The sequence below is a fragment of the Stegodyphus dumicola genome, chromosome 7 (assembly GCF_044657685.1).
Source record: "Stegodyphus dumicola isolate Sdum_Otavi_A_Nest chromosome 7, ASM4465768v1".
Classification (NCBI taxonomy): Eukaryota; Metazoa; Arthropoda; class Arachnida; order Araneae; family Eresidae; genus Stegodyphus; species Stegodyphus dumicola.
Window position 1 is genome coordinate 17,813,524 of NC_140774.1, and position 1,086,070 is coordinate 18,899,593.

Genomic DNA, 1,086,070 nt, shown 5'->3' on the forward strand with positions numbered 1-1,086,070 from the left:
CCAAAGATTAGCCGATATTTCTAGCAACTGTGAAGTAAAACTGCTACTCTATAGGCAAATTTAGTTCCTCTGAATTCAGATTACTGTACATAACTATGAATATGATATGAAAGCACACATTGTCTTATTTTATTGCACTACGATATGAAAGCACACATTGCAAGAAAGAAAGTACAGGAAAATGTTTATAGATTACTTGCAATCAATGCACATAAAATAAGTACTAAAAAGCTATAGAATAAACCATGTTTGAACATCGATGAGTACAGGGAAGCAAAACAAAGCAAAATTATAAATATTTACATACATTATCAATATTTTATATTTTATTCAATTATGTGCTATATCTAATTTAATACTTTTTGCTTGATAAGCAAACAGCAAACATAATAATATTCTCCGAATATGTATCCGGATCTGCTGCTACGGATAATCCCTTAGCAGGGAAAAAGTAACACGCTGTCCTCCTAGAAGAAGTACGTCATCCGATAACAACCATGGACCTTATAAGAAATAGACTAACCCAACCGGGTTTTCTCCCTCGTCTGAACCGTTCCCGGCTGTCACCTTGATCACATCCGGAGGAGTAGGGACGACTTGCAGAAATTTAACAGTGGTTGCCTATTGCAGCGTGTATAATTGTCAAGAAAAAGCTGGTTGTAGCGCCTCATTTCACAAATTAGAATTTCTCCATATTTTTATTTTTGAAATTGAGATTGATTTTTAAAAATTTGGCATATTTATCAAGCATAATTAACATTCCAAATAATTATAAAGCTATTGCATGCTTTCAGGACTGGATATTTTTTTAGCTTTTCCTATGCTGTAAGGAAATTTGTAACTACTTCTTTTAGAAAATAATATTTTAAATCTGAACTAATAGAAAATTTCAAACAAGCAGTTTTCTCTTGCAATTTTTATGCTTTTTATTGGTGTAAATAAGTAAAAAATACTAAAATATTTAAAAACGAATTTTTGAAAGTTTTGTTTAAAATTCTAAATTTTGCTGCATTTTTAAAATTAAAAATGAGTATTATAGCACAATTTCTATAAAGGAATTTTATTTCAAATATATTTCATAATACATCATAGTGATAAACACTTTTGACTCCTTAAAAATTTTTTTTCATTTAATTCTAATATTAAAATTGTATTTAACCGTAATAATTAATTTTGCTTGTATTTTATAGTGATTATATTTTTTAAATTTATTTTTAGTTCTGCATAAGATTTTTTTATTTAATGTTAATTTAATTTATTAGCCCAAAGGGGTAGCCTAGAAAGGCTGTTAATTTCGAAGCGGCATTTTGCGCTGTTTTACTATAAATATCCGTGTCTCCTCGCAAATTGTTGTTACCAAATATTATCGCCCTGTATTGTATGCAAAGAAATTAAATAATGAAGAATCTGCATGAATACATGTATGTTTCTCGCACTGTGACAAAAATGACAGTATCTAGAGCCATCAAATTTTGAATAATGTAATCCTCCACTCGAACATGGGCATCTGGACGGCCGAATTTCGAATTTGTTTTAATCTATTTCATATTTTGTAAAACTTTAACGAATTTTTGATTAACAAACTCAACGAATTCAGAGCTAGCACTGTACGGAAAATAGCAGTTTTATCTCCAGTGCGGAAATTCTAAAGATATGCTGTTTTCAAATGTATGTGGTTTACGGTCGAAGAACATGATATTCAATAAATATAGGTAACACACAAAACTTTAAAAAAGAGTGCTTCTAGATTTTATTTTATCTTTTACTTTCCTTCATTACGCTCAGAAAATTTTATGCTCCGAAATTTTATGAATTATTAAATAACTAATCTACTTTAATATTAATAATTTAATGATCATATAATCAAATAAATATGATCGTTTTGTAATCTTATTATAGTTTGGAAAATCACTGCCTGAAAAATGTTCATTAAATTAAAAAAAAAATTATCAGATCTTGTTTAATTTTACCTTATTTATTTCAAAGCATCGCGTACTATCAATCTTATTTAATTTTACTTTATTTTTACGCAAAATTAAGTTCATAAATTTTGCGCTTAGAGTTTTTACAGTTTTACCAAAGTAAAGATGGTTGTACAAGAATTACGGTTGAAAACAAATGAGCGATATGCAGTAAAAAGTGCTATGAGATATATTAAATCCTATTTGGAAGAAACTGTGGCTTTCATTGTTACGAAGAGATTAACGATAGGAATGCTAAGTTCGAAAGGCGAGTAATATCACATGACGATTCTTGTTCAAATGCTATTTTTGTTTCGATGAGTTTGCATCAGTGGTAATTTTGATCTTGATTTGGTATACAAAAATACAAGACAATATCTTTCATTTATATTTAATGAAAACACCGAAATATATCACAGTAAGACAGACACGTCGCAACGGGGAACCACAGTTACATAATGTAAAAACACAAAAGAATTCTTTTAACGCAACAGCGCTCTATACTATGAAAAGTTTGAACATTCATATTCTCTTTACTATACAAAGTATCACATTTAATAATTAAAAAAAGTTATGTGATACAAACGCCATAGGTTTTAGTGTTAAAGTAAACCAGATCGTCCCTACCCTTTCTTGCCGACATGTCGGTGACGCGCGCCCCGCCCACTGGGTTAGTCTACTTCTTATAAGGTCCATGATAACAACCATAAAGTGGTCTACCATAATAAGCGTTTCTCCCCATTTTGGCGTTAAGGCTGTTCTCCGAAACTTATCCAAAAATGGATGGCATTTCAAGAGAGCGCAAGGGGGGTTCTTTTACCAGCACAAAAATTAAAGATGTTTGAAGTATCGGTGAGGAGAATACAGAATAATGCTAGAAACAGAATGAAAAGAATAATGCTAGAAACAGGGTGAAACAGAATGAGGGTTTGAGGGACATTTTAAACGCAAGTGAGTGAGTAGGAAACAGAGTTGCATGGGAATCTTATTAGCGAGTAAAAGTGTTGTCTTTGACCACGACTTCCTGTTGACATAATTACAGCCATCATGCAGAATGTGTGAGGGGTAAAAAGGCATAGGTAAAATCCTAGTATACGGTGCAGCGTTGGCGCGATTTTGAAAATTATCGCCAACACCAAAAATGATCCAAAGAACGTCTATCACTATACTATAACCATATAGTATATATACGATGAGTAGATCTATGTATAGGACGATATATATTCTTTGAATGACCCGTTTACTACTCATCGTATATGTCCAGTTTTTACTGCTCATTATAAAGTCGCCAAAAGTAGCCAAATCCCGTGTGCACCGGATACTAGGATTAAACCAAGGCATAAATAAACCAGATGTTGATTAACAGTGGAGTAGGGGCTATTTGTGTTTTTATTTGAACCTTCCCTGCAATTTATTATTTCCAAATTTGTTAAAAAGCTTTTTAATGAGAAATTTTTAATTAGAAAAATATTTCTAACAAAAGTGAATTTTTTATTTTTTATTAGTTCATAAAAAGAACACTTCACATTATTTGAAACTTATTTACCAAGCCTTATGTTAATTGCTTATAGCGCGCTTTATTTTTGGCAATAGCCTGTGCGTCACAGAAGTCAGCTGATGCTCGCGATGAATGTGTTGTTTGTTAATTAATTAAACTTATTAAGACATGGATAACGAAAAATCACCATTGCTGAGTAATCAAAATGAGTCCTATACCCAACAGTATGGGCACTCTTCGGGAGGTACAGTATTACATTTATTGTTTTCAAAATTAGAAATTTATGAAGATCCATTTTCCTCAGTATATCATTTAACATCGCATTTCAGTTAGCAGTAGCTTTTAAATAAATTTCAAATTATTTCTGAAAATTTAGGCATATAGAGGTCTTTCTTAAACGCCTGCCATTGAGACCAAAAAGTAAAGAGAATTGTTTCTTCTCATAAATTAATATGGTGTAGGTGATGCATAAATTTTAGCTATCTTTGAAATAAATATAGCGATACTTTTTTTTTAATTATCTATTGTATAACACTGGAGAGCTTATGCTTCTATTGCATACCACAAGTAATATTTTATTTTAAACGGATTTGCTGGTCTTCAGTGGTAAGTGACGTGTTTAATTTGTTTATTCGTTGAGATAGGAATCTTATTGATAGCTTTTCCTTAATCGAATTTTTCTGTTTATTTGGTGGGGGGGGGGTGAGTGGTTTGAATAGAAAGCGCTAATTGTATTTTGGAATTCCCTTGTTGTCTTGGTATTGTGTAAATTTGCCCGCTTTTATATTTTATAAAATCTGTTAGCAGTATAATTGCTTATTCTTTCAATATTAGTAAAAACCGAATGCTTTATTTCAAATTAGCATTAAAATGTTAAAAAAATAATTTAAAAATTGCTTTTCAAGTATAGCGTTCCTTTTCCCCCTGTTATTATTAATCTCATTTATTGTTGATAATTATTTACTCTATGAATATGTTCAATAATTATTGAAGGTATCGATTTATTCATGTTAGTGCAGCTAATCAGTATGATGATCATTGGTGGCTTGCTACTATGCCATTTGGCTTATGTTAAAGTCTCAAACAGGGACTGAGGGTAGCTTTTTTGTATCTGAATATTGACTTTAAACCATTTAGAACAGGGGTTCCCAACTTCTTTGTCCCATAAGAGCAAATTCTGGAATGTCTGTTGGATGGCAGGCACCATTTACTTTTTCAAGGTGAATTTACATGCACATAAAGAAGAGATTTTTTGCATTTCACCTTGTGCTGGTATCTGTGTTGGATGCAATTTCTATTTCATTTAAAATGATAAAACTTTCACATATAATTTTATTAATAACTAAAACATTTTTATTGTAATCGTCGAGCACTGTGGTGTCCACGGGCATAGGTTTGGGAGCCCCTGGTTTAGAACTAATGTATATCATTATTGTTTGAATTTTAGTGTATATCATTGTTTTCTCACAAAACATTCTCAGGACAACATTTTTTCATTTTATTTTGATTTTTACTGTATTTTTATCATCTGCTTACAAGATTTGCCTGGAAATAAATTATAAGCAGTCCATCATTTTCAGATATGCAGTATTTTGCCAGAACTCTACATTTTCTATTTTTTTATGCAATGAAACTACATGAAAGGGGATTCGAATGGTAAAAATGCACATTAGGCATCACGTAATGTGACCAATCATGTTTGTCTACAGCTATCTTGATAACATTAAGTGATGAGAAAAAATATCAGTTGATCTTTGGATTATGGTAACTTGGCGATTTTTTGGCGAAAATTTGGCGACCAACTCTGCTACAGCAACCCTCTATTTTTTTTTGCCGCCATTTTGTCTTCATGAAGTAAAGACATGTTTCTTTTCTTTTTATTTACTGAACACTTTTTCCAACAATCTACTAGCCGAATTACACTTATGCTAGAAATTTTATGTAACAAAACTGCTTAATCATGACAAATATTAACTGCAAAATTGGGAAAAAGTGCACAATCGCAAACTCCTTGCGCGTTTTTCAGAATAGCACATACACATAAACCATTTACACGTTGACTTATTTTTACTTAAAAAAAATCCCAGAATTGCACAAAAATGGCATTGCACACACTCTTAACTTTATCCATCTACACTGCTATTTTCTCATAAATTACAAAAACTTGCACGAAAATGCAAAAAAATTCTGTGAATCTTTAAACTCGGTAAAAAGCACATATATGAAATTACCTGATCACGAAAAAGTATATACCCTTTCCAAGGATGAACATTTCCACGTATAAAATAAATAAAATATTCAAAAATTTTACCTCTAAATTATCTATAATATTATAAACGTCATCAACGAATTCATACCGCAAACATTACAAATGGTTACAAATACTTAGTGTCAAATATTTAAATTATTTCCATGCACGTTTACTTCAAATGAAACGTATACCAAATTCCTACAAACATAAAATAACTATCATTTAATTAAAATATAATTAAATTCAAAAACACTACTTAAAATATAATAAGCAGATACATTAAATTAATAAAAATTAGTTTACAATCCTAATTACTTTAAACTAAATCATTGCTAATAACAATTTTCCCAATAATACCATATTACTTTATTTACTCCTTACATTTAAAACAATGCATAAAAATAATATCCTCAAATAATTAAAAATACTAACTTACCTAATCTTCTTCAGAATTTTGATTACGTGGCCGATAAACTTTTCTTATTTCTTCCGCTAAATAAAGAGCAAGCGTATGTGTGCCTGTTTCAGGATCTTTAAAATCATAGTTATAGTTCACAGCAAGGTACCAGGTAAAATAAATAACTTAATAAAACATCTTTACTTCTATCTTGCACAACCTTAAAAAAACACTTATTACTACCCCTTTCAATCCCACAAAATACCCATTTCGAATTCACTTTAGTTAGGGCCATGGGATCCAAAAATTAACCAACACTGTTTTCCACAACACAGAATAAAGCTAAATACAAAATTTCCAGATTTTTTCTAGATTTCCTCCCTTTTCCGATTAAAGAACTGTAATTTGTCCATTAATGTCACATGACATATCTCATGATCTCTCATTTCCCTCACATAAAATAATGCGTAATCAGAACTGAGTACTTCTTACATTATTACCAAAGTTCTCGGTAGTAACCTTTTTGCCTCCAAAATGCCGCCAAACTACCAGTTACCATATTTCAAAGATCAGCCAAAATATCCTTCAAAACAGCAGTTTAATTTTGCTAATTTAATATAAATACTGCAGACATATAAATAAGTACTTAAATACAATTTTATTTATTAAAATGCAAAAATTTTTTCATGAACTGTTCATATCATTTCTGAAAATTATTTGCCCAATGCTATACTCCTAACCTTTATACTCAGGAAGGATCCCTGCAAGAGAGCATGCAAATGTAAAAAATTTGAATGAAGCGAAAAAGCAACCTAGGTTTGGTGTAGATGTTTTCTGTGATTTTTCCCCCCTTTCGTTCTTTTTTTAGGAGAAAACAATTCTGGAAAATTTTTCCTCTTCTGAAGTCCTCTTCTTCTCCCGAAGCCCTTCTTATCATCCTTAAATCCTAAGGTTGCTTTTTTGGTTTACTTTAACCCTTTTCACTCGAGAGGTGACTCTTTGTCACCACTTGATTTGATGTGATAACTCGAGAGGTGATTCTCAATCACCATTCGATTCAATGCAATATTTCGAGTGGTAATGATATTTATTTAGGATTGGTTGGGGCAATATCACTTCATGACTGTATTCAACAGTAAGTGCATATGAAATAACTGCCAATCTTTATTCTTAAATAGGTTTATTGTTATACATGCGTCTTTGACGTTAATTCGAACTCGACAGTCCTGGCAACAGGAATATTTTCAAAGTTACAGGGCCCAATAAGCATGGAATATGATGAAGAAATCATTTTAATTGAACATAAATTCGATTTTTCATTGAATGAAGATTGAAATTATGTATATGCGTAGAATACTTGGCGATAGAGAAAAGGTAAGCAGTGATGAAGATATCGATGAAGTGAAAAGTGTAAGAAGGCGAAATTTTCATGTATTAGAATAGTGAAAATAAAAGCGATAGTTATTCAGGAGAAAAGAGAAAAAATTCAGAATGGATAAAGTGCACAGAAACCGAAGAAATACCGCAAAGAATACCGTTTGTATCCCGCAAAATAACCAAAAGATCGCAAGTATTTTCAGACATAAAAGAACCATTATATTTCTTTCAATTGTGTGTGAAATTAGCTGTAATCTCTTTTAACCTTATTTGGATACTTTACTTCGGTTTTAAAATTATTCATTTAAATTTTGGAGTTAGAGTGGACTGAAGGGTACCCCTTGTATTATCACGAAGTTGTTTCGTTTATCTCCAAGTTGTTGTTTCCTTTATGGTAACCTGAGTAGTTGAATGTTCCTTAAATATACTTTTACCTAAAATTGGGTACTCCCTTGACTTTTTAAGTGAAAATACTGGGTGGTTATAATTAAATTTCCCGTATAAACATCATAAAGTGCAAACGGGTGAACGTAATGCAACGAAGTTTTGCATATGGGCTATACATGAAATGTGCTCATGGAATTTCAGAAAGAAAATTTTAGTTCTAAAATGTCCACCAGAGGGTGCCTTTTGGGGAATAATAGGAAATTTAATACAATAAATGACTAAAACGGAATACAGAAACAATATGAACATTTATTGACTAGTTTCTGATCACCTTGTCATTGAACCACATTAAGTAAAGGTAAGGGAGAAACAAAAACAGTTCAGTTTGCAGAAAAAGGAATGTTAAAAATATATTTTAAAGTACCCCTTGGCGAAACTTGGCGATACGTGAATACCAAATTTATGGAAGTCCTGTTATTTTGGCTTTGTGTACTAGCACAAGCCAAAATAACAAGACAAAGAATTGCGCAAACTCTGTACCCATGTACACATCGACCTATTTTCACTTTAAAAAAAATCTGAGAATTGCACAAACTAGGCTTTGCGCATTCCCTTGAGATTGTCCATGTACACATCGATATATTTGCACTTAAAAAGTCAAAGGAGCACCCAATTCTACAGTAGAGGCAAACAAAAAATACATAATCTCAATAAACTACACTTTAAACCAAACAATAAAATAACATAAAAGGATTATGCATCTAAGCATTACACAAAGCAAATATCCACTTACCTCTGTGGCACACATTCCTTAACAGCATCCAAAACTTCCTAAAATTATGTGAACTAGAATCCGTATATCGGCATCGCCACATAAATTCACAAAAATAAGAGTCAAAAACATCCTGCGTATTCTAGACTGTCCCGAAAATGGCTACTAAGTAAACCTTCATTTACACACCAGTCAATTAATGCACTTTTCCCCTTTTGTTCCAAATCGTACAGAAACTTCAAATTAATCTTACTACATTCAACCATTCTACCGTCTAAACAATGAAACAAGCAATGTCCTAAACACACACACCACAAAAGCCCTTAATCTTGTTATTTCATTCCATGATTCAAAATTTCTTGGAATAATGAAAACATTACATCATAATAGGCTTTTCATAGCATTCAACTACTCAGGTTACCCATAAACGAAACAACAACTTGGCAATAAACAAAACAACAACTTGGCGATAAATGAAACAACAAATTCGCTATAATACAAAGGGTACCCTAAAGTCAACTGTAACCACAAGAACAGAATAGGACGAAATTGCACAAGAGGAGCAGTTCTTAATTGTGTCCAGGACGATGTAGGGAAAGGTGCTCCACGTGACCACCCTCATTCACCTGCAAAATTTCAAGGATGGACAGTGTGTTCAACAGCAGATCATAACTGATCAGTAGTAAGGCTTTGTACATGAAGCATTATGGTGTTTTTTCAATCATTCAATGCCGCAACATCTTCACGATTCATCAGACTTTTTAAATAACCCCATAACCAGAAAATATAGAAAGTTAGATCTGGCGAACGTGGTGGTCGTGGATTAGGAAAAGAGTGACTAATAACATGTTCCTCTGCGAAGCGTTGGCGCAGTAGCACCTTTACGGACCCATTGATATGTGGGAGCGCACCATCCTGCATGAAAATGGTCGATGTAATGACCCGCTTTTACTGTAGTTGCGGCACAACAAATGTCTGCAGCATGTCATGGTACTTATGGCCTGTAATGGAACATGTGACAGGTCCACGTTCACAGATTTCCTCAAAGAAGAATGGCCCAAGGATGAATGTCGCTGGGAATCCACACCAAGCAGTGACCTTTGGAGACTGTAGGGGAATTTCAGTGTGGATCCGTGGATTTTCCTTAGCCCAGATGTGGCAATTCTGTGTGTTAACTGTCCCATTGAGGTAGAAATGAGCCTCCTCACTCCACATAATGTTCCAAGCCCATGATAGATCAACAGTCATGCTGTTGAGAAAATTGACTGTGAATGAGAGACTTTGTGGCTTGTTCCTATGAAGCAGCTCCTATGAAGCATTACACAAAGCAAATATCCACTATGACAGATCATGTCACTACTTCCTATACATGATCTGTCATACGCAGGGAGCAGCTGTCTTGATGGCATCAGCAAGACCGGTGTGACACATTTATGGCCTCTTCGAAGCTGAACTCCAAATGTCCCCATCTTTTCAAATCTCTTAAGCATGGCCTGGATACTTTTAGTAGATATTGGTTGACGCCGTAGGTTCTTTCTATGACGAAATTCATGAACTGCTGCAGAAGCATTCCTCTTGTTTTCGTAAAACTGCTTCACCAATAACGCACATTCAACTAAAGAGACCATCATTAGTATAGCTGGAAACATTGACTTAAACATGACAACGTCTGCAAACGTTTTATACCCTAACCTGCTTTGCATAGAGCTTCCTCTCTTCCCAAGCATGCAAATCTCAACATTTTTCTGCTACTACTGACAGCTTTTCCTGGTTTTGCATTTTATTACTGATATTGCTTGTTCTGGATTCTTAATATGGTTTCTGTATTCTGTTTTGGTCGTTTATTGTGTTAAGTTTCATGTTTTCCCTGAAAAGGTATCCTCTGCTGGGCATTTTGGAACTAATTTTTTTTCCCGAAATTCCGCGAGCACATCTCGTGTATAGACCATATACAAAATTTCGTTGCTTTTCGTTCACCCATTTGTGCTGTAGGATGCCGTTTATAGGGGAAGATTAATTATGAAGGCAAAAACAGGCCATAGATGATGTGAATTTGAATGAAATGGCGGAACTGTATACACCAAAAATAATAATGGTATTAAGTGTTTCGTTGATCTGTAATGTTAATATATACTCCATTGTCTAAAGGCAGTAGTAAATTATTGGTCAAGTGTTGATGGGTGACGGTACCTTTCAATATTGTAGGCTTAATTTTATTCTTATATAAACAGATCTTAATTAAGAAGTCGGGAATACGTAGGAAAACAAGATAATAAATAAATCAAATTGGAAAAGAAACACACCAGTGTAAAATTTAAAATTGGGCAAAACATCAACCTAAGTTTCATGCAGATTTTGAATAAAATTCTGTTGATTTAGCAGAATGAGTTTCTCCGAGAGCAAAAAAAAATTTTGCAGCTAATTTTAGAACAAATATGTAACATCAAAGCCAATGAACAGAGCAAAGTGAAAATAAATATAGAGCCATCTGTTGAGGAAAATGAAAATAAAATGTAAAAAAACAAAGCTATTAAAATTGAAAGGGTTAAGGAACATTTAATTGGAATTAATGTCATTAAATTAAAGAAAATAAATTTTTGTAAATATGAAAAGCATCAAGGAAATCCATTTCACCAACTGAAGAAGCTTTATGGATAATTTTAGCAGAACCAGAGTTAAAATGTGCAATTAAGTTTCTAGCTGTGATTAACGAACTATCAAAGATTTGTTTCTCTCTCTCTTTCGGACACATGATTCACGTTCCTTGATGCGAAATATTTACCGTATTTGACGGCATAGAAGACGCAACCTTATTTAGAAGGCCACACACATGTAGATGTAGAAAAAGTTATGTGTATCTAGATCTTTATCTGGGCTAAAAATAGCATTCAGTATTGAAAGTTAACCTGTGTCCTTCACGTATAAGCCGCAGGTAACTTTTTTTAGACCAAATTTAGGGGGGAAAAAAAGTATGTCTTATATGCCGTCAAATATGGTAATTATCAGGTATGTTTTTCAGCTCTTGCTTCTTTTTTTTTCCCCTATCTTATTTATATCCTAAAATTTTTTAGATATATATCCAAATGCCATACATGATACATTTAACAGTGATGGTAGTGAATTCGGCTAATCTTTGGAATATGGTAACAGGTAGTTTGGCGACATTTTGGTAAGGCGATAAAGGTTACTAGCTAGGACTTTAGCAGTGTACATGGATAAAGTCAAGAGTGTGCGCAATGCCATTTTTGTGCAATTCTGGGATTTTTTTTAAGTGAAAATAGGTCGACGTGTACATGGATACTGTGTATGTGCAATTAAAAACGCGGCAAGCAGTGGGCGATTCTGCACTTTCTCTCAATTTCGCACATAATCTTTGTCATGATTAAGCACTTTTGTTCCATAAAAGTTCTAGCATAAGCGTAATTTGGCTAGCAGATTGTTGGAAAAAAATTTTGAGTAAAAAAAAAAAAGCCTTTACTTCGTTAAAACAAAATGGCGTCCAAAAAAAAAAAAAAAAAAAAAAAACTAGCAGGTTGCTGTAGCAGGGTTGGTCGCCAAATTTTCGCCCCAAAATCGCCAATTTACCATAATCTGAAGATTAACCATGAATTCTAAAGAAATGTGAAAGTGGATCTCGGGGTGCAGTTTCGGGAAAGCATCAATTTACTCCTGAAGCAACCGAAGTTACTCCTGAATCTTCGGTTGCTTAAGCAGACTTATATTTATATTTTCTCACAAAAATTAAAACCTAGTAAAAATAATTGCTTTTATAATATATCTCCTTAATAAAAAATAATGGAAATTTTTAATGAAAAATTAAATATAAATAAATGATAATACAGTATCATTTATTTATATTTAATTTTTCATTAAAAATTTCCATTTCCAAAAGTCTGTAATCCGGACGTCCATAATCCGGAATGATCTATAATCCAGACCTCAAAGCTACAAACTTTATGCGTATGCGTAAACATATAATGAGTTTACACATGCGCGTTTAATGCATAATGGACAGTATAAGCTAGGCTAAAACTACATAAGGCATTTCAGTTAATGTTGCAGATTGCGCTGTTCCTTAATCTTCTAATTGGGTCTGGCTTATTATTTTTTGCAGACTGTTAGAACAATTTTATAAAAGTTAAGCTTAAACTTTCGATTATGTCAAAAAGAGTTTTCAATTCTGGAGCTGCCAAAGGATCTACAAAGCGAAAGCATGTTTCGATGTTCATTAAACAAAAAGTGGAATTCCTGTAAAAAATTGATAAAGGCCTGTCTGTCTCAATGTTATGCGAGAAGTATGGCATTGGAAAGTCCACTATATATGACACGAGAAAAAGAAACTTTTTGTATTTTTGTGGAAGCATCTTAAACGACTTACATTGAAAGAAATGCTTAATAAAGTAAACAAATAAATATTAAGCTTTTTTTTTTTTTGTAAATTTTGATACCCTTTAGATCATAATGGTTCTTTATTTCATAAATTACGATTTCATATTTTTAGTTGTATAATTTCTGCATGCCATCTTACCAGATTTAAATTGATGATCTATAATCCGGAAAAACCCCTGATCTGGAATCACCGAAGTCCCGACGAGTCGGGAATATGGACTTTGTACTGTATAATAAATAAGAAATAACTTTTTTTTTTTTTTGTATTTAGTTTTTTTTTTTTTTTTTTTTTTTTTTTTTTTTATTTGGCGCAATTTGCGCCATCTTTTGTGGTCGACGGGATTTTCCGCAAGTACCCAGTAAAAAGATGTCAGGTATTGGGGAAATCAACAATAGGTATCCATCTACTTCCAGGATTTCCTTACATGCCTTTATTTTTCTTTAAGAACTTCAATATTAGGTGAAGATCGTATATATTTACTCACATCATTAAGTATAAAAATGGCTTTTTGTTTCTTGTGGGCATACTGTCATACAATGCTGATCAAGGCCGATGCAACTAGTGCAATTGCACTGCTATCAGAACTTAGAGGCAGCAAAACTTTTGAAACTGAAAAAGAAACTGAGTGGCAAAAAAGCCTAGTATCAGCCCTGCTGATAATTATTTGGCCAACGTGAGGTACTGGGATTGGCATGCCTGTTGTAGAAAATTCATGATTATACTTTCCTTTAAAAGGCAATTAATATTTTCTGCAAATAGAAACATCTGTAAATCATATTGCACTTGAACTTGCTCTTATGTTACATTAAAAAAATATTGTTACCGGTAGCTGAAAGTTCTGAACACGGAGCTTTCTACACCTATGAGCCGAAACTTTATGACCATCCCAACATTTTTCAGTGGACCCATCTGGATGATGAGGGCATGTGATTAAATGGGAATGGTATTTAACTGCTGCTGGAGAAGCTAAGGAATCATTTTTGCACTTACTTTTGCAAAGGCTGCTGATCCAAGAGAATTTGAAAGAGGTCAGATTGTAAAGGTCTGAAGACTCGTAATAAGTATCTCTGTAACTGCACGACTGGTAGATGTGTGTGTGTTGGATGTCCACGTGTCACCAAAGTAAAAGGAGATAGGAGACTGTCTCACTTAGTACAACAATATAGGTTCCGGACAGTGGCTCAGCTGACAGCCTAGTACAATGCAGGTCCAAGTGCAAGTATTTTGAAATGCACAGTTCAGAGGACGCTGTTAGATATGGGACAGCACAGCAGATGTCCCGCTTGTGTGCCTCTGTTTATTGAGCATCATCATTAACTACACCATACATTTGACCAGCAAACATTGAGATTGGACCGTGAATAAGTGAAAGACAGTTGTCTGGTCGGATGAATCTTGATTTCATAGTCTTCCAGGCGAATAGTTGTTCCATCCCCCTTCACAGTAGGGCATACACAAGCTGATATTGCGGTATTATGCTTTGGGAGACATTGTCATTGTCTGCGTAGTTAGCAAGATGATACTCGAAGAACACACATTATTTTTTGGATAATGCACATTATCACTGTAGGTATGCTATGCACCTCCCAAGTTTGTAAAACTCACATTTCTTAAAAGAATGGACTAAATTTAGAAAAGTAAACTCAGCGAGGCTAGCGGCAATGCAAAGCAACGACACGAAGCAAGAGAAGAGATGGAAGGGAGGGAGTTGTGATGCAATTTGTCCTTTTATATGAATTCCATTTCAGATCACATGACAGTTTAAAATCTAGATTTTTTGTTTCAGATTTCATTGGTAAGTGTGCATGAGAACTGCAGGGAGACAAATTTATAGCTGTTATTTTTAGAATGAAATGGAAGTTAAAGGGCCATTAATTTATTATTTGAAAGCCAGATTTTATATTTTGCGTGTATATATGGAAGCACGAACGTATGTGTATATATACACACACATATGCATATACATACATGCACATGTGCCTACATTCGTACATTTCTGAATCCGGTCCCGATAACAGAACAGTACATATTTCTTCGAACCTTGAAAGAGTTATCCAATTTTTCACCAAACTAAGATGTGAAAGGAAACATCCATTATTAAAAGTGACATATTGAATTGCACAGAACAGGCACTAAAATTAAAAATACAGGAAGCATTTATAACAAAACACTTTTTTTTCTTCTATTCTCTCGTAACTGTGAGCAGTCGTACATAGTGAGCATTAGTGATCAACAGGTTGCTGTGAGCATGGGATGTAGCACCTTATTTTTTCTAAGGTTAAAGCATTATGGAACATTTAAATTCAGAAATGTATGTATATATGCATGTGTGTACACACACATACGTACTATACACACACACACATATACGTGTACATGCATGTGTACCTGAGCGCATCCATCCATAAATACATGCATGCATACATATATACATTTCTGAATCAAGTCCTGATAACTATTAGTATTATCATAGTTATTATTTAAAAAAAATTAGAATATCATAGCTGCAATAAATTTGCTTAAAACTTACTGAAATATACCTGAAAATCGCATTGCAGCATTGTGTTTATTTCTTCCTTTCGAGCTATAGGATGTTAAAATAGTTATCGATTTGCTTATTTGAGTTGTATCACTTTCAGGAACAGAAGGTGATCGGCAAACCACATATGTAACAGTTCCTCCGATTGGTCCCGATGAGTTGCCACCTCCATATAGTCCTTCTCCTCATGGGGTGCCTATGATATGTTGTAAAGTCTGTGGTTTTATGATTGACATAACTGGAAGAAGGGAGCAACATGTTGTCAAATGTAGCAGTTGTAATGAAGCTACGGTAAGTAAGAGATCATCAGTAATACAACTGTCTTGTTTGATATTATTACATTAGTCTGTTATTTGACCGTACTCTTTGCCCACCAGTGTCGCTGGGCACTGGTTGTTCGATTCTAAGTGGGCTGGCTGCGTGGATGTTTTCGTGGTTTTACTGATGTGTAACGTGAATATGAGCCAGTTCCCCTTAGAAACTCCTTCACAAAGTCTTCCTTCCCCTTAGAGCCTTAATGTGCTTTGCCATAATCAAATAAAACTAGACTATACTATTTAACATAACTGTATTAATCCTGGCACAGTAGAAATTCTGAAATCCAATATTGGAATAGCCAGCTGGAAAAAAAATAACATAAAATATCAGCGGAATGGAGAATATAATAGTCTAATCTGCAGTGTGTAAATTTGAAGTGTCATCAAAAGCTTTTACAGCTTTTGCTTTAAAGAAGGAAAATATTATTTAGTTTATCTAAAAATATAGCATTTAAATGTTTAACCATTTTTTGACGGACACTTCAGACACCGAATCGCTCTCTTGGGACAATGTGTTCTGCCTTGTTGGAATGGGAAATTTGCACTACTAAACCCAACTTTATTAAAAATATGCAACTATCGATTATTTCAATTTTTGGCATGTTATGAGAGCAGGGGTGTTTGTGCTCCGGGGAAACCCCGGAATTCCACGGATTTTGAACTTTGATACCTGGAAATTTCGGGGATCGTCGTTCAAAAGGAAGTAGGAATAATAATGAATTATTTATTTTGATCTGGGTAATTTTGTTTGCTTTGAAAGCAGAAAATGCAAGGTCAGTGTGTGTGGTGAAAACTTTTCCTTTCTTTCTCCAAAGGCAGTGATAATGCGTGAAAAGGGAAAAAAAATTCTTTTTTGTTCTTTCCTTATTGCGAGTTATGACTTATTCCCCCGGTTCTCGGACATTCTCTTCTGGATTCTTTTCGGCAAGTAGGCGTGGCAGAAAAAAAAAGGAGAGACTTCGTTCGACCAGATGTGCGATCACGTGACTCTGGGTTCAAAGGTCTTCTCTCCTGGCGTGGTGCCAATAAGTAGAGAAGGGGGATTTTTCGCCATATTAGCTATTTGTCATTGATCGCTTCTCAACTTTTTTCCTCCGCTCTGTAAAATTTTCGTTTCATTTATTGATGCACGTGTAAATTTTTCGTTTCGTTTATTGAAATATTTTTTTATTTATGTACGCAAGAGAATTTCACTATGAAATTTCTCGATATAAATAGTGATATTATACAATTAGAAGAAGGTGTCCGGAATGCATTTAGGTGGAATTGGATTGGACGAAGAGATGGTGATGGGGATACCATCGGCACATGGTGCAAGAAAATAAATGTTGCTGGACAAGCATATTGTGTTTTTTGTAACTCACTGCTGAAGTATGGTGGGGAAGGATTCAAGGCTTTCACAAATCATTCTAAAACTGTGACGCACATAAAATATTCAAAGTGCATTAAACATTCAATGACTTTAAGTAATTATGCCAATTCAAAAAATACTGATGACTTACTGGAGACTGATGCTCGGCCATTGGATATAGTGACAAGAAAAGTACGGCAAGAGGTATTAATAACTTCGTTTATCGCCGAGAATTCTCTTTCTTTCAATGTAGCTCCCAATTTAATTGAACTCTGCAAACAGTTGAGCCGCGATCAGACGGCACTAAACTCGTTGGAAATGTCCAGGACTACCGCATGTTATAAGATGAAATATGGGCTCGCCAAAAACTATTAAGGAACTTTAAAGGAGACTCCATTTTCTCTAAATTTGGATGAAAGTACTAGCAATGCTCAAGAAAGTATACTGGCAATATTGCAGTTTTATTCCAAATTTCTCTGAAAGCTTATACTAATACAGCACAGAAATTACCCCTTAAAAATTCATATCTAATTAGTTTTACAGCATTAGATCCAGAGCTAAGAGGTAAAACCAGTACAATATTAGCTTTTGAAAAATTATCATCTTTTATGTCCCATATTTTTAGTGATAATGAAAAGTCAAAAGTAGAAGCTGAAATAAGGTTATACCAGAGTGATGTTGATATCACCAAAGAAATGCTCTACACATCTGATGAAAGTGGAAATCAAGTCAAGTGTACAATTGATAAATATTGGTCTAAAGTTTTTAATTTAAAATATGATTTCACAAATGATTATAAGTATCCTACATTGGCTAAATTGGTCAAAGCCTGCCTTAGCTGCTTCCATGGCCCATTAGTGGAAAGTGCATTCAACTTAATGGATACACTTGTCACTGACCCTAGATGCAGTGCAGACTATTAAATATGATTTAATGGCTTCTAAAGAAACCTCATGTGAAAAATATGGCTAAAAAAATCCAGTGACTGATCCAATTCACAAAGATCTCTTACTGAATATGAACAGAAGTTGGAAAACATATCAAGAAGATTTAAAAACATGTATTTCAGATGAGTCACCTATAAAAGTCTCTGAAAAACCTTCTACATTAGCAGAAAAGCAAACTGCTTCTACCTCTGCATGTGCAGTTCTCGAGGAAATTCCCTCAACTGTAAATGAAGAAAATAAAAGTCAACCTTCCTGCAATTATCAAGTTCACCACAAAAGAAAGACAAGCCCACAAACATCAGAAAATAAAAAAAAAGCAGCAGAAATTAGATAATTTTTTTTAAAAGAATTAATTCAGGTAATTTAAAATATTTACATAAAATGTAGTAGTTTATATGTTTGAAAATTTATGGTTATTAATTTTGAAAAAAAAAAAAAAGTAATTCATTGAACTTTTATAATTAGGTCATTCAATACTTCATAATTGTAATTTTTCATTTCTCTCCCCCCCTTCTCGAAACTCCAAAATGTCGGTAGTAAGTCCTTAAAAGTTTCAGGGGTTTTTTTGGGGTCCCACAAACACTCCTGTGAGAGGAACACTCAGGTAGTTGTAAGAGTAAATTTAATCAATATTTTTTCCTTGCCATCTGAAGTATAAAAAGAAAATTTCACTAAATGATACACAAATATAGCCAAACTCTGAAGAGAAATGAAACCTATATGATATGCAGTGGTGGCCAAAATTGTGGATACTTTTGGAAATTTTTATGTTTTTGAACTTTGTATGCTTATAGAAAACGTTGCGTTTCACAAAATGCAAACTTGTATATATCATTTTAAAGAGAATTTATACAAAAAAAGTTAAACGATAATAGTTATCGATATACATTAGATAGTGATGATTGCAGTGAGTTATCAGTACTTAGTAGGGTACCCTTTATTTTTCATTACAGCTTCACATCGACGTTTCATTGAGCTGACAAGAGGTTTTAAGCTCTTCTTTCATTATTACATGATGCCAGGAAACAATTATAGCCTCAATTAATTTCCTTTTATTTGATGGGCGCCTCATTCGGACAAGAGTTATCAAACGGTGCCACAAATTTTCGATAGGATTGAGGTCAAGACTGTTTCCTGGCCATGACAACAATTTAATGCTCTTTGTACGAAACCACTCTTTCGATATTTTGGTCATGTGGCAAGGAGCAGAATCCTGCTGAAAAATAAACGAAGCATTGTTGGGAAAGAGATCTCTGATGGAAGGTTTGGTTCTAGAATAGTGTCAATGTATTTTCTAGCATTCAGTGTCCCATCGATGACATGAAGGCGACCAATACCATCTGCTGACATGCATGACCAAATCATAACACTAACTGGGTTCTTCACAGTTGCTTGAATGCAGTCAGGATGTAGCTCTTCTCCTATTCTACGTCTTACATATTTTCGCCCATCACTACCGAATAACGATATCTTAGTTTCATCACTCCATATAACTTGTGACCACTGATCATCTGTCCAATTAATGTGTGCCTTTGCCCACTGTAGGCGTTTTTTTTCGTTGCTGAAAATTAAGATAAGGCTTTTTTCGTGGAATTCTACCTCTCAGTCCAACATCTGTTAATATTCTCCTGATTGTTCTTGAACTGACAGAAACACCAGCATCATTCAGATCACTTCTGATGGCCGCTGATGACATTTTTCTATCTTGGAGACATAGTCTTTTTATTCTTCTGTCATCAATAGATGTGGTGCACCTTTTTCGGCCTTTTCCTTCTTTGTTTTTTATTGAATTTGTCTCCTGATATCGTAAACAAAACTTTCGGACTCCAGATGTAGTCACTGAACCACCCACCTGTCTTGGAATTTCAGCATAGAAAAGACCACTTTCTCATAACACAATAATATTATATTTCTTTCTATGTGTCCAATCTACTCTTTTATTTGATTCCATTTTTTCTTGACTAAATATTAAAATTTTTTACAAAAATTCCTACTTGTAATTGAAGTGCATAAGAAACAGGTCCTCCATCTACAGAACAAAACAAAATAATGAATTGTTTCAAGAGTAAACATGATGTCAGCTTCTACTGGCAATTACTAACATTTGATTGGTTCTCAGAACAAGAACAGTGATTGGCCAGGAAAGTTAGACATTACAAACAACTTCATAACTGTGTTTTTTATTTATATTAAAGTACATATAACTTTTTTGTATTGCAAATACTTGAATTTTGTGTTTTGTATTGAATTCAGTAATAAATTCTCTTTAAAATGATATATACAAGTTTGCATTTTGCGAAATGTAACATTTTCTACAACAAAGTTCAAAAACATAAAAATTTCCAAAAGTGTCCATGATTTTGGCCACCACTGTATATCTCCATATTGCCAAAAATAAAAACAAAAGTGTTCAGATGCGTTAAGATCATTCCCATGTGTTTAAATCTGTTGACACAGTTAATAGCCAGATCTATTTATTTACATTATTCAACCCTGTACTTCCACATTTTTTCTGAAATAAAATATCAAAAATAAAAGCTACTGCAATGGAATGAAGGTCAGCATTCTCTAGTCTCTAGAAATTCCACTATCTAGTGGAGAAGGACTAATTAAATGTTTTATCTAAAATAGTCACACCTATCCTAAGAGTCAATTTAAGCGACGATTCACACCTGGCTCTGGGGTACAGTTTGTGGCTGATACCTATGTGATATGCCCATCGCAAAAAATTTGATAATCTTTCTTGTAGAGAGTATTTTGTTTTTCAAATTCATATACTGTATGAGATACCCAAGTCCCTTTTTTATAAGTATCTTCCATTCTGCAGCTGCTTTTGCCCAACATTCCATCTTCTGTCTGAGCATGTATAGTAGTATTTAAATAATTATTAGCACTTTTATCTTTTTAAAGTTTAAATGCTTTAAACTTGTGTGTTAATGGCTAATCTTCCGTAAGCAGGGTAGGTTGGCTCCAAAGTTTCGCAATTGCCAATTGCAAAAGGAAATGACAATGTAAAATCTAACATCGTGAAACGAAAATGACTCTAAATACAACACAAGCGTAAATTACTACAAACTAAAACATAAATTTGAAATAAACTACAAAACATGAAACTAAAAATTACAAAAATAAATTACTACAAAAAAGCAAAAATAATACATACCAAATGTCTCTTCAATTGCATCAAACCACCACTACATCTCAGAACGGTACTCTTATTCTTACAAACCCAGCGCCAACCAAGTTTTTTACTTGAATCCTAATTAACAACCATCTTCACAGAACATTTTAGACACTCCACATCAATTTCAACTGAAGGAATTAAAACAACTTCTGAAAGAAATTGTATAGCATTTCCCTCGGGCTTCAGAATTGTTAACCAAGTAAGTATATTCAAATTCACTAACAATGGATGCAGCATACAGTCACTAAAATATACAAGTTACTATCATCATTGAATTCAGCACACTGAACCACTTTCACTCAACAGTTTAAACATTCCACATCTCTCGGTTGCAACATGCAATAATCAATAATAATAATAATAATAATAATAATAAATAAATAAATAAATAATCGACCCAACAGTAAAACTTTTAAAAATAAACATAGCATTTCAAAATTAAATTTAAAAAAAAAATCTTTTGGCTACGCTAAACTCTCTCTCATTACAATCGCTGAAATAAAGCTCTGTGTTTGCCCCCCTCCCAAAAAAAAAAACATATAGCCTGAAACCACAACCAAATCAAAATCATGCCAAATACAAACTCTCGCCAAGTTTCATGCTCGCTCTGCTTATGGATAATTAACCATGTTAATAATTGGCTTTTCATTCTCTTGCTTCCTTTAAAGCTTTTTTAATTTTTTTTTTTTTTTTTTTTTTTTATTTTGCATTGAAACTTAATACAGTCAAAAGTCTTTAATCCGGACTCGTCAGGACTTCGGGAATTCCGGATTATCGATTTTTCCAAATTATAGATCATCAGTTTAAATCTGGTAAGATGACATGCAGAAATTATAAAATTAAAAATATGAAACCATAATTTATGAAATAAAGAGCAATTATGATCTAAAGGGTATCAAAATTTACAAAAAAAAAGCTTAATATTTATTTGTTTACTTTATTAAACAATTCTTTCAACGCGTGCATGCGTAAAGCGTACATTACGCATAGTCGAAATTAGAAAATTGCAACCAGAAAACTATTTGATTTGTATTCGTGATATTTATAATGACGAGGAATTTGATTTAAAACATATCAAAGACGGAGTACATCGAGATGAAATACTACATTTAGTAAGGAATTATAAGCCAAATAAAATAAAACATCTGCCCTGAAGATAAGGATAGTGCTGACAGATCAACTTCCAGTTCATTGCTCGCCGCGACCTCCCCACGCAGAGTAGCGTAGAATTGATAAACAGATTTCAGAATGGTTAGAGAAACAAAGGAGCCTTTATTCATTTTTTGCAGCAATTCCACTTTTTGTTTGATGGACATCGAAACATGTAGATCCAGCATCGGAAATTCTATTTGACATAATCGAAAGTTCCAACTTACTTTTATAAAATTGCTCTAACAGTCTGCAAAAAATAATAAGCCAGATCCAATTCGAAGATTAAGGAACAATGCAATATGCAACATTAACTGAAATAAATAATTAGATAATTTTAGCTTAGCTTATGCCGTCCGTTATACATTAAACGCGTATGCGTAAATGTATTATGCGCGTGTGTACATGCATATGCGCATGCGTAAAGGCATTACGCGGATGTGCAGAAAGTTTGTAGCTTTGAGGTCCGGATTAACGACTTTTGACTGTAGTTGATTAATTTTATGGCGTAATAATATAATTTAATCATAGTGAGACTAATACATAGTGAGCCAATTGCAATCAACTCTTGATAAAACCAGGCCTTGTCTAAAAAAAAATAATTTTTTTTATTGCAGAACAATAGGAAAACTTAAAACCATTAAAATAATGAATTTCGATGTGAAATACAGAAAGAAGAGGAAAATACATGGGATAAAGCATTGAAAGCAGATGTTATGATATTTATTGTTATTATTGGCTTTCACAGCTGCAGTGGCAGATAGTATTACAGTATATTGTTTTTATCCTTTAATTTTCTGTTTTCCATTTTCTTCTCTTAAAATATAAGAATAATTTAAACAAAATCATCATTCATTTTGTTTTGAAATTGTTATACTCGTTACTCCAAAGGGTTATAGTCTCGAAACATGATTTCGTGTCGTGTTGATTCGCTTTAAATGCATTTCGCTTTTCGTAGAACTTTGTTGTCATTCAGCAAAATAAAAAAAAAAAATAAATAAATAAATTGAATCTGTCTTTTATTTTATTACCTAACCATTTAAAAGCAATAAATGCAGTTCTTAAGATTATTTTATCAACTATGTAAAAGTAGTTAAGATTATTTTTATCAACTATTTAAAAGCAAGAAATGTAGCTAAGATTATTTTTACTTTTTAATCCGATTGATTTAAATAAAAATGAATTTAATTTGCTACATATCCAATTTATTTTTAAATAAATTAAATACTTTTTTATAGAATTACACTATAAATTTTATCATTTTTCAAATGTGCAGAAGATATATACATTCCCATATTGGTCTAAATGCATATTCATGTAGCATCCTATAAAATGTTTTTCTATTCTATTTATATTTAAAAATATTCTATTTAAAAGAGTCTTTTCGACTGTTAAAGGAATCGGAACCTTTTCGGATTTCTCTTTTTTAAAATCTAATAGATTTAAATAAAAGTGCATTGAATTCATATATATCCAATTAAAAATATATAATTTTAGAAAATCATGTTTAATACATTTTTAGTTTTCCTGTCAACTTTGGCAAGTTCTGTTGGTAATTTCTATTGATAAACCTTATTAAATTTTATAAGGAGACCTTTTGGGTGACTGTTAAAATCTGAGCCCTTTTAGATTTTTTTAAATGCTGATTTAGTTTACATAACCAAATGAACTTCAAATTACAATACAGGTGAACTGTTAATAGTGTTTCTCTGCAAATTATTATATGGGATAGGCCTGTTTCCAGCATTTTTGTAACTGCTGTCAGATTAATTGTGATTGTGGCTTAATCTTCATGGAATGCATTACTCCTGTTTATCAGGAGTTTGCTGTGTTTCATGATAAGTTATGGATTTTGTATAAAACATTTTGTAACAACTGTGTATTACTTTCCAGGGCTAAGTACACTTAGCACATAAAAGTTTATAAAGTTGCTAATATTTTTTTACAAAGTTGTTAATATTTTAATTTTTTAAACTGCTTGTGTTGTGTAATATTTGTAATGTGAAAGTTTTTATTAATTATCATTTATTTCTCTGAAATTTTTGTTACATTACTATTTTGTTATCATTATCTTTCAGCCTATCAAAAGTGCACCTCCAGGGAAAAAATATGTTCGTTGTCCTTGTAATTGTCTTCTTATATGTAAATCTAGCTCTCAAAGAATTGCTTGTCCTCGAAATAACTGGTAAGTTTTTTAAATTACGTGGAAAATATCCGTATTAAAAGAAAACAAAAATTGAGATTGCATTTTTTTATTAAAAAATAGGAAGTTACAATAATTATATTATTAATAACATTTTTTTTGGGGGGGGGGGTCTGAGGAGAGCACTAGTGCTGTCTTATGATATGAGATTATAGGCTGGTCTATGAGATTCATAGACCTTTCTCTTCTCAAAATTTTAATGCTAAAAAAAAATAAATTTGTCAGTTGTGTAAATACTGTAGTGTATGGGAAATTTGAAACGAATAATATAGCTTAATTACTAAATTTCATTTTAAATATAGAAATGCATTAATTGTTGTTCATTTCCCCCTCTTCCCAAAGCAAAAGGGTCATCAATCTCACACCTGCACCTGCTAGCACTCTTCCTCCAAATGTTCCAGGCATGTGCCAAGTATCCTGTGTACATTGCCATAGTCTCTTTTTGGTAAGTAATATTTTAAGGAAGTATTCTTTATTTTAGTATAAGTGTATGAATAACTAAGGTGAGTATGAAAGCTTATTAGTGCAATTTGTTTTGCATCATTTGCATAGCATTTTAAATCTAATTTTTACTATTTCACTTTAAGAATGGTACTTTCTGATTATTTGCATCTCCACTGAAATGTTTTGAAAAAGTGTTGATGATGCAATGCTGCATGTTTCCAAAAAATATTTATCTGGTAAACCACTTATAAGCGGAGCATCTTGTGCCGAGATGGCTTTCTATCTCCATGCATTTTTACCAATGTGATTGCAGGTAATGATCCCTGCTAAGGAAAATTGAGCATTTTAGCATAGCTGTGGACTGTGTACTGCGGTTTTTGTCATAGTAAATTCTCAGACATAGTTTTCTGTATATCTAAAGCACGGGTGCGCAACCTTTTGTGTATCCTAGACCCTTAAAAAAATTTTAATGCTGGTTCCTGTTTATCAAACCGTGGCATTTTGTTGCTAATAGCAATTTGCATATCTGCTTGTGCATTCAACTGATTTCTGAATTTTTTTTTATTGATAAAAGGACACTGAATGCAGACTCCCATTAGTATGTTGCAGCAAATAGAATAAAAACAGTTAGTGCCTTTTTCACCAAGTTTTGAGAATGTATTCATTGGTGAACAACAATATTGTTCTGAAGTGTTGCTTTCAAATTACATTTAAGAACATTTATATTATTACGAAATGTGAAATGTAAAGGCGCGGTGGGATGGCTTCCTCGCAGGGCAGTTTTAGGGTTGCCATAAAATAGCAAGGAGGGCAAGGTTGCCACATTTGGCAAAAAATCGCCCATTTGGCGACAAAATTGGTGATATACCATGGACATTTGGAGAACCTTCTGGAACAAATTCTTACCGGTTTAGTCCAGAATGCTCCCGAACATAAGCCGAAAGCTATATAAACCTTACTGGTCCGCAGTCAGTTAGTGTGCTTCATCGAGAGGAAGTGTGCGTCTCTCATTGAGTGTGTCTCGTCTAGCGAGTCGATGCCTGCGGAGGCGATCGCGTTGACAGCCGGGCAGCGAGTTCCGAGTGGGTCGTCGAGTACACCGAAAGAGTCTCGTAGAGTATCCCCGTTAGTGCATCATCGAGAGAGCGTGTTAAGCTCTGGGAAAGATTGAACTGAAGAGTCAGGAGCTGTGCTCGTGTGTCGTCAAGTGCATCGCGAGTTGTATCGTGGAGAGTTTCGAGAGTACGTGGAGTTCCGAGAACTACCAAGCAAGAGTCGGGAGCTGTACTCCGGAAAGCAGAGTCGGCTGCTTTGCAGGAAGCTGTCTCCACTGTGATAGCCTGATAACCTGAAGGCTGTGTCGCTGATCGTGTCAGCGGGTTTATAGTAGATCTTCGACGACTGTAAAACGTGTTTTGGAGCTGTCCTGACAATACCGGTAAATAAAGCGTGTTTCGACACTTCATCAAGTGTCGTCGGTATTCATTCCAAATCTACGAACTCCGTACGAACGTGAAGGAAGAATATAAGGTAACTACTGGTGTCAGAAAAAGAAAAACTTAATGACATATAGGTCTAAAACATCTTCCATCAGTTCATCCTCTGACATATTATCCAAATTGAAATAGCATGGGTTTGTAATTTGTGTTTTTAAAGTTTTGAAGGTATCAAATGATTTTGATAATATTTTCATGATCCACAAATTATTCCGATATGCATGTCACATATCATTTCATGTGACATTAAAAATATGTATGGCAAATTTGTTATTGATGCATGCCAGGAACTATGTTTTGCTTGCATATCATTGTTGGTGTACTTTTTTAACAAATATTCAATTTTATTATGAACAAAAAATGAAAATATATTCTCACATCCCCTTGGAATGTTACCTCTCACCCCCAAGGGTTGGGAACCCCTGGTCTAGAGCATAATGTGGCTTATTACTTAAGAGGCACTGTACACTTTGTGAGAGATGCAGTCAGCCTGTTGAGTAGTTTGTTTATGAATATAAAAACCACTTTTATTCAAGCTTTGGTATTTAACAACATTTACTGTACTTGTTTAATTTATGAAACAGATTAAAAAGTAATCTAAATTTAAATAAATATATGTATTTTTTTAGTTTTGAGATGAGGAGTTATGATTGTCTAGAAATAGCAAAAGGGTGCACGGAACAAAAAATTTTGAGAACCAGTACTTAGGTATTGTAAAAAGCATTTTTTAAATGGGAAGGGGGCATCTGATTATAATCTCTCAAACCTTGTACAACTAGTCCATTTCCTGTCTTTAAGTAACATTCATTGTTATATCTCTGAAAAATGGTGTGCATATATATATATTAGTGTTCACTTTTTAATGGAAAATAAGTAAATTTTTGTTTCAGTGTATAATGTTAGGAATACTGATAGTTCCTAAATTTACACTAGTTTGTTTGATGAGAATTTATTTAATTACAGTATTTGGGAAAATGAATTGCAATTTTGTTTCCAAAATTAAGTCACCTCTGTAGTTTGCTGAGAAAAAATCTGAATTTTATAGCACTTTACACATTACTTGCTTCCCACCACCCATTTTGGAATTTTTCTTTTGTAAAACGTTTTTTATGCAGCATTTGTCTGTATGTTGTAAACATATTCAAGTACACATTTTGAAATATGTACTGCAGCATAACTTTATAAAGTTAATAAACTCCTTCTTCTATTGTGTTTAAACAGTATATTGAAAGTTTATCAGATATATCTTGTAAGATTAGGAAGTTAATTTCATTGTTTTACTTCATTCATCAGGAATATATTTTTTATTATGCATATGTTTCTAGTTTTTGAATATTAATAATCCCATGATAAAAATCTATTGATATGTAACCTTGTAAAATCAGTATTTATGGAACCAACAAAACTATAGAGAAATTGCAAATAAAAATTCATTTAATTTTATTGCAAATAATTTCAAATTAGCACATAGCTTAATAGAGTTAACCTTACTTTATAAGCAAATCAGAATATTTTTAAAATCCCTCTAATTATTAATCTCTGTGTGTGTACGAATTTAAAAAATAATTTTAAGTGTCTAGAATTTTCAAGTACAATTATGATTTTATGTGAAAAAGTTTTATATCATCAAAATTTTTGGAAATATTTATTGTACATCTATAATATGTGAATTTCAGTGTTTTATTATATATTATGAAAATGCAACTTTATGTTATTTTGTTTCACTTTTTTATTTTTGTAATACTGGTTTCATAAAGAATGTTTCCATTTGTAAATCACCATGTCTAAACTAAATTTAAACTCAGTGGCATAACAGCCCTAATGGGCCAAGGCCTGCAGTGCCCGAAATCACCATGTCTAGAAAATGGTAAATTGGTACTTTTCCGTTTTGCCGGCGCAAGCGATAAAGTCACCAGTAATGGTACAACCGATGCCAAATGAAATATCCTCGCCGTAACCTTTTACTTTAACTTTTACATTTTCAAAACAAGTCGCAGCCATTTCTTATCAGATTGATTGTTTATTTCAATACTGGCATAAAATTACATAGAGTTTTTACCATATAGTTCAATTTTATGGAATAAGGCCATTCGCAGGTGGTAATTAAGTCAATTAGGATGCAATCACACCGCTCACCCAATGGCGAAAATATAGAAATGGCAAAGTCAAAGGTTAAATTCATCAATTCTAATGAGAATGCACAAGCGAAATAAAGCACTGCGGTTTTACATAAACTATTCGTATGAATTAAAGTAACTCTTGCATTTAACCTTGTATTTCAAATTAAGATTTAACTTGAAATTAATGTAGATAATTACTGAGAGAATTAGATTTTTGTAGTGTAGTTTATGTGAGATGAGATCACTTGGGGTCACGTAATATGAACCGGCGAATCAGGATGTTGTACAATGAAAGCATAATAAGTTGTTAAATTTATGTATTTTTACAAATTTATTGTCTTTATTTATTAAAATTTTTTTTACAGAATTTTAAACGACATTAAAATGTTTATACCTTTAAAATAAAAAATTCTTAGAACTAACTTTTGTCAACATTTTTATGTGAATACTGTGTTTTCCCCAGTCTACTTGGCGAGATTTGCGCCAGCGAAATGGAAAAGTACCGGTAAATTTCATAAAACTTTACTTGAATGATATATGAAAAGCTGATATAGTAAATTCATTTGTAATTTTGTGAAACCTTATTTATTCCACTCATTTTCAGTTCAACACTCTGACTAATGCTCTTGCTCGATGTCCACATTGCCGAAAAGTGTAAGTATAATAATTTTAAATAAGATTTTGAACAAATCTGAAAGTTTTGTAGTTTAATCAGATATATTTATCTTATTAATAATTCATATATCTTAAAAATGTTCAGTAATTTTTCATGTCTGACCTCAAAAATGTTTCTTTGTTCCTGTAATGATCTAATATTTTCGCTTAGTGAACTAAAAATTCAACATTTCCTGTAGGAAACGAAATTGTTGCATGAGGCTACTGAAGTCTTCAAATATGATTTGAATACTAATTTGTTAAGAGAAACTGAAGAGTTGGTTGTTTGCATATGGAAATATACCAAAGCTCACAGGGGCTATTTCCTTTAGGAAACAAGATTGATACATGAGGCTAATGAAGCCTTCAAATAGGATTTCAATATTAATTTATTGAGAGAAACTGAAGAGTTAGTTGTTTGCTTGTGAGAATATGCCAAAGCTCACAGAGGCTATTTACCAAGGGAAGGGATGCTTTGTGCAGGACTTTCTAATGAAAAATGTCTTGTATTCGCATTGCACATGGGAAAACCAGCAACGATGCCTGCCCATTAGCCTGGGTTTGAATGCAAGACAAACTGCTGGTATTCCTTAACCTTAACCATAGCCTCTGATGGATCAAACTGAAGAGTTTGATTGGTGGTTTGGTTAATTATTGTATATTACCAAATGTCTTAGAAAAAGATGTTTTCATGATATTTTTTTAAAGAAAATTAAATACATGTGTCTAAATTGGTACCTGATAATACACCATTAACAATCTGTCAGTGTATTTTAATGATGAAATGTATTTTCAGCGTCAACTATCTGATGAAAAGGTTTTTGGTTGCTGATGGGTATAGTTGTATCAGATTGTTATTGTCCACAGTCTATTTCTACCTCCATTATGAATTCTGTTAAGTAAGAAGGCAAGTGAATTATCTTGAATCAGTTCCCAGTTCTTATTTTAATACTTAGTCGGCTACTGTTGACATAACATTAAGTTGCTGTCATTGCATATCTTCCGTCATATCATTTCATTTTGTAAGAATTGAAACATTTGTGATTTTTGGAAAACTATATTAAGCCTGGAAGACATGGATTGTTTCTGTCTTATTTCATGGCAAATCTAGTAAACACTTAATGAGTGAAATTTAGCATGAGGAACAAATATTGTCCTGAGAATTTTCTGAGGGGAAGATTTGTAAAGTATATTTTGTGTCTGTTTTTTTGTAAGGTAATTTATGTTAACTAATTATAATGATTTAAGTCTGCAACTTCTGCTTTCAGTATTTCTCACCAGAATGCAAATTAGGTTTTTGTGTATTTAAGCTGAGAATTTTGAATGTTCAGATAAGAGCTTCTGACAACCACATCTTGCTGTTAGTTACTCTTGCCAGCTCTGCTTAAAGTCATATTCTAGCCTTAGCATTCTTGCTGGCTGGTAAAATTCTAAGCTAAATAAATTAATCTACAGTGCAAAGTCCAAGATCCAAAATGATCTAAAATTTGGACCTTTGAAGCCATCACCAAAAAAATTTGGGGGAAATTTTTTTATGCTTTGCATGTGCAATTGATTTTTCCCCTGTAAGAAAACATGTAGAGAATCCCAATTCTTAATTTCACTTCGCCACTAAATAAAATACCTCATTATTGAAGAAACAACCAGCAACAAGATAGCATAAATTTATGTAATCAATAATTTGCTCCATAGCTGTGTATCTGCTTGGCATACATCTCAAACTGAAACATTCTATATAGAAGCACAGTTGATTTTACAACTACTAATATTTTATATCCTGGTGCCAACTTGGCGAATCATTATTTGTTATATTTTGCTGTCTTCTCTGTATGTTTATCAACACGACTTATGCAGCGATGCCTAAACAGTTTTTTTTTTTTTTTTAATATATAATGCGCTAAATGTTGACAAGAAAAAATTTAACAAAATTTTCTTTTCATATGCTAAAAATAGATTTTGTTAATGATGCTTATAGGCCAAAAGATTACATTTAATGCTATTAACTAATGTTTTATTCACATAAACCCAGAACTGGGGCCAGAGATCGCATGGCCGCACTGGGCGGCAGAATTTAGGGAAGCCAAAATTTCTGGAATTTAGAGAAGCACCGAGTAACAAAATTAAGGGATGATAAAATTTTTAGAATTTAGGGAAAGCATTGGGTCTCAAAACTAAGAAGCAGGGAAAATTTAGAACTTAGAGAGGCGCCTGGTAGCAGAACTTAAGATCCACAGAGAGTGTAAAATCAGCAAAATATCTAGCGCTGGCCATCAGTAAGCTTAAGTATATGCGGGAATTTATTTATTCAGGACTCGGATAAGCCTTAAGCATGTGCAAGAATTAGACATAAGTATAATAAACAACTAAATTAATACAATTCAGGCTTAATTGTCTCAGTGTGCGATAGAAGCAAAACAAAATTTAACGGAACAAACGGAACAATTGTCTTTCGTCGCCAGTCTCATGCTACATAACCAATAATATATAGAGAATGCTGTTAAGCTAGGCTAAAATTACACCTCGCTGATTAAAAAAAATTTCAGTTAATATACAGATTGTACTGTTCCCTAACTTTCTAATTTCATCCAGCTTATTATTTTTTGTAGGCTGTTATAATTACAACAAGTTTATGAAAATTAAAATCAGAACTTTCGATTATGTCAAAAAGAGTTTCTAATTCTGAAGCTGCAGCAGGATTTACAAAGCAAAAGCATGTTTCAATATCCAATAAACAAAAAGTGGAATTGTTGCAAAAAATAGATATTTGTATATCCCTCTCCAAATCATGCGAGTAGTATGGCATTGGAAAGTCAGCTATATATGACATAACAGAAAAAGGAACTTTATGAATTTTTTGTGGATTCCGACATCTCGCTCGCAGTGAATAACAGAAAAATTATTCACTATGCTAAATGTGATGATCATGACAAAGTGATGACTGAATGGCCAGACAGAGACGCAGCAAGGGCATGCCATTGACGGATCCAATGCTAATGGCTCAAGCCGAAATATTTCAGGAAGAAATGAACTTAAAAACTGAGTGCACATATTCGACAGATTGGTTAACCAAATTTTTAAATTGCCACGGTGTAATGCAATTAAAAATTTCAAATAAAAATCCTTCAGTATTCATTGAACTCGTTAATAGTGAAATATTATCTCCCAGACAAATTTACAATACTGATGAAACTGGTCTTTTCTGGCAGTATGTACCATGAAATATCTTGGCAACTTTTACAGACCATACTATCCAACTGGTGTCAAAGATTCCAAAGCTATACTAACAAGTTTAGCATGCACAAATGCCACAGGAACACACAAGTGTAAACTTTTCATAATCAGAAAAAATTCACAACCTCGGGCATTTAAAGGAGTAAAGATTTTTCCGTTATATATGATGCAAATAAAACAGTATGGATGACAAGCGTTAATGCATGATTGGTTTGAAAATCATTACATACCCGAGGCTCGCCAAAATTTGAATCTGGTTGATTACCTGATGATGCAAAAATTGTCCTGATTATAGATAACTGTTGGCTCATATCTGACTTAAGTTTTAATGAAAGGTAATGTATCCGTGTTACTCTTTCCTCCAAACTGTACGTCCATCATTCAGCCTATGGATATGGGAATAGTACAAGCGCTGAAATGCAAATATAAAGTAGCATTTTTAAAATCCATGTTAAATTTCTTGAATAATGGCACGACTATTCAAGAATTTAAAAAAATATTTTAGCATAGAATTTGCTGTATGGAGCATCATAAAATCGTAAGAGGATGTGCCTCCAGATACTTTAAAAAATGCTTGGTATAAATTATGGCCAGCTACTTTATTTCATGGTGAGGATGATAAAGATGATAGCAGCCAATTTGAAAGCTTTTGGATGTCACTAACCACAAGTGAAATTTTCCAATTAATGGATTTTGTAAAGAAATGTGGAGAAGTGGTGATAAAGAGGATATAACAAAAATTTTGAAATGCGATGGCAGTTTTCCCATCATCAATCAATTAACGGACAGCAAAATCTGTAATATGGTTCTCGATCCAAAAAATACCGCTCCCGATAGTGAAGAAAGTGACAGAGAGGTTATTGAAAATGAAAAAATGTTGATTGACAAATTAGTTGGAATAACTACAAGACTTTAACAGTAGAACTTTGTAACTGAACAAGAAATTATGTCTATCTGTGGAATTGAAGAGAAAGTATTAGCACAAAAAACGAAGCAACTTAAACAATTTGCTTTAAAGGAAATGTTTTATAAAGTAAATAATAAATACTAAATTTTTTTTGCAACTTTTGATACCCTTTAGATGATAAATGCGTCATTATTTCATAAATTTTGATTTCATATTTTTTATTTTATAATTTTCTACATGTCATCTTACTAGATTTAAACTGATGATCTATTATCTAGAAAAATCCCAAATCCGGAATCGCTGAAGTCCCGACGAATCCGGATCTCGGACTTTGTACTATATTTTATGTGTAGTCATTATGCACATTAGAATTTAACTCTCTGTTATGTCAATTTAAATATCCACAAGTCATGTAAATTTTATCTGTAGCACAATCATACCTGTTCTGCTGAATTTAAGGCTAAATAAAATAGTTATTTGTATGTGAGTCGTTGAAGGTGTAGTGATAACTTGCTATTCGTCTAGTAGGGTCTGTAGAACTTTCACTTCCATACAAAAGAACTCCACAGGTTTACCAAATTAAAATTATGTATGCAGATACGCACTTGATTTAATTTCTCTTAAGTTGACATTGGAATAATAATAGAGTCATCTCCACTTCCTCTAGCCAAAAAAAGAAAGAAAAGGATATTAATGAAAATAAAAAAATATTTTCAAAAGAAATGGGAACAGTTTTTAAGGTTGCTAAATGTTTAGAATTAGGATCAGTAGCGATATTTTCGCCAATATATTGGTACCACCTAATTCATGAACATTGAAAATTGGTTTAAATTCTGGATTGTAGGCTGAAGATAATTTGTTATTGATTTTTATTACAAGAACCTCAAAATTGCTTCAGCACAAATTTTATTATTATACCACTCGTAATAAGTTTTCCAGATTTGTCATTGTGGTGAACATGTAAGTAAGGATCAAGAGGCATTGATTTTATATTTTGCATGCTGAATTCTTTTGTATTCTTAATTTGAATTTAGGTAATCAAAGGTAGGTTGCAAATTTTAGCCTTTATTAACTCCCAGTTTAATTATAATAGCTATCAACTAATTTTCAGTAGGTTTCTGTGTTTTACTAAAACCATAGTTCACTTTCTAGAATAAAATCCAACTCAGACATTTATTACCTTGTAGAAGGACAGAATTAAAATATAACTTCGAAGATCCATTGTAATTTGTAAAGCTGAAAACTTCATGCTTGAATAGCAGCACTTTGAGTGTGGTAGTAAAAAATATTTGGTAATTATCAGAGGAATGGCTATTGTAACCAGAAAGTCTCATAAGTTAGGAAGCTAAACTATTCCATCTACCTGTGAAATAATTTAGCTAAGCAGAGCTTAGCATTTAATTCCATTGTTTGTGGAATGGTGGGAATTCTACAAGCAACAGCATTAATCAGTGCCATGGCTGTATCATCAGAGATATTCAGATGTAAGTCACTGCTAGTATTTCTCCCTCAATTCTTGCTTGAGGGCCTCCTGTATCTTTTTTTTAAAGTTCATTAAATTAATGGTTTCAATACAGGTTTGTGTTAAAATGGCAAGTCAAAGAAAACAGAATTTAAAATGAGTACTGATTAGTTAAATTAAATCTTAGAGGTGTTTTGACATTTTTTTAACATTAAATAATTGCATGCAAATTTCAGGTTTCATATGGTTTAAGAAATTATTACTAAGTTCTAATTAACATCTACATGATGTTTTTAATGTCTGCATGATGTCTAGGTTCCAGAAAAAGGTACATAAAGTTCCACAAGAAAACAGCACATTACAAATTCTTAACAACATATTATATTATTCCAATTGCAGTAATTGTATTACATCCATTTTTTATAGATACCAGTTCTCATTCTAAATTCTAATTCTAATAATAACATCAAGCATCATTTCCACACGTTAAATTATAAAATGTAAATTTTTAATGAAATACAGATTCAAAAACAAAACAAACAAATAGAATAAAACTGCTATAAAGAGAGGTCACATGATTCCCCACTCCCTGCTTCCTCTGGTGAAAGAGACAGGCAATTATGCAATTCCTTCTCAGAGTGAGAGAGTGATGTAACATTTATAATGAACTTCCACACTTCTATATACGTAAACAGTGCATAAAACAGAAAAGCATTAGCGATGGAAATTAGTTTCGTAGATAAAAAAAAAAAAAAAAAATTTTTTTTAATTGCATTACATTTTATATTTTGTTGGTTAGTAAAAAGGACATGAAACAAGTGGTTGAGAAATAGTTAAATATTTATAATACAAGAACTGGAGTTGATTGGAATAATTTTATGAGGGGTTATTGTTTTACATCTAGTCAAATATGCTAAGGATCCAATTGAAAGACCTATTAAATTTGTTGAAATTGGCATGAGTATTTGTACATAGGAAAATTAATGTTTGAAAGAGCTGACCTAAGATATATGGGTATTTGATGTAAGCAGGAAAACAAAATGTTTTCTGGTTGAAGCTTCTAAAAAAGGCTCTGATGTTTTTACAAAGTATCATTAGCTGTGTTCAGCCCTACTCAACAATACATAGCAGTTGCTGGAAGGGGGTACCAAAAAGATAATAAAGCAAGATATAAACATTTTATCATGAGCTATCTCAAAATTTGTTGGCCTACGACATGATAGATTGGGAGGATTATGGCTTAGTATGAAACAAATGGGAATGACATATTATCAACTTTGCTAAATTTATATGGCAAAGTAAGTTTTTAACTTCTATTATTTTCCTTTCTCATTTTTAATGTACTGCGTGTTTTAAGTTGTTATTTTAAGTCTCAAGTGCATTCTTTCGCGACTGCATTACGGACAATAAAATATAATATTCTTGTATGTTCAACATTCACCATTAGCACACGGTGAATGCCAACATTTACCGGTGTAAGTCAGAAATAAAAGTATTTGGAAAATATTTTGGAGATAATGGTCCCCTAGTCTTTATAGTTATATTTAGTAAAGGTTTATGTTCACTCTCAAAGTAAAATGCAGAATATATATGTATGGCAAAAAGTATAAGGGCTAAAAAAAGTTCTTTTGATGTTATTTTTTCAGAATTATAGTCACAAATTTTTTATTTATTTATTTTTTTAGATTAGCACATTTTTGATTAAATTTTGGTGAACTAGTTGTCCTAAATAACCACAATGCCATTTCATAATTTTGCAGAAATATGTTTGATTTGATGTATGATCTATTCTTTCCATATTTAAAATTCAGAATTATATCATGTCTATTTTTTCACAACTGTTGGTAGTAGACATATACTGACACAAATGATACCGATTCATATTTTGTCATTTTAAAATTTAAACATTCAGTTTTTTATAAAAATTGCAAAATCAAATTTTTTATATGGTCCCCTAGTCTTTATAGTTATATTTAGTAAAGGTTTATGTTCACTCTCAAAGTAAAATGCAGAATATATATGTATGGCAAAAACTTGCTATGATGTGTAATGTTAATGTTTGAGATCATGTTTATGGGTAATACTCAAAGCATTGCAATTGTATGGAACTAAAAATGACATACTAGTTTTGAGAAATTGTTGGATGTTAATAAGATTAAATTATGAGAATTGCTGTGCAAACTGTTGTAAAATGTATTGATCAGTATAAAAGTTTTCAAAAAGGAAATATCGTTCACAGAATTTTATAGAATTTAAGTTCTAGAAAACAGTAGTACTAACACCTAGCCAACTCATAATATTATATGTGTTATAGTGAAACACCGAAATCTGGAGAATGTCGACTTTCACTGGTGAATGTCAACATTCACATAGTCGCTTGGTTATCTCCAAAATATTTTCCAAATACTTTTATTTCTGACTTACACCGGTAAATGTTGGCATTCACCGTGTGCTAATGGTGAATGTTGAACATACAAGAATATTATATTTTATTGTCCGTAATGCAGTCGCGAAAGAATGCACTTGAGACTTAAAATAACAACTTAAAACACTCAGTACATTAAAAATGAGAAAGGAAAATAATAGAAGTTAAAAACTTACTTAATTATACAGTACGTTGTAAATGAGAAAATAAAATAATAGTAATAAAAAACTTACTAAATTATGTGATTCAAATCTTACTTGTTGCAACAACTTAAACTATTATGACACTTTATGACCTTTCTTTTCGACCTACACCAGAGCATATCTACGATTGTCGACATACACCGGTGAGGGTCCCAATGTACAAGAATGTAATGCAATATTCAATCTTTCACCGACGTATTTGGTGAATGTTGACATCCTCCGGTGAAAGTGGACATTCTCCAATTTCGGTCTTTCATGGTGCATAAATTAGAAATGAAAAATATTTGTAGTTTAATGAACCTTGTTGTGTGATTCTTAGATTATGATTCTAAGGTAATTAAACTTTGTGAGAGTATCAGAAATGCATTTCTAGCATTTGAAAAGTTAGACATTACTTCTGTGAAAATTCTTTTCCAATACCGGATGTAACAAAACTACTGATTAAGAAATGTTACCCACTAATAAGTGACAAAAAATATAAGTGAATGATATTTAAGCAGAAAAACCAATGTCAGATTATCCTAACTAATTTTTTAACTGATCCCACAAGGCAGTTAGAAAATATTTTTAAAAAATTGATGTGGCCATTTAGCTGTGCGAGGAAAGCCAAATATAATGTAAGTGAATAAGAAATTTTATATATTTAAAAACTGTTCAATTTAAGGGAAAATATGGTGTTTTTTAAATGAATCTATTCTGAATTTTATAAACATTAAAAAACATCAATGAAAAAATTCAATCATTTTTTAACAAAATTATGTGACAAGTAAGGGGAAAAGCTGGGTAAGGAATTGGGTATATGTATGTATATTTACCTGTTTTGGTACTGCCAATTGCAATTATGGAAAAAACTGCTGCTGACTGTGATAGAAAGAGGAGGTGCACAACTAGATGTTGTAACAGTACCACATACAAAATTTCAATGTTCTGTGGCTAATCGTTTTTGAGTTATTCCCAATATATACATACAGACATCGTGGAAAAATTCCTTTTAAATTTATTTTAGAAAAAAAAAAAAAAAAAAGAGTTCTTTTATCTGTCTGTACATACAGACGTCACACAAAAAGTATCATCCAAATGGAATTGGGAATGGTCAAAATGGGCATTTCCATTGAAAGTGATACCGAAATTTTTTGCAATTACAATACATCGTTTACTTTGTACAAGGAAGTAAAAACCACATTTTGAAATTAAATATCTCGGTTATTTTTTTTTTATATAATTTTTTCAAATGAGTATAAATTTTTAGTAATAATAGAAACTAGAAGACCATACAAAAAGTTAGTTAGATTGTATAATTTTTGAATATGCAAAAATATTTGCATAATTTAGAACATTTTTATAAATGGAACTAAATATCTATGACCTGTGGTTGCAAAAAGAAAAGCCATAAGGACTTGGACATATTTGTTGCTGCTTTCATCAAACTAATACTGCTTACATGTATTATCAGTGTCATTTTCATTTTGCAAGTACATTTCTTTGTAAGTGTCTTTTTCTATTTTATTAATAAATTTGCTTTTGTATTTACTTGTGTACTTTCAGGCTGTGCCATGGATATTTTGTGAATATATTTAGAATTCTTTTTTCAAGAGGTATACACTGTTTGTTTATATTAAAAACTTTTTTTTTTCCCCCAGTTCTTCAGTTGGGCAGCAGTTTTCAAGATGCCGTGGAACAATGTATTTGATAGCTGCTTTATTCATGCTGGCTTTAGGCTTAGGAGTTACTGTAAGTAAAATTGTTTTTTTTTTTTTTTTTTTTTTTTTTTTTTTTTTAATTATTATTGCTTTAAAACCTGCTAAGTTAGCATCTGAAATAAAATCATTTGGTTAATTTCCCTCGCTTGTTAAATTGGTTTGTAGGTTTGTTTTTGCATAGAAACTCTAATTTTAATTGTATAAATTGTTTTAACTGTATTTATAATTATTCTATAAAATATAGAAAAATATTTTTCAATTTTTAATGAAGATATTTTAAGTTTTTATGTATTTTTGCCCTGCCGTAAAGTGAGAACTGAATATATTGACTGTACCTCTAATGAATTTGGTGGAAATAAGTGTAAATGAAATGCAGCATAAAATGTGTAAAATTTAATATTCCGTGCAAGGAAGTCATGTGGTGTCTGCATCAGATTTTTTAGAAGGTTTTACTCCAAAATATTGCCATTCCTAATGTATGCTGCCAGTTGCTATTCTTTCAAACAAAATATATGGATAGTTAATTTTTTGCATTTCTAAACTTATTTGTTTTATAAAAGTTGAACCAAAAATGTATTTTGCATTGTACATTATGGCAATCGATTTGATGATTAAAAAATAATTTTGTCTTGCAGTTTGGAACATTCGCTTATGCTGCAAAAAATGGAGGCATATACTGTGTTTATATAGGTGAGTTAAACTGAATATATTACATGTGTATTTTTAAATTGTGCTGAATTTTCAAAAATGACCTATATTGTACAGTTGCTTATTTTTTGCCTTTAGATAAATAATATGATTTCTAGCATTATGTTCAATCACCTGTATCTCAATACAGTTGAATGTGCCCATTGAGTCTTTTACATTCTATCTGTTGAAAATAACATATTGGCTCTTCTGCTGAATTGCCTGAATGAAATCTTATTTGTTCATATGATCGGTTCTCTTCTAATATCATTCATTATAATTTTTTATGTTATTTTCAGATGAGTTCATAATTATGCAGAATGCTTTTAAATCCGACTCGTGAGAAATATTTGACGTATTAATTGTAAAATTGTCCATAAGGTAATAAATTGCATGATAGCGTTTTTTCAGCAGAGGTATTGACCAGTGACCTAATTGTGTGAAACGAATTTGTTGTATGTTTACTTTTGTGTGTATTTTTAACCCCTTAACACATTTGCCTGTGTTTGACATGGGCAAAAGTTACTGGCAAATTTGCGCATGCCCTCGTCTCTCGTGGGCAGTTTTGTATCTTACGTTATTTTATTTCTAATGCCCGTCTGAGATTCTGTTCTTTTAAAAATATATTATAATTAAACTTATCTGCCATAGATGAAACCACTATGCAGCATTTTTCTTGTGTAAACCACCTGGTGCATTTTAATGATTAGCTATAAGTTTGTTAGGAATTCTCTGTTAAAAAGCAGTTGTTTGGTGTGGAAAATATAAAAGTAAACAGTTGACCATGAATTTATTTTTACTAAGTGTTTTTGTAACTTTAGAAAAAATTATCTGATAGTGAGTGACTCTGATGTTTTTGAATATGCAAATTTATCAGAATGTGATGATTTCTTGAGTGATGTAAGTGAATTTGAAGATAATGATGATGAGATTTTGGCTGTAGCAAGAAACTGGTATCAAATTAGGACAACTCAACCAAATATTGCACACTGAAAACCACCCAAAAAAATCGATAATTTTTTACCAGTTTTTCTGGGAAAAAACGCATGCTTTTAAGGGGTTAATACTATTTAAGTATTAGCGCAACCAGAAAAAAAACTCGTGCTTTTAAAGGGTTAATAGTAAGTATTACCACAACTGCCTTAGTAGCAGTCAGCAAATTTTTAAAATGTGCCTAACTTTGGCAACCATGCTCAAAACGTTCCTTCAGTCCAGCAATGTCGCTATTTCTGTATGCGTTCTTTTTCCTGTATTCCAAATTATAAACGCTTTTATAGACAAACCATCATATTTTTTGCCTTAAACTCAGTTTTAAAGTATGTGCTTGTGGACTTTTTCTATCAATGGAAGACTGCAGAAATGTAGTATTTTGCTGCTAAATCTGTAGAAAGAATAATGATGAGGTGTGTTTAATATATAGCTGGTGTGCATATAATGATGAAGTGTGTTTAATATATAGCTGGTGTGCTGGTGTTATATGTATAAACTTGGTGTAGCCAAGTTTCTACAATCCTCTAGTGATTTTTGAGTGAAAAATAAGATTGATATGTACATTGGAAAAACAGAGTAAAAAAATACATTCTTAATAAAGTTTAAAAAATTTTATTTAAAAAAAAACATAAAAGCAGTACCTTTAGTGTGGGTAGCAATCACAACCCAAATCTATGATTTTCTGCCAATATTTTGGTAGTTTTTCAAAGCCTTTGGCCCAAAAATTTGGTGATCACAGGTCCAAAAACAGATCAACCTCATTTCAGACATCCTGTGCATAGTGGAAGATAGCTCCAGCAAGAATGTAGTTGCAGGTGTGAAAAAAGGTAGAAGTCCGAAGAAGCGATGTCGGAGTTATATGGTAGCAAAAGATCCCATTCAAGTCCGTACAGAGTCCAGCCAGTGAATGCAGAGACATGTGGTCCTGCTTTATCTTAATGGAACATTACATTTTTATGCTGAATTCAATTCGACATGTTTCCTTGATAGCAGCGTCAACGTGGAGTAACATTGCACTGTCAAGAGTGTTGCCTTTTTCCAGATACTCTTTTTGGATAATACCACAGCAATCCCACCAGATACAAAGCATGATCTTTTTGTTAGTCAAACTGGAATTTGTGACACTGCCGACCGGCTCACCGGGCACAGACCAACCCACCATATCAAAAGACAACATACTTTATCGATTTAAAATGCAAATTTTAATTATTAAACTAGTGGGCTGCAGTGAAACCAAAACTTATAAGCTCTGTGTACACCTGAAAAGAAAGTGCATGAAAACATTCCAATATGAATGAAATCAGTTCATTCTTTACAAGCAACAACCAATTCCTAAATATTTTTTTTGTTGCCAAACCAGGAAACAAAAACTTTTGACACATCATGTTAATACTTATAGATTATGACATCATGATTTAAATTTAATGTATTATATCACTTTTTCTCCATATCAATGTGGAAATGAAGTACCATGTCAGTTATCCTAACCTGAAACAGAAAAGTTGCCAACAGCAGCTGTTTATTTAAAATGCTGACATTAAAGAAAAATTTTTTGACATACAGTGACATCACATGCAGTCGCGTGCTTTCTTCAATGTCAGAATATGACTTTGTATAATAATATATTTAAAGTTTGGCAATGCTATTTTTATTTCACGTTTTGTAAAGCATACAAATTTTTTATTAACGAACTCTACGATTCGAAAGCAAGCAGTGGCAAAACTTTTTGTAATCAAGCAGATTTTTTATCTCCAGCAAGACTGTTGTTGCTTGGAAAAATGAGGTTGAAAAATTAAGCATTTTCATGAGTTTTTGATTAATATCTCAACTGATTAAAGTTGTACAAAGATGAGAGTGGTTGAAATGGTTTCCCACGAATTTTTGGAATCCAGGGGTACCTCTATCGAAACTCAACTGCACTCACTTCAGAGGAGATAATGCCACAAAGAAACAAACAGACGTGCGAGGATTTTAATAGTATAGATAAGGATTACTTTATACATTGAAAAAGTACTTGTTTCTTCATTAAATCTTCCTGTATTTTTTTTACTTTTTCCTCTCCACATACATAGTGATATATTTACTCTTAAATAAACGTGAACTGCAGACTCAGTATCACACAAACCTCAGTAACACCAGCTATCTGCCAAATGAATCTCCTCTTTATTGTTTGTAGAGATTTCCGAAAAATTCCGTACTTCTACAGAAATTTTGCCTCAGTTTCTTCAGTTGCTTCCAAATTCCATAAGCATATATTTTAAAATTAAGTTTAAAGCAAAAGATACCATGATTTGTATATAAAAACCTTTGGAAAACAACAAACAGAATTCTTATGAAAATATGAGGTTGCTTGACTGAAGGAAGATGAGTATGGTTGCCAGAATAATAGTTATATACATGCTTGCAGAGTTTGGCACATTCTGAAAATTAGGCAACTTCAAGTTCTAGATATACATCTCTTTACATATGGCATGCTGAATTTTATGAAAATTAGAATTTAGTTTTATATACTAAGTTGAACCTAGGTAACAGGCATTCATAGATTAAACACTCATGGATTATTGGAATTAAATAAGATTTCATTAGTTTTAAATAAATTGCTTTCTTGTTTTTTTCTTTTGTGATATACAGCTTTATTTTTCATTAATTTTTCAATAATTTATTTTTATAGGTGCTTTTGTTCTCTTTATATGGCTACTTTGTAAAGCTGTGTATTACTTTACTATGAAAGTGAGCAACATTGAAGGACCAATATGAAAAAAATTTGGACAAAATTGAACATTTTTCGTGCATCAGCCATGTTTTATTTTGATTAATACACAAAAAACTTTTAGAATACTTGAAGAGAAATTATGTAGGGCACATAATTATTTTCTGTAACTTTTGTATATCCTTTTTTATGTCAACTTTTCATCTTGGATTATCTTAAATCTCGCACCTTTTTCTGTCGATTCATTTTTTAATGTGCCATTACCATTTGGGCTATGAATTTACGCATTATGGTGAAAGAGATAATCAGTTTGATGCATGTGCTGTACTGCCTATATGCTTTTAAGAAATGTGATGGAAATTCCTATTCTTTTTATGTAGTCTAGTCAGCTGGTCAGTTTAAAGGCTTTTTTTTTTTTTTTTTTTATTTTCTAGATTTATAGTATTCAAAACAATATATACATTAAATGAAAAATTAATGTGTTTTTGAAATAGAAATTTTAAAATGTTTCCTAAAACTCAAATTATTTTAAAGACTGCAGCACGTTAGGTAAAATACAAACTCTCCCCCCCTTGTGATTGATAAATTATTTTAGGTTAAAGAATATGATAATGAAGGTTTAGGTTGTGAAAAAAACTGATTATTGAATGTAATGGTGCTAATTTTTAACAGCATTTTTAGTTAATTTTTTAATTTTATATTATAGATCATTATTACATAAAATGTATTTTTCACTTTCAAAAACAATAGCATAATTATGAGGCTGTTTTTGGAACTGTAGCCCAGCCAGATATTTGAAGAATGCATATAACCCAGTTTTTCTTTTTCTCTTGGCTTAGTGCATAATTATTCTAATACCAGTGGAGAAATTTTAATTTTTTGTGTACTAGATTTTATTTTAATCCTGTTTTATTTTTCATTTAAAATATCTTTCACATTTACTATATTTTATTTAAAGTTTCTACAGTTGGAATGAACAAAATATGTTTATTTAAGAAAGAAAAAAGTATATTTTGTTTTTATTTCAGTGAAACAAAATACAAAGCATATTTTGTATCAATGAAGTTTAATAGAATTGCTTTTGTCTGAAAAAAATCTATTTCTATTTCAAGTAAGATAAAAATCTAAGGTCCCTGAAACTAAACAAATGGTCATATTTTTATTTGTGAAACAAAATGTATATTATTATTATTAAAATTAAAAATACTGTATTTTTTTGCTTAAAATTATAATGAAATTATCAGTTAAAAAAGTAATAAAAAATATTTTATATACCTAAAGCAAAAGTGACAGCCAGATTAAGACTTTTTTTAAAACTTGAAATAATAAATAATAATCTTTATAATATCCTGTTTTTCATTTGCATTGTTGTTAATAAATGCATGATTTTAATGAAGAAAAAATTTTAAACATTCTTTCTTAGCAGCTAGTCTTTTTAGCTTATATAATTCAGTTACCTTTTCTTGTTATATAAATGAATGAGAAAAATGTGCAAATTAATTAAGAATAAACTTAGTTTACATGGTATTGAGAAAAAGAGAGAGAGAGAGAGAGACTGCCAAAGTTTTGTGCTTGAAAGCAAACAAGTCTTATCATTTATATTTTTTGTATTCATTGCTGATAATTTAAACTATCTAAAATAAAGAAGACTATTAGTTTGTGAGCAGTTACAAGCAAGGTATGAAAAAGATTTGATTTGACCAGTATTAGCTTCCATTTTTAGATATATATTTCAAGTTTAAAAAATTGTGTTTGGAGGGGGAAATAAATTTTAAATACTGCATATGTTTCTTAACTACAGATCATTATTAGATGAGAATGCTTATACTCTAGTAATGTTACAAGAGTTTTAGTTTTGGTTTACTGAAAAACAGATATATATTGGTTACAGTAATGAAACAGTAATATTAGCTTTTGCAGTGACATTGATTTTGAAAATAAATGTATCAAGCAATATTAAATATATTTTCCAGTGTTATATATGTATCATATTAAAAAGTAATATTGTAATTTTTTGCATGAATTACTATTTCAGAGTTTATTTTACTGATATCAAGCAATATTAAAATTATTATTTTAATACTCAAAAGACCTTTTAAAATGTTTAAATAGTTTTAATGCAAATGCATTGGCTTAATGGTTATGTTTCAAGTGAAAATTATGTGCCCTGCATTAAATTAACATTCCACGATCCTGGATGTCATCATTTAAAAATCATTTGTCATTGTCTGAAGATGCTACTTTGAATCTTTTTTATAGTAGTTAAGCATCCAAAGATTTTTAAAATGGGGAACATATCTCATTGAAAATGTTAATTAAAGATATAATTATTTTTCAGCTCATTAAAATCTTTAATAAGTTTGTAGGAAAATCTTTTTTCCACTAAGCAATATAGAAAAACATTGTTTTCATGTTTAGAAAATGCACTTGTATGCTTATCTAAAAAATATATAACATTCAAAGCAATATATTTTTGTTCATAGAAATATGTGTTTTACTTTGAAAAGCAGGCATAGCATAAATTATGAATATAGGAGATGGACATGATGCTTCATAGGAGAAGGCTATATTTGACCCTTTTGTTATATGATCAGATCACAGATTGGAACCCTGTTAATAACTGATGTCATTGAAATGCAAAATCCTTATTTAGCTTGCAAATTTATTTAGACAAAGTATCCCTGTATAAAATTTAATTGACCAGAATGAGTGTAAAAAAAATGCTAATAATGAATTTCAAATTATAAGAGTTTTATGTTCTGAAAACATGCACATGTTGGTGGGTTTTCAAATAACTGTTAGAATGTGAAACAAAATATGAGATCTGTTGAACTGAATAAAGCAAAAATGGGAGGGGGGATAGCTGAAAGATTCCAGTGATAATATCATTTCTTATCATGCACTGTTTCATTATGTGTTTCTAGCAACACAAAAATCTTTTGTAGTTTGGAGTCCATTATTAGCATTTTAATCTACTTTAAATATATGTTTTATCCTGTAGTACATAATGATATAGTAATATAGTATAATAATGTAATGATACATACTTGTATAGTATGTATCATTTTCTATAATTTCTTCATTCACCCCTACTTTAACTGTAACTTTAGACACACGCACACACACATTCTAACTAAATACGTACACCAAAAGTAAAGAAGGAAAAAAGTATAAAACGTATGTGCAATAATATGCACAGAAAGTAAAATAAATAAACAAATAAAAAAATGCTTTTCACTAGTAAGCCTTACCATTCTAGAGACGTGTGAATCATAAACTTTAATGAATTGGGATTTATATCATAAATTAAAATGAGCAAATGATAAATTAAAAAAAAACTGTAATGTATAAATAATTCAGAAATGCCCTTGGGGATTATTACAAGTATTAAAAGAAAACAAAATGAAAGTATTAAAAGAATAGCATTTCACCTGTGCACGCATTCTATGCAAAAATATTAGACTGTCATTGGATCTTAATTTTAAGTAATTGAAAGTCAAGGCATCTACTAATTTTCATTTGTATTATTCATGTATTTATGTGTGTGTGTGTGCGTGCATATGTATTACTTGTTTGTTAATGTGGGAATGTATGCTTTATACATCTAAAAGTATTATAAAATGAATAAAAAGTTACATTTAAATTTACAAAATATGGTGAAATAGGCCAGAATAGACTATGCCTTAATTATACGGGTTTAAAAAATCGAATAATTTTTTGTGTTTAAAAATGTCATGAATTGTAAGTTATTAGCTTACTGCCATGACTGGTTGAAAAAGTTAAAAGTACCTTGACACTTGGGATATTTGGATAATTTATGCTTAAGCCTTCTAAGTAATTTTGCTTCTGTATAAGTGATCACCTTTTAACATGTACTATATGTTTTAGCTTGTATGTTTTACCTTTTATCAATTTGTGTAATGAAATCCTTATTTTAGTAAGGATTTTGTAGCGTAAAATTAATGTACTATGGATATGAAATGTCTTTGAATTTCCCTTCATATAATTAGTTAAAAAATAATAAAAAAGTATAAAAATTATGAAGAATAAATGCATATTTTGCCTCTTTTTTTTTTTTTTTTTTTTTTTTTTTAGTCCAAAGGGATGTGAATCCCGAAGGACTATTAGTTTCGTTTTGGCATTTTGCGTCGGACGGATAAATGTCGGTTCACTTTTCAAACTGTTGCCATAAAATGTTAGAGTCCTGCATTATATATGAAGAAATTAAATAATGAAAATCTGCGTAAATATATGTATATTTCTCACATTGTCATAAATAACAGTACATAGAGTCATCGAATTTTGAATAACGTAATCCTCCAACAAATATGAGCATGTGGAAGACCAAATTTGAAATTTGTTTTATGATCGCTTTCCTATTTTTTAAAACTTTGACGAATTTTTGATTAACAAACTCAAGGATTTCAAAGCGAGCAATGGCAATGTTGTGCAGAAAAAACATTTTTATCTCCAGCGCGTGAGTCTCTGTATCGGAAATTCTAAAGATATGCTCGTTTTAAAACTATTTTGCGATATTGCTGTTGCACTGGATCTTATGGTTTAAGTGCGAGGAACACGATATTTAATAAAGAAAGGTAACACACAAAATGTTAAAAAACGCCCTTTAGACGTAATTTAAAATCTGAAACATTTCAGATTTTATTATTATTATTATTATTATTATTATTTTTTTTTAAAATCTTTGAGAAAAACTGACAGCCATTGAATTGCCACTGAGAATAAATGTATCTTAACTAAGTGCACATTTAATGTTGGTTGCATGATATATGAAGATGGAGCTAGTATGATTGATATTTATATACTGCATCACATACTATAATCAAATATTTTGGATTTTGAGATATGATGTCAATATATATTTTTATGCAAAAGAAAGTAATGTTTGTCTTGTGCTTGTAACTTAGTAGTTGGTGTGTTAAATTATTATGGTAATGATATAGTATTGTAAGATCTCCGATTTTTGTCAGGTTCAATGTGGTTTTAAAAAAGAAACTAAATTCTAGCAAGCTGAACTAAACTGTCCTTACTAAATAAAGACTGACTTAATTCACGATAAGTATTGGATGTATATTTGCTTCTTGTAATTTTTCTCTCCCCATGGCCTAGATTTTCATTTGAAATTGATTTTATTTTGAAGCGTAAAACATGATTTCTCAGCATTTTTATTTTAATAAATAGTAACTGTATCTTGAATTAGAAAAAATTCTTTTTACTGCTATATTATTCCAAGCTTAAGTGAAATCTTATGTATCATATTTACATGTTTTTCAGGTGAAAATATATATAAAGCAAAGATTGATTTATTGAACTTGTATTTGTTGCAAATCTAGTAATAACAGAAAATTAGAAAAATTGCAGAGAAGAAATATTGTATTAAAAAAAAACTGTCTGTTAGCTGTGTATTTACCGTAAATACTTAAATTAGCAGCTCAGTTACAGAAAAAATTTCAGTTTTATCAGCTTTTATTTTCTAAATATTGAATTATTCTAATAAAAAATTAATTTTCAAATGCATTAAATTGCGTTAACCCATCTAAGAAGTAGTTTTCAGCCCAAACAAAAAAAAAAAAAAAAAAAATTATTCATTAAAACTGTATTTTTCTAATAAAAATGACTGACTGAATATTGGTATACCTGATATTTAGACTTGCATTAACTTGTTTATTAATAATACTGCACGAACTTTTCTATTACTTTTAGTCTCTTAGAAGGGTTTGAATCCCTGAATCTGTGTTATTTAATGTCAGAGATGCTTTGTGAAGCAGCTTAATATATATTTACCAATTACTATTACTTTTCTGAATAATATTAGAAAAATGTGTCATTAGTTACTTCGGATCTTGTGGAATATTTTTTATTACCTGTATAGTTTACTTATAATTAGCTTATAAGTCAGTGTCATTTCTGTTAAAATGCAGTTTATTTGTAATGTAATATATGTACAGCAAAAATGTTTTTTTTTTTTTTTTTTTTTTTTTTTCTAATTGTACATAGTTTTTTTTGCACTGTATGTTTTTAATGGCTGTGCAAATGCCAAATTTCTTTCATACTTTTGTTCTTTTTTTTAGCATAAGAATTTTTTGAAGGAAATTTCACATACATAATGAGAGGAAGTATTTTTTTATTGTATCAGCTTACGTTTAATATATTTGTTGCTGCATATGTTAAATCTAAGGAAACTTTACATTAGAGCTTGCATTTTGACTTAAAGAGGCTTTACATTTTGACTGTCAAAATATTTTTTATGAAATGTAAGAAATAGTGTTAAATATATTTGTAATGAGATAATTTATAAATATGCTTTATGAAACTTTAATAGTTTTAAATGTAATTATTTTTGCATAAATTCAGTATATATTAATATTTACAATGTCACATTTAAAACAATTTCTTATCAGATAATTACTTGATCGTTTTCAGAGCAATACACCGGGTATGGATGGAATTTTTTAGGTGTGTTTCCTATGCAGTTTTCTAAAAATTTGAGTGGGGATGTAGGTCAAAGGGCCAATTAATTTTTTTATAATACTAGTAACTACTATAATATATAAATAGTAAATACTATAATATAGTCTAGTAATTTTAAAGCATTTGTATTTATTATGAGAAGAAAATTTAATGCTGAGAATAAGGAACAAAATTTTTGTCTGCATTTTCATTCGACGAAAAATATTTCATTCGAAATAGATTATTTATTTATTACTCTTGAATTTCTGTTAAAATTGTTTTGTTTTACTGTCTGTATTTATTTATAAAAATTTATATTACATTTTTATATTAAACTATTTAATATAAAAATTTATATTAAATAGTTTATAAAATATGATATACAGAAATATTTCCTGACTTGAGGTAGGCCATACATGTTTATCTTCTAAATTAATCCTTTGAGCCCTGAATTTGTTTTAGACATACCAAAAAAGAGGAAGAGGGGGGGAAAGAAAATAATCTACAAAATATTGTGTACAGGTATTCGAAGAACTTTTTTGCAACATAGAAGTTTCTAGTAGGTTTCCACCATCAGGTCTCAAGGTGAGCAATCAGTAAAACATACACGGACAAGCCACTAGATGAGACCTCTAGAGGCATAACAATAAAACAATCTTTAATGTTTATAAAATACCCCTCTCCATATGAAGGTGGCAGAAAGGTTAAAGTAACTTAAAACTGTAATTGTACAGAATTTTGAAATCCAGATATTTTCTTGTTTCTTGGTATTTGATAAGGCTTAAGATAATGAATTTCGGCTTGATTTAGATTGTATGATATTTATGTATAAATAGATATTTAGATGCAACAGGTATATAAAAAATGCTATTTTTAATTCTAATTTTCAGTATTATCTGAAATATAAAGTAAATCAAATAAACATGAGGTATTGTTCATAGATTAGATATGTTACTGTAGGAGCTCTTGGGGGAATGTTTATAAGAATTATATTAAAATGCTGTTTAAAGAATTAAACAAGTTTTATCATAAGTTTAAAAAAATCTTTTAAGAAAATGTTTTGTGTTAACTTTGGCCATGGGTGGACAGTTATGAAATTTACACAAATTTAAATATTGTTGTATATGGGAAAAGAAAGGGAAAATTAATTTTATTCATTAAATTAAGTAATTTAAATGAATTGTAAATTTATGATTTTAAGTATTTCTCATTAAATTTTTTTTCCACTTAAGTGTTAATTTATTACTTCTCACATCGACATATGAAAAGCAGCTATTATGTTTTATCTGTTATGTCGGTATTTCAAAAATGAAATTTTTAATCTTTGTGCATAATTTTGTAGACTTTTTGTTCTCTGATATGTAAACATACAAGGCAAGACATATATGTTTGTAATTTTTCACCATGTGAACTTTATTGCTGTTTTTTTTTATATAATTGATTCATTGTAATAAATATATATGCTTTATATTTTGATGCTTTTGTAGACTTTTTGAATATTTAAAGGATGTTTTTTATGTAAAGCAAGCAGAGTACGTACTAAAATTATGGCATCATTATTCAAGATTTAATATTTGTTTTAAAAACTTGCTTTAGAAAACTAAAAAATTATTTAATTATTTTATGAAGTGTTCAGAATTTTTTGTAAGCTTAATGTAGTTTTTTTTTCTGTTACATTAATATAGACCTTGTAATAAAATATAATTATTTTTTCATAAGTGTGAAGAATAATGTTTTTGCATGTTTTGTAAATAAATTTAGAATTTTTTAATGATCTATTATGTTAGTTATGAGTAAAAATTCTCATTCTCATAGATACTGTGATTTCTTCCTGTTCATAGCATGTATATTTGCCTACCAGAAAAATGCTGTGTTGTGTGTTTAACTTCAGTTATCTGATGCTTTTCACATGATGAAAATGTGATTTGTATTTTAAAATAAAAGCATATAAATGCAGCTATTGTCTGATTTTTTTTTTTTTTTTTTTTTTTTCTCCTTTGCTCTTTTTTCAGGATTGTATGCTAAATATCTTTGAAAAAGTAAAAATAAGTTTAGCAGTTTTTTAAGCTACAGTTTCCCAGTTTATTTGAGAATTCTAAAACTAAGCTCTTATGTATTTGAGATATATGAATATCATAGATTTTTATAATTGTTAATTGGCATATGCATAATTATGGGTTAAAAGCAAACATTGTTTAATGAAGTGTGATCCTTTTAAGATATCCACAACAGTAGAATTTTTAGTAAAGTCCGAAATTCGGATATCCAATTTCCGGACCAAAATATAAATGAATAATAATAATAAAAAAAATTCTTCCGTTACAAAAGAGTGAGGATTATAGTAAACAAAAGAAAGCAGGTGTTTAGCAAATGCGATTTTTCTCCGGACTAAGTGAAATTCCTGCATGTCGCTTTCAAACACCTGCTTGTTTTGAGAAGTCAGTAACAATGCTTTGATTAGCGTTGTATTGATGTTGGCCGCGATCATTCTTTCGGCTATTGAGTGGCTGTGGGAGGGGGAAAGCAGGGCCGGCGCTAACATTTTGTCACCCGATGCAATTCTGGGTTCTAAATTAAAAAAAAAAAAAAAAAAAATTCTTAACTGCCTAGTGTCTGTCACCTGACCGGTATAGTTGTTAATGACTCTGACTGCCACACCGATGGGTGCGGGTTTAGGTCCCAGAGAAATCATGGATGTTCGTAAGCGTATAGTGTCTGTGCGGTCTCAAAATACACGGTGAGTGGAAAGTACTCACGATAGGTTGGTGGTAGGGGAAGAGAGGTATGAGAACTTCCGGCACCTCTCCCCCCCGGGGTGTTCTACCTCGCAGTAGGGGCGGAAGTGCACCGTTAGTAGTGAAGTGTGAAATTCTGGTGTCCCACTCTTTCCTACCTGCCCACTGCCTCTCTTAAATTATAAAAATATTGCCATTCCCAATTTTTGCTGTTTGGTGCTCTTAAACTAATGCTTGGCGTACGACGCACTGGTTTCACCTGCTCTGAGTATTGCCATCGTCTGCCGGCCTTGAAAACTGAGTTTAAGTAGATGGAGCGACAGCCCGAGTGTGACTACATGCAGCTTCTCATTGTCAAGCGGATGCGCGACTTCGCTGCCCGAAAACGGATGAAGACAGTCAAACAGCTTACTTTGACCGAAATGTTCAGCAAGCAATGACTTTCAACACTTGTTAGTATATTATACAGTACGCTATATAACATATGCGCAAAAGCATTGTTTTTTCTTTGTAATTAATTAAAACCTCTTTTTCTTTAAAAATAGTTTTTTTCTCCCGTTTTCAAAATACAGTAATTATTTAAAGTGTATATATACGCTTTCTTCGGGAAAATTCCACTTCATTCGGATAATTGGAGTTCTACTGTAAATCCATTTTTTTTCTGTGATTTTATTTACTTTATCAGTTAGTAATTTAGTACCTTAAATTATATGTGCATAATTAATTTAATCGATTCCTAAGCTGCTCACATTGCCCTAATCGTCAGAGTAATAAACAAAATAATTCCGTTTCAACGAATTACTACGTTGACCACTTTTCTAAAGCATGTAGTGTTCATTAGAACAGCATAAAAGGTAAATACGGAGGCCGTTTAAAAAATAATAATTTCCAATCCTCCCCGTTTCCCAGCATACTTAAGCAAGTCAGATGGAATTTTGTGCATTTTCTGAACAGTTTTAACAAGCATTTACAAAAATATGCTGCGCTTCAATTACACTCTTTCCAGAAGGAATACGTTTTGATCAAATCAAATAATTGTTGAAAATCACTATTTACTTCATCTGTGAATGTAAAAATTGCAGTTTGGGGGGGGGGGCGTATGGAGAATGGACCAGAGCAGAAATCAGAATTGAAATCGCGTTCAAAATGAATTGTTAAATTGAACGCGATTTCAACTCTAGTTCAAAGTATTGTTACGTTATTTTCTTCCTTCACGTTTGTACGGGGTTTGTAGATTTGGAGTGAATAACGACGAGACTTAATGAAGTATCGAAACGCACTTTATTTACCAATATTCTCAGGACAGCTCCAAAATCACTTTTACAGTCGTCGAACTGTTATAAACACGCTGACACGTTCAACGACACAGCCTTCACACTGTCAGGCAATAACGGCGGAAACAGCTTCACTGCAAAGCACCAGAGTACAGCTTCCGACTCTGGTCGTTCTCGGAACTCCACGTACTCTCGAGACTCTCCACGCTACAACTCGCGATGCACTCGACGATACACAAGAGTATAGCTCTCGACTCAGTACAGTCTAAGACAAAACTCGACGATGCACTAATTCGCGATACACTAAAAGACTCTCTCGATGCACTCGGCGCTAGACTTCGAGACACTCCCTCAATAACTGACTATCAGCTTGCTAGACTAGGCGCACACACACACTGACTGCGGACCAGCAGGGTGACTGCGAACACAAGCTTCCGGCTTGTGTTCGAGAACATTCTGGGCTAAACCGGTAAGGGTTCGTTCCAGAAGGTTCTCCACCCGTCCATGGTATATCGCCAAATGGGCGATTTCATACCAAATGTGGCAACCCTGCCTTCTCTTGCCATTTTATGGCAACCCTAAAACTGCTTTGTGGGGAAGCCATCTCACCGCGCCTGTACATTTCGTAACAGTATCTACGTTTAGTCAGATTGAGCAGAAATCTTTCACTTTTATTATCAACTTTCAACTCTGGTTCAAAGTATCTAATCTTAGTCAGATGGTTGGGGCAGAAATCTTTCACTTTTATTATCAACTGTCAATTCTGGTTCAAAGTGTCTAATCTACATTTAGTTAGATTATTGGAGCAGAACTCTTTCACTTTTATTATCAACTTTCAACTCTGGTTCAAAGTATATAATCTGCGTTTAGTCAGATTGTTTCCAATTCATTACAAGTATCGCACTTACTTCATCTGAAATTTTGGGTCTTCCTGGTTTTCGGTTACTTCTGCCTGATTACCACATACGTTACAGACTGTTAAATTCTCAAAGTACAGTATACCGATGGCGGTGAAATTGTTGCATTTGAGATGTTCCATTGCATGTTGCTGAACGATATTCTTAGTTATGTTTGACAATTTTAGCTGGACATAACGAACACAGGAGATAATAAACACACAAATCCTAATGAAACTTTCAATTTAATATGCCTTTTACACAAAATATTCAACAAAAACGCAAATTTTCATGTCAAAAAAAAAAAAAAAAAAATCGTCAAAGTTCTAACTGCTATGCAAACTTTGTTATGTTGTTATGGTCACGTATTTAGAGTGATAAGAAACCCTACTAATAAGTCTTCAGTACTACTTCAAAACTTTTAAAACGTTATTTTGCTAATACTGTGATAAACTGGCTTCGAAGTCGAAGCCAAATGTACCAAAGGTGTTACTAATACTTCACATAAAACTTTTAGTGTACAGACTATACGGAATGCTTTACATAGAGGAAGTTATTATGGAAGGGCAGCTAGAAAGAAACCTTTCATTTTAGAAATAAACAGGAGAAAGAGATTGAATTTTGCAAAATCTCATGATAATTTATCAGACGTATTTTGGAACACGGTTATTTTGTCCGAAGAATCAAAGTTTAACATTTTCGAGAGTGATGGACGACAGTTATTATGTGGAGAAAGCCTAACACCGAACCAGGAAAACAACATTAACACCGACTTGAAAATATGCTGGAGGGAGCGTCGTAGCCCCCCCCCCACCCAAAGCGGAGTTGGTAACCTGTGCTTCATGGATGGTATGACAGCATATACGTACTTTGACATATTTCGCCATAACATGAAATTCAGTGCTAAAAAACGTGACTTATGAACATCATTTGTTGTCAATACTTACTCTATAACGCTCCTCCCCAGTTAAAGACACAACCTCAATTGCGTGACATAAATTCAATTGAACATTTATGGCGCAAATTGGACCTAGGAGTCAGGAAACATAAAATAAATTCCATGTAAAGATGAACTCAAGCTTATACTCCTGCAAGAATGACACTAAATTCCCAACAGGACTTTTTCAACAACCAGTATTTTGGTTTTCTGTATGAGAAATAGATTAAGTTGTTATAAATGCAAAAGGTATGAATACAAGGTATTAAGTTTTGTTCCCACATTTTGTTGTGTGATTCGCCAATACTTTTTGGCATGCAAATTTATGTTTTTGTTGTATATTTTGTGTAAAAGGCATGTTAAAACGAAAGTTTTATTAGATTTGTGTCGTTTTTGCCTCTGTGTTCATTATGTCCAGCTAAAATGGTCGAGCATTTCCTTTGTTACCTAGACTGATCAATTATAGGCAATTGCCAATACTTTTTTTACACACTGTAGCTATTTCGACATCAAACAGGCTTATATACTAGAAAGCTCGGCGGACTACGAAATGACCGGTGTTCTAGATCTTATAAATCGTAATTGATTTGTGCAAACGTGTCTGCTAATTCAAACTGAATTAGTTTATTTACTGCACAAAATGGATTTTTGTTTAAAATGCAAAGTCATCCCACTTGATCCCACTCTGGCAAGAATACTAAATAACAAATATCCTCGTGAACAGATTCCGTGGAATAAAGATATAATTACTGTTGTAAACCATTTCAAAAAGAGATGAATGCCAATGCAATTCACGTTCGCCCTGACACGCTCAATTTGCGTTCAGCTAAAAATTCAGTTTAAAATACAAAAACAGATTTAATAATTTTAAAGAAAAATGCATTTATTGCCAACATTGTATTTCATATCTAGTTATGGCAACAATAAAAGATAATTCTGAACTTGGATTTGAAAACCAAATATATGAGAAACCATTGGCTAGTACAGTTACGCTGATTGTTGATTGTTTCTCTTTATACGCTTCGAAGTGCAGCGGATAATAAACATTGGCATCCGAGCCGCCCAGACGGTATAGTGGTTAGGGGAGCCTGACTGCGATACCAAAGGGTTCGAGTTCAAATACCCGACAAGGCATGGATGTCATTGTCTGTTCCTTCATGAGGCAAAGGTGGCCCACCTATTAGGTGCCTCCATAATAAAGAGACCACCACATCTGGCTTTAGGGAGTGGCCGATGCCGACATAGGCATGTACCCGCCATTAGGGTAAAAAAATCTTGGCATCCGATCTTTAGGACGGATATGTAGAATGCTTGATATTAAGTATTCCATAATGTGTCAAAAATGTCCTAATTAATAAAAGGTGAATTCACGTCTTACATGTATTTTTGAACAACCTCGAAATTCATTTTCTCAATATGATTTGAATAGCACTTCTGATTTCAATTAAAAATTTTAATTCAGCGTCCGTGGCTGAATAGGACAGGTAGAGTCATGTTTTTGACGCAGTGTTTATATTCCATGCCATGAGTTGTTAGAAACGTCCGAAATCTATTCATAGTAAGTTATGTATGTTATTCATAGTAAGTTATGAGTTATCAAGACGATTCTATAGTTTTGAGAAACTTTACGAAGAAACTCAACGCACTGATTACTCGAAAAGCTTTCATCTTACAAGAGTTTGAAATATCTGTACATCAAATAAAAAATAAATATGGAACATTTCCTGAATACGAAGCAGGATAAATAGAACTTATTTATATTTATGGGCCCACCAGTGGCCGAGCGGTAAAGTCGCTGAACACTGGTAGTTCGGTCCGAGGTTCGAATCCCGCGAACGGGCTGGCTGCATGGGTGCTCTCGTGGTTTTCCCCATGTGTAACGTGTATACGATCCATTTCCCCTTAGAAAGTCCTCTACGAAGGCATCCCTCCTCTTAGGCAGATAGCCCTAGTGCGCTTTGCCATAATTAAATACGCTACACTACACTATTTATATTTATGTCTAACCACAGCAATTACCGTATTAACGGCGTATAAGACGCACTTTTTCTCTTTGAGTATAGGTCTGAAAAATAGGGTGCGTCTTATACTTCGATATTCAGTTTTTGATTACATTCATTTCTGAAAATTTCCTCTATTCGGAGTTATGCGATTTTTTTCTTGTTTCTTTGCCGACTGTGGGATTATTAGTTACGTAGAGTTCAGTGAATGCGCATGCGCTGCCGTCGACGATCACAGCTGGTTTCATTAAACTTTCCAATGTTTGTGAACGAATTTTAAGTATATGAAATTTGTACTGTTCAATTTTCTTAAATTTGTTGGCAAGTTATGGCTCAAAAACAACGACGGCATTGCTATATATCATTTTATGGTTAAAATACTGTAAATTCATTATAATGAGTAATAAAGTTTTATCCTTCAAAAATTTGTATAAAAAAGGGAGTGCATGTTATACGCCGGCAAATACGGTATATAAAAAACAAGAAATTCTCTTTTTATATACTTCAAATGTATTTTATTACTTTAAAACAAATTAAATATGAAATAACAGCTCTTGGAAAACATGGATATGGCTCTCAAAATTTCCTGAATCTTAAAATGCGGCTCCCACTATCATGAAGTTTGGTCACCGGTGGCATGTACTTTTCATCATAAAGATCCCGACTTTGCGAATTCCTAGACCTCTTGAATTTATTTCTGTGAAACATGCTTTTAGAATGAGGTTTCATACAAACCTGCCGCTTTCTAAAAAACGCAGAGAAGTTAATGAGTCAGCTGAACCAACACAACATTAGTGTCAATGGCATTTAAAACACTTCAATTGTATAGTTCACGGGATAGCGTTTGGTTTATCGTAAAGTCCTGCAAATTTAGAATTGTTCATTCACTAGGTTTTTTTTCTTTTAAGAATTCTAACCGGAAATATCAGACATATTTATAAATGCTTTCGTACCATGTGTATGTAATTCATAGTTCAGAGTGATACAGACTAGAGCCTTTTTTGCGATATGTTTTGACATTAATGGAATTAGCTTTTACAGAGCAATGTAAGTATTCTTAATATATTTTCATTGCATTGTATTATCTAACAATTCTTGCGTCTTTTAGAAAATTTATGTATAGCATTAAAATCAATAACTACTAAATTTGATGCGAATGTTTGTTCAGATAAGTTTTGATTCAGTTGCGCGCAAGTGTGATAATGGCTCACGTTTGTTTTCGGACACTTGGGCTTTTCAGTTTTATTTGTAACTATCGTTACTAAATATTCTCAAAATGGTTTTATTTTTCTTTCACCTATAAGATTGATTATCTGCTTTAAAATCTTGATTTGAAAAAAGTTATTCGAGACGATATTGGTTTAAAAAAAAAGTAGTAATGCAATTAAAAAGTTCTGAAAGCGAACTCACACGAAAACGAAGTATTCAAACACTCTGAATAAACAAGTTGTATTTGATAAAACATGAAAATAATGGGTCATTGAGTATTTCGTTGGATAGAGCTAAAATTATACTTTTCATGACTTTTGGCATTAATTCAACTAATTTTTCCATGTAAGAATGTTCCATTCCTACAGAAGAGTTGATTTTGAAAGCTTCCGAAGAAGTATCATGTTTTCATATTCTTTGACCCACCTCATGTCCATAAACTAAAAGTTTATTTTTAGTCTTGAATGATTCCGAAATTAGTCAGGTAATATTACCTAACTGTCTTCTCCCATTGTCGCCAGGGCGAGTTAGCACCTTCGCTTCTTCAGGAAACTCAGCAGGACACAGCACACTAGATGAATAATTCCAGTCAAAATTTAAATGGGCTGTAGTTAAGTTAGATGCGAACTTTCAAAGCACTCCAACAAGTCTTTATTCTCCGAAATTTCTAGCGGCACTGTTCGTTAGTGCTGTAGATGGCATACCTGTAGCTTTCTGCAGTAAGAGAGTGAGCTAATTCATGGCCAAGAGAAAGACAGGGTTGCCACGCTACCTGGAAAACCTGGAGAACCGGGAAAAGTCAGGGAATTCGAAAATTGACCAAAATATTCAGGGAAAAGTCAGGGAATTTAAGTATTTTTGTCAAAATCTGAAAAAGTCAGGGAAGTTCATACAACGATCCAGCCAAAAAAAGCGATTTTTGCGCCGACGTCGGAAGAGGTAACTTTTTTGGCGAATTATGTATCACGTGAGTGTCATTCGGGTAGCTGGCATAGAGCCAATTTTCGCAGCTCCAATTTGATTGGCTTTTAGAAAGGCAAAGCAACTTTTGGTTTCCAATATTCTCGAGAATCGCATGTGCAGTGCATGAACTAAAGAAAGTACCTGTTCTCATATAAAACAAAATGGGTTTAATCCTAGTATACGGTACCATGGAGGTTAGAATCAAAGAATATGTATTGTAAAGAAGGAAAACCTCTCTGCAACAGACGTGGCTGTAGCTCCGTTCCATCATAGAGGGAAAACAGCTGTGCATGTCTGATATATCTGTTGCCAAAGCTCGAAACCGGTGTCGAAGTTCGAAGGTCACGTTATCAAGAGTTCATAAAATGAATATCGTTTAAAATTTCTTTAACCACTTGCGCTAAAAAGACGTGCCACGCACGTCAAGATGCTTTTGTCTCAAACCGCGAGCGACGTGAACACGTCGATAAGCATTTATCGCAAAAATGAAAATAACGTGGTGCACACGTCGCCTAACAACGAGATTGTTTATTTCTCGAGTTACAGCTCTGGATTGCACTCGCAGATGCGGAGCGGCGTAAATGAGACACTTTACCGCTTGTTATATTGTAGCGCACGGCACCGCAACCGTGAAGTTTAGTCTTAGCGCAAGTGGTTAAACTCTAAAGGAAAAGAAAATATTTTTTGGCGCAAGTAAATTAATTCATGGATTAGTTATTTTCAGGGAAAAAAAAAAAACTACGAAAATCCGTTTTTAAAATTATTGCGAAAAATCCAAGAAGAAACGTCCTTTGATAAAACGTTTCTTCTTGGATTTTTCGCAATAATTTAAAAACAGATTTTCGTAGTTTTCTTTTTGTCAAAAAGCGTTTCTTCTTAACACGTGTTTCTCAATTTCCTGTACACATCGCGGAGAGGGAAATTCTGGCCGCTAGGTTCCGTCGCCAAATCCCTTGGCAAATTTTCCCTCCGCATTCTAGCGGCGTAATAGCATTTTACTGGTATGGAACCTTTTCTTCTTTACATAGACGTTCTTTGGTTAGAATAATAATGGGATTTGGCGACATCTTGATGCGCAGTAAACGGGTCATTTTGGTCTTGGCGACAATTTTCAAAATCGTGCCAAAACCTTACCGTATACTAGAATTTTACCGCAAAATCTTTTTAAACCTTTTTTTTTCTTTTTAATAAATACCTTGCCTTTTTTCAGTAAAATAAAAAAATAGTAATCAGTCATCTAGGCTAGCCATGTAATATAACTATATTCGCTAAAATATCGTTGATTATTCTAATTCAATTTTTAAGTAATTATTTTTATGTTATTCATATAATTTAATGTCGTTTCTTCCCTCTAAATTTATTTATTATTAGTAAATAATATTTCCAAATTTCAGGAAATTTTCTCTGGCATAATCCTGAAATTAATTATAGCAGTATGATGACATACCAAATTTAATACAAATTTAATGCACACATTTTTTCCTTATGTATGCTGCGAAATAAATATAAAATACCTCAATTTATTAAAATAGATTTCTTTCTTTCGTTTAGCTGCAGAATGTGTGCAAAAAAAGCCTTATTTTATTCCAGATTGGGAAGATTCTAATTTCAATCTTCAGTGGAGAAAACAACAACTATTATAATTATATTTGTGTTTTCAAGTGTTAAGGTGCCTTTTAAGAACATACCTCACGCAAATTAAATTTACCTAAAATCTAACCTAACTATTTAGCATTGCATTGTGATTTATAAGGACCGGATTAGCCTTGTGTTGAACTGGTGATGATCATGAGTAATAATTAAATAAAACATACATTTGTTATCCAATATATATATCTTAAATTTTATTAAGTTTCTTAAGTGGAAAACTAAACAAAATTATCAAACAAAGTATACCAAGAATAATTAAGAATAAATGTCCTCTGGGATTTATTAAATAATTAAGTGAATTTGCTACACAATACAAGTAATACCATAATTAATTTACCTCTTAGTACAGCCAATGTACATTACGCGGATAGACTGGAATTTTCTTGAAACACACCTGGAAAACCTGGAAAAGTCAGGGAATTTCATTCTCCTGTTTGAATGGCAACCCTGGAAAGAAGACGGGCAAAGATCTGCAAACAAAACTAAAAATCCCAGAGGAAGTAGACCATGGTAAACTGACCATGGTAAACATTGAAAATTGCAATTGCCGAAAGCTATGGAATTGAATAATCTACCTTATTCACAATACTTAAAAAAAATTCTTAATGCTGCTGCATCGGGTTCCGGGAGCAAAATCCAAGCGACTTCGCAGCGCTAAGTACAGAAATGTAAAACTACTTCTAGAAATGGTTCAATCATATGCACGCTTCCAGTTTACATTTAAGTGGACCTACAATGAGATACATTCCGATGACCTCATTGATCACGTGACTGATGTATACCTTTTTATAAACAAACAATGCAGATGACCTCAGAGATCACGTGACTTATGTACAGCTAATGCAAACAAGCAAGGCTAGTCTTCCTCTTCTTCTCTTGCGAAATGTATCTCATTCAATCAATAGCAAATGAGAGAGCAAAAACTTTAGAGGTTCAAGATTTCCGTCTCCTAGCAGAGGTGCAGCGCGTAAACGTACGCGGGCGGACGGATTCTCGCGACACCACGCCTAAATATTTTAAATTCATTAACTTCATTGTAAGTACTTTTTATACTGTTTGTCATATGTAAGTATTTAGTGAGTATGAAATAGAACTTTTATTAATCAGTGAGCATTTATTTTTAAATTTGGGGTGGCAATCTTAGGAAAGTACACGGGCAGCCAAATGGCCTAGGAACGGCCCTGCTGAACCGGTTTCAAAAGACAACTTAATTTCATCATGAAGCAAATAAAGTTGATGAAGAAGGAGCAAAGAACTGGTTGCATGAATCCGAGCAAGCGAGAGAAAAGTATGTCTCGTGCGATGTCTAGAATAGGGACGAAACTAGACTTTTTTTACCGTCTTTGCCTAAGTCGTACTCTCGGAATAAAGGTGACGAGTGCCGTGGTAGGCCACGCATTTGCGTCTGAGTTGCAAGAAAAGTCATCAGAAGAAAGTGAACAGGACTAAATCATTCCGCCCACCCGTCAGTGTTACACGTCTTGGACACTATGAATGTTTTGCTATAGCATTTGAATACACCGTTAGTTGAGCGGAAGCCCTGAGTGCAGTTGGCCGTGAAGTTACCATACATTTTCGTTCTCTTCTGCGACAGCTCAATATACAGAAATTTGTCACCAAAAAATGATCTGTAAGTGCATTTTTTCAAGCTACAGTACGGTAATTAATATAGTACTGTAGTGTCTTCAATGACAACATATGTACATAATATAGTGCAGTACTTATACAACTATATTCTGTAAATGGTTATGTGTAAAGAAAACGATTCCAAGAATAAAATTTGAGTCCCCAGTTAACGCGGATATTTTTAACAAGAAGTCGTGAGTTTTCGGTCCCTTGAGATTCGTGTTAACGAGGCTCTATTGCAACATATTTTTATTTTTTTTTATAATGAATGGGATTTTGATTATGCCCATCCATCGCCGGTACATCTTGGCTGAACATTTTTGCCTCTTGATCATCATTGACCCCATTTAAAACTTCATCCACCTCCCAACCGACCCAACTGTTCTAAAGTTACGATTGTTTTGGATTATTTGATAATGACAAAGCATATTAGAACTCTCTACTGACAGTAAAGCATGCTTTAGAGTGTAATTTGCATCTATTCAGTTTAAGCTTGTACTTATGATCTTGTGAAAAAAATCTCGTGTAGTCACTTTCTTCAATTACTATTCCACCAGTAAATTCGCTGAGGACAGGTAATTCGATCTGGCTTCCATTCCAGGTGAACGGATTGGCTTCAAAAGCATTTTAGTGTTTTTCTCTATGTGTAAGATGGAGACGAGCCAGTTTCCCTTAGAAAGTCCTTAACTAAGGCTGGTACAAGTAGAAATGGTGGGACACCAGAATTTCACTATTGGCCGTCCAGGTATCATTCCACCACAATAATTGTGCAGTTCCGTTCCAATTTTGAATAGGGAGAATATTCTAAGAAGGGTGACGCTCCGAGGGTCTACCACCCGTCGTTCTCTACCAAACTCCACTTACTATCAAACTCTCGATAGAGCTTTCTGGGCTTGAGTGTATTCGGCTTTCAGTATTCGATCGGTGTATGTTGAGTTCCTCTCTGCCACACAGACATTATACGCTAACAAACAACCATACCTTCTCCGAGATTCAAACCTGGTCCCATTAGTTCGGCAGTCAGCATCACTAACCACTACACCGGCTCAAATATAGTATTCACCACTCCTTTAAAACCTCATATCCTTTTACAGATAGCTTATCTGCCATGCACGCAGTAGCCTCCCCAACGAACAGATCCCAAACAATCCAAGAAATCCTCAACACTGCCAACCAGCATTTCATAATATCATGGATCAAAGCGCACGTTGGCAGCCAAGGGCAATGAGGAAGTGAATGCCCTAGCAAAAGAACCAGCTAAAGGTATAAATGCAACAAAACTAACCGTTCCATGGCCAAGTTCCCACCTCAAGATGCAACTCAAAAGTGCATTTCAAAAAGCATGGCAACACTGGTGGGACTCCGCCGAACAGGGAAGGCGCCCATACGATCGATATCCAAGAATATACTCCATCCCAAACGTCGCCAGTAGATAAATAACATGGCTGATCTCAGGCCACGGCCTTTTTCCCGCCTATTTCTTTAAGAGGAATCTTGCACATTCAGATCTATGCGTATGTGGGGAGAGAGGGTGATCCAGAGCATTACCTATTGACATGCACCATAACAACAAGTCTGCACTTAAGAAGACCGAAAATGGAACAAGTTGTAATTCCGTACGATTCCGTACGTCAAATACGCAATCAGTAATAGACATATAAGGAAACGCGTAACCCAAATAAGTGGATATTCTGGCATCAAAGGGTCTAGAACTCTGCAACACAGAAGTGATCCCATCCAAATTATTATGCAAACAGCAGCACCTCGGCACCAGAATTGCACCGTGTGCCCCAAGAAGGCGTTGCAACTCTGGATAGATAGTGTAAGGGCCCTATACCTACTTACTCAGGGAAAATAACCCCTGCACTATACCTAATCTAACCTAACCTACACCGGCTAAGTGGTCCTCCACGAAAGCATGCATTCCCTTAGGCAAATAACTCTAGCGTGCTTTACCGTAATCGTATGAACCAAACATTCAACTCCCAGTCTCCTCACCAGGTGTCGAACGGAGAAATCTCTGAACATTGACAGTTCTATTCAGCTTCAAATCCCGATGAACGGATCGGGTACCTGTTCGTTTTTTCCGCCTGTAACATGGATGCTATTACCTTAGAAATTCCTCCATGAAGGCAACCCTGAACGTGAAGATAGCCTTCACGTGCTTTGCCGTGATCTAACGAACGAAACCTTCAATTTCTAGAAACAGAATCCGTGGCGAAAAGTCTATGCTTGGTACCATTCGACAACAGACTGAGCAATAATGGATGGTTATTTCATCCGAAGTTTGGTTCCCGGCGACTGAAGAAACACCATATGAAGATATAGATTTCTAAGAGACTTAATATACTTTGTGATAATTAGTTAACAAACTAACTCAATACTATACTAAATTTGGTTAGTCCATTGCTCTAACCATATAACCATTTCTATCGAATCTTAACGTATGTACAAAACTCTGCTGTAATGATGTTGCTGAACAAACCGTGGTTTTGAATGTTATGCGAATGTTGAATAAAATTATGCGTAAATGAAGCGAGCACAGGATAATGCACATTTTCATATTTAGTTTCATGGCTAGTTTATATTATGTTATAAGGTATTTCTCCCACTTCCCTAGCGTGCCTTCGTGGTGTAACGGTAGCACGCTGGGCCGGTATTCCAGAAGTCCGTGGTTCGATTACCGGCGAAGGTGGTTGCATATTTTCATCTTTTCTGCTTCCAATTAACCTAATGACTCTACAAGTGGCGCCCGAACTAAAAGGGTTGTGGATGATGATTCTCCGCACCCAGGATTTGGCGACTAGGTCCCCTAAAATTCTAGTCACCCTTTAAAAAGGGGAGTATATAAGGTATTTCTCTCACTTCCCTAGCGTGCCTTCGGGGTGTAACGGTAGCAGCTGGGCCGGTATTCCAGAGGTCCATGGTTCGATTCCCGGTGAAGGCGGTTGCATATTTTTCCTCTTTTCTGCTTCCAATTAACCTAGTGACTCTACAATGTGACTATGGCAAAACACACGTGGGTTCTAAGCTTAAAGGGAGGAATGCCTTTGTGGGGAATTTTCTACTAGGAACAGGCTCGTATTTATGTTACATACGGGAAAAATCATGAAAACCAATCAAGAGGCTAGCCATCTGAGTTCGAAAGCCACCTGGGTCCGAACCTGCGTCGAACTACCAGCATACAGGGTATGCTAACCCAACCTATTCTGGTATAGCAAGCTATACAAGCTATATACCTTGTACCACCAGTATAGCTTGGGTATTTAACTGCTAGGCCACTGGTGTGACTTCCTTTCCATAGATACTGTATAATACAGATGTGTTGATAGAATGACTCAAACTCAGTGTATTCCATTAAAATTATATCAATGTCTACCATCCGGGAAAATTTCAGAAACGTATTGTTACGAATTCGGTATTTAAAAAGCTAATGTTAGTTCAATTATAAATTAAATGGTTTTATTTCTCGCGCAGTGCAGCGCGTGACGAATATTAAAAGAAAGCTAAGCCGGAAAAATTAAAAATACAAGAGCGCGTGCGTTAAATAAATAAATATCTCTTTTTGATTTCGAGAAAGTACTGGAAAATTCTAGCGCGTGATTTTAAATCTTATAAAAGGAGGAAAACATCTCAGTTTGTAGTTGCTTGCTTAGTTTGTTGTTGTTTAGAAAACTGCCGTTGTTGATTATAGCGAATTCGCGGATTAGCGTTCTCTAGCTGTTTTGAATTACGTTCTATTGTACATTTAAGTAGTTAAAAGATAACTACTGTGAGATATTGTGATACTGCATGATAATTTGAGAAAATTTAAGCATTTCTGTTGTGATAATAATAAATTTTTGTTCATTTTTCATCGGACTTGTGCATTCATTTCATAACGAACCCGTACGCACGCAACAATTTTTGGTGTCAGGAGTGGGGTTTGAATGCCAATAACAAGAGGGATGGAAGAACAATTGAGACAGCTCATTACTGCTTTTGCTGCTTTCCAAGAAAAGATGGAAGCTGGCCAAACATCTTTTAAAGAAGAAATTAAAGAGAAAATGGATGCTGGTCAAAGGTCCGTTAAAGAAGAAATGAAATTGGGCCAGGAATCCCTCAAAGGAGAAATGAAATTGGGCCAGGAATCCGTTAAGGAAGAGATGAAATCTCTTAAAAATGAGATGAAAGCAGGTCAGGACGAAATAAAAAGAGAAATTACCTGCGTAATAGAAAATAAATTTGAGGCTATGGAAGGCAGAATAGACGCGGTTGAAACTAAAGTTGGACATATAGAAGAGAGAGTTTCTGCCGTCGAACAACAAATTGATGATAGGGTTTCTGCTGCCGTCGCCAAAGAAGTTGACAGCCTAAAGAAGTGCATAGCGACGGTAGGAAACAATTCTGAAGGTTTCAAATTTTTACCAATGCCTGCCCGTCCACCTCTGAAGCTATCCACATATGATGGGAAGACCTCCTGGCAGGTGAATAAGACACAATTTTCTATCGTGGCGGATGCGAATGGATGGGATTCTCAAGCTAAGGCCTGTCATCTCGCCGCTTCTCTAAGAGCCGACGCAGCGGATATCCTTCAGACTATTCCCGAAAACAAAAGACTAGACTTTGAAGCTCTATCTGGCGCATTGGAGCTGCGCTTTGGAGAGAAGTGTTTAAAAGACTACAGCAGGCTTCAACTAAAATCCCGTCAGCAGAAGCCCACCGAAGCACTTCAGGAGCTCGCCACGGATGTTGAAAGGCTGTCCGACCTTGCCTTTACGGCGAGAAAAATCCTGTCGCTGCAATATTTCATCGATGGCATTCGGGACCCTGAAATACAGAAAGCACTGCGAATGGCAGATGTAAAGGATGTAAAAAGCGCTCTGTTGTACGCCGTGAAATTGGAGGCAGCCCAGCAAGCAACTCTTAGAGATCGCTACCCAGTCAGAGCTGTGCGAGTCCACGACCCAGGGGACCAATTGATGGCTCGTTTAGATGATTTATCCAGACAAGTCGATGCTTTGATACGGAGTAGCAGTGAGAACAAAATGGCTGTAAGATGTTGGAGATGTGGTTCTGAAGGTCACCTACGACGGCATTGCAGAACACCCCAGGGCACGGATAATGAAACGGATGAGTTGACAAGACCAGTGAATGCTTTAAGACGGAATAGTGGTGAAACAAAACCGACCCTAAAGTGCTGGAATTGCGGTGTTGAAGGCCACCTACGAAGGAACTGCAGAACTCCCCAGAGCACGGAAAATAAGGCATACGATTTAAACAGACAATTAAATGCCACGGGAAGGAAAAGGACTGACAAGAAACCAAAGTGCTGGAACTGTGGAGCTGAAGGCCACGTACGAAAGAATTGCAGAACACCCCAGGGTACGAAAATTGAGACAATTTCTGAGCAACGACGCAGGAAACAAATTAATGACCATATCAAGGAACGAAGGTTGCCAGATAATGAAAAACCCTGTTTTAAAGCGCTTAAGATCTCTATAGTGAGTGGCAACAATAACGGACTGTCCATCAATGGGAATATCGATGGAGTTCCTTGCAATATGATCATTGACACAAGAGCTAATGTTACCATCATTAGGAAAGATTTAGCTGAACAGTTTAAAGATAAACTTATTTGGACGCCATCCTGTGTTACCCTTCAGACTGCGTCTGGTGACAAGATCGACATAACTGGGAAGTTAAACGTAAACATCACGTTTGGAAGTGCCGCCTACCATCACACGGCATATGTGGCGGATATTACAGATCCATGCATACTCGGATTGGACTTTTTAAGGAAATACAATTTTTCCTTAGATTTCAAAAACAATAAGCTGCTTTCAGCATCTGATGGCATGATTATCCATCCTCAAAAGGGATCCTCGCCTGGAAATGTCGACGCCTTGTCCGAAAGATCGAGCTCGGGAAGCTGCCGAAATTATACCAGAGTCGAAAAGAAACGCAAGACTACCAGCTATTCTCCATCTCAGAAGCTCTTCGGTCAAGACCTTCGCTGCCTTGTGACCGCCTGTTTAGTCGCCCTACGGATGCGCCTTCATCGCCTGAGGAACACATCCAAGATGCCCAGGCCCGGTTTGAGAGGATGCATCGTTCTGCACGAAAGCGAGTCAACTTGGCGACGGAGAAAATGAAGACCAGATGCGACACAAGAGCTACTAGACATAGATCCAACAAAGGAGACAAGGTGTGGTTGTGGAACCCGATTCAACGAAAAGGACTGAGTCCTAAATTACAGTCACTTTCGGATGGTCCATATACAGTGCTGAACACGAATGACGTCGTGGTTCGGATCCGTGAATCTTCGAACTCTTACGACAGGTTAGCTCATTACTATGGCCATAGTACGTAATGTAAATAATTGTAAATAGTGTAAGACCATGGTTCTTTTTGCTTCTAAATGTGTATTTAGTAATTGATTTGTATTTTGCATTTGATTTGTATTTTGTATTTGATTTGTTTTATTTATTACATTTATTGTTCATGTTGTTTATTATTGTAATGTAATGCTTATTATTGCATTCATGCTTTAGTTGTAAGTTTGGCTTCCAGTCCAGGGATTGTACTGCCCGGGACGTGCAGTCCTTGGGAAGGGGGCAGTGTTACGAATTCGGTATTTAAAAAGCTAATGTTTGTTCAATTATAAATTAAATGGTTTTATTTCTCGCGCAGTGCAGCGCGTGACGAATATTAAAAGAAAGCTAAGCCGGAAAAATTAAAAATACAAGAGCGCGTGCGTTAAATAAATAAATATCTCTTTTTGATTTCGAGAAAGTACTGGAAAATTCTAGCGCGTGATTTTAAATCTTATAAAAGGAGGAAAACATCTCAGTTTGTAGTTGCTTGCTTAGTTTGTTGTTGTTTAGAAAACTGCCGTTGTTGATTATAGCGAATTCGCGGATTAGCGTTCTCTAGCTGTTTTGAATTACGTTCTATTGTACATTTAAGTAGTTAAAAGATAACTACTGTGAGATATTGTGATACTGCATGATAATTTGAGAAAATTTAAGCATTTCTGTTGTGATAATAATAAATTTTTGTTCATTTTTCATCGGACTTGTGCATTCATTTCATAACGAACCCGTACGCACGCAACAGTATTTTAGAAAATAATTTTATGAAATTTAACTACATAAATGCAATGTTCCATTAGACCTACTGTTGATATTTAACTTGTGTTTTTCATGTCTGGAAAATCCATTGGCATGCATTATTCGTTCTTTTAAAATAAAAAATAAAAACACTAGTGCGACTGAAGCGTTAATGGTACTTGCTTGTATATGCACTGGGAAGAGAATTTGTAAAAAATCCAGTAAAACTGGAGGAAGCAAGGTTTTTCTTATTTCCCGGTTTTTGTGTCTATGTCAGCTGCATTTCATCAGTAATCAACCTATTCTAAGTGACGAGACTGTTCCAAATGCGTGATTCGGTTCAAAGCATACAGTAATTGCTTGACAACCGGAAATTTGTTACCTGCTTTTGTTCAGTTTCTTTGCTGGTTAGTGAGAAAAAATTGTCCCTGTCTTTAGGAGATGTATGTGTGCAGACAGGGGCGGATGGAGGGCATCTGATCGGCACGGTGTATTTGAATAAGTGCGTCTGCATTGTTCGCCAACGTACAAGAGTGCCCTAACATGAAAACATACATGCCCGGTATCCTTAGCATATAACAGGTTCAGCATATACCAGGTGTGGCCAAACTTCACGTCAATAACAGCCACATGTTGGAATTCAGGAAAGTTTCTCCCCCCCCCCCAATGGCAGGCAATGGCGGGCACTTGCGTATAACGGCATTGGCCCCACCTAAGGCCAGACGTAGTTGCCATTTTGTTGTGGAAGGACATAATAGGCGACCACCGTTACCTCCTATGAAGGGACAAGCAACTTTACCTTCATGCCTTCTCCGGGATTCGAATCCGGGTCCTTCGGTATCGCACTCAGGCTCCCCTAACCACTATATTTCTTTGTACATTTTTGTACTCTTCTTCAAGTGCCTTGTATGCATATGTATATCTCTTTTTTGCATTTTATAAATGTCGTCTGCTCAGCCGGGGCTGCCCAGGGCTGCGGCCTGGTAGCTAGTGGTTGACTCCCGCCGAATTGGTAACCAATTCTGCATGAATATATCTATACCTGGGTCGGAAGCCAACTCAGCGATTTACCTCCCTTAACCCCTATACCGTCTGGGCGGCGAATTCAGGAAAGTTCGAGACGTTATTTTCCCAAAACCACATGTTTATGTTAACATTGTTTTAAAAGAGATAAAACAAGTTTCAAGTGGAAAGAAACGTCTGATTCAATGACAATTTGCCTTCAGCATGTGTTGATACGTCAAAGACAACCGGAAGTTTCACGGTGTCTTCGCTTTCTCGAATTACAGCTTGATCCAGGAAAAGAGTACTCTTTTTTAGTTTTTAGATACTTCTATTCTTCAGCGATACCTGCTTGTAAATGTTGGTCTATCGCAGCTATGTAATGCTCACGAAACCTACGCCACAGCGATCCAAATTGTTTTCTGCGTTTTCAAAATTATCTCTGTGACTAATCTCGCTTGTCCGATATCACAGCCAGACCAAGAAAAAATTCATTGTGGCAAGATTGCTCCTGTCATTGGCACCGTACAGTTGACAGTACGACTTTTCTCACCTCCGCCCACAATTTGAAGGAATACACCACGGGGGGGGGGACGGATCCGAGGGTCTACCGCCCCTCTTCCCATATCACAAACCTCACGAGAGGACTTTCATCTCACTGCATATTTAGAATGCCCCCACTTGCCGCACAGATATTATTCATTTACAAACACCCATGCCTTCTCCGGGATTTGAGCCCGGGCCCTTCGGTACGACAGTCAGCGCCACTAACCACAATCCCGGCTGGGCGGCAAACAATTATCCCTTAATTCCCGGGTATGCTGGTTCCACTGTAAACAAATTGTGTATCTATTATCCTCAAATTTAATAAACTCTGGAAATTTCCGAAAGGTAACATCGTTTTTAAAATAGTAACTATCAACAGAATTTATTAGAAATTCCCAAAGCTTCCCGTTATCATAAATGTCTCATGAATTCGAACGTGGAGTACACTTCTAAGTCTTTTTTATACTTGCATTAAAATCTGTATAACAGTAAATGTTTGTGATGCCATTACATACGTTTTTTTCCCCGCTAATAGGCTACCACAATTAAGTTTTCACCGCTTCGGATAGAAGTTCGCAGACCCTTCCTTGTAAAGCTTCCATCCGTTCATAAAACATTCTCAAACAAGTCTTAACTTTTAAAGATTTTATTTACAAAATTGTTTGATAGTATCGGTACAATATTATTTTTTATTTATTGTTACGAAATGCACAGGCGCGGTGAGATGGCTTCCCTGCAAAGCAGTTTTAGGGTTGCCATAAAATGGCAAGTGAAGGCAGGGTTGCCACATTCGACGAGAAATCGCCCATTTGGCGACGGATGGAGAACCTTCTGGAACGAATTCTTACCGGTTTAGCGCAGAATGTTCTCGAACACAAGCCGAAAGCTATATAAACCCTGCTGGTCCGCAGTCAGTTAGTGCGTGCTTCATCGAGAGGGCGAGTGAGTGTGCCTCGTCTAGTCAGTATCGAGTTGGTGTCTCGTCTAGTGAGTCGATCGAGTTGACAGCCGGGTAACGAGTGCCGAGTGGGTCGTCGAGTGCACCGAAGGAGTGTCTTAGTGCATCGTCGAGAGAGCGTGTTGAGCTCCGGGAACTACTGAACCGAAGAGTCGGGAGCTGTGCTTTGTGTGTCGTAGAATGCATCGCCAGTTGTAGCGTGGAGAGTCTCGAGAGTACGTGGAGTTCCGAGAACGACCAAGCAGAGTCGGGAGCTGTACTCTGGTGCTTTGCAGGAAGCTGTCTCCACCGTTATTGCCTGGCAGTGTGAAGGCTGTGTCGCTGAACGTGTCAGCGTGTTTATAGTATTTCTTCGACGACAGTAACGTGATTTTGGAGCTATCTGGTTAATATTGGCTAATAAAGTGTGTAGAGCCCTCCATTATATTTAAAGAAATTAAATAATGAAGAATTTGCGTGAATCGAATTTTCTGTAACATAAGTGCCAAGAACGTAACATTTAATAAAGTAAACACACGAAATGTTAATAAAATTTTTAAAGATGTAATCCTTCACCCTAATATGGGCATCTGGAAGCCCTAATTTAGAATTTGTTTTATTATCTATTTCATATATTGTAAAATCTTTAACGAATTTTTGATTAACAAACTCAACGATTTCAAACCGAGCAACGGCAACACTGTACGGGGGGGGGAGGGAAATTTTATGTCCAGCACACAATACTGTGTGTCGGAAATTCTAAAGATATGCTCTTTTTAAATATTTTGCAATGTTGCTGTTGAATTGAATGATATTTGATAAATAAAGGTAACATACAGAACATTAAGTAAAGGTAACACACAGAATTAAGGTTTTACTCCTGCAAGAATGGCAAAAGGTATCCAATAGTAACCAAGAGTTTGGCTTCATCAACGAAGAATGGACAACAAGCAGACATAAATGCAAAAGGTATGCACACAAAACTCTAAATATTCTTTATTTTAGTCCTACAGTGTTGATGTAGGATTTTGACAGTACTTTTGCTTCCTTGTTCCAAGTAAAGGAAGTATTGTAATTGTGGAAAATTTTGGGTATCATTTTTGAAAGGAAATATTCATTTTGACCCACCGTTCCCGAATGCATTGGGACGATTTTATTTTTCCGTGACAACTATCTGTACGAACAGAGTAAGGAACTCCTTTTTACAAAACGGATTATAAAATGGATTTAAAATGGATTCAAAGGGATTTTTTTCCCTTGACGTTTGTACGTACGTGTGTAAGTACAAATATATTGTTATGAATTTTGTACATATGCAAATAATTTTAGTGAAATTATACGTGAAATTGTGGTATTTTTTGTGTAATGTAACATAAAATGTTTAAAAGAGAAGGTGCTCTGCCGGAAAAATAAGAATACAGGGGCAAGTCTATTGAACATTGAATGGATGTTTATCTCTCTGAATTGACGAGATATCGCCAAGCTGTCGATGGTTTTGACGGCTAATTTTGATCGTTAAATTTGACGAGTTATCGCAAAAAGTCGCCAAACGTGGCGACCATTTGACGACATTTTAGTTCGGTCCCTGTATAACTGAATTGGGTATTGTAACTGAACAACTATAATTCATCCTGTATGTAACTGTAACTATATCCAGCTCTCATATGCCTTACAGTTGTAACTACTAATTGTACTTTATGATACTGTCAAGAGATGTACGAGTATTTGTGGGGAAAGTTCCAGAACCGTTAAATGATTTTTTGGGGGGGGGCAAAACAAATTTATCAAGCTATCATTTTCTGTGAGCATTCAACCTATTATGAACTCGCACGCGCGCAACGGTACATGTCTCTCATAACTCAAAACAATTAGCCATGCAACGTTGAAATTTTGTATATGGGGTTGCTATAAACATATAATTGTGCACCTCCCTTTTTATTGCATTCGGTAGTACCAGAACCTTCCTTACTCGTCTTAAAAATCCTTACATGGCCTTTAATTTCGCCAAGTACAAAAGTTTCTTAAGTCGCGAAAATATTCTTTTTTCGGAAATGTCAAATAAAAAAAAAAATAATAATAATAATAATTTGGAACAAAATCGAATGTAATTTTGAATACCGTCTCACGATTCCTGTAGTTATATTTGAGAAACTTTTATACACGTTGTGAAAAATTTTAAAGTACCAAAAGTTTGATTCCTCTGCTACGAAAATTGATCGGGAAATTTAATTTGAAAATTTTGCAATTTTTGATGTCATTTTCAACTTGCCTCGAGTACTCGGTATTTAAGCTAGAATAATTCGAGGAAGTAAGTTTAAATGATAAACAGCAAAAATGCGCATAATTTAATTAATTAAGGAAGTCCTGTGGTGTCCATATCAGACTTTTTTTTAAAATTCCTTTATTTGAAATGAATGGTAATGAAACAACTTGTAGGTAATGAAAACAACTTGTCACACAGATACGTAATAGCAAACAATGTTATAAATAATGTAAGCCCAACTGTACAGTTCGCTATATTCGTTGTCGTTAGTAATGAGACTAGAAGACCAGAAATGGCAAGAAGCTCCACAATCAGAGTGCTTTAAATCCCTCTTTGTAATCAATTTTACAAAATGTCACTCTTGGGAGAAAACCTAATAGACGATACCTGCGTGTAATTTTTAAACTCTGAGATTTTCAGCTATAGTGAAGTAAGTATACGTAGAACTTGAAGTTTATTTTGTGTTTTTCGTAAGCTTTTATTTAATTCACGCATAGTGCTTCTCTGTGAGTGGAATTTTGTTATCGATTTTTAACTGCTTACTGATAAGTTGTTGAATTCAGATTCTGTACACACACACTGTTGGCTCATGACAACGCAATATGATGAAGCGAGTTGCGCAAAATTCGATGTAGATTTTGTTTAACGTCTTATTTTTTAAACGATTTAAACGATTCGATATCTATATCGAAATTTTATTGTTTGCGCTATCGAATAAAGGGGAAAAAGTCGTTCAGAGAAACTTGTATCAAAATTGTAACTTAATATCTGCTTTTTTAATTATACATTTTTGGTGAATTCTTTGAAAACCGCTCTATTTTTGAGACTGTGTGATATTTACGAATTTAAAATTTTTGCATTTAAATATGTATCATGTATAAAGTTTCGAAATTTTCGCAAATTATGAAACGAGCTTTTTGCCCTCTTTTTAAAGTAAGAGTGATAAAAAATATTAATTCAGCGACTTCCTACATTTTTTTTTTTAAATACAGATTTGCAGTCTGAAGCAGAGGAGAGAAAAAAGCGTTCCTTGCAGAAAAATTGGTTTCGATGGCGCCATTTTGATGAATTTAGCTGAGAATTCGAGATATTTGGTTTTCATTTCAGTTTCAAGTAAAATACAGAGGCTGTTCGTACATTTTTTAGACGATTTTGGTAAGCGGTAACAAAACAACGTTTGCTGCAAAAGAAGTAATTGAAATTGTACTATGTTTTTAAAAGTCAAAATTATCGTCTGTGGCTTGAAAGTTTTGTTTTTATTCAAAATGGCGAATTTAACAAAGCAGTGGTTCGAAGGCTACATTTACGCTTTTTCCGAAGAGAAATATGCATACTCCATTATCCAAAAACGATATGAAAGTCATGGTTTTGCGATATCTAAAGCGTCGATAGGTAATATCATCAACAAGAAAGGAAAAAAACGTCAAATTAGAGGCTCAAGTGGGACAAAAATTCCAAACAAGTATCCAAGGAAAAAACGGACATCTTCGACTATTGCAAAGGTACGTTGTTTAATGTTAAAAGAAAGTCCCCCTAGTCAAAGAACATTTGCGAAATCATTAAAATGCTCGGTGTCCACTGTAAACAAAATGATAAACGTTGATTTAAATCTTAAGAAAGCAAAAAAAAAAAAAAAACGCAATGTGCATCGTCTTCTTCCAAAGCATATCGTTCAACGCAGGACACGCTGCAGAATTCTATATGAGAAACATTTATCCAAAGAAAAATGCAAAACAATTGTCACAATAGATGAAGCATGGGTGTATTTAATGATTGTAACAAAACAAAACGAGCCATTTATTATCATAAAAGGGAAGAAAAAATTTAAGTACATGGTTCAAAGAATCGAAAGAAAGTTTTTCTAAGGGATTCATGATTGTTGCTGTTTTTTCTTATAATGGCAAGTTAAAAATAAAGAGAGTGCGAAAAATGTCAAGATTAACTCCAAATACTATCAGGAACATAGTTTATCGCCAATTTTTCTGAATGAAATACCATCACTTTACCCACAGTGCCATCAATCTGTGAGACTCCATCAGGACAAAGCTAGCAGTCACACATCAAAATCCACTGTAAATTTCCTAAAAGAAATGGAACAAAAAACTAGTATCAAGGCCATACCCTTCACTAATATCCCTACTAAATCTCCCGATGTGTCACCTATGGATTTTTGTGCTTTCGGACTTTTAAAAACTGCATTATCCAAACGTTGTCCCCAAACCCTAACAGGACTCTGGAAAGCTCTTCGGGAGGAAGCGATTTCTTCATTCAAAGCGATTTCTTCATTCGCTGAATGACGTTCACAGGTTTTTTTTCTATTTCATAATTTTCTTATAACTTATTGCTAATGTTTAAAATTTCGTCATTGATAACGTGCCATTGCAACTAAAAAGCAGAAAATGAAATACAGTTGACAAAAAGGTTTTATGCAGTAAGCTTTTGTTTAAAATAGCTATGTTAATGAATACACTAAAAAGAGAATTTATTTATCGTATAGTTTAATGGGAATAACAGCTTAAGTAATTCTGTTGGAAGAATGCATCTGCAGTTTTACATCGCAACTCATAAAGGTGTGGGACTTCTAAATAACGAAATCTATTAATTTAATTACATTGTCAAATGTATAAGCCACTATCTCATTGAATTTATCATGGACGCCCCTCGCTTTTATGATTCGCAATATGAATTCATAGATGAATTCTATCTCTAAAATTATTCAATTTATTATTCCCATTAAACTATAATGTTACGAATTTTGTACTTAGGTAATTTTAATAAAATTATAAGTAAAATTATTGTATTTTCCTGTGTAATGTAGCGCGAGACAAATTTTAAGAGAAAACTATGCTGGAAAACTAAGAATACAGCGGCAAGTGCATTTGAGTAAATTGGTATCTCGGTAATTTGGTGAGAATCGCTAAACTGACAAACGGTTTAGACGATTTATTTTGGTCCAGTCCCTGTATCACTGTAATTGTAATTTGTATTGAAACTGAATAAATGTAATTGTCTGCTTTGTTAGCAGTAACCATAATTTCATTCCTGCATTGGTTTCCAGTAATTTGGAGAAGCAGAAAGTACTGGAAATATCTCGTAACTAGTTTAAACTATTTAAGTCCGAAGAGAGAGCATCTGCTCTCAGGTGTTTAGTTAGCTCTGCTGGTATTTTTGCGAGTTCAGCCTGAGACTGGATTAGCTTTCTCTTTAATTCGCTTTACTTTGCGTTGTGTTTCCAGTTCTTAGTAGTTTGAAATGTAACTACTGATTATATTGTGTGATACTGTGAACACCTGTATGGACATTTCTGCGGAAAATTCCAGAGTTCTGAAACATTTCTTTTGATAAAAATAAATTTTTATTCATCTATTACCGGACTTGTGCATTCAATCTATTACGCAACAGTATGATAATTTACTTTTCTCTCTTAGTGCATTAATTATTCTATGCATTTTAAATAAAAACCCTCTGTATAAAATCCGTTTTTAATTACGTTTTATTTCTGCTTCAGAATCTGATTTTGCTATGTCTGTTGCAGCTACAACTGGCTGGAAATGAGAAAAAGGAAATTCCTTAGGCTTGTTGTGAACATTATCTCTTACATGCTGGTGACAATTGGCTTCAAAACAAAATGCACCAACCTGTGCGATGATGCGAAACAATGGTTGAAAAACCATCACGAAGGCATTAGGAACAACGATACAGATATTTGGAACCAACTAAAGCGATGGATTAGTGGAAACGAGGGCAATTGCGTGAAATCTTTGATAAATGACACCAATGACGAAGAGTCTATGCAGAAACTGTATGAAGTTCTACGCAAAGATGTTTTCAAAGACGATGATCAGAAAAGGAATAAGACAAACAAGGATGGTACTTGTCCTTCTAGGAAGAAAAAGAATCGGAGGAGAGGCAAACAAAGAAAACCTGGAAAAGGAAAACAGAAGAACTCGACTTCACATGAAAATCGAACTATGACCAACGAAAATCGTCGTGCTCCATAGGGATGGTTTTGGTAAGTTATTTTTCTTGCATTGCTTTTTGATAGTTGCCGCGTAGCCGGAAAGTAGTTACCGAATTTGTCTGCTGTACCGAAAGGCCCGGGTTCGAATATCGGAGAAAGTAGGGATATAATTTATCCGTCCCTTTTTCAGAAGGCAACGGTAGCCCACCTTTACTTGCCTCCATAATAAAGAGACCACTGTGACAATCTTCAGTATTGATGAAACATCAGGTTTAAACTTCCTGTTCTGAGATAGGGACATACTCTGAGTGTCCGCCGAAATGGCCGGGGAGTGCTCAAGGAAAGAACTTGTTAAGGACAACCCCTCGTGCGGTTTCCTTTAGATGCAAACGAAAAAGGGGGAAAAAAAAAAAAAAAAAAGAGACACGACGCGACGGGAAAGCCGTGTCTTTTTTTCTTTCTGTAACTGTGCTGGTGTTTAACTTTTTATTAAACCAAGAAATCTGTAAGTTTTAAAATAAATATTAAAAAGACCAATGGTCTGATTATTTCCCATCTCAGAAGCTCGCTTACGTTACGCCACCGCTTCTGGCCTTAGTAGTGCCCAACACATTTAAATGGCTAGAACCCACCAGTGGTGGGGGGCGAGAACTTTTTGATGGTTTTAAAAGTATTTTTATTTTAACCAAGACTCTACCGATTTCTAGGGCAAACAGATACAATAAGAGATGTAATAATAAAGACTTCATAAGTACTAAACAGGTTTAAGGACTTTAATTCCAATACAATCCTTCCTAACGCTTTTTAAAATTCTATTAACTTAATTTTTCAATTTTTAGTTACTATTTCTGAGGCCAGATGACGCTATTGTCTGATTCGCTTTACTCCTTTTGGGTATAAATATTGAAGATTATGAATGGGAGAAGAAGGCAAGCTCTCGTAGACATAACGTAAACCAGCCTGGCTTTCTTCAGGCGACTTTCGAATCGAAGCAAGTACACGGTGAAGCAAACGCGCAGGGTGCTGGCGAAATTCATTCTATATTTGAAATGTTAGTGAAGTATGTAGCACAAATCTGCTATTTGAGAATTAGGTTTCGCTGTTATTTATACTCGAAATTTTTATTCAGCAATGTACTTTGCATACGATTTTTTTTTTTTTTTTTTTTAAATTTTACAGGAAAATATTTCGTTTTACAATTAATCATTTTCGTACTTAAAGATTTTATAAATAGTTTCTGTTATGTTAATGTAATTACTTTTTTTTATTTATTACTATCTTAAATTATGTTTCCATTTTAAACATCTATGGTAATACATTCCTATAAAGAAATTTTCCTAATAAAAACAAATTTATAAAATATTTCTTTTCTGTTTTGCATTTACGTTTGTTAAATGGGTTATATATCTTCTTCAGCGCTTTACTGCCAACCATAAGTTAGACTGATCTGTTTGCGTTGCCACACATAAATAAAAAAAGTGTCAAGAACAGAAAAAAGTTAAAAGGAGGTAAACATGAAACAGGTGTGTGTGTATTATGCTCTGTAAATTATAATTTTCAAAGCTGACAGCTAGGTAAAAGTTAGTCAGTTGTTAATCATCCTTTCGGCTAGCGCTTCCTCTACGCCTTAACAAGCAGATAACTAATTACGCGCGATGCGAGTTCAGAAATGTGCTCGAAGTTGCCATGCAATATACGCTTTCAAAAGTTCTCTTTTTTGTTTTAGAAAGGTTTTTCAGAGAGAGGAGTTTAAAGAACACGCTGTTTCCAGATTTCGTATTTGCAAATTGATTTTTTATAGCATAAATTTAAATAACAACGCAAGAATAATCTCTTTTTAAATAATGAAGAATATGTACACTGCGCCCCCCCCCCGAAAAAAAAAAGTTCTGAAAGGTTTCAGATTTTAAATTACGTCCAAAGGGATATTTTTTTAACGCTTTGTATATTACCTTTAGTTATTAAATATCATGGTCTTTGCGCTTAAGCCATAAAATTAAGTTTAACAGCAATGTCGCAAAATAATTTTAAAATCAGCCTATCCTTAGGATTTCCGATACACAGCTCCGAGCACTGGAAATAATAAGGTGTTTTTTCCCCGTAGAGTGTTGCCATTGCTCGCTTTTAAATCCTTGAGTTTGTTAATAAAAAATTCGTTAAAGTTTTACAAAATATGAAATCGATAAAAAACAAATTCCAGATTTCAAATTTGGGCTTTCAGATGCCCATATTCGCAGTAGGATTGCGTCATTCAAAATTGGATGGCTCTAGGTACCGTTGTTTTATCACAATGCGAGAAGCATACATACATTTATGCAGAATCTTCATTATTAATTTCTTCAAATATAATGCAGGACTCTAACATTTGGTGGCAACAATTTGAAAAGTGAAAAGAACATTTATAATGAACCAACGCAAAATCGCAAAACGAAAACAATAGTCATTCAGGGACAAAGCTCCTTTGGACTAAAAAATGAGACCTATATCTCCCGTTCTGCTGGGCCGATTGACGAAATTCAAATTACGTTTTTCATGTCTCGAAAGCGCGACTTAGGATCTGTATTAGATTTATGTATAGCGTTGTTCTAATATAGATATTTTGACACAAAATCGGATTTTTTCTGAAATGGCATGACATTTGTTTTCCATATTTCGAGTCTACGACTCCAATTATGCCAAACTACCACGTTTTGTAAGAATCGCACGAGTAGTTTTCGAAAAATTAGCTCTCAAGTGTTTAGCTCCTCCATGTTAATTGAATTTGATACATATTTCTAAATATCTCGTTTTTTTAAATTAAACTTACTTGATTCCTTCTTCCAGAATTCGAAATTTAGGCTTAATCCAAATGTAATTCTCGCATTTTTTATGAATTATTTTTAAAATTTGTATTTTAAAATATTTTTTACGAATTTTTCGAAAACAAATTCATGTTATAACCTATAAAATTTTTAACATCGTCTTAAAGTAGATGTATTAGGGGGACCGGAAAGTAATGTCGCTTTCTTACGTTAAATTCACACGAATAAATTTTTAACACGTTTTTATTTTTAATCAATAATGCAATCACCCTCATTATCAACAACCTTTTGCCATTTAGTGTGCAGATTTTCAATCCCCGAACCGATATATTGGTTTTTGAGTAAAATACCTCAAGATGGCATTTTGGACATCATTCAAATTTTCAAATTTTTTGACACTAAGAAAATGTTGTAAGGGTCGGAATAAATGGAAATCCGAGTGTACGATATCGGGAGAGTATGGTGGGTGAGGCAGCACCTCCCATCCCAATTCATGCATTTTTTATAGTGTCCGTCTTGCACAGTGCGGTCTTGCATTGTCGTGTTGCAGAATGATGCCTTTTCTATTGACAATCGCCGGATATTTTTCGATTAAAGATTGGTTCACTCGATCCAATTGTTCACAATAAAGATCTGCATTAACAGTTTGTCCAGGTTTCAACAATTCAAAATGAACAATTCCGCAAATACTCCACCAAAGACACAGAAGCGCCTTTTTGGGATGTAAACCCTTTGTAACCCCTATTAAGACTGCCTTTTGCGTTTTGGATTATGAGACCCATTTTTCGTCTCCAGTAATCAAATGATCAAAAAAGGGTTCTGTATGGTGCCTTTGAAGTAATACGTTGCATGTGATGGATCGGTTGGCTTTGTTCTCTTCGGACAGATTATGGAGGACTCAAACACCTGCTTTGCTTACTTTTCCATTCTGCTTTAAATGTTCTTGGATGGTCGACCAAGGTTGGTTAAGAGTGTTTGACATGGATTTGCTTCCACTTCTGCCCTTAGCATGTTGTTATCGACTTGCGCAGTAACGACATTACTTTCCGGCCCCCTATTATTTCTACGCATACCTGCAAAAAAATTAGTGTTTTTTCTTTTTTAGCTGCAAAAAATTTTCTAAGATATACATGAATTTACACATTGGAGAGTTTTGAAATTTAGCAGCTTTTTTTTGAGCGATAATAACGGAAACGATAATACGCACTTTGTTAAAATTATTTAAAAATATAAACGATGACTTTTCTTCCGCTCGTCTACAATGAAAAAAAAGAAAAGGAAAATAGGTTGCTATAAATTAAGAAGTTCGCCAAGTGAATTATTCTTGGCAAAAACTCAAAAATATCCACCAAGATAAATTTTTGTATTTCTCCGTAAATTTCGAGTATAAAATCAAAATATGAAAAAAAAAAGAAAAAAAAAAAAAAAAAAACTGGCATGTCATTTCAGAAAAAGTTCAATTTTGTGTTAAAATACCTATGTTAGAATGATGCTATATATAAATCTAATATATATCCTAAGCCGCGTTTTCGAGACATGAAAAACGCAATTTGAGTTTCGTCAAACAGCCCAGTAGAACGGGAGATATCAAAGTGTCGCTCCCCACGTTTCCCTTTTTTTTTTTTTTTTTTTTTTTGCAGTGTACGTTTTTTCTTATCTTTCTGCAAAAACAGCAGCACGTAGAGACACTGATTTGGATAGAATCACTGATTTTATTTACGTCGATACGGCTGGGGGGGGATGGTATCACAGAATCTGAACTTTTGACAAACGTGACTTTCGTCACCGGTTCGACAGCTATTTCGCGTACACACAAAAAGTATTGTTACGGATTTTTTAGTTAGGAACCTAATTTTAGTAGAATTATAATTAAAATTCTTGTATTTCCCCGTGCAATGCAGCGCGAGACAAATTTTAAGAGAAAGCTATGCCGGAAAAGTAAAAATACAGGAGCATGTACATTTAATATTGAGTAAATGGATATCTCGGCCATTTGTACTGAAACTGAATAAATGTAATCGACTGCTGTGTTAGCTGTAACTGTAATTCCATCCTCGTATTGCTTTCCAAAAATCTCGAGAGGCAGAAATTGCTATAAATATCTCGCGACCGGTTGAAATATATAAAAAGCCGAAGAGAGAGAGCGTTTTAGTTGAGTTTCTTAGTTATTGTTGTTGCGATTTGTGTGGCTCGGCGTGAATTCCCTGAATTAGCTTTCTCTTTAGTAGATAACGCTTTGGATTGCGTTGTATTTTAACATTTTAGTTGTTTGATGTATAGCTACTGATTATACTACGTGATATTGTGAACACTTGTACGAATATCTCATAGGAAAATTCCAGCGTCCTGTTATATTTCTTTTGATAAAAATAAATTTTATTCACCTATTATCGGACTTGTGCATTGAATCTATTATGAACTCGTACGCACGCAACACTATTAAGGCTGGCTGGATAGCCCCTGTAAAGTAAACCTGGAGTATATTTTCCCTCTGCGGTCTGACGGATCCACTCTTGCTTTAGCTAAGCTTTCGCTCTTAAGTTACATAATGCACATCGATTTCTTCACCGTTTTCAAAATATTCGCGGAAAACGGATAGAAAGAGCATTTAAATTCTGTTTTAAAGGTTCTGCATTGTTCTGGAAAGTTCCACACTGTTTCTAAAAATGAAAGGAGCACGGCGCCATTTGACGGTTTTAGTACAAACTGATAGCGGTAACGCAATAACGGGGTCGAGAACCTTAAATGTGTGACGGAATTTCAAAACCGAAAATGTGTTGTTGATATATTAATATTTTTTCTAAAAAAATCTGATGTGTACACCACATGACTTCCTTGTACGAAATATTAAATTATACGCATTTTTTCTTGCATTTCATTTAAACGTATTGGATTGAATTAAATCTACTTCGCCGACAGCGCATAAACCACAATAGAATAAATGCATTCTTTAAAATTCACTCTAGTATTTGTTTACCATAGCGACACTCTGGCGTTAGATTCACTTAACAGTATTATATTTCGTTCATATTATAACTCATAATGCACAAAATTTATATCATTTAAAGAATAGATTTATCTAATCGTTGCCGCATGTTCTATTCAAATACTATAGTAAAGCTAGAATGATGTATAAAAGGAATTAAGCAAACAAAACAAAAAAGAAACAGTTTTTCACAGACGATTGAGTATTTCTCAATCGACATAAAAACTCAAAATATCTATATTAAAAATTACGAAGTAAATCTTAAACACTTATTTCCTCGAAAAAATTCCAGAAAGGATTAAGCATCATTTAATTGGTAATAATAAATGAAGGCGTTATCTTTGTTGTTGCGAAGCTAAGTTTCTCTAGATTGGCGACAAATCCACTAGTCTGCTGTTTCAAATGTAAACAATCAAGGGCCGCCATTAAAAAAAAGGCTTAGCGGCACTTAAACAACTTTAAAATTGTTGATAATTCTAAAAATATTCTATACAGATTTACTAAAGGCATAAAAACCTTAACCGGAAGATAAAAATAACATAATTCAATCATTTTTAAAGCAAAAAATGTACAATTCACAAACATATAAGAGTAAAGAAACTGAGATCACTGAGCCGGGTAACAGAGTGGATATATATATAAATATATTTATATACGTTTGGCGCGGCCGATTGCAACCAAAATACGGGGTGCACATCTACATGTATTAGCAGTCCTATATACAAAATTTCAACGTTCTGAGGCTACTCGTTTTTTAGTTATGCGAGATACGCACGTACGTACATACGTTCGTACAGATGCCACAAAAAATTCTCTTCGGAATTCATTTTAAAGCAGTTTTATAATTTTTTTGGAGGAAACGAGTCTTTTATTCTGTCCTTACGTACAGATATCACGCAAAAACATCGTTGAATTGCATTCGATAGCGGTCAAAATGGGATATTTTCGTTGAAATATGCTGCCTAAAACTTTTCGCGATTACAATACTTACCATAAACCATAAATTCCTTCCTTAGCATGTATGACTTTGACTCAGAGCGGAAAAAACAATGACCTTTCTCTTATTTTGAAGATTAAGTGAATAAAGTTTTATGAAGATCGTAATAAAACTGTAGATTTGGGTGAGTTACGCGCACGCAAACAAAGTACTGCCACTTCTTTTTATGTATACATGTAATTTTAATAAATCGAGCTGAATAATTTCACAAATCCAATTAGTGATTAATAATAATCGAAATGAATCTACATTGAATGATTTTAAATCGATTAGATTCGATTTAAAAGCGATTCGATTCTTAATTAGATCGATTAGATTCTTAATCGGTTGGATTAGATTCTTAATCGATCGATTAGATTCTTAATTACTAGCACAACATATTTGAAAGAAAAATTAAATATTTTATGCTCCGTTGAGCAACAAAATACTGCCGCGGGGAAGCTAAAAATATTAAATTCGGACAGGTGCAACGCATTTCGTTTAAATCTCTGAATTCGTTTTTTGAAATTCGAAAGACAAATATATTGCGAGTGGTAACACACTTTTTCTATATCACCGATTTTTCTCATTGAATTTCAAGCGTAAATATCTTACGCTTTGCAGAATGGCAACACAAAGCTTTATCGATGATCGGTTGCACATATCCTTATTGAATTATTATAACTAAATTTTATGCATTAATTTTTTTACATGTTGAAATATTGTTAAGGAAGCAGTCTACCGGCACGTGTAATTGAGCAATGCCTTACGAGCGTAACAAGTAAATCGACGAAACTGCTGTTACGTATCATTATAATTCGCGGACTGTAATCACCGTAATTAAATAACAATCAGCAATTTTATTTCGAAGAAAAAGAAGTTGGCTTATCTCTCATCTAATTTCTTTATCGTCAGCGATTATGCGATCATAGAGAGCGAAACATTTTTAAGCTGGCCATTTGTGGAAATTTTCTCTGACGCAACGATGGAAGAAATGGCGAATTTTCCTCAAACTCTTATTTGTTATGAGTGCTTGACCACATTTAGATTCATATCATTAATAAATGCATATATTTTCCAGGAAAAAATGTGACAATCTTCTCAATTTGTTTTCGTTTTTCATTTTTCGTGCGTCACTCGAATTCTTCCGCTCCAAAATAAAACTTTCAAGGACCATACGTTGATATTCGTAATGGAATTAATTCTACAAGAACTAAACTGACAAATAGACAAAATGATCACGCACCCCTCTTGGTAGAAAAAAAGATAGATCAACTTTAATCATTGATAATATTATAAGTTAATGTTTTAAAAATGAAATTGCATAAATGAACTTGAAATATTTCTGACATGTTTAATTAAATATTAAACAACTTACTTTAATTTTAACTAAGTAAATAAGTAAATAAGTTACCTCTTCAAGGTTTCGAAGAATATTTTCCAAGTACAACAAAACTTGAGACGGCATAATGACAATCTAGTCTCTTTCTGTCATTAATTAAACTTTTCTTTGAAGCACAAATAAAAATACATCAGTATCTAACTAATTGTAAACTTCTGTATTTCTCACTTCTGCTTCATACAGATGGCGTTTTGAATATGATAAAGCTTAAAGTCCTCGAATAAAATAAGTAGAAAATACCTTCATAACGGATTTTAGATGCTCATTCATCTTTTCTTATTAATTTTTGACTGCGAAGTTCCCATGTACATGATTTCCCAGACAAAGCAATTACCCGCCAGCCACTGAACGGTAAAAGCTGCTGAAAACTGGCAGTTCGGTTTGAGGTTCGATTCCCGGCGAAAGGGCTGGCTGCATAAGTGATTTCGTGATTTTCTCCATGTGTAACGCTGATCGAGTCCGTTTTCCTTAAACAGTCCTCCACGGCGCATCCCTCAGTTTAGAATTTTCGATACACAGTCTCACGCGCTGGAGATAAAGTTTTTTTTTTTTTTTTTTTTTTTTTTTTTTTTCATACAGTGTTGCCATTCCTCGCTTTGAAATCGTCGAGTTTGTTAATCAAAAATTCGTGTAAGTGTTACAATAGATGGAATGGATAATAAAACAAATTTCAAATTCCAAATTAGGGCTTCCAGACGGCCATATTCGGTGGAAGATTACGTTATTCAAAACTGGATGGCTCTAAGTAGCGTTGTTTTATCACAACGCGGGAAACATACATACATTTATGCAGATTCTTCATTATTTAATTTCTTTAAGTATAATACAGGGCTTTAATATTCGGTAGCAACAATTTGAAAATTGAACCGACATTTATAGTGAACCAACGCAAAATGCCAAAACGAAATTAACAGCCCTTTTGGGAAAATTACCTCTTTAGGCTAAAAACTATCTTTGAGCAATATTTATATTACACTATAAATCAGTAAGCTATAGTTATATATTTTTTAGTGTCGTTATTCAGGTTCGTTTTTAATGTTAATGAAACTACTGTAAAGTCGAACTCCATTAAACTGAAATCTTTGCAACAAGTACATAATTGAAATGTATTCCCAGACCGCATAAAAGTGTTTCGATGGCCGCTTGGGCCCGCGGCTCTCCACTTTGATATCACTGTCACAAATGGATTAATGGTTACAGCATGTGTTCCACAATTAGGATAGGAAGGGTGAAAACATTTTGATGTTCCTCCCTTCCGGAAATATAAAATGCTTTCTTTCCATTTAATATAATACCTTAAATGTTTCAAAATTCATTTTATCAAATTAAAGTTTTACGCAAATCCAGATTATAACTAGGAATTTATTTTCGCATCTGTCGTTGGCAGACATGTACTTCCAATTAGAAAAATGATTGAAATGACGCGAAGATTTTATGTTTTGGCATTTTTAATTTTAAAGACATCAGTTTTGTAGAAATTATGAAATCTAACTTTTTACCGTTCGTCAGGCGCCACTACTTATATTTATTGAAACTTTGCATTTGTTACAAAAAATAAAACACAAAGAATTTGACTCCCGTACTGCAAAATTTGACAGAGATATTTAATTTCAAAATTTGCGATGTTTGACGTACTTTTCATTTTTATATTGAGGGCTCGGTTAATAAATAAATTAGAATAATTTGAGGTTGATTTTTCCCCCTTAAATACCATTCAAAGACATTCTTTTGTGATTTATTAGTGTCTTTACTTATCATTTTGTTAAATTTCGTACGCCGAAAGAATTCTTACGCAAGTAATTTATGAGTTTTAGAAGTCCCAAAATGCGTTATTAATATTCTCTAAAAGTTTTTTACTTTAGAATCTAAGCTGGTAATCTTACAAAATTTCATTAAAATACAAATATTTTTAATTTTTACCTCCTTATGCGAACTAAAGGAAGCATTGTGATTTGTTAGTGTCTTTATTTATCATTTTGTTAAATTTTGTACGCCGAAAGAAAGAATTCTCATGCAAGTAATTTATGAGTTTTAGAAGTCCAAAAATGCGTTATTAATATTCTCTAGAAGTGTTTTTACTTTAGAACTAATCTGGTAATCTTTACAAAAATTCATTAAATTACAAATAGTCTTAATTTGTACCTCCTTGTACGAAGTAAAGGAAGCATTGTAATCGTGAAAAATTTCGGTTATCAGATTTCAACGGAAATATCCATTTTCACGTTCCGGAATCCATTTTGACTATTCTTTTGCGTGACGTCTGTACGCGCGGACAGAATAGAGGACTCTTTTTTTCAAAAAGGGATTGTAAAATGGATTGAAAATGGATTTTTTGTGACATCTGTATGTAAGTACGTTCGTAACTGGCATAACTGAAAACCGATTAGCCGTAGAACGTTGAAATTTTATATATGTGACTGCTATAACACCTAGTTGTGCACCTCCCTTTTTATGGCAATTGATTGTATCAAAATATGTATACCCAACTCCCTTAGCAGGGTTAAAATTCCTTATCATGCCTTTATTTTCGAAATCGTTAGTCGTAGACATTTACTTCCAGTTACAGACGAAAATATTCATGTTTTGGCAATGGAAAATTCTAAAAAAATTAATTTTGGGCAAATAACGAAATCTAACTTTTAAAGTCGTGTCCTATACTTATATTTGAAAAAATTTTGTAATTATTATGAAAAACAAAAGTACAAGAAGCTTGAGCCCCGCGCGACAAAAATTGATCTGGATATTTAATTTCAAAATTTGCAATTTTGGTTGTCGTCTTGAACTTGCCTTGAAGAATCAGTTAAATAAGTTAGAATGATTGGAGGAAATAAGTTTAAATGAAGTGCAACAATAAGTGTATATAATTTAACAGGTCGTACAAGGAAGTTTTGTGGTATCCACATCAGACTTTTTGTTTATGCATATAATATTACAAGTTGGCAGCGTGCCAATACCAAAGTCTGCCATTGTTTTCTGGAGCACGAATTTTATAAGAGTTTCATTTTGAAAAGATAAATACAGTAAAAGTAAGTTCTAACTAAAAGCAGTAGATCGTTTGCTACATCATTACTTAAATATCTTATACTTTGCAATATCGCAACACAAACGCTCGCTGAAGCTAAAAATACTTTTTCCAAACAGTGGCAACACGTTGCTTTCAAATCATTTTGTTAATCAAAGTTCATTAAATTTGCGAAAAATATGAAATAAATAAATTAGAAATTCGGGATTCGAGGTGTACATGTTCGGGTGGAAAGCTACGAGTGTTCAAAATCGTTTAGCTCGATGTGTCTTCGTTTTTCTAAAACGCGAAGGACATACATGCCAATAGATTATTCATTTTTTAATAGGAGAAATTAACACGGTGGCATTGATAACATTTCTTTCCCATGTAAATATTTAACTATAATTTTACTCGTAGAATATTTTATTATCGATTTAGCTTCATATTTAAAATTAAAATAACGATTTAAAATGGCTAACAAACATGCATATTAATTCGTAATTATTCGAAGTAATTATTGTTGTTGAGTATTTATATTATGAGAAATGACTTATAAAATATGTTAACAAACTTATAAAATATGTTAAATTGTTATAAGTTATGAAATAACTTATAAAAGCGTTATGAGAAATAACTTATAAAAAATTTTTATTTACATGTCTTGCAAAATATGCTATGAAATATATCAATAGACACATTAGAGTTCATCCAAAAATTTTGTGAATAATTCTCAAATTCAATTGCATTTCCTTTACCGACTTAAAGATGTGCCTTTTAATTTTTCCTTTTATAAACTTAGCATACATTGAAGGTCAAGAATGGGGTACAATTAAATAATGTTTTGTTGGGAATTTTCTGGTAGCTCCACTGTCCCCCATTAAATTTGCCAAGCCAAGCGCAACTCGACTGAGCGAAATAATACGTCGAGAGACAAAGAACATTTCACAGCATCCGGGAAATTTAAAAATTAAGTAAACTTCTCACGTCCCACCAAAGGAAGTTACCCAATCATTAAGCAGGGAAACGTAGTTAAGAGACAATCAATTTATTCTTACGTAATTCGATGAAAAGCTTGTGTTTCAGCCATGAAACAGCAAGAAATGAAAGGAGTGTAAAATAAAAGAAATCTCTTTAGACTCTTTTGGATATGTTAGCGGCAATGAATGAAACGTCGGCATTCTATGGAAAACTTAGGCATACGTTTCTTGGCAAAGCATGAGGCATAAGAATTTACTTTGCCTAGGCATTGTATGTAATAATTCCTAGGCAATTTACTTTCCCCAGACATTCTATAGAATGATAAATGTTATTTAGGCAAAAGATGAAAAAAAGACCATGATAAAGCTTTTATTTAAAAAAGTGCATTCCTCAAAAATGCAAAGTTTATTTTGAAAATATAACGAAAGAGTGCCATTAAAAAACTTATTCATAATACGTAAAGACAAACGAAAGTTGTACACAGGCTGTTCGCAGATTTTTCTTGGCTATAAAATAAAATCGTCTGGTTGAATTTTTTTGAAGTGCACCTATCAAATTGCAAACTGCTGAAAGTGTCAATTATCATCTGCTCATTGACGGTTTTGTTCTCATTCAAAATGGCACTTTTAAAGAAGCAATGGATATGTTTGTGTGCTTTGCAAAGAAAACTATTCGTATCAAATTATTAAAAAACGCCGTGAAAGCCATGGTAAAGCTACGATAAGTAATACTGTCAACAAAAAAAAAAGGGTAAAAGACCAAAATTTACTTTAAGTGGAAAAAGGGTTCCAATTACAGTATTTTTTTAAATGAATATCGGGGTTTTAGGGCTTTGTAGTATTTATTGCGCAAAACTTCAAATTATAATTAATACATGAAATGAGAGAGCAACTCAAACAGTTATACCTACAAGCTTTACTAGTGTTTAATGTGAATACCTTTCGTCACATGGCACACATCAAGTCAGTAGCCCCGTTCTTCCCAAACGTTCAATAGCCCATAAGATTTTGTGGTATAATTGTTGCAACAGCTGCCTCATTCCTGTTTCTTAGGTCGGATAGGTAAGCTGGTAGTGGAGGCACATACTACACACGATCCTTTATGAACAAACTCACACGATCCTTTGTGAACTCAACACTCTCTTCAATAACCCTTGGTCGTCGCTTTTCAAAGAGAGCTGGTATTTTCAATCTACGGATGTTATTATCACTTGCAGAAATTAGAATCAATTGCAGAAATTTTCATTAGCAGAAAGTGACTTTCCTTCACGCGTTGAAACATTAGCTATAGGAAAAAGACTCTTATTATATATTTAAAAATATCTGATGTGACACCACATGACTCCCTTGTACGGCCTATTAAATTATACACTTTCTCTGCTACACTTCATTTAAACATTTCCTCGAATTTCATTAGAGATATATTTCTCATTCAATTAATTCAATTCTCACTTCGCGGCAAGGCAAAAACAAAACATAAAAACTCAAAATATCTTCATTAAAAATTGCAAAATGCAGAAAACCTAAAACCTCAAATAATTAAATAATAATTTTAATTAAAAATAATTTTTGAAATTTTAGAGTTTATACGCGAAAACGAGTAATTTGGTCAGCAGGCAGGAAAACAAAATTTTCGGTGCATGAAACTGAAAGTTAACTTCCAGCCCCACTGGACGAAAAGCACTAAAGTTAGTGTACCAACGGACTTAATGCACTATTATACTAAGGGTTTCAAATTTAAAGGAATAGCGGCCTCGTTAGCCTAGCGCCACTTAAATTTTTGAGTTGTTGATAATTCTACGGTAATTTCATGCAGATTGACTAAAGACATAAAATCCTTAACCGGAACATAATTCAATGTAATTTAGCAACATAAGAATAAAAAAAACTGAGTTCACCGAGCTACGTAAAAGAGTGGGAATATATACGTCTGGTGCGGCCGATTGCAACGGAAAAGGGAGGTGAAAAACTAGATTTTATAGCAGTCCCATATACAAAATTTCAAAGTTGTACGGCTAATCGTTTTTGAGTTGTGCGAGATATACAGGGTATTTCATAAGAGTTACGACAAACTTCTGGGGGAGGTAGGGCACATCATAAGGGTTAAGAATTGCATAGGAACCCATGCCCAGAAACGTGATTGTACGTCGCCAGGGGGTGTTGTACAGAAGAATGCTAGTAGAAAGTGAGGATTGCCTCATTCGAGCGGTAGGTACCATACGAAGAAAATAGAACGCTGTACCAACGGAGAGCATTCAGTCATGCATCTAGTGTATGGAACAGTTGAGGGTAATGGACTAGCCGCTGCACGCATTTATCGAGAACGTTTCTCTGACAGATATCAACCACCCCACAGTTTGTTTGCACGTCCGCATCAAAAGAAGTTGCAGGACAAGTAAGGGCAGGCCCCGATCGACTCACTTGGTCGTTAGGGAAGAAGTGTGTTGGATACGGTGGAGAGTAATCCAAGGACCAGCATACGTGCCATTGCGTCTCAATTAAGAATGTCTCGTACCAGTGTCCAGCGTGTCTTTAACTCCAAAAGTCCTTCCACCCCTTTCGTCTCCAAAGGGTTCAGTTAGTGCTCCCCGATGATCAGCCTAAATGTGTGCATTTCGCACAGTGGATTGTGCAAGAAAAATTGTGCCTGTGATGTTTGTCCCAACTTATGTGTTGTTCACGGATGAGGCTATATTCAATCACCACAATCAGCATTTGTAGGCTCAAGAAATCCCCATGGTGTGCGGCACAACAACTTTTCAAATTTAATGTCTGGGAGGGTTTGGTCTGCGACTGCTTAATGCTGCTTGTGAGGAGCCATCAAAAGTGTAGTGTATCACGATCCTGTTGTGTCTGAAATGGAGCTTGTGGCAAGACTCGCCTGCCCAGCTGCTACGATCAAAGAAACTCTCAGTGTATTTGAACATGTCCGGCAATTAATGGTCCATCGGTGTCAGGCATGTTTGGTGTGTGATGGTGCAAACTACGAGCATCTGTTGTAACATTCAAGCTGGCGTACACCATTTGTATTCACGTCCAATAAATATTTCAAATTAATCACGCTCTTGTTTCCTTTCCCATCTTCTACCTCTGCTATCACTTACGCCTGACATTTCCGGGTATGGGTTCCTATGCAATGATGATGTGCCCTACCTCCCTTAGAAGTTTGTCGCAATATTTAGCGGAAGACCCTGTATAAATACATAAGTATTTACGTACAGATGTCATAAAAAAATTCTCCTCTGAATGCCTTTTAAATCGATTTTGGAAAAAAAAAAGAGTCTTTTATTCTGTTCGTAGGTATAGATGTCACATGAAAATATCGTTGAAATAAAAGTCTGGAGCGATCAAAATGGATTTGCCGTTAAAGTACGATACCATAAATTTTTTGCGATTACAATAATTTTTACTTCGTACGCGGAAGTAAAATATGAGTTCTTTAGTATAATTTGAGAACAGAATCACTTATTTAAGAATAATAATTAATAAGATACAATACTGGTGAAATACTAGGCAATACAATGCAAGCATCTGAACTGTTCGGGATTTAACATTTACGAACTACACATATAACCGCATACCGTTGTTGTTGTTAACAGGAAATACTAACTAAAATAGCATGAGCTTATATTATTAATGAAAGTTATTTATTTTACAATCAGTGTAAGAGTTAGAAATTAAAACCCATCTGTTAAATTTACTTTCAATAGACAATATTAACAGAACAATTTCTTTTCAGAAACATGTCTACTGATGCATTAAGAATTAATTTTTAATTGCTTTCCCTCAGAAACAACTGCGATCATGTGTTTTAGTTCATTTGTGAAAGTTTACACATCAGCTCACCTGTTAACCTTCGGCCGAATTACCTTCTTCCCCCACCCCTCGCACTAAACTTCTTCCCCCACCCCTCGCACTAAATAACAGGAAAGTGTAAACACACCGACGGAAGGTTACGTAGTGGCTTACGTCATAGTACTTAAATGATTGAAAATGCATTGCATATTCAGATATAATACTGATCTCGTTAAGGACACACTGCAGCTAGCAAAACAGCATTTGTCGAGACACTATGCAGTGCTTTTATTTCCTTTACCTTAGTTTGGCGGCGATCGTGCTGGTGCATCATTGCAAAGCAGGTGAAGAAACAGATGATAACGATGACAGCAAATCCCTGGGAGACTCCATCAGCAAGTCCATGGAAGGACTCGGAGACTGGTTCAAAGACGCCGCCGGTGAAGTCAAAGAAAAATCCGAGAGCGGACTAAACACGTTTAAGTCGCTTTCCGAAGACGCGAAGGAAAAAACCGAAGCTGGAGCAGAAGCTGCAAAAGGCTGGGCCGAGGGAATAGGAGATCGTTTCAGTAAAGTTAAAGAAAAATTTGATGAAACTGGAGAAAAAGCGAAAGAAGCGTTAAGTGATGCAGCCCTCAACGCCAAGGACGAATTTGAAACTGCAGCGTCCAAGATATCTAAGCATACCAAGGATGCATCAGAAACTTTGTTTCGCATGTTTGGGAAGTGAACATGACGCCGTATCGGCCCTAGGAGAACTGTTTCAAAACCAATTGCAGTTAGTCAGCAACACCATTAGGTAACCATTTACGATTATGTTTAAGTAGCTCCGGAAGGTTTAGGAAGATATTTTAGTTTTCAACAAAATATAATACTGTTCACTAACTTCGTTAAAGATAATATGCACAGTTGCTGAATATAGTAATAGCTGTAACTAAGTACATATATTTCCCAAACAATGCACAGTTCTAAAGGCAATTTTACCTTTTAGCATTTATATGCAGCCCACTTAAAACTGTAGCTACAGCTGTAAAAAATTAGTTTTTCATCTTTTGCGCAGCTGAGAATAGTGTTCTAAAAATATTATTCATTTCCTTTGTTTTGTATATTTAGTACTTTTGCATATGTATTTCTGAAAAAACTGATGCAAATTTAGAATTAAAATTGACAATGTATATTTCTATGCATAAATTTATAATACAAATAAAACTATTAAAAATATTTTACTTTTTTAAATTCTGAAAATACGAATATTTACATTACATTTTTAAGATGTGCTATAATAAATCTTAAAAATAATCAAATTAGTAGAAAGGTATGCATATGTTTTATATGTTCAATGAGTATTTATACAAATGTAAAAGCTTATCATACTAAAAAATATTATGGTATATAGATAAGTGTTCAAATTTCCATTTCCTTTTGTGGGTATATTATTTTTTTATCATATCTTTTATGTAAAAAATGTTTCAAACATTGTAATTTCATCTGCTTGGACTCGAGCATCAAACTTTCTACAAACCCCTTTGAATAATTCAGGTATTTTAGGCTGAAATCTTTAAGTTTATAGATATGATATTTTAAGGATATATATAATACAATTTTTTAGAAACGGGCGCTTGAAATTTTTGCAGAGAAATATTAATGTCTAAAGACGATTTTGTGTTGCTTCACTTTTCATTCGAGTCTGTTGTCATTTGAAAAAATGTAAGATATTATTCTTTCATATTTAATCTGTCTGTTATTAATGAACAAACTAAACTATTTAGAAGCAGTAGATGCAGTTCTTAAAAATATAATTTTTTTTACTTTTAAAATCAGACTTAATTCATAATAGCTAATTAGAAATATTCAATATTTTTACCTTTTTATATAAACAGAATAATATTCCTTTATTAGTCCAAATGCATATTCATTTAATATTCTATAAAATGTTTCACTATTCCACCTGAATCCTGCCTATCAATCATCTCTACAGATAAACCACGTTAACTTTAAAATAGCCCTTTCGGGCTATTCGTAAAATCTGAACCCTTTCAGATTTTATTTCATTGTTATTATCATTACTGAAAGAAAAATTGATGTAATTTCTTGCATAGAACATTGATGCAATATTTTAGTAATTTTGAAGGCTGAAATGCCATGGATGTTTTGAAATAGCAATTATAATGTATTTTGCTTTAGAATGTCCATTATTCATACATATGCCTCAAGCTATAATCATTGCAGGTCTCCAATAAATCATTGGTTAAAAAAATCAAATGTATTTAAATACTTGTACTAAATATTATTACATTTTTTTAAAGAGTAAACTTACTTTTGTAAAATTAACATGTGTTTGACTTAAAGAATGAAAACTAATCCTACAACCCTAAAAAACTAACACTATTTGCAAATTATGTAATTTTATTTCAAATTGCTTTTCTTTAAATTGTTTAAATATTAATCTATATCATTAAACAGCTCAAAATTTTCTTCCATTTTATAATGTAATAAGCAACACTTAATACGATAATGTTTGTCTATGGCTATTTTGGTAACAATAAACGGTGATTTAAAAAAAGTATATTTTTCAAAGAGAAGGAAAAGGGTGAAAAATTCAGCAGAAAATTTTTATTTCTCTTGAAGAAACTGCCCTCAAAAGGTTGCTTTTTCATGCTTAATTTAAATGTGCGATTAAAATCAAAACAATAATATTTAATATATTTCTCTGTTACTTGGCTATTTTTTTTATCTGTTTTGAACTTAATCAGGGATTAGGTTAAGAATTTTTTTTTAATATTTTGATTCTGTTAGATGAATTGTTGATCCCAATATCCGAATGATAAAATTAACCAATATAACATTAAGCAGCATCTACTATGTAATATATAACAGAGGTTCTTAGCCTTATTTTGCTCCATGCACCCCTTTCATCAATGCTAAAAGACCATTCCCTTCTCCTTTTCAAAACTAAAAAAATACATATATATTTATTTAAATTTAGATTATTTTTAATATGTTTTATATATTAAACAAGAAAAAAATATAGAAAATGTTGATAAATATTAAAATAAAAATAAATATAGATTTCTATATTCATAAATTAAAATTAGATATTTAACAAGTAAATAAAAGGTAGATCGCATCCCCCCCAAAATTATTAAATTCCTCCCCAGGGGAGAATTTTCCCTTAATTGAGAATGATATATAATTTATCAAAATTCGCACATAAAAACAACCATAACACAAAGATCAGGAGTTACAAGTGATTTTATTTATGTGCCCTTAAGAAACAAAATTTCATTTCATAATTTCTCTTGACAGTCTATGCACTTGACATCATTAATCATACAAAAATAAATGCATATCTAAAAACATTCACAGCTTGCAATTTGAATTAATACAAACAAACATTCACTAAAAAGCCGGTGGGATGCATTCGTTCCCTCTGTTCTGATTACTAATCATTCATTGCAGCAGAAGAGATAACAAATTTTCACTTTTGAAAGAATCACAGCATACGAGATGGATTGAGTTAAAAGACTTGTTTTGAAAGAATTTTTTTTTCAATTGATATTTTCTGATAACAGAGTTTGCATAAAGGTCATAAACAGCATATAAAACTATGAATATTTTACTTAAAATTTTTTTTAGAGAACTGAAAAATAAATACTTATGATGTGAGCAGATTAATATAAAATTCTGGGAAATAACTGGAGGGTATTACTAATAAATAATAGCAAAACGAATATCAAAGTAAATATCGCAAATAAATTATAAAATACTTTCCATTTAACATGTATAATTACTCAACAGTAAAGAAATTTTTATTAATATCAACTGGGTGTAATTACAGGGGCTTTTTCTGGATGAATTAAATTAGATTTTTAAATGGTGCTCTATACAAAAACATACATTTCATGTTTTTGCTCTTTAAAAAATTGTAATTATTTGAATAATAATTAACAGCCAATTTTCTAAAGCATAAGGAGTATTCATATTTCAGTTTTCAATATTTATTACAATAAATTTAAAAAGTACATGATATGGAAACATAAAAATTCAGAATTTGCAACAATAATTTGAGATTATTTTAAGTACTAAAAACCACACAAATTGAACAAAAATCATAAAATTTATAGTTTTCTTCTTCTAGTATATTAAATTTATACTGTTTTTTCTGTCATAAAAAATAATCTTGACTTGACCATATTCTTTGGAAACCAATCACAATTAGCTGAATATAGAGCTACTAAAACCAATGCTATTTGTTAATGATGATAAAACTGTTTAAAGATTTTCCATTGAACACTAATTAATAAAACCCAAATAATTTATTCCGATCATTTTCAACTGCCTGAATTTTCAACCCCTTCATGATGAAGCTTTAAATCTAGTATGGCAAGGGAGGACACCTGGAGACTGACAAGTTTCCAAGCTGAAAAACTGAATTTGATTATTTTAAGAAACAAGATTAAAAAATTATAACTACACTCTAGTAACTTTAAGTAGTTATCTATCCTTGTTTGTAGCATAAAAATACACTTCCACAGAACATTTACACTAGGAATATACTATTTCATAATATACATATTTACAACACACAAAAAAGTCTATTAACAAAAAATTCTCTCAGGGCATCAGAAGGTAAACACAAGGATCAGATGATAGTTGCTAGATATAAATTGCAGACACACATTATGACATGAAACACAAACAACAATAAAATACAAATGTGTAAACCTTACACAAGTCTTTAATATATAAAAAAAAATCAAAATAAAAAGATCAGAAATAAACACATATTAAAAAATAGCACAGAATCACAAAAAATAAAATTATTAAGTACCCGTGTTAAAGATTTTGGTATTTTCATACATGGTTAGATTAAAAAAATAAAGAAATCAACATAAATTATTTGGAAAATATGCAATGATATCAATTAGATAATCAGCAATCTGTAGTCTGTTTGTAAGGTTGTCACTTTTGTTTGATTTTTTCATGAAAACTAATTAAAATTTGGTAAAGATTCCCCCCCCCCTTAAAAATTAGGAAAGAATAGTTTCAAATGTGCATTAGAACTTTCTGTATTGACTAGACAGCTACTACAGTATCCATGCTTCAGTTTAAAAAGCAGTCATCCAGAAGCATATTCATGCATAATGAGTATTAAATAGACATAACTTTTAAAGAATTAATATCAAATAAAAATTACTCTGAAAAATTTAACAGTCCACATAATTTTTATTTTATTCATTTCAGCTAAGAGATATTCTTTTATTTTTGTAATGAAAAGAGTACAATTACTTTTTGGCAGGAAGAAGAAATAAATCAAATAAGAGTTACATATGTTTTAATTAAATTCACAGTACAGAAAATTCAAACTGTACTGTTTTGTAAATATAAAATATAATTTTAAAAGAGATTCAGAAACATGCTTGATAATTAATGCAAGCTCTTTCCTTTTTAAAGAAGTACAAAAACAAATCAAGCACATCAAATAATTAAAACGGGAAGTGCTTATAAAAAATACTCATTAAAAAAAAAAAAAAAAAGGATAATTTCTGATATAGTAAAGAAATTTTCATCACATGGTTGGATTATATGTTAAATATTTCAAGTGTGATTAATTATATGATACTTGGTTTAAAATAATAAATAATTTCTAAAAATGTAACCCCTCAATAATTACATATAAATTGATCTCATTTAAAATTTTGCTGGCACATATAATATAAAATTTGGTTACAGTATAAACCAAGATATCTAATTTCTAACATATGGAGCTGCTAAACTATTTTTAAAGATCACTATCAACTGCACCTTTTAAAAAGTCAAAAATCTATTTATCAAATTTTGATATGTGATAAGACATGAAACTGAAAAACAGAATGAAGTTGGTCTTTACATCAAATAACTAAATTGGTATATAATCTTCAGTCAAAAAAGAAAATGAAAATTTATCACAGAAATGTTTATAGAAATTAAACGCACATTTTCTAAACATACTATGTGAATACAAATTACACAACCCAGTCATCATTTTGACTCGGTTTTATAATTGTCAGTAAAAATGCAAACAGTACACATTTTGTATTTACTGGCAAGACATACTTTTTGTAAGCATACTTAATTTTAGCAACTAATAAAAATGATAATCTACAGACATGTATATGCTGTTAAATATTAAGCATAGTTTATAATTTCATTGATAATATTAAGTGATAATGTTAATTTTTGATGCAACAGAAGTCATAGAATGTATAACCATCTCTGATACAAAAAATTCGAGATCAAATAACCAAACAAGCTGTAACTTTGTAACAGGGCAGTGCATGACACATTGTGCAGAAAGTTTCATACGGTAATTGTTTCTTTAAATAAAGAAATAGCTGTCAATTTCTTCTTTCAAATGAAAAATTAAGAATCGCTCAACTTATACATTTTAGTGTCTGAGCAATGTTAAGTTCGAGATGCTATGTTTGCCACAAACCTAACGTTACTTGAGAATGAAATAAATAGGTGACAAAATGAAGCATACGATGATATGTTCTCACAGAATGGAAAAGTACAACTTATGAAAAGATATGTGGCAATACTTAATTTTCATTTGATAACTGTTGTTGTATATATCAGTCTAACTTACAACTGATCAGGAACAATATACCACAAACAAGCCCACTGTATTGTGTTGGCAAGTCTGATGGCTTACACTTCTTTAGCGGCTGTATTTTTTTTAAGTCCGTGAACAAAGAAGACAGAATTTCAAAGATGCCATGTGCACATTTCTCTTTTTTAAGAAAAAAAGGGTTAACCATGCTGGCAGCTTCATCATATTCAGCACCAATACAATCGTTGATTTATGTTTTGTGCACAGTTTCATTCACTAATTCACATTTCAAAGACATGACAAATATAAGGTAGCACCATCCTGTCCTAGCATAGAGAGAAGAATGCTTTGGCAAGATGATTTAGCATCGGTTCCATTCACACACATGCTAGCAAATTTATTGGAATTCAGTTTGCATAATGGTCAAATGATCCTAAGTATTCTAGTGATGCCCGGTAGCAGAACTGGTACTGATCCTATAATAAAAAGAAATAAATATATCAAGCAAGGTAGTAATTACAATTTTGAAAAACCAATTTGGTCTAGAAAACATCTTGCGCAATATGCTGCAAAATAAGTAAAATATAAAAACTGTAGTAAGCTAGCCTAAAAGTTACCAGGAGCTGTTGCTCCAAAAAGTTCAACACGTTTAAAAAAAATATTAATACATGTGAAAATCAAACCATTAAACATGTAAAACATTAAAAAAACAGAATCAGATAAAAAAGTAAGCGGAAAATGGTAAATTAGCCCAACTCGACTTCCAAACTGGCTTTTCAAGGGAAATTTAATTTGTTTGAACGTCGAATCAAGCTAACCCCATTACGCTTTTCGCCGAAACAGACAATTGAAACTTTTTTGCTACAAAAATTTTTTTAAAATTAGACAAAGTGTCTTGAAAAATTTTAACAGTCTCAATTCTCTGTTCCAATTTCTCGACGCATCCGCACAAAATGACACATTAAGGTGTTAAAATATGTTAAACTATACCGAAACATCTCAAATCTAGACTAAAATCAAAATCAAATAATATAGTTGAAAAATACAGCAATTATTATACCACAAATATTATCACCTGCTATTCAGAATTTGCAGAATTCATATTTATGGCTAATAATAAATATACTTATAATGCTTCTTTCTAAATCTTTTGTATAAAAATAAGAATATATCATTCGAGGGCTGCATGTTGGCAAAACTTAAAAAAATTAAATTTTGAGATAAACGTATTTAATGCAGAAACCACATACTTAAAATTCATGGCTTAAGGAGTAAGCATTAAAAAAAAGTCTTCACAGGTATTCTGTTAATAATAATTATAGTATATTGTTATAGAGTTAGCATTATTTAAATAATAAATTTTATCCCTAAACAAGACCCTACCCAACTTTCTTGCTAATTTGTAGTTAAAGTAATTATCAAATAGTGGAATACTAACTTTTGCAAATACTGCTTTATATTGAAAATAGGCCTTTTTTGGTAGGATATATTTTCTAGATATGCCTCAAATCAATACATATTCTAATATGATTTAGTATATTTTCAAATTGAATATAGTTTAGAATTATCTGTATTAATTAACAATTTTAATTCATACACAAAGACCAAAGATGTAGTATTTGCATTGATGTACTGGTTAGCAGAGAGTTTGTAAATACCTTTTTTTATGTTCAGTAGTCATTGCAGATCAGGCTAGTATACACACCTGAAGTATCTTGTGGTATCCAATTTATCTGTTCTTAACAATTCTCAGATGGATAGGACTGGAATTAGGGCAAATTCATAATCAAATCTTTTGAAAATGGAACTGCATATGGATTATTGGACAGTTAAGGAATGTTCTAACAAGTTTATTTCTATATGATTCTTGTGTCAGTAACAACATTACTTTCTGAGAATAAAATCTCATTTATGGAAAAGTTTCCCATTAAATTGGAAAGGTATCCATTGTTTGGTGTAGTTTGTAGGATGTATTTGCATTTGCTTTCCTAAAATTTGTATGCAGAACATAATTCTTTAGCTCAGCTATTTTTTTAGGATGAAATAGAAAATAATCATTCAGGATTCATTATTGCTGGGTTGTCAATTGGTTTATGGTAAACTGTACTAAGAAGAATATCGTCATTTCTCGAAATTGAGAGATAAAGATATGCTAACTGTTCCTTTAATCATAAATTGTAGCTTGGAGATGTCGAGATAAATGAAAATGTGTTCAGAAGTTCATCTTCTGAATATATCCCTATGAGAAAGATATTCTCAACATACTTCTCCCCCCCCCCCAAAAAAATAAAAAAGGGTTTGGGGTAACTTAATTAAATATTTCAGCCAAAATGGGTGACGTTGATGCTTCCATAAAGCAACCTTCTTACTACGGACACAATAACACGCCGAACAAATACTAATTCAGAAATTAAACAACAAAAATCAGCATTATATTTTCAAATTTTCACAGGACTAGTTTCGATGGTTTTACTGAACCACCATCCCAGGGGCGTAGCTAGAGGGGGGGCATCTATCCTCGGGCGCAGAATCCAGGGGGCACCAAACTGATGTTACCACATTTTAGAATTAAATGTTTTCCATCCTTGGCAAGCAGTAGGGGGCGCGAAATCTTCAGATGTCCCTGGGCGCTGGAAACCCTAGCTACGACTCTGCACCATCTTCAGCTGCAAAAGCGCAAATGAACAAGATAGGATATAATTCTTAGATAAGATAAGAAAGCCTGGACAGAAGATAAGCTAGTGGCGCCATCTGTTGATGAAACCAGAACTAAAACATAATTTCTTTAAAGGCTGAAGGCAAAGATGGATTGGAATTAGGATCGTTAACTAGAACAACTAGATCTAACTAGATCTCCAATAGAAGATGTTTTTTGAATAATTTTGGCAGCAGAAAAATTGAAAGTGTGATTTTCGGACCAACAATGTTGGGCAACAGAAGATTCTGTGTTTCCTTTTTTCTAACATATGTTTTATGTTCCTTGACGTGAAATTTTAAGGTTCTCTTAGTTTGGCCAATGTAAATTAAACCACACTGGCAAGGAATCCTATAAATACCCCAGGAATTCATATCCGGAATGGGGTCCTTGAGTATGGAACTTGGAATTTTATTGATGGGAGAATAAATGACTCGAAAGTTAAATTTCTGCAAAATATATGCAACTTTATAGCTAATTGATGGAAAGAAGAGAAAGACAACAGAATTTTTATAATCTCCTAAAACATGAGTGTGCCTTTTAGTGTGTTGAGATGAGAATTTTTTAACTGCTTGATTAATAATGTTGAGTGAAAAGCCTCTGTCAAAAGCTATTGCTTTTAAATAATTTAGTTCTTCATCAAGAGATAGTTTGGAGAAGCAAACTTGGAGAGCACAGAAAACATAGGAATAAAATGAAGCTAACTTTTGTTTAGTTGGATGACATGATTTAAAGTGCGGCTAACTGATGAAGGTTTACGGTAAACCGTAGTACTGAAGTTGGATGTGTTATGTGTGACCAGAATGTCGAGAAACGGAAGAGAATTGCAAGTCTCAAGTTCAAAAGTGAACTGAATAGCAAGATCAATAGAATTCATTGTTGAAAGAACTTTTAAATTTAAATCATTTTTATTACTTTCAAACAGGGTAAAAGTATCGTCTATGTAGCAGAACCATACCGGGAAGTTTAAAGTTTCAAACAATTTTGATTCATAATAATGCATGTAGATATCAGCCAGGCTGGGACTGAGGGGGCTTCCCATGGCTAATCCCTCAGTTTGCTTGTAATATTTATTTTGGTAAACAAAATGTGTTTGTTTCAAACAAACACATTTTGACAACATCAACAAACACATCACATGTGTATACTAGCCTGATCTGCAATGACTACTGAACATAAAAAAAAGGTATTTACAAACTTTCTGCCAACCAGTACATCAATGCAAATACTACATCTTTGCTCTCTGTGTATGAATTAAAATTGTTAATTAATACGGATAATTCTAAATTTTTGTTGTTTGACTTCTGAGTTAGTAACCTTCTTACTGTTTGTAAGTTTGGCATAAAGAAGGTTTCTTTATGGAAGCATCAATGCCACCCATTTTGGCTGAAATTTTTATTTAATATTTTGATATCACTAAATTAACCCCCAAACACATTATTCAGAAGATGAACTTAAAGCTCTGTTTTCCTTTATCTCAAAATTCTTTACTGCAATTTATGATAAATAGAGAAGTCAAGAATAGTGTTTAAATTTTTTATTCCATGAAATATGATATTTTTAAGACTACATGCAACCAAAGAATAATCCCACATGATTCTTTTTCATTTCATCATCATAAAATAGCTGCTTTTTTTTTTTTTTAAGATGAGTGAAAGAATTCTGTTCTACAATCAAATTTTACAGAAAAGATCAAAAATACTTACTCTCCCGATTTTGTTAAAGCATTTACCAAGAAAATCAAGAGATAAACTTTTGCAGTTATTTCTCAAAATGTAAAGTTGCTACTGACAAAAGAATCAGTGAAAAGTAAATTAAGCAGAACATTGCCTCATTGCTTGATCATCTTGTGTATCAGTTTCATTTTCAAGGATTTGGTTATAAACTTACCATTGCTCAAGTCCCATCCACGTGGGAATTGTTTAGATCAGATAAACTGGATGCCATTACAGCAGGTACTTTGATGTGCGTACTACCTTGATTAAGAGTAAGGATACAAATGCAAAAACTCAGTATATTGGATTCAACATATAGAAAAACATTGGTGAGAATTACTGAACATAAAAAAATATCCATTAACTTTCTGCCAACCAGTTCATCAACAAAAGATACATCTCTGGTTAAATACTTCTTCGAGCATTACAGTCAGTAACTGAATGGGACAAGGACACAGTCAGACCTAATCCTTGCATAAGAGTAGCCTCCAATTTACAAAAGCACTAGAAATCGCCTTCTAATTGTAGGTCAACAGAGATCTTTTCTTCAATCTTCTGTAAATCTGGACAATGATCCTGAACTTAACAACCCTTAAGAAAGCAATAAAAGAAGGGTAGTTCGATCAAACCATTCATACTAGCTTCAGCTGACAAAATAGATTCGGTAGTTTGCAAAAGCTCCTCATTTTACTTTTATGTTTAACAGCATTTTATAGCATGTCAAGCTAGAATATTTTCCTTGTTACATTTTCTTTCTCTTTTTTGATCTCGGAACTTTTGCCATAGTGCTTTAGTTATATTCTTCAATAATAAATATTTTGCAACACTTATGAAGCATTTTTGCTGATTATACAGGAATTAAGGTAGTTTGGTAGTTTTAAATCTCCCATTTTTAAACCTCTTCACTTAATGTAAGCAGAAGGATTTATGAAAGCATACAGATGTATGCACAAATTATTATTAGCACAATGGGGTTTTCTTTATCTCACACTGACATTCATAAAATGTAACATGGCATAATACACTAGTATATTCACAATTAATCATACACTCAATGTCATTAAACATGTTGGAAAACTAGATAATATCTACTACATGTGCCTAATATTTTAATAATACATCAGCTTATGAAAGAGAAAAAAAAAATCCACCAACAAACTAGAGATGGTTATAATGCAGTTGTTGAAAGCTTTGCCATCATAACAAACTGCTTAAACAATAAATTGTGAGAGACAATGAACTGAAAAACCAAAACAACAAAAAGTTTATGATACTGGATTAGGTAAATATTAAATTCAAAGCTAGGTAAAAAGATGGTAGTTCAAATTTATACGTATGTCATTTAAAAAGTTTGTTTGCAGGATAAAATCAGTTTGAGGGGCATGCATATTAAATTCATGAAATCTACTTAGTTTAAACCAACAGAATATTTAAAATTCTCATGTGATCTTATTATAGTATGAATGATATAACACTCTAATAATGATTGTCTTCCTGGCTGATATTACATTTTAATAATTTATATGCACAATCATCAAGTATTTACATACAAATTTTGAATTCTGCTACAGAGAATGGAATTAAATTGAATATATGACCATCATTTGCATTTAATTTAAAAGAATTAAAATATTTTTCATAAAATGTGTGATGCACTTTTTAAAAATTGATATTAATTTATTTTATCAAAAACTTATTTCTATATTTTAAGCTATTTAAATTTTGAACAGGGCCAGGAAGAATTCAGTGACATAATATTACTTGAAAGCAATATAAAAATGATGTTTCAAAAATGAGTGTCTAGCCTAACAGTAAACAGATGTACTTTTTTAAAAATCTGTTGAAGTGTTGACGACTTGTAAAACATCTGCTGTATGATAAATTCAATTTTAGATACAATATAAAATATATACTCATCCCAAAATATTCAGCCAGCAACATTTATTAATTCTATACTGATTATCTTAGGTACACAGTTGGTTGCTCTATTGTATTAAGTATTATCTTATGTTACAACAACTTTTTTGAACAATTTTTTAAGTTAACATAATTGCCATTGTTTAAGTTAAAATAACATATATTTTACTCTCTGAGACATTAAAGAAATATAATACATTAAAATATCCACTAACCTCAGTCTGAACCATGCCTGGGCGCTGCGTACGCAAAGTTCGAACAGTCTGAAACACATCTACAACACCTTCATACTGCATTCTTTCCAATACTATGCTCAATGTGATGAAAACTCCACTACGACCGACACCAGCACTAAATTAAAAAATAAATGTTTAAATGCATTTTCAGAATAATGAACACAAGAATTTGATTTTCTCATTTAAACACAATTAATATCTGTTAAAAAAGTGCCCAGTATCGGGGAAAAAAAAGTGCCCAGTAGGGGGAAGGAAGGATTTATTTCCATCCCTGAAATAGTAGGTATAGCCTTCATATATTGATGTCACATTTTAGCAACCATATGGTTGAAAGAGGAAAAAATTATGTCAGTACAATGGGGGGGGGAACAAGCATACATAATAAAGATAGTGAGAAGTTATAAGAAATCCAAGATATAATTTTGCAAAAAATATCAGATCTGCACAAATTCTAATTTTTTTAGATTTTTTGTATTTAACATTCAAAAATAAAACTAAAAAGCTTAGCCTACAATAGGAGTTATTTCATACAAATTATACATTTATGGAAATTGTAACTTTAAGTCCATTTGTACACAATAATACTTGTAGTACCTTATGTTACTCCAACTTACCTTCCTTTCGTATTTGTTGACATGAACTGTATGACAAGGGACTTTTTTTTATATAGTTTAGAAAAGTTTGGACGATTTTTCAGTCGAAAGGGGTTTTGTTCTTGAAGGACTATTGTTTTGGTTTTGCGATTTTGCATTGGTTCACTTGTAGAGACATTAGGCATGTTTTTGGAAGCAGGCAAGATGAAAAATAGCAACTGCCTTTGCCAGGAATCGAACCACGGATCTCTGGAATACCGGCCTAGCGTGCAGAACCACTACACCACAAAGGCAAGCTAGGAAAGCGGGAGAAATACCTTATATACTCCAATTTTTAAAGTGTGATTAGGGTTTTTAGGGAACCCAATCGCCAAATCCTGGGTGTGGAGAAACCTCATCCAACACCCTTTTAGTTTGGGTACCACTGTAGAGACATTAGGTTAATTGGGAAAGCCAGAGAGATGAAAAATAGCAACCACCTTCCCTGGGAATCCAACCACAGACCTCTGGACTTTTAACAGTTCTGATTTGTCCTATGCACGAGATAATTGAGGTTAAGAATGTGTTAATCTTGTCATGTATCCATGCCATGGTGTCGTTGATGTCCTTCGATGAAGGCGTAATTTTACTTTTCAGTTTCTCGCTATAAGTAGCTTGGGGTGGTTTGTTCAGCGCTAAGAACTCAGTAGTCTTTGGTTTTGGAAAGTTTTCCTCCGTTAATTCGGGAACTTTAGTCTGTGGTGTACTGCTTTTCCTTTAAAATCATTTTCTGTGCTCATTACAACTTCTGTAACTACTGACATGGCAAAGTCCACAAAATATACATTTGGGCTTATCTTCCAGTTTCATAGAACATTGATTGCTCCTGTACCGCCGTCCACATTTAATGCATCTGATGGGGTTACTGCAGCATGATTGTGAGTGGCCGAACTGCTGGCAGCGGTAGTATTGAACTGGTCGCTTCCTAGGGCTAAACTTTTTGATAGTGATGTTGAAACTGAATATGTCGTTCAGCTCATGAATCTTGTTACCTTATAGGGTCATTTTGAGCTCAAGTAGATAAATAGGAAGTTTAATTATTTCAACATCATGTCATTTTGACAACTTTTTTTTTTTTTTTCCTATGGGAAAGTTCTTGCGTTTAAGTTCTTGTAGGATGTTTTCTTCCTTAAAAGTTGTGGGGAGGTTCTCTAGAATTACACGTATTGGCTTTTCGCAGTCAAGTTGGTATGAGTGGTAAGGGATTTTCTTTTCTAAAAGTAGCTCATTCATCGTACTGTAGTCTTTTAAGATTTTGGTATAGACGAAGATTGATTTTCCTCTCATTTGACACTCATGAGGTTCGGTACAGTTCTTCGTAAGCATTTCATCTAGTATAATCCAGTCGTTTGCTTCCTGTGAGAATACAATGGGAGGGGGAGGGACTTCTGCGCTGGCTTCACCTTCTAAATTTTCTTCTGCAATTGGAATCTGTTCTCTTGGGGAATTTCCATCAGTTCTGGGTTTTTCTTGATTTTTGCGATTTTCTTTAGTGTGGTAAATTCTTCATCTGCACCAACATTATCGGTGGTTGTTTCAGTGCGTTGTCTCCTACTGAGCAACTGGGCTGTTTCCTTGACACGTGCAGAGACGATTCTGGATTTTTCTTCAGGTGATTAAGCTGCTTTCAGTCTTGCTTCAAATTCTAGATGTTTCATAACGTATTCTATTCCATGTTCCTTGACCAGTTCCTGAAGCTTCTTCTCTCGGATTTTTTGAGGGTCCTTTTCCTGAATCTTTCCCACATTTATCTCAATTTTTTCTGACTATTATTCTCCTTTCTTATTTTTGTTTTTCTTCCATAATCTTGGATCCTTTAGAAATTCTTCATGCCTTGAGGTGGGAGGTAGGGAAAACGTTGATTGTTCGGAGTCCGTATAGCTGCTAACATCTTCATCAGTATTGACTGTCCTAAAAAAGGACATGATTAATAGTGAGACCTCAGGGAATCACATGCATAGTCTAGAAGGTACTCAGCAGAATAACAGTGAACTAACTGACTGCCTACTGGACTGAGTCAGTTCTTCGAAAATTGAGCTTAACCAAGGTGAGTCCAACACGCTCGGAGTCACAGCTTGGAATGTATTGCTCTTGAACTGAATTTTATGGTTTAAGTACGTAGAACGTGATATTTAATAAATAAAGGTAACATACAAAATGTTAAAAATATGCCCCTTTAGACGTAATTCAAAATCTGAAACCTTTCAAATTTTTTTTTTTTTTTTTTTTTTGTGTTCTATGTTTTTGATTACTGTTTCTGTGCCTGAACAGTGGCTACTGTTCATTTGGGAAACTAAGCAATACTGTTGATTTCAAATCTTTCTACAGGTTTTGACTCAAGTATGAAAGTTGCTGTTCTGCCTCTGGACACTGTTTGCCTACTTCAACCAAAACTTACTGAAGATGGGATCAAGGTCAATTGCTAGTTCAAGTAGCCAGTAAAGAAAATAAAATGTATTATCACTACCTAAAGCAGCTTCAAAGAAAAGTGAGATCTCCATCAGTACATGCTTTAACACTGTCAGGGAATCAACTTATTTTATAATTATGATGTAAATTATATATATATTTATGAATAATTGTAATCTGCATAACATAAACAGTTAAGATAAATTTTTAGTTTACTCAAAATTTATTTTTAAGCACAAGTAAATATGTTCTTATAATTTTTGGAAAAAATTAATTGCCCAGTAAGACCCTCCTAATTTAACACAACAGCTACGGATTTTACCTCAAATTCTACTGCCGATTTAGGAAATGAATTAATTTATAATATCATAGTATTTCTGTACATTTTTATTTTGCACACAACCATTTTTGGCTAATAAATTTTATACTAGGAAATGAAATTAAAAAACATTAAACAATTTTATGTTTCTACACACCTGCGGCGAAAAACAAAATAGCGTATCCTACCTGCAGTGCACAGTAATTGGACCTTCTTGTCCAAATTGTTCCTTTGTTTTATGTACTTGACCTATAAATTCTATGAAGCCATCTCCAGATTTTGGCACACCTTGCTCCGGCCAATCAGTGAAGTGAAATTGACGGATAGTTCTGGATTGCCCATCCTTATAAAAGAAGCAGCTCATAAACATGATAACTAAAAAATGCAAAAACTGCATTTATACATTATATTTTAAATAATTTTATAAATTAAAATACTAACCCTTGCATCTGTTACTTTGAATTCTCGCAGGATATATTGAGGCATATTATATTCTGTAATAGGATCCACAACAAAATACAAATAACGCTGGGATCGTTCGCTTGGCCAGTACTGGTGGCATTTTTCCTAGAAACAGAATAAAAAATTAATTGAGACTACTTCATTACACAAATACATTCTTGATGTACTTTTACCTAAACAATAATGTCACCCAGGCAGTATAGTGGTTAGTGACGCTGATTGCTGCATTGTTTGGCCTGGGTTCGAATCTGGGGAAGGCACGGATTTTTGTAAGTGCACAGCGTTTGTGCAGCAACATGGCAAGCCTAAAATCCTTTCTAGAGCTTGGTGGTAGGGGAAGAGGGAAGACAGATCCTCAAACCACTTCTCAGGGCTTTCTCTCTCACTCCAAGCTTAACATTATGTTTAATAGTTAGCTTAACACTAAGCTAGGTTTAGCAATACCTCAATTGCTTGTACTATACAGATTCTAGCCTAGCTTCTACCTGTAGCTGTGCTTAAGCAATAATTCCCATTTGGTTGATTTATGAGATATATTTCTGAGTTAGAAAATATTGATTAAACTTTTTATGTTTCATATCAGTGTTTTAACTATGCATATGTAACAAAAAAGTTCAAGATTTATCCCTGCAATGTGCTCAGAATCTGTTTTAAGCAATGATCTTCAAGAGACCAATAAACATTAGTAATCCATTGATGATCATTGGATGCACAAAATTTTTCTGATTTTCCTAGGTGTAATGTAATATAATTACGAATCTTCCTCACATAAAATCTTTTACAAAACTTCCTTTTGTTAGATTAAGAACTTCATTACAATATAATCTGCTGATACTGTCCATGATTTAAAAGAGGGAATATGGGGGGAAAAATAAAACCTATGACAGAATGAGAGATTATACAAGGGTCTTATTACAAGAAGTCAAAATTTTTATAATAATCATTATCTTACATTGGCTACAGCCATTGCAATTCTCAAATACTTTATGGATGTCAAATGTAATTACCAGATACATATATATATATGAAATGTAACTTCTCATACATTATTTGTTTTCTGCAGCCGGGGCAACAGGAATGAGACAAATTTTGGAATATAAAGTGGTAGGTTTATTTTAGCATCCATCTCGTAAGCGTTCTCCTCGTACCTTGAGCAGAAGCCCTACTTATACATATGTGTGCGTCACGAGGCTCCTCCAATCAACGATATTAATTGAAATCACGAGGTGACGCTATCTTCTCATCAGGAGTGTTCTTAAGGACTTTATGTAATATGACAGATTTATGAGTTTGGCGATTTGGCGGGCGCCAACAGGTTAATATATTTTATACTAAAGAAAGGATTTCGCCAAAATTTAGGAACAGGGATGCAATATAGGTAGAGAATCGCCAACATGTTATTAAGCAATATTAATAGAATTTAATTTAATCAATTGCTTTAAAAATATCATTACATATATATATATATACCAAAACTTGTTTCTGCATTAGTTTCTAACCATGCAAATATTATTTAGATATAATCAAATGATTTGTCCAAATTAACTCGGTAATGTTCCAGTTTTACCTACCTTGTATGAAAGAAAGTCATTTATTTGTTACATCTTGAAATCTTTTGTTATTTACAGAACATCACAGAATTATTCAGACTCAATTAAGAAATTTTCAGCTTTTGATCAAGTTTTTCTCAACTTTGGTTTCAGCTCATCAAAAAACTAGACATCACATTTTCTGCTTAACCCTACTGCTATACCTGAGCAGACTATCACAAAGGCATAAGCTTCCATTTAGTGCACTCTCATGAACTATGTATTGTGAAAATAAGCAGCAAATAAATTACTATTCAAATTTATCAAATAAAATATTTAAAGAATAGTTCAGAAGATGCTACTACATCAGAGGGTTAAAAAAAGGTACATTCCAATCTGATATAAATGCATTTTCTTTCTTGGTTACAGATCTATTGTAACTTTACCATCTTTTCCTGAAGTTCAAATGCAGCTTTTCGAAGTTTCTTAAAGGAATTGAGAAAGAATACATGGATGATACAGAATGGTGCATAAAAAGTGGCCCAGAATGTACAGACAGATGGACATGTACCCATATGTACAGACAGCTCATTTTGGATATTTTCAAGGCTAATCAATATGAAGTGTAAGGTACAGAAAAATGAACACTTCCAGCACATTTATCACTCCTTCTGATTGCCACCTTTTCTACTCTCTAACAACAATCAGGAACAAGAATTTCATGATGAAACTTTTCTTATCAACTGCCTAACAGATTTCTTCAACTCAAAAGACAGGAGAGGCAAGCGGTCATTGACAAAGATGGTGATTATATCACTGAGTGAATGAGTGAGTGATTATTGATTTATGATGTAGCATATCAGTGTCTTGTTATTGTGTATTGCAATGTTTTGTAGAGTAGTTTATACTAACAAAATCATAACATGGTAAAAATGGCAACCCAACGAAGAATGGCAAGGACCTATGCACTGACACGATATTTTATAAGAAGAAAGTAAGAACATATTTATGGTGGAAAGATTAGGAATTTTTTAGCTGCTAAATCCTTTAAAAATATATATCAGATTATGAACTGTATATATTGAACGAGGCATTCTTTTTTATGATTAGGTACAGGACCAATGCTACCTTGCATACCTTTAAATTTTCGACATGGTTATTAATAACAATATATTAAAAAGTGTTTAACACATGCAATAAATACACAATTTACTGTACATCCAGCTCTGCAAACAGGAATGTTAGTGACTGAAAAATTTTAACTATTTACATAAATAACACATCATACAATGTGTCACTTAAAAGTGATATCAAGTAGCAGTGATCTCAGCAGATAATATGCTAATGGATGTTTTATACATAGTATCACAGAATCTCTGTAGCACAAAAGACATATAACTGATGAATATGAATTTCCTATAATGCAAACTAATCCCATACTACTACATTTGTCCTATACCACCTGTCTCACACTTTAGCACTTTAAGCATAATTTGAGAAACAAATTTGTTAATTCATTCATACATCTATGTATTAACTATATATGTAATGCACTCATCATTCATTTTCTATTGTGTGAATTCTGTTTTGTTTTACTGCCTATTTAAATAACTGTATCTTGTTGTAGGTTATTACTATATTCTTTTGTATATTATTATATACTATATAATTTTAAATACCATTCAGTGTAAGCACTGAATGGTACTAAAATTACAATAAAAATACAAAATTACTAAAACTACTAAAAATTACTAAAAATACATATAGCTGCCTGTTACTAGCTGAACAATGAAAATACAATTGCAGATATATGGTGCTCTTTGCTCGCTTACTGTAGACACTTGCTTCCTCACCAGGTGCTCTCCCTTTTGACAGGAGCAGATGTAGAGCAAAACCAAATAACCAATGGTAAATAGAGGGTGCCCTTGTCCTCTGCCAACAGTCCACAGTCAACAGTGTGGTTCAATTGCATCTAGCAAATGTAGATCCTGGCAACTCTGAAACATTTTATATAACTTTTCTCCAGTGGATTTTAATCTATTTCCTTACTTGAAGTTCAAGCTGAAAGGAGAACTAATTAAGAACTTTTATCTTCTTTACTATTAAAAAACACCCTTAAGTAGTAGCAAATAATGGAGTCCAGAACTGTTGCCAAGAGCTTTATAAAGGCTGTCTGTCAAAAGTGCGTAATAATCTAAGGTGACTGTTCAGCAGGAAATATAAATTATTTTTTTACTTATTAATAATAGTTTTTACACAAAACAAACTGAGAAATATTTTAAATTACCCCACATAAAAACTGACCAAACTTATAAAAAAATCACAACACTGCAATTCTGCTGGACAAAATAACAGTAATATTTTCTATACAGAAATAAAAAGATACTCACTCTTCCCATTTCTTTGAGCTTTGTAAGCATAACCACAATATTTGAATTGTGCTCCCATAGCATACGCCAGAAATCTTCTGTTGTTTCAGGAAGAGGGCCTTGAGTAGCTATATATGCATTACGATATTTGTAACCCTAAAAAAAAAAAAAAAAAAAAAAAAAAAAGAAGAATAACACCTGATAAGTTCCTTTCAGTAAATAAATGGACAATATAAATAGAAATCTGGGAAAAATATCAATAACATTTTTAACTTGTCCAGTTAAATGACGTAACTAGAGCAGATCAGCTGATATGTTAAAAAGGCATTTGGCTATTAATTTAAGAATGTGTTAATATGGATTTTTTTAGACTAGTTAAATCGAGAGATTATATTATAGTAAACAGTCATAAAATGTATTAAAATTATACTTTCTAAATCAAGAATGGAAAAATAAAGTTAAAAATTAAATGGTAATTTATTTGAACAAACTTAACAAATGAAAATGAACAGAAACATATTTTGACTCAAGATATTATAGCTTCTTTAAAAAAAATTATAATATGAAAATTGAAAAATATTTCTTTTTTATTTCCAATAGTTAAAGAAATAATTATAAAATTATTATTGTAAAAAAGTTAAATTCCATGTTAGATTCCTATTCCTTAAAGGCCATCATCATGAATTGATTCCTTTTGATAGCTTTAGTGTTCGTTGTTGAGCAAAGTTTGAATATATTGCAAAATAAAACAATAGGTCTACCTTTATTTACTATTTAATTTTTAATCTTATCGCCTATTCAACTTTTCAACTTTAAAGCTCGATTTATTCTCTACTTTTTAATTCCCCCATTCTCAATCCTAGGCAATTCATTGTCATAGCAAGCTTCAAGCATTTGCTTATTCGATTCATTAGAGAACATAGGAGGCTTACTATGTACCAACTATAGAACCAACACTACTAATTTATCGACTTAATTAAGGAAAAAAATAATAATTAAAAAAAATCTGCAAGTTTTCAGATTTTATGTTATGCTAAGGGACATTTTTTTTTAACATTTTGTATGCTACCTTTATTTATTAAATATCATGTTCTTTGCACTTAAACCATAAAATTAAACTCAACAGGAATATCATAAAATGATTTAAAAAGAGCATATCTTTAGAATTTCCAACACACAGTCTTGAGTGCTGGAGATAAAAATGCCCCCCCCCCGTACAGTGTTGGTATTGCTCGCTTTGAAATCATTGAGTTTGTTAATCAAAATTTCTTTAAAAGTTTTACAAAATATGAAATAGATAATAAAACAAATTCTAAACTAGGACTTCCAGATGCCCATATTTGGGTGGAGGATTACATCATTCAAAATTTGACGGCTCTAGGTACCCATTATTTTATCACAATGTGAGAAATGTACATACATTTATGCAGATTCTTCATTATTTAATTTCTATAAATATAATGCAGGGTTCTAATATTTGCTGGCAACAATTTAAAAAGTGATTCCCCGTTTATAGTGATTCAAAGCAAAATGCCAAAACGAAATTAATAGACCTTCTGGGCTAATAATAAGTAAAAACATAAAAGTATATAGAAGAATATTACATATATAAAATCATTTTATAATTATGATATATTCTAATTGTAGTATTGTTTTAAACATATTTTAAAACTAATATAATCACATTTGTTACACTCATAAATGAAAATAGTGGAGTGAGAAATACACTTCTTGATTTACAGTTCTAATCCTATATGCAGTATATAACAAATACAACTTACATCTATGAAACTAGCATTAATATAATCAGAACCATCAACACCTCGTATAGGCTGTAGGCACACTCTTGTAGATTCATCTAAATATTAAATTATAATCAATAAAAAATAATTTTTACATGAATACTGCATGTTATAATGCACAGCAATTCTTTCAGTTTCTATTTTTAAATGCACACAAATGAAAGAGTTTTTCTTCCTAAAATGAATAAAAGATGCTGAATTATAATTATTGTGCAAAATCAGATTAGATTATATAAAGATTCTGATAAATTTCAATAAAAAAAAAGGTAATTTACAATATACAAGTAATATCTTATTTTTTAACAGAACTCGCATTTCATGTAACAAATTAAAAATATTAAAATATATTAAAATGACAAACTAAATTTCTCTGAAGTTTTATATATAAGGAAAATAAAATTTCATTATAAATTAAAAGAACACAGGAATAAAATATAAAACAAGGTTAGGAACTGGATATACACACAAAATTTTATATTCATTAATATTTTTTTAGCCTTATTTGTTAATTTAGAATTGTCTAGCAGAGTAACTAACTTGAGTAACTATCTTCTCCCAAATATTATTACCATTACTGCTTAATAATTTTTATTTTTATACCATATTAAAAAGTTTCCATGCACACATACTATAAAAATATTTTTTATTAAGTTGATCCTTTTTTGAATATTTAATTTAGACAGATTTTGCTGAATATTTTGTTAATTTATTATTAAATGAAATACAAGTGATTCCATTTCTGTTTAATGAAATTTATATGCTTAACTTTTGAGGATTACAAATGGATGATCCTAATAGTAACAGCAGTGATTGTGGAAATTCTGAAATCAGTGCCTGTGAAAATTTACTAAGCAAAGCAAGAAGCTCTTTGGGATTCTACATATTTTCTGATGATGAAGTTAGAAAGGATGATGATTAACAAAATAGTTTGCACTTTTTTTCAGAACTGTTAAACAAAAAAAGCTTGATTTTTTTGAAACATTGTTAAAAAACAGATTTGTTCCATAAAATTTTTACTTCTCAACATTCAAACCTCTAACATGAATTCAGAAGTCAAAACAACAAAAATCAGCGTTATATTTACAAAATTTTCACAGGACTAGTTTCGATGGTTTTACCGAACCACCATCTTCAGCTGCAAAACCGCAAATGAACCAGATAGGAAATAATGATTAGATAAGATAAGAAAGCCTGGACAAGAATAAGTAAGTGGCGCCATCTGTTGGTGAAACCAGAACTAAAACATAATTTCTTTAAAGGCCGAAGGCAAATTTGGATTGGAATTAGGATCGTTATTTGGATTGGATTGGAGATTTTTATGAATGTGAAATGCCTCTAGAAAATCCAGTTCTCCAATGGAAGATGTTTTTTGAATAATTTTGGCAGCAGAAAAACTGAAAGTGTGGTTTTCGGACCAACAATGTTGAGCAACAGAAGACTTCTGTGTTTCCTTTTTTCTAACATATGCCTCATGTTCCTTGACGCGAAATTTTAAGGCTCTCTTAGTTTGGCCAATGTAAATTAAACCACACTGGCAAGGAATCCTATAAATACCCTAGGAATTCATATCCGGAATGGGGTCCTTGAGTATGGAACTCGGAATTTTATTCATGGGAGAATAAACAACCCGAAAGTTAAATTTCTGCAAAATATGTGCAACTTTATAGCTAATTGATGGAAAGAAGGGAATGACAACAGAATTTTTATAATCTCCTAAAACAAGAGTGTGCCTTTTAGTGTTTTGAAATGAGAATTTTTTAACTGCTTGATTAATAATGTTGGGTGGAAAGCCCCTGTCAATAGCTATTGCTTTTAAATAATTTAGTTCTTCATCAAGGGCTAGTTTGGAGGAGCAAACTTGAAGAGCACGGAAAACATACGAATAAAATGAAGCTAACTTTTGTTTAGTCGGATGACATGATTTAAAGTGTGGTGGAAGGCAAACCGATGAAGGTTTACGGTAAACCGTAGTACTGAAGTTGGATGTGTTGCGTGTGACCAGAATGTCGAGAAACGGAAGAGAATTGCAAGTCTCAAGTTCAAAAGTGAACTGAATAGCAGGATCAATAGAATTCATTGTTGAAAGAACATTATTTAAATCATCTTTATTACCTTCAAACAGAGTAAAAGTATCGTCTACGTAGCGGAACCATGCCGGGAAGTTTAAAGTTTCAAACAATTTTGATTCATAATAATGCATGTAGATATCAGCCAGGATGGGACTGAGGGGGCTTCCCATGGCTAATCCCTCAGTTTGTTTGTAATATTTATTTTGGAAAACAAAATGTTTCAAACAGAGTTGAGTGAGAGAAATTAGCTCATCAATTTCGATGCAAGAGAAATGAAATTCGCGAAGTCTGGTTTCTAGACATCTTAATGCACCCTCCAATGGGACATTGGTGAATAATGATTTTACATCAAAAGAAACCATGAGTAAATTACTAGGAGAAATGTTTTTAACTTTTTTTACAAACTCTATTGAATTTTTTATGGTGTAAATGTTATTGTCTATTAAAATTTCGCGTCAAGGAACATGAGGCATATGTTAGAAAAAAGGAAACACAGAAGTCTTCTGTTGCTCAACATTGTTGGTCCGAAAACCACACTTTCAGTTTTTCTGCTGCCAAAATTATTCAAAAAACATCTTCCATTGGAGAACTGGATTTTCTAGAGGCATTTCACATTCATAAAAATCTTTCTGTTCTAGTTAACGATCCTAATTCCAATCCAAATTTGCCTCGGCCTTTAAAGAAATTATGTTTTAGTTCTGGTTTCACCAACAGATGGCGCCACTTACTTATTCTTGTCCAGGCTTTCTTATCTTATCTAATCATTATTTCCTATCTGGTTCATTTGCGGTTTTGCAGCTGAAGATGGTGGTTCGGTAAAACCATCGAAACTAGTCCTGTGAAAATTTTGTAAATATAACGCTGATTTTTGTTGTTTTGACTTCTGAATTAGTATTTATTCGGCGTGTTATTGTGTCTCTAACATGAATGTTGGTGAATTGATAAGAATTTTAGGATTCTAGCAGGAGTGTTATAAAATGATAATATTATAAATATGACAGTGTTGGAAATTAAACATTATGCTACACCATTACATGAATGAAATGACTTTTGTTCATCTTCACATTAAATATATCACAAGCCACACAAAACAAAAACATTAGTTCCAGAATATGCTGATAAAAGAAAATGAGGAGATATACAACTGAGAATTATAAAAATCAATAACAAAGAAAAAATTTCAGTGCAATCCCATTTTAATGTAGTAAATGAACTGTTCCAAAGGGTTACAGATGTATTTCAGTGATCCATGGCACTTTAATTCAATAAATTCAGGAAATTTAATTCAATACCTTCAGGATTTCCTCCTTGTTTTTAAAGACTGAATGACTGATGCTGCTGTCATTTATGTAACCAAGCATTTGTATTTTTAAATTTTACCTGCATTTCACGTAAATTTTCAGTTGTATCAATAAAAGCGCTTCTTCGGCAGAGGTACAGACTCCTTTCCCATGGATCACACACTGCATCCAACATGTGACTTTCCTGACAGTTGAATGCAACCAGAGAGACTCAGCACAGCCGTGATATGTTGCCATTTAAGGCCATCACAGTTGGGACACCACCAAGACAGATCTTGAACTTCAAATAAACCAACAGGAAAAAGTCATGTGGGAACTAGATTCAGGAAGCAATGCAGCCATGCAAGTGGAAAAATGTAACTTTAATCCTTCTTCTGCAAAGTGATGAGACAACAAGCACTGTACTAAAAGATCAATGTGCTGCGGTGCTCCAGCCTACATAAAAGTTACATGATACAATAACTGCCACAGCTGAAGTAGTGGAATAGGATACACTTGCATGATAACAGGTGTGTGATCTTGTTAGAGTAATGATCTCAAAAAAGAATAGTCTGCTAATAAAATCTGCTGTGAAACCACACCAAACAATGGCTTTTGGTGAATACAACAGGATTTCCTAAACTGCATGGAATTATTGGAATGCCAGAATTCAAGAACTGTGAATGTCAACAGTCCCATTTATATGCAAATGGGCCTCATCTCCCCAAATAATTCTCCATGACCAGTTGTTGATCTTCATCCTGGCCAGAAATGTCAGAGAAAATAACAAATCAATCCATTTATCATAATTGTTGTAAAATCCATTTATCATAATTGTTGCAAAATCCATTTATCATAATTGCTGTGTTTTAAGTTCTGCACATGGCTTATCTTTAAAGGTTTGCCATACTGCTGAAAGATTCAAATCCAGTTGCTGCCCTGTTCCCCAGACATTGTTATTACCAGCAATGGTCCCATGGATGCCATCAATGATTGAAGTCAAAATATTAGTAATTGTCTGTTCTAACATGAGTTCTTGCTGTCTACTAATTAATTTTGAACTGAAGTTAATTTTCTAAACTGAAGTGCTAATCCTGTTTCTTCAAACTTCTGAATAATGCCTTTCGATGCATTAATTGATAGAGGGTTTTTATACATGTTGTTATGACTTCTAAACTCATGAAGAACGATGGTTGTATTTGATTGACGGAGATGAAAGTACTTCATAAGTAGTGTGTGCTGAGGCAAAGCGAGACATATGTTGAGTCCAGAATACCTTCAGGATTTCCTCCTTGTTTTTAAAGACTGAATGACTGATGCTGCTGTCATTTATGTAACCAAGCATTTGTATTTTTAAATTTTACCTGCATTTCACGTAAATTTTCAGTTGTATAGACCAGAACAGCGTCACATTTTCCTCTATCGGCAACTTTCAAAATTAATTTTTTTTTCACAATATCTTTTTTCCCGTATCATCATTAATCCGTCTATCAAATTTGTTGGCATCCCACTTGATAGATCGAGCCGCAGATGGTTCTGAGTAGTGTCAGTTTAAAAACCAACACTGTGTATTAACTTGCATCCAGCACTTTTAGGATGTGTAATACATACAAAAGTAAATCTACGTAAAATTCATTTTCTCTTCATACTGAAAAAAAATCAACATCAAATGATTAATGGTAATTTTCATATTTTTCTCAATCTTTCTTTTTTACATTTTTCGTTAACAAGTGATTTATTATATTTACCCAAATTCTAAAATTAAAAAAAAGTTTAATTTTTTGATTTTTGAAAAGATTTTTCAAATTTATTGAATTTTAAGAAATGGTTTACCACCATGGCTAAAAATATGGCACACACAGGTTAAATTTTTTAATAATACTTTCTTTGATAATGATTTTATTAAACATAACTTTTCTTAGTTTAAAAACAGAGATAGATAACTTGCATGAAATACTTACATGGAAGAATATTCATTAATCTATTTTTGAATTTATTGACAGGCAAATTAGCACTGACAAATTTGCTTGACTGAGTTTTCATATTTGCTAGTTTCTGAAAGAAATGAAAAATAAATGGGGGATTTAAAACATACTTAAAAATATCATACCAGTGTACATTTCTCTGAAAAACCATTTTTTCCTTTTTTAGTACAGTTATTGAGGCTCGATGAATTTACTTGCTTTCATTTACAAAAGTGAAATATTGTGACTAGTTTGGTTTACATATTTTAAGATGAACAGATACTATAAAAATTATACACAGATAATGGACTATCTGTACATATATATTTCTCTCAACAGCATTCACAATGTACCCAAAAAAATAATTATTTAAATGTATTTTCCATAATTTAGAATACTAAGTTTAATAAGTGTTCTGTTATCGTTAACCAAAAAAACAAATTAAGGTAGAATTTTTATTATATTTCTACTTTTGCCCAAATGGGGAAATTATACTTGGACAATGAAGTTTTAAATCATAGTAACATTTCCTATAATAGATAAATAAAATGGTAATAAACATCAAAAGCTAGATAATACCTCAGTGACAAGTCCGCTGTGAACCAAGACAATACAATGGAACTCCCCATCCTTTAATAAGGTGATACTGAATTTTTAAACATAAATGAAAATTCATAAATTACATTTTTTTTTCAATTTTCATTTTAATATGAATTTTCCCTTATTTATCTCTTATCATTTTGATTTATTAAAAAGAGTGAAAGATGTGAAGAGTAAACTGAAAATCATTTTGATCTCAAAAATTTTTATTACTACCCTACCAAATATATCAAAAGCTAGATGATCCATACTTGGAATAATATAAATCTCTGTATTTTTAAAAGTGCAATGTCTAGTTCAAGTAACAAATTAAAAATATTACAATGATATAACACGCAAAATTTAAGTTATAAAACAACTTATTTTTAGCAATGCTCTGAGTTAGTTTATAATCTTTTACATTAAAAAAAATTCACATTACCTGAATATTTATTTTATATCAAGCACAAATATCTGAATATTTCACATTAAGCACAAAATACAAATATATAAAATATTACAATAAAGGTTCAAACTTCCACTAACCTTAAACTCCAGTTCCATGCCACTACATCCTTCTACAGGTAACACTTGCATTAGCTGCTGAATGTGGACGAAAAGACTGCGAGCAGGAACTTCAGTATTGCCAGCTATAACAGCTTCTAGCACAGCATCGTGAATAAAAACATACTGGTCCTCAGTCTGAACCATGTAATTACGCTGAGCTCTTAGACATGTCACATGCCCATAAATATCAACAGTGTTTTCATTTTTCAATCTTTCAAGCATAGAATCAATAACTATAAAACAGCCTGTCCTTCCTACACCAGCGCTACAAACAAAAGATGTTAATTTTAACAGAAATCATGTGATTTAACAGATTAATAATCTGTAAAAACTTTAATGACATTTAACAAATAATATCAGCAAATAACCAGTTTTAGAAGCTGTAGTAAAATAATTGGCATACTTAATGGGTCTAGTTACAAGAAAATTTCAGGCTGTTTAATTATTAAAGTATTTGCAATAGAAGGGATATCTTTGCAAAACATTATTCATAGGAAATAGGGAACATTTATATTGTACACTGTGCACACACACAAAAAGGGGGGTCTACATCTTAAATTTTGCTGGACTGATTGTCGAAATTTAACTTGCATTTTCCGTGTCTCGAAAGTGCAATTTAGGATTATACAGCAAAATGTCTTTAATCCGCATTATAGATCATCAATTTAAATTTGGTAAGATGGCATGCAGAAATTATAAAATTAAAAAAAACTTAATATTTATTTGTTTACTTTATTAAACATTTCTTTAAACATGCGCATGCGTAAAGCATACATTAAGCACAGTTGAAATTATAAAATTGCATCCAGAAAACTATTTGATGTGTATTCATGATATTTATAATGACAAGGAATTCGATTTAAATCACATCAGAGACGGAGTACATCGAGATGAAGTACTACATTTAGTAAGGAATTATAAGCTGAATAAAATAAAAACATCTGCCCTGAAGATGAGGATAGTGCTGACAGATCAACTTCCAGTTCATTGCGCGCCATGACGTCCCCCCCCTCCTCCGCAGAGCAGCGTGAAATTGATAAACAGATTGCGGAATGGTTAGAGAAACAAAGGATATGCTTTTATCCATTTTTTTGCAGCAATTCCACTTTTTGTTTGATGGACATCCATGCTTTCGCTTTGTAGATCCTTTGGCAGCTCCAGAATCGGAAACTCTTTTTGACATAATCGAAAGTTCAAGCTTACTTTTTATAAAACTGCTCTAACAGTCTGCAAAAAATAATAAGCCGGATCCAATTAGAAGATTAAAGAACAACACAATCTGCAACATTAACTGAAATAGATAATTTTAGCTTAGCTTATACCATCCGTTATACATTAAACACCCATGCGTAAACGTATTATGCACATGCATAAACGCATATGTGCATGCGTAAATACATTATGTGCTCATCCATGCGCAGAGAGTTTGTAGCTTTGAGGTCCGGATTATAGATAATTCCCGATTATGGACGTCCGGATTAAAGACTTTGTACTGTATATAGTATTGTTCCAACACAGGTATTTTGACACAAAATCAGACCTTTTTCTGAATGCCAATTTTTTCCCCCACATTTCAATTCTATGTATCAAATGATGCCAAACTGCCAAGTTTCATAAAAAATGACATGAGTAGGTTTTTTAAAAAATTAGCTCTCAAAATTTTAGCTCCTCCATGTTAATTGAATAAATATATACTAAATATATTTATTTAATATCTCCTTTTTTTATTTAACTTATTTGATTCGTCCTTTCACATTTTGAAATTTAGATTCATTCCAAATAAAATTTGCCCATTTTTTTTATGATTTATTTTAAAAATAACTTTTATAAATTTTCAAAAAAATTTGAATTATAACCTATAAAATTTGTATCATCTTCTTAAAGTAGATATATTTCTAAGCATACCTGCAAAAAATTATTTTATTCAAAATTTTCTAAGATATATGTGAATTTATATACTGACACGTTTTGAAATTTGGCATATTTGTTATATGTGATAATAATGCCAAACGTGGTTTATGCATTTTGTTAAAATTATTTCAAAGTTACAAAATTTAATACCTAGGCTTAATTTGAGTCCTAGAATAGAAATATGGAAAAAATTAGCATGTTATTTCAGAAAAAGTCCAATTTTGTATTCTAATATCCAAGTTAGAACAATGTTATATATAAATCTAATATATATCCAAGTCACACTTTTAAGACATGGAAAATGCAAGTTAAATTTTAACAATCGGTCCAGTAGAACGAGTCATATAAAACTGAACTTTTTGTTTGTTTGTTGCAAGCTGTACAGGTTCGACTAGAGCACACACGGCAACATCGTATCCATCACCAACAAACTCCAGAATGCCAGGGGACTAATTTTTTTTTTTTTTGTGCAAGGTGTACATGAAGGAACTATGTAAAGAGATTGCTTAATCACTAAAAAGTTAACTAAAAGCAATTTATGTTATGGCGATATATTGAAATTAAGATAAAACTGGAGGGAACATTATGGAATAAAGTAAATATGTACTAAGAATTGGAAAGACCTAACTAATATAATGAAGCAAGTTATGAATAATAGAAGCAATAAATATAGGATATAACATTTATTTGCAAACAGATGTATATTAATTTCTTTATACAAAAATTTATTTCACTTAGCTGCTTGTAAATAGGCCACCCACTACATGCAATTTCTTTTTCTTTCTTTACTTTTTTAGATTTAGATACAACATTTACCTCATACTAGTAAATAGTAAAAACATTTTCATGAATAGAATGAACGACTTAAAAATACGGTGAAAATCGCAATGATTTTTTTAAAAAGAGAATTGAAATGCAGCTTTTATACTCACCTGCAATGAACAATCATCGGCCCTGACTCTGGAGGATTCATACTTCTGACTCTTCTCAAGAACATTAAAAAGGGAGTTGGATGGTCAGGAACTCCATGATCAGGCCAGGCTGTAAACTGGAACTGACGAACTTCACGTTTCTCCCCAGTCTGATTCATCTTTAAAAATTCATGGAACAGTCCTCAATTAAATTTTTTCACGTTTATAGTTTTTTAAGTGAGTTATTGATTACATAGAGCACAACAATGTTTTATTGCACATTACTACTATATCTATTAATGAAAAACTGCTTTATATTTATTATTATTTTATTCCAAATAGCAATTAAAAGTATGACATTCATCATTCAATATTTGAATATGACATTTGCCAGATGATACTCCCGTTGCCTCTCGCATCATTCAGAGTATATTAGGAGCTTTTCAAGGATACTCACGATGGGTAGTTTGACATGGTCTTTCAACTCCAATACGGTAACATAATATTTTTGGAAAATTTCGTGTTTGAATTACCTCTACAGGAAACTATAAAATTGTTAATTTTAGGAACCAAAGATAGAATTATAGCTGCCATTCTTGAAATAAGTTTCAACAGCATAATCACAATTATAACATTACCTTTGGTATGTCTTATTCGAATGTAAAATATTCAAAATGATCTAATATGTAGACCTCCAGATCACTAGACAATTAAATAAATAAAATAATAATAATAAAATTCTTCACTCCTTATAAAGTATATGAATGCAGAATATAATATTCAATAAAAGGAAGCAGGTGTGCTGTAAATGTGATTTTTCTCTTTGGCCAGGATCATTCTTTGATAACACACAATTTTGAGCATTATTCTAGCTAACCTAGTTCTCAGTGAAACCCCAATATTACTATGTCTATATGTGATCTTACGAGATTTAAACTAAATATGTAAAATTTGGAAAGTTCTGACGATTCCAGATCACAGACATACATTGCATAATAGCTAATTTACATTAATATGATTTTTTTTTCCCCCATTCACAAATGTCTTAATTACTGAAATTACTAAAATTTTGAATCTGTGAGTTCCCTTCTTCCCAATCAGGATAATAATATGTTACAGATACAAAAGCAACTTAATTGAAACAGATAATAATTTGATTAACATAGGCAATTAACATCAGGCTTGAGATTAGATTTTCAGAGTACGTATGATCTTATGTTTGACAGCTCTCTTGCTATTTACAAAATAAGAACTATTACAATGCCCTTTCTCGGGATTAAAAAAAAAAAAAAAAAAAAAAAAAAAAAAAAAAAAAAATGAAATATTCATTATACAGTAAAATTCCAGAAATCAGCAAAGCTTGGGATCAGAGGATGTGCGGATTTTAGGATTTTGCGTATTTCAGGACAGAAAAGATAAAGCACAATATTTGGACTAAAAGTCCAAATGAATAAGGCATATTAGATACATTTAATTAAATTATTATATACATTACTGCAATAATTTATTATATGCATTAAATTATTATTACATATATAAATTGATTTTATTATTCATTGTACTGCATGCACACAGCATCAAGGTTTGCCGATTTCGCCTCGTGAAAAGTGATCCTGTTTCGGATTCCGGTGTTAGAATCACTGTTGTTGTAAAATTTCAACAGCATTTCTTTATTTTTCCGTATATCATGCACAATCGTGTCGCAATTCCATACCATTCTGCTATAAATTGAGGAGTAATACCTGCTTCCATCTTTTGCAGAATTTGCACTTTTTGCGTTACTGCCAATGCAACTTTGAAAAACGTGAAAACGTGTTTACATTTTTTTTTTTTGCAACTTTGAAAAACGTGTTTACGTTTTTAAAGTTGCAAGCAGTAAAATCACGAGTGCGTTTCTTATCTGTCATTGTATTAAAAAGGGCTGAAATTTAAAATATTCTTAATTTATGAACAAAATACCCAGATAAAAAAAGGCAGCACTAAACAATCTTGTGAAATGAAATAACAAAGCTCAGAAAATACAATGTGAATCGTAAACTTGAACAAAGAGTTGAATGAATTGTCTGCTTTTTACCTCCATGCAGATTAGAGGGAAAAAATCTTATTTATTTTATTTCATTTTTTTAATTTTTTTATATCAATAATTTGGTATTTCCATTTTGACTCATTATTATTCGGTAAATATTTTTTTCTTTGATATTTCGTACTCCATGTTGCGGTTTCCGGAACCTATAAACTGAATGTTTGTATTCTGAGAGGCAATGTGGATTTCAGGAGTTGGCGGATTTCAGGTATTTCAACTGTACTAAACAGTCTTTTTTCTCATGTCCTTAACAATACATTTTGATACAAATATATGTTTAAAAAAACATGATTAAAAATCACTAAAACTTTGTTAAAAAAGAATAAAAAGAATTTTTTTCCCCTCCATACCCTTGAGATATGCAAAGTTCGTATACAATAGGTTGCCACTTCCTGAACATCAGACAAAGTGACTTGCATTACACCATACGTTTCAGTTCCTCGCATTGGCCAATACTGATCACACTAAGTACACAGGATAAAAAAAAAGTTAATTAAAGTAACAAAACCCTACAATACAACAATATAAACTATACAGAATATATAGTTATAAAGTTATAATTATAGTTATAATTCATTATAAAGCATGAAACAAATTTTTAAGACAAAATTCAGATGTACATATTTCAATTTAATTTTAATTTATATCCTCTCTTACATCAAAATGTGGATTTTATGCAAGCAAATTATGAATACAATATTTTACAATTTACTTTTGCACTAAACAAAGGATAGACCAGGACTTCTTAACCAGAGGGTATTTCATATTTTCGAGGGAGGATGTGGTCAAGCTTATATTTACCAGTATTTAGTTTCAGATTATGAATTAAAAAATGAATTAAATTTCAGTTATGGTACTTATCACCCATTTTCTATACTCATTTGTTGTTAAATTTATAAAAACTTGCTGAAAATAATTCAAATCGAAATAAATGTATATGTACTTTTTGACTATAGAAAATAAGGGGAAAATGATCTTCTAACAATGGTGAAAGGGGAGCAAGCAGCAAAAAAGGTTGATATGGCGTAGACTTATATTACAACTGCAAGAAGGGTGGCGGACAACTACAAAATCCACGCCTCTTCCAGGATTTGAATTTGGGCATAATAATACAGCAAATGCAACTAATAATCACCATACAGAAGAGGGATGCATTGCAATGAAAGAAAGCATCTCGGAATTCCTTAGGAAATTCATACAAATAAAGGAGCAAAAATAATGGAAAGAATGTGAAAAATATAAAAAGCAGGTCTAAGTTTAAATTCCGGAGATGGGATGGTAGATATCTGGGAGTGTCATGCAGACACTTAAACTCTTGTGACTCATTTTAGAAACTTATAAGACTTAATAAACAGACAACCAGTTTTAGTGATATACTATGGTCCAAACTGCACCCAACATCCAATCTGAAGAATATGTACAGTTAAAGTTTAAAGTATGTTCAACATGCTGAATATTAAAATTATCTTTCATCTCGGCTATTATTTGCGAGTTCCCTTTTTCATTGGTCAGTACAATATATGCTTCTGGCAAAAGATCTAGTAAATAGTACTGAAAAACAAGTAATATATTTATTCGGACTTGCTTTAAGATGTATGAAATGAACTAACAGATGGGGATGGAGCAGCAGTTGGTGTAGCCATATCAGGTGGCAGAATTTAAGGGCGGCAAAACTTTTAGAATTACACAGATGCCAGAGAATAACGACAACAATTGCAGAGATGGCAAAAAATGCCTAACACAAAGCCTACTCAGAGAAACTTGGGATATTGCATAAAAGATTTCTACAAATATATGAGTAGCAATTTTATGCAGTTATACAGAAAGAACTACTTGTGCAAGGAGGAAAAATATGTGTAAGGAGAGCGGGGAAAAAAGAGGTAACTGGAAGAAGGAAGTGAAGTGAAAAACTAGTCAGTCAAGTGTGAACTCAAGAAGTATGCGCATTATGCAATGTGCTTGCTATTCTGAGGAGACTATTGTTTACAGTATGAAATAGCTAGAGTTGAACAGTATGAAACAGCTAGAGCTTCATCAGCTCGAGTTGAAACATAAATCGTTGAAATGTTTCTAAAATGCGCTTTCAAAAAATTACAAAAATATATTTTTATCAAGATAAATGTACATTTCAAAAGAGGAATGATATACAGTTATAATTAAAATCACCTTTATTCGAGTTCTTTCCTCCAACTTAGTCATCATTACAATTGTTGCACTTCTCTGCTCCCACACCATTCTCCAGAAATCACCAAATGTTTCAGGTAGAGGGCCTTGAGTTGCAATGTAAGCATTTTGTTTTCTATAACCATCACAGTAATTAGCATTTATGTAATCAGATCCTGCAATACCATCAAGAGACTGCAAAACAACCCTGCTGTGATCATAAGCAATAACATTTGCATATCGGTTCTTGGGCTTGTTTATCTCCAGGTTGGAATTTTCCCATGTAAACTGTTGGCCAGGTTCAATGGACTGAAAACAGAAAAACGAACAATATTGTCATATTCCAAAAAATTCTCACATTAAAATATCAAGCTAGTAGTAAACTGAAGGACAAGTTGTATAATATAATAATTAAAAATAAAACTTGATGGTAAGTTAAAAAACTTAATGGTTTCATTTAAATTAGAAAACTTTTTTCCCTTACCTAACAATTATATCATTACAAATGAATATATCTTAAAAAAATATCATTTTCTTTATAAGAAGATATTCTTTTTTATAAAGAAAATGTAATCATAATTACATAAGCTTAAGAAACAGAAAATAACACAAATTCAAAAATAGAGAGTTGCATTTAATTTTACTATTACTGTTTACTAAATTTTTTCTTTGAAGTCAAATAATAATAAACTAAACTAAAAAAAATACAAGAAAGCTTTAATAACTGAATGCAAACTGACTAAAACACATGAACACTATTAGAAGAATGAAAAGAAAGTGCAAAATTGTAGTAATTCCCTATTTTGTAGAATAATATACAATATATATTATAACAGATTTAAGTTAGTGACACCATTTATCAATGAGAGTTGGAAGCACAATAGTATCTGCCAGACATGGTTTGCCTTTTAGGCAAACAAGCTAGATCACTGAATAAGTTCCTTTCCATTGCAGAGCAGAGTATGATATTGAGAAAACAGCCACAGCTGTTCTCTTAATAGCCTACTCTGTTAGCATCCTGGAGTGCACTTGTGACCACCGATGATTTGGAAAGAACATACATCGAAAGGGCTAGTATATCTTACTAAACTGAAGGACATTGAACGAGCTCTGGTGCTTTTAGATGTGTAGGTAGGAGCAGAACTTCAAAGCACTAATCTGTGGCAATACAGTGTGTGGGTTTATTTTAACAGGTTTTCACGGTGGTAACATCTATCAATTAGTATTGGAAACACTGCAGTTTTTCTTGATATTGAACCACAGACCTCTGTTTCATGGGAAAGTGCTTGGATTGGATTAAATGCATGCTCAGAAAATGGATGCTAAATATGCCAAGCCTTTTCTGCCAGTGCATCATAATACTGTTAGAAAAATTTCCTCTAGGAAACATAATAAATTAGTACAGTAAATTGTAACAAAATAATGAAAACTATTTTCTACTATAGAGTCAATATGTGAAAAAAATACCACATAAAAAGAAAGGAAATAAACTAGACTAGGGAATACATTAAGAGAAAGTTTAGATTTTTTTTTTAGGAGGATATTCTACAATCTTAGAAATTGGGAAAAAAAAAAGTATTTGCAGTATAAAGCGCCGTTCACACTGGGACATATTTGAGCTAACGAACACATCCGACGCAACCAACACAGCCGATCAGGTAGAAAAAACAAATTTTTTTGTCATTACGGACCCAGTTGAAAAATCTGAACTTCACGCAAAACGGAGCTAGTTGACACATGGAACTGACCAATCAGGAGAGTATTTCAAATCATCATCAGAAGCATGCTAAGTTCAATAAACAACATGGCTGATGACACGAGCGAAGATTGTAGTCTAATTGCCGAAATCCAGCAACATTCCGTTATATGGGATAATCAAATTAAGGACTATAAAAATAAAATAAAAAAAGAATGCGCTTGGATGATGATTGCGGATCGTTTCCATCGGAATGGTAAGTAATTTTCTTTTCTCTACATTTTTGTGTTTAGATTTTGAATTCGGAGTATTAATTGAATTACTGATATCAATGATCTCAGATATATCTAATTGTATTATAAAGTTAGCAATGGAATTAAAAGTAGTGACAGCAAAGCATAGACAAAAGCATTAATGTAATATTTTTCTTTTTTCTAAACTTTTCTCATCATAAAAAGAAAGGTACTGTTTATTGGCCTCATATAATAAAATGAATCACATTAACTTTATAAACTCGCACATTCCCTAATTATTTGGAATGAAAATACTGATAATAATAATTAAATAATAACAATAAAACATGTTTTTATTTTTCAAAATAATTTTTGATGATTTGCAACCTGTATACTTAATGGCCAAATTTTGAGCAAAAGGAAAGGATAACCCCTTTCCATACTTAATTAGTCAACCCATAAAAGAATAATGGTTATTACATAATACATATTTAGCATTCATATGTTTTTCAAGTAATGATAATTATCTTAATATTTTAACTTTTACTTCTTTGAACTAAATTCTAAAAGCTGTACCTAGTTGTGTTTCAGTTAACGAAATATGCCATTTCCTAATTTTGACCTCTAACCAATTTGGGACAATGCTTTTAAACTTTAATAAGTCCTTATAATTCTCTTTTAGATGAGGTAGCAAAGCAGAATGATGGCCACGAATTGCTCTCTACAGGTAAATGGATTTCACCCACTCATTTCGTGGATTTTTTTCTAAAGTCTTATATAATACATATGCTGCAAGAAGAAAACTCCGCAACAATAAGTACGTTTTCGTTGTTTTCTGCTCACTATACGTTTCGGTCGAACCATTTTTTTTTTTTTTTTTTAAAAAGTCACTCAGTTTTCGCTCTATCACTCAAAGATTCGCGGCAGAAAAGCGTCTGCTACCAAATGTAAACAAATGAAAGCGCACACGATCTTCTACTCGCTTACTGGATGTTGACAGTGGACGCTTCCAGTAAGTGTTGTGAACGAGCTAGGTTAGGTAGAACCATGTTCTATGCACTGGTTAGCTCCGACAGCGTCGTTGAGTATCAAGTGGGAACGGCCCTTTAGAGTACTGCAGATACATAAGGATATTCCAATAAATACACAATAAGGCTCACAGACCTAGGATACAGTAGAAGCATTAATTAACCTCTTAAAAGGGTGTATGTATTGATTATTAAATTTATCAAAAGATACTTTTGAAGTTACTCTTGTATCTTTGAAATACAATAAAAAGTTAAACTGAAGTCAAGTTATTAAAAAAATAGAAAGCATTACCCTTGATTAGTTTTATCTCATACAAGACTTCCTTTGCCTTTACTTCCTTTAGACTTTTATTGTTAACTAAAGACTTCCTCCAGTTAACAATAGAAAAAATAATAATTTAAATCAGGGGTTCTGAACCGGTGGTACACAAGAGAAAAATAGGTGGTATGCAAAGAAGCAAAGTATTTTTAACTATTAAATTCAAAAATTAAAACATCCTGATTGAGTTTTTTTCTCTAACACTCGTAAATTTATGCGATCTGAGCTTTGTTCAAGAGTGGTGGTACTAAAGGTTTTCAATTTTTGTTTAGACAGTACACATTAGTCAAAAGGTTGAGAACCACTGATTTAAACCATATAAAATTAAAAAAGCATAAAAATAATAAAGAATTCTCTTTTTCATATCTAAGATAAAATAATAAAAGATCTTTAGCACATAACAAAGCAGCTGCCCAACCGGTATAGCGTTTAGCATCACTGCCATGCTGAAAGCCCGGGTTCGAATCCTGGAGAAAGCACATAGATGTTTGTAAATGCATAGTGCCTGCGTGGGATGGGGGCACTCTAAATATGCAGCAAGCCAAAAGTCCTCTCGAGAGGTTGTGGTAAGGGAAGAGGGTTGGGAGACCCTCAGACCTGTCCCCCAGTGTGCTCTCCATCAAAATTGGGGGCGGGGCTGAGCTAAATTGCACTGTCACTAGTAAGGTGCTCAAGCCTGTTGCCAATGACAGTCGTAAACTTGTGCTCCTTGCCACGAGGAATTTTGTCGACTAGAACTGACTATAGGTCAGACAAGTGAGCATTAGCAACAACAACATAACAAAGCATTCGGAAACACTTATGTAATGTTAAATTTCATTCCATGAAATTAATCTCCTTATAATTTGTTAGAACAGTGCCCTTTTTAAAAAATTTTTACAAAATAACTGTTATATAAACATTGCTATATAAATGTATGTAAAATATATTATTTCAGATATTTTATGATTATCTAAATGCCCATGAAGAAGTTGTAACTCATTGGCACCTTTACGAACCAGTGAAGATAATTTGCTTGTCAACCTTTAAAGTCTGTATGCATTGTTGTATTCCTAAATAATAATAAAGAAAAGCAATTTACAAGAAATGAGAAATTTCATAAAAAAAATCTATGTACTTTTATTTCTACAACTAGTGGATACTGTTCAGTGAAATAATGGTTAAAAAGAGTGCACAATCTACATGTACTTAAATATGCATGTGGTGTATATATTAGTGCGAAATACCAAAAATGGAGAATGTCGACATTCTCCAAATACATCGGTGAAAGATCTAATATTTGGTTATATTCTTATACATTCGGATCATCATCGGTTGTTGTTGCAATAAATGAGACTGTATAATATTAATCACATAATTAAGTAAGTTTATTATTGGTGTTATTTTCTTTTCTCATTCAGAATATACTGTTCATTTAACATTTAACAGTTTATTTACATGAACTGTTACTTAAGCTTTTTCCTATTTTGAAGAAACCTATGAGGGGTTTGGGTAATCAGAAAGTACTTTGCTTTGCTTTTAAATTTTTTCCCAGCTTATTCTAATATCAAGAAAATTACTTGATAGTCTTTCTAAAATAGACTTGCTCAAATTTAACACTCATATTTAGCTATACTTTATATAATTATAAATATAGAGGATAAATATTTTACCTCATATTCTTGAGAAAATTTTAAATTATCACTGGCTTTAAGCATCTCGATATGGTTGGCAAGCTCAGTGATTGGGATTGGAGGATGATTAATCATTGCTGGTGTCTGGTAGTTCATACGACGAATTTCCACAGGATCCGTTGGATGGCTAGGTAGTTCTCTCTCTGCTGTTGTCATCAAGAGCTTCATGGTAGTTTCACCTCCAGGTGTCTTTGCCATTTGTCGCCTTCTATAGAGTTCAGGGAAATTCCTGTAACAGTGTTGTCTGCATACTAAACATTACAGAAGAAACCAAAGCGAACCAAACGGACACCAGCAAAAAATAACAAAAAACTAAAAAATGCACAATAAAAAGGCAAAAAAATGATGCAAACTAAACAAAAAACAGCATGCAAACAGAATTAAAAAAAAGAAAAACTCAAAAGATAGTCAGCTATGATGAAACAAATGAAATAAAAATAACCTGCTGTAACTATGCGATAGCATGCATTTAAACTAAAGTAACTAGAATCTGATAGCACTTTTCTTAAATCTACTAGACCTCAGTTATCAATTATTATGATTAAATGAAGTCAAAATTTTAAGAGACTGTTCCGATTCAATTAATTTAATTTTTTTAAGCTTATTTATTCTTGCCTAAACTTCCATTACAGTTCTTTCTGTCTAAAACTATCAATCTCATCTTTAGGTCAAACACTACTTTAGTAAATTGATAACATTTAGAAAACAAGTGAATGATATATAAATCCTGAATATATATATCATAACCAGTGGGTATATTAATCCCCCCGTTTTCAACAGGTCAATAGCAAATTTATTTTTAAAAATGCATTTGCTATTCAAATTGAAATTTATAACATTTAGAGAACAAGTGAATGATATACAAATCCTGAGTATATATCATAAACAATGAATATGTTAATCCCCCTGTTTTCAACAGGTCAATAGCAAATTTATTTTAAAAAAATGCATTTGCTATTCAAATTGGAATTTATATTATCATTCAATTAATTCATTATGGAAAAAATGCACTAATTAATCAAAGTTAGGGGCGTTTTATGGTTTATAATTTTTTTAAAAGAAATTTATCAAATTCAAAACTTGATATTTGATCAAACAGTTTATATCAAAATTTCTAAATTTTGAACGAACTCGTATAGTTGTAGATAAAATGTGATTCAAATGCATGCTGAAAATAGTCCAAATTTTATATGTAAGCAATGCTTTTCAATACATAAAAAACTTGCAAGCAAAGAAAACAAGCAATTTAAGCAAAACTTAAAGTGTAATTTATGTTCATGCAATGACTATAAGCAGCATTATTTCACAAATGAAAAAAAGTAAAAAAAAACTAAAATCAAACTCATAACACAAAGTGAAACAATATTTTTTAATACAAAGCAAAATAAGAGCAACTCTCTTATGCATATACAATATTTTCCTTGCAGTATTTATTTTGCAAGTAGACATAATTATTATAATTTTTAATGTTTTAACACTTAACCTGCCATTTATTTCCAAACAAAATTTAAGCTACTGTTGGCAAGTAAACTAAGTTTCACAGTAATAAAATATGCATGCTTAATCACACATCAGATCTAAATTTATAGGATACTGAAGGGCTTGATTCAGAAATATTTGAAAATTTATTTTTTAAAGGCATTTTTGACAGATTTTTAATTTTTTAGTATATGTAGAATTAAAAAAAAAATGAGGGGAGAGAACTGAGCTAATATGAAATAAGGTAAATTATCACTTATATCCCTATCAATATACATTTGAAAACTTGTACTCATAAATTCTTGGTAAATAAAAAAGATAAAAAAAAAAAAAAAAACAGAAATTGTAAGATTATGTAGATATAAGAGCACTTGATAATGACTGTGATCGAGAAATTACAATAGTTAAAATTTGGCAGGTTAAATTTTAAAAACTTAACATTCATGAACAATTAACATAACATAGCACAGGTTCGTCAATAAAAATTATAAACATGTAAAAGTTAAGACTTTAGCTTCACTCTTCATATGATTCTTTTCTCTCTTATTTTTTAAAACTTAAGTTTCAAGTTTTCAATTGAAATGGCAATAAATTTATTGATTGCTCATTTTAACACAAACTCACCTTTTCATTAAGAAAATTCCGATAGCAAAAAAAGTCAGGAAAATCAGAGCTATAACAGGGACTATTATCCATATTATCTGAGCCTTGTTGTTGTCAATGTGTGACATATCAGGCTTATCAACTCCTCCAGTTTCGATGGGAGGGGTTGGGCCACGAACAGGTGTCATATCGAGGCTCAGTGGATCAGAGAAGGGACTACTAGTATATAGGCTCTGAAACAGGAAAAATATAAATTATATACACATATACTTAAATTTTAGGAATAACATGATACAATACAAAATAACCAGTTTCAATCAAATGTATATATATATATACATTTGATTGAAACTGTGAATATATATATAAACAGTTTACAATTTAATTTAACTAACATTATTATATATTAAGATTTTCAATAAAAGTAGAGATGATTCTTTATAAGTGCTTGTTTCAGGTACTTATATAAGTACTACACAATTCCCATTATAGAATATAAGAAGACAGGAAGAGTACAGTATATTAACACTTTATGCTTTAGACACTAGAACAGAAATAATTATTACATATACAAAGAGAATCTTTTTCATAAGATTAATTATGATGTACTGAAAATTGCGAAAAGTATGCAATATGCACGTGAATCCAGATATTATCAGCTGTTGTGGGAACAGTTTCAGACCGATTTGTTCTACAGGGAAATGAGTTGCAAGGCTGTCTCGAGGCATGAGCAGTATTAAATTGATTTTTCACAATTTACATTAACACCATTCTGAATACTTATCAAATCTTCTCACATACTCTCAATCCTTTTTTTAATTAATTTCATTATTTGAAAATTGAGACAGGAAAATTCTGAGTAATTTCATTTCTGAAGAACCCAGTTACAGTAAGAATGTATAAGAATACATAGTAATATCAACATTACAATTGATGGACATTGAGCTGATATCTGAAGGTAAGTTGGGCATATCATGCAGACTGCCAGCTCAGTTACTTTGTAAATCTCCAAGGGCATCTCACATGAATGAATTTTGAGCACAGTTCCCATAAGGAACATTGGAAGAACAAAGGAGAAGGGGGTAAATAAAAGTCACGGATTTTGAAAAACTGAACACATTAGCAGTAGGCAAAGGCTACAATAAACTGGAATGTAAATAATACAAGTAATGTGAAATCACATGTTTGGAAATTTCCTTAAGTATGAGAACACTTGCCGAAAGCATAACAAAGATGTCACACAAAATATGTTTCAAATAATTAATGTGAGTGAAAATAAAATGGATAAAAAACTAATACAAAATTCCAAATCCCGTGAATAAATTGAATAAAAATAATAATAATCAACGGAATATAATTTGTCAATAAAGTACTCCTCAGAAAGAAAAATTACGTTTGCGAACATTGTTTTAATTTTCAGAATCTAGCATTAAAATGTTAAGATGAAAATACACAAGAAAATGTGGTAATTTTTTCTTAAACTGCATTATATTAAGCTCCCCAATTATTGGATTGTCATGACTACATATATTCATGAATGTTGTCCACGTTTTCCAATATTTATAAATCTGAGGAATCCTACACTTAAAAAAAATCATCTCATATAGCAGTTCCCATGATGACAAAATTCAAAATTCATATGTGTCTGCTGCCCAGATTGCAATCTAAACATTGATACTAAGCAGTTAAGTTGACAAGAGGTATGCTCTGATGTAATACATGCAATAACTTTCCCCAAAATGTCTCTACTTGATGACCCATGTGAAAGAAATTTAATGATCTGCACTTTGCAATTTTATGAGAAGGGATCAGTGACACTTAACTTTGCCAATTCAGCTAAAATCTACTATTTATTTATGAATATGTCTGACCTGATTAGGAATATAGGCCCTAATGTTAAATGATATATCAGGTATAGACCGGAAAGATAACAATTGCCAAATAATATATTCCATAAACTCAAAACTTTTTGAACAAAACATTACAGAAAACACTAACATAAATGTAGCCTGTTGTTATATACAGTTTTTACAAGTTTAAAAATATTTAGTGCACTCTGTAAAAGGAAAGGTTTATCACAATATTTTATTTAATGTGAAATGCTAACTTACTAGTTAGAATAATCGTTCACTATGACAACATTGTCATTAAGAAATACGGAATTATGAAAGTAATTTTGCATTATGTAACACTAACGCTGACATAAAAATTACAAATATAATAAAATACAGAGACACACATATACAGCCAAAAGTTTCTAGTCTAATGTACTTTTAAATGAAACAGAAAAAAGTTTTAAAAGTTTATTTTTCAACATGACCTCTTGTACTTACACACATTTCACATAATTTAAAGTGGAACTCTACACCCTTGAAAAAGTAATCTTAAGGTTTGCACTCAAAATATTCCAAAATGTTTTTTTTTTAAGTCATTATCATCATTAAATCACTTTTCTATTAAGGTCAAATTAAATTTAATTTGGGGAACAGATAATAATTACTTGGAATTAAATCAGGGCTTAAGATCAGTCCCCTTAAACTCACCGCCCTGTTTTTGAATTTCTGAAATAAGACAGAGTATCATCCACAGAGACTTTGTGTAAAAAGGGCAAAACAGTTGTTTTAGATAGAATCAAACTTGCTGCCATCTCCTAGATTTTTATTCTTCTACCACTCGATATTTCATCCTGGATGCGAATATTTTCTGATGCCAATGCATCCAATGACCGACCATCATGAATTATCTTCAATGGATCCTCAGCATATGTAAAACTGTTTCATCAATTCTGTCACTGTTGAATAGAATGGAGATGAAACACCAACTACATGATCCAAGCATTGCTTTATTTCTTTGGGATTAAAATCTTTATTCAAAAATTTAGTCATGGAATGATACTCAAATTTAAACTTTTCAGAACAAGACCAACATCAATTCATTCAGTAAATAAATACAAGAAGAAGGGGGGGGAAAACCTGCAAGCGGTTCCTCTAACTAAACATTTAAAATTATTCATTTAGTATTGCCTAACAATTATTTTAAACATAGAGACAGGAACTTTTGGATCTACATATGTATTTAAAAAAAGAAAATCACATTTATCTTTCCATTTTGAATCAGAGAATATAAACCCTCTCAGCAACCAATTCAAGCTAAATATTTTATTTTATACTAAATATAAATATAAATATTTTTAGCTTTAATTTCAAAAACTTTTTTTGGGGTAAAAAAATATTTGTATACATGCATACATATGATACATTTATAAATATAATATCGCACAGGATTAAAAAAAAAAAAAAAAAAAAAAAAAAAAAAAAAAGGGTAACATTTTATCTTCTTTCTGAAGCAATTTAATCTTCTAATGTCTGTGCATACTTTTTCAATATTACCATATATAACTTAAATTATATCAAGAAAAAGTTAATTCAACTCTTAATAAAAATATAAATTCCTACCTTTTGTGGCGTATCGACAACTGCTCTGACAAATATGCTGTATTTTTGATCATGATGGAGCCTACGGTTCAGAAAACCTCCATACATTTTGCCATCACCCAAAGGAAATATTTCGGGCATTGAACGATGTAAAAATTTTGCTGCAATATACGGGCCTATTTGTTCTGATGGTGTAGAAGAAAGCTAGAATGTACAAGAAAGTAAATTAATATAATGCAATTAAAACTAATTAACAAAAGAATATCAAGAACCAGAAAGTCAAAGTGATTTTATTCCAGACGTATCTCTACTAAAATACTAATTCATTAAAATTACTAAATAATTCGAGGACATAGTGAGTTCAATACGAAAGAAGCATATAACTACTAAGAAGAATATAACTATTTTCTTCCTTTAAAAAAAAAAAAAAAAAAAGAAAAAAAATTGCGAATTTTAAAGGAAAATTATTTTGTTTATAAAAGTCAGAATACACAAATTCTGTTTGTGATGAGTAAAAGTTACATTTGTAATATTTTGTTTATGATGTTGGAAGTCTGGTAAAAAAATTACTTTATATAAGATCCCCAGAATTCTTTATGCAGGCAATGAATTCTTTAGGTTACATGCATTGATAGCTTGTAGCAGTGTTTCAATAATTTGACACCTGAATTAGTAACGTGAATAGACAGGTACAACCAATAGCAGTGGAAGGCTTTAGAGTGTCTCAAAGCCTTGTTTCCAGACAATAGAATATGTTTTTGGAAATTGGAAATGTTTGGTGAAGATAACATGCTTCACATTATTCTTTACATAATAATAGCATTAAGCATTCAGTTACAGTCAAAATTCTTTAATCCGGACCTCAAAGCTACAAACTTTCTGCGCACGCGTAAACGAAAAATGCGTCTACGCATGCGCATACCTTTACCCATATGCATATGTGCTCACGCATGCACGTTTAATGTATAACGGATGGTAAAATTATCTAATTATCTATTTCAGTTAATGTTGCAGATTGCATTGTTCCTTAATCTTCTAATTGGATCCGGCTTATTATTTTTTGAAGACGGTTAGGGCAGTTTTATAAAAGTAAGCTTGAACTTTCGATTATGTCAAAAAGAATTCCTGATTCTGGAGCTGCCACAGGATCTACAAAGCAAAAGCATGTTTCGATGTAAATCAAACAAAAAGTGGAATTGCTGCAAAAAATGGATAAAGGCATATCCTTTGTTTCTCTAACCATTCTGAAATCTGTTTATCAATTTGATGCTGCTCTGCGGGGAGGGGGGGGGGGGCGGTCATGGAGCGCAATGAACTGGAAGTTGATCTGTGAGCACTATCCTTATCTTCAGCGCAGATGTTTTTATTTTATTCGGCTTATAATTCCTTACTAAATGTAGTATTTCATCTCGATGTACTCCGTCTTTGATTTAAATCAAATTTCTCATCATTATAAATATCACGAATACACATCAAATAGTTTTCTGGTTGCAATTTTCTAATTTCGACTATGCGTAACGTACGCTTTACGCATGCACGTGGTGAAAGAAATGTTTGATAAAGTAAATAAATAAATATTAAGCTTTTTTTTTGTAAATTTTGATACCCTTTAGATTATAATTGCTCTTTATTTCATAAATTACGGTTTCATATTTTTAATTTTATAATTTCTGCATGCCATCTTACCAGAGTTAAACTGATGATCTATCCAGATAATCCGGAATCGCCAAAGTCCCGACAAGTCCGGATTAAAAACTTCTGACTGTATCTATTTATTTATTTTATTGAAAGCCATGATTTTTTTGCACTGCTGCTAATGTTAATTAAAATAAATAAAATTCAATAAATACATAAATATTAAGAAGAATACTGAATACACAAACTATTTTTATATGGCACATCAATTTTTTATTCATATCTATTGCTATCAATTGCGAATTTCCATGCCATTTTGCAGAAAGAAACGAAAATTATGTTAAGAAAATGTCATGACTAAGTTTGATTTTCTAAGGCACATTCATCAAATTTCTAGAGCACACAAAAACAAACCTCATCAATAGTAAATTCTCCAGGATCCTTAACAGCTTCTTCAGTTGGTACGACAACTAAGAAATAATGACTAATAGGACCATACTCTTCTGATGCTTTAGGCAATATCACAGTAATTTCCCACCCATTTTTTACTCCAAATGAATCAGGTTTAACCATAGGTTTTGGTGCTAAATAACAAAGAAAAATATTTTAAAATATAGCCATATATATATATATATTAAAAGAACTACCATGTGAGTTTATTTTGTCAGTCCTAAGAACAACTAAATATTTTTCCACATATAATAATTTATTGTTCTGAAAGAAATTTTAAAATTCTGTTGTAAAGAAGGAAGTTGAAGGACAAGTTAACAATACATTGATTGTGGAAGAAGAACTGAGATAATATATTAAGCATTAAAAAAAAAAAAAAAAAAAAAAAGATTAATTACAAATTCTTCAAAAATGCCAAATAGCTGTTCTGAGTGCAAAATTGCTCACCCATTAGTTTAATAACTTTTCAAATATTAAAAAGAAAAATTTTACATAATATGCATTTTAACTAGTTTGATATAATATACAATTAGTCACGATGGTGTAAAACTAGTTTTACATAAAAAAATATGATTTTTTAGTTAGTATTACTTGGTTCTTAAATATGGTATCTTATTATAATATTAATTAGTGCTAATTAGTTTTATAGAAATAATAATTTTGTCATATAACTTAAACAAATTTTTATTTATATGTTTCCATTATGATATAGTGGTTGCCTAAAAGATAGTGATATAGTATTATATGATATAGTGTTTGGGTTTGTGGATTTCGAGTGATTGATGGCAACACTTGATAAAGAATAAAAACATAATTTATTCATCAGTATTACACAGGAAAGTTCCAAAGACGCATTACAATCGTCAAAAAACTATGACAAAATGAAACAATCAGCAACACAGCCTTCAGGTTAAAGAGTGAAGACAACTTGCCATGAAGAACAGCTCTTGATTGCTCTCAGAACTCAATACACTACTAATTAACTCATTATACTAATTGCAATATTGCGTACATGCAGGGTATTTATAATTTTTGACCTGCCTTTGAGACTATTCTCGAGAGAAACAGTACGAATTTGTTGTAGAATGTTCTCACTCCAACTATGGCATATTGCCAATTTTGTCACCAAATCTGACAACCCTGCATTTCCTTGTCACTTTGTGGCAACCCTAACCCCACTTTGTTTGGAAGCTATCTTACTGCAGATGGGCATTTTGTAACAATACCATTCTTCTATCAGAATCAGCTCCAGCTCATTAAAGGATGTTGAGGGAGTAACAGTTTTAAATAACTTAATAGTCATTAAGATGGTTCAATAGTATTTAAATCTGATGGTCATGCAGCCAGGAAACAAACATAATTTTATCTTCAGGTTCTTTGAATTACGACAGTACAATCTGATTTCAGTAAATGGGAGTATTACTATTTTAGAAGATGTAATTACCCAAAAGAAAGACTGTCTGTGCTGTTTGAATGCATACAGTGATTTAAAATGAATATATAGTCAATGATATTTATTTTTCTTATAAAAAGATAGGTAGACCTGCTACATATCATAACATAACTACCCAAAGAATAATTAAATAGCTACCATTTTTTACTGCAGAAAGGCCGCCCAACTATTATAACATTGCTGACTGCTGTGCTGAAGGGCCTGAGTTTGAATCCAGTAGAAGGCATGGATGTTTGTAAATGTATAGTGTCTGTGTGGGATGGGGGCACTTTAAATATGCAGCAAGCCAAAAGTCCTCTCGAGAGGTTGGTGGTAAGGGAAGAGAGGTGGGAGACCCCCAGACCTATTCCCCGGTGAGCTTTCCATCAAAATTGGGGAGGGGGGAGAACAGAGCTAAATCGCACTGTCACTTGTAAGGTGCTCAAGGCTGTTGCCAACAACAAGTGTATTTTGTGCTCCTTGCCACAAGGAATTTAATTCGCTTATGTTGACTATAGATCGGACAAATGAGCATTAATCAACAACAACTGCAGAAAGTTGATAGTCTGGATCATTAGGTTCTGCTGATGTTCTCTAAACATAAACTTGTCCTCAAGTGGGAAGTAATATAAAGGTTGATGGAAATAGTATTACTCCTCTACGTAATGCAACACATTTTTTGTTTTTGGTATACAAGAACCTAGATTTGCAATGACTCTGAGATATCAAAAGTTTACAGTTTATGACTTATAGAATGATTTCTTAATATGATCAAAATAACAGAAACAAGTATCATAATAAGAAGTATATATAACAACATTTATTCTGCATACCAGCCATAGCAGTGGTCACAGTTATTTTTGCAGGAGGTCTGAAGGTTTCATCCATAGGAATCGCAGTGATATTCACTTGATAGCTAGTAAAAGGCATCAGATTATCTACCGAATATTCTGTGACATCTGCTTCAACAAATACTGTATGAGTAGGAATAGGAAGCTTTTGAAGATTTCCCTGGCTGTCATAAAATTCTTTGTGGGCTCCATATGATATCTGTAAATTAAAAATTAATTATTGACCTTCCACTAAATTACAAATCCTGTGACAGCATTATTGGCAAAATGCAATTCTATGTTCCCCTGTATTCATTAAGAGGAAAACAACAACAACAACAACAATAAAAAAACTAGGATAAATAGCGAAAAATAAATGCAAAAGCTTAAAAAAATAAAAACGTAATAATAAGACAACTGATCTCGGCCAGACAAAATAATTTTTTTTTTTAACAATACAGCATTCTTGCTGAAATATTATAAAAATAATGGGTGAAATAAATGGAAACATTTAAATTCTAATACATTTTCATTTATTATGAGTATAATGAATTTTAATAAGCTATACAGTTTTTGTATAAATACAACCCATATCACACGAGCTTTTAAACTTATTTTCTATACATCAGATTACAGAAAATTCGAGCTTAGATTGAAATAGGTTTCATAAGAAAATTGAATATATTTCCTGGAAATCTGATATATATTCTTCTTCAAGCAGCAAAACATCTGATCACATATTATTTTATTAGTACCTGAAGAGGATTCCCCTAAAATGAGCATAACTTTATAAAATCAGAATGAGTTTACAGCAGAACTTTACCTAATTTAAAATTTTAAATAAACATATATCACACTGATAAATAACACTTTTCAATAGACAATGTATTTGCATTAAACATATGTATTTAATACTTATTTTAAATATGCCGATAATTTAAATACTATATGATAATATTACTGAAAGATGTAAAAATTAAAAAAAACTAAGCAACTAATTCATATATATCTTTAAGAAAGAAGAAGTAATATATCAAATATTTAAACTGAAGTTCATTGTACAATGAACTGATTAGTTATGAAAAAGGATTTATTTACTCAAATAATTTCCTAACTTACAAGTTATAAAATACATGATTAATTACCTTATACTTTATAGGATCAAGTTTCGATGGTCTACGCCATGACAGAGACATACTGTGAGTTGTCACATCTTGGGCTCTGAGTTGAGTTGGAACATCTACGCATTTAAAAAATTAAATTAAAGTATAATATTAAAGCAAATAAAGGAATTTAGCATAAGCAAGTAAAATTTGAGACCAGTTACAAGTTATATAAGAATAAAATTCACTATGGAAAATAGCAAGTATCAGTTATTGAACATTAAAAATTTAAAATCGATAAGATAAGCAAATTCATTTACTTCAAAACTTCAAACATTAAAATAGTTTAGAAATCAGATATCAAATATAATTATACTGGTGCTGATTAAAACTCCATATGCTAAGCTTTCTTGAAAACCCACACATAATGTAAACAGAGGTGCCATGGTTAGAGATGACCTTAATATTCATGGACACAAGTTTCACTTCAGACAGACAGTATAAAATAATAAAGATTCTAAAACTATGGCCATGACTGCTTTCTCACAAGTAAGCAGCAGTTTGTGTATGTCAGATATTAAATTAAAAAAGATAACATGTAATTTTAAAAAATTATGTGCTGACATAGCACGTAATAAAAATTACATTGTAGGATTCTCCACTGTGTAATTCTAAGTTACAGCTAAAAGTGAAGAATCTTAAGAACTAGTAAGTGAATAACCACTTGAGTTCGTGAGACAATGAATAAACTTGAAAATGGTTAAAAGACCCTTTATTATTCAAATAAGATTTAACAGAACTGCGTCTTGGAGCTGTACAATAAAGCCGACACTTTAAGAAACTAAGAATTAAACTAAACTAATCTTAACTAGATATAGCTGAGGCTATCAAAATTCTAACAGAGGTGGCCCCTTAACGCTAATTGACTGCGAAGCTATCAAGGACCTAAAGTACGGCCGAGTGTAATAATAGGTTATGAGAGAGTAGCCTAAAAAGGCGGATGCATGCAGCCAGAATATCTAGTATCGCTCTCTCTAAGAGAGTAGAACTTCGCGGTTAAATACCACTCTTCCTCATTAGCATTCAGACGTGATTCTAAAACTATGGCCAGAAGTGGTAAGTTTAAATTAAGAAGCAATAGGAAAGAGAGTTTAACTCAAAATTTAACTGTTAATAAAATTAACATAATTCTTACAATGTGCTGACACCTTGGAGACCTACCAAACTTATGGATTTACACTTCAAATATAAAGTAACACATAGATGTTTCCTGCTGCAGTGTCTTTATGGAGCCAGGAGCTTAAAATTTGTTGACTTTGATTAGTTGACCTTAAAGACAAAGGACTGCACGAGATTTTAAGATTACTGTAGGGTATTCTTAAAAAAAGTAGAATGAAATGAGGCTAAACTATATGGTCAACTCTAATATGCAAAGACCTATATGTATAACCAACAGGTACACCTTTCAATTCAATCACGACAATTATGAGACCACTGTGAACTCTGACATCGGATTAGCAAAAACAATATTTTGTCTTACTCGCTGCATTCTTTGACTCTGTTAGTGAATTACTAACATTTCAATGAAAGAGCAGTTATAATGTTCAAGGTTAAAGTTGCAAATGTGTTGAAATTTTAGAAACCGTTAGCCAGATAATGAACATATAAGTTCTACAGCAAAGCTTTTATTTATTATACATTCAAGTACCACTTATAGAAATATGTACTAAATATGATTAAGCGTGATCAATAGAAATATCATTCTACAAGCTAAAGACAGCAACAGACTTGCCCAGAAGATTACCATCTTTTGACAAAGAAATACTGGAAACTCAGCAAGCATAATACTCTCTACTGAAGTAAAGGGAAGACAAAAATTTACTGCTTAAAAGGACTAACAATGTAAATGAGAAGAATAATTTTTTAGCCATGCTATTAATTTTATTACATAATCATCATCAACAACAACAACAAAATAAAAAAAAAAAAAAAAAAAAAAAAAAAGAGTTTCAAATTCTAAATAAAATTTATAAACAATTCCATTAGTTTTTCTTATTAAAATCACTCTTATAATTCTTGTTTTTCAAATAATTTCATGAGTTTTAAATTCTAATTCAAAATTCACGAATAATTCATTAAATTTTTCTGATTTGAAATGTTCTGATACATAGTAATTCTATCAATAAAATGGTTAATTAACCATTTTTGCCTTAAACTCTAGTCTTTAATTCTTTTAGGAAGAAAATGATTAAAATCAGAAAATACAAAATATAATACGTTATCAAAATTTTAATGTCTCATAATGTATTTAGTAATATGTGCACTTCCCTTTTAACAGAATTATGGGTCATTAAGCAAACCAGGGCATTGCAGCCCTTATGACAACTACTCATAGAAATAGATCAATGTCTGGAGGGCTCCCTCTGTTTATTGAACCCCTGACAAGTGCCCAACAAGACCATGTATTTTGATGGCCTTGAATATGTGCCTAATTTTTACTATTTTCTTAACTTGTAAGTCTCAGATTACAAAGTTTTGAATTTCAAAATCATTCATTACAATACCGAATCAGCTAGATAACCAAATATACAAATTTCTAGACAGTTTCAAGCTCATATATTGATAACTGACCTGTAGGAGCTACTCGAACTGTAATTAATTCAGACAAGCGACCTAAGTCTTGGCGTGTCCTGGCGGCTACTCGAATAGCATACATTGCATGACTATCTAGACCAGTCAATTCTGCTGACCATGTCAATGGAACACTTTTATTACTCCACTGATCCAAATCTTCAACAGGACTTTGGATGTATAAAACCTTTAAAATGGAAAGAGTTAGCAATCAAAAAGACAGGAAATTATTTACACACACACATATATATATGAATTATATCTATGCAAAAAATTACATTTTGAAACAAAGCAATATTTTGCAGTTTGAATTATTGTGTAATAAAAATGGGAAATGTACAAATATTTGCAAAAGTTTTATCTCCATTGCATATTAATTTGAAGTTTTCAGATTTAAAGTTCTTCGAGAAATTAATCTGACAAGGAGAACAATATGAATTTATTAAAGACTAAGTAAATAGCTTTAAAGAAATAAACATGATTAATTTAAATCTGTGATCTTCAAACTTTGTTGAATATGAAAACACTTCAAATTATTAATTTTCTTTTGTGGAACTCCTAAAACTAAAGATTTCATGGAAACACTAAAATAATATTTAGTGGAAAATCTAGAACCTAAGTAAATAAAGACTAAGTAAATAGCTTTAAAGAAATAAACATGATTAATTTAAATCTGTGATCTTCAAACTTTGTTGAATATGAAAACACTTCAAATTATTAATTTTCTTTTGTGGAACTCCTAAAACTAAAGATTTCATGGAAACACTAAAATAATATTTAGTGGAAAATCTAGAACCATAACTTTTTTTTTTTTTTTTTTTTTAAATTCCTAAAACTACAGCCTTTTGGGAACATCTAAAACTATAATTTTTGTGAAACATCTAAACACATAATTTTCCTTGAACCCTCATTATAAATTTTAATAGAACTATTTTTGTGGAACTCATAAACTATAATTTTTGCAAAATTTCTAAAATTATGATTTTTTGAGGAACCTCTGACTATATATATTTGTGTGTGTGCAATCACCACTATCCAGAGAAAAATTAATTTTTAAACAGCATTAAAAATATATGCTTGTTACTTGTATTTTATGAAAAAAAAAAAACATTTAATTTATATTTTTAGTTACAGAAATAGTTATTTCATATTATCTTAGATAACAATAAAAATGTTTTCCATATGATGATCAAAATTTCTCTTGAAATCTGATTTTGACTTGCAGAATCCCTAAAGTTCCATGAAACAGTTTGTAGACCTGTTCTCAGTTAGATCTAAATCTAACAGACAAAATTATAACAAATGAAATAAATAGAATTAATATAAGCATAATAATTGATTGTAATAAATGGAAAAACTAAATTTATATTATTATGGATAGCAAGAAAAAGATAATGCAGTTTAATGGGCAATGGCACAGATTCCCTTTCTTCAGAATTAAAAATTTTGACATCCCCTCTCTCATGGACAGCTGAATGTATGCTGTTGTCCAAAGAAATGTATCAAGAAACTTTTTACAGTAAGTAATTAAATCTGGATTTTAGTAATAACAAACATTAAGGTTTTACCTTGCTACTATATTCTTTCTAGATAAAGTATACGCACAATTGCGTTGAAATATTTTTCAGTATTCACCTGACAAGTCTCTAAAGTAGAATTATAGCAGTTTATTCCTATTAGATAAACAATTATACCTCATATCCAAGAATATCTAGAAAATATGGCACTTGGTCCCACCATACTTCCACCGACTGATCAGATGTAGCTACAGCTTGAACATTAGTTGGAGCAGGAGGCACATCTCCAGGAGTTTGAACAGTCATTCTAGGGCTCCATGGACCAGGACCTTTTGAGGTGTGAGCACAGACTTGGAAACTGTATTCAGTGTTTTCATCCAAACTACTAAAATTAAATTAAAAAAAAAAAAAAAATTGCATTGCGTTTAAGGTTTTTCAAGCACAAAATGAACAGATATCTTCACACAGGGGAAGACAATTACTTTGACACTCATACAAAATAAAATATAGATAAAATAAAATGATGAAAAGAATTGTGAATGTCATACACATTCATACTTGAACTTTAATCAAGCAAATTAACTTAGTTTATACTCTCTTCTATTTGATAAAGTATACTTTTTTCTTACTCAAAGAGATTCCACAAGAAGTGATTTTATTTTGTCTTGAATAATCATTAGAATGAAGAGATGATAATAAAATTTTGAGATAGAAGAAGATTACATATTATGACTATAACTCTTAGACACTGGCTGTTGTAATTTATCCAGAGAACAGTCAAATTATTGCCAATGACAACTCTGTTTTGCTACCTCTAATAGTTAAATAATATTATGAATTTTAATAAAAAATTTTTAGGCATTTTAATTAGCTGAATCTTAGCAAATTATATGCATCTTTCTGTTTTCTCTATTTTCCTTTAGTGGCAGTTTTAATTTTGTACTCTTCTTCCTGCAATTTCCACCTCAAGATACACAGATATCACATGCCAGGATGGCATCTCATTTCTGTATGGCTCAATCTTCAGCAGAAGAAATTTCATTGCGGCCTTTACATTAAGTGATGAAAGTAGCATTATTTCTTAATGAATGCATTTTCTCATGGGAATGCATCTTTTTACAGTATAAAAGATACCCTTAAATTTTCCCCATGTTTTTAAACTAGTAGTTGTAAATAGATCAACAGTGCCAGGCCAGGTAAGGAAAACATAGCATATTTACTAGATACTATTAATTTAATCAAAACTAACCATAAACATTTATGATTTGTTTAATTAAATAACTTTTATCTTAGAATTTAGAAATAAGCCAATACTTTCAAATAATTGCAAAAGCACTGCAAAAAAGTTCATAACAATTTCCAAATATATTCTCTTGTTATTGCATAATTAATTGAAACTCATCATGTGTTTATTATTTTTACTTCCTTGTACGAAGTAAAAAGGAAGTATTGCAATCGTGAAAATTTTGAGGCAGCATATTTCAGCGAAAATATCCATTTTGACCACTATCGAATGCAATTTAACAATATTTTTGCATGACATCTGTATGTAAGGACAGAATAAAAGACTCTTTTCCTCCAAAAAATTTATAAAACAGCTTTAAAATGAATTCTAAAGAGAATTTTTCATGGCGTCTGTATGTATGTATCTTGCATAACTCTAAAACAAGTAGCCTCAGACTGTTGAAATTTTGTATATAGGACTGCTATATACAAAATTTCAACAAAATACGAGGTGCACTCCACATGATAGATGTGCACCTCGTATTTTGGTTACAATCAGCCGCACCAAACATATATAAATATATTTATATATATATCCACTCTGTTACCCGGCTCAGTGATCTCAGTTTCTTTACTCTTATATGTTTGTAAATTGTGTATTTTTTGCTTTAAAATGATTGAATTATGTTGTTCTTATCTTCTGGTTATGATTTTTATGCCTTTAGGAAATCTGAAAGCAATATTTGTACAATTATAAACAATTTAAAAGCTTTTTTAAGTGCAGTTAAGCCTAATTTTTAAATAGATTAAAGTTTGTTTATCAGTAATCATGACAATTAAAATCAGCTTATGCTACTTGAAGCAAGTGATAACATTACGAATGACATGAAAAATACTGTGCTTAATATAGCAATTGTCTTTAAGGCAAAGTACCTGAACACCATCCGAGTTTCATTTGTAGTCTTTTCAATAACTGAGCCATCAGATGTCTTATGAAATTTTATACTGTACTGGGTTATTCGACCATTTCTAAATTGAGGTGGGGGAGGGTTCCAAGTGATTACAACTCCTGTAGGGCTTTGCAGACGACGAGACAAGTTTTGTGGAGGTGCAGTAGGCACTAAAGACAAACAGGAGAAAAAACAAAATTATGCCATATGAAAAAACATTAAAACCAATAAAATTAAAGAACTTAATACCAATAATTCATTCAGTCCATGAGTATAATTTTCTTTACATTCAGAATAAAAACATACTGAGAAACAGCAAATTTATTTTCAAATGCAATTTTTTCATGCAGTTAAAAAAAAAAGCTTTCACATTAATTAAATACAGAATTATGTATCTGAATGAAAAATTTCATTTCAGTTATTATTAAGTCTCAATAAACTGGTATTTTTTTACACAATCAGTTTATTAAAAGACAATAATCAATAATTTCGGTTTTTGATATTAAACATTTTCCACAAAAGATGTAATTTTTTATGGATATAGTTTTTGCTGATTTTGAATTTAACTGAATACCCTACGAAGAAAGAAGAAAGGGCATACAGAAAATTTTTTCTATTATTAGGTATGTAGCAATCAAGCTGTCCAGATGGTGTAGACTAATTGAGATGGCCTTGGCCAGTAGTAGGCTGTAGTGCCTCAGAAGAAGAAGAAATCGAGCTAATTACAGCATAAACTTGAGGGCTTAATTAGAAATAATTTAACCTAAAATGATTATAGTTTTTTAGCTGAATTTACTGTATGTCTTACATCATTTATTTTATGTTTAAAAAAAAGTCTAGAAGTCATTATGGGGCAGGGGTAGATCTTAGAAAAAACATAGTTAAGATATCTAATGAAACTCATTAAAAGAGTAAAAAATGCTATGTATCCAATATTTGTACCACCTCTATCAATTAACATATTTTCTATTATATATTTGTTATCAATTACATAATCAGACAAATTATCCAAACATAACCAGTAGGGTGTTTCATTTTCCCAAAAGTGTGATTTTTCATTACTTTGCTTATGTCTCAGTGATGTTAAAAATATGTATGCTAAATTTAAAAAAAGATTGGATAATATTTAGAGGTTTCACAAATTAATCTCTCTTATCTCAAACTAGTGAAATTTCTAATACTGAAGTGCTTTTGTACTAATTGGCTTCCCTATGTATTTCTTTCCCTGGCCACAATGTTTAAAAAATTCCTGTATCTCCAGCTGCTGTTTACCAAGCTCAGGCATCTATAGCATTAAAATGGCAAAGAAAATCGAAGCATCACTTTTTAAAAATCCTCCTCATTTGGTGCTGCATTGGGATAATAAATGTTGATAAGTATACTTTTCAGAAGTTTCAAAGTCTGCACGCTTCACTTGATACATCATAACAATGCTGGATACAAAAAGATTCAAGGCTTTCTAGGACAACAATGAATGAAAATGATTAACTACATCTAAAATATCTTAAAAGACAGAAGTCATCTAAGAGAAGACTAGAAACAGTTACCACAACTCTCACTCCTGTACCTAGGAGGTTGGTCTCAAAACAACTTCAGTTTCAGGGTCCCAAGGGCTCTACAACAAGTAAGTTGGATGACAAAGTCAATATATGCACTTAAAACTGTCCTCTTCACTAAACAATCGAATATTCCTCAATAAAATTGAAAGGAATAAAACAGGTTGCAGATTTTGTCAGCTTTATATATGTTCTCTTTTGGTATGAGGTAACCGTAAGTCGATGGGCTCTAAAGAATGATTTGGATTATGCTACAGCTTCAGAGCACTTACCCATATACTGATGTCAAAAAAGTGCTCTCACAGTTACTAAGAGATACCTTTGGTATCTGTCAAACATAGGATTGGCATTTTTGGATGAAAATATTACTTACAGTAATAAGAAAAATATGACTAAAAATTTAAAAATCAAACCTGCAAAGGAAAAGGAAATGAAACAATTAGAGGGTAAAAACTAATTTTTTAAGGAAAAGACCTAAGCCATTTTATTACTAACAAAACAATGATGTTCTCTGAATTGTTGGGATTCATGACATGATAGAATACTGCAGTGATTCTTTAAAAAGCCATGTATATGCTGTTAAGGTCAATGATACCACAGAAATATGAATTGTTCTGATAAAAAAGTTTAACAAATCAGTCAGAGACAAATAACAAAAAAGAATTCTTGTTAAGGGTAGTTGAGCATTACAGAAAAGTTTTCGCCAAGTGAACAAAAGAAAGGATTGCATCATTTAGAGTTGATTAATATAACACATGTTCTGCCAATCCTACCAACAAACCTTGCCATACCTTTGCCTAATAAAAGTAATTAACATTAAAAAATCATATTTTCTGCCTCCTTTTACAAAAACTGAACAAAGTACCTATCTTCTTGAAATTTGGAATACATACCTTTTATATCATTGAGACTCAAGGAGTATAAAAGTAATTAACATTGTAAAATCACATTTTTTGCCTACTTTTACAAAACTGATCAAAGTATGAAACCTCTAAATATTATCCAATCATCCTGAAATTTGGCATATATATCTTTTATATCACTGAGACATAGAGAGTAAGGAAAGTCTGCAAAAAATTTACATTTTATTTTTTGCCTTGTAAAATGAAACACTGTAATGACCAAACATAATGAATTTGGATTTGAAGATTTTTCAAAATAAAAATTTTATCATCTCTGTAATAAAATAAATGATAGTACTATTTTCACTTATTTGTTTCAACTTTCTTTAAATCCTTAAGGTCAACTTCACCTTCAGTTCAGAAATAAATAGGTACTATAATATGTACAAATATTATGAACCAAATACTATAACTACATGAATTTGTATGCAAATATTCAAAGAATATAGAAAATACAGGTATAAATAATACAGGTGATACAAACTTTTTACAAAAGATAAGAATTTATTTAAAGAAGTAATAGTTCAAGTTATGTTTCATCTATTCCTTTAAAAAAAATCTGTAACAAATAAACGCAGAAGGATTTATATTTACTCAGGCTATGGTAGCAGGTATATTTTGTTGTTTAATATAATAAAAAATATGCATTTTAAAATTAACATAAAATATTAATAACACTAGTTTCAGCTTCATGGAACAGTAAAAATGTCTTGGGACAAAATTTAAATAAAATACCTTACCTCCTTCTGGAGTATCCAGGTATGCATAAGCTTCTTGACCCCATCCACGACCATTTTTTCCTGATAAATAAAATTCATAACGAGCTCCTCGTTCTGAAACAAAGAAATGCAATACTATTAAAAAAAAAAAAAAAAAGAATAATTTAAAATTACAGTTAATCTATGGATCATGGAACATAAATAGAAGCATTTAGGGCCAGAAAGCAAATGAAGTTTCCTCACAATAATCGGAAATGAAAGCTTCAGAAACGAAGTGGTATAAACTTGCATTACTTTTCTATTTGATTTGTAAATATTCTATTTCATCTGTTTTATAACTTTTCTCATAAAATAATAAGTGCAGAACAGGTACAATTAACTTTTGCACATTATGTTGCTGAATTGTAAATAATTCCTTCCTTCACAACACCTAGATACTTGTACGTATCCTCTATACATATATATTTATGTACGTATATATATGAAATATTCAAAAAAGATGGTCTGATCTTTGCTTCCTTTGATCATACATATGTACTTGTAAATGTTTTCAAAGGTAGATAATTTTAGGGAAACAGCTTTAGTACTGAGGATAATTAGAGTCTGTACGTACAAAATCTAACTTTTATCTGTGTTTTTCACAGAGCAAAATACCCAATTACTATAACTATTGCAAAGTGAAGCATACCTTTACATGTACAATTTTTGGAACTATCAGCAATTTATAATTTCATATGGTCAGCTGCAAAATTAATACCAAGCGCTGTTTAATCCAACACTGAAGTGATAATTATCAAAATGAGTAAATTTTGCTTTGTAATAGCTCCCTAATTTTGGATGTTGCATGTGGTTTTGAATTTCTTTTGTCGATAAGTACTAAAACATCATCTAAGACAAAAAATTCTTTCAAAAACTTCAGTTTTGCACACAAAGGTATTCAACATTTTTGACTAGCTTATTAATTTTTGCCTAGCATAATGAATATTTTAATAATTAAAGTTTCAATCTACTTATAAAAAATTAGATTTCAGGGAAAAAGCCTTATAATTATAATTTCTTGAATGAATAATATGATAATATTGATAAAAATGATCTAAAAGAATGTAAATATAATTACTCATACTACATATACATTTTTTGTAGCTGGAAACATACAAATACAGTTTGACAGTAAAACATCTATTGTAATGCTTATTTTACCTTATATTCATATATTTAAACATATAAATGCATGTCGTTTTGATAAATAACCTGATTCTTATCATAACCTGATTCTTTTAAACAATATTAAGATATTGTCTTCAAGTGAACTTCAATTATAACATATATTTAATTTTTTTCACCATATGCAAGTATATTTCTTCTTATCCAGTCTCACTTTAATTGTGCATATTCCCATCAAGAATATTTCCCATGAATCAGATTCCTATTTCTAAACCTAACAAAAAGGACAGTGCATTGTACACAATGCATTACTTCATTCAGAAATAAAGTTTAATACCAGTCCTCCTATCAATCTATAAAAATGATGGGTTTTATTCTTTGGTAGAAACAAGCAAATGTTAACTGTTGATATATCTAGTGTTAACAACAAAGCCCTAATCAGAGTTCTGAAATCTTCTGAGCTTCAGTTAATGCTCCCTGTCTCTGCCATTTGTATTGTAGCTGCATCATGAATTAATATCTTTAATTTAAATGATGAATCAAACAAGAGGAACTGGAATGTGCTAACAATTGAAATTAAAGGTTTATATTGAATGCATATATATATGTACATTTTTAACCTCATGTACAATGCATAAATATTATTTCATATGCATTTTGCATTACATAGCCATTAATTTATCTAGCCCTGTTTGATCTCCAGTTGTGATGATTTGTACCATGTGGCACATCCCATAAAAAGTTAGTTGCGTTACAGAATGGCAATTGAGCAAACACATCAAGATCTCAGGCATCTTACGTCTAATGATATATTGCATCGTACCTACCAAGTGGCAGAAAACCAGTAAACTGTAACATGTATCTGGCAGATGGGAAAAAAAGCCTGCACATATTAAATGTAAACAAATGTATAGTAAAACAAATTGTGGTAATACGACACAGCTCAATCTGTTAGTACAAGCCCTAAGATTCAAACTCATAGAAGCTGTTTAATCAGGAGTCTATTTCAGTTTATTCTAACATTAGCAACAGAGATAGATATTTCATCTATTTTGTTCCCTACATTAATAAAGTAAAATAAATCATTTAGTAATATTTCTTAGATTTAAGAAAGAAAAAATAAAAACAATTTAAACAAAATAATAAAATACCATATAATCTCCTTAAAAACGTCAAATGTTAATATTTTTCCCCTAGACAAATGCTAATTATTTTGAAATCCAGTAATTCTAAAATGAAAAATAATGAAAAATTACCTAAATTAGGTATCTGATGGACTTGGTCTGATGGATTTATCTCTCGCTCTATCATTTCCTGTGTATCTGATCGACCATAACGCAGCTTATAACTCATAAGTTGACCATAAGTATCAGTGGGGCGTGACCACTGCACTTGAGCAACAAGACTTGGTTCTTCTTGAATGAGCTGTGCAGTTAATTCTGGACGTGTTGGCACTAGATGTAAAAAGGATCCAGAATTAATCTCAACTTAAATATAAATTAATTTAAATTGAAATTCTTAGAACAACATTAAAAAATATATTTTACACATATCTAATATTCTATAAAGAAATAAAAAACACTTTTATTGATGTTACAATACTACACACACACACACACACACACACACACACAAAAAAAAAAAAAAAAAAAAAAAAAAAAAAAAAAAAAGAGCATCAAATTTATTGCAAAACATTGATTTTAAAATTACATTTGGAATAAAAATTTGCAATGAGTATCAGATGCATTAGCTCATTCAAATACTGATCTTTCGCACTGGGTGACAAAAATATGGTACTTTTCTGTTATTGGGGAACCAGATTCAGAAATCGTGAATATATGTATGCGTGAATATATGTATGGATGTATGTGTTCATATATGCATGTATGTGTGTGTGTATGCACATGCACATATACACACATACTTACATACACATGTGTCTTCTGTTATTGAGACTGAATTCATAAGAATACCAGAAATACTTTTATAAGCCTAATAATTTATATACTTCAGATTACAAATGAAAAACTATTTGATGCAATGTTTTAAATAGTAATTAACTAAAAACTGTAAAAAGCATGTCAAAATTTCTCATGCAAAAAATACCTTTACAATTATCATAAAGTAATTTCATAATAATATTTATGTACCTAAAATTATAATTTTTTAAAGGATATCCTAGTTGAGTTAAATGCTTATACGTGTGACAAAATTTGTCATATACTGTCAACAAAGTTCCTGTGTTATGTATATAATTTATAGTACTTTAATTTAGTTTGCTTTTATTTAGTGTTATAATAATCAGGTATTTTTTCTTGCCTCTCCCAACATTCCTAGTTATTATACAAGATTGATTTTTCAAATTATGTTCCCAATTTAAACAGTTTGAAATATGTAAGACATGCTTTGATGAACTTATGAAGATTAAGCGATGATTAATACTTAACAACTTTGCTTCATTCTGCTTAAAACAAAATCAAAGTTCAAAGAAAAGATTTTCAATTCAGTGATGTAAGACTGAGGGAAAAGATTAAACCTATTCATAACATTTTGAAAGAAATTCTTAGATTAATTATGAAGTTTTTAACCTTGTTAAACAATGAATGTCAGCAGTAACTTTTCAGATATTTAATAAGAATTAAAAGAAAAAAATGAATGCTTAAAATATTTAATTGCGCATTTTAGCCTTGGCTAAATCACTAATATTATTTTAGTGAACCAATCAGAGTTTCAAGTTAGTCAACACTGACCAGCTAGACCATGCTTAAAGAGTGAAACTGCTTCTGTACTGCTCACTTGATTCGTCACTGTGGTTTGTACTATGTCTAGGTATTGACAAGGCATTAATATATCTATGTATATGTCTTGATTCATCACTGTCATTTGTAATATGTCTAGGTATTGCATGGCATTATTTCATGCAAAAGTAGTACTATTTGTTTTTATTAATTTACATTTAATGTGCACATTACTAAACCAGAACTTTTTACAATTTCATCCATTTAAAAAAAAGATGCATTTGAAAGTAGCATCACCCCTAAATAAATGCTATGAAAGTTATTTTCTAACCTATTCAGCACTGTGATCTAACATTGTGAGATGAAATTAAAGTACATTATGCTGCATAGTCTACATACACTACACTGTATACAGTTTATTTGGGAATGTTTTTTAGGAAGTACTGTCAAGGAAATATTAAAACTTTCTACTAGTTCAAAACAATGTTATGAAGGTCATGCTGAAATTTCTGAGATACACATAGGTTTTTAAAGTTATGCTTATGAAATTTTAGGAGTGTTCAAAGTAGTCTCCTCCAGCATTGATGCACTTCTGTAGGTGACTTTGCTAATAATTAAATGCCTCAAGCCATTCATGTTTTGGAGCCAATGAAAAAAATGCATTTATAGCTTCATTAGCCTCATCTTTGGAATGAAAATGACATCCATGCAAGTCCTTTATTAAATTAAAAAATAGCCAAAAGTCACACATAGCTAGATCAGGTAAATAGGACGGATATTCCACCACTTTTATGTTTTCGTTCAATAAGAAGATGCAAGAACAAAACTCCGCCCTCTCAGCTTGATGGCTTTGATCAGTCCTGTACTTCTGAAGAAAATGGCATACATTACTTTTTTCATGGGTTCTTTTATCTTTGTAGGCATGGGATCATCTTTGGAGACTCATACTTTACTTTCTTGAAGTGTTGGAATATCAAAAAATGTTATGTACATTTCATCACCAGTTACAATTCTAGAAATAATGCAGTGATCACCATCTTTAAGTTATTTATGGGTTCCTATACTGATTCTGACATGCTTCTCTTTTTGATGCTGAGTTAAATTATGGGAAACCTAACGGAAAACTAGTTTTTTCATATGCAATTCTTCAGGAATAATTTTATGTATGGTGCAAGATCCAAAGTTAAGTTCCTTCTGTATCATTTGGTAGGTGCAGCAATTATCATCGATTAACATTTTCTGTATGGCAGACATATTATCCAGGATTACTGCTGACAGCAACCTTTCTGAGTATTCTTCATCCTTAAGAGAGTTGCGACCTTTGTGAAATCCTGTAAACCACCTGAATACAGCAGCAGAGATGGACCTTCATTTGCAAATGCTAATTGTAGACACTGAACAAATTCTTTTTGATTTAATCCCACTTTAAAATCATAAAAAATCATAGTGCGATAATGTTCTCATGCCAACTCCATTTTTCCTTCTGCCTAAAATTTATTCTATGTTAAACTATTATCCATCGGTCAATGAAAAATCGTCTGCTAGGCTAAAATGGTTCACATTTTCAAATCTAACCCTTAATTTTTTTCTGCCGTTTACCATTTGAACGTATTTAAAATTTCCACAGTGACCTCTATATTATCGATAATGGCAAAAATATTTAATACAGTACAAAGTCTGTAATCCTTAGGATTTTTTCCAGAATTGCACTCCAGAATTGGAAACTCTTTTTGACATAATCGAAAGTTCAAGCTTAATTTTTATAAAATTGCTCTAACAGTCTGCAAAAAATAATGAGCTGGATCAAATTAGAAGATTAAGGAACAGCGCAATCTGCAACATTAACTAAAATGCCTTAGAATCAGTAACGATAATTTTAGCCTAGCTTATACCGTCCATTATACATTAAACGCACATGCGTAAACGCATTACGCGCATGCGTAAAGCATACAAAAAAAAGTTTATGGCTCTGACGTCTGGATTATAGATCATTCCAGATAATGTACGTCCGGATTACAGACTTTTGGCTGTAGTATTTTTCCTGGTGAAGCAGCTTGCATCTTGGATGACAAAATATTCCCTGGCCCATAAGACACAGGCTGATTTTGGGGCACATTTTGGAGTAAAATCATGGACCAGGAAATATGGATAATCATTTTCCCAAAATGCAATGAAAAACCAGAACTTGTATCCTTCTTTACAAACATTAAACTAACTTTCCAAGAATTAATCGGGTTTACATAATACCAAAACAAAATTCTTATTATTATGTTGTGAAATCATGTTGATTCATTTTGGTGCTAAATCACACTATTTGATGACAATGTCTATGTGCTAATAATATAACAAACTCTATAATAGTGATACAAATCCCTCATTTATTTAATTTTTTGGGGAAATTTTTTTCCTAAAATTCTGAAATATTCCAGTTACTTCAGGCTTCTGGTTACTTGAATGTAGATAGTTAAGCTTTTACCACGATATTAAAAAAATCTAAAAATTACCAATCATATGGATACATAACACACAATTTTCACAAGGCAACACACAAGATAAATTTGTCAGTAAGAGATAACTGATTCAAAATAAAAAATTGAACTGATACTACAGTACCTAGTTTAAATTGCTCTTAAAAATAAATAGTAAAATTTCAAAATAAATGAAAATTAACTATTGAGTAATTAGAAGGGGTATATTAATATAAGGAATTTTGTAGATAAATTTTAATAGTATCTCCTTATTATTACTGCCCATGTTATTTAGTTCTTTTACTGGCTAGGCTGTATATATATATATCCTAAAATACTTTTGTAACGTCTTGAAGAACACATATAATCAACCCTTTATGGCACTGGGCACACTCAAAAAACTACCTCTGTACACACAGGAAAATTGAATGGAAAACACTTTTAACCTTCTCTATTAATACTAGATGGCTGCACAACACAAAACACTATTTACATTTCAGCCATGTATAGTTTTTAAAGATTATCATTTTTCAAAGAAATGTTCCAGATATTTTTTAGAATATTAAAGGAACAAACAAACAAACAAAAATTCTATGTTATGTCTGTATGCAGATCTTTTTATTCGATATCAGTTTTAAATTTTTACATTGAAATGTAACCTAGAATCGAAAAACGAACATCTAGTGTGCCCAGCATAGGATCATTGAAACACCAGACCAACAACTGTATTCTGTGGCGAGCCCATTCACAACAGAAAGGTGGGTGCACAGCTGTGTTTCCCATCCTGTTTTTCTGCAGCTTTTTTTTTGGGGTGGGGGGTTTGGTTACCAATTAAGGAATAGTTGGGGGTTATCTGAAGGTACGGGGTAATTTTATTAGCTTTTTGATTTTTCCTTACAGCAGTTTCCTTTTTTTTTTTTATCTCGCTTTTGTTGAAAGAAGTTTTGTTAGCTCTAGATCAGGGGTCGGCAACCTTTTTTGGCCGCGGGTCAAAATCAACCAAAATGCGAGTATTAAAGAGACGTTTGGGTCAGAGATATTTTCGTATTAAAATAGCATTTTAGTAAATAATAAGATATATTTTATTAAGAAAATAATTACAAACATAGTTGAATAAACTTTATTTATAAATTTTCTCCACGATATCAATGGCTCCCCTGATGTTGAACTTGTGACGTCAATTTAATCAAGTCTGGTTTATAGTCATTTTAAGTCAAACACAAGCATCTGAATTTTCAATAGTTAACCTGCTCCTGTTTTTGCTTAAAATAAATTTCATTTGTGAAAATATTTTCTCACATTTATAAGTGGACCTGAATGTGGACAAAATGGCAAAGGCAATTTTTTTTAATGATGAAAACCTCGTAGGAAGTGATGCCCAACATATTGATATCATGAGAAAATGATTATCTTCTGTATTTTCCAAATTGTTCCGCAATTTCTTGAATTTGTCCGTCCATAATGTTGAACTTTTAAAATCAATCATTTCTAAACTAAAATTGTCAATTCTAAGATATTCAAAATACTGCAAATTTATAATATTTTCTCCTATTTCATCGGGTTTTATTATAAATGTAAACATTTCTCCATGTTTCTTAAGACTTTGAAACCGACTTTCATATTCACTTTTAATGACCGAAATCCAAGTTTCGAACATATTTAGATTGTGTTCATCGATATTTTCTTTTTCATGTTCCCTTTTTAACAAGAAATGAATTTTTTTAGTTTTTATGTCAGTTTCAAATAATATCAATTTTGAAGTAAAACTCTTCCATTCCTCATACATTTTCAAAATTGTGTGGTTATTTCCTTGGAGTCGTATGTTGAAATCATTATAATGGTTCATTATGTCTGTTAAGAACAAAAGTCTTAAAAACCATTTTTTATCATTGAGTTCGAGATCATTTTCACCGATTTTGTGAAGAAATATTTGTATATCATCAAAACACTCTACAAATCTATTAAGAACTTTGCCCCGACTTAACCATCATATTTCAGAATGTAATAACAAATCTCCATATTTCGATTCAATTTTTTCCAAAAAAGCTTTAAAGTGCCTGTGTATTAATGCTGATCGCACTATTATCCCGTTTACGATCTTAAAAACTTTTTCCATTACATCCTTAATTTGTTGTGTAGATGCCTTTGCAAATAAATTTTCTTCATGTATGATACAATGAAACGATAAAAGTGAATGGCCAAATTCATTTTCCATTAGTTTTACAAATCCAACAGTTTTTTCTCTCATACTTGGAGCACCGTCAGTTGCTATGGAAAACAATTTACTTTTTAAATCCAATACTTGCCCATTTTTGAAATTTGTAAACTCTTGTACTTGACGAAAAATATCAGTGCCTTTTGGTGTCATTCATTGAAGCAAGAACGCATAGTTCTTCATTGACATTCGAGCTATTTATTGATGCAAATTTAATAATTATTGCAAACCTACCAATACTATTTATGTCGGTACTTTCGTCAACTGCAATGCTAATTATGTCACAAGATAACAAATCATTTTTGACCTGTTCATCAATATTCTTGGCCATATCTTCAATGCGATGCTGGACTGTTCTAGCTAACAATGGCATTTCTTTGACTCTCTCAATTATTTGTCTTTTATTTGCGAAGTCATTAAATAAGTGTTTGGAACAATTTATGAATGCGTTTTTCAAAAACTCGCCATCTGTAAATAGTTCCGTTGGTACCAATGCTGAGAGCTGCAACAAAGCTGGCAGACGTAGTATGATTGTTGCTGGTAACAAAACTCTTTAAGAATTTATTTTGTTTTCCAAAATTTAATACACGTTTAGCAATGTATTCAGATTTATCTTCATTTGCCATTTCACTCACATCTTTATATTTTGAAGAAAAGTGTTGCTCAATATTATAAGTCCTGGCGGTAATTATATCTATACATAAAGTACATATCAATTTGTCACTTTTCGATACACCCATACTTTTCTGTCCACACATCTTGAAATAATCTCTTTTTAGCTTTTTGTTTGTTCATGGTAAATTTTTTAAATAATAATATTTATTTCACTAGGTCACTAGGTCAATATTATTGTGCTACTGTACTACACGTGCTATAACTATAACTGACATACAACTGAGATAATGATGCGCACGTCCAGGAATGGTACAATTTGTTCAGACAATGTTGCTGCATTCCGTATACTATTGGCCGATTCCATATTCAGTCAGGCGGGAGTGGGGCTTTAACTGATATTTTTATATGTTATACTGGATTCAAATTTGGTACGTTTATAACTTTGAGACAAAAATATTTTGGGAAAAAGAAAAAAAAATGTTTGTATATCTTATACTTTATTTTCGGAACTAAAGTGGGTCACTTGAAATTACCAAATGGGTCACTCAGTGACCCACAGGTCATAGGTTGACGACCTCTGCTCTAGATTATGATGGTTTTGAGTTGTAGATGTTTATTTAATTTTATTTTATAGTTTATATTTTCTTATAATATTAGTTTTTTTTCTGATTTTTAATTAATTTGCAAATGGATTGGATAGGGTTGATCATATCTGAAACTTTGAAAATGTTAAACAAATTGTCTTCGAAGAGCAGGCAAAATCTTTTACTCTATTATGTGCTTTCCAGTTATGCTCACATCAATACTCTTTTTGAAGTTGCATTCATTCAGTGAGCCTGCCTCTGGGTACACCCACAAAATTAAAACAGTAAGTATAACACACAATTTTACCTGTGCACTTCTCTATGCCTGATTAGTCTGCCTACCATTTTTCCTTTTTGTTGGAATTCCAACTTTAAAAAGGTAGTGTGCCGGAAAGGGTTTTCAAATATGTCCAAAACATTAAGGCAGTACATTAAAAGTAAATAAATCCAGGTATAAAGTACCAGGAGCATTCTAACATTAAAATCAAGAAAATACCTCTTTCTCAGGGCAGGATAATGAAATTTACGGTTTCAGTACAAAATCCTCAACTGGTCAGAGGGTTAAGTGGCACCATGAGCTTTCTTGTTCATGGACCGCACCAAAGCAACAAGCCTACTCAAGTTTTTCACAAACTGTTAACAAGCCGCTGGAAGTCTTAGCCACAATTAAAATCACAATTACAGCTTTTGCTATGGTTACCACTTTGGCACAGTCCATTAATAAAAGGTCTTTTTTCGTGCCATTTAAATAACAGAAACTGTAGCACCATTTTTAATTTCCAATAGCTTTACAAACAAGTAAATTTTGGTTTCTTACCCCCACCCAGAGTCCTTTCTGTTTTAACCTTGCTACGAGTTCCATCCCCTTTTCTTGTTACTGCTGCAACTTGCACTGCATAAAGGGTTGCAGGCTGGAGTTTTGTTACATTATATTCCTCCGCATTTTCATCGGCAACATCATATCGTTTTGGCTCGTTAACTAAATCTCCATTGCTTGTTATTTCTTGAACATGAATCTGATAACCCCGAATTAGACCATTACGATCTTTATTGGCTGGAGGTTTCCATTTCACATTTAGAGCTGTACTGTTGATTACAGTCACTTTAACTTGTCTTGGTTCTCCAGGCACTGTTAAAAAAAGCAAATGTGAACAGTTAAAAATAATACATTTTGAAAAGAGAAGTTTCTTTTTTGGAGAAATGGAGTAATTACCTGAGGAGAGAAAGGAAAAAGATATGACCACAAGTAGGAAAGAAAGTACATATAAAAAACTTTTATACAATGATAAATCATTAATAAATTTTATCTACACTTTATCAAACAGTTTTATTTTAGTTTAAAAATATATTTGGTAATTAGTAGTATATAGTAATGGAAAAAAAAATCTCGTAAACCTTAAGAAATAGAACATTTAAGAATTTATTATCATTACCAGCAATCATGATAAAACAAAACAAAACAAAAAAAAATATATATATAAAGAGGTAATATAAAATAAGATATAAAAACGAAAGAGCACAAATCTTGCTCAGCATGTTTTAAAAATTTAGGTACAGGATTAAAAAAGATTTTATAAAAAAATAACATTGTATGTCATTAAAAAATTCAGATTTAATTTGAAAATTCATGAACCTAATGCCAGCTGTAGCTATTAAGGCATTTCTATGGTTTTTAACTTACCATATAATCCAAGAGTTAGCAAACAGAACATTGTCTTTAACTTTTAGTGATTAATTAGCTCATTTACACAAAAAAATTAGTACATACATCATCTCAATAATGACAGCTTGCAATCAGAGGAACAGATATAATAAAAATTGCATTTCAGCATGTTAAATATAATTAACAAGAATACTTAAAAAAAAAATTTCAGTAAAATATTATTATTAAAAACAGCAAAAATTATTTCAACATCATTATTAAACTGTAGATAAGCAATAAGTCAACATTTAAAATAAAATTAACATATGATGCTGCAAAAACAATTAGTCATATAAATATCAACAGCAATGTAAAAAATAGACAGGTAAGTAAGTATATAAGCATAATTCAGTTAGCAGTAAATATGAGAAATGTGTAAAATGTAATGCTATTCTCAATGACACAGAGTAGAAAAATAACACACAGAAAATTAGATTTCCATATATATATATATATATATATGAAGAGAAAATTAGTAAACTGGGAGAGGAGAGAGTTGCCAGCTGACCGAGACAAGCATTTCAGGTAATCATGCATCATGCAACATGGTACTGGCTTCAGAGCAGGAAATGACCGGAAAAATGCAGGAAGTTACACCAATGGAAATTCTGGGATACTTAGTTTTTCCACCACCAAGTATGGTGGTTACACACAGTCCTAAAAAGCTAATTGCTTTACCAATTGAAAGTCTTGGCCAGGGACTTTGAATAGGTAAAGCAACAAGAAGTTGTAACTTTATTTATTTACTAAAAAATCTCTTGTACTTCAAAAAATACATTAAGCAAAGATACTATATTTTTTAATATTTATTTCATTAAATCAATACATCATATCAATTTTAATTATATTTAAATAATCATAGCTTCAGAAACTACAGCATCCCAGATTTTCACAAGCATGCATATGTAAAAGAGGATGAAGAAATAACGTGATTGAAAACAGGTAGACTAAGGGATAGGTGGTGATATACATACCATCTTCATCTGTGCGCACTACAATCGGCGAAGATGGTGGGCCATCGCCCACGTCAGTTCCGGCAAGCACCCAGATCCTATACTCGGTCCACTTTTCCAATACTTCAATTACATATGACCGTTGATCGGCTTCCACGCGTATCTCCTGGGCCTTAGCCAGGTCATCTCCACTTTCAGCCTTCAGGTACTTGATCTTATAATAGGTGATGGCACCATTCTGCTGTTCTCGGGGAGGGGGTTTCCAGGTGACGCGTAGGGAACGGGAGTTTACGGCAGAGCCGCGTACGTCTTGGGGAGGGGCGCCAGGCACTGTAGGGAAGGGAGGGAAGGAGGGAAGAGTGCGACATGTGCAGTGATGGGAAATTTTGTGTTGGTTTTCTCTTATAAATTTTTTTTTAAATTGAAAGTTCCCATACTTGACACTTAAATAAATATTTTCACTAATCTCTTTGTCACTTCCCAGTACTAAAAAAAGGCTGCTTTAATAAGATTTTCCTTTACTTTCCCAATTCAGAAGTTAAACATTCAATGTGCAAAATTTAAGCACATTAAAGGAAAACACATTACTGTATTGTAACAGTTTAATGAAATGCAAAGGATGGTGACACTTTATGTTAAACAGTTTTAAAATAATGTGCTAAATGCACACATGAAAAAAAATGTGTATTTCCCCCTGCACATAATAAGTAAAATTCTGACGATATGAATTCTTTCATAGTTATCATGCTTTGAAAACAATAAATATAGGGTGAGTATCAGTGAAAAATAACTGTAGCTAAAGTATTTATTAAAAGCTCAAAATAAAAGTTTAGGTATTCGATTTAGTTATTTGACATTAAAAATAGTAATTAAAACATCAAAGTATTACACCATAATTGATATTGCTACATATTTTACATCATTTATCATAACATTATTTAAAAGCTGATAATTTAAAAAAATTAAACGTTTTTTAAAAAAGAAAAAATACAATGCTGTGCTATAATAAATCTTTGAATTTATATTCTCATAAAAGAAATCAAACAAATTCAATAAAGAAAAATCTTACTAAAAGCAGTACTACTTTGAGGAGCTATGCAAACATTAGGGTTTTGAAGAGTGAAAATATTAAAATAAATATCAAGTGCAGGAAAATAATATCACAATACAAAAATAATATGCAATTGATTTATAAAAATATTTTAAAAGCATACATACAAAATAATAAATCTACAAAACAAAAAACAAAATTCTACAGAATTAAACAAAGTTGTGACAGAGAAAAAAAAAATTAAAGTCATAATTTTAAATACTCTTTTAATCAAGAATTAAAGAAGAAATAAATCATTTTATTATAGTTTTTATTTTACTATATACAAGTAGAAAAGAAAAATCTTGTACCTACAGCAAAAAAGACTATTTTTTATGGGAAAATCTGATATTGTGATTTTGAGACCATTCAAGGAAGATAAATATTCTTCAAGTAAATTTTTAACATTTATAAGAAATGCACGCAAGAATAAGTACAACTTCGAAATTTGAGTAAAGCACCTTATTCTACCCCCCCCAAAAAAAACTGGTAAAACATTTTTAATTAGGTGCATAAACTGAAGAAAAATTTTTTGAAAACATATTTGCATAATTCTACATTTTAAATTAATAATTTAAATGCAATTTGGGAAATATTCTAAAATATGAAAACTACTTTGCATTTTTGTTTCAACATATTTTCTCTGCACAACTTTATAAACAATAAAAAATTTATAATATGCAGAAATGTATAAAAATAAAAAAAAATATATTGTTTTAGGAAACTAAAAATTTTAAAAGTAAAAGTGAAGTATTCAAAACCTTGCATTATCCTTTTCAATCTTTTATTTGAAATAAAAGCTAAAATATTAAAAAAGAACAATTAAAAATCCAGATCTCTTTTCAATAAACTGTTTCATAATTTGAAATATTTATATATAGCTTAACAGCTAAGTCTAATATATATATATATATATATATATATATATAAAAGATTAATTACACTGAATTAAATAAAATTTCCTCAACTTTTATTTTGGTATAAATCTGCATTGTTATATTAATCTTAATTTTATTAAATTTCTATGCAAATTTAATCACATATCGACCTTTAATTTAGATCCAATTACTTTTTTTTATAACCAAAGAATCATTTCCATAAAATCTACAGTCATAATCACAAATAATAGATATACTTTTGTTTACGAATAAAATTGAAAAGCAACATGCAAAGGTCTAAATACATAAAAAATATAGAAACAAAAACAAAATGACTACTACAACTGCACTTAAAAATTTTAAATAATGATAAAAATAAATAGATAAAAAACATCTTATGTATGCAAATGCAGAAGTGATTTGCTTATTCTCAAAAATGAGAATAATATGGGTTTTCTAAAAAAAAATTATGCATTAATACAAATGCATAATATATTTTATACCTACATAAATTTTAATAGAATATTCAACTACTTTGAATCTCAGAAATAAGGTATAGTTTATTTATCCTAACATGTAAACATTAAGGAATCAATTCATATTTTTACTGTGATTTATAGCATTCTTAAAATTAAAAAGTAAATAAAAAATGTCTAAATTAAGCAAATTTATATTGTAAAATCAGTAAACAACCCTGTTTGGTGTACTCAACTAGATACTAAACAGTAGTTCCTGCTTCAGATAACTAACCTTGTTTTGACAGACAAAATTAATTAAAATAATTTTCATGCTGTAATTTCAACCATGCATCTAAATATTTTCATGGTCAGTACTACTACACTCCTTTTTACCAAGGTGTACAATAAATAATTAACAGCATTTGATATGGCAGCAACACTGCACATTAGTAAATCATGGTAAAACCATCTTTTTAATGCAAATAAAATTTGTTGCATACATAAAACTAGTTATTTCCTTCTGATACTCTCCCAAAGAATTCCACACACTGTATGCACACATTGAAAGTTCCTGAACTGTATTGCCACAGATTTTTAAAATTTTAATTTTCTGAATAGACATATATTTTTAAATTCGGGAATTTTAGAATTACAATTATATTACAAAGTATTTAGAGAACTTACATCAAATTTTGAAAATTTGAGAGCCTACAATTAAGTTTTGAAAATTTTTTATGCTTCAAAATTACAAGTGATTTAATTATTACATGTATTTGTAATTCATTCATACACAAACAGAGTTTTAGAAAAAATAGTATCATTTTAAGATTGTAAATGTTTTGAATCAAAGATAAATAAAATAAAAAATAAATAAAAAAATAAAAAACAATAAAAATTGCTTTAAATTACTTACTAACAAGATAATAAATAAACATACTAAATTCTAACTTATTAGCAAGATATGATTTCATGCTTGAACAAGAAAATAAAAAATTTAGCATGTGGGGCAATATACAGCAAAGACTTCTACAGTTGCACACATAAAAAAAATTATTTAATCAGTCATTAAATTGTTCTGATATTAAGCCATAATAATGCCCAAGTTTAAGGAAAAGAAAGAAAAGACAAATGATACAAAGGGAAATTTTAATATTTTGAAAATGAATTATTTTTAACTTCTTGATGGAAACAGGAAGGGAAATCGGATGCAATTTGAAAAGAACATCCAGGACTTTAACTGAGAAAAGAATCCTGAATAAGCCCAGGCATCCTAATTTTGATTGTATTTAATTTAACATTCACTATCTTTATCTTTGCCTCCCCATAAAATATGAATCTGGTTGAATAAGTAATTTTACCATATCGCCTTTAGAGTATGATGTCCTACGAATTATGTATATGAATGTTTTATATGAATACAAATTTTCATATATCACCTTTAGAATATGATATTCTATGAATCTTTCAAAAAATGTTACCCATTTTTTACAATAATATCTTTCATTCAATGGCATGACACAGATGATTTAAGCTAACAGAAATGCAGATTCCTTGCAATGTATGATAGAAACCATAAGTTAAAAAACTTCAAAAGACTTTTCAATGTGGACTAGTTTACAGCCAAAAATGAAAAAATGATAATTCAGAAAAATTAGTTATAATAAACATTAGGAATATATGCAATATGTGTAGGAAAAAAGTATTTACTGTTAATTTTATTGAAAATATATCCAGTTCATAGGAAAACTAATTACTAAGAATTACTGTTTTTAAGAATTACATACCTGAAACTTAGCTACCCTGATTTAAAACAAGGAAGGGAAAACAATTCTTCGAATCTGTTTAAAAATGATTTCTAAATTGATTCTTATACTGAAGCAAAATTATAAATTAGATTCTAATTTTAGTTTCAAGATTTCCATTTTTCAGTTAAATAAAAGTATATAGTGTAGGTGGGGGAAAAATTCTTTATGTTAAAATAAATCCAATTATTTTTTAAAGATAACCTATTCACAATATTACTGGACAAAACGAATAGAGTATAATGGGAGGAAAAGCTTAATGCAACTGCAGATATTTCATATATAATAAAATGGAACTAGTGCAGATATAATAATAAGTATGACTAATATAATAGATATGTATGAATGATATAAGGTCTGCTCAAAAAAGCGAAAATTCAATATTATCAAAAAGACCTTGAATAAGGCATTAATAATATGAACAGATTTTTTCATACAATCAGAAAATGAAATAAAAATTTAAAAAAAGCTTTATTTACTTTTCTTATGAACATTAGATTTTAAGCAAATAAATTTAATTTCACAATAAATACTTTTCATTTCCTTGCACAAACTAAAAGAGCCTGATGAATGCCAGATTTCTTAATCAATCGTGAATTGACATTTTTAACTCGGAAAAGAGAAAATTATGCCACTATTACTAAGTTACTATTTAATAAATAATAAATATATTACTAGAATTACATACTTTGTTTATGATATTTTGAAGTAAAAATAACTATTAAAAATAAATTACTTCTTTTCATTACCATCATCCACATTACTTTAAATATAGGTGTTATACTCACTATAATTAGAAATACATCTGCACTAGTGAAATTAATAAGTTATAATAATTAATATAATTCCAAAGCACCATGATAATGAACTAGTGAAATACCACAGATGCCACCATCTCTCTACACTCTACTATACTACTCATAATTTAAATATGCACTAACAAGCAGAATCAGTTGGCACCTGAGAAATCTTTAGATTTTGCCTAAAATTTAAACAATACACAAGATATATAGGAGCACAGCGTGTGCAGCACAGTGCACAGCACAAGACTAGGCAAAAAGAAACAGCACTTTGATTATGCATTGCATGCGTGCTGTAAAAAAAGAAAAAGTAAACAATGCAAGTAATCTGAAGGAAGGAATGGGAATAAAATACTTGGTCCTCATGCTATTTGCAGGGAAGAAGAATGTACTAAATTTAAAGGATTGGGAAACTGGCAACTTTCTGTTCTGATCATGAAACATTACAATGGCCATGTTTATGGGATGCATACAATTCATCAGTGTAAAACTGTACAGAATGAGAGGGTGGCTAAATATGAAAACATACAAAAATATCAGCATTTGAGATTACATATTCTTTTTTAATGAAAAAGAATTTCTTTTGGATCTGGAACTATTAAAGCTACACAAAATTTGGATAAGAAGAATTACACAGACTTCAAAATGGAATTATTTATTATTAGTAAATATGCAGTTAATGTAGTTTTACTGATTCAAAAATACTATCATCAAATTTGTGAAACTATACAAATTTTAGAATTTTTCCATTTACTTTCATAATTTTCTAGACAGCCTATTTTATTTTTTACAAGTTAAAAATCTTAATAAGAATATTTCACACAGAAAATGTATTCTTAATTAAATTTAAACAACTTTCAAAGAAATTAGTGCAAACAACTCATAGCAGAAAACTTAAATGCTGATATTTCACATTTTCATTGAATAAGGTTTTTTTAATAAAATGCATTTTATATCAAAATAATTTGTGCATTATACTAAAACAATTAAATTTAATTAAAAAGTTTAAAATTATTTATTGTTTAACATTTTTATATATATCCTTGTGAAGTGATATATTAAGAGAATTTAAACCTATGAATTAATATTTTGAAATCTACACAGAACCTTATTAAATCAATATTTTAAAAAATGTAATTTTTTACTTCAAAATTACCTCATAACATAAACTTACCATATTGGTCAGTACGAACTTGAGATGGTGGCGTAGCTGCACCTTCTCCTTGTCGTGATCTAGCTGCAACCCAAACGTAATATAGAGTGTCTGGGTATAGATTGGTTAAAGTATAAGAATCAATATCTGGTAAGCTCTGGTGGTATTGCTGCTGAGTAAATGTATCATTCCAATATAAATCATATCCAATAACCTTCTCGCCAGGATGAGAGGGTTTTGACCACGAAACAAGAACTGAAGTCGAAGATGTTGCAAGAACACGCAAATTACTTGGCTGACTAGGGACTGAAAATAACAAAAATAATTTAGCTAACTTCAACTTAAAGTTGATGGATCTCAATTCAGTGCAAATTTAGTAAGCACATGAAATAATTTATAATAAATCTTATTTACAAAAGAAGATAATGAGATGGTCTCAAAGCAATACTTGTTGTCACATTGTTATAACATCACCAATGTAATACTGTTCAATGTGAACACTGGAATAAATCAATTAATTATATTGTTGATTAATCAATTCCTTTATACAAGCAAGAGAGATAGGCGGCTGTGTTACTGAAATTCCCTTTTATCAAAAATCTGACAAAATCTATGATTATATCATTTTCACAAGAAAATAAACTTAAAGAATCAAATATCACATGTTTGCTTTGATTTCTGATTCATCATTTAGTAATATTGAATAATTATTTCATTGGCTTAAGGCGGTTCTAAATTTAATTTTATGGCACATGCACTACAAATATTTGGCTGACACAGTTTTGTTACTTTTGAGATAATTTCTTCCTGCTTCAAGATAAATTAGGTTTTGTTTATTAGATGTCTATCTCTCTTGCTTGCAATAAACGATCAATTAGTAGACAATGTAATTAATCCATCTATTCAAGTATTCATATTGAGAAATACACTTATAATTATCATACATGATCTGGTATTCCTGATAAAGGTGTTATAATTAGAATCTTCTGAATTACATTCAGCATCCATCAAGATCTGACAGATGCTCGCAACATGACACCAACAAGATTGTGCTTGGCAACACTGAAATTTTAGCACAGTAGTAAAATGGTCTATATAAAATTTCCTGATTTAGGACTTGAAACTTGAACTTAGTTTTTGAACATTTGAATCTTGATATCTACCTACACATGTTGTAATATAACATACTTTTTACATGATAAGAATAATTTACATAGGCTTTTTTTCTTCCCAAAATCATAATACACCCACACATGCCTAAAGCAGGATCTTTGACTTCTAAGACTGGAGAAACAAAATGAAAAAGGGTAGACTGGCTGGTCCAAAGTTAAATCCAATAACAGTATTTAGATAAAGTGGAACATAGTCTGAGCTCCAAATGTAACCTCCCCCCCCCCACACACATACTGCACATTTTTCAAAAGCACTCTTTGAATTTTATTGAATAGAGACCTTCACATTTTGCTGACTGCAGTTAAACTAACAATGAATAATATTATGGTTGAGAATTCACGTAAATTACATGCATAGTGCTAATGCTTAAAAATCTAAAAAGTGCTATAATATTTTTTAGCATGAAATGAAGGCCTCTTTGGTGATGCATTTCCATCCTTAATGGTACTCTGTATATCTGTATAGCCTCATTCTATTCCACAGGCCCATAATGTTCACTTTATTCTGATTTCCGATGTGTACTTGGGTTCCCTATGATAATTATAGAAGTTAAATGATATATGCCTTGCAAGCCGATTGTGCTTTACCAAATAAATACAAAGATAATCCCATCTGTAATCAACAACATATGAGACTTTATACTTGTGATACAGAAAGCTGTTAACTGTGCCAGTGTTCCATTCTTGATACATATCAACTATGAAGTTTGAGAAAAGAGAACTAAGTCTGCAGTTTCAAAGAAACTTCAGCAATAGTCAGACAGCACCCACCCACACAATGCATTTTTGGACATCTATTAAATCAATTGCCTTCACATGTTTACTGTCTTCTTTACTATGGAATGTTTGCTTCTCCTATCTACCCACAACCTATATGACTAATGATTTCATACATTTTTGCATAATATTCTATAAAAGATTATTTTTTAACTTAAAATGACATATAATTCCATTATAATTTCTCTCTCTAAGAAATACCACAAGAAGATTATTCTGAATGTAGAAATTCTGATAAGACCCGGTAATACATGATACTAACTTATATTTTAGTTGTAGAGAAATGCTTATGAAATTTATCCCCAAATAATCAAAAACAGTCTTTTCAAAGTTAATGGCTGTATACAAATTACTATCATAATTGATGAATGCAATATTCAAGTACCAAGGCTTCTAGCCATACCTTGACTAAATTACTTGATGTTTTGAAACCTTATCTTGATACAAACAAATTATGATACAAAAATTGCTCAAAAATTATAATCACAAAACACTGGCAAAAAGTGCAACAAAACTGTCAATCTAGTGACTTAAATAAGAATAGAAAATACAAGAAATGCCAAAATAGAAGAAAGGCAAAAGGAAATTAAAGTATTAACAGTAGAGATATTTCAGACTGACATGAAATGCCTGTTATTAATAGCATTAATAAGATCGTATTCATAAATTTTGACTCCATCATTAGTCATCTGAACTTTCTTTTGAAACATTTCAGTTTTATGGTAGCAATAGGCAATTGATATACATTTAGTTCCTCATGAATTGAATTATTACTAATATACCAACAATGTATTTATAATAATCTAGTAATGTATTCATAATTAATCTGCTCAAATGTTGTTGCAGTCTGTAAGACTTTTCCAGTTTTTATAAAAGCCATTAAAAGATCTTTGGCAAAAATATAGTATCTTAAAAAAAAAAAAAAAAAAAAAAAAAAAAATTGAAATTTGTTTAAGGCTATAAATTATTCATTATTGCATTAAGTTATAATAAATTTAATTCATTTTTGATAAACAGTATATAAATATAAACAAAAATATCAAACAACTTAAAAATATAATTAATTTAAATTTAAGAAATACACAATTAACTGAGTAAAATTAATAATAACTTCTAATTTTGATGGTAAAAAATAGGACCTCCTAATTTAAATAATGACAATTTTTCTTGCCAATATTTTCTTAGTCTCATATTTTGCACAACTCAAAATACTGACAGTCAGGTCTTACAGAAATCTATTAAAAAATCCAATATGAAACTTCTTTAGATATTTTCATAATTATATCCCAGTTTTATATAAAGTAGATCAGATATTTTCTATAGAATTCTTTAAACTTCTAAATGCAAGATTCTACAAAAATTTGGATAATTTCTTAAGTTTCCATACAAAGAATTATGGTAGAACATTCTCATTGCAGTGAATGGTAACATCCTTTTTTATTGTGTGTGCATGCTCATCATAGTGAAAGAATAAAAACGAGCTTTTTTTGCCAGGAGATTCACTTCTTGCCTGTTCATAGCTGATGTTTGATGTCAGGTCATGATTGTGTTCATTTTAAATATTTAGAATTTTCTAAGATGCATTTTTATCTTTTAGTTGTTAAATAAAGTTGTTTCTGAGGCTTTTGTCGAAATTGTAGCCTTTTTGTTCACCTTCTAATGAGTTTGGAACATAATGGTGTTAAAACATCACCACAGAATAAACTAACAGAATTCTACTTCAAATCCAGCTTACCGAAAATTGGACCATAATTCTAAACAGGTTTCCTTGCTTTAATTTTCTTAAAAAATCACATAGAAGTTTTAAGTATTTAAAAGTATTATAAAACCAACATTTCCTTTTGTGATTAAAAAGAATAAATTAAATTTTTATTTTTGAACAGAGTTTTTAACCTAAATTTTAAAACGATTTAATAAATTTTAATTAAATTAATTTTTTCTGAAAATAAAAGTTTCCAGAAAAGATGTCATTTTTTCTAATAAAAATTTTCATTAAAAACAAATGCATAGTTAAGTTAAATTCAAATTAAGAAACCCTTTGCCTTATCAGGGACACATATACAATAAATTAACTGCATAAATTTAATCTTTTAATTCCTTTTATGACTTGAACTGATTTGATTTTTTTACAAGATTTAAATTTTGTGTTTATAAGCAATATTGCACAAAAAATTGGACAAACAATTATATAAGTTTAGAAGCTAAATAACCTTCAGCTAAAAAAAATTTCATTCAAAAATGGTTCAATGTCTCTGAATAAAAAGTGTTTGCTCTTTTGTATCCCATCTATTACATCAGAAACTAAACATTTGCTTTGATCAAAGCTTAAAAACTTTTCAGATTTTTATAGAACACCATTCTGTGAAGGCATTATAAAATACACTTATAGAATTCTGTTCCGTAAAAATTTTTATAAAATTTCTTTAGAATTTATAAAGAAGCATTTCTGCAAAGGATTATCTATAAAGTTTTACAGGAATTTTTATATAGCTGTATCAGCCAAAAAGTTTTCATAAAAAAGCAACTGCCTTAAATGATTTCTCTATCAAATATGAGATATAGGAAGTTTTATTTTTTAAAATACAGCAACAAAAATGAAGATTATTACAGGGTTGCCACTCAAACAGGAGAATGAAATTCCCTGACTTTTCCAGGCATGTTTTAAGAATGAGAAAATCCCAGTCTATCCGCATAGTGCACGTTGGCTGTGCTGAGAGGTAAAATTAATTATGGTACCACTTGAAAACACTAAAATTTGCCAATTACATATGACTTGCATATATATAGCAAAAAATATGTGCATTAAATTTTGTGGTAAAATGTCATCAGATAAAATTAGTTTCAGGATTATGCCAGAGAAAACTACCTGAAACTTGAAAGTATTATTAACTAATAATAAATAGATGGAAGAAACCAATTAAATGATTTGAATAATATTAAAATTAAAATTAATTGCTTAAAATTGAATTGCAATAATCAATAATTTGGAGGGGGGAAAAAAAAGAAGAGGGTTCAAAAGATTTTGCCGTAAAATTCTGGTATACGCTAAGGCCTTGGCACAATTTTGAAAATTGTCACCAACACCAAAATGACCCATTTACTGCTCATCATAATGTTGCCAAATCCTTACATACCATATACTAGGATTAAACCATTTTTGTTTTATACAAGAATGGGAAGGCAGTTTCTTTACTTTAACATGCACTGCACATGGGCATGCTAGTCTCTCAATTCTCGAGGTTACTGGAAACAAAAGTTGCTGGAAACCTGCTTTGCCTTTCTAAAAGACAGTCTGGTTGGAGCTGTGAAAACTGGCTCTATGCCAGCTACCACGCCCACATGATACATTATTTGCTAAGAAAGTGATTGCTTCCAACGTTGGCGCAAAACTTGCTTTTTTTGGGATCACCATATGAAATTCCCTGACTTTTCCAGATTTTGACTAAAATATTTAAATTCCCTGAATTTTTTGGTCAAATTTCGAATTCCCTGACATTTTCAGGTAGTGTGGCAACCCTGTAATTACAAAAAACATTTGCCAAGATTGATAAATGCAAAATATCCTACATTAAACAGGAAATTTACCTCCTTGTTGAGTTTTTACTTGAACTGGGGCAGAATGAGGACCAGGACCGCGACTAGTGAAGGCTTGGATACGGATAGTATAAATAGTTTGGGAAGTTAGGTCACTTATGGTAGTTAATTGGTTATTATCTACAGGCTGAGTATTCCAGGCAGATGTGGGAAGATTCGGCCGTGTAGTGTAATACACTTTGTAACCCTGAAAAGAGAAGTAAACAAAAAGATCAGTTTAAACTAAATTATGTCCTAAAATAATAAACATAATTTGTTCAAATAATGTATAAGACAGAAAATATATTAAAGCAAAGACAATCATAATTACATGATTTTTAGCTTATCAATTACATAAATTTAAAAGTTTATGCTAAGTTTTCCGAATTCTTTTAATTAAGCTTTGCATTAGCACATTTTATACTTATTAGGTTCATGGGCCATGAATAAAAACATGCATTTTCATTTATAAGTAATTTAATTTATTGAAAAATAGCAATCAACATTTGCATTATTTTTAAAATCATAATAAAACTATTGTTTCATTAATATGCTAATTATGAAACGAAGTGTGCTTTGATATGTTTTTTAAGTATGATTAACATTTGATCTAAATTTATTTTAATCAATATATTATTTCTTATGCTAAATTGTGTCTTTAATTTCTCCTGTTTTCTACTCCATTAAAATATGAAAATGAGATGAATTTTTTATAGATGGAAGAGCTTGAGACACACATGTGGAAACAGCAATACTGAAGGCTTCTCCATGATGAGTTGTTATTAGCATTGATGCTACAAATTTGGTACATTTTTCTGTGATTAAAAATTACATTAATAACCTTGAATAGCATAGTCAGGTTGTTAGAAACTAAATTTAAATTCTCACTTGTAAATATTTCCAATCATTGGTGTATATCAAGACCCAGAAAGGGAAGTTAATCTTGTTTATTATTTTAGCTTTGAGTTCCTGTTCAAAATAAATTTTTAATTATTTTATATTGTATTTACTTAATGTTCTGGTGTTGACTGGAAAAGATGGGACAAGAATTTGTCTGGCAGTTTACAGGATTAGATTAGCATTTAGTTTTAAATAAAACTGAGTTTAACCACATAATTTACTGTTCGGGAATTTTGTAACAGATTGTTTCTATGCAGTTCTTTATCCTTTGAAGAATCAAAATGTTGAATAACAGTTGTTGGAGGAGTTAGAAAAAAAAGCAAACAGAGTTAAAGGGGGGAAAAAAAAAAGCATAATAAGTCATACATTTGTATGTCTAGTTTTGAAGATTTAATTACATACTGCTAAATATTTATCCTTCTCAATAATGTCAAAGACATTATGTTGCAGTTAGTGTGGTGTCATATTCTCCTGCAGCAGTTGCAGCATTTAAGTAACTGAGCAAGTCTTTCAGCCAGCTTTTGAACAGTATTCTTCAGAGGAAAAAGGGCTCATAATAGTGGACACAGTAAAACCAAACAGTTAAACACGGTGAATGCAGGGGCTCCTCAGTAAGGGCATGTGGGTTCTGCTTATCCCCAACCCTACAGGTATAGTTGTTGACTATTCCATGCAATGTAAAATGAGCCTCATCTGTCCACAAGATATTGAGAAGCTATTGTGGATTTTCATCAATTTTCGACAAAGCTGCAAATTCATATCGTTTAGCTTTGTCATTTAATAAGAGCCAGTGGACTGATTGCAACTTAACATAATTTTAAAACACTGTGAAGGATGTGGTATACCACTGTTCTGTGGCACAAGATATTGAGAAGCTATTGTGGATTTTCATCAATTTTTGACAAAGCTGCAAATTCATATTGTTTAGCTTTGTCATTTAATAAGAGCCAGTGGACTGATTGCAACTTAACATAATTTTAAAACACTGTGAAGGATGCGGTATACCACTCTTCTGTGGCACTTCTCATGCGCTACTTACTGCACTTGTTGATTGTACCCTTACAGTGTCAATCTGCGAAACCACCTCAGAAGTACAGACCTATGATAAACTTGGTGCAACACTGCGAAGGCGATGACACAAACTCCCCATCTCGTCGAAATGTCATACCATGGAAGGCAGTCCAGAAAGAGTGATTGGACCTGAACCTTTCTTCCATCCCTCCTATGTCCGAAACCTTCGTAAAGCTGCGGTTGGCTATTCTTGGCTGAGGTAAAACAGTTTAGCTAATAATGCTTTATCCACTAATGTCAGCATCACAATTAAAACTCTACATCTGAGCTAGTAGAAGGGAAAATCAGAAATGAGCTGTTAACAGTCAAACCTGCAATTTATAGGACTCTGATTTACATGCTTCTTGTTACTGCGTCTGTGCGCACCCTCTATTGATGAAAATTAAAAATATGTTCCCCTTTCCCACCCCTACCCCCCCAAAAAGCTCACGGGAATAACTTTTCACAAACCGAGTTCAATTATACCAATTCTTTCAATTTTTACAATATTTACAAACTTATGGGACACCCTGGGTATTGAATAATAAACTATGAATGCATAATTTTCATCTATTCTATCATGCTATTTAGCATTTACCATTTTTTATTAAGAAAACAATTTAAATAATAATACTGCAAACATGTTTGCATACCGTAACTTGTCCATTTGGCTCTTTTGGAGGATCCCACTGGATGACAATAGTGCTAGAGCTCAGAGGTCTAGCTTGAACATTTCTGGGAGCACTACCAGGTTCTTAATAAAAAAGGTGATTAAAAACCAGTTAGTTAACAAATTATTACAAAAAAAATGTAGCACATTTCATAATTTTAGTATCTTTGAAAAATCACGATATTTTTGCTGTGACAATTGCAAAGTTTCAGAACAAACACTATACATAATATGGAATAATGTTTAATAAGAATTACACTAACAATATTCCAAATTATGTTTAATGGTTTTCATATTTTTTTATTAATACTTACAGTTTAGTAGTGCAACAAGGGGGAAAAAAAAAGAGACTGCATTAAATAACAAACACACATTTATTTTACAATTTTCCATCCTGTGCCTTTACTAAATTGAGAAAAATTGAAATACAGAAAAAAGTTAAAAAAAGCTTTCAACACGATTACTATGTTTTTCTGAGCTAAATTCTGAAAGTGCTCAATATTATTATTAAATATTGAGTAAAAATAATAAACCATATTGAGTATTATATAAAATACTCAATATTATTTATGCAACTTTAAATTTCTAAATAACACAAAGAATCAATGCATCATTTTGAGTAAAACGAATGCTAATAGCCATATTTAATAGATATTTATACTAAAAATAAAAGGATAAATCAGAGAATAAAAATTACTCCCCCAGAAAAGAAAATAAATGCAGAACCATACCAATCGCAATATTTTAGCATGTGGGTTTTTTATTTAAATCGATATATAATATTTTAGCATGTGGGTTTTTTATTTAAGTTTAACTAACTGTTAATTCTATTTTGGAAGCAACCTTTCCTATAAAGAATTGTTTTCAAAACCCACTTTTTAGCTAGAATGATATTTCAGTTTCAGGCATTACACAAAATATGGTAGAAGCTACTATTTAAACTGTGTCTGAGTTACTTCGGACAGTGCATGTTAAGAGTGCATTTAGAGCATACACTACCTTTCAGCCATATTATTTCTCTCAAAGTTAAGCTTGTTATTTTATGGCCAAGCATATGAGTTGTTGGTTAGTCTATGCTGGTGGCAGATAAGAGACAACTATGTGTTAAATATCTCTGCACAGCTTCAGTTGATTTAGTAAAAAAGGAAATAAAAGGGTCTTTTTACCCTCCGTATGTTGTTCCTCATAAAAGTTGAACTTGGCGAACAGTCACTTCACAGTTCAAGTTAAGATCAAGCCTCCAAATAACATTATATTTATTAGATAGAATCTTATAAACATCCATAGCAATGGCTAGTAGTTCTAAAACCTAAATCAGATTTATTCAACAAATAAAACTAAAAATACTAAATACATATTTGAGGGATGAAAGAATCAGTTATGTTACTCCAATTTTTTTTAACACAAAACCTTGACCGCATACATAGGACACCCCCCAAATAAGCCCTGAATTTAATATGCCCCCCTCCACTATATTTCATTCTTAAAATATAGAAAATATTTTAACATATTTTAAACAGGCAAACGTTGTGGTTCAAGAATGTTGAGTTGGATTTGACCTGACAATGCTGGAATTTAATACTGTCAGCTCATTTCACAGCTATGCTGCTGCTTAGTCATTATGCGAATTACACAAAGAAACTAGAAATTTTGGTTGCACAAATTCATTATAAGAATTGTGAGTGTTATGCACTGACTGTTAGGAAGCTTTGTGTAATCATTGGACAAAGCTTCCTGACAATTAGCTTGAAAGTGCACCTAATGAAACAATAGTTTGCATATTGATAAAGAAATTTTACGACCCAGGTTCAACAATAGATGCCATATTCTCGATCCTTCGAGTGTGTCATAAGCCCCTTCAATAGGCAGATACGTGCGAAAATGATTACAAATTGTATCAAAAATCTGCATTGCTAAAGAACATGAAGAATAAACATCAAACATTATTTTTCATTCTTAAATCAGAACATTTGTAAGGATCTTAAGTTTTACTAACGTTTATTTTATTTTAAATCTTTACTATCACTTCTTATTTTCTACTTCCGGCCAGAATTATAAGCGTGAAGGAGTTTATGCAAAGTTGTCTGGCGAACGTCAAGTATTTAAGTGTGGCCTTTTTGCCAAGCAGGAGAGAGGAAGCAGTGAGTTCGAAGCAGGCCGCTTACCTTAGAAGTTACGCAGTTGCTATTTGCCTTCCAGGCCAGAGGTTTTAATCCTCTTGATAAATTAAACGTATTGTAGTGTTCACAGTCTCTGTGCTACATACGCTTCCTGTTATTATAAGGCCAATCTTATTTTAAAGTTAAATTAGAGTTTAGTTTTATTTTTATACCTTTTACGTTAGACCCCGAGTGGAGGGTCATTGTATTCCGAAGTACGGAAGTCATTGTATATAAAGAAAAATAAAGGGTCTTGTATACCCTTCGTCTGTATCCTGTCTACTTACTACAATTAGTGAACATAGCTTTAGTAAGCTCTCTGTTCCTAGTCAGGTCATTGTATGTTTCCGAAGAAGGTTAGAAGAAACATTGAACCTGATAGTGGCGCCCGACGAAGAATAAGCATGGCCGAATTTCAAGAAGAACCTGTGCTGCCTGCAGAAACGGCTCAGAATCTAGAAATGCCAGCTGCCGCTCTGGAAGGATTTGGGTACATCGTCCAGACCATGCGCGCTTCGATGAAACCAGAAGCAACGTTTAATGGAAACTCACAGGTAACCAGTTTTTTGGAAAAATTGGATGACCACTTCATGCTCTACCCCGTGCACGAGTTTCAAAAAGTTACCTTAGCTACCAGCGCTTTGAGGGGCCAAGCGCTTAACTGGTTCAAATGTATCGGCAGAAGTCTCTTGGGTCAAGCAGGAAGTCCCACCTATACTTACGAAAATTTCAAGACTGCCCTACTAAAAGCCTTCCCTGTTGTAAGGGATCGTGCGAAATTAGAAACAGAACTTTTCAGTATATATCAACAAAGAATGGAAAACCTCTCGAGCTTTATTTTAAGAAAAATTCACGTTTTCAAGCTCTTGTATGGAAACCGTCCGGATCCTGAAATAATTCAAGTGATTTTGCCGAGGTTACTACCCCAAGTGCAAGACTTTATTGAATTACGAAATCCGACTACACTGGAAAAGTTATTTGAGCTAGCAATGCAGTTTGAAAGTAGAAGAACGGCGGACGTCGAAAGAAGACGCCAATATCAACAGCGAAACCAATTTGGTACGCCAAGACTACAGCAAACTCAAGCACATGGCTACGGAGAAAAAGCGAATCAGTGGGCAAGGAAACCCGAGCATTCAAAAACAGCTGGCAAACGTCGACAGTTCAATAGCAACCCAGGAAAAAAGTCTCAAGGCCAGTGGAGAAAGAAGGAAAGCACAGAAAGAAAAAATAATTTAAACTAAAACGGATTTCTGCTGACGAGAGGGTGCGGAAATCCGAAGGCCACGAAAACCCCTCTTCCTACAAGTTAAATACAGTAATGCTGAAAAATTTAACTCTTCCGAAGATTGAAGTCTTGGTAAATAATATCCCGGCCACCGCACTCCTGGATACCGGCGCGCAGTGTTCCTGTGTGGCAGAAGTCTTTTTTAGAAAGTATTTTCGCAAATACCGCATATATAATGCGGATAATACAACAGTATTAGCGGCGCAAAGAGAACAATGTAAGTGCGTAGGTAAAGTACCTTTGTACATCCGTATCAAGGACGAACAAGTAAAGGTGATGTTTTTTATAGTAAAGAATTTGCAAGCAAATTTAATCCTAGGAATAGACTTTCTTTCAGACACACAAGCTACACTGGATTTTAATGCAGCATCCCTTAAGCTGACGATGAAACCAGTGCGTGTAGAAAAGGTTGAACCGCCAAGGTTAAATCTTGACCACCTGCCTAATGACGAGCAAGATAGAATCCGACAAGTGGTAAGTGAATTTGCTTCCTTATTTAGTGATATTCCAGGATTTACTCAGGTTACTAACCATAGTATTGACACTGGAGATGCATTGCCGGTTTGTCAAAAACCATACCGGTATGATAAGAATAAGGAAAAAATTATAGAATGGCATATTACCGATATGCTACGTAAAAAGATCATAACGTCTATCTCAAGTAGTTATGCTAGTCCGGTGGTTTTATGTAAGAAAAATAATGATTATCCTTTGGAGCATCCAAAAAGGTGGAGATTCGCTATTGATTACCGTAAATTAAATTCCATAACGAAATATCCGGTATATCCGTTACCGATCATAGAAGAAATTTTAAGGAACATAAAATCAACCAAATTTATGACGACTTTAGACTTAACGAATGGTTATTTTCAAATAGGGGTCAGGCCTGAGGACGTGCCTAAGACTGCTTTTATAACCAAGTCTGGCACTTATGCATTTTTGCGTATGCCGTTTGGCCTTTCAGGCGCCCCAGCAACATTTCAGCGATGCATGGACATTGTGTTAAGACCTGTTCTTGGAAAGTCCACATTTATCTATTTAGACGATATCATTATTACTAGTGATAATCTCGACCAACATATACAGGATTTAAGACAGGTGTTTTCTTTATTAAATGAGGCCGGTCTAAAAGTTAATGTCGAAAAGTGCAAATTTGCAGCCCCTGAATTAAAATATTTAGGTTACAAAATATCGCAAGAAGGGATCGAGACAGATGAATCAAAAATAATCGCTGTACAAAAGTATCCGACTCCAAACACGGCAAAGAAGCTCTCTTCTTTTCTAGGACTTTGTTCATATTATAGGTCCTTTATAAAAGATTTTGCGGCTATCGCTGAGCCATTGTTAAAATTAAAAAGGAAAAAGGCAAGATTCTCGTGGACGGCTGAAGCCAATAGTGCTTTCGAAAAATTAAAACAAGCATTAACGCAAGCCCCTGTGTTGAAATTTCCTGAAAAGGATGAAAATTTAGAAATTTCAGCGGATGCTTCAGATTATGCGGTAGGAGCGGTACTTTCGCAAAATCAGCAGCCCGTGGCATTTTTTAGCCGAACTTTAAATCAAACACAAAGAAACTATTCCGCGACCGAGAGAGAGGCACTTGCAGTTCTGTTAGCAGTGCAAAAGTTCCGAGTCTATTTTGGAAAGGCGCCGATAACAGTATATTCTGATCATGCGGCGGTAACTAGATTGTACTCAGGGAAAAATTTATCCCCAAGGTTAATAAGATGGGCACTCAAGCTGCAAGAATATAATCTGGTAATCAAGCATACCCCCGGAAAGGAAAATATCGTAGCAGATGCCCTATCACGAATTAAATTAGACGAACAGGGTAATACCGTAAAAGTTGCAATGCTGACAGCGTGTACAATAAATTCCCGAGAAACTGTAATAACCGAACTGGGTAAGGATCCTGAGTTTGGAAGTATTTATGAGTATTTGAAGGATCCTGAAAATTTTAGCCACCAAGATATTGTGGCGATAAGAAATAGGGCGGCCCATTACGAACTAATAGATGGTCTATTATTCTACACAAAAACTACGAATTCCAACAACGAATTTCGACCTGTTATCCCAGCTAGTCTTAGATTAAATATCCTGCAAGAGCTCCATGACAGCCCTTTAGCTTCTCATGCTGGTATTCGAAAAAACTATCCAACGCGTACGCGAGGCAGTCTACTTTCCTGAACTGCAAAAGTTAACAAGGGCGTATGTCCAGTCCTGCCCAACATGTCAAGCCGTTATTTATATTAATTTCCGCCCGGCCGGGTTTCTAAATAGTATTAAATCCGAATTTCCAAATGAAATAATCGGCATCGATTTATTGGGCCCTTTCCCAAAAAGTCAGTTAAACAAAAGTCGCTATCTCCTTGTTATAGTTGATCATTTTAGTAAATGGACCGAAATTGTTCCCTTAAAACGAGCCTCCGCGAAATTAGTTACCGATTCTATTTTAAATAAATATATTTTAAAATACGGGGCGCCCCTAAAAGTTATATCGGATAATGGTCCTCAATTTGTAAGTAATATATTTGAAGACATGTGCCAAAAACTGGGCATACGTCATTTAAAAATGGTCCCGTATCGGCCGCAATCAAATATAGCGGAACGGGTCAACAGAAATATAGTGAAAATTATCCGTAGTTATGTTAAAAATTTTCATAAAAGCTGGGATAACTATGTCAATGAATTTGCTTTCGCCCTTAGGACCGCAAAACATGATACAACGGGCAAAACTCCTGCTGAGTTATTTCTAGGCAGAAAGGTTATAACACCGTTAGATAAACTATTTTATGTGCAACAAAGAGCCCCAGAATTTAAAATGGGTGATATAGACAAACTAATAAAAGAAGCAAAAAAGAATACGGAAGTAGCACAAAGAAAACAAAAATTGTATTATGACTTGAAACGACGGGGAGTAACTTATAAAGTAGGGGATGAAGTACTAAAAATTAAGCATTCACTTTCTTCAGCACCAGAAGATAAAACTGCCAAATTTTTTCCACGCTTTGAAGGACCATATGTTATAGAAAAAATAACTCACGCTGTTGTAGTGTTAAAGGCAAGAAATGGTGAAACCTGTTCCGCAAACATTGACCAGATAAAACCATTCTATGACCGTAATAAAATGCAAATCTTTTCAGATCTTTTGCAGGATCCGGTACGGCAGACAGCGCAGGTACAAGTTCCAGAGGTGGGAAAACGACAAGTACAAGGGCAAGCCAATGAGAGACAGAAGCAAGTGAAAAGAAAATTGCCCCGCGGAAAAATTGAAGGTACAAAGAAAAAGAAGCCGTTCCACCGTCCAGAAAACAGAGTTCACGAACACCCCCAGAATGAAGAAGGGAGAAGGACGACGTATGTGGAAAGGACCGGGAGAAAGGACGGCAACTATAACCCGGCTGTGAAATGGAAGATTGACTCATCCGACAGAACTTTCCGCAGCAAAAGTCGCCGAACTGCGGAAGGGCCATCAGCGGCGGAGGAAAAAGTACAAGAAAAATTTGAACGGCCAACAACGAGGTCCAAGCAGGATCACGACAGAAGTTTCCCGGTTCCACCAAGACCAGCTGCCTTCAAACGGCCAAGACCACAAGCAGAGCACAAAAGGAAGGTGTTCAAGGGTGGCCGTACTGGTGAAAAACGGAAGCTTCCAGAGGAAAGCACTGAAGGGCGAGCCCGTACAAGAAGGAGGATCAACCAAGCTACTATCAGCTATACCTTTAAAGACTGGGCCCAGAAAAGGATGTCTGAATATTACAAAGATAAGTAAAATTTTATGTTATTTTGCAAACTTGAGTTAATCTTTCATTCTTACTGCAAGTGGCAGATTTCAAGAAGTTTTACCTCATGCGAGGTCTACCTTTATCGCCGAAAGGGCGAGAAATGAGTTGTGACCGATTTTCTTATTATGTTTTTCAATTACTCGCGCGTAAAACTAAAGTTGATGTATAATAGCGTTGTGTAAGAACTTAAATATTGTAAAAAAAAAAGTTATTGTATAAATTTTATTTAAAACATTCTAGCAAGAGAGAAGTTTTAGTCTGAAAGACTTTTTGAAATGTAGTATTATTTCAATGTAGAAAGAATTGGCACTTGCTTTGAAAAGAATAGAAGTTAACAATGTACTACTAATGTATGTTTTCAAATGTGTAAAATTAACGGCATGTTGATATGTTCTTATATACATGTGAACTGTTATTTTAAATGTTAAGAAATACCGTGATATGGTAAAAGTGAAAGTAATGTTAAAAATTTGTTATTCGTGTGACTGTAAAGATTAAAATCATGACGAATATGTGGTAAAGGTTGAATGATGTAGTTAGGCTCTCTGACGCTACACTTTAGAGTTAGCCACTTTTAGAATAGTACCTCAGGGTTTAGAGTTGAAATTAGGGTGTGTTAAGAAGGTCTCGTATGTTGAATTTTAACACGTTAGTGTTTTCATTGTAGGAGGAAGTGTGGCACACGTAGACAGAAACACATACGTGTTTGGTGTTCTTTTACAACACATGTCAGAGAGCACGGGGAGAGATAATTAAAATAGTCATGAATGAAATAAGAATGTTAAGAGAAGTATATTCTATATGTTAATTGCAATGTCATTCTGTAACATTTCATTAAACTAGTTTTCCTTCCAGATCTCTGGAAGGAACCAGAATTGAATAAAGCTCCTGTTTAGATGCAGTACAGATGAAAAAAAAAAAAAAGATTTTTGTATATCCCGGGAGCTGCTATTGTAACAAATTTCTTTCTTTTAAATTTTCTAGTTTCTAGCTAAGTTATGATTGTAAAAGGTTGGCCTCGCGTTAGTTTCTAGAGCTAAAAGTTTTCAACAAGGTCGTTTTAGACCTCAGTTTCAAACTAATTAACTCTGGCAGGAAGTATGTAAGGATCTTAAGTTTTACTAACGTTTATTTTATTTTAAATCTTTACTATCACTTCTTATTTTCTACTTCCGGCCAGAATTATAAGCGTGAAGGAGTTTATGCAAAGTTGTCTGGCGAACGCCAAGTATTTAAGTGTGGCCTTTTTGCCAAGCAGGAGAGAGGAAGCAGTGAGTTCAAAGCAGGCCGCTTACCTTAGAAGTTACGCAGTTGCTATTTGCCTTCCAGGCCAGAGGTTTTAATCCTCTTGATAAATTAAACGTATTGTAGTGTTCACAGTCTCTGTGCTACATACGCTTCCTGTTATTATAAGGCCAATCTTATTCTAAAGTTAAATTAGAGTTTAGTTTTATTTTTATACCTTTTACGTTAGACCCCGAGTGGAGGGTCATTGTATTCCGAAGTACGGAAGTCATTGTATATAAAGAAAAATAAAGGGTCTTGTATACCCTTCGTCTGTATCCTGTCTACTTACTACAATTAGTGAACATAGCTTTAGTAAGCTCTCTGTTCCTAGTCAGGTCATTGTATGTTTCCGAAGAAGGTTAGAAGAAACATTGAACCTGATACATTTACCTGTATATGGTACTATATTTAAACATAATATGATAATTCCATACATTACTTTGAGAAGTAATATTCTCCAAAATAAGATTCATTTAGTTAGTACAAAACATGTAATTTTTATTATGTCAGTCTATATCTTTAATCTGGTGCTTTTATGGTCCAAGAACTTCCATTACCTAGCATATTTTAAATCTGATGCTATTAGTTTGTAGATCTGTCATCAGGGAATATTATTAGTAACACTAAGGATTTAAAATTGGTTTATAGTACTAAAGATGAGTGCATTAGTTTGAAAATTTTATTAATTTCTTATATTCAAATGTATCATTACTTCATGTTTAGGCACATGTTTACTGGTACGTAAGTATGCAATTTTCTTTAGGTTCTTAGGTAGGTATGCAATTTTCTTAGGGTTCTTTAAGTTCTTCAGGTTCTTTATTTTCTTTAGATATGACTAGGTTCCAAGTTTACCAGAATTAAAAGATACATTTAGTATAAATAAGTACATATTTAATATAATTAGTGCAATACTTAATACAGTCAAAAGTCGTTAATCCGGACTCGTTGGGACTCCGGATTATCGATTTTTCCGGGTTATAGATCATCAGTTTAAATCTGGTAAGATGGCATGCAGAAATTATAAAATTAAAAATATGAAACCGTAATTTATGAAATAAAGAACAATTATGATCTAAAGGGTATCAAAATTTACAAAAAAAAAAAAAAAAAAAAAAAAAAAGCTTAATATTTATTTGTTTACTTTATTAAACATTTCTTTCAATGTAAGTTGTTTAAGTTGCTTCGTTTTATGTGATAATACTTTCTCTTTAATTCTATAAACAGACATAATTTCTTGTTCAGTTACAAAGTTCCGCTGTTCAAGTCCTATAATTGCTGTGTCGAAAATACCGACTAATTTGTCAATCAAAATTTTTTCGTTTTCAATAACCTCTGTGTCACTTTCTTCACTATCGGAAGCGAATTATAATGACGAGTAATTTGATTTAAATCATATCAAAGACAGAGTACATCGAGATGAAATACTACATTTAGTAAGGAATTATAAGCCAAATAAAATAAAACATCTGCCCTGAAGATAAGGATAGCGCTGACAGATCAACTTCCAATTCATTGCGTGCCGCGGCGTCCAGTTGTGTCTACAGGACACTGAGTAAGCTTTTAGACATAGCATAGCTGTACATATTCACTACAATTCAATTTTGCTATTTCATATCCAGCTTCTTATTATCTATGTTAACATATCTGAAGAATTACAGATGAACTGCATTAATAAAATCTATAGTTCAGCTTCAAAATAGGACATAAAAATGCCAAATATTACGAAATATTTAGATGATAATCTAGTTAGCATTTGAAAGCCATTTTTCATATTTTTATATATTGCATAGTAAAAGTTCTACTTTTACTATGCAATATAATAATTTCATATAATTATTATATTGCATAGTAAAAGTAATTTATAATAATTTCATTTATAAATGGGCACAAATTGACCCGAAACATTTATTTTCACATTAAAGTAGCATACAATAATGCACAGCTTCATCATTATTTACATTAAAATCCAAAGGCAGATTGCAATTTATTATAGAAACTCTGTTATTCAATAATGATGCTGGATTTGATCTTGGTTGCCAAGACAAACCTAAATTAGGTTCACTCATTGATGGAGGAAGTAGAGCTGGGGGACCAATTTTAGAATCATATGGCATGAAAGAAAAAGGTTTTCAACTCATCTGAGTTACCAGAAGATACACTGGGACTTCGAGACTTTATCTCACAGATAAAGGAATAAAGAATGCTTTGTTTTGTAATATTAAATAATATTAAAGAGATAATACTTTAACTAGACTCCTCCTAGTGATTTAATTAGCATTGATTTAATTCCTAGAGACTATTACTTATGCTACACTCTTCAATCAGAGCAATAGCATGGGACAGTCATTAGTTTTCATAACCTAAACAATTCTCTATGGTTTAAATTTATTTTACTCCTCCTCTTTTTTGATACATCAGCAATTTTTGTCTATTCTTTTATTTCTTCATTTTAAAGGCTTTTTACTTCTTTATACCAGTTAATTATGAAATCCATTCTCTCCAATAAACAGAGATTCTTTCTATGGCTGCAACACTTTCTACCATTACTTAAAGAAAACCATCACAACAAATCAGATTGAATCAGAGGAAAGGCTTTTCCAAACTACATTTAAATTGTTAGCCTTTTCCAGATAACAATAACAAGTCTCATGAAAAAAAAAAAAAAAAAAAAAAAGACATGATTTTTTTCTAAAGGGTTCTTGCATATGGTAAGCCTTAAGAACTGAAACAATACTTGAAAACACACATAATAAGATGTTGCATTAGGATGCCCACAGAAATGTTTTGTCAGCATTTTATTATAATATGAATGATGGCTAAAGTTATTATCTAATGCACAAACAGATTTGAATGGCAAACATAGTTCTAAAAGCCAAAGCATGTTTATTAAAATCAACAGTATTCAAGATTTATGGCTGCATTTTTTATTTCCTAAATTAAATTTTTATAATTTTTCCTTGAATTTAAAAAAAAATTATTTTTCATTTTGCTTTAATTTCTGAACAAGGCTGAATCTCCATAAATTAAATCATTGCAAAATGGATATTCATAGCATACTCCCCAGAGAACACTGCCATATACTTCCTACAGCACTGCATTCGTAGACTTTTGTACAAAAGCCAAAATGCTATTTCATATTTACTTATTGTGAAATAATTATTTCACCCAGGATGCCATCTAGCATTATTAATTTATAAGATAACTTTAATTAGTATACCAGTTCATATATCTAATTTAAAAGTTACTTATCTAAAACCAGTATTTAAAGCTATTTTGTAAACATTATACTATTTCTTTTACAAAACACCCAGAAACTTTTTCAGATAATGCTTTAAATTTGAATGAGAGTAATGATTTAAATCTAAAAACAATTCTGATGAAATTAAAGCATTAAATATTATACATGTACACCTTGCACAGAAAAAAATGGGACACTTCTATATCTCCCTTTCAACTAGACTGATTGTCCAAATTTAAATTGTGTTTTCCATGTGCTGAAAGCGCAACTTAGGATATATATTACATTTATATATAGCAATGTTCTAACATAGGTATTTTGACACAAAATCAGACTTTTTCTGAAATAACATACCAATTTTTTTTCCATATTTTGGTTTTATGATTCAAATTATGCATAGATAATAAATTTTGTAATTTTTGGTGAAATTATGCCTAAATAATAAATTTTGACATTTATGGAGAAATTAAAAAATATATTTTGATGCATTTTTTTTTTTCAATTTGTGCCAAGAATAATTCACTTGACGAACTTTTTAATTTATGATAGCCTATTTACTTTTCCCTTTCACTGTGCATGAGCTGAATAAAAAAGATGCATCGTTCATTCTTTCAAGTAATTTTAACAAAGTGCATAAACCACATTTGGTATTATCATCACTCATGACAAATATATGCCAAATTTCAAAATGCACAAATATATCACTCATGACAAATATATGCCAAATTTCAAAATTCACACATATCTTACAAAATTTTGAATAAAAAACTCTAATTTTTTGCAGATATGCTTAGAAATACATCTACTTTAAGATGAATGTAAAAATTTTATAGGTTAATAATTCAAAATTTTTTTCAAAAAATTTACAAAAATCATTTAAAAATACAAATTTTTAAAATAAATTATAAAAAAAGGTGAATTTTATTTTGGAATGAATCTAAATTTCGAAATGTGAAAGGAAGAGAGATATTAATAAATATATGCCAAATTCAATTAACATGGAAGACCAAATATTTTGAGAGCTAATTTTTTAAAAACTACTTGTGTGATTTTTACAAAACTTGGCACTTTGGCATAATTTGAGTGATAGAATCAAACTAGGCAAAAAAGTTTGTATAATTACTTCAGAAAAGTCTGATTTTTTTTGTCAAAATACCTATTTTACTGTAATGTTATATATAAATCTAATAAATATCCTAAGTCGTGTTTTTGAGACATGGAAAACGCAAGTTAAATTTCAACAATCGGTCCAATAGACCGGTAGATATAGAACTATCTCTTATTTATTGATTTTTTTTTTTTTTTTTTTTTTTTTGTGTGTGTGTGTGTGTGTGTGCAAGGTATACTTACTTATATGAGCATGAAATATAAACAAAGAACAGATCTATATAAGTGATCACTTCTGTGTGATGTGCATATGGCTATTAGCTTTCAGTTTAAATGAAATGTTTCAGTTTAAATAAATTCTGTTTGCTTTTTATTAATCAATTCTATTAATATCTTTAATAAAACTTAATTTATCTTCTTAATTAAGAAAAAGAAATAAATGTTTTCACCAATACATTACATCAATTACAAAAACTTTAAACATATACAGAAACAAAAATTTACATTAAAATTAATAAAGTTAACTACACTGATTATTTTTTAATGTCATTTTGAAATTAAAAAACAATTTTATATCAACTTTACAATTCTGAAACACCTAAAATAAAAATTTAGAGAACTCAAGCTATCATATAATCAAAAGATATGGTAACCAAGGGGAAATCAAGTTAACAGTTTTCATGCCCAAAACATGCATCTTAAATTTTAATGTAATTTCATTAAGTGATAATAAAATTAAAATAGTAAATAATGAAAAAATAAGTGATGGAGTTGAATACAATCAATTATTAAATATATCTTTTCAAAGACAATTAAAAATAAACATAAATAAATTTCAATTCTAACCATTTGCGCATATTATTATTGTGGGTATATAATAATGCTCAGTGTAAATGGTTAGAACTGGGTTTGAATCCTAATTTTTCTTTCATCTGTTTCTAAAAAATAATCGGAAAATATAGAAAGTTAAATTTCAATCAAACATTATTTTACCATTTAGACAATACTCCATATTGAAAATAAAAAACACATATTTGCTAATATTAATTGGAATTAATATTTTGATTTATGTAATATTTTAACATTATTTGTTAATTGCTAAGAGTAGTTATGACAACAAAAGTACATTTTGTTTATCTGTTTATATAAATTGCTATATGTATTTATGATAGCAACTATACAAATGGACTAAGAACTGAAAAGAGAAATGTTTTAAAACATGACAAATTTTAATTGGCGAAACATGAGAGATCAATAGAAATGAGAAGACAGAATGAAAGAACTCAATGATCTAACTGATTCAAAAAACAAAAAATAACGATTCCTTAAAAACCACACATATTCGTCTGCCTTGCAGATTTCTTTACCTGTTTGCCCTCAAAATCAATTGAGTTCTTGATTAAATTACACCAAACACAGGGTTGTTACTTAGCTAATTTTATGCTTCACTCTGGCATGTGTCTCTTCTGTTTTTAGATAACATAATTTAACCTTTTATTGCATACTATATTAAACTTACTATAGAGAGACCTTTTTTTTCCTAATAATATGTAATTATAATTTTCCCTCACTAGTATCCATTTTGAAATAAATGACAAGCATTTAGAAATGGTTAATAATTATATCTGGAATTAAAAGAGGGTATAAATCACATTGTTAAATCTTTAAAAGCATTTTTTTTTTTTTTTAATTCACGTGAGCCTAAGTTTGCAATAAGTTTTCGTATCTGATAGAATGGATTTTTCCTAATTTCTTATCTTATTTTAAAGCAGTCTTTACTGCAAAAATAGATACAATCATGTACGCATGTGCATGGGTGATGCTCACAACTGAAGTTTGCTATTCAGGAAGTATGATTAAGTTTTCAGTGTATGGAATACATTGGTTATATTTGAGAACAGCAGTGTTATTTGAATATGTTTGTTGCATAAGTATGAACACAGTGCAACTGCTTCTGCAGTAAGCTACAAAATATATATTGCCTTTGGATACAATACAACAACAAATCATACTGCAAAAGTGATTGTTCCAAAATTTCTACCATCTGCCATTAATAAATTAATAATACTAATTTGACAGCCAATTTTGAAAAGAATTGGATTATGTGTCTGAAAATTCTTTGAATTCTTCAATGTAATCTGCTGAAAACTGTTTTCATTCGCATCAGCTGAGGAAAGAGTGGAGTTAACACGGATTGTATGAACCGATGGACAATAAGAAAAGAAACTTCAAAGACCCATCATTTAATTCCTCTTACAAAAAGAAATTCTGGATTTTGTGATGAGTAATCAGAAATGGGTTCAATATCAAACAGTTATTTCACTTGCTGTTACCAATAGATCCATTTCCCTCTAATCTATTCCAAAGGGCTTACTATATACATAGAGTAGACGTGGGCTGCCATTGTGCACTATGAGTTCTTTTCTTGAGACCAAAGTGTCCTGGCTGAATTTACTATCAGCAATTCAAATACTTACAACTTTTTATCTGTTAGAAACAGCAAAAAATAGTGAGGGGGAAAAACTATGATTCTTGAAGAACAATGCACATAAAGTGAAAAAGATCCATAATGCAATAACCACTCTGAAACAGGGAATTGCTGCCACAATCTGTCTTGTTTCTCTGACATCCTCTCATATGATTATCACTTTTTTCATGCTCTAGGAAATATTATAGCATACAATAGGTCTGTGATCACATGTAGATCAAATTATACATAGCCAAATTTTTGGCTTCTAAAAAAAAAGACATTTTACAGAAATTATGCATTTAATTTAGCATCATGTTGGGGAAACGTTACACCATTACACTGGCTTCCAAGAAGTGAGTGTTACGTTGATGAATATATGTCTTTTTGCCATACATCTACTCAGTATTGAAATATCATCCCCAAAATTAGTAAAAACATTTTTGCCTAATATATATGACTTTATCACATCTAAAACAATTCTAACATTTTGAAAATTAAAAAAAATGTATGCAGTAATAATAGGTTAAATGAACTAACATTACAATATTGCCTTTCTGTACTTTTGAATATTTTTCAGATGAACTAAAACACATAATAATTCCAAAAAGCAATTATTTATATTAATGAAAATATTAGAGTTGCATTTTCACGAATATTCTCACATAATTCAGATCCCACAAAAATTCACTTAATAAGGTTGAGAAATAGCCAAATTAATAGCTATAGTTGTATGAATGTATTGCAGAACATAAACCATGTGTATTGAATATGCTAATTATGTAAATATGTAAAAAGAACTGAAAAATCTATAAATTTAAAACATCATTAAAAAAATTTTTTTTGCCATCATTGTAGACAGGTTAGAGAACATAATTTTTAACTTCGTAAATCAAAATAATTATGTTAAAATAAGGAATAAGGAGTGAAGGAAATAGCTAGTTTATTCTAAAAATGCCATTTCAAACAATTTCTAAAATACAAATTTTGATATGAGATTAATAGTCAGCACATTACTCAGTTTATTTTACAAATTACACACTAAACAATTATTCAGATATTTTTAATACATTTACAACTCCAACACTTAAAGAAATAAAAACAAAATTAACATGCACAGATGTAAAATAAGGTAAAAAATGGAGGACACAGAGGAGATTGTGTGACACTTACTGCTGCCTCCAAGGGACTCCACTGGGGAAGGAGGAAATAAACAGAGACAAAAAGGGTCAAATGCTAAAGTGCAGGAATTTCAGGCAAGCTAATGCCACTCAAAAGACTAGTAATTTCATACATTTTTCACTTCAATATCATTTCAATGCTCAAAGCACATGCAATGCACATTTGAAAAATGTATACACAATTGTGTTTAGAAAATACTCTTATAACATGATATTTTTCTCTTAACTTTCATTAGTTATCTTTTTCAAAATGTTGACGAGTTGAAATAAGGGGTATAACATGCATTTTAGGCATAAACCCTTTACTCTTCTCAAAGAGAGCTTAACAGCACTTTTTGTTCAGCAGGAAAACTTCAATTATTAACTTAAAACAGATAATGGTAAGTGCAGAGAACAACTGCTATTTTGTACTAAGGATTCATGAAAATTGAAGAGAAAGTGCACAGAGTCTAGTGCTTAAAAGTAGTTTATATTATGATTGTAATTAAAACTCATATTTAATTTCAAATCTTGCTCAGTTTATATATACAGACACTTTTTAATTTACTAATTTAATATGGTAAACACCAGTATTACACAATTTCAAAGAAAATGAAAGAGTACATAAAATGTTTTCAAATATATTTGAATGATCAATATTGACGAGAAACAGACATGTAAAAATATATAACAAACATACACTACTTTTTTCTTTCTTTCTTTTCAAATATATTGCTTAATTTAATAAAATGCTGTTAATGTAGAAATTATAATCTTGAACCTCTGCTACAATTTTTTAATTATAATTTCTGGCTAATTTTATTTAAAAACTGGTAGCTACATTTTATGCAATTAAACACAAATTTCAAGAATACTAAATAACAAATGTGAAATTCTATTTATATACATATCATAAACACATTATTTTAGTAACATACACAGAAAGATATGTAACACATCACATATAATCTAACAACTTATGCTAGCTTAGCTAAACATAAAACTAGCATTCTGTGTATATTACCATATTTTTTTTTCAATCAAAGCTTTGTTAGATTAGGGGGAGGGTTATTGGGCACAAATTGTACCTTTCTCCTTTTAGCATGCTAGAAGTTAAATAGAATTGAAATAAGGCATCAAATGCTGTTCAGCAGCAAAACTGAAGCAAAACTGATTTTTTGCCCACTGCATTTCCTGAGTTTATGAGTTTTTTCTACATATCGTAAGTGCCACAGAACACCAAAATAATGCTCATGAAAATTAACTGAAACATTAAATTAGAAAACAACAAGATATTAAATAAGTACTATTAAATTTTCAAGGCAGGATGTTAAAAAGATACTTTCTAGCAAATGAAATCAAGTTTACAAAATGATAAACCAGTATTGATGAAAATCATATCTGTAACTTAATTGAAAGGATCAGTTTATTTGATTATGGCAAAGCACTTGAGAGGTATCTGCCTAAAGGATGCCTTTGAGATGGACTTTCTAAGGGAATAGTATACAAGTTACACATAGGAAAATCATGAAAGTGCCCATCCAAACAGCCTGTTTGCTAGGGTTTGAATCCCGGATCAAACTACCAGTGTTCAGTGACTTTACTGCTCAGCCACTGGTGGGCTCTTTAATGCAAAGAATTTGAAATAATGCATGAGGAATTGCATAAAAACAATAGACTGATAACGGCCAAAGTTGTAGACTAATACGACTATTTAGTCGACCAATGTCTGCACAAAGTATTTCAAAAATATGAATTTATTTGAATATCCTTATTGCTTTCAACCTGTTCTTTACACATCATTCAGTATTCCAAAACTAAGCCAGCCAACCAAGATAATACTGAAGCAAAGTGATTTTGATGACTACAAAACTTTTGGCATTCATTTTTAGGATTAGATCAGAAATTTTCCATGTAACATGCCAATAAAATAATTCAAGTGAAAGTCGTTATGTTCGTTTGTCATAATTATGTGTTCAGAAAACAAAAGCATAAAAAAGTTTTTGTAATAACAAAGAAGTTATATGAAAAAATTGAGAAATTATGTTTAATTTAAAACGTAACATATATTTAATTAATGTATATACTTAAATGATTATAAAAAGCCTTCTGCATTAAAAAAAAGTTTTAGATTAGTATTATGATAAAAGAGGGTAGATGTAAAAAAACTGCAATAACATACCATGCTTTAACATATACATATTTGCAACATTAAATTTCAAATTATTTAATAATTTTTATTGTTTATAGTAAAAAGTTATAAAATATTCAATGTCAACCCTTATGTTTAAAGAAATTATGTAAAGAAAAATTAAGAATAGTTAATATTATTGAGTTATACTTTTATCAACTACAATCAGTTATTATAAATTTTTAAAATGCTGATATAGACAACATATTTTTACATACTAAATTTAAAATTTTAGCCCATAAATATTTTTTTTTTAGTTTTATCTTATTAAAATATAACGGGAGCAAAACTATGAAGGCACTATATAGGTAAAATTTAGAGATGAAAATTCTTTATTTGTTCATGTAATGAAAAAAAGTTTTATAATACAACATATAACAGCGAGAGGCAGAAAATACTAATTTTTTTAACACTACATCCACAAGGTCTAACTACTATTATTATTTTACACAGTGTATTTACAGCAACATATACTGAAAAAAATAAAGTACCTGGCTCAGTCCTGTAATCTGGAGGATGTAAAATATTTTGGTTACACAAAAATTTAGAATCAAATATAATTTACAACTAACCTAAGATCAATATTTATATACATTCATAAATATTATTTTACAGAAATATGGAATAAAAATAGCCACTAAGCAATTTACAACTAAGCAAAATGTCATTTACTGATGTAAATAATTTAAACCGATACTGTAATTATATTCCAACAACTTTCAAGAAAATTTCAACTTCATCTAAATTTTGAAATTATTTATGTTAACTTTTTGCTGGTGATCGACAAGCACAGCCTGCATTTCGGTACACACCACAATAAGCACAAATGAACACAGTTCACATAATAAATTTCTGCCTACATGGAAATGAAAGAATCCATCTTGCGAATCAGGTTTCTGCTCAAGTGCACACAGACTAAGTGGGTTTGTTTTTTGAAATAATCTGATGGTGCTTAGTGTTACAAACTAATTGAACTCCGAAATAAATTGATTTTACTTGGTATAGATAGCAGTAGAAGTATTAAAAACTTCTTGCATAATGAGCATGAATTTGGCAGATTTTCAGACATTTTCATTGGTATATTTTGAATGTGTGTTATAGCTAGAAACATTGTTTAAGAGAAAGCTAAAACACATTTTTTTAAATGAGGAATCTGATTTTGAAGATGAAAATCTTTCATCAGCTAATGAAAATGAATCAACACGGATATTTGTTTTGAATGTTCGGAACATGATTCGAGTGAGGAATATTTTAAGCTGTGTGAAATGCCGCATGGTATACGATTCCATGTTCCAAAATCACCCCCCCCCAAAAAAAGTACTTTTTAGGTGTATATATATATATATATTTATATATTTATATATTCATTATTACATGTCTTACTGATTTGAAAATTATTATCTAAAAAGTCTTGTTATGTTTTAAATGTTTAGTACTAAAACAGACAGATTAATAACATTTGAAAATATAATGGCAAATAAGTATTATTTTTATTTAATTTTTTTAATAGTAGTGTTTTCGTATTTTCTTAAAATTCTATTTATTATTAATTTTATTAATATAAAGTTTTTATTATTTTCTTAAAAATTAGTGTAAAGTAATAACTTCCTATAAAGATGCACACATATTTTTCCTCTAAAGTGTCTCTGTTTTGCATCAAGTATTGTTATTTTACACAGCAAAGCGAGAAAAATGGAATAAAAATGCTCAGAGTTGCATCATGTTATGATGAAAATGGGGGGGGGGGGTAAGATATACATATCTGTGATATGGCAGGGGAAAAAATCCATATATTAATTTTGTCTTGATACTTTGTTTTATCGAAGTATGAACTAATGTTATGAAAAATGAATCCTCCACATATTATTTTGTAAACTTCTGGCATAGCATGCATGTCTGTTATGTGTGCATAAAACTACTACATAGTATTAAGTACATCAATAAAATGGCAGATTGTTAAGAGAGACATATATAGAATTTTTTTAGTGACTAACATACTTTAGCAAATGCATTAGCAAAATGGGACAGATTATTCCAGTTGTAATATTTATTATTAAATTGATTACATACATTTAAAAAATGATTTTACTAAATTTTAATTCTTGATCAGTCAAAAGAATTGAAAGTAATTATGCATCAGTGCACATCACACACAATGGAAATGGAATAGGATAGCTCACAAATGATAGTTCAAACTATCTTTAATTTAGAAGGTTTAATGAATCACTGATTCACAATCTCAAAAATACCAGACTATGTGCCTGTAGAGGAGAGCTGAAAAAAGTTTAGTAGAAAACTGAAACAAGGAAAAGAAATTTGATATTTTGGCTTCATTCTGTATTGTGCATTGTCCAAAGCCAAAGGGAGGAGGGGGAACTATATCAGTAAAACTAAAATTAGAGCTAATTTCTAAAAATTAATATTCACTTTAATTGTGCATAAATATTTTCTCATCGTCTAAACTGATTTTTCTTTCAATTCGGCATTTATTTTAACCTAAATTACCATTTAATAATTAAATTAACAGGGGAACAAAAATAACACAATCTAATATTCATTTACACTATTTTAATAATCACTGCAAACAAAAGAGTAAAGAAAAATAAAATCACTGAAAAAAAAAAAAAGAGTACAGGAAATATATAGCAATCGATAAATAAATAAAAACATCGACATTACTTTCATCACTGAAATATACAAATGCATAACCCAATTCAATTTTAAGAAAAATAATTGACCTTTTTGTATTAACCATACTTTGGAATTAAATTACTTTGAAACTAAACAAAAAATTTAACAAGGGAATGGTTGATTAAATTTTGTCGACATCTTTATGTTTATAAATATTAAAAAATAAAAAAATATTTATATATTTTTAGAAAGCTCTGGGTACAAATTATTTAAAATATTAAAAAGTTTCGTATGCAAAGAATTTTTCTTAAAATGATAATTGCATCAATTATTCAGTACACTACATAAAATTTAACATGGAATGCATTTAGAATCCACAACTCAGAAAATATTTTGGTGCAAAATTTTATATGTAAAATTTTCGAATATTCTTTCTCTATCCTTAATCAAAACCAGGAATGTAATAATATATATTCTTAGTGGCTAGTACAATATAAAACAACAATACATAAATTCTACAAATAATTAACCATAAATATTTTTTATGTAATGTGTATTATTGCTGCTTTGAAATATTAATTAAAAATATAAGAGAATTATTTCAAATAAGAAAAAAATTTAAATTACCTGTTTCTCCTGTGGTTGCATGTACGGGAGTACTTGGGGAACCCCGTCCAATACCATTGACGGCAATAACATAAAACTCATACTCTGTGTAAGGGCTCAGATCACGTACTGTGTAGAACATGGTGGTGATTCCACTAATTTCACTATATTCCTGATTGGCTTGCTTTGGTTTGTACTGAATAACATAATAAATTATGTTCTCTGAACCTATATCATATGACCATGATAAACGAACAGATGTAGCAGTTACATCAGAAATTCTGACGTTTGTGGGTGGCCGTGGCAGTGCTGGAACGTAAAAATGTAAATTAACAAATACATAACTATTTTTGCAGTTATATACAATTAAGTTTTTTTGGGGTGGCAATGCAGTTGAGATTTCAGTTGTATAAAAATAATTACATGATAAATCCTGAATAAAGCATTACAATTTATAATCTCTAAAAATGTAACTTTTAGACAATTTTATTGAAGAAAATGCCCTCTGACTTTTATTAAAACCTAAATTAAGGTACAGTGGTACCTAAGTATATGTCAAACTTAATACATGTCCTGTTAAAATGCAAAAACTTTTATTTGGTCTAGAACATTTATTTGGAATATGACTACAGTTCAATGAGTCATGACTGCATACACTACACTTGTTGACATCTTCCGGAGCAATGCTACAATTGGCCTGTGAGCACCAGTATGCCCATTGCTAGTATTCAGTAAACAAAGATGCATTATCTGAATTAAAAAATGATTTTGTGTTTTTTCACACACACACATATACAGTCAAAAGTCGTTAATCCGGACTCGTCGGGCCTTCAGCGATTCCGGATTATAGATCATCTGTTTAAATCTGGTAAAATGGCATGCAGAAATTATAAAATTAAAAATATGAAACCGTAATTTATGAAAAAAAGAACAATTATGATCTAAAGGGTATCAAAATTTACAAAAAAAAAAAAAAAAAAAAAAAAAAAAAAAAAAAAAAAAGCTTAATATTTATTTGTTAACTTTATTAAACATTTAACCGCTGTTCAAGTCCTATAATTGATGTGTAGAGAATACCGACTAATTTGTCAATCCAAATTTTTTCGTTTTCAATAACTTCTGTCACTTTATTCGCTATCGGAAGCGAATTATAATGATGAGGCATTTGATTTAAATCATATCAAAGACGGAGTACATCGAGATGAAATACTACATTTAGTAAGCAATTATAAGCCAAATAAAATAAAAACATCTGCCCTGAAGAAAAGGATAGTGCTGACAGATCAACTTCCAATTCATTGCGCACTCACCACAGCGTTAAAGATAAACAAAGTTTAGATAAACAAAGGATATGCCTTTATCCATTTTTTGCAGCAATTCCACTTTTTGTTTAGTGGACTATGAAATTTACTTTCACTTTGTAGATCCTTTACAAATTAGTAAATATATATCGGAAATTCTATTTGACATAATCGAAAGTTCAAGCTTACTTTTATAAAATTGCTCTGACAGTCTGCAAAAAATAATAAGCCGGATCCAATTCGAAGATTAAGGAACAACGCAATCTGCAACATTAACTGAAATAGATAATTAGATAATTTTAGCTTAGCTTATATCGTCTGTTATACATTAAATGCGTATTTGTAAACGTATTTTGCGCACACGCACACGCAAATTTGCAGCCGTAAAGGTCTTACGTGCACGCGTCAATGCGATGCATGAGCAGAAAGTTTGTAGCTTTGAGGTCCGGATTATAGATCATTCTGGATTATGGGTGTCCGAATGAACGACTTTTGACTGTATATATATATACTCAATCTCACTTAGTTTAGCAAATGCTAATACACTCTCAGAAATACAAATGTATAGTTACTAGGTAAGTTGAATTAAAACTTGCTATTTACTAGGCTTTTTAGTATTATTTTTATATTTAATGTATTTTGATAGATTGTATATAGTTTGTTTTTGGTTTACGTGCATAATTTGTGTAGGGGAAGTTTCTAATATGCAAGAGTTTCTAAATTACTTTGGTTTTCTAAAAAATTTGGTCTTCTACTTTTCACTGTATCAGCAATTTACATTTAATTAATTTTTTAATTACTAGTCTATTTCCTTGCCAAATTTCTTAAAATTCCTACTAGTTTAAATTTCTTTTTTAGTAATTTTAACATTTGGATTTACTTTTGGTTTTGAATATCACTATAAACCTTCCCTATATGGATGATGAAACACGAATTGAGTAATTGAAGAGTTAGGTTGGGAGGCAACTTCCCCTTGATAAGTTCCGTCTCCTGCCTGCTCAACAATTATTCATTTATGCAAATTAATTTGGTCTTAAAAATTCCTTAAAAAATTTTTTTGGGATTAATTTTTCAGAATATTATTTTTTTCATAGTTTTAGATACGTGCACTTAGAATTTAAATGAGCAATAATTAATATTTTATACTTGAAATTAAAATTTCATAATTAAATTTTAAATTTAAATTAACTTTATATGAATAGAGAATATTTGTTACATATATATATAGCAGCAGAGCTAGTTAGGATTTTTTTGGAATAAGGAATGTGAGAAATCAAGTGTGCCCTCCCCAGGATTCGAACTCTAAATCTTCCAATGGATAGTCAGATATGCTACCAGCTACTGAAGAAGAAGCACTCTGAGCAAGGGAAGGAGGAGTTAATTCCTTATTTTCTCCTCCACTTAAATGGCAACTTGAGAGAGGGGAACAAGACCAAATTGGCTAACTTCAGATGGTGATGACTTATCATCCACTATATTTGTAGTGGGATGAAATTGTACAGCTACAATTTCTGCAGCCTAATATTTGAAAATTAACTATCACTCAAACTCGAGATCTTGTAATTACTAGTTGGACATACTACCATTACCAGTTATGCACAAAAGCACACATGGGAAAGAGATATCTCATATACTATTAGACAAAGGGATATAATGGTTGAAATGGCATCAGGCTTCTCATTAAATTGCCTGAAAATTCTTGAGCCACCATGATAAAGAAAATTTCAACAATCTTGACCTGTGATATTTGTTGTCATGCCACAGGAAGTGTGACATTGCAAGAAAGGCTTAACATATATGGTTCAAGAAGATTACCCAAAATTACCATAATTTCCGGAAGAAAGGCTGCATCATCGTAAATGCCGCACTCGAGAAAAGTGGCAGAAAAAAATAAAATTATGCAGAAACACCGCAATAGATTAAATCCCGCATGACATTGTCGGGGACCGTATAGATGCAAAATATTGACCTATGTCCTGATATATGACATATTAGTTATAAAAACTCAAAAATAAAGGTAAGAAATGTTGAAAATAAATTTACGTTCATGAATATACTTATATTTACCCATTAAAGAAGTCCATATTTGTCATACTCATACTATATTATAAAAAATGCTGCAACAACAAAATATTACATTTGGATGACAAAAGAAAATTTTAAATTTTGCTTACAAAGGAATTACAGCAAACTGTTCATCAAATGAAACCATCAAAATCTGATTCCTCACTATCTGAATTAAAAAGATTTAGTAAATCCTGATCTAAGTCTTCCAGATCATCACATTCATCCTATTGGTTTACAATCTCTTTACCTGAGGATATAATTTCTGCTTCTTTGAATGCTGCTATTACTGACGATGTTTTCCCTGATTTCCATGTTCATTTATTCAAATTAATACCTACCCACTTTTTACACTTTACCACACATTTTTTTACACTTTACCACAAATTCCTACCCACTTTGCAACTTCTTCATAAGATGATCTATGCATTTTGCTATGTTTACGTATGCAATTCTTCACTCATCCAACACTCCCACCACTTTCAGACTTCAACTTTGAAGGATTTATTACCTGACAAATCTACTGGTTGTAAGATTTTTTAAAAACCACCAGCAATTATTGCTACGGTCATAGACAGTTTTTGATATCTGGTTTTCACTGACTCAAGTAAATGAGCATGCATGGAATCCATTATCAATAACCCTTTTGTTTGGAAAAAAGATCCCTTATGACACTGCCAAACTTTTTGTAACCACTCATGCATGATTGTTTCGCACATTCATCCATTCTCGTTTGCACAAATAATTAGGTCATTAGGAAAATCACCCTTCGGAATAGTTTTTCTTTTAAAAATGATCACTGGCTTTAGCTTGTCACCATTTGCGGCACAAGCTAATGCACATGTAAATGACATTCTTTCATGCCCTGTTGTTGCACCAGTTTCATTAACAGTTCTGTTTGCAGGAGAGTTGGAAGCTAATGGCATTTCATCCATATTTATTATCTGTGATGAAAGTTTTTTTTGTTTGTTTGTTTTTTTGTCGATAATATATGTCATATGTCACATATTTTAGAAAAGATGTCTTTTTATTCTGCCAGTCCATTGGTAATTGTTGCCCGACTGTTGTTCTAGTATGCACAGAAATATTTTTTCTTTTCATAAATCTGCTACACCAACAAGGCCCTTCTTTGAAATCATTTATGTTAATTTGTTTTGCCATAAATTTTGCTTGTAGGCAAATTTTTACAGTCAAAATTGCCATTTCCTTTCCTCGTTGCTCCTTCATCCAGTTTGCAAGGTTGTCCTTTAGATTTGGCCACCTTACAGTACCACTTCTTTTGGTTCTTTTCTGCTGTGGCATATTTTTAAGTTCTTCTTCTTCATTTCTCCAACATCGAATGCATCTTTCATCCACTTCAAACTCTGAAGCTGCTGCTCTATTTCCAATTTGTTCAGCACATGAAATTACATTAAGCTTAAAACCAGCAGTATAGCTTCTGTGCCGTTTAGGTGACATTTTCAAAAATTTTCCCCTCCCTTCTTACTTTAAAACTATCCAAAAAGTATTTGTACCCAAACTGATGGGATCTGTATCTGGCAGAATGCCCCCCCACAAAAAAAATCGATTCGTGTTGAAGGGGAAATACGTCAGAATTTGTTATTGCAATGCAAGTGGTGTCCGCCTTTGAAAAAAATTGCAGTTGATTTACAATGTAAAAGGCAGGGGTGGGGAGAGGATGGCTCCTGTAAGATTCATCGAATGGAGAGAAGAGAGACTATTCAAACTGATGAGAATGCAGATTTGAAAGAGGGAAGAATGTTATTATTCTGAGATCCTGTTTAGGGTGAATAAGGCATGCACGTCCATTCAAGGAAAAGAATGTAAACAAAATAAAGTTCGCAGAAAGCAACTGAGTGGTCTTTTATGTGGGGACAGCACTAATCTACGTACAATGACAAGGTCATCCAAACTATGTACAATAACAAGGCTATTAAAACTATGCACAATGACATCATAAGAAATATTTTTTTTTTTAGTGCACCTAAGCGCCGCATGGGTAGAAACGCAGCACCAGCAGAAAATTTAAGTTTTAAACACATAAATGCCACAGCGTTTCTTCCGGAAATTACGGTACTTACAGATGCTTGTTTTTTCTGTACTTGAGTATTGTAGGATAGTTACCAGTATGCAAGGTGACTGAGTAGACTAGTATTTTGATATTCTTACTTGAAAAAGTATCTTACTTAAAAAAAACATAATCTACCCATCCATAAAACATGAAAAATATTTCCTTCATTACTTCATAGTTGAGTAAAATGCCAAACAGTACTGCATTTTACTTTTCCTTGCAATGCTTTTCTTGGAAGCAATCATAGAAAAATATTATACAAGCATTTGTCTTCTGATAACAATCTGATTTCTTACATATACATTTCCTGCTCAAACCAAAATCCGATATAATTTTTAATAGCACACTGCTAAATCTAAGGCAATGAAATAAGGACAATTATTAGCATTTAGCAGCAAATTAAATTCCCAAATTAGTATTATGCCAGATAATGATCTAATGCAGCAATTCTCAACTGGTGGTACACAAGAGAAAAATAGGTGGTATGCAAAAAAGCAAAGTATTTTTAACTATTAACTTCAAAAATCTCACAAAGAAAAAGAACAATTGATAGAAATTTCCTTTCAACAAACTCTAACTGAAGATTTCTTGTTGATTTTGGGATGAACCAAAAAAGAGAATTTAAAGGCATTTTAAATAAAGCTATTAAATTTTTATTGTCCTTTTGCACAACCTATTTGTGTGACCAAAGATCTTCTTCCATGTTATATTTGGAAAAAAAAAAAAAAAAAAAAAAAAAAAAAAAAAGACAGAATAAACTTAAAAGCAGATCATAATTTATGGTTAAAACTAAGTAAAATAAGACCAGCCATAAACAAATTTATCTTTCTTAAACAAGCCAGGATTTCACAGCAAATTTTAAAATTAAAGTATTATAACTTAAATTTTGAAAATTAAAATGGCAGCCAATTTTTAATCTAATAGTTTTTTATGTATACATATTTAATACAAACAGCTTATAAGTTGTGCAAATGACAAACTAGTTTTTTGACATTTCTATACAGAAACTGAAAAATAATCATTGTAAAGTGTAGTGGTGATACTAAGGATTTTCAGTTTTCGTTTAGGTGGTACATGTTAGTCAAAAGGTTGAGAACAGCTGATCTAATGCAATTAATTACAAGCACACAAATAATATAAATGCGACAAGGGAAAATAAAATATAATATTAATATTAATTATACTGAATTTCAACATGAATCTTTTTTGAAGATACATATAAATAGAAATTATAGAAAGTAATTTTTTTAATGAAATTGCTCTGAACGATTACCTTGCACAACAACTTGAGCAGTAGTTTCAATATTACCCAACTTTGATGCTGCAATACATGTGTAATTAGCAGATTCTGATATATCTGCCAAAACCAAAACATTCCTGCCAATCGGAATAGTATTATCTGGTGTTACATCCATTAAACCTTTTCGCCACTTAACAAATGGCATTGGGGAACCAACAGCCACACATGTAATGTTCAGAGCACTGCCCGGCATCACTTCATAAAGATTTTCAGGTCGAATTGAAAAATAAGGTGGAACACGTCTCACTGAAAAAGAATACAAAACATTTACAGTTACCATTTTTTAGTACCAAACCTTCACTTTAAAACAACATTCTAATAGTTCTCAAATGTTCAGATCTTTTTCCAACATGCGTTCGTACTCAAATAAGACCAAAAACTATATACAAAAGCAAAATAATGGTAAAAATAATAATAATTAAAAAAAAGCCTAAAAAAACACTAATTACATAAACTAAATTAAATCAAAAAGAAAAATTTTACATCAAGAATTAATGAATCAATTTTTTTCTTCAAAATTGAAAAGTAAATTGTTCAGTTGAATTATATAAAGCCTTAAACAAGAGTGGCTCAATTACTTGAAAATTAGCTTTTTGTAAATTTTCAAACTTGTACCAATAGATATTCATAAAAATAAGCTGCTGGAGTGAGCTGAATTAAATTGAAAGAAAAATTGTATTAAAAATGAAAACTAAGAAAATCATGAAACAAAAGACAAATATTCCTTTCCTTAATCTAACCATATCACCAGAAGGCTTCAAAAGCCAAAAGAATGGATGTTGATAGGGTTATTAGAATTTAGACAAACCCTGCTTAGGGGTTTACAAAAAAAGGGAAAAAGAACCAAACAGAAAAACTCATAAGATCCTAAAAAGCAAGGAACTAAAAACAATTAAACAGCCCATGCTTTCTGGGAGTGATTCAGTTGGTACCGAAATTGGTGTGGGGGTGGTTTAACTAAAAAGAAGGGTAATAGGGACAACAATGGCATTGTTTTCTTCTACTAAGCTTTAAAGGGAATCATCCAAGATGGCAATATATTTCTACAGTCTTAGTTTTAAAACTGGCAGAAAGTTTCAGGAAAAAGAAACCAGGTCTTAAAAAAGTTGACATTCTGTAATTTTTTTAAAAAATTTCTCTTTTCTCATATTAATTTGCAGTTAAAGATTCTATTTTTGAAAATTTCATTAATTTACATTCATTCAGTTTGGTAATTTTTTATTTGGAGGAGAAAGGTTAGACCTTCATATAGAAGGAACAAAATTTTATTCAATTTTTTTCCAACACTTACTTTTTGATAGTTATATATGTTTACATATGGCAGAATGTCAGCAAAAAATCAAACTATAATCTAATGCTACTGATCAGAAAGAGGCTCACGATAATTACAAGGCATTGTTCAACAGTATCTTATATCTTTCAAAAGCACATAAGTAACTATACTTGTATGCATCTATTTAAGGAAAATACTAAAAAATAAGCATATGTGGGCTTAGATCTATGAAGGTGTGGTTATCATACGCCAGTTACAGGAAAAAAGATTAAAGTTTGATAGTAGATTTGATCACATATTACATATGCCTTTGAATAAGAAAGTAATTGGCTTTAATGCAGAAAAGGGTGCCCTTGGATTTGTGCCAAATACCACTGCTTATATTAGTTTTCTGGTAACCCAGAATCGATTTCGGCAGCTAGTTTTTTGTATTGCATACCAACGTGTTTCTTAAGTTTAATCTGATTGGATCTTCTTAATTTAGTGATCAACATCTATGTCAAGGCTTAGTTTAGTGATAACATATTATAAACCATGTATTTTGAATTTTGACCGTATTTTCAATTTTTCGATTCTGAACAAATTGATTTGATTCACTGAACAAAATTGAATGGATTGCATGAAAAAGTTTTTGTTGTAGGTGATAACGCTGAAAATCTTGCCTGGAACCACGACTAACTCCAACTGTCAGAAAGCCTGCGATTGTCTTGGTAATCAAGGTTTCAAGCAGTTGTCAGTGAATCATACTGTGATGAACAAAGATACCAAAAACTGACATCATGCATGTAGAGCCAGATTAAGCAGAAGATGAAATTTTTTATTCCCATTTTATGGAGTTTTTGTGGTATTGCAGGTACCAGGATCAGAAGAAACACAATCCATCTTGGAACTACATAAATTGTATGAGTTGCAGTCATTCGATGCTGATGATAAGATGAAGCCAACAACACACAAGGTGAGTACTTTTGTTATATTTGTAACATACATTTTCGGCTTTGTTTTAGGTGATAGCCATCTTGGAAACGCTGTTTCCTGGCACCATTCTTGGTGTAAAAAGAATTGCCAAAAATATCAAGGGAACATCCTACTATAAACTTTTACCAAATAATTTTATAGTGTTTATAAAGATGATAAGTTCATACCTCGAACAAATAAGGTACCCATAACAGATAAGGCAGAACCATGTATATTTTCAGCCAGGCATTCATAATTTCCTTGATCTTCCTCTTCAGCATCAGTGATTTGCAAGGAATCTAAAATGAATTTGAAATAGCATTACACATAATACTAATCAAAATGAAAAAGGAATTTGTATATATTCTAAAGAATTATTATTATAATTGTAAAAAAATCTCTTCAGTACACAATTTCTACAACTCTACAATGTAAAAACATGCATGCATGAAATGGAAAAAACAAATCTTAGAAGTCAATTAAAAATGATTTTAACAATTTAAATGCACTACATTTTAGTTACAAATTGCTAAAATAAAGTACAATTTCACACTTATGTAGTGTAACTGTCAAAACTGAGTTACCAAAATTTATTAACCTTCCAAGACGCGCACTTGGCAAATTTACATGAGCATACGCGCATCGTATTTTTTTACAACATCCATTATTTTACCAGTTTTGGCACGAAAAACGACAGTAATGTGTGAATATTGATAATAAATTTCTTAAGAAATAAAATATTAATCTTATTATTGCAAAATACAAATGATATCACATTCAAAGAAAAGTAAACTATTTTTAAGTTCTTATGTTAGTGAGATGGAAATGCAATGATGTATTTCATTATAGAAAATTTTAAATTTATTATTTAATAATTATATTTTAAAATCGAAGCTAAGTTTAATATTCATCAAACACAAGTAGAGACAATAAAAAAGCGAAACACCTTGGTAGGAAAAAAAGTAAGTTTAGCATTACTTACTTCTGCAAGGGAATTTACTTCTTGCTGTTTACAAAAACGTACTTTAAACTAACTTTAATGTTTTTATTTATTTCTAAAAAATAGAAATAAAGGAAAATAAGGAATAGAAATCACTATTCCTCTCCCATCCAAAAGTTTCCTTGTCTTCCTTTTCTTCATCAGATAATTTTTGAAGAATCCGAGCAAAATCAACTGGTTGCACATATTTTTTTGCCATGAAAACTGATATAAAATTTACAGAGCCAAATGTATTCAAATTTAAATAATACATGGCAATTAATAACACAGAATTACAAAATATTTGTTGAAAAAAATATTTTCCGAATTTTAAAACACAAACGTAACTTTTATGAAAAGGCTCTCACGTAGCACAAAGCCCAGTTAAAAAAAAAAAAAAGTCATATGACTTCCTGTTGCACATTCCATGATGTGAGGAAGGGTAGAAAGGGAGGAATAGAAATGACTTTAGACATCTCAGCTTCGATATGCGAAAAATGTGCATTAAAAACTAAATTTGTCGTAAATTTTGCACATATGCGCGTGCTGGAAGGTTAAGATATAAGTTAAAAATGCTCATTGTGAGCACCCTTCATACTTGGCAAGTGTCAATACTATAAATCTAACACCTTTCAGACATGTTTCAAATGTTCGGCAAAACTTATATTAAATATCAATGATTTATACTGCAGTGCTAATGCAATCTTACTTTATGCACACCTTGGGTGGTGTTTGTATCATACAATGTCCAGTGATTTCAGTGACCAAAAATATCAGTTATCATTGAATATATTGATCATTATCATTGAATACAATTATCACGAGTATCATCCAGTGCAGTGATGTAGTAGTGTTTTATAAAGGAAGTTGATTATATTATAATAGTATTTACGTGGAGTTCCATCAAACTAAAAGGGAAAGTCGGTACTATCCTGTTCTGATGTGGCATAAGGAACGTAATCAGCAAGCCCATAAATGTTTCACTACTGATAATTCTATCAAGAAAGAAGTATGGACTATACAATGTTGGCACAAAATTAACTACACCAAATTTTAACAATTTGGTAAGGCTTCTGAGTCTCCCAGATATGTACATTTTCCTTATTCACTTTTCCACTTATGTAGAATATAACCTTTCAACTGAATTAAAACCTACTTAGAATAATGTAGCGAAAATTTATCTTTTTGACCGAGTTCCTCATAGCTTAGCGGAGAAGACGCAGGACTCGAAACCCAAAGGTCCTGGGTTCGAAACTCATCAATGGCGAGATAATTGGATTTTATGTAAATTTCCTTCTTATTCTTCCAGAATATTTCCAGTTTGGAATGTTCCAGCAAGTTCACCAGCTGTATATAAGTATCTCTTCATTCAGTGAGTTAATAAAAAGTCTTGAATTTAGACTTGAGTACTTGCCTGATTATTTGTAGGATCCCTTCATCTACGCGACAGCTTGGTGGAAGCACCGAGTGACACTCAGTTACTACGGCAGAGTTACACCGAAGCCTGCGGATTCGCTTATGAGTTTAGACTCTTACAGGATACACGTAAAAGATCAAGAAAGATGGTTGATGAGAAGGAAACCGAGCAGAATCCTCCAGCAGCAGCTAGTTCCGCTTCGAGTAATATCACACCAACTACCCAGAAGGCCATGTATATTCACCGGGGACAGCCAAGAAGATACTAATAGATGGCTCAAGGATTTTGATAGAATTGCCAACTATAACCAATGGCATGATCAAATGTGTCTGGCGAATGTCATTTTTTACCTTGGCGGAACTGCTTGACAGTGGTTCGATAATAATGAAGACATATTTACCAGTTGGACTGTTTTCAGGACTGCTCTTAAGAACACCTTTTCCCGAGCAGCTGATGTAAAGCGCCAAGCTGAACGAGTATTACTCACACATGCCCAGCAAATCGATGAGACGTCTGAAGATTACATTCAAGATGTTCTCACTCTCTGCCAAAAAGCAAACCCATCCATGTCTGAAGACAAGAAAGTGGCCCATCTCATGAAAGGTATTGCTGAAGACTTGTACCAGGTCCTGTTGTCCCAGGACTATGACAGTGCCGATGCCTTTGTGAAATAGAAAGTCTTCGACAAAGACATATCACCTGATCATGATTCCAGAGGCTGCCTAAAATGTCTCCGCGGTGTCGGCTGATGCGGACGCTGGTGAACTAAGGTTTATAGTGTGCACCATCATCAGGGAAAAGATTCAGAAGATCCTGCCGCAAGTTCAGGGCTACACGAAATAGAACCTGTAGCACTGAATGACATAGCATCGGTGGTCCGGGAAGAGGTTATAGAAGTGCTGGCACCACTCACACAAGAAGGGAGAAGCAGAAACACTCCCCAATGTTCACTTCCAGTTAGGTCGGAGCCAAGTCAGGAAGCCAGCCAGCGAACGGCTGCACAACATAGAACAGATCTGTGGAGGACTGACGATAATGTGCCTCTCTGTTTTCATTGCGGACGCCCTGGACATGTTCTGAGGTACTGTAGGGAGAGATGCCAGATATTTGAAAATGCAAGAGCCGCAAAGATGTCTAACCCTCGATCGGACAGGGATACTGAATTTACATACAGCTTCAATGACGAACATGCAGCATAACCTAGTTCTTACCGAATAAGAAGCAGTTCACCTTCTCAGCGACGCTCTCTCAACCGCCGACAATCGCAGCCACCAGTATGACGTTCCACATAACGAATCAATGAGGAAAACTAGCTCAAGCGACCTGTACAGGAGGTGAGGGCGCAGTTGAAGAAAAGCCTCCGACTTACACCACAGCCAAGTTCAAAATGAATAACACTTTTATCACCGTGAACAGACAGTGTGTGAAAGCCCTTGATTTGGGTGCCGATTATTCTGTCATATCCGAAGAGTTACGTCGGCAGCTAAATGCTCCTAAGTTTGCTGAGAATGGACCTGTATTGAAAACTGGCTGTGGTAAACCTGTAGCCACCACATCAAATTTTGAATAACGTAGTCCTCCATTCGAATATGGGCATTTGGAATTGGTTTTATTATCTTTAAATATTGATTTGAATGGGACTAAGAAGCCATTTTAATTCCTTGTGTTTCCTGAATGTAGTCATCAAATGATACTTGCATGGAACTTTTTCTGTGCCACCGACGCCTTTATCTATTGTGGAAATCAAGAACTTACACTTGCAGAAATCCTTTCAGACAATGAATATTTAAATAAGTCAGAGCCCTCCTTGTTTGCCGCAACCGATTATGTAATTGAAGCAAACACCACAAAGCGAATATGTGCCCTGAATTCAGAACTATGGGAAGCAGATGGAGCTATGATTGTTGGAAATAGATTTCTGATGTGCGAAAAAGAACTACCGATACCAGCTTCAATTGTCTCTATAGAGGTTGGTTGTGGTAAATTACGGGTAACTAATTGTTCTTGATGAACCCATCTGATACCGAAAGAGATGAATGTAGGCTGTTTAATGACCATAACAACAACGCTATTTGCTTCCTAAGGGGTCAGGCTCCAGAAGGTTTCAAGGGACATAGGTTCAGGAAAAGGTTATCTCAGAAATTTTCGATATTGATTTGACCAATGCTGAGAAAGACCAGCTATTGAGTCTACTAGATGAATTTAGTGACATTTTTTACTTAAAATGTATTGCGAAAAAATCCCTATGCAATGCGGTGAAGCACAAGATTGATACAGGTAACAGTGCACCAATCAAACAAAGGCCATACCGTGCGTCATCCATTGAGAGCCGTGTGATTGCAGACGAAGTGCAACGAATGCTAAAAGAAGATGTGATACAACCATCAGACAGTCAGTCCATGGTCATCTCCAGTCGTGCTTGTGAAGAAGAAAAACGGTGAATGGCGTTTTTGTGTCAATTACAGAAAATTGAACAAGGTAACTAAAAAGGACGTCTATCTGTTACCTCGCATCGATGATGCTTTGGAATGTCTGGCTGGTGCAAAAATTTTCTCTATGATGGATGTGAAGTCAGGCTACTGGAAAATAGAGGTTGCTGATAAAGACAGAGAAAAGACAGCTTTTGACAGATGACTTTTGACAGACAGATGGTCTCTATGAATTTAAAGGCACATTATGCAGTGCTCCAGCCACATTTGAACCAATGATGGACACGGTACTACGTAGGTAAGTTGAAAAATAAGTTTCCCCTGTCGACTGTGGTCAGAGTTGTGTAAGAAAGTCAAAAAATAGAATGAAACATTAAAGATATGACATATCTTTATTTTATTATTCTCGTACGAGTACGTTGAAACATTTGTCATATCGCTTGATAAGCTTAAAAAAGTCCTCCAAGAAAAATTCACGCTTTGCATATGGAAGAAGCATTGAACGGCTATGGGCGAAAGGCGACACAGCAGGAAAACGCGCAAGTCACCAATACACCATTGGGTAGAGGTTGCTGCAAATTAAGCAGATGGCGCTGTTGCAGTGCCTGCGCGAAGCGGAGACCAGCCTCTCATTTGAGCCCCGGTAGGTATGGAGAGAAGGTGCGTTTTGAATTCGTGGTCAAAGGAGGAAGTGAGAGCGGTTATCCGCTATGAATGGGCACGTGGAGTATCAGGAACAGAAATTCATAACCGCCTCATGGAAGTCTATGGGCCAGGTGTGATGTCGAAGCAAATGGTGCGGAGATGGTGTCGCACATTCAGTGATGGACGTCAGCAAGTGGAGGGCATACCGAGAGCTCGACGGACGCGCACGGCCACTACAGATGCAAATGTCAGGAAGGTGGATGACATGATTAGAGCGAATCGGCGTATCACCATCGATGAAGTAGCGGAAGAACTTGGAATCTCACATGAGCGAGCTCAAAACATCATCCACGACATTCTTCGATACAGAAAAGTGTCAGCACGATGCATGCCCTGACATACAAGGAACAATGCATGGGGGTCAGCCTGGAACATCTCGTGCGTTACCATGAAGATGACAATGACTTTCTGTTTCGGATTGTGACGTGGGATGAAACGTGGGTCCACCATTTCACACCAGAATCGAAGGCCGCATCAATGGAGTGGAAACATCCATCATCACCTGTTCGAAAGAAGTTCAAGACAACTCCCTCTGCAAGTAAAGTGCTCCTCACAGTTTTCTGGGACGCCTAAGGAGTTTTGTTGCTGGTCTTTTTGGAGGTTGGAACCATCAATGCTTTGCACTACTGTGATACCCTGTCGAAATTGAAAGAGGCAATTCAGAAAAAGCATCCTGGCCTTCTCACATCTGGCATTCTGCTGTTGGATGACAATGCCAGACCACATTCGGCGGCGGCAACACAAAACCATACTGCAACTCTTGGTTGGGAGTGCCTACACCATCCGGTCTGATGCTAAAGCAAAGTTTAAAGTTTATAAAATTAAACATTTTAGCAATAGTAGCAATAAAAGCTCCCTGAGATAATATGTTGTGCAGACATTGAAGACAATAAAAAAGGTTTCAAACTTAGCCAATTTATTAACAATATAATAAAGAATAAAAACACAGAAAATAAATTTAAACAATATCAGAGTCTTAGGAAAAATATAATATAACCATCATTTATCAAATAATATTTTTACCTGGTCTCCAAAAACACTGGCATTCAATACAAACAAAAATATCCTAAACAGTAATTATGCGGCCTCAAATGAAATTGGCTACACATTAAATAAGTCCATGATCAATGGTCAAAAAAACACCTGAAATTTAAATCAAGTTCTTGAAAGCACTTAAAACCGGCCTAACTCCGTTTGCATTAGTTGAACACGAGGAATCGCCGCTAATGTATTTTAAATGCGACCTTCATGAAAAAACATGGATGCCGCCCACAGCAGTCACTCACATGGTAGCCTCTGGAACCAAAGAACTTATTCTGGAACAATCATCTTGTATACAGGAACCAAGGAACTTATTCTGGAACAATCATCCTGTATACAGGAACCAAGGAACTTATTCTGGAACAATCATCTTGTATACAGGAACCAAGGAACTTATTCTGGAACAATCACCTTGAATACGGGAACCAAGAAACTTATTCTGGAACAATCATCTTGTATACGGGAACCAAGGAACTTATTCACCGGACTGCACGCATCCTTCTGAAGGGGCTGGAAACCGCACACCCAAGTGTCAGGAAAGCAGGAACTAGAAGGGGTGAGCCAGAGGGACGCGAGATACTTATAGCAGAAGTAGGCATGACGTCATCTCACGGCAACCAATCAGCTATCGGCACGAATCGGCTTTCCAGATGACGTAACATCCTGTTTCGTTTTTGCATCTTAATTAGGCTGAAACAGTCCGTTCTCAACGCAAACAGTGGCAGTAAGAAAAAGAAGTAGAAGTAACTAATATATTACATTAAAATAAGAACTAAACTAAATAAACATTTCAAGGAGGAGAGATGATGCAGTAAAAGGTTTACAATAAGTTATATTTTCCAACACAGTCCTATATCTCGCACCAAGCGACTTCCATCTGTTCCCGGCTTTGAAGAAAAATCTCGGGGAAAGGTGCTTTGAAAGCAATACTGAAGTGAAACAAGCCTTTCAATGCTTCTTCCATATGCAAAGCCCTGATTTTTTCCTGGAGAGCTTTTTGAAGCTTATCAAGCGATATGACAAATGTCTCAATGTACTTGGTACCTATGTGGAAAAATAAAGGTATGCCATATCTTTAATGTCTCATTCTATTTTTTGACTTTCATACACAACTCTGACCACAGTCGACAGGGGAAACTTATTTTTCAACTTACCCTCGTATGAGGTCTCAAATGAAATATTTGTCTTTGCTACCTCGATGACATAATCGTGTACGCACCTAATTTCGAAGAACATCAGAAGCGTTTGAGGGAAATACTAAAACATGTATGTAGGCATTGAACAGAAAAATTGGGATACTATTCTACCATTTGTAACCTATGCCTATAATTCAGCCAAACAAGACACAATGGGATTCAGCCCATTCTTTCTCATTTATGGCAGAGATATCCAGACTCCTCTCGACGTAATCTTCTCATAAAAGTATCGAAGATTCCGAAGATATTTATGCGCAACATCTGATCACTAGAGCTGAAGAAGCTAGACAGCTTGCAAAACTCCATATTATTAAAGCGCAAACCACAGACAAGTGCCGATATGATGAGAGGCATCGACCTGTCCTGCTACAACATCGGAGACTATGACTGGGTCTTCACTCCAGTACGAAAGGTTGGGTTATCCAAAGAGCTCCTAAGACGTTACTTTGGACTGTATCGAATAACATGACAGCTCTCTGACGTCACGTACGAAGTAGAAAGTATGGAACAAAATAAGAAACGACGGAATTCAAAAGACATCGTTCACGTATTGAGATTGAAGCCCTATCTTGATCCAAAAATACAACTAAACAATGAAAGAAAGCCCAATATTTCCAGGAGACCTGTTACGAAAAGACCAGATCGCAGCGGGATGCTGCTTCTTCCTATGAAGTGGGAAATGTAGCGAAAATTTCTCTTTTCGACCGAGCTCCTCATAGCTTAGCGGAGAAGGCGCAGGACTCGAAACCGAAGGTCCCGGGTTTGAATTCTGTCAATGGCAAGATGCCTGATAATTGGTTTTTATGTAAATTTTCTTCTTGTTAATGTTATCTTATTTATGTAAATTTCCTTCTTATTCTTCCAGAACATTTCCAGTTTGGAATGTTCCAGCATGTTCACCAGCTGTATATAAGTATCTCTTCATTCAGTTTGAGTTAATAAAAAGTCTTGAGTTTAGACTTGAGTACTTGCCTGTTCATTTGTAGAATCCCTTCATCTACGCGACAATATTATCATCAGTATCACATATTCTTGAAATGCCTCAAAAAACGGCAGGCACTTTTTTATGACCATCTCATGCCAGATGTTGTAGAAACAGTGCATTTGTACATGCACTACAGTTATTTGGAGGAATATTAAGCTCATGATCCACTCTCATTGTAAACTTCTAAGACCTACACTGAAAACACTCTTGATATATAAACATTACCATACTTCAGGCAACTTGATTACAACTCTTATAGGCAACCTGTTTGCTAGAATATATCAGACTAGCTTCAAACAGAATACTTCACTGGTGGTTCTTTGCTAAATCATGTTCAAAATTTGGATTTCACATTCAAAATTATGTCTACTTATGTGAAATTGTACAATGTAAAGTATTCTCTCATAACCACAGGCAGCCATTTTGTAACTAATCAGATTGCTACCTAATGGTGTGATATTATGAAGTAATTTGGGCTTGTTTCAAATAAGCTTGATAAATAAATATACAACTACATACTAAAATAATAATATATAATATTTAAATAAATAATATAATAAATTTTTGCAAAAAAACTTAAAATAAATTTTTGCGTGCCACATTTGATCTGCAGTACTGTAGTACTTCTTCAAAGAATGCATTTTAATTAATTTGATATGACATAAAAATATAAAAATTATTTTACTTAAAAGAACAATTTAAACAATCCAGTTTAAAAAGTATTTTTATTTTTCGAAATGAAAATAAAACTTTCCCAAATATAACTATAGAAACTGGGAGACCGCATCAAAAGTTAGATTTCATTATTTGATCAAAGTTCACTTTTTTCCTAAATTTGAAAATGCCAAAACATGAATATTTTTACCATTTAAAACACTTCTGTAACTGAAAGTATATGTCCATGACCAACAATTGCAAAAATAAGGGCTGCGAAAGGTACTTATGCTATGCGTCTAATTGTTTTTGAGTTATGTGAGATACATACGTATGCACAGATGTCATGGAAAAAATCAACTTTACAATCTGTTTTGTATAAAGAGGCTTTTATTCTGCCCAAACTTACAGACTTCATGCACATAAATAGTTTAAATAGATTCAGAAATGGTCAAAATGGACACTTGCATTGAAACTTGATAAAATTATTCATAATTATAATACTTTTTTTACTTTGTAGCAGGTAGTAAAAATAATCTGAATTTTCTGATATAAGCTACAAGCACATTTTTTATTCTATAGCTTTTTAATATGCGTGCCATAAACTCGTTTGATAAGACTATCAAAATTCAAGAATAACATAACTGATATTTTTTAAAAGGATCCAAAATAAGATCAGTTGCACCCATGAAAAGTAAATGATACACTACAAAACGTGTGTATTTATACATCTCGAAAATAAAAGCATAAAAGCATAATTCTAAAGTAATGAAACAAATAAAAGATATCACACTCACTTTTATATTAGAAAAATACTATTATGCAATCCAAAAATTATTGCATTTTATACATTTATAAAGTTCTAACAATATAAGTACTATACTTAAAGCTAAATATGATCAGACCTCTAGCTGGATTTTCAGCACCCGGGGAGAACCAAAAATTTCTTGCCACTCTACTGTTTGCCAAGGATAGAAAATATTTCATTCTACAATTTTGTATCATCAATTTGGTCACAATGTTGTGCCTGGAGACACATGCCCCTTTTGCCCCCCCCAATAGTATGCCATTCAATTTGATATAATTAATTTTTAATAACATAGTGGGACTACCTACATGGTTTCATTTCAACAGAAAGGAAGCAATAAACTTTCCAAGGTTGATTTCTAAGAGGTAGATGTAGCACTGCCACATTCCTTTCTCATGGAGTCATACAAAAATGTTATTTAAAAAAGTATGCATATGGAAATAAACTGATGTTACTGAATAACTGCAGGAAAATATTGCAAATTACTACAATTCCAGAGAAAATGCTGATTTGTGTTTCTGCCAATATGAATCAAATTGTTTGTTTATGCAAATTTGACTGAGCATTTACAATAAAAAATACAAGCAAGCTAAATACACCTTTGGTTACAGGCACACAACATTTTTTGTTAAAAAATCATTAGTACATTTATTAGAACACTTATTTTTAATCAACATTACAAATATGTATAGCTATTATTCAAATTTGAAATTAACACATTTGTTTAATTTTGAAATGATAAAACTTATTTGGAATTAACAATACATGAACTGTTATCCTTTAATATAAAACTAAATGCTTAAAAAAAATCACTGAGGTGAAATAAAAAATATTTAATAGTTTAAGAACATCAACTAACAAAATCAATAGTTTTCTTATTAGTCTTACTTTAAATACTTATGAAAAACTGAATAACTTTCTATAGTAAGCATTCTTTACTTGACATATTATTATTTTTAGTATTATTAATTATCACAAATGGTATATTTGTTATCAGCAAAGTATTAAATCTGGCATTCTATAGAATACCAAAAACTGGCCGGCAGTGTATCAAATTATTAAACATTTCACTCCTTGTCTGGGCATTTTATAGAATGCAAATGACAAACCAGCAAAGTATGAAATACATCTCCATAATTACATACAATGTCTAGTGAACATATATATTAATTCCTGCAACAAATTGAGAGTCGCAATGAGTTTGACAAGGGGTGGTTTCTACTAAATTGGAATTTCTGAAAGAATTTTTAAAACAGCTATATACGAGACCATGGTTAAATTTTATGCTCATCATGGTTAAAGAACTTGCTTTGAAGAACTTGGTTAAAGAACTTGCTTTGTCTGATCATGGTTAAAGAACTTGCTTTGAAGATATTTCTGACTATAAAACTCCTCTCTGGTTAGTTTCAGATGCTCAGTCAAATGGAAGTAAACATGGATTCGTCAAGTATATAAGCAAAACAAAGCAAAAACCAAAAAAAAAAAAGTAATGAACTGAATTCAAAATATCATTCAAACCTACCCTACTGCAACAAATTACTTTTAATTTATTATTTTTAATGTTTTTTTAAACAAGAAAAACATAATTTGTGTTTCATACAACTTTCCTTTTTCTTTATGTACTTTGTAAATGGTACTCTTCACTATTTTTTTTTTTTAAAATAACATTTGTATTTTTGAAGAATACTCTTTTAAATAATAGCTTTATTACAATATTTTCTCATACTTTGCCTAAACAGCATTTGTCATTTGCAGCTATAGAATGCATAGGTGTTATATACAATGCCTATGTAAAGTATACAGGGTGATTATAAATAGTTTTTACAATTTAAGAGGGGTGTTAGTACTCGTCCAGATGAGCAATCATTACCATAGAACATAGGGTCGCATTCCACTCTGAGAGCCAGAAAAGAGGAATATTAGAATTCCAACCTAAACATACAACAGTGTTCAGAGAGCGAATGAACAAGACCAAAAGTTGTGCAATCAGTTTAGTGAAAAACTCGCGGAGAATGCACAAAACCGATAAAACCAAAAACTTGCCGTTCGAGTATTAATTCGAGCTCAGATTTTGATGGCAAACACTCAAATGCACATCTTTGGTTTCCAAGGTACTTTTGGCACCCTTCTATGGACATGAAGTTCCGACAGCCGGAACACAATATAAACTTTTCATTCTAATCTCGGCATACAGCAGAAGTTGGAGTTATTTGATAATATAAGTTGTTGTGATCATCTGTGAGGTTGAGACCTTGTGAACCAAAGATGTGAATTTGAGTGTTTGCCATCAAAGCCTGAGCTCGAATTAACACCCGAACGGAAAGTTTTCAGTTTTATCCATTTTGTGCACTCTCTGTGAGTTCTTGCTAAACTGATTGTGCAACTTTTGGTCTCGTTCCTTTGCTCTCCCAACACTGTTGTATGTTCAGGTTGGAATTCTAACATTCCTCTTTTCTGCCTCTCAGAGTGGAATGCGACCCTATGTTCTATGGTAATTATTGCTCATCTGGTTGAGTACTATCACCCCTCTTTAACTTGTAAAAACAATTTAGAATCACCCTGTATAATAATTTTCATATTCATCCTTTGCCTTAAGTTGTCGGATATTCTAAAAAATGCCTAGGTGTTCTGTATAATGAGAGCATTTCATACTTTGCTGGTAATGTATAAATTCATTATACTATTATGCAGAGTATTTCACTAATCCATTTAGAGATTTCAAACCTAAAGATAAAATTTAATGCTCTTTGAGTGACTTTTCAAGCAAATTTTTAAAATGCAAAGAGTAATAATGTATAGAATAGCAATCTGAAACTTTCTGAATTTTGAAAATTGGTTTCAAGGATGAGTTTACTAACATTTCTACAAAGCAATTAATGTCAATAATATTTAATTGAGGCAACAATTCCTAATTTTGGGTTATTAACAAATGGAACTGGAAAGTTTATGTATGTAAACAAAATAAAAGCACATTGAGTACATCATTGTTTGTAATCAAGAGCTAATTGCAAAGACTAATAAATAATATAGTTGTATACTTGGTGTTCCCAAGTTTAACTATGCTTAATTTTTCTTTACCTACGTACTAATCTAATGGCATTATTGTAAACTGAAATGTCTAAGAAAAATTTACTGATATTACATTATAAGGTCTCCTGCCTTCTTAGCATGGCTTCGTGGTGTAGTGGTCAGCAAACTCGGCACGTATTCAAGAGGTCTGTGGTTCGTGGGCGTTGCTCATTTTTCACATCTCTCAGCATCGAAATTTTCTAATGTCTCTACGGTGGCACTTGAATTAAAAAAGAGGATTTGGCGATTGTGTCTCTTAATCCTACGTCACCCTTTAGAAGGGGGAGTATATAAGGTATTTCTCCCGGGTTCTTAGCATGCCTTCGTGGTGTAGTGGTCAGCAAACTCAACGCATATTCGAGAAGTCCATGGTGCGAGTCCCGGCGAGGGCATTGCTAATTTTTCATGTCTCAAAATAACCTAATGTCTCTACAGTGGTGCAGAACTAAAAATGGTGGTCAATGATGATTCACCACCACCTGGATTTGGCCACTGAGTCCTCTAATCCCCAGTCGCTCTTTAAAAGGGTGAGTATGTAAGGTATTTTTCCCGCCAAGAAGGCCCGCCACATCCTCGTGATTTAATGGCCAGTACACTCGGTGCATATTCGAAAGGTCCGTGGTTCGAGTTCCAGTGAGGGCAATGCTCATTTTTCATGACTCTTGCTTCAAAAAATACATAATGTCTCTACAACATTACTGGTTAAATATTACATAACTCCCTATTAATAACAGCCAAATTAAATTAGCACCAAAAAGGAACAGTCAAATTAGGTTAACAAATTCTGCATGGCTTTCTGGAGATCATTCAGTCACTGAAAGAGGATAAAATTTTAATCATGCCCATTCAAGATAGGTACCTCAAGCCACTGTCTTTCAAACTTCTCTAGAAATAAACATTGCATTATGCAGTAAAGTTTCATGACAAATATTTGCATCATAATGATATACAACCGCTCTGATGGCACACATCATGAAACAAATTTTGTCATAGCATAGATATCCAGCATGAAAATCAATCACTTTATAAACCAACCACAATATAAAACTTAAGGTCACTTGGAAATATCCCATTTCTATGTAGAGTGAAAAGAAAGATACAGTTTGCTTCTTGAGCCAATAACTTGCATCATGACAATGCCATACCTTTTCAGACCTAATTATCATTAGTCTTAGTCTAAACCACTTATATCCACCATGCTAAATTGGTGATTTTCAATGTACCTTTTCTCAAAACCTGCCATAGATACACATCTGAAAATTTTTGTGTAATTAAAATACACCTTTCCGATTCTACTGAAATGAGCTTTTGATAAAGTTTGAGATTTAGAGTAATTTATAGACTATTGTATTAGGCATAGTAAAATTTAGCACTTTTTTCACTTTCACAGTTTATCACACAAAGCTCATTTTAGTAAACATTAGGAAACATAATAAATAAACCACAAAAAAATTTATATAACCTGTCAACAGTACTGAGAAAAGGTACACAAGTATAAAAAAAATTACATTTGGAGTAAAATGTGTTTTTATGTAAAAAATACTTATTTATCAAAACATTCAATAATAAATTAAAAATAGATTTTCACAGCAATTTAAATACAGTATTTTTAGAAAAATAAAAGTGTAGAAAATTTGAAAATGCAAAAATCCCAAATCACCATTTTTTGAAAATTTTTGGCTTCCGATACCACTGCTATATAAGTTAGTGGTGTCAAATTGCCAGCCTGCAGCCACATGCAATCCCCAAAGCAATTAAACGGGGACCATAACCATATTTCATTTATGTTTCTATTGAAATATTGTGGTGCAAAAGTGCTCAAGATTTTAGTTACTTCTGAGTAAAGTCCGAGTTCACATTATTTTCCTTATCATTAAAAATGAACATGCACATCATAAAATCTATAAAAAGAACTAATTAATTTACAGTATGATATAAATCTTATTCAAAGATCTGGAGATAGAGAATTTTATTAATATTTATTAGTACTCGTCAAAATATAGTCAGGTACGAATTTTTGCACAAAGAACATTTGCTTTGTTTGAGAATACATTTAAATGTGAACATTTAGATAGTTTTCATATTTTTTTTAGTTCAAATTAAAGTAAATTGATTAATGATTAATTAAACTTGAAATTTCATTATTTGAAGAAATGTCAGTGTAAAAATTTAACACTGCTAGCTGTCAATATATTTCAGTTACAAAGTATAACCTATAAAAACACCTTAGAGAACCTAGTACTAAACCTAGATTTCAGATAAAAATAAATATAAATTTAATAATATTTTTGTGTAATATTATTATTAATGTACATTTTGATAAGTATTTAGTAGTCAAAATTTATTTTAAATATTTTAAAATTTTTCATGACTTTTCTTGTTAAAAAAATAAATAGTTACTTTAACATAAATATAATAATTACCAATGTCCTTAATTAATACATGATTTTAAATCATAAGACAAAAGAGTGTAAAAGTGATATTTAAAACTTGATAGATACTTAGGATTTTTGGCATTTTGAGCAAATTAAAAGTCCTCACAATGTTCAAATGGTATTTCAAGAAGGAATAACTAGTATTTTAAGATATTCTTTGATAAAACCAAACAATAATCCAGTGCGAGGTTTGCATAGTTATAGATGCAGAACTGCACTTTTGTATCTAATAATCTGAATAGGTACACATACAATGTTTGAAATGTAAACAATTAGTAATAAAAATAACTCCTTTTGTAAAAAAACTAATGAGTACTTACATCCTTGAACTAAGGAAAATCGAGAAATGGTCATATCTAATGGTATCATATCTTTTAACCATTTCACAGTTGGTTCAGGATCCCCTTCAAGTTGGCAAGGCAGCAACGCACTTCGACCTTTCTCAATGCCCTGCGTGTTAGGCTGTCTTATGAATGTAGGAAACCCAGGTGGTAATGCATTTTCTGTAAAAAAAAAAAAAAAAAAAAAAAAATTAATAGTATCTGTGCATGCTAACAGTAAAATATTAATGCATAGATTCATCAACAATAAAATTTCATGAGAAACATTTTTGTCATAATGGTATACAACCACTTTGATGGCATACATCATGAAACAAATTTTGTCACAGAACAGATATCCAGCATGAAAATCAGTAACCTTCTGATCAACCATAGATGCCAAGAAACTTAAAAGTCAATTCGAAATAAAATATTATATTTCTATGTAGAAATATTAGAAATAATATCATATTTCTATGTATCATATATCTATGCAGAACAATTTGTTTCCAATCCACCCCCCAGCTCTGGTTTCCTGCATAATCCAGTGTTTTAGATGCCATAACAATCACTGGAAAATCCTGGAATGGCTCCCCCCCCCCCGAAAAAAAAGAAGAAGAACCCACCATGAATGGCATCTGAGGAGGGGTAGGAAAAAATTATCAATTCTGTTTCAAAATCGAGATGAAACAAACTCCAAAAACTTAGTCACTTATACAATAGAATAAATGACATCAGCAACCTGTTAGACTTGCATAGCGAAGAGCTGACAAATGATGGCTCACAGAAATACATGAGCAAATCGCTACCAAAGTAGCTGCCATCTTGGACCCAGATCCACAGAGAAACAGGTGGTAATTGCAATCATAAAAGAAAATCTCCCCTCAGCAAATTTTGGAGAAAATAGATTCTAATGAGGAACATGTTCTAGCTACAGGGCAAAGGAAGGGGGGGACTATTAGTTGAAGAAATTTTATGTGATAAAAAATCAATGAGTTGTCTCATGAGTTTTGTTAAATTTTATGAAGCCATCAGCATTCGGATAATTTCTCTCATATACCACATTTATTTTAATACTAATTTATATTGCAACAAAATAGAGTCTTTACAACAGGCATGGTTTTTAGTTTTAACCTTTGGTGCTATTTTAACTGAGATTCATATGTATTCTAATGCCAAATCAGACCCCCAACATAAGCCCTATTTGTTGGCCATGCCAAAAACATAATTTTGGAATATTACTATATACATTAAATTATATTCAGATATATTTCAAGCTTTAATTTGAATTTACTCCTTTGAGGCTATATTTATTTTCAATACCTTTCTAATGGCAATAATTTTTCAATGAATTTACAAAGAAAATAAACTCCTGCAAATTAAAAAATTAATTATATATTTCCTACTCTATGCATATTTGAAAAAAGAATACATGCCTAAAATTTATAGCTTATTATTTTTCATTGTGTGAAATTTTTGATGAATTAAATAATAAAAAGTATAGTTTTTTTCACAAAAGGTATTGCCGTAAAAATTAACCCAATCTTATATTTCTCTAATTGGAACACTTTGATTTTTGATTCTTCTGAAATTGGAAGATTTTTGTATAAAACCAAAATCAAACTAAGCTTGGACTTTTGCCTAACTTTATAGTTGACTTTGATGTATTACTCTCTCACATATACACATACATATATATATTATGATAATTAAACTTTTCTTGAAATGCTGTGGTATTTCTCTGCTCCTTGAGAGCAATTCCAGCCTAACTAGAGATAACTTCTTGCAGATTTAATCATTTACAGTTATTTATTCTTGACTGATTATGACAGATAAGACAAATTTTAAAGTACAGGAAACAATGGAAAGTGAACCCAACAATTAATTTTCATCCCCAAAATATTCATTTGCATTTAATAAAATGAATTGTATTAAAATTTATCATATTTTATGTAACAAAGAATATTAAAATGCACAAATTTATATTCTATAGTGAGCAAATTAATTGTGAGAAATGTTTTTTATAGTTACGTAAATATCTTCAAATACAGTGATAATAATAAAATTAATAGGAAATACAGTTAAAAGTCATTAATCCGGACTCGTCGGGACTTCGGCGATTCCAGATTATCGATTTTTCCGGATTATAGATCATCAGTTTAAATCTGGTAAGATGGCATGCAGAAATTCTAAAATTAAAAATACGAGTATGAAACCGTAATTTATGAAATAAAGAACAATTATGATCTAAAGGGTATCAAAATTTACAAAACAAAAGCTTAATATTTATTTGTTTACTTCATTAATCATTTCTTTCAATGTAAGTTGTTTAAGTTGCTTCGTTTTATGTGATATTACTTTCTCTTTAATTCTATAAACAGACATAATTTCTTGTTCAGTTATGAAGTTCCGCTGTTCAAGTCCCGTAATTGCTGTGCTGAGAATACCGACTAACTTGTCAATCAAAATTTTTTCGTTTTCACTAACCTCTCTATCACCTTCATGTCTTTATCCATTTTTTGCAGCAATTCCACTATTTGTTTCATGGGCATCGAAACATACTTTCGTTTTGAAGATCCTTTGGGAGCTCCAGCATCGGAAATTCTATTTGACATAATTGAAAGTTCAAGTTTACTTTTATAAAATTGCTTTTACAGTCTGCACAAAATAATGAGCCGGATCCAATTCGAAGATTAAGGAACAACACAATCATCAACATTAACTGAAATAGATAATTAAATAATTTTCTTATACCGTCCGTTATACATTAAACGCGCAAGCGAAAACGTATTCTGCGTTTGCGCACATGCATATTCGCATTCGTAAAGGTCTTATGCGCACGCGTAAATGCCTATGCGCATGTGTCAATGCGGCGCATGTGCAGAAAGTTTTTAGCTTTGAGGTCCGCATTATAGATCATTCCGGATTATGGGTGTCCGAATTAACGACTTTTGACTGTATATATTCCTGCAACAGAAATAACTTCTAGAATGAACTTAAGCGTTGACCATACTAGTCTTGTGCATATATTTTTTACTTCTTTATCACAAACCACACTTTTATGGGATTCTTAATCACAGTCTCTTGTCATACAATCCATTTTGCTAAAATGTTCTTTCAGAATGAGCCACAAGTTTTTGATTGGATTTAAGTCCAGTGAATTACCAGATCAATTTAGGATGATAATTTTACTTTCCAATATGAAACTTCTGACAGATTTTGAATTATGGAATGGAAGTTCTTGCAAAGGTTTTCAAGAATAGCACATTTAGAATTTCTATATACTTCAATGAATCAATCATTCCATTAGTAAGAACTAGATTTCTAGTGCCACCTGCTGGTGAAAAAAACCAAAAATATTTGCTTCTGAGGGTCTTTTATGAGTTGCTTGGATATGTTGAGGTCTTGAATGATTCACCTTTGCTTCATCTAACAGTGATGAACAAATAAAGGAGCCTCATCGCTGAAAATGACCTTTTTCTAGTCACTTTATAAGGTATTTCTCAAACCTTCTTGCCATGCCTTCGTGGTATGGTGGTCTGCACACTGGGCCAGTATTTCAGAGGTCTGTGGTTTGATTCCCAGCGAAGGCATTGTTAATTTTTCATCTCTCCTGCTCCAAAAAAATACCTAATGTCTCTACAGTGGTCCCCGAACTAAAAGGGTCGTGGATGATGATTCTCCCCACCCAGGATTTGGTGATTGGGTCCCCTAGTCGCCCTTTAAAAGGGGGGGGTTATATAAGGTATTTCTCCTACCTTCTTGGTGTGGTGGTCTGCAGACTGGGCCGATATTCCAGAGGTCCGCGGTTCGATTTCTGGGGAAGGAATTGCTAATTTTTCATCTCTTCTGCTCCCATTAAATACCTAATGTCTCTACAACTTATGATCTAAGATTTGTATTTTTTGGCCCACAATACTTGTTTTGCTTCACGTGAAGCACCAAATTTTGTTTTTTGATCACCTTTCTTGCTTTCTGACCACCAGTGACCAGCAATTCCAACTAGCTATAGACAACAGTTTAATGCCTTTGCTAGTTTTTATTGAACTAATAATGCTTTTCCAAAGTACGAATCAATCAGATTCTGGTCTGCTTTCTTTTTTCTTCCCCATTTTCCCTTCATTTCTAGAGAAAATAATCCAATTTCATTATGTCTGCTCAGAATTTTAGAAACACTGGATTTTCCAACACAAGCTGCATAATTGCATTAGTGCTTTTGCATTTTACTTTGTTTTTAATAGCACTGATCATATTTTTTTCTTTGTATATAAAGCAATAAAATTTTAAGAAATAATGAAAATATTTTCATAAAAAGTAGATTTTATAGAAAATTGTTTTAGGGGAGATGTCATGCTTAATTGTGAAGAGTGCTTGGGCATAGAAAGGACATTCAGCACTAAGGTCACCGACCCTCAGAGGAACTTTGCTCTCAATATGCTTAGAGTGAAAATGATAAAGAATCTATATTAATCCAAGTCTGCTGCCCAAATAGAATATCTCATATTTTTTACACTAACAAGGAATTTTTAGAATTTTTATGACCTACCATTAAGAACAATGAGATCAGCTAAAGCTCTCACGGGTTCCCCAACTCCATTTTCAGCTACACATTCATAAGTGGCATCGTCTCTTCCAGCTCTCACAGGTTCGATTCTAAGTACAGATCCATTAGGCATATCTATGGCAGAATAGCGCTGTGTTGTTACTCTTTTGCCATTTTTTCGCCATTCAATTTGCGGATTTGGATTGCCAACAGCAGTACACAAAAAAATTGCAATACCACCACTTGCAACAGTTTGATCTTTTGGGTAGGTTTCAATGCGTGGTGGATCTAGAGTTAAAAAAAAAAAAATAGTAATTAGACAAATACGATAAAAATAAACTCAATTAAATGGCTGAAAAATACAGTAGACACAATTACATACTTTGCAGATTTAGAATACATTTATCCTGCAATTAAATCAGAAATGCCAGATAACAAATTTCTCTTCCTTATGGAAAAACTGATTGACTTAAATCCTATTGTATTTTTTCTGATCATGCCAATTTAATACTTTAATAGTGATAAGAAATTTCTGAACCTACTTAAAATGTACATAAAACAGATTTTAATTCTAAATAAATTGATACAAAAAGTTGCTGTTATTATGTCTGTGATAAATTCTATTCAAACAGTGCCATGGGAGAAGATGACAGACCTGGCAAATCGATGTACTAAGTGATCGGACATATAACTCACAGGAATAAATACAAAAACTGCCGTAGTAATAGATTTAACATACATACATAGAATACGAAAAAAAAAAAAAAAAAATCCTATTTTAGTATTAAAGCGGCCGCTGCATATGCTTTGGCGAAATTCGGCGACATTTAAAATTAATTTGGAGAAGATAATTAAAAAACACTCTAGCAGCCTTCAGAAAATAAAAAACTGCAATATGGGAACATAATAAATAACATTTATTTAACAATTAGTAAAATTTATTTGCATTTAACTTGGAATACTATTGACCTTTGGAGAAAAAAAATTACAGGTACTCTCGATTATCCGGGTGTGGATTATCCGCAAAGCGTATAATCCATGCGTAGCGGTGTTCACGCACGCACACTCAACGCTTTGCCGTGACCTTCAATAAAAAATGCTCTAAAAACCGCTGAAATGCGTCTTTTAAGTTTAGTTTTAATGATTAACTCGTACAATCGTTCTGCATGTGCACAGTCAAAAGCATCATTATCTTTATCACTGGAGCTACTTTGCTTTGTTTTGTACGTATTTTCGTGTTTATTTTCTTCTTGTTCTTTTAAAACTGATTTATAAATTTTAGAACTAAAAACTGAGTAAGGAACACGCCACAAGTACAACTCGTAAGAAAGTTGCTTTAATGATAAAATAAAATTTATAGCAAATGGCAAAAGAATAGAGGAGGCTGAGAAGGATACTGAAAATGCAAGCGAAGAATATGTTAGCAATTACATTATTCCCAACTTCAGTATGACTTCTGTCAAAAGTCCTCCGTCAACCAAATAAAATAACAATAATTTGAATACAATGGTAAAATAGCACTTCGAAAAATACGCAGGGAAATTCAACAAATACTTAAACGCTCTCAAAAATCAAAGCAAAATTATTGATTTTTTAAGGAAATAAACATATACAACATGCATGAAAATTGATAGTTTGGATTATTCGTCATTTGCTTCCCCGGCATTAGCTCGGATAATCGAGAGTATAGTATATTTATGCGAGCGCAGTGTATAATTGTTATATTTTACCTCATCTTACATTTTGCTACCACGCAAATTCTCTTAAATGCGGATCGAAATGTTGACCAGCCGTTCCTCTTTGCTTTTGTTTCATCATTCGGCAGCGGCTTCTTCTTTTTCAATGGATCGCAAGTTAAATATGTTCACCGTTTTAGAGGAGAAATTAATAAAGAAGAACACGAAAGAATGCACGACATCACAAAGTATTTGAATTTCAAGCTGACAAAAAGGCAACAGTTGCCAACTTTTAAAAAGGAAAATAATTAATGATAGAAAGGTATCACGCGGTCAAAAGTGAGAATGAAAATAAAAAATGTGACACATTATAAACATAACAAATAATTACTACTTATTTTCTAATTAAATATAAGCTAAAATGCTACACATTTTTAGAGGAAAAAAGAATTACAGAATTGATGCTATCACACGGACAACATCGCAATCAAAACAATCTAAAAATCAAATTCTTCGCAGGTTAAAAATAGGAGGGATTATATTTACAAGCATGGCTACTATTTTTCCGATTGACCAAGGTGGTCGCTTTAATTCTACCCTCCAAAAAAGTTTATTTTTTTCTTATTTCTTTTGATACCTTGGCACAATGTAATTTTATTTCAGGTTAGATTAAATACTTAACTATAACAAAGCATCGAAAAATAAAAAAAAATCCCCCCTCAAACTCCATTCCAAAATCAAGATCCTTTGGAAAATTACAATAACAACAAAAAACAGCATTTTATTTTCTATAGCATTTTAACGTTAAATTCCAGTATCTATACTTTCTTTACAATACTTCTACTTATGCCAAGAAACAACATTTACAGGGAAAGTAAACAGCAATTACTTCGTTAAACAACTGCAAGCTTAGGAACAGAATTCCAAAGCTCTAAGAAAAAATGACTTCATCACTTTCTAATGGCTTGTAATGATAATACACAACGAAAAACTACAAAAACTCACTGGGGTAGGTCTAGGCCCAGGTCTAGGATGCCAGGTTTTCTGAGATAACAATAATATTTTTTTCATTTAGAAATATGAGGATATGGGTGTTGAATGTTGCTAAACGAGCGCTGTGTCTAAACTCAAAATTGACTTCACCAGTTCCTGTGTAAAAGTCTCATAAATTTCAAAATTAATTCCAGTTAGAAAATAAAATAAATTTATTTATAGATTTAAGTTATATGCCAATAATTTTCCGTTCATAGAGAATCCATATGCCACATTCATTAATTACAACAATACAGATAAACTTTTACATTTAAAATGCTGAGACAATATGATACTTCGATGAAAACTATTTTAACAGACATCTCCAAATATAATTTAAGGAATATATTTTTCTTTAAATAGCTGTTATGAAATGTGCTCGATCTCACTCTGTATCATCTGACGTCCGGAATAAATTGCTAAAATAATTCTGTTAGGTAAAATAATACATAGAATTTTCCAGCGTATTTATATATGCTGCTATTTTAATTAAAGTGCTTACTTAATTCCATTAAATACAATAATTAATGTACATATTCATTAAGTTCTGTTAAAATATGTTCTTATTTTAAATAAGAAAACCGTATTAAACTGTAATAAACACAAATTTATAATAAAATTCCGGTATTTATAGCGCTTTCAAAACGTGGAAAACGCAAGTTAAATTTCGTCAATCGGCTATGTAGAACGGGAGACATAAAACTGCTTTCCCCCTTTTTTTGTGCGTGTGTTGTGTGTGTGCCACTGAATTAGCAGTAAAATAAATCTTTTACATCTCTCGTAAAAGCTTTCTTCAATTCATCGAAAGATAGCAAAACTTTTGTTTATCAAAAGAACGTTAGCTTTTGCAACACATTTTAACCGCTGCAAAAGGTAAATTAAATTGCTTTTAGAAGCACATTTCACAACAGCAAAGGAATTTTTAAATTTTAAGTACTTTTAATGCTATACGTTTGAATGAATTAATGTATCGAATTTGAACATAAGTTGAAATTCTTTCCCCCTCTTTTTTTCTTTATTTTACTGGGGAAAACGATCGTTTAAAGAAATCAAAGACCTTCTGATACTTAGTCATTCATTTATTATATAAAATACTGAAAATTTCAACAGATGAAGATAATTTTAACAAGTAATACATAAAAAAATTTTTGCAAGTCAATTCCTACTTAGGTCAACAAAGGAAAATTTTATTAACGTTTTTAATTAATTAAAAATTAATTTTTCATAGCCTCAGTTTTCATAGCATAAGAACTATTGTTATTTCTTTGTTAAAATCACAAATTTTGCTTAAAGGAGAAGTTGAATGTTTAGAAGGCGGTAGATTTTTGGTAAATATCGAGTTATAGATTCAGTCCAATAATTTTCATCTACGTATCATATTCCGCGCAATATTCATCTCACATTCCGTTCTTTTAACTAGGGTTAAGCACTGAAATATAATATAAAATACAGACAGAAGATAAAAACTACATAAAAGTACAGATTCCGGACTTCGCGCGGTCAGTTGTACCTATTTATAAGAAAACAATTTCCATCAAACAAACCTTTTCATATTTATTTTCTTGAATTAAATAATAAGTTTATGATACATACTGCATATTTTAAATATATCACGTACATAGCTGTTACAAAAAGTCCCACGTAACTAAGACTGAACTTTAAAGTATAATTCCTCCAGTTATTTTACATATGAAGTAAAAAATATTTCTCATATTAAATTTGACAAAATGGAATCATAAGCATACTTAATACATTTCATGAAAATCAAATAAAAATTAACTGCTACAAATGTGGGAAAAAGCATCAGCATGTTAGAATACATTTTTTTATACATGTGAATACACACAAGAGAGTTTTTGAGTGCAATATACTTATGTTTCCAAAGTAAAAAATAAATAAATAAGTAAATAAAAATGAGGATGGAATTCTTCTGTATTAAAATAAGAATCAGGAAATAAGTTACAATTTATTGAAGACATACTGAAACTATGAGTAGGGTTGCCATTTACCTTGAATAAAAATACTGATTTGATAAATATCTGCGGTTGATCTGAATATGCATACGAAATAGCGAATTTTGAGTTTTAAACAGAAAAACAGTCTTTTGCAGACGATTAAAAATAAATAAAAAAAATAAAGGTCGCAGGTCACAATAAAAGAGATAGATATGCTGTGCAGGAATGGCAACATCATAATGATATTCTAAAGATCTGGTATTAAAAAAAAAAAAAAAAATTGGACTAATACAATGTTTAAGTTTCATACAGAAGCAAGATGCTTCGCTTTCTTTCCTTTCAGATGAGCCTCTTCCGTAGAAACTCGCTATCTGGATTCCTCACCGTCAGACTCAGAAAAGGATTAAATACGGAACTGTTAAAAGCAGGCTACAATTACTTGCTGAACACCAGTATAACTCAAAGTTCCACATGTTTAAGACGCAGCAGCTTATTTTTGTGCAGTTTAAATGTTTAAATAAAACTATTAACAGTGTCACAATAAAAGCCTTTTTTTATTTTTATTTTTATTATTTTTATTTTTTTTAAAGAAGTTAAAACTTCAGTACAGTGCGAGAGGAAATTTATTTCAGCATGGAATATGGAATGAGAAGCGAAAACTTACTTATAACTAAACATTTACACTTTCATTTATAACAAATGATTTCCAAGCTATTAAGAAATTTATGCGATATTTAACAGATTCTTTTCCCCATTGAATTAAGGAAGCATACGACTGCATTTTTTCTCATATAAAAAGTGCTAATATTTCATTTTTAAAAATAATTATCCAGTTTAAAAAATTTGGAAGTTTATTATTTCAATTTGTTCGCAGCCCCTGAAATAAATACAAAATTTGCAAAATGCCAAATTCTTTTTATATTTATGTTAAATAAGAATAATTATATTAATTTATGTTAATAAGAATAATTATGTTGAATAAGACTGATCTCGTACTGACATACCTCACTTCTATTTAAAAAATTTTCAGCGAAATTAAAAAAATAAACACATTAGTTATTGAGATAAATTACAAGACTAATTTCTAAAATTCAGATTCAGCTAATTTGCTACTGGCTGACGGCGTTTTTTAAAAATTAAATTAATAACAAAAAGTGCTATGATGTATACAGGTATTCACAATCACAGAAAAGGAACGCTTTCGTTAAATAATGTTTCAAAATAGAGTCACTTCCACCCTTTCTAATATTATGAATAATTTTAAAATGTCAGTACAACACAGACTGATTAAAAGCTACCCTTAATTAAAAAAAAGTATTCGTGAATTTGAACTGCTTAATACTGTTTCGAAATGCTGATAAACTTTAGTTTAATTGGTTAAAAAGAAAAGCTGAATGAAATACATTGAAAAATAAATATATTTTAGTCTCGGATACAACATATCATTTTATTATTATTTAAAATTAAAGCAAAAAACGAATGTTATCAAAATAATTTTCCATAATTCCTTAATACCGAAAACTACTCTAAAGCAAACTATCAAAATTTGACTTATAAGATTACACTTTAATGAATTAAAAAATATTAGCCATGCATTAATTGTATTAATTAATTCACACATAATGCGCAATTGGAAATGCTACCCATTTCGAAAGAAATCATATGTCGAGTTTTGAAATTTAATCATTTTTCTAGGATATCGATAAACGTTAAACATGATATGGGCAACGAACTGCAGAATGATCATTGACAAGCAGATAAAGCATAGATACTTCTATTTCTCATACAGAAAATGCGCATTAATATATGAATAAGGTCAATAGTTTTGTATGTAAGCAAACAGAATTAAGGCAGATGCATGGGAACGAAAAAAGCACCCAATTACGACAATAGCTCATTATTGAATCCCCCTGTAATATCTCGCAAGATGATGAGAAATATGAGGAAAAGACATATACAAGTTACAGACATGCAGTACAACAGCACAGAACATTTTACAACCGGTAAAATGATAAGTTCTTTTAGGCCAGGTGTCTATTTTTCACACATACAGAACCATTTTGATCACATCAATACACTGATCAAAGAAGACAAACTATCTGAGATCGCCAGAGAATTTAACATAAGTTATAGATTCCGCATTTTCAGCAATATACTCATATGCAAAACTTAAACATGGCTTGGATTTTTCACCATAACTTCGCAAGAAAACAGCTGAAAGACATAGAAATCATAATATAGATACGGTATTTTGTATTTAAAAGATGAAGAAACACAAATGGTGCAAAAATGAACAGGACACATACAATACCGTGTAGAGTCATTAGGTTAATTGGAAGCAGAAAAGATGAAATATATGCAACTGCCTTCGCCGGGAATCAAACCACGGACCTCTGGAATACTGGCCCAGCATGCTGAACCACTACACCACGAAGGACGTTAGGAAAGTGGGAGAAATACCTTATATACTCCCCTTTTTAAAGGGCGACTAGGGTTTTAGGGGACTTAGTCGCCAAATCCTGGGCGCGGAGAATCATCATCCACAACCCCTTTAGTTTGGGCGCCACTTGTAGAGTGATTAGGAGTGTTTTTGAAAGCAAGAGAGATGAAAAATAGCAACCGCCTTCGCCAGGAATCGAACCACAGCAGAAAAGATGAAATATATGCAACTGCCTTCGCCGGGAATCGAACCACGGACCTCTGGAATACTGGCCCAGCATGCTGAACCACTACACCACGAAGGACGTTAGGAAAGTGGGAGAAATACCTTATATACTCCCCTTTTTAAAGGGCGACTAGGGTTTTAGGGGACTTAGTCGCCAAATCCTGGGCGCGGAGAATCATCATCCACAACCCTTTTAGTTTGGGCGCCACTTGTAGAGTGATTAGGAGTTTTTTTGAAAGCAAGAGAGATGAAAAATAGCAACCGCCTTCGCCAGGAATCGAACCACAGACCTCTGGAATACCGGCCCAGCGTGCTACCGTTACACCACGAAGACGCGCTAGGAAAGTGGGAGAAATAACTTATAACCGAATCAAAAAGAAAAAAGCTTGTAAAAGGAGTGGCATTGGGACAAATAATTGTTCGTCTAAGAGGAAAAACATCGAAAACACTTCTTGTTAAGAGATATGACCTCCCTAAATTCCAATATGGAGTGCCAGCACCTCGCTATTCTCAATGAGCGAACAGTTCTTGAGGATGCTCATTCCTCGATGAGCTGTTGTTGAACGTTCTTCGGTGAATGTGACCGTGAGGAAATCATTCCACAAATGTTAAATCAAGAGAGGAATACGACCCCATAGTTCGAGCGAGATTCTAATTTTCTCGCAATTTATCCATCCACATCACAAACTGATGTACACTGACACTATCATCCATAAAAACGAAGTCTGTACAAGTGGAACTTCAAAATAGTTAGACGTTCAATTGATTCCCATGAATGGATTCTTGTAAGAAAGCGCTTATTAAAAAAGAAGTGCCAAAAAGCTTTGCTTTCTCGTACACAGAAAATATGCGACTTCAGTGAATTTAAGAAAGATAAATTAACACTTTGAAATCTGCCATTCACGAGAGAAACTACCACACAGCATTTACAACAGCTACGTAACAAAAACCAAGCATATACATTGAAACAGAAGGAAAATAGATTATGAGATTATATTTACCACACCCCCTATATATTGTATAAGCACTGAGTAAGAAAAATATCATATTATGAGAATATATTTATTTACCTTATGCCCTACAATATTTCAGATGCCTGAGCAAAAGCACTAAAGAAATTCACAATGACTTTAGACAATGATATTTATTTCATCCAACAAAATCAAATTACTATTCAGAAAGGGAGAGATAATGAATTTCCCTTTCACAAATTAGTATGCGTGGATAAAAAAAGAGAGGAAAGCACTACTAATAAACACATGAATGATAGAAAACAGACGCTCCATACAAATAGCAGAAATTATTTCACCACTTTTTTGATGAAGATCTGGCAACCCTACACATAATTATACAACTGCATTTGGGAAAGGACATCTGTTAAGTGTTACACAATTCAGAAAACGAAAACGTATACCGACTTATTAAAATTTAACATGAAAAGTGCACAATTAACTCTATCTATCAATGAACATGTGCTCCTAAAAGTAGGTTTATTTAAAGCCAGGTAAGTGCGAAATTTGTGTAAAATACAAGGTCATCGAAAAAGAAATGCAGGTACTATAAAAAGTTATCACCCAAAAACTACTAAACACATCGAAATTATTCGAATGTTAAAATGTGACGAAGCAACTTAAATTTTGTTGACTAAAGGCTTAAGATGTGATTGAGAAATTCCTCAGTGCCTGGATCCAAAGGAATCCATTTCTTTGGACTAAGGCCAGTCTGCTTTGCTGTAAAATACACACCATATTTACCTCCCCCTGTTGTGTGACGAATGCAGCAAACCTACTAAGGGGAAAGGGTTATGTAAGCAGGTATTTTTTTACATTCGATTTTTTAATATTATTTTAGGTTCAAGAAATAGTTAATAAATTAATATCTACGTGAAATTTGAAGTCGAATTGTCACTTAATTTTTGAGGTAGGCTGCACCGCGCGCGTCAAAATGTGTCTTCAGAAGACATTTAAAGTTTTTAGTACGAAAAAGTAGTACTCAAGTAACGATTAAGTAGTAGTATGCTGCTATATAAGCAACAGAATTACTGAAATTACTGATTTCAAGCTAAATTACATTGTTAATGGGTTGATTGCCTTTTCTTGTGCTTTTACATATTGTTAGTTTTATACATTTTTTGAACGATTTCGATAAAGAATTAAAGAAAGCATAATTACTCAGAAAAAAAAAAAAATCTAGCAACAGTTTATTACTGGAAATGAGAAATATCGTCTGCTACTTTTAAACTGATTCTTCTTTCAAAATGTCACATGTGAACAAGCTGTGGAATGAAGGCTATGTTTTTGCGCTTTCCGAAGATCTATATTTCTATTCCACAATTCAAAAACGTTGTACAATGCATGGTATTAAAATTTCTAAGTACAGACCAAGCAGCATTATCAATCGGAAATGGAGAAACTTCCAATCATTACTTCCCCATGGAAACAAGCCACTAAATCAGTGGTTCCCAACGTGACCCCAAGGGTCCATGAGAAATTAAAATTGATTTGGGGGGGTCCTTGCAAAATGTCATGGGGTCCGCGCAAGGTTTAGTACGAAATAATAAAATTGTGATCTATTTTATCATTATTGAAATTTAAATAAATGGCAATAAATAAAATATTACCGACTTTTACGTCTTGAGTGAAATATAAATATAGGTGAGTGCTTAAAATACAGTATTTTACTTAAGTACTGAGCGTTATGTAATACCTTTTGTGAATTAACATTGAAAAAACTTATTTCCACTAATTTGTCTCTTGTAGTAACAGTGATGATGTGTTTAACTTGTTTTAATGTTATTACTAAGTTATTGTTCAATTTACTTCAATAAATTTAAGCTTTCAATTCGGATCAATACGATAACAACAACACAACAATAAAAAACTGAGATAATCTCTCAAAAACGAAAATAAAAAACATCTACTGACACATGCCTATGATTTAACAGCTCTATATGGCGCCAGCTACTTAAGTTAATAACAAGCATGGCATGATGTGAGACAGACGACCGAAAACAGGTTTATATAGGAACGCAATAACGCCGGTACATACACTAACTTGTCTACAATATAAAGTATAAACTGTAAAAAAGTCGTACACACCCTTAACGTTGTCTTAGGGATTACTTAACTAATGTTAAAAGTTTAGTTATTGTACTAACAATATAGTAATCTCTTAACGTTAGTTTTGGTGTAGTTGCATTTTTTTGTATTGCTAACAGATAGTGTACTTTTTTTATTAAGTATATTTGAATAAAATTGATGTCTTTTGAAAAAAAAAATATATATTACATTTTTCAATATAGTAATTCCTTAACTTTAGTTAACGTTAAAACTTTTTCTGTACAAATAAAACTTGGGAAGAGGAGAATGCTCTCAGTTTCCAAATCTTTTGAAATTGCGAAACAGAGATGAAGATTTGCTTGCTTACTGTCAACATCTAACGGCTCTTCATGCAGGCCTGAACCCAAGATTTGAAGACATTCTTCACTTATATATTCCCGACTGGATGTTGAACCCTTTTAGATGTGGACAAACTCAGATCCCAAACACTGATGAATCCATACAGGAACACCTTATTAAAATATTCACAAATGAGGAACTTAAACCAATGTTTGAACAAGGATACCACAAATTCTGCTTACAAAAAGAGATTCCAATTTTATATCCTGCATTATGGGTTATTGTATTGAAGTTGTTAGCTGCTTTCCCGTCTTCCTATTTGGCTGAACGTGGATTCAGTGCCGTTATGATCCTCATGACTCTCCCCCCAAAAAGGAAAAAAGAAATCGAATAGAAATTAGTGCTCGTGGGGATTTGCGGTTACTTCTCACAAACATTGAGGCCGGATATACACTGGTGTGCAAAAATTAAGGACGAAGTCGAAAAATTAGCATATCAGCTGAACGAAGAGGCAGAGCGGACAGAAAGACCAATCAGGAGATTAAGTAAGGTGATGTACGGTAGCACATGCGCAGATATGCAGGTAGACGTAATGGGGGAGTGTCTGAGTAGTATAAAGCATGTTGTCGGTGTAAGATCAGTATTTCTGGCAAAGAGATTGCACGCCGTATAGCAGTTAAAATCACACCGAGTTGCTGCCTCAGCGAGAAATGGCGAATAATCAATCTGTTAGACGACATCTGGATGCTCTTACCCGAGGTCGAATCATTGGGAAGTTGGAGGAAGGCCGCAGTGTGACAAGTGTGGCTGCAGAGTTCGGAATTGCTCACAGCATCGTTTCACGACTTTGGAGACAATTTCAAACTACAGGAACAGCTATCCGGGGGTTTAGTAGTGGTCGTTCACGAGGAACACACCCGCAGATGACCCGTATATTGCCTTACAGGCCAGAAGAAACAGGCGGCAGACAGCGGGAGAAATCGCTAGACACACGACACAGGCGACTGGACGACCGATATCGCGTTTTACCGTGGCCAGAAGACTGCACGGTGGTGGTCTGTTTGCACGACGCCCTGTACGGTGTGTACCTCTAACGCCTGCCCATCGGAGAAGGCGTTCGCTGTGGTGCCGGGAACACCGGAATTGGAGAGACAATGAATGGGGACGAGTACTCTTTACAGATGAGAGCAGATTCAGTCTGAGTAGCGATTCTCATCGCATACTCATCTGGAGAGAGCGGGGAAGCCGCAATCATCCCTCGAACATCATTGAAAGGGACAGGTATGGAGGTGGCGGTGTTCTCGTTTGCGGAGGCATCATGCTTGGTAGTCGTACAGACCTTCACATCTTCGACGTAGGTTCAGTCAACGGGTCTCTCTCTTCAGTCCTCTTCAGTCACAAGGATAACACAAAGTCTGGTTTATCAGTTTTTTGTACTGAATTTGAATTTAAATTTAATTTAACTTGATTTAATTGCTGCCGAGTGTGGGAGAGGGTCGGATCAATGGATGCTTTTGATTTTAGTTTCATTGGGCCTGGTCCTGCTTATGTCCATATGTGGTCGGTGAATCGGATCGCGTCTATTTCTGCATACATATATATGTAAGCTTTATCAGCACTTTTCTGTCATCGAGAACGATTCAGAAATATATGTGCATGTGTGTGCATGTATGCACACTTTGCCCGGTGGCAAGTTCGCCAATTCAGAGTTTCGTTAATCGGCCCAGTAGAACGGGAGATACAGAACTGTCTCTCCTCTTTTATGCAGAGTATACGTATGCATGTATGTGTGTTTGGATTGCGTGTTATACACACGCATCCATGCACATACACATACATTTTTGCATGCGGCCCCGATACCAGAAAAGTATCGCTAACTTTTCAATGCCAGGGCTATACAATTTGACTTTCTGCTCTACGAAATCGTTTGTTTGAGCAATTAATTCCTTGCTGTTTCGGCCTATTTCCGAGCTGTCCTTTTCGGAATGAGTCACTTCGATGCGGGGTTTTAGGCATCCATTTGGGTTTACAACTATAAGAATACATTCTTCAGATGTTAAATTAATTTTATAAGCAATTAAAAAAAATGTGTCAAAAAATTTCATTCTACATGACCCTTTCCCCTTAGGGTAAGTCGAGAATTTCGGATTTTTCTGGGCATTTTAGCAACTGAATCATTTTGACATGTTAAACAGTTTTCGAGTAACATGTTTTTATAACCTATGCAACCTTTTACGAAGATCCTGTATTTTAGAAATACATAGCAGTGCGCTCTTCTGAACCAACTTACTTGTTAAATATTTCACATATGTTCTTTGATTAAAATCTGAAAACAATATGGATAATTAATAAAACAGGAATATGGAAGAATGAACATTATGTAGAAATAATTAACTTCACATTAAAAAACTAAAATTTAATCACATATTTCAAACGAAAGAATGAAACTCATTACATGAGTATAAACAATATTAACTCACTCTTATTTATTTAATTTTTTTTCTTCAAGAGACTATGCAATTCAAACGTAATTTCGAACATTCATGGTTTCATAAAACAAATCACATCATATAGTACTGAAATGTATGGTGTCTTAATCGGCAGTTCTTATCTTTCAATCAACGGTAAAAAATAAATACATAAATAAATAATAATAATAATAATAATAATAATAATAATAAAAAAAAAAAAAAAGAATCTAAAAGGTTTCAGATTTTAAATTACGTCCAAAGGGGCTTTTTTTTTTTTTTTTTTTTTAAACATTTTGTGTGTTACCTTTATCAAATATCATGACCTTCGCAATTAAACCATAAAGTTCAGTTCAAGAGCAATATCGCAAAATAAATTTTAAATGAGCATATTTTTAGAATTTTTGATACGCAGTCTCGCACGCTGGAGATTAAACTGTTTTTTCTGTACAACGTTGCCATGGCTCACTTTGAAATCCTTGAGTTTGTTAATAAAAAATTTGTTAAAGTTTTACAAAATATGAAATCGATAATAAAAATTACATTATTCAAAATTGGATGGCTCTAGGTACCGCTGTTTTACCACAACGCAAGAAACATACATACATTTATGCAGATTCTTCATTATTTAATTTCTTCAAATATAATACAGAGTGATAATATTTGGTGGCAACAATTTGAAAAGTGTCCCAATATTTATAGTGAACCGACGCAAAATGACAAAACAAAATGAATAGTCTTTCTGGGCAAATTGCCCCTTTGGACTGACTGAAAAAATAAAATAAGTGAAATGCGCACTGAAATGTATGGAATTAGGGAACTTCAAACGTTCCACAGTATAAATTTTCCTCCAGAATTTTTTTAATGCATGTGGCTTATTTACAGATTTGTGCAGCATTTGGGAGAATCTTTGCTAAACGATGAATCGGAAGATGGAATACGATTGCCTTGACTGCCCTGATCTTGAATATCCATTTACTTAATTTTGAGGATAGAGTGCATGATCCAGTCTACGTCAAAAGTCTACAGAACGTGTATTTCTTAATAAATAATGCATCAAGTCACCATATAAATGATATTGTTTATTGAAATAGGTTTCGAAGAAATAGAAAAATAAGTAAGATATTCAGTTAATCAAATTTATATTCCCCATCTGAATTAATAATATTCTTTCAATACTTTTAATATGTTTTTTAATGCTTTTTTTTTTAAAGAAATCAACCAACCGGTTGGTTGGAGAAGTAATCTGGAAGGTCCGCTTTAAATACCTCATGGAAATTGTACCTTTTTTTTTTTATCAATGGAATTTTGCAAATTTCGTCTGTTGCATTAGAATAAGCACTTCAAAACCATTTCTCCCCCCTCCCAAACCATGTCACATAACAAGGGCAAACGACGACTGCGAAGGAACGACAGAATTTTATAATTTGCTAAAATCCCCTAATTCCGTTTGTGCGGTGATGACGGAAACGTTACGAACGCAAATGAGGGGAGGGTCATTACGACCTTGAAATGCCTATTTTAAAGTAACAGACTATAATCTTTTTTTATTATCAATCACTGGACGATTTAAAAAAGATTTTTTTTTTTTACTCTATTGCTGAGACGTTCTCTTCGATAAGCATCAGTAAGTCTGTAGAGTTACGAGGCTTTAGAAAACAGGAAATAGAAAAAAATAGCAATGTCTTCGGCGTGATTCGAACTCGGGACTTCCCGAATGCTAGTCAGATGTGCTTCCGATTACGTCACGATGGTACGCAATACGGAAGGTGAAAATTTTTTACATTGTCCTTTCCTTAATGAGCGAGTGACGAGGAGAGAACGCAGTTGCCAAAAAACATTTTAATTTGGGAGTCACTTGAAGAGTTATTAGCGGTTTCAAAGCAAGAAAACAGTTAAAATCTGCAATGCGCTCGTCGGGATTCAAACTCCGGACCTCCCGATTCCTAGCCGGGCGCGCTTCTAGTTTTACCACGAAGGAACGCGGTAAGGACTAAGAAAGGGTTCCAACTTTCTTCAAAAGGCGATGAACAGTAGATGATGATGAAGGAATCTCTTTACCTACTCTTCAAGAGCTGCACACGGATTTCTTTCAATTGCAGCTTTCAATACATCATTATCGAAAAAGACAAACGATCATAACGGCTGTCACCTTTCAAGCAAAGGTCGTCGTGGCGAAATTTACGTAACTCTCGTTGGCACTTGCGAATATTCAAAACAACTTTAATATACATGTTTTCTACAATTTTTACTGCATCGCTGCACTACTATCTATAATTTTTTATAGAATACCATAAAAAATCTAACGTTAAATTTCTTTAGAATCTTCCAGAATTATGGCCCAAGTCTTTTACAGATTTCTAGAGTATTGTATACAATTTTAGATATAGCTCCTATAGAGAATTTTGTGAATATTCTATAGAGATATGTGCAGATTCTATAAAAAATTAAAAAAAATTTACACATTCAGAATTCACATTTAGAATCTTATGCAATGTGTACAGAATTAACTAACATAATTCTACTCTAAAATAAAATAACCTAACATATCAGAATACCAGTAAATTCACGAAAATCAGTCTCTTTTTCTGTTTCTGGTACTCGTTTTTCATTCAGCTGCAGCTGAATACTGAAGCTGAAGAAGCCGATAATACTGAATCGCTTGAAAACACTCCTGTTAATGTACAATATATGTCAGTCAAAATTGCCCCCCTTTTTTTTGGGGGGGGGATACTCAGATTACCTGTCATGTCGTTCTTACTTATTTCCTAATAAAATTAAAGAAACTTGGGCTTAACTACTCCTCGAAAGCTAAAGAATTAAAAAACGCTACGAAAGAAGAAAATGCATTATAAACAGATTTCAAAAAGCAATTGCAGTTAAATAGAATATCAGGTAACTGAACAGAATAAAATGAATGACTTCTGATAGAAAATTAAAGGGCATAAGAAAAGTCTTAAAGTTGTTCTTTTCGCTAAAAATAATATATTAGTAACTAAGAAACGAAATGAAAATTTTGAAAAGTAAGATAAACACAATTAAAAGTTTGAAACTAACTAAAGACAATTTTAACAGTTAAATTTCCTACATTTTCCTTATTATTACTTCAGCATTATTTTAAAAGGAAATTGTAAAATCTACTTCAGATCCAATTCTGGAGTTCTACATAGTCGTACTAAAAATAACTGATATTTTCCCGTCTATTTAGAAACTCCGACATAAAGAGCATTACGGGTTGGAATAAGATAATTACATTGGTTAATTATGCGCCAATAATTACAAATATGCAAATTTTTTAGGTTTCGTGGCAACAGCGATTTATTCTTCCAAAAGAATATGAATTCAAAAAGAATATGTTAAGAAATGAATAATTTGATGATTCCCTGAAAACTAGGTAATTTTCCTAAACGTAACATGAGTAGCACATACTTTACAAATCACGCTGGAAATAGATAGAAGAGTACTATACCTTAAATGTGCATAAAAAAAAAAAAAAAAAAGTTTATAACGTGCATCACTTTAACACACCATGAAGCACACTTCATAGCACATACTAGGAGCGTATCCAAAAGTACCAGTGTTGCAAGTTGAAATTTACATAAAAAACACGCTTGTAAACACACCATTTCAGCATATCATGTAGCACACTTTACAGTACATGCTGGAAACGTATCGAAATGTACGTCACAAGAACAGTGTTGTAAGATGTGCGACATAAGCACGCCATGTAGTGGTTTGATGTTCGTAACTACCCAGTGTTGAAAAAAATGTGCGCCACCCTAAGAACATGACTGTAACATGCACCACTTGAACACGCTGTAGAATATACTTTAGAACACTTGCTGGGAACGTTTCGAAACTTATTAGAATGTATTTCTGCTACGTTCCACTAAGTACGAATGGGCATTTCGTGCTTAGTAGAACGTACTTTTATAAAACTTGCTAGGAACGCTTCAGGGGAGGGGGGCGGAAGTTGAGTTGTATGTTGAAATGGGTGAAATTGCTGAGATGTTGTTAGTCAAAATATTGAAACGTCCCAATTATTATGCCCTAAGATGTAATAGAACATGGTTGTAACACGCATCATTTTGGCGTGTTACAACCATGTAACACGCTGAAATGATGTTACATGTGTTACGTCAGAATTATTATGCCCGTAATAGAACACGGTTGTAACACGCATCATTTTAGCAAGTCTTGCAAAACGTTCTAAATGCATTTAACACCGTAATAGAACGAACAAACACGCTCCCTGAACGTGCTCTAAAATTCCGCTTGCGTAATTGCGACGCCAACAAGAACCAAACTGCAACCTTTACTAAATAATACAAAAATAGGCAAAAGTCAAGATCTACCGAACTTTAAAATAAAATGAAAAGCATGAATATGTTCGTATGAATAAAAAGTTTGCAAAAGGGGTACGAAAAAGAAGGAAAGATATCTTGAAAGTAGCTACAAGGAACTTCCTTTAGATAGCATCCAGATTCTTCCCAAATAGAAACTGGAAATTTCTATCTGTCAGATGACCCAAAATTGAAGATATCAAAATCAACTGAATCGAATTAAAACAAAATTAGACTTAAAATATTATACATTATACGTACTAAAACGAAGAGTACAAAATACACAAATGAAGTAAAGAAATTCCAGCAAAACATCACTTTAAAATTTTTTAGAAATTGAATCCATCTAGAAATAGGTAGAAATTTATTGTAATGACGAACGGTATTTTGAATACATTTACAATATTTAAAAAGATGAATTATTAAATTTCTAACAGAACAGGTCGCTAATTCATGATGTCTTGCCATGTTCACGTCAAATATAGAACTTGTAACATTCCTTATGTTAATCTAACCAGTTATTATGATTTAAATCTTTATTGTCAATCTTAACCAGAATGCAAATCAGGTTACGCGTATTTAAGGTGAGATTTGGGGATTGTAAGAAAGAACGTGTTTCTGATTCTCAAGACCACATTATTAGGTTTCTGCTAGCTATGATAAGGTTGTATTATTCGGCTTCGCATTATACTTGCCGACATTTTAAATTCTTAATCCGGCGAAAAGTATTCAGCCAACTTCGAGTGAATCCAATTGTGTACCCTTTGGCTACTAGTCTTAGTTTTAAATTTGGATTTGTCTGTTACGGTTAATCTGTAAGCACGAGAGATGCAATCTATGTTCAAAGTTCTAATTTAATATAAATAAATAAATAAATAAATAAATAAAAAAAAAAAAAAAAAAAAGTTATTTTGTAATCTTCTTAAATCTTTGCAGTTATCTTCAGACGAGCGATAATTCGCTCCAAGTCTGTTAGGAGTTTGGATACCAGATTATGATACCAAAGAACATGATATTCTATAAACATTTAATATATTTTCCTAAACAAGTACAAATTTAAAAATGGAAACGATCATTTTTGTGATGTATTCTTACAAAAAACAAATTATAACGAGTAACATTGCCAACCAAAGCATTTCAACAAAAAATCTGGAGTGTCTGAATTATTACGCGACTTACTGATTAACTCTTTTTTGCAAAATATATATATATATTACAAGGAATATTTTGATGATATTTATTTTATAACAAGTAAGGCTTAAAAATGATAATGTAATAGAAAAACAAACATGAGTCTACCTTTCAATATCTATGCAAACCAAATTCAAAAATAAAGTGTCCGAAAATAAATGGAGTCACTGTATATAGATTATAAAGATATCAACTATAGTAATAAATGCAAATAGGATGCTAATTACATGCAAGAGCCCTTAAATTTTCAATTCCTTTCCAGATATTCCTACACATTCATAAAAATTATATAATTCTACATTTTAAGTTCCTTAGCGTGTTATAACGAGTTTTTTACAAAATAACATATGAAGTTTACGTCATTAATTGGAAGAGAATAGAAGCAACAAAACTAAACGGATTATTTTATGTTAGAAACGAAATTATACTTCAAATTTATTACTTTAATATCTACGCCACGAAGTTATTACGTAATAGCGGCTCAAGAAATAAAATTATTAAATTTCGTTGAAAAGGAAAATGCATTAAATGCATTAGCGCCAACGTCTTAACGAACGAATAAATAACGAAGCTAACATATTATGCACTTTTTGAAAGAAAAAGAAAGCCCGTTCGTAATTAATTCAATAAAACTTCATTACATCCTTAAAAAAATATATTAGATTTACAAATTGGAACGCAGTAAACAAATTACTTTATGAAATAAGTGTAATAGCGAAACCGCTTTTAATATTTACATTCTTTTCTTTTTGTTGATTCGAATTCAATGAACACTTGCGCGGCAGGTTTCGAAAAACAAAGAGAATGTTAGGTGGTGAAGAAGGGTGGAGGTAGTGAAAGCGCATTCGAAAAATAAAAGGATAGTGTTAACTCTTTTTTTCCCCCTCGGAAAAAGACAAATCCGATATCGCAAAGCTGTCAAGGATGTCAACAGCGATATCGATATCACGCGCGATGAGCGCCCCCTGGCGACGCGGGTCAAGAATTAGCGGTCGATTTCTTTCCGTCTTTTCAGTACAGGAAAGTTAATTGTTTCGTTATTTCCATCCCTCCCCCGAACCTCGGCGCAGCTGATGAAGCATGGATATTCGTTTATGGAGATGAGTTTATTTCCTGCCATTTCGAAATGTCGTTGCGAATGAAGTGAATCCAATTATATTCGGCGAAGGAAGATTTTCACTCTGATGTTAACAATTTATCCTTTAAGATGTTCTCGGAAAGATGATTGAAAATAAACACATTATTTCTTAATGACAATAACAGGACACAACTTTATTCTCAATGAAATAAAAGAGCAGAATGTAAAAACCTAACTATAATAAACTCAAAAACTTCTTTTTAAAAACAAATGGCGCCAACACCAGCAAATTGGAAAAAAGACTATTATTCTAAGTGGAACTTCAGATAACGAACAAATTACCCGAACAAAAAACGTTTTGGATAATGAATGGTGTCTCAAGTTACGGACTCAGGAACATATGACTATCAAAGTAACTTATACGACATAATTAATACTCATGGATTTCTGTAAAAATCCTGTTAATATTTTTCATTATTAAAACTCATTAAGAAAGCTTGGCAGCTAATCACTTGCAGAATCATGAATTCGGTCAGGAGGAAATTATGGCCAGACTGGGTTGTAGGCAAGGGCATCTGTTATCTATGACACCGTGTCTCAAGGTAAAAACCATAGGCAAGTTGACAATGAAGAACGGAGAACATGCTCTTGAATACGCGACGAGTGTGCTAACCATTACACCAGGATCGTAAAAATGAGCTCAACAGGAATGAATTACAACTTCAGAAGCAGCAATAAAAGGCGAATGCAGAAGAAATGTCTTCGAAGGAAGAAGAGATGATTTTAGCTCTCTGATTTTAGCTCCTGCACATCATATAAAATGGGATGAGAAGGAAAGTCTTTCCCATAAGGGTACCAGTGTGGTGAAAAAGTGTAAGTTACAGCTTAGGCTGTGACAATACCATACCTCAATTTAGAAAATTTTAAAATACAGATGGTGTTTACACATTTTTAGGAAAATTTCGCGGCCGTCGTTTAATTAGCACGTAAAAATGTAAAGTTTTTTTTTCCTTTTTTTTTCTTCTGGAGTTAAAATTTGTATCAATATTTCCATGATAGAACGACTTCTCGTAAAATGCCCATTCCTTTTCCACTATTTCATCCATCATGGTGAGTTTGCGATTACAAAAGAGCTCTCTATTCAAGAGACCATAGCTGAAACGTCGGAGAACTTCGCAAGAATGCACTGAAAAGGTATATACCTAATACCTGTAGCAGTCTTCAATTTTTCAAGGTATGCAGTGGTACTTTTCGAAATATGACTTGTTGCTTTGTCTTGTTGAAATTTCACTCCTTGACAGACGTTGGGATAATGAAAGGAAATTTCTTCTTTAAATATTGGACGTAAAACTTTCTCTTGGTAGTACATGCTGAGTTGAATTTAATATCCCCCCCCCCCACTTTTCTTATTTTCGATTTCTGATTGCTAGAGAATTCTGTGGCAATCCTAGACCTCTAACTACAGGTTCCTTTGCACTGACAGAAACAGGTTTGTACAATTTTGTTGTGGATATAATCGGACACTCAGTATTTTCTAGTTTGATAGTGTGATTTCGTGCTTAAAGTTATATGTAAAGTATCTACAGCTCACCTACCGGACCGTAATATTATTAATAATTGAATTGCATCTTTTCCTATGATATCTAAAGAAACCTTTATTTTCGGTCCAACGGAACTTTTGAAGTTATTTATCTCGCAAACAACAGAGACTGGTGGTTCTTCTTAGAGGCAAGCTGTTTAAGTTGGACGCGCAAATAGTTGTATCACTCGAAGTATACAAAATGAAGGATCAACTATGGAAGATTGGGCTAAAACCGACATGTAATACTATAACAACAGTACTCGTTTTAATTTAGCTATAGTTACAGGGGTGTTAGTGCAGATTCTCATAGGAAAACAGTTGTAAGAGAAAAATGTTAAGATAAGATAACCCCTGAACTTTTTCAAATTTTCACGCAAGATTACCAGGATATTCCACATATATAATTAAGAAAATATTTCTTAGATATTAAAAACATCACTGGAAATTTCATTTTTCAAAGCGAAGAAAGTTTTTTTTTGATATATTTTATTATTTTTCAGTTATGTATAAGTCAAATTAGCTTAAATTGTTTTGGTGGTATCCCGGTTTCGTATGGATTAAGCTAATGCATTAAAATCTTCCAACCGGCCAGGGTTGGGCTCCGAAACTCTAAAATGCCCGACACTGTCAACAAAAAGAAATACTGTACAGATTATATTACCAAACTGCTTCTGGTACTTTAAACATAGATTCTTTTCCTTTTAATAAAATGCCATCATTTTTCGACATGACATGTTTCAGAGATGCATGCATCTGTACTTATTCAAAGCCGTTATAAAAGGGCGGTTAAAGATTTAAGATTCTATTGTAAAAATAGACAAAGATACCACGAATACTTGCACCAATTCTTCACTGTACATTTATTGATACTTAAAAAATACGTTATTTTTTCCCGTATTTTGCCCCTCCCTCTTTTTAATAATTTTATCGTCCGTTAATTAACAGGCGAAAATTACGCGAATAAATTAATTTTCGAAGGACACGGTTACGGTAAGAATATAACAAATGAAAAGCAGTTATGGATAAACTACAGGTAACTATCAGATTATTATTTTTTAAAGAAAACTACATATATAGCATTATTAACATTAGGGAACATCTTATAAAATATCGTTACTTTTACTTCCAGGTGAACTGAATTTTGCTCGTTCTTATGGTTATCTTCGCTACTCCTGAGGCCACCAATCATCACTAAATAATTAGAAAAAGGTGAATGAGCAGCCAACCCAGCGATCTGAAGTCGGTTTGTGTTTGTTTCGCTGTGATGGTCATTTCTTGTATTGGACTGGCATAAAGTTTCACAGTTAGAACGATTCTAGAGTTCGGCGTGACCACCTCCGGTAGTTGTCAAGAGTTTGTTACTACGGCCAAAATAATCATTACATGGACGAATCCATTTTCAAGTTTAGGGAAGCTCATTCTTTGAACGCACTACACTGACAAAGGGGAAAATTACGCGAAGATTCTTAAAATTTTCAGAATCTGGTGCTAGAAAGCTGGTTGGGAGAGAATATTGGAAAAAAGGAGGTGAATCATTTGGTTACTAATGCGAATAACATCAAATGCATAACCAAAAGACACGGCATAGAAGGTTTAACAAGATAAAACATCTCATGTGGAGACCACATGACCTTTTTGTATGCCTATTATATTACACACATTTTTTCCTGCACATCATATAAACTTATTTCTTTAAATTATTGTAACTTAACTAACCCATGCCTCGAAACAAGTTGAGAATAATATCAAAAAATCGCAAATTTTGAATTTAAAAATCCCGGTCCATTTTTGTTGCATGAGAGTCAAACTTCTTGTACTTTTATTTTATTTTATTTTTTTTTCACAATAAGTATAAAATTTTTCCAAATATAAGTACAGGAGCCGGGAGACGCGTTCAAACTGAACTTCGTTAATTGTCCACAATTATTATTTTTTTAAATTTCAAATTGCCAAAACATGAATACTTTCATCATTTAAAACACTTTTATAACTGGAAATATGTGACTACGACCAATGATCACAAAAATAAAGCCCGCGTAAGGACTTGCAAACCGATTACGGAAGTGGGATGCTTTTCATACTTCAGATTGCAATACAAGAGGGAAATAAATGCACAACTAGATGTTATAGCAGTCCCCATACACAAAATTTCAGCGTTTTAAAGCTAATTGTTTTTAAGTTACGCGAGGTACAGACGTTACGAAAAAAAATCCATTTGAATCCATTTTAAATCCCTTTTGCAATTCATTTTGAAAAAAAGAAGCCTTTATTTTGTCTGTACGTATAGACGACAGCCCCCCCCCGAAAAAAAAGAAAAAGCCAAAATGCAACAGGAACAGTCAAAATGGCTATTTCCGTTCAATTATGATAACCGAAATTTTTCACAATTAAAGTACTTCCTTTAAAAGAAGTAAAAGAAAGTAAAAACAGTGCTCGACACAAGAAACTCATGCTGCTATATATAAAACATTATATTTCACCTTCACTGTCCTTTTTAAGGTGATGAAAATTGAGAAGAAAAACGAAAAAAATCATCTTGAAAGTGTTATTAAGAGTAAAAACAAACTGCAATCAGTTTTCAGATTAGAAAAGGGAAATAGAAACAGGTTTTTCGCAATAAAATTCAGTGCACTAAATAAAGATCACAAAAAAATAAATAGGTATTATTTTAAAATGGCCTGTTAAAACACGAATTCCGCAGTTTTTCTTTTCAGCTGAAGTCTTCGCGATAACCAACTTAAAGGCGGCACGTTCTAATTAATCACGAAGCTCCATGATGACGGATGGAAGAATAACAAACAAGGACCACAAAACGTTATTCCTGAAACACGAAGTACTTCAACACCAACGCTCACAGCTCCATCTGCAATGAAGTGGATACTTTTAAATAAACATAAGGAGGTGCACGACACGACACGCCAAAAGACTCATCATTTGGGAAGAAGTTTGAATTACGGTGGCAGAACGGCAGAATACATTCGAATAGCGACAGAACAAAATCAGAAACTATTTAAAGACGCAGGCGGGACAAATGTAGGAGCTGTCACGTGAGCAAGGCCGCTTTAGCTGACACAGGCTCCGTTGTTATGACAGTTAACAAATACCTTTCAAAGTTTGTAACGAGCGAAAATTACGAAACGGAGAGTTAGATTCTCACAGACCGCAACCATGACGACAAGAATGACACGGAATCGATGGAATTGCAATGGCAAGAATCGCTGAACCACAGAGTGGAAATTTTTGAAGAATTTGAAGAAGTAATTGCAATATATGGAATGTGAAGGAAGAAACGAAGATCAAACATATCCCGGTCTGATAAATCAGCAATAAGAATAAAATCGAAGGTCCAGCAACTTTTCTTGTTCATCTTTCTACTTCTTTTATCAAAAACACAAACAAATTAAGAGTTTAAATTATTTAGCCTTTCATTTACCTGTGACTAACTGTATACAGAGTTGAGTTCTAAAACAGCTTAATTCTTATTAATTAATTCTTTAAAACCTTAGATTCCCATAAAAATTACTATTGCTAACATATCTGATATTTATAGTACACACTTTTAGAAAGACTGCGACGCCGTTTAACTTATGCTTAAAATATAAAAGTACTTTTTTAAATGTTCGATCGGATATATCTGCCTCGTGATTTCCACGAGAGATGAGCTTTTCGTAAAATAGTCATTCATCGTGGTAGTTCTGTAATGCTTTAAATCCATCTTTTGTTCCTAAAACCAGTAAGAGAAGTTCACAGTTTAAGGTAAAGTGACCTTCTTGGGAGAAAACGTGATAGACGATGGCCAAGTATTGATATCCAGACATGAGATTTTCGGTTATAGTGTGATACACACAGTTAATATGAATTTTATTTTTTGCCATTTTTAAAAATCTAGCACTCTGCGCAGTGTTACCAGCAAGTTTTCAACTAAAGTAGCAAGAGAAGAATCGAAAAGTCGCAAAAAGTAACACATGACGTCCGTTTTAATATGATTTTGGTGACATCATAGTTACTCTAGTTTATATGACCTCTTACGTCATCACAAATTCAGTCTTCTTTGGTTTCGTACGTTGCGGACTGTAATTCGATTCTTAGTCACTTTAATTACATATCTTACAGTTTAACGAAAATTTTAAAAATATAGAACTAATTATCCAATATTTAAAAATTCATTTTTACTTCTGAAGTAATTTATATTTTTATTTTAAAATTAATTTGTTTTTATTCATTCTTAAGTACTTTCTGAAGTTTGAATTATTAGAGTTTTGCACTAATTTTTTTGAGTTGGCAGTTCTTCTAATTCATTACTTTTTCTTTATTTTAATTGTTGATGCATTTCAGGGAATTTTCCATTCTGCTTGATTGACTTATTTAACTTCACTTTTTCATTTAACTTTACTCTAATATCTTAACTTCTATTTACGCTTAAGTAATTTATTAATTTATTTATTATAAATTAATATTAGTGATACACTGTTTTAATATATAAGCGTTTTGCGATGTATTAACAAATTTAAAGTCACAAAAAAGTAGCACAAGGAAATGATGGAGTAGTAAAAATTTCACAAAGTCGCATGAGCGTACATTTTAGTCGAATAGGTTTATCAAAAGTACCAAGTTTGCCAACATCGCACGACCTGGCAACATTGGCTTTGAGGACCACTAATTGAAAAAGGCTACTCTAGGGAATTCCGCAGATCAGAAACCAAAATTCGAAAAGAACTTCTTAAATACACGTGGACTATAAAAACTACCTACCTAAAATAATCCAATAACTTTTATTAATTTGAAAATCTATTGTTCTGGTTATCTAAAATAATACGAAGTAAATATCTTTTTAAAATTAAATGCTTTGTAAATACTTGGGTTATTTAAATCTAACCTATTTTAAAAATAAAATTTCCAGAGTATGGTGAATTATCGATTACCGATATTATCGAAATTATCGATAATTAGAAAGACTGGGGAAAAAACACATTTCAACAATAACACAGCAAAAGAACATAAGATTTCGATGCAGAGCTCTTACGCAAATACATAAAGTATATCCTCTGTTTTTAAAAATATATTTAAAACATAGACGGATATAAATCTCAAATGCTTTTGCTTAGCACTTAGCTTATAAAGATGAGCAACTTGTTTATCACGGTTTCCAAGTAGAAATAAAAATGCAATCAGCCTAGGGATTTGCGATCCAGAGTTGCGAATATGTAAATATGTTTACAAGCCTGGATTCCCTTAGAGTTTTATTGATTAAAAACAAGTCTCATTTTAAAGGGCGAAGGTAAATCCAGAATCGTTAGTGGGTGTTATGAAAGTAGGCGTAGTAGCACACAGTGTGCAGCAAAGCACAAATTTAAAATGATACACGCTAGTATACACCCACTCTAAAATATAAACAACCTTACAATTTTAAATTATCCAAATAAGACGAAACTGGCATTATCTTGTTCATTAGAATTCATTATTAATATACAAAACGTACAATGTGAATGTATGAAAAGACATTCACATAATAATAAAGTATGTATACTTTTAGGATTTTCGAGAATTCAGAAATTTACGATGGGGGAAAAATGTGAAAACATGATCATTATTATTCTTCCTTAATCCCCCCCCCCCAATTTCATCACGGTAACAATTATTTTATTTCAACGGAATAGTTCAAAGATATTTCAGCACTTTTAATAAAAGAAAATCAATTGAACATTTGCAGAAAATAAGTAATCTTTTGTTAAAAGAGATTACGAATGTGAGCCAATAAAGACGCCATGAGTAAATACCTCAGATGTTTCTTCCAGCTTTTATTTAGTATGAATTAAATATGACATCGAGAAATCACGCGCTTTAGTTCGTTACAAGTAAAATTAATTTTTTACATTTTAAAGACGCAAGGTCTTTGCTCGCAAGATTTTCTCTTCCCTTAAGAGGTGAACTTAGTTTTTATTAGGTTACCCTTACATCGCGGGGATAAACATTTTTGGGGACACTCCGAGCGTCCTTGACTGTGGAGTGCAGTTGGATAGTATGTCTATCGTTTATACAGTTCCACGCAATTCCTCTAGTACTACAATGGTTTATCCCATGCACCTTTTCACCATTGCCAGAACATCATCCCCCCCCTCCTACCGAAACATGAAAAATACATAGATTACATTTGTTTAGATTTAGATTATTTTCTAATGTGTTTTATAAATTTAAAAAAGATGTATTATTACATGCGTACGGGATGGATTGAGTCGTATTGCACACGAAACTGTTGACAGCTTGATGAAATTTATTTTTCAAAATTAATAAAAACTGTCAAAAAGAAAGTTAAAACAAATCTGAAAGTTTCAGATTTTACATTGCGCCCGAAGGAGCTTTTTTTTTTCAACGTTTTGTGCATTACCTTATTTATTATATTTCCTGTTCCTCACACTTAAACCATAAAATTCAATTCAACAGCAATATTATAAAATATTTAAAAAAGCATATGTTTAGAATTTCCGATATACAGTCTCGCGTGCTGGAGATAGAATTTTTTTTTTTTTTTTTTCCCCGTACAGTATTGCCATTGCTCGCTTCGAAATCGTTGAGTTTCTTAATCAAAAGCTTATAAATGCTTTACAAAATATGAAATAGATAATAAAACAAATTCCACGTTTCAAATTTGGTCCTCCAGATGCCTATATTCGGGAGGAGACGTATGTTATTCAAAATTTGATGACTTGTTTTATCACACTGCGAGAAACAGACATATATTTATGCAGATTCTTTATTATTTAATTTTTTTAAATATAATACAGGGCTCTAATATTTCGTGGCAACAATTTAAAAAGTGATTCGCAGTTTATAGTGAATCAACGCAAAATGCCAAAACGAAATTAACAGCCCTTCTGGGCAAATTGCCTTTTGGAATAATAAATAAATAAAATATAGTAAAATAAAATAAATAAATAAAATAAAAGCCCTTTACAGGTTTGGAACTTTATACACAAACGTAGTGCTACAGCTCCTTCTCAGTAAGATAGAGTACAATCCGTAGTTACCACTTCAGACTACTAAGAACATTGAACACAACGCACTGCAAAACGCATCTCTCAATACTCAACTGAAAATTGATGCTCCCTCCGGTCCTACAGAGTCAGTCTTCCTCCGTCGGATAAGAAATTTCCAGCACCTTTGATTTCTCGAAATTGCTGGAAAGCATACACTGCTACAGTTACATATGGCGGGAAACAGTTATACAGGGATCGGACCAAAATGTCGCCTAGCTTGGCGACTTCTCGCCAAAATTGGGCACAAAAATTATTTATAAAACCCATCGCCAGCTTGGCGCTATTTCGCCAAAGCCATTTACCTGAACGTTTAAATAGACTTACTCCTATAACCTTATATTTTCCGGCGGTGGTTCGCATTTTCACACTTTTCGTACTACTTATACAAGATCATTTACTTAAAATTAATAATAATATTAAAAATACAATTACTAATAATGATTGGATAATACGAAAACTTGCATAAAAGCAGTTTTTTTCATATTCATAAACTAAAACTAAAAACTTAACAGCTGAATACAAGCTGACAGAATTTCGCTCCCTTCTGAAAGTATGAAATCCCCCCCCCCTCCGGTGTAGAACTCGTACTCTGGAGCAGAGGGTGTGTAATTTCGCAGTTGGAAGACGTATCTTGTTCGTTTTCACTTTATAGATGGGAAAAACAGAAAAACACCACAAGAAACCACTGAAGGAGCAGCTGTTCCGTCTGAAAAACTTTCGGCTTTTTCTGCTCATTTAGCGGCTTTTATATTAATAACATTAATAGCTAAAATTATAAATAAAATTTAGAATTATACTGCTTTGAGATCGTCGCTGTTTATAATAAGATAATTCATTAGAGTCTGAAGCTTCTGGGGAAGAGATTTATTCCTGAGAATATGCCGAAATCATTCACAAACATTGTTTTTTGTATAGGGTCGAAATGTAGATCTTGGTTATTTGACACTAAAACAAGTAGTGGTTTAATGTACCTGGTAAGCCACAGTGAACCAGTCTGGAAGACTCAAGGTCTTCCTTACACGGTTTATTAGCGTCCCAACCACTAGAGGCGATCCAGAGAGATTTATCACTATGCACGCTTAATATAAACCTCAAAGTCAGTGGTGGAGTCATAGTTACGTCAAGTACGTAGTTTTTCCATCGTAAAAACTTGTAAGCCACAAATGCAACTGCTTGTGTTATGTTGCCCAAAACGAAATAAGTAGGCCAAAAAAGGTCCATGAGCCGTCAGAAGATAATTCACTACACTGAAATAGACAACTCTTCAGTTGTTTTACCCATTTAAAAAATAGTTAAAAATTTATTCGCATTTTGACAGCCGATAATTCATTTAATTTTCTTCCTCTTCAGGTTTAACTGATTTAAAATAATGAATGGTGCTAAACTTTCTTTGAAGAAAGAATTTTTTGAGGGGGGGGGAGGAGTTAAACTGAAAATCTGAAACGACAGTTAAATGCAAAGTAAATTTAGAACGGAATTCCAAACAGACCCACCAACGCGCATTACCATTACTAAAACAAGATATAAGGTTTCAAGAAAATAAGACTGCTCAGAATGTCCCTAGAAATGTTTTTTCTCCTGATGAGAAGGGACCTTTAGCTGCCCTCGAAATCGATTGAGTGTTTCAATTTACTTACGCTAAATACAAGGTTGTTTTTACGATTTTGATTATAACATTAGCGTGTTACTCTTCTAGTCTAGTCCCTAGAAATGTTCCCGAAAACAGCAAACATCATCAAGTTGCATAAGGCAAGAAAAATTGATGGATATGCATTACTAGAATTGAAGAAAATGTATGAGGCAACGTATCCAGCGATAAGAAATTCAAATTCAGATTTGATTAGCTGTAGCAGTTCCAAGAGGTGTTCATCGGCAAAGCTACAATCCAGGAAAAATCCAGGCTTTAAATTATTCCAGATCAAAGAGTGCAGTTTCACAACAGGCAATTGCCAAGATATGCAGACGATATACTTTCAGAAAAAAGTATATTTAAAGCGATACGGCTAGATTTAGAAAAATGCACTGACAGAAAATTATTCATTTCTGCCGGCTGTTTTGCATTTTGAAAGTAAAACATATGTTAATAAACAGTGAATTTATGACTATTCAAAGAGTGTTAAAAATTTTGAGATACATTCTACTATGTAAAATGTAACGCTCCAGTATGCTCTGAACACATGAAATCCTTTCACACTTAATTTACTAAGCATTAAGGGCAGATATGTGACGTTGTGCTTATACATTATTTAAGCTTCTTCACTTTTTCTGTTTGCTAAACTGCTGTCGATTAAAACTGAATCAAGTATAACTACAGCTAAAATTTTCCCATCTTTTCGAAAATTACACTTATTATTAACTATTCACACTCCAAAAACTGTTTATTTTATTGGAGGTGTTCAGGCAAGAAAAAGAATCAGCGTAATGTTTATAAATTTGCAGATTAGTTTGGAAGGTTTAAATATAGAACCTTCTTCAGCAATCGGGGAAGAAGGTTCTATTATTGCAGGAGTTAAAGCAAAAAGAATCAGCGTAATATTCGCAAATTTATGGGACTAGTTTCGATGGTTTAAACATAGAACATTTACGTTAGAGGATCTGTATTTATCTTTTTAAATTTGCAGAAATAGTTCCAAATTTCAGCTGTAGTATAATAAATGGCGAAAGAGAAGTCAAAGATAAGATAAGGCGGTAAAAGTGAAAAGGAAGAGAAACTATCGGCGTCATCTATTGATGAAAATTGAAATCAGCTACGAAATAATTTCCTTAAAAGCTGAGGGTGAAGATGAATCGGAACTGGGATCGTTAACTACAGACGAAAAATTTTTACGAATGTGAAACGCTGTAGAAAATCTAATTCACCGACAGAGGATATTGTTTGAATAATTTTGGCTGCAGAAAAAAATGGAAAATGTGATTTTCTCACCAGCAATGTTGGACGACTGAGGATTTATGTGTTTCTTTTTCCTCAACATATGCCTCATGTTCCTTAGGGCTAAATTTTAAGGCTTTCTTAGTTTGACCAACGTAAATTAACCACACTGGCAAGGAATCCTGTATACTCCAGGAGTTTATGTTCGGAATAAGGTCATTAAATATGGAACTTCGAATTTTATTGACAGAAGAGAAAATGACCCGAAAATTGAATTTCTGTAAAATAAGCGCAATTTCATAGCTAATCGATGGGAAAAAAGGAATGACAGTTAAATCCTTATAAACTCCTAAAACGAGCGGACGCATTTTCATGTGTTGAGATTTATGAATAGTACGCTTTTCTTGTTGCTTTAACTCCGGCAATAATCGTTATTCCGCGTGTTGTTCTTTTAACTCTAAGAAGATTCTATATTTAAACTTTCCAAACTAGTTCTGCAAATTTATAAGCCTTAGGCTGATTCTTGTTAACTTAACACCTCCGATAATCATTATTCGGCGTGTTATTTTAACTCAGGAACTGTTTAATTTTTCCTCACTTTTTTAAGATGCAATCTTAAGATAAAATAATTCTTAAAAATCCAACAGCAAATTTCATTATAACAAACAACGAAATGGAAAAAAGGAATTAAATCTTTAAAACTTTACACAGATATCCGTTCGTTCGGTTTTAAGAGAGCAATGTACAAAGGCGAGAAATTTTACAGCAGCAGTAAATAATGAAGCGCCCATAATTCAAGTCTTTTATTGCCAGCTGGAGAGTTTAAGGTGCTATTCGAAACATTAAACATTGAAGTCTACATTAATCAATATGGAAAATCTATTCCTGAGTCCAAAGGATTAAGTTATATATTCAGAGGTACCCAATTAGTTTCGCCAGCTTCGTTCTCCAGGTGAACACGGCTGCCACCGATAATTTAACAGTACTGGTTTGTGTAGCGAAAATGGAATAAGATGCCATAGTAAAAGAAGGACAGAACAATTTTTTCCCTTTATTGTTTTAAATATGAATTTTCTTCCTTTTTACAAAAATGCTCTTCACCCCCCCTTCTATTGATACACTTCTGTGCTTGAACTCAGAGAAGGGAGGATGAGAAGCGAAGATTAATTCTCTTAGGCAAAGATACGCAAGGTTATTCTCGGATGTACTATAATAAATTCAAAAACAAGTATAAGTATAGAATGAACATACGAAATATATACAGTAAATGACTATTATAAGTGTGTGCATAAATATAAGCTTAACACACACACACACACACACACACACACAAAAAAAAAAAAAAAAAAAAAAGAGAGAGAGAGGGGGGGCATCCAGAATTTCACGTCGCACCAGAGCGTTTGTTAAAGATTTTTATGTTCTGCCTAAGGTCGAAATTGAACAATCTACTCTCGGACTCAATAATGCCGACGTGACACTTTTTCTTTCCCCCCCCCTTTTTTTAACTTTATTATTAACCATCGCTTTCTTCGCACTTACGCCACATAAAACTCAGCAGAAAAATAAAAAAAAATTTAAATAGCAGTGCATTTTTAGAATTCCCGATAATGTACTTAGGCTTTCTCCACCCCCCAGAAGGGCTATTATTCTTGAACTTCACTTTTGAGTCCAATCACTTTTGTCGTACGTTTCACTTTTCAAATAAGTACCCTATGGCGCGACAAGCCTCCTAAAATAGTTGCTATCAAAAAGGGAAAAATATATATATTGTTGCGTTTTTTTTTTTCTTTTCCTGACACCAGTTGCTATGTTATCTTCTTCCTTCTCGTTCGTACGGGATTCGTGAAGATTTGGAGTGAATAATGACAATACTACTTGATGGAGTATTGAAACAACTTTATTGGCCGGTATTGTCAGGAACAGCTCCAAAACACGTTTTTACAGTCGTCGATGAACTACTATAAACCCGCTGACACGATCAGAGACACAGCTTCCAGGTTATCAGGCTATCACGGTGGAGACAGCTTCCCAGCAAAGCACTAGAGTATAGCTCCCGACTCTGCTTGGTCGTTCTCGGAACTCCACGTACTCTCGAGACTTTCTACGCTAGATTCTGAGTGTACTCGCGATACACTCAGAGCACAGCTCCCGACGCTTCGGTTCAGTCGTTCCCGGAGCTCAAGACACTGTCTCGACGATGCATTAACCGCGATACACTACGAGACTCTTTCGGTGCACTCGACGACCCACTCGGCACTCGCTGCCCGGCTGTCAATTCGATCGACTCCGCAGGGATTGACTCGCTAGACGAGACACCAACTCGATACTAACTATCTCACACTCGACGAGGCACAATAACTGACTGCGGACCAGCAGGGTTTATATAGCTTTCGGCTTGTGTTCGAAAACATTCTGGGCTAAACAGGTAAGAATTTGTTCCAGAAGGTTCTCCATCCGTCCATGGCATAGCGCCGATTTTGTTGCCAAATGGACGATTTCTCGCCAAATGCGGCAAATCTGCCTTCCCTTGGAATTTTACGGCAACCCTAAAACTTGCTTTGCGGGGAAGCTACCTTACCGCGCCTTGACATTTCGTAACGATATAAATGCTTTTCCAGCTAGTGTCATCTCATGGATCCAGTCGGTAATTAATAGAAAAGATAAAGAACTGCATTAATTACTTTTAAATAATTTAGTTTGTTAATCAGTAACAAACAGATTAAATTTAACAAAAAAATTAAATATCTTACACTTCTCCAAATGGCATCAAACTAGAGCGGTGGAAGTTAAAATTATTCTACATCGGACATCTTTAGAATTCTCGATGTGGTCATTCATTAGTTTATATTCGCTACATTGCTTCTTTAAAAATAACACTGAGGGAGAACATTCTTTTATATTTGTTATCATACATTTTTGTATTCGCTATATTATTTCTTTAAAAATAACACGCGAGCAGAACATTTATTGATAATATTTGTAATAAAATGATACGGATACAAAAATCAGTTTGACACTAATAATACCTATGGTGCTAAAAAGGTACGGTTAAGAAAATAAAGTAATGTAAAATAAACAGAACTGAGAACTGTTAGTTGCTGGTATGATTAAACAATTAGTAGCACAGTAATCACGAGGAAATAAAGGGTGATAGAGCTATCAAAGCAAAATGTAAACGGGACATTTTTAGCCATTCGTCATCAGAACAGAAAGCGTTTCATCCAAACATCTGGTTGAAGTGTTTCCACTCAGAAGACTACTAAAATCCGTTGTAAATTCAAAGGAAATCGATTTGTACAAGGTGGGTCCATAAACTAACCGGACAAATTGAAAGCCCAAACAATAAAATAAAAAAGTGAAAGAATAAATGCATGTTTAGAAGAGTGAAATCTCTACTCTTCTAAGAGCCAGTTTTAACTGCTTATTTTGCCGTTTGCATATCAAAAGGTCGGTATCATTTTCATTTACTGAGAAGACATTGTACAAAAAATTTACTTCGAGCTGGAACAACGTTATAACTTTAAATTTAGTTACAAAATAAGTAGATCTGCTACCGAAACGTTAGAGATGACTCGAACAGTATATGGTAATGCATCGTTATCAAAAACACAAGTGTAAAAACGGTACAACTGCTTTAAATGTGGGCGTGGAAGCTAAAGTGATGTTGAGTGCATTTTTTTATTACAGATAGCTTATTCACCATGAAATCGTCTCTGAAATCAATCAATTAATCAGTATTTTTATAAAGAGGTGCTTTTTAGATTACGATGCAGGATAACGTGAGTCAGGAGGGAACTTTTTGATTTTGCGCTATGGTTTCTTTTACAATATAATGCTACGTCCCATACACCGTAAAGGACTTTTCAAAAGCTCAGGTCAAGAAGTCCGTATATCTTCTAGTGCGCCGTTATCATTTTCTTTCTGAAGAAGAGAGACTTATGTCTGATTCTTCTGGAAATTAACAGAGTTATTAAAAATTTGTGCCACACTTAACAAAAGGTTGCTTTTTTGCCCAATTTTAAATGGTTGGCTAAGATAAAAACCAAGCAATTTATTGACTTTCCCTTACTTGATAACATTTCTCAGTTATTTGCCAATTCTTAAAATTTACTTTCACCTTATTTGGAGAATTTACTTCGGTTTGGAAAATCAGTTCTACAACATTTTGATTCCCATAAGCAATATATTTCTCCTCTTACCGTATACAAACGAGCGAGAATTCGACCATTTGATAACAATACCCAAATAATAACATTAGCCAATATAACACTAAGCAGAGTCTAATGTATTCAGCAAATTACAGAGAAGTGGCGGCTGATTGATAGTAAAAGATTGAAAAGAAATTTGCATTTGGTATGAAGATTCAAGCAGTCAGTTTTAAGGATTATCTCCCTCCTCACCTCTATTTTCGTGGTATAAGTAGAAAGCACAACCGGCTAGCAATCGGGAGGTCCGGATTTCGAAGCAGCCTGCGGGTTTCTTCGCTTTACTAGGTTTGAAAAAATTTAAAGGTCTCTAGAAAGTCACTGATCAGATATGAAGAAAAAAACTGAGCAATTTGATTTGACAACTACGCTGGAAACTTAATTGTCAAATCAAATTCAATCTTCTTAGATTATGAGGTAATGTCAAATCATTTTACATTGCCTGATAAACTAAGAAGAAGAGAATTTTCATACGCTTGAAAATGAAACAAAATTGAAGACTTGTAATGCTCGATAAAATGCGAGCAAGTATTGACCGCCAAGCAGTGAGCACATTCAAAAATCTATTGATGCAGGAAAAATATTTATTCCACTACCTTGATGCTATTAATTCTAAAAACATTTCAATCCATCAGAAGGGCACAACATCGATATTAGGAATCGATATTTACGACTAAGCTATAAATTCGCAAACATCGATTGTGCCGTTATTGTTTTTACTATAACTCCAAAAAAAAATTTTTTTAACGTATGCGCAATGACTGGTAATGATGATCATAAAGAGTTAAACTCCTTCATACATTTTATAAGAATAAGTTGGCATCACTGGATATGTTAATGGCCCTTACAAAAATTAATGTAGGCATTAAAATGCACTGCAGTGGCCAATGTAAAAGAAAACAATAAAGAAACTATTAAATTCAAATAAGATCACAGCGTAAGAAAACCAGGAAAGTATAGCTAACATTTCAGGCAATTTTTTCGTCTATTTATGTTAAAAACAAAGCAAAATATATAATAATAAAGACTAAAATAAAGCACACATAAATCTTTTCTTTTTCTTTCCTTAGAGACCTTTCTATCGAAGAAGTTAAGCACATGCGCGTAAAAACAATTTATCAAAGTTTGAAGCTTCCCAGATCTTTGTTTTTATTTATTAATTTCTAGTCGGGGTGGAATTTGATGCTAGGAAATTCTTCATAAAGATAAATGTGAATTTCTGTTAGAGTTGGTACTAGGCCATGCAGTTTAAAATCTTCCAATTTTTCAGAGAAACTTCCGTCTACGTCCGCTCTGAAATACGTCAAACACAACGGGGTTAGTTACAATACCATATGACGAAAAAAGAGATTGTTGGAAATTAAGATAATGGCATGCGTAACCGAGGATTGGTTATTGCATACTGTATACTAAGTACAAATGCGAAAAACAAACACACTATTAAGTCTGCTAATACTGCGAAGGGGCCAAAACTCAGTACCAAACAAAGAGAGAAAACGTTTGAGCCTGTTGAAAATTTGCTTTTGGTTCGGATAGCAGAAAAACAATTACGTACAGTATCAAGTGCATTGCTTCGTTTATGTACGGTATATGTATATTTAACCCACTGCATCTGTACTTTATTAAACAGTGTTATAACAATAACAACGGTAGGATTTGTTTCATAAAAACGGATTCATTTAATTAAGACACAATAACACGCCGGATAAATACTAATTCAGAAGTCCAACAACAAAAATCAGCGTTATATTTTAAAAATTTTCACAGGACTAGTTTCGATAGTTTTACCGAACCACCATCCTCAGCTGCAAAACCGCATTCATTTGCGGTTTATATTATCAAAGTATAATTTTTTTTTAATTTTTTCCCCCTTGCATTTTGGGTAAAAAATGTGTTAAATTTTAGGATTACTAGATATGTTACCACACAAATATTATCAACATTGCACTTTTATATTTATCACATATTTTTATTAAGGTATGAGGAATTAAATGGAACAAAATCCAATAATAAAAGTAAAATATCCTCTATTAAATATATCTGTTTGAATACACACAATAGCTATTTTTCAAGAAATTTCCCTTTTTACAAAATTATCTGAAAAAATTTCAGATAGTGGAAAGTTCCATAAAATTATCATAAAATTATTTAAGTTAAAGCACTTTTTGTTTCTTAACAGAAAAATTTAAAAAAAAAAGTCAAGTTTTTCAAAAAATAGGTTTAGTGCAAATACAAACGGAAGTAAAAGAAAATGTTGGCAAGTATGAAATTAAAGTGTAAAACTAATTGTTCCCGAGCACTTAATAACAAATAGAAAGGTTGCAGAGATATTAGGTTATTTTTTGAAAGCAGGAGAGATGAAAAATGAGCAACATCTTCGCCGGGACTCGAAACACGGGTCTCTCGAATACGCGCCGAGCGTGCTGACCAATACACTACGAAGGCATGCTAAAAAGGCAGGAAAAGTACCTTATAAGGTTCTAAATAATCTTTTGAACGTCACCAGAAGTATTTAAACGAAAATTCTCATTCTAAAGTTATTTAGAGTAGTCTGTATATTATACGTCAGCGTCCGGGTTCTTAAAATTTCTGGTTCGCACCGTAGAGCAACAATAACCATAATTCTGCTCCTACGACGGAAGAGACAAAATAAAAGTAGTTTCGAGAAGCTTAATGTATAAGCTTTAAAATAAAGTGATAAATATTTTTCGAAAAATTTACATCAAGATTGACGATTAGAACGTAGTCGGATACCTTGAGTGTGCATTTAATCAATAATTAAACAACATCAGACATTGTTAACCTCAAGTCACGAGCATAAGTAAAAAACCTCAAACCATGGGCCTCAAACCCCGGGCATAAGTAAGAAAAGTACTACACAAACAGTTTAAGCTAAGAATCTGTAAGATTGTGAAATTAACTCGTACAATATGCTGAATATTTTTCTACACAGAAGACTGAAATACATGTTGGCAAGAAATTTTAATCAAATTTTACAAATGATTTTTTATGGTCATTTTTGGGTCATATGGTAGGAACAACTGGCCTAGCAATTTTGCTAAATCAGAAGCAAAATTCATATATTTGTATTTTATTGAAAACAATATTTCTCAAACTTTTTAATCACGCGATCCACTCGTACACAGCTACAATTAATGACAACCCACATACCTTGTAATTGCGATTCACCATAATCCATAAGCATATAGTCATGATTCATCGCAACCGACATCCATATAACTGGGATTCATCGTGACCCACTCGCATATAGTTGCGATTTATTGTGATCCACATATATGTAACTGGGATTCATCGCGACCCATACGTAAAGAATTGTGATTCATCGCAACCCAGATGCATGTAGTCACGACTTAACGTGACCCACAAACACGTATAGTTGCGATTCATCGCGATTTCCATGCATAAGTTGCAACTCCTCGCAACCCATACACATATAAGTGCGATTCATCGCAACACATACGTATATAAGTGAGATTCATCGTGATTCACATGCATGTAATGGAGATTTATCGCGATCCACATGTATTTAGTTGCAATTTATGGCGACCTATATGTGCATTTACGATGTGTCATGACAAACAGGCATATAGTTGAGATTTATAGTGCATGCATGAAATTGGGATTCACTGCGACTCACAAGCATATAACTGCGATTCTTCGCCACCCATACTCACGTATTGCAATTCATCGCAGTCTCTCTCATATAGTTATGATTCATTGCGACTGACAAAATTTCTCCGAAAGAAAGGAAGGGGAAAAAAAAAAAAAAAAAGAAAAGAAATTTCAAGAATAAAATAATAACGAATAAACATACATTATTGCTAACAATTACGATTTGAAATTACCAATAAAATCACAGCTACAGATAAATATGTATATAACAACATAATAAGCAAAAAGAATAGGTAAAAACTTTTTGCGACCCACCAAATTTGGTGATGCTGGAAAACAGCCTTATCCCAAAACAGCCTTGAGAATTTTATTCCCGATTTAGCACGAAACAGAAATAACTTTTGACCATCATTCCCATATTCGCCTTCGTTTTCCACCCTCTCGTATTAACATAAAGGACTTTGAGTTTCTTATACTCCACTGTCCATTCGTTATACTAAAATTAACCCGCATGTCTTCGCATTCGACCTTTCTCAAAGAAAGATCTCCAGCAGTTTTTTTTCTCTCTTCTTTTTACTTTAGTTAGTCTGTCGCACTATACCGTACTGGCTATGTTATGAGATCTTTTAATAAGTCTTAGAAAAATGGAACATATTTAAAACTGACAAGGTCAAAAAAAATCCTAGTTTATAATAGCAGGTCTTTCGGAATGAACATACATATAAAAGTGGAAACAGGCATTGCGTTTGCAGATCTAATAATTGCAACTGAAGTATACTAATATGTGCAGAATAGAGAGGCAATGATCAAAAAGGTTATAAATCGCACAACAGGTTTTGTTTCGATTTGGTTTACTTGACAATGGCAAACCCCTCAAAGGCCACATGGGTAAGAGGAAGAATGCCTTCGTGGAGCACTTTCTAAGGAAAGTTGGCTGATAAACAAGCACACACTGCAAACAAAAAATTAAGTACAGAAACACAATATTTATACAGTACTGTTTTAGTATATAATCGTATCCCAACAAGATAAATTATAATAAAAAAAGTTAATCATTAAAAACACCGACTTTAATTTAAATAAAATAGACATAATAATTAATATAAATAAATATCATATAAATAAATAGATATTACATAAATACTAATTAATATAAATAAATAGAAGGGGATGTAAAAACACAGACTTCGTTACAAATGAGTTGAGGGGGATATTTCCTGATCGGACTCAAATCGGAATAAAATTACTAAATCCTCCCCTCTGTGGCTCGAATGGGAACAAAATTTAAGGCTGTGTCAGGAAAGGACCCCGAAATGTATCTCCCGAGCTACTAGTGGTGGGCCACGACCAGTACTTTTACAACCACTGTTATGAACAATTTGAAACATACACACGTTTACATTTGGAACATATTTGTATATTATTGCATAAAAAACAATGAAAACAGCAAAATTAAACGGATAAAAAATGCTGCCTGTATTAAAAGAACAATACTAAAGTAATCCTTTGTCTTCTCAATTTCCAGTGCTTGGTATTCTCGAATCTTGCTAGAAACATTCTCCGTCATCAGCAAATCGAACAGATATCGGTTACCAAGAATAATAATTAAAAATGGCAAAATGTACTCACCTTCCGCTGGCTCGCAAGCAACAAAGGCACAAGAGAACAGCGCTGCAGTAATTAATGGAAGCCACGTGGGAGCCATCTTGGATTAGAAGGGCTTAGGCAATCGAACCTAGGTCAAGAACAAGAAACAAATGAAATTATTGCACATCTCCCAAGTCTTTAAATGAATTTATAAAAGGAAGTTACTGGTCGTCCCTCGATGGCACCTCTCTTCCGATGAGCTTATTTGATTACTTTAACGCCGGCATAAATCTATTAGCGCTTTAATTTGAAACATCGGAGTCTGTCATCGAGTTCGCAGGACATGGCACCGAATACTAGTTATCTGATTATCTATTGAATATTCATGAAGCAATTTTGCAAGATAACACGGAAAATTTATTAAAAGGATAATTTTCTTCAAAGCATAAGGAAATAACCAGTGTCAAACGCTGTGTTACAAGATACAATACGATTGCAAATAATAAATGACATCACTAACATAGCTCATCGCCTACAGTTACGCTCAGATTTAACGGAACCAGAATTGCCGGCTTTCTCATTGACAAAGATCTTCAAGATTTAATGTCAGTTCAGTGATGTTTGCCCATAATCATCTTGCTTGTCCTTGTCAATTAAATTTTACAGTCTCTGTCCTGTTAATAAGTGACAAAGACAGGCCAAGCGATTCATGCAGATACAAACGGGCAATGACATCAAATAAGGAAACAAACAAACAAAAAATTTTAAATTTTTGATATCTTCTAAATCACTGATGAACAGATTTCTTTGGAAGCAGCCCGAAAAATAAAAGAAAAAATCTCAAAGTTTTCAGATTTTAACAGTCCCCCAAACAGTTTGTTAAGGATTTCTACGCTCTGAGTTTGCAGCTTAGCAGTCTGCTTTTGTACTCACTCCTGCTAACCTATTTTTTTTTTGGGGGGGGGAGAGGCAGGTGTCTTATTAGCTTATTATTAAGCATCGTTTTCTTCGCACATACGCTACATACGGGTCAACAGAAAACTCACAAAAATTTTAAAAACAGTATATTAGCGTGTATTTAGAAATCCCATGCAGTGTTAAGTGTTGGCAAACATTTTTCTTTTTTTTTTTCCCGGTCTTTTCTGTTTATCATATCAATGTTCAAGTTTTCTTAGAAAGCTGGCTTACAAAACTTTTTTTGTCTTTTTATTATTAACGTTTTTGTGTGCTTCCTTTATTTATTACACATCACGTTCTTGGTGCTTACGCCACATAAAATTCGATTAAACACAAAAGTCACAAAATATTTAAAAAAAGCATATCTTTAGAATTTCCGATAGACTCGCGAGCTGGAGATAACAATGTTTTATTCCGTACGGTGTTGTTACTGTTCGCTTTCAAATCATTGAGTAATATAATATATGACCAACTACGTCTCACGTTCCTATGATTTACTACTTTCTACTTATATATATATATAAGTAGTAAGTAGTAAATCATAAAAATGTGAGAACTAGTTGATCACCCTCCTTTTCACATCTATCTATCTATCTATCTATCTATATAAATTACGGAATATAAAATTCAAAATTAGGGCTTCCAGATGCCCATTTTCTGGTGGAGGATTACGTTTTTTAAAACTGGATGGTTTAGGTAGCGTTGTTTTTTCACAGTGCAGAAACATACATACATTCTCGCAGACTTTTCATTATTTAATTTCTTTAAATATAATACAGGTCGATAATATTATTGTGGCAGCAGGCAGCAATATGAAAAGTGATAAAATGCATTTGAGTATTCGACGCAAAATGCTGATTCGAGACTAATATCCTAATCGGGACTGACGTCCCTTTTGGGCTAATAAAACTTTTAAATCGATATTATAAATACTATTTAGATACAGTTTGCTCTGTCAGATTAATTCTTAATATGTTTAGTTAATTTATATTCATTTTTGCTTGCTTATTTATATGTGTTGCATTTAAAAGTTTGCCGCTAAGGTGTAGATATACTATAAGAAATTTAATTACATAGAATTAATAAATGGTAAATTTATGGGGGGGAGGGAGGGACAGGGAAAAAGTAACGCAAACATTTGGAAAGCAAAATTGAATACAACAATTTTTTTCCCCTATTACTAATCATTTAACGTATTATTTTTATATAAAATATAAAAGATAGATAAAGTTTAAACAAAAGTTACTTAAGCACAAACCCACAACAGATAATATGAAACATTTGCAGCACTGAAACGTTTAAAATTTAGATCCGGTGCCTCCTTTTTTTAACTGTAACCATTACTGTGCAACTGCTGGATGAACAAAGCAAGTTTGACAAATAAAAATTGATTAAAAAAATTCAAGACGCTCTTTATTAGAGTTTTAAAGTGGCCGCCGTCGAAATATCTAAATTCTAAATTTTAGATATGTGGACAACAAAATCTCGTAACGGAAGAATAATTTTTGTAAAAATTCTAAATTTTATTTTCGCCATTTTAACACGTGTACGAACTGTAAAATCTAAAAACCCCCTCATATAGTAATTCAATTTATTTAATTCTAAAGAAACAAGGGTGAGTGTGTTTTCAGTTAAAGCCTCACGTTTACTCACTATTACAATCTTCGTACTCCATTACATTGCAACCAAATACGTCCGCAGTAAGGCGGGAAAAAATATACCAAAACCCTCTTCATTTTTATACCCCATTCGCTACCTTTCCTTCACGCAAGACATAACATCAAATGCTGATAAAGTCGACTGAAAGCGACTCTTGTCGGTGGGGAGCGAAAAAAAAAATGAAGATATTAAATAAAAACTATTTCAGAAAGAACGTAATATTTTCCCCTCTCCGGCATCTTACCCCCCTTTCCCGGTTTTCAAAACAGGATCTTTTCACGTGTTCATTCAAGCAAATAGCGCAAAAATGTCCAAGAGTGAAACAACCGTCCAATGGCGTTAAAGGTCCAATATTAACTGGTGGCCAATTGATTTTGGAATTGTTCCAAAAAAGCAGACAAGGTACTATTCGTCGGTCGAACGAACAATTCAAAGATCAAAGAACTAGTGTAAAGTCAGGGGGTGAAGAAGGGTGAAAGTTCCGCTACCCCTCCCACATCATCCAATGGCGTGTTTGTGGCGCGAAGTATTATTATTGCAAACGACCCATGTGTAAAAGGAGCTAATTTTAATAGCATGACGGACAAATTCTTATAAATATCGTGACTTAATTTTTGCTCTTCCATTAAACAATACATCAAACAACAGGTATGTGAGAAAAAAAAAAAAAAAAAAAAAAAAAAAAAAAGAAAATTACAAAATCGCCTTCAAAGGGTTAATTTTTGTGGTAAATAAGAAAATGCAGTTTCCGCACGCAACTTTTCCACACAGGAAGGCATTAATACGCTGATCATGACTCTGAATAAACAATTTACTGTTCTACTAAACTGAACTAACCTCAGTGGTGCAACAGCCCTAGTGGGCCAAGGCCTGCAGTGCCCCCCATATCTGCTTTCTTGATAGTGGATCCTGGGGTGCATGAACATAGGGCCTAGACAAGTGGTCAGTTTGTCGCAGGACCCCCCGTTGTTTAGTACCCAAGCGAACTTGGTGCTCATTTTATCGACCCACTTAAGGGATGAAAGGCTGAGTCGACCTTGCCCAACCCGGGGATCGAACCCCGGAGCTGTGGTGCTGCTGCGCAACGCGCTAACCAATTTGCTGTATCTCCGATTTAATTTATACCGAAACTGCCAAAACACAATTTCTGACGTCCATTATGTTCTATAGATAAATAGTTCTTAAAAGTAGTAATGTCTTAGTTCTTAGAAATACCTTACAGTAACTTATTTAATAAAAACTATCTTCGATTTCAACGATTCAAATTCACTGTTTAACATCAGACTTCAAATCAGATATTTCTAGGGCAGTGGTCTCCGAAGTGGATTATACAAAGTGATACTTGGCGATACCCCAAAGATATAGGCTCTCTATTCTATATTTGAATATATATTGTACTCTATGACATATTATATGGGGTGAAACTCATAATTATTTTCATCTTAAGGGTCTGTGATCGATAAAACTTGGAGATGGCTATTCTAGGCCAATGGCTCCAAATCTTTCGCGTGTTCTTCCCAGATGCTTCTCGACCGTTCCACGAAAATAAAGTAAATGAAAACTGAATGGAATTGAAGAAATAAAAGACAAAAAACAGGATCACAAACATAAATTTAGAAGTTATATTCCTAAATCAGAAATTCATTAAGTTGAATTTTATGTCTCCTCCAGCAGACAACAGACCATACTCGGCCATTACTTGGAAATACATATTTCAAAAGCTTCTCGATCCTTCGAGAATTTTTGGAATCCATTCGAAGATCCTTGAAATTTAGCATTGAAACATTCGAAGATTTTTCAAAATTAAGCACTGCAAGAAGATTCTTGAAAATTTAGCATTGCAAATCGATAAACATTTGTCGATTTGAAGTCAATTCGAAGTGAAAGTTCACAACGATAATATCGTGATTTCTTAACAATTCTTCCACGAGTTTTCCGGGCATTTGATTTCCTTGATACATACATACAGATGCTTCATTATTTAATAATAAAGATGTGTCCAATGGTTATAAATTAAAATATGATTAATTAAGAATAAAACCTAACTGATAACTTTTATGAACATCAGAAGTTTTAGATATTTTCAACATCACATGCTATGTGATAGTATCGAATCATTCATTTCTTAATTTTTACACTTTACATTTTTTATGTTTTTTAAATTTTTTTACTGGTAAACTTTTCTTTCAAGTATTATATAGTAAATAGGTTAGAGTGCGAATTTTCTCAGGGTATTGCGTATGTGTGTGATTATGGCAAAGCCTCGAGGGCTATCTGTATAAGGGGAGGGATGCCTTCGTGGAGGACTTTCTAAGGAAAACTTGCTCGTATACACGTTACACATGGGGAAAACCACGAAAACGCCCAAGCAACTACCCCGTTCGCGGGATTCGAAAACCGCGGACGAACTACCAATGTTTAGCGACTTTACCGCTCGGCCGCTGGTGGGCCCTCGGTATTGTCTTATTATTACCATCTTTATTATATACGCGTATATGGTGCCCGGAGCCCTTGTGTTAACGGAGGGCGAACCAGCGTCAAGCGGTATAGTAGCTGAACTCTGGTAATCTGAAATGGGTTCGATTCTAGGCGAATGGACTAGCTGCATGGGCGTTTTCGTGATTTTTCCCATGTGTAATGTGTACACGAAACAGATTCCCTCAAAATGTCCTTTATGAAGCTATCTCTTCCCTTAAATAGGAGTAGGTAGCTCTCACATAAAATCAAACCAAACCAATTCAATCACGTTAACAGACCACGTCAAAACAGAGATCTTCTTGAGTTAGGCGGACTACAAGTAACCTTGGTTAGGACTGCAGGCCATATGGCGACGGTTTGCACCAATTAAAAAATAGGAACCGTTATAAAAAGAAAGCACCTCCTGCAGATAACGAGATCTTGTAATAAATAAATAGGCAGCTTACGAAAAGTAAAAAAAAATTAACATTTTTTTGACACAAAAAATTTTGGACTTTCAAATCTGACCCAGTGTAATCGCTACTTCTGTGGAATATAATATACACTAGAATGAGATTTTTTATAACTTTTAGAAATTTGAATTACAACGGTGCGCACGTAAATCGCTTACCAATATTATTGTTCTTTAAAACTAAGGGCATATTTATATTCTTTGCAGTATGTTTAATCTCTATTTAAAAATTCCGGGCATCTCATTGTGTAAACCAAATTTATGATCACTAAAGTTGGATGAAATAGTGCTTTAAAAGTATAATTAAATTAATTGCCGTCATTCTGAAAGAACGATTTTGAAAAGGAATCCTTTGTTTACCTGCCATAATCGATGGTTTTTGTTTTGAAGGAGGCACGAGAGAATTTCACAAACTGTTTTCTTTACTCAACGTTATTTCTACTTTTTATTATCAAGAAAATTTCATCACACCTTTATATTCGCTTCCTGTTTGTTTCTTATTACTTTGGTTCTCTCACAGTCGTCCCCCCTTCTAACTCACTTCTGTAAATACTGACTACACCATGGTAAATTTTTGGACTCTAAAATATTTTTACTAAAAAGGGCAATTATATGTTCTTAGTGACAAATTTAATAAGATCAGGAAGCACTTAGATATATCAATTTAATATTTTGAAAAAGCAAATGTTGTTAAAAATAAAGGAATATTCGTTTTTACAGATCCTAAAATTAGAAAAAAAAAAAAAATATTTATGACACATGAAATTTTTGTCCTGGCATTACTGATGTAAAATGTAATGAAATCTGAATCAATAATCATAAAGGTTAAGAATAAACTAATAAAAATATTTATTTCCTGTTTGTTCTAAACCAATTGTGCCAATATTAATATGTTCATTTTAACAAAAAATTTGATGTGGAAACCATGTAACTTCCTTATGCGGCTTATTAAATTATGCACATTTTTTGCTGCCTTTCATTTAAACTTATTTTCCCGAATTTCATTAGAGATATATTTCTCATTCAACAAATTCAATTTTCACTTCGCAGCAAGGAAAAAATACATAAAAACATAAAACATCTTCACTCAAAATTGTAAAACACAGAGAAACCAAAACCATCAAATAGAGTTTAAAAAGACCAACAGCAGAAAGACAGATTTTTTGGAGCAAAAATTTTTTGGCCCCACTCGGCAAAAACACACTGAAGTTGGTGCAGAAATTGACTTAATTCCCTATCCTACTAAGCTTCAAATGTAAACAAATGGCGGCGTCGTTAGGCTTGGTGGAATTTAAACCACTTTTAAATTGTTGATAATTCTACAACTTTTGCGTGCAGATTAACTAAAGGCACAAAAACCTTAACCGAAACATAAGAACAATATAATTCAATCATTTTTAAAGAAAGAAAGAAAAAAATGCACAATTTACCAACATACAAAAATAAAAAAACTTTGCTCACCGAGCCGGGTAATACAGTGCACATCTACACGTTACAGCAGTCCTACATGTACAAAATTTCAACGTTCTGAGACTACTCGTTTTTTAGTTATACGAGATACATACAAACGTACGCAAAAGACGTACAAACAAACATGGCAAGAGACTGAAAATTAATGAAAATTTCTGTTAAAAAATTAATTATTCATCATTTTAAAGGAAATAAAAGTATTCGAAATATCTTAAAAGTCCTTGATACACAGCATACAATTATCTTTGCCGCTATATAAAAAAAAAAAAAAAAAAAAGAAAAAAAGAAAAAAAGAAACTGCTGAAAATGCTCTGAAATTTGGACCATATTCCAAACTAACACCAAGAAATCGCAGAGTTAGTCCATGAAAAATCAAACAACACTGGAAAATTAGTGGTATAAAATTTTCAAAAGAACGTACAAGTACTTGAAAGTACTAGAAAAGCCATCAGTACAAGAATCATCAAAATTAATTTAAGGATAATAAAACATAACTGATATTTAATGAAAAATTATTAATAGAACATTGTACAAAAAGCATTAGTTAATGTAGATTCCAATGCTCGGCAGTTGATTATTCTGAAAATATTGAAATTAAAACAAAGCTTATTGAAACTGGAAAAATATGGCATATGGTCATCTCAGACAGATATGCATACCTTGTACACACATTAGGTTTTTTGGAAACAGGTGACATGAAAAACGAGCAATGCCCTCGCCGGGAATCGAACCACGGACCTCTGGAATATGCGCCCAGCATGCAGACCACTACACTACGAAGGCATGCTAAGAAGGCGAGAGAATTACTTATATGCTCCCCCGCCCTTTTAAAGGGCGACTGGGGTTTTTAGGGGACCCAATCACCAAATCCTGGATGTGGAGAATCATCATCAACCACCCTTTTAGTTCGGGCGCGACTGTAGAGACATTAGGTAATTTTTGAAAGCAGGAGACATGAAAAATCAGCAATGCCCTCGATCTGAATCGAATCACGGACTTCTGGAATACGCGCCCAGCGTGCAGACCACTACACTACAAAAGCATGCTAAGAAGGCGGAAGAAATACCTTGTAACCTCACATCGTGATGTCACAGACTTTATCAAAATGTTGATCAAGTCTTGTGGAACTGCCCGCCACTCTTCTAAAAGTGCATTTTTCAGCTCCTCGAGGCCCCAAGAAGGAGTTTGGCGCGCTCAAATACGGCACCCTAAAGCATCTAAACATACAATTGGCTTCAAAGTCGGGTGAGTAAGGCGTCGGTTTACGTCGGTTTGTTTCGGAAGAACAACTGTTTGGAACATTTTTTTCCTTCTTTGTCACAACAATCACCATAGATCACTTTGGGGTTAACACAGGGGAAACTGGTTCCTCATCAAAAACAAGCTGATAGCATTCGAAGCTAATAGCTGATTGGTTGAAAACGAACAACCTGCAATTTTTTTGGAAAGGAAGGAAAAAGTAGCACGTCTTTCAATAGTAAACCATTCAGAAAAATTGTTCGAAACAGCTGTTCGTGTGAAACAAACGCCGTGTGATATGGGCCTAAGATGGCCAATCCATTCGAGCGATATCTTCTGTTTGCAAGTATTCTGACATCACATATGCTCGATGAGGCCGAGCACTGTCATCCATTAGCAAAACCTCTGGGCAAACAGCATCCTTAAACAGTCTAACTTGGGGTTCCAGTACCTCGACCACATATCTCCGAGCGGTTAAAGAACCTCCTTGAAAGATATGTAGCTCGGTCCGGCCATTTGTGATAATTCCTCCCCAAACCATTAAGTATCTAAACAGAAGTATCCAAAAACAAATGTGACCCATTGTAAAAGCAAACCGAAAAAGACGGAATTTAACGCCAAAATAATGATTTGGGGAAAAAAAAAAAAAAAAAAAAAGAGGTTTCAGATTTTAAATTATGTCCAAAGAGGCGCTTTTTAACACATTACTAGTTACCTTTATTTATTTAATGCCATGTTCTTCGCACTTAAACCATAAAATTCAGTTCAACAGAAATATCGCAAAATAATATTAAACTGAGCATATCTTTAGAATTTCCGATACACAGTCTCGCGCGCTGGAGATAAATATGTTTTTTTCTGTACAACGTAGCCATTGTTCGCTTTGAAGTCGTTGAATTTGCTAACCAAAATTTCATTAAAGTTTTACAACATATGAAATCGGTAATAAAACAAATTCCAAATTTCAATTTTGGGCTTCCAGATTCCCATATTCGCAGAAGGATTACGTTATTTAAAATTGGATGGGTCCAGGTACCGTCGTTTTATCACAATGCGAGAAACAGACATACATTTATGCAGATTTTTCATTATTTAATTTCTTTAAATATGATACAGGGCGATAATATTTGGTGGCTACAATTTGAAAAGTGAAACAACGGTTGTAGTGAATCAACGCAAAATGCCAAAACGAAATTAATAGTTCTTCAGGGCAAAATGTCCCTTTGGACTACAAAGAAAAAGAAAGAAAGGTTACCAATTGTATTTTTAAGCATACAATTCGTGCCATTTTTACGAATTTCATCAAAGAATAGAGAAAAAATGAAAATTTATAAAAATGTTCAAGACTGAACATAAAATTTACATATCCATTTCCATGTTTATTATCAATGTTTTTTACGAATAAGTTTTAAGAATTCTGCTGCTATTCTGCTTTTTCAGTTCAAAAACATTCTTTCCGTTATTACTATCTGAACTTTGCTCTTTACATCTTAGATATGGTATTTCAGATTTCCATTTTTATTTCATTTTTATGGAACGAGTCACACTGTTAAACCAAAGTCTTAAATTAACCAATTATATATATATGGATTGGCACATTTCAAAACATGGAAAACGGAACATTTCAAAGCACTCGCTCTGCACTTACAACTAAAATTAGGCTTAAAAGAACTTGTAGTTGATGAAAATATATAGCATAAGCAATTATATAACACAATAAGACCAACGCAAACAATGAACACATTTCAATTTAGTATGAAAAATCAAATTAGCTTAAGTATATCATAAAATTATCAACTAAAAACTATTACTTAGTAAAAAAAGAGCAAATGGGTCTTTGAAAGATATCTTACCGTTACAGGTTTTGAAAATATGGCGGTTTGTTTCCCGAAGATTTAAATTAAGGCGGACTGACTGGTTTTGATGAACAGGTGTTCGATAAGCACGAAAAACAGCAGAAAATCCTTATCAGAGGGTGCTATTATTAGAATTAAGGGGTAGAGGGAAATTCGTTTTGTTAGCAGCAGAAAATGTCTCAGGCAGCTAAAATTGTTCTAATATTTCACTATCAACTAAACTAACTTAAATTAATTATTTAGGAATTGATTTGTGAAGAAGATTTCGAATTTATAAAAATTTCGAACTATTTAATTTATTTTAATTCCAGCAATACCTGTTTTATTTCTCTTGAGAGTAGAATGGAATTAATAAGAAATAGAGTGAGAAACTTCTTAAAATACATTGCATTTTATGTTCTGTACTACTTGCTTTGAAAATATAAATTAATGATTTTAATCCCTTCTATTAAATAAAGAAGAATCTGATTGTATGTACATTTGTATGTTCCTTGCACTACGGAAAAAGATTCTAACCAAATTTTAAAAACACACAGTTTCTACCCGAACATGTGCATGTCGAAGACAAAATTTTGAATTTATGATTTATTTCATATTTTATACAAATTCAATGAACTTTTCACCAAGAAACTCAGCAATCTGAAAGTGAGCAATTGCAGCACTTCGAAATAGAACATTTTTATCTTCGCGCGAGCTCGCTGCCATTCGACAAAATGTAAGATATTAGTCTTTCAATTTTAATTAACAAACTCCGCTTTTTAAAAGCAATGCGTTGCCACTACCTGAAATAAAATACTTTTATCTTCCACGCTCCAGCGTGTTGACATTCAGTAAAGCGTAAGAGATTTAACTTTCAAAGTGAATCTATCTGTTACTGGGTAACAAACAAGCGATTTATAAGAAATAAATGGCGTTCAGAAGAATTTTTTTTATTGATATTTGGAAAAAAAAAAAAAAAGTTTAAATCATGAAATCACTAATTAAAAATATTTAATATTTTCATGAAATTACACTAGCTGAACTCATTAAAATCTCTCTCTTTTTTTTCCCTGCTTTGTGTCAACTATTTTAGGCGGCTGACTGCGCAAAAGTCAGTTTTCTAAAACGAATTTCATTTTAAAACTTTTACCTTGAAATTCTGTAGCACATAAAAATAATATATCTGAATTCAAATTTATGTACGAATATCAAAAGTTTTTTTTTTTTTTTTGAAATACTTCTTTTAATAAAACCTTTATAGGAAACCCTTAAAACATACTCCTAATAAGCACTAGGAGAGACGTACTTAACTCACACGTTGATATCGTTGAATATGTTGCCCAAAGTTTTCATCGGATAGACTGTATCTCGACCCGCTGTCTGCTTCCTGCTCACTGCAGAACACAAGACAAGTGTTTAGTACAGTGCAGACAACATGGAATTTGGACTCGACTTTTAGTGGAACATCTTTCTTTTTACAGATGAGTCGAGATTTAGTCTGGACACTGATTCTTGGCGTACCTAACCTAGAGCAAACCTGGAACATGATACCATTGCTCCCTCAGCAGGGAAAAGGATCATTACGCTGGTACAGGTGTAATGGTTTGGGGCAGGCATTATAATGGATGGCCCACACCTCTGCATGTTGGACAAAGGCTACCTGACGGCTATGAAGTGCAGAGCGGAAATCGAGCCCTGTGTTAGACTTTTTAGAGGCGCAATAGGTCCTAGGTTTATGTTAATGGATAGCAACACTCCTTCACATAGGACTCAGCTGGTAGACGATACTGAAAAGTGACGATATTCGCCGCATGGGCTGGCCAGCCAGTTCTTCTGACCTTAATCTTACACAACATGTCTGGGGCATTCTTGGAAAGGCAATTTCATCTCGCATTCCTCCTCCGAAAACTATCCCGAAGCTAAAATGCCTTACTGCAGGAGTGGGATCGACTGCAACAGGGACTCCTCAACTGCCTACTGTCTAGTATGCCCTCATACTGCAAGACCTGTCTGGCTGTGAGATAGGACCATGCCCCATATTAAACTCATTTTCAGTTCGATTCACAACTTGGATTTTGGACATCCCTACATCAAGAGCTTTATTGATAATCATGCGTAAATAATCGACTTTTGAATGGTACATCTCTTTCTATATTATAAATGTATATTCATACCAAATTTCATTAAAATATATCAATTAGCTTTTCAGACTTTCGATATAATGTGCAAATATTCGTGATTTTCCACACACACCATTGTAGTTTAGCTTCTTAATGAAGAGCACACAGGTTAAATATAAAAAAAATAATGTTTTAAGTTTTTCCGAATGGCAAGAGATTCGAATAAAATGTGAAACAAAGCAAAATCTCGTTTCGAAGCTAATAGCATTTTTTTAATGGTCGAGAACTTTATATAATATCCTTGGGCCACTACAAGGGCCGGAAATAGTGGCCATTTCATTATGGAAGCACCTAATAGGTGGCCACCGTTGCCTCCTATGAAGGGATGGACGCCTTCTTCGGGATTCGAACCCGGGACCGGCAGTCACGGTCACTAACCACTATACCGGCTGGGAGGCAGCTAACAGCCCTTTTGAATCTTTTTTTTTAAAAAAGGAAGGGCAATCTTATATTGGTATAATTTTTGAATAACCTACATTAATTACATGGCCTTTATGTTATTTTACTTATTATTTATTTATTTTTGGTCAAAATTTTACTTTGGCGTAAAAAAAGAAATATAGAAAGCAAACGCAGTTTTTTAAACTGAAATTCATTAAGAATTTACCTTTAACTTTATTCAACAGTTAAGACTGAATTACACAGTCAATTGCATCATGTATATTATGTATTTTAGAATAAAAGCAAAATATTTGTAGTTTTCTTTTTTTTTTTGGGGGGGGGGGAGACACTACATTTAAAAATTTTAATACATTACTGTTATTAAATAGAATCTGCATATATGTGTGTAAGTATGTACGTATGCATGTATGTTTGCTGGCTTGTTCCTCCCATTGTAAAAACCGATAGCAACTAAAGAGCAAAAAAAACTTTAAACAAACAAAGTTCTCTACTCGTCCATGTTCACATCCGAAGCCTAAATTTTGAACAGTTTTAAAATCTTTTTTTGAGAAAATTTTATAAATTTTTCATTAACAAACTCAACAATTTAAAAATGTGTTAATTAATAAATAAAAATAAAACATTTTTACCTTTTGCACGCTAGTGTGTTGCCATTTGACGAAGTGCAAGATAGTTATTTTTCAAATTTAATCAACGAACTCGACTATTTAGAAGCAATATGCTACCACTATTGAAACTATAACACTTTCATTTTCCAAGCGCCAGAGTGCTGCCACTAGGCAAAGCTATTTAAAATGAATAAACGTAGTTCTTAATTTTTTTAAAATTTTAAACCAATTGATTCAAATTAAAATGCATTTAATTTATGATATATCTAATTAAAGCATCAAATATTAAAAAAAAAAAAAAAGCTTACACTAGCTTAGCTCCTAATGGTAATTATAATAGTGCTATCTTTTTTTCTTGGGGTGGGGGAAGTAATTTGGAGTATTTATTCCAAAAAAAAATTAAATCTTTCGAAGGTGGACTTTAATCGAACTTTAAGTGAAAATACGATCCTAGATGATAAGAATCATTCCCATTCCTCCTTTAGAGGATGTTCGACGGCAAAGCGTGCTGCAATAGCGTGTCAGACGATCATTTACTGGAAATGAACTAAACTGTAGTCACACAAAATACAAGTATGCCCGCCCCAACGTGACCTACGAAGGTCATGGTCCTACGCGGATAAACCTCTTCCGAGAACTTAAAAAAATGGCCATACGAAGCTTAGAAGAAATGGATTTTATACATTTAATGGACATCACGATAAACGGTATTCAGAAGATGAGTTCAGTTACAGTTGACGGTTTGGGGTAAACTAAATGCTGACTGCTTTCTCCCTTCACGGAATTTTAAGATACTTTCGAACCCCGTTATAACGACCTTCAAAGGAACGGAATCTTGGTTCCCTGTATTCGATTCGATAACAAAAATTGGATTCTCTCACAAGGCAAGCAATAGCCGAGTCCTGGATACGTATGCCATTTTGATATATTTCAACAATCTCTTTTTTCACCTCCATGGTGACATGATCCTAACAGTTTTGTTCCTTGCTTAACTCTCCGCATTAACTTTCTAACTTTAATAAAACGCACTGTTAACGACATTACAAAAAGAAAAAAAATCTGATGTGTACACCACATGACTTCCCTGAACGGAATATTAAATTATACGCACTTTTTGCTGCATTTCATTTCAAATTATTTCATTAAAGATATATTTCTCATTTAATTAATTCTCTTCTTAGATAGGGGGAAGACAAAAATACTACCCCACCCCCCAAAAAAACATTCAAAATATTTTCATCAAAAATTAAAAAATACGGGAAAAAAAAAAAAAAAAAAAAAAAAACCTACCAAATACAGTCAAAATAATAACAACAAAAAAAAAAAAAAACTTTTTTACAATTAAAATTAAAATTAGAGTTTCTACGCAAGAACAAGCAATTCGGCCAGCAGGCAACAAGTCAGATTTTTCGGTGCATAAAAATGAACGTTTAATTTTGGCCCCACTCGGCAAAAAGACACTGAAGTTGCAGAAACTGAATTCACTATTCTGCTAAGTTCCAATTGTAAACAAAAATGGCTGCTATGGTAAACAATAATTAGGCTTAGCCGCCCTTAAACAACTTTTAAATTGTTGATAATTTTACAAATATTGCATACAAATTAACTAAAGGCATAAAAAAATGAAACAGAAAATCTCGTTAAAATTCCGAGTTTGAGTTCTTCACTGTACAGTAGCAACAGGCGTACTGACAGGTACTGTAGCAACAGGTAGCACTGTCAAAAATCATTGCTTTCAGCAATGAGTATAACAAAATTAAAGTATAGATCTCAACTTACAGATGAACATCTTGATAATTGCTTACGAGCAGGAATATCATATCACGCTCCTAATTATGAAGCAGGAAGCTATGAAATGCAATGTCAGAGTAGAGGTACTCAACCCTATGCCCACCGGCACCACTACGCCTGCCAAAGGTTTTACGTGTGCTCGTTGTTGTGCAACTAAGATAAAAAATTATTTAAGTTTTTAATAAAATGTTATGTAATTTTGTACAGTAATTTACTACGTGGCTTTAATTTGCGTATTTGTTAAAAAAATTTTTTTAAATAATTATATAATTTTAAATGGGCTCAGCAGACGTCCAGGTTCTCCAGTATTGTCCCAGGTTGAAGCTATGTCTCTGGCCAATTAATCATTTTAACAAAGCTATTTGTTAAAAATTTAAAAAATGTCATATCTCATTGTTTTCAGGAATGAATATAACAAAATTATAGATCTCAACTTACAGATGAACATCTTGATGACTGCTTATGAGCAGGAATATCATAACACACTCCTAATTATGAAGAAGTGCCCTATAAAATGCAATGCCAAATGTCAGATACTTTTGCCTGTACCATTACAAATGAAATCCAAGAATTGTCTATCCAGCGGATTGATTTTGAAATTGCCAAATGGTATAGACATGTCACCAAGCAGGACATTAAAGTCTCCTAGCAGCTTGATTTTGATTTAAGGCTACTGTGCGCACAGGAACTCGTTTTCCAAGATTTAGGAAGACTGGATTAATCAAAAGCGAATAATGAAACGGAATTCTAAACGACCTTGCTTTTTCACATCAAAATATTTAAAAAAATACCTTTCGAAGCAAACTATCCGAAAAAAATTCAACTTGCAGCAACTGCGAATGTTGCGATCAGAGAAGCCCTAAGAATACTAGCTATATTTACGTTGAATCAGTGAAATTCTATATTGAATGAGTTGAATCAATGAAATTGATATTTTGAAGGATATTTTTCTCATCGTTTAATATTATGAAAATAGTGATGGGAAAACGTGATCATATCAGGCAGCGCGTTCTCTAATATAATTACCGTTGCTCCGAGCAAAAGGAAAATCTCAAAACAGGAGATGGTGAGTCGAAAAATATTAGGAAATTATACTAGAGACAAAAAATGCGTTTATCACATTAAAAAGCAATATTGCATTTTAAACTTTTATATTATATAGGATTAAATATTATGATACTAAAACACGGGGTGTTATTATACGATAGTAAAATTATTTTGAATAGCTCTCTCTATACATGACTTTCAGGAAAATAAATAATCCCAGATAAATTTCCCTTTTAAAGCACGAGAAATAAAATTTTACATTTAGCAATCTTCAGACACGCTAAATAAGTTAAATTAGTTTAACGTTAATGCAGCTATCATTAATTAAACTTAATTTAAATTCCGTTTACTCACCAGTTTATCGATAAACACACAGGTGAAAAATAAACTCAAATTTAATTAATTAAAAAAATGTATAGTTTCTCCAAAGATTACTTATTTATTTATTTTCATTTTTTAAAATTTCATTTCGCTCAATCGGTAAATTTTTAAAAACCAGCATCTGAAATACCTAAAACAAAATGCTCGAATACATTAATTTAATTAACAATAAAATCTACAAATGAATAAAATTAAGTAAAAATTATTGCATACTTAATTAAATTAATTTCGCCTCGAATCTGGGAAACCAATCTTTTAATGCAATTCTTTTAAATTTATTATAAACAAATTTCATAACGAAATAAAGAGAACAAGAATAAAAATTCACAAAATTCGCCCCATTCTTATTAATGTTTTCTTTTAATTAACTAATAAAAGAGTAACAAAATCTCTTTCAAACGATTGTTTCTTTTATACATAAAATATTTTATCATAAAAGATGGCAATGACAAAAAAGTAGATACATTCGAGAACAGCAAGACTCTGAAACAAAACACCCATATTTTACATTTTTTAAAGACCTGGATGATTAGCTGAACTTCAGAAATGAGTCGATTTTTTTATATTTAAATTACGCTCAATAATTTTTTGGGGTGAGGGAGCTGAATAAATTGGTAAAAATATGCAAAAAGACATCTATCATTTTAAAGAAGAGAGAGGGGAAAAAATGCAGTAATTTGATAATTACATGGTACATGTATTAAACATAGACAACTGACTCAGAAATTGAGGCAAACTCACAAAAGTATGGACAGTATTATGATGTTAAAAGCTTTAGTTTCTTAAATTATTTTGAAAACACGTAAAAAATAAAATAAATATATTTTTCAAAACATGTCCTAATGTGGTCGATTACGAACGTAAATACTACATTAAAAAATAAAAATCTAATCTCGAGAATTTGGAAACATAGTAATTAATATATATATATATACACACATACACACACAAACACACACACACCAAAAAAAAAAAAAAAAAAAAAAAAAAATAAATTCAGTGCACAAACTCCCAGCAAACCCCACCCCCAAAAAAAATCAGCACCAAAAATTAACTTCCAATCGTCGATTTAAATTATTCGTTCCCATGGAAACGAAACACAAAAGTCCAGTTTATTTCGTTATGTTTTTACTTTCAACTTAAATGAAAGTATAAAATTTTGTAAGAATTTTAATAATGTAATAAATTTTAACAATGAATTTAAGTAATGAATTTTGTATAAAATACGAAATCTAACATTTTATATGCTTTTCTGATCACTAATATTAATGTTCCACAAAATTTTGTGCTCGTTATTATTAATTTTGTTTTTAAAATCCTGACGTGGACATCACTTAGATTTCTTGTACAGCCTACTAAATTACACACATTTTTAGACGCACTTCATTTTAACATACTTCATCGAATTATTTTAACTTAATTAACCAATTCCTAGAGGAAAGTTGAAATGGCATCAAATTCTGGCTTGCTTAGAGAAAGTGAAAATGGCATCAAAAACTGCAAATTTTAAAATTAAATAAACAGTTAATTTTTTTCGTACGGAAGTCAAACTTTCCCAAAGATGTTTAGTAACCTGCACACGGCATTAAATGTTAGATTTCGTTATCTGTTCAATTTTTTTTTTTTTTTTTTTTTATAATTTGAAATTGCCAAAACATGAATATTTTACGTTATTCAAAACATTTCTGTAATCAGAAGTATATGACCAACGATTCCGAAAATAAAGGGTGAGTATATACATATACTTTTAGTACTGCCGATTGCATTAAAAAGGGAGGAGCACAACTAGATGCTATAGCAGTCCCTCATAAAAATTTTTGTACAGCTAATTTATGCGAGACACATACGTACGTACGAATAAACCACAGAGGACTATAGACGTCATGAAAAAAAAAATCCATTTTAAATGCGTTTTGGAAAAAAAAAAGTCCTTTATTCTGTCCGTACGTACAGACGGCATGTATAATAAGTCAAAATGAGTTCGGCCAAAATGTATACATCCGTTGAAATATGATACCTGAAAATCCATAACGATTACAAAACTTTTCTTACTTCGTACAAGCAAGTAAAAATAAAACACAGATACACAAGGAGGCGGGGGGGGGAATTCTGAAAAGATTAACCAGAGAATTTGTTAAAATTGTTTATGCTCGCGCTGAACGTCGTAGGTTACCAATCTGCTCTTGGAATCCCTCCTGCTAACACAATTTTTTTCTGTTTCGCTATGACTATTCAGCAACACTTTCTTCCCATTTACGCCCCATACAGTTTAAGAGCGAAATCATAAAATATTTAAAAGCAACCTATCTTTAAAATTCGCGTTACAGTGTTGGGGGTATGTCATACCTTTTACATATTTGCAATTTTATTGAAAACTAGGCGCTCCAGCGGAGAGCAGACTGAAAGAGTTACCATAAAAAGAAAAGTATATAATGATTTTAAAGAGTTCAGATAGCGTTATTTCATAAATATATTTAACATTTCTAATTAGACGCCTCAGAATTTTAACCGAGGAAAAAACATTTTAAAAACGATGTGTTTTCAATCACCAGGTTTGATACGCAGCAAACAGATTAAATTTGAAACTTAATTATTTTACGCTTTATTGAATGGCAACATGTCGGTGCTCGGAGATAGTAAGTATTCTATTTAAGGCACTGGCAACATACCGCTTTACAACAGCCAAATTTGTGGATAAAAATTGTATGAGAAATATCTTATATTTTTTCGAATGGCAACAGTCTGGTGCATCAAAGATAAAAGTGTTTCCCCCCCCCCTTTAAACAGCGATACCAATTCTTTCTTACAAATCGCTGAATTTGTCAAACAAAAATTCTCTAAATATGTACAAAATATGAAATAAATCAAAAACCAATTCGAAGTTCATAATCCAGGCTTTCAGGTGCTCATGTTCAGGAGGGTGGGCTAGTGTGTTAGTTCACAATTTGTGACTCTAAGGCTCAAATTTGTGGCTCTATATCATTTAGCTGACAAAATTGAGGTCAAAATGTTGTTTATATCAGTACTATACACTGTTAAAACTTATTTTTTTCACTGGAATTACATACAGTAAAAACCTAGCCACATATTCATTTTGCGCACGTTACAAAACATTGAAGAAAAATTGCACAGAATGGAATTTGGCAGTGCATACACTACAATGAGGAGAAAACTACAAAGACATTAAAATAATTACTAGCAACCCTTTGTTGATGAGAACAAACAACATATCGAATTCTTGTCATAGCTACAAAGAGGATAAGTCCATTTCAGTCTAGGTAATGAGTAAAAATCATTAACTAGATGTGCTGGAAATGCTTCACTTTCTTCTTCTTAACGCTGCTGTCAGTAACTCCATTGAAAGACCTTTTTTGCATCCGGATTCACAAGCTTACACAGTTCTTTTAGGCAACATCAGCAGCACGGTTAATGAAAAATAGATAACATTTTACTCATTACAAGCACGGGGAAGAGGTAAACTCACATTTCGTATTTCACATGAGATGAGGGAGAGCGGAATTAAGATAACGAATACTTTTAGGGCAAGAAGGATATAGTGTCGCCATTTTTTTAACCGTCAGTGACCGAAATATTTTGATGAGCAAAATAAAATCACTAAATGAAAATGAATTAAAAGAAAAACGAACAAACGAACAATCCCCCCCCCAAAAAAAAATCTAGAAGAATTAAGATTTTTCTGTTATACCAATATGCTGATATCGCAGTTTATCAGACTGCTCTCGGACTCACTCTAGCTAACATATCATCCCCCTCTTTAATGTTTTAACCGTATTATCAACCATCGCTTTCTTTGCACTTAAGTCACACAAAATTAAATAGTAAAATCCCAAAATTTTTTAAAGTAAGCTTATTTCTAGAACACCTGATAAAGTGCTTAGGGTTACATTACATTTTTCTTCATTTCATCCTCCCCTCGTCTTTTTTCAGTCCATCCAATCAATGTTAGGCTTCCTTAGTAAGATGACTTAACACAATTTCTTTAGTATTTCTATTGTTAACTGTTGTTCTTTTTAACCCGATTTATTGAACACCATTTCCTTTGCACTGCTGTCACAAAAAAATTCAATACCAAAAGCAGACAATATGTAAGTACAATATATCTTCAGAATTTTCGATAGAAAGTTAAGGGTTGCCATACATTTCTTATAAGTATATAAATTGGCTATACTATTTTTTTTTTTTTTTTTAATAATACTTGGAGATAACATGGCAGTGGCAACACCTTTTCCTTCGAAAAATGATACAGACAAAAGACTGGGAATCGAAACTAAATATAAATATTTTTATAAATTTGACATTGCCAAAACATGAGCATTTTAGTCATTTAAAACCATCCTATAACTAACTGGAAGTATACGATTACGACCAACGACTGCGAAAATAATGGCCGGGTAACTGGATCGGTATATCTATTTACATATATGCTTGGTACTGGCGATTGTAATAAAAAGGGAGGTGCACTATGGGATGTTATAGCAGTCCCATATACCAAATTTCAACGTTCTACATCTAATCGTTTTTGAGCTATGCCAGATACACACATATGAAGAAAAAGATATCACGAAACAAACCATTTTGATACCGTTTTAACTCCCCTTTACAATCCATTTCCGGAAAAAAGAGTTCTTTATTCTATCATTAGGTACAGGTGGCAGGTGAATGCACGGGCGGACACCCGGATGTCTTTATATGACTAATTGAGTGTCATTCGGTACCCCCAACTGCACAAAGTATATCCCTGCCTGGAAAGGACTGTATTGAGAGTTTATTGCAGTAAAGATAAAGACTGCCCATGGTCGTACATGAGCAAAGTCAACATACATTGCCATAAACAAATACAAAAAATATATGCATAAATATATTACGATAATTGAAAACACCTACATATTCTTACCTAGCACAGTTACCGGATGATACACATACACAAAATACTTATACGTCAAGCAAAAAAATAGTAAAAATGGATTTGGGGACTGTCAAAATGGATATTTCCGTTGAAATACGATACTCGAAATTTTTCGGGATTACAATACTTCCTTTACTTCGTAGAAGGAAGTGAAAAGCATGACCAAGGTAAAGAAGCATTAAATACATAAAACTTTACGCAGAAAATGCCATGGGTAGATACGTATGTGTAAAGTAAAACCATATCATGTAATAATTTTCTGCAATGCATATGTGTAAGCATGTTTAATAAAATTATTTTTAAATATATATTAGAAATTTTACCAATGCTGTTTTACCTTCTTTCTTGAAAATAAATAAATTAAAAAAAAAAAAAAAAACTTTATGCGAATGTTTTAAATTAGAGGTTTTTAAACCTTTTTTTCTGCACGTGTCCGTTTCACCAATACCAGAAAATCATTCCGCCTCTCCTTTCTAGAACTCGAAAAATGCATACGAACATTTATTTAGACTTAGATTTTTTCTTAACGTGTTTCATAAATTTAACAACAAAAAGTGTAGAAAATAATGATGAATGCCAAAACTTGAATAAAAGTAGTTTTATATATATATTCATAAACTAAACAAAATACTTAAGAATTAAAACGGCTGACCGCATTACCCTACCTGAAGGAAAGAAGTTCTCTTTTAAAGGGGGGGGGGAGATTTGCTCCGGTTGAGAATGCCTGGTCTAAATGCTCACAGGTTCATTGATTAAATATTACAGTAGGATCAATATGAGATACATTAATGCTTGAAGAATTATTAGCTGCTAGACACTATGCATTTTTGCTTTTAGGAAAATTCTATATCCGAAAAGAGTGATTTAGCCATTCAGTATATATATATATATATTTTTTTTTCAGGTACTTGTCGTACAGGAAATCTTGCCATATGCAGCACCGTTATAAAGCGGTATATTTTTGGTTTTACGAAAGCGGCACATCCAAACCATGGAATTGCAATACCCTTATAAAATTGTGTATTTATTAATAATTTCAAGAAAACGCCATAACCGAAATCATGGCATATCCAGTACCGTTTAGACAGGGGTATATTTTTGATTTAAGAGAAAAACGCTATAGCTGAAGCGATATTCAGTACCGTTGTGAAATGGCGTATTTATTTTTAGTTTCAGGAAAACCTTATATCCAAAATCGTGGTATATTCTGTACCGTTTAGAAAAGGGTGCAATTTTACTGTTAGGAAAACGCAATATACTAAACCAAGGAATATCCAGTATTGTTATAAAAGGAAATATTTTTCTTAATTTCAGGAAAAAAGCTGTATCTGAAATCGTGGAATATACATTACCATTATAAAGGGCTGTATAAACGTTATATCCAAAACTGAATACATCCAGTATCGTTAAGGAGTATATATTTTTGGCGTTAGCAAAACTTTATACTAATATATATGTCGGTGAAACGCCTTTATATTTTATAAACGAAAACCGTGGTATACTCAGTATCGTTATAATGGGAAAAGCTGTATAAAAATACGTTTTTTTAAGGCAAGAAAATATATGGCAAGTATAAGGCTGATATACAATTATATCATATGCATTTCTTGTAAATAAATATAAAAAATGGAAAAATTGCACTTTGTTATTTTTTGCCATCGGAGGTCAAGAAATACAGTGAATATTATCCGCGTTACGACAACCGCGTCTAAAACCAAATAATGAAATTAAATCATTAACCAGACTATTTACAAGTAAGATTACGTACTGTGGCTCACGTTTGTTTTTGGACATTTCTATATTTCAAATCTATTTGCATAGATCTTAAGCAAAATATTGAAAAGTAGACTCCATATTTTTTCTAATATATAATTTTACTTATATTTTACGCCTTGCTTGATACAAAATAAATCAAAATATTTTTTATAATAAAATAATGCATTCAAAAAGTGTCAGTGAATCTCTCAAATAATAATTCGGGCCCTCCAAATTTTTATTAAAATGTTTTGGTAGATAATTATTCTTGTCATAATTTTTTGTTTTAAATGAATCTACATCACAAAAATTATCGTCTGCATTTGTAACTTATTACTTGTTTAGCAAACCACATTCAAATTCTATCAGAATCACTATCCAGAATATACAGCCTTAAATGTTCGCTTGTAGTTATTACACGATTGTCTTCAAGTTACTCGAATTCTTTAATATTTTTCGGCCTTAATTCCTATCGAACATGTATAGAATGAGTTGGAAAAAAGAATAAGGAAAAGGACATTTCTTCGAAAGCTCTACTAAAAGTTATTCTTCAGGAGGAACGTTAACAAAATAAAACATTCTTACACGAAAAAAAGTTAGCTAAATCCATGCTAAAACGAAGTGTAATTTTAGCCAAACGTCATGCAACGAAACATTAAACGTCACTTTATTTTCATGTTTTTATTAAATACAAACTTTTTGTTTCAAGTGTCCGAATTCTTACTTGACTTCAATTTCTGACTTTTTTTGAATAAACTTCCCCCCCCCCAAGCAAAAACATTTTAAATAATTTATTTGCAAACAAGCAGTTTTAGGAAAGGTAAACATTAATATGTGAAAAAAATAACCGATATTTGGAAATACATTTGAAAAACTTCGTGTCCGCAAACAAATCAGAGTCACTATATTTTCCCTTTTACGCGGAATATTTCATGTGAATAATAGTGAGACATTATTTGAATGAAACAAAGTAAAATAAAATCATTTAAAAACAAGACATATAACACACTTCTTACTGCAATTATTCAGCATCTTTCTTATAGTGAAATTATTTTAGGACTTAACATTTAATTTTTACATATTATACTAATGAAAGATACATTCACCACATATCTGCTCCAGCAATAAATTCATCTTTCGATAACACTGCTTTTCCAAAGTGCGTAAGTGTTACCCAACTCGCCAGAGCCGATTTCAAGCAACATCATCTTGTTATATCGAACACCACGGGGTCGAGACAAAACACTCGTAACACACATGAACCAACTAGAAACTGTGAGTGAAGTCTTCCATGATACAACTAAAAAACCAATTCCCCTTACGCGCAACGTCACTTGTGTATACATTACTACAAATACAAAAATATTTCATAGTTATAATATTAACTCAAGAGCTGTTGCTAGAATTAAATGGGTTCATATAATGTTGAAAAGTAATCCTTGAAAGAGATTTTAGGCTTGCTTTTAAAGCAATGTAATCAACGAGTAAGAAGACCGAATGGGAAAACAGATCAACATTTTACAACCTCTCATTTTGGACCGAGAGCGGCGCACAGGATCATGGGCAAAAGGGCAGGAAACCACGTGGTGTGACGTCATGTGACCAATGAGAGGTTCAGTACGTTACGGTTGCTCCGGCAACGGCAGACAGGTTGACGCTACAACGCCGAGCGGAAAATTGCCGTGTTTTTTTTTTTAATGCACTTTTTCGCTTTTCCTACGGTAGTATTCGTTTGAATTTTTTTTTTTCTTTTTTATTCTTATTTGTTTCGTTTCCTTTTACGAGAGCAGTCTGCAAAAATATTTGTTTTCGTCTCGCTCGATATCTGTTGTCGAAGTTCGTTTAATTATTGTCGAAAGAATCTCCACTAAAGAAGAATTTCGAAGCAGGCATCGAAGGAAATAACAGCCTTGTGAAGTCTTTTAGTATGCCTATGCTTACAGAAGCTGTCGCTTAATTTTGAAAGACAAACAAGAGGCAACGCAAGAACATACAGCATTTTCTTTCTTCCGACAATTTTGTTTTGGGGGGACACATATATCAAATGTAAAAAATCTCCTAGAAAAGCTTCATGTATCTGCAAAATTATACCGAAGTAATAAAAGAATTTAAACAAATTAGATGGGTGAAAATTGTGAAAAAAAGAAACACTATCGATTTTGACGGTGGTAACTCCTAGGTCTCTTCAACTGGAGCCAAAATATTTTTTGCAGAAGTGGAAGAAGCAACAATCTATTTTATATGGAAATCAATGGACACAGGAAAAAAAAAAAAAAGACGAACATAGCGTCACTTATCCAGGAAGACTGCACTAAAAGATGACAAAAAAATTATGTTCAAATGTTTATACAAAATTACTTTTTTTAAATGTTTACTCAAAATTTACACGAAATTAAAAGGTTGTTTTTTATTCCTAAAAAGGTATTAGTCTCGAAACTCGATTTTGAGTTGTTTAGCTTTTCATTCAACTTTATTGCCATTCAGAAAAAGTAACCTTTCCCATTTAATTTGTCTATTATTAATTTAAAAACTAAACTATTTAAAAGCAATAAATGAAATTCTTAAGAATAATATATATATATATATATATATTTTACTTTTGCGACCAATCCTTTAATACAAACTCTTCTACTAATATAAATTGTTGGACTAACAGTAACAGCGTGGATACCCTCTGGTGAGCAGCCAGAGAAATACTTCAGTAAAAGTCAAGTGATGAACCTGATAGGTTGTATCAGACTCTTTCTCTGTAATTTTCTTAAAGTTAAATATAATGTCCATGTGTAACTTAAACCTATTAATAAACTATAAAGGACTCCCAGACGATCCCCTCATACTTTTAAAATTTGATTGATAGGAAAAAGAAATGCACTGAATTCATGATATATTTAATTAAAACTATTCAATACTTTAAAAATAGAATTACATTAAACACTTTTTCAATTTGTAAATATATAAAAACACGACGTTCTTATGTTAATCTAAACGCACATTCATTCTAACATCATATAAAATATTTCGCTATTGCAACTGCCAAAGAGGTTCGAATCCCGCGAACTGCATGGGTATGTGGTTTTGCCCAAGTGTAACGTGCATAAGAGCCAGTTTCCCTTAAAAAGTCCTCCGCGAAGTCATTCCTTCCTTTCGGCAGATAGCCTTAGAGGCTTTGCCGTAACCATATAAACCAAACCACCTGCAGAATCTCCACTGATAACCCACATAACACTTTAAAAGAGCGTTTTCGAAAATCCGCTTAAATCTGAAAACTTTCCAGATTTTCCTCTAATTTTCAATTTTACACAGGCTTATTTATTTGTATTCAAATTAGGTTTTATTTTCCTCCGCTCCCTCAATTCGTTTCTTTATTGTTTTCCTTTTTCGATAGATAGCACACATTTCCGCTTTGCTCCCTCTTTGGTCTTTATATAAATAGCAGTCTCACCTCTCAGTTTTGCAAAAGATTTTTTGCGAAGAAGAGCTTATGTCCGAAGAAGGATCCATGTCTGATTGTTTTCAAAATTGATAAAATTTTATTCAAAATTTATCCTAATTTAAGTTTGCTTTTTCACCCAAAATTAGTCTCGAAACACGATTTTGCGCTGATTCCTGTAAAATGTCTTCCACTGTAAATGCGTCGATTCACTTTTCATTGTCATTTCACCATTCGGAAAAATGCAGTACATTTATTTTCACAAGTCAAATATCTACTGTGGAACGACAAACTTAGCTGTTAAAAGTAACAGATTCGGTTTTTAAGAATAATATTTTTATTTTTTTTACTTCTTAATCGAATTTATTCCAACAAAAATTAATTTAATTCACGATATAACTAACTAAGAGCATACAATACTTTCACAGAATAACGCTCTCTATTTTTTTTTTTTTTTTTTTTTTTTTTTTTTTTTCACTTTTAAAATATACAGAAGATATAGAACGTTCCTATATTACTCTAAATCCATATTCATGTAGTCTCCTTTAAAATGTTTCGCTATTCAACATGGGCCATCAAAACATATCAACAAGCCATTTTGAGCTAACGTTACAATCTGAACTTTTTCAGAACTTATTTCTTACCCCAAAAGAGACGTTAATCTCGAATGCGAAATTAGTGTCAAAGGGGCACTTTGCGTTATATCACTATAAACGACATATCACTTTTTCGATTATTGCCACCAAATATTATCGCCCTGCATTATATTTGAAGAAATTAAATGATGAAAAATCTACATGAATGTATGTATGTTTCTCGCACTGTGAAAAAAACAACGGTGCTTAGAGCCACCCAATTACGAATAAGGTAGTCCTTCACAAGAACACTGCCCTCTGGAAGACCGAATTTCGAATTTGTTTTATCATTTATTCTATATTTTCTAAAACGTTTAACAAATTTTTGATTAGAAAACTCAACGCTTTCAAAGCGTGCACAGGCAACACTGTCTGGAATAAAACTTTATCTCCAGCGCGCGAGACGGTCTATCGGAAATTCCAAAGATAGGCTATTTTTAATTATTTTGTCATTTTGCTGTTGAATCGAATTTTCTGTGATATTAGCGCCAAGAACATAACATTTAATAAAGTAAACACACGAAATGTTAATAAAAAAAAAAAAGGGGGGGGGGAGGAACTAGTAGGAGTGAGTATAACAGCAGATTTGGTAGACTGCAAGCTGAGAGACAGCTTAAAAATCCTTAACTCTGTAATGTCTAGTGTTCTTGGCTAGTATACACTGCTATAAGATCTACTTGAAAATATGTTTCGCGACTTATTGAAGACTAGAAAATGAGTACAACAGGAAAAGGGCGTAAAAGACATTTTTATTGACTTCAATTATTTTACGGACTCTGCAGTCCGTAAACTTTCTGGACTGCAGTCTTTGTGCAGTCCATCCACTTGTAGCGATAAAACTAATGATAACTAAATTTAAATCCCCCTTTTTCCTCCAAATAAATAATATGAAAACAACTCATTTCTCTTATAAGTTTGCACGGATGTACTGTTATGTGCAACCTCACAGACTTTCAGAATGATGACTATGCAACCACGATCAGTTCTGCTAGAGAACTACACTACCCAAGGAAAGGAATCTGAAAACATCGTATCCCTATTTCTCTAACTCAACGGTTTCTTCCGAATAACGGGGGGTTTCTACTGAAATTCGACTTTCAATTTCATTGCATTTACACGGCCGAACGAAACGATTTCGGTGACAAAGCATAATGAACTAATTATCACCATTCGTACTTAATATGAACTTTTTGGAAAAGTTTTTATATTTCCATTGATTTTCTTAGCCCTTTCCTCAGATTTTCTATATCTAGCGTTCAAGATCAGGATTTTCGATGTGAAAGGATCCTGAATTGACCATCGCACTTATCGGAGAAGAGAAACATTAGATTCTCCTAACTTACTCCTTTTGTGACTGCAAACAAACGTTAGAGGTGATTCAATTAGTATCGCAAAGCCAGCTATGCATAATTGTTCTTTCCTGTGAGATACTTTCATTGTAGAGGTTCTATCCGCAATAATAAACAAATTGATTTTCCACCCTAGTGGGCTCAAATTTCATATCTGAATTTTATATTTTGTACTAAAATTAGCTTTGAGAAATTTAAAAAAATCCATTTTTAAGTTTTCATCAAAGCACTCAGATAAATAAATAAAAAATTAAAAAAAATTTTAAGGATAAACAATCACAAAAAAATTATCAAAATTATTGTTTCTATCTTAAAAAATAAAACATCTCTCTTTTAAGTTCATCACGAAGTAATTTGACAATTTGTCAGTTCTTCTACTAAATGTCTTCCGATACAAAATTTTGTACCTTTGGTGAAAACATCTCCTGAAAACTGAAACAGCTATAAATTTTAGCAATAAAAATATCTTGGGAAATATGAATTCAAATCAAGGTTTTTCATTAAAACATTTCAAGTAATATTTTCCCAGATAAAATTTTACAGACTGTATAGTTGTTTTCTTGACAACAATATGATACAAGCAGAGAAACAGCATTTACAGGTGAAAGAAAATTGACAAAAGCCAATGCACAGCTCGACAGCTGCTATAAACGGATAATAACTATCACCATACCAACCACAAAATAAAGCAAAATGTGGAAAATGAGAATAAATTTGAGATTCAGTAAAAAGAGAGGCGCGCATGTAAATTTCCATTTCCTGGCCTGTTCATAAAATGACATCCCTCATAAAACGTTTAAATTATTTGGTGCGTACTTGCATGTGAAAGTTTTATCGGGAAAATTTAATTGACGATAAGTTTCGGTATGTTTTCCCGACGTCTCGTGGATGATTTTACGTGACCACGTGAAATTTTACGTGATTTGAAGAAAGCAAACAATGGCAGATGTTGCCAGAGAGTTCGGCATCGCCTACAGCGTTGTTTCACGGCTGTGGAAAGCAATTAAAAGAACTGAAACGCGAAGATACGTTATGAAGGAGGTCGTGTTATATGTACGACGCGTGCAGGAGACAGGTACATTGCGCTATCGGGAAAAAGAAACTGGCGAATCTCAGCTGAGCAGACTTCGAATGAGTTTCTTGTTGCCATCGGACAGCGGATGTCACCAAAACTGTAGCCAGACGTTTATAGGACTAGACTAGCGCTAGCAGACCAGTAGATGTGTGTTTTATTGTCCAAACAGTATCACACCATCCATTATTAAGATATCGCGGGCATCGCTAATGGATTGGACAGGACTGGGCTTGCATATTATTCTCAGATGAGATACGTTCAGCCTGTTATCGGATAGTACCCACCAACTGATCTGGCGTGAGAGTTGTACTACTTATCGTCCAGAAAATATCCAGGAAAGAGACCAATATCGGAGATCTGAGCATCTGAGATCTAAATATCTGAGATGTAACATCATGGTATGGACAGCCATCAAGATCAGTAACCGCATGTGTGATTGCAACTGGCACTATGAATGGCCAACGATACATTGATGAAGTTCTACTACCTCATATTCGCCTTTTCCGTGGTGCTATTGGTAATACATTCTTTTCTATGGACTATAACAAAGAGCCATCGCTGTTCAGGCATGCAAGAATATTCTTATGGCCAGCTCGATCTCCAGAACTATACTCGACTGAAAATGTCTGGGATGCTGTGGGTAGGAGATCAGCTGGTGGAAGTATCGTCCAACAAAGAAAAATACTGTATTCCGCGAACTGACAGAGGAGTGGAATCAATTGCCTCAACAGCTGTTGGAAAATATTGAGCAAAGCATGACACGGCATGCGAAGAGTTGCATCGCACTCCACTGTTGTCATATCTCGTACTGACACCTTTCTCAAAGGTGCCTGCGGTCGTTCAGATTGTTGCGGGCGTACGGGTTCGCAACAGACTGAAAGCACACAGGTCCGATGATAGGTTGATAAAATTTATTTTATCAAAAGAAACATTTCAGAGTTGTGGAATTTTCCACAGAAATACTCGTACAGGTGTTTACAGTATCACAGAGTACAATCAGTGGTTACACTTCAAACTACTAAGAACGTTAAGCACAACGCAATGAAAAGGGCATTTAAAGAGAAAGCTAACCCAGAGATATCTCAGTACTCCAAACTCACGCGGCGTCATTTTTTTCCGTGTTTTCGATAGCAATATCGAAATCATAACAATAACTTATGATCATAACAGTTATCACAAAAAAACTTTATGCTTTCTATGACTTCAGTCAGTTTATCTGCCACTTCGCAACTTTTTTTACTTATTCTGACATTATTTGGTGACTTTCTTTCATTAAAAAAATATTTATCCTATTATAGTTTAATAACATTAGTTAATATAACACTAAGCGACGTCTATTACAACAAAAACAAAATATCGAATTAAACACACAGTTATTGTTTAATGTTAAACTCTATTCTTGCATTCACCATAGCAAGCTATAGATATTTGTCTTCAGTTATAAGCATATAAAATGTTTTAAAACTTACAAAAATTCAATTCAGTTGAAAAACATCTTCCGGTACTATTCTTAAATAAAATGCAATTTTTAAAAATTACCACTATGCGGATTTATAATAGCAATACAATGAGCATTCTAATGTATTGTAACGAAATACTCAGCTGCAGTAAGGTAGCTTCCCCAATGAGTTCTTACCGGCTTTCCCAAGAATGTTCTCGAAAGCATGTCAAATCTATATACACTCTGCCTATACGCGGAGGATCAGAGAAATTACGAAGTATAAAATATTCGTTTCAAATTTAATCGAAAAATCGGGGACATAAAAGACGTGTGTTGTCACTCGCAATATACTCTTTCGAACTTAATAAACGAACCCGGCTATTTAAAAGAAATGCGTTGCCACTATAGGAATTAAAATATTTTTATCTTCTACGCGACCACGTTCTGTCGTTCCGCAAAATATAGATATTAAATTTTGTTTCAAATTTTTCTCTGTTATTAATTAAAAAAACTAAGGAATTTGAAAGCAACCAATGCAGATTCATTTCGGTTACTACTAATCACTAGCTGGATTCATTAAAATCCTCTATCTAAAGAACAGTCTCGGTTTCGTTGCTTCTGAGTGCGTATTTTATACATATGTTCAGTTTTATTCTGTTCTTGATGAAATGATCTTCGAAATAAGAGGAAGTTTACTGTCTACATAAGATACTGAAAAAGCATTCCACGGGTTCGACACTCAAGTTATGTTTATAAGAACAACACCTTAGGTTCACGTCGCCGTTGTTGCGTTCCCGATTTCATTTTTGTTTTTTTCCTACAATCATTAGATGCAGCTGTGTTCATTTACTCTTAAGAACATCCTAGAACTTTCTAGAACAGTGTAAGAACCTTAAAACAGAATTTAAGTGCTTTCTCTATTCGTTTTTCGCGAATGTTTCAAAATTGGTGAAGAAATCGGCCAGAGTGGATGCGCTGTTTCCGAAAGCTTATTTCGGTAAAAAGTCATAACCGAAAACAAAGCAATTAATAATTCTTACAAAAGCCGTTATATGGCGCCGTGTTACTCTACATCATTCTACAGTTCCATTCGAGCTTTATAAAATTTTGCACGAATCATCCTGAACTAAAATAAGAGGAACATCACTATCTACCAAAAATTTCGAAAACACTACCTTCTTCTCCAATATCTCTAACTGAAACCTCTTCACTCCGGGCAGCGCCAAGTACTTCAGTTGGTTAATAAAAACAAAAGAAATTTGACAAAATTTCAAGAGAAAAGAAATATAACTCACAAGCTCAACAAACCACACTCTATGGGAGATAGCTACATTGTTGAGATACATTACATGCAAATTACAATTACTTAGATTGCGATTATTCAACATGCTCATGATGGACCAATTCCAGATCCATAGGACCACTAAGAGTTATTCGAGTGATTAATCTAAGAGGTCATCCGCATTAAAGGCTCAATGCAATATACATTTTGGAGACTAGGAACTTAGTAACTAACTCACGGTAATAATGCCAGCGTCGACTCAAGCACAGTCAAAGTTCCCCCGCGCTTTTATGATATGCTGTTTCTGAAATTTTGTAACACTACATTGCACTTCACGTTAAATGCCGCAGGGATCATTTCGACAGGTTAAAAAAAAATATCATCTGTGGTTTGAATGCATAATCATCTAGTAATATCTAAAATGTTTCTTCCATCTGGGCCATCTCTATCGATAATCTCAACGTAGAAAAGCGTCTTTGGGCCAATCATTAAAATCTAAACACCTTCAGATTTTTTGATATAATCTTCATTTCGTCATCTGTTTTAACCATTTGTCTACGAATAAAATTATTTAAAACGTTTCCTATCCAAATGAACAATATATGTGATAAATAACGTAAATTTAGTATTTGGGATTTTTTCGACAAACGGTTTTTAAGCCAAAGGCTGGGACACATACGTTCCAGCCATAATTAATGTCGGGATACATTATGTCCCACACGTAGCGATCAACTTACTATACACAAACCTATGATTCTGGTAAACTTCATTACATGAATAGATTTACATCGCATGGTACAGGGTCCTGTTTTACAGATTTACATCCTGTTACGAAGCTGAAAATTTAGTGTTTTAAACTTTTTAAGTTTTAAACTGTCTCACGCAACTGGTGCCGGACAAACACTAACATAAGATTAATAAAATTCCCGTAAAAATAAAACCTGAATACTTGAAATCCTGTGTAGAGGAGAAGAGGAGGAACTGAGTGATTGATCTGTTTCAAATAACATTTAAATATAATATTTCTTAAAATCACTTAATTCAATCAAATGCAAATTCACACTTAACGAATCTTAACTGTAAAATAAGGATGAATAAATCTTCGCCGGTGCTCAGGTAAAAATAGTATTCCATCTCACAAAGAAAAACCATTACTGAAATTCTCTTAAGCTACATTCTTCTAGTCAGTTCTATTATTAATTCGAGAGCTACTAAGATCAGTTTCATTAATTCAAAAACCTCACAAAACCAGAGAAGAAATATTCATAAACAATCAAATCAGTTCCTCAAAAGAAAAATCAGCCAAGAGCTTAAATGCAATCCTGGCACCCAAAAAGCATTACAATTTATCCAAAAACACATTCAAATTATTATAAATAAGTGGTTAGTACAAAAATTAAGGTTGCGTTGTAAAAACCCAATTAAAAGTTACTAGCAATATCCCAAGTAAAATCTTTAAGTTTCTTTGGAGCCTTAAGGCTCAAACTAATGAAGTGACTTGACAGGCCCAAATAAGATAACACAGAATAACAAATAAAACATTTATTATAATAATAATAATAATAATAATAATAATAAATCAAAACACATTTATTATTTCTAGATTATTCTAATTCAGATAGTTGGATAAACTGATCACTATCCGACAAAATTATTCTTACATCGTCACTCCAAAATCACATACTCACATTAATTGTAAGTTTAGTACTTTTTTTAACTTTCTTTAACTCACCAATTAAACTGGTGGAACAAATCCTTAATCCTCCCAAATAACTGGTCATTTACTTAAAATTTTAAATCACTTCTTAATAGATATATAAATAGTCCATTATGGAATTAGAGAAGATACAGAAGAGAGAGACCAAAATAATTTTAAAAATATCACTCACAGGTGGAGACAATTTTTCCGAGTAGAAAGATCCTTTTTGTCCAATCCAGTACTCTGGAAAAAGGAGCAAAGACCATTTTTCTGGTGGGTTGTAAGACGTGTTGTGAGTATGCAAATTTTGTATTGCGTTTTCTGGATTTTACGCGCAGCCGTTTTATTGGCAAGCTTGAAGAAAGCGCGAAAAATAACAGACGTTCTTAGGGTGTTCGACATCAGGCACAGTGTTGTTTCAACACTTTGGGAATCATTCCTAACAAATGGAATGTATAGCTAATGTCACAGGGGAGGTTGCATTCGCAATACGAAGCCTGCAGAAGATAGATACATAGTGCTATCGAAAAAAGAACCGGCCAAACACAGCTACTGATGTAGCATATCAGTTACTTAATGCTACTGGCAAGCGAATCTCCCGAAAACTGGAGCCAGACGTCTGAAACAAGGAGTACTATACGCCCGCCGTCCTGTTGTGTGCATTCCTTTGTCGAGGCGTCACTGTTCCGCCCGTTTGCAATGGTGTCGTAAGCTTCGTAGTTGCAGGAAAGACGACTGGGCTAATGTACTATTCTCAGATGTAAGTAGGTTCAGTCTATTATCGGACAGCAGACGCCAGTTGATCTAGCTTGAGAGTGGTACCGCATATAGCCCGGCAAACATGCAGAAAAGGTACAAATATCTTATTTGTAATCTCATGGTATGACCTGGGATCAAGATTAACGGCCGTACGTCGCTCTATGTGCTTCCAACTGAGTCTAAAACAGGTCAATGATTCAGGGAATAGATGATGTTCTGCTGCCTAATGCTCTCATTTTCTGTGGTGCTGCAGGAAATAAATTTGTTTTCATGGATGTCAACGCAACATGTCATCGAACAATCGCTATTCAGGAGCATCTAAAAAGCGGGGATATTCAACGCCTCATACGGCCAGCACATTATTCAGATAATCAAGAATACAATAAACAAGGACACCCTCATCCGTGCACGACAGAGGAATGGGATAAATTACCCCAACAGTTGTTGGATAATGTTGTGCAAAGTATGACACGAAGTGTGGAATCTTACATTGCCCACCATGGTGACCATATTCTGAACTGACATCTTACGCCAGAATGCCTGCGGACGGTAACTGCATTTTCCCCGCTTTTCTGTATTTACTACAATATAACACTTTTTTCCCTTGAACAATTTTCAAAGCCTTCTAGATTTCAGAGAACAATAAATTATCTTCATTGTTATGTCCTAGTATTCTGAAATTATTTTATTTCACTTGGCATTCAAACACACTTAATTTTTTAAGCGCTATATAGCCGTTTGTGATCCGTCTTTAGCAACTGTCCACCAGTATATTTGAAAAGACCATTCTCGAAGGAATCAAAGATAATGTATGAATACGACAAGCGTAGTATAAACATAAAAGGGCTGGTGACCTAAGACTAGGAAAATATGGATGATTTTCCTTCAACTGTCCATTTTGTACGAATTTGGTTCCAAAACTCTGTAGCCGCATTATGTATGTATATGCCAAAAGTTCTAGAACACAACAGGGGAATTTCATAGCTTTAGAGGGGAGATGGGTCAGCTTTTTGTTTACCTGTGAAGTATTTAATATTAGTTCATGAAAATAAAATACAACTTTTATCCAAGCTTTATTCAAGTTTATTCAACTGTAAGGTTTATTCTAAGTTTTTAACAGTTAATGTTTAGTTTAAGCCACTTTCTTATCGCTTCTTAATTTCAGCCTACAATTTCCGGCCAGAATGTGTTTATGCAAATGAAGGAAGAACAAGTATTTAAAGTTGAAGTTCTACTGACTTCGTTTAACAGCCAGACATTCTGAGCAGAGCGCGTTCGCCTTTTAGGCTACTCTCTCTTAAGCTATTATTATGCTCGGCCGTACTTTAGGCCCTTGATAGCTTCGCCGTTTACTTAGCGTTAAGGGGCCAACTCTATTAGAATCTTGATAGCTTCGGCTATATCTTTTAAGTTAAGTTTCGTTAAGCTTTATTTTTAGTATTCCTGAGTTCAAGTGGAGGCTTTGCTGTAAACTCCGAGAAGGAGTCAACTATTAAATTTATTTTGAATAATAAAGGGTAATTAACCCTTCGTACGTTTACGTTTCTATCTCTCTGAACTAAGCGATTATTCGCTTACCAGTTTTTAAGTTCCACACAGCAGTAACTCAAAAGTTGGAACCTTACACAACATTCTCTACGCATTTTGTTGTTAAATTTGTAAACCACATTAAAAAACAATCTAAATTTAAATAAATGTACGCGTATTTTTCGAGTTGTGTAAAGAAGGGGGTGACAGTCTAGCAGTGATAGAGGGATGCAAGAGACAAAAAACGTTTCAGAACCACTGTTATATGCGATACGACATTAATACAGATTACGATTTCTTACAGTTATTCTGGGCATCAGCATTTATTTAAATCTGATTCTTGAAATTTAATTAAAGGTCAGCCTGTGATAAAGGTTAACACCAGGGGTAACTCTCTCACGAAACCTGAATCGTGTCCATGTTACACATACGAAAAAGCATGAATTTTGAATCAATAGTTGAACTATCAGTGTTCAACGACTTGACCATTCGGGCGCGGAAAGCTTGTAAGTTAATAAAAGAACCATATGAAATTCAAAATGAATTAAACTGTATCTCAGATAATTAAAAAGCAAATTGTTTCCTTCATTACTTTTTTTAACTACACAAAACACGATAACAAAAACTAATTCCTTCCACTCCTATTCACATATTTCTCAGGAAAAAAAAAAAACTAATTTTAAGAAAGCGACTGTTAAAGAAAAATACATCTGATGAGTATTGATAGTCGATTTCCTATATATTTACTTAAGAAAAAAAAAAAAAAAAAAAATCGAACGAAAAGTGCAAAAGAAGAAAAAAACACAAAAATGCGTTCGAACTTTTCGTTTGGTGACAAGTCCGAACGGGGAAAGAATGTGTACCATTACACAAGCGAAAGCTGTCACGTTTCTTGAAGCCGGACCTTAAAAAATGAAAGGTATTTGCCGGATATAAAAGGGGGGGACGATACTGAACAACTCTCCGGCAGCAGACGACGGACCCCCTTCCCTCGAAACTCCCCAACGAATTCATCCCACATACGAAAACGGTCCAAAATTTGGCGTCCGTGTGGAAACGCTTATTTTTCTAGAGTATTCCTCCGCGTTTCCCCGGGCTTCTTAGATATTCTCCAGGGACAGTTGTCGTCATGCTGATGGGTATGATCCCGGCGGCCAAGAATACCGAATTTTTCCCGATTTTCCAGTTTTATTTACTTTATTTCTTTTAAACAGAAGAGGAAACATAAAATCAGGGAACAGTAATTCGTGTCGGTTCCCATCTATCTTGAAAGATAAAGTGACTGCTATAATGATTTCTCACACGGATTCCCGAGGTTAAAGTTATTCATGACTCATATCTCGACCATTCTTCTTTATCTGATCAATGGCGTTCTGCCTGCTCTTTCCACAGGAAATCATAAATACATTTCATTTTTCTTTTCTTTTCTTTCATCAACGAAAGAAATTTCATTACTTTAAACAGTTTGTTTACATATATCTGAAGATTAAGCATATCAGGTTAGTAACATTAAAAGAAAAAAAAAAAATCTGAAAGGATTCAGATTTTTATATCACACCGGAAGGTTTGTTAAGTTTTTTTTTTTTTTTTTTTTTTTTTTTTTTTTACGCTCTGGCTGAACATCGTAGGTTACCACCAATCTACTACTGCTAACACTTTTCTTTCTTCGGCCTTTTTAGCTTACATATTAACATCGTTTTCGTCACATTTACGCGGCACAGAATCCGACAGTTAAATCATAAAATATTTAAAACAGCCTAGCTTTAGAATTTCCAATATAGTGCCATGGACGCCATACGCTATTCTATATTCGCTATATTATTTCTCTGAAACTAGCCGCTCGAGCTGCCAGCCGCCTAAAAGAGGTATCTTAAAAAAAAGTGTAAATTGTTTTTAATGAATTTAGCTAATGTCTTCATAAAAATAGTTGATATTCCTAATTAGACATTTCGTGATTTAAATACATTTTCACTTAAATCAATCCGACGTATAATTTTCTTTAAATATAATACAGGGCGACAATATTTGGTGGCAGCAATTTGAAAAGTGAATCGACATTTGAAGTGAACCAATGCAAAATGCCAAAACGAAATTAATAGTCCTTCTGGGAAAATTACCCCTTTAGACTGGGAAAAAAAAAAAAAAAAAAAAAACTACTGACTCTACAATGGGGCTCGAACTAAAAGATGGTGGATAATGATTCTTCACCACAGGAATTTGTTGATTGGGTCCCCTAATCCCCAGTCGCCTTTCGAAAAGGGGGGTACATAAGGTATTTTTCCCCGTCTTTCTGCATGCCATCGTGGTATAATGGTAGCACTCTCGGCGTGTATTCGAAAAGTCCACATTCGAGTCCCGGAGACGGCATTGCACATTTTTCACGTTACCTGCTGTCAGAAAATTGCAAAATTAAACTGCGTTAAGAAAAGTCTCAGAGATAAGAATTTCGACTCTATCTGCCAATTAAGCAACAATTAGAATCGGTAAAGAAAATCAGCAAATTTTTAATCAGTCCCTCTCGGCTACAAACGAAATCTACTAATCTGAGTAGAAAGAGCGAACACAAACACAGATGCCCGCAAACCGAATGATTACTAAGGCGGCCGGATAATGAAAATAATAACTCCGCCGACCCATCAGCAATTGGAGCGACCGACTTAAAGGCAACGAAACGAAGTAACCTTTTGAGTCGCTTCAGCAAAACGTGAACTCAATCTCCTCCAATTAACAGAAGCGACCGGTAACTCGAAACTGCAACGATACAACAGCGGGCTGAAGTGGCGCAAGTGCAATTAGTATAAATTCAGGTAAAACGAGAAGATGGCTTTCCTGTTTTTATACTTGGCCGGGAAAACAACACAAATTTAAAGCACGGAGTTTTTATAGTAACTGTATCTTTCCCAGAAGTTCATCTAAATTTATCAAAAGAATATGGATTAAATTCGAGGGGTGGTATTATTGTTTCGAAAGCGATTTTTATATTACACGAGGCGCTTGAAGGGATAAGCGCCGGTAAGATAGTCATTCTAAATTAGCTACAAATTTAAAAGAAATGGATTTTACAGAACAATCTTTTATTTAAAATGGGGTATGCCTGTGGGTGGAATTTCGTCATTTATTTTTAACCTACTTCTTGATAGGGTCTCAAGTTCAAATCTTGTACACTCCGAAAAAAAGTGGAGGGGGGGGGCGGGCAGTTCTGTATCTCTCATTTTACTGGCCCGATTGAAGAAACGAAATTCAAATTGAGTTTTTCATGCCTCGAATATATATTAGATTTATATACAGCATTATTCTAACACAGGTATTTTGACACAAAATCGGACTTTTTCTGAAATGACATGCCAATTTTTTTCCATATTTCGATACTACGACTCAGATTTTGCCTAGATATTAAATTTTGTAATTTTTGGTGAGAAATTTATACATAAATAAATAATAATAAAAAAAAAAAAAAAATATCTTGTCGAAATTTTTTTTTCTTTCCCCCCCCCCCGGCTTGCGCCGAGAATAATTCGCTTGGCCGAATTCTTAATTTATACTAACATACTTACTTTAATTTTTTTTATCATTGATGCACGAGAGGAAAAATGGTCCATCGTGCGTAAACCACACAACAAATTTGAAAACGCGCCAAAATGTCAATTCACGTATATCTTATCTTAGGAAATTTTGAATAATAAACTATAATTTTTTGCAGATATGCTTAAATACATCTACTTTAATATGATGTTAAAAATTTTATATGTTATAATACAAAAATGTTTTCGAAAAAATTATAAAATATATTTAGAAACCCAATTTTTTAAAATAAATAATAACAAATGTGCTAATTATATTTGGATTAAGCCTAAATTTCGAATTTTTGTAGATGGAATAATCAAGTAAGTTTAATAAAAAAAAAAGAAACATTAATAAATATATATCAAATTCGATTAGCATTCAGGAGCTAAAATTTTGAGAGCTAATTTTTCAAAAATTACTCGTGCGATTTTTACAAAACTTGGCAGTTTGGCCAATGGAGTCGTAGAATAGAAATATCGAGAAACATTGGCATGTCATTTCAGAAAAGTCCGATTTTGTGTCAAATACCTATGTTAAAACAATGCTATATATATATATAATACATATCCTAAGTCGTGCTTTCGAGACAGGAAAAACGTAAGTTGAATTTCGTCAATCGGCCCAGTAGAACGGGAGATAAAAAACGGTCCCCCTTTTTTTTTCGCAATGTACATGCACTGTTTGTCGATGATAATGCAATGAGATAAAAGAATTTCTTCGATTCAGATTTTTTTAAAATTAGAAGTTTAAACGGTTTTCTGCGTATTTCATTTAACGAACCAACTAAGCATATCAGAATTTTACCGCTTGCATCCGGGAATAGAACGGAAAGAAATCTTTTCAATGATACTTATGTATGAATTCTGAAAAAATCCCTCGATTTTTTTGTTTGATGTTGATGATTTTAAAATTTCAACATCTGAAAATAAAATTTTCATAGATTATAAAACAAACTTTTCATCTTCTTTTAAAACAAGAAGGATAAAAAAACATATATATATATTATATATATATATATATATTAGTTTTTATGTGTTGCAGTCCCAAGCAGATGGAGTTAAAGGTTAGGTTATTTAATTACGGCAAAGCCTCGGGGGCTATCTGCCTAAGGGGAGGGATGCTTTCGTGGAGGACTTTCTAAGGGAAACTGGCTCGTATACACGTTACGCATGGGGAAAACCACGAAAACGGGATTCGAACCTCGGACCGAACTACCAGTGTTCAGCGACTTTATTGCCAGATGGAGTTAAAAAGCGTTTTGAGCGTTCCATCTAAGCCCACTTAAAGATGAATTGCCGATATTCGCTTTTTCATTTTCAATTGAAATAAAATGCACGTAATTAACATCGCTATTACAATCAGCTTCCGAAATTGCATATTCAAAACGATTTCTTCATTCTTCAAATGAAGTTCAGTTATTTTTCTTTATTCCATAATTTTCCTATAATTTATTGCTTGTGTAACAAAATTGAAAATAACGTTTTCGCAGAGTAAACTTTTATTGAAAATGGATAGATAATAAATACACCAAATGGAAGAAAATAATTTATCATATACATTAATGGAAATAAATTAAATAATTCTATTGGCAGAGACAGCTATAATTTATATCGCGAATAATAAAAGCGTGGGCGACCTAAATAGCGAAAATCTAATAATTCGATCGCACTGTTAAATGTATGAGACATTACACTTTGTAATTTATCAAGGATTAAAATCATCATGAGTTTTTTAAACTTATCATCATCACCTTATGTTTTTTTATTCGCGATATGAAATTGTAGATGAATTCTGCCAATTCCTTTTAGTGCATTCATTATCCTATCCATTTTAAATAAAAGCTTGTACTATAATATCTTTTTTTTTTTTAATTGGACATTATTTTCTCTATTTAAATCTCCATAACAGGTTATCAGAGATGAAATTTTAAATTCTTAACACAGGCAATAAATTATAAAAAAAAATATGAATAAATAAATAAAATAAAAATCTGAAAGGTTTCAGGTTTTAAATTAGGTCCAAAGGGACTTTTTTTAACATTTTGTCTGTTACCTTTATTTATTAAATATCACGCTCTTCGCACTTAAACCATAAAAATCAGTTTAAGAGCAATATCGCAAAATAGTTTTAAATTGAGCAATCTTTAGAATTTCTGATACAGAATCTCGCGCGCTAGAAATAAAAATGTAATAAAATTCTGTACAACGTTGCCACTGCTCGCTTTGAAATCCTTGAGTTTGTTAATCAAAAATTCGTTAAAGATTTCGGATATGATGTGTAATAAAAATGGTACAAGCATTTTCCTTGAAGCTAAAATAAAAAAAATCTGATATGGACACCGCATGACTTCCTTGCATGGCCTATTAAATTATACACATTTTATTCTTCATTTTTCGCACTTATTTACTCGCATTATTGCAACTTGATTAATCGATCCTTCCATGGAAGTTGAAAATGACATCAAAATTTGCAAATTTTGAAATTACGTGCCCCGTTTAATTTTTGTCATGCGGAAGTCAAACTTCTTGTATAAAGCTTTCTCAGATATAAGTATAGGAAGCGGGGAACCGCATTCAAAGTTAGATTTCGTTATTTGCCTAAAATTATTATTATTATTATTATTTTATTTAGCGCTGACAAACATGAATATTTTCGTCATTTAAAAACACTTCTGTAACTGAAGTCCAACGAATGCGAAAATAAAAGACAGGTACGTAAAGAGGTGAGTGAGGGAATATGCACATAGACGCGCACAGCAAACTCTATATAAAATTCCAACCTTCTTACGGGGCTAATCATTTTTGAGTTATACGAGATACATACATACAGAAAGTTAAAATGGATTCGGGAGCAGTCAAAATGGGCATTTCTGTTAAAATATGATACCCGAAATTTTTCGCGATAATAACACTTCCATTACTTTGTGCATGGAAATAAAAACGTATACTACCCGTTCATTATTAAGTGCACCAAGACGGCAAACTCAAACGCAATGTTTCCGCGATAAACTTTTTCTTTTCCTTCTCCCACCAGTTTCAGAGTACAGTTACTTTTTAAAAAACTGTGGAAAATCGCTCAATCAATAAATCTTTATCATTCTTGTTTTAAAAGTATTTGTTTTATAACCTATGAAAATTTAAAAACTTCACATCCAACCCAATTTTAAATGATGAAATTTTAAAATCAAAACGTTCGATACTCTTAAAAATTGAGCGATTTTCAAAAATTCGCCGAAAATTCAGGAATTAAGTTACAATTGTCATGCGAGTTCCGTTGAAGAGAGTTCTTTCGGTTGTTTTCGATGGTGTAAATGGAAAAATTCTGGTATGCTTAGTTCCACCGTTAAACGAAAATATGCGCGAAAAATCGTTCAAATATTAAATTTACAAAAAGTCTAAATCAAAGTTTTGAAAAAAAAAATCACACAAATTGCACTGTCATCGACAAACAATGAGTGTATAAAATTCGAATTCGATTGCTTATTAAGAAAAGCAGGTTAAAAATCGATGACAAAATTTCACGCACAGTGTAACACCATGAATGAAGTAAAAAAAGCTCATGAAAAGACAAAAGTATATAATAATTTGAATGCATCCAACTGGTATAATTTCAAGAATACAGTTATTAGTTAAAAATAAATGAAATGAGTCGGCTTTTATTCCTTTTAAATGGCTTAATTTGTTAATTAATAACAGCATAAATTTGAAAGGAAAATTAAATATTATTTTACGCTTTGCTGAACGAAACACACCATCGCGTGAGAGATAGAAATAGTTTAATCGGGCAGTGGCAATACATTCCTTTCAGTTCGCTTAGTTTATTGATTCAAATTGAAACACAAATGTACTGCGCTTTTCCGAGCGGCAACACACTTTTTTATGTCTGAGTTTTCTGCAACATAAATACTGTACGCTTTCCGAGGGGCAAATCAGAGCTTTTAAATTGCTGAATTTTTAAACTGAAGTTCACTAAATTCTAATAGGAAATTAAAAATTTTGGCTTCTAAGTGTTCAAAGAAAAACTTTTTTTTTTTTTTTTTTTTTTATTTATATACATGTGTGTGGTGTGATAAACAGCAGAAAAATATACAGCAGCTAGCACGTTCCACAGGAAATTAAATACACAGGATTAGACTTTTTTCCACTGTAATAAAAGGTATCAGGGCTATTTGCCCAACGGGTTGAGTGCCTTCGTTGAGGACTTTCCCTAACAGAAACTGGCTCTTATTTACCTTATTATACCGAGGAGAAAAAAAAAAAAGAAAGAAAGAAAGAAAGAAAAAGAAACTAGCTTATTCATCTGGGTTCGAACCTGACAGAATTACCAGTATTAGCGGTTTTAACCACACGGTCAGTGGAGTCGTATATGCCTAAGAGGAGAACGCCGTCATGTGTTTTTTTATAGCAATATCTCTGTATTTCTTACAGCAGACTGTGCCCCGAAATCTGCTTTCTTGACCTGCGGCCCCGGAGTGAGTCAGTATATGCCATGGGCAAGTTGTCAGCTTGTCGCAGGACCCCCCCCCCCAGGTGGTTAGTCCCCAAGCGAACTTGGTACACATTTTATCGCCCACTCAAAGGATGAAGGCTGAGTTAACCTTGCCCAGCCCGGGGATCGAACCACGGACCTGTGGTGCAGCTGCGCCAGCGGGCCTTGTAACATGGGCGCAAAGGGGCGTTTATTAACGTTTTGCTTTATTTATTAAATACCATGTTCTACGTACTCAAAATATAAAATTCAATTCAACAGCAATATCGAAAATTAATCTTAAAAGAAGCATATCTTTAGAATTTCCGATGCAGAGTCTCGCGCCCTAGATTTTTTTTTTCGGGGGGGTAGTGTTGCAACTGCTCGCTTTGAAATCGTTTAGTTTTTTAATCAAAAATTTGTTGAAGTGTTACAAAAATCTGAAATCGATAATAAAACAAATTTTAAATTCAAATTAGAGCTTCCACATGCCCATATTATGTGAAAGATTACGTTATTCAAATTTTGATGGCTCTAGGTATCGTTGTTTTATCACAATGCGAGAAACAAACATACAGTTATGCAGATTCTTCATTATTTAATTTCTTTAAATACTCGTATAATACAGGGCGATAATATATGGTGGCAACGATTTTAAAAGTGATACAGTCTTTTAAAATTCTCGTCGCAAAATGCCAAAACGAAATTAATAGTCTTTCAGGGCAAATTGCTCCTTTCGACTAACAATAATTTAAACATAGTAATCCTTTACAATAATTAAAACGAAAAGACCCTGGTTTTATATCTTCGACACCTTGTAAATAGATACATATGTAGGTAGTTAGAATATTACAGAGAGTTTGAAGATGGAATAAGTCCGCTTTAATAAAATCACACCACTTTGGCCCTGAGCGCTTCTTAAACATGTGGAAAGAGATTTTAATGGAAGCCTTTATGGATTTCGGATGAGTTCTTTAACATAACTATTCAATTCGACTTAAGTTACACTGCGCTTCGACGCTGATTGGTAGAATCTGCCTGGAAGCAAACAAATAAAAATCACAAGGAAATCGTTCCTCTGGAAAAGGATTAGCTGCTACTATTCGAATTTTCTAGCAAAATAATAAAGAAGCGGATTGGTGATTGGAACCATAAGAAGAAAACATATTTTTAATGGAATACGAAGGAAACGGAAAATAATGCTATTTATTTATTTTAATAAGCACGGGACTTTTAAAGGGTTATATTTTAAACATATATTATTATCACGTTAACATAGAAATATGGGGAGAATTTTCGCTACATAATGGGACATTACCTTCGCTTCATCCAACTCTATAACTCTACAATTTCTTAATCCCATACACTTTAAAAATTTTTAGAACTTTGTCACTGTTTCCACTTATTTTTGTTAAATATTACAATCCCATTTATCACAGTCATGTACTATTATTTATAAATTATTATAAAATTAATTTTTACAGCACGTGAGAATTCCTAATAAACGGTCATTATTTGTAAGTTTTATAATATATTAAAAAAAAAACAGCATATCTTTAGTTCTGATAAACAGGAATCAATAAGTAGGAATTGACTTAAATAATTAATTGTGAGAAAACTTTATTAACATCAAGTGCCATCCACTACAAGTTTAAAAAAATGTATTCGAACTTGAGTGAATGAATAAAAAGTATTTTATTAACGACTGAAAATTTGATCAAAATATAGGAAGAGTGTGAGCTAATAAAAGGAATTTAAAAAATAGCAAAAAAAAAAAAAAAAAAAAAGTGAAAATCGCATCTTTAATTTGCCTTTTAAACGTTGACTTCCGACACCATAGACAGTAACTTCCGGTGATTTGTCGTCTCTCGAAATAACTGGTATACCTCCATTTCTAATCAGCATATAAGAAAAGAAAAGTTCTTTTTGACAGCTAAGAATGTTGTCTTTAAAAATGTGAAATAATAATAATAAATTTAAAAAAAAAAAAAAGAAAGAAAGAAAGAAAGAAAATTCGACTTTTATCCAAAATCGGCCTTCTCACCGAGGTCGGTAACCTTATAAGAAATGCGTTTAAATCATAAGATGCCAAGAAATATTAAATATCTTAATGAAATGACACTATCCGGGGTCAAAATTTTAAGACAAGCTGTTTTTAACTATTTTGCTCTTGAATTTCTTGTAAGTGGAAAGAAAGCGTTGCTTGATAAAAAAAAAAAAAAAAAAAAAAAAAAAAAAGTTATTTTAGAAGGAACGAGTCCAACAGCAGACTAGCAGTCTGCCATGCTCAGCCTTGTACGAAGTAAAGGATGTACTGTAATCACGAAAAATTTCGACTATCATATTTCAATTAAAACTTTCATTTTGACTGCTATGGAATGCAATTTAATAATGTTTTCGCGTGATATCTGCACGTAAGAGTAGAATAAAGGACTTTTTTTTTTTTTTTTTCCCCACAACGGATTAAAAAATGGATTCGGAAGTGATTTTTTTCGTGACGTCTGTATGTTATGTTGTTCTTATGTTCCGGTTGAGGTTCGTACGCCTTTAGTTAATCTGAATGTAATAGTTGTAGAATTATCAACAATTTGAAAAATGTTTAAGTGACACTAAGCCTAATAGAGCATCCATATTTGTTTACGTCTGAAATTTAGCAGTTTCTGAACCCTCGGTGTGTTTTTGCCGAGTGGGACCAAAAGTAAACATTCGGTATTGTGCCTGCTTGCCCGCTGGACGAATTGCTTGTTTTGGGACAGAAACTCTAATTTTAAATGCAGTTTTTTTTTGGGGGGGGGGGATATTTAACGGTATTTGGTGTTTTATGTTTTCCTATATCTTTCCATTTTTAATGAAGATGTTTTGAGTTTTTATGTATTTTTGCTTTGCCGCGTAGTGAACAGACCTGAAGTGACAGAATGAGAAATATATCTCTAAAGAAATTCGAGGAAATAAGTTTAAATGAAATGCAGCAAAAAATGTGTATAATTTAATAGGCCTTACAAGAAAGTCATCTGGTGTCAACATCAGATTTGTTTCTAGGAGGAAAAATATATAAACGTTGCTTTCTTGTACTTGAACAAGTACATATATGTACAGTATGTACACACAAAAATTTTCGGCTTACAAAGCTTTGACATTTCGTAAGCGGTGAGATTACAGAAATAAATTAAAAACCTGCCTAGTTACGTACGACCTTATATCAGCTGCGACTTAACACTCGTCAGCAGAAAGTGTACAATAAAGAAGATACAAATCATGAAGAATCGATATAACAGTTGTTCTGTTAGAATGTAAAGGTCCTATCGAAAAAATGAGTCGTCCTTGTTTCTATTTTGCACATTTCAGTAAGTTACTAAAGCGAATTCTATATCTTTCATGCAAATTGTGAAGATACACGACAGAATTTCTTGGATCAGGGACAGAAAATGCTTTTTTGTTTACATACTGCATCTATGCAAATTGAGTGAACTTCAATTCAATAAATGTCTTCAAAAAAAAAAAAAAAAAAAAGAAAAGAAAAGAAAAGACGAGGAAACAAAGAAAAGAACAAGCATTCTAAAGAAGTAAGTGCTGGCAGTTTTAATAATGCAGTAGTCTCTCGAGTTACCACATGTCCTCGAGCACCCCAATTTTTTTCCACGAATTTTTATCTTACAAAACTCGACAGAGGAAAATTATGCAAAATATTTAATTTTCGAAAGATGCAGTTATAAAAATGCAAAGGGAATATGGAAGAAATACAGATACTATTAAATTTTATTTCTTTAAAACGAACCCGCCTTCCGATAATAATAAACAGCATTACTAACATTACAATATATAATAAGATATCTTCATTTCTACTTCTCTGTATTGTGTAGCTAACTCAGCGAAACGCAGATAATATTAGTTCATGTTTTCTTCGTTGCCACTGGTCGGTTCTGGTATTCGGCTGCATAAAGTTAAACAGTCAGAAGGGAAAGGTTGCGCATGACCTTCGCAGGTAGTTTTCCCAGTTATTGAAACGAAAACAATCATCATTTTAAAATTTAGGGGAGATCGTTGTCTGGACGCAGTGAGAAACGGGAAAATTACGGGAATACTTTATTGAATTTACAGATCCTGACAATAAAAAGCCGGGGGGGGATACGCAAGAAAATACAGTATATACGAACCAAAAATTATGCTCAGCATTTAATACCCACCCTTTATTTTTCACTGAATATTTCGTAAGAGGAAGAAACAGAAACAGTAAGGCTTAAAGGGGGAGGAGAATTCTCTACTTAATGGATGGATCGAATTTCCTCTGGCTTACTCGGTTTATTACTCGGAGAATTAAATAAACGGTTTTAGAGCGATGTAGTTTTATAAAATCACACTATTTCTTATACTATTTGAGTTATTTATTATCATGCCTAGTATTTTTTACGAATGTGATATTTTGTATAACATTCACCCTTGCGAAGTGAAACCTAACAGAACTGATACATATATATATATATATATATATATAATGTTGTAGGATCTTAAATTCATTTAGTGCGAAATCAATTAATCAATATTGTTTAGAAAATAAATTATTATATATATATATATATATAGTTTCTCCTTAATTTCCTGATTTAACATCTCTTCTTACATCGGATAACTTAAATCCGACGTAGGAAGTCATCAGAATTCCTAAATTTCGGATCTAATGTAGCAATTTAGATATATTAAAAATTGCTAATGTATCTAAATTTATTTTAATTTAATTTTCGAAATAAATCTCGCATCTCACCCAGAAAACACTTTCGTACTTGCCATGTTAATGGTTACGAAATTAAAAATACTACCTAAAAAAAAGCAAAACTGCGCAGTACAATCAAAAGAGAGATAGTACAGTATAACTCCAATTATACGAACTCCGACTATCCGAATCGCTTTCCGAATTTAAGAAAAAAATTAAGACGGAAACGTAGTGTTGGACAGTCCACGATTTCAGACATTAAAAGAAGCAAACGTACACTTTGAAACTTCGTGTCACTACTTAAAAATGAAAATGGAAGTTCTTCACGAAAATCAATGAAGGCAGCAACAAACAAAAATTTAGAAGATGTCTTTTTCAAGAGGTTTTTTGCAGCAACGTTCTACGGGAAACCCAATTTCAGGTTCGATTCTTTGTGAAAAAGCCTCGTTATTCATCCTCTAAAGCACGTAAGGATTGGCTAAGAAATTGTAAGCTTAATTTAACAGAGATATTCAGCAAGCAATGAGTTTCAGCACTTGTAAGTACTGTACAGTACGCTATATAACATGTACGTAAATGTTCTGCATTTTCATTTTAATTAATTGAATCCTCTTTTGTTTTTTCAAAGATAGTTTTTTTCCTTTCCATTTTCCACATACAGTAATTAATTAAAGTGTACGTAGACCCTTTCTTCGGAAAAAATTCAATTATCCGAATTTTTGATTATCCGAATAGTGTAATGGAAAAACGTAAATTTATGTGACCCGTCCATTAAGTGTTAATATAAAAAAAAACTTTCACTAAAGCAAAATTCGAAATACACATTTATTGAAAAATAAATTGAAAGAGTCACATATTTCGTCGCATACTTAGTCGTCCCTTTATCTTACGAATTTTATCGTCTGAAAACCGAGAGGGGAAATTATGCAAATAATGTTTGACACTATATTTCATTATAAAGTCATATCACGTGGAGACTTCTGCACTTATTTCATAAGGAAAAGACTTAATTTTTCCAGATGTAACTCCCCCCCTTCCCGCTGACCATATCGCTTGCACACGAACTTTCTAATAAAAATTTCCCTCGAGTGGCGAATCTTTGTATGCTACAAAGACACTAAATCTCCGAACTGATAATAATAAGGAGGTGGTTAAAAGCTTTCACGGTGTTTAAAAAATGGAAAATCCTCAACTCTCGCACCTGTAACACATATCTCTAGGAAGTGTTACTAAGCCCTGAATGAAATGCGGCAATTTTTTTTTAGAACCAAAACTGTTATTAATATAGAAACTCACTTTCAGTCCGAAACAATTTTCAAATTGTTGCCGCGAAATCTTACCGCCATGCATTATTTAAGAAAAAGTGATAACGAAGAGTATGTATGTTCCTTGCACTGTGGGAAAATAATGGCCCGAAATACACTGAATATTGAACACACGTAGTGCTAAACCAGAACCCGAAACTCGAAATTGTTTTTGATTATTTCATATTTTCTACGAGTTTAATGAATTAATTTTTGATTAATAAACTCATCGATTTGAAAGACAGAAGTGGAAACACTGTCCTAAATAAAATATTTTTATCTACCACGACCCAGACTGTTGCCATCGGCAAAATGCAAGATATTTATTTTTCAATTTTAATTCACAAAATCGGCTTTCTCATAGCAAAGTGTCGTTACTGCCTGAAATATAATATTTATTATCTTCAGGCGTCAGAGTGTTGCCATTCAATAAAGCGTAAGATATTTAAATTTTAGATTTGCTTTTTCTGTTACTGAGCAGGAAATCAAGTAATTGCAAAGCAATCAGCGGAGTTCTTCGAAACACTTTTTAATCGAAGTGATTTTAAAAAACGCATTCTGTAAAAATGCATTCAAATTACGAGATATTTAATTAGAAATAATAAATATTTTTATGAAATGATACTAGCCTGCATTCATTCAAATCATTATATACTACTTTTTTTTCTTTTAAATGATAACACTTTTAGTTTGCTAGCCGCTCTAGTGAGTATGTTTCAATTTTTTAAAGGCATAATATAGCGAATAAAAATTAAAAAAATTGAAAGCTTTAATATTTTACATTACATCCAAAGAGGCTTTTTTTTAAATGTTTTATGTCTTACCGTTACTTATTAAATAACATGTTCTTCGCACTTAAACCATAAAATTCAATTCAAATCAGCTTTGAAATCGCTGAGTTTCTTAATCAAAATCTCATAAATGTTTTACAAAATAGGAAATAGCTAATAAAACAAAGTCCGGCTTTCAGATGCCCATATTCGGGTAGAGACGAATGTTACTCAGAATTTTAACAGCCTAGGTACCGTTGTTTTATCACAATGCGAGAAATATACGTATATTTATGCAGATTCTTCATTATTTACTTTCTTTAAACATAATACAGGGCGACAATATTTGGTAGTAACAATTTGAAAAGTGAAACGCCACAAAATGCTAAAAGGAAATTAATAGCCCTTTTGGGCTAACGCCCCTTGGGATAAAAAGTTTGGCAACCCTTCACACTCTATCGAAAATTCGAAAAATAGGCTGCTTTTCAATATGTTGTGATTTTGCTGTTGAACTTTATGACTTGCTTATTACACCTTCAGCGTTAGAAAAGACATTTGTTCATACATTTAGACTTTTGGAAGCATCAATTGCTGAACTTTTCAAGGGCAGTCTTTTCTCAGTATGATTTGCGTACACTAGTAATACCAGCAGTCAGTTATCTCAGAAAGTCCTCTCAAGTGGTTGATGGTAAAAAAAGGAGAGGCGGGAGAACCTCAGACCACCTCCCCCGGGGTGTTCTTCCTCAAAATTAGGGTGGAACGTTTAACAGTTAGCTAGGTTCAGCAATACCTCAATTACCTTTGGTACTACGGAGGTGCTGGCCTAGCTTCTACCTGTACCTCTTGAATTTTATGTGGCGTAAGTGCGAAGAAAGCTAAAGATAAAAAGAGACGGGTGGGAAAACTGCATTAGCAGAAATGCGCCCAAGAGTAGACTAGTAATCTGTGATATTCAGCACGAGCATAGAAAACCTTAACAAATGCTCTGGTGTGACATTAAAACTTTAATCCTTTCAAATTTGTTTCTTTTTAGTTACTTTTTAAATTTATTTATACATTTTTTTTTTTTCAAATTTATTTAACATCTTTGTTATCCCTACCTCGCAAATTGAGATTTTATATACCCCTACACGTGCATACATTGTTGTATACACTCCCATTTAGTTAAGCTCCATTCACACTAACCATGTACCAGAATCCTCTTTCGAGAGCAAAAGAAACATACGCTTCCAGCAGAGGATAACAATTTTCTCGACAAAGCTGTTTCAAGTAGGGTGGAATAAGGGAGGAAAGAGAGAATGAACTTTCTCCTTCAGCCGCAAGGCACTACGGGGAAATGCGAATTTCAAGTCGCGCCAGGTATGTGAAACGTTGCGTTTAATTGCAGCCCAGCAGAGACATCGCTCGGGTTTAATTATCCGAGAAGGGCCGGATGTCCGAGATGACCGCTGATTTTCCTTTGAACTCATTGAGTTAAGTCAGGGGAATTGCGAATAGCATTCTCCGGAGTAAGTAAGGCGCATTCGGATGATTCGGGATCTGAAAAATAAACGTTATCACGCACTACATTAGAATTACGTAGTAAATCTGATGCAATGTTTCTTCGTTAGAACGGTTTAATAAACGCCATTCCCTCCCAAAATCAATCTGAGTCAGCCCCCCTCATTTTTTTTTCGAGGGGCGGGTGAGGGCCCTTCGTTCGTCGTTTTAATTACAGTAAACGCCGCCTAATGTTATCATTCGGACACTGTTTGGCGAATTGCGAAGTTTGTATACGAAACCATGGAAAATAAATACATCGCTTTTGGGATAAAAAATTCGGTTAATGTTATCAAATTGTTACAAAATGAATTTTGAAAACCAAAGTACCGTATTTATGCGAATCTAATGCGCATCCCCATTTTAAAACTTTAAATAATAATAAACTATCAATTAATGGTATGATAATTTTATTTAAATTTAGATACCATATTTTATACAACAATGGATTTATACATAAAGTAGCAGAACATAGAATTAACCTATTAGTGGGCTATTGTCATGTGAAACAATCATTGTTATTTAGCACTACCGTATATACGGTACCTATCGTAAAATATGAACATGAAATAAATCGTAACATTTCTATCTAGCTAACAGTTTCTACAATCAGTGATCAATAGTAAACGTCTTTATTCACTAATGTTTTCATCACTGGAATCCTCGCAGCTCCCTTCGTCAGAAGCAGATTCATTTCTTCTTTCCTCATCATCGTCATCGTTATCTTCGGCGTTCCAGAGCACGTCATCGTCACTGCCATCCAATGAATTTGAAATGCAGCATTTCTTGAAAGATTTCACAATCATTGGTGCTTCGATGCTTTTCCAGGAAGCAGAATCCCAGTGTGCAACAATGTGCGGTGCAGCACGCTTAATTTTTCCTGTCGGGATCAATACACGGTTTGGCTCACAAAACATTTTTCGTACTCCGCCTGAACGTACCCCTTAAAAGGTTTATTTATACTAACGTCCAGGGGTTCTAACACAGACGTCATCCCTCCAGGAATGATAACAAGATCACTGCCTAGGCTGTGCATCTTCTTTTTTACGTCGTCGGTGAGATGACCACGAAATGCGTCCAGACAAATTGATGGTGGATTAGAGAGCCCACCGGGACGGCGTTTCCATACATTTCGGAGCCAATCAAGCATTAATGATTCCGTCATCCACCCCTTCTCTTGGTTTCGAATCAGGACATCATCTGGGAACAGCTTTTCATTCTTAGGGGTTTTAGGGCATGTTTTCCGTTTGAAGATTAAGAAAGGGGAAAGTTTGCACCCGTCTGCTGTTATTGCCAGCATCACTGTTACGCGTTGTTTTTCACATCCCGAAGTTTTGATGATAACTTCCTTAGTCCCCTTCTCCGTAATGGTGTAGTTACGAGGCATATCAAACCAAATTGCCGTCTCGTCAGCGTTGCCAATTTGCCCCATTGAAAAATTCTTTTCCTTCCGAAGTGTGATGACATACCGCTGAAATATTAGTAGTTTTCTCTCAAAATCTGCAGGAAGCTTTTGGCATATTGTTGTACGGCGTCTTAGAGATAAACCCATCCGCTTCATAAACCGATCCACCCATCCACGGCTAGCCTTAAACTCTTGTTTCGGTATTCCAAGAACTTCAGCCTCCTCTTTTGCTTTATTTCTTATGGTGTCACTAGTCACAGGTTGTCCATTCTTCCTCCTTTCACGTACAAATTCCAAAACCTTTTCTTCAATTTTAGGGTGTCTTCCCTTGCGAGGGCCAGTGAATTTCTTTCTACTAGCTTTAGTTGCAAACAGTGCCAATTTCTGTTGCCGCCACAAGCGAACATTGCTTTCAGCTACGTTGAACTCTCTCCCTGGCTTTCTATTGCCATTTTTTTCAGCGTAAAGAATTACTTTACGTTTGAAAGTAGCGTCATATGACATTCTTCTCTGTTTGCCCTCCATTTCGTGACTACGTACTCTGCAGTTTGTATCCTGTATGCAATAATGTGTCAACGATAAATGTAACGGTAAATGTAGTCGAGAAATTTGGTTGACGTCATCGGCGAACTTTGCACTCGAATCTAATGCGCATCCCAATTTTGAATACTACATTTGGCCAAAAACGATGCGCATTAGATTCGCGTAAATGCGGTAAATTCTCCAAATAAGCTCAAAATAAATTCTAAGAAATGCCAAATGACTGAAAGATGTCATCAAGTCAAAAAACAGCTTGGTTTTTACTTTAGTCAGTCATTTAAAATCAGGTAAAAAAAGAAACCTTCGGTTTAGTTTCGCGCAGACTTTTAATAATTCTATCAACTTCGGGAACGATCAGATAGAGATCTCTCTTCTTCAGACATAAGAAAATGACACACGATATCTGCCAGCGGCTTTCCGAAACAAATCCACGCACATACATGTAACAAATTTTTCTCAGTAATGTAAAGGAGAATTTTTTATAAATGATGATACAAGAAACGCTTTTGGATTATTAAGATTAGAGGTACAACATGCTCAAATAATTTACAGAAGCGTTTGAAAACAGTTCATAAATGAACTTTTGCGTAGCGTTGACAGAAACCACTAGTAACGATTTTTTCTCGGTTAAAAAAAAATTGTTGTAAGAATAAGCGATTGTATACTTCAGCTATTACATATATATTAAGTTAGCCAAATTCCATTAGTGCTTAGAACGATATTTTTTCTTAACATTTAATGCTATTATTCGGTTAATACTATTATAACAGCCGTAGACATAAAATTACGTCGTGGTCAGAAATACAAACTATTAAATCTCTAATGATTAAAACTATTAATTATTATTCGTCTAGCTTCAAATAGTAACTATTAAGTGTGAAATGATAAAAACCATTATTAAGTGTTATCTATCTTACTATAAATAGTAACTATGAATTATCTAATGATTAAAACTACTAATCATTATTTACCTAATTATATACAGTAAGCCAATATACATTGTATATAATTAGGTAAATAATGATTAGTAGTTTTATCAAATTTCAAACATTGACTATTAGCTATTAATTGTGCATCTATATTAATCGCTTAACTATTAAAATATTAAATAAACAATTCGGTTACTGCTTTCAATTTATTACAGAACGAATTATTCAAACGAAGTGAATTCTCCGCATAAGGTCAGGTCAAAATGAATTTTAAAAATTGCTTAATGACTTATAAATCATTTCTCCCGCCTTCTTAACATGCCTTCGTAGTGTAGTGGTCTGTATGCTGGGCACGTATTCCAGAGGTCCGCGGTTCGATTCCCGGCGAAGGCGTTGCTCATTTTTCACTTCTCCTGCTTCCAAAAAATACCTAATGTCTCTACAGTGACGCCTGAACTAAAAGGGTGGTGGATGATGATTCTCCACACCCAGTATTTAGCGACTGGGTTTCTAAACCTCAGTCGTCCTTTAGAAGAGGGAATATATAAGGTATTTCTCCCGCCATCTTACCAAGCATTCGTACTGTAGTGGCCAGCACGCTGGGCGCGTATTCCAGAAGTCCGTGGTTCGATTTCTAGGGAGGACGTTGCTCATTTTTCATCACTCCTGCTCAACCTAATGACTCTACAGCCTGAAGAATGTCACTCACGAAGGCACTACGGCACGAAAATGCTTGGTGTTAATTATTATTATTTTTATTTCCGTCAACCATTTAAAATTAGGCAAAAAGGCAAGCTTAGTTTAGCACAAATATTTAATAATTCAGTTGATTTCGCGAACAACCAGACATACGGCTCTCTTCTTCAGACACAAGATATTTGCCACGGGCTCTCTGAAACAAATTCAGGCACATCCATTTTGTTCCATGTAACAAACTTCCTGAAGAACGTTAAGATAAAATTGCTGACTACCTTATAAATGCTGATATAGAAACGCTGATATAAGGAACTAAAGTTAGGGGTACAGCATCGGTCAAATAATTTCCAGAAACATTGCACACAGTTCATAAATGAACTTTAGCATAATGCTTGAGAACATCTACTAGTTACTACATTTCCCCTAGTTAAAGATTATAAAAATAATTATTTATATGTTTCTACTAATATTTATAATAATACTATTAATGTGATCGCTTAAGAACTCGACTAATGTGATCAAAGTGTTATACAATAAATTTTCTTAACTAAAGACAAAAGATAAATTCGCCAAATAAGGCAAAAACTGATTGTAAAAATTGCCAAGTGACACAGAAACGTCTTCAAGTAGCTTAGTTTCGATTTCAATCAACCATTTAAATTCCCGCAGAAACGCAACCTTAGTCTGACGTAGATTTTAAGAGCGATAGACACCGGTCCCTCTTCTTCAGAAGCAAAAAGAATCTAGACAAACTAAGGTTGGTTTATCTTGAATTTAAATTAGTACGCTCTTTTTTAATGCACGATATCCTCCTCATATTAAAATTACGGGTGTAGCATCGGTGAAATAATTTCCAGAAACTTTCATTAAATAATCTTTTGCATTAAAGATATTGTGAAGAGTTCATAAATAAACTCTGCATTTTCCTTATTAAAATGCTGTGGAAGTAAATAATTGTTTGCTTCTGGTATATGCATGTTAAATTCCTTTGCTGATTTGATGGATATATTTTCCCCTCATTGAATGTTGCCAAAATAGTCGTGGACAAAACAGCAATTGACTGAACGTTGCTTTCGTCGTTTCATCTTTCCACCTGTAAATGTAGTTTCCCTGCGAGATGAGTATTGTTGTCAACAACCACATAGTTTTTATTGTTATAAACTTTTTACTTCCTTATACGAAGCAAAGTAAGTATTGTAATTGTCAAAAGTTTCAGATATTTTCCTTAAAATATGATATCCATCTTAACCGCTCTCGAATCAATTTGAACGATGATTTTGCGTGACGTCTCAGACAGAATAACACATAATACAGGATTCTTTTCTAAAACAGATTATACAAGTAAAATGGACGTGTAATGGATTCAACAGGAATTTTTTCGTGAGGTCCGTCCGTACGTACAATACGTATTATATAAGTATCAGTATCAGTAGCGGGCGCAGCCCGACCCGCCTAACCAAACAAGTTGGTCTTATGGTCATGACAGGCCACGACCATTTCAACAAAGGAAAAAATGAAACATAAAATATCTAAATGAGAATAATCATGTGTAAATAATAATTATAAACATAAAAGTGAAGAAAAGGAACAAATACAAACATTTAGACAAGAGCAGACACCAAAGACAAAAACAAAAACGCGAATAACAAACACAAACAATGGTAACAACAAATTAATAAAATATACCAAATAGTGATGGCAATAAAATGCAAATATCATACACTGATTCCCACTGCCCGGCGCTCACCGTCAATAAATTTCATCACAGATTTCCATAATTGTGCGAAATATTTATAGCATAAAAAGGGATTTTCAAAATCAATATTTTTATTGTTTCTTAAGCCATCAAAGTAGGGACAGACCTAGCATCACCAAACAGATCACATAGTTTACATTTATCGTCGTTCTGTATCTTAAACCTAGCAAAGAATCCCGGGAAACGCCCATGTCCGGTCAGAAACTGGTTAACTTCAAAATCATTAAAGATAATTTTTTTTTTTTTTTTTTTTTCCCTAATCAGTTTCTAAATGTTTCAATTAGCGACTTTTCCTTTCAGAAGAATTCCATTGTAATTACCACTGCTTAAAATAATACAAATAAATAACTTTAGTTGCTATTTATATTATATAAGTATTTCGCATAGTTCAAAAACGATTAGCTGATTAACAAGTAACGATAAACTAAAATTAAACGAATTTAGGTTAGCATAACGGCTCGCAGGATAAAGTAACGCGCAGGAAGACTCTGGTTTGTAGAAAAACCCACGAGATAAGCTTAATGGCTAGAACCACTCAATGACACAGAATCAAATCTCTATTTATTCACGGTAACAACGTGGTCCCAAGTAGGCAGAACACACTCTAAAATCAACTTGCGAAACCTTCCCTTAAATAACACTTCTTTCTCCCTCAGTCTGAATAAACGCTTGCTATCTCATTTACATTCTGACATGAAAAGAGAGTGATAGGAAAGCACTAAAACTTAAAATCAACTATTAGTTAAAAAAAATAAACAGATAATTCCTCACAAGTGTAAATAGAAGGAAATAATAGATCCCTCCCCCCAAAGAATAGAAATATTCTTCTCTATATCCCTCTGCACAAAGCTATGATCTCTCAACAAAAAATTCTATCGAATTCTTGGACTTAACACATTACCTCCCTTACCTATGTAAAGAGGTTGGAGATGGTAGAAAATAAAGAAGACGACAGTTCAGCGTTTTACATCAGACAGTCAGTTTTTGATGACAATATGTGTAAATATGCATCCGTTCCCAACATTGTAAGTTGCATAGAATCATACAAAAATTCCACCTCTGTAATCAATTTGATTCTTTCTACGGTTCTTTTTTTCATACCCGTACATTTTTTATGAACCAGTTGCAACACAACAGCGCCAGCGTTGTTGATTTTCAGCAGCGTGACCACAACCAATTAACGTACTGGGAGAGCAGCTGTTAAAGTTTAAAGAAAAGAAAACAGAAGAAGATGCTAAGGAAAGTGTTAACACTAGAACAATTTCCCCCATTTACAAGCAGGCACGAACACTGGTGAAAAGATACTCTCAACACAGAAGAAAATCTTGAAGTATGATGATCACCATAGCGACTGCAAGATGGAGAAGGAGACAAAGAGAGAGAGAAGGTTTCAGAATCTGCCGAGTCGACAACAAACCTCGGCCAGTTAATTTTCCCTTAAATCAAAATGCACTCTCGGCGATCATACCCTTTCAAGACTCACGAGGCAATAAGAAAAGTCACGCCAGGAATTTTCAAATTAAGCTCCAAAAGGCTGGAACACGCCGTACCCCCGGCCTCTCCCCGTCTGCCCACAATGCAAGGCTTTTTAAGTCTCCTCAACAGAGTATACAAGCGATTCACGCGTGGAATGTAAAGTGCCGGGTTCTATCAAGTACAAATGGGATGTTACGGTGTTCAATTTATTAAGCAGGAATTCACACGGAGTTTCAGAACTTCTGGAGTTTGTAACATGATTTAGGAAGTGTATGACTACGCTTTAAAAGAACGATGCCGCTTGTAAAAAAAATTCCAGTTGCCTATATGATGTCGTTGATCTAGGAACATGTACCCATAAATTAAAAATCTATTCGTTACGCAAAAATCATCGGTGGTGTTTATCTCTCCGAAAAATAAAATTCTAAATGTAATGTGTTAATGACAAATAAATGTACATTGCGCAAAAAAAAGGGGGGGCAGTTCTTTCTCTCCCGTTCTACTGCGCGGATTGACGAAATTCAATTTGTGTTTTCCATGTCTCGAAAGCGCGACTTAGGACATGTATTAGATTTATATACAGCATTGTTCTAATATAAGTATTTTGATACAAACTCGCACTTTTTCTGAAATGACATGACAATTTTTTTCCATATTTCGATTCTACGACTTAAATTAAGCCAAACTGCCAAGTTTTGTAAAAATCGCACGAGCACTTTTTAAAAAATTAACTCTCAAAATTTTAGCTATCAATGCTAATTTAATTTGACATATATATTTTGTTATATGTAACTTGTACATGTATGTTATATGTAATTTGTTATTATTGTTATAATATAATTTGTTAATATCCCCTTTTTTATTAAACTTATTTGATTCTCCCTTTCATATTTCGAAATTTAGGTTCATTCCAAATAAAATTCGCCTATTTTTATGATTTATTTTTAAATAACTTTCATATACTAATTCAGAAGTCATTCTGTGAAAATTTGAAAATATTACGCTGACTTTTGTTGTTTGACTTCTGAATTAGTTTTTGTTCGGCGTGTTATTGTGTCTTAACTTTCATATATTTTCGAAAAAAAATTTGTAATTATAAGCTATAAAAGTTTTGCCATCATCTTAAAGCAGATGTATTTCTAAGCATACTTGTAGAAAATTGAGAGTTTTTTATTCAAAGTTTCCTAAAATATAGGTGAATTTACATTACGGCGGGTTTTGATTTATTTATTATAAGCGATAATAAAGAAAATATGGTTTACGCACTTTGTTAAAATTATTTGAAAGCATGAACGATGACTTTTTTTCCCGCTCGTGGAAAATGAAGAAAAAGGAAAGGAAAATGTATTATCTATAAGTTGCTATAAATTAAGAAGTTCGCCAAGTGAATTTTTCTTGCCGCAAATTGAAAAAAAATTCTCCATAAATTTCTCACCAAAAATTACAAAATTTAATATCTAGACACAATTTGAGTCGTAGAATCAAAATATGGAAAAAAAAAAAAAAACTGGTATGTTATTTCAGAAAATGTCGGATTTTGTGTCAAAATACTTTAGAACAATGCTATGTATAAATCTAATAGATATCCTAATTTGCGTTTTCGAGACGCAATTTAAATTTCGTCAATCGGCCGAGTAGAACGAGAGATATAAAAGTGTTCCATCCCCCCCGCAGTGTACATCTGTTCAAATGGGCTAGTTTCGCTTGAATTGTTCAAGGAAGCATTGCTCAAACTGTGGTCCTCTAAGATTTGTAAAAATTTTCAGTTACTTGTGAACAAAATTAACAAGATTTAAATTACTTCTCTCATGATATGTGGTTAAGTATACTGCCATAGCTTTAAGATGTATTCTCAAAACTAAATGATTTCTTTGACACCATTCAATACCCATGAGAAATTAAAGGGATCTGAGAGGAAATATGGTTTGCGGGTTAATTGTGGAAAAGAAGGAAAATTTTCACCATTTACAAACTAAGAATATTTCCCTCTGTATAGAATGGTATCGTTACTGGGGAAGAATAATGCAATGCCATACGTTCACAAGTCAAAATTCTGAACTGAAAACACAAACTGAAACTTATTTTCCTAATAGTAAATTATTTAGACATTTATCCACTTCATCACAAACAGAGCTGTGCCTCAGGGAAAAACCGATATTACACCCGTGAGAAAGGGGAAAGACATACAAGCAAACAACTAGCATTACGGGAATTCGAGTTCACAGCCTGGAATTAGGACTAGCAGTCGGCCTCAGTTAACAACTAGACCGTAAAGAAAGACTTAACAATTTAATATTTAAAATTCAACATAAAAAGATATTACCGATTCTGCTGCAACTATTTGTTACAATAAAAACGACAGCATATTATACAAATGCTTACAAAAAATTAAAATGTTTACACAGAAGCACATTCTAATACTGGCTGTTAAAAATGCTTCTTACAATACAGAGGGTGTTTATCCATTTTTAGAACAATTTCTAGACCGTTTAATTAATGTTAAAAGTGTAAAGAGTATTTTTCAAACATTCGATGGGATAGCGCTTTTACTTATTTTATTTATTTATTTATTTATTTGATATCCTCTTCAACTACTTTACACAGTCCTTCAATCATACGCTGAGAAACAGCTCTTTTAGAGACACAAAAAGCACAATAGTCCATAGAAGAAACGTCAGAGGATTTCGCAGGAAAGCATTATCAAAGTATGTATACAATACCTGTATCACTCTTAACATTTTCAAGAAATGCAGTGGTAATTTTCGAAGTAAGACTTTTTGCATTATCTTCGTGAAATTTCATTCTTCGAGAGTCCTTGGGATTAAGAAATGGAATTTCTTCCGTAAATATCGGACGTGAAACGTATAAGATATTTTCTCCTCGCTTTCGCATGCCTTCGTGGTGTAACTGGAAGCACGCTCAATGCGTACTCGGGAGGTACAGAGTTTGAATCCCGGCGAGGGCACTGAGGATTTTTTCAATTTCTTGGATTCGAAAAAAAGGAACGACTTTGCAAACTTTCTTTTGACGGTAATTTTTTTCCTAGTATCTTATTTTTAATTTCCCAGTTTACGAGAATCGACGGAACCATGTTTGTACATTTTTGTTCTCTTCCTTTTCGATAACAAATAGACATCCCCCCTCCAGTCATTTCGGTAAACCCAAGCTTCATCGAGGGTCTCGATGTATTTCCATTTATCTCCTGCTAAGGAGTTTTCATACAGACTTTGCCATAATTAAATACACCACACCACCACCATACAGACTTGTACAAACTGTTTTGCGTAGAGCGACGGAAAAACATTTTAAACTTTTTGAAGTTTTAAATCTTGGTTTATTATGTTATTCATTGTGTCTAAAGATGCATTTAAAGACTTTCGAATTGATTTCTGCGTCGTCGGATTTTGTCTTCTTACCTGATTTAACTTTAGAAACATTGCGTACCTTTCCCAGGTTTTAGAACCTTCTTTCCATGTATGATGGACTTTTTTCCTTTCCGATTATTAATGCTGCTTATTTCACGCTTAGAAATTTTAATACCTCACATTTCACAATGTTCTGGATTACGGAACAGGATTATTTCTGTTCAGAAAGCGCCAAAACATATCCTCCAAACCAAGGGTTGTTCATACACGCAGCATACAGGAAAAAAGTCAATTTCAAAATTGCAGACGATATCTCTCATTTTAAATAATAAGTTGTAGCCAGAAATTTATATTTTAAAACATTCACCTTTTTTTTTTTTTTTTTTTTTTTTTTTTAAATACTTTTTCGAAATAGTCTTAATGTGCAAACACAAATTGTATTGCAGTATACTGGGGAAAACAAAGAATCGAAGAGAGCTTTATAAATAAACTTTTCCATAAACACAAATACTATTAAATGATCGAAGAATAAGCAATAAAAAAGTGAAATACTATTCCGAGGTGGAATTGAAGGCTACAGATTTCTGGACGACTGGGGAGGGGGTGGAGGTATGCACAGCGCTTTCCAATTCGGTGGCAGAACAAGTAGATGCGAAAAAAATTAACAAACATTACAACTTGCTCCGATTTTTCGCTAAGCATCAGCTCATCAAAACAGCAGCAAATATCCTAAACGGAATACAGGATTGGACATTACAGGAGTATTGTAAGTTGCTATGACAACCCGACGGAAAGCCGAACAGGCCACAATACCAAAATAACTGTCCGGAAAAAACAATTTTACGGTATGCGTTTGAGACGGAACAAATTCGGACGGAAACAAAATGGACAACAGTTCTCAACTAACGGTAGGAAAAGGAAAGAAACTCTAAAGGTAGCTTTTGATAAGGCAGTTAAAAATAAAAAGATATTTTCGATACATTATTTAATAATATAACATAAAATTGTTTATCGTGTACTCTATTCTCCCCATTTTTCACATACCTAAGCATATTTTCCCCCCCTCTCTCTCTCATAAATCTAGGTCTCTTGCCATTTCCTTTGCAATCATATTTTAGGGTTTCATTTTGCTTCTGCATTCATTTTAGTAGACATTTTATAGTTTCTGTTCTTTGACGAAAATTATTCTTCAAGTACATAAATGAAGATGCACAACTCTGAATAAGAATAACACATGCTTAATTTAATTATCTTAGTATTTCAGCAGTAATCAGAACTTCATATTCACACACACCACAATGAACGACATTAAATACATATTTCTCTAGGAAAAAAAGTCGAGACGCTCAAGACCGAATTCATTTGTGACTCAAGTTCCCGGCGAGTTTCATAAAATATGCACTGGATGTTGCCACACATTTTCTCAAAATCAATATATACACTCCTTTTAAGCTATCTAATTCATGTAATGAAAAAAAAAAAAAGTTTTTTGAAGATCTTTAACATCGCAAATTCGAAATAAGTACTCTAAAATTATACAAATTAGCGATAATTAAAGCAGAAAATTTATCGAATTTGGTATATAATTATTTTTTTTAAAGAGGTAGTTGTTTCGTAGTGCAGTAAATGCTTCTTTATAATTAAGGAATGAATAATAAAAATCGAAAGGAAAACTACTTTTTTTATCACCAGAAGTGCTATTAATCTCGGAAATGTTTTGTCTGAATCACTTTTCAAGTGGATGCCAACAAATGTTAACGCTATACGTTATTTTAATAAAAAAATTTTATGAAGAATCTATATGTGTGTATACATATATTCTTCGCATTTAGAAAAAACGATCGCACTTTGATCCCCCGAATTTTTAATATACATAGTCCTTCACCGGAAGCCTTAATTTTCAATTTCTTTTCGATTCATTTCATATTTTGCAGAAATTTAACGAATTTTTCTTGAAAAAAACTCGCGATTTGAAAGCGAGAAGTGGGAACACTGTTCAAAATGAAATATTTTTATCTCCATCTCGTCAAACTATTGCCATTTGGCAAAATGTACGATATTCTTTTTCAATCCACTAATTCCGCTGAATACTTATTATCTCCACGCACAGGCGTGTTGCCATTCAGCAAAGATTAACATATTTAGCTCTGAAACTTAATTTTTAGGTTACTCAGTAGCAAACCAAGGGATTGAAAAGCAATAAAAGCAGTCCTAAAAAATTATTAAAATATTTTTACGCTTTTTAATCTGAATGATTTAAATAAAAATGCATTTAATTCACGAGCTTCTAATTAGAAACATTAGATATTTTTATAAAATGACATTTCTTGGACTTTTTAAAATCATTATTATGTATTTTCTATGCAAGGGACTAGTTTTACAAATTAGCAATAATTAAAACAGAAATTTATCAATTTTGGTAAACAATAATTTATTTTAACAGAAGTTTCTTCGTTAGTTACAGTAAATGCTTCCAGACAGTTAGAGGAAGAATAATAAAAATCGAGGGGAAATACTAATTAAATGTATTTACGTAATAAATTTTCATCTGTCGCTGATGTTCTTCTTCTGTTCATGGGGTATTCAATTCACCTGCATTTTAGTCCTGTGATTTAAAAAAAAAAATTTCATATTTTTAAATTAGAGCTCCTCCCCAGTGCAGCAAAAACAAGATAGTTGGGAGTGATTTCAAATAAATACGCTCGCACGCATTTCAGAAGAAAAATTTGAGGGAAATTACATTATAGGGTTGCATTGTTATTATACTTAAAACTTAACATTGAGTAACCTTATATGATTATCAATCCCTTCTTTACGTAGAACAAGTACTAAAACAGTAACTAATAAGAACAAATACGTAAAAGCAACTAGAATATTTTTTTTTATGCTTTATCCTGACGTTTACGAGTAGGGAGAATAAGAAACAAGCAGTTAAACTTTCCTTGCCAATAGGCTGATATTTACAATTCAAAATGTGAAAGACTAAGAGCATACCTTGAGAGTTAATGCGCCTTCTCACGTAACCATAACTCTCCAGCCGTTGTAAATACATTAGGTTCTTCACAAAAGTAATTCCGAAAAATCAGCAAAGACCTCTCCGGGATTCGGACCCCAGACCTCATAATTTCTAGCAGGACGTGCTTCCAATTATAGCAAGACACTGTGTAGAAAGGAAGGAGAAAATTCTTGTATTCCTCTACTTAAAGAGCGACTGGAGAGATGGGAGCCCAACTGCCAAATTATGGTGACGAAGAATTTTTCTCCAGCACATTCTAATTCGGGAGAACTTGGGGAATAGAATTTCCAAAGGACAAACAAAAGTTGGACGATTCGCCCCGAAATTGACTCAAAGAACCGATTCCCTTTACTGAGCGAAATTACTCAAATTCCAAAAAAATGGAAGTGGAGCTCTTTTACAGTTCACGGAGAGCTCTTGTTGGAAGTATGCCAGAAATACAGATACGCTAGTCGTTCGCCACCTGATCCACATCACTGAGCGAGTGAACAAACACCTCATTCCCCCCAAAACAGCAAAGATTTTTTAGAGTTCACAACTCTTGCCAGAAGGAAGCGCGGCAGGAAAGTTCGATTCCATGAAACATTTTTATTATCCAATTTTATTGTTAGTTTTAGGTAGAAAGGAGAATCTGAAAACCACAGCTGAAAGAAATCAGTTCAGGGAGTTAAAGCATTTCATTAAATGAATTCTACCGATCATAACGGTCGTTCGTTTCCTTTCCCCTTCGCTTCAGCCTCGCTAACTCTCGATTCACTCCTCGTTCTCGATCTTGTTCATCCGGGTTATTGCTAATGAGCGATGAGTTAAAAAAATTCATTTCAGTGAGCAAACGGTTCTGATCCGATCGCATCATAGAGGGGTTTTGCCCTCCTCTCTAGAAGAAACTACGAAAAATCAAAAATGCCCTCGCCGGGTCTCTAACTTCGGATTTTCCTGTTATTAGCCGGACGTGTTTCCAACTCCATCCTAACGTATGCGAGACAGGAGAAACTTCCTTACACAGCCAGCACACAGGCAAGAAGAAACAGGAACATCCCGCTCTAAGCTCTTATATATGGGAGCCGTTTCTTCGTCGCTTAACTTTCTTAAAACTCTTTGTTAATAAATTTACAAAATAGTTACGAAAAAAAAAATCACTTGCAAATTCAGAATTACAGCGCAGGTTGTTTAACAGATGGTAGCAACAGACATATATTGACAATCTGGAGTAGTCGTGGCATTATCTCGGCCGGGGGGAGTGTAGTGAGCGCAGTCGGGACTCATCGAACTCGAGTCATATACCAAGCAAGAATTTTCGCGTCCAGACAGAACGTATACCAGGCACCGCTCTATTTACAATAGAAACACCAAAACTTACCTCAGCTTTCCACAGCATTACTTACATACCTTGGAAAAGAACAAGATACTCACAAAAAGAATTTAACTTTTCAGTTATATATTCAGGAACGCTCTGATTTTTCTTTTATGCAAAAATTCGAATACAAATTATCGAAAAGGAACAAAAAAGGAAAAGGAGGGGAATTCTTCCAGAACATGTGTTCAAGCGGTAAAACAATTTTATTCGACAGATAGCCAGAGACTCGCTCAACAATACAGAAATTTCATGAACAATTGCAGAAACACAGTCGCCATGGCAACGATTGAAAAAGTGAATTTCGGAAAAGGCAGGTCTGGAGCCCAAAGTATATACTCCCGCGTTTCTTCTCGACCGACAACAAAGAAATGTTCTTGGAAATCGAAAGCAAGTGTTGGATAAAAAGAAAAGACCTTTTCCCGTCAAATGGTGAGCGGTGTGAAGTGCTAGAAAAACAAGGTTACGATCTAAAGTACAGACCACGCTACAAACTTCAAGAGGGGGGAGGGCAGGTTTCTTATCTTATTTTTACATTTTATTTACTTATTTTCTTTCTTTCTTTCCCCCCGATTTTATATGCCAGTTAAATAAACCAAGTTGTAGAGTTAACACAGCGCTTCTAAAAGTTTGCTGTCCGCGGACCACAAGGAGGTCAACGAAATCTGCCTTAATCTGCCTTTGTGGTCCTCTTAGATTTCCAAAGAAAGAGAAAACATTAAATTCAAATTAATTGCGTGTAACACACTACTGATGAAAATCTCAGAGCAGGGAAATTATGTATGGCAACCGGTGATGAGACATAAACAGCCTTACCTCAAAACAGCCCGACAGTTTTATTCTCGATTTAGCCCGAACCGATAATAGTTCTTGACCGCCCTTCTCATACTAGCCTTCGTTTTTCCTTTCTGCCCATCGGCCGAATTGCTTGTTTTTGCGTAGAACCTCTTGCAGAAACATTAGGTATTTTTTGAAAGTTCGAGAGATGAAAAATGAGCAATGCACTCGCAGGGACTCGAACTACGGACCTCTTGAACACGCGTCGAGCGTGCTGACCACTACACCACGAAGGCATGCCAAGAAGGGGGGGAGAAATACTTTATATACTCACCCTTTTAAAGGGCGACTGGGAATTAGGGGACCCAATCGCCAAATGCAAGCGGTTTTTAGTTCGGACGTCACTGCAGAGCTATTACTTTTTTTTTTTTTTTTTTTTTTTTTCCCGAAAGCAGATGAGATGAAAAATGAGCAATGCTCTCACCGGGATTCGAACCACGGACCTCTCGAACACGCGTCGAGCGTGCTGACCACTACACCACGAAGGCATTCCAAGAAGGCGGGAGAAATATCTTACATTCTAATTTTAATTGTAAAAAATGTTGTAAACTGTTTTTGACTGTATTCGGCGTTTTAAGTTTTTCTGCATTTTTACAATTTTTAATGAAGACATTTTGAGTTTTTATATATTTTTGCCTTGTCGCGAAGTGATAACTGAATTAAATAGATCCGTAACGAAATTTGACGAAATAAGTTTTAATAAAATACAGCCAAAAAAAAAAAAAGTGTATAATTTAGTACGCCGTGTAAGGAAGTCGTGTGGTGTTCACATCAGATATTTTTCTAATGTCTAAATCTAGGATTCTCGGAGCCCGTTTTGCGTCGAAAAAACACTTTAAATCATCTACTTTTAAAATTCAATCTTTGGCACATGTACGCAGAAACAACTTAAATCCAAATGGCGGCACTACTTCTTTTCTGAGTTTAAACTGCACAAACCATTATCACCCACCCAATAGGCGAGCGAATAAGTCCGGAATGGCGACAAGTTCCTTTAGCCAATTCGTCTCTTGATTATAAAAGTCCCGAGTAATTTAAAACCATTCCCCAGACTTTCAACCATGACTCAGTAATGTCCATTTATCGAGGCAGAAACAACTTTCTAAGAGCCTGTCAAACACAAACGAATAACAACAGCAAGAACTACAGCAGTTAATAACCACTTCGCTACTTACTGACAAATGGCGTGAAAACACTTCACTTTAAAAGTATACGAAACAAAATCCATAAATTCGCAAAATGCTCGACGACTTTATTATGATAAATTTCGCCACTCGGAAGAGATTACACGCCAGGAGTGAAAGAAGAAAAGGAAGGGGAAAAAAATAAACAAAAGATTAATAAAAGAAAAGAAAATACCACGTTGGTAATTTCGGCAGCGGCATCACTCAGCCCAAGAAACAAAACACTTAACAATTTATAAAAGTTTTGGCCACGAGGGATCAAAAAAGGAAAGGCCGAGGCATTAACGACTTTTGTCCTGTTCGGAGACAAATTTCGTGCGTTATTTAGGGCTCCCGGGACTGACAATTTATTGGCCCGTAATGAGCAAAAACGCGTGCGCTGATGGCCATTAATATGCGGATAAGGAACTTTTGCCCGCCGCGGCGAATTAAAGCGCCGAGGCGGATAATGATTATTTGAAATTGAAATCGCAGTTGGTAACAACAATTTGTCTACCCGCCGAAATTCTCCGGGGAGAAACCTCATTGATAATACTATATTGTTTATTTTTATAAGGTATTTTTATGAAAGGCGGAGGAAGATTATTCTTTGGCCTTCATCATAAAAGTAGCTAAATATTTATGGAAATAAAAATAAGCTCTCTCCAAAAAATGGAGGACATATCATCAAATAATCTGATAGTGAAAAGATTAGTTAAGAATCCGAGACGTCTTCAAAAAATGGAAGTATGTTAAAAAAAAAGGACATTTAAAAATGACGTTACTAAACCAAAGAGTGGAGTGAGTGAGTGCACAGCTATGATGGCTTCCGACCACGGACATGAACCAAACGGAATTATATACCATCACGGCGGGAAAGACTCCAGAGTAACAAGGTTGAATATTACATACTAATAACAGTTTTCTGGTTATCTGCTTTAAGTTCTGAATATTTGAAACATAATATTATTCACGGTTGTTTCTGCTTAGGCAGCGTCTTGAGATTTTCTCTATTTTATCAAATAAAACAATAAGATTCAGATTTCAAATCATCGAAAATACTTAATGAAATGGAAATTCAAATGCGATGTTGGTTCTTTGGTGTCCGCCGAAAACATCGCGAACGAAAACGTCGTGAACAATATAACGCAAGACGAAAACGTCATAGAACAAAACATCGTGGGAGAAAAGAAAGCAAAGAGAAAACATCGCAGTTCTAAAAATATCGTGGTACAAAATATCGTCGTCAAAAATAAAGCGGTTCAAAAACTTTGCAGTTTAAAAACATCGTCGTCGAAAATATCGTGGTAAAAAATAAAGTATCTACAAATCATCGCATGACGATAACATCGCAGACATGCTTTTTTCAGGTTTAAATAATTGGAAATGGATATTCTGATAATGTTTTGCAAGCGTAAGATGGAAAGAAGAATAATTTTTACTTTCATATTTTTTATTAAAGAATAAATATTTTCTGAAAATGCAATATGGAAACTTATGCATTTTATGCAAGAAATGCAACTTATAGCACTTGATATGCAAGAAATGCAACTTATAGCACTTGATAGAATTTTAAACTGACATAGTTAACTAACAAAGGTTATTAATAAATTATCTTTTTATAAATGCGAAATAGTGAAAATTATTTCTTGTTTTATTAAAATTTCTTGTTCTTTTTTTAACTTATTATTTATTTTATTTTAACTTATTTATTACTTTTTTTTACTTACTTATTTATAATAAAAATATTAAAGTAAAAGTAATCCTTCTTTCCATCTAGCGCTCACAAATCATTATGCGAATATTCATTTATAATTATTAAAGCTTTAAAAACACATGTGCGCGGTGTTATCGTTATGTCATGATTTGCAGGTACTTTATTTTTTGCTATTTTTTGACGATATTTTCGACGACGATGTTTTTAAACTGCGAAGTTTCTGAACCACATTATTTTCGACGATATTTTGTAGCACGATGTTTTTCTCTTTGCTTTACTTTCTCCCACGATGTTTTGTACCACGACGTTTTCGCCTTGCGTTTTTCGTCCGCGATGTTTTCGGCTGTGGCTAATTCGCAATGGAAAAGAAAGCGGAGGTACACCTTGCACAAAAAAAGGGTGGACAGACAGTTTTATGTCTCCCGTTCTACTGGGACGATTGAGAAAATTTAACTTCCGTTTTTAAAATCTCGAAAGTGCGGCTTAAGATATATACATAGCATTGCTCTAGGTATTTTGACAGAAAATCGGACATTTTCTGAAATGACATACCGATTCCACCCCACCCCCATTTTTTTGGATTCCGCGACTCAAATTACGTTAAAGTGCCAACTTTTGTAAAAATTTCACGAGTTTTTAAGAAATCACCTCTCAAAACTTCAGTTTCTCAGTGTTAATGAACTTTTGTTTATATTCATCAATATCCTTTTTATTAAACGTACTTGATTCCTTCTTTCACAATTCTAAATTTAAATTCAATCCAAATTAATTTGCAGATATTTTATGATTTTTTTAAATTTGTATTTTTAGTAATTTTTATATATTCTTTCAAAAATTTTTGAATTGTAAAATATTTAGCATTACCTTAAAAAATAGATGTCCTAGGCATACCTGCAAAAAAATAGTTTTTATTTAAAGTTTCCGAAGATAAATTTATGCATTCGATATACGTAGGAAGATAAATTACGTATGTACATTTATGTATTTCTGAATTTAGCATATTTGTTATAATCGATAATAACGCCATAAGTGGTGGTTATGCACTTTGTAAAAATTATTTGAATGAATGAACCATGCACCTTTTTGCCGGTCGTGCACAATGAAACGGAAATAGGTAACCATAGATTAAAAATTTAATATTATGGCATTATTTGAGTGAGAGAATCGAAATATGGAACACATTCGGTATGTCATTACAGAAAAAGCTCGATTTTGTGTTAAAATACCTATATTAGGACAAAGCTATACATAAATCTAATACATATCCTAAGCCGCGCTTTCCAGTCATGAAACATACAAATTAAATTTCGTCAACTGGCCAGTAGAACGGGAAATATAACAGTCCCCACCAACACCTTTTTATTGTGCAGAATGTACCTGTTTTCAAGGGATGTAACAGACCATTTCAAAGCAAAGTGGCTCGTATTACATTGCACATGGCTAAAACTAAGACCACTTCAAGCAGCCAATCAATCGTCCTAGAATCGGAATGAATGACCGATGTTCTAAGATCTTATCCGTTCATCTCAGAAGACATCTTTCAACATAATCTATTTGCTATTGCTTAGCAAACTAAGTTACTCAAAAGCAATAGCTCCAGTGCTTAAACCTATTTCTCTAAAACTTTTCAACTGCAAAATCTGATGATGTACCAGATTAAAAATATTCGATAGTTTTAAAAAATTACATTATATATACTTTCATTGTTGAAATATAAGGAAGATATGTAATATTCCCATGTAAGTCTCAATGACATATTCAAGTATCTGATTAAAAACATTCTATATTTTTAAAGAATGGCATTCTGTATATTTTCATTGTTGGAATATAAGAAAGATATGTAATAATCGCAAGTAAGTCTCAATGACATATTCAAGTATCTGATTAAAAACATTCGATATTTTTAAAGAATGGCATTCTGTATATTTTCAATGTTGGAATATAAGGAAGATATGTAATAATCCCAAGTAAGTCTCAATGGCATATTCATCCAGCATCCTGTAAAATGTTTCGCTATTCCACTTTGGCCATCTCTATCGATAATCCTTAAAAATAAACCATAATAAACTTTGATAAAGACCTTTTGAGATACCATTACAATCGGAACCTTCTCCGAGCCAATGCCCCCTTTTCGAGTTTTATTTTGTTCAATGCACCTTAATGATATATGATGGTATTATTTCTCAAAATTTCTAGTGGGGACCATTTTTATAAATTAGACTGTTCTGTTTGTTCCCTTCGAAATATACTTTTTTAAGGTATATTAAATAAACTCATATTTTTGATTGACAAATAATTATAATTCATTTAATTTTAAATTAGCATCGATCAAGTTAACAGTAGGAATGTTGTATTGGTTTTTAATCAATCAAGGCTGTTAGAGTTTTGCTTACTCTGTGTCCTCTCAAATGAGTACCGTTCCTTCCTATATTTCTTACCGCGCACAGTGGAGTTAATATCCATTTGTAAAACTATGGCATACAGAAGGGTTATACAAAAGGCATGCATTTTATTATATTTACACGTCCATATTATAAAATAGCTGCATATCTCACTTTAAAGAAAAAAGAGAAAGCTGGGAGGTCGGCAATCATTATTTTCATTATTTTGACGCATGTTTGATACCGATTCATTTATTCCCCCTTCAATGAGATGCGAGTTAATTGAAATATAAGGGGAATGGTGCGTAAAAATAGCATATCAGGCCTCGAATTACTTCAGACACATCATTGTCATCTTGATAGTGAAAGAATTCGTATACCACAGGTATATTCTCCAATAATTTAAAAAAATTCTTTCGATGACACGGTCTTATAACATTACCAAATCCATTACCATAAAAGTAAAATGGTTTATATCAGCTTGGAAAATCGATATAAATATTTTTCACATTCCGCAAGTTGACATGACTATGACGTGACTAAGCCTCAGTCATGTCCCCTCGACGGTCCATCATTTAATATCAAGAGCGATCATGCAGTCCGTATACTGTCAAAAGGTGATCGACAGTTTGCTGATTTCGAAGCGATGAAAGTTTGGATTTGATTCTTTGGCTCTACGTGCTCAGTGTGATATCTTTTGTATTTACGAAACAGACACTTTCGAATCACGAGTGACTTAATATAATACTTTTGCACTTGAATAAACTCTTTCAGAAGAAAAGTTTCGTCGAACGCACTTACATATAGCTGCAACACCACGAGTAACGATTACCGCAGCACAAGAGCACGCCCTTATGTTCGAAAATCTGTTTAAACAAAAATCTGACGTCGACACCACGACTTCTTTGTACGGCCTATTAAATTATACACATTTTCTGCTGCCCTTCATTTAAGCATATTTCCTCGAATTTCATTGGAGATACATTTCTAATTCAATCAATTCAATTCTCACTTCGGAACAACACAAACATATATAACAATTCAAACTTCATTAAAAACTGTAAAATACAGAAAAACCGATAACACCAAATACAGTTAAAAAAATAATTTTTACAATTCAAATTAAGAGTTCATACGCTAAAACAAGCAATTCGGCCGGCGCGCAGGAAGACGAAATTTTCGGTGCACAAAACTGAAAGTTAACTTTCGGTCACGCCGTGAAGGGGGAAAAAAAAAAAAAAAACCACCGCAGTGGGTGCAGTGACCGAATTCATTGCTCTAAGCTCTAATATGAGTTTCAAATGTAAACAAATGTTGCCGTCGTTAGGCTTAGCAGCGCTACGACAACTTAATCTTCATTCATTCAATAAATTTGACTTATTGTTGTAAAACATTTTCCTTCGTAGTTTTATTTAATAAAGGCTCAAGATAAAAAAAAAAAAAAAAAACCGGGAGATTCGGCGATCTACCGACAGACCAGACGATCTGACGAAAAACCGGAAGTCTCTCGTGTGAAACCGGAAAAGTTGACAGCTATACACACGCAAATAAATCGAATTTAGCACGTAACGTGCCTAAAAGCCCTACAATATAAATCTACAACTAGATGGTTAGCCCATTTAAAAATACAAGACACCATGTTTTGCATAGAAACATTTCTCCTCTACAGCAAAAATTCCAGAGATGCCACGAAAATCTGACGAAATCATTATTTAATTCCCATTCAGACTATATTCCCAAACACCGTCTTCTTTTAAGCTAAAAAGTATATAACAGTAGCGAATCTTTATAACGAAACGTTACTTACATAATGACCATTTTCAGAAGAGTAGCAGAGACAAACATCTGAAAATTTTTAAAGTCTTTACGGTATCGATCCATGGGTTTTCATAAAAAGAACAAAACGGAACTCGAGCTCTGATTGAAATTGAGAGAGACGACGGAACAAAAAATCCGACATGATTGACGATCTTTCCGGAATCCGGGGACAGCATTAACATCCCCACCTCCCCCCCCACGCTATAAACCACCAGACACCAAAAGAACAACACATACATACATACATTAAAAACTCTTCTTTGCTTTAATGAAACGAACAAACGCTAGAAATATTTCTCCGAATAGCAGGCATTAATTGAAATCGCCGTAAAGGACTAATAAATTTGGAAACGTGGAATTTTCGCCAACGTATAAACTTCCCCCCCCCCGCTCATGGTATATACCCCTAAAGCGATAACTGTCAACAGCGGAAATACTTCATTCGAAAAGCTATTACTGGGGCCCGGCGAAACAATTTGCATATTTCTCAGGAATTACATCGTCGTCGCAAATAATGAGAGATGATGGCACGCTTTTCCACCGGCACAGGGAGTTGGTTGGAACCCTATTCTGTGGCAGAGCCCTTGCGAACGGCGCTATTAATTTATGGTTTCTCGGCGAGTTGCGGACGAAAGACTAAAACAATCGTTCGCATAAAGCTAGGAATTCCAGTAAAATCACGATGAAATAATGGCACTGTTACGTTACGTAAAAATCCAAAAAAATGAAACGGGAAGAATTTAGAACAGTGACAGCAAAACTTACACAATACTAAACAGCTGGAAAGTTTATATATATATATATAATGGAAAAAAATTACGTTTTATTCACAGAGACCTTTATTTCGAACTATAGGATTAGGCCTTTTTACGTAAAAATGACCAAAATATATAAAAAAAAATTAACAAAAAAAAAAAAAAAAAAAAAAAAAAAAACTGAAATGTTTCCGATTTTAAATTACGTCCAAAGGGGCGTTTTTTAACATTTTGTGTGTTACCTTTCTTTATTAAATATCATGTTCCTCGCACTTAAACCATAAGATCCAGTGCAATAGCAATATCGCAAAATAGTTTTAAAACGAGCATATCTTTAGAATTTCCGATACAGAGACTCACGCGCTGGAGATAAAAATGTTTTTTCTGCACAACGTTGCCATTGCTCGCTTTGAAATCCTTGAGTTTGTTAATCAAAAATTCGTCAAAGTTTTAAAAAATAGGAAATCGATCATAAAACAAATTTCAAATTTCAAATTTGGTCTTCCACATGCTCATATTCGTTGGAGAATTACGTTATTCAAAATTCGATGACTCTATGTACCATTGTTTTATTACAATACGAGAAATATACATACATTTATGCAGATTTTTCATTATTTAATTTCTTCAAATATAATGCAGGACTCTAACATTTTGTGGCAACAGTTTGAAAAGTGAACCGACATTTATGAGTCCGACGCAAAATGCCAAAACGAAACTAATAGTCCTTCGGGATTCAAATCCCTTTGGACTAATAATTAATTACCATTAAATTAAGGACTAAATTATATTTTAAAACATCTGAAGGAACAAAGTGAGATTAAAAAAATACCATATTACTAGTGTAGACTCATTAGGCTTTCTGAAGCAAAACACGTGAAAAATGTGCAGAACACGCAAAGAATGTACTACTGTTACAAAATGAAGGCATGCTAGAAGGAGAGAGAAAATACCTTATATACACTCCCATTTTAAACGGCGATTGAGGTACTCAAATCTAGTGGTGAGAAATTATTGTCCGCGACCTTTAGTTCGGGCGCCACTGCACAGTCATTAAATGTGCAATACCCTCTCCGGGACTATAACTGGATCTTTGGAATACGCGCCGAGTGTGCTACCGTTACACCATGAAGGTATGCTCGAAGGAAGAAAAAAAATACCTTATGCTACAAAGAAACTATTTCAAACAACTTTACATAAAATCGGACTTTTTTTGAAATTGCATATCGATGTTTAGACGTAAGATCTGTGGTCTTCTGATATAATTTCCTGAATAGATATAATGTATTTTTTAACGACACTCAAACGCTCTTTTTAATTGGAACTCTTTGAGAAATGTCCTGCCAATCAGAGCTTAATCTCCTTCCCCAAGCAACAATGTCTAATGAATTTCGAGAAATAAGACCATAAATTGATAAAATCTGAAAATAATTCCAATCTTTACAGAAGAGCCAAATAACGTCGTTAAAATAGGAGCTGCAACTGATTTTGGAAAAGACTTATACATTCTGCTCCCCCCGAAAGGACAGTTCTACATCTCTCGTTCTAGTAGAAATTTGCGTTTTTCATGTCTCGAAAGCGCAACTTTGGATATAAATTAGATTTATATATAGCATTGCTCTAACATAGGTATTTTGACACTAAGTCGGACTTTTTCTGAAATAACGTATCGATTTTTTTTCCATATTCCGATTCTACGACTCAAATTATGCATAAATACTAAATTTTGGCGAATTTTTTAATTTATTGTTACCTTTTTCCTTTCTCTTTCATTGTGCACGAGCGGAAAAAAACGTGCATCTTTCATTCCTTCGAATACTTTTAGCAAAGTGCATAAACCACATTCGACAATATTATCGGTTATAATAAATATGACAAATTTCAAAGCGTGCCAATACGTAAATTCGAAAATTTTGAATAAAAATCTCAAATGTTTTGCAGGTATGCCTAGAAATACATCTACTTTAAGGTGATGTTATTAATTTTATAGGTTATAACAATTTTTTTTTCAAAAATTTCTAAAAATTATCAAAGTATATAAATTTAAAAAATAAATCAGGAATTATCCTCGAATTTCATTTGTACTGAAACTAACTTTCGAACTGTAAGTTATTAAGTAAGTTTAACAATAATAATAAAAAAAGAGATTAGTAACTATATGTCAAATTTAATTAACACTCAGGAGCTAAAATTTTGTGAGGTATTTTTTAAAAAAACTATTCGTGAGATTTTTAAAAAACTCGACAGTTTGGCATAATTTGAGCCTAGAATCGAAATATGGCAACAAATCGGTATGTCATTTCCGAAAAAGTCAAATTTTATGCGAAAATACCTTTACCTGAGCAACGCTATATATAAATGTAATATATATCCTATGTTGCGCTTTTGAGAGATGAAAAGTAAGTTAAATTTCATCAGTCGGTCCAGTATAATAAGGAAATTTAGAACTGTGCCATTTTTAAAATTTATATTTATTTATGCCATATTTATTTATTTTATTTATTTTATTTATTTATTTATTTATTGTGTGTGTGTGTGTGTGTGTTTGCAGAATATACCTCCCTACCTAGAGAAGGGAGCAGCTCATCTTATAGGGTATTTCTCCCGCCTTCTTAGCATGCCTTCGTGGTGTGATGGACTGAACGCTGGGCGCGTATTCGAGAGGTTCGTGGTTCAATTCCCGGCGAAGGCGTTGTTTATTTTTCATCTATCCTGCTTCCAAAAAATACCTAATGTCTCTACAGTGTCGTCCGAACTAAAAGGGTGGTGGATGATAATTCTCCCCACAAGGATTTGACAATTGGGTCTCCTAAAAAACCCAGTCGCCCTTTACAAGGGGGAGTATACAAGGGGGAGTATTTTCTCGCGCCTTCGTGGTGTGGTGGTCTGCACGCTGGGAGCGTATTCCAGAGGTCCGTGGTTCGATTCCCGGCGAAGGCATTGCATATTTTTCATCGTTCCTGTTCCCCCAAAAAAAACCCTAATATTTCCACAGTCTTTGTTAATGTTTTTTAACATTCTTAAGTCCTAAATCGAAGTTTATTATTTTTGCTACAGGTGTATTTTCAATTGATTTCTGCGTCGACGGACCTTTCTCTGGTTAGCAACAATTCAAATTTAGAAACATTATAAATATTGCATACTTTTTTAGGATATTCGTTTAGAACCTTCTTTCCAAGTAGAAGTAATGATGGACGGTTTTCCCTTTACGATTAATAATGTGGCTTATTTTGCACATAGAAACCTTTAATATCCTGTATTTCATGAAAGTTTTTGAACACTTCAGTTTGGAAAGCGGAAAAACATGTCCTTCAATCAACAGCTTGTTTACATAGGGCATTTTAAAAGAAAAACTAATTTAAAATAATCATAAGCTATTTCTCATTTCAAATAATAATCTGTTGCCAAAAACTTCTATTTCAGAGCATCTGCATTTTTTAATGTTATCGAAATCGTTCTAAAAATGCGCAGACACTGTTTGTTGCAGTAAATTTTAATCTATTTTTATTTAATACCTCGTGTGTCCTTATAACATTACTTTCCATAAATTTTTAAGTTGCAATTACTGGCAACACGATCGTACCTTGAATCATTTACTGATTCGTTGAACGGAGACGGAAAATCTATTTTTAACACAAGTTCAGCGAACCCGTCAGACACGATAAATAAATCTGAACGGATGGGGGAAGAAAATGGATACAGCTAATAATAAATGAAAATAAGTTAACAGAAATGCGCAAGGTCGACACCCTCCCCAAATACGAATTTAATATAAAAATGAATATTTCTCAAATGACAGTTTTTAAATCCTGATAGATTTAACATTCTTAGAAATTCGTGCAATCTAAGAACACGAATGAAAAGTTATAAGCGACGGTAAAGTCGATGTAATTCGCAAAACAGAATTAAAAAATTTAAAAGCAATACTTAGCAAATATGAAAAAAAAATCAAGAAATATTATACATTTAAAAATCTCAAAGATTTCAGAATTTATATTAAGACTCGAGGGACATTTTTGACGTTTGTGTGTTGCATTTTGCGCCGATTCACTATAAACGAAATTGTTGCCACCAAATATTACAGCCCTGTATTATATTTAAAAATATTAAATAATGAAGTATTAAATGTATGTATGTTTCTCTTTTAACATGTTTCTATTTTAAAATTATTTTGCGATATTGCTGTTGAATTGAATTTACGGTCTAAGTGCGAACAACATGATATTTAATAAATAAAGGTAAAACACAAACCGTTACAAAACCGCCCCTTTGTGCGTAATGTAATTCGGATTTTTTAATTTTTATTTTACTTATTTATTTTATTATTTTATTTAATTAACTTATTTATTTTCTGTACACTGTTCCCATTACTCGCTTTGAAATTGTTGTCTTTGTTAATCAGAAATTCATTAAAGTTTTACAAAATATGAAACAGAAAATAAATTCCTGCTGATTTTCATTATTTCATTTCTTTAAATATAATACAGGGAGATAATATTTGGCGGGAACAATTTAAAAAGTGATTCGGCGTTCCTAGTGAAAAACCACAAAATGCCGTTTGCAGAATAATGCCATTCTGGGCTAATAAAGAAAAATCCTTATCTTACCATATAATATTTACTTGCAATAAATAACTAATATTCATTCAACCTTTTAGCACCAGAGGCTGCTACCAGTCTCGAAACTCACTTCTTGTCTGTATTACGCAATTGCTTGCCACCAAATGTTGTCGCCATGTTTTATTTAACAAAAAAATTAAGTATCGAAGAATTCATAGGTAGGTTCCTCGCACTGTGGAAAATGACAGCACCTTAAGCCACCCAATTTTTAATAATATTCATCGTCCTCCACACGAACATACGATCATCGAAGTCCGAATTTTAAATTTTGTATTCGCTTTTTTAATGATTCACTTATTTCACATTTTGTAAGAATGTAATGGATTTTTGTTTAACTAACTCAGCGATTTGAAATCTAGCATTGGCAAGACTGTTCCAAATCAAACATTTCTACCTTGAGTATGCGAAGTTTCTGCCATTCGGGAAAATGAAACATTCTGCTATTTGAAAGCAATATGTTTCCACCGACGGAAATAAAATACTTTTTCCCACTCTCCAGCATGTAGTAAAAAAAAAAAAAAAAAAAAAAAACTCTCACATCTAATTTTTTTCTTACTAAATAGCAAACCAAGTGACTGGAAAGCAACAAACGCAGTTCTTAAAACTACTTTTTTCACTTCTGAATGTGATTAACTTAAATAAAAAAAATGCACTAAAATGAGATATGTTATCAGATATATTAAATACTTTATGAAACGGTACTAGCTGAACTCATTATATATGAAGCACTATATATTTTTTATATGACAACTTTAGGCAGTTGGCTACGCGAGTGTCTAGTTTTACAGAAAAAATACAGTGAATATAAAAAAAAAAAAAAAAAAATTATGGCAACCTCTTAAACGCTCTATCGGGCATTCTAAAGATATGTCGCATTTAAATATTTCATACAGTGGTTAACGTCGCTGACTGCCGTGCCGAAAGAACCGGGTTCGAATTCCAGATAAGGCATGGATGTTTGTAAATGTATAGCCTCCGTGCGGCATGGAGGCATATTAAATATGCGGCGAGCCTAAAGTCCTCTCGAGAGGTTATTCGTAGGGAAAGAGGGGTGGGAGACCCTCGGACGCGTTCCTCGAGGTGTTCTCCATCAAATTGGAGGTGGAACTGAGCTAAATCACTCTGTCATCTGTAAGGTGCTGAAGTCTGTTGCCAACCATAGACATAAATTTGCGCTCCTTGTCGCGAGGAATTTCGCGGGTTTGGGCTGACTACAGGTCAGACAAGTGAGCATTAGCAACAACAACAAATACATTACGTTTGTGTTGCTGAAAGTTATGTGACGTAAGTTAGTAAGTATAACATATTTAATAAATAAAGCTTCTTAAACACAAAAACTGCTAATAATAAAAAGACGAAAAAAGTTGTATAAGTCATCTTAGTAAAAAAACTGAATATTTATATGACGAACGAAGGAAAGGTAAAAAAAATGTATACCAGTACTTAAAACCTGCATCGCGAATTCTAAACACGTGCTACTACTCTGCTGCATTTTTTTTTTTTTTTTTTTTTTTTTTTTTTTTTTTAATATTCTGTTGATCTGCACGTGGTATAATTGCGAAGAAGCGACAATTAATAATAAAGCTAAAAAGACCAAATATATATATATATATATATATATATATAAATATATAAATCTGAAATGTTTCAGATTTTAAATTACGTCCAAAGGGGAGTTTTTTAACATTTTGTGTGTTACCTTTCTTTATTAAATATCATGTTCCTCGCACTTAAACCATAAGATCCAGTGCAACAGCAATATCGCAAAATAGTTTTAAAACGAGCATATCTTTAGAATTTCCGATACAGAGACTCACGCGCTGGAGATAAAAATGTTTTTTCTGCACAACGTTGCCATTGCTCGCTTTGAAATCCTTGAGTTTGTTAATCAAAAATTCGTCAAAGTTTTAAAAAAATAGGAAATCGATCATAAAACAAATTTCAAATTTGATTTTCCACATGCTCATATTCGTTGGAGGATTACGTTATTCAAAATTCGATGACTCTATGTACCGTTATTTTATGACAATGTGAGAAATATACAGACATTTACGCAGATTTTCATTATTTAATTTCTTCAAATATAATGCAGGACTCTAACATTTTATGGCAACAGTTTGAAAAGTGAACCGACATTTATCCGTCCGACGCAAAATGCCAAAACGAAACTAATAAGAAATCTCAATATAAACGCTCTAGTGGGAAATTAAATTCGAACCCTTTCAGATTTTTTTTTTACCACAGTTTCCATACTTTTTTTTAACTTATTATATTAATTACTGATAATTAAGTATTAGGTGTTATAATTAATAATTTTTATCATGTTATGTATCTACTCATATTAACTAATTATACAAAATTACTTATTATTTATCATATATCTAATTACATTAATTTTTTATCATAACTAATATCAATCGCTATACACCTAACTCGTTGCTTACCAGAGTATAAATATTTACATTAATTACACACAAACGCAATAAGTTGAGTATTTTCTTTGTAACAATATTTCATTTAAAACTTTTCTTTTGTACAGAGCTGTACAGAATAGTAGTAGAATTGCTCTTGGGCAATCGTATCATTGTCTCGAAAGAAGTTAGGAAGTGACTCATCGAACTTCAGCCGCATACCAAACAAAATCTTTCATGTCCAAATAGGATGTATACCAAGTTGGCTGTATTTCAGAGTACGTAGACCGAGGAAGCTGTTGTATTTGCTCCCTTTTGGGGCAGAGAGCTTTTAAATAGGTGCTCATATTTCTGACCAAAACGGTGAAGTAGTAAAGAGGCCCGTGATTAAAATAAATAAATAAATAAATAAAATTAAAGACACACAAAATGAATGGGAAATATATATATAAAAACCAGAGCAAATAACTTTTCATTATAAAAAAAATCCAGCAATTAAAAAAAATCTGAAATCTTTCAGATTTTACATTATGCCCTAAGGGGCGTTTTTTAACGTCTTATGGGTTACCTTTATTTAATATCTTATTCTTCGCACTTACAACCATACATTTCAATTCAAGAGCAATATCGCAAAATAATTTTAAGATGAGCGTATCTTTAGAATTTCCGATACACAGTCTCGCGGCGCTGGAGATAATCGCCCCCCCCCCGTGCTGCCACTGCTCACTTTGAAATCGTTGAGTTTGTTAATCAAAAATTCGTTGAAATTTTACAAAATATGAAATAGCTAATAAAACAAATTCCAAATTTGGGCTTCTACATTCCCATATTCCGGTAAAAACATACGTTATTTATAATTGGATGGATGTAATTACCATCGTCTTATCCCAATGCGATATACATACATACATTTCTGCAGATTCTTATTACTTAATTTCTTTAACTATAATACAGGGCTGTAATATTTGGTGGCAACCGTTTGAAACGTGAACCGACACTTCAAATTTTCAACGCAAAATGTCAAAACGGAATTAATAGCCCTTCTGAGTTTCTAACCTTTGGGCTAATAATACGATGTGGACACCATTTGACTGACTTTCTTGTACGGCTTATTACACACATTTTTTTCTGCACATTAATTAAACTTATATCCTCGAACTATTTTAACTTAATTATCTGATCCCCAAAGGTAAGTTAAAAATGACTTCAAAAACTGCTATTTTGAAATTAAATATCTACGTCAATTTTTGTCGTACGGCAGTCCAATTTCTTATAATTTTATTTTTTTAAATCGAGTATAAAACTGTACAGAAACCCGGAGGCAGCAATAAAAGTTATATTTCGTTATCTGACATTCTTCTTTTTTTTTTTTTTTAATTAACATTGAGAAAGCATTAATATTTTTGTCACTTAAAATTCTGTTACTGGAAGTAGATGACCACGACCAACGACTGCGGAAATAAAGGATAGGGGCTTTTAAACCGGGAAAGGAAGGTAAGAGTATATATTTGGTATTGCCGATTGCAATAAAAAGAAGTCCACAACTAGATGTTATGGCAGTCCAATATACAGAATTTCAACGTTCTACTGCTAGTCGTTTTTGAATTATGCGAGACATAGACGTGTGTTACGTACGTACAGATGGCACGGGGAAAAAAAAAAAAAAAAAAAACTCTTCTTAATCCATTTTAACCCGTTATATCCTTAGGGGACATTCAGTCCCATAAAAAAAATCGTTCAATTGTGTCCCAACGGGACTTTTAATTCCCAATTTTTAATTTTAAAAGTAGCAATGAAAAACTTATAACCTATTGTAAGTTTAATGGGACGTGTTTCTCATGCTTAAAAGAAACATAATAAAAAAGCTACAAATTCTTTTAAAAAAATAAAATAATTTGGGACATAAAGGGTTAAATCCATTTTCCATTTTGTCAAAAAGAATCCCTTATTCTGTCCGTACCCACAGACGTAACGCACAAAAAATAGTAACAATAGATCCGGAAATGGTCAAAATGGATATTTCCGTTGAAATATACCTCCAAACATTTCGCGATTACAACACTTTCTTTACTACTAACAAGAAAATAAAAATAACTAAAATAAACGTCAAATTTGTCATATACATAAGCGCAAGCACAAAATAAATTTCCCTATGCATGTTAGTAAAATAGTCTCTGCTAGTAAAATTCCCGTCCTGCATACGAAATTAATTATATATTATTCGAAAACACTAAGTAACAAACATTAACATAAACAAGCGAAGCATAGATGTTTGTTAATTCAGCGTTTCCGCTCCCCCGCCCCTGAAAAGTTATTTAAATGAAATGTAATTTAATTCCAAAGATTTCATCTATTCAGCAAAGCGGAGAATACTTTTCTCTAGGTGTACACCTTGGAGAAATGTTCCACCACGCTTCCTCCACAGAATAACCTATCAAATTTTACACATAGTAATTTAGGTATGCCAGAAACGTAAAAGGCACTTTCCCTTTTTATTTAATATCGTAAACAAATTTGCATTATGAGGCTCTTTTGGGAAGAATACTTTATTTTTCCCGATTTAATCGCATTTTTATATTTATTTTCGTTCGCTTAATAATATTTTTTGATTACTAAAGCAAAATATTTTGTTTATTTTTTTAAATAATATATTCTATGAGAAAAAAGGCAAAGCTTATGAGATATAATTTATAAATACGTATACCATATTAAAAATGAAGTGCATATTCAGGAATATATCATAGATGATTAGAAACAAAATATTGGATGTGAACACCACATGACTTCCTTGTACGGCCTATTACATTACACACAATTTTTGTATTTCCTCGAGTTTTGTTAAAGATATATTTCTCATTCAATCACTTCAGTTCTCATTTCGCGGCAAGCCAAAAATACACAAAAACTCAAAATAACTTCATTGAAAATTGCAGAATACAGAAAAACATAAAACACCAAATACAGTTAAAATTACCTTTTGCAAATAAAAGTTTCTACGGAAAAAGAAGCAACTAGGAAAAAGGGCAGAAAGACAAAATTTTTGGTGCACAAAACTAACTTTTGGTCCTACTGGGAGAAAAACACTGAAGTCGGTGCACCAACTGACTTAATTCACTATTCAACTAAGTTTCAAATGTAAACGAATGGCGGTCTGATTACGCTTACCGCCACTTAAACTTTTAAATTGTTGATAGTTCTACAACTATTGCATGCAGGCATAAAAAAGCATAAAAACATTAACTGGAACATAAAACAAACTACTTTTAAAGCAAAATATGCACAATTTACCAACATATAAGAATAAAAATACTGAGCTCGCCGAGCTGTAAGAGTAGAACACTCGGTGCATATTAGAGAGGACCATGTTCGGGTTCCTGCGAGAGCATTGCTCATTTTTCGTGTTTCCTACTTCAAAAAATATTAATGACTCTACAGTAGCGCCTCAACTAAAAGGTGGTGGATGATAATTCTTCACCACCAGGATTCCCTGATCCCCAGTGGCCTTTTAAAAGGAGGAATATATAAGGTATGTCCCGGCGAAGGGCACTGCAAATTTTTAACATTTCATGCTTCAAAATAACCTAATGTCTCCAGAACATTACGTTATTTCAGAAAAATTAGAAAAATTAGTGTTAGAAAAATTGATCAAAATTATTTCATTTCATTATTATGGGTTTAATCTCTGCGATATTCTGTTATCTTATCGTTTCTAAAATTATATAGATATAGTGTTCGTATGATTCGGTAATATTTCTTGAAATTTTAAACAGTTGACAAAAATCACTCCTGTAAGCAGAAAAATTCATACTTTTATCAAATCTTAATTGAAAATGGAATTACTCTGGTCTCGTTAGCACATTAATCTTTTAAAAGTAATAAATATATAGATAGATAAACTATAAAATTAACTTCTAGGTCTTTACGGGGAATTTTCTAAAATATAAATCTTAAATTACGTGTCTTTAAATGATAAGAATTTAGAAAGATGTTTTACATTTGTTTGTAGAACAAATTTCTGCATATGTTTCGTTTTAAAATACTTACAAGAAATCCAAGTTTTTAATAAAAAAAAAAAAAAATCCAATTTTTTAAATTATACAAAGATAACGCTCCTTAAATATTATCTTAAAAATGGTCAATTTATTTTGAAATACCAAAACATTTCCTTTTTATTAAGAATGTTACAAAATATTATGTTATATTTTTTGCTCTTAATTAAATGTTTTTACTTACCGATTTTATTTTAACTAAATATAAACATACATGATGAAACATAAGTGCATTTGCAGCTATCAGAAAACTGAAATTTTCTCTTTAAATTTATTTTTAAGCATTAGAAACGGTATTTGATTCAAAAAGATACATTTAAGATGAATGAAAATAGTCTGAAACTGTCGAGATTTTAACGATCGCCCAAAAGAATTTGTTAAGATTTTTTATGATTTCGCTGAGTTCGCATTCTACTAATCTGCTGTTACACTCCTTTCTGTTAACCCATTCCTTTTTGTCCTTTTAAATTTATTATTAAGCATAATTTTCTTTGCATTTATGCCATATAAAATTCAACAGTAAAATTATAAAAATCTTTAGTTTTTTCTCAGTTTCATATCAATGTTCAGTTTTCTTACGAAGATAGCTTAAGAAAACGTTCCTTTTGTCTTTTTATTAATAATGCTTTGTGTATTTACTTTAATTATCAAATATCACGTTCTTGGCGCTTGCGCCACACAAAACTCGATTCAACGCTAAAATTACAAAATGCTTAAAAAGTATCTTTAGAATTTCCAATACGCAGTGTCGCGTACTGGAGATAGCTTTATTCCCCCTCCTTGTACAGTGTTCCCAATGCTCGTTTTGAAAGCGCTGTGTTTGTTAATGAAAAACTCCTTAAAATCTTACAAAATATGAAATAGGTAATAAAACTAATTCGAAATACAAAATTTTGGTCTGGAATGCTATGTTCCGATGCAGGATTACGTTATTAAAAAATGGATGGTTCTAGGTACGGCTGTTTTTTTAACAATGCGAGAATCATCCATACATTCATGCAGATTCTTCATTATTTAATTTCTTTAAATATACTGCAGGGTTCTACTATTTGGTGGCAACAATCTGAAAAGTAATTCAGACTTTTATAGTGAACTAACGCAAAATGCCGAAACGAAATTAATAGCCGTTGAAAAAATCCGACCGAATCTGTAAATGTGGTTTCCCGGCACATCAAGTCATAATGCAGAATAAACACCTTTACAGTCCACAATAAAATTCGTAAAAATTAATTTCATGGCTGTCCATTACTTAGTCTTCAAGTGAAATACAAAATAAATAATTTTGACAACTTCTTTTAACCTACCTACGCCTCGATCTTTATACAAGAAAACTGCTTTTAACACGAAACTGAAAACTATATTATAATGTTTAACAAAATCCGTAAATGCATCTATGTGTAAAATTGGAATTCATTATAAAAATAAACACTTTACAGGGTATTCTTGTCAAGTTATGTTCAGTTAGATAACTTATTAAAATAAAGCAATGGAAGGCAATTTTTTTAAGGCAGAATGCATTTCGCAGTATTTTCTAACGTAAACTGCCTCGACATCACACCGTACATGGGAAAACCACGGAAATGGATCAGCATTTACCGCCCATAATACTTTTTTATATTAAATATATTTATTTATATTAGAAATTAAAGCCGATTTTGAAAGAAAATCAGCAACAAATTTTTATTATTAATGAGATTTATTTGACTAATTAAGAGACGATTCTGTACCAGATGCCAATAAAAATAACTTCCGTAGTTTTATGTTACGGAACAAAACTCGATCTGCTCTCTCCCAAAAGAAATATGGCGATGTAAAATACAATGAAAAAAATCGAGAAGAATTTTTATCATCATTTTAACTAAGCCTACTTTAAACAGTACGTTACATACTATTCCTTTAAAGCGTCACATTTTTAATTTTTACAACAGTTTATGCTTTCAAAAACTTATATTGACAGCCGTTAAGATTACATACATTCAGTTATTTGCCAATAACAAATAGTTTAAAAAAAAAAAAAAAACTGAATGGGCTCGGATTTTAATGGTTTCCCCGAAAGGATTTGTTAAGGCTTTTTACGCTCTCGCTCAGCTCGCAGTCTACCACTCTGTTGTTATACTCACTTACACTAACTCTCCTTATTTTCCGACATTTCAGCTTTATTATTAAGCATAATTTTCTTCGCACTTATAGCATAACCAATTTAACAGCAAATCTACAAAAATTTTAAAAGCAGCAAAACAGTATACGTTTAGAATTTCCGATGCAGCGTTAAAGTGTTCGCATACAATTGCTGTCCCCCCCAGTCTTTTCTCAGTTCATCATATAAATGTTCAGTTTTCTCAAAAAGACGGCTTTACAATGTTTCTACTATTATTATTAACGTTTTGTGTGTTTACTTTATTTATTAAATATCACGTTCTTGACTGTTACGCCACATAAAATTCGGTTCAACGACAAAATATTTAAAAACAGATTATCTTTAGAATTTCCGATAGACAGTCTCGCTCGCTGGAGAAAAAATTTTTTTTATTCCGTACAGTGTTGCCACTGCTCGCTTTGAAATAGTCAAGTTTAAAAAATATGTTAACGTTTTCTAAGATATAAAATAGAGTTAATTCGAGTTCAAAAATCAGGCTTCCAGGTGACCATGTTCGGATGGAGGACTACGATATTCAAAATTCGATGGCTCTAAGTACCGTTACTTTTTACAGTGCGAGAAACATACTTACAATCATGCATATACTTGATAATTTAATTTCTTTAAATATAATACAGGGTGATAAAATTTAGCAGCAACAATTTCAAAAAAGATACAGCGCATTTTTGTGTTCAAACGCAAAATGCCGTTTCGACACTAATATATCCCATTCGGGAGGCACGTCCGTTTTGGGCTAATAAACAATTTTTTCACCAAATTCACAGTTAATGCTAATAATAATACCACTAAACGAAACTCAAACGAAATTACCAACAGTAAAACTGTAATATAAAATATCAAAAGAAATGCATGCACACGAAAATTTAAAAATTTATTTTTAACTTTAGATTAAAATTTAATTATTTCTTAAAGGTAACTGATTTGAATCCGAATGACATTCAAGTCATGTCTCCTATATAAATTTCAAGTATACAAAATTTCATATATCACACAGAAAAATTTTAAAAAAGGACTCAATCGTTTACATAATTTCAGACAATGTTATTTTTTTCTTTTATATTTATTTTTCGGAAGAATTTTTTTTTTTTTTTTTTTTTCATCAAAGATTAAAGTTCAGTTCCTTATGCAGTTCGTCTGTATCAAATTCAACTTGTGATACGATGAGGAAAAAGATACAGAATTATTTTCAAATTAGTTTTGCGATATGATTCTAGATGGCGCTACCAGTTAAGGAGCTATAAGTTTCGAATTTTGAAGACTAATTTTAGGGACACGTATTTCGCGCAATTTAAAAACACTGTATGCTTAATAATAATCTTAAATTAAGAAATAAAAAAGAAAAATAATGTTAACTATAAATATGGTTTTTGAGATGCGCTATTATTAAAACAGCAGGCTAGATAATGAATGACAGTAATGAATGAGCTTTAAAAAAACTTCCACAACTGCATTATGTTTTTGTCTTATTATTTATATTACTATTTTACTGTTATTACGAATTAATTACTTTTACGTTAATACTTAAATACTTTTACATTAATATCAAGTTTACAAACACTTTGAATGATAATCAGCACTTAGGAAAGATTTTTGCGAACGGCGTTTAATTTTAACCGCTGAATCGGGGAAGGGGGAAGTGAATATGAGTTTCGAATTTTTTCTTTTAATTTATTTCATAATTTATGCGAATTTAATGGTATTTTGATCGACAAATTTGACGACTTAAAAGCATTGTCACTCTGTAAACAGTAAGATATTTATGCTTCAAATTCAGTCATAAAAGCTCAAAGCTCAGCAGTTTAAGAGAAATGTGTTGCTACTGTCCGAAATAAAACATTTCTATCCTCCACGCGCCTGTGTTTTACCTTTCCGCAAAGTGTAAGATCTCTTATTTTTCTTTCAAGTTTAATTTGTAATAGATCAACAAACTAAGCGATTTAAAAACAATAAATGCAGTTCATCTCTATTGTTATTATTATTATTATTATTATTATTATTATTATTAACTGCACCCTTGAAATAACACTAAATGGCTATTCCAGGCGGCTGGCCATCCCAGCGGCAAGAATACTAAAATAACGCACGAGCAACTGAACAACAGAACGTGCAGAGCAGTGGTTCCCAAGGGGTAGGTCCGGTTGGTGAATCCAATCGCGAAATGTTTTGTAAAGGTCCCCACCCCTTGTTTCATTATATACCTATGTATATTTATGTAAAATTACGAATTAATATTTCATTCCTTGCCTCTTTCTTCTTCTGTATTTATAACTATACATTATATACTCATTATTGTATACTTATCTGCCTCTTTTACATTCGCTATACTTAAATATACTTCCTTCTGTACATATTGCGGCAAAGTTACAGAAATACTAGTGTTCAGATATCAGGAAATTAAGAACGAAGAACTTTCTAGAATATACTGTTTCGTCGCTGGGAATCGAGTGAGCCTTCAGAATATCAAACTGATACGACAGCCAGTATAACGCAAAAGAAATATGGATGAACTACTCTCTGTGTTACGAAATTGTGAACTGACCAGGTAGAAGAAGGTGACTCACAGCGCATAAATGATGGTGATGTTTTGCTTTACAGAGGGGGCTTGCACACTTTTAGAACGCTTTCGGTAAAGAACTCATTTAAAAAGAAAAACAGAAAAAAAAAAAAAAAAAAAGCAATTGTTTTGGAATACATATTTTTGCTGACAGCTTTTTATTTGAAATGAGAAATATCGTCTGCTTCTTCAAAAATGTCACATGTAAGCAGGCGGTGGACTGAAGGATACGGTTCTGAGCGTTCCGACGAGACAATCTTTTTCTGTATTTCAAAAATGCTGTGAACTACATTAGCAAAGATGCCTTCGTAAAGAACTTCCTAAGGAAAACTGGCTCGTACGGACGTTACACACTTCGAAAATCGCGAAAAGCCTCGTTAGCCTGGAATCGAACCTAATCGGAACTACCAGTATTCAGCGATTTTTCGCTCGGCCGCTGCGGGGCTCGAATTTAACTAAGATTGCGAATAATTTAGATGAACTTTTAAAGGCTGATAAATTAGGTTTAGATAAGATGACAGTTCTTTGGATGATAAAGGACAAAATATAAAGAGTTTTGATAAACAGGTGCACTCTGTACAAAAAAAGGGGGGTACAGTTCTGTGTCTCCCGTACTGCAAGACCCATGAATGAAATTTAACATCCATTTTTCATGTCTCGAAAGTGCTACGATGCCTAATATTAGGATATATATTACATTTATGTGCAGCATTACTCTAACGTAGGTATTTTGACACAAAATCGTACTTTTCTGAAATGACATCCCCAACCCCCAATACTTCGATTTTACCACTACATAATGACAAAGTGCCAAGTTTTGTAAAAAACCGCACGAGTAGTTTATAAAATCGGCCCCATACAATGGAGGATATGGAACTGTACCTCCCCCGCGAGTATATTACAGTTATTGGAGAAGATGAACAACAAGAACTAGTCTAATGTTTGAAAATTTTGCAGGACTAGTTTCGATGGTTTAACTACAGAACCACAGTCCTCAGCTGCTTAAATGCAAATGAACGAGATAAGATATGGTAATAAGATAAGAATGGTTGGACAGAATTTCAGCTACTGACGCCATTTATCGATGGAAATCTAAAACATAATTTCCTAAAAGGTTGAAGGTAAGATGGATTGGAATTAGGGTCGTTAACTAGAAAAGGAAGACTTTTTAAATGTGAATTGCCTCTAGAAAATCTAATTCACCAATGGAAGATTTTCTGAATAATTTTGGCTGCTTAAAAATGGAATGTGTGATTTTCGGACCAACAGTGCTGAGCAACACAGGATTTCTGTGTTTTGTTTTACCTCATGTTCTTTACTGCCTCATGCTCCCTCATGTTACTGCCTCATGCCATACGCCTCATGTTCTTTACTGCGAAATTTTAAGGCTCTCTTAGTTTGACCAATGTAAATTACACCACACTGGTAAGAAATCCTGTAAACACCGCAGGAATTCATATTCGGAATGGTTGTCCTTAAGTATGGAACTGTCAATTTTATTAATAGCAGAAAAAACGACCCGAAAGATAAATTTCTATAAAATACGTGCAATTTCACAGCTAATCGATGGAAAGAAAGGAATGACAACAAATTCTTATAATCTCCTAAAACGAGAATGTGCCTTTTGACATTGACGTGTTGAAATGCGAATTTTTTGACTGCTTGGTTAATAACGTTGGGTGAAAATAACTGCATTACAGTTATTGAATAGTAAAAATGCTATAACTGTGTTACAGTTACTGAATATAACTGTATTGCTATAACGGTATTACAGTTATTGAATGGCAAAGATGCTAAGTATTCTAATGAAGATTTTGAAAAAGAACTGGAAACCATCGAATCATACAGAGATAAATTTGTATACTTAAAAACGAAATTAAATAGACTTGAGCAGAATTCGAATTGAAAGGTATAACATTTTACCAAGAGATAAAAATGAAGCTATTAAAAGAAAATTTAAGGTTCCTAAAACTGAATTAAGAGAGTTTAATGGCGAGGTAAAAAGTGGTTGAGAATCTGGGGGCAATTTAGAGAAATTAATGAAGATGAGGTTTTTGACCCCGAAGGTAATTAATTATCCATATTTGCTACAATGTATGGAAATCGGATTTAAAGATAGAGATCTTGTAGAGAATTTCCTCTACTTTCGAACCCTATGATACAGCTATCGAATATTTGAAAGTTAGGTTTGGGAGAAACGATTTTTAGAAGAATTTATGAGAAGGAAAAACTCTGTTTAATAATAAAAAATGGTAATATTATTGCGAATAAAAATTTACGGAGTTCGAACAGGATGGTAAAACAGAAACATATTTACGCGCGTTAGAAAGCTTAAAAAGCGGAAGTTCTGAACCTCTTTTACCGTCATGCACTCCTTTCACAACTGCTAGATAAATTTGTATACTTTAAAGGAGGAGGCAATGGTTTACTAGAAGACCATTGCCTCCTCCTTCCCGAATTCGAAAAATAAATATAAACATTTATCTATACTTAGATGATTTTTCAAAATGTTTTAAAAATAAATAACATAAAATATATAAAATGTTGATTAATAAAATAAAAGTAGTTTTTTATATTCATCACCTAAATCCTTAACAGATATAAATAATAATCTGACCGCATTCCCCCTATCCTGAATCTACGAAATTCCCCACAAGAGGGGGATTTCGCCCTGGTTGAGAACCCCTGGTTTAAAGATTACACATGAGAAACATACTTCTCTACTGTATTCTCTTGTTGAAGCCTGTTTACCAGATCATGTTTTGAGAATACAAAGCAACACATTGCTACAAACCTCAAAATGGCTCTCAATCAAAATCCTCCACAAGTCATCTCATATCCAATCTCCAGCCACTGAGTTTTAGCAAGGAACTGATTATTACTCGACTTAAGATACGTGGGAAGGGAGGGAGGGAAGTCTGTAATTAGCGAAAGGGGGGAGGCGGGGTGGGACAACTCCACCAACCGGCGGAGTTAAGCGTTCCGCATGACAGGGGTGGTCAATTAGGTCAACCGACGATGTGGCAGGGCGGTTTATTTGCCTGCCAATCAACTGGAGCTCTGGGGTGGACAAGGCAACATGATTCATGAATTGGAAGGCCGCTATCGCAGGCTGCAGCCCTAATGAATAGATGGATGTTTGAAAACCCTGGTGGTTGCTGATGGGTTTCAAAATGGCCGACGGGACGCGGCGAACAAGTCCGGATTGATAGATGAAAGTGCATGGGCGATCCAGCCCGGTGGACACACCTGTAAACGATGGGCAGATCGAAATGTCAAACTGGACGAATTACCCGTGATGACAGAGGCCGAAATGAATGAATGCATTGTAGTAAATGCCGCCCTGCCTGCCTTCCATTAGTAACTACAACTAAATTAATATACTAAACCTTAATGTATTTATTCCGCAGTGGATTGGAGAGAATCTGATTATGCAGCTCATTATTTGCTTGATGATGAGTGAGTTCACATGTAAGGGACTGCAATATAGTGTTTGTTTTACATGTATATTAAATACTGTTTGACGTGTATATTAAATACCTATCATTAAGACATTAACACCGTTTTTATAAAAAAAGAAAAATGCATGACGATTTGAATATGTCTAGCTAGTAATTTTAGAGAAAAAAAAAAAAAAAAAGCGAATGTGTGTGACGTTGCCACAGTCAGTTGATCAACGTTCACATTTACAGAGGTTGAGTGCCGCCATACTTTTTTATTTTTTTTTTTATTTTTTAATATTTGCTATACTACTTATATTTGGGGTATAAGCTAATGAAAGTATGCAAATGATTTGCTCCAGGTTCACCTGTACAATTTGTTACTGAAGTTGAAAGAAGGTTCAAAATGTTTGGTTAATTTTTTGCTCTGATAGCATGCTTATTCATAAAGTTTGTATGAATGAATATTTGAAAAGACTGGAAAATATCAAAATGTTTAATTTTAATTATTTTTTGCTTTGAAGCTGTGGGTGGGAAAGATTTATAAAGCAATTTAAATGAAATCCTAAGTTTTAAAACTTTTATTTTGCAAAATGGATAAGATGTTATTTTTCTGCATTTAAAATCGCTAATTTCAAGATCCCAATAGTGCAATCTATAGGTTTTTGTTATAAGCCTTATTATAATGATCTAATTTTATGATTTGCATTCTGTGAACATTTTTGATGTTAGTGTTAAGGTGATATGACACGAATGAAATTTAAGGCATGAGTTTACTTTAGTTATTATTCTAGCGTTAGCAGTGTCATCAGCATCTTGCTTAATGTGACTCAGAAAGGCGAAGAGAAAATAATAGCAAAGAAAAAAATGTGTGTGGCGTGGAGAATTTTCATCAAATTTCCATCAAAAAAATAAATGTTCTTGATGATTCTTCATCATTTACACTAGACATTTTCAAACTAGCGCATAAGCATTTAGATGCAATAAGAACATTTATTAATTTCATTATTTATGAATAAATACGTAACTACTACAGTTTTTATCTAATGCACAAAATGTTATATAGCACTCAGTAATGCCCGTACATTGGAAAACATATCAAAACTATTCATTTTTTTAAAACAAATATAATTTTTTTTTTAAATTCCTTAAATTCTTATCATAAATTTATATTATCATTTATTCTTAAAGTTGCTTCGTTAACCAAATGAAATCTATTCAAAATTGCTTAAATATGTCATAGTTCAACACCCCACCCCTGCTCTAAAAGAAGGATGAAAAATCCATCCTTAAACTCTCTCATCTCCCCACCCTTTTACGTTATACTTTGTGAAAGATACCCAATTATCAACAACCAACTAATAATGATACTGTATTTCCTCACGTACTCCCCCCCCATTTGTTTACTCATTTTATCGTCCAAAAAACCTGCAGAGTAAAATCATGCGAGTCATTTAACTTCCGAAGAAAGCGGTTACAAACAGAACATTCCAGATGAGAAGGTTTGGTTTTGGTTTAGTTGATTATGGAAAAGCACACTATGGCTTATCTGCCTAAAAAGAGAGATGCCTTCGTGGAGGACTTTCGAAGGGAAAACAGCTCGTAAACAAGATACACATAGAGAAAACCATGAAAACGCCCATGCAGTCGGCTTGTTCACCTATAACTGAACCTAGGTCGGTACTACCATTCTTCAGGGATTTTACCGCTCGGCCGCTGGAGGGCCAAATGAAGAGGAATAATGGCTAAACTACAGGTAACTATCACAATATGATTTCTTTAAAAAAACCTACACTCCAATAAAAATACAAAGTGATATTAACGTTACAATATCTAATAGAATATCTTCATTTCGACTTACTGAATTACTGAAATAATTTTTACAGGAACTGTTTTAATGATACCGTAAAAACATATTACATTTAATGAAAATAATGCTGAAATTTGCAAAATAATGAATCAAATTTCTTTGTTGAAAACTGATATTAAAACTGCAAACACATTGATAAGCCAACAAACCTGGCGACCAATATTAAGATAATGCATATTTCAATATTACGACCATGTTATTGATATAATAACTAAGGCTAATTGAAACGATAGCCTTAATCCCCGACAAGAGGCGTTGAAATACAAATTTGGCGACAAATCGCCAATCCAGCATAATGTTGGCACCTTTATAAAAATACTGTAAAACTCTAAACAAATGAAGTTCATGAATAAAATCAGAATGAATAAAACGGTTTTCATTTGCTATTTAGTGTGATTTATTCAATTCTATTGCATATGATTTAACGTAATTAAACCAAAACTGAATATATAATTACAAGAAATGCACATATGCAATCCAATATCAGTAAATGCATCAACAATAAACTAATCAGATTTCACAAACACTTACTTTCAAGCACACTTGTTCAGAAACTGTGCTTATTTAGTGGAAATATTCAAGGATGTTATGGCTAATAAATGACAGTTAATGTAATTACACTATACACATAAAAGGCGATCTGTGGATCCCATGCCGTCCCTAAAACAATTTTATGTAGTCCGCGAATACATGTGAACTATGCATTGGCTGAACGACGCTGTTGCAAATATTTTAAGATTTGCATTATTTGAAGCCCGAATTTACATTATTTTCACTGATGTGTACTTTTAAGTTACAGTTTAAGATTCGTGTACTTTTAAGTTACAGTTTAAGTTGAAGAATCTTAAGAACTGGTAAGCGACTAATCACTTGAGTTCGTGATATAGAGACAACATGTAAGAAGGGTGAAATTACCCTTTATTATTCAATAAAGTTTAACAGAACTCTGTCTTGGAGTTTGACAATAAAGCCGCCACTCGGGCTTGAACTTAAGAAACTAAGAACTAAACTTAACTAATCTTAACTGAAAAGCTATCAAACAATAACGGCGAAGCTATCAAGGGCCTAAAGTTACGGCTGAGCGTAATAATAGCTTAAGAGAGAGTAGCCTAGAAAGGCGGATGCGTGCTAGCCAGAATCATTGGTTCTCTAACACAGCAGAACTTCACGGTTAAATACTTCTCCTCAATTTGCATTCAAACGCATTTCTAAAACTACGTTCTGACTGGAAGTTGTAAGCTGAAATTCAGGAAGACAGGAAAGGAATTTTAACTCAAAATTTAACTGTCAAAGAAATTAGCATATTCCTTACATCATAAGCATTAAAAACGAACGTGATACTTTAGAAAATCTATAAATGCTGTTAAATAATTAATTTACAATCTGATATAAATCTTTTCCAAGGATTTAAAAGAAATGTGGAAAATCATTTAAACTGGGTCTTTTAATATGGATCTTGATCAACATAAGATATAGATTTGATTAAATTTTATTTGCACTTCTCAAAAATAAATAAATAAATACGCTCAGCTACGCATTTTTGGACTAAGAATAATTACACTGCTTAGCCATATATATAGAGTCGAACAGTTATTTTCCCAGTTAAAAATGAATAAGAAAAGAGTCCATTCGACAAAGTCATTTTTTTTTTTTTTTTTTTTTTTTTTTTTTTCTCCCTATGGCTACACTCATGCTGTAGTAAGACAAAAAGAAGTTTATAATGATATTCATACAAATATATATATATATATACTTTTGAGTAGAAGAAAAATTGAATAAGTGAAAAAGACATGTCAAAGGGTTGTCATCATTTATTGTCAAGTTTTGTCTATTCGGAAAGTTTTCATAATTTGTTTTAATTTATATTAAGGTAAGTTATTGAATAATTATTTAAACATATTAGAATTATTTGAAACAAATGTCAATCTGAAAATTTAATAATTATCTGTCAGTATGTTTCATTATAAGTGAAATTTAAACTATAGTTAAAATATTTTTTGTTTTGTTGATAAAAAATTTTTAATTGTGTCAAAAAAGAATTCTCACCCTCAGCTGTTTTAGGATTGTGCAATCGACCCACATGCAATTTGAGACCACAGATATATGTAATAATTATAAACATAATTATAGTATAAGCGTAAAAACCAGTAACTTCAACAACATATCTTAATAGTTAAAATATATAGTCATATAAAACTATATCAATATAGTTAAATTACAGCATAAACATAATTATTACAGGAATTATACAAAAGCATGCTTTAACACTACCAAAAAAAAAATCAAAAATAAAATAAACTACACAAGCAATCTATTCATTTTGACTGTCTGTACATGACATGGGGGGGGGGACTTTAAAATTAAGAATGAACATGAAGAAATTCAGACTACAGAAGATATAAAAAGAGAACAAAAATTGTCAAATGGATGTCCGACAAAAAGACATTAAAAGAAAGAGAGAGAGAGAATTAACCTTGGGGGTGTTGGGTTGGGGAAGTTGCACTAGCTTTTCATAAAAAATTAAAACAAAATCACTAGATAAATAAGACACATAAAGAAGAAAATATCAGCAACGGACAAATTTGGGGGGAGGGTGAAAGAGTTGCTCAAATAATGATAAAAATTTATTAAGCTATTTAAGAAGTCACAGTCCAATCAAAGCGCTGAAGCAAAAGAGAACACACTACTCAAAAATCAGTTGCAAAATGGCTTGAAAAAATTTTAAACCGATAATGAGTAAATGGACAAAAATAATTTTAAATAAATGCTAAAATGAAGCCAGCAAATCAAATAAGAGTTATTTAATTGACAAAATAAATAATAAAAACAGAAAAAAATATGAATCAAATAAAACTAGCAATTAAAAAGCACTAGAAAGCTATACTGGTAAATGAAAAATATGATTAAGAAATATGTCAACCCTCAAGTTACTGAAATTTAGTAATCTAGAGGTAATATTAATTAGAAGCAGCCTTAATAATTAAAAAAAAATTAGCAATGAATTTATGTATTGCTCTGCCTGCTAATTTACAAAATTAACAGTAAGCACTTTTTTAAAAAAAAATTTAAATAGCTTTTTATTTTTTCATTAAGTAATCTCCATTTATTTATTTTAACTAAAGACTCGTTTAATTAATCAATCTCATTAAAATAACTTTCAGTCTTGCAGTATAAATATTAGAATATAGTAGATAGCTTAAAGCATGAAATATGTATTATAAATAACATACTAATGAAAATTATATGAAAATAAATGCACCATCAATATTAAATTTATTTATTTTTTATCTTCATTAAATTATCAATGATTTTTATATTTAATACATCTTTTAAATTATCAGTTATCTTCAGTATTTTTATTATCAGTTTTTCCTAATTTATTATCAATTATTTTACTTTAAATGGCTAAAGTGCAGAATCGCCCACTTCTTTGTTTGGCGCTTTTTATAAGAGTAAGAAGAATTGGATTTTTGTCAATTTTCTTTGACTTTTTAAGTGAAAATACGTCGATGTGTACGTGGATAAAGTCAAGAGTGTGCGCAATGCCATTTTTGTGCAATTCTGGGATGTTTTTTTAAGTGAAAATAGGTCGACGTGTACATGGATACCGAGTATGTGCAATTTTTAAAACGCGCCAAGCAGTGAGCGATTTTGCACTTTCCCCACTATAAATAACTATCTTTACTATCAGCTACCTTTTGAATATTTTATTATCAATTTCTTCCTAATGTACATAATAAATAATATACTAATGAAAATAATACAAAAATAAATACCATTAAATTTATTTATTTGTATCTTCAATTATTAATAATTTTTATATTTAATACATACATCTTTTAAATTATCAATTATCTTTCGCATTTTTATTATCTTTTTTTTCATAATTTAATGTGAATTATTTTTACTATAAATTACCAGTTATTTATATTATCAATTATCTTTTGCATTTTTTACTATCATTTCCTTCCGAATTTATTATCAATTACCTTTTGTATTTTTTATTATCAATGCCTTCCTAATTTATTATCAATTACTTTTATTATAAACTATGAATTAGCTTTCGTATCTTTTAAATTATCAATTATCTTTGCAAAGTTATCAAACGTTAAACAAAACAGGCAGTGGTATTTAAATAATTTAAAATGATTTTTATGAGCAATTCATAAAGAAATACAGAGCTAATTAATTTTACTTACCAGAGACTTTTCTGAACACTGCACGTGCTGAGATGTATTTTTACTTTGGGATGAGGCAGTTCAATATTATTTCAGTCATTTCAGAAAGTGGTGTCTGTAATAAAAAGATTACAAATTACGCGGTTGTGACACAATAAAACAAATATACGTACGGTACCATAACATAGCGATTATCCCACTTGGAAGAGAAGGGGAGAAAGAAAACTGCAATTACCGGTTAAAATAGGATACAAATATATAAATTCAAATAAAATTTTAAAACTATTATTAAATAAAAAGGTCAGATAACTTTATTGATAACACACCGAAATCAACGCATTGTGATTGAAGAAAATATTTTAAATCTGAATAAAAACAAATTTTAAAAGCTAAAAAAAATTATTCAATCTGATCAGTTCCTCAACGACGAACAATTTCCTTAACGCCTTTTACCGTATAAAATATTTCATAATTAGAAAGGATTCTATAGAAAGGTTTTTCAAACTATAATACACTCTGCCCCCCCCCAAAAAAGACAGTTCTATATCTGCTATTCTACTACGCCGATTGACGAGATTTAATTTGCATTTTTCATATCTCGAAAGCGCGACTTAGGTTATATATTAGAATTATATATAGCTCTTGATATTTTGAAACAAAATCAGTTTTCCTAAAATAACACAAATTTTTTATAATTCCATTTTTTCACAAAGTCGGAAATTAATATGGTATTAAAAATCATTGTTTTCATTATATTAATCGAAGATTGTTTCATTATGTTAATTGAAAAGAAAAATAGCAAGGTACAAATTATATAGTTATTAATTATATTAATTATATGGTTTGATTTCTAATTCTAAATTCAGTTAACTATTCGCAAATTTTACCAAAATTTCGTAGCAGCAAAATCAAATTTTGGAATATTTTCCACAAAAAAAAGCACCTCTTACCTCTTTGTATTAAAGTTTCCTTTCATGACTCAATAATTATAATTACTCATTGTATTCAATCTCCCTTTGATGGCTCATTCAGTCAAACATAATAATTAAGAAATATCAGTTTAATCATGCAAAATCAACATTATAAACTGTAACTTAAAAATAAACTTATAACTTTTTAAGGTTAAATAGCTAATAATAAATTTTAACAGTTCTGAATTAAAAGCTTAAGAAATATAGAATCAATTAAGAACATCTATTTAAAACTCAAAAATTGACTATTTATAATTTATGGGCTTACCTACAACATAAATAAAGCCATACATTTAATATTCATTAATTTCTCTGTTAATAAAAAAAATAACTATATCATCATAAAGAATTTGATTTGAAAGTTTCGAAAATCCTGCAGCGATATTTCCTGTCTGAGTTTTAAATGAATAATTTAAAATTATTCCGAATCTTTATGAATTGATACTAACTTCTGTCATAAATTATCATTTCAATCATCATATTGTTTCATAACGACCCGACAGATGGCAGCACCACCTTATCAATAACATTTGTAAGTATTCTATTTTAATAACGCTGGTTTTTGGATGACGATAACATTATTTTTAAGTTCTTACAAAGTAAATAACAAAGATTAACAATTAAGGAGCAAATGTTACAATTATAAGATAATGTTACATTCTCATTCAAATAGTAAAAAGCTTTTTCTGTCATTTTTACATATGATTTTTAATATTTAAAGGTGGTCGGCAGAATCGCCTATAAAAACATAATGTAAACACGAGTAAATTAAATAGATTGAGCGAGTTGCAAAATTAACAGAAAAAATAATAATAATAATAACACCGCATCTCTGTTTTTATTATAAAATACATATCTTGGTCACTAAAATTTCAGTTGCTGTTCAAGTACTTATATAATCTCCTTACGCAGAAAAAATTTACTGGAAAATGTTTCAGAAATTTACGGCGACTTGAAGCGGAGAGATGTTTTACATACCATGCGAAGTAAGTTTTCAAAAAATGTATTTGGAAATCTTTAAAAATTTTAAGCAATTCCAAAAACTTAGCAGACGAACCTTGTTCCTTGATTTCGTTACAGCGTATAATTCAGTTATTTCATAGAATAACTACGTATTTCATGATATAACTAGTTAAGTCGATCAAAGTGTGTAATAGATTGTTAATTTCACACTTTGTCTAGTTATTTTATTTTTGAAAAATAATAATAATAAACCATTAAAGTCAAAAATAAACAATTTGGTATTTTTCATAAATTAACAGATGATAAAAATAATTCGTCTTTCTAAAAATACATTTCATACTGAGAATAGATCAAATGATAAATCATAAAGAAAACATAAAATATAACATTATTTCTAGATTAAAGTTGGTTTTGAATGAGCTTTGCAAAAAAAGTTCCTTAAATTACTTTGCACAAAATTAAATTTCGTGAATATGATTTATTATAAATCCACTTTGATTTATAGAAGAACTTTAGTTAACATCTGTTTTAGAAGTTTAAGGGAGAAAACATATTTTGCCCCGACGGAAAATGCTGTCTCTCTTGACAAAATCATTATCTATCTTAATATCTCCAAACTCCTCCGTTTTGTATTTCCTTGTACGAAGTAAAGCATGTATTGTGTAAAATTTTGGGTATTATATGTACACGGAACGGAAATATCCTTTTGACCGCGCTTGAATTCGTCTGAACGTGTTTTTTTTTTTTTTTTTTTTTTTTTTTTTTTTTTTTTTTTTTTGAGTGGGCGGTGTTGTTGTTGTGTCACATTTGTATAAATAAGTCACATAGAATAAAAGACTCTTTTTTTTCCAAAACGGATTCTAAAATGGTTTTAAAATGGATTCACATGATTTCGCGACATGCGTGCATAAGTACGTTTATATCTTGTATAACTCAAAATCGATTACCCATCGAACTATCAAATTCTATGTAGGAATGCTATAACATCTACTTATGTACCTCTTTTTTTATTGCAGTCGGGCGCCCCAAAAGTATATATACATATATACCAAGCCGAGCAAGAGGATGGGCATATAGATAGATACAGATAGATAGATAAATACACTTCTATTTAATATAACATTTTATTTTATCTATTCAACAAGTTAGATGTTTAAAGAAGAACCAATGCAGGACATATTAAAAAATATCTGATGTGGACATCACACGACTTCTTATATGACCTATTAAATTATACACATTTTTTGCTGCCCTTCATTTAAACGTACTTCCTCGAATTTAATTAGAGATATATTTTTCATTCAATCGATTCACTTCTCATTTCGTGGCAAGACAAAAGTGCATAAAAACTCAAAACATCATCATTAAAAAGTGTAAAACACAGAGAAGGCTAAAACACCAAATAGAGTTAAAAATAATTAAAACCCAATTTTTGCAATTAAGATTACAGTTCCTACGGGAAAACAAGCAATTCGACCAATGGACAAAAAACACAAAATTTCGGTACATTAAACTGAAAGTTAAATTTCGGTGCCACTGTGCAAAAAGACGCTGAAGTTGCTGCACCTACTGACTCAACTCACTATTCTATTAAGAGTTTCAGATGTAAACAAATGGCGGTCTCGTTCGGTCTAACGCCACTTTAGCTTTTAAACTGTTGATAATTTTACAACTATTACATGCAGTTAACTAAAGCCATAAAAACTTTAATCAGAACATAAGAACAACATAATTCTATCACTTTTAGGGCAAAAATACACAATTTACCAATATATAAATTTTTTTAAAAACTGAAGTCATGGCGCAGGATAACACAGTGAAAATATGTATGTTTGGTACGGCCGACTGCAACGAAAACGTGCGGTGCACAACTGCATGTTATAACATTCCCATATACAAAATTTTGATGTTCCACGGAAGCTCGTATTTGAACTATGCGGGATACATACGTTACGTACAGACGTTATGAAAAAAATATCTTCTGAATCCATTTTAGAAAGAGTTCTTTACTCTCTCTGTCGTACGTACAGATGTCAAGAGAAAACATCGTTGAGATGGATTGGAAAGAGGTCAAAATGGATATTTCCGTTGAAATATAATGACCGAAATTTTTTGAGATTACGATAATTCCTTTACTTCATATAAGGAAGTAAAAATAATACATAAAATTAAAAGTAAAACAAACAAAACAATCGGTATAAAACACTAGACAAGTTAGAGGTTTCATAGAAATCCCTTTTTGGACTCACGGAAAACACTTTACATTCTATCCAAGGCGTTAGGGGTTTCTTTTGAAAAAAAAAAAAAAGAAAAAAAGAAAAAAAAAGTTATTCCATCATATCAACAAGACGGACCACTTTTTCCTCCAAGACTAATAAAAAAATAAATGAAATAGGAAATAAAAGAATCTATGACTCATTTGATTACAGGTCTCTACCTGAAGAATCGTCGTCTACATCTACTGGAGTATAAAAAAGCCTGCGAAATTTCCCAACACTTAATAACTACTTTTTCCAAATCTCCAGAACCCCCTGCCGCGCAATGCTTCTTTGACTCTGTCTGAATTTTCGGTAATAACTGCAAACATGTAATTACAATCGATACTTTATGCACATAAAGAAAAAATGTATATGCATTCAAATACATTAAAAGAGAAATACAAAAACAGGAAATTTTTATCTCTATTCTTAAATACTGAAAAATCTGTCTGTCACTAAGAATGTATTTTTACGAAATTTTGTATATATGTAAATATTATTAGTTTTGTCCCTGAAGGACTATTGTTTTCGTTTTGCGATTTTGTGTTGAATTACTATAAATGTCCATTTCACTTTTCAAACTGTTCCCACCAAATGGTAGTCTTGCATTATATTTGAAGAAATTAAATAATGAAAAATCTGCATAAATGTCTGTCTATTTCTCGCATTATGATAAAACAACGGTACATAGAGCCATCAAATTTTGAATGACGTAATCCTCCTACGAATACGGGCATGTGGAAGACCAAATTTGAAATTTGGAATTTGTATTATTATCGATTTCATATTTTGTAAAACTTTGACTAATTTTTGATTAGCAAACTCAACGATTTAAAAGCGAGCAATGGCAACACTCTACGGATAAAGAAAACGTTTTATCTCCAGGGCGCGGAACTACGTACGGGAAATTCTAAAGATATGCTAATTTTGAAATTATTTTTCGACATTGGTAGTGAACTGAATTTTATGGTTTAAGTGCAAAGACCATGATATTTAATAAATAAAGGTAACACACAAAACGTTACTTGGACGTAATTTAAAATCTGAAAGCTTTCATTTTTTTTCTTTTTTCTTATTTTAATAATACATCTAACTGGTATAATTAATATACAGCTTTACTGTAGCTACTAAAAATGTGTCAATATATTATTATTATTCGTTTTTAATAATATAGTAACGAAATGCTTGAAAGAAACGATGCCCCCAAAAAAATATCCATATGTAAAAAAAAAAAAAAAAAAAAAAAAATTGTTTTTACTGAAATAAACTCAATTAAATTTATACAGCGAAAAAAGAAAGGTGCATAACTAGATGTTATAGCAGTCTCATGTACAATATTTCAACGCTCTATGGCTACACTTAAGTTATGCGAGATACATACGTACATACAGACGTCGCGAAAACGTCTTATCTGAATCCATTTTACAATCCGTTTTGGGGAAAAAAAAAAAAAAAAAAAAAAGAGTCCTTTATGCTGGCCATACGTACAAATCTCACGGAAAAAAAAAAAAAAAAAAAAAAAAAATATTAAACTAGACAGCCATTTTTGTACTGACATTCGATCATCGATTTTATTTTCATTTGGATTTAGTATTTGAAACGTATTTTGTGCAGATTCTTCGTCCACAATTGTAGATATTATCCCGAATACGATAATATCTATAATTGTGGAAAAGAAGATATTAAACCGGCTAACGTTGCGAAGAGGGATGAAAACCATTACCAAACAAAGGTCAAAGACATTAGAGTACGTTGGAAAATGGATTTTCATCTGGATAGCAGAAAAAGATTTGTACGCAGAATCGTGTACCGTGCTTCATTTATGTGCAGGATATATTTCCCCCACTGCACTTGTTATTTTACTCTTTGACTACTAAAGTCCCATTCACATATGTTTCCGCTACGAGGGCTTGGACGTCGAAAGGGACATTTCTCAGAATCCGCCCATGTCCTGGAAACCCGCGTAGCTAAGTTACCATTTTCCGTTACTGCAACAGTAATCGATTATTGCTCAGATTGAGATCGCGAGATCCTTCAGTAGCAGAACTTTCGTCTGATTGGTTTATCTCTACCCAGGACAGAGCTGCAGCCGAAACATTTTCGGCGAGGTTTCAATCGCGCGTAGCCGCTTTATGGCTTCCATAGCTAGGCGGGACTTCGCTTCCAGCGGAGCTGTCTTTTCTAGGAATCCTCCGTTTAAACACATCTAGCGACCATATATGACCAACTAAAATTTAAAAATTACTGCTGCGTTAAACAGTACTTAAAATCTCCTGAATGTTGGGGATCATCAGCGAATAGTTGGAAAATCAAAACGCCGCTATGCTAATTGTACACAACTCAACATAGAGAAAACAATAAATATGAGTTGCCCAGTGTTGTAATGTTGAATTATGCAAAGAATGCTTTACCCTATACCATACAATGTAAATCCATTTTATGTAATAAAGTTTTCCAGAATAATAATAATTGTAAGTCGATCGCTACGTGTAGGACATACGTATCCCAGCATTAACTACAGCTGGGACATATGTGTCCCAGCCTTTGGTTTGAAAACCGTTTGCAAAAAATCCCAAATACTAAATTTACTTTGTTTATGACATACTTTTATTTTGTTCACTTGGATAGAAACCGGGGTAATTTTTTTTAATTCGTAGTCAAAGGGTTAAATAGTGTTATAATAATAACAACAGGATTATTTTTGTAAGAATTAATTCGTTATTTCCCTTCTATTTCTTACTGGAAGAGTTTGTTCGATATACTTCCAAGGATATGGAACGGATTAATGACGTATACCGAGGTTAGTATATAAAGACTAATAAAAATAGATAATCTGAAGAATAAATACTAAACACTGGCCATTTTAAAAGAGGTTGCTATTTTCGAAAGCCCAGCTTAAAATTTCAAGTCATTTAGGAACAAATTGGAGAGTCCTATTATGCTAAGACTGCAAAAATATGATTAAGGACAAGAGGGATCGGCGACACGGCTAATTAAGATAAATTGAGTAACTTCAGAGCGCCAGGGTCTATTACTGGTGGCTCAAATTATAGCCGAGCTGCCCCATTTCGGGAGACTTAATTTCCGGGAGAAAGTTTAAATCGGCGTGACGCACTGCATTCGCTAATGCGATATTGCTTAACGTCCGCACACAGGCGTTACTCGTGGCTGGTATTCGAAAGCGAGCTTGAAACGCGGAAAGTTGGTTGCAATGATACTTGCAGAGCGGGTTTCGCACTGTGTTATTTATTATTTCACTTTTACTGATAAAGCATTTCGAGTCGTTTCGGTTTGATACAGCCCAAATTCGTTGACGCACGCGAAGGTTTTGTTAACATTTAACATTAGTTGTTTTGTAGAAAAATACATATGCATGTATATAAATAATTACAAAAGTTTGCCCATTTAACAGTTCAGAATGACACTTTTTAGCAGCAGTAAATTACAAACGGAATGATGAAATAAAATGGTGGTAAAAAACGGCAAATGGAATGATAGTAACAAAATAAACGGAAGTATTATAACAACTAAACATACGAAATGTAACAAATGGAGCTACACTAAATAGTAGACAGACACCGTAAGTTTGTAACAACGGACATCAGATGTAAATTACAAACACCAGTAAATGGTGGACGGCTACAGCAAAGTGGTAATAAAACAGCACACAGACACGACGGTTTGTTACACTAGACATCAGATGTGAACGGTAGGACATCAGATAAAACTAACAGCAAATGGAGTGGAGTAGCAAAATAATGCTACATTAAACAGAAGAGAGATGCCAGGGGTTTGTATCGGACGTCAGATGTGAACGGTATAAAGTCATATGTAATTAACAGTAGACAGCAGTTGGAGTGGGGTAGCAAAATGGTGCTACACTAAACAGTAGACAGTTGCCACCTGTTCGTTGCACTGGACATCAGACCTAAATTGCAACAGACAGCAAATGGAATGAAGGTACAAGAAATCGCACAGAGACATCACGGGTTTCTTACACTGGACATCAGATTTAATAACAGTGGACAGCAAATAGAGTGGAGTAACAAAATGATGCTATACTAAACAGTGGACAGACACCACCTGTTTACTGCAGTGAACATCAGGCGTGAATTGTAATTACCAGCAGATGGAATGGTGATAGCAAATTGGTAATACACAAAATAGACGGCACGGATTTGTTACACTGGACATCAAATTTAAACGGTTATACACCAGATTTAAACATCAATAGAAAACAAATGGAGTGTCGCAGCAAAATAGCATTATATTAAGTCGCAAACACCACAAGTTTGTTACAATGAACATCAGATATAAACTACAACAACCAACAGTGATGATAGCAAATTGGTGATGCTCGAAATAGAAAACAGACACCATGTGTTTGTTATCGTGGACAATAGACATAAGCAAAAGTAGACAGCAGCTGGAGATGGGTAGCAAAATGGTGCTACAGTGAGCAGTAGACAGACACCTCCTGTTTATTGTACTGGACAGCAGATGTAAACTGCAATACACAGCAAATTGAACGGTGATACACAAAACAGCACTCAGACACCAAATCTTCCTGGACTAGACCACTGGTATTCAAACTCCATCGCAGTAAAACTCCCTAAAACAGTTCCGGGACTCCAATAAGAGAGTTGACCCTAGTTATATATGAATTCAGATTTTTCAGGATTTTTAGCCACCTTGTGACCACACTATCAATTTTTGCGTCGCGACCCACAGTTTAGAATATCACTGCGTTAAACAAAAGGTTTATATTATAATAAATGTAATGGCTATGGTATATTGATGATATACAAAATAGTAGATAGACATCATGGGTTTGTTACACTGGACATCAGACGTAAATTGCAACAGACAGCAAATGGAATGTTGGCAGCAGACTGGTGATACAACAAATAGCAGTCACACACCTCTGATTTGTTACACTGGACATCAGATTTCGTGTACCACTCAAGTGGGACATCAGATGTAAACAACGATAGACAGCAAATGGAATGGCAGTAGGCAAATGGTTCCATGATAGTAGAAGAATATTAATACACTAGTTAGCAAGATTTAGGCAAACTGGATACGAAATTGCATATCAGTGTAAAGATTACTTTTAAGACACCACATAACTTCCTTACGAGGCTTATTAAACTATACACATTTTTTGCTGCATTTGATTTAAACTCATTTCCCCGAATTCCATTAGAAATATATTTCTCATTCAGTCAATTCAGTTTTTCCTTCGTGGCAAGACAAAAATACATAAAAACTCAAAACATCTTCATTAAAAATTGTAAAACACAGAGAAGCCTAAAACACCACAGTTAAAAACAATTAAAAAACAACAACTTTTTCAATTAAAATTAGAGTTAGTGAAAGAAAACAAGCAATGGCCAACGGGCAGGAAGACAAAATGTTCGATACACTAAATTGAAAGTTAAATTTCGGTGCCACTGTGGAAAAAAAGCTGAAGTTGGTGCACCTACTGATTCAATTCACTATTCTACTAAGAGTTTCAGATGTAAACAAATGGCGGCCTCGTTAAGTCTAGCGCCTTTTTTAAACTGTTCATAATTCTACAACTATTGCATGCAGATTAACTAAAGGCATAGAAATCTTAACCTCAGAATATAAGAACAATATAATTCAATCAGTTTTGAAGCAAACAATGCACAATTTAGCAACATATAAGAATGCAGAACACAGCTCAGGGAGCCGACTATAAGAGTAAGTATATTGCAACAAAAAAGGAAGTGCATAACTAGACGTTATAGCAGTTTCATATCCGAAATTTGAATGCTGTACGGCTAATTGTTTTTGAGTTACGCGAGATGCATACTTAATTATGTACGTACATAGAAAACGCCCCCCCCCCAAAAAATCAATCCATTTTAAATCTATTTTACAACCCGTTTTGGAAAAAAATAGTCTTTTATTCTTTCAATATGTAGAGATGTCAAGCGAGAAATCATCTAAATGAAACCGAGAGCGGTGAAAATGGAAATTTTCTTTGATATATGATACCCGTAGTTTTTCGCGATTATAATGCTTCCTAGTAAAAATTAGATGTTCTGTAGAAGAATAAAGATAACTAAGAAATTCATTGGACGCACGAATTTACAAAAATCTGCTTTCGCCTGTACAGCAAAATGGTGCTACAGTAGATAGCAAATCGATTGGTAGCAGCAAAGTGGTGCTACATTAAATATTAGTGAAAGACTCCATGTCATACATAACGGTGGTAATAAAGAAATTCACATGTTCTGTAAAAGAATTAGGATGGATAACGAATTCACTGGAAGAATATATTTATAAAGCTTTTACCATTACAGCAAAATTTAATAAACAGTAAATGGAGTAGTGGTAGCAGAATGAGATAAGATACCATCGGGTGTTATACAGCACAATGTAAATAGCGGTAGGAGAATACTACTAGCACACGATTTCTATTTGAAATTTGCTAAGTTCCGAATCCTCTGTAAGCTCCTAGATTCACAATCCACACTGAAGTTAAAAACAATTATAACACTGCAATTTTATATTACTTATTATTACATTTTAGTACAATTTAAAGGAGCTCTTAAACAGGTGTCTCCATTTAAAATTTAAAAAAGTAAATTAAATTTAACCACAAATTCTTCGTTTCTGCAAGCGGGGAAGTTTAAAACGCTCCAATACGCATAACTTTAAAAAGCGTTCCTGTGAGAGAATACTTTTTTTTCCTTCCATAAAACCCATTAATCTAATTTTAATTGCATTTTGCAGGAACGGCGACGACGATTGCAATTTCGGAAGAGAGAACGTTCCACGTGGGAAGGCGACATATGGCGGGGGCGGACGCCGCAGACGACACAGACGTGAAACAATGGATGATGAGTCAGGCAATCGCACAAAAGAGACCGTTTCCGTACTCTCGTGTTCAGCTCCCTTTCCATTGTTTTCGCCAATGAGCTCGCCCTCCAGTCGTTGAACTCCTCCTCTTTAAAGAAAAGAAGCTGATGAGCAATTTTTTTTTTTTTTTTTTTTAAAGAAGAAAAGTGAAAGAGAAAATTATGAATGGATGAGTTAATGTAAGAGCTGAAGCGGACAACAAAATGCTTTCGTAGATACCGTTGCCAGATGCATCCCTGAAACGGAATAAGTGCTAACGAGAATGTGTGTGCATTCATTACAAACGAGGGAAAATGAGCAAATAATTTGAACCAGAACGGACACATTAAAGGAAAAAGCCTCCTTCATTTAAAAACGAGCAGAAGATATGAAATGGAGATACACTGAAATAAAGCGTTCTGTTTTTATTGAATAAGGAAGTTTATAGAAACTAGAATGAATGCTATTTAACCGAGAGAAATGAATATTAAAATAATAAGAACCGTACATAGAAGTTATTAAGCACTTGCAAATTTTAAAATAGCACCAATAATAATAGATTATTACGAATTTTGTATTTAGATAGGTAATTTTAGTAGAATTATAATTGAAATTGTCGTATTTCCCCGTGCAATACAGCGCGAGACAAATTTTAAGAGAAAGCTATACAGGAGCACTAGATTTAACAGAGTAAATGGTTAATCACTAAGTTAGCTGTAACCGTAATCTCCATCCTCTTATTACTTTCCAGAAATCTCAAGCAGAAAGTACTAGAAATTTCTCGCGACTGGTTGTAAACTATAAAAGGCCAGAGACACACGATCTTAGGGCAGTTATTGTTGTTGCGAGTTGTTTATTTCCACGAGAATTGACATTAGCTTTCTCTTTAGATGCGCTTTCAACTGCGTTGTATTTAACGTTTTTAGCAGTCTGTTTAACTACTGATTATATTGCGGAATATTGTGAACACTTGTACGAATATCTCTGAGGAAAATTCCAGTTCTGAAAATTTCCTTTTGATAAAAATTAATTTTATTAACCTATTATCGGACTTAGGCATTCAATCTACTACGAACCCGTACGCACGCAACAATATTCCATTTTTAATTGTATGTTTATCATTGTTTTTTACTGATCTTTGCTTGATTTAAAAAAATGCGTAATTTTTTAAAAATTTTTTTTACTGGGAAGAAATAAATTAGTAACTATTATTTATTTAATTATATAATGGTTATCAGCTTAATGCTGCTTCGGCACATTGATTAAATATATTTGGAATTTGAAAAATTTTTTTGCATTTAAATTTCATCTTAATTTGTGTAATTTGTTTTCATTTATTATTTGCTTTTAACTAGTAAGGTTCCAAAGACACGTGTCTGAGTTTTTTTTTTTTTTTTTTTTTTTTTTGTCGTTATGGGACGATTAGAAATATTATTTAGTATTTTTGGATAATTGCATGGCGGAGATTTGAGTCTCTTACAAGCAAGAAGAACGTAACGTTGAAAAGTTTTATTTGAAACATTAAACAGACAGCGATCAACAGTTTTTATTCCCTTTCCCCATTTAAACTACTTTTACAAACTTTTATTAATAATTTCGCATTTCACTACCAATTAAATGAGGTAATATTAATACACAAAATAATTTTTTCTAGGATAGGATAACCTTTCTAATAAAAATGTTTTAAAAAAATTTCTTACAATAATTTCGTATATATAGAAGATATGGTCCCATAACCGTCTACCGCATTTCCTTACGTATCCCCCCTCCCCAGCTTTTTAGCGTTAGGTTCTGAAAATTTACAAATATCCGCCTTATTTTCACCTTTCTTAATGCGTTCAGAACGAGTTGAAACTGAAAACTGAAATTGAAATTGAAAGTTAGCTTTTGGTCCGGCTAAGGAAAAACAAAGACAATGAACTTGGCGCACCAACTGACTTAATTCACTGTTACACTAACTGTTTCAATTGTAAACAAATGACGACCTCGTTAGGTTTGGTGTCATTTATTGATTAAACTTTTAAATTTTTGATAATTCCACAACTATTGCATGCAGATTAACTAAAGGCATAGAAACCTTAACCGGAACATAACAACAACATAATTCATTCACTTTAAAAGCAAAAATTGCACAATTTACCGGTATATAAGAATAAAAAAACTGAGCCTGGTAACAGAATATATATATACACGTTTGGTATGGCCGTTTGCAACCAAAAAGGGAGGCGCACAACTACATGTTATATAAGTCCCATATACAAAATTTCAGCCTTCTAAGGCTACTTGTTTTTTAGTTTGAGGTACACACATATGAACCTACGTACGTATGTAGAGACGTCACGAAAGAATCTCTTATAAATTCATTTCAATATCTGTTTCGGAAAAAAGAGTCCGTTATTCTGCCCGTACGTACAGAAAAGCATCGTTCAAATAATATTTCCGTTGAAACGGGATACTCGAAAAAAAAAAAAATTTTTTTAAATCGCTGAAAAGCATTTTTCCTAAAGAACAGATGATTTTAGAAAGCTTTCCTTCAGCGTAGATGATATAGAATATACAATTTGAAGTTCGTAAAATTTGATAAGGTAATGCACTGATTAATATCTGAAAGACATAGAAGATAACTTTTATTTCTTTCCCATGTCTTGTTGATTTATGGATTCAAATTTTACTGGAAGTCAGGCATTTAGGCATTCAGTAGCTAGCGAAATAACGGCATCGAAATCCGAGAAGACATCAGCCATCACTCCAGCCCACATTTTCTGAAATTCACCATGTAATATTAATAAACCTGCACCCAATCCGTCTGCTAAATGTAATACCAAATCCCTCCGTGTTTATATAAGCAAATCCATTCTTCCCCGAGTCCCGTGGAAAGGGTGATGACACCATCAACTGCCCGGAAAGGAACCCGATGTAACTCGAGATACGAACTTCGAGTTCCATTAAGGGCAAGAAGGAGGAGGAAGACGAAACGGTGAGAGATGATAAGTGGTCGTCTTCTGGCGCTGGTTGTAAACAACTCGCCAGGCGAGGAGTGAGTCAGCAGGGCCATCTGTTCATCCATCTTGAAAGAAAATGGGAGTGGGAAAGAATTCTAGCAGAAAGATTTTCACCCGACCCGCTGACATCATCCCACCATCCACGAGCGAGTTTGAAGAGCACGGAGAGTCTTCACTGACACGTTTTTATCGACAGATGATGGCAACAAGAAAAGTTAGAGTTTGCTTTTTGATTCAAGCTGGGTAGATTCCACTGCCCCAATTTGCGGTCGCTCAAAGTCTATAAAGACACTGAAGTTTACAAAGTGACGGAGGACTTTAGCTGTCACGGAAAATGTTAGACTTTTTTTTTTCCCCCGCTAAAAATATCGAGGGATCATATACCTAAATTTAGAGATTCTATTATTGTAAAAAATTGATTACAAAATAAGATAATTATGGGGATGTTAATTTTGTACAATGTACAAATATGTAATGCAAAATGTATACATGGAAGAGAGAAATACAATTCTTTGTTCATTATTACTTTAGTTAAATATGCTAAGAAATCTTCTATATAAGGGATTCCAGAATAATATTCGCCTATCCTTTAGATGATTTTTCTTTGCTATAAAAAATCACCTGCTTCGAATTTTTTTTAACTGCAACTGTATTGCTGAACAGGGCTTAATTTCTAAAATTAAAAGTGCCGGAGCCCTATGGAAGACCGTCAACAAAAAACAACAAAAGTAAATAAATAAAATGGCTATTAAAATCATTAATAATTTAAAAATTAAATAGTCAATTATTACGAGAGTCATTATTATTTAATTAATTTTGATAATAAGTATTTGTCAATTGTTATTTAATGATTATTATTTAATTAAATAAAATTAATTAAAATTATTAAAATAGTTAAATTATTAAAGATAAACGCAGTTAAATAATTAAATTTAAATTAAATAAAATGTAAAGAGATAAATCAAAATTTAATAAGCGAGCTGTAATATAATTTTATTGCAAAAAAATAAAATTTTCGAGATCAAATTTCTACTGAAATTGTTGTTCAGTTACAAAAACGAAGCGCCGGTGCGCTCTGACTAGAATTATGCGCAATTTAAGCACTGTTACTGAAAGTATTATGACTGATCGAACTTCCTGTACCGCTATTAGAGGCTTAACAGGGCTTAGTGGAGCTATTTAATTAAAGAAACGTGTAAGTCTAAAACAAGACCTAAATCAGGCACATAAGCAGCAGAATCGAAATAACTTTAAATAGAATTACCAATTAAAATATTAACTTAAAATAAAGTAGCTACACCAAAAAATAACACATTATTACATACTTTGTAAAACAAAATATAACACATGTTACTTACATGCATAAAAAAATTTTACTTACATATATACAAGGAAATAAAATAACAGAATATCATAAACACCCTAGTTTTACTTAAAATAGAGAAATTTTAAACACAATCAATATGTAAATTCGTTTCATTTACAGATACACATATTTTATGAAATTTGTCAATTTCTATTTTAGTCACTGTATTTTTACATAGATCCTTTAGAGTATTAAATTTAGTAATATTTGGAATAAATCTTAGAACAATGTTTTTCATAGAAGAGCATCTAAATAACACGTGCTCAAGATCGACATTACTCATGCTACAGGGACAGGCACTTTTTTTTTTTTTTTTTTTTTTTTTTTTTTTATTGAAAGTATAAATTATCGTCTGCTACTTAACAGTTTTGTTTTCATGCAAAATGGCGCTTTTAAAGAAGCAATGGATGGAAGACTATGTCTGTGTTCTTTCCAAAGAAAATTGTTCGTATATGATTATTAAAAAATCTGATCTGTACACCACATGACTTCCTTGTACGGAATATTAAATTATATGCATTTTTTAATCCATTTCATTTAAACTTATTGGATTGAATTAAATCTACTTCGTCGATACCGCATAAACCACAATAGAATAAATGCACTCTTTAAAATTCACTATATTTGTTTACCATGGTGGCACTCTGGCGCTAGCTTCACTTAACAGAGTTATATTTCGTTCATATTATAACTCAGAATGCACAAAATTTTATATCATTTGAAGAATTACCTAATCGTTGCCACATTTTCTATTCAAATACTAAAATAAATCTAGAACGATGTATAAAAGAAATTAAGCAAACAAAACAAAAAAGAAACCGTTTTTCATAGACGATTTAGTATCTCTCATTCAATTAATTATCACTTCTCAACAAGGCAAAAATATATAAAAACTCAAAATATCTATATTAAAAAAATAATTCGCAATAATTAAAGACGGCGTTATCTTTGTTGTTGCGAAGCTTAGTTTCTCTATATTGGAAACAAATCCGCTATTTTGCTAAGTTTAAAATGTAAACAAACATACCGCCATAGCAAAAATAATTAGGCTTAGCTGCACTTAAAAAACTTTTGAATTGTTGATAACACCACAAATATTGCATGCAGATTTACTAAAGGCACAAAAAACATTAACCGGAAGATAAGAACAACACAATTCAATCATTATTTAAAGCAAAAAATGCACAACTTAAAAACATATAAGAGTAAAGAAACTGAAATCACTGAACCGAATAACAGAATGGATATATACACATATATTTATATACGCTTGGTGCGGCCGATTGCAACCAAAATACAAGGTGCACATCTACATGTTTTAGTGGTCCATATACAAAATTTCAACGTTCCGAGGCTACTCATTTTTGAGTTATGCAATATACGTACATACGTACACACGCCACGAAAAATTATCTTCAGAATTCATTTTAAATCAGTTTTATAACATTTTTTGGAGAAAAAGAGTCTTTTATTCTGTCCTTACGTACAGATGTCACGCAAAAACATCGTTAAATTGCATTCGATAGCGGTCAAAATGGATATTTTCGTTGAAATATGATGCCTGAAACTTTTCACGATTACAATACTTCCTTTTTAATTCGTACAAGGAAGTAGAAACGCTGTGAAAGCCGAAAAAGCTACGATAGGTAATACTGTCAACAAGAAAGTTAAAAAAAAAAAAAAAAAAAAAAAAAAAGTCAAAGTTTGGCTTCAAGCTGAAAAATTGTTTCGAATATACTATATGCAAGATAAAAATGGAAAGTTTCGAATGTTGCAGAGGTAAGACCTTTAATGGTAAAAGAAAATCCGCCAAATCGAAGGACAGTTTCAAAATCATTAAAATGTTTGGTGTCAACTTTGAAACAAAATCATTAAGGCTGATTTAAAATTTAAAATAGGGAAAAGCAAAATATACATCATTTTTTTTCACGAAAAATTTCGCCGAACGCAGAAGGTGAACCAGAATTCTTTACGAGAAACATTTATCTGGACAAAAATCGAAAAAATGCTGTCATAACAGATGAATCCTGGGTGTATTTAAATGCCTGCAATCATGATAAATGCCTGCAATAAAATCATGAAAGAGGAGAAAAGAATTTTTAAAACATGGTTCAAAGAAACTAAAAAAAGTTTTTAAATGGGATTTATGATTTGAAAATGTAATTATATTTCAAAAATAAACTATAGCAGACTCCCTCTTAACCGGTCTAAATGGTACCGGGGTTAAGCCATGTAAGCGAAATTTCGGTTAAAGCGGAGAATGAAAAAAGCATTATTTCATTGATGGAAAGGCACTGTTTTATAATTAAAGCCAGCATTTATTAAATGTGTCAGTTTATTACCAAAGTTTTACATACCATAAGTAGGAATGTTTAAAAAATTCAGTCTTTTTTTTCTGCTAGAAAGTCTAGAAATTCGGATACTCGCTGGATAATTTCGCCATTTTCTTAAAAGCATCACATCCATGGATGAAGCCAATGCCTGTTGTTCCACATACCATAAATCCATTTCCAGTGTTTTTAGTCCATCTGATGTGATATGACGGAAGTCGCATTGTTATCGATGTCGATGTCATCGTCATCGGAAACCACATCAGCGACAGCTCCGATGATGCCGTCATCTGACAAAGTTTCTTGGTGAAAATCCTTGTCAGCGGTCCACCACCGCTTAACGTCTTCATCATCAAAATCTTGGCAACCACTACGATATTTGAAAGACGACGCAAAATTGCTAGTAGAAAAGTCTGTCTTTTCAACTGCGGTGACTGTCTCTCCTTCTTCGGTTCTTTGATACGGTGACCAAAATTTCCGCCAAGATTTTATCATTGCAGATTCGGCAATCTCTGACCAGGACTCGGTTATCATATAAGTAGCTTCTTTTATATTAATCGTTTTCAATATATTCGATGAAGCTTAAGGTCAGAGTTAGCTTCCTCACTGAGAGCTGTCAAGAACTTTCTTTGACACCGTCTCTTTAAATTACGCCCCATCTTCCTAAATACTTTTATTTAATTAGAAGGAGTGTGTGACATCGTTAATGAACAAAGTGTTTATTTTTTATTTCGTATTTAAAATACATAATTACGGAACTTTCAGTGGTTTGTAAATACTTTGCTTATTTAAGGATTTTCGTACTTAAATTAATTACACGGAAGCCAGTTAAGAGGGAATCTACTATACTTAAATAAGCTGTTTGTTACAGGCGAGTCATATTTAAGATGTCAAAATTAAAGACATGATGCTCATGAAGTTCGCGAACATCAGTTAAAGAGCCTAAAAGCGACATTTTGGTCATGTTTGTTATATAACTTCGCCAAACGACTTTTATCTCATATTCAAAAGTCCGCCAAAATTTAACGGTCATTCAAAAAAAGTTAAATCTTTTAGTTAAGGCTGCAGAGTTATTAGGTTATTTTGAAGGAGGAGACTTGAAAAATGTGCAATGCCCTCGCCGGGTCTCGAACCACGGACCTCTCGAATACACATCGAGCGTGCTGACACTACACCACGAAAGCATGCGAAGAAGGCGGGAGAGGCGACTGGGGATTTGGGGACCAAATCGCGAAATCCTTGTGGTAGAGAAACATCATCATCCGCCACCTTCATTAGTTCGGGCGCCACTGTAAAGTTAGTAGGTTATTCTGAAGCAGAAGACTTGAAAAACAAGCAATACCCTCGCTGGGACTCGAACTACGGACACCTCGAATACGCGTCGAGCGTGCCGACCGCTACACCACGAAGGCATGCTAAGAAGGCGGGAGAAATACATTATAAAGCTTTCGAAGAGAATTTATTTGTTATATATTTTGCCGGAATTCTAATGGAAATTAGCAATGAAATTATTGAAACTTAAAACAATTGAACAATTAAAATAAAAATTTAAAAAAAGGAAAAAGGAAAAATTCTGAAATTCCCAGAATTTATTCGATATTCGTGAATTCTTACAAAATCCCCTAAAATTCGCGCCACAGTTAATTACTGCGCTAACGTTACCGAAAGGAAAAATGCTTTAAAATAAAAAATAAAACCGACTAAGTATAAAAAAAAAATTAAATAAACAAATACGAAGGAGAATGTTTGCAGACTGAGTGATATCTTTTAAAACAACGAGGGACAAATAACGCTCAAATAAGCGATGAAACAAGTTAAGTGTTGGAATAAAAAACGACGCATCATTGAAAAAGGCTGTCAACATCCATAAAAGATACAACTCCCAGGAGCTGAAGGTGAAAATAAATATTTGCATAATAATAACTTTCTTATTTAAATAAGCACCGATTCTTCTATTTGATTACCTGCGGGGCGGAATTCTCTGTAACTGACTCAATTTACACCAATGTCATGACACGAAATAAAAGACACAAGGAAAGAAAATAGATAAGTAACAGAACAAACATGCGCAGGCCAATAAATAAAGAATATTTTCACAAATATGATTTCTGTTTTATTGAAATATGACAACCAACAAGTTAGAAAACGGTGATGAAAATTTATTCTACTGGGATGCGCATAAACAGTTAAATGCACATACGTATATACAGTAAAACTCCAATTATCCGAATCAATTGGGACCTGGCCCCATTCGGATAATCAAAAATTCGGATAACTGGGTTTTTTCCCCCAAGAAACAGTCTACGTACAATATGTATTGTATGGTGAAAACGGAAGAAAACAACTATTTTTAAAGAAAAAGAGGTTTTAATTAATTCAAATGAAAAGACAGCACCTTTTACGTACATGTTATATAGCGTACTGCACAGTACTTACAAGTGCTGAAAGTCATTGCTTACTGAATATCTCGGTCAAAGTAAGCTGTTTGACTGTTTTCATCCGTTTTGGGCAGCCAAGTCGCGCATCCGCTTGACAATGAGAAGTTGCATGTGGTCACACTCGGGCTGACGCTCCACTACCTAATGGTCCCGTGTCTGCTTCAACTTCGACATTAAGGTCATCTTCTTCCTCGACACTTTCTTCTCTCACACTTTCAATAAGTTCATCATCATTTACAATTTGAAACCCAGGATCTGACGAATCACACACCATCCATTCTGCTGCATCCCAAGCACTAACTTTTGAACATCCACGAATTTTTTAAAAGAATCTTTCGTAATTCCTCATGTGACACGTCATCCACATCTTTTTCTGTCCCTTCCCTTTCCTCCTTTTGAGCGTCTTTTTCCTTTTATTTCTCTTCTTCAGTTGATTTTGAAATTCTGAAAGCGATTCGGATAGCCGGAGTACGGATAATTGGAGTTGTACAGTATTTATTATTTCAATATTATTTCATTACGCATGTATGTAAATACGTGCCTATGTATGCATGCACGTATAAATGGATGGCTTATATGTTCCTCGCATTGTGGAAAAACGGCTGCACCTACAGCAGTAATTCTTCTTAGGGGGTTTCGGAGGGGCATGTGGTCAATCTGTTATTTCCCTATTTAGTTTTAGTTTACGAATATGAAAAAGCTACTTATATTCAAGTTTTTGTATTTATTAACTTTTCCTACACTTTTTGCTGTTTAATTAAAAAAAAATACGTTAAAAATAATCTAAAACTTACAGAGTCATTAGATTTTATGGATGGTGGTACGTGAAAAATGTGCAGTGCCTTCGCCGGGATTTGAACACCGTACCTCCCGAATACGCGTCGAGTATGCTTCCAAATTAATTACGCAGGCAAGCGGAATGAAGGAGAAAATACCTTATAGTCCAAAAAATATATGTAAAATACAAAATAGGAAACGAAGTTACTAAACGTAATTGGAATCCTTTGGCAACAGACCATCGGATTCATAAATTTTAATTAGACACATCCCCGCTTCACAGATAAGCTATGTACCATTTTGGTCATTGTAGCATGTTACCTCACTTTTCCCCTTCAATTTTATCTGAAATATAAAATGCGTGCATGGAAATTGTGAGGCGGGTTTAGCATCCCTAGTGTTGTAGCAGTTTTAATCAAAGATATATTTCTGAATAATTGCTCCCGTGCAAAAGAAAAATGATGTATTAACCAAAGCCAACTATGATTTTTCGCACCAGTCGTCATCTAAGGAACAGTCTTCTCAATGATTTCATCTTCGGCAAAAGCTACATCATCACATATATATGCATTCTTCAAGATTTTGAAAGGAGCGGGGGATGAACGTCTAGCAGTGATGAAAGGAGTGCATCGCGCAAAAAAGATCGAAACCCTTACCTAGAGCATTTTAATTTCAAATACATATAGTTCTCCTCTCGAAAACCTGTACCTCCAAGCCCGAATACTGAATTTTGAATTTGTTTGTGATTTACTTTACCTTTTGTGCAAATTTAAGGAACTTTCGATCAGCTAATTCTATGAGATAACAGCTTTGTATTATCATTCTGCAAAGGGTCTTTATGTTTCAAACTTAATCGGAAAACCCCACGATGTAAAAGAACTGTGTTGCTACTCAGAGAAATGTAATATACTTGTCTTTCGAATTTAATAAACTCAGGGATTAACGACAAAAGTGTTGCCACTGCCCAAATTAAAATATTTTTATCTTTCACCCATCTGTGCGTCGTCGTTCAATAAAGCATAAGAGATTAAAATTTTCTTTCAAATTTATTCTGTCATTAATACACTGAGCTACAAACTGGGGGATTTCAAACCAATAAACTTAGATTCATTTCAATTATTAGTGATTATTAGATATTTTACATATATTCAATTATTAGTTATTAGATGGACTCATAAAATAACATTAACTGAATTCATTTAAATCACCTGTATAAATAAAGAAGGATGTCCGTTCGCTTGCTTGTGTGTTTCAAAATAATTGACACATCTTGAGTTCACATCGCCATTACTGCGTTCCGCTATCTATAGAAGGCATTCATGCTAAGCAAGGAATTTTAATTCTTTTATAACAAAAAATAAATGTTAATATTTTAGACATTTTCAATTTTGAAATCACGGCATACATCTTCGGCACGTCGCCACTGTTACGTTCCCGCTATCAGTTCTTACTAAAACCGTTCGGTGGCGCCGTGTTGGTTAACTGTTTACAATCCGTGTAGAATCCGTATAGGTCTTCAAGCTTTGCTGACATAGAAAATTTAGAACTACAAGTTTTTTCAAGAAACCCCAACCCATCCTCAGGAAGATATATCTTAAAATAATATTAAAAGTATATCAGTATGTCAGGACTTGTGTTTCTCTTGATTTGCTTCGGAAACATGGAATGCCCTGAATAAGAGCAGGGAGCTTACTCAAGCTATGTTCAAGATTTGTGTATAACAGACGACACAAGCAGGAAGGGTATACGAAACCCTTTATTTTCAATACTTTACAGGCACTTCCGAACTTCGGAATACAGAGACCAACCACTTGTGGTCTGAACGTAAGAATATAAAACTACTAACTAAAACTCTAACTAAAAAAGCTAACTTTGAATTAGTATACAAATGCCTAGCACTAAGACTGGCCTTTATTTAAAAGGGGATACGTATGTAGTACGCCGAGCTGCTGAAACTACAATACGTTTGCAAATATCAAGAGGGCTAAACCTCTGGCCTTAAAGGCAACCAGCAACCGAATGAAAACTCGTAAAACTGCAGTGGCAAGCGGCTTGCTTCCTAAAACTCCTTCTCTCTCCCGCTTGGCAAAAAGCCACAACTTAAGTACTTGGGCGTTAGCAAGACAATTTGCATAAACAAGTTAAAGCATTTAATTCTGGTCGGAAGTAGAAAATAAATGATAGTACAGTTTTTAAATAGTACAGTTTTTAAATAAAATAAACGTTAGTAAAACTTAGAATCCTTACTAGTATATATTATGGGTACTTTACGTAAAGACGATTAAAGAAAAGTATCGTATTTTTTACTTAACAAATTTAACATTTAATGTAATTGATTCATTAATAGCATTACTCCAGGTGACACCTACCCTAGCATTTAGTGAGACTGGGATGTGCTTGAATTTTATTTGCACCACCTTTTTGCGACTACTTTAAATCTATTGATGTTATCTGTAATGGCATTTCATATCCTGCATTTAATTTGTTTCTGTATTTTTTGTTGCCACATAGGTCGAGAAAGATTTTTCACTTAAATACATTGTTCCGAATGGCATTAAAATGTTTATAATTGAGATAGAAATTTAGATTTAGATAGAAATTTAGATTTGAGATTCCTTAAATTTAGATTTTAATTTCGAGAATCTTTTGACATGTCGATAAGTTACTCCCTCTCTTTTACTGGCAAGCTTTCTGATTTATTGTAGTACTGGAACGGATTTTTTAATCCAATCACACTCAGTTTTTCATTCTGGGATACACTTTCCATCTATTGGAAAAGGTACTCCACTGTCTAATTTTTAAGACTGTCGTGTAAAAGAAATACATTCTGCATTAGAAAACTGTTTAGTTTTGCAAAGCGTTCCACGTCATTCTCTTTCACATACGTCATATGTCGAATTTTTAGTTTGACGCGCGGAACACACAAGTTGAAACTTGGGGTTCCACGGAACATTGTTCGAAGAACCACTCGTGTAGAACCTTTCAAGCCAAATTTAAATACGCTATCTATTAGTTTTTCACTAATATTTCGAAGGCGTAAATCTCAGGAAAACCCAGGTACTCCAGCTAGTTTAAAACAGAAAATGTATAAATAAATCTGCTCATTTGTTTTAAAGAGATTTATTCGTTTAGCTCGAAAAACAGAGAATTTTAATAACGTGCTGATACATTAGGAAATGTACATAACCGAATACACACAGCTAGTTTTGCACAACGAACGTAAACTACGCAAAGAAACGAAAGATGATATTAGGATAATGATATGTGGCAAATTTTCTTTGTACTCTCCTTAATCATCTAACCTATCATGAAACAGTACGTTATTTCTTAAAATAATTCTTGCTCCAACAAAGCGTAATTACGTATTTGGAGCTTCAATGTAAACACTTGGAAGCAAGCTTGATACAAATGAATAATGATAGTAACAAAGTGTATACTGATGAGCGGCAACGATATGCTTAGAACTCTGGAAGAGAGCTAGACGAATTACGACCCGCTTCTATTGATTACCAATCAATTCCTCATTACACGTATCCTCCATTTATGTGTTATTATTTATTAATAATAAATACATACAAATTACCAGATGGCAGTTATTCAGGGATAGTTAAAATAGTACATCATTCTCCTAACTGAATGGATCCTCTCTGTAGAACTTAATTACCAGTAATGTTATAAAATTTAGGTTTAAAACGAGGAGATAAACTTTGATGACCATATCAACTTCATCCAGAAATGAGGTAAATTAACAGGAAATATTTCCTAATATAGTATACACCAAATCTGATGTGGATACCACATGATGGCCTTGTATGGCCTATTAAATTATACACATACACGTTTTGGCAATTTGAAATAATGCCCAAACATGAATATATCCGTCATTTAAAACATTTCTGTCATTGGAAGCATATGACTACGACCAACGACTGCGAGGGCCGGGTAAGGGGAGTGCATATACAAACGAATACAGGGCAGAAACAGCCCGCCGGGGTAGTTCATGTCATTCTGAGATAAAAAGAAGCATTATTTAACATTTTTGGAGTTAGTAGCGGTAATTATCCAGGTTTAGCGCTTTAAATATTTACCCCGCGAATTTTTTTTTTTTTTTAAATAAAGCAAAACGACAATTAATAATTTTTATTTGTTTACCTTATTATTCATTTTTGACACTGCGGACCCATAGCGCCTCTAAAAAGACGCACATATGGAAGAAGAATCTCGTTACAATAACGGGTCCCGTAGACTGAACCTGCGTCGAAGATGTGAAGGTCTGTACGACTACCAAGCATGATGCCTCCCCAAACGAGAACACCGCCACTTCCATACCTGTCCCTTTCAATGATGTTCGAGGGCTGATTGCGGCTTCCCCGCTCTCTCCAGATGAGTATGCGATGAGAATCGCTACTCAGACTGCTCTCATCTGTAAAGAGTACTCGTCTCCATTCATTGTCTCTCCAATTCCGGTGTTCCCGGCACCACAGAGAACGCCTTCTCCGATGGGCAGGCGTTAGAGGTACACACCGTACAGGGCGTCGTGCAAACAGACCACCACCGTGCAGTCTTCTGGCCACGGTAAAACGCGATATCGGTCGTCCAGTCGCCTGTGTCGTGTGTCTAGCGATTTTTCCCACTGTCTGCCGCGTGTTTCTTCTGGCCTGTAAGGCAATATACCGGTCATCTGCGGGTGTGGTTCCTCGTGGACGACCACTACTAAACCCCCGGATAGCTGTTCCTGTAGTTTGAAATTGTCTCCAAAGTCGTGAAACAATGCTGTGAGCAATACCGAACTCTGCAGCCACACTTGTCACACTGCGGCCTTCCTCCAAATTCCCAGTGATTCGACCTCGGGTCAAAACATCCAGATGTCGTCTAACAGATTGATTATTCGCCATTTCTCGCTGAGGCAGCAACTCGGTGTGATTTTAACTACGGCGTGCAATCTCCTTGCCAGAAATACTGATTTTAACCGACAACATGCTCTATACTACTCAGACACTCCCCCATTACGTCTACCTGCATATCTGCACATGTGCTACCGTACATCACCTTACTTAATCTCCTGATTGGTCTTTCTGTCCGCTCTGCCTCTTCGTTCAGCTGATATGCTAATTTTTCGACTTCGTCCTTAATTTTTGCACACCAGTGTATGTAAAGAAGGAAAGGCTCCTTAGACGTAATGTGAACCAGTTTGTCTTCTACGCCGCTAGAAAGAAGAGGGACAATTCGCCAAGGGATTTGGCGACGGAAACTTTTGGCAAGAATTTCCCCCTTTGTGATGTACCTGGCCGAGATTTTCAACCTCCGCCAAGTGTACAGGAAATTGAGGAACACGGGTTAAGATGAATCGTTCTTTGACTTCTCGCGATAATTTAAACTCGAATTTTAGAGCTATTTTGCTTTACTAGTTGAACTTGTATTCTTCATATCGCAGTTTGATGTCTGATTTTATATCTGTCACTATGTAGGGGAAAAAATATGGAGTCACACAGCTTTAAAAAACTCTTGCTAAACGTGACCGTCGAACCTGTTCAAACTTCGACATCAGCTTCGAGTTTTGGCGACAGATATTTCACGCATATCCCACGCAGTTGTGTCCCTTTTCGTTCGGAGGGAGCCACTCCTGCTGCTGCGAAGCTTTCCTTCTTAACAATACATATGCTTTGCTACTGCGACACTCACTTTTCGCTTGCGCTTTCATCCTTACAAGATGCTGCTGCAACGATCGCTTCTATCGCAATAGTGTCCAAATTGTTCTGGAAATAGGCACGATTGGAGTGCCAAGTGAATTGTGGCCACAAAATGTGAATTTAAATAAATATTGAATGCAATCCGGCTCAACTGCTTATTCTGGATAGATATGGATAGACGCTCTAAGCATCACGTATCTACGTTAAACAACATTGCTACGCTTCTACATCTCAGTGGTCTTGCATCAGTGCTTCCAGAATTGTGCTTTTGTCATATTTTTAACCCGAAAGGATTGGATTACGTGCTCCTAACCTCAATGGAAGATTTATTCCTCAGTTGGATTTCTGTAAAATAGTATCCGTAAGTTCCTCATTCATATCTGGAAAAATTTATTCGGCCAATTCTAATGATGTAGAAATCTACACGGGTTTGTTATAGTGAATCATGGGAAAAGTCCTGTTTCACCGAAAATTTTAATGCAAGTTTGTGTCGCAATCATAATCAAATCATTCTTGTCGTGTCATCGAACCGCAGTTTTATTATATATATATATATAGTATATATATATATATTGTTACGAAATGTACAGGCGCGGTAAGATGGCTTCCCCGCAAAGCAGTTTTAGGGTTGCCTAAAATGGCAAGGGAAAGCAGGGTTGCCGCATTTGGCGAGAAATCGCCAATTTGGCGAAAAAATTTCGCGATATATCATGGACAGATGGAGAACCTTCTGGAACGAAATCTTATCGGTTTAGACCAGAATGTTCTCGAACACAAGCCGAAAGCTATATAACCCTGCTGATCCGTAGTCAGTCAGTGTGTGTGTCTCGTAGAGTGTCTCATCTAATTAGTCCGTGCGGAGACGATCGAGTTGACAGCCGGCCAGTGAGTGCCGAGTGGGTCGTAGAGTGCATCGAAAGAGTCTCTTAGTGTATCGCAGTTAGTGCATCTTCGAGAGAGCGTGTTGAGCTCCGAGAACGACTGAACCGAAGAGTCGGGAGCTGTGTTCGTGTGTCGTCGAGTTCATCGCGAGTTGTAGCGTGGAGAGTCTCGAGAGTACATGGAGTTCCGAGAACGACCAAGCAGAGTCGCGAGCTGTACTCTAGTGCTTTGCCGTGAAGCCGTCTCCCACCGTGATAGCCTGATAACCTGGAGGCTGTGTCACTGATTGTGTCAGCGTGTTTATAGTAGTTCACCTACGACTGTAAAACGTGTTTTGGAGCTGTCCTGACAATACAGGCTTATTAAAGTGTGTTTCGATACTTCATCAAGTGTCGTAGTTATTCACTCCAAATCTACGAACCCCGTACGAACAGAAGGAAGAGAAAAACGCAACAATATATAATCGTATCCGGCCTTTATATGTAACTTTAACTGTATACTTCTTCTATTCATTTCGAGAAAAGGTTAAGTTCTAGAAATTTCTCGTACTAGAAATAGGTTACTCGGTACTATTCGGTTAAGTACTAGAAATACCTTTTTTAAACTCAGAAAATTATCATAACTATTATTAAATAATAAACAATTTACATGTGTGTTCCTCCCAGCGTTGAAAATATCGCCATGTATTATTTCAAAAAATTTAAATAATGCAGAAACTATACGTATGTATGTTCCTGGCATTGTAGAAAGTAGTATAGTCCTGGCTCGTAGCCAATGTCAATGATTAAAAATTACGGAGTGCCTATGGTTCAAAACCATATACCTCCTCATCAGAATTACATAAAACCGAGCAGAAATAGGAAAATTGAATAAGTAGTAAACTTGATGCTCACTAGAGGGAGCCACATGGCTCGAGAAAGTTTAGGAATAGCGAAAATTTATAAAACTTAAGAATACATAATTTTTTGTAAGTTTTTAGATTTTTAATCATTTTTTTTTTAATTTTCGATTTTTATATATTTTTTATTATTATTATTATTATTTATTTTTTATATACACGATACAACAGAAAAGCATAAAGCGGATAGGAAAGATTTTACGATTAATAGGCTCGTTGGCATGTGGCATACAATGGGAGTGCAAATAATAAAGGAATGATAACTATGGGCGACGTCTGAATAAAGTCATTCGAGCGGTGAAACCTGATTTGTCATAGAGAAAACGTGATATTTACTAAATTTGTGATTCGTTAGGCCAGTCCAAAATTTTAAAAGAGTCCTTCTGGTAAAGGGAATGACATTCTTGAATAAAGATAAAATAAAATAAAACTAAATCTTGAATAAATAGATCATAAATGAAAACAAAATATAAACATATGTATATACATTACCAATTTTCGTTGTGAAAAATGGTACGGGGCGATTGTGTCGCTGAATCAGAGTTTCATCGTAGTTTTTGAGGTTAGATATTGTAGAATTTTGATGTTGGTTGCATTTTATGAAGAAATTGTGGCTATGGCGCAGTAATTCACTATCTATAGGCTTGATTCTTAAATCTCTATGAATTGTATCATTTTTGATGAACCAAGAGGCGTCTAGAGAGAGAAGAATTCAATTCTACAAACTTTATACCAATAACAAATAGTAAAACACATAACGGAAAAAAGGGGAGTTGGTATCTATCAACAACAACAACAACAAACAAACAACCAAACTGTAACCATATCCCCCATCTCCCAAAGTCACGTTAACTATAAAAAGGAAATTGAGGACCTAGAAAGAAACACATTACATGTCTCCATATGCTGCATTAAAACGCGGCAAGGATAACACCAGGATAGCTGGCGAACCGTAGCTCTTTCCGCGGCGTGGTTTTCACTGGGAACCACATAAACAACCTGTGAGCAGCGGGTGAACGCAGTTGCACTATCTCGCCTCCACCAGAGAGGTGTAGGAGCGGCGGCAGGGATGCAGGGAGATTGAAACTGGCGGTGTCCCCTCCCCCAGTTCCTCAGCAATCTTCGCTCAACAGGAATTATTTACTCAAACGCCCCACGCCCCAGCCCTGTTACCAATGCATTAGATAGAAAGAGACGAAGAGGAGGAGCAGATAGCGGGGCGCTACCCATTTCCTACCCCCCGTCGATGGGTGTTTGTCGGAAGTCTTCGAAAAGGAGGGGAGTTTTGGAGGAACAATCTTTTCCTGATGGCAAAGTAATCTTCTTAAGACCAAACATGCAAACCGTATATGGATAACCAAGATTTTGAATGGATTATTGGTTTACGAAAAGGGAAAAAAAGGGAGTTGAGCTCAGCTTTTGTTAAATAACAAATATTAAAGATCATATTCCTGTCAGAAAGCTTTTAGAAAACCTTTTCGGCCCAGAATAACAAACAAAACTTTCAACGGAACGACAACATCCGTAATAAGAGGGAATAAAAATAATCTCCCAAAGATGGCGAAAACGGTAAAAGGAAAACTATTTAAAAAGGACAACTCGGTCTAAAATTTCTGTTTGTTGTTGTTGCTGCCTTTACATAATTCTTTTCTCGAGTAAAATGTAATTAAAGAAATGTAAACAGTGTTGGGATTATTTTCTCTACCGCCTTAAATAGGAAAAACATTTTTAAAAACCGCTGCATCAGCGTTTGAAATATACTAACTAAAATAAATAAATAAAATAATTGCAGTGAAAATATTTTTATTAGCGCCAGTAGTCTCGAAATTCACTTTTGGAATCTATTACTTTTGCACCCGAAACACTTTTCAAATGGCTGCCACAAAACGATATCGGATGTAGCATTTAATAATAATAATAATAATAATAATAATAATAATAATAATAATAATGAAGAATTTGTAAGTGTGAATGTATATGTTCCGCGCATTGTGGAAAACAACGGTACCTAGGGCCACCGAAATTTTTAATATACTCCACTCGAAATTCAAAATATATCACTCGAATATGGGCACCTCGAAATCTGAATTTTGAAATTCGAACTTGTTTTTGATTTATTTCATGTTTTGTAATAATTTAACGAATTTTCGTTCAACAGAGTTAAAGATTTGGAAGCGAAAAGTGGCAACACTGTTGGGAATAAAACATTTTTAGATCCTGAGCGCCGTCTGAGATGACCTAACTTTGTTGTTAAAAGTTTGTGTTAATAGTTATCCTGGCAGAAGGGATTATTCCTTCCGTATAAATATATATGTCATATCTAATGCTTGAAATTTGTCATATGCTTATTCATCTCCATATATTACGAAAATATATTTATTTAATTTTTTTTAATTTATTGTTCCAATAATTTCATTTTTCTATGCAATGCTGATGGACAGGATCTCCAAAGACTTGATTATTACATCTTCCGCCTTAGAAAGGGCATTTGTTCATACATTTATACTTTTGGAAGCATTAGTTGTTGAACTTTTCAAGGACAGTCTTTACTCAGTATCATTTGTGTACACTATTAATACCAGAAATCAGTTATCTCAGAAAGTTCTCTCAAGGGGTTGATGGTAAAAAAGAGAGGCTGGAGATCCTCGGACCATCCCTCCGGGGTGTTCTCCCTCAAAATTGTGGTGGAAAGTTTAACAGTCAGTTCGGAAATACCTCAATTACCTGTGGTACTACGGAGGTGCTGGCCTAGCTTCTAAAAATATAAATATTACATGGGCATACAAGGCCTGTGTACAAGCATAGATATATGTGATATAATCATGACAGTTATGTGCACATTTAAACATTATCTGAATTTATATTTATAATACTTTTACTGAGATAATCAAATTAAACTTGTAATTCAGTTACACACTGACTGGATTTTTTAACTGCTTTACACTACAATAGTGTTTGCTCTTACAGTCCAGTTACTGTTCTACGGAGTGAGCTATTTTTCTAATGTTGATTTTCATTTGTAGTAGAACTATCTGGCTTAAACTGCGTAGGGAGTTACGTGAATCTTTTCTGGTACCTTAGCTGATTTGTTTCTTGCAACTGCTATTAAAGTTGTAGTATCTATCAAGGGAGTATCTTTGTTACTGTTGAATTACTTAAATATTACAGCAAGAGACAACTACACTAATCTGATGCTCCGGTTGCGAGTTGTCAGCTCAACGTACTCCACTTTTCAAAAAAACCTCTCCACACCACTTTGATTTGCTATTGAAATTATGCTGCGAAGATATAATTCTCAAGGGCGGGAGAATTCCTTAGTCCTTTGTTGAGCATTGCCTGATTGATTCCTCGATCTTAATTTTCGTCTACTTGTTGCCACAGGTATTCTCCGCTCATTGCGGCCAGGATTCACTGCTTGGTGTTTTTAAATGCAATTTATCGGTGTATGGGCAGTTGAAGAAGTAATCTGCGCGTTTTCGCGGGTTTTTTTTTTTTTTTTTTTTTTTTTTTTTTTTTTTTTTTTTTTCATGTTTAACATGTATCCTCTTAGAAAGTCCTCCACGAAGGCAACCGTTCACTTAGGCAGACAGCCCTCAAGCGCTTTGCCGTAATTACATAAATCAAACCATACCACTTACGACGTTTCTTTATCTCATTACAATTTTTATAATCTACTTTATTTGTCGACTCTAGATTATAAAAAATTATTCTTTAATATACTGATCCTATTAAACGACTTGATGATCTCAATAAGCGATGTATTTTCCGTGATTTTGTATAGAGACGGGCAGAACTTCAATTCGATAAAAACATCCGAATGATAGCATAAACCGCAATCACATTATGCCACACGAAAAGAAAATGTTGAAGAGTAAAGCCCAAAGCACAAAACGAATACCATGAAACTCTCAAGAAATTCTGCAACCCCCCTACTCGCATACCGAAAATTTCCCTGAACTACAGTTTAATGCCCATAGTAAAGGATCAATACGTGGGTTGGAGGAACGCAGATGTTCAATAGCTCGAGACATGATCTTGAACGATACCTTCAATAGGGGTGAACCGACAATTGACCACGGCAATCGATGGGCAAGAAAAGAGAAAAAGGTCTTCCTCTTCCGACCAGAATCTTCCTCGGGAAAAAGATGACCGACGGCAGAAATTTCTCTTTTTTTTTTTTTTTTTTTTTACAGAATTCCTCTTTCGTCCAATTATTTACCGATGGAGAGGAAACGGGCATTTACCGACCAAAGGTATCCCCCTTCGTCATCCGTTCCTGTGTGATTGAAAGACTAAGTAATGATGACTTCCTTATTTGGTTCTTGTCAAATATTTAATGGTGATAAAAGATAGGTATGATAACTACATTTGACACCGAAATTATGGCTCACGCAAAACATGAAATACGTTTATCTTGTAAAGTCATTACGTTACTCTGATGCAGGAGACGTGAAAAATAAGCTACGCCCTCACCGGGCTTCGAATCTGGATATCTCGAATATGCGCAGAGTGTGCTAGCGTTACTCTACGAAGGCATGCAGAAAGGTGGGAGAAAATACATTATATTCTTAGATTAGAAAAAACGAATGTGTGCGCTGTGGGTGCAGTCAAGTGATCAATGCTTACATTGAGTTAAATGTTACAATAACTTTTTTATAGTCGTTATGCTAGTTATATTTGGGATACAAATCGGTAAAAGTTCCCGAATGATTTGCGCTGACTATCTTCACCCGTAAAAATTGCTACAGCTCAGGATTGTAAAAATGTTCAAAATATTTGGTTAATATTTTTGATCTTCCGGCGTGTATATTTACAAAGTTTATACGAACTCTGTGAATATACAAAAGTGCATTGGAAAATATTGTTACGAAACGCCCAGCTGCGATAAGATAGCTTCCCCGCAGAGCGGGTTTACGGTTCCCTGAAAATAGCAAGGAAAGCAGGGTTGCCAGATTTGCTGCAAAATCACCCATTTGGCGGCAAAATTTGTGATATGCCATAGAAAGAGCGAAAACATTCTAAAGCGAATTCTTACCGGTTTTTCCCAGAATGTTCTCGAAGGTAGGTCAAAAGTTATATAAACCCTGCATGCGGTGTAGGTGTGCATCATGAGTTTATCGTGAGTGTGTTGAGCTCAGTAGTAGTGCTTTAAGTTCAGATTAGCTCGAAAGCAATCGACCGAGTCGGGAGCTGTATTTTAATGGTTTGCCGTGACGCTGTCTTCACCGTTAAGGCCTGGTAGCCTGGAGGCTCTGTTGCTGATTGTTTCAGAGTATTTATCGTAGTTTTTCGACGACTGCAAACGTGTCTGTGGAGCTGCCCCGTGTAATACTGACGAATACATTGCGTTTTGATTCTTTATCGAGTGCTGTCATCAATCACTCCAAATCGCATATGCTGCTAAGCTGCTTTTACAATCTTCTGATTTTGCTGTTCATTCCAGTCTGTTGGCATTTGGCAAAATGTATGATTATAATGCATGATTAATGTTTTATTATTATTTATTTCCCGTTTTGTAAAACTTTTACGAATTTCTGAATAATAAAGTCAACAATTTCAAAGCGAGCAGCATCAACACTGTATGCAATAAAATATTTTTAACTTCACGCGAGTCTGTCTATCGGAAATTATAAAGATATCCTGTTTTTAAATATTTTGTGATTTTGCTGTCGAACTAAATTTCATGTGACGTAAGTGGGAAAGAACATGATATTTAATAAATAGAGATAACAAACAAAACGTTCATTTTGTGAGCCATCGTACTAAAAAACTGAACATTGATATGAACTGAGAAAAAAGTCTGAAAAAAATGGTAGGGTACGAACTGGGCCGAATTTGATCAAGAATCCCCGTCCCCCCTGTTATCTAATCCACGAACTGCGCGACGTTTCCTGTCCCCTATTTCTTTCCCAAGAAGATTGGGTGCTACAAAAAGTCATTTATCTCCATTAATGAGACATTTTATTGAGACTGCAAGCCTTTATTTTCGTTTATCAATATTGTAAAAATTGTGCATGCAAAACAAATATTAATTTAAAGTCTGGCGTGTGCTAAAGTAAAAATAAATTTCTTTTACACTCATTTTAAAGTTTTATGATGCTTAAAGGAATGATGAGCCAGACCTTTTTTATTCTCTGTAAGAATTAAAAACTTTCCAAGTTGTAGATTTTAGTCGTTGATATATATATAAATCAGTTTTGAATAATAAAATTGATAGATTAATGACATACACAAAACTAATACATAATCAACCTATCAAATATCGGATTTGTAGCCCACCTGAAATAAGTTTATTGTCTAGATAAATATTAACGAATCTTCTTAGATAGCAGAATGGTTTTAACTTTCAAATTTAGCATTTTAGATAAACAGTTCTAATTTAATTAAAAAAATTCTCTTTATTAAATCTAAAAATTGGACTTCTTAAGTGGTTCTAAATTCACACTAATATTATTGCAATATATTGCCGTATTAAGCTTTCCTATTTTTAGTCATTGAAGTTTCAGGAATTCTAAACATATGCTGTTAAGCTGCTTTTACAACTTGTGATTTTGCCGTTGAACCGTATATGGAGTAAGTACGAAGAAAATGATGCTTAGAAATAAAGTTGAGGAAAAAAAAAAAAAAAAACTGAAACTTATAGATGATTTAAGCCCGAAATTGCGTTTTTTTTAAGTTTTGTGAATTACCTTTTATTTATTAAATATCATGTTCTTCATACTTGAACCACATAAAATTCAATTTAACAGCAATATCAGAAAATATTTAAAAACACCAAAACAGCACATCTTTAGAATTTCCGATACACAGTCTCACACGCTATTCCCCCCCTTCCGTACTGTGTTGCCATTGCTCGCCTTGAAATCGTTGAGTTTGTTAATAAAAATTCGTTAACGTTTTATAAAATTTGCAATAGATAATAAAACAAATTCGAACTTGAAAATTCGGTTTCCAAGTGCCCATGTTCGGTTGGAAGATTACGTTATTCAGAATTTAATGGCTCTAGGTACCGCTGTTTTTTCACAATGCGAGAAAGATTCATGCAGATTCTTCATTATTTAGATTCTTTAAATATATAATACACGGCGATAATATTTGGTGACAATAGTTTGAAAAGTGAATCAACGCAGAAAGTGAAACAACGCAAAATGCCGTTTTGAGACTAATAACCCTTTGGGCTAAAAAAAATCAAAATGAATTCGAGAACGGTCATGATGGATATTTCTGTTGAAATGTCATGATGGATATTTCTGTTCAAATATGAGACTCAAAATTGTTCGCGATTACAATACTTCCTTTAATTGATGCAAGAAGGTTAAAAAAAAAAGTGAGTATTACACCTCCATTAATTTTATAATAGTTTAACGCTTTACATCGCTACTTCACAAGCGCCTCTTGATAACAGAAACAAGAAAGGAAAACATCCAAGTAATTGTTTCACCTCAAGTGACCGAAGGAGAATAACGTTCGCCACTCGATCCCTCGAGTACCTCTTGAAAGGGAGACAACGTGAGGTCAGAGATATTAACAACACCACGTAGAGCTTCTTGGAGTAAATCACACTAAGCAACTTCTTGACCTTCACGTCTGTATACTTAAAGAGGAATGGTAAATGATTCTGACACCGACGAAAGACTGCGTACCGCTAAGAACATAGTGCATCAAAGCGACAGGATTAGATTGGATTGGATTATTTGTTTACGATAAAGCATATTTGGGATATTTGCCTAAGGGATGCCTTTGAAAAGAACTTCCTAAGGAAAACTGGAGGAAACAATACAAGTTAGAAAACTCGTATTGACGTTACACATGGGAAAAACAATCATGTATCCAGCAAATACCTCCAAACATTTCTATTTAAAAGTGGATAGATATTATTATTTATTTTATTTTTTAATATTACATATAAACTTAATTCTTGGCTTATGAATTTACAAAAATCTTATTTGCGTACTTTGTTATTCTGGAAACGTATTGTTTATAAACAACGAAAATAATGGATCTCTGAATAAAATCCACCCCAAGTATCTAGTGTTAAGTACGGCAGTAGCGCGCAGCGTATTAATTACAAAAACATACGACAGTTTTATATCGCGAATAATAAAAGCGTAAGGTGCTTATGATAAATTAAAAAAGATCTGGCATATACATTTGACAACGCAATTAAATTAATAGATTTCGTTATTTAGAAGTACCACGCATTTATTATTCGCAATATAAAACTGTAAATGAATTATTCAATGTATTACTCCCAATAAACTTTAAGATAAATTATTTTTCTCTTTTTAAGGCATTCATTATCATATCCATTTTAAAATCATTTTAAAAGTTACTGTATAAAAACTTATTTTTAAAAAATTATATATTTTTTTTTTTTTAAAATCTCAATGATACATTATCAATGATGAAATTTTTAGTCATTATTGAAACACCAGCAATAAATTATAAAAAAACTATGAAATAAACAAAAATAAGTGAAAGTCATTCAGAGAATAGAGAAATCACTTTGAATATTCAGTTAAAGAAATTGGATGTGATACCAATGTTACAACAAGCATTTTAATTGAAGTTAAAATAAGGGAAATAAACAGGAATACCGCCAATTCGTCATTAAGTGCGCGAAGATACCAAACTCAAAACACTTTTTAATTCGGTATGCTTTAGACTGCATCATACAGTGGATGGACAAAAATATGGAAACACCTTGTGAAGTGCATGTTTGAAAAAAAAAAAAGATTGATTTTAATGAAATATGTAGGTGGCGCTGGCGTTTCTGACTACTGACGCCACCTATACAACTTCGTAAATGTGCTAAACAGTTCAGTTGTTGTCGGAGTACTGTTACGTGAGGTTGTCATTGCATTATGTCAGAGTTAACAGACTTCGAACGTGGGCAAATTGTTGGAGCACGTATGGTAGGTGCTTCCGTAAGCAAGGTAGCCGAGATGTTTAGTGTTTCAAGAGGTACTGTATCGAAGATTTATTGCGCATATTTGAAAAGCGGAAAAACATCATCTGCTAAATCACAGCGCGGACGAAAGTGTGTCCTGAGTGATCGTGACAGACGATCATTAAGGGCAATTGTGACGAAAAATAAGAAGACCACAGCTGCAAAAGTTACTGCTGAAATGAATGTTGTGTTACCGAACCCTGTGAGTACCAAAACAATTAGAAGGGAGCTTCATAAACAGGGAATTGCTGGCTGTGCTGCAATTGAGAAGCCACTCATCAGTGATGCTAATGCCCGTAACAGGAAAAGGTGGTGTTTAAGTTATAAAGCCTGGACTATAGAGCAGTGGAAGCGAGTAATATGGTCTGACCATTCTTCTTTCACATTGTTTCCCACTTCTGGCCGAGTTTACGTCTGGAGAACGCCATCTCAAGCCTGTAATACAGACTGCTTTTTGCCAAGCGTGAAACATGGCGGGGGTTCTGTTATGGTTTGGGCAGCCATATCGTGGTTCTCTGCTAGCCCCATGATAACTGTGTCAGGGCACATGACTGCCAAGACTTATGTGAACATTTTGGCCGATCAAGTTCATCCCATGGTACAAACTTTGTTCCCCGATGTTGATGGTGTCTTCCAAGACGACAAAGCCCCTGTTCACACAGCTCACATTGTCCAGGACTGGTTTTCTGAGCACGAGGATGAGTTGTCCCATCTCCCCTGGCCACCACAGTCACCAGACCTGAATATTATCGAACCTTTGTGGTCTACATTGGAACGGAAAGTGCGTTCTCGTTATCCACCGCCAACATCGTTATCTGAACTTGCCACCGTTTTGCAGGAAGAATGGTATAATATTCCCTTGGCAAACATACAGGAACTGTATTTATCCATTCCGAGAAGACTGCAAGCTGTTTTGGATGTCAACGGATTTCCTACACCATATTAAGCAAAGAAACATGTTTTTTTAAAGGTGTTTCCATATTTTTGTCCAACCTCAGTACTTTTTAAAGAAATGTAAAAAAATCACTCTTGATATTGAAAAATCTGCCAAAAATTAAGTTACAATTTTCAAGCAGGTTTGTTGGAAAAGATTTTTCTCTGCTCTATTTGATGGTATAAATAGTAAAATTCTTATATGATTTGTTCATTTGTTAAACGAAGGTAGAAATAAAAAAATAATTCAAACATCATATTTAAAAAAAATATATAAATCGAATTTTGAAGGGGGAAAAAAAATCACTTCGCCAAATTGCATTGTCACCGACTAAGTGTGTGTACAAAATTTGAACTCAACAGCTTATCAGGAAGCAGGTTAAAAACTGACACAAAACCCCATCCACAGTGATACATCGTGAGAGAATTCAATAGAAGCTTGTAAAAACAAATCTTTAAACGATGTTCTTGTGCCTTTTCTACTTTATATAAGTCTTCCCATAAATGTCTTCCTCCCTTCCAGGTATATATAAACTCCTACCATTCTGGGGATACCAAGACAGAACCATTTCCTCAGCAAACAGAAGCAGCAAATATAAATATCTATCACAACTGCAACAATCTCACGCATGATTTATTACAGCATCGTAAAATTCACGTTTACCAGATATTATATAACCAATAAAGACTTCACGGTCATCTTAGCCGCATAAAGAATCAGCTATTTTTCGAATACAAACCAAAAGCCTCGAGTAAGGTAACGGCAACATCAACAAAAAACACAAATATTTCGTATACACCAAAACAAATCCAAGTGGGAGATGAATATTGTTTTATCGTTTTCTACGATATCGTTAGAATAAATATTTATCCTTACACATACAGAAAAACGAACACCTGTTTGTATGTATCTCCAAGGGCATTCTTCCATATACGCTGAGAAAGTGGCAGCTAACAGAGAGCTATTAATTCATCCCAAGACGGCAACAAGTAATAAAACGGCAAGGCCAACCGGTTCTTCGCCTTAATATTAAATAAAACAAGGTACGAAAGAGAAATGAGAATAATCATTTGCCTTCACCTCTCATCCCCCATTCTTTCTACTTTTTGCAGACCTTTGTAGCTTTCTTCTTTTTTTCTCTTCATTTCTTGGACTCGCGATCGTTACATTTCATCGCCATCAAGCGGAAAATTACCCACTTCTCAGCGGGATGCATGAAAAAAGAAGGGATAGAAACCAATTAAGGTTTCGAGAAGTCCGCTAAAGGGAAACTTTTCAAACCGCATTGCAGGTAGGTTTGGGTTCATGAGTAGCTCAAACTTTTTCTTAAAATGCTTTCCTACACGTGATCATCTTAGATGTGTTCCTAGGAGTTGTTCAAGTGTACTCCTAAATGCGATGTACCCCTTTCATCATTCCTCCCTTCCTTTATAAAATTCAAAAAATACATCTACATTTTAAAAAGTATTTTCTCCCTCCTTCCAGCATGCCTTTTTGATGTAACGGTAGCACACTTGATGCGTATTCGAGAGGTCTAGGTTCGAGTCCCGAAGAGAACACATTTTTCCCGTCTCCAGCTTCAAAATAACCTAATGACTCTACAATTGATTCAGATTAGGCATTAGATACATAGTTTCTTAATGCCACAGCAGGAAGCAGGCGGAGTCAGGCTGACCCCATACCCTCCTTGAAACCATTCCTGCCAGGGGACTAACTCCCCCACCCAGGTTGAGAATCCCTGTTATAAGCGCATGGAGGTACGAAGTAAGGTTTCTTTAAGCCCATGTAAAAGCGTTATGCGTTATGGGGTTATTATCAAAGAAAGATATTAAATTAATAATAGCATTGAGAGATACAATTTATATGAAATGTAATTCGTAAGCTTTACAGTTATCTAATTTATAATACTATTATAACATTTATTTGCCCTAGAACTGTAATTGGTGAAACATACTTCTGATGCCAATATGTGTGTTTCCTAACACCTTTTATTAGCTCTGCTAGCTCTTGCATTGGTATTTCTCGCGCCTTCCTAGCGTGCCTTCGTGGTGTAGTGGTCAGCACATTGAGCCGGTATTTCAGAGATCCGTGGTTCGATTCCCGGCGAAGGCGTTGATAATTTTTCATCTCTCCAGCCTACAAACAAGAATCCTAATGTCCCTATAGGGAAAACTTAGATCCGCGCAGTTGGATTATATAGCGCGCCAAAGAAGTACGATCTCTTGTGCAAGATTTCTTCATTGGCTGATGTGTATGGTTTCAGTAACGTCTGGGAAGTTCATCAACATAAGTGCACGCTTTAAAGCCAATATAATATAGCTGGTTCCATAAAAGAAGAATTTTAGCCACTTCAACAAAGAGATGAGTTATCTTCCACCCACCTTTTATCCTGCAGACGTCTTTAAGAGCCTAGGAACAAAACAAATATCTATTTTCAGTCCTGCAGTGTTTCAATTACTCGCAATTTTGCGAATGTGCAGAGGAATCGAACCACGGATTTCCAGCTGGCGGTGCTAACCACTTAAATTACAAGAGCATTCACAGACGAATACGAAAGCGTAAATAACCTTAAAGTAAATATAAAATCATTAAAAGCATTTTTGCAATATAGATCAGTTTTGGCAAATGTATTTATTTAATTATTTTATATTGGAAAATGCAAAGAGAGTAAAAAATATCGTGGCGTGGACGCACACATCTGATCAATGGCTACGCTTACACAGCGTTGTGTTCCAACGCATTTTTTTTTTTTTTTTTTAAATATATAAACGCTATACCAGTGGTTTTCGACCTTTTTTGCCTTATGCACTCCTTTCACCACTGTTAGACGATCCACCTCATTTTCAGAACTCGAAATATGCATAGACATTTATTTAAATTCAGATTATTTTTAATATGTATTTTAAACAAACAAGAAGAAGTATCGAAAATGTGGATAAATACCAAAACTTGAATAACTGTTTAACTGGTAATATAAAAAGCTTACCGATTCTATCCCCCCCTTAAACTACGAAAATGCTCCTAGAAGGGAATTCCGCATTCGTTAAGAATCCCTGGCTCAAAAATTCTATTTATATTTAGGAATATAAATTCGTGAAGCTACAATCTCTGAAAATTGTTATCGCGTGGAGCAGTAAAAAGAAAGTTAAATTTTTTGGTTAAATTCCCCCCTGCCCCTCCTGGCATGTTTTTCTACAAAATTTATATGAGCTTTTGACACACTAAAATGCAAATTCAGTATTTGAAAACACTGGAAAGTGTTTAACTGTTTAATTTACTGTAAGTACTATAAGTACTGTTTAATTTAATTATTCTTTATTTTGAAGCTGAGGATGGCAACGATTTGCAAAGCAATTTAAAATGGACCTTTTATGTTGGGAAACAGGTGAGATGTTATTTTTTTATACTTAAAATTCTGAATTTTAAGATTCCAACAATACAATAAATAGGGTGTAGGCCTTATTACTACGATCTAATTTTCTGATTTGCATTCCGCGAACTGTTTTGCTATTAAGTTAAGATATTATGAGACGAATGAGCTTTAAGGCATGAGTTATCTGCTTTAGTTGCTATTTCCAGTGTTAGCAGTGACTTTATCTCGGCAGATGCGTTCACTGATTTGATTCATTAGTGAATTGGAGGTTTGCTAGTTAACTATATTACAAGCTGAAAGGTCATTAAATCCAAATTAGTGAACAAGTTTTCGAAGAAATTCTTCACTAATTGACCAAGAAGCAGCGGTTGGGAATTCGCCTAACAACATACATTGCCTAACAACTATCGTATCCTGTATTGAAAGTTTTTGAATTCTTTGTTTCTCATCAAATATTCTCGAAGAATATAGGAATAATTGACGCCAAACTTGGACCTCATTTACCTCCTCCTTAACGACCTGGGGCCAGCGCGGCAACACGTGCCAATCCTCCAGCGCCCTCTTATATCCCATCACCCCCTACCCTCATAACAAAATTTTGCAATTTTAAACCAAACATCGTAATTACTGCAGCCGGAGTTCGCAGTCACCTCTATTCTCCGCAAAATTGGTGGCGCGTAAATCGTTAATTAGCTGAATCAACTCGTTAGCGAGGAGATTACCAGGACTCAACGTTAAGCCCGGCTGACCCACTAATTATGTACGATTTCTTTCCTGCAAAAGCCAATTAATTAGGGGTCCGGGTCCACGTCCGGTAATTAATCCACCTCATAGTTGTTGTATCTTAACTATCAGACTTTTGACAAGCCAAGTATCAGTTCCGAGTAGGCGACAGCAGTTCATAACACTTCAAAATACTCGTCCCCAAAGTATCCACGAAGATTCATTCGGAGGCGCTTCAGAGTGTTTGTCTTTCGCTCTTCATTAACAGTTCGTAGGTAGCGTTGTTATTGAAAATAGCGCAAGTGGGATCGGAGAGGATGCGAGTGAAAGTTCATAAAACTTGAATATTACTTAACTATATTTTATCTTGCTCAGGTCCCAACTATTATTAGCTGAAATACCCAACGCTGTCCGGGCTTTACGCAGAGTGAAAAGGCGGCTTTATTTAAGAAGCATAGGATTTTTTTTTTTTTTTTTTTCCCTTTTTCCCCCGAAATCTCAGATTTTCCTTCTAGTCTGGTTCAAGATGAATTATGCAACATTCTACCAAGCTCCGAGAAAAAACTGTAAAACAGTGTAGAACTACTAACACAGCGCCATGTCAGGTTTTCAGTAAGAACTGATACTTGCTTTGATACAGGTTTCGCATTCCCCCCCCGGAAAATCCACTTTTCCTGATTTCTTCACCGTTTTCGAAATATTCACAAAAAATGGGTAGAGAACGCATTTAAATCCTGCCTAAAAGATTCTACATTCTTCCAAGGAGTAAACGAACACGGCGCTATCTACATGTTTTAGTAAGAACTGATAGTGAGAATGCAGCAACTTTGATGTAAATGTATGATGCATGACTTGATTTCTAAACTGAAACCTTGTACAAATATTAATTTTAATTTTTATGAACATATATGTATAGGGTGTTTCATATTGAATGAGACAAATAGAAAGCATATCTGTAAACGCTGTAATCACTTTATTTTGATAAATCAGATTTACATTGAAACTAGAGTTATTCAAGTTTCTACAGATGCTCTATTTATGCCCTTCCGGTGACACGGCAAACAGCTATGCGATATTCCAGTGCCTGCCACACTAGTGATAGAGAATCCTTTGCTAATGGTTCGAGCATTTCAGCTATCCGCTGTTTTAGTTGCTGTAAGTCCTGGGAAAATGGAGGCACAGACATTTGTCTTCAACAAAACCCTATAGGGAAAAATCACAAGGGATTAGATCTGGGGATCTCCTTGGCCAACAAAGCAATCGTTTATCGTTTGACCCAGCGCGGCCAATCTAGAGATAGGGTAGACTTTCCTTCAAGTTTATGTTTTTATGCCAATGTGGTGGAGTCTTCCTACAGAATGAAGCCGGGAACCGGTCCCTCCAACTTAAGAAACGACCAATCTGATGGCATATTTTGGTAAACGCATCCGTTAATTGATTTTCCCGTGAAGAAAATAGGACCCAAAACACAAGTGTTGGAAATGTCGCAGAAAACGTTCACCTTTGGAGAATCACGCTCATATTCCATTACACTATGGGGATTTTTAGTGCCTCAAAATCCTAAATTACGGAGATTGACTTTGCCAGAAAACGTGAAAAGTGGCTCCATTCGTAAACACATGCCCGTTCGTGAAACCATCCACTTCCAGCTTATCAAGCAAATTCTCACAGAAAACATTACGCAGCGGTTTATCGGAACGTTTTAATGCCTGAACCATCTGAAAGGTGTATGATCGAAATTGCAGACGTTTCCTGAATTCACCCCACACCATTACACATTGATTGCCGAACTTGAACGACGCGTTAATTTTGTGAGACTTCGCGAAAATGTTTCTTGAAATGACGATAAACGATGATGTTTTGGCGTATTCTCCTCACAGTACTCTTTCTCCTCCATGGATGGCGCCATTTTGATAAACAGTGCTCTAGCGGCGATTTCGTAATCGGAAGATTTTTCACTGTTATCAGATGAAACGTGTATAATTGTAGTTTCAGAATTAATTTGTTTCGGCTTAATACATCAATTCCAGAATTTGTACTATGGTAGTCTTTTTGTCCCATTTAATAACAAAGCTTGAAAAATGCATTCCTTTCAGAAACCTTTACTAAATAATAAAAAGTTTGCATGTATGTATGTTCCTTGCATTGTGCAAAACAACGGCGGCCCTAGAGCCACCCAATTTTCAACAAACATTCTCTCCAACCGAATATGTGTCTCTCGAAATTCGAATTTCGAAGTGTCATGATACTTATTCCGTATATTATGCGAATTTAAAGGGCTTTTGATTTAAAACTCGGGGATATAATTGTTTTGTGTTGTCATTCTGCAAAACGTAAGATATTTGTGTTTCATATTTAATCAGAAAACTCGGCAACATAAAAGAAGTGCGTTGCCACTCTGCAAAGTGCAATGTATTTGTTTTTCGAATTTACCCGCATTGTGGAAATTAAGAATTGCGTTCATTACTTTTAAGTTACTTAGTCCCTAACAAATAACAGAGAGATTAAATTCAAAGTTAAATATCTCACACATTGTCGCAACACGCACTGCCAAATGGCAAAAATGATGATAATAGGGGCTCGAAATGGACTGAATGTACACACAGAACCAGTAATAGCTTAGTAAAAATTTATTTTACCAAAAGAAATACTTTACAAAAAAAAAAAAAAAAAAAAAAAAAAAAAACTCGTACCGCTCCTCTCAGTATCAGAAAGCACAATCATCAATAGTTAGTCTTCAAACTACTCATAGCGTTAAACACAAGGCAATGCAATACTCATCTAAAAAACGAAGCTGACACAGATATCTCAATACTCCGAAGTCAGCTCTCAACTAACAATTTAGATTTAGAATTGATGCTCTCTTCGGTTTATATAGTCTTTCCCCGCCCGTAGAGAAATCTCCAGTACCTTCCATTTCTTGATATGGATATGGTTACAATTATAGACGGATCAGTGCCAATTAGAATTATACACGGACCGGACAAAATATCGCCACAGTCATCAACCGCTTGGCGATGTCTCGCCAAGAGAGATAGCTATTTACTGAATGTTAAATAGACTTGCCCCTGTAACTTTGTTTATAAGGCAGAGTTTCGACACTTTCAAACATTTCATATTGCATTACTCGAAAGACAGTATAATTTCACTGCAGTTTCACTTGTAGGATTCCCCACTGTGTAATTCTAAGTTACAGTTGACAGTGAACAATCTTAAAAACTAGTAAGCGAATAATCGCTTGAGTTCGTGTACAGGAAACAACAAGTAAGATGGGTAAGATAACCCTTTACTATTCCAATTAAAGTATAACAAAATTCCGTCTTGGAGTTGTACAATAAAAATAAAGCCTTGAACTTAAGAGGCTTGGGCTTGAACTTAAGAAACTAAGAATTAAACTAAACTAATCTTAACTAAAGAGATATAGTAAAAGCTATCAAGATTCTAACAGAGTTGGTCCCTTAACGTTAATTGACTGCGAAGCTATCAAGGGCCCAAAGTACGGCCGAGCGTAATAATAGCTGACGAGAGAGTAGCCTAAAAAGGAGGACGCGTGCAGCCAGAATATCTAGTATATCTCCTCTTAAGACTGTAAAACTTCGCGGTTAAAGACCGCTCTTCCTCATTAGCATTCAGACGTGATTTTAAAACTACGTTCTGGCCGGAAGTGATAAGTTGAAATTAAGAATTAATAGGAAAGGAAGTTTAACTCAAAATTTAACAGTTATTAAATTCACATAATCCTTACGCACTAAAATTACTTACTTGTATACAAAATTCGTAACATTATTATGAAATTAATTACTTTAAGTGGTTAGTTTTGCAGTCGATATGATATCCAAAAAAACTCTTCCGATTTTGACTTTCACTTGCCGGACCCTTAATTTTTGAATTCCGAATCAACAAATCTGTTGAAAAAAATCCCAGGCTTTAAAACTTATATTTATTTATATGTGATTATGACAGTCAAGCAAAAGAAGTGATACAAAGCAATGCTACAGAGGCTTCAAAGGAAATTAACCGCTTCCATTTCAACATACCATTACCCCCCATATTAATTACCACCCCTTACGCAGGTTGCAATAATTAATTGCCATTAGGACAGAACTAACGAGATGATGAAGAAAACCTTTCTCTTTTCCTAACAAACTCCCGTCGTTGATTAAAGTTTGTGTTCCAAATGCGAAAACCTGGTCCACCCTCTCCAGTTAATTGCCACCCGTGGTAAAAGTCCGCCAAAGCTCATTAAGGATCTTTGTTGGTGTGTGGCAACAACGCCTTCTGGCACCTTGTCGAATTTCAACTTTTGGGAAAACAACTGAAGTAATTAAATATATATTTATCAAGGTTATTGGATACCATAAAAAAAAGACAAGGAATATTTGGAGATACTCCATTTCTACTTTGAATTTTTTTTAAAAAAAGAGGGAAGAGAGAAAAAAGCACATTAGCGGAATTGTTAAGGTCTTTTTTATGTTTTATGTTTTTATGAGCATCACATCCTACCAAACTGCTTTTCGACTTATTCCTAGTAACACATTTATTTTTAGTCCGAAGGGGGCTTTGTCTCTGAAGGACTATTGTTTTCGTTTTGCGATTTTGCGTTGGTTCACTATAAATGTCTGTTTCACTTTTCAAACTGTTCCCACCAAATATTAGAGTCCTGCATTGTATTTGAAGAAAGTAAATAATGAAAAATCTGCATAAATGCGTGTATATTTCTCTCATTGTGATAAAACGTCATCGCATTGTGGTGAAATCCAACTGCAAATATAGGTATGTGGCAGCCCAAATTTGAAATTTGTTTTATTATCGATTTCATATTTCGCCCCTTCTCGCTTTCAAATTGCCGAATTTGTTAAAGAAATAGTCATTAAATTTGTATAAAATACGAAATAAATCAAAAGCAAATTCGAAATTCAGGCCTATAGGTGCCCATGCTCATGTGAAGGACTACGCGTACAGGCATCGTCCAATACTTTAGCTAGTAAATAAATACGTCAATGACGCATCAACTGATAATAAGAATTAATGTGCAGAGTCATCAGGTTATTTTGAAGCTGGAGATATGAAATATGTGCTATGCTCTCGCCGGGACTCGAACCTGGACCTCACGAATACGAGTCGAGCGTGCTTAGGGAGAAAATACCTTATTATACTCCTATCTCTCGAGATTTGAACTTCAAAACAATACTCTTTGTTTGAATTGTGGAGAGATGGGGGATGCTTCGAGAGATGTTCAGAATTGGAGATATGAGTTTAAAATAAATTTAACGATACTTTTTTAACATTTATTGAATTTTAAAATATTTGCGAATTAATTAAGATCTATTAACAGTGATCGCCGGGCAATTGGCGTTCTTGTTTAGGGTTGGTTATGTTGTGTGTTTATGTTCGTGTTTATGCTTGTGTTTGTGTTTATGACTTTCGTGTTTGTTCTGATATGTTTTTTGTGCTGTATTGTCGTCTTTCTTATACTATATTTTTTTATTAATACTCAATTATATTTAGTTACCTTTGTTTGCGGTCGGACCGAGTGGGGCCCGTTACAATTACAACACCGTTCTTGAGACGGTAAGGTGGACTGGGCTTCTTTCTCTCTGTAGAACGGTGTTTGAGACACTAGGGTGCTTGAACCAATGCTCCACCCCTTGTAGAACAGTATGATCATTTCGAAAGGTGATATAGAATAACCGAAAGAAAAATTGAATAGTTTTTTTTTAATAATTTTGTTAAGGTCAGATAGGAATACTTGTTAACGTATTAATAAAAGTGGAGATCCTGGCTAAATTAGCGCGAGCAGAAAAGTCGAGGAACTGGTGACTGCGACAAGAATGAGGTAGCGCAAACATAGGCAAATTGAATCTATTAAGAATATTAAATACAAAACATCAAATACTAAGACATGAACTTGGAATAATTATATATACCTATAACATACACAAAAGTGAGAATGCAGACAGAAAATTCGAAGTGAAGTAGATAAGAGGAATGAAAATAAATACATAAATAAACACATATGTCGAATTATTAGAGACATGATCCATACATTTAGTTGGGCCATACGCCTATCCATATTTTCCAAACTGTTATAATCGTAATCACAGATTTTAATACTGGGATTATTAATATTTTGCTGCCTTTCATGAAAATTTTTGGCTAAGTAATAATTATGAGTGCGCAATAACTCAATGCCTAACTCTTCATATATTCTATTATTCCTTACAATACCTTTCAGCATTTACAATTTGTCATAGAACAGTATTTTGGCAGACTTGCAATCTTTTCCTATTAATTTTCTTGGTAAATGCCCAAACTGGACTTGCATAACACAAAAGTGGAGACGTAAAATGGACTTGTAAATGAGTAACTTGTTGTCAATAGATAATATACTGTTTCGAGCTATTAAGGGGTATAGTTTGGCTTTACGAACTCGAAACTTCTGGATAATAGATGTAATGTGCGGGGACCATGTAAGTGACTTATTGAGGATCACCTCAAGATAAGGGACTCGCTTGGCCCAGGGAATATCAGTGCCATAGAACTTGAGGTTTTTCTTGAAGTTGGTCTTCTTCGTAAACATAATAGCTGCTGTTTTTTCCACGTTGAGAGGACCTTCACCTTGGAGAGTTATGTCTCTACCGTGCGTATGTAATTTTGCAGCCGTTGTATAACTGGACCTGGAAATGCACTTTGTGCGAGGACCGCTATGTGTGGAAGGTATGTCGTTCACGTAAATATTAAAAAGTGTAGGTCCGAGCAAAGATCCTTGCGGGACGCCGGCCATGATGACATGGCTTGTGGAATTTGCGCCAGAGACGTGAACAACGAAGTGTCTACCTGTTAAGTAGGAATTAATAATGTTTATGACGTAGCCCGGGAAGCCCAGGATATGTAATTTGTAAGTGAGGCCATACAGCCAAAATCCATCAAAAGCCTTAGTAATGTCGAGGAACAAACCACCAGTCACTTTCCGGATAGCCGGAAACAAGTGTAGAGGGAATCTCTACAATAGTTTCTACCACTCGGTAGAGTTGGTTGGTCGTGGAAAGATATCGTTTGAGCCCGATCTGATGTGGAATAATAACATTGTTGGAGTCCAGAAATTCGTTGATTCTTTTGAGTATAATAGCTTCACATATTTTGCTTACTGAAAATAATAGGCTTATTGGTCTATAAGATGCATGTCTGGCAAGCTTGAGGATAGGTATAATCTTAGATGTTTTACATTGCCGAGGAAAGTATTGCCAGGTGAGGATAATATTGCAGATTTTAGTTAGCATGAAGATGGTCTTGAAAGGGATTTCTTGATTATACTATTTGTGATAGCATCAATACTGGGACTTTTCCTTTTCTTCAGTCTTTTGACGGTGGCATAGATTTCTGACGGTAAGGCTGGAATGATGTTGTCTATGCATGGATTTGTTGAGAAGGTGGAGTGAAACTGGTGAACAAGGTTTTCTATTGTAATGTCATGAAAGTTCTTTGTGCGAAATTGAGTTTGCAGATGCTAAGAGATTTGCTTTCTCAATTTCTGTGTAATGAGTCCTTTGAGGGCCTTTAAGAGGCGGAATTTTATTGTAGCATTTCGTGTACTTTTTAATGGCTTTCCAAAGTGAGTTATCATCTCTGGAGAGTGCATTTAGGTATCTGGTCCAGCTTTGTTGTGCCTGGGTGTCTAATAGACTTGACAGATTTTAAGAGATGATTGAATGCCTGTTTATCTTCCCGGTTACGGGTACGTTGAAACTGTCTCCTTGCTGCGTTCCGCTAGGTGATCAGCTGCTTTAGCTCATTGCTTCGGAAGATATGTCTTTTGGGAACCTCCTTCTGAGCATTGGCATGGGCTCTACTAATAGATGTTGTGAAAGTCTGAATTAAGCTATCAGTACCATCCCTCGTATGTATTGTGGGTATGATGTGCTGAATGTTGTTGAGAGCTTTGGCGTACTTTCTCTGGTATCTGGTGAGGTAAAGCTTCAAAATTGCGACTGCCGTTGGCAAAGCCTTGGGTACATATAAGGTGATAGTACGAATTCCTCCATTTCCAAACACCTATGCCTTATCTGGAATTCGAACCCGGGCCCTTCGGTAAAGCAGTAGATTCCCCTAGGCGGTTTGCGTTGATTTTGTTCATAAGCGCATTTTCCTCTCGTGTAGTTTTTTTTTTTTTTTATTTATTTATTTTCGTTCCTGCCTTGAACCGTCACTTTGGACCCTACATTCTTGTAAGAAAATGCATGTTTTGGTACGCTCCAGCACCCCTCCAAAGTTTGTCCCATAATCTATGGACAAACTTTGGAGTACCCTGTATGTATATACATATATTTTAATTGTACTCTTCTTCAAGTGCCTTGTATGCACACGTATATTTCTTTGTACATTGTTGTAATCTTCTTCAAGTGCCTTTATGCACATGTATATTTCTTTTTTGCATTTTATAAATGTCGTCTGCTAAGCCGGGGCTGCCCAGGGCTGCGGCCTGGGGGCTAGTGGTTGACTCCCGCCGAGTTGGTAACCAATTCTGCATGGATATATCTGGGTCGGAAGCCAACTCAGCGGCTTATTACCCTAACCACTATATCGTCTGGGCGGCGACTGGGCTTCGTCCGATACTGATAGCCTTATGTACTCCCCCTTTTAAAGGGCGACTGGGGAGTAGGGAACCCATTCGCCGAATCTTGGTCGTGAAGAATCATCATCCACCAACTTTGTAGTTCGGGCGACACTGTAGATTCATTATGTTTTTTGATGCTGAGACGTAAAAAATGAACAACCCGAACGTGGACCTCTCAAACAGGCGCAGAGTGTGCTACCGTTACACCACAAAGTCATGCAGAAAGGAGGGAAAAATTTACATTTGCAGCATAAAGATATGTTCGCCCCCCCCCAATGCATCCAAGCACTAAGGGAAACTCTACATAACCTCTGCAGCATCGTACTTCAGTGCTGTGCATAACCTGAGACGTTATTTACATGCATAGTACCCTTGCAAGAAAAACTGCAATAAATCCAACACCGTTTTCTGAATATTTCCCTCGAAATTCCTCTTCTGCTTTACATTTCATCTTCTTCCAACACGAAATTCTCGCATCAGGATTCAAGTATTCGCAGCAATTCGAAAGAAGGAAACTACTGTGAAAACACCGTCGTAAGAGATAAATGTCTAAAAGAACTTCAGCGATAGAATTCACTCATGTGCTGATGTGCCTTCCAAACTAGTGTTTCTCGCGCTGTATAAAAGGAGGAAACGTGTTTTAGCGGGCTTTGTTTGGCTCCCGGAAGAACATATTCTCTGCAAAATCCCTTCCCAAATACTGTTGGGAAATGAAAGCGATGCAATATTCTTTCTGATCCGAGCACAGCTGATGCCATAATACACCAGAAGGAAGAAAGGAGAGGATAGCATCATTTGCGTTTTAATTCGACGCATAACTAGAATTCTTGCAAAGGAAATGGTGGCACAGATTTCGTATTCTTGGCCTGGCATTATTGCTTCAAATGACGCAGGAAGCGTTAAGGCACCTATTTAATTGTCTTCCGCCAGCAAATAATTTATACTTACACAGCAAAATAAAAGAAAAAAGTTTTATATAAATCAGACGTTTGATGGATTGATTTTAAACATCAAGATTGCGTTCCTTACAACATTTTATATGAAATTTTTAACTCTCTTCTGATCTGAAGAAAATCTCTTATTAGAAAAGAAAGTATAAACAATTTATGAAATTTAAGAATGCAAATGAGGCTTTAGCATTAAACCTGATCAACTTATTGAACTTTAATTATAACACTACACCTGTTTAGGTTTTTATACTAGACCAGTTTTTACTTCCTTGCAGGAAGTAATTACGAAAGTACTGTAATCACGAAAAATTCCGGGTACCATATGACAAAGAAAATAATCCATTCTGACGGCTATCGAATACAATTTAACGATATTTTTGCATGACATCCGTACGTAAGAACAAAATAAAGAACACTTTTTCAAAAATCGAATCATAATTTTTTTTAATGGATTCAGAATTGCAATCGGCCGTACCATAAGTGCATATACCCCCTCTTTTACTAGACTCGGTGGGCTCAGTTTTTTTTATGCTTATAATTTGGTAAATACTGCATTTTTGCTTTAAAAACAACTGATTTATGTTGTTCTTATCTTATGGTTAAAGCTTTTATGTCTTTAGTTAATCTACAGCAGGATAGTGAGTTCAGTTTCTACACCTTCAGTGTCTTTTTGCCGAGTGAGACCAAATATAAACTTTCAGTTCTGTGCACCGAAAAATCTGCCTCCTTGCCCGCTGGCCGAATTGCTTGTTTTTGCGTAAAATCTTAATTTTAATTGTAAAAACTAATCTTAATTTTAATTGCAAAAACTATGTTTTTCTAGACTTTTAAATGAAGATATTTTGAGGTTTTTTAGGAATGAAGATATTTTGAGGTTTGAGGTATTTTGTCCTTGACGCGAAATGAGAACTGAGTTAATGATAAATCTATCTCTAATGAAATTCGAGGAAATAAGTTTAAATGAAATGCAGCAAAAAATGCGTTTTATTATTCCGTAGAAGGAAGTCACATGGTGTCCGCACCAGATGTCTCGAAACGAGATTTTTGCGTTGTCCACTATAAAGGGTTATATCACTTTTTAAATTGTTGCCATCAAATACTTATCGCCCTCTATTATCTTTAAAGAAATTAAATAATGAAGATTCTGCATGTATATAATGATTGCTACCATTGTGAAAAAACGACGACACCTACAGCCATCAAATTTTGAATAACGTTGTCTTCCACACAAAATTGTGGACGTGGAAGCCTGAATTTTATTGAATGAAGTTTTGATTACCCAACTATTTGAAACCCAACTATTTGAAAGCGAGCAGTACCCAAACCGTACGGAATAAAACATTTTATCTCCAGCACGCCAGCTATCGGAAATTCTAAAGATACGTTGTTTTTAAATATTTTGTGGCTTTGCTATTGAATCGAATTTTATGTGAGGTAACTGCGAAGAACGTGATATCTAATAAATAAAGTTAATATACATATTTTTTTTCACTTTTTAAATATACAGAAGGTATAGATCATTCCCATGCTAGTCCTAAGCGCATATCCATCTAATGTCCTATAAAATGTTTCCCTATTCCACCCGGGCAAATTCTATCTATAAACCATATTAAATTTTAAAAGAGCCTTTTTAAAGTTTCATATGGTTTTAAATCTGAATCCTTTCCAAATTTAAGGTCCCCTCCCTTCCGAATTCCCCCCCCCGGAAGTCCGAACGGGCAATTTGTCCTGGACTATTAATTTCGTTTTGGCATTTCGCGTTGAAAACGAATTACGTTCAACGGCGAATGACTTTTCAAATTGTTGCCACCAAATACTATCGCCCTGTATTATATTTAAAGAAATTAAATAATGAAGAATCTGCATGAATGCATGTATGTTTCTCGCATTGTGATAAAACAACCCTACGTAGAGCCATCCAGTTTTGAATAACGTACGTCTCCAACCGAATATGGATATCTGGAATCCCAAATTTGAAATTTGGTTTATTATCTATTTCATATTTTGTAAACCATTTATGAGTTTTTGATTAAGAAACTAAACGATTTCAAAGCGAGCAATGGCAACACTGTACGGAAAAAAAAAATATGCTCTTTTAAATATTTCGTGATATTGCTGTTGAATTGAATTTTATGGTTTAAGGACGTAGAACATGATATTTAATAAATAAAGGTAACACACAAAACGTTAAAAAAAAACCGCGCCTTTAGATGTAATTTAAAATCTGAAACCTTTCAGTTTTGTTTTGTTTTTTAAAATTTTTTTTAATAACAATACATAGGAATAACATTTGTAAGCAGTTCATACGTTCCAATCCTTGCACAAAAACAAAACTGCAATGACTTGCACATTATTATGCATATAAATATGAAATTATCAATTAGCGTGTAGATAAAACATGCTTTGTTAGCTTTCATTCGCTACCGTAAGCAACAAATAAGGAACAAAATGAGAATAGATATCCAGTGCACTCTAGCAATATTTTTTTTTTTCTCTCCTAATCCAAAAAAGAAGGGGTAACTCTTTATTGCACCCTTTAACGAGGACCTGCCAATGAATCCTGCAACTTTATCCCCCTTTTCCCTAGACTGCAGAGATTTTCCCTAATGGAATAAAATGAGAAAAAAGTTAACGCATCTTGGGGTAATCGATATATAACAAGATCTGGCAGCTTTTTTCCTTAGACTAATAAAATGCTTAAATTTCAAAAAGAAGGTTCTCCCTTCCTTTATGTTATTCTTCTCTCTCTCTCTCTCTTTTTAATTATTTATTTTTTTTAAATCAGAAATTACACTGTATATAAGAAAGAGAAAATTTTCAAAAAGTAGGCTCTGTGAGGGCAAATAAATTTTCATATGCATTGTGATTTAAAGTTATGAAACAAGTTACGGATTTGAGCAATTCCAGGATTTATTATGGGTTAAGGGATTAATTATAATTTTAGATCCGTTTAAAGAACAAACGGTCACTCTAAATAAGGTGCTTCAACGATTTCAAGATTTTAGTTATTTGAGTTTACATTATTTTTCTTACCACTAAAAACGAACATAATAAAATATGGGAAATTCTAAAAATGAAGCTAATCATTATACAGTGTTATAAATATTATGCAACGATTAGAAGATATTACAACTTTTTATACTTACACCGTACTTACATCGTACTTTTACTCGTAAAAACAAATAAGCTCAGTTGCAAATTTTGTGCACTCGCTTTGATTGGGAATACATTTATATGTGAGCAGCTTTCACAATAAGAAAAGAACCCAAATTATCGATGAGCAACTATAATCCGTGATGAAGATAATTACTAATAATCTCGATCTAAGGCTACAAACTTTATCGTAATCGAAATGCTCTTTGAAAATAGTCCTGCAAATAAATTTATAAATATTACGCTCGATTTGGTTTGGTTTACTGAATTATGGCAAAGCACGCAAAGGCTATCTGCCTAAGGGCAATGATGCCTTCGTGGAAGACTTTCTAAGGCAAACTGACTAATATACACGTTACATATGGGAAATACAACGACAACTGCGATCAGACCGTTCGCCTAAATCGAACCCAGCTCGGAACAAGCAGTGTTCAGTTACTCTACCGCTCGGCCGCTGGTGAACTATGTTGATTCTTATTTATTGTCCAAACCCTTCGAATAAAATTTAAAATTATTTCCATTATAAGGTATTTCTCCCGCCTTTCTAGCGTGCCTTCGTGGTGTAATGGTCTGCACGCTGAGCCGGTATTTTAGAGGTCCGTGGTTCGATTCCCGGAGAAGGCGATTGCATATTTTTCCTCCTTCCTGCTTCCAAATAACCTAATGTCTCTACAGTGGCACCCGAACTAAAAGAGTGTTGGATGATGATTCTGCTCACCCAGGATTTAGCGATTGGGTCCCCTAAAAGCCCCATTTACCCTTTAAAAAGGGGGAGTATGTAGAGAATTTCTCCCGCCTTCCTAGCGTACCTTCGTGATGTAGTGATCAGCACACTGAGCCGGTATTTCAGAGGTCCGTGGTTCGATTCCCGGAGAAGGCGATTGCATATTTTTTCTCTTTCCTGCTTCCAAATAACCTAATGTCTCTACAGTGGCACCCGAACTAAAAGGGTGTTGGATGATGATTCTGCTCACCCAGGATTTGGCGATTGGGTCCCCTAAAAACCCCATTTACCCTTTAAAAAGGGGGAGTATGTAGGGAATTTCTCCCGCCTTCCTAGCGTGCCTTCGTGATGTAGTGATCAGCACACTGAGCCGGTATTTCAGAGGTCCGTGGTTCAATTCCCGGAGAAGGCGATTGCATATTTTTCCTCTTTCCTGCTTCCAAATAACCTAATGTCTCTACAGTGGCACCCGAACTAAAAGGGTGTTGGATGATGATTCTGCTCCCCCAGGATTTGGCGATTGGGTCCCCTAAAAACCCCATTTACCCTTTAAAAAGGGGGAGTATGTAAGGAATTTCTCCCGCCTTCCTAGCGTGCCTTCGTGATGTAGTGATCAGCACACTGAGCCGGTATTTCAGAGGTCCGTGGTTCCATTCCCGGAGAAGTCGATTGCATATTTTTCCTCTTTCCTGCTTCCAAATAACCTAATGTCTCTACAGTGGCACCCGAACTAAAAGGGTGTTGAATGATGATTCTGCTCCCCCAGGATTTGGCGATTGGGTCCCCTCAAAACCCCATTTACCCTTTAAAAAGGGGGGGTATATGAGGAATTTCTCCCGCCTTCCAAGCGTGCCTTCGTGATGTAGTACACTGAGCCGGTATTTCAGGTCGGTGGTTCGATTCCTGGCGAAGGCGATTGTTCATTTTTCATGTTGCCTGCTTCCAAAAAAATCCTAATGTCTCTACAACATACTTAAATTTTATTATATATATGTATCTTATGTGTCGAAGATAAATTTAACAAATATGAGAAAGAAATTAAATTATTACGATTTATTCTCAAGTTTTATCTACTTGGTAAAACACAAAGTTTTCATAATTTGTTTACTTTTAATTTAAATTAAAATAAGCTATTTTAAATAAATATCAGTCTGAAAATTTACTATTTAGCTGTCAATCAATGACAAAGTGTAACCCACAAAAATATCTTTATTTCGATCTCAGATTGAAAATAAATATAAATTTGAATTTTTTTCCTTTGCGATATTCTGCTTCTTCTTCTTCTGTGTGTTATTTAGTAAGCAAATTTTTTTAATTATTTTAAATATTGATTTTGTTAATAATATACCATTTTCCGCTTTTTAATTTTTAATATTTTTTATTTGTTCCTTCGATTGCTTTTTACTGAGTTTTATTTTTTGCCTTTAACTTATTTCATGGATTAGTATTTTACTGTGTGTTATAATTTACATTTTATTTCAACTGTAGCCTAATATGTCACTTCATTCAATTTAATTAATTTTTTTTAAACTCTGTTAAATTACCGAAAATATTTCACATATAGTTTTTTATTCGAACTTGTAAAAACTGCTGAATATACATATGTTGGACTCTTCTTGGAGCCACAGCTTTTGGTAACTTTTTGGCGAGCTAACTACAATTTCTTTTCTCATTTCCTTGATTTTACAGCACACTGCGCAAAAAATTTTGACCAAAATTGGTCTTTTTTGTAATGTTCTTACAACTTTGCTTATATATATATATATATATATATATATATATATATATATATATTAAATCTTGCTCGTTAGCTGCTTTTAAATTGTGCTTTCGGCCCACATGCAACTTGAGTTTGACACTGTTGCATTATCATAATTGTTGCAATAATTGAGCTTCAACTTGAGTTGATACTACTCAACAATTATTAACAGACTTAACTGTTATTCCTAGTTAGTGCTATTTCAGTTTCGAAATGGGCTGAAAGATTTCCACAGGTACAGGTAGAAGCTATGCCGACACCTAAGTACCAGAGGTATTGCTGAACCCATCTAACTGCTAAGCTTCCGTCCCAGTTCTGAGGAAAACCACCCTGAAGGGGGCGGTTCAAGAATCTCTCATCTTTCATCCCAAACTACCAATCTTTCAAAAGGACTTCCAGCTCGCTGTATATTTTGAGTGCCCCATACCACACGGACACTATACGCGTACAAACATCCATTTGTTCTCCGACAGGGAGACACTTAAGCAAACTGTAAACTAGTAGTACAACCGACATCGAAAATGGCCAATGATTGACCGCATAAGCATCAGCACTTACAGTGATGATGTCATATTGCTGAAAGTTTGTATTATGTTAATCATACGTTACGAAGTATGTCAAAAGAATGTACAAAAAGTCAACTGGCCGGAAATGTCACAGCAGGATAAGACGCACAAGTGTCACAGTTATGATGTCTGCCGTGAATGGAAAGTACACTTCAAAATAGTTCTAGTAAAACCCGACGTAAATAAGATTCATGCTTTGTGATTTCATCGCTCTGGCCGAAGTAATGGAAATGTTTATCTGAACTGCCAATGACCATATTCAAGCGGTTTTTCTAATAAAGCACAGCTTGCCTACATGTAACCAAGAACGTTCGCATCTATGTAAAACACCACATACTTTCTTTTCAACCGATACACTGAATATTTACAAACTGCACGCATTTCTCAGAATTAAAGTGAACGTACAAAGAGTTTCATATTATCAAATTAAAAAACCGAACAGATATATTATATGGAACAGGAAAAGAGATTTTCTGATCCAAAACACGCAATTCTATATGCAAAATTATGCATAACAAACAGGCATTAAGCCGCCCACTTCGCTCTCATTTCTAATGGTCACAATACCTGACTCCTAGAAATTTAATTAAATTTCACTTTTCACTTCTTCTTCCTTTCCCCGAGGTACTTCCTTCTGACAAAAGCCCGACACAATCGTATTTCACCAGCTGTCGGTGCCCTCCACCAAACTCTTCACCTCTAAAAAAACACCGCGTAAAGAATAACCATTTCTAAGGATGTTCTCCCCTAGAAACACACAAAGCAAAACTTCTGTATCTTCCAAAAATTCCCAGACCAGTTTGCATTCGCGTTTATTAATTGAGGCAAAGTAGCCATAAATAACCCACTGGTAACATAACACGCTACTACACGGTACTATAAAACAAAAACCCAGCGAAATTGTTCTAAGTTTATAGCCCTACAAACGATGCCCCTTTTTTTGCCACCCGAGAGTTACGGTTACAGCTGTTTTACATTAAAGGGATAATAAATAAGGACCACTTACAACGGTCGGGTATCCGATTTCTGAAGTTCATAAATAAATTCAACTTGGCTCCCGGCCAGTAGGATAGATGGTAAGGTGGTCTAGGATTTCAGCATTTAGGTTTCAGGGATAGGCTTGTTGCCATGGTGAAAAGAACGGCTATCACGCCTCATCAATAACGCAGAGTTCGCTGAACTAATATTTATTAACTGGCTCGCAGTAATGAAGCAATTAACGTAGTTAGCAAAGAATTAGCGACGGCGGTGAAAACTAGAAAGCGTAAAGGAATTATTTAATTTAACAATAGGTGCCATTAATGTCATCTTATGAATTGATATGACTTTCGGAAGCCAGGCGGGATAAAAAAAAAGGAGAACAAGTTAGTGGACCTTTATCAAGCGTTGTTTAATATAATCGCTGTTTCCTTTTTAATACGCTCGGACGTTTCACGGATATGTTATAAGGTCCCTCTTTCCTAGCGTGCCTTCGGTGTATAGTGGTACTGCACGCTGGGCCGGTATTCCAGAGGTCCATGATTCGATTCTCGGCGAAGGCGATTGCTAATTTATCATCTGGCCTACTTCCAAAAATACCTAATGTCTCTACAGCGGCGCCCGAAATAAAAATGTGGTGGATGACGATTTCTTTCCCACTCAGGATTTTGCGACTGAGTCCCATAAAACCACAGTTGCCCTTTAAAAAGGGGAATAAATAAGGTATTTCTCCCACTTTCCTAGCGTGCCTTCGTGGTGTAGTGGTTCTGCACGCTGGGCATCTTAGAGTGTATTGAGCTCCAAGAACGACCGAATCGAGTCGGTAACTGTACTCTAGTGTATCTCGAGCGCATCGCGAGTTGTAGCGTGGAGAGTCTCCAGAGTACGTAGAATTCCGAGAACGACCGAGCAGAGTCGGAAGCTGTGCTGCCCTGAAGTTGTCTTCACCGTTACAGCCTGACAGCCTGAAGGCCGTGTCCCTCATTTTTTCAGCGTCTTTATAGTAATTCTTCGACGACTGTAAACGTGTTTTTGGAGCTGTCCTGAGTAATAATAGCTAATAAATTGTGTTTCGATACTTCATCAAGGGTTATCCTTATTTACTCCAAATCGACGAACCCATACATAAAGAAAAAACGTAACACTATAATACTATTCAATTCTATGCATGTCTGTCTGTTTGTTCGTTTGTAACATCACCTCCTTCGGAACGACGGGGAGTTGAATTTTAAAAGAGGTACTCCCGGATTCAAAAAATTTGTGGGAAGCCATTTCGACCATCCTCATCTTCGTACGCTTTAATCAGCCGAGATTTAGATAGAAACTTTGAAAACGCTAATTTTTGCACGCTGCAGGCTATTTCAGTGAGTTTCACTGCTGTTTGGCGTGCTGCATCGAAGCGCTTAACGAGGTGAAATTTTAAAATTGCCATCCGTTTTTTCTAAACATAGGTAGAGTAAAAAAATTTATGGAATCACGCGGCCCGCTTCCTCCCAAAAATATTTTTTCCTGTTTTTTGGCAGTAATGCTTTTTATGAAATTTTCTGCAAAAAGCTAAGTTGGTCAAGCCAACATAAAGTTGAAACAATTTGACATTTTTACAAGACTAGAATGGACTGAAGCAAGTCAAGTTGAAACTGAAATAGAATATATTACATATTTCATCCATATTTATTTTTTTTTTTTAGTTGCATAGAGAACTGATTTCATTTATACTAAAATATTCTTATAAATTTCCTTTCAGATGTACACAGAACGTATAAATTTTACTTTGGCAGCCCGCTAGTTATAAAATAATTTTTTAAATTAAAATCGCCAAATATGGTCAGAATAGATTTATTGCCAAGTGGAAGAGAAATCTCGCCAAATCAGTGGTCAAGCCGCCAAACACCTTGCTTTCGATATCAGTCAACCCGATTTTGAGGGTGAATCTTTCTTTTTCAGGAGCAAAAAATGTCCGCAGATTTTTTTTTTTTTTCCCTTCTGAAAACATCTAAGCCAAATTAATATATATAAACTAATATACATAAATATCATCGAATTCCTTATAATAAAATAATTTAATACTTCCATTGCTTCATACAAGGAAGTATGTACGAATAACTATGCGAGTTCATTTAAAAAAATTTTTGAATAAATTATTTTCTTTTACACAAACTCCTTTGAATAACTTTTTCCGAAACAAACAGTTTTTAAAAAAGGTGATCAATAGTATACATGAGTGGAAAAAATAAATAAACAAAGTTATTTCTCTAATATTTAGCAAATGACATTTGAAAATAAAAGTGGAAGTGTCCGAAAGCAGATGAGATCCATTTGTAGTTAAATACACCTTATCTTCCCTGAAATAAATTACTCAAGTTTCCATAAATTCTTAAAATTTATAAAACAACTCAATAAGTTTCTGTTCACCAGCTACAGCTAAAACAAGATTTAATTAATCTCAAGCTAAAATCGTAATTATAATCATAATACATCCATCACCCCCTAAACCTCTACTCGGAGAATTCTCGGATACATGGGACCAACAGTTGGGAAAACGTTGCATCAGACTAAGACCAGTCTTTAGCTTCTTCTTTCCTTTCTATCATGATTGATCAGCCGATCATTATGTCAGTTAATCAATCAACATCATGTCAGTCGCCTCCCCCCTTCAAGCCGAGCGTACTGTTCCGAGAAGCAGGTCACTGATTCATACTAAAAATTGAATCTTTGGCGGAAATGGAAACATTCAGAAAATTCAGTAACTCTGATGAATAATACTGTTCTGCTGCTCACAGCCCAGAAAGTAAAGCCATTCTATATTTCTTTTAAAGCTAGATTAAAAGATAAGAAATAAGTCTGATAGCTTACAAAATAATGTCCCGAAAAATATAGCCAATTTCTCTACTGAATTTTAATACTGTTACGAATTTTGTAGATATTGTTACGGCTTTTGTATTCAGTTAGTTATTTTTACTAAATTATAATTTAAATTGTTTTATATCCTCGTGCAATGCAGCACGAGACTTATTTTAAGAGCGCTTATTATGCAGCACGAGGCTACGCCGGAAAAGTAAAATACATGAGCACGTGCATTTAACATTTAATAAATAGATATCTCGTAATGTATCTTTAAATTGAATAAATGTTAGTTAGCTGTAACCGTAATTCTACTTTTGCTTTCCAGACTTCTCGAGAAAATACCAGAAGCTTCTCGTGACTGATTAGAAAGCTTTAAAAAACCGGAGAAAAGCATCTCAGTTCAGTTGTTTACTAAGTTACTGTTTACTGAGCTGCTGTAATTTTGAGATCGGATTAGCTTTCTCTGCGCTTTGAATTGTGTTCTATTTAACGTTTCACTAGTTTAAAATATAACTACTGCGTGATATTGTACGAATATCTTTCGAGGAAAAATTTTAGCACTTTGTTTTATTTCTTGTGATAAGAATAAATTTTTTTAACTTTTCATCAGACTTGAGCATTCAATCTATTACGAACACGTACGCACGCAACAATATGTAAACAGGCTTAGTGAAATTATAGGTATCTCCAGCTTTGGGTTTATCTCTTGTATAATGTATCATGGAAAGCCTCAAAAATGTAAAGCTTCGCCGGAAAAATAGTCACAGGGCAAGTCCGTTTAACACTCTGGTGAATGGTAGGGCCAAGCTAGCGAGGGTTCTGGTTCTTTGGTTCGAGTTCAATTCTTTGGGTAGAGTTTCAAGGTAAAATTTTTATGTGAATTTACTTTGTTTTTTCCTTGTTTGGGGGACAAAACTTTCGGATGAACTATTATAATTAAAATATACTGGAATGGTTTGTCAGCTAATTCTGGATACAGAAAAGCATGAATTTTTTATGGAAGAGAGATTTAATTGATTTCAATGTTTCCTACCCCTGATGATGTAGCATTGAAGTTAATTGAATTCCTCTTCTTTCGTATTCCTTTTTTCTTCATTAATTTTTTTTATTTTGGGTTTTACTTGTTTGAAGTATTTTAGTTGTAACATTTAATAAATTCTTTTATACATTTATAGGATTTTTTTATATTAATTACTTACGAATTTCAATTTTTGGTCTTTTGTAAAACTGGTTTTTTTTTTTTTTTTTTTTTTTTTTTTTTTTTTGTAAAATTGGTTAAAAAAATAAAAAAACTTAAACCCGTCCTGCACTATACCTTCAGGATTAAAGTAGGATAAACTTAAAGCATCTAAAGTTAATATTAAATTGGAATCAAAGCAAGTAAGTGCATAGTAAGTTTGCGTTTATTACATATAAACGTATATTAAAAGACATTAGGTATAGTGCGTGTAGTGCTGATAGTTTAGAAGTACTGATGTAGGAACACTGTTGATGCGCAATACCTAAATGGGCTAGATCGTCGATCCATATTGAAGAGGAAGAACTCCGGTTGCGTTGTATGCTAATATGCTGACTTCGTAATATCTAAAAAACTTGGCAGGACCTCTGGAATACCGGCCCAACGTGCAAAATCACTACACCACGAAAGCATGCTAGGAAGGCGGGAGAAATAACTTATGTACTCCCCCTTTTAAAGGGCGACTGGGGATTTTAGGGGACCCAATCGCCAAATCCTGGATGGGGAGAAATCATCATCCGCCACTGTAGAGACATTAGGTATTTTTTAAGCAAGAAAGATTGAAAAATGAGCAATCGACTTCGCCTGGAATCAAACCACGGACCTCTGGAATACCGGCCCAGCATACACTACGAAGGCACGCTAGGAAGGCGGGAGAAATACCGTATATGTTAATTATTAACAGATAGATTAAAGAATAAATATCTTATATTTTACCGAATGGCAACAGACTAGAATAAGTGAAAAACATTTACTGGGGACCATGCAAAATCGCGTTTCGAGACTAACAGTCCGTTTGGTCTATAAACTATCCAATTAATCGAATGAGCTGTGGTCCGGATATCCGGACGTTCCACCGTATATGTAGACTTAATAAGAATTGTCATTTTAAGACTAACACACACAACAATAGAAAACTGCAAAAACTAAATACTGATCTCCATATCATAGAATGTACTTCCATTCATAATCTTAAAACGTTTCACAGCATGAATTACTTTCCAAAATATAAATCAACAGAAGCACTAATTCAGTTGTCAATAATGTAGACACACAACTGTAAAAATTTTTCTAAGGTTTTTAAAACAAGATCAATATGAAAAAAAAAAAAAAAAAAAAAGTTCCATTTCTTGGCGGTGAAATGGACGATTAATGAAGAAAATTGAGTTCGTCTTTCATATTCCAGACACGCACAGTTTACAAGATGTAATTATGCAAATTTCAATATGTAATATCCTTTTGTAACGACCTTTGCGACCTACTAGTAGGTCTGGTATCACAATCTTAATGGTGTTTAGCTAAATGCGACAAAACATTTTCCAACTCAAATTGTAACAGTTACAATTTATTTCTGTTAGACATTTACACAAATTTAGACCCAAAGGACTATTGGTCTCGAAATGGGATTTTGCGTCGAATCACTATAATTGCGCCGTTTCACTTTTAATTCAACAAAATGTAAGATCTCGTTACAACAAAAGTTAAATCTTTCAAATACAAACTCTCGGCCGTAGATTAAAAAACTGAAATATTTGAAAGTAATAGACCGTTCTTAATTCTTGATTCGCATTGATTTAAATAATAAAATGCATTTAATTAATTAACAATATTCAGTATTTTTATAGAAGGAATAGTGTTATATATTTTTTATTATTCCCCAAAATCGCGTCAGTCTGAAAGGGCTATTAGTCTCGAAACGGGGTTTTGCATAGTCCACAAAGAACAGCCAATCACTCTTCAAATTATTGCCACCAAATACACTGCCCTCCAAAAGTTACGGAACAGCACTTTTTTTTTTTTGTGTGTGTGTGTGTGTGTGTGTGTGTGTGTGTGTGTGTGTGTGTCTAGTTTGAGAATGAAGCAACATAGAAACAAGAAATTTACAGGGCATGTTCACTTAACAGTTTTTTAAAGAATGCGACATAGAATGTTTCTAAAGTTTAACACAAACATGTACTACAACACAAAATTGCACACTTGGCAGAGAAATCCAATCTTGGAGAAACAGTATATCACAATTTTTTAAGGAAAAATGCGATTGTAACATTACAAAAATGGGTTTTCATACGGAAAATATCCACCCCTAGCTGCAATACATCGGCGGCAGCGACGATCCATGCTGTCAATTAAGTTGTCGGTCAGTGAATTAGGAAGCAACGACCAGACACGAAGTAATCCTTGTTCAAACTCATCCAACAACTTTAATAGACGACTTAAAGCAGCAATCTGTCTCCCAAGGTAGTCCCAAAGGTGCTCTAACGGATTCAGGTCTGGGGATTGAGTTAGCCACTCCATCCGTTCCATATCGTCACACTCAAGATATTCTTCCGCAACTGGAACTCGCTGCGATCCAGCATTGTCGTCCATCAGAAGAAATCCAGGGCCGATAGCAGCAGCATACGGGCGGACCTATTGGTCAAGGATCTTGTCTCGATATCTCACACCAGTCAAAGTTCCTCCATGGAACATGTGTAGATCAGTGTGAACACCGAGAGAGATCCCAGCCCAAACCATTATTCCACCACCTCTGTAACTGTATCTTTCCACAATATGGGATTGGTTGTGTCTGGTGCGTTGTTCCCTTCAGATCAGCTGACGACCTGAATCCCTCTCCAATAAGTGAACCTGGACTCGACTGTGAAGAGAATAGACACCCATTGTTGACTAGTCAAAAAGATGTGTTGTCTTGCCCAACATAAATGGGCACCTCTATGTCCTCGGGTCAAGGAAAAACAACCAAGTGCTCATTTCCAAACAGACCTGTATTGTGCAGGCGTCTGCGCACTGTTGTAGCTGAGATTCTTGTTCCTGTTGCCACTAAATAATCTGCCATGAGCTGAGGCACAGTATTGTTACTCTTCTTTCGGGGCGAAAGAAGAGTAAATAACGGTCCGCCGCAGGTGTTGTAACTCTAGGTCTGCCCGGAACTCTTAAACACAGAATTCCTCAGATTCAAACTGATTCCATAGTCAGTGGACCACACTCCGAGAGGCATAGAGAGCAGCATCAGCTTGCGACATCCCCATTTCCATCCATCCGATCACCCGTCACCTCAGCGAATCGGGCAAACAACTCCTCCTGGACACCGATAGACTCCCCTGAATATTGTCCCTGAAACTGTAATAACAACTGAAGATCAACACTCGTGAACAAAAATTACAATTTTTGCAGTTTTCCTCCAACTCCTATATAAATATTCATTTCTATAAAATAAAAGTTATAGCTATTGTGTTTATGCATTTTACTTAAATTTCGTTACTGACATATGCATATGAATTCTAAATTTAAATGTCACTAACATCTTAGTAATGATGAGCTTTGAAAAACATGCTGTTCCTTACTTTTGGAGGGCAGTGTATTATCGCCCTGTATTATCTTTAAAGAAATTAAAGAAATCTTACTAAGCAAACTTTGTAAGTAATCTTACTACGCAAACTGAAGATTGATATGATGAGCTGAGAAAAAAATGAAAAAAGAAAAACGTACGCCAGCACTTAAGACGGAATCGGGAATTCTAAATGTATGCTTCTTTTAAAATTTTTGTAATTTTGCTGTTGAATCGTATACTGGCGTAAGAGCGAAGAAAATAATGCTTTGTAATAACGCTAGCGGGAGTAAGACCAACAGCAAACTGATGGACTGCGAGCCCAGCGAGAACGTAAAATACTGTTTAGAGCGAGTTTTAAAATCTTAAGCCTATAAGGTATTTCTCCCGCCTTCTAAGCGAGCATTCGCGGTGTAGTGATCTGCACGCTCAGCGCGTAACTGAGAGAAGACCGCGGTTCGATTCCCGGTGAAGGGGTTGCATATTTTTCATCTTGCCTGCTTCTAAAAAAAATACCTAATGTCTCTACAAGCCTTTCTCATTTTTTTAAAATTAAGTTTATGTTATTTTACAATAATATCATAATCTTAATTAACAATACAGCCAGGACAAGGAGTGCCAAATTAATTGCGAAATTTTAGAGATGCATTTAAAATATAAATTACGATTATCAGCTTTCAGTTTTGAGACCTATTGAGAAGCACAGTTTTGAAGTAGCACATTTAATACAATAATTATGTACACTGCGAAAAATTTAAGGAAAAAAAAAAAAAAAAAAAAAAAAAAAGAAGGAACAGTCCTATATCTCCCGTTCTACTGGAATGGTTGACAAAATTCAAATTGCGTTCTTCATGTCTCGAAAGCGCGACGTAGGATATGTATTAGATTTCTATATAGCATTTTTATAATATAGGCATTTTGACACAAATCGGACTTTTTCTGAAATGACATGCCAGTTTTTTTCACATATTTCGATATGCGATATATTTGAACCTAAATTTCGAAATGTGAAAGGAAGAATTAAACAAGTTTAATTAAAAAAAAAAAAAAGAGAGAGAGAGAGAGAGAGAGAGAGATTAACAAATATATAACAAATTCAATTACCATGGAGGAGCTAAAATTTTGAGAGCTAATTTTTTAAAAACTACTCGTGCGAGTTTTACACAACTTGGCAGTTTGGCATAATTCCGGTCGTAGAATCGAAGTATGGATAAAAACTGGCATGTCATTTCAGAAAAGTCCGATTTTGGGTCAGAATACTTATATTTGAGCACTGCTATATATAAATCTAATACATATCCTAAGTCGAACTTCCTAAACATGAAAAACGCAATTTGAATTTCGTCAATCGGACTAACAGAATGGGAGATATAGAACTTTCTTTCTTTTTTCCCCCCTTCCCGCAGTGTACAACAATGAAGGGGGGAAATTATGCGAATATTTTTAAAACTTTCAGAACGAACTTAGAGCTAAAGTGCTAGGGGTAAAATTACGCGAGGAAACACAGCATATAGGTTAGCGGGAGGTGAAAAATGAGGAAACATAGTTATTACTAGATTCTCTTTCATTAGTTTCACAATTATAATATGTTAGACACATAGATGCAGCATTTGTATTCATTAAAAACCACACAAAGATTATTCCTACACTACCACGAGGAAAGAAAAGAAGCACTCACCTTTAACTGCTATTATTTTGTATTTAACAACCACTTTTCAACAGAAGTCCTAAAAAAAGAAAGAGAACGTATTAAAAACAATTACGCATACCAGAAACAAAATACAAGCAGCAAAAAAAAAAAAAAAAAAAAAAAGAATGGAATAAACTGTTGCCAAAAAAATTCAATTTACAGCATTAAATTATTACACGTGGAAATATATACACGTATCCCTCTTTTTTTCCCGGTTTTAATTAACTTAATTTAGCTTCCCATTTCCAGGAATGAATATTCCCATCGGTCTCGTATCTAAAGAATGGCATACATTAAGTATTCCAATCCATAAATTAAACTGCTTCTTCATTACAATTAGTTTAATGACACGAATGAAAATGGAGAAGGAAGAAAAAAAAAATTCGAAATGTGCTTCCATTTTTAATCTCGCTATAGCATCAATTTAAAGAAAAAAATTCTTTTGTATTCAGTATTAAAAGCTTGCATTCATGATTCCTAAATTTAAGTGGTTCTACCTATGCCCATTTTTTCGTTTTCTGCAATTTAAAACATTCCCAAATATATATATATACGTATATTTAATAATAATTATCCATTAATTAATACATATATTTAATAATAATTATTAATTAATTTAATAATAATTATCTTAATAATAATTATAATAATTATCAGTTAACGGAGATTAAACTTAAATTGTACAGCAAATCACATAGCATTGACATTTCTTAATTCAACAGCTTTCTAATCATTTTATACTGGGTGCTCCAATAACAATCATATGATTTTAAAATAAAATTGGGAGGGGGGATCTGAAAGGTTTCAGATTTAACGGTCGCCCAGAAGAGTTTATTAAGGTTTCCTATGCTCTTGCTGATCCGTAGTCTATCAATCAGTCTGCTGTCGCGGTCAATCCTACTAACTTTTTTTTAACTTCATTATTAAGCATCGTTTTCTTCGCGCTTATGGGATGTACAATTCAACAACAAAATTGCAAAAAATTTAAAACCTGCACAGCATATGTTACGAATTCCTACTGCTTTACAGTCAAGTGGTTTATAGTCATAGGTTTTTATATTTTTTTATCTTTTCTCAGTTCATCATATCACTATTCCGTTTTCTTAGTTAAATGGCTTGTAAAACCCCCTTTTCTGTCTTTTTGTTATTAATGTTTTGCATGTTAAATTTATTAATTAAATACCATGTTCTTCGCACTTATCCTGCACAAAGTATAATTCAACAGCAAAATCACAAAATATTTTAAAACAGCATATCTTTAGAATTTCTGATAGATAGTCTCGTCCGCAGATGACAAAAACATTTCATTCCGCACAGTGTTGCCACTGATCGCTTTGAAATAGTTGAGTTTGTTAATCAAAACTTTGTTAAAGTTTTACAAAATATGAAATAGATAATAAAACAAACTCAAAATTTCAAATTTTGTCTTCCGCATGCCCATATTCGTAGGCATTACTCAATTTTCATGTCTCCTGCTTCAAAAATACCTAATGATTCTACAACGATTTAAAAGCTTTGTCGCTCAGCAAAGCGTAAGATATTTATGTTTCAAATTGCATCAGATATCTCAGCGATATAAAAGAAGCGTGTTATTTATCTTCGCATTTAATCATCAAAACAGCGATCTGGACGAAAAGTGGCTCTGCCACTGCTCAAATTAAAATTGTTTTAACTTTCAAATTCGTTCCGCAATTAATTAAAAAACTAAGCGATTTAGAAGAAATAAACGCAAATTCATTATTATTTTCAGTTATTATTATTGGCTGAGGCCGTGAAATAACATTAGCTGGATTCATTAAAATCTTTTTGTGCCTACTTTTTCTTTTTTATCATAATTATTTTAAGTGGTTGGCAAAGGTAAGTGTCTAGTGCAATAGTTATCAATCTTTTTTGCCTCATAACATCCCTTTCACCATCGCCAGACGATCATCCTCCCTCCTTTTCCAAACCCAAATAATGCGTATATATTTATTGCAATTTATATTATTTGTAATGTCCCTTGTGAACTAAATAAGTAACTTCACAACACAAGGAAATGTTGATAAATACCAAAACTTGAGAATAAAAATAGCTTTTTATATACATACACTAAATAGGTACATAAAGGGTGACCGCATCTCTCCTTAAAACTATGAAATTCCTCCCCGGGGAGGGAGTTGAGATTCCCTTGTTTAGTATAATAAAGGAAATATTTCTGACTAGATCTCTAAGGTGCTCCTTTCTATACTATCCATTTATTTCCCAACGGAAAAATCCTTTTCCTTTCCCAGGGCGGGAGAAAATCCCTGCTGGTATCTTCTCTTCGCGAAAATATGAAACAACACATCAAACGGCCTTCATGTGCACGCGCATCTCGCGAGCGAAAAGACGATGACATGTGCACGCTCCCCGTCCGTCCATCCTCCTCGGGGCTGCTGCAATTATTACACGCGCTCGTGCACGAGTCGCGTTCTGCAGCATCGATCAAAGCGCGGCCTTCGCTGCGGCCGACACGCACTTTCAAATAAAGTAATTTGTTCCGCCATTAGACGCAGTCATCCAGGTGACAAATGGTGATATCCAATTTGGGTGCACCAACCCCCAACCCCTTCCTTCCACACATCTCCTCTCCTCCATCCGCACATCGTCCACCCGCTTCTGTATGAACATGTCTGATGCACCTGTGGACTCGAAGATTCATTCGCGGTCGGAGAGACGTAATTTAACTATTAGTTTGCAGGGGCGGGGATCATGTCATTTTCCGACCCGCCTTCTGGCGGCCTATACAAGGCATTGGGGGGGGAAGATAGCGAGAGCTGTCCTGTGAATGCCGGGCTTCAAAAGATTTGAGAGAATGCGATACTTAATAGGAATCAGCGCACCAGGGATTTATACCAGGATGAGCATTTCTCAGATGACGTTGTTTCAGTTAAGTGAAAAACTGTAGCGTCTTCAGTTTTGAAAGGGTTTTCACTGGAGATTGAAGCCGAGGATGTGATATAAGCTTACTATATCATCAATTTGGAAATGAAAGCAAATGAAATCGTGGTTTTCACAAGGACCACAAGATACTAGAACCAGTCGCAGACATACAGCTAGCTATCTAGGCCGAGGGCTAAAAATCTCTTTGGCCCTTATTGGTATGATCTCCACACAATAATTAACATTCATTTGATTAAAATTAAATAGTTACAATGATTTGGAAAAAAAAATTAACACTAAAGAAAAAAGCAACTCACATCTAGCAGACACACACATATCTAAAAAAGCTTATTAATCTGCCTTTTTTTTTTTATGATTTAAAAATGTTTTCTAACTTTTCTGTGAGAAGTCAACTAATTTCCGGTCAATGACGATAATTAATTAGTTTGTTGGCTGCTTTTTCATTTCTAATTTCACCCTTTTAATGCTTCCATTTTAAATATGCTAATAAGTTACTTCATTTCAATAGAATTCTATAAATTTCAATAAAATCCCTTTTGAAGCCATTTTACAACCTTTTTCGGGTAAAAGTCCTTTATTTTGTTCGCACGCACAGGAGTCACGCAAAAAAAGTCTCCAAGATATTCGACATAGAAATTGCAAATCATATTCAGGAAATAATACTTTATAAAACGAAGCCTGCCATGACATAATGCATACATTTATAAAACGGAGGCTGATATGAGGTATTATAATACGGAATAATACATACATTTATAAAACGGTGGCTGATATGGGATATTAAAATACGGGATAATACATACATTTATAAAACGGTGGCTGATATGGGATATTATAATACGGATGATACATACATTTATAAAATGGAGGCCGATACGGGAATATTATAATGCGAGATAATACATCTACATACAAAACAGGAGCTAATATGGGAATGGCAATCAAAAGCTACTTCCGGGTCCGAACTTTAATCGGTAATAAAATTTTTGAGGCTGTTTTGGAATACGGCTATTATGGAATGTGATGAACCCTCTCTGATACGCAAAGGATTTGTCTTGATTAACCAATAGCATCAATAGCTGCAGACGAATTGCGGAGATAACGAATAATGAAAAATAATGAAAAAAAATCTATATGTCCTCTGCAACCAAAGCTGTAACATTCAATAGTAAAGCAAATGTGAAGGCAAAATGCATTCCAACAACAAACACCTGAGCCCGATTTGCCTAGTTTTTCAATTTTTTAACCTCCAGTATGCAAATGGACACATTTATCAAATGTACAGTGAATATGATATTAGGGCAGTACGGGTTTAATACGGATTTATGTAGATAGAGATTGAACGTAAATTACTGTTCCGAATTTTGTACTTACGTAGATAATTGTAGTGAAATTGTACGTGAAACAGTAGTATTTTTTTGTATAATGTAACATGAGATGTTTGAAAGAGAGAAAGCTCAGTCGGAAAAATAAAACTACAATGGCCAAGTCTAACACTGAATAAATGGCTATCTCGCTAAATTGGCGAGATATTGCATCGTTGGCGATGGTTTTGGCGACCCTTCGCCAAATTTGACAAAAATTCACCCAAAGTCTCCAAACTTGGCCACCATTTGTCGACATTTTGGCCCAGTCCCTGTACAACTACTATTGGTACTGTAATTGAATAACTAACGTGTAACTGTAACCGCACAAGAAACTTAAACCGTATATGCCTTCCAGTAATTTCGAGAAATGGAAGATACTAGAGATTTTTCGACGCCGGGGGAAAACTATATAAGACCGAAAACAACATCAGTTTCTCAGTTGTTAAGTTCAGAGTGTTGAGTAGGAGTTTGGCTTATTTAGATTCGCTTTGCAGTGCGTTGTGTTTAACGTTCTTAGTAGTCTGAAGTGTAACTGCTGACTGTACTCGTTGATACTGAGAAGAGCAGTAGGAGTATTTATTTTACTGGAAACTTTAAGAACTGTAACGTGTTTCTTTCGGCAAAAATAAATTTAATAAAGTTATCATCGGTTCTAAGTGCATTCAATCTACCACGAACCCGTACGCACGCAACATAACTTTCAGCAGCTTTCATGGGAAAGAACCATAAATGCTCACAGCAATGTCACTAAGAAATTTACTTTCGCCATAGAAATTTAAAGGATCTATAAAAGAAGTTGCTCAGTTTGCTCGAAAAGCATTCCCTTAAATTCAAAATATTCAAATATTACCAACATATACCAAAAAAATAAAATGGCTGACGATAGCCAAGACCAAAAAGGTTTAATGTGTAAACAGCCAGGAAATATCAACCATCATAAATCTTCGAAGCGCTAACGTGTAAAGGACATCACAACCGCTACAAAAAGAAGAAACCATTTCTGGAATAATGCACCTTACCTAATATCACCCCCTTATTTCAACAGATCCCAATCTTAACTGTCGCGAAAGACAAAAACACCCACGAACAGCAGCACTGACAGAGCCACCGTTAGTATCGATGTCAGGCAGAGACAAAACATGAGGCAGTAATAACGTCCTATTTGTCCAGTTTGAGACCCGCTCAGCGACAAACGGCCATAAACAAACACTAAGTCATCACATAAATCATCCGTGGACAGATTTATGGATGTTTGTAGCTAGGACTTATGGCTCGAGAAATGGACGCTATGTGCTCCTCCACTCTAACCCGCAGCTCTTTGCGTTTTTATGGGACACCCAATAGAGGCATAGCTCGAACACAACGGCACTTGCCCGTTACTTAAAAAATTATTTGGCAGTTGCCATAAAATATGCTTTATAATAAACGTCAGTTGCTTGAGAAGTTAAAACAAAGGTCCATTTCATTATGCAAGGCATTCTGCAGCCGAAGGTAGCAATCTGGGAGTAGGGGAGAACTAGGAAGAATCTCCAACCTAATATCGAAAGTTCTCTCTCAAGAAGACCTAACTCCATACTCTCACACTGAAGGCTTTCGAAGTAATTTTATGCAGCCCGCGAAGACATTTCAGTTTTATGTATTTGATGTAAATACAACAGTATTTCAGAGATTTTATAAAGTTTTGACTTATTAGAAGTCCGATATTATATTATTTTCATTTCCACTGAAAACAAACAACTAGAATTATTGGAAAAGAATGTCATTCTGCAATATTAACATTTAGCTCCCAAGACAACATGAATATTTTGCAAGTATACCGGACTTTAGATTTCAGACTAAATTGATTGAATCGGAAACGATAAAATTAGTACCGTTTTTTCCACATACTCCTCCCCTTTTCCTAGGATTTTAGCACCAGGCTCTGATATAAAAACATTCCAGTATTTTCACCTTCCTCAATGCGTTCAAAGAAAGATCTCCTTTAAATTTTAAAACGGATTTTTTCGCGTAGTGGTTGTTTCGGTCTTATTAAAAAAGACAAACCTTCGCGAATTACCTGCGAAGGTCATGCCCAACTTTTCCCTTCTAATTGTTGAATTTTATACCAGCCTAATACAAGAACCGCCGCATCACTGTGAGGCAAATGCGAAACAACATCCAGATCGCGATTTCGTTGACTCGGCTGCACATTGAACTTTTTTAATTATTTATGGGTCATTCGAGGCCTAAGGAGTAGCAGAAACAACAATAAAAACGGGCGATGTTCAAGTTTCAAGGAAGTAGAAATGAAGATATTTTAATAAGCTAATGAGCAGCCATTTCCCAATAAGCGGTACATATAATTGAATTATAAAATTAACTGCGACCGCGCTCAAGATATAACTCCAGAATGATTGCAATCTCGCTTTCCACTAGAGATTATTTAATTTCATATTCAGATTTGACACAGCCATCCAATGCCAGATTACTCAACAATGTTGTCGATTCGTAAAGCCCAATCCATTTTCGAGCGAAGCGATTCCCATATGCTCCAAAGGAGTGGGAGTGGGAATCGTCTTTAAATGAATTCGACTCAACTACTGCGAAAGCCGTTATCGATGTTTGCCACCACAGGGATCAGCGAACTCGACTTTTCGGCAGGCAGTCACGCTCCACGAATCGGAATATGGATTGTAGATATCGAGACGGAAAACGCAGGCGGCGGATTTTGTGACTCTGGGTCACAGCAGCGAACTTGACTGACTGCGACAATAGAATAAAAGGGAAGAATTTTAAAGTAAAATGGTTTTTTAAAAATACAGAGAAATAAAAAGGAAAACTGAAGTATTTATAGCAGATTTATTCAGAGAATAATGTTTAAGACGCAAAAATTACTTAGCAGAGTTTTTGACACGGTCACATAACAAGCGGCATTTTTTTTTTTTTTTTTTTTTTTTAAATTGAGAATTAAAACAGCTATAAAATAAAAATTAAAGTTCACATTACAGTGCTGCATATTTTACTTTTGGCCGCAAGTTCAAAGCAAAATTTCCCAATCATGCATCTTCACCATGAAATGAGTTAAATACTTCTTTATACATTTTTTTAATAACTAACAGCTCGCACAGCCATCCGACTAAAATTACTTAATTTCAAAAAAAAATAATAATAATAATAATAATAATAATTTGAAAAAATAAGGGAGCAAATCCGAAAGAAGTCGGTTCTTCACATCGCACTAGATGGTCTGTTAAGGATTTATGCTGCCGCTGAGAGGTTACCAGACTCCTTTTGGATTGACTCCAGCTAACAAAATTGTTTTGTCGTTTTACCTTTCTTATTAAGAACTCTTCTCTTCGCATTCACGTCATATAAAATTCAACAGCAAAATCACCAAATTTTTAGCAGCATATATTTAGAATTTCTAATATAAAGGGTAAGTGTTGGAATACATTTTTTTCAGCCTTTTCTGAGTTTGTCATTGCAACGCTCAATTTTTTTAATCACATGACTTACAGTTATTTTTTTTAACATTATTCACTTTTTGTGTGTTCTATTTTTACATATTACATTCTTCGTATTTACACCACATAAAACTGAACAACAAAATATTCGCTATATTATTTCTTCGAAAACTAGCCATTCGCGGCCAGCTGTAATTTTCAATACATAGTCTCGTGCACTGAGGATAATCCCCCCCCCGTACACTGTTGCCATTGCTCGCTTTGAAATCGTTGAGTTTCTTAATCAAAAACTCATAAATGCTTTTCAAAATATGAAATATATAAGAGAACTAATTCTTAATTTGGGCTTGACTGGGCAAATTCCCACATTCGGGTGGAGACGCACGTTATTCAAAATTAGATGGCTCTAGGTACCGTTGTTTAATCACAATGCGAGAAACATACATACATTTATGCAGATTCTTTATTATTTAACTTCTTTAAATAGCATACGAGACTCTAATATTTGGTGGCCAACAATTTAAAAAGTAATTCTCCGTTTATAGTGAATCAACGCGAAATGCCAAAACGAAATTCATAGCCCTTCTGGACTAACGCCCTTTGGGCTAACAATAATTTTAATTAGTCCAGTTGGTGTCCTTTTTAAAAAATATTTAATATTTCTAATCAGCTATCTTATTTCAATTTATTTTTATTTAAATCAAGCATAATAAAAGAGTAGAAAAAGTATTTTTATTCAAGCATTCATTCTTTTTCAATCACTTGATTTGCTACTCAGGAAAAGAAAGATTTAATTTGAAAATCAAATATCTTACACTTTACTGAATGGCACCATGCTGACGCGTGGAGAAAATAAGTATTCTACTTATTATACTTAAGTATTCAACTAAAAGTTGTTGAATTTATACAAAATATGAAACAAATGAAAAAGAGTTTCGAAATTCAAAATGTGGGCTTTCATTGCCATACGTTCGAGTGGAGGACCAGATAAAATTTAGAGCTCTATGGTGCCTTCGTTTATCCACAATGAGAACATACATATACACATGCAATTAAATTTCTTCTTATTTATTTTTTTCTAAATAATACTATATGGCATTACCATTTAGTGGCAACCATTTGAAAAGCCATTCAGAGATAAAAGTGATATGGACAAAAAGTAAGTTTCGAGATACTTGGTATAATAAACTAAGGATAGAAAGTTGGACACCAAATCTTCCTCCGCAACATCTCGCTGTAAATGTCGTCAGAAAATTTCACTGTCAGTTAGTTCCCAAGGCAACCAACTTTAGTTACAGCGTAAACTTAAAATCGAATAAAACCTCAGTAAAATACCCACCAGAACGTTCTTGTTATTAAATCACTCGCCGGCCTCTAAAGGATTCACCTACGAGAGCATCTCCAGCTCTTAACAGCACGGAACCAAAACAGAAACCGAATTATCTCCGCTCTGGCTCTTCTGGAACTCACTCTCCACGCCACCGCCCCTGCACAGCCCCAGGCAACGAACCCAAAGCAAAGAGGAAAACCTTTTTTTTTTTTTTTTTTTTTTTTTTTTTCCTCTCTCTCGTGTGCTAATAAAGTGGATGTCCTCGCAAGGCCACACAATTCGCAACAGGTAGATGTAGGATATATGCCTATTGCATGTTAATGAGACTTTTCCAGCTTGGTTGCAAAGACTATCGGGCAAGTTTGAGTAAATTGTCGTTACTGAATTTTACATTAGATATGGTGGCAAATGGAATAGATTCTAAGATAAGAAAGTACAGTACACATCGTTTTCACTGGTTAAATGAACTCATAACGCTGACATTTTCGGAACCAAGATAAATACATACTAATTGTTAGAACTAGGCCTCAGTTGTTATCTTTCTTTCATAGTTTGTCACTGTAAGAGTGGCAACCATCTGATTTTTGTTGTAGTTTGTTGTAGTTCTACGGATTTTGAAAAATAAATATCGCTTTGGAATATTAGATGTAATGTTTTTTTTTTTTTTTTTTTTTTTTTTTTTTTTTTTAAAGTTTATTAGGAGAAAGGAGAACGGTTAGTTCTTGCAAATCTCGAACACTAATCAATGGAAAAAACTGCACGTTGTTAAACTCATTTCGGCCGCTTATAAAACTCAGACTGCTAAAAGACTGATTCTTCACTGCCAGAATAACCAACTTTTAATACTTTCAAAGCTTTTCGTAATTCGCTCACAATGTCTCAGAGTCGTAGCTAGGGTTTTCAGCGCCCAGGGACAACTGAAGATTTCGCGCCCCCTACTGCTTGCTAAGGATGGAAAACATTTAATTCTAAAATGTCGTAACATCAGTTTGGCGCCCCTTGGATTCTGCGCCCGGGGACAGATGCCCCCCCTTGCCCCCCTCTAGCTATGCCCCTGCAATGTCTATAATCGTAACCCATCCAACATTAATATCTGCTCCTACAGATATAAATTCTAACATTATATCTGGTTGTAACGAAAGTTTCCGCCAAAAGAATTTCTTTAAAAAGTTGGGGGAGGGGGGAAACATGAAAGCAGTATCTTTAGTGCGGGTAGTAATCACCATCCAAATCTATGATTTTCTGCCAATGTTTTGGCAGTTTTACAAAGCCTTCGGAATACCATGGTAATCCCACCAGATACAAAGCATGATCATTTTGTCAAATTGCGCTTTGCGACGCTGCCGACGGGCGCACCGGGCGCAGACCAACCCCCTTTTCGGCCTGCGCTGTTGAAGTAAATCCATTTTTCATCACAAGTGACGATCCGGTATAGAATTTTGTTCTTTCGTTGATATTCGAGCAGATTAGCACAGGCCCGAATACGTCTGCCCTTAACTGCTTGACGAACTTGTACGTCAAGTTTATCCAATGTACATGCGACTAATGGACATGGCACTAACGTCTAACGCCTTAACATCAGCAGGCCGGTCACAGCGCTCTGTTTCTTGAATGTCATAGTCCTTGCTTTTGAACCTTCGGTACCGAACCTTCACAGAGTGATATGATAAAACATTAGTACCTAAAGCTGTACACATGATTTGGTGACATTCTGTAGCTGACTTTTTGCAACAAAACTGAAAGCAAATGATGGTTCTAATCTGGTACTTAATGATAACGATAATTTTTAAGAAATTTCACAACACAGTGTTGTAAAGCAAGATTCTTTCTTTCAAATGCCAAAAATCGTTTGATGAAATATGATTAAACACGCCAACCAGAACTGTTTGCGCAGAAGATATTTGCAGTGGCAGAAACTTAAAACTCGTTAAAACCCAATCTAAACAAATTTTAGCATTATATAAACGTATGAGGACTTCTAATCTATTTCTCCTAATCTGCTTGGGGAGCATGACGTGTCCTGACTAGACAGTGAGTTTGACTAGACTACAAACTATGTCCTAGGGAGTGTAGTGACAAGATGAGAAGGGTTTAATTACCCTTTATTTTCCACGATATTACAGGCACTCCCGCACTTCGGGATACAAAGACAAACCACTTGTGGTCTGAACGTAAAAATATAAGAACTAGTACTAACCAAAAATAGAGTTAACTTTGAAGACTTTACACAAATGACTAACACTAAGATTGGCCTTTTAAGTTATTACGTATGTAGTACGCAAACTGCGGAAAACTACAATACGCCTTTAGCTTTCAAGAAGACTAAAACCTCTAGCCTTAAAGGCAGACAACAACTGATTGCAAGCTCGCGTGAAGCATAGTGACAAGAAGGCTCACTCTCTTCCTATCTATGCTCTTGGCAAAAAGCCACAACTTAACTACTTAAGCGTTAGCGAGTACAATTTGCATAAACAAATTTAACGCGTTTATTCTGGTCGGAAGGGGAAAATAAAAGATGATAGTAAAGTTTTAAAATAAAATAAACGTTAGTAAAACTTAAGATCCTTACAAACAAATCAGTATTTTTAGCTAATTCCCCCGCCCCCTTTTCTTAGAATTGAAACGACCTATGTTAAAAATTAGAACATTACATTTTCCGAAAAAAAAAAAAAAAACTCCAAAAATGGTTATTTTTTAACATAGTCCAAAGATAATTTCTAAAACTTTTAGACGAAAGACATCATATTTACTCCTATTTTGAAATTCTGACAAATGGTTGGTTACAGAGAAATCGTGCATGCAAGCAAGAAAATTTTAATTATGAGAAAAACTTAAAAGATATACCCATCATTGCATATTTAAATAGGATTGCAAACATATCGATAATGGTTATAGATTACGTACGGTTTGCCTTTAGATGTTTCAAAAAAGGTTAAACTCATTGTACGTAAATGTCCCAAAAAGAACTCGGGGGGGGATAATATATAAGAAAGACTCAGAGCAACCATCAGAGCAGGAATGGCCACTACTTGAAAATAATCATGCTGTAGAGTCATTAGGTTATTAGAAGAAAGAAACACGAAAAATGAGCAATGCCCTAGCTGGAACTCGAACCTGAACTTCTCGAGTATGCGCCACGTGTGCAAATACCTTATATACAAATACATATAATAAATTATAGGGTGAACATAGTACTTATATGAAGGGCGATAAGGGATTAAGGGACCAGTCGCCAAATCCTGGTGGTGAAGAATCATCACCCACCACCTTTTAGTTCGGGCACCACTATTGAGTCATTATGTTACTTAAAGCACGAGACATGAAAAATGAGCAATGCCTTCGCCGGGATTCGAATCTGGACCTCTCGCATACGTTCCGAGTGCGCCACCGTTACACCACGAAAGCATGCAAAAAGGAGAGAGAAAATACTAAATCATGAGGCTAATTTATTATTTCGGACAGATTATGCGAAAGTGTCACTAATTGTCAATAACATGTTACGCCTGTTGGAAAATTTTATGTTCTCGCAGGAAAGATGTGCGCAAATGCCAGATGTGTGGAACTGTCATTTGCGCATCACCTGAAAAAACATGTACATGTGCACCTTTGCGTCTACTGTGCTTCATGTCACGGTGACTAAACAGACTTAAAATCTGCATACTATTGTATGATGGAATGTACCTTAACGAAACAATATCGAATTAAATTTTCGGCAGCTTTTCAGAAAACTCTTATCAAACAGCTCTTATCATCTACTGGCAAATTATGTAAAAGAATTTCGTAATTTTTACAAAACTGATTTTCTTAAGTTTAAAAATACCAAAAGGCGAATATTTGCGTCATTTCAAACATTTTTGTAAGTGGCATTAACTGGACATTTGCTGCCCCGGGCGGTCTCTGAGTTTACTACCAGAAGCAGTTCTTCAGTTAACAGCCCCTCTGGATATGCACACAAATAACTACAAAAATTTCAAAACGACATGTAGGAGAATAAATTAAAACCTTAACGTTTATTTCTGAAGAAACATTTGAAGTCTCATGATTTTAAAAGTATCCTATTTTGTTTGTTTCTCTGTTAGCGAAGTCATAATAGTGGTCTGCTACATTGGTCCTGTTGCTCTAGAGAAGGAATTTTTTAAGTAGCATAGTAGACAAAGATTTCCTAAATGAAAAATATGCATTTGTAGTTCTTAAATATTTCTCAAATGATTTTTATTTAGAAAACGCTTCTTGCAACTAGCAACGGCAGAATAAAAGCCAGGTAAGAACTTTTCTGGACACCGTGTATATTTCGTCACACACCTATGCAAATAAGTAATTACTAAAGCAGTAAACTTATGTGATGAAAAATTAAATGTGATTTAAGATACATATGCATGAAAAATGTGGCAAAGCGTTTAAAAGTCTGGCGCCGATGATATGCATGTCAAGGTTATTAACAAGCCTCTGCGCAATTGTCCTTATCATTGACTACCAAATAAAGAATCTCGTACATCAATTAATTCTGTTATCTCGAGAGCAACCGAACAACAACCAATTACAATGAAATTACTTCACAGTCATTCGTCATCGATAGTTGTGCAGTATTTTAACTGTTGAATGGGTAATAGTAGCATATATAGTTTAGAGGCCAGTTCCGCACAGAAACCATATCTTCTTGATTATCTTTCTACAGTTTGGAACAACGACTTGAATTATTAATTTGCTTTACAAAATGTTACGCTACTGACTGCACGGACTTAATTTTAACTAAATGTTTATATTGTGTGTATGTTTACGTGTAAAGAATGATAAACACTTTAATCAAGTACCTTTAAAATATCAAAATATCCCCAAAATACTGTAATACAGAACCGATGATAGGTTAGATAAAATTTATATTCCCAAAAGAAATATTTTATAGTTCTGGAACTTTCCAAAAAAGTACTCGCACCCCTTTAAACTACTAATAACGTTAAACACAACGCAACGCAAAGTGCATCCGAACAACGAAGCTCGCACGGAGATTTCTCAATACTTCGAACTCAGCTCTGAACTAAAACTAAGAACTTATGCTCTCTCTCTCTCCGGAAAACAGTTTTCCCCCGGCCACCCGGAAATCTCTCGCATCTTTCATTTCTCGAAATTACTGGAAGGCATATACGGTTAAAGTTTCATATAACGGTCGGATACGGTTACGGTTACGTATAAGTATCAATTACGTTATTCAATTATAGTACCAATTATAGTTATACACAGACAGGTCAAAAATGTCGGCAAATGGTCGCCAAGTTCAGCGAAAAAAATTAGTCGTCGAAACCATCGCCCGCCAGCTTGGCGATATATCGCAAATGTTAAATATAGATGCCCCTGTAATCTTATTTTTCCGGCAAAGCTTCATCTCTTGACGCATGTCATGTTACATTATACAAAAGATGCAACACTTTTACAAGTAATTTAACTAAAATTATTTACATATATACAGAATTCCTAATAATATCATACATTTTAAACATTACGAGTTTAAAATACCATACATTTTAAAAACTGCTCATAATACCATATATTTTAAACATATCACATGATACCATACATTTCAAACATAGCTCCTGAAATTTCGTGTACTTATTTCTATAACCTTAATATTGTAGTTGACACTTTTATTTTACATCCAAATATTAAAACACATTAAATAAAATACCTTTTTTGTCATCCTCATAATATTGTAATTATACTGCAGGCAGTATTATATAAACAAATCAGTACTTTTAGCTTCCCCTCTCCAAAGTAGAAAAATTATATAAGATTAGAATTAAATTAGTTTTATTTTTGTAGCTCCTACATAAATGAAGGTATTTTTAAAAAGTTATAAGCAAGAGGCATGGCAATTTCGTCTTTTACGAGAAATCGTTCATGAAAGCAAGAAATTTATCAGAAAGCTGTCAGAAATCTACCGTTCACTACTTCAGAAATTCAAACTACTTAAGAAAAATAATAGCATTAACCATTATCACATTAACTAATGTTATTTATTTCATTTTTAGTTATTTATTTTTTGGACGCTACCTTTTAAAGTTGGAGTTTTGACTTTTTTTTTAAAAAAAATAGGCAGTCTCAAGAGTAAAAAAAAATAGGTAGTTTCAAGGTAAAAATTTAATACTAATATAAAATAAGGAAATTAGCATACAGCCAGACATTTCTTTTCAAACAATTCCTTTTATACCCTAAAAAAAATCTGGAAGATTTCTTTGAAAAATGAGGGTCTTAAAAAACTAAACATGGCTAAAATATATGGACTGGTTTGTGTTGAGCTGCCAACTTCTATAAATAATGTTCAGAGTAACCTACAGCAACCTAGTATATATCCTTTTTCATTAAATTTTTCTGTGCGTACAGAAGGAAATTTTTAGGTGTGCCGCAAAAGGTTAATCGCTTGCTTAGCGATATTTCTCAGTTACCCGGCAATTTTTATAATGTATTTCGTGTCATTAACTTTTATGTGGTGACTTAACTTAAACATTCCCATTTCAGAAATTCTGATGATAGTAACCGAATTGTTGATCCAAATAAGTGATGTACTTTTCCATGTATTGGTACACAAACAGGCGGGACTTCAGCAAACGGATAACATTATCCAAATGATAACATTAACCGCGATCGTATTAGGCAGCGTCTACTTTACATAAAGTAGACGCTGCCTAATACGATCGCGTATGCCTGCCGTAGAAAAAATATGCGATTCTGATGCTTGCTATGTTAGGGGAAGTTGAAGTCACACATATAACGTTTCGATTTTACAACAAGTTATCTTTTTAAGTCAATTAATCTATCACTTCAAAGTAAAGAAAAGTGGCAGTGTAAATTAACTAACAGCATTTATTGGTAAACTTTGCTATGAATTATTAGAAGTGCTAAGGCAATAAAAATTAGCGTAAAATGCATAAATTCGTAAGACTAGACGAGATACAGAACCTTCTTCTTCAGCTTTAGAGTTTGCGAACCATATGCTTTTCTTCACTCTTTGTAAGCGTGTAGAACATTAGACATTTCGGGCGAGGTAACAGTTTTTCCTCCACCTGGATTCGAGCCACAAATCTTCTACTTCCTAGCTGGATATGCTAACCACTTACAATAATAAAAACGCATGCATGGGTGGATGAAACCATTCCTTGCATTCTCCACCATTAAAGTGAAATTGGTCAGAGTCAGATCGTCCAATTCCACGTAGTGATTCCATAACGTTTCAGTTTGGGCGCCATTTTACAGGTCTATTTCGTTTCTTCGATGCCAGGAAATGTGATGAAAAATTAGCTGAATTCTAGTCGAGATTCGAACCACGGATCTTTCACTAGCTACCTGAATGCGCAAACCACTTACCCTAAGATAATACGCACGGCGAAAGAGATAGGATGATATTTTACAAGCGTACATTCTGGAGATCATTTTACAAGCGTACACTTTCGAAATGCAAATTGTATACGGTAGGGATTTCGAACAATTTGTATTGCATAAAATAACTCTTGCAAGTATCTATTAAATAACTAGGACAGTTACGACTCAACAAAAACTAACTCATGAAATCGATACATTTAAACACAACAAACATTTAAACTTGACTTCCAAATCTCATTAAAATGAACTAAGTACTGGCGTCAAGTTTACTCAATTCATGTCGAACACGTAATTAATTTGAATTGCTCTTCTGCGTTTTATATTTTTACAGTATATTTCATGCAAACGGATTGGGCGTGGTGCCCAAATTGATTCCAATTACCGACAATTTACTGACACTCCAGAATGTTTAACTCAACCAGTTTCTTCCATACACACGCCCAAAATAATAAAACTTACCATCACGTGATTATAAACGTGAGTTATGCTGAAGTAATGGAAGGCCAAAGCACAAATGTTTAGAGGGTCAAACATTAAATACATGCAAAATTAAACAATCTCTGGGTTTACATAACAATATTCATCGCATTCCCCCCCTTATCTTTACTAGTTTTATTGTTTAAAAATTGAGAGCGGAAAATTAAGCGAATTATTTTACAACAGTCATATGTGACACTCTTTTCTTACAAAGAAAAACCTTTATTCCAACAAAATTACACCGCAATATTAACATTAAAATAACTAATAACAAAGTTTCATTTCTGCTTCCTTTTAACTGGGATCTCGCCTGTTCTTATGGCTCTCTCTGCTACCACTAGGCCTTGAATCGTGAATGAGCTACAAACTCCATGAAATCGAAGACAATGTCGGTTCGGGATTGCTCTGCCGTAATGACTCTGTTCTTGTATTAGGCTGGAATAATGTTCACCAATTAGAAGAGAAAAGTTCGGCGTGACCTTAGCAAGTAGTTTGTTAATAAGACGGAAAAAATCACTACGTGGGCGAATCCACTTTTAAAATTTAGGTTGCTCTGAATGCCCTGAGGAAGGGCAAAACGGCGAGAACGTTTTTAAATTTTTCAGAACCTTGCGCTACGGGGAGAAATATGGTATTCATATACTTAAGATATGATGCAGTCAAAAAGACTCAAAAATAAATATGGGGTGTGCATAAATCTTCGTTTTTACTGCTCCATAATTTAATTTTGTGCCTTGCAGCAAAATCTAGAGAAATTCGAGAAGCTAATCCAGAACGAACTTATTGATTTAAGAAAATTTTTCAGTTACCAATCAGAATTTCGGATATGTCACTCAAATTCAAGAAGCAGCAAAAAAGTTTGAATTGCTCGTTTTGGCAGTTATACAAAGTATTTCCTCCCTCCTTTCTGCATGCCTTCGTGGTGTAACGGTAGCACACTCGACGGGTATTCGACAGGTCCAGGTTCGAGTCCCAGCGAGGGCACTGCATATTCTTCATGTTTCTACTTCAAAAAAGTAATCTAATTTCTTTACAATGGCGCCCGAACTTTAAAAAAAAAAAAAAAAAAAAAAAAAAAAAGATGGATGATGATTCTTCACCACCAGGATTTGGCGATTAGGATACCTAATCCCCAGTCGTCTTCAAAATGGGCAGTATATAAGGTAAGAATATTAGCTGTTAATAGTTTAATCAGTAGACAAACAATAATTTGACAGTATATAAGGTATTTTCTCTCTGCTTTCTGCACGCCTTCGTGGTGGAACGGAAGGACACTCCGCGCGTATTCGAGAAGCCGAGGTTTGAGTCCCGGCGAAGGCACTGCACATTTTTCATGTATTCCGATTTCAACAAAATCCTAATGACTCGATAGTTAAAGGTTTCACAAAACAACATTCATTATTATATTTAATGCTAGCCCTGTGAAAATATTAATTACGCATTTATAAATTTTTAACCTATAATTAAGGAGATTTTTATATTGATTTTACAAATTTAACATTATGTTAAAGGGGTTATTCGCTACGCAGACCACATACAAAAGATTACGTTTAACACAGTAGTCGTCGCTTAACGTAATCAAGTCTGTGGACAGTTATTTTGATAACATTAACCTACTGGTAATATTCAACAACGAGAAAAATATTGCCCTTCAAATCAGGCATACAGTTTAATAATTCAATATGAATATAACTAGAAGCATATGAATAAGCACTTCGACAGCATTTTAATTGGGCAACAACAAAAGTTCATTTGCCAACTGTTCAATTTCTTTAACGTAAAAGTTAATTTATGAAACGGTCATAATATTTCTGGAAATTACTGCACCGCTGCTGTAATCCTGACCTTAATACTCAGTATCCCGCATTGGAAGATAACTTGTCAATATAAAATTCAAAAATATGCAAAACAGAAGCCTTAGTTCAGCATCGATGTTTTCAAAGGATTTTCTGTTTTTTCCCTCCATTCCATCCCCTTTTTTAAGGAGTTTGGAAAAAATTCTGCTCTTTTTTAGCCCAAAAAGGGCGCTAGTCCCGAATGGGATATTAGTTTCGAAGCGGCATTTTGAGTTGAATCACTATAAACGGGGTATTACTTCTGGAATCGTTGCCACCAAATATTACTCGCCCTGTACCAGATTTAAAGAAACGAAATAATGAAGACTCTGCATGAATGTATGCATGTTTCTCGCATTATGAAACAACAACGGTACCTAGTCATCCAGTTTTGAATAACGTAGTTCTCCACCCGAATACGGGCACATGGAAGCCCAAAATTTGAATTTCAAATTTGTTTTATTATTTATTTCGTAAAGCGTTAACGAACTTTTTATTTACAAACTCAATGATTTCAATGCAATCAGTCGCAACATTGTACAGAAAAAATATATTTATCTCCAGCCATTTGTCTATCGGAATTCTGAAAATATGCTGTTTTTAAAAATTTTTTCTGATTTTGTTGCTGAATCGAATTTTATGTGGCGTAAGCGCCAAACGCGTGACATTTAATAAAGAAACACACAAAACATTAATGATAAAAAGACAAAAAAGTTCTGAAAAGCCATCTGAGTGAGAAAACTGTACATTGATATAATGAACTGAGAAAAAACTGAAAAAAGAACAGAAAAATGTACGTTGCATCGGGAATTCTAAACGTATATGTGATATCTGGCGACTGTTTGGCGATCAACAGAGCATGCTTGGCGCAGGTAGCTCTTCTTCGAGAAGGGTTAATGTATTTATTAGGAGTTGCATGTTAGCCTCGGAAGAGGAAGGTAGTAGATTGTACTATGCGGTAGGAGCGACGTACTGCTCTGAGTAACTATTATATTATGCTTTGAATTATATATTTAATAAATGTTTGTTTCGTCTTGCTTAATGGTGCCTTATTAAACCACGAAGTCATCACAACACGCTCTCTTACGAGAAAACCAGAGAGGTTAGAAGCTTAGAGCGTTGAAAACGGAAGAGGCGTAAAGTTAAGCCTAACTAACGAAAGAAGTGTTCATTTGCAAAAGAGAGTAAAAACGTGAGAATTATTTAATCGAGAGTTTGAAAGGCTTGATTGATTCTAAAGGAAAATAGAAGAAAATGTTCAAAAACGCAAAGAAAGAGGATTTAGTAACAGTTCTATTGGAAATTGGCGAAGAAGCATCCCCAGATTTGAAGCTGGTAGAACTGAAACACAAACTCCAGAATAGCAAGGAATACATCGAAGATGCTGATTTCGTGAAAGAAATTCTGATTACTACAGTGGAGAATAGAAAAAGAAAAGAAGAAATGGAAAGAATGCAAATGGAAGAAGAAAGAATAAGAACAGAAAGAGAACACGAAATAGAACTAGCGAAGATTCGAGCAACTCAAAATGAAGGAAGTAGAAGTCCAACACCTTTAATCCAAAACACAGAACGAGAAACCGAAATTTCCCTGGACAAGCTGATCAAAGGAGTAGAAACACTGACTATACCAGTACCGAAGAGAGCAAAAGAATGGAATATATTTTTCGATTCTATCGAAAGAGCATTTAAGCACAAGAAGGTTCCTGAAGAATACAAATCAGAAATATTATTGAAATTAATTGGAGAAAAGTTTCAAATGTTCTTGTTTATATAAAGGAGGAAGATCTGCAAAATTACGAAAAAGTGAAAACTCTTGTTCTGAAGGAATATCAACCTACTCCTCAAACCTGTTTAGAAAACTTCAGAAAAACTAAACGTTATTCCGGCGAAACGCATATCCAGTTCGCTTCAAGACTAACAGCTACATGGGACTATTACTGCAAGTCAAGAGAAGTAAAGGATTTCGAAACACTCAAGGAGTTAATTATTTCCGATAAATTATTCCAAGCATTAGATGAAGAAACAGCTGCACACGTCGCAATACGCCAAGGAAATAAATGGCTGAAGCCTCAAGAATTAGCTACAGAATGTGATATTTATTTCACGGCCAAAGGAAAATCTTTCGACGAAGTTCGAAATGGAATTAAGCGATCACCGAGATTCCTGGATACAACATGTGCACACGACAAATATATTCCACCACCCATGAGAAAAGAATATCCAAAACACGAAAGATTTCACGCGAGAAGAAAAGAATGTTATATTTGTGGAAATTATCAACACATCGCGAGAGATTGTCCAGACAAAAGAAGAAAGAACGAAACTGCAGTAAATAAGAAGGGAAAGGATGATTCCAAAACTCAAAAAAATTCAAACAGAACATCAAAAGAAGAAGCGATCGTAGCTAAAGTAGACTCATCCCATCTACGATCTGAATTCGCAGAACGCATCGTTCAACCACTGCAAAAAGTAGATATTTTTATTAACTCTGAGAAAATCGAAGCTATCGTAGACTCTGGAACGCAGATAACGATCGTACATTAATCGCTCATTCCAAATTTAGAGGAGAGAGAAGGAGGTAAAATATTGCTAACACCTGCTTTCGGACAACCAATTGAAGCAAAAGTTTGCCGTGTACCTATTTACCATAAAAATCATGGAAGCAATATATTTAATTTTGTGGATACATTAATTGCAGTGACTGATAAGCTAAATGTGCCTTGCCTAATAACTCCAGAAATATACGAACTGTTGATTAATCCTGCGGCAGAAGAACCAAACGCAGAAAGAAATAATTACGGAAGCGAAAACTTACAAACTTTATTCGCCAATGCACAGTCAAACGACAGCGTCGATTCCCCCCCGCTAATGCTTATGGAGGAGAAAAACGAAGAGGAGGAAGGGAAGAAGGCGAGTGTTTATGTAAACACAGACTTATCGTCTGCTGAACGCCTACGCGAAGAGCAAGTTAACTGTCCCTCGCTGAGAGAAGCATGGAAGCTAGCAATAAAAAAAAAAGGAAATTATTTATTTATTGATCATCTTTTACATCACCAAGAAAAAATATTAGGACAGAATGTTTTTCAGTTAGTGCTTCCACTTAGTAGAAGAGCACAAGTGTTGGAATTAGCACATAGTTCCATTTTCGGTGTACATCTTGGGATAAGAAAAACAAAGGAGCGAATACGATATTCATTTTATTGGCCTGGATTAGCACAAGATGTTGAAACCTTTTGTAAAACGTGCAAAGATTGTCAGTTGAAAAGTCCAGAAAAGCGATCTGACAAGATTCCCATCACACCGGTCAGAAGGCCAGGATTACCTTTCGAAACAGTTAACATCGACATTATTGGACCTATTGAACCTTCCTCTGCTAGGAAACATAAATATGTGTTATGTCTGGTAGATCAACATTCCCGATGGCCAGAAGCCATTCCACTGAGAAGCTTGACAGCAAAAGCCACTTGCGACGCGCTTTTGGAGATTTTCATGAGAACAGGAATCCCTAATACAATAGCTAGTGACAACGGAAGTAACTTCGTTTCAAAATTAACTAAAGAATTCCAGAAAAGACTAGGTTCTCACCCTAGGTTCTCTACACCTGCTTACAGTGCTTCAAATGGATTAGTAGAAAGATGGAACAAGTCCTTCAAGCAAATGTTACATCATGTCATCAGGACTGATCCTTCGAATTGGGATAAGCACATCCCATACCTGCTCTTTGCATACAGAGAAGTACCAAACTGCACCACGGGTGTCTCACCATTTCAGCTGATGTATGGAAGACAACCAAGAGGTCCTTTAGCAGTACTGAAGTCTTCATGGTCAGGAGAAATACCTATACCACCTAATCTAAGTGAATCGGCAGTGGATTACTTACAACTTTTAAAAATAAGGTTAGAAAAAGCAGCCGAACAAGCCAATTTAATTGCAAGTGATAAACAACAAAAATATGCTGAGTACTTTAATCGGAGATCAATACCAAAAAATTTCAAAATCGGAGAACAAGTTTATTTACTCATACCAGATTCAAATAACAAACTCTATGAACGATGGACTGGTCCAGGAGAAATCGTGAATCATTGCCCACCTCATTCCTATAAAGTAAAACTACCTGATGGAAAGATCAAACATGTTCATGCAAATAAAATTAGAAAATTCCAAGCTAGTGTCAATGCAGTTGGAGTGATATTTGAAAATGAAGAAGAATTTGGAGAAATTATAACTTTACCAGGAAAAGATCTCTCGACCCCCCTGGAAGATTTTAAAATAGATGCAAATCTGAATTTAGAAAATTTGAATCCGCAGCAGAGAAGAAAATTGATAGCTCTTATCAACAAACACCGAGCACTATTTACCGGAAAGCTGAAAATAGCTAAAGTTGAAGCTCATAAAATTAGATTAATACCCAATATGGAGAGGAAGAAACCTTACATTTATAGGATTCCTGAAGCATTGAAACCCAAGGTCGATGAAGAAGTAGAAGAATTATTGAAATCGGGACTAATAGAAGAAAGTAATGCAGAAATAGCTCATCCAGTAGTTTGTGTAAGCAAAAAAAAAAAAAAAAAAAAAAAAATGGAGATATCAGATTGTGCTTAGATTATCGAGCTTTGAATGCAGTGACGAAGCCAGATGACTTTCCTATGCAAAATGCCATTGATTTAATGTACAGTATAGGAAGAACCAACGTCATAACAACTTTAGATTTGCTGAAAGGATATTGGGCAATTCCCATGGAGGAACAAAGTAAAGAGTACACATCGTTCAAAACTCATCGAGGTCAATATCAGTTTAAAGTGCTACCCTTTGGATTAAGGAACGCAGCAGCAACTTTTCAGAGAGTAATGAATAACGCACTGAAAGAATTTCAACAATTTTCAAGAGCCTATATTGATGACATAGCTATATTTTCCACGGATTTCGACACTCATCTCCGACATCTGGATAAAGTTTTTACCAAACTAGAGTCACTTGGATTTACTATCAATTCGAAGAAATGTTCGTTTGCAAAACCTCAAATTAAATATTTAGGACACATCATTGGATCAGGAAAACATCAACCAGATCCCGAGAAAATAGAGGCAATCAAGAAGCTGGAAACGCCGAAAACGAAAAGAGACCTTAAAAGTCTGTTAGGACTATGTAATTATTATCGCGATTATATCCCAGGGTATGCAGAGATCGCCTACCCACTCACAGAACTCACGAAAAATAAACAACCGGAAATACTCGAATGGAAAGAAATTCATGAGTCAACATTTCAACAACTGAAGGAACGATTAGCGATGTCAACGGAGCTGATCACCCCAACACTGCAGGATCCGTTTGTCATTCATTCTGATGCATCCCAAATCGGAATAGGTGCATGTTTGTCACAGCAAAGGGGAGAGAAGCAATTTCCCATCTGCTACGCGAGCAAGAAATTATCGAAACCTCAACAGAGCTGGCCGACTATAGAGCGTGAAGCTTATGCTATAGTATGGGCATTGAAGAAGTTTGAACCTTGGATATTCGGTTCATCGGTGAAAATTGTGACTGATCATAATCCTCTAGCCTTTATAGTGAGAAATGCTCCGCAATCGTCCAAATTACAACGATGGGCCATAGCTTTGCAGAAATATAATCTCGAAATAGAACATTGCCCTGGAAAAAAACTGTCAAACGCGGATGCATTATCCAGACTTCCCACTTGTGAACTTTGAACATTAATTTACTGTTCATCTTCACGAACATTTTGAATAGTTAATAATTAGATAGTTTCTTTGCTTTTCATAATCATTTTACAATTTTGTGCAAATAAGATGTTTATGTAATTTGAACTAGATAGAGAAATTATTGGATAACAAATATTCGAGGTAAGTGGTAAATTTAGATATTTGTCTCCCAAGGATTTAAATCATGCTGCAGCATCATTAATTAAAAGGAATGTTAAGAATATAATTATATATATATATAAGAAACTTAATAATTTTACTGTCATCATTGGAATAATACTAGGGTATATTTTAACATGTTTATAAAAGAAAATATCAACTTGGTTTCTTTGAATTAAGAATTGATAAATTGTTACAATAATAATAAGGTTCGGAACAAGTGAAGTTAAAAATGATTTATCTATGTTTATATATAAAAATGTGTTATCTATGTTTATGTAGTAAATTGAGGTATGTCTATAGTAATTGAGATTTGAAAATTAGGAGAGAATGTATAAAAGTATATGTAGTTTTTTTTTCTTTTTCACGTTGATCGCAAACAGTTGCTAGATTTTAGTTTCCAGATTGCTGATTGATTTGTAAATAATATCAACAACAATCTTACGACGGGGGTGTGATATCTGGCGACTGTTTGGCGATCAACAGAGCATGCTTGGCGCAGGTAGCTCTTCTTCGAGAAGGGTTAATGTATTTATTAGGAGTTGCATGTTAGCCTCGGAAGAGGAAGGTAGTAGATTGTACTATGCGGTAGGAGCGACGTACTGCTCTGAGTAACTATTATATTATGCTTTGAATTATATATTTAATAAATGTTTGTTTCGTCTTGCTAAATGGTGCCTTATTAAACCACGAAGTCATCACAGTATACTACTATGCTACTTTTAAAATGTTTGTACTTTTGCTGTTGTGTATGGCGTAAGTGCTAAGAAAATGATGCTTAATAATAAAGACAAAAAAGGGGGTAGGAGTGAGCGTAACAGCAGACTGGCAGACTGCGAGCTGAGAGAGTGGGTAAAAAACCTTAACAAAGCTTTTGCTTGATCGTTAATAACAGAAACTTTCAATGCCCCCCCTCCGGTTTCTAAAGAGGGAACTGTGTTTATTTCCCCTAAAATCGATAGAGTTATTGAAAATCTACGCTAAACTGGGTTTTCTTGGGGGGGGGGGTGAGGCCTAATTTTAAATTACTAAAATCGACACCTAAATGTTTGGCGACTTAATCACTTAATTGGCGACATTGCGCTCTCATTGGCAATTCTTATAACTCTAACTCCTATTCGACGACTTTATCTCTACATATAATAAAAGGAAGATTCTGTTTGTCTGTCTTTCGTTCGTTTGTGCTGCGCGTAAGCTAACAGTTCCAGGTTACGAAATACAGGTAAATTAATACAGGAAATCACGACCAGGTACATAGATGCATCTAGATAAGAGCCAGTGCACCTCGAAGCGACTTTTTCAAAATTTGAATGGGATTTTTTTATTTTATGTTTTTTGATGAAATCGCGTCAAATCGATGGCACGCAGACATTGTTGTTGATATATCACTCAGGCCATTGTTGCTAATATCAGCACTGTTGCCACTCGGAAAAGTGAGGGCGATAATTCTGTGAAGTTCTTAAAGTTTTTCTTGGATACTGGACATTTATCGAGAGGTATTTGGATACGAGGTTTGTCGAGAGGTGTGTGTGTGTGATTATGGCAAAGCCTCGAGGGCTATCTGCCTAAGAGGAGGTATGCCTTCGTGGAGGACTTTCTAAGGGAACTGACTCGTATATACGTTACACATGGGGAAAACCACGAAAACGCCCATGCAGCCAGCCCGTTCGCGGGATTCGAACCTCGGACCGAACTACCAGTGTTCAGGTTTGTCGAGAGGACGCTTGTTTTTCAGTACATTAAAAAAAAAAAAAAAAAAAAAAAAAAAAAGCCAGACGGAGGTTGGTCGCATAGCGGCTAGTCTCTTATATGGCGACTTTTCTATTGAAAACTTTTCTCTTGAAAATTTATTCTATAATATTTTGATCCTATTAACCGACTAGTTGATCTCAATACGCGATATAATTTCCATGCTTTAGTATACAAACGGGGGGGGGGAAGAGTCTTCGGGAATTCGACGACAGTATCCGAATAACAACATTAACCGCGATCAGACAAATACTTTTTCATTGAGATGAAACTCTTCACAGAAAAGCAAACATCTTCTTAAAAAAAAAAAAAAAAAAGGAAATCGCTTCAAAAAATGGATTGCAAAAAACAAAACCTCTTATCCAATAACCTTACTCCCATGACCATGGAAGATCTAAGACGAGTAAAGAGAAATTATTCCTTAATGTGCCTAAGCGGATAAAAACATTAAGACGCCAGCTGTCAAAAAAGCAAACGGAAGACAAATTCTTTCCCGAGCTAAGCAAACACCTTCCAAAGCGAGTGACAGGACACAGTCATGCCAAAACAGGAGTACGAGGAATTAAACCGCAACAAGAGACGCATACCAATGAAGGAACCACATTTCCTGACACACTAAATGAATTTTTCATTTCACAGAAACGGGTTTCGTGCGCAGTAATAAATAAGCAGAAAGTTACCACCACTCCTTAAGTTCGCTCGATATGAGACGGGTCAGACAACTAACCGGAAGGAATCAGTTGAAGCCACTGGAGAGACACTTAGTCCGCAAACAGATAAGTATTAATTCAAAACAACGTACAAAATAATGCACTGAAAGTGGAATACCGACGAGTACCTTGACATGACAGCTGTCAATTGTGGCCAATTAATTTAGCCAAGTTAAGAACCGGCCCTCTGTGGCAGTGCCCAGAGTGATAAAGTGTGATAGCACCACAGGAAATATATACAAGGAAGAATTACACTTAAGACCCTAATCATCATACAAAAAACACGAAGCAGCTGGATCATTACATCTACTATTAAAGAATGAAGAATGTGTCTATCTGTGTACATGTAATAAAAGGAAGGAAAAGACGGAGTTATGTTGATGCGTAATAGCTATATACGATAGATCGCAGATCCAAATTGAAGAGGAAGAAATCTTATTGCGTAGTATACTAAACATGTTGAGATGGTATATCTAAGAAACTTGGCAGTCGAGGCAATATTAATTCCATTTTTATTTGCAAATGACATTTGTGGCCACAATCACTTGGCACTCTAGTCGTACCTATTCACAGAACATTTACATTTTTGATATTATTGCGATAGCAAGCAAGACAGAGAAATTACACCCTAGCAGAGCAGAGAGCGAAGTTGAAGTGCGTAGTTATCTTATATGGAAGGACACGAAGAGAAAGTTTTTGGTTTGAGTTTAAAGTTTCAGTTCCCAATTATTGCGTCGTCGGCGCTGCGGAATGATCTACAAATAACGCAATCGAGAGAAGTTATTACGATTTTTCGAACCGAGAGGTAGAATTAAAGGGAATAAGGAGTTGCTTTATATTATATTTTTGATTTACATATTTTTTATCTTACATATATATGCATGCGTATTTTTTTTTCCTAGCATCCCAAAAAACAGGGCATCTATTTACAGTCCTCAACCCGGCGCTTCAGAGCGAGCTCAAATTTTAAGCTTTTTTTTTTAATATTTAATCTAGGTTTTATGTGAACTAATGCAATTCTGAGCAACAAATTCAGCGATCTAAATATATATATATACTGTCAATGCCAAAGCGTACAATATATAACCATATTTCCCTGCGTATTTTGTGCCTTTTTATTTCCTTATACGAAGTAAAAGAAGTATTGTAGTCGCAAAACATTTCGGGTGTCACATTTCAACGAAATAACCATTTTGACTGTTTCCGAATCCAGTTTCAGTGGCCGAGCGGTACACTGAACACTGGTAGTTCGGTCCGAGGTTCGAATTCCGCGAACGGGCTGGCTGCATGGGTGTTTTCGTGGTTTTCCTCATGTGTCACGTGTATACGAGTCAGTTTCCCTCAGAAAGTCCTCCACGAAGGCATCCCTCCCCTTAGGCAGATAGCCCTAGTGTGCTTTGCCATAATTAAATACATCACACACAGCACACCACCGAATCCAGTTTAATTGTTTCTTCCCGTAACATCTGTATGTATGGAAAGGACTCTTCCCTCCCCCAAAAAGGAAATTAGCCCTTGAACGTTGAAATTTTGTATATGAGTCTGCTATAACATACTACAATTTCACTAAAATTATTCACATGTATACAAAATTCGTAACAATATTTTTAATAAAGATTTAATGCTAGCCAAGTCCTCAAAAGCTTTCAATTTTCTGTTTCCACGCAATTCTTTACTTTCGATATTTCAGCTTTGAGATTTAGGAATCTGTTTCAACAAAATAGTAATACTATACCGTACTCAAATTTTAAAAACGTCTTTTAAAATATATATATATATATGTATATTAGATATAATCCCGAATGTCACTGATCTTTATTTAATCAGCGTCTGAAATTTAAACAGGGAATAGCCATAGTGATATCACAGTCTCCTGGCCTCCTATCGCGTTTCGCATTGATCCTGAATGAAATTCTGAAATGGGAATTGTTTATACCCACCCCATCAAGACAGGCTGAAAGGGCACGAAGGCTCAACTGAGAAAGTCTGGAACGGGAGATTACCGCATTCGAATGCCTCACAAGACAAAATATCTTCTCTGCGATCTACAACTGAACAGTCAGTAGAACAAAGTGCAAGCGTAACAAGCAATGACGATAACGAAGATTAAACTATAAAAGAGAGAAAGTAAAATGAACATTGTCGTAAGAGATCGGTTCAGTGTCCTGCGTTGACTTGTCCTTCTCTTCCTGACATCTAAGTATGAAAGATGACAGACGTAACAATTACGAAAATAGGAGTGGGTAATTATACAGATAATCTGTCAGAAGAAAACAAAGAGGAAAGGTTAAAAAAACTAAATAATAATAATAATAAAAAGAACAATTATCCTCAGATGGCTAGAGAACATCCGGCAGAGAATACGTGAGATTCAAAGACACGACACTATTTTGTAACTTACTAATATCGTTAACTAACTGTTGGTTTATCATAGTAGTCAGTAAAGAAAGCAACCATGCTGAACGGCTTTGGGCCAAATCCGTAGAGAGTTGGTTTTAGATATTTACAGAAAGTGTGTAAGGATTATTTTTATTTTTATTTTATTAACAGTTAAATTTTGAGTTAAATTTCCTTTCCTATTAATTCTTAACTTCAACTTACTACTTGCGGCCAGAACATAGTTTTAGAATCACGTCTGAATACATAATGAGGAAGAGCAGCATTTAACCGCGAAGTTCTTCGGTCTTAGTGAGAGAGATACCAGGTATTCTGGCTGCACTCGTCCGCCTTTTTAGGCTACTCTCTCGTAAGCTATGATCACGCTCGGCTGTACTTTGGGCTCTTGATAGCTTCGCAGTCTATTAACGTTAAGGGTGCAATTCTGTTAGAATCTTGATAGCTTCGGCTATATCTCCTTAGTTAAGATTAGTTTAGTATTATTGTTAGTCTCTTAAGACAAAGTGCCGGCTTTATTGTACACTCCAAGACGAAGTTTTGTTAAGCCTTAGTTGGAATAATAAAGGGTTAGTTTACCCTTCTATCTTGTTGCTACCGGGCCATTTAACTAATGTTTAAAATGCAAAGAATATTCTTTTAAATGTTCGATCTGATAGCCTTGTTAAAAAGAAAGAATGTAGAATTGCTTGAACTGCTTGAAGGAGAATGCATGTGATGTAGAAATGAAAAAAAGGGAAACGACATTTCGGTTCGTTAGTTCCCAGAAGGTTGGTCCACCTTATAGTAGGGCATCTGTATATATGTATATATAAAAGATATAATGAAAGATATAATAAATGATAAAGAAAGACCTGATGTTTTGTGTCAAGTGGTTCTTTATCATTTACTAATATTTATTGCATCAAAGCTAAAAGACGAAAAACAAAATGGGTTAGCAGGCGTGAGTGTAAGAGCAGACTGGTAAACTGCAAGCTCAGAGAGAGTATAAAAAACATATAAATGCAGCTTTTTTAAAAAATTATTGTTTTTTTAACATGGGTTTTTATTAGTTAGTTATTTTAAGTTTCTTTCGCTAACCTTTTATGCCATTTAAATTCAGGCACAGTTTAAAAAAGTCATGTATTGGTATACTTTAGGCGGAATATATTTTTAAGATTTGATTTAGTTTCTTTATACTAACATTTTAGTTAGTATAAACAAATGAGTAAGAGTGGCATTTAAGTCAAAGTTCCACTCACGGTTTAGAGAGCCAGTTTCTGACTAGCGCGCGTTCGCCTTTTGGCTCGCTATTACTACGCTCGGCCGTATTTCAGGCCCTTGATAGCTTCGCCCGCTTAATTGATATTTACGAGGCAATTACTTTGATATTTCAAGGCTTCTAGAAATTCTTGATAGCTTCGGCTATATCCTTTAGCTAAGCATTAGTTAAGTTTTATTTCTTATTACTTTGAGTTCAAGCTTAAGTGGAGGCTTTGCTGTACGCTCTGAGAAGGAGCCGGCTGTAAGTTCTTATTTTGAGAAATAAAGGGTAATTAACCCTTCTTGAGTTTTACGTTTCTGTTTCTGAACTAAAGCGATTATTCCTTAAGTGTTCACGAGGTTTCTACACACTCAGCTGTTAGATAAAAGGTTAAAGCTCCATACGTTTCTAGTTTAATTTAACGTATTTTTAGGGCTACTTCGGGACACGGCTGAGTAGCTGGTCGCCTACGGTTTTTGGTTGGACTCGGCGATGCCCTGTACGGTCGTAAAACCGACTTTTGCCGATTAGGTGGGCTGGATTTCGCCCAAGATTAGTACCGTTTAATTTTAACCTGAAAACTTGTTATTTTGAGTATCTATTTTAGAGCTGTTTCAAAATTCCAAAATTTGTTTGTAATTTGTCCGTTGTGAACCGATTTGCAACTAGATTTAATTCCCAGCTTAGATAAAAGCTCAATATAACAATACAAAGGTCTTGAGTAAGAAGAACAGGATCAATTCCTGGAGCTTCATTTTGAACAGGCGCTTCGAATGTTCAAAAACTCAAGAGTAGTTCATACATCTTTATTCCTACTTCGAGAGCTGATAAATCAAGAAAATGCAAAATCCCCAGAGGTGTCAATAAAACTGCACTGATGTGCTCATCGCAAAAGCTCTAGAGAAGGCAGTTGCTAAGCAACGGCACGATGTTAAGCAATGATTCAAGGTGAAAGGTCCGATGCATAGACGTTCCAAATATTCATCTACGTCCATCAAATCGGATATACCTTGAGGCAAACTAACCAATCGCACGTCATCATTCTTAATCAGGGAATAAATCTTTTAAATAAAGCTACGATAGGATTAATCGTATTGCAATAAAACGACACATAAAGTCACTCAGATTTTCGATACACATAATCCACCCAAACATGTGCATCTGGGAGCTTGAATTTTGAATTTCATTTCGATTTACTTCATATTTTATGCGAATTTAAAGAATTACTGATTAACAAACTGAGATTTAAAAGCAAAGAGTTAAGCTGCTCCAAATGAAACATTTTTTACTTCCTTGTACGAAGTAAAGCCAGTATTGAATTCGAGACAAATTTCGGGTATCATATTTCAACAAAAATAACCATTTTGACTGCTCTAGAATCCGTTTAAACGATTTTTTTTTTGTTTTGTTTTGTGTGTGTGTGTGTGGTTAGGTTAGGTTAGGTTATTTAATTACGGCAAAGCCTCGAGGGCTATCTGCCTAAGAGGAGGGGTGCCTTCGTGGAGGACTTTCTAAGGGAAACTGGCTCGTATACACGTTACACATGAGGAAAACCACGAAAACACTCATGCAGACAGCCCGTTCGCGGGATTCGAACCGCGGACCGAACTACCAGTGTTCAGCGACTTTACCGCTCGGCCGCTGGTGGGCTTTTGTGTGTGTGTGTGTGTGACATCTGCACGTACGGGCAGAATAAAGCGTAAGTTTTTTTTCCAAAACCGATTTTAAAATGGTTTTAGAAAGCATTTTTTCGTGGAGTATACACGTACATATATGTATGTATCTCGCATAACTCAAGAATGAGTAGCCGTCGCTGAAATTTTGTATATCAGACTGCTATAACACGACCTTCCTTTTTCGTCGGAAACGGCTGCACCAATCTTATATTAATATATATATATATATACCCACTCTGTTACCTGGCTCGGTGAGCTTAAATTTCGTATTTTTATATGTTGGTAAAATGTGTATTTTTTGCGTTTATGATTTTTGATTGAATTATGCTGTTCTTAGGTTCCGGTTAAGGCTTTCTAAGCCTTTAGTTTAAGTGGCCCTAGGCCTAATGAATATGCCATTTGTGTATATTTGAAACTCTTAGTAGAATAGAGAATTAAATCAGTAGGTGCACTGATTTCGGTGTCTTTTTGTCAATGGGACAGAAAGTTAACTTTCAATTTTGTGCATCGAAAATTCTGTCTTCTTGCCCGTTGACCGAAAGGTTTGTTTTCCCATAGAAATTTTAATTCTAAAAGCAAATTTTTTAAACTGTTTTTACCTGTATTTGGTATTAATTTTTTTCTGTATTTTACGATTTTTAATAAAGACGTTTTAATTTTTTAATGTATTTTTTTATACGAAGTGAGAACTGAATTGATTGAATGCGAAATATATCTGTAACGAAATTTGAGGAAATAAGTGCTGCAAAAGAATGTGTATAGTTCAATAGGCCGTACAAAGTATGTCGTATGGTGTTCACATCAAAATTTTATCTTTCAAGGCAACAGCGTGTTGACATTCGGAAAAATTTAAGATATTTTAGCTTTCATTTTGATGTCAATAAACTCAGCTATTTAAACGCAATGTGTTGTCACTGACTGAAAAAAGAAAATCTGAAAGGTTTCAGATTTTAACGTCGTAGCAGAGGGTTTATTAAGGCGTTTTTATGTCCTCGCGGAGCTCGCAGTTTACATATCTATTCTCGGATTCATTTCTACTGGATAATAAAACAAATTTCAAATTTGGGTTTCCAGATACCCATAAGCGAGTGGAAGACTACGTTATTCAAAATCTGATGTCTCCAGATACCGTCGCTTTTCTTTTTCCCCACAGTGCGAGAAACATGCATACATTCATGCAGATTCCCTATCATTTAATTGCTTTTTATATAATGCAGGGCTCTAATATTTCGTGGCAAAAATTCAAAAAGTGAAACGCCTTCTTTTATAGCAGACGGCGCAAAATGCCAAAACGAAATTAATAGGCCTTTTTGGAAATTGTCCCTTTGGACTTAAAAACAAGGGGGGAGATACAATTTAAGAATATCTAATCAATTTCCTGACAAAAGCTTTTTTAGATAATTCTGTAGAAGATTAATATTTTGAGTTGCTTAATTAATTTTGTAAAAAAATTAGTAAAAACAAATGCGTTAATAATATGTTTCACGGTCTAAACAAAATAACCTAAGGAAATTCTACATGGATATCCCTACAGCGCTGTTTCCGACATTGAAAATTAAACACCTACAATGGTATCCAAAACACAACATACAAACATAAAAAGACGACGATGAAAGGTTTGCTCTAGATTTGATACACGCAATTCTACGAGAGCATTTGAGCAAAGTGTTTTTGACAATCATGCATTCATAAATACGCCGAATCAAAGCCCAAAGAGATAAGTGCTTTTCGCTGCTACGGAAAATGAGAAACGTTAGTGAATAATCCTGTCACAGGACAAAATGGGAAAGGCATAACTAGAACAATACCTTCGCTATTCTCGCACAGAAAAGAAAAAAAAAAAAAAAAAAGTGTGACAAGCAACTATTTGGTTTGCCACTGACCCAAATAGAAGACAAATGAGCCATTTATCTGGAACTTACTAATTATATTCGCTTTAAAAGGCTATATAGGACGTGCCTGAAGAGAAGTCATTGAGTATAACAATCAAGCTAAAACCTTACAGCTAAAACGTTACCAACTTCCATTTTGAACTTATCTTGCGTTAATTTATATACCAGTGGTCTTATGCCGAGAGTCAAAAACCGCGATTCTGCAAGCTAAAATAAAAGTTCAAAAAGAAAATTACATTCACACTAGTTAACTAGTATTATTAATAAAAAATCCGTACGAGTACTACGATAAATCAGAAGACTTGCAAATGAAAGAAAGGTAACAAATTATCGACATGCGAAAAGATTCGACGTTCAAACTTAATTTCAGCCAGAGCATCTCCTAAATTTTTGGTTTCAGTTTCATGCAAAATCCCCAGAAGTTTCTAACAAAGCTATAAACATTTTCCTGCCATTCGGAACATCATATTTAACTACATGTTATAGCTGTCCCATGCACAAAATTTCAGTGTTCTGAGGCTACTTGTTTTTGAGTTAAGCAAGATATAAACATACATACGTGCGTACGTACGTACAGACATCCCGAAAAAATATCTTCTGAATCCCTTTTAAATCAATTTTATAATCCATTTGAATATTCCAGTCTTTTATTCTGTCCTTCCGCACAGATGTCACGCAAAAACATCGTTAAATTCCATTCAAAAGCGTTAAAAATGGATATCTTATTTGAAATATGATACATGGAATTTTTCATGAGTACAATACTTCGTACAAGGAAGTAACCAAGCATGCAGTCAGCCGGTTCGCCTGGAATCGAACCCAGAACGAACTACGTACAAGCAGTCAGCAACCCTCTAGCCGATCGGCCACTTGTGAGGTTCAGGTCCGATTTAATGATTGATTTCACCATTAAAATAAAGGAATTGTGTTTTTCTATGGCAATATTCACATGATTTACGGAATCCCTGTACTTGTATTCATACTTTTTTCGTCGCCTGGTACTTGTCCCTCTGTAAGATCTTTTTCAATTTGTTCAACGTAATTATCGCACAGCCATACCAAAACCGGACGAAAATTGATTGCAATTTTAAACTATCATCTTACAGCAAATAATACTATTTCTATGTGTGCTACACTATATTATTAACTCTTGGCAATAGGCCACAAATAGCTGTTACAGAAATTCACTAACTAAGCATGAAGCTATTAACCAACCGCTGCAAAGCGGAAGACATATCACCCACCGTTCCAGTAGGAAGATAATAAATCCCTGCCTAATTAATCAAGCAACGCAGGGAAACACACAGGACAAGAATCCCATCTAAAGGAAATCGAAGGAAATCGGCTTTAGCGTCTCCTTTTGCATTGTAATTTAACTTCCCTCGTTAACCGCAAATAATTAATTTTTAAATAGAGTGTGCTGAAGATTATCAGCATTGTGGCTTTTGAGGATTTCAATTATTCTTCTGCAAAGTATTCTTTCTCAATGGATCTACAATTTAGACTTCCGAAAGCTCTAACGAAACATGGTCTCCTTACGATTAAGTTCTTTCCGTTGTTGCCAAAAAAAAAAGAAAAGAAAAGAAAAAAAGAAAAAAAAAAAAAATAAGAATGCTTTGGTGTATAAAATGGTTAATAGTCTTCCTCCCCTTATTTCAATTACATTTCAATCTGTCTCAAGGATAATGGACGTAATAAACAATATATACAAAAACAAATATTCTCAAGATGAATTTTATTTCATCTTAGTAAAGAAACACGTTCTTCTATAAATAAGTGGTTCTTTTATTAATTAGTTAGCCTCACATTCTCTAACGAATCTGTGACATCAAAAACCAATTCCCCCCACTGCCGATCAGTTTAAATATCAGGAATTGTTTACATATTTTGCTAAACAAGTAATAATTCCCAAACAGAAACAATAATCCTTGTGACGTATTTTTATATGAACCAAGGAAAAAAATCAGATGTGGATACCACATCATTTCCTTGCACAGCCTTTATATTATGCACATTTTTTGCTAAACTTCGTTTAAATTTATTTTTTCGTATTTCATTAGAAATATGTTTCTTAATCAATCCGTTGAGTTCTTACTTCGCAGCAAGGCAGAAATACATAAAAACTCAAAACGCCTTCATTAAACATTGTAAAATGCAGAAAAAATATCTAAAATCCAAAATGCAGTTTAAAACAGTTCTAAAAACATTTGCAACTAAAATCAGAATTTCTATGGGAAAACAAGCTATTCGGCCAACGGACAGGAAGACCAAATTTTTGGTGACCAAAAATTTAAAGTTAACTTTCGGTCCCACTCAGCAAAAAGAAACTCAAGTTGGTGCACCAACTGATTTTATTCACTACACTACTAAGAGTTTCAAATGTAAAGAAATAGCCGCCTCGTTAGGCCTAGCGAAATCTACGATTTTAAGTTGTTGATAATTCTACAACTATTGCATGCCGATTAACTAAAGGCACAAAAACCTTAAACTGAACAGAAAAACAACATAATTCAATCACTTTTAAAGCAAAAAACGCACAATTTACCGACATTTAAGACCAAAAAAAAAAAAAAAAAAAAACTCACCGAGCCGGGTAAGAAGGTATGTATATATTTCATTCAATACAAAACAATTCTTTTGAAAACCAAAAACATATCTAGTATTTTCGCGCATTAAGCTGCAAGGGGAATACTCCTATTAAAATTATATTACTTCAAATTAAGAATTAGTTTCGTTATTTTTAAAGCAATATTCGCTATACTAAACAAAAATTCGTTAAAGTGTTACAAAATATGAAATAGATAATAAAACAAATTCCAAATTCCGGCTTCCAGATGCCCATATTCGAGTGGAGGACCACGTAATTCGAAATTTGATGTCTCTAGGTACCGTCATTTTTTCACGACGAGAGAAACATACCTGCATTCATGCTGATTCTTCATTATTTAATTTCGTTAAATATAATTTAATAATAAGTATTCGGTGGCAACAATTTGAAAAGTGATTCACAATTTTATAGTGAATCATCGCAAAATGCCAAAATGAAATTAATAGTCCTTCTGGGCAAATTGCCCCTTTGAACTAAAAATAACAATACACATTAACTAAAATAACATTAAACAATATAATTAAAAATACAGAATTCTTGTTACTTGTTTGTAACATTCCGTGGCGACGTTCATTTTGTGCTAATCATTTCAACTAAGCCTAACATAGGAACAATTAAACAACTTAATTAAAAACATACAGTTCTTGTTATTGCTTGCAATTGCTACAGTAGTGTTTATTCTACGCTAATCACATCAGCTAAGCCTAACTTAGGAATAATAAATTAAAGTCTTATTAGTTTGCTTCTAACTTTCCATCGCGGTGTTTATTTAATCACATCAGCCATGCCTAAATTAGGAACAATAAATAAACAACTTAATTAAAAACATAGAATTCTTTTTAATTTGCTTGTGAAGTTCCGTCGTGATGTTTATTCTACGCTAATCACATCAGCTAAGCTTAACATAGGAACAGTAAATAAACAACTTTAACACACAGTTTCATAAAAACATACAGTTTCTATTATTGCTTTTAACTTTCTATCGAGATGTTTACTCTACGCTAATTACATCAGCTATGGGAACAATACACAAACAAACTCAATTTAAAACCTAATATTCTTAATGATTTGCTTACAAGTTTTTTCTTCTAATTACAACCTATTTTATTATTTTCAAAACCGATACAGTAAAACTCAGACTTTTAGAAAACTCATTTGCGGGTTCTGAACATTTTTGAGTTATAACATGTGATTCCAACTCACATGACTGTGACTTATCTCACTTCTCTGACAGTAACATCAGAACAAGCCAACGAAATACCGTGGCAACAGCCTTGAGCACCACGCAGGTGACAGTGCGATTTAGCACAGTTCTACCCCCGATTTTGATAGAGAGCACCCGAGGGGATGGATCCGAGGGTCTCCCTTTCGCTTTCCAGCCATCCATACAAGAGGACTTTCGGGTTGTCGCATATTTGGAAAGCTGCCATGCAGCATCGACACTATACATTTACAAACATCCACGCCTTCTCCGGAATTCGAACCCGAAAACCCGAGTCAGACCCGCTAACCACTACACCCGTTGGATGGCTCAACTGTCACGAAAGATTTTTAAGTATCCAAAGTTTCACAAATACCAGTTGGCTCCTCTAAGAGAATCTTTTACAAAAGGAATTTTTTTAAACTGACCGTTCTTTGCAAACCCTTGAAAATACTCCGAAAAACATCTAGAAAAATATAGCGTTTTTCTTTTTCACATTCCGGCTGAATTATCCAATAAAACTTCAGTAAACGGAAGTGAAGGATATACAATTGGATAATTACATTCTTGAGAAGATTAAATAAGGAAATTTTTGCTAGCGCCACGTGACACACAAAGCCACTGGGAAAAAAAAAAAAAAAAAAAAAGAAACAAAACTTAAAAAACAAAGAATACCATGAAGCGCTTCGCGTTACATGGTACTCCAAACACAGGTCGAAAAGAACTTTTTATTCTCAGTGTCAGATGAATATTTGCCTGCTCTTTTTAAAAGCACTTTGTTGGGGCTATTTTTCGAATGACTTTTTTCAGGACTTGTTGGAAAGTCAGTTTTTCAGAATTTTTAACTTTTCTTCAAAAACGCTGCATTATACGGTCGAGAAAAGAGATTGAAGGAGGTATTCGGAAGTTTATTTTTTGCTGTGCGGTGCTTGAAAAATACGCAGGTACTTGCAGAGTTCTGAAACAATCAATAATTAAATTAAATATTAAGCAAATCCACGGTTTACAGAAGTGCTAAAAATCGATTGTTCTGCTTTACAAGTTAAAATTGTTATACACGGGTAGAGAAAATTTAATGCTTTTTGTGCTACATCCAAACTGAGCAGAATTGCACAATATAAGCAGAAATACAAACGCAATGACTCACATTTGTTTCCGGACACTTGTGTTTTTTAACTTTAATTGCACACATCTTGCATTAATTATTGAAATACAACATTTTTCTAACGCATTATGTTTCACTATTTTTCAGCCCAGCTTCAACAAAACAGATATTAAAATATTCCTAGTGATGATTTAATAATTTGTTCAAAATGTGTTAAAAAGTAATTCACATAATAATTCGGACACCGAAAACTTTCGTTGAAATGCTTCGTTAGGCAATGTTTCTTGTTACTTAAAATACAGTGGCTCATAAAAATGATCGGACATTTTGAATTTTTGTATTCTTTAATGAATATTCATTAAAGAATAGTATTCTTTAATGAATATAAAAACTAAAACAAACTAAACGGAGCATTCTTACATGAAAAAATGTAATTGAATGCATGAAAAGTGTATTTACAGCTAAAGAATACCCAACAAAATACTGAATGTCACCATTTTATCATGCTTTTATTAAATATTGTTACAAATTTTATACATATGTAAATAATTTTAGTGAAACTATATGTGAAATCGTAGTATTTTTTTCCTGTATTACATAGAGTGAACATCTAAAGAAGCAAGGCTCTGCCGTTAAAGTAAGAATACAGGGTAAGTCTAACATTCAGTAAAGGATAACTCGCTATGGCGATGGTTTTGGCGACTCATTTTTGGCTCCAAACTTGGTGATATTTTGTCTGGTCCTTGTATAACTGTAATGGGTATGGTAACTGAATAACTGTAATTGATGCTATTTATAGCTGTAACGGTATCTGGCCACCATATATACCTTGCAAAAATTTCCAGAAGAGGAAGATACTGGAAATCTCTCAACGGTCAGGAGAAAACTATATAAAACCGGGTAAGGCATCAGTTTCTGAAAAGTAGTTGATACACACACTGGCCAATGAATTAGAAACCTTTGAGATTTTCATTTCAATGCTAGGCTAGAAATAAAGTATGTTTTTTTTTTTTTTTTTTTTTTTTTTTTTTTAAATGGCGTGGGTGCACTTGGTAAGAATGCAGTAGAAGTAAGAGTGCTTTTCGCGAAGAATAAAGTAAAATGGGAAAAACGACAGATCTTTCACCATTTGAAAAAAAGACTTATTGTTGTTGTCCGGTTAGCAGGGTTCTCGAATTCGAAGACAGTAAATCTCACTGAGTTCTCAAAATCAGCCATATCAAAGGTTTTCAAAAGTTGGAATCAGAACTCACAGTCCTTCTCTAAAAGATGTAACTGCGGTTCGAGCATATTTTTACAAGAGAGTAATCGACGGAGTCTACGGCAGAGCAGGGACTCTACTGTGCTTCAACTGACACAGATCGTCAATCAAGGCTCTTCCCCGCAGATTACAGCTCGAACCATGCGCTGAGAATTGCAGAGGATAGGAATGCATAGTCAGTCGGGTGCCTGTGAGAAAACCCCATATTTCTGCCCGACATGCAAGAATTCGTTTACAGTGATGTCAGGAAAAAAGACACTGGACAACTGAGGATTGGAAACGGATAATGTGGTCAGATGAATCACGCTACACCTTATTTTGCGCTGATCGAAAACGCCGAATTTGGCAAGAATTCCATGATAGTGATAGTGACGGAGGACGTGGCCACTCCCCTTTACTATTAAGTTAATTAGCATATAGGGCCACGTCCGCCCTTATCCAGAGTAAAGCCAGAGAGGCCACATGGGAGGCTTGCACCAAGACGCCCAAACCCAACACCTGGACCATCCGGTTGGCAGTTCCGCGAACCAAATGCCACCGGGTAGACTCCCGCCCAAAGTGCCCGGGTCAAGTGTTTATTGAATCTTCAAAAATATCATTGTACATGGCTAAACAAGGGCAGATATACATTAGTAGTTATTTACATGTTTCTGTTTATACATATTTACTGACATACAATCCAGTTCTGTTACATACATATACTTTCTAAATACCTACATGACATTACCTTAATTTGCTTTGGAATAATAAGACAGAGCTAGCATATACACCTAGCACAATAAAAAATTTAAAAAATAATTAAAAAAAATTAACATGCATTAGAACACGCTTGTTTACACTATATACACACATCGCAGACATATCTACATTACTTATGCTTGAATGTTACTGATTTACATTGAAATTAGCTGACATACTGACCAGTTATGTTACATACATGTCATAATATAAGCAAAGGAAAATGTCGGAACACTGTAGATGCACTGTAGATGCGTGATTAGACCCGTACTGAAGAAGAATTTTGATTGCGTAGTATTTAAAAAGCTTGGTGGTCGAGGCAGTTTTAATTCCATTTTTATTTCCAATTGATATTTGTGGCCACAATCACTTGGCACTCTAGTCGTGCCTTTCCACAGAAGATTTACATTTTTGATATTGTTGAGATAGAAAGCAAGCCAGCGAAATTACATCTTAGCAGAGTAAAGAGCAAAGCTGAAGTGCGTAGTTATGCAAGATGGAGGCACGCGAAGAGAAAAGTTTTGGTTTACAGGGACAGTTTCAGTTCTTAATTATTACGTCATCAGAGTTGCGCGGGCCATAGAGTGATCTAGAAATGACGCAATGCAAAGAAGTTATTACGATTTTAGAATAGAGAGGAAGAATTAATGTTTATAGTTTAATCTATAATTTTGAATCATATATTTTTATCTTACATACATATGTAAATATATTTTATACACCTGTTCTAGTTCATACATATTCCTTAGTAAATACACGATGCTACATACAAACTGAAGATATACCTTATAAACCAGTACCGGTGCATATACCTTAATTAAATATTCACAATACTATATTCTGTCTACGTTCCTGGAGCAGACCAAACTACTTACATACGTAAAAAAAAAATTAAGAATCCCATGAAGCCATCTTGCCTTACTCGCACTGTGCAAGGGTCTGTTGGAAGTATCCGTAATGTGGAACATATTCAGCTGGCATGGAAGTGGTGCCCTGGTGTTCCTTGAGGGTAAATAAACAGCCGTGAAATACCTAAATATACTGGCATATCAAGCGCACCCTGCAATGTTGCATTTTTACCCTGACGACGACGGATACTTTATGCCACTATACACAATGACAATGCCACTATACATCGTGCCAGAAGTTGTTCAAAATTGATTCGCTGAACATCAGTCCGACTTTCATTGCCTTCCCTGGCCACCGCATAGCCCGGATCTTAACCCATAAAAAATGTGTGTGAAAGACGCATGCGACAGCACTCTCCTCTTACATCTAATGTATAAGATCTAAAAAGCTGGCATAGCCAATGCATGGTATTATCCGGATGTAAATGCACACCAGAGGCATGTAGACTCGATGCCCAAACGAATCAGAGCAGTTATCCGTGCAAAAGGTGGTCCAATAAAATACTGATTTTTGGTTTTCATTGGCCACTGTATGTAATTCAGAGCTGAATGCGGAGTATTGAGGTATCCGTGAGAGTTTCGCCTTTTAGATGCACTTTGCATTGCGTTGTGTTTAGCGTTCTTAGTAGTTTGAAGGGCAACTACTGTTTGTGCTTTGCGCTACTGACAAGATCTGTACGAGTAATTTTGTAAAAAGTTCCAGAACCGTAACGTGTTTCTTTTCATCAAATAAATTTGATCAGGTTATTAACGGTACTATGTACATTCAATACATTACGAACCCGTACGCAAGCAGCAATATAAACAACTTTGTTCAAACTGTCTAAACACTTATGCGAGTTTATTTTTAAAACGTTTCGAACAAATTATTTGTTACCAAAAACGTATGGTATAAACTTTTTCAAAACAAGCAGATTTTTAAGACGCTGATCAGTGATATATGAAAAAAAAAAAATAATAAAGCTATTTTACTAGTATTTAGTAAGTGGTATTCGCAAATAAAACTGAAAAACACAAGTTTCCGAAAACAAATGAGAACTGCTGTTATGTATTCGATCGCAAAATACACTTTACATTGAAAATTTACATTTAGCGTTGGTACACGTCTAGAATAACCATTCAATTGTTTAGGGCAAGAAAACAATTCCTCGGAAATTGAATAAATATATTACTTTCATGAATCCTAAGAAACCCACACTCCCTCACCCAATTCCGCCATATACTCTAAAAAAAAAAAAAAAAAAAAAAAAATTAAAAAAAAAAAAATTCATGCGTGGATTCGGAGTGTTTTCGCGATGACAAAACAAAACATTCAATACTTTCGCAATAACAACAATAGCTCGAGCAAACCTTCCCGTCGTACTTTTCGCGTAATATATATATATATATATATATACACATACACTAAGCACGCGGGGCAGGGTCAGGTAACAAACAAACAGAAACGGAGTCGCATACGACAGGCGCGACGAAGTTTCCGGAAGAACGGGGCAATAACTGCAAATTTTCGAGACGTAGAATCGATACATATATGTGTATACTATATCCCATAAAATCGGCCTCCGTAATAATACGAACGGAAAAATACGTTCGTGCCCGTTTCCACTCCCACGTTACGTTATTCTCTCCTCAGACCATCGAACATAAAAACCGAAAGGAAGAGACCAGAACCACCACCACCACCAAGGTGGATGAAGGGAGAAGAAAGATTTGTTTCTCCTTCCATCCGCATTTCGCGACCTTTTTGTTTTTCGTTTATTTTACAAATGACACGCACTGTTCGCTCCTTTTATTTCTCCGTTCTATCCACAACATCCCTGCTTTTTCGTTGGTAAGTGGAGCGTCACGAAGAAAGGGGCATCGTCTGCGAATCAAATCGTGCAGGTGTGGCATGTGAAACGCAGATGAAAACTGGGCAAGCTAGATATTCGAACTTCAGTGATGTGAGCTTTACCCTGGGGATGAGATAACACGAAAATGGATTTTCAACACGCTTCCGCAATGCTTAAAACGTTTATCATAGACTATTAATTTTAATTACTTGTGTATCATCGCGTTGGAGAATTTTTCACGTTTCTGAACTTATATTTAAAATTTAAATTCAGATTTTATAAAACTGATTACAAAATTTAAAACTGGAAAAAATTGTTCAGAAATGCGAAAAGAAGAAACGCGATTCTTATGAATTGTTGGTGATTGTAGGGAAGAATTCCATTTTTCTTTGAAAAGTCGAAAACTTTCTGAGAAATAAACAATGATTCTGTTGTTTTAATTGCACATATTTACTTTTTATTAATTAAACATTTTAATTACTAATTCTAATTTTCTACAATAGCACACTTTTACTGCCTAAATTACTTACTGTATAACGAACACTGTCTTATATGCTCCTTCTCGTTCCCCCCCCTTTTTTTAAGAGATGATTAACTATGCGAGACATGCATTTATATGTGAGGTATTCACATGTTTGATTGGCTGACGATTTTCGTTATTACAATGTCATGTGTGACGTCAATTCCATTGCAAATTTGCATATCCAAAAACGAGTAGAACTTTTGCACTTCCACCGATAGATAGAGAATACTTTTAATACTGAATCGACTGCAATAAAAAAGAGGTGCAGAACTAGATGTTGTATCAGTCCTATATACGAAATTTCAACGTTATACGGCTAATCGTTTTTGAATTATCGAAAATATACACAAACGCATGTACGTACAGGCATCACGAAAAAAATCCAGTTTGAATCCATTTTACAATCCGTTTTGGAAAAAAAAGAACAAGCTAAAATTTGCCTACACTGCTATACTGCACAATTAGCTATGCACTGGATCTGCGGTGTGAACCTCCCCCCCCCCACCCAAATGGCCGGCACTCAGACGACTTCGGCTTGAATACAACTAAGGCCAAAAGTGGTGGTCACTTTATTACGATGCCCCTAATAGGCGGGCCATCTTTGCCTCCTATGTAGGGAAGGACAGTTAAAAACATGTCTTCTCCAGGATTCGATTCCGGGCCCTTTGGTATCGCAGTCGGCTTCCCTAATCCCTATACCGTCTGGGCGGCGTTGCAAAAACTAAAAAAAACAACTGATTTTTCACGCAAAATGGGCAAGAATCGAGGATGTTAAGCTAAAACGTGGTAATGATGAGGTTCTTATCTTTGCGATTTCAATTACTGTTAAAACACAAGTCTACAGATTGTTTACCTTTTGAGCGAGGCTATTTTAACGATTTTTTTTTTTTTATTATTATTATTATTTTATTTCATTTTTTGTACTGGGTTCGGATAACACGGAACTTCTGTTAATCGTAACTCGAATAATCGGAGCTTTACTGTACTTGGAAAAGTGCCGAATATATAAATATTTGCCTCAGAGTTAATTTTGTAAAGGAGTTAATGGATTTCCATCGAGGGATTATAGTTGCACACTTGCTTCCCAGATGAGATAACCGAACTTATAAATATTGCATTAGTTTTGTTTAAAACATGAGAATAGGCTCCCGAACGACACCGAGGTTTTGGCCAGCTTTCGGAAGGCTCTGCTCGGATTTATGATCTCAAGAAAATATCGCGCATGGTATTTGGTATGAAATACATAATCAAGGTTCAATTTCAACCTCCCATCTTAAATAAAAATGTGAAATTAAAAATTAACCAAAAGGGTAGAAATACTTATTATTTGATAAAATAAAGTTTAGCGAGAAACCGATCTTCAGTTTGTGCACGCTCTCTTGTGTCAAGGCATCGTTATGCCAGGGCACCGTTGTGAAGCGGTCCCGTTAAAATTTTGAGATAAGGATTTCGCATTTTCAATATAATGTCTCCATCTTCGTTGCAAGTAAGTTATAGTTCGAACTCGTCAAACTGGAATATATATATGATATATAAAATGGCAACAGTGGCAAACTTGCTGCCATTCTGCCAAAATACTTGGAATCATCCAGATGGAGTTTTAACAATGTGGCGCAGGATGATGACAAGATGGAATTTACTATCGAAGCAAGGCCGCCTACCGGGTATAGTGGTTACATACCCTGACTGCCGTAGCGATGGGCCCACGTTCGAATCCCGGAAAAGGCATGGTTGTAATTGCCCGTCACTTCATAGACGGCTACGCTGACCACCTATTAGGTGCTTCCATAATGAAATGGTCACCACTCCTTGTAGTGGCGCAAGGCTAATGGCTATTAAATAAAGCTACTGGCCATCCAAAAAAAAAAAAAAACTATCGAAGGAGGGAAAGTCTTCATATCGTGGAGTGATCAATTCTATCGTCAGTTTTCTTTCGCGCCTTAATTTCATATTCACAGAAATAAATGCGAAGATTCGTACTGATGTGCAAAGTTGGAAACCAAAAATTTTAGCAAATTTTTTTTCGGTGCATAAAAACATTTTTACATAAACAGCGTATATTTCATTGTTTACTTTTAAAAATAATGAAACTATAGTTTTAGCGGGAATATTCCTTCTGTAGTAAGGGAAAAAGAAAAGAAAGGCCAACAGGTATTTATCCCATTTGAGTTGGATCCCATCTGAGTTGGATCGTAATTGATTTGACGTGACATTTGCCAATACTGTGGTCTTTTATGCAAGAATTATTTTTTCTAAAATAATTTTGGTTTTTGTACATTTTCTCCATTTTAGTCAAAAAAATAAAGTAATAATTATTTATTATAATATAATTATTTATTTATTATAACTAATGATTTAGAAATTTCCTTTTTCAGTACATATTTCAGTGCATAAAATACATCTACATCAATGTAGATGTATTTTAGTTCAAAGATAAAAAAGATACATAATAATTATTAATTATAAGCATTATTACGATAATTATTTATTATTACAATAATTATATTAGAATACATTGTAATGAAAATTATACGATGTTGTTATAATTATTTAATTATTATAGTTAAATTATTATACAAAAATATTTATTTATTAGACTTTAACACAAAATTATGTATATTTAACAGGATTAAGCTTTGAAAACACTCACCTTTTTACAAATCTATTAATAAATATATATATATATATGCACAAAATTAAACACAATGTAATCGAACAGTTTATTAAAAATGATGATTAATATATTATTTCAGGATACTTTAAAGTTTTTTTCTTCTTCCTGAAATCTATAGAAAAATCCTGCATGATTATTCATGTTCCATCCACACACCCTATTTCATCAATTATTCGGTCCGAATGGTGCATACATGTTTTTGCTCATGGTCGCGGCCGATGTGGTTAAACTATGCATTGTACGCCTTTGAAGACCTATCAGAGGCCAAATGATAAATCTGATCAGAACTGGTAACTCGACCTGGATCCAAGGATTCATTGACGCTTTTCTGGTTTTCCTCAGATGTGAGAATATGACCCATTTTCTTAAGGAAAGTCCTTCATGAAGATATCTTTCACTTCAGGGTAGATAGTCTTAGTGTACTTTCAATTTAAGAACACTTATTCTAAATGTTCAAAAAATCTATTAAAAATCTATTTCTGCCTAAATTACAATTACGCCAATGCCCAGTCAGAACTACTTTTACCCTACATGTTATAAAATAAAAATTATAAGATAAAAAAATACAAATCTTGGTAGCGTTTCGCTATCGTCACACTCTTTGAACAAAGTTAAGCTCTTCTTAACGCTCGAGTTCTGTGACGTCTTTTCACATATAAAAGTGTGAAAAGCGAAGACACAAAGGGAGTAGGTAACAGTTGCTCTACAGCAGACTATGAGTCGGTAACATCACATAAGACAAACCTTGTAGCACAGTAACCTCAGTCACAATCAGGACTTTTTCCCACGGATCAAAATTATGATGCAGCTTATCATCCATCAATTGCCTGGGAATCTTCTTATCTTCTTTAACCCAGTCACTGACTCGAAACGTGCTCCATTCAGCAAATACTGGATTTAAGGAGAAAAGGGCAAAATATATTAAAGTAATAGATCTGGTAGGTAAGAAAAGTACTGAAATATACTCTTTTGCAAAAAAATCGAAGCATTTCGAAGGAAGTAGTTGTTTTTGATGAAACTGAATATGTGTATAGCTCATACACGGATAATAAAATGATTATAGGTCACAGTACCTGTTCACGGCTCACAATCACCCATTGAGTGTTCAAATTAGTAGTTGGTCGAACCGTCCCTGGCGGCAATGCATACTTGAATTCGTCGAGACAAGGAGTGGTAGAGGTTCCTGATGTCATCCTACGACACATTCTGCCAGGCATTCATCAGTTGTCGCTCCAGATCTGCAATATTTTGTGGTGCCCCAATCTGGCAGCCTACCATGCCCCAAACATGATCGGTTGGTGAAAGGTCTGGTGGCCTTGCTGGCCAAGGATGACTATGAACCGCACGAAGACACTCCAGAGATATGCGAGTGGTATATGGCCTGGCATTATCTTGTTGGAAAATGCCCTCAGGATGACGTGCCATGAAGGGAATGCAACCGGCCGCAGGATGATATCAACATATCGTTGAGTTGTTAAAGATGAGCGGAGGATGACTATGACCTGCTGTCATAAGAAATAGCACCCCACATCATCACACCAGGGGTTATGACTGTATGCCTTTGTAAAACAAAAGCTGATTGGAACCGCTGGCCCCCGTCCTCTCCACACACGAACACGTTGGTCATCTGCTTCAAGAGTGAAGTGGAATTCAGTGCTGAACACAATACGATGCCAGTCTGATGGCAGCCATGATGATCGGCCGTGACGCCATTCCAGACGACTCCGCCGATGTTGTGGGGTCAAATGCCTCTGTGAGCGTAAAGCCGCCTCAGATAAGCGCCGTGAGATGGTGGACAGCATCACGGGAGGTATAGACGTGGCTGTAGTGCGCTGAATAGTCGACAATGATACCGTTGGGGCGGTTCGGACGCGGCGAACAATCATCCGTTCTTGCCTCGAATTTGTGCTCCTTGGCCTTCCAGAGCCTTCATTTCGTCCGAAATTCCCTTGTAGCACCATTGCTGCCAACATATTTGCACATCAGTGTCTGTACGCTACAAGTGGCGGCCTATTGCTCGGCATGACCACCTAACTTCACGCAACCCTACAATGCGACCACATTCGAGGTCGTTTAGTTGATTGTAAGGTCTTCGATATCGTCGTAATGGCATCTTCAGTTGCTTCTTTACGGAACTACAATGGCAGCAACAAAAAAAGATAACTTTTCTGCCTTTGTTAATGGTTTTATTCTTTGTTACTGGCTTTATGCGAATTGCGCACTAGAAATGCGCGCTATGATGCCAATTCCTGTTCATTAACCTTCAAACTTTGATCATTTGTATGTTCGATCAAGATGTTTTTGCATACCAAATTTCGTCGAAAAGTCCTTCTTGGTGCTTCGATTTTTTTGCAAAAGAATGTATTTCCATTGTTTCTTTTAATGGAACACGTTTATCAGACAACCCTGAATTGGCTCACTTGTAGGGGTTCTTCCCTTAGTTGAATCAAGCGTTCATTCAAATTTTTGTTATCTCTCCTGAACTCCTCAACTTCCCCTCAACTCCAGTATGTAAATTTAAAGTTAAGTGAAGTGAGTATTTAAACAGGTGAATCTTGGAGTTTATTCAGAGCGTGTTTTTGCTAGCCAGCACAAGTTAAGTTTCTGACCTTGCTGTTATGCGGAGTTGCTGATACATCTTTTGGCTATTTGAATAAGTATTACGCCGGGTAGGCTGTCGAGTCAACCTAGTTTAGTTGTAACTTAAAATGCTAGTCCAGCACTACTCTTTTAGGCTTAAATTTATTGTGTTACAATTCTTAAGTTTCACCGCAAGTTGTCGGTGTTAGTGTAAAGCAAGAAGTACGTACTTTTCTGTTCATTGATAAGAATATGAAAGGATTATTTTCATCCTTCTTCTGTGCTGGTATTATTTCACGCCTGTGCGAGAAGTCGCCAGGTAAAAGGATCTAGTAGGGTTTATGTGGCCAAGAAGGTAAGATCCTATATATTAGCTAGATCCTGGACGCGTAAATTGTTTAACTGGAATCTTTTCTGTTATTGTTTCTTATCTTTTAATGCTATCATTCGATTAATATTATCATAATAGCCGTGGACAAACAAATACGTCAAAATGACAGACAAATATACCATGGTTAGAAATACATATCTAATGAGTAAAACTATTATTTGTCTAATTTCAGTAAATATTAATCATCTAACTGTGACTATTAGCTATTAATTGTGTAACTATAGTCGTTAACTATTATTGTCTAACTATTAAAATATATTAAACTGCGACCGATCAAATCCAACCCTTTTCAGATTTATTTCCCTAAACTTTTAATAGTTAATAGTTACAGGTAGAGGATTATATATTAAACGTTAAACAATTAGCAATTAATCGTCAGACAATTAATACTTTTAAAGCAAATAATATTTATAAGGTAATTAATTTATGATTTGATAACAGTTAATTATTAGTCAGCTAACAATTACAGTAAGAATATTAGCGGTTAATAGTTTAATCAGTAGACAAACAATAATTTGATATTTTTAGAATTACTAGACATTAAATGGTTTTGACACAGTTTATAGTTAGACACTGAATAGTTAATAATTTAAATACTAGACAATAAATAGTTAATAGTATTAAGATTAAGGGTGCATCATCGGTCCAATAATTTCTAGAAATGTAATCAGCTGTTCATAAATGAGCTTTTGCATTAAAGACATTGGGCAGAGTTCACAAGCCTTCGCGTCTTTCCCATTAAAATGTTTCAAAACGCCTCTTTTTATATGTTTCTATTATATTGATACAAAATGAATTGCTATTTTGAAGGATATTTTATTCTCATCTTTTAATGTTAACAGTGCAATTCGATTTCGTTATTTAGGCGCCCGACGCTTTTATTTTTCGTGGTTTAAAAGTGCAAATGAATTTTGTAGACAATTATTTAATTTTATTGCCATTAAACTATACGATAACTCATTTTTCTTCTTTTAGCTATGTCATTTATCATTTTATGAGTTTTAAATGAAAGGTTATTTTGCAAAAACACTTTCTTTTAAACCTTACTTTAGTATTTCTTAAATTTTAACCAGTACACAATGCTGCGTTCATTTCAGAAGTCGAGACATACATTCCCATTATTTGGCGTTCCAAAGAATCCACTGCTCTGCGAGGAACAGGAAGCCAGAATGAATTTCTTTCTCTTTTTACGGCCCATCGAATCTCTGTGGAACGACTCCACCACTTCGCATAGAACGAACTTAACGAGGAGGGCCCTTGTCTTTTGTGGAAGACACAATCGAACAGCGGATCCTTACAACCCTGTCTGTGTCCGAATAAGGTCGTTCGCTTTGTTTTACGGCACTAATTAAGAATGTTTTTAAATCGAAACCGGCCTTCAATCAGTTAACTCCAGCAACTGAAGAAGTACGTTTGCAATCAGTGGTGCATAGCAAAGGAGGCTTGCTTTTAATCCCGGTAAAACAACACAGGAATTGAAAATTAAGCATTTTTCTGAGGAATTATAAGAATTGATGAGCACTTCTTGAAAGGCTTACTGAACATGGCAAAAGCAATAACACTCGTAATGCAATACGTGGAGGAATGTGAAACGTAAATGATGAAACACAATTTTATATAGGGAAAAAAAAAAAAAAAAAAAAAAAAAAAAAAACGAAGAACACGGATCTTCCTGTTTCTTCTTCCGAAAATTCTGAGCAATTCTAAAACTTTAAATTTAAAATTTTTTAAATTGTCACGACTGCTGTGCTGTGATGTATTCGCTTTTTATAACACTTATCTCTTAGCATTTTATAACACTTCCCTCCTAGCATTTTAACACTAAGCTCTAAAATTTTTTAATTATTATTTGAAACATATTCTGTGCGGATTCTTCGTTACCTATCCGGATGTGAAAGGTCTTCTCACACTTATTTTCATCTTACTTCTATTAGTTACCACTAAACTATATGATCCATTTCATTGTAGCCTCATCTTCTGCTGATGCGTTCGATCTTTCGAAATCCGAGTCTTTTGCCCCCCTACCTTTCCTTCGTTCTTCCGATGTTCATCTTGGGACCCGAAGTAACCGCAGTTTCCAAAACGCTTCATGCGTTTACAAGGTAAGTGAATCAGACTCAATTATTGTCAAATATTATAATGTTAATCTCACAGTTATGGTTGTAGTGAGAACATTTCGAGGTTTTCGAAAGGCAACATCCACTTTTTTTCCTACGCAAATTGGTCGGCGCATTGAAAAAAACCATAAATGACGTTGGAACAATGCACGTGTGACAAAAACTCCCGGGATAAAGCATTTGCAACGAATAACATTGTCAAGGACCATTAACAACACAAGAGAGGAGGGAAAAAATTTATTGGAATTACAAGTTTTCTATGTGCCCACCTTCGCAGATGATAATGCATTGCACGTGGGAGAGTTGGCAACAACGACGAACACAATAACGCAGGAGGAATCAGTATAACTTCACATTTTATGCCATCTTTCAATTCTGAAAAATCCCGTGGATCTGATGTGTACATCCTAGACTTCAGATAACCCCCAAGAACCAAAAATCCATCGGAGTAAGGTCGGCGAATCGAGGTGGCCACGAAACTGCAAAGTTGTGGAAGCTGACTTCAATCTCGTAACGTTGTACACAATGGAAGCTTGTAATTCCAGAACAGTTTTTTACCCTGTCCTGTATTGTCATTGGCGCTTTAAACAAAGCTGTACTTTGAAAAATTTTTATGCCAACAAATTTCGTTACACGTCTATCGTTTCAAAGCCATTTTTTGTATTTCTATAAAGTATTTAAGCATGCCTTCATGGTGTAATGGTCAGTACGTTCGACGCGTATTCCAGAGGTCCGTGGTTCGAGTCCCGGCGAGGGCATTTCTTATTTTTCACATCTCCCGCTTCGAAATAGCCTAATGTCTGTCAGTGGAGCCCGAACTAAAGAAAGGTGGTGGATAATGATTTTCCACCACCAGGATTTGGCGAATGAGTCCCCTAATCTCCAGTCGCCCTTTAAAGGCGGGGAGTATATAAGGTATTTCTCCCGCCTTCTAAGCATGCCTTTGTAGTGTAGTGGTAAGCATGCTCGACTCGCATTCGAGAGGCCCGATTTTCGAGTCCCGGCGAAGGCATTGCGCCTTTTTCATCCCTCCTGTTTCGAAATAACCTAATGTCTCTACATTTCAATGCGCCGATAAATTGCACGGGAAAAGGCGGTATTGCCATTCGAAAGTTTCAAAAAAATTTCACTATAACCGTGACTATTGTTTTAAATCATCCCAATCTCGAGCGACATTCAAATAACAATACCTAAAATTTCCTTTCGCTTGGTTGATCGGATAGGCCGCTAGGGATTCATATATCGGGAGAGTTTTTTTATAACCATTCTGCATATAAGACACATCGAACACATACAACATTTCGGTTATGTCATTAAATTTATAGATCGGATTATGACGTGGAAACACACATGATTGGCGCAGCAAAAATAATGCGATCAAAAAAGACCTTTTACATAAAAGCTTCTTTTTCCAAGAAACTCGTCTGCGCTGAGTGAATCGCGTGGAATTTTTCTATATTTATCGTTATAGTTACATCCAATTTATTTCATTTCATTATAACTATGCACTACGATAAGGGAACTGAATAAGATTTTGGAGGGATAATGTTGCATAACGATAAGGGATTAAAACTAAGAATAAAAGCAAAAATATACACTCTAATAACCAAATAATAAAGTCCCCCAAGGCAGATAGGAAACGAAAGGAATTAAACAGCCAACCAGAAATAAATATAAATAAAAAGAATAAATTTCTCTAGAGAGAAACTAGGAAACGGGAAGAAAATAGGGGAAAGAAGAAATGCCAGTCTATCAAAACGTTTTATACGAGCACCCGAAAATAGTCAAACAATTCAAAAAATGCAAATCTAGATTATGACAATAACGTTAGCGCGGAATTTAATATTAATGAAAAATACAATAAAGCTGAGACTATAAACATAAGGGTAATTCGACAGCAGTATTAAATGTGGATGAAATCCAAAGTCAAAAGGCAAAACAAACGACTATTCTGCAGTCAGCTGTGAAATATATAGAATTAGAAATACCGTTTCCTAATTACAGTAATGCTGCAAATGCTTATAAAAGATAATCGATTGGCATATTATTAATTATAGCAATTAAATGTATTATAAATTTCACGAAAGGCCCCCAATTATCTAATGAATCAAATAAGCGAAAGCGTGAAATTCGCTACGGTACTGTTGCATGAATACGGGTTCGTAATATATTAAATTTACACAGAATTGTTGATAGCTTGATTTGAACACTTCACAGTTCTGGAACATTTCATAAAAATACTCCTACAGCTCTTCACACTATCACAGAGTAAAATCAGTAATTACACTTCAAACTACTAGGAACGTTAAACTCAACGCAATGCAAAGGGCATCAGTTTTCACCCGGCCGCCGAGAAATCTCTAGCAAATTCCATTTCTCGAAATTATGGGAAGTCATATACAGTTAAAGTTACATCTACGGTTGGGGTACGGTTACAGTTGCCTATAGGCTTCAATTACAGTTACTCAGTTACAGTATGCAGGGACCGGACCGAAATGGCAATTTCCTGCCATATTTGGCAACAAAAAATCTGCAGCAAAATCCTCACCAATTTGGTGATATCTCGCCAGTTTAGCGAAATAGCCATTTACTTAATGTTAAATAGACTTGCTCTGTATTGTGCTGAAGATTTGGACAACAAATTGATAAGTTTCCAGAAGTATGTTATTGACCTACAAAGGTAAACAAATTATTTACTGTTACATATTAGAAATATAGATGAAACTCCAATAATGTTTGATAGGACATAAAACAAATGATGTGAAAGGAACGAAAAAGGTTCATACAAAAACAAAAGGTCACGAAAAATTCTCACCTCTCAGTAGTATGCAAAAATGTAATTTCCCAAATGGTGTTTTCATTCGCGTTCACGGAAAAGACTAGATGGACGAAAAATGGTGTAAAATTGCGGATAAGAAATGTTTACCAAAAGCGTCCTGTTGCCTTAAATCCAAAAAGTCTTTTGGTTTGGGACATATTCAGATCCCATCTAACGGATAATATAAAGAAATTGTTGAAACAGTAGAATACAGACATGGCAGTTAATTCCAACACTTTTTTTTTTTTTTTTTTTTTTTTTTTTTTTTTTTTTCCCGGGGCTGGAAGGCCTAATTTTAAATGGTCGATTAAAATGGAAATCATGCTGTTTGGCGACAAACTCCTCACTTGGTGACATTTCTCTAAATTTGGCAATTTTTATAATGAATTTTTAATTTATTTGGTGACTTTCCTTAATATTCTGTAATATTTTGATCGCATTAACCGAATAGTTGATCCCAGTAAGAGATGCATTTTCCATGCTTTTGTATATAATCGGGGGGAAGGGGGGGACTTCAACAATTCGATAATAATATCCGAATAAGAACATTAATCGCGACCACATTAAACCGTATCTACTATATTTAACAGAATTTTTCTTAAGAACCGCCAAACCGCCAAATTGGCGACTCATTAAAAGAAATAAGATATACTGTTACCATTTTTTTAAGTGAGGAATTTTTCAATTGAATTCTTAATTCTTCTTACATTTTAAAATTTATGACGTTTCTTAATGAATAAGTTTTGACTCCTGACAACAAATTTCCGACAAAAGAGGGGGGGGAGAAATAAAAAATAAATAAATCTCCGAAGCATCGCGGAAATGTCACTTCGGCTCAGAGTGTTTCCATTGTCAGCGATGTCTTTGACTTTTATCGCGATGCCAATAGCATTCAAGTAAATCGCAAGGTTGTTAACCTGATTGTTTATTATTACTGTAGCGCTTCGCTAAAATTCCCACACGCAAATTTAACCAAAAATAGTTATTTCTCAGATAAAATTACAAGATGTGCATTCCCAATACTTTTATAAAATAGCGATACACGACATAATGTATGTATGATGCTTCCAGTCTGGTCGAAAATGGTGGTCGCTACAGCAAATACCGTCGCAGTAGGAATGTCGAATTTCGTTTTTATTTATTTTTTACTTTGCAGGAACTTTAAATGAACTGTTCGTTTAAAACTTAAACTTCCACTGCTAGAAAAGAACTGCATTAAGTTGCAAAAAATGAACTGCACAGCTATTTTTATCTTCCGCGCACAGTTATTGCCATTCGGCAAAATATAAGATATTTATCTTTCGAATCAACAGACTCGGCAATTTAAAAGCAGTACGAGACCACTGACAGAAATAAAAATGCTTTTATCTTGCACGAGCCATTGCGTAGCCATTCGGCAAAGCATATGATGTTTAACTTTAGCATTTAATATGTTTGCTTAATCTCATGGATTAAACTAGATTATGGCAAAGCCCACTACAGTTATTTGCCGTATAAGGTATTTCTCCTGCCTTCTTAGCATGCTTTCGTAGTGTAGTGGTTAGCAAGCTGGGCGCGTATTCCAAAGGTCCGTGGTTGGATTCCCGGCGAACGCGTTGCTCATTTTTCATCTCTCCTGCTTCGAAATAGCCTAATGTCTCTACAGCCGTATGAAAGGGATGCCTTCGTGAAGGTTCTTCTACAAGAAAATGGATCATGTTCACATAACACATGAGAAAACCAAGGAAACTACAGTGCGACTAGCCCAGTGATTCCAGAACCTTTTTTGCTCCATACAACCACTTTCATTATTGCTGGATGATTATTCCCCCTGCCCCTTCCGCAACTCGAAAATACATACGCATTTGTTTAAATTTAGATTATTTTTCTAACAATTTTTTTAAATTAAAAAACAAAAAATGTAGAAAATGTTATATTTCCTTATATTTTTCTACCTAAAATTAAGTTCAACGGCTAAATCACAAAATATTAAAAAAAACAGTATATGTTTAGAACATGCGCGCTGGAGATAAAAATGTTTTATTCGCTGCAGTGCTGCCACTGCTTGCTTTCCAACTGCAGAGTTTTTAAATCAAAAATTCATTAAAGCTTTACAAAATATTATATCAATAATAAAAAGATATATAACGTCATTCTGTGAAAACACTGAATATTTTTAATTAGATAGATCATGAATTAAATACATTTTGATTACTTAAATCGATCCTACTGAAAATGGTTCTAGAAAAAAGAAAAAAAAAAAAAAAAAAGAAAAAGAAAAAGAAAAAAAACCACACGAAAAAAAAGTCTACAGGAATAATGCTCACAGGAAAATTGTCCACACAGAAATATGCCCACATAGAAAAATACTCACATGGAAAAAAGCTCATATAGATATATGCTCACGTGGAAATAAGCCCACTGATAAATAAAATACGTAGAAATAAATATCCTTACATTAATCAATCAATAATCAATAATTAATTCAAGTAGATGTGCTAGGTTCAAATCAATAATTAATCGATTTGAACATAGCACACCTACTTGAATTTTTTAAAGAAAAATTATTTGATCATTTGAAAAAAATATTGGACAAATGCTCATATTAACCTTTTCAAGGGCGGTATATAAAAGAATGAAAACTATAGTAAAATCTTGCATAAACTGTAATATTTTATACCACTGCCCCCTGTAAATTTTTTTCCCCTTGTAACTGCCAATAGTTTATTTTTGTTTTTTATTTGCTCTATTTTTGCATACTTTTGATCTGTATCTATAGAAATGGATGTTTGAATGTAATTATTTAAGTTTGGAGGCAAAAATGTTCTAGAAGACCACAGTTTCCAATCGAAGTGTGGAATCATTATGAAGCAGCCTCTAAAAAATATTCTAAAACAACAAATTATTACGAAAGCTTTCATAAGGTACTAAATTCATTATTTAATTGTAGCCATCCTAGTATGTGGTTTCTGTTTGACAGACTGGATTATGATGGAAAAGATTTAGCCTGTCAACGTTTATTATTAGCTATTGTAAATACAAGGTGTACTGAAAGAAAAAAAAAAAGAAAAAAAGATAATATGAAAACTTACATTTGGTAATCACGAATCATGTAAGGAACTATGATGAAATCGATAATAAAATTAGATATTTACGTAGCTAATATTCAGTAAGTTTGTAGAGACATTAGATATTTTGGAAGCAGAAGTGAAAAATGAGCAAAGCCTTCGTCGGCAATCGAACCACGGACCTCTGGAATACGCGCCCAGCGTGCAGATCACCACACCACGAAGGCATGCTCGCCCTTTTTAAAGGGCGACTGGGGTTTTTGGGAGACGCAATTGCCAAATCCTGGGTGTGGAGAATTATCATCCACCACCCTTTTAGTTCGGGCGCCACTGTAGAGACATTAGATATTTTGGAAGCAGGAGATGTGAAAAATAAACAAAACCTTCGCCGAAAATCGAACCACGGACCTCTGGAATACGCGCCCAGCGTGCAGACCACCACACCACGAAGGCATGCTAAGAAGGCGGGAGAAATACCTTATATGTGAAATATACATGATTTATACATAACAAGGTATTTTACGTAATTTAAACAAAATAATTATTTCTATTTGCTCATTCTTTTAAATGGTTATATTATAAAATGTGTTACTTATACTTACTATTATTTTATTTTTTTAACAATTAAAATTGAAATAATTTTTCGCTGTATATTCCGTTTCATTTTTCTTCCTTCCTCCTCTCTTTTTCCAAATTAAAAACGGCCCGCTTATTAATCTTATATAGCAACTAAATCTGATATTTTGGTAATTTAAATAATTTTTCTTTGAAAAATTCATGTAGGTGTACGATGTTCAAATCGATTAATTATTAATTAATTAATGTAAGAATATTTCTACGTATTTTATTTATCAGTGGACTTATTTCCATGTGAGCATACATCTATGTGAGCTTTTTTCCGTGTCAGCATATTTCTAAGTGAGCATTTTCCCATGTGAGCTTGTGATTCTCCCATGTGAGCTCTAAGTGAGCATTTTCCCATGTGAGCTTTTTTCTATGTGGGCATATTTCTGTGTGACCTTTTTTTCTATGAATATTTATACCTGTGAGCATTATTCTGTGAGCACTTTTAATGTGGGTATTTTTCCGGTCATCATTGCAAAGTAAGAAACTAATATTCTTAAGAACTGCACCTATTGCTTTGAATTAGCTTAGTTTGTTAATCTACAACAGGCAGATTTAGTCTGAAAAATTAATATCTTACATTTTGCCGAACGGGAACAGATTTGAATGAAAAGTGAAACGGCGCATTCTTCGACGCAAAATTGCATTTCGAGACTAAAGGCCATTTTGGGGCTAATAAAAAGAACTCAAGAACCTAAATTGAGAATGAAACTCCGAGATGCAGAAATTGTCTTTTTAGTCTCTAGAAGTTCAGAATAATTGGTGGACAAGACATAGGTGCATTAATGTGGCTTAAAGCATCTTCCTGTGCTGAACAGGAAGAACACACTTAAGAAGAATATTATTATCATCTTCATCGCCGCTACCGCAGATGCACAAAGCACTCGAAGCAAGTTCGAATCGCTTTAAATAGTTCTTAAAATTGCCATGTCCTGTCAAATATGAAAATCAGTTGAAAATCTATCAACTTTTATTCTACGAAAAATTGTAGGAAAAAAATTTTGGGCTTCGGTATGCTTTTGGCGCAGCCAGCTATTATCTATTCGAAATGCGGATAGCATCATTTCTATAACAGCCCTTACAGTGAGAAACTAGAACAGGAAGATTTAAATCAATGTAAAGATTTGTGTTTAGCTTTGCGCCAGCATCAGCCCTCTCGTTTTCAGAATTTCCACAGTGTCCACGAACGTAAGCAAAATGAATGTCGATATCAAAATCCTCGGTTTTAATAATAATCTGAATTTCAACAAATTTTTCTGAAATACAGCACAGTTCCAATTATCCAAATTCCGACTATCCGAATTCAGAATTCAAGAAAAAAATTAAGACGGAAACATAGTGCGATTCGCAAAATAATGATGCTGTCTACGCGAACTATTCTTTTCTTCACGAAGTTAGAGTAGGCGCAGCGCAAACATCATTGGAATGATACCGTCTCATAGTACAGTGTCGTCCGTCGCCAGGAAGCCGGCCCGGCCCACCTGTTACTGTTCGTTGTGTCGTTGACCTGCTACAGAACTGTAAAACGGTACTCTTTCGCATCGGCGCATTGTTTTGTTGGTAATTGCGTTTCGTCTTTCACTACGGCTTCTAAAAGAAAATGTGTGTATAAATGAAAAATTATAGAGCAAACAGATAAAGAAGTTACGGGTAAACAATTGGCTAAGGTGTACGATGTTGGACAATCAACGATTTCAGACATTAATGGTGTGTGATTTGTCAGAATCTGAGTTTCAAATTCTAAATGATAATGAACTTATTGAAAGTGTGAAAGAAAAATGTGTCGAGGAAGAAAATGTCCTTCATGTCGACGTTGAAGCAGACAATGAACCACCCGTTTGCCTACCTTGAAGCTGCGTTGAAGCGGGAGCGTCAGCCCGAGAGTGAGCACATGCAACTTCTCATTAGCCCCGTTCACATGCAACGCTCCTTCGCACAACTGCCGTTAGCAAGGGGAGAAAAAGGAGACATGAAAGAGTTTCGTCTTTAGGACCCGTTCAGAAGATCACCGTCTTCCTTCCCCTTTACACCTAAAGCCTCTGTGAACAATCACGTCTCCGAATTGGCAGATTTCTAATACTGTTTACACATTTTTAACGTTGTTTACTGTTGTTAATTTTGTAATCTGTACTTTCGCAACTGGTACCTGAACTTTCGTAATGGTTCCTGAAAAATATATGCTTTTTAATTATTATTATTATTATTATTATTTTATAAGCTGTTATATTTAGTTCACTCTTGGTGCTTGCCGCTATGGTTAAAAGATGGTAATGGATTTTTAAACTGCTTCCCGATAAGATATAGAACTCAAACTTTGTACATACACTGCCTGTGGATGTGGTGTCACGCTTTTGATTTTTAGAGGATTAGATTTTTTTTTCAAATTTAAAGTTGAAACGACTCTTTGCAAATATTAACAAATAAACTGAGAATCTCAGAATATTATAGTTTGCACCATAATACACTGTGAAAGAAAAAAAAAATTTAATGAAATTTTTAGCGTAATTTTTTTAAAAAATATTTTGGGAGAATTTTTGAAAATCGTTCATATTTTTAGACTTTTTGACGCCCATTAATTTTAAAATTTCATATCTAAAAATATATCGGTTACAAACTTCCGACATTTTCACTGCTTATAAAACAAACTTTTCGCATTTAAAAAAAAATGATAAAGGAAATTAATTGGATGATTTTGTACTTTTCTGGAAGATATGCAATGAAGCAGAATGGAAAATATTGGTTCTTCTTGGGCATCAATTCGAAACATCGGTTTCAAAGTAATAATATCATTACACCACACTATTTTTATGACATTATTTACGCTATATAAGTTGTTATTGTTACCAGTTGTTAGTTCAGCGTGAGATTGGAGATATTTCTGAGTTAACTTTCTCTTAAGATGCGTTTTGCATTCCGTTGTGTTTAACGTTCTTTAGATTGAAGCATAACTACTGACTATACTTAGTGATATGCTGACTTGTACGAGTATTTCTGTGGAAAATTCCAGAACTTTGAAGTGTTTATGTTGATGAAATAAACTTAATTAAGCTATCATCGGATTTGAGTGCAATGACAATCATTTACGAACTATTATCAATCTATTACAAACCCGTACGCACGCAGCAATATTATAATTAATTAATGTATTAAAATTGTTTTGAACGTGTTTTACAAAACAAAAACAGATAAAAAAAATTCTGCTTGCGTTTTATGAGTTTTTGCAATTTTTCTGGCCACATAAGGTTTTAAAAAAAGAATTGTTATTATTTATGTTTATATTTACCAATTGAATAAATAGCACTAGGTTTGATTTATATACATATGTGTATATTGAAATTCAGTAATAAAATTTTAAAGATTTGAAATGATTAAATGTCTATTTAGACAGTTTGTAGTCTTTAAACTGCAAATGCAAACTGAGAAACCTTTTGCACTTTTTTCCATAAATCCTTTTACTCCTAAAACATATACAGGTATGGACTAAATTTTTTATTATTTTTACTGCTTATATAAAATTATATACTTTATAGAAACATGGATGGATTTTGCAAAATACTTTCGGAATAAATTATTTGAAATGAAAATGTGACTGAGATCATATTTGTTTTAAAGATTTTAGATAAAAGTGTATATTTTTTCCCTCAGAAACTAATTCATTAATTGCAAAATCATTCCTTGAAGTTATTAAGAACACTCTAATAAATACAATAAAAAACTGGGGGGGAGACATTGAAAATTGTAGGAGAAGAAAGACATTTTAATTGTAAAATCTTTCTTCAAAAATTTAAATTAAAAAAAAAATGCTAGCAAAAACTTTTTTTCAGCTTAAAATTATTTTGTCTCACAAAACCATTTAATAATATTCATAAAAAGTAGATGAAAATTCTTAATTTTTTTTTAAAATCATTCAGAAGGTGCCGAGTCCCTTGTCGCGTTGAAGCCGATATGCACTTGTCTTAACTTTTATTTTAATTTGAACGATATTTCTGGAATACCTAGCATCAGATAACCTTGTCTGTATTTGTCTATAATTTCCGTATCTTGTACAGGTCTATCTAATTTTTGAGGGTATTTTTTGAGCAGTAACTAAAATTAAGTGAACCGCGCAGTATATTACGGGAAATCTCCCCATTTGCCCTGCTCCCGAGAGGTAAGAAACATTCAACCAAGTTCTACCTCCAATTCGGCGAGGCAGTTAATGCTTGTCTCATGTGAACGGGACACGTTGGAAGAACCGGTTTTCGCTACCGGTCGAATCTGCTCTTGTGAACGGGGCTATTGTCAAACGTAAGCGCGAATTGACTGCCCAAAAACGGATGAAGACAGTCAAACAACTTACTCTGACCGAGATGTTCAGGAAACAATAACTTTCAGCACTTGTAAATACTGTGCAGTACGCTATGTAACATGTATGTAAAAGTGTTGCCTTTTCATTTTAATTAATTAAAACCTCTTTTTCTTTAAAAATAATTTTTTCCCTCCTATTTTAAACATACAGTACATGCAGTAATTAATTAAAGTGTACGTAGAATCTTTCTTCGGAAAAACTCCAATTAACCGAATTTTTGATTATCCGAATGGGGTCCGATTCCAACTGATTCGGATAATTGGACTTCTACTGTACTATTTTTCTGCAGTAATTATAGCAAAGAAAGAGAATCACTACGTGTTAAAATGCGTATGAACAATGATTTTGCAACCGTTTAGCTGCCATCATGGTGGCTTTCATTCCGAAAACTAATCGTTAAATCTTTTCAACAACTTCCACAAAGAAAGCAAAGGAATATAAGCACTTTCCTGGACATTTATCTACGCCGCAACATCCATTAAGTGGCAACAAACAAATCGGCCTTTCTCGCAGGTAGCGCATTAGATCGTCTAATTGCATTACAGTGGATGGGGTTCCCGTAATTGGCAGCATGATGAATCTCGCTTCAATCTTTCATCGAACAACGATGGTGTGAAGCCGCTGTCATGCATTCAATTAAATTAAACAGGATGGAACAAAGCGGTTCATTCATCAAATCGATGAATAAGGATCGTTGACAAATAAGAATGCATACGTTTCAGGTACTATAAAATCGCTTTTTTTTTTATGAGCTGAAACAATACAGATGTGACAAGTAAAGCTCTTTCAGAATCACGCAGTCTTTTGTACGAAGGTTTTCGACACCGTTAATTCGCTATTGATGCAAAGATCTCATAAAATAATACGCTATTAATTCACCAGTAATGCTATATCTTTATCAGGTCTAAGACACTGATAAGCTCCTGATTCTCTAACGAATCGAATAACACTTAATAATTTAACTTAAATTAAAATGACAAATAAACGTATCTGTGCTTTGCGTGTCCTTGTTTTCAATCCCCAATGATGTGTCTCAAATATGTTTGATGCGTTATTATTGACGTTAACTCGTCCACGGAAAGAACTATAAGTTTTTATACTGTTTTACGACCTCTCTAACTGTTTTTTGTTACGTGGACAAATCCATTTTAAAATTTAAAAGAGCTCGTTCTCTGAATGCATTGAAAAAGGGGAAAATGAACGCGAATATTTTTAAAAAATTCAGAAACTGGCGTTAAAAAGCTTCGGAGGGAAATACGCGATGAAATGCAGTAAATATTGTTACGAAATGCCCAGCCTCGGTAAAATAGCTTCCCCGCAAAGCAGGTTTAGGGTTGCCAGAAAATGGCAAAGGAGGGCAAGGTAACCATATTTGTCGCGAAATCGCCCATTTGGCGACAAAACTAGCGATATGCCATACACCAGAGTGTATCGCGAGTTGGTGATTCGAGAGTACGCATCGTTGAGGGAATGAAGTGTATCGTCAAGTACATCGTGAGTTGTAGCGTGGAGAGTCTCGAGAGTACGTAGAGTTCCGAGAACGACTGAACCGAGTCGGGAGCTGTACTCTAATGCTCTGCCGTGAAGCTGTCTTCACGGTCATAGCCTGATAGCCTGAAGGCTGTGTTGCTGATTGTTTCAGCGTGTTTGTCGCAGTTCTTCAACGCTTGTAAACGTGTTTTTGGTGCTGATTAATACTGGCTAAATAAACTGTGTTTTGATTCTTCATCAAGTGCTGTCATCAATCACTCCAAATCCACGAACCCATAGAAACGCAGCAATATAATTACAGAACGTAGTTGCGATAACAATGTATGGAACGGCTACCGTATTTCCCCTTGTATAAGACGCTTCCAAGTATAAGACACATCTTGATTCTCGCAGCCGAAAAATGAAAAAAATAAAAAATTACTTAGTTGACGAACTGGTTTTTATTAGCTCGCTGGATTACTATTCAATGAGAAGACATACACCATAAAGTTATTGAAATTAACGTTTATTCAGTATATATCTTGTCATCACTATCAGAGCTCCCATCTATACCTTCCCCTGAAATACACAATAGCCTAAGGTACAGTTTGCGTTGCATCAAGTCATAATTATCGTAGACAGTCTTGGCCCAAAAAGATTCTTTTGTGGTTTTCTTACCTTTAGGTTAAAGCGGACTTAGTGTATGTATACCTACGGTGGAAGCTCCTTTGTTAGGAGCTAGAAAACGGTATCACTTGAAACCTTCACTCCTTTTTGTTCGTTAATGAACAGGAGGGGGAGGAAGAAACCGTTGTGAATCTCAAATGAAATTTTAGTCGTTTCGTTTTTTTAAAGAAATAAGTGAGGGAAATCCTTGGCATGCACGCCGTGTAGGCGTCGCTAAGAAGCTTTCACCCTTGGTTTCGTTCGCCGTTGACGCTTCCGTAGGCGCTGACGCCACCGCTGTATAAGAAGCACCCAATTTTACAAGAATTTCTTTAAACAAAACGCATACACAGGGAAATACGGTAATCAGATACTTACTAGTAAATTTTGTCAACGAAAATACAAAGTTAGATTACTAAAAGGTTGCGTTAATGAAAATGACACAAAGTATCATTTTCTGCAACATCCCTCGCATATTACATTTTAATACGTAAAACGAATTCATTATCTGTATATATTTCCCAAAGATTTCCCAAATTACTGAATTGATACCAGATAATCGATTAAACCAGCATATAGAGCAAACAACACAGATATATTGGGTACTGGCCTCAAACTGGCGGCCCGCAAAGCAATTTCATGCGACCCGCGAAAACATTTTTATTATGAATTTGTTCCAAATACGGTGGCCTACCAATAACCTAGCGGTAAAGACACTAAACAGTGATAGTTCGACCTGGGATCTAATCCCAGCGAACGGGCTGGCTGCATTGAGTGTTTCGTGGTTTTCCCCATCTATAACGTGTATACGAGCCAGTTTCCCTTACAGAGTCGTCCACGAAGGCATCCTTCCCCCAGATAGGTAGGTAGACAGCCTTCGAGAGCTTTGCCATAATAATAATAAAAAAAATTAACAAAACCAAATACGGTTCTGCATAGATTTCAGTTATTTGAAATACAAGTTTATATTATTTTCATTAAGAACCACCGTGAATAAATCACCATCAGAAAATCTATGAATGGAGCTAATTAATTTACAACATAATATAAATACTATACAAAGATTTCAAGATAAAGATTTGACTAACTTCAATTCGTACTTGTCAAAAATAAAAATATACTCGGTTACCTTCGTTTCGGAAGACATTTATATGCGAAAACGTTTTTTTCGAAGTTAAAAATGAATAAGAAAAGAACACGACAGACCGATGAGCATCTATGATCCGTGATGAAGATGATTTCCAGTGATCTCTTTCGGTGATTTCTGTAAACTTTATAAGAATCGAAACGCAATTAAGTGCCAAGCTGTATCAAGAAGCTGTATTAAGAAGTTTATAATTATTTATATACAAATGTGCGTATCTTTATGTGTACATCAAAAATAATTTAATAAATAAAAAAAAAATAAAAAAAAAAAAAAAAAAAGAGAGAGAGAGAGAGAGAATACGTTGTCAGTATTTATTCTCAAGTTTCGTCCCACTTAGTTAATTTTATCTAAAATTTTAATAAACTGCTCATTTTTTGTTTAAAGTAAGTTATTTAATGATTAATTAAATATGTTAGAATATTGTGAATTAAATGTCAGTCAGAGAATTTAATATTTAGCAGTCCATACTTGTGAATTACAAAGTGTAATAAAAAAATATTTTACAGATACCAAACTTTAGATTTCATATAGAAAGTAAAATGAATATCAATTTTTTTCTTTGCAATATTATTATTATTGTTTATATATGTTTTGATAAAAATTTAAAAAGCGAAATTTATTAACCAAATTTTTATTTTGTTATTCGAATTTTTCATCTTATTTTTAAAATAAAAAAATTGGGGATGTTTCAGATTTTAACGGTCGCCCAAAAGGGTTTTTTAAAGCGTTTTTATGCTCTCGCTGAGTTCGCAGTCACCACTCAGCTTTTGCAACACAGTTTTCTTCGCACTTAGCCATATATTGTAGTTCTCCCCTCTCCCAAACCTTTTCGCAGTTCATCATATCAATGTTCAGTTTTCTTAGTTTAGCAAAAATGTTTTATGCCTTTTTATTGTTAACCTTTTCTATATTAATTTTATTTATTAAATATCATGTTCTTTGCACTTACGCCAAATAAAACAACAGCAACAAAATCACAAAATATTTAAAAACAGCATATTTTAAGAATTCCCAGCTAAGTGTTAGAGGCTGTCATACATATCTTTATATTCGCTATATTATTTCTTTAAAAACTAGCCACTCGAAGCATGGTCAGCCGCCTAAAATAGTTATCGCAAAAAAGATTAAGTATAATGATTTTCATGAGTCCAGCTAGTGCACCCGTAACTTCATAAAAACATTGAACATTCCTAATCACACATCTCATGATCTTAAAACATCTTTATTTAAATCATTCACATAAAAAAGAAGAAAAAATATGCTTAAGAACTGTGTTTATTCATTTTAAATCGCTTAGCTAATTACTAAGTATCCTTGCAGATTAAATTTGAAACTATCTAAGGGCTTTGAACTGAAAGGACGGTTGGAAGATGAAAGTATTTTATTTCCGGCTGCGGCAACACACTGCTTTCATAGAACCGAGTTTGTTATTTAAAAGTGAAAGATAAATATCTCACATTTTTCCAAATGGCAACAGTCTCGCACGTCGGAAACAAAAATGTTTTATTTCGAACAGTGTTACCAATGCTCGCTTTTAAATCGTTACTAATCAAAAATTCATTAAAGTTTTACAAAATATGAAATAGATACTAAAACAAATTCGATCTTCCAGGTGCACATGTTCGGGTAATGGATTGCGTTATTCAAAACTGAATGGCTCTAGGTACCATTTTTTTTTTTTTTTTTTTTTTTTTTTTTTTATAAAAATTCGAGAAACATTTACACACACGTAATGGAGAGTTGGTGGCAAGAATACGAAAAGTGATAGGACGTTTATAGCGAAGCAACGCAAAATCCCTTTTCGAGACCAATAACCCTTTTCTGGGCTAAAAACAAGCCAAGGTAGAAAGCAAATCTATCTGTGCGTATTTCCTATAAAGTATATATTGTTAAGATAGTATATCCATCACATTATAACTGTGTTGTTTTAGATAAAATTTGTCATCGTTCTGATTACGGAGGATATAGTTCTTGTTCAATCTATGCCTCATGTTTCAGCACGAGATAAGGTTGTTAACAAGCTAAATTATCTCAGTTTTCCGCGAGCAAGAAGCACTGAAAGATATTCCAATGGATAAACAAACCTCGCTTAAGTCAGCTACGACACAGCAATTAAGGAATTCTTAAGTGCATGCGAAAGACAAAGTGCCAAAACATAACAAATATTTATGCCATAAGAAAATTATATTGTGCAATTCAAAAGAGCATTCAAATTCAAATAGCTACAAAACCCAATAAAATATACTGCTAACATGTTCTAATGAAAGACTGTTATTTATATAACAATATTTACAGAAATACAATTAAACAAAAATTCGTTAAATTTGTATAAAGTATGAAATAAATGAAAAAAAAAAATCAAGATTCAAAATTCGGGCTTTGAGGTGCCCATGTTCGGGTGGAGGACTAGGTATGTTCATTGTCTCTAGGTAAGGCCGTTTATCTACAATGCGAGGAAAAGGCCTACATACAGATTCTTCATTATTTCATAACAGAAATTACTAGCAAAAAATTCCGCACTTCCATTAATACTCCCTACTTCACATTTATATTGCTGCATGCATACGGGTTTGGAATAGAAGGAATGCTCACAGAACCGATGACAGCTTAATAAAATTGATTTTACAAAAGAAACATTTTAAAATTCTGTAACTTTCTACAAAAACAGTAGCACAGCTATTTTCAGTATCACAGAGTACAATCAGTAGTTACACCACAAACTACTAAGTACGTTACACACAACGCAAGCACAGCGCATCTAAAGCGCGAAACTAATACGGATATATCTCACACTGAACTAAAACACAGAGAAACTGATTTTCTATCCGGTCTTATTTAGTTTTCCTCTGCTCGCAGAGAAATCTCTAGTAACTTCCATTCCTCGAAATCACTCGAAGGCATATGACGGGCGGATACGGTTATATTTACATATAGGGACCAATTACGTTTATTCAATCACAATACCAATTATAGTTATACAGGGACCGGACCAAACTGTCGCCAAAAAATCGCCAAGTTTCGCGACTTTTGGAGATTTCTCGCCAAAGTTCGTATTAGTCGTCATTACAAAATTAGTCGTTAAAATACCAGCTTGGAAATAGCTTGCCAATTTTGCCAAATAAATATTTACCTCAGTAGACCTGTCCCTTTATTCTTATTTCTCCCACGGAGCTTCGTCTCTTTCAAACATTTCATGTTAGATTATACAAAAAAAACCACAATTTCGCTAAAATTATTTACATATATACAAAATTCGTAACAATACATATTATTAATCTCCTCACCAATAACAACTCACAGAATTAATAAGATAAACTTTATCGCAAATATTATTTTACCATTACAAAAAGAAACGCCACAATATTATAAGAGCAACACTTTTGTAGCAGCACAAACACTGGAAGAGAATTAAAAAAAGCAGAATAAGAAACAAACACAAAGCACATTAAACAAGAATGCTTCTTTTGCCCCCCCCCCGCTCATCCTGTTTTAATAATGCATAATATATCACTCACTGCCTACATGAATAAAGAATTAAACGCGACCGTAATAAAATTCCGCTTTTAAGCTGTAATCTCAGTAATACGCTTAAGAGTGAGAAATAAGATTAACACAAGCCTGGTAATGAAATTAAGACGCAGCGTAATACGATATGCTCTCGGCTGGTATAACGGCACTAATTGAATTGCTTAGCTTTTCGAAGGTGCGTATGTGAGAAGTCCCCCTTCCCACCCTTCTGCTCATATAACAAGTGCTTGGCGTGAAGTGGTAATATATTTCTACGGCAACCTGTGTTTATTATTCGCAAATAGAAATGCATTGAATGTAATATTTTAACGTTGTAATAAAAATGGGATGGTTAATTGATGATGAAAGAACTCTTTTACGTCTATGCAAACACACAAGCTGGTGAAAGAAATGTCATATTCTTTGTTTTGTTTATTATATGCATCATCAAAATATTAAAAAAGGAATGCATGGTTAACTATCTGAGGATTGATTTTAGTGTAGAATGGTTCAATACTGTGATGAGCAAAACAAGTTTTTTTAGGGGGGGGCATGAAGAATACTTTCCGTTTTCATTTCAAATGAAAATTTACATTATTACATTTTCATTACATATTTTATTACATATACGGGTATTTTGTTGAAACAAAATAAAATTACATTAAAGAAAGGTTTTTATACAATAAACTTTTTATTTAAAATACACTTGATAATTAATGCACTAAAAGAAGAAAAATAATGTTACGAATTTTGTGCCTAGATAGATGATTTTAGTGCAATTCTTTTGTGAAGTTGTTGTATTTGCCTGTATTATGTTACACGAAAATCTAGAAAAGCAAAGTTTGCCGAAAAAGTACGACAAGGACAAGTCTATTTAACATTCAGTAAATGGTTATCTAAACTTGCCGAACATTTGGCGACATTTTAGTCTGGTCCCTGTATCACCATAATAATATGTAATTGGATTGGATTGGGTTATTTAATTATGACAAAGCACACGAGGGCTATCTGCCTAAGGGGAAGGATGCTTTCGTGGAGGACTTTCTAAGGGATACTGGCTCGTATACACGTTATACATGGAGAAAACCACGAAAACGCCCATGCAGCCAGCCCGTTCGCGGGATTCAAACCTCAGACCGAACTACCAGTGTTCAGCGTCTTTACCGCTCGGCCGCTGGTGGGCCCTAAGTACTGTAATTGAAAAACTGTAATTGATTTCATAAATAGCAGTAACCGTATCCGGTCCTCATATGCCTTCCAGTAATTTCGAGAAGCAGAAAGTACTAGAAATATCTCGGCGGCCGGGTAAAAACTATATAAGACCGGAGACAGCATCTGCTCTCAGTTGTAGTTGTGAGTTGTTAGTTCAGCATGAGTTCGGAGTATTGAGATATCTCTGGGTTACCTTCTCTCTAGATGCGCTTTGCATTGCGTTGTGTTTAACGTTTTTAGCAGTTTGAAGTGTAACTACACACTCTGTGATACCGTGAAGAGTTGTACGACTGTTCTTCCGAAAATTTCAGAACAGTGAACTCTCTTTTGATAAAAGAAATTTTAACAAAGTAGCATCAGTTCTGTGTGCATTCAATCTTTACGAACCCGCACTCAGGCAGCAACAATATAATTAATAATAAGTTTAAAAGGGAATAATAGATTAACAATAAGTTTTAAAGGGAATAATAGATTAAGTAATTCTACTGACGAAATTCATCTACAATTTTATATCGCGACTAATAAAAGAATGGGGCGCACATGATAAATTGAAAAAGATAATAGCTTCTACGTTTGATAATGTAAATCAATAAATACAAAATTAAAAATGATAATACTATTTTTTTTTAATCTGGAAACTTTCAGATTTATTACGCCTAAAGGGGCGTTTTTTTAAAGTTTTGTGTTACCTTTATTTATTAAATATCATGTTCTTCGCACTTAAACTATAAAATTCAGTTCAACAGCAATATCGCAAAACTATTTTAAAATGAGCATAGCTTTAGAATTTCCGATACAGAGCCTCGAGCGCTGGAGATCATTTTTCCCCCCTCTTACAGTGTTGCCATTGCTCGTATTGAAATCGTTTAGTTTTTTAAAAAACATTCGCTGAAGTGTTACAAAATATGAAATCGATAACAAGACAAATTTCAAATTCAAATTAGGGCTTTCACGCGTCCATATTCTATAGAAGATTACGTTATTCAAATTCTGATGGCTCTAGGTACCGTTGTTTTTTCACAATGCGAGAAATATACATACATTCATGCAGATTCGATTCTTCATTATTTAATTTCCTTAAATATAAGACAGGGGTGTAATATTTGGTGGCAACAGTTTGAAAAGTGAACCCACATTTAAAGTTTTCACTGCAAAGTGCCAAAACGAAATTAATAGCCCTTCTGAGCTAACGCCCTTTGAGCAAAAAAAAAAAAAAAAAAAAAAAAAAAAGACCTACAATTGTAGATGAACCTTTGTCAATTGCGATCTACACTTGTACATCAACTTTGCCAACAGATTGATTTTATCCTTTTATTCAAATTACACTACATGATAAACTATTTCTCTCCTCAGTGCATTAATTATCATATTCATTTTCAATTTTAATTCTGTTTTATTTTCGGTTTTTCGCTCTCAGTGACACATTATCTATAATGAAGTTTTTAAACTTATTAAAACACAAGCAATAAATTTTAAGAAAATTGTGAAGTAAAAGTACTAATACACCCTGTATACTTTTTATCCTTGTTTTTAAACGAAAGCGAATTTTTTTTTTTTTTTTTTTCTATAATCTTGAAAAACTACATTTTCAGATGCAGAAATTTTAAAATCATCAATGTCAAGTAATATAAAAAATGGAGCGATTTTCAAAAATTTAGAAATTATGTTACAATTTTCATACACGTTTCGTTGTAAAGATTTTTTTCCGTTCTCTTCGAGGATGCAAGCAGAAAAATTCTGATATGCTTAGTTTGTTCGTTAAACGAATATACATTCTTCTGCAAAAAAAAAATCGAAGCACTGGGAAGGAAGAGGTTGTTTTGATGAAGTTGAATATGTGTATAGCTCATACACAGATAATAAAAAGATTAAAAATTCAAGGTCATAATACCTGTTCACGGCTCACAATCACCCATTGAGTCTTCAAATTAGTAGTTGGTCAAACCGCCCCTGGTGGCAATGCATGCTTGAATTCGTCGAAGCAAGGAGTGGTACAGGTTCTTAATGTTATCCTGCGGCACATTCTGCCAGGCATTCATCGGTTGTCGTTCCAGATCTGCAATATTTTGTGGTGCCCTAATCTGGCGGCCTACCATGCCCCAGACATGCTCGATTGGTGAAAAAAGGTCTGGTCACCTTGGTGGCCAAGGAAGACTATCAACTGCACGGAGACAGTCCAGAAATATGCGAGCGGTATGTGGCCTGGCATTATCTTGTTGGAAAATGGCCCCAGGATGACGTGCCATGAAGGGTAATGCAACCGGCTGCGGAATGGTATCAACATATCGTTGAGCTGTTTAAGATGTACGAAGGATTACGAAAGATTACCTGCTGTCATAAGAAATAGCGCCCCACACCATCACACGAGGAATTATGGTTGCATGCCTTTGTAAAACAAAGGCTGATTGAAACCGCTGGCCCCGTCCTCTCCACACACGAACACGCTGGTCATCTGCTTCCTAGAGTGACAGGTGACAGGTGACGGAGGACGGGGACGCCTGGTGTTTAACGGAGGTAAACAGGCATATGTCCCAGCTTCCAAGAGTGAAGCGAGATTCGTCGCTGAACACTAAACGATGGTAGTCTGATGGCAGCCATGATGATCGGCTGTGACACCACCCCAGACGACTCCGCCGATGTTGTGGGGTCAGAGGCAAAACATCTTAAAGGCCTCTGTGAGCGTAACCCCGCCTCAGAAAGCGGCGTGAGATGGTGGACGGTACCAGGGGAGATATACACGTGGCTGTAGTGGGTTGAATAGTCGACAATGATACCGTTGGGGCGATTCACGCCTGGTAAACAATCATTCTATCTCGACTCGCATTTGTGCTCCTTGGCCTTCCAGAGCCTTCATTTCGTCGGCAATTTCCTTGTAGCAACCATTGCTAACAACATCTTTGCACAGCAGTGTCTGTACGCTGCAGGTGGCAGCGTTTTGTTCAGTATGACCACCCAGCTTCACGCACCCCTACAATGTGACCAGGTCGTTTTAGTTGTCTGTAAGGTCTTCGATATTGTCATAATGGCATTCTTAGTTGCTTCTTTACGGAATTACAATGACAGCAACAAACATTTTTTTTTTTTTTTTTTTTTTTTTTTTTTTTTTTTTTTTTTTTTTCCTCTGTTACTGGTTTTATACTTTCCGAAGAACATTTCCAAGTTTTTGTAAAGTATTTTTGCAGAATTTTTACATTTAAAATTTTTTTTTTCTTTTTACACGCATTTTCTAGAAACGTATCTATCGTGTGAAAACAGAATTGTGTGTATAACATTTCCGAGTTAAACAGCATCCAACTACAAAGCTAAACCTAAAATTTCACTGGAGACATTTGAATTTATTCAATCTGGAAACACCACAAATCCTTTACATGTTGCTGGAAGCCAACTAACGGACAGGAAAAGAGATTCTAAAAAGAGTTAACCTCAGCGAACACGGCCTATAATTTACACACAAATGCACGTACGCGCCAATGCCTTTAAACAGTTATTTAAGGCAAAATCGCATACAAAAACCCCTATCCATACCAAGCAGCTACAGCATCCCCATAAACAAGAAAAGATAGTGGAATAAGAGTGAGAGAGACACCTTCCCCCCCCCCCACGCTTTGCCAACAGCATCTAGATTTCATCGGTCGTATCCACTTTCTCGCTCAGGGGTTAGAACATGCGCGCTTCAGCAAACTCAATTATTTCACAGCCAGCCCCGTAGGAAAAGAAATGGTTGCGTGAGGGAGGGTGGTGGGAAAAAAAATTCGCATTCCAGAACGCACTGCATGTGATCCACAGTTAACACAACCGCAAAGCAGGACGGGAAATAAACCTGCAGGGGGATGAAAAAGAGGTGCAATTATAAGGGAAAAGAAATCGAGAATGAGGGGAGTTTCAAACGAGAAAAGAATTGTTTTATATACCTCCTCCCCCTTTGCTATCGCTCTCTTTTTCGAAAAGGAATTCCTATTCCAAAAAAAAAAAATGCTATTCCAATGGAATTTTTTTCCGTGCTTTTCTTTTTATCAATTTTAATTATTTACGAATGGTAAGATTCGGAAATATTTTCTATAAGCTCGCTTCCCCGAAAAGGTTCCAATTTTAAATTCTATTTCTTCCAGGAATTCCGTGTGTTTTTTTCTTAGCCAAATATTCCTGACATAACTAGATTAGAAAAACAGCTCCGTGATTAGCAACGTTGGTTGTTTCGGATTTCCTTTTTTGAAAGCAATTTCAATTGGACAAGTAAATTTCGGTTACAGAAAAACCATAATTAATATAAAATACAAATGGATAATGGTTGATAATAAATTAAGATAAAATTTTGAATATACATATTGCATTTCATGATAAATCTTTCTTCTTATCACCTTATTCACGAGCATATGCGTTAGATCGAAAATTTTGCAAAAGTAAAGAAACAAATTCGTTACTTTCATCGAAAATTAACAAGAAATCAAAACTGCTCGTTAAACTGATTGACTCTGGCAGGCGTTCAATAGCAATTTTGTAAGAAAACCTAAGACAAGTTGTTGTAAAGATAAGCAACTTCATACTCTGAACTAAGTTGTTTAACCATTTGCATTCGGGACCTGAACCAGCAACTCTAGACTTTTTTTTTTTTTTTTCTTTTTTTTTTGGCATGTCTGGTGAATTTCTTACAGCTAATTTAAAATTATTCCACACACAGTTTAAAGAAATTAAGCAACACTTTTGCGTCTGAAGATATTCGGGGTCCTGCGGCTCTTTCGCCTTCGGATTCTGTGCACGTTATCCATTCTGAATTTTCTGTCACCTCAGCGGAATCATTGTCGCTTTCTCATTCACAACCTACTACAGTACTACTCATTCACAACCCATTCACCCATTACTGTACAAATAAGTACTGTACAAGTTTCGCTAAACTGCGAAACAGTTGCATTGCGTCGCGCAATCGATTTCAAAATTGATCTAAACGAAGTGTCAGCATTTGATTTTTGTGTGTATCCTCACGTGTGATACAAAAGCTAACCAATTTCATCTTAAACGTTCTCAAAGGAGAGCTACCTTCCCTTAAGTATATAGCCCTCTGAGGCTTGTCATAATTAGTCCAAAGAGGCTCTGTCTCTGAGGGGATAATGTTTTCGCTTTGCGATTTTGCGTCGAAACGCTTTAAATGTCTGTATCACTTTTCAAACTGCTGCCACCAAATATTATCGCCCTGTACTATATTTGAAGAAATTAAATAATGAAGAATCTGCATGAATCTATGCATATTTCTTGTATTGTTAAAAAACAACGGTACATAGAGCCATCGAATTTGGAATGACGCAATCCTACTGCGAATATGGGCATCTTAAAGTCCAAATTTGAAATTTAGAATTTGTTTTGTAATCGATTTCATATTTTGTCAAACTTTAACGAATTTTTGATTAGCAAACTTAACGAAAGCAAGAAATGGCAACGTTGTACAGAAAACTCATTTTTATCGCAGCGCGTGAGACTGCGTATCGGAAATTCTAAAGATATGCTCAATTTAAAATTGTTTTGCGATATTGCTTGCGCTTGAACTGAATTTTACGATTTAAGTGCAAAGAACATGATATTTAATAAATAAAGGTAACACACAAAATGTTAAAAAAACGCCCCTTTGATGTAATCTAAAATCTTTCAGATTTCCTCTTATGTTTTAATAACTGTAATCACTTACTTAGTACATTGTCTCAAGATGGATAACATGGTTTTCACTCATGATTCGCACTGATATGCAGCGCAGGAAAAACAAAATGTTGAATATTTTTCCACAACATATGAATTTTAGGTGAACAAAGCATATTTCATAGCTTACTTTAAAAAAATAAAATTCCTAAAAAAATAGAAATATATATTTTTAGCAAAAATATTCTTCCTGTAGTTATAAAAAAACTGTCAACAAATATTTACCCCATTTGAGTGAGTCATATTCTTCCTGTAGTTATAAAAAAACTGTCAACAAATATTTACCCCATTCCCCTGACTGATTTCAGTTACCGTGACATTTTTCAATATTGTGATCTTTAATAAAAGAAATTTTTTTCATTCTTTTTTTCCAAAATACATTTCCCTTCCCTCCTACATATGTATAACGCATAATAAATTTTAGTCCAGAAATTAAAAAGAAATATAATTATAATTAATTAAAAACCGCATTTTAATTAGTTATAATTTATCGCATAAATATAAATTATGCGATAATAATAATTTATTATCGCATAATTATTTTAAATAATTATTAATCAATCAGTGTATATTAATGTATACATATTTTAGTTCAAAGTTAAAAAAGATATATAATAATCAGTAATTACAGTATTATTATAATTATTTATTATCGTAAAATTATTCTAGTGGTGTAGTGGTTCTGAACGCTGGGCCGGTATTCCAGACGTCCGTGGTTCGATTCCCGGAGAAGGCGTTGCTAATTTTTCAATTCTCGTGCTTTCGCCCCCCCCCCAAAAATAAAAATACCTAATGTCTCTACAGTGGCGCCCGAACTACAAGGGTGATGGATGATGATTCTCCTCACCCAGTGTTTGGCGATTGGGTCCCCTAAAAACCCCAGTCGCCCTTTAAAAGGGGGGGTATAGAAGGTATTTCTCCCACCTTCTTAGTGTAGTGGTTTTGCACGCTGGCCCGGTATTCCAAAGGTTCGTGGTTGGATTCGAGGCGAAGGCGGTTGGTAATTTTTCATCTCTCCGGCTTTTCTAATTAACATAATGTCTCTACACACTTATCATAAAATTATATACAAATGGCCGCGGTAGGTGCTGTAATTTGTCGGAATACCTACGTGGCGCATTTTACATGGCTTCATGGACACTAATATAAAAGGCGATGCATCTTAATTTGAGATAACACAACAAACAAATACTCCCAGTTCACTGGCACATCTGAAATAAAGAGAAACGGATATTTATTTTCTTGCTTTTGAAGATAAGAAGATTGATTTCTACAACAGAAATAGTAATTCGTGGGAAAAAATTACTCATTCACCTATTAGTTTCTTTTTTAATGCAAGCTCACCTTTTTATTAGATAAGAAATTGAATAAGGATAAGAATGTTTTCTAATATCGTTAACCAATAATGAAATAGGTACTGTGATATTGAAGGTATGACATCGATATTTCTATTATCGACTTTTGATCACACTTTAACACATATACTCAATGAAATGCAAAAGAAATAAAAGAAAAAAAAACAGACGATGGCAACGGTAGCTAGCCATTCAATTTTTTTTATCTCGGAAAAGCCAGTATGTAAACCAATCGGAGATAATACAATAAATAACTTATAAAAATTCAATTGTTTTTTACATTAAAAGAAGGTATTTTTTATGTTTGTTAAATGCGTTATAGTATTATCTGCAAACAACGCATCAATAAACCCTTCAACAGTTTTTTTCTACTTCAAAGGCTGATTGAAGATAAGAGCAAATCTCCAGTGATTCAAGAATGGAAAAAATTTAACAAAACCGATAATTGGAGAATAAAATAACGATTTTTTAAATCCAATCTTACGCTGACGGCATGAAGACTGCGCTTTTTAGGTATAGCATCATAGAACGACGAACAGCCATACCGCTAATTCAAACATTTTTTAAAAATATATCCTTGAATAAGACCATGAGAATATTAATTTCACAGATAAACATTTTCTTCTTGAACAAATTTTCGTGTCTTGAAAAAGTTTTTGGATTTTGCCTTTTAAAAAACTGTTTGCCTTACATTAAAAACTTGACGACATTATATCATCTTTATAATTCAACTATCGCGATTGTTCAATGATGAAGAGTCTGTATGCATGTATGTACGTATTATGTATGTAAATTCCTCGCATTTTGGAAAAAGGACGGCATTTAGGGCTACCAAATCTTAAACATACGTAATTATCCACCCTTAGATGACTAAGACCCACTGTAAGAGGAAATTCTGAATTTTAAACTTTTTAAATTATTATTATTTCATATTTTGTATAAATTTAATAAACTTTTGATTCATAAACTCAGTAATTCAAAAGCGAAGAGTGGCAGCACATTATGAAATAAACTGGTGGCTTTAAAACTGAAAAATAAACATCTTACAATTTTGCTGAATAAAAACATTCTGACGCGCTTGAGGTAAAAAAAAATGGTTTATTTTGAAGAGTGTTGTCACTTCTTTCAGATTCGCTGAGTAAAACAAAATTCGTTAAATTTGTGCTAAATATGAAAGAACTAAAAAACAAATTCGCAATTAAAAATTCGATCTTCGAAGTGTCCACGTTCGAGGGAGGGAATTCTTCGTTTCCATCTAATTAGTTGACTTATCCATCTAATTGGTTGACTTACGTATTCCATCTAATTGGTTATTCCATCTAATTGGTTGACTTACGTAAATACCAGTTACTTTAGCAAAAATTTACATTAGACAAAGCTGCAAGAGAAACGGTTTCCCCAGACTTATAAAAACGTTGCGTCCACTTACACCTAAGTGATCATCAAGCGCAACTACTTCGGCTAACAGCCTTCGGGTCGAACTAGTGCTGAGAGAAACGCGTTTCTCCGTAAGGTTTTTTCATAACGTCACTCGCGCTATGTATGATAATTCCATTGCACATTAAATGTTCAGTGATCTTATCAACTTCGCCCCGCGTGGATCTTACGCTTGATAAAAATCATTAATTATAGTACTCAAATTTATTAGACAAAACAAAATATTTTGTAATTAACATACTTTGCAATGCAATTATGTAATAAAATATAAATTAATATAATTCATTTATAATTTAAATAACAAATTTTGTTTAAAAGTTACAAATTAATTAATTATGCTACATTAGACAAAACAATAAAGCACACAAAACAAATTTGTGTTGTTTGAAAGAAAGAAAGTCACAGAAAATTGTATTAAATAAATACATACACATTTAATGCCTCACATATTATAAAACCCCGCGATACATTAAAAACGTCAATGATCGTGCAAACGGCCTCACGCTTTCCAGAAAACATAGCTTAAAGGCCCAACCAAACGATAATCGAATCAGTCGACAAAAGGACAATAACATCAACGACAGTTTTCCGAAGTTCCACACACGGAAATTCGAACTGCGTCCCGGCATTTGTCGCGGTTAATGAATTTGTAACAAGGTCATTTGTGTGTGTGCCGGGAAAGCGTGTAAAATGCCACCTGCCCCATATCGATTAATCGATACTTCTCTTTTTCTTCTCTCCCCCCCGTGTGTCGTGCGAACACATCTCGGACACAAAACAGATATAAATTTTAATGAGGCGCTTCATTAAGGTAAAGTAAGATGTTCCGATGAAATTAACCATTCTGGCCAATTCGCCAGAGGCATCGCGCTAATGAACCACTGATATCGCTAATAAATGAATAAAAGAACGTTCAAAAATTAGATTTAAATAAACTCACAATAATAGTAAAATGTACAAATTTCGAAGCACTATACAGAAAGGCAACAAGGCTTTCATGGGATCGACACTGCGCAGACTCCAATCAAGTCCTAGAGTTGACAATCAACTCCTGATAGATCGCGAACGGATTAACCAAGCCCTGTCTTAAATAAATAATTAATTACAAAAACTAAAAGGGTTTCAATTTTAACAGCCAAAAAGGGATCTTTAAAAGTTTAATACAGTTTATCAGAGGATATAACTGATTGAGATGGCCCAGATGGAACAAAGAAACATTTTATAAGACATTAGATGAAAATACACTGCTGGCCACCGTAAATGCAACACCCTGAAGGAAGCATGCAAATAATATGAAGTTTACAACATGCATCCGCGGAGGTGAGATATGCAAATGATTAGAATTTCAGCGCAGACGCACATCGCGCCACTTCAAAGCGCTGTTTAAGGCTTGGAGTTTCCGACGATTTCAAGTTCGGCAATTGTGTTTTTCTTGTTTTTTTTTTTTTTTTTTTTTTTTTTTTTTTTTTCAAAAAAACAATCAATTATGCCTCGTAGTAAACAGCGATCATCGTTTGATCAAGTATCCGAGTTCGACAGAGGAAAGATAGTGGCCTACCAAGGCATTATTTTTCAAGGAAATCGGTAGTCGTGTTGGACGAAACCAAACAAATGTAATGCGGATATGTGACCGTTGGATGCAGGTGGGTACGACGGACCGACGTGTACGATCGCATCCACCTCAGTGCACCACTTCACGTGATGACAGGAACATTGTGCGCATGGCAGTGACGGATCGCTCAGTCACACCACGAACCATAGCACAGCACATTCGGTCCATAACGCATCATCCAGTGTCTGTGCGTACCATTCGACGCCATTTACAGCAGACACCGTTACAGCTACCCTTGACGGAAAACCACAGACGTCTCCGCCGCCAATGGTGCGATGAAAGAAGGATGTGGACGGCAGAATGGAATGAAATTGTCTTTACTGACGAGCCACGCTTCTGTCTGCAACACCACGATGGTCGGATTCGAGTCTGGAGACACCGTGGAGAGAGAATGCTGAACAGCTGCGTTATGCACCGCTACACTGGTCCTGCACCGGGTATTACGGTATGGGGCGGTATTGGATATCACTTTCGCATTCCTCTAATACGCATTGCCGGTACTTTAAACAGCCAGCACTACATCTCCGAGGTGTTGGAGCCAGTTGCCCTTCCTTACCTTCAGAGCTTGCCCACAGCCATATTTCAACAGGATAATGCGCGACCACTCGCAGCATGCATTGTCCAAGGGTTCTTCGTCAATCGTCAGATTGAATTGCTTCCCTGGCCGGCTCGCTCTCCGGATCTTTCGCCGATAGAAAACATGTGGTCATTGGTTGCTGAACGATTGACCCATATTACATCCCAAGCTGCCACACCAGATCAACTTTGGCAACGAATGGAAGCTGCTTGGTCTGTTGTACCCCAAGAACACATCCAAAGTGTCTTTGAATCAATGCCGAAGCGTGTGGCAGCGGTGATCTCCAACAATGGGCGGCTGCTCTGGCTACCGATTCTGGAAGGAACCACACTTCACAGAAGTCTATAAATTTAACCATTTGATACTTGGTCAATATTTTATCTACTAAATAAATTTTGTTGTGATATCTCTTGTCTTTCTTAGTGTTGCGATTCGGGTGGCCAGCAGTGTACATTTAGACTAACATACGTACGTTACGCATCTTCAGTATATCTAAAAACTAAAAATATATGTAACGCAATTCTGTAAAAATATTGAATGTTTTTAACTGTATATATCATAAATTCAATGCATATTTATTAAAATCAGTCACATTCGCAAGTACAAAAATCTGATGCGGACTCCACATGACTTTCTCGTGCGGCCTATTAAATTAAACACATTTTTTGCTGTAACTTCATTTAAATTTATTTTCTCAAATTATTCAAACTTAATTAACCGATCCCTCGAGGCAAGTAAAATATGATATCAAAATTTTCAAATTTTGAAATTAAATATCTCGGTCAATCTGTGTCGTCAGAAGACAAACTTCTTGTAGCCCCCCCCCCCTCCATATCAAGTGTAATACTTGCATAAATACATGCATAGGAACCTGGCGATCAGATTTGAAATTACATTTCATTATTATTTGTTTTTAATTTGACATCGCCAAAACATGAATATTTTAATTCAAAAAAGCTTCTGTAATTGAAAGTATATGACTACGAATAACGATTGCGAAATTAAAAGGCCGGGTAAAGACTTTCAATTCCGGTAAGAGGAAGTGGCAATACATATATACTTTCGATACTGCCGATTGCAAAAAAAAGAGAAGTGCACAACTAGATGTTATAGCAGTCCCATACAAAAAATTTCAAGGTTCTATCAATCGTTTTTGAGTTATGCGAGACATATACGTATACACCAGTGCTCCGCAACCTTTTCTCACCTGGCGACGCACAAAAAATCTTTCTGGAATTTCGTGGCACACCAAAGAGTTCCGAGTTATCAAGGAAGTGCCGAAAAAATTCAAATGCTGACACACTTACAATCACACACACAACCACACAACAGTGAAATATATAAAAACATTTAAAATAGACATTATTAAGGAAAAAAAATTGTCATTGTGCATTAAATACATGATAAAAAATTGCAAAATGTCAAATACATGTATTTGATTGCGGCACACCTATATCCTACTCATGGCACACCAGTGTGCCGCGGCACACCGGTTGCGGAGCACTGGTATACACGTACGTACAGACGTCACGAAGAAGTTTAATTTGATTGCATTTTGCAATCCGTTTCGTAGTCTTTTATTGTGTCCGTACGTACGTAAGTAGTGTAAGCGGTTTTATTGTGTCCGTAGGCGTCATGCAAAACAGCAGCCAAAATGGATTCGGGAAGGGTGAAAATGAATATTTCCATTGAAATCTGATAACTGAAATTTTTCACGATCACAATACTTCCATTACTCCGTACAAAGAAGTCAAAATAAAGTTAAGAACTGCATGACTTTTGAATGGCTTAGTCTGTCTACCAATAATAAATTCAGCTAGAAAGGTATATGGGGAAAGATCAGTTAATTATTTCAGAAAAAGTCTCATTTTATGTCAGAATATCTGTGTTAGAACAATGCTATATATAAATCTAATATATATCCTGCGCTTTCGACACATAAAAAACGTAAGTTAAATTCCGTCAATCGGACCAGTAGAACTTTTGTGTGTGTATCTGTATGTGCGCGCATATATTGTGCATCCAATTAGCAACTGGAAGGTGAGGGGCTCGCATATCAGGAAGGCGTAACTGATTATCTCCGTTTCCCACACTAAAAAAAAAGTCATAGAAAGTCTCTAAAGTACGAAACCCCTGAACTAAAATTTAGTTGACGATAATTTGTCACCACCTGGACATGATTGACTAGATCTAGTACCTTTCCCCAGTCGCTCTCTAATTGGAGGAAGAATGCACTGAATTAATGCCTTCCCTCGTGTGTGCTTTCGCAGTGTAAGCGGTTTACATGTCCGACTGCCAAGTGGAAGATTCATGGTAAGAATCCAAGCGAGAGCACAAGGAATATTTCACGTTTCATGCCTCGAAAAAGTTCACAGACTTTACAATCTCTGCACACTGTGAAGTTGGTACGGACCTCTAAAACTGTCTACCAATTCTGTTCTCGTTTATTCTTATTAGAGGAAACGGTCTTCCAATTCTCTAAACTTGAAATGTGCAAAAAGTAATTTATCGTATAATACAATTAATGCGAGATCAAAAAGACAGTTATATGTATAATAACACATTTACTACAGTGTCGAAAAGCCAATGCTGTGAAATTCAATTACAGCAAAATCAAACCGCACCAGGCATTTAAAGCGAATTCTTTCTTCTTCTTCTTTTTTTTTTTTTTTTTTTTTTTTTTTCCCTGCATTTCCAGCAGTATCGGTTAATGAAAGAATAAAACATTTCTTCCTTAAAACTTTCGCAAATATACTTCATGACGAAAAAGAAATTTTAAAAAGGTATTTTTAGACGAACAACCAGAATTATAATTACTTAACTACTCAAACTTACATTTAATAGACAAGAAAAGAAACAATCCAGTTTTTTTAATTATAAACTTCCCAATAATTATCTTTAATTTCCCATAACATTCCCTATTCGCTTTCCTCAGATAAAAATAACAATTTCGAAACGTTAATTGAAACCTCAGAGCACAATTAAAATTTCCAGACATGTTTAACATTTCATGTTAAGCAATTTATAAATGACAAAGACAGGGGACGCTGTTATTGTTAACACAACCCGAAAATTTCCCAACGCTCAAGATGACGCTGCACTATTTTCACGCCACCGCAACGGCAATTAGCAGACGAAATGACCTAAATATTTTGCTAAGCAGAAAATACTACACTAAAATGTCAAGTGCAACGACCGAATTGGGGGGATGGTGAAGTTATTCCTCAACCTCCAAGCAACCAAGTAATTTTAATGAAACTATTTTCTTCGAACCGAACAATATCGAAAACAATGTAATTAAAAATTTTCTAACAATACTTCCAAACATACAAAATTATCCCCAAAGGAAAAAATTTAGGGAAATAATTTTATTCTACCTTAATTTCTGCTATTAAATAATGAGGAATCTGTATGTATGCATGTTCCTCGTATTGTAGGAAGAAAAGATGAGACCCAGAACATCCGAATTTCGAACACGTGTAGCCGTCCACCCGAAAATGGGCACATCGAAGACCGAGTTTTGAATTTCACATTTATATTTTTTGATTTCTTTTATATTTTGCATGAATTTCATAAACATTTGATTAGTAGACCGTGATTTCAAAGCCAGCAGTGGCAACATTGTTCCAAATTAAACTTTGTGTGCAGCGCGCCAGACTTTTGCCATCCGGCAAAATTTAATATATTTATGATTCAATTTAAATGAACAAATTCGGCTCTTCAAATGCAGTGTATTGTCACTACGCGAAATAAAATACCTTTATCTTCTAGACGCCTGCTGCCATGCGACAAAGCGTAACATGTTTAAACTTTTAAATTTAATATGTTTGTCACATTAAAAGCAAAGCAATTTCACAGCAATAACAGCAGTTCTTAAACATACTTTTCTTCTTCTTTTTAATCGGATTATTTAAACACAAATAAAAAAATCTGAAAGCTTTCAGATTTTATATTACGCCCAAAGGGGCGTTTTTTTAAACTTCTTTTAACGTTAAAATATCAAATTGATAATAAAACAAATTCGAAATTCAAAATTTGATGGCTCTGCGTACCGTTGTTTTTTCACAGTGCAAAAACATGCATACATTATGAAGATTCTTCATTATTTAATTTCGTTTATAATATAGGGCATTAATATTTGGTGGCAACAATTTAAAAAGTGATGAGCTGTTTATACTGAACTGATGCAAAATGCCGTTTCGAGACTAATAGCCCTTCTGCCTTTGAGCTAAAAATTCATTTAACTCATGAAATGTTTAATTAGAAATAATAAATATTTATTAAACGGTACAAGCTGGACTCTAAAATCATTATGTACTTTTTCTTCTTTAAAATTACTATTTTAGGCAGTTAATATTTGAATAACAGAAACACCTTATGGCATATGAAATGAAAATTATATGACTGTTTATTCTAAATTATGAATTTGACGCTATATATTATGTAACTAAAGTGATAGGGGAAAAAAAGGAACAGGGACGTAATAAATGGTATCAGACACATCTTTTAAAAAAATATTAAATATTCTTATAGTAAAAATGAAAGTATACTTATAAGAAAACCATACAATATAATGTATATTTTATATTATACAAACATAGTTTCGTTTGACAAACAGATATAATATAAATTGAGAGTAAATGCACTATTAAAATGTAAAATAAATATTTAGGGCCATTAGGCATTTTAAATTTTTCGATTTGTTACGCAGTTACAATTTGATAGATAAATTAAAGATCTTACGTCGCGTTGAATGGCAACACTCTGGAAATGATCCACTTGCAAGGCAACGAGAAGGTAACTTAAAGATCACTCATCTCGTGCAATGGCAACGCTTGTCAAATGACTTGCATGATAGCATAACACAACGAACGGGTCAAAAAACAAATTCGTAAAGACTTCGTTCGAGATGTTTCTAATATCAAATGGCATTCAATAACATTTCAATACTACAAACATAATTCTGATTTTCATTTTGCAACAAAATGTTTCCGAGAAAGTAAAACATGTGTCGCTTGAAAAATTCTTGCTTTTTCGAATAATACAGTCGAGTGAATGTCCGCTTAAATTGGTAATTATACGCGTTGGCGTGAAACTTAATAACGGATACAAAATGCACCGCCTCTTTTTGACAATGTTTATCATCTTGTATGTAAAGTGCATGTGCCGATCCCCCCCTTTTCCCTTCCTTCATAAAATAGGGGAAACGAAAAATCGTTTTTAATATGCATTTCCGCTCAACAAAGCGAAAGCGAAGCAGCCTTATAACCGGATGTTTCTTCCATTACCTCCGGCTTAATCAAACCTATATCCGCTGTTTCTCGCGTTGGTTATTTTACTTGCATTTTACGATGGTAAAAACTCTTGCCATCCTGGACGTTCAAATAATATTGCCATCCGCGACGTTCACGCGACCTGCTTTTCGGCTTTCTGGACTTGACGATCTTCACACACGAAGCAAAGTGCTTCAAATGCCCCCTTCGCTGATGTTTATCTCGTTTACTTTTTAAAACGGTGCGGAATTTTTAATGCACAATTTAAGTGCACGCTGTATCAGTTTTTTGCGAATATTTCGAAAACCGTGAAGAAATGGACCGGACAACGTCGGGTACTTGACCTGGTAAATAATAATAATACACAGGAAGAAATGCGTTTATTACTTTTAAATCGCTTAGTAGCTGTCGCTGGATATAATACCAGCCTGAAAGAAAAGTTTTCTTGCTTCTAAACCTCGTTTAAATGAAACTAATTTTAGAGATATCCTCCGAATCTATGGTTTATTGTTTTAAAAAAAAAAAAAAAAAATTGCCTGACGTCATCGGCATATAACCCTTGATTTCCTGCACATTCAGACCCAACAAAGAAACCAAGCCGATTCGGGATGGAGAAGAAACCAGAGCGCAAATAGAATAAAAACCGGAGAAAGGGGTGGATGCCCGGACAAGTCACGTGGACTGGAAAGAAACTTGATCTTTCACCGACATCGATTTTTATCGGGGCACTTCAAACGCATCTAAAGCAGACACGCATCGACGAGCGCGCCGTTCTCTTTCCACGGCATTTTTATGCTGAAATTTCAGCACTCTGGGTTTACGTCATCTGCCCACGTGATTTTCAGATATATCGGTTACTTTTGATCAAAAATGAAAACCACATAACTAGAAAGTCTTATGACCTCACATCTACCATAATTTCTGATATATTTCTCTCACCTCTAGCTTTTTAGAGCCAGGTTCTGAAATTTTTAATAATATTCGCATTATTTCCCGTTTCCTCATTGCATTCAGAGAACAAGCTCCCTTAAACTTTAAACTGTCTTCGCCCACATGTGAATTGTTTTCGCCTCAGTAAGAAAGGCAAAACTTCTCAAATTACCTGCGAAGGTCACGCCAAATCTTTCCCTTCTAAGTGTCGAATACATGAACAGACTCGCCACAGCGAAGTGAACACCAACTAGCATTCAGTCTACCATTTGTCCGAGTCGGCTACATACTCACTTTTTCTATTTATTTATCGACGAACGGAGGCTTAAGATGTAGCAGACACAACACTACGAACGGGCGAGATCCAAGTTACCAGGTAGTAGAAATGAAACTATCTTATTCGGTATTATAATGTTATGTATTCTTCTCGGAATGTAGGTTTATTTTTTTTAAATAACATTGTTTATATACATATATAAAGAACGTTACCTATTTATATATTTCAAAACCTAATTGAATTGCACGTTGAACGCAGGAACAAGTGGCGGTAATATTACAAAACCAATTTTAAAATAATGTATTTAAAACTCATCCCATATCCAATTTTGAATAAACATGCGTAAAAACCAAATACCAGAAGCACAGTGGAAAACTGCATAAAAACAGGAGGGAAGAACATGCCAAAACCAAAAGTGAAATAAGAAATTTACATAACATATGCATTTTCGCTTATTAAAATCCATTCCGTTCCAAGCACATTTGAGTTTATTAAGCGGCGGAGTTTAATAAACGGCGATTTCAGTATTGCAAATTACGGTACCAACTAATTTAATAAGATTACTAACAATTAATCCAATTATTAATATGTAAATTATCGTTAAAATTAAATCATAAAAATAATTATTAAAAAAACTTTCAGATTCTATAATTCTATTCTATTCTATATAATTCTATTCTTTTTAAAGTTTTGTATGCTACCTTTATTTATTGAATATCATATTCTTCGCACTTAAAACATAAAATTCTATTCAACAGCAATATCAAAAAAATATTTAAAAGAGCATATCTTTAGAATTTTTGATACAGTCTCGCGCCCTGGAGTTTCTTTTTTTTTTTTTTTTATTGCCATTGCTCGCTTTGAAATCGTTGAGTTTCTTAATCAAAAACTCATAAATGCTTTACAAAATATGAAATAGATAATACAACAAATTCCAATTTGGGCTTCCAGATGCCATATTCAGGTTGAGATGTACATTATACAAAACTTGATGGCTCTAGATATCGTTGTTTTATCACAATGCGAGACACATACATACATTTATGTAAATTCTTCATTATTTAATTTCTTTAAATAGAATACAGGGTTCTCATAGTTGGTGACAACAATTTAAAAAGTGATTCGCCGTTTATAATGAATCAACGGAAAATGCCAAAACAAAATTAATAGCTCTTCTGGACAAAATGCCCCTTTCGGCTAATAATTAAATTAAAAAATAATAACCTAAATAATTAATACCTAAATTATTAATTAAAAATTAATGCTAAAATTAAACTAATGACAAAACTTGGATATTTTTTATGAGAAAAATTTATAATTACATACCTGATGGAATTTTAAACTTTACTAAGGACTGCTCTATCAGTATATCTATCGCCTTGTTCGTCAACGGTCTTTCAATTGTATTTTCAAGTTAGTAAAACTGTTGGTAGTTTTTCTGATCTCCACCTCTCAGTTCAAGAGTTCTTAGAGTTTGTAGTGCTATCTCGATTCAGCTGCAGTTGGCATATAGTCTGCAACGTCTCCTTTCTCTTAAGAACACTTGGTCAACCACCCTCAAGGAAGGGACAGAGAACCCTCTTCTCGCCTCAACCGGAAGAGGGGAGCGAACTTTTTCCCTGGTCTCCGGCATGGAGGTAGGGTCGCAAGTGGGAGTAAGAACGGAAGAAGAGATTGAGATGTGGAAGAGAAAAGAGCGGACGCTGGTTTGCGCGCTCTACTATTGTGAAAATGTATTTTAAAGTTTTTCTAAAATGAAATTGAAAATTCAGGCTATCAGGTGTCCATATTCGGGTGGAGGACTACGTTATTCTAAATTAGATGTCTCTAGGCACCGTTATGCCCACCAGCGACCGAGCGGTAAAGTCGCTGAACACTGGTAGTTCGGTCCGAGGTTCGAAACCCGCAAACGGGCTGGCTGCATGGGTGTTTTCGCGGTTTTCCCTATGTGTAACGTGTATACGAGCCAGTTTCCCTTAGAAAGTCCTCCACGAAGGCATCCCTCCCCTTAGGCAGATAGTCCTCGAGGCTTTGCCGTAATTAAATAACCTAACTTAACCTAGGCACCGTTGTTTATTTACAATGAGAGAAACATGCATATATCCATGCAGAGTCTTCATTACTTAATTTATTTAAATATAATGCAGGGCTCTAACATTTGATGGCAACAGTTTGAAAAGTGATTCAGACTTTCATAGCGAACCAACGCAAAATAGCCCTTCTGGGCTAACGCCTATCTGGGAGAGTGTCTTTTTTTCCCCCCTTCGTCCAATTTTAAAACGAAATCGTAAAAACACTACTTATCATCCATGAGTTATGGTTATTATGGTTAAGTTAAAAGTGGTTACCAATAACCACTGGCATCGTCTTAATAATTGAGTGTTAATAACACAGTAACTCGTTCTTTTAGCTTCTTAATACCATAAATTCCGTGTGGCCTGCATTCGTCTAAAAAGCCCGGGTAAAACATCTTTTTTCCAGTTCTCGGCCGAATGATGATCTAACCCCTACTTCTCACCTTTCATTTTCCGATAAACACTGTTATTTTTCTTTCCATCTTGTAAGCCATTCATCAGTTGGCACAAAATTTTCTGCTAACATTTTAAAGAATTCTACAGCTTTTGAAGTCAAAAGAGGTCTAGAAATTGGAATATTTTTTAGTCTCATAGCTTCATTGCTCGAAACTATTCTAGAAGAGCGGTTTCAATGTCTCTCGATTTTCCGTCCCTTTTGTACTTCCTTGAGACATTTATATTTTTTACTTGTTTTTTAACAGTTTTCTTTGTTTGTTTAAATAAACTGCAAAATGCTGTTTGGGAAATTCTCATTTTAAATGCTGTTGCGCTTTAGCTATTTACTAAACATATCTCTATCAGTAATTCACCTTTTTCTTTCAGGCTTTAAATCATTTCGTTTAGGCATTTTCAAACATATTACATATCATGGACACAGCAAATAAAAATGTTTCTTCCAGCGATTTGTTCCTATAATAAATGCCCATTTCTAGCCAGCAAGAAAATTGTACTTTGTCAATCAAGTCGACCTGTCACTTTGTGGTTATTATAAGTGTAATCAATGCTGTCTTTTGTTTTTTCTTCAGCCTGCAATGACCACTTGCCTTTCCAATCAAAGACAATGTACGATAATACAACGAAGCATTTCGTGATATTTTCTGAGAACACTCTGCAAACTTAATGCGTGTATGTACCTCCAACCCCTATCAACTGGTGTTTGAGAAAAGTAGCCAGTGTTCTCTTATAAGCACTATCTTTATTTTAATCCTGGGAAACACTCACCAATCAAGGAACTTGTTTCCAATGCCCGTAGAGGAATGATTTTGTTAATCATAAGATAAAAGTATTCTATTCTGTCGCTCTCAGATCTACACCGGACAAAGAGATTTGCAAATAGTATCTGGCAGGATCTAGGGAAATGTACCCAACACCCCAGAGTGTCTTGGTTCGAACTACACCGTCACCACCTGTGTTTTTCCGGTGGTGACGACTACACTCGCCAATCGGACTTTCATCATCCTGTTTAAGGTATCAGAATAATGGAAAACACCTTTCGTTTGCTGTTCTTTTATTTTCATCCTCACCTTTATATTGTAAAGAAAAGGCTATAGAAAGCAGGTGTGGCTGTCAGTTGTTGGAAAACTAGACCACACAATAAGCATAGTTTAGGACAGCGGTCTCAACCTGATGGACCCGAAGCAATTTTATTCGACCCGCGAAAACGAGTCAATTGTCTGTTTGTTGCAAATACAGTGTTACCAAGATTTTAGGTAATTTATAATGATAAAGACGCTAACAAATCGCAAACGAATGGCATTTAAGGGGGAAAGGAATCACCGTCGAATTACTCTAATTTATTTCTTAAGCAACCCCTAGGCCAATTCAAAATATGTCAAACAACGCAAGTTTTGAAATTAAATGTCTCTGTCAATTTTTGTCGTACGGGAGTCAAGCCGTGTTTTAGTTTTTTATGACAAGTGCAAAGTTTTCCTATATATAAGTGTAGGGATCCGAGGAATGAGTAAAAAACTAGATTTCGTAATTTTTATGAAACTGATGACTTTCCATAAAAAAATGCCAAAACATGTATCTCTGCGTCATTCCATTCTTGCAATTGGAAGTACACTGCTCAAAAAAAAAAAATGGGACAGTCCTATATCTCCCGATCTAATGGGCCGATTGACAAAATTCAAATTGCGTTCTTCATGTCTCGAAAGCGCGATTTAGGATATATATTAGATTTATATATAGCACTATTCTAACATAGGTATTTTGACACAAAATCGGACTTTTTCTGAAATAACATACCAATTTTTTTACATATTTCGATTCTATGACTCAAATTACGCCTAAATATGAAATTTTGTAAAATTTGGAGCGAAATTTACGGAGAAATTCACAAATTTATGTTGGCACTTTTCTGTCAGTTTGCGCCAAGAATACTTCACTTGGCGAACTTCTTAATATATGGCAACCTAGTTTCCTTAGGAAAAAAAGTCACCATCGTTCCTTTTTTCCAAATAATATTCTTTATATTATATTTTTAATTATAACTTATTATTTTAAGTAATTTTTTCTTTTCGAATTTCATTTTAATTGTTTAAGTTGCACATTTTTTTTTTTTTTTTTTTTTTCGAATAACTGTTTTAAAAATTTCTATTTACCTATTCGAACTGCGTAAATAAAGGTGCAGCGTTTATTTTTTTTCAAATAGTTTTCTTTATATATACTTTTCGTCATAGCTATTATTTTAGGTCATTTTTAAATTTTTATACTTTTATTTTAATTGTTTGTGTTGCATTGTCTCTTCAGATAACTGTTTTAAAATTTTCTATTTATTCCTTCGAACTGAGCATTTTAAATATATTTATTAATATCAATTTTCCAGAATTTGATTTTATTTATTTGAACTGCTTTTTTTTCGGAAGAATACTTTGTAACCCAGACTACGATGCGTTTGAAAACTGCATACTATATTAAAAGAGAAAATGCAGTAAAGCACAGTTTGTTTCGCCTTTCAATGTTCCGTTCAGAAAAAAAATATATAAATAAGAGAGATGTATAACCGATATTTTAACTTAGGATGACTTGCATACACTGCTTTAAACAGTTTTATCATTGTGCCCATTGCTTTACACAATTTTATCCTACATTTAGTTTCTTAAAATGTTATTCATATTTTAGTCAAATATTTTATTTTTGAAATCGCAAGAATCAAATATCATAAGATTGAAAAGTTTTAAATTTAAAAAAATACGAATACTAAATTTTACGAAAAAATTTATTTTTCTTCTCTGTTTCTTTACGCATTCTGAAAGTATATTGAAAAGTATCCAACTTTTCGAAACATTTTGGTATTTCTGACAATCATTTTAAATAAAGTTATCGCCTTCCATTTCATAAAGGCCCACAAACGTTCGAGCGGTAAAGTTGCTGAACACTGGTAGTTCACTCCGGGGTTTGAACCCCGGTAAACGGGCTGGTTGCATGGGCGTTTTCGTGGATTTTCTCATGTGTACCGCGTATGACAGCTGGTTTCCCTTAGAAAGTTCTTCACGAAGTATTTCGTCAGAGCCTTTATCAGTCTTTAGAGGCTAAACATTTTGAAGCTATGAGATGAAAGGAAAGACTGGTTTCATCAAAAAGTTTTGGTTTATTTTATTATGACAAAGCACACTACGGCTATCTGCCTAAGGGGAGGGATGCCTTCCTGGAGGACTTTCTAATGGAAACTGGCTCGCATACACGTTACACATGGGGAAAACCACGAAAATGCCCATGCAGCCACCCCTTTCGCGGGATTCTAACCTCGGACCGAACTACCAGTGTTCAGCGACTTTACCGCTCGGCCGCTGTTTCATCAGGAAGGGAAAAAAACATCTTTAAGTGACATCCACATACATCACTGGATAAACTCCTGAATCTTCAAATAATTCGACTGAGGAAATCATGGGATTCACCATTTATGATACGATATGATGTTCTATAACGTAATTTACACAACCATATAGTTTAAAACCAGTCGCTCTTCACTTTAATCTGCAATGATATCGTTTTGTCTTTTCTGTTAACACAAGCTCAATTGATGGTATTTGCTGGTGTACTCGTCCAAGTGTTTTCTCTTTGAACACCTAAATTCTTTGAAGTATCCTGAAAGTATATTCAAAAGCGTCCAACTTTTTGAACATCTTGGTACGTCTGACAGCCCAATTTCCCTGCAAATTTTTGCTTACTTTTCTCCCTAATTTTCTTCTTTCCTTCTACAGTTATTTTCAGTGCTCACACAAGAAAATTAAGATTTTTCGACTGCTAGACTTCCATACATTTTGCATTCTTGTCAATTTTTTAAAATATCAATTATATGAATAGCGTTTCAGCTAAAGACAGCTTTTCATTTTCTAGTCATTTTAGCTATAAATAAAGTTTAAAGCGAAGTCCAAAGGATAAATATTTTAATTAAAAGATTTTTGCTAAATGACAAAGAAATAAAACAGTCCAGAAGGGTTTATTCTGTACCACAGAGTAACCCGATTCTTATATCGGCTGAAACAATCTAAATCATATTAAAGATCATGTTTTTTTATACAATCTATAACGCGAGAGAAAAATTAGCTTCTTAAAACATGCTTTCTAAGAGAATTAATATAAAAATTTATTTTTATATATATATTTTTTAAAGTTGAGACTTGAACCAAACTGTCAGACTTTTAAAGCTTATTTTACATGGTGGTTATTATTAAAGTTCCACTTTGAAATGGTCATAAAAGGAAAACTACCGGACCAAATGTTATCAAACTTGGGAATCGTGTAAAGGAGGTTATGAGAATTTATTTTCGGCGGAAAAAAAAAGAATTCAAAAACTCACCATCAGGGGAAAAATGGCGCTGTATACAATATTGTTAAATGAAATAAGACACGAAAACATGTGTTTAAAATGTGTTTAATATTTTCCGAAACGTGTTACAAAGCATGTTCAATGTAGCGTCCAGCATTTTCCGAAAGCAAGTTAAATCATGTTACTGCATTCTCAACAGCAGCTCTTAGCATATCAGGTTTGGTTTTGGTTTGGTTTATTGGATTACGGCAAAGCACTCGAGGGCTATCTGCCTTAAGGGAGGGATGCCTTCGTGGAGGACTTTTTAAGGGAAACTGGCTCGTATACACGTTACACATAGCATATCAGGAGGAATGTTATCAGTGTATCACATTTTTCATTTCTGCCAAATTGTTTAGATTATCACCATAAACAGTGCTTTTGAGATAACCTCATAGACAAAAGTCACAGAGGTTGAGGTCTGGTGGGAAGAGGGGAAGTGTTGGCTTATAAGACGTTCATTCGTGAAATGTTGCCTAAGTAACTTTGCGACACTCTTGAGGTGGTGCCCAGCCCTGCATAAAAATCGTAGTATCTAAAATGCCACGTTACTGCAGTTCATGTATCACGAAACATTTTAATATTGGCTCTAAGTGAGCTGCAATCGCAGTGGTCCAGCTGTCGACTGCTCTTCAGAAAAAAATGGTTCAGTTATAAAACTAGCTGTCATTCAACAGTAAACGGTGTGAAATGACTGTTATGCAATCGAATGCAGTAGGAGAATGCAATGGAACTAGATAGATAACATGAGAGATTTCTTTGGCCCGATTCGATTAAAAGCGTTTTGAATCAGTATCTTCATGTTTTAGTGCCGAATTCAGGCTTAAAAAATTACAAATTAGCGATCTGTAAGAAAACTATTTCCAGATTGTACGCACTTGTGAGAGTGATTTGCGATCTCACATTTTCTAATCGCTAATTCGTGGTTTTCACGGACGAAATTCTCACTTACAGGGATGGCGCACTCGACATTTATCGAATTTAACTTCTTTAAATAATAATTTGCCTACTTCAAAGTTTCTTAAGGGTATACAACATATTAAACCCGTTTAACAAAAGGTTAAGTTAGATTCCGACCCATATTTCGTTTAACAATATTGCATACAGCGCCATTTCCCCCCCTGGTGGTGAGGTTTCGAACTTCCTTTTTTTCGCGGAAAATAAATTCCCATGACCTCCTTTACACGATTTCCAAGTTTGATAACATTTGATCCAGCAGTTTTCATTTTATGACCGTTTCAATGTGGAACTTTAATTATAACCACTCTGTATATTGTTAAATTTTAATTTGAAGCTATGCGTTATATGTATATCATGCGTAAAATTTTCGCTTTTATGGAAAAATAAAAAATCGAAGCAAATATACTTAGTATAATGGACCAAAACTGAAAACATTTGCCCTCCCTCCGAAAATAAAATATTGAAATTTCGAACTTGAATTTACTGGGTTATCGTAATATTTAATTTGACTTGTCTTCTAAGTCCAAGTTCCGACAACAATTCCGTCAAAAATTCCGAATTACTTAAGCTAAAGTTAAAGATTTAGTATATATTCACTGTATGTTAATAAAGTAATCAGAGTGTGATAAAAATAGATTATAGAATTTACGCTGATGTAACTTTTTGTCTGACTGCACAACATGTAATGGAAGAGAAGGTTTGTAGAGATCTGTTTTTCACATGCCTCTAAAAGTAGATGTCATATTAATTTTGTCTCTTCAATGTCAAAAAACTTTCCTTTGAGAGGCAACTTTAGTTTTTGAGAAAGAAAAAAAATCACAAGAAGACAAATTTGAAGAACATGCAGGACGATTGAATATACATACTTATTTTCCAAACACAAGCGGTTCTCCGACTGGTTATTGAATAATGAAAAGATGCATTGTCATGCAATACAAAACATTTGGAATACGTTTTCTGGTTGAATAACGTAAGATTAAAAGTCATCTGCTTAATTCACATCCATTTACAAGTCAACTAATCGGGCAATTGCAGAATCGTTTTGATCCTGAGCTTGTAAGACAAACCTAATATCACTGGATTTAAACACTTCTTTAATCTTCCGAGAACGTTCCTTCTTTAGCTCATATTCCAAGAATATTAAGTGAATACAATTATTGCCAAAGAAATTGAATATTCATTTGCACTACGGCTTGGTAGTTTACTAACGAGTTAACAAAACTTAAATTCTGCTTTTTGTGTCAAAGAATACAACAATATTTTAAATATTTACAAATAAAATATTAAATTGGAGATTTAATTAGAGCCTCATCAGTTGCCTAGCATTTGAAAAAGAAAAGATTGTTAAATACTAATTGTTTGCTGCTCAGTCTAACCCAGGTTGCATTATGAAAGCATCTTAATCAAATAGCTCCCATGTTCTTTCTATGTTCAAATAACCAACTAACTAGTTTAAGCGCGATTTCCAAGTGAAGTTACTAGTAAAATCCGAATACTCATTAAAAATCATGTAGCTAGCCAATCGAGAGTAACATGAAAGATACGGAACCAATAATTGAAATGTTGTTACGGTACGCAGTTTCTTAACTTAGATGGTCATTCCTTAATTAAATAGCCCACCAACAGCCGAGCGGTAAAGACGCTGAACACTGGTAGTTCGGTTCGAGTTTCGAATCCCGCGAACGGGCTGGCCGCATGGGCGGTTTCGTGGTTTCCCCCATGTGTAACGTGTATACGAGCCAGTTTCCCTTAGAAAGTCCTCCCCGAAGGCATCCCTACCTTTAGGCAGATAGCCCTCGTGTGCTTTGCCATAATTAAATAATCCAATTCAATCCTTAATTAAATATAATTGATTTGTAAATTCTACTAGAACTGACGGTAAGAATTGAAGTGGAAATAAGTAATATGGTGTGCAATCTTGATTAATATAAAATTAAAAATATTTGCATAGAAAAATGTTTGCATTCAGACAGAAAGTTTTTTGAAATATTTGCAATTACTTTATAAGAAGGATTTATTAATAACAGTAATAATTACTTATTATATTACTGATGATTAGGATTCAGTTCTTGACAATTACATTCTAAATTAGAATTTTAAGGATATAATGAAAATACGCTACGCACAAAAATACATTTTAGGAAAAAAATGAGTTGATTTTTTTATGTTTTAAAACTTCTTAAATTCATTTAGTAAACATCGTATCCTCGTTGTTTATTGAATCCAGAATGTTGGTGTCGTTTATATAATTATTCTTACTTGTCCACAGAATCTGCTGACTTATCCAGCCATTAAGTAGCTGCAGATCATTTCTACATAACCATTGAACTTCCATTAATTCAGTCAGTCCATTAATTCAGTCAGTCAATTAATTAGAGGGTTGTATGTTTATATCATAATTTGACTTTTATAAAAAATTATGATTCTAAATATTATGTTTCTATTAAAATATATTGTGCTTTAAAAATATGGATAATAGTATCAGCCGCCCTTTCAGCCACTTCAAAAGCAACAGTTTGTTTAGAAATAAATTATGCAGTTAATGTCATAAAATTCAAATAAATATCAAACGAAAATTCTCAGTTTTAGACAATTCGATTTAAACGAAGTAAAGTAGCAGACGATAAAACGCCGAAGATAAAAATTTACTCTTACAAAAACTTACTCTTAAATTTTTTAAAAAAAGAAAAGATACGAGAGAAATTTAAAGAAATAGTTAAAAATTTGAATAATATCATCTATAATTTAAAAAATAGCCTTTCATATAGTATTAATAAATATTTATTACGCATCATTGAGGGAAAAAATGTCATATAATTAATTCTCCGTAAAATTTTACTTGAAGTTTAAGGTTAAAAATAGCTGTGGCAATTCAGTGTAACAAAAATCCATAGACCACATTTGGCGTTATTATCGCTCAAAAAAAGGTGCCAAATTTCAAAACGCGAAATTATGTAAATTCGTGTATATCTTAGAAAATTTTGAGTAAAAAAGTCTAATTTTTTGCAGATATGCTTAAAAATACACCTACTTTAAGATGATGGTAAAAATTTTATAGGTTATAATTCAAAATTTTTTTCGAAAAATCCATAGAAATTATTTAAAAATAAAAATTTTAAAAATAAAACGCAAAAAATGGGTAAATTTTATTTGGAATAAACTAAAATTTCGAAATATGAGAGAAAAAATCAAAAAAGTTTACTAAAAAAAGAGATATTAATAAATATTTGCCAAATTCAATTAACATTGAGGAGCTAAAATTTTGAGAGCTAATATTTTAAAAACTATTCGTACGATTTTTACAAAACTTGGTATTCTGGCATAATTTGAGTCGTAGAATCGAAATATGTAAAAAAATTGGTATGTTATTTCAGAAAAAGTCCGATTTTGTGTCAAAATACCTATGTTAGAATAGTACTATATATAAATCTAATATATATCCTAAGTCGCGCTTTCGAGACATGAAAAACGTAGTTTGAATTTTGTCAATCGCCCCAGTAGAACGGGAGATATAGCACTGTCCCATTTTTTTTTTTGAGCAGTGTACATGTCTATGACCGATGGTTGCGGGGGGGGGACGTCAGGTAAGGACTTATATGAACACGCTGCATAAAACTGAAAAATGATAAAATGAATTTCTGATACGTTTCAGTTATGGTGTTAAATGAAAAAGTGCATTTCGAATTTGGAGAAGCCAACAGGCCGAATGCGGCCACCAAAGCAATTTTATGCCGCCCGCAAATACATTTCAACTACGCACTTGTTGCAAAGATTTCAAGATTTTAATTTATATTATTTTTATTTCATTAAAAACGAGCGTGAATAACCCAGCAAAATCCATAACGAAAGAGAATTAATTTACAACGTGATACAGATTTTATTCAAAGATTTGAAGGTTCAAATTTGATTAACTTTTGTTCGCACTAGTTGAAAAGTAAATAAGCTCAGTCACGAATTTTTACACTGCTTTGGAATACATTTATATGTGAACAGTTTTTTTTTACAGTTGAAAATTTATATGAAAAGAACCGGTGATTGACAGATGAGCCTCAATGGTGAATTTCTCGAGTTCCGTCCATTTATATTCGTACCTGTATTACCTACTAGTCAATGAATATCTATCTAGCCGCCCAACCGTGGCGGTTAGCGTCGCTTTAGTGGTTAGCATCGCTGACTGCCAGGTCGAAGGGCCCGGGTTCGATTCCCGGAGAAGGCATGGATGTTTGTAAATGTATAGTGTCCCCGCGGCATGAAGGCACTCTAAATTTACGGCAAGCCGAAAGTCCTATCGAGAGGTTGGTCACAGGGAAAGATGGTGGGAGACCCTCTGAGCCGTGCCCCCTCCCGAGGTGCTCTCCATCAAAATTGAGGGCGGAACTGAGCTAAATCACACTGTCAACTGTGTTCAAGGCTGTTACAAACGGCAGGCGTAAACTTGCGCTCCTTGCAACGAGAAATTTCGTGGGCTTGGGCTGACTCTAGGTCATACAAGTGAGCATTAGCAACAACAAATATTTGAGTCGATTTAAGTTTGAGATTATTCAACTTAAAAATTAGCTTGATTTAATTTTTTAGATGAAAAAGTACGGCAATTAACAAATATTTTTTTTCATTTAATGCTTAACATAGATTATAATAATGCCGAAACGCTTCATTTACAACAAAAGGTTTTAAATACTGTGTAATTTAAAACCTAACAGCTTACCTCGCATACGTACGTCTGACGTACAAAACTAAAAATGTGTCAAATTATACATTTTAAAGAAAAAAGAATTTAAGATATTCGCATAAACTTTGAGTATAGACTAAACCTATTAAACCGGCAATTTATTTGAAAATGCATAGTAAATTTTAAAAACAGCAACCCACACAAACACATCTGAAATTTTATCTCATCATTAACTGCTACCCGCAACGCCAAGTTTCAAGTTAACTTCCTAACAGCAAAAACAAATTAGGAGAAGCGTTTTTAATTGGATTAACCTTTTCGAAACACTCTCGGCCAATCACAAAACACGCATTCGTTATGCATTTTATGCGAAGTTTAGATCCATTTTACAACTAGCATTAAAACAAACATGTAAGGAAAGTTTATTTTACAATCAAAATCATTCTAAATTCAAATAAATCAAATTCTCGAACAACAATAATAATAAAAAGAAATTTTTTGTTATAAATAATTTTCTGCCTTAGTAGTTGGCACAACCCTAAAAAACAAAATATAATATATACACATTTCGAATAACATGAGAAGGTTCTATTTCAAAACTGAAAAAACACAGTCTTTCTGGACCGCCACCCCCCCCAAAAAAAATGAATGCTTTTCATTATTAAAGATCGCTTTCTTGGCACTCATGCACATACAGCTCAAAAGCATAATCAGTAAACATTGTTATCAGGAAAAAGAAAAGATTATATAATAATTTTATTGAGTCCAGCCAGAGTCTTTTCATAAAAATATTTAATATTTCTAATTAGACACCTCGCAATTTAAATACATTTTCATTTAAATGAATCAAAAGCTTAAAAGTAGAAAAACCATTTTTAGAACTGCGTTCATTGCTTTTCAATCACTTGATTTGCTACTCGATAACAGAAAGATTAGATTTGAAAGTTGAATTTCTTACGTTTTATTGAATGACAACACGCTGGTGCGTGTAGAAAATAAGCATTATATATAAGGCAGTGGAAATACAGGGTGTTTATTAAGTCCCGGACCCATTTTGATGTTTAATAACTCATAAAATAATAAAGATAGATAAAAATTAATAACATAAATGGTTAGATAGACTCAAAAAGTTTCATGACCCTTGTCAATGAACTTCCACGTGTGCCCCCTTCGTCGCACGAGCATCAAGTTAATATTCAATTTCACGCCAGGTACAGGCAAGCATGTCGGCATCCACAGAGGCTATTGCGGTTGTAATTCTGGCATTTAGGTCATCAATGTTCGACACTCTCTTCTTGTAAACGTTGTCCTTTGCAAATCTCCAAAGGAAAACGTCCAGCGGCGTTATATCAGGTGATCTGGGTGGCCAAGGAATTGGACCTCCTCGCCCAAACCATCTTCTTGTAAAATGTTCATTCAAAGAACTACGAACGATGGTACCCCAATGAGGTGGTGCACCATCTTGTTGTAAAAAGATATGCGGCTGAAGCTCTTCTAGTTGTGGAACTACGAAGTTTTCCAACATATCTAAGTATAGGACTAATGAGACCGTCTTTTCTGTAAAAAAGAAAGGCCCAATGACTCGGTCGTGCATTAGTCCACACCACACATTAACCTTTGGGAAATCCTTTCTGCGCCTCACGGTATTCATGGGGGTTTTCAGATCAACATAGGCGCACATTATGGCGATTAACAATGGCAGAAAGATGAAAGGAGACGATAATAAGCAGACGATATTTAGACTGTAAAATGAAATTATCTGAATTAACCACACACGCAGACGATATTTACAAAAGTAAAGATATTCAAACCTGAAAAGGAAAATACATAAGTTATTCCACTAATAAATGCTATAAAAGTTTGTTTATATCTTCATTATTTTATGAGTTATTAAACATCAAATTGTGTCCGGGACTTTATAAAAACCCTGTATATTGCTTTCAAATAGCCGAGCTTGTGGATTAAACTGAAATATAACTATCTTACATTCTGTCGAACGGCAACTGTCCAGCGAGCCGGAGTTAAAAATGTTTTATTTGGAATGGTGTTGCCACTTCTCGCTTTCAAATCCCTGAAAATTCGATAGATAAAAAAAATGTTAAAAATTCTGTTAAAAATTCGATTGATTTAAACACTACGTGAAATATATATAGCAGGGGTGGCCAAAGTGCGGCGCGCGAGTCTGATACGGCTCTCGCAGGCAATTTGTGCGGCTCGTGCATATAAACTATATGTATGAAATATGGTAAACTAAAACTATTCAGTGTCCAAAAAGAAGTAATTAATTAGTTTAGACTCTTTTTAAAAATTTATCAGAGATTTCTTTCTATTTAAAACCTCCTCCACTACTTCTATAATGATGTAAAAATGAACTTGTGGCTTTTAGAAAATCTAGATGCGGCTCTCGAACAATCCTGAATTCAAACGTGCGGCTCTTACTGACATGAAGTTTGGCCAACTCTACATATAGTTTTTGCACTGCTGAAGGGAATGCACGACATTTCGTCGAAGACTGCGTATTATTGCGACATGTTAGGGAAAAACATGGTAACATAAAGGAATTTTACTGCCGCAGGAAAGAGTTTAGATTTGCAAAGGATTTGATGAACTTTGTAAATGGCAACAGAACAAATACTGGGAATTTTGGTTTTATATTTTTAACTGTCTTTTTGTTTTAATTTGTGTTGGCTGTGCTGTGTTAGCCATGAGGCTTGCAGCACACTTGTATATCACATTACTATATGAAATAAATCAAGAACAAATTCAAAATTCAGGTTTCGAGGTGCTTATGTTCGAACAGAGGACTTATGCTGTAACGTCGGTGAACTTCCGAGATGGAAATAACTAGACAAATTCTCTTTTTAGATTTATTTAAAGACTTAGGCTTCCTTGGTTAATAAAAAGTAACATTACAGCACTGCTACAGAAGGAGAATGATAACAGCTTCTCCGACGCTCGGACGCGTCTTAGTCTGTCGGCGTTTCGCAGACAAAAGCCACCTCTTTACTAGCAACACACAGCAACGTTTGGTGCTCAAAAAAAGAAAAATAAAAAAAAAAATCTGACAGCTTTCAGATTTAACATTACGCCCAAAGGATCGTTTTTTGAAACTTTCGTGTTTTGTTTTTTTAACCCATGTTCAGTGGAAGATTACGTTATTCAAAATTGGATGCCTCTAGGTACCGTTGCTTTATCGCAATGAAAGAAACCTACATACAGAGCATGCAGATTCTTTATTATTTAATTTCTTTAAATATAACACAGGGCGATAATATTTGGTGGCAACAATTTGAATAGTGATCCGACATTTAAAGAAAGTTTTCAACGTAAAATGCCAAAACGAAATTAATAAACCTTCTAAGCTATTGGGCTAAGAAAAAAAAAAAAAAGATTCAGCATTTTTATGTTTCACACAAACACCAGATATGCTGGATGTCTTAGATTAATGCTAAAATGGATTAGAATTAATCGACTGAAACTAATATAGAGCTTATATCTGTATAATCGATTTCAATGTCCCATTTATTTTCGTATGATCAGCGACTTGCTAATTCATGTGCGATGTTCCTCGTTTAGCGTGGAATTGATAGGGCTTTTAAACCAAACCTCTAATATTACGAGGAGTAAGGATTAACGTCAATGGTTGCTTTGGCAATGAACGTATACTTACGCCCCTTATGACGGGAATAGGGCTCAAAATCAGCCCGAGCCCGGCCAAGGCACTTCTCGCTCTTTATGTAAAATGTAACTCCAGCCAAAGCTCCAAAGGAGATGAACTTCGGTATTTTATTACATAATTATCTCTATTAGTTTGACTTACTTTTTAAATTTTTAGCACCAGAGAGGGTATTAGTCTCGAAACTCATTGTACAAATCATTTTTCAAATTGCTGCCACCAAAGTTTATAGCCATGTATTATTAAAAATATATATATTAAAAGTCTGTATGCATGTACGCATGTTCCTAGCACTGTGGAAAAACGACACCTAGAAGCTACGGAATTTTCAATGCACGTAGTCCGACACCTAACGTGGGCACCTCGAAGCCCGAATTTCGGAATTTATTTTTTATTCATTTATATTTGTACAAATTTAACAAATTTTTGTTAAACAAATTCAGCGATTGCGAAGGCGAGCAATGGCAACACAGCTCGAAATAATTGTTTTTTTTTTTTTTTTTTTTTTTTTTTTTTTTAACTTAAGCTCGCTAAACTTTTGCCAGTTGGCAAAATGTAAGATTCATCTTTCACTTTTCATCAAACAACTCGGCTATTTAAAAGCAATACACTGCCACTGCCACTGCCTAAAATACTTAAAATTTACTTATACTAAAATCATATAAAATAAATAGTTTTTTTTTACCTCGCGCCACTTTGTTGCTATTTAGTAAAGCGTAAGATTTTTAACTTTCTAATTTAACCTGTTTGGTTACTGATTAACAGACCTAGAGATTTAAAACAATAAACGCAGTTCTTTAGAACGCTGTTATGAATTTTGTATATATAAAAATAATTTTAGTGAAATTGTATGTGTAATTGTAGTATGTTTTGCATAATGTTACATAATATTACAGGGGAATTTAACACTGAGGTAAATGGCTATCCCGCTAAATTGACGAGATATCGCCAAGCTAACGATGGTTTTGGCAGGTAATTTTTGCCAAACTTAATGACCATTTGGCGATATTTTGGTCTGGTCCCTGTATAACTGCAATTGATACTGTAACTGAATAACTGCAATTGATCCCTATATGTAACTGTAACCGTATCCGGTCCTTATATGAAATTTTAATCGTATATGTCTTTCAGTAACTTCGAGAAATGGAAAGTACTAGATATTTCTCGGCGACCAGGGAAAACTATATAACATCGCACAGAGCATCAGTCCTGTTCTTAGTTTAGAGCTGACTTCGAATTATTGACAGATCGTGCGAGCTTCGCTCTTTGGATGCGCTTTGCATTGTGTTGTGTTTAACGTTTAGTAGTTTGACGTGGTAACTATTGATTGAGCTCTGTGATACTGAGATGAGCTGTACAAGTACTTTTATAAAACATTCTAGAACTGTAAAGTGTTTCATTTGGGAAAATAAATTCTATCGTGCTATCATCGGTTCGGTGTGCATTCAATCCATTACAAACACCTGTATGGATGCAACAATATTTTTTTCTATTTTTTATTTGAAAAAAACGTATTAAAATCGTGACTTGTTTAATTAGAAATATTAAATATTTTTATGAAATGATACTAGCTGCACTCAGTAAAATGATTATATATCCTTTCTTTTTATGATTCCTATTTCAAGTGGCTAGTATTTAAAAGATTAAGACTTCCCTCAATGATGATAAAAGGTTCATGATGCTTTTCTTTTTTACGCTTGTTACGACATAAATTACGTTATAAAAAATTTAAAATAGCGAATTTTAGAGAAACTTAAAGTCTATAAATCTTCCGCTTGAATGATATTCTGTAAGTATAAAATAAAAACTATTGCTATAATTACAAATGTAATATAAAACAAAATCAGGTCATGAATCTCGAATGCATCAATTACAAGACTTGTTTAATTCTTCAAAACAAAGTTATTTCTCTAAGAAATTACCATACGAAATTGGCATCAGGAAAGCGAATTTATTCATCTTTTTAACCCTTCTTTTGTCATTCATATTCATGAAGATGCATACGTTTAAAGCTAACTCAACTTCTCCAGTTACAAATGCAAAAGAGGAAATGTCACCTTAGGTCATAAAACTGTATGGAAAATTAGCATGATAAGAAATGAAAAAGGTTAAATTCTATTCGTCTGCCTTTTTATTAAAAAGAAGCGATCGTTCTAAACGGTTATCTATATAATACAGCAACAACCCATTCATATGAATTACTTATCCTTATTTCTAGATCTCATTAAATCGAGCTTGTTGTTCATATATTTACCTGTTTTTGATTTAATTAATACTAAAAAGATAATAAAATAAATGAATAAAATCTGAAAAAATTCAGATCTTAACGTTTACTCAAAAGGGTTTTTTTAAACTTAATATGGATTATCATTAGAGATGGCGCGAGTGGAATAGCGAAACATGCATTCAGACTAACGTGAGAACTTTGAAATCTTCTGTATATTTAAAAAACGAAAAAATATGTAATGCAATTCTATAAAAATATTTAATGTTTTAATCAAGATATATTATAAATCCAATGCATTTTTATTGAAATCAAACCGATTCAAAAGTAAAAAAATAATAATAATAATAATAACATCACATCTTACATTTTGCCGAGTGGCAACAGATTGGAATGAAAAGTGAAAAAAAATGCATTTAAAATTTTGCATAAATTGCATAAATTTGCACTAAATCAATACAAAATCATGTTTGGATAATGGCCATTTAGTATAAATGAAGTATATATTTTTAAGAAATTATTAGCTCTAAAAATACATCGTCCAGCTAGTAAATAATAACAAAGAAGGAGAATTGCGTTTATTACGTTCAAAAACAGAAATTATTTTGAAGAAATTTGAAAGAAAAATTAAGTTTTACACTTCGCGAACTGGCAACATTCTGGCATGTGGCATATAAAAATATTTTATTTCGGGTAGTGACAACACAATTCTTTTAAATCGCCGAATTTGTTGGTTAAATTTGAAAGACAAATACCTTAACTTTTGCGGAACGGCAACACGTTTTTAATCGCTATTTTTCTGATTAAATTTGAAACATAAATATCTTAGGGTTTGACGAGCGGCAACACACTGGTTTTAAATCCCTGAACTTGTTTATCAAAATTTCAATCAGTTAGTTCTCACTGAGCAAAAAAAAAATTTTTTTTTTAAATCGAAATTCCGTATTCGGGCCTCGAGGTACACATATTCAACTGGAAAACTAAGTGCGCTCAAAATTTGGTGGCTGTAGTTGTCGCCATTTTTCCACAATGTCAGACACATACAGATTCTTCATTATTTACAAGTACAGATTTTAAAAGCGAAAATTCCAATGTATACTGCATTCAGTTTGCTATGATTAGATAAAAGCAAAATAATGTGCAAAATTTGTAGTAACAACACAATATTTCGTTGGTAAAACTACACTTGTTTTCGGTCTAATTCGTATTAAGTGCCAGACAGCCTAGAATGGGCCCTTGCCTTCCTTTGTATTAAGCATAACAGTATTAATTTTCCGCGCATAACTATGGAATTTATTATTTCTAACTAATCATAACGAGACTAATTCAATTTTATCGATATACCGACAGCGAAATAGTCGAACTGCAAATTAACCAGGCCCTTTCTTTAAAGAATATTAGATTCGAACTTTTAAGAACTGGCAACAGCTTGTTATGTTTACTTTTATCTTTAATGAAACTTCTGCTGTAAAGTTATAGCAATTCAGGAACAATTCAGGAAATTAGTCGCTATAAATTAATTTAGCGTGTTTAGTATAATGGAAATACTTTGTGGCAACAGTTTCTTATTCATTTTAATTGAACTAGCTTAAAAAAAAAAAAAAAAAAAAAAAAGACGATTGTGTAATGAAGAGCTTTCAGTTGTTGTTTTAATGAGAAAGATTTTCGCTTCAAAGTTTGTTTGTTTTCATTCGCCCACAAAGAAGTTGAATGAGTTTAAATAATAACTGTAGTCTTCTCATAATAAATGTTTCGTTGTGTTCACTAAGCGTTCTTATTCATCGTATGGAAATTTAAGATAGTATTTACACTTCTATTTTAATACTGTCTTAAAAAATATTACTTAGTTTATTGCAGAATGATGCAAAAATTACTTTCACAAACTTTCCCTGTGAAATAATAAGCATCAATAAAAAATGTAAATAAAAAAGGGAAAAGAAAATAGGAGATTGTAAATATTATTCTTTACTGTCACTTACAACTTGATTTCTTCACTTCTTATGATCTTTCTTCACTGCATTATTTACTCTTTGTTATTTTTGTTTCAAATGATTTAAGTAATCAAATTAATTCATTCACCAAGTTAAACTCTTGAAAATGGAGGTAAATTATTGCCAGTACTTTTCTGTTCACTATAACATGGATCTTTTTTTTTTTTTTCTGTGTTTTAATTAACTTGTGCATCCAACCCCCTCAAATAAAAAAGAAAAAATATACAAATCCCGCTAATATAGTTTCATAAAAGTATTTAATACTTCTAATTACACATTTCATGATTTAATGCATTTTTGTTTTAATAAATCAGATTTAAAAGGTAAAACAAATACTCTTACGAACTGCCTTTATAGCTTTTAAATCACTTGGTTTGTTAGTGAATATTACACAAATTAACTCTGAAAGTTAAATATTTTACGCTAATGGAATGGCAACACGATAGGCTTTGAATATGAAAGCATTTTAATTCCGGCTGCCACAATACACTGCTTTCATAGAGCGGAGTTTGTTGATTAAAATAAAAAAGCTACAGCTTATATTTTCTTAATGGTAACAGTCTGAAGATAAAAATGTTTTGGTTTGGTTTATTTAATTACAGCAAAGCACTTGAAAGCTACCTGCCTAAGGGAAAGGAGGACTTCTTGTTGTGACTAATCTCACTTGTCTAACATCAGAACAAACCCACAAAACTGGCAACGAGCAGAAGATTACATCTGTCATCCCTTGGCAACAGCCTTGGGCATCATACAGGTTTGCCCAGTTTCATCCCAATTTTGAGGGTCTTCCACCACTCTTCTCTTACCACCAAACCATGTTAGGATTTCCAGCTCGCCACATATTTAGAGTGTCCCCACACCCCAAAGACACTTTTCATTTATAAAAATCCATACCATCTCCAGGATTCAAACCCAGACCCTTCGGTACAGTAGTCAGAGTCACTAACTACTATCTCAGTTGGCCAGTGTAGAGGACTTTCAAAGGGAAACTGATTCGTATACATGTTAGACATGGGAAACACCATGAAAATGCCCATCAAGGCAACCTGTTCATCGGGAATTGAACCCTGTGCCGAATTACCAGTGTTTAGGGATTTTACCACTGGAGGACCATAAAAGTGTTTTATTTTGAACAGTACTGACATGGCTCACTTTCAAACTGGCGAGTTTGTTAATTATAAATTCATTATATTCATACAAAAGACAAATTAAAAACTGGGGCTTTGATGTGTCCATGCTTGGGTGGAGGATTATGTGCATTCAAAATCTGGGGGTCCAGGTGCTGCCATTTTTCCATGGTGCGAAGAACAAACAAACACACCTATGAACAGATTCTCCATTATTAAACAGTACAGCTTTCTCTCGGACTAACTGTGGTTTGACATAATGATGAAATCCTCCTATTACCCCCCATTAGGATCATATAAAAATTTATATTTTGTTTTTAAACAACTCTCCTACTTCCAGGGTTGAAACTGTTTTGAAAAATGTTCTACCTCATTCAAAAAAAGTTTTTTTGAACTGCAAATATGAAAAGTATCATTCAAGAACTTAAAATTTGTTACCATATATTTTCAACCTCCTAGACCACCATTAATATTAATATAGAGCAAAAGCTGTGAAAAAGCCATTTGCTCCTATTAAACTTGTTTTTATACAGATTGTAATAATAGATTATATAAAACAGAAGACATTTTCTTAATATTTTCGAAAATGTCACATAAAACCCTTAATTTCATTAAAATATCTGTTAATATTCTCCTCTCTTATTTGATTTAATTTAGCAAACATATTGGATGCAGAAATAAATATTCATATTTAATTTGATGCTAACTTTAACAAACTTAAATTTAAACGTGTTTTTAAGTTTTTTTCATCAACCTTCCAGCACGTGCATCACGCACAAACTTTATCATAAATTCCGTTTTTAATGCACATTTTTCGCATATCACAGCTGGGACAACCGAAGGTAATTTCAACCCTTCCCCACATCATGGACTGTGCCAACAAAAAGTCATATAACATTTTCTTTTTTACTGGGCTTTTGTGCTATATTGCAGCTTCTTCATAAAAGTTACGACATGTGCATGGCTGTGAGTGAAAATTCGAAAAAAAATTTTTTTTCAAGTTCTTAGTAGTTTTGTGTTATTAACCTGTATTATTTTAATTTGTATAAATTCGACTCTATAATTTTTATATAATTTTCATGGCAAAAATATATGTGCAATAAGCTGATTTTGCTCACATTCTTCAAGACTTATGAAGAAAACAAAGATAAGGAGACCTTAGTATGTGAGAACAATAGCGATTTGAGTAAGAAAAATATAGAAATAAATAATATCAGCAGTGAATCTGAACAATACATTTTGGATTGATGATGATAATAATGCTATAAAAAAATGATGATGATACGTTCTATGTTGGTAACAATAAATCTTCTAATTTATCTATTAGTCTTATGAAAGAGCATCCTCATTCGCACACAAAAATCCAGGCATTACCTTCTGACATTTCAGCATTTCTAAGTCGTAATTATGCTGCTCTTAAGGATCGAAATGAGGAACATGCGGTTTGCATGTCAAGAGAAAAATTTAGATCATCAGCATCTATGAAATACAAGACATGCCTTAGATACACAAGCAAAATGTCATTCTATTACCAAAATTATTTGCATGGAAAGCAATGTTAACTTCAAACACTGAGAAAGATCTTTAGAATTCTGTTTTCCTATTATTATTATTACTTTCTTTTATTTCTATTTTTTAGAAATAAAAACAAATATTAAAATTAGTTTTTGTAACCAGTAAGAAGTAAATTTCCTTGCAGAATAAGTAATGCTACACTGCCTTTCCCTGTGACTAATATAAGCATTTAAAAATAATTTACTTTCATTTGAATGTGACATCATTTGTATTTTGCAATAATAAGGTCAATATTTTTTTCTTAATAAATTTATTATTAATATTCACTTTTGTCAGTTTTCATGCCAAAAACGGTAAAATAACAGATGTTGTAGAAAACATGACGCATGTGTGGTGGAAAGTTAAATTTACCCAAACAGCAAACCCCCAATGTAAAATTATTTGTAACATAGTATTACAGATTACATCGATAAACATACACTAAACAGTATAAAATCTGCAACATTCCATTGCAATCCCATATTTCTTTTATTACCATCATTTTAACGTATTTCAAATAACACATTTGCAAGCATTAAAATTTTAACACAAGAAGTGTTGAAAAATAATAATGCTGTTAAAAACAATGATTCAAAAAAGAAAAGCCATGCTAAGCATCTGAGATAAAAAAATTACTAGTAATAGGGAAACAAAAAAATATCACAAATACTTATGAATGTACTATGTGTGAAATGGCTGACAAACATTATAATCATTAGATTTTTCTTGTTTGCAAATGAGGTGGTTCTGATAGAGGCAGCTGCATAAGATCTTCACTTCAACCTTCTGAGCGGCATGACCGCCTTTATCCGGTCATGAGATTTTTTGTCACTTAGTATATACACTGAAGTGACAAAAGTCATGGGATAGCAATATGCAAATATACAAATGGCAGTAGTATCGCGTAGAAAATGTATAAATGCGAAGTGCTTTGGCAGGGCTTTCATTTGCGTTCAAGTTATTCATGTGAAGAGGCTTTGACGTGATTATGGCCGCACGACGAGAATTATCAGACTTTGAACACAGATAAAGTAGTTGGAGCTAGACGGATGGGTCATTCCATTTTGGATATCATTAGGGAATTCAACATTCCGAGACCAACAGTGTCAAGAGTGTGCCGAGAGTATCTAATTTCAGGCATAACATCCCACCATGGACAGCGCAGTGGCCGACCACCTGCACTTAACGACCGAGACCAGTGACGTCTGTGTAGAGGTGTCAATGTTCACAGATAAGCAACACTGCGTCAAATAACCGCAGAAATCAATGTGGGACATATGAGGGACGTGTCCGATAGGACGGTGCGGCGAAATTTTCTTCCTTGGGCTATGCCAGCAGAAGACCGACTCGAGTGCCTTTACTGACAGCACGACATCGCCTGCAGAGACTCTTGTGGGCTCGTGAGCATATCGGTTGGTCCCTAAACGAATGGAAAACCGTGGCTTGGTCAGATGAGTCACGATTTCAATTGGTAAGAGCTGATGGTAGGGTTCAAGTGTGGCACAGACCCCACGAAGCCATGGACCCAAGTTGTCAACAAGGCACTGTTCAAGCTGGTGGTGGTTCAATAGTGGTCTGGGCTGTTTTTACACGGCATGGACTCTGTCCTCTGGTGCAACTGAACCGATCATTGACTGGAAATGGATACCTTCAGCTACTTGGAGATCACTTACAGCCATTCATGGACTTCACATACTCAAACAACAATGGGATTTTTATGGATGACAATGTGCCATGTAACCGGGCCACAATTGTTCGCGATTGGTTAGAAGAACATTCTGGACAATTCCAGCGAATGATCTGGCCACCTAGATCACCCGACATGAAACATTTATGGGACATCATCGAGAGGTCAGTTCGTGCCCAAAAACCACCACCGTCAACACTTTCACAATTATGGACGTCTATAGAGGCAGCATGGCTCAATATTCCTGCAGGGGACTTCCAACGACTTGTTGAGTCCATGCCACGTCGAGTTGCTGCACTTCACCGGGCAAAAGGAGGACCGACAAAATATTAGGAGGTATCCCATGACTTTTGTCACTTCAGTGTACATTACCTTATAATTTAAGATATTTTGCTTTCTTACTTTCTTTTATAATGTAAATGTCATCTTAATGAATGTAAGTTTATGAAAATAGAGTCTAAAATAATTTATGTAATAAATACTGTTTAAATGTGTGTCTTTATGACAGATCCAAAAACTTCTGCTGCTCAGAGCATGAACACAGGCGAGCTAAATTTTGCTGCAGCAGAAGCCTTCCCACTGGTGCGTCAGCACCTATATAAAGGGTCAGCCTCTAAATTGAAAAAGAAAATAATAATAATAATAAAATAAAAACTAAACAAAGGCAATATTTACAAAGATCTTAGTACCATTACACCAAGACACTATGGAAGTATTATCTCTACTCTGAAAAGCTCAATAGAGTATGGCAAAATACAAGGTTATTTAAGTCAAGAAATACCTTCATAAAGGATCTTCTAAGAAAAATTAACTTGTTTTGTGTTACACATGGGTAAACAAAATTCCCAAGCGGGAAGCTTGTTTACAAAAATATAAACTTGAGTGTGCATTAGCACAGCTATACCGAGGGGCAGAAGGAACAGTGAAAACATATAGGGGTTAGTCACATGGATCTTCACAACAGAATAACTAATTGAGATTCATTCAATTATAGCAAAGTTCACAACACCTACCTTTCCAAAGATTAAAATTCTCCATATAGAAAAGGAAAACCACATAAGGCAAGAGATGAATTTTTTACACTCAACAGAAGTACGAAGCATGAGAGAAATACAGCGAGAGAGGAGAAATACTTCAGAGTTTTATTTCTGGTACGGCTTAGGAAGGTGAAGCCAAGAGATAGAAGGACAGTCGCTTTGAACTTTTACAATTTGTTCTAAAATACAGACTCAAACAAAATTCTAAATCGTGTAAATTGTCCTCACAAAAGTTGCAAGTATTACTCCATGTGAGAGAAGATTTTCTAAAAATAAAATAGGTTTAAGATAGCCTGAGGCCTAAAAACGAGTATTTTATATTTAATAAATACTGTACTATCTAGAGAAGAACGACTGGAGTAATGAAACAGTCTTCTAAAATGACACCGATAATTTTGGTAAAAAAAAAAAAAAAAATATTTGCACTTTAAAGTATTGAAATTATAGTTTTACTTTGAAAATTAACACACAGCTCTTATTTGTTTCCTTATATGTCATTTTGCCATCTTAAAATTGATTTTTTCGTGTACTTTGAGAGAGAAGCCAAATGTAACATGCTGAGTGGCAAAAGCTCTACCTACACTATTGGGGATGTACTAACACATCATGATGGTATCAGCACTTTTATGAAAACTTTCCAGATTTAAATCTGATCTTCATAAGGTCCTGGCACCATCAGCCTGCAGCATCCTCATGATGATTCGTGTCTTGCTGAATACTGGCAGACCTAGGCACCATTACCTTTATGACGGAACATGGTTGATTGGTTATTAGAGTATAGCTAAGCACACGAGAGCTATCTGTCTAAGAGGATAGATGCTTTTGTAAAGAACTTTACAAGGGAAACTGGCTCATATTCATGCTACACATGAAAAAACACATGAAAACTAATTATGCAACCAGTCCATCAGCAGGGGACCGAACCCAGTCAAATTCACAGCAGTCAGCAGCTACTGGCAGTGCAGATGGGAAATAATTAGGAGCATGTTTCACTCTATGGCACGCAATTACTGCATAAAAATTTTAAATGATAGAGACACAGGTTACTTTGATATTTTTTTAGATTATTTTAAGTTTTAAACTTTAATTTTGTCTTTGTTAGTTCAGAAACAGGCTGATTGATTTATTTGTTTTATTGCACCACCTTCTTGATGATGATATGGTAAAAGGTGTAAATTTCATTTCTCACTTTTGTTTTTTTGCATGTTTTGCCTCTTTCTTTGCAGTTTGATTTGGGTTTTTGATTTCTGCATGTGTCTTATTCCAAATTCAACATCAGATGAATTTTAAACATATTATTTCTTTTCATTTATTTTGCATTATATTACATATACATATATGTAATAATAGCAAGGAAAAGATGGAGCAGTGTCAATGCGTACTATATAGGATAGATAGTAGCTCCATATTTAAGAGGAAGAATTCTGATTGCTTAGTATGCTAATAATGTTGATTTCCTAATATCTAAAATCTTGGCAGTCGTGGCAATTTTAATTCCATTTTTACTTGTAACTGACATTTGTGGCCATAGTTCGCTTGGCACTCTAGTCACCTATTCAAGAACATTTACATTTCTAATATTATTGCAATAGAAAGCGAGCCTGGTGAAATTGCTAGTTTAGCACTGCAGAGACTGAAGCTAAAGTGCAGAGTTATCCAATGTGTAAGCACACATAGAGAAAAGTTTTGGTTGTAATAAATAATAATAATTACAAATAAAATAATAGAAAACATTTATTTTCTTTTCACTAAAAAATAAAACACAAAATTTTATATATGTATTATTATTATTCTCCTTTACATCCTAATTTTTAAATGTCCAGAGCAACAATTCTGAAACGTTAGTAACACTGAATCTAAAATTAAAACAGCTACAAAAATGCTTAAAATGACCAAACAGCGGCTGTTTACAAATATTATGAGATTCAAATAATTATAAGTTCAATCTGATTAAGAATATTCTCCAGGCAGTATTGCTACTTTTTCAAAATTGTTGACCAAAACATTTTAAAATTAGGATGTTTGAAGAAAATAAAAAAGTGATGCTTATTTAGTTTGCTTGTTTTATTTATAGTGGAAAGAAAATAAAGTTTTTTATTATTACATTTATTATTTAACAGATTTCTAATTATTATATTTATTTATAAAATAGTGGATTAATTAATCCGTGAATTTTAAAATTAATAAACTGCTTTATCCAGTACTCTTCTGTTATTGGAACAGGAGTCAGAAATGAGTGGATGCATGTATGCATGTCTATATGTATGTATGTATGTGTATACACATACATATATGCACATACACACATACATTTCTGAATCTGACCTGGATACCCACTTTTGCTTTATACAAAACAATTCAATAGTAAAAAAAAATAAACTGTTTCAGTTAAAAAAAAATTCTCTTCAATTGCTTATTTTCTTTAATTTATGCATTTATTACATAAAAAAATTATTATGAATATTTAAAATAGAAATTAAAAATTTATAAACTGACACAATTACATTTGCTTTACAATAAATATTTGCAGGTTACAAATTCAAAATTACACTTTTTTTATGTCACTCCTGACTTTGGGAAAAGTTTGAATGGAGATGAAGTTATATTCATTAGACATTAAAATACACTACTTGCAAATATTCTAGTAAATTAATTTTATTTCATAATAATTTCAGAATTTCTATGAAAATCAGACAAACTAATAGTTAATCTGAATCAAGAATCTAAAAATAGTCTGGTGGCAAAAATGTCCTCGGGGAAATCTCACATTTCCATTTATGAAGTTAACAAGCAACACATTAAAAAAAACTGCTGAAGAAATTTATACTACTGTCAAGAGCATATACGAGTGCAAAAAACTGTCAAGGTGAGTAATGCAAATAACATTATTTTACCTTATAAATTTAAACCATCTTAAAAATTGTTTAAATGAAAGAAATTAGACAACATATATAATATTTTGCCTCCTATTTCCTAAATCATTAATAAAAAATTAACTTATCACGGATTTAAATTACATTTAATTTTGAATAAACTTAAAGGCATTTAAGTTTTAACAGAGAACTCACTTGCTTTCACAAAGTTTGCAATCTTGGATAAATTTTAATTTATTACTTACCCTTTCAACTGATGTTTATGTATTGCCATAAAATTCTTTCAAAATGAGAAGGAACTTATATGCCCTTCAACTCTGAAATGAAATTTCACAGATGTTGCCATAAACTACTTCCAGTTTTAGTTAATTTAAATGCTCTTCAGTTTTCAAGTGAAATATGCTAAACCTGTATGAATAACGGATAAATAAAATTATAATAATAATTTTGGGCAAACATAGAAACTGGTGGTTTTTAAAGGATATAATACCTTCAGTTTATCCGTTCACATATTTAAAAAAAAAAAAAAAAAAAAAAAAAAAAAAAACAGACAAAACTATAACAAAATAATCTTGAAAACAAGAGTTCTCCCTCCCCCCCCCCCCCAAAGAAGGAATATAAATTTATGCACATGTTTTATACATAACAAAAGGAAACGACTTTTTAAAGACAACTAATAGACGAAATAATTAAATTAATTAAAGCAAATTCAGAGAACTGTATACTAGTTGAAAACTATATATTAAAAGTGTATAAATTTAATTACAGATCAATTTATGAAGACATGAATAAAAAAGGTTTTTATAAATCTATTTTTTGCAAAATAAACAATTTTTTAAAAAATTCCCGTTAGATCAATATGTGTTTTAATAAAATATTTTGGAGATTTCGAGAAGTTTTTCATAGCTCTTTATAAATCATTCTTTCAAAATGCACTGCATTTATTTTAAAACCAATATCACTTGCACACTGGATATTGTTTAAGCTTCACTTTCATCTATAATACAAAGTATTATTTCATGATAATGCGATTTGACTAATATTAAGAAAAAATAAATTAGAACATATGTTTATCCAGGAACGAGAAAAAGTGATTTTCACACATGTAACAAAATTTTACCATTTATGTTAGTTTTTTGGCAGGAAATTTAAAAACATATTAACATTTGTAAGTACCTGCAATTTTATATTGTTTTGAATAGATAGAAATTAGTTCGAATACATTTGACAGATGTTTTTTAATGAATATATATTTATACGAAGGAACGCAGACTATCTTTTAAATATAATATAAATAATCTCTTCGTGAACCAAAATTTTCTTCAGAATCATTTTTGGAGAGGCAAAAACCAGTCTGAGCACAAAAAACTGTAAAATTCCATAAGAAATTTGAACCCTTTTCATATACATAAACATTCTATAGATATAGCTTTAAGGAACTGAGTAAGAACGCTCAAATACGACACTAATTATTGCACAAACTCTAACGTAAATATATGAATACTTTAATATACACACACACAAAAAAAGATATTCTTATGGTCATCTGTGATAAATCCTTCAAAAAGAACAATCCTGTATTTTTTTTTCAGCAATACAGCATTACCACACGATGCTTCTAAATTAAAGAATGCACATCTGCAAGTAAAGCTTTCAATAAACTATAATTTCGAGTTGGAACATCCTCAGAATTTATTTTTACGAGCATAAAAGAATCACACCAAAATTCTAATTTTCGCCAAATTCTCATGGATACCAGTTTTCTATGTGTTAAGAACACTACACTTATTTTGTCAGCTGCAATAAATGCCTATAATTATTTGCACATCACCCAGGCCAACATTATGTTCGTTTCGGTGCTATATAATTGGAAACATTACTTACTCAGATGACAAGTACTAGGCCTAAATCTCACAAACAGCGGCACAGTTTGGTGTGTTGATGTTGCATGGGAGTTCCTCTCAACACCGTTTGTTTCAAATGAGATCTTTCACCCTTGAATCACAGAGATTTTCACCAGATACGGCCGCAACACTTAAGCTGCACAGTGTAAAAAAACTCTTTCACCTCGCATTTTTATCGAAAATTGATCATATTGTACACAAACACAAAAATGAGATCACCGCATCCCTAGCGTCTTGTGTTTTCATTCACCATTATCCACTATGGCCGACAGTAGGGTTGCCATATCGTAGTAAACAGTGCCGTATTTCACTGTGAGTGATATTTATCGCTCGATCACACTTTTTTTTCGTCCGCCAATGCAAGAAAAATTTTTAAGAAACTTTCAAGTCTACATTACCATTGCAGAATATCCTATCATGTAATAATATATCTGTAAATATCAACAATGTAAATACAGGCTTTTTTTAGGCAAAATAACAAGATCTCAAATTTTCGTAACATTTTATATATGTTTTGCTGCTGTTGTTGTATTCTTTTTTTTTTTTTTTTTCCTTTTCTTTTAATCTGAACTTATGTGCTACACATATATATATATTTTTTTTCCTTTTAATCTGAACTTATATGTTATACATGATTTTTTTTTGTTTGTTTTTGTTTACTTATTACGTGCTCCTTCTTTAGGCACTACATAGAAAAGGAGGGATGCCCTGTGAAAGTCTTTTTGAGGGAGCCGCGAAAACGCCCATACAGCCAGCCCGTTTGCCGGGACTCGAACCCCGGAACAAACTACCAGTTTCAGCGGCTTTTTTACCGCTCGGCCGCTGGTGGGCCTTATGTGTTATATTTCAGGCCTGAATATTGCCTCATCTGCAACAGAAGCTCACAAGGCCGGGCAGTGGGAGCTAGAAGGGAGGCATAGGCAGCGGTATATGTGAAACGTTATTTTGTAGGGGTTAAATGAAGTGGATCTTCGAGGTACGTGAAGTATAATTAAATCTAAACACCAATATGGAATTTAAATTGAGGAGAAAAAGAGTTGTTGATCTAGATAAGGTATTCAAAAAAATTATCACATGATTTGAATATCTACACTTTATTATACGTTTTCCATTCCATCGAAACTTTTGAATGCAAATTAGGAATATCAACTAAATTATAATGATGGTGACACTGATAAGGAAGGATTCCGTGTTAAAAAAAGAAGTGTTTCGGAATTTCATTGCTAGGAAAATTGGAACACGAACGTGGAAGGGCAGTCCTTTTAAATTTTTGCAGTTTTTTTTTTTTTTTTTTAAATACGATTTCCAGAACTAAGTTTCAAATATTGTAACATCAATGCGAACTTTCCTGTCAGTTGCTGAAGTGTTCCTAGTTGTGAGCAAAATTTTCTAAATAAAAATCATTTAATCATTTAAAAAATCAAGAACTACAAATGTATATTTTTCTTTTAAGAAATCTTTGTTTACAATCTATATACGAAGAGCCATGAAATAAACATTTACAATGTCACTGACGGTTTTGCTAAAAAAAGGGGGGCTTCCCTCCCAAAAAAAATGCGAGAAGCTCCAGATTTTTAATTACATCCAAAGGGGCGTTTTTTTAATGTTTTTTGTGTTACCTTTATTTATTAAATATCATAGTCTACGTACTCCAACCATAAAATTCAGTTCAATAGCAATATGGCAAAATAATTTTAAAATGAGCATATCTTTAGAATTTCCAACACAGAGTCTGGCGCGATGGAGATAAAAAAAAAAAAATTTTTTTTCGTACAGTGTTTCCACTGCTCGCTTTGAAATCGTTTAGTTTTGTAATGAAAAATTCGGTGAAGTGTTACAAATTATGAAACCGATAATAAAACAAATTTCAAATTTAAATTAGGGCTTCCACATGACCATATGAAAGATTACGTTATTCAAATTTTGATGGCTCTAAGTACCGTTGTTTTATGACAGTGCGAGAATTATACATACATTCACGCAGATTTTTCATCATTTAATTTGTTTAAATATGATAGAAGGCTCTAATATTTGGTGGCAACAATTTGAAAAGTGATTCGCCATTTATAGTTTTCACCGCAAAAAGCCAAAACGAAGTCAATAGTCCTTCAGGGCAAATTGCCCCTTTGGACTAATAATAGTATAAATTTTAACATGTTAGAATTAAAGTTACATATTTCCCTATATGTCATTTTGGCATTTTTTATAGTTATTTCTTTGTATATCAAGAAGAGTGGAATCCCGAGAACGGGCTGGCTGCATGGGTGTTTTCGTGGTTTTCCCCATGTGTAACGTGTATACGAGCCAGTTTCCCTTAGAAAGTCATCCACGAAAGGCATCCCTCCTCTTAGGCAGATAGCCCTAGTGTGCTTTGCCATAATTAAATACACCACCACAACACCACACGACCAAGAAGAGTGGCAAATTCAGAGCCTAGCCTCAAGTTTTAAAGGGCCCCCAAATCCTCCTATTCTTCTTCCTTCTAAATACTGTTTTTGTCTCATGAGAAAAAACTGGCTTTTAGTATCCTAGAGAGAACGCTGTACCTGGGCGCCCGGACTAGAATAATCTGTCTTTAATCTTTGATGTAGGCTCTTGTCTTGTACCTCCACATAGCAAAATCTCGTTGAATGAAATTTCATTCAAATAAATTCAGTTATTTCCTATCTAAATCTGCATGAGTAATTTAGATAATTTTATGTTTTAATTTTTTTAAAGTTAACTTATTTATATGAAGTAAAGGAAGTATAATAATCCCGAAAGATTTCGGCTATCATATTTCAGAGTAAATATCCATTTTGGCAGTTCCTGAATCCATTTTAACTACTTTTTTTAGTGCGCGTACGGAAAAAAATAAAGGATTGTTTATACCAAAACAGCTTATAAAACTGATTCAATATGGATTTTTTTTTCCCTGACACCTGTACGTGCGAGCGTATATCTCGCATAACTCAAAAACGATTAGCAATAGAACCTTAAAATTTTGGATATGGGACTGCTATAAATTTTGGATATGGACTAACTATATTTATTAGTTGCGCACCTCTTTTTGTAGAGACATTAGGTTATTTCGAAGCAGGAGAAGTGAAAAATGAGCAATGTTCTCGCCGGGACTCGAACCACGGACCTCTCGAATAAGCGACGAACGTGCTGACCCTTACACCAGGAAGGTATGCTAAGAAGGCGGGAGAAATACCTTACATACTTCCCCCTTTAAAGGGCGACTGGAGTTTAGGGCACCTAGTCGCCAAATCCTGAGAATTACCAGTCACCACCTTTTTTAGATCGGGCACCACTGTAGAGACATATTTTTTTAGAGCAGGAGAGATATAAAATTAGTAATGTCCTCGCCGGGGATCGAAACATGGACATCTCGGATACGCGCCGATCTTACTGACCGTTACACCACGAAGACATGCTAAGAAGGCGGAAGAATACCTTACCCTTTTTTTATAGCAATCGGCAGTGCCAAACATGTATATATTATGGAAGTAGGAAGTAAGAGGCGAGGTCCTAATTGGTTTTCCCCATATATTGCTTAGAAGTAGTGATTCCCTCGTGGAGACCAAAACATTCGCTGACTTGCCATTAAGATCAATGGTTTTGATATGTTCGGATGTAAATATTTTGTAATTACGTCGTAAATATACATATAAATGTATATATTTTCTTTTTCTAGAGTATTTCGGAGTCCTAAGTATGTGAACAGAATATATTTTTATGTACTTTTTCCAGAACAGTTTGCTCAGAGCAGTTTAATTTGAATGAAATATTTTCACAAGTTTTCTTTAATTATATTAGAAAAAAATTTTAAGCAAATTCAATTTTATTCGGTTAAGGATTACAAAAATTTAGATCAAAGTCTATTGTATTATAAACATTAAAATTAGGCACCATTTCTATTCTATTTACAGAGCTTCTTCCTAAAATACTTTCTCAAATATGAGATGATTTTTTAGCTTCTGAGGCATCATTTAAATCGAAAACCCTGAATCAGTTTATAATTAATGCTCTATATGGTTCATTTCAAATTAGAGCACCTTTTTATTTTAATAGTGAAAGGCGTTAAATACTGGTGCTGATTTCCCTGTGCTTAATTTTCTATGAATATTTCTGAAAGGAAATTTAAAAAAAAAAAAAAAAATAAAAATAAAAAAAATAAAATAAAATAAAATAAAGATTTTTTTAATACTAGTATTTAAACGTTGTAACTGAGTTATTATAAAATGTAAGGAAATAATAATAATTCTTTTAATACTTACCTGATTTTTTTTACCCTTAATTTCAAGAATTCATATTTTAGTAATTCTTCTTGATTATTTCTTTAAGTACGCATCTCATAGAATTTGCTTTACACCTTTTAACAGATTGCTTTCCAGTACAAATAATCCTTGCTTAAATAGTTTTATAAAAGTTTCAACAGAATTTAACTTTATGTTTACAATTAAATGTTAAGGCTATTATATATTTAGATAATATTTATACTCATTATAAATTTATACATATTTAATAACTACATTTCTTCACAGTACCTTTCAGAGGAGTATGAATGAATAAATCCTTCACATCCTTCACATTCACATTTATAAATAATTTTGCTAAAGGCAAATGCATGCATTTTGCAAAGATATGCGTAAATACCCATATATATTTAATATTTTTCATTTTCGGCGTGCACAGATCTTTAATTTCTGTGCATACACTATATTTTTCGAGTAAAGTAATTTACAATAATTTAACATATACCAGAATTTTTTCATAGAAATATGTATAAATATAGTTTGAATGAAAATTACATGCATTTTTTAATACCCACTGAAAGGTCAGTTTACCTTCGAAATTCATCCACAATGGCATCTCTCCCTTTAGGCAGACAGCCCTTACATGCCTTATGCTATTTAATAAAAACTTAACCTGACATTTGTGCCCAACTACAAATATTTTAACATATATAATTTTATATTTATATTTAGCCATCAAGTTTTAAACTTTTGACTTCAAATACGTCTAAGGATACATTCATCATCAAATTCAAATTTTATAGTAAATATATTTTGGCAGAACATTCAATACCTCTCTTAGCGATTTTACCCAGTTTAGTAGTTCTCTGATAGTGTAATAAATAATAACTATCCATTTCGCATTTATCATTGTCATCAGATCGCAATTAACATGAGAGCATGAACCTCGAATTTCCGGGAAGAAAAATTTTGCGTGGGAAGCATGTAGCAATCTGGAATCAATAAGAGGAGCATTCTCGATCGGACCTCCTTCCGCAGGATGCACAAATCTTTTCACATCCGTCGATCACCCTATTTTCAAATTCTTAATAAGCTGTCTCGATGATGTGGCACGTTTAGATGGTCATGTCATCTTGACCATACACGGTACTTCCGCCGAATTGGCAAATGTTTCTGTCTTCTGTTCCACACATTTGTGTAAAACCGTATATCATATTAATCAAATGTGTGGTTACAAATGAATGAAAAGTTAACTTATTAGCATATCTGTCTGTATATTTATTAATTTTGACGAGGATTAAAGGTCATTTCATTTTTTAGTGAACCCAAAGTATTAATTATTAAGAGCATATCTTTAGAATAAGCCCAAAGTGATTATTTTTCAGCTATATAAAAATAAAATGATGAGTTTAAAATGAGCCCTATTAAGCCTCTACTCTAAAAAAATATAAAAATACACGTTACAGTATCATGTGAGGGACAAAAAAATGTATTTTATTTAAAACATTTTGATGTTTGGAACATAAAATACAAGTACCGAATACTCTATCATGGACATCGAAACAAGTATACAAATTCTAACGCTTATACTAGTTAGTTGTAAGGAAACTTTTGGCGACGGTTAAAATATAAAACAGTTCAGATTTTTTTTTTTTTTTTCATTGTTTCTTTTTAAGTATTGTAATCGCGAAAAGTTTCAGGCATCATATTTCAGCGCAAATAACCATTTGCATCGAATGCAATTTAACGATATTTTGGCGTGACATATGCGCGTAAAGTCAGCATAAAGGACTCTTCCGCCCCCCAAAAAAAAATTATAAAACTGACTTAAAATGAATTCTGAAAAGAATTTTCCGTGGCGCCTGTGCGTACGAACGTATCTCGCATAACTCAAAAACGAGTACCTTCAGAATTAAGTGTTTGAGATTTACTTCATAATTTTCAATACAGACATCTTAAGTTTTAATATATTTTTGCTTTGTCGCGAAGTGAGAACTGAATTAATTGAATGAGAAATACTCAATCGTCGGTGAAAAACTGTTTCTTTTTTGTTTTGTTTGCTTAATTTATTTTATACGCCGTTCTAGCTTTATTATAATATTTGAATAGAACATGTGACAACGATTAGATAATTCATTAAATGATATAAATTTTGTGCATTCTGAGTTATAATATGAACGAAATATAACACTGTTAAGTGAGCCTAGCGCCAGAGTGTCGCCATGGTAAACAAACAGAGTGAATTTTAAAGAGCGCATTTATTCTATTGTGATTTATGCGCTATCGACCAAGTAGATTTAATTCAATCCAATAAGTTTAAATGAAATGCAAGAAAATATGGGTTTAATTTAATATTCCGTACAAGGAAGTCATGCGGTGCACACATCAGATTTTTTAAATTCCAGAATGGCTATTAGTCTCGAAAGATGATTTTGGGTTGTTTCACTTTTTATTCGGGTTTGTTGAAAATCTGAAGTTAGTATTTAATGTGCCTGTAATTCATTAACAAGTTAAACTATTTAAAAGCAAAAGATGCAGTTAAGAGCACTACTTTTATACTTTTCAATCCTATTGGTTGAAATAAAAACATATTCTGTTCATGATACTGTAGTCATTAGGGTTTTTGATACGCGAGACGTAAAAAATGTGGATTGCCTTCGCCGGAACTCGAATCCCGGGGCCTCTCGAATACGCGTCGAGTGTGCTTCCAGTTACACCACTAACGCATGCGGAAAGGAGGGAGAAAATACCTTATAACATATGTAATTAATATTAAATGTTTTTATAGAATTGCATTACATACTTTTTAAATTTTTTAAACAGTTAGAAAATATAAAGCGTTCTTGTATTAGTCCAGATGCATATTCATCTGATATCCTATAAAATTAAGATACAATAACACCCCGAACAAATATTAATTTAGAAGTCAAACAATAATCAAACAAAATCGCAAATGGCTTTTTGCGCTTTTGCCTCTGAGGATTGCGCTTTTGCAGCTCCATTTGCGCTTTTGCAGCTGAGGATGATGGTTCGGTAAAACCATCGAAATTAGTCCTGTGAAAATTTGAAAATATAACGCTGATTTTTGTTGTTTGACTTCTAAATTAATACCCTATAAAATGTTTCGCTATTCCTCTTGGGTCATCTCTATCGGCATTTTCTAGTGATAAACCATATTGTTACGTTATTTTCTTCACGGGTTCGTGCAGGTTTGGAGTGAATCAGTCAACACTTTATGACTGGTGAAATATCGAAACACATTTTATTTACCAATATTAATTAGGACATCTCCAAAACACTTTTACAGTCGTCAAAGATCTACTATACACTCGCTGGAACAATCAGAAACACAGCGTTCAGGCTATCAGGCTATCACGGTGAAGACAGCGTCACTGCAAAGCAACAGAGTACAGTTCCCAACTCTGCTCGGTCGTTCTCGGAACTCCACGTACTCTCGAGATTCTCCACGCTGCAACTCGCGATGCACTCGACGACCCACAGAGCACAGTTCTCGACTATTCGGTTCAGTCGTTCCCGGAGCTTAACATACTCTCTCGACGATGCACTAACCGCGATACACTATGAGATTCGATGCACTCAACGACCCAATCGGGACTCGCTGCTTGGCTGTCACCTCGATCGACTCCGCACGGACTGACTAACTCGAGACACACTGACTCGCACTCCTCGATGCACACTGACTTGCCCTCTCGACGAGGCACTCACTCGTACTAACTATCCGCGTACTAGCAGGATTTATATAGCTTTTGGCTGGTGTTCGAGATCATTCTGGACTAAACCGGTAAGAATTCGTTCCAGAAAGTTCCCCATCCGTCCATGGCAATCGCCAATTTTGCCGCCAAATGGGCGATTTATCGCCAGATGTGGCTACCCTGTCTTATTTTGCCATTTTATGGTGACCCTAAAACTGCTTTGCGGGGAAGCTATCTCACCGCGCCTGGACATGTCGTAACAATATTAAATTTTAAAAGAGCATTTTCGGGGGATCGTGAAAAAACTTTTTTTTTTTTTTTTTTTCCCCTTAGGCAAGATAGGTGCTTTTAGTCTCGATATTGGCTAAATTTAACCTCGAAGTAGACACAAAAATCCAGATAATTTAATTAAATTACTCCATAATTACCATATATGAAAGATAAGGGGAAGAACTGCCATTGATAAGACTTAATAAATACATCCTGAACATTAAAAAAACATTAAAAACAAAAAAATATAATTGTTAAAGATTAAAGAATGAAAGTTTGAATAATATTATAACGCAGAGTCGAGGGAATTCCTTTATCTTCAGGAGAGGCATAATTACATTAAGTAACGCCCCCTAAGGAATTTGCGATAGAATATTTGATGTCTTTGTGATAACCTTGACAAAACTGGGAGTTGTTTATTTGTAATAATTATTCTGTAACTCTCGCAAGTTGGGGAATGTGAAAACTAGTATAAGTTAGTATACAGACAGATTAAACAGCAAAAAAATTTCAGCACTACAGAATATGCTTAAGAGTAAATACATACAAATCTTCTTAAGGTATTTGAGCTTTCACATACTTGTTTTTACAAAATTGGTATCAATTTGCCTAGGGAGCCGCCTGAAATTATTATTATAAAACATCCTGATGTGGACATCACATGACCTCCTTATACAGCCTTAAATTATACACATTTTTCGCTGCACTTCATTTACACTTATTTCGTAGAATTATTCTAAATTAGCCGATCTCTCGACGCAAGTTAAAAGTGATATCTAAAACTGCAAATTTTGAAATTATATATCCCGGTCAATTTTGGTCGTACGGGAGTCCTTACAATTTTATTTTTTCATAACCAATATAAAACTTGTAAGTATAGGAACAAGGAGACCGTATTTACAGTCATATTTCGTTATTTGTCCAAAATTATTTTTTTTTAATTTGATTTTTCCAAAACATGAATATTTTCGATGTACCAATGTATTGTATAATGATTTTATTGAATCTAGTTAGCATAATAATTTCAGAAAAATAGTCATTGATTTTAATAATAAACTAAAGTTATCGCTGCTTTGATCACACTGATTTAATCAAGTAGTTCTAATCCAACTATTCTAGACTTTAAATGTAATAGAAATGGCAGAGTCGGCTATACTGGACCTCCTGAATATTGCACCTACTTTCTGGATAGGTTGAAAAATCTATATACAGTATCATATGCAGTGATACTTCGTTTATGTTCACTGCATTTGTATTTTAGTGTTAAACAATGTAATTTATTTGTATTTTATTGTACACTGATGAGACAAAACATCATGACCATTCCCACATCTTTCAATGAACTTGTATGAACGACGTGGAGAGCACGTGATTAAGTGAGAATGGTATTTAACTGCTGCTGGAGAAGATAAGGAATAATTCTCGTACTTTCTTTTTCGAGTGATGGGAAAGGCTGCAGATCTAAGCCAATTTGATAGACAGCAGATTGTAATGGCCCGAAGATTCGGAACGAGTATCTAGGAAACCGCACGATTGGTAAGTAGTTCACGATCTGACGGTGCTAGTATTTGTGCAAAGTGGATAAATGACGGTGAAATCAGGAGTAGACGCCATGGTGTTGGACGTCCCCGTGTCATCAAGGGAAAAGGATGTCTTAGACTGTCTTGCTTGATACAGCAAAATCAGCCCCACAGCTCAATACAATACAGGTCCAAGTGCAAGTGCTTCGGAATACATAGTTCAGGGGATACTGTTGGATATGGGGACTGTGATATGTCCAACTGCGATAACAGTTGGATATGGGGACCATATTGGATATGTCCCCATATTGGACATATCCCCATATATATTGGATATCCCCATATATTGGATATCCCCATATATATTGGATATATCCCCAGATAAATGTTGGATATGTCTCCATATCCAACTGCGATAATAATTGGATATGGGGACTGCTGGCGTAGTCCCCATATCCAGCGCCAGCACTCTTGTATCTCTGTTGACCAAGGTTCATCTTCATGGTCAACTGTGAGTACATTGTGTGCTGTGCTTACAAGCTTCATCTTCATGGTCAACTGTGCGTACTGTGCGTACATTCAACTGTGCGTATCCCCATATATATTGGATATATCTCCAGATATGTTGGATATGTCCCCATAATAATAACTGCGATAATAATTGGATATGGGGACTGCTGGCGTAGTCCCCAAACCCAGCGCCAGCACTCTTGTATCTCTGTTGACCAAGCTTCATCTTCATGGTCAACTGTGCGTACATTGGGCCCGCGAACGTCGAAACTGGACGTAGAAGCTAGTTGTTCTGGTTGGATAAATGATGATTTCTCATTCATCACGTCGATGTCGTGTCAGGATATTCCGTTTTCCAGGCGAATAGTTGCTCCCCCCCGTACAGTAGGTCAAATATAGGTTGGAGGTGACGATATTATGTTTTGGAGTACGTTCTCATGGGCGCCTCTGGTTACCTAAATTTTCTTAGACCATGAAAATTGCGGACTATTTGAACATAACTGCGAATTAGTTGCACCCTTACATGGCGTCCGTCTTCCCAACTGGAAATGGAATCTTCCAGCAGGTTAACGCTGCATGTCACAAGGCTCGAATTGTGTCGGAGTGGTTCGAGGAGTATAAGGATGAATTCTAGTTAATGTCCTGGCCACTTAACATACATAATGTCCTGGCCCGATACAGCACATTTGAGATGTCATGAAGCGGCAGCTCAGTGCTCGAACACTACCATGTCGGAATATCTTGACTCTGAGTGATCGGTGCCTAGATATCTGTACAATCTGTCTCCAGTCGTCTACCAAGAACTTGTGACATCCATGGCAAAACGGGTTGCAACAGTTTTTCAGGCCAAAGGTCGCGCAACGCGTTATTGAGTAGGTGTCATGATGTTTTGGCTCTTCAGTGTATGTTGTGTTTTATTTATTTGTATTTTAGTTTTAAATAATAATAGCTCGAATGAAAAGAAAACAGTTTTGAAACATTTTATATTCAGTGCACGAAAGCTTCCTATTGTTTAACAATTAAATACGGAGAATGAAACACTGGTAATTAATACCACTAATTTAATAATAGTAATAAAGAACTGCTTTTATAATTTTTAAATCCCTTAGTCTTTTAATCAATATTAGATAAGTTTTCATTTGAAGGAAAAATGATATAACTTAAAGCTTCGCTAAATGGCAACACGCTGGCGCGTGGAACATTTTATTCCTTTCGATGGCGACACATTTCTTTTGAACAGCTAAGTAAGTTAATTAAATTTCATAGACAATATATCTCACCTTTGACCGAGTGGCAATTAATTTGATGAATTTATTAATCAAAATTTTGGGGGTTATGCTCTGCCATTTTGATACAATCAGAGTTAACGATGTGCATACACACATATATCGGGCGAAGTTACGTTGTTATTTAAACTGTCTAGAACTAGATTGTTCACAGTATAACTATTGTAGTACTTAAATTAATATTTTCGCTTTCAAAGAGAGATTTCTCAAATAGAGACAGCTACGGCTTAACACTGGCCGAGCGGCAAAGTACCTGAACACTGGTATTTCAGCCCGACGTTCGAATCTTGCAAAAGGCCTGGCTGCGTGGGCGTTGTCATGGTTTTCCCCCATGTGTAACATGTTAATATGAGCCAGTTTCCCCTAGAAAGTCCTCCACGAAGGCATTTCTGCGTTGCGTTAAGTGTCTTAGGGCGAAACACGTAAATAATAATAATAAGTAGACAGACACCTATTTATTTCCTTTTAATTACCGCAAACTTTTCAAATAGCCATCACACAGTATTTTTCTCACATACATGCTAAGATTACTCGACGTGTATTCAAGAGGTCCAGGTTTCGAGTCCTGGCCAAGGCTTTGCATGTTTTTCATGTCTCCAGCAGCAAAAAAACCTAATGACTAACATTTTACTGCGTAATCTTGTAGGAATGTAGGTTGCTTTTAAAAGAATAATATTGTGAGGTTACCTGAAGTTTATCCGTGACTATTTTGACTTCTTATTTGTTATGATCTTACTGAAGCTGTTCCGTTCGGAAACTAAATAATTCGCATACTTTTTATCGTGTTGATTTTCGAAAGATAAAATTAGTAAAATATTATGGGAAAATATGCGAGGAAACAAAAATTTCTCTGTACGTAGTGTTTTGAGTAAAAACATTATTAAATTAACAAAGCAACTACCTTGTGCATGGCATACACTTCAGTTCAGTCAAGATTCTATCGATTTCGAGGCGACCTGGTACAGATCCCTCTTCACCAGGAGCAAAGAAATCAACTTCCGATAATGGAAGAATTCAGCAACCACGCGGGATGGCGAAACAAAAACCAAAATGGCGCAGTGGGCCAACGATTCAAACTGGAAGAACTCTTCTCGAAAATTCCGGTTGGTACCAAAAATCAAAACAGAAGGGTAACCGTGGCGTGTTTCTGTTCTAATCAATGTTACTAATAATGTCTAAAACATCACAATAAATTGCGCCGAATTAAATGCCATTCCAGCCTATTTATGTTCAATTTTAACGGGTAATGGCTGTTTTTTTGCGTATTTTAAAAGATTTAATCTTCAGATCTCCAACCTCTGCGGCAGCTGCAATGAAACTGGAGATGCTAAACATTTCGTAGATGCTTGCTCGCTTTTAAAAGATATAAGGAAATATTTTATCGTAAACAGAACTTTTAGCGTGGATGAATTTTATCAAATTTTAACAAGGCGAGAAGTCTGTCACGAAATATAATGAATCATATCAATAATAATCGATCAACTGCGGGAATTCTAATTACGTGTGTATGTGTATATGCTGTGTTTATACCTATAATTGAGTAGGCCTAATTAAGCCATAGGGCTTCTTATGTTCAGGTGGAGCGGGCTGCCCCCCACAAACAAACAAACAGCTCCTTCAATATATTAATCGCAGGTAAGTTATGCTATGTGCTTTTTATATCATACAAATAGCATTACTGTATGTATAAAAGCATTACACATGAGTCCGAGTGTATTTACTATAAGTGATGCAATACGCATAAAATGTAATGAGTGTTAAAAAATAGAATTATAAACATAGTATAAGATTAATATTGCTGCGTTCTACGGGTTCGTGGATTAGAAGCGACTGATGACAACACTTGATGAAGAATCAAAACACAATTTATTCGCCAGTATTACTCTGGAGAGGTTCAAAGACACGTTTACAATCATCAAAAAAGTATGATAAACACTCTGAAACTATCAGTAACACAACCTTCAGGCTCTAACGGGGAAGACAGCTTCACGGCAAAGCACTAAAGTACAGCTCTCGACTCGGTCGATCGCTCCTGGAGATCAAGACACTACACTCTGCTACTGACTTCAAGATACTCTCTTACTCTCCGTACAGGCAGGGTATATATAGCTTTTGACCTGCCTTCGAGAACATTCTGGGGGAAAACCGGTAAGAATTCGTTCTAGAATATTCTCGTTTCGTCTATATCGATAGGGCATTGCATAGCAATCTAGTGTGGGGAAATTATAATTCTGTGCGCTTAGGTCTTTCTCATTTCATATTATTCAAAGGACACTGTGATATGTCGATCGCAATTATATTTGAGTGCTATTACATTGAAGACCAATAATACTTTTGTAGAATCATTAAGATTTTTGAGCAGGAGGCTTGAAAAACGAGCAATGCCCTAGCCGGGACTGTAACCCGCATCTCTCAAATACGCGTCGAGTGTGCTAATCGTTACACCTTGAAGGCATGCAAAAAGAACGGAGAAAATACCTTATACAAGCAAGTCCAGAAAATCCACGGCAGTTAATTTTTCAGGCAAAGTCCTCCTACCTTTACTTTATCTAACACAAGTTTCTGTCTATTCTAACAGCGATTCTTAACAGTCTTTTGATTGCTTCTTTGCTTAATTTTAAGTAGTTCCTAACAGGATACTCTTTCCCCGTACAACAACATCCAAGCTTATATGTAGACTTTATGAGGCTCTTAGCCGTCTATTCGGCTGCGTTCTCGGAGCAGGATGGAGCAGAGAGTAGATGGTTTCTGCCAGGAAGATAACACACTGTGAGGCTAAGGACAGGTCAGTGATCTTCCTTGGTGGCGCTCACTCACTCACCTTATACAATAACTTGAAATATGTAGAATACAGATACATTCAAGTAATATTACATAAATTACACATAGTACCAAATATATTTAAATTGTTTTAAATTATATATAGGTAACGTTATCACATTAACTACTTAGGTTTGGAATAGAAAGGAAACACGCCAATGTGACAATTAAAATCGCAATAACAACCTTGTATTTAGCGTACATATGTTAAAACACTCAATCGATTTCGAGAGCAGCTAAAAGTTCCTCCTCATCAGGAAAACGATTCGTTCTCCTACTGTTCAATGGACCTTCTGTAGACTTCTACGGGGGTTGTAAATTAAATAGTGGAAACTTAATTTTGAAACTTGCAGTAGGGCGGGCATGCGCAAATAGGATATGGTAGGTGAGGTGGTGCTGTTGTCGATGTGTAGAGTGCAAGAAACAGTCGATCTGCTTACAAGGTAGTTGTTGTGTGGCGTTAAAGTGAGGAGTTTCGTTTCCATCGCTCTAAAGCATGTTTCCAAAAGGTGCTCAGCGGTCGTGGCTTCAAATCGAGGTTGCCCGTGGCAAAAATGCAACAGAATGCTATCGAGGATTAGTGAAAGCCTGTGGCATAAATGCTTTACCGTATAGGACAGTAGCACGATGGGTTCAAGCATTTCGTGCGGATTTGCAACACACAGGTTGGCCCTCCATTCCTAAAGAGCAGATTGACAAGTGACAGGTGAGAGCAGGGTCCGGACACCCGGGCGGCTTTCACTAACTATTCGGGTATCGTCCGAATCCTGCAACTGTCCAGAAAAAGAATATTGCAAACAGGGGCAGATGGAGGAAAACAGGGGTATTGCGGATTCCTGTTTTCCTAGAGAGTGTCAGAGCAGATTGACATCCTGAGCGGTCTTTTTACCATAGACCGCCGATGGACTGTCCGAGAATTATCCTTAGAGGTTGGTCTGATTCATCAAACGGTGTGGCGCATAATGAAGAAATCTCTCAACATGAGGAAAATTGCTTCCCGCTGGGTTCCCCATCGACTAACCGAAGTACAGAAATGGCACCGGTATGCACTGGCTGGCACCCACTTGGAGAGATACCGCAATGAAGGAGACGCATTTCTGCAGCTTATTGTCACCATTGATGAGACATGGGCACGAGCCTATGAGTCTGAATTAAAGCGTCAGTCAAATAAATGGCGTCACCAAGGTTCGCCACGTCCACAGAAATTTCGAAAGGAACCCAGTCGGGTGAATGCTTGACTATGGCATACGACTGTGACGGTGTGATTCTTACACATGCTGTACCTGAAGGACAAACTGTCAACGCATATTACTATTGCCGATTTCTTCAGCAACATCTGCGTCCGGCTATGCGGCGAAAACGTCCACGTTTATTGCACAATAGTCTCTCTATCGTATTGCATGACAACGCTCGTTGCCATGTCGCAAACAGTGTCACTCTCCTTTTGCGACGGTGGCAGTGGGAAATCCTGGAACACCCTCCCTACTCACCCGACATGAGTCCTTGTGACTTCGATCTGTTTCCGAAGTTGAAGAAACCCCTCCGAAGTCACCGATTTCATGACGTTTCATCTGTACTCTACGCAGTAGGACACTCGGTCGCTCACATCAACAATCAACACCTTGCCAATGGTCTACAACGTCTTCCCGACATTTGGCAAAAGGTTATAAGCTTTGCTGGTGATTACATAGAAGGAACGTAACGCAATTATACTTGTAAGTTCATTAAAAATTGATTTATACCTATGTTGTCATTACTTAATTTACAGCCCTCGTATATGCAAATTCGGCTACTTTAAAACAATGTGTTGCCACTGCCTCAAATAGAATACTTATTATCTGAAAAAAAAAAAAAAAAAAAAAAAACAGCTTATTGCATTCAGAAATCCGTAAACTATTTTGTAGGGTCTTCTAGTGTGCTTCCGGGATCATAGACTTGTAGATCCCACTGAAAGACGAGGTAGGGGATTCTCGCTAGATCTTGAAAGAACAGATGACTGCAGAAGAAGGTTTTAATAAATATAATAATATTTTATCCAAACTGAACAGAACATGCACTCACTCGTTTATCACAATTAACCACCACTTGTGGTTAAGTAACTTGAACAGAAAATAAGATGTACAATCACAATAAAGTAAAGATTCGCTGCACGACTGGCTCCTACTGTATCTAAACCGTTAAATCGGATGCACACAGCAAAGCGGAGCCTAGAATATCAACATAGTCTAAAGAAAGTGTCTAGCATCAATTATTCAACAACAAGGGGTTGCTAAATCAACCACGAGGCGTAAATTCGAAACTAACTCTGTCCTATCGTTAACTCTTAAAACTACTGCAAAAATGCTGTTTCCGAACTCACTTAGATTGGAAATTAACATCAGAAGGGAAACGAAAATTTCTTAAAACTAAAAAATAATTGGTTAGAACAAAATAAGGTCTTTACAAATTAATTTATCCTATTTAATCTATTTCCTATTTAATCTGTTTGTTACTGAGTAACAAACCAAGCGACTGGAAAGAAATAAACGCACCTCTTAAAAATACTTTTCCTACTTTTAATCTGATTAGTTGATATAAAACTGCATTTAAATCATGAGATCTCTAACTGGCTGGCCACGAAAGAGGCTACTTATTTTTTAAAATTTTGTTCACAGTCGGAAACCTTTCTTACGATTCTATACAGCCTTCCTTGTGATTCAAAGCAGGTCTGTTACTTTTTCTTTCCTAATAACATTTTCTTAAATGTTTTTCCTTGTTTATAATAATAAATCTTGTTAGCAATTTTTGTTGAAACTCTGTAACATCAGCGAGAAGATTCTTTTTGACTCTGAAACGATAATGCTGTGATCAATTGGGGTCAGCGAATGCGGAGGGTGGAAGTACAACACCATTTTGTTTTTAGCCTAGATCAGATCGATGCTCCAAACTCTGTAGTCCTGGGCGTTGCCATCGTGAAAAATTAATCTCCAAAAGCAGAAAAATAAAAATCGATGGGCGATGGAAGTTCAAGAACAGAATGACAAAATGTTCCAATACTTCTTTTTGCGAGTCGTATTCATCAAAAGTCTTTCTGAATAGACACTTTTCACAGTCACTGAGTGGCAATGCAACAAATACCGATTTTCCTAACGTATTTTATTCAGTGTTTTTTTAACAAACTTTGCCATCCGAAAATCAAGGCAAAAAATCATGGCAATCATTTAATTTCTGAAGAACATAGTTACAGTAAGATTGTAATAAATGAAAAGTAGTCGTGGATAAACTATCACAAATTGTCACAGTATTATTTCTTTAAAATAATCCTTCGTTACAGCTGTAATAATCGTGCAGTAACCGACGCATACAGTATAATAACCAACAGATACTAAGCCGATTGTCTGATAGTTATTGATCCGGAGTGCGACGTGTCCGGCTCATTCACCTTGTGAAGATACAGGGGCACCTCACATGCAAAAGTCTTGGCGGCAGTTTTCAAGAGGGACATCCAAACCCTCTTAGGAATTACCGGAACAGGTACATCATGTACAGCAAATCTTGAAACGAAATGGTAGGATGGCTGAAATTTAAAAATAAAATGTTGCAATATATAATGATTAATACTTTGAAAAAAGTTTACATTCAGACAAAAGACCTGGATTTCAAAAGATCGAGTACATCAGCAGCAGATAAGGCTACAGGTTTAGATTTAGTGATTTGGTTTAGATTTAGTGATCCAGATCAATAAATTTGATAAATCAAATTATATGTGACCTGGAATGCAAATAACAGAAGTAAGGTAAAATCTCGTGTTTGGGAAGTTTCTAAGTGAGAGAACATTTACCACGTCCAGGTAGTTTAACGAACAACCTAGACAAAATACGTTTCAAATAATAAATGCAATATTAAATAAAAAATAGATGAAATGCTGATGCAAAAATTTAAATGCAAATTGAATACAATATGTAAAAATCTGATGTGTACACCACATGACTGCCTTGTACGGAATATTAAATTATACGCATTTTTTCTTGCATTTCATTTAAACTTATTGGATTGAATTAAATCTACTTTGCCGACAGCACATAAACCACAATAGAATAAATGCATTCTTTAAAATTCACTCTAGTATTTGTTTATCATAGCGACACTCTGGCGCTAGATACATTTAACAGTATTATATTTCGTTTATATTATAACTCATAATGCACAAATTTATATCATTTAAAGAATAGAATTATCTAATGGTTGCCACATGTTTTATTCAAATACTATAATAAAGCTAGAACGATGTATAAAAGAAATTAAGCAAACAAAACAAAAAAGAAACTGTTTTTCACAGACGATTGAGTATTTCTCATTCAATTAATTCAGTTCTCACTTCGCGAGAGGCAAAAATACATAAATTCTAAAAATATCTGTATTAAAAATTGCGAAGTAAATCTTAAGCACTTATTTCCTCGAAAAAATTCCAGAAAAGATTAAGCATGATTTAATTCGCAATAATAAATGAAGGCTTTATCTTTGTTGTTGCGAAGCTACGTTTCTCTAGATTGGCAACAAATTCACTACTCTGCTGTTTCAAATGTAAACAAGCTATGGCCTCCATCAAAAAAACTATTAGGCTTAGCGGCACTTAAACAACTTTAAAATTGTTGATAATTCTAAAAATATTGCATACAGATTTACTAAAGGCATAAAACATTAACCGGAAGATAAGAACCACATAATTCAATCATTTTTAAAGCAAAAAAGGTACAATTTACAAACATATAAGAGTAAAGAAACTGAGATCACTGAGCCGGGTAACAGAGTGGATAAAGATTGACAAAGCCAGCAACAATTTTAGTGTTATTTGAAAAAAGTTTTACTTCAATCTTCTGCATAATGAATTAAATAACAATTGCACTTACCAAAAAATTACTAACAGCACTAAAATTCTTCTCAATAAATTTAACGCACTACATAAAAGACCAAAAATACATCCCCGAAAATATAATAACAGATATGCCAATCTCTATGCACTACCAAAATTTCATAAGTCTCCGATTAAATTCAGGTTTATTGCCAATAGTACCAAAAGTTATCTTAAAGAAATAGATTATCTTTTTGCACAAAAACTTCGCCTAATACGTGACCTCATTAATAACTATGATTTTAAGGATCTACATTGCAATTGGATGATTTCAAGTAACGAACTGGTTCTAAAAACTATAAATTCACTTAAAATAGACCATATCCAATGCTACGACTTTGAAAACCTCTATACTACCTTACCACTTAAATAAATATATACAACCTTACTTGCTCTACCGGATATATTTCCGCAAATTTCTACAATAATAAGTACAGAAAAATGGCAACTTTTTCTCTCAAGCGTGCTTTTCAATAATTTTATTCAATTTAACAATAGCATCTTTAAACAAATTCAAAGAATTCCAATGGGAGGTAATTTTTCAAGTTCTGTATGTGAATTATTCCTTTTTACAAAAGAATTGACCTTTGTCCGTTCACTCAGTAAAAAACATAAATTTTACCAACACATCTATCGTTATATTGATGATATCATAGCCTTTAACAACCACAACAAAATAGAAGTTGCTAATATCTACCCTACATGCTTAAAACTAAATAATACAAATACAGTGCAACATAATGTAGTCTACCTTGACATATTTACATATTATTGATTACAATTTTATAAAAGTTTACGACAAGAGAAGAGAATTCACTTTTTCTACACTAAAGTTAACCAACTGGAATTCAAATATTTCCAAAAGAATCATCCTAAACACAATTTATTCACAGCTGCTTAGAATAAAAAGAATATGCAATACCACAAAACACCTGCAAGAAGAAATACTATACTTCGTGACAATTTTGAAAAATAACCTAATTCCTCAAAAAGTAATTAAAAATACATTAAAAAAGCTGGCATTAGCCTTACCAAATTTTAGATTTTTTGAGTTAGATAGTGAAATTTTACACTTAAAGCCCAATGGGACGGTATAAAGTGGATGGCTGATTCAGAAAATGTAATGTAAAAATGTACAGATTATTCTTGTCACTACGTTTTCTTTCCTCCAAAAGATTTTGGCACAATACTTTTAATACTATTGTTTTAATAGTTTTAAATTACTTTGATAGCCAATTCTACTTTTATTAACAAATCGGGCCTTTTCGTTTTTCATTGTAGCTTTATCGCCCTCTAGCTTGAAGAATTAGGACTTTTATCAACAAATGACTGTTTTTACCATTTTACTCTTACTTTTGTGGCCATGTTGAGTAATTTTAGCTGAATTAGTTATTTTCACATTTAGAAACAGTTTTATTCTTCAAACAACTTGACTGACGCCATTTTGAATTCTTTCCACGTCTTTTCCAGTCTTTCAACCACTTTCTAGCTCTGGGGGGACGAGTTCCCGCCAACGGACAATCTAATCGCATTGGCAATCTAATCGCAGTAACATTGTTTCCCCCGCCTTACGTCACACGACGAGAGGGATGGCTTAGAAGTACACAGAGGAGAATTACAACCCCTTTTCAACTTAGCTTCACGATCAAGAGGACAGCATAGCCACAGGTCTGTTTTTTAATGTTTCTTTTTTTTAAAAAAAATTTTCTTGGTCTTAGCAAGACCCACTGCGTTTGTTTTCATTTAAATTTAATTTCAGATCTATAAAATTTATAAAAGTTCAATTCTTTAAGCTTGCAGGTCCAGCCCGTACGTTATTGTCTTGTTTGACTAATAGCAGACCGCTATTTATTTTATTTTAATTTTAACTGTACATCGGAGTTGCATTTACATTTTTACACCTTAATGTGACATTTTTTGCGGACGCGTCGGGAAATTGGAACGGAGAATTGAAACTCCAAAAGATTTTTTTTGACAATTCTTATTATTTAAAAAATTTTTCGTAACACAAGAGTTTCAATTGTCTGTTTCGGCGAAACGCGTAATGGTGTTAGCTTGGTTCGACGTCTAACTGAAATTTCCCTTGAAAAGCCAGGTTGGAAGTCGAATTCAGCTAATTTACCTTTTAACGCTTTATTATTTTATGTTTTTTTTTTTTTTTTTTTTTTTTTTTTTTTTTTTTTTACTTGTTCCATCGATTGGTTTTTTTATATGTGATAACTTTTCACTTATCACATCGATAGGTTTTTACTGTATTTTTTGCCATTCTCATGTTTCCAACAATTGATTTTAACTGTGTTTTATATACTACATATTATTTCGCGTGTAGCCTAATTTTTCACCCTTCAATGTCATTGTTTTTTAAAAAATACTGTGTTGAACTATTTCTTGGAGCCACAGCTTCTGGTACCTTTTTGGCGAGCTCACTACAATTTTTCTTATTATTATTTCCTTATTTTTGCAGCATACTGCGCAAAAAATTTTTAAGACCAAATAGGTCTTACTGCACAGTACTTACTAGCTTTTCAAAATTATATAAATATATTTATATACGTTTCGTGCAGCCGATTGCAACCAAAATACGAGGTGGATGTTATAGCAGTTGTAGCATGTTATAGCAGTCCTATATACAAAATTTCAACGTTCTGAGGCTACTCGTTTTTGAGTTATGCGAGATACGTAAGTACATACGTTCGTACAGACGCCACAAAAAATTCTCTTCAGAGTTAATTTTAAAGCAGTTTTATAATTTTTTTGGAGGAAACGAGTCTTTTATTCTGTCCTTACGTACAAATATCACGCAAAAACATCGTTAAATTGCATTCGATAGTGGTGAAAATGGATATTTTCGTTAAAATATGCTGCTTGAAACTTTTCGCGATTACAATACTTCCTTTTTACTTCGTACAAGGAAGTAAAAATGACATTAATGGAGAGAATACAGTTTATCATTCCTCAGAGGGAAAAACTATGTACAAACGAAGAAGGGGAAGTGATACCGATATATTTAAAATTTTCAGAACTTAACGCTAAAAGGCTATGGAGAAAAATACGCCAGGAAATAACGGTTTTCATGGGAAGACTTTCAAAACATTGCTGATTTATGATCCCGACAAATCATCTTTTCAGAAACGGTTAAGCCATTCCAAAGAAATACGCAAAAAATGCCTCAAAATGTCTAAAAACCATCAGGCTAGTAGTTGATGGATGCATCTAAATGCAAAATCATAAACAGTTTTATTTGGTTTAATTAATTACGGCAAAACACTCGAGGGCTATCTGCCTAAGGGGAAAGATGCCTTCGTGGAAGACTTTTCAAGGGAAATTGGCTCGTTACGGGCGGGGGAAAATTACGAAAACGCCAATGCAGCCAGCCCATTCTTCGAGATTCTAGCTCCGGACCGAACTACTGGTGTTCAGAGATTTCACCGCTAGACTGCTCGTAGGCAAGTCATAAACAGTATTCGGTTCGCTTGGTTAACATAGACTATCAAATTCTAGGAAATTTTGTCAGTGGCCCCCATCATTAAAGCTGTATGAGGTTCGAATGCACGATTTGGAAAAGCTAAATTATTACCATCTTTTACTTACGCAAAATAAAAAAATTTACTTCATAAAATTTAAAAGATTTTAAGTAGATTTTAAATTTTACTTACTAAATATTTATCAAAACAAATGAAAATAATCTGATGTGGAGAGCATGACTTCGTGGTACGGCAGTTTAAATTATATATATTTTTTGCTGCACTTCATTTAAACCTCTATCCTCAAATTAAACGAACTTAATTAATGGTACTTTAAGGCAAGTTGAAAATGACATAAAAAAATTTGAAATTTTGAAACTATATATTCGGTCAATTTTTGTCGTATTTTATTTTTCATAACGAGTATAAAACTTTCCCAAATGCAAGTATAAAAGCCGGAAAATAAAGAGCTTTCAAAGTTAGCTTCAAAGTTTGCATCAAAGTTAGCATAATTCTAATGCAAAATTTGGAACTGGTTCCCAGGAAATAGAGGAAAATAAGCATATACTAAACTCTAAAAATATACCTTGTGAAATGCATGTTTGAATTGAAATGTTTATTCTTGCAAAAGTTGTTGCTGGTTGTTGGTGGCTGATGTGTTTGCTCAGTAACGCCATCTGTACAACATCCTCAATCCGATACAAGCGTCACTCGTTATCGAGTGTTCCATGCAGTTGTGAGTGCATCATGTAGGAGCTAAATGAATTCGAACATGGGTAAATTGTTGGAACTTGTATAGTGGGTGCTTCCATAACCTAGGCAGCTGAAGTGTTTGGTGTTTCAAGAGGCACAGTATCTAAGATATTTAACTTATACTAGAAAACCTGTTAAAGCCCCTCCGCTAAATCATAGCGCGGACGAAAATGTGTGTTGAGGGATCATGAATGATGATAATTGAGGAGGATTATGATGATAAATAAGAGGACTACAACCTCAAAAGTGACTCCTGAACTGAATGTCGCACTCGCAAACCCTAAAGCACCAAAACAATGCGAAGAGAGTTCCACAAGCAGAGTATTTTTGGGCGAGCTGCAATTCAAAAGCCACTCATCAGTGAAATCGAATCGAAATGCCTGTAAGAGATGTTTTATGACTTAAAACCGGGACTGCAGGGTAATGGAAGGCTGTCATTTAGTCGGATGAGTCTGGCTTCCCACTCTTTCCGACTTCTGGATGAGTGTACACCTGGCGAACCCCGTCCCAAGCGTATGATAGAGACAGTTTGCTGCCGAGAGTGAAACATGGCAGGGGTAAGGTCATGGTTTGGTCATTCATATTGTGGAACACATCATTACTATGCAAGATCACATTACTGCCGAGGAATATGTGACCATTCTGGATGGAACAGGAGGGTGAACTTTCACATCTATCACGGCCACCACAGTCGCCATATATCAATATAATTGAATCTTAGTGGTTTATTTCCAAGAGCAATCTGCGTGAGCGCTGTCCACCGCCATTCATAGTTAAACGAACTTGCCAACGTTTTACAGGACGAATGGCTCAAGATTTCCTTGCAAAACATAGAAGACATCTTTTTATCCATTCCTACAAGACAGTAAGCTGTTTTGAAAGCCAAAGATTTTCCTACATTGTATTAGTCACAGTAATATGTTTTCATTTCGGTGTTTCCATATTTTCTCCAACCCTTGAATTGTTTGGTGAGACACAGTCACGGGCGATTCCGCCCCACTTACTTAATACGCATGCGCTACTAATTAATTCAGTTCTTCACTTCGCGGCAAGTCAAAAATACATACAAACTGAAAATATTTTCATTAAAAATTGCAAGATGTAGAAAAACATAAAGCATCAAGAACAGTTAAAACAATTAAAAAAACAATTTTCACAATTAAAATTACAGCGTGTGCGCAAATACAAGGTAATAACTAAATGATAATTCCAGAATGAATTAAGCAAAATTTAATTCGCAATAATAAAAGAAGACGTTACTTAATTGTTGCGAAGCTTAGTTTCTCTGGAGGCAACAAATCTCTTCTACTAAGTTTCAAATGTAAACAAATATGGCTGCTATCGTAATAAAAAATTAGACTTAGCCGCACTTAAACAACTTTTATATTGTTGCTAATTCTATAACTATAACATGCAGTTTAGCTAAAGGTCTAAAAACCTTAACCGTAAGATAAGAACAACATAATTCAGTCATTTTTAAGCAGAAAAATGCACAATTAAAAACATATAAGAACAAAGAAACTGAGATCACTAAGCCGAGTAACAGAGTGGATATATATAAAAATATATTTATATACTTTTGGTGGTGAAGCCGACTGCAACGAATACATGTTACAATAGCCCATATACGAAATTTCAACGTTCTATGACTACTCATTTTTGAGTTATGTGAGTATGTACGTATATACGTAAATCCATTTTACAATGGGTTTTGAAAAGAAAGAGTTCTTTATTCTGTCCTTATGTACAAATGTTAGGCAAAAAAACCGTCCAGCTGCATTGGAGAGCCGTTAAGATGGCTATTTTCGTAGAAATATGATACCCGAAATTCTTCGCGATTACAATATTTCCTTTACTTCGTACAAGAAAGTACAAAGAATGGCAACACTAACAGTGTAAACGCGAACGTTGATCAGCTGACTGTGTCCACAGTACGCACATTTTTTTTTCTATTCGCTTTTCCTGATTTGAGATTAGTTACTGAACCTTACTACCTTATTATTTTTTAAGATCATGTAATGGCTTATTTTAATAAAATCCACATACATTAAATGTACCTAAAAGAATGTAAGTAAAAACAATCATAACATTAAAAAAAATATCCTAAGAGAATTTTATTAAATGTCGCTCCAATTGTATTTTTCAATAAAGGCAGAAATGAAAATCATTCCGCGGCTATTAAATATATTTTACTTTTTTCCCAGTATCGAAAGAACTGTAGCAAGCGAAAACGAAATTAAAACTTCTGGCACTACTACAAGATTTAACTGAACTTTCATGAGAATATTAAAATTGCTTTTTTTAGAAGCACAGATTAAATAAATTTTCTCTAAAAAAATGTTATAACACCAGCTTTTGATGTAATTGTAAAACGTGAGCTTGATTAAAGTTCTGAGCCGTATTATAACAATGAAATTTCATTTTTGTTGCTAGTATTACACAAGAGAATTGCTCCTTTGCCTAATCCTTTTGTGAATGAGTCGGCGAAAATGATGACGTCATCACTAATGGCGGCGGCAGCTGCCTTTAAATGATGATGAATAGGAAATGAAATTCTTTGGCGTTTCATATTACTCGAAGTGCTCAGGGAAAATCTTAAATTTACCCATATGAAAGTTAGGAAACACAATCTATATAAATAGAACAGAATGTCGGCGTGTTGGTTTTTCATACAAATCCAACAGTTTTATTTCGATGTTGCCACCCGGCAATACGCAATACATTTGTCTTTCCAATTTAATAAATTCAGCACTTTAATAGATATGTGTTGCCACTTCTCCAGTTAAAATATTTTTATCCTCCATGCAGCAGTGCATTGTTATTCAGCAAAGCGTAAACTATTTAATTTTATTTTTCTGTTCTTAATTAATAAACTAAGCAATTTAAAAGTTTTTTTTCGTGACGTCTTTTTTTTATTTTTTTATTTTTTTATTTTTTAAAATTTGTATTATTTATTTATTTATTTTTTGCTTAGTACACTGCGCGGGAGGGGGAGGAGAAGACAGTTCTGTATTTCCCATTCTACTAGGCCGATTGACGAAATTTAACTTGCACTTTTCATGGCTCGAAAGCCCAACTTAAGATATATATTAGGTTTTCATATAGCGTTGTTCTAATGTAGGTATTTTGACACGAAATCGGACTTTTTCTGAAATGACATTCCAATTTTTTTCCATATTTTGCTTCTACGACTGACTAAAACTATGCCAAACTGCCAAGTTTGTAAAAATCACACGAGTAGTTTTTAAAAAATTAGCTCTCAAAATTTCAGCTCTTAAGTGTTAATTGAATTTGATATATATTTATTAATTTTTTTTTACTTAAACTTACTTGATTTTTTCTTCCAGAAGTCGAAATTTAGGCTTAACCCAAATAGAATTCGTTCATTTTTTACTATTTATTTTAAAAATGTGTATTTTGAAATATTCTAATAAATTTTTCGACAACATTTTTGTATTATAACCTATAAATTTTTTAACATCATCTTAAAGTAGATTTATTTCTAAGCATATCTGCAAAAAAATAAGAATTTTTATTAAAAATTTCCTAAGATATACGTGAATTTACATTTTGGCGTGTTTTGAAATTTGGTGCATTTAATATAAGCGATAATAACGAAAATGTGGTTTACGCAATTTGTTAAAATTATTTGAGAGAAGGAACGATGGACCATTTTTCTTGTCGTGCATCAATGAAAAAAATTAAAGTGAGTAGGTTGCTATAAATTAAGAATTCCGGCAAGTAAATTATTCTTGAGTCAAAAATAATCGCCAAGATAAATTTCTAAAGTTCTCCATAAATTTCTCGCCAAAAATTACAAAATTTAATATCTAGGCATAATTAAGATACAATAACGCGCCTAACAAATATTAATTTAGAAACAACAAAAACAACAAAAATCAGCGTAATATTTTCAAATTTTAGCAGGACTAGTTTCGAAGTTTTTACTGAACCATTATCATCAGCTGCAAAAGTGCAAATGAAGGAGATAAGATAAGAAAGCCTGGACAGGAGATAATCCACTGGCGCCATCTGTTGTTGAAACCAGAACTAAAACATAATTTCTTTAAAGGCTGAAAGCAAAGATGGATTAGGGTCGTTAACTAGAACAGAAAGATTTTTTTGAATGTGAAATAAATGCCTTGCCACATTTTTTGAATGTGAAATCTTTCTGTTCTAGTTAACGACCCTAATTCTAATCCATTTTTGCCTTCAGCCTTTAAAGAAATTATGTTTTAGTTCTGGTTTCATGAACAGATGGCGCCAGTGCCTTATCTCCTGTCCATGCTTTCATATCTTATCTAATCATTATATCTTATCTCGTTCATTTGCGCTTTTGTAGCTGACGATGGTGCTTCGGTAAAACCATCGAAACTAGTCCTGCGAAAATTTGAAAATATAACGCTGATTTTTGTTGTTTGACTTCTAAATTAATAATTTAGGCATAATTTGAGTCATACAATCGAAATATGGAAAAAAATCGATATGTTATTTCAGAAAAAGTCCGACTTTGTGTCAAAATACCTATGTTAGAATAACGCTACATATAAACCTAATATATATCCTAAGTCGCGCTTTTGAGACATGAAAAACGGAATTTGAATTTTGTCAATTGGCCCAGTAGAACGGGAGAAATAGAATTGTCCCCCCTTTTTTTCGCGCAGTGTACGTACGTACGTATGTATGTACGTATGCATTGCTCAAAAACGAGTTGCCTCAGAGAGTTGAAATTATATATATATAGGATTGCTATAACATGTAGTTGTGCACCCCCTTTTTTGTTGCAATCGGCCGCACTAAATGTAAATATATATATATGTTTGTATGTATACCTACTCCGTTATCCAACTGGATCAGCTCAGTGTTTTTTATTGTTATATTTGGTAAATTGTGCATTTTTTGCATTAAATTCATTGAATTATGCTGTTTTAATGTTTCGGGTAAGGATTTTATGCCTTTTGTTAACCTGCATGCAGTAGTTATAGAATTATCAACAATTTAAAAGCTGTTTAAGTGCTATTAAGCGTAAGGAAGCCGTCATTTGTTAACACTTAAAACTCTTAGTGGAATAGTGAATTAAGTCAGTTTGTGCACCGAAAAATATGTCTTCCTGCTCGCTAGAATTGCTTGTTTTTGCGTAGACATTCTAATTTTAAGTATAGATTTTTTTTTAACTGTATTAGCTGTATTTGGTGTTTTAGATTTTTCTGTACTGCACAATTTTTAATGAGTTTTTATGTATTTTTGCTTTGCCGCGAAGTAAGAACAGAATTAATTCGATGAGAAATATATCTCTAATGAAATTCGAAGAAATAAGTTTAAATGAAATGCAGCAGGTCGTATGAGAAAGTCATGGGGTGTCCACATCAGATTTTTATAAAATACAAAGTGTAATATTTTCTACACAGTTTCAATTCTGAAATCGCGTCACCCATCTTAGTTTCACGTCGCCGTCTTTGCATTCCAGCAATTATAATACTCAGTTAAATACATTTAATAAAATTAAATACATTTTTCGAAATTACAATACTACCTTTACTTCGTACAAGGACGTAAAAAAGTGGGAAATATGCTAGTAAATACGGTATACTGTGCATTTTAATTGAAAACGTATGTTTCCGCATCTATGCGGCGCTCGCTTCAGCGATCGAATTCATTTTTCTCTCCACTATCATTCTTTAATAACACTGAAGGGTATACGAGGACAGAATCAAGGTCAAATAACACTCCCTCAGGGTAATTTAAGAAATCTGCTTCGAAGTAATTTGAAGTAGTTACATAAGAATTCTAGTGTTGCAATATTACTTGGTAGGGGGGCGAGGCACCAAATTGATAAATTTTATGGTAGACTAGCAATAATAAGTTATCCAAAATCTGAAACGCTGAAACAAATATTTTTATTTTCTTTCTATAAATAAATATTAGATATACGAGACTGGTTATTTAGCCGCTGCAAAACTGTTACATCCGTCAGCTGACAAGCTATCAAATGGGAAAGAAATTTTGACAGAATGATTATTACATATCAAAGGTTTGAAATGTCGCAGGACTTCCTTATTTTATACTCAGTGTTCAATGTTTCAACTACTCCAAAGCTAGATTTAATACAGGTATGCAAAAATATTTATTATTTAGATAACACTGTAACTAACTGAATTCACAAACGTGGAGTTCAAAATGAATATTTTAAGAAACTAAAATACTGGAGGACTTACATATTAAATATTTGCGTATCTTATATTAGAAAAGAGGAAGACAAAAACCTGTGTGAGCCATGGATCGAGTCAATTAATTAATGTTAACGTATACAGTGTTAACAATTTCCATAATTAGCCCAAAATAGCGTTAGCCCAGAAGAGCTATTATTCTCAAACGGCGTCAAAACGGGTCTATATTAAAAATTTTGAAGTAAATCTTAAACACTTATTTCCTCGAAAAATTCCAGAAGGGATTAAGTAGGATATATTCGCAATAATAAATGAAGGCGATCTTTGTTGTTGCGAAGCTTAGTCTCTCTAGATTGGCAACAAATCTACTATTCTCCTGTGTCAAATGTAAACAAATATGTCTGCCATGTTATTTAAAAATTAGGCTTAACCGCTAAGAGCTTTTAAACAGCTTTTAAATTGCTGATAATTCTACAAATATTTCTTGCGGATTTCAATAAACGCATAAAAATCTTAACCGGAAGATAAGAACAACATAATTCAATCATTTTTAAAGCAAAAAATGCACAATTTACAAACATATAAGAATAAAGAAACTGAGCTCACTGAGCCGGGTAACAAAGTGGATATACATATAAATATATTTAGTATATACATTTGGTGCGGCCGATTGCAACCAAAATACGAGGTGCACATCTGCATATTATAGCAGTCCTATATACAAAATTTCAACGTTCTGAGGTTCTCGTTTTTGATTTATGCGAGATACATACGTACGTACGTACAGACACCATGAAAAATTCCGTTCAGAATTCATTTTAAAGCAGTTTTATAATTTTTTTGGAGGAAAAGAGTCTTTTATTCTGTCCTTACGTACAGATGTCACGCAAAAAAATCGTTAAATTGCATTCGATAGCGGTCAAAATGGATATTTTCGTTGAAATATGCTGCCTGAAACTTCTCTCGATTATAATACTTCCTTCGCACAAGGAAGAAAAAACGTCCCTTTGGGCGTAATATAAAATCTGAAAGCGTTCATATTTTAAATTTATTTACATACTCTTATATTCTCTATAATATTTATATTTGGACGTAAACTGGTGAAAGTTATCCGGATGATGAGTGTAACTGGTTTCGCTGTGGATATTTACACCTGTAAAAACTTTAAAAAAAATTCCAAATTTTTTGTTTCTGGCGCGTTTTATTCATAAAGTTTATGCGAGCTGCTACCACACAAAAATACTAACTCAGTTTCTAAAACACTAGAAAATATAAAAATTGTTTAATTCTTTGTTTTGAAGTTGTAGATAGCAACGACTCTCAAAAAGATTTAAAATGAAACCCTATATGTAACCATATATATATTTTAAATATTTTAGAAAAGAGGCAATATGTTATGATGTTGTAATATTATGATCTGCATCCTGCTAACATTTGGATATTAATTTTAAGATATTATGAGATAAATCAATTTTAAGGTATGAGTTGCGTACTTTATTTATCGTTTAGTTATTATTTATTACTGTTTTAGTTATTATTTCCAACGTCAACGTCAACGTCTTGGATAATATGATTCAGAAAGGCGAATGAAAATAAATAAATAAATAAATAAAGAAGTAGAGAAAAGAAAGAAAAAAAAAGAAAAAAAAAATGTGTGGTGGGGATGCACTCAACTGGTCAATATTTACATTTACAAGCGATGTTTTAGAAAATGACAGTAATCAAAATCAATCTGAGAGAAATCATTGAGCAGTCAAAACATTTTAGTTCTCCATGTATGTTCAGAGAGTTAATATCAGAATTAAAAAATGAAAAAAATTATTCGAGACAGATCATTGAGGACTGAAGAATCATTGAAAATAAAGACTGAATGTTGGGCAGGATAGAGTTCGATTTGTTTGAGAATCGGGGGCTTCCTACTGATCAAGAGTAAAGTTTTTAAAAAAGAATTTACGTAATTTAAAACCCTAAGGAAACTGGAATTTATTTGGAAAGCTGAACTAGATGAGTTATGAGGGAAAAAAATGTTCTTTTGATGCAAAATATGACGAATTAAAAAAGAAAGGAGAAAAAGTATAAATTAATTTTCAATTTAGGAACTTCAGATTGTAATTTGAAACGCAAAAAGGATTTAATGTTAAAAAGCTTAAAATAATTTTAAAAACACGAAACAACCGAAAACGAAATTTTCTTCTCTTCTTAAATAAAAATACCTACTGCTGCCAACTCGTGAAATTAATTTCTTGCTATTGAATAAAGTATTAAATAACAACTTTAAAAAGGAATTTCAGTTTTAAAAGCACGATTCGTTTCGTCACTTCTTTCTTTCTTTCTTTCCTTTTTACTTCCTTGTATGAAGTAAAGGAAGTATCGCAATCGCGAAAAATTTCAGATATCATATTTCAAAGAAAATACCCATTTCATCGAAAATACCCATACACTCTCGAATGCAATTTAACGATGTTTCTACCTAACATCTGTATGTAAGGACAGAATAAGGGCGTCTTTTTCCCCAAACGAATTATAAAACTGATTTTAAGTGGATTCAGATGAGATTTTTTTGTGACGTCTGTACGTAAGTATGTATGTATCTAGCATAACTCAAAAACAAGTAGCCTCAGAACGTTGAAATTTTGTATATGATACTGCTATGACATGTAGTTGTGAACCTTCCTTTTTGGTTCAAATCGGCCGCACCAAAAGTATATATATATACGGAATCTGTTACTCGGCTCAGCGAGCTCAGTTTATTTATTCTTATGTGTCGATAAATTTTGCATTTTCCCCTTTTAAAGTGATTGAATTGTGTTGTTCTTATGTGCCGGTTAACATATTTATGCCTTTAGTTAAGCTGCATGCAATAATTGTAGAATTATCAACCATTTAAAGTTAAGTGCGGCTAAGCCTAATTTTTTTTTTTTTTTTTTTTTGCTATACCAGTTATATTTGTTTACGTTTGAAGTTTAGTAGAGCAGTGAATTAAGTCTGTGTCTGTACCTTCAGTGTCCTTTTGCCGAGTGGGACCAAAAGTGAACTTTCTATTTTGAAAAACTGAAAAAATCTGCTTTCTTGTCCACTGGCTGAATTGCTTGTTTTTGCGTAGAAACTCTAATTTTAATGGTTTTAACTGTTTTTTGATGTTTTATATTTTTCTATATTTTTCAATTTTTAATGAAGATATTTTGAGATTTCATGTAGTTTTGCCTTGCCTCGAAGTGAGAACTGAATTCATTGAATGAGAAATATATCTCTATTGAAATTCGAGGAAATAAGTTTAAATGAAATGCAGGAAAAAATGCGTATAATTTAATATTCCGTATAAGGAAGTCATGTGGAGTCCATATCAAATTTTTTAAACATAAATGATATTAATACAAATATATCAAAATGTTAAAAAATATGTTATATTTCAAACAAAATTACAGTTAGAAAAATTGCAGGCAAGAGAATTTCAGTATTAACATTGCATTTTCTCGAACCACAGAATTTATATTCATTATCAGTAATTGAATGGTTTTATTCCTTCAAATAATTTTAAACAAAGTGCGTAAACCACATTTGTGTTATTATCGCTTAAAACAAAAACGCCAAATTTCAAAAAGCGCCATTATGTAAATTAACGTATGTCTTAGGAAATTTTGAATAAAAAGCTGTAATGCTTTCGCAGATATACTCAGAAATATATCTACTTAAAATGATGGCCAAAATTTCATAGGTCATAATTTAAAAAAATTTTAAAAATTTGTAAAAATTATTTAAAAAAATCAGAAAATAGCTGCAAATTTTATTTAGATTGGAACTAAATTTCTCACTGGAAGAGGCAGAATCAAATAAGTTTCATAAAAAAAAAGAGATATTAATAAATATATACCAAACTCAGTTAACAATGAAGGCCTATAATTTTCATAGCTAATTGTTTAAAAACTACTCCACCGATTTTTACAAATCTTGTCCCTTTGGCATTATTTGAATCGTAGAATCGAAATATGGACAAAAAAAGTCGGTATGTCATTTCAGAGAAAATCCGATTTTGTGCCTGAATACATATGTTTGAACAGTGCTATATAGAAATCTAATGCATATCCTAATTCACGCTTTCGAGACATGGTGTGATGTGGTGTGGTGTATTTAGTTACGGCAAAGCACACGAGAGTTATCTGCCTAAGGGGAGGGATGCCTTCGTGGAGAACTTTCTAAGGGAAACTGGCTCGTATACACGTTACACATGGGGAAAACCACGAAAACACCCATGCAGCCACCCCGTTCGCGGGATTCGAACCTCGGACCGAAATACCAGTGCTCAGCGACTTTACCGCTCGGCCTTTGGTAGGCCCTTTCGAGACATGAAAAGCCCAAGTTAAATTTCGCGAATCGGCCCAGTAAGAACGGGAGATATCGAACAGTCACCTTTTTTTCTTTCTTTTGTTTGGTGTGTATGTGCATCTAAGACGAAAATAGTTATAAGTGACCTAATGCTGTACCAAAGAGCTCGGGTTCGAATCCCGTAGAAAGCATGGATGTTTGTAAATGTATTGTGTCTGTGCGGCATGGGAGCACTCTAAATAAGCGCCGAGCCGGAATTCCTCTAGAGACGGTGGTGGTAAGGAAAGAGCGGTGGGAAACACTCTGACCCGTCCCCCAGGGGTGCTCTCCTTCACAATTGAGGGCGGAACTGAGCAAAGTCGCACTGTCACCTGCATGGTGTTCGAGGCTATTGCCAACGACAGGTGCAATCTTGACTTCTTGTCACGATAAATTCCGTGGGCTTGTTCTGATGTTACTCTCAGACAAGTGAGATAAGTCACAACAACAACTTATCGAACAGAAGAGAATGAGCTGTCAAGAACTCCAGCAGAAGGCAACCCTATAGTAAACAAAATATTCAGATGCAAAGGGGACTTTTGAGGATGGTGTGGCTGCAGCGGAGGTGGTCAGAGCGGACACATTTTTTGCCCATCTTAGAACAGATAAAGGATGCAGATAAATAAGTAAATAAATACTTTTAAAAATCACAAATATATTTTAAAACAGTATTTTAAGTGGCAAATCTCTTTCAAGTGGGATAACTTCCCCCCCCCCCGAACTTTTCTGTTTTTGCACTCGGTTATCGAATTACAAGGCACTGGAGTTACTCTTGACTCTGGAGTATGTCGGTATTTTAGTAACGAAATCATATTCTTTCTGATATAATTCTGAAAGTTCTTCTGGAAATATCTGGAGAACGGGAACTGATGTTTCTTCTCGGACTCTTTTCTGCAAGTCACGAAATTCCTTTTACTTTCCTTTCCTCAGCAATGTTGGGCACGCAGGAATGTTCAGTACTTCGTACTGAAAATTTGTATTTACATTTCCTTTACAACGATCTGTCTTACATACCCAACTCATTCCTAATTTATTTTTTCGGTGTAAACGGTGGGGGTAATCATCTACAACTAAACGTTCTTTTCCTTTTTTTGTAGAGAATAATTTTGTTGAAATGGCTATGGGTTCCATCACAGATTTTTACTTCATAAGGATAAAAAATCTACTGAGAAAATGAGAGAAAACTTTTCTCTTAAAATTATCGGCTTATCACTACAGCAGATGCAAAGCTCGAAACTACACATGTGACTGATTAGGTAAACAACACACTAGGTGCAAGAATGTCCGCTCTGCCCACCCAGCTTACTCTCACGTGTCCACTCAGACTCACTGTCCGCTCAGACCACGTCCGCTGCGACCACGTAACTCTTTTGAGACCATCTCTGAGCTTTCAAGCGCTGCAAATCATAGAAGATCCACTTCTCATCCACAGTCAATAAAACTTGTGTTTTATTCCCCGCCAATTTGTTCAACCTTTCTGATTTCAGTAAAAATATAACGTTATTCAACGGCCTTTACATTTCAGACAACCTAACAGGCAGAATTGTTTGGCGATAAACAAGATTTACCGTTTCTGCATTTTATATCAACTTACTATATTTTTTTCTTTTCTTTCGTTAGCTAAAGTTAAGAATGACAGAATGAGAGTTAGGAATTTATTTTAGTTATTTTTTTACCTCCGCAAATAATTTCTTTAGCTCTGCGATGTAAATAAATTGACGAAAGTAACATAAAGCGAACAAAAAATATTAAATATAAGTAAAACTTCCAGGAGCATTTTATTCTGTTATGATTATTTACACGATAATTTTATTCCTATTTATTAGGAATTTCATGGCTAAGTAAATAAGACAAGAATTATTTTTTATTATTTTATCAAAACATATAAAAATATTTCAATGTTTTTATAAAATTTTTGTGTCTAATTATTTTGCAAAACATGTTTCTAAACATTCCTATTGCATCGCCTGCAGACTAAAAGGTTTTACGGAATTTATTATTATTTAAATCTTTCGGAGAAACATTTTTCAGTTTCGCCACTGCAGGTGCTTACAATAAGATATTAACGAAATAAATAAAACTTTATTTCTTTCAACACAATGTAACATTTGCCTATTTGAAAACACTCTAATTAAAATTTTGAATCAAGCTTATAGAGGGAATGGCTTTCATCTACGAGTACATTCTGAATTTAGAGAGTAGGCACCGTTTAATGTTACACTTCATTTAAATTATTTTCTTTAATAATCCGAGGAAATAATTTAAATCATTTAATGTTTAAACTGTTAATTAATGATTAATATCATTTAATGTTTACATTACACTTAAATGTAATGTTTCCATTACATTACACTTAAAGTTTAAATCATTTAATTAATTTAAATGAAGTTTAAATCACCGTTTATCTACTTAAATAACTTCAATTAACTTCTATAGTAGCTTCAATAACCGATCCCTTAAGGCAAGTTGAAAATAACATCGAAAACTGCAAATTTTGAAATCAAATATCCCGGTCAATTTTCGTCGTAAGGGAGTCACATTTCTTATAATTTTATTTTTTTTCATAACGAGTATAAAACTTTCCAAAATAGAAGTATAAGAACAGGAAGACCGCTCTGAAAGTTAGATTTTTTTTATTTCTCCAAAAGTAATTTTTTAAATCTGGCATTGCACAAACAGGAATATTTTCGACACTTACGAGTAAAACACTTCTGTAATTAGAAATGTATGACTACGACTACCGACTGCGAAAATAAAGACTGTAAATAATGCAATAAAATCGCAATAAAAAATCTGATGTGTACACCACACGACTTCCTTGGACGGAATATTAAATTATGCGCATTTTTTCCCTGCCTTATTTCCTCGAGTTTCATTAGGAATATATTTCTCATTCAGTTCTGACTTCGCGAGACGACAAAAATACATAAAAATTCAAAATATCTATGTTAAAAACTAACAGATATCGAAAAACATAAAGCACACGATACAGTCAAAACAATTAAAAAATTCTTATTACAATTAAAATTACAGTTTCTACACAAAAACAAGAAATGCAGTCAGCGGGCAAGAAGGCAGATTTTTCGGTGCAGGAAACTGAAAATTTAACGGACTTAATTTGTTTTGGACGCTGAGTCAATATGTACGACAAATTAATAACTTAAATTACAATCACAGAATGAATTAAGCATAATTTAACTCTCAATAATAAACGAAGACATTTCTTTATTGTTTCGATGCTTAGTTTCTCTAGACTGGCAACAAATCGACTATTTTGCTAAGTTTCAAGTGTAAACAAATATGGCTGCTACAGTAAACAAAAATTAGGCTTAGTAGCACTTGAACAACTTTTAAATTGCTGATAATTCTACAATTACTGCATGTAGGTTAACTAAAGGCATAAAAACCTTAACCGGAAGTAAGAACAATATAATTCAATCATTTTTAAAGCAAAAAATGCACAACTTATCAACATATAAGAATAAAAAAAACTGAGTTCATCGAGCGGAGTAACAGAGTGGGTATATTTATACACTCTTGGTGCGACCGATTGTAACCAAAAAAGGAGGTCCACAACCGCATATTATAGCAGTCCTATATACAAAATTTCAACCTTCTGAGGCTACTCATTTTTTTTTTTTTTTTTTTTTTTTTGAGTTATGCGAAATTCATACGTACGTACGTACAGATGCCACGAAAATACTTCTGAATCTATTTTAAATCAATTTTATGATCCGTTTGGTGGAAAAGAGTCCTACATTCTGCCGTTACGTACAGATGTCAAGCTAAAACATCGTTAAATTGCATTCTATAGCGGTCAAAATGGATATTTTCGTTGAAGTATGGTACTCGGAATTTTTTGTGATTACAATACTTTTTTTACTTCCTTTTCGGAAGTAATAAAAAGAAGTGTCTGTGTGTTTGCAACTCACACAAATCTACAGTTTTTATCCGATCTTGATGAAATTTTGAGTACTTGACTTTCAAAGCAAGAGGAAGGCCAGTATCTACATAAGATTTCGAAAATCACTCCACGGGGTCCACCCTTAGGATATTTATATTAAAGCGGTGTACTCACGGCACCTATCTTAATTTCACGTCGCCATTACTGCGTTCCCTTTGTGAGTGGAATCCACGGTGCGTTCCCTCTATCAATTCTTCCTAGTACCATTCGATGATGCCTGTTTATTTACTCTTTAGAACAGTGTAGAACTTTCCAGAATCAAAGCATTAATTAACAGTGAGCGTAGAATAAGTAAAGCTGAATTAATCAATGAACTTTCCAGAATTAAAGCAGAATTTAAACTGTCAGTTGTTTCAGGAGTATCAAAAATGGGATTTTGAAAAAGCTATCCCCATCCTCCTAACTACAGCCTCTTCACTTTGTTTAAAGCTCGAGCAAAGCCGGGAACTTTAGCTAATTGTTAGCCCAAAGCGGCAATTTTGCCCAGAAGAGATATTAATTTCGTTTTGGCATTTTGCGCTAGTTCACTATAAACAGCGTTTCACTTTTCAAATTGTTGCCACCAAATTAAATAATGAAGAATTTGCGTGAATATATTCTCGCACCGTGAAAAATCAACAGTATCTAGAGACATCAAACTTTAAATAACGTAGACCTTTACTCCAATATGGGCATCTGGAAGACCGAATTTGTAATCTGGTTTTTGTTTCATTATCTATTTCATATTTTGCAAATTTAACTTTAACGAATTTTTGATGAACAAACTTAACGATTTCACAGCGAGCAATGGCAACACCGTACGGAAAAAAGAAAACATTTTTATCTCCAGCACGCGAGACTGTGTATCAGAAATTCTAAAGATATGTTCTTTTTCAAATAATTTTGCTATTTTGCTATTGAATTGAATTTTATGGCTTAACTGCCGAGAGCATGATATTTAATAAATAAGGGTAACACACAAGATTGCTAAAAAAACGCCTCTTTGCGCGTAATCTAAAATCTGAAAGCTTTTAGATTTATTTTATTTATTTATTTATTTATTTTGAATTGTTACCATTTTATTATTTTTATTTTCATTTCAATTAAACTGCAATATATACAACTTCGAAGCTCGTTTTTACTTCCTTGTACGAAATAAAAAGGAAGTAACTTGTACGAAATAAAAAGGAAGTATTTAATATGTGAGGAAAGTAAAAACGTTGTGTTGCCCTAAACTTCCTCGCTGTATGAGTGTGAAAACAACTTTAAAAATATTTCTACGAATTACAATATTACATTTTACGAAGAACACCACTAAAGGACCACCCGCTTTAGATTAATGATATTTAAAAGAAATAAATTCCGCCGTTAATTAAAACGTATTACACGTTAGACAGAAGAAAAAGAACTTTTCAGAAAGCCAATACGAGAAAAATCTCCTAATTAAAAAAAAGGTAAAGAGATTTAAAGAATTAATTAAAATTTTGAATTATATTACGGTCATTTATCTAACCAGCCCCTGGATTTGTTCTTCTCATTTGCAAATCTGGCAACAATACCCCACTAAAATGGAATAAATAAGCAGAGCGGTCCCACAAGGGTACTTACTCAACATTTTTTATACCAACCTTCATGCATAAACAACGCATCTCATTATGCGAAAAGCATAATAATGTTAAAAAAATAATTGGGCAAGTTATTTTTTCCTCTGCAGCATTAAGCAAGAAAAATGGATCTGGAAGCGCAACCTGTATTAAATGGGCCATAGCATTAAGTGAATGACGTACTTTGGGAATTTCGTTAATAACAAAACAACTACCGCTTTCCCACGCTAAGTGATCGGCCCCCTAGGTTAATTAAGACAGCAGAGTGCTCTATTCTTAATTCGAGTTACTTAAGCAAACAAGACTGCAAAGAAGTTGTCTAATGGTAGGCGCATTAGTTATACGTAGTTGCCTGATGTAAGTAGTGCCGGCAGGGGGGGGGTATTAAAAATTTTTGCTCCTCGCTCGTAAAGGAAGTTTTCCTCAGAACGTATATTTAATGCCTAAAAATGTTTCGGATATTGCACAGCTAGCAGAAAGGCATTAGAATTTCGATTAAATGTCAGTTCTAGAACGAGTTAGTTAATATCTCCATTAACTGTTTTTTATGATGCCAATACCGTATTCCTTCGCGTATCCCTCCCCAGCATTTTAGCGTCAGGTTTTCAGAATTTTAACAATATTCCTGTTATTTTCTCCTTCAATGCGTTCAGAGAACGAGCTCCTGCAAATTTTAAAATGGATTCGTACGGATAATGATTATTTTCGTCTTACTAACAAAATCGAATCCTCGCAAACTACCTGCGAACGTACCGCCGAATCTTTCCTTTCCATAATGTTGAGCTTCATAATCACCAGCTGAATACCAGAATCGAGCCATTGCAGCGATGCAAATACGAGCGGACATTCAGTCAATGATTTCGACAGGCCTTCTCTAATTATTTATGCACGGTTTAAGGCCTAAAGAGTAGCAGAGACAACAATGAGATTAATTTTCTGAGGAAGGAAATGACGAAAGTGGTGAATTTCCCATACAAATGCTGAAATGAGAGAGAGTCTGCAAATATAAGTTATATTTTTATGAAATTAGTTAAATTCTATTGCTGTTTAGAAGGAATTCTTCTCATCGTTTAATTGGGTGTACTCCAACTGCGCGAATAAAAATCCTCCCCGGGTCCTGCTATAGTCCAACTGCGCGAATCAAAATTTCCATAATGTTGAGCTTCATAATCAGCAGATGAATACCAGAATCGAGCCATTGCAGCGATGCAAATACGAGCGGACATTCAGTCAATGATTTCGACAGGCCTTCTTTAATTATTTATGCACGGTTTAAGGCCTAAAGAGTAGCAGAGACAACAATGAGATTAATTTTCTGAGGAAGGAAATGACGAAATTGGTGAATTTCGAATACAAATGCTGAAATAAGGGAGAGTCTGCAAATATAAGTTATATTTTTATCAAATTAGTTAAATTCTATTGCTGTTTAGAAGGAATTCTTCTCATCGTTTAATTGGGTGTACTCCAACTGCGCGAATGAAAATCCTCCCCGGGTCCTGCTATAGTCCAACTGCGCGAATCAAAATTTCTTCCCCTTGTTGCCTATAGGGTTACAATTTAACTTTTCGAAACCAATTGTAGCGAAGAAGAAAATAAAAATAAAGAAATAGAATTACATATCACAAAACAAGTAAAAAATATCTAACAAGCAGGCTAATTACTTGAATAACAGTAAAAAATGCGAGAGCTAACAAAGAAAATAAAAGGTATTGGTAAACATACATATTAGCATTACAAACATCTTTCATTTATTATAATAATATCATAAATTAAATAATTATAAAGCATACCAATTACATTTTTTGTAAATTACATCAATAATAGTCAAGATCAAAATCGCAATAACAACCTTGTATTTAGCGTACATGTATTGCAATCTGTATGGTTGCAATACCCTAAATACAAGGTTTTTATTGCGATTTTGATTGTCACATTGCCACTCTTTTATTCTAACAGGCCCACCAGCGGCCGAGCGGTAAAGTCGCTGAACACTGGTAGTTCGGTCCGAGGTTCGAATCCCGCGAACGGGCTGGCTGCATGGGCGTTTTCGTGGTTTTCCCCATGTGTAACGTGTATACGAGCCAGTTTCCCTTAGAGAGTCCTCCACGAAGGCATCCCTCCCCTTAGGCTAGATAGCCCTAGTGCGCTTTGCCATAATTAAATACACCACACACCACACCTTTTATTCTAATAGTCAAGATGTCTGAACTAGACTGCAAAACTTAATAGAGTTCACTGGCGTGCAAATGGTTATTCCATATCAAAGTGTGTTAAACTGTGCTAAAAATATTTTTTGTTAATTAAACTAATCATGTAAATGTTTGCAGAAATTAATATTTAAATTTAAAAAAAAGCTTAGCATGAAATCTATTATAACAACATTACTATGCGTTTGGAATACTGACGTATAAATTGTAAATAAATTTAAATTATTATGCTAAGAAGTTTTTTCTAAAATTTATCTAGAAGGAAAGAATTAGATAAACAGTACTAATTAATATAATCAATCTGGCCTCTCAATAAATAAAAGTTTATTTTTTTTAACCAAAAATTAAAAATTGGGATGCAAAAGTTTGTGTAATATACTTAGAAATATCTGAACGTAGATTAATTAGAAATGTATAATTAAATTAATAACAAGCTAATTACCCGTAACATTAAGCTTAATTTCATTTAATCTAAAACAAGCAATCGATCAGGAGCTCCGCATAACTGAAGTTTTATTGCTATTTTACGTAGATTTGCGTATAAAATAAATATTTGCACTTGTGAAACAAGTGAATAATGTACTGATAGTTAACAGGAATTAAAATACAGTGGTTAAAAATATAACTATTTGTCAGAAGGTATGCAAAGTTGCTATGGCTAGAGAAATTGAATGATTATAGAAAACTCAATAAGTTAAGCGCTACAGTGTGAAAAGAAAATTCTGGAATAAACATGTTAAGAAAATTAGATGGAGAAATAATCCTTAATTTATTGATATCCATGTAAACTCTATGCTTTTGGAAAAATGTTACATATAATTTGCACCGAGGAATCAATCACCGAAAACGAGTTAATTTCTTTCCTTATTTCTTTCTTATTAGAGGGATTTGTAAAAAGGTATGCCAATTTGAAAATTTTTGCAATATTTTTAAAGAATAAATTAAAAAAGTATTTTTATTTAATGAACTGAAATTTTTACGATACATTTTTACACACTAAATAAGTACAAAAAAAAAAAAAAAAAAAAAAAAAAAAAGAGAGAGGTGGGAGATCTCTGGGATTAGAAAACTCGAGTCGAACTACTAATGTTTAGTGACATTTCCGCTTGATCACGAGACCTTTTGAAATAAGCTGAACAATATATTAAGGAAAATAGAAGATACAGCGCAGATAAGAACAAAAGTGGGCTGAATTAGAGATTTACATGTTTGGTGAATGAGTTAAACTTATCTGTATGCCATTATGAAATATTAGGAATGTAGCATAAAAGCATCAGTGAAGAAGGCAATGGCAATCTAAATCATTATGATCTAAATGCATAACATTATCAGTATCTGCTATTAATTTCAGTATTGCTGAAAAATTTATAAATGAATTATATTATAAATCACATGAACTCTTTGCATTATAAATTACAACAGTTAGAAATATTATTAGCGTGATTTAGCGACCATCTTTGTTAACAAATAATTTCAAATAATTAATTTTACAAATAATTCAGCCTGAAACCAGGTTAGAAGTTTAAGCTTTACCAAGGTATTAAAAACATCTGTTAACTAGAATTATGGTGAAAGAATTTGTAAAAATTATCATTTAAATATAAATTGACATAAATACAATACAAAATATATAAATTCTACATACACGAAAACTTGAATACAGTGCAACAATATGTGAAAAAGGAATGGATTTTTAATCTGTTCCTTTTTCACATATTGTTGAATTCACATAATTAATTCACATATTGGGAACTGATAATCCCAAGATATTAATATAAGGGAGTTCGAATTTTTTTTGTTAACTATGAAAATTCTGCAGATGCTCATAATTATCAATTTATTAATTAAATGTGTATTAGAAATTAAATGTATGCCAAAGTACATCAGGTAGAGTAACTGGAGAACAGAATATACATTTAAACGTTTCTAGTATTAAAATATGGAATTTTAAGAAAGTTAAATAACCTTAAAATAACTTCAATGACTAAAAATGGAAAGCTTAATACGGTATGTATTGCAATAATATTAGTGGGAATTTTAGAACCACTTAAGAAATCCAATTTTTAGATTTAATAAAGAGAATTTTTTTTAATTAAATTAGAACTGTTTATCTAAAATGGTAAATTTGAAAGTTAAAACCATTCTGCTATCTAAGAAGATTTTTTAATATTTATCAAGACAAGAAAAAACTTATTTAAGTTGCGGTACATATCCAATATTTGATAGATTGATATTTGATAGTTGTAGCTAAAATATACAGCTTAAAAAGGTTTTAATTCTTGCAGCGAATAAAAAAGATCTGGCTCATTATTCTTTTAAACATCATAAAAGTTTAAAATAAGTGTAAGAGAAATTCATTTTTATTTTAGCACACACCAGATTTTAAATTAGTATTTGTTTTGTATGCACAATTTTTACAATATTGATAAACGAAAATAGAGGCTTGCAGTCTCAATAAAATGTCCCATTAATGGCGATAAATGACTTTTTGTAGCACCTATCTTCTTGGAAATTCAAGTTCTTAGAAAAGGGGACAGGAAAACATCGCGCAGTTCGTGGATTAGATAAAAGGGGGGGATCTTCGATCAAATTTCGCGCAGTTCCTACCTTACCGTTTCATTTTATCATTCATTCGGTTAATGTTATGAAAATAGCCATGGACAAACAAAATCACAAACAATTAAGCCGTGTTGAAAATTACAAACTATTAGATGTCTAATCATTAAAACTATTAATTATTATTTATCTCACTGTAAATAGTAACTATTAATTATCTAATGAATCTATTTGCTATTATTTGCCCAATTATATAGTAACTATTAATATAAAATTAAACCACTTACCTATTAGATGTGTAACTATAACCGGAAACTATTAATTGTTTAACTCTTATTAAAAGAGCCCTTTTGAGGGACTATTCAAATCTAGCCATTCTCAGGTTTTTTCCTTAAAGATTTAATAGTTAACAGTTTAATAATATTTAGTTAATAGTTATAGGCAGAGTATTATATTTTATACGTTAAACAATTAATAGTTAATCAGTAAACAATTAATACTTTTGAGATAGATAATAGTTATATAATAATTAATTTATAGTTTGATAACAGTTAGTAGTTATACAGTTAACATTTAGAGTAAGATTATTAACGGTTAATAGTTTAATCAGTTGACAGTTGATAGTTTTGTGAATTATTAGACATTAAATAGTCTTGAGAAAGTTGATAGTTAGAGAATTAATAGTTAACAAATTGGTCAAATGACTTTCAGAAACATAAGGAAACCCTTACAAATGAACTATTGCATTAAAGATATACTGAACAGTTTATAAATAAAATTTTCCTAATTAAAATGCAGTCAAAGTATCTATTTATGTGTTTCTAGTTATATTTATAGTAAATTAGTTAAATTTTGTTGCTATTTCAAAGGACATTTTTCCTCATCATTTAACGTTATCATTCTGTTAATGTTATCAAAATAACCGAGGCAAACAAATACACAGTAGTTAAAATTACAAACTATTAATTGTCTAATGATTAAAACTATTAATTATTATTTAACTATGAATAGTAACTATGAATTATCTAATGATTAAAATTATTAACTATTTTAACTAATTATATATAGTACCCATTGTTTACCTAATTATTACTACTAGCTATTTAATTGAGCAACTAACTGTTAACTATTAATTGCCTCACTATTAACATATTAAACTCTGATAGTCTTTTTTTGGCAACTGCACAGATCTGACCCTTTTTAGGATCCCCCTAAGCTTTTAATGTAGTTTAATAATATTTAGTTAATAGTTATATGCATAAGATTAAACGTTAAAAACCTGATAGTTAATCATTAAACAATTAAGATTTTTAAGGCAGTTAATAGTTATATAATAATAAATTTAAAGTTTGCTAACAGTTAATAGTCAGACAGTTAACTGCTATAGTAAAAGTGTTATCGGTTAATAGTTTAATCGGTAGACAATTAATAATTTGTTATTTTAGAATTTTTAGACATTAAATAGTTTTGAGAACTTTGAGAGTTAGATAATTAATTGCTAATAATTTAAATATTAGACAAAAAATCGTTAATAATATTCAGATTAAAGGTGCATTATCAGTCCAATAATTTCCAGAAATGTCACCAACCGTTTATAAATGAACTTATGCAATAAAGGCAATGTTAGAGAAAAACCTTTGCATTTGCCTAATTAATACGGTATAAAATTGCTTTTATGTGTTATTTGTCGTATACAGGGTGACTGCTAATTCATGGTACAAACTTTGAGAGATGGTAGAGGACAGTGTAACAATCCCATTTTGTATAGGAATGTATGGTCAAAAGTGAAGCGTCGAAACACAAACACAGGAAAGAACAAATGATAGAGAAAGTGCTTTATTTTCATAACCTCGTTTACAAGTGGAAATTAACTTACAAAATGTGATTAATATACGAAAATTAATTTGCAAAATTAATTAAAAATTAATTACAATTAATTTATAAAATGTAATTGTTACAGTGTGTGTACCAGCCCTGTACAGAGGCACCCTGTACAGAGGCTGTTCACACATTTTTTAGACGATGTATATTGTATTCACAAAACTAAATTACATAAAATTCTTATGTTTTAAATGTTGTATTTGACATTACTTATTCTGAACTATCTTTCGACACAGCAATTTCCAGGATAATAATGCCTTTTGAAGTGGCAGAAGAATTTGATTCTATCCCATTCCTCCCGAACAGCTTTCCAGAGTCCTGTTAGGGTTTGGGGACAACGTTTGGATAATGCATTTTTCCGAGAGCACAAAAATCTATAGGTGACACATCGGGAGATTTAATAGGGATATCGGTGAAGGGTTGATACCAGTTTTTTGTTCCATTTCTTTTAGGAAATTTACAGTGGATTTTGATGTGTGACCGCTAGCTTTGTCCTGATGGAGTCTCACAGATTGATGGCACTGTGGGTAAAGCGATGGTATTTCATTCAGAAACATTGGCTATAAAATATGTTTCTGATAGTATTTGGAGTTAATCTTGATATTTTTTTGCACTCTCTTTATTTTTAACTTGCCATTATAAGAAAAACCAGCAACAAACATGAATCCCTTAGAAAAACTTTCTTTCGATTCTTTGAAACATGTAGTTAAATTTTTTTCTCCCCTTTTATGATAATAAATTGCTCTTTTTTGTTACAGTTATTCAAATACACCCATGCTTTATCTATTGTGACAATTGTTTTCCATTTTTCTTTGGATAAGTGTTTCTCATATAGAATTCTGCAGCGTGTCCTGCGTTGAGCGACATGCTTTGGAAGATGCACATCACGTTTTTTCGCTTTCTTAAGATTTAAATCAACGTTTATCATTTTGTTTACAGTGAACACCGAGCATTATAATGATTTTGCAACTGTCCTTTTTCTAGGGGATTTTCTTTTAACATTAAACAGCGTACCTTTGCAATAGTCAAAGATGTTCGTTTTTCCTTGGATACTTGTTTGGAATTTTTGTACCACTTGAGGCTCCAATTTGACGTTTTTTTTTTCTTGTTGATGATATTACCTATCGACGCTTTAGATATCACAAAACCGTGACTCTCACATCGTTTTCGGATAACGGAGTATGCATATTTCTCTTCGGAAAGAGCGTAAATGTAGCCTTCGAACCACTGCTTTGTTAAATTCGCCATTTTGAATAAAAACAAAACTTTCAAGCCACAGACGATAATTTTGACTTTTAAAAACATAGTACAATTGCAATTACTTCTTTTGCAGCAAACGATGTTTTATTACCGCTTACTAAAGTCGTCTAAAAAATGTGCGAGCAGCCTCTGTATATATTAAATTTGTTAAAATCCATTGCCATTTTGAAGGCCTATTTTTTTTTCCTCATCGCTTAATGTTATCAAAATAGCCGTGGACAAAAGTGATCACACTGAGTGGCATGACCGTCCTATCACATTATGAGTGCACATTATGATTATATGTCACAATATTATTATGAGAATTATCATATCATTATTATCCCACTATGACTGATTACCATGATTCCATTGTCACCTTCCATTCTACTTTATTCACAGAAAAATAGAATTAAAAATGGATGTAACACTTCACCTGAAGAAAATAAGCTGATGTTTCAGCAGTGTATCCCTTTTTTTTAACCATTAAATCATTGAGATGGCTCTACAGAGAGAGGCAATACGAATCTTTTCAAATTTCATCCCGTAATTATTTTCTTTCAACTCATTTTCGCTTTTTACTCGGAATTATGCAAATCAATGAAGGCCTATTCATCGGATTATTCATTCGAGCGAATAATCGTTGAGTTATTCAGACGAAGATAGTTTAATAAGGAAGGCATGGAAATTGCGGAATGTCGGAGCCGTACAAATATTTCCCGGTTAGCGGATTTGATTTATCCTAAACGAAAGAGAACCGGAGCGTGAACGAATCCGGGAATAATTCATGAATGGAGGAATTCCTCGGAGCTTTTCAGAGCCCGTCAATAGTCCTCACGATATTGGCTCACCGCAATTTATTTTAATTTTTCTCTCCGATCAATCTGAGCACGACTCGAGAATTAGAAGTCGGCTCGATGGAAAGAGAGTGAGATGCCAAACGAGGGCGTTCCCACCTTGGGGGTATGCTTCAACCCCCTCCTTTATCTGTTTTTAGGTCGAAGAGGAATGCAAAATATATAAACCTTATTTCTTCGCTCCTTTTTCACTTCCTTGTACGAAGTAAAAAGGAAGTATTGTAATCGCGAAAAGTTTCCGGCAGCATATTTCAACGAAAATATCCATTTTGACCGCTTTCGAATGCAATTTAACGATGTTTTTGCGTGATATCTGTACGTAAGGACAAAATAAAAGACTTTTTCCCTCCAAAAAAATTATAAAACTGCTTTAAAATGAATTCTGAAGAGAATTTTTCGTAGCGTCTGTACTCAAAAACGAGTGCGTCTGTACGAACGTATGTACGTACGTACGTATCTCGCATAACTCAAAAACGAGTAACCTTAGAACGTTGAAATTTTGTATATAGGACTGCTATAACATTCAGATGTGCACCTCGTGTTTTGGTTGCAATCGGCCGCCCTAAACGTATATAAATATATTTATATATATATCCACTCTGTTACCCGGATCAGTGATCTCAGTTTCTTTAATCTTATATGTTTGTAAATTGTACATTTTTTGCTTTAAAAATGATTGAATTATGTTGTTTTTATCTTCCGCTTAACGCTTTTATGCCTTTAGTAAATCTGCATTCAATATTTTTAGAATTATCAACAATTTTAAAGTTGTTTAAGTGCCGCTAAGCCTAATAATTTTTTTGATGGCGGCCATTGCTTGTTTACATTTGAAACAGTAGAGTAGTGGATTTGTTGCCAATCTAGAGAAACGTAGCTTCGCAACAACAAAAATAACGCCTTCATACTGCGAATTAAATCATGGTTAATCCTTTCTGGAATTTTTTCTAGGAAATAAGTGTTTAAGATTTAGTTTGTAATTTGTAATACAGATATTTTGAGTTTTTATGTATTTTTGGCTTGTCGCGAAGTGAGAACTGAGTTAAATGAATGTGAAATACTCAATCGTCTGTGAAAAACTGTTGCTTTTTTGTTTTGTTTGCTTAATTTCTTTTATACATCGTTCTAGCTTTATTATAGTATTTGAATAGAACATGTGGCAACGATTAGATAATTCTTAAGATGATATAAATTTTGTGCATTCTGAGTTGTAATGTGAACGAAATATAATACTGTTAAGTGAACCTAGCGCCAGAGTGTCGCTATGTTAAACAAACAGAGTGAATTTTAAAGAATGCATTTATTCTATTGTGGCTTATGCGCTGTCGGCGAAGTAGATTTAATTCAATCCAGTAAGTTTAAACGAAATGCAAGAAAAAATGCGTATAATTTAATATTCCGTACAAGGAATCATGTGGTGTACACATCAGATTTTTTTTTTTACTAATTTTCATGGTCCGAAAATCGAGAGGGGAAAACTATGCGAGTCGTTTGATTTTCGAAGCAAGCAGTTACAGTTAGAACATAACGAAAAGTAGTCGCGGGTGAAATATTGGTACCTGTCACAATATTATTTCTTTAAAAGAAACCTACAATAGCTGATGGTTAATTGTGCCGAACTGGGTGAGCTATCTTGTACAACCGCAGGAGAACCTCACACGAATGAGACTTGACCTCAGTTCCCAAGAAGGACTTCGGAGAAACGAAGGAGATGGGAGGGTAACAAAAGACGCAGATTTCCAAACATTGAATACGTCGTCAATAAATAACGCTACAGTGAGCCGGAATGTAAATAATAGAAGTAAGGTTAAATTACATACTTGGAAACTTCCGAGGAGCTTAACGAAGAATCTATTCGTTTCAAATAATAAATGCAAAACGGAAGAAATGGTGACATAAAAATGGCAGTACAGATTGAATACACTGAATAAAAATAATCAAGGTAATACAATTTACAAACAAACTAGCTCTCAGAGGAGAAGACTATGCACAATGGACGAAGTAAAAAATGAGGCGAATATTTTTAAAACTTTCAGAACACAGCGCTAAAATATTCCAGCTGAAAATTCGCAAGGGGGTAAAATATGCGAAGAGATACTACATACTGTCAAAATAACGTGTGAAATTCACGTCGTTTGCATGACTTTCAAACACAAAGCGCAACATTTTTTCTATTACTTTTGAGTTACTTTAATATATATATATATGATTGTCATTTAGATGTTGATGTATAAAAATAACATTTCTTTTATTGTTGATATATGCAGCCACAAATAACTTGGCGCAAAAGATGCGCCTGTTCTTCAAGAACTGCTTCGGTACCTTTTACATTTTAGAAATATTGTTGCGTGTTTACGGGCTCGTAATACATTGAGTGCATACAGAACCGATGCTTGATAAAATTTATTTTACCAAGAGGAATACTTTACAATACTATAAATTTCGACAAAGTACTCGTACAACTGATTCCACTGTCACAGAGCACAATCAGTAGTTACACTTTAAACTGCTAACAACTTAAACGCAAAAAAATGAAAGTGCAATTTAAGAGCGAAGCTAACGCGGAGATATCTCAGTACTCGGAACTCACGTTCAGTTGAACTAAACAACTACACAGAAACTGATGCTGTCCATAGTCTGACATGATGATGTCTTACATAGTTTTATCCCGCCGCCGAGAGATTTCAAGTACCTTCCACTTCTCCAAATGACTAGTAGGCATATGAGGGCCGGATACGGTTACAGCTACATACAGCATCAATTATAGTATTGAATTACAATACGCATTACAGTTATACATGGATCAGACCAAAGTGCCACCAAATGGAGGCCAAGTTTAGCGACAGTATGAGTCGCCAAAGCCATCGCCAACTTAGCGATATCTCCTTGGTTTAACGAGATAGCCATTTTTTCAATGTTAAATGGATTTCTCCCTGTATTCTTACTTTTTCGGCAAAGCCTCGTTGCTGCAGATTTTCATGTTACATTGTTCAAAAAAGTGCCAATGAAAACTATTTAAGGCCGAAGAAAGGACATCTGCTCTCAGTTGCTTATTGTTGTTGCTAATTGTTATTCCAAGTGACTTGAGATATCCGAGTTAGCTTTCTCTTTACATGCGCTTTGCATTCAAACTACTAAGTTGAACATTCTTAGTAGTTTGAAGTGTAACTATTCTGTGTGATACTGTGGACACTTGCACGAATATTTCTGTGGAAAATTCCAGAGTTCTAAAATATTTCTTTTGATAAGAAATAACTTTTTATTGACCTGTTATCGCACTTGTGCATTCAATCTATTTCGAATCCGTACGCACGCAACAATATGACGAACAAACTACAACCGTTACAAATATTTGAATAGCGCAATTATCAAAGATCGACATTCGCTATATTTCATTTCAAGAGCAGAATAAATTTCGGCTGGGGTCTGTACGAGATAAACTTCCTTCTTCCTACAGAAATACAACAATAGCTCCGAGTCATAAATCTTTGTTAATGCTTCTGTAGCTGCAAACACTTCATCTTTCGTTTCTTATCACTACCTACAGTGGGGATTTTCTGTACGTTCTGTCACTTAACGGCAACCCTCCCGTGTCTTCTTTTCCACACATACATCGGGTCAGGTAGATGGATATTCGAGATCTTACTCGTTTCAGGAATTTCGAATTAATGGAGTTTCATTACTTATTCATTTAGCGATTTCGAAACTCATAATTTAACTCGTTCCATTCCTTTTCTTTTTTCGTTCCCCGAGAGAGGATTAAAACGGACCACTTGTTGGTGCAGTATAGGGGTCGCTTTTACGTTTTCATAGGTGGAAGCGTATTTTATAATTTAAACTGAAAGAAAAGTTGAAATATAGGAAAAGTCACGTTTGGAAGTGAATTTGTTACTAATTAATGTACATCTAACGTGGGCAGCATATGACTTTCTCGCAAGGCTTGTTAAATACATACCTATCTTTTGCTGCATTTCATTTAATACTTATTTCCCCGAGTTTCGTTGATATTTCTCATTCAGTCAATTCAATTGTCATTTCGCGGCAAGATAAAAATGCATAAAAACTCAAAAACCTCTTCATTAAAAAATGTAAATTACTAAAATACAACTAAGTGGTGAAACGGAAGTTTCTTTACCCTTCTACAGAGGGTGTTTACATATTTTAAAAACGATTTCTATAGAAAATTTCTAAAAACTTAAATGCTTTGGAGCAAAAAATTCTGATAATAGCTTCTTATTTCAAATAAAAAAGCATCATCTGCTGCTTTTAAATCGATTCTTCTTTTAAAATGTCGTATGTAAACAAGCAGGGGATTGAAGGATACGTTTTTGCCCTTTTCGAACAAAAATATTCCTATTCCATAACTGCAAAATATTATGAAATGCATGGTGTTAAAGTTTTAAAGTGCAAAATAAGCAACGTTATTAATCGGAAAGAGAAAAATCGTCAGTCATTACCTTTAAATTCTAAACAAATACCTGAAAAAACGTACGCACTGTTTCTAAAGTTAAATCATTGATAAAAAGAGAAAATCCGCAGACGCAGAAATCAATTGTAAAGTCTTAAAAACATCTGTAGCAATAATAATAATAATAATAATAATAATAATAATAATAATAATAATAATAATAATAATAATAATAAAGATTTACAGTTAAAAAGCATAAGGTTTGCCAGGTTTTGTCGAGGCATGTGGCGAAACGCAGAACGATTTGTGGAATCCTGTATGAAAACATTCAGCAGGCTATAAATGGATAATGCATTGTCACACTTGATGAGGAATGGATTTACCTAATTGACTGCAACAAAAAAATTCTGTTACAGAAAACGAAGAGAAGGAACTGTAGAAATCTGGTTCCATCCATGCAAAGTAGGTTTCAGTAAGGGAATTATGATTGTCTCAGGATTCTCTTTAACGGGAAAGTGAAAAAAAAGTGTTAAACTCAAGAAAATTTATGCCCACTATTTACAGAAGAAATTCCATTTCTTTATCCCACTGACTCTCAAAGAGTGAAACTTCATCAAGACAAAGTAATAACTCCTGCTTCAAAAAGTACCACTACATTTCTTGAAAACTGATACAGGTATTGCATACATATCTTTTCAACATATTCCTGCAAAGTTTCGCCTATGGACAGTGACTTCGGTCTTTTTAAAAGAGCTCTTTCTAAGCGCAAACCCATTGGGACCCTACTGCCGTATCGAAGAGCTCGGGCTCGAATCCCGGAGAGAGCACGGATGTTTGTAAATGTATAATGTCCATGCGGCATGGGGGCACTCTAAATATGCAGCGAGCCGAATGCCCTCTCGAGAAGTTGGTGGTAGGGAAAGAAGGGTGGGAGACCCGTCACCTCAGGGGTGCTCTCCATCAAACTTGGGGGCGGAACTGAGTTAAATCGCACTGTCACCTGTAAGGTCCTCAAGGTTGTTGCCAACGGCAGGCGTAAATTTGTGCTCCTTGCTACAAGGCATTTCGTGGGCTTGGTTTGACTATAGTTCAGACAAGTGAGCATTAGCAACAGCAGCAACAACAACAACTCACCGCATTGGATGGACTCTGAAAAGTAGAAGAGAAAAGAAAATCAATTCCCCCTGGAAATTTTACGCAAAACCATTTTATCATGTAAATCATGATGCTGACTTGTAGTCCCGGGATAAGGCTTATCAGATCGAACACTTAAAAACTACCTTTTACATTTTAATGGTTAATTAAGCGACCCGTAAATCGTTCTAAAAATGTGTAAACACCCTCTGCAGAAACTTATGTGCATTATACCTATACATTTATAAGGTGGCTCACATTTATATGTACCAAAACATATTCATGGGTATTTGCGAGGTCTTGGAATCTAAATAGCTTAAATATGTACAACATAATAAGTAAATTTGATACATGCGTATGTGATTCACTACTAGTCACGGCTTTTAAAAATTTACTAGAAAATATTCTCCAAAAACTAGCAATGCTAATAGGTGGGTGATTCAAGATGAAATAATTTTCTCGGCTGCGTTTCGAAACAACCCTCTTTAAATTTACGCACTCGCCCGCTATTTAAAAAATATGTAATTTAAATCGAGAAGATGCTGATGGATGAAACAGAAATAGCAGGAAAGAATTAACATAAAAATGACTTTTTAAATAAATGAAACTTAGAGCATTCTTTTTTTACGAATATGATACGTATGTTTGATTCTGTCTGAACTCGGTAAGTTGGGGGCTTTTTCGTTACTCGTAAAGCCCATAAAAATCATCATAAGGACAACGAATTGGAACACTATTGTTTTCGTTTTGCGATTTTGCGTTGAATCACTATAAATGGCGAATCACTTTTGAAACTGTTGGCACCAAATGTTAGAGTCCTGCATTATATTTGAAGAAATTAAATAATGAAAGATAAATGTATGTCTATTTCTCGCATTGTGATAAAACAACGGTACATAGAGCCATCCGGTTTTGAATGACGTAAACCTCCTACGAATATGGGCACCTGGAAGCCCGAATTTGAAATTTGGAATTTGTTTTATTGTTGATTTCATATTTTGTAAAACTTTAACGAATTTTTGGTTAACAAACTCAAGGATATCAAAGCGAGCAATGACAACGTTGTACAGAAAAAACATTTTTATCTCCAGAGCGCGAGACTGTGTATCAGAAGCTCAATTTTATGGTTTGTGCTTAGAACATGATATTTAATAAATAAAGGTAACGCACAAAACATTAAAAAAAACCGCCCCTTTGGACGTAATGTAAAATCTGAAACCTTTCAGATTTTTTTTCATTAATATTTTTAGTCGGAAAATTCAGTGAAAAAAATTAAGCGAGTCCTTTAATTTTTAAAAACGGTGTTACATTACGATCATAACAAATAAAAAGTAGTTATAGATAAACTGCTGTTAACTATTACATTATCAATTTCTTTTAAAAAACATTCCAGTAAGAACACATTGTAATATTAACATTACGATATCTTCATTTTACTTCCCTGTAACCTGAATCTCGCTCGTTCTCACTGTTATCTCTACTACTCCTTAAGCCTCCAATAATCCGTATATAATTTGAGAAACCTATTCGGCGGAATCGCAGACTGAATGTGAGTTCGCGTTTGCTTAAGCTTGGTGGGTCGATTCTTGTATTAAGCTGGTAAAGATTTTGCAGAAAGGAAAGGTTCGGCAGGTATTTGCAGGGATTTGTCTTTGTCAGTAAGACTAAAGCAAAAGACTGCAGTAAATCCATTTTAAAATTTGGTGCAGCTCGTTGTCTGAACGCATTGAGAAAAAAGAAACTGACAAGAATATTTTTTAAATTTTGAGAATCTGGAGCTAAAAACGTAGGGGGAAGGCAAAGAATACGAGAGGAAAAACTGCATTAGCAAGGACATTCATAAAATTACAATTATACTCCCATATTATTTAAAGCTTTAATGTTACTAAACAATTTAAGAATTCCAAATAAAATTCCATTTGAAGTACTTTTTTAACTTTTGAAAGAAATTTCTAGAAGCGTTTTTGTAGGTTTACGTAATATTCCTTTAATTCTGAAATTCCAATATTCGGGATTTATTCCTAGAAATAACTAGCTGCCATTATTTAAATATTAATACTTCACCGAAATGAAATTTATAATGCTAATTCTTCCGGCAAACTTTTTTTCCTCCTTCTCTATCCCTGACGGAGGGATATCAAATTTCGATGACATCCGTTGTCAGAATGAAAAATATTCTCGCTGCGTTTTTATTTTGCGTAAACAGCCCGTTTCCCTTTCCTCGGAAAATTCCACTTTCCCCTTCTTTTGATATTAGTTTTAAAAATATTCTGTTTCGCATTCCAGAACATTTGGGGAGCTTCTACAAATTAAACATACACATTTTCGTCCTCAATCCGAAAATCGCAATTCTAGGTTAAAATAATAATTCACCCGCTTATTAATTCGTTAGATGCAACTAATTAGCACGAGTTCAGAACCTCTGTGTATTTGCTTAATTGATGTACTTTCAATCTTACAGTAGAGGACGCTTAATGTCATTGCGGTTAAAATTATCATTCGGATATTGTTACCAAAGTTCTAGACGTTTCTATGCAAAAATGGGAAATTCATCGCTCATTGTGATCAACAGTTCGGTTAATAAGATTAAAGTCCTACAGAATATATATTTTACGCTGTAGTAAAGTAAAATAATAAGATAAAATAGATTAAAAAATATCTGATGTGAATACCACACGACTTTTGTGATTTTCTTTTTGAGGTGTAGATCGAGTAAACAATTTCCATCACAGTTTAAGTAACGCTTTGCGACGACTATTACAAATTCACTTTAAATAAAAGCAAAGAAAATGCGTGTTTTGCAACAATACGCATGTTAATACCTGGAAAATTAAATATTTTACTCTTTGTTGAACGATAACGCACTTTAAAATATTTTAATTTGGGCAGTGGCAACACATTTGTCTTAAATAGCCGAGTCTATTATAGCTACGTTTTTCAGAATGACAACAAAATGTTTTTACATCGCTGAGTTTTCTGATGAAATTTGAAACATATAATCTGACGCTTTGCAGAGTATCAAAGCAATGCTTTTAAATAGGTATTTTTAATCAAAAGTTCGTTAAATTAGAGTAAAATGCCTGTATACAACGAGTGCGGACTCCATTGGCTGGTTTTTGAGAAATATTGTAAACAGTGCCCTTCCTTTTGTTTTGAAGGTCATGTGCGGTAAGTTTCATAATTTTTAAGGCCAGAAGCCGTGATCATTTTATTGTGGAAGCACCTAATAGGCGGCCACCATTACCTTCTATTGAAGGGACACAGAGTTTACGTTTACATTCATGCCTCCTCCGGTATTAGAACCGAGGCCTTCGGTATCAAGTCACTAACCACTTCCCGATTTGGGCAGCAGTTTCATAAAATATGGAGTGTTTAAACTTCATTGCTGTTTGAAGGACATTCTTTTTCTTATCATTTAATGTTATCATTCGGTTAATGTCACCAAAGTAGCTAAGAATAAACTTGATCGCATTAAATGGTTCCGACTATACTAATTACGTCGCGTCGCTCTGACGGTGATTTACACTAAGACACACTGATAAACATTCATATTTCCTTGTACGAAGTAAATGAAGTATTGAACAGATTTCAACAGATATATCCATTTTGACCCGTCCCGAATCCATTTGGACGATTGTTTACGTACGGACAGAATGAAGGACTCTTCTTCACAAAGCGGATAGTAAAATGGATTTTTTTCGTGACGTTTGTACGCACATACGCACGTCTCCTAACTTAAAAACGATTAGCCGTAGAGCGTTGAAATGTTGTATGGAACTGCTGTAACATCTAGTTGTTCACCTCTCTTTTTTGCTACAATCGGCAGTATATATATATACTATATAAAACACAAATACACACTTAGCCCCCTTACTCGGCTTAAAAGTCCTCCCCCTACCTTTATTTTCACAATCGTCATATACTTCCAGTTGCAGAAGTGTTTAAATGAAAAAAAGTATTCATGCTTTGGCAATGTCAGATTTAAAAAAAAAAATAATAATTCAGGGCAAATAACGTAAACTTTTAACGCGGTCTCACGTTTCCTGTACTTATTTGGGAATGTTATATACTAATTATCAAAAAATAAAATTAGAAGTTTCACTCCAGTATGACAAAATATTTAATTTCAAAATTTGCAATTTTGATGGCATTTGCAACTTGCCTCCAGAGATCAGTTACTTAAGTTAGAATAATCAGATGAAAGTTAAGTTTAAATTATATGCAACAAAAAATGTGTATAATTTAAAAGAACATGCAAGGAAGTCACGTGCTGTCCACATCAGAATTTGTTATTTGTTTTAAATTTAATTTCGGAACGAAGCTGTTACATTAATAGTGTAACGAATGAAAAATTGTCGCGGATCAACTTCAGGAAACTACCACAATGTTATTTCTTTAACAGAAACCTACATTACGATAAGATTAACATTACAACATATTGTAAGGTATCTTATATGAATTAATCAGTTATTATGATGCAAGTCTTAGCTATAACTTCTCCTTACCGTATTCCTCATTAGAATGAAAATTAACTTTGTGCGTCTTTGAGCTGACAGTTTCGAATTGTTAGGTGAATCCGTTTTTCTGTTAGTACTGCTGCGTTCTACCGGTTCGTGGATTTGGAGTGATATATGACTTGATGAAGAATCAAAACGCAATTTATTCAGTATTACACAGGAGAGTTCCAAGGACACGTTTACAGCAGTCGAAAAACTGCGGTAAACGCGCTGAAACAATCAGCAACACAGCTTTCAGGCTATAACAATGAAGGCAGCTTCACGGCAAAGCACTTAAGGACAGCTCCCGACTCGGTTCATCGCTCTTAAGCTAATCTTTATACTCAACTCACTAATACTACACTACTCAAGATACTCTCTTCACGATAAACTGCTACTCCGCGGACAGGAAGGATATTTCGAAAACATTCTGGGCAAAACCGGTAAGAATTCGATCTAGAACGTTTTTGCTCCGTCTATAGCATATCACCAATTTTGTCGCCAAATGGGCAACTTCTCGCCAAATATAGCAAGCCTAACCACGCTTTGCGGGGAAGCTATTTTACCGCAACTGTGTATTTCGTAACAGTATCATCTCCAGCTTTGCTTAAAAGTGATAGTCTTTCTTTAGCAGTCTCGCTAGCCATTGCTTTAAATATAATCCAGAGGACAATATCTGAGTCAGCTTATTCTCTTTAATGTGTAGCCTTAGACTAGGTTCACAACGTTTGAATTAATTTAAATATCCACAAGTGGTGGAAATTTTGTCTGAAGCACAAGTTGTGCCTTTATATTCGATTTTAGACTAAAATAAAAGGTTATTTAAATATTCTTCTGAATTTTGAGAATTGCTTAAGACGTACCAACAACTCGTTATCTGTCTAGTAGGGTCTGCAGGACTTAAACTCTACATTTGAGTTACAATACCAACCCTACAGTGTAATCAAGTATCTTCTCTGTAACTTCAACATCGCCCGTTTCTATTATCGTCTCTGCTACTCCTTAGGCCTCGATTCATCCATAAATATTTACAGAAGGTCAATGGGTATGATTCAGCGAAAACTTAGAGAAAATGTCAGTTCGTATTTGCTTCGCTACGATGGTTCGGTTCTTGCTCAACAGTTAGAAGGGAAAGGCCCGGCATGACCTTCGCAGTCATTTTGCAAGGGTTTGTCTTTGTCAGTAAAACGAAAACAATCCTTACATGGGCAAATCGATTTTAAAATGTAGGAAGCTCGTTTTCTGAAAGCACTGAGGGGTGGAAAATGACGCGGATATTTTCTTTTTTAATTCTCAGAGCCTGGCATTAAAAAGCTACGTTGAAAATTATGCGAAAAATGCTGTATTATGCAAATGCAATATGACCTACATTTGGGAAGAGGAATTAAGTTTACATTTCGGATACCATTACCACGATGTACGGGCAAAATTAACCCAAGTTTTCTCTAAGTCATTGCTCTAAATCTTCTAGAAACACGCGCTTAAGTCAGGTAATAGTTAATTTAACCATTCAGTAACGAAGGGAAATTTCTGCTTTAATTGCTCTTACTTTGGTTAATAGCCTGCCACGGTTTCACTGTAATTACAAACATTACTCTGCTACAGTCTATTAAACAGGGAGATTTGCTACAGACGAGCAGTCGGGCGATGGTGCATGTATTTGCACCGAATCCCAAGCACGTTACCAAAAATTTCAGTATACAGCCTATTAATTAGTTTGACGACTTAACCCTACAAGCATCTGAAATCTGAAGAAAAGGACTTTGTTATTTAGAATTTTGCATACTTTTTTAACGCTATTCGTGCCCATAGAGCTTATAAGATATTTTCTCCCTCATTCCAGCATGCCTTCGGGTGTAACGGTAGCACATTCGGCGCATATTCGAGAGGTCCAGATTCCAGTCCCGGCGAGAGCATTGCGCATTTTTCACGTCTCTTGCTTCAAAATAACTTAACGTCTCTACAGTGGCGCCTGAACTAAAAGAGGTGGTGGATTCTTCACCTCCAGGATTCACATTCTTCACCACCAGGATTTGACGATTGGTTTCTTAATCCCCAGTCGCCCTTTGAAAGGAGGAGTATATTCTTCTTCCTTTCAGCATGCCTGCGTGATGTAACGGCAGCACACTCGGCGCGTATTCTAGAGGTCCAAGCTCGAGTCTCTGTGAAAGTATTGTTCATTTTTCACGTCTCCAGCATCAAAATAACCTAATGACTCTATAAGTTTCTGAGGGATCTCATAGAAATGAGTATTTGAAATGGTCCTCAATTCCTGAAATGTCTCTACAAGATTATAAAATTAGAGGAAGCAACCAAAGAGAAGAGATCAGAATTGGCAAATCGCAAAGGAATCGTGGTCCACCAGAACAATGCGAAGCCTCAGACACGTTTGGCAAAAGGTACGAAATTGATTAGGAGCTTGATTAGGAAATGATGTCGCCTTCCCCATACAGCTCTAACCTTGCACCATCAGATTATCAATTATTTCGAAGTTTACAAAAATGGTAGAAATTTAAATTATAAGCATGGCCTCAAATAGCACTTAGTTGAATTTTTTGCCGATAAAGCATAAGTTCTATGAGCACGGAATGAAGTTACTATAAAGATGGCAAAATGTCAGAGAAAAGAACGGGAGATATTTGACTGATTAAAGCTCATTTTTTGTACAGAAAAAACTGAGTTTTACGGCACACTAAAACCAAAATTACTTTCTTGCCAACCCGATAATTAAGAATAGCTGCAATGAATCCGCGTTTATTGCTTTTATATCGCTTACTCGCTTTAATTAACAACTGAAATTTGAAAGAGAAATTTAATATCTTATGCTTTGTTGAACGATGACGCACTTAAAAAATATTTAATTTCGGTAGTAGCAACATTTTTCTTTTAATCCGCTGAGTTTTTTATTAAATTCGAAAAACAAATATGTTGCGTTTTGCTGCGTGACAGCACACTTCTTTTATATCGCTGAGTTTCCAGATTAAATTTATAACATAAATATTGTTACGAAAAGCCCAACAGCGGTAAAATAGGTTCTCCGCAAAGCGGGTTTAGGATTGCAAGAAAAAGCAGGGTTGCCGGTTTGGCGTGAAATCGGCAATTTGGCGACATTTGGCGACAAAATTCGCTATATACTATAGACGGAGTGAGAACATTCTAAAACGAATTTTTACCGCAGAATGTTCTCAAAGACAGGTCAAAAGCTATAAATACCCTACCCGTACACAGAGTAGCATTTTATCGTGAAGAGTACCTCAAGAGAACGTTGAGTTCAGCAGTAGATGCTTTGAGTTCAGAGATTAGCTTGAGAGCAATTGAACCGAGTGAGGGGCTGTATTTTCGTGCTTTACCCGTACACAGAGTAGCATTACCCGTACACAGAGTAGCATTTTATCGTGAAGAGTACCTCAAGAGAACGTTGAGTTCAGCAGTAGATGCTTTGAGTTCAGAGATTAACTTGAGAGCAATTGAACCGAGTGAGGGGCTGTACTTTCGTGCTTTACCGTGAAGCTGTCTTCACCGTTGTAGCCTGAAGGCTGCGTTGCTGATTGTTTCAGGATGTTTAACGTAGTCTTTTTGACGACTGTTAACGTGTTTTGGAACTGTCCTGAATCATACTGGATAATAAATTGTATTTTCAAGTGTTGTCCTCCATCATTCTAAATCCACGAACCCGTAGAACGCAACAATATCTTATTTTCTGAAGACTGGCAACTCAAGGGTTCTGAAGACTGGCAACACGTAGACAACTAGGAATCCCGTAGCAATGCAGGGTCGAAAATGCAATCCTGAAGAGATGTAGGAATATAAAGGGCTATCGCAGGAAAACCGTCAACTGCCACTCGCAGAGGTGTCAGGATGGAAAATATGAACGCATCGTAATCGAAAACTCATATTTAAATGCCATAAAAATAAGTGTTGACTTTCCGGATGGCGAAGGTTCACGACATTTTATAACGTGTCTAAGGCATGTAATCTTGGTCATTTTGAAACGGCGCATTTTCGTGGTTTCAGAGAACGTCCGAAGGGTGCCTAGCACATTTCAAAACGTGTGAAATTCCATGAAGTGCCCAAGTTACGAAATTTCGGGCAATTTCATTATGAAGGAAGCAGGGACCGAGCGTATTGTCTTGAAATGTCAATTTTCGTCACGATGTGTTCATATTTTCCATCCTAATAATTTTGCGGGTGTCTGTCGAAGGGTTTCCTACGACAGCGCCTAACATCCCCTATCTCTTCAGGATTGCACTGCTATGGTATTCCGAATCGTCAAGGTGTATCCTAACTCTCTTTAACACTTTGAAAAGCGGTGGTTACCTACAGTAACCACCTTTTCTATTGAACGTCTTACTCACTCGTGTGAATGGTTTTTAAGACTGACCGTTTATGAAGTTCACTTATAGTTCACTAGATGGCAATCAATTTGTCTTCAAGAAAATAAGCACCAACCATCGAAGACAACATCATGACGATGTGCACTTTGTAGCACCAAGGAAAAGACTGTCAGAACTGTGTGGGAATGCAGCACATGGAAAGTTACACTCTGTTTGAAAAAGAAAAACTGTTTCCATGAGTACCATAGAGACTGATTTGAAGGGATGTGTACTGTGGGCGGTGTTCTCTGATACTAACCATCAGAAGTAGCCATTTTTTTCCACGCGTCTTGGACAAAATATGCGTAATTGCCGCAAAGAATTTTATTGTAACACCTCATATAATAAATAAAACAACAGTTTTGCTAAAAAAATTAATTACCTTTTCCTGCCCCTCAAAGAGCTAAAGTTTGTTCCCCTAGTTTTGAATCACCCTGTATTTTTCTTGTCATACAATTTGAGATTCCGCGTAAAGTCTTTAAAATAACATCTAAAACAGGCAATTTGCTTTTATTGATTGAAACTTCTCCCACCGATTTCGAATATAAAATTTGCTTTGGCAAATGGTATCAGAAATTTCGCTTTCATTGCAGCAAAAAACCCTTTTCGAGTATATTTGATTCTCTTCTGTTCCATGGAATTCTGATCACGTGTCGCGAATAGAAGAGCATCGAAAAACCACACAGCTGACAAAATTTGGACACATTCCAACCAGAACCTCAGAAAAGAACAACAACATTAACACCCTCTCCAAAATGTATTTCTTCAGGCAGAAGTGATTCCAACAGGGCAAAAGGAAAAAAAAAAAGAAGAGGGAATGTGACCACATCGGTTATACTTTTAAATTCCAAAAAAAAAAGAAAAAAAAAAGATTCTGAAAGAATCCAAAGTTAAATACCGACGACTCGAAGCTTACATTTTCCATCGTCGCTGGAAAATGCGGCCATTTATTTCTGCTCCGCGGACCTGACTCTGACACATTCGTATATTCCCCGCCTGAAAGAACAAAAATGTTCCCTCCACACTACAGAGTTAGAAAGATAAAAATGCCCACCAGGACAACGCAGCAGAGGAGACACTAAGCGATGATATGTTTTGTAGAGGGCAAGGACAAGAATCGGAAATTGAAATCGGCCCACTTTTCAGCGAGGGTCAGGGGAAGAAAAGGAGGAGTTAATGATAGTAGAATCAATCTTATTCGCATTCCAAATGAAAAGTTGTGTGGCCGCCATTTTCAGGTGTGTCATGGCAACCGGTCGGCAATTAATCACTAAATGTTTCTAGATAGCGGCCTCCCAAATAGCGCTGCTTCTCGTTAATGAAGCCGTTTTGCGAAATCGGGTAATTTAAATGTCCTATGGATTTTGTAAATATTTCCTTTGTGCTTTACTTCCACACTGGTTAAAACGTTCCAGCTATCAGAAATAAAAAATTTATTTGACATTGGTTTTTGGACCTATCGAATACGCGCCGAGTGTGCTAATCGTTACACCACGAAGGCATGCAGAAAGGAGGGAGAAGCTAGAAATGATTATACACAACTTACCTTTAAATTTCCTTGAACGAAGTGAAGAAAGTACTGTAATCGCGAAAAATTTCAGTTGTAAAATTTCAGTGGAAATGTCCGTTTTGACAGTTCCCAAATCCATTCTGACGATCTTTTTCTTCGCTTGACATCTGTACGTAACGGTCAGAATAAAAGATTCTTTTTTCCAAAATGGATTCGAAACGGATTTAAAAAGGAAATTTTTGTGATGTTTCCACCTACTTCCGTATCTACGTGTATAATCTCGCATAACTCAGAAACAATTAGCCGTAGAACGTTGAAATTTTGGTTATGGAACTGCTGTAACATCTAGTTGTGCATCTCCCTTCATTTAAAAAATTCTTTATTGCATTTATGGGATTATTCGAAATTTATTAATTATGAATTTCAATTTTTGGTATTTGAAAAAAATTAGATCTAAATTTCTTATTATATATATATATATATATAACTACTTTTCCGGCTTAAAAGTCCTTTCCGGGCCTTTTTTTTCGCAGTCATTAATCATAGTCATCTTCCTATTACAGAAGTGTTTTAAATGATGAAAATATTCACATTTTTGCAATGTCATATTAAAAATTCTTTTGGGCAAAATAACGAAATCTTTTTATGCGGTCTTCCGGTTCGTATACGTATATTTGGGAAAGTCTTATAACTCATTCTGAAGGAATAAAAGTTGAGTCCCGCACGACAAAAGTTGACCGGGATATTTCATTTCAAAGTATGCAGTTTTTAATGTCATTTTCGACTTGCCTTACACACACACACACACACACACACACATATATATATATATATAAAGAAATAAAGAAACGTAATAAGAAGCAAAAATAAAAGGCGTAAAGAAACTTAATAAGAAGCAAAAATGAAAGGCAAATTTTTTAAACACGTCCTGAGCTATAGCTGCAAGTAAAATAAACTTAATCCGTTTAAAGTAAAAGTAAATTGCAGTCAAAGCAAGGCGATTCCTCGAGAATAATAATAATTGCATCCTTGGTAAAAGGGTTAAACATAAAATCAAAACATTTCAAAATAAAAAGGATCATAATAATACAAACTCGAAAACTAAAAATGCAAAAAGGGAAAATAAATACAAGATAACAAAAGTATAAATATTAATTTCCATTTATTGAAACATTAATTCAGAACTCATTGGGGGAAAATGAAGTAAAGCTTCATAAAAGTTGATTAATATGCTTCGAAAACGTGTTTCTTTCTCTCGGTAAATTTGAGATCAAAAACCGAAAAATGAAGCAAATTTATATTACGTAAAAACTCATTAAAACCGAAAAATTGAATCTCAAATGTACCAGGATTTTCCCTACACGCATTCGAAACACTTGGAAAAAAGAATAAAACATAACATTGTTTCAAATTGACTTAAAAAAAAAACCAAATTGCTCTAAACACATTATATGCAAATCCGAAATTCAAATTCAAATATAAAGATAGATCGCAATATAAGTATACTTTAAACCAAACAGTCATTTAAACAATATCCCCAAAATGGGCGGTCCTGGATGCGTAATGGCAAACCGCACATTGAGTTGATCAATGTTAAACGAATTTCGCTCACTGCGCATGCCCAGAATAGAATTTTGGGCAATTACAACGTTTGCGCAATTTTAAATGAAGAGAGATACTGTATATGGTTGACATTGCGTTATCTGGGCGTATACAGTTCGGGGTTTTAAAACTTGTTAGGTTGTAAGTTGCTTCATTACTTAGAATGCAAATGTCGATTGTAAACTACGCAAATTTTCCTTTAAGAAGGATTACAAAACAGGAAGCTTTACAAGATATATTAGCTAAATGATGCAAAATATGCCATTCGTATATACTTTCACAAATTAAGGAATAAATCCAGTTTGAATTACTGAATTTAAGTAACTGACATTAAATAAAATTAAAATAAACCAAAATGAAATGAAACACAAGCACATGCAATAAGCACGGAACAAATTTCCGTAGATATGCAATTTTTTAAGACAGTAAAACCAACATGACTAACAGGCTTGTATAGGGTTGCTTATGCTTAGTCGCTAGTATTTCCTCCCACGCCAAAGGTACACCACTGAGCATGCGCAGTAAGCGAAATTCGTTAACACTGATCAACTCAATGTGCGGTTTGCCATTATGCGTCCCGGATTATGTTAAACTAAACTTTTAATTCCCCCCCCCCGAAAAAAAACGAATAACCTTTCATAGAAATTGCATAGATAATAAAATCAGAGCCTATTTCGGCCAAAAACTGAAAGTTTAATAAAAACAAAATTGAAAGAACCTATGAAATACAAAACTGAAAAAGCGCAAACTTACTGAAATCATATGATATCATAATAATTTCTTTACTAAAGAAATATTGATTATATTATCTCCTAATATAAATTTAGTAGAAGTATCAAAAAAGAGTGAACCCATATGTAGGAAGTTTAATTCCGAAAATTGTGTTTTAAAGTAACTTGAATGCAATTTATTAATAATGTTTTACGGGGACTTGAATTAAATCATGAATAACAAAATTTCAAACTGTGAAAAAGAAATTAAATTAAAAGCAAGTAATTATCGCTATTGATCGGAAATCAGTTGACTTTTCAAGGGGAACAAACCAACTCCCGTTCAATGAACAATAAATTAATAAATGCGAAGGTGTTTCGTCTTTTACTCAAGTAAGAATGGTTATGCCAAACTGGCAAATTAAAATTAGGCCCAATAGTTCCTTGAAGTGATGGGATTTAGAACCAAAGTAGAGTACCAAAGAACTCATTCAGAATTGAGCCTTTTCGCTAATAATAAATTTTGAGTGAAAAGCAATTTATGTAGTAAAATTTATAAAATGCTTGAGTAAATGTCCCCCGCACCTTCGCTTTTATACATGTTAATTCAAAACTATTTGTATAAAAATTAAACAGTGGTAATCTTAATTGGTAAAAAAATACTTTAAATTTAAAGCCATAATTTAAAGTACACTATATTGTGTTTAGCGAGAGGCTGAAAAACTTTTCTTCACGCTATATGCTGCTACATTTTTAAACTTAACTGATTATATTGTAGAAAAAGAATTTAAGAACATTGTGAAACAGTATATCCCTCTAATTTACTTCTAGGTTTCAGCTTAGAAATCCCTAATGAAAATTAAAATGAAATATTTTGGAAAACTAATATATCTGTTCATTTTATATCCTTTCTGAGTTAAATTAAAAAAGTAATTTAAACAAGAGTTTGCTTAATTTTTCGCGCTCCAAAGGATTTGTCGAGTTTTTAGGATCTAATATAAAAATAATCCTTTCTCTCAACTTCATATCATCTTGTTTGATTACGTTTGCAAGATTAATTTCAACAATATTTATAATATTTGCATATCTTAGTTCTGAGTAAAGCTTAAAGGCTGACGATTAAAGTCGGTTATTGAAAACTATTACAAAATTCCAATATTTATGACACAAAATCAGTACAGTGTTTTCCAAACTTTTTCCCTACCCCTGCGCCATTTTAGCCTTTATTACGAAAGTTATTATTCAAGGTTTAGAATGGATAATTCAATTATGGGAAAATATACGACGGTTATCTGCGTGAGTTTTATTAGAGTTTTGATTGACAGGATGCTGGAAAATTCGTTTTCAAAACATGGAGGGAGACAAGATAATTATTAAAGTCTTGGAATCTTAGACTTTAAAGAGCATAATTATTAGAATGGTTCAAAATAATACTCATTACAATATGTTTACTGAAAATTAAGGGGCGGGATAGGAAAAAAAAAAGAAAAGAAATCTTGAGAGGATTCAGATGTTAACGTCTCCCCAAAGGGTTTGTTAATATTTTTTTACGCTTCCTGAAATCGCAGTTTACAAAAATGCTCTTGGACTTTCTCTTTCTGACCCAATTTTTTTGGCTTTTTAGTTTTATTAGTCCAAATGGGCAATTTGCCAATTTCGTTTTGGCAATTTGCGTTGATTCACTACAACCGTTGTTTAACATTTCAAATTGTTGCCACCAAATATTATCGCTCTCTATCATTATTATTATTATAAGGGCACAGCCCCGATCCTCCTAGCCGGCACAAGCCGGCCGTATGATCAAAACAAGCGACTGCCCCCCCAAAAAAACATATAAAGTCTGAGTCTCAGTGCCGAATTCTAACTCTATCTTTATTCGTATTTATAATCTTCATTCTTGTCTCTGCAAAATCTTTCAAATCTCTCTATTATATTTAAAGAAATTAAATAATGAAGAATCTGCATAACTGTATATATGTTTCTCGCATTGGGATAAACCAATGTTACCTAGAGCCATCCAGTTTTGAATAACGTAATCCTTCTTTAAATATGAGCATCTGGAAGCCCAAATTCGAAATTTAGAATTTGTTTTATTATCGATTTCATATTTCGTAAAACTTTAACGAATTTTGGATTAACAAACTCAAGGATTTCAAAGCGAGCAATGGCAATGTTGTACAGGAAAAAACACTTTTATCTCCAGCGTGTGAGTCTCTGTATCGGAAATTCTAAAAGATAAGCTCATTTTAAAACTATTACTAAATTGCTGTTGAACTGAATTTTATGGTTTAAGTGCGAAGAACATGATATTTAATGAGTAACACGCAAAATGTTAAAAAACGTCCCTTTGGACGTAATTTAAAATCTGAAACCTTTCAGAATTTTGTTTATTAAATTTTGTTCACATTTACACCATATAAAATTCAAGAACAAACTCTCAAAATGTTTAAAGCAACATATCTTTAGAATTTCCGATAGACTGTTAAGGTAGACTCTCATTTTTTATATTCGCTATATTATTTCTCCTAAAACTAATTCCTCGAACGACCAGCAGCCTCAAAAAGTTGCCATAAAAAAGAAAGAAATACATTATAATATTAATCACTTCAGCTAGTGCCACTACATTAAAATAATCAATTTTTTAATCAGACATCTCATGATTTAAATCATTTTTATTTAATTAAAGATTAAAAAGTAGAAAATAAATTATTAAGAACTGTGTTCGTTGCTTTTCAATCGCTTGCTGTGTTACTCAGTAAAATAAAGAATAAATTTGAAAGTTACGCTTACCGAATTTGGGTCTTACGCTTTTTTTAATGGCAATGCGCTGATACAGGAAGATAACAAGTATTCTATTTAATACAGTTGCTACACATTTCTTTCTAATAGCCAAATTTACGGACTAAAACTGAAAGACGCACGTCTTACATTTTATCGTATAGTAACGGTCTAGCGGGCCGCAGATAAAAATGTTTTATTTTGAACGTTCCCATTTCTCGCTTTCAAATCGCTAATTTAGTTAATCAAAAATTCGCTTAAATTTGCGCAAAATATGATGTAAATTAAATAAAAAAATTCCAAATTCTGCATGTGAGGTGCACTTCTTCGGGTGGAAAACTACGTGTTATAAGGTATTTCTCCTACTTTCCTAGCGTCCTTCGTGGTGTAGTGGTTCTGCATGCTGGGCCGGAATTCCAGAGGTCCGTGGTTCGATTCCCGGCGAAGGCGTTTGCTATTTTTCATCTTTTCTGCTCCTAAAATATCCTAATGTCTCTACAAGTGGCGCCCGAACTAAAAGGGTTGCGGATGATGATTCTCCGCACCCAGGATTTGGCGACTAGGTCCCCTAAAACCCTAGTCGCCCTTTAAAAAGGGGAGTATATAAGGTATTTCTCCCGCTTTAAAGCGTCCTTCGTGGTGTAGTGGTTCTGCAAGGTGGGCCGGTATTCCAGAGGTCCGTGGTTCGATTCCCGGCGGTTGCATATTTTTCATCTCTCTGGCTTCCAAAAAATCCTAATGTCTCTACAGTGTATTAAAAATTTGGTGACCGTAAGTGTCGTCGTTTTTCCATAATACATACGAGTTCTTCCTTATTTAATTTTTATAAATAATCATTGTCGATAACATTTGTTGGCAACAACTGAAACATGATTCGGACGTGAAACTGATGAGGATAAAAGTGTGTTTCGTCACTAATGCCACCTCTGGTGCTAGAAAAAAAAAAAAAAAAAAAAAAAGAAGGGATTCATATTTTAGCGACGCACCAGAGGCTTTTTTAAGGGTTTTATGATCTCTCTCGGCTCGCAGTTTAGCAATCTGCTGTAGGAATTAGTTCTGCTGACACGACTTTTCTTGTTTGTTTAATTTTCTCTTTTATTATTAAACTTCACCTTCTTCACAGTTAACGGTACATAAAATTCAACAGCAAAATCGCTCCTGAGCCGGATAACAGGGTGGGAATATATTATATATATATATACATCTTTGATGTCGCCAATTTCAACATAAAAGGGAGGTACACAACTAGATGTTACAGCAGTCCTGTATACCGAATTTCAATGTTCTACGGCTAATTGTTTTTGAGCAATGCGAGATAGGTACATATAGAAGTCACGGAAAAAAAGACCTTCTTCATCCAATTTTAAATTGAATTATTTAAATTTTGGATTTAAACTTATTTTTCAGTAAGTTTAGGAAAATAAAGCTCTTTATTCTGTCCATACATACAGATGTCACTCAAAGAAATCGTCTAAATGGATATTTTCGTTGAAATATGACACTCGAAATTTTTCGCGATTGCGATACTTCCTTTATTTCGTACAAGAAAGTAGAAATGGTTTCCGAAGCATGAACAAAAGAAAAAGAATTGTGTGTTATCGGAATGGCAGTATCAAAATAATATTCCAAGTATTTGGTACAAAACTCTTATTATTGGACACCACATGACTTTCCTTGTGCAGAATTAAATTATACATATTTTTTGCTTCATTTTATTTAAACTTATTTGATCTGAAAGGGAAATACGGTCCTCCAATTCTTTAATAAGTGGACAGTTACACAATTGCTAAAATATTAGTTTTGATTAAGATCAAATATTTATATAATTATTAATTACACAATTGAGGCAGAAAGTCCTTTCGGCACAGCCAACTGGAACAGAAAACATCTTAATACGAGCTGTTTCTGAGATATTCAACATGCCTACGTATAGACATCACAATGAAACTATTCAAATTGTATTCAGAAACGGTAAAATTGGAAATCTTGAAAAATTGAAATAACTGAAATCTGAAAATGAAAAATTTTTTCACCGTCCTACGGCTAATCGTTTTAGAGTTGTGTGAGATGCATACCTACATACGTAAGGATGTCACCGAAAAGTCCCCTTTGAATCCATTTTACAAACTATTTGGAGTAAAAAGTCCTTTATTCTAAATTTTACTCAACATGCTAATCAAACTGGATTTGGGAAATGTCAAGATGTGTATTTCCGTTGAAATCTAAAAACAGAAATTTTTCGCAGTTACAATCCTTCGTTAAAAAAAAAAAAAAAAAAAAAGAAAAAATTGCATTCGTAAAACGCTTAAAATAGAGTAGCGTGGTATTTTTGTGCTTTTAAAAATCTAAATTGAATTGTTAACTTTCGCAAAAATAGATTTATTTTTCAGAACCTACTTTTTTAAAACAATATCTAGAACCGTTATTATGTAAAATTCATTAACGGGCGGTAAGCAATTTACTTCAGCATAGATTATAAAATGGAAGAAGAAAGTTTATTGAATCCTTCAGAATCAATAATTCACATAATGTCAATTATTTCCCGTTGCAGAGCTGAACTTTGTCTTGAAGCTCTTAAAAATCAGATTAATTTAAAATAAAACTAATTAAGCTTCCGACTTAATTAATGGTTCAGAACTAGAACGAGAAACTGTGTCATAGCACTCACTGATATAAATCAAGAATGAAATTTATACATGTAACTAACCATCCTGGAGCCATTAAAGCTTCATGATAAGATGAAATGAAGCAATAAAAGTTATAAAACAGAATTCAAGTTAGAAAATAATTAAGCGACTCAATTCGTATTTCGATCTTTACTTATCATCAAAGGGGAAATAATATACACAAATTAAACAGGGTTATGAAAGTATTTTGTGCAAGCAAAGTCATCGAAAATGGAAACTCCTACTTTAGTATTTTATGCGAGAATTTTCGAGGTAATTCTAGCGAACTGTTTATTTATTTTACCGCGTTGCCAGAAAATAAATATTTTCTGAGAAGTTTGCGACGGACCTACTGGTGGAAAGTTCAAATAAAACTAAACATAAATTGAAATTTAAAGGCATTTAAATAAAATTTCAAAGGAAAATAATTCTGCAGCGGATATTTGTAATGTATGATGATATACTTAGATAAATTAATCTTTCCTATTAAATAATGACAAATCTGCATGTTTGTATGTTTGTACGTTCCTCTCATTCTGGAAAAATGGCGGCACCTGGAGCAACCAAATTTTGAACACACGTACACTTCCAACCGGATATGTGCATCTGGAAGCCAGAATTTTCAATTTCGAATATGTTAGCCCAAAGGGCTGTTACTCTCGAAACGCAATTTTGCGTTGTTTGCCTTTTCCTCCGAGTCTGCTGCCATTCGGAAAAAATAAAATATTATTCTTTTATATTTTAATACGTCTGTTATTAATGAATAAACTAAACTATTTAAAAGCAATAGACACAGTTCTTAAGAATATTTTAACTTTTGAATCGAATTGAATAAAATAAAATGAAATTAATTCATGATATATGTAATTAAAAAGTTTCAATATTTTTACTCCAAAGGGGCGCTAGACCCAAAGAGCTAATAGTCTCAAAACGGCAATTTGAATGTTCACTCCAGTTTTATATAATTTTCACCCTTCCGCTAGAAATTTCCAGTATCTTCGATTTCTCGATATTTATGGAAGGCATACGCTATTACAGTAACATATGACTAGGTACAGTTGCTATTATATAAAGATGGGTCCAGTTACAGTTACATAGGTACAGAACCAAAATATCGCCAACTGGTCACTAAATTTTCCATGGACAAAAATTAGTCTCCAAAATTATTGCCATATCTCAGTGTTAAATGTATTTACCCCTGTAGTCCTGTTTTCCGGCAATGCTTCAGTTTCCTGAGGCCTTTGAACACAAGGCAATGTAAAAAGCCTCAAATACGTAAACTCGATCGGTAATCTCAGTACTCTGAATGAACTGACGTTCCTTCCAATGTTATACAGTTTTATCCCGGGCGCAGAGAAATTTTCAGTACCTTCGACTTCAAATATTACTGGACGGCATAATAGTTAAGGGCCGTTCAGACTGGAGTTTATCTGAGTTAACGGAAACAATGGATGTAGTTGACTAGTCTCCAAGATCAGTTTTCCCCCAAAGAGCAGCGAGTTGAAAGATCTGAACTGCACGCATAGCGGAGCTAGTTGGAACTGACTCCATTAGCTCAGATAAATCCTAGTGTGAATGGCCATTATTATCTTTTGTATTAATGCTATTATTATCTTTTGTAACTTTCTATTAAGTTGTAGAGGTGTTTTTTTAAAGCATGAGTCATGAAAAAGGAGCAACGCCTTCACCGGGAATCGAACCACGAACCTCTGGAATACGCACCCAGCGTGCAGACCACCACACTACGAAGGCACACTAAGAAGGTGAGAGAAATACCTTATAAAGTGAGTTGCATTGTCAAATGTATAAACCATTATCTTTTTAAATTTATCATGGGCGCCCCACTTTTTATTATTCCCAATATAAAACAAATAGACAAATCCTATCTACAGAATTTTTTAATTTATTTTTCCCATAGATGACTATGACAAATTATTTTTTTGCTTTTATAATACTTTGATTATCATTCTTTTAATGGTGGTCCATTCTAAATAGAAGATTATTGTATAAAAACCATTTTTTTAATTCCATTTTTTTAACTAATATACAACGCCATTTCGAAAAATAACCGTGAGTTTACTCTGCAAATAAGTGAAAATTTTGAATTACTTACTTGTTTGTCAGCATATTTGATGTGAGGATAGACTTCCTACGGCTGACTGAACACCGTGTTGACGAGCATCGTCGACCTAACAAAACAAAGGATGAAAAAAGAAAAAGTTACGATTGTAAAATAAATCACTAAGAAAATGCAAGCAGATTATGTCCTTGTAAACAATCAATTTATTTCATTCTCATAAAAAATATTTGTTTTCTGCACACTCAACTGATATTTTCTAGAGAGAGAATGTGATAAAAATGAAGTTCGAGAACGATTCTTAAAATATAAAAAAAAACCATTTTCTTTCAGATTTGCAAAATAAACATTCTTTAGTCGCAACCTGAGAAAAGTGATTAATTTGTTTGTTGTAGTAAGCTTTTATTAGCTTAACAATAAAGATGGGAAAAAAATCTTTAGCGTTTAGATATATATAAAAAAGTCTGAACTTATTTCACTAAGCAAACGCCGAAATTAATTCAAACCATATTTAAAAGAATAGATGCAAGGCACAGATTTTAATATCTTACGTATTAGAAGGAATTTAGCAATTACAAATTGGATAATTATACAGGATGATAAAAAATAACTGGTAAAAATGAGAGGGGACCGAAATAAGAATACAATGACTCGCATTTGTTTCTGAACACCTGTGTTTTTCAAATTTATTTACAAATATTATTATCTTAATATTACCAAAATGACTTTGTTTTTCTTTCACATTTACTATTGATCAACTATTTTCAAACTTGCTTGTTTAAAAAGTAGTTATTCGAATCAACAAATAATTAATTCAAAAAGTTCTGAAAATGAATTCGAATTTTCGGACACTTTAAATAAATAATTCTTAATAAAAAGCCGAAAATAACGGGCCATTCAGTGTTTCATTGGATATGTCCTTTAAATAAAATTACACTTTTATGCGCCTTGGTATGGATTCAACTAATGTTTTCGTGTAAGAATGCTCCTTTTGTTCCATGCCTAACGTAAGAATTGCTTTTAATAGAGTTTTCGAGGAATTGTCATTCTTACTTATTCTTTTCGCCACCTCATTCCATACATGTTCGATAGGGATTAAGTCCGAAGAATATGGAGAAGCTTTGATAACTTTGGGATAGTTGAATAATAACCACAAGCGGACATTTAGGGCTGCAAATTTAGGATGGCTTTCCTGATAGCAGTTGAATATATTTTGCATTCCAAGTTCTCTTCCAGATGCTTTCAGGTTTTCATTAAGAATATTAATATATTTATAATGATTCGTATTGTTACACACGGACAGATTCGTAATGGATTGAATGCACACAGAATCGACGAAAGTTTGATGAAATTTCTCTTCCGAAACACTTCATAATTCTGGAACTTTTCGCATAAAATTACTCATACAGATTATCTCAATGTGACAAAACGCAAGTAGTAGCTACCATTTCAAACTACCTAGAACTTTGAGCACAAGGCACTGCAAAGAGCAACAGATGCATAAGCTCAGACTGTGATTTTTGAATAGTCTGAACTCTGAATTCTCTGAGTTAAACTGAAAACTGATGCTCTCTCTCCAGTCTTATATATAGCTTTTCTCCGTCCGCCGAGAAGTTTCTAGTACCTTCGATTTCTCGAATATTGCTGGAAGGCAAACACAGTTACAGTTACGTAGAACCGGATGCAGTTATAGTTACAAAAATATCGAACCAACTATAGTTACACAACGATCGGACCAAAATGTTGCCAAACAATCGCCAGACCTGCGAACTTTTGGCCGTTTCTCGCCAAATTTGCTGAGAAAAATGAGTTGCCAAAACGTTCGCCATCTTGGAGCTATCTCGTCATTTTGCCAAGATAGCCATTTACCTCAGTGTTAAATGGACTTACCCCTGTAGGCCTATTTTTCTGGCGATGCTCCGCATCCTGAGGCCATTCGTGTTATATTATAGAAGAGATACTACAACTGACGTATAATTTTACTAAAATTATTTTCATGTATACAAAATTCGTAACGTTATTATTTTCTTTAAAAACAAATTCTCATCTCAGAGGCAGTGAAACGCACTCAAACCATTTTGCTTCCATCTTAATACTTGACAACTGGTAACTGGATTTTTGGATTACATTTTTTCATTTGGCTTTCTCTTCAAAACAATTCGTCCATCAAGGCCAAATATATTCAATTTTGAGGCATCTGCAAATATATATTGAATATTCTAAATCTTTGATTGCTTTAGATATTGCGAACGCCAGCCAAATTTTCTTGTTGTCGAAGTATTTTTTCTTGTTGATCGTCCAACGTATCCATGAGTGATGACTCTTCTAATAGTTCCAGGGTTAGTTTTATTGCAAACAGTTCTTCGAAATCCACTGACAGTTTTATAATGCTCATTTTAGTGTTTTGCTTGATTTTTCTTAGATTAAACTTTTAGTTTCTTCGTGTTAGCTTTAATGGTGCCCAGACTTCATTGCATTTTGAATTAATAACTCAATTTTTTGAGATCCACGCAATTCCATCGCTTTAACGTCATCGCTTAACATATACGTCAAAAATAGTTGATCGCTTTTAATTAAAGAATAATAGAATTTTTTAATATTTTGCATACTTTTATCATTTTTTAAATGGTGTATGTTTCATTTCGAGCAGAACTGGTTGATAATTTATAGTGTGATACTTTTTTTTTTTTTTTTTTGCATTTTCATGACGTTTAAAGATTCATTTGGCTTTATTCTTTGCTTGCTTCGTTACAGTTTTATTAATATTTAAAAAATTTGTTTTAGTCTTAAGAAAACAACAAATATCACTGCGAAATTGATCATTTTTCATCACAGGGGTGGAAAATAGATCTGGAATATCGCTAAATTAGTAAATTTATCCCATTCTACGGTGTACTATGTGATAATGGTGTATTGAGAATACGGCAAAGCACACTAGGGCTATCTGCCTAAGGTGGATGCCGTCGTGGAAGACTTTCTAAGGAGTTTTTTTTTTGGGGGGGGGTTTATTAGATTATGGCAAAGCACTCGAGATCTATCTGCCTTAAGGCAGGGATGCCTTTGTGGAGGATTTTCTAAGGAAAACTGGCTCGTATATACGTTACACATGGTGAAAATCACGAAAAGGCCCATGCAGCCAGCCCATTCGTGGGATTCGAACCTCAGGCCGAACTACCAGTGCTCAGTGACGTTACCGCTCGGCCGCTGGTGGGGTAGGACTTTCTAAGGGAAACTGGTTCGTATACACGTTACACATGGAGAAAACCACGAAAACGACCATACAGCGAGCCCGTTCGCGGGATTCGAACCTCAGACCGAACTACCAGTGTTCAGCGATTTTATCGCTCGGCCGCTGGTGGGCAGTCTATATGATAAAATGCTTTAAAGAAGAAAATCGGATCGAAAATGTAGTAAGAAGATGTCCTTCAGCAAAGTTAATTCAAAGTGATGAAAAATCCCCGTTTGAGTGCTGTAAAGATTTCGAAAGATTTACTGAAAAACTTTTCTACTGTAATTGCACTTGAAACTGTTCGACGAATTGTATTCGAATCAGCTGGATTACATGGGCGCGCTACTCGAAGAAAATTTGCACAAAATAGAAAGTGCACAAAATAGAAAGCTTATTCTTTCCTTCGCAAAATCAATGGTAAATAAACCCAAAGCGTATTGGAACAATGTCTTATTTGCAGATGAAAAGAAAATTAAACATTTTTGATTCCGATGGATATGCAATTTTATGGAGAATGAGAAAATTTTATGAAAAATGAGGAACTTAATCCCACGACCTTGGCTGATACAGTAAAGTATAGCGGTGGAGGTGTCCTTGTGTGGGGATGCATGTGAGTGTCAGGATTAGATAATTTAGTATATGTACTGGTGGCATAATGAACCAGGTTCTTTATTTAAATATTTTAAAAGATAATTTAAAATTATCCTTCCAAAATTTGGGTATTGGAATTTTTTTTATCAGTATAACGATCCTAAGCACACGGCCATCAACGTTCGCCATAACTTACTAGAATCAACACCACATAACTCACTAGAATAAAACCCAGTAGAACGCATTTTGAACAGAGTAGCAGGTTAGAGTACGAAGATACAACTTAAAAACGTAAAATACGAAGATACAACTTAAAAACGTAAACCAAACTAAAAACAGGAATGATGGAAGGTGAACAGGAATTGTGTTTCCCCCAAAAAAGGTTTGGGGGAACATTGATGCAGATATTAAAAAAAATATGAAAGTTTTGAAATTTTATATTACGTCCAAAGGGGCGTTTTTTTAAGCTCTGTGTTATCTTTATTCATTAAATATCATGCTCTTCGAATTTAAACCATAAAATTCAATTCAACAGCAATATAACAAAATATTTAAAAAGCATATCTTTTAAAATTTCTGATACACAGTCTCGCGCGCTGAAGATAATTTTTTCCCCCAGTATAGTGTTGCCATTGCTCGCTTTGAAAACGTTGAATTTCCTAATCAAAAACTCATAAATGCTTTAAAAAGTATGAAATGCATAATAAAACAAATTTCAAATTCCAAATTTGCGATTTCCAGATGCCCATATTCGCGTGGAGACGTAAACAATAAAACGAATTAGAAATTCAAAATTCGGGTTTTCAGGTGTCCATATTCGGGTGGAGACGTTCGTTACTCAAAATTTTATGGCTCTACGTACCGTTTTTTTTTATCACAGTGCGAGAAACAAGCATACATTCATGCAGATTCTTCATTATTCAATTTTTTAAATATAATACAGGGCGACAATATTTGGTGGAAACAATCTGAAAAGGGATTCGCCGTTTACACTCATGTCCATAAATTAAGGATAATGCAAAATCAGGCAAAGGAAGAGTTAGAAGCAAAACAAATTTGACTTATTTGTAAAGCTTATTTATTAAAGAAAAGGTAAAGAGCAAAAAAAGATGCTATATGTTTGATATTATTAAAAAAATTCTTCCTGGAGCAAATTACAAAAAAAAAAAAAAAAAAAAAAAATCCTATTTACAAAAAAACCAAGATTACATGGTTGGTATGATTGTTAATACATTGTATGTCTCCCAGACGATGCAACACAGTCCGTACAACGCCTAGGCATGCTGAGTATCAAATTATCGATCTGATCTTGGGGGATATTACACCACTCAAAAAGCAATGCTCTCCGAAGTTCCGGTAGACATGTAGGAGGAGATTGACGGGCTGCAACTCGTCGGCCAAGCATGTCCCACACGTGCTCTACTGGATTCAAGTCCGGTGAGAATGTTGGCCAGTCCATACGGGTGATATCCTCCGATTGAAGGCATTCGCTTACGATGTTTGCACTGTGAGGACGGGCGTTGTAATCCATAAACACAAATTGTGCGCCCATGGCGCCCCGAAACAAACGTACATGTTGTTCCAGAATGACGTCCCGATAGATTTGGCTTGTCATGGTTCCAATTTGAACACGCAGGTCAGTTCTGGTACCCAGAATAATTCCATCCCAAACCAGCACTCCTGCACCAACGTTACGGTGTCGTTCAATGATGTTTTCTTAGAGGTAACGGGTACCTGGAGCTCTCCATATGAAAGTCCGGCGAGAATCAGTCTGCAAGCTAAACCTGGATGTCGGAAAACATCACACAAGCCCACTGTTGCGGTGTTCACAATGCATGCTCTCTACTCCAGGCTAACCGCAGGCGACAGTGAATTGCAGTAAGTGGAACGCATCTGACAAGTCTACGAGCATATAGACCAATCTGCCCTAAGCGTCTGTACAGGGTCTGCCTTGAAATTATCGTACCAGTGGCTGAAGAGAGCTGAAGAGACAGGTCTGAGGCTGTGCTCCGCCTATTTCTTTTGGCAATAACTGCCAAATACCGGTTCTCATTCGGCGTCGTAACTCTGGGGCGACCTGTGCTGTAACGTCTACTCACATTACCATCATCTTGGAATCGTTGCCAAAGCCTGGAGATGACACTCTGGGCAATCCCAAGTTCGTCTGATACTCCCAGTTGGGTACGCCCACATTCCAGACGGCCGATAATTCTACCACGTAAAAAATCATCCAAATGCGTCCTTTGTGTCATAACTATTCGTTTATTGCACTGAAATGCTTATAAAGCGCCTGCGAACAATTTTACTTCTTTGCCTGTATTCCTTATATATCACTCTCTTACACTCTCGTCATTGTGACGTACCATCGGTGTCATCTGGTTACTTCTTGAAATTTGCATATGATTCTTGAAGATGTGTGTAGTGATTTTAAAGGTGATATATTTATTTTAGAGTTCGATTTCCGCGTGACTTTCAATTATCTTTCATTTATGGACATGAGTGTATAGTGAACCAACGAAAAATGCCGAAACGAAATTAATAGCTCTTCTGGGGTAACGCCCTTTGGGCTAAAAAACTGATAAACTCTGCACCCAAACGTTTGAAAGCTGTCATTAGTTCTGCAAAATATCTACAATATACTAACTAGCAGAACTACTATAATATTTACTAATTCTTTAATGTGTACGAAGACTTTTGTGGGGTAATTTTTCTACTCCTTTTTGATTATTGATTTGACCCCTAAAAATTTACTATGTTCATAAAATAACTAACGTATTTTTGCTAAGAGAAATTTATAGATATAATTAAAAAATTCTCATTCTCAAGTATACTATTATTAACGAACAAATCAATATTTCATTAAAACTCGTAGTGTACGAACACTTTTGCGAGACACTGTATAATAGAAAGAGACTTGAAGTATATTTTACAATATTTAGTGCAAGATCTGTGCAAATAAATTTCAACAATGCAACTATCTGAAAACAAATATGAGTCGTATTTATTAGCTACTAAAATTTCTTAAGCACTTGTAATTCTTATAAAAATGTATTTGTTCGGTATCAAAATTCTCCTTTTTATAGTCATTACACTTCATACAAACTTGCATCTTTCTATTTATTTTACTCTCGTTCCTTCGAAGCGCATTATCGTAACGGAAAACTTCAGAAAATTAGATTTTTAAGGCCTTAAAAGTTTTAGCGAGTAATTGGAAACTGTCTGTCCGATAGCAGAATGTTGAGAGCGAAGCATTTCACGGAGTTGCTGAAATGAAAGTCATCATTACGCTTCATAAGTCAGTAGAACTGTTCACGCAGTAATGGTTCGACGGCGGAAAGTTTGTGCAACTCTATCGATTCAGCTTTTTACAGGAATCTGAATCGAAAAGGAGTTGTAGTCAATAATTCCCTTTAAGGGTAGCGGAATATAGCTTGCGTTGCAAGTTGGGATATCGTATGTTGTTTTTTGGCGCTTTTGCAGAATTCCAATTGGTTTTTTTTTTTTTTTTTTGTTTTGTTTTTATAGGATATTTTTCTGCTGCTTTTATATTGGGAATCTTCGAAATTACCGTAACTATTATTTCAGCTAAAGTTTTAACTGAGGGTTTGTGCGGGGGGGGGGGAGTGTGCAATCCGTAACAATATATTGTTACTTTTTTTTTTTTTTTTATTCTTCTGACACCAGTTGTTACGTTATTTTCTTTTCAAGTTCGTACGGGGTTCGTGTGGATTTGGAGTGAATAACGACGGCACTTGATGAAGTATCGAAATACACTTTATTTACCAAAATTGTCAGGACAGCTCCACGTTTTACAGTCGTTGATGAACTACTATAAACACGCTGGAGCAATCAGCGACACAGCCTTCAGATTATCAGGCTATCACGGTGGAGACAGCTTCCTGCAAAGCACGCGACTCTGCTTTTTGGAGTACAGTTCCCGACTCTGCTTGGTCGTTCTCAGAACTCCACGTACTCTCGAGACTCTCCACGCTACAACTCGCGATGCACTCGACGACACACAGAGCGCAGCTTCTGACTCTCGGTTCAGTCGTTTCCGGAGCTCAACACGCTCTCTCGACGATGCACTAACCGCGACACTCTACGAGACTCTTTCGGTGCACTCGACGACCCACTCGGCACTCGCTGGAAGGCTGTTAACGCGATCGCCTCCGCAGGGATTGACTCGCTAGACGAGACACACTCGCTCGGTGAGAGACGCACACACTCCCTGGCTGCGGACCAGCAGGGTTTATATAGCTTTCGGCTTGTGTTCGAGAACATTCTGGGCTAAACCGGTAAGAATTCTTTCCAGAAGGTTCTCCATCAGTCCATGGGATATCGCCAATTTGGTCGCCAAATGTCGCCAAATGGGTGATTTTTCGCCAAATGCGGCCACCCTGCCGTCTTTGGCATTTTATGGCAACCCTTAAACTGCTTTGCGGGGAAGCTTACCGCGCCTGCACATTTCTTAACAATATATAGACAATAACAATATATATATAGAGAGAGAGACTTTTTAAACAAAAATTAAAAAATCTTAAAAGTTTCAGATTTTAACGGTTTCCCAAAAAGATTTGTTAAGGTATTTTACTCTCTCGTTGAGCTCGCAGTCTACCAGTGTGCTGTTTCACGCTCTCCTACTAACTCATTCTTCTCATCTTAGCTCAATTATTAATCATAATTTTCTTAATACTTTCGCCATGCACAATTCAACAGCAAAATTATAAAAATTTAAAAGCAGCGGAACAGTTTACGTTTAGATTTCCCGATGCAACGGTAACTGGCATATATTTTTCTTTTTTTTTTTTTTTTTTCTCTAGTTTTTTTCTCAGTTTATCCTATCAGTGTTCAGTTTTCTTATTAAGATGACTTTACAAAACTTTTTTTTCTTTTTTTTTCTTTTCTTTTTCTTTTTCTTTTTTTTTTTTTTTCTGTCTTTTTAAAGTTCTATGTGTTTACTTTATCCCGTTCTTGGCGTTTACACCACGTAAAATTCGATTCAACGGCAAAATAAAAACAATATTAAAAAAAGCATGGTAGATAAAATAATTTACTTTGATTTCAAAGGCAATTTTGAGTTCCAGGTTTCGAAACTGCGAGGGGTAGGGGGAAATTTAGAAGCCGCTTTGTAGCTCTTCTGAACGAGATTCAGAATCGAAGCAATACAAGTTTTCATCTCCCAAGCATGATCATTGCCGTATAAGGAGCTGTGCAAAGTTGTCGAGTAGTTAAAAGATAAATTTATCGTGAGTTTGTGAGAAAAAAAGGGAAAAAAATGTCTCTGTACACTTTCAGAGAGATATCATTTTGGATAACTTTCCATTTTACAAATAAGAAAAAACTCTGTATTCTAAATATAATGATTGGTTTGGTTTGGTTTATTAGATTACTGCAAAGCACTCGAAGGTTATCTGCTTTAAGGGAGGGATGCTTTCGAGGAGAACTTTTTAAGGGAAACTGGCTCATATGCACGTGACACATGGGGAAAACCACGAAAACACCCATACAGCCAGCTCGTTCGCGGGATTCGAACCTCGGACCGAACTAACAGTGTTTAGCGGCTTTACCGCTCGGCCGCTGGTGTGCCTCTAAATATAATGAAGAAAGCATGCTTTTCTGTTTATAGTATATAGCTTTAAACGGCAAAGATTCGTAAACAATTCAGAACGTCTTGAATTTTTATCCTCTAAAGCAGTGGTTTTGGAAATTTGTCGATTCATGGAACCTTAAGAACTATAAAGTTTTATTCGAAGAAACCCCCCCAGCCATTGAAAAATATATAAAGTAATATTTAAAGTAAATCAACGTTGCTGTTGTTGTTGTTTTGTCCATGTATTTCATCGAAGAATAGTTGCCAGAGCCTGAAGGAGGTTGGACTTCTACTTCCACCCCAATTTTAATTGCGAGCCTACCCCTCTCGACTACCACCAAACCACACGAGAGGACTTTCGGCTCACCATATATTTACAGCGCCTCCATGCCACAAGGACACTATATATTTACTAACATCCATGACTTCTTCGCGATTCAAAACCGGGACCCTTCGGTACCGCAGTAGACTCTCTTGTCTGCGACAAGTAAATCAATATGCTTCAATGTAAAGACAATTAACGAAAAGTACTGTGATTTTTATAAAAACATTGTTACATAAATTCAATGTAATTTTCTCATGAAAAACTGGGTTATCTGGGTGTCACCTACCTTTGCATCATATATAGTGACTGGGCGTGGTTTAGCATTTCAAAGATAACTAAATGTATAAGGTATTTCTTCCGTCTTTTTAGCATGCCTTCGTGGTGTGGTGGTCTGCACGCTGGGCGCGTATTCCAGAGGTCCGTGGTTCGATGCCCGGCGAAGGCGTTGCTCATTTTTCATCTTTCTCTCTTGAAAACTAATCCTAATGTCTCCTTTATATTTTTTAGTATGTACAAACAAACGTACCTTTATATTTTTTAGTTTATAAACACTAATCAATTAGTGTAAACAATTTGCAATTTTCTTTTTTGAATTTTTATTTTGACTTGCGGAACCTGGGGAATTTGACTCATGGAATTCTGGGTTTCTGCAGAACACAGCTTGAATCCCGCTGTTCTAAAGGAAACAAAGTAAAGAATCAAAGTAACGTTTCATTTATCTATATGTAAGAAAAGAAGAGTTTACATGTTTTTATTTGCGTGTGTTTATTTCACACAAATCTACAGTTTTATACCGCTCTTGATGATGTTTTGCCCAGTTGACCCTCAAAGCAAGAGGAAGGTCTACATGAGGCTTCGAAAAACCATCTCATGGGGTTCACACTCAGGTCGTTGGTATTAGAATGCTACGCTCAAACTACCCATCTTAGATTATCGTCGCTCTTGTTGCGTTCTCGCTATCAGTAGAAGTCAACTATGCTGAGCAAGGAATTTACAATTCTTTTTTTAAAGAAATAAATGTTGATATTTCTGGACAGTTTCAATTCTGAAATCACGCCACTCAGTTTAGATTCGTTGTTGTCCTCCCGTTATCAGTTAAACCGCAAGATAACGTCGCTTTCGTATACTGTTTAGCACAGTGGGGAGGGTTCCGGAATGGTGCAGAATAACTGAAGCGGAATTTAAGTGAGGTTGTAGAGACATTAGGTAATGTTTGAAAGCATGTAGAGTCATTAGGAATTTTTTAGAGGCAGAAAAGTTGAAAAATATGCAACCGCCTTCGCCGGGAATCGAACCACGGACCTCTGGAATACCGGCTTAGCGTGCTGAACCACTACACCACGAAGGACGCTAGGGAAGTGGGAGAAATATCTTATAAGCAGAAGATGTAAAAAATGAGCAACGCCTTCCCCGGGAATCGGACCACGTACCTCTCGAATACTCGCGGAGCATGCTGACCACTACACTACGGCATGCTAAGAAGGCGAGAGAAATACCCTATAAGGTCTCAGTCAGTTTGGTGAATATTTCGAAAACGGTGCAGAAATCGGTCAAATAAGACGGGGGTTTTTCGAAAGCTCATTTCCGAAAAAAGACATAATCGATAACAAAACCAAGTATCAGTACTTACAAAACCGTTACATTGCGCCGCGTTCGTTCCACATTGTTCTGGAGTTTTATTCGAGCTTGGTAACATTTTGCACCATTTTTCTTGAAGTAGAATTACGGCAAAATCACTTTTTGCCTGAGATTTCGAAAGAACTACCTTTCTTTCCCTAAATGAAGCCCCTTCACTCTGAATAAAGCCCGGGCAACGTCGGGTACTTCACAGTTACTTTTTTTACAAGATAAAAAAAAAAAAAACTAACAATGCTCAACACAGAAGATGGATTTATACTCAACAAAAATGCTAGAGCAGGGTGGAAAAGTCGTTAAGTTAATATTTTGTTTTAAAAAAACACGGAAAGCTAAATTTTAGACATTGTGAAAAAAAGTTCTTTTTTCTTCGTACACAGAATGATTGATTAGCGGGGAACGAATTGTCACATGAAGATCCCCAAATTAGCATGAAACACGGCATTAAATGTTTCGAATGTATATTAAGCGGTAATTTATCAGCACGGTGGCATCACAATGTTGCTTCAAGGACAGTTGAACATGTAGTTAGAACTTCTGTATCGTGCTGTAATACTTCATCCTAAAGTTGTGATATCAGTATTAGTTATTTTTTTCACTTTTTACATCGTAGAGCAATAGATTTTTAAATATCGTCAAGAATTCAGAAAAAAGAAAAAAAAAACTTCAGATTATGATTCAATATACCAAAGGGAATTTTACTAATAAATAAATTTTAAAGAATGAATTCTATTGCCTATTAATAAAACAAAATTCTTGCATTTATTTCTGCATTGCTTTCTGAAAAATAAAGTGGTTACAGCAGAAAATTCTAGAATGCTGAAAAATTTATTACCGTCAGAAAAAAAGAAATAAATGTTTATTTTTAAAGCTACTGTACATATGTATGTACTATGCATGTATGTACACATTCAACACAAAAAGAATCTGATGTGGACACTACATGATTTCACTGTACGGCCTATTAAATTATGCACATTTTTTACTGCACTTCATTTAAATTTATTTCCTCGAATTTGATTACTGATATATTTCTCATTCATAAAATTCAGTTCTCACTTCGTGGCAAAGCAAAAATACATAAAAACTCAGAAAAAGTTTCATTAAAAATTGTAAAATACAGAACGGCAAAAAGACCCCGAAGGTTCAAAAATTGACTAAATTCACAATTCTACTAAAGAGTTTTAAATGGAAACAAACAGCGGCTACGTTAGGATTAGTAGCACTTGAACGAATTTTAAATTGCTAATTATCCTACAATTGTAGTATTGCATGCAGATTAACTAAAGGCAACATATCAGGATTAACTAACTTAACTAAAGGCACTATTAAGGATTAAGGAGGATTAACGAAAGGCGCTATGCGCAATTTACCAACATATCAGAAAATATCCAGGGCCTAATTTTACCGCCAAATTTGACGAGAAATCGCCAAAAATAGCGAAATTTGGTGAGCATTTGACGACTTTTTTGTCGAGCCCCTGTATAACTGTAATCGTTACTGTAATCGAATAACTGTAATTCATCCTTATATGTAAATGTAACCATATCCGGCTTTTAGATGTAACTTTAACCGTATACGCCTTCCAGTAATTTCGAGAAATGGAAGGTTCTGGAAATTCCGTACCGATCGAGAGAAAACTGTAGATGACAGGAGAGTGCAAAAGTTTCCAGTAGTTTAGTTTAGAGTGGACTTCAGTGTCTTGAGAGAACTCCGTGCGAGCTTTCGCTCCTTAAGTGCGCTTTGCGTTGCGTTGAGTTTAACGTTCTTAATAGTTTGAAGTGGTACCTACTGATTGTGCTCTCTTATACTGAGAGGAGCTGTACGAGTACTTTTGAGAGAAGTTTCCGGAACTGTAAAGTGTTTGTTTTGGGAAACAAATTTTGCCAAACTATCATCTGTTCTGTGTGCATTAAATTTATTACGAACCTGTTTTCACGCAACAATTTATATATATTGTTTCTGTAGACAAGGGTTTCTAAAATGCATTGGTTTCTAAATTAATTTTTCTGAAAAATTTTATTTAAAAAAAAATTAATTTAATATAATACTAGACTTTACATTGCTTAATTCTCAAAATATTTCATTATTGGCATTTTCCTTTTAGACCTTTATTTTAATTGCTAATTTCTCAAGGTACCACTTTATTGGTATTTCTTTTTGGACATTCTTCACTATGTATTTACTTTTGGTTGTGACTTTTACCCTTGCCTGCATGATTGAGGAAACACGAATTGAATGATTGGAGAGTTAGGTTTGGAGGCAACTTTCCCTTGATAAGTCTGTCTCCTGCCTGCTCAACAGTCATTCAGTTATGCATTTAAAAAAAATTAGATTAATTTTAATTTGCTAAATTGATGAATTTATTTTCATGGTTTGGTTTTGCACTTGATTTACTTATGCTATCTGAATTTAAATGATATTGTAGATTAGTTTCAAAATTAAATCTTTTATATGTTTGCACATTTTAAAATTATTTTAACTTTAAATTTGCTTTTTATGTATTTACATGTTTGTATATATATATATATGTAATATACTAATCATATAATGCAATCACGAATCCGGCACTGTCTGTAGACATGGCTGGATGGATAAAGCAGAAATAAGATGTTGACAAAACTAATTTCGGCGAATCACCATCTTTATTTTTTTGGCACATCAAAAATTACTTCTTTGGCAGACAAATTACTTTTAGATCATAGTTGAATACAAATAATTTTTATATACACAGATAAATTGCTACGACGTCATTTTAAGGCAGTTATACTTCGTAGGTGCAGAGAATATTCTAAGCTATGATTGGTCAATATTACTTTTAGTTACCTTTTTCAAGCAGTGTTATGTAATTTGGAATGATCTCGAATTTAGGAGAACAGATGAAGTTGGTGGCTGGGGAAAGCAGCAAATTTAGAATGTTAATTTTGAGGTCGCCAATTATTTTTTAAAGCAGCCATCATATTTTATACCATCATTGTTATATCTTATATATATATGCAAGTAGTCAGGGAGTTTTCCTCAGTATAAACAGATATTCAAATATTTCTCTTTGAACCTTAATTTTTTTTAATCCTGTGAATCATAGAACACTTCTGCAATTAATTTTCACTTCATGATTTAAAAAAAAAATCTTTACCATTATCTACTATTAACACTAAAAGGCTAGGCTGATCGAACAGTGGTCTTCGCACGTATTTCAACTAACAAGTCGACCATCTGATAAGCAGCAAAAGCATTTCTGGTGGGTAGACGATAATCGATTTCTTTGATTGCCATATCCGTATTATCACTCGCCATGACGTCCGTTCAATCTTCCCCTCTTCTTCATTCGGAAGAACCAGGTTAACATGATTTTGTGTTACTGGATTCAGCTACGGCTTGACCTATCAATTGCGTTTAAGCAAGTAGGCTTCCGCTTTTAATCAAATTTCCACCAGTAGATATTTCTGTTCCACTGACAAAACATTTTCTGACGTTTAAATTTTGGATTGGTTTGCAGGGAATTTATAAGTCGATCGCCATTCCGAAGAATTCTTTCAATGTTTATTTGCCAGATCTTCGGTACTAAAAACAAATTTAAAACAGAGAGAAAAATATGTCAGGACTCAGATTTTAATATTGCGCCAGAGTTTTTTTTTTTAATGTTTTCGTTTAACATTTGGTTTGCTTTATGTCAATTATTGCAACTATTGTTTAAGTATTGTATCGATTTGCATCAGTTGTAAGTATGGCTTCCAGTCCACGGATTGTACTGCCCAGGACGTGCAGGCCTTGGAAGAAGGACAACCAAATTATTGCGTGAGTACAGGTTCGTTAACAGATTAAATTCACACAGGTTCCATGACAGGATGATAAAAATTATTTTGCCAAAAGAAACAATTCAGAGATCTGGAACTTTCCACAAAAATAGCCGTACAACTCTTTACAATCTACAGAGCACAATCAGTAGTTACACCACAAACTACTAAGAATGTTAAACACAACGCAATGCAAAGCGGTTCTAAAGAGCGAAGTTAACCCGGAAATATCTCAGTACTCCTCACTCACGCTGAACTAACAACTACAACGACAACTACTGAGAACAGATGCTATTCCTAGTTTTAAATAGTTTTCCTCCGCCCGCCGAGATATTTCTAATACTTGCTTCTTCGGCGAGCGGGATATTTCTAGTATTTTCTGCCAGTGAATAACACAAATGACTACTATGACTGAGCGCCGCTTGGTATAACCACTGACCTGACTTTGTTCTAAAAGTCTGGACTACTATATGACTGGACAAGCAAATATTACCCAGGACTCTGCAAATGTCTGAACAGCACATATGATGTTCATTAATATACCCAGCTCATATCGTTCAGTATAAATGTATCTGAATAACTTCTTATATTTAAGTCACCACTGATTTCTTTCTGGTCTAAATGTTCTTTTTTAAAGTCGTGTATAAAACATTGCTAAAATCCTCATACAGCACAGTCAAAGTCTTGACAGGGTCTCTTTAATAATCACAGGTGACAAAGATCTATCTTTCGAAGTAACTTTATAAGTTCCACCACAGATTTTAATATTCCAAAAAGATTTTTGGTTGGGCCGGGGGACAGCAGAATGCTCCACCAGTTGAGTACAAATGCTGATAGTCATATAACAGGCAGTACAGCAACTCAACTTGTGGTAAGTAAGTCAGCGGTACTTTCTACTTCTTCCAATTACTGGAAGGCATACAGTTAGGATACCTATTAACAGCGATACAGGAACCACACCAAAAATTACTTGCCAAAACCATTGCCAGCTTGGCGATATCTCGCAAAGTTAGTGAGATAGCCATTTACTCAGTGTTAAATAGACTCGCCCCTGTATTTTTACTTTCCCGGCATGGCATCGTCTTTTTAGATTTTCATGTTGCATTCATTGTAAAAAATATACAACTATTTTACATACAACTGCACTAAAATCATCTATCTATGTATAAAATTCGTACCAATATTTAGCTTTTAATTTTAAATAACAAACTCGGCTCAATGAAAGCTATGTATTGCCACGGCTGGAAATAAAATACTTTTGTTTTTCACGCAAAAGAACGTTGCCATTCAGCAAATCCAGTAAGATAATTTCAAATTTAATCTAGAAGCTTATTGAGTGATAGATTAAGCCACTTAAAAGCAATAAATACAGTGCTTAAGAATATTTTTTCTACTTTTTAGTGTCATTGATTTAAATAAACATGTATTAAACATGTGAAACATGTATTATTATTTAAATAAACATGAGATGTCTAATTAGAAATATTCAGCATTTTTATGAAATCACACTAGCTGGACACATAAAAATTATTATATACTTTTTTTTATGATTACTATTGCAGGCGGCTGGCCTCGCAAGCGGTTAATTTTCGGAGGAATACTATAGCGAACATAGAAATATGTATGGCAACCTCTAACACTCTACGGGGAATTTCAAAGATTCTAAAGATATGCTGTTTTTAAATAGCTTGTGAATTTGCTGTTGAATCTAATTTTATGCGGCGTAAGTGCGAAGAACGTTAATAATAACAACATAAAAAAGGTTTTTTTTAATCCATCTTATTAAGAAAACTGCTTATTGTTATTATAAACTCAGAAAAACCAGAAAAGTTATAAAAATGTATGCCAACATTTAACACTGTATAGGAAATTCTAAACATACGCTGCTTTTAAAAATTCTATGATTTCTATTGAACTGAATGTGACGCAAGTGAGAAAAAAACGGAGTTTATTAATAAACAAATTTATATTACGTCCAAAGGGGCGTTTTTATAACATTTTGTAAGTTAACTTTATTTATTAAATATCATGTTCTTCACACTTAAACCATAAAATGCAATTCAGCAGCAATATCGCAAAATATTTAAAAGATCCTATCTTTAGAATTTCCGAAATACAGTCTCGCGCGCCGGACATAAAAGCATTATTTTGTTCCGTAAAGTTTTGCCATTGCTCGCTTTGAAATCGTCGAGTTTGTTAATCAAAAATTCGTTAAAGTTTTATAAAGTATGAAATAGATAATAAAAAGAATTCCAGATGCCCATATTCGAGTGGAGGACTATGCTATTCAAAATTTGATGTCTCTAGGTAGATGTCCGTTGTTTTTTCCCGTATTGCGAGAAACATACATACATTCATCCAGGTTCTTCGTTATTTAATTCTTTGAATATAATGCAAGACTCTAATATTTGGTGGCAACAATTTGAAAAGTGAAACACCATTTTACAGTGGACGACGCAAAATACCAAAACAAAATTAATATATAATTAAAATTAATGCCCTTCTGGGCAAATTGTTCCTTTGAGCTAAAAAAAAAGAAAAAAAATTAGCTGGAGTGAAATGCAAGACTTTTTAACTGATTTTATTATAAAAACTGTCCTCTAGAAACACTTACACAGCAACTGACAGGAAAGTTCCTACTAATATTTCAATACATGGAACTTTGTTCTGGAGAGAGATCGTTTAGAATAAACTGCAGAAATTTAACAGGGCAACCAGTCCACTTTCTTGTTTCAATTTCGCTAGCAGTAACTGAAATAAAACTCTGTAATACTTCTCTTTCGACGAGGAATTCTTCCCTGTTAATATCACCGATATCATAAGTTAGTTGCTATTTGAATACTTTACATTTTACTAGATCAGGGATCCTTGATTTCTTTCTTGCATCGAAACTTTTAAAAATGATTTACTTCTCTGACCTTCATAAATTTTTCTCTGTAATATACAGTATACAACCTAATCATATCACAAATAATTGCCCAATAATGTTTTGAAAGTTAAGCAAAAGCTTTGAAAAATGGTGTATTAGATTTATGTTCATTTAATTTTATTATTATTATTACTTCTTTAAATTTTACAAACGTAACGAGTTCTCGGAAGCAAAATCACAGATTCTAATTGCCCTGTAGGGTTTATATTTATTTTAACTAACATTTATTTTAAGTTTAAACTATCTTTCCTGTCAAGCCTTACTTTCCCCTGGGACTGCCAATGCCAGAGTATGTAAATTTTAGTAGAACGCGCAAGGATTCAAATTATCAGCGGAAGTATTCTGAGTTAAATAGAAAGGAAACGAGTTCGAAGTGTGCTTTTCTTACTTCACGAGCGCGGAGGTAGTTAGTCAGAAATTGAAGAACCACGCGTTTCGGCCTGTGTGCTTGCCTAGGCAAATTGTTAATTTTTCAACGTGATATTCAGAGTTTGCTGAATTATCAGCGGTATTGTAGAACGCGGTGAGGTCAGTTACGTGTAGAGAGCCTCGTAGTTAGAATCTTGTTATTATTTCTTTTCAGGTTCTTATTTTTATTTTACCGCCGGGTCGGCGTAGTTTGTGAGCGTCAAGAGCACGCAATTATAATTTCTTAAGTTGAATAAAAAGGGACTTAAACCCTTCGCAAGACTCTGTCTAATTTCCAGTTTCAGCAGTCACCACTTTGTTGCGTGCAGGTTGGAGGCGCGCAACTCTACAGTCCAAAGGCTCGAATTTAATTAATGCGACTTTTGCACTGTATACTTTTAAGTTACATTTGTAGTTGAAGAATTTTAAGAATTGGTAAGCGAATTATAGCTTGAGTTCGTGAGACAGAAAATGAAACTCGGGAAGGGTTAAATACCCTTTATTAATTAAGACACAATAACATGCCGAACAAATACTAATTCAGAAGTCAAACAACAAAAATCAGCGTTATATTTTCAAAATTTTCACAGGACCAGTTTCGATGGTTTTACCGAACTCCCATCCTCAGCTGCAAAACCGCAAATGAACAAGATAGGAAATAATGATTAGATAAGATAAGAAAGGCTGGACAAGAATAAGCAAAGTGGCGCCATCTGTTGATGAAACCAGAACTAAAACATAATTTCTTTAAAGGCCAAAGGCAAAGATGGATTGGAATTAGGATCGTTAACTATAATAGAAAGATTTTTTTTTTAAATGTGAAATGCCTCTAGAAAATTCAGTTCTCCAATGGAAGATGTTTTTTGAAACTCAGAAATTAAGAAAGGCTTGAACTCAGGAACAGGCTTAAACTCAGGCTCAGGGCTTCAACTCAGGAATTAAGAAATTAACTAATGTTACTAAAAAGATATAGCCGAAGCTATCAAGATTCTAACTGAGTTGGCCCCTTAACGCTATATAACGGCGAAGCTATCAAGGGTTTAAAGCACGGCCGAGCGTAATAATAGCTTAAGAGAGAGTAGCCTAAAAAGGCGGACGCGGGCTAGTCAGAATCACTGGTTCTCTCTAATGAAATCAGTAGAACTTCACAGTTAAATACTTCTCCTCATTTGCATTCAAACGCGATTCTAAAAATACGTTCTGGCCGGATGTTGTAAGCTTGAAATTAAAAAAGGATAGGAATGTAACTTTAACTCAAAATTTAACTGTTAGGTAAATTAACATAATCCTTACAACTGTTTTAATGCAATTTTTGTTAAAAAAATATCATAAAATTGCCTAATTTAATTCTTAAATCGCCTCGTTCAAAAATATACAAGCCATTTCTTCTTTTCTAATCTAGTTTTGCGTTCCTCATATTTCTTCTTGAATGTGTCCGCTTGTGTTCTCGTCTTTTACTTTTTTACTTTGCATTTATTGTACAAAAAAATTTATGTATTTTAATAAAGCTTTACACACAAATGTTGTATTGTTGTTGCACAAATGTTGTTGAACTGTATGTGCTTTATTAAATATGTATTTTAATAAAGCACATACAGTTCAACAGCTAATGTAGCCCTGTAGCTACGCTTAATAAAATATTATTGATTTAAATAACATATTTTATTATTTAGTATATTTTCTCCTTATATTTATTTTATGCCTTTCCCCCTACTACACATGTACCACTTTATGTAAATAAATAATTAATTATCAATTTTATTAACAATATTTTTATTGTAATCAAACTGTATACTGATTATTCAGATCAGCTGTGCATATTCTGATATCGACCAATTTTTCATCACCAAACCCCTTTATAATTTGATCGATCCCGGGGGGGTCGATATCGGGCCCGTTGAGAGTCTCTTCTGTAGAGTAAAAACTGTTTTCTGCTCAGTTTAATTCAGTTTGGAAATTCAGAATCTACTTTTTCTTCAGCTGTCTCGACGATCCACACTAAAAAATAATGTTTCACGCAAGAAAATGCCCTATCGGTAAATGTGCTTCCTGGGCAGACGGTCCCCTGTAGCTACGCCACTGTTTCAGTGGCCAAAAGAACGTAATCTGGGAACACAGTGAATTAATGCAAAGCCCCACACTGTAATTACTGAGCAAACCTCCAGCAAATACCACTCGGATTTCTTTAAAAGGAGATGAAAAAGAAGAAAGACCTGTATAAAAAGAAATTTCATTTGGGTTCGTCCACTTCTAATCATAGCGGTCCACTTGCCCTTTGGAGACCTGTCACTGCTTACATTGTTCAGACAAGAGAATCCAATCTTAAAGGAGACAAAGAAAAAGGCAAAAGCGGAAAAGGTGGTAGGGGAAGCGTTTTTCTTCCAAAGATGATCAAAGACGGTGGATAAGTAATAGAAAGTTTTCCAATAAATGTCACAGCTAGGGGCTATCCATTAGACGGGGCAAATTGTCTTCTAAGTGCAGCTGACAGCTAATCTGTCAACGACTGAGCTTAATATCTTACAATGGCAAGGTGAGACATATTACATAATACCGTGGTTCTTTAGCTAGGCACAGTAATTCTACGAGCATGTATTGCAGATGGTAATAGTCACTGTTTGCTATGTGCCATCCAGATAAAATACTTAATTACTGTTTTATTTCAACATTTTGTTTTAACAATTTACGAGCATTTTGTCTCTCATTTCTTTTGATAAGCATTTGTGTTAATGCTCTTTTACTTTATTGCAGTTTGTAGTTCTTGGAAGAGAACAGTGCATATGTGATTCAATGTGTAGTTCAAACCTCGAGTATCTAATCCGGTTAAGATCCCCGAGTATCTAACCCGCATTATTCTAACAATAACATCCGCAATATGAAAAGATTAAATAAGTCATTTCATTATCAATGCCAAAGTTCTTTTACATTTTTGCAGTTTGTAGTTCTTGGTAGAGATTAGAGCATATAGGATTCAATTTTTAGTTCAAACCTCGAGTATCCTTTTCGAATAAGATAATAACTCACGTAGTTCTAACAATAACTTCCGCAAAAATATGAATAGCTTAAATAAGTCCTTTCATTTTAGTGCCAAAGCTCTTTTACTTTGTTGCAGTTTGTAGTTCTTGAATCATGTTTCAGATCTGGAATATCTAATCCCGGCAAGATATTCTAACAATAATCAAAGTCAATATGAATATAAAATAAAAATTCGTTTCAAAGTTTAGCATTCCAAGTTTCAAAATTTTACACGGAAGGAGAGCTAATTACGAAGCATGTTTCGGAAGCTCTCGGAATTTACCTATAAAATTTTTATTTCGTTAATTTGCATTAGTATTACAATGCAGTTTTACAATATAATCCTTATATAATTGAGTACACTTATCCCAACGAAAAACTATTTTTTGTTAAGCCGTCCTCAAAGAACTTCCTAAGCGTTTCCTGAATCTGCATATTTATGGCAGCATTAAACTCTCCAACCGAACACCCCTAAATGCTGTATCAAATTATAGAATCAGAATACTCCACATAGAAGTTGAACAATGAAATTGTCATACTCTGTTTGAACAAAAGAAAATTATTGCACTTCGCATTTTCCACGGTTGCTTCAAAAATGCGTCTATATCGGTTATACAATCGAATCAGACTAAACTATATTACACGTGGTAGCTGTATAAACAAATCAAGACTCGTCTGTCACCAATACCGTTGCCTGTAAGTTCTAGTAACTGAATTAGAGCTCAATGCCTAGAACTTCGGAAACACGCTACATTAGCTTTATTAGCGAATGGCTGAACTAGAGTACGAAAATTTGTTGAAATAAGAGTTGGCGCATCATCAATATGAAATTTTCATACTGGTGTTTCCCAGGCGATTTTAGAGCTTTGTAATAGGGTTAACAACACAGCTGCCAGTTTTGAAATATGGAAAAGCGACAGATTCTAGCTCACAAATCGAAGTTTCAAGGAGGTTCCTTTTACAGGATAACACGCGTAAAATAATTCTCTTCGGAAAGGTGCGTAGTCGAATTTGATATTTCCAGCTTATTAAATCCTGCTTTTATCATTAACTCATTTTGACTGTGGTGAAAGTTTTAAGTGCTACGTGCGTACAGGTTCGTAATGATTTGAATTCCCACAGAACCGATGAAACTTGATGAAATTTATTTTCCAGATGCATTTCAAAGTTCTAGAGCTTTCCACACAGAAGTAGTTGTAGAGCTCTTCTCAGAATGACAGAGGGCAATCAGTAGTTATCATTTCAAACTATTGAGACCGTCGAACATAAGGCATTGCAAAGCGCATCAGAGTGAAACCACGTATGGTGATTTCTCAAAATTATGAACTTCCCAGCTAAAACAGAAATATGATGTTCTCGTAATTGCTGGAAGGCATTCACAGTTACAGTTACATAGATCTGTGTACCAATTACACAGGGATCAGAGCACAATGTCTCTAAACTTGGGAACTTTTGACGATTTCTCGCCAAATTTCATGACAAAAATTAGTTGCCAAAACTCTTTCTAACCTGGCACTATCTCGCCAAAATCATTTTCCTCAATGTTAAATGGACTTACCTTTGTGGCCCTATTTTTTGACGATGTTTCGCATTCTAAGGCCTTTTTGTACTACATTATACAAGAGATAGTACAATTTACATGTAATTTCACTAAAATTATTTACATGTGTACAAAATTTGTAATAATATTAAGAAATTTTATAAAAGTTTTCAATAACAATGCTTACTTTAAAACAAGAACACAGTACGACGCAGAAGAACAATACATTTAAATTGAAACTGGCCAATAAGCAGCTTTGACGCGTACATCTCTCCACATAAAATATTTTGGCACGTGTTTTCCTGACACAAGGAAAAGATTCGATATATTTCTTGTGTTTAAAAGTATGTAGAGTCATTAAGTTATTTTAAAGTAGAAAACATGAAAAATGAGCAATGCCCTCCCCGGGACTCGAACCTGGACCTCTCGATACGCGCCGAGTGTGCTAACCATTGCACCCCGAGACATGCAGACAGAAGGGAGAGAATATCTAATATATGGTAGTTATATATTAGCTCATCAGCTGCGGAATTTGGCTACCATTAAACCATGAAAGCTGGCAGAATCCCGCCAAAGCTGTGCCAATCGTTACTATGGAATTCTAAAGGAATTGGTGATTTTTTTAGTTAATAAACAATTAGCATTCAACCTACTTCTTTTTTGTGATTCTTAAAAAGACCTTTCTTTTTTTTTTCCCAAAATGCAAGGGAAAAAAAAGCAGTAACAGTTAATTATATCCTTATCTGTAAAATCAAGAATCTACCTGAGTTAATCAAACGAAAGCGCAGATGAATGTAATGAGTGTGCTATTACATCACAGTAATCCATAACTGGCGCCAAATCGCGCTGCTTGGCGATAATTACACGGTCGACGAGATATAAGTAAGTACCAAATATTTTACTAGAGGTAGAGGTAGAAGTAGGCTGGACAACTAGAATTTGACCAGGACCAAAGGTGTAGTCCTGCAGCTATCCCCCCAGTTTTCTATGAGAACATCCCGGGGGACGAATGCGAGAGTCTGCTGTTCCTTTTACCCTGCCACCAAACAACCACTCGAGAGGACTTCTGGCTATCCAGTATTTCAGTCCAGTATCCCCATATCGCACAGAGTATACACTTATAAACTTTCTGCCTTAAATCTGCATAAACGCTCACTGTCTCATTTTCATTCTGGCATGAAAAAGCGTGGGTGAAAAGAGGGTGATAGGTGGTGTAGTGTATTTAATTACGGCAAAGCACACTAGGGCTATCTGCCTAAGGGGAGGGATGCCTTCGAGGAGGACTTTCTAAGGAAAACTGGCTCGTATACACGTTACACATGAGGAAAACCACGAAAACACCCATGCAGCCAGCCCGTTCGCGGGTTTCGAACCTCGAACCGAACTACCAGATAGGGTGATAGAAAAGTCCTAACTTAAAATGAAATATCGGTTAAAAATAGATAAACCTCACAACTGAGTCTAAAAATGTCTCTCAAACTTTAAAAGTGGACTTTCTTATTCCCAAGCAACTCATACATTAGGGAGCTTTACGTATTCGCTTATTCGGTTCATTACATAATCGAGGCTTAATAATTTTTCGACGCCCCTGAAAATTGAAAATTTTAATTTCGGAATATTTAAATGAGTTTTCACTAGTATATTTGAAATAAATTACACCTTACTATCTCGATTAATTTTTTTTTTGTTATAAAAATTGTCTTTTTCAATAACAACTTCAACACATAAATTGAATGACTAGTATATTAATTTAATTCTTCAAAAAATGTCGGATTCCGATCTTAATTAGAATTTAATCGTTTTGAGGAGATTAGAATCCATTTAAATAATAGGTTTTGGTCTATTTAGATCTTATTTGCCAGGAATAACTGTACGATAATAAATTAGTCAATTCTACTTTAATGAATTCACCGTCGCCGAATTATACCCACTGGTCACTAATGATTGCAGACGACATACCTCTGGGTGCTTTTCCTTTTATTAAAATTTAATGAAAGCATCAGAATTTGCTTCTAAGAAACGGAATTGCCATTTAATAACATCTGCCAAAAATAATTATCGAAGAAGGCACAAAACATTACACAAATTCACAGATGCTTACACAAACATTACACAGATGTTTTTGCAATTAATGTAAGTAATAAACAAAAATAATGGAAATACAAACCGAAATAATAAATAAAAATAAAGTAATAAAGAAAAGAATGAAAAACATTAGTTAAAATTTTACAAAGTATGAAATATATAAGAAAACAATTCCAAATTTCAAATTCGGGCTTCCAGGTGTCCATATTCGGTTGGAGGACTACGCTATTCAAACTTTGATGGCTCTAGGTACCGATGTTTTTTCATAATGCGAAAAACACTTATACATTCATACAAATTATTCATTATTTAATATCTTTAAATATAATACAGGGCGATAATATTTAGTGCCGACAATTTGAAAAGTGATTAAGAGTTTTATAGTGATTCAACGCAAAATCCCGGTTTGAGACTAATAGACCTTCTCGGCTAACGCTCCTTTGGACTAATAATAAACGGAAATAATGTAAAATTATAATTTGATAAATAGTTTTGTTTTGAATGAAGTTATAACGACAGGAGGGAAAATAAAATAAATCTGAAATCTATCAGATTTTACAATATTACGCCCAAAGGAGCGTTTCTTAACGTTTTGAGTGTTACCTTTATTTATTAAATGTCGTGTTCTTCGCACTTAAACTGTAAAATTCGATTGAACAGCAATGTCACAAAATATTAAAAAAGAGCATATCTTTAGAATTTCTGAAATTTCCAATGCACAGTCTCGCGCGAAAGAGATAAAAAGATTTTTTTACCCGTGTCGTGTTGCCATTGCTCCCTTTGAAATCTTTGAGTTTCTTAATCAAAATTTTCTTAAAATTTTACAAAGTATGAAATAAATAATAAAACAAATTCCAAAGTTGGGCTTCCAGATGCTCATATTCGACTGGAGGTCAACGTTATACAAAATTGGATAACTCTAGGTATCGTTGTTTTATCACAGTGCGAGAAACATACATACAGTTATACAGATTCTTCATTATTTAATTTCTTTAAATATATCACAGGGCTCTAATATTTGGTGGCAACAATTTAATAAGGGATTCGCCGTTTATAGTGAATCAACACAAAATGTCAAAACGAAATTGATAGCCCTTATGCGCAAATTGTCCCTTTGGGCTGAAAAAGAAGAATGAAAGAATTCAGATTTTAAAGTCGCACGGGACCATTTTGTAAGGTTTTTATGCTTTCGCTCTCAGCGTATCACTTTACCAGTCTGCTCTTGGATCCCTCCTGTAACAAAATTCATTTTTTTTTTTGTCTTTTTAGCTTTATTCAATATCGCATTTTTCGCGCTTACGCTGTATGTAGTTCAGCAGCAAAATTATAAAACATTTATAAGCAGGATAAGGTTAGGAATTTGCCATACACCTTTTTTACATTTGCTATATTATTTCTTTGATAACTAGCCGCACAAGTTTCCAGCCGCCTAAAAGGGTTATTATAAAAAGGAAAAAGTATATAATGATTTTAATGAGTCCCGCTAGTGAACGTTTATATAAATATTAAATATTTCTGATTAGATACCTCATATTTCAATATACTTTTATTCAAATCAATCAGATTAAAAAAAAATTATTCCTAAGAATTATGTTTATTCCTTTTAAAACTCTTAGTTTATTACTCATTAACCTTCCAAATTAAATATGAAAGTTAAATAGCTCAGGTTTTTACAGAATGGAAATACACTGGAGAGTGGAAAATAAAAGTATTTTATTTCCAGCAGTAGTAACACACTGCTTTTAAATTACCGAGCTTCTTGATTAAAATTAAAAGAGGACTATTTTACATTTTGATGAATGGCAACAGTCTAGCTCGCTAGGAGTTTAAAATGTTTTATTTCGAATAGCGTTGCCACTTTACGGCTTTCAGCCTCTCATTTTGTCAAATAAAAATTCGATACTTTTGTGCAAAATATGAAATATATAAAAAATAAGTAATATAAAAAAAATTTAAAGTCAATTCCTACTTAGGTTAACAAAGAAAAATTTTATATTAGTTACATTTTATTAACATTATTAACATTGTTCGTTTCTAAATTATGGACCTGATGGTGGTCTATAATTTCTCATGCTATCCCTCTCTTGTGACGCTTCATTATTGCAAGGAACCTTTCCAGAGAGTTTCGAGCAGTCCAGTTCTTCAATTAATATTCCATCTAATGATTTCACACGATTCAAGGCGACATATGCTTGACCTGCTGCCAAGAGATTTCATCCTAGATACAAATATTACTGCATAATCTGCAGTGCTATTTATTTATTTTAATAAACAAGGGCCATTTTAAAGGGCTATCTTTTAAACATATATTATTATCACGTTAACATAGAAATATGGGGAGAATTTTCGCTACATTAATGGGACATTACATCCGCTTCATCCAACTCTACAAAACTACAATTCTTTAATTCCATACACTTTAAAAATCTTTAGAACTCTGTCTGACCATATGGATTGTTTCTTACATAAGTTCGGAAACTTCCGATTCATAATTTAAAGATTTTTTTTATAAAGCTCAACTCTTTCTATAAAATTACTTTCGACTCGTGGTAAAAAATTGAACATTACAAATAGAATTGCCACTTTGAAGTGTTGGTCTGTATTACTTTACTGTTACAGACAGTGTTGAGTCTGAATTGCCACTTTGAAATCGTTGAGTCTGTATTATTCCACTGACAGTGTGATTCATTTCTAAGGAAAAGAAATGAATGGGAGAAAATAGAAAAAGACAACAAAAATAAAGCTAATGGCATTTAAGACCCATTTTTGGCTTTCATCTGTTCAATTACTTTTCAACTTCGGCGAACAACAATGAAGGAGGTTTCTTGCTTTAAAGCATGTTATTTCTATTCGTATAATAAAGTAGGAAGTTGTAACACGTTTTCAGTCTTACTATATTTTCAGCGTGTGTTTAAAATCATCGTTCCCAATTTATTGATAGATAAAATAAAATTCAATTATTTCAGAAAGATTCTTTAGAATTTTTTGGAAGCAACAAAGCACGTAATCAGTGTTGCTATTTAACAAATAAATGAAAATAAAATAAATAAAATCTGAAAGCTTTCAGATTTTACATTAGGCTTAAAGGGCGTTTCTTTAACGCTTTGTTTGTTACCTTTATTTACTAAATATCATGTTCTTAGAGCTTAAACCTCATAAATTCAATTCAACAACCATATCACAATATATTTAAAAACAGCATATCTTTAGGATGCCTCAGAGACAGTCTCGCGCGCTGGAGATAAAAATGTTTTTCTGTACAATGTTATCATTGCTCACTTTGAAATGCTTGAGTTTGTTAATCAAAAATTCGTTTAAGTTTTACAAAATATGAAATGAATAGTAAATCAAATTCGAAATTCAAAATTCGGGCTTGCAGGAGTCAGTGTTTGGAAGGAGGATTAAGTAATTCAAAATTTGATGGTTCTAGGTAATGTGAAAAACATGCATACATTCATGCAGATTCTTCATTAATTAGTTTCTTTAAATATAATTCATAGCGATAATATTTGGTGGCAGCAGTTTGAAAAGTGCAACGTAGGGGCATCCTATAAAACATTATTTACATTTTGAAACCTTTTAATAACCTAGAAGGGTTTAGTTTAATATTTCAATTATGAAATCAAATGAATTCATTTCTGCTTAAACTTGAAACAGAAGCCTTTACTAAACCATTTTCTTAACCTTCTTTTCAATCATGAATTTCTTATGACTTCCATAAATTTTTATTAATGGCTGATATCACTTTACTTTATAACTTTCGCTGTAATATTATAAATGACTTTTTATGCAGATAACCAAGACATATTTTATGAACGGTTTGAAAACTTTATTCCATAAAATTTATTCTACGCCGATGGCAGCATATCATTCAGCTTTCGTTTTCGAGTAAGTACGACTTATTTGAGTCAGATTTAAGAACATAAGCTTGCCAAACGATGCTTAATCTTTCATTTATGTCTGATACACGATGCCGTGCAGAAAGATTTATGAAGAAATTCGAAGACAGCAATCTACAAAATTGCTGAAATACTCTAGACTTCAGGCTTTTCAAAATGAAACGTTCGTGAAGGAACAAAAAACGTTTGGAAGAGCGAATCCTTTTTTCCCTTCTTTTTTCTTTAACTGCGTGTGGCAACGCTGAAGATATTTGAATCCTTAAGGCAAGTCGAGAGAAGTATTCGACGAATTGCTGTTATTTTTTCCTTTTCTCTGTATTTTGATAAACAAACTGAACTTTAATACATCCAGTTATTTAAAATGGGCCAAAAAGTGCTTGGAAGAGATTTAAAAGAACATTTTTGGGAGGTTCATAGCAGCTTATTTTAATTTCAGTAGCAATCGTATTCGTTTTAAAACAAATAACACTTTTGTGGAATTACTATCTTGTTATTCAGATTTTATTAACTATAAATGATCAAGTTAACTATTAATTTTAGCTTAAAGTTAGTTAATTTAGAATTAACTGTTCGGAAACAGATCATTTCAAAGCACTCGTTTCTTTTTAATAATAAGGCTTTAGAACTTTGTTTGAAGAAAATGATTTACCGCATTTCCTCGCTTATTTTGCCCCTTTTTTAACTAATTTTTACTATCCAAAAACTGAGAGGGAAAAATTAGGCGAATGATTTAATTTCCAAAGGACGTAGTTACAGTAAGAATGTAACAAATGAAAAGTTGTCCTGAATAAACTACTGGTAACAATCACAATACTATTTCCTTAAAAGAGACCTACATTCCAAAAAGAATGTATATGTATGTATACATACATAATACGTACACATTCCGTTAAGGATGTATATATGTTGTGTTACGAATTTAACTGCAAATAATTTTAGTGAAACTGTATATAATTTTTTTTTTGGGGGGGAGGGTATTATATAACTTGGAAATCTAAAGGAGCGAAGATTTGCCGGAAAAGTAAGAAAACAGGGGCAAGTCTGAAAAATGCCTATTTTGCTAAAATGGCGAGATATCGCCAAGGTGGCAATGGTTTTGGCGGCCAATATTGGTCCAAAGTTAGGTAAGAAATAGCCAGAAGTGGTCATTTTGGTCCGGGCTCTGTGTAACTGTAATGGGCATTGTAACTGAATAACTGTGATTAATCTATATATGTAACTCTGACCGTAGCTGGCCCTCATATGCCTTTCAGTAATTTTGAGAAGTGCTGAAAATTTCTATACAACCAGGGTAAACAATATAAGACCGAATACAGCGTCAGTTTTGTAGTCGTTTAGTTTTGCTTAGTTCGAAGTATTGAGATATCTCTGTGAGAGCTTCGCCTTTTATATACCCTTTGCATTGTGGTGTGTTTAACGTTCTTAGTAGTTCGAAGTGTAATTACTAACTGTACTATGTGATGCTGTGAAGAGTTGTTTGAGTATTTTTATTGAAAGTTCTAGAACTGTGTATTGTTCCTTTTCGTAAAATAAATTTTATCAAGCTTCTGTCATCAATTCTGTGGGAGTTCAATCTATTACGAACCCGTAAGCATGAAACAATATGCATTATTATGTTCTTTTCTATTCTACATGCAATAAAAGTACAAAGACGACGCAGTTGCGTATAGTTAAAATTATTTGTGGTTCACATATGAAGTTGTTCTGAAATGAAAGATATTTCTATAAGAAAAAATTAAAATAATAAAGTAGTAATAAATAAACATACATAATTACTAAAAATTAATTGGTAATTCTAAATAAATTTAATAATTAAATACAATCAATCAGAAATCAAATATAAGTATTTTAGCATTGGATTGAATGCACACAGAACCGATGATAGCGTGATAAAACTTATTTTTCCGAAGCAAACACTTTACAGTTCTGGAACGTTTCACAAAAATACTCGTACATCTTTTCTTAGAATTACAGAGCACAATCAATAGATACACTTCAAACTACTAAGAATATTACACACAGCGTAACTCAAATCCCATACGAAGAGCGAAGCTCGCACGGAAATCTCTCAATTTTCGGAAATCAACTCTGAACTAAACAAATGAGAATTTACGCTTTCTCCGATAGCTTTAACCCGGTAGCCAAGAAATTTCCAGTACTTTCAATTTCTCGAAATTGCTGACAGGCATATACAGATACAGTTACGTAGAGGAATCAATTGAAGTTATTCATTTGCAGCATCAATTACAGTTATACAAGCACTGGACCAAAATTTCGGCAATTGGTCGCCAGGTTTGGCGACATTTGGCAGCCAAAGATAGTCTTCAAAACCATCTCCATCTGCAGGCCCACCAGCAACTGAGCGGTAAAGTCGCTGAACACTGGTAGTTCGGTCCGAGGTTCGAATCCCGCGAACGGGCTGGCTGCATGGGTGTTTTCGTGGTTTTGCCCATGTGTAACGTGTGTACGAGTCAGTTTCCCTCGTATACACGTTACACATGGGAAAAAATCCTCTACGAAGGCATCCCTCCCCTTAGGCAGACAGCCCTAGTGTGCTTTGCCATAATTAAATAAACCAAACCAAATCATCTCCATCTGGCAAACCTCTCAAACTTGGCAAGCAGTGTTAAGTGGACCCCCTGTAACCTTATTTTTTCGGTGGAGCTTCAATTTTTAGTCCAAAAGGACTATTATTTCGTTTTGCGATTTTGCGTCGTATCACTCTGAATGTCCGTTTCCCTTTTCAAACTGTTGCCACAAAATATTATCGCCCTGTATTATATTTGAAGAAATTAAGTAATGAAGAAATCTGCGTAAATGTATGTATATGTTTCCCGCATTGTGATAAAACAACGGTACCTAGAGCTATCCAATTTTGAATGACGTAGTCCTACTGCGAATATGGGCTTCTAGAAGCCCAAATTTGAAATTTGTTTTATTATCGATTTCATATTTTGTAAAACTAACGAAATTTTAATTAATGAACTCATGGATTTCAAAGCGAGCAATGGCAAGGTTGTACAGAAAAAACACTTTTTATCTCCAGCGCGTGAGACTGTATACGGAAATTCTAAAGATATGCTTATTTTAAATTATTTTGTGATACTGATGTTGAATTGAATTTTATGGTTAAGGTACAAAGAACATTCCATAAATAAAGTTAACACACAAAAGGTTAAAAATGCCCTTCTGGGCCTGAAAGCTTTCAGATTTTTTGTTGAGGTATTTAATATTATATTATATGAGAGACAGTAAATTTTTATGTAAGATGTCACTAAAATTATTTGCATATGTACAAAATTCGTAAGAGTATATTTAGAAATTTTAAATATACTGTTACGAATTAACTATATATATATATGTATATATACTGTAATTAACTATATATAATTGTAACAGCCATCGAATTTTGAATATACTTAGTTCTCTATCCTAACATGAGCATCTGAAAAACCTTAATTTTTAATTTGTTTATTATTATTATTAGTCCAAAGGGGCTTGCTTTGCCCCTGAAAGATTACTGTTTTAATTTTGCGATTTTACGTTGAATCACTGTAAACTGTGAATCACTTTTCAAACTGTTGCCACCAAATGTTAGAGTCCTGCATTATATTTGAAGAAATTAAATAATGAAAAATTTGCATAAATATATGTATGTTTCTCGCATTGTGATAAAACAACTGTACATAGAGCTATCTAATTTTGAATGACATAATCCTCCTACGAATATGGGCATGTGGAAGACCAAATTTGAAATTTGGAATTTGTTTTATGATCGATTTCATATTTTGTAAAACTTTAACGAATTTTTGAGTAACGAACTCAACGAATTCAAAGCGAGCAATAGCAACACTCTACCGGAGAAAAAAAAAACCTTTCTATCTCCTGCGCGCGAAACTGTGTATCGAACATTCTAAAGATATACTCATTTTAAAATCATTTTGCGACATTGCTCTTGAACTCAATTTTATGATTTAGGTGCAAAGAGCATGATATTTAATAAATAGCATGAAATATTTAATAAATGATATTTAATAAATAGCAAAGAGCATGAAATTTAATAAATAAATTTAACTCACAGAAAGTTAAAAAAAACGCTGCTTTGGACATAATTTAAAATCTGAAACTTTTCAGATTTTTTTTTCTTTTTTTTATTAATTTAATTCTTTTTACAAGTTTAATGAATTTTTGATTAACAAACTCCGCGATTTGAAAGCGAACAGTGAACACAGTTTGAAATGAAACTTTTTTACCTCCAGCGCGCCAGACTGGTACTGTTCGACAAAATGCAAGATCTTTCATTCTTAGTTAACAAACTGCGCTATTTGAAAATAATTTATTGCCGCTGTCGGAAATTCATCAAAGAAAATCAAATGCTGTCTTGTGCTTTCCTGGATGGCAACACATTCCAACGTGAAAGGTAGAAGTTTAATTCGGGTAGCAGCAACAAATTTATTTCAGATCGTTGAGATTGTTGATTAAATTTCGAATGATAAACATTTGCGTTTTGTCGAGTAGCAACACGTTTCTTTTATATCTCTGAGTTTACTGATTCAATTTCAAATATAAATATCTTACGCTTTATCGAGTGGCAACACTAAACTACAAATCCATGAGCTTTTAATAAATGCATGTATGTATGTTCCTCGTATTGTGAAAAAAAGACCGCACCTAGAGCTTTTGAGTTTTAAACGCGTAGTAAATAGCACACCAGATGTGCACTTCGATGTCCGAATTTTCAATTTTGAATTTGCTTTTTTATTTTTTATTTATTTTATATTTTTTTGCGATTTTAAGAATTTACTCTTAAAATCTCAGTGATATAAAAGCTTTGTGTTGCCACTCGGTAAAACACAAAATATTTGTCCTCCGAGTTTAAACATCAAACTTAGCGATGTGAAAGAAATGTGTTGCCATTGTCTGAATTAAAATATTTTTATCTTCCATGCAGCAGTGTGTCCAGCGATGTGTAGGAGAGAATTTAATTTTTCTTTCAAATTTATTCTACTATTAGTTAACAAGTTAGTTAGTTATTAGTTAGTTTTAAGCGATTTAAAAGCAATAAAGTAATTTATTTCATCGAGGAGGTTTAAAATTACATTAACTGGCGTTATTAAAATCATTATACGTACTTTTTATTTCTTATAATAAATATTTTAGCGGCTAGCCCACCAAAAGATTTCCTTAACTTTGCATTATGACTGAGCCGCCATAGACGGCAGCGGGCAAAGTTACATGCCGAAAAAAAAAAAAAAAAAAAAAAAAAAAACATTCTTTGAGCATGAAGGCGGTTTCTTAAACGAATGATCAAATAAGTTTCTCAAAACAAGGGTTATCTAAAAGTTTTGAAGAAACATTTAAACATCTGCTCTTTATATCTTAACACATCCCAGCCGTAAAGATAGATAATGCGATAAGCAAACTCATAACAAGAAGACCCATAAAGAAGTTTTTGTAAATAGAATTTATTAATGCTGCCTTCTAAAGCTAACAATGTCCAGATGTTGCGCTAAGAAATTTGTTTTGACTGGAACTTAACTGTAACTTTTGATACTGTACACTCGTGCAGTATTAAAAGGGATCATTTCAAAGAATAAGTTATTTGCATTTTTATTTCAGACGATATTCTCCGAAGAGAAAAATGCTGCCAAAACGTTTTATTACAACCGCGAAAAATGTAGCCCGGAAATAAAGAAGTTAGCTGGGATAATGCGATAAAAGGAAGCGAAGTAGACGTAATGGGTTTAAAGAACGATATTTAAATTAAAATTTTTGGCTTTGAATTAAAAGCATTCTCTTCATTTGGAACCGTAATCTATACATTTATTAAATTTCATGATAGAGTGCAAATTAATTTAAGAGATGCTGAAAATAATATTATTGAAATATTTGAAATTTTATCTCGGCAGAATGGAGGTAGAAATATTTGTAACAGCTCTGTTTTACAATGAATGTTTGTAAAAGAGATCAACTTAAAAAGTAAATGGGATCTAAAATAAATCAAAAATCTGTTCTTAAATAATACGAAATCTCTATGCATGCATGTTTATATATGTTCTTCATATTGTAGAAAAACGACGGCTTTTAGCGCCACCGAATTTTGAATATACTCAGTCCTCCACCCGGACGTATGCATCTCGATGCCAGAATTCATATTTTCGAATATGTGTTACGTTTACTTTACATTTTGTACAAAATTAACGAATTTCTGATTAAGAAAAGCGCAGAGTGGCAACACTTTTCTAAATAAAACAGTTTTATTGGTTATTGGTCATTGGTCATGAGGATACAATGAGCATTTAGCATTTAAAATATGCTTTTACCTACAGTGGTGGCCAAAATTGTGGACACTTTTGGAAATTTTCATGTTTTTGAACTTTGTATGCTTATAGAAAACGTTATGTTTCACAAAATGCAAACTTTTATATATCTTTTTAAAGAGAATTTATTACTGAATTCAATACAAAACACAAAATTCAATTATCTGCAATACAAAAAAGTTAAACGATAATAGTTATCGATATACATTAGATAGTGATGATTGCAGTGAGTTATCAGTACTTAGTAGGGTACCCTTTATTTTTGATTACAGCTTCACATCGACGTTTCATTGAGCTGACAAGAGTTTTAAGCTCTTCTTTCGTTATTAAATGATGCCAGGAAACTATTATAGCCTCAATTAGTTCCCTTTTATTTGATGGGCGCCTCATTCGGACAAGAGTTTTCAAACGGTGCCACAAATTTTCGATAGGATTGAGGTCAGGGCTGTTTCCTGGCCATGACAACAATTTAATGCTCTTTCTACGAAATCACTCTTTCGATATTTTGGCCGTGTTGCAAGGAGCAGAATTCTGCTGAAAAATAAACGAAGCATTGTTGGGAAAGAGATCTGTGTTAGAAGGTAGAAGTTTTGGTTCTAGAATAGTGTCAATGTATTTTCTGGCATTTAGTGTCCCATCGATGACATGAAGGCCACCAATACCATCTGCTGACATGCATGACCAAATCATAACACTAACTGGGTTCTTCACAGTTGCTTGAATACACTCAGGATGTAGCTCTTCTCCTATTCTACGTCTTACATATTTTCGCCCATCACTACCGAATAACGATATCTTAGTTTCATCACTCCATATAACTTGCGACCACTGATCATCTGTCCAATTAATGTGTTCCTTTGCCCACTGTAGTCTTTCTTTTCGTTGCTGAAAATTAAGATAAGGCTTTTTTCGTGGAATTCTACCTCTCAGTCCAACATCTGTTAATCTTCTCCTGATTGTTCTTGAACTGACAGAAACACCAGCATCATTCAGATCACTTCTGATGGCCGCTGATTACATTTTTCTATCTTGGAGATATAGTCTTTTTATTCTTCTGTCATCAATAGATGTGGTGCACCTTTTTAGGCTTTTTCCTTCCTTGTTTTTTATTGAATTTGTCTCCTGATATCGTAAACAAAACTTTTGGACTTCAGATGTAGTCACTGAACCACCCACCTGTCTTGCAATTTCAGCATAGTAAAGACCACTTTCTCGTAACACAATAATATTACATCTCTTTCTAGGTGTCCAATCTACAATTTTATTTGATGTCATTGCTTCTTGACTAAATATTACAAATTTTTAAGAAAATTCCTACTTGTAATTGCAGTGTATAAGAAACAGGTCCTCCTTCTGCAGAACAAAGCAAAATAATGAACTGTTTCAAGCGTAAACATGATGTCAGCTTCTACTGGCAGTTACTAACATTTGATTGGTTCTCAGAACAAGAACAGTGATTGGCCAGGAAATCTAGACATTACAAAACAGTCATAACTGTGTTTTTTTATTTATATTAAAGCACATATAACTTTTTTTGTATTGCAAATAATTGAATTTTGTGTTTTGTATTGAATTCAGTAATAAATTCTCTTTAAAATGATATATACAAGTTTGCATTTTGTGAAACGTAACGTTTTCTATAAGCATACAAAGTTCAAAAACATAAAAATTTCCAAAAGTGTCCACAATTTTGGCCACCACTGTATATTTGAAGTTTCTGCCCGAGGGCGCTGGCGTTATTTGAACGTTTAAGAGTACAGGCGTGCTCACGCCAGAACGGCGAATCCATGAATGAGTGTCGCCACTAGCGACTAAAAGAGTCTTTTGAGCTGTTGTAGGAGGAATTTGAAGATTTAAACTTGAAAAACAATTAAACATTTACCATTTTGGATTGTGATGAATGGTTCTTGGACTTTTGACAGTATGTTCAATAGTTGGGTCATAGTTTACAAGTTCTCTTATATGGTGGTATTCTGAATTTTGCATTTTCTGGAAAACGTTATGGCAAGCAGAAAGTCTTTCGTCATGTATGGAATCGATCCTCATTTCTTTAAGCATTTGCTTGTTCCGAACATACCGCGGGGCGTTCAAAGGTATCCTTAGTATTTTATTTTGAAACACTTCTAATTTTTTACGTTAGGCTTTAGCAACAGTGCTCCAGGCTGGAATACCGTACAGTAAAATGGGTCGAATCATAGTGAGATATACTATACGTTTTGTTCTTATGTGAAGTTTCGAGTTTCTTTGTAGGACAATAACCCCTGCGTTAGCTTTTCGTAATGCATTCATAGTTTGTTCTTTAAACAATAGTTGTTCATCAAAGAGCATACCTTTAATGGAACTGTTAACTGTTTTTTTATTCCCACATTATAAATTTGAATATCAATGTCAACAGGAGTATTCTGTTTATTACACTTATTTGGGTTTAATTTAATTCTCCAGATCTTGAACCAATGATCAGTGATGTTAAATGCGAACTTTAGTTTTTCGATACCAACTTGCGGTTTTAAAGACTTCGTACGAACGACAGTATCATCTGAATATTTAGCGATTTTTGCATTTAATGGCTGCTGCATATCATTTATAAAGATGGGAAATAAGATCGGCGCTAAAATGTCTCCTTGAGGAACGCCGCTTTAAATGATCTTTCTATTGGAAAGAGATTTTGCAATTCGAACTTGAAATGTAGGATTTTTTAAATAGGAGTGTATTAATTTGATGGGATTGATAGAAAGATGTGCCTTTTGCATTTTGTAAGCTTATTGGGCGGTAACTGGTGGTTGTTTTTAGATTTTTACCTGGTTTAAGGATTTTTTTTTACTTATAATATATTTCAATAATTTACGTTAGTGCGATGAATTAAATTCTCGTTGAATTATTGTTCAGTTTCAGGATCGAAGTCTGGATTAGGAGTAAAGATGTTTTCAAGCTGTCGAGCTAAATCTTCTGCCATTTCCTGTTCAGAATAAGGGGTATTGAAAGGACCGATGCGATCCACAAATAGCTTTTTAAGAGCTCTGTCAATTTTCCAAATAAGGGTAGGTTCATATTCTATGTTATCTAGGAGTTCTTCCCATTTGGTTGATCTATAATCACGGAGTAATTTAGAGATTTCTCGAACTTTTTTATTAAGTAGTTTTTTTAATCTGGAGTCCCCAGTATTTCTCCGTCGTTCTTGCCAACGTATCTTTGATTTTTTTTTTTTTTTTCTTGAATGTAATCTGGAAGCGAATTTTGAGATCAGAATTTTTTAAATAAATTATTTTCATCTCCCGTGTGCCAGACTGTTGCCATTCGACAAATGTAAAATATTTATCCTTCAGTTTTAATCAGCAAACTCAATTATTTAAAAGCAATATGTTGCCATTGTTAGAAATAAAATAATTTTATCATCTATGCGCCAGAGTGTTGCCATTCAGTGAAGCGTAATATATTTAAGTTTTCTTTCAAATTTAATGTCTCTTATTGTTAAAAACTAAACGGTATAAAAGGAATAAAAGCACATCTTTATGTCTGTTACCGTTAATTAATTACTACAGAGACTGTTCTCACATTGTTTAAATGATTTTGATTTGTTATAAAAAAACCGTTTACTTGGAAAATTTTTTTAAATGCAACTATTTTTCCAAAGTGTAACTTATCGTTTACTGCTTGACAATTTTGTTTTCATGCAAAATGGCACTTTTCAAGAAGCAATGGATAGAAGACTATGTTTGTGCTCTTTCGTAAGAAAATTATTCGTATTTAGTTATTAAAAAATGTTGCCAAAGCCATGGTTTTTCGGTATTTAAAGTAACGATAGCTAATATTGTCAATAAGAAAGGAAAAAATCGTCAGAGTTTGGCTTGAAGAAGTAATATTGTTCAAAATATATAGCCAAGGAAAAACCAGAATGTTTTGAATTTTGCAAAGGTAAGAACTTTAAAAGAAAATCTGTGACATCAAAGGAAAGTTGAATAATCATTAAAATCCTAAACAAAGTGATTAATGCTGAGTTGAAATTTAAAAAAGGCGAAAAAACGTAATGGTGCATCCTCTTTCTCCACGACATACCGCCGAAAGCAGAACGCGCTGCAGAATTCTCTATCAGAAACAAGTATTCGAACAAAAACAAAAAAAGTGTTGTCACAATAGGAAAAATCTTGGGTATGTTTAAGTGACTGCAATAAAAAGAGATCCATTTATTATCGTCAAAGAGAAGAAAAATAGTCTTAGAACATGATCCAAAGAATCTAAAGAAAGTTTTTTAAAGGGATTTATGATTGGTTTTTGATATAACGACAAATAAAAATTAAAGACAGTGCAGAAAACTTTTACGGTGAACTCCACATATTATCAGAAACATTTTATACCCAGTTTTGAAATATGAAATAATTTCTCTTTACCTACAATGCTATCAATCAGTAGAGCTTCATCAAGACAAAGCAAGCTGCCCCAAGTCAAAATCCACTGTTAATTTTCTGGAAAAAATGGAACAAAAAACAATTATCAAGACCAGACCCTTCATTCGTATCTCTACTAAATCCTCTGATGTATCATTCACGGATTTTTGAACTTTTGGATTTTTATAAAGCGAATTGTCCAAACGTCGACCTACAGCCCTCCTTGGACTTTGGAAAGTTTTCCAAGAAGAATGAGAAAAATACTTCTTTTAATGCTAAAAAAGTCTTAGAAATTACAATACAGAAAGATAGAGAAGAATAAGGGTTATCAAATGGAACATCTAAAATGCAAAAAATTTAAGTAAAACATTTCTCTAAAATGCAACGAAAATCGTCTAAAACATTTGGACACAGCCTCTGTAGTTGGACCCGTGGAATGATACTAGATGAACTCATTAAAATGGTTACACATTTCTTCTTTCTTTTTTTTTTCTAATAACAATAGCGAAATGTTTTTGATGACATTGTATGAATGCAATATGGTGCTCCTCCATACGCTGCCGCATGTGTTCAGCAAGTGCTACAACAACACTTCGGAGATAGAATCATCACCCGCAACGTGGTTAAGACAATTGTGGTAACAAAGTAACAATTACGTGGCCATCGTGATCTCCCGACCTCATTCCAATGAATTTCTGGTTCTTCTGAAATCTAAGGTGTACTCAGAAATTCCTCGAGATTTGGAAGAAATGAAAGATGCCTTCAAACGTGAAGTTATAAACATTCCCCCCCCCCTCTGCACTGTTATGTTCGTTATTGTTGTCAATCTGCATGTAATGAGTTATCGTCTGCGAAGTTGGACAAGTTAAAAACTTGTAATGCCAATGAAAGTCCCCCCCCGTCCTCTCTTGTGTTCTCATTGGTCCTTTACAATACTCTTTTTTGCAAATGTTTCAAGTCGACAGTTTTAGCCATACGTGTATCGTTCCAACGCCTTTTATGGTTTTTGAGTGCACTGATCTATTTGCGCAGGAAAAGAAAAAAGTGGGTCTTGCCATTCGAAAATTTCGAAATTTTTTCACTGTGACCGTAATCGTGAGAGCTGTATTCCTTTAAGTCATCACAATATCGAGCGCATACCTTTAAAAAACAATATCTGCAATTTCATTTCGAGTGGTTGAGTTTATAGGCCGTTAGAGGTTCATTTACTGGGCAAGTTTTTTATGACCGCCCTGTATATTAGGCGGATGACCGCTCGAACAGTCGGTTAATATATAAGTCTCGTAGACTTGGGTGCATAAATTAACGAGACTTAGAAGACTGTGTGAGAAATTATCCTCAGATTTTAGTTACGACAAAAGTCAGAAGAAGGATGTAAAGACGCCTTTATTCACTTAATATAAGTTTACAGATGGAGCTCCACTGGAACTTAGCCAACACTTCTGGCTGAACTCAAGCATGTAAAGATAAACTTAAGTGTTTAAACTTAAAACTAAAAAGATAAATTTAAGGTTAGCGTAACGACTGACAGGATAACTTAACGCGCAGGAAGGTTCTGACTCGTGAAAGTTGGCGTAATCAAGCTTATTGGCTAGAAACGCTGAACGCCACAGAAATCTAATCGCTAGTACTTAACAGGTAGGAACGTGTGGTTGAAGCAGGCACAAGACGTTCTAAAAATCACCTTCGAAAACCGTGCCTTAAATACGGCTTTTTCTTATTAACATTCTGGCAAGAAAGCGTGGGATGAAAAATGAGATCAAAGGAAAGGTGCTTTAAAATAAAAATTACTTTTTAGATAAATTAAATGAATCTAAGCAAATATTAAAAGGTAATCTGGTTTTATCGCAAAAAGTCTACCCCTGTCAAATGAAAAAAGTCAAACCGTCAAAATCATTATCAAAATCACTTTCTGGTCAAACCGTCAAAATCACTATCTGGTTAAAAAGTCAAAATCACTATCTATGGGTTTATCGCAAAAAACAAAGTCCTGTGGCGCGCACAGAAAAAGCTTAGAAATTTAGAAATTAGAATTTAATTTAGAAATAACCAAATTTGCTTCTTCTCGAAAATACTATATTATATATCGAGTTACAGTCACATTTAAAGGCTTATTTTCATATATAGCGTATTGCCTAGCATAATCGTCTCTTTTTATTTACTAATTTTATCGTTCAAAAATGGAGAGAGGAAAATTATGCTGGCAGTTTAATTTCCGAAGGCTGCTGCAGCAGTTTCAGTAAGGGCATGAAAAATGAAAAGGAATCGTGAATAAATTACAGGGAACTTGTTCTTCATTCCAATAGGAAAGCACAATAACATTAAGATCAAAATATCTAATATCACAATTTAGGCGAGTTCGTCCTTTGAACGCACTGATGAAGGGGAAAATGACGCGAATATTCAAAAAAATTTCAATATCTGGCTCTACAAATGCAGAAGGAAAATACCGAGGACGAATTGGGCGAATATTCATCACCACAACTGATCGGGCGGCTGTATACTCCCTCCTGAGTTGCCTTTTAAGGGGTGGTGGGAAGAATGTAAGGAATTTTCTTCATTTTTAGCACGTGTCTCCGTGGGGTAATTGAAAACACGACTGGCAATCGGGAACCCAGTACCGGCGAGGGTTCTGCTAATTTTTTTTGCTCTAAAATTTCTGGATGTGTCTACCAGTGCCACTCGAACTAAGATGCGGCAGACGATAATTTGTCATCCTCCTAGTTGCACTTTGAGTGGGGGAGAATGTTCCCTTTCTCTTATTGATTTTTTTCTCAGATGCATAAATAAAGATGCACATGTTTCTATGTAAATAATTACAAACTTTTTTATTTCTTACTACAGACCTTGGGAATAAATTACTAGAAATTATTTTTTTCAGAGATTGTAGATGCTCTTCGGGTTCTTTTCTAAATAATTTTTATCTGTGAAACAAAAGCTGTCCTTATATAATGTATTCCCAAACAAAAGGATTATTCTTTAAGGGGGGTTATTTATTTTCTGACAAGTAGGAATAAAGATTAATAAAAGAAATATATTACGCCCAAAGGGGCGTTCTTTTAACGTCTTTGTGTTACCTTTATTGATTAAATATCATGTTCTTCGCAATAAAACCATAAAATTTAGTTCAACAGCATTATCGAAAAATAATTTTGAAGTAATTTAATTGAAAACACGTCCGGCTGGCAATCGGGAACCTAGTACCGGCGAGGGTTCTGATAATTTTTTTTGCTCTAAAATTACTGGAAGCATCGGAAAAGACTGCGCATCGTACAGTCTTTTTTTGTTCACCGGACACTCTTCCAGAATTTCCGATGCACAGTCTCGCGCGCTGGAGATAAAAGTGTTTTTTTTTTTCTTTTTCTTTTTTTCCGGTCTAGTGTTACCATTCCTCGCTTTGAAATCGTTGAGTTTCTTAATCGAAAACTCATAAATGCTTTACAAAATATGAAATAGATAACAAAATAAATTCCAACTATGGGCTTCTAGATGCCCATATTCGGGTGGAGATGTATGTTATTAAAAATTTTATGGCTGTAGGTGCCGTTGTTTTATCACAATGGCAGAATCATACATACATATATTATGCAGATTTTTCATTATTTAATTTCCTTAAATATAATACAGGGCGATAATATTTGGTGGCTACAATCTAAAAAGTGATTCAGACTTTTAAAGTTTTCGACGAAAAATGCCAAAACGAAATTAATATCCCTTCTGGACAGATTGCACCTTTGGGTTAAAAATTAGTACTTCGTGATCATTGTGCGAAAGTTACATAACTTTGTAAACTAATTAACACCATTTATACATTTACTGGTATGGCATTCTTATTCGTTTTTAATGATGATGCAAATAACATAAACTCGGAGCTCAAATATCTAAAATCGTGAAATCTTTCAACATCGTATCGGCGAGAAATAAATAAATGAAATGTTTCCGCCGGCCGTCAGTTTGAAACCACCGATGTAGAGCACAACGTATCAAGAAACTATTGCAAGTTCGCACTTCTTAAGATATTTTCCTTCGAATGATTCACGTCGGAATTCCTAACCACATCCTATTCTCCTCTTCAAAAGACTGGCCACTTGCATCCATAACTGCAATCTTCGTTATCCATCCACCCGACAAGAATCAACTCTTCTTACAGGAAAATCCCTCCCCCCCTCTCTTGCTACCATGGGTCAACAGACACCACTCCATGTTCTTGGCATCATTCCTATCAAAACGTCCACCTTCGCAAGACACCATTGCTAACGTCCATAAATAAATTTAATTAAGGGAATTGAGTACCAAAATTATCCCGGCACTGCAAATGACATCAAGAGCCGTTACCAGACGATATCATTCCATCATCCCGCGTGCATATACAAAAGGGTATATATACACAATAAACTGTATATATATCTCCGAGCAGCAGAGATTTTGTTCGAATGGATAGTAACATTTTCTGGCCAGATTCCATTGACGTTGGTAATACGATTGCATTATTGATCTGAGCGTTCCGGGAATAGAACGCGGTGCCATCAAAGGCCATATTTCTGGAGTATTTTTTTTTATCTGATTTTGTTTGCTTTTGCCAAAAATCCCGTGAATATCTCTTCGCGGGATATTCAGTGTGTGTGTCGTGGGATGAATTTAAGTCAGATGTGTATTTTTATGTGTTGCGATTTCTTCCTTTGAGTGGAATTGTTGTGAGAAATAGTTGGGAAATGTTTTTCTTGTTGTGGTTTGCTAGCATCTTAAAGATCAATGCAACGTTCTTAAGCGCTGTAAGATGAAAGATGTTCTTATCTTAAAATATATCGCGCTGAATATATTTTATACCCTTCATTCAACAGCGAGACAAGCAAGAATGTTATTAGGCCAAAGGGCGTTAGGCCAGAAGGGCTATTGATTTCGTTTTAGCATTTTGTAGCGTTTCACTGTAAACGTTAACTATAAATTTAAGTTTTCAAATTGTTGCCACCAAATATTAGAGCGCTGTACTACATTTAAAGAAATTAAGTAATGAAGAATCTGCATAAATGTATGTATGTTTCTCGCATTGTGATAAAACAACGGTACCTAGAGCCATCAAATTTTCAATAACGTACGTCTCCGCGCAAATATGGGCATCTGGAAGCCCTAATTTGGTTTATAGAATTTTTTTATTATTTCAACGATTTCAAAGTGAGCAGTTTCAACACTGTACAGGAAAAAAAAATTATACCCAGTGCGCGACACTATGCATCGGAAATTCTAAAGATATGCTGTTTTCATATTATTTTGCCATATTGCTGTTGAAATGAATTTTATGGTTTAAGTGCGAAACCCATGGTATTTAATAAATAAAGATAACACACAAAACGTTAAAAAAAACGCCTCTTTCGGCGTAATATAAAATCTGAAAGCTTCCAGACTTTATTTTTTTACTTCTTTAATTATTATTATTTATTCTTTTACTTCTTTATTTTTTTACTTCTTTTTATTCTCATTTTTTTCTGAAAAATATTTTTAACTGACCAATATGATTTCCATAATCTCTTTTACAAAATACCAAAGATATATGCATGTCCGTATGTTCGTTTCGTTCTGGAAAAACCACGGCATATATAGATTTTTTGTTAATATATATTTTTGTGGTTATAAGGTTCGATTACCTGGTTAAATTAATCAAGGAACAGGAATGTTACTTTCGAAAAGAAGAAATTAACAAATCTTCCATAGCTGATCATAGCTTGAGTTTTACTTTGGGTCTGCAAAAATTATCCAAAATCTTCTTCAAAGGTTGAATTGGATTTAATTGGAAATTTTCACATTCACAAAGATTTGTCTTGTTTAGTTAGTAACCTTAATTTAAATCCAGTCCTTCCTAACCTAAGTCCTAAGTCCTTTTAAAAGCGTTAGCTTTAAAAATTCTGTTAACTTAGTTTCTTTACTATTTCTGTCGACAGATGGCGCTACCTTCTCGTCCGCTTTGTTTACTTTTGGAAAAAATACAATTGTTGGCTCTTCGCTTCTTTGCTCCCGATGAAGAGGGACATGCAACTATTAGCCCTCGCAATTGATATAGCCTTACTTAAAATGTATGCTAAATACGAGGTTGCTGCTACGCTAATTTTGTTTTCTATAAAAATGCCTACGCATTCTTTACAAGTAATATTAAAAAAAAATCAAGTCAATTTCTACTTACGTCAACAAAGAAAAATTTTAAAAATAAATAAATAAACTAAAAATTAAAAAAATTGTTAATATGTTAAAAAACTGTATTAACATCGAGTGTCATCCAGTACGAGTTAAAAAAATGTGTTTGAACTTAAGTGGATGAATAAAAAGTATTTTATTAACGATTGAAAATTTGAACAAGATATAGGGAGAGTGTGAGCTAATAGTAGAAATTTAAAAACAGCGGCGTTTTATACTTTGCTGGCAACATATCCAAAAATTATCAAAGTTTAAATTTGTATGATGACTTTGCAAATGCTATCTTAGGATAAACATCAGCATTATCTAAGATAATTGCTTATCGGAAAAAAAAAAAAAATTAACCAGAAAACTAATTTTTAGTTACTCCATTTACTTTCTACTTCCAGAAAAATGTACGCCCTCATTTACGATTTCTTAAAAATATCATTTGCGCCTTTTTGAATTTTTTTAGACCGATCAGCGGGAGATGCATATAACAATATTTCATCCGAGGCGTTTCTTGATGACATTCCTCGGCGAATTTCAGCTGGCACGGGCAGCAGTTAATTAAAATTTTATATTAAAACAACTCGAAGAACGCTTTCGATGCTCCGAAAAACACAGGAAAACGGTTTCATCAACGGTATGCTAATAATAAGGAGGGCCGCTCGCTTTCGAAAAATCGGCACTCTTTAAAATTCAATTTGGGCTGTCGAGTCTTGATGAAATTGCGCCAAGAAATTAAACCGACCACCAGGTGTTCGCGGAGTTGAGTTTACAGCGCCCCGCGTAATGGGGGTTGCCAGCCTAAACTTTGTTTCGGAATCTCGGAAAATTAGTTTATGGACATCCAAACGATGAATGAGAAACCAGGCTTTTCAAGGAATGGGCGTTAATCTTATTCTAGTTTCTGGAATGTGTCGAGACTTTTAAGACTTATTAATAACAAGCCCGCAAATGGGAAACTAATAGCATATGGGAATATCCGTTGCTTCATTGAAGAGAACTTAAGGGAAGCGTATAATTGACTAAGGAAGTAACTTTTACATTAGAAAAGTTCAGTTATTCGATTTATGAGTTGAAAGATTTAGAGCCATTCTGTAAGGATAAAATCAATTTCGTTTAGTCTAAGATCGTCCGGACCCGCGGCCATGCGTAAAGTGAATACGACCCAGTTACCCTCGGAAAGTCCTCCGCGATAACATCCCTCCGTTTAAGCAGAAAGCCTTAGTGTGCTTTTCTGTGCAAAAATAACCTAACCCAGTGCTCTCAAACACAAACAGTATGCGAGCGGAATGAACGATCTGAAAACAGCTGACGGGCCAGAATTTTTTTTTCCCTAAATATTTATCCAAAAAGGAATTTTAGAGACATTAGGATTTTTAATTTTTGGAAGCAGAAGACATAAAAAATGAGCAATGCCTTCGTCGAGAATCGAACCACGGACCTCTTGAATACTCACCCAGCGTGCAGACCACCACAGCACGAAGGCATGCTAAGAAGAAGAAGCGGGTGAAATACCTTAAACAATAAAAGAAAATCTGAAATGTTTTGTGTTTTAACGATCGCCCAAAAGAATTTGCTAAGGGTTTTTTTAAGCTCAAAGAAATATCCATTTTGACCGCTATCGAATGCAATTTAACGATGTTTTTGCGTAAGATCTGCACGTGGACAGAATAAAGGACACTTTTCCCCCAGACGAATTATAAAACTGGTTTAAGATGGATTCAGAAGATTGCGTACGTACGTATGTACGTATGTATGTATGTATCTCGCATAACTCAAAAACGAGTAGCCTCAGAAGGTTGAAATTTTGTATATAGGATTGCTATAATGTGTAGTTGTGCACCTCCTTTTGGTTGCAATCGGCCGCACTATATATATATATATACACACCTTCTCTGTTAGTTGGCTCAGTGAGCTTAGTTTTTTTATTCTTATACGTTGGTAAATTGTACATTTCTTGCTTCAAAAATGATTGAATTATGTTAATCTTATCTTCCGGTTAAGATTTTTATGCCTTTAGTTAATCTGCATGCAATATTTGTAGAATTATCAACAATTTTAAAGTTGTTTGAGTGAGGCTAAGCCTAATTTTTCTTACCATGGCAGCTACATTTTTTACATTTGGAACTTAGAAACTTTTAGTTGTGTGCTCCGAAATATCTACTTTTTTATCTCCTAGCCGAATTAGTTGTTTTTGTGCAGAACCTCTAATTTTAATTTAAAAAATTGTTTTAACAGTGGTGTTTTATTTTTTTCTATATCTTTCAATTTTTAAGAAGAATATTTTGAGTTTTGATGTATCATTGCTTTCTTTGTCAAGAATTGAGAACTAAATTAATTGAATGAGAAATATATCTCTAATGAAATTCTAAAAAATAATTTTAAATGAAATGCAGGAAAAAATGCGTATGATTTAATATTCCGTACAAACAAGTCATGTGGTATACACATCAGATTTTCTTTTCACTACAGATTAAGAATCGGTGGCGTTTCGATTTAAATCAAGTTTATAGACTTGGCTGAAATGATTAGAAATTATCTTTTATCGCAAATTGTATATATGTTCATTGTTCTGTCGGGTTCTTTTCTTATTACCTACAAACTTTCTTCGGTATATAACGCGCACTTTTAACACCAAAAATATGATCGAAATTTACGGGTTATGAATATAAAAATGATAGGTTAAAAATGTGAAAAAAATTTAGCATACGAAAGTTACATTTTTACGTGCACTTATACAGTTTATTTAAAAGAAATGACATAGTTTTTGAACTTAACAACTTTTCATTATCTTATCCGATAACAATTTTTCATTATCTTATCCGATAATGTTCGTCTTCCGTTGTATCTTCAGGCACTGAATTCTTTTTCATCTTCACCATCACTGTTACTGTGATCTATAAATAAATAATCCTCTTCCGTTCCATCTTTCGCCAACACGAAACATCCTTCCTGCGGTTACAGCAGCAAGCATCGCGGCAAAATCATCATGGACAAAAACGTCGCGGAGAGAACAACGCCAGGCGAAAACATCGTGGTATAAAACATAGTGGGAGAAAAGAAACCAAAGAGGAAACATCACAGTTCTAAAAATATCGTGGTACAAAGTATTGTGGTCGAAAATAAAGCGATTCCAAAACTTCGCAGTTTAAAAACATCATCGTCGAAAATATCGTGGTAAAAAATAAAGTACCTACAAATCATCGCATGATGATAACATCGCACACATCCGCTTTTCAGGTTTTTAAAAGCTGTAAATGCATATTCGCATAATGATTTGGGAGCGCAAGAAGAAAACAGGGTTGTATAAGCAAAGAGGGCCATTTCATATTTTTGAATGAACTAATAAATTTTTGCTGAAAAAGCAAGAAGGAAGCTTAAGCATTTAAATATTGAATGACGTAGAAATAATACATGAATAAATGAGTAGAAAATCAATGCAACTTATAGCACTCAATAGAATTTAAAATTTATTTAACAAAGGTAATTAATGATAAATTAATGACTTCTTAAACAGATAGCTCTAGTGTACTTTGACATAATCCAATAAAACCAAATCCCGTACTGGCATATTATGTAACTCATTTTCGTCATAACTAACAAATCGACATCCAAATAATTGATTGCAAGCTATATATGAAAATGCTAATGAAACTTTAAGAATAAACGGAAACATAACAAGATACAATTTTCACCAAAACAATATCAGATTAACAAACGTGAAAGAAAATAACTTGATAATTAACCAAGCAGTTTTTATAGAGGTAACCTCATGCAGTTATTTATCTTCCTTTTTCTAAACACTTTTAGAGTGTATTTTTTATGAAAAATTATGAGTAAAACTTTATAAAAAGAGATTAATTTATGAATGACCTTCGTTATTTAACTGTGTAAGTGCTATAAGTGGTATTAATTTTTTACTCATTTGCAGTTTTTAAATGCTTAAGTTTCCTTCTTACTTTTTCAGCAAGAATTTATTAGCTCATTCAAAAATATGAAATATAGAAGTAAAAATATCCCTCTTTCCTTCTTGCGCACCCAAACCATTATTCGAAAATTTACACCTTTTAAAACGTGAAAAACGCGTTTTTGCGATGTTACCGTCATGCGATTGTTTGTAGGTACGTTATTTTTTACCACGATATTTTCGACGGCGATGTTTTTAAGCTGCGAAGTGTACCACGATGTTTTAGAACTGCGATGATAACGTTCTCTTTGCTTTATTTTCTCACACGATGTTTTGTACCACGGCGTTTTCGCCTTGCGTTGCTTTCCCCGCGACGATTTCGTCTGCGATGTTTTCTGAGGACACCCCTTCCTGCATCCTTGCTGCAGCGCGTCACAAACTGAATGACTTTGCATTGGAAACCAGAACTGTGCTGTTTCGTTTGGCAGAAGTCACATTTACTACTAAAAGAAATGCTAGACAGACTGTATTTGAACTAAAACCTTCTATATTCACCTAAAAATCACGACTTCAAATGACCAAAGAAATAGAAAACATCTGAATCATAATTCCGTGAATTCTTTCCGGTTGGAAGTGCATTCTTACTCTAAATTATATCCCCGTTTTCTCGAAACCCTACAATAGCATTATTTTGGACCCTTGCACTGAATACAATGCACCCTCTTTGAAGCTATATTTACTCTCTTAAGGATTTAACACCTCCACACATATTATTCCCCTTATCGCTTATCAATTCGGTATACCATTGATCGGAAGCCTAGGAAAAATCTTCGAATAAGTGACCCCCAAAAATCAGAGCATCGCACATGTATCTTTTAGGTTTCTTCGTAAAGAATTGGGTGCGCGTTATACGGCGAATATACCTAAAAAATACAGTACAAAATTATAGATGATCGTTATACACAGGTGCGCGTTATACGCCGGAAAATATGGTATCTTCGATTGGGAAAAAGGGCTATTCACATATAAATGCATTTCCAATAAAAGGCTAGATTACGATTTTACGATATATAAATGGATTATTTCCAAGTGAGTTAAACGCGCTGAATATTTATGCAGCACTGTTATCTGATTCACTAGTTATATCCTCTTAGATTTTCATGCTTATGCTGGTCTTAATTAAATTTCATATATGAAAGTACCAATTGATAAGCATACACCTGCACTAGGAAGTAGAAATGTCTAAAAGCATACCATTATAATTGGAATTTTCAGCTGCGTTTATGGTTTGGCTGTAAATATTAGGAGAAACGGAATGGAAACGGAATCTTATGTAAACTAATTCTCTGTTTGCAAGGATAATTGGCAGATACCGATTGACTGCATGAATAGGGAATTATTTGAATAGTTTTGCGAATTCTGTACTTCCTAACCAAATCAGATGGATAATGAAACAATGGTTAATGAAATGGTTAAAAAACAAGGGTTTTGCAATGGTTAATGAAACTTTTGCAGTTAATAAAGGCAAGATAACGAAATTTACAACTTTTCAACCAAACGGTAGATAAACACGCTATTTCAGATGCAAAAGATTTTTTTAGCCTAAAGCCCCCCCCCCGAAAAAAGTCTAAAGTCCCGCCCCCGTTTAGACGCGGCATTCTGCGTCGTTTCACTTTCTGCGTTGGTTCACTTTTCAAACTGTTGCCACCAAATATTATCGCCATGTATTAAAGAAGCTAAATAATGCAGAATCTGCATGAATGTATGAATGTTTCTCGCATTGTGATAAAACAACGGTACCTAGAGCCATCCAGTTTTGAATAACGTAGTAAACCAATCAAACAGTGCACTTGGAAGCCCGAAGTTTGAATTTGTTTTATTATATCTTTCATATTTTGTAAAACGTTAAAGAATTTTTTGATTAATAAACTCAACGATTTCAAGATTCTAAACGTAGGCAGCGAACAACAAACGGGATCACGCTAAGCAACGCCTACTGAATTTAAATAGGTACACCTCAACACATGACATACAGACACTTAACCAGCTTGCGATTTCCAAGCCTACTTTTTAACAATCACAACAAAGTAACTCATCAAAACCCAGACTCAGTGGATAAGTAACATTCGGAACAGTTTTTCATAGCTGTTCATCTAAACTATAAGTTCCCATGCTATTTAAAACTCACCCTAATTTGCATTCTGATGATAGCTAACGGAAGGAACAGGAATTACTGGAAAGATTTAACCTAAAAATAACGTGCTGAGCTACTATAAACGTTTGACCGTTTTCACATGAATTTATGTATTTCGATGCAGTTCTGGATGTTATTTTATATTCAGGTATTAAATGAGGTTTAGGGAAAAAATATCAGCCCGAAGTGGCAACACATTTATTGTTGACAACAGACATCTAAACAAAATCTAAACCTGGATCCTTAGAATGTAACGACGGAACGCTAAGCCTTTTCTAATTGCTGCCACTTTATGTTTCATAAAGTTAACTGCTATAGTATTGCCATTTCACTTGTGGGAATAACCCTGCTATTGAGAGTGAAATAATTACGCAACAAGCAAGTAAACTTAATTAGAGAAATCAAAAGCTTCATTATATAAAACTTAATTAAAAGAATTTACGAAGAATTGTAACAAGAAGGCTGACGACTTTCATACATTTCTGCTCTCTCGTTATCGCTATGGTCCATGTTGAGCCACAATTATTTCAGCTAATTACCCTGTTGCATTCTGTCTTATCTGCGCCAAACGACCATCCTTTCAACAGATGTCACAAAGCACTGTAGGTAAGCCGATGTTTAACCCATTAGAATCCATATCAGAGATGTTGCAGCGGTAGAATTTCAAAACGCGATGGGAAATGTTTCGAGCTGCTAAAGCTGCTTGGCTAACAAAATCCTGTAAACAAATCTTTAGAGTTTCGGGAGTTATTTCGTCACTAAATTTCAAACAAAAAACGAAATTTGTAAATTAAAATACAACATATATCATTAATTCCTCAACATATATCATTAATTCGTTCCATACCCTTCGGTGTATACCAAACGAACATTTCCAATAAGAAATTGGGGGGGGGGGGAGCGAGAAAATCTGAAAGCATTCAGATTTTAACGTCGTACCAGAGAATTCCTTAAGATTTTTTATGCTCTCGCTAAGTATCGAAGTTGTTAATTTTCTCTTTAAAGCACTTCTGCGAGGAGATTCTTTTTTTTTTTATTTTAGTCCCAAGGGACAGTTTGCCCAGAAAGGCTATTAATTTCGTTTTGGCATTTTGTGACGATTCACGATAAGTGTTGTTTCACTCTTTAGATTGTTGCCAACAAATATTATCGCCCTGTATTATATTTAAAGACATTAATGAAGACTCTGCATGAATGTATGTATGTTTCTCGCACTGTGATGAAATAACGGTACCTAGAGCCATCAAAATTCGAATAACGTAATCTTCCATAGAATATGGGCATGTGGAAGCCCTAATTTGAATTTGAAATTTGTTGTATTATCGATTTTATATCACTTCAACGAATTTTTGATTAACAAACTCAACAATTTCAAAGCGAACATTGGCAACACTGAACGAAAAAAAAGTATTTCCAGCGCGCGAGACTCTGTAGCGGAAATTCTAAAAATACGCTCATTTTAAAATTATTTTGCGATATTGCTGTTGAACTGAAGTTTATGGTTTAACTGGGAAGAACATGATATTTAATAAAAAAAAGGCAACACACAAATGTTAAAAAAAGCCCCTTTCAACGTTGAAACCTTTCAAATATTTTTTTTATAGTTTTTAAATTTTTTTTTTCTTTTTTACTTTATTACGAAACGTCGCTTTCTTCGCACATAAGCCACATAAAATTTAAGAGAAGAATCCCGAAATGCTTCAGAACTGCATATGTTTCGAATTACAGGTAGAATACTGAGAATTAGCATAATTAATTAATTAATTAATTTCCTTTTGGCATTTTGCTTTGGTTTACTATGAATGGCGTTTCACTTTTCGAATTCTGTCCACCAAATATTAGATCGCTGCATTGTATTTAAAGAACTTAAATCATGAAGAATCTACTCGAATGTGTGTATGTTTCTGGCACTGTGAAAAACAACGGTACCTAGAGGCATCAGGTTTTGAATATAGAAATATGGCACTCGAATATGTGAATAAATTTGGAATTTGTTTTATTATCTATTTCTTATTTTATAAAACATTAACGAATTTCTGATTAACAAACTCATCGATTTAAAAGCGAGCAATGGCAGCACAATACGGAAAAAAAAAAAAAAAAAAAAAAAAAATTAGCTCTAGAGTGCGAAACTCCGTATCGGAAAGTCTAAAGATATGCTCTTTTTAAATATTTTGCGATATCGCTGTTGAATTAAATTTTATGGCTCAAGTGCGAAGAACGTGATATTTAATAAATAAAGGTAACACATGAAATGTTAAGAAACGTCCCTTTGGGCGCAATGTAAAATCTGAAAGCTTTGAGATTTTTTTTTTTTTTTTTTTGCATTGCTATATTACTTATTTGAAAACTACCCACACAAGGGACCAGCCGTCTAAAAGAGTTATCATAAAGAAAATGTGTATAATTACTATAATGAGTCCAGTTAGTTTCATCTCATAAAAATATTTAATATTTAATTAGACGTCTTATTATTCAAAACATTTTTATTTCACACAGTCAGATTGAAAAGTAGAAAGAATATTTTTAAGAACTGGGTTTATTGCTTTTCAGTCACTTGGAGTGCAACTTATAGATGATTAAATTTGTAAGTTAACTAGTTTACGCTTTACTAAATCGCAACGTGCTGGTGCGGGGAGATAAAAATTATTATATTTGAGCCAGTGGCAACACACTGTTTTCCAGTAGCTCAATTTTTGGATTAAAATTGAAAGATAAATATCTCATAATTTGATGAACGGAAATAATTTGAAATGCCGAAGATAATGTTTTCCCTCGAGCTGTGTTGTCACTTCTTGCTTTTAAATCGCTGAGTTTGTTAAACAAAAATTTGTTAAACTTGTGCAAAATATGAAATAAATCGAAAAGAGTTCAAAATTCGGTCTTCGAGGTGTCCATGTTCGAGTGAAGGGCTTCATGTATTAAACATTCGGGGGCCTATATGCTGTCGTTTTCCCACAGTTTGAGGCACATACATACATGCAGATTCTTAAATATATAATTTTTTTGAATGATACATCATGATAACATTCGGTGGCAATCACTTGAGAAGTCACTGCGATGCAGAACTGCCAGGACAAAAAGTTAATTTCGAGAATAATAACATTTCTTGTGCTCATAAGAAGTAAAGGGAAAGTATAACACGTTTATATAGAAAAATCTTATTGTTATTACTGTAACAACAGTTTAACCCTTTGCCGCACAGTGTGTCCGGTCTGGACACACATAAAAATTTCCTTCTGTACGCACAGAAAAATTGAATGAAAATGGATTTATAGGTTAGTATAGGTTACTCTGAACCTTCTTTATTTATAGTAGATGGCAGCTCAACACAAACCAGTCCATATATTTTAGCCATGTTTAGTTTTTTAAGACCCTCATTTTTCAAAAAAATCTTCCAGATTATTCTAAGGTATAAAAAGAATTGTTTGAAAAGAAATTTCTATGTTATTTTTTGGCTGTATACTAATCTCCTTATTCTATATTAGTTTAAACTTTTACCTTGAAATCTTGCCTAAAATCAAACGGCGAACCCTAGGTGTGCTCAGACCGGGCTCACCGATAATCTAGGACAACTGAGAGTCTGTATTCTTTGTTTCTCCGCATCTCTTCGGTAAGTTCATTAACGACAATGCTCGTTTCAACACTCTTTACGAAGCTCTATTCAATCAGTGTGCCCACTTTAGGCACACCACAGAATTAAACGCTAAGTGCTATCTTCACAAAATTTTAAAATTTTACTTGCGTACTTCTCTAGGCCTAATTTGACTGCATACCTTTTTATAAATATTAAAATTCCAACATTAAAAGGTAGCGTGCCGGAAAGGGTTAATACTAAAATACTAGTACAGTGGATGAAGTATATGTTGCTGCGTTGTGACTTATCTCATTTGTCTGACAGTAGCATCAGAACAAGCCCAGGAAATTCATCTGGCAAGGAGAGCAAGATTGCGCCTGTCGTTGGCAACAGCCTCGAGCACCATACAGGTGACAGTACGACGCTTACTTCCCTCCCCAGTTTGGATGGAGAGCACCCCGGGGGAACGGATCCGATGGTCTCCCACCCCTCTTTCCCTACCAACAACCTCTCGAAAGGACTTTCGGCTCGGCATATATTTAGAATGCCCCATGCCGCAAAGACACTATACATTTACAAACATCCATGCCATCGCTGGGATTTGAACCAGAGCACATCGGTACCGCAGCCGGCTCCTCTAACCACTATACCGTGTAGGTGGCGGGTGAAATATGTACTGTACATTAGTGAAGCACTGTTCATGATACTGTACATCAGTCGTCTTCAAATTGTATTCCGCTAATCAAAGTCTGGAGTTTCGCAAGACAAAATAAAAATTAGGTACATCTCAAAGAGAACGACATGAAATTCTTCGTAAAAGCAAACAGTTTCGCAACGAAAAAATGAATTACGTTGCAAATTAATTTAGATGACAGTGTGAAAAATTATTTAATGTGGCAAATTTTTCAGTTGAAGAAAACTATAAGAGAATATTCCCAGTTAAGAAAACTAAGTATGACTGGATTAAAAATCCGTTGATTACTGGGAAAAGTTCACCAGTGATTTAGCGGGAAAAGCCACCCAACACTGGTCGTTCGGTCCGACGAACGGATTGATTGCATGGGCATTTTTATGGTTTTTCTCATGTGTAACGTCGATACGAGGCAGTTTTCTTAAAAAGTTCTCCACGGGGCATCCCTTCCCTTCAGTTTAGTGTCAAATGGCTGAGTACGTAATAAATTAAAAGCCTCCCCCCAACAAAATTGTAAGCAAAGAAAAATCTGGCGGAAATTCTGGAATTCGATAACAAATAATATTAGGTGGTCTTATAATTATAACATTAGGCAGTCTTATAATTATAACATTAAGCGGTCTTCTAATTATAATATCGTATAATTATAATACTAGGCGGTCTTCTAATTATAATATTAGGTGGTTTTATAATTATAATATTAGGCGGTCTTATAATTATCATATTAGATGGTATTATAATTATTATATTAGGCAGTTTTATACTTATAATATTAAGCGGTCTTATAATATTAAATGGTCTTATAATTATAATATTAGACGGTCTTATAATTGTAATATTAGACGGTCCTATAATTGTAATATTAGGCTGTCTTATAATTATAATATTAGATAGCCTTATAATTATAATAATACTAGTATAAAACAGCCTAATAATATTAAGCGGTTTTATAATTATAATATTAGGCGGTCTTATAATTGTAATATTAGACGGTCTTATAATTGTAATATTAGACGGTCTTATAATTATAATATTAGATAGTCTTATAATTATAACATTAGGCGATTTCTACTGTATACTTATTAGGTTGAGTTCAGAGCACTGCGCTACTTCAAAACTTCCTGTGTGAAAAAGAGATAATAAGCGGAAAATTTCGAAATGTAAACAAAATCTTCAAACATTTAGAAGAGTAACATTTCAATCGTTTTGATACACATTGCAGTTTTTCAATAATAAAATTTTTTTCTTCAGTTGTTTCTTTTTCGATGATTTTATATTTGGTTTACCTAAAAAAATATAGAAGATTTATTCCAAAACAAAATATTCCAGAAAAAGTTCTTGCCATATTTTTGAATAAATCCCAAGAAAATGCCTCCAGGGAAAGTTTGCATTTGAAAGTAACTTTCAAACGGCTCATTTTATTTGACTGCTAGGTGTTAGAAATGGAAAAAAAGAGTGAGTTAAATCCTTCAAATTGAAAGTAGAAGTGTCAATCTCTTCAAATAAATTATTTAGTATAACATCTTTTTTTAACTTCTTTTTAAAATACTAGCAAGTTTTGCAGCTGCAGCTAAAGCAGTAAATATTAAAAAAATTCAGCAAGGGGATTCAAAGAGATAAGATTCTTTATCACATTTGTATAGACAGCAATATATAATTTATAATAAGAGTAATGTACAAAATATCTGAAAGGTTTAAGATTTTAACGGTCGCCTAAAAGGGTTTGTAAGTTTTTTTTTTTTTTTTTTTTTTTTTTTTTTAAAGCTTTTGCTGAGCTCGCAGTCTACCAGTCTACTGTTACACTCACGCCTACTAACACATTTTTTTTTTTTTGTCTTTTTAGCTTTATTATCAAATATAATTTCCTTAGCACTTACGACACATACAATTCAACGGCAAATTTAAAAAGAAATAAAGCAACATAGCAGTCCTCGTTTAGAATTTCGGATGCAGCGTTAAATGTTGGCATAACTTTTTCTGTTTTTCTCAGTGTATCATATCAGTTTTCAGTTTTCTTAGCAAAAATAGCTTGGAAAACTTTTTTTGTCTTTTTAACATTTTGAGTGTTTGCTTTATTTATTAAATATTACGTTCTTGGTGCTTACGCCACATAAAATTCAATTCAACAGCAAAATCATAAAATATTTAAACGCATCATATCTTTAGAATTTCCGATAGACAGTCTCGCGTGCTGGATATAAAAATGTTTTTTCTCGTGTATTGTTGCCTCTGCTCGCTTTGAAATCCTTGTTTTTGTTAGTCAAATATTCTTTAAAGTTTCACTGAATATGAAATAGATAATAAAATAAATTCGAAATTCTAAATACGGGCTTCCAGGTGCCCATGTTTGGGCAGAGGACTACAATATTCAAAACTGGATGATCTAGGTAGTTTTTTCACAGTGCTAGAAACATGCAAACATTCATGCAGATCCTTCATTATTTAATTTCTTTAAATATAGTATAGGGCGATAATATTTGATGGCAATAATCTGAAAAGTGATACGCTGTTTATAGTGATTCAACACAAAATGCCATTTCGAAACTAATATCCCATTCAGGATTAACATCTCTTTTGGGCTAATGAAAAGTATGTAATAATTTTAATGATGTTAGAAAATTTTATAATGAGAAGGAAATTTCGTAAATTTCATAATTTACAATGAAAGATTTCATAAGAGAAAATTCATAATTTAAAAGAATTTTTATTTAAATTATTCATATTAAGTAGTAGAAAATGAAGCTCACTCTTATAAGAATATATCCCAATTTTATGACTGATTTTAAAACTTGATTGCATAGCCTTACATACTGAATTTTAATTAGCAATTTTACTTCAACTCATCTCACTTAAGCTCAAATTACTTAAACTCGTCTTTCTAAAAAGCTTTTTGTCATAATTCTTACTTAAGAAAAAGAAGAAACTCTTTTGCATTTATTAGTTATTTTTGATTAATCGGAAGTTCGTTTTTCCCCTTGAAAAGTTAACTAATTTCCGGTCAATGACGATAATTACTTGGTTTATTGATTATATTTTAACTTTTAATGATATCTTTTCAATGTTTCCATTTTAAATTTATTCAAGATTCAATTTTTAAATATGCTAATATGTTACTTAATTTCAATAGAATTCTGACTATTTTTGTGAAAAGACATAATATAATAAATAATATATTAGAAAATAAATTATATATATATATATATATATATATATATATTAATATATATTTTTAAGATCATACAACATTTAATATATATAAAAATTGTAGTAAGCTCGCCTAAAAGTTACCAAGAGCTGCTGCTCCAAAAGGTTCAACACGTTTTAAAAAAATTAATACATATGAAAATCAAACCATTAGACATGTAAAACATTAAAAAAACAGAAACAGATAAAAAGTAAGCGGAAAATGGTAAATTAGCCCAATTCGACTTCCAAACTGGCTTTTCAAGGGAAATTTCATTTATTTGAACGTCGAATCAAGCTAACCCCATTACGCGTTTCGCCGAAACAGACAATTGAAACTTTTTCGCTAAAAAATTTTTTTAAAATTTAGACAAAGTGTCTTGGAAATTTTAATAGTCTCAATTCTCTGTTGCAATTTCCCGACGCGTCCGCACAGAATGACACATCAAGGTGTTAAAATATGTTAAACAATACCTAAACTTCCTAAATCTAGACTAAAATCAAAATAAAAACGAAAATAAATAGCGATGAGCTATTAGTTTTAAAAATACAAAAACATACGGGCTGGGCCTGCAAGCTTAAAGATTAACAATTTAATTTTTAAATTATAGATTTTAGAAATCTGTAATGAAAACCTGTAATTAAAATAAAATAAAACAAAAATTAAGATGAGAACAAACTAAGAGGGTCTTGCTAAGACCAAGAAAAAGTTGTAACAAAAGAAACAAAAACTGACCTGTGGCGATGCAAAGGTGTCCCTCTTAAAACTTGTTGAAAAATGGCTGCAATTCTTTCTGTGTCTTTCATTCGGATGACGTATGTAGGGGGAGCAAAGTTCTGTGGGCATTTAGCCAATACGAAGAGATTTTCGTTATCTGCAACTCGTCTCCTATTATCGAAGGGCGCCGGAAACCTCGGAAAAACGTGTAAAGATCTCAAAAATGGCGCTTGGCTTGTAGTAGGATGGAAAAAAAATTTTTTCGAAGTGAAAATGGCTAATTCAGCTAAAACTATAAAAACTTGGCCATTAAAGCAAGAGTAAAAGGAAAAAACAGTCATTTGTTAAAAAAGTCGTAATTTTTCAAGCTAGCGGGCGATCAAGCTACTATGAAAAACGAAAAAAGCCCGATTTGTTAATAAAAGCAGTAAAATTGGCCATTATAGAAATTTAAAACTATGTACACAATAGTATTTAAGATTAAAGTGGCAAAATTTTGGATGAAAGAGAATGAATAAACAAGAATTATCTGTACATTTTTACAATAGATTCTCTGAATTAGTCATCCATCTTAAACCGTCCGTAGCTTTAGGCATAAAATATCATTATCTAATTCAAAAAATCTAAAAATAGGTAAGGCTAATGCCAGCTTTTGCAAGGGAATTTTTAATTATTTTATGAGGTATCAGGTTACTTTTTAAAATAGTTACGAAGTATAGTATTTCTTCTTGTAAGTGTTTCGCAGTATTGCAAATTCTTTTTATTCTAAGTAGCTGTGAATAAATTGTGTTGAGTATGACTCTTTTGGAAATATTTGAATTCCAGTTAGTTAATTTAAGTGTGGAAAAATTAAATTCTCTTCTTTTGTCGTAAACTTTAATAAAATGGTAATCTATAATATGTAAATCAAGATAGACTACATTATGCTGTTCTGTATTGGTTTTATTTAGTTTTAAGAAAGCAGGGTAGATATTAGCTATTTCTATTTTGTTGTAGTTATTAAACGCAATGACATCATCAATATATCTATAGATGTGTTGGAAAAAGAGACGTTCTTCCGTACTGAGTGAACGTACATATGTCAATTCTTTAATAAACAGGAATAATTCACATACTGAAGTTGAAAAATTTCCGCCCATAGGGATACCCTGTACTTGTTTATAGATGTTATTGTCAAATTGAATAAAATTATTGAAGAGTACGCTGGTAAGGAATAGCTGCCATTTTTCGTTGCTGAGAATGGTAGAAATTTGTGGAAATAAATCTGGAAGAGCAAGTAAACTTGTAAAAATTTCTTCGAGTGGTAGAGATGTATAAAGGTTTTCAAAGTCGTAGCATTGGATATGTTCTATTTTAAGTGAATTCATAGTTTTAAGAACTAGTTCATTACTAGAGATCATCCAGTTGCAATGCAAACCCTCAAAATCATAGTTATTGATTAGGTCACGTATCATACGAAGTTTTTGTGCAAAGAGATAATCTATTTCTTTGAGATAACTTTTTGTACTATTCGCTATGAACCTGAATTTAATTGGAGACTTATGAAATTTCGGTAAGGCATAGAGATTTGCAAACCTGTTGTTATATTTCTGGGGTTGTATTTTTAGTCTTTTATGGAGTGCTTTAAATTTATTGAGAAGAATCTGAGGACTGGTAGTTATTTTTTGGTAAGTGCAGGTGTTATTTAACTCTTTATGCAGAAGGTTGTAGTAGAATTGCTGTCAAATAATACTAAAATTGTTGCTTGCTTTGTCAATCTTCGTGATGATAAAGTGATTTTGCAATTTTTGAATTAGATCCTACAGGCGTTTTTTATTGTGTAAGGAGTTGAAACAAGGTGCCTTGAACAGCAAACGTTGAAATTCTTTAATAAGTGCAGCTTTCCATTCAAGAAAAGTTGTAGTGGGTAAATTGGATCTATTACTAGCTAAAATAATAAATTTATCAAGATCATTATTGAATTGTTTGAGGCAGACGTGTCTATTACTACCGAAAGTAGGACGAAATTTGGTGCCAAGTCGCAAAAGGTTACGTAATTCAATATCTTCAACAATATTAAGATCTCCTGTAACAATATGTTGGTGGAAAGGATCGACATATTTTTTGTAGACAGTCATTTGGCAGTTACATTTGCTATGATCTTTTAGAACGTGGTGGTTGATAACTAGTTGACCTAAGGTTTTTTCAAATTTAAAAAAGGGTTTTAATATATATATATATATATATATATTTAATATATATATATATATATATATATTATATCAAATATTGAATGAACTGAAATTCATTGAAATCTAAAATAGCTAATCGAATCTTCATTTAGCTACCTTCTACTCATTTTATATTAGGAGATAATATAATCAATATTTCTTCAGTAAATAAATTATATATATATATACTTTTGGTACTGACGGTTGCAGTAAAAAAGAGAGATGCACGAATAGATGTTATAGCAGTCCCACATACAAAATTTCAACGTTTTACGGCAGATCGCTTTTGAGTTATGCGAGGTACACACGTCACGAAACTGTGACGGTATAGACGTCCCAAAAAATTTCATTTTAATCCCTTTTAAATTCATTTTACAATCCGTTTTGAAAAAAAGAGTCTTTCATTCTCTCTGTATGTACAGACCTGAAGCAGAAACGGGAACTGTCAAAATGAATATTATCGTGGAAATATGATATGCGAAATTCTCCGCAATTACACAGCTTTCTTTACTTCGTAGAAGGAAGTCGAAAAAAGAATAAGGAATTACCGTAGCAATATCTTCCAAAATGTTCGTAAAATGGAACCTCAGAATTTCATTAACCTTAACAGAAATATTTTTAATAAAACATTGATTAAAATTTCTCTGAAGCATTTTAAAGCAAAATACAATTACGCCCTTTACTAATTATATAAAGAAAAGGGTTATAATAATGCACAAAACACAAATAATAATGCACAAAACACAAATAATAATGCACAAAACTACCTTTTCGTTGCCAGCGAGGGAAAAATATGCTGAAGATTTGAATTAGGATCTTATTGTCACGATTCATTCATCCGAAAAATAGTAAGATTCTTCGAAAACGAAATGGCATTATTTTAAAACTGCGACCATATTACATTTGAGTGCCAAAGGCGAAATTTTATTTGCTGCTATCTCTTTCCTGTATGACTTATTAAAATATTTAGAGTTCCATTTGGAGAACAAGGCCCTCCTGTTCGAATCCAGTCCTCACATTCCTTCCAGGAGAAACCGTGCTTTTGTAAAATTCTTCCATTGGAAAGTCTTCTGCGTTTAAAACTGCCTCCACAATTACAATAAACATAAAAATTTCGCATTCCATTTGCGCTCTGGTGCATTCCAGGGTGCACCGGAAGAGATCGATAGGAAGCCACTAAAAGAAGGAAAGAGGGGTGGAAGACGACAGCTCGGTTGGAACTCTCTCCACGATTCAACAAGAGAATGAAACTGGGATGTGCTTTAGCTCTGCAAACCTTTCCTCTTTCAACCATTAGAGAGAGAAAGAGAGAGAGAGGTAAAGCGAAGAAGAAACGCGTTCATCGGATTTGACAGCGCAAGGGAAACAAAAGAAGGTTAATGGAGGTAAAGAAGGCCATTGAAGGCAACTTGTGGAGCGGGAGTCTTCATTTTTTGGCAACCGCTAATTTCGATTCGAAAGAACTAAGAATCTCATTTAGAGAATTTCGTGCAATCATCAGGTTGAAAGTTTCGTTCTTTGCTGCAGAAGAGGTTCTACGCGCATTCTTCTCTGAGACTGATTGGCAGCGTAGGAAAAGAGAAATTAAATGGCAGCGATTATGGCTAAAATGGAATTACCAATTTTTAAACGTGTTTTTGTGTTGTCAATGTTTTTTTGCAGTGCTCTTCTTTGCAAACGTTTAGAGACAGGGTCGTCCCGTAACTTTACATTTTGCTGGCCATCGCGATCCCCGACTTATCGTCGATGGATTTCGGGTTCTGGGATTATTTAAAATCTAAAATGTACCCATGAGATACACGAGATTTCTCAGAACTGAAAGATGCCATAAAAGGTGAAGTTATACAGATGCCGCGTGAGATGTTACTGATAGATGTTCATTTTAAAGTATGTCTGTCTCTCATTAGATGGCGCCAGGGGATCCACCAGTGAGAGAAATTTAAACCTTGTTTTTTTAAATTCTTTTTTGTAAACAGTAGACACTTCGGTTTCGAATCCGTGTGATGGACGGTTGAATTGATTCGTAAAGCCATGAAAGAAAAAGAAAGGCTGTACAAAAAAATGTTTTTAAATATTAATTTTTCCTTTTGAATGTTTTATGTGAATAAAATGTGATGTAAAAAAATAGAATTGTGGTTTCTCTGTAAAGAAGATTCTCCTTGCCAGCTGAAATATCACGTCAGATTCAACGATGCATCAGAAAAGGTAAATGAATTTTGTTCTTGTTTTTTAAATGAGTTAAATAAAATAGAACCTGCATACTTCAGTCGATGCTGACAACTTCGATCAACAGTACCCTTTCTTCATTTGTGTTGTCAATGTTTTTTTGCAGTGCTCTTCTTTGCAAATGTTTTACTCGTCATACCTGTATGGTTCCAACGCCATTTATAGTTTTTCAGTGCATTGATCAATTTGCGTAGGGTGTTTCTGTTTGAAAATTTCAATATTTTTTCATTGTAACCGTAATCATGAGAGCTGTATTATTTTAAACCATCTAAATTACAAGCACATACTTTCAAATACGAATATCTAAAATTTCATTTGGATTGATTGAGTGGATGGGCCGCTACGACTCATACACCGGGGAAGTTATTGTTTATGCCCACCCTGTATGTATGCTTGCACTAATATGTACTAAGAAGAAGTTGCTTTGAATAAGGACAGAACTCAAGTGTTCCGCAGAACATTCTAATTCATAAAAGTGGTCCACACCTGAAAAAGGTTTGAGAAACGTTGGTCTTCTACCTTACTTAATATCGAGAGCTACTTGTAGAGAGTTTTACAGTTTTCTGAAACCGGAATCATAAGAAACCCACGAAGCTGAGATTCGAACTCCGCTTGCTAGCGAGATGCACTTTCAATTACAGCATGACGACATGTGGCAAAGAGGAAGAAAATTCCTTACAGCCCTACTGAGGGATTGATTTGATTGGTTTACTTGATTATGGCGAAGGGCTATCTAAGGGGAGTGATGCTTTCGGGGAGGACTTTTTAAGGGAAACTGGCTCGTAAACTGGAGGGAGGGAAGCGATAGTGCTCAGGCAACCGGCCCATTGGCTTGGAGTCGTACTCAGGTCCACGTAACAGTGTTCAGCGACTTTACAGCTCTGTGGACTTTCGCGGTAGCTGCAGCAACAACAACAAAAAAGATAAAGACTTAAAGCACTCCTACGGGGGTGCTTCTTACCAGCCTACATCCAAACACAGGACAGCCGTTCCAAGAATCGGCAGACTCATTCATCTCATTAATACGAGTATCAACATTTATTTCGATTTCAGTTAATAAAATAAAGATTATTTACAGTCTAGATTGTAAGGTAAATAATTGGGTAAAATTTATGTAAACTCTAAAAGCCTTGAATTACTATAAATATTAAGTATCAGTAAGTATAAAATACAAGTATCAATAAAGTTTCAGAGCATTGTAACATGATTTATGCACATCTGAAATTTGAAATAAAACAGTACGTTTCAGCGTAACAGATACTATACGGTGGGCCACCACTGACACATCGCTCCCACATTGCCTTGTAATAGCGGGGGCCCACAGAGAGACAGCAGCACAGCAGTATACGATTAGGATTCTCGATGAGGCATAGTATTGGTATAAATTTTTCTATTGTTTTCAGACATTTCTCAGTTTATCATACCAATGCTCAGTTTTCTTACTAAAGTGACTTTACATAACTTTTTAGCCCGAAGGGGCGTGAGACCCAAAGGGCTTATTAGTCTCAAAATGGAATTTTGCATCGCTTCTGCGATGATTCACTTTTGAAACTCTTGCCACCAAATATTCTCGTCTTGTATTATATTTAAAAAAAACTAAATAATAAAGAATCTTTCTCGCATTGTGAAAAAAACAACGGTACCTAGAGCCATCAAATTCTGAATAACATAGTCCTCCAACCGAATGTGGGCATTTGGAAGCTCGAATTTTGAATTTCGAATTTGTTTTAGTATCTACTTCATATTTTGTAAAACTTTAACGAATTTTTCTTTAACAAACTCAACAATTTCAAAGCGAGCAATGGCAACACTGAAAAAAAAAAAAAAAAAAAAAAAAAAAAAAAAAAAAAAAAAAAAAAAAGAAGAAGAAAGAAAGAAAATCTGAAATGTTTCAGATTTTAAATTATGTCCAAAGGAGGGTTTATTTAACATTTTGTGTGTTATATTTATTTATTAAATATCACGTTCTTCAGCTCAACAGCAATATCGCAAAATAGTTTTAAAATGAGGATATCTTTAAAATTTCCGCTACACAGACTCACGCGCTGGAGATTAAAAAAAGATTTTTCTGTACAACGTTGCCTTTGCTCGCTTTGAAATCCTTGAGTTTGTTAATCAAAAAATCGTTAAAGTGTTACAAAATAGGAAATCGATAATAAAACAAATTCCAAATTTCACCTTCCACATACCCATATTCGTAGAAGGATTGCGTCATTCAAGATTCGATGGTTCTATGTACCGTTGTTTTATCACATTGCGAGAAATATACATACATTTATACAGATTTTTCATTATTTAACTTCTTGAAGTATAACACAGGGCGATAATACTTTGTGGCAACAGTTTGAAAAGTGATTCGCCATTTGTAGTGAATCGACGCAAAATCGCAAAAGGAAAACAATAGTCCTTCAGGGGCAAAGCCCCTTTGGGCTAAAAATATATATATATATATCTCCAGCGCTCCAGACTGTGCACAGTCTGGTGGCAGTATATCGAAAATTCTAAAGATACGCTCTTTTTAAATATTTTGTGATATTGCAGTTAAATGGAATTTTATGTGTTTTAAGTGCGAAGAACATGATATTTAATAAACAAAGGTGATACATAAAACGTTAAAAAACGCCTTTTGGGGTGTAATATATATATATATATTTTTTTTCTGTTCTTTTTTTTTTTTTTTTTTGTCATTTTATTATTAACGTTTTGTCTGTTTACTTTATTTATTTAATAGCACGCTGTTGGCGCTTACGCCACGTAAAATTCGATTCAACAGGAAAAATCATAAAATATTTAAAAACAAAATATCTTTAGAATTTCAGTTAGAGAGTCTCGCGCGCTGGAGATAAAAATTTTTTTTTTCGTACAGTGTTCCCACTATTCGTTTTCAAACTCTTGAGTCTGTTAATCAAAAATTCATTAAAGGTTTACAAAATATGAAATATAAAACTCGAAATTCAAAATTCGGTCTTCCAGCTCATGTTCGAGTGGAGGACAACATTATGCAAAATTTAATGGCTCTAAGTACCGTCGTTTTTTCACAGTGCGAGGAATATACGAGGCGTATTCGGAAACTAAGTACCGTTTTGAAAAAAAAAAAAAAAAAAAAAAAAAAAAAATAGTAAAACAATTTTTTCGAATCCAATTTTATTTTTACATGAAAATACATGTCTTAAACTATTTTTCAACATAGTTTCCGCCAATGATCAAACACTTGTCATAGCGAGTGATAAGTTTTTGTATACCATCGTCAAAGAAACTTCCCGCCAGTTTCGATAACCACGACTCCACAGGTGACAGGTGACGGAGGACGGGGACGCCTTGTGTTTAACAGGGGTAAGCAGGCATATGTCCCACGCCTTCCACTAACCAGATGCAATAACTCCCTGGAGCCGCACAAGGCCGCACCTGGAGCTTATTGATATTCCATTCAGATTAAACATGGCCATACAAGGGCGACATTGTGCTACATTGAAATTTGATGTACATTTGTAGGTGGGGCAGTCTTGTTTGTACATTAAACAGAGCATAAACACACATGAAATGTGCACATAAATAAATAAAAAGAATACATGAATACTAAAAACACCTATAACTTTCAAACACCTAAGACGCTTCAGACACGTAGACACCTAACCACGACTCCACAGCATTTTTCGTGTTATCGTCAGATCCAAAGCGCTTGCCACCAAGCTCGCGCTTCATGTGCAGGAACAAGTGATAGTAGGACGGCGCCAAGTCCGGGCGGGTGATCGAACTGCTCCCAATGAAACTGTCGAATTAACGATTGAGTGACACCAGCAGTATGGGGCCGAGCATTGTCATGGAGCAACACAATTCCTTTTTTGAGCATTCTCTTCGTTTGTTTTGAATGGCACGCCTTAGTTTTGTTAAAGTCTCACAATATCGTGCTGCATTAATAGTTTCACCTCTGGGAAGAAATTCAGTAAGCAAAACGCCTTTCCTATCCCAGAAGACAGTGCACATGATTTTTTGTGATGACATTGTCACTTTGAACTTTTGTTTTTTCGGAGAATGAGTGTGTCTCCACTCCATCGATTTTTGTTTCGAGTCTGGTGTGAAATGACACACCCAAGTTTCATCACCTGTCACAATTTGGTTTAAAAAGTTTTCTCCCTCATCACTGTACCGCGTGAGAAATGTCAGGGCACTACCAAGTCGCTTTGTTTTGTGAACATCAGTGAGCATTTCTGGAACCCATCGGGAACACAGTTTGCGATAATTCAAGCGGTCAGACACAATTTCGAACAAAAGAGTACGTGAAATTTGTGGAAATGCCTCTGAAAGAGTTGTCATTGTGAAGTGTCTGTTCTCATGAATTGCTTCATCAACTTTTTTTTACCAAATCATCGGTGACAACAGAAGGCCGACCACTCCGAGCCTCGGTGTGGACATTTGTTCGACCTGCATTAAACATTCTTACCCACTTTCTCACCATTCCATCACTCATCGCGTATTCACCGTAAATTTCTGTCACTTGACGATAAATTTCGGCCGGTTTAACATTCCTCGCGTTCAAAAATTTAATCACGGCACGAATCTCACAGTCAGCGGAAGAACTAATTGTCTTAAACATTTTGAATGTGCACAGCAAACTGAAAACACAACATAGAGCAACCAAAATGGCGACAATTGAAAGTCAGTGAACAAGAAAGACTAGTGCGCATGCGCGGGACGCCTACCACAGCGCTGCGACGGCGCTAGAATGAAACGGTAACTAAGTACCGTTTCATTCTAGCGCCGTCGCATTAGCATCAGTATTAGAATACTAGAATGAAACGGTACTCAACAGTACTTAGTTGTACTTTAGTTTACTACACGTGTTGAGTGTAAATTGTGTATCTCAGTTCTCCGTAGTTTTCTCTCATTTCATTGTACTTTGTATAATTGAATTAATTCTTTGTTTTGATATTTTTTTGGTATTGGGTTATCTTATATGTAGCTGTTTAATAATTTATTAACGCTGTGCATTTCCCCTATGTTTTGTTCTGAGCTATTAGCTCATACTTATTATGCAATTTTTTTAATAGTATTTAGTGTGTTCAGATAAGTTACTTCCAATTGTTTAATTCTTAGATTACCTGTATATGCTTATTTAAAGGGGCTGGCGGTCGAGGCTCTGTACCCTACTGAGAGGATCTCTCAGTGCGACGGTGCATATAATTCTACGCAATTACCATCCTAGTGCTGAGTTATACCTACTTGTATTATATTACTTGCTGAGTTAAACCTACTTGTATTGTTTATGCAAGATAATTTCTAGTCACTAGAATGAGCTCGCAAACTCCAAAATCCCAAGCAAACTCAGATGGTGCTATGATTAATGTGAACGCTTCCCCTCCAGCTGAGACGCGTACCACTACTATCAATTCACCAGCTTCCAGAATCGAGACCATCAATCATCTTAGCGACCAGCTACATTCATTTTTAATGCAAACAAGAGACAGCCGCAAATTCAGCGTGAGCGAGAAAAAACTGCTTGGTTCATTAATTACCTCTATCCGCAATACTTTTGCAGAGCAAGAAGTGTACTGTGCAAGTCTGCAAGGAAAAATTCAGCTGCTGCAACAGCAACTCAGCGTGAATGATAATCGTTCTTTAACAGTTCCGGCCACACCAGAAGACCTTCCAGAACAGACGGAAACAGAAGAAACCCCATTTACCGAAGTCAAAAAGAGAAAAAGAAAAGCACGAACTTCGCAACTTAACAAACAGTTATCAGACCACGTCCTCCTATTAAAAGCAAAAGAAACAGATAGAACTCCAGAACAAGTCAGAACACAACTGACTACTGAACTTAGCGCCAGGGAACTGGGCATTACTGTTGAAGAAGTGCGGCCCACACGCTCTAACGAACTTTTAATTAGGTGCAGCCACAGACAAAATATAGAAACACTCAGGAAAGCGATTGAGGAAAAGCCCTCACTCTCAGCAGCAGTCACGCTCAGACAGCCCTCTTTCAGAAAGCCCACAATAATCGTCTTTGGTACCCCCACATCCGCAACAGCAGACGACATACGTGAAGCTTTTGCGAGCCTGGTGCCCTCAGCAAGTGAAGAACAAATACATCCAAGGAATCCTATTCGCACAAGGAATTCGCACACCTGGATCGTCGACCTACAGCAGAATCTGTACGAGGATATTAAGGACCTTAGAAGAATTCTTATAGGATTCAGCTCTTGTGCTTTCAGAAAATACTTTCAAGTTGCAAGGTGTTTTAATTGTCAGCGGCTGGGACACTTTAATCATTCTTGTAAAGCAGTGTTCGCCTGTGTAAATTGTGCACAAGCTCATAGCCAGGATAACTGCAAAGCAAAGACTCCACACTGCGTCAATTGCGCAACTCACAATAAATCCAAAGGCACTAGCTTCGACACCACACACCCGTCTAGTGCAAGACAATGTCAAGCCTACAAGGCAGAACTGTTCAGAATGAAATCAACGGCGCAGTGGTAGATGAGCAGCAGGTTATTGCAAATCCAAGAACAGTACATGGTTTTGCAGTTCTTCAAAGCAACTTGCAACGCAGCCAAGCCGCAACTGTCCATGCAGCCCAGGTTATTCTAGAAAACAATGTAGATCTAGCCGCACTACAAGAGTTTCATTCCATTAACAACAGGATCACAGGATTCAGCAACTTAAAAACTTACCATTCAGTAGGTAATCAAGCAGCCATCGCCTACAATGGTCCACTCACGCCCCTGCTAATGCATAAAGGAGATTACACAGTTACTGTACAACTGGAAAAGCCTTATGGTCAGATTGCCATCACCAGCGTGTATTTTCCTCCTTCGCACGACATTGTCACTGCACTCCAGAAGCTGGAACAAGTCATGATGATTCCGACTAGGAATAAGATAATCGCTGGGGACTTTAACGCTGCTAGCCCTCTATGGGGTGCGCCAGAGGAAAACAGGTGTGCTTGCCCTGTCCTTGACATCATCACTTCTCATAACCTTGCAGTCGTCAACCCCACCGACAGCCCTCCTACATACTGGACTACCAGGGCTCAGGGGTGGCCTGATATCACTTTAGCCACCACTGGTATTCTTAATAATATTCACAATTGGAAGGTTAGCGAAACTCCCTCGTTCAGTGACCATCGCTACATTGAGTTCAGAATAGATTCGGAGCACCAATTTATAACAAAGAACAGATGGAAAACGAAGTATATAAACCTGAACAAATTTAAAGATGCACTTTCAACCCATATTGAAAGTCTCGTGGCACAATGTAACAATTGCAACAGTAGTAAAGACATCGACGCCATGCATGAAGATCTTATGCAAACACTGCTCTTAGTGTGCAAAAAAGTCTTGAAAAGGAAACATTACGCAGCCCCGAAATGCACTCCTTGGTGGAGCACCACGCTGACTGCTGAACGCAGCAAAGTCCGTGCCCTAAGGCGCAAAATGCAAGCATGCAAGGATCCCTTAGAAAGAGAGACATACTCGCTAATTTTTCGAAAGCACAGAGCTGCTTACAAAAGACAGATTGCAAAAGCGAAGTTTTCATCCTGGAAAGAGTACTGTACCAACACTGCGAATAAGTTCGGAACTGTCTTCCGTATTGCACATGACAAGATGTTTACACCTACTAATCTTACTGCCACAATAAGGCACGGAGCAGCAACTAGCATAGAAGTAGTTGCGCACATCCTGGACAATATCTTTAGACCTGATAACGCAGACACAGATAATCCCGCACAAAGAAATATCAGAGCCAGCGTTGAGCAATATTACAATACCAAGAAAACAGATTTTGAACCACTGCCTAACGCCAAAGAAATAAGCGACATTGTTAAAGCGTTAAACACCAATAAAGCACCAGGTCCTGATGGGATAGATAATGGCATTCTGCAAGCCATTATCAGTATGCATCCGGAGTTACTGCATACCTACATCACTGCGTGTTTGCGCAACAGATATTTCCCAGCCGGCACGAAACTTGGTGAGGTGGTGCTCTTCCTCAAAGCGAAAAAAGACCCTAATGTACCAACGTCTTACCGGCCTATTTGCCTTCTTCCTGCCTTGGGTAAAGTATTAGAAAGAGTCGCCCTTCAAAGACTTAAACACTATATACTGTCTGGACAAAGCATAAATGACAAACAATACGGCTTAATTCCTGGTAGATCGGTGGATCACGCGCTGCAGCACCTACGAAAATTAATAGCAAATAACAGAATAAATAACCAACATAGTCTCATTATCTCTGTGCATATACAGGGCGCTTTCGACTCGTTGTGGTGGCCCGATGTACTGAAGAGATTACAGGACATGGGTAGCCCTAAGATTCTCTTTGACCTTATTTACAGCTACCTAAGTGATCGCCGCTTACAAGCCACTACGGACGCAGGAGTGCACTCACGTTCCATCAATAGAGGCTGTCCTCAAGGATCCTGTCAGGGTCCACTGCTCTGGAATCTTGTAGCGGACACAGCGCTGACTCTCTTTAACACAGATCGTCACACGGAAATACTGGCTTATGCCGATGACTTTTTGCTGGTAACCAAAGGGCACAGCCGCAACGCATATGAGACTAGGGCACAACAAGCAATGGACAAGATGGCCAAATGGGCCAATGACCATAAGTTAACTATTGCCAATTCAAAAACCCAAGGTATGCTTATCTGTCCAGGTAAGCGCCATCGAAGAACCCCGTGCATCAACCTTCATGGGAAAAATATTAAAATAGTCAGAAACTTGAGGTACCTTGGAGTTACAATTGACGACACATTGACTTGGATGCCACATTTAAAGGAGGTCAAGGCACGACTTCACAGGATATTTCATTCCATGCTCAGAACAGCAGCACCAACATGGGGAGTTTCTTCGAGGATGCTGAAGACGTGGTATTCTGTAGTTGCTGAACGTATTGCACTATATGGAGCCTCCATGTGGGGCATAACGATCACTACTAAAATGGAGAATCTGCTACGCTCAGCACAAAGACCATTCCTCCTGAGCATTACCCGAGGATATAAAACCTCGCCCACTAATGCTCTAAACGTGATTTCAGGACTACCGCCTCTGCATCTCTTAGCTCAGCGCGAGAGTGCAATAGTGCGAGTGCTCCGACTCAAAGAGACAATAAGTTTATGGGATAGGACTTGCTCTAAACGGGATTTCAGGACTACCGCCTCTGCATCTCTTAGCTCAGCGCGAGAGTGCAATAGTGCGAGTGCTCCGACTCAAAGAGACAATAAGTTTATGGGATAGGACTTATGTTTATACTGACTATGAGCAAAGCATTCCCGAGCCACCTTGCCACCCGGCCGAATTCAATATCTCGATTAACTGCAGGTCACCAACGTGGTTCAACGCCACTGCAATCTACACCGATGGTTCCAAAGGAGAATGTGGCACCGGTAGCGGATACTGTGTTCTACTTGGGAACCAGATCTTAAAGACCTGGGAAAGAAAGCTTAAGCACCACAACTCAGTTTTTCAGGCTGAACTGATTGTATTAAAAGCTGCACTTGTCTACGCACTGGAAAATAAGTATTCCAGTATATATTCAGACTCAGCCTCTAGCCTCCAGGCAATCCAAGGCAAATGTAGTAAAAATCCACTCGTCAGGGCCATACAAAAACTCTTACTAAGAACACCTAAATACTATAGGCCTGAACTCCAGTGGGTACCTGCCCACACTGGAATACTGGGTAATGAAATTGCAGATGCAATAGCCAAAACAGCAGCAACTGACCCCCACGTTCGCACACTTGACGTGCCTCTCCCGGGTTCGTTCTTAAAAGCTGAGCTCGAGAGAGAATTACTCAAACGTTGGCAACATCTGTGGCAGACAGAAACCACCGGCAGAAGAGTTTACAGATTTTTTCCAAAAGTCTGCCGGCTTCTAAAATCTGGCTCGTCTCACTTCACTAAGTATCTAACAGGACATGGTCCCTTCATGACTTACTTGCATCGCTTCAGACGACGCGAAAACGAGCATTGCTCATGCGGGATGGTAGGAGATCCGGACCACTATCTGTTCGCTTGCAGAGAGACCGCTAAATATCATCTTAGGCAACCAGTAGCAAACCACATCCATGCATGGGCCGAAGCTACTTCAAAAAATCGCAATGCATTGAAACGCATACGCGATTGCATAAACATTGCACGCATAATCTCAGACAGGCTGGAGTAATTCTCAGCCACCATCCTCGTCACCAGCACAGCCCCTGTATGTTCTGTACCTGTAGCGAACTAATTTTATCTTAAGTTAGCTTATTCGGCTTTTCTTATTCCCTGTATATATTTATCTTCTTGAACTGTAAACCTTGAATTATGAACCTTGAACTATGTATTTTGCCTTATTTTATGTATTGTTTCCACTGTTTTGCCTTTTTTTATTTTATGCATTGTTTTACTTTCTAGTATTTTACTTCTTATTACTTTTAGTATTTGTAACCACCTATCCATTACTCTGTAAATATGTAACTGGAATTGTTCTTCACGCCCGCAATGCACCCTTCTTCCATCATGCACTATCGTCTTCGTCCAGCATTTGTTTGCACTGCCCCCAGCAGTCGTCTTAAGCACAATATGTATTTATAGGTGTGTCTTTTGTTCAAGTTATTTCCGTCAGCGGGACTACCTGGCCGATATGCTAACTACCCAGTGGACCGGCTGCCTCGCTGTCGGTGGAAAGAAAGAAAGAAAGGTACTTAGTTTCCGAACACGCTACGTACATGCATTCAAGCAGGTTCTTCGTTATTTAATTTCTTTAGTAAAGGGCGGCAGTATTTAATGACAACAATTTGAAAAGTGATACGCCACTTATAGTGGACAACGCAAAATCCCGTTTCGAGAGTAATAGCCCGTTCGGGCTAACGTCCTTTTGGGCTAATAAAATATTAATCTTATGGACCTAAAATTATTCTAAAATAAATTATTAAATTCTAAAATCATATAGACGTGTTATGTAGTTCAGTTAGTTGCCAAAAGGGTTTGCAGTAACCTGATGTTTCATTCGGGGTAAGGACATATCGAATTAATCTTCAATACATGTAAATGAATAGTCTTCTTTTCTTTACCCCTACATTAGCATCAGTATTAGTTCTTCCGTATTAGGTTGCTATCACACATCGGTTTGTTTCCGATGAACAACTCTTTCGAATTTTAGGTTTTTTATCACTGAAAGAAAGGTATTTAATTGTTTTCTTCCTTTCGCAAAAAACTGTTAAGTTGTTCGTTTTCGACCAATCAGCTATCACTACTGAATCTCTTATCATTATAACCATAATGGATAACCTGTTCCCCTTTACATGGTAACCTCAAAGTTATCTGTGTGGATTGGCTGATTTACATCACGTGACAAAGCAGAAAAAAAATTGTGCTAAGCAGTTGTTCCTTCGAAATGCTTTAAATGTTTGATACGCCCTTTAGAATACCGTATATCCTCGAATATTATTGCCCATTTTTTAAAATAATTTTATCGTTCAAAAGTAGAGAGGAAAAAATTATGCTTCTCAGTTAATTTCCGAAGGACATGGTTACAATAAGAAAATAGCAAGCCATGGATAAACTGCAGATTAACTATCACAACTTGAATCTTTCCGTTTTGTGCTATTCTTTAGGCTTCCAGTCATTCATAAATAATTAGAGAAGATGAATGTGAAACCCACTCGCGAAATCCTAGAATGTCCCTTCGTGTTTGCTTCGCTGTGATGATTCGGTTCTTATATTAAGCTGCCATGAAGTCCCAGAGTTAGAACTGTGAATGTTCGGCGTGACTTTCGCAGGTCGTTTACTAAAGTTTGCTTTCGTTATAGTAAGACGAGAACGATCACTACGTTAACGAATCCATTTTTTTTTTTTTTATAATTTAGGGAAGCTCAGTCTCTAAAAGCTTTGGGGGAAAATGTCGGGAGAAAGGAGTTTGTTTGGGAGAAAGGAGAAAATGTCGCGAGCATTTTTAGAATTTTCAGAACCTGTCACTAAAAATCTAGGGGCGAAAATACGCCAGGAAATACGTTATATCAGTTAGGCGATGGAAAGATCAATCCTTGAAAACTTTCTCATCGCGAACCTGTTGCTTGCTTTCAAGTACCGGCGTTTAAATTTCGAATTCAGCTGCACGCCAGTTCCCACTTGCATATTTCACTTCTACTCAATCACTTTCGTATTCATATGCTGTCAACTCCACGATCCCATACAACCACCCATGAGCGTCATCAATGCATAAACGAGTATTTCATGGGATATAGAAAGCCAGCCGAACATGGACTTGTAACCCAAGCAGCGCAGGCGGATCTGTGACATGCACAACAATTGTTAGGAGGTCGCCTTCGTTATTTATTGTGAACGCAATCCTTCCCCCCTTATCTGAAGGGGTTCGCCCTGGAGAACTCCCACAGGAGCGATCGATCTCAATCGGGATGGGCAGGGGAGGCGATGGAATGGGCTGTGTCTGGCATTTATCATTTCGGGGCGCCTAGTTAGTTCGCAATGCCCCGCAGTCGATATTTCCCACGGCTTTATATAGAATATGGAAGAACATGTTCTTTCTTCGAAAAGGATCTTGATCACCGAGCTTAATAAATAGCATGTTCCGGCCATACCTCATCTGAGCTAAGGCAGTGATGAATAGCTCTTTTTTCCTTCTTCTGTAAGAACTGTAAGGAATACATATCTTACAAGATTATTTTTAGTCCAAAGGGATTTCAGTCCCGAAGGACTATTGCTTTCGTTTTGGCATTTTGCGTCGGACTCATAAACGTCGGTTCACTTTTCAAACTGTTGCCACAAAATGTTAGAGTCCTGCATTATATTTGAAGAAATTAAATAATGAAAAATCTGCATAAATGATTGTCTATTTCTCGCATTGTGATAAAACAATGGTACATAGAGCCATCGAATTTCGAATGACGAAATCCTACTGCGAATATGGGCATCTGAAATCCCAAATTTGGAATTTGTTTTATTATAGATTTTATATTTTGTAAAACTTTAACGAATTTTTGATTTACAAACTCAATGCTTTAAAAGCGAGAAATGGCAAAGTTATATAGAAAAAAAATACTTTTATCTCCAGCTCGCGAGACTGTGTATATCGGAAATTCTAAAGATATGCTTAATTTAACATTATTTTGCGATATTGCTCTTGAACTGAATTTTATGGTTTAAGTGCAAAGAACATGATATTTAATAAATAAAGGTAACACTCAAAACGTTAAAAAAACGCCCCTTTGGACGTAATTTAAAATCTAAAAAATTTCAGTTTTTTTTTTTTTTTTTTTTTTTGTATACTAAAACATTATAAATATTAAAAGCGCAAAAACATAATATAGGACAACGGTCTTCAAAACTTTGTTGGCTCATGTTATAAAGTATTTCTCCCACTTCTCTAGCGTGCCTTCGTGGTGTAACGGTAGCACGCTGGGCCGTGGTTCGATTCCCGGCGAAGACGGCTGCGTATTTTTCATCTTTTCTGCTTCCAATTAGTCTAATGACTCTACAATGGTACCCTTAGGTTTAATACTTAGATTAATTATAAGGTTTTTTTTCGAGGAATCCGCCCCCCTTAAAAATATATATGTTAAAATAACATTTAACCTTTTCCCGGGGGCTACAGAGACTAATTTTGTACGTATTTTAGCTCTTTTGTCAGTCCCTTGTGCCAACAAAGAACAGCAAAAAGCAACAACAACAACAAAATAAAAATCTGAAAGCTTTCAGATTTTACATTAAGCCCAAAGGGGCGTTTTTTAACGTTTTGTGAGCTGCCTTTATTTATTAAATATCATGTTCTTCGTTCTTAAGCCATAAAATTCAATTCAACAGCAATATCGCAAAATATTTAAAAGAGCACATCTTTAGAATTTCCGATACATAGTCTCGCGCGCTGGAGATAAAAATGATTTTTTTTTCCGTACAATATTGCCATGCCTCGCTTTGAAATCGCGGAGTTTGTTAATCTAAAATTCGTTAGTGTCACAAAATATGAAATCGATAATAAAAACGAATTTCAAATTCCAAATTCGGGCTTCCAAATGCCCATGTTCGATGGAAGTTTACATTATTCAAAATTGGATGGCTCTAGGTACCTTTGTTTTACCACAATGCGAGACACATACATACATTTATGGAGATTCTTCATTATTTAATTTCTTTAAATATTACACAGGGCTCTAATATTTGGTGGCAATAATTTGAAAAGTGAACCGACAGTTATAGTGAACCAACGCAAAATGTCAAAACGAAATTAATAGCCTTTGTGGGCTAACGCCTTTTGGGTTAAAAATCGACAAGGTCTCCGTTTCTTGCTTTGCCCTAAGTAGCGAATTTTAAATCTTTATTGCAAACTAAATTTCTTTTAGCCTTATTTAATGTCGAGGACGCGCGGGACATATATGTCCTAACTCCCATGGAAAGGTTAAAGTAGGTCAATATGTAATATATACTTTACCTAAAGACCAGTAAAGAACAGTGTTATGTTTTTATTAAAAAATTTCAACATGAAATTAATGTAATTTGAAGATTAATAGCATTAACTCGGGCTCCTTATCCGTAACCTTTATGTATAGTAATAGTTTAGAGTCATTTGATTATTTGTGGCTGGAGACATGAAAAATTAGCTATGTTAAAGCAGCTATAATCAGCGTAACAATCATAAATTTGAATTACTAGTTTCATATGTTTAAATACAGAACCTTCTTCTTGAACTGCAGAAGTTGTTGTTGTTACTTGTGCTCACTTGTCTGACGTAGTCAGCCCAAGACCACGAAATTCCTCGTAGTAAGGAGTGTAGATTATGCCTGTCGTTGGCAACAGCCTTCAGCACCTAACAGATGACAGTGCGATTTGGCACAGTTTCGCCCCCAAATTTGATGGAGAGCACCCCGAGGTTACGGGTCCGAGGGTCTTCCACCCCTCTGCAGAAGTGAAAATGATAAGAAAAGATAAAGTGATAAGAATGAGATTAAGGAAATCAAGTTGTCGACATCTATTGATGAAAAAGGAAAACAACTTTCAACTTTTATACTTTCCTTAAAAGCTGAGGGCAAAAATCGATTGGAACTGGGGTCGTGCACTAAATTGGAAGATTTTCAATAACTGTAAAATTCTTCTAGAAAATCTAATTCGCCAATGGGAGAGGTCTGGATAATTTTGGCTGCAGTAAAGGGAGAATGGGATTTTTTGACCAACAGTGTTGGGCAATAAGAGATTTACGTGTTTCATCTTCCTTAACCCATGCCCCATGCTCCTTAGCAATATTTTAGGCTGTTTTAGCTTCATCAATGTAAAATGAACCACATGGGCAAGGACCCAAGTATGTAACCCAAGAATTCCTATCCGGAATAGAGTCTTTAAGTATAGAACTGCGAATTTTATTGACAGAACAGAAACGACTCGAAAGTTGAATTTCTGTAAAAGAAGTGCAGTTTTATAGCTAATCGTTGAAAAGAAAGATTAACTGAATTCTTATCATTTACTAAAACGAGAGGGCGCTTTTTGATGTGTTGAGATGAGAATTTTTAAACCACTCGATCAACAATGTTAGGTGAAAAGTCTTTGTCAACAGCAACTGCTTCTGACAGATTTATGAATATTATGCTGATTCTTATTACTTTAACTATTTTTATCCCAAAGGACTTTATAAACTATTTTTAGCACAAAGGAGCAATTTGCCCAGGAGGTCTATTAATTTCGTTTTGGCATTTTGCGTCGTAAACTATTGTTATAAAACAGCGTTTCTCTTTTCAAACTGTTGCCACCAAATGTTAAAAACCTAAACTATATTTAAAGGAATTAAATAATTAAGAATCTGCATGAACGTATGTATGTTTCTGGCATTGTGAAAAAACAACGGTACCTAGAGACATCAAATTTTGAATAACTTAGTCCACTCGAATATGGGCATCTGGAAGCCCAAATTTCGAATTTGGTTTATTATCTATTTCATATTTTGTAAAATTTTAACGAATTTTTCCACAACGATTTCAAAGCTAGAAATGGCAACACTGTACGTGGGGGGGGGCGGAATTATCTCCAGCGCGCGAGACTGTATCTGAAATTCTAAAGATAAGCTCATTTTAAATATTTTCTGATATTGCTGTTGAATTGAATTTTATGGTTTAAGTCTGAAGAATACGATATTTAATAAATAAAGGTATCACACAAAACGTTAAAATAAGGTGCCTTTGGGGATAATATAAAATGTAAAGGCTATCAGATTTTTAGCCCAAAGAGCGTTACCCCAGAAGGGCTATTAATTTCGTTTTGGCATTTTGCCTCGATTCACTTTTCAAATTGTTGCCACCAATATTACAGCCCGGTATTACATTTAATTTAATTAAATAATGAAGAATCTGCATAACTACATGCATGTTTCTCACATTGTGATAAAACAACGGTACCTAGAGCCATCACATTTTGAATAACGTAATCCTCTACCGAATATGGGCATCTGGAAGCCTTAATTTGGAATTTGTTTTATTATCTATTTCATATTTTGTCATACATTAAAGAATTTTTGATTAACAGACTCAACGATTTCAAAGCGAGGAATGGCAACACTGTACAGAAAGAAAAACTTTTTTATCTCCAGCGCGCGAGACTGCATATCGGAGATTCTAAAGACGGTATTCTCATTTTAAAGTTATTTTGGGATATTGCTGTTGAATTGAATTTTATGATTTAAGTCCAAAGAACATGATATTAATAAATAAAGGTAACACAAAAAACGTTAAAAGATAGCCTCTCTGGGAGTAAAGTAAAATCTGAAAAAGCTTTCAGATTTTTTTTAACCCCCTCCTTTTTTTTTAAACTAAAAAGTTTTCGAATGACGTTTTAAAAACAAGCAGGTTTTAAAAAAGATGGTTAACAGTATATTTGAAGAAAAAAGCACTCTTTCGTTAATATTTAGCAAATGATATCTGTAAATAAAAGTGAAAAACAAAAGATTCGAAAACAAAAAGCCACAGTATAAACATTTTGAGTTGTTTTTATAATCAATAAAATATTTCTCATATATTATGCGTCTCAGCATAGAATAAAGCTCGCACTAAGCCTAATGACTTTTTCTTTACTTTTGCGTCCTACACTGAAAATCGTGTTCAGAATGTGCACATGTAAATAAAACAACCGATTCCTGATTCCGCCTAAAATTCATTACAGTTTCTTCTTCTAAAATTTTCATACAATTTGTAATTGAGACGATAAAACCTTACTTAGGAATTTCAAATAGCAGGTGCTTACTTTATATTACCAAATTCTTACTTTGCAAATACAATTTTACAGCTAGGTTATGCTACCTACTTCTATTCCCTTTAAAAATGCATAAGTTATGCATTAAGTTGCTAATGTCAAACTGAATATTCTAAACAACTCTTAAGTAATTACAAGCAAAATTCTAGAAACTTCTTAAGTTTGTGTAATTAGGAAATGCATATTTGACGGAATTAAATTTAACTATGCAAATTAGCTAGTCATCTCAAACAAGGGTGAGGGAAGCAGGTGCTAACAACTTTCTTAACACATTATTAAACTTGATAAAAGTACTTAAATCACCATTTAACACAGAGAGTTAGAAGAAAATTTATGAAATCCTGCTTTTACCTGTTAGCTAGCTATTAATCAAGAGAATGAATGAATGAACGTCCATCGATGATTATTTTATTGGACAATTCGCAGTGCTGGGAAATTAAATGTTTATTAATAGTCAGTCCTGTTTTTTGTCTTTTCTCGTTAACGGAGGCCAGAAGTCAGTAACAACTCTGTCAAGTGATAATTGCTGTTTCTATGGGGAAATTATCTATGTTTTCTTCTGTCAAGAGAAAATATCGATCGAATATTGCAAGTTATCTGAAAAGCAATTACGATGTTTGATTTTACTCCATTAAATACTACATAAGCTACGTTCAAACATTATTCGAAAGGATTTGGTAAAGCGCCTATATTACTAAAATCTGTGCGCGTCTGTTTGTTTATTTGTTTGCTTGTTTTTGGCATTATTTCCTCCGGAGCGGCGGGGATTTGACTTTCGAGAGAGGTATCTCCGGATTTCAAAAGTTCGCGGGAAGCCATTTGGATCATTCCCATTTTCGTACGACTTTAATTAGCCGAGATATTAATTAAAAGCTAAAAAAAAACATAAATTTTCGCCCTCATTCTTCAGAGTTGCAGCAGTCTTTTGCACTGGAGATAAAAATTCTGCTTTATTTCGAGCAGTGTTCCCATTACTCACTTATATATATACAGGGTGTCTATAGTTAAAGAACCTTATTTAAAGGCTGCCTAAAAACGAAACCAGAAATCAGAAAATTGTCAAATTTTGTGGCGGACTTCATGAAGGAATGATAATTTTATCAGCGAAAATAAAACAAAATTAGTTGCAAATAACGTCACCAGAGGTCATTATATTAATAAACTATATGTTTAGCCACACTTTTACAATAGTTTTACGATATTACAAATTTTATGACAAGAAAACATGCTCCACATGATGGCCATTATTTTCAGCTACCATATGAAATCCCACGCATGATAGCATGTTCCACAGTTGACCGAACTGTGTGCTGGGAAACGTTCAGCACGTGGCGTGAAATGCTGGCTTAAGGTCAGGTAAAGTTCTTGGATTTTTAAGACTTACCAGATATTTCAAATCTCCTCAAAGCCAAAAAGTGTATGTATTAAGGTATGGGGATCGGGTAGGCCACACATTACGAAAATGCCGGCTAATGACACGTTCTTCTGTAAAACGACGTCTAAGAGCATTCTTAACACACCGTGCAATGTGTAGAGGAGCTCCATCTTGCATAAAGCCTGCGCGTGCAAGGCACTGACGTGCTTGCAGAATTCTGTTTTTTAACCGTGACGCATATCGCTGCCCGGTGATGGAGCATGTCACTAGAACTGTGGGACTTTGCTCCTCAAAGATATACGGGACGAGAATAAATGACGCAGAAAGTCCAAACCATACCGTCACTTTTGGTGAATGCAATGGAACCTCTAAGACAAGGCGCGGATTTTCTGATACCCCAATTCAGCAGTTGTGAGTATTCACTGCACTGTACAAATGAAAATGCGGTTCGTCTGCCCAGAGGGTATTCCAAGGCCATTCTGAATCGACCTAAAGCGAGCAAAACATGTTCCACATGATGGCCACTATGTTCGATCTCAAAGCGAGCAAAACATGTTTCACATGATGGCCATTATGTTCGACCTCAAATCGAGCAAAACATGTTCCACATGATGGAAGTGATAATCGAAGTCGAGCGTCAAAATCATGTGAAAGCAAACGATGCACTAATGAGTGTTTGTAAGGATAATATCGGAGGATATTCCGCATCTTATCGACAGTTGAACGTGATGTATCCAGGGCTTCTACTGTACACACTGGTGCTAACCTGAAAGTTTGAAAGTGTGTCCTCTACGACCTGAAGCACAACCTTCTGTACTGCTTCCGCAGAAACAGATTTTCTTCCTCTTCCAGGACTAACAGAAAACAATCCTCTTTCTTTAAATTTCGTTTTCGTTTACCGAAGGATTTTCTGTAAAACGACGTCTAAACCAACTTTTGTGAAATTGAAAACTTGTCAAAGTAAAAAATGCGATTTTTGGATTTAATTTTGTCAAAACAGGAAAAAAATATTTTATTCAGAAAGCAATGAAACTATTGAACAAATAAAACTTTCCCTTCTGTATACGCGAAAGCCGGCAGTATGTATGAACTGCAAAAATTCCATGTATTTTTTTTACTAATTTTATCTTTTTAAAATCGAGAGGAGAAAATTAGGTGAATCGTTTAATTTCCTTAGGATGCGGTTACAGTAAGTGGTCATTGGTAAACTACCGGTATTTAGTACAATATTATTTATTTTAAAGAAACCTACATTCCAACTAAGAATGTATACATACACATTATAAAATCTAATACGACATCTTTATTTCTACTTTCTCGTAACTTGAATCTCGCCCGTTCTTGTGGTGGTCTTTGCTGCTCTTTAGGCCTCGAAGAATCTTAAATGATTAAAATTACATTTTTATCAAAAGTAAAAAGTGTTAAAACTTATTAAATTAGATAGGACTTAGATTTTACGAGACAGTCTTTTTTAATTGCATGTTTGAGTATCCATTAGTAACTCATATATGAATAATGTTTTCAGAATTTGTATGTGCAGTTCTACTACCTTTTCTTGCAATTAACTGTATTTTTGTATGTTATGAGTTTTTATATGTTATTCAGTATTCATTAATCGTCCCGGTTTAATGTTCTAAATACTTACCCCTTGACAAGTTCCTTTTGAAACATTAAACAGCGGTGATTGCTTTTTGATACGTTAATTTATTATTTTAATTTATTATTTGTTTTATTGCTACTTTAATTTTGAAGGTTTCTCGAAAGTGTTAAGTATTCGGATGCATACACTTGGCGCCTTTTTGACCTATCTAAATTTCAATTTTTACTTTTAAGACCTCTTAAATATTTCCCACCCTACATCTTTTATATATATATTATAATCTTAAATTTACTGATCGTTTGATGAAATTTGTTAGTATTTTTTAGCAAATTTCAAATAAGTAACTGAAGTTGAGACATCAGGCTTCGACGAACTAGTTGAAAGGCTTAAGATGAAAAACTGCAAAAGCGTCCTAAATCCAAAACCAGCTATTTGGATGCTTCTAATTCTCCCTACAGCTGAACCGATATCAGAACTACCATTTACCCTCGAGGGCCCTTGAAAAGTGTAACCTTTTATCCCCTCTAGTAATGGTTTTCTTGCAGGAGAATAAATGGTTTCCAGGGCGATAGGCACACACACTCTGTGAGTGGACGGTCGTTTATAACCTCCTACCCTCAGGGAAACTCTTTCGAAATGCTGGAATTCGAGATTTAAAGCCACTGCCAGCCTTGCAAAGAACCATTCTCCAGATCCCGGGCAGTGAGGAATGCGGAGAGGAGTTGAGACTTCACACAAACAGAAGTAGCCCATTTGTTGAGCTGTTCAGTGTACGAGGAGATTGGGAAGCCTCGGTTTATTTACGCTACATCTGTAACCGTAATATGATTCTCTAAAAAGACTGGGATGCATTTTGACAAATACTGGGTTTCGGGTCTGCTACGAAGGATAGATTGACTGTTCGTGATTTAATTTGAATGCTTACTTTCATTTTGTTAGCAAAAATACGTTTTCAGTGTTCTAAACGTGACAAAGAACGAAGAAAATGCACGTCGAAATTTTATTCTAATTTATAATTTTTACAGCACAAATTTAAACATGGTGAACCATTTTTTCGGTAACATTTTTCTAAGAAGTAAAGGTTTGTTATTTGTTATAATTAATTACGGCAAATCCTCGAGGCTATCTGCCTAAGGGAAGGGATGCCTTCGTGGAGGACTTTCTAAGAGAAAATGGCTCGTATACACGTTACACATGAGGTTGTTATAATTAATTACGGCAAATCCTCGAGGCTATCTGCCTAAGGGAAGGGATGCCTTCGTGGAGGACTTTCTAAGAGAAAATGGCTCGTATACACGTTACACATGGGGAAAAACACGAAAACGCACATGCAGCCAGCCCGTTCGCGGGATTCGAACCTCGGAACGAACTACTAGTGTTCAGCGACTTAGCGGCTCGCCCGCCGGTGGACTCCTACGAAGTAAAGGAATTATTGTAATGACAAAAAATTTCGGTTATCATACTTCAACAAAAATATTCATTTTGACCACTCTTGACTCTATTTAGACTTTTTTTTCTTTTTTAGCTTGGCATTTGTACGTAAGGAGAGAATAAAGGACTCTTTTTTTCCAAAACGGATCATCTAATGGATTTATTCAGAACAGATTTAAATAGATTCAGAACAGAGTTTTTTCGTGAGCTCTGTACGTACGTACGTGAGGATGTATATCGCATAACTCAAAGAGAATATCCGTAGAGCGTTAAAATTTTGTATATGGGACTGCTATAACATGTAGTTGTGCACCTCCGTTTTTGTTTGAAATTGACTGTATATAAATATATAGACATATACCCGCTCTGTTACTCGGGTCTGTGAGCTCAGTTTTTTTATTCTTATATGTTGGGAAATTATGCGCTTTGCAGCTGAGGATGATGGTAAAGCCACCAAAACTTGTCCTGTAAACATGTAAAAATATAACGCTGAATTTTGTTGTTTGACTTCAAAATTAATACAGTTATTAAATATTTTAAATATTTTGAGATTTTGTGATTCAATTGAATTTTACGGGGCGTAAGTCTGAAGAACATGATATTTAATTAATAAATTTAACACATAAAACGTCAATAATAAAAAGACAAAAAAAATATTCCATCTTATTAATAAAGCCATCTTCCTAAGAAAACTGTACATTGATTATGACAAACTGATAATGACCATTTAGTTCACCCAGAAATGAATTGGCAGGGTTAAACTAATCATTTAAAAATGTAACTTTGATTTCGGATAGAATCTCCATTGAATTGTTTCCAAGCCTCCCATTTCATCCATGAAAAATCCTGTTTCATTATAGGCTGAATCGCGAATAAGCCATTTATAAAATTCATTGGAAAAGGAAAGGAGGTTATTAATAGAGCTATACTGGAAATCCGGTTCCCCCCACCCCATATCCGTTTATCTCGATGACGTTTCACTTCAATCATTACCCTTCTAGGTTGCAATTTCAATAGTTTTTCGGTCCGGCAGGAAATCGGCTACTTGCTCTGAGACTTTATTTTAGAAAAATAGCTAGTACAATGTATATAAAATATATTCGAAAAAGCTCGTTACCAAGTTTATTTCGGTAGCACTGATACACAGAATTATGTTCTCTGTTACAATGTATTTTATAGCATTAGGAATATATTTCATTAATTATGACATTATCTTACTAAGAAAACTGTACACTGATATCATAAACTGAGAAAAATAGGAAAATATATGCCAACACTTAACACTTCATGGAGAATTCTAAACATATACTGTTACACTGCTTTAAAACTTTTGTAGTTCTGCTGTTGAATTGTATATGGCTTAAGTGCGAAGAAAGCGATGTTAATAATAAAGCTAAAACAAAAAATGGGTTAGTAGGAGTGGTGCAAGCGTTTGTAAACTTAGCAGTTAGATATATATGTCATAAAGGACAGGGGTAGTGTAAAAATATGACTTAAAAACGGCTCCACTTTCTCAAATTTTAACTCAAAAAAATTAGAATTCTGTTTTAAAATTTTGAAAAATTTTTCCACGAAATATAGTGCTACGAAATGTCCAGACGCGGTAAGATAGATGACAGGTGATGGAGGAAGGGAACGCCTGGTGTATAACATAGGTAACCAGGCATATGTCCCATGTCCTATCTCGAAGCAACACTCACCTGAGCCCCATGAGGCTGCACCGGGAGTTTACATAGCCATACAGGGGCTAGATGTCAAGTAGATGTTACATAGGACGTTGTTTATAAGACAAAGTAACTTAAAAAGAATATAAAAGATAGCAGTAAAACACTAAAACACACATATAAGCTGAAACACATAGATACACAAAAATAAACATAAAAACACCCTCATAATTACATACCATAAAGACATAAAAACACACACGAGAATACATAACATGACACATAGAATACATACGGAGACACATAGAGCACATAAAAGCTTCCCCGCAAAGCAGCTTTAGGGGGGACAGAAAATAGCAAGGGAAGGCAAAGTTGCCACATTTGGAAAGAAATCGCCCATTTGGCGACAAAATCGGCAATATGCCGACGGATAGACGGATGGAGAACCTTCTGGAACGAATTCTTACCGGTTTAGCCCAGAATGTTCTCGAACACAAACCAAAAGCTATATGAACCCTGCTGGTACGTGGAGAGTCAGTTCGTGCGGAGTCAGTGTCTCGTCTAGCGAGTTGATAGTCAGTCAGTGAGCGAGTGTCTGAGTTGTACTAAAAGTTTCAAATGTAAACAAATATCGGACCGGTTAACCTTTTAAATTATTCATAATTCTACAATTACAGCAGGCAGATTGGCATAAAAACCTTCATCGGAAGCTAAGGCCGTCAGTGCGGCCTTAATATAAATCAATCACTTCTAAAGCGAAAAATGCGCAACTTAATAGCATATAAGAACAAGAAAATCGAGCTCACCGAGCGGGGTAACATAGTGGTATATACACACCGAAGAGCCATTACATTATGACCAACCTCCATCTATAACAATGGTTTCGCGCAGGAACAATACCTCTGTGGGTGCGTGGTTGATGTTGTAGTATAAAAACGGCTATGCATTCTCTTTCGGAACACAGCGGGATGAGCGACATAATCGGAAAAGCAGCTGATTTATCAGACTTCGATATAGGTGAAATCGTGATGGCGCGGCGACTGGGAACATATCAGAAACGGCGAGTTTAGCGGGCTGTTCAAGTGCGATTGTTGTGAGCACATATTGAAAAAGGTGCATGAATGGTGAAACGACAAGTCGTCGGCCAGCAGTGTGTCGTCGACGGCGCAATGATTCCAGAGGAAAGCGGAGATTTCTACGCATTCCTCGCCGTGATCGAAGAGCTACAACAGCTGAAATCACCACCAGCTACAACAGTGAAGACCGAGACAGTGTTTCTCAATACACTGTGCAGCGTACGTTGCTGCGTATGGGCATACGCAGCCGGAGGACGAAGCATGTCCCTGCACTGACGGCAAGTCATCGCCAGCTCTGTCTAGAATGGGCCAAGAAACATCGCGATTGGACACTAGAAGAATGGATAGTCCGACGAATCACGTTTTCTGGTCCATCACATCGATGGGAAGCGTGCCAGTACGCCGATTTCCAAACGAAACCCTGGCTCTCGGATGCACATGTGGACGGAGACAAGCCGGTGGCGAGGGTATTATGGTGTGGGCCATGTTTTCATGGAGCACATTAGAACTGTGATAAGGTCACATAGAGGCTCTTTGTCGAGGATGAATGCAATGGTTCCTCTTTCGTCCGAGAGGTGAAATCCTGTTGAAACGAGGTGCCTTTGTTAATGATACTGCAGCCTTGAAGGTCACATCTAGGGACAAAGGGATAAAAGAAGGCTTTTCATCAGGGTTCAGGAGATGGACACCTTTGTTATGTAAGAGTAAAAGAATCTTCCTCCGCGCAGGTAACGACATCGTGAGTTAGTAAGGTCTGGAGCAGCGAGAAAGGAAGGTGGGTTTTTCCTGAGATAAGCCAGGACTTTTGCTGCTGGAGCTATGGGCATGGTCCTCCTGTATGATGTTAACTGCGTAGCGCATTCTTTCTGTTAACGAATTACGGGACTGAATATATATTAAGTCCCACATCATAATGATTTCCTATTGTTAATATTTTTATTTTATTAAAATTTATGGTATTACTTGAACTTGAGTTAGAAGTTCATTTCAACCCTGTATTACAACACGGAGTTTGTGTAGCGGTTTTGGCCACTACAAAACAGGACCCATAATCCCCACAGAACAATACCTGACGTCTGTGAGCTACATGAACATCGTTGCAGACGAGGTTTACCTATTCATGACAGTAGTATTTCCTGCGGGCGAAAGTGTTTACCAACAGGATAATGCAACATGTCATAAGGTTCGAATCGTCAGGGAATGGTTTGAGGAACAATCCAGTGACTTTCAACTCATGTCTTGGCCTCATCTGACATTAATCCAATAGAGCATTTGTGGTCTCACCTCGAAAACCAAATTCGTGCTAGCCACTCACAATGTGCGGGAATTGCAGGACCAGTTGGTAAGAACCTGGTACCAGATACCTCAGACTATGTATTGGTGAGGCCGATTGCAACGAAAAAGGGAGGTGCACAGCTAGATGTTATAGCAGTCCCATATACAAAATTTTAACATTCTACAGCTACTCGTTTTTGAGTTACATACTTACGTACGTACGTACAGACTTCTCTTCTGAATCCATTTTACAATCCGTTTTGGAAAAAAAGTGTGCTTTATTTTGCCCGTATGTACAGATGTGACGCCAAGAAATCTTTTAAATGGATTCGAGAAATGTTCAGACTGAAATTTTTGTGGAAATATAATACCTGAAATTTTTGTGGAAATATAATACCTGAAATTTTTCACGAAAACAATAGTTTTTTTACTTCGTACAAGAAATTAAAAATAGAATTAAGCTCCTAGAAACTGATTTATGCTAAAGAAAATAATACACAAAAATTAAATAAATAAATTTAAGAAGTTAAATAATTTAATTAAAACTAGCTTTGCCATAAAATGATAAATTTTAGAGGAAATTAAAGAGTTAATTAATTTTGCTATGCTTTAATTACTAATTAACTATTCACTTTTTAAGTTTAAACTTTAATTTAAGAAGAAAATTTAGTTTTCCGCAGAATGGCAATATAGCCTCGTTTCCGCTTTTGTCACGAATGGTTGTACTCCAAATTACGCATTAATTAAGAAACTGAAACCGAATCTTTAATAATAGCTTTTATCACAGAAAAAAATATTCTTGGGAATATCTTAAAGGGATATATTAAGCTAATTAACTTGGTTCATTAATTAACGGACTAATTACATACATTTTTGAGTTTTCATTCGAGCTCAGAAGGAAAGGTGCTGAGCTCAGATTGGTAATACGGCAAAATATTTTTGTTTTTAATTGAATAGAGTAATAGGGAATTTTTATTTCCCTCTTATAGAAAAATCTTCCTTATGAAAGTGATGGTGAATTCCAGAAACTTTTACATGGAAGCAAAAGTTACTTTTTTGACGTTAATGAACGTAATTTACTTCTATTTAAAGTATTTAAGTAAATTAACTTGCATTAATTTTATAAGCATAATACACTTAACTCGACAGGTTAAAATATTTCTTTTTACAGTTTTTTTTTCCGGTACGCGTAAGAAATTCATTCTGTAAATCTTTAAATAACTTGAATTTTTTGTAAATCAAATACGCAAATTTCCGATGTATAACTGCGTAAACATTCTGCTGTTTCTATTAATATTCTATATATGTGTATATCGTGCTATATATTATTATTTACACAGTACATTGTTACCTCATTTGGCTTGGAAAACAATCACACTACAGTAGGCACCGCTTAACATAATCACGTTTGTTCACGACTGTGCAATCGAGAAGCTTGAAATTGCATCACGAAGGCAAGCGGAAAGGGCATAGAAAATACCTTATGTACTCCCTTTTAAACATCGACTGGGGATTAGGAGACCCAATCGCCAAATCTTGGCGGTAAAGAATTATCGCCCACCACCTTTTAGTTCGGGCGCCATTGTTATTAGATCATTAGGTTTCTTTTTTGAAGCAGGAGACGTGAAAAATGTGAGTGCCCTCGCCGGGGCTCGAACCCTGGACCTTTTGAATATGTATCAAATATGCTTCCAAGTACACCAGGAAGGCAAGCGGAAAGGGCGGAAAAAATACTTTATAATTGTTTTGATAACATTAACCGAATGATAACATCAAACGAAGAGTAAACATATTTTTCAAAACAGCAAAGGAATTTAACTCATTTAGTTGGAATATAACTAGAAACATATAGATGGGCTCTTTCCAAGAAATAATTAGAAAAATGCAAAAGTTTGATTGTAAACAGTCCATAACACTCTGGGAATTATGATGCACCCCTAATCTGAATACTATTATCTATTGATTGTCTAGTACTTAAATTATTAAGTATTAATTATCTAACTATTCACTGTCTCAAAACGTATTTAATGTCTAATAATTCTCAAAATAACAACCATTAATTGTCAACTGATTAAATTATTAATCATCAATAGTCTTACTATAACTGTTAACTATTACCAAACCATAAATTAATTATCATATAACTATTGACCGTCTCGAAAGTACAAACTTGACTAAAAATTAATTATTAATTGTTTATTATTTATAATATAATCCTGCACCTTACCTATAACTGTTAACATTAATTTATAACTGTTAACTAAGTATTATTAATGTATTAACTACTTATTGTCTAATCTTTAAATTTTAACTAATAAATACGTTACTGTTAACTGTCTCAAAACGTATTTAATATCTAACAAATCTCAAAGTAACAAGTGAATAATTGTCTACACATTAATCTATTAACCGTTTATAGTTTTACTATAACTGTTAATTGTCTAACTATTAACTATTATCAAACCACCACTTCGTTATTACGTAACCATTAACTGTATTAAAAATATTAGTTGTCTAAGGATTAATTATTAATTGTTCAATGTTTAAAGCATAATCCTTTACTAATCTATAACTATTAACCTTTAATATGTAACTATTAGCTAAATATTAATAAACTATAAACTATTAAAAGCTTATTAAAAAAACCCGGAACAGTGTCTGATTTGAACAGTCGTCCAAAAGATCTCTTTTAAGTTTTAGTATGTTAATAGTTAAGTTGTAAAGATTATTTTAATTTTCTAATAGTTATTTTTAATTTTGGAACCAGTTCTTTGAATTCTTGTTTTCCACGCACAACTCGCTGCCAGAATGAGATTTCAGTATCGCGTTTTAGGTAAATGAAGCAGAAGCAGTATTCAATGGGAAGTTCAGTCACTTCTGTGGAAGCGCCCAGAAATTCTCAGTAACGCGTGTTCTACCTTCGGGCCACGTCGTTGCTTTAAGACCATCTTACTACGTTTGACCGTAGTCTTACGTGACTATTCGACGGTGAAGGGTTTGATTACGGGCCAACTCTGTTCGCTATTTTTGTACAGCTTCGGCTAAAGTTTAGCTAGTTAGAATTAGCGTAATTCCTTATTTTCTATCTTAAGTTAAAGCCCGAAAGGAGGCTTTCCTGTCAGCCCGAGAGGGCCATCTCTAGTATTTTTCTGAGTGAATAAAAGGGTATTTTATTCCTTCTTTGGGTTTTAGCACTTCTAATGTTCCCAACGCTACATATGTCTACTACACCGATTGATCCAAGATTGAAGACGGATTTGGAAGCGCCTGAATTTGCTACCATCAAAATGATGAACATACAAGCTGGAAAGCAGCACTGCACTTCAATAGTGTATTCCAGGCAGAAGCCTCAGCCATCCTCAACACCACCAACGACATACTAAATAACAGCTACCATCAAGCATGCATCTGTACAGACAGCCAATCTTCACTCCTGGCAATTCAAAACTTAAGTCACACCCCTCCAATTATCTCCGATATCCAAAAGCTACAATCCGTCAACCACCAGCAACGCATCCACCTCATCTAGGTCAAGGCGCATGCTGGCCTCGATGAAAACGAAGCAGCAGACACCTTGGCCAAAGAAACCGCCACCAGTACCGAAGTCCAGCAAATCCGTATCCGTGCACCACCATCGCACTTAAAGAGACTCTTCAAAGAGGACCTACTCAAAAAATGGCAAGAGGAATGGAACGCGTGTGCCACCAGACGGCGGATCTACAATGTCCTACCAAAAGTCTCTTTATCACGCCTCATAGCTTTACCCCAACTCACCCGGTTCATAACGGGACATGCCCCCTATCCAGAGTATTATAATAGGGACAACATCTCCACTATAGATGCTTGTTCGTGCGGCCAACCTGGATCACTAGAACACTACATCTACTCTTGCCCACTCACAGCAGACAACCACATTAAGCATCCCACTCCACCTGCAGACACCTTTCAAGGGTTCATTATTAAAAACAAACCTGCACTCAATAAAATATGTAAGGTTATTGATCATCTTGCAGCTATGGGCCAAGATATATGCGACGCTGCATAAATCCCACAACGTCCGCCACTAACAGAAGCCAACATGCTCATCACCCTGTGCTGTCAACATGTCACCGCGCTCGGCGTGTTTGCACACTCAGCAACCTTTGCTCTCCACAAATATATATCTTCCGAAACCTCTCCGTGTCCCCTATATCAATGCATAGCAATCACATGTTAATCTCATATCATGGCCTCTCGTCTGTAAATGCATCCCACAATGTACCTAATATGTGGTCAATGAAGGCAAATATGTTTAAATATAAAACCTTCTTCTTCAGCTGCAGAAATGTTATGTAGAAGCACATACTAAACTAATAAACTACTTAAAAGCAGTCGCTTTTGACAGAGGATTTTTATCTAACATTATTGACAAAGCAGTTAAAAAATTCTCATCTCAGTAAATCAAAAAGCACCCTGTGGTTTCAGGGGATTATTAGAATTTTGTTGTCTTTCTTTTCATCGATTAGTTATAAAATTGCATGTATTTTACAGAAATTCAATTTCAGTTGGTTTCTTCTTCTATCGATAATATTCTCGGTTCTATATTTACAGACTCCATTCCAGATATGAACTCCTGTGGTATTTACATGATTCCTTGCCAATGTGGTTTCATTTATATTGATCAAACAAAGTTAAGTTAAAACAAACAAACTTAAAATTTCGCGCTAAGGAACACGAGGCATACGTTACAAAAACGATAAATCCTCTGTTGCCAAACAGTGTTGGTCAAAAAGTCCCATTTTCCATTCTCGGCAGTCAAAAGGTTTCAAAAACCATTTTCTGCTGGCCAATTGTATTTTCTAGAAAGCTTTTACAGAAATCTTTAAGGACCGGCTGACGATTTCAATTCCAGTCTGTGTTTACACTCAAGTTTTAAGAAAACTAATTCATAGTTTAAATTTTTTATTCATAGACGAGGACAGGTGACAGCAGGGCCAGACACCCGGACGGCTTACAATGACTACTCGGGTGCTGTCCGGATCCTGCAACTATCTGTAGCTGAAACTTTAAATAGACATAAATATAGTAGTTTACAAATAGACCTGATCGTGTAATCGCACAATGCGTCAATGTACATAATGCAACACACTAAGATACTGTAAACTCAAAGATAGACACAATACACCAATACACATAATTGTGACACAATAATACGCTATACACCAGTATTCTATACACTAATATACTATACACCAGTATACTATACAATAATTCACTAATATACACTAAAAGATAGACACAATACACCAGTGCGCATAAATGCGACACACTAGTATACATTGACACTCATACATAAGTACCATATACACAAAAATACACATAGGTAAGATAATACAATTATTCTATTATACTACTGTAACATACACGTGGATACAATACTTAAACCCCAATGATCCTTCGTCCTTTAGACCAATTTGCCTTCTGCCAGTCCTGGGAAAGCTCTTCGAGAAGCTTCTCGTTCTCAGGCTGAAGCATCATATAGCAAAAAACTGTGTTCTCTCAGATGCACAATATGGCTTTCGGGAGCATCGCTCTACGCTTAATGTCCTGGAGCACGTCTGCGAGGAAGTCAAGCGACTGCGCAAAGAACAACAGCATGTGGCAGTCCTCAGTCTGGATCTGCAAAGTGCATTTGACTCCCTGTGGTGGATCCTTGCAATCCTAGAAGCTTTACATGCAGCTAACATCCCAAATAACATCCTACAGATTTTTAAAAGTTATCTCAGTAACCGCAGCTTCATCGCGGTTCACAATGGGGGAATAATTACCAGGCCACAGCAAAGAGGCTGCCCACAGGGATCATGCTCAAGTCCAGACCTGTGGAACTTAACATTTAACTCGATTCTAAAAGCAGAATGGCCGGCTCACACAACACTCGCAGCCTTCGTAGATTATGCCACTTTCGTGGTCAGTGGGAAAAGCCGCGTCATCCTTGAACAAAACTGCAAGGAAGTCATTGACATGCTCTCTGACCTTTGCAAGGCTAAGAAGCTTAACATCTCGCATTCAAAATCTAAATATATCATCTACCATAAACCGGGCCAGACCTTACAAAGAAACCCGACAATTACGATGGCAGGTCACAAGATTAAAAGAGTTAAAGAGATGAAGCTCCTAGGTATCATACTAGATGAAGGCTTTATCTGGATCCCCATTTAAGATTCCTTTCTCTCTTTGTTACCGCCTGAGCACAGGCTTCTCTTTCATTATTTGCACTTCTGCAGCTGAAGAAGATGGCTGTATATTTAAATTGCTGAAATTTGTCCTGCAAATTTATGAATATTACTCTGATTCTTGTTGCTTTAACTTCTCCAACATTCATTATTTATTGTGTGATTTTAGCTCAGAACCGAAAACCTTAAATTAAGAATAAACACCTTTTACAACTTCAAAAATTTATTATTAAATAATTAACAAAACGTTATCAAAAATTTAGGCATTAAATGCCGTTTTTTTAAGGAATTCTGTCTTATTTTACCTTCCATTCTTTTTATGCGAACGAGAATAAATTCAGAGAAAATTTCCCTAGGCGACCTGTGGGAAAAGTTCAGGAAATTAGATGTGACAGACGAGGGTTGAAAATACAAAGCAATGCAAAATAAACTGACGCGTGCCAACACGCCCAAGAGTCTAAACAAGTTAAACAAAATAAGAGAGAAAAACTCTTCTGTGTATTACAGAATACTCAACTGAATATCTATTCAGTTTCTCAAAGAATTAAAACCGTTAGATTGTCCATTTCTTTCATAATTTAACGATTACGTTCATAAAAAGAGATAGATGATATATAAAACTTGTTTGAATGCTGACTTTTTGGTCTGGGGATACAACTCGAGTTCGAGGAGTTACTACTGCTTGTGCACAGTTCTTCACACTTTTCGAGACAATGCTACCATGAGCATAAGGTATTTTTTCCTCTCTCCTTGAAGCATGCTTTCGTGGTGTAACGGTTAGCACACGTGGTGCGTATTCGAGAGGTCCAAGGTCGAGTCCCGGCGAGAGAATTGCTGATTTTCTTCAGTTTCCTGACATCCAAAAAATTCGAATGCCTCTTACATTATACAGAATACAGTGGCTGCGGAATTGCTTGTTTTGGCATACAAAGTTTAATTTTAATTGTAATTTTTTAAAAAATGCTTTTAACTGTATTTGATGCTTTAAGTTTTTCTGTATTTTACGATTTTTAATTAATAAGTTTAGAATTATGTATTTTTGTTTTGCCGCGAAATGAGAACTGATTTGATTCAACGAAAAGTGTATCTTTAATGAAACTCGACGCAATAAGTTTAAATGAAATGCAGGAAAAAATGTGTATAATTTAACAGAAAAATTATACGCATAGACATTACATGACTTCTGTAATAACGAAGTAATGACTTCCTTTTAATACCCTAATGTTACATGTATTTCTGTATTTTCCCTAATGTTAAATGACTTCTGTAAAAGGAAGTCATGTAATGTCCACATGAGATATTTTTAAAGACTTTTACACTTTAGGAAATAAAATTCCTGAAATTCTATTCTGCTTTTGTTTGTAACAGAAACGAATTCATTGAAATCATTAATTCAAGTCGAAGGCATAGGAGATTACCACGGGAATATAATGCAATGAATAGTATGTTTTTGGTCGTAAAAGGTCGTTAACGCATTGCAGCGAGAGTCACCTAAACGATACTGGAAAATTAATGCTGTTTTTCTTTGTACTGATTAAGTGTGCAATAGTTTAGGTCGTTATTTTCCGAAAAACTTTCTTTCATCTGGTTTTTTTCTCGTGTTAACAACAAATAGTTTCATTAATTTAAATACAAGTAAACGATAAATTACGGATTTTTTATATGTATACTGTATTTACAGAGTGCTTAATTAATGATTTACGCAAAGAGAGGTTTTTTTCAATGGTGTTATTTTTCATTGACTTTATAATGAGAAATTTCGAATGGCTGTAATTTTTGGAATTAATTTGAGAAAAGACATGCAAGTGTCTTTTATTATTATTACTTTCGAGACTGTTATATGTGCTGTTATGCTTTGTTATTTCTTAAACGTTGTCTCTGCGTTAAATAATTAAGAATCTGTATGCATGTATACACGTTTCTCTCACTCTGGATAAACGACGACACCTAGCGTCACCGAATTTTTAAAATGCGTGGTCCTTCATTGGAAGACACACATCTCGAAGTCTGAATTTTTAATATGTTTAATTTAGTTAATATTTTGCATGAATGTCGTGAATTTTGGATTAAAAAAATCATATGCGGACACCACATGACTCCCCTGTACAGAATATTAAATTATACGCACTTTTTGCTGCACTTCATTTAAACTTATTTACTCGAATTTCACATGTATTTCTCATTCAATTTTCACTTCGCGGGAGGGCAAAAATGTATAAATCTCAAACTATCTCCATTAAAAATTGAAAAATATAGAAACAAATAAAACACCAAATATAGTTAAACAATTGAAAAGATTGTTTACAATTTAAATTAAGAGTTTCTGGGCAAAAACAAGCAGTTTGGCCAGCAGGCAAGAAAGCTCAAAACTGTAAGTTTACGTTTGGTCGCTCTAGGGAAAACATATTGAAGGTACAGAAACTCACTTAATTCACTGTTCTGCTAAGTTTCAAATGTAAACAAATATGGCTGCTATGGTAAACAAAAACTAGGCTTAGTCGCACTTAAACAACTTATAATTATTCATAATTCTACAAGTATTGCAGGCATATCAACTAAAGGCATAAAAACCTTAACCGGAAAAGATAAGTATAACATAATTAAATCATTTTAAAGCAAAAAATCCACAGTTTACCAGTACATAAGAAGTTTAAAAAAAACTGAGCTCACCGAGTAACAGTATGGGTATGTATTTTAAATGAAAATGCATTTGGAAAACTGCTATGTCGAGGAGGAAGACATTTAAAAATAGTAAAAAATCTCATGTGGACACCATATGATTTCCTTGTAGGGCCTATTAAATTATACAGATTTTTTGCTGCATTTCCTAGCGTTTCATTACAGATATATTTCTCATTCAATTAATTCAGTTCTCACTTCGCGACAAAGCAAATATCCATAAAAACTCGAAATATCTTCACTAAAAATTACAAAATACAGAAAAATAAAAATAATAATAATAATAATAAAAATAAAAAATACAGTTCAACGGTTAAAGAAAACAATTTAACAATTAAAGTTAGAATTTCACCCCCAAAAAAGAAGGAATTCGGGCAGAGCGTAAGAAGGGAGATTTTTCGATGCACACTCGCCTGTTAAACTTATAAATTGTTGATAATTCTACAGCTATTGCATGCAAATAAACTGAAGGCATAAAAACCAATCACTTTTAAAGCAAAAAATGCACAATTCACAAACATGTAAGAATAAAAAACATTTCAGAGCCAGGTAACAGGGTGGGAACATATATACGATTGGTACAGCTCAATGCAATGAAAAAGGGAGATGCACAACTGCGTGTTGTAGCTGTCCCATATACAAAATTTCAACGTTCTGCGGCTACTCGTTCTTGAGTTATGAGAGATACATATATTTACGTACAGACGCATCAAGAAAAAATTTCTTCTGAATCCATTTAAAATCCATTTTGCAATCTCTTTTGGCAGACACCTGTCATATGCACAGATGACTCGCAAAAGATTATTCAAATGGTTTAGAGAGAGGTTGAAATGGGTATTTTGCTAGAAATTTCCCACCTTCTCAGATAATAACGCATTGCATGCTGGAGATTGTTGACAATCATGACGAACGTAACATCGTCGACAAACTTCCAATTCTGACAAATGTCGTGGATTTGATGAGTACAGCCTAAACTTCAGATAACTTCAGAACCAGAAATCTATCGAAGTGGGGTCGGAGGATACTGATGGCCACAAAATTGTCATTTTACGGGAGATGATTCTATCTTGAAACGTTAACACATTCAAAACCTGTAATTTCAATAAAAGTTTTTTCTCTCTCCTGCCTTGTGTTGGCATTCGTCATTAACTCTTCTTGGAAAATGTTTTACGCCGGCAATTTTCGTCATGCGTGTATCGCTCCAACGCCATTTGTGGTTTTTCAGTGAGCTGACACATTTGAAAAGAAAAAAAGTGGGTGTTGCCATTCAAAAATTCGTTCAGATAACGATATCTGAAATTTCATTTCTATTAGTTCAGCGGATAGGCCGCTAAGATTTATATATCGAGGAAGTGTTTTATGATCAACTTCAGCTAATTTTTGATTGACCAACTCAGCGATTTCAAAGCGAGCAATGGCAACACTAAAAAAAAAAAAAAAAAAAAAAAAAAAAAAAAAAATCTGAAATTTTTCAGATTTTAAATTACGTCCAAAGGGGCGTTTTTTTAACGTTTTGAGTGTTACCTTTATTTATTAAATATCATGTTCTTTGCACTTAAACCATAAAATTCAGTTCAAGAGCAATATCGCAAAATAATGTTAAATTAAGCATATCTTTAGAATTTCCGATATACACAGTCTCGCGAGCTGGAGATAAAAGTATTTTTTTTCTATATAACTTTGCCATTTCTCGCTTTTAAAGCACTGAGTTTGTAAATCAAAAATTCGTTAAAGTTTTACAAAATATAAAATCTATAATAAAACAAATTCCAAATTTGGGATTTCAGATGCCCATATTCGCAGTAGGATTTCGTCATTCAAAATTCGATGGCTCTATGTACCATTGTTTTATCACAATGCGAGAAATAGACAATCATTTATGCAGATTATTCATTATTTAATTTCTTCAAATATAATGCAGGACTCTAACATTTTGTGGCAACAGTTTGAAAAGTGAACCAACGTTTATGAGTCCAACGCAAAATGCCAAAACGAAAGCAATAGTCCTTCGGGACTGAAATCCCTTTGGACTAAAAAAAAAATCTGAAATGTTTCAGATTTTAAATTACGTCCAAAGGGGCGTTTTTTAACATTTTGTGTGTTACCTTTCTTTATTAAATATCATGTTCCTCGCACTTAAACCATAAGATCCAGTGCAACAGCAATATCGCAAAATAGTTTTAAAACGAGCATATCTTTAGAATTTCCGATACAGAGACTCACGCGCTGGAGATAAAAATGTTTTTTCTGCACAACGTTGCCATTGCTGGCTTTGAAATCCTTGAGTTTGTTAATCAAAAATTCGTCAAAGTTTTAAAAAATAGGAAATCGATCATAAAACAAATTTCAAATTTCAAACTTGGTCTTCCACATGCTCATATTCGTTGGAGGATTACGTTATTCAAAATTCGATGACTCTATGTACCGTTGTTTTATCACAATACGAGAAATATACATGCATTTATGCAGATTTTTCATTATTTAATTTCTTCAAATATAATGCAGGACTCTAACATTTTATGGCAACAGTTTGAAAAGTGAACCGACATTTATCCGTCCGACGCAAAATGCCAAAACGAAACTAATAGTCTTTCGTGATTCAAATCCCTTTGGACTAAAAAAAAATTTCTCTCCACCGCGCGAGACTCTGTATCGGAAATTCTAAAGATATGCTTATTTTAAGATTAATTTGCAATATTGCTGTTGAACTGAATTTTATAGTTTAAGCACGAAGAACATGATATTTAATAAATAAAGGTAACATACAAAACGTTAATAAACGGCCCTTTGGACGTAATTTAAAATGTAAAAAAAAATTAAGTTCGTTGTTTTTTTTCGGGGGGGAAAGCATTAAATCGTAATTTAAAATATTATTGGAGAAAATAAAGCAATTCAAAAATATCATTTTTAAAAAACATCATTAAAAATATTGTAGTAAAAAGTAAAGCACCTACAAATCATAGCAGACATCCACTTTTCAGTCTTTTAAAAACTGTAAATGCATATTCGTGCAATAATTTGTGAGCACAAGAAAAAATGAGGAATACTTTTACTTTGATATTTCTGAAATAGTAAGTTATTGCTGAAAATGTTAGAAGGAAACTTACGCATTCAAAAACTGAAATCAGTTGAAAATTAAAGTTGCTCATAACAATCAACAGAATTTGAAACTTACATTGCTTATAATTTTAAAACATGAAATATAGAAATAAAAATATTCCTCATTCCTTCTTGCGCTCATAAAGAATTATGACAATATGCATTTGCAACTTTTAAAGCCTGAAAAACGCATGTCTGCGATGATTTAAAAAAGCTTTATTTTTCACCGCGATATTTTCGATGTCGATGATTTTTATCTGCGAAGTTTCTGAGCCGCTTTTATTTTCGACAATGATGATTGGTACCGCACTGTTTTAGAACTACGATGTTTTGTATGACGACGTTTCCGTCTTGCGTTATTTTTCCGCAGCGTTTTCGCTCGCAATTTTTTCAGCGGATACCGAACTACCAGTGTTCAGCGATCTTACACACACGTCGACTGCTGACGTATTACGCTTGTGTACTATCACGCGTATATTACTTTAATTAAATAAGAACTAAACTCAGATACTTTACAAAGACTAGTAACGCTAAGATTGGTTTTTTAAACTTTAGGTATGTAGTGAGGAGAATGCAGAAAACTACAGTACGTCTTCAAGGTATCAAAGGAAACTGAGTTATGGCCTCAAAGGCAGACAGGAACTGACTAAAAAGCGCGCGCGAGGTAAGGTAGCGAGAAGTCTCTGTCTCTTTTGGCTAAAAATCCACAACTTATATACTTGACAGTTTGCAAGCTCAATTTGCATAACCAAACCTGTTTGCGTTTATTCTAGCCGGAAATGGAAAATAAGAGAGGATAGTAAAGTTTTAAAATAAAATAAACGTTAGTAAAACTTGAAATCCTTACAACCCATTTTTGAGTTATGCGAGATTCATACATACTATTGCGTTTTTCTTCTGGCACCAGTTGTTACGATATTTTCTTCCTTCGCGTTCGTACGGGGTTCGTGGGGATTTAGAGTGAATAACGACGACAGCACTTGATGGAATATCGAAACACACTTTATTTACCAATATTTATCAAGACAGCTCCAAAACACTTTTACAGTCGTCGAAGATCTACTATAAACACGCTGGAACAATCAGCGACACAGCCTTCACACTGTCAGGCAATAACGGTGGAGACAGCTTCACTGCAAAGCACCAGAGTACAGCTCCCCACTCTGCTCGGTCGTCCTCGGAATTCTACTTACTCTGGAGATTCTCCAAGCTACAACTCGCGATGTACTTGACGACACACAGAGCACAGCTCCCGACTCTTCGATTCAGTCGCTCCAGGAGCTCAACACACTCTCTCGACGACGCACAAACCGCGATACACGAAGAGACTCTTCGATGCATTCGACGACAAACTTGGCGCTAGATTTCGAGACACTCGCTCAATGACTGACTATCAGCTCGCTAGACGAGGCACACACACACACTAACTGACTGCGAACCAGCAGGGTTTATATAGCTTTTGGCTGGAGCTCGAGAGCATTCTGAGCTAAACCGGTGAGAATTCGTTCCAGAAGGTTCTCCATCCGTTCATGGCATATCGCCAATTTTGTCTCCAAACGAGCGATTTTTCGCCAAATGTGGCAACCCTGCTTTCCCTTGCCATTTTATGGCAACCCTAAAACTGCTTTGCAGGGAAGCTATCTTACCGCGAATGGACATTTTGTAACAATACGCATGTGTTGACGTCACAAAAAACTCTTCTGAATCCATTTCACAATTCGGATTGGGAAAAGGGTCCTTTATTCTGTCCGTGTGTACAGATATAACGCAAATAATGGATATTTTCGTTGAAATACGATACTCGAAATCTTTCGTTATTGCAATATTTCTTTAGCTTGTTACATGGAAATAAGGAAAGAAAGGGAAGTAACAATCACAAGCAGGAAGAAAAAATTTAAGGAAGTAAAAATAAAGGAAGTCACTTTCCCACATTGCTTTGTCATGGACTAAAATATGTGTACAAAGTCTGAACTCGATAGCTTATCAGGAATTTAAAAATCGATGAGAAAATTTCGTTCACAGTGAAACACCACGAGTGAATTAAATAGAGGCTTATAAAAAATAGTTTCCGTGGTCAAACACTTATGATAATGTGAAGACCATTTTGCTACAATTGACTAACTTTATTAGTCTTCTCCATTTTGTTTAACGGACTACTGTAATACCCTGTCTTCTCTGAAAAAATTGCACAATAATGACCTTTGTAAGAAAACTACGTAAAACTATTTGCATATTTCTCCTCAGGACCCCTGAAAAACCCTCTCCCTCGTCTTATATATTCCATTTTAATCACCTCTGCATCCCCCTTCTTGAGGTATCATCATAATGAGCTACCTTATTCGAGTTCATCACTATGCAAACGAGCAACTCATTGCCCTGTTCCGCCGCGGCGCACTCGAACAGCAATTCTCTTCACCCCATGAATTTTATTCCAGCAATAAAATCCTCTTTTAATAATTGCATCCGGATGCTACTATCTCCCTACGAATATAAACATCGGGGAGGAATTTTTTCTTTCTTCTTTCTTTCTTTCTCTTTGGGGTATATCGATCGGGCAAACTTCCTTTGCTTCAGGGGATTGGAGGATTTCGGGGCCTCCCCAACATTTATCATTTCGGCAGTAGTATTTAGTTATTTCATTCCAGATCGCTTGTTTTCAACGGGTTGCTTTCCGAGTTTTGCCTTCTCTCGCCCGGACTTTGATGGATCACCCTCGCATCCATGCGAGGAGAACAAATCGATTGAAAGAAGCAGTTGTCTCGTTTTATTGCAAAGCAACAGTGTCTCTTTCGCCCCTCCCCACCTGTACGATGGGGGAGGGGAGTTATGGATTATTTCTTTGGTCTTTTACGTTGCTGTTCTATTCGGACGGAATTGTTTTCGATGGCACGGGGTAGGCCCGTTTTACGGAGATGATTATAAACAGCAGGGGGGGGGCGGGAAATTTCCCAGGGCCCCGTTGCCTATGATGCGACCACTCAATGGGTGTGGTGTTAATGACTCTGCCCGGGTTCGAATCCCGCAGAAGGCAGGGTTGTTTGTAAGCGTATAGTGTCTGTGCGACAAGAAGGCACTCAAAATACACGCGGAGAGGAAACTTTTCTTGACGGGTTAGTGGTATAGATACAGGTTGAAACAAAGCCGAAACATGTGCGTTTAGGTAGACATATTATAGGTATCGCTGGGCTTTATCACCTGCTAATTTTTAGCCTCGGATTTTACAAATATTAGCTTAATTTTTTTCCTTCCTCACTGCGTTCAGACAACGAGCTCCCCTTTATATATTTAATTTAAAAATGTATCCATCCACGTACGGAATGTTTTCGTCGTAATTGTAAGGACAAACCCTCGTAAATTACCTACGAAGGTATACTGATGTGCAAAACTTGAGGACGAAACGGGTTTTCGAATACAATATCGCGCAGAATTGTTTCACATCGATACAGATCATATCATAAGATCTCCAAGATATGAAAACATGTGACCTGTGACTAAAATCATCTAAAAAAGAGATAAAAAGATTAAAAAGGCCTTTTGTTTGAAAAGATAGCTCCAAGCACAACTGAAGAGAACACAGAAAAGTCGATGTACAGCGCCTAGCAAGAAAAATCCATTCTTTAGAAAGGGATATGACCACCCTTGATCGCGATACACAAATTACAATGTCTGTCTTTGCTGAAGAAAAGGAGTCAAGGAGCAAGCGACAAGGAGTTTAAGACGAGGCGTCAATGAGCTGTTGGATGAGTTATCAATGAGCTGTTGGAGCATCGGTCAGGGAACCTTTCAGGTCAATCCATACTTTGAATATCTTCACCTTCCAAGAGAGATCTGAGACAACTACTTTACGAGGAGGTGTAGTTCCACGAAAGAAGTCCGACTTGTAGCACATCTACAGACACTCATAAGGCAACAGAACCTCGATACAGTACCGGATGCCAGTGACCGGAACTTCTTGGGAGATGCGGAAGTCGGTACGTCTGACAGGCATGATACCACCACCAATGAAAACTCCGATACCGCCTTAAACGGTTCCTTTCGGTGATATTGGAGAAGTGATCGCGTGCTCTCTTCTCTCTCCAGATGTGTACCCGCCCAGAATCTTTCGTCAGGCTAAACTGACTTTCATCTCTGAAGAGAATTCGCTGCCACTCCTGTTGTGTTTCTATCCTGAGTTATTGGCACCACAGAAATGGCATCTCCGAAGAGCAGGCACTAATGGCATGCACTGTACTGGTCTTTTGGTGCATATAGACTACTAGTCTCATGGTAATTTAAAAGGCGCTATAGGACGCTCATATTCCGGCCGTCCACAACCGTTATTACATGTGGACAACCACTACAGAAAACTAGAACAGTTCTTCTTGCCATTTGAAATGTTCTTCAGGCTGACGACGCTGTAAGCAGCCGCGAACTCTTATACTACGTTTATCACACTTCGATCTTCTTCCAGCATTCAAATGACGCACCTCCGGTAAAGTCATGCGGTTGAGTCACCTTCCATTATTGTATATAAAAGATTTAAGGCTTGAGGAGTAGCAGGAACAACAATAAAAAGCAATGAGATTCGAGTTACCTTTTTTTTAAATTTTTATTTCTATGGCAGGCATAGTTGTTCGCCACCCCTAATGCCGGTAGCGGTGGTCACTTTATTATAAAGTCACATAATTCATTGCCTCTTATGAAGGGATAGACAATTTCAACCACGCCGTTTCGTGGTTTTGAACCTGGGATCTACGATACGGCAATGAGAGTCGCTAATAAATGAAAATAATCTATTAGATATATTAATGTTAATATGTATTCTTATTGGAAAGTAGGTTTCTTTTACTGAAACAATAGTGAGATAGTTACTTATAGTTTATTCACGACTCTTTTTCAATAGTTCTGACTATAACCGCGTCGTACGGAAATAACTCGCATAATTTTTCAGATAATAAAATTAATAAAATTGGAGATTAAGTAAAGTATAAAAGTAAAGTCAGAAACTACCGTGTTACTTTTATATCTTTCGCCTTTAGATTCGAGAAGGATTAGGTTAAATTGCGGGAGCTTTAAATCGATTACTTATTTTGGACAAAACAAAATGGACTTTTTGATTTTATTTATTATTATTTTTTTTTCAATCATTGTATATCGTATTTTTCTTGATCAATAGAATGAGTGGTGTTAGAAATTTGGAGAACGGATCAAAGAGACTTACAGATTGTCCTTTACTTTGCTTTTCTAAAACACAGTTTGAAGATATAGTTTTGTTATTCTTTGGAGCCGTAGTGGCAATGCTTGAAAACATTTCTTTTTTTTCGCTTCTAATTGCGTTTTATACTTTCTTATACGAAGCAAAGGAAATGTTGAAATGTTGTAATGAAATGTAAATTTCGGGCAACATATTTCAACAAAAATATTCATTTTGACAGATTTCCAATCCGACTTCTGTACTTACGGACAGGATAAAGGAACATTTTTTTGCAAAACGGATTGTAAAATGGATTCAGAAGGTATTTTTTCTGACGTCTGTACGTATATAGGTATTTGGCATAACTCAGAAACGATTAGCCTCAGAACAATGAAATTTTGTGCATGGAACTGCTATAACATGTTGCTGTGTATTTCCCTTTTTGGTTACAATCGACCTCACCAAAATTATATATATATATAATATTCATATATACCCACTCTGTTACCCGAGTCGGTGAGCTCAGTGTTTTTTTGTTCTTATATGTTGGTAAATTGTGAACTTTTTGGCTTAAATATGACTGAATTAAATTGTTCTTATTCTCTTATGCTCTCATGAAGATTTTTATGCCTAACGGGGCGTACAAGGCCTAACGAGGTCGCCATTTGTTTACATTTGAAACTTAGTAGAGCAGTGAATTAAGTCAGTGGGTGCACCCACTTGAGAGTCTTGTAGTCCAGTGTGACCGAAAGTTAACTTTCAATTTTATACACCTGAAATTTGTTATTCCTGCCCTTTGTCGGTTTTGCTTGCTTTTGAGTAGAAACCCTAATTTTAATTGTAAAAATGTTTTTAACTGTTTTGACGGTATTAGAGATTTTATTTGTTTCTATATTTTCAATTTTTAATGAACATCTTTTGAGTTTTTATGTATTTTTGCCCTGCCGCGAAGTGAGAACTGAATTAATTGAAGAGAACTATATCGCTAATGAAATTCGAGGGAATAAGTTTAAATGAAATGCAGCAAATCCCTGCAATGAATGTCGCCTCAGAGAAAGACTTTTCAGTAAAGACAGATGATGAACCTGTTAGGTTATACGTGTTGTCCGTGTGTAACTTTAACCTGTTAATAAATTATTGTTACCCTATAAAGGACTCTTTTATGGCCTCATCCGACACGACTCCTCTTCCACAGTTCTAACTTTCACATTGGCGGCAAGGATATTTCACTTTGCGAACATCTAATTTATGTTAGCCCTCTCCCAATTTTTAAAAAAATGTTTTTGAACTACCGGTCTATAATAGTTATTATAAAAGGGAAAAAAATAAATATTATATTTTAAAGATTCCAACAAATGTTATTTCTTAAAAATGTTAAAAACATTTCCAGTTAGTAATCTCATGATTTAAATGCACTTTTTTTTAAATCAATCAGATTAAAATGCAGAAGAAAATATTGAGAGCTGGTTTCGTTGCCTTTTAATCCCTTAGTGTGGTTAGTAGTAGGCAGGTTAAATTTGAAACTTTATATCACTTTGCATCCGAATCACTTTCAAATTGTTGCCAATTTCAAATTGTTATCACCGTGTATAATTAAAAAAAAATAAATAATAAAGAATATGTATGTTCTTCTAATTGTGAGATAACGATGACATCTAGAGCCAACCAGTTTTTCATATAGGTACACCTCCATCCGATCATGTGCCCCTGGAAGCCGAATTTTGAATTACGAATTTGTTTTTGAATTACTTTAAAGTTTGTCGGAATTTAACGAATTTTTGCTTAACAAACTCTGTAATTTTAAAGCGAGATGTGGCAGCACTGCTCGAAATAAAACATTTTTATTACCAGCTCACCAGACTGTTGCCATTCTGCAAAATGTAAGATACTTATCAGTTTTAATCAACAGACTCGGCTATTTGAATGTGCTACTACTACCAAATATTAAATACTCTTATTTTAAACACTCCAGCATGCTGCTATTCAGTAAAGTTTAATATACTTATCTTTTAGAATTCATCTGGAATGTCACTGAGTACAAAACTAAGCGATTTAAAAGAAACAAACTCATTTCTTGAGAATATCTCTTCTATATTTCAATATGATTTTTTTATAAAAAAGGGATTAAAATCATGCTATATATAATCAGAAATATGAAATATTTTTTTAGATGCCACTAGCTGGAATCATTAAAATCATTACATATATATATATATATATATTTCTTTTATTGTGATAAATATTTTAGGCCGCTCGATCGGCCGATTTTTTAAGAAAATAATGCAGCTATTATAAAAATATGTCAACCTGTACACTCGAATTCTAAAGCAATGTTGCTGTTTGCTACACATAAAATATGCCAACCTGTAACATTCGAATTCTAAAGAAATGTGTCTATTTGCTAAACATGTACTGATATTCGATATATTTTGAAATTTCACTCTTGAATTTTTATGCTGTGCGTGAAAAAAGCGATGCTTAATAATAAAGCTAAAAAAAAAAAAAAAAAAGCGTTATCAGAAGTGAGTCCAAGAGCAGACTGATAGCTTGCGATGCTCAACGAGGCCATGAGAAAACTTAACAAATCTTCAGGTGCGACGTTAAAATCTGAATCCTTTCAGAACTTTCATAAGGTAATTTTCCCGCCTTCTTAGCGTACCGTCGTGGTGTAGTGGTATGCATATGCTGGGTGTGTATACCAGAGGTCCGCGGCTCGATTGCTGGCGAAGGCGTTGCATGTTTTTCATCTTTCCTGATTCAAATTAACCTAATGACTCAAGTGGCACTCGAACTAAAAGGGTGGTGGATGATGACTCTCCACACCCAGGATCTGACGATTAGGTCCCCTAAAAAGCCCAGTCGCCCTTTAAAAGGGAGAGCATATAAGGTATTTCTCCCGCCTTCTTAGCGTGCCTTCGTTGTGTAATCGTCTGCATGCTGGGCGCGTGTTCCAAAGGTCCGTGATTCGATTCCCAGCGAAGGCGTTGCATATTTTTCATCTTTCCTGCTTCCAACTAACCTAATGACTCTGCAAAGTTATGTGTGAAATTTTGGTGAATTAATAATTATTTATTTTTTAATAGAACAATTCGATTATTTTTGTAAAAAAAATACAAAAGCAAAAAACACATCATTAAAGTGCATAACAAAGGGATTATAAATTTCTTTGGAATTTCGCTTTTTATGTTTTACCGTTAAAAGGGTTGTTTTAGAATTCTAACTAAATTACTTATCGTTCATTTCTGCAGTTGGTTTACAAGCAAGCAAACTGCATATTCAATGTACAATTTCACCTCAAATACGACGAAACAGTTTGAAAATGTTTCAGAAACAATACTTTTCTGGGAATGATATTTTTTTCTGTCCGAAAAAATAAAATACAAAATGGAGTCATTCGCATCGGTTGAGAGTTGAATTCCTCGGAACAAAATGTCTCTCATATAACATGAAATAAATTCACTGATGCCACAAGAATCAGACGATAAATAAAAACTGGCGGTAAATTCCTATTTATGGAGTTTTCTCTTCTTATTCTTTTTCGTGGTTTAGTTTTATGATGCTTTTATTTCTTTCAATTTGTTCTAAAGAAATTTTACCATTCTTCAACAATCTTAAAAAGAACAATGATACAAATAAGTCATAAATAAATGATAATAAAAGAAAAACCGTTAAGGGGTCGAATGCTTGGCCTTTGGGCTTAGTTTAGAATTCTGGATCAAGCATGGACATTTATTACTATAGTATAGGTGTTCTCAACCAGGTTTCATAGTCCCAGGAGGAAATGTGGTCAAGCCTTTTATTTACCTGTCAAGAATTTAGTTTTAGTTCATGAATGTAAATAAAACTTATTTTATTCAAGTTTTGGTATTTATCAATATTTTCTAAACTTTTATTGTTTAATTTGCAAAACGCATTAAAAATAATCTCTCTCTCTCTCTCTCTCTCTTTATATATATATATATAATACCGATAGCATAGATACTTGATAGCTTAGAACGTGTAGCCATACTGAAGAAGAAGAATTGTGATTGCTTCGAATGCTAATCCATAATGAATAGGAAACTTAGCAGTCGAGGCAGATTAAATTCCATTTCCATTCAAATTCAGATTTGTGGCAACAGTTTACTTGGCGCTCTGATCGTGCCTATTTCCACAGCATTTACATTTTTTAATACTATTGCGATAGGAGGAGAGCCTAGCGAAAATGCGTCCGAGCAGCAACAAAGATACAAGCGAAGTGCGCATTTATCCAATGGCAGCTCGCCAAAGAGGAAAGTTTGGGTTTAGGTTAGAAAAGTGTCAGTTCTCGAAATTTTGAGTTTAGGTTCGTTTAACATTTCCATTTGTTGCCACCAAGTATTAGAGCCCTGTATTATATTTAAAGAAATGAAATAACGAAGAATCTGCATGAATGTATGTATGTTTCTCGCACTGTGAAAAAACAAGGACATCTAGAGTAATCAAAATTTAAATAACGTAATCTTCCACAGAATATGGGGACGTGGAAGTCTTAATTTGAATTTGAAATTTGTTTGTTGAAGTGAATCAATTGAGTGAAAGTAAGTTCGTTGAAACAAAGCGACCCATGACAATACTGTACGGAAAAAAAATTATCTCCAGCGTGCAAGACTGTGTATGGGAAATTCTTAAGATATACTCATTTTAAAATTATTTTGAGATATTGATGCTGAACTGAATTTTATGGTTTGAGTATGTAGAAGATGATATTTAATAAATAAAGGTAATACACAAAACGTTAAAAAATGCCCCTTTAGACTAATTTAAAATCTAAAAATCGATTTTTGCTTTTTTTTTTCTTTCCGAAAATTGGTATAAGCTTTTGAACCTCTAGGAAAAAAAATGAAGGCTCACACACTAACTACAACTTCGCTTTTCATCTAGAAAACAAAACTCTCCACAAATTTACCCCCCCCCTTCATGCATACCTATAGAATAAAAGTGAATATAAATGAATGTCCAAAGAAGCTGTCAGCGTAAGCACCACGAAAGACCATTTATTGTCAAGGAAAGATTGCCGAAGGGACAAAGTTGACAAATTTTCAAAGCTTATCTTTATCGTTAACTTCTGCAATGGGAGGTTTTAAGAAAGAAAAAAAAAAAAAAAAAAAAAGACTTTGAAGTGATATGCGAGAGCTAAGGAGATAGCTTATTTATTTTGTTTATGTATTTATTTACTTTTTTTTTCGCAAGGGTGTTTGGAAGTAACCGTGAGAGGTTTTTGAGAAGTTAGCAAGTGATCAATTATCGCTATGATAGCTGGGGTATGCGTCAGAAAGTCCCGCGGACTAACTACCCTCTGAGAAACACTTTACTGCAGCGAATAAGTGGTAGTTATCTGAGCAGTAAAGGGTTCTAAAAGCTGCGGTTTGGAGTACTTTGGTAATGTTTTTAGGATTATGTTTTGAGTATGTGTTAAAACATCGCTTAAACGAAGATGGCTTCAAGGATACTTAAGCGCAGTGGTCTTGAAATCAAATTGCGTGCGAACTAAAACCCTTTTTTTAAAAAACAAAATGAAAATTTATCAGCAAAATAAAAATATTCTAATTAAATTTTAAATCTGGCTTCCATATTGTTACGAGTTTTACACATATTTAAATAATTTCGGTGAAATTATATGTAAATTGTAGTATCTCTTGTATAATGCAATATGAAAGACCTCAGAAATGTGATGCATTGTCGGAAAGCCAGCACTACGAGGGTAAGTCCATTTAATAGAGATAAATGGCTATATGACCATATTGGTAAGATAGCTTCAAGTTGGCAATAATTATGGCGACTAATTTTTGTCAATTGCTCATAGTCGCCAAATATGCTGAGTAATCGACAAAATCCTTCGAACTTAGCGACCATTTGGCCACATTTCTGTCCTGTTGCTGTATAAGTGTAATTGTCATTATGGTTTATAAGGTATTTCTTCCGCCTTCTTAGCATGCCTTCGTGGTATGGTGGTCTGCACGCTGGGCGCGAATTCCAGAGATCCGTGGTGCGATTCCCGGCGAAGGTGTTGCTCATTTTTCAAATCTCCTGCTTAAAAAATAAATAAATAAATAAATATAATAATAAAAAAAACCTTATGTCTCTCTACAACACTGACCTACTGAGCAACTTCCGACATAAGTTCTAAGTTAACCTAAAGGCAATAAACGGAATATGTTACTCAGAGGCAAAACCATCTACTATCTGCTGGCCACAACCTTAGGTCGGTACCAAAACAGATCAGTCGGGCATTAATTGTCAAAGTCAAAATTTCAAATTAACATTTGTACAAAATACAGAATTACTTGGGTATATTGCATACGTTTGAGAAATACATCTGAAGTTATTATAATAAGATTTTCCAGAATAGTTAAGATAGTAACTGACGGCCGCCTACAGTAACAAACATGGTAACGATAAATGCAAGACTTTTAAAGTAGAAGATCATAGTTACATAAATGTGAGGCATATATAATAGAAAAACACAGGTAAGCGAACAACAAGGATCAACACTCTGTTTAGAATCTGCACGATATTGAAATGAAGTATATAAGATCCCAGTAAGAGCTTCTCTTTTTTAGATGCGCTCTGCATTCCGTTGTGTTTAACGTTTTCAGTAGTTTGAAGTTTAACTACTGATTATACTCAGTGATACTTAGAAAAGCTGTAAGAGTATTGTTGCAGAAAGTTACAGAACCGTAAAGCGTTCTTTTTGATACATAATATATGTTCTCCCTCCTTCCAGCAAGCCTTCGGGGTGTAAGTGTAGGATTCTCAGAGAATATTCGAGAGGTCCAGGTTTGAGAATCGGCGAGGGCATTGCTCATTTTTTACGTCTCCCGCATCAAAATAACCTAATGACTCTACAATGGGGCCCGAAGTAAAACGCTTTAGACGACAATTCGTAAACATCAGGATTTGGCGATTGGGTCTCCTCCTCCTCAGTCGCCTTTTAAAAAGAGGAGTATATATTTTCTCCCGCCTTCCAGCTTGCCTTCGTGGTGTAGCGGTAGCACACTCGGCGCGTATTCGAGAGGTCCAGGTTCGAGTCCCGGTGAGGGCGATGCTCATTTTTCATGTTTCCTGCTTCAAAATAACCCAATGACTTTACAGGTAAAATAAGCATTGTCAGACTACATTGATTCTGTGTACATTCAGTCTGTTACGAACCGTACGCACGCAACAATATTTATCAAAAGCAGGAGGTACTGGATAAACTGAAGGTGATATTGACCAGCGGAAAACTACGCTGATTGGCGTAAAATTTTATTTTAGTAAAAACGCTTTCAGCGGTTCAACATTATTACCTTCTTCACGTGCAACTGAATGAAAGGAAAGCATCAAAAATACAAAGAGAGATTGGCGAATTTCGAGAATTTACGCGTTCTATAATGAAGAGAAAAGAGAAAATAATGAAAAGAAACGAAAGCGGGTGGTGTCATCTAAAGGCAGAAGATGGATTCTATACATAGATTTCAATTCCCATCCATCTATAAATAGGCGAGAAAAATGGAATAGAATTTAGGTCACTGATTAGTTATAGAGAGATTATTATGGATACCGAAGGCCTCAAGAAAATCTAATTTTTCAGTTAAGAAATGGTTTTAGATGATTTTGGTAGCAGCAAAACTGAAGTTTGTGGTTTGCATCCCAACAGTGCTGAACAACACAACATTTACTTGTACCCATTTTTAAAATTATCCCAACAAGCGAAATTTTACATGACATATATCGCACACTGACAAGTCGCATGGATAGTAAAAGGAATGTTACTTAAAAATTTAAGAACTTTAGCTAAATACCTGCTTTAACTTCAAAAAGGAAAAATTATTTGCGTTAGCAACTTTCCTACTCCAGTTACGATGCATATTAAACATTTCCGCTTGTTTCTTTGCCACTTGAACTGTATAATTTAATCCGCATAAATCCCTTGTTTTCGCAACATGAGGTATTCCATGTAACATCCAATAATTTGGATGACACAAACACCGAAACCTGCCATCCGAGAGAATTCCGAAAGCAAGAATCCTCGGAATGTGACAAATTTCGGACGGGCTTTTGAAATGATGACATAGAATTACGATGAGAGAGATGGAAAAAGGGACTACGGACAATATGTCATAAAGGAAGGCAGTGAGAGGGGAGGGAAAGAAGAGAAAGAAAGAAAATATCCGGCACCAGATCGATTCGTAATCAAAGATAGTTGTAGGACGACTTCGCCTTTGCCGAGGATCAAAAAAGCAATGATCTCGTTTCTTTTCCTTCTTGCTGAAGGATAGTCGAGGCAAATGCTTTTGGTCAGGATAAAATCTGGAAGAATGATGCGAAAAATTGTTCTTTTCTGCTTTTTCTCATGAATGAAATTAAAATACTCTTATCCGTTCACAATATTCGATATTAGTGTTGCATCTGCATTAATTTCCATCGTAAAATTACTGACATGGTTCGTCAGCATTTTGAAGAAATCCATTTATTTTTATAAACTTTTATTTAATTCTCTCATGGTGTTTCACTTTGGGTGGAATTTTGTCATGGAGTTTTAACGTACTTCTTGGTAATCTATCGATTTCAAATTTTGTCAACACACTGTTCGTCGAGAACAATGCAATGTGGTGAAGCAAAGTTTTCAAAATTCGATATTTCAGGTATCATATTTCAACGGAAATACCCATTTAGACCGTTCCAGAATCCATCTGGATGATTTTTTTTTTGGCGTGACGTCTGTATGTGACAGAATAAAAAAGTTTTCCAAAACGATTAATTCAAAAAAGACTTTTTGGTGACGTCTGTACGTACATACATATGCTTGTATGTATGCATCTTAGGTAACTCAAAAGTAGAAAGTTTAAATTTGTATATCGAACAACTTTAACATCTAGCTTTGCTCCTCCTTGTTTATTGCAATCTGCAGTACCCACTTGGTATATATATATATATATATACATAACGGTGAAGCACCAAAGCACTAAGGTACAGCTTCTGACTCAGTCGATCGCTCTCGAGCTAATCTCGGAAGCCGGTTAGAATTCTTTCTAGAATGTTCTCGCTCCGTCTAATCGCCAAATCGGCGATTTCGCGCCAAATCTGGCAACCGTAAAATGCTTTGCGGGAAAGCTATCAAGCTATCTTACGCAGTTGCGTGTTTCGCAGTAATATAAGTACCTTTATTTTCGCAATTGTTGAGTAGTCACATGCTTCCAATTATAGAAGTGTTTTAAATGTGTACTGTAAATATTCATATTTTATCAAAGTCAGATTTAAGCAAAACATTTATTTTTCGACAAATAACGAAAAATAACTGCATATCTAACAACTGTTTACAATGTAGTTATTCCAATAAATATCCAACAATGTTTATTTAATATCAGTATATTGTTGTTCTAAAAAGAATACTTAATAGGCCGTACAAGAAACTCACATTGTGTCCATATCCGATTTTTTATTTAGTGTTTAAACGATTTTTTGCGCATAGTTTGATTTAACGAAGAAAATAAGCATATCAGAATTTTACTGTTTGCACGACCGAATACAGCGAAAGAAAATCTTTTCATTGAGACTTACATGTAGACTGTAATTTAATTTCTGAATATTTGGCGAATTTTTGAAAATTGCTCACTTCTTTTAGATTATTTGACGTTTATGATTTTAAAATTTCAGCCTTTACAAATGTATCGGATATAAAGTTCCGAAATTTCACAAATTATAAAACAAGCATTTCGCCTTTTATTAAAGCAAGAATGATAGAAAAATATCAATTGAAGAGTTTTCAACATTTTAAAAACATGTACTTCAATCTAAAACTTGCGAAATTGAAAAGCGTTTTGAGTTTGCGGCGCACTTAGTGACGAACTGGCAATATTCGTTTTTTCATTTTTGACTTAAGTAAAATACTTGTTGTAACATTGTTATGACATCCAATTTCAGAAACTGAATATCCAGGCATATCACATCATATGATGCAATTCCTTGCGTATGTAACTACTCTCCTACCTATATTCACTTTATCTAATTATTCATTTTTTTGGCTGATTCTTTTTCGCTTGTTCTTACTGTAAGCGCTTTCAGCGGAAATTAAAATATTCGCATAATTTTTCCCTCCCGATAAAATTAGTAAAACGAAATAGGAGTGAGATTACGCGAAGAAATACGGCGAGTTATACTGCTACAGCGCCATCTAGCGATAGATTATACAATTATTACATCAACATACTATAGGATGGTAAGATCTATCTGCAGATTTTTTATCTATCTGTAGATTTTTGATCTATCTGGAAAAGTAGCTATAGAAGAAAGACCAAATGTCTTTGGATTTCTATCTGTAGAAATATATGAAGAAGAAAGAACAATGTAATAATCTGTAGAAGAAAGAACTGTATCATTTAATCAATTGGTAGAAAAAAGAACAAGTTTCCTCAAACGTAATATAAAATTGCAATTCTAACAACTGTTTATAATATAGTTAGTTCAATAAATATCCATCAATGTTTATTTAATATCAGTATATTGTTGTTCTAAAAGGAATATTTAATAGGCCGTACTAGGAACTCCCATTGTGTCCATATACGATTTTTTATTTTAGTGTTTAAACGATATTTCGCACATTTTTTAATTTAAAGAAGAAAATAAGCATATCAGAATTTTACTGTTTGTACGACCGAATACAACGGAAAAAAATCTTTTCATTGAGACTTACATGTAGGCTGTAATTTAATTTCTGAATATTTGGCGAAGTTTTGAAAACTTCTCATTTCTCAAAGTGTTTAAAGGGCAGAAAAATTTTCGGAGATTTCACAAAATAGAAATTATAGTCGGAATACAGACGAGGAATGGTAACTAAATTAAAAAATTTAATTTGAAATTCTAATTCTGTCCTAAAGTTGAAAAGCATCGGTGGAATTTCTCTTCTAATCTTACAACAGATATTTGTGATTTAAGAAAAGTAAAATCAATTACGGACCATTTGTTATTTATTAACTATTCAGAATAAGAGTAAAGAAGTTGATATTTTGAATTTCATATTCCTAATATGGGTCATTTATTCTGCGGCTGAGTATTCTAACTTTTTTGCAACACCGATTATACCTGCTAAAAATGAATTTAAAAACTTTAAGAGTTTGTTTCCTCCTATTACTCGAAATTAAATTTCTTTTTTATATTAAATTACGAAGAATCTATATGTATGTGTGTGTATACATGTATATATATATATATTTCTTTGTTTGTTTGCTTGCTTGTTTGTTCGCTTCTTTTGTTCGCTTCTCGCGTTATGGAAAAATGGAGGCACATAGAGCCACTAAATTTTGTATACATGTGTTCCAGCACCCCGAACATCTGTACCTCGAAGGCCGAAATCTGAATTTCGAATCCTGTTTTTATTTATTTCATATTTCGTGCAAAATGAATGAACTTTTCATTAATAATTCAGCAGTTTAAAAGCTTTTTGTTGCCACTTTGCAACGCATAAAATATGCATGTTTCAGACTTAATTAAAAAACTAATAAAAGAAGTGTGTTGCCACTTAGCAAAACGCTTTGTGTTTCGAATTTAATCGCATTGTAGAAAAAGTCTGAGATTTAGAAGCCACCAAATTTTAAACCCGCATAGTCTTCCATTGGAACATCTGCACATCGCACTTCGAACTTTTCTTTTAAAATTTATTTCATAGTCTCTGGGAATAAAATTTCGATTAACAAACTCTATGGTATAAAATTTTCGCTTTTACCATTTGGGAAAACGTAGTATACTTACATCACAAATTTAATCAGGAAATTCAGCGACGCAAAAGAAATGTGTTGCCACTTGCAAAACTTAAAATATTTGTCTTTCAAATTTTATAAAAGAACTCAGTTTAATTTGAAATAAATGTGTTGTTACTACCCAGAATAAAATATTTTTATCTTCCACGCTTCGGTAAGTTTTCTTTTATCAAAGCGTGCATTAGTTTACAGGAATACGGGGAAACACAAGAGGGTTATATGCATAAGGGTAGGAAGGCTTCCGTGAGAGACATTTTAAGGAAAGCAGACTTGTGTTAATATTACACATGGGAAAAACCAACCACACAGCCAGTTTATTCGCCTGGAATCAAACCCTTCTCGAACTCCCAATATTCAGTGGTTTCAAACCCTCGGGCACTGGCAGAGCTGCAAGAAGGCGTAAGAGAGATTTATAAAGGTTTTGGTTTGTTTGATTATGACAAAACACTCGAGGTTTATTTACCTGAAGAAGCGGAGACCTTCGTGGAGGATTCTGAGGGAAACTGGCTCATATGCAGGATACACATGGGGCAAAACATGCAAACGCCCATGTAGCCTACCCATTCGCAGGGATTCGAACGCCGGACCGAATTACCAGTGTCCAGAGACCTTCGGCCGCTGGTGGGTGAGTTTTAAAAGGAAAGATGGAATATGGAGAGTTTTCATTTTGTTTTATGGATCATTAATCACTTTGTATTTGAAAACTTTGTTCTCTTTGTAGGTAACTGCTTTCCGGTCGCCATTGACTTGTTATTCATAAACGTTGACTGTGTGCAATTTTTGTCCCCCTGGGTTGACCGGGGGATTACACCTTCTTGGATCGCCCCTAGGATCTGGGGCATTTCTAGCTCTGCAAGGGCATCATTAGGCCTAGATCTGGAAATCCCTTTTTCCTAGAGTATCGTGTACTGTACAATCTAGACAGAATCAATTTGAATATACTGCATTTTAGTGTATTTCATACGATTTTCTTTTAAAATAATTACTCTAAAAAACATACTGGTTTTTTTTAAGCTAACTTACTTGTTTTTACTAGATTGTATTTCCGCCTTTTTATGCCTGAAGTGTTTCATATTTTCGGAAAAGATATCAGCTAGCATAAAAAATACGTCACGTACGCTAACCACAAGGAAACTTTGTGAAATGGATTTTAAAAATTTTAAAAACTCGCCTAAGAAGCATTAATATAAATAATACTCAGCAAATCGATAAATTTACTTTCATAAACAGCATCAAATAATTTCATGCAGCCACTTTCAGCGATTTAAAACAGAAAAGAAAGCTTTATATTAAACGCAAAGAAATATGTCTTATGTTGCCAGTTTTAGGTGAAGAAATTACTTTGCATTATTTATAACTACGATCCAGTAAGGAAAGTACTTAACAATCGATTTACTACTCCATTAAAAAGAACCGTTCTCAGATGAGGCATCTCAATTCCTTTGATGTCGTCAGCATTTGTTTTTAAATGGAAAATATAAATATATCTTATTAAGTTTTTCACATAGATCAAAATGAATAATATTTAAAATTAAAATAAAATATTAGAGATTAAATATTAAGTAACTGCAGACCGTTAACTGTGAGTTGAGATTCTATCAGAGAAACTGCGAACAGAAAATATAAAATGGCTACAAAAACTTAAAGCATTTTCAATTATTGACTCGGCGATATGGGGGGAAAGGAAATCTTCTGTGAACTTCGCCGGTCATTAAAATGATTAAAATTAAAGAACAGAAGGGAGACTTTTTTTTTTAAATTTTCCAAATCAAATTTTTCGAACAGTTCCGTTTAAAGTTCGTAATTGACCATTCCGAGTAATGCACTTTCCCTACAAGCCAATCAGAAAGCAAGAATCACCATCTCTCTCTTTGGTCCTTTTGTTTGGAGTTAAAGGGCCAATCAGAGCGTCCTACTAATGAATGTCTTTTCCGTTGCCAGATGGAGGAAGATTAATTAAAATCCTCTTCAGACGACTGCGCGGTTAATGAAATGGCTGCTTCTTTCTTTTTATTCCTTCTAAATTCCCCTTTGTACCGCTCTTGAAACCCCTAACTTAACATCTGCGTTTGAATATTTGCTCCGATTTTTTAGCCGGCGGGAGGGAATTTCGGTCGGAAGGGGAAAAAATGTGAGGAATAATTATGATGGCTTCGCATGTGCCGTAGCGGCATCTGGTGCTAGAGTCGTTGTACAGTTATGATATTGATGAATGATGGCAACAACGTTTTTGAAAAGCTAATTACCATCATTGAGTACTCATGATGTGAATGTAACAGTGTTCATGCAGGTTAGAAAAGTAATGCTTTTAATGAAGTTCTGTAACTGCAACTTTAGTAACGGATGGTTAAGTACTAACTAAACACTAAGTGTGGAATCGAAACTAATATGTGGCTTAAAATTGCCACACCATTACTTCTTTATGATATACAACTTCTTTTGACACTGTTCTGAAAATCAAACACTACTAAAGAATAGTTAATTTAAAGCTAAGGTACAGCCACACAAATATAGAGGGTGTTTGCACATTTTTAGAATGATTTCGATAAGGAATTAAAAGAAAATGTTTTAGAATAAAAGTTTCTGACAACAGCTTATTACTTGAAATGAGAATATCATCATCTACTTTTAAACCTTCAAAATGGCGCATGTAAACAAGCTGTATGATATAAGCAAGGATATGTTTCCGTTGCTTTCCGAAGAGAAATAGTCTTACTTCATAATTCAAAAAACGTTGTGAAATGCATGATGTTAAAACCTCCAAGCGAAAAATAAGCAATATTATTAATCGGAAACTTGGAACCTTTACATGGAAGGAAGCCTCTATCTTACCTCTACATGGAAGGAAGACTCCAAAAGAATACCCGAAAAAGGTACGTACTGTTTCTAATGCTTCTAAAGTTAAATCGTTGGCAACAAGAGAAAATCTGGCGAGGCAGAAATCAGTTGAAAAGTCTCTAAATATATCTGCAGCAGCAACAATAAAATAATGAACCAAGATTTCCTACTTAGAAAAGCACAATGTTCACCAGCTTTTGCCGAGGCATGTGGCTCAACGTAGAACAATTTGTAGAACCGTGTATGGAAATTATTTATCAGGAGATAAATGGAAACACGTTGGGACCCTGAACGAAGCATCGGTTTGTTTAAATGCAACCACAACAGCAAAAAGAAGGGGTCTCTTTATTATCGAAAAGAACAGCAAATGATGTAGGAACCTGCTTCCGAAATTTCAATGAGGGGCTTAGATTGTCGTAGGATCTTCTTACAATGGAAATATAAAATAAAAAAGTGTGTGTGTGTGGGGGGGGGAAATGTTAAAATTAACTCAACGTACTAGCAAGAGAAAGTTTCATCTGCGATATTTACAGAAAAAATTCCATTTCCTTGCCCAAATCACTTTCAAAGAATGAAACTTCTTCGAAACACGGCAACAAGTCACACTTCAAAAAGTACCACAGCATTCTTTGAAAAAGGAAAGACTGATAAAGGTATTGCACATATATATTTTCGATACAATTCTGCGAAGTCTGTTGATGTTTTACCTACGGACCATTGTGCCTTTGTTCTCTCGAAAAGAGCTCTAAAAAGGAAAAGCTTAGGAAAAGCTCTTCTATCATGAAAATTACAATGCAGAATTTAGTCCTGGAGGGGAAACTATGAGATCAACATTTAAAAACAATACTCTCTTTACATTTAAACTTTAAATATCGCAGGAGGATTACGTTATTCAAAATTGGATGGCTTTAGGTACTGTTGTTTTATGACAATGTGAGAAAAATATACACATTTATGCAGAATCTTCATTATTTAATTTCTTTAAATATAATACAGGGCTAAATCGAATTTTGGATGTCGTAATCCTCCTACAAATATGGGCATATGGAAGCCCAAATTTGAAATTTGGAATTTTTGTTTTATTATCGATTGCATATTTTGTAAAACTTAAACTAATTTTTGATTAACTAACTCAAGGATTTCAAAGCGAGCCATGGCAACGTTGTACAGCAGACAGGAGACCATCAACAGAGCAACTGCACCATCATTACCACTTTAAGCTTTTGTGCTCTATTCATGGAAACTATCTACCATCCGCTATCAGCGGTATTTATTTGAAATAAAATTTTACAAAGTTACAATGGTTGTGCAAATATACATATGACATATAGAGACATATTATACAGGTCTTGTGGTGTTTACAATAAAGCTCATAACATAAATATTTAGAGAATTGTTACTCAAGTTGAAAATTTATGTTTACTGATTTTTATATATTAATCTTGAAGAATAACCAAATTATATAATATAAAATGTCATTATACATTTTAAGAGAGTCTAGAAATAAATGAGTAGTCTGTAACTGTAGAGATAAGTAAAAGGTAAACAGTCCTTGAGAATATAAGTAGGTCTTCAATAAAAGAAGAAAACAGTCCTTGAGTTGTAGTCTTTAAATTAAAAATATTTGAGTAGAAATTCATCAAAGTCAAGATAATTGACATATAAACACGTACAATGATGAAGACAATAAGATTAGAGAGGACGTTATATGGGTAATTAGATTTTCTACAATAAGAATTTCAGAAGAAGCATGATGACATCATATTACACTAAATTTTGAAGAAGGATGAATCCTTAGTATACCGAAGTTCCCAAGTGGGAGGGAGTATTTACGGTACGTAAGTATTTACGGTGCTTTGAGATTGTCACAATTTAAAGATAGATAAGTTATAAGTGACTGTAATTTAAAGATAGATAAGTTATAAGTGACTGTAATTTAAAGATAGATAAGTTATAAGTGACTGTAATTTAAAGATAGATAAGTTATAAGTGACTGTAATTTAAAGATAGATAAGTTATAAGTGACTGTAATTTAAAGATAGATAAGTTATAAGTGACTGTAATTTAAAGATAGATAAGTTATAAGTGACTGTAATTTAAAGATAGATAAGTTATAAGTGACTGTAATTTAAAGATAGATAAGTTATAAGTGACTGTAATTTAAAGATAGATAAGTTATAAGTGACTGTAATTTAAAGATAGATAAGTTATAAGTGACTGTAATTTAAAGATAGATAAGTTATAAGTGACTGTAATTTTTTACGAAGTCTATTGCTTTTCTTGATTTGCTTGAGCTAAAGTGGAGCAGATGTTGAATTGGCAACGTTGTACAGAAAAAACATTTCTATCTCCAGCGCGCGAGACTGTACTATATCTAAAATTCTAAAGCTATGCTCATTTTAAAATTATTTTGCGACATTGCTCTTGAACTGAATTTTATGATTTAAGTGCGAAGAACATGATATTTAGTAAATAAAGGTAACACACAAAATGTTAAAAAAACGCCCCTTTGGACGTAATTTAAAATCTGAAATCTTTCAGATTTTTTTTTATTTATTTATTAACTGAAGTACCCGAAATAGCCAGGCGTTATGCAGAGTAAAAATGCTTCATTTAAGGGGATTTTTAAGCAATCTATAAAACCTTCTTTTAAATACTATCTTTTTCTACCTCATTTACATTCGCGTAGGGAAGCAAAAGCGAGGAGTGAAAGTGAAGATTTAAACATAAAATTAACTGGTTATTTGAAATAATTGTAATTTCCTTGTAAGTTGTATTTGAATGAAGAGCCACTAATCCTTTTCATAAAGACATCAGAGGTGTGTCTGGAGAGTTATCTAATTAGTAAAGCATTTTTTACATTTTTACTTCCTTGAACGAAGCAAAGGAAAAGTTTTAATTATAAAAAGCTTCAGATATCATATTTTAACAAAAATAGACATTTTGCCTTTTCTCAGATTCATTTGAAACTTTTCTTTCCATGACAACTCAACACTGAGGGGGGGGGTTATCTGCAGGTTTCAGATTTTAAATTACGTCCAGATTAAATTACGTTTTAATTTTTTTAACGTTTTGTGTGTTATCTTTATTTTCTAAATATCACGTTCTTTGCACTTAAACCATAAAATTCAGTTCAATAGCAGTGCCGCAAAATAATTTTAAAATTAGCCTATCTTTAGAATTTCCGATACACAGTTCCGGGTTTTTCTCCCATAGAGTGTTGCCATTGCTCGCTTTGAAATCTTTCAGTTGTTAATCAAATATTCGTTAAGTTTTACAAAATATGAAAACGATAATAAAACAAATTCCAAATTTCAAATTTGATCTTCCACATAACCATATTCGTAGGAGGATTACGTCATTCAAAATTCGATAGCACTATGTACCGTTGTTTTAATGCGAGATATATACGTACATTTATACAGATTTTTCATTATTTAATTTCTTCAAGTACAATGCAGGACTCTAACATTTGGTGGCAACAGTTTGAAAAGTGAAACGGACATTTATAGTGATTCAACGCAAAATAGCAAAACGAAAACAATAGTCCTTCAGGGACAAAGCCCCTTTGGATTAAAAAGGACAGTTCTATATCTCCCGTTCTACTGGTCCGATTGACAAAATCCAACTTGCGTTTTCCATGTCTCGAAAGCGTGACTTAGGATTTGTATTAGATTTATATATAGCGTTGTTCTAATATAGGTATTTTGACACACTCAATATAGGCATTTTGACTCATGAACCTTTTTTGAAATGACATTCCGATTTATTTTTTCATATTTCGATTCTACGACTCAAATTACACCAAACTGCGAAGTTTTGTAAAATTCGCACGAGTAGTTTTTAAAAAATTAGCTCTCAAATTTTTAGCTCCTCAATGTTAATGATGTTTGATATATACACTCATGTCCATAAATTAAGGATAATGCAAAATCAGGCAAAGGAAGAGTTAGAAGCAAAACAAATTTGACTTATTTGTAAAGCTTATTTATTAAACAAAAGGTAAAGAGCAAAAAAAGATACTATATGTTTGATATTATTAAAAAAATTAGCGATTTTTTCTCCCTGGAGCAAATTAAGAAAAAAAAAATCCTATTTACAAAAAAACCAAGATTACATGGTTGGTATGATTGTTAATACATTGTATGTATCCCAGACGATGCAATACAGTCCGTACAACGCCTAGACATGCTGAGTATCAAATTATCGATCTGATCTTGGGGGATATTACACCACTCAAAAAGCAATGCTCTCCGAAGTTCCGGTAGACATGTAGGAGGAAGTTGACGGGCTGCAACCCGTCGGATAAGCATGTCCCGCACGTGCCCTACTGGATTCAAGTCCGGTGAGAATGCTGGCCAGTCCATACGGGTAATATCCTCCGATTGAAGGCATTCGCTTACGATGTTTGCACGGTGAGGACGGGCGTTGTGATCCATAAATACAAATTGTGTTCCCATGGTGCCCCGAAACAAACTTACATGTTGTTCCAGAATGACGTCCCGATAGATTTGGCTTGTAATGGTTCCAATTTGAACATGCAAGTCAGTTCCGAAACCCAGAATAATTCCACCCCAAACGGAACCTGCACCACCGTAACGGTGTCGTTCAATGATATTTTCTTGGTGGCAACGGGTACCTGGAGCTCTCCATATGAAATTCCGGCGAGAATCAGTCTGCAAGCTAAACCTGGATGTCGGAAAACATCACACAAGCCCACTGTTGCGGTGTTCACAATGCATGCTCTCTACTCCAGGCTAACCGCAGGCGACAGTGAGGTGCAGTAAGTGGAACGCATCTGACAGGTCTACGAGCATATAGACCAATCTGCCCTAAGCTTCTGTACACGGTCTGCCTTGAAATTGTCCGACCAGTGGCTGAAGAGAGCTGACGAGACAGGTCTGATGCTGTGCTCCGCCTGTTCTACCACGTAAAAAATCATCCAAATGCGTCCTTTGTGTCATAACTATTCGGTTATTGCACTGAAATGCTTATAAAGCGCCTGTGAACAATTTTACTTCTTTGCCTGTATTCCTTATATATCACTCTCTTACACTCTCGTCATTGCGACGTACCATCGGTGTTATCTGGTTACTTCCTGAAATTTGCATATGAATCTTAAAGATGTTTGTAGTGATTTACAGGTGATATATTTATTTTAGAGTTCGATTTCCGCGTGACTCCGAATTATCCTTAATTTATGGGCATTAGTGTATTTAATTAATATCACTTTTTTTTATTAAACGTATTCGATTCATCCTTTCTCCTTTCTAGATTTAGGTTCATTCTAAACAACATTCGCCCATTTTTTATGATTTACTTTTAAAATTTGTATTTTTAAATAATTTTTATAAATTTTTCCAAACAAATTTTGAATTATGATCTGTAAAATTTTACCATCACTTTAAAGAAGATGCATTTCTGAGCGTAATTGAAAAAATTACAGTTTTATATTCAAGATTTCTGAAGATTTAGGTATAATTTGAGTCGTAGAATTGAAGAATGTAAAAAAAAAATTTCTATGTTATTTCAGGAAAAAAAAACCATTTTGTGTCAAAATACCTATGTTATAACAATGCTATATATAAATATAATATATATCCTAAGTCGCGCTTTCGAGACATGAGAAACGCAAGTTGAATTTCGTCAATCGGCCCAGTAGAACGGAGATATAGAATGGTCCTTCATTTTCGCATCGTACGCGCAGGCGAGAACAGAAGACTCATTTCTTTCAGAATGGATTGTAAAGTGGATTCAAAAGAGATTTTTTCGAAACATCGGTATTGTACGTACGTATCTACGTATGTATGTATCTCGCTTAAATGAAAAAAGAGCAGCCGTAGAACACTGAAATTTTGTATTTGAAACTGCTATAACATGTGGTTGTGCATTTTGCAACGATTCATTAAGTGAATATATATAATAGGGGGACCGGAAAGTAATGTCGTTTCTGCGCATGTCGACAACAACATGCTAAGGGCAGAAGTGGAAGCAAATCCATGTAACCAACCTTGGTCACCAACCTTGGTCGACTATCCAATAACATTTAAAGCAGAATGGAAAAATAAACAAAGCAGGTATAACAAAGTAATATATGTATATATATATATTAAATGCAACAAAATACGATATCTGCTTTAAAAATAATTAGCGACCTCAAAATTACGAAAAGTTTGTCTCTCGTACCTCAAAAAATAAGCAGGATACTATTAAATTTCAAAATTTAGAATTTTGGATGTCATTTTCGACTTGCCTCGAGGAATCGTTTAATTGAGTTAAACTAACTGGAGGAAACAAGTTTAAATGAAGTGCAGCAAAAAATATGTGTAATTTAATATGCCGTATAAGGACGGCATGTCCACATCAGACCTTTTTTAAATATGAAAATCTTGGATATATGTTTAATTTATATAATCTGGACAATTTTCTATATTATTTACTTAATACTGTTCGAGAGATGGAAAAACATGACTTAAGAATTTCAGATACTGCAGTTTTCTACAAATGGCATCACAAAACATAAACAGAAATATATATTAAAGAAATATATATTCATTTATCCGGAAAAATCCTACGTAAAAAATAAATGGAACATAAAAGATTAATTCTTCGAAACCTTAAATCGTTGAAAGAGAAAATAGGAACAAAGTGTATGAGCTTATTAATATGAAATATAAAACTACTGATTATAAAATAGCAAATCGGCTATTTTGCCCGATGACAGCAGTTTATTTCGATATCGTTTCATGGTAAATAAAGCGTTTAAATCTATTTATTCACTTTACTTACATCGATTTCAAATATAAAAGAAAATAATTACCAAATATTAATCTAAAAAAATCTAAACTTTGTGTCAGTGAGCTGACACAAAAATTAAATTTCTAGGCGAGTTAACTTCACAAAATTTGGAGCAAGACACTCGGCAAATAAACTGTCAAACTTCGCTTTATTTAATCGCGAAAAAGGGTATTGATTAAGATTCATCTTCTGCGTAGGATATCGATTATAACATTAAAATCGCTGCTATCTAAAAAAACAAGTAGTAAAAATAATAACGAGAAGGCTTTACTCAGTAATGCTATCCCCCTGTAGTTTGGAATTCCCCCCCCCACCAATATTAGAATGCTTTGAGAAAATTGCCTGGTAATAAATTGACACCCTGTTCCACTTTTAATAATCGCATCGAAAAAGACATGTTTTTGTTGCAACACTAATACAGTCTTCCTTTTTTTTAATCATTTTTATTTCCCCTGGCGTTTATTAAAAGTGGGGAGCTAGCGTTTTTCTTTGCAATTTCTGTCTTCTTCGAATTCAAAATGGCGCTCGCTCAACTGAGTGCAGACGATATTCATTTTGAACAGATGTCGTTGGATGAATTTTCATTTATTTATTTTATTTTTTTAACAGGAATTGATGAGCTAGGAGAAAGTTCTTTGCATCTGAGTTGTGAAAAGATGAGTGCATTGTTACATGTTGTTTACAATGGAGACGAATGTCGGAATGGAACGTTTTTTAATGTCGGCCATCTTTTGTTGCCTAAACGCGTAAAGGAAATTAATAGTTTTTAGCTCCTTTTTTTCCAGTATCAGAAGATTTGTATTTCATTCGCGTAATTTTTATTCTTCTGAATATCTTCTGCTGAAGTGAACAGTTTCTTTCACAGCATTCAAAAACTATAAAAAAAAAATGGCTATTTTGGCATGAATATTTATTTTTGAATGTGATAAAACTATGTGATGCGAAATCAGACTATAAAAAAGTTTTTATTCTTTCTCTATTCGTTTTATTTTAAGGGGAGTACCATCTTTCCGACAGTAAAAAAGAAAAAAAAAAAAAAAAAAAAAAGGTTGAAAATTTTCGTAATTAAAAACCTGACTATTTTTACTAAAAAATCTAATTGCAGAGTTGCAGAGAGTATATTTAACGAAACTACACTTTATTACTATTACGTTAAAGTAAAAACTTACTTGTTATCCTCAATATTGTATTTTTGGAAAGAAATCTTAAAAGGCCCTTGAAATGACAAATTTTAGATACATGATTACAATTAAATACACCGGGAGGAATATTTTTGTTCATAGAATCATTTCGAATTTGCATTGATAGTTATATATTTATTCAGAAATTTAAGTCAACTTATTTTTATTCTATCATATAGAGCTAAACCCTTTAGAAATGTTTAATTCAAGAAAGTTTGAATTCTTAAACAATGCAGTATTTCTTTAAAGAAAATCAGTATTTCAATAATTAATTTCTAACCAGAGAAAACCTTCACTCAAATATTTAGCTAAGTAACATAATAAAACAAAATTTAAGGTTTGTTTTACGGTTGGAAGTTCATAAAAAATTATAGCTTAATGCTGAAAAAAATTCGTTTCGAGGGAAACGCGGAAAAAAAAATCGTTCTCTCAACTATATTTTTAAATTTTTGTATCTTTTTTGCTCTATAAGCACGTTGTGATGGCTGTTTTTGTAGCTAAACATTTCCTTTTGTTTTCCTTGAAAAAAGTCTTGCTTCCTGAGTTATTTTAATAGTTATTGTTTCAGCTTTGAAGAATAAAATTTGTTAATTTTTCGAACCCCTTATATGCATCGACTGTAAAACTATATTAAATTCTGAAATTTTCTGCTGAAGTAAATGTACACTGCGAAAGAAAAATCCAAATTTCAAATATGGGCCTCCACATGTTCATATTCGCAGGATTACGTCATTGAAATTCTATGGCTCTATGTACCGTTTTTTTTTTTTTTATCACAATGCGAGAAATAGGCATACATTAATGCAGATTTTTCATTATTTAATTTCTTCAAATATAATGCAGGGCTCTAATACTTGTACTTTAGAATTTGAAAAGTGATTCGCCATTTATAGTTTTCGGCTCAAAATACCAAAACGAAATTAATAGTCCTTCAGGGCAAATTGCCCCTTTGGACTAATAAAATAGCAATTTCAAAATTCCGACTGTAAGGTGCATCGTGTTTGGGGTGGAAGACAAAATTCAAACTTAGTGGCTGTAGTTACCCTTGTTTACCGCATTGCGAGGTACGTTTACAAACCTAAATACATACATACCTATATACAGATTCTTTATTATTTAACAGTACAGCAGGAGCAAATCTGAATTTCACCCGTTAGTTTAATGGTAGTCTTAAGTACAAAAACAGATAAAAAACACTGCTTCTATTGAGAAAATTCAAACTGATTTTATGAACAATTACGAAAAATTCAAGAAATAAATAAAAAGAGAAATTATTTACCGATCTTTTGAAACTTCGAGGCAGAACACAATTGGCAGCATGCCAGATTTTAAAGTCTTGAATGCTTGCTGTTATTGATTCAATATCCAGAGAGTGCAATAACGGGCTAATTAAAAAAAAAAAAAAAAAAAGGTACATCCCCCCCTCCTTCGCGTGGTTAAAGTTCTTCAAGAGGAAAGGTCCAAATCGATTATTGCACTTTCTAGAATCTGCATCATTCCCGAAAAGCCTTATTGCTTACTTAATGCGGCTTTGATGACTCCAATCGCATGATGAAACTTTAATGGAACTCTTTCACCTGACAGCTCGGTTCCTAGACGGGTTTCATTCTAATCAAATTTGGACCGAATTCAATGCCACAATTTCGATGGTTATTCTTAACTTCTTTATTTTTGGTTTTAGCTCGAGAATGCTTATCGCGCACGTTCGAAAGCTGTTACTTTTTTGACTAATGTAACCAATTGAAAATGAATTAAAATTCAATAAGTATATATTTTGCCATTATGGAAATTGGAATGATACGCTAATGGAGGATATTATAATTTTGGCAAGTGCAAAAAAAAGTAGGTTTGAGCTTTGGATATCTCTGCGACGCTAACAATTGAATCAGAAACTATGTTCGAACAAAAAAATAGTGTTCATTATATACATTATTTTTCACTGCATAATATATTTGGACATAGTGTTCATTATATACTATTCTGGACTGGACGCTAATAATTGAATCAGAAAATAATGTTGGAATGGAAAATAGTGTTCATTATGTATATTTTAATGGACAGTATTTTCCATTCCAATATTTACATGGAAACTATTGTTCATTATATACTACTTTGGACTGAACGTTAACAATTGAATCAGAAACTACTATGCTGGAAGGGAAAATAGTGTTCATTATATTTATTTTAATGGGCATTATTTTCCATTGTAACATTTATATATGGAAATATTGTTCATTAGCTACTACTCTGGATTGGACGCTAACAATTGAATCAGAAAATACTATGTTGGAATGGAAAAAAGTGTCATTATATACATTTTAATGGACATTATTTTCCATTGCAACATATATACGGAAAATAGTGTTCATTATATACATCACTTTCTATTGCGACATATATATTGTTACGAAATATACAGGCGCGGTGAAATAGCTTCCCCACAAAGCAGGTTTAGGGTTGCGAGAACATGGCAAGGGTAGGCAGGGTTGCCACATTCGGCGACAAAATTGGCGATATGCCATAGACGGTTGGAGTACCTTCTGGAACGAATTCTTACTGGTTTAGCCCAGAATGTTCTCGAACACAAGTCAAAAGCTATATAAACCCTGCTGGTACGCGGAGAGTTAGTTAGTTAGTCAGAGTCCATCCAGTTGATAGACAAGACACCGAAACAGTCTCTTAGTATATCGTGGTTAGTGCGTCGTCGGGAGAGTGTGTTGAGCTCCGGGAACGACTGAACCGAGGAGTCGGGAGCTGTACTCTACGGCAGTGTTTCTCAACCGCCGGGGTCCGCGAAATATCCAGCTATCCGTCTACAACCCAAAGTGTCATCGGCCGACAACCGATATCACAACAGCACCTACATTACAATAACAATAGTTTACTAGTTTAGAAAATAATATGATCGATGATGAAAGATATAACAAACTGGCAACTATGTACCTAATCGCCTTTCATAAATCGCCGTGCCGTACGCTTAGTACGCCAGTTAGAGTGCCCCTGTCTGCTTTGAGTATCGCTGATTACTTGAACGCTGAATATCAATCTTAATGTTTAAGGCCTCTTAGGTTAGTTTCGCTTTTTACCTTGCTTACATTTTTCTGCACACTTAGACAACTGAAAACTATACATCAGCGCAAGGTTTTAATAACCACTGAATTTAATACTGCGCTATAACTACTATTTCTTTAAATAGAAAAAAAGATTAAAAATCAATAAAATAGATTAAAGAAAATCAAAAATCAGGATGAGCAAGAAGGAAACGAAAGGCACATTACTGAATTTCGTGCAAAGAAAGGATTCTCCAAAACCAAGTATGTACGTCGTCCGCCCCTTCGAATACAGATGAAGGTGAATATAGTCCACAATCTGCCAAAAAAAAAAAAAAAAAAAAAAAAAAAAGCTTTATAAGGCACTATATCGCAGACTATTTGAAATATGGTTTTTGTCCTTTGGCTGGAATCAGAATAAAATTATCCAAAACCTGAATTTGTCGTTTGTACAGATGTTCTTTCCAACGAAAGCATTATTATGAATTTCGATTACTTCAGTGTTGCCACTTGAGGACGAGAAAAGGTTGACAAGTGGCGCTTCAGGTATGGTCGATAAGGGATTCTCATTCCTTGTCCGTTACTGATCCATTTTCATATGCAAGGAGTTTTGTAATTACTTTTTTGCAAAAATTGTGTGATTTTTTTCAAAGGTTTATTTACTTATATACGATAATTATACTGATATTTAATAATTACAACATTTACTTATGTTTACATTTAAATATGATTGTAGAAGAATGGTAATAAGAATATTACAATTAACTTACGCAGTAATTCTTGAATACCTTGTAAAGTTTTTGGGAGGGGAGGGAGGGGGAAACCACCGGTCCGCGAAATTTTTTCTTAATTTCGTCTTTTTTTAATTTTTTTTTCGGTCTGCGGACCAAAAAAGGTTGAGAAGCACAGTCGAATGCATCGCGAGTTCTAGCGTGGAGAGTCTCGAGAGTATGTGAAGTTCCGAGAACGACCGAGGCAGAGTCGGGAGCTGTACTCTGGTGCTTTGCAGTGAAGCAGTCTTCACCGTGGTACTCCGATAGCCTGAAGACTGTGTCGCTGATTGATCCATCGTGTTTATAGTAGATCTTCGACGACTGTAAAACGTGATTTTGGAGCTGTCCTGAAAATACTAGCCAATAAAGAGTGATTGATACTTCATCAAGTGCTGCTATCGTTATTCACTCCAAATCTGTATCGTTATTCTCTCCAAATGGATTTTACTCTGGATTATCAGGGTGCGGATTATTCGCTTCTAGCGGTGCCCATTCTTACACACTCTATGTTTCACAGCGTGTAAAAAGCAAACACGCGCAAGTCCCAGCATGCTCTAAAAGCCGACTGAGTTGCGTCTTTAGGTTTAAGTTTAGTGATTACCCCGCACAATTCATTTTGCATGTGCATATTCGCTTCGGTTGATGACTGGGAGTGTTTTCTTTCGCACGTATTTTTGTGCATATTTTCTTACTATTCTGTTAACAAATCATTTAAAATTTTTGAGCTAAAAATGAATAAATAACACTTTGCGAGTAATAACTGCAAGAAAGTTGTTTTAGCATTAAAAAAAAAATTTACTTTAATCGAAGAATTTGAGCATGACGAATCAGCAATAAAAGCTCGCCGAAAAATATGGGATTTTGGGCGCGCAAACTGTTCGTGATATTTCATTGGTGTAGTTTGTGTTTACCGTTCGTTTTACTACCGTAGTATTATAAATACGAACGATGGGTGAGTTGCTTACCAGTCTTGCAGATTTCTTTGGTCCTGATGAAGAGTGACCTACACATGTTTTCCCGCAGAATCGATTGAGGTTTTGAGTAAATCTACACCTGTTGCTTTGTTAATTATATGCTTGGCGTGTTTCTCTTTTTTTTTTTTTTTTTTTTTTTGTAATATTGGTAAAAAATTGAGTTATTCTTGTTATGTTATCGGTTCAAATGTTAGGCGCAAGTCCGAGAAAATTTTAGGTGAGCTGTGAGCTGGATTACGTCCTTAGGTTTAGTTTCAAAGAATACTCGTGCACTCAGATTGCACGAGGTCCTAATTGTGAAGACGTTGAGTATAAACTGAAGTTGTATGCCAAAAACTGAAAAACTGAAAATGTAAAATTCTTCGAAAATATCGATCGGAAAAAAGAAAAGGAACGGTCCGATGACGATTTGACAGAGCCAGGCCTGAGGCAGCAATCTCTCCCGATGTATGTATTGTATGTGTGATTATGGCAAAGCCTCGAGGGCTATCTGCCTAAAGGGAGGGATGCCTTCGTGGAGGACTTTCTAAGGGTAACTGGCTCGTATACACGTTACACATGGGGAAAACCACGAAAACGCCCATGCAGCCAGTCCGTTCGCGGGATTCGAACCTCGGACCGAACTACCAGTGTTCAGCGACTTTACCGCTCGGCCGCTGGTGGGCCAATCTCTCCCGATCAAACTCTATTCGACTTCGTCGGACGAAGGAGATTCGAATGTGACAAAACAGCACTCGGAAAAATACGTAATAAAATTCGGTCAATATTTAAACGTTCTCAAAAACAAAGAAAGATTACCGCTTTTTTTAAAGATATAAACAAGTACACTGCGGGGGAATTTAGGGGGCGGGACAATATCTCCCGTTTTACTGCGCCGATTGACGAAATGCAAATTGCGCTTTTCAGGTCCCGAAAACGCGACTTAGGATGTATATTAGATTTATGTATAGCTTTGTTCTAATATAGGTATTTCGACACAAAATCGGACTTTTTCTGAAATCACATACCAATTTTTTTTCCATATTCCGATTCTATGGCTCAAATTATGCTTAAACTGCGGTTTACGCACTTTGCTAGTATGAACTACGTGAAAGTATGAACGAAACATCTTTTTTTCGGCTCGTGATCAATGAAAGAGAAAGGAAAATAGGTTATCGTAAATTAAGAATTTCGCCAAGTGTATTATCCTCGGCTTAAACTGGGAAAAGTACGCTAATATAAATTTTTAAATTTCTCGGCAAGCTTCTCACCAAATTTTGCAAAATTTAATATTTAAGCACAATTTGAGTACGAGAATCGAAATACAGAAAGAAATAGGTATATCATTTCTGAAAAAGTCTGATTTTGTGTCAAAATACCTATATTAGAACAATGCTATATATAAATCTAATTTATAACCGAAGTCGCACTTTCGAGGCATGAAAAACTCAAATTAAACTCCGTGAATTTCAGTAAAACGGGAGATATATAACTGTCATATATATATATAGTATTTGGTGCAGAGTGTACCACTGTACTTGCAGTGACTATAACCATGTCACCGTTTCCCCCAAGACAAACTCGTCGATTTGAAAAATGTCATCAGACGTCAGCAACGGCACACACTCGTTATTTTAATATAAATAATATGGCCTTGATGTCCGAGAGAGACTTGTCGTATCGTATTTGCACCCTCTGAATGCAGAGAAAATGAAAAAAAAGGGGTTGATATCTTAATTGGTCACGCTCTGTCCACAGCGGGGTTGTGCCAAGGTTATACAAAACAAAGTTCCCTTACAAATAAGAGAAATAGGAATGCCCTTCCAACCTCCTTTCAGCTGGCATCGCAGCAGTAACTACTGCTCATTTGAAAGCGTGCCTTTAGGATCATCTTTGTTAATTTTCAGATGAGACAAAAAAGCAGAAATTTTTGTTTCTACTGCATAGGTTGCGGTTATTTAACATCATTGAGTGGGATAAATACGAGGTTCTTTTTGTATCTAAATACATCTTGACAGCTGGTGAAAGGGGGATGGGGGAAACATTTTTAAGACCAATTTCAAGGGCAAAAATTTTATTTTTGGACGAAAAAATGAGAAGATATTTGAGTTTTGTAGGATGGTGAAGTGGTTAAAATAAAAAAATACGTTGTTTGAGTAGCAGATTCGTAGGCAGATTAACATATTTAAAGTTTGCTAGTCTAGCTTTGGATCAGACTTTTAGGGATGCGAAAGAAGGGGATGAAAAAGTCATTTTATTTTGTTTTAAAAGGGGTATAGGTAGTAATGTATCGCTTTGAGTTACAGAATCAAATCCCGCCTCTCTTTTTCCAAAATTTTATCCCTTCTAAAATATTCCCCACAAACCGTTTTCCCCTAGCGTATATATATGTCAGCAAATAATCTCCCTAAAGAATATTTTCCTTCGCAACAAACGTGAAATTGCTTCAATAAATTTCAAAATAATAAAGCGATTGTGTCAAAAATACAAATTCAATTTCGTTTTGCCGCCTCGCCTCCAGAGGAGTTGAGTGCTTCACCTTTCACTCGGTTGCCAGGTTCTGAAATGAAATGAACCGTCACGTTCAATTTCCAATTTCCAATTCTTGTATTCTCTGCGGAAGTAATGTGGCAAGTTTTCGCCAACGCTTCCTAAGATCATTCGAATGAAAGAGTTTTTTTTTTTTTTTTTTTTTTTTTTTTTTTTTTTATTTTTGGTGGGGTCATCGAAGTATATTTTTCAAATGACATTTGCTTTGTGGTGGAAATAAGTAGAAGTTTATTATAAATTATGATAATGAGGGCTATGGAAATAAATCTTTGGGCGTCAAAAATCCTGAAAGAACGTTTCTGATACTTAGGAAATAGAGCGTGGTTATTTCGCAATTTGAATTTTGTAACATTCTGTTTTTTTTTATTAACAACTTTATTTTTTTCCACATTATACGCTTAATTTTTTTTACTACCACGATGATACAGTTCTTGAAAACTCTTTATTAATAGCGGAAAAAATGTCTGTAAGATTGTTTTTCAGATATTTTTTTAAGTTTATCGTCTGAAGTTATTATTGGGAACTGCGGGTATTCTTTTCTATACGAAACTGTGTTATCTATATATACGAGTATATATAAAGAAGAAACTCTGTGTGTTTGTCCTCTAATAACTCAGTCATAATATAGCTACCATCACCAAATTTTCTACAATTCTTTTCTGGGTACTGTAAAAGGTCAATGTTCACTTTTTTCTAAAAAAAAAAAAAAAACTAAAATCAGAAGTATTAATTAAAACCTCGGAAAAACGATCATTTTCGCCCTCAGATTTCAGAGCATTGCCAAACATTCCCGATTCCAAAAATTCGTGGAAAGCCATTTCGACTATTCATATCTTCGTACGACTTTAATCAGCCGAAATATTAATTCAAAACTCTGAAAGCGTTAATTTTCGCACTCATTTTTTCTGAGTGGCAACAGTGTTGCGCGTTGGAGATAAAAATGCTTTATTTCGAAAAGTGTTGCTACTGCTCGCTTTCAAGTCGTAGAGTTTGTTAAACAAAAATTTGTAAATTTTACAAAATCTATACACATAAAGAAGAATGTTTCTGTGTTTGTTTGTTCGCGTTATTGATTTCTGATCAATTATGATAAATGTTTTGCCACATTTAACCGACTAAGTTGAATATAAGTGAAATATCGGATGGAATTTGAGCCTTTACGGCCATTTGATTAGAAAGACGAAAATCGTTTAAAACTGAATGCAATTGTTTCTGATATAATAAGAGAGAATTACGTTATTTTTCTATAGAAATTGTTTTGTGGGTTCCATATCGCATCAAACTTAAAAATGTATGACTATTCATCGTATATTTTGCATCGTTATTAGAGAAGGATTACAGCGGTACCGTTTTCTCTGTTTGTTAGATGCATTACTCTCAATCTAACTTAACTGGCATCGGGTACTTCCGCTAGTATATACTCGTAAATATAAAAGAACAAACCAATACATGTTAAAAAAATCTGACATGGACACCACATGACTTCCTCGTTCACCAATTAAAATTATACATTTTTCCTACACTTCATTTACAGTTATTTTCTGGAATTATTTTAATTTTATTAACTGGTTTCCAAAGGCAAGTTGAAAATGACATCAAAAATTGCATATTTCTTGAAATTGAATATCTTGGTCAATATTTGTCGTACAGGAGTCAAACTTTTTAGAATGTTCTTTTTCCTAACGAATATAAAACTTTACCAAATATAACAAGACAGCATTAAAACTTAGATTTGCGTTATTTGTCTAAATTTAAAAAAAAATGGACATTGCCAAAGCACGAATATTTTCGTCATTTAAAACACATGTGCATTTGGAAGTATATGAGTACGACAAACGAGTGGGAAAATAAAGGCTGGCTAAGAAGTTTTAAGTCTGGTAAAGAGGTGCGTAGAACATGCATGCACTTTTGACTCTGCCAATTGGAATAAAATAGAGAAAAAAGAGCAGAGCACAACTAGATGTTATAGCAGTCACAGTGAAGAAAGGTTTAACGGTCTAGGCCTAATCGTTTTTCAGTCATGCGAGATATACTATCTGTCTGCGAAAAAAGTCCATTCTGAATCCATTTTACATTCCGTTTTGGAATAAAGAATTCTTTGCCCTGTCCGTTACGCAGAAAAGTAGTTAAAATGGAGTCGGAAACGGCCAAAATGGTTACTCCCTTTGAAATCTCATACCGGAAATTTTCGCGATTGCAGTATTTCCTTTATTTCACACAAAGAAGTAATTCCTAAGTTCCCAAAGGCAACGAAATTACATAATCATCTACGAAGTTTATATATTTAGGTATGTATTTTTTTATTTACACGCGGATATTTGGGTTTACTTGCAATGCAGTTTACATGCAAATATTTTAACACGTTCAATGATGACTGGGGCTCGTGCTTTCTTGTTACAGTATTCACTATTCATCTTTGAAATCTATCTCAACTTTAGTTATGCATTAGTTTTAACAGACCAGTAAACTGAATTGCTCTGTTACTAATTTTGTGTATCGATAGGTAATTTTTAGTGAAATTATAAGTAAAATTGTTGAATTTCTTTCATATAATGTAACATGAAAAATTTAAAGAGACGAGCTCTGCCGGAAATGTAAAAATACAAGGGCATGTCTAATATTCAGTAAATGGGTCATCTCGATAATTTGGCGAGATATCGCCAAGCTAGCAACGGTTTCGGCGACTCATTTTGGCCGGACGAATAGAAAGAGGTTGCGTGCACGTGTTTCGTCTCAACTAGTTAACGAAAGAGGTATTTCATAAATTTTGGTTTAAGTTAATTGATTTTTTTCTAAAAATGGTTTTACTTACTTATTTTGCTGTGTAATAAGTTTTAAAAATGGGTTTTTAAATTTTTTACTAGTAATTTTTACAAACAGTAAAAACATTCGAAACCATATGATGGGGCATGTTGCAACAAAAACTCGGGGTAAATTGTAACACATTTAGTCAGGCTTTCTTCTTTAAACTTCAACATTCAAAATATGTTATTATATCTAAATTATTTTATTACATATATATATATATATGTGCACAAATACACGTTTAAGTAATATATAATATATATATATATATATATATATATATAAAGGAATTTAATATATTTGCATACATATATATCAAATTATTTTATTACATACATGCATATATATATAGTAAGAAATTTAGAACTAATTTTTCACGTAGACCAAAAATTGATACTGATAATTAATAAATTTCAAATAATCCATTAAATGTTACAAATAATTAAATAATGTTAAAACCAAAAATTTTAAACAAGCAATACCCCAATTAAAAAAATTAATGAAAGTTAGAGAAAAATTAACATTACAGAAGAGGAATTCAATCAACTTCAATTCGTCAGGGGGGCGGAACATTGAAATCAACTGAAATCTCTCTTTCACAAAAATCCTTGCTTTTCTGTGTTCAGAATTAGCCGATGAACCATTTCAATGTAGTATTTTAATTATAACAGTTCACCCGAAAATTCTGGCCCTTCCCCCTTTACTGATAACGTTTCAGCAGCTTAATGCGCGAAAATACTAGGTATGTTTATATTTTGTTTTTCAAAATATTTCTATATATATACTTTATTATCTTCCTTTCTCCAAACAGAAAAATCCTATTTTCACCTTTAAAGTTTAAAACCTCTCCCTAAGGCTTCACCTCGGAACAGTCAAACAGAGACTGACGCGAAAGCAAATCTGCCATCCCAACTGAGAAGCCGGGAAAAGAAGCATTGGGAAAAGAATACGAAGAGATAATTAATAAGAAACGAAAAAAGAAGAGAGAGTCAAAGAAAAGGGAAAGGTTAAACTAAAAAATCCAAAAAGGAAATGAAGTGGTAAAGTGGGCGATGATACCGATGTTGAACTCAGATACAGATTATGAAATAGAAAAAATGGCTGTGCTAAACCTGAAGAGATGCCTGCTGCTACTCTGACGAGCAAGATTGGATGCAATATTAATATGTAAAATATGGGCATACTTTAAATGTGCGATAGGAAACAATCTATCATCTATCTGTGTTAACTGTAATTCTTATGAAGGCTGTCTTTTACGTTGGCTGGCTAAATAATTTTACCTTTGTTTTACTATAAAACTCTTGATATCATTCGTTCTCACTATGCGAAGTAATAATAATCGTCAATGTTTACTTTATTGTACAAAGTAAAAGAAATATTGCTATTACGAAAAATTTCGGGTATCATATTTCAACGAAAATATCCATTTAGAACGAATGCAATTTGAGGATGTTTTTGCGTGACATTTGTACATATAGACAGAATAAAGGACCTTTTTATGTATGTAAACTCAGAAACGAGTAGCCTCAGAACGCTGAAATTTTTTTACATAGGACTTTAGAACATGTAGTTATGCACCTCCCTTTTTGGTTGCAATCAGCTGCACCAAAAGTATACAAATAAATATATATATACACACACACATGTATATAATAATTTATTTATTAAAGTAATATTGACTATATTATCTCCTAATAGTAAATTGAAAACCCATTCTGTTACTCGGCTCCGTGAGCTCAGTTTTCTTTATTATATTTTGGTAAATTGTGCCTTTTTTGCTTTAAAAATGGTTTAATTATAATGTTCTTATTTTCCGGTTAAGGTTTTTATGCCTTTAGTTAATCTGCATGCAATAGTTGTGGAAGTATCAACATTTTAAAAGTTGTTTAAGAGCGGCTAACCCTAATTTTTTTACCATAGCAGCCTTATTTGTTTACATTTGAAACTTAGCAGAAGAGTGAATTAAGTCAGTTTCTGCACCTTCAGTGTCTTTTTGCCGAGTGGGACCAAAAGCGAATTGCTTGTTTTTGCGTAGAAACTCTAATTTTAATTGTAAAATTGTTTTAAAATTGTGTTAACTCTATTTGATGTTTTATATTCTTCTATATTTTTTAACTTTTAAGGAAGATATTTTGAGGTTTTATGCATTTTTACCTTGTCGCGAAGTGAGAACTGAATTAATTAAATGAGACATATATCTCTAATGAAATTCGAGGAAATAAGTTTAAATGAAATGCACCAAAATGCGTATAATTTAATGTTCCGTACAAGGAAGTCATGGGGTGTACAAGAATGTTTTTTAATATTATCGTTTTTATTGACATTAATTTGCCTCGAGTCTGCTACAATTTACCTCCGAGTCCGGGGCAAACTGCAACGGGAGAATAGTTTTGGAAAAATACTTCTGCTAAAAATCAACAAAATTTTAGAATGTTTGTCTTGTCCATATGATAAATGAATAGTTGTAGTATAAAAGAAAGCAGTTGTATTCAAAAGATGCTAAATCCATTTAAAAGTATAAGCATTCTTCCAAAAAGTGTTACTACTAACCCCTAGCTTCCTTTTATTATGTATATATTCAAATATAACAAATTAATTATATAAAAATATATTTAGAAAATAATATCTTCGGAAGAGTACACCCTGATACTCTTGATTGCATATAGGAGGAATCCGCAAGAAATTTTCAGGGGTTTGGAACACTTTTTTCTTGTTTTTTTCCCACCCTCAGCATCGATTTTCTACTTTTTGACATATTTACTCCATTTTTCTCTTAACAAGTGGATCGATACGTCCGCGTTCTGACTCATAAAAAAAATAATAAAAATAAAATTTAAAAAAAAGAACCAAAATAAAAAAAAAAAATAAAAAAAAAAAAAAAAAAAAAATCCGATATCATCTCGCATCCATTTTCTCCACTCATTTTTCTAACTTCCCCTCCTTCTATCTATTTTTCCCTAACGGGAAAGAGGGAGGGGAGATATTTAGCTTCATCTCGTTTCCCGCGAGAAAGCTAAAGAAGAGAAGGAAGAAGATAACATAATAATAATAATAAAGAAAAGAAAAATAAAATCGCCGGATTTGCCTTTCGTGATTCTCTCGCCTTCGGGTCAATCCTTTAACTTTCCTCCGGAGAATAAACATCGGGTGTCGATATTCATTTCGCGGCAATTATCGCATCGTTTCGGTTAATTGATCTGCGCGTTCTGTGCGTGCGGCATATTGGGGGAAAACGTCCCTCTTGGGGAAGAGAGTAAACGGACGCCCAGCAGGAGAAAAAGTTAATCTATTAAGAATGTTACTTGCAAGTCAATTGTTAACTTTTTCTGCTGAGAAAGCGATTGTTAATTATCTATTTATTATTAATTCCATCCTATTACGCACGTACAGGTTCGTAATGGATCGAATGCACACAGAACGGATGAGAACTTAATTAAATTTATTTTCCCTAAAACGCTTTACAGTTCTGGAACGTTTCACACAAAAGTGTTGGCCCAGCTTTTCTCAGTATCCGGAGCACAATCAGTAGTTACCACTTCAAACTGTAAGAACCTTCAACACAAGGCAATACAAATGTGTGAACTCTTTGGCATCGCTAGAAGCCAAAATCTTTTCCCGTTAAACATCCGAAACGCTCATATATACGAATTCCTGTTGGAATGGATTCCCTTTCCTCCTGCCAAATAGAATGCTACAGCGTTTGCAATAATCTACTTAAGGGAGGTGATTACTTCTTTCTTTGGGATCTTCATTCGGTTTCATCCACTGTGTGCAGTTTCCCCTTAGGACAAGACTGTAACTACGAATACCAATAGCTAGAGGTTCACGCTAAACAAAGCATAGTGAGTGAGTGACGGAGGACGTGGGTACTGTTCCTTTAAAAAAAAAGCAGAGAGAAGATGCATTCAAATAAGACGGTTACTTTAGTCGCTTCAGAAGAATGACTGAGTTGTCATTTAAAAATTCCCGAAACCATTGCGACCATGCATTAACGTGATGGGGGGAAACACCGGGTAGAAAATGGAGGAGGACGTTCGGGCGGCCTACGGATGTCTAAATGCACCGGCAGTATGCTCATCTTCGCTGCCAAAGGGTTAATAATCTCTGAACTAATCTAAAAACTCGTGCTTTTTCCGGGACTGTATTATATGCTTATATATAGTTTGCCCTGTCCGCCGAGAAATTTCCAGTACCTTCAACATCTAGAAATTGTTGGAAAGCATACATAGTTACATTTACATAGGGCCGGTTATAGATAATCACATAGCGATCGGACAAATTACAGTTACATAGGGAAAGGATGAAAATGTTACGAGATGGTCACTCAACTTAGCGACTTTTAGCGGTTTCTCTCCAATTTTGGTGACAAAAATGAGTCGCAAAAACTATCACCAGCTTGACGCCGTCTCGCCATCTCCATTTACTTCAAAGTTAAATTAAATTGCTAATACAACATAGTTTTTTTCAACAATATTTAGCCCTCTCGAGGCCTTTTATGTGACATTATACAAGAGATACTACCATTTACATATAACTTCACTAAAATTATGTATATATAAAAAATTTTGTGAAAACCCTCTTTTTAATTCCCCAGCATTCGTCAGTGACTAAGTGTGAAATTAAAGCTGCTAATTTAATAGTTCTTTACGGACCTTTAAATAAATTACGCTGTAACGTTTTTACCTGCTTCCCGTGGTTAAATTCGCACGGATATTTTCACGATTACTGTTACTTCCACAAATTTTCTTGCCCGCAGGCCGAATTGCTTTTTTTTTTTTTTTTTTTTTTTTTTTTGTGTAGAAACTAAAAGAAACTGTAATTAACTGTAAAAATTGTTTTAACTGTATTTGTTGTTTTATGTTTTCCTGTATCTTTCAATTTTTTAATGAAGATATTTTGAGTTTTATGCATTTTGCCTTGCCGAGAAGGGAGAACTGAATTAATTGAATGAGAAATATACCTCTAATGAAATTCGAGGAAAGAAAAGTGTAAATGAAATGCAGCAAAAAATGCGTATAATTTAATATTCCGTACAAGGAAGTCATGTAGTGTACACATCAGATTTTTTACGTAATAGTTAGACAGCAGTGTTTTCAGCTTTTTAGTCTAAAGGGGCAGAGGCTTTTTAGTCTAAAGGGGCATATTCCCTGAAGGACTATTATTTTCCTTTTGTCATTTTACGTTGGTTCACTATAAACGTCCCATTCACTTTTCAAATTGTTGCCACCAAATATTAGAGCCCTGTATTATATTTAAGGAAATTAAATAATGAAGAATCTGCATAAAGGTAGGTATGTTTCTCGCACTGTGATCAGAAAAAGTTAGCTAGAGCCATCCCATCATGAATAACGTACGTTTCCACCCGAATATGGTCATCTGAGAGCCCAAATTTGAAATTTGGAATTTTTTTATTATCTATTTCCTATTTTGTAAAACGTTAACGAAATTTTGACTAACAAACTTAACGATTCAAAAGCTAGACATGACAACACTGTACGGGGGAGGGAAATCTTTTTATCTCCAGCGCGCGGAACTGCGTATCGAAAATTCTAAAGATAGGCTCATTTTCAAATTATTTTGCGATATTGCTACTGAACTGAATTTTATGGTTCAAGTGCAAAGAACACGATATTTAGTAAGTAAAGGTAACAGACAAAATGTTAAAAAACGCCCCTTTTGACGTAATTTATAATTTGAAACCTTTCAGATTTTTTTTAAGTATTTTTATTGCTGTTTTTTTTTTTTTTTTTTTTTTTTTTTTTTTAGTATTTTCATAGTTTTTGGCACGATCAGTGATTAAACAATATTTTCACCTCAGTTTTTCGCGGGTCTGTACCCAGCGTACTGGCTTGCTGCATGTTCGATTTCATGGTTTTCCCCACGTGTTACGTGTATACGAGCCAGTTTGCCTTGGGACGTCCTTCACGAAGGCATCCCTTCCTTTTAGGCAGAGAGCCTTAGAGGCTTTGCTCTAATCACATAAACCGAAATCGTTTCGTTCATTGTCGAAGATGTAAGGTATACAAAGTCGTGGAGTGAATGTCGATGTTTATGACTCCCCCATAAATGATATTTGTGAATCTAATTCAGAAGTCAAACAACAAAAATCAGCGTTATATTTACAAAATTTTCATAGGACTAGTTTCGATGGTTTTACCGAACCACCATCCTCAGCTGCAAAACCGCAAATGAAAATTTTGTAAATATAACGCTGATTTTTGTTGTTTGACTTCTGAATTAGTATTTATTCGGCGTGTTATTGTGTCTTAATTTGTGAATCTGTTTACGCATTTTTTTATCACATATATACCCACTCTCCTTATGTGTCTTAAAATACCTTACCGGGGCTTTATTTTTGCAATTTTTGGTCGCAGTCGTGTACTTTCAATTACACAATTGTTTTAAATGAAAAATATTCATGTTTAGGCAATATCAAATTCAGAAAAAAATTAATTTCTGACAAATAACGAAATGCAAATTTTAATAGGGTCTCCCGGCTCCAACCCTTAGATTTGGTAAATTTTCACATTCGTTATGAAAAAATAAAAGTACAAGAAGCTTGACTCCCGTACGACAAAAACTGACTGGGGTACTTAATTTAGTTAAATCTGCAATTTTTCGACGTCATTTTCCAACTTGCCTGGAGAAATCGGTTAATTAAGTTAGAATAATTCGAGACAATAAGTTTAAACGAAGTGCAGCAAAAAATGAGTAAAATTTAATACGCCGTACAAGGAAGTCATATGGTATCTATATCATATTTAAAAATTTTTTTGTTATTAACTAACAAAGTAAGGGGTTTTAATGTAATATACTTAAGAGAATTAATTTAATACAACATAACATAATTCTTCTAATTTTAATACAATAGCATTCTTCTCTTTTTTTAAAATCTGATTAATTTATATAAAAATAAAATTAAATCATGAGATTTATAATTAGAACTATTAAATACTTTTAAAAGGTGACACTACTTGGACTCATTTAAATTATTACATGCAAATTTTTTATAATTATTATGTTTGGTGGTTGATAGCGTAAGTGGCTAATAACATAAAAATGAAGCGGAAAGTAACTTATTTCACCAAAAAATATGTCGTAAGTACCCCGTATGTTGCCTGCATTAAGCTAAAGTTGTTATTTTCTAATGCAAGTCTATTTCCTTAATTTTGAAACCTTCCAACATATATTCAAGCATGTCATTTGCAGAGCAAGGAAAGAAAGTTTCATAAGTGAAACTTGCCCCCCCCCTAAAAAAAAGTTTTTTAATATTTCCGTCCAATCTTATCAGTTTTCTGCTAAGTTTAATTAAGATTTTCACACCAACCGCAAAAATAAATAAAGAACATACAAACAAATACAAATAAAAATTTCTTTTAAGAAAACATTGCGCCTGGCTTTATTTAAGAAAAGCAACATGGCTAAAAGGAATAATAATAATAAAAAAAATAAAAGCATAGAATATCACAGCAGTTTTAGACAAGCGCTTTGTTAAGTTGCGTTTTTGAAGAGGCTGTTTTAACCTGCCAAAACAAACACTGTGGGGCGCTCGGGAAGTAGGAATAAAATAATATGGAGGGGGGAGGGAAGATTTTTGGAAAAGTGAGTAAGTATATCACGGTTAGGAAAAAGGGGAAAAAGTGTTCAGGGGGTGGTGAATTGTTTCACTTTTTCCCCCTCGTTTCATTCTTCATATCATGGAACGTGCTGTTTTTATTAAAGTTTCGCGGAGTAATTTTTCAACGAAATTGAGACTGCAACCATTTTTTTTCCTTCGCCTTGCTTTGACGCACTTTTCTGCATTAATGAGATTGAAATATTTAAAATTTATTTAAGGTTACATATCAAGAGTGTTACATTTTTTATGTGTCTGTGCGTGACGTAAATAAATTTCAAAGAATATTTATTTATTCATCTAAGGAATTTCTTTTAAAAATTATATATTCGAATTTGAGATTATCATATCACATAAAGCGAGCGACTTTTGAACTTTTATTAATCGAAAATGATACCCAAAGAATATTACTCTTTTCCCCCCTCGAAATGATAGTAGTATGAGCTTTTATTCATAGATGGCGCTAGTAGAATTTTGAAAATTATTGCTGTGAGGGGAAAATTATCGGCCATAGAAGTGCAATTATAGATAAAAACATCTTTTGTTTTCAAATAATAAAGTGTTTCCAATCAAGCGTCAATATTTTTGTATTGAAACGTATGCTGCTAAATATCATCAATCTTAGAGTCTTTAGCAATCTTCCATTTAAGCAAGAAAAAAGGAGCTGAGGACTTTCGTGAACGCCGTTTCCTCCAGTCCGTCCCCTTAGAACTCCAAATTCCAAGTAAACAATATTTTCGTTGCCGTTCTGCAAAAGATAAATTTAAAGTGATACAATAGTGTTTATTTTCATTTGTTGCCATTCTACAAAACATAAAAATGATACAATAGTATTCATTTTCAACAACCACAAACAATTAACGTTGAATAAATACAAAAATTATTTATATTTTTTAATCTTTCTATATGGAACATTGAAGTGAAAATTAAAGAAGCATTGATAAAATGATAACTTGATTCATTTCCGTGGTGTCTTGAATATTATCAACTCGCTTTCATATGCAGAGAGGTAAGAGGGAAAAAAAAAAAATCTGAAAGGAATTAGATTTTTAACGTTGCACCAGAGGATTTGTTAAGGTTTTTTACGCTCTCGCTGAGCTCCTAGATATCAATCTGCTCTTGGACTCACTTCTGCTAACATATTTTTTTTTTCCTTTTAAATTTTATTATTAAACATCACTTTTTTCACAGTTACGCTAGATAAAATTCAACAGAAAAATCACACAATTTTTAAAATCTCAGGACATCTTTAAAATTCCGGAAACAGTGTTAAGAATTGCAATACATTTTTTTTTTTTTTGGCTCAGAAGGGTAGTAATCTCGAAACTATTGCTTCAAATCCCCTTCGTTGTCCATTTCACTTTTCCAATAACTAAACACTGGCGCAGTTAACCGCCTGAAATCGTTACTATAAAAAGAAAAATATGTAGGTAATGCTTTTAATAAATCCAACTAATGTTTTTCACGGGTACAGGCAACATTTGATAAAAGAGATAATAAATTACCTTAATTGCTTTTCAATCACTTCGTGTGTTAATCAATAACAGGCAGACTGAATTTAAAAAGAAAAAAAAAGGATCTGACATAGCCACTACATAACTTCCTTCTACGATCTATTAGATTATACACATTTTTTGCTGCACTTCATTTAGACTTATTTCCTCGAATTATTCTAACTTGAATAATGAATTGAACTTGAATAATGAATAAGTTGAAAATGACATACAAAATTACAAATTTTGAAATTAAATATCTCGGTCAATTTTTGTAGTGCGGGAGTCAAACTTGTTGTATTTTTATTTTTTCATAACGAATATTAAAACTTTCCCAATTGGAAGTATAGGAAACGGGTGACCTTTTTTTTTTTTAAATTTGACATCGTCATCAAAACATGAATATTTTCGTCATTGAAAACACTTCTGTAACTGGAAGTATATGACTACGACCACGATTGAGAAAATAATTCCACATAAGACTTTTAATCTGGGTTAAAGGGCACATATATATACAGGGTGACTCAAAAGTCCGTTAACATTTAAAAATTCAATAATTCATTGAATATTATAGTTGTAAAGGTAAAAACTGACACAGACTTTTGAAATGTCATGGGGGTTTTATTGAAGGCAAAAAAGTACTTTAAACGGGCAATAGATGGCGCTTCATATGATAACAAAAGCAATAATTCGCATAACAATAGATTTTTAGCAAAGACTGTGTTCTTTATAACAAATGTTCAACATGTCGGCCGTCATTCATCAACAATACCTGCAGTCGAGGGACTGTACATCATATTTGTGGGTATGGTGAAAATGTTTCGTCGGATGTCGTCGTTTAACATCCCTAATGAGGTCCGACGACCGCAGTAGACTTTCAGTAAGCCCACAACCAATAATCACACGCATTGGGATCAAGGGACCTGAGAGGTCAAGCATGACAGAAATGGCGGCTCAAAACACGATCTTCACGAAACAGTGTGTGCAAGAGATCTTTCCCACGTGTAGCAATTGGGGTGGAGCGCCATCTGCATAAAAGTCATACTTTATAACAAGTGTTAATCAGCCAGACTAGGAATGATGAATAGCATTATACATTAACATTTGCAAACAATTATGCCTTTTCCGGCATTCGACCACATGCGTTGTTAAATTTTTTATGTCATTTGCAACTTATTCATTATTCTAGTTAGAATTCATTATTCAAGTTCAATTCATTATTCAAGTTAGTATTCATTATTGAAGTTAGAATAATTCGAGGAAATAAGTCTAAATGAAGTGCAGCTAAAAAATGTGTACAATTTAATAGATCGTACAAGGAAGTTATGTGGTGGCCATGTAAGATAAAAAAATTATACATTTGCAAACAATTATGCCTTTTCCGGCATTCGACCACCTGCCCTTCTGTACAGTAGTCAGAGTCACTAACTACTCTACGGTAGTCGGAGTCACTCACGGTTGGGCGGCAGATACAGATCATAAATACAGAATAAAAAAAATCTGGAAGGTTTCAGATTTTAAATTATGTTCAAAGAGGCGTTTTTTTAACGTTTTGTGTGTTACCTTAATTTATTAAATATCACGTTCTTCGCACTTAAACCATAAAATTCAGTTCAACAGCAGTATCTCAAAATAATTTTAAAATGAGCATATCTTTAGAATTTCTGTTCCACGCGCTGAAGATAAATACACTGGTGTGCAAAAATTAAGGACGAGACGGTTTTTTCAATATAAGTTTGTACAAAAGCTTTCCAAATCAACACATTTAATACCGTAAGATCCCCAATACGTAAGGACATGAGTAATGTAAGCAACACTTACTAAGAAATCAGAGGGATGAAAAGAAGCTTTATTGAAAAAGTAGCAGGGAGCGCAATGCGACTGAAGGCCGAAACATCCCTGTGATGGGTGTCCAGCAAGAAACATCCGGTCTTTAATAGGGGATATGATCTCTCCTGACTGGTAGGCAGGTTTCACAGCGTCTGCCAATGCTGAGAATGAAGGTGTCAATGAGTTGTTGAGGCTTTGCTGCCCATTCGTCTTGCAGCGCCAATCGAAGCTCCGGAATCGTTACTGGTGGTAAGGTACCAGCTGCCAAGCGTCTGCCTAGAAAATCCCATACATGCTCGATGGGATTGAGATCCGGAGATCGTGCCGGCCAATCTATACGTTCAATATCCTCACTCTCTAAGAGCTGTTCGGCAGCTACTGTGCGATAACATGGTGCATTGTCGTCCATGAAAAGGAACTGCGGACCCATAGCGCCTCTAAAAAGACGAACATATGGAAGAAGAATCTCGTTACAATAACGGGTCCCGTTGACTGAATCTGCGTCGAAGATGTGAAGGTCTGTACGACTACCAAGCATGATGCCTCCCCAAACGAGAACACCGCCACCTTCATACCTGTCCCTTTCAATGATGTTCGAGGCTTCCCCGCTCTCTCCAGATGAGTATGCGATGAGAATCGCTACTCGGACTGAATCTGCTCTCATCTGTAAAGAGTACTCGTCCCCATTCATTGTCTCTCCAATTCCGGTGTTCCCGGCACCACAGAGAACGCCTTCTCCGATGGGCAGGCGTTAGAGGTACACACCGTACAGGGCGTCGTGCAAACAGACCACCACCGTGCAGTCTTCTGGCCACGGTAAAACGCGATATCGGTCGTCCAGTCGCCTGTGTCGTGTGTCTAGCGATTTCTCCCGCTGTCTGCAGCCTGTTTCTTCTGGCCTTTAAGGCAATATACCGGTCATCTGCGGGTGTGGTTCCTCGTGGACGACCACTATTAAACCCCCGGATAGCTGTTCCTGTAGTTTGAAATTGTCTCCAAAGTCGTGAAACGATGCTGTGAGCAATTCCGAACTCTGCAGCCACACTTGTCACACTGCGGCCTTCCTCCAACTTCCCAATGATTCGACCTCGGTTAAAAGCATCCAGATGTCGTCTAACAGATTGATTATTCGCCATTTCTCGCTGAGGCAGCAACTCGGTGTGATTTTAACTGCTATACGGCGTGCAATCTCTTTGCCAGAAATACTGATCTTACACCGACAACATGCTTTATACTACTCAGACACTCCCCCATTACGTCTACCTGAATGACGATATCTGCGCATATGCTACCATATATCACCTTACTTAATCTCCTGATTGGTCTTTCTGTCCGTCTGCCTCTTCGTTCAGCTGATATGCTAATTTTTCGACTTCGTCCTTAATTTTTGCCCACCAGTGTATGTTCCTCCCCCCCCGTAGATTGTTGCCATGGCTCGCTTTGCAATCGTGGAGTTTGTTAATCCAAAATTCGTTAAAGGTTTACAAAATATAAAATCGATAATAAAACAAATTCCAAATTTGCGCTTCCAGATGTCCATATTCGGGTGGAAAAGTACGTTATTCAAAATTGGATGGCTCTAGGTGCCGTTGTTTTATCACAACACGAGAAACATACATACATTGAAACAGATTATTCATTCTTTAAGTTCTTTAAATAGAATACAAGGCGATAATATTTGGTGGCAACAATCCGAAAAGTGAAGCGGATATTTATAGCGACCTAACGCAAAATGCCAAAAAAGAAATAATAGTCCTACAGGGCAAATTGCCCCTTTGGACTAATAATAAATATTGAATTCTTAGGGAAAGTATATAATAATTGTCATATTTCATATCTGCCATAATTTGCTAAATTCTATATACTGCCAGCGTTTCATATGTTGCTCGTAACATATACAGAGAGCTCATTTATCGAAAGCAAAAATATCTATAGAGCTGTGATATACCGGAATCTGTATCGATAAGAATATCCAAAGAATTCCAAAGTCTGCATTTTCTGCACTCCTCTCTCTGCTTTAGTTCATATTTATTTATGAAATCTATGACAAATGATTCGCTTGGAGATATTCAGAGTCTTCTTTTTTTTCCTTTCGCAAGGTCACATGTAAATCTTTTTACAGTACCCCCACAAAAAATGAAACATAGATATCTACAGCTTTTATCTGGAATATAAATTTTCAATAAGCAATCCGTCAAATTCTGCCATAGCAGTAAAATGCCCAACAGAGTTTTCTCCTCACATAAAGAAATATTACATCAAGTCATGTGGTTCTTTCAACGCTACTTTCAGAAAGGCATATTTTCATAACGAAATTGTTTATCTTTCTAATGTACTTTCTTATTTAATTTGCTGTTTAGTGCCGTGGTCTGAAAGTGGCCTCTCCGGAAGAAATTTTATGTGGTCGGCGAAGTCACTTTTGTTATATATTTGTTGCAAATTTGTTGTTAAATTTTTAAATTGTTGATAATGTTACAACTATTGCATGCAGATTAAGAAAAGGCATAGAAATCTTAAGCGGAACATAAATCTACATAATTCAATCACTTTTAAAGCAAAAAATGCACAATTTACCAACAAGTAAGAGTTAAAAAAAACTAAGGTCACCCAGCCAGGTAACAAAGTGGGAATATATATATATATATATAGGATTGGTACATGCGATTGCAACAGAAAAGGGAGATGCACAGCTACATGTTATAGCAGTCCCATATACAAAATTTCAACGTCCTACGGCTACTCGTTCTTGAGTTATGGGCAACACAGGCATACGTACTACGTACGTACGTACAGACACCAAAAAAGAATCTCATCTGAATCCATTTTACAATATCCTTTCTGGGAAAAATAGTTTTATTCCGTCTGTACGTGCAGGTGTCACGTACAAACATCGTTCAGATGGTTTCGAGAGCGGTTAAAATGGATGTTTTCGTTGAAATTCGATACCCGAAATTTTTCGCGATTACTTTCTTTACTTTGCACGAGGAAGTAATAATTTCTAGTAATTTCTCCCATCACAAATTTTATGTGACAAATTTTATTTAAAGTCACAAATTTTATGAAAATCGAAACGCGATTACGTATCAAGATGTAGCAAAAAATAAAGAAGATTATAGGTAAATAAAAACATATGTAACATAATAACATAAAAACATATGTATTTCTATTTATTCTTTGAAGAAACATGTTGAAAAAAAAGGAGAAAGCAAAATCTGAAAAGGCTCAGATTTTAACGTTCGTCCAAGATGTTTATTTAAGGTTTTCCTACGCTATCGCCGAATTCGCACTCTACCCTTCTGCTTTTGCACTCACTCCTGCTAATTCATTTCTTTTTCTCTTTTTAGCTTTACTTTTAAACATTATTTTTATTACACTTCTGTCGCACATGCAAACTACAAAAAATTTTAAGAGCAGCATGTGTTTAGAATTCCCGATGAAGGGCTAAGCGCTGGCATACCTTTTTCTACTTTTCAGTCAGTTTATAATAGCAATGTACAGTTTTCTTAGTAATATGGCTTTCAAAACTCTTTCTTTTTTTTTTCATTTTATTATTAAAATTTTGTGCGTTAAATTAAACATCATGTTCTTCGCACTTATGCTACCTAGAATTCGGCTGAATAGCAAAAATTATAAAATATTTGAAAAGAGCATATCTTTAGAATTTTCGATACACAGTCTCGCGCACTGAAGAAAATAATTGCTTAAAAAAGAACCTTACGACTCTACAAGTGGCACCCGAAGTAAAAGGTGGTAGTCGATAATTCGTCACCACCAGAATTTGGCGACTGGGTCTGCTAATCCATGGTCGCCTTTTAAAAGGGGGAGTATATATTTTTTCCCTCCTTCTAGCATGCTTTGGAGGTGTAACGGTAGCACACTCGGCGCGTATTCGAAAGGTGTAGGTTGAAATCCCGGTCAGCGCATTCCTAATTTTTCAGGTCTCCAGCATCAAACTAACCTAATGACACTGTCACTATATTTAAAAAAAAGGAAAGTGACAATTGAAGCCTGAGTGCATTACACAGTTTTCACATCACCTTCTTCAAAATAATCTAATGGCTCTGTTGAGACAGGTTTCTGTTGATTAGGTTATTTCGAAGCAGGCGACGTGAAAAATGAGCAATGCCTTCGCCGGGACTCGAAGCTCGGATCTCTCGAATACGCGCCGAGCGTGCTGACCACTGCACCATGAAGGCTGGCTATGAAGGCCGGAGAAATGCCTTACATACTACCTCTTTTAAAGGGCGACTGGAGATTAGGGAACCCACTCGCCATATCCTGGGGTGGAGAATCATTATCCACCACCTTTTTTAGTTCGCGCCCCACTATAAAGACATTAGATTATTTCGAAACAGCTGACATGAAAAATGAGCAATACCTTCGTCGGAAGTCGAAACTTGGACTTCTCGAATACGCGCCGAGCGTGCTGACCATTACACCACGAAGGCGTAATATGAAGTCAGGAGAAATACCTTATAACTATACTAACGGTACGGAGAAAAAGTGAGTTTAAAAACTAATAGTACATCTTTTACCAATAACAGATAACTTTATAACACTCTCAGGAACAAATTGCCCACGTATGCTATATGTTCATGTTTTCAGTGTCCACGTAGGATGATTTCAGCAATGAACACACAAACTTGTAAAAGTTTGTCTAAGACTAATGACAATGCATAATCATTTATTATTCCCTTTCGAAACGGAATTGGTTATTCACTTCCTGAAGGAATTGAATGCTTCCAACTAGAAATCCATCAATTTTGTAGAAGTAAGTTCATTTATTATTGAAGCGATGTGTTCTGAACAGGAATTACTTAGCATTTATTTCCTGTAAGTAGAAAATCTCATCAAAATGACTTCTGCACGTGATATCAAATGTAGTAAGTAAGGATAAGGAAGTGGGAGAAATTAAAACAAACTTTTTAGTTCTGTTTGTTCCAGAGAAACATTTGCCAAGTGGTATAATTCAATCAAATCTGGTCACGTTCTACGAATTTCAAATAATTATAATTAATGAATGCAAAACTTGTTCTTGAAAACATCTTCGCTGATTTTCCAAATGGTAAGAGATCTACTCGTAGAGAGAAATAAAAATGGTATTTATATGTGTTTAGAAGACTGCCCGTTTGCTTGTTTTGTGTTTGTATGTGTATAATTCATACAAAGTTACGATTTTTTCCGATCTTTGCTAAACTTTACACTCGTAACTTTCAAAAGAAAAGGAAGGTCACTTTCTCCATAAAATTTCTCAAAAATCTGTCCACGTACACCGCACCGTGGGCGTTTATGTTGGACATCATTCAATGGACTATTCAATGAACTGAATTTATTGAACTGTTCTATTGAATGGAGTTCATTGTTTCATTAAATTGTTCATATGAACGTCTGAACAGATGGTGTTCTGTTGGGCGACGTCTATTGTTCTATTGAATTGTTCACATGAATGTATGAACAAGTGAGGTCCCACTGAATGGCATTTATTATTCCATTAAATCATTCACATATACATATCAACAAACAGTCTTCTATTGAATGGCGTCCATTATTCCATTGAACTGTTCATATGAACTCTGATGTTCTCTTAAATGTATTTGAATTCCATTAAATGAATGAATGAATTGTTCGTATGAATATATTTTATTCCATTCCACATTCTGTTGTTTTCAATTTAATGGAGCAACGGGATGTGGAAAGAATATGAAATGATATATATGTCTATATAAATATGGATGGATACTTTGAGTGAGCTGTTCATATTAGCATATCAATAAATGATGTTCCATTGAATGTATTTGAAACCCAGTGGCTGAATGAATGAATTGTTCATATAGTATATCAATAAATGGTATTCCAATGAATGGATTTGAATTTTATTGACTGAATAGACGAATTGTTCATGTGACTATGTCATATTCCATTCCACATTCCATAGCCATTGTTGTTCAATTACGTGGAACAGATGAATACAGGTGGATATATTGAATAATTTTTTCATATGAACATATGAACAAATGGTGTTCCGCTGAAAGAATGAACGAATTGTTTATATAAATATGTCATATTCCATTCCGCATATGATATCCGTTGTTCTCAGACCAATGGAATATGAAATGGGGAGTATATTCATATGAATGTGGATGGACCTATTCAATGAATTATCAATAAATGATATTCTATTGAATAAATTTCATTTGAATGTGCATAACAGAAAGAATGCACATTCCAGTGCACTTAATGAATGTCCATCGTTGCCCATTAACTCAATGAACCATTCGGTGGGACAGCGGATCATTTAACAGACGCCATTGAGTGTAACAATTTAATGTGCGCCATTCTCTATACATATATTTGTCACATACATCCACATGATCATGTACATATGAACATTTCATAGGCCTCATTACTTCAATGTTCGTTTTAAGTAGTTTTGATAGACATCTGCAGTTTTAATCCGATCTTGGTGAAATTTTGTACACTTAACCTTCAAAAGAAGATAAAGGCCACTGTCTACGTAAGAGTTTGAAAGAGTATCCCACAGGGTCCGCATTCAACCGTTTATTTTAGAACATTGCTCTCACGACCCGCATCAATAATAATTTATAGTAGTCCTTTTAGTAGTAAATAAATGCATTGCTGGTTTCAAATGCAAAGGCCATTAATAATAGGTTAATTATAAAGATTTTGAGCTATGACTTTTTTCGGATGCACAAAATATTATGACCAGTAAATCCACAAAGTATTTTGTAAAGGGTTGCAACAATGCATATTCTTTTGATTATATCGAGAGCAAATTGTCCTTTTTTTCGTTAGTTTGTTTGTTTTACTGCCATTTCAAAAATAAATCTTTCAAACATAAAATAAGTTTAATATTTGTTCAGAGATGTTAAAAAAAGTCTAATAGAAGCTGCAAATGTTTTTTTTTTCCTTTAACCATTTTTCAGCTGATATAACAGTAAAAAAAGTAGTCCAGCAACTTCTAACAAAGTCTTAATTAAATTTGCTAAATATGATTTTTTACTGCGACATCAGACAGCAATTAGTGTTGTAAGTACGTAAAAAAGCAGGAATAAAAGTTCTCCCAATTTGAAGGTTTTTGATAATTATTAATTATAATCTCCACAAATTGGAGCTGTTTAACAAAAATGACGAAACGATTTTTTGAAAATGCGTAAGGTTTAATTTGAATATAATGAGTTTCTTTTTTCAGAAAACTTAAACTTTGAAGACAGTTAAATACGAGATTTGGTGAATTTAAATGTTTACTTTTAGCAAATGAAACATCAAATTTTATAAAAATATTAAGGCAAGAGTCAACAATCTTCTTTGTCTGCGCGTCAAATAAAATGTTCTTGCTAAGACGACGTGTACGGTCAGCGATATTTTCGTTTTAGAATAGTTTTTTGGCGAATAAGAAAATAAATTTCATTGAGCATATAACTACAATACTCTTTAAACTTACACATAAAAATTCTAATTATTATAAAAAATAACAGTAATAAAGTAATAAGTAAAGGCAGTATCGTAATCGTGAAAAATTTAGGTTCAACGAAAATATCCATTTTGACCGCTCTGGAAAAGAGATTTTTTTTCGTTACGTCTGTGCGTACGTACGTACCTATGTATGTACCTCGCATAACTCAAAAACGAGTAGCCCTATAACATTGTAATTTTTAACATGGCACTGCTATAACATGTAGTTGTGCATCTTTTCTGTTGTAATCGGCAGCATAAAACGTATATATATGTTTATATATCTCCAATCTGTTACCTGGCTGGATGGACTCGGTTTTTTCATTCTTATATGTCAGTAAATTGTGTAATTTTTGCTTTAAAAGTGATGGAACTATGTTGTTCCTATGTTCCTATTCCAATTTCATGCTTTTAGTTAATCTGCATGCAACAGTGGTAGATTTATCAACAATGTAAATGTTGAAACAGCGCTAAGCCTAACGTAGCCGCCTTTTGTTTACATTTCAAACTCTTAGTAGAATAGCGAATTAAATCATCTGAAGCACCAGCTTTAACCAAAGACTTTGTTAGAAGCTACTTGACTATAACTTATTTAGTCTTTATATAGCTGAAAAATCGTTGATGAAAAAAAGAAAAAAAATTGTAGCTTCTATTAGGCTTTGTTTTTAAGATCTCTGACCAAATATTAAATTTCTATTACGTTTGATAGATTTCTTTCTGAAATGGCAGTAAACAAAAAAAAAAAGTGTCTTTTTGCCAAATGAGACTAAAAGTTAACTTTAAATTTTGTGTATCGCATTTTTTTTTTCTGCCCGCTGGCCGAATTTCTTGTTTTTGTGTAAAAACTCTAATTTTAATCTCAGAAATTGCTTCTTTAACTGTTTTCAATTATATTTGGTGTTTTAGGTTTTTCAGTATTTTACAATTTTTAATCAAGTTGTTTTGAGTTTTTCTGTATTTTTGCCTTGCCGCGAAGTGAGAACTGGATTCATTGAATGTGAAATATATTTCTAATGAAATTAGAGGAAAACAGTTTAAACGAAGTGTAGCAAAAAATGTGCGTAATTTAATAGATCATACAAGGAAGTAATGCGGTGACCACATCAAATTTCTTTTCTCTTCGATATCGATGGCTTTTCTAATGCTGAACTTGTGCAGTCAGTTTAGTCAAATTTGGCTTATAGTTAATCGTCTTAAGACGAATACAAACATCTGAAGTTTTGTTAGTTAAACTGCGTTCTCTTAGCTAAATTTCATGTGTAAAATATTTGCTCGCATTTATAAGTTGAACCGTTGATTTGGAGTAATGAACAGACTTTGCCAAACTTATTAATTTCTTGAAATTACTTTACATTTTTACTTCCTTGTACGAAGTAATAGAAGTATTGTAATCATAAAAATACCAAGTACCATATATTTCAACGAAAATATCCATTTTGACCGCCATCGAATACAATTTAACGATGACATCTATACGTATGGACAAAGTAAAGCACTCTTTTCCCCAAGAAAAATTATAAAATTGATTTAAAATGAATTCAGATAAGATTTTTTGAGGCGTCTATACGTACGTATATGTATATGTATGTATGTATCTCGCATAACTGAAAAACGAGTAGCCTCAGAACGTTGAAATTTTGTATATGGGAGAGCTATGGGATGTAGTTGTGAACCTCCATTTTTGGTGGCAATCGGCCGCACCCAAAAGTAAATATATATATTATATATGATTGAATTATGGTGTTCTTGCCTTCCGGTTAAGGTTTTTATGACTTTAGTTAACCTGCATGCAATATTTGTGGAATTATCAACAATTTAAAAGTTGTTTAATGTTTAATGGCTAAGCCTAATGTTATTACCATTGCAGCCATATTTGTTTACATTTGAAACTTAGCAAAATATAGTGGATTTGTTGCCAATTTAAAGAAACTAAGCTTTGTAACAATAACTGTTTCTTTTTTATTTGTCTAATACATAGCTTTAGGTTTATTATATTATTTATAAAGAATATGTGGCAACAATTGCATAATTCTTCAGATGATATAATTTTTTTGCGCATTCTGAGTTATAAAATGAATGAGATGTAACGCTGTTAAGAGTACCTAGCGCCAGAATATCGCTATGGTAAATACATATAGTGAATTGTAAAGAGTGAATTTATTCTATTATGGTTTATGCGCTATCGAAGAAGTAGATTTAATTCAATTCATTAAGTTGAAATGAAATGCGGGAAAAAATGCGTATAATTTAATATTCCGTGCAAGGAAGTCATGTGGTGTACACATCATATTTTTTATTCTTTAAAAATGAAAATGCATGTTTGTTATTAAAACTTTGTTATCAAACAAATGTGATGTTGTTATTATGTATTTTCGATTTATTATTTTATATGTTCTTCAAGTGCTCGTTTCATATTTATGTGTAAAAATCGATTTTTATATATTGTACTTTATTTTAAGAGGTACCATGAGTCACTTGATTCATTGAAATGAGTCACTCGGTGGCGAGTCATAAGTTGTCAAGGCCTATGTTAATGTATAACTAAAATGGCATATTTATAGAATGAAAATTTAAAAAAAAAATGCAGTATCATGCTGTATTTATATATTAATATGTTTATGATGTTTAGAATGCTGCGAAGCAAAAATTGCAAAATTTGCCAATAACAATGCATAATTACAATAAATGTAAAATATAAAATTTTTCTTTAAAAACCAAATTAATGTCAATCTTCCCCACCCTTTTCCCCCCTTCATTTTTTTCTTTTTTTTTGCCAAAAGGGTTATATATCTTAAACATCATTTTGTGTTAATTCATTGTATATATCGCTCACCGTTCACTTTTCATTCCAGTCTATTGCCATTCGAAAAAATGTTGATAATTTTCTTTCCAACTGAAGGAGTCTGTTATTAATAAACAAACTAAGCTATTGAAAGCAATTACTTCAGCTCTTAAGAACATTATTTTTGTACATTTGAATCTGATCGATTTAAAGGAAACTGCAGCCTATCTTTAGAATACCGGTAGAGTGTTAAAGGTTGTCATATATTTTCCAATTTTTTTTCAGGCTTTTATCATTTCATCATACGGGTTTTCAGTTTTCTTAGCAAAATGTCCCATGCAATGTTTTTTGTCTTTTTTACTTTGTTAATAAACATCACTTTCTTCGTACTTACGCCACATAAAATTCACCAGCAAATTCACAAAAATTTTCAAAAACAGCATACATTTAGAATTTTTTTATTGGAGTATTGCTATACATGTTGTAGCCCAGCCAGGCTGTTCGAACTTCACTATTGCGTTGAATCAATTAATTAATTACTGTTTATTTCCCCTTTCAAATACCTAGCCGCCTGAAATATTTTCTATTAAAAACTCTGTATTGATTTAAATTAATCTAGCTAGTCATTTCACGTGTCCAGCTAAAATAAATAGATGAGTAACTGCGTTTATTGCTTTGAAATTTCTGAGTTTGTTCATCATTAAGTGGCAGATTCAATTAAAAAATATATATGTATATATATTACGTTTCGCTAAATGGCAACAAGTTGGAGCGTAGAAATTAAAAAAAATATCTGATGTGGACACTACATGTTTTCTTTGCATGGCCCTTTCAATTACACACAATTTTTTTTTTTTTTTTTTTTTCTGTACTTCATTTAAATTTATTTCCTCGAACTTCATGAGAGATATATTTCTAATTCAATCAGTTCAATTGCCACTTCGCGGGGAGGGAACTCCAAACGTCTTCATTAAAAACTGTGAAATGCAGGAAAACTCAAAACACCAAATGCATTTAAAAACAATTAAAGAAACAAATTTTACACTTAAAATTACAGTTTCTACGCAAAAACAAGCAATTCGGCCAGCGGGCAAGAAGACAAAATTGTCGGCTCACAAAACTGAAAGTTTGCTTTCGATCTCACTAGGCAAACAGACACTGAAATTGATCAATCTAAACTGATTTAACTCACTATTCTAACAGTTCCAAATGTTACTAACAGTTTCAAATGCTACTAGCAGTTCTACTAACAGTTTCAAATGCAAACAAATAGCGGCCTCGTTAGGCTTAGTACCACTTAAACAACTTTTAAATTGTTGATAATTTCACAACTCTTGGATTCAGATTAACTAACGGCAAAAAAACCTTAACGTTAACATAAGAAAAACACAATTCAATCACGTTTAAAGCACAAAATGCAGCATATAAGAATTTTCAGCACATAAGAATTTATCAGCATATAAGAATAAAACAATGAGCTCAAAGAGCTGGATAACAGAGTTAGTATACATATACAAATTTTTGGTGCGGCCGATTGCAACCAAAAAGGAAGGTGCACAACTATATATTATATTCGTAGTAGTCCCGTGTATAAAATTTCAACGCTCTAAAGCACTCGTTTTCTAGTTATGCGAGATACATTCATACGTACATACGTACAGTTGTCACGAAAAAAATCTCTTCCAAATCCATTTTACAATCCGTTTTGGGAAAAGGTGTCCTTTAGTATGACCGCATGTACAGGTGCCACGCAAAACCATCGCTCAAATATATTCCAGAGAGGTCAAACTGGATATTTTCCTTGAAATATGATACCTGAAGTTTTTCACGATTACAATACTTCCTTTACTTCGTAGAAGGAATTAAAATACCAGCACCGATATTTACAGAGCCTAAAGTGCTAAAAATTTAAATAACGTGTAGCTCGCGAAATTCTGCAAGTAAATTACAATTTATTTCTAGAAGAAGGAGAAATATCTAAACAATAATAATAAAAAAATAAATAAATAAAAAATAACGCTAACTAGTTCTCCCATTACGAACTGTAGCTCCCGTTGGCTAAAGCTCGAAATGACTTCCCGGTTTACAAGTAGCAGAAAATTAAGCTGCTACTCGAAATTACTACAAGATGGGTGATTATTTCTTGATGACGAAATCGTTATTCCTTCCGGCACCCTCCCCCCATTCATTTTCTTTCCCTCCCACCCCATACCTTTCCCCAATCGATCATGGAACTCGAGAAACTACCAGATTATTATTCCTTAGAATTTCAACTCTGTAACTTTAAATTTCTCTTTTTCTCTCTTTTGCTTTCGGAGTTTAGAAACAAGATGGATTCTGATTTAAAGTTTCAGATATTAATATCTAAGATCTCATATTTTGAAAGTGGGGCTGCACTTGCACTGCAAAGTGACGTTCGAAATGGAGAAGTTCGAGACTGCAAAAATTTTTTAATTAACGATTTTGTGCAGTGTTTACTAAATTCGTAAATCGGTCTTTTTATCGCGGCTATTTAAAAACATGCAGGATCGATTGAGTAAACAAACTATAAGCAATTTAATAGCAAAAAGGTTCGAAGCAATAATTAGAACATAAAAGGAAACATTTTCGTCGTTGACAGCAGGTTATTGTAGGTTAGTTCAGTACTATCAAAGCGTTGTTGTTACGGTGATGAGAACTTGAATTCTGTGATCGAAAAACGCTTGAGTTCTGTATTAGAAATGAACAAAACCGCTCTTTTACCGGGATTTGGATAAGAATGATTCGCTCACTAAAATGAAAAGGCTCCTTTTTGTGACTTCTCCACTCTCAAGCAATAACCTTGACGAGAAAGATCCGGAACGACGGATGAATCAAGAGCTGCTGGCGAGGATGGAGCAAAGAGCGGAAAGAATCAAACGAGGAGTAGGATCGGAACCGGTTAGCAAGGTTAGCGTGAAGAGCGAAAAAACACCAAACGATTCTTCCTTCCTGCACAGAACTAAGGGCACAATTTTTTTAAAAAGCGTAGTAATGCTAAAATTTAAACTCACTTTTAACGTGGAAGCATAAATCTCCTTTTTCTTCTAACATTGGAGTTTGTTAGGCTTGCAAATTCCTTCCGCTTTTTTTCGTGAATAAACCGTTCCCTATTTCTTAAAATGAATCATATCGTGAACGAATAACAGATCTCTATTCCTGACACGCTTCCAACAACAGCTGCCGAGGAACTATAAAAGAGCTACAACTCTCTTTCCTAGAAACAGAATAAATTCGCTCTGTTAAGTGAATTGGTTCTTTGAATCAGTTCAGGAGAGGGTCATTCAATTCTCTTCTGAACAGAATTTCTTACGGCTCCGCCAAGAAAGGATTGGCAGTTGCGTGATTAATTTTAAAAGATTCTAAAAAAGATAAACATTAGATTTTGTAGAATTCTAAAAGTTATTTTCGTAGAGCAAATCACCGAAACAAGCTCAGATTTTGTGTTCTTGAATTATCCAGTTACAACAGAGCTGTTATTCTCTCTTAAGGGACCCCTTCTCCCCCCAAAAAAGGGTTCGCCGCAGGAACATATTCTTTTTTTTTTTTTTTTTTTTTTTTTTTTTTTTGTCTCGATCATTACATTTCGATGGATCCATATTATTTCTGTAGCACTGTCGTGTAACCAAATAAAATAACTGATGTACAGTTGCTTTCCCGAACGCGGATTTTCATAACACGATTTCGCATATACACGTTCTGTGTCCGTTTAATTCGTCCAGGCCTATAATTTCATTTAATTACTGTTGAACGCAGTGCTTTTAGAAGGTTTTGAGTAAAAGTAGCACGACAAGAATCGAAAAGTCGGAAAAAGTAGTCCGCGAAGTCAGGTATCGCAAAATTTTTTGCCGTCATAGGTACGCGAGTTCACATGATCTATGATGTCATCACAAAGCCATTTTCCATGCACTGTAAATTACGGACTGTAATTTGATTCCTCTCGTTTTGTATGCATGCTGGTTTTGATGAAAATATTAAAACTACATTTCCGTTTTCCATTGTTTAAGTCTTCATTTCTTCTGTTAATTAATTCTCAGTTAATTTAGGTCATTATTTTTCAGTAAATTTGTTCGATATCCATCGTTACAAGCTTTCTCCCGTTTGAATCGTTACACTATAATTCTTTGGAGTTGGTGATTTATGTTTTACCCACTTTCCCAGTTCACATTTGCATAGTTTATAATACGCTTTTGTCTATTTTCATTCTTTGTAACGAGTTTTTGAGCAGGGCATTTTTAAGTATTTTGAAAGGTGGTGCTGGATTTTTTAAACATAATTCATAAATATTTCATATTTTAAAAGAGGGTGCTAGACTCATAATTTATACTATAATATATATTTATTTATACTTTAACTTAAACTGTAACTTATGGAATCCTATCCACAGAATAGCAAGATTTAAGCAAAGGATATAACAATCACAGGATTGCCAGTTGCCAACTTTTATTCAAATTAATTATTTTTAATTATAAATTAACTTCAATACATACGTTATATTAACACACACATATTTTATGACGCATTATTTTTTTTCAGGTAGCAAAAGGTAGCACAAGGAAATGATGAAGTCAAAAAGAATTCTGAAAATCTCATTGACGTAAATTTTAGTAGCACAGGTTTGTTTGTCAAAAGTAGCAAATTTCCGGACGATCTGGCAACAATGGCTCGACCTTCAGTCATGCTTGCTGCTAACAGCTGTCCAGAAGTTATCAACATTTCAAAGGATTTCCATGGATTTAAAATGTAGTCAAAGAAATCACGCTAATTACGAAAAGCAATCGGCGACAAAGATTTTTCAGCTGTGGAAGAAATAGAACTTAGAGAAGAGCTGATCAAGAAATGAAGAATAAATAACTGGATAATCTTGAGGACAGTGAAAACACTGATAATGAAGACGATAAAGCAATTTTAATCTATCGGGTTGTTCAGAATGTAATTTCGTTTTCTTCCAGCTGAGGGCTTTGGAGGATTTTTTTAAAGAAACTTCGCACTTAAGCCGCATAATCATTATATATTTCGACAACTGATATAGCAAAACTTGCTTGCGAAAAATTCTAGTGATTATACGCAGGAATTTTTGGTTCGTGCCCTTTCAAATATGGGAAGTTAAAAGCAGCATTTTAGGCATATTTTACTATCGAAAATTTAAAAATGCTGTTCAAGGAAGAAAAAATTATCCGACGTTTATGCAGAAGGTGTATTAACAAAACGCCATTGCCAAAACTGATTTGTAAAATTTCGATCCGGCAATTTTGAACTTGAAGATGCACCACGTTCCGAAAAGCCAGTTAAAGCTGATGGAGACACAATAAAGACATTAATTGATGCAAACCGGCGAATGACAACTCGTTAAATCGCTGAGAGATTGAATTTATCGAATTCGACCGTTCGCGATCATTTCAAAAGCCTAGGTTTAATCTCAGACCTCGATATGGGTTCCTCATGTTCTCACGGAAAGAAATTTGTGCGGTGGCATCGAAGACATCAAGAAAGTGATCCATTTTTGAAGCGTGTTATCACTGGAAACGGAAAGTGGGTTGTCTAAAACAATTCTAAACACAAGAGATCACGGAGTATAAAAGATAAACCTGATCAAAGCACTTCGAAAGCCGATGTTCAACAAAAAAAGGTGACGCTATCCGTTTGGTGGGATTCAAAGAAATCTTTTTTTCAGCTTCTACCGGACAACACAACTCTCAATTCTGAAGTGCAGTGACATCAGCAGGACAAACAAAGTGATTATCTTAAACAGAAAAGGCCAGAATTGATCAACAGAAGAGGTGTAGTGTTCCATCAAGATAATACTAGACCTCATACAAGTTTGGTAACTCACCAAAAGCTTTTACAGGTTGGTCGGGATATACTGCCACACCCACCCTATTCTCCAGATCTGGCACCTTCTGATTATTATTTGTTCCGCTCTCTATAAAACGGTTTATACGGTAAAAACTTTACTTCAAATGAGGAGGTCAGAAATCACTTGGATCACGTTTTTAGCAGCGAAGACAAAACGTTTATGAACGTGAAATCATACTACTGCCAAAAAGATGGCAAAAGGATGTAAGGTTTATCCTAAGTTTCTAACAGTCATAATTTTAGTTGCAACTACTTTTCTGTCCTTCCTAATTTCAGCTTACTATTTCCTATCAGAATGTGTTTTTAGAATCGTGTTTAATACAAATGCGTAAGAGTAGTACTTAAGTTTCACTGACTTCGAGAAGGGAACCTCGGAGATTCTGACTACAGCGCGTTTGCCTTTTGCCTACGACTCTCTAATACTGCGCTCTGCCGTATTACAGGCCCTTGATAGCTTCGCTAGCTTATTCGATATTTAGGGGCGAACTACTTAGAATTTTGATAGCTTCGGCTACATCTCTTTAGTTAAGTTTTATTTCTAATTATTTTGAGTTCAAGCCCAAGCCTTTGATGTACGCCCCGAGACAGGGGCCATCTGTTAATTCGTATTTCGAGCAGTAAAGGGTAATTAACCCTTCTCGAGTTTACGTCACTGTTCCTGAACCAAAGCTGTTCATTAGGTTCCTCCACATTCAGTGGTTAGACAAAAAGGTGGAACCCCACAAAGTAATGGACCAGAATGAACAATATATTATTCAATAAAATATTTATTCAGTATAAGAAAATCTTCTTTCATTTTGATAAAAAAAATCTGATGTGTACACCACATGACTTCCTTGTACGCAATATTAAATTATATTCATTTTTTCTTGCATTTCGTTTAAACTTACTGGATTGAATTAAATCTACTTCGCCGACAGCGCATAAACCACAATAGAATAAATGCATACTTTAAAATTCACTCTATTTGTTTATAGCGACACTCTGGCGCGAGGTTCACTTAACAGTATTATATTTCGTTCAAGTTATAACTTAAAATGCACAAAATTTATATCATTTAATGAATTATCTAATCTTTGCCACATGTTCTATTCAAATACTATAATAAAGCTAGAACGATGTATAAAAGAAATTCAGCAAACAAAACAAAAAAGGAACACCTTTTCACAGACGATTGAGTATTTCTCATTCAATTAATTCAGTTCTCACTTCGCAACAAGGCAAAAATACGTAAAAACTCAAAATATCTGTATCAAAAATTACGAAGTCAATCCTAAACAATTATTTCCTCGAAAAAATTCCAGAAAGGATTAAGCATGATTTAATTCGCAATAATAAATAAAGGCGTTATTTTTGTTGTTGCGAAGCTACGTTTCTCTAGATTGGCCACAAATCCACTACTCTGCTGTGTCAAATGTAAACAAGCAATGGCCGCCATCAAAAAAATTATTAGGCTTAGCGGCACTTAAACAACTTTAAAATTGTTGATAATTCTAAAATTATTGCATATAGATTTACTAAAGGCATAAAAACCTTAACCGGAAGATAAAAACAACATAATTCAATCATTTTTAAAGCAAAAAATGTACAATTTACAAACGTATAAGAGTAAAGAAACTGAGATCACTGTGCGGAGTAACAGAGTGGATATATATATAAATATAGTATTTACATACAATTGGTGCGGCCGATTTCAACCAAAATATGAGGTGCACATCTACATGTTATAGCAGTCCTATATACAACATTTCAACGTTCTGAGGCTACTCGTTTTTGTGTTATGCGAGGTACGTACGTACGTACGTACATACGTTCGTACAGACGCCACGAAAAATTCTCTTCAGAATTCATTTTAAAGCAGTTTTATAATTTTTTTGGTGGAAAAGAGTCTTTTATTCTATCCTTACGTACAGATATCACGCAAAAATATAGTTAAATTGAATTCGAAAGCGGTGAAAATGGATATTTTCGTTGAAATATGCTGCCTGAAAAGTTTCGCGATTACAATACTTCCTTTTTACTTCGTACAAGGAAGTAAAAAACGAAATTACTTTCCTAACAACCCAATACAAGAAGTTTGCTACACCTCTTCCCTTTTAATTACAATAAAATTTAAGTCCGTATAAATTATACATACTTTCTTAAACTGAGCTAAGCCTAATATGTTTTTTTTTTTTTTTTCACAGGAAGTTAACTTTTTTGACTTTAACTTAACCCCATTTTTGCCTTTCACGTAACGTGTTAATGACGTATGCTCCAGTTCGGCAAGGGTTTGTTGTACAAGAAATATAAAAAAAAAAAAAAAAAAAAAAAAAACGTTCAAAGAAAATCAGAATTTAAAATAAACTCAAACAAACTTTGCTGTAATTCTCTTGTGGATAATTCTCTTTTATTTGACAGTAAATCAATGTTTTTCAGTATTTATAATTATTTAATTAGTTTCAGTTTTGCAGTAGAGATAAAGAAGAACAATTGATTGTTCTTAGTCTTGATTACGTCAGTGTTCTTTTCTAAGGTTTTTATTAATTTTTATCCATCACAAGAAAGCTGTTAAAAAGTAAATAAATAAAATCGGAGAAGAATTTCGACTTCTTCTCTGAGCACCAAAAGTGATTTGATCGTATAGCATGATGGGATTGATATTAAATCGTGTATTTCAGCGTAAAGCACTTCGGTCACGTGATGTTCAAGAGATATGTTCCTCTGGCATCGATCTCTTCGCAATAACTCTTGAGGACCTAGCAGTAACAGATGCTTTTTCAAATTTTTGTTACTTTTTTTAGTTTCTTTCCTTTTTTTTCTTGCTTTCCTTTTGTAAAGATTTTAGAGATTTTCCGCTTTTGTTTCAGATTTCTTCTACAGCTTTCATTTTCTATCCCTTATTCTGAGGTTTTATATTGCAGTATTTCGTTTTAAATTGAAATAGATATCAGATTTGCCGCTTGAAGAGCAACAAATGCTTTTTGCTATTAATATTTTAATTAATATAATTCTTGATTAACATTGTATGTTCTGGTTTGTTTCGACTGCGACAAAGCGTACGAGGGCTATCCACCTAAAAGGAGGGATTTCTTCGTGAAGGACTTTCTAATGGAAAACGGTTCATATCCACTATTCACATGGGGAAAATCACGAAAACGCCCAAGGAGCAAAACTTCTCGCCCGGATTTGAGCTCTGATCGAATTATCAGTATTCAGTGAATTTTATCTCTCGTCCGTTGGTGAGTTAAATTTGCATATTACTTTAAGGAGAAAGTTTAATATTAATGTAAGCTATTTTAAGGCGAACTTTATTGTTTGTTGCGCTTTGTAATAGACTTCTTAAGCTGGCCCAAGAGAGTAACGATGTGTATTTTTAATGTCGGTTAGCAAGATTTTAAGACCGGAATAAAACTTGACTGAGCTGTGTGTAATAAAATATGGGGTGCGCAATAAGCCAGAAATACTTGATAACGTGCAGGATGAAATGTATGGTCTAAAAGAAATATAAAATTAAAGTAACTTACCCCCAAAAGATGACACTTAAAATTATGTGAACTAAGTATTATTTATTATAACTTGATATCATAAAATTTTGAATTAATACCAGCATAAATTAAGTAAATATCGCCAGACAGAAGATCATTAACTGTGATCATACAGCGGCAGAAAGAAACAGTCCTACCATTTTGAAACCTAACCTTTCGTACAAGGAATGCGTAATATTTCAATCAAAGTAAATCTCAGTCCATCGTCTTTCAACAAAGTTTCATGATAAAAAAAATCAAATTTTATAACGGAGGAAATTGAGTTGACTGGTTATTCTAATATATTTTTGAAGAAACGCAAGGCGAATATTCTTATCATCAGGAAAGTGGAAAACGTGTACATGAAGTCCTTTCGAGGATATTTCAAGTCGCACAACATTATTAATTTACTGGAGAAGTCAGCATCTAGATAATTTTCGTTGAATCTTCAGTACCAATTTCTATTTTCTAGGAGAAATGCATTACTCTACAAACAATATGGAGATGGCAGTCAAAACAGGAACGAAAAAGAACAAAATGGCATACAAGCGTCATCTGGGGGGCGGACGGCCAGAAGACCGTCCTACACCTTCGGAGCCCAGCAGCAGCAGAAAGAGAAACCGGTTGTAGCCGTCAATTTCGCTCTGTCATTGAGCGGTCGCAGTGAACAGACTTGATGTTGAATAAATGCGGAGGCTTGCCTGCACACTGTGGTACTAAGTAACAGCAAATTGCGACTTCCAAAAGCTGTAATCTTAAAACTTCGAACACCCAGCTTAAATACACCAGCAATTAATTTGCATTCTGGTGAAGACTATAGAAACATGAAGTTGCAATTTAAATCATAATAAATAGTAAATTAATACAAAATACTTTGTATACTAATTTATCTTGATAAACAGCCTTTAAAATACTTAATTTATTTCCTATCGAGGCTTTGATATCTTCAAAGTATTGCAATGATTTCAAACAATTTTGCCGTGGAAATAAAACACTAAACATTTGCAGCAAGCTACCATCTGCCTCTTATGTAAGATCTTACTTCAAAATTTGACATTAAAAACCATTTACCTAATTTATTACTAATCAACCTCTAATATCTCCATAGCACTGCAATAATTTCAAACCATTTTATTAAGAAATAAAATGACCAAAATATACCGCAAGCTGAAGCCGTCATTTATGTAACGTTCTAATTTCATGACTTCAAACTAATCGATGCATGTGGCATGTCTGAAAGTATAATACATCTCTTAATTCATCACCAATCCAGCTCCAACAATTACCGATCTATGCAATGATTCCAAACACTTATTACTTCCTTATAGGAAGTATCGCAATTGGGAAACTTTTTCGGGTATCATATTTCAACGAAAATATCCATTCTGATGGTTATCGAATGCAATTTAATTTAATTTTGTATTTAGTTCTTGCGCGACAGTGTATTTAATAATAGAATAAAGGACTCTTTTACCCCAAACGGGTTGCAAATATGATTTAAAATGGATTCAGAAGGGAATTTTTCGTGATGTCTGTATCTAAGTATGCGCTTACAAGTATGTATGTCGCATAACTCAAAAACGAGTAACCTAAGAACGTTGAAATTTTGTATATGGGACTGCTGTAACATGTAGTTGTGCACCTCGTATTTTGGTCGCAATCGGCCGCACCAAGTATATATAAATATATATACCCATTCTGTTACTCATCTCCATGAGACCAGTTCTTTTCATTCTTATATGTTTATAAATTGTGCATTTTCTTTAAAAATGATTGAATTACGTTGTTTTTATCTTCCGGTTAAGGTTTTTATGCCTTTAGTTAATATGCATGCAATAGTTGTAGAATTATCAACAATTTAAAAGTTGTTTAAGTGCGCCTAAGCTTAATTCTTTTAAAATAGTAGTCATATTTGTATACAATTGAAACTTAGCAGAATGATGAGTTTAGTTAGTTTCTGCACCTTCAGTGTCTTTTTGAAGAGTGGGAAAAGTAATTTTGTGCGCCAAATAGTCTGCCTTCTTTTCCGCTGGCTGATTGTTTTTGCATAGAAACTGTAATTGTAAAATTTGTTTTAACTGTACTTGGTGTTTTATATTTTTCTATATTTTTCTATTTTAATAAAGATATTTTGAGGTTTTATGTATTTGTGCCTTGCCGCGAAGGGAGAACTAAATTATTTGATCTATTTTGATTATATCTAATGAAATTCGAGGAAATAAGTTGAACTGAAAAACAGCAAAAAATGCGTATAATTTAATATTCTGTACAAGGAAGTCGTGTGATATCCACATCAGATTTTTATTAAGACATAAAATAGTCACATTTTGCAGCAAATCACTGTCTTACCTTAAGTTATAAGGTATTTCTCCCACTTTCCTAGCGTGCCTTCGCGGTGTAACGGTAGCACGCTGGCCGGTGTTCCAGAGATCCGTGGTTCGATTCCCGGCGAAGGCGGTTGCATATTTTTCATCTTTTCTGCTTCCAATTAACCTAATGACTCTTCAAGTGGCGCCCGAACTAAAAGGATTGTGGATGATGATTCTCCGCACCCAGGATTTGGCGACTAGGTTCCCTAAAACCCTAGTCGCCCTTTAAAAAGGGGAGTGTATAAGGTATTTCTCCGACTTCTCTAGCGTGCCTTCGTGGTGTAACGGTAGCACGCTGGGCCGGTATTCCAGAGGTCCGTGGTTCCAGTCCCGGCGAAGGCGGTTGCATATTTTTCATCTTTTCTGCTTCCAATCAACGTAATGACTCTACAAAGTAAGGTCCTAGCTTCATGCCTTTGAATCATCTATTTCTATTAGAATCTTCAAAATGCCTAATTCCCTCCACCAAGTCATGTTTAATATCTCCGAAGTACTGCTGTGATATCAAACAGCCAGTAAAGCTTAGGCAGTAAGGATCGATTAAACTTGCTTTAATTCGTATTAATCGAATACTCCGAGCCAAGATACTCAAACTCCTTCATACATTTAACAATAGTAAAGATCTGATACTAGTTTTTCATGACATTCAGCATTTTGGGTTTCACAACAGCGAATAATGAACTGTGAGCTGAAAAATCGCTGAATAATATCTCGAACGGTCATTTAGCAAGTGGTCACTTGGCAGATCAACTACTGAAGCTCCAGCCATTGCTGTGACTGTGTCATAATATCGTTAGATCCTTGACAGTTCGTCACGAAGATGATTAATTCCCGTCTGGAAATGGGATTTCCTCCTAAGGCGGTGAGTGATGGATGGCGATGACTGCGAGTGATGCATTGCCCAAACAGGATCTCAGGCTCGAGATGGTCACTTGCGCTTGGAATCTGAGCACTTCGCACGTATCGTTAGGTTTGTTCCCGAATGATGTACAATGAGCGCCGCTTAATGTGATCACTTGAGTCGATGGCTGTTTTGATAGTGTTAAGCGAATGATAACATTTAACCATGAAAAAGCGAATACCCTTCAAAACGGCAATGGAATTGAACTAATTTAGTGGAAATGTAATAAGAAATATATAAATAAGTACTTTAACAGAATTTTTACTAGGAAAAATGAAACTTTTATTTATGAATGGTTCACAATGTCTTTAATGCAAAAAATACCATTTACAAAACTGCTAACAATGTTTCTACAAATTAGTTGACCGACGCTAAACTTCTAAACTTAAAACTCCGAGGGAATCCATCATTCCCTGAAAAAGAACATGTAAAATTAAATTTTAAAATTAGGGTAAAAAAAGCTAAGTTTGGTATAGATAATTTCAAGAGATTTTGTCCCCAGCGGCAGGGAAAAATATTCTGCAATTTTTTTTTTCTGCAGAAGAAGAAAGATTTTGTCTGATCAATCTCAAAATCAACAGAGTTATTCAAAATACAAATCAAACTGAGATTGCTCTGTTCCCTAATTATGAATGTTTGACTGTGTAGAGTTCCTCACTTTGGAATTCTAAGTTAATGTTGGAAGTGAAGAATCTAAGAACTGATAAGCGAATAATCGCTAGAGTTCGGTGACAAGAAACAACAAGATAGAAGGGTAACTAACCCTTTATTATTCCAATAAGATTTAACAAAACTCCGCCTGTGGGAGTGTACAAGCAAAGCCCGCACTTGGGCTTGAACTTAAAAGACTAAGAATTAAACTAAAACTAAGATTAACTAAAGAAGTGTAGCCGAAGCTATCAAGGTTCAAATTGAGTTGGCCCCCTTAACTTATTTGACTACGAAACTTAGCAAGGGCCTGAGTACGGCCGAGCGTAATAACAGCTTGAGAGAGAGAGTGGCCAAAAAGGCAGACGCGCGTAAATCAGAAGCTCTGATTCTCTCAGCCTCCGTAAGTAATTTCGTGGTTTAAATACCTCTCCTTCTCATTAAATATTCAGCAAGATTCCAAAACTACGTTCTGTCCGGAAGTAGTAAGTTGAAGTTAAGAATTTGACAGGAAAGGAACTTTAACTTAAAATTTAACTGTTAATAAAATTAACATAATCCTTACAACTGAAATAATAAAAATATCTGATGTGGGAGCCACATTGACTTCCTTGTATGGCCTGCTGAATTATACACATTTTTGCTGCACTTCATTTAAACTTATTTCCTCGAATTTCGCTAGAGATACGCATGTTCCATTCAATCAATTCAGTTCTCACTTTATGACAAGGCAAAAATATGTAAAAAACTCAAAAAAACTTCATTAAAAATTGTAAAATACAGAAAAGCCTGAAACATTAAAATACAGCTAAAAACTGTTAAAGAAGCAATTTTTACAATAAAGATTAAAGTTTGTACGCAAAAACAATCAATTTGGCCAGCGGGCAGGAAGATAAAATTTTCGGTGCAGAAACCTGAAAGTTTACTTTCGATCTCGCTGGGCGAAAAGACACCGAATCTTTTGCACCGACTGACTTAATTCACTATTCTACTAAGAGTTTCACATGTAAATAAATGGCAGCCTCGTTAGGCTTTGCACCGCTTAAACTTTGAAATTGTTGATAATTCTACAACTATTGAATGCAGATTAAGTAAAGATATAAAAACTCTAACCGATATATAAGAGTAACATAATTCGGTCACTTTTCAAGCAAAAAAATGAACAATTTATTAAAACATAAAAATTTAAAAAAAAAAAAAAAAAAAAAAAAAAAAAACTGAACTCACAGAGCCGGGTAACAGAGTGAAAATATACATGTACAGTGGTGGCTAAAATTGTGTACACTTTTGGAAATTTTTATTTTTTTGAACTTTGTATGCTTATAAAAAACGTTACGTTTCACAAAATGCGAACTTGTATATATCATTTTAAAGAGAATTTATTACTGAATTCAATACAAAACACAAAATTCAATTATTTGCAATACAAAAAAAGTTAAACGATAATAGTTATCGATATACATTAGATAGTGATGATTCTAGTGAGTTATCAGTACTTAGTAGGGTACCCTTTATTTTTGATTACAGCTTCACATCGACGTTTCATTGAGCTGACAAGAGTTTTAAGCTCTTCGTTCGTTATTACATGATGCCAGGAAACAATTATAGCCTCAATTAGTTCCCTTTTATTTGATGGGCGCCTCATTCGGACAAATGGTTTCAAACGGTGCCACAAATTTTCGATAGGATTGAGGTCAGGACTGTTTCCTGTCCATGACAACAATTTAATGCTCTTTGTACGAAACCACTCTTTCGATATTTTGGCCGTGTGGCAAGGAGCAGAATCCTGCTGAAAAATAAACGAAGTATTGTTGGGAAAGAGATCTCTGATGGAAGGTAGAAGTTTTAGTTCTAGAATAGTGTCAATGTATTTTCTGGCATTCAGTGTCCCATCGATGACATGAAGGCGACCAATACCATCTGCTGACATGCATGACCAAATCATAACACTAACTGGGTTCTTCACAGTTGCTTGAATGCAGTCAGGATGTAGCTCTTCTCCTATTCTACGTCTTACATATTTTCGCCCATCACTACCGAATAACGATATCTTAGTTTCATCACTCCATATAACTTGTGACCACTGATCATCTGTACAATTAATGTGTTCTTTTGCCCGCTTCAGTCTTTTTTTTTTCGTTGCTGAAAATTAATATAAGGCTTTTTTCGTGGAATTCTAGCTCTCAGTCCAACATCTGTTAATCTTCTCCTGATTGTTCTTGAACTGACAGAAACACCAGCATCATTCAGATCACTTCTGATGGCCGCTGATGATATTTTTCTATCTTGGAGACATAGTCTTTTTATTCTTCTGTCATCAATAGATGTGGTGCACCTTTTTCGGCCTTTTCCTTCGTTGTTTTTATTGAATTTGTCTCCTGATATCGTAAACAAAACTTTCAGACTCCAGATGTAGTCACTGAACCACCCACCTGTCTTGCAATTTCAGCATAGGAAAGACTATTTTCTCATAACACAATAATATTACATCTTTTTCTAGGTGTCCAATCTACTCTTTTATTTGATGTCATTGCTTCTTGACTAAATATTAAAAATTTTTACAAAAATTCCTACTTGTAATTGCAGTGTATAAGAAACAGATCCTCCTTCTACAGAACAAAGCAAAATAATGAACTGTTTCAAGCGTAAACATGATGTCAGCTTCTATTGGCAGTTACTAACATTTGATTGGTTCTCAGAACAAGAACAGTTATTGGCCAGGAAAGCTAGACATTACTAACCACTTCATAACTGTGTTTTTTATTTATATTAAAGTACATATAACGTTTTTTGTGTTGCAAATAATTGAATTTTGTGTTTTGTATTGAATTTAGTAATAAATTCTCTTTAAAATGATATATACAAGTTTGCAGTTTGCGAAACGTAACATTTTCTATAAGCATACAAAATTCAAAAACATAAAAATTTCCAAAAGTGTCCACAGTTATGGCCACCACTGTATATACTATGTATATATTTTATTTTGATTAATAGCATATCATAAGACAACTGAACATCAAATAGAATGTAAAACAAAAACGAGAAATTTGACATCGATATATCTAATAAACTGAGGTCGTTCCTCGCCACCCAAAGTACTCCTAAATCGAAATACGATGAAGAGCAGAGCATTTGCGGAGCTGCGGTAAGTCCGTTTTTTTCCTTAAGATTGCATAAGAGAAGAGGAGGGCTAGGAGCGACACTCGTGTGCGTCGTGGAAAGGGGAATCAAAGTTTCGTGAAAAATAACTCACAATGAACACCTGCAATATATATATATATATGTTTGATGCAACCGATTGGAACGGAAAAGGGTTGTGCACTACTAGATGTTATAACAGTCCCATGTACTAAATTTCAACATTCTACGGCTACTTGTTTTTGAGTTATGCAAGGTAAATACATACGTACGTACGACATACATACGTAGAGACATCAAGAAAAAGTCTCTTCTGAATCTATTTTTAAATCCTTTTTTTTTTAAATTTTAAATCCCAAAACTATCATTTAGTTGTGCACCTCCCTTTTTCACAACTAAATTTTATATGAGTTATATTTTAAATCTATTTTACAATCCTTTGTTTTTTAAGAAAAAAGTTCTTTATTACGTCAGCACATACAAATGTAACACAAAAACATCGTCTAAATAGATTCTAAAGCGGTCAAAATGGATATTTTCGTTGAAACATGATTCCCGAAATTCTTCGCGATTACAATACTTCCTTTACTTCTTACAACGATGTAACAGGCTATTTGAGACTTAATCCCTTACTTGGCAACATTTTTCTGACACTTGGCAGTTTTTAAAATTGATTTTGACTTTGTTTGGCGATTTTACTTCAGCTTAAAATTTATGCTATAATTTTTTGATCGTATTAACAGAATGTTTGATCGCAATAAATGATATATTTTTCATGTTTTCGGATACACAGCGGGACATAAGCAATTCGATAACAATATCCGAATGATAGCATTAACTACGATTACGTGAAGCGGTGAAGTAATAAGGAAACGTATTAAAATTTGCACGCTATGTAAAAGCTGACCTCATTTTTCAACTAGATTTTAATCAAAAGTTCGTTAAACTCAAATAAAATATATGTATACAAGGAGTGCAGACCTGTGGAGTGTTTTTAAGAAATGTTAAGTCAACGGTAACCTTCCTTTTGTTTGTGAAGGTCAAGTGTGCCAAATTTCAGTAAGATCGGAATAAAACTTCAGATTTATATGAAGGACAAACGCAGTGACATTCTTCTCAATTTATATTATTATATTTATATTATATTTATTCCAACTATATCTCGGAAAGGCTTTGGATGAAGAAAAATGATTGATTTGAGGCATTTTATTTTTCATTGCTCGAAAGTATCCTGATTTTTAGTAATTACTAAATATGGATATAGTTTGGTTTGATTTATTTGATTATGGCAAAGCCTCGAGGGTTATATGCCTAAAGGAAGGGCTGCCTTTTTTAAGGACTTTCTTAGGAAAACTGGCTTGTATACACGTTACATATGGCGAAAACCACGAAAATACCGATGCAGCCAACCCGTTCGAAGGATTCGAACCTCAGACCGAACTACCAGTGTTCAGGGTCTTTTTACCGTTCGACAACTGGTGGGGTTAAATGCGGATAAATTTATTTCTTTCCCTCAGAACTCCTGAGCTATCTTTACACAGGGTGTCTCAAAAGTTTGTTTCCAGACTTAACATGCTACTCTGTCATTGAGGCCAGGACGTTGCAGGATAAGGATGAATCGGTGTACTTAGTTCCTCATGGGCATTTTGCGGGAAGAGTGGATCTGGAGGTTGACGGTCCAGCAGTTATACGTCAAAACATCTGGTTTCAGCATAATGGAGGGCCTACACATTTTAGCAGCACTGTACGGGAATACCTCGATAGGACATATACTGATCGCTGGATTGGCAGTGGTGGACCTGTCGTATGGCCAACGCGATTCCCCGACTGATTCAACTGGAATTTCTACCTAGAGGGGTACATGAAGACCATGGTGTACGAGACGATCCTAACATCAGTCATCGATCTCGTCGTTAGGATTGTGGAGGCGGCTGTACGTGTCCGTGAGACACCTGCCTATTTTGAACAGTTCCGTGAATACATGCGTCAACGTTGTGAAGCATGCATTGTGGTGAATGGAAGGAATTTCAGCATCTTCTGAATTTAACCATGTTCTTTAATAGAAGTCATATTAACAACTTTTTCGACATCCTTCCTTTCTTCCTTACACACTTGCGAACTCAAGCGGTCGCCGTTCGTATATTCAGATACACGTTCCTATGTAAACCTTGTTTATCGTGGTATGACAGACCAGCATGTTAAGTTTGCCAACGACCTTTTGAAACATTCTGTATTTTTACCTTCCGCCAGCTTATTAACATAGGTAAGGGCGGTTATGTTTTTGGTCCAAGAATTTGATAGTGAGTTTAAACTGAATGACTACGAATTAAGACTCCCCACAAAAAGTGTTTTTACAATATTTACAATAGTGTCTACAATAGTTACAATAGTGTGTGTGTGTGACGAGTTTTTCGTACACGATAACTCTTATATGAAACTTTCAAAAAAAAATTTTTTTTTTTTTTTGTTTTTGTTTTTTGTAGTTAAGCTTTCTACATTCGTATAAAGAACTGATTAGACTTTGGGTACAATGTCTTGTATGTATGCGATAATTTTTATCCCAATGTAAGGTACATTTTAATTTTATAACAGTTATTTGAATTTCAATGTGCTTTGCCATCGATTCTTCTTTCCACTTACAACTTCCTAACAGAATGAGTTTTTAGAATCGCATTGATTGCAAATCTGTTCGAAGGATTATTTAACGAAGGTGAAACTTACTTCGTGAGAGAGAGAGAGCTAAGAATCCTGAGTAGCGCGTGTTTGCCTTCTGGTTAAGTCTCTCTTGGAGCTGTTACTTTTGGCCGTATTATTACCTGGCTACGTGGCTTTTGATATTCACCGGCTAGTTTAATTTAGGGGCCAACTATGGTAGGTAATTGTGTTAGCTTCCGTGGCTTTTATTTAGTTCTAATTTAGTTCTAATTTCTTATTCTGAGTTTATGCCCGAGTGGAAGCTTTGTTGCAATCCCAAGAAAGGGGCCGACTTTTATTCTTAGTTGAGTGAAATAAAGGGTACTTTAACCTTTCCGGCACAGTGTGTTCGGTATGAAATCGCCAAAAACATTCCCTCTTTAGACACTGAAAATAATTGATAAATGTCACGAAAACTACACTAATGGTTACTTTAAATCTCTTTTATGAATAATAGATGGCAGCACCACACAAGCAAATCATTAACGTTGAGATATATTGTGTTTTTAAAGACATTGATTTTTCAAAGAAATGTTTCAGATTTTTTTTTAAATGCAATGAATATCAATGAAAAAAATATTTATATAATTTTGCTGTTCGCATGCTAATCTGCCTATTCTGTATTACCTTTACTTTTAATCTTTGAAATATTGCGTATAGTGAAGCCTTCAGTGTATGGTGTGTCGGGACTGAACACACTGCACTGGTAGCGCTTGTCACGTGGAAGTGAGTCACAGAATCTGGTCTCGTGCTTCAAACACGGGGAAGGCTGAGAGCGCAGATTTATTTTATGTATGTTTTTATTCTTTTCTGTTTTTGGTTTTGAAGGTCCCCGGTGCTTTGTTTTCACTTAGCTATTTGATTCTCAGCGAGAGCAGACCCTTTTTTTTTTCTGTTGCTTTCATCGTGCGTAGTTTGCTCAGTTTTGATTTCTGTAGATTTTTAATTGTATATATATTTAATAATTATTTTTTTCTAGTCAATAATTAATTGTTAATATTATAATATTTTAATTATTTTCCTTATAAACTTTAAAATTGTGTAAATGGCTCGCATTGCCGAAGCAATGAGAGTTTCCTTCCTCCCTCCGTTTTTTTTGGGGGGGGATATAGAGTAGCAGGCCTTCCCGTGGTGCACCGTGGGTGATGCTAAATCTGCTACAGAGATCAGATTCTACTGTTTTTAAATCATAGACAAAGTATTTTACTGTAATACGTGCTTCACAGCAATGCTCACCTATCGCAGCTCGTGCGGTTCAGTGTGTTCGCTTGGGCTTCACAAAACACACCCCAAAAATGGAAACGGTTTGTGCAGTCTTTGTAAAATTATACCTGCATACTCTCCTAGGCCTAAATAAACTGCCTACAAATTGTTTTGGTAAAATTCCAACTTTATTTAAAGAGTAGCGTGACGGAAAGGGTTAACCCTTATTGAGTCTACGACTTTAGTTACTTGAACTTAAACTTAGCGATAAGTCGTTTAACGATTCACTAGGTTCCTCGACATTTACTTTAACGAAAAAAAAGTGAGGAACCTTACAAGAACAAAATTATTAGCATATCAGAAGAGTATAGGGATCAAAGGAACGTGTAAGAAGTTAGATTTCGTATTTTTTTATATATTTTTTAAATCGAAAAGGCAGAAACACGAATCTTTGAGTCATTTCAAACACTTTTGGAACTAGAAGTCTATGTCTGAGACCAACGCTCGCGAAAATAAAGGCAGAATAAGGGCTTCAGTAAACACGGTATATATATATACCTATCCTGTTCGATAAGAAACCTGTGGTTACCGAAACTCTTCGAATGTCTTTATGATGAATAATAAACGATCTCTTAGTAATTTGGCAGATCCTATTTAATTTCAGCTAACAGAGAATATACTTAAGGGAACTAAGTCTTGATGTAATGCGTCAGGCGATTTTAATTAATCTTATACGTTGTTCTAGGAACCTAAATAGGATTTAGCCTATTAATAAATCTAAAATCAGTTATTCAATTAGTAAGCAATCTAAGAGTTCAAAATAGAACCATTTAAATATTCAATACGCGCAATATAGGCATTAAAAATAAATAGCTATCAATTAGGATATATCCTTTACAGTTTAAATTATTGTGCGTTCTCATTTGCTTAGATAAATCTACCCTAGAATGAAAATTATTCTTATAATCCACTCATAGTTCAGTGTGAAATTACATTGTCTCGCAATTGTTTGTGGAAAATTGTATTTTTGAAATTTATGTGCATAGATCTTGTCAGAAATATTGTAACACAGACTCGAAATGCTTTTCTAATGTACTGTTACGGATGTTTAGTCCAAAGGGCCGTTAGCCCAGAAGGTCTTCTTAGTCTCAAACCGGATCGCTATAAACGGCTGCATCACTTTTCGAACTATTGCCAACAAATATTGTCGTATTTAAAAAATTAAATAATGAAGAATACGCATGAAAATATATATGTGTTTCACATTTTGGAAAAAAAAAAAAAAAAACAACGACACGTAGAACCATCCAATTGTGAATAGCGTAGTTATGCACGCGAATATGGGCACCTAGAAGCCAAAATCTTGAATTTCGAATTCGTTTTATTATCAATTTCATATTTTTTAAACTTTAACGGGTTTTTGATTAAGAAACTCAATGATTTCAAAGTGAGTAGTGGCAGCACACTATATGGAATCTGCAACGCGCGATACTACCTATTGAAATTCCTAAACATATGCTGTTTTTAAATATTTTAGGCCCTAATACTCTCAAAATGTTTATGTATGTGTAAAAGAAAAAAAAATTCTTTTTCCTTTTGGACGTAATAGAAAATCTGAAAGCTTTAGATTTATATATGTAAATAACTTTAGTGAAATGATTCCTAAAATTGTGGTATCTCTTGCACAATGTAACACTTCCATGTACCGTACACACATGACTTCCTTGTACCGTCCTATTAAATTGCATACATTTTTTGCTGCACTTTATTAAAAATTATTTCCACGAATTTCGTTTGAAATATGTTTTTCATTCAATCAATTTAGTTCTCACTCCGCGGCAAGGCAAAAATACATAAAAACTCAAACCATCTTCATTAAAAATTCTAAAACACAGAAAAACATAAAACATCAAATATAGTTAAAAGCAGTCAAAGACTAACTTGTCCTATTTTTCCAACTAAAATTACTAACTAAAATTTTTTCAACTAAGATCTATTTCTTCAACTAAAATTAGAGTTTATACGCAAAAGCAAGCAATTCGGCCAATGGACGGGAAGGACAGGAAGATAAAATTTTCCTTGCACAAAAAAGCTAACTTTTGGTCCCACTGAGCAGAAAGACCACTGAAGTTGGTGCACTTAATTAGTGCACTAGAGATTTGTTGAATTCCTGTTAAAATGCATAAAAAGCGTAAATTTAACCAAAGGATATCCAACGAAATATCGGATATCCGTTATTTAGAATTTTTTATTAAATATAAACTATTTATTCAAAGTACTCGAACACAAATTGAATCTGTTACTAAGTAACAAACCAAACGATTTAAAAGCAATTACAGTAGTTTTTTAGAACACTTATTCTACTTTTTAATCTGATTGATTTAAATAAAACGGCGTTTAAATCGTGAGACGTTTAGTTAGAGATATTAAACATTTTTATGAATTGACACGAACTGGATTGATTAGATTCATTACATATTTTTACTTCTTTGCACAAAGTAAAGGAAGTACTGTAATCCGGAAATATTTCGGATTTCATATTTTAATGGAAATATCCATTTTTACCTTTTCCGAATCCATTTGGACAATTTTTTTTGCGTGACATCGTACGTACGAACAGAATAAAGGACCGAGTTTTCCAAACCGCATCGGTAAAGTAGCTTCAAAAGGAACTTTTTAATGACATCTGTACGTACATATGTATGTATATACGTAATTATGTATTTATCTTGCATAATTCAAAAACGATTAGCAGTAGAACTTTAACATTTTGTACATGGCACTGCTATAACATTTAGCTGTGCACCTCCCTTTTTCATTGCAATCGGTACTCCTTTTCTTGGCTTAAAAGTCCTTACCCAGCCTTAATTTCCGCAATCGTTGGTCGTAGTTATATGCTTCGCGTTACAGAACTGATTTAAATTACGTGTTTCGTCAATGTCAGATATAAAATAAAATAATTAATTTTATAAAAATAACGAAATTTAACTTTGAATGACGTCTCCCGGTTCCTATACATAATCGTTACGAAAAAATAAAATTGTAAGAAGTGTGACTCCCGTATGAGAAAAATTGACGGGGATATTTTATTTTAAAAAATTTACAATTTGTAATGTAATTTTCAACTTGCTTCGAGAGATCGTTTCATTAAATTTGAATAATTCTAGGAATTTATAGGGAGTGCATCAATAATGTGTATAAAATAATAAGCGGTACAGAGAAGTCTACATCAGAATTTTCCTCTTAATTTTCAAGCGTCTGGTACTTCATAGATAAAGGTGTTACATATTATCGCGTGCGTACGGGTTCGTAATAGAGTGAATGCACAATTCGATAATAGGTTAATAAAATTATTTTTTATGAAAAGAAATATTTCAGAACTCTGGAATTTTCCACAGAAATATTCGTACAAATGCTCACATTATCACACACTATAATCAATAGTTACACTTAACTAATAAGAACGGTAGATAGAACGCAATGCAAAGTGCTTCTAAAGCGAAAACTATCTCGGATGCCTCAGTTCACGCGGAACTAAAAACTCGCTACAACAATAACTAAGCAACTGAGACCACATGCTCTCTCTCCGGGCTTTTATAGTTTTCAACCGGCCGCGAGAATTTCGAGTACTTTCTGCTTCTCTAAATCACTGGAAAGCAATTAGAGACGGGATTACGGTTACAGCTAACATAGTGGTCAATTACATTTATTCAATTTCAACACAAATTACCCATTTATTCAATGTTAAATGCACTTTCCCCTGTATTCTTACTTTTCCGTCAAAACTTTCTCTTAAAATTTGTCTCGCACTACATCACACAGAAACGTACAACAATTTTACTTATAATTCTACTAAAATTACCTATCTAAATACAAAATTCGTAACAGTATTTTAGAATAAAAAAATTGACTAGTTTTCAAAATCAAAATCGATATTTTGAAGCTAAACAAAGATCTTACTCCCTTAAACAATCCCAATTATTTTTTTCGAAAACGGTGAAACTGGTATCATGTTTTTAATCAACATGGATATGAAGAACACGGTTACAGTGAGCAAATCCACGAACTTAAGTTTCATCTCTCTATTTACCGAATACTTGCTTAGAGATTCTATAAATGCCACTGCCATCTGTCTCAACACAAAGCTATGCAAGCAAGGAACTTATCTCGTTCTGCAAAGGAAGTCGGATGTATTTGTGTAACAAGGAAACCTTTTACTCATTTTTTTCTCTAAGCGAAATGCTCCGAGGTATTTTCCAAATAACTGCAGTAAATCTTCTCGGATACATGAGATGATAATGTTCAAATTTTTTTATGTGTTCATTAGTTGTGTTTCCCGAAGTATCCGTTCAACTCATCGAGTTGCATGTGAAAAGGTATGAAAGAGGAAAATGAATGAATAAGCAGCTAAATTCCATACATTTGCATAGAATTAAAGTTACAGTTTATAAGCTTATTTCGTTTCCCTATATTTGCTTTATCTCTATTAATAAAAAATGAAGAATCTGTATTCATGTGTGCATGCATATATATATATATATATAATATATATATATAATATATATATATATCAAGCAAGGTAGTAATTACAATTTTGAAAAACCAATTTGGTCTAGAAAATATCTTGCGCAATATGCTGCAAAATAAGTAAAATATTAAAATAGTAGTAAGCTCGCCTAAAAGTTACCAGGAGCTGTTGCTCCAAAAAGTTCAAAAGTTTTAAAAAATTAATACATATGAAAATCAAACCATTAAACATGTAAAACATAAAAAAAAAAAAAACAGAATCAGATAAAAAAGTAAGCGAAAATGGAAAATTAGCCCAACTCGACTTCCAAACTGGCTTTTCAAGGGAAATTTAATTTGTTTGAACGTCGAATCAAGCTAACCCCATTACGTGTTTCGCCGAAACAGACAATTGAAATTTTTTCGCTACAAAATTTTTTTAATTTAGACAAAGTCTCTTGGGAAATTTTAATAGTCTCAATTCTCTGTTCCAATTTCCCGACGCGTCCGCACAAAATGACACATTAAGGTGTTAAAATATGTTAAACTATACCGAAACATCTTAAATATAGACTAAAATCAAAATCAAAATTAAAATCAAAATAAAAACAAAAATAAATAGCTGTCTGCTATTAGTCCTGAATATACAAAAAACATACGGGCTGGGCCTGCAAGCTTAAAGATTAACAATTTTATATATTTTAGAAATCTGTAATGAAAATCTGTAATGTATAAATGTTTGTCTTTTTCTGGCGTTGTTGAAAAGCAGCAGAAGAAATTTGCTCTAAACCACTATGTATCTATATTTATAAAGCAACAAACTTTGTCTTTGACCTGAACCACGTGCCCATCGAAACCGGAATTTTGAATTTCCAATTTTTTAGCCCAAAGGGGCGTTAGACCCAAAGGGCTATTAGTCTCGAAACGGCATTTTGTGTCGTTTCACTTTTCAAACTGTTGCCAAAAATACTGTCGTTATGCATTATATTTAAAGAACGTAAAATAATAAATTGAATGCATGAATTTTTCTCGCATTCTGATAAAACAACGGTACCTAGAGCCATCCAATTTTGAATAACGTATTTCTCCGACCAAAGATGGGCTCCTGCAAGCCCGAATTTTTAATTTCGAATTTGTTATACTATCTATTTCAAATTTTGTGAAACTTTAACGAATTTTTATTAACAAACTCAACAATTTCAAAGTGATCAATGGCAACACTGTACAAAAAAAAAAAAAAAAAAAAAAAAATTATCTCCATTGCTCGAGACTGTAAATAAAGGTAACAAACAAATCGTCCCCCCCCCAAAAAAAACCTCACTTTTTGGACGTAATATAAAAAATGAAAGCTTTCAAATTTTCTTTGTATATATATAAAGAAAATTATATATAAAGAGCTATAAATATAAAGATATTTCATGGTTTTTATGAACTTTTAGTAACAGACTAAACGTTTTAAGTGCAATGTAATTAAGAGCAATATGAATCTTTAAGAGTATTGCTTCTAATTTTTAATCGAATTGCTTTAGACAAAAATGCATTCAAATCTTGAAACGTTTAATGAACGTACACGTTCCACAAACACACAAAATAAATAAATAAATAAAATAAAATACAATCTGAAAAATTCCAGATTTTATTTTACGCCCAAAATGGCGTTTTTTTAAGCATTTTTGTGTGTTGCCTTTATTTATTAAATATAATGTTCTTCGCACTTAAACCATAAAATTAAATGCAACAGCAATATCACCCCCCCCAAAAAAATCCGAAAGTTTTCAGATTTTATATTATACCCAAAGGGATCTTTTTTTGTAACGTTTTGTGCGTTATCTTTATTTATTAAATATCGTGTTCTTTGCACTTAAACCATAAAATTCAATTCCACAGTAATATCGCAAAATAATTTTAAATGAGCATCACTCTAGAATTTCCGATACACAGTCTCGCACACTGGAGATAAAAAGGTTTTTTTTTTTTTTTTTTTTTTTTTTTTTCCTTTTTTGTACAGTTTTGCCATTGCTTGCCTTGAAATCGTTAAGTTTATTAATCAAAAATTCATTATAGTGTTACGAAATCTGAAATGAATAATAAAACAAATTTCAAATTCAAATTAGGGCTTCCAAATTGCCCATATTCGATGGAAGATTACGTTATTCAAAATCGAATGACTCTAGATACCGTTGTTTTTTCACAATGCGGGAAACATACATACATTCATCCCGATTCTTCATTATTTAATTTCATTAAATATAATGCAGAGCTCTAGCATTTGGTGGCAACAATTTGAAAAGTGATTCAGACTTTTATAGTGAGCCAAAACGGAATGCCAAAACAAAATTAATAGGCCTTCTGGGAAAATTACCCCTTAGGGCTAAAGAAAAAAAAAGGGAGAATTCTATGTCTCCTGTTCTACTAAGCATATTGACGAAATTTAATTTGCGTTTTTAACGTCTCGAAAGCGCAACTTAGGGTACATATTATATTTATATATAGTATTGATGTAACGTAAGTATTTTGACACAAAATTGGACTTTTCTGAAATGATGGAATTCCATTTTTTTCCATATTTCGATTCTTCGACTCAAGTTATGCCAAAGTGTGAAGTTTTGTGAAAATCGCCATATTAGTTTTTAAACATTAGCTTTCAAAATTGGAGAGGAGTTTCTCGGTGTTAAATTAAATTTGATATAAATTTATAAATCTCTTTTTTTAAAAACTTACTTGATTCCTTACTTGGCAATTCAAAAGCCAAGTTAAATCCAAATAAAATTTGCAGCTATTTTCTGATTTGGTTTTTAAATTTGCTTTTTGTAACAATTTTATAAATTTTTCGAAGTGGGTTCCATATCGCATCCGACTGAAAAATGTATGACTGTGAATCATACTTTTTGCATCACTATTAGAAGAATTATAGCGGTATCGTTCTCTCTGTTATTAGATACATTACTTTCAGTCTAACTTAACTGCGATCGGGTACTTCTGTTGTGCAAAATAAATTAAAATAAATAACATTTAATTCGGAATAAACCAAACCGTATGCAAAAAAAAAAAAAAAAAAAAAAAAAAAAAAAAAGCACAGCGGTAAACTGCAACAAAAAGTGAGCAAAACATGACAATTGGGCAAAATAAGACAAAACTACAACGAAATAAGGAGTTTAAAGAGTACTTTAATTAACGTCCATTAATTACTAATTAAGTCCGTTAATTTTTATTACATTTTGAAGTATTTCGCCTAGTTCTTTCTGGAATAATTCATGTACGTTGTGCCATTTTGGTTAATTTTGTTTACTTTCCAAAGTGTTTCTTTTACGTTTATGTTTGCATCCAAAAAATACATAGAGTTAGTCTCTCAGATTGATCGGAGTCATATGTATTTACATTTATTGTATTTTATAATTTAATTATAATTGGGGTTATTAAACTAAAGCTGGTAAATATGGCAGATCGAAACGCCTTTTTTTGAGTATCAAGTGTTGTACTAAATAACAATAACTCGCTGACCATATTTTGATGATTCAGAGAGATATTATTAATGAAATAGCATGAAATTAACATTTTATAATTATAATTATCATTTTAATAAGCTCTAATTTTAATTAGGTATTTTTCAAAATAATTTTACTTTAAAATTTACATTTACTTTCATTCTTAGCCAGTGGCTGTTTGCTAACTTTCATAGCCAAGTTTAATTAATAATCTGGGGTTCGGATACTCCCCATTAAACGCCCACGCCCTCCACCATTAAATATCGTGTAGGAAACAACGATTGCATTAGTCGCATACATGATGCCACGAAATGCAGAGTTATCTAATTTCGAGAAAGGTCTTATCGTCGGCTATCATAAAAATGGCCAATTCTTAGGGGCATATCTAGTAAGATGAATCACCCAAATTCAACAGTGGCCTATGTGATTCAGAAAGAGAAGGTGAGCGGTGATTATCGGAATGGTGATTATCGGGTCGGGAGACCAGCGAAACTGAGAGATAGGGACCAACGGGTGCGGTCCGGAGAAATTCAGAAGAATCTCACCCAACCAACAGGTAACCGGGAGTAGTGTTTTGATGAACATCATTCGTAAGAAACCATTTACCTGCTTGATTTTCCTGGTCGTGATGCTGCCCGTAAGGCTTTGATCAAAATGTCCAGTCGCACTCCTCGGCTAATGCGGTGCAATATTATTGTGGTTAATGTGGTACCGACAGTGGACCATTGAGCAGTGGAAATGAGTTCTCTGGAGCAACGACTCAAGATTCACCCGCTAGCGTTCGGATGGCAGAGTCTGGGTCTGACGTCTTCCTGGAGAACGCCTCCTGTCAGAATGCATTGTGCCTACAGTAAAGGTCGGCCGAGATGGAGTTCTGATCTGGGGTGTTTCTCCTGGTATGGACTGAACTCTTGGTACAAATTCATGGTAAACTGAGCACCGACGCCTACTGCAGTGTTTTAGATGGCAGTGTTCTTCTTACGTTGTGGCAGTTTAACGGTTTGGACCCATGTTACTTTCAGGACGACATAGCTAGATGTCATGTTGCGAGGTCCACCATGGATTGCTTTGATGAAATGAGGTTAACCAAATGGACAACCTGCCCAATGCCCACACCTGAAAGCTATCTAGAACCTCCAGGACAAGTTGAATGGCCGAATTAAGTGTTGCAATAACCATCCAATATCGGTGAAGGAACTAACAAGACTTCTCCAAGTCCAGTAGAAGAAAATTCTAGTAGTTGTCATACAAAGATATGTGGATAGCATGCCCGGAAGGTTAAAGCTATAATTGCCACTCGTGAAGGCTCTACCAACTAATGAATTATCTCCAAGAAAATCCGAAGCGGAATTTAGAACGCAAATTGAGTTATTTTGGTAAAAATTAGCAACTAAGAAATCATTTTTGAAAGCTAAAAAGCACTATTGTAGAACAATAATTGGAATGAATAAAGAAACAGCAGTATAAATTAAAAGTAAAACAATAGAAAAAACAGAAGAATTGTAGGAAGCGGAAAGATCTCGAATTTTCAAGGGAAATCGGAATCTTTCCGTACAACTATCTACAAAGCACAATAGAATACTTTTGCATTCTTTTTCGAATTTACTAGAAGATAATTTCCTTTATTTCCTCTATTACTATATTGTACCACATAACATCTTTGCAACAACTGCGCAGATTTTTACTTTTTGGTCCTTCTGAATAAATTTTGAAATTCACTAATTTCAAAGTTTCCTTTATTTTTTGTTTATATATATATATATATCGCTAAATATGGAACCACGGACTCTGGAATACCGGCCAGAACCACTACACCACGAAGTCACACTAGAAAGGCGGGAGAAATACCTTATATACTCCCTCTTTTAAAGGGCGACTGGGGTTTTTAGGGGACCCAATCGCCAAATCCTGGGTGTGGAGAATTTTCATCCAACACCCTTTTAGTTCGGGCCCCATTGTAGAGACATTAAGATTATGTGAAAGCAGGCAAGATGAAAAATGAGCAAACGCCTTCGCCGGGAATCGAACCACGGACCTCTGGAATACCGGCCCAGCGTGCAGAACCACTACACCACGAAATCACGCTAGGAAGGCGTGAGAACTACCTTATAAATTGTGTAGAAGGTAATTGGCGCGTACGAAGACAAAACTATTTTATTTCGGTCAGTCTCAACACTTTTTTTTTTTAAATCGATGAGTTTGTTGATTGTACTTGAAACACGAATATTTTACTTCTTGCAGAATTAAACTTTGCCAGAATTTTGAATATTTTTATTCATTTATTTTATCTTTTGTGCGAACTTAATGAAGTTTTGATGAAGAAATTTAACGATTTAAAAGCAATGTGGTGCCACTAGGCAAACCGTAAAATATTCATGTTTTCAATTTAATCAGAACACTCGGGGATTTAAAAGAAAAAAGTTGCATTCTGCGAAGCGTATGACATTAGTCGTTTAAAGTTAATCAACAAATTCAAAGATTTAAAAGAAATGGATTGCCATTTTCTTAGCTGAAAATAAAATATTTTTACTTTCTCCGAACCTGTGTGTTTCCATTCGGAAAAACTTAAAATATTTCCTTTCTTTTTCTTTTATACTGTTTGTTACTGATTAAGGAACTAAGCTATTTAAAAGTTATGAACGCAATTCTTCATCTCTTATTATTAATAACTCGCTCAACCCGAAAAATTAACTGAATTCATAAACATCATTATGCATTTTTTTTCTAGTCATAACAATTATTTTAAGCTTTTAGCAGCGCAAGCTCCTTGGAAAAAAATATTCCAGATGAATATTTGCGACTTATTTATTTTATTACTGCAATGCATAGTGACTGTACAGCCTGCCAACCCATATACGTGATTGCTCTTCTAAAGAAAGGGAGTAGAGAAAAAAAGAGAAGAAATTCGATACGAATGTAGCAAAATAATCATAAATCATTTACCGGAATTTCAGTTTATCACCGGGCATAACTGCTCTGAAGAATGTGGGTAGAACAAAAAAATGATAATAATTAATAAAAATAAATAATATAATAATAAACAATATAAATAAATAATATAATAACGAATAATTTTTTAAATAATTGAATAATCATAAATAATGTTTATAAATAAACATGCGTAATTACGCAATAAAACACACTAAAAAATATTTGGGACCACCAAAATCGTCTGCGGCGTCGCGAGCGACATTTCGTGACCCAGTGTTCTGGATGCTTCTAACCTGTTGTCATGGTGCAAACAGATATAAAGAGACGGGTAGCTTTTATGAAAAACTCTGCAAAAAAGAACATTTTCTGAAGAAAAAATTTCGATTCAATTTAGAACACATTTAGAACATATTCAAATAACTTACCCTTAGGATAACTTTCGTAGGTGATAAGGGGCGACAGAATATATTCGAGTGTGTCTCAGCATGGCAGCTGGCTCCTTTAGAATGACTCACAACTCGAAAAAGCAGAAGAAAATAAATAAAAAGAAGTTTAGAAACTTCCACTTAAATAAAGCCTCAGAAAAACGAAATTTGAATTTCGGAATTATTCTACATTTTAATTCGCTTTCGAAAATTCTTCAGCGCGCAGCTAACTCAACTCGCGCCTGGGAGAAGGAATTCACGCCGTCCCGCCATGAGCAGACGATCGTTCCAGAGTGTGCGTTTCGCTCGGCGGGGTGGGGGGCGTGGTTCTGGAATTCGGTATCCATGACGACGCGCGGCAAAAGGAATTTTCTTGGGCATCACTTTCACTCTCTGCGCTCAACAAACTGCCGCCAGGGGGTGTTGGATTTCAGGCATGGGATGGGGTATGGATGGATTCAAAAAGCTGTGATTTTACTGTTTTGTTATTTTTAAACTTTTTTCTCTCCTCCTCTCTTCCAAATACTTTTTCTTTTTTTTTTTTTTTTTTTTTTATTATTATTATTCTTTTCTATGAGGGGTTTGGAGTTTTCTGCGACTTACGCATGAATTGGCATGAGAAGAGGTTTTTATATTTCGTATTTAGAGAAGTGGAAACAAATCAGGGAGTGAGGTGGGAATGATTTGGAATAAACTCTAATTAAATACTGCAGATGCGGTTTTGAACGGAGAGGAAAGAAATATATATATATATATATTAAAATAATAAGATTTCTTTTTTTCTTTCAGTCGGCAACAAGCGTGACAAAAGATTCTTAGTCCTAATCCAATTTTCACTTTTTAATTCCCCTAATTGCGAACTTTTAATAAGTATTAAATTTTATTCTTTTTTATCGTATTCTGGCGATGGCCTTCTTGACAGGCACAAAAATAAAATTTTAAAAAAGTAATATAGTTGCCATGCTACGACTGAAATGTATTGCATTTTATTTTCTTTTAGTTATTTTAAGGAAGTGGAAGATGGCAACAGGATCTCGGGAAGAATTTTTACCTTAATAATAGTAGTGACGAAAAGCAAAGATGCAGTTTATCTACAACATATTAAATAGTAATTTTGATATCAACTAAATGGCATTATGTTTTTTTAATAAAAAACAAATAACTAAATAGCAACGACGGCATTTGCTATTCGAAACTAAGATGCTGTTCGATTTAATAATGATCATACGTTACAATAAATTTATCTAAATCGAAAATATCTTAAATAAAAATGTACATTGTCTTACATCTGTTTTCGGATATTTATGTTTTTTTAATTTTGTTTGCACAGATTTTGTACTAGATTTAAAAAGATAGACTTCAGATGCTTTCCTAATATATATATTTTTTCCATATTTTAAGGCTCACTTGTAAAATAAATATCATTAAAATATTTATAGCAATAAAATTACTTATTTTAAAAGTGCTAATTAGTAATTGAAATAATATTCCAGGCACTCAAAGATTTGTTGATTTATTGAGATGCTTTCAAAGATGATAATTTTCGCAAGAGTTTTTTGATTTAAATGAAAATATATCACAAGAATTATCATCCGCATTTGGAAATTATTAATCATTTAGCAAAATATATTAAAAGTTCCATATCTGAAATGAACGCGGTACGAAGCTACCAGTTAACAGTAAGTTCTGTTCGAAAATTAATTCATCACAATTTCTAAGATGATAGAGGTGTTCAAATATTCGAAAAACCTTAGATGCTAACCTTTCAACTGTCTTTGATGCAATGCCAATCTAGTGGAACTGTTAAAAATTCAGTGAAATCTGGACAACTACATTCCAAGCTAACACGAAAACTACCCTATGAAAAATCAAACAAAACCCAAAAATTGGTGCTGGAAATCTTGCGAAGATTAGAGAAAACAAATTAAATTTTAAAAAATCTGATGTGTGCACCACATGACTTCCTTGTACGGAATATTAAATTATACACATTTTGTCTTGCATTTCATTTAAACTTATTGGATTCAATTTAATCTACTTTATCGATAGCGCATGAACCACAATTGAATAAATGCACTCTTTAAAATTCACTCTATTTGTTTACTATAACGACACTCTGGCCCTAGGTTCAATTAACAGCGCTACGCCCAAATGAGCATTTCTTTCATATATACACACACAGACCCACGTTTGGAGAGCTGAGCTTTTGGGCTAACGCTTCTTTGGATTAAAAATATTTAAAAACAGCATAACTTTAGAATTGACGATGCACAGTCTCGCGTGCTGGAGATAAAAATTAATGTAATTTTGTTAAAGTTTTATAAGATATGAAATAGACAATAAATAAAAATTCGAAATTCAAAATTCGCTCTTCCGGGTGCCCATCTTTGGATGGAAGACTACGTTACTCAAAATTCAATGGCTCTAAGTACCGCTGAATTTTCAAATTGCAAGAAACATACATACATTTATGCAGATTATTCCTTATTTAATTTATTTAAATAGAATATAGGGTGATAATATTTGGTGGCAAAAATATGAAACGTGGATCAGCATTTTTAGTGATTCGATGCAAAATGTCGTTTCAAGAATATTAGTCACTTTGGGCTATAAAGTCTGAAAGAGTTCAGATTGCAACGATTAACCAAAGGGATTTGCTAAACTTCTGACGCTCTCGTTGAGCTCGCACTATAAAACTCTGCTGTTATACTCATTCCTGCTACCTTCATTATTAAGCGTCATTTTCTTCGCATTTCTACGCATACAGGGCGATAATATTTGGTAGCAACAGTTTGAAAAGCAACACAACGCATTTAAGTGTTTCGACGGAAAATGCCATTTCACGACTACTATCCCATTTGGAATTACCTTTTATGCTAACAAGATTAAAAATTTATAAAATAAAAAAATCTCAATAATACATTTAGAATGGAATTCCGAAAAGCGGAAATCTCTTTATACCGAATGAGTTTAGGAAAAATTGGTGACCATGATACAGACAAGCCCATCAAAGTTTCCTGAAATATCTCCCTCTGCTGGACAAGATTACACAGCTGCACAAAGCACTGAAAGCAAGTACAAATCTCTTTAAATAACTCTTAAAATTGGCATGTCCAATAAAAAAATGAGTTACTTTCATTCTGTGAAATATTTTAGGAAAAAAAAAGCTTTTATTTCATTGTGCTTTGGAAGCATCCAGATATTCTCTGATGTTCGAAATACGGATAGCATAATTTCTATAAAAGCGCTTCCACAGAGAAACAGAAATACGGAGATTTAAATCACTGCGAAGTTTTGTGGTTAGCTTTGCTACAGCATCAGCCTTTTCCTTTCCAAAATTTCTACAGTGTCCACGAACTGAATGTCGATATCAAAAACTTGTAAAGTCTTAATAGGAGCCTAAATTTCAACAACAAGATTCTCTGAAAGAGTAATTTTCTGTAGTAGCTGTAGCGAAGAAAGAGGATCAGTACACAGTGTGCGTCGGAAAAATGTATACACAGTTTAAACTGTCATACAAAATTTAGTTTCCAACCGACAAGGTTAAATTTCTGCGCAAGAAGTAGGGTTACAGTCCAATATGAAAAACAAGTATACTCTCTGGCCAAACTGAATTTTCCAAATGGTGTTTAAGTAAATGTTTAAAATGGTGGTCTTCAGCATCGATACATTTCTGAAAACGAGTCATGACTGGTTCCGTACTTCACACCAAAGTGTCCAATGGGATTTCTGCGCACACCACTCGAATCTCATCCCAAAGTGTGTCAAGCTTACGTGGTCTACGATGGTAGACTTCATCTTTAACGTCATCTTGACATAAAATGATCGAACGACGTAAGGTCTGGAGAGCGCGCAGGAAACTCGATTGGTCCCCTGCGTCCTATCCACTGGCCTGGTACATTCAGTTGGAAGAGAAAGTACACTTATTTTTCGAACTGGACCTTACCATTCCGAGAAATTTAATCTGTAAGTTGGAAAATAAATTTTGTATGAGAGTTCAAAATGTGTATATGTTACAGTAAAACACCGAAATCTGGAGAATGTCGACGTTCACCGGTGAATGTCAACATTCACATAGTCGCTTGGTTATGTCCGAAATATTTTCCAAATACTCTTATTTCTGACTTACACCGGTAAATGTCGACCATGTGCCAATGGTGAATGTTGAACATATAAGAATATTATATTTTCTTCTCCTTAATTCATTCTCGAAAAAACGCACTTGAGACTTAAAATAAGAACTTAAGAATATAAGAACTTAAAACACACTGTACATTCAAAATGAGAAAGGAAAATAATAGAAGTTAAAAACTTAATAAATTATGTGATTCCAATCTTATTTATTGCAACAACTTAAAATATTATTACACTTTGAATTGCACAAGAGGTCCTTGCTTTTACAACTGCATTTATTTGTGGAACACTTCCTTTTGCAATGGCAGCATGTATATATACTCCTCTCTTTTCGACCTACACCACAGCATATCTGTGATTGTCGACATACACCGGTGAGGGTCCGTATGTACAAGAATGTAATGCAATATTCGATCTTTCACCAACGCATTTGGTGAATGTTGACATTCTCCGGTGAAAGTCGACATTCTCCAATTTTCACGGTAACATGTACATTTTTTTGACGTACCTGTATATTAAAATGCATATCATCTATTTTAAAATCGACTTTTTTTCGAAAACAGTTGTTTCCATGAGAAAAAAAAAAGTACTTAGTGAGTTTTCAATAAGGAATTGACATAAGTATCTCGGTGGTATAACGGGTACGAAAATATTTAGAGAATGGTTTCTTAAGGCTACTGATTTTCTATTCTCAGGGCTTACCAAAGCACAAGAGAATGTGCAAAAGTACGCTCGCCCGGCTCCTTCAGATGGGAGACTGACTGGGACAAATGCCAAAGGCAGCAGCACTCTATTCTATACAACTACAGCAATACCACTGCACTCTATTCTAATGACCAAATACATTCCTATTAGGGCACTGACCCTAAGTGGATTGTGTGTTGTTGTCTTTTACTGTTAGCACTTACAAAGCAGTAAACGATCATTGCGAAAAGATCGCGTTGAGAAATATTGTGACAATATGAATACGCGAAAGTAGCACATTACGAAACAGAAAAAAGGAAATAACAGGTATTCATTTGCTCTTTTAATGGAGCAGTATTTTAATGTTTTCGGAAGATAAAGGCATAAATAATAAAATTTTAGTTAGATAATTATAACTGTTTATTTCTAAAGCTTTCTGCAACTTAAATCTGTATAAATTAAAGACGAGTGTGCGTCTATTTGTCTTCCATACAAATCTGCAGTTTTACAGTCATGGCTTGAGGAAGCTTTGCGCACTTGATATTCACAACAAAAGGAAGGTCACTATGAGTGATACTTTATGAAGACAAAGGAACATGTCAGACTTCGAAACTTATTACTGAGAATACCCCCCCCTGGAAATTTTATGAAAAGCTCTTCTGTCACGGAAATTACTAAGCAGACTATCAAACTGAGCATTTAAGAAGTACTCTTTCCGTTTTAAAATTAATTAAACAGCCTGGAAATTGTTCTTAAAATGTGTAAACAACCCTCCGTGTTTGCAAATTTCCTTGAAATTATTGTAGGTTTTACTCGTATTGGGAGACGTTTTATTATATATTTATCAGTTGAGTGTCTAAAAATGAATATCTTGTGTTTAACAAATACACTGTGTAGAGAATAGTAACTGGAGTCATGAAGCAAACTTCTAGAATGTCGTCTACGATTTTCGTAGCTGAAAGAAAGCATACTAATTCGAAGTCTGATAATTCTAAATTTCGACTAGCTACTTCACCTTCTACAAAATTCAAATATTTATTAATTTATTTTTCTCCAAAGATAAGCATTTTGAGTCTGAAACTGGTTTTAGAATTATTTCTTTCTTCTTTTCAGCAGCTATTAACCAGCTATTAGAAAATCCTCTAGATGGCACACTGAAGAATGTTGAATATGCGTTTCCTAGTCTGTTATATGAAAATTAACAAAGACGGTCCCCTAAATGTATTCTTTTAAATGAGCAGTAGTTACCATTGCGATGCCAGCTGAAAGGGGTTGGAAGAACGTTCCTAGTTCCCGTCGTTTTAAGTAAATTTTGTTTTGTGTGATCCTGATGAGAAAGTGTGACTATTTAGGCCACTAATTCCCTTTTTTCGTCCATGTCGATTCTGGAAGTTGGAAAAAAAACCAAACAATGAGTCTACATCGGGGGCACAAATCCGTACCATATTTAACCTCGACGAGTGTGTCCCGTTGCTGAGGCTTCAAGACAATTTTCAAATCGCCGAGTCTGTCTCGAGGGAAGTGAAATAGTTAAAGCAAACAAAAACTATAATTCCTTAAATTTTAATTTATAGGTTTGTGAAGTTTATTTTAATTACCCCTCCTAGCATTACTGGTTTGGCTCTGAAATTTCAAAGCTTCCTAGAATGTGATGAATAAGATTTTAATTTCAAAATGACATGGACTCTTTTTCTTTCAATATCCACCTAATCCAAAATTGGATTTATCAGAATATGGCAAAAATTTTCATGTGTAACAAATAAGAAAACCATCTTTTGATACGGAATTTTACGGCCATAACAGAGAGTTAACATTATCTCTTATATAAAATCTTTCCTGTAATTCTTCTTTTTCATCTCTCCACCGGAAAGGTAAATGAAGTCATTTCTAAATAGGAGCTAGAGTCTACGTTTAGGAGAAAGTACTAGCAAACTCAGACTGCCTAATTGATATTCCTCTGATATTATACCTTTAGTATAATACATAACAGGTATCCTTAAGGCAGGCTGATATCCTTATACCGAAGTATTGTTGCTAAAAGGCCGGGTTTTAGATTCAGGGTTGGTATTAATCATTGATATTTCGATAATAATTCGGTTTTCGTACAAATGGGGAAATTATGATGGAACAAAGTAGATTTGCAAAAATATCTCCGACTCTTGAATTGCAGTGGAAAATGAATACATGTCTATTGCTGTAATGAAGTTTATGAATGAAAATAGGGCGCTGATAGGAATCTTCTGTTAAAATTGAATTCTGTATTTATATGAGTTTTAGATATCTGTGGTGTTCCTATGTTGTGAATTTGTGTTTATGTTTTTTTTTTTTTTTTTGGTTTGTTTGTTGGTTGGTTGGTTTGTAATTTTGTATTAGATGTGCTCACTTATTTTTAATTTACTATTTTTGTTTGTTGTTTGGGGGTGGCTGGGTTATTGGATGCCCTCGTTTGAGGAGATACGAGGCCCCTTCTTTTGAGCTATGGGGACACTCGTGTTCAGGTGGGCTGAAGGGAGCCTCCAATTCTTGCAATTCTTATATGTCATCCCTCCCTCAAATTTATTCCGAGGTCAGGAGTGACAAAAAATGCAATATTTAATTCTTAACCTGCATATAATTTAAAGCGAATGGGACAGTTTCAATTTAAAATTTTTTATTTCTATTTTAATTATTCACGGTAAATTAATAAGTTCTGAATATGTTTAATATATTTCTAGAAATTCTGTATATATTTAAATAATTTTAGCGATTTATTTAAATATTGAATGTGTATATTTTACTCTTCCGATATAGCTTTCCCTTAAAATTTGTCAAGCACTGCATTGCAAGAGGAAATTAAACAATTTTAATTGTAATTCTACTCAAAATATCTGACTAAATACAAAGTTCGTAGTAATATAAGCTTAGTTTCAAACAGTTTCATTAACAAGCAAACAGCAAAAAGCAGTATATATATGAATTTTAACTACGGATCTTCCCTTTTCACTACCTTATAAATGTGGGAGATTCGTGTTTCAAATCCCAGCCATGCTATAGTTGATTTATATTCGAAAAATCTCATAAATCTTTTCAGTGATATCGATGCTGAAATATAGTGGACGATAGTTCGTTCCCAATTCGATTCGATTCACAGAGTCTCGTGTCTGTTCCAATCCCTATTTCGGTGGGGAGAATGTAAGGAATTATCGCACTCCCCCATGCGTGGTTTCTTTTTTTTTAATTTAAGCGGTTAGCTCGCGTAGCGGAAGATCTGGTTAGTGTAAGAGCCTCAGTTCGAACTCAGGTAACACCCTGGTGATTTTTCAAGTTTTCTGCTTCGAAAAACCTCGAATGAGTCTGCACATATTCTTAATACTTGCGAACTTGTCGGTAATATGGCGTCAAATAGATGTTAGCAGCATCATTAACTGGATTGTAATTACTCCTAAATGATGCGCGAGGCTTATGCTTCCCTTACGCTTGGAAGGTTCCCAGTCGAAACATGTTTCGTTAGAATCGGTGTCTCGACTGGCTATGTAGAGATTTTTGAAAGTTAACTGAAAACGTTTCGCTTGAAGCTTTGTACCTCGTACGATATTACCAAAGAATTGGTTTTTAAATAAGTCACAAAATTTTATTCGAAAAATTGTTCTGCAATCTATCTATTGATGGAAGCACAGAAATTCTGTAATTATTAGCAACGATGTGTGAGAAAAAAACTTCACGTTTTAACCCAAACGAATAAGCAAATAAACCAGCAAACAAAAAAACTAAGCTGAATGAAACCACATATATAAAGAAAATTTGAAAGCTTTCAGATTTTATATTACGCCTAAAAAGGGCTTTGTTTAACGTTTTGCGTGTTATCTTTATTTATTAAATAACATTTTCTTCGCACTTAAACCACATAAAATTCCATTCTACAGCAATATCATAAACTATTTAAAAACTGCCTATCTTTAGAATTTCCAATACACAGTCTCGCGCGCTGGAGATAAAAATGTTTTTTTTTTTCGTACAGTATTGCCATTACACGCTTTGAAATCACTAAGTTCGTTAATCACAAATTCTTTAAAAGTTTTACAAAATTTGAAATGGATAATAAAACAAATTCGAATGTCAAAATTCGTGCTCCAGGTGCCCGAGTTTGGTTGGAGGACTACGTTATTCAAAATTTGATGGCGCTAGGTAGCGTTGTTTTGTCGCAATGCGAGAAACATTCACGCATTCATGCAGATTTTTCATTATTTAGTTTCTTTAAATGTAATAAATGGCGATAATACTTGGTGACAACAGTTTGAAAAGTGAACCAACGCAGAAAGTAAAACTACGCAAAATGCCCTTTTGTGAGTATTAGCTCTTTGGGTCTAATGTCTCTTTGGGCTTGAAAAATATTTAAGATTTGCATTGAAATAAAGAACATTTCCATCCTGTTGAACTAAAACAACAATGATAATGAAATCACAGCTTGAAAAAGAAATATTATTTCGTACTTAATTATTCATGCAAATTTATAATAAATCTAAAACATTACAAAAACTTCTCTACTTAAAAACATATATCCGGTACTCTTGCGGTTTAAATTTAAAAGGATTTATTATGGCGCGAAGAAAAGGACTTACACTTTTATGCAGCAACTTAAATGGCAATGTAAACAGTTTTATTGTTCATATAGCCTCATTGCGAGACCTTTAAAAAATAATGGAACGTTCTAGAAGAATAAAGCGCAGCTAAAATGGAAACATAAAATTTTCTTTACTACATTCGCGTGGAAATTTTATAGCTCGCTTGGTTTTAGAAGTGGAGGGTCAATTTATAACTTTAAAGAACCAGCATTTAATTCTTGGTACTTGGGTGAGTTAATGTAAATAAGTTCTTTTCAATAAAGTACTTTTACACAGGGAGAGGGAGTGCATATACTCAGGCAGCATGAGTAAAGTAATTATAATTGTTATAAGATTTTTATTTAATTCCGTACTCTCAAACTCGCAGCCTCCGAAACAGTGCTATACGCACTCCCTCCCCGACGTCATTTCAATTATATATTTATTGCAAAGATTCCAAGGTTTTAGTTATTTGCACTTTCTATTAGAGTATTATATGTCCGGACAGCAGTTTCACGTTACCTTATGGGATAAATATGCGTTAAGGTAACAGACTTCGTTCGAGACCGATTTTGGTTAAAAATCTCATTTTTTAGCCCAAAGGGGTGTTAGTCCAGAATGGCTATTAGTCTCGAAAAGGAATTTTGCGTTGAATCACTAAAAGCGTCGTATCACTTTTCAAATTGTTGACACCAAATAGGATGGCCTTGTATTATTTTAAAAGAAATTAAACAATGAAGGATCTGCATAAATGGATGAATGTGAATAAACGACGGTACCTTAAGCGGTCAGATTTTGAATAACGTATTCCTCCACACGAATATGGGCTTCTGGAATCCCGAATTTTGAATTTGTTTTATTATCTATTTCATATCTGGGAAAACTTTTGTTGTGTAGAGAATCGTCTGATCGCGTTATAAAAACTAGGTGAATGATTTTCTGATTTAAGGAAATCTTAATTTTATTTGATTCTGAATTATTTATTTTAATGCTTTAATTGTGGGGAAAAACAGATGCTTCTGGGAATATTATTACGTTCAAAGAATATTACCGTATTTATGCGAATCTAATGCGCCATCGAATCTAATGCGCATCCCCATTTTAAAACTTTAAATAATAAAAAAATTGTTTGTCGGCGAATGTAATGCGCATCAATAGTATGAGGAATTTATTGAATCTTTAGTTGCAAACAGTGCCAATTTCTGTTGCCGCCACAAGCGAACATTGCTCTCATCTACGTTGAACTCTCTCCCTGCCTTTCTATTGCCATTTTTTCAGCATAAAGAATTACTTTACGTTTGAAAGTAACGTCATATGACATTCTTCTCTGTTTGCCCTCCATTTCGTGACTACGTACTCTGCAGTTTGTATCCTCTATGCAATAATGTGTCAACGATAAATGTAGTCGAGAAATACAGTAATCCATTGTTACAATTTAAATTTGGTTGACGTCATCGGCGAACTTTGCACTCGAATCTAATGCGCCATCGAATCTAATGCGCACCCCAATTTTGAATACTTCATTTGGCCAAAAACGATGCGCATTAGATTCGCGTAAATACGGTATTTATTTTTCTTTTATTTGCAATTTTTGTACAAGCTTTGATTCATTGTGAAAAGAAGCAGGGAAAAGGAGGCGATTTTGCTAAGTCATGATTTCGCGCGCTTTGTCCTTTAGAATGTTCTAGAAGAAATTTCATTGTGCAGTTGACCTTAGGACAGGAAGTACGTGACAGAAGGGTCAGAGGTTGCCACTTAATCTTCGATGTAAGTCATTCGGGTTGGCGATCGGAGGTCCGGTTGTTGGCTAAGTGAAGAAGGGGCGCGCACGCGCATTCTCCCTTATTTCCGCATTCAGGGGTTGAAACGCAAATTTTGCCCAAATCAAGGGGGGCGATAATTGAAGCCATTATGGGAGTCCGTGTTCTTGGGTTGAGCGATAGAAAAGATGTAAATTACAAAGAGAGATGTTTTCCGGCGGGGAGCGGCAAATATGCTCACCGGCCGCGTTTTGGCTAAGAGGCGAGATTGAAGATGGGCGAGTTTTACTGAAATGTTTAAAGAGACTTTTTTTGCCCGACTTTGGACGAGTTTTGCTGAATGATTTAAGACTTTCAAGATTAAGACTTTTTAGCCCGATCTTCGAAGCTGAAGGATTGTTAAGTTTCTGGGGATGAATAAGTTGTATTTCCGGCTGAGAACGGCGGAAGTTATCTGGCCGTTGGCTTGCTATCGGAAAAAGATGATGAGGACTTTCCCAAGTATCTTAAAATAAGAAAAATTTTTTTCCAGGGAGTATTAAATTCCAAAAATTATAGGCCAAGTTCCACCCCGCCAAATTGATATTTTATTCTCGACATCCGGACAGCGAGCTTGAAGATTCTGCTCGGGCGCTGGTTCCAGTGGCTTATTTTCTTCGATGCTGAGCGTGTGGATGTGTTGCTGAAAAAATAATGGAGTCGGTGTTCTACATGGCGGTCAGTGATACCGAAAGCGTGAGACTCCTTAGATGCCAGTGTTCCCCTTACGGAATATCTTACTCCCAGGACTTAAGGTGGACTATTATCTCTGATTTCTCCTAGAATGCAAGGCCAGCCAGAGACATTTCCGGGTGCGTTTCAAGTCGTCGACACCAGATAAGTGCTATGTTATCAATTTTCCTTCGAACTTTTGGAAATTGGAACTCTACTTTTAATTGAATCTTAAATTAATTCTAAAGAAACTAAATTGCCTCCCTTTTTCCCCTTCTTAATTTACCGAGACAAACTTTAAGGTCCTCATATGAATTAGTATGTAATAGTATAATTTGTTTGTGTAATCGTCCTTAGATCAGATGTTGAATTGCAGATAATATGTTTCCTTTAACCTCTTAGACGTTACAGAACGGGTACCCGTTAAATTAAAAGAGTCATGTAATAGATTTGTAAATCATCAATTTAAATGTAACAAAAGAAAATGATAAATTGAAGAATTCACCTGTGTCTAAAATAAGTAAATTGAACTGTAACTAAAATAAGAAATTTGACTCTCTGATTAGGATAAGATTTAATTGTGAGGAATTTGAATAAACAGGTATTTAATCTGGAAACCTATTACTTATGTTTTCTTTATATCTTTTATATGTTTTTCTTATATATATATATATATTGATTTTACATTTTGTTTATTCGATCCTCTCACGGCGCGGTCCCGGATGCATTTTCACAACGCAATGCACAAAAATTTCACTTATACGATCACTAAAAGTGTGGAAATTTAGCTAAATCTTAATAGTTTAGTTCTCAGTGGATATTTAGTTAGTTGCGGTTTCACCTGTCTGTTTCTGCATTAGTTTCCTCCCTAAGAGGAAGTTGTAACACAGCATTGGTGCCCCATGATTTTTACAGCAAAGTATAGAAACAGAACCACGGCAAGTGACCATTCATAACACTTTGACGAATTTTCGATTTAAAAAAACTCAACGATTTTAAAGCGAGCAGTGGCATTACTGTACGGAATAAAACATTTTTATTTTCCGCACGCGAGAGTATATATCGGAAATTCTAAAGGTATGCTTTTGTTAAATATTTTTAGTCCAAAGGGACATTGTACCAAATGCTCTGAAATGTGTATGTGTGTATAAATCAAGAAAGTGCACCTTTGGGCGCAATATAAAATCTGAAAGCTGTCACATTTTTTTGTTTACTATTGTATAATCGGTACTTACTGTCTAGGAACATGATGTTTGTAAACTTACTTCCGATGTGGCTGTCTAGGGGCTTGAAATGACTAATTCGACTTATGAATAACTCGAATATTTAATGAAACATAAATAGTTGCTACAGAGTACAAAATGATTACATGTGCAGAAAGATGAATTTACATAGTTGATATATACAGATGAAGAGAATCGACTGTCTTTTACATGTTATCATCTTTCAGTCGCGTCATCGTCTGACTTCATCATTGAAAAAGGTAAACGATTTATTCTCGCAGCTTGTCGCGTCATCCGATTATAATGAACGATGCCATCCCACAATATTTTTAAAGGTTTTCTTTCCTATATTGATTAGAAATGGATTAGAAATGGAAATGTACTGCCGCAACCAGAAGTCAAAGTTTACAATGCAAATTAAAGGCACAATTTCTGGAAGATCAAATTTGGAATTCGGAAATTGTTTTTTTTATCTATTTCATATTTTATAAAACTTTAACAAATTTTTGATTAACAAACTCAACGATTTAAAAGGAGCCATAGCAACACTTTACGGGGAGAGGGAAACCCTTTTTATCTCCAGCGCGCGAAACTGTGTATCGGAAATTCTAACGATATGCTCATTTTAAAATTACTTTGCGATACTGCTGTTGAACTGAATTTTATAGTTTAAGTACGAAGAGCATAATATTTAATAAATAAAGGTAACACACAAAACGTTAAAAAAAGCCCCTTTGGACGTAATTTAAAAAGTAACTTTTTATTTTTATATTTTATATTTCTTAATTCTTTTGAAATTGCTAAAACCACTTTACTACTTACTTGTCTGTTTGAATAACGGAAAATATTTCTGCAACATTTGATGAGATACACCATCTGGATCTTCTTCAAATCATAATTGATCTCGAACACCATCATAATTGAGCTCCTCAACCTTAGGCATTCTGATCAGTAAGTGCTAGTTTAAATTATGATGATAAAGACTCATTCTAAAAGCCATATTAGTTTATCCGTTCTCCTATTATAGTTTGCCAAAGTCTTTGTTTGCCTATGACTTCATTTTAAAGAACGGCGTCAGACTTAAGCTTATATTAAATCTGGAAGCTTAAAATGATGAAGTAACGTGACTGAAGGTAATAGAGTATTAAAATTAATTCCGATGATGTGAGGCTTTCGCTCTTACTCTCTTACGTCTTACCGTTTATGCCCAATACTTTGTAATTATATTTAAACTTTAGAGAAATTTAATAATGAATCGCTAATAAATACGTATGCTCTATATTAGCTTCAAAGTGCTTCTAATTATTTGTTTTTGTTCGGAGTTAGAGTAATACATACTGTTGCTTCCGTACTGGTTCGTAACAGATCGAATGCACACAGGTCCGATGATAGGTAAAATTACACAAATTTTTTTATCAAAATAGGCACTTCAAAGTTCTAGAGTTTTCCACGGAAATACTCGTACAGGAATTCACAGTATCGCAGAGTACAATCAGCAGTTACGCCGCAAACTACTAAAAGTTAAATAGAAGGCAATGCAAAGCGCATCTAAAGAGAAAGCTAACTGGAATACCTCAGTTTGTAGAGTCATTAGGTTAACTGGAAGCAGACAAGATGAAAAATACCAAACGCCTTCGCCGGGAATCGAACCACGGACCTCTGGAATACCGGCCTACCGTTACATTACGAAGGACGCTAGGAAAGTAGAAGAAATACCTTATATACTCCCCTTTTTAAAGGGCGACTAGGGTTTTAGGGGACCTAGTCGCCAAATTCTGGGTGCGGAGAATCATTATCCACAACCCATTTTATTTCGGGCGCCACTTGTAGAGTCATTAGGTTAATTGGAAGCAGGCAAGATGTAAAATAGCAACCGCCTTCGCCGGGAATCGAACCACGGACCTCGGAAATACCGGCTCAGCGTGCAGACCACTAAGGCTACACCACGAAGGCTCGCTAGGGAAGTGGGAGAAATACCTTATAAGTTTGCCCGGAAATAACAACTCGCAACAAAAAAAAAAAAAAAAAAAAAAAAAAAAAACTAAGCAACTGAGGATAGATGCTCTTCCTTCAGCCTTCAATAGTTTCCAACCTGCGGCCGATATATTTCTAGTACTTTCTGCTTCTTGAAATGTACTGGAAATCAATAAGAGAGTGGAATTACGGTTACAGCTAACATGGTGGTCAATACATTTATTCAATTTCAAAACATATTACAGTGATACATTTACCGAACCAAAATGTCGCCAAATTTGACGACTTTTGGCGGTTTGCAGCCAAACGTGGCAACAAAATAAGTCACCAAAACTTTTGTCAGCTTGGCGATATCTCGCCAAATTACCGAAATACCCATTTACTCAATAGTAAATGTACTAGTCCCTGTATTCTTACTTTTCCCGCATAACTTCTCTTTAGATTTTTGACGTTACAAAAGAAACAACAATTTTACGAATAATTCTACTAAAATTACCTATCTAAGTACAAAATTCGTAACAATACATTTTAAAATGGGGAAAATAACTTCGTAAAGTTAAACAATAAAAAAGTGACAAAATGCTTAGAAAGAAAGCAGTTAATATAAAAGAAATAAGGAAAATCTGAAAGATTCCGTACGAGGAAGTAAGGTGAAAATTAGAAACATCAGGCTTCTTTTTTTATTTGTGTTCTGTCGTGTGTACAAAAAACAATTTGTCTTAATCAAATCTATGCATGCATGCATGCATATTAAAAACTAAATGTTCATATAGTTTATATATATATATATATATGATGTACGTTTTTGCGCCCTTTTTATTGACGAACAAATTGTCTATTTTTTAATCTGATTGAGTTATTTAATTATGCTTTTAAATTGAGATGTTTAATTAGAAATATTAGACATTTTTATGAAATGACACTAGCTGGACTCATTGAAGTAATATATACTTTTTTACGATAGCTCTTTTAAGCTGCTGGCGATATTAGTTGGTAGTTTACAAAGAAATAATACATAGAATGTTAAAAAAATGTATAACAAACTCTCTCTAAGATCCTGTTGAGGCTTCTAAAGACATCCTGTTTTTAAATATTTTCTGATTTTGCTCTTGAATTTTATGTGTCATAAGAAAGCGATGTTTAATAACAAAGCTAAAAAGACAAAACAAAAGTTGTGTTAGTGAGATAGAGCCTATGAGTGGATGGTGGATGGGTAACCTGCGATGTTCAGTAAAAGAAAAAAAAAAAAAAAAAAAAAAAAAGAAAAAAAAACTTAACAAAACCTATGGTAAGAAGTTAAAAGCTGAATACTTTCCGACTTTCTTTCTTCCTTTCTTTTTTTAAAATTTATTTTCCATTGCAATAGAATTTAGGAAATCTTGTAAAAATTCCATTCTTTATTATCTGCTCTCCTCTCTAATTGCATTTCTTAAAACGAAAAATTAAAGAAATAAGTCTGCTTCCATCAAAAGGAAATAAAAAAAAGCGCCACCAGGCTGACATTCTAAAGTTTCATAATCCAGCCAACAAGGAATACGGCCTTCTAAAACCTCCACTGACCGTCTTTTGTCCGTCGACCCCGATACAACCGACGCAAGACGTTATTTAAAGCTAAAAACTTGACAAGCCATAATCGCTTCCAGGCCCGTTCCATTGTCTCTCTAATAATAAAACCATTCTAAATACTACAACAGAGTCAAAAGTCCAGCAAAGCAAGTGCAAGCGAGTGGAACAAAACTTTTAAGACTAACAAGACGGCGTCTTCTTCTAACGGACATAACAGGCGTTGCGAGAGAAGCTGTCTTCGCAGCCTTATATCAAATCTTCCGCCTGGTTTGAAACGCTTGGGGGTACAGAGATATTTTATAAGGGGAAAAGGCACTGCGGCAGAAACTAATTATTTGGATCTCGAGTTTTCATGCCCTCGTAGTCCTGGCTCGAGAGAGTCACAAATTGTGTGCATCTGCAGCGCAAGGAGGGCTGGAGTGAGAGGGGGGAAGGGATTGTTTGCTCAACAGTTTAAGTTTAATGGGCAGGTATGTGTCGCCGGAAATGAGGGTTGGAGTCGCTAAGCGTTATGTCTCCGCTAAACGGTTATAATCTGAAACATCATTCTTTAACAGAAATAAATCCTCGGTGGTAATCTTCCTTTTTTATTTGCTTTAGTATGTTATTGAGTTTCGTTCATTTTCTTTGTTTAATGTCTTTCTCGGGCAGATACTTTTTTTTTTATCCATTGGAATCAACGAAACTTCAGTTCTTTCCTCTTTACTTCCTTGTACGAAGAAAAGAAAGTATTTTTTTCCTCGCAATGGCGGGCTCTAGCGTTGGCCATTACTAAAGCCATTGGTGGTCTCTTTATTATAAGGATAAGGAATGGGGGACGTGGGCACTATGCCTCTACCATACGGTTAATTAGTATAGCACCACGTCCACCATGATCTAGAGAACCCTTAGGACAACACTAATTCAAGTACGTGAGTACATAATTGAAAATGAATGATTGATTACAAACAATTGTGATATACCTTGGCAGTCAAATTGTTGCATTTGTGTAAATAACAGGTTACGATACATTTAACATAATACGATGTAGTTAAGAAATGATATGTGTTATTGCATAAGACTTCTAACAAGTGATATATCATTAAACTTAATACATGACACAGCGCGAGGATAAACTCCTGAGGAGAAGTCAAACATGTAACTATAGAGAGATTATAATATGATAAAAATACGGTTCAGTATGATAAAAATCCAGTACAGGATGACAAAAAATACAGTAGTTTATAGCAGATTACAGTAATGAATACATGGGTATAGACTAATATGTTTGCAGTAAATTACATTGAAAATATTATGCAAGTTAAAAATAGATGTGCATATGACATGAAAGAGTTTAAACAGTTGTAGTATACCTTGGCAATAAGGAATTGTTGCATTTGTGTAAATAGCAGATTGCAATACATTTAATATAATACAATGTAAATACGAAGTCATATATATTATTGCATAAGACTTCCAATAAGCGATATATGATTATACTTAATACATGATACAGCACGAGGGTAAACTCCTGAAGAGAAGTCAAACATATAGTTGTAGAGAGATTATGGTTTGATAAAAATACAGTACAGTATGATAAAAATGCAGTATAGGATGATAAAAATGCAGTATAGGATGATAAAAATGCAGTATAGGATGATAAAAATGCAGTATAGGATGATAAAAAGACAGTAGTTTACAGCAGATTTAATAATGATTAATACATGGGTATAGACTAATATGTTTGCAGTAAAATACATTGAAAATATTATGCCAGTTAAAAATAGATGTGCATATGACAAGAAAGAGTTTAAACAGTTGTAGTATACCTTGGCAATAAGGAATTGTTGCATTTGTGTAAATAGCAGATTACAATACATTTAATATAATACAATGTAAATACGAAGTCATATATATTATTGCATAAGACTTCCAATAAGCGATATATGATTATACTTAATACATGATACAGCACGAGGGTAAACCCCTGAAGAGAAGTCAAACATATAGTTGTAGAGAGATTATGGGTTGATAAAAATACAGTACAGTATGATAAAAATGCAGTATAGGATGATAAAAAGACAGTAGTTTACAGCAGATTTAATAATGATTAATACATGGGTGTAGACTAATATGTTTGAGGTAAATTACATTGAAAATATTATGCCAGTTAAAAATAAATGTACATATGACATGATACAGTTTAGAATAACTTAAATAAATAGATGTTTAAATTCATAGACTAAAATAGATGCACATATGACATGATGGTCTCTTTATAATGCAGGCACCTAACTGGTGGACCACAATTACCCCCTATGAAGGGACGGACAAATTACATGCACGCATTTTCCGGGATTCAGAGGGCCCACCAGCGGCGGAGCGGTAAAACCGCTGAACACTTGTAGTTCGGTCAGAGGTTCGAATCCCGCGAACGGGCTGGCTGCATGGGCGTTATCGTGGTTTTCCCCAAGTGTAACGTGTGTACGAGCCAGTTCCCCTTAGAAAGTCCTCCACGAAGGCATCCCTCCCCTTAGGCAGATAGCCCTAGTGTGCTTTGCCGTATACTCAGTACACCACCGGGATTCGGACCTGGGTCCTTCGCTACAGCAGTCAGAGTCGCCAACCACCCTGGGCGACACGAAATGCTGCAATCGCAAAAAAATTCGGTTTTTCAGATTTCAACGCAAATATTCATTTAGACCGTTCTCTAATCCATTTTGACTATTTTCATTTAAGGGACGTCTGTACGTACGGACAGACTAAAGTAGTCTTTATTGTAAAACGGATTGCATTAAATTGCATCAAAATTAATTTTTGTTTCGTGACGTCAGTGCGCACATACATACGTATCTCTAACATAAATCAATAACACTTAGCCCTAGAACGTTTTTGCTTGTGTATGAGGCTGCATATATATGTGATATTTTGGCTGTCGGGCACATCAATGAAGCTTGGCATCAAAATCCGGACATGGCCGAGTGGCTGACAGCAGAAATGATGATACCGAAATATTTCATTTTTTGAAACACCATAGCTTTATTCGCTTAAAATGGCAAATCAGATTCTCCAAAAACTACATATCCAATAATGATGTAAATTAAAATAAGGTTAAGCTTTCGACGTCATAACTGTTCTAACAAAAGAAAGAAGAAGCGACAGCGCAACGCAAGGTCTTATTGCAGCGACGGTAGGGAGCAGTCTCATGAAAAATGGCGCGAACTCTTCATTTTTCAGCGGTTACGTTGTAGAAACTTTAGGTATTTTTTCGAAGCACGAAAGATGAAAAATAGGCAATGCTTTCGCCGAGAATCGAAACACGGATATCTGGAATACGCGCCCAGCATGCAGACCACCACACCACGAAGTCGTGAGAAATACCTTATAACGTAACATGCCAGAATGATCTCGAAAATGCTGGTCTAGGCAGAAAATCCTGAAATTTCGGAAAGTTAATTAGAGCTTGCTTGTTCGTGTAAAGCCATCGTATTTTTTATATTTTACATATACGTATCAGTAATTATGAGTAAATTAATAAGCCTATGAACTGGGCTAAAGCTGCAAAGTAATAAACCAATAATTTATAATTAGAAAACTTTCCATATACCATTTCAAAGGAACAGAAACGATGAAAAAGCAAATAAAATGAAATAAATAAATATCTTTATTATATGCGGCTTAAGTGTCTGTTTGTCGCCGATAGTTTAGGGGTTGCTTGCGTAACTGTACTAGCCAATGGGGTGAAGTTGCCACGGCACAGGTTTGCCGTTTCAATTGAGACGTAGACAATTTTCTGTGAAACTTGCTTTTGCTAAGACCTTCAATAAGTCTCAGGGTCAAACGCTTAAGCGTGTTGGCATTTTTTTAACCTGAACCTGCATTTGGACACGGTCAACTTCATGTTGCCTATTCGAGAGTTTGTGAAAGAACGGATGTAAAATTAAAAATAATGGATGGTCCTCTGCAAGGCGAACTTAAAAATGATGAAAAGATCTATACAAGAAATGTTGTGTACAAAGAGATCTTTGACATGTGAATTAACATTCCATTACTTAAATCACCTTTATTTATTCAGCTAGCGATGACTCTTAAGAAATGTACCGCCAGTAGTTTCCTTCATTACACTCTATTTTAAGGAATTAAGCGAGTAGAAGGGGGAACCCCCGTGGGGCAGTAAGCAAAGGGGCGTGTTCGCCGCCTGCCCTAGGTAATTCAGTTTTAATTAGCAGACATCTTTGCACAAATCATTTTAATTACAATTTATAATATCTAGAACAGAGGTCATTTCGTATGACCGCCGGGCTTTCTAGTATTTATATATTTGAATTATAATGTGTAACGACCAGCTACAACATTTTGTATTTCAGATTAGGAAATAAACGTAAGTGATTTTTTCTTTGCGGTATTATTGATATTGCTTGTGTATGTTTGGAGAAATATTTAGTAAACTAAATTTAAATTGTGCTTAAAAGACTTTCTATTTTTTTTTTAAATAAAAGCATTTTTTTATTAATAAAAATTTCTGTCCCGTCAGCTGTTTTCAGATAATTTCATTTGGTTCACAGAGAATTTGAGATTGACACCCTTAGTATTTAATCACATAAGTGGCCCACGTTGATTTTAGGGCACTTGTGTTTTATATATTTATTTGCAAGTATCAGCTATTAAATATCAGGAAAATGACATCATTTTTCTTTCGCATATATTAATGATTGTCTATTTTAAATCTGCTTATTTTCAAAGAAATTATTAAAAACCTTTTTTTAAAGGAAAAAATTATTCAAAACATTCTAAAAATGAACTCACGTATCTGTTGGAACACTTTGAATAAACGGTCTATGGTTGATAAAAACATGAAGAATGAAACATTCAATACTTTGTTCCATATCCTTTAAGTAAGATTACACTTTTCATGCGTTTGGAATGGATTCAAATAATGTTTTCGTGTAAGAATGTTCCATTTGTTACATTCCTATATAAAACCTGCTTTTAGTGGAGCTTTCAAAGAAATATCGTGTTTCTTTATTCTTTTGTTCAACGTACTTCATACGCCTTCCATAAGATTTTGATTCGGAAGAATATAGAGAAGTTTCGATGATTTCGTAAGAGTTGTATAATGACCACCAGCGAACGCCTAGGGTTTTATATTTGGGATTGTTATTCTGATAGAACTTGAATGTATTTTGCATTCCACGTTTCTTACAGACGCTTTCAGGTTTTTGTTAAGAATATTTACGTATTTATACTTATCCATGTTTAAACACTACATTTGAAATTCTATAGGCAGCAAAACATTCTCATCAACATCATCTATCCTCGTGCATAACGTTAGACATTGAGATTTTCGAATTGATCTCTTAATTCGGATTTTGCTGTTTAATTCGTCTATGGGTCCTTGTAGGGTGCCTCGCCTTTTGTTTAAGAAGACCTTTAACTCGTAATAAAAAATAGGAAATTAACTCCTAGCACTCTCTATCGCAGTTAGTTGAACCTTCCTTTAATACCTCTTCTAATTCATTTGCATTCAAAGCGATTCTAAAAATTCCTTCTGGTAGGAAGTTGTCAGTGGAAACAAGAATTGATAGGAAAGTTTTCAGAATTAAAATAACTGTTATAAAGATAAACTATACCTCACAACCCTAATATTTTGGCTTTTTTGCAAATATCATTTTTTCCCTAAACCTTAGATTTTCCGAATATTAAACGTATTTTTATTGTTTTCTTGTTGCCGAAGAGCTGCTTGATTGCCCATTTTACCCATGTGCTCTAAATGAATCTCCGAAAAGGTTTAGAGTTAACTTTTATTCAAAATCTTTCTTCTTAATCTCCTGAATGTCCTACAATATTAATTTTTTTATACTGTTTGGTTTTTCATTGTGTAAATCTGCTACTGCTTGGTGTTAGATTGATATGTATTCCAGACACCGGTATCCGAGAGTTCCAAGCAATTTCCATCGTTTTATTACACAAAGGATAATTAAACATTTTATATCAAAGTTGTTTTTAGATATTTGTAATACTTTTACCAAAAAGATGAAATATTAAATTTCTGCTAAAAATCGTTAATAATAATTTGCAGTGGCTTGCCACGTTCATTTCAGACATGGAGCTGTTAATATATATTGCCAAACAAGTAATAATTTTAAAATGCAGACGATCATTATTATAACGTATTTTCATTTTGAAACAAAATATCACAACTAGAAACATTTTCCACAGAACTATTTCAACAAAATTTGAAGCATCTGAATTATTATATGAGTTATTGATTAACACTTTTAGAAGAAATTTTATTTTTACAATGAATATTTGTGTTAAAAAAATGGAGGATTTAAAGCCGAGAAAAAATAATACATTAACAAAATTTGATGTGTTCTCACCCAACTTCCTTGTACGGCATATTAAATTATACACATTTCTTTCTGAAATTCATTTAAAATTATTTCCTCGAATTATTTTAAATTAATTAACCAACAGGCAAGCTGAAAATGGCATAAAAAATTGTAAATTTTGAAATTAAACATCTCGTTCAATTTTTATCGTACGGGAGTTAAAAGTTTTGGTACTTTTTCTTTTCATAATGAGTGTAAAACTTGTCCAAAATTAGTTTTTTTTTTTTAAATTTAACATTTGTCAAAACATGAATATTTTTGTCATATATATAAAGAATGAGATTTAAAACCAATTTTTCTCAAAAACCAAAAAATGAAATTCAAATAAATAAATTTCAGAATTTTCTTACGGAAGAGGAACTGTAATTAATTTGAACGTATCCTCCTTCTGACGACGCTATTTTGGGATTGACTGGATTACTCTTCTTTCATGTTATTCTTTTGTTTTTGGTTTTTCTTGTTCTGACTTATTTTAATTTTCATTTAACATTTACGAAAATCTAATTCTACAATTATAGGATTTTTTTAAATTTATTTATTTGAATTTCATTTCTTGGTCTTTGTGAAAAGTTGGTTCTAAATCTCTTTCTTTGTAAATTTACTGATGAGTTTTCTGCCGCATAATGCTTCTTGTTTGGAATAATTATATTTTTTTATTCATAAAATTTCTTTTATGCTTTTGTATATATATATATATATATATTTAAACAAATTTAAATTTAAATCCCTAAATAATTGATAATTACTACCTTTGGGATTTTTAATTTTTAATTTAATTTTTTTAATATTAATGTTTACAAAATTTTTTTTAATATTAATGTTTTTTAATATTAATGTTTACAAAAAATTTTTAATATAACAAAGATAGCAGCTTGACACTCCACTTTACCTACATAGCGCCATCTATATAATTTGAAGAACACACTTACTTCTCTTTAACAACACTTTTGCAGACCCCAACACTCATATAGTAGGTAAGTTAGAATTAAAACTTACTATTTACTTCCTTTAAGTATTTTTTAAAAAATTTTTATGTAGTATTTAATTATTTTCTAAATTGAAATTATATTTTTAAATATATCTTTGTTTTTTTAAAAATTGTAAATTAGTTCTTTTTGTTTCTTATTGGTTTATATAGATTATGTCTAGTTCTTTTTTAATTTCTTTTTATTGATATGCATATTCGTGTCGGGGAGGTTTCTGTAGACAAGGGTTTCTAAAATACATTGGTTTCTAGATTATTTTTTTATAAAAAATAAATTTTTTTAAAAAATTTAATTTTTTAAAAAAAAAGTTTAATTTAATACTTGACTTTACTTGCTTGTTTCTCAAAAGACTTCATTAGTATTTTCCTTTTAGAACTTTATTCTTAAATTTAATTCTTAAATGTTAATTTCTAAGGGTACCCCTTTATTGGTATTTCTTTTTACTTTTGGTTTTGACTTTTACCCTTGCCTGCATGAATGACGAAACACGAATTGAATGATTGGAGAATTAGGTTTGGGAGGCAACTTCCCCTTGATAAGTCTGTCTCCTGCCTACTCAACAGTCATTCACTTATGCATTTAAAAAAAATTGTTAAGTTTAATTTTAATTTTAATTTGCTAAATTAGTGAATTTATTTTCATGGATTGGTTTTGCACTTGATTTGCTTATGCTTCTGAATTTAAATGATATTGTAGATTAGTTCGAGAATTAAATCTTTTATATGTTTGCACATTAAAAAAAAATTTTTTTATATATTAGTTTGGCTTTTTTTCCTTTTTTAGGCTTTAAATTTGCTTTTTTACTTTTTTTACTTTTTTACTTTTATACGTGTTTGTTTAAATTTAAATTTCATTCCTTGCAGCAATGGCGCAAAGAATATTTAATTAAATTTGTATTTAAATTTTTTTAATTAAATTTAATTTATTCTTATGAAACAATATATATATATATATATATATATATATACGGATAATCATTTTTGAGTTATGCAAGATACTTATATGCCTATGTACGTACGTACAGACGTCAAGAAAAAACCTCTTCTGAATCCATTTTAAATCCCTTTTACAATCCATTTTACTAGAAAGAGTCCTTTATTCTGTCCGTAAATATAGACGTCAAGCAAGAAATAGTCATAATAAGTCCGGGAAGGATCAAACTGGGTATTTCTTTTGAAATTTGATACCCAAAGTTTTTAGCGATTACAATACTTCCTTTACTTTGCAAAACAAAGTGAAAAATGGAAGTTTATGTTTCAGTACTTAGTATATGATCTATACAAATAAATTCAAAAAATGTAATGTCCAAAAGTGAGACACTGCAAAAAGAGTTCGGCCCAAAATATTGCTTCTTTAAGATAAATGGAATGTCCTTTTAAATACTGGAGCTATAAGAATTAATGAACAATGATATAAGTAGATTTAGTGTGTACTTAACGTATAAGACACAAAATACATTTTCGTTTTTCTTCAAAAATCTCAGCATCCATAATTTTAGAAATTTCTGCTTCAAAACTCTCTAGCGAACTCTAAAATAAGGAAGGAATCCTTTCACCCCCCTGAAGAATCGCGACTTGGAAAAAAAAAACAGTTCACGAAGAGATATGAGTTCATAATTCATAGGAAACGAAATCCAGGTCCCAAATCCTAGCATCACCCACTCTACAAGGAACTCCAGTTTCAATTCTAACTCGACCCTATAAAAAGCAGAGACAATAAAAAATTTTATTACCTCCTTCGAACGACATCGCGAATTATTTGTTTCGTTCTTCCTTCGAAGGAGTTTCTGTAGCAGTTTTAAACTTCTCTTAGGAGCCATACGACTGAAATTTGTTTATCATTTTCGGCTCATATGCCTGGCTGTTGCACGAGGTGGGGTACTTTTTAAATATAAGTGTACTTTCGATGAATTTTGTTTTCGACCAGGAGCTGGGGCTAGTGGCGGTCGAAGGTCATAAATCCAGATCTCTTATTGGCTGGCCTGTTATAAATCGCATTCATATGTTCGGTGTTTCCACTTTATTGTTCCCTTGCAAGAAATGTGCCGGACTCTTTTGTTTTGCAATGCCCGTCTAAAAATAGCGTAAAGAGAAATGGTCTCAGTTGATAACTGGATCCCGACAGATATTTTGCACTTACAAAAATGCTAAGATTAGAAGACTTCCAGCGTTATGAGCAGGGTTACAGTTTATAACTAATAAATACGGCACTCTAAAATGCTAAATTTTAAAGAAACATGTTTTTATTTATTTGCAGTGGGACTTCGGTATATGCCATTAATCCGTTCCAGATCGCTCGACCTACCTGTATATCAAATGAGCTTTTCTAATACAAATTAAAAGGAAAATAATAAAAAAAAACCTCGTATTATCGCCCTGTGTTATATTCAAAGAAGATAAATAATGAAAAGTCTCCATGAATATTTGCATGTTTGTTGCTCTGTGAAAAAACAACTGTAGCTAGAGCCATCGAATTTTGAACAGCGTAGTCCCCCACCCAACATGGGCACCTAGAAGGCCAAACTTCGAATTTCGAATTTGCCTTACTATCTATTTCATATTCTGTAAAATTTTAACGAATTTTTGATTAACAAACTCAACGATTTGAAAGCGAGCAGTGGCAACACTGTATGGGAGATAGCATTTTTATCTCCAGCTTGCGAGACTGTAACTATCGTAAATTCTAAAGCTATGCTGTTTTTAAATATTTTCTGATTTTATTGTTGGATTCAATTTTATGTGGCATAACCACCAAGAACGTGATATTTAATAAGTAAAGTAAACACACAAAACGTTAATAATAAAAAGTTTTGCAAAGGCCTTTTAGTAAGGAAACTAAACATTGATTAACTGAGAAAAGATTGAAAAAACAGAAAAATGTAGCTAAAAGGAAAAAATAAAGCTAAAAGGAAAAAATGGATTAGTAGGAGTAATGTATTAGTTCAGTGGCAGACTGCGAGCGTTAAAAACCTTAAGAAACCCTTTTGGGCCACCACTGAAATCTGAAACCTTTCAGTTTTTTAAAAAAATTAAATAATGCATCGTGATAATATTTGGAATATTTGGTGGCAAGAATTTCAATAGTGATTCGGATTGAAAAGTGATACGAACAAGAAGTGAACTTCGAAAATGATGAACCTGTGGTGTTGGTAATTTAGAATCGAAATTCCATTGTTTTAAATATGGAGTTTTAACGCTTATCATTAAACCTGGCGCATCTGCGTCATAGAACGCAAAAATATACGTATAGTTCGACATTAGAGTTAAATCCGCAAACATAATAATACATTTTCACGCAAACATTTCCTCCGAGTTTATCCCATTAAAGCTTCCCACGTTCTTACAAAAATCTCTTCTATGTGCTCGAGGTTCAACCGCGAATCTCCTCTGGAAAGGCGGTTCAAAATAAAAGACTTCAAACTATTTCTCTAATTTCTCGCCTGTAACCGTCGCTGGATGACAAAGTGAAATTCTTCCCTTCAGATGACAAAGCGCATTCGGTGGTGCGAGCGGCTTCGTCTTCCGATTCATTAGCCATGATCCCCAAGTTAAAAGATCGAAAGAAGAGGTTAAGCTGTTAATTGAGGTTCCGGGGAGAAAGCGCACGACGTCTCTCCTTCTGCCTCGCGGTTTATTTGGATAAGGGTGCGCAAGACTTGTCTCGGAAAAGTTAAAGACAACAGCCGAGATTCGAGGAAATTATGGTCAGGAATTTTGATTCGAGCTTTTAATATGAGAAAGAACCGGTCTGAGGAAGTTAAATGCTGCAAAAGTTGCGCTGACATTCTCTGGTGGCTGCATTTTAAATACCTGGTATGCAGAAGGGTGCCAAGTACAGAAGGTGTTGCATAATTTTACAAAGATTTCGATAAATTTTTTTTAAAAAAATTTGCTGTGTCCACTACATGATTTCCTCGCATGGAATGTTCAATTATACGAACTTTTTTTTTTTTTTTTTTTTCCATTTTATTTAAACTTATTTCCTCGAATTTCATTAAAAATATATTTCTCATTCAGTTAATTCAGTTCTTACATCGCGACAACGAAAACATACACAAAACCTCAAAATACCATCATTAAAAATTGAAAAATATAGAAAAATATAAAACATTAAATACAGTTAAAACAGTTTTTACAAATAAATTAAAGTTTCTACGCAAAAACTGGCAATTCCGCCAGCGGACAAGAAGGCAAAGCTTTCGGTTCACAAAACTGAACGTTTACTTTTGGTCCCACTCGGCAAAAAGACACTGAAGGTGCAGAAACTGACTTAATCCACTATTCTTCTAAGTTTCAAATATAAACAAGTATAGCTGCTATAATAAAAAAAGTAAGGTTAGCCGCACTCAAACAACTTTTGAATTGTTAATAACTAATTATACAACTATTGCATGCAGATTAACTAAAGACAAAATACCTTAACTGGAAAATAACAACAATATAATTAATTCATTTTGAAAGCAGAAAATGCACAATTTGCTAACATATAAAAACAACAACATAAAAAAAAAAAAAAAAAAAAAAAAAAAAACTGATCCCACGAAGCCAAGTAACAGAATGGGTATATAATATTTGGGTATATATATTTGCACACTTTTGGTACGGCCGATTGCAACCAAAAAAGGAGGTGCATAATTACATCACATAACAGTCCTATATACAAAAAATTTCAAAGCTGTGAGGCTACTCGTTTTTGAGTTATGCGAGATACATACATACATACGTACGTACATACAAACATCACAAAAAAATCTCTTCTGAATCTATTTCAAATCTTTTTTTGCAACCCATTTTGTGGAAAATAGTCCTTTATTCTGTCCTTACGTACAAATGTAGCCCCAAAACATCGTTAAATTGCATTCGTTAGAGGTCAAAATGGATATTTTAGTTGAAATATGATACCCGAAAATTTTCGCGATTACAATACTTCCTTTACTTCGTACATTGAAATAAGAAATGTTTCGGAATAGATAGTTCTGACAAAATTTTATCTGCTATTTTTAAATTGATTTTTCTTTTATAAGGTCGCATGTAAATAAGCTGTAAATGGAAGGATATATTTTGGCGCTTTCCGAAAGAAATATTCCTATTACGTAATTTAGAAATGCTGTAAACTACGTATATGATGCTAAAATTTTCGAAGTAAAAAATAACCAACATCATTAATCGGAAAGTGAAAAACCGTCCATCATTACTTCTACATGGAAAGAACAGTCCAAAAAAAATACAGCCCCCCCGGGGGTCGACGTAGAGAACTCTGCGAAGCTACTGGCTAGGATCTGTACCTAGGCAGTCTCGGCCACGGGAGTATAAAATTCATGAACTTGGTGGTTCTGAAGGCTCTGGGAAAGGGTCACTTATTGGCTGGCTTCGGGGTCTGGCATTTTCTGAGCGGCTGGATCCGTAGCCGGGGGGTCATCCCCTCGGTTTGCTGGGTAACGGCCTCCTGCGACGGATTCGCCCATGCGACTGACAGATAGCAATTGACGACCAGTGCTGCCTGGAGATCCAAGTATTTCCAGGCGGTGCGCCACCCCTTGGAGGGGTAATAGGGGAAGTTGAACCTTAACGACGTGCCCCAAAGGGGGGTGGACACGTAATGTGATTTGGTTCACGGAACGGGGAATGCCCAAAAAGTTAAAACGAATACACGAAAACGGTATATGTAATTTCCCATGTTTATTAAGTTTAATCGCTGGTAACGAGAGAAAATCTGCCAACAATGAAATCAATTTGAAAGGCTTTGCACATCTGTAGCAACAATAAATAAAATAAAAAGCCAAGATTTACAGCTTGAAAAACCTAAAATAAGTAATGTTCCTCAGATTTCGCAGACGCACAAGTCGATATGCGACTTTCTATTTGCAACAAACTGCCGCGATTTGAAAAACTCTTTTTGGTTACTGTCAATTCAGACAGGAACCAGAAGGTCATTAATTGTTTTTGGAACCAATTATGCAAATGCTAATTTTTGTAATATTTTCTTATTCCTTATGCACTTTTATTTACTATTAAAATTTGATTCTAAAACCTTTTTAGGAACTTTTTAATGGGTTGCAAGAACATATTAAAATTTTTTTTACGTGTGCGAGATATGAAAAAAGGTTGGGAGGTCGTACAATAGAATAATGTCATATTTTGCTGTGTGATCCCAAGTTTAAGTTATAGTGTATTTTCTCCCTCCTTCCAGCATGCCTTCGTGGTGTAACGGTTAGCACGCACGGCGCGTATTCGAGAGGTCCAGAAGCGAGTCCCGCTGAGAGCATTGCTCATTTGTCCTGTTTCCTGCTTCAAAATAAACTAGTGACAGTGGAGCCTAAACTAAAAGGTGGTGGATGATGATTCTTCACCACCAGTGTTTGGCAAATTGGTCTCCTAATCTCCAGTCGCCCTTTAAACGGAGGACAGTGCTTCTTTAATCTACGATGAAGTGCATGGAATATGCTACACAACACCAAGTAGCTTCAGGGCCACAAATGCTACTCACAGTAGAGCCAAATCCACAGAGGCAACATTAATACACCGATAAAGGAAGAAGTGTATAAGGTACCAGAAGTGGGCTCAGTCCGAGCCACAGGAGTATACAAGGTATTTTCTCCCTCCTTCGATCATTCCTTCGTGGTGCAACGGTTAGCACACTCGGTGCGTATTCGAGAGGTCCAGGTTCGAGTCCCAGCGAGGGCACTGCGCGTTCTTCGCGTCTCATGCAATCAAAAATCCTAATGACTCTACAAGATTACTTGAATATGTTGTGAAAACAGGCTAAAATTATCTTCCTAAGAAAACGGATGCCTTTGTGGATAAAATATGGCATGCAGAATGGTTCCAAGTATATCAGTCTGCATTTGAACAGATGACAAGGTAACGTTTGGCTTCTTCAAAAATGTAGACAGTAAAAACATAGCATGCAGACAGCAAAACTAGTTTGGCATATGGTTAGCATATTGGCAATAATTAATATGACCAAAAATATTTATTCAATTTCTTAAAATTATTATACAAAATATGGAAAATAAAAATATTACACAACTGTACAATGAAATAAAATAGAAAAATATTACAAAATTGCGCAAAGAAGGAATATAATAAGAAAGTTATCACTCTACATTACGATAAAATAAAAAAATATTTTACTACAGTAAAATAAAGTAGAAAATATTACACTATAATGTATTAAAGTAAAATAGGAAAATACTACACTACAGTATTATACTACAATAAAATAGACGATATTATTTTTATAAGGTATTTCTTCCACCTTCTCAGCATGCTTTCGTAGTGTAGTGGTCAGCACGCTCGGCGCTTATTCGTGAGGACCGTGGCTCGAGTCCCGGCGAAGGCGTTGCTCATTTTTCATCTCTCCTGCTTTCATACAAAAATATTACTATCCAATACAATAAAATAGGAAATATTACCCTATTATAAATGTAGGGTTATCCACACATGAAGATACGTGGAGCGCGAGATAAGTACTAATATACTTTATTATGAATTTGCTATGATGAATTAAAAGATGAATAAAGGTAAAAGTGCATATTTCAGTTGGTAACGCCACATAGATTTGGAAGTCCATCACAGTTCGTGTAATGATGAACAGTTCTTGTTTATCATCAGTCTCTCACAGTAATATCAATAACGATGTTTTAACTGGAAATCCTAATTTCTCTAACACACCGCAGCATTCCAACCACTGCCATGATTTGACTTGCACATAAACCTCGAGGAAGTCCGTCTGCTCTCATCCATGGCTAGCTATACAGTCAGACATTGTCAATCTGAACCGGAAACTATAGCCTCGAAGGAAAGCGTCTGTTCCTCACCAGATGTCCCTCTGGGTGTTGTCTCCACTGCTCTGCGAGCTACATTGTGCTAGCGGCAGATGACGTCATACCTCGCTGGCTATTCGCCGACTATTTCCCGCATAAAATAGAAAATATTACAAAAATATTATTATACAATACAATAAAATAGAATCTATTACACTCCAACGTAATAAAATACAATAAAATAGAAAATAAAATTACACTACAATAAAAATAAAATAGAAAAATATTACACTACAATATATTAAAATATAATATAATAGAAAATGTTGCTAATATAATAAAATGCAATAAAATAGAAAATATTACACTAAAGTATATTGAAATACAATAAACAGGAAATATTACTCTACAATATAATAAATGCAATAATATAATAATGCAATAAAATAGAAAATAATACACAAAATCATGAATATAATATGGGAAATATTATACTACACTAGAATAAAATAAAATAGAGAAACATTACACTGGAATAAAATACAAATTATTACCAAAATATTACTATACAATGAAATAAAATAGAAAACATTACCCTACAACATAATAAAATAGCATAAAATAGAAAATATTACGTTACAGTACAATAAAAAACAATAAAATAGAAAATATTGCATTACACTATAATAAAATAAAATAGAAAAATATTACTCTACAGTACAATAAAATAGAAAATAATTAAAAAATATTACATTGCTATATAATATCTAAATTAGAAAATATTACATTAGAATATCATTTGACATATTTTTACTAGATTTTCTGTTTAATTATATTTTATATATTTATGGTAATTTTGTTTATTAACTATGTACTAAAGCTTTATATGGGCGAGACTGTCCCGTCAGAGCAGCCGCATGATTTATTTGAGTATGGGATGTAAATAGTATGTATTTATTACATACTATTTACATCCCATACTCAAATAAATCATGCGGCTTGTCTTAAACTTCAGACAGACAAAAGCAGGAGAAGGGTGCATAAGACCCTTTTATTCGAACACAAAATTAACAATTACGCAACTTGTGTTTACACAAGCCAAGCACTTCAGGCTTAACAGAAATACGTGATGTTGAACGAATTCAAATGTGGTAGATTAGATTAACTGCTCGCAGAATAATTTAACGCGCAGGAAAGGCTCTGGTTTGCAGAAAAATCGGCGAGACAAGCTAAGCGGCTAGAAGCACTCAACGCCACTGAATCAAATCGCTAATAAATGCGACACAACGTGGTCTGGAATAGGCAGACACTCTCTAAAACTAATTTCCGAAACTCTCGCTTAAATAACATTTCTTTCTACCTCATTCTGGATAAACACTCGCTATCTCATTCACATCTTGACATGAAAAGCGTCGGTTAACCATTAGTTAAAAATAAATAGATAAATCTCACAAGCTCATAATGATTTTTCCGTTAAAGGTTTTATCAACAGTTCAAAAGAAGCTTTTGCATTTGCCTTGCAAGTGCATTTGCCTTTGGAAGTGCTGTGAAAGTACTTATTTATATGTCTGCAATTGTATTTATAATAAATTAAATAAATTGCGGTTTTATAGGATTTTTTCCCTCGTTCGGCTAATGTTATCAAATTAGCCGGAATCATACTAAACGACGCACACCGCTAGATTTTGTAAGATAAAAAAAACGTAGAAATTCCTTAAATTTTAAAATGTGTGTTTATATTTTGTTTGCCATAAAATAAATTTCAGGAATATAGCTAGTGTTCGGCGAAAATGTCTTCTCAATAAATATTTCAAGAAGCACTCATTAAAGATTTTCAACAAATTGTATAAAACCTTCTAAAATTATTCGTTAATGATATAAATTGCGCACATTCTTGAAGTTTTCTGAAAGGAAAGAAAATGAAGAAATAGCTGAAGTACAGCATCTTTTATTTTATCAATAATTTCCACCATCTGAGTTGGAAAGGAGAAATAAAATTTTTATAAGAAATCTTCCTTCGTCTCGAACGGTTAAACCATTTTATACGGATTTTACTTTTTACCCCTCGGGAAGTTCAAATTGAAACATTTCATTTAGCTTTCAGCCTATAATTTTCTATAGAATATTTTCTAAAAAACATTTTTAGAAGAACTTTGTGGCGGTTACGTATTTTATGTTAAGCCTATGGGAATTTTAAAGATTTTACTTGCTCGAAATTACCGTTATCGTAATGGGAACTATCATTTTATGACTGTAATTCTCTCTTTTTTTTTTTTTTTTTTTTTTTTTTTTTTTGATGGTTTCTATCTCCGCCGAATTTCTTCTATTGTGGCATTAAATCGCATTTTAAATCAAAAATGAAAGAAGCTACAATTTTGAAATGTTCATTCACTGGACAATTTTGGGTTGGAAGTAAAGATATTCAAAACCCTCTTTTATAGGATCGAATCAGAATCGTTCGCTCACTGAACTGAATTGGTTCTTTTTTATTAATCACCGGACATCAGCAGCCAAGTTAATGAATAAAATCGAGAACGAGGAGTAAATAAAGAGCGGTTAGCGAGGATGGAATAAATAGCTAATATAATCAAATGAGCAATGGGATCGGGAACGGCAAGCGAAGCTGGAGCAAAGAGTGTAAAGAACTGAATGACCGATGCGATCGGAAGAATCAACTCAATCAAAAGCTAACTTCCTAAACTGATTTCTTTCATTTGTAGTTTTGAGATTCCCTAAAACCCCCTTTCTGCATGGAACTAAAATTCTAGAATAAAAACATATTCAAAAAGTTGAGAAATGTTAAAGACTAAACTCACTTTAACATGGGAGGATAAACATTTGAATTTTCCTGTTACTCTTCCAACAAAAGGTCTCGGTGTGTGAACTGTAAAAGATCTGCGCTCTTTTTTCGCAAATCAGGTTTATGATCGCTCCTTAAAGGAATCAGTTTCGGAATGAATAGCGAATCTATATTCCTGGCAGACACTTCCAACAAAAGCTCTTCATGAACTGCAAAAGAGCTACCATTCCGTTTTCTGCAATCACTATCCATTTGCTCAGGAGAGTGAATTGGTTTATTTCCTAAGCAATTGTCTAATTCTGCATGTCGGTTGTATTGGAAGTACTGGCTGTGCAACTCATTGGCGTTTCTTAACAGAGTGGTCCAACAAAGATGTATTGATGCCCGCATGCAGAATTTAACCCGATAATTCCCCGATTTACATATCCGACACCTACGTCATTTCTACTATAGTGTGTAGAGACATTAGGTAATTTTTAGAAGCAGGCAAGATGAAAAATTAGCAATCGCCTTCGCCGGGAATCGAACCACGGACCTCTGGAATACCGGCCCAGCGTGCAGAACCACTACACCACGAAGGACGCTAGGAAAGTGGGAGAAATACCTTATAAGTGTACCTACTAACTTGTTTTGAAAACGTTATTGAAAATGTTTTTGTAAAAATAAAGTAATATATTCAAAACGTTCTGAAAATGAACTAGCACAAGTATAAGGATACTTTGAATAAGCCTTTTATATTTAATAAAAACACCAAAATAGCTGGTCATTCAATATTTCATTGGATATTCTTTAGTTAAAATTACACGTTTCATGTGATTTAGCGTAGGTTCAACTAGTTTTCCGTGTAAGAATGTTCCATTTGTTCCATTCCGGCGCAAGAACTGCTCATATTGGAGTTTTCGAAGAATTACTATGTTTCCTTATTCTTTTCTCCAATTTACTCCGTAACGTTTCATAGGATTTTAAGTCCGAAATACAAGGGCAAGTTTTTATAACTTCATGATAGTTTGTAATAACCAGATGCTAACAGTACGGACAGTATGATTTTGTTGTTGTTGTTTGTTGTAAATTTTGTTGAAGATTGTTGTTGTATTATATCCGCTCAACTATTCTAAATGAAATTTCAGAAATTGTTATCTGAATGTATGTGCTCGAGATTGTGACGATTTAAAACAATACAGATCTCACGATTACGGTTACAGGGAAAATATTTTGAAATTTCCGAAAGGCAGCATCCATTTCTTTCCTGCACAAATTGATCAGCACATAGAAAAACCATCAATATCCTTCAAACGATGCCCGTATAACGAAAATTTCCGGCACAAAACATTTAGAAATTATAGCATTGTCAAGAACCAATGATCAGACAAGAGAGAAACAAAATTACTGGAATTTTCAAATTTACTACCTTTTTCTATTTACCATTGGCATTCCACACGTTTGTTATTCAAGATATAAAATTCTAGATGAATTCTATCAGTAGAATCATTTAATCTGGTATTCCCATTAAACTGTATGATAAATATCCTTCTCTTTCTAAGGAATTTATTATCATATCCTTATGAAATAAAAAGCTTGCATTTTAAATGAAACAAAATAAAAAAATTTGAAAAATTCCATATTTTAACAGTGGCCCAAAAGAATTTGTTAATGTTTTTTACACTCTCGCTGAGCTTCCAGTCTACCAGTCTGCTATAACACTTTTACTAACCCATTTTTCTTTTTAATTTCCATTTTTATTGTTAAACGTCATTTTCTTAACACTTACGCCATATACAATTACAAAAATTTCAAAAGCACTATAGCAGTATATGTTTAGATTTTCCGATACAACGTTAAGTGTTAGGATATATTTTTATGTTTTTTTTTCAGTCTTTTCGCAGTTTATCACGGCGTTACAAAACACTTTTTGGTCTTTTTATAATTAATATTTTGTGCTTTATTCATTAAATATCACGTTCTCGGTGCTTACGCCACATAAAATTCGATTCAACAACAAAATCACAAAATATTTAAAAACAGAATGCCTTTAGAATTTCCGACAGACAGTCTCGTGGGCTGGAGATAAAAATGTTTTATTTCGTACTGCGTTGACCCTTGTTGCTTTGAAATCGCTGAGTTTGTTAATCAAAAATTGGTTAAAGTTTTCCAAAATATGAAACAGATAATAAAGCCAATTCGAAATTCAAAATTCGGGTGGAGGACTACGTTATTCAAAATTCGTTGGGTCTAATGATTGTCGTTTTTTCGGAATAAGAGAAACAATCGTTCTTTCGTGCAAGTTCTTTATTACTTAATTCCTTTTAACACAGGTAATAATAATTGGTAGAAACAAATTGAAAAGTGTACAACACGTGTAAATGCTTCTACACGAAATACCGTTTCGAGACTAATATGCCATTCGGGACTAATGTCCCTTTAGGGATAAAAATACTTTTTTTAAATTGTATTTTATTATTTCAGTAGGTTTAATTAATTTCCGAAATCTGGTCCCAAGTGTTTTCCCTGTAAATGGTATTTCTTTGCATATCTGTAGCATGAGCAGGTAAACTAACTATACAGGCATTAATGAAGTGCATGCAGGCGCTCTATAATCTTTTCAAGAGTGGCAAGTATAGTCACCTTCCAGTTACAAGCAGGGCTGACTATAAAGATTCTATGTCTAGATTCAGTTTTTTCAGAATTTCTTGTATATCCTGTGAATGTGATTTCAGATATATCTGCCAAACTAAACGAGCATTCAAATTTCTCGTTCAGAAATATGGATTTGCTTTGTAACTTAATTTAAAATTTTTCATTGACATGCTCTTTTCCAGTGAAGAATGCCTTCCCAATATTAAAATTATGAGAACAGCATCGGTTAAACAACTTCAAAACTGTGACGAATAGTTCTAAACAAACCTTGCATTTTCCTAATTAAAATTTTATGAAAATATTTATTTATACTTGTATGTTTCTAGCTATATTTATATTGAATTAAATTCTATTGCTGATTTGCTGGATATTTTTTCTAATCGTGTAATACTATCATATGGTTGTTATCAAAACAGTCGTGAACAAACAAATATATCAAAATGACAAACAAATACGGCGTGGTAAAAATTACAAACTATGGATTGTCGAATTAAAATTTTTAATTATTATATGTATAACCATAAATAGTAACTATTAATTATTCAACGATTAAAACTGTCAAATTATTTGTAACTATGAGTAGCAACTATTAGTTATCTAACGATTGAAACTTCTATTGTTTGTCTAGTTACATATAGTTGTACACTCATTAGGTTCATTGGAAGCAGAAAAGATGAAAAATATGCAACCGCCTTCGCCGGGAATCGAACCACGGACCTCTGAAATACCGACTCAGTGTGCAGAACCAGTACACCACGAAGGCACGCTAGGGAAGTGGGAGAAATACCTTATATAGTAACTATTAATTATCTATAACTATTTAATTGTGTAATTAAGCTATTACTTGCCAATCCGTAAACATATAAGGCATTTTCTCCACCCTTTCCGAGCGCCTTCGTGGTGCAAATGAAAGCACACTGCAGTCGTTTTCGGTAGATCTTAAGTTCGAATCTTGGCGAGGGTACTGCACATTTTTCTCGTTTTCAGCATCTAAAAAACCTAACGAGTCTGCAACTTTAAAAGCGTCGTTTCGGGCGACCGTTCAAATTTAATCCTTTTTCATGTTTCTTCCCTTTAGCTTTTAATAATAAGTATTTTAATAATTATTTGGATAATTGTTATAGGTAGAGGATTATATTTTAAACATAAACAATTAAAAATTCACCATTAGACAGTTAACACATTTGAAAAAGTTTACAGTTATATAATAACTAATTTATTTTTTGATAATAGTCAATAGTTAACAGCTACAGTGATATTAATAGTTTAATCAGTAGACAATTAACAGCTTATTCTTTTTAGAATTATTAGTCGTTTAACAGTTTTAAGACAGTTTGTAGTTAGACCCTCAGTAGTAGTTAATAGTATTCAGATTAGGGGTGTATTCATCGGTCCAATAATTTTCATAAACGTTATCAATGGTTCATAAAATATTAAACAGGTCAGAAAAAAACTCTTGCATTTTTGTAATTAAAATTATTTATGTGTTTCTTGTGACATTTATATTTAATTCGACTGCTATTTGAAGGATGTTTTTCCTCATCGTTTAATATTATAAAAACAACCATGGACAAACGCGACCACATTAACGGACACCTAATGTAGTATTACATAGTACACCATGTGAGACATATAAATTATTAATTACTTAATACCTGATGTAAGTTAAATAAATCATTTCGTTCTCCTTCAATGTAATATTAATTATTCAACGACTAAAACTGTCAAATTGTTTGTGACTATGAGTAGCAACTATTAGTTATCTAACGATTAAAACTTCTATTGTTTATCTAATTACGTATAGTAACTATTAATTATCTATAACTATTAATTGTGTAATTAAGCTATTAATTGTCAATCCGTAAGTTGTACTAATTGTGTAATAAGGTTGTTATTGATAAAATTATTTGCTAATTAAAATTATTTGCTGTTATTGATAATGCTGTTGTTAATATTTTAACTGTCTAAGCAAGGAACAAATAATAAGCAAATGTGTTGTAAATTAGAATATATAGAGGGGTTTTTTGATACTAAGAGCATTTGAAACTTATCTCAAGTGATGTGTGATTCAAGTGAGCTGAATTATCACACATCAGCGACTTTTCATATCTTATATGGGAGGGGCACTGAACCTATTTCGGACGATTAAATGACATCCCCATGCGTCAGTGATAAAAGCTCTGCACTAAAGAAAATCATCACCCCAGAATATCCATTGCTGAAAGGGAATTCCAGCCTAGATGATGATGATGAAAGTACCCGCTCGCGCGATTGGTCAGGTTCATCGCCTCGTTGTTCCGACCGATTGCCCACTTTCTATGGCTGGGTCGAATCCTAATTGGTCCCGCAATCAATTGATGTCCGGACTAATCCGTATTCAAGGATACGCAGTGTCTTTAACGATCTTCCAGACCAAGCGAAAACTTAATTTTACTCTGTTAACAATTTGATTTTATCGCATTGCGTGAGATGATCGTAATCCTGTTTGGTAGGGATTTGTTAGGGAAAAGTAATCAAATATGTACTTTTGGAAGGAAAAGTAATGCATACAGAAGTCTATTTCTGATGTTCTTTTGACCAGAATAGTGAATACAGGGGAACATCTAATAATTTATAACACATATAGAATATAAGTAATTGTTTCTAATATTAAGAAAAGTGTATGATGAACTTTAGGAGGAACTTTTTTTAACTTTACTGTATTAGGCGAATATCTGATAATTCATAATACGATACAACATAAGAATCTATTCCTAATACAAAGAAAATTTTAGTAAGAACGTGTATGTTAGGGAACATCTAACAATTTATAGCACATACAGAATATAGGTAATTGTTTCTCGCATTAGGAAGGAGTAGGAGGAACTTGAATATTAGAAGAATATCCAATAATTTATAGCACATGTAGAATGTAAATAATAGTTTCTAGTATTAAGAAGAGTGTAGGATGAACTTGAATATTTAGAAAATATCTGATAATTACGATACCGATATACCATACTGGTGTTTCATTTATAAGGAACGGGAATTCCCCACGTATTTTCCTTCTTCCTTTTCTTTGCCCCTCCCCAGAAGGAAGGATTTAATTTCTGAAGGATGCGATGACAAATAATAACCAAACAGATGAAAAGATGTCGTGGCTAAACTACAAGATGTGTAGTACACCGTGTAGTATTATTTCTTTGAAAGAATCTGCTTTACACTAAGACTACATAGTAATATTAACATTGCAACATTTAATGAGATACCTTCATTTCTACTTCCCTGTAACACGAATCTTGCCCGTTCAATGCACCTTCCCTGTAACACGAATATTGCTCATTCTTATGGTTTTCTTTGCTGTCCCTTGGACCTCAAATCATCCTCAAATAATTAGCGAAGGGGCAGCCGATTGGGCGAAATCGTAGACTCAACGTCATGTTCGCGTTTGCTTCCGCGTAACGTGTCAGTTCTAGTAAGAGACTGGCATAAAGTTCAAGACATTAATTAGAAAGGAGCTGTTCGGCGTAACCTTCGCTGGTAGTTTGCGAGTATCTGCCTTTGTCAACAGAACTGAAGAAGATACTCTCTGGACGAATCCATTTTTTAAATTTAGGAGAGCTCGTTCTCGGAAGGCATGGGGGAAGAGAAAACGACAATAATATTTTTTAAATTTTCAGAATCTAGAATTAAAAAGCTAGGCGGAAAATATTCGAGAAAATGGGGCATTTATAATGCTTTTGATATTTATCCAACACAAACTGCACGACAAGCACTAACGCTCTCAGTGATAGTGAAGGTGTTCTCGTAACACTACCTCTACGAACGTAATTTAATCCTAATCCATCTGTCCTCAGAATTTTAATCTAAAGCGGTACTCAACTGAACCCCTCTCCCACGCAACTAAGGCAAAGAAATTTAAAAATCTAAAGTATAATTTAGAAAAACAACCGTAACACCGGTCGTAAAACGATTTAAAATCGTTTCTCCTTCGCAAAACATTATTCAAACTCGCTGGGAGAGACAGAAAGAGAGAGAGAAGGAAAGCGGGTTTAAAACGGAAAATTATTGCAGCATTTAGCTTGAAGTAATTTTACTTCTCGTCGTCGTTTTCAGGGAGAATGGAGTACGGCTGAGAGAAAGAGAGAGGAAAAAAATTATTCCAGAAAACACTCTCTCAGCCTCTTGTCTTACACCTCCCTTCCCTCCTGGGTTAATTTATTACTAGACTGCTTGATGTACTTTTGAGAGCAATTCACATAATTGATGGTAGAACACAGAGACTTTTATTTTATGGTTTTCGTTCGGGAGGGGGCATACAGGAGTTATTTTAGATCGCAACTTTTCCGCTTTGGCAAGTCGACTTGTATCGCAGTCTCTCATCCATCCTTAAATTCGAGGAACTGTCAAACGAATCATACAGACAGAAATTAAGAAAAGAATAGCCAGTGACGATATAGGAAAAAAAAGATTAAAGGCATCAGAATCGGTCAAAGAAGGTATATCCAGATTCTTTCCGAAACAATTTAGAATCGTGAGATCTGAAACGCATTGGATAATAAATGGTAGATCGAACGATTGAGTCTCGTGGAAATCTGAAAGATATAATATGGTCGTTAAAGATGAATATCATGCTTAATGGATTAAAGTTTCATCAGCCCCAGAGATGCTATTTTACTGAATCCTCGCTTTTTCGTTCGTATCGCTTTTCAAATTAAAGGATGGTATCACCCGATGCTATCGCCCTGTATTATTTTGAAAGAAGTCATATAGAGAATAGAAAAAAAATTATATGAAAAAATTTAATACTTTATCGGGAATTCTAAACCATGTAGGTTAGACCAGATGGAGGAAGCCTTCTCCCTATGCCCCGCGGAATGCAAATGACGCCTCGAAACGTCACGGTATGAAGTCACAACTCATCATGGCCGCTGCCATAAGAGGACTTGTGGTTGGTATTGTTTACATTCTGTTCAGCGTTGTTTACAAGTTGGCTATTCATCTTCGAACGTTTATAAGTCCCAATTTTTATATTTGTACTTAGCATAAAAGATTTTCCACTTAGTATATAGCAAACTCCCAAAGATTGCAAACAACTCTTACACATTTTATAAAATCTAGGTACACCGCGCAAAAAAGTCAGTTTGAAGCATTAAAATATAAATAATTAATATGCCGATTTCAGTGGTTATCATAAGTTTTAAGGAATGTTTTAATTAAATAAGCTTTCAAAGTAAACTTTTAATTAAATAAGCTTTAATTAAATAAGCTTTCAAAGTAATTAATTCAAAATGCTTAAATGCTTTAGATAATTCAAAATGCTTTAATTAACTCATTAATAAAATGTTTTAATTAGTTCCAAATGCTTGATAAATATGTTTAAATTAGTTTAATATGTTTTATTAGGTGCACAATGTCTTCTCAATCTAAATTTACCGTTCAAGTTTTTCTGAAATTTCCAAGATAGTATAATCTTTATTTAAAAAATATTAAAATTTGATATAAACAAAATTTCAATCTTAAATAGCTTAAGCGCTTATATATATATATATATATAATTTATTATTAGAAAAGCTTTTACATGTAAGATTACCAAAATACATAAATTTAATTAATGCGATGAATTATTAAAATAAATTTGTGTTAGTGTTTTAAGTACAAGTTATTTAGATTTCTATTGTAGTAATACGTATCTATATGCAGAAACTGACAAAAATTTAAATAATCGGCTGAGTAATAAATCAGAGTAATATATAGTTTGACCATAGTTACAGTTATTGGGAATACCTTTCAGAGTTGGCAACAAGAATTAAAATTCAAAGATAGATGATATGACGTCAATAATTTTCTATTAGTGACTTGCATTTTGTATTTTACGTGGTGTATGTGTATTTGGTGTGTATTCTGGTCCATTAAAATGTCTGTGTAAATTAAGAGGTCCCATAAACTCAATTTCTTCCGTCCACATGGACTCTACATATATATGTATATTGAAAATATACTTACATAGTAAAAACATACATACATACACATACATACTTACAAATATATATAGAGAGACAAGTAGATAGATAGATATATAGACAGATACAGAAATAGATATCTCTAATCTAATGTATATATATATATATATACAGAGAGAGAGAGTTGAAATTGCTTTTAAAGCATCTTTAATTTTAAACACAAAATATTTGGAAATTTTAATTACGGGTTATAAAATATTTTAGACAATTCTGCAGGGTTCTGTTATAAAATGAAATTGGGAACAGCTAATTAAAAGGATGAATCAAAATTCTTAAATCCTGCTAAATATTCATGCAACTTTAAAAGTTCTAATAAACCAGCAAAGCAAAATCTGTGGATGTAAAAAATCGTAATGAGCAACGACTAATGAGTCAACAACAAATCGATGTGAATACCGCGAAATAAAATCAGACGAAATGAGGCTGGATAATTGATGCCTGAGAAAATATGTAAATTCGTAAAATCTGAAAAATGCCCTTTAGGAATACAATCTGATAATTACCAAACTTCTTAACTAGTTAGGCAATTAATACGGTTTACGAATTTCATATTAAATAATCGGAAAGAAAGGGGAGGTATTGAAACCTCCTCTGATTCTAAATATCATCTTATAAACTTTCTGATTCTAAACATCATCGAATAGAAATCGATGATATTTAACTTCTAATAGCTATACAGTATGTCTGCAACGTTTTATGATTATGTCCGTAAATCGTCGAAAGCTGAAAAAACTTCTTAGCTCGCAATACACAGTTCTAAGTCTAAACATTATTAGCCATGATCACACACCCCTCCTTGATTCTTTCCGAGAAATAATCTTTTAGAATGCTGTTGAAGTTCACTGGTTACATTTTTTTGAGTTTCTTTAATACTCGTTTAATATCAAATAATGAAGGATCTGTATGTATACGTGTAATTTGATGTGATGTGGGGGGGGGGGTAGATGCAGCTCGATTCTCCTGGCAAACTTTCAACCTGGTTCTTTTTATGGGCTCCGCCAGAGCAAACCAGAAACACCAGCTAGCAACCCCAATAAAAAATTTTAGAAAAACATAATAAAAGAGAAATTATACAACACCAAAAGATATTGCTATTTATATTTTTGGCATAATACTGAAAAAACAAATGTTTATGATCCAAATTGGTTTTATTGTTTTACAATGAAAATCAATACATTTTTGCATGCGTTTGAACCAATTTTCGAAGCACCTTTTCCACTACGATTGAGGTAACTCCAAAACACGCGTTTTGAATACATCAACAGTTACTTCGGGTGTCGCAAATCTCTGAACACGTAATTTATTTTTAATGCACGGGAATAAAATAAAGTAGTTGGGTATCAAGTAAGTAAGATATGGGCATTCCTCATTCCGCGAGACTGGACCGCACTATGAGTTCCTTCGCCCCTCAGAACCAGGCACAGAGGTTCAACCTCCGCACCTTGGAGAGAAGGACGCGTCGCCTTAAGCTACACTGGTCGTCAGATTTGCTACCTGCCAGTCGCTCGGGCTGCCCGTCGCAGTGGGACATTACCCAGCAAACCCGAGGGCACTATCCCCCAGGCTACTAGAGCCACACCGCTCTAGAACTCGCCAGACCACCGGGCTGGCCATTTAGTGAACTTTCCGGGGACTCCAGAACCACTAGATTCATAAATTGTATACTCCCTTGGGCGAAGCGGCCTAGGTAAAACTCCTAGCCAGTAGCTTCGCCGAGTTCTCTAGGGAGTGAGGGTCGAAGGGGTTACGTGTCAAATCAGGGCTGTACGGCTGATGGCCCATCAATTCAATGTTTTGGCTTGTCAAAAATTCCTTTGTTTGATCCGATGTGTGAGAGCTCGCATTGCCATGATGAAGAATGATTCCCCCTTCTTCTCTTTTTTTCTAATTTATCCGATGACTTCTTGTCAAACGAGTCGTCACCATTTGGAAACAAATAGTCCAAACACTAAACTAAACTAAACCAACATACTAACTCACACTAAACTAAACTAAACAAATTTGTCACTTAAAACAAGCAGTCGTGTAGCATTTGGAATTAATTGATCGTTCTGCTTTGTTCTAACGCCACTCGCCACGTGGCCGGTAGTGGCGATAAACCAGGCAACCATTTGCTTCGATGTGCTTCTTCCGTGAACAACTGTTGTTGGATTTGGTTCAGCTTGGAAGACCCATGCATTCGACTGCTGTTTTGCTTCGGGCTCATATGCATAGATCTATGATTCGTGTAAATGTTATACACAGCCTCTGATGCGCCTTGAAGGTCATTTTTCCAACACTGTTTTGCACCAATCGACATGAGCCTTCATTTAATCATTATCTTGGAATCCAAACCTATTAAAAGAATAGGGAAATCGTCCATGGTTACTTATAAGACGGTTAACATCTATGATTAAGGTAGGTTTTCTTTTTCTTTTAATTTTAAAATTAAGCAGAAAAACTTTCCTTTTAATAGAGTCTTGCCGTAACATATCCCAATTCTTGTACAATTTATTTATTTAGCATAATTCGTATGGTTCTTCTTAATCCCGGTATTTCCGCTTTTGAAGTATTAGTGTCTAAAGCCGCTTCCTTAGCAAAGACATCTTCCCTCTCGTAACCCATTTTTCCTTCGCTCTTCCGTCAAGCCCATTTTTCCTTCTTCTTAAAATTTATTCTACCCTAAAGTACTTGTAACTGACCAATAAAAAATCGTCTGCTAGTCTAATATATTTCATATTTTCAAATCTAACCGTTATTTCTTTTCTGCCACTTATCGTCTGTGCGTATATCAAAAATTTCAGAGTGATCTACGTAGATGTTGCATTGTTATACTAAGTATTTGATTTACTTTGGCAGAAAAGTATCCTACAAACTACCTTCTGAAACTTTTTTCAAGTGGGGACTACTTTTATAAATTAGAATGTTCTAAGGCTTACCTTACCGTTGTTCCCTTCGAAGTAATTACTTTTAGCATATATGTTACTACCCATAGAAATATGCTTTTAAAATACAATTAATTAAAATTTATTTTATTTTACGTTGGTATTACATAATTAAATTAATAGAAAAAATTATATATGTTTTTAATATTCAAAAATTATATTTGTTTTTAATATTATCCTCTAAACCAGCATTTCTGAAATTTTTTCAACTGGAGAGCACTTTTATTAATTCAAATCTTCTTTGGGCTACCGTGCTCTTTGAAATAATTTCTTAACTTGTTACAACAAATATACCTGGAATTTGTAAAACACAGTTAATTCAAATATCTATGACTTTTAAATTGTTATTAAATAATAAAACTGCGAGAAAAATATTCTATTTGCCCATAATATTTCAAGGCTATTAGAGTTTGGTTAAACTTTATCCTTTTGATCAAAAATTGAATAAATTTTGCTATTCACATCAATGAAATGGATGAGTATACTGATTCATGTAGAGCTAATTCTATATTTAGATAAATGATGGTATGAAGCACCACAATCATACTGCTTTAAATCCATCTTTCTTCACTAATACAAACTGGGAAGTTCTTAGGTAGGACAACGGATAATAAATTTCATAAAATGTCAGTCTTGTAAAGACATGGTAGACGACTGTCATGTACAATTTACAAGAGTTTTTTAGGCTTCAAAGAAAACGGAATGCGCACCGCTCCCTGTTATAGCTCACATACAAAATTTCCACGTTCTGCGGCTTCTTGATTTCCAGTTATGCGATATATATATAAATTATACTGCGGGAAAAAAAAAAAAAAAAAAAAAAAAAAGGAACAGTTCTCTATCTTTCGTTCCACTAGGCCGATTGACGAAATTCAAATTGCGTTTTCATGTCCCGAAAGCGCGAATTAAAAATATATGTTAGATTTATATATAGCATTATTCTAACACGAGTTTTGACACAACATCGGACTTTATCTGAAATGGCATGCCAATTGTTTTCATATTTCGATCTTACGACTCAAATTATGCCTAAATGTTAAATTTTGTAAAATTTCGTGCAACATTTACGGAGAAATTCAAAAATTTAACTTGGCGCATTTTTTTCAGTTTGCGCCAAGAATAATTCACTTGGCGAACTTCTTAATTTTATAACAACCTATTTTTTTTCTTTTTTTACTTCCTTGTACGAAGTAAAAAGGAAGTACTGTAATCGCGAAAAGCTTCAGGCAGCATATTTCAACGAAAATATCCGCTTTGACCGCTTTCGAATGCAATTTAACGATGTTTTTGCGTGATATCTGTACGTAAGGACAAAATAAAAGACTCTTTGCCTCCAAAAAAACTAAAAAACTGCTTTAAAATGAATTCTGAAGAGAATTTTTCGTGGCGTTTGTACGAACGTACGTACGTATCTCGCATAACTCAAAAACGAGTAGCCTCAGAACGTTGAAATTTTGTATATACTATAACATGTAGATGTGCACCTCGTAATTTGGTTTCAATCGGCCGCGCCAATATATCCACTCTGTTACCCGGTTCAGTGATCTCAGTTTCTTTACTCTTATATGTTTGTAAATTGTACATTTTTTGCTTTAAAAATGATTGAATTATGTTGTTTTTATCTTCCGGTTAAGGATTTTATGCCTTAAGTAAATCTCTATTCAATATTTTTAGAATTATCGACAATTTTAAAATTGTTTAAGTGCCGCTAAACTTAATTTGATGGCGGCCATTGCTCTTGTTTACATTTGAAACAGCTGAGTAGCGTATTTTTTTCCAATCTAGAGAAACTTAGGTTCGCAACAACAAAGATAACGTCTTCATTTATTATTTAAATCATGCTTAATCCTTTCTGGAATTTTTTCGAGGAAATAAGCGTATTAACTTCGTAATTTCTAATACAGATATTTTGAGTTTTTATGTATTTTTGCCTTGTCGCGAAGTGAAAACTGAATTAATTGAATGAGAAATACTCAATCGTCTGTGAAAAACTGTTTCTTTTTTGTTTTGTTTGCTTAATTTCGTTTATACATAGTTCTAGCTTTATTATAGTATATGAATAGAACATGTGGCAACGATTAGATAATTCTAATTCAGAAGTCAAACAACAAAAATCAGCGTTATATTTACAAAATAAAGATGATTTAAATAAGGTTCTTTCAACAATGAATTCTATTCATCCTGCTATTCAGTTCACTTTTGAACTTGAGACTTGCGATTCTCTTTGCATTCTGGTCACACGTAACACATCCAACTTCAGTACTACGGTTTACCGTAAACCTTCATCTGTTTGCCTTCCACCACACTTTAAATCATGTCATCCGACTAAACAAAAGTTAGCTTCATTTTATTCCTATGTTTTCCGTGCTCCTCAAGTTTGCTCCTCCAAACTAACACTCGATGAAGAACTAAATTATTTAAAAGCAATAGCTATTGACAGGGGCTTTTCACCCAACATTATTAATCAAGCAGTTAAAAAATTCTCATCTCAACACACTAAAAGGCACACTCTTGTTTTAGGAGATTATAAAAATTCTGTTGTCATTCCCTTCTTTCCATCAATTAGCTATAAAGTTGCACATATTTTGCAGAAATTTAACTTTCGGGTTGTTTATTCCCCCATCAATAAAATTCCGAGCTCCATACTCAAGCACCCCATTCCGGATATGAATTCTTGGGGTATTTATAGAATTCCTTGCCAGTGTGGTTTAATTTACATTGGCCAAACTAAGAGAGCCTTGAAATTTCGCGTCAAGGAACATGAGGCATATGTTAGAAAAAAGGAAACACAGAAGTCTTCTGTTGCTCAACATTGTTGGTCCGAAAATCACACTTTCAATTTTTCTGCTGCCAAAATTATTCAAAAAACATCTTCCATTGGAGAACTGGATTTTCTAGAGGCATTTCACATTCATAAAAAAATCTTTCTGTTCTAGTTAACGATCTCAATTTCAATCCAAATTTGCCTTCGGCCTTTAAAGAAATTATGTTTTAGTTCTGGTTTCATCAACAGATGGCGCCACTTGCTTATTCTTGTCCAGGCTTTCTTATCTTATCTAATCATTATTTCCTATCTTGTTCATTTGCGGTTTTGCAGCTGAGGATGGTGGTTCGGTAAAACCATCGAAACTAGTCCTGTGAAAATCGAAACTAGTCCTGTGAAATATAACGCTGATTTTTGTTGTTTGACTTGTGAATTAGTATTTATTCGGCGTGTTATTGTGTATTAAGATTAGATAATTCTTTAAATGATATAAATTTTTTGCATTCTGAGTTATAATATGAACGAAATATAATACTGTTAAGTAAACGTAGCGCCAGAGTGTCGCTATGGTAAACAAAGTGAATTTTAAAGAATGCATTTATTCTATTGTGGTTTATGCGCTGTCGGCGAAGTAGGTTTAATTCAATCCAATAAGTTTAAATGAAATGCAAGAAAAAAATGCGTATAATTTAATATTCCGTACAAGGAAGTCATGTGGTGTACACATCAGATTTTTTTTCATTGTAGACAAGCGAATAAAGTCATCGCTCATAATTTCAAGTAGTTTTAACAAAGTGAGTAAATCACATTTGGCGTTATTATCGCTTATAACAAATATACGAAATTTTTTAAAAAACGCGCTAATATGTAAATTCATTCTTAAAAAATTTTGAATAAAAAAACTAATTTTCTTGCATATGTGCCTAGAAATGCATCTACTTTAAGATGCTGTTAATAATTTTATAGGTTATTATTCAAAAATTTTTTCCGAACATTTATAAAAATTATTTTAAAATACAAATTTTAAAAACAAATCATGAAAAATGAGTGAATTTTATTTGGAATGAACCTAAATTTTGAACTGTGAAAGATGAAATCAATAAGTGTGATAAAAAAGGAGATATTAATGAATACGTACCAAATTGAATTAACATTGAGGAGCTAAAATTTTAAAAGCTACTCATGCAGTTTTTACAAAACTTGGTAGATTGGCATAATTCGAGTCGTAGAATCGAAATATAAAAAAAAATTGGCATGTCATTTCAGAAAAAGTCCTATTTTGTGCCACAATACCTATAGTAGAACAGTGCTATATATAAATCTAATACATATCCTAAGTCGCGCTTTCGAGACATGAAAACCGCAAGTTAAATTTCTTCACTCGGCCTAGTAGAACGGGAGAATTAGAACTGTCTAATTTTTATTTTTTATTTATTTTATGTTTTTTCGCAGTGTACGTATGAGCGAACGTATGTACGTACAGGCGACATGAAAAAAATCTCTTCTGAATCCATTTTACAATCCGTTTTGGAAAATCGAATCCTTTATTATGTCTCTACGTATCGATATCAAGCTAAAAAATCGTCCAAATGTATTCAAGAGCTGTCAAAGTAGATATTTTCGTTGGAATATGGTACTCGGAATTTCTCGCGATTACAGTATTTCCTTTACTTCGTACAAAAAGGTAACAATATATTTGAGATAGTCGGGCTGTCAAAGTAGATATTTTCGTTGGAATATGGTACTCGGAATTTCTCGCGATTACAGTATTTCCTTTACTTCGTACAAAAAGGTAACAATATATTTGAGATAGTCGGGCTGTCAAAGTAGATATTTTCGTTGGAATATGGTACTCGGAATTTCTCGCGATTACAGTATTTCCTTTACTTCGTACAAAAAGGTAACAATATATTTGAGATAGTCGGGCTGTCAAAGTAGATATTTTCGTTGGAATATGGTACTCGGAATTTCTCGCGATTACAGTATTTCCTTTACTTCGTACAAAAAGGTAACAATATATTTGAGATAGTCGGGCTGTCAAAGTAGATATTTTCGTTGGAATATGGTACTCGGAATTTCTCGCGATTACAGTATTTCCTTTACTTCGTACAAAAAGGTAACAATATATTTGAGATAGTCGGGCTGTCAAAGTAGATATTTTCGTTGGAATATGGTACTCGGAATTTCTCGCGATTACAGTATTTCCTTTACTTCGTACAAAAAGGTAACAATATATTTGAGATAGTCGGGCTGTCAAAGTAGATATTTTCGTTGGAATATGGTACTCGGAATTTCTCGCGATTACAGTATTTCCTTTACTTCGTACAAAAAGGTAACAATATATTTGAGATAGTCGGGCTGTCAAAGTAGATATTTTCGTTGGAATATGGTACGCGGAATTTCTCGCGATTACAGTATTTCCTTTACTTCGTACAAAAAGGTAACAATATATTTGAGATAGTCGGGCTGTCAAAGTAGATATTTTCGTTGGAATATGGTACTCGGAATTTCTCGCGATTACAGTATTTCCTTTACTTCGTACAAAAAGGTAACAATATATTTGAGATAGTCGGGCTTTAACTCCACGCTGTCTTTGGCTTCAGAAAAAGAATCCTGTTATTGAAATATTAAACTAGTGCATCCTTGCAAAATTACGGATAATATCGAACACGATAGGAAGTTAAGTAAACATAAAAATCGGACAGTTTCGGGATAAAAGTTCACCGGATAATTAATTGACGTAGTGGGAAAATGAGCTACCGTGTTTGTTTAATTAATATTGATGCACAAGCGTCTAATTAATTAAAATTATTTTATAAATAACTACCGCATACCGTTAACTTTATTAGTCAAAGTAAATTTTTGAATAATTCATCGAGGAAGAGTTTCCGATGATACTCGCGGTTCCTGAAAAATGAGGTACTTTATTTTTAAAATCAACATACGAGGTATAAGGAAAGTCATTTTCTACCACAAGTGTGTCTTATCAGGTAAAATACTCCTAAATGGAAGTCAATGAAACCTTTTTAAAATGCCTCATATTGGAATAATTTAGTAGGATTTCCAAACTTGCCTTCTGTTTCTTGAAACAACATGAATATTAAAATGTAGCAATATGAATATTAAAATGTAGCAATATGAATATTAAAATGTTGAGTTATTTTTAATTACTTCTGATTTAACATGTAATATGGAACGAAAACATAAATTTGTAATTGTAAATTACAGAATATACAAAAAGCGCCCCTGAAGTAACCGGAGAAATTAAAAGACGAATGTACAAGAAACTTTTCTTCGACATAGAAACCAGGCAATATCCATTCGGAAATTTCATGCGAAAAATACGTGCAATTTACGACTGGTTCTTAGAACAAATAAAACACAAAACTTGAACGTAAAAATATCGTAGAAAATGTTCAAAAAAATGGTACACATTTACGTATATTTTTACGTTATAATACACGTAAGTTGTACACTGCGCAAAAAAAGGTACAGTTGCGGTTTCTATGTCTCGAAAGCGCGACTTAGGCTATATATTAGATTTATATATAGCTTTGTTCTAACATATGTATTTTGACACAAAATCGGACTTTTTCTGAAATAACATACCATTTTTTTCCATATTTCAATTATACGACTCAAATTATACCTAAGATATTAAATTTTGTAATTTTTGGTGAGAAATTTATGAAGAAATATAAAAATTTATCTTGGGGAATTTTTTCAGTAACTGATATATTTATAGCAACCTATATTTACTTTTTTATTCATTGTCCAAGAGCGAAAAAAAGTTGTCGTTCATACTTTCAAATAATTTTAACAAAGGGCGTAAACCACATTTTCGTTATTATCGCTTATAATGAATACGCAAAATTCCAAATGCGCCAAAATGTACATTCACGTATATCTTAGGAAATTTTGAATAAAAAACTTTCATTTTTTCTAAGTATGCGTAGACATACATCTACTTTAAGATGATGGCAGATTTTTATAAGTTATAATTGAAAATGTTTTTCGAAAAATTTATAAAAAATATTTAAAAGCACAGATTTAAAGAGTAAATAATAAAAATAGGCGAATTTTATTTGGAATAAACCTAAATCTCGAAATATGAAAAAAAGAATCAAATAAGTTTAATAAAAGAAAAGAGAATTAAATTTAATGAACACTGAGGAGCTGAAATTTTGAGAGAAAATATTTTAAAAACTAACCGTGCGATTTCTACAAAACTTGGCAGTTTGGCATAAGAGTTGTAGAATCAAAATATAGAAAATAAATCTGTATGTCATTTCAGAAAAAGTCCGATTTTGTCTCAAAATACCTATATTAGAACAATGCTATATATAAATCTAATACATATCCTAAGTTGTGCTTTAGAGGCATGAAAAACACAAGTTTGTCAATCAGCCTAGTGTTTTTGCGTAGTGTACATATATTTTACTTATATTCACGCGAATGATCAATAATCAATCTGATTTATGTGAAACGAAAACATAAATTCGTAATTTTAAACCTCAGGTTATATAAAATACCCATAAAGTAACGGGTGAAATTGAAAGACCATAAATGATAAATTAAAAAACGGAAAGAACAAATGTGTGTTTAGAATGACTGACATCTGAACTCTCGTTAAAACCAGCTTAAACTGGTTATTTTGTCGTTTGCATATCGAAACACTGGAGTCATTTTCATTTACTAATAAGAAATTGTACAAAAGATATGCATCAATATGGAACACCGTTATAACATTACGTTTTGTTACAAATTAGGTAAATCTGCTAACGAAACGTTAGAGATGATTCGAGCAATATATGGTGATATATCATTATCAAGAACACATGCCTCTGAGTGGTACAACCGCTTTAAATGTGAGCGCGAAAGCATCGAGGATGAATCAATGGGGGGGGGGAGGTAGAGCGGGGCCTTCTAGCCGCCTAGTGGTAAACCCACTGGGTGTCCGCCGATAACATCGCGGCAAAAACATCGTGGACGAAAACGTCGCGACGAAAACAACGCAAGGTGAAAACGTCGTGCTACAAAACATCGTGGGAGAAAACATCGCAAAGAGAAAACATCGCAGTTCTAAAACATCGTGGTACAAAACATCGTCGTCGAAAATAAAGCGGTTCAAAAACATCGCAGTTTAAAAACATCGTCGTCGAAAATATCGTGGTAGAAAATAAAGTATCTACAAATCATCGCATGACGATAACATCGCAGACATGCTTTTTTCAGGTTTTAATAATTGTAAATGGATATTCCTATAATGATTTGTGAGCGCAAGGAGTAAAGAAGGATAAATTTTACTTTCACATATTTTATTAACTAATAAATTTTTGCTGAAAACGTAAGAAGGAAACTTAAGCATAGAAAATTAAATGTAACTTATAATTTATACTTTTCATGAAATATTACCAGTAAAAACTTTATAAAAATGATTTATTAATGGCCTTTGTTAGTTAACTATGTCGGTTTAAAATTCTATTAAGTGCTATAAGTTGCATTAATTTTTTATGCTTAAGTTTCCATTTTAATATCTCAGCAAAAATTTATTAATTAATAAAAATATGAAAGTAAAAATTATCCTTCTTTCCATCTTGCGCTCACAAATCATTATGGGAATATCCATTTACACTTATTAAAGCATGCCTGAAAAAAGCATGTCTGCGATGTTATCGTCATGCGATGATTTGTAGATACTTTATTTTTTACCACGATATTGATGGTAATATGAGAAGCTTAATGTAGGTTTGTAGAGTCATTAGGTTAATTTGAAGCAGAAAAGATGAAAAATAGGCAACCGCCTTCGCCGGGAATCGAACCACGAACCTCTGGAATACCGGCCCAGCGTGCTACCGTTACATCACGAACGCACGCTAGGGAAGTGGGTGAAATACTCCCCTTTTTAACGGGCGACTAGGGTTTTAGGGGACCTAATCGTCAAATCCTGGGTGAGGAGAATCATCATCCACAACCCTTTAGTTCGGGCGCCACTTGTAGGGTCCTTAAGTTTTTTTTTTAAAGCAGACAAGATGAAAAATAGCAAACTCCTTCGCCGGGAATCGAACCACGGACCTCTGGAATACCGGCCCAGCGTGCTCCCGTTACACCACAAAGGCACGCTAGGGAAGTGGGAGAAATACCTTACAGGTTAAGGTCAGGTTATTGCTGAGCCGAATGCCGTGGGTAGCAAAGGCCGATGCGGCTCCCTTCGATATAACTGAATCTAGTAGATCTGCAGCCAGCGTTTGAATCCGAGATAACTTCGGTTCTCTGTTGAAGTGTATTCTAGCAAAACATTCAAAGACTATCTATATAAGAGAAGGTTGGCTTCATGGAATACTTTATAAGGGTAACTGGTTCGCATTCACGTGATACATAAGAAAAACTACTAAATCCCCCATAGGCCGCCGGCATTTGAACAGGGACGATTATATTTAGTTCTTTCGATTATGGCTAAGCACATGACGCCTAAGTGAATAAAGTGAAGGATGCCTTCGTGAAGGACTTTGTAAATGAAACTGGTTCTTATTACCGTGTAGAGTCATTAGGATTTTTTGGAAGCCAGAGAGATGAAAAATTAGCAACCGCCTTCGCTGGGAATCGAATCATGGATCTCTGGAATACTGGCCCAGCGTGCTACCGTTACATCACGAAGGCACGCTAAGGAAGTGGGAGAAATACCTTATAACCGTTACAAGTGGTACTGGGGGTTGCACACATGGTAAGCTTAATTCGAACTACCAGTCATATTCAGTGATTTTATAGCTCGGCTTCATTGGGGTTCCTGCACAAATGCAAACCTTTGTGATTCTTCGGTTTGGAGCCGCTCAGCCGGTATAGGCTAGATACGTTGACTGCAGTACAAACGAGCCCAGGTTCGAAACCGAGAGAAGGTTGGATATTTGTAATATCCAACCTTCTCTCGGTTATAAGGCTATAAGGGCATTCAAAATAGTTGAAGGTCCTTTCGAGAGCGTGAGTGATAGGGAAAAAGGCGTTAGAGACGCAGACCTCTCACCGGGATATTCATCCTCAAAACTGGGGAGAAACTATAAAGTTAGTAAGCGGAAGCTACATCTGTACGACGAATGGTGAAATTCTGTTGCACCTGTATCAATACCTGTGGAATTGGGAGTAGGAATACTTAAAATCTTCCTAACCAAAAAAAAAGATATATCGAGGAATTAATCGCAAGGACGCCCAGATTTCATCTCCATTTAGTGAATTTATCAAATTTTGGATGAAAATGGAAAGCATCTTACCGCTGCCACAGGTGCTCAAGCCGTTTGACCAACCGACCAAGGATTATTCCTCAAGTCGTTCCAGGGAGCGTAAATCCGTAAAAGGGAATGAGAAAAGAACAGCAGCGGTGGTGACGGTCAACAACAGGCAAAGCTGGATTTGATAGTGCTTAAAAAAATAGACTAAAATCATTTCTCCGGCAAATATATTCTTTATCAGGATAAGGAAAATGATAATATTGATGTCAGAGAATTCAAATTCTCTTTAGCTCAGATTGAATCTAAATATCTCTCCCGTCACATTCCAGAGTTAAATTTGTAAACCACCTTAAAAAATATTCAATTCAGTTCAGCATCTTCTTGCCAGAATCTACTTGTGTGTTTACAACCGAAAAGATATCCCTCAAAATTCTTCAATCCTTCGTATTTAAATCCTCCGAAGATACTCTATCCTACTCCTTAGAACTTCCCTCTTACCATCCCCTCCGAAAAGAAAACATTCCCTTATAAAAACTTCAATATCGGTCCGTAGCCTGGTCAGTTGTCAAAAACGTCCCTTGCTCTTCTTCTTCGCCCTTTCATAGACAGGTTGCAGTTATGAAATTCTTTGCCCCGTGCTTTTGTCAGTTGCAGCCCATGTTCGGCGTCTTTGTTGCTATGGTAACGAGGCGTCCCGTTGGGCAATTTTTTTTTTTTTTTTTTTTTTTTTTTTACTTTTTCTCGTTGTTACTGTTCTGAAAGCCATCTGCGTATATGAAGAAGGGTGACATTTTGAATCATAAAAATGCATTTTTCCAAGTTGCGTTTTTTATTGTCAAAAACTTATTTCGGTCATTTTATTTTTCTTATTAATTCATCAGCTGAATTTAGCACATTGTTGTGAACCTTTTTCTTTCTTCCTTTTTTTCCTCGCTTCTGTTAATGAAATTTGAACATAATGTCTGAATGAAAAGGTTCTTTTACCTGTCTTAACCACCGCCTTTTGCATAACCTGGGTTTTCTTTATTAAATGACGACTGTGAATAAATTTGTGTGCAAAACAGACTTGGGTAGATTTTCATAGAGATGTAGTTGAAAAGTTTTATATTTACACATCTCTAAACAAAACATAAATTTCCTTAAATTCAAAAATACAATATTATTTATGTGAATCAGCTTCAGTTTAACCAATTCTTATCGTTTGCTACGAGAAAAAACTCTAATGTGGACACCAAATGACTGCTTTTGTCAGTTGCAGCGACTAAATTTGTACGGGAGACTAAATTATACACATTTTTGTGCTGCACTGCATTTATACTTATTTCTTCGAATTTCATTAGAGATAAATTGCTTATTCAATCACTTCAATACTCACTTCGCGGCAAACCAAAAACACCAAATACAATTAAAAAGAAATAATTTTTGCAATTAAAATTACTTCTATACACAAGCAAGCAATTTGGCCAACGCGCGAAAAGACAAAATGTTTGGTCCACAGACATTCAAAGTTAACTTTTGGTCCCACTGAGCAGAAAGACACTTTATTTGGGGCACCAACTGGCTTAATTCACTGCACTGCAAAGAGTTTCAATTGCAAAGAAATCCGCAATACGTTTCGGCTAGCGCGACTTATACTTTTAAATTGTAGATAATTCTGCAACTCTTGCATGCAGATTAAATAAAGACATAAAAATTTTCACTGGAACATAAGTGCAGCATAATTTAATCACTTTTATAGCCAAAAATGCACACTTTACCAGCACGTAACAATAAAAAATCAGAGAGTAAGAGGGTGGTATGGCCGATTTCATATGTATATGTTTGGAACGGCCGATTACAAAAAAAGGGAGGTGCGCAACTAGATGTTATAGCAATCCCATACACAAAATTTAAGTTTCTACGGCTATTCATGTTTGAGTTATGTGAGATACATATATACGTACGTAGAGACGACACAAAAAGATCCCTTCTGAATCTATTTTAAATCCATTTCACAGTACGTTTTCTAAAAAGAGTCCTCTACTCTGTCCGTACGTACAGATGTTGAGCAAAAAAAATAATCGTTCATATGGATTCGAGAGCGATCAAAATGGATATTTTATTTGAAATATGATCATGAAAACTTTTTGTGCTTACGATACTTCCTTTACTTCTTACAAGGAAGTGAAAATGGCAAAGAAAGGAAGCAAAAAAAAAAAAAAAAAAAAAAAAATTATGTGCGTCGTAGAGGTCTAGCTGCAGCTAGAATTACTTTTTGCATAAAAAAAATAGTCTCTTATTTTCCTTTTATTATTTATTATTTATTGCCTTTTGTTCAAATGTACTTTGTTATTTAGTGAAAATAAACGCTGGAATAAAGAACTTTAATAATGCATTTTATTTTAAATGTTTTGTTCGCCTGTTCTTTTTTTTTTTTTTTTTTTTTTTTCTTGTTCGCATTCTGAACTACTAAACCGAAGATGGTGACCTCAACGCCGGTTGAAATTACAAAAAAAATTACAGATATTAAAAAACAATGATTATGTTTAAAAAGTTGTGTAATGTACGTAAAAGAATTAAATTGAATTCGCATTTCAATTTTAACCATTACAGATGCACTCAACTTACCCGTATTTACGTTTAAAAGCAATATTTTGAAAAATGAGAGTAACCAAAAAACGCCCCTAGAGAAATTATTGAACGGTGAAAAGATTTTAGTTTCCTTGTGCGCTCAAGAATTTAACATGAACTTTCAGCAGCCTAAAAAGTTTGGCTTTCTCAGCGCTCTCGCCAAGTATGTGTGTGTGTGTGATTATGGCAAAGCCTCGAGGGCTATCTGCCTAAGAGGAGGGATGCCTTCGTGGAGGACTTTCTAAGGGAAACTGGCTCGTATACACGTTATACATGGGGAAAACCACGAAAACGCCCATGCAGCCAGCCCGTTCGCGGGATTCGAACCTCGAACCGAACTACCAGGCGCTCTCGGCGCAATATTTAACATATTTAAAAAATAGATAAAAATTCTGGAAGCTTTCAAATTTTATATTACACCTAAAAGGTCTTTTTTTTCATTTACACACACGTACACGTTTCGAGAGCATTTGGCCCTTTGGACTAAAAATATTTAAAAACAGCATAGCTTTAGGATTTTCGATACACATTCTCGCACGCTGGAGATAAAAAAAAAAAAAAAAAAAAAAAAAAAAAAAAAAAAAAACTTTTTTCTGTACAGTGTAGCCATTGCTCGCTTTGAAATCGTTGAGTTTGTTAACCAAAAATTCGTTAAAGTTTTACAAAATATGAAACAGACAATAAATCAAATTCCAAAGTCAGGCTCCCAGGTGCTTATATTCGGATGTAGGACTACGTAATTCAAAACTGGGTGGCTCTAGATACCGATGTTTTTTCACTGTGCGAGAACCATGCATATATTTATGCAGATTCTTCATTATTTAATATCTTTGAATATAATACAGGGCTTTAATATTTGGTGGCAACAATTTAAAAAGTGAAACGGACATTTATTGTCTCTCGACGCAAAGTACCATTTCGAAACTAATAGCTTCCTGGCTAAAGCCCCTTTGATCTAAAAACATTATTCCAGACAGACTATTGTTAATTGAAAAGAAGGGCTGAACTATGGACGGGACACAGGTACACTGACTGGTCATTCTAATTTAAAGCATTGTTCGTTTCCTTAGAGAATCGGATGGCTTCCTACTATAAAAATAAAATGTTTATATTAGGTTTCTGCTTCGCTTTATGAAAAGCATTCTTTTCGCATAATAATGAATACTTTTCCAAGTGTTTTCCTAAAAATATCAATGTCTTTTGATTTATTTCAGCCACCTTGTAGAGACATTAGGATTATTTTGGATGCAGGGATGCAGGCAAGATAAAAAATTAGCAAACGCCTTCGCCGGGAATCGAACCACGGACTTCTGGAATACCGGCCAGGCGTGCAGAACCACGACACCCCGAAAGCACGCTAGGAAAGTGGGAAAAATACCTTATATACTCCCCTTTTTAAAGAGCGACTGGTGTTTTCATGGGACCCAATCGCCAAATCCTGGTTGTGGAGAAACCTCATCCAACACCTTTTTTTAGTTCGAGCGCCACTATGGAGACATTAGGATTTTTTTTAATGCAGGCAAGATGAAAAATTAGCAAACGCCTTCGCCGGGAATCGAACCACTGACTTCTGGAATACCGGCCCAGCGTGCAGAACCACTACACCACGAAGGCACGCTAGTAAAGTGGGTAAAATACCTTATAACCTGAACTCAAACGTGTATAGCTCAGTATTTATGACTCCGCGTCATGCCAAATCTTTGCTAAATAAATGGATGATAGTGACTTTGTAGAGAGGTAAATGTATGCAAGCTTTGATGCCAAATAAATGGACCCCAAAGATTTTGTAGAGAAGTAATTGTATGCAAGTTTGATGATAAAATCTTTGGCAAATAAATGGATGCAAAAGACTTTGTACAGAAGTAAATGTATGCAAGCTTTGATGCCAAATCTCTGCAGCTAAATGGATGTCAGGAACGTTTTATAGAAATAAATGCAGGCAAGCTTTAATACCAAATCTTTGCCAATAAAAGGATTTCGTAAACGTTTTAAAGAAGTAAATGTATGCAAGCTTTGATGCCAAATCTCTGCAGCTAAATGGATGTCAGGAACGTTTTATAGAAATAAATGTAGGCAAGCTTTAATACCAAATCTTTGCCAATAAAAGGATTTCGTAAACTTTTTAAAGAAGTAAATGTATGCAAGCTTTGTTGCCAAATCTCTGTCAAATAAATGAATGCCAGAGACTTTGTAGAGAAGTAAATGTATGCAAGCTTTGACGCCAAATGTCTGCCAAATAAATATATGTCAGAAACTTTGTAGAGAAATAAATGTATGGCAAACTGAGATGCCAAATAAATGGATGTCAGAAACATCGCAGAGAAGTAAATGTATGGCAAGCTCTGATGGCAAATCGTTGCCAAGTAAATAGATACTAGAAACTTTGCAGAGAAATACCATCCCAACAAAACTGAAACAAGCCGTAGCAAAATTGCCTGCAATGACTAAGCAATGTCACGTTTTTAAAACATCCTGAAGAGAAGGCAGAAGCAAAGTTCTTTAGACAGATTTTTAGTAAAGGTCAGATCTGCAGATCCTCAGCCAGATCCAGGAAAATACCTGACAGTAGATTTCCAATTACTTTATTACCTGCCACCAATTACTTGCTTCCAAATACAGTATATACTCCCAGTTATTGAATTTTTGTTCCAATATTAAAGTGTTTTCATAATAGCAATAGGGTTTCTTCATAAGACCATATTGATTATTTCCCCTTTATTTTTGGTTCGAAAAGTTCGTTCGGTACATGTCCAGTTTGAAATATGTCCAAAGATCTGGAACGGATAATGACGTATACCAGTGGATAATGACAAATACACCGGATAATGACAAATAACTTTGTCTGCTCACAGAACTCTTAACAATATGACCCATTAGGGAAATCTCATCCCATCCTGAGAAAAGTATTTCTTAAAATTATGTTCTTAGGAATTTCGTACATACATTTACGTAAATAATTTTAATGAAATGATATGCGAAGTTGTAGTTTCTTTAATGGCAACATGAAAATCTAAAGAAGTGGAGATTTCCCGGAAAAGTAAGAATACAAGGAGAAGTCTATTTAACACTGAGTAAATGGCTATCTCGTTAAATTGACGAGATATCGCCAAGCTGGCGATGGTTTAGCGATTCATTTTTGTCGCCGGTTTTGACGAGACTTAGCTGAAAGCCGCCAAACTCGGCGACAATTTAGCTACATTTCAGGCCTGTCCATGTAGTATATCCGTTATTGGTACCGTGATCGAATAAATGTAATTAACCTACATAATGTGACTGTAACCGTATCCGGCCCCTGTTTGCTTTCCAGAAACTTCAAGAAGTGGAAGAAGAAAAATATATAAGTCAGGAAGAGAGCATCAGTTCTCAAGCAGTTAGCTCACAGCTGACTTCCGAGTACTGAGATACGTCCGCGCAAGCCTCGTCGTTTAGATGCTTTTGCATTGCACCATGTTTAAAGTTCTTAGTACTTTGAAGTGTACTGCTGATTGTAATCTGTGAGATTGAGAAGAGTGCTTTTGTGGAAAGGTTTCAGAAGTGCAAAATGTTTCTTTTGTCAAAACATATCAAGCTATCATCCCTTCTGTGTGCCTTCAATCCATTTCAAACCCGTAAACACACAATAATATCTTTAAAAAAATTTAGTCTCAAAGGTTTCAGATTTAAAATTACGTCTAAAGAAGCGTTTTTTCTAACATTTTGTGCGTTGCCTTTATTTATTAAATATCATGTTCTTTGTACTAAACCATAAAATTCACTTCAACAGCAATATCGCAAAATAATTTTAAAATTATCATTTCCTTAGAATTTCCGATACAGAGTCTCGCGCGCTGGAGATAATTTTTTTTTCCGTACAGTGTTGCCATTGTTTGCTTGGAAATCGTTGCTTTTATTAATGAAAAATTCGTTGAAGTGTTACAAAACATGAAATCGATATTAAAACAAATTTCAAATTCAAATCAATTTTTAATCCATTTTAAATCCTTTTTACTCTATCCTTACGTACAGATGGCACGCAAAAACATTGTTAAATCAAAATGGATATTTTCTTTGAAATATGATACCCAAAAATTTTCGCGGTTACAATAGTTCCTTTACAAGGAGCTTAAAAGGTAGCACATTGTTCATTCTTTCAACCAATTTTTTTCCGGACCACTGGTGCTGCTGCGCTAGCCACTGCGCCACCGGTTACAGCCGAAAAAGCTACTAGTATTCAGTGACTTGGTTACACCCGAAAACATCGCGGCAAAAACATCGCAGATTAAAACGTCGCAGAAAAAACAACGCAAGGCGAAAACGTCGTGCTACAAAACATCGTGGGAGAAAACATCGCAAAGAGAAAACATCGCAGTTCTAAAACATCGTGGTACAAAATATCGTCGTCGAAAATATAGCGGTTCAAAAACGCAGTTTAAAAACATCGTCGTCGAAAATATCGTGGTAAAAAATAAAGTATCTTCAAATTATCGCATGACGATAACATCGCAAACATGCTTTTTTCAGGTTTTAATAACTATACATGGATATTCCCGTAATGATTTGTGAGCACAAGATGGAAAGAAAGGTAATTTTTACTTTCATATTTTTTATTAATCAATAAATTTTTTCTGAGAAAATAAAAAGGTAACTTAAGCATAGAAAATTAATGCAACTTATAGCACTTAATAGAATTTTAAACCAACATAGTTAACTAACAAAGGCCATTAATAAATCATTTTTTGTAAAGTTTTCACTGGTAATTTTTCACGAAAAGTATAATCTATAAGTTGCATTTAGTTTTCTATGCTTAAGTTTCCTTCTTACTTTTTCAGCAAAAATTTATTAGTTAATAAAAAAATGTGAAAGTAAAAATTATCCTTCTTTACATCTTGCGCTCACAAATCATTATGGGAATATCCATTTACAATTATTAAAACCTGAGAAAAGCATATCTGCGATGTTATCGTCATGCGATGATTTGTAGATACTTTATTTTTTACCACGATGTTTTCAACGACGATGTTTTTAAACTGCGAAGTTTTTGAACTGCTTTATTTTCGACGACGATATTTTGTACCGCGATGTTTTCTCTTTGCGATGTTTTCTCCCGCGATGTTTTGTAGCACGACGTTTTCGCCTTGCGTTGTTTTCTCCGCGACGTTTTCGTCCGCGATGTTTTTGCTGCGATGTTATCGGCGGACACCGCGCCACCGGGCCTTGAGCCGTTAATTGACGTTGGAAATAAATGGTATTGTTACAACTTTTCACAGATATAGAGGGCGCTGTTGCGCCAAAAAAATCTTTTATGTTTACATTATGTAACTGTCGGCTCGCCGTTGCGATGCTGCTGTATTACTGTGATATATTTTGATGTTTCCAATAAAATACAAACGGAAGATGTCGTCATCCATTTTGTACATCAAATCAAAATTATCAAATTACCACCGATGTAAACTCGACGAAACACAAGTAGCATTCGTATAATAATCGTCGATTGTTGTATTCGCCTTTCGAATTTCGCATTCGTATCGTTAATCGCTTCCTAACAGGTATAAAACGGGTTGGTCCTCGCACCCAAAGGCATTTTCTACCGCGGATTGCCGAAAGGATGACTGCGTATAGGAACTACGAAATAACCCAGGGCGGTGGATTGGTCGAGATGGTCCCATAACTTGTATTAATTCTTTAAATGGGACAGTGGAAAACTACCCTTTAACTTCTCATTTAACCGCTTGACCTTTAACCTTCTCATTTAACCTTTAACCGCTTGCCTTCCAACCATACATTTTTATGATGAATAGTGCTTGCTTCTATCACCCCCTCAAATTTCGTCAACTTGTTCAGATTCAGCCTGTATATCCTAATATATCCTAGTCGGGCTTTTGAAACATGAAAAACGCAAGTTTTAATTTTGCCAATGCGCCCAGTAGAACGAGAGATATACAACTGTCCTTTTTTTTAAGCCCAAAGTCCGTCCATCCAGCCCAGAAGAACTATTAATATCGTTTTGGCATTTTGCATTGAAAACTTTAAATGTTGGTTGACTTTTCAAAGTGTTGCCACCAAATATTATCGCCCTGTATTATACTTACAGAAACTAAATAATGAAGAATTTGCATGAATGTATGTATGTTTCTCGCATTGTGATAAAACAACGGTACCTAGAGTCATCCAATTTTGAATAACGTAATCTTCCACCGATTATGGGCAATCTGGAATACCTAATCTGGAATTTTGAATATGTATTATTTTCGATTTCAGATTTTGTAAAACTTTAACGAATTTTTAATTAACAAATTCTACGATTTCAAAGGGAGCAATGGCAACACTGTACAGAAAAAAAAAAAAATTTTTATTTTCAGCCCGCGAGACTGTGTATTGGAAATAGTAAAGATAGGCTCATTTTAAAATTATTTTGCGATATTGCTGTTGAATTGAATTTTATGGTTTAGGTGCGAAGTACATGATATTTTATAGATAAAGGTAACACACAAAATGTTAAAAAAAATCCCTTTGAGCGTAATGTAAATTTTGAAAGATTTCAGATTTTTTTTTATATTCTTTTATTTATTTTTGTTTTTTTTTTTCAAAGTGTACTTCCAAACAAAGCGATTATTCTTGTATCAAATATTAGTAACTGAGGGTTATTCTTATTGCAAATGTTCGTAACCTTTTTTTGTACTTTTAAATATTCTGTCTCGAAATCTCAGAAAATGCTTCCATAAAAGAGCTTTTTGGAATTAAGAATAATCTGAGGAGGGTGTTAACTAAAATTTCCTTTATTTCCTTATCCATAATTCTTAATTAAATATCTAGCAGACTAACAGCCTTCAACTGGCATACGTTGTCTCTTCATTCCCAGGGATCTATCTCGGCCCATTTATCAGACGACGAGAAGTGGAGAAATGGATTTTGATTTTCATATTGCAACACTTCTGACAGTTTAATTAAATTTTTCTCCGTTATATGCAAAAATGAACTTTTCAGTTCGCGCATTTGGTTTCATTAATTTTGTCTGCGGTTTTAAATAACAAAGTAGTTAAAGTCGAAAGCAAACAAGCAAACTTAGGGTATACCAAAAAAAGAAAAGTCATATAATTAAAGTCAAATTGATAACATGGAAATTTTCAAATTTTGTAAAATAATTATTTTAATAATTAATACTAGCCGGTAAAAATAGTTATTATGAAAAATTATATATTGATTTTAATGAGCCCAGCTAGTTTAATCTCACAGGTTCAGTTAGTAGTTAAAAATAATAATAATGAAAATATTTATTTCTTTTAAACCATTTAATGTACTAATGAGTAGCAGGCAGATTAAAATTTGAAAGAAAAATTATATGACTTTTTAACGAATGGCAACACTGTGGCGAGTGAAGGATGCAAATATTTTATGCCCGGCAGTGGCAAGACATTTCTTTCAAATCGATGAATTTGCTGATTAAATTGAAAAGACAAATGTTTTACGATCTAATAAGTGGCAACACATTTCTTTTAAATAGCTGAGTTTTCTGTGCGAGTTGCATCAAAATATCCCATGCTTTGCGAGTAGCAACACCTTGCTTTTAAACGGCGGTTGAGTCTGTTGTTAAAAAAATTTCACCAAGCTCCCACGAAACATGAAATCAATAAGAAAAACTTAAAATTTAAAATTCGGCCTATAATATTCAGGAATTTCACTTCCAATGTGAGACTGTTATAATCTGTATTAGCATTTCTAAATCTGTCATTTTCTGACATTTCCGTTTAACTCTTTCGCAGCGAAGTCGCCCGAAACGCCCGTGCATTCACATATTGGCAATTGGCCCGAACGCCGAAAGGTGTTCGGTGTTTCTCCCAGGTGTTTTTCCCCACATATCCGTTAGTGCATGGCTCTTTGGTCTCCAGAGATGTTAAATGGCAAACCAATCTAGAATTCTTTTGAAGTGTCTCTAGCAGCTCTCTTATTTGAACACACCTTACCTCTCCTTTGTTTAGGGTCAACGTTTAGCTGCTATTGATGCTCGCAGCTGCAATCCTATCTTAAGCAATCCTATCCTTATCTTATCTATCCTGCAAACGGTGGATGAAACCGTACAGAGGACCCATCAGAGAAGTAATCGCTTCAGTTAAGCAAGTTGTTGTTGACAACTGTAGCATTCTACTCAGCTTGGGTAAAGGAAATAAATTCCAACAAAAATTCGTATGCATGGGCGTTTTAGATGTCTAAGAGAAACAGATTTTGGCTTCTACCGATGCGAAAGAGTAAATCCACTGTTCTGATTTCTTGTTGCTATTTACATTTGTTTCGACTATGCAGATTACAAAATAAATATTCACTGGCATCATACAATTTCTCATTCATTAAATGCAACTGGAATTTCAAGTAATTTTCTTATTATCTGTAATTGTATAAAGATGTTAGTTACGGAAACAATTTGCCATATATACATTCTGTAATTTCCAAAAATTTTGAAGTGCTCGACTTTTAAGTCACCCAGTTTTATAATTTTGTTTAATTAAAATAGAGAGTTTGCTTAGTTGATTATGGCAAATTATACAAGGGTTATTTTCCTGAACAGATCTTCATTGAAGAACTTTCTGAAGGAAACTGATTTGCAAAGGCGCACACACGAGTAAAACTGCAAAAATGCCTATGCAGCTGGCAAGATCGCAGAAATTCGAGCCTGGGTCAAACTACCAGTATTCAGTGCTTATAACCGCTCGGCCACTGCTGGGACCGTCGAGTGCTGAGGTACCTCTAATGATGACCGAGAGACAATATTAAAATATTAAGAGTTAGTTTTGGTTACTATAAATCTCTGACAGCCATTCAATGCAGAGGTGAAAATTTTAGGAAAATATTTTATTATCTGGTACTCAGTGCGAGTTGAAAAAAAATTATTAGATGATAACATTGCAATATCTAGCGTTGCGTATAGAGAAATCCTTAAAATGCTTAATTTGTTAGGTATTTAAATTCGTACATAGTATTGGAAAAAAAAAAAAAAAAAACTATGAAACATTTTCATTGCGTTTTTTAGCTCCAAAGGCCTGTTAGTCTCGAAACACGATTTTGCATTGATTGACTTACATAATCGTTCCCTGTCAATGCGTTGTTTCACTTTTCTTTCGAGTCTATTGAAACCCGGCAAAATGTAAGATATTTATCTTTCAAATTGAATCTGTCCGTTACGGATTAGCAAGCTAAACTATTTAAAAGTTATAGTTGCAGTTCTTAAGAATATTATTTTTTTCCTTTTTAATTTGACGGATTTCAATAAAAATGGATTTAAGTCATGATATATCTAATTAAAAAAATTCAACATTTTTATAGAATGATATTATAAACTTTTTCACTTTTCAAATGTGCAGAAGCTATATAACATTCCCATGTTAGTTTCAATTCTTTTTTCATCTAGTGCATCTTATAAAATGTTTCGCTATTCCACCTGGGCCATTCCTATTAATAATCTGTGCTAATAAAACAAATTAAACTCTCTGACCAGCTACCAGCAAGGCCATATTTACATGGCCTAGAATATTTTTTGTGCTTAACTTTTACTGTGAATGACGTTTTCTAAGAATATTTTTGTCTTTGAGAAAGTATTCATAAGTGCATCTTGAAATATTCCAAGAAATTAAGGCAATGCCTACCAGCGGCTGAGTGATAAAGTCTCTGAGAGCTGGTAGTTCCCTCCGGGGTTCGAGTCCCGGCAAGCGGGTTGGTTGCATGGCCGTTTTCAAAGTTTTTCCCATGTTAACGTGGATACCAGCCAGTTTCCCTAAAACTTCCTTCACGGCGCGTACCTCCCTTTTCGTGTAGTGCTTAATGGCGGAGCACGTAATGGAAAAAAAAAAAAAAAAATTACAGTTCCAGAATCGGTCGATCACGCTCGAGGTAATCTCTTAACTTAAGACGCTACTATTGAACTCAACATATTCCCGATAAATCTATCAAGATACATTACTACTCCGCGTACAGACAGGGTTTATATAGCTTTTGACCAGCTTTTCAGAACATTCTGGAGAAAACCGGTACGAATTCGTACTAGAATGTTCTTGCTCCGTCCGTTGCATATCAGTAACTTTTTCGACAAATGGGCGATCTCGCGTCAAATTTGGCAATCCTCCGTTTCCTTGTCTTTTTCTGGCAACCCTAACCTGCTTTGCGGAGAAGCTATGTTACCGCAGCTGAGCTTTTCGTATTAATATTAAAAGTACGTAATTTCATATATAAATACGAGGGGCCTTTTGACATTGAAATCAAGAAAATAGATTTTTCTCATGACACTTTTGGGAAGTTTGGAATTTTTCGGCGAAACCCCGTCCCGGTCAAAGAGTTAATTGGTAGTTACAATTTCCCTGTTAGATAAAAAGCAATTTTTTTTTATTGTTATTATATAATTTTAAAAATTCAGTCTGTTACACATTTGTTTTCTTGATAGTTCAGAAACTCTAGCAAAAATAATATAACAAGTCTGAGAAAAATTTACAATTGTCTAACATTCTATCATTATATCTAATTTGAAAGTATTTCTGATCAGTACTGTGAATCCGGTTGGAAATTCTAAAATAAAATAAAAAAATAAAATAAACGAAATTCTCCCAGCGTGCATTTTGTAAAATCCTTACTCGCGAAGTGAAGCTATGATATAAAATGGAATAAACGTCTTCGCTTCGCGATTCTGAAACAGAAATCAGTAAATAAAAACACCACAAAGCGTCAAAGCGACTTATTTTGTTTACCGAATTTAAAAATCTTTCTCTCATAAATATACGCTGATTCGTATTAACATACGTTTCGCGAGGAAGCTGTGTTTTGCTTCTTTTTCCTCTTCTTCTGCATTATGCATGCAGCTTTCGGAGAAAATAAAATTACAAGATGTGGGGGCCGGAGAGAGAATCCCGACGGAGAGTCTATATAAATGATCTGGAAAAATCTGTTTTCGGAATCTGAAGAGTACGTATTTTGATATTAAATTGATTTTTGTGGTTTTACGAAATCTGAAATGTCTTTCCATAAATGATAGTTATTGCAACAGCCTTTTTTGTGAAGAAAACAGAAACTGTGAGAATTGAATTTAAGAAATAATTTGTACAATAATGAATTCTTTTTTAATTTTTTTATTCCTAATGGCACGTCACAAGACAGGTGACAGGTGAGAGCAGGTCCGGACACCCGGACGGCTTACGTAGACTTATCGGGTATCGACCGGATCCCGCAACTATCTGAAGCTACACTCCGAAAACAATACAAGGGCAAAGTACATGGCCATACAAGGGCAAAATATAGATTTTTCTGCATGCGGAACGAAACATTTTCCTGGCTACATCGCATGTTAACACATCGCTGCACATATTCGCTACACTATACATTTCATAATAAGCATTGCGTTAATCATTGCACTATACTTAAGGCACATTTGAAACTCAATGTTACACTTAATACACCATATATTCTTTGAAACATATTACGCTGAGCATTATTCTTGACAATTCAACATAGATTCTGAACAATGCATTTGATTAAATAAGACATAACTTAATTATATATTACTGTAAGGATTATGTTAATTTTATTAACAGTTAAATTTTGATTTAAAATTCCTTTCCTATCAATTCTTAACTTCAACTTACCACTTCCGGCCAGAACGTACTTTTAGAATCACGTCTTAATACATAATGAGAAAGAGTACATAATAAGAATACATGATGAGGAAGTTAACCGCGCAGTTCTTCGGTCTTATTGAGAGAGATACCAGGCATTCTGGCTGCACGCGTTCGCCTTTCTAGGATACTATCTCGCAAGCTATTATCACGCTCGGCCGTACTTTAGGCCCTTGATAGCTTCGCAGTCTATTAATCTTAAGGGGCCAATTCTGTCAGAATTTTGATAGCTTCGGCTAAACTTCTTTAGTTTAGTATTATTCTTAATCTGTTAAGTTCAAAACCCAAGTGTCAGCTTTATTGTACACTCCAAGACGGAGTTTGTTAAACTTTATTTGGAATAATAAAGAGTTAGTTTTTAGAGTCATTAGGTATTATTATTATTATTATTATTATTATTTGGAAGCAGGCAAGTTAGAAATGTGCAACCGCCTTCGCCGGGAATCGAAACACGGACTTCTGGAATACCGGCCCAGCGTGCTGCCGTTACACCACGAAGGCACGCTAGGGAAGTGGGAGAAATACATTATAAGTTTACCCTTCTATCTTGTTGTTTCCTGTCACACGAACTCAAGCGATTATTCGCTTATCAGTTCTTAAAATTCTTCACTTCCAACAGTAACTTAGAATTACAAAGTGAGGAATTCTACAGTACATAACTTAATTATATAAGATAGGCTTAAATAAATAATTTGATACAGCAGATTAAAAAATTAAGAGCTCTTAAATAAAGAGCAAAATTACACATTACAAACAAATTACACAACTGTACACAGAAATACACGTTGTTTACTTTGTGCTGTACTTATAATATACAAAAATACAGACTTAAGAACACAGTACAGCCCATATTACTTTTAATTAAATAACATTATGTTAAAATTTCACTGTGGCATAAATTTTGCTATATTCTTAAAACATACCAAAAAATAGCTTAGTAATTAAACATTCTACTGGTCACATTGCACATTAACACACTGCTATATAAAAAACATTCAATACACTAAAATTTTTATAATACATATTACATTGAACACTGCACTATATTTAGAACACCTTACAAAACTCATTTATACACTTCATGCGCTGTGTGTATTGGCTATATATTACATTGAATATTACTCTTGACTATACAACATAGGCACTGGTAGTAACTCTTTGTTATATACAAGATAATTCTTTATACAAAAAGCTTTAAAAAACTGGCAGAAATACACATTGAGTAAAAAACAAATTTACAGAATGCAAAAGCATGCAATCATTACTTACATCTGTGAATATCACATACGAAGTATAGGTGTCTTGCTTGGCAACCCACAGTATTCTATACATGGAGCATAATACATTCCATACAGAGGAATATTCATAATTGCTTTGCTCAATATCTTTCATCACGTTACTCTACATGTGCTAAATACATTACGAGGTACTATGCACAATTTGCTATACAGTACAAGATTCACAATACGCTGTACAATATTTATAAAATGCACGTGCTTACATTATTGCACCCATGCATTAATGTGCTCATTACAAATATACATAATTAAACTATTTACATTTGGATAATATTATATCATATTTACATCCAGCCTAATGTTACTTTGCGCACTGACTCAAGATGGGCTTCTTGCAGAGGCCGTTGGAAACCAGTGTACACTGATGCCCTAAATCTTTGCGAGACTGAAGTCTGTTATTGTGGACTGCATAAATCTAGTCCTAGTACTTCAAGTTTGTTCATAATGGTTTTGAGCTTCTTGAGATAGGCCGGCTGCTTAATGAAGAAGCGTTTATACGCAATGTCAAGAAGCCTCATGTGCCATTCTTCCGTGAGGGGGCAAGACTTAACTTAATGATCAGGTGTACCTACTTCATTACAGACACAATGATCAATTGTTGATATTCCCGTTTTATAGAAATATTGGGGAAATGGCCTGTGATGAAACAGGAAAGAATAGGGCCTGGGATGAGTCAATCTTGGAAGACTCTATGGACAAAGTCATGGGTTCTACGACCTTGCGATATAGAGTTCCATTCCTCTTGCCATTGTTGCTGAGAGTTAATGCGGCAGACTAGCTTCAGATAAGATTTGGGAAGCGGAATCTGGACATCTTGTGCACGATATTCTTTGCAACTTCCTTTGCGAGAGTGTCTGCATCCTCATTGCCCCTGTGGCGCGCGTGCGCTTCAATCCATAAAATATGGATGTTACAGTTATGCACATTTTCTTTGAGCAGGCGTTGTACATCTGCTATTATTGGTGATGGATGGAATGGATCATGAAGAGCGAAGATTGCTGACTGACTATCTGAGAAAATACAAACTTCTCGGTCAACAAACTTCATAGCTGTTATTATAGCCTGGTGCAATGCTACTGCTTCTGCTTGGAATACCGATATGTTTATAAGACTTTATCATGATATTGAGAAATAAAAGCGCAGCCTGCCTCTTCGTTGATTTTTGAGCCATCAGCGCATAAGCTGATGGTATTTGCACCAGCTGTGTCTCTTACCCGTAATTCCTGAGACAGAGAGGTATGGGCATGAATGCCCAACCCATAACTAGCGGGATGAAATTTGAGCTGATAAATTTTTGTTCGCAAAGACTGATGGTACAAATGTAGTTCCACTAAATGAAGCTGATTTCCTAAGAAGCATCACATTAGAGACAGTTGTCTCTTTGTAACGCGGCTATTGGCAGAGGACTTAAGTCCAGATAGAACCGCTGTTGCCGTTGTCCTGTATGTTTTCGTAATAGCAAGGACGAAAGGTCGTTGGATGCTATTAAGTAAACTCAATTTTCTCGCAGTCATGGATAGTGCCCAAATAGCTGCCCCATACAAAACTATTTTTTCTACTACTATCTTGTAAGTAGTTTTGAGGATGTGGGGTCGTAATTCCCAATCTTTGCCTGCATATTTTAATCCTAGTCGCTATTATTGTGGCTTTCACCCTTTGGGCTTGCAAGTGAGGAATCCAAGTGAAGTTTTCATCCAAGGTGAGGCCAAGGAGTTTTAGCTCCTTGACTCTCTTGACCATCACTCCTCTTAGCTTGATGCACGTGTTCCTTATTATAGTTTGATTGGGCTTGTGAAATATTATGCATTTAGATTTATCCCGTGATATTTTAAAGTGTTTTACAGGTTTATCCCGTGATATTTTAAAGAGTTTAGTACAGAAGTTGTCAAAGAGCGAGATAACCTCATTGCAGTTTTCCTCCAATTCGTCCCTGCTGTGGCCTCGAACGATGAAAATGGCATCATCTGCATAGGCTACGGCCTTTGTATGTGGCGGCCAACGCGCATTCAGTATGGAATTAAATGTGACATTCCAGAGATCTGGTCCAGCGCATGACCCCTGTGGAAAGCCTCGTTTTTGCTTTTTCTTCACTATGCCGCCATTATAGACCACGGTAAAAGTGCGGTCGCTGAGATAACTTTTAATTACTTGTAGAAGATTATTAGATCCGCTTGCCGCATGTAGAGCTTCAATGATGGCAGCCCAGCACAGGAAGACAAACGCAGTCTGTAAATCAAGTCTGAGGACGGCCGCATGCTAGTTATCTTCTTTGATCTTCTGAACTTCATCTTTATAAACCATTTTATTACGGGTTGGATCTGTATTGGCTCTTCTCCTTTCGTTAGTTTTCACCAAAATGCAAAAGAGGTATGATTATTTAAGGCGAGAGTTTCAGAGACTACCTTTGGCAGCCACGCTCGCAGTTTGTACAGTTCCTCGCCCAGCTCTGCTAAGTTAGTATTCTGGTTTTAGCTATTTTACTAGCTGAAGTTATATCGCGCCATTTAAAATGAGTCAATTTTTAGTTAGGGCACTTAGTGTTGTTTCCGGCTACAGGTCCGTTTTAATTTTTTAATTGAAGTTTTTGTTAACAAATACCCTCAATTTACTGCGTTTGATTTGTATGCACAAACTCTACCATTCTTAATTTCAGGTTTTAAATAATACGGTTATTTATAAATTTTGCAATACTTTCACAGACGAAGTGATAACTGGCTAGGCAATCTAAGTAGTCTAAAAACCCTTTTGTGTTAGATTTACCGCAAATGTTTGACTTACTCAAACATTTGAAGATACAAATTTAAGTATTTTTATTCCTACTGATCATTTAAAAGAAACCCTCAGTTAGGAATTTTGGACTAAGAATAGTTAGGACTCAGTTAGGAATTGCTTTGTTTGGGAATATATTTATATGTGAACAGCTTTTTTCGCGGTTGAAAATTAAATGATAAAAGAACCGACTGTCCAATGAGCATCTACAATTCGTAATGAGGGTACTTTCTGGTGATTTCCATCCAAGACCGTAAACTTTATTAGAATCGAAATGCCATTAAATGTCAAGCTACAGCAAGAAAGAAATAAATGTTTAATTATATACGAATATATGTATTTTGAGTTTATGTTTCGAAGAAGAGTTTGAAAAGAGAACGAGAGAATATAAATAAAGAGAGTGAACTCTCATAATTTATTCTCAAGTTTTATTCCACTTGGAAAATTTTGATAATTTGTTTATTTGTAATTAAAATCGAAATAAGTTACTTAATGGTTAATGTAATATATTAGATTTATTTGAAAGAAATGTCAATCTGAGAATCAAATATTTATCTGTCGATACACTGAGAACTTAATATTTATCTGTCGATATATTGAGAATTTAATATTTATCTGTCTATATATTTAAATTACAAAGTGTAACCAACAAAAATGTCTTGCAAACACCGAACTTCATATTCCATGTAGAAAATAAATATGATTTTTTTCGGCCTTGCGATATTATTGATGCGAATTTTGTGCATAGACAGGTAACTTAGTAGAATTATAAGTAAAACTGTTGTATTTCTTTCGTAATATGAAAAAGTCTAAAGAGAAACGATGCCGGAAAAGTAAGAATACAGAAGCACGTGCATTTAACATTGCGCTTGCTTAGTTATTGTTATTGCGAGTTGTTAGTTTCGTGTGAACTGAGATATATCCGATTAGCTTTCTCTTTAGATGCGCTTTGCATTGCATTGTGTTTAAAGTTGCTAGTAGTTTGGAGTGCAACTACTGATGGTACTGTGCGATACTGTGAACACTTGTACGAATATTTCTGTAGAAAATTCCAGAGCTGTGAAATATTTCTTTTGATAAAAATAAATTTTATTAATCTATAATCAGAGTTGTGTGAATTCAATGGATTACGAACCCGTACGCACGCAACATTATTATTATTGCTTATGTATGTTTCAAATAAATATTTCGTCAGCGAAATTATAAATTTGTTTAAAATATTTTTGTTTTGTTAATAAAATATTTCACTTGTTTTAAAAAAAATAAACAAAAAGTTCTAGTCCGTCAGTTGTTTTTATATAACGCATTCGTTCCGCCTGGAATTTGAATCTGAGGTAGATTAACCATTTCCCGGCGAATTAAAAATCAGAAAGTGGAAAATAAAAAAAAAGTCTTGGCGAATGCCTAATCATATCCTAAATTAAGATTTACCACTGTCTATTTTATCATATTTTACAGCAAATTGAACGTAACCATGACAAATATATAAAATTTTAATTCAGGAGACTTTTAAACAAAACATTTCCAATGTGATAAACTCCGGTTACGTTACAAATCCTACGATTTTCTTACAAATACCGTCTAAATCTAACTTAACCATCGGATGCTAACGCAGTTAGCTACCCTTTGCTCTCTCTTATTTTTATCCAGGACAACTTGTGCAAGAAAGAGGCGGAAAACCAAAAATAAAGTACGATTCCCAGATAGGAAATGTGAGAAAGCAATCATTTCTTGGCTAAAGTCTGCTGGAACAACTTATTTTTGGAGTCTTAACCGTGGGAGATCGCCATTGACTGACAATGAACTGATCCCAATTTTTTTTCCTCTTTCGTTTTTGTCCAGTTCTCTTTTATTTTTTATTTTGTGGATATTAAGAAACATGTCAAAAGTTTTTCCCAACTACGTGATCAAAAGTTCAGGATTTATGAGAAAAAAGAGGAGGATATGTCCTTGTTCGGGATTCAGACTTCTTCCTTTTTGTTCTTTGTCTTTGCCTCTGTTAGGACATGTTTTTTAACTATTATTGATTCTTACTGATATCCTATGGTATCGAGACGTTACGTCAGATGCAAGAATATGGTGAAAAAATTTCATTCTCCGGTCCTCCCAGTTCGCAGTAAATTATATTGATAAGTTGCAAACGCTATATCAGTGATTCAACAAACTAAAAATATATATTAAATAAATTAACATGTTTAGTCTTTAAGAATGTACTGTCTTTAAGAATGTGTATTAGAAAAGTAGAAGGGGAAAAAATGTGTGCAGCGTGGACGCACTCAGCTGATCAAGGCTCACGTTTACAGAGCGTTAAGTATTGGCACACTTTTTTATATTCTCTATAATATTTATATTTGGGATGTAAATTGATGAAAACATACGGATATGCTTCATTACAGCTTGGAATTGTAAAAAAGGCATGGGCTGTTGCAGCACGGCCCCCCACCAGCCAGAACACGGGCGACACTAACGAGGCATTGGGGTTCACTGTGTTGTCACGTCCTTCGTACTCGCCAGATCTGCCCCCTCGTACTACGCCTTGCTTGACAAGATGAAGTACGCAGTCAGAGGCCAACATGCTGAATGTTCTGCCGAATTGCCTGCAATTGTCCGTAGGTGGTGCACCAACACATATGCCTGTTAACCTCTGTTAAACTTCAGGCGTCCCCGTCCTCCGTCACCTGTCACTTGTACGACCTTAATATTAAATATACCTCTTACCCGGTTCGGTGAGCTATGTCTTTTTTATTCATATATGTTGGCAAATTGTGCCTTGTGTACCTTAAAAGTGTTTGAATTATATTGTTCTTCTGTTCCTGTTAAGGCTTTTATGCCTTTAGCTAATCTGCATTCAATAGCTAGTAACAGTTTAAAAGTTGTTTAAATTGTTACTATGCTAACGAGACCACCATTTGTTTACATTTGGTGATACTATTAGTAGAATGGGGAATAAAGTCAGTTTGTGCAGCAACTTCAGTGCCTTTTTGACCAGTGGGACAAACTTTAATTTTTTCCTCCCGGAAAAAATTGTGTTCTTTCCCAGTTGGCCGAACTGCTTGTTTTGGCGTAGAAACTCTAATTTTAATTTTAAGAATTTTGTTAACGGCTTTAAAATGTATTTGGTGTTTCATTTGTTTTTGTATTTTTGGAGTTTTATGTGTTTTGCTTTGCCACGAACTGAATTTATTGAATGAGAAATATATCTCTAATGAAATTCGAGGAAATAAGTTTGAACGAAGTGCAGCAAAAAATGCGTATAAGTTAATTAGATGTACAAGAAAGTCACGTGGTGCCTACATCAGATTTTTTTTTTATCAAATCACTGCATAAAATATAAAACAACAAAACTTGCTCATACGCACACGATTGGTACCGAAGGCATTTTGGCCAGATATATTTTATCATGTTATAGTTCCTCGTGCCCGTTTTAAAACGTACAAAACAAGCCATTTATTTCTTTAATTTAAAGCGTTCTCGAAGTGCGATATTTCGCCTATATTTAATCAATGGAAATAGATGTCCTGAAAATATTACAAATTATTATATTTGTAATATTTTAGAAGAATATATAATAATATTACAAACGTCTTTAATAGTAAAGGTAGAAACAAGTAGTCTCTTTATGTAATGCGTAAAAGCTTTATTAAAAAGTAATTCTTTTCTGTAACTATTATTTACTTTATTTTTCCTAATGATAAAATATGTTATTAGAGATCTTTATCGCATAATTGTATAATGCATTATCTTGATATTTTTTTGCCAACAATATATTTCTTTGGAGCACATATTACATCATAATAAAGAGTGATTCTGCTTTCATTAATTATATTTAACTGAGCAAGAACTCCAATATTATCACTAAAATATATTCTTTTGTTTCATCCGTTTTAGGTAAATTAATTACGTAAATAAATTACAGAAAAATTTTCTCGATGTTTTATTTAATTCCTTTTCATTAATATCGTTACATTATATTGAATATATTTTCCTCTTTATTTGTTTATTTTTTGATGAATTATCGATTGCAAATCATATTTTATGGTATAATATCGCTCTTTTGCATGTTTTTTTATAATCTAGATACAGATTTGTTTCTAATTTAAAAAACTCTGATGTGTACACCACATGACTTCCTTGTACGGAATATTAAATTATACGCATTTTTTTTCTTGCATTTCGTTTACACTTATTGGATTTAATTAAATCTACTTCGCCGACAGCGCATAAACCACAGTATTATATTTCGTCCCTATTATAACTCAGAATGCACAAAATTTATATCATTTAAAGAATTATCTAATCGTTGCCACATGTTCTTTTCAAATACTATAATAAAGCTAGAACGATGTATAAAAGAAATTAAGAAAGCAAAACAAAACAGAAACAGTTCTTCACATAAAAACTCAAAATATCTGTATTAAAAATTACGAAGTAAATCTTAAACACTTATTTCCACGAAAAAATTCCAGAAAGGATTAAGCATCATTTAATTCGGAATAATAAATGAAGTCTTTATCTTTGTTGTTGCGAAGCTAAGTTTCTCTAGATTGGCAACAAATCCACTATCCTGTAGTTTCGAATGTAAACAAGCAATGACCGCCATCAAAAAAATTATTAGGCTTAGCGGCACTTAAACAGTTTTAAAATTGTTACTAATTCTAAAAATATTGCATACAGATTTACTTAAGGCATAAAAACCTTAACCGGAAGATAAGAACAACATAAGTTCAGTAAATCCTTTTTAAAGCAAAAAATGTACAATTTACAAACATATAAGAGTAAAGAAACTGAGATCACTGAGCCGGGTAACAGAGTGGATATGTATATAAATATATTTATATACGTTTGGTGCGGCCTATTGCAACCAAAATACGAGGTGCACATCTACATGTTATAGCAGTCCTATATACAAAATTTCAACGTTCTGAAGCTACTCGTTTTTGAATTATGCGAGATACGTACGCACGTACGTACAGACGCCACGAAAACTTATCTTCAGAATTCATTTTAAAGCAGTTTTATAATTTGTTTGGAGGAAAAGAGTCTTTTATTCTGTCCTTATGTACAGATATCACGCAAAAACATCGTTAAATTGCATTCGAAAGCGGTGAAAATGGATATTTTCCTAGAAATATGCTGCCTGCAACTTTTCGCGATTGCAATACTTCCTTTTTACTTCGTACAAAGAAGTAAAAATATGATATGGACACCACATGACTTTTTTGTACAGGTTATTAAATTATGTATATTTTTGCTGTGCTTTATTTAAACTTATTTCCTCGGATGATTCAAACTTAATGAACCGATAGCTCAAAGCAAATTGAGAATGACATCAAAAGCTGCAAACGTTGAAATTAAATATCCCGATCAATTCCTGTAGTACGGCAATTAAACTTTTTATAGTTTTATTTTTGCATAACGAATATAAAACTTTCTCGAATATAAGTATAGAGGAGATACAGCCTCTATACTTATATTTGGGAGATGGCATTAAACACTAGATTTCTTTATTTCTCGAAAATAAGAAGCCCAAAGGAGCCAAAGGCATCTGGAAACGGCATTTTGCGTTGAAGCACTACAAAAGGCTGTATCACTTTTCAGATTGTTTCAACTAATTATTATCGGCCTGTATTATATTTAAAGAAGTTAAGTAATGAAGAATCTGCATGGATGTATTTATGTTTCTCACACTGTGAAAAAACAACGAAATTTGAATAACGTAGTCCTGCACCTGAATATGGGCAACTGGACGTTTGCAATTTGGAATTTCTTTTATCATATGTTTCGCACTTTTAAATTTTAACGAATTTTTGATTAACAAATTCTACGATTTCAACGCGAGCAGTGGCAACATACTACAGGGAATAAAATATTTTTATCTCCAGCACGCGAGACGAACTTTCAAGAATTCTGAAAATATGTTTTTTAGTATTTTTACCCCAAAGAGGTGCTAGCCCAAATGCTTTCGAAACGTGTATGTATATGTAATGTATGTAAATGCAAAAAACGTCCCTTTGGGCGTAATATAAAATCAGAAATTATATTAAGATATATACACAAAGAGATATATTAAGATACATACATACGCATTACATAAAGAGACTGCTTGTTTTTACCTTTACTATTAAAGACGTTTGTAATATTATTATATATTTTTCTAAAAATATTACAAATATAATAATTTGTAATATTTTCAGGACATCTGTTTCCATTGATCAAATATAGGCGAAATATCGCACTTCGAGAACGCTTTGAAAATTAAAGAAATAAATGGTTTGTTTTGTACGTTTTAAAACGGGAACGAGGAACTATAACATGATAAAATATATCAGGTCAAAATGCTTGCCCGCCTTCGGTACCAATCGTGTACGTATGAGCAAGTTTAGTTGTTTCATATTTTATGCAGTGATTTGATAAAAAAATCTGATGTGGGCACTGCATGACTTCCTTGTACAGCTATTATACGCATTTTCTGCTGCACTTCGTTCAAACTTATTCCTCGAATTTCATTAGACATATATTTCACATTTAATAAATTCAGTTCTCACTTCGTGGCAAAGTAAAACACATGAAACTCCAAAAATACATACTGTAAAATACATAAACAACTGAAACACCAAATACGTTTTAAAGCCGTTAACAAAATGCTTAAAATTAAAAATTAGAGTTTCTTCGCCAAAACAAGCAGTTCGGCCAACTGGGAAAGAACACAATTTTTTCCGGGGAAAAAATTAAAATGTGTCCCAATGGGCAAAAAGGAACTGAATTTGGTGCACAAACTGACTTTATTCCCCATTCTACTAATAGTATCACCAAATGTAAACAAATGGTGGCCTCGTTAGCATAGTAACAATTTAAACAACTTTTAAACTGTTACTAGCTATTGAATGCAGATTAACTAAAGGCATAAAAGCCTTGGCAGGAACATAGGAACAATATAATTCAAACACTTTTAAAGCAAACAATGCACAATTTGCCAACATGTAAGAATAAAAAAATGAGCTCTTTGAGCTGGATAACAGAGTGAGCCCAATGCCTCGTGAGTGAATCAGTTTCCACTTTCCTCCTAAATTTGGCATTGTCAAATCATGGTTATCTCTCATTTAAAAAACGTCTATAATTGGAAGTACATGACTACAACCAACGATTGCAAAAATAAAAGTGGGCTAAGTACTTTTTAGGAGTGGGTATGTACATATGTATACATATTTGTTTGGTACTGCTAATTGCAATAAAAAGGCAGGTGCACAATTAGATTTTATAGCAGTCTCCTATAAAACTTCTACGTTCTAGGGCTAATTGGTTTTAACTTATGCTATATTCATACGTATAAACTTACATATGTGCAATCTTCACAAAAAAATCCCATTTGACTTCATTTTAATTTCATTTTACGATGGGTTTTGGAAAAAAGAATCTTTTTTTCCCTTCGAACGTACAGATTTCACGCAAAAAAAGTCGTTTAAATGGATTTGGGACCGGTAAAAATGAATATTACCGTTGAAATATGATAACCGAAATTTTTTGCGTTTACAATACTTCCTTTAGTTCGTTTTTCGCCAATGTAGAAACGCGCCAAATCTCCTTCCTCGCCAAAGCCGTTACATAAGATAGGTACGGTTTTTTTAACGGCATTAACCATTAATAATATTCCTTTCTTTAATCATTTTTCACTGTTCATTCTCATGACATTTCACCATAAAACCAGCAGTTTATCCAGCATATATTACTTTGATTAATAATACGAGTATATACATCCATTGCCTCCTTTTGATTGAGGAAGTGCTTCTGGTGATTTATAGAGCTTTCGTAAATTGAAACGCATTTTATGCCATTATGCATTAATCAATGCATTTGTATAATCTTATTACACAATAGGGAGAAAAGCATAGTTCAACATTTACTTCCCATTCGCAAGCGTTGTCGAAAATTCTCTTAAATATTGAGTTATGCTAAGCATCTGCATTCGAAAGCGGATGATCTAAATTAGCGAAGTCGGAATCTTAATTTCGTCTTGAATTAACGAAGAATTTCGTCTTTACATTTATTTCGTTATTAAACATTGTGATGGCCAGTGATTTCAGATATTCATTTTATACAACACTGTCTTCTAAACTTCAAAACGGAACCTATTTTAAATTTTTTGGGAAACACTAAACTTAAATCGCGGAACATTTTTAACGGAACACTAAACTTTTTTAATCACGGGACACATTTCAAAACCATTTCTGATCGTGAAACACATTCGAAATTCTAAAATTTAAGGAATACTAAACTTTTCTAATCGTGAAACATTTTTTAAGTTCTGAAAATTTTAAGAAACGTTACACTTTTTTTTAATCGGGAGAACACTTTTAAAGAAAAAATAAACTTTTCTATTCGTGGAGTACTTTTTCAATTCTAAAATTTTTAAGGAACACTAAACTTTTCTAATCGCGGGACACTTTTTGAAAACTTTTCTAATCGCAAAACGTTTTTTTAATTCTAAAATTTTTAAAGAACACTCAATTTTTCTTATCGCGTATAATAGCAGAACTCTTTTGAAATTCTAAAATTTTTAAGAAGAAGCACTAAACTTCCTACATGGTCTCTACATGGACGTATCCATTTTAAAATTTAGGCGAGATCTTTCTCTGAACGCATTAAGGAAAAGAAAAATTATGCGAATATTGTTTAAATTTTCCGGACCTGGTGTTAAAAAGCTAGTGGAAATACGCGAGGAAAAACGATATATTGTATTTAACTTAATACTTCTTTCTTCGGTTTCATTAGGTATTGGTAGAGTTTGCCGCTTTCTAGAAAACAGTGCCTTAGAATCTCTTAACGCACTATTTGAACGATGTGTACCTAAATTTAGTTTAATCTTCCGTTTGCCCTCTTAATTTTATTATCATAAGACATCCATTAACGCTAATAAAAAACTATTATCTCAATATATATCTGCATCACTTCTGTTAAAGAGCAAAAAAAACTATGAAGGTGATTCCGCAGCTTTCTGGAAGAAAGGCAAAAACCACGTAGGCAGCACTTTGCAACACAACGAACAAAGCCGTTCTGATACAAAGATTTATGTATAAAAAAATGCTCTAGATAGGAAAAACAAAATCCATCGTCGTCTTAACACTTAACTAAGAGTTATGGCTTCTTCTACGAGCAGTCTCATAATTCTCGTTTAATCTGGGAATTAAACGGGTTTTACGAGGCTATCGCTTAAATGGTGGTAGCACATCTTTCCGGCAGAAAAGATTTCCAGATAGCGCCTCGGTAAAGTGGATTTGTGAATGCCATTGGGCCGACTTTTGATGGATGGCCAGTCCTCTAATGAGATTTGGTTTAACCGATACAAGAAAAAATAAAAATAAATCATAGTGTTAATTAATAGGAATAATCCGACAATAGGATAAAATGTTCGTTATTCGGTGTAAAGAGTAAAAAATTACGATTCTAAGTAACGTTTAACAGCTGTATGATGAAGAAGGTGGATAAAATATGCAGGCCATGGTCGTTCGACAAATGCTGCGAATGTGTTAAAGGCTATACGAAGTCCTTAACCGTCCTTATATCCCCTCAAAAGTCCTTAGCTGGCTTTATTTTCGACACAATTGGTCGTAGATTAGTCGACACAATTAGTCGTAGATTAGATTTCGGTACTAGATTTTGACATAATTGGCCAATTTCAAAAACGTTTCAAATGACGCAAAGATTTATATTTTGATAGCGTCACATTTTCAAGTCAATTTGTGCGGAAAATAACGAAATCTAACTTTTTATACATTCCTCGGATCCCTATACTTATATTTAGAAACATATTACACCTCTTAAAAAATATAAACCACAAAAAGTTTGATTCCCGTACGACCAAAATTGACAAAACTATTTAACTCTAAAATTTGATATTTCTGAAATCATTTTCACTTTGCATTCACAAGAAGTCAGTTAATAAATAAATTGGAATACTTCGAGCTTGATTTTTTCCCACCTAAATGTAATTCAATGATATTCTTTTGCGATTTAACAGTGTCTTTAATTTACAGTTCTTCTGTATTTGGTATGCGGAAAGATTTTTCGCACCGGTCATTTCTAAGTTTTTCAATGTCTAAAACTCCGTTGTTAATACTCTCGCGAAGTTTTATTGCTTTAGAATCGCAATCTGGTAAATGTTAAAAAATTAAATAAAATACAGATATTTTAAATTTTCATTTCGTTGTACGAACTAATGTAATCGCGAAAAATATCGGGATCATATTTCAGCGGAAATATCCATTTTAACAGATTCAATTCATTTAAGCTATTTTTTGCGTGACGTCTGTAGGATTTTTTTTTCTTTCAATGACGTCTTTATCTCAACTAAAAAACTATTTGCCATAGATAAAAATGAAATTTTGTATACGGGACTGCTATGACATCTAGTGTGTAGCTCCCTTTTTCATTACAATCGATAATTCCAAAAGCCTATACCGTATACACTCGTGTAATGTCAGCGCTCACGTAAGGTCCGCTCCCGAACTTTACTGATAAAATTTATGTAAAAAAAAAATGACCGTCACAATGTCCGCAATCCCAAAACTAAAGAATTTCTTACTTTAAAATATGTATTTTTTTAACATCGCCTTTTTTCCTTTTAGTCAATAACATTAGTTAATAAACATATGAAAAGAAAGAACATGTCTTTGGTTGGCGCCAGGATGGAAAACAGACACTTTCCTTGCATTCTGGTGCAGCAGTTATTCAGTCATAACATCGGCATATGCGATAATAAAAGAAGACACTCCAAACAGGTTTTCTCTACACTGGCTTCCAGGAAATACTGTTTTGTAATGAAATTACTTTCCCCTCCTTCTTCCTTGGAGCATTCGCATTTTTCAAGCTTACTCTTTTCCTTCATAGTATCATTTGGAATCCGTGGTAGTTAGCAAATAGTATGCTTGAAATGTAAAAATACAGCAGCTATACAGAGGCTTTTAAACTGAAAGTCGTATAATTTGCGCAGGAAAATGAAAAAAAAAAAAAAAAAAAAAAAAAAAAAAAAAAAGCTGCAAGAGTATATAAGGTGGACGAAAAGTGTGTGCGCAATTGGAGAAAACAGCGTGATCAACTGGCTACAACGAATAAAACAAGACGTGCGTTTCGTGGTTCGAAATGTGAGTTCCGAACTTAAAAAAAAAAAAAAAAAAAAAAAGTAGTTGCGTATGTTCGTGATATGCGTGCTCAAGGGTATGCAGTAGCACGGGAAATGTGCTAAATAAAAGCGTTTGCTGCGGCACGAGAAGAAAACATTCCTGAAAGCGAGTGAAGGCTTATTGCGGCGAATGGTGAAAGGATATAGATTTTCGTTTCGAGACATATAGCAATATGTCAAAAAAAGGCCAGTGACTGTGAAGATAAGTTGGTGTCCTTTCATCGCTTCATTAACGCGAGGCGCAAAGCGAACCATTATTTAGCTTCACAAATTGCGAATGCCGCTCATACGCCAGTTTCTTTTGATGCTGCAGACAATTGCATCGTAAATGAACGGGGTGCAAGATCTGTACTAATCCGCGCATGCGGATATGTAAAATAAAGAACAACTATTATGTTAGCAGTTACTGCCGATGGCAAAAAAACTTCCGCCGTACGTGGTTTTTAAGCGAAAAACAATGCCGAAAGAAAAACTGCTACCAGGAATTGTGGTACGAGTTCAAGAGAAGGGGTGGATGGATAAGGACCGGCTACAGAGCCACCAGGACCGGCTACAAGACCGGCCACACACTCTGTAGCCTCCAGGACTGGCTACAGAGTGTGTGGTGTAAACGACCTGGAACTCCGTTGCAGCTACCTTCTCTTCTCGTGTTGAACAGGTTCAAAAGGCATCTCACAGACGCATTGAAACAAAATCTTGCAACCTCAACTAATCTTGCTGTGATTCCAGGAGGTCTAACTTCCATTCTTCAGCCACTTGATGTTTGTATAAACAAGCCATTTAAAATGGCATTCAAACGCAGCTACCGTAATTGGAGGACCTCCGGGGGAAGGTGGACAACGGCAGCTGGACATCTGAGAAGGGCATCCATCGCGGAAGTGTGTGCGTGGATTATTGCTGCGTGGAAAAGCATAGCCGACGATGTGATTGGGAAAAGTTTCAAAGTAACTGATACATCAAATGCTTTGGATGGAACAGAAGATTATCTCTTTTTGAATTATAATGTGAATGAGGAAAACGAGAAAGATGACGTGAAGGAAGAAAATGAGGAAGACTTGAATGAAGAAAGGAATGACGAATAACTAATACGTGAAAAAAGGAACAAAAGTACTGGTATTACGTGTGTATTGAAAATTCTTCCTCATAAGTTTTTAAAAAATGCGTAGACTTTGAATTTTAACATTTAATGTGTACGCATTGTCTTTATGTTAACAATTAGTGTGCGCTGATAAAATTGTAAAGGATTTGCAAGGGCGAAATAAAGGTGAGATAAAAAATTTTTACTGATTAATTTATTTCCACTCATATACTGAGTATCGTTCACAATGCTTTTTTTCCCTTTCTTGTGGTATCTTGAAATAAGAAATAATACCGTTCAGATTCTGCCACCGCAGTGTCTGCACTGCCATCTTGTGTACTGATAATGATGAATTTGTGGCAAAGGATGATTATGATGTACATTTTAGATGCTTTGCAAAATGCACAAGTATTCACGAAAGTAATCATAATTACTAGTGTAAAGGGTTGTCATCATTTGTCTAAAATTTTCCCATTGTTTTATAAGGTATTTCTCCCACTTTCCTAGCGTCCCTCGTGGTGTAGTGGTTCTGCACGCTGGGTCGGTATTCCAGAGGTACGTGGTTCGATTCCCGGCGAAGGCGTTTGCTATTTTTCATCTTTTCTGCTTCCAAAAAAAAAACCTAATGTCTCTACAGTTTCTTCACATATTCACTACTGCTAAAGATGATCAAAGTGTCATCTCTGTGATGAGGTACAATGATGAATTAAAGCAAAATGATGATGTATATTATGGATGCTCGGGGAGTTAAGTGCACTTGTAATCACGAAAGTAATCAAGATTACTGGTGTTAAAAGATTGTCATCATTTCTTTAAATTTTCCTGTCTCTTTAAATATTCACTACTAGTAAAGAAGTTCAAAGTATCATTATTATGATGAGGTACAATGATTTGCACAATGATGAATTTAGGGTAAAATTATGATGACGATGATGTGCATTTTAGATCCTCTGTAAAATGCACGTGTATTCACGAAAGTAATCAGGATTACTTGCGTAAAAGATTGTCATTATTTAAATAAAATCTTCCCATTATTTCTTCAAATATTCACTAATAGTACAGAAAATATTCAAGTGTCATCACTGTGAGGAAGCACAACGATGATGATGCACATTTTAGGTATTCTATAAGATGCAAGTGTATCTATGCAAATAACCATGAATATTTGCGTAAAATATTGTCAGTTCTTTGTCTAAAATCTTGCCATTATTTCTGCAAGTATCCATTACTAGTAAAGAATTCAAGTAAGCTAAGTATAAAATTCAAGAAAACTTGTGTTTGGATTAATTAAAGAATTAAGATCTTCTAATGTATAATCTATACCCTCAATTTTCTTAGTTTTCTAGCATTCCCGCTAACGAAACTTGCTACTATTAATTGCTGTTAACGAAACGGTTACGGTCTCATCTTATTTTAACACTTTAGTTTATCTTTCACACTAGACACTTCTTTTGCAATCCTAATAGAAAGTCTGATGCGAACATAACACTACTTCCTTGTACTGTCCATTAAATTGTACATATTTTTGCTGCATTTCATTTAAACTTATTTTCTCGAATTTCATTACAGGTGTATTTCTCATTCAATCAATTCTTTTCTCACTTTGCGCCAAGGAAAAATACATAAAAACTCAAAGCATCTTCAATAAAAATTGTAAAATACAGAAAAACATAAAATCGCAAATGCAATTAAAAAGTTTAGAAAGATAATTTTTAGTGTTATAAATAGCTTCTACGCAAAAGCAAGCAATTCGGCCAGAAGCCAGAAAGACAGGTTTTCGGTGCACAAAACTGAAATTTTACTTTTGATCCCACTCGGAAAAAAGACACTGAAATTGGTACACAAATAGACTTTATTTAAGAACTTCAAAAAACAAATGGCGGCCTTATTAGGCTTAGTATAACTTAGACAACTTTTAAATTGTGGATAATTCTACAACTATTGTATGCAGATTAACTAAAGACAAAAAAACCTTAACAGAACACAAGAACAATATAATTCAATCAGTTTTAAAACAAAAAGTGCACGATTTATCAAGATATAAGAATAAAAAGACCTGCGTGGCCGATTGCAGCCAAAAGGGGAGGAGCACAATAACATGTAATAGCAGTTCCATATACAAAATTTCAACGTTCTAAGGCTACTTGTTTTTGAATTATGCGAGATACATACATACATGTTAAAATGTCATGAAAAAATCTCTTCTGGATCCATTTTACAATCTGTTTTCGAAAACCGAGTCCTTTATTCTGTCCGTACGTACAAATGTCACGCAAAATCATCTTTCAGATGGATTGAAAAGAGGTCAAAATGAACATTTTCGTTGATATATGATACTGGAAATTTTTCGCTATTATAATAATTCCTTTACTTCGTACAAGGAAGTAAAAGCTAATTCGTTAATGATAAATTTAAGGGGAAAAGCTAAATTCTTCATAGAACTCTTACTTCTTCCTCACAGATATAAATGCATCATGTCACGAGTTCTCATCTCATCAAAATACGCGTATACTTTCGGACACTTAATGAAATAACGACACAACGGTGCAATGAATGTCATAAATTCGAGGTTAAACAGGAAACAGCATAACATGACTGTTTAGTTTCTAGAAATATTGTTTTGCAGCAGGAGGTGGGCGTTTCCTTATTGTCACGAAACACTGTACAAATTCTAACTGCTCTCAACTACGGCAAAATAAATTACGTGAATGATAAATTTTGCGTGATAAGTACACACGTTACAACGTTGGAAGGTTTAATACATTAACTTGGCAGTCAACTGTAACGTTTGTAGTAAAATCTAATGCACAAAATTGTGTCGTGTGAATCGCTGTGCAGATAAAGAGCTATTTTTTGTTTAAATGTACTAGGCGCTATAGGGCGGCCAGCCGCATAAAACAGAGATTACAAAAATGTATAATGATTTTAAAGACTGAGGCCTTTTCATGTGTCCAGCCAGTAATTAATAATATCTGAAATGAATCTACATTGATTGCTTTTAAATCGCTTCGTTTGTAATTTAATAACAGAATAAATCCGGAAAAAGAATTCCATACTATATACTTTGCTGAATGATAATATAATACATCGCTGCGTGGGAGATAAAAATATTTTAACTCTAGCAGTGACAACGGATTTCTTTTAAATCGCCTGGTTTATTGATTGAATTCGAAAGACAAACATATTAAGTTTCACCGAGTGGAAACTCACTGAATTTTCTGATTGAAACATAAATATCTTTCTCTTTGTCGAGTAGCATCACAAAGCTTTTATATCGCTGATATTTTGATCAAAAGTTTATTAGATTCGCACAAAATATGGAATAAATAAAAAACGAGGTCGAAGTTCAAAATTTGCGTTTCGAGGTCCCATTATTTAACGATAGACACAAATGAAAAATTTCTGTTTGTTTGTTTGTTTAAAGCAATAATGCTACTTACTTTAACGAAACAAGTTCCGATCAAACATTTGAAAGCTGAATTTAATGACTTTTTTCGGAAAATATAGTTTTCGACAATATTCATTGCACGAATTACGAATATACCGTATTTTTCTGCTATGTCAGGCTCTAAGTTATAGACCACATATGTGTCCTCTAGAAACATTAACCTGCTTTATACATCGAGTGTAAAATATTATAATGTTTTTTTATTTTCAATATACTCATCACGTTAATGGCTGAGTAAAAGTGATTAATTATATCTTTATTATTCCAAATCAAGCATTAAATAAAAGAAATATTTTTCGTTATAAAATTTGGGGGAAATAATTATTATTTTATGAACTTTTTATGTAGTATAAAAAAATAATGGCAACCCTACGTTTTGCCAAATTATTTCAAAAAATAAATTTATACAGCTAAAACCGTATATATATGTAAGGTAAAAATATGTAAATCAAAATTATAGTTCTTAGCAATAGCTTTATAATTCTTCATCTTACTTTGTATACCTCCCCTTTCTGTTCTAAAATTAGAAATTGTTTACAATAATTTTTCTGAATTGAGTCATTTTTAAACTTAATCCGTTTAATCCAATCAGATTAATGGAGCTCTTATCCTGTCAGATTAAAGAAACATTTTAGTATATATCTGGCGCTTTCTGATACGTCTCATCATGAGGACTTCGAACCATGCCATCTACGGGAATGTTGACTGTACAAACAGCGACTTCTCGTTTGAGACTCTTGTTTCAAGGTTCATGTTCTTCCGTCTTGTCCGGATTTTACGTTTAATTTTTGATCGTCTTAGGGGAAAAGAGATTTATAGGAGTAGGCTTCAATACTGCCGAAGACTTCTTACAGATAGACGATCTATGATGCGTACTCTCTTTTTCTTGCTTCACCTTGTTGCTGCTAACACGCATCGTTTGCCTCTCCGATTCGTCCATTACCTAAAGGTAATGTAAGCTATACAAAACTGTGCGTGCATATCGCATCTATAACGATGTGTGATTGACGGTATGTATGTCAAATTTTTCTAGCAATAACTTATGCCTTTTTTTTCAGCCACGTCTGTCTGTGAATGTCAAGTTATGTATCTATCCAGCTATCTCCTACTCATCAAGATATATACAGAATTTATTATACACTGCCATCCAAAAGTTAAAGAGCAGCATGTTTTTCAAAGCTCACCGTGACAAAAATGTCAGTAAAGTTTAAATTCCCAGTACATATGCATGACAATAACGAAGTTTAAGAAAATATATGCAAAAACAATAGCTACCATTTTTATTTTATTAAATGAATACTTATACAGGAGTTGGAGAAAAAATGCAAAAATTGAAATTTTTGTTCACTAGTGTTGATTTTCAGCTGTTAATACAATTTCGTGTACAATATCCAGGCGAGTCTCTCAATGTCTAGGAGAAGTCGTTTGCCCGATTCGTTGAGGTGGCGAGCGATCGGATGTCACAAGTTGCGATGCTGTTAGGCTTCTCAATGTCTCTCGTAGTGTGGTGCACGGAGTATGGAATCAGTTTGAATCCGAGGATTATGTGTCCAGAAGACATGTTGCAGACAGACATAGAGTTACAATATTTGTGGGAGACCGTTATTTAGCTTCTTCGGCCCGAAAAAGGAGTAACATCACTGTGCCTCAGCTCATGGCAGGTCATTTATTGGCAACAATAACAAGAATCTCAGCTACTACAGTGCGCAGACGCTTGCTGCAGTTGTTTCTGTGCCCTTGACCCAAGGACACAGAGGTACCGCTTATGTTGGGCTAGAGAACACCTCTCCTGGACCAGTCAACAATGGACGTCTGTTCTCTTCACAGACGAGTCCAGGTTGTCAGCTGATCTGGAGGAAACAATGCACCAGATACAACAAATCCCATACTGTGGAAAGACACATTTACAGAGGTGGTGGAAAATGGTTTGGGCTGGGTTCTCTCTCTCGGCGGTCACATTGACCTGCATGTGTTCCACGGAGAAATTTTGAGCGGTGGGAGATATCGAGATGAGATCCTTGATCAGTATGTCCGCCCCATATACTGCTGCTATTGGTGCTGGATTTCTTCTGCTGGACGACATTGCGCGACCACACCGAGCTCAGGTTGCTGAAAAATATCTTGAGGGTTACGATGTGGAGCGGATGGAATGGCCAGCTCAATCCCCAGACATTAAATCCGATACAGCATCTTTAGAACTACCTTGGCAGACAGGTTGTTGCTTTATGTCCTCTCCCAGGGTCGTTAGATAAGCTTGAACAAGGATTACTTCGTGTCTGGTTCTTGCTTCTCATTTCACTGACCGACAACTTAATTGACAGCATGGAACGTCGCTGCCGCCAATGCATTGCAGCTAGGGTTGAACACATTCTTTATTAAAACCCACTTTTGTAGTGCTACCAAACCACTTTTCCTCAAAACACTGTGATATAGTCTTTCTCCAAGACTGGATTTCTCTGCCAAAAGTGCAATTTTTTCTTGTAATTGATGTTTGTGTTGAACTTAACCCGGTAGCACTCGCGCGGGGTGACTGAGTCACCCCCAGCCTCATAAAACCTTTCATTCTGGAATTTCTATTTATCCGCTATGAATCAGCCCTTCAGTAGCTAACTTTTAAACGGTTTTCTTTCAATAGCACCTGCCAGCAGCAGGTGTTTTTCTTTTGTTGGGGAGGAGCAATCATTTCTTGGAACGCTACATGCAACTGGGGTAACCTGGGAACCCCCGTGACCAGATTTGTTCTGAAATTTCTCACTTTAGCTTCTTGCTTGCATAGATTGTGCATGTGTGCTATACTGTAGTCGTTCGAAAATGGCTCTCAAACGAAAAATGACAGATTATGAAAAAGAAATGGAACACTTGAGAATGTTATTGGATACTGTGGAAACTTCCGATGAAGAAATGGATACTGCTAGTGAAAATGAAGTAGATCAAGAAATTTATAGCAGTCATGACAGCGACAGTGAGTTTGAAGCTGAAAATAAAACGCTTGAATCTAATGAAAAAAGTGACAGTTATATAGGAAAAAATAAAACAGTTTGGAAGAAAAGTAAACCGAATCAGAAGGTAAGAACCAGTTCCTGTAATATTATAACCCACTTACCAGGTCTGAAATCAGTTGCAATAAGTATTATGGAACCAATTGAAAGTTGGGAACTTTTTATGGATTTCAATATTATAAAAAATATTGTGGACTGCACCAATATTTTTATTGATAAAATATCCGAAAATTTTCAACGGAGTCGAGATGCTAGGCATACAGATGAAGTGGAGATGAGAGCACTGTTTGGTCTTTTATATTTATGCGGATTGCATAAATCTTCTCATGCTAATGCAAAAGACTTGTGGGACGCTGATGGCACCGGAATTGAATTATTCCGAAAGACAATGTCTTACAAACGATTCACTTTTCTTCTAAGGTGCTTGAGATTAGACAATGTAAACGATCGCGAAGCTCGAAGACAGTTGGATAAGCTGGCAGCTGTGAGAGATTTCTTCAGCGATTTCAATAAAAAATGTCAAGAAATATATTCAGTTAGTGAATATGTTACAATAGATGAAAAGTTGGAGAAATTTCGTGGCCGATGTGCTTTTCGCCAGTATATGCCGAAAAAGCCGGCAAAATATGGAATTAAATTATTTGCCGTAGTCGATGCCAGGACATATTATACATATAATATGGAAATTTATGCGGGGAAACAATCGGATGGTCCTTTCAAAGTTGATTATTCGCCATCTGAGATCGTAAAACGACTTTGTGCTCCATTATTTGGATTGGGAGGAATATAACCATGGATAATTGGTATACAAGTTACCCGCTAGCAAAAGAGCTCCTATCAAAGAAACTCACTGTAGTGGGAACTTTGAAGAAAATAAAGCTGTAATTCCTGCTGAATTTTTAGAAACAAAGAAAAGAGAAGTATATTCTTCCATGTTTGGATTCCAAAAAGACATGACATTAGTATCATATGTTCCAAAGAAATCGAAATGTGTAGTTCTTCTGTCTACAATGCATCATGATGACACGATAGATGAAAACTCTGAACAAAGTAAGCCAGAAATAATCCATTTCTACAATGGAACGAAAGGAGGAGTAGATACTGTTGATGAAATGTCTACGCTTTATTCAACAGCTAGGAAAACAAACAGGTGGCCTATGGTGATTTTTTACTGTGTTTTGAACGTGGCTGGTATAAACGCGCGAGTGTCACTTATGTCTACTAAAAATCCTCCCTTGCAGTATAAAAGTAGACGAATGTTTTTGAAAACATTGGCATTATCTCTCGTAAACCCACAAATAAAGAGGAGATCAAATATGCAAATGTTACCAGAGAATTACGAGAGAAAATGAATCAGAATTTCTCAACAGAAAGGAATGCCGTTTCTGAAGAGAACTTGCCAAAGAGAATGAAGCTTGGTAAAGGACGATGTACAATATGTCCTCGAGCTAAGGACAAAAAAACAACAATTTCTTGTATGAAATGCCAAAATTTTACTTGCAAGGATCACTCTAATTATGTTTGTGACAAATGTGTTTAAAATTCAATAAAGGTATGTAACTGATTTTTATTTTGTAATTGAGTAAGTTTTTTCCTATAAACATTAGTAGTAGAAATTAACGTAAATATATTTTCAAATTAATATTCATGCTTTAGAATATACTAAAAAACTGTATTTTATACCTTTTCAATTTATTTGCACTTAAGTTTATATGTGTATATTGAATTAAGCTTAAATTTATCGGTGGGGTTATACAGGTACCCCCGCGCGACCAAAATGTGCTCTGTTTAGCGCGCGCCTTCCACCGGGTTAAGAAACATTCTATGTCGCATTCATTAAAGAACAGTTTAGTGAACCTTTCCTTTAAATTCATTATTTCTATGTTGCTTCATTCTCAAATGAGACACAAAAAACACGCTGTTCCTTAATTAATGGAGGGCAGTGTGTGTATATATGTGAAAAAAGGATAAATTATAATTGAAATTAGTATCGTAATTTAATTTTCCTTATCTGTTCTAAAAAAAGTAATCTCTCTTTGCACTGCGTCATTTCGAGACTAATCATATTGAACAGAAGTATTAATTATCCAATCAAACTGCATTGAGAATCAAACCTAACTCAGTCTGAATTAAGATTTCATCCTGAACATCCTTTCTGCTGCTCTCTTCTTACTGTAAATCCATCACGTTTATGTTGCAACCATTGCTCATAAGACATATACTTCCGGTTACAACAACGCTTTAAATGACACTACTCCATTATGACATTTTTTATAAGCTATGATTTAGTTCACTTACGGTGTCTCACTGCGAGCTGAAATTGTCATTAATTCTGAACCTATTTCCTGATAAATTATCGAGTCCAAATTTTGTACACGCAAAATGTTATGTTATGGATATGTTATGTTTGGTATGGATATAGATGACAATAAAGTGGGGTGAGGTGTCTTTTTCAAAAATAGATAGATTATTTTTATTAAATATTTAAACGAATTTTCGCACATATCTTCGTTTAACAGACAAACTAAGTATATCAGAATTTTACTGTTAATAACCTTTATAAACATAGTTCTAATCCATGGTGTAATATACTCCCGATTCATGGTTTTGTAGAGACATTAGGTATTTTTTTAAAGCAGGAGACGTGAAAAATGAGCAACGCCTTTGCCGGGAATCGAACCACGGACCTCTGGAATACGCGCCCAGCGTGCAGACCACTACACTACGAAGATACGGTAAGAAGGTGAGAGAAATACCTTATATACTCCTATATAAGGGCGACTGGGGTTTTAGGCGACCCAATCGCCAAATCCAGGGTGTGAAGAATCATCATCCACCTCCCTTTTAGTTCGGGCGCCAGTTTAACAAATTCTCAATTCATAGTTCCATATGTTCCCAGTTTAAGGTTCAAAATATTTCCTATTTCATATTCAGCTGTTCCCTAGTTCAGCCCATTTATGGTTGCCAATGCATGACTTAAGACTTTACCAAATAATGGTTAATCAAAGCAGTAAATAATGAAACAACGTTATCGCCATCTTTTGGCTGCGACTTTCTTAACATTATAATTTGATGAAACTTTGTCCCAAACTTTTAACAGTGTGGAGATCTCAATCTATACAATAAAAGACCCAGGAAGAGAGATAATCTGGAAGTATTTTAATCTGTTTTTAACCGATCTCTCAAGGCAAGCCGGAAAAGATGGAAATAATCTCTAATTTTAAAATTAAATGTCTGTATCAACTTTCTGATACTGGAGTCAAATGTTTTGCGATTTATTTTTAGAATGAGTATAGACGTTTACAAAGTAAGAAGAAATCTGATGTGGATACCACAAGGACATCCTTGCACGGCCTATTAAATTATACACATTTTTGCTGTATTTCAATTAAAATTATTTCCTCGAATTTAATTAGAGATAAATTTCTCATTCAAATAATTCAGTTCTCACTTCTCGGCAAGGGCAAAAAGCATAAAAACTCAAAACATCTTCATTAAAAATTGAAAAATACAGCAAAACATAAAACACCAGATATAGTTAAAACAGTTTTAAAAAATTTTACGATTAAAATTAGAGTTAATACGCGAAAACAAACATTTCGGCCCCCGGGCAAGATGGCAGATTTTTCAGTGCACAAAACTGAAAGTTTATTTTTGATACCACACCGCAAAAAGACACTAACGGAGCAGAAACTGACTTCATTCACTATTCTGCTAAGTTTCAAATGTAAACAAATGGCTATACCGTTAGGCTTAGTCGCACTTAAACGACTAAATTGTTGATAATTCTACAACTGTTACATGCAGAATAACTAATGGAATAGAAACCTTAACCGGAACAAAAGAATAACATAATTCAATCACTTTTAAAGAAAAAAATGTACAATTTACCAACAAATTAGAATTAAAAAACTGACCTCACAGAGCCGAGTAACAGAGTGGATGTATATATATATATATATATATATATATATTTCACGAAAAAATCTCATTTTAATCCATTTTAAATCCATTTTTTAATCCATTTTGGAAAAAGTGACCTTCATTCTGTCCGTACATATATATCACTCAAAAACATCGTCCAGATGGATTCAAGAACAGTCAAAATGGATATTTTCGTTGGAATATGATACCCGAAATTTTTCCCGTTACAGTACTTCCTTTACTTCGTACAAGGAAGTAACAAAAGGCCGGGAGACAGTACGAAAACTTTGATTTCGTAATTTTTACATTCAGAATGTCAGAACGCGGATATTTGTGACCTATAAATTACTTTTCTATCTTTAAGTATAAAAGGTTCCAAAATAAAGGTAGCGTAAAGATTTTTATAGACACGAAGCATCTGTGCATTTAACTTCAAATGATAAATTTAGAATGTAAGTTAGCCATTATTATCTGAAATTAAAATGCTCATTTGTTTTATTTTTATCCTCATAACATACGTATTTACTTGTGTATCGCCCTTCACCCAGCTTTTTACTGTTACGTTCTGAAAACTCTTTAAAAATTCGTATAATTTTCCCCTTTCACTATTGTAGTGCATAGTGTTACTCTCTGAGAGATAGTTTATCGGTAAATTGACCCTTAATTGTTTTCATTTTTACTCAATTTGAATTTACCTATTCGTATTAGCATTACATCCATTTTATTTTTCCCCGTATTTATAATTTGAAAAATAGTGTTACGAATTTGGTACACGTGTAAATAATTTTAGGGAAATTACATGAGACTTGTAGTATATTTTGTATAATGTAATATGAAATGTTTGAAAAAGCGAAGGACTACGGGAAGATTACAGGGGTAAGTTTATTTAACATTGAGGTAAATGGTTATTTCGCTAAATAGGCAAGATGTCGCCAAATCGGCTTTGACGACTTATTTTTATCACCAAATGTTTCGAAAAATCGCCAAATGTTGCCAAACTTACCTAGAATTTGGCAACATTTTGGTCTGGTTCCTATATAACTGTTATTGATACTGTAATTGAATAACTGTAATAGATCTCTATACGTAACTGTAACCGTATCCAACCCTTATATGTAATTTTAACCATATATGCCTTGCAGTAATTTCGAGAAATGGAAGATACTAGAGATTTCTCGGTGGCGGAGAGAAAACTATATAACATTGGACAGTGCATCAAGTCTCAGTATCTAGTTCAGAGTTGACTTCGGTGTATTGAGAGCACTGCGAGCCTTGCTTTTTAGACGCGCTTTGCGTTGCGTGGCAGGTTTCTCATACCTAAAATACTTTACAAGTATGTAATTTCATCTTACTTCTATTATTTTACCTTTCAGCTAATTGTAGCAACATCTGCTGTTGATATGCAAAAACTTCAATTTATGTCTGAAACTTTTAAATTAAAAGTTTGTATTAAATATTCGTTTATACACTCATGTCCAAAATTATGTTTACATGCATAAATTCACGGATTTCTCAGAGACTATGACTTATAATTTAATGAATTTTCGTGCAATCATACATAACATGATGACACATAAATGCAAAAGAAAAAATTGAAGATCACCTCATATGATATAAAATTGTAGCATGAAACAATAAAAATGGTAATAAAGTGTCACAAAGAGAGTTAAGAAAAAAAGGAATGAATCAGAAAAAGAATTAAGTCTTACTAATTTAATATGGAATATGATCTCCCCTGACTTGTACACACATATCACAACGTGTTTTAAGGCTGGAAATAACGTTATTAACCACAGTTTGGGGAATTAATCTCCACTCTTCCAGCAATGCCGTCTTCAGAGCATTTACATCTCTAGGAGGAGGATGTATACGTGCAATTGCTCTTCCAAGGTAGTCCCATAAGTTCTCTATCGAGTTAAGGTCAGGAGAGTTTGGTGGCCAAGGTATTCGCTTAATGTCTTCACTTTCAAGAAATTCATCAACGAGGTTTGCTCGATGTGGACGGGCATTATCATCCATAAATAAAAAGTCAGGTCCATATGCACCCCTGAAAAGTCTTACATAAGGATCTAAGACCTCATCTCGATATATCTGGCCTGTCACAGATCCGCTGCTGAACACGTGTAGGGGCGTACGTCCATCGATCATTATTCCACCCCATACCATCACACCTCCACTACCGAAACAGTCACGTTCCACAATGTTCGAGGGATCATTTCGTGTTCCTGACTCCCTCCAGATGTAAACACGTTTAGAATCACCAGTTAAACTAAACCGCGATAAAGAGAACATGGGACCTTTGATGTTCAGTCCAGTTTTGATGTTCTTTACACTAATTAAAGAGATCCCTCTTTTTCTGTGAAGACAGTAAAACACATACTGTTGGCTTTCTGGCATAAAGGCCTTTTTCATTAAGCCTTCTGTATATTGTTTGCCGTGATGCAACAGTTCCAGTGGCGGCTGCAAGCTCTGAACTTAACTGGCGAGCAGTAGCCTTTCTGTTAAAACGGGCAGTTAATGCCAGATACCGATCTTCAGAAGCAGTTGTCATTCGTTTCCGACCTTGTCTAGGCCTTCTTACAACACTTCCATCATTTTGAAACTGTTTCCATAGCTTAGAGACTGTCTGTCTTGAAATATTCAGACATGTGGCTGTGTCCATGATTGACTGCCCTGCTTCTAAACGGCCGATAATTCGCCACTTTACAGATTCTTCCAAATGATACTTCGAAGCCATAACAAACCGCTTTGAGTCCCTACACACTGAAATCAAACGCTATGTTGCAGAAATTCACTCAAATATTCAATTTGCGCAAAGCGCTTGATTCACCCTTGGATGACGTAACGCCTAGATTTGCATATCACAAACCGTTTGATTACTTTTGATTGGATAATGCTAATTAGGCTTGGTTTTCACACATTCCCTGCAAATACGGATCACATTGATTCGATATTTCATTGAATATCATCATTTTTGGGTATGTAAAGATAAATTTGGACATGAGTGTATTTAAAATCTGCTAATTTTGAGTGCATCATTATTCTGTGCTGTTTATGATCTGCAGGCATATTAAAATTAAGGGTCAATTCGCTTGATTAGTCATCGTAAATGAAAACCAGTTTATTATATATCTAAAAAAACAGCATTATCGATAAATATATCCATTACTAATCTTTAAAAGTCTTACCTGGTAAAGATGTATTGCGCTAGGTCAATAAATTTCCTTATCAAAATGACAATTTTGAAACGGAGGATTACATATCTTTCTATATCATATATATCCAGATGGAATTGTAAATGGAACTTCAAATTGGAACTGCAACCGTACCTTAAAGTGATGGAATTTCTTTAGGAAATAGATACTTTTGAATTGCACAGGAAAAGGTTTTTGAATCTGATGGATACCTATGCGAATATACATTAATCTCTTTCGGCTTTCTAAGCCAAATCGTAAATACTACTATAGTCATATAAGCTCGAATAACTTCTTTCTTTTCCTCGAAACTCAAAGGCGAATTCTAAACCAAATATTTATTCTTGCAGATTACTTTGAGTGAGGCAGAAAAGAATAAAAAAAAAAAAAAAAAAGATAAATGAAGGGATCTTTTGAAACCTGAGTAGGATTTGCATTCCGAGCGAAACATTGTTTAAAATTAATCTTTTGTTAAGCCACTTTATTCACTAAAATTTGTGAAAATTGTCTTTGCGGCAATCAATTATCATTTCCTTCACGAAAAGAAGAATAAGTTTTTAAAGCATAAGCAAATTAGAAATCCCAGCAAGCCTTGCGCAGATTTATTAATTTTTTTTTCAACAACAGCAACAGCGCCACCTATACTTTGATTTAAAAATCGAAAGTAAACAACTAAAATCTCGACTGTAATTAAATATGATTGAAGATAATTTAGGCTGTCAAGAGCGCGAATGTTGGAGAGGTATGTAATTTAATTTTATCTCGCTGTTCAACTGGATGAAATTTAATAACACACGTGCTCTCATAAATAAAGTTAATTTCCTTTTCGAAAGGAACCTGGAAGAAAAAAATAATCCATCGAACTTTTACATTTCGTGAGCAGAAAATATTCTCATATTCTCTCAAAATTGTAGAAAATTCTGAATTTGATCTGTAATATGTTTTTATTAAGAAATGTTATGCCGGTAGTTGTTATTTTTAAAACAAGCTAATTAAATTTGAAAAGCAAAAGGACGTTTGAAAAGATTTCTAGAAGTATTTCATTATTATTATTTAATTTGATAAAGATGTAGTACAATAGCAATTAAGTAAATTTCGTATATTTTTCAAATAAATTTACCGCCTTTACAGGAATGTTGTAATGTTAGAACAAAAATGTTTAGAAAAACATAGCATTTGAAAGGATTTCGTGCATTTAATGCTGTCCTAGAGGTAAAAGTTGGAAGTATTCAATTAATTCGAAAGTAATTGATCTTGCCTCTGATGAAGGCAAATTAACGTAATGCTTAGAAGGAAATTTTAGAGTTTTCCTTTTCAAAAGAAAATCGCTTTTCATTTTTTTAATCTTTAAATAAAATATACGCTTAAATAAAATAGTGTTTTTAATACTATAGTCTAATATTTACTCTTAAATAATTAAGAATCTTTATGTATGTATAAAACATAGCATATTTTGTAAGTGCACATCTGTATAACCACCGAAGGAGTGGCTTCTAGAATAGACCAATGGGCTTTCAGTAATATTTCTGGGATTTTACATGATTTTGCCGCGCTTTAAGCGAGTTGGTTGAAAATATTTTTCCACACAATTTCCTATACAAAATATTTAATGCATTGTGGATCTCTTGTGAAAATTTTAATTGCGAAGTTAGATCAAATAAGCATAATTATATATGTAAATAACAGAAGTCTTAGCAATTGTTTTTGGAATCTATATGAAAAATATGTTGTATAATAAAATATGTTCCAGTTTTTCTCGGCTCAGTAAAAAAATTTTACACTTGCATTCTCTTAATCCACAGGTGTTAGTAAAAGAATAATATTCCAGGCTACTTGTACCCCGAGTCATTTTGTCGATAGTTGGTGTATTTAATTATGGCAAAGCACACGAGGGCTGTCTGCCTAAGGGGAGGGATACCTTCGTGGAGAACTTTCTAAGGGAAACTGGTTCGTATACACGTTACACATGGGGAAAACCACGAAAACACCCATGCAGCCAGCCCGTTCGCGGGATTCGAACCTCGGACCGAACTACCACTGTTTACGACTTTACCGCTCGGCCGCTGGTGGGCCTCCATTTTGTCGATAGAAAGAGCCATAATATGCCACGAACATTAGTCCGAATATCAGCGCGTGATAAGTTTCACGAAAGTTAAATATTGGACGATTAATAAACTTATAAAATGGTAGCACTACGAGATTTTCTACTAAAATAGAAGCAGCATTTATACACATACTATCGCTTTATAGCATTTATATCGTAGCATATATATATATAAAACTAGGAAACAAATGCAAAAGAAAGCGTAAACAACAACACGACCTCAGATCCACAGTTTAAAAAATTCAGCGTCGCAAGAGGGGAAAGAAACTCGTTGGTACATTATTGAAACTCCTCCCTCAGTGGCGATACTGATTTGCACTTGTGAATTATGCTCTGCACATTAGTATCGCTACTGAGGGAGAAGTTTAAAAAATGTACCAGTGAGCTTCTGATGGTCTTCCGACGCCGAATCTTGAAACTTTGCATATGAGCGCAGTTTGCTGTTAACGTTTTAATTAATGCATTTTGTTTCGCAGTTTTAAATATATGGCGTATAAATACACTGCTGTCCTTTTAGTAGAAAATCTCGTAGTGCTTTCATTTTATAGGTTTATTTAAGTGTAAAAATTTCACTTTCGCGAACTTTATCACGCATTGATACTCGGATAAAGGTTCGTGGCATAATATCGCTCATTGTATCGAGAAAATGACTCAAGCTACAATTAACTTCGAATATATTACTAACACCTGTGGATTAAGAGAATTCAAATTTATAACTTTTTTTCGTTTGAGTTCAGAATAACTGGAAGTGTTAGAATTTAATCTTGTATTTTCTTACATCAGTTCTTGCATTCCTTTGATTTTGAAAGTATAAGATTCAAGTTATATATTGTGAATAATATAATGTACCTACTGTTAACATTAAAAGTTATATAAGAATAAATTAAACATATTGAGTATGAATAAGACAAGTTCATTCTGTCTGAAGAGTATTTCTTGTGCAGGCAATACATTTAAGAGTGAACAGTTTTTAATGTAAAATTAAATGTGAAAGATAAAAACAACATAATTCAATCATTTTTAAAGCAAAAAATGTACAATTTACAAACATATAAGAGTAAAGAAACTGAGATCACTGAGACGGGTAATAGAGTGGATGATATATATATATAAATATATTTATATACGTTTGGTGCGGCCGATTGCAACCAAAATACAAGGTGCACATCTACATGTTATAGCAGTCCTATATCAAAATTTCAACGTTCTGAGGCTACTCGTTTTTGAGTTATGCGAGATACGTACGTACGTACGTACGTTCGTACATATGCCACGAAAAATTCTCTTCAAAATTAATTTTAAAGCAGTTTTATAATTTTTTTGGAGGAAACGAGTCTTTTATTCTGTCCTTACGTACAGATATCACGCAAAAACATTGTTAAATTGCATTCGATAGCGGTCAAAAGGATATTTTCGTTTAAATATGCTGCCTGAAACTTTTTCGCGATTACAATACTTCCTTTTTACTTCGTATAAGGAAGTAAAAAGGGGGAGGGACAAAAGTAAGGGGGATCCATAGAGCCTTCTGAATCATAAAAGTGGTCCCACTTGAAATAAGTTTGAGAACCGCTGATATAACCGATTGTTCGGATAATAAATCTTCGGATATAACTGGTACTAATTTATCATTTATGAAATTTGAATACAATTTACTTATTAAAATTAAAATTTCTTTCGTTTCATAGCATTTTTTTTATATCATTTGAGCTTCGCGCAAACACATGTTTCCTCAGCCGTATTTTTTCTTTTCCTGACTATAATAACGATTACAAGTAAAGTACTTTCAGTAAAAACAAACCTGCATGCGAAACCTCAGCAACAGGTTTCAGTAAACACGCAAGTTTTTCAATTTAAAAACCCATTTAGATGGCGGGGCTAAAACCTCCTTAGAGACGCATAAATTTGATGCCGTAACTTTCTTGTTTTTATAGTCTAGTCCTTTTCCATTTTAATGGAATCTTCGCCTAAACTGCTATTAGCAATATAACTCTCAGACAAAAACTTAATTAATTAAATATAGTTACGACGGAATATTAAAACGCAGCTAAATATTTTTATTAATGTCTAGTCATTTTCTAGTTGAGGGTATTTACACATTTTGTAACGATTTCCATTAAGACTTTTAAAAGAGTAATGTTTTGGAATAAAACTTTTCTGCAACGGCTTATTATTTGAAATGAAAAATAACGTCTGCTGTATTTAAATTGATTTTTCTTAACAACTAAACAAGCTCTGTATAGAAGGATAAATTTTTACGTATTCCGGAGAGGAATATTCCTACTCCATAACTCAAAACCCTTGTGAAATATATGATATTAAAATTTTTAAGCAAACAAATAAGCACCATAATTAATCGGAAAGGGAAAAACCATTTATCATTACTTCTACATGGAAAGAAGATTCTAAACAAATGCCCCAAAAAAGTACGTACGGTTTCTAATGTTTCTAAAGTTAAATCGTTAGCAATGAGAAAAAAATTCCGCTGAAGCAGAAATTAACTGAAAACTCCTTAAATGATATATAACAACACTAAATAAAATAATAAACCAAAATTTATAGCTTATAAAAGGCAAAAAACATAGTTTTGTAAGTATAGTCATAGTAATAGAATGAATGCAGAAGTCTGATAATAGGTTAATAAAATTTATTTTTATCAAAAGAAATAGTTCAGAACTCTGGAATTTTCCTCAAAAATATTCGTACACATGTTCACAGTATAATCAGTAGCTACACTTCAAACTACTAAGAACGCGAAACACAATTCAATGCAAAGCACATCTAAAGAGAGAGGTAACTCGGATTTATCTCAGTTCACGTGGAACTACAACTCGCAACGATAATACTAATTGAGACGCTCTCTCTACGGCCTTTTATAGCTTTCAACCGGCCGCCGAGATATTTTTAGTACTTTCTGCTTCTCGAAATTACTGGAAAGCGATAAAAGTATAAAATTACAGCCAACATAATGGTCAATTACATTTATTCAATTTCAATACATATTACGGTGGTATAGGGACCGGATCAAACTGTCGCCAAATTTGGCAACAAAATAAGTCGCAAAAAACGTTGTCAGCTTGGCGATATCTCGCCAAATTACCGAGGTGCCCGTTTATTTTCCGGCATAGCCTTCTCTTAAAATTTGTTTCGCGTTACATTACACAGAAAAATACAGCAATTTTACGTATAATTGTACTAATATCATCTAGATATGTAAACTCTTCGTAACAACACCTTTCGCCGAGGCATGTGGCTCAATGCCGAATAATTTGTAGAGTCCTGAATGAAAATTATTTAGCAGAACATACATTGTGATACTCGATGACGCATGGGCTTATCTAAATGTCTTCAAAAAGAAAATGTGTATTTATCATTCAAAACAAGCAAAAAAAGGCAAGGAGCTCTCCAAAGCTTCTTTACATACAGTCCAAACTCCTCAGTGCAGAGTACACATCCAGATGATGCCAGCATCCATGACTTGTCAAGAATCACACAAAGCACATAAAGGTGAGGCAGTCGGATTAAAACGAAACGGATGAACACCAAGGCAGTCCTATCCAGTCAACAGTCTAAACTCAGCCACAGCAGTAGCACGATGAGAGTCTGAGACTCAGTCGGCTTTTAATAGCACCCTCCATGACTTATTTTCAGTCGCACTAACAGCAACATTACGAAGGGATTTTTTTATAAATCCTATTTATTTCAAGTTTAGTAGAGCGAAGAGATAGGTCTGTGGAAGACCTTTGGAGAATATCCGTACCCCCCTTTTTTTTTTTTTTTTTTTTTTTTTCCCAAAAGGCCCGCCATCTCATTTCCCCAAAGGCCACAACATGATAGCCCCCATTGGAAAGCAACCTTTGCAAGAATTTCTGCTCAACAGCTGTTGCAGCTCTGGACACGAGCACTTTGTTTTCCTAGGTTACTTGTTAAGGCCTAAAGAGCAGAACTTGAGTCCGATAAAATTGCAGCCTTATCAAGAGAAGAGAGAAGGGCAGAAAGCTATTGACCATCAGCCAGCTATTGGCCATCCATTTGACTATCAGCGTCAATCCATTGACCGTTACCGTCAATGGGTTGTATGAGAGCCAATATGTAGGTAAAAGGAAAACAAATCACAGAAGACGCCAGCACCAGCGCCCTGGGTGAAATCCAAAAGGGAACCATCAGTGTAAATATAAAGCCACTCACCAGAAGGATAGCGAGTATTAATGGTTTCCAAAACGATGGCACGATGAGCAGTTGAGCATAGGTTGTTTTTCCTCATATTCAAAGTCAAGTCCAATCTGACATCGAGAACCATAAATTCCAGTGGATTGATATGAGTGAACAATTCATAGGGCCTTGTCTTTAATGGCATTATATTGAGTGTTCTCCTGGACGCTTTGAATGCAGCCCTTCTGAATCTTTAGCTTACGTACTCTGTTACAATCGTATTCACGCCAAAATGAAATATTTGGGAGTCTAGTAAGTCTATTATAAAGGATAGCTGCATTCCTCCGAACCAGGTTTAAAATAAGTAACTATAAAATAAGAAATAAAAAAAAATAAGAAGAGTAGGGAAAATGTGTTAAAATTAACTCCACTATATTTTACGTCCGACGTTTATGAAAGAAATTATTCCATTTGTTTATCCATGTGACTTTCAAAGAATGAAAAAACAACAAACCATACTTCGAAATGCACCGCTGATTTCCTGAGCACAAACCCAATTTAATTGAAGGACTCTTTCTCGCCTTGAAATTTTAAGAAAAGCTCCTTCTATCATGATGTAATCCTCTAGTCCAGAAAAAAGACTGTCAGATGGAACATTAAGAAAAATACTCTTTACGTTTCAAACATTAATTAAATGCCCCAAAATCATTCTAAAAATGTGTATACACTCTCTGTAAATTAAATTACAACTTTGGTTTCTTACTTTAAAAGCAATTTATAATCAAGCGAGCCTCGCATTCAGAATTTTAATCGACGAGACCTAATAACTAAGTTAATAAATCTTTCGCTGTTCAAGCGGTTAGAGCCGTCAGATTTTACATTACGCCCAAAGGGACCTTTTTTTAACGTTTTGTGTGTTACCTTTATTTATTAAATATCATGTTCTTCGCATTTAAACCATAAAATGCAATTCAACAGCAATACCACAAAATAATTTGAAAAGAACATATCTTTAGAATTTCTGATAGACATTCTCGTGCGCTGGAGATAATTTTTTTTTCGTACAGTGTTGCCACTGCTCGCTTTGAAATCGATGAGTTTGTTAATCAAAAATTCGTTAAAGTTTTACGAAATATGAAATAGATAATGAGACAAATTCCAAATTTGGGATTCCAGGTTCCGATATTTGAATGAAAGACTATGTTATTCAAAATTCGATGTCTTCTGGGTACCGTTAATTTTTCACAGAGCGAGAAACAGATATACATTCATGCAAGACTCTTCGTTATTTAATTTCTTTAAGTATAATACAAAGTTCTAATATTTGGTGGCAACAATTTGAAAAGTAAAAAGCTTTATATAGTGAACCAACGCTAAATGACAAAACGAAAGGAATAGCCCTTCTGGGCAAATTGCTCATTTGGGCTAAAAATCCTCAAAAAAAGTTATTATGTCGCAAGAACAAACTCTCGTCCTTTTTCGACTTTTTTCCCAGGCTCAACTATTCGTACATTAGGTAGCTGAAGTAAATCTAGCAAACAAACCTCTCTCGTAAATTTGATTCCACTAAACCAGTTGTCGCATTCGAATACTTTTTTTTTTTTTTTTTTTTTTTTAGTTCAAAGGGGCAATTTGCTCTGAAGGACTATTAATTTCGTTTTGGTATTTTGCATCGAAAACTTTAAAAGGCTGTATCACTTTTCAAATCGTTTCCGCCATATATTATCGCCCTATCTTATATTTAAGAAAATTAAACAATGAAGAATCTGCATAAATGTATGTATATTTCTCGCATTGTGATAAAACAACGGTACCTAGAGCCATCAAAATTTGAATAATGTAATCTTCCATAGAATGTGGGCATATGGAAGCCTTAATTTGAATTTGAAATTTGTTTTATTATTGATTTCGGATTTTGTAACACTTCAACGAATTTTTCATTAAAAAACTAAACGATTTCAAAGCAAGCAGTGGCAATACTGTACGAAAAAAGAACATTTTTATCTCCAGCGCGCGAGACTCTGTATGGGAAATTCTAAAGATAAGCTCATTTTAAAATTAATTTGCGATATTGCTGTTGAACAGAATTTAATAGTTTAAGTACGTAACAACATGATATTTAATAAATAATGGTAAGACACAAAACGTTAACAAAAAAACGCTCGTTTGGACGTATTTTAAAATTTGAGACCTTTCTTTTTTTTTTTTTTTTTTTTTCCCAATGTGTTGTTTTGCACCTCCACATACTTTCGTTCACATATAATTAATTTGGTGGCCATCTTAAGTATTTTCGATTCCGAATTAATATACCTTTTTCTGGAAAAATATTACGACATCTTTCTCACTTGGAAATCAAAAGTTGGGTCAACATTTTTTTACAATGTTTAAACTGAAAAAAAGACTACTATAGTATTGTACTGTTCATCAAATTCGGCAAAAAGAATTGAAAGTGAAATTAAGAGTACAGTTTTTTACATAAATGGTTTAAACAGGAAAAAGATTATTATGATTTCACGCAGTTTGTAGTATTTGGTAGTTTATTGAGGGGACTGTGAAAATCAAGCAATACCAATTATTTTTATCTTTATTTTACTGTAAACCAGATGGATTAAAATACTTAAGTTAGCCCTTATTTCTCTTTTATTTAGCCCAAAAGGGCAGTTTGCCCAGAAGGGCTATTAGTTTCGTTTTGGCGTTTTGCGTTGCTTCATTATAAATGTTGTTTCACTTTAAATTGTTGTCACCAAATATTAGAACCCTGCATTATATTTAAAGGAATTAAATATTCAAGAATCTGCATGCATGTATGTATGTATGTTTTTCGCACTGTGAAAAAACGACGGTACCTAGAGATATCAAATTTTGAACAACGTAGTCCTCCACTCGAATATGGGCATCTGTAAGCCAAAATCTGGAATTTGTTTTATTATCTATTATTTCATGTTTTGTAAATCGTTAACGAATTTTTGATTAACAAACTCAAAGAGACAAAGCGAGCAAGGTTACATTGTAAGGAAGGGGGAAAAAAATTATCTCCAGCGCGCGAGACTATGTATTGGAAATTCTAAAGATAGGCTCTTTTTTAAATTATTTTGTTATATGGTTGTTGAACTGAATTTTATAGTTTAAGTGCGAAGAGCATGATATTTAATAAATAAAGGTGACACAAAGCATAAGTCCCTTTGGGCGTATCGGTGTTCCAGAAATTTTGAATTTTGCTGTAAATGACTTGAAAACCCATTACCGCATTTGAAAGTATAAAATTTTATACAGACAAGCTAAAATAGTGACGAAAAAACGGAACGATAAAATTATCGTAAACCGAATCAATTTTTGTATTAGCCTTATAGAAAAGTATTCTTCTTTAATTTTAAAGATATATTTTAGATGTCTAATATTCCAAAGCTCTTCTGCAGGTAACGAGTGGAAACTGAACTTGAAACGGTAAGAAGTATCACTTCTCAAAGACTGTTGAACATGTACTGCCATCTAGTGGCTGAGAAGGAAAATAATCTCTCTGCAATGGAAAAAAAAAAAAAAAAATTCTTGTTTCATTACTTTCCTAAGCAATAAAATTCACTTTCTTTACTTAAATTTAAAATAATGAAAATACAACCAATAGAAATAATATTTTTGTTTCAACTACACTAAATTTTGTGTAATATGTAAAATTACATTTGTTTGGAATTCTTAATACAAAAATACTTATATCGAATTTCAGTAATTTTGCAGCAATGCTCATCAAAGTCTGTAGAAACAAATTATCGTTATCATCAGCGTCTAGTTAAAAATTGAAATAAATTAATTTAAAATAATGTATGTAAAACATAAAATAAATTATTATTTGGCGTATCTAAATACCTTAATATGTTTCTCTCATAATTAAATCTTGTTTTTAAATTGAAATAAACTAATTTGTATCTTTTAAAGGAATACCTTTCTTTTTAAATACCTTTAAATAGTTAAGATACAATAACACGCCGAACAAATATTAATTTAGAAGTCAAACAATAAAAATCAGCGTTATATTTTCAAATTTTCACAGGACTAGTTTTGATGGAAGCTGCAAAAGCGCTTTTGATGATGGTTCGTTAAAACCATCGAAATATTTAAATTAATCTTTAAATAGATCAAAAAGTAAAATTTTTTTATGCTTTAATATTAATATTAGATTTTTTACAAGCATTTAAAAAAGTCTCATGTAAAAACTGATTCTAGAACGCAAATTATGAATGATAAAAACGTCTAAATAACGAAATCTATTAATTTAATTGCATTGTCAAATGTATAAGAGATTATCTTTTAAAATTTTCTGTTAATTTAATTGTACAGTCAAATGAATAAGCTATTAGCTTTTTTAATTTATCATGGGAGCACCACGCTTCTCTTATTTACGATATAAAAATTCCACATAAATTTTGTGAACAGGATTACTATAGAGTGCAAATTAATTGACACAAATTAAAATTTTTTCTTTGATAATTTATTTATTGCATACATACATATACAATGATAATAATAAAATTAATAGGAAATATATGTCCGCCTTTAACAGGAATGATCTCTAAAATGCGTTTAGTCACTGTCTCGACTAGTTCTGGGCATATATGTTTTACTTCTTTATAATGGAACTATATTTTTTAAAGTGTTTTTAATCATGCTTTTATTTATTTTTTTATTTTATTTTTATTTTTTATTTTTAGTTATTTATTTATTTATTTTGTTGTTGTTTTACAGTTCATTTTGCTAAGATGTTCCTTGAGAATGTTTCGACAGGATTTAAGTCTAGTGAATTTCTGGGCCAATCTAGTATAATAATTTTATTTTTCAACATGAATCTTCTATTAGGTTGTAAAGAAGGCTTCTGAACTCTCTACTAGAAATACCTATGATGCTCTCGACTAGAGAGTTCGTTAGCAGACTCCTCACACTACGACGACTTGTAATTCATTTTTAATACCTATTTTAAAAAACTGTGAATGGCAACGACTTAATTGAGTAATACGCATGCGTAAAGAAATGAGACTTCTGTCAGACGCCTGTCGAAGAGAGAGTTTTTCGGGAAGCTCCGTCAGCGAGCTGAGGTGTGGAGACTTTATTCGCCCAGTGATGACGAGTGCCATCTTCGTTAACGTCTCTGATCGTGTCACCAGCTCGGATATCTACTAAAGGTTTCTAAATGTATTAATTAAATGTTGTATCTGTGGTATGTGCTGTGAATAAAAAGTGATGCATCACCAATAAAAGTGTTAATTCCCTTACAAGTGAAGCATCCACGACGTCACAAGGTTTAGAGTTGTGGCAACCGCCGAGACGGAAAATGGTTAGTTACTCTCACTACCGAACCGAAGGCCCCGGGTTCGAATCCCGGAGAATACATGAAGTCATTTTTCCGTCCCTTCATAGGAGGCGATTGTGGCTCACCTATAAATTGCCTCCATAATAAAGAGGCCACCATTTCCGACCTTAGTACTAACCGACGTCTATAAACACTGCTAAAGTCCGCCATTAGGAAAAAAAAAAAAAAAAAAAAAAGAATTGTGGCATGGAGCCAAGTCATGTTAAAATGTTCCTGCAAAGCTTTTCATGAATGGCACAATCCTACGTTTTAAACTGTCTGTATACTTCGATGAATTACATCGTTCCATCAATTAGACTTTCAATGCCATTTGCAGTGGAAAAAAAAACCCCTAAACATTCGTTTTTGAAGGTATTTTACGGTTGTTGGAAATGCTACAATCTGATTGATTAGCTCATGCTTCGTCTAGCAAATTTAGATGTCTCACCCATCAACAAATAAATGAGACTCATCGCTGAAAATAACCTTTCTCCAGTTCTTTATGGTGCAAGATTCGTATTGTTTGGCCCACAAAAATCGTTTCTGCTTCATTTAATGTGTAAAAAGTTGTTTTTTAATTGGCTTTCATGCCTTCCGACCGGCAGCGAGAAGTCTATGCTACCCATTTCAAGGCGATCTCCCACTCCTAGAGGCGATTCAAGGAAGCATAACCCCCTCCGGTCAACTTGTAAGATCGTACTTTCTTAGGTATCATAAAGTTAAAATGATCTTACGAGATAACCTGGCGACTTCTCGCACAGGCGTAAAAGAATACCAACGCAGAAGAAGGGCAAACTAACCCTTTATTATTCGTCAAACTCTTAACATAAAATGCACGCATTTCGTGCTTACAAAAACATCGACAACTTGCGGTGGAACTTAAGAATAGTTCGCATTAAATTCAAAGATAAAGAGTAGGGCTGGACTAACGATTTAATTTAAGGCTAACGAAGCTGACTCAACAACCTTCCCGGCGATTTACCAATTAAATGGCCAAAAAGGCGTATCAGAAAATTCGAGTAACCGCAAGAACAAACTAGCAACGTGCGCTGGCTAGCGAAATCAAGCTCCAACTAACTTTCTCGTTTCGCTCGTTCAGATACTCTTCTTCACTTTAACTTAAATTTGCATTCTGGAGAGGAAATACGAGAGGAAAAAGAGAGATTCTGGAAAGGTAGTAAAACGTAAAATAATTTATTGTGCAAAATAAGGGAAACTCTGCAAACTCAGGGAGACAATTTTGATGTGCGCAGTCTGGAAATAGGAATACAAGGCAGTGGTGAACGGCAAGCATCCACCAACAAAGTGAACATAGACATGTTGTAGAATATCACCCCAGTGTTGAAAGAGAGAGAGAGCTAAACTCCAAGGACAACCCTCCATATCCAGCCTTGTAACGATTCCACAACCAAAGAACAGATTAGACAGTTCCAGTGCCGTCCCTGCCAATCCCGAACTTACCACCCAATAAACGATGGTTCTAGTCACTGTGAAGACTACTTATTTACATCAGAAGTCGATTCTGTCTAGGTACAAGTCCTAGCCAGAACGACGGGAGTTGCCCCTCCCACAGTCGTTTTCTGGGAGTATGTACCAATAGAACAGTAAATCGAGACGTAATCTACATATTATAAAGTGCAAATTACTTGAGACAAAGCGTTTTTTTATAATTTATATACGTAGCTTCATATACAGTTAAAATTAAGAAATCAGAAGAAACTATGTAATCCGTTAGCAAAAATGACCTTTAGAATGCACTTAGGCATTGGCTCTGCTAGTCTTGTGCGCATAATTTTAACTTCTTTAGCACTGAACCACACTTTTAAAGCATTCTTAATCATGCGCTGTTTTGTCGTACAGTCCATTTCGCTAAGATGTCCCTTGAGAATGTGCGGCATGTTTTCGATCGTTTTCAAGTATGGTGAATTTCCAGGCCGATCCAGCGCAATAATTATATTTTCCAGCATGAACCTTGTGACAGATCTCGAACTTGGGCATGGAGTGGAGTCATGTTGAAATGACTCTGCAAAGGTTTTTAAGAATGAACTCAGTCCTACGGTTTAAATACACTGGTGTGCAAAAATTAAGGACGAAGTCGAAAAATTAGCATATCAGCTGAACGAAGAGGCAGAGCGGACAGAAAGACCAATCAGGAGATTAAGTAAGGTGATGTACGGTAGCACATGCGCATATATGCAGGTAGACGTAATGGGAGAGTGTCTGAGTAGTATAAAGCATGTTGTCGGTGTAAGATCAGTATTTCTGGCAAAGAGATTGCACGCCGTATAGCAGTTAAAATCACACCGAGTTGCTGCTTCAGCGAGAAATGGCGAATAATCAATCTGTTAGACGACATCTGGATGCTTTTACCCGAGGTCGAATCAATGGGATGTTCGAGGAAGGCCGCAGTGTGACAAGTGTGGCTGCAGAGTTCGGAATTGCTCGCATCGTTTCACGACTTTGGAGACAATTTCAAACTACAGGAACAGCTATCCGGGGGTTTAGTAGTGGTCGTCCACGAGGAACCACACCCTCAGATGAACGGTATATTGCCTTACAGGCCAGAAGAAACAGGCGGCAGACAGCGGGAGAAATCACTAGACACACGACACAGGCGACTGGATGACAGATATCGCGTTTTACCGTGGCCAGAAGACTGCACGGTGGTGGCCTGTTTGCACGACGCCCTGTACGGTGTGTACCTCTAACGCCTGCCCATCGGAGAAGGCGTTCTCTGTGGTGCCGGGAACACCAGAATTGGAGAGACAATGAATGGGACGAGTACTCTTTACAGATGAGAGCAGATTCAGTCTGAGTAGCGATTCTCATCAATCATCCCTCGAACATCATTGCAAGGGACAGGTATGGAGGTGGCGGTGTTCTCGTTTGGGGAGGCATCATGCTTGGTAGTTGTACAGACCTACACATCTTCGACGCATTTTCAGTCAACGGGACCCGTTATTGTAACGAGATTCTTCTTCCATATGTGCGTCTTTTTAGAGGCGCTATGGGTCCGCAGTTCCTTTTCATGGACGATAATGCACCTTGCATCGTAGCTGCCGAACAGCTCTTAGAGAGTGAGGATATTGAACGTATGGATTGGCCGGCACGATCTCTGGATCTCAATTCCATCGAGCATGTATGGGATTTTCTAGGCAGACGCTTGGCAGCTCGTACCTTACCACCAGTAACGATTCTGCAGCTTCGATTGGCGCTGCAAGACGAATGGGCAGCAATGCCTCAACAACTCATTGACACACTCATTCTCAGCATGGGCAGACGCTGTGAAACCTGCCTAGCAGTCAGGGGAGATCATATTCCCTATTAAAAACCGGATGTTTCTTGCCGGACATCCATCACAGGGATGTTTCGGCCTTCAGTCGCATTGCGCTCCATGCTTCTTTTTCAATAAAGCTTCTTTTTATCCCTCTGATTTCTCCTTTAGTAAGTGTTGCTTACATTACTCATGTCCATACGTATTGGGGATCTTACGGTATTAACTGTATTGATTTGGAAAGTTTTTGTACAAAGTTATATTGAAAAAAACCGTCTCGTCCTTAATTTTTCCACACCAGTGTATGCTTTTACTACCTTTCTATATAATACTTCGGTGAATTTCGCACTCCATTAATATGGAGTGAATTTCTCACTCCATCAATGTGGAGTAGACTTCTAGTACCATCTGCAATGAAAACCATTTGTTCCTCAGGGTATTTTACAGTTGCTATGTTTGATGAGGCTTCACTGATTCACCCTCGCTTCGTCTAACAACGTTAGATGTGCAACCAATGAACAAATAAATGAGTCTCATCACTGAAAATTATCTTTTTCAGTCATTTATGGTCCAAAATTTGATAATAAACAAAAATCAACAAATTTGTTAAATAAACAATACTCATTTTTCTTCCATTTGACGGGTTTTTTTTTTTTTTTTTTTTTTTTTTTTTTTTTTTTTTTGCATTTTGCGTCGAATTACTATAAACGTTGTATCACTTTTCAAATTGTTGCCACCAAATATTACAGCCCTGCATTATAATTAAAGAAATTAAATAATAAAGAATCTTCCTGAATGAATGTATTTTTCTCGCATTGTGATAAAACAACGGTACCTAGATACATCAAATTTTGAATAACGTAACTCTCCACTCGAATATGGGCATCTGGAAGCCTTAGTTTGGGATTTGTTTAATTATTTGTTTCAGATTTTGTAAAATTTTAGCGAATTTTTGATTAAGAAACTGAACGATTTAAAACAAGCAATGGCAAAACAAGAAAAAGCAAGAAAAAAAGACATGTTTCGATACACAGCTCCAGCGTGGAACTGTGTATCGAAAATTCTAAAGATATGCTCTTTTTAAATTATTTTGTGATATTGCTGTAAAATTGAATTTTATGCTTTAAATGCGAAGAACATGATATTTAATAAACAAAGGTAACAGACAAAACGTTAAAAAAAGGCCCCTTTGGACGTAATATAAAATCTAAAAATTTTCTTATCCTCAATGAGATTTCTCACTTTTCGACTGGTCAGTGAGATATCTACGCCGCACATTTATTCGAAGGATGAACATCAATACCCATAGACAACAGATCTATGTTAAGGCTTTTGTTAGCTTTTGTTGGATAATGCTACTTCGAAGTAGGAATGAATTAAATTGTGAAGTTCTTTTCCTTTTCTTTGCACATTTGTCCTTCCTATCTGGGGAAAAGAATCCGGTTTCGTTGCGCCTTCTCAGAATTTCAGAAATGATCGATTTTCCAACAACAACCAGAAAACAATAAAAAATTATGAATGCGTTTATGGCGATAATTTTTGCTCTCTTTCTAGGCGTTATATCCATTTTTGGTATGAATAAATGAAAATGAACGAATGCAATACGCAAAAGTAACTTCCTCTGCTCACAGGAAGAAGCTTAAAAATGGTGCAATGATCCAACTTGTGTTGCCTAAATGAGTTCTAAGTAATCGAAAGCAGACATCCAAACGGCATTAAGGCAGATAAAACTTCTTTGATGACCTGTTGGCGCCAGTTGGAAACCGACTTAAAATTCTGTGAAAACGTCTCTTTGTCCCAATTAATTTGCACGCTATGCACGGGTCATCAAAATTAAAAGATAATGAGAAAAAATATGCTTACTAATTAAATGTTGCAATTAATTCCCGATGCTGTAATTATTTATGTTAAATAAATTGAAGACAAAACTGCACTTCCGCGCATAGGTTAGCTCGGGAAATATGCAAATTCGGTGATTGATAACGTGGTGTGCAATGGACGGCGCATTTGGAATTCTGGTCTGTAGTGTTATGTTTTCGAGAGAAATCAGTATTTAGTAGTTATAGCTCGAACGGATCATTTAAGTGAAGGCCAAAAGAGGCGAATAATTGAATAATTGGTAGAATCGATGGAGGTCGAACGCATATGAAAGTCACTCAAGATTAGAATATATGGGTTCCTGGGCATGCGGGAATAAAGGGAAATGCGCTTGCAGATATCGCAGCAAAATCTGCTGTTGAATTGTCCAGTCGCCTTATCCCTTTTAGAGACATCTGCTGTGTCATCAACGGGAAGATCCGAAAAAAATGGCAGCAAATTTGGGACGTTCAGCTTTACAAAAAATTTAAAAAATAAAGCCTAGAATTGAGCATTAGGATTTTGCTGGAAATCGTAAGGAGGAAGTTCTTTTGATTCGCCTCAGAATTGGTCACACTAAAGTGACACATAACTATCTTCTGAAAGTTGAAAATGAGCCTATTTGTTTAAATTGCAATGTTTGTGTATTTGTTCGTCATATTTTAATTGAATGTCCATGTTTTAATAGTCTTCGTCAGAAATATTTTAATAGCTGTGACTTATCTCTCGACCGTTTAATCGGAAGAGAGGTCAATTGTAATTTATTTTATTATTTAAAAGAGACTGGATTTTATTAACTAATGCAATTTGTTTTTGAAGATTGTGTCTTGGATTTTAATGTGTGATTTTACCTTGTTTTTATATGACTTCATCCTCTGGATTTGGTACATTTGTCCACTTGTTTTTATTTATTGTACTTTAATTTCATCAATTTTAATCATCCCATCTCGTGTTTGGCGCGTTATAATCATCTTTGGTTTTGCGCCAATAACCTCTCACTCAGTCAAGATTAGAATATCCCTCAAGGTGTCATATCAAAAGTTTGGAGTCGCTTTTTAAGAACATGATCAGTTGATAGACAAGCCTGGTCAAGGGGCGACCAAAAGCAACAACTGCGTCAGAAGTCCGTTTTCTGTCGTTGTCGACTCAAAGAAACCGCGAAGCGACTACAATAGATTTGGTTTTAGACCTTCAGGCTGCCACAGGAACTCGAATTAGTCGTTCTACTGCTGCACGAAAGCTTAACGACGTAGGACTGTATGAGAAAACCAATGCTTTGTGTCCCTCTCCCTCTAACTTCCAGAGGAGGTTGTTTAAACTGCTGATATTGTCATTTTAAATGGAGCCAAGACGACTGGTATTGTTCATCGACTTGTCCAGATGTAGCCTGAAGAGTGAGTCTAGACGTATTTCGATCTAGAGAGAGGAAGGAACATACAACTTGCCTTCCCTCGTCCGTGAAATATTCCTTTTCCGTGACCGCGGTTTAATGGTTTGAGGAGGAATCATGACAAACGACCGCACCGATTTGCATATCTTTCAAGGAGGTTCAGTAACCGCTCGGAGATATGTGGACGTGGTAATGGAACCCTAGTTAGACTGTTTAGGGGTGCTGTTGGCCCAGAGTTTTTGCTGATGGACGGCAGTGCTCTGCCTCATAGAACATACGTGGGGATAGAATACTTGCAAACAGAAGATATCACTCCAATGGACGGTCCAACTTGCTCACTCGACTTGAACCCGATTGAGCAAGTGTGGCGCCAAATTCCTCCCCGGACCCTCCATGAGCTGAAAGGTTTACGTTTTGAAGAGTGGCGTGCAATTCCACAAGACTTGATCAACACTTTGGTAAAGTCTATGAAATCAAAATGTGAGGTATGCATATCTGTCCGAGGTGACTATCCACCAGATTAAACAAAAACGTTTACCACAACATATGACTTAATTTTTCCCTCATTTTCCAATTTCCACAAATTTGGTTTTAATTTCAATATTTTGCGAATAATCGACTGCCAAACATTGTAATTTATGTTAACTAATGCTTGTGTATAAATTTCTATTGATAATGTTTCATTAAGTATCAGTTATGTTTTATTTCTGTCATCATCCTTTAATTTTAATGACAAATGTACTTAATCTGTTATTCCCATTAAACTGTATGATAAATTATTTTTCTCCTTTTAGGCCATTAACTATCATACCTATTTTAAATAAAAGCCTTATTGTATAAAAACCTTTCTTAATTGTATATTACTTTACAAAATTTTGTAACAATATTTAGAATATTTTCATTCTCAGAACAGAAACTATTTCTCTCAGTGTCATAGAACATTTCTCAAAAATAATATCAATCTAAGGGTTTGGCTTACTTTTCAAACCATTATCAGGAGTTTCTCGATTTTGTTTTCGAAAAACTGAAAGTGTATCTAAAGGTATTTCTTTTTAAATTATTATACGTAAAGAAGGAATAACTTCCATGCTTTCGCAATAATATACTTTATTAGGAGGAAATTCCAGAGTTCTACATTAGCAACTCTCCTATATTTCTCAGTAACTATGATAAAAGATTATTGTTGCAGAAATTAGATATATTCCTGACATGGTTACTCTGTTTTTCCCAGAAATATTTTTTATGCGTTCAATCTAATCTTTTTTTTCCCTCTGACTTTTCCATCAGACACATGTTATTAAAACTAACAATGCTTATCAAATATTTTCCACTCTAATAAACTTTGATGACAAACACAAGCGCACTAATAAAAAAAGGGGGAGAAAAAGGAAAACTATCTTTAGCGGAAAACTCCGGATAATACAAAAGCTATACTGCCTGGAAATGATGCCACATCATATATGAAAAAAGTAGGGGGGAAAAAAGAGAACGTCTCAGTGCTTTATGGAGCTTAAGAAAAGATGGCAGAGAAAAAAAACCGCGAACAGATGAACTTAATATATTTTTTATACAGTTCCCTATCTGCTAGCTTTTGTGCGTGCGAGATAAATAAAGCGTTTTCTAGCCAACCCGTTAAGGTAATAATTTTTGTTGCTGTGGCTAAGGCGATAGCGCAAGAAATGGATTCTGTGTAGATTGCTTTCCATTGTTAAAATGATCATGGGTATTTGTGGTCGGACGCTGGCAACGTCGTGGTAAAGCCAAGCGAAAAGAAACACGACTGATTAATAGACGGATGAAATTAATGCAAGAAAAGAATGGTAATGATCGCAGATCGTCTGCTTTTTATCACTGGAAAAGAATTATGTGTCCAGAAAAGTTAGCGAACAAAGATGAAACAGAAAATCGAATTATTTTTATGTACACATAATGGTACACGAAGTTAGATGAAATAAAAATCGAGATTTTTTGTTTTCTTCACTCAATTCTAATATTTTTTCTTTATTAATTTTCAAATAACAGGCTGTTGCCAAAAATTTTATCGCCAGTATTATTTTCAAAGAAATAATATAGCAAATGTAAAATAATACGTATGGCAACACAAATAAAAGGATGTTGCCATTCAATGTTATCGGGATGTTATCTTTTTGATAAATAATGCAGCGAATATAAAAAAATGAATGACAACAGTTAACACTCTATCGGGAATTCCAAGGAGGTTAGAATAAATGGAGTAAACTGCGTATGTCCCGTACAATGAAAATAAAGCCGTGATACATCACAACTTATCATGCCCGCTACCATAGACGTGCTTCTGGTAGGTTTTGTTTATATTCTAATCGGTGTTATTCATGTGTCAATTTCCGCCATTGAATATTTATATGTCTCCCGTTCTAATTTTAGCACTAAACCTAAATGATTTTCTACTACATAGAAAAATCACAAGGATTTCAAATCTGTTCAAATTCAATAAAATCTAGGTACATGAAAATGTGTAAATGGTAACTATACGACATGTTAAAACCTAGAGTATCATAGGACGTTTCAGTCGTATTTTACACAAATTATGCCTAAAAACACTTTTCTGAACCTCCGGGCGTTGATATATGTTCTCAAAGTCAGTGTAATTTTATTCAACAATATATTTCGTAGTCTCATCCGTACGCTGCATGGCGGCCATGATAAGTCATGACGTCCCGTTGTTGGGAAATTCTAAGTATACGATGTGTTTAAATATTTTGTGATTTTGCTGTGGAATTTTACACGGAGTGCGAAGAACAGGATATTTAATAAAAAAACACATAAAAAATTAAAAGATCCCCTCCCCCCCAAAAAAAAAAGAAAGGAAAAAAGAAAGAACCCGTCATTGATTTTTCTGAGAAAACTAAACATTGATAAGTGAAAAAAAATAGATAAATGACAGTGCTAAACACTGTACGAGGAATTCAGGCATAAGCCAGAAGAAAATGATTAATAAAGTCAAAAAGACATAACGTTAATAATAAAAATACAAAATCGTCGCCTAATTCATCTTATTTCAAAATAATGATAATATGAACTGAGAAAAGACTGTGAAAAAAACAGATCGCAACAACACTTAACTCTCTATGAGGAACTCTAAATATATGCTGCTTTTAAAACATTTATGATTTTGATGTTGAATTTTATATGGCTTAAGGGCAAAGAAAGCGATGTTTAATAATTAAGTTAAAAAGACAAAAAAAGTTGTTTAGATCATATTGTTAAGAAAATGGAGCATTGATACGATAAACTGAGAAAAGACCGTAAAGAATAGAAAAATATATGGTAACAACTCTATCGGAAATTCTACAAATATTCTTTAGAAAACTTCGTGATTTGACTGTTGAATTTTATTTGGCATAAATGCAAAGAAAGTGATATTTAACAATAAAGTTAAAAAGACAAAAATAGCAGGAGTGAATCCAAATAGCAGTTTGGAAAATCAGCTCTGCGAGACCATACAAAATGTTACTAAGAAAGTTAAAAAGACGAAAAAGCAATAGTGATTTGGTATACTGTTAGCTCTGGGGGACCATACAAAATCTTATCAAACGTCTGGTGCGAAGTTAATATCTGAATCGTTGCAGACACATTTCTTTTTTCAGATTTTCTTCTACTTTGATACATCAAATAAAAAACTGCAAAGCAGTAGTATCACTTTAAAAATGTCATCATTATTATGCATTTTTAAATTTCTAATTTTTCTATTTTCAGTAAGAAATACTCTTTAATCTTCTTATATAAAACAGCTGCAGCATTTTGCAGTATTTCAGAACAGAAGCATGTATTGATTACCTTATTAAAACACAAGGCCCGTTGTATTTTTATTTTAACTAAAATATAAAAACAATAAGATAAAAAGAAAATCAGAAAATTGCTAACACACTTTTCTTTTCTCTTTCAAGCTGTATTATTTAACATCGCTTTATTCGCACTTGCATCAGATAAAATTCAAGAGCAAAATCAACAAAATATTTAAAAACAGCATATCTAATAAATTCCCGACACAGTTTTAGTAGTTGCCATACACTTTTTTTTTTATATTCGCTATATTATTTCTTTGAGATTTAGCACCTTAAAACGAAAATATCTGATATGGACAGTTTGTCACATGACTTCCTTCTATATCCCATTAAATATGCTATATTTTTACCGCACTTGATTAAAACTTATTTCTTCGAATTTCATTAGAGCCCACCAGCGGCCGAGCGGTAAAGTCGCTGAACACTGGTAGTTCGGTCCGAGGTTCGAATCCCGCGAACGGGCTGGCTGCATGGGCGTTTTCGTGGTTTTCCCCATGTGTAAGGTGTATACGAGCCAGTTGCACCCTTACATGGCGCCTGTCTTCTCAACTGGGACATAATCTTCCAGTAGAACAACGCCCCGTGTACACAAGGCTCAGATTGTGATGGAGTGGTTCGAGGAGCATAAGGATGAATTCCAGTTAATGTCCTAGCAACCTAACCTGGCCGGACCTTAACCCGATAGAACATATTTAAGATGTAATGAAGCGGCAGTTCAGAGCTCAAACAGCACCATGTCGGAATATCTCGACTTCGCGTGACCGCTTCTTAGACATTTGGTACAACCTGTCTCCAGTCATCCACCAAGAACTTGTCGCATCCATGCCAATGCGAACTACAGCTGCTATGCAGGCCAAAGGTCGCGCAACGCGTTATTGTTTTGGTTCTTAAGTGTGTAGAGTTGCTCACTCTTTTTGTCTAAAATAAATGTCAAGGAACTTAGTGAACTGTTTAGCGACTTATCTCTGAGTTCGAGCAACTAAAGATGTAGACTCAAGAAGGGTTAAAATAACCCTTGATTTCACTCAATTAAGAAGAACAATCGGTCCCTTTCTCGGGCTTATAGTCTGGAGAAGACAAAAAAGGTCTCCATTTGGGCTTAAAGTTCAGAATAAGATATAAGAACTAAACTAAACTAACTAAAGGAGATTTAGCCGAAGCTAACACAAATATCTAACGTAGTTGGCACTGACTTTAAACTAGCCGAAGAATATCAAAAAGCACGTAATATACGACCGAGCGTAGCACCTTCAAGAGAGATTTTGCCCGAAGACAAACATGCGCTACTCAGGATTGATAGCTCTTTCTCATGATGTAAGTACTCATCATGAGAAAGTAAGTACTCATCTTTCTCATGATGTAAATACTTCTTCTAATTCATTTGCATTCAACGCGATTCTAAAAATTCATTATGGTAAGGAGTTGTAACTGGAAACAAGAATTGATAGGAAAGTGACTTTAATTAAAATAACTGTTATAAAATTAAAATGCACCTTACAAGTGTATATATACATTCTTCATTATTTAATAGTAGATATTATTTTCCTGTCCTTTTAACTTCTTTTACTATCTTCGCACAGTGCAAATATTCAACAGCAAAGTCGCGAATATTTAAAAAAAGTATACATTTAGAATTTCCGATGGAGTTAAGTGTTGCTGTACTTTTTTTTAATGTTCGCTATGTTGCTCCTTTAAAAATATTACGTGGCGATAACGTTAAATGGCAACATCTTTTTATTTGCGTCGCCATACATTTTTTTAATATTCTGTACTATATTATTGCTTTAAAAATAATGCATGTCGATAACATTTTAAATGTGATGCGGACAAAAAAGCGAGGTTTGAGACTAGTAGTGCCTCTGGTGCTAATGAAAATTCTCAAATATTATAGAGTGTGAGAAAATAAAATTAGAAGCGATGTAAACAGGTTTAGAACACGACAATAAACGAAGCAGAAACATTTAGTGCATTAATTGGGTGGGCGACGGCTTCTTGTCTGACCAGTTTACATAAAAAACATGTAAATTCCTTTAGGCACGACTGAACAGCTTTCGAACTTTCACCATTTAGACAAGATCAAAGTCAATTTCTTTTTCGAGGGGCTGACAAATTTTCACTAAACGACGGAAAAAAAAAAAAAAAAAAAAAAAAAAAAAAACTGAAATTACACTCGATAGTACAAGAAAGGCGTGAAATGGAAATTTTTATTAGCTTTTATTTAGTTCATTCTTCGCGTTTCATTGTGGGTGGAATTTTGTCATCGATTTTTATTTTTTGTCATCGATATTTCCTGATAAACCATCGAGTTCAAATATTGTATACACACTGTTCGTAGATGACAATGCAATATAGTGAAGAAATGTTTTTCAAAATTCGATTTAAATTTTTTTGATTTAATGTTTAAACGATTTTTCACACTTATTTTCATTTCAGGAATAAAATAAGCATACCAGAATTTTACTGTTTGTATCATCAAATGAAGTGAATAAAAAATCCTTTCAGTAAACTTGTATGAAAACTGTACCTTTAATTTCTGAATTTTTTAAAATAGTTAGATTTTTTTAGACTATTTGACGTTTATCATTTTAAAATTTCAACGTGTAAAAATGCATCAGATACAAAGTTTTGAAATTTTCACTGATTATAAAAACTTTTGACCCTCTTTTCAAACAAGAATGACAAAAAATATTATTGGAGCAATATTCTATGTATATTTTTAAATGTGTTGCAGTCTGAAGCAGACAGGAAAAGCTTTTTGTCTTCGCCATCTTGACACCCGTAAGAACGAACTGACGATGTTCATTTTCTAATTTTAACTTTAAATGAAATGCTCGTTAAACAACAATGTTATTACCAAGGAGGTTAGAATAGAAGGAGGGAAGGTTCAACTCAAACGGTGAAGCTTGGCGGCCATCTTCCTGTTATCACCGTGACTTGTGCAAGGAAGTCTGTCATTGCAACATTTTTTTTCTTTTCTTTTTGAAGCATGTCAGCTTGTATTGCATATGGATGCACAAATAGATTCTCGAAAAAAATTCCGGGCATTATTTTTCACACGCAAGTATCAATTTTCTTTTTTTTATGTAATATGACAACTACGTCAAAAAATATCACAATGTCATGGGGTTTTCTTTCCGGATGTGAAAAAAAAAAGGACTTAAAATAGGTTATTTAATATAACTATAATCAAAATATATTAAATACATTTTAATGTTTCTGTTTATAGCTGGTATCTTCGTTCCTTAAGATACAACACTATATGGTAGGATTTAAATTGTATAATTTGAACGTTTTAGTTAATTCGTTTTATAACTTTCATGAAAAGTAAGAAATCAATTGTTACTATTTTTATTAATTGTAAAGGTGTTAAATAAAGCAATGCTTTTCTTTATATATTAATTATTATTCATTTTTATTTAAGATAAACTGTTCTGTTGTTAAAAATTTTTGCATAAACTTACAAATTTCTGGGCAGTATAGTGATAAAATTAAGTAAAATATTTACACAATTGAACATGTGGAAAGATTTATCCAAAAACTTATATAGGTGTATTTCTGTAATTCAACTTAATTAAAGGCAGCTTCTTTGAGATTAATAAATATGAAATGCGCATAAACTGAAATCAATGAATTCACATAAATCTGTTTTATTTCATTAAGATTTATTTTCTAACCTAAGCAAGTTCGTGAAATATGCAGAAACATCATTTTTTAAAGGCTTTAATGTTATGCGCATGCATTTAGATTTCGAACTATTTCTTAATAATTTGCTGTACATAGTAAATTATGGATATCATCTTTATTACTTTAAAACAAAAATTCAACAATAGCGAGGGATTTCATTATAAATTTAACATATTTTTACTGGAAAATAAATGCACGGAACAGGTTAGAAACACGTACATGTCACTGCCGTAATGCAATGTTTTGAAGTCACAAACATGGACGCCGCTTGTTCGGCGGAGTTTCATTCCCCGATAGTGGAGGAAACCGCGAACCCTCCCTCCTTCTATTCTAACCTCCTTGATTATTACATCCAGTTTCCGAAACCAAATATTTAAAGCTGTTTCTTCACACTCTAAATGAAGTTCAGTTTTCTTTATTTCCAAATTTTCTTATAATTTAATCCTTGTGTTTTAAAAATGAATTCAAATTTCGACGTTGATAATGTGTAACTGAGACTAAAAAACAGATAATAAAATATAATAATTTTTTTAAAAAAATTATAGAATAAGCTTTCATTGACAATTGATATGATAATTGATGCACTAAAAGATAGTTCTTCTTTAGCATTTAATAAAATATTGGGCTGCCCGGAAAATTCGTGCCGATTTTGAAGGAAAATTTAAATACAGGAGATTTAAGTTTTAGTATACATTTATAAACCTACATAGGTGCCATTCTGTTCCACAAACCTTTCTCAGTCTTTCAGGCAACTTGGAAATTTCATCCTTCCAGAATGTCTCAAGTTTTTCGGGGAAATCTTTTCTATGTGACATTTTATCTCGTCTAATTGAGAACAATACTTTTCTGAATATATTGACTCGTTGTTTGGTAAAAGCTCATAATACAGGGTCCCTTTCCAATCTCATTATTAATGCGACTATTTTCCTAGCAAAGCTCACTGGATAGTTAAAATACACTCCTGACCAAAATGACCTTTACTTGCATTAAATTACGAAATTTTTTAAAACTGTGAATCATTATTTTATGACTTTGTGTGGAATGATACATTTAACCAGAGACTCAGCCCCTGCCCTAGAAGGTACTTAGACCTCCCTTTCAATGTTTGCAAAAAAAAAAACTGAGACTCCAGGACTTTACTGGGAGGGCTCCACCCCTCCAGGTCGCTGCAGAGGGAGAAAACATCCCTCGACGTCAGAATTCATCAGAGCAGAGACCAACGGGGGACCGCATCGACCCACAGGGCCGATCTCAATTCCGACTACTAAAAACTCAGATACAGTTCCCACGTAAGGGGTCACCACTCCCTCCCATGGTACTAAATTTAATATTCAGACAGTTTAAAAATTTCAGCCAAGATCACAGGTTCCTCCACACCGACCAAGAGGAGCCAATCCCTCTCAGACGGCCGCAACCATCCTCCATGTAACGTTCCCACCACCAAGGACACCGACAAGGGAGTACCAGTACGGTCCCTGCCAAGCCTAAACCTACCACCGAATAAATGATGGTTCTAATCTATGTGAAAACTGATTATTTGCTCTGAAGGCCGGAGCTGTCTAGACACTAGTCTAGCCAGTAATCTGGAAGAACCCCGGGTCTCCTCCCATAAATGGTCGATTCCGGAAATTCCGCCCAGCCGGAACACAGAGTTGGTTGTCCAGCATCGTTAGCCTATGGCAGCCAGCCTATATCTAACCTTTGCCGGCATAGCTTCCAGCGGGCGCCACGAGGAGGCCGATGCTGAACTGAGGAAGACGTGGCGAACTACCTCCCTTTGGTACTCGCACCCTTAGATCAAACCCCGGGTCTCCTACCGCCAGCGGTCGGTTCCGGTGATTTGTCCTTGGATACGGGCACCGCCCGCCTGTGGAATGATACAAAACATTATAACACATAAATACAAACGGGAAAAATTTTAAAGTACTGTATATGATATAAAATTATAGCACTAATCAGTAAAAGTGGTAATAATATGTTACAAGGAGAATTCAGAAGAAAAAAGAATAACCATTGAAATATCAAGGTTTATGAATTTAATACGGAATGTGATCTTCCCTGACTTGTACACACTTTGACAACGTGTTTTCATACTTGCAATAACGTTGTTAAAGCATAGTTTGGGGAATTAAGTTCTACTCCTCCCCCAATGCAGTCTTTGGGGACTCCACCAATGCAGTCCAAGAGGAGGATGCCTCCTTGCAACTGCTTTGTTTAAGTAGCCTCATCTATCAGGTTAAGATCACGAAATTCTTCTGGCCATGGCATTCGCTTAATGTCTTCACTTTCTGTGAATCAGCCAATGAGGTTTGCTCGATGTGGGGTACAGTTATTGTCCATAAATCAAAAGTCAGATCCATATGCACTTCTGAAAAATCTTACATGATGTTCCAAGACCTCATCTCGAAATCTCTGACCAGTCACAGATCCGCTGGTGAAAACATGTAGGAGCATGTCTCCATGGATCATATTCCTCCCCATTCCATCACATCTACGTTACCGAAATGGTAATATTCTATAATACTCGAAGGAAATTTTCGAATTCCTAACTCCTTCCAGATGTAAACACGTTTAGAATCAAATGTTAAACTAAACTTCGAAACATCAGTAAAGAGAACGTGACCATTGATATTCACTCTAGTTCTGATGTTCTTTGCACTAATTACAGCGACCTCTCTTTTGTTGAGAAGATAGTGAAAGATATACTTGGCTCTCTAGAAGACAGCTTTCTTTCTTCGAGGAAATTTCATTTTTCATTTCATTTCTTTCATCCTTTTTCTCGTTTTCTTTCATTAAACTTCCTGTATACAGTTTGCTGTGATACAACAGTTCCAGTGATGCCTGCAAGCTTTGAACTTAATTATTGAGCAGTAGACGTCCTGTTAAAACGGGCAATTGTTATTCGTTTGCGAGCTTGTTCAGTTCCCCTTTGAACACATGGTGAATTCCGAAATCGTTTCCATAGCGTAGATGTGTTTATCTTGAAATATTCACACACCTCACTACTTCAATGATATTCTATCTTGCTTCTAAATGGCCGATAATTCGCCACTTCAAAGATACTTCTAAATGATACTTTGCAGCCACAAAAAACATTTTGAGCCCTCACATACAAAAGTCAAACGCCGGATTGCAGAAATTCATTCGAATATTGACTTTCCGCAAAGCATTTGATTCACCTTCAGACGACGTAATAAGCATCCCAACACATGTCAGACCCAAACTGGTCTGGTTTCTAGTACATATGGGTATAGGTTGTCAGGAAGAGGCTGATTTGCATGCGAAAGTCAACAGCTAACAACTCCAGTCGAATGAAATACCGAGTAAATGCGTCAAAACATAAAAAAAACAATGCTATTTCCTTGCTCTGATAAAAGCTAATGCCTCCAAAATCCCTAAAAGACGTAAAGTATATTATGGCTATGTCTAAAACTAGCTCCTTGCAGAATGTAGTAAGTAATGCTAGAAAAAAAAAGTAATGCCAAACTTACTTTTTTTCCTACCAAGGTGTTTTCCTTTTTTATTGTCTATATTTGTCTTTGATGAATATTAAAATTAGTTTCGATTTAAAAATATAATTATTAAATAATAAATTTTCTATAATGAAATACATCATTGCATTTCCATCTCACTAACATAAGAACTTGAAAATAATTTACTTATATTTGGATGTGATATCTTTTGTATTTTGCAATAATAAGATTATTTTATTTCTTAACAAATTTATTATCAATATTCACTCATTTCTGTCGTTTTCCGTGCCAAAAATGGTAAAATAACGGATGTCGTAAAAAATAAAGACGCGCGCGTGCTTATGTAAAATTGCCAAACGTGCGTGCTGGAAGGTTAATAATATCGTGTATATAATTTAACATACCATGTTCAATTTAATTACATACTTACATTTACATACATGCATACAATTAAATTGAATGTAATTACTTACATTCAATTTAATTACATACTTTACAAGTATTATTGAGTACTTTATATACTTTACAAGTATTATTAAGTACTTTATATACTTTACAAATATGTATATACCATGTTTTAAATAATCCAAGCGTATGTAATGTAAGTAATCTAAGGCTTTGTTATAACATAAACAAGTAACACAACAAATGCACCCCATACTAATGCTTACTTAATTACAGGCGTAATCTCAGACACCAGTGTTGCAAATATTTATATTTCATCTAGTTAAAGTAGATGCACATTTGAATGAACTTAAGCTACTTCTAAGTATGTTAACAATAATATACATTAGTTAAATCATCCATGCACAGTTTTTTAATCCAAGAAATGTGTATATAAGAACATATATTTAAGTAATTCATATCTACATAATTTAAGAAATCAACATGTTTGTTAAGAACAAGAATATGTAAATAGACAAAGAATGTATTCCCGAGAACTATGCATAATTACAGATTCTGTATGTTTTAATTAGATATAATATATGTAAGTGATCACCTGCATCATTTCCACATTATGTCTGGTCTTCGGATCCCTCCAGTGACAGGTTAGAGTGGCTAGCATCCGATAGAGGACTAAATTCCATGACAATAAACTGGAAGAATTTTAAATAATGTCAGGTCAGTAGTCATCCCTGGCAGCATCGAGTCATTCAGGATGGTTTGAGGGTGCCAGCCATGACCATGAGCACAAGCCCGCATGCACCATTCAGACAGATTTATTGCAAAAGTAGGGTGGATGAACATGAATCATATAGTAAGGATTTTTTTCATTCTTATTTTTTCCCTGTTTATTTTTACTACATTCAAAGGGCACAGATTTAAAGAGCAGAAAACTACATAACCTAAGATATATACTAATCATCATTTGTAATTAACTGTTTGATGTAATTGTGTTTAATTTCGTACATTTATATAAAGAAATATGAGTGTATTTCAATATATAAATAAATAATCCATTTATTTATACAAAAAATACGAGTGTTTTCAAAGCTTAACTTTGTTACATACACAATTTTTAATAGAGTTTAATAATATACTGTATAATAGTATTATTATAATTAGTTAATTATTATATTTTACCATATAATTTTCAGTGCAATGAATTCTAATATAATTAATACAGTTGATTATAATAATAAATAAATATTATAATACTATAATTAATAGTTATGCAATTTTTAACTTTGAACTAAAATATATGTATATTAATATGCACTGAAAAAAAGATCTTGCTTAATAATTAGTTATAATAATTATACCATAATAATTGATTATTATAGTTGTTTAAATAAAATAATTTAATTGTATTATAATAAAAAATATTATATTTCCTTTTGATTTTTTTTAGTTAAAATCTATATGAGCCCAGCAGTAAAAGCTTGGTAGTTCGGTATGGGTAGTTCACAGTACTTCCCTCTGAGGTTTGAATTGTGGCGTATGGGCTCATTGAATGGGCATTTTTGCAGTTTTCCCTATCTGTAATGTGGATACAAGCCAGTTTCCATTAAAAAGTCCTCTACAGGGCATTCCTCCTTTTCTATGTAACACTTAATGTTGAAGAATGTATTAAAAACAGACAAATTAAAAAAAATCTATATGCACTATTACACATAGTTGAAATGGGGGAAAGCAGCCTTATTTCAAATAAAAAAAGTGCAAAAATAATTCTTGCATAAAAGATCACAATATTGGCAAATGACACGTTAGATCATCTATGATCAGGTAAAACCCCGCTCAAATGGAGTACATACTAGAGACAGACAAACCCCTCTGGAACTGATTCAAAGAAACGACTAAATGTAAAATATGTGCAGTTTTTATCTTTGAAAACAATTTAAGGGAAATTTGTTTAAGTTTTTATTTCATTAAATTTCATCTTTATTTAAAAATTTACAAGAAAAATTAGTTGCTTCAAAGTTGCTAGGTAAAGAATTCGGAGAACAAAGAATCTCCATAAAATAGAATCTCACTCAGAAATATTAATTTTAATTTCACTTCAGATTTCTGGAGCGGATAAATTAAGAAACACAGAAGAAAAATATTAAAATTGACTTAGGCAGTTGGTCACTGTAAGTTCAGTAAGTAAATGCAAAATTTTCGAGCAAAATGTATATGAAAAATTAAATAAAATACTTTTAAGTGCTTATAAGAAATGTCTAAAAGTTTTTGTTTTTTTTTTTACAAATGGCGGGCCCTAAGCCAACTTTGGCTTGGCCACTACCAAGGCCATTTATTATGGATTACTACCAAGGCCATTTATCGCTTTATTATGGAGGCACCTAATAGGTGGGCCACCTTCCCCTCCTAATGAAGGAAAGGACAGTTACAACCATGCCTTCTCCGAGGTTCGAACCTGGGACCTTTGGTATCACACCCCGGTTCTCCAAACCAGTATACTGTCTGGGCAGTCTAAATATAAAAGTAAATGTAAGGAATCCAATTTAAAGCGACCACTCAAAATTCCATACCTTTTTAATCTTGTGTGGATCTGTTAAACTTGCATAATGATTAAAACCTATGTTTATTGTTCTCAAAAACACTGTTCTTCTTAGGGAGATAGTCACCAAGAAGATTTACTGCAAGTATACATTATTTTTAAAAAACAAAAAAACTAAAAAATAAGCTGTGTGAAGATTTTCGTGATTTTCCTAAAATAAAACGTGCCAATGAACACATTTCTGAGAATGCACTCCGCAAAGGAATCCCACCCCTTAAGCAGATTGTCGTAGTGTGCTTTGGCATAATCTAATAAACCCAAACCCTACTGAAATATTATATAGCTGACTTTCATAACTAACAAGTTGAGATTCAAGTACAGTCAAAAGTCGTTTATTCGGACATAAGACCTTTACGGCTGCGAATATGTGTGTGCACGTGCGCAAAATATGTTTACGAATGCGCGTTTAATGTACAACGGATGGTATAAGCTAAGCTAAAATTATCTAATTCAGTTAATGTTGCAGATTGCATTGTTCCTTAATCTTTGAATTGGATTCGGCTTATTATTTTTTGCAGACTGTTAAAGCAATTTTAAAAAAGTAAGCTTGAACTTTCGATTATGTCAAATAGAATTTCTGATATATATTTACTAATATGTAAAGGATCTATAAAGCAAAAGTATGTTTCGAAGTCCATTAAACAAAAAGTGGAACTGCTGCAAAAAATGGATACAGGCATATCCTTTGCTTATCTAAACTTTAACGTTTGTTTATCTTTAACGCCGCGGCACGCAATGAATTGGAAGTTGGTCTGTCAGTACTATCCTTATCTTCAGGGCAGATGTTTTTATTTTATTTGGCTTATAATTCCTTACTAAATGTAATATTTCATCTCGATGTACTCAGTCTTTGATATGATTTAAATCAAATTCCTTGTCATTATAATTCGCTTCCGATAGCGAAGAAAGTGACAGAGGTTATTGAAAACGAAAAAATTTCGATTGACAAATTAGTCGGTATTCTCGACACAGCAATTATAGGACTTGAACAGCGGAACTTTGTAAATGAACAAGAAATTATGTCTGTTTAGAGAATTAAAGAGAATGTATTATCACATAAAAAACGAAGCAAATTAAACAACTTACATTGAAAGAAATGTTTAATAAAGTAAACAAATAAATATTAAGTTTTTTTTTTTGTAAATTTTGATACCCTTTAGATCATAATTGTTCTTTATTTCATAAATTACGGTTTCATATTTTTAGTTTTATAATTTCTGCATGCCATCTTACCAGGTTTAAACTGATGATCTATAATCCGGAAAAATCGATAATCCGGAATCGCCGAAGTCCCGATGAGTCCGGATTAACGACTTTTGACTGTAGTTGACTGCACGCTGTGCATGAAAATTTTAATTACACTTTAAGAATAAACTAAAACAAAATAAGAAATAATTTTCACTATATTAGATTAACAAAAAGAAAATAACCTCATAATTAATTCACTTAGCAATTTTTTTATAGATAAGGTCATGTAGTTACCTTTCTTTTTCTAATCTTTTTCAGATTATACTTTTTTGAAAAATTACCAGTAAAATCTTTATAAAAAGTGATTTATTAATGACCTTTGTTAGTTAACTATGTCAGTTCAAAATTCTATTAAGTGCTATAAGTTGCATTAATTTTCTATGCTTAAGTTTCCTTCTTACTTTTTTCAGCAAAAATTTATTAGTTAATAAAAAATATGAAAGTAAAAATTGTCCCTTTTTCCATCTTTCACTCACGAGTCATTATTGGAATATCCATTTACAGTTATTAAAGCCTGAAAAAAGCATGTCTGCGATGTTATCGTCATGCAATGATTTGTAGATACTTTATATTTTACCACGATATTTTCAACAACAAGAAGTTTTTAAACTGTGGAGTTTTTTAACCGCTTTACTTTTTAGGACGATATTTTGTACCACGATGCTTTAGAACTGCGATGTATTCTCCCACGATGTTTTGTATAACAAAGTTTTTGCCTTGCATTGTTTTTCCCGCTACATTTTCATCTGCGATGTTATCAGCAGATACCCTGATCAAATGCTTACTTCCGCTTAACAGATAATGTAACTGCAAAAATGCGGATACAAGAATAAACAGCACTCAAGAACAATTATCATTTTATTTGTAATAATATCTAACTAAATAAAAGTATTTTTTTCTACATAAAATTCCTCCAAAGAACTCAATTTTCTTTATGAAAACTGCAATGCACATTGTTATTTGAACCCACGTTCTTCTTCCATTTCATCATATAGTTTTCTGGCATATCTGTAATGTCTTCCTTGATCAGATGGCATAAAATACCAAGCTTTGTAATCGTCCCTTGTAGCCATCAGGTATTTTGCTTTATCAATGGTATTGCTAAAAAAGAACGAGAATCAGGAAAATAGCATTCTAAGCAATGAAAAACTCTTGATAACATAATAGCTCTAAATCATTCTAAAGTTATTTCATTTAAAAGAGTTAAAAAATTTATAAAAAAAAAAAAAAAAAAAAAAAAAAAAAAAAAAAAAACCTTCAATGCATGCAATTTAACACCAAAAACAATATCTTACATGAACAAACAAAAATTACAAACAGCATATTAAATGACATTTAAAGATTTAAAAAAAATTACATAAACTAAAAATGGGAGGTGTAAATTTCTCTAATACTTCGCTCCCGTGTCCAGTAACATTTAAATGGTAAATAGCTCACCTAGATTTTAGCCATAAGTAAAAATGTTTCTGACATGCCAAGGGAACAATTTTTGCCATCAAGTTAATGATTTGACAACTTTCTGGAGGATCCAGGAAAACAAATACAAATTCGGCTCTGAAAGCTAAGATGAATTACTTGTTAATGCTTAGAAGATGGGAGCCCAGAGAAATGGCCAGAGCTGCAGAGTCTCAAAAAGACTGCCGTAGCCAAAATATCGGCCAAAGAAATTCTTTCCCCACCCCCACCATTTAGGGTGTGGATAAAGTTATTGTGCGATAACCTTCCCCTGCAACTTGTCCTATGACCTTCATGCCTCACAACTATAGGGTTTCATAAATTCCCTTTCATTTTCCCTCAACAGTGCAATATTAGCTTGAGGCAGAAACTTTCAGTTGTGTTTCACATGATTAACTTGCCCTCTAGAATTCTACATAAGTAACCTAACTATACTGATATGCATATGGTATATACATATGCAAATGAGGTGTGCATGCATATGCAATGGAAATGCGAATAAAAGCATACACATATACAGTGGATGGATAAAAATATGGAAACACCTTGTGAAATGCATGTTTGAAAAGAAAGATTGATTTTAATGAAATATGCAGGTGGTGCTGGCGTTTTTGACTACTGACGCCACCTATACAACTTCGTAAATGTGCTAAACATTTCAGTTATTGTCCGAGTACTGTTGTGTGAGGTTGTCATTGCATTATGTCAGAGCTAACAGACTTTGAACGTGGGCAAATTGTTGGAGCATGTATGGTAGGTGCTTCCGTAAGCAAGGTAGCCGAGGTGTTTAGTGTTTCAAGAGGTACTGTATCGAAGATTTATTCCGCATCTTTGAAAAGCGGAAAAACATCAGCTGCTAAATCACAGTGCGGACGAAAGTGTGTCCTGAGTGATCGTGACAGACGATCATTAAGGGCAATTGTGACAAAAAATAAGAAGACCACAGCTGCAAAAGTTACTGCTGAAATGAATGTTGTGTTACCGAACCCTGTGAGTACAAAAACAATTAGAAGGGAGCTTCATAAACAGCGAATTGCTGGCCGTGCTGCAATTGAGAAGCCACTCATCAGTGATGCCCGTAACAGGAAAAGTTGGTGTTTAAGTCATAAATCCTGGACTATAGAGCAGTGGAAGCGAGTAATATGGTCTGACGAGGCTTCTTTCACATTGTTTCCCACTTCTGGCCGAGTTTACGTCTGGAGAACGCCATCTCAAGCCTATAATACAGAGTTAAATACAGAGTTGTTGCCAAGAGTGAAACATGGCGGGGGTTCTGTTATGGTTTGGGCAGCCATATCGTGGTTTTCTGCTAGCCCCACGATAACTGTGTCAGGGCACATGACTGCCAAGACTTATGTGAACATTTTGGCCGATCAAGTTCATCCCATGGTACAAACTTTGTTCCCCGATGGTGATGGTGTCTTCCAAGACGACAAAGCCCCTGTTCACACAGCTCCCATTGTCCAGGACTAGTTTTCTGAGCACGAGGATGAGTTGTCCCATCTCCCCTGGCCACCACAGCCACCAGACCTGAATATTATCGAACCTTTGTGGTCTACATTGGAACGGAAAGTGTGTTCTCGTTATCCACTGCCAACATCGTTATCTGAACTTGCCACTGTTTTGCAGAAAGAATGGTATAATATTCCCTTGGCAAACATACAGGAACTGTATTTATCCATTCCGAGAAAACTGCAAGCTGTTTTGGATGCCAACGGGTTTCCTACACCATATTAAGCAAAGAATCATGTTTTTTTAAAGGTGTTTCCATATTTTTGTCCAACCCCTGTATATGCACAAATATATACACATAAAACATATTTAGTTGGATATATGCATATGCGGATAAAAGCATACACATGTACGTATGTGTAAATGCCATGTATATATGACTGTGTACATATATAGATGTATCCCATATATCTGTGTGTATACAATTATATATTTAAATTCAAGCATTATATTCATTTATATTTTTTTTTGCATTTGGCATCGGCACAGAAGTTTTATTCAAAAATACAAAGAGACGAAACGCCCAATTATTGATGATTTTATGGAAAAAGACTATTTCCCCTTACAAAGTCAGGACATTCTATGAGATCATTAAATAATTTCTCTTATATATTTGCTTTCTAAAATTATTTTATTTTATTTATTTATTTATTTATTTATTTATTTTTTTTGTTTTAAATATTTGCAAATCCACAATGTGGCAAAAAAGCAAAATGTGGGAAATGTATTAAATTACAGTTTTACAGCATCTACTACAATTTCACTTTTAAAAAATCTCTCGTTAAATTAGCATTTACCCTTAGTTTCCTAGAAGATAATCAAAATAAGAATTATTAATTAAAATATAAATACATATGTATCCTGGTGATTCTCGAAGGTTCTATTCTCTGCTGCAGCTAAATAAAGCTTCTTTTTTTCTCCTACACGTACAATTAGCATATGAGCCAGTTTCATGCAGAATGTCCTTAACAGAGACCTATCAGCATCTAAACGATAAACACCACTGAACACTGGTAGTTTAATCTGGGATTCGATTCCCGGCGAACAGGCTGGCTGCATGGGCGTTTTCGAGGTTTGTCCCCATCTGTAACTTGCATACAAGCCACTTCCCAACAAAATATCTTCATGAAGCGTTCTTCCGTTTCCATGTAGTGCCTAATGGCGAAGCACATAATAAATAAATTCCTTAACTATGTTATTTTTCCATATAGGCAAACACTGCTAGCATAATTTTGCATAATCATGCAGTCTTATTCATCTATAATATCTAATTTGATCTATATTACTTATTTATCTTATTTCATATTTTACCAAAATATTGAATTACTTTTTGGCATATGCTTTTTTTTTTAATTAAGAAAGAAATTGTCATCACTGTCATAATAACAAGATTATACTAAATATCATTTGTAATTTCAGTTTTCCTCACATTCTTGTGCATAATGAAAAACGAGTTAAATTCCTGTAGAGATGACCTGCAAGAATTGGTGATCTGCAGGAATTGATTCCTGCAGAGGTGCTCTGCATAACAGCATCTATATTTTGAGAGGATAAGTATCTGTTTGTGAACAATTCCAGTCTCTATATGCACATATAAATAAAAGTTGGAATATTTGTATTACGACCAAGGTGCAAAGGGCTATCTGCCAAAGGCAGAAGGGTCTTTCTGGAGGACATTTTAAGGGAAATTGGTTGGTAGTTATGTTACACATGATGCCACATCCAGCCTGGTAGTTCACTGAAATGTCAAACGAACCTAGCTATCAGTGTTCATTGCTTTTACCACTCAACCTCTGGTGGGTCTATATAAATAAATAAAGTTAATAAATCTTGAAATTTTATGACATTAGTATCAATTTCACCAATTTTTTAGTGTAATCAAAAATGTATTTTTTCTTTATGTTTCAATTTTTTATTGCCATTTTTGTATTTAATATTGTTGTTCGAAACATGCAAAATGCAATGAAAATATAATCGATAAAATCCTTTTTTTTTATAATAAAGAGAATATTAAAAGTAAAACCAATGCTAATGGAAAAGAAAAAAAGCGTTCATAATAAAAATGCAAGAAAGAACAATGATCAATAAATGTAGTTGAAAGGAGAAATACTTAATATAATAGGGACGAAATCAGCAAATTAAAAAAAAAAAAAAAAAAAAAAAAAAAAAAAAAAAAGAACTGAATAAGGATGAATAAGGAAAGGTAAATGAAACTCAAACAAAAATACAAGACAATTTGCTAAACATATAAATATAAGTTGTTACACAATGTTTGTAACAAAATGAATGTGAATTGCCAATTTATGCGAGAAACAAATAGTTAAACATAATTTTCAAGTATAAATTAAAACTGTTAATCTGTACATGTAATTCTAAACTAAATTCTGTTTGAAAACAAATAAAAACTGATTAGACTATGTTGATTTTAAGTGCACCTAGGAGGTATTTACTGCTAAGGGATAGTTTCATTACAACATGAAGTCAATATAGTTTCCATCACTTGACAATTACTTAGCTACAAAATCTCACCATCATATGTTTGCCTAGTTTATAGAAAAGAGAAAAAATTCCTTTGTCTTATTCCCTAGTCTCTTATCTGAGAATTAACAAAGGCAACCTTAAGGAAAGGTTACAATACAATAATAGTTTCCCTTTACAGTGGCAGCTAAAAGGGGATGCAAATGAATTAGGATTACCCATCCTTTTAAGTGAAACCTTTCCAAACTCCCCAGTCTTTTAAAGGTTAATCAGCTGCTACAGCTATTTATTGTGCTGTACATCAATATGAATTTATAATAAACTGTCAGTTTCTTCCTGCTCATCCAAAGTGATTATTTACAAAGATAATCGTGAACCAAAGCAATAACCAGTGTTAGAATTGTGCATCTGTTTGAACACATGTAACAAGAAAGATGGAATACTAGCTGAAAACCATTATGGAAATAAATGCTGCTAGGTAAGAAGCAGCAGTAGCGTGTTCTTCTGAAATAAATAGAAAATGAAAACCAAAGGAAATGCCATGGAGAGGAAGCAGCTGAAATGAATTTGAATTTATACTTCAAAGAGAACATCTTGAATGCTGTGAATGAGAGACTTGAAAAAGAAATTTTAAGCTTTGAAAAGAAATTTCTGAGACAGCTTCATCTCTAAACAACACATTTTGGCTCTTTCAGCTTTGAGCAACACCCCAGCTTGTTTGTCTGGCAATTAAGCAATCACCATGACAAGATGTCATCATGGAATGTATACTTAATGTAATCTGAAATTATTTTGCAGCCAAATCTGCAAGGCCCTGTCAGAAAAGCTTTAAATTTGGCTGCAACTTTAAGAGAAGAGGCTGTTGATATCTTACAGGTGCTTTCAGTCGAAAAATACTTAATGTTGATGCCTCAGATCTGCAGCTTGAAGAAACATTTCTCAATGATTACCACTGACTGCAGCTTAAAACCTAACAATAGAAGGCAGAAAAGACCCCTCAAGAACTGGTTACTGATATTGAAAAATTAATGCAATTAGCATTTCAGATTGCAGGTGGGAAACCAAAGACATACTGACTCCGGACAGCTAATAATAAAGATCTGTAGAGTAGAGGCTGCAGAGAAAGCCAGCAGAAGACAAGGTGTTTAGAATGGTAACAAAACTGATGAAAAGACTTAAGGCAATAGAAGATTCAAAGCAGCTACAATAATAAAGTGCTGAATTTACACCATTGAAGAATATTTATGGAGGCAATGCTTCATGCTTAAAGAGCAAAGTAACAATTATTACAGAGGAGCATAAGCAGAAAATTCAGTTACCAGTGTTGGTATATAGATATCATCTGTTCACGATCTTTAAGTTGAAAATAAAAAATAAATAAATCATGTAGCTGCTTGATAACAGTCGTGACTAAATGCGATATTTATTTATTTATTTATTTATTTTTTGATCTGATGCAGCCTGGCAAAGGGATGGAAATCTCTTGAAAATGGCTTCATCTTTGACTCTACAGACTGTGAAAGGATAGAATTGTCAGTGCATGGGAAAATGAATATGCAAATTCACATCCTGCATATATAAGCATAAAGTCTACAAATGGCTGATATAACAGTCCATGCATCTTTGGACTTAACTTTTTAAAGAAAGACAGATTTTGTATAGACTTCAAAAATAATTAACTGTGAGCTACTATAGGATAATTGCTGACAATATTAATCTTCCAAAAACAGAATGCAGCATCAGCAGAAACTCATAAGAAGCTACACATAGGAATTAATGATTTCCCTAGGAAAATATGCATATAAAAGAATATTTAATTGGGGTATAGTTGCCCTAGTGTACATTATAAAAAATACAAAAAAAAAAAAAAAAAAAAAAAGAACCACTCAGAGTTGCCAACAAAAGTTACAGGCCATGTAAAAGTGCCTCATGTTCCCTTGTGACAAATATAGTGCTAAGTTCCACCCAATGTATATTTTCCTTGGGGAAATCAGAAATTCTCATGTGCAGTTTCTCAGAGTTTCCACTGTACTGCTGAGGATGCATTGAACGACACTGAGGAGAAGCAGGCCATTGGCTTTAAACATTGCAAAAATTGTGGATGGAATAAAAGGCTTCGTAGATATTGTTACTAAATTTTCTAAGAAATCGAACATTTCATCTACAGTTTAATGGTGTTTAGAGCCAATGGCCAAATTAACAAACAGCAAAAAAGTCTTTTTATGGTAGCATCACTATCACCCACTTTGGCTGAAACTGATATACAACACACAGAAAATTTTGTTTTCACCAAGTCATCCCAAAGCCCTTTTTCTCCCCCTCCCCCCCCCCCCTTTTTTTTTTGTTTGGAGACAGTATGCTGAAAATTATCTTTGTCATATGAAAACATTTAATAGGTAAACTTAAAGCACTATTTTCATTTATTTTGGAAAACTTCCTCAACCAACAATTTGCAATTACTACAGAAGTTAACAATAGCATTCAGTTTCTTGATCTTAAAAAATGGTGATATGCTTTAAACTACAGTTTACTATAAACCAGTTGGCAACTTGCCAATAATCCTGTATGTTTCCTTTCCATTTCAACCCCATAAAAACAGCTGCTTTTTAATTTTTAATGAAGACAAGCATAAGAATTATATTTTATGGCTGAATTTTATGAAAACAAATGTAAATACATCCGACAAATTATATCCAGAGTTGCCACTCAAACAGGAGCATGAAATTCCCTGACTTTTCCAGGTATGTTTCAAGAAAATTCCAGTTTATCCACGTAATGTACGTTGGCTGTGCTAAGAAGTAAATTAATTATGGTATTACTTGTATTGTGTAGCAAATTCACTTAATTATTCAATAAATCCCAGAGGACATTTATTCTTAATTATTCTTGGTACACTTTGTTTGATAATTTTGTTTACTTTTCCGCTTAAAAAACTTAATAAAATTTAAGATATATACATTGTATAACAACTGTACGTTTTATTTAATTATTACTCATGATCATCCCCAGTTCAACACGAGGCTAATCCGGTTCTTATAAATCACAATGCAATGCTGAAAGTTAGGTTAGATTTTAGGTAAATTTAATTTGTGTGAGGTGTATTCTTAAAAAGCACCTTAACACTTGAAAACACAAATATTATTATAATAGGAGTTGTTTTCTCCACTGAAGATTGAGATTAGAATCTGCCCAATCTGGAATAAAATAAGGCTTTTTTTGCAGACATTCTGCAGCTAAATGAAAGAAAGAAATCTATTTAATGATATTTTTTTACTAAATTGAGGTATTTTATATTTATTTCGCAGCATACATAAGGAAAAAATATGTGCATTAAATTTCGTGATGTCATCATACTGCTAGAATTAATTTCAGGATTATGCCAGAGAAAATTTCCTGAAATTTGGAAATATTATTTACTAATGATAAATAAATTTAGAGGGAAGAAGCAACATTAAATGATATGAATAACATAAAAATAAAGATAATTACTTAAATTTAATTAGAATAATCAACGATATTTTAGCGAATATAGTTATATTACATGGTTATCCTAGATGATTGATTACTATTTTTTTTTTATTTTACTGCAAAATGACAAGGTTTATTAAAAAGGAAAAAAAAAAGGATTTTGCGGTAAAATCCTAGTATACGATACGGCCTTCGGATGATTTTGAAAATTGTCGCCAAGAACAAAATGACCCGTTTACTGCTCATCATCAAGTCGCCAAATCCCACTGTACTACACATGGAGAACGTCTATGTAAAAAGCGGAGGGAAAATTTGCCAAGGGATTTGGCGACGGAACCTGGCGGCCAGAATTTCCCTCTCCGCGATGTGTACAGGAAATTGAGAAACACGTGTTAAGAAGAAACGTTCTTAGACAAAAAAGAAAACTACGAAAATCCGTTTTTAAATTATTGCGAAAAATCCAAGAAGAAACGTTTTATCAAAGAACGTTTTTTCTTGGATTTTTTGCAATAATTTTAAAAACGGATTTTCGTAGATTTTTTTCCTTCCCCTCAAAATAACTAATCCATGAATTAATTTACTTGCGCCAAAAAATATTTTCTTTTCCTTTAGAGTTTAAAGAAATTTTAAACGATATTCATTTTATGAACTCTTGATAATGTGACCTTCGAACTTCGACACCGGTTTCGTGCTTTGGCGACAGATATATCGCGCATGCACAGCTGTTTCCCGCTATGATGGAACGGAGAAACGTCTGTTGCAGAGAGGTTTTCCTTCTTTACAATGCATATTTTTTTATTCTAACCTTCATGGTATCGTATACTAGGATTAAACCCATTTTGTTTTATACGAGAACAGGTACTTTCTTTAGTTCATGCACTGCACATGCGATTCTCGAGGTTATTGGAAACCAAAAGTTGCGGGAAACTTGCTTTGCCTTTCTAAAAAGACAATCAGATTGGAGATGCGAAAATTGGCTCTATACCAGCTGCCCGAATGACACTCACATGATACACAATTCGCCAAAAAAGTCCATCGGTGCAAAACTCGCCTTTTTTGGCGGGATCGTTGTATGAAATTCCCTGACGTTTCCAGATTTTGACTAAAACACTTAAATTCCCTGACTTTTCCCTGAATTTTTTTGTCAATTTCCGAATTCCCTGACTTTTCCCGGTTTTCCAGGTAGCGTGGCAACCCTGTATATCAAACAATACATACCTTCCCGATTTTGGCAAAAAAAATTACCAAGCGCAAGCTTTTACAGTTATTTCTCAAAAATAAAGTTGCTACTGAGAAGAATCACATTCAGAAGTAAACTCACTGGAACATTCCGTTACTGTCCAATGACCCTACATTTCAGTTCCATTTTCAAAAGATTTGGTTATAAATCTGCTCTAACGCCAGCCCTGTGCATATGAAATTGTTAAGAAAACACATATCAGATGCCATTATAAAAGATACTGTATTTCTTCATGTTTTTACCCCCTTTTTTCCAACTAGTTTTATTGTCTGAAAATCAAAAGGGGAGAATTATGCTAATGATTTAATTTCCAAAGGATGTAAGAACACAACAAATGCAAAGCAATCGCAGATAAACTAGAAGCAACTATGACAATATCATTACTTTAAAAGAAACCTACATTAAAAATGTTAACATTAACAATAGCTAATAAGATCTTTCTACTTCCCCACAGTTTAAATCTCATCCATTCTCATTGTTGTCTCTGCTACTCCTTAGGCCTTCAATCATCCAGAAACAATTAGAGAAGATGAACATACAGCCAACTCAATAAAATCATAGATTGAATGGCAGTTCGTGTTTGCTTCATTGCGACAGGTAGGTTCTTGTATTAGGTTGGCATAATGTTCAACAGTTAGAAGGCATAGGTTTGGTGTGACCTTCGTACAGAATTTATGAGGGTTTGTCTTCATTAGTAAAATGAAAACAATCCTACACACATAAAATCATTTTAAAATTTAGGGAAACTCGCACTGAGTGCAGTAAGGAAGAGGAAAATAATGCGAATATTTTTTAAATTTTCAGAACCTGTAGCTCGACATCTAAAAGGAAAAATCTTTGAAGAAATACAGTATTTACCCAAATATTAGTTCTCAAATATCTCATGTGAGCACCACATGACTTCCTTGTATGGCCTATAAAATTATACACATTTTTTTCTGCACTTCCTTTAAACTTACTTTCTTGAATTTCATTAGACATTTATTTTTAATTCAACCAATTCAGTTCTCATTTTTTGGCAAGGCAAAATTACATAAAACTCAATCTTCATTAAAAACTATAAAATACAGAAAAACTTAAAATTCCAAATACAGTTAAAAAACAGTTAATCCTCCTCCCCCCCCCCCAAAAAAAAATTTCAGTTTCTACGCAAGACAAGAAATTCAGCCAGCGGGCAAAAAGTTGAACAAAATTGAAAAAAACTGAAAGTTAACTTTTGGTCATGCTAGGCAAAAAGACACTTAAGTTTGTGTACCGACTTAATGCACTGTTCTACAGCCTCATTAGGCATAGCACAACTTAAGACTTTTTAATTTTTGATAATTCTACAGTTATTGCATATAGATTAACTAAATGCCATCCAGTCTGTTCGTGTGAAAAATACAAAGACATAAAGAGACTCACTGATTTGTTGCAATATCACATGCCCAATGGATCATCAGTGTCATAGTGGGCTTCCTCCTTCGCCATCAACACGGATACACTAAGTATCCCTGTTTTTTGTGTATGTGAAACAGCAAAGCTCTAGCCTTAAATTTGACAATTAATGGAAGATTTAGGTTTCATTCAATAGGAAGCTAACATTATATCCAAGAACAACTTCTGTATAAATCTTTACAGAAAGGAAAGAAAGGAACAATTAGACTAAACACATGAATGTAAAATACCACAATATGCATGATTTACAAAACCAATGAATCATTTAAGTACAACACTCCAAAGTGATGTGTGCAAACATATTTACAGAAACTTTATCTAGACCAGTGGTGCGCAAACTAGGGGTCGCCAGAAGTTTTTTGGGGGTCGCCAAATTTTTATGAAATGCATTATGCCTGCATGCTGCGTACCATACTCATATATAAAGAGTGAAGCGCCGTCACTCACTGTTTAATTTCAATTTCATGCTGTCCGCTCATTCTTTGACCGTAATGTGTAATGTATGTAAAGTGTGAAGACGCAAGTTTTTCACTCCGGTAGATAGCACCCTCTTCGTGGTAATTCGCCAGTTTTACTGAAAAGCACCTATTTGACTAGACATTAACCGCAGGGAAAGGGAGAAAATTCGCTTCCGTGATCAGCCAATCAGATGGCGAGGTATACGGTGTATCTGATAGTCAGAGTGAAGACTTGAAGTGTTCGCATCAAGTTGTAGCATGTAGCAGTTGGCCTGCAATTGTTTTAGTTTATCCTCGGGTTTTATCATGCGACGTTGTGTAATTATGATTTTTTATATTTTTATCGGGCTTTGCTACTCTTTGTTATCAGGTATGTACTATCATTAGAGAAAGATCTCTGTTAATTTTATTGAATTTCTCGGAAAAAAATGGTAAAATTTTATATATTATTTGTTTTAGTTTAAATAATTTAACCCCTATCTTCATAATGGATAAATGAGTAATGCATACACCAGGTAAATCTTCAGCTAACAAACGAACAAATACTGATGAGAAGTCGCAAAATACTGAACTAAATGCCCGATCTAAAAAAATAAGAAAATACAATGAGAATTTTATTAAAAATGGTTTTACATTTTGTGTTGTTGATGATGAAGAAAGCCCGATATGTGTCATTTGCAACGAAAAATTAGCAAATGAGAGCATGAAACCAGCTAAATTAAAAAAGCATCTGGAAACTAAACATAAAGAACTTCAAAATAAACATGCCGATTTTTTTCAAAGACGAGCTGAAAATCTGAAAATTCAAAGTGCACATTTAAAGAAATTTACAACAATACCTCAGAAAGCATTACGAGCTTCTTTAGAAGTTTCTTATCTAATAAGAAAAACAATGAAACCCCATACAATTGGAGAATCCCTTATTCCTGCAGCAACTAAGACGACATCAATTATGCATGGCGATAAATACGGAAATGAACTAAAAACAATACCATTATCAAGGGATACCGTGTCTCGGTGGATTTCCGAAATGTCACGAAATATTGAGTCAGAAGTCATAAAACGCATACAAAATTCCTCTGTATTTGCTTTACAACTGGACGAGACTACCGATATTATTAAAATGTCACAACTAATTATTTACGTTAGGTTTATTTTTAATGAAGATATAACAGAAATGTTTTTATGTGGCAAAAGTTTGGAAGGAAAAACAACCGGAGAAAAAATATTCGAAGTAATAAATGAACATTTTGAAACAAAGTCCCTTACCTGGGCAAACTGTGTTGAGGTTTGTACTGATGGTGCTGCAGCATTAACAGGTTCGAATAAAGGGCTCAGAGGCTTAATTCAGAAGCGCTTCATATGGTATTTAATCATTGTATGATTCATCGGCAAACTCTTGTTGCAAAAGATATGGATAAAGAGTTGTACAACATATTACAAGATGCTGTTAGTTCAATTAACTACATTAAATGGAACAGCCACAACAGCCGTCTCTTTTCAATACTTTGCAATGAGATGGGCTCAACATATGAGAGATTACTGTTACGCACCGAAGTCAGACGGCTTTCACGTGGGAAAATACTACGACGGATATTTGATTTGAGAAATGAAGTGTACATGTTTTTAATTGAAAAGAAACATAGATTGGCAAGTTATTATATCAATGAAGTTTGGCTAGGGAAGCTGAGCTATTTAGTTGATATTTTCGAAAAACTTAACGACTTAAATTTGAGGGTGAGAATTCAACTATCATAACTTCAGCCAGTAAAATTCAAGCTTTTAAGAATAAGCTTAGTCTCTGGCAAACTGAACTGAATAAAAACAACACCGACATGTTATCTTGCTTTAACAATTTTATCAAGGAAAACAATATAGATATATTTACGTTTAAAAACATCAATAGATATATTTACGTTTAAAAACATCAATAGATATATTTACGTTTAAAAACATCATTTCCAATCACATTGAAAAGTTAAAGGAAACTTTTTTGAGAAGATTCGAGGATTTTTCTGAAAACGATCTTGGTTGGATTCGTGATCCATTTTCCTTTGACATATGCAGTTCAACTCTTTAAATTAGTGAGAAAGAGAAATTGATAGATCTAATTAGTGATTATACTCTTCAAAATCAATTAAGACTCAGCCTTGCCAAAAATTTTGGCTATCTGTGGAAAAACAATATCCCGTTTTATGCAAGAATGCCATCAGAGTGTTAATACAATTTGCATCAACGTATTTATGTGAAACTGGATTTAGCTAACTAGTCTCAATAAAAACTAAATACCGCTCGCGTTTAAACACTGAAGATGATATGCGAATTGCAATTAGCAACATACATCCAAACATCGATGAGATAACTAGAAACTTGCAGCCACATACATCTCATTAAAGGGCAATTTACTGATTTTTGTGTTATACAAAAAGTATTTTCTTAAAATTATAAATAAAATTAATATGAGTCAGATATGATGATGTTTTTATTCGATGAAACGAAAGAAATGTGCGAAATATACATCATATTTGTGAACATTTATCTCTAGGGGTTGCCAAAAATTTTCTCTCTACAAAAAAGGTCGCAGTTGAAAAACGTTTGCGCACCACTGGTCTAGACCACAACTGGAATTTTTATTGAAAAGAACTGGACTTGTTCAGAAAGGCAAAGTTAATCAAGTCATAGACCGAATTTGTTCATCGAAACGTAAGTGAGAGAGTGCATCTCCTTTACCTTCTCTTCTTTGTTTAAAAAAATGAACTTTACCAAGCATTTTGAAAAACAAAAACACTCTTTCTTGTGTAACAAAGTCATGTCAAGTAATATAGACCAAAAGAATGTTGTTAGTGCTTGCATTGCCTTCTGGTCTTTTTATTTCTTATATCTATAAATAAATACTTTTCAATATTTGTGTTTTTCCATGCACTTCATTTGGTCAATTTTTAATCTTATTCCATTTTTTGCTTAACAACAGTTAATACTGTTGAGAAATATGCAAACTTACCGCTCTTCACTGAATAATTCTAAATAAAAAAATTCGGTACTATTCCGTTCTGAAAACTGTAAAAAATTGCAGCGAAAATGTATGCGCAAAAGCGCCAAATCTAGCAAACATGCCCATTTAACAGCGCGTCAAATCTAGCTTACGCGCCGATTTCAGATTGCGTAAATTTAGATAGTTCTATATTTCTTAAGACCCCACTGAAATACTAGTTTAATTTTTAAATACTAGTTTTATTTTTAAATCCTTTTTTAATTTAAAATCCTTTTTTGATATCCTATGGATTTAACAATTTGGGAATTGCCCATGACAAAAAGTCTGCAATAGAATTTTTTTCAAAGAAAATGCATCATTCATTATAGAAAATTATGTTTGAACAACCAACGAGATGAAATTATCTTTAGCGATAACTCGGTAGCAAAATAGAGATGCAGGAATCCATTCAGTTATGTTTAGCCTTTTTTATATAAATTATAATAATGATCTGAAATAGTTATTTACTCTTATGCTTCCATTCAGTTATGTTTAGCCTTTTTTATATAAATTATAATAATAAAAAAGTACTATATGAAATTAACATTTCATATAAATTAAAACAACAATCTTTAGATAGTTATTTACTATTATACTTCCTTTCTTGCGTTAGGGTTGCCGCAATTATTTTTGGCAGCACTGGCATCAACAATAGTTTGGTGATTTTTTATGGTCCTCAAAACAGAACAGTACCAAAAATTCATTGTCTAAAAAATGACAGTTAATTTTTTTTAAATAACATTCAATTTGGATATCTGTGCAATAAAAAACGTTCTGACTAAAAATTAAAATATATATGTGTGTGTCTGTGTGTCACAGATATTGCATTTTTATTTAATAATTTACCAGAAAATTTGAAAATTAACATGTAACTTCTCATACACACAAAATTAAGTTTAATGTATTTTAAAATAATTTTTTTGGACACACAATCTAGTATTTAATGATAAAAATATAATAAAATTACCTCCACTCAAATTTCTCTAGACAGTCATTCAGATAATGCAGAGTTTGCTCATAAGTTATTTGAGGGTCATCAAAAAAGTATTTTGCTATAAACCGTGATATTGGGTGCTAAAAAAAAATGTATTTCATCATTAACAAAAACAAAAAACACACACACACACACAAAAAAAAAAAAAAAAAAAAAAAAAAAAAAAAACCTGTCAAAAGATTTCTAAATAAAGCAGTAATCATATTTAAAACATTTTCATCTTTTTATAATACAATTTTCAAGGTACTTGCTAGTTTCACCAGTGACCAAAGCACCAAGAAAAAAATATTGCCTGGTTTAATTTCTGCTGTAAAAAAAGGGCGGCACTTTTAAATGATGGAATTTTAATAAAAGTTTTAAATACATATTTCTACTTTAAAAAAAAGGGGCTGCTATTTATTTTTTATGTGCCCACAAATAGGCAACAGCAGCGACTACAATATCAAACCGCCACATATAAACAAAAAAGAAAAGGAAAACAATTTCACAATTCTTATTACTTGCTTTTGGGTTTGCTGTACCTTCTAATAAACAAAACCAAACTTGGCGACTAATAACCCCTTGCTGATAAAACCAACAAGGACAATTTACAGGACTTTTTATCATGAACTGTAGGTTAATAATTATATTTATTCTTAAACTGTCAATAAAATTTGTAACTTAACTTTTTTAATTAAAACTTAAACTTGCATAAGATTCTAGCACACTTGATAAAAGCAATTTTTGATAAAATACTTGGGAACAGAAAATCAAGCAGGGTTCGTAGCCACATTTTAGTTAAAAAAAATAAGCACTTTTCAAGCACATTTTAAGAAGAAAAAAAGAAACCTACCTAATTACATTATACGCAACTGCATAACCTTAAAAATTAAGACTTGTAACTCAAAATATGAGAAATTCAGTATTTATTAAGAGAGAATGAGCATTACTCAACCATGGAAAACAATCGCCATATTTGACGGCATATAAGACGCACTTTTTTTCCTAAATTTGGTCTCAAAAAAGTTACCTGTGTCTCATACGTGAAGGACACAGGATAACTTTCAATACTGAATGCTATTTTTAGCCCGGATAAAGGTCTAAAGGTCTAGACACACATAACGTTTTCTACATCTGCCATAATTATTTTGCACATGCGTGAAATATCTGTCGCCAAAAAGCGCCAAAGCTCGAAGCTGATGTTGAAGTTCGAACAGGTTCGACGCTCACATTATGTCTATGGAGCCTTTCCTTCTTTACATAGACTTTCTTTGACTCAGCCGACACACGTGTCGGTATCGGTGCTTAAAATTATTTGTTTAAAAAAAATATCCTGGAAAATATGACTACAGGAAACAAGAGATTAAGCTATACAATTCAATATAAACTAGGAGTGTTAAACTACACCAAAGTGCATGGAAACAGAGCAGCAGCAAGGCATTTCGATCCACCACCTACCGAAAAAACGTACTTTGCGACTGCAGGAAGATCAACTGAAGACTGCTAAAAAACAAAAACACAACATTCGATGCCCAGCTCCATCTTGGCCTGAACTTGAAAATGCCATAAAAATGTGGGTGATAGATAAGAGGAAATCTGGGATAAGTGTGTCAACCAAAATGATAATCAATGAGGCCAAAGGATTTGCAGAAAAACATGGGAATCAGAACTTTTCAGGGTCTGAGGGCTGGTGCTACAGGTTCATGAAAAGGCAAGGCTTATCAATGCGCACAAAAACAACTATTGCACAGAAAATGCCAGCAGATTATGAAGAAAAAATACTAGCATTTCATAGGTTTGTTATAAATGCACGCAAGAAAACTTCTTTTGAGCTCAGTCAAATAGGAAATATGAATAAAATTCCATTCACATTTGATGTACCATCCAACAAGACTGTGAGTATTAAAGGGTCTAAATCAATAACCATAAAAATCACAGGTCATGAAAAACCCGATATACGGTAGTTCTAACATGTTGTGTTGATGGCACAAAACTACCGCCGTTTCTCATATTCAAAAGAAAAACTCATCCGAAAGAAAAATTTCCAACAGGTGTAATTGTTCATGTTCACCTGAAAGGCTGGATGGACGAAGCTGGAATGAAACCTGTGGTTACAGAACGTATGGGCGAGGCGACCTGGTGGACAGAGCAGCAGCAAGGCATTTCGGTCCACCACCTACCGAAAAAACGTACTTTGCGACTGCAGGAAGATCAACTGAAGACTGCTAAAAAACAAAAACACAACATTCGATGCCCAGCTCCATCTTGGCCTGAACTTGAAAATGCCATAAAAATGTGGGTGATAGATAAGAGGAAATCTGGGATAAGTGTGTCAACCAAAATGATAATCAATGAGGCCAAAGGATTTGCAGAAAAACATGGGAATCAGAACTTTTCAGGGTCTGAGGGCTGGTGCTAGAAGAGAGAATTAAAAACCCAGATAGCTGTCATTCCTGGTGGATTGACTAGCCAATTGCAGCCTTTAGATGTATCGGTGAATAAGCTATTTAAGGAAAAAGTGCGAGAACGATGGAACAAGTGGATAGGAGAGCTACATCACACTCTCACACCCTCAGGTAGAATGAAGCGGGCCTCTATTTCACAAGTGTGCGAGTGAGTAAAAAGATCTTGGGAGGACGTAAAGGCTGAAGTAATTGTTAAGTACTTTAAGAAGTGTGGAATTAGTAGTGCTCTTGACGAACAGAAGACGACGCATTTTTCGAAGAAGGTGATACTAGCGATAACAGAAACAGTAGTGATGACGATATTCTCGTTTTCGATGATGATGATACTGAAAAGGATTTTTATGGTTGTGAAAGTGATTAAAGTCTAATTTCATGATAGGCAACGTTTTCCATGAATCTGTGTTTTTTGTTGTTTTTCCTTTATTTTGTATTATGTTTGATTGCTTGCCGTTCATTCATTTATTCATTATTCATTACTGAAATTTACATATTATGTTCAAAATAGCTTGCCGTTTGTTAATTTTCCTTAATAAAAATATGTTTGGTAATTGCATTCAATAATTGTTTATTTGGCTTTTATAAAACGTGAGAACTGAAAAAAATTTTAAGTTATTGTGGTACTGCGCTATCGCGCGGACTATTGAAACTTTTCTTCTTTGTGTATGGCCTTCTAAATAAGGGTGCGTCTTATATGCCGTCAAATACGGTAAATTCTTTTTTTTTTTTTTTTTTTTTTTTAATTTTAAATAACAGTTCAGTTTACAGAACTAGTTTACAATGAGAGGGGGAAAAATATGCAGAACTAAATTATATTACAAGATTTAATGATGAAATTTCAGTTCAAAATAGAGAAAATAAATAATAATAAGCCATATTTATTATATTCGCTTGGCACCTAAAAATAAATACAATTTATTTTTCCACTCATATTACTATTTAAATAATTTAACTTAAATCAAAATTCTGAACATTTTCTAAATTTGCATTGTATAACAGTTTCCCCCTTAACAGATATTGTAAGCAAAGTAATTTAAGTAAAAATAAGTGTTGAGATATTTGTAATCGCAGTCTTACTGGTTAAAAGGAAGTATAGCTTTCTGTCATTAGCTTTCAGCCAGATCCCAGTTATTCTGAAACTTAAATCCCATTCTCTATGTTATTTTTTATTGGTTATTTATTGTGTCTTGTTTATGATTTGTTAAACCATGATCTGTTATAAAGTTATATATATGACCTCTGTAACTGCTTATCCTTGCTTTTACTTACTTATTTCTGCTTGTATTACTCTGCTTGTACTTACTTATCTGTGTTTGTACTTATCGTTGCTTGTGTATCTCTGCATATCTCAATAACAAATATTTGCTTTGCGAACCACAGCATTTTCTATGTTTAACAGCAGAGCGTGGTTCCTTCAAAAGTTAGAATTCGCTGATATTTTCCCTAATTGGTCCTTCCAGTGTAATAATTTATTGTTCGCATGATTTTGATTTTGTGTTTTGTGAATCATGGCTTTTTCTGGAAGTGAAAGGGAAGCTTTTGGCGTAGCGCCATTTGACAATGTTAATAACTTTACTGTTTGGTGTCGGAGAGTTCAAGCAGTATTTACAGCAAAGGAATTGGATACGTTTTTGGAAACAGAAGCAATTGTGGACAGAGTTGCAGATGTTTTAAAATCAAAAAAGGCTTATGCCTTAATACTTGCGCTTCTAAGTGATAATGTTATTGCTTCTCTTCAACGTGAAGACACGGCATGTAAAATATGGAAGAAACTACATGCTATGTATAGTGCTAAAGGTGCAGTGAGTCAAATTTTAACACGTAAACGTCTAGCTACCATAAGGAAATCCAAGGATGTGTCAATGAGACAGCATATCAATAGTATAATGAACCTGGTGAGTAGTCTATCCGTCTCTGGCTCTGAAGTAAGCGACTTTGATATTATGATTTACATTTTAATGGCTTTGCCAAAGGAACATGAAAATATTAAGGCATCTCTAGAAAATCAACCAAGTCATAATTTGAGTTTGGATTTTGTTACAAGTAGACTTATTGATTGCGAATCTCTTATGTTTGATCATAAAAATGAAAATAAGTATTCTAAACCAAATATGGATAACTCTGTTTTTATTAGTGCTCGTACAGAATTGTTTTGTACTTATTGTAAAAGAAAAGGACATTCTGTTAAATTTTGTAGGAAAAAGAACTGTGTCTGTCATAACTGTGGGAAAACTGGTCATTTCAAAAGTGAATGTTTTGATAATTCTAAAAAGCAGGCAAATTCAAATAGTAATAAGTATGCATCCCCTGCAATATCTTTTATGGCAGGAAATCTTGTGCATGATCAATTTATTATTGATTCTGGTGCAAATTCTCATATGTCTTCTCACAAGGAATGGTTTACCTCAATTAAGCCCAAGACTGGAACTGTTAAGTGCGCGCCTAAGTTGGCGGTTTTAGAAGTAGAAGCAATTGGTGATATTTGCGGTAAAACTAAGAATGGTGTTGAAATAATGTTAAAAGATGTTCTTTACGTTCCAAAATTAAACAGACAATTAATTTCTGTTAAAAATATTGAAGCAGCAGGTTTGAGCGTAATTTTTAAAAATGAAATAGTTTATATTGAAAACAAAAACAAGCATTTTGGATTTGGATATTTGGACAAATGCGGACAATATTTTAGTGATTTTTCACCAAATCTATTTACAGCTTTAGCAGTAAAGAATGATGATTTATGGCACAGAAGATTATGACACTGCTGTGATCAAAAATTAAAACTAATGAATCTTCCTGCAAAAGAATCCTTTTGTGAAGTATGTGTTCATGCCAAACAAAGTGCTTTGCCTATAGGAAAGGGTACTCACATAAAAGAGTCCAAGCCACTTATAACTATACACACTGATATATGTGGTCCAATAGAACCTCAAACACTCCATGGGGAAAAGTATTTCATGACTATAATTGATGACTACTCGCGATTTAAGGAAATCAGACTGCTCAAAAGAAAAAGTGACATTGCTAATAAACTCAAGCTATTCTTTAAATTGAATCCAACTGTTACAAAACTGCGCTGTGACAATGCCAAAGAATATGTCAGTGGGGAATTGCATGAAGTTGTTAAAAGAGCAGGTGTAAAAATAGATCCTGCACCTCCCTATACACCTTTTCTAAATGGTTTTGCTGAACGAGCAAATAGAACTGTAATGGAAAAAGCTAGAGCAATGATACTTGAGGTAAAATTACCAAAATTTCTTTGGGGTGAAGCACTACTTATGGCTGCTTACATAAATAATCGACTCCCAAATAGTTCGATTGACAATCGTGTTCCTTATTTTCTGAAGTATGGTGAAAATCCTGATTTAGCAAACATGCATGTATTTGGCTGTGATGCTTATACTCTAGTGCCACCAACGCAAAGAAAGAAACTAGATGAAAAATCTGTCAGAATGATATTTGTAGGTTATTCCACAATGGGATATCGTTTAATGATTCCAGAAACAAGATGCATCATTGTTTCCAGAAATGTTAAATTTAATGAAAAAAAGAAGAAAGTAGAAAATCAAAAATATATTCCCGATAGTTCTGATTTGAGTGAATATGACAATGATGACATTAAAAATGAAGACAAATCAATTTCAGACACTGATAACGGCGAATTAAATGCTGCAAATAAGAAGGAGGAACAAAGAAAATCTTCAAGAGAAAAGAAACAGCCAGTTAGGTATCCTGAGATTTACCAAGTAATGTTTGCACAACAAGACACTCTGACATTTGAAGATATTGTAAATCTACCACAAGTAGAACAAGAACCATGGAAAAGAGCTATGGACGAGGAAATGAAATCTATGGAAGATAACGATGTCTGGAATCTACAAAGTTTCCCCCCTGATAAAAGAGCCATTTCCTGCAAATGGGATCTACGTAAAAAACGAGATGGAACTTACAAAGCCAGGCCTGTTGCTCGTGGCTTTATGCAAAAGGAAGGCGTAGATTATACAGAAACGTTTTCTCCAGTGATGTTTAGTCCTGGTCTCCTCGACAATGGTATCAGAAATTTCTTAATTTTGTTATTAAATTAGATTTTAAGCAATTGGACTCTGAACCATGTATTTTTATCAGAAATTTAAATTGTAAGAAAGTAATTATGGCTCTTTATGTAGATGACTTATTAATTGCAGGTTCGGATGTAAAAGAAACAAATATTATTATATCATTGTTGTCTAGTGAATTTCAAATGTCAAAATCTGAAAGTGTCTCAGAATTTTTAGGCTTTAGACTAAAATTTGAGTCTGGTTGTTTATATTTAGATCAGAAACCATATATTGAAAAATTATTTGATAAATTAAAAATGTCTGATTGCAAAAACAGCCCAAACTCCCATTGAACCAAAATCTACAGTAGCTGATTTTCAGAAAGAAAATGCATTTCATGGCCCATACAAATAATTAATTGGATCTTTACTTTACTTAGCATATATCACAAGGCCAGATGTTTTGCTTGCAGTAAATTGCTTAGCCAACTGCAGGAGCATCCTACTGATGTTGCCTGGTGTTCTCTAAAAAGAATTCTTAGATACTTGAAAAACACCTTAAATTTAAAATTGATATACAAAAAGGGTGATTTGGAAAGGGCAAACTTATGTTTGTATGTAGATGCAGATTGGGGGGGGGAGATACTCAAGATAGGAAATCAATTACTGGTTACTTTATAATGTTTTTAAACTGTCCTATTATGCGGTGCTGTAACAAGCAAAAGTGTATTGCACTTTCATCAACAGAAGCTGAAATAATTGCTTTATGTAAAGGTATTCAAGATGTTTTACGGATAAAAAAATGTAGTAAATGAAATTTCCAGTGTTAAAAATGTTTATATTTTTGAAGATAACCAGTCATGTATCAAAAGTATTGTTAAAGAAAACTTTTCAGGTGGGTTGAAACATATAGATATAAAATTAAAGTTCACTCGTAAGAGTGTTAAGGAAAATAATATTAGAATTGGATATGTACAGTCAGGTTTACAAATTGCAGATATGTTAACTAATGCTTTGTCCAAAACAAAATTCTATGAACTGTTATCATTGAGCTGTTTAAAAATTGTGTAATTCTTTTATGTTTTGTATAACATGCGATTAAGGGGGAGTGTTGAGATATTTGTAATCGCATTCTTACTGGTTAAAAGGAAGTATAGCTTTCTGTCACGTCCGATACATACATTAGCTTTCAGCCAGGTCCGAGTTATTCTGAAACTTAAATCCCATTCTCTATCTTATTTTTGATTGGTTATTTATTGTGTCTTGTTTATGATTTGTTAAACCATGATCTGTAACCGCTTATCCTCACTGCCCCTCCACACACTGCCCCTCCCCCTCTGTTCAGTGTATGTAAACATGCTGAATAAAACTTATTACTGATTTTAAATGTATAAAGATAAATATTACCTTGTAATATTCCCAATGCTTGGGTTCATATCCTTCTGGAATTTCAGTTAATGTAGCAGGTCCAATAAATATATTGCAGTACAGAATAAGAAGGCCTAATGGAATTGCAGCAACCATGAAATAAAAGTGCAAATTATCTTTGAAAACGGTATACTGGTACCTGGTAGGGGTTATGTACATGGTCCGGTCTTCATCTCCACCAGACATGTTACGAAAAGCTTAACACATAAAAAAAATGGCATAATTAATACCAAAATATTTATTTCTTTGAACAGCTACTTCATTAAAACAAATACCATCACTAAAACTTACAAGTAGCAGTATCTTTGTTAAAATTATTTATTCCCTTTAAATTTGCATTAAATTCTAATACATATATTAAAGTGAAGAAAAATTATCCTGTATTAAAAAAATATATCAGACATTTTAAAAATCTGAATCTCCCAAACTATAAATTCAGAGGTTAGATATGAGAATTCAAACAAAACGATGGTAATATAGCTTACATATACAAAGTATCATATTCCAATTAAATATTTTACTTTTTACAAAAAAGAGGGAAGAAGTAATTGTGCATGAAAAAAATATTTTAAAATTAAAAAAAAACTAACACTAAATTGCATAAAATAACAAGTAAATTTAATTATTCAGCACACTTAATTCCTTTATTTTCATGTTAAAAAACTTGAATACCAAATACTAAGATAGCATATTTCAGCACCTGTTTAAATTTTAAGTTATTTATAACCAGTGCTTAAATTGCGTCGGAGCCCACCGGACTCAACTTTTAAGATAAATTACAATTTTAGCCAGAGCACACCGGAGTCCTAAATAAAATGACCTCCGGTACTTCTTTTTATAAAACTGAACCACAATTTAAAGGGAAAAAAATTAGAATTCCTAATGTTTTAGTTTAACAATACACAGACCTTGCAATACTCTATTTCCCTAGAAATTCGAACTCATGAGAACATGAGACATTCAAGTAAAGTCCCCTCACTCACATGCAGAAACCTTTCCCTTTAAGATAAACGATAAATTTGGGGGAGTTTAATTAGGAACGCATAAATTTCTCGCTATGCCATCGTATCTAGTGTATTGTTATCGATGCTTACAGTTAGTTATCCTCCCAGGAAGGAAAATTTTTGTTCTTAAATGTGCGTTAAGTGACAGCGAGTACAATAAGAGTGAAATACTGAGATAAACTGCTCAAGCACGTTCTATACATCGTCTTCCCACAGTATCCACTAATGGCAGGAAAGCCTAACCAGCAACTTTACAGTTATTGTTAGGAGTCAGATTCTAGACTCATTTTACCCCTTACACAAATCTGCTTGACGGCTATAATTATATCAGCAGGTTCAGGTGGAAATGTAGTGGGACACCCAATGTTTACTATAAATGTAGATATAGTCCCACTACACTTCGGTTTATTTTTAAAGTTAATATTCAAAATAGTACAAAGTATAATATAATACATAATATAACAGTATAAATAGTATATCGAGATTTTGATTTATATCATATCTATTAGATATAATTATAGTAGTTATAATAGGTATAATAATAGTAGGCTAACAGTCATAATTTATAATAGTTCATAATAGTACCTTGAGATAAAGTTTATTATATGAATCTGTATCTTCTTCCTCTTCTTTTTCCTTTTTTTACTATATCATTATTATTGCAAGGGTTTGTTTTTAAGATAATTAGATAATAAAAGTTTTAGATGAATTGCAGCTTCAAAAATGAATATTGACATTAATTACATTAGTGCTCACATAAATTTTTGCCAATTGAAGATAGATATTTGGTTGTATTTTCTATTTTATTTTTTAAATGTTTGTTGGTAATTGCAAAATGAAGGAAGGCACTGATATTTGAATTAGGCAATTTAATATGAGTTGACTTTGTTAAGGGACATTGAGTAATATAATGGATTGGATCACCTTTATTTCCACATACACATTGCTCAGAGTTTGAGATGTTGAATCTGAAGAAGTATGTGGGAAATGGCCCATGTCCAGTTAAAAAGCGGTTTATATAACCATTGACCATTGTATGTCCATTCTTCTTCCCACATTTGGAGGCTGATTTTATGTAGATATTTCTTGAGGTATGACTTCATATTTTTAATTGTATAAATTCTGCATGCCATCTTACCAGATTTAAATTGATGATCTATAATTCGGAAAAACCCCTAATTCAGAATCGCCGAAGTCCAGACGAGTCCGGATTACAGACTTTGTACTGTATTTACTTTTTGTGATGATAAAAGAACTCCCCCACCCTTACGATCAGAGCTCAAAATGGGCCAGAGCCCACCGGATTTCGATTAGTAGTTGGTCAGTCGGTCTTCTTAGTTTTTGTAATAAAGCATAATTCTAGCCACAACGCACCGGAGCCCTGAATAAGAAGGCTGCGGCACTTCTTTTATGTATTTTAATAACAATTTCAGTACAAATTTTATCTCGAAAATTTTATTTTAACAATATTAAAGACCATGTATTAAATTTCAATTTATCTCTTTACATTTTATTTAATTTTAATTATTTAATTACTTCAATCTTTAATTATTTCAATAAATAATAATTATCTAAGAATTATCAATTAAATTATAATTAATTATTGATTAAATAACAATTTATAAACTTTAATTAATTTGATAATAATTTATTTAATTTTAAAATTATTAACGAGTTTAATAGTCATTTTATTTATTTATTTACTCTTGTTCCTCTTTGCTGATGGTCTTCCATAGGGCTCCGGGCACTTCTAATCTTAGAAATTAAGGCTTGTTTACAATACATTTGCTTGAATTTAAATGAAACCAGACGAGATTCTAATTCTCGGGAAGGAAAATACTAATGTACGTATCAAAATGACATGTGAGGTTTGTACTTTTTTGAAATAAACAAGAAATTAAAAAAAAAAAAAAAAAAAAAAACTATAGTCTCATACAAGCCTCTAAAATTCATCAGAGTTCTATGATTAAACATATTGCAAATCTGCATATCTGTGAATTCATTTGCCAAATTGTACTATGCCAAATCTCAGGTATTTCCTAAAATGTCTATTAACTCTTTCGAAGTCACCTAAAATGATTAACCATTCAGATATCGGCAGATCATCCAAACGCCTGAATCATTTTTTATTTAGTGCTTTCTCCCCTTAGTGCAGAGGTTCTTAACGGGTGGTACACAAGATAGGTGGCACGGAAAGGAAAAGTATTTTTAATTATTACATTCAAAAATGCGTGAAGAAAAAGCAAAATTGATAGAAATTTCCTCTGATCGAACTCGAAGATTTCAAAAATAATACACTTATTAACTTTTGTCTGAATCAAAAAATAACTTTAAAGGCATTTCAAATAAAGCTATTAAATTTTTATTGCCTCTTTGCATAACCTATTTGTGTGAACAAGAATTTTTGGTACTTTTCCATTTCGCCGGCGCAAATCTCGCCAAGCAGACATTGTTGACGACAACATACAGTGCACACATAAAAAATGTTAACAAACATTCGTTTTAAGAATTTTTTATTTAAGGCATAAACTTTTTAATATCGTTTAAAATTTTGTAAAAAAGCCAATAAATAAAGACAATAAATTTGTAAAAAGACATTAATTTAGGAATTTACTGTGCTTTCATGGTTTAACATCCTGATTCGTATCACGTGACCCCAAATGATCTCATATCACGTAAACTACACTACAAAAATCTAATTCTCTTACCAATTATCTACATTAATTTCAAGTTAAATCTTAATTTGGAATACAAGTTTAAATACAAGATTTATTTCAATTCGTACAAATAGCTTACTCAGAAATTATGTAAAACTGCAGTGCTTTACTTCGCTAGTGCATTCTCATTAGAACTGATTAATTTAAACCCTTGATTTTGCCTTCGGGTAAGCGATGTGATTGCACTTTAATTGACTTAATTATCACGAATGATCCTAGGGCATAAAATTTAATTATCTTGTAAAAATTCTATGTAATTGTACGCCAGTATTGAAAGAAGCAATCAATCTGATAAGAAACGGCTGCAACTTGTTTTGAAAATGAGGCGTAAAAGGTTACCAGCGAAGATATGCCAATCATTATTTTGAAGTGATAAAAGTAGTTCTGTTATTATAATGCACCTTATTTTCCTTTGTTTACTGTCAAAGTTTAGCTATTGATGCCCAAAGTTGCAATCTTTTCCCAAGGGGTAACTGCAAACAGTGGTGAAAGTGTCCAAGAAAGTTATCGCTTTACTTAAGTAGGTTATAGTTACCGCTGTAACATTCTATTTGTCATGGGGCAAGGAAAACCGTTCCAAGAGAAATTTGTATACACAATGTAATGTTTGAGAAAAACAGATTTGGTCCTCTCTCAATGCAAAAGACTTCAGGCTTAAAAACAGTTGATACTTTTTAATTATCTTCATCACTGGTTTCAACGTGTGGTAAAAGTGGTGTGTTTTTGGCATATTTTCAATTATACATGTGAAAAAAACCAACTCATGTAAGCACATACCACATACAGGACAGGATTTAGATTTGACGAAATCCTAAGCTATTTGAGATATGGAGCCCTTTATGAGGGATATGAATCAATATTTTTTATATGGGATATACAACAACTTTTCGGGGGAGGGGGGGGTAAGAAAGTGGGCGGACCCTAGGCTATAGCTTGTTCAGCTTATACGTAAATCCAGCACTATACACACATTTGAGCGCATGTGGACTTAGGCATTACATTTCATTGTTATTTCGCAGAACAATATTCACTAGCTGTAAAAATGAAAATATTGGCCTCATAAACATTTGTTTTTTCTCATAAAATTTCCAGTTTCTTAAAAATTTTATAATTATTTATAAACACTATAGAACCTATTAGCCAAACAAATATTTTTCCGCCAATTAATAAATTTGTCACCGAGTCAACAAAAGTCGCCACTGAGTTGGCAACTGTTCATGGGGTGCATATAATCAGAAAGGACCAAATTTGTTATCAAAATGAAATAACTAATATCAAAAGTATATCAATTACATATAAAATTTGTTTCCTTGATAGAAAAAATAGCAGCAGAAATTGCTACAATACTAAAAGAAACATTACATACACATCAACACCAATATTAAAAATTCACCAAACATTGATAACTAGTGTATAACATTTCTTCAATTTTAATAAGCAATGCCGCCACCATTTTGTTTTCACTTTTTTTTTTTTTTTTTTTTTTGTTGTTGTTGTTGTTGTTGTTGAAGTTGTACTCCAAGTTCAAACCATTTTTTTATAGATAAATTGTGATAATTTTTGCTTTATACCCAATTTTATAATATGCATATGTGGGTGGAACTCGCTGACAATGGAAGTAATTATGGTAAAATTTCTGCAGGAATACAATATTCAGCCCCAAAATTACTGAAATGAATAATAACTGTTTTTAATCTATTTTTAAAAGCAATTGCCTGAAATTTCTACAGAACAAATGAAATACAAATCCACTCAGTCAGTCTATTGATAATTTTTTTAGGATAAAAATCTAATCGAAATGAAAAATATGTATGCACACAACAAATAATATTTTGCAATTACAATTATGGGGTCTTAACCAGGTAATATTAACTATGATGTCCTTCAGACTCTGTTAGACACACAAGCAAGTTATTCCTCTGTCTAATGTACATATAACACAGTCCTGTGAAGGTTTTATATAAACTTTTTTATTACTTGAATTTAAACAGAAGATACTACTTGTGCAGAGTAAAATAACATCAAGTTGAACTTACAATTTAAAAGTATTACAGGATTATACAAACTTGGACTAAGTGGGCTCAACTTTAATGACATGATTTAATATCAGTTAAATGCCTGAAGCCAGATATTAATGGACAGAGCTAGACAGCAGAACGTAAAGCAGCACGCATTGCTGTCAAACGCTCTACATCTAAAACTTTCATAACTCTCGCCTTAATTACTCTTCAATTTCATCTGCATCCTAGTGAGAACTAACAGAAAGAAGAAATATGGAACAAGCAGTTTTGCAAGATCACTTACCCAAGTGGTAAAAGTTTACAATTGGGTGCCCCTTTTTTGTTGGTAATTCTTTTTTGACGGCAAGATCGGCGCCAGGAAGGCACAAATTCAAGATGGCCGCTACACAAAACCAAAATAAGAAGTCAAAGAATTGCACAAACTCCATGTCCATGTACACATCGATCTGTTTTCACTTAAAAAACATCCAAGAATTGCACAAACTAGGCATTGTGCACTGCCTTAAATTTGTCCATATACACATCAATCTGTGGCTCTAGTGTAGAATTGGGTGCCCCTTCGATGAGCAGTAAATTTTTTAAAAATTTGGCAATGAAACCTCATTTCTGGTTACCATGATAGTTTTCACTTTGTTTTAGCTTCCTGATTTTATTTTAAATGAAAATAGATTGATGTGTACATGGACAAATTTAAGGCAGTGCGCAATACCTAGTTTGTGTAATTCTGGGATTTTTTTTTAAGTGGAAACAGACTGATGTGTAGACTTACACAGAGTTTTTGCAAATCTTCGACTCTTTATTTTGGTTTTGTGTAGTGGCCATCTTGAAATTGTGCCTTTCTGGCGCTGATCTTGGCATCAAAAAAGAATCACAAAAAAACAAAGGGCACCTAATTGTAAACTTTTACCCAATATATTTTCATTCAAATAAAATCAGGAAGCTAAAACAAAGTTAAAACTATCATGGTAACCACAAGTGAGGTTTCATCGCCATAAAAAAAAATTGTCACCAATTGAAGGGGCACCCAATTCTACACTAGAGGTACTAGAACTATCTGGAACAACTAAATGTTTAGAACTTCTCTTTCCCCAGTAAATTATGCAGATGGAAAACTTATAAAGCATATATACAACAATCTTGCCCAACAGTGTAATTTAGCACCAATAATGGGGAAGCATGACATCGCAACATAATCGCAAAATTATTTCTGGTAACAGCCATCTCGGAAACATTGCTCCTGGGCACCACGAAAACCACCAAAAATATCAAGGGTCATCAGATTTAACCGCTTCCCTTACAAATTTTTTTGAAAAAATATGCAAAAAATCATCACATTTTTTTATTTTGATACTTACGTATTAACGCAACCAGGCCAAAATTCGCATAAATCGCCAAATTCGGCGACCCTACTTACGGCAACCTTACGTTAATTTATTAAAGCGAGGTGTGCGTAGTTCGTAGATTCGTTCATTGCCTACATTGTGCCATTCGTAGATGTTTTTTTAAGTTAAAACATGTCACTGTGTACATGCATTCTTGCCTATATTTCGAACTTTAAGCCTAAAATGTCTCCAAAAATTATGTTTTGAACACACGATTTAAGCTAAAAATCCGAAACAAAAACAAAAAATTTAGATAGCAAAAACGTAAAGTTTCTAACCAAAAATATTTGACAAGAATCCATGTACACAGCGACATGTTTTAACTTAAAAAAACATCTACAAATGGCACAATGTAGGCAACGAACGAATCTACGAACTACGCACACCTCGCTTTAATAAATTAACATAAGGTTGCTGTAAGTAGGGTAAACAAAATAATATAAAAAACTGTATTAAAAATTATCTGTAATTACTAAATGTACATTTTCTTTCTATTCATACTTTTTTATTCAAACTTGCAAATCGCGCCAACCTGGTTGCGATAATACGTAAGTACCTTTATTTTATTATTAAATACAACAAAACGAAACAAATCAAAATATGTAGGTTTTAAGTTGAATTTTTAATTTTTTGAAGGTGTAAAAGCATTTATTTTTAATATTAGTTTACTATCCCGAGTTATCTCGGGCAAACGAAAATAGTTAAATATTAATCTTTGTACGATTGTTTTTGAAACAAGGGACAACAAAGAGTAATACCTGACGTTCTACACTGGTATCTGGTCTCTTTTCTTAATGGCTTACCGCTGTAATCTCTTTCACAGGAGCACAGAATACACTGTTTCGTTGGATTTGATTTCCCCCCCACCTCTTCATAATAACTATTAAATTAATTAAATTATAATAATTAAAATCATCGCTTTCGCTATCTTGCATCATCGATATTATTTTTTTCCCAATGCATGTATCCTTCTTTATACATTACTAATCCACAAGCCAACGTATACTATACAATAGGGAAACACGCGACCAGTCCCTCCAAAAGAACCTCGCAACCAACAAAATTTAGCAAACTGCCAATCAAAGCTGAATATTTCCTTTCATTTCCTCCAAACCGAGTAAAACCGTGATAAAAGAAATCGTACTAACAAATTCTGCTTCGCCCGAGTTTTCTCGGGATAATAATTAACTGCAATATATACAAACCCGAGATAACTCGGGATAATCAGGCATGCGGTTAAACTTTAAAAAAAACCTAATTAATTATTATTTTTTACAATAAGGAAAATTTAATTTAATTAATCTGAATAAGAGAGTTTGGGTAAAAGTATAGTTTAGGGTAACCCTTGGCGAAACTTGGCGAATTTTGGCAGTACATAGATACCGATTTTGTGCAATTCTTTGACTCGTTATTTTGCCTTGCGAAGCAGCGATTTTTGGCGCCAAAATAGCAAGACAAACAATTGCACAAACTCGGTATCCATGTACACATCGACTTATTTTCACTTAAACCTCCCACCAAATTGCACAAAAATGGCATTGCGCACTCCTTTGACTTTATCCATGTACATGTCGACCTATTTTCACTTAAAAAAAAATCCCAGAATTGCACAAAACTGGCACTACCCACTCCCTTTACTTTGTCCATGTACACATCGATCTATTTTCACTTAAAAAAAAAAAAACCAGAATTGCACAAACTTGCATTGCCCACTCCCTTTACTTTGTCCATGTACACATCGATATATTTTCACTTAAAAAGTCAAAGGAGCACCAAAGTCTACAATATAGGCAAACAAAAAATACATAATCTCAATAAAATACATTTTAAACCAAACAATAAAATAACATAAAAAAGGAAAAACATGTTATACATTTAAGCACTACCAAAAGCAAATACAGTCAAAAGTCGTTAATCCGGACTCGTCGGGACTTCGGCGATTCCGGATTATCGATTTTTCCGGATTATAGATCATCAGTTTAAATCTCGTAAGATGGCATGCAGAAATTTTAAAATTAAAAATATGAAACCGTAATTTAAGAAATAAAGAACAATTATGATCTAAAGGGTATCAAAATTTATTAAAAAAAAAAGCTTAATATTTATTTGTTTACTTTATTAAACATTTCTTTCAATGTAAGTTGTTTAAGTTGCTTCATTTTATGTGATAATACTTTCTCTTTAATTCTATAAACAGACATAATTTCTTGTTCAGTTACTAAGTTCCGCTGTTCAAGTCCCGTTAATTGCTGTGCCGAGAATACCGACTAACTTGTCAATCGAATTTTTTTCATTTTCACTAACCTCTCTGTCACATTCTTCATGTCTTTATCCATTTTTTGCAGCAATTCCACTTTTTGTTTGTTGGACATCGAAACATACTTTCGTTTTGTAGATCCTTTGGAAGTTCCAGCATCGGAAATTCTATTTGACATAATCGAAAGTTGAAGTTTACTTTTATAAAATTGCTCTTACAGTCTGCAAAAAAATAATAAGCCGCATCCAATTCGAAGATTAAGGAACAACATAATCATCAACATTAACTGAAATAGATAATTAGATAATTTTAGCTTATACCGTCCGTTATACATTAAACAGGCACGCGAAAACATATTCTGCGCTTGTGCACATGCATATGCACAGTCGTAAAGGTCTCACGCACACGCGTAAACGCCTTTTCGCATGTGTCAATGCGCCGCATGCGCAGAAAGTTTTTAGCTTTGACGTCCGGATTATAGATCATTCCGGATTATGGGTGTCTGAATTAACGACTTTTGACTGTATTCACTTACCATGATTTTCGAATTCGCTTTGTACACCCAGAGCCACATAAAAATCCAAATATCAATCATACTCAAATTACTTTTTTCAAACCAGGTACTCTTTCTGATCGAACGCTTCACATAGCGACCATCTGAACTTTTCTTCCTACAAACCCATTCAAATCCATCTAAACGGTTTTAACCACAAAAATGCTTACAAAACATCCCAGAATCATGCACCCGATTACATCACAATAGGGTTTCGATAACATTCAACTACTCAGGCTACCATAAATGAAACAACAACTTGGCAACAAATCAAACAACAACTTCGACATAATACAAGGGGTACATTAAAGTCTAGTCCACCCAGAATTTATCCGGCTAATCTTTGGAATATAGTAACAGGCAGTTTGGCGACATTTTGGTAGGTGATAAAGGACCTAGGACTTTGGCAATAATGTGAGAAATACCCAGTTCCAATTATGGATTATTTTGTCTGAGAGAAATGAGAGATCATGAGATATGTCATGTGATATTTGTGGACAAATGATAGCTCTTTAATCGGAAAAGGGGGGGGGGAATTTGGAAAAATATCTGCAGTACTTTAGCTTCATTCTGTGTTGTGTGAAACAGTGTTGCTTAATTTTTGAATCCCATGGCCCTATCTAAAGTGAATTCGACATTTTTATTGCATTTATCTGATAATCCAAAAGAATTGCTTGAATGGTGTACGAATGTAGGATTAATTGCAGATAAGTATGAATGTCCAACATGTGGGAATGAAATGAGATTGTGTGAAAGGAAGGATTTTACAGATAAGTTTGAATGGCGGTGCAAGAAATCTGGTGAAAATGGACATTTTGTGATCCACCACGCCCTCAAGATTCTGTAGAAGATTAGGTAAGTTAGCATTTTTAATCATTTGAGGATATTATTTTATGCATTGTTCTAAATATAAGGAATAAATAAATTAATATGCTATTAATTAAGACACAATAACACGCCGAATAAATACTAATTCAGAAGTCAAACAACAAAAATCAGCGTTAATTTACAAAATTTTCACAGGACTAGTTTCGATGGTTTTACCGAACCATCATCTTCAGCTGCAAAACCGCAAATGAACAAGATAGGAAATAATGTTTAGATAAGATAAGAAAGCCTGGACAAGAATAAGCAAGTGGCGCCATCTGTTGGCGAAACCAGAACTAAAACATAATTTCTCTAAAAGCCGAAGGCAAATTTGGATTGGAATTAGGATCGTTAACTAGAACAGAAAGATTTTTATGAATGTGAAATGCCTCTAGAAAATCCAGTTCTCCAATGGAAGATGTTTTTTGAATAATTTTGGCAGCAGAAAAATTGAAAGTGTGATTTTCGGACCAACAATGTTGAGCAACAGAAGACTTCTGTGTTTCCTTTTTTCTAACATATGCTTCATGTTCTTTGACGCGAAATTTTAAGGCTCTCTTAGTTTGGCCAATGTAAATTAAACCACACTGGCAAGGAATCCTATAAATACCCCAGGAATTCATATCCGGAATGGGGTCCTTGAGTATAGAAGTTGGAATTTTATTGATGGAAGAATAAACAACCCGAAAGTTAAATTTCTGCAAAATATGTGCAACTTTATAGCTAATTGATGGAAAGAAGGGAATGACAACAGAATTTTTATAATCTCCTAAAATAAGAGTGTGGCTTTTAGTGTGTTGAGATGAGAATTTTTTAACTGCTTGATTAATAATGTTGGGTGAAAAGCCCCTGTCAATAGCTGTTGCTTTTAAATAATTTAGTTCTTCATCAAGGGCTAGTTTGGAGGAGCAAACTTGAAGAGCACGGAAAACATAGGAATAAAATGAAGCTAACTTTTGTTTAGTCGGATGACATGATTTAAAGTGTGGTGGAAGGCAAACCGATGAAGGTTTACGGTAAACTGTAGTACTGAAGTTGGATGTGTTACGTGTGACCAGAATGTCGAGAAACGGAAGAGAATTGCAAGTCTCAAGTTCAAAAGTGAACTGAATAGCAGGATCAATAGAATTCATTGTTGAAAGAACTCTATTTAAATCATCTTTATTACCTTCAAACAGGGTAAAAGTATCGTCTACGTAGCGGAACCATGCCGGGAAGTTTAAAGTTTCAAATAATTTTGATTTTCGCGTCAAAGAACATGAGGCATATGTTAGAAAAAAGGAAACACAGAAGTCTTCTGTTGCTCAACATTGTTGGTCCGAAAATCACACTTTCAATTTTTCTGCTGCCAAAATTATTCAAAAAACATCTTCCATTGGAGAACTGGATTTTCTAGAGGCATTTCACATTCATAAAAATCTTTCTGTTCTAGTTAACGATCCTAATTCCAATCCAAATTTGCCTTCGGCTTTTAGAGAAATTATGTTTTAGTTCTGGTTTCGCCAACAGATGGCGCCACTTGCTTATTCTTGTCCAGGCTTTCTTATCTTATCTAAACATTATTTCCTATCTTGTTCATTTGCGGTTTTGCAGCTGAAGATGATGGTTCGGTAAAACCATCGAAACTAGTCCTGTGAAAATTTTGTAAATTAACGCTGATTTTTGTTGTTTGACTTCTGAATTAGTAATATGCTATTATTGGAAAATTTTTATTAGCAATGAATTAGTTTAAAGTAATTAAGATTTTAAGCTAATTTTTATTAATTTAATGTACGTGTTTATTTATATTTTAATTAGTGTTTTTTAATTTAATTATATTTTAATTAAATGATAGTTATTTTGTGAATTATATGTTTGTAGCATTTTGGGATACGTTTCAGTAGAAATAAACGTGCATGGAAATAATTTAAATATTTGACACTAAGTACAGTCAAAAGTCATTAATTCGGACACCCATAATACGGAATGATCTATAATACGGACCTCAAAGCTAAAATCTTTCTGCGCATGCGCCGCGTTGACGCATGCTCATAGGCATTTTATGCGTGCGCGCAAGACATTTACTACTGCGCATATGAGTCTGCGCTACGTTTTCGCTTGCGCATTTAATGTATAACGGACGGTATTAGCTAAAATTATCTAATTATTTATTTCAGTTAATGTTGATGATTGCGTTGTTCCTTAATCTTCGAATTGGATCCGGCTTATTATTTTTTGCAGACTGTAAGAGCAATTTTATAAAAGTAAGATTGAACTTTCGATTATGTCAAATAGAATTTCTGATGCTGGAGCTCCCAAAGGATCTAGAAAACGAAAGTATGATTTGATGTCCATTAAACAAAAAATGGATAAAGGTATATCCTTTGTTTATCTAACCGTTCCGAAATCTGTTTATCAATTTCACGCTGATCTGCGTGGGGGGGGGGACGTCGCAGCGCGCTATGAACTGGAAGTTGATCTGTCACCACTATCGTTATCTTCAGGGCAGATGTTTTTATTTTATTCGGCTTATAATTCCTTGATGTACTCCATCTTTGATATGATTTAAATCAAATTCCTTGTCATTATAAATATCACGAATACAAATCAAATAGTTTTCTGGTTGCAATTTTCTAATTTCGGCTATGCGTAAGGTACACATGCGCGCGTTGAAAGAAATGTTTAATAAAATAAACAAATAAATATTAAGCTTCTTTTTGTGTAAATTTTGATACCCTTTAGATCAAAATTGCTCATTATTTTATAAATTACGGTTTCATATTTTTAATTTTATAATTTCTGCATGCCATCTTACCAGATTTAAACTGATGATCTATAATCCGGAAAAATCGATAATCCGGAATCGCCGAAGTCCCGACGAGTCCGGATTAAAGACTTTTGACTGTATTTGCAAGCATTTTTAATGTTTATGTTATAAATTCGCAGGTGACGTTTATAATAGATAATTTAGAGGGAAAAGTTTTGGGATATTTTATTTATTTTATACAAGCAAATGTTCATCCTTGGAAAGGGTATATACTTTTTCACGATCAGGTAATTTCATATATGTCCTTTTTATCGACTTTAAAGTTTCACAAAATTTCCCTGCATTTACGTGCAAATTTTTGTAATTTATGAGAAAAAAAGCAATGTACATGGATAAAGTCAAGAGTGTGTGCAATGCCATTTTTGTGCAATTCTGGGATGCTTTTTTAAGTAAAAATAGGTTGACGTGTACATGGTTACCGTGTATGTACCATTCTGAAAAACGTGGCAAGGAGTTTGCGATTCTGCACTTTCTCCCAATTTTGCAGTTAATATTCGTCATGATTAAGCACTTTTGTTCCATAAAATTTCTAGCATAAGTGTAATTTGGCTAGCAGATTGTTGGAAAAAATGTTGAGTAAATAAAAAAAAAATAGGAACCTGTTTTTACTTTGTGAAGACAAAATAAAGCCAAAAAAAAAAAAAAAGTAGAAGGTTGCCAAATTTTTGCCAAGTTACCATAATCCAAAGATTAACCGTTTGTCCTTATAAAAAAGGAACTTGAAAATGCGGTACAACTCTAATATATGCCCTAATTTCACCAAATGTGGTGATATGTGTTCTGTACTGGTTTTTGGCGCAATTGCGTGTTCTATGGCAACCCTGTTGACGTTGAAAAATCTTTCGCTGGAGCTCGTTGGTTCGCCTCTGTGTCTGAGAAGATGGGAGGGAAAGATAAAATGGTTAGTTGTTGAATTGAAGTTCGGCAAAAGGAAATATAATTGTGGCTATCCTGTTGAGGGGTAGTGGGTATTTGGAACTGTGGAAAGAGGGTCTGGGAGATTATTTTTAATGGCAGTGCATGATAGAAGTAGGGATTTGTGATTTTATTTATTTGTGAACCATAGTATAAATTTTCTGGATAGTGTGTCTGGCTGTCATGTAAATACGATAGTGATTGCGTGGCGGCATGTTAAAGGCGGTATGAAATTTATATTTCTGCTATTCAAAAACGCATTAATTCATGGTAAGTGCATTTTATTTTATCCTTGCTTTTATTTTGTAGAATGTTATGTTCATTGGTGTTAGTATGAATTTCTGTCGTTATTGTTGTTTTTTTAAATTGTTTGAAATTTATTTTAGTTTATTTTGTTGTTTAGTGTCTAGACTGTACAATTCGTAGATGTTTTTTAAATTTGAAACAGAATGCTGTGTACATGGTATTATTTGAAATTTATTGTTGTTATGTTATTTTATTAAAGCGAGGAGTGCGTAGATCGTAGATTCCTTCCTTGCCTAAATTGTGCAATTCGTAGAATTTTTTTTAAGTTTAAACAGGATGCTGTGTACATGGTATTCTTTGAAATTTATTGTTGTTATTGATCATAATTGCTCATTATTTTATAAATTACGGTTTCATATTTTTAATTTTATAATTTCTGCATTAATTTATTAAAGCGAGGTCTGCGTAGTTTGTAGATTCGTTCATTGCCTACATTGTGCAATTCGTAGATGTTTTTTTAAGTTAAAACATGTCGCTGTGTACATGGATTCTTGTGAAATATTTTTGGTTAGAAACTTTACGTTTTTGCTATCTAAATTTTTTGTTTTTGTTTCGGATTTTTAGCTAAATTGTGTGTTCAAAACGTAGTTTTTGCAGACATTTTAGGCTAAAAGTTCAAAATGTAGACAAAAAATTTAGATAGTAATATGGCAGCATGAAGTTTCTCGCCAAAAATATTTGGCGACTTGAGGGCGCATATCAGAGTAGTTCCGAAAATGCTAATATTTGCAAAAACTTGAAGAAAAAAAAAGAATTTTTAAGTTTAATAAAAATTAAAGCATCATATAAGATTTAATAAAAAATCTAGTAAATGATAGATGGATACATACACAATGCTTTGTAAATCACGATTAAAAGGCTCTTAAAATTGTTAAACAAAATATTTTTGCATCATCCTCAACAGGATCTGTCACCAAACTAAAAATTATATGTTCATGAATTCCTTTTGCCAGCATTCATTCATTGCTTAGCATTAATAAAGCGCATTAACATACACATAATACAATAAAATGTTAATAAATTTTTTACAAGAAGTAACACTGAAGAAAGTTATCAGAAACTTGAAAAGTTTTCATATTCACAATTTTTTTATGCAAGTTATGGCTTAAGTATACTAAACGGTTTACAAAGGTCATTTGAACGAATATGGAGTCTAAATGGTAAACACAAACAATACAGTCAGAGATCCAAATTACCTTGTTTGAAAGCATTTTGGTGTTTAGATACCAGACTTTTCGCTATAATGGAACCTTTAAATGCATTAGCTAAGCAACTAACTCTCAACAAAGTACTCAAAACAGCCATCCTGAAAGCTGTGTTTTGATTCCGAACGACCAGACCATGTACGTTTTAAGTTGTTGCCAATTTACAATTTTCCTATAAACATGTCATTTTATTTTAACATTCTTCACCCCTGGAACACCATTTTTTTTTTTTTTTTTTTTTTTTTTTTTTTTTTTTTTTCCCATTGGTTTTGCCTACGCTTTCAACTAGCCCAAGCCCACTTATAGTTTTCAAAGCACCACACTCCTGGTCAGAGTTTTATTTCTTCCTCTGATGAGATTCAAATGTTCAGGGATGCTAATTTACTGGAACAAAGAATCCCCTTTTTTTTAAAACCCATTCCCATTTAGATAAAACTCCTCACTCAACATACTATACATTTACTTCAACAGCATATTAGAATCTTCATTATAAATGAAGTTACATGAACTTCTCCGTAATTTAACATTTTATTGTACATTCATGATTAGGTTCCTTTATGCATCTCTTTCTTCTTCTCTGCCTTACTTAGGCCGATAAATGATTTTTTTTTCCGCCTGGATAGTCTAAGCCTTATTTTTAACCCACTTTTCAACCGGGCTTTAAAAAACATAATTTCATATCAATGTGCTACGAAATTATTTTTCTCTGAAGCCTTTCCCTCGCACCTAATCTTTATTTTTCGCCTTAAACTATATATGACCGGAAAGAGCATTAGTTTTCAGTTTAGCTCAGAGCATTGAGAAATTACCGTGCGCTTTGCATGACAAAAGGAAATTAGGAATGGCCTTATGTTCGACGTTCTTAGTAGTTAGAAGTGATAAGTACTGACTGTGTTCTGTCATATTGATAACAGGTGTGGGGATTGAATTCTGGTGACAAGAGCAATGGAATAGCAACTGAGACAGTCGATGACAGCCTTTGCGGCATTACAAAAAAGTTGAAAGAGACCGTCAAGTGCGTTAGGGAAGATATGAAAGCTAGCCAAAAAAAAAAAAAAAATAAATAAATAAAAATAAAAAAAAAAAAATAAATAAAGAGGCCGTCAGGTCCTTTTAAAAAAAATGGATTGGTCCGTCAAGTCCGTCAAACAGAAGGAAGCGGACCCATAAAGAATGAAAGCAGCCATTAAGTTCCTTAAAAGCAAGACAAGAAAAGATAGGAGGCACCATCAGGTCTGTTCAAGAAAAGATTGAAGCAGATCAAAAGGAAATAAAAAGAGAAATTACTGCTATAAACAGAAAAAAGATCGAAGAAAGAATTATTCCTGCTACATAACCAAAAATCGAAGAAAGAGTTTCCGCTGTGGAACAATAAATCGATGACAGAGTTTCTGATATCGCGAAGGAAGTTGACAGAATAAACAAATCCACAGTCACAGCTGAAAAACCTTCTGAAGGCTTTAAAATCCTATCTGCGTCTTCCCGCCTTCTCAAAAGCTATCTACATATGACTGAAAGACCTCCTAAAAAGTGTATAAGACACAATTCTCTGTAGTGGCGGACGTAAATGGATGGAATTCCAAAACTAAGACTTGCCATCTCGCCGCTTGTCCGAGAGCAAATGAAGCAGATATCCTTCAAACTATGCCCGAAAAACAGAGGTTAGACTTCGAAGCTCTATCCGGCGCGTTGGAGCTGCGTTTTGGCGATAAGTATTTAAAAGACTGTAGCAGGCTTCAGTTAAAATTTGACCAACAGAAACCCACGAAAACATTCCATGAGCTCACCACGGATGTTGAAAGGGTGTCTCATCTCGCTTTTGCGGATTGCCCAACAGAAACAAGCGAAATACTGTCCCTGGAGTACTTCATCGATGGCATCCGTAATCCTGAGATACAGAAAGCTCTGAGAATGGTGGATGTTAAGGACTTAAGCTCTTCAGAGTATGCCGTGAAATTTGATGCAGCTTAGCAAAGCCACTTGCACAGACATTCACACAAACAGAGCTGATCATCTCCAGAAGCCATTTGATCAAATTACCGCACGTCTAAACGATCTAACCAGGCAAATCAGCGCTTAGGACGGAATATGAAGGCCAACAAACCGATCCTAAAATGCTGCCACAGCGAAGGTGAACACCAGGATGTAAGAACTGGAGAACACTACAAGACACGGGAGCTAAGACCACCTACCAGCAAGCAGGCGAAAAACTAGTTGAGGGCCATTTCACGGAGCGGAGGTTGCCAAATATGGAGAAGTCCCATTTTCAAGAGGTTCAGATTTTTGCAAAGAATAGCAGTAATTGAATTTTCATTATGGTACATATAAATGGAGTTCCTTGCAGCATGACCATGAATACAGGAGTCTATGTTACCATCACCCGAAAAGATCTGGCTCAACTATTGGAAGATAAATTTATCTAAGGACGCCCTGAATTACCTTCGAGACTCGGTAATAAAATCGACACCGATGGAAAATTAAGCGTTAAACATCACATGGAAACGCCGCCTACCATCACACAGTATATATGACGCATATTACAAACCCTTGAATACCAAAATTAGACTTCCTAAGGAAATATAATTTTTCCTTGGCCCTTAAAAATAACGAACTGCTTTCTGCCTCTAAGGATACAATGCTATTAGGAATCAAACATAACGGAGTTAAATCGGTCTACTAATTAATAGCTGAAAAGGATACGGCATAATGAAATGTCCTAAAAACTAACAGCCTCAGCGACCTATCAAGGACCGACATCCCGGTAACTAACTAACTTTCTGATGATTCTCCCGTTCACTTAAGAACATTGCGGGGGATTTGATTTTGAACCCGAAACTTTTCAGCGGTCGTACGCTAGTACCACGCGGCCTGTTAGGGCTAAAGGCGCGACGGACAACGAACTCTCTCACTGGAAGATTTGTCGACCTCGTCAACTTCGTTTGGACCCTCTGGTCCTTTATCAATCAAATAAAATATTACATACAAAGATGAAAGAAAATAATGTACAATATATACAGTATCTACAGATGTAAAGAAGATCTTTACAGTATGGTTATTCATTAGAGATGTACAGTTGTCGGGAGCTGTCAACATAAGGGACAAAACGAAAGTCATTAGAAAAGGCGAAGTGCTTGTAGAATTAACTATGTATGCCTTCCAACAATTTCGAGTAATCGAAGTTAGTGGCAATTCCTCTGGAGGACGGGGGAAAGCTCTATAATATCGGAGACGGCAATCAGTTTTCAGTTCAGCTCAGAGTACCGAGCTCAGCGTACTGAGAGATTTCTCTTTGTGATACGTTTTGCGTTGCCTGTATTCGACGCTCTTATTTGAAGAGGTAATTACTGATTGTGCTCTGTCATACTGATAAGGGGTGTACGAGCACTTTTGTGTGAAAAGTTTCAGAATTAAAACTTTATTTTTTGGAAAATAAATTTAATCAAGGTGTGCATGCAATCTATATCAAACCCGTATGCACGTAACACTATTAAAAACAAGATTTATGAAATGGTTTAGAGATGAAGCAAAGATTATACAAAAGAAAAGATTATTATTATTTATTTTGATGTGACAACTGGAATTCTATGTCATAATTAAGTTTCCGAATCTGTACTAAGGCAGCATTACATATCCAAATTGACCGACCGCAATTTTCTAGATTTTATTAGTTTTAATGATTTTTTTTGGTTGATTTTCAGGAATATTTATATGCTTTCCGGTTTGTAAATTGAAACAGAATAAAAAGTACATATATTTCAAGTATTGAAGTTTGTAAAAAGTTTTACAATATTTAGGTCACTTGATTTAATGTGTAAAATGATAGCGAAAACTGCCTACTAGTCAATGTATAAATCATTATGTTCCACAACCTTAGGCCTCATTTCTGCCAGATCTGTTTATATGCTATGGAAATACTAGGTCTCGTCGCCGGTGGGGAAGAACTATTTCATTCAAGGCGTCCACCTCCTTTAGACTTGTAAAGTATAACTAAGGCAGAAAAGTACTATATATTCTTCACTTCACCTTTATTCTGCTTCAAAACAGCACACTTCCGCTATATTGTTCAGAGCATAAATTGTCATTAATACTCTGAACATTTAGAATTAACTGGATCATATCTTCGAAGTTCCTATCTAAAGAATTAGCCCTTTGAAATGCAGATCCGGTGCCAGGTACAGGAAAAAGTGAGCAGGAATCAGAATTCCACTACTCATCGACAGGTATAGTACAGCTGCACTCACTGTGCAGTTCCACCACAGTTTTGATGGAAAGCATTTGGAAGAATAGATGTGAAGGTCTCCTCTCGAGTGGTCCACTTTCCGCTCGCCAGATTTTAAGTGGCCCTATGTCGCACAGACACTCTACATTTACAAATACCCATGTCATCTCTATGATTTGAGCCCCAAAGCTTGTCTGGTGCATTCACTTTATCAACAGGTTTGCTCGGACTCAACAACTGCTTTTGTAACTTAGGATTATGGTAACAGACCCATTTCTCGTGAACAATTCTTTGTGCTGTCATTGGTTTTCACGATGCTCTCCTTTGCAAATGGATTGGATTATTCAATTACGGCAAAGCACACGAGGGCTATCTGCCAAAAGGGAGGGATGCCTTTGTGGAGGACTTTCTAAGGGAAACTGGCTCGTATACACGTTACACATAAGGAAAACCACGAAAACGCCCATGCAGCCAACCCGTTAGCAGGATTCGAACCTCGGACCGAACTACCAGTGTTCAGCGTCTTTACTGCTCGGCCGCTAGTGGGCCCCTTTGCAGCAGTTTTCGTCATACGTGTATCGTTGCAATGCCATTTATATAATTTTCAACGCACTGATCAATTTGTGCAGAAAAGGGAGAAAAAAGTGGGTATTGCTATTCGAAAATATTTCACTGTAGTAACAATGAGAGCTCTATTGTTTTAAATCATCACAATTTCGAGCGCATATCTCCAAACATCCAAAATTTTATTTCAATTGATTGAGAAGATAGGCTTAGGGGCCCTTAATATATCGGGGAAGTATTTTTATGACCACCCTGTAATTAATGGAAGGTGATACAGCTGGTGCTGAATATATACTTTTATACAAATATTGCACAATTTTCAACTCTTTCAAAAATTATACAGTTTCTCAAAAAATATTGCACAATTTAATCTTTCTTCATTGCTTGTTCTTAAATATATGTAGTGCTAGTTTTGAAAAAATATCTCATAATACAACAGTTTTGATCTTGACGCACATTTTAATAAAATAAAAAAAATTACGCTTTCATATGCGCTCTCTACAAAGAAATTCGCAGTTCCTGAGTCACCCTTTCTCCTATTAAAATGCAGCCCAGGTAAATTCTTTCAAAATTATATAACTCAAATCACTACCAACAGGCAAAATGAGGACAGATGAATTTTAGGGGTTGTGTAAGAATTTTATAGTCTCAGCAATTTACGTAAGCACCTATAAAATCGCACATTTAAAAAATTACACTCAAGTTCATTTTTAAGTTTATAAATGTTTAAGCAGTTTACGGCAGCACCTAGAAATTGTACATTTTAAAAATTGTATGTGAGTTGAAGAGATGCTTGGAGAACAATGTCTTTGGCCTTATACCCAGAATCCAGATAAAATAAGTGGATGATACATTTGCTATTTGAGAACATGGCCGCAAAACATTGAAAGATTTTATATGCAAGTTATATCATTTGTATCAAAACATATCGCATTACGAACAGAAAGAGATAACAGCCTTGCATTTTTAGATGTACTACCTGCAACAAATGGTAGCTCTCAGGCTTTAGCTGAATGGGCCATAATACTTAATACTTAGTAGAAATCCTCATTTGCATAGAGGCAGACTTTCTCTTTCTTGTTGGGCAACTAGTTATGGACGTACTTTCAAAAGCACTTTGAAAGTTTTGTGACAAGTGACACAACCTTGACATGTGATAAAATGATCCTGGTTGACAATCCTGAAACTGTGAGCAAATATAATTGGTCAGTGTATAGACGTAAACTCTGGCTGTTACTGTTTGTTCGTGGAAGAAAAATGGTCCTAAAATCTTCTCAAGTGGCATTCCACACCAAACATTTGAATGTGTCCTGTTTCAACTTCCTTGTGACATGAGGATTTTTGGATACCCAAATTCTCATATTATATGTATATTAAACAAAAATAAATTGTCAAGATAAAATTCTGATACATATGTAATAACACAGAAATTTACAGCACTATAGCATAATGTTGAGTGGACACTATATATATATTTGTTATATGTGGACACTATATATATTTTTTGTTATATCCCTACATTTTGAACTATGATTGAAATACTATTTTCATTTCTTCTTATTTATACAGAAAGTATGAAGAAGTCAAATATAATACATTGATAATACCAAATAAAAGCACATCTATTAGTGGAATGCAAATTTTATTTGAAATCGAAATTAAATTACAGAAATAGTCACTTCTTCAAGAGTCCTTAAAAAGGTATATCAGAATAAACTATACGACTGCTTTCAAAAGTAGTGGAGACCTCATTCACCAGTATGGTCCCTTTGCTTACAAAGAGTCATATATATTCTTTTAATAAAAACTCAAAAGTTATCTTCTTAATCAAATATATAAAATAATTTTTTACAGCCAAATATATAGCGAATGAGGAAGAAAACAAATTATATACATATTTAAAAAGCTTTTGGAGTATTTTTTAAGTACTTCTTCAGAACAATCACTGGACATATATACGTTTTATGTTAAATGATCAAAACTATTAATCATAAATAATGAACCTTAAAACATGTATGTTGTCAAAGGGAAGTCAAAAATTTAATAATGAAACAAATGGCATCCCGGTAAAAATGTTACAGCATTACTCTTTTGTTTACATAAATTTTATTGTTTTAGCATAATCCAGTCCATGTGATCAGAGTGGCAATATCTTTCAGAATGAATTCTTTTGTCATTACATAGGTAAAAGTATTGTTCTGCACAGTGGCATAGCTAGAAGGGGCAGTACACTCTGAGTGGCACATTTCTAGGGTGGGGGCAATTTTTGCATGAAATACCATTTTATAGTAAGTCATGGATTGTCAAGACCCATAAATTCATTGAAATTTTGAATTGCATACTAAATTAAATTGAGAGAAAAAAACTACTTGAGGTAAAGTATTCAAAGAAATCACGAGATTTCAACATGTCTTTTTATACCCCACAAGATTATAACTTATCCATGTTATACCTTTTTTATTCCATTGAAACTTTTGAATAAAAATTACAAACTAAATTATGATTTCTGTGACATTAATAAGAAAGAACGCCTTGTTAAAACAGATGTATTTCAAGAATTTTACTTCTGCTATTGTTAGGGGAAAAGAAAAAAGATGATGAGAGGACAGTCCTTTTGAATTCTTACAGTTTATTCTAAAATACAATCTCCAGAACATGTTTATTTTGCATTTAAGTAGTATTTATTACTTTTTAAATGCAAAATAATTACTAGTATTTAGAAGCAATTACTGCAAAACATTTACTAGTACTAAGAAGCAATTACTGCATTATAAAGTATTATAAATCTTTCTATGAAATATTATAAATGTTTATTTTGCATTTAAGAACATTTTCTATACTGTCTATGTTATAGCAATTGGAGCAATGAAGCTTAAACCTCTAGGATGTCATCGATAGTTTATCTAATAATAATAATACAATTTAAATATTGGAATTAAACTTTTCTTCAAAGTTCTAGCCATGCCACTGGTTCTGCATAACATTTCACATTACTATTTATTTTAATAATACATGGATCTGTATGATTTAAAATTATTAAAGAAAATAAGAGAGTAAAACATGATAAACATAAAGAAAGTTAAAATTCATAGGCTAAGGGACTTGGTGGTCCTGCTACTGACCACGCTAAGCAATTATTTTTGGAAGGAAAACTAAATTTAATAATTTATACACATACATAACTTCATATTTCCACAAGATGATTTATAATAAATAATACTTAGAATATACATTCAGTCACAATGCATTCTTCATCAGAAAAAAGTGACAAACATTTGGTTACACATCACTGCTCTACACAATGCAGTTTCAATCTATTTACAAGCATCTATTTAAGCTGAAGCTGTCATTGGTAAGCATTTGCAAATGATACTAAAAAGCATTTCAAACAAAACTAGGAAATGACATAAAATGAAATATTTTCTTTTTGCACGAAAATAATTATGCAAATTACTAGATTTGCACAACAGATGATATCTTTGGCAAACAAATACAGTTCATGAGTTGATCTTTGATTTTGATGCTGCTGCAACTGGTTGTATTGATTTCAAAGTTGTACTGACTGATAGTTCAATTCATTTATGCATATCTTTTTTTAAATACCTTTATACACCTTAAGTGATTAAGCTTTGGTTAAAATGTTTGCAAGTCAAAACATGAAATTTTAAGTCTTGGAAATGACTAAAAATTGCAGAAGATACTGCCGGTAGTCTGTAGGATTCAATGGATCAGTATTTGTATTTTAATAAATAATGAGTATTTCTGAAATTATTAAATAAAGTTTATGTTAAAATGTTACTTAGAGTATTCCAAAAAAACTGGGCATAAAAAAACTATTTATCGATTTTTCTATAATATTCACAGTTTTCATTAACATAATGATATTAATAAATTAACATATCACACCTCTAAATTAATATGAAATTTATTCTATTCTACATGTATGAGCATGTACTTCAGATTCATTTATGAATGTATAAAGATTTTGGGTATTAGAAAAACTGAACTGAAAGAAACACTATACTTGAGGGAACAAACCATTTAAGTATTTTTTTAATCTTTACAAAAGAAGTTTTCGTGCAAACATTATCACACAGTAATAATTTGATCCTATTACATTTTACACCTATACAACTCACAATACACTAAAATAGTTTAATAAGTGCTTTATTTACAGTTAAAGAGCTATTAAAATTGAAAATTTTAAATCACTAAAAGATGAACTTAAAAACTGGTGCAATATTTCCTTAAAAAAAGGGGGGGGGAAGAGAGAAACGAGGCAGGGTGGGAAGAGAAAATAAAAAAGTTGATTAAAAGAAAAAAATACTTAGAGCATAATAAATAATACTTCAGCATTATATTTAAAAAATACAAGAAAAATTCAAAAATCTGTCTCCTTAAATTTAGCAATATACAGACATTTGGAGGATGTATTTTAGTTTCCCTTACACTAAGTAACATTAGTATTATTAGCATTACACTAATGCCAAGCAGTATTCTTGTAACAGGTTACCTACTGGGCTGTATCTATAACAACATGATGTATTCTGTATTTGCCTTGGGTTATGAATATAAATTATGTGATACCTGATTTTAAGTCATCCAACGAATTTTGTTGATCCTGCTGTGGTTCCAACACACAGATGATAAAATCTATGGGGTCATCCTAAACAAATAATCGTATGAAATACGAAAGGAACAATACTCATGATGCTGCCCTGTCATCTTGCTGAACTGTGATGACAATTTGTCAACAATGGGCCCAAACTTCTGGCATTGCTGATGGACATCAGGCCATTATTTGTGTTAATGAAAAATACAGAGGCTAAGATAGGTCCTCTTCAGAGAAATATCGATGCATTCTTCTAATAATGTTATATAATATAATAATTTGTTATGTAATAAATTTTGCGGCAATGCTAAGTACATATTATTTCTTTACATTTATTTACTTATGTATAGCTGTTTTCCATACAGTTTAGCATGGTAATGTTATCAATTTCTTTTGTTCTAATAATGGTTCAATAGGCAGTAGGTCACCAGACTGGTGTTAGGTTACTGTCTGTGAGAATATTGAACACTGATTCTTTCTTACACTCAAATACAATAATACAACAAATCATAAAACAAAACTACCCACTGTTTCTCTAATTTACATGACAAAAAAAATAATAGTAAACTGTCTCTTAGCGACCCTCTCCTGTAGACGACCACTTATTATTAAAATGGCCAAGAGTATACACACATATTGGTATTGATAACTGCAGTATTCTGAGACAACTGCTCTCTAACCACACCAAGATTGCCAAATATGCAATATGGTGACATACTAAAATATCTTATTATCAAATTAAAATGTTTCATGCATTAAATAAATCGAAGAGTTCCACATCTGATTCTCACTGAGCTACAAAATTATTTTTCAGAAACAAAGGGAATTGCTGATTTAAAGTGATGTGTTCGTTTGATTATATATAATGAACACTTAGAGCATATGAGGGCTAACTCAATATCATGTAAGGTATGACATAGGCTCACTATGGATTATGAATAAGTTTCTTTAAATGATTATCATAAATCTAATGTGTTTAGGCTTACTTTTCACTTCCCATTTAAAGTAGTTAGCATAGTATCAGCATTAGGTGACAAAAGCAGTTCATCTTTGAATTTGATGCTGCTGCAACTGGTTGTATTGATTCATTTATGCATACCTTTTTTTAAATACCTTCATACACCTTAAGTGATTAAGCTTTGGTTAAAATGTTTGCAAGTCAAAACATGAAATTTCAAGTCTTGGAAGTGACTAAAAATTGCAGAAGATACTGCTGGTAGTCTGTAGGATTCAATGGATCAGTATTTGTATTTTAATAAATAATGAGTATTTCTGAAATTATTAAATAAAGTTAGCATGTAAGTATATTTTAAAATATTACTTAGAGTATTCTAGAAAACTGGGCATAAAAAAATTGCTATTTATTTATTCATTTTTCTCAATTATTCACTGTTTTCATCAACATAATGATATTAATGAATCAACATACCACACCTCTAAATTAATATTTTCCTTTAACCCTCTAAGCGGCAAGGCCGTATATATACGGCCTAGAATATTTATTGTGATACCTGTAAGAATGTATATATACATGCATATTAAAATATGTCAATGAAATTAAGGCAATATATCAAAAGAAAACAAATCCAGGTATGAAATACCAGTAGAGTTTTTACATTAATATCAATAAAATAATTTGTTCTCATAGTAGTTTTGGGAAATTTGCGCTTTCTTAGCGAAAACCCTGGCCGCCCAGAGGGTTAACAAACTTCAATAACCTTGAACACGGTAAACCCACGATGCAAATCAATAACTACCATCAGTGACTGACAGCGTCTATAAGCTGGCTACCTCAAAATTATTCAGAATTCTAGCTGGTTATCTCAGAGAGGGTTCACTGAATTTTTTTTTCTTTCACATGACACATGCAAAGCATGTTTCATGTTTCTAATAAGGGCAAGATCAAATCTGTAAAATTACGAATTTTATGCCCATGCAGGAAAATTTGAAGAAATGGAAAGGTAGAACTAGTCACATACAAATTTTATAAGATTCAAAACGTAATATTTTTCCAATGCATACCTTGCAATGAAAATATTAAAACATGCACTAGTATTAGCTATTGAGAAATGCTTATAAATCACTTCAGCAATATTATATAAACCTTATATCACACAAACATTTTATTTACAGAAAAATATGCAAATACTGTCACATCTTTTACAGTTTCCCTGGATTGATAAAATGCCATATATTAGCAGACTAGGTGCACAAAAAGCATAACATATACATATATAAACACCATCCAGATATTCACATTTGATAGCATTCAAATGCCAAAAAAAATTATAATATTTATTTGAAAATTGTGGTAAATTTATCTTAGCCTAACTTACAATGCTATAATTATCATTTCACATATTTATAAAATTCTTCATGTTCTAAATTATTTTTAATATTCATAAATATAAAAAAGAATATATTGTTTAAAAAATATGAGATGTGCAGATGGAATTTTGACCTACCATTTCTCAAGAAACTATTTTAGCTCACCAATAAGAAAAATTTAATCTAAATAAAAAAAAAAAAAAAAAAAAATTATTCATATCTCCATGCACAACTTTAATTCTTTTTTTTCTTTGGTTATTTATCACCAAATATTTTTATATATAACTATAGACTGCATAAAATATACCGCACATACATAGTGAGACATGAAATGTCCGCACATACATAGTGAGACATGAAATGTCAAAGTGAAATGTGGTTATAAATTTTTTAAAATATTGCAGTAAAATAGGTATTAAAATACTAAAAAGAATGAACATAGCTAGCTAGGATCAGTTTAATATGTCCATGTTCTTGATATGCAATGTCTCTGCTGTACACCTTAAAAAATTTATGACAGTTTTATACAATAATTCCTTTAATCTTCAAAAAGAAGATAAAATAATAATTCATGCACAAATAATGAAATTATAAATAGCAATCTACATGTAAATAAAAAAGACATTTTTATTATTTTTTTAATCTCCACAAGAACAGTGTAACATGGTATATTAATTTATTTAATACATTTTAAAATGTAAAATACCAGTTTTTTGGTCTTATCATATACAGATTAAACATCAAGAATATTTAATATAATTTACCATGAATTAAAACATTACAACAATCATTTTAATATTTTTGAACAAATAATTTTTTTAAATCCAAAAATGTTTTCTTAATTTCTCTATGTTTTCCAGCTTTCAGTTAGTTCTATACTAGTTTTCCAAAAAATGATAGGTCTTAATTCCTAAGTATATTACTTGAATCAGGTTATTTGATTTATTAATTATATTTTAGAACAACATATAGGTATTAGTTTTTTATAAATTAAGTGCAGTTCACTGCCCTTCAGTGCTTTGCCATTACAAACAAATATGTGATTAAAGTTTAAGAATTCATGTGCTGTACAGCTAATTCATTTTACAAGCACTGCTCCTGCACATGCAAGGCATTTAATGTTGAATTTTACTTTCAAATTGCACATTCTACATATGTAAATTAGTACAAACATTTTCTTTAGAAATTACTTCTTCCCCCAAACATTTTAAAAATTAGTTTTACCTTAATATCAAATAGTTAAGAAAAGAAATAACTTACTCATTTTTTTTTTTTTAAAGCTATTCACATCTTTGCTGCATAGCAACAGCTAGTGCACATATTTAGTTTTACATTTAAAATCCTGAACATTCTTCATGTGAAAACATGTTTTGGTGGTATACAAATATGGTAGACGTGTTCAGCATGGCATCACATCAAAAATACTTTTACCTTGAAACTACTTCACACTTACACATGTATAAAGTTGTCATTAGATAAAATTTGCAATTATACAGTAGAGTGAAAACATTCAATCTTATCATTTCAAGTATTCCTCACAAACTGGCCTTGTGTGAAATGTAAAACAACACTGCAACTGGTGCATTATACTAATAGAAATGGCTGTACATTTTGAGATAATTCAATCACACGTAAAACAACCGAACCCTAGATGTGCTGACTAGAAGATCCTGGTCATAAAATTTAGTTTCAATAATCACATTTCCACTGAAAAGAAAGTAAAGATTATGATTTACGTACTATTCAAGAACAAAAAATTTTACAATATTTCATCACAAAATTAAAAATAACTGTATTACTTATGTTAATTAACACAACTATTTTGGTTCAATTTAATTCTTTTTACACATAAAAAGGTAATAGTTATTTATCAGGTGCAAAGTTGTGGTTTTTGCAACTTTTTTTTAAAAGACTCTTACATTATTGATGTTTATCAGAAGTTGGTAAACATTACCAGAATATAAAAAGAAAACATATTTTAGCAATTTAAATACTAAATTTTAGTTATTAAATAAGAATTATGTGATGCATTAAAAATGAAAGATTCAAAATTTGTCTCCCATATTTCTGTCTTTTTTTGCATTTCTCTTCTCAATAAGTGCACAGTGATATGTTTTTGCTTACAGAAAATATCAGAGACTCAACATCGCAAAAACCTCAGCAACACCAGCTATCTCACAAATGCATATCCTATTTGTTCCCATCTGAGAATTCTGTAATTCTGCAGAATTTTAGAGCAGTTTCTTTCTTCTATTGCTGGCAAATTCCACAGGTGCATATTTGAAAAAATATCATGATTTGTTTACAAAAATTGTTGGAACATAACATAAGGAATGGTACAAAAATGGCATTGTTACTTGACTGCAGGACTGTTATGAGGATGGTTGCCAGAGTATGGGTACATTCTGAAAATCTAGTGACTTCAACTAGAATCAGAATCATCAATTTAGCGAAATAGTATGTACCTCGAAAGGGTATTGCCTACTAAATCAAGTTGCCCAGTGGGCTCTCACGATGTTTTAATGAATCTAATGGGTGCATGAGCACCGTAGCCCTGAGGGTAAGAAAGGTGAAGACTGAAGTCTACAATTAATACCTGGAAGAAAGTTGATTCATCGAGGCCAGTCACATGTGAGGTCAACATCCCAAGAAGAAGCACTCCAAGAACAAGTCTGACCCCAAGATCTGCTGCTTAAACAGGTGGACCTGTGAAGGACAGAAAATGCATCCTTAATACTTAATTTTCATCACTTTGGGGGCGGGGACATCGCCTTAGTTTTCGCCCTCTGCAATTTTCATGAAGTGCATTGCTGTTTTAAAAGTTAAAGTGCTTGTTTGTCTTGCTTTCCTCATTGCATGACGATGTTACTGAGGAAGTTTTGGATTTTTTCATCTTGGAGCCAATTCATGGCTTCGTTTGCTTCCTTTGGGATATTAAATCTTTTTCCTTTCACTTTATCACTAAACATTGGTCTAGAAGCTTTTTTACTTTTGCTCTTGCTTCATTTTCTTCCATGCTCTTAGTCTCAGAAATTCCTTTTGGTGGGTTCCTTTTTCTTTTCTTTCAAATTTTTCTTTATATGCCTTACATCCACAATAGCTGCTTATGTGGCCCTCTCTGCAAAAAATGCAGGTTGGCTTATCTTCAGGTCTTTTAGGGCATAACTTTGTGCTGTGGCTGTCTTTGCATTTGCAACATCTTTCTTGACATTTGCATAAATACTGTGTGTGGCCATATTCCTGGCATCCATAACACTGCATCGGACACTTTCTGGGGGCAAACTTCTCAATTTGTATGTTGATAATGAACATATTATTCAGGTTAAATATGGCACTTCCAACAGTATTTCTTTTCAATTCCAGGAAGAATATTGGGAGTTTTTTCCATAATTTCTCTTCTGGTTCTGTTGAATTGCTGGACTTTTATGATAGGGAATTTACCTTGTTGTAAATTGTTAAAAATCACTTCTTCTGATACTGTTTCTGGTATATTCATTAGGATTGCCTTCACATTTTTCTCACTTGCCAGTTGATACGCGTGAAACGGTATACCTCTTTCGTTTAACGTATTCATCATTTTCCTGTAATCGTCTGCATTTCTGACGTACACATAGATATTATTAGTCTTCATATTCTTCTGTACAGTGATTTTGAAAAATTTTGCCCACTTTCAGCCAGTCCATTGAGTTTTATTGGAATACAATGGTTGGAGATGTTTCCTTCAGGATAGCTCTGCCTTCTTAATTTGCATCTTTATTTTCCAGTTGCTTGAAATGATTTTCGTCCATAACATTCATGATTTCCTCTTTCTCTGGCGATTTTTCAGTTTTCCTTGGGATTTTCCATTCGTTGTCTGATTTTTCATTGTCCTTTTCAGTCACCATCTAGTTTTTCGGCCTCTTCCTGTCGATTTTCATTTTGCTTTAATTTCTTAGGTTGGTGCATGTCCTGCGTATCCATCTTTTCCAGATAAGGAATTTTTCTCAATTTGTTCACAAGATTTTCCGCTTTATTTTTCTCTAAACATCTCAGTAGGTCATCTAACTTTCGCTTTCGGGTGAATCCTGAGGGGATCTCTTTTCTTCTGTGCCAGTTTTATCTTTCTTCTTTCTTCCTTTTTTAATCCTCTTTCTTCCATTTAGCTGGTTGAGATTTCATTGATCTTATTGAGCATATTTCGAGTTCAAATCTTCATTATCCATAACATCATCCACTGCCCTAAAGAAGGACATTTTTGTGTACCCGTGGATACCTAAAGCAGCACGAATAACTTTTACAATTAAGAGTCAAAAATATAACTGCGCTACTTTTGCACTAACCGCTCTGTCAACTGCCTATGTGATTGGATGAGTCTATGACTTCAACTATAGTGGCTGCGACAACACATGTAAGTACCATAACTGCAAGTTACATTAAGAAAATTTAACTGCCAAGAACTCATGAATTTTACTTGATTTTCCTAGCCCCCCACAAAATACCCTCCTAATTATGTAAAAAATGGTGCTTTCATACATTTGATGAACATTTCATCCATTGTTGGGCAGAAGAACTAACATCTCTTAAGTGATGGCATAAACAGCTCAGTATCTGACAAAATACAGTGATTAATTGGAACAACTTTATCAGAGAGGTTTGTTTGCTAGATTTATTTCAACAATCCAATGGCCGAATAGGTGGCTCAGGAAAAATTGTTGCATGGGTTATATGCTAAGAAGAAAGTGGCGAGTGCTTTCTTGTTCAGGTTCCAAATGGAAGCACACCAATATCAATGATTGTAGACCACATCGTGAAAGGGACAGCATTGTATTTAAAAAATGTGCATAACATTATTTAAATGCAACAGACAAAACATTATTCTATGCAACACCCGCTTGAAAAAGGATTAAACCTCTGAGTGTTACGGTTTAGCCCTAAAATTTCAAAGTTCCTCAAAATTTCATGAATAACTAGTATTTCCTTTATTATTATTAAAATATGACTCTCTGACTTTGTACCTTAATTCATTTCCTTCCAATACACATCCAACCAAAAATCAGATACATTAAAAGTTGGTAGAAATTTTCATGTGTAATGAATATCAAAGCCAATGTTCTGTACAGAATTTTCCATCCATCTCTTTGAGATAGTTAACTGCAAATCAAACATTTTATCTTTTTGATCCAACAATGTGTCCTCATACCTAAACATGGAAAGATTGTGAAGCTCTGTTAAATGGCGACGTGAAAAGCAAAGGGCTACAGCTCGACATCATCTGGAGTCGTATTTTTCCAAATTCATGTGGCAGAAATCCTTTGGTAAAGATAAGCCTCTTGATGCCACATTAAAATCAATCACGGAGATACTGCAGCCACACATTATATGCAAGTAGGGGATAATCTTAGCAGCGTTTTGATAACGGGGCGATAATCTTGGTAGTGTTTTGATAATGGGGACTGTGAAAATCAAGTAGTACTGTTTTTTCTTTCATGGCAAAGAACTTTCTTATAGCACATAAGGCTTTTATTGAATGACAATGGCTCACAATTCCTTTCCTACACTTGAATTTTTAAAATTTATTTAAATAGACCTAAGTATTGAAATATGACTCCAATTTTTTTCTAATATATTATTTTTTCTCTATTGTAAGCCTTGCTCGTTCAATGATAAAATAAATATCATCAATTATTCCTTACAATAAAATAATTTATTCAAAATGCATTAGGTGATAACTTGCATAATAATTCAGACACTTGAAACTTTACTTGGATATTTTCTTAGGTGAAGTTCCTTGTCTAACTTTTTGGTTTAAATGGACATGCATAATAAGAACTTGTTTTACATGAAATGCATAATAAGAATTATCATCTGGATCTGGAAATGATTACTTGTTTAGCAAAATATACCAACAGTTTAGCTTAGCAAAATATATGTATCATCCGAAGTGAAAATGGCAGGATGCAACAAACTAAAGAAAATTTCAGTTAGAAATTTAATCATTCATCATCTTAAAAGTATTTGAAATATCCAAAAAAATCCTTGATGTAAAGTGTTCAGTTACCTTTGATGTTGTAAAACAATGAAAATTGCAAAAAACTGCTGAATATGCATTAAGTCAGGAAAAATTTCAAGCTAATACAAAGAAGGTGGACATTTATCCTATGAAACATCAAATAAAACTTAAATATTGATGCTGTGAAATGTACAATGTATTTAAAAGAACAGTTTGGAATAAAAATTAAATCTTAAACTGTTAAAAGAATCATTACAGTACATGGATAGAATTGGGCCATCAGCAAAACAGAAATCCTTTGTTAACATGAAAACAAGGAAAACATAACTAGCATTCACAAAATTTATGATTAGCAAAGATTTATAACATTAAAATAATGTCATATTTGCAAACGAGTCCCAGTTTAACATATTTAGATTAAACAGATGAATTTCTGTGCTGCGAAAGCTGAATAAAAAAATTGAATACAGTATCGTGTACTGTTAAGAACGAGGGTGGAGGCATAATGGTTTGGGGATGTTTCTATGCCATGGGATGAGAAATATAGTCTTCACAAAAAGTAATATAGATGAGTATAAATATGTAAATATTTTTAATGAAAACCTGAAAGCATGTGCAAGAAAACCTGGAGCGCAAAATAAATTCAAGCTCTATCAGGACAATGATCGTAAACATTTACACCTATATGTTTATTTGTGATTATTAGATAACTACCCTGAAGTTGTCAAAGCTACCTCATATTCGATGGACTTAAATCACATCAAACATACTTGTATATCAAGTGAGTTGGAGAAAGAAAAGGAAAACATGACATTTTTTCAAAAGCATTTACTAAATAGAAGCAATCTTTCATTGAAACAGTACAAAACAGAACATTTTTACATGAAAAAAATTAGTTGAATCCATGCAAAATTGCAATTTAGCTGAACAGTATCCAGAAATATTGAGTGGCGTGTTGAATACTTCTATGTTTTTATTAAATATACGCTGTTCTTTCAAAGTATCTGATTATTTATGTACAAGTAAGTTCATTTTCAGAACTTCCTGAATTTTTTTTTCCTTTTTCTAATAAATATGACTTGAATAATTTCTTCCAGAACAAGCAGGTTTTAAGTGAAGAAAACTGAAGTTCCTTTTTAATGTTCAGTAAACAAAATTTGCAAATAAAATTGGAAACACAAGTACAATGTGAGCCATTGCATACACTGATAATTTTGGACAATACCTTTTGCCCTTTTTCTAGTAGTAGCATACTTCCATGCTCATTAAAGTTCTTATCTTTGTATACAAAAAAACTGATCCAAGTGATGTTCAACAACCTCATTAGAAAATCTAGAATATTAAAAATTGCATTTTTCATTATGGAATGACTGAGGCTGATGCAAAACATATTATTATCCGTTCTAACCCGGAAAATACCTGGCTAATTTATTTGCCTGTATTGAGAAGAGCAAAGGATCTCAAGTGATTACTTAAGACTACTATAAACAATACTTACTACAAGAGGGCATATTAAAATTATAAAATATATACCAATAAATGAAAACAAACATTATACAACTTAATGTTATTATTTTACATGCAGACTTGATTGAAATATTTAAATGGGTTAATATTACACATTGTGATGTTAATTGGCATACATGTAAAAATGTTTTGATTAATTATACGTGACTTTCAGCATACAACTTAAAGTTGCTGAGTTACCAAACTTGTACCAAGCTTTACTCTATCACGGTGAAATATTACACTTTTTGTTGTTCAGTTCTGGTCTTTCATTATTGATGGTTACACAGTCTGTGCGACTGATGGGAGTACACTTTTGAATCAAATGCAGAACTGTTTGATAAAATCTTTGAAGGTGTGTGTGTGTGTGGGGGGGGGATAACCAGGGCTGTGGAGTCAGTAGGGAAAATGACCAACTCTGACTCCTGGTATTCGATTCCCTCATATATATATGTACACATATACGCTTGGGTTACAGATTATTTTTTAATATAAAAGAAACAATAGATGCTACAGAAAAAACAATTGATGGCATAGCAAATTATTTATATTAATTAGCATTTACTATGAAATAGAATAGCTGGCATCAGTTATTTCTAAGAAACAGTATAGCTTCGGCAAGATCTTCTTTGTTGGAGGTCCATAGATCCGATTTCATAAACTTCAGAGCTGAAAAGAGTCTTTCCACACTAACTTGAGTAGGAGGAAGAGCTGTTATTGTTAGGGCTACCTCTTTTAACTTTTCAGGATAGATTTTTTATAAGTTCTAAAAGAGGCGTCTTGCAAGCACAACCATATTTCTCTATTTCTTCAAAGGCTGTGTACAACTTTTGTTTGTATTTTTTCATTTTTATATCTAAAGGCTCTAGTGCTTTATTTTCATTCACTTTGCCTTAGCCTTTTCAATATTATCCAAAAATATTTCTTAAAATCCAATTCATCACTAGAAAAGAATGATAGAGACTCAATTGCAATGTCTGCAGTTTGACTGTCCTGATTCGAATTCTCCAATTGCTCTAAGAATAATTTCATTCTTAATGAAAGTTCATACATGACTTTCTTTGCCTTTTTAATTTGTTCATCATCCAAGAAAATTCGATGTTTCGGATCTACATATATTGAACCCAGCAAGATCTCAGCGTCTAGCAAACTAATTTCTTTTCTTTTTTTTATTTTTTTATTGAAGAAATGATTCTTTCTGCAATAAACCCTCCATTTCAGAAAGAACAAACATCCAATTCTTTCATTCTCGCCTCCTGTCAATTCTTCAGAGTGCAGCTTTTTTGTGGCTATATACAGTGTAGAAAGATGAGTTCCCAATTCTGAAAAATCATTCCACAGTCTTTCTGTTACTGAAATATTATTAGGATTATCTACTTCTAAAAACGTTCTTAATTCTAAAAACTCTTTATCATCAAATATGTACTTCCTTATCGTGTTGCTTGATCAATAAATGCTCCTTTTCCTGTTCGCTTCCTAAGAATGGCATCAATTTTAGGAGTTCTTGCTGCTATTGCTGCTTACCTAAATTTACCAGTGAGATTTGTAACTAAATGAATCAGTTTAATTGCTAATAGCAAATATCACATCCATCCATACATTTATCTATTAATAGAAAATAACTATTTATTAATGTATACAGTCCGTAAATAAAAATAATAACTCAGCTTGTCATTAATTTATTTTAAGTCATTTTAATTTCATTTCAAATTCAAACTGTCCAACAAAAACTGAAGTCGGAGTCTACCTGTTTTTTAGCGACTCCAGCTCCGACTCCTTTTACTCCAAAATCTGCCAGACTCTGACTCCACAGCCCCGAGCAGAACCTCTAAGTTCACCCCCAAACACAGAACATCAGTATCAGCTTTCAGAACTTATGGAAGATCCCATCAAACATTTTTTACTATTAAAGAAAAGACGGCAAACTATGCAATTTTTTGCCAAAAATGGAAGTCTTCTTCAAACACACTGAGTTTGGTGTAACCTTGATTACACATGTTAGTTATTATTCTGGAGTAAAGAATCCTTTACTCAAGCTCAAAAAATGATCCATTAATTAAATTTTATTGATTTCATGCTGAAAAGAACTCAAAGATTTCATGCTGAAGAACCAAAAATTAAGAATGAATCCATATATTATTCATATACTTATTTTTAAACAACTTTTTAAAATGAAAAATAGGCGCTTTTTTCCTGCTTTCTTGAAAATCATACAATTTTTAAGGGGTTAAGAACATTCAGAACCCGTTTTGAATTGAAATTAAGCCGTTTCACATGATTATAAATGGCTGAATTCAACAAATTTAATCTCTTTAGCTTCAATCAGTATCTTTATTTTGGGATACCTCCATCAAATGACATGTTTCGTTTTAAACTTTCTTGTAATAATCCTAAACTGTTCAACGATTTTGGAATATTTGTGACTTTAAAACCAGAAGTGGTATTTTATTTAGTGGTATTGTCAATTAAAACTCGTTACACAATATTTATTAAGTTTTTCCCCCTGGTCATTTCAACTAATGGTCTCAAGTTAATTTTTAATACTAATCTAAAGTATAATTTAATGATTAAAAATTTAGTCCGGATTAATGGCATGCACAGAATTTTATTTTTGGACATAGGAGGGAGAGAAGTAGAATGCAATATTAAGATCCATACTTGCAGATTTCATAGGTTTACTATATTTTGTTATGTTCGCACTTTTAAATTGTCAAATTACACTTGTTAAAGTTGTGAAAGGTTAACAAAGAAATTATTCAAACCATAAAACAGGTTTTGACAAAAATACTTAAATTCCCTGACTTTTCCCTGAATATTTTGGTCAATTTTTGAATTCCCTGACTTTTCCCGGTTCTCCCAGTTTTCCAGGTAGCGTGGCAACCCTGTATATAGGACTGTAAGAAGAAACTGCTTAAAATAAAATAAACCTCATCCCCCCCTCGAAAAAAAAGCATTATTTTACAAATGATTTATTTATTTTTTCATACTGTCCTGATGACCATTAATTTACAGCTATGCTACATAACAGATAATTTGAAATCGATTAAAAGATAAAAACAAATGTAGATTTGTTGATACTACAGAAATAACATTGAAGAAAATTGAATTATGGTTCTTGTTTCAAAGTATTTATTTCAGATATATTACAAATTAATTTTCTTTAATTAAAATCAATTAAATTATATGCTATTCAATTTCCCAGTAAAATACAATTTTTAATGGAAAGAAATAATGGGGCAAATATTACGTTGATGTGAATTTAGAAAAACTGGCTTTGATACATGGCAAATTATAGCTAATAAAATACCCAAAGTTTCTATTACTAATATTCAATTTATTGGAACAACCAGTTTTCTATTACAAATGATCAGCTGGAAGCAATACTTTACATAAAGCTTATTGCCATTTAAAATGTGGAATTGGGAGGAGGTCATGTGCTGCCACATCAGATTTTTATTAACATATAAAATTAAAATTCTGTGAATTCTGAAGTCTTGTATTTTAAAATAAATGAGGATTACTTTACTTTTATGTTTTATACTCAAACAGCACAGAAAACTAAGTAAGCGAGTACATACGAAAAAAATTGTAATAACCTTTTATATTTGGAATAACATTCCAACAATTATACTAAAAATCTGCAATATATATGATGATAAAACATAAAAATAGTAGTCCATGATGAAATAAAAATTAATAAGCGTAGTAAAATGACACCATGGAGGGAAGGAGAAAGATTTTTGACATGCTACTATTTAAATTGAGTTTCACAAAGTTTATTTGAATTGCTAATGACATAAATGTAGCAAAAGAAGGAAAATAATATTCAGTGTTTTAATAATTTAAAAGCCATTCCAATATCTCTCATTAAAATAAAAACAGAAACTTTTCTTAGGCTTTTCTAAAATTCAGGATACTATAAGGGTGGAATAGTTAGGTAACATTATTCTTCCACTAACATGAACAATTTATAATTTCAATAAAAATGAGCAAACTATAAATAAATGAAAATTCATACTGCAACTTACTTTAATACATTAGCCGGCATCATCTGCGATTCTGGAGCAGCTTCAATCAGTGACTGCCAAGTATTCGTTGAGTTAGGTATCACAAAACCAAAGTCAAAAAACCATTCTGAAAACAAGGTAAATTTTAAATTAAAAAAAAAAAAAGTTACTATCTATCATATTTTTAATTCATATATATTAACCTATAGTATAAAACATTTTACTACCGCTTATTTTCACATAAAGCTAGGTCATTAAAATATATTGCACCCTAAATAAATAATAATAATAAAAAAGATAATATATGTGATACTACACAAATCCTATTTTCTAAACTTCAATTTGATCTTTGAACATAATATATAATATACATATATATAAAGATGGTTACCCTCCCAGTAATGCTATCACTTTAGAAATGCATTAAAAAGGCCAAATCACATTAAAGGTACAAATTAGGCAATTTGTTTTCTTCATCTAATGAGTAATTAAATAATGATATCAATATAAATAAGTCCGAAGATTGAAAATTGATCTGATAATTTTTCTTCTCACATTTTCAGCTGCTTCATTGTTTAAATGCTGATTTCCCCCGCCACCCAAAGAAAATATCAATATGGAAACGGAATAATTGCATATTTCTATATTGCTATTGATCTACAGTCAGATTTGATGCCAATATTTACATTTGACACAAAATGATGGCTTGTTAACAGAGCTTAGTGCTTTTCAAGTAATGAAATCACCTAACTTTTTAAACATACCTAAAAGTAATTTTGCCAAACATGATAGCACGATTTGAATTATTATTCTTATTATTGAAATAAACTGTTAAATCATATATGCAACAGAATGGGTTCACATGCTCCCTAATGATTAGCTCATACATGGAACTCCAGACCATTCAGGGATCTGAAGAGATGACGGTTGATCTTTAGATTATGGTAACTTGGCGATTTTTTGGCGAAAATTTGGCGACTAACTCTTCTACAGCAACTCTCAATTTTTTTTTCCCGCCGCCATTTTGTCTTCACGAAGTAAAGACATGTTTCTTTTCTTTTTATCTACTGAACAATTCTTCCAACAATCTACTAGCCGAATTACACTTATGCTAGAAATTTTATCTAACAAAACTGTTTAATCATGACAAATATTCACTGCAAAATTGGAAAAAAGTGAACAATACCATACTCCTTACGCGTTTTTCAAAATAACACATACACATAAACCATGTACACGTCGACTTATTTTTACTTCAAAAAACATCCCAGAATTACACAAAAATGGCATTGCGCACATTCTTCACTATATCCATGTACACTGCTTTTTTCTCATAAATTAGAAAAATTTCACGAAAATACATGACAATTTTCTGAATCTTTAAACCCGTTAAAAAGAACATACATGAAATTACCTAATAACGAAAAAGTATATACCCTTTCCAAATATGAACATTTCCACATATAAAATAAATAAAATATCCAAAAACGTTTACCTCTAAATCATCTATTATATTATAAACGTCACCAACGAATTCATACCGCAAGCATTACAAATACTTAGTGTCAAATATTTAAATTATTTCCATGCACGTTTACTTCAACTAAAACGTATACCAAATTCCTACAAACATAAAATTCACAAAATAACTATCATTTAATTAAAATATAATTAAATTCAAAAACACTACTTAAAATATAAATAAGCACATACATAAAATTAATAAAAATTAGCTTACAATCCTAATTACTTTAAACTAAATCATTGCTAATAACAATTTTCCCAATAATACCAAATTACTTTACTTCCACCTTACATTTAGAACAATGCATAAAAATAATATCCTCAAATAATTAAAAATACTAACTTACCTAATCTTCTTCAGAATCTTGCTTACATGGTGGATACACTTTTATTATGTATTCAATAAAATTATTGAATGATTTTTTCTGCGAATTTTTCCTCCAAACTTCCTCCGCTAAATAAAAAGCAAAGTTCTCTTTATCACAATGCCTCGGAATGCCGCATTTTATACCACTCCACGTGCCCTCTATTGTATTGGTATGTGCACCTGTTTCCGGATCTTTAAAATAATATTTGTGGTTCACAGCAAGATGTTTAAAACCTTCATCTTCCAAACATTCATACGATTTTTCACTTTAGACAGCGCCATACAATCCCAAAATTATTCAACCCTACTTCACACAACACACAATGAAGTTTAATACAAAATAATATACAGCCACAGATATTTTTCCAAATTCCCCCCTTTTTCGATTAAAGAACCGTAATTCGTCCATTAATATCACATGACATATCCCATGATCTCTCATTTCCCTCACACAAAATAATGTGTAATCGGAACTGAGTACTGCTCACATTATTACCAAAGTCACCTTTATCGCCTCCAAAATGTCGCCAAACTACCAGTTACCATATTCTAAAGATCAGCTGAGATGACAATCTAAAAGGGCAAGATTTGGTGAATATAGGGATGACACAAAACATTCCCCCATACTCAATAAGCCTTTAACATTTATCACTCTGTGGTGCAGATCACTAACATACTGGAAGACACAATGATTGGTTACTTTTGGGCACTTTGCTTCAAATTCTGCTTTTAAAACTGCCATTTGGGAACAGTATTTTTCACGATTTCTTGTCTAATTTTGTGGCAACAATTCAAAGTATATAATTCTTTTGTAGTCCAGCCAAGTACAAAGTACTACTTTTTGGGGATGCAGCTTCCCCTCTCAGTGTTACTAAAGAAGGTCCATTTGGCTTACCTCATGATTTTTTTATGTAACATTATTGTATAATATCCACTTCTTATATCCAATAATGAACCATTTCAAAAAAGGAGATTCTTTCTCTCTTCGAGCAAAGAATCCCATGCCAAAACTCAAGCAAGTATATTCTGCTCTGTTAAAGTATGGGGTATCAATACATTGTAGTACATTGTACAAAAATATTTATCTCCTATATTCATCTTCATGCACAATATTTTTCAACTGATGATGTGCTGTACTGTTTGGAATATTTAGTTTGTCTGATAGTTCCTGAACTATATAACATGAATTTTCAATGACAGCTTCTTTTAATAGGTCCTTGTTTACAGAGGATAGTTAACCAGAGTGGGCATCATCTTTCAAGCTGAAATTTCTGCTCATAAGCATTTTATCGAAACCCAAACCACTTTTCAACTGTGTTATCAGAAACATCATTTTGCTCATATTTAGCACAAATTTTGTGAGCAATATGACTGGCAGTTTTTTTCTGTTTTAATATAAAAGAGCATAATACAACTAAAATGAACTATTGGGTTTTACATTCTTGGCACTCCACTATAAAAAAAAAAAAAAAAAAAAAAAATATGCCACAAGAACAATGCAATGTGAGCCAAAAAAGACTGTATTTAAATAGCTGCCTCACTTGAGCAACAGTGAAATAATTAAACAAAAGTGCGATGCAATCTGAAAACATGACAGAACTCTCTGTATGACCCAATAGAAGTTAAAAGGTGCTCAAAAATTTCTTATTATTTGAAGAAGGAGAGAAGAAATTAAGATACATGTTATGCAGCCAGAATTAACATAGAAAGCAAACACAGTGTTTGTTTTTCATGTATAGATGATTAGAACAAACAAATTCTACACAGATCCATGCTTTCTGTATGTCAAAATATTACTCATAAGTTCTGAATTCTAATTATTAGTAAATTATTCAAGATGCCTCCTTCAGGTCATAATTATGTATGTAATAAGATTTTTTTTTAATTATTTTTTTTACTTCAAATATGTTTTTTTCCAGGATATATTCAAGTGAACACTGATACTTATAAGTAGTACACATGGTCTACTAAAAAGAAGTTCATTCAGGCCCTTCAATAACATCTCTCATTGAAATTTTCATTCAAATTCATTTCTTTACAATTTTCAATGAAATCAATTATCCATAACCTACATCCAAATATGAGATAGTGTCAAAAAATATTAAAATCTTATAAATCATATTTTTGTTTAAAATAATGAATTCTCATATTTACATAAGTTTTGGGTATATTATGTAATATCGGTCTTTGCGAGATGACAGACTTAATATTGGCAGCAAATTAGTTAAGAAAACGTAAAAGAAAATTCCTTGGAACACATTCTTATTCAATTTGTAACCAAACTGAGATTTATTTTCAGCTGCTGAGAAGAAAAATTAAGCACAGAATTCTGGAATTTTGAAGTTTTATTGATAGATATAAAAATCTGTAGAGAGCAAACCTGACATAATGTGACAAATATGGCTAGCAAATACCGGGGACTGCAAGCAAGAAAAAACATCATGTGAATTGCAACCTACATATTTTGACTGGCAAATACAGAGGATTGCAAGCAAGAATGAAACATCATTTGAATAGCAAAGCAACCTATATATTATAGGCAAGCCATATTGTGAATTTAATAGGAAAATGTGCAGTAGAACAGCCACATTACATTGTTTTGATTTTGCTGAAAATTTATATGTTTATTTCTCCATATTCACTCAGTGACTTGTAAATAGTACAACACGTACTCAATCTCCGCAAAACAAATCATAGGCATCAAGACTGGATGCAGTTTCAGCATTAAAATCTAATTATCAGTATATTAAAGAAATCCAAATTCGAATTAGTACACCTAATAATAAAAAAACCAAATGAGAAAAACTTTGGATATTGATATCGCAAAACAATCAATCAATGAATTCTCATATTGACATAAGTTTTAGGATATATATAATAATATACCCAAAACTTATGTCAATATGAGAATTCATTGTTTTAAACAAAAATATGATCTATAAGATTTTAATAATTTTTTGGCTGCAAGCAAGAATGCAAATGGAGAACTGAAACTACTGAGAGACCAGAATTAAAAGAAGAAAACTCCATATGGAAAAAAAAAAAAAAAAAAATTGTGACAAACGTAATGCTATTTGTGATGTACTAATCTCTGAATTCTCTCAAACACATACAATTTACAATGATTACTAGAGGATTTTGAATTATTTTTTCAATTTTAAAATATCTGACATCCAGTTTAATGAATGCATGAAAAGCATATGGACACAATATCAAAATATTAACTTTAAACATTTCAAAGATTAAATTATTCATTTTTTTTTCATTCATAAAAGAAAATGCTAATTCTGTTGACATGTACAAATTATTAATTGCAGGTTTGCAATCTACATTTCTGAATGCAGAAACAGCTTTAGACAATTCCTATTAGCAACACAAGCACTGTATGATCATTTTCAGTTTTTAAAAGAGTTGTAAATTAATTAAGAAATTGCTTATCTCTACTGCATTTAAGCTGATTGTCAACAATGCCTATTGAAAAACACATTTGGTTATTAGATCATGAATCTCTAATTGATAAATTAGCAAAAGCTCAAGCATGAAAAGTTCCCCTTTCATTCATGTTATTTTATATTGAAAATTGGAACCAAACATCATCATTTTCTATAAAATAACTGACAATAATTGTTAATCAATTTAAATCAATATATCACTAAGCACTGCTTTAGAAACAAAGTTTATTACTGTTAATACTATACAGTAATATGTTCTTAATGTTTAATAAACATACAGACTACTACATTATTATACATTTTTATTAATAAACTATATTTTCAAATAAACCGTATACGTATCCACATTATTAATACTTTTCATCAACAACTTAGGATGTGTGCTAGAGTAAAAATATATGCATGCTCACACTAAGGTGGTACTGAAAATATTTACGAGAGTTCAAAATTGAATTGTACTTATGGCCACTTCAGTCCTAGATTCACCATTTGCCATAAGTACACATATGGAATATGAAGCTATCTGTCAAATTTCACTGTTTTTGATGCCTTTATAAAAATAACAAAGTGTTAATTAAAGTGTAAAAGTATAAAACTAGAACAGTTTTCATAAAAATTATGAAAAATAAAAAAATAAAAAATTATGTATTTGGTTTATGTAATTATGGCAAAGCCTTAAGGGCTATCTGCCTAAGGGGAGAGATGCCTTTGTGGAGGACTTTCTAAGGGAACTGGCTCGTATACACATTACACAAGGGGTAAACCGTAAAAATGCCTATGCAGCCAGCCCATTTGTGGGATTCAAACCCCAGACCAAACTATCGGTGTCCAGCAACTTTACTGCTTGGCCGCTGGTGGGCCTGAAAAATTCGGAAAAGTTAGTGGACATGTGAAAGATCACTTCTACAATTGCATAATATAAAATGTAGCAAAAATTAACACAAGCTAAATAACACAAATCTTGTGCTGAAAACTTTCTACAGGAAAAAAATTAACAAAAATAAATAAATAAAAACTCGCATTTAAATTAAAAAAAAAAATCTGAAAGGGTTTAGATTTTATTGATTGCACAAAAGAGTCTTTTTAAAAATTTAATATGGTTTATCAGTAGGGATTCTCGATAAAGATGGCCCAGGTTGAATACCGAAACATTTTACACGATATTAGATAAATATACATTTACAGTAACATGAGAACATTATGTATATCTTCTGTATATTAAAAAAGTGAAAAATATGTAAAACATATTTAATGTTATTAAGATATAATGCGATATTACAAATAATTTAAAGTTATTTAATGTTCAATGTTAGATAGATCACAAATATAATTTTATTTAAATTAATTAGATTAGAAAGAAAAAAATAAAATTTTTACATGCCTCCATTGCTTTTAAACAGTTTAGTTTGCTAATTAATAACAAACAGATTAAATATAACAGAATTTACATTTTTCGAAATGGCAAGAGACTCAATGAAAAGTGAAACAACACATTTACAACTGACCACACAAAATTGCATTTCGAGACTAGTAGCCCTTCTGAGTTAATATTAATAAAAAAAAAAAAATGATGATGCAATATATGTGTTGCATCATCTTTTTTTTTTAACTTAACTGATTTGGAAGTGACACAAAAATAAGAGAAAGAGACCATCTTCACCAGTTCAAACCCCTCCTAAAAAAGAAACGCATTTTTCTAAAAAATCAAGAACAATTTCTAGGATTGCTGCAAAAATAGCAAGAAAGCAGAATACTGAGTAGTATTATTTGCAATATATAGGAAGCTACTGTATGTTCAGAAACTTTGGCCACAATCAGCATAAAACAAAAATAACAGAATTAAAATTGTGTCTTCCCCTTTTTCTTTACCCTTTAAGAATTAAGTCTTAAAATTTTATTTTCTCCAAATTAATAATTAACAATACCCAAAAGAAGATATAGGTTCTACTCACAGTTAAGCTACTAACCTTCAGAAATGTATACAAATGTGTATGAATAAAGGGATATTTTTTAATACGCAAACAAAAGAATTACAATTACGAAACATGTAAAACGGATCAGAACTATAAAAAATCAAAGCTGCGTGTCTTACAATAAACAGAAAAATTTTAATCATACCTTCTAAACATCTTCCTTTAAATAACACTCGTTGCTCAAGGCGAAACTTTTCCATTGGCTCAACAGATGAGAAATTGATTTCTCTGGATACTGCTCGACACCGTAAAATTTTTTTGGGTACTCGAGCTAGAAGAATAATTTACTTTAATATACAACATGGGTAAAGAAACTCAATCATGGTAATATGAAAGTAAATGTAAAGAGTCAAATGAGATATAGAACTTAAAAAATATTTCTGGAATTATATTTAAAGATGAAAACATAAAAAAGATATAATAGAAAAACACATACCTTCATGTTCTACATCCGGCTTGGATCTAAAAATATGTACACAAAATAATGCTTCAATAATCAGAATAATGCTTTAAGCATAACAAACATATTTTACAGTAATTTTCTGCAGTTAAATATTATCATTATATGCAAGTTCTAACCTTGAAACATTTTTAGTAAAGGGCATTTCAGCAAAAAGATAATATTTCTGAAATCTTAATCAAAATAATCTACCTTACAATCATGTAAGAAATCACAGAGCATAAGAATACAAGAAAATAACATTTTCTAAAGCCCACTGTTATTGTGTGTGTGTGATTATGGCAAAGCCTCGAGGGCTGTCTGCCTCAGGGAAGGGATGCTTTCGTGGAGGACTTTCTAAGGGAAACTGGCTCGTACACACCTTACACATGGGGAAAACCACGAAAACGCCCATGCAGCCAGCCCGTTCGCGGGATTCAAACCTCGGACCAAACTACCAGTGTTCAGCAACTTTACCGCTCGGCCGCTGGTGAGCACTACTGCTATTGAAACAATGCTTTATAAAATGTACACCAATGTCCAATAAATAAATCTAACAACATATACCTTGCACGAAAAAAAAAAGAGGGCTAATTCTATACTTCCTGTTCTACTGAAACGATTATTGAAATTGCGTTTTCCATGTCTCGAAGATTGACTTAAAATATATATTAGATTTATATATAGCATTTTTCTAACACAGGTATTTTGACACAAAATCTTACTTTTTCTGAAATATCATACCAATTTTTTTCCACATTTCGATTCTACAACTCTCAAATTATGCCTAGATATTAAATTTTGTAATTTTTGGTGAGATATTTAAAAATTTATCTTGATGCACTTTTTCAGTTTGTACCCACATTTGACATTATTATCACTTATAACAAATATGCCATTTTTCAAAACATGCCAATATGTAAATTCAAGTAGATTTTAGAAAATTTCGAATAAAAATTATAATTTTTGGCTCTATTGTACAATTGGGTGCCCCTTCGATTGGCGACAAATTTTGTTCAATTTTGGTGATGAAACCACAGTTCTGGTTACCATGAGAATTTTAAATTGGTTTTAGCTTCTTCAAATTTTTTTTTTTTTTTTTTTTTTTCCCAAGTGAAAACAGATTGATGTGTGCATGAACAAAGTCAAAGCAGCGCACAATGCCGAGTTTGTGCAATTCTCTGATGTCTTTCAAGTGAAAATATATTAATGTGTACATGGACACTGAGCTTATGCAATTCTTTCACTTCTTATTTTGATTCTGTGTAGCGGCCATCTTGAAATGATGCCTTCCTGGCATCAATCTTGGCATCAAAAAAGAATCGCAAAAAAATACAAGGGGCAGCCAACTGTAAACATTTACATAATTTTTTGCTGGTATTCTTGGAAATACATCTACTTTACCCTTTTCACGTGGGCTCGAAAAATAGTTGTGTTCCTTCACTGGGGGCTCTTCGCTCAGCTGTTAGGGAAAGGGGGTAAAATTTTTCAGATCGAGTCTTAACGAGGAGGTGATTAGTGCTTTTTTGTTGGCAGGCAGAGAAACAGTCAGCATTTCTTTTCGGTCCAGTTCCAAAGCTCTAGGCGATAGAATGAAGAAGTATTCTAATCGCTTTCACACTGCAGATAGATGTATCCAGTTTTCCCACGAAACATAATTTATTGTTCTATTTTCAGATGAAATGTTTTATGCTACAACTAGACAATTTTGTTAATTTTTTGGTTAAAATAACTACCGTAATTTCCGAAGAAACGCCGCGGCGTTTATGTGTTTAAAACTTAAATTTTCAGTGTGTGCGGCGTTTCTACCCATGCAGCGTTTAGGCGCACTAAAAATAAAATATTTCCTATGATGGTCATTGTACATAGTTTGGATGGCCTTGTCATTGTGCATAGACTGGTGCTGTTCCCACACGAAAGACCACTCAGTTGCTTTTTGCGAACGTTATTTTGTTTACATTCTTTCCCTTGAACGGACCTACATGCCTTATTCACCCTAAACGAGATCTCAGAACAATAACATTCTTCCCCCTTTCAAATCAACATTCTCATCAGTTCGAATAGTCTCTCTCCTCTGTTATTCGATGAATCTTCCAGGACCCATCCTCTCCCCACCCCTGCCTTTTCTGCAATTTTTTTCAAAGGCGGACACGACTCCATTTGCTCGCAATAACGAACTCTGACGTATTTCCCCTTCAGCATGAATGGATTTTTCTTGGCATTCTGCCAGATACAGATCCCATCAGTTTGGGTACAAGTACTTGTTGGATAGTTTTTAAGTAAGAAGGGAGCGGAAAATTTTTGAAAATGTCCCTAAACGGCACAAAAGCTATACTGCCAGTTTTAAGCTTAATGTAATTTCACGTGCTGAACAAATTGGAAATCGAGCAGCAGCTCGAGAGTTTGAAGTGGACGACAGATGTAATCGGCGTTGGAGAACTGAAAAAGAACTTCTTAAAAATATACCACAACAGAAACGAGCCAAAAGAAGTGGTACTGTAAGGTGGCCAAATCTAGAGGATGACCTTACAAACTGGATAAAGGAGCAACAAGGAAAGGGAATGGCAATTTCGACTGTAAAAATTCGCTTACAAGCAAAATTTGTAGCAAAACTAATGAACATAAATGACATCAAAGGAGGTGTAGCAGATTTATGAAAAAAAAATATATATATATTTCTGTGCGTACTAGAACAACAGTCGGGCAACAATTACCAATGGACTGGCAGGATAAAAAGTCATCTTTTCTAAAATATGTGATAGCTATTATTGACAAAAAAAAAAAAAAAAAAACCTTCTTCGGTCGCAGATAATAAATATGGATGAAACGCCGTTAGCTTTCAACTCTCCTGCAAACAGAACTGTTGATGAAACTGGTGCAAAAACTGTATCTATGTTTATGACGGGGCATGAAAGAACGTCATTTACATGTGTGTTAGCTTGTGCTGCAAACGGTGACAAGCTAAAGCCGATGATCATTTTTAAACGAAAGACTATTCTGAAAGGAGATGGTATGTCATATATCAGGACTTATGTTGAGTTTTTGCATCTATACGGCCCACGACGATGTCACGCGCAATTTAATCTATTGCAGCATTTACGCTGATGCGGCGTTTCTGTGTAATTTAATTTTTTCCCCGCCATTTTTCTCGACTGCGGCATTTACGCTGATGTGGCCTTTCTTCCGGAAATTACTATTTAAACTTGCACATAGGTTATATACTGAAAAATAAGCGAAGTAATCAGAGTTACCTATATTGACTTGTCACAGTATAGAGAATTTAGTGATTTAAAATATTCAAACATATCCTTCAAACAATATATTTTTCATTTTAAGTATTATAATTATCCTGATATTGAAGAGCAAATTAAATACAGTTTAATTATTAGAAGTGTCATTTAGAAAGCATTTTCGAGTTTCCAAATGAGTGTTATTGGATTTACACTTCTGTAAAATTCATTTCTGAAGAAAAAGAAATTGGTAACTGCGTTTGTGCAGCATTGAATCATTAATGAACAACACTAACAAAAATTTAATAATGCACAAGGTAAGAATTTTTTTAAATAAATTTTTCTTCCATGTGACGTTGCAAATAGCGTTCCCAGGCTTGATCTGCCTTCATATCAGGGATATAAGATCTTTAATTTTTTTAACTGCTTCACAGTTTTTGGTTCAATAAAGAAATGCAGGAGCAAACGCTGGAGGTTGAGAAAATAATATTGAATTATTATTGAATAATTATTGAATACATTGAAACTTGTTGAGTTTCAATGTATTCAATAACAAAAATTTAGGTTTACCACTTAGAGATATTATATATTGCTTTTACCTTAGAATAGAAGGGAAATAATTGTTCGTCGATTTATATTGTTGCTGCACTTTTTCTTTAAAAGCAAAACTGCATATTCAGGAACCCATTAAAATTTTAAAAAATAAAGATTTTTGTCGAATGGAGAAATATTTCTTCAGTTTTTTATGATCTACATTTTCAGAATGCTCAAATCGCCTTTGAGGTATCAGATTGTTATCCGAAATTTTCAGACCTCAAGCTTTTTATTGTTGCTTTCTTTCGGAGTAATGAAGCTCGGAATGAAGATTCATACTGAGTTGATAAATATTAATAAAGAATCATACTGAGGGTTAAATTCAGGGAACTAAAAAATAGTACACATCTCAATTACTCTATACATCCTTAGTATCCTAATATATCGTTTTATTTCCTCCAAAATACAATTCTCACGTAAAAATTAATTACTTTCTGAACACTGCCTGTGACTGAGTGGTCAAGACCGCTGAATACTGGTAGTTCAACTTAAGTTCGAGGCCAGGCGATTGGGTTGGCTGCATGATTGGTTTTCGTTGTTTGCCCCATGTGAAACATGAATACGAGATAGTTTCCCTTAAAAGTTCTCCTGGAAGGCATCCTTTCCCTTAGAAAGGCAGCCTTCGTGTGTTTTCCCATGTTTAATTAATCTAAACTAACGTATCTACTTTCTGAAAGATTTGATACAGATATCATCTTATAGACACAAACATATAACAACGGATAAATTAATAAGTTTTGAAACTTTTTTAAATTTTGAATTATAAAATGTTCTTTACTAACTGCTTTAATAAAAATTCGTGTTTCATTTATCGCACAGTCGAAATTCATTTTGTCATCAAAATTATTCATAGTTATGAGATGCTCATAACTATATTTAAATAAATTAAAAAAACATGTACAAATTTTTTGTGGGTGTGTTTCATACTTAAATTTAGTAACAATTATTACATAACATACATTTTTCTCAAAATATTAAAATATCAATTTAATAGAAAGACAATTGTTTAGAATGGAGCAAAAAATGGCTCGCATAAGTGATGGGACACTTACTTTTCCATCAAATATTTATCCAAAAATTTTATTTTTTAAAAGGTTTTAATATTTTGTTGGATTTCCTTTTACTTTTAAAACATGATTTCATCTTCTTGGGATGGATTCAACTAATGTTTTTTTATTTCTGGAGTGATTTTACCCATTCTTCTTGAAGCATCGATTTTAATTGTTGTTTTGAAGAAATGGTGTGTTTGCGAATTCTTGATTCCAATTCTTGCCAAATATTCTTTATGGGATTTAAGTCTGGAGATTGTGGTGGTGTTTTTATTACTTCAGGACAGTTATACAGCAGCCAGAGTCTAACTTTCAAAGCAGTGTGCTTGGGGTCATTGTCCTGGTAGAATTTAAAATCGTTATGAAGGTTCAATTTTTGTGCTGAAGATTTCAAATTTTGATTTAAAATGTCAATATACTTGTACTGATCCATTATACTGTCAATAAAAACAAGATTACCAACTCCAGCGGATGACATACACCCCCATACCATAACTCCTCCTCCACCATGTTTTAATGTTGGCACCAAGTTCTGTTTGCGAAATTCTTCCCTGGGTTTTCTCCACACCAAGATTCTACCGTCAGAACCAAATATATTAAATTTACTCTCATCAGCAAATATAACTTCATTCCAGTAATCAGAATTCTTATTTATGTTGGATTTTGCGAAAGCCAATCTGAGGTTTCTATTCTTTTCACTCACGAAGAATTTTTTCCTGGCTGCTCTATCGTGATATCCAGCAGATCGAATTACTCTTCCAATAGTCTCAGGATTAACAATTATTCCATATAATGCTTGTAAATCAGCAGCAACTTTAGGAGCACTCATTCTTGGATATTTTTTTTAATATTTTGAACGATAATTCGCTTTATTCCATTGGATAGCTTTGATGGTCGGCCAGGTCTTCTTTTATCCTGAATCATACGATTCTTTTTATATCGTTTAATGATATTGAAAACTGTTGAATGACTCAGGTTAACTGTTTCAGCAGATTCTGTAATAGAATTTCCACATTCAATATGCAAATTAATAACTAATTTTCGAATTTCAGGCAAAGTTTCTTTTCATTTAGCATTCATGGCTGCACAGAGATAAAAAACACAAAAATTCCAAAACAAACTGGAGAGAAATACTGCAGACGATTTTATAAATTATTGCTAATTGCTTTTGAGTAAAAATAAAAAACCCCAAAAATATTTTTATTGCTTACTTCAGACGATTTTTGTTGCATAGTACGTAGTAGTATCTAATGGTGTCCCATCACTTATGTGAACCATTTTTTGCTCCGTTCTAAACAATTGTATTTTTATTAAATTAATATTTTGAGAAAATGTATGTTATGTAATAATTGTTACTAAATTTAAGTGTGAAACACACCCACAAAAAATTTTTACATGTTTTTTTAATTTATTTTATTACAGTTTCCTTTTGTAAAGCACAAGTGTCCCATCACTTTTGTGAGACACTGTATTATCAAGTGCGATTACGATTGCAAACACTACGTATTATAACAATGAGGTAAAAGTTACTTATAGGTTACAATGAGGTTAAAGTTTACAGTTTTGCTACTGTTGAGTAGATCGTCGGGCTATCGATGTATATCGTAAGTCGGAAAGCATTATAAACATATCAAAACCAAAAAATTAAAAATACAATTTAAATGAAAAATGATGTCTTAAATATAATTCACAATTTAAACAACAATACAAATTTAAAATACATAAACGATATTTTAAACATTGCATATAAAATATGTTACATTACAGCTCGTCATCACACATTATCTCGTTTTCCTTTGTACTTAACGATCCGTATTCTGTTGATCTTTACAATATGGTAACTGGTAGTTCGGCGACATTTTGCAGGCGACAAAGGTTACTACCTGGGACTTTGGTAATAATGTGAGCAGTACTCAGTTCCGATTACGCATTATTTTGTGTGGGGGAAATGAGAGATCATGGGATATGTCATGTGATATTAATGGACGAATTACGGTTCCTTAATTGGAAAAGGGGGGAATTTGGACAAGTATCTGTGGATGTATATTATTTTGTATTAAGCTTCATTGTGTGTTGTGTGAAGTAGGGTTGAATAATTTTGGGATTGTATGGCGCTGTCTAAAGTGAATTGTAGATGTGATAAAGAGAATTTTTTTTTATCAAATTCTATCAAATTCGGAAAAAAAATCGTTCAGTAATTTTATTGAATCCGTAATAAAAGTGTATCCACCATGTAAGGAAGATTTGGAAGAAGATTAGGTTAGTTAGACTTTGTTAAGAATGTGAGTAGTATTCAGTTCTGATTACGCATTATTTTGTCGAGGGAAATGAGAGATCATGGGATATGTTATGTGATATTAATGGACGAATTACTGTTCTTTAATCGGGAAAAAATCTGGCAATTTTGTATTTGGCTTTATTCTGTGTTGTGTGAAATAGTGTTTGTGAATTTTTGGATCCAATGGCCGTAACTAAAGTGAATTCGAAATGGGTATTTAGTGGTATTGAAAAGGATAGTAATAAATGTTTTTTAAGGTTGTCCGAGAGAGAAATAAAGATGTTTTATTATGTTATTTATTTTACCTGGTATCTTGCTTTGAAAGATAAGTATGATTTTAAAGATTCTGAAACAGAAGTAAGAAAAGTGTATCCACCACGTAATCAAGATTCTGAAGAAGATTAGGTAAGTTAGTATTTTTAATTATTTGAGGATATTATTTTTATGCATTGTTGTAAATGTAAGGTGGAAAGGAATTTGGTATTATTGGGAAAATTGTTATTAGCAATGATTTAGTTTAAAGTAATTAGGATTGTAAGGTAATTTTTATTAATTTAATGTATGTGCTCATTTATATTTTAAGTAGTGTTTTTGAATTTAATTATATTTTAATGAAATGATAGTTATTTTGTGAATTTTATGTTTGTAGGAATTTGGTATACGTTTAAGTTGAAATAAACATGCATGGAAATAATTTAAATATATAATATTAAGTATGTGTAATGCTTGAGGTATGAATTGGTTGGTGACGTGTATAATGTAATAGATGATTTAGAGGTAAAAGTTTTTGGATATTCTATTTATTTTATATGTGGAAATGTTGATATTTGTAAAGGGTAAATACTTTTCGCGATCATGTAATTTCATATATGTTCTTTTTACCGGGTTTAAAGATTGAGAAAATTGTCATGTATTTTCGTGAAATTTTTTTAATTTATGAGAAAAAAGCAGTGTACATGGATATAGTGAAGAGTGTGCGTAATGCCATTTTTGTGCAATTCTGGGATGTTTTTTTAAGTAAAAATAAGTCGGCGTGTACATGGTTTATGTGTATGTGTTATTTTGAAAAATGCGTAAGGAGAATGGTATTGTGCAGTTTTTCCTAATTTTGCAGTGAATATTTGTCATGATTAAGCAGTTTTGTTTGATAAAATTTCTAGCATAAGTGTAATTCGGCTAGTAGATTGTTGGAAGAAGTGTTCAGGAGATAAAAAGAAAAGAAACATGTCTTTACTTCGTAAAGACAAAATGGCGGCGGGGAAAAAAAATAGAGGGTTGCTGTAGGAGAGTTGGTCGCCAAATTTTCGCCAAAAAATTGCCAAGTTACCATAATGTAAAGATCAACCCCGTATTCGCTAGAAAAACATCAAAGCTCGGAGTCCAGTCCATGTACACATCCATCTATTTCCATCTTAAAAATATCAGAGAATCGCACAACCTCGGCATTGCGCACTACATTGGCTGTCTCATGTACACATCGATCTATTTTCACTTAAAAAAACATCCTAGAATCGCACAAACTAGGCACCGTGCACAACCTCAGCATTGTGCACTACAATACAACAGAATTGGCTTTGCCCATGTACACATCGATGTATTTTCACTTAACAACCTAGAATTGCACAAACTAGGCACTGCGCACTACATTGGCTTTGCCCATGTACACATCGATCTATTTTCACTTAAAAAAACATCCTATAATTGCACAAACTCGGCATTGAGCACTACATTGGCTTTGCCCATGTACACATCAATCTATTTTCACTTAAAAAAACATCCTAGAATTGCACAAACTAGGCACCGCTCACAACCTCGGCATTGCGCATTACATTAGCTCTGTATTGCGCACTACATTGGCTCTGCCCATGTACACATCAATCAATTTTCACTTTAAAAAACATCCTACAATTGCACAAGCTAGGCACCGCGCACAACCTCGGCATTGCGCACTACATTGGCTTTGCCCATGTACACATCGATCTATTTTCACTTAAAAAACATCCTAGAATTGCACAAACTAGGCACTGCGCACAACCTCGGCATTGTGCACTACATTGGCTTTGCCCATGTACACATCGATCTATTTTCACTTAAAAAAAAACATCCTAGAATTGCACAAACTAGGCACCGCGCACAACCTCGGCACTGCGCACTACATTGGCTCTGCCCATGTACCCATTGATCTATTTCCACTTAAAAAGACATCCTAGAATTGCACAAACTAGGCACCGAGCACAACCTCGGCATTGCGCACTACATTGGCTCTGCCCACGTACACATCGATATTTTCCACTTAAAAAAACATCCTAGAATTGCACAAACTAGGCACCGTGCACTACATTGGCTTTGCCCATGTACACATCGATCTTTTTTCACTTAAAAAACATCCTAGAATTGCGCAAACTAGGCACCGCGCACAACCTCGGCATTGCGCACTACATTGGCTTTGCCCATGTACACATCGATCTATTTTCTCTTAAAAAAACATCCTATAATTGCACAACCTCGACACTGCGCACTACATTGGCTCTGCCCATGTACACATCAATCTATTTCCACTTAAAAAAAACATCCTAAAATTGCACAAACTAGGCACTGTGCACAACCTCGGCATTGCGCACTACATTGGCTCTGTACACATCGATCTATTTTCACTTAAAAAACATCCTAGAATTGCACAAACTAGGCACCTCACACAACCTCGGCATTGCACACTGCATTGGCTTTGCCCATGTATATAGCGATCTCTTTTCACTTAAAAATCTGAAATTGAATAAACTCTGCAATGCTCATATACTAAGAAATCTGCTTTCACTTAAATGAAATCGGAGAATTGCAGAAATTCGCGCATAAGCAACTCCAATGATTCGCGTTGTTAAAAAAAAAAAAAAAAAAAAAAACTTCTAGAAAAATTGAGCTTACTACAGGCGACTCAAGATCCTAGCCTAATTGATTTCTCAGCCGTACATTTTTTGTAAATGCTACCATTCGATGACTTTTTCTGACTAACTAACGAGCATGGTATCTTACATTTTTCACAGAAAACGTTAGCCTTCAATAATCGACAATCCATCAAAAATCCTCTAAAAAGTTCATTCTCTATTGTTAATTCATACATAAAATATCTGTTCCCAAAATTTTACGCTTGTTTGAAAACTCCCACCTTAAATTTTCCTTTATAATCTTCCGATACTTAATTACAATACACTAACAGCAGTTTTAGAGCAAGCAATAACTAAATGCAAAAATATCACCTCTAGCCAAAAAAATATATACAAAATAGTATTCATGGTATCTGAGCGTTAAACAATCGCCAATAACTGTGTTACGAATTGTGTATTTAGATATTAATTTTAGTAGAATTCTAATTTAAAATGTTGTATTTCCTCCAGCAACGCAGCGCCAGACAAATTTTAAGAGAAATCTATACCGGAAAAGTAAGAATACAGGGCACGTGCATTAAACTTTGAGTAAACGGATATGTTGGTAATTTGTATTGAAATTGAATAAATGTAACTGACTACTAAATTAGCTGTAACCGTAATTCCATCCTCTTGTTTACATTGCATTTGGCAAAGAGTATGGGTTACCAGATCATATCATTTATCGCCGCTCTTGGCGATATTTTCTTTCTTTAAAATTCCGGGTCGGCTATACTAAAGCTGTGCCCAAATTTCAAAGGTAAATCATAAAAATTGGTGGGACCTTTGCTAGCTTTGACGATTGACAAGAATCAACTTTCAGGGTCAGTGGGAAAATACATAAACAGAGATTTCTAAATGATATCATACAAAAGTTAGTACTGCTATTTAGTTTAAAATTTAAATCATCAGAAAACAATCTCATTCAGTCATACCGACTGCTACATGTATTAAAATATTAAACTATTAAAACACAGAACTATACAATTAAGTAATTTCAGAAATATATATGCCATTAAATATAAAAAAAAAAAAAAAAAAAAAACCATTTGAGAAAGATATGTAGACAAATGCAGCACAAGCTGAATAAATTATTACTTACAAATCTTCAGACCCTTGCCATAATATTTTTCCAGAATCAGCATCTCTAAGATTCATCCAATTTCTAAGTTCATTAAGAAAAATTTCTACTTACTTTTTTAATGTATTAAACACAAATAAATTCAAGGCTGAAAAGAAAAGGCAAATCTAAAAATTAACATCATCAAAATTAAATTCTAGAAATAACCGACTGTGTTAATTATTAATTATTATTATAGTATAATTGCTTAAGTTAACCATCAAATGCAAAAATAAGAACAGAAGAATATTATATGATTAATAATAAAAGAAAGTTTTCTAAATACTAACATGACAAAGAATTAGATTTCATTTATAAATTTTGCCTTACTTATGTCATGCTAAAATTACATGCTTTACTTTCAATTGTTCAAATACATCAAAGCATGCAAAGCTATGCCTAGGGTAAGTAATGCTCGAATGGCTCGTATTCACGTTACGATGCAAGACTGGTTCGTATCCACATAACACATGGGGAAAATAACAAAAACAGCTCTGCAGCAAACTAATTGCCAGGATTTGAACACAGGTCAAACGACTGATGTTCAGCAATTTCACTACTTAGCTGGTGACTTAGAACTCTGTACTAGAATGAGTTTTTAATATCGCATTGCATGTAAATGAGGTAGAAGGAGTATTAAAAGAAGGTTCTTAGGAGGATAGCTTAGGAAATCCTTCATGGCATGCATTTGCCGTCAGGCTACTTCCTTATTAAGCCAACCACACTCAGCTTTATTCTAAGTACCTGTTGATAATCACCAGCTAATTTAATTAAGGAATTCTACTTAGCTTTAATTCAGTTTAGTATTAGATTAGTTAATCATTTTTTCATCTTGATTTAAAGCCCAAACGGAGGCTTTCCTGTAAGAACGAGAAAGGGCCAATTATTATTTCTTTGAATAAATAAAAGTCTATTTTAACCCTTCTCTAGATTTTGTCGTTAAACACTTAAGCACAGTGTCGCTACACAATTCAATAGGTTCCTCTACGTTCAGCATCGACGAAGTAGTTAGGAACATTATAAATACATAGTTACAGTTTAGAACGAGTCTAAATCCTCATGAAATACAGTACTTAGAATTAATGATACTTTCTATCATTTATAATGTTACATCAGAAATTATTCATGCTTTCGCTATAATTACTTAGACATAATGCTTCATATGTGTGCCCGCTGAGAGATAAACGGTTGATCTTTACTGTATCCCTTGGTTTCTGCCTGAAAAAATCGCCAAGTGGTATTGGTTGTTCGCAAAATTTGGAAGCTTACTGTGTGAAATAGGTTTTTCGGTAACCCCTAATGCTGATAACGTTGGCGAAATTAGCCTTGGGGAAAATTGTGCTTTTTGTCATTAAAATGGGGTTATTTCTGCAAATATCAGCAAACATGTTATGATAAATTTAGATTTTGGCTATTTTTTGCAATAGTAACCCTTTCATATGGACCCGGGTTTGGTTTTCAGTTGCCGTGTTTGCTTGGACATGTGTGGTCTTGGATTTTGAACTTGCTATTATTTTACTGTGGGTCCCATCATTTGAATATGTCTGAGGCGGGTAAGAGGATGAATGCTGATTAACAGCGGATGCGCTGAAGTGACCAAAGATTTAAAAAACTGATGTTTAATTTATTTATTTGTCTCTGTGTGTTAATTTTTGTTAAAAGATTTGTTGTTTAATATTTTTATGATAGAAAATATGTATTTTTGGTTATTTATTATTCTCTGTTAGTGTATTTTTGGTTATTTGTTCGTCTCTGTGTGTTAAGAACCGGGTGGTGATATTTTTCTGGTTAACATGATAGTTTTAACTTTGTTTTAGCCTCCTGATATTTTTTCAGATAGGTCGATGTGTACATGGACAAAGTTAAGGCAGTGCGCAATGTCTAGTTTGTGCAACTCTCTGATCTTTCTAAAGTTAAAATAGGTCAATGTATACATGGACACAAAGTTTGTGTAAGTCTTTGACTTTTTGTTTTGGTTTTGTGTAGCAGGCGGAAGGATCGGCTTTCCTGGTGCCAATCTTGACATAAAAAAAAGATGGTTCACCAAGGGGTACCGTAGAGTACATTTTAACTGAGATAAACTACATGTAAATCTTTTTAGGTACTTCCTGATTACTCACACCCTCACCAAAACGCAATGGGAAAGTATTCACGAGACAAAGCAATATGTAAAGTGGTAATTCAGGATGTCTTCAAAAATATTCATGTGGCAACCTGAATACCTATTAGGGCAGTTAAAAAAAAAAAAAAATTCTGTCGCTATACCCTGGAAAAATTACCTATTCCATAGCTATACAAAATAAAAATTTAAAAAAAAGTTTCATATACAAAAATATACCTCCCATTTGCACATCACATTGAACGTTTTGAAAAGTATCAAAATTTTACTGCTTCTCATCAATTTTCTATAATTACTAAAACTTACTATTATTGAAATGCAATTGCTCCTAATGTGAATTTTAGGTAATGAGGAACAAGAAAAATATTTAAAACCTGTAACTTCAAATTATTTTTAATGTTTTAACAAAAAATAGACAATTTTTTTAAATAAAAATAGCAATAGTTTTGTAGTTTTTGATTTCTTTGTAAATGAACAGTGAAAATGTTTATCATTCTAACTTCTGTTATTTAAAAGCGTGCAACTTAATTGAGGATATCTGACAAAGTATAATTCTTTTATTAAACTGCTCATTTAAAGTGTTTCAACACTTATGTGACCTCATTTTTCAAAACTCTGAATAAACTATTTTGTTTATCATAAAGGCTTCAAATAATTATTTTTAAAAACCAGCACGTTTTAAAAAATGTCACTTAAAGGTCATTTCCCTAGTATTTAGTAATTGATATCTGTACATAAATCTTTAAAAAAAGTCCGAAAATAAATATGAGTTCCCGTCTAAATATTCTTAAATTTCACAACTACAACACCTAGTTTCCAATCTAATATTTACATGTTAAGAGCTTGCGTTTCTATGGTAAAAATATTCGCTTTTTATCACAGGAGTCACATATTGAAACACAAAAACATACCTGTTTTTAATTCCCATATTTTAAAACATACAGTAAATTGGGGCTCAGAAATAAATTTGACTGTGAACTAACAATAGCGTATCACAAAATAACACATTCCCTCAGAAAAATGCAACAGCCAAGACAGTGAACATTTTAAAATAACAAGATTACATTCTTTAATAGTGAAAAGAAATGAATAATGGAATTTTAAAACATAGGAGAACGAGAAATATTTAGAAAAATACTATGAAAGGATACAGTTTAAATCCTTGCAAAATATCTTCGGCTTTCGAAGGCATTTTTCCTGATTCGCGAATAATAATTCTGAAATGTTCGTCAATGTGACACAAACATAACGTTAATTCACTTCTTTAAATAAAAACAAAACAGTTCACAACATTTTAATTTAAAGATCTGCTATGGCGATAGATAAATAATTTTAACTTCTACTTCTATTGCCAGGGAAAAAAAGACGGAAGATTGTAAAAGGCGTGTTTATAGCGGAAGAACCAAAATTAAAACTAACATACACATTTTTATAAGCTGAGAATTCGTTATTAATTTCACGAAATGAACTTAAATTTTTATTTAGAAATAAAGAAATCTTTAAAGAAGCATACTTATTTCAATTCTCGTAGTACCGCGGCACTTTTTGAAGTGTGCCGCCAAACTTTACAATTGCATGCAATAAATATCATTTTGCGTCTGCTAATACTTTAGTATCTGACTGTTCTCATGCAATACGAAATGTTTTCTTATAAAGTATATGTATACGTTTCCTACTTCTTAACGTCACGAGATGCCACTGCCAACACCCACACATAAGTAATCTCAGACAAGCAGCTCAAAAGATTCTAAATTAGCGGAATGGCTGAAACACTCCCAACATTTTGAACTCGGACTGTTCAATGTTTCAGAGAAACACAGAATTTTGAATCGCGGACTTGTCAAACAGAAACCAAAGCGGCAAATTGGACATGGTCATGATTATTACAGTTCTGAATTTAACCCAAGCAAAGCTATACCGGTCGATTCAGCGAACACTATGAACCCAGAAGAAACTCCGAAATGTATAGTATACATATAGGAGGGAGAGAAATATTTATTCGCCTGTCAGTTACTTCCTAACCCTAATGCTAACGTTCGTTGACATGACCGGTATATTAGTTTAATCAATTACTGTCTGCCTACCAGGAGCATTGTGATTGATTGAATTGTCTAGTGGATTGCAATCGCTATAACACCAAAGCTTATATATTTGAAGTAGGGATGAGCCTAATGAATATTTTACTATTATTTTGTTAATGACAAATGTTGGTTGCAGGAAAAAGAAAGTCAGTTCATTAAATGCTCTAATACGAGATTCTCTCTCAATTTTTATTCCTTCAATCGCTTGTTCTGTAAAAAACCTAAAAAAAAAAAAAAAAGAAAAAAGAAATAAGTAATCAAAATACAGCAGGGAATCAACCTAAGTACTTAAAAGAAACAAGCATTTCCCCTTAATAAGAAAAACATGGAACATATTACTAAAGCATGGAAATTAACTTTAAGGAAAATTACCTTTACATAACCGCTTAGTAGATCTCGACATGCGGCATTGTGGCAAACATAAGAGCAATTCTTTGAGACATTCCTACCAAAATTTGGTTAGGAATCGTTCCTATGGCAACAGGCAGCTCGCAAATTATCTGTCGACAGCTGTTCTTCAGATAGGCAAAGTAGCGCCGCCTAATGTGAGCGTAGAATTAGGTTACAACTTAAATATTCGCTTCCTAGGGGACACTACCATAATATTAAACTGTCAAACTTAATTAAAACGGAATCAAATCTAATATAATATATGTCTCTTTTAATAATTTTTTACAAGATTACTTTTATTTTAAAAGGGATAAACGGATTAAAAAAAGAAAGCTTAAAGAAGATAATGATGTTAGCAATCAGATTTACGAACTCGAGCCAGATACAAATAAAATTGTTTTCTCGGCCAAAAATATGCAGTGCTCATCGCAAGTATAATGATGACTTCATGAAATATAGATTTAGATCTACAACGTCAAATAATCGAACTAATCTGGAATGTGTTGTTGTAAACTGCTAGACAGTGCTATTGTTCAGAGCAAGCTCCAACATCACTTGCTCGCTACCCATCATCCGCTTACATCAAAAGACAAAAGCTACTTAAATACATTTTTATCTGCGACATCTAAACAAAGAAAGATTTTTGGAAAAGCAATTTAGTTCTGGTATAACATTAAATAAGGATTAAAAAATATATATATTCATACTAATCGGTTATTCGCACCCACTTAAATATGTACTAAGTATTTAATCCTGTAAAATAATAACGTAAATATCTGCAAGCACTTTTCCCGTTATGTAAGTATTATAAATATGCAATATATCATAATATCGCTTAACATGATCACGGATAACGTTATCATTATCGAACTGCCGAAGTGCCGCTCATTTGTATACGCAAATATAGCAAATACATACAACTTATTGTGATCATGAATTAAATTAATATCATCAAAGTACCATCGAATAATTTTTAACCCCTTAACTGCTGCTAAAAATGTACAAGTTTCACTCCCCAGTGCTCCCGTTTTTTACACAGGCGCGCGTAGTTATGCGATGCATTAGGAGGTTATGCAGCAAGTTTTGCTGTTAAAAACTGTTTTCTTTCACAAAATAAAGAATAAAAGAAAAAAACGCAAAGTACAAAATTTAATGTTTAGAGTAAAAATATAATCAAAAAGATGTAAATATAATAAAAATGATGTCTGTATAATAAAAATGTTTAGTAAAAAAGTTAATAAAAAGATCCCAAACAATGAAGTTACTATCAATTTATTTTTAGACCATTAAAGTGTAATATCAGGTTTCAGCGTTATACCTTATAAAATCAGTATACCTAAATGGAAAGTGTATAAGTTACTTCTCCCGCCTTGTTGACATGCATTCGTGGTGTAATGGCCAGCACACTGGGAACGTATTCGAGAGGTCCGAGGTTCGAGCCCCGCCGAAGGCATCGCTCATTTTTCACGTTTTTTGCTTCAAAAAATTCCTAATGACTTTACAGTGGCGTTCGAACTAAAAACGGCGGGGATGGTGATTTTTCACCATCTGAATTTGACGATTTATCCCCTCCTTCTTGGCATGCCTTCGTGGTGTAATGGCCAGTACACTGGGCGCGTATTTCAGAGGTCCGAGTTCAGGTGAAGGCATCGCTCATTTTTCATGTTTCTTGCTTCAAAGAAATCCTAATGACTCTGAAAGTGTGGAGGTGACATAAGCAAGGTCCTCATATCAAGTAGTACCCAATATCGTGCATCTTTCGGAGAATAGTGGCAAGCCTCTTCATCTAACATAATATCATATTCTGAGGTGTCCGATCCTGAAGATGACAGAAAGTAAAAATCTGTTTCACTGTCATACATAAAAAAGTTCGTAAAAAAGCACCTACTACAAACAGTAAACGAAAACGGAAGACGCAGAATAAAAAAGTGCGTTTTACTCAAACAGAAACACGAGCAATAACTGCGCAGTCATGTTTGCATTTCAGAAACATTACTCCTCTAGTTCCATCCTCTCTTCTCTGAAATAGTATTCTCCTTTGCATACTCTGTCAAGGTCATTGTGGTGTTCCATTCCAAAGCTTTGCGAATAATTTTACTCGTAGGAGCGCAAAGCAAATGATTGCATTTCGGAAGGGCGTATATATACGCTCGGGGCATTAACACATCGGTTGAGCAAATACTCGCCGCGGAATTAAGAGGTTAACTGAAGGAAAGTTCCTAAATAAAGGATATGCTAAAGTCAAAATAGAGCGTGGAAATGGCGAAGTGTCAGGAAAAGGTCGCCACCAACAGTAATACATGTTTTCTAGCGGCGTAGAAGGGATCGGCGAATAATTTGAACAATGGCAGTAATTTCGCGCCCGCTTGCAGTCGCAATGGGTAGTCATGCAATGAGGTATTCCATTGAGTATCCTGAGTATCGTAAATGATTCCTTTTGGATGCTCCCATACAAAGAAATCCCCGCTGGGTAAATCTGGCGAACAAGGTGACTATCAGATTGGTCCCCCACGCTCAATCCATCGATCTGCAAAATTAGCATCCAAATAATTCCGGACGACGAGGTCGATCACGAACGACATCTGGAACATCCTGAAGCAATTCTGGTAAAACCTCTTGTAGAAAAATACGAAAACTTGAGCCATTTAGATGAGCAGGTAAGAGATATGGGCCTATGAAATACTCGTTAACAATACCTGCCTACATATTCGCAAAGAAGCCAATTCGGAATGTGTGTGGAGTGGGGATTATCAGTTGTTTGCATGTGACTTTTGTGCATATTGAAGGCGTCTTCTTATGTGAAAGTTGCTTCGTCCGCGAATAGCATATTAGATGGGAAATCCTCCTGCGACAGAAATCAAGCTGCTTGCAAGGTTTGGACTCTCTGCAGATGGTATGGGTGCAAACAATTTTCATGCAATATTCGCCAAACGGTAGGCTGATTAATATGCAGACGACATGCAGTAGCTGTTGTATTTGAGGGTGTTTCATCCGCAATGTTCAAGATGGATTATTCAAGCGAGTTTGTCGTATTGTTCTTCATTTAATCTTGCTGTCAGAGTAAGCAGCAAATGACCCGTTTTGACACAGAGAATTGTATGCTCCTCTCGAAAATTGTATGCTTCAGCATACGCTTATTCTGAAAATGTTCCTTAGCCGCGCCATACATTAGACGCATGTCAAACTTTTCACTATGCGAAAACTCACCCATCACTCTCGAAATCATATTTGCGAATGGCATTCTTCCGCTGATGCATCGGATCGCTCTTTGCCAATCACTACCGACCTCTATCCACTGCATTGCCAACCAGTCACAGCCATAGTTAATATTACTGTTAGTGGTCGCAGTTTTGAACTTTCTTTGTGAATACTGTATTGTTGCAAAGAAGCACTTTGCGTTGATTTTGTAAGTAAACACATTTTCCCTCTGTCATTTTTTGCCTTCGTGCTTTAGCACGTCACTTTAGACCCTACATTCTTATACAAAAAATACACGTTTTAAGACGCTGAACCATCTCTCCAAGTTTGTCCATGATCATAGAATCACCCTGTATACTGATATTTACATTTGTATTAAATCAGTTAAAATCCATTGTAGTTTTGAAAGCTATTTGACTTTCATCGTTTAATGTTCTTACCGGTCATATTTTAAAAATAGCAGTGGACAAACGTGACCATATTAAGTGGTGTCTCCTTTATGTATTCATTTGTTGTGTCATGCTTGACTTGTGACTTGTTGGTGCTTCAAGCATTCAGCCCAAGGGCTTTTAGTTGTCGATAAAGTGTTCTTGGCCAGTAGTCGTATAGAAAGAAAGCGCTCTGCTCACCAAATGCATTGCATTTGATAGAAAATGCAGAAAAGAGAAAAATTACCCAGAATCCAAAAGATAGTGGAAATAAAGCTGTTCGAGCTGGTAGCAGTAATGGTAGATTAAATACACAGTTATTGCTGAAATGATTAATACATTAATACAGGAATTTCAATGAAATAAATAAATTGCATAGGGGCAGTAGGCTGATGTTATATACATAAAAAGCACGATGAGTGGTAAACAAAACTTAGAATGCGGAAAAGGGAAAACAAATTTCAGATTTCACAAAATCAGTACTTACTATCAGTACTTACCTTTAAAAGGAATTGTGAGAAGTAGCCAAAATACAATCCATTGCATGTCCAATTTGTAAATCCGGTATGAATTTGTCGATTACTAGCAAACTACGGAGCATTAGTGATGGCCCTACGAATTTTGTTTTTAAAAACAACAATTTTCATTCTATGACTTGGGGCAGTCGCCCATACAGGAAAAAAAATTGGTTATAATAAAGTTAGGTACAGAGTTCATTTAATTTTTAAGTTCAATTTAGACCTTCTGCCAATGATACTATAGATTGCCATGTATGCTCTATTAGTTTTATTAAGAGGATAATCTACATGTTCTTTGAATTTGACTTCTTGATCCAGTATCGAGCCTAGATATTTATGTGAAAGTAACGACAGGAACTTGGAATTGATTAATTTTGATTTCTATATTTACCGGATAGAATTCCTTGTAACGGTGACAAAGTGTAATGCAACATTTTGCTGCGTTTAATTTTATCCTCCATAGATCGCACCAATAAGTTACTATATTAAGACTGAAGTGGTGGTGATCTATGGTAAGTTGTGGGTTTCTTGAGAGTGCCAGGATTACAATATTATCAGTATATTTTGCGATTTTTTTTATTACTGAGTGGTTCAGGCATGGCATAAACATAGAGACTAAAACGTATCAATGCGAGGACGGATCCCTGTGGTACTCCACTACGAATTTCTTTCTGGACAGAGTATCCCCAATTTTAACCTGAAAAGTAATATTATATAAATATGACTTGAAGAATTTGATTAGATTACTTGGGACATGCATATTATTTAATTTGTATAGGAAACCTTGCTACCAGCTTCTATCAAACGCTTTTTCGACGTCTAAGATGCCAATTGCAACTACCGTTTTATTAGTAAAAGCTTCATTCACATTAGGCTAGTGTTTCATTCACATTAGGTGCTTGCATGATAGTATTGTGACTTGGCGAAAATCAAATTGATTATTTTTAAGCATATTATTATTTGAGAGAAAAGTGATGATTCTTGATTGAAGTACACGCACAAAAATTTTCCCAGCTCATGGAAGCAGGCTTATTGGTCTATAATTAAGAGGATTTTTAGGATCTTTCCCAGGTTTTGGAAATGTTACAATAACCGCATGTTTCCACTCCTGGGAAAATAAAGGTTGCGTATGAAAGCATTGATAATATTGCGGATGAGAATAATATATTTCCTGGGAATTTCTTTTATGACTTTGATTGAAATCTAACTGAACCTCTGAGCTTTCCTGATATGAAGCTTGTGGATAATATCTTTGATTTCTCCAGGAGAGTGTAATTTGATAACATCATTGTCGATTTTGTTCAGCATCAATGAATTTTCTTCTAAAACATGTTGGATATGCTCTCTATTGGTGGTGGAGTTTGGGGTAGAAGTTTCTTCTAAAATTTCGACAAAAAGATTCGTAATTTCTTCCTCAGATCGAGCTGTTTGATTATTGTGTTTTCAACTGTGTGTCATGCGAAATTTTGAAAACGAATGTTAAAGCAAATATCTGCGGTTGGTGTAAAGTGTAACTGAACATTTAAAATTTCTTAGTGTATTGTGTTGTAAATATGCGTTAAGCTTTGCAATAATATTGTTTCATAATTGGAAGTTTTTATATTAGTGATAAAAGTTAAATGTTTGAAATTAGTTGTTGAAGGATGAATGAGAAATGTTTAAATATTTAGCTGTCTCAGGGGAATTTAAAGGAAATTATTGATAAGCAAGCTAGAAGTATGTTTGAAGTTCTAAGTTAGGTTCTCCAGATTACACTAAAGTTTTAAATCACTTACATTTTTAGGACACTAGATGTAGATGGAACTTAAGGTGTTATCGTGGTCTGGCGTGTCTAAAGTTTTAACACCTAGGAAGCTGTTTAGTAGGTAGAGTGGTTGAAACACTATACACTCAGAAACACGCTTTTTTGAAGCTAGAGACGTGAAAAATGCGCAATGCCCTCGCCAGGATTCGATCCTGAAAACCTCGAATGCGCTCCGTATGGGCTACCGTTACACCACGAAGACATGCTAAAAAGGAGGAGAAAATACCTTACATACTCCTCCCTTTTAAAGGGTGACTGGGGATTAGGAGACCCAATCGGCAAATCCTGGTGGTAACGAATTATTGTTTACCATCTTTTAGTTCAAGCGCTACTGTAGAGTTATAAGGAATTTCTCCCACCTTCTTAGCATGCTTTTGTGGTGAAGTGGTCAGCACACTCGGCGTGTATTCAAGAGGTTCATGGTTCGTGTCCCAGTGAGGACACTGCTCATTTTTCACCTCTCCTGCTTCGAAATAACCTAATGTCTCTACAGTGGCACCCGAACTAAAAAGAGTGGTGGATAATAATTCTCCACACCCAGGATTTGGCGATTGGGTCCCGTAATCCCCAATCGCCCTTTAAAAGAGGAAGTACATAAGGTATTTCTCTCGACTTCTTAGAATGCCTTCGGGTTGTAGTGGTCATCACGCTCGACGCGTATTCGAGAGGTTCGTGGTTTGAGTCCCGGTAAGGGCACTAGTCCTTTGTTCTGCTTCCAAAAAATCTAGTGTCTCTACAGAGTTATTAGGTTTTTTTTTAATGCGAGTGTCGTAAAAACGAGCAATGCCCTAGCCGAAACTCGAATCTGGAGCTCTTGAATACGCTCCGAGTGTGCTACCGTTACACCACGAAGGCAAGGTGGAAAGAGAGAGAAAATACTTTATAAGCTATCCACCCCAAGCTGACCGTTTTCATCATAACTAAAACCCTTTAAAATTTCATAGACCTCAGGGGTCCATATCGACCCCATTGGGAACCCTGCTTGATGTAAAAAATAAACTAATTCTCAGTTTTAATAACAAATATATTTGTAATCACTGTGATCTAGATCGTGCAGATCAACTGTCGATGTATCTTAGGCTTTCAAATTCCAGTCGACAATTTGATCATAATTGACCTCCTTTAAAATTTCATCAATTTCTAGAGGGTTAATACCGATCTCGTAGGGAAACCTTGCCATAAAGTAAACCCTTGGCGAACGCGGAGTTCTCGAATTGTGTCCATTTAATTTGTTCAACGCTAGAATTTGAGTTATACGCTGTACAGGGTACGCTTCAGAGCATAGACTGCATTATGATAGTCTCCTTTAACGACTGGCTTAAAAAGTTAAACATTGCTTAGTCAAGCAAAACCTGAGCTTTGGCTGCCACTCCGATTCCAGAGAAAAAGTGACGGATTCTTTCTCGTTTCGGGAAGAGCTTCGGTGGAGAAGTGCGTTCGTTTTCTCTCGTGTCCTGGGTTTCAAGAACGCCATACAGCCTACCGTTTCTTTACGGTAGGCTGTGGATTCGTTTTCCTCAAGGTGAGGGTAAATTGAAGACTTTCTTAGTATACCTGCGAGCAGCTGGGTAACCGAGCCTTTGCTGCCCTTTACAAAAATGTAATAAAAATTGAAACACGGTTTTTTTTTTTTTTTTTTTTCTTCTGCGTCCTACGCAGTAAAGCCTTTTTTGGACAGCTACCGACAGTGCGAACTAGGATTCCTTGCATGTGACATAAATTATGGGGCTGTCGAAATACAGCGGCTCCTGCGGCATTCGATAATGCTCCAGGACAAGGATTCACTCAAGACCTCACAACACAGCATTCAAATGTAGAGGTCTTATTCTTTCTACCGAATACCACTTCACATCACGAGGGCATGCCAAGAAGGCGGGAGAAATACCTTATATCCTGAATCCAACGAAACGATCAAAGAATCATAAAAAACATTTAAAGCCTATTATATCCTATTATATTATAACCCTTGTCGAACGCGGCTTTGCTAAAGTAATATATTACGCGTACAGCAAAATTAACTTTCTACAAAAAAATGTTAGGCATAATTCAGATTAAGAAAGTATGTAGAACTTAAACAAACCTAAATATTGTTTGTAATTAAAAAAATGCTGATTGAAACCATTTTTATCATTGCTTAATAACGGCATAATATTATTTTAATAGGCTGGGGATTTTTCTTGGGCCCAAGACTGCCACAAATTCTTGAAAGGAGCGCAGCGTTTTTCAATGCCATCTCTTCATCTAAGTATTCTGTTCATCATCTAAAGTATTCTGTTCTTCTTCTTTTGGGTAATTTTCCATTGCAGAATCAGAGATTTCCTGTGCTCGTTTTTAACAATTCATTTTACTTCTTGTAAATGAAAAGCGCTTTATCTTGTTCTTCATTACAACTGCTTTTACTGTCTGCTGGTGTTATAAGATTGTATAGTTCTTTATTATCTTTTCTTGAATATTTCTTTAACCTTTCACAGCGAAGACGTCCATATAGCCTGTGCATTCGGCCATCAGCAGGTCGCCCGAAAGCGATACCGAAAGCCCGAATTTTCTACCCGATGCTTTCCTATATCACGTTAGTGCATGGCCCATTGGTTTTGGGATTTATTAAATGTCATGCCAATGTTTCTTTGAAATAACTCAAATAGCTCTTTTATTTGAATGCGCCGTCAGTTTCCTTTGTTTAGCATCTACGTGTAACTATTGATGCTCACAGTTGCAGTCCTGCCTGTAAAAATGCACACAGTGGGGGAAACGGAACAATGATCCGCAAGAAAGAAATAATCACTTCACTTAAGTAGATTATTGTCAGCGCTGAAGCATTCTGCTTAGCAAGGGTGGGGGAGAAATCCATTCCAAGAGGAATTCGTGTACACGGGCCTTTCACATTTCTAAAGAAAAAAAAAATTGGTTTCTATCGATCCAAAGGAGTTAACTTCTCCTTCCATATCTGAAAACCCTTCACTACCATTTGCCTCTGATATTTGTATGATGTTTTTGACGTCATTGTAAATCAATGGACATCCTTTGAAATTACTGATAACTCCTGGCCAAAGTTGATGCCAGCAAACATTCAAAACACTGAATCGCTTGTGAATGAAATTCTAGCACTGAACAAATTAAATAGAAACAATTAAGGTTATGAGCATGTGTGAAATCAAGCTCTGCAAGGGTTTACTGTACTGGATTTCCAAAAGAAATCGAAGGAAAATATTCCTGAGTCACAGAAGAAAATAAAAACCAATCAACTTCTAGCAGAATAACATATTTTATTTTTACAAATTTCGCAAAACTTGAACAAAGGAAATCTAATGGCATTCAAATGTTTGTCTACGATATAAAGTAAAAAAAATTTTCTTATTCATAAAACAAAGAAGTATTTCCTACTAGAAAGTCCTTCGCAGAACCTTTCCATTACGGACTTCTTTTCGATTTTATAACTAGTGACATAAAGAAAAATACACGAATAGATTATCGATATAATCAGAAGAAAAAGTATCTGAAAAACGCGTTTTTTAACTTCTTGGGCAAAGAGTTTGTCGTTAAGCGGTACGTTTTCCACATGTGAATCCTTGACAGGAGATTCTTGGTGGCTCACGCTGGTAACCTCGTTTTGTGATTCTGTACCTTGTTCTTTATTGTGATGAAGAGCAGTTCTATCACTGTTTTGAAAAGTTTCATTCGATGATCTGTGATTTTTGCGTTTGTCTGAAACATGATTTTTAACGCAACCAACTTCGATGCCGTTTTCCTCACTATTTTTGATCTCATCTTTGTGCGTGTTTTTAAATGTATTATTAATTGCCTCCACATTAACGGGAGATGTTTGCATTTCAAGTTCAGGTCCATTTCTTGAAGCAGACAATTTGATGCATTCTTTTACACGACACGCACAATTTGTAATTGCATGACGGGAAGAATCGTCAGCACAACACTTTGTTTTGACGCATAGATGCACATTCTCATACACAGTTGGCAAACATTCTGGCCGGCAAACTAATATATTCACCTGAAATTACAACAAACATTTAAGCCATTGGAAAAATAACGTTGTAATTTTATAATACTACAATAGAATTTTAAACCTATCTTAAGGCTTCACATTTTAGAGATAATTTAACAGATTTAGTCTTGTTTGGCTTGTTTATATATGGCAAAATACGCGAGGGCTATGTGTCTAGGGGAATGCATAACTTTATGGGGGAATTATGATGAGAAACTGGCAAGTATTCCACGTTAGACAAAGTGAAAATCATGATAACACCCATGCAGCACACGGCAGGGCATTCGTTAGCCAACAAGCCTTGCAGTATGTCCAATTGCTTCCTTGACTTGCGATGTCCCCTAATCTTTCCCTGATTGAGCATGTCCGGGATGTAAGTGGTCCCCTTTTGTCTGCTCTGCGCCAACCATTATCGGAGGACGAACCTTGGAGAAGAGTTCAAAGTATATGGGCTTCCATCTCTCAGGACACTTTCTACATAATATCTGAATTTGTACCACGTGGGATTGCATCTTGCATGGTCACGAGAAATGGTCATATATCTTATTCATTCCCTATACATTTTATCACTGTATAAATTTAGCTTCCTACGGATACCATTACTTATTTACGTATGCATGTTCTGTATATGTATCAATTGACGTCACATTCTACCCGATCATTCATGGTGTGGAATTTTCTGTATCGGACAGTGTAGTTTTTCAGATGGATCATCTAGTGCTAGAGCACATGCGAACTAACATCAGCATGCAGTACTGTACACTACATTCCGTGCAAATAGACGAAGAGTTACGAAAACAATCAATTCATGACATCTTTGCAAAATGTAAGGATATTTCAAGATACTTGTTGCTTAGAAAAAGCACTATTATTGATGTTGGTTTCACTGGGTGATCAGTTTTGAAGTCCGAAGAAAGGGTGGAAGAATAATTTTCTCTTGTACCTACTGTCTGTCTACGAGAAGAACAGTTCCCGTCACAGTGTCTGGCGGGTGGCGGTCGCTATAGCGACAGGGCTAGTAGATTTCAAATTAAGTCGAATCAAGAGTTGCTTTATTGTTATTTTGTTTTTGGCGATTGTTGGCGGAGGGGAAAAGAGCTATCGTTCGTTTTCAAGACACACCTACGGAAAATGGGTCAAGGCTCGTTTCCACGGCAACAGACAGCTGCATGCAGACTAACTGAAGAGAGCTCTTCTCATGATAGACACATTGCAGTTGCCGAGAAAAGTAGTGTATAGTTGTAACAGCGTAGCTGAAAGGGATGACACTGAGCTGCTTCAAATATATTGAGAAAATTTATCAGATAAAACGAGCAGTGAGGAATACAAATTTGGTGTATTTAAGCATTCAGTGAGAGACAGAAAATGTTTGGGAGCTTAATATGGTTGTTGTTTTCCTTTGAATACAATTCTGTCGATTTCATCAGATCCCCTTAAAAATCTAGAATTTTATTTAAAATCTGCGCCAAAGTATTTTACTTTTTTGTCTAATTTTAAACAAAACGTGATATAAAATTATTTGTTCTCTCATCAACAACTCGGATATAGAGAATTGAGGTGAACATATGAGTCAAGCACAGGGGCAAGTTACCTGCGTAAACTGCAATTGAAGTTTCAGATGATATATTATTTGCAATAGTGTAAGAAGATCAGCCATTGAAACAATTTGCCTCTAACATATCCCTTTTGGAATTTCCACAGTTTTCAAAAGTTTGATGAAGGAGACTTTTGGATCACCTTGTATAATGCAAAGATTTTATATCTCCAGTACCTGCGATAAAGAATTGAAGTAGACCTAGAAGTTGTAAGTTATAGCTCACTTGACTTCCCACGAAATCAAATGCTGGGTCAAGTTCTGCGACAAGACAGATGGCACTGATATCGAAAACACTCAAGAAAAATAAAATTAATTTCACTTTAAAACATTTGAACCATTTCATTGCTTACAATTTTTTGAATTGGATATAATTTTTGTAATCTAGCATATTTTCCTAAGGATCCTATAGATATGAAATATTTCTTTCGATACAATTTGTCTTTTATTTTATATATGTGTTACCGTAGTCAGGTCAAGGGTGAGGCAAGTGAGGTACTTGTCTTAGGAGAACTGCAAAGAGGCCGCCTGATTAGCTGCGAAATTTAGAAATCCATTTAAAAAGTAAATTATGATTATTAACTTTGTGTTTGAAAGTATCGAGAAGCACAGTTTTGAAGCAGCACATTTAAAGCAATAAAAAGGGTGCTATATTGTTCCGAATTTTGTACATATGTAAATACTTTTAGTGAAATTATATGTAAAATTTTAGTAATTTTTTGTATAATGCAACTTGTTAATCTAAAGAGGCGAAGCTTTGCAGGGGGGAAAATACAGGACAAATCTGTTTAACATTGAGTAAATGGCTATCTCACTAAATTGGCGATGGTCTTAACGATTCATTTTATCGCCAAATTTGGCGAAAAATTGCCAAACCTTGGCGACCATTTGGCGGCGTTTATTCCGATCTTTGTATAATTGTAATGAGTATTCTAACTAAATAACTGTAATTAATCTTTATATGGAACTGTAACCGTTTGCGGCTCTTAGATGTAACGTTAACCGTATATGCCTTCCAGTAATTTCGAGAAATGAGTTTACTAGAGATTTCTCGGCATTCGTGGGAAAACTATTATATAAGACTGGAGAGAGAGCATAACCTTGTTAGCAGTTAGCTCATAGCTGAATTTGGTGAACTGAGATATCCGTGTTATCTTCGCTCTTTTTATGCGCTTTGCATTGCATTGTGTTTAACTTTCTTAGTAGCTTGAAGTGTAACTACTGATTCTACTCTGTGATACTATGAAGAAATGTACGAGTATTTTTGGGGAAATTTCTAGAACTTCGAAATGTTTCTTTTCGTAAAATGAATTTTAATCCAGCTATCAACGGTTCTGTAAAAGCTCCACACGTAATAGAGGGATGATATAATATTGAATCCGAGCAAACGGGTTAGCTGCATGCAAGATTTTGTGATTTCTGCCAGGTTTAACGAAAATACGAGTCAGTTTTCGAAAAAAAAGAAAAATCCTCACGAGAAGTATCTCTACATAGACAATAAGTCCTTATATGTTTTCTATATTTAATTAAAAAACCATAACAGAAGGAATATCTGCTTCTTTACGAAAAAATGCAAGAAAGTATTCTTGTGAAATGTGAAAATTCAACTTTAAAAGTTAATATTAACAGAATATGAATAGAAGTGAAAAAAGAAATTGTTATAAATCAGGTTGGCAATAATCAATTAATAAAAGAACTAATTTTGTCTTTGAATATTTTGAAAATGAGCAGCTTAGCATTTAAAAGTCCAAAGACGAAAATACTTCAGATATTTCATCAGAAATGTATAGTTTTAAAAACCATGCTGGTTTCAATAATTCTGGTAGCTAAATCAAAATCAGGTCCTTTAAAAATAATTCAGGAATGCTGTCTAGTTCAGTTTTACCTGAAATTCTAAAACTGCGTTAAGAATATTTTTAATGATGCCAGTTACTAATGTTAGGGTAAAAAAAAAAAAAAAAAAAAAAAAAAAAAATCTGAAATGTTTCAGATTTTAAATTACGTCCAAAGCGGCGTTTTTTAACGTTTTGAGTGTTACCTTTATTTATTAAATATCATGTTCTTTGCACTTAACCCATAAAATTCAGTTCAAGAGCAATATCGCAAAATAATGTTAAATTAAGCATATCTTTAGAATTTCCGATATACACAGTCTCGCGAGCTGGAGATAAAAGTATTTTTTTTTTTTTCTATATAACGTTGCCATTTCTCGCTTTTAAAGCATTGAGTTTGTAAATCAAAAATTCGTTAAAGTTTTACAAAATATAAAATCTATAATAAAACAAATTCCAAATTTGGGATTTCAGATGCCCATATTCGCAGTAGGATTTCGTCATTCAAAATTCGATGGCTCTATGTACCATTGTTTTATCACAATGCGAGAAATAGACAATCATTTATGCAGATTTTTCATTATTTAATTTCTTCAAATATAATGCAGGACTCTAACATTTTGTGGCAACAAAAAGTGAACCGACGTTTATGAGTCCGACGCAAAATCGCAAAACGAAAACAATAGTCCTTCAGGGACAAAGCCCCTTTGGACTAAAAAGACAAATCTAAAAGGTTTCAGATTTTAAATTACGTCCAAAGGGGTGTTTTTTTAAACGTTTTGTACGTTACCTTTATTTATTAAATATCATGTTCTTTGCACTTAAACCATAAAATTCAGTTCAACAGCAGTATCGCAAATTAATTTTAAAATGAGCATATCTTTAGAATTTTCGATGCAGAGTCTACTGCGTTGGAGATAAATTTTTTTTTTCGTACAGTGTGCTGCCATTGCTCGTTTTGAAATCGTTTAGTTTTTTAATCAAAAATTCGTTGAAGTGTTACAAAATCTGAAATAAATAATAAAACAAATTTCAAATTCAAATTCGGGCTTCCACATGCCCATATTCTATAGAAGATTACGTTATTCAAATTTTGATGGCTCTAGGTACCGTTGTTTTATTACAATGCGACAAATATACATACATTTATACAAATTCTTCATTATTTAATTTCTTTAAATATAAGGCAGGGCGATAATAAATGGTGGCAACGATTTGAAAAGTGATACAACCTTTTAAAGTTTTCAACCGAAAATGCCAAAACGAAATTAATAATCCTTCAGTTCAAATTGCCCCTTTGGACTAAAAAACTTAAAAAAGCCCCTAAAATGTTCCACTTTACCTAAAAAAAAGTTCAAATATACTCATAGTTCAATAAACTCTGTAGAACATAAATAATGAAGTCGATTTTTGAAAATATTTAATATCGAGTTTATTCCAATAAACCAAGAAAAATTAAATAACAAAAAGAGCTTGACTATTAATGTAATATTTTTACATTGATTGTAGGACTATTTATATTATTTGCTATTTATAATAAAAGTAATTTTTAATGTTTTCATTTAAAACGTCTAAATTATTACATGTATTTAATTTTTTGAATATTTAGTTAATACTAAAAATATTATACGAGTTATGGTATGATTTTGTATAGTTTATCTTTATTGAATATAGACGTATACTGATATACACAGTCCAGTCACATTAATGTGACCATCTGTCAAAAGCCAGAATAACCACCTTTCGCAGAGCGGACTGCTGCGAGACGTGCAGGAAGAGAGTCACATAGGTCCCTGAAGGTGTTCTCTGGGATGTTGAGCCATGCCGACTCTAATGCAGTGGCCAGCTGCGCTAGATTACGCGGTTGAGGATCCATGGCGCGAACAACTCGATCGAGATGGTCCCACAGATGCTCGATTGGGTTTAAGTCAGGTGAGTTTGCTGGCCAGGGGAGGACTGTAAACTCATCCTGGTGCTCTTCGAACCACGCACGTACACTGGCAGCTGTATGGCACCTCGCATTGTCCTGCTGGAAGATGCCATCATCCTGAGGAAAAACAATGCGCATGTAGGGGTGAACATGGTCCGCAAGGACAGATGCGTACTTGTATTGATCCATTGTGCCTTCCACAATGATCAATGAACCTAGAGAATGCCAGGAAAACATTCCCCAGACCATAATGCTCCCGCCTCCAGCTTGGACCGTTCCGGCAATGGTTGCAGGGTGGTTCCTTTCAGAGGTTTCACGCCTTATACGCCAACGTCCATCTGTCCGATGGAGCATAAAACGCGATTCATCCGAAAACGCAACCTGTCGCCACTCAGTGGACGTCCAGCTGCTGTACTGGCGTGCAAATTCTAGCCTTCGCCGTCGATGAACAGCAGTCAGCATAGGTGCACGAACCAGGCGTCTGCTTCGGAGGCCCAGACGCAGCAATGTTCACTGAATAGTACTTTGGGAGACACTTTTGGTAGCCCCTTGGTTCATTTTGGTGGTCAGTTGCTCAACGGTAGCCCGTCTATCTGCCCGAACGCATCTCCGCAACCGTCGTTCGCCTCTGTCATCTATGGCCCGTGGTGCACCACATTTGCCACGTCGCTGATTTTGGACAGTCCCATTTTGCCATGCACGGTACACTTTTACCACGGCGGCACGCGAACAGTTCACAAACTCAGCCGTTTCGGAAATACTTCCACCCTTGGCCCGAAAGCCAATGATCATGCCCTTTTGGAAGTCGGATAAATCGCTTCGTTTCTGCATTACGCCAACGATTGAAATGTTTTCCGAAGCCCTCACACACCCTTTATATACGCTCAACTGCACTGTGCTGCCACCTGCCTTCTGTGATTGGTTATTTAACTCTGACATGGAAAGTACGTGGTGTAATGTGACTGGACTGTGTAATTAATTTCGTTGTAGTATATAGAAGCACGCATTTCCTTCTTTACCTCAGTCGAAAACATATCTAGGCATGGCTCTGTGTATTACCAGGACTTAAAAGAGACTCTGGGACTTAAAAGAGACTCTGATGATTCTGGGACTTAAAAGAGACTCTGGTGACTCTGGGACTTAAAGAGACTCTGGTGACTCTGAGACTTAAAAGAGACCTCTTTAACCCTGGTGTGTTACCGTTAAAATTCATAATTCAGTTATTTCATAGAATACCTAGTTATTCCTTGAAATAACTGAGTAAGATATTTGTTATTTGCAAAATGTAAAATTTTTTAATGTGTGTGGTAAATTAATAATTCCACACTTTCTATTTCATAGAATAACTAGTTTTTCTATATATTAACTAATGATGGGTATTTAAAGTATACAATTAAAAAAAAGTAAATAACTGAATTACACAAACATATACTGTATTCCCACTCGCACTTTCCCTTTTCCTTCAACTAGTTCTATCGTCCGAAAATCAAGATGGGAAAATTATGCAAATTATTTAATTTCCTAAGAAAGCGGTTATAGTAAGAATAAAGCAAATGAAAAGCAGTCATGGATAAACCACTAGTAACGATTGTGGTGATAATGATAAGGAGTGCGCTCTGAGCCTCCGCGTGTGTGCCGATAAATAGTATGGCAACCCTAAGTAGGAGCGCAGAGAGAGAGAGAAGAGAGCATCTGCATCTGTAATCGACTTCATCGAATCCAATAACCTAGTAATACTCAATATGATTGGCGTAGAGCCTTAGGTCGGAGGTCCATGCGACTGCGCATCAGTGATACTCAATATCAATCAACCAAGACCTCAATCAAGATCATCTGAAACAATGAACTATTGTAACATTGATCATCTAAAACATTCAACTACCGTAGCATACAAATGCAAAGAAGACTGTAAATAATTTTCACTGTCATGTCAAAGTAACGTAAAAATATCACTGTCGTGCAAAAGTATTCATTGCAAAAATTATGTAAAAAGCATCTATTGAATAAATTATTTCCACTGCGTGGGCTTTTTCCGTTAGGTATCACCTTAGATCGGAAGGCCTCTCAATGGTGCAAAATGCAAAAAATTGAGCTGGAATGTAACTAAGAGAAGTAAGGTGAAATCCCGTAAATGTAACTAAGAGAAGTAAGGTTTCTTAAGTGTGAGAACACCTGCAACGTCCGGTAGTTTGATGAAGAATCTGCCCAACGTATGCTTCAAATAATAAATGGCAAAAAAAATAAAAAGCATGAAATGCTAATACAGAAGTTCAAATACACATTGAATACAGTGAATACAAACAAAAGGAATCAAGTGTATACAATTTCCTAATAAATTAGCCCTCAGAGGGAAAACTATGTACAACAAAGGAAAAGGGAATTTATGCTAATATTAAAAAATTTTTAGTACTTACCGCTAAAAAGGTATGAAGAAAAACAGGGGAGGAAATATGGTAATATGTGAAAAAACAGAAATATTAGTTAATTTTTATGTGATAAAATAAAATAAGGACATAAATAACCTTTTCTCCAGCTTTTGCACATCCTTTTTGGGGCTCAAATTTAAGGGAAGAAGGATTGGACGAATTAACACTGAAATTAAATTCAAACTTGCTTTTATTCTCGAGAACCATATGCGTTGAAGCAGTTGGAAAATAAGGCAGATACAGCCTTTCAGGTTTTAGTGACAAAAACAACTCATGGTTTTCTGAGCTTGAATTTGTATTTTCCTTGACAGTTTTATTTTCTTCTGAATCTGTTTCGGGGCTACTGTTTTCTTCTTTCCCATAATCATAACTATTCGACGTGAATGACATTTTCTTTTTAGAAAAACAATGAAAAGAATATTTCAAATATCACCTTGCTTTGCAGATGCAAAATATTTGTTATCAAAATTCTAAGATCCAACTCTGTAAAACATACAAAACAAAATAAAATATGCGTATACATTTACCGCAGAAAGTATATTTCTCATTATTGGTAATATATTGTTTTAAAAGACAGGTCTCAAATATTATTGTTGCACAATAAGTTTATTTTCAGAAGTCCGTTTTTCATTAAAAAAAGAAAAAGAAAAATTGAACAATGCAGTTGAATAACAATACAGTCGAAAAGCTGTATTGTCGACTAGTATTGCTTAGAAATGAAAATTATAACGAAGTTCTCTCTATACATAGATTTGTATACATATACTTGTATTTGTATACATATATGTATGTAGCTTTGTGTAGTTCTCTAAATTTGAAAGGGTCGTATTTGACTGCTAAGCAAAGACATCCGATTTCACTCTAATGGCAAAATGGCAGTAACCTCGATGGAGCGAATTCTCACCAGAAATTCCGCTTTTTTCTGATGAGGAGGTCCTTTTCGAGAGTGAAATATATCGCCCGGTATTCGTATGAAACGCATATAGTAAAATGAGTTACAATACAGATGCTATTCGCACATTTTTTAGACGATTTCGCTTTACTATAAGTAAAACCAAAGTCTCCTCGGAAACCATTTTTAACTGTAGCCATGTTTTTGAATAAGCTATCGCCTGCTACTTGACAGTTTTGGTTTCATGCAAAATGGCGCTTTTAAAGAAGCAGTGGATGGAAAGCTATGTTTGTGCTTTTTCCGAAGGTAATTTCGTACCTATATAGTTATTAATAAACGCTATGAAAACCAATGTGTTTTCTATAAAGCTACGATAGGTAATATTGTCAACAAGAAAGCCGCGTCTAGCTTGCTGTTTTGCAAGCTGTATACAGGATATCATAAGATGATGCTTCTTGTAGTGCTGCAGCTAGGGAAATGCCTTAGTGAGTCCGAAGAAGAGACCATTTAAGGTGAAGAACTGATAGTTGGTGCTCTCTTCGGTCTTATAAAGTCTTCTCCGCACACGGAGAAATCTCTAGTACCTTCCACTGCTCTAAATTAGTGAAAAGCATATACTTTAAAGTTACTTATAAGAGCCTGATACTTTTACAATTGCATTATCTAACTAAATTTAAATAAGAGCTAAACTGAAAATACTTTACATAGGCTAGTAACACTAAGACTGGCCTTTTAGATCTTTATGTATGTAGTACGTAGAATGCGGGGAAAACTACAAGAATAAAGAGGACTAAACCTCTGGCCTGAGAGGCGGACAGAAACTGACTGAAAGCACGCGTGAAGTAAAGTGGCAAGAACTTTCACTCTCTGTCTAACTCTTTTTGACGAAAAGAAACAACTTAAATACTTAAGAGTTTGCAAGCAAATTTGCATAAAATAACTAACGCGTTTATTCTCACTGGAAGTGGAAATTAAAAGAGGACAGTAAAGTTTTCAAATAAAATAAACGTTAGTAAAAGTTAAGATCCTTATAAGATATAGGGATCGATTACAGTTATTTAGTTACAATAATTGGTATTGTGACTTACAGGAAACGGACCCAAATGTCGCGAAATGGTCGCCGACTCTGGCGACTTTTAGCGAATTGTTGCCAAATTTGGCGACATAAATTAGTTGCCAAAACCATCTCTAGCTTGGTGATATCTCGACAATTTAGCGAGATAGCCATTTACCTCAATGTCAAATAGACATGTCTCTGTAATCTTATTTTTCCGGCGGAGTTTCGTTTTTTTTCAAGAATTTCATGTTATTTTATAAGAGAATAACTCTATAATTTGACATATAATCTAGCTGTAAGTATTTACATTTATACAAAAGTCTTAATAGTATGTTTCTGTGTAAATAATTATAGATTTCTTTATTTCGTTCTATAAACTAACACTTGATGGCGTTTCGAGTTTGATAAAGTTTGCAGCCTTGGACGAAAAGTACCAGAAATTTTCTTCATCAAGGACTGCCGATGCTGATAGGGCAGTCATGTATTTTTGCTATTTATTCCCAGCCGTGAAAAGAAAGTTGTTCATTAATAAATGCATTCCTCAACGAAAAGGTTATTCTTACAGCAAAAATTCATAAGTGAGCTTATTTAGTTTTTAACAAGTACTGATTATGACAAATTAATAAAATGTGTATCTTCAAATCTTTGAATGAAATTCATATCAGACTGAAAATTAATTATTTCATTTGGTAAAATTTTTGGTGAATTATTAATATACATTTTTAATGGAAATGAAAATGACTTCAAATATTGGGAATTCAAATAACGAAAACCTCAAAATCTGTGGGACAAAAACATTAAAACGTCTTCTGCCCACCGCGCGCCACAAAAATTTGCTTCGAGGGCCACTCTGAGGTCACTGGAATAAGACATTGTGATATAAAAGGGTCATAAATACTCTAGTATATTGTAACTGTTCTGGTGTGATATGTTAAATAATGAAAAAAAGGAAAAAAAAAATATCTTCCTCTCTCAAAATTTCCTTTAAATTAAAAAAATTATGGCTTTTTATATAAAACATCATGGGTACTTTTAGGCTTAAAAATATTAAATTATGTACAAAAAACGAAGCCTTTTGACACTAATTAAGAAATCTGCTTTGACTCATACGCACATAACACAAAGCGATTTCGTAGTTTGTATGAGGCGGTTAAGTACTATTACGTGGAAACAAGCTGCCTTTCTCCACCAGTATAGTCTGTTTTTGCTGTTTCTAACCCTCGTGATTACTGAGGATCTCTCGTATAGGTTCATGAATTCGTCGAAAAATTAGTGACGCTTATCATTGGCCTGGCCTGATGGGACACTTATCGTGGTGAGCTTATCGTGAGTGACGCTTATCGTGGTGAGGGCTTATCACTGGCCACTGAATACACTGATGCATCTGTGTAACTTTGGCCCGGTTCCGTCTCAATTTTAAAGAACACCCTGTGCGATGGATTTGACTCCTACCACCAAGTTCTCGAGACAGTATTTTAAGTATCCTCAGAGACACTACACATTTACAAATATCAATGCCTTCACAAGGATTCGAACAGTCCTAAAAAGGCCTAAAACGTCTTAGCAGCCAGTTTACCTATCTCCAACAGGGATCGCACCATTATGGTCATTCAGACATCTAGACTAAGAATTTCGCTCATAAACCTCTCTTCCGAAGACATCACATGCACTCTGCATGCGGTTCAAACTGGGATGTAGTATAGCTAAGCATGTTATTTGCCCAATGCATTCGGTTGCTTGATGAGAACTCATGATAACATATAAAAATAAAAGTAATATCTTCATGCGCATTATGAAAAGCTGTAACACTTCATCTCAAATATATCTAGGTGTCTGTAGTTCGAATACGTGCAGGCGAGTACTTCTTACGGGACAAATTCCAATACATGATTACTACCCCAGCACACTCTCTTTCAGTGCAGCTTGCTTCTCTAATTAACCACTTTAATTAAAGCACGGAATCATGTTGTGATATATGGAGCGAGTTTTGGGAGACCACATTATTAATTACCGTCAAAACGACACCCATTCTTGTGCTATAAGCATAGCTTGTTCTTTCCTTTAACACCCCCTGAGTATCATGGTAACAATCATAATTGGTGAAAATATTTCATGTTTATGATTCCTTCCATATATTAGAGCTTAGAATCAGATAATAAATTAAACTGTGACTCTTCACTGACGAGAAGACAGGCCCATTGTTTAAATGTCATCGAAACACAAACCATTTGGCTTTCTAACAAAAATATCTTTTTCATTAAGTCGCCTACAATTTGCTGCGATTCAAAAGTTATAGATGCGACTGTAAAATTACTTAGCGACCAAGATCGGGCTGTGAGGTTATTGTCATTTGATATAGTTTGAGATCCTTTGAATTTGTTTCCACTGGTTATAAAGATTTTTGCCATTTTGCCACTCTTCTGAATGCTTTTAAACGCCTTTCTGACTCAAAGACTCGAAAAATGATATTATAAGGTAATTCTCCCGTCTTCTTAGCATGCCTTCGTGGTGTAGCGGTCAGCACGCACGGCGCGTATTCTAGAGATCCGTTGTTAGAGCCCCGGAGAGAGCATTGCTCATTTTTCATCTTTCCTGCTTTAAAAAATATATCTAATGTCTCTACAATTTATTTTTATTATAAAGGAATTATTTTTACACAATAAACACTGAAATCAAGCGCTGACTATGAATTGTAGAAGTTCATAGGGCAACTCCTCGATAGGGAGTATTTTGAGCAAAGCGCGTATCACTCCCTGTTTTTGGATGTACATTTTTGTATTTCTCAAAAAGATTGATCAGGTTGAATTCAATAAACATTAAACTGAGCTATTGCTCACTACACGGAGAAAAAAATCATCTAACTATTTTTGTTTACATAAGGATCATTTGCATAGCATTATAATTTTATTCATTATTCCGTGAGACATGTTAAAAATTTACAAGAAATAATGTATGCAGTTGCAACCAAATTTTATTACAGCGAAGCAGCGATAAGTCCGCTAAGGTTTCTTTCTTCTCTTACTTGTTTTCACATATTTTAGAGTTTGTTCGATGTGTACACATTTGCTGATACAGAAGACATTTATGTGATAATCCGTTTTGTTCCACATACAGTACACTATACTACAAGGTTTATTCTTGTATGACGTTACTAACTCTTTATCTGCTCTCTGCTCAAAAGCAATTCAACTTCTTTCCTACTCCATTTGGGTCTTCGTTTCTCCTAGTTCCGTAAGTAAGTGACGTCAGAGTTGGGAAGAGCCTAACCTTGTTGTCCATTTACAGCATGGAGATAGGAAGTAAGATGAAGTCGCCCTAAACAGGTTTCTCCCGTACCCTGGACGGTTATTCTACGCTACGAGAGTCGACAGCAAGTTGTGGGCCGCCAGATGTCGCTGCTAGTAAAAAACAGGTCTGCTCGACATCCTATATTCTCTGAGTACGGAAGTTGTCGAAAGCGCGTGAAAAAGTGTTGCCGCGTCGTCAATCAGGGTTGTCCAGTTGACGTACTAAGTAGACAATGGCTTTGTATGTGTTTTCGCCGCTGATTTTTTCATATTTAAACGAAGAATACGGTCGTAGATCTCTGAATCGGTGGCGAATTTATAGAAAATATGTTGATGCTTTTGCTCTGCCAAAAGATGTTTTCATTGCGTATTTCAGACTGCCAAAATTTATAGTTATTTTAATTTGGGATGAACTGAGAGAGTATTTGGAGACACATTCAGAAAACAAGAACGCAATTTCTACTGAAAGAAAGGTTATACTATTCCTGAAATTATAGATATAAATTGTAATTGTACGCTTTAAAAATGTAGAAGATAATAATTTATCAAGCACATAAATCTTCTTCATTTAATACAAATATAGACATCCGATAAGCTTCTACTCGATTTATGTACAGCAAAAATTACGTTTACTTTAAAATCTGTTCGCGCCTGCGCATTTGTAATGTAATCCACGCATGCGCATCTGTAATGTGATGATCAAACGAGTTTGAGAATCGCCATCGACGGTGTAAGAGGGATGGTCACACCTATGAGTTAATGAGTGATTGTAATTAATTATGAGAATTAATAAAGAATCGAACCAGCGAATTTATTTAGTGTGTGTTATTTGGGACGAGACCCAAACATATCTGGTCGTAGTCGACCGGAGCGTGAGTAAATAGTGTTTCGTTTTTGAGAACACAGGAGTGTTTGTGTTTGCCAATATTCCCAGCTTGTTCTTTTCAACGAATATCGCTGATTTTGAATACGGATATTCATCAAAAGTGAATCACTGCAGAGGTAAGCGATTCCTCTCTTGTTAATTCTGTACTTTCTGTGCTTGTTCTGTTATAAATAACAATTTTATTTAAGAGTGCTAAAAAAGAAGATTTAAGGCTTATTGCCTTAGAAATAAATCTAAATGTTGACGAAAAAATGACTATAGCAGATTTGACTGATATTATTGAGAATAGTGAAATTTTCAAAACTAAACAAGATTTAGTAAAAGAGATAGCAAACTCTATTATCGAAAATAGAAAACAGGAAGAGCAAAAAGAGCAAAAACTTGTCGAGTTAGAAAAAATAAAACTTGAGAGATCAAAGAATGAGTTAGAGTTGGCTAAGCTTAAAGCAGAAACTAAACTTGATGGTGTAAGCGAAACCGAAACAAAATCAGAGTCACTAGATCAATTAATAAAAAGTATCAGAACCTTAACTGTAAAAATTCCTATACGGCTTGAGAGTTGGGGATTTTTCTTTTCGTCATTAGAACGAGCGTTTATTACAAAAAATGTTTCGGAGGACTATAAAGCAGAAATTCTGTTAAATCTGTTAGGAGACAAAGCTTCGAATATAATAACCTAGTTACATGATAAGGATATCGCGAATTATGAAAAAGTAAAAGAAGTAGTTCTGAAGGAGTTTCAGCCAACACCATATTCCTGTTTAGAAAACTTTAGAAAAACTGTTAAACAACCACATGAAACTCATGTGCAGTTTGCTTCTCGCTTAATAACTGCCTGGGATTATTATTTAAAATTAAGGAAGGTAACTGACTTCGAGACCCGCAAACAACTAATAGTTTCAGATAGGTTATACCAATCTTTAGATACGGGAACAGCTTCTCACATTGCTGTGAGGCAAGGTGATTCATGGTTTTCACCTAGTGAGTTAGGTAAAGAAATAGATTTATATTTCACGTCACGAGGAAAACCTCTTACTGAGAATTCTCATGTTAATTGTAAGTATAATAGCTCAAAAAGTGTAGCTAAAGATGTTAAAACAGAGAACTGTATTTTATGCCACGAGAATCACGGATTGGCCAAATGCCCATCGTATTTAAAATTACCGGTACAAGAAAGAGTACAGGTTGTGAAATCTAATAAATTATGTTTTAACTGTCTACATATGCATTCAGTATCAAATTGCCCATCGAAATATTCTTGTTTTTGTCAAAAACGGCACCACAAAACTATTCACTTTCCGAAAGTAAATAATATCGTAAAGGAATCGGAACAAAATAAAAACAAAACAAATGTATCTGACTGCAACATTCCCAAACGAGATGACTCATCGACCTTGAATGTTAATACGCAGGAGTTCGTTCAAAAGGCATTTATTAGCAATTATTCGAATAAACAGAGTACAGTTCTGCTTTCAACAGTCGTATGTTGTCTAATTGATAACGAGGGGAAAAAACACAGAGTGAAGTATCTGCTGGACGGGGGCAGTATGTCGAACTTTTTGACACGGAATTTTATTGAGCATTTGCAGATAGAGAAAGAAAAAACAGACATTTCCGTTTCGGGAATAAATGATGCTACTTTAACAATAAAGCATAAAATTAATGCTTCGATATGCAATAAAGAAGGAACTTTTATAAAGAATTTGGACTTTTTAGTAATTCCAAAAATAACAAATTAAAATTTCAGTGCAAGATCTTCCTAATTTAAAATTAGCAGATGAAGGATTTAATGTTCCAGAAAGGGTAGATATGTTGTTGGGAGCGGGAGTTTTTTATGAACTTTTGAAACCGAGTCAAATTCGAATGAATAATCCTGATCTTATTTTTCAAGATACAGTTTTTGGTTTTATCGTGTCTGGAAGTATTTCAACAGAGACTGAAAACAGGGTTCATTGTGGGTTGATAACGGAAGAAGACAGCTTAGATAAAGGTCTTCGAAAATTTTGGGAATTAGAAAATATTGAAACTGATAAACCCAAAAACAAAGAATTTTTAATTTGCGAGAAACATTTCGTAGAAAATTATACACGAGATAAAACCGGTAGGTACGTTGTTAAAATGCCATTAAAGGAGGATCCGGACACTTTAGGAAGTTCTAAACAAATTGCAACGAGTAAATTAAATTCCTTATGGAAACGCTTAGTAAAGAATCCCGAATATTTCAAATTATATTCAGAATTTTTAAAAGAATATCAACAGTTAGGACATATGGTTGAGGTGAGTGAAAGCGAGGAGGAACGAGGTTCATATTATATTCCTCATATTGGAGTATATAGGGGAGAAGAGAAAAGTAAGTCGACTCCCTTGAGAGTAGTATTTAACGCTTCTTCTTTGACAACCAAAGGAAACTCTCTAAATTCTATACAGTATAATGGAGGTGTGATACAAGATGATTTATTCTCAATTATGCTGAGATTCAGGAAATATATTTTTGCTTTCACTGCTGATATACAAAAGATGTATCGAGCTATTTCTATCCATCCAGATCAATGGAAGTTGCAAAGGATTTTATGGAAAGAAGGCATTGATAAGCCAGTTAAAAACTTTGAGCTAACCACTGTAACCTATGGAACTGTGAGTGCACCATTTTTAGCAATGAGAACACTTGTACAGCTGTCAAAGGATGAAGGAGATAAATTTCCTTTAGCAGCACCTGTACTGAGAGAAGACATGTACATGGACGATATTCTATCTGGAGCTGAGTCGCTAAGTTCTGCGTTAGAACTTCAAAATCAGTTAATAGGCATTTTGAAGAGTGGAGGTATGTTACTCCATAAGTGGTGTAGTAATGCTACTGAACTGTGTCAAACAAACGACAAAACATATCCCTTTGGTAAATTAGAAGAATCTAAAGCATTAGATATTTTATGGAAGTTAAAAGGAGATTGTTTGAGCTTCTACGTTAAAATCGAAGACAACGTAAAGGTTACGAAACGGCAAGTGTTATCCGTCATATATCGGATCTTTGACCCATTGGGTATAATTTCTCCAGTTATAATTGTAGCAAAAATATTTATGCAGAAATTATGGCTGTTAAAATTGAACTGGAATGATGTTTTGCCAGAAAAGGAAGCTAAAGAATGGAAAGAATTCTCCACTACCTTGCAGCTAATTAACAACATTGAAGTCCCTAGATGTATTTTATTACCGGATAGAATCAAGATTGAATTACATGGTTTCTGTGATGCCTCAGAGGCCGCCTATGGAGCAGTTATCTACTGTAAAGCAACATCAGCAACAAACCATACATCAATGAGGTTGGTGTGCAGTAAATCGCGTGTCTCACCCCTAAAGAAGACTACAATCCCAAGACTTGAGCTTTGCGCAGCAGTGCTATTAGCTAAACTAATGCATCGAGTGAAATCATCGTTAAAATTGTTTACTACTATCCACCTTTGGACCGATTCTATGATTGTGCTGTCATGGATCAACAAAGAGCCACACCTGCTCAAGACATTTGTCGCAAACCAGATTTCAAAGATACAGATCATATCGCTTCTGAAGAAAACCCATCAGATCTCGTATCTAATTGTATGTCTGCCAAAAAACTGCAACTAAGTCAACTGTGGTGGAACGGGCCTGACTTCTTAATGAAGGATGAGTACCCTATAAGAGTTATACCTGAAGCAATTGCTGAAAAGGACAGTAATGAACTTAAAAACTTTGCTGATTCTGAACTATCTACATGTTTAAATCTGAATGTGAATAATTTTGTTAATGATTTATTGAATTGCAGTAATAAGTATTTAAAATTAATTCGTATTATAAGTTTTTGTTTTAGGTTTTACAAGAATAAAGCAAGAACAAAAGCAGGTAGGTAATTTACAAGTGGGAGAATTGAGAGCAGCTGAAGAAACTTTAATAAAATTAGTACAGGGTGAGTATTTTATAAATGAGATAAATGATCTTAAAAAATCAGGTATTGTTCCAAGAAATAGTTCTATAAAAGGTCTTAACCCTTTCATTGACAGTAATGGACTGTTGAGAGTTGGAGGTAGATTAAAAAATAGCAATTTAACTTATGAGAAAAAATTTCCTATTATTCTGCCTTCTAAACATAAATTAACAGAGTTAATAGTTAATTACTATCATTTAAAATATTTGCATGTGGGTCCTCAATCTTTGTTATATCATATAAGACAAAAATTTTGGATTGTAAGTGGTAGAAATGCTTGTAGAAAAATTGTAAAAAATTTTATAATATGTTTTAAAGCCAATCCCATTGTAGCTCAGCAAATCATGGGTGATTTACCCAAGGAAAGAATCACAGCTAATCTTACATTCAATTGTACTGGAGTTGACCTCTGTGGCCCATTCTTAATTAAATACAAAAACCAGAGAAAAGGTATATATCAAAAAGTTTATGTGTGTATATTCATTTGTATGGTTACTAAGGTCATTCATTTAGAGCTGGTAACAGACCTAACATCTGAAGCATTAATAGCTACCTTGAAACGTTTCTTTGCACGAAGAGGTAAAAGTTTAACACTATTTAGTGATAGCGCTACGAATTTTGTAGGTGCAAATGCAGAATTAAAGAGATTAAACAAAGTTTCAAACGACCAATTAGCAAATTATGTGTCTTACGAATACAAAAATGAGTATTGTCTTTATAGTTATTGTACAGTATTGAATGTGTTTCACATAAAATGTCATTATGTAACTGAAATGTTATATTGTATTGCTTTGAGTTGTACGCTGATGTATATGGTAAATATCTAATTATAATAATGATTTTATGTAATAGTACTTATTCAAAATTGTTTATGATATACTTGTTTAATTTTTTATGCTATATCTTAATTACAATAGTTGAATGCTAAGCATTGCAACGCGGGGCGGCATGTTCGCGCCTGCCCATCTGTAATGTAATCCACGCATGCGCATCTGTAATGTGATGATCAAACGAGTTTGAGAATCGCCATCGACGGTGTAAGAGGGATGGTCACACCTATGAGTTAATGAGTGATTGTAATTAATTATGAGAATTAATAAAGAATCGAACCAGCGAATTTATTTAGTGTGTGTTATTTGGGACGAGACCCAAACAAAATCTAACAATTGAATACCTTACGAATAATACTGAGAACACGAAAACGTCGTTCATTATTACGCGAAATTCACACTACTGTAAAATAAAAATTTTAAATAATAATAATAATAATAATTATAAAACTATAAAATAGATTTATAATATTTTTTCAGTAGTTGTACTACTACTATTGTGATAATTTTAAAAATAAGTTTTAGCTCAGAGGGGCTATTAATTTCGTTTTGCCATTTTGTGGCGTTTCACGATAAATGGCGTTTCACTTTTCAAATCGTTGCCATCAAGTGTTATCGCACTCTATTATATTTAAAGAAATTAAATAATGAGGAACCTGCAGAATGTATGAATGTTTCTCGTACTGTGATAAAACAACGGTACCTAGAGCCATGAAATACTGAATAACGTAATCCTCCATCCTAATATAGGCATCTGGAGGCCCAAATTTGGAACTGGTAATTTGTATTACTATCCATTTCATATATCATATTTTTTAAGCACTTATGAGTTTTGATTAAGAAACCCAACGATTTCAAAGCGAGCAATGGCAAAAAACATTTTCATCTCTAGCGCGCGAGACTATGTATCGGGAATTCTAAAGAAATGCTTTTTTTAAATTATATGATATTGCTGTTGAATTGAATTTTATGGTTTAAGTACGAAAAACATGATATTTAATAAATAAAGGTAACACGCAAAATGTTAAAAAAATGGCCCTTTGGGAGTAATATAAAATCTGAAGGCTTTCAGATTTTTTTTTTTTTATTTTTATTTTTTTTATTTTTTTATTTTATTTTATTATTTTTTTTTTTTTTGTGTGTGTGTGTGTGTATGTGTGTGTAATTTTAATACGTTTTAAAACTGGTTTCTAAGTGAGGACTTTCTAAGGGAAACTGGCTCGTATACACGTTACACATGGGGAAAGCCACGAAAACGCCGGCCAGCTCGTTCGCGGGATTCGAACCTCGGACCAAACTACCTGCGTTCAGCGACTCTACCGCTCGGCGGCTGGTGGGCTTGTTAGCAGAATTATACTGTATTATTATTGTATTATGCTATAAAGTAACAATGCTATAAGACTGAGGGTTTGTTCATGGAATAGTACTTTTGTAACCTATTATAGTATTAAAAAATCATTGTTTCTTTGCAAACTTAAAAAAAAAAAAAAAAAAAAATAAATAAATAATAAAAATAATGTTCATAGCATTCTCATTTTTATATTGTAAAAGAGATATTGATTATTATTAGTTTTCTATTTAAAATGTGTCGAAACGCTAGTTTGATAAGGACTTGAACTGCAGGAGACCTACACTGATTATTTTTACTTTAGCACTTCCATTGTGAAAATATTACTATCTTTTAATTATTTTCACAGAACAAAATCTTTTGAGAAGGAAGAATATTTAAACTGAGCAGTTCTTATATATATACAAAATTAAAATAACAGCAATGTAACATTGAAAAAAAAGGAATTAGTAATTGTGTGACAAAGATTGCAAAACGAATTAATCACACATACAGAATAGATTAGTTTAATTTTGGTTATATATTTTATATTGAAAAAATATTTTCTTTCATGTTAATTATAGAATAAATTATTTAAAATAAAGCATTTTGATGCGTGTGTGATAATTGAATGCAGCAGCAATCGGCCATACTGTAATAGCGAATGAATTTTATTTCTTTTCCTGAAAGAAATAATTTTCATAGAAAAAGAAAATAAAAAAGGGAAGAAATATTAAGAAAGAAATATTTTCTTTCTAATTTCTGATTAAAAGAAATATTTTTCGAATAGTAACTGTAAAATAAATTGCGGGAAAACAGTTTTAATGTAAACATGAAAAAAAAAAAAAAAAAAAAAAAAAAAAACTTAGTTTGCTATTAGATTGTAATGCAAATTAATCATATTATAAATTTAAATAATTAAATTTTTTTATTTCTAAAAGGATTTGAAGTAAGCTTAATTCATATTTACTCTTATCTATTTACCATTGCTTTCGTGGTATCCCATATCACTCTTTATTTCTTAGCTCTAAATTCCTGCGTTAACTTTCCCATTAAAAAACGAGATTTTCTTTCACATAACACAGCAGCATATTCTACTGCGTGTTGGTCATAATACTGTTTTGTGCAATTTTTTTTTCGAACTACAAATGCAGCGTGCGAGTTAATGAAATAATAGGAGAATATTCCTAGAACTTCAGCCAGCGCGCGCTATAAATTTCGTCACTCGTCTGTACTGCGATTGGTCTAAAGCTCCTTGAAGCCTTGTCCCCTTCCAGTAAAGTTAAATGGACCCACCCGCCCTCCAACTGAGGACCACAGAATGGCTTTCTCCGATAAGTTGTGATGGCTGTTCATACCGGTTCTTTTGAGCCAATATTGTTCGCTCAAGTTGTAGACAGATCCAGTTATCATAGAATAGGCGTCCTGCTTTGAAGCACCGGCGATCCCTACGTGGTGACCAAAACATTGGGTCATTTACCATTGAGTTCTATGGGATTTGACGCGTTCGGATGTAAATATTTTGTAATTACGTCGTAAATATACATATAAATGTATGTATTTTCTTTTTCTACAACACTTAAGAGTCCTAATCTGAACGGAATTAAATGCTATACTTTTCACAGGACAGTTTTCTCAGAATGGTTTAGTTTGAATGAAATATTTCCACAAGTTTTCGTTAATTACATTAGAAAAAAAATTAAGGTAATTCGATTTTATTCAGTTAAGGTACAAAAACTAAGATCAAAGTTTATTGTATTTTAATATTAAAGTTATGCATTATTTCTTTTCTATTTATAGAGCTTCTTCCTAAAATACTTTCTTAAATATGACATGATTTTTTGGCTTCTGAGGCATCTTTTAAATCGAAAAATGTAAGTGAATTTATAATTAATGCTCTATTCGGTTCATTTTAAATTAGAGAATTATTAGGAATTAGCGAAATACTTTAAATAAGTATTTCGCTAATTCCTAATAATTAAATAGGTATTAAATAGTACTTGACGTTCTCTGAATATTTCTGAAAGGGAATAAAATAATTTTTTTTTTTTTTTTTTTTTTTTTTTTTTTTTTTTTTTTTTTAAGTATTATTTAAAACTTGTAACTGAGTTATTATAAAATGTAAGGGGAATAATTCTTTTAATTATACTTATCAGATTTTTTTTTTACCCTTCATTTCAACAATACATATTCCAAAACTCTTTATTATGTTCTTAAGTGCGCATCTCATAGCATTTGCTTTACAATACCTTTTAACAGATTGCTTTCCAATACGAACAATTCTTGCTTAAATAGTTTTATAACGTATTTGTCAACAGGATTTCAATTTATGTTTACAATTCAATATTAAGGTTATTATATATTTAGATAACATTTATAATCATTATAAATTAGATACATTTAATAATTAGATTTCTTCACAGTACTTTCACAGTTGTTTATAAGTGAATAAATTCTTCATTTCAAATGCATTTATAAATAATTTAATGAAGATTTAAGTATTTTGTCAAAGGCAGATACATGCTTTTTGCAAGCACATGCATAAATACCCATACATATTTCCTATTTTTCATTTCCGGCATGTGCAAATCTTTAATTTCTGTGCATTCACTATATTTTTCGTGTAAAGTAATTTACACTAATTTAGCATACACTCGAAAGTTTTACATAAAAAATATATATGAATATAATTTGAATGAAAATTATAAGTATTATTTTTAATACCCACTCAAAGGTCAGTTTTTCTTCAAAATTCTTCCACGATGGCATCTCTCTCTTTAGGCAGATAGCCCTTGCATGCGTTACTTTATTTAATCTGACCTATGTGCCTAATTACAAATATTTTAACGTACATAATTTTATATTTATAAAACGTGTAAGCCCAAAGTGATTATTTTTCAGATATATAAAATTAAAACGATGGGTTTAAAATGAGCAGCAGTAAAGCCTCTCCTCTAAAAATTTTTGAAAGGTACATGTTACAATAATATATGGATGTGAAAAAAATTTTTTTTATTTAAAACATTTTGACGTTTGGAAAATAAAATAAAAGTAGCGAATACTCTATCAAGGCTATCGAAAATACAATTTTAAATGTACCGTAAGGTATTTTTCATTCTTTAAGCATAACATTTTTCTTAAAATCTATATTTTTGTAGTGCCACAGCTTATAATTTTATAAAACAAATTCATAATCAAAATCGCTGTTGTTAGTTATCGAAAAATAACCAAGATGTGATTTTTGCGTAAATATCACTAAAACTATACAAATTGCTATTATCCATCCCACTATGAATGTTTCTTTCATGCGAAAGTGTCCCTTTTTCGATTTCTATGGAACTGTTGTGTGTCGAAATACTACCAGAATATTGTCAAGCGAGCTTCTGAATGTAAACAAAGAACACCCCATCTGGTGACCCAAGCCTCAAAGCAATGCTTCACTTTTAGCGCGGGTTGACCCCTCCTCCCTTTCCTACCTCCATGATTTACAGGGCGGGTGGGTGTGATCTGACCGGCACAGACAATTTGCATTTGTGCTGATGCCTTCATACGACTTGACTCAAGGAGGTTAGATTAGACGGAGTAAGCACGACAACATCCTGACGTCACGACTTATCATGGCCGCTATACAGCGTACGGATGGGACTATGAAACTTATTGCTAAATAAAATTACACTGACTTTGAGAGTAAATATCAAAGTCCGCAGGCTCAGAAAAGTATCATTATGCATAATTTGCATGAAATGCTATTGAAACTTCCACTAGTTTTCTAGGTTTTACCATGTATACATTAGTCTTATAATTACCATTTACGAATTTTCATGTAACTAGATTTTATTAAATTTCAAACAATTATTTGCAGTCTTTGGGGTTTTTATATATACTAAGTAGAAAATTATTTATATTTAAACTTAGAACGGGAGACTTCTTTGAATGATGTATAGCCAACATATAAACAACAATTAGAATATAAAGAAAACCAGTCAGAAGTCCGCCTATGGCAGCTGCCATGATAAGTCGTGACGTTTCATTGATTCATTTTTATTGCACGGGACATTTGGGCGAGGCTTACTTTATTTATTCTAACCTCCTCGAGTTGACCATTGTTCGACTTCTCAAAATTACCGACGTATGAGGAACAACAAAAAAGAGGAATTTGTGTGCCTATTTGTTTTATTGAAAAACTTGCTGGCTGTATTTGTAAACTAACTTTCAAAACTAGTTCACTCAAAGACTCTGCTACTGTATTTTTAAGAATAAGAGCTTTCATTGCGATTTTCAATTGAAGTGAAACTTCATTATATTTCTTTTTTAGAAAAAAATACATCAAAATGAAGACAACATATAACAGACATCGACACAATTTTTACATCAAATATTTTTACATTTTCAAAATGTTAACACGAAACTTCCAAAAACATTTTACAGTCCTATTGAAATACATTATTCTGTTCATACAAAAATTTTAATCCAAATTAAAATTTCTTAAACTGCTTCTGTAAAGTTCACAAAGTATATCAAATTTAGCAAAAAATCTAATATGAATCAAGTCATTCACAATAGAAAAAAGGCAGATTCGCATACAATAAAAAACTAAAAATATTATTTCCAATTGAAATATTGTTGTAAATTGCTT

General features: G+C 33.8%; 4 protein-coding genes and 1 non-coding gene across 23 annotated transcripts; 2 read left to right on the forward strand and 3 right to left on the reverse strand.

The window, feature by feature from the left end:
• The first annotated feature begins 3,545 nt into the window (after nt 1–3,545).
• Nucleotides 3,546–52,176, forward strand: LOC118203607 (type 1 phosphatidylinositol 4,5-bisphosphate 4-phosphatase). Of its 3 annotated transcripts, none has more exons than XM_035375891.2 (8): nt 3,546–3,703; nt 15,673–15,863; nt 24,599–24,705; nt 25,066–25,168; nt 29,388–29,437; nt 39,306–39,396; nt 40,001–40,055; nt 43,714–52,176. In XM_035375891.2, the coding sequence occupies exons 1-8, from the start codon at nt 3,628–3,630 to the stop codon at nt 43,797–43,799; spliced, it is 759 nt and encodes a 252-aa protein (XP_035231782.1). In that variant the 5' UTR covers nt 3,546–3,627; the 3' UTR covers nt 43,800–52,176. The 3 variants fall into 3 exon arrangements, with proteins under 3 accessions (XP_035231782.1, XP_035231783.1, XP_085676040.1); XM_035375892.2 differs by having other exon boundaries at nt 49,842–52,176; XM_085819914.1 differs by lacking the exon at nt 15,673–15,863.
• Nucleotides 52,177–98,485: 46,309 nt separating this feature from the next.
• On the reverse strand, nt 98,486–831,422 carry LOC118184279 (tyrosine-protein phosphatase Lar-like). 16 transcript variants are annotated; one of them, XM_085819916.1, is made up of 40 exons: nt 831,141–831,422; nt 638,163–638,238; nt 445,280–445,328; nt 377,048–377,141; nt 275,853–275,958; nt 248,111–248,146; nt 235,098–235,382; nt 230,552–230,734; nt 214,702–214,812; nt 212,260–212,532; nt 205,572–205,859; nt 202,805–202,822; nt 200,136–200,156; nt 183,615–183,715; nt 181,024–181,219; nt 175,511–175,795; nt 169,330–169,638; nt 167,471–167,782; nt 159,290–159,487; nt 156,891–156,983; nt 153,676–153,862; nt 151,696–151,903; nt 150,002–150,188; nt 147,413–147,507; nt 146,271–146,487; nt 143,970–144,139; nt 141,942–142,124; nt 138,508–138,719; nt 136,384–136,648; nt 131,459–131,764; nt 129,643–129,756; nt 127,231–127,388; nt 124,367–124,652; nt 123,239–123,332; nt 117,908–117,984; nt 116,148–116,282; nt 112,208–112,333; nt 111,955–112,109; nt 108,386–108,521; nt 98,486–102,319 (listed from the first exon to the last, which is right to left on the reverse strand). In XM_085819916.1, the coding sequence occupies exons 5-40, from the start codon at nt 275,926–275,928 to the stop codon at nt 102,251–102,253; spliced, it is 6,165 nt and encodes a 2,054-aa protein (XP_085676042.1). In that variant the 5' UTR covers nt 275,929–275,958; nt 377,048–377,141; nt 445,280–445,328; nt 638,163–638,238; nt 831,141–831,422; the 3' UTR covers nt 98,486–102,250. The 16 variants fall into 16 exon arrangements, with proteins under 16 accessions (XP_085676042.1, XP_085676043.1, XP_085676044.1 ...); XM_085819917.1 differs by lacking the exons at nt 638,163–638,238; nt 831,141–831,422 and adding an exon at nt 564,072–564,351 and having other exon boundaries at nt 151,696–151,900; XM_085819918.1 differs by lacking the exons at nt 638,163–638,238; nt 831,141–831,422 and adding an exon at nt 564,072–564,351 and having other exon boundaries at nt 136,384–136,633.
• Nucleotides 498,456–498,528, forward strand: TRNAA-CGC (transfer RNA alanine (anticodon CGC)). Its single transcript has one exon. It is a non-coding gene; the product is annotated as a tRNA-Ala (tRNA).
• Nucleotides 831,423–965,546: 134,124 nt separating the features above from the next.
• Nucleotides 965,547–1,004,867, reverse strand: ND-SGDH (NADH dehydrogenase (ubiquinone) SGDH subunit). Its single transcript, XM_085819932.1, has 4 exons — nt 1,004,703–1,004,867; nt 988,658–988,875; nt 980,753–980,859; nt 965,547–965,807 (listed from the first exon to the last, which is right to left on the reverse strand). The coding sequence occupies exons 1-4, from the start codon at nt 1,004,809–1,004,811 to the stop codon at nt 965,663–965,665; spliced, it is 579 nt and encodes a 192-aa protein (XP_085676058.1). The 5' UTR covers nt 1,004,812–1,004,867; the 3' UTR covers nt 965,547–965,662.
• A 6,252-nt stretch (nt 1,004,868–1,011,119) lies between these two features.
• PrBP (Prenyl-binding protein) lies at nt 1,011,120–1,050,341 on the reverse strand. Of its 2 annotated transcripts, XM_085819933.1 has the most exons (6): nt 1,050,154–1,050,341; nt 1,046,866–1,046,928; nt 1,035,689–1,035,714; nt 1,035,398–1,035,523; nt 1,027,958–1,028,063; nt 1,011,120–1,018,141 (listed from the first exon to the last, which is right to left on the reverse strand). In XM_085819933.1, the coding sequence occupies exons 1-6, from the start codon at nt 1,050,192–1,050,194 to the stop codon at nt 1,018,060–1,018,062; spliced, it is 444 nt and encodes a 147-aa protein (XP_085676059.1). In that variant the 5' UTR covers nt 1,050,195–1,050,341; the 3' UTR covers nt 1,011,120–1,018,059. The 2 variants fall into 2 exon arrangements, with proteins under 2 accessions (XP_085676059.1, XP_085676060.1); XM_085819934.1 differs by lacking the exon at nt 1,035,689–1,035,714 and having other exon boundaries at nt 1,050,154–1,050,311.
• Between the last annotated feature and the right edge of the window lie 35,729 nt (nt 1,050,342–1,086,070).

Excerpts from the sequence above, each read along its gene's own strand:
- LOC118203607 (XM_035375891.2), top strand. The coding sequence starts at position 3,628 with ATGGATAACGAAAAATCACCATTGCTGAGTAATCAAAATGAGTCCTAT. Across the intron at positions 3,704-15,672 it reads GTATGGGCACTCTTCGGGAG|GAACAGAAGGTGATCGGCAA; the intron begins GTACAGTATTAC and ends TATCACTTTCAG. Across the intron at positions 29,438-39,305 it reads TGTCCACATTGCCGAAAAGT|TTCTTCAGTTGGGCAGCAGT; the intron begins GTAAGTATAATA and ends TTTTTCCCCCAG.
- LOC118184279 (XM_085819916.1), bottom strand. The coding sequence starts at position 275,928 with ATGGCTCCCACGTGGCTTCCATTAATTACTGCAGCGCTGTTCTCTTGT. Across the intron at positions 147,508-150,001 it reads AGTTCGAGTAGCTCCTACAG|ATGTTCCAACTCAACTCAGA; the intron begins GTCAGTTATCAA and ends TTAAATGCGTAG. Across the intron at positions 142,125-143,969 it reads GAGAATTTACTATTGATGAG|CTTTCTTCTACACCATCAGA; the intron begins GTTTGTTTTTGT and ends TGTACATTCTAG.
- ND-SGDH (XM_085819932.1), bottom strand. The coding sequence starts at position 1,004,811 with ATGGCTGTTTTGAGTACTTTGTTGAGAGTTAGTTGCTTAGCTAATGCA. Across the intron at positions 980,860-988,657 it reads AGCATTGGGAATATTACAAG|CACCCAATATCACGGTTTAT; the intron begins GTAATATTTATC and ends ATTTTTTTTTAG. Across the intron at positions 965,808-980,752 it reads CTAGAGAAATTTGAGTGGAG|CAATACCATTGATAAAGCAA; the intron begins GTAATTTTATTA and ends GTTCTTTTTTAG.
- PrBP (XM_085819933.1), bottom strand. The coding sequence starts at position 1,050,194 with ATGCCTTCGAAAGCCGAAGATATTTTGCAAGGATTTAAACT. Across the intron at positions 1,028,064-1,035,397 it reads TAAAGGAAGATGTTTAGAAG|AATGGTTTTTTGACTTTGGT; the intron begins GTATGATTAAAA and ends CCTTGTTTTCAG. Across the intron at positions 1,018,142-1,027,957 it reads ATGCCGGCTAATGTATTAAA|TGGAAATGTGATTATTGAAA; the intron begins GTAAGTTGCAGT and ends CTTTCTTTTCAG.